General features: G+C 35.9%; 6 protein-coding genes across 18 annotated transcripts; 2 read left to right on the forward strand and 4 right to left on the reverse strand.

The window, feature by feature from the left end:
* The first annotated feature begins 1,886 nt into the window (after positions 1-1,886).
* LOC150098126 (photoreceptor-specific nuclear receptor-like) lies at positions 1,887-129,022 on the forward strand. Its single transcript, XM_090406688.1, has 8 exons — positions 1,887-2,076; positions 46,650-46,977; positions 60,911-61,014; positions 68,014-68,223; positions 92,442-92,671; positions 109,242-109,488; positions 121,625-121,730; positions 128,581-129,022. Exons 1-8 carry the CDS (start codon positions 1,887-1,889, stop codon positions 128,711-128,713), a joined length of 1,548 nt encoding a protein of 515 aa, XP_090262814.1. The 3' UTR covers positions 128,714-129,022.
* Positions 129,023-147,226: 18,204 nt separating this feature from the next.
* LOC150098127 (DIS3-like exonuclease 1) lies at positions 147,227-559,705 on the reverse strand. Of its 5 annotated transcripts, none has more exons than XM_090406105.1 (22): positions 559,548-559,705; positions 551,256-551,392; positions 521,246-521,394; positions 494,269-494,350; positions 463,952-464,096; positions 438,253-438,388; positions 421,320-421,465; positions 404,294-404,409; positions 391,310-391,419; positions 355,798-355,951; positions 342,883-343,031; positions 326,217-326,408; positions 273,534-273,636; positions 264,325-264,422; positions 230,154-230,319; positions 212,585-212,680; positions 210,348-210,500; positions 199,437-199,586; positions 194,937-195,041; positions 189,397-189,702; positions 160,561-160,677; positions 147,227-147,717 (listed from the first exon to the last, which is right to left on the reverse strand). In XM_090406105.1, exons 3-22 carry the CDS (start codon positions 521,368-521,370, stop codon positions 147,523-147,525), a joined length of 2,844 nt encoding a protein of 947 aa, XP_090262231.1. In that variant the 5' UTR covers positions 521,371-521,394; positions 551,256-551,392; positions 559,548-559,705; the 3' UTR covers positions 147,227-147,522. The 5 variants fall into 5 exon arrangements, with proteins under 5 accessions (XP_090262231.1, XP_090262229.1, XP_090262232.1 ...); XM_090406103.1 differs by having other exon boundaries at positions 559,288-559,705; XM_090406106.1 differs by lacking the exon at positions 559,548-559,705 and adding an exon at positions 558,792-559,001.
* Positions 559,706-588,886: 29,181 nt separating this feature from the next.
* On the forward strand, positions 588,887-682,975 carry LOC150098128 (SKA complex subunit 1-like). 5 transcript variants are annotated; one of them, XM_090406550.1, is made up of 6 exons: positions 588,887-589,013; positions 609,104-609,312; positions 626,185-626,279; positions 647,959-648,087; positions 663,686-663,855; positions 682,743-682,975. In XM_090406550.1, the coding sequence occupies exons 2-6, from the start codon at positions 609,106-609,108 to the stop codon at positions 682,895-682,897; spliced, it is 756 nt and encodes a 251-aa protein (XP_090262676.1). In that variant the 5' UTR covers positions 588,887-589,013; positions 609,104-609,105; the 3' UTR covers positions 682,898-682,975. The 5 variants fall into 5 exon arrangements, with proteins under 5 accessions (XP_090262676.1, XP_090262675.1, XP_090262680.1 ...); XM_090406549.1 differs by having other exon boundaries at positions 589,004-589,131; XM_090406552.1 differs by lacking the exon at positions 588,887-589,013 and adding an exon at positions 590,051-590,174.
* A 19,780-nt stretch (positions 682,976-702,755) lies between these two features.
* Positions 702,756-835,496, reverse strand: SsRbeta (signal sequence receptor beta). Of its 4 annotated transcripts, XM_090405931.1 has the most exons (7): positions 835,294-835,496; positions 834,997-835,066; positions 751,001-751,167; positions 725,647-725,745; positions 718,350-718,461; positions 714,364-714,441; positions 702,756-702,935 (listed from the first exon to the last, which is right to left on the reverse strand). In XM_090405931.1, the coding sequence occupies exons 3-7, from the start codon at positions 751,165-751,167 to the stop codon at positions 702,819-702,821; spliced, it is 573 nt and encodes a 190-aa protein (XP_090262057.1). In that variant the 5' UTR covers positions 834,997-835,066; positions 835,294-835,496; the 3' UTR covers positions 702,756-702,818. The 4 variants fall into 4 exon arrangements, with proteins under 4 accessions (XP_090262057.1, XP_090262056.1, XP_090262054.1 ...); XM_090405930.1 differs by having other exon boundaries at positions 834,997-835,496; XM_090405928.1 differs by lacking the exons at positions 834,997-835,066; positions 835,294-835,496 and adding an exon at positions 757,273-757,420.
* Positions 835,497-895,839: 60,343 nt separating this feature from the next.
* Positions 895,840-1,021,637, reverse strand: LOC150098130 (protein KRTCAP2 homolog). 2 transcript variants are annotated; one of them, XM_090405933.1, is made up of 6 exons: positions 1,021,515-1,021,637; positions 990,079-990,233; positions 974,019-974,082; positions 969,316-969,382; positions 953,066-953,208; positions 895,840-895,970 (listed from the first exon to the last, which is right to left on the reverse strand). In XM_090405933.1, the coding sequence occupies exons 1-5, from the start codon at positions 1,021,516-1,021,518 to the stop codon at positions 953,085-953,087; spliced, it is 414 nt and encodes a 137-aa protein (XP_090262059.1). In that variant the 5' UTR covers positions 1,021,519-1,021,637; the 3' UTR covers positions 895,840-895,970; positions 953,066-953,084. The 2 variants fall into 2 exon arrangements, with proteins under 2 accessions (XP_090262059.1, XP_090262058.1); XM_090405932.1 differs by lacking the exon at positions 895,840-895,970 and having other exon boundaries at positions 953,010-953,208.
* Positions 1,021,638-1,049,523: 27,886 nt separating this feature from the next.
* LOC150098131 (UPF0729 protein AGAP000931) lies at positions 1,049,524-1,113,681 on the reverse strand. Its single transcript, XM_090406470.1, has 3 exons — positions 1,113,478-1,113,681; positions 1,076,935-1,077,128; positions 1,049,524-1,049,977 (listed from the first exon to the last, which is right to left on the reverse strand). Exons 2-3 carry the CDS (start codon positions 1,077,121-1,077,123, stop codon positions 1,049,921-1,049,923), a joined length of 246 nt encoding a protein of 81 aa, XP_090262596.1. The 5' UTR covers positions 1,077,124-1,077,128; positions 1,113,478-1,113,681; the 3' UTR covers positions 1,049,524-1,049,920.
* Positions 1,113,682-1,147,088: the final 33,407 nt, after the last annotated feature.

The following is a 1,147,088-nucleotide window of genomic DNA, read 5'->3' on the forward strand; positions in this document are numbered from 1 at the left end:
AAAATGGTATTATGCATAGTAGGTTTAGGAAAAATAAAGTTCAAGATTTTAATTATACTTAGAAATAATAGTGAAAGGTATATTTTTATTCTAACTTAAATAATAATTTTATAATTAAGTGAATTTTTTTTCCAAATTTCTTAAAACGCACTATACACTTTTAAAATTCAAAATGTATATATATATATATATATATATATATACACTTTTTCCTGCAATTTTTAGCAGTAAAGTTCTCAAAACCGTTCTCACGCCCACATAGTAATAGTTAGTTCAACAATCAGCAAACTACGATGAAACGAACTTCTTCAAATATGAGAAACCAAAGGCCATCCTAGCACCAAACAACGATCTATAACTTGCACCCACTCGGGCCGAGCAATTAGCTCATAAATATTTCCCCTACACAGTATCCTCATCAGATAGCAGGGATTATAAAAGCATTATGCTTCACCCTTATAGATAGTAAAGTTATGCATTATTGGCATTATCGGTGGAAATCAGAAGTCAAATATCTCTGTACTGCTAGACAGAAGATTATCATTTGGCCCTCATACCAACGCCTCATGTGCAAAGGCATCCAGAGTCATCGCACAGCTCTATCCTCTAATTAACAGGAAGCAAATGACACCAAATTTAAATTTCTTCTCTACCAATTGATGATCCGTCCCATAATTACTTATGCCTCTCCCGCCTGGAGCCACACTTCCTATACCAATATTCTCAAACTGCAAAGAGTACAAAACAGGTGCTTACGTATGATCCTGTATGCACCATGGTATGTAAGAGGCGTTCAACTTCACCGGGAAAGAAATAACCCTTATATATAATATACTCTTTCCTGCAATCTTTAGCAGCAAAGTTCTTTACAAAATCGTCCACTCACCCAAATGAATTAGTTCATCAAGCAGCAAATTAGGATGAAACGGATGTCTCCATTTACAAAAGACCAAAAGCCATCTTAGTAGCAATCAACGACCTATAACCTTCACCCACTTGGGGCTCAGCAATTAGTTCATAAATTTTCCTCTTCACAGTATCCTTATCAGATAGTAGGGATTATAAAAGCTTTATGCTTTGCCCTTGTAGACAGTAATGTTATGTTATGTAGGAATTGTCGGATTATTTGTTCAGCTTTTGTTCGTGATACTTGTGATTCAAAGTTGTTAGGGTGGGTTCTAGATTAGATAATGATTGATCAGATGAATTGTGAATTGATTTATTAGGTGTGGATTGACTGATTAAGGAATTATGTAGTTTTTTTCTTGTAAACTGTGATATTGCGGAATTGTTGCCTATCAGGAAGAAGTGTTAGCATATACACAGGTAAGTCATTTAAATATGAATAAACTCGATACGGACAATTTAATCCAAAGTCGGGACATTAAACGAATTATTGTCAAATCATAATCTCATATTGCTTCGTTTTAAACCTATATTCCATGACAAGTAGTGAAGGGGAAGACATAAGATCAGAGGAGGTAAAGATTGATTTAGTGGTTTCCTCACCCACAACAGAGTTTAACGAAGTACACGCGCATAAGAAGCGCAGAAAGGAAGAAACACGCAAGGATGACGACAGGATGGAGGATGACATCCCTAATGACGACCCTTCTAGCTCTCCTGAAGAGAAGGTGCCTCCGATAGTCCCACGGGAGAAGAACAAGTGGACGATTCTGGCGGCAATCATGAGAGAGGAAACTAACATACTCATGTGCGAAGAATGTTGATGAGGGCATTAAAATTCAGCCCGCCACAGTAGATGATTTTCTTCAACTAACTAAAACCATTAATGCCCTGAATATCCAATGAAATGCATTCTCCCTCAGCTCGGAGAGAAATTTGAAGGTGATGCTTTGAGGAGTGACAGAAGATATCCACACTGAATGATAGCAGCAGATTTCTGCTACCACGGACTACTACCAGCAAAGGTCAGCGGAATGTTACGTGCTGACAAGAGCCCGATGCCACTAGTCCTTGTGGAGATTCAAAACTCCTATAAAAGCGTATATGATCTGACATCGATCTGTGCAATCAAGATCACACTTGAACCTTTGAGGAAACGAAATTCATCAGGTGAGTGCCACAGATGTCAGAAATATGGGCATGCTCAAGAGCTTTGCAAGGCTGACTATAAATGTTTGAAATGTGGTGAAAGCCACCCCACAAACACTTGCACCAAGCCTAAAACCACCCCGGCCAAATGTGCCAAATGCAGTGGCCCTCACCGGCCAATTATAGGGAGTGCATCTACTACCAAAGAACGGGATGACAGTAAGAAATGGTCAGTACACCTCTCAACCTGAGGCTCCACAAGGATCCTTACTGGCGCTAGATGGCCGACATCCGGCATAACTCCATTTCATCCACTATGACCCTTTATGCAGATGACAGAGCGATATTAGCAAGATCACTTTATCCACACTTGTAACCAAAAAACTTCAAGATAGTATTCTAAAACTAGAACACTGGTTCTTTGACTGGAGAGTGCAAGTTAACCCTCAGAAAAGTACAGCTATACTCTTCACTAGAAGACTAGCATCTCCCAAAGATGGACATCGTTCTGTTTAATACTAAAATTCCATGGTAAATCGAAGTCAAATATCTCTGAATACTACTAGACAAAAGATTAAGCTTCATCAACTATATTACGAACACAGTGTAAAGGTATCTAAAGCCATTGCCCAACTCTATCCCTTGGTTAATTGACACAGCAAATTAAACACAAGAAATAAACTGCTACTCTACCATTTGGCGATTTGTCCTATAATTACATATGCCTCTCCAGCTTGGAGCCACACCTCCAATGTTAATATGTACTTAAATTGCAACGAGTGCAAAACAAATGTTTACGAATGATACTAAATGCTCCATAGTTCTTCAGAGGTGTTCAGATTCATCGGGACATAAATGTCCCATATATCTCCTCATTCTTACACTCTCTAGCAGCAAAGTTCTTCTTGAAAACGACACACGCACCCTAATCAACGGGTACAACAAGCTGCAAACTGTAATGAAAACGACCTCTACAAGCATAAAAGACCTAAAGCCATTCTAATATCCAATGAACCCACCGTGCCCTCACAGGGCGAGCTAAATGTTCATAACTTTTTCCTATCATTGATTCCTAGATATCAGACAAGGGGGAGTATAAAAAGCGGTAAGCTTCACCCTCTGAATCAGAAATGTTCCGGTTCCAGACGTTACTGTTACTGATAAAGTATATGTCTAATATGATTTGCTTGCCTCCAGTAATTTCAGGAAATTCTAAGGACTTAAAATAAATGGTCGTTGCAGATGCATTTTTATTAAATGTTTGTTTGATTTTCATAACTATTTTACTTGGTAATAACGCAGTGAGAATTAATTAAATAATAATAATAATAATAATAATAATAATAATAATAATAATAATAATAATAATAATAATAATAATAATAATAAAACGTTTTGCATTGGATATTATAATTGAATATCAAATATTACATTAAAATGACAAAATTGTTTGGAGAGATTAAGGTAAGTGGATTGGGGATTATTATAGAAACCGCTCGACGAGCCTTTAAAAAGGATACGATTTAAGAAAATGCCAATGAAAAAGCAAATGCCAAGCATATTGCGAATACAACTAAAAGACCTATTATATTTCAAAAATGAATTTGATACCCTTGAAAAAGTTTGATTTGGCTCCTAGACGCTTGTTGCGTTCGATTTTAATTATTCTTTGTAATAAAAGCCGTGAATAAAGGGACGAAATGTTCATGTTGTATTCCAAAATCCAAATATTCGACGAATATTGGAAATAAAATTTAATTATGCTCAACAGAAGTTAGTTTTCTCAATTTTTCTTCTCATATCAGTGCTCAGGATCTCATAGAATAATCAAGCGCGATATTTCGCTGGTTGTGACACACATACACACACACATACACACACAAATTTTGAACGTATATTTTAAAGGCGTAAATTATATTTAATCAACAATTATATATATATATATATATATATATATATATTGGAAAATGAAAATGATCTTTAAAAATAATTCGAATTATTACAAAAATACTTACAACTATATATTCATAAGAGTGCATTAATTCCGATTCGATTTCTAGATCCACGAAAAACGTAGATCTAGAAAAAAAAAACGTTTCGAGGAAAAACGATTGGGAATTGGGAAGGATTAAGAGACGTTTTGTTACGGCCTAATGCGCAATCTATATTAGCCTGCATCAACTATTACGAAATTACACCTTGAGAATGAACGTGGTCTGATTAGTCATTTCTCTAAAAAATATAGATATAAATCCTCGAAATATCTTGAATTCTTCAAATAAATTACGTTCATTTAGCTCTAAATGACATTTGGAAATCGGAGAGATGTCCGGTCTGTATCATTAGTCATGCTAAAAGTTGATCCCATTTGCTATAGATAATTTTAGGAGCGCCGGGACAAGAGTACGACAGACAACTGCGGCCATTTCACGATCCTAATACACGTATTATTGCCACGATAGACTTTAGAATTCACGATTGTGTGAATTCTAAAGTCAATTTTTCCAAGTTGCGGGGTTAAAAACCCGAGTGTCTAGGAGAAAATCCCTACTTGCTTGCCACAAACATCAACTAATTAAAGAACTGGTTGAAAGGCTGAGGAAAGCTCCTCTAGTCGGTTACAAACGTTGCAAAAGACAATACAGTCACATTTCCCTAAACATTATAATAATTTCCAAGATTTAAGCTAGCATGTTATTTTTAATTATGTGAAATCTCGCCCAGGAAAAGGTCCATATTTTTAGTACATACGACTGTGTGTGTAGTGGGGGGGGGGGGAACTCGAAAGTTCTGGAAAGTTCTTTTCAAAGCCCGTCAAATTTTTCTGGAAACCATGCTCTAGAGAGCAAACATGAAATTTTATAAGCCACCTCAACCTCGACTCAGTAAGATAGTGCCCTGACACTGGGGACGAAATTTGTGTACCACCTAAAGACACGTATTCGTACAACAATGGGATTCAATTCACAGCCTGTTGGCTGGAGAAAGGGAGTATGTTAATCAATGGACCACTGAGGCCGAAAAAGATCATCGTTCATACTTTGTTCATAAAAGTTCATACTTTGTAGTAGAGCGTCTGTAGCTCAGTCGGTATAAAGACGTAACTCTTTGGTGAAGACCTAGGTCTTTTCGGCTAAAGGTGAGTTAGAGGGTCTCCGTTATTATTTAGTTTTATTTTTTAAACTAACAGTTTAAAAAATAATTATTAAAAAACTATCAAACACAGAATAAATGTAGGGTGTTCCACTATGACTAAACTTATAAATATATGGAAAAATACACATCTCGCCAAGGAAGTTGAAATCGAAGTATTCAGATCAGTGAAACTCCTGACAGTTCTGTATGGTGTCGAGACCTAGGTTATCAAATAGAAGGAAGGATAAAAATTTGACGGGCTTTGAAAACATGTATTTGAGGAAAATAAATAAAATATCATGGGCAGAAATGAAAACCAATCAGATCATAGAAGAATTACAGAATTACACTACCATATTCCTGTCATCGCAAAAAAATCAAAGAAAAACAGTTATGGAAACTGAAAAGGAAAATACAACTGGGAAGAAAACATCAAGCTTAAATAGTCTGAACTCTTACAAAAATGTAAATACCTTGACTGCAGACAGATTATGCTGGAAAAGTGTTGTTCCTAGATAGCCTTAACCCCCTTAGTTGTATGAAGAATTGCTGGAAAGCAAATTCACGCACTCGTGTAGTGTATTAAGGGAGAAAAATTATGAGAACTATATCGTGAAGAAAGGAAGAAAAACTTCTGTTTCTATTCTAATATATTCTTCTGATAGTCCCTCCCTTCAGAAAGCAAAAAAGGGCTGCATTATTAATAGATGATCCCTTATACATCATTTGATCTGAGTAGAGTGCGCTGTTAATTAAAAGAAACACTAGAAAATTTCTCTTGACTATGTAATCGCTGACCCCCCCCCCTTAACTTTTGTCGGGAGGATTACGATTGTTAATGTATGGATAAGGGAATCTAATTAGTATGCAGCTGTTTAAAACCGTGCACTTTTTTATTTTATCCATTCAATTTGCATGTTTTTTCATTTTTTTTTTATAAGGGATAGGAATTGGACTTTTTTGGTGAAGAAAAACCTCTATTTCCATAATATGACACTAGCCAACTCATCTGAAAAAGCCCATATGAAGGTATCATATATATGTGTGTGTGTGTGTGTGTGTGTGCGCGCGCGCGCGCGCGCGCTTAGTAATCGCCAATAGTGTTCATCACAATGGCAAAGAGAAATGATCTTTCGGAGTTCGATAAAGGGCTTATTGCGGGCACCAATCTGGCTGGAGCCACGATTTCGAAAATAAAAAGCAAAGCTGACTGGCTTCTCAAAAGGAAAGATATCCGGGGTGTTTAATCAGTGGAAAAATAACTCACATTGCTTGTCTAAGTGGCGTAAGACAAAGGTCCTAAGACAGTCTGACAGGAGTGAAGTTGCCTTCTTAGAAGGCTTGAACGGACAAACAGAACTTCCTGTGTGCAGCAATTGACCGAAGCATTTAATGAAAACTGTTGGGAACAGCCTTTAATATCTCACCGAACTATGCGTAGGGAATTGAAGAGGATCAGTAATGGCAGTCGCATGCCTATATGGAAGCCACTGATTTCTGTGAAGAATCGGAAAGCTTGTCTACAGTGCTGTCAGGAACACCGTGACCGGACACCGGAAGACTGTAAAAGAGTCATGTGGTCTGACGAAGCGCGATACAACTTGTTCTGTATGATGGTAGGCAGAGAGTTTGGTAGCAGACCCATGAAGCAATGAATACAGCTTGCCTTGTAAACCCAACTCCACAACTCAAGGTTCTAGAGGTGTTGTCATGTCCCGTTGATAATTATGGATTTTGGTTCGATGATACATAGTGGTTGGTCAGTGAATTTAGTGCCTCCTGTAAAGTTGGTGATTTTTGTCTGTTTTTATTGTGTTTTTTCTTAGAAAATTTCTGTAGTACACTAGGGTAGAGTTCAGTATTTTATCATATATTTTTATTAAGACATTTTAATATTTAATATACGTTTAAATGGCGCCAAAAAAGGGCAAGAACAGTAATGCTAAAAAAAGCACCGCAGGCGAGAACAAGAAGGTTAGCCCTGCCAACAAGGTTATTTTGCACATGGAGGATGTTAACGAAAATGAATTAACCGCCAAAATAGCGAAGTTGAAGCAAATCATCAGAGAGATGACGTGGGAATTGCAAATACTTGAGAGATGTTTAAATGAGCACAGGGAGAAAAAGAAAAATGAACAGGAAAATAAGAAACAACAAAGCAAAGAAACAGGTAAGTCAAAAAATAACGAAAATGGTAAGTGACGTTGTTAGTAAAAAGAAAGAAATTATTTGGTATGGTGACTCTATAATAAAACATGCTACAGATGAGAGAGTTATAACATCGAGTTTTCCTGGAGCGAAAATTAAAAATATAACTCAAGTAATTCAAAAACAGAAAAGAAAAGTAAATGAAATGGTAGTTGTAGTAGGTACGAACGATTTAACTGGTGATAAGTTCAGTATGAGAGAGGACATGAATAGGTTGCTGGAAGAGGCGAAAGGGAAAAGTGAAAATCATTAGTATTTTACCTCGCTATGAGAAAAATGAATCAAAAACAACGGCTATGATGGCAAACGATTCAATGTGTAGGCTATGTAGAAGGAGTGGATGCGAGTTTTTGAATGTGTGGAGTGAGTTTGAGGGACGATTGGATTTGTATAAGAGGGGTGACCTACACCTGAATTCGTTTGCTATCAGGAGTCTGGAAAAACTAATAACTGGTATGAGACCTAACACAGAGAGTCAGGGAAACGAATGCTAGGAGTATTAGAAACAAAGGGGTAGAGTTTGTTGCCTTAGTCAATATCTTGCGACCTCAGATTGTAGGAATTAGTGAGACCTGGCTATCAGAATCAGACCTGTTAAATAGTATCGAGTGTCATGGGTACAGTATTTTTAGGAAGGCTAGAGTGGATAGGAGAGGAGGGGGCATGCTGCTAATGATATTGGATGACTTAAATTCAGTTAAAGTTGAGACCTATGAATGTAGTAATACTACTAACAATATTTCACGTGGCAGTGCGTTTGAAGCCATCTGGTGTGAGGTGGAATTTAATAAGACAAATTACACAGTTGGGTGTTGTTACAGACCTGGTGGATCGGTTGCTGGTGATGAAGAAATGCATCACCAAATAGACAAGGTGAGCGCGAAAAGAGTAATCATAATGGGAGATTTTAATTATACAAATATTGATTCGGTAGCAGTAGAATCTCATGAGAAGAATGAAAATGTATTTATTGAGCTGTTGCGGGACAACTTCCTCAAGCTGCATGTAACAGAAGGAACTCGAGGTCAAAGAGTGCTAGATTAGATTATAGTATCAGTGGGCATTTCAGTTAAAGACGTAACTATTCTGCCTCCAGTTGGTGACAGTTATGCTGCGGAAATTATGACAAACTGAGGAGTATACTGAGTTCAGTGGAATGGGATCGGTTGCTGGACGGAAAGAATATCGACAGTGTATGGGAAGTATTTAAACAATATTTAAATGATGCGATATCAGAATGTGTCCCGAGAGTTCAAAGAATAAATAGAGTAGGAGTCAAATGGATGTGTAATCTTATTAAGCAAGAGATTCGTAAGAAAAGGACGATGTGGAACGAATACCGTTTGCATAAGGATGACGTCAGTTATGAACGTTATAAGCAGCAGGCTAGAATAGTCACAACTGTTGTACGGAAAGCAAAGTCTGATTATGAAACGAAACCTGCTCTACGTGCGAAAGACAACCCACAAGAATTCTATCGATATGCTGCAAGTAAAAGAAAGGATGAATATGAAAGAATAACTCTTCTAAATCCAGATGGGGTGAGGGTTACTGATGCAGAAGAGGTTGTTCAGTTAATGAGTGCCCATTTCGTTAAAATCTATCAACCTAGTGAACGCAACATTGAACTCACTGTTACCTCTTCACTAGATGAAGAAACGCAGGTGTGTGAGGCCGAGGTATTAGAGCTATTGCACAAACTGAATAAGAATTCAGCAATAGGGAGGAGTGATGGAATATCAGCATGCGTGCTAAAAGAGTGTACAGCTGAATTGATCATTCTTTTGACCAGGATGTTTAATATGAGTCTCAGAACAGGGAAGATTCCGCAGGAATGGAAGGAATGTATGGTAATTCCATTGCATAAGGGTGGTGCAAAGACCGATGTATCAAACTATCGACCAATTAGTATCTCAGAAGTGGTGGTGAAGATTTTAGAAAAATTAGTTAGGGCCCGTGTTCAGAAATGGGTTGACAGTGAATCTCTACTTTGCAATGAACAACATGGGTTTACTAAGGGAAGGTCATGTTTTAGCAATTTGCTCATATTCTATGACAATGTTACCATTGAACTAGACAAGGGTAATAGATACACCATGATACTTTTGGATTTTGCTAAGGCTTTTGACAGAATACAACATGACAGACTGCTGCATAAATTGGAGAAAATGGATTTGGGTTATACAACATTAGCATGGATAAGAGGATGGCTGACTGACAGATATCAAAAAGTGGTATACGGGGGATCTGAGTCTGCAAGGTTTAAGGTAACAAGTAGTGTACCACAAGGATCGGTGCTTGGTCCACTGTTATTCAATCTGTACATTAATGATATTGGGAAGGATTTGACAAGCGACATACAGTTATTTGCTGATGATGCAAAGATAGACAGGGTAATCATGAATGCTGCTGATGTGCAGTCCTTGCAGAATGATTTGAATAAGATGGAATTGTGGGCATGTGAAAATGGGTATCAGTTCAATGTCAGTAAATGTAATGTCATTCACTTCGGCATGATTTCCTATCTAATGTCGTATTATATTGGTGGGATTAGGCTAGAAGAAACTGATGAGGCTAGGGATCTTGAAGTGTTAATAGATAGGAAGTTGAAGTTCAGGGGCCATGTGGCAAAGATTGCAAATACAACTCAAGAGATAATTGCAATGATCAAACGAACGTTCACGTGTAAAGATAAGGATGTTATTTTGCCTCTTTACAAGGCCTTGATAAGACCTCACTTGGACTATTGTGTGCAGATCTGGTTTCCGATGCGATTCTGATATATTGGAGAGAGTACAAAGGCGAGTGTTAAAAATTATATCAGGATTGTAGAATACTGTTTATGAAGACAGGTTGAGAATTTGTAGATTGCAGACACTAGCAAATAGGAGAAAGAGGGGTGATATGATTGAGACTTACAAACTGCTGAAAGGGTCATACAAGATTTCAATTGATGGGATTTTTCAATTTATGGAGGATGGGGAAAGGACGAGAGGGCATCCTTGGAAGCTGAGAATGAAGGGTGTAAGGACCAGATTTTTTTCTCAGAGGGTCGTGCGTGATTGGAATGGATTGCTATTGGATGTTGTGAGTGCAAGCAGTGTGAACGAATTCAAGAATAAGTATGATAGCTGGTGTGTTTAGCATGTGGCCTCCCTCGATGAGTCTCTGACTCCCTGGAAGTATCTCTTAATAATAATAATAAGGAATGGGTCCCCTGATATTGCTCGAAGGTCGGTTGTCCTCCAAGGAATATCTGAACATTGTTGCCGATCATGTCCATCCTGCAATGTTGACTTTGACTGTTGTTTCATGGACGACAATGCTGCTGTCCATTGCGCAAAAATTATTCAGCAGTGGTTCAGGGGGCATGATGGAGACTTCTACCATTTTCTCTGGCCACCACAAATTCCGGATCTGAACTCCATTAAGAATGTATCGGATCTGTAAAAGAAACAGATCCGGGAGGGTGAACGTCTGGTATGTTGTAGACCTAGAAGCAATCCAACACCTTGTGGAATCTATGCCAAACCCATATGAGCTCTAATTCAGGATAAAGGGGAGGGGGTCCAACATGGTATTAAATAAAAGCTTCTAATTCAGTGGCCAGTATGTGTAGTACGTGTATATACAGTAGTAATAAAACCTAAAAATAATGTTGTTCAAAGAGCGGTAGCAAAATATTTGGAAAATATGACTTATAACTATATGTCATAAAGTTATCCATGAACTGAAAATATTTTTAAGAGTTTCTAAAAGAACGAGTAAGTGTCATCGTTAGTATTACTTGCTAATCGTGCCTCTCAATCTACAAAAATATTAAGAATGACAAAATGTGAAATATGGAGAAATGAGCTTCACTGTATCAAACTAATCACTAAAGAACTGTTTGATTTTCCCCACAAGATACGTATATATATATATATATATATATATATATATATATATATATATATATATATATATATATATATATATATATATATATATATATATATATATGTCCATAATTACATGAATGCAAAGTGTCCATTGAAGTCAATATTACTTTTGGATATTATAGAAATGATATAGACACGAAGCTTATATATTTGATATATTTTATCCGTGTGGTAGTTTGCGTGGTTAATCCTTTAGCAAGAAATGGAGTGATGACGTTTTAGTTTCCAGAAATTACGAGACTTAGTTAAAAGAGTTTTTTTTTTTTGTTTTTTGACTTTATCGCTACGTTCTCAACTGTGTGTCGTGGACTGCAGCGATTCACTAACTGATGTTTATAGCCATACTCTTAAGATCTGCGTAAAATACCGAATCAACCAATGCAAATGGAATTAGTTAATTTATTTTTATTTATTTAATTCACATATATGATATGAAAATTTAATTTAATTCAGTTTCATTTTTTAAAATTCTTTTACGATAAGTTTGCAGGGAGGGGAGGGGGGGGGTAATGAACTCTTTACTAGGGTAAACAGTTATAAAATAGGATCTTCTTCAACTCATCCGTTCCTCAGGATAGGGTACATTCCTCCGATTAGAGATCACGGCGAATTAATAGAGTGCTTGTCACTCTGCTGTTGCCGATTCCCTACAGGTACAAGCGTTTATGCATGCGGACCTGTATGTTTACGGCGCTATTTTGCGGGATGAAAAACCCTAGTTTCCAGTTGAATATCCCTCCACTTACTTCCTCATGAGATCGACCAACTCATCACTTGATTGAAAAGACCTGATAGAGGTTTCGAACCCAGGTCTTTCCAACCAAATTATATGTCTATATATAATATTACACGTATATACAATTCATTTGTTTCATTCGAAATACAAATTGAGAAATATTTTGGGTGTTTTTTGTAATTTGCACACTGAAAAGCTTCGCTATAACCTACCTTAGAGTATATAAATAAATATAAGATACTGGACAAAATAAACTTTAGCGAAAAAATTGTTTATTTTTGATGTAAGATAATTTTTGAATAGCAAAATGTAACCTATATGTCATAAAAAGAGATATTGAATAATACTTGCGAACAAAATAAAGTTTCTCATAAGTTTTAAATGCTTATTATATTAATTATAATTAGCCAATTCAACATTAGCAATGTTTAACTTTTAGCAATTCAACAGCTGTCTGGATATCTCCCGAAGTATGCGATGCCTTTGTGTATTGTTGAGTAGATTACGACTGCATCGCTCAAATTGGTTCTCATTCGAAAATACTGGCATCTATCATTATACCGGTTTAATTTTGTATTGGACAATTTGATAAAAGAGTGCAGTGAAGATCTACACGTTTTTAATGAGCCTGTCGTTAACAAAATTAGAAACACTCAGCGGTGCAAAACACTCATTGAGTCGCATAGCACAATGCTAACTAAAAGGTAGTACTTGACGCACTAAGCAAGGATTAGTATTGAAATACTGCGAGTTTACATCCCTTCTTTACACTTCATGGCCCCACGCATTCCTATAAAGTACTGTGAAATCAAGTTGGATATCTGCTTCTATCTTTTTTTCTTTCATTATCAGCCTTTTCTGAATTCTTTAGTTTATCATCATTCTCTCTCTCTGTTACTCTTCGCTTTGTTTCTCTTCGTACCCTTTCGCTGCTACTTTTCACTACTCGCATCCCAAACTATCCCGATATTTCGGTAGAAGTGTTTTGCATAGCGTGGTGTACGAGTCCGTCCACCCACCCACCCTCCCTTACTTTCAGTGTTAACTTAACTTGTCCCTGGGGCTCAGTAGAGAGTACAGCACAGATGTGCCCGGAGTGTGGCAACTCTACAGCCCAACCTCCGGCCTCAGGTGGTGGATGGAGGGAGGATTACGGAGGATTCCAGCCTGACAGAGACCGCGGCAACGCTAGAGAGCAGCGACCCTGTCACAGTCACTATGGGCAGGCCACAGCTGGAACGGAAGGAAGACATGCAAATGGTAGGATAACTACGGCCTCTTGGACGTCACTCTGCTATGAGAGAAACTTTGCCTTTTGTTCAGTTAGCTTTTCTTTACTTTTGCTCTCTCTCTCTCTCTCTCTCTCTCTCTCTGTGTGTTTATGCACGCGCGTGAGCAAAAACATATTCACGTGACATGTTATTTAACCTTACCCTTAGATCACTATTTCAAAGAACTACACTTTTATTCATCTAGCACATAAATTCTTATGCAGAGCATGAAAATAGGCTACATTCACATTGGATGTGGGAACTACTATGAAAATTCAACTGAGATCTAGCCACAAAAATCACAAAAGCAACTGCGTTCAAATTAAACACTTTTGTTGTTATCGTGTGTGCAAGTGGGTGGAGTTCAATTATGGTATGACTGAGCTTTGTTGACACTGTCGGAAGCTAGAGTTACTGATATACAATGGAGGTGAATCCGAACTGTCTGAATCCATTCTGAAACAGATGAATAACTGTGTGGAAAGATTAGTGTGCCAAAATGATACTTTATCACTGTCATTTTGGCGAATTTCATCATTTTATTGACTTTTTTTAGTAATCGATAGCATGTTGGTAGATAATAGTACAAAAAATTACTTTAAAAAAAATAGCAAAATGCTACATGCGCCACTGAGCCATGCCTATTGATATTTTGATACTCAAATAGCCTTATGTCATTTCATTTATGTGTAGCGAAGCTACAGTTGGTTTCATGTCACATGGTTATAGATAGAACTTTGGATGCTCTCCCAGTTCTGAGTGACTTTGAGCGCTCTTTAGCTTGTGTAACATTGGAGAGGGGTGAGAGAAAAAAAAGTAGATGCTTATTACAGTGTGTGTATTTGAGAGAGAGACTTCTTCGCAATCATTTAAAACTTTAATTTGTGTATCAACCAAAGAAACAAGTCGCAAATTGTCTGATTTCTTCCATAAAAAATCATTTCCTTTCGTAAACTGATTGTCACTACAATGGATGCAGATCGTTTCTACAAAATGGTTCTCTACGTTTGAAAGCCTACAATATTTATCCAAATTATTTTGTGAATCAAGTCGTTGGTAAGCAAATGCCTGATTAATTATAGACGGTTTACACGATTTAAATTATAATTATCATGTATAAATTTTTTTGAAGTTTTGTGGTATACTCTAATTTTTTGATGATATTGTTGATAGTTTTACATTGGCCCTCCTGTTATCAATTGTCCCTTAAAATGTTGTGACTCTCCTAATATTGCAAATGACGTTTTCTGTGCTCTCTGCATGAATATTGGCTTCTGCATTAATGGCTGATCAGTCCTCTTTAACGCTATGAGAGTTCTTATCAAGATATCAGACTCCAGTGAAAAAGAAACGAGACGAAGGCGACGTAAACTGTTCCAACTGATCACCAAAACCTTTAAACCCTATATCGCCATATAGTTTACGTTTACTGTAGAAACTGGAAGACCTGACCATCGTATTGTGATGCACATCAATATTCACACAAGTTTCTTTTCTTATAAAAGATTTGTATCATAGTTCACGATATGAACATTATTTTTCATAATACTGCTGACAACTGAGCTTTCAGAACAACAACCGCAGTTATAGAATTATATGCATGTCAATCTATCTACAACGCAGATGTGCATTTTGCGTTCTTAGTTTCGTCTATTGGTTGTTGTCATCAAATCACAAAACAAAATTAAAAACAAATAGATGTATTAACATCTGGTTACCTTTATGAAAGAAAGTTAATGTTAATTGCTGTGGGATCAATTTAATTGCTTGTCGAATAAAATGCAACAATTCCGATTCAAAGAATTAGAATTATTGTATTTTATTCATCAATAATGAATTTTTGAATCGTGTTATTCGGCTTTCTCTTTGACTACTAGGTTGTCCTATGCGATAAACTACGTGACTAATGGTTCAATCACCATATAACAGTCAATGTCATTTACTGACTAATATGCACATCTATATATCTTCTTAACAATATCCATTCTATTTCTATCATCCTCTGGTTCTCGGATCGCTCACAGCCCTTGCAAAGCGTCATTGTAATTTTGAACGATCGATTTTAGCAGCGGCTATTTGCGTTTAGTTAACAGTCCTGATAAGCAGCTAGTCATGGAGTCAGATTCTGAGGAAATAATCGCCTCTGTTGCTTATCCTTCCATGTTAGCCATCAATTAAAACCTTTAATTCTCAGTTTAGTAATGATCAAAAAAAACTACGATTCCTCATTCAGATTCAGGCTGTGGCTTTGGACTTCGTTGTGATATGCATGGATGTAAAGACGTTTTATAGGTAAGCTAACCAGTCTTTGAAAATTTATGTGGGTTGTATTAAAAAATAAAAATAAAAACTAACAATTTTAAATGACTTTAATTTTTCAAATCATAAACGATATCCTGGGAAGAAAAAATTCATTAGCAACAGTTCCTATTAAGATGATTAATCAAAAATATATACAACATTTCATAAATATTAAACAACTTAAGTGGTAATCTATAAGTTGGTATTATTATTATTATTATTATTATTATTATTATTATTATTATTATTATTAAAGAGCCTTCCGTTAGGAGACATAATGGTAGAATGAAAACGGCATAAACGCCACAAATTATCCACCACCCACTTGCAATTCATACTAATACGAAATATGTTTGCGGTTGCTTTCATGTTTGTGAGAGTAAAACTGCTGCACCGGCAGGTAAACCAATCTTATTGTCTAGTCAAGGAGAGTAAGATTGGTTTACTTACACTTTTCCTGAGGCGAGCAGGGCCTGAGCCGCTAGAGTACTCTGGGATCCTACCTCATGAGCCCTTAAACTGGCCCTAATTTTTCTGGGCCCCCAGCTGGAGCTTCGTGCGCCTGTGCATAAATACATCCCTTCTCCAGCCAGAGAGTGACTAAAGTCTGTCATCCCTAAAATCAATTTTTGTATAAACTTTACTATTTGAAAATAAACTCTTACTGGTGGAAGCTGGAGAAAGGGGAACCTTTATGCTTGTATTTTATTCTCCAAGACATATACAGATTGTTCTAATGTCCTTTAGCAATTTTTATCTTTATCCATTAGTAAAAACGTATGCTATAAAAGAAGTCAATGGAATTTATCCTTGAAGAAGAGATGCCTGATTCCAGAAATAAGATGATCGCTTTCTCTTCTTTCCATTTCCTTAAGTACTATTTAAATATGTATAAAGCCAAAATGTATAGTAACCACTTATAATTTTTGCCAAGATCGTAACAGCCTTGATTCAATAGATGTTCTCTCCCACATATTATAGAAAATAATGCCCTTTTATCGTATTTGGTTTCTCTTTCCCCAGAGGTTTATAAATCCTTCAGTGTTGTATCTAAGACGAGATAGAGATTTAGATTCAATGCCGAAGACATAATTTCCAATTTGAAACACTATTGATTATTAAGAAAGATTAATGAATATTATTAGTCGTTTTATCGTAGTTTTTATCCCATTCTGGGTATGAAACAAGAAAGGAGAAAAGCTGTTCAAAGCTTTTCTCCTTTCAAAGTCTCCTCCAAACAGGCAAAAATGAAAGAGACTAAAATCTTTCTTGTTTCAGGTTTCCAAGTAAACAAAGAAAATTCCATTGGTAGCGTAATGCAGAAAAGAATCGGAGGGACATATTCGCTCTTTTGACACGTGCAGTGTAAAAGTAATTACTTAGCGCTACCTAATCTGTATTACAGCACTCTGGGTGTCTATTTTTCGATCCGTCGAAAGCCAAGCTAGCGCATGGTCCGTATGCAGCTCGTCATTATCACCTTCGGCCAATCGGAGATCACACAACACAGTTACCACCAAATGACGGCAAATGCCACAAAATACGCCGAAACGGGGCGGTGCTTAAATGGCATCGTTACAACACAGCGGCAGTGAGTAAAAGTCGCCACATAACGACCCCCCTCTTTACAATCGAGCCCATTTATTTGGAACCATGACGGAAGAAAACGACACTCAGAGTCGCTAAACACCGAGCAACCACTCCCACTTAACATTTGCTCCTTTACGCGGTCCGAGACAGAAGCTATTTGAGTGGCAGCTCACGTGCCATTCGTGTCTCCTCCTCCTCCTCCTCTTTCTTTCCGTAAGCGCCAAGAGCGAGTTAAATTATGGGCTCGGTCAATTCGAACCGGTTAACGGTGAATATGGAAGAGGTTGAAGAGTCTGGCGGTTGGTAGCAATTTTTGTTGTCAAATAAATGACCCTGTAGGCCTCGAGGCTTTGGCCACAGCTCTTCTGATCTCAAAAAACACCGAAGTGGTGGTGGCGATGGAAGGAACCGAAGCGCACATCGCTGTTCGACGCGGAAGAGACAACCGACCATCCTCGGTAGGAAGTGGTGAGTGAGAGAATTCATTTGCTTATCCAACACATTATGACTAATTAAACCTTTAGATTTATGAGGTGACTTGAGCGAACGAATGATGAACATGAGGATTTAGGAAATGATATTTAAATATGTGAGAGAGAGAGAGAGAGAGAGAGAGAGAGAGAGAGAGAGAGAGAGAGAGAGAGCTAGGGACAACTTTGTAACAACTGCGTTCACTTGTAAAGATACATTAATAACTGAATATAAATTTTATAGGTTTTTATTTTATACTCAGCGAAATGCTTCTAATACATTATCATGGAATAGAACGGCACTTAATGATTATAACATACACTGTTTTCATTTATTAATCTTTCATGTCTTCTCATCAGTAAATTCTGCTTAGCAGTATAATTTCTATGAATACCGGTTATACCTTCCTAACTACATTTTCCTTTTTCTGTGACAAATTCAACAAAACTTAATGTGTGCCTTTTGTTATAATCAAGGAAATATAACAGATTGGAATTTGCATCCATCGATTTTCGTACTGTAAGATTTCTAAATCCAAAACTTTTTATGATTGTTCCATCTGTACAATTCTGCATTTAGATCTTAGGATTGGTTGTGATTCTCAGCTGAACATTCTGCAAAATAGAAGCCAATATTATAGGATTGGAATAGTACACGAGGAGATGCCCCCCCCCCCCTCAAAAAGAGACTTATTTTAACTTCAATACGAAGTCAGCATGATAACTTGAATCAATTTTAAATTGACAAATAATTTGCATTTTTGATTTCTTTCCTTGAAATGTTTATATACACCTTATTTAGTTAGAAAATGAGCGCAAATTTGCTCGTCATAATTAGCATTCCTGAGACTGTCAGACATGTGATGCCTCTGATAAGTTTTTATCAATCCATTTATTCTAGTTGATGAAATCTTAAGTCTTGCTAGAACCATGTGCGTGTGTTTCCTATTCCCGTGTAATAGATACTGTTATTACACAGCATGTCGATTATCATTTTAGGACGTAACGTTCTTCAGAATCCGATGAAAATTTACAAAGCCAGTCATGGTGGCCTTATGGATAATAATATCTATATTGGGAATTGAGCATCTGATTATTAAGTACCTTACCATCACGTACTGAGAACAAGATTTTCAGAAGTAATGCAAGTACTGTAGTGTTTATCCAGTAACAATTGTTTGTGTGGTTTTCACTAAACTTACAAAATTTATAAGTTTAGTTTAGTTTTGTTTCAATGGATCCGTAAATTATTTCCATTCAACTCGAAGAACATTGTAGCAGTTCTACAAGATAAGATTAAAAAAAAAAAAAAAAGGAAAAAACTATGTTCAGCCATGAACATTTTAAAAACACAATGCTTAATGTATGGTGAAGCTGGAAGTCTATGGAGTATAGTCATTCTGCAAACCGGAAGTCTGCAAACTTTGTTTAGAAGGTAACACATGAAGTTCCAGTCTTTCTTGAAAAAATTTTCAATATTGATTTCTCTTTGGAGATATCCTGCTGAGTGATAACGGAGCCAACTGTAAGTATTATTCAATAACTTCCTGCTAGAATACGATCGATTCTTTATTTATTTTTTTTTCTTCATCGCGGGACTGGTTGGGATGTCTATCTTGTTCTATAAAGAGAAAGTATCAAGAATAAAGAGAAAATGTAACAGTGAAAGAAATGGACCTTCACTGGAAGTAGTACAACAAATGGGATTTTTAACAGTTCCAAAGGTCACAAAATGTATAATAACTACAATAAAAATGTGAGTATATATAATCGACCATATATGGTTGATATACCGTGTAAGATCGTTTGTATCCTCTCTCTCTCTCTCTCTCTCTCTCTCTCTCTCACACACACACACACACACACACACACACACACACACACACACACACACACACACACACACACACTTACTCATTTCTAATCGTTCACAGATGGTTTCCTTTCAGCAAATGAGCACGCTACTTTGTCTGATCTGTGAAAACGTCCAGTATTTAGATGGAAGGACGTTGTCTTCCATTACAACACTGTATTCTGTTTCTGAAAGATATGACAAAACGTCAAACAGTGTATCAGACAATATTCAAAATCCTGTAATCACTAATTGTACTTTTTAATCGTAATCACTAAATCTAAAAATCTAATGATTTTCGAATAAAATTTCACCTTCCAAATTTATTCCGATTTCCTGCTTTCTGTTTAAGCACGAATGGCAATATGTTTTTGTTCTACTTCTATATTTCTTGTGGACAATTCAGAAAAAAACAAAATTTAAGCATCAGAAGACCACACGGCTTCGAATCTAATATCGAAATTTTAGCTACAATCAAATGAGATGAAATTCCTTAGTTCTTTCACCTTTCTAACGTTAAGAAAGTCTCGGAGTTTATTTTAAACGGTTGCAACCTCTGGAGAAACGAAGATAATTGAAAGGCGTTGTTTAATCTGTTTGTTTTCAATTGACTTTTTTTCTCCTTCGCAAACCGTGTCAATAAATCCTCATGAGCTTATGGAAACCATTTGCAGCGAATTTTCCTGAGCTTTCTTCCTAAGTCTGATTACTTTTAGATGAATTTTCTATTCTGTTTTAACCCTCTCTTACCAAAGTTATTCCGACTGTGCTTCATTGACATAAGTTACTGCAAACCTCAATAAGGGAGCAGTCATTATGGGCACTATTTACAATTTTAACTCTTCGGAAGTTTCTATCTGTAACCTAGAAATGCTTCCTCCAAGTTAAAATATTCTCGAATATTTTATTTTATTTTATTTTTTTGATAACAAATTTACATTCGCTCCAATGGTAAACAGGTTTTGAGCAATGGATCCCAAATGCCATTCATTGTGTTAACCTCCCAATGTCTTGTGGATCTAACGAAATTTTTTTCTTGTTTTAGTCTTATAATTAAAATAATATTTTGAAAATATAGAAATATAAACAGAAAACGAAAAAGATTTTTCATTCAAGCGCATAAGCAAAGTTAGGTGCACGCCAAAGCGACCATAACCCAGTGATATGAAATATGAAGCCCAGGTAATAATTATGCTAAGTAGCCGGCTGATGTTTGATGAGTCTTAGATGACATCCACTTAAAAGGTGAATTCTCTTTACAATATGTTTTGTCTTTTATCAAAATCACATCGTTGTCAACTTGGATAGATACATCTCCTCTCTTCTGACTGACTTCTGTCGGTTGGAAGACAGGCGTTTCTATTCCCCCCCCCCCCCGAACTGTTTAGTTCTTTATTACAAGGGAAATCGTTACAACACTTGTTTAGCTACAACTTACATTCGATTAACTTAGTGTCAAAGCAACTAACAGTGTTGGAGAGTATCTCATTTTCGTTAACTGCTTCTGTCCGTTGGTTTGTTCTACACGGGTAAAACATAGCATTTCTGAGTAAAAATCTTGTGAACCGCATATAAATCCAGTTTACTTCAGTTAGAAGTTCTTATAAATGTTCCTTCCGTACTACGATATCATTCGACCTTTAGTTGGTCTACTTGTATTCGGTAAGTTTATAATGTTTGTAGAAATCGTATAGGGTAGACATGTGGGTGGGGAGGTGATCAGAACTTTTCAGTTCACATCGGGAGTTGCAAGATCTCACAACTCTGTGTAGAATATGGAAAAATAATTAATCATTTATCATTTAGCTATTGATTGATGCTATGATTCATTGGGATAAGAACAACAACAACAACACACAGTCTCAATGCTAACCAAAAGCATGCAGAACTAAGATTAGATATCGTCCATCAATTAGAAATGCTATTATTCGAATTTTTAACTCACCTTTAGCCCCCTTTTATCAAAAAGTGTCGAAGATAATAAAATAGCCTATTGGACTATATCACAAAGTTTAATACTTCTTATTTTTTAAATAAGGCTTTACGAAATTCATGAACAAGCTGTTCCGATAGAGACAATCAGCACACATTTTCACAAAGTGTGTGTGCTGATTGTTTAGCAGTTTAATTGAAGTTGTAGTAGTTTTGATTCGTCATCACCAGTTATTAAGAACGAGTGTTTTGACACTTCTGTAAGTACGGTGTACCACTAAATGAGTACACTCATTACAGCATTCCGTAATTTGCATCTACGTTCGTACTCGGAGGGATTTCGAAGAGTCCCTCATTTTAGGAGAAAGCACTCGAAGCGCATCACCCTCAGTCGTAACTCTATGTAGGTTTCAGTAATATTTTCTGGTTAGCTAAATGTGTTGTGTGTGTGCGCGCGCGCGCGGCTTAACCCATACCAATTTCCGATCTTTGTACCACGGCTACCTTGCATATTACCTTTTCTGGAAAAGTCTAGTAGTAATGCCACGCTGCTGTTATCTTTAATTAAATAGTAATATGGAAAGTATATTAGCACTCATGAGTGAGTCCGTCGATGTGGACAAGTTAACATCGATTTGGAAGAGCATTTTTGTTGATGTGCAAGAAACGGGAAAAGCTAAATCCATTGGAACTGTTTACTGCTACGGTAGCTGTATCAACAATGATACTAATAATTTGGACAGCAATGTTTATAACGTTTATGGTAACATCTATTTCTCTAATCTCCGCAGTAACGTCATTTGCATGATACCGAATTTTTTATCGATGTTAACTTGTCCACATCGACGGATTCAACTATTCAGCTTGTTTATACAGCATCTAGTTTTCATACTTTTTGTAAAATAATATAAAAACTTATAAACAAATGCTTTGACGCCATTTTTTTTATTTCGCAGTTTTCTAAATTCTTTAATTTTGAGCTATACAAGAAATTATTTTATTTAGCTAAATTATTTATTTAGTTAAACGAAATAATAATCGTCTCCCTGGGTTACAATATCTATATATCTATCTATCTATATATCATTGCCGTCTTGAAACTGAACCTCCGTAGCTCAGTCAGTGTAGGCGAAGCCCTTTGGTTGGAATGACCTGGGTTCAATTCCCGTCAGTCATGCCAGGAACTTTTATCTGCCTCTTTCGACTAAAGGTGAGTTAGTGGGTCTCATTCTGAGGTAATGTTTTTTTCATCCGGAAACTCGGGTTTTTTGTCCCCCAGAACAGGCAAACCGGCCACGTGAACACACATGGATTACAGTCATGAACACTTCCCAGCCATATGCCGGGAAGTATTCCTGACTTGGGGGTTTGGGGAAAGCAATGAGGAACTACCCTGTAAAAATCTCACCAGGAATACTTTGTAGGCAATGCCTGCAAAAGTCACATACGGTCGGAAAGGACTAAAAGATAAAAATCAGTCAGTTAGTCTAGAAATTGTCCTTTTAGCCTATGTGAAAGCTGGTTGCGAAGTAGGGATTTCCTATTAGGAAAGTAGGCAACCTATTCGGTAATTTACAAATGATAAAAGGCGAAAAAAAAGTTCCATTGTTACTGGCTACAAAAAATATTCAGAACTGCTACTTATTAACAGCTTATTCAAGAAATGAATACCATGTTGGCCTGGTGTTTTGTTCCTGCTCCTTCTAAGCAATAGTCAAATACACACTTGGAGCGAATCCCGTTTCAATTCCATAAATTTTCCAAAAGATTAAAATTAGAATTCTGTCCTGGTCAAGCCAAGGTGTTGTGGTAACTCGTTTACTTTCAAACTATCCACATGCTTCGCTTTGAGACCTGGTGCTTTGTCATGCCGCTGTATGCAAGGATTACCGTGCAATGCCATAGAAGTGTCACAAAGTCCGTAGCATAGCATAGCATATGGTCTACCTCATGGCATCGCATATCTCCGAACTTTTCCTACCAGAATACATCATCCTAACAAGAACGGTTTTTGTAATTATCCAAAACTACGCAAGACAGTCACGCTCAAGGAATATTCCAACACACTTATTTTATAAATTTACATTGATGCGCACTGTATTTCAATATATCATCGTTTACGGATGATATATTGAAGCCATCAGTTGTAAATCGAAATAATCTCTTCGTGATTCCAATAAAAACAATGGAAAGAATTTAAGTTGCATGTAATGAGAATAAAAAAAAAATTACACGAACTACATTACCATTTTAAAATTGACATTTAATTTTCAAGAAAATAATATATATTTTTATATATGCAAATATTTTACATTTATTCTAAGTCATGACATAACACGCGCAAGCTATTGTTGTCTTGCAGCGTCCCCTACACATCAAATAATTGGATAACTGAAAATTCAAAGAGTGTGCGAATTAACTGCTTTGTAAGCAGCGTTGTTTTCTTTCTAAAGATGCAGCTTTTAGTTATTAGTCTGTTCATGTTACAATAGATTTTTTTTTTCTCCTTTTATAATTGTTAAATTTCCTTTTCTGCACGCTTTGGGATCGATACTTATCTTTATTAGGCACTTATGAATTAAGAAAGATTAAAACAAATCCTTCAAATTACAACTAATTCGTGGCAAGGATTAAAGTACGTCTGGAATAATCAGATGAAGTTTCCGACGTGAGTGTAGTTGCATCTACAGATACAAACACTGAGATTACAGCACTATGAAACGAAGGAGGAATAAAGATAGCAGGAGAGAAAAAAAACGGAGCAAGGAAGCTTGAGACGCAGACTTATGCATAATCTTCAGCAGACATGTCGACAGTGTCACCGAGTATTACACCAAAATCGATGTTATTCCAAACCCACCTTGCAGATGTCGCCAAGCGAAACGGACATCATCTATTCTACCCTTTCGTGGTGCTTTATTGATGTTCTTTTTAGGTGTCTATTTTGTATCAGTTTCAAACAAAAGTAGACAAGCTTATCCTTTTCTCGGGATGATTTTTTTTTTGTCTAACTTCTTGCACGTTTTTTTTAGATTAACTTATATTCAAATATTACGTTTTAAGCTGTTTTTCTCTGAAGCATCGAGACCTTTTACAGATCTGATGGAGTATAGAAGTAGCGTAAATTTTTCTATAGCCACTGAAATTGCACTGACCAATGACAGCACCATCTTGTAAATGTTGACAATGTTAACCTCATATTTATGGCGTTTGTAGTTTTTATACAGTATAACATATTCTAATTTCTAGTTTTCATAGGTATATCGATACAACCAACATTGCAGGGAAATATAAAAAAAAAAACCTACCAAATCGGGTAGGAGAAACTCAGTTAAAACAAACAACTCATTTGCAGTTAAAAAAAAAAAAAAAAGACATGTAAATTTACCGTTGAGTATATTGTCATACGAGTGGTCTTACAACATTCTTAACTGTTTACTATGTCCTGTCAGTATGGTTGGTGTGGGTATTCAGTCGGCCTGTCGTTTAGAATGAATTCACCCTGTTTCTTATTGTTGCCATATCATCAGGGAGAGGAAGACAGGAGATGATATACTCAATAGGCTGTATTTTCTTTACCGTTTTTTTTTCCCTGAAGATCGACGTCTATGATTAACTGAAATTATAATATTTTATGAAAAAAGAAAAAAAAATGTAAAGTTATGAATAAGGAAATGCACAGTTGAGATATGAATCCTATGGTATGAATAGTACAAAATGGGGAAGCAAATCTTCCTATTACACTTTGCACTTCCACAGTAACTCACTCGAAAATAGATCGTGAAGGTTGTAACATCACTAATGTGAAGGAATGGAGAAAAAGGACCTAAAGAGGAGACGTAAAATTCGTAGCTGAACAAGAGGAAAAATGAGACGTTGCTAAGGAACGATTCCGTATAATATTACGAGAGTGTCTTCAATTCTCATCCTGTCATTCTATGAGTGAAGTTAGAGTAACCTTTTCCAGTTGTCAGACCCTGATCTCCCTCGATTGGGTCATATGCTAGCATCTCCATGCCTCCCTACCGATGATGCTCGCCGTGCCGTACGGACAATGGGAAGTTGCCGCCAGACGTCTGAGGACAAACGAAGTACGTAATCTTAGGTAGCCACATCCAAAAAGGTTTCCGAACAAACCTTGCATCAAAGAAGAAGAAGAAGAAGAGAATTTTAGACTCGTCGAGTTTTTGTTTGATGCGGTGAATCCCAAGTATGTGATTTAAAAAAATAAAATAAACTAAAAATAAAAAAAACTCAGTACTAAATCACTTACATGGGACTCACTGCATCACTTATTCTGAGAGATGGGAAAATGAAGAAAACAATTAGCAATTTCAACTTCCTTGGCTACAAGCTTAATCAGTGTAATTAAGAATGAGAACATGAATAGATCTTGCACGCTCTTTTTCTTGTTTATCATAATTTATACATAATTATTACATAATTTGCTTTCACGTGTTTCAACCCTTAAACGAGTAAATCGGCTAATTAAACAACGCAATTAATAAACAGCCTTAGTTGCCTTTATCATAATTCCAACTAATTCAACCCTTTCAAGCAGTCCTTAGTATTACAAGGTCCCTTTAGGAAAAGAAAGTTTTACAGCCGGCACGCTTTGTTTTGTGTTGTGCATAGCGGTGTAAAATTCTAAAATTCGATGCAACATCATAATTCTTAGATTGTTTAATTGCATCGATTTTACAGGAGTCACATCCGAAATTCAAAGAATTGTAAAATTATATATAAGAGATGTTAACAATAATATCAGCCCATATAAAATTAGCCCAGAAAAATTTACATGATACTGTAGATAGAAGATATATGAGTGTGTATTTCAAAAGAAAATCCCTTAGAGAGCAGAAGTATGTTAGAATTACCTACATAAGTAATACAAAATGCCCATCTGTAGAAACCCCAAGGAATTAAACATGCTAAAATAAAGTAAACAAGTATTTAAAAATAGAAGTTTAGGGGCAATTACCTTAGAGTTCGGAAGTATATTTGATGTATCACTTGGTATAGGGTAGAATGGAAACCCATTGTAACCAAAGCACTCTGACACCGCCGTCAAGGTCGATAGCAGAGGGGGGGGGGGGGGCGGTATACATCGCTGTTACGCTATGCTGAAAAAGGGATTAAACTACACTTCAGGGAGATAGAAGTCAGAACTTTCTAGAAGGAAAGGAGTTAGCACATGATAGGTACGGGGATCTCAGACCTTAGTTCAAAGTTTGTGCGGAAATATTTGGGGTCTAAAAAACTTCACGCAAGGTCCGGAGAAGCGAAATAAAAAGGTCAGCAATGGACTGACAAGGACCGACTTGGAGAGATGTGATGCCAGGAGAAAAGAGGGGAGTTGATCCATGGACTACGTAAGATCCCGGATGAAGTCATGGAGGGTAATCGGAGGCGAAACCTTGTAGAGCAACCAGCGGCCCAGGACCAAGATGACCCTACGTCCGAGTGCCTACTACGCCGAAAGATCGCGCTCCAGCCCTGTGAGTAATTCCAGAGGAGAACACGGTGTCCATGATGCGTCTGAAGCGATTGAGCAAGCCGTAACAATAGACGGGGATCCAGAATAAGCCCGAAGAGAAGACACGATTAAAGTGCAATTGTGCCTATGAAAGAATTAATGTGAGTTAAATTTTTTTGTCAAAAACTTTCTCTTAAATTATGATGTGAAGGACTGTTTCGGATAGACTGAATTCATAGGATTGAAAGATGTAATAGATTGAAAACTAATTCGTATGAAGTAAATCTGCTTTTAGAATAATTGAAAAGATGTCAATGAAAGTTTAATCTCGCGTTGTATTACATTGAAATGGTTTAAAAGAATTCAAAAGAAAACTATAGAATTTAGAAGAATTGTAATGGTGTGAAAGGTTGATTGCCAGGTGAGTGTTACATTCTTTTTGTGAAAGTTAAAATTGGAGATTTTTATTAGTCAAAGCATGATAATTCATAGATTGTAAATGAGATGATAGTTATTTGATATATAGAATTAATTGTTTGATGAGTTACGTATTTGATGCTTATAACATGCATGAGAGTTGTTCCATGTGATGTTTTAATCTTGATGCTTAACTTCTTTCTTTCTTCTTTCACTGCGCGTTATTCCCTTAACCTTGAGAGAAAATGATAATTATTTGATATACAGAATAAATTGTTTGATGATATACGTCTTTGATGTTTATAACTTGCCTAAGAGTTGTTCTATATGATGTTTCAATCTTGATGCTTAACCTTGAGAGATAATGATAGTAACATCATTTAAGTGTATACATTGTATTATCGTCTAAGTATGAATAAACACGTTTGTTTTATTTTTAAGAAGTGCCGTCTGATCTTTTTAGCAACTGCACTGTTCCCAAATAAAACCGATCCTGTAAGTAGGGAAAGAAATTAAACCTTGATACGAAATTTAAGTTAGGAGTTAGCCACGACTGTAATTAACTGTATAGAGGTGCTTTACTGGAGGTATAATTAACTTCTTATGCCAATTAGAGATTTTTAGTGGCGCAGTCTGGAATAATCAAATAAATTTCTAGAAATCTCAAGTATAAGTATAATATACCTTAAGTAGAGAAAAGGAATTAAGATTGACTGACTATATAGTAAGGTAACGTATAAGGATAAAGTATAAAAAAGTTAACAAATGAGAATATAGTGACGAGTCAGAAGAAATAGATAGATATAAAGAAATCGATAGATTTAAGATAGAAATATTACAAAGGCTCAGTAACAGTAACATTAGTAAAGAATATAAAAAAATAAAAGATAGAAACCTCCTCAAAATATTACAGCGGTGGTATCAATAGTGGAATTTCGACTTTACTTACTAAAGAACCATCGCATGGATACCAAACAGACCTAGTAACTAATGTGTAAGTCTGTAAGAGAAAGATTTCCACTAAAAGATATGTAGTATTTCTTTTATAAAAAGATAAAATAAAACTTTCGAAAAATCTCCAATCATGTATAACATTCATCTTTATTTTTTAGCATCCTTTTCTTTTTTTAATCGTAATCCATCATCATGATCTAATTACGAGTAGGTAAGTTAAAGTTGTACTCCGAAGTCCAAAAAAATTTTTCCCTTTCTTCTTTTTTTTTTTTTTAATGTTACTTTCCGCGTTTGATATCCAAGTTGATGATTTTACATCTAGATATGAAAATCGTCGTTTCATTTTTAATACACTTCAGGCATAATTGGATCGCTTTAATATATCGTACAGGATTTCATGCATCTGCCATACAAAAAATATATGTTGGATGATCAGTTATCAGAAGACAAAGACAACATCCCAGCCAAGTAGATAATCTTCTCTTCTTCTTAGTGAGTGATAATTGTCTTAATAGTGATCAGTTATCGAGCGATGTATTGACATCTGACTGACCTTCAAGGATAAAACGATCAACTCTGTACTCGGAGTGTGTGTGTGTGGGGGGGGGTGCTTGACGTACTAGATAATCCTCCTTAACTTTAATACTGATGGCACCAGTAAACCACCCAACTATGTGGAGTCATTATACTCCACATATTCTGAGATCATACACTTCAGGCTAAAGAGAATCCCTTCTAGGATGCAAATCATCTTCGAGGGATTTTTTTTTTTTTCAACTGACGATGAATTAGCAGGTCTCATCTCAGAGACCAGAAGACTACAAGCAATTTGCAAACGTCATATACTAGCCTCATAGGCTCAGTTGTAATTACAAACAACAAGAACAACTGCTGATTAAAAAATAATTAAAAAAAAAAGAGAGAACGTAAGAGATCTTGCAGGATTTCTGATTATATTTTATTTTCTGCAGTGCTGGCTAATATAGGCAACCTTTCGATAATATAGTATCTCTGTATTCCATGTAAACAGTTACATTTACAGCTCATACAGTGTACTTTAAGAGAAAAAAATATATTAATATTATAAATGACATCTTCCCATTCTTTGAGGACAAGTAAGTCAGACCAATTACAACTAAAGCAGCCTCGATTTTGATTGGCATCCTTCCGTTAAAACGCATGTTGTTTAAAAAGAGCAATCAACGCTACAGTACTTTTTTTAATGATATTTAACTCTAAATATAAAGAATAGATATTTAATTTTTTCCATTAATGGCTTCGTCTCTTCTTGGAAGATTCTCTTCCGACTGACCTTCAAAGATGTAGAAAATTTGTACCTTTTCTCCTTTGATAGTTTTTTTTTAATATTAACCTCACACGAGAGAGATACCAAAGTGCCTTGTGTTTAAATGCATTATACGGATAATTGGAGGACTAGTCCATTTAATGATAATGCAGATAAAGAACCAAGAACTTTTATTCCACACCGATGATTGCTTTAAGTCAAATTTCATTCTTTTCGTTCATTCAAAGTTCATTCTTTTCGTGACCATATCTTGTCTATCGCTGTCTTCTGCCTGCTGCTTCCTCAAATGTTTCTCACTCTTTCTGTTTAATAACTCTGCCCATGTAACACATTTCGATAACTTTGATAGACTTTAGTATCCATTTCCAGTTCATTTTTCATCCGACTGATTGTATTTTATTTTTTATTTATTTTTATTTTTTATTCTGTGGCAGTTGTGTGCTTAGTTTCTGCCAGACAGATGTTAGTGATATGTATCTTCATCCATCACTTCTTTTTTTTTTTCTACCTTCATCTCCCTTTTTTATTCCTTGCAACCGTAGTGTCAGCCCATTTTTTTTATTTTCCGATACAAACTTTCAATTTACTTCGCACAGTTGAAGAAGTCAACTTTTGCTTCCCTGGTTATTTTCGTCAGGATTTCAAAGACTAACATTCTTAGACGTCGTATATCTCTAAAAGAGTTTTTTTTCTCTTTAAAAAAAACTGTCAATAACATTTCAAAACGATTTAAAAAAACAAATAAAAAATAGTCTTCCTTGTTTGAAATAAAGTTTTTCCTTTCATGGTAACTTATGAAATTTGAAATTATAACTTATGAAATTTCACTTAAAGCAATCACCGGTGTAGAATAAAATTTCTTAATTCTTTATCATCTATTATCAGCTAGCCTTCATTACTAAGGTCAATACCACTGCTGCATTTTAATTTTTAGTAGGACATTATTTCAGGGAGATTCTTGCGGGATTTTTCACGTGGGAGAGGAAAGAATAGCATGGTAGCTAGACTTTCATTTCTTTGCACACCATTCAATCTATATAAAAAAAAAGGACTCCTCTTTTGAGTCAACGAAAGTTCAGTTTTTGTGTCTTGCAGTTTTTTAGACGAAATACGGTTACAAACCATAGCAATAATATAAATTAAATATTTAGTTTAATCCTGTGTAAGCAAACAAAGTTTGCGACTGAAGTATCTTTAGGACTTAGGCAACTCATGGCAAAGGTAGACTGACTTTACATCACTTGCCTGAAGATACTTCAGGCGCAAACTATGTTTGCTTACACTTGGATAAAGGATTAAACTAAATATTTAATTTATAGTCTAACCAAGTAAAGAAACTTCCAACATCTTTTTCTAATCCAGAGTAATTTAATAATAAGGTGTGACACCTTTTGGCAATTCGTATAAGGAAATATGACTACTGCATTGCTTCAACTTTGGTATCACCTCTACGTCGCTCCCACTGAAGAGACCACAATAAAGGTCGAAACCGGTCTGGGTAGTGACCCTTCTCATAATGCATAGCATTATACATGTCTGCAAGGAGATGTGCTTTGCATTATGGGATATGGGATACTAAGGCGTAGTGATGTGAAGTCAGTCCACCTTTGCCACGAGTTGCCCCAGTCCTGAAGATACTTCAGGCGCAAACTTTGTTTGCTTACACGTGGATAAAGGATTAAACTAAATGTTTGCTTACACTTGCATAAACGATTAAACTAAAAATATATCATTTGTAGTCTAACCAAGTGAAAAAAACTTCCAACATAGCAATAATAATAAAATATACCGATGGGTGAAGTTTAAAAGTGTTCTTAGCTGCATTAGGGACAAACGTCTCCAAAGAGCACTGTTAAATAAGATAAATAGACATTCCTAACCTGTAAGCTGAGGTTTCTACATGAAACTTCAACTTCCAGGTTTTGTTTTGTTGGATTAAAAACCGAGTTTCTGGGGGGGGGGGGGGTCTGGTATATCCAAATGCGATTATAATGTAATAATACACAATCAAAACATTGAACGAAGTAATGATTATAAGCATTACTTCGTTTACCGAATGAATTCTCTCTCTCTCTCTCTGTGTGTGTGTGTGTGTGTGTGTGTGTGTGTGTGTGTGTGTGTGTGTGTGTGTGTGTGTGTGTGTGTGTGTGTGTGTGTGTGTGTGTGTGTGTGTGTGTGTGTGCGTGCGTGCGTGCGTGCGTGCGGTAATTTGACATTACAAAAAAAAAGTGAAATGATTGTCTTTGGAATTTTCAATGTAAAAAACCTCTCATGTATTTACAAAATACTTTAATGCTATGTCTTTTGTTACATGGAATTTCTGTGACGTGGGTAAAGCAAAAACCCTAGAAAAAAAAAACCGGGCCATCATTTTAGAATAAGAGTTTGTGGATTCCCAAGAATTTGCGATGCATTTTAAACATTTTGTGAATAGCTTTGATGAAAAAAGTATATTATAAGAGTTATTGTAAATAATTTATTTATTAGTTATTAAATAAGTTTAATTTTATTGATTAAAACTGATTTTGTTTATTAGCGGACATTTTTACATTTATTTTATATGAATTTTGATAATTGAAATATATTCAAAACTCCGCCGAACAAAAATTGCCTAAAAAATTAGTCTTTGAAGATTCAGAAATAATTCAAATAAAGCTAAAAAAGCGCTCATTTCTCAAACATTAATTTGAATGTTCTTTCACACACACACACACACACACACACACACACACACACACACACACACACACACACACACACACACACACACACATTGCATTGCAATTCTTTTTTCTGACATGGTTATCGGAACTGCAATTCTATTTCCTCACTTTATTATGAGACTCATTGAGTGATTGGCGTTTTATGAGTGAATGTCTTTCGAACGAAAATCTATGAAAACGTGTAACTTCTGTGTTTAAAGTATAAACGAATCTTCTGTGTGTAAATGGGATCCAAATGTCTATCATTAACCTAGAATAATTATTCATACGATTCTTCCACTGGAATTATTTTGTCCTTTTCTGTTCTGCGTCCCTTTTTTTTTTTTTTTTTTTGCTTTTTCAAGTACTGATTGAATGCTGCAGTTAAGCTCATGGATTCCGTCTACAAAATTCATAATAAATAAAACAATATTGGAAATTGGAATTTAAGAGAAAATGAATCTTTTCTCTGAAATCCTACCTCATTCAGCACTTGGATAACGATTCTTTTCACGTTTGTCCTCCTCCACAAATTATTCAGGGTGATATCGGATAATCACTCTCGATTCCATGCACGGTGTTGTAGCTGTAATAGTCAGTCATTATCTGGCTACCTAATGTAGTTGTACCCCATTAAAAACTCACCAGTGGTGTTTCTTCTGCAGTTTACAGTTCTCAACAGACTGATTTCGCGTTTTGTAGAAACATCGGTTTGAGAGTATGACACGAAGCATAATTGATAAAGAACAGCATTTTGGTAAATCGCACTGGCATGCAGACCGGCAAGTGTACATACGGAAGCTAGCATTATACGAAAAAAAAAAAAAATTTAAATCTACAAGTTCAGTAAATATATATATAAATAACCTCCATATATATACGATGCGCAACTATACAGTTTTTTTTTTTTTGAGTTACATATAAGTAACTTATAATAAAAACAAAACAATTGTAAAATACATCTCAGAATGATCCGGAAGTTTATTTTATTTTCATTGTAATTCCATGCAAATGACTGCATTTTTGTTAACATATATTCTGTATTCATTTAACTGAATGAATTTCAATTTTCTGGGTAATTACATCAGCCTCCGTAGCTCACGTATAGATGAACTCTTGGTTGAAAAAACCCGGATTCGAATCCCATCTACGGCGCGAGGAACATTTATCAGATCGTTTCAATCAAACGATGGTAGAGATTTCTCTCTCTCTCTCTCTCTCTCTCTCGGGTTTTTTGTCCCTCAGAACAAGTAAACCGGCCCCATGAACACGCACTTCTACAGACATAAAATACTTATCTCTAATGGGATGCAGCAGAAGACTGGCAAGTCGGATGCATTAAATTGCCTAAGCCCCTAATCATGGGACTCAACCCATCTTGCGGACGGATGAGAAATGGATGTATCAATTAGAATTTTAAAAATTTTATTATCATTACGAATATCATTTCTTACATATCAGGCCTTTCTCACCTGGTTCCTGTTATCGAGGGCTAATTTTTTGTAAAGTAATTAATTATGTATATCAGAAGAAATATTTAATGATCATTTTAAAATTTTATCTTCTCAAACAAAAACTTGAGACAAACATCCTACTTTTCCAAACTGTACTTTGGATAATACTAATGTTGTTTACCAATTCTTTCATTTCTCTGATTTCCTGGTCATTGTGATCTCGGTGATAATTTATTCATCCCCCGTTCTCAACGTGAAAGAATGTAGACAATTATTATTATTTTTTTTAGTAATAACCTTGTTCAAGACTGATCCATGTTTCACAAAATCCACTTCATAAAGTGAAGAATGCAAGGCCAATTAAATTCTTTAACAGCCTGGACTGCTGTTGATGCTTCAGAATTACGGCGGAAAAAACTAAGGTTATGAGGCATCTATTACTTCCGTAAATTGTGTATATTCTTCTGAATGTTTTATTGTTGTCGGAAGAAAAAAAAGTTCTGGGAGCTAAAACCATGCGATCTTCATGCGGCTCACACTCATCATTAGTTTAAAATCCCTTATAAAGGACCGAGAGATTGGAGTGCGAAGGATATTCCTTTTGAGAACATCTCGTCCAGGGTATTCAGTCTTCAGATATATCAGTTACGTTGACATCTGAAAGTTGAATACTCTAACGAAGTATAAAGTCGCTCTAATGCTATTGAAACCATTTCTGAACGATGTGTATTTAGTGGTTTGGCGCATAATTCTGCTATTAGCCAAGTAACTATTCTTCTTCTTCTTCTTCTTTTTCATCCGTTAGATGAAAAGTTGAGTCCACTATGTGCAAATCTTTGCCATCTGTCTCTATCTCTGGCCATTTCTGTCATCTCTATGAAGCTCGGTAATTGAGACCTTTCCTTCAAAAACTGAGCCAAGTTCTATTTGGTCTGCCTTTTGATCGTCTTCTTCCAATGATTCCATTCAAGACTATATTTCGTAATCTCTGAGAGGACATTCTTTGGAGGTGTCTAAACCATCTTAATTGCTGTTCATGAATTATAGCTATAATATGATATCACAGTAACTATCCGGACGGAGAAACTAAAGGTTTTGGTAGCTTGTCCCTGAAGTCAGGGATAAGATACCCGTATTTTCTGACCAGTAGATGTTTTATCCAGTTTTCGGGTGTCTGATGTCGGTGTTTCTGTGTCCACAGTACTCCAAAGCTGCTTGCTTGCTTTTAACTGATAGCAGCTGTCTTCTGTTATATTTCATCTGTGACTGACTTCAATACATTCAATAAGCTGTATCGGACACACAGGAACTGCTGCTGGTTGGATATTTCTGGTTGTTGAACCGCTGCTTACGTGAATATAACATAAGGAAATTGCATCTGACTCCTACTATAACACCAAATCTAAAACCTTTCCGTCTCTCGTACACACAAACAAACCTATCTTTCTTTTAATATAGCTGGGAATGGACATGTGACACTGTTTGACGAATCAGGGATTTTGTGGATGACGGGAAGTTCTAATCAAATAGTTACGCAGTTTTTTAAAGTATGAAATAAGAACAAAAAATGGATTAAGTTTTAAGACGTAAAGGATAAAACGTGAATCCCTTAAATGGAGAGATTAGGGTTAAATTTCTTTAACACGGGAATGTTTTCCTAACCATTTGAAGTGATTCGAGCGCAAGTCTTCCTGTTATGAAACAGTTTGCATCTATCACCCATGTCTTATAAGGAAATACGGTTTATATTTCATGCTAGGTTAGTCCTGGATAACTATAATCAAGGAGAAAATCAATAATCAAAAATCAAAATTTCGAGCGTTTGATTATTATTTCATTTATTATTCATACGTTTTGTCACAGATTTCACTTTATTTGCCATAATTAAAGCAAAAAATAAGAATCAATTAATGTATAATCTAGTTCACTGATAAGTGAAATGTGTGTGTATATATATGCTTAATTATCGTTGAAGAATCTAAAAATTTCACAAGAATGTCTCTCATTCGTTTCCTAAGTATGCAAATTACATTTCAACATACGTTCCATTAAAATGATGCCTTCTTTCATTTCGCTTTATTGCATCCGGTATGCTGAAAGAGAGTGTGGGCATTCTATTCGAAGATGTTCCATTGCCTCCTAATGAGATATGGGGAAGATGGAAGATTAGATTTAATTGTAATTATGGTCAAATCAACTAAGGATATGAGGCCAATATATTATATCTATCAGTTACCGATTAGGTGTGTTCTCCCGGTGTACCTGTTTTGAGGGATGAAAAATCCAAGTTTCTAAGAGGGAAACCCCTAGCTTGAGATCAGCTAACTCGCCTTCAGTAAAAACAAGTTTTTATAACAGTTCTTCATATTCAAAAAAGATTCAATCTGCGGCCTTTCCGACCGAACGGCAAATGTGGCGTCATTGTCACAATTTACTACAGAGGATGATGGAAATTGGCAGTCATACTTGAACAGTAGCACAGATGAAACAAGAATGTGATAAATGTAACTTGAGTGTAAGAATGTGTATAATATGCCTGAGTTAGGACGAAGGATAACAAACCAAAATGGGATAGTTACTATCTGTCCAGGGGCAGCTCGTGCATAGCACTGCGAAACTGCAGCACTCCCAATTTTTCTCGATATATAAATATATTTATTAATTTTTTTATATTTGCTTGTAATATTTAATTTTATCATCAAGAATCCTATATAATTCTCTTATTTTGAATAAAAAGTAATAAAAATCCATCTTGTAGCACTTAGGCGGGCGAAGGACGCTAGCAGCAATGTGTTTACCAGAGTGTCATATTGCTACGCGCGCATGCATATGCACGTCATAGTGAGATGCGAGCTATTAGCGTAATGCGGCACTATCCGTCGCGCAGTTCCACTGTTGTTTATAGGCAGTTTGCGCCAGTAGTAGAGTGTTCGTAGTGCTTATCGTGGGGAGGGGCTATGGAACTTCTGCACTTTATGTAGACTAACGGTTTTCAGAATAAAAAGGAGGAATTTTTGGCCTTGGTTAGTTCTTCCTGGCCACAGATTATTGGCATTGGTGAGACATGGCTAACAGAAGATGATGTACTTAGTGGGATAGAATGTGAAGGGTATAGTGTGTTCAGGAAAGACAGATTCCTGAACATATTCATAATAATCAATTTCTCAGATGCAATTACTAGGTCAAGCACACTCGAATCCCTAGTACATTCCATTACATGCTATATCAGGTAGTTATCCTTTAGTAACTGCATAAAATTCATTTCCTTCCTGCCTTTGGCTGCAGTTCATCAGCTATCATCAATAACACTACTCCCCCCCCCCCCCATCATTCTTTTCTCTCCTTAGAAAAGAATAGGGGAGGAGTGTTATTGATGATAGCTGATGAACTGCAGCCAAAGAGAATAGAAGTTAAACTTCAGAATAGTGAAGAGAGCACATTTGAGGCTATCTGGTGTGAGATTGAGGTCAGCAGAACAAAATGTACAGTTGGGTGCTGCTATAGACCAGGCGATGGAATAGATGATGGAGATATAATATGCATAGGTAAATAGACTCAGTGAGTGGAGGACATGTAATTATTATGGGAGATTTCAACTATGACATTGATTGGAGGGAGGAGAGGACAAATGGCAGGATGGAAATGAATTTTATGCAGTTACTAAAGGATAACTACCTGAGACAGCATGTAACGGAATATATTAGGGTTTCGAGAGTGCTTGACCTAGTAATTGCATCTGAGAAATTGACTATTATGAATATGAGCATATTGCCACCAATTGATGAGAGTGATCATAAGGTCTTGACCTGGGAAGTGGCTAAATGTGTGGAATTTTCAATTAAGACAGGGTACAGGTGGAATTACCGGGCTGGTAAGTATGACAAGCTTAGAAGATTGCTTGGATCAGTATCAGTGCCATAGCATGTTAAACTGCAAGGGCTGGATGGTGATAGTGCATGGGAAGTGGTAAAGGAGCGTTTGAGGGAAGTAATGGCTGACTGCATACCCAGAGTCCATAGAGTAAATCAAGTAGGAGTTAAATGGATGAATAACACCATTAAGCTTGAGCTGCAAAAAGAAAAGAAACAATAGAAACAATTGTGGATGAAATTTAAGGAGAAAGGTGACCTGCAGGCACACGAACAGTACAAAGCCAAGGCCAGAAGGGTAACTAGTATGGTAAGAAAAGCAAAAGCAGATTATGAAAGGAAATTAGCAATGCAAGCTAAAATGAATCCCAAACAGTTCTTTCGATATGCTGTAAGTAAAAGAAAAAATGTATACGGCAAAATGATTTTAAGGAATGCCGATGGCAGGGAGGTAATTGAATCAGCTGTAATAGTAGAATTACTAAGCGAACACTTTGAAAGAGTATATCATCCAGGCTGTGATATTGCAGGAATGAGAGAACGAATGGTTGATAGAGGAATTGAAGTGAATGAAATGGAGGTGAATAGTGTATTACAGAACCTTAATGTAAATACATCTGTGGGATTGGATGGTATACCAGCTCGAGTCTTACGTGAAGCGGCAAAAGAATTGTCAGTTCCCTTGACCATATTGTTTAATTTAAGTCTCAGCTCTGGAGTAGTCCCGAGGGGATGGAAAGAGGGGAAAATAATTTCATTGCATAAAGGAGGTTCCAAGACTGCTGTTGCAAATTACCGCCCGATCAGCATATCAGGACTTGTTGTCAAGGTTTTGGAGATATCATATCATAGTCAAGAGCCTGGAATGGATAGATGAAAATGAGATACTGTGTGGAGGATAGCATGGTTTTGTGAAGGGGTAGATCATTCCTCAGTAACTTGCTCACATTTTATAATACAGTGACGACTGAACTAGATAAGGGTAATGGATTTACACTGATACTGCTGGACTTTGCTAAGGTCTTTTACAGGATACCACATGGAATCCTAATCAGTAAACTGCAGCACATGGAGATGGATAGGAGGGTGGTTGATGGAGAGATCAGAGAGTAGTTTATTCAGGAGTGGAGTCAAAAAGAAAGCCGGTTACTAGTGGTGTGCCACAGGGTTCTGTTCTTGGACCACTGCTATTTAATTTGTTCATTAATGATATGGGAAAGGATCTGAGAGGAACTGTTCATTTATTTGCTGGTGGTGCAAAGTTGGGTAGAGCAATGGTGAATGCACATGATGTCAAAATTTTGCAGAATGATTTGGATAGATTGGCGGTCTGGGCTAATGAGACTGGATATCAGTTTAATGTAGCAAAGTGTAAGGTTATGCATTTTGGGGTGAAAAAATTAGCAGCAGTATATCACATTGGTGGAACTGTACTCCAGGAGGTTGACGAAGCCAGAGATTTGGATGTGTTGGTGGATACGGAGTTGAAGTTTAGGAGGCACATAACAAAAGTGGCTAAATCAGCTCATCAGATCACTTAGTTACTGGAGAATGATAAGCAAGTTATTATTCCTCTTTATCGAGTCTTGATAAGACCCCAATCTTGACTACTATGCCGAGATCTGGTTCCTTGAGTTTCTTCTTGATGGGGAAGAGGTAGAGAGGATCCAGAGGCTAGTGACCAAGATGGTAGCTGGTCTATAGAATGAACCTTACGAGAACAGGTTGAAGATCTGTGGGTTACAGAAATTGGTTGATAGGCGAAAAAGGGGTGATATGATTGAGATATTCAAATTACTGAAGGGTTTTTACAAGAGTAATTCAGAGGAAATTTTTCAGAACAGGACTGGTAATAGAAGAACCAGGGGCCATCCATGGAAACTGAGCAAGAGTGTAGTTAGCAAGGATGTTAGAACTAGGTTTTTTACTTGGAGAGTGGTGAATGAATGGAATAAGCTGCCAGAGTTTGTTGTGACTAAATAAATAAGTAAATGAGTTCAAAGCAAAGTATGATAGATACCGTGCGAATGCTGAACAGTTGTTCTTGATATGATGTTTAGGGCCTCCATCGATGAGTCTAAGGACTCCTTGGAGTTGCCATAATAATAGCAATAATAATAATAATAATAATAATAGTAATAATAATACATACTTTTGAATCTAGAGTTTTTTTTTTTTTGTTTTGCTTAATTGGATGTTATAAGCATATTTGTAATTATGAAATGAATGAGATTATGCATTGGGGTTCTTATTCGGAAGATGTTGAATAACTTGAATAGTAATTATGTAAAACTGTAATTGAACAATGTTTCACTTTTTTTCATTTTTTTTTCATTTGAAAAATCTATTATTTCTACATATATGTTATATACTTAATTTCGGGCAATTTAATGATGGTTAATATTATGAATTTATCTTTTCTGCTATAAAAATTCTCTGTCATGATGGTCGTACAATGTTCTTGTTAGCGACTTGTTTTCATTCACTTAAGTAAAAATCCAAAATCGAAAATGACGCGTATTTTGTGGGAGAGAAATTGATACAACTTCCAAAAGTGCATGTTTTCTCGTCCATCATCAATAATAATTAAACAAGAACCAAACACATATAGAAATAATCTATACATTATGTACTGCAGTCTATGAAACAAAAAAAAAATTAACTATATGGCATTTGAAAGACCCTTGAGCTGCAAAGATCACAGTTCGAATCGTGTCATGGACAAGGACGTTAAATGTCTTTCTAACTGAAAGTAAGTTATCAGTCTCATACGGAGGGGGAAGAGTGTCTTTTCCTGGAAACTGATTTTTCAATAACAAAATAAGTCAAACTGGTCAGCAAGCAGAATACACACAATTAATAGACACAACACACTGGCCTCATAGCCTTATCTGCTTTGGCAGTCATTCCAAACAACTGAATCCAATCGTCTGTAGTATCGTATGACGATGACAATCTCATCTCAAATGATTGAGTACTAATGGAAGAATCGAATCTACTAATGGAGATTACAGAATTTATTCTGTTTTACTATTCTCAAAATATGGCCATCCTAATTTTTAAAATTTTCACTCTTATTATTTTGGCATTTAAAAATTATTTTATTCCCTTTTTCTCTATCTTTTTGCCACCTCCTTCGCCTTTCCTCTTTCTCTGCAATTAATTTTAAGTGTCTATCATACATTCTCTCTTTCCCGCAGTGGCGTTTAGTTCAATAAAGTAGTTCTCTGAAAGTACTTTTGTATCTTCCTCCAGTGGCTTTCTTACGAATCTTTATCGTGTTCTTCTGTTTTTCGCCAAGTTTCTTTTGGACTTCTTTCAAACCAAGCTGCTATCAAACTACCTCGAATTCTCATCATTTTCTCCGGCTGCTCTATCGGATATTGCGGCTTTCCATTATTTAGCGACTTCCCCTGCAATTTTCATTTCGTTCCCCCCTAAACTCCTCCCCCTCTCTTTCAGATTATCGATCCTCCCTCGACATCCATCCCCTTACTGTGGTTGCTTTAGCTTTAGTCTCAATTATCGTTTTCGATTGGTGGAGTTTTCTTAAGACTCTTTCGGACTTAATACTGCCTTTTCATGCATCTGGGAAGCTTTAGTGCCTATTAGTTACGCTCTTTCCTATACTTAAAGATGATAAATATAACGATGTTTTTCATACACTTTTATCTTATTGCTCAGAAGAGATTGTAATTTAAAGTAATTGTTCCTGGTGGCCCCACCTTATTTCCATTTTCCACCACGCGGATTAATTTCTTCTGCTTACTTGGAAGTTTATGAAGAGGAAAATGTATTTTATATTGGATTTATTACACTCCACTGCATTTATGTTTATAATTCGATCGTCATAACAGAATGCACACGTTGCTTATTTAGGATTACTGCGTGGTGTCCAAAAAAATCAGCAAAGGATTTCCATTTGTATGAAGTAAAACAATCATTCTAGGCTGTTTGATTCTAAACAGAAGTTCTTCGAATTATTTGTACTAACGAACGACAAAGTCGGGATTCCTGCGTGTTTGTTAAGAATGAATAAAATTATTATTTCTAATTATTCAGTTATTTTTTAACACCTTTTTTTCCAACATGCTATTCTATTTCATTATGATATTAAGTAATGAAATTATAATTTCAATTTAATTATTTTTTTTTGTTTCAGATTTATCATGACTTCATCTCAATGATAATTTGTTTCGCATGTTTTTAAATATGAATTGAAGATCTAGAATGTTCACTTGTGATTCCAAATTGCTTAAGAAGAACACAGCTAATGACAAAACGCCAAAACAAATGTTGTCTAAGATTCGAAGAACCTTTCTCGGGGATTTTCATTTGAAGGATAATTAGCCATTCTCATGGGAGGAGGGAAGGCTTTTTTTTTTCTTCCTTTCCCCCTTTTTTATCTTGCGGTGTCGAGGGTTTTCTGTTTATTTAACTGCAACCGTACACAAGGATAAGGTGGCTGGCCCTATGTCTCCTGGTGTATACTTATCTCTGTAGAAGCGTTGAGTTCTCAAGGCCAGTTTGCCTGCTTGCGGGATGAAAAACCCCAGATTAACTGGGGAGAAAAAACCTGCATTTCACACCCAAGACCGGCTAACTTGGCTATGTCTGAGAAAGATCCTAAGCTCCTCACGTCAGCGACGGGAATCGAACCGGATACTCCTTTCCTAAGCATATAGTTACGAAGCGCATAGCCACTCGGCTAAGCGCGCGGACCGTTTTTTTTTTTCCCTTCCGGAAATGTGGATTTTTTTATTCCTCAAAACAGGCAAACTAACCAGAACACACGCAGTTTACGGATATAATACACTGACCTCGTAGCCGTATTTGCATCTGCCATAAATCGTAAACAGACAAACAGTCCTTCTGTTATTGATGTTTTATATCCACCAGTCAAATGTCATTCATCTGAGTGGTGATATAATATATGTAACACAATTCATTGAACGCATTTGTTATCAAAGATATATATTATTCAATATACATGTATATGTTTAACTAAATATATATTATTTAGTTAAACATAGTAAAGAATATTCAGTATACGTCACATACAGCTGTGCATAGTTTGATTTTTTTTTCCCCAATGTGTTTTTATCCATGCATTTAAATTTTTTAAATTTCTTATCTTTACTTCTTACCGATTTTCTAGTTCTTATTTTATTTTAAACTCGCGAAAATACTTAAACGGCAGCCTTTGTGATTTGAAGCCGTTGATAAATATGCAAGAGTGAGAATTACTCACTTTCTCTTCGTTTACTTCGTAGTAGGTCCCATTTGACTAAGAATTAGTTGAAGAATTCTATTTAACTAACTTTTCAGCAAGAAATTCGAGTAGACACACACGAAATGAAGACAAGGGAAAGAAGAGAAAAAGTCAGCTTCTTTTCAATCGGAAACAATCCAAACTACGAGGTAGGTCAATTCCTTACTGTGCACCACCTAAGACCAGATCCTATTTGTCCCTTAAGCCACTATTTAGAGTTTCGATGTTTTGTTTCTGAAGGTAAGATGTCTGTTGTTTTTTTCTAAAATCCTCTCTGTTAGAGACGGAGTCACGCCATTCTTGACTGCAACTTTAAAAGTGGATTACTGTGAGAGACAGACTTGCTGCAGATTGACAAAAGAAGTGTTGCAAAGAAATTTCACCGACTTCGTTCTTAGGGCACGATGCGTTTGGAATTACGGCTTCTTTCCTATCTTGAGTTCACATTAAAGTTGGGAACCACAATGAAGAAACCGAAGGAAATACACTGGGTAAAAGGGAAAAAAAAAAAAACTGTGTGAAAACTTAAAAGCAAAATAGAATGAATTAAAGTTGGGGGGAAAAAAAAGCAGATGAAATAACCATAGAGTAAGTAAAACTAAAAGCAGACGATTTCAAATCGTCTGCCTTTAGCTTTACTGAAAATTAAATAAACTTTGTTTTTGAATACATTTGCAAATTTATTTTTCGAAGAGATTGTGCATTTTATTATTTTCTAAGCGTATTCATCATTCATTTTCATTTTTTTTTCTTGTGTTTTATAAAAGAATGGTATCACAGTAATAACCATTACTGACAAGAGACACGGTATTACAATTTCCCAAAACATAAAATAGATAGTTGAGAAACGCCTCAGGTATATGAAATAAAGTAATTAATTGCTGCTTGGTACATTTGAATGTCACAAGACCTTCATTGGAGTAGCGGATAAAATTAAGTCATCCATTTTCTTCAAGATTAAAAGTTTTGAATATATATGATTCATGAGAATTGATTTCAGTTTATAATATTTGATATTTGCTCTTTGGTCGTTTAGGATTAGTTAGGTTGAAGTTTCAGTTGCAATGGTGATCGGGAATCATTTTATAGATCTATTTTTCTGGTATGATTAAGTTAATTAGTCTTTGGAGAGGAGAAGTTCGCTGAAACTTGGATTTTTACTTCCTGTAAGACAGGCAAAAAGTCTAGGGACACGGATTTTACAATAATACATTAACCACACCACGGAAAATCTGGTAGAGTATAGCTAAAATAGCAGATGAAAGATTAACCGTTGATAAAAGCATATCTGACAGAAAGCTGAAAAATTATTTAATTTAAAATTAAATCTATGCATAATATAAGCTTATAGTATTGTTTTAGAAGAAGGTGGATAATGTACTTGAACTTTTTTTTTTCTAATAAAAGATATGAACTGGATTACTCCTAAGTAATCACGCAATATAATTCGATAAAAATTTGATGAAATATACAGTATATATAACGAGAAAGTTATTCTTGTAATATTTGGATAACACGCATAGTAATATCTAAAAATATTCTGTACATTCCTTTTGTTTTGGAGATATGCATTTTCTCATAGTTGACAGGTGTATTTATATTTCACATCATGCATAACTAAATAAATAAACTAAAACCTCGGATAATATAAAAATAGAGTTTAGTAGGTAATGGAGCTACCCCGCATCTCCAAGTATAGTCTAAGTAAAAGACTAATATAAAATTTTAATTAATACTGAAGAATAATTTAAAGGGCATACCTGACTATATTTTTGGAAGGCGTGGATGATATTTGGAACTAAATTTGATGTGCTCGTAAGAGAATAGCGTTGATAATGATGCATAAATAAGACCAGTCAATAAGGGAAACTGATTAAATAGCCTATAAAATTTGAAAAGGAAAGGTCTGAAAACTCAAAATTAAACCAAAAAGGACCAAACATTAGTGAAACGTATACAGGGCCTGTAGCATGACGGTAGTGTTGGCCGTTTCGTGAGAATCGTCACCAGATGACAAACAGCGAGCCTTGGGTGGTTCGAGATTAACGGAGAGTAATTTATTTTGTTTAATTGTCAAGAGGGCGAAATTAGATAGGATGTTTTTGTGTTTATAGTATCCTAATTGTTTCTAATCGTTAGATACTCTAACAACTTAATATGGTTTCATTTTCCAAGATGACGAAACCAAAGATCTTAAGGACACTTGATCGAGTGTAATTGCCTTTATTTACGCCCAAATCAACTAAGGCTAAGAGATGAGTGCATTATGTATTATGTATTAAATTGCGTGTGCTCTTTTAGAAGGTTTGCCTGTTTTGTGGGATAAAACAAAAATTCGAGTTTCCCAAGGCAAAACCTCTCAACCTTGTATGAGACCGGCTAACTCACTTTTAGACATCAAGTCTGATAAAGAGGCCTACTATTCAAGCGGCTATCTTATAGTCTTCTTACGACCTCAGTTCAGTGGCCACTGGCAGTTCACCACACGTCATATAGTAGATGGTTTCATCTCTTGAAAGTCTCTACCAATTTGTATCTTTTTCATTTCACAAACTTTGTAGTGCTGAATCATTCCAAGATTCAAGATCTTCCCTAATTAATGCTGTATACGCTGATCTCTTTGCCATTCTCGAGTGAAATGAAGACAAGCTGTGTCCTTATTTCTCTACAAAAGATCCATCTTCATCTCTTCTTCCTTTTGATAATACCTGGATCGCAACACAAGAACGGATTTCGCTTCCTGGACTGACTTACGCCTCTACTCTTTCCTGGCGCTATCACACGTTTCTAGGCTTTTTCTTAAAGATATACTAACCTCAAGGCATGCATCTACTACTACTACTATACAAGGTTTATCCATAATGTGTGGGCTGTAAATTTGGCAATGAACGAGTATCGTGTTTTGAAAAATCTGTTTAAAATGTTACTGTATATATTTGAAAACTTCATCGATTTAGTGAAAACAGATGATATATTTCATTTGTTCACTCGTTGGAAAAGAACATATTACATTGGAGGACTGACTTATTTAGGATCTTTTTTCAAACAGATTTCCATGGAGGAAGTTAATACTGTTTATTATCAACAGATATAATGTCATTTTAGGAATGATTATAGAATGCAACGAAGCACTTTGAAAGGAAAAGTAGAGAACTTACTTAAAAAGAAATAAAAGAATACACTTTCAGCATTGACCTTGTTCTTTGTAGGTAAATAATCCACGAAACTATATAGAAAGATCCCAAAATTTGATTATTTATTTATTTAATATTTAGAACCGGAATCATGATTGCTGTATTAAATTGCTCATATAGCTTGCTAAAAAAATATCAAAATATATACGAGATATATTAAAGAATTCATGATTATTTTAAAAAAATCATGCAAAAATCGTGGTTAAAATTATTTAAACATCATGATTAAAACCATGATATTAAAAAATCTGACAAAATATATTCAGTAATACACATTTAGTGAATAAATCGCTACATTTCTAATACTTCGTAAGTCTGTGAATGTTAAGAGTGGTTTGATTTAAATGTTCTTAATTAAAAGAAGAAAAGAAATCGAAATTTTCTAAGATTAGTATATTTCTAAATTTTTTATTTAAGATTAATACGGTATATTATAAGATAATCTTGAAATCCAACAATCATTATTATTTAATAGTAATTAAATTAAATACATTTGAATCCTGTCATCCCTTAGATTCTTCCATGTCAGAGAATCCAAACAGCATCGAGAGGTCAGTCTGTTTCTCCGTCACTAACCGTCCATCGCAGATATTTACCACTGTGACGAATACGACAACAGGAGCACATGGCTTTTATCCACTTCTTTCTTCCACACAAAGGTTGTTGAACAAAGAGGATTCCGATAACATTGGTCGTGATGATAGTTCGACTAAAGTGACTTCTCCAGGACTCTCTTGTGTGGTCTGTGGTGACGCCTCAAGCGGAAAGCATTACGGCGTGTTTGCTTGTAACGGTTGTAGCGGATTCTTTAAAAGAAGCGTCCGAAGGAAACTTATTTACAGGTTTGAACGTTATTCAGATGGAAGTTTATTAATTGCAATGAATAAGGACCTACTGGTTTCTTTCTTTTTTAGTAGAGTTCTGTTACGTAATATTCTATAAAAATCATGATATTTAGATAAATAGATTTATTTATTTATAATGTCTATCTCAAAACCTAAAAAGTGGGGATGTCATGGGAGTAATCCTAATAATTTTTGCATATTAAACATCATTCTGGATAGAAAAGCACCTCAATACAACCTTTCAGTGCTGCATTGCAAAAAACATGGAAGGAGCAGGAGATATTAGCAACCCATGACAGCTTCTAAGAAATTTCTTCTCCAATTGTTTCTGTGTAAAATTTCTAAGGGCAGAAATAAGGGATTTAGAGAGAGAGTATCAACAATGATTTTATTTATTATTTATTTTTTTAGGTGGTGTTTCTGAAAATAACATGGAAAAATTTACAATAGTAATAATAATTCTGACCTAAAGACGAATGGCAATCACTGTTGCAGTCTTGTGTGAGTTGCCTTGACATAGTTCATCTCAAACGAAAGCTATCCACTTCGTCAAGAACAACCGCGTGTCGGACAAGCTAATGCAACTGTTTGCCGAGCGGAAATTTCTCATCTTTCTCAGTGTAAACGCTATATACACTGAGATCATATAATTCATATAATGAGATCAGAAACATCAGTTTTGGTCTTCTGATCAATGTACAAATGGTATCAGTATCGACGATATCATTTGTTTGAAAGACCTGGATTAGAATCCCATTTAGGACAAAGTACCTTTTAAAAGGTTTTTTTTTTTTTCATGTGAAGGTGAGTTAACCGGTCTCATTTGGAAATAGGGTTTTCCTATTTCACTAAACAGGCAAATCGGTCAGAAGCGCACGACGTATGAGTATGCAATTAAGAGATATGACTCTTAATTGCATGCTCATAATACACTGACCTCATATCCTTAGTTGTTCAGCTGTAATTTCAAAACAACAATGCGACAAAGGCAGCATAATCCTACTAATTCATAACGGCTAGAGTTTGGAGATGATTTCAGGAAAGTTGAAATTCAGCATGCATTGCCTCAGCTTAAACAGTTGAGGCTCTGTCCTTATCTAGGAGGTAGCTATTAATGTATGCTTGTGATCTCACAAACGTACCTACATCTGTTTGTATGATACGTATAATCCGAGATCCTGCATTTTATGCTATAAAATGTAGCTTACTATTTTGCAGTTTATATAGTTTTCTAAGATGACAACGCTGCCATCTATCAAGAGGGAAGGGAATCAAAAATGGTTCTGGAACTAGAACTTCATTCTGGAATGAAGTTCTAAGAAATGTTTCGGTTGGCAAAAACTTTTGGGATTTAATCTTATTATTGATACTTACTCTCTTTCTCTATGCAGCTTAAAAACAGCTTCAAAAGCAAAAGGTGGTTTTTCGATAGAAAAAAATCTACTTAAATAAAAGCCTAGAAAAACTTTCTTCTGGTCAATGCCTAAAATCGAATCTGTTGAGTCGTTCTTTTGCCGATGTAGTATTATAACAGTTATACAAGACTACGTAGTCACTTATTTTAAAAATATATTTTAGGAAAAAAAAAAAGAATTTTTAATCAGAAATACAAAAATGGTTAATTTCGCTATATACTCATACTGCTAAAAAAACACGAGATTTTGGTCTTAAGGCTTAGTGTACAAAATGTCAAATTGTGAATGAAAATGTTTTATTTTGACAGTTTTTTTTTTTTTCAAAATAAAAACTGTCAAAATTAAAAAAAAAAAAGTAGGTGGCGTGTTTGTCTGTGTAGTGGAAGTACGAGGCAGACGTACGTTGAGTTTTGTAATGTGTGGCTAATTTCGTATTATATTAGAGAAATTGCTCAGTTTTTTTGTCCGTGTCTTCCATTCAAAAGGTTAATTTAGAGTAAGTTTCGATTGTAAGCAGTTTATTAATGTTATAAATATATTGTACTTATATTTGCATTAGTGTTAGACTATAATTTTTACATATTCTTAGGGTTAGAAATCTGTAATTTTATTATTGCTATTATTATTATTCTTGGCACGAGTAAGAAACCAAATTGGGTTAAAACGACAAATAAAATCGATTCCGTAGCATTAGGATTTGGATGCGAAAGTCTGAACGCGTACGAAAATTGTCACATGTGCGCGGTTTGTTTATGACTATGAAATGCGAAGGGAATATTAGATTTATATCTAAGAATTGTTTAGATTGGAAGATTCCTGTGATGAATATTTCCTGATTATCTGCTCAACGGTCCTATCATGGACTATGGGAAGTGTTTAAAAATAGCTGGATTACAGCAAAGAGTAACAAATAAGTTAAACATAACATTTTATAATGTGTGGGGGAGGGGAGGAGAGGGAAGGGGAGAAGACACAAGGTTCTTCAAATACAGAATTATTAGATGACAATTCACAAAAATGTGGAAATTGTTTCACCGAAAAAAAGATTATGTGGACTCAGAGATATGGCTGAATTGTCTACGAATTATTAATATATTTAGTAGAGAACAGAATAAGTTTTCTGAAAACGAGAAATGGAGGTAGATAAGTAATATGGGTAAAAATAACTGGCATTTGATGAATCAGTGCGGTGTTAAATCTATTGTGATTATATGCCAGATACAATTTCTGTTTTAAGCTGGCAATAAAATATGTGCCGATTCTACGTAAAAGAGAAATCGAAACTATTTAAATAATGTTATTTGTAGAGAAACGGAAAAATTCTGAAGTGTTTTATGATGCTGGGAATGAATGATTTAAAACTGGCATGATTAAAAGATTAGTGTTACTGGAACTCATATTAACTGTTAAATCAAAACTTGAATTCATTAATATATTGCCCGCGTTTGACAAGCAAGGCAGCTATAAGATAATCAAATTAACGACAGCTATATACTTAATTGGATTATACACACTATACATCTCTGTAGCTTTATTAATTTGTGAATTTAGTTTGTTAATCGGGACTGGTTTGGCGGTTGTGGTATCTATCTAAATACTGATGGATTCATAGTTGAATAACACCATAAAATATATTACGTTTTCAAGATACGTAATGTACTGCATCTCAGTACAAGACGAAGTTTTATACAGAGATGCAGGTTTTTTTTTCCCCTTCGCATCCAGGCTGGACGAGTATATATGTATTTAATAAACACAATACACTGGCTTCATATTCTTAGCTGCCTCGGTCGCAGTTTTAAACAATAAGTGCAGCTGAGGATGGAAGTGTATGGGAGAAAGTAGTTATGAAATTATGGGCATGCTACTTAAATAAGGAAAAGAAAAGCATCATTGATGGGGATACTGATTGGAAGAATGAAACAGTTCATAAAACGGGTTGCAAATTTTTGGAGCAGCTTCGCAGAGAAGTCCTGAAGTGACATGTATGTGTGACTACTAATTCAAAATATCAGAGGAATTTGATTTCATAATGACACCACGGCTACAGATAATTATGGATCATTAATTATTTGGAGCCCTGTGTGACCATTTAAGCTTGGAAGGAAAAAATAAAAGATAGGAGGGCGCTCATGTGTGTTGACAGTACGAGGAAATATTGAAAATATTTGGTAGGAGACAATGAAAGTGATAATTGTATAAATTTATTTTAATATATAACCTCCTATTAACTCAATACAACGTTTACATCATTCGTACTAATTTAAATTAGGCGTCTAAAGGTATAGCTTTGAGATCGGCGGTCACACTCTTCTGGATGATCTCTACTGACTCAAACCCCTCATCCTTTGAATTTCATTTTTCGGAAGAAAAGAAGTCCTCCGATTCTGAATATGAAGAGTGTTCGAACGCCTGTTGTAGATTTGAAAGTAAGAAACTGTGCAACGCATAATGTTCATTCGCATTATCGTGCAGTAAGCAGTTTGTTTGGTACTGCTCTCCTCTTAATCGTCTCTTGCGTTCATTCAGACGTTGCATGACACCGAAGTAGTGCTGACTGTTGACTATTTGACTCTCCAGAACAAATTCCTTAAGAACAATTCCATGAATGTCAAAGAAAACAATCGGCGTTGTTTTGACTCGAGAGGAAAAATCTTACGAATCGATCAAAACTTCGTATACGTGATAGGCGATCATCCCAGTATGCCGTTAAATATTCCGATCATTAAATAGTCCTCTCTAAAATTGCTCGATTCCATCCAGAAGAGGGTAGTCTGCTTAATCTCTCTCTCTCTCACACACACAGAGATTCACTTCAATTCCTCTCTTATAGCCGTTCAGTTTCTGTCTTATGTCTGTTCTACAGATACATTCGCGGACAGTGCGTTGCTGTACATCGGCCACTCTCCAAGCACAAGAGCTGTTGCTGCTAACCAATACCATTTTACAGTCCAGCTTGTAACTCGCCGAACCAACATCCCTGCCCCACCCCATTCATTCCATTCCATCCCATCTCTCCCCAATGTTTAAAAAAAAAAAAGTAAGCGGATTCCTCCTTTTCTTCTTATTCTCTTGCCCACACATGGCACTGCTATAGGTTTTGGGACTTTTCGTGTGTGAGTCAGGTATATATCTGACTGTTATACACACACACACACACATACTATATAATACACACATACACAGCATCCTACGTGAGAACTAATAAAGCTATCGCAACGCGCATGTGCTCTTGGGAAAGCAGATGTGCCCAATTCTATTTACAGTACTCTCTTAAAAAAAGCTGCCACGTTATTTAATGGGCGCACTGTGTACATAATGTTATTCCAGGAAACAAACTTTGCGTAATAAATCTGGACTCCACTAGATGAATAATCAAGTACTCAAAGAAGAAAAATAAAACTATTGTAATAAACAACAAAAAAAAAAAAACATTGTGATAAATCACCTATTAAGTTTGGTGGATAAGAGGTGAAAATCTGTTAATTATCTAATATAAAAAACAAACAAACAAGGAATTATTCCTCTAATGTATTTTATTTCTCAAAAAGGAAATCTCTAACTTTGAAAATTAGTAGGCACTAGTAGTGCTGCTCATAGCTACCAACGTTTGAAGAACTTGTAGATGACGATGAGCATGGCAGACAATAGCCTTCATCTTATATTCTCAACCCTAAACGGCATTATTATCCTAAATAGTGTTCGTTCTGCAGCCGGTGTTTCTTAGTTCCAGAGTTAAGTTTCAAGTTTTCTTGGGGGGGGGGGGGGTTGGAAGAAGAAAAAAGAGAGAAAAACTTAACTTTCCAGAGACAAAGAACGCAGCCTTTTGAAAATTTGAATTAGTTAGCTAGGAACGCTGAAATTAATTCGAAAAGTTTATATACACTGGTGTCCAAAAGCTAAGAACAAACTACACTTTTTACCTGTATACAGTGCCGGATTTACGTATAAGCTAAAAGAGCTACAGCTTAGGGCCTCGCAATCTGCTGGGGCCTTAAATAAAAAAAAACAAAAAGACCAGCTGATGTAATTTAAAACAGTGGGGGGGGGGCCCTCTGGGTTTTGTATAGCTTAGGGCCTCAGCAAGTCTAAATCTGGCCCTGCCTGTATATGAAAAAGTTTCATGCCTACAGTCAAATGTGGATATAAATTTATTGCCAGCATATTAATAAATTATATTATACAAAAAGTGTGTTATAAATTTTGTAGAAATTAAATTGCAATACATTTTTGGAAAAGTTACAAATTTCCTGAGGACGTAGTTAAGAATTAATGTCCAGTGCTTACGGAAAACTATGCGGAGAGACATTTCAGTATAGAATATGTCTATCCCGAACTGCGATGCAGCTCTCACAACATCGTACTTCATCTCACAAAATCCCACTTCTCCTTCAGAGCAAGGATAAGACCATGTTTGTTTTCTACAGAGGAATTTGGATCAGTAATGCGTCTCCCTGGTGCATTCCAAACGTGTTCTATGGGGTTGAGATTTGGGGAGTGTATTGGCAACATAAATTGTTTACTATCTTCGGTCTCGACAAGTATCTCCACTGCTCGTCTACGATGTGGTGTGCCATTGTCATCCATGAAAATTAATTCTTCGCCTACGGCACAACGGAACAATCGAACACGATGTTGAAGAACTTCGTTGCAATATCGTTCCGTTCACCAATGTTGGTTCCTAAATCCGGAACTTCGGTACGAAGGATGTTAAAGAAGTGTTGGTACCAGGTGTTGTTCTGGATCGGCTGTGTTAATACCCGAGGAGTGGAGTTGTTCTATTAGTTGAAATACCGAATACAATAGCTGCAGAGATGGTTGGTTTCCAGTATTCTGTTAAAATGGAAAGCTGTATTACTCAGGTATCTGATGTTCAAGACGGGGAGGCTGAAGTCCCATCCTCTCCGGAAGTTGAAGGATCTTGATATCAGCCTCCTTGCGTAGATTTCCCCAGAAGAACTTCAAGGATTTCCTATATAGCCAGTTTTCTTGATCCTCCCTGATGTTGATAATGGTAGGCTGGACACAGGATAGTTTTGATCACAGTGGCTCTGGAGAAAAGTGACAGCTGTCTGTTTCACCAATCCTTGAGACTCGACTGTTTTTGCTTTGAAATTTTCAATGTCGAGTACAGGCTGTGCCGTAAATGACCCTTCTCACCCCAAGATAGTAAAGGGGGAATCTTCTGTAGGGACAAGAGCCATAGGGATGTTGTTTGGGTCCCAGACTCCATACGTTTGATTTGGATTTTGCTGGGATTAAATGCGAGCCCCGACATTGAACTTCTGTAAGAAGCACCTGATAGAGTCGTTGTCCCTGAGGGTACCCACCGCATCATCCACATATGCTGTTACTTTGGATTCATCCGTGGTGAGAGGTATTGGAATCGCTCTGACAGCATGAGAGTTGTTAATTGCCTGTAGAAATGGCTCAATAATGAGTGCGAAAAGTAGCGGACTGAGAAGACAACTCTGTTTGACCTCTTTCTGGATGTTAATGGGGTCCGATAAATGCCCGTTGATAAGGAAGCGGGTTGAGCTGTTGTTGTAGCCTCCACTGATGTTGGGAATACGTTTCCCAACGTATTCCCAGCAGTACACTGCTGGGAATACGTTGCTGTTTCTTATGTCAAAGCGCCAAAACGATGTTACGGGGTACTTCATACTCAATAGTGGTAAAAATGTGTTTCCTGCAGGAACAAGAGCCGGATGTTAAAAGCTAGCATTAGCTTCCACACCTTCTCTTGTTGAAATTGTTAGTGGAGTCCTCTGATGTTAAGGGAGGGCGGCATTATGATATTTTTAGATGTTATACCTGACCGAGGTCTTTTATCCTTAGTTGTGTAACATATTTTATTAGAGATTTTACTCGGAAGGGGGAATATCTCGTCCCCCTGCAAACTTGCTTCTAGCTTCGAAACGAGCTCGATAGGATTTCGAACTCGTGTCAGCTGTTCTTGATTTTGAACAGCTGACTTTGTTTTTTTTGTTTTCTGAGGTCTTGTATTCGTAGTTGTTAAATTGAGAGTCTGTATATTTTTTGATTCGTATCGATGCTTTCTTCTGTTTGAGGAGGGATTCTACCTCCATTTCGGATTCCGATGTTGTTTCTCCCGACTTTCTGGCGTGGCTTCTATGGTTTTTTTTTTGTTTGTTTGTTTTTGGGGGAGTGGGGGAGCTTCTTCTTTTTGGTGGTTCGTTAGGGAGTGCTAACTGTTTTTCCCCTCCTCGACTTGCATTTCTTGTGCATAGCGGTAAATTTGCTTCTGCAGGGAGGATCTTGGGTTCTTCAGTAATATCATCACGAACCATAGGCTCACTGCCCGTTGTCCGATGCCTCATTCACTATCTTCTTCCACCTTTCTTTGTCCAGTGCACAGTGTCGCAGTTTCTGTACACCCATTCCACACCAGTCCTTATCGTCTATCCATTCTCTGTATGGTCTACCTCTTCTGTTTAAACCGTCCAAAATACCAAACATAAATGTCTTTATCTTCCGGTTCTCACTCATTCTGCAGATGCCCAAATATTTGCAACTTCCGTTGTATAATCTTCTGCATTAGATTCTCCTTTGGTTGTATCTTCCAATAGAGCTCTTCATTTGTGATTTTCTGTACCCATCCTATTCTTAGACTCTTCCTGTAACAAGTTCTTTCAAATGCCAAAATTCTTTTCCTTGATTCCTTATTTATTACCCATGTTTATGATCCATACAGTACACCGCTAAAAATGCATGTTTCCAGTACTTCTATTTTGTTTTCAGGCTGATCACTTTACTTTTCCAGATGTTATCCATGGCCTTTGTTCATGATTTGTTCTTCCCTTTTCAATCCTCATCATACTTATTTCTTTTTTACAGTCCAAATCATACGTCATTTTATTTCCAAATTTTACAATCATACTTCATTTTACTTCCCAAATATGTGAATTGTTCTACATTTTCTATATCAATCCATCTACTTGTATCTTTTGTTTCATGTTCTTCTCACCAAATACCATTGTCTTTGGTTTTTCCAAGTTCATAACAAGTCCAAATCTCTTCCTTTCCTCATTTAACAGTTTTAGTGTTTTTGTTTTGTAGTTCTCTTTCATCTTCTTCAACAATAACAATGCCATCTGCAAATCTCAGATTGTTAATTCTCATTCCGTGTAGAGATATTCCTTTTGTATCTTCCTACAGTTTGTCCATTGCTCTTTCTAAATGTGCGAAGAAAATGCTTGGTGATATTGGGTCCGCCTGTCTAGTATATACCTCTGCTTGTTCTAAAACCATTTCCCCAAATCACCACCACCTGTTCTAACTGCTGCAACTGCATTCTGATAAGCATCTTTTAATATAGCTATTAGTTTTTTTATCAATTCCATAGGATTCCAAAACTGCTAAATGTCACTTTCTGGTCAATACTGTCAAATGCTTTCTGAAAATCAACAAAGCAAGTATATACGTTTTCAGCGGCGCACTCAGGATTTAATCTTGGAGGGGGGGGGGGAACAGTGGAGTAGACGATTTGCGAATACACACTACGCATCGCATACGACCTATGACTGAGCATCTGCAGTGATCGCTAATTCATGAGTAGTATAGAAATAGAAGACACAGCATAAATTAAAAAAACGAATTTTAATTAGGAAAAGATTTTTGGAAAATTTTCTAGTGTTTTTTTTTCTTTTCTTGGGGGGGGCGGTCCCCTTGCCCCCCCCCCCGTGTGCGCCACTGTACATTTTTGTTTTTTCTCCTAGCTTTCTCTGCTGTTAACCTCATTGTCAAAATCTGTTGAATTGTAGTTCTATCCTTCCTAAATCCTGCTTGCTCGTCTGCAAGGTATGCTTCCAATTGTGTTCTCAATCTTTCTGTCAATATCATCATCACTTTACCAAGGTGACTTGTCAAGGCAATTGCTCTACAGTTTTTACATTCTAGCTTATTTCCTTTCTTGTATAATGTCACTAATATTCATTTCTCCCACTCCTCTGGCATTTTTCCTTCTTCCCATACCATATTACATAGTTGATGCATTTCTGTAACCATACTTTCACCACCATATTTAATAATTTCTCCAGTGATGTTATCGTTACCAGGACTCTTGTGTTTTAGCCGTCCTATTGCTTTTTCTACCCCTCCTTTTAAAATGTCATGCTCATTACCAGGTGGTGAATCTGCTTCAATTTTTCAGTCAGTTTTCCTAATGCCATCTAAATCTAGTTTTTCTTCATATAACTCACTACAGTATCTTGTCCACAGCTCTACAATTTTTTCTTTATTCATCAATACTTTGCCTTTTTTTTATCTTTAATTGTGGTCTATTTTGATTGCCACTTTCTATTAATGGTTCTGATCATTTTGTATACCTCCCTTGTTTTATGCTCTCCATAATACTGTTCTATATTGTAATATTGGGCTTCTAACCATTTCATCTTATCCATTCTGACTGCTTTTTTCACCTCATTACACTTTCTTCTATATTGCTCCTCTATTTGTTCTGATGTATCCCTTCTTATCTTCAACATTTATTTCTCCTGTACTAACTTCAGTGTTTTTTGTCTAATCCATTTCTTCTTGATCTTCTTCTGATACTGTTTCTTCAACTACATCTTCTATCGCCTGCGTTACTCTTTTCATTCTTAGATTCGAGTTTTGTTCTTTCTCCACACTTTTAAGTTTCTTTTCTAACACTGTTGAGTACCTTATTCCTATTTTTGCTGTATCTCGTCTTCAGTAACAGTCATATTGTTATTGAGGGCGTTGACGTTGGTGGAATGATGGCTTTATTCTATTCTTCTCTTACTCAGATGTTTATTATGGCTGTGTTTTCCTGGGAAGGTGGTAGTGATCAAAGAGGAAACGGTTGTTACTGCTGATGTTTTTGTTGTTGATTTCTTTATTTTGGGCAAAGGTCTTCTCCCCGCTAACTATTTTTGGAAAATTCTGGAAATTCACCTGCTTCTCCGACAAACTTCGGATTTAGTGGTTCAATGGGAGCCCTTGCCCGTTCTGCGAATGTGCGCAGAAGACATGTTATCTATCTTGTGCTCGATGCTATTGCACTTGAGGCATGGATGTGGGCACTGGCTGGAAACATTCACGTAGTTGAAGCAAATGGCTCGGGGGAAGTCACTTCCCAGATGTTCTTCGAGACGCAACGCAAGCACTGTCTCTGTATACTCCGGGATGTTCTAATATTGACGAGGTTGGGTACTGGTAAACGCATGTCCATGGTGAAAGTGACTTCACCAGAGTACTATGCGGATTTTCCTTGAAGATGCTCTTTTTTTATCTTACTCACTTTCCCAAGCCTTGGATGAGCACGTCGTCTCCGGCTCAAGCTGTTCCATGGGGAAGCGTTCTATTTTTAATGTTCTCACTTGTGATCCTACCATGGTTGGTGTAATATGCTTCCTCTGGACAGAGAAACCATCAAGAAGTTTGCTTTTCGAAGCACTGTTCTTTATCCCTATAGGGGGATGAAGGAGTAGATATTGTCAGCTCCTATGGTCTCCTTAAGCAATTTAGTGAGGACTTTGGGCTCCTTGCATCCCAGTATCTCCACTCCTAAAGTCCTGGTCCTTGGCGCGACGGGGATCATCTTGCTCATGGTCTGTCTCTGCGTCTATAAAAAAAAAGGGGGTGGATTTTGAGTCGTACGACTCGGTGAGATTTCGTGGCGTGGGACGGACGATTAATTTCTCGTTATGACGAGAGGTATCTTTTTCGATTGATGTTAGCTAATCTCTTATGGATAGCAGTTTTTTTTTTTTTTTGCCCGAAAACTCTGGATTTTCATCCCGCATACAGACACATCAGCCAGAGAAAACTGGCAATTTATAGACAACTACGTAGGTTGTCGGCAGATGACGTTATGTAGAATAATGCCGTTGTGCGTAGATGGTGGATTAAGTAGTAGAGATGGTGAGTTGAGAATGGAATGAGTCTTTGGTGTTAAATACTGTAATATAGGGTGACCCAAAAGTCGCGTACATCATAAAATACTTGAATTTTCAATATTAGTGACAAACTTTATAGAATTAAATTGTTGTAAACAAAGCTTATAACTGTATCTTTACAAAGGCAAAAATAAATAACACTGCTACAGCAAAAATCGAATCATGGAATTACTGACTGTTCTGAATTGCTTCAGTGAAGTTCTTCAGTTTATCATTTGTATGGGGATTGTTTTTATACAACTTACCATTCAGATACCCCCCCCCCCCATAAGAAGAAGAAGAAATCTAGAGGTGACAGATCTGGCGACTTTCGAGGCCAAAATCCTTTAGAAATCACTCGGTCATCAAAAAACTCTTGCAAATACGGCATTGTTTCATTTGATGTATGGCAAGTGGTACCATCCTGATGAAATCAGCAATCACATTTTTCATTCTCAAGACAAGACAACGAACTGGGTGATGCTGTCTTGGGACAGTGCACTGTACAATGTCGTCACAAAGAAAATGAGTCCGACAATGCGACGGCGCGACACTGTACACCACACTCCGATTTTCAGAAAATGCAAGGGCGTTTCATAGAAAACATAGGGATTTTCCGATGAACAGATTCCATTATTTTGGCTATTGACGTATCCATTTAGGTGGAAACCACGCTTCGTCACTGAAGAAAACATTGTCCAGCTCGTGAACTCCATTTTCTTCAACAAAGGATCGAAATTATCTACATATTACACAACACATTTTCCCTTATCTAGTGGCTTCAATTCCTGAACTGAGCGAATACGATATGGACGAAGCTTTGTTTGGTGGCCCTCGAAGTACTGCGGTATAACATACCTGTCTGTGCAGAGAGTTTTCTAAGACACACTTGAAAGTGAACATTGCAACACTTCGTGTACTGCATTCACTTTATCCTCGGTCAAAATGGAAGGTTTTCCTTGCCTGCAACTGATCTAGTTTCCCGAAAGTTTTGAGGAACAAGAGAGTGAGGATAATTCTGACAACTCCTCTACAACGTTCGCGTTAGAACGACAGGCAAAACACCAGTGGCGATCCGTACATAAGCACTGCAGCACCCCCAAGGAAAAAACGAAAAAATTAAATTTTATTTGTATTTATAAATAATAATAATGCTTTCAACATTATATAAATGCAATACATGTTAAAGGTTACAGCTTATGTTTTGACATTGATTGAATAGTTAATAATTGGAATTGTTCGATTACCTTTAGATTACGAAACAAATGCGCTGCGATCTAACGCCGATATTCGTTTGCGCTTTGCATTGCACGTTACGTCATTCCCACACTGCTCAAACGGCAGTGTATCTTTAGTATGCTTCCGCGCGTTATTTCTGTGAGATATGAAACGTTTATAATTGGTGCGTATGCGTGGTGAACTATTTTTTGTTAAAATAACATATAATTATTTATTTATTATAGATACAAGGCTGAATTATGACGAGTGTCACTGTTGAAAATATGAAAAGAATACTATTTTTTCAATTATCGTTACACGAAACAAATGCACTGCGATCTAACGCCGATATTCATTTGCGCTTGTCATTCCTATTGATACGAAACTTTTATTATTGCTGTTTGTTTGTGGTGAGGATGAAATATTTTTAATAAGGCCATTTTTAATCAGAAAAAAAAAATCAGCTAACGCCTTTTTATTCTCGTATACGGGAGTAGGCGAGGCCATTTGCCCTGTCTAACTTTTGGAGACTGAGTAGGCAGTTCAATCTCCACTGGTACCCAATCAGAGATAGATGGTCCAAGGCTATCACTAATTAAGCGGTACGCAGTGAAGAGAGACGGCTCAAATGTGCCGCCATCTCGTGGTCCCTAACCATAATACAATATATTTAATGTCTGAAATAATGTGGGTTCTACGGTCGATTTTCTTGAGTTTACAGGACGAAAAACCCGAGTTTCCGGGAGGAAAAACCCGCTTGCCCGTGCGAGAGATCGACTAACTCGGGAACCGGACGAAAAAAGGCTTAGAAAAATTTCCTCTAGTCGCAGACTAGACTCGAAACCAAGTCTTCATTCGTGCGGCCAAGCGCCGTTGTGTGCAAACGCCACATCCACTGAGCTACACAGGCTCCAAAAAAACATCTTGGCAGGGGTGGGATTTTTAATGTATACATTATTTATTTATTAATAAATTCGTTACTGATTAGGAAAAATTTTTTTTTGTATATGCAGCACCCCCACTTAAAATTTTCACCGGCCACCACTGCAAAACACCATTCCAAAATAACTCGTTGCTCTTGGGAAAGTACCATTTTGCTTTCCTCATAATCAGAACTACGCACTGGATGTCCAGTATCCGACAAGTGGCGGATAGATTACACGATAGTGGTCAATACTCATAGGGTGCCATTTATAGACGAAACGAATAATTTAAATTGCAGCTCAGCTTCAATTTTGTGCGCAACTTTCGGATAATCCTGTAATAATATATATAAAAAATCATGTTTATGTAACAGTTATATCAGCATAAAATCATTACTCAAAACACTTTAAAAGTAATGAATTTTTTTTTTTTTTTTTTTTTTTTTTTTTCAAGGTGTCAGGCTGGTACAGGAAGTTGCGTGGTCGACAAAGCGCACAGAAATCAGTGCCAAGCGTGTCGTTTAAAGAAATGTTTAGAAATGGGTATGAACAAAGACGGTAAGAATGTTTTTTATTTATTTTTTTTATTTTATTGCTATTGTTGGAATGACTTAAAATTGTAGGGTTATAAAAATAATGAAGCGAAGTAATTAATTCCATAAAGACTATGGCATAGTGTTATGTTTATGGCGCTATGCCATCAATACGGCTTTAAACATTCACGAGAAAAGCCTGATAACTTACATATTTCCTTATTTAATAGAAAAAATAAGCCAAATATTTATAAATTTGGAAGTATGAGATAATAAATAACACTTCTATACACGGCCGACGAGTCGGTTTCTGATCATGAACAATCTTGTCCATGATAAGTATTTCACATAGCTGTATAAATCTAACACTCCCTCGGTTAGATTTATACAGCTATGTGAAATACTTATTTTCTCTTTATCTTTCATAAATAATAGAAGAGTGGAAACATTTTATATAATATCAAATAGGTTTTCGAAGAATTTTGGTAGTAATGTTCATGTCATTTCACTTTAATTTATTTTAACGGCTTTTGATCGGTATTTCTTTCCTGAATTTTGTTGAGTAGGAAATAAAACTCCCTCAGTAAGAAAGAAAGAAAAAAAAAAAAAAAACGTAAATCCCCCCCCCCACACACACACCAAGAAAGTAGTATTTAAAAATAATTTCACGTAGATAAGTTTAATAATGAGACTGTAGCTCGACATGGCTGTCCTTGAGCGAAAGTGAATCATTCAGACGCGATGTTTGCTGTTCCAGGTCATGTAAAATGTGACACATGTTCAGGAGAGAACGGTATGTTGTGAAGTTCTTTCTCAGAAGTCACGGAGATTATATCAATGAAAGTAATGGTGAGCATATCAACATATTACCCCTATTACATATAACTTTCTCGCATCAGCATGTTACCATGTAATGAATATATTCCCACGTCTAAGACGTAAATACCCACGCCAGTATATCACAGACGCTGGTGCCAAACACCTAAACTGCAGTCTTCGAAAGCTAATCTGACCTTTTTATCAATGGAATTTCAATATATCTCGAGACAGGAAAATTTCCACAAACGCAGGTCGAGAACCATGCCCTACCCTCATAATGAGATCTCATTATGAAACTTATGTAAGTGAATTATTTATTAATTATTAGTGAATAATTTATTTATTTAATTACTTTTGTACCTTTCTTGGGAATTTTATTTCTTAAGAAATGTTTTTTTTTTTTTTTAGCCAGAAGCCACTAAAACACTAAAATATTAAATCATAAATTTAATGGGTGTACAGTAATTATAAATGGGATTATCTGTGGGGGTGTAGTCGCTATTTCAGTGAACTTATGTCTCCTGGTGGAATATATTGTATGTATATTATATATGATATATTTAAAGTCAATTACATATTGCACTACATAACGGTACATAAAGGACTTTATGTAAAAATTTATATAACAGCAAATCTGTAAGAATTTTCATTAAAAAATGCATATGACTATTTTTGGATTATCCCAAATCACGCCGAAATAAAAGGAAATAGCTATTACTACCGGGGAGGGAAAAAAGAAAGAAAAATTTAACTATCGCAGATTTTTATGATGAAAGGGAGGAGAAAACAGTCCGTTAATTGCCATTTACGGACTGTTGTATTTGTTTACTTATGACAAAAAGAAATTGTCATAAATGCAAAAAATAGCGTATTATTATATTCTCGAATGTAAATCTTTCAAGTAAATCATAATCTGTTCCCTTGTGGCAGCTCATTCTTAGTTCAGTAGTCAGCAATAAATATCCTTAAACTCCATACGCCGATAAGAAAAATATTTCAAGCAATAATGGTCTTAAAATTAATACCATAAAACTATCTATACTTCATGTTAACAGATAAGCTGGATCACAACATAACTATAAAATTGTGGAACGAAATCTAGTGATATCCAAATTTTTAACTGTAATGTAGTTAAAGAAAAAAAAAGCAGTCGAGTATTTGGGCGTCCATATCGACGGCAATCTGATACGGAACTCCCCTATCTCATTTTTAACAAATAAGTTGAGGTTTGCATTTAACAGAAAATATTACGTTAAAAAATGTAAATACAGCATTTTTAAGATGCGTATAGTATTTTGGGGTAAATTCTTCACTTGAATGGTATCACGTGTTAGGATAGAGATAACTGCGACTATCTACTCCTTTGATACGAATGCAAGTTAGAATAATTTGAACTATAGCCATTTCGCATATTCAACCAATAACCTGTTTACCATTCATAATATTTTGCCTTTACAGAATTGTTGTATAAGAAATAACATTATAAATTTTCATGCATATACTGTACATTATGGTTTACACTGTGGCCGAAACTTGCTGGTAGTTTCCAAGGCAAACAAAGAATTTTTTTTTATAAAATCCTTTGAACACCTAGCAACAAGCGGCTGCAATAAACTGCCAAATGAAATAAAGTCACTAACCTCAGAATATGCTTTCAGAAAATATTGAGAGACTACCTCATGGCACTAATCCACTTATTTAGTTTCAACTGTACCTTATATATTATGTATAATTATGATTCGAATATATTATGAGTAAGTATACGCGAGCCTTCATAGATAGTCATTTGATTTTGTATGACTGTATCGCCCCTAAATTTAATTTTTCTAATAACTAATGTGACTACGACCCTTGTTTACACACAGTGTGCAGTTCCTTCCTGTCCGGACAGTTCATTGCTGGAAATTTAATCGTGGCGAAAATTCATCGCGGATATATGTGAATTTTTTTATTTTTAATTTACGTATAAAGTTATTCATATTCTTTCTTACTACTGGCTCTGTAGATGGAATATTAATTGTTACAGAACTGGGATAGGATGGCGAGGGAGAAAGAGTACAATATTTAAGAATATTTAGGGGAATAGCTATATCTAACTAATATCGTGACAATCGATTGTCTAACTAACATTATGAATAAAAAATAAAGAAAACAATTTGTAACAGATGGAGGCAGTATTTATTTTAAGATTCGGATTTTTATGAATTTATGAAATAATTGTTTGACAAAAATAATTATCTTGAATCACGTGCTGAGAGAATAAAATGTATTGGCGACTAAGATAATTAAAAAAAAATGACTAAGATAACTAAAAAAAAAATGATAGTGATACAATCTTAAGTGAAAAAATATGAAAGGATGTCTTATTTGCACTGGCATTAAAAGCTATAATTATACGATAAAACAAATAGCAAAAATAAATGTAACTTGGAGGTAATATAATTTAGATTTTAGTTACCGAGCAAATGGCAAGCAACTACTTTTCTGGCAATAGGTAACTGAACGTAGCTACGTATTCGAGGTAATCTGGTTAAGTGTTCTCGTCAGCGTGAAGGATTATCGCACCTTCTAATGGATATGACAGTCAAATGCACTTGATATCCATGTTTTTTCAACAGGTGGTCTGACTTGTATCCAGGATTTGCTGAACGTATTTATACGCCCTGGCCGGTTGGGAAGTTAACCCTGCGGAGGTTGCGGTCGAAAAAATTGCAGCTTAGGTCGCGTGTATCCGAGAGATACATTCATTACTAGTATGTGCTGAAATGCGATAAAACTTAAAAAAAAAAAACTACAAATATAATACATGATGGTGATAATACATTACTGAATCTCTTCAACATCTGATGGATTATCCTGTCGATGTATTTTTCCAGCCATTTTCGACTGTAAATAATAATAATAATAATAAAACTAAACCAATACTATACTTACATCGGAGTTCGCGGTATCTCTCAGATACAATTTACTATCAAGTATCACACACTTTTACATAACACGTATTAAACCAAACTGACTTCAATTTTCTAGCGAATAACGCTTTCAGCTAATTTTTTCCTGCGATGAATTTGTCCGCGCCGCGATGATTTGTCAGTGAACCAGTTGGATAGCTGAAGAGTGAATCAGATAAGTTTCAGCTAAGGATTAAAATGGACCGGATTGAGGGCAATTTCTCTTGATTCTGCGGTTCCTCTTCTCTCCAGTTCATCGTAGCATCTAAAAATGTTTTCTGATTTGTTCTAGACTGACTGACTGAGTGATAGAATCTTCCTCGTTAAGGCAAGGAGGAAAACGACCATGTTCTATAATCTCTATTTTCTAGTAAAGTAGCATTGCTGCTCCAAACAACCATTCTTTGGATTAATGGACCCAAAAAATGATTACCTTAACAGTTAATTCCAATAGCATTATGCTTTCGCGAACATTTTTACTTTATGATCTCGCTCTTGTAGTCGAAATTAGTTGTGCGATCAAATAATAAATAGTTTTTTTTTTTTTTCTATTTTGGTATCTCTCGGCTTCTATTCATTAAATTTATTTAATTATGTCTTATAGCCGAGTAAATCCGTTATATATATATATATATATATATATATTATATCTTTCTTTCTTCCTTCCTTCTAAGGGAATTTCCTTAGCTGTCAGTAGTAACGATGATTCCTTTGCTCGGAAAGACTCGTTCGAATGTCGTTAAGGAAGCAAACAACCGTTATATAAGGGCTTTTTCAGATGAAGGTAAGTTGAATTTTTTTTTTTTATGGACGTGGGAGGTTTTTCTCCGTTAGCTGGGATTTTTTTATGTATATTCTGCATATCAGGAAAATGACAGAACACACTCAATTAACGGATAGCATGTTGATCTGATAACGGTAAATACATATATACATACTGACTACGAAGGAAATCAAAAAGTAAAGATGTTCGTGAAAGCATAATGCTATGCTTATGCTTTCACGGTTAAGGTATCATTTTTTGGGTTCATCATTCCGAAGATTGGTTGGTTGGAGCAACAAAAAAAAAAAGGTGGTTTTCCTCCTTGCCCAACAGTAAACTTAAATAGACAACAATAGACTTAAAAGTCTACTGATATTGTGCGTGTGTGTGTATTCATGGGACTGGTTTGCTTGTTTTGAGGAACGAAAAACCCGAGTTGCTTGGAAGAAAAGTCCACCTCCTCCGTTTTAATTAATTGGCATATGATGATACAACGGCCATACGGGAAGTCTGACACTATTTTATGAAACCAATACGAAGCTATTGGTTATGTGTTTTTGGCTGTCAGTTGCGTGTTTGTTCTTCTGGCCCGTTTGCCTGATTGAGGGGAAAAAAACCAAATTTCCGGGATTAAAAAAAAAAAAAAAAAAAAAAAAAAAAAAACTCTACCCCCGTATGAGACCGACTAACTCATTTTTGATTGAAAGCTTTGATAAAGGTTCTTCGCATCACAGACTTGATTCGAACTAGGGTCTTTCTAACCCAAAGTCTCCGTGTAAATAAACAGAACTGCGGATGCTCATAACTATATAAATAAGTGTAAACGTGTTATCTCGCCTAATGATGGCTATGTTTCGTGAAATCGAAGAGATAAACTCAACTTTCGGGTTGCATTATTAGCGAACAATTTATTACTATCAGTTTTTGTGGTCATCAGAAGGAGTAAATCAATCTCTCGATGACGTGAAAGAATATTGCATAACTGAAACAAATCACATGTTCTGCAGGTAGTAAATCGATTTTACAGGTGTTTAGAAAAACAAGAGGGTTACATAAAGAATAATTATCTTTTTTTTTACATTTCATCTATCTAGATGTAAGAAAAAAAATAAAGTGTCTTTACCTGTAGATTTTATCATTATATGTTATTTTGCCATAATTATATTATTTGAAATACCGATACTTAAGGTTATCAAAGGATCATGACTTTGTTCGGTTTATATGAAAAATATATTTCCCGTAGCATAAATGCTTAATAAAATAATAAACGCTGAAGAACAATAAAATAATTAAAGGTCTAAAAGTGACTCAGGATCGATTGAAATGGATGCACAATTCATTTTATTAATACGTTCGAATTTCATTAAATAACACACACACGCGAAAAAGGAATACTACGATAACAGAGGAGTTTGCCGTTAAGTCTGATTAATTTATTTTCTGGGTATGCAATCATCAATCTCTAAACTTCAAAACTAGGTACTGCATTTCCTTAATAACATCGAAGATGGAGATAATTTCCATTTTACTTAATATAATACTTAGACATTCTGATGTTTCATGGCAAGTTGAATGTTAACTTTGTATTAAAATGATTGACATTCTGTGGGTTTTTTATGTATTCAGATAACGCAGTCAAACTTTCAAAAATCGAAACGCGGAGATAAAATTTCTCCTCCTCTCTCTCACACACACACACACACACAAACTATTTGTACATTAATGGATAAGATGGAATACCATTTTCTGTTTTTAATTTGACTGTTCCTTTTCAATGAGAGAAGTCACTTCCTTTCTTTGAGAAAGGATGGTAAATAATTTTGTTTATTGAATAGTTCAAACTCTTTCGCTGTTTTCTTATATTTTATTGTTTGCATTAATAAATGACCTGCTTTTCGTGGAATAAATATTTTTTATTACACACCAGAGGCACGCTTAAGCGAGCAAACAGTATTCTACAACAGAGACGCCATTTTCAATTAAAGCGATATCTCATTCTCTTTCATAGTCGGTTGACTATTATTATTGTGCTACTTGAATGCCTAGCGGAAAAGCCTGGATTCAGATCCTATGAATGACTAATTTTTTAATTATTTCTAAGTTTCGAATAACGAAAAATAAAAATATGTATTAAAATGCTTTTCATTGTAAGCAACAGAAGAATACTTGTCGATGCATTTAACTGTTTAGTAGTATTCTTTTCTAGTGTAAATTGTAAAAAAAAAAAAATAACGATAGCAGATTTAGTTAATTATCTCCTAATTTTGTTTGAAAAACAAAAAGCAGGAAAATTAACTGGTACATCTAGTCACCTGGGTTCCAAGCCGTCAGTTTTAGCAACAGTTTTATTCTTATGCCTCTACTATCCGAGTGTTACGGCGTAAAACATTATCCCTGCCGAAGCAACTGTATGTCATTTATCTTAGAGTAATAAATAATTCCACCACTACAAATGTGGGTGTTTCTCTCCTACATTTATTTTCTCCAACAGCAGTACAGAACGAACGTCAGCCCCGAAATACAGCGACTATAAGGCCGGAAACCCTCTGCGAATTAGGCGGGGAACGGTTGCTAAGGACGGGAGTTGCAGCTACGGTAGCCGTGGGTGTGTTTCCTCCTCCGTGCTCAACGCATCGGATGCTACCCAACCTTATCACTGCAGAAAACTTGTCGTCAAAATTAGAAATGGGAAGCAACAACGGTAAGTTCAAATACTACATTTTTTTAATTTTCTTTTCGTGCATGGTCTCCAAATAGTTGTTCTCGATGCTTTATATTTTTATTTTGTAAATATTTTGGAATAGCGCCTTTCTGAAGAGATTATTTTTACATCACATGATTCCGATTTTCTATAGTTATACTTAATTTAAAAAAACTCTTTGGGAAAAAAGCTTCAATGCATGCACTGTACTCAGTTTAAAATGTAACCCACATTGCTGTGTTTCATTTATTTTTGTAACTGACAACGGCATAATATCTTTATACCAAATACATTTTCCTGGTATAAAGGTTCGCCCGCTATACTCACGTCTACCAACTGCACAGCGGTTGACTTCAATAAAGCACAATAAAGAAAAAAAAGTGTGTGTGTTGGGGGGGGGGGGGTTATCTGTTCACTTAACCGCTGATAGTTTATTTCCTGAGTATAGTGAGTATTAGAGTCGCAAACACCACAAATTATATAATTTTTTTAAATATAAATTGAAAAAATTTAGCTATCAGAGATTAAGCAATTATTATTGCCGACCTTGCTGGTCAAATGGTTAGCGTACCCGCTCTCCAGCTAAAAGGCTGCGGGTTCGAATCCCACCATGGGCATGAATGTTTGTGACTGTCTGTGAAAATAGTGGTGGTGGTCGGCGGTAGATGGCGTTCGTGTAGATGATGAAGGTAGTTACGGTTGGTGAAGACGGAGAGTTGTTGAGCAGGTGCCCTCCCTCGATCAGTCTTTGGACTCCCTGGAGGTGTTACGTAATAATAATAATAATAATTTATAGTGCTTTGATATTGACAATTGAATTGATAATTTTCCGATAAAATTGTCTAAAATGGTTAAACAACTCATCTTCAATCTATTGTGATTATGGGATCGTTTTACACGTGAACGAATTTTATTAAGGTGGGCGAATGCCGCTCAAGAAACTAAAAGACCATGTCATAACTTCCGAAGGACTCGATTTTTGTCGTCCATAATTTGAAACCATTGACACAAAAGTGGTCAACTAGTAGCCCACCTTACCTTGTAAAGCCCGCCTATTCTGTGTAGACAATATAAGTCTACAAGGGGATCTGCGCACCAGCTGAAATTGTGGACTTGAGTATTTGTGACATGATTTGTTAATACATAATATCACGACATGCAGAATTCGCTATTTGCGCATTACTGTTTGGCCGAAGAAGAAAATTGTAAAATGGCATTTGTGAATAGCTTCAAGCAGTATTTAGATGAAAATTTAATGTCTATGAAACTTACAGGCCTGAAACCAGCCACGAAACTGTTATATCAATCAGCATTTTCACTTCGATAAAAATTTCTTTGGTATCGAATTTTTTCCCCGGTGCATAGTACTTTTTTTAGGGTGCGGGAATGTCGAGAAAAAAAGAAGCTATTGGTATTCGATTTAAAAAAGTGCAGATCGAAATGTATGAGAAATAAGAGTACTGTGGAGGAAAATTATTTGGTTAGACATATTCAAACAATTTCGGCATAAGTGTGTGCGTATATATATGTGTGTGTGTGTGTGTGTGTGTGTGTATATATATATATAGAGAGAGAGAGAGAAAGAAATAAGAGACTGTGCGCGCCCTAGCTTTTCATACAAATATTCTGTTTGAAAGATTTCCTTTTTTCTATGCTTATTTTAATTTAAATAACGTATTTCACAGGAAAAAACGCTAACTTTTGAAGAAGAAATGTTGAAATGACTATATACGTTATCTGTTTGATAAAATTTAGTTTTGAGGACATTCAAGTGTCACCTGGATATGGTTTTTCCACGATCAGTGGGAGTGATACAGTTTCTATATTATCACCTATAGTGAATGAAGTGGCGGCCCGTGAAGCTTTAAGTGGGGGGTGCTGCCTATACAAAATAATTTTTTAAAAAATTCTTTTTTTCCTAATCAGTAACCAATTTATTAATAAATAAATCTACAGATTTATTTATTAATAAACCGTTAGTAATTAGGAAAAAAATATTTTTTTAAAAATTAATTTGTATAGGCAGCACCCCCACTTAAAGCTTCACAGGCCGCCACTGAGTGAACGCCAACAGAGGAAATCGGATATCTAATTACGAACTGAAGGCAGGTATTCTTAAGTCTTTGCTCTCCCTATGGCAAGAGTAACAACATTAGTTTCTCCGTCTCCAAACCTTTCCATAAGCACGTGTTAAAAAGTGACATCTGTGAAAATGACAAGAACGCATACTGGAAAATCCAGGTAATATAGAAGTTGATTTAATGGACTTTTCCACTATTCTGTTCAAGTAGTAGGGGTCCCACTAGTGACCAAATCAAGATCAAGATAAGATAAGGAATCGTGACGTGATTGGTTGATGACGTCATTGTGTGCATGGCTTCATGGGTGTGGAATGTTTGGAATTTCCCTGTGGGCAACTGTGTCACTGGCTTCAGCTCTTGTGTTTTGGTTCGCGTATGGGATTATGGGTGATGGTAGAGATAAGGATTCGTGTCGTGATTGGTGGGACACTTTAAACAAGATCTAGATCAAGATAAGATAAGGAATCGTGACGTGAATGTTTGTTGTTATGAGATGTAGATAAGTGACGTCATTTGTTATTTGTAAATAAGTGACGTTGTTGTTTTGAATGGAAAGGATGATATTAGTGGATAAGAAATCGTGTCGTGATTGGTGGACAGTTCTGACCAGATCAAGATCAAGATAAGATAAGGAATCGTGACGCGAATGTTTGTTGTTATTGAGTTTGGAATTTCGCTGGGCCCCCCCTTCTGTCAGAAATATCACGTGGTGTGATGGGTGATATTTAGAGATAAGAATCGTGACGTTATGTCTTTGTGCGGTATTTTGGTTTGGCTATGGAATTGTGGGCTATGTTTTGAGATAAGATATCTTTTAATTTTCCCAGGGTGACACACATCCGTCATTGTCGTCTGTGGGAATTCTTAGAGTAAGTCGTGATGGCGGCAGTCTTTCGAGCTTTTCTGAATAATTAATTATATACTGATGTCACTCAAACACAAACTTTTTTTCCATACCTCATCTGTATTTTCTTCTATATTCATATTCTAATCAAGTTCATATTTTATTCATAATTCATCCGGATATTTTGATTTGTCTAGAAGTAAGATCTTAAAGTTCAATACATAAATAAACAAATCGTGTGTGTATTCACGGTTATTTCAAAAGTGTTCTTACTTAAACATACATACATAACACATCAAAGACACTGTTTGTTCTTTTAAGTTTACATATTTATTTCATAGATATTATTTACATTGCAATATGCAAGAAATAGGAATTGAATTTACATATATCACCAATGCAAATGGTGTTTTTCTTGGCGTAACATTTCTTTGAAAAAAAAAAAAAAAAACTTACATTTCTTTCCAGAATGGGAACATCGTGGTACTATCTAGGTTTTCTGAATATTCCAAATTGTTGATTAACATATATTCACAGAACACAAACACAAATCTGAAAAGACTTTTCATTATAGGTTACTGTGGCTAACATATATTCACACCACAAAACACACAAAACATAGGAGTTGATAGATATTTCTGTCAATAACCAGAAAAGCTAGTGGACTACTTAATTTACTTTAGTATCCGTTTGGTTCTCTGTATTAATCTTTCCCACGTGTGCCCATCCTTGGTTGGAAAGTCTATGCGCCGTTTTGTTTAGGGTAAGTGTTATTTCCGGTTTCGAATTCCGATTGCTGTTAGAGTATGGAATTCAGACAAGTGAAATTTTTTTTTTTTTTCAAATTGATTGGTTATTTTCTGTATTTTACTTTTACAGGTCATATTCTAACAGAATAACTGAGCAGAATTAATAAATATATAAAGTATATGAGACTTAGTTGAATATTTAATTTAGATTACTATCCGATTGGTTCGTTCTCTGTTTAATTCCTTCCCACAGTTGCTCATGCTATGTTTCCTAAGCTTGGTGGGAAAGTCTATGCGCCTTTTTGTTTAGGGTAAGTGTAATTTCCTGTTTCGAATTCCGAGTGCTGTTAAGGTATGGAATTCTGACAAGTGAAATTATTTATTTTTTTTTTTTTTCAAATTGAATGGCTATTTTCTGTATTTTACTTTTAAAAATCAGTTTAATTACATATTCTAACAGAATAACTGAGCAAAATTAACGAATAAATAAAATGTGAATTTATTTTCCAACACTGTAGATTTCTCACTAAGTCGTATCTTAAAGATATATCTCTTATCCGGTCGCCAACTTGTTGTGCCTAGGTGAAAAATAGTGTGTGTGTGTGTGTAGTAACGTGTTGGTTTAAAATATCTAATGGCTCTGTAAAATAACCAAATTCTAGCAGTATTGTAATTTCAGGTGAAATCTTCTGCACTAAAATTCTGGTTATTAAAATAATAGTCGATTTTTTTTTTTTTTTTTTTTTTTTTTGCTTCCAAGAGTTGACAGTTTCTTGATATATTTGAGGGCTTGCATGAACAAATAAGACTTTTAACTCACTGAGTCAAAAAAAAAAAAATAAATAAAATAAAATAACAAAAATCTAGTTAGTTTGTGGCATTAAATTTTACAAGGAGAAAAAAAAAATGTTGTGGTCTTACTTAAATTTGTATTTTGACTGTTGTCCTCTAAGCCCGACTCTTTTCTTTTTTTTTTTCACAGTTGGGATATTTATATATTTTAACACAATTATTATATTAGATATTCTTTCCAACACAAATAAATAATTATGTATTCTTATTTCAAATGAATATTAGCTCAGAAAGAAAGAAAGAAAATTGTAAAGAAAAAAAAAATGTTTACCTTCAAATAACTATTTTGGAATCACAGCAAACAAGAAATTCATCACCTTTTCAAAGTTTTTAAATTCCTACCCATATTGTTTTCATCATTTGGTATCATTTAAATGAAGAACGGTTCTGGCTATAAAGTTTGTTAATGTTATTGATTTTTCTCTTCCAATGGCTGTAATTTTTTTTTTTTTGATACATTCATGCTGATTCCTTGTTATCTGCACGCTACGATACCTTTTTATTTTCTACAACAAACGTTTTTTGAGTTTAAGTAACGTGATTGGCTAAAATATCAGCTGTTTGTCTCTGTAAAATAATCAAATTCTAACAGTCGTATTGTTAGAATTTGGTACGACTGTTTTTTCTAGTCTGATGAAGGTATCTACTTCAGATGTAGTAACAAATTGTCACTTATCACTTCATTTTTACTTTATTCACAAAACTACAAATCCGTTATTTGGTATGGTCTCTGTTTTTAATTCCCCCATTACTAGAATGTACGGGTGGTAAAGTTTTGAAATAAGTTTCGACTCGCAAGAAAAATGAAATGTTTACATTCAAATAACTATTTATGATCACAGCAAGCAAGAAATTCATCAGCATTTCAAAGTTTGGAAATTCATACCCATTTTGTTTTCATCATTTGGTATCATTTAAATGAAGAACGGATATGGATATTAAGTTTGTTAATGATTTTGATTTTTCTCTTCCAAAGGCGATTATTATTTGATATATAGATGTTGATTCATTTGTTATCTGCATGCTACGATATCATTTTTATTTTCTACAATAAACTTTTTTAGAGTTTAAGTAACGTGATAGACTAAAATATCAGTTGTCTCTCTGTAAATAACCAAATTCTAACAGTCGTATTGTTTGGATTTGGTACGATTGTTTTTCTAGTCTGGTGAAGGTATCTACAGATGTAGTAACAAAATTGTCACTTTTCAGTTCATTTGTACTTTATTCACCAAACTACAAATATGTGTTGTCAAGTTTTGAAAAAAAAAAAAAAAGAAAAGAAAAAAAAAAGTTTCGACTGGCAGTGATATGTTTTTAAACTTTTATCATGTACAAATATCTTAAAAGAAAAGAAAAATGTACCTTCTTTTCTTTTTTACATCAAGCTTTTTTAAGAGTTTGGTAACGTGATGAGTTAAAATATCTGCACTCTGTAAAATAACCAAATTTTTATCTTACTTTGTGTTGGGAAAGGTAAAATTTGTATTTGTGTTATCTGGAGAGTATAGACCTTTTTTCTATACTAAACTTTAAGAGTTTAAGTTATGTTTTGGGTAAAATTATCTGCTTTCTCTCTGTAAAATCACCAAATTCTAACAGGTAGGATTTTCGAGTATGCGAACGAAATGTTTACAGATAACTCAAAAAAAAAAAAAATGTCAATAGGTAGCATTAGACAAATTTCTAAATACTTAATTACAGGATATCAGGTTTCCCATGGTCCTTGCATTAATTTCACATTAGTGATTTTTTTACAATAATTAAACAGAATTGCATTAAGGTATAAACTTATGGATTTAATTATCAAATTCTAAACTGAATAACTGAGTAAAAATTTCACTGTGGAAAAACACAACAGCAACACACATCTTTGTTCATTTAAGTTTTACAAATGCTTATTTTATTTTGCTGAAATATTACTTACAACGAAAAAAAAATCGAAACTTGTAATTACCTAAAAATATTTCACAATATTTAGATTACACTATTTTCCTGAAGAAAGAAAATTTCAAAGACTTTTGTGGTTCACTCATTATTTTACTTTACTGGACCTAAACACCACAACACAACACAATACGATAGCTGCACTGGACGAACGAATTGCAGTAACTGAAAAGACACTCGACTCGATTGTTTTACTTTATAGTACTGTTTACCTGACCCTTTACCTGACCGTTCCTTCCAAATGAAACTTTCGCGCAGGTGACTCACAGACATGTTTTCGCATGCTGGTGGATTGATGTTGATGTGCGTTTATCTTACTTTGTGACATTATGGTACAAACTTTATCTCTGTGGCTCGAATTCATCCAAAGGAAGATGAGCGAGCTACCCATTTGTAGATATCTTTTAGTGATGTCACCTCAAACTGATAACCAATGAGATGAACGATCTCGCCATTGCGGATGTCCGAAATTGTTTGGATGGAAAAAAAAAAAATAGCATTATGTGTTGGGTGTGAAAGGGTAGTCAAGAGGTTGACAGTGGTCTTCCCTGCAAGGCTCCCCCACCCTCCCTATCCTCCAGAAGATGTCTGCTCATCTAAGGGAGATGAGCTATTTTGCCGTTGTCGGATTTCTTTTAGTCATGTCACTTCTAACTGATGCTAAATGCTCCCCCATCCCATACTCTAACCCATCATCCCTCTCTCCTCCAGCAGATGTCTGCTCAGGCTAGCGGAGATTAGCGAGCTTATCATTCGCGGATATCTTTTAGTGATGTTACCTCCAACTGATACTGATAACTTTGGAGGAAAATAAAATAGCATCAGGTTGTGAAAGTGAAAAGGTAGTCAAGAAAAGGTAGTGACTGAGGTCTTCCCTGCAATACTCCCCTAACCCCCTCTCCTCCAGAAAATGTCTGCTCAGCCTCGTGGAGATGAGCGAGCTCATCATTTGCGGATATCTTTTAGTGATGTCACCTCCAATTGATACTGATAACTTTTTTGGAAAAAAAAAAAATTAAACTGGTTTTTTATGATAACTTTTTAGGAAAAAACACGTTTTTTATGAAAACTTTTTTGGAAAAAAAATAAAAAAACGCGTTTTTTTATTTTTTTCCAAAAACGTTTTCCAAAAAAGTTTTCATAAAAAAACGTGTTTTTTCCTAAAAAGTTATCATAAAAAACCAGTTTAAATTTCCACCTCCCTATCCTCCAGAAGATGAGCAGACATCTTCTGGAGGATAGGGAGGGTGGGGGAGCCTTGCAGGGAAGACCACTGTCAACCTCTTGACTACCCTTTCACACCCAACACATAATGTTATTTTTTTTTTTTTTCCATCCAAACAATTTCGGACATCCGCAATGGCGAGATCGTTCATCTCATTGGTTATCGGTTTGAGGTGACATCACTAAAAGATATCTACAAATGGGAAGCTCGCTCATCTTCCTTTGGATGAATTCGAGCCACAGAGATAAAGTTTGTACCATAATGTCACAAAGTAAGATAAACGCACATCAACATCAATCCACCAGCATGCGAAAACATGTCTGCGAGTCACCTGAGCGAAAGTTTCATTTGGAAGGAACGGTCAGGTAAAGGGTCAGGAAACAGTACTATAAAGTAAAACAATCGAGTCGAGTGTCTTTTCAGTTACTGCAATTCGTTCGTCCAGTGCAGCTGTCGTATTGTGTTGTGTTGTGGTGTTTAGGTCCAGTAAAGTAAAATAATGAGTGAACCACAAAAGTCTTTGAAATTTTCTTTCTTCAGGAAAATAGTGTAATCTAAATATTGTGAAATATTTTTAGGTAATTACAAGTTTCGATTTTTTTTTCGTTGTAAGTAATATTTCAGCAAAATAAAATAAGCATTTGTAAAACTTAAATGAACAAAGATGTGTGTTGCTGTTGTGTTTTTCCACAGTGAAATTTTTACTCAGTTATTCAGTTTAGAATTTGATAATTAAATCCATAAGTTTATACCTTAATGCAATTCTGTTTAATTATTGTAAAAAAATCACTAATGTGAAATTAATGCAAGGACCATGGGAAACCTGATATCCTGTAATTAAGTATTTAGAAATTTGTCTAATGCTACCTATTGACATTTTTTTTTTTTTTGAGTTATCTGTAAACATTTCGTTCGCATACTCGAAAATCCTACCTGTTAGAATTTGGTGATTTTACAGAGAGAAAGCAGATAATTTTACCCAAAACATAACTTAAACTCTTAAAGTTTAGTATAGAAAAAAGGTTTATAATCTCCAGATAACACAAATACAAATTTTACCTTTCCCAACACAAAGTAAGATAAAAATTTGGTTATTTTACAGAGTGCAGATATTTTAACTCATCACGTTACCAAACTCTTAAAAAGCTTGATGTAAAAAAGAAAAGAAGGTACATTTTTCTTTTCTTTTAAGATATTTGTACATGATAAAAGTTTAAAAACATATCACTGCCAGTCGAAACTTTTTTTTTTCTTTTTTTTTTTTTTTTTCAAAACTTGACAACACATATTTGTAGTTTGGTGAATAAAGTACAAATGAACTGAAAAGTGACAATTTTGTTACTACATCTGTAGATACCTTCACCAGACTAGAAAAACAATCGTACCAAATTCAAACAATACGACTGTTAGAATTTGGTTATTTACAGAGAGACAACTGATATTTTAGTCTATCACGTTACTTAAACTCTAAAAAAGTTTATTGTAGAAAATAAAAATGATATATCGTAGCATGCAGATAACAAATGAATCAACATGTATATATCAAATAATAATCGCCTTTGGAAGAGAAAAATCAAAATCATTAACAAACTTAATACCCATACCCGTTCTTCATTTAAATGATACCAAATGATGAAAACAAAATGGGTATGAATTTCCAAACTTTGAAAAGCTGATGAATTTCTTGCTTGCTGTGATCATAAATAGTTATTTGAATGTAAACATTTTATTTTTCTTGCGAGTCGAAACTTATTTCAAAACTTTACCACCCGTACATTCTAGTAATGGGGGAATTAAAAACAGAGACCATACCAAATAACGCATTTGTAGTTTTGTGAATAAAGTAAAAATGAAGTGATAAGTGACAATTTGTTACTACATCTGAAGTAGATACCTTCACCAGACTAGAAAAAACAGTCGTACCAAATTCTAACAATACAACTGTTAGAATTTGATTATTTTACAGAGACAAACAGCTGATATTTTAGCCAATCACGTTACTTAAACTCAAAAAACGTTTGTTGTAGAAAATAAAAAGGTATCGTAGCGTGCAGATAACAACGAATCAGCATGAATGTATCAAAAAAAAAAAAAATTACAGCCATTGGAAGAGAAAAATCAATAACATTAACAAACTTTATAGCCAGAACCGTTCTTCATTTAAATGATACCAAATGATGAAAACAATATGGGTAGGAATTTAAAAACTTTGAAAAGGTGATGAATTTCTTGTTTGCTGTGATTCCAAAATAGTTATTTGAAGGTAAACATTTTTTTTTTCTTTACAATTTTCTTTCTTTCTTTCTGAGCTAATATTCATTTGAAATAAGAATACATAATTATTTATTTGTGTTGGAAAGAATATCTAATATAATAATTGTGTTAAAATATATAAATATCCCAACTGTGAAAAAAAGAAAAGAAAAGAGTCGGGCTGAGAGGACAACAGTCAAAATACAAATTTAAGTAAGACCACAACATTTTTTTTTCTCCTTGTAAAATTTAATGCCACAAACTAACTAAAAAAAAAAAAAAAATCAGCTAACGCCTTTTTTTTTTTTTTATTCCCGTATATACGGGAGTAGGCGAGGCCATTTAGCCCTATCTAACTTTTGGAGACTGAGTGGGCAATTCAATCTCCACTGGTACCCAATCAGAGACAGATGGCCCAAGGCTATCACTAATTAAGCGGTACGCAGTGAAGAGAGACGGCTCAAATGTGCCGCCATCTCGTGGTCTCTAACCCTAACACAATATATTTAATGTCTGAAATAATGTGGGTTCTACGGTCGATTTTCTTGAGTTTACAGGACGAAAAACCCGAGTTTCCGGAGGAAAAACCTGCTTGCCCGTGCCAGAGATCGACTAACTCGGGAACCGGTCGAAAAAAGGCTTAGAAAAATTTCCTCTAGTCGCCGACTAGACTCGAAACCAAGACTTCCTTCGTGCGGCCTAGCGCGGTGGTGTGCAAACGCCACATCCACTGAGCTACACAGGCTCTACAAACTAACTAGATTTTTGTTATTTTATTTTATTTATTTATTTATTTTTTTGACTCAGTGAGTTAAAAGTCTTATTTGTTCATGCAAGCCCTCAAATATATCAAGAAACTGTCAACTCTTGGAAGCAAAAAAAAAAAAAAAAAAAAAAATCGAGTATTATTTTAATAACCAGAATTTTAGTGCAGAAGATTTCACCTGAAATTACAATACTGCTAGAATTTGGTTATTTTACAGAGCCATTAGATATTTTAAACCAACACGTTACTACACACACACACTATTTTTCACCTAGGTACAACAAGTTGGCGACCGGATAAGAGAGATATCTTTAAGATACGACTTAGTGAGAAATCTACAGTGTTGGAAAATAAATTCACATTTTATTTATTCTTTAATTTTGCTCAGTTATTCTGTTAGAATATGTAATTAAACTGATTTTTAAAAGTAAAATACAGAAAATAGCCATTCAATTTGAAAAAAAAAAATAAATAATTTCACTTGTCAGAATTCCATACCTTAACAGCACTCGGAATTCGAAACAGGAAATTACACTTACCCTAAACAAAAAGGCGCATAGACTTTCCCACCAAGCTTAGGAAACATAGCATGAGCAACTGTGGGAAGGAATTAAACAGAGAACGAACCAATCGGATAGTAATCTAAATTAAATATTCAACTAAGTCTCATATACTTTATATATTTATTAATTCTGCTCAGTTATTCTGTTAGAATATGACCTGTAAAAGTAAAATACAGAAAATAACCAATCAATTTGAAAAAAAAAAAAAAATTCACTTATCTGAATTCCATACTCTAACAGCAATCGGAATTCGAAACCGGAAATAACACTTACCCTAAACAAAACGGCGCGTAGACTTTCCAACCAAGGATGGGCACCCGTGGGAAAGATTAATACAGAGAACCAAACGGATACTAAAGTAAATTAAGTAGTCCACTAGCTTTTCTGGTTATTGACAGAAATATCTATCAACTCCTATGTTTTGTGTGTTTTGTGGTGTGAATATATGTTAGCCACAGTAACCTATAATGAAAAGTCTTTTCAGATTTGTGTTTGTGTTCTGTGAATATATGTTAATCAACAATTTGGAATATTCAGAAAACCTAGATAGTACCACGATGTTCCCATTCTGGAAAGAAATGTAAGTTTTTTTTTTTTTTTTTTTCAAAGAAATGTTACGCCAAGAAAAACACCATTTGCATTGGTGATATATGTAAATTCAATTCCTATTTCTTGCATATTGCAATGTAAATAATATCTGTGAAATAAATATGTAAACTTAAAAGAACAAACAGTGTCTTTGATGTGTTATGTATGTATGTTTAAGTAAGAACACTTTTGAAATAACCGTGAATACACACACGATTTGTTTATTTATGTATTGAACTTTAAGATCTTACTTTTAGACAAATCAAAATATCCGGATGAATTATGAATAAAATATGAACTTGATTAGAATATGAATATAGAAGAAAATACAGATGAGGTATGGAAAAAAAGTATGTGTGTTTGAGTGACATCAGTATATAATTAATTATTCAGAAAAGCTCGAAAGACTGCCGCCATCACGACTTACTCTAAGAATTCCCACAGACGACAATGACGGATGTGTGTCACCCTGGGAAAATTAAAAGATATCTTATCTCAAAACATAGCCCACAATTCCATAGCCAAACCAAAATACCGCACAAAGACATAACGTCACGATTCTTATCTCTAAATATCACCCATCACACCACGTGATATTTCTGACAGAAGGCGGGGGGCCCAGCGAAATTCCAAACTCAATAACAACAAACATTCGCGTCACGATTCCTTATCTTATCTTGATCTTGATCTGGTCAGATCTGTCCACCAATCACGACACGATTTCTTATCCACTAATATCATCCTTTCCATTCAAAACAACAACGTCACTTATTTACAAATAACAAATGACGACATTTATTTACAAATAACAAATATGACGTCACTTATTTACAAATAACAAATGACGTCACTTATCTACATCTCATAACAACAAACATTCACGTCACGATTCCTTATCTTATCTTGATCTAGATCTTGTTTAAAGTGTCCCACCAATCACGACACGAATCCTTATCTCTACCATCACCCATAATCCCATACGCGAACCAAAACACAAGAGCTGAAGCCAGTGACACAGTTGCCCACAGGGAAATTCCAAACATTCCACACCCATGAAGCCATGCACACAATGACGTCATCAACCAATCACGTCACGATTCCTTATCTTATCTTGATCTTGATCTGGTCACTAGTGGGACCCCTATTACTTGTTCACAGTTCTCCAGCATTTGTTAGAATTTGGAATACATTCGTCGTATTAGCATACCTATGCAGTGATAATTTTTCTATTCATGAACGGTCTTTTGTACGAATTTTGAGAATACAGATCATCCTTAAATTTTTTAAGTGGCATTAAATATTGAATTCATAATTTTCTCCTTTGTTTTATCTTCACATCCCATCGATGACAGTATTGCATATTAAAAGTTGACTAAACTTTTCTATTTAGTACTTTTCATTAAAAAAAAAAAAATGAAATACTGCCTGTCTTTTCAGTCCTGAGTACCTCAAGTTTGAAGCTGTTTACCATGAAGGTTTCTAAACGAAATGAGTCGCCTATAAAATGGGAGATTTTCTATAACATTAATAATGATTAGAACGTCTTATGCTGGTCGATCTCGGATTATTTTAATGTTTTACGTGTTTTCGAGATAATTCACCTGTTTTGTAGGTGCGCGCCAAAGGTAATTGCTGTGCAGGTGCAAGATGATATCTTGCCTCACACCTATATTCAGTAATGTTATATAAACTTCTCTTGCCGCCTCCATAGGGCTGGCGCCAGAATGCTATGCACTTGTTCATTCCTCCTTAGCAAACCTGTGTGTGTGTGTGTGTGTGTGTGTGTGTGTGTGTGTGTGTGTGTGTGTGTGTGTGTGTGTGTGTGTTCCTCCCAATAGTAACCCCACCAGGAGGTAATTTATTTCCTACATGCTCCATTGCATACATGTAGCTTCGAAGTACTGATTAACATTTATATTTATATTTTTGTATCAATATTCATATTTACATTTATATTTTTACATCTATATGTACGATTCCGACCTTGGCATTTATATTTATATTTTTACATATACAGCTGTACATATATTTACACTATATAATTCACACAATATCAGCAATTTATGTTACATTACAACGACTGCAAATTGATCCTGTTGTCAAAATTAATTAATTTTGAGTAATACTTTTCGATAAGTCTCTGTTTTGACACTGGCCACTTGGTGATGTGTTGTATTAGGGGCTTCCGGTCGTAAAGTGTGGGATCGACAGTCTGTTGAAGATGCGGACAATAAATGCATGATGGGGATTCCAGGATATGGAACCTGTGTAGGTAGTGTCTTAATTTTCCATGTCCCGTTAGTAGCGTGGTTAAACCTGGAGAGAGAGAGAGAGAGATGGCGTGTTTTTTCAGCTGTAGTCTTCTTCTGATACTTGGCAAGAATTTTTTTGATGTTTTCCATTCTTCTTTCCAGTTTAGGCTTATTACGTCTGCAAGTGTTTTTACAGCAGATTTCGAGTACTTTTGATAACTTGTTTATAGCCGCTTCTTTAGCCAGCTGATCCACTCTTTCATTTCCTGCTGTTCCAGTATGCGCCTTTACCCAGCAGAACTTGATTTCCCATCCCTCTAGAGCAGTGGTTCCCAACCCTGTGCCCGCGGGCACCATGGCGCCCGTCGACCAATTTGTGTGTGCCCGCTGCTGTTCAACCGTGTGCCGTGTAGTTTGAAATAATCACGCAACAATTCACGGCATGCTATATGACGCATGCGTTAATGACACATGACGAGTATTAAACGCATACAATGTAAAGTAGACGCTCATTCGAAGTTGTTCATTCCAGTTTAAGAACTGGAATATCATCATATTCTCCTAATTATGAAGCACTGGCCAATGAAATGCAATGCCAAAGATCACACTTACTGACATATATATATTTAAATTTTTATATAATGTAAACTTTTAAGTAATAAAACATTTGATTATAATGTAAACTTTGTATGTATTCATTTAACAAACGAATTAAAAAAAAATTGCTTGAAAAAATAATGGTGCCCGTCGCCCTACTGGTATTTTAGAATCTGCTCTAGGAAACAAAAAGGTTGGGAACCCCTGCTCTAGAGTGAAATTCCAAACCAGATTCTATTAGTCTGTTCTATTAACTCTATAATGGTTGTTCTGGTTTTGTATGTCGTCTATAGTGCTTCTACTGTCACAGTAAATTGTTGCTGTCTTTTGATGAGAGGTGTTGAGTTCTAATTCTCGGAGATTATGTAAGTGAATGAACTATGGCAAGTTGTTCTGCTTGGTTGTTGGAACAGAGGGGATGCAGTCTAGAGCAGCATTCTTCTATAATGGACTGTCTGTAATATGCAATGAAAGAACAACCAACGTTCCCTTCCGTAGTCCTTTTCCTTCTCCTTAATATATGTTTTCTTTGCTGGGTGAGGCCACCTGCTGTAGTGAAGCGCACGTTCGCAGCAATTTAGATCAATGTTGGAATTTCCATTGCATCTTTCGGAAGTGATTTCATATATAAGAGAGAACTCTTGCATTTTCAGGCAGATCGGTGTTAGACCAGCAATAACGCAAGCTACCACGAAAAATAATGTCCTGTATTCTTTAATTATTGGCCATAGGGCGTTGAACTCTGTTTTATCTTTTGTCGATTTTTCTTTGATTTTAGTGCATCTTTCCAGGCAGGTGCAGCATAAGATATCAATGGTAGTATAGCTCCGGTATATATTGTTTTCAGCGCTCATTGGCCTAATCCCCACTTTATCCTTGCCGACTTAGCTGGAAGGTTTGTAAGCTTTTTTTCGGTACCATAGATGTGCTTGTTTAAGGTAATTTTTTCATCTATTGTTACTCCTAGGTATTTTAGCTCACTGGCTACTTCGAGAACTTCCTCGTTTAGGAAGACGTTACAGGTTGTTTTGATTGGGGAGCACTTTAGACTTGGTGCTGTTGAAGGTAACTTTCTTCTCGCGTGCCCACTCTGCAATTTTAAGGAGTTATTCGTTGGCCGTTACTTCTAATTGTAAGCCGTCGCGTCCCCGAATCATTACCATCGGCGAAAGCTATGATTTTTGTTTCAGTAGTGAAAGGAAGTCTTAATAGCGAGTTGTACTGAATGTTCCAGAAACCTGGTCCACAGCAGGAAGCTTGCGGACAGCCTCGTTTGACTTCTTTCGTTACAGCTCTTGTTTTTAATGTCATGGTTGCTCTTCTGTCTGTAAAATAATTTTTTGTAAGATAGAGTAGGTTTTTTCGATTGAAATCTCTTAATTAATTATGGCTGGACCAATTAATCACCAAGCAGTATCAAAGGCTTCTTATACATCGAGCGAGGTCAGTAGTAACGTCTTTTTTTTTTTTTTGTTGTTGTTGTAGATACTCTCTCCTGTGAACTTTTTTTTAACCTCCATAATTGCATTTGCTGTGCTTTATTGAAGTCTAAATGCACATTGATTGCTACTTAATAGGTTTCTTGAGTAGACAAAGTGCATTATTCGGTTTATCAGAAGTTTTACTAGTACCTTACTAGCAACATTTATGAGTAATTGTATTTGCTATTTTCGTCGGATGTTTCTGGTTTGATTATGGGTATAATTTTAGAGCGTTTCCATAATAAAGGAAAACTCCATCTTTTTAGGCATTTGTTGTAAACTTTCGTTACGAATTCGGGGAATGTGTGTGTTTTTATATATTTTCCTTTTATGCATCGCGATAATGCAAAACCTCTTACCCAGCTTAAAGTAGCGAAGCTATTAATTTTCTTTCAGCGCGATAGAGACAATAAATAAATTATGATTATGCCTGCCAGTTTTCATTGGGAGGCATATACATATGAAGTGTCAAGCCATAGTTTCCGTTTACTGAATCAGGACTTAAATATTTGAAGTCTCTTATCGTTTCTGTTCAGCAGACATTGAAATGCTTCTGATGTCTGAAATCCTTTATGAAATGGACCGTTTTAATACTTATTTCAGTTACTTTTAATACATATTTATATATTTAGTTTATACTATATAAACCATATTTTAGGTTAATAACATTTTTGTGCATTTTGAAGTATTTTATGCCTTGGTTGCAAAAACTAATTGATTTTGTATTTATTTATGATACTGAATGTAATGCACACAATTTTCTGATTAAAAATGCTATTTAAGCAAAGCTTTCTTAAGTGATAATCTTTCTCGAGACAGAGCAAGGATTATTGTGATCAATCAAACCATATTTAAAAATGCAAATAGTAAATAATATGACAAATCCTAAAGTTAGTAAACTGAATTGCTGAAAGATTGGCCATTTAGTTTGAAAAAAAAAAAAAAAATGCAAAATTGTAAATACATTCAAAATTAACTCATATAACATCCGCAGATTCACTCAAAATCCAAGCAAATCCCAGGATTTTTAGCAATACCATACTTATATCCATTCTTGAATTCCTTTTTATTCTCCAAAGGGAATGGCTGGACCTCTTTGAGCCTTACGTTTGAAAATCGGTAGGTAAGTTTTCGGTTTAATGGACGAAAGATATCATTCATAATCCTCGTGATGTTTGTTTATATGCTCGTGCGTGTTCGGCGGTGAATCTTGCTGATTTGCAAGTTTAAAACCTTATCTTACGGAGGGAACCTGCTTGTCTGGACCAAAGATTGCAAATTTTAGAATAGGCTAGAGAGAGAGAAATAGGGGATATAAAATGTTTCTCTAGATATTTAGACGTCTCTTCAACCTGTATAGCTTCATGGAAGTTGCGATGCTACGCTGATCTATAAGAGCGAATGTTTTTGTTCACCATACAAATTGGCATCGTCATCGTTGAATTTACAATATCAAAATTTCTTCTCTTTTGGTCGTTTGGCTAGGGAAATATCATAGGCTATGTGTTGTACACACACAGAGAAATAAAAATATAGCGGTATTAGCAGAATACCCCCTTTCTTCCTTTGTGACAAATAATGTTGATTAGAGGCCTTGGCAACCACGAATCAAAATCCCAAATTTGAAAATTGCAGTTACATAAGGGGCGAAACTACTTGAGGTAGGGACTCAAGTAACGTCATACAATTTGGCTAGTGTGCATTTTTTTTTTTTTTTTGTCTAAGAAGTTTTCGATAACAACACAAACCAGGAGGGAATCGTTCTGTTTAAACGTTTATTTATTCCTCAAATAAATACTGTACACGGAAGGGAAGTATAGACGGCATCTAAAGATTTATTTATTTATTTTTAACAAACAGAGGGAAGTACACATGCCGGTCACTGAGTGACCAATAGTGATCTTCAATTTCCTGCACATAGTTCTGTGAGATATGGGTCGGGGAATAGCCTTCGTTAAATGCTTCGGTCAATTGCTGCACACAAGAAGTTCTCTTTATCTCTACAAGCCTTCTTAGACCATGGCGATCTCGTTCCTGATAGACTGTCTTGGGACCACAGTTATGCCTCTTAGACCAATCAGTTATTTTTCCGCTGATTAAACATAACATCGGCATGCCTCATCTTTTGAGAAACCGTTAAGTCTGCTGTTTTCAAAATCGTGGTTCCAGCCAGACGGGTACCCACAAAAATCTATTGTAATAAGTATTATAAAGAGGAAATATGCCTTGTATCATCATATAATAATTAAAAAAGCTAGATATTTTTACACATTATTTTTATTATTAACAGCTTACAAACATATTTATTACAATATTTAATGTGAACAATGGCCTTGCATTTCTTTCATAATTTCTTGAAATTCTGGTTTGATGGCTTCTGATACTGTGATACGAAGGTCTAGTTCCAAGTTTAATTTATTTCGATATTTGGTTTTAATACCTGTCATTGCAGAAAATGATACCTCACATAAATAAGTAGAACCAAACGGTAGGAGTGCATCATTTGCTGTGTTTACTAAATTGCTATACTCGGACTTCAGTCTCATCCACCAATTGCGAAGAGATTTCTGTTGAAATTCGTTTTTCAAAGTTGTGTTGTATCTAATGTCAATTAATTTATTATAATTTAATATTAATTCACTATTTCTAGTGTAAACGTAAAAGTAAGCACAAAAAGGCGTTGGAATTGCACAGAAACAATATATACTAAAAAATCGTTAAACTTACTACTAATAGTCAAATAATTAATACAACTGTATTGTCATCTGTAGATAGCAGGATAACTAAGCAATTTTCCTTCTCTAGTTGGGCTTGTCAACACTAGGATGCTCTACAAACAATGGCAATGATAAGAAGTAAGAGATTTACTCCCTAGTTTTAAAAAACATGACAGCTTTGCCACGGACGATTATGTGTGCAAAGTCGCCCAATGTGCGCTACTCGCAAATTTAAGTTTACAGGATCTTTATAACGTTTTCTATATTAGATATATGTTTAATTAATGAAATAAAGTAATATTCTTTATCTTTAATTAATTACTTAATTTTTTTCCTATCAATATAAAACTTTTTTTGACGTACCCCGCTTTGGAGACCACTGGTCTAGAACACGTGACGACGCACGTGATCAAGTCTTTTTCGTATACGCTGCGTAAGTGATATTTACGTACATATGCATAAAGATTTCTAATTCAGAGGCTGGTATGTGTATTTCATCCCTAAATTTTGTCATTTGTAGTCGCGTCCAGAACTCGACGACTTGTAGACTTCCGAGTTGCCTGCTTCAAAGATCGACTAACTCGGAACCGGCTGAAAAAGGCCTAAAAATATTTCTCTGTCAAGCGTTACGGATGCGTTATCACAAAGTTAGAGAGGCAAAACAAATACAACAATAGTTGTGTACAAGTTATGTAACTGCAATTTTGAACAAGCAAGAAAATATATACAGTGGCGGCTGGTGACAATAGAAACAGGTGGGGCCAGGGGCCAAAAACAACTTAATTTTTTTTATATTTATATAGTGGGTTCTATTATTGATTTATAGTTATTATTTCCATTACAATAATGGTTAGTCAGAATCCACTGAGATTGTGAAGCACGTGCTTCTCAATGAAAGAATCGCGCGCAATGTACGTACGTGCCAACACAGTGACTGGGCCAGACTAAACTGGCCCCAAGATAAGCGTTGCGCCCGGTAAACAAACACGATCGCTAGTGCACGGCTCACATACATGCCCTGTGTTCTACACCTATAAAATAGGGCAAGCCGTGGCTGGCCCCCAGAGACCGTACTAAGTCGCATTATACAATATTGCCACAAAATACTACAGTAATTTTTTTTTATTAAACAATAAAACGTATTGGAAATAGATCAAAAAATAATAATTACAAGATACGTATTTTTTAAAACTACAATTATTGGGCTAGTTATACAAATATAGGTAGGGCTCGGCCCTTATGACCCATATAGGCGAGCCGCCCCTGCACACACACACACACACACACACACACACACACACACACACACACACACACACACACACACACACACACACACACACACAGTATATTCACTCTCAAACACAGAGAGAGAGGGGGGGGGGGGTTGTAACAAATAAATGCCGTGTTTGGCTGCAGTTTGCGGTTATCACAATAACTAAACCTAGAACGTGTTTAGCTATGTAAGAGTTATATTCATCCATATCCCTGCAAGTTTATTCCTGGATTCAGGCTGGACAAATTTTACATTTGATGCTTTGGAATCCTTACGAAAATTTGTCGAGCCACTACAATATTTGTTTCGGTTACACACCATTTCAGAAGCATTTATGCTTCTGAAATAGTGTGTAAACAGTGCCGGTCAAAATATGTTGATATATATTACAATAAGTGTGCTCTGTTGGATGGTATTTAATAAAATTTGGATTTAGAATACAAAACAGGAAAACATAAGAAGTTTTCCTGTGGGAAAACTTATGTTTTGCGATTTCAATTATACATATTAACTGGCAAAATTATGTGAACTGATATAATTCCTCACCGACTTGGAGAATGTAATGAAATACAGGATCACTTGTGAGATGAAGATGAAGTCAAAGAGGAATTATAATTTCAAATCATTTTGCAATATAATAGAACCGATAATAAACGTGTTAATATAATTAACAAGGAAGAAAATAATTGCAGACAATCAATAAAATGGTGTTTTGCATATCTGTATAATTATTATTACGTGACACCTTCAAGGTGTCACTCCTTGCACTCATCGTGGGAGGACACACTGGGATACTACTATCATCAGCGCACAACACCATCTACATCTTAACTGGCAAAATGATATTCATTATCTCAACTGAACCTAGGGTCTTTTTTTGTTGGCATTATGTACTGTGGATGTAATTCTGTTTGACCTAATTTTGCTTAAAATGGTTCACTTATGATATTTGCATTATTTATCAGCGTTAGAAATTGGGTCGGGTTTCATGAATTTCAATAAGTTGTCACATATGAACGTTTTAAAATACTCTTATATTTTATTGAGTCTGTTTTTTTTTAATTAAAAAAATAATAAAACTTTTTATTCAGTGAAAAATATAAATACATGAGAGATACTATATAAATCAATATATAAGCATAAATGTAGTATATAAATCAGCATTAATATTTGATCAGTACACTGATATTATCTACACTAACTTATACTACACTAATAATACACTGATATTATCAGTAGGGGGCAGCATCTCTTTTTCAATGAGACTCTTCCTAAGAGCCAGTCTTGTTGGTCCATTGTAAATGTGTGAAATCCAACTATTTTGCAACACTAGAGCAGCGTTTAAAATTTCTGCATCATTTATAGGATAGTTGATTTTTTTTTTACAAATTGTCCCATAAATGAAATAAAGCGAGTTAATTGTTATCAGATGGTGACATTGTGTTCTAGCAAGCTGTGACTCAGTTCGCTTGAATGGTATTATAATGATTTCATTTACGATTTTATGCAATGTGTTCAATTCAATTTCACACAAATACATTTTGTATTTTTTAGTAGCTTTTTATCCAAACATTGTCGCTTTAATTTTAGTTTTTTAATTCGAGTTTTTATAAATTTACAGTTGTTATCCGAAAGTGCCACTTCTTCCACTGACCAATGATTGGTCCGCCGAAGATTCAACAGTCGTTATTGACTCATTTTATTTAATTCTACTTAATTTAATTGAGAAGCCCTCTTGTAGAGTTGCATTATCGAGGGAAGCATGATTCCGATTTTGACTAACAGTGGATTTATCATCGACTAGTATTGTCACATTGAAACGATACTTAAACATAATGTTCAAGTGACTTTGTGAAACTGTATCGATCAACAGTTCTTTACATAAGTGATGTGGAAAACTGTAGTCAATTTCGTCATATCAAAACGAAATGCTACTATCGTAATTTCGTTGATCACTAAATAAAAAAAAAATTCCCAAATAAAGGGAATTCCAAACAATTTCAGCGTCCATCCAATAATTACCTTATATTCAAACTGAAATCTTTAATCATGCGGAGGTTTCTGTGGTTAAGAAGTTCAATCGAATTATTTCATTTTTGTGACCACATTTTTAATTAAAAAAGACTGCTTTTTTAAAACTAAACAAGTACTAAAAAACAAACCCGACAAGTTTCGTTAGTCGTCAGACTAACATCTCTTTAAGAAAATTCTCAATACAGCACCTACAAGAAACTTAAATAAGCAGGATTTCAAGAACCCAGTCACCCTTCCTTATATCAAGAATGTCACAGATAAATTAGCCAAACTTCTCTACACGTACAACATAAAAGAGACTTTCCTACCACTTGAAAAGATATCAAAATCTCTTCAGCCTCCGAAACCTTCACATCACCTAATGAAAAAACCAGGAGTTTACAATATTCACTGTTCCTGTGGCATCTGCTAAGTAGGCCAGACGGGGAGATCGGGAGAAATCCACATGAGCGAACATCAAAAGGACGTACAAAAAAAGAGAGAACATAAGTCTAGTTTGGCATTTCACACGACTTCTACTGGTTATGATGTACTCTGGGACAGAACAAACATGTCCTACATTGATAAAAACTGTTTCACAAGAAAATTCAAAGAGGCAGCAAATATGATCAAAATTCCTACGCAATGCAACAAAAATCGAGGTTTGATTTTAAATCAAGTTTGGTCAGCGTTTATCAAACATTGACCCAGTTCAGCCTCGGACAGAGTGAAAGTGAACCACAGAACGCGACCGAAAAACAGATCTATACAGTTGTATAGATCTGTTTTTCGGTTTTTTAACGAACTTTTTTGATGTTCATAATTCCAACAAATGAACTTGTTTTTTTCGTAATTTCTTATAGTTTGTGCTTTAAACTGTTAATTATCTTTACCCCTGAAGATGTTAGTCTGACGACTAACGAAACTTATCGAGTTTGTTTTTTAGTACTTGTTTAGGTTTAAAAAGCAGCCTTTTTTAATAAAAATGTGGTCACAAAATCGAAATAATTCGATTGAACTGAAATCTTTGCCCTTATAAGCTAAGCTGAATAAGGCATTAAGATTATTGTACAGTAGAACATTTAGAAAAGATCATGTCAAAATTTAATGTTTGTAGAGGGTAATATTGAATAATGATATTAATATTCTGGTAAATTCTTTTGATATGCAACAAAAAAGGAAATTTTACTATTTGCTAAAACTGGTTGACTGCGAACGCACCTCATCATTATAAAACACGTAATCTTATGGGGGGGGAAAATCACCCATGAGATTCAACCACCTTTTTTTGAGGTGCACTTCCCATCAAATATTGGAGTATTTCTATACAGAATTCATGGCCCAAACGTGAGGGGATGGTAGTACATACCGAAACCACCAATATTCGTCATAGAATATGGGGCCGCAAACGCGGCATTAAATTCTGACGCACGTGCATGCTGAAATGTGCGGCTGCCCCATCGTGCTGAAACCACATACGGGAACGGATGGCGACTTGAGCATCCTGAACAGCGCCTCTCGACCATTGCTTACGGCTACGCCGTACATCAGGTGCATGTCGGGTTTCTCTGCGTTCGTAAACTGCCCCATCTCGTGTCCGGTCGACGACGCAGAGAATGCTGGGGTTTTGCCGATCCAGCGCTTTTAAGCCGTGTCGCCTCGTCTGCGCCCCCTACCGGCACCGGGCTGCTTTTGCGGCCGCATATTTTATGACGAATATTAGTGGTTCCAGTGTGTACTACCGTCCCCTCACGTTTGGGCCATGAATTCAGGGACACCCTGTATAATATAATATAATAAATAGTATTTTAGGAAAAATTTCAGCTGGTTGAATGAAGCAGAAGATGCAAGTACGTTTTTCGGTGTAGGCTCTTAAAAGTTGAGAATTGCTGGATACAGTGAACTCAGAGAAGATACTTTGTAAAACTGAAACCATTACTTATTAGTGTTTAAAATAATTTAGTTCCTCATTAATTGAATTGTGGCATTCAGTAATTCAATGCATACTTTGCAGGGTCTGACCACTCAGCTCTTCAAGAGGACAGTGATTGTTCAAGCAGTGTGGTTTCTGGAAATTATCTCCCACCTACAACATCTCCATATGGCGAGACTGCGCTATATTCGTGTACTCCGCCTAGTCCTACTCACGACACGGTATACGAAACTTCTGCTCATCTTCTCTTCATGGCTGTAAAATGGGCCAAAAATCTGCCGTCATTTGCTAATTTACCATTTCGAGATCAGGTAAATGCATTGACTTAAGACTGATAAAGTTATATTATATTAAAACAAGACCTAGACATTTTTAATTCCTAACTGAAAACACATCAAAGCTGAAACTGGCAATCATCTTGAACTGAACTAAAATAAAAGTAGGATAGGCAGCAATAAATTTATAACTTGAGCAAGATAACTTTTAAATACATACCAGTGCAATGTAATCAAGAACCAGCAATGCACACAGCTCTGCCAAAAGTATCCAAAAAATACTTGTTTGGTAGACCATAGAAAATGGATGTAGTCAATAACATGTTGAGCCACCCTTTGCAGTAATTACCGCTGCAACACATGTCGTGGAAGGCTTTTACAACGTGTGGGGATACATTGCCATTCGGCTTTCAAACGCTCCAACAATTGATGGCGATAGGTTGCTTGCACAGGCACTTCAAAATATCACATATAACTTCAATCGGGACTCTGGGCCAGCTAAGGTAACAAATTAATGCCAACCTCTGTGAACCACTTCTGTGTTGTACGTGCAGCACGGCATAGCGCATTATCCTTCTGGAAGAAACAATCGGTTGCATTCCTTTAGAACTTCGCTATCGCTCCAGGAAGATGGTTAGCCTGTACCTCCTGGTTCCTAGAGGCATTGTCTCATGTCCACACCACATATCGGGGCCCCACACTTGCAGAACAGAACATTACCCATACCATGACTCCACCACCACAATCCTTCACTATGGGCACGAGGCAGTTTTGGTGAGGGTGCCTCCAGAGGGTGTCTCTGGTCTCTCGTGAGGGTGTCTCCAGACCCACACGTTCATCCGATTGGTGAAGAGTAAAGCGACTCTAATCACTCCACATCACTTTTGCCTACTGGCCACTGGTACAGTGCTGACGCTCTTGACACCAGCACAGACAGCCTCCAAGATGAAAGGCTTCCTCTTCGCGGCCCCCGAAAAACTCCATCTAATTGAAGAGCATACTGCACTGTTCGTGTTGATGGGTCCACTGATACAGCAGCTATGATGGCCTGAAGAGTGGCCCTACGAGTCTTCGTGACCTCTCGGGCAATGGCCCGTTTGTCACAGACCGAAAGGATATGGAGTCTTCCTGATTGTGGTGCGACCGTTGTAGCACGTTGCTTCTCGTATTTCTGTACAATTTCATCTACAGTGGATCGTGGATGCCTGGTCAGAATACTGATCTCACGGATGGATTTGACACTTATACGTCACCCAGTGATCATCGCTCGTTCAAAATCACTTAACTTAACGTGTCTTGAGCATGTTCTGCAAAGCCTGCTTTGGATGTATGTTTCCTTCCTTTTATAGAAGATCCCACGCAGTGCTTTATTGAGAGACCAGAGTAAATTATATCTAGGGGAATGTCCGGATACTTTTGGCAGGGGCAGTGTCTATATATGTTTTTTTATGGGAGTTTGATTCCTAATTGATATGCAATATCAGTTATAGCGTAATATTTCAGCTTAGAATAAATTTTAAAATTAAGGTGACATAACTTAATGGATTAAATAAGTCTTTACTAGATTCTTGATTTATATTATACAATAACTGGTTTTAAATTTACACGGAGAACGGCTTCTTATTTTTAGAAATCTAAGTCGTGAATCATTTCAGACAAATTATGAAGACTACAACCGTGTTAGAAATAATTACTTTAATTTCCCAAAATTTCGACCTTCATATTACATCTGGAGTGTGTGTGTAGAGCGCGCGCGCACACACACACACACACACACAGAGAAGCTATTGAAAAGCCAAACGGCGATTTTTATCCCCTTAATTTAATTAAGGGGATAAAAATCCCTTATTATTTTACAGCCAGTATGCGAAACTCTAAGATCGAAAACTACGATCTAAGAGTTTCATGCCGACGAACTATCGGCGAATCCAAGCGTAAGTAACCACCTGGTAGTACCACACCAAGGCAACTCGAAGCAAAGGTGGAGCAAGATCCCTCACTATCCTTGATATTTTCTCATAATGTAAAAACACACAGCTCCTAGGAGATGTAATACTGCTTTACATTATGAGGAGAGGTCACTACCCAGACCGGTTTCAACCTTTTTTGAGGTCTCATCAGTGAGTAGCTAGACCTGGATAATATCAAAGTTTAAGTGAAAAGAAGTTACATACCTTCGCTTGGATTCGCCGATAGTTCGTCGGCATGAAACTCTTAGATCGTAGTTTTCGATCTTAGAGTTTCGCATACTGGCTGTAAAATAATAAGGGATTTTTATCTCCTTAATTTAAGAGAGAAGCTATATTAAATTTCAAACAGTATGCCAAACAGAAGGATTTGATCAACCGTAAATCTACTGGCCTAACCTCTAGTGTGGAAAAAAAAAAAAAAAAAACTACATCAAAGCTATATTCTGTTTATAACATTATCAGAGAACAAAGCATATAGATAGTTTTATTACAGCGAAAGTGGTGTAGCTAGAGCTTTTGCTGCCCCTCTCAATACACACCAAAAATACTACAAAAAGTCAAAACGACGTATAGAGAAATAAATTAAAACACGATGTTTATTTTTGAAGTAAAACTTTAATTTCAACATTCTAAAATGTTATTTTTCTTGCTTTTCTGTTAGACTTCGCCAATGTAATCGACAATTTTTCTATTTCATAGTAATGTAGGTAATTCTTAATTACCTACATTATATATTTCTAATTTTATTTAGAAAAACTCCTCTCACAACTAGCAACACTTACAGCAATTGTAAGGAAAATTCGCAATAGTATTACAATATTTGGGAATGAGTTCTCGAGACTGTATTTTAGAATTAACTGCAAAAGTTCAAAAAGGTTCAAAGTGCCGCCCCTCCCTAGGACACCTCTGGTCCTAATTTAACATGAGAGTTGAGTATTAGTTAAGATCCTCGATTACTTACAGTCCGATTTATAATTAACTCTTGGACGAAAATGTTATGTGGGTAGAATATGTGCCTTCCATATTCTTGGAATTTTGGTTATAACCCCATTAATGATAGGATATTCTCCATTAGACTTAAGGCTCAGCCTACCAATGTATCAATTGTGGTAGTTTATGTACCCCACATGGATAGGCCTGAAGAAGAGAGTGAAGAATTTTATGAAAACTTACAAACTGCTTTGGACTGCCTACCAAGGAGAGACATACTGTACATCTTAGGAGACTTAAATGCAAAAGTGGGAAAGAGTATGAGAGCCACGCTGGAGTGTGGCATGTTTGGTCTGGGTGAACGTAACACCCATGGTGAAAGACTGTTGGAATTTGCCAGTGCTAACAGATTAGTTATTACCAATACCTGCTTCCAGAAACATTCGCGACGGACCTATACTTGGACATCTAACATTGATAGGTCAAGGCACCAGATTGATTACATCCTGGCTCTCCAGTGGTGGAAGACGAGCATCTCTAATGTGCATACTTGTCCTGAAGTAGATTGTGGTACAGACCATCAGCTGGTAAGAGCCAAAGTAAGACTCCGAAAACTTCCAGGTCAGGCACATTCCACTAGATTGGATGTTAGAGTAATTCCTAGTGGGTTCACAGAAGAAACATCAACTCGGTTGGATGATTTTTTGGAGACCAATGAGGAAATCTCACCAGGAGTCAAGATGATAATACAGGATACAGCGAAGATGTATCTCAGCCCAATAAGAAAACCAAGAGACCCATGGATATCAGATTCAACATGGGAACTAATCAAAAGATGGCGGTTGGAAAAACAAAGAGACACAGAGACCGAAGAATACAAGAGATTACATAGAGAAATCAGAAGAGCCATCAAGCAGGACAAGGAAAAGTTCTGTACTAATAAATGTGAAGAAATAGAGTTCCAGATGAGAAGGCATAATTATAAAAGGATGTTTTATTTAGTTCGTGACTTAATGCACAAGTTTAAGCCTAAATTGAATGTCATCAAAGACAGGAATGGATCATTACTAACAGAAGAGTTGGAAATCAAAAACAGATGGAAAGAATACTGTGAGGAACTGTACAGCAGAGTGGATAAAGAAAATGTGGAGTCCTCCCACCAAGAAAATTTTGATTTGGAACCTCCTCCACTTAGGCATGAAGTTGAAAGAACAGTTAAGCAGCTCAACAGCAATAAGGCCTGGTGCAGATGAAATCCCAGCAGAGTTAATCAAGGCCACAGGGGATGGAGGGATAAGAGTGTTTCATAGATTGATTACAAGGATATGGGAGACAGGATCATGGCCTAGAGACTGGAAGAAGTCAGTTTTCATACCACTATGCAAGAATTATAGAACTATTAGTTTGATATCTCATGCAAACAAAATTTTATTAAAGATCATGCTAAATAGGATTGAGGCCAAAGTTGAGGCAGAGATGCCCAAGGAACAAGCAGGTTTTAGGAAAGGTAGGGGCACCAGAGATCAGATCCTTTGCCTTAGACAGATCATAGAAAAATATAAATTCAGCCTCCCTCTGGTAATGTGTTTCTTAGACTACTCTAAAGCTTTTGACTGTGTTGAGCATGTGAAACTGTGGGAAGTAATGAAAAGAATAGGTTTCCTCAACACACTGTCAGGTTGATAGCCAACTTGCATAAGGAACAAGAAGCCACAGTAAGAACAGGTGTTGGATTGACTGACTGGCTTCAAGTTGGAAAAGGAGTTAGACAAGGATGTTTACTTTCTCCTCGCTTGTTTAGTATATATGTTTAGTATATATACAGAGGACATCATGCGTGAAGCATTGGATGAGCTCAGGACAGGAATTAGGATAGGAGGTAGATTGATCAGTAATCTGAGGTATGCTGATGATACAGTACTCCTTTGTAATGACATGGAAGAATTAGGACTAATTGTTAAAGTTAACAAGATCAGTAATAACAGAGGACTTCAACTCAATTCTAGCAAGACAAAGATCATGGTTCTCAAAGGAAAAACAAACAGAGAAGCTCTTGAGAAACAAGTGTACCTTAATGGAGAAAGAATTGAGGAAGTCAGCTAGTATGAGTACCTGGGATCCATTATTAATGTGAAGAATTGCTGTTCAGAAATGTCAGAAAAAAGGTTAGGAATGGCTAAAACAACAGTCAGAGCCCTGTCTAAAATCTGGAAGGATGGATCTATCTCCATGGGAACAAAGTTGAGGATTTTAGATGCAGTTGTTTTTCCAACAGCGACTTATGGATGCGAGACTTGGAACCTAAAGAAGTCAGATAAGAAACGGATATCTGCTTTTGAGATGTGGTGTTACAGAAGGCTGTTGAGGATATCATATACTGAAAGGCGTACAAATGAATGGGTGTTAGAAAAGATTAGTAGAACTTTATGGCTCCTTAAGGATATTGACAGAAGAAAGTTAAAATATTTTGGACACATAGAAAGGATGGAAGGAGGACTTCTCAGAACAGTAATAGAAGGTAAAGTTCCTGGAAAAAGAGGCAGGGGTAGACCATCAATGAGATGGATGGATGGCGTGTGTGGGGTGACTGATCTTCGGAGAGTTGATGCTGCCAGAAAAGCAAACAACAGGACTACATGGCGAGGCCTGGTGTGGAACATCACCAAGCATCGGAGTGACCGTACGCCATCTGTAGATGCCCAGTGAACATAGAGAGAGATTATTGCTAAGATTAGGGTGGTTGATAAGAATTTCACAGGCCTCCTTAAATTTACGTTCATACCTTGTTTTGGTGTGATGTAAACAACAGGTGCCTTTCCAGTAATTTCGGGGCATAATCAGAAAGGCCGGATTTATCGTAGTTATTAAATTTAATGTGCCGTTTATGTTTCTTTTTTCGGGGTAGGAATTATGCATCCTATATAGGGCAACTTACTGGTGCAATGAATATGGTATACTCCAGGGCGGGTCAGCGGAGGAAGTGGATCCTTGGATAAGTTGAGTAAGTTCTTTAATTTTTAAGGAGATTTAAAGGTGGCATTAAAGTTGTATTTCAGTAATACATTCTGTATTCTGTTTATCTGACAGATAGGCCTGTGAAATTCTTGTCAACCACTCTAATCTTAATAATGATGATGGTCTAAATTCCCAAGAATATGGAAGGCACATATTCTATCCACATAATCTTTCCGTCCAAGAGTTAATTATAAATCGGACTGTAATTAATCGAGGATCTTAACTCTAATATAACAACTCTTTTTAAATTAGGACACCATTTTCGCTGTAATAAAACCATCTATGTGAATTTGTTCTCTGATAATCTTATAAATAGAATGATGTAGCTTATTTTTCCCCTCACTAGAGGTCAAGCCAGTAGACTAACGGTTGATCAAATCATTGTCTCTTTCGCATACTGTTTGAAATGTAATATAGCTTGTCTCTGTACATATATGAGTAACTTCAGACGATGATTTTAATATGAAGGTCGAAATATCGGAAAATTAAAGTAATTATTTCTAACACGGTTGCATTCTCCATAATTTGGCTGAAATGGTTGTAATGTAATGTCTGTGCTGTGGACGATTTAGATGGGAGATGAATTTTATCGCCGGTGTGAAATCACAGTCACATTTACTGGAAATCTGAAGTAGCTTGAAAAGTTTCATGTTTTGGCTTCCAGAGCAGGATTTTCGGATTGTGGTATAGATATGCAGACCCCTCCCCTAACAATTGTGAGGCCGGGGCAAGCGTACAAATGGAGGCCTGCATACCATATGTCTAAATATTTAAAAATTATAAATCAGGACAACAAACTGTTAAATAAAATAAATTCTATCCCTCCTACCTTGACAAATATACTTTATAATGACAAAATTCAAAAAAAATGTGTACAAGTGTGTAAAGCTATGGTTTTGATATGACTGAAAGTGGGCAAAATATCAGATGACCGAATTTAATTATTATGTCTGGGTGAATTTCTGTTGATGTGCCGGCGAAGTTTGGATGAGTAATAAAATGAAAACATACAGAATTCATAAATTATTATATTATATTATATATTTATTCCATAAAATTTATTTTTCATAAGAATTGATTCTGAATATTTCATTTTTTACATCTTATTTAATCAATTTTTTTTGTTTGTGATATGCGAGGCCCTCTAAAGCACGGAACCCGAGAAAGGTGTCCCATCTTTCCTGGGTTTAAGGTTGTCACTGTATACATGGATGGGGTTGCATAAAAAAAAAAAAATCCCTCCAAATATTGTACGCATTCTTAGTATTGAAGAGGTAAAGTTACACTTTTTTTTTTCTTTTCATGGTCATTCATTATCATCATCATCAGACCTCCATGGAGTCAAGTGACTCATTGTGGGAGTTCCCACTATTACACACACACTTTATTATATGACAGTGAATATATTTAAGGCACACTGTGCCTTAAATATGTTCACTGTCACCACATTCACAACACTATCAGGCAGTTCATTCCAATATCACCCTCCACTTTCCATGCAAAAAATCTGCTCCTCACCCCGTTGCTCACACCCTCCTCATACAGCTTCCACGAATGACCTCTTGTTATCCTTTTGTTTTTTCCCCATTCTTGGAAAATATCATCCATTAATCTAGTAACAACTCCTTAATAACTTATGTCTCAGTAATATCCTCCTCTTTCTATTCATTAGCCCCCTTGCAATTTACATGTCATCAGTCTGTCTTCATACTCAACATTCCAGAGACTAGAAACCACCTTAGTCAATCGTCTCTGGACCTTTTCAATATCTCCTTATCCTTTCGAAAACCAGGTGACCAAATCTGTGCACAGTAGTCCATATGTGATCTAATCAAAGCGTTATATGGTACAGCTATAACATCCTGACCTCTACATGTTGGTGTCCTCCAAATCATTGCCATAATCCGCTGTCCTGTCTTTACGATTCCAGCAATGTGTCCCCGAAATTGTAGGTCCTTTTATCGCAGATCCCTCATCTACACCACTTCCTCCAAGATACTGTCACGAATTGTATATTCTACATCCCATCTTTGCTTCTAAAATGTTAAAACTTTATACTTTGTAAAATTGAACTAGTAACCCATTTAGCCAGCGCATTCAAGTCCTCTTGCAAAGCCACGACATCAGTCTCATTTCGGACTGTTCTCCCCAACTTTGCATCATCTGCAAACAACTGAATATCACCATTCAAATCTCTCCGGATATCATTAACATGCAAGTTAAACAGCAACGGCCAAAAAAACAGATCCTTGCGGTACACTACTAGTAGTAACTTTCCTCTTCTGGGATATCGCTCCCCCCCCCTACACAACTTGCCAATCCCTTGTCCACTGTATTATTGTTCGCAGAAATTTTCATGATCTTGGAAGATTTGGAATAACATCTCCTGACATGTTGCTTAAGAATGAAATACAGTAATGATAGAGATATCTAGGGCACACATATTTCTTAATGTGTTATATATTATTATTATTATATGGGCACCTCCATGGAGTCTGAGGACTCATCGAGGGAGACCCAATCCATCTACAGAATCTATCATACCTCTCCTTGAACCTATTAACAGACAAAGCACTCACAACTGACTCTGGCAACCCATTCCATTCATTCAAAACCCTTCAAGCAGAACATATAGTCCTCACACCCTACTAACCATACCTTTATTCAACTTCCAGGAATGACCCCTTGTTCTTGTAGCCAAGTGCCGAAACATTTCCCCTGCATCTATCCTATAAAACACTTTAAGCAACTTAAATGTTTCTATCATATCCCCTCTTTTTTTTTTTCAACTTCTGCTATTCTCATAGGGAACATTCCACAGGCCACTCACCATCTTGGTCACTCGCCTCTGAATCCTCTCCACTGATTCCTCATCGCCAAGAAATCAAGGGGACCAGACTTCAGCACAGTAATCCAGATGTGGGTGTATCAAGGCCTTATAAAGATGAATAACTTCCTTATCTCTACTTGTTAATGTGCTCTTCAGCAGCCAAGTAACTTTATGAGCTACCTTAGCAATATGTCCTCTAAACTTTAACTCTCTGTCTACCACCGCTGCAAAAATAACCGATGTCATTATTCTATTAAAAAGTAAAATGGGCTTAAAGTTTAAAATCATGTAAAATGTGGATATTAATTTTAAGCACCAACCACCATTCTATATTTCCTGTTAAACCTTCTAGCGCTAACTTTAAAATTGATACCAGGTAGCTTACCTTTTCTTGATATTCAGAATACATATGCATTTTCCACAATATATTTATTATTATAATATTATTATTATCCGAGAGCTCCAAGGAGTCAAGGGTTCATCGAGAGAAGCTAAAAATCACCCGAACCAGCTGTCATAATTTCACCTAAATTCATTCATACTAGATGCATTCACTACCCCTAAAGGCAAACTATCCACTCACTTACCTCTTTGTGAGAGAAAAACCTAGCTCTTACCCCTTTCTTGACTGCGAACAAACTTAATTTCCATGGAGTTCTTTTCCCACCTTCCATATAACGAAAAATTTCATCAGACGATATCCTATAACACCCATTCGGAAGTTTATAGACCTCTATTTATATATCACTCCTCTTTCTTTTGTTAACCAGAGTCTGTAATCCACACATATTTGCAAAATATGTCCTCAATCTAAATCCCATAATCTGGATATAATCTTTGTAACTCTTCTTTGTACCCTATCCACAGCTTCTTTATCCCCTTGGAACCCGGGAGATCAGATCTGCGCACAATAATCCAGGTGCAGTCTTATTAAGGCCTTATAAATAGGCAAAATGACTTCCTTATCCATATAGGTTAGTTTCAACATCGCAGTTATCCTCTCAGTTGTATTTGCAACTTTTGCTACGTGACATTTGAAGTTCTAATTCCTATCCACCATTACGCCAGGATCCCTAACCTCATTAGTTTCTTGTAGCATAAATCTGCTTATATAATATGCTGCTGGAAATTTCATCACACCAAAGTGCATAACTTTAAAACTTACTAACATTAAACTGAGAGCTATTTTCGTTTGCCCAAATTTCCAGTCTATTCAAATCATTTTGTAAGTGCCGAATATCAGTAGCATCCCTGATTTCCCTGCCTATCTTCGCATCATCGGCAAACAATCGCACATCTCCTGTTGCTTCCTAATGTCATTAATGTATAGATTAAATAATAATCGCCCGAGGACTGAACCCTGAAGTACACCACTGTTCACCTTAAATCTGGCAGATTCACATCCACTTTTTGATATCCGTCTGTCAATCATCCACTGATCAAAGTTATATTCCAATCCCATATTTCTCGTTTATGCAAGTCTTTCCTGTGGTATCCTATCAAATGCCTACCAAAATCCAACATTATCATAGTGTATCCATTCCCTTTATTCAACTGGGCCATAAAATTGCTATAAAATATGAGCAAACCTGCTAAAACATTACTTTCCTATAGTAATCTTATGCTGCTCCTTCCAGCGTATAGCTTGCTTGTCTACCCATTTCTGTATGCGAGTTCTTATCAACTTCTCTAAAATCTTCATCACCACACCAGAGATACTGATCAGGTTTTGCACCTCCCATGTACAATGGAACTATCATACATTCCTGAGCTGAGACTCAAGTTATACAAACATGTGAAAGGCCTAGCCAATTGGGCTGAACATTCCTTTATCAAATGAGCTGATATTTATTCCATCTGCTCCTATTGACAAATTCTTATCCAGGTTATGCAACAGCTGTTCAACCTCATTTTCATGCACCTCTGTCTTCACCAATGCAGCAGTACCACTGTGCACTGTTACATACATCTGTTTGATATACCTGAGCAAAGTGAGCATTCATTAATTGAACAATCTCATTAGCTTCTGACACTATAGTAGCGCCTGCATTCAGTAAAGTTATTCTTTCACATTCATTCATTCATTCATTCATTCTTTTGCTCATGACATAACGATAAAATTCTTTTGGATTGTCTTTAGCTTGCATAGCCAATTTCTTTTCATACACCGATTTAGCTTTCCGCACAATATGCGTTACTTTTCTAGCCTGTGACATATATTTTATATCTCTTCTAACACGATATTCTTTCCATATCTTTTTCTTGTGGATCTCTTGCTTACTAAGGTTGCATATCCACTTCACTCCCGAGCACTTTTTCAAATATTCATATGCATTGTTGACATTTTTACCATTCAGTAACCGATACTATGGGACCAAAGATAGTATTCTCCTAAGTCAACCATAATTTCCAGTTTTGTAGTTCAGCATGCAAATTGTTTTATTGGGAACTTCAATATAATTAGATACTTCTCAAGAAAGCACGGCATGATCACGGTACTATTTTAGTGGCTATTAGTCTTAAGAATCCTACTAGAACTCTACAGCAACTAGTTTATCGTCTGCGTTAAATTACAAACGCATGAAACTAATTCCAATTTACAATGTCCATGTTGATTAAGTTTTTTTGATTCCTTCAAATTACACAAGATGTTGATAATTAGAAGAAACACACGTATAAACCACAGTGAAAATTATAAAAAAAAAAAAAAAAAAAAAAAAAAAAGATGTTGAAGCACTCCAGATCCAACGATTCATGTTTTCGATTACCTTAAAAATAAATGTCTGCTGTTAAGATATTTTTTTACCGATTCCTGTACTTCTCTGCATTGATTTTATTGGAAGAAATTTTAATATTATTATTAATATTGATATTATTATTAAGACAGACATCGAGGGAGGCCACATACTACACACACCAGCTATCATACTTTTTGAATTCATTCACACTGCTTGCATTCACAACATACAATGGAAATCCATTCCAATCACCAGGACCGGCCTTCTCTATAAAGGGGGGAGGGGGGCCCTAAAATATTTTTCAAAGGTAAAAATTAAAGGATTCGAAATAAATGTATTGTAAAACCTCTTACCTGCAAATGATTTTGGCACACGAAAAAAAAAAAAAAAAAAACACATTCGAAATATAATACGTTTCTGCAAATGTGTATCGACAGTACCCACTCGATCGTGGGGCCCGGGTGCATTGCACCCACTGTACCCCTGAGATGGTCGGCCCTGCCAATCACGCACCACCCCCTGAGAGAAATATCTAGCCCTCACACCTTTCTTGGCAGCCATCATTCTCACCTTCCAAGGATGCCTTCTCGTCCTTTCCCCACCCTCCATAAATTGAAAAATCCCATCAATTGAAATCTTGTATGACCCTTTCAGCAGTTTGTAAGTCTCAATCATATCATCCCCTCTTTCTCCTATTTGCTAGTGTCTGCAGTCTACAAATTCTCCACCTGTCTTTATAATCTGTATTCCACAATCCTGATATCATTTTTAACATTCTCCTTTGTACTCTCTCCAATATATCAGAATCACAACGGAAACCAGGGGACCAGACCTGCACACAATAGTCCAAGTGAGGTCTTATCAAGGCCTTGTAAAGAGGCAAAATAACATCCTTATCTTTACAGGTGAACATTCTTTCAGCATTGCAATTATCTTTTGAGTTGTATTTGCAATCTATGCCACATGGCGGCTGAACTTCACCATTTTTTATCTATTAACACTCCAAGATCCCCAGCCTCATCAGTTTCTTCTAGCCTAACCCCACAAATATAATACGACGTTGGATATCTAATCATGCTGAAGTGAATGACTTTACATTTACTGACATTGAAATGATACCCGTTTTCCCATGCCCACAATTCCAGCCTGTTCAAATCATTCTGCAAGACTGTATATCAGCAGCATTCCTGATTACCCTACCTATCTTTGCATCATCAGCAAATAACTGTATATTGCTTGTCAAATCCTTCCCAATATTATTAATGTACAGATTGAATAACAGTGGACCGAGCACTGATCCTTGTGATACACAACTTTTTTATTTTATTTTACTAATCTTTGTACTGGTAACGGACAGTACTACCCTTACATCATGTCCAGCCATCTCGTTCAGACTTGATATAGGCCTAAGCCTTTACAAGTGTTTTACCCGATGCCTGTTCTAGTTATCATTGTAGTCACTCTCTGGTGGCAACGCCATACCGCCAGTGTGCCCTGTAGGGTCCTCAACGAAAGAACTTTTATATTCTTCTGTAAGCCCAAGCTGTTTTAAGTCTTTATAACTATCTGCCCTGCATACGCTATATAAAGAGATGGCGGCGCTGGTAAACCTCGGAGTTTCCCCACGCTCCTCCTGTATCTTACTAACTAGATCTTGGTTATTCTTATAATAGTTTACCTTATTATTATGGCTATAGGCTAGTGGGCGCCTTGTTCCCACCCCCTGGGCATCAACTACCCAAACATTACCATCTCTTTTAATCACGAAGTCTGGCTTACGCAAACCCGCGGAGGTCCTATAATGTGGTTCCACCGCGGTCTCCCAAATTTTGTTCTTAAAGCTGTTGTTCAGAATGGAGAGTACGGCGTAATGCCTAAGCACGCGGACCCATGGGTGTGGAAGCAACACTGGGCTATATGAGACAGTGTCTCACTGTAGTGGCAGCCAGCCCTATAGTTTGAGTCGTCACTACCCCATTGTTGTGTCGGAAAAAAAGATGATGAGTCATCCTTTTTCCCACCCAACACTAAGTTACTCATAGGGAGAGTATAAGGACATGCTTTGCCTCCGGATGGGAAATGTACTGACTAATGTCTCAAGAACATGTAAATATCCAAATGTGTAAGCTCTAAACAATGTTAGAATAGCCCTGGAGTTAAGTAGAAATCAGTTGTAAGTGAATTAAAATATAAAATCGTATAAATTGCCAAGTATATGTGTATAGCGTAACTAGAGCAAACTTTAAGCCATGTAAAAGTAGTTCGTAGCCACGGCGTCCAATCAGAAGCCGCCGTATGCGTGACGACACCACCGCGTGAGGGAGCTGTTTTGGAGTATAAAGGTTTCAGCGGGAATTCGAATCGCTCTCTTATCTCGTCTCCGGGTTTCGTCGGCACCTAGTCCTGTCGGAGAGCTGTGTAGAGCTTGCCGCCACGTGTAGCAAGAATCCCCCCCCCCCCCTTGCTATGTGTGCTACGTGGGCCAAGGCTGAAACTACAATGTATTCAGATCCATAAGAAGAAAGAGCCACTGATGAAATCAACGTCATTGTTCAAATCTGTGTATGAGTGTTTTTCGGTTCGTATGGAAACAAAGGAATAGCAAGACCGCCATCAGTGAAGGTACAGTAAGCCGACCCAAGTATCCAGTTCAAGGCAAGAACGGTAAGCGGAAGATTTTCTTATGTTAAATGTTGAATTAAAGTAACCGAAGAGTAGGGAAACAGAAGTTAAGGAAGCATGCTATTTCTGTGTAGTGTTATAGGAACAGTCTGCGATTTGGACACTTTTGTCTACAGTTAAGAAGGAAGCATATTAGGCTCCAGCCGAACAGGAGGCCGAGGTCCGAACTGTTTGTGTGATTTAAGAACAGTAATATTATATGGTCAGAACGTAACTAATTGTTAACTAAAATTTTGGAGGGGGGGATTAAGTAAGATTAAGAAGTATTATCCTAGAGAAGTTCATGTCAGAAGTATTGAGTTGTCTTGTGTATATATGAAATATTACATGTGTGACAATATTAGGTAACTTAGTTATAAGAATCGGAGAATAGATGTACGTTTAGAAGTGAGGAATTTATGTCAAGTAAGGGACTATAGTATAGAAGTTTTGTTTGTGATTAATTAAGTAAAGGGAACCCACACTCTTTTAAGATTAAGGATTTGATTAACGTGTATACTTGTCTTTGTGCAATAATAAATGTGTTTCTTAAAATATAATCAAATGAGTTTGTCATCCTTTCTGCGGATTTGAGCTACCATTTGGAAAATTTCGTACCGTGCATTTAAGGAGAAACCATTAGTGATAGAAGAATTGGGACCACAACTGCTTACTTCTTGATCCCTACACTTCCTTTAAGTATTCTTTGATGACATATCAGAATTTAGTTGCCAGCTAGTGCAGTCTTTAATTAATACAAATTCGTCGGCAAACGAATATCTGATATTAAGTGATACAAAAAATCAATGTTAACTGTAAGGCTAAAGTAAAGACAATTAAAGATATAACGATAAGGCAGTCACGCAGACCACATAAAAGAAGAATATAACACCATCGAGCTGTGCTGGCTCAAGTGGGTAAGGCATTGAGCCTCGTCCTGATAAGGTCAATATACTCGAACCCAGGGAGGAGTCTGGTGCCATCCTTATCCAATCATGCTGGGGAGACACCTTAAACCTTGCAGACTCAGATCTCCCGTATACCACTTTTTGATATCTGTCAGTCACCCATCCTCTTATCCATGCTATTATTGTATAACCAAAACCCATTTTCTCTAATTTATGCAGCAGTTTGCTATGCTGTATTTCAAAAGCCTTAGCAAAATCCAAAAGTATCATGGTGTATCCATTCCCCTTGTCTAGTTCAATGGTAACATTGCTATATAGAATGTGAGTAAGTTGCTAAAACATGACCTTCCCTTAGTAAACCCATGTTGTTCATTGCAAAGAGGAGAACATTGTCAACCCATTTCTGAATGCGGACCTAACCAATTGTTCCAAAATCTTGACCACCTCTCCTGAGATACTAATTGGTCGATAGTTGGATACACCGGTCTTTGCACCACCCTTGTGCAATGGAATTACCGTACATTCCTTCCATTCCTGCGGAATCTTCCCTGTTCTGAGACTCATATTAAACATCCTGGTCAAAGGAATGGCCAGTTCAGCTGAACACTCTTTTAGCACACGTGTTGATATTCCATCAGTCCCTATTGCTGAATTCTTATTCAGTTTGTTCAACAGCTCTAATACCTCAGCCTCACACACCTGCGTTTCTTCATCTAGTGAAGAGATAACAGTGAGCTCCATGTTGCGTTCACTAGGTTGATAGCTTTTAACGAAATGGGCACTCATTAACTGAACAACCTCTTCTGCATCTGAATCTCTCACGCCATCCGGATTTAGAAGAGTTATTTTTTCATATTCATTCTTTCTTTTACTTGCAGCATATGATCGATAGAATTCTTGTGGGTTTTCTTTAGCACTGGAGCCAGTTTCTTTTCATAATCAGACTTTGCTTTCCGTACAACAGTTGAGACTATTCTAGCCTGCTGCTTATAACGTTCATAACGGACTTCATCCTTATGCAAACAGTATTCCTTCCACATCATCCTTTTCTTACGAATCTCTTGCTTAATAGATTACACATCCATTTGATTCCTACTCTATTTATTCTTCGAACTCTCGGGATACATTCAGATATCGCATCATTTAAGTATTGTTTAAATGCTTCCCATGCACTGTCGATATTTTTTTCATCCAGCAACCTATCCCATTCCACTGAACTCAGTATACTCCTCAGTGTTAGCTGGTGTCTCACATGGAAGTAGGAGTTTTTTGTCCCCCATGAACACATGCATCTACAGAGATGAAAATAGTTTCCTTCATCAATGCCAGACTCTGCATCAAGCCAGTTGGGGTTTCCCACAATCGCATAATTATAGCGGACTCTGTACCAAGCAGATAAATGTGCTATAAAGAGGAAGAAGATAATGATAGCCTCGATTTCTCAATATCCTTTGTTTTCATTGCAGTTTAAATGTAGAAAGAACGTTTGTCTTAGTTGACTTTAAACATACATAATGATGCATTTAGATAATTTCCAAATTGTTTCTCTTTTAGGTCATTCTTCTAGAGGAAACTTGGTCGGAATTATTCCTTTTATGTGCCGTACAATGGTGTATGCCCCTCGAATCCAGCCCCTTGTTCACACCTAATGAAAATGTTTTGACTGGACTGGCAAATGGTAAAGCAAATGTTGTGCTGACCGATCTTCGCCGTCTTCAAGACATTCATACACGTTTCAAGAGAGTTGCTGTTGATCCAGCAGAATTTGCTTGTATGAAGGCAGTGGTTTTATTTAAAGCAGGCGAGTATTTTTTGCTTAATTTATTTTAGTTCTTTAAAAGTGGATCAAAAACGACAGTGGAACATTTATTGAAATAAATCTTCCACTGTCTACAACTAATATTGCTACTTAAATCTTTTAAAATTCCTTAGCTATTATAAAGTTAAATGTCAAGAAACGATTCTTTCCTCAAGAAAAAAGTTCATGAGAGAGAGCAAGAGAGTTGAAGCTAGTCTCTCAAAGTTTGCTGATGATACCAGGGGCTGGTTGACAGTCAATTATGAATGTGGAATGCATGTCCTTGCGTATGTTTAAATCTTTTGCCTATAAACTCTTCACTGAAGGGATTCCTGTTTACTTAAGATTCTGATAGCATCTGATAACTTCTCATGGCGAGATCGTCCTGACATTCTTGAACCTGTATCACTAGGCGAGTAAGTCCAGTCCTTTCCTAACTTAGGAAGAGCTTTTCATTTCCTCCATTCATAAGGATATCTATCCCTCTATTCCATGGAGATCTTCAGATGCCGTATGGTCACTCTGTTCCTCGGTGATGTGCAACACCAGTCCCAGTGGTTAAATTCAGCCGGGCTCTCCGGGACCCGAAACATTTTTTTGTTTTGTCACTTTTTTCCCTTTACGGTAATTAAGCTAACATGAAACAGATAGCAAGACGTGCATATGATTGGTGCGGTATTAACGAAAGATAAAAGCATAGCTGACAATTGAGTTGAAATGCTAACTCTCTTCAACTGATTTCCATATGTGAAACTGCCATAACATTCACTATATATATATATTTCTTAGTTTTAACACGTGTACGAATTTTAACATGTTCGGTTGAATTTTATTGCTGTTTTGGGGCAGGCGAACTCCCACACATTAATAACAATAGTTTTTAGTTAGATACAGTACTGTGTTTGTCGGTGCAACATATGGTTTTGCTTGAGTCTATACAGCAGTTTCTGTATGAGGGGACATGTGATTCATTAATTAGTGTTGTTTTTATCGCAGTTGTCTTTAATTGCACTATTTGTTGAGAAATATATTACACAGACTGCTCATACTTTATTCACTGACAATAAAAGTACTTGTTTTTCTTGCCTCGTGCAGTATAGTGGCTGTTGGTGAGGGCGTGTTGTTTACCATTGCAAGCGAGTTACTATCGCTCGACGTGAACATATTTAATGCGAAATATGTTCACGTCGAGTGAAGTATATGCGAAACTTTTTAAGTTCTTTTTTCGAAAAGTAAAATCAGGAGCGCAAGTTATATACGTGGCGAGTTATATTTGAGTAAATATGGTATTTCAACTATGGATAAGTACATTGGTACCTTCTTTAAATGGAATAATAGCTCGGATGACAGTGATAATACAAAATGAGTTTGTAATGTGTAGTTTCTGAAGAGAAAGAGGTCTATAACAAATCCACAGAAACACAGAATTCCCATCAGTTGCAGTGCGATAATATTAATACGCTGAACGAAAGGAAAGATTTGCTGACTTGCTGGTCACTCGACCAGTGGATCACATTCAAAGGTAAATTATTATTATCATCAACATTTGACCTCCGTGGGAAGTACTCACTATCAATGCTAAATACAATTGGTTTTTGTAGGAATATTTTTCTGTTTTGTGACTTTTCTTCCTTTACGGTAATTATGTTATTATTCAATGATTGTTTACAGTTTTGAATGTGTACATATATAAAGTCAATATCAACAGTCGCCTGATTATGAACACATGATGAAAGGGACGGGTAGGTTTGGAACTTCGCCAGATAGCATTCAAAGGTAAATACAATTGGTTATTTTGTATAGGGTCCCAGAACTTATTCATTTAGAATTTAACCACTGACTAGTACTCACCAGATGGTCCTGTTGTATGATTTTCTGGAGGCTTCAATTCTCTGTAGATCAATCACTCCAAACACCACCCATCAATCCAACTCATTGAGAATCTACCTCTTGCCTCTTTTTCCAGGAAATAACTTCCATTACTGTTTTGAGAAGTCATCCTTTCAGCATGTCCAAAGTATTTCAGCTTTCTTCTGTCAATATCTTTAACAAGCCTTATAGTTCTACTAATCCTTTCTATCACCTTTCAGCATATGATATCCTCAACAGCCTTCTGTAACACCATTTGAAGGATATGATTTATTTATAATTTTAATAAATCAATAAGACTTAATTTTTCAAGTAAATTCCACCCACAGAAGGTTGTAAACCTAGAATGTATTATAGGTTTACAACCTTCTGTAAAATAAAATAAAATTGCTTCATCTCTACACCTGAATTTCAGGTATAGAGATGATGCAATTTTATTTTATTTTTCAACCAGATTGAAATGTATAGAACATTTGTACTGTAGGGACAATAAGGTTTTTTCCCCATTTTTATTGATTTTATCATCATCATCATCATCAAATTCCTGCCATGTACCCTCAAGGGGTGTACAGGATATGACAGTACTACATGAAAAAATTAAATCATTACTAACTTCCTATCTACAACTTTCCTCCAAATCAGTCTGTTACTTGTCAAGACTCCAACATTATCAGATCTTATATTTCTATCGTCTAAGGCACTTTGTACTGTATCAATCCACCTATATCTTGTTCTTCCTCTGGGTCGTTTTCCTGCCAACCTGGCAGAGAACACTTGTTTTGCTAATCTTTCCTCTCCCATTCTATAGTGACCATACCACCTGAGATTAGCTCTGCTAATGCATTCCTGGATGCTGACAATGTCAAGTTCTTTCCTAATATCCTCATTTTTAATATGATATTGCTATTGATGCCATCTGTTCACGCTTCTAACCTTTCTCAGGACTCTCATATCTGTGGTCTCTAGTGTTTCACTTCTGACCCAGCTCTCAGATCCATAAGTTAAAACTGGTTTGAACACTGTCTTGTATACAGCTAATTTAGTGTTCCGACTAATTTCTCTCTTATTCCATATGAATTTATTCAATTGACTTCCCACCATACCAGCTTTGCTGATTCTGTTGTCTATTTCTATATTTAATTTACCATCTTCAGTAAAAATTGTGCCTAAGTAGCTGAAATGTTTTACTTGTTCCACAGGTTCTCCATTCACAACACAGTTGATATTTTCAATGATTCTGCCTATTTTCATTGTCTTTGTCTTTTTATTGCTGACCTTCATACCATATCTATTACAACAGCTATTCAATTTAGTCAGAGAATCTTGCAGACTTGTAGCGGATTTATTTAGAAGTATAACATCATCTGCATAAAGCAAAGAGCTGACATTAACATCTCCAATTTTGATATCAGGTTTAATACCACTTTCCTTCATAATGTGATCCATATAGATAATGAATAACAGAGGGGATAATGTACATCCTCGTCTCACACCAGATTTAACATTAAACCATCTTCCTGTACTTCCTTCAATTCTAACTGCTGACTTACAACTCAAATAAAGACTAAGTATTGCTTGATATAATGCCCCATTGACACCATATAACTGCAGCGTATTGAATAGCTTCTCTCTTGGCACCTTGTTATATGCCTTTTCCAAATCGACAAAACTTAAATACAGATCTTTGTTATATTCCCATGCTTTCTCGACTATTTGTCGTAAAGTGAAGATCTGATCCTGACATTATTGATTTTATATATATTTTAAATTTTTACCTTTTTTTTTTTTTTTTTTTTTACACAGTCTGGAAATCCTGCTCAAGAGACCAAACATGGAATTTTTTCAAGCCACTTCAAGCCTTCAATAAGCAGGGTGGTGGTCTCACACTTATCCCCTCCCAGAGATTAATTAATCTTATTAAGAAGCATGGGGAACTGATGGTTGGTTATCTCTACTATTAGTACATGAAAGCAGATAGGCCAGTCACTAGACTTAATAGAATTTTTTTTTTTGGGGGGGTGGGCATGTGTCACTGCTTTCTGATAAGATGGAAGTGATCATTGAGAAAAAACTGTCCACTTGAGAACTGATCTTCATAGTTATAACATGCAGTTTATTATAGACATCAAGGTTAGAATGTGACGGTCAGTCGAGTCCAGGTATGTGAGACTATAACAAGTACAATAACTGACATGATTGTTTATTTTGAATTTGACTGAAACAACTGTGGCTATGAAGTGATGTGCTACATCTATAAATTGTGTGTTCACCTTCAGTTGAAGGGCCCTGATAAGGTTCTTTGCATTCTGGATGGGATTCAAATCCAGATCTTTCCAACCAAAGGGCATTGTTGATATTAATTGCACTATGGCAGCTTAGTTGGCAAACAACACTTGTTGGCACGTCAATAACAGTCCTTTTAAAAAAATAAAAAATATGCTATACTGTGCTGCTTCTAAAGGATGAAGGATTTAAATATATCATGAAATAAAATTCACGATAGCACGTGCAGTATATCATTTTATTCCACATCATAAATTTATTATTTTTATGGGAATTAAATTGTAGCAAAAAATTTTGGGAGAGTTTCCTGCTGGAAAACTACATCCTTAAACAATAGCAGAGGATGGAACAGCAAGCTTTGTTTTGTACATAGCGAGCTGAACTTTATTAATGTAATTTTTGAATATAATAATTCATTAATTTTTGAAAAAAACGCTAGTTTGATGCATTTGGTATGCTATTGGTAGTAGATGGGTACATAACCTAAAACTATTATTTCAGTCCTCCACAAAGTCACATCACTCATCCAAAATTTTATCTTAAAATTAGAAGAGTTTTGAGTTTATTTAAGTTTTGTCTAAAACTGTTTAAAAAAAAAACATTATTATCATATTCAAAACACCCAAATACAACTTCTGGGGATTATTTGTTCTCTTCAACAATTACCTCGTGAACATCCTATCTATATTCAGCAGCCTCCTTAATAGGTTGTTGATCATATCACCTCTTTTCCTCCTGTTTGCTAAACTATAATTTGCATTCCCTCAATGTATCCTCATAGCCATCAATGCAAAGGAATTTCATATTGATATGGTTATTTGACTCTGAACCCTTTCCAATATTTTTTAATCACTCCTAAAGCAGTTCATAGTTCTTTGCTATAGCATTGTCAATAACCTTTTCATTGTAGTGGTGCTCCACATTGCTTCAACCTCCTCTACTGTATGTTCCCTGCATGAAAAATGGAGGTTCATATCCCATGGAAATTAACCTCCATTCTTCACACAAGACTAGAGTTCTGCTACTGATGTTAGCCTTCAGGCAACATTCTTCTCATCATTCCGCTTCATCTCATTAGTATTCGCTCAATTTTCAATCTGGCTCTGAGTTGTACATTATCTTCAAACCAAGTTTGCAATAGATTGTGGATTTTATAGGTATTCGATATTTCAGCATTTCCCAGAACATGTTTGTTCATGGCAGTATCAACAAATATCAGTATGAAAGTGTGGGGATGGGAGAGGTATTTTTTGTGGTATAGACTGATTCCGTACCAAAAAAATATCCTCACACTTTCATCACTTTTATTTATCGTTGGGGCAATGCATCTTGTTTTATGCTTGCCAGTCTGTTGTCTAATCCAGGTTCTCCCAGTTCAGTGAAAGTATAGTGGAATTCATTACTATATAGTATCTGCTTGCTGTTTAAACACCAGCTGTAACTGTTGCCAACTATGTATTCAATACAGTTTACAAACTGATACTTCCGCATGTTCCTGAATCTCCTAAGTGATTATGCTGTAGTCTTTTATATTTTTTAGATTGCTTGACCACACACACACATATACTATAGCTCTTAGATCCCTTTCTGTGAAAATTCAAGATCTTTGCACCTGAAGTTCCATATCACATTTACACTCATCATTTTTATAAAATATAACATACTGTTGTGCTAAGGAAGTTTAACGCACTTGCAGAAGTTCAATCCCACGTGCAAGTTGGAAGTGGCAAGAAGTAGGGGATTGCTTTGTAGGGTGAAGCTCCAATATGGTAGCATGAAAAACTCTCTTTCTGCCTAATCCTGCTGCTACCTTTTTTTTTTTTTTTCCACTTGGATTGTTACATCGAACCCTGAAGAGAACCCCTGAAAATTGCTGGCTAACGGAGCTCTGGCACACCCAATTCCATGAAGAGCATCTGTTCTGAATCAGAAACATACTACTGCATCTGAGATAGCTGACGTGTCGAGAACTGCAATCTGGGATCTTGATGAGAAATATGCTACGAAGACACATGCTACCGCGTCCAGGGGCAGCCAGCTGACGTGTTGAGAACTGCAGTCCAGAATCTCGATGAGAAATATGCTCAAGGACTCTCAACATACTTCAGCTAAACATCAACGGCACTCAAAAAAAGATGGAAGAGCTTAAGAACATTTTATACAAAAATAACATCCATATTGCATGCTTACAAGAAACAAAACTAAATCAAAATCTGAAGCTTCAAATCAAAGGCTATTCAACATTAAGGAAAGACAGAGCAGATCGTTCTGGTGGAGGTCTAGCTATACTCTTACAGACCAAACGCATTAAATATAAAGAAATCGTATTAACTACAAACAGCAATATAAGTAGCAACACAGAGGTGCAAGCAATCAAGATATTTCTACCAAAATGCATTATTACAATAGTCAGTGCATATCACCCAGATAACACAGATATCAATACAGAACTAATTAAGCAACTAAGTCAAACAATGTCAGATACAAAGATCTTTTAGGAGATCGAAATGCCAAAAGCCCAACTTGGGGCTCCCCATAACTAGATCGGAAAGGAGCACAAATAGAAGACATAATTGATGATCTAAACCTTGAGATCATAAACAGCAAGCAAAATAAATACCTGTCAAAAACAGCAGGCAGAGAATCAGCATTAGACATCACAGCAGTAGATTATGAAATTGCTAGTCTTATCCAGAGGAAAATACAAAAGAATGCCATCAGTGATCATAGACCTATTATCACTACCATTAATTTGCAGTTAGACCAAAAACCACAGACAAAGAGATCTTGGAACTTCAGAAAAGCAAATTGGCCTAAATACACACAACTACTAGAAACATTGCACTGCCACACCCACCACTAAAGATCTTGATCAGCAACTACTAGAATTAACTAACAACATACCCAGAGCTGCAAAAAAATTCAATTCCCAGAGGACTCAGGAAAAACAATTGGGTTTTCCATTTTGGAATGATCATAATATCAATGCTATGATCAATGAAAAAGATAATATCAACGAACAGTTAAAACAAAACAATACATAAGACAACAGAAGGAAGTTAATAGAATTAACTCAAAACATCAAAGATGAAATTTCTAACTGCAAACAAAAAAAGTGGGAAGAATTCTGCAATAGACTAGATCGAAGAAAAGACTCAACACTGGAATACCATCAGATTATTAAATAAGACAACAGTTCCTAAAAGAAAGGAGACAACAGTTCCAGATACTGATCACTCTTCAAACACAATCTCTTCAGGAACTAATACAGCAGCAACAAACAAACAGATGGCAAATATACTAGCCAAACAGTACTCTAATGTAAGCAAACTGCAATACAACAAAGAAGACAAAAAGTACAGGAAAATTGCAAAACATCTGCTAACACAATCCAGAACCAATCCTTCTGAAGACATCTTTACTCAGGACCTCACAATGACAGAACTAGAAACAGCAATTAGTCAAATTTACCCTGATAAATCACATGGAATTGATCTCATCTTTGGACACATGATTAAAAACATGGGAAAAATAGCCAAAAACTGCCTTCTGAAGATATTTAACACTTCCTGCAAATACAGATAAACTACCAAAAATCTGGAAAACATCAGTCATTATATCCTTACTAAAACCTAACAAAAAGCCTAATGACCGTAAAAGCTACAGATCAATCAGCTTTGACTAGCACTCTGCAAACTAAACGAAATAATAATACATACAAGACTTATGAACTGGCTTTTAGAAAATAACAAAATCAACTTCTACCAAATTGCATACAGGTCTCAACACAGTACAGAAGATCAATTATTTTATCTTTGCCAATCAGTCATAGATGACTTTCAAGAAAAACCACCAAAGAGGACAACAGCAATATTCTTGGATCTTGCAGCTGCCTTCGATTGCATTTGGAGACAAAAATTAATAAAAATTGCATATTACACTGGAATAAGGGGGAATGCATTAATTTGGATTTCTGATCTCATGAAAAGGAAAAAAAATGAAAGTAAAAGTTAATGGAATTTATTCCAATATGCATAGAACTTGGGCTGGAGTCCCACAAGGTTCTGTCTTAAGCCCACTCCTATTTCTCATCTATATGAACAATATCCATCCTCGCATAACAAATGACACAAAATAGCATGCTACACAGACGATATAGCAATCTGGCACACAAGCAGTAATCCTCAACAATCTGAAAAAGTCCTAAATAATTCAATAAAAAGTTTAGAAAGATGGACAAAGGAACTTAAATTAGGCAAATATGTCATAAACCCAGAAAAAACAAAATTGAGCATCTTCTCCACTGATAGAAAAAACGGACACAGTTTCAATCCCCAAATCAAAATATATAATACCAAAATAGAAAAAAGACTCTCAAATACTCAGGCTTAACTCTAGATACTGAACTGAGATTTACAACTCATATTACAAATATATCTAATAAAGCTCTTAAAAAGCTTAATATCATCAAAAGCCTTTGTGGAACAAAGTAGGGTGCAAAACTGAAGACACTCAAAACTACATATACTGCACTCATACGACCCACTATGGAATATGCCTCATCAATCTGGGTACCAGCTTCTACTAGCTCAAAAGTAAAACTTGACAGAGTACAATCAAGAGCAGCAAAAATTATCATAGGTGCAGTCTCATCTACAAATAATTTAAAAGCTCAACAAGAGTATGGACTTCACATAGTAGAAGACAGAAGAAAACTTTCCATAGTTAAATTCACTAACAGAATCAGGAGCCAACAACAGGATCACATCTCACTTAGGACTTTCTATGCCTGGACAAGAAAATCTAGACTAAAGAGATCATCCACTTTACAATACGATCATGAAATTAGAAAACAGATCGACTTAGAACAAAAAGCCATTCCTTTCAACTATTCTACCAAAAAACACAATAAACTTAAATCTCCTAGAACCATGTCATTGCCTTGTACAAAAAAGGATTCACAGGAAGAAAATAAAAGAAAAGAACTTGACACTATACACCACTTAAATAATCTAAACCAGGTCATTGCCTACACCGATGGGTTATCTGATGAAGCACTCAACCAAGGAGGTTCAGGGGTTTTTCTAACTCTACCTGGAGGCGAGGAAATGCAAATCAAAACCACAGCTGGCAAAATGCATGTGAGTTTGAGTAACAGAGCTGCCACCATTTCATATTTCTAACTGTAATTAGTGTTATGTGTTTGCAACTTTTTTTTTTTTTACAGTTGATTTCTCTGAGTTTCTGGATTAAAAGAAGTTTCTTCCTGAGGGAACCAACTCTGTTGACTTGCACTGCTGAGAAGAAATTAAAAACTAGGATTGGGGAAAACTTCCAGTTTTCACAATGCTATGAGATACCAGCCCATATCCTGTATCAAACGAAAATTTGAAATTCATTGATTCGTATTTTCCCTGTTGAAAGTGACTGCTGTGAACCCATTATAAGTTGCCTTCTTAAAATTTGTTTAAGAACTGATTTGCATGTTTCATTTTCTTTCTATATACAGTTCCTTATAAAAAGGAGAGGAGGTTGAAGGAGTGTTCTTCAACTCCCTTGGTTTATCTCTGACATCTAATGCTTTAAGTATTTGAAGGACCTTACACCAATAGCATTTAAATTATGAGGAATTCAAAAAATTCTGTACACTTTCTTTTTGTTATTTTTCAATTTCAATGAAAAATGCATAATTCAATCAACATTATTTTGGCCTTTTGGGAATCATATAATGTATATATATATATATTATTAAGAGAGACCTCCAGGTGGTCAGGGGACTCATCGAGGGAGGCGACCATACTACATGCATCAGCTATCATACTTATTCTTGAATTCATTCACACCCCTTGCACTCACAACATTCAATGGCAATCCATTCCAATCATGCACCACCCTATGATAGAAAAATCAAGCCCTCACCCCTTCTTAGCAGCATTCATTCTCAGCTTCTAAGGATGCCCTCTTGTCCTTTCCCCACCCTCCATAAATTAAAAAATTCAATCAATTGAAATCCTGTATGACCTTTCACAAGTTTGTAAGTCGCAATCATATACTCCTCTTTTTCCTGTTTGCTAGTGTCTGCAGTCAATTCCCAATCTGTCTTCAAAATCCTGATATCAATTTTAACACTCTCTCTCCAATATATCAGAATTACAATGGAAACCAGACATGCACACAATAGTCTATAATGTCTTATCAAGGCCTTGTAAAGAGGCAAAATGAAATCCTTATCTTTACATGTGAACGTTCCTTTCAGTATTGCAATTATCTTTTGAGTTGTATTTGCAATCTTTGCTACATGGTCCCTGAACTTCAACTTCCTATCTACTAACACTCCAAGATCCCTAGCCTCATCAGTTTCTTCAAGCGTAATCCTGATATAATATGACATTGGATATCTAATCACGCCAAAGTGCATGACTTTACATTTACTGACATCGAACTGACATCCATTTTCCCATGCTCACAATTCCAGCCTATTCAAATCATTCTGCAACTACTGCACATCAGCAGCATTCCTGATTACCCTATCTATCTTTGCATCATCAGCAAATAGCTGTATGTTGCTTGTCAAATCCTTCCCAATATCATTAATGTATAGATCGAATAACAGTGAACCAAGCACTGATCCTTGTGGTACACCACTGGTCAGCCACCCTCTTATCCATGCTAAGAGGGTGGCTGAATACAGCAGTCTACCATGCTTTATTCTGTCAAAAGCCTTAGCAAAATCTAAAAGCATCATGGTGTATCCATTTCCCTTCTCTAGTTCAATGGTAACATTGTTATAGAATGTGAACAAGTTGCTAAAACATGATCTTCCCTTAGTAAACTCATGTTGCTCATTGCAAAGCAGAGATTTACTGTCATCCCATTTTTGAATGTGAGCCTTAACCAATTTTTCCAAAATTTTCACCAGCACTCCTGAGATACTAATTGGTCAATAATTGGATACATCGGTCTTTGCACCACCCTTATGCAATGGAATTACCATACATTCTTTCCGTTCCTGCAGAATCTTCCCTGTTCTGAGACTCATATTAAACAGACTAGTCAAAGGAATAGCCAGTTCAGCTAAACACTCTTTTAAGAGTGTTTAGCTGAACATGCTGATATCCCATCAGTCCCTATTGATAAATTCTTATTTAGTTTGTGCAACAGCTCTAATACCTCGTCTTCATACAGTGAAGAGGTAGCAGTGAGTTCAATGTCGTGTGTACCAAGTTGATAGCTTTTAACAAAATAGGCACTCATTAGTTGAACAAACTCTTCTGCATCTGTTACCCTTATGGCATCTGCATTTAGAAGAGTTATTTTTTCATATTCATTCTTTCTTTTACTTGCAGCATATCGATACAATTCTTGTGGGTTGTTTTTAGCACGCAGAGCCAGTTTATTTTTCATATTTAGACTTTGCTTTCCGTACAACAGTTGTGACTATTCTAGCCTGCTACTAATTTTCATAACGTCATCCTTATGCACATGGTATTCCTTCCACATCATCTTTTTTTTTTTTTTTTACAAATCTATTGCTTAATAAGATTACACATCCATTTGATCCTACCCTATTTATTCTTTGAGCTCTCAGGACACACTCTGATATCACACCATTTAAGTATTGTTTAAATGCTTATCATGCAGTTCTTCCCATCCATCAACCTGATCCCATTCCACTGAACTCAGTATACTCCTCAGTTGGTCATAATTACATGCTGAACTACAAAGTAGGAAACCTTTTCTGAATGGAACATTCATAAACGTAGTCACTTTCCAAGTGAGTATCGCATGATCACTGTCACCAACCAAAGGCAGAATAGTTACATCTTTAACTGAAACGGTCTCTGATACTCAAATCTAATAATTAATTTTATTTTAATTAAAAAGTAAAGGAAAATTGTTGAATGTTCTCTCTCCCTCCCCATGTTTGATTTGATTACATGAAAAGGTTGGAGTGTACATTGCAGCTGATTCTCTTCCTCCTTTATAGATGCACGTGGTCTGAAGGATGCCAATCAGGTGGAAAGTCTCCAAGATCAAGCTCAGATGATGTTGCATCAGCATGTGAAAGTTCATCATCCTAGCCAGCCAGCCAGGTAAAGGACTTTTTTTTGGTGGTCAGATAAATTTTCTCATTAGTTAAAACTCTCATCTCTTAATGGAAATATAACAATAGTTTGTAGGTTTTGGATTTCTTAATGCAATGTATTATTGTCATATTAGAAGATACAAGCATTGCATAAAGGGGAATAAGAGGATCCCTATGGGGAAAAAAAGTTTAAATGAAACCACACTTTTTTTTAGTCTTATTCTACTCACAGCTAACATCTTGGGAATTGCTTCATGTCCAAAAAAGGGAAACAAATCTATACTATTTAACTGACCTCATGAGAATCAGTCTTTTCCAAAACAATCAAGAAAGCAGTCACCTCCTGTCACTTCTGCCTAAGTCACTATGGGTTGTACTATAACTATTCTACAAGGTCTTGATTGTATCATGTGATCTGGAGGAATGTGATGAAGAAATATGAAGCTAATCTAAATAAATATAAGACATTTGGCTATGTTTGTACCAAAATTTCCCAAGTAAGTTAGTTACCATTTTATGAACTCCTTTCTCGAAATTAATAATTATGACCTACTTCATTCATTTATAAAATTTTCACCCAGCATAATGGAGGCAATGGTATGAAAAATGGAACAAAGGCACAACCATATGTGACAGAAAGATGAACAATGTAGACTTGAAATCATACGTTGTAATAGAAACAACACAGTTCAATTCATAAAAGACCTCTTGGCCAGTGGTGTAGTAAGAAATAAAAAAAAAAGTACAATTTATATAAAATGTGTATAAAGTCCCAGAGTGTTGAGTTTGTTGAAGAAGCTTAAAAATGGAGGAAAGAGTGCTGTAAAAGGAGTTAGAGATGATAAAGGTGACATGAAAACGGAAGAAAAAGATATCCTTGAAGTATAGAGTAATTACTTCGAAAAAATTGCTAAATGAAAGAAGCAGTGATAGCACAGTGGTTAAAAATACTCAACAGGCATACAGTCAGGAATACATATTCATACTTGAAGTAGAAAAAGCCATCAAAGGCTTGAAATGTGGAAAGGCAGCAGGAGTAGATGATATTCGACCAGAAATGCTGAAGTATGGTGGTATAAAAGTCTTACAGTGGCTGCACTGCATAGTTCAGAAAGCCTGGACAGAGGGACGAATTCTCAGTGATTGGAGTAGAGCTCTAATAATATCCATATATAAAAAGGGAAATAAAACTGAATGTGAGAATTACAGAGGTATTTCCTTACTGAGTGTTCCTGGCAAGATCTATGCAAGTATACTTGAGAAACAGTTGAGAAGAATTGCGGAAGAAAAGCTTGGTGAAGAACAAGCTGGATTCAGGCCAAATAGAGGCTGTCAGGATCAGATCTTCACTTTACGACAAATAGTTGAGAAATCATGGGAATATAACAAAGATCTGTATTTAAGTTTTGTCGATCTGGAAAAGGCATATGACAAGGTGCCAAGAGAGAAGCTATTCAATACGCTACAGTTATATGGTGTCAATGGGGCATTATATCAAGCAATACTTAGTCTTTATTTGAGTTGTAAGTCAGCAGTTAGAATTGAAGGAAGTACAGGAAGATGGTTTAATGTTAAATCTGGTGTGAGACAAGGATGTACATTATCCCCTCTGTTAATTATTATCTATATGGATCACATTATGAAGGAAAGTGGTATTAAACATGATATCAGAATTGGAGATGTTAATGTCAGCTCTTTGCTTTATGCGGACGATGTTATACTTCTAAATAAATCCACTACAAGTATGCAAGATTCTCTGACTAAATTGAATAGCTGTTGTAATAGATATGGTATGAAGGTCAGCATTAAAAAGACAAAGACAATGAAAATAGGTAGAATTATTGAAAATGTCAACTGTGTTGTGATCGGGGAACCTGTGGAACAAGTAAAACATTTCAGCTACTTACGCACGATTTTTAGTGAAGATGGTAAATTAAATATAGAAATAGACAACAGAATCAACAAAGCTGCTATGGTAGGAAGTCAATTGAATAAATTCATATGGAATAAGAAAGAAATTAGTCAGAACACTAAATTAGCTGTATACAAGACAGTGTTCAAACCAGGTTTAACTTATGGATCTGAGAGCTGGGTCAGAAGTGAAACACTAGAGACCACAGATATGAGAGTCCTGAGAAAGGTTAGAAGCGTGAACAGATGGCATCAATGGCAATATCATATTAAAAACGAGGATATTAGGAAAGAACTTTACATTGTCAGCATCCAGGAATGCATTAGCAGAGCTAATCTCAGGTGGTATGGTCACTTAAACAGAATGGGCGAGGAAAGATTAGCAAAACAAATGCTCTCTGCCAGGTCGGCAGGAAAACAACCCAGAGATAGGTGGATTGATACGGTACAATATGCCTTAGACGATAGAAATATAAGATCTGATAATGTTGGAGTCTTGACAAGTAACAGACTGATTTGGAGGAAAATTGTAGATAGGAAGTTAGTAATGATGTAAATTTTTCATGTAGTACTATCATATCCTGTACACCTCTTGAGGGTACATGTCAGGAATTTGATGATGAAAAAAAAATACTATAAAATCTACTTTTTTGAGCTAATAATTTTTTGTTATAAGACTAAACATTACAGGGTTCCATTTTAAACCATTCAAGTGGTTAACTGCATAGCTGTTTATTCACAATATGTCAACTTATGTTCTATTAAAAAAAACAAACTTGCTTTCTAAGAGCAGACCATTTTTGTTCTGTAACCTCAACTGCTATAGCACTGCATTGGGTAATAGTTCTTATGCTCACTGGAGATCACTATTTAGTACTGACATTCAGTTTCTGTTGTATCTATTAATACAAGAGCAGCTGCAAACACACCAAACCTGCTTCTTTTCTTCTTCTTTTATTTCAACCACCTCTGGAACAGCCTTCCTTATGAAGTATTCCCAGACTACAACCTGCAACTCTTCAAAATAATAATTAAAAAAAAGGCAATCTCAGTCCTCAACTGCACCCTACACATATGGCACTGATGTGCTTATAGATCCCATGACCTCTCATGTATGAGATCAATAAAAAAAAATATGCTGGTAATGATTTTCTCAAACCTCTATTATTGTTGAAGCTATTTCCTCTATTCTATCCAATAAGCCTGATTCAGTAATTTTTTTTTTTTCCCTTTCAACCTTTCTTCCATTATTTCCTCAAATTTTTCTTTATGGTTTATTATATCTTCATCTTCTGGAATGTTTTTTTAATATTTTTTTTATTAAAATTTTTAACTCTCATTCTTGTTTATTTTTATCCTTGCTCTCACTAACCTATGATCACTATCATAAATTAAATTGATTGATAACAGATACATCTTGGATTATTTCCATGTTGTTGACCATAATATAATCAATTTCATTAAAAACTTCTCGATTTGGTGATCTCTAGGTTCATTTACATTTAATTCACTTCCTAAAGAAAGTATTTCCTATATACATAAAATTCCTCACTCCCTGCAAATTCAACAAGTCATTGGCCCATGCTTTGCACTCCTAAAGCACTTTCTCCCTGTCGTTTCTTGCCTAATTTACAGTTAAAGTTGCCCATTTCAATTTTCCAGTGACATGTACTATCTTTGAGAGTGCTAGAGAGATCCTCATAGAAATTGTTAATAGCTTCATCTGAATGACTGGAAGTGGGTGCACATATCTATTATACTTAAATCATGCTGCTTATTGAGTTTGTCTGAGTTGTAATCCTTGAGGAGACCGATTTAAATTTAAGAATATTATTTTTCCATCTTTTATGGACCATAATTCCAACTCCTTGAGCATGATCTGTCCCAGCAGTATGTAAAATATAATTGCTTGTTTCAGTAATTTTTTTCTTCTCTTATCATTCCAGAAAATCCAAGAATATCCCATTTTATTTTTGCCAGTACTTTACACAGCTCTTCTTTTTCTTCCCTTTCAAAGTTCTGACATAGGTGTAGATGTTCAATTTTCTTATCAGGGTGTTCAGAAGTTTTTTAAATAATGAGGTTTGGCTTGTCTAGAGATTTGGCTGTTATCAAAGATTAGAGGAATTGAAATGAGATTTCTGTGAGAAATAACACGTGACCGCAGTTTGACAGATATGAAGTTTCTCTTGTCATTAAAGAATGGCAATAACATCACAGTTAAAAGGCATTTGGTTATGGAAAAGCTTGAAATGATTATACACTATTGGGTGTGTTAAATGAAGAAAAATCATACTGTCACCTCTCAGAATGATGAGAAATTTTGTGATAATATCCATTTTGCATATGCAATCAAACAGGTTTTTGATTTTGGGGTACTTATGGTCAAGCTCTATTTTTTAAAAGTGTAAGCTAATTTTGTGGTGATTTTCTGAAGATCTGATTTGTTTTCTGCTAGAAATTCAGTATCATCAGTGAACTTTAGATGGTTTATTCTTCTTCCTTTTACCATAATAGTAATCTAGGGCTTCATTTACAACATTGGTGATAACATGCACCATCTTACTCCATGCGTCATTGGAAAAGGGAGTGCTATAATTCCCCTTGATTTCAACCACCATTTCAGAATATGAGTACAAGGATTCACTCAGTCGTATTATTTTGTTGTCTATTCTATATGTTGCACAATTTTCCAAAGGGCATCGATGCAACACAAAATCAAAAGCCGTCTTGTAGGTCAATAAAATTATGGCACGATACTTTGTTCTACATATTTTTCTCCAGTGATATGGAGCATAAATATATAGTCAATTGTACTCATGTTCTTATTAAATCCAGCCTACCTGGAAGTCAGAAAAACTGAATTCCATTTTTTGCTTCAATATATGAGAGTAAGATGTCCAAAAATATTTTGCTTAGGTGACTCATGAGGCAAACTGTCCTAACATTAATGCACTTTTTGCTGTTTCCTCTTTTTTGGAACTGGAATAAGGATAACTGTGCACCAATCTTTTGGTGAGATCTCAGTGTTCCACAGTTGCTTGCAAATTTTGTGAGTACAATCTAATAGACAAGCCACTCCAACACTCTCACACCCCTGGTCCTTTCCATCATGTGCTGTTTTAGGTATTCCTTAGCAACTGTATAAATTCCATTTCCATTTAGCTATGTGTCCTTTCCTCCTTTCAATTTATATCACTATATTTGAAGTTTCCCAAGATAATTGCACTCGTTCTGCTAATGCATGTCATCCACATCTTCTTCTGGACCAGCAGGTCTATAGCAACCAACAATATATTTTGTCCTATTGGCCTCTTTCTCACACTAGAGAGCCTCAAATGAACCATTTTCATCAGATTTACAATCTTCCTTAACTTCTATTTTTGTTGGTTGAAGTTCAGCTGTCATTAATAATACCACTCCTCCTGCCCTATTTTCTCTATCTTCTCTGAAAATACAATATCCATTACATTCTATCCCTGTAACTACATCATTTTCTGACATGCATTTTAAACATCCCCTTGGGTCTCTTACATAATGTCATTTCCTGCCCATTCTGATTTGAAACCTGGGAAACTGAACTCAGCTCTTCACAATCACGTCCATGAATTTCACTCCACACATCTATGAACTGCACAATCTTCTCGTTGAAGATTGTGCAGTTCAACAGGTCAGTCTGTTGCCTCGGTATATGATAGGAATTCTGTCCTATCATACCGAGGCAACAGACTGACAATTTTTACTTTCTTTTCATTTTTGCTTCTAACAATTCTTTCATATCTTCTCTCATTGCATATTTCTCACCTTCCAAATCATTTGAATTCCCATACAATACTATCTCTTTTCTCCCAGTTTCTCACACTTTTATGCTTTTTCCATTCACTCTTTCTTTTATTCTGCATCCTTCTGTACCACATGCCAATTGCTCTCCTGTGAAGCATCCTCATAAGTGTGCAATTTCTTTCCATGCTGGCATCTCATCATCCACATTATTGCTTTCATTCACTTTCTTCAAACTCTCATTTGTATTTCATGCACTATCATTCACTGCTTCTGCTACATTCTGCACCACACTTTCACAATCCTGCCTTCTATCTATAATATCACTTGATGCTTTCACTCCTAACATGACTCATTTCTTTCACTTGCTTACGAAACATTTCCAACAGATATTCTCTCCATTCTCGCTCTCATACCACAAACCATTCACTCTCGGCAAACTATATATTAAACACATGCTACATCGCACTAAATCCTGCATGTTGATATCAGTCAACATCAATGTCTTGGTTGCCATTTCTTTTATATGCAACTGCCATAATGTAAACATTTTTGAAAAAATATTGTGTAATAATAGTCAAGACTAAAGAACACACTTAACAGCATAGTCAAAAATAACCAAAATACTACCAATTATATTTATCAATATTGTCAATATCTATTAAAAAAAACGACTTATCTGAGCAACATGTGTATGGCAGCCACTACTAATGATTTCTGTTGTTTGATTGAAGTAAGTGTTTGGATTACAAGAACAGAAACAGTAATCAAACTGTGTAAAAAAGGGGGTAGACTATGGAATTTATTCCAAGTGGCACTTATAAAGGATGTGAGTAAGAATGGCTTGATGAAGAATGTGCCACCATAAGAGGTATACATTTCCTTCTGTGGAATAAGATTCATTAACTTTTTAATGCACTTTCTTTTAAAATTCCTTACTGTTCTAGAAATCTGACTTTTCTATTTGAACATGTGTGGAATATAATAATAATATAAAATAAAATTATACTCTATTGTCCTTAATTTCTTGATAGTCAGAAATAGTACTACTCAGAATGTGAAGGTTCATTTCTCATTAAAAAAAATTATAGACCTGACAACCTGTATTTCATTATCACTCATTTCCAGTATTTATTTATAGTTTCCTTTTCTGTTTTTAACTCTAGGTTTGGACGCCTACTGCTGATGCTACCTTCACTGCGCTACGTACCAGCAGACAGAATTGAACTGCTGTTTTTCCACAGGATCATTGGTAACACTGCCATGGAAAAATTGCTGTGTGATATGTTTAAGTGTTGAAATAATATGACCAACTATCTTGGGGATTTGTAATACTGTAATAGCACAAAATTCTCCCTCGAACCTTACTAATACCTGCAACTGATGAACTATTTTTTGTGTTATTCTCCTCCTATTTCCCATTCACAAACAACATTAATAAAGGAGTTGGGAATTCGCCGCATAAAAATAGAAGCCAACTTCTTGGTGTTTGTTGAATTGCTTAGATTGACCTTGTAAGTTTTCCGTCTTGTAATCATCACTGTACAGCGTTGGTAATAACTGATTTGTAATGTCATAAAGAGATTAAATTATCCATCCAATGTTATACATATTTGTTAGATACTGATATAAAAGTCTATGGTATGTGTATGGTATCTGCATATATTCTCTCTGGCCAGTTTGTCCATTTTGCAGGATGAAACATCTAAGTTTCTAGGAGAAATTTACCGAGGCATACACACTGAGATAAAGCTTCCATAACTTGAAGTGTTATAATGATACATTTATATTTTTAAATTATAAAATCCCATGGGCAGAACATGTGAAAAATACAGATGTCCTACAGAGAATGAGAACACAGAGATCTTTATTACAGGAAATGATCCAGAGAAAGATGAGATTGGCAGAACATGTACTGTGAGGTTCAGCAGGACAGAGGATATTAAGAGTTTTAGAAGGAAAAATTATGGGAAAAGGATCAAAAAGCAAAAAACAAAGGACATGGCTTGAAGATATAAGATCATGGACAGGATCACATGGCTATGCAGAAACAAAAAGGAAAGCCACCAACAGAGAGAACTGGAAGGACATGGTGCTGTACCCTCTCACTGAGGAAGCTACATGAAGAAGAAGAAAGGTTATCTTACACGTTCCATGAACATACAACCTAATCTTTCTCAGAGCAGATCAATCTGTCTAGCCAACCACAGAATTAGCATTAATCATGGGATTTAGTGTACTAAAACAAAGATCATTCACAACTAGACAGCCTGCTCAGTTAAACTGATTCTTTCTTATTTTTAAACAGCACTCTTTAAACAAGAGTGCTGTTTAAATTTATTCTTTAGCAAGTTCCTAAAAGCTCCACTTCAACTGTTTTTTTATTTATTTATTATTATTTTTTTGCATCATGAATATGCTCTCTTTTTAAGCATGGTTTATTATCAGGCATACATTTTACTCACAGAGATAATGTATTTCTCACCCACAAAAAAAAGAAAATTATTTTATCAAATAACTTATATGTTGTGCTTTCATGTTTAAAATAATATCTATAATAAAAAATGCATTCTGTAGTCACAGAGTTTCTGAAGCAGATACCACATGAAAAAGTATCACTTCCCTGAAAGAAATTTTAGTTGAAATCTCCCCTGTGAAGTGAAGCTTCATTAGTCTTTTATTTTCATGTAATTTGTTTTAGTAAAAGATGGAATGTGTTTTTTCTTCTCAGAATCTTAGGTTTTTCTTTTTGCAAAATAGTAAAACCAGCTATTTCTGTGGGGATGGGGAAATAATGTACATTTCTTGTTTTCTTCCATATTTAACCATTTCCTTTCTTGTTCCCATATCCTAAGTAGTCATGAACATCATAGTAGGGCAATGAAGATGCCAGTTTTGGGAGGGGGAGCACTCTATGATTATTAAAACAATTTGATAATCATAGAAAATGGTTATAAAAATGAAAACTAAACTAAATGAATTTTACTGAAGAAGAAACAGCACACCATGTATAATTTAAGATTTTTTTGTACATCATGAAAATTATAGACACAACTACCGTGTTAGAGTAAAACTTTAGTTTAATGTAAACCAAAATAAACACTCGACGTTTCAACATTAAGGTCATCATCTGGAGTATATACATATATACAAAGAAACAAGCTGCACTACAATCTACATGGCTGCTAAAGTTAGTGACCAACTGTTACAACTATTGGCCTGACCTCTGGTGAAAAAAAATTACTACATCAAAGCTAGAGTTCTATTATTATTATTGTTATCTATTAGGTTACAAAATTAAATTAAGCTGGAGAGCAAGATGTTTACAAAAACGAAAAAAAAATAATAAATAAAAATTACTTATATAAGTAATTTTTTATTTATTTATTTTTTCCTTTCCTGAAGAATTTATTAATTTTTTCCTGAAGTTAGCATAAATGAAAGAAACAGAAATGGAGTGAAAGAACACAAGAACGAAGAAGCAAAAGTAAGTGATATGGGAGCAAAAGGAAGTATGAATGAGGAAACAGATGTAAGGTGCCACAGAATGAGAGGTAGCGACATAGTGAAATTGGTGGAATGCAAGATTTGAAAAGGGATTATTCAAAATGAAATGAAGAATATGCAGAGTGATATTAAACATTTAGTGGAAACAAATGAAAGAGTGCAAAATGCTAGAATGGAAAAAAAAAGAGGTGAGAAATGATTTGAGAATGGCAGTGTATGGAGATTCTATTGTTAGAGGATTGGTTAATGAGAGAGTCTATAAGGTCTGCTATCCAGGAGAGAGAATGAGCAGGATAATTCATGCTTTGGACATGAGTAGGAAACAAGCAAGAAAATTAGTGGGGTTTTGGGGACAAATGATTTAAGTGAATGTAAGATTGGATATCAGGAGGTTATTGAGGAGAGTGAAAGATAACAGTATAGTGGGAAAGGTTGTGTCAGTGTTTTGCCAAAGTGACAATGATGACTGGAGCCAGAATCATGAATGGTATGCTGGCAGAGAGCTGTATGAGAAGAGAATGCAGTTTGTGGATGTATTGGAGGGAAGAATGAATTATACAGATGTGACAGATTGCATTTGAATGGCTTTGGGGTGAGTAAACCTGAGAAACTGTTGCTAGATGGAAGTGTAGTGTGTGATGCAAGCAAGAGAGGTGAAGTGAAAGATTAGGAGAGTGATGTGGAAGAGACTGAAGTACTTGCAATGAAATATGCAATGAATGGAAGAGGAATAAGGAAACAGTGTGTGTGTGTGTGGGGGGGGGAACCAGGGAGAGTGGAAGTTGGAGGTAGTTGTGAATGTATGTATGGGGATGATCAGCATAAAATGGAATAGATTGAGATGAGAGTGCAGTAGTTGAGACTGAGCAGATATGTGGTAAACAGTGATTGGGCAAGGGTGGTGAGGAAATCACAACCAACAAGTGGCTTGAGTAAGACTGGTTATAGACCTTAAAGGAACTACTGTGTTTATTTACAAATACCAGGAGTATCAGAAATAAGGGAGATGAAATTGTTTCACTAGTTGCTTTTATATGCTCCAAAATCATTCGAATAAGTGAAACATGGTTGAAAGATGATGATATCCTAACGAGAATAGAAATTGATGGGTACAATGTTTTTTGTGAGGACTGAAAGGACAAGAAGGGAGGGGGAGTGCTGCTGATGATAGTAGAGGAATTATGTCCACATAAGGCAGACATGAAAGAGGGAAATAGTGGTAATTGTTTGGGGGCAGTGTGCTATGAGGTGGAGGTTAATAGGAAGGGATATTTAGTTGGATGTTGCTATTGGCCAGAGAATGTGGAGATTGGTGATGAAGAAATGTATAAGCAACTTGGGTTGGTGAAGAACAGAAGGGTAATTATTATCGGTGATTTTAATTATGGCAGTATAGACTGGAAGGAAGAGATAGCATTTGGGAATAAGGAAATGAATTTTTCAAGTTCTTGAGAGACAACTATCTCAGTCAGTACAGTATGTAAAGGAAGGCACACGAGGATCAAGTTTTAGATCTGAATATTTCATCAGAAGATGTAATTGTCAGTGGGGTTTCACACTTCCAAGTGGATGAGTGAGAGTGATCATTTGGATTGTAACTAGCCATATAAAGACTTCTCTGAGGAAAGGATATATGTGGTGGTACAAGGTTGGTGATTATGACTATTTTTATTATTAGAAGACAGCTTGAAGCTGTAGTATGGAATGAAAGTTGAACGGTAAGGAAATAAATGCACAACATCAATGTGTGTGTGTGTGAATGTATTTCAAAGGTCAAAATGCTGAATAAGGTAGTTGTAAAAGGGATAAATGGTGGGATTAAGAATGAAATGTGGAAGAAGTTTGGAGACTGCACAAGATGAATAATGGTAATAATCATTTGCATGAAGAGTATAAAGAGCAGGTTATGAAAGTGACTCAGTTGGTAAGGGCAACAAAAGTGCAGTACAAGCAGAAATTAGCAAATCAGGCCAAGAAAAACCCTTCAGTTTTTTTTTTTTTGACTGATATGTGGTAAATAGAAAGAAGAATGGTTATAACAAGATGATGTTAATGGATGAAAGTGGGAGATTTGTAACTGCTGCAGAGGACACAGTCGAGATATTCAGTGAGAAGTTCATCAGAATGGTTCATCCTCAGTGTGAAATCAGAAGCTCAAGTGTAGAGAATGAAATGAGAGAAGATTTAATGGGCAAGCAAGAGGTATATGGGGAACTAAGTAAGCTAGATGTCCATAAGGCAATAGGATTTGATGACATATCACATGTATTAAGGGAATGTTCCAAGGAGTTAGCATCAGCCATAACCTGCCTGTTTAACAAGACTTTTGTAACAGCATAAGTCCTAAAGAAGTGGAAGGAAGGTAAAATTGTTCCACTTCACACAGGTGTAATAAGGCTAAGGCAACAAGTTATAGGCCAATTTATATATCTGCAGTTGTAGTTCATGTACTGGAGAGGTAGTAAGAGATAGGATATAAAAGTAGGCTGATAACAGTGGTATTCTTTGTGCTTATCAGCATGGGTTTGTTAAAGGGAGGTTGTGTTTTATCAACTTGTTTATGTACTTTAACAAGGTGATGAATGTATTAGACAAGGGAGAAGCATATACAGTTGTATACTTAGATTTTGCATAGGCTTTTGATAGATTGCCACACCACAAATTGGTAACTAAACTGAAGCAGATGGGATTTAATGATCAACTAGTGAGTTGGATAGGTAACTAGGTATCAGCAAGTTGTGTATAGAGGAGAGACCACTACCTTGAAAGAGGAAAGTCACTAGTCGTATGCCATAGGGATCTTTTTTGGGACAACTGTTATTTAATGATATTGGGATGGATTTAACTGGTGATATACAACTGTTTGCAGATAATGCAAATATTGTAGCCTTACAGGAGGACTTGAATAGATTGTATGAGTGGGCAACAGTACGGAACTGTTATTTTCTGTTATGCTAGTGAACTACATAACTGAATCTTTGAACATAGACTGGATGCCCAGCCTGGTGAGTGGTATAGTCTCACATTGTTATGTAAGGTTATGTCCAGTCTCTTCTTTGTAGTTTTTGTTTCAAAGGGTAAGAATATTTATTGATAGTTTCAATAAAAATTTCGTAAAATTTCAGAGTTAGGGTTACACACTCTGGTAAGAGACCTTCACAGGTATCTGCCACACCAATCCATCTGCTGGGTAGAGGATGTAGTGTGATTCGTTGCTCCATAACACAGCTTTCCAAGCTTCCATATTTCACTGTGCACACTCTTTGCACCATTGAAGACGATGCTGCATGCTGATTCAGGTAATGTGGGACTTGCATATTGCAGTCCTACCATGGAAACTCTGTTGAGCCTTGGTTCTGAATGTTTTTTTGCAGATTTGTGTTTCAGTTGATGCCTGGAACTCTGCATTCAATGTGTGGGCTGACGAGTGGTGGTTTTTACATATTATTCTTCATAGTATCTTATGGTCATGTTCAGTGAGTGTGGTGGGTTGTCTACTGTGGGTAACACTTAACTCCCTGTGCTTCCATCTTAGTATAATATCACTAATTGTTGACCTGAGATGGCCCAATTTGTCAATAATTTGTTAAATAGATAGGCCTGAAACATGGCATTCTAATCACAATGTCTCTTTGAAACTCCGTCAGTTCCATTCTCACAGCCATTTCACCTGGACACAGTTGCAATGACTTGGGAGCATCCTATTCCTCCAATTTATACTGGCTACAAACAAGCGACTTGTTACATAGTACAATGCACCTTGCTTACGGGGAGTGTCTGTTGACTTCTTTCTAAGAACTATTTATACTTGTGTATTTTGTCTTCTAGTTTCTTTCCTCCTGCCTTCAGCAACTCTGCAGGAATTTTATCTATTCTTTGGGATTTGTTGTTCCTAAATCAATATATTTCTATTGCCAAGTCTTGCCTTAATGGTAACTGTACACTGCAGAAGGAATATTCCTATTCAGTAATTCTTGGAAATATTCTATCTGTTTTTTTTTTTTGATTTGTTAACACGTTTCCTTGTCTATCTCTGCATATATATCTAGCCCAGGCTTAATTTGCTTCATTATGTTATACAATAACCCTTGTTCTTCATTTCTTGTTCTATTGTGCATATTTCATTAAGGGCTAGTCTTTTCTTCCTTTGAAAGATTTTATCTGCTTGTCATCTGAGTTTTTATATTTTCCCTCTTTATTTTGGTTTGCCTTGCAGTAAATTCTTTTTATGCTTTATTTCTTTATTATTTTTTGAAGTAAATTTTACTGGTATTAAAATCAGAACAATGAGAAGTTTATACCATAATTTTCTCCAAAAGATTTGTTATTTTCTCTTTTTGAATCAACAACTCAACCAGGAGCTATCATTTATGAAGTAATAAATGAGTTAATGAAAATTTAGTATTTTGTTCTTCTGCAGCTCATGCTTAATGATATTACCCATTCTTTTAACTACTACCTGATTAACCCTCCTTTACCTTAGGTATAGAATTTAATATTACTTCCTCTAGATGACCCGTAAGTATCTCCCATGCACTACTAAGCTCCTTACCCTGCAGTGTTTTATGGCATGATACAGATTTAAGCTTCTTCTTAAGTTAGTCACAATCACCTACCATGTAGTTCCACATATACCCCTTCTTGACAGAATATTCCTCATGTTGTACAATCTCCCAAGCCAAGATCACATGGAAATGTGATCTTGGCTTGGGAGATTTTTTAATTCACTTTCACCAATAGGAGGTAATGTGGTCAACATCGACCATAAAAAATAATAAAAAACAGATTCAAACAGCAGAAATGGAATTTCTCAGAAAAACAGCTGGATATACTAAGAGTTACCATAAAACAAATGAAGAAATTAGAACCAATTAACTACTATATAAGTAAATATAAACAAAAATGAACTATCTATACTTATGTACTGGTTTGAACTCAGTATAGGGTTTAATGGAATAAATACAGCACATGTAAATAATTAAACAACATTAGAATTAAAAAATCAACCTAAAATCTTAGTAAATATGTTTGTAAACTTCCCAAGATTTGGGAAACCTTAATTCTGAGGCCACCCACCCATAGAGGGCAACCCATAGGACTTGAGACTTTCAAGTCTAATCATTTCCATTTATTGTTTGTGTAAATTTGTGTATGTATTTGCAATTTAATATTGTTTCCCTGATCCTGATGATGTTTCAGTGACTAAGATGAAATACAGGATTGATTAAGCATGTTTAATTATTTATAGGTGCTGTATTAATTCCATTAAACTCTATAATGAGATAAACAAAAATAGCTACAACATCTAAGTTGAATGGACAATACCAGACTGCCCGAAATACTATATGGGTATAAAAAAACTGGAAGACAAGAAATCAATAGCATGAGACGAACAGGCCGCCTGGCCTAAAATCAATGATAGGAAGAAAAGCTTTTGGTTAATGAGCTCAAAATTGTTTAGATGTATTATTAAAAAATTTTTTTAATTTCCTTTTGTATTTTTATTTATATTTAGTATTTTTGTGTATAAGCTGCATGAATTTTAGAGAGAGTGGATGCATGTGCATGTAACATCTTGTTACAAGCACATGAAGGGTTTGACAGATGTTACATGCATGTATACTCAAAGAGACTAAGAAAAATTGTGGAAGAGAAACTTCACAGTTTTTCTTAGTCTGGAAAAGTATAAACTGAGTTCAGGACAAATAAGGATTATTAGGATCAGGTTTTCACTTTAAACAAAATAGTTAAGAAATGATGGGAATATATGTATCTGTATTTAACTTTATAGATCTTGAAAATGCATATGATAAAGTGCAAAGAGGAAAAGCTGTCAAAATTCTAAAATTATATAGTATGAATGTAAATACATAGTCTAAACGATGTTGTACGAGGGTTGTTTGAAAATTTTGGTAAAAAAAAAGTTAAACACATTTTTTTGGAAAAACTTACCTTTATTTCTCAACATAGTCTCCATCGAGGTATACACATTTGGTCCAGCGAGTTTCCAATTTTTTCATCCCATCTAAAAAGTAGGATTTGTCAAATTGATTGACAGCCTTAATGACATCCTCGTTCGAAGAAATTTTTTCCCACCGAGCCAAATTTTTAAGTTTGGGAAGAAGAAGAAGATACACGGGGCCAAGTCTGGAGAATACAGTGTATGTGGAACCAATTTGAACCTCAATTCGTGCAATTTTGCCATTGCAACGGCCACTGTGTGGGACGGTGCATTGTCTCGATGAAAGAGCACTTTTTTGTGTGTCAATCTTGGCTGTTTTTTCTTCAGTTCTTCTTCTTTTAAACAGTCCAACAATGATGCATAATAGACTCGTTATTGTCTTACCCTTTTCCAAATAGTCTATCATGATAATTCCTTGGGAATCCCAAAAAACAGTGGCCATCATTCATGTTCCCAGCTGACAAAATAGTCTTTTTTTGGTGCTCTTTCACCGGGCACTGTCCACTGTTTAGACTGCAGCTTGGACTCAGGTGTGTAGTGGTGGATCCAAGTTTCATCTACAGTCACAAATCAACGCAAAAAAAATCCTGCAAATTGCGATTAAACATCGCCAAACACCAATGAAATGTCTTTTTGCATGGGTTTTTGATCAACAGTCAACAATCGCAGCACCCCCATCGTGCACACAGCTTTTTTTCACATGCAATTTTTTTGTGCAGGATATTATAAACCTGTTCAGTTGAGATGCCTACAATGTCAGCAATCTCATGCACTCGCTCAGCGGTCTTCCATAACGATACCATGGATTTTGTCAATCATTTCCTTTGTAGTGACCTCAGTTGCGTGTCCAGAGTGTGCTTCATCGTCAATGTCTTACAACCATGTTTAAACTCATTTACCAAAAATAAATAGTCTTTAATGCTGGTGCAGAGTTCCCATGAACTGCATCTAACTTTGCTTTGATCTGCATAGCCATCCACCTTTTTCAAATACAAGTGTTTTTATTTGAAGGCTAAAATTTTGCCAGGGGAGTCATAAAAAAGATGATACATGTCGACACTGGTATGAATGAATGATTGTGTCACCGTCTATTGGAAATTTACCAAACTTTTCAAACAACTCGTACGTCAGCAGTTACAGGAAAATGGTGCAATTTAAAATCAGGTGTAAAAAACAGATGAACCCTGTACATCCCACTGTTATTTATCATTTATATAGATCGTGTTATGAAGGAAAGGAGCAAACCTGATATCAAATTTGGAAATGTTAAAAGCTTAGCAACCCAGCTCTTATTTTATGCAGCTGATGTTACACTCTTCAATACAGCATAAGCCTGTAGGATTACCATTATAACAAATCTGCACGAAATTCAGCAATAAAAAACATTAACTATGAAAACAATCAGGCAAATGGCAAATATCAAGTGCATTGGAGACCCTAACTATTTTTAGTGAAGAGGGAGAACAGAATTGTCCATTTCCATTAAAATAAACAGAACAGGCAACAGAGTTGATGTGAGGGAGGGAGGGAGGCAGTCAACTAAATAAACATTTCCATGAATGAGAGAAATTAGTGAAAATGCTAAACTTGATGTATACAATGACAGTGTTCAAACCAATTTTAACTTCTGATCTGAGAGCTGGGTTAGAAATAAAACACTTGATCAAAGACTAAACACCACAGCTAGAAGAGTTGTGATAAAAAACTAAAGAGTGAACATGTGGCATAAGTGCCAGCATCATATTAAAAATGAAGATATCAGCAAGGTTTCACTTCTGTTCTCTCTAAAATTATGGAGAAGGTCATCAATAACCAATTCTTGAACCACCTAGAGACATACCAACTAATCATTGACCAGTAGTATGGATTCTGCCATTTGTAATCTACAGCTGATCTTGCTTTCACAACCCACTTCTAGATTCAAAGCCATGGAGAAATTTGATTAGGTTTGGCACGGGGGCCTACTTATCAAACAGACCTCCTATGGTCTACCTTCCTCACTCTGCAAATGGATCGTTAATTTTCTCACTGATTGCTCAGTGAGAAACTGTCCTCAGATTTCCTCACCAAGGCAGGCGTATGCTAGGATTCTATTCTTTTACCCACTCTTTTCCTCTTGTATATATACAAATGACCTGCTCTCACAGACTTCCAATCCTATCCATAGCTTTGCCGATGACAGTACATTCCATTCTTCCTTTTCATTCAACAAACCTTGTAGTGCTCAAGTATTAGAATCTTCATGATCTACCATGACCAGTGACTTGATGCAAGGACAACCTTGTAAACTTCAATGCCACCAAAATTCAGCCCTGTCTGATCTCTTGCAAGAAAGAGGTCACTTCCCCCCCCTCCCACCTTCAGTAATAAAAAAAAAACTTTATAAAAATCTCTTTAAGAAAACACAGATGAAGCATCATTAAAAATAGCATTATATAAAAAAAAGAATGGGGCATTAAAAATAGCATTATATAAAAAAAAGAATGGGGCATCATGGACAAGAAGTACACTTTTTGCATGGCAAGTAAGGTTATTGCATAATTTGTCAAGACCTGTCCCATAACAAACCCTGTACTAGAATGAATTGTTTCTTTGGTCTCTATACAAATTTAGTTGTCTTTCTGTTTCATATAACAAACACAGGGGATCACAGGTAATTTGCCCAAATCTAGTACTTATGGGAACCACATTTTAGTGCATGCGTTTTACAATTAGGATACAATATTATGAGGAGCTCTACATTTTTTGATTAGTAAAAAGAAGTAGTCTATTGACATACTTTGGAAAGTTAGAATTTTTCAAAAATAAACAACAAAACTATTTTTTCTGTGCTTCTTTAACGTATGATTGCTCAAGCTTTGTGAAGTCAGTACACTCACTGCAGAAAGACTACAATTAACTGTTTCTTGTTTATCAACCATTAAAGCCTCCTTTATGCTAAGGAGATGTAAGACTGCAGTTGCAAATTATAGATTAATCAATATCTTAGGGGTGATGGTAAAAATACTGGAAAAGTTTGTCAAAGAGTGAATTCAGGAATGGGTGGATAGGACCATGATATGCTATGAGAAGCAGCATGGTTTTGTGAAGGGTCAGTTATGTTTGATTAGTTTACTAACTTTTTTTATAATACAGTAACAATTGCAGGGAATGGCTACATGACTGGTGGATTTGCAAAGATACTGAGCCATTTGAGCAGAGGCTCTACCAATCGAATAGGTTTTCATTCTCAATAGAAAGTATAACAGGTTAAAGTTAGGTTAGTTTATAATGAAAAAAGTAAGGAAAGTACTTCTTTTGCACTCAATGAAATCAGAAATCATAAACTAACCTAACCTAACCTAACCTAACCTGGATGTCGCATGTCGAACCAGAGTGTAGTCATAGTTTGTTGTGGACAGATTAATGGGGATGAAAGATAAACGTTGTTGTGGGCCCAGCTTAATGATTATGGGAAGATAAATGGGGATGACAAATAAAAGTTGTTGTGGGCAGATGAATGGGAATTATAGATAAATGTTGTTGCTGTACCTCTTTCCTCATCAATGGAGATAAACACTGATCAGTTCCTCTCTGATTTATCTATTATTCCTATTTATCTGCCCACAACAACTTTTATTTGTTATCTCCATTTATCTGCCCACAGCAATGTTCTTCTTTCATCCCCATTAATCTGCCCACGACAAACTACGACTACACTCTGGTTCGACATGCGACATCCAGGATAGGTTATGTTAGTTTATAATGATTTCTGATTTCATTGAGTGCAAAAGAAGTACTTTCCTTACTTTTTTCATTATAAACTAACCTAACCTAAGTTGTTATAATTTCTATTGAGAATGAAAACCTATATATAAAACCTATAAACATGATTTTATTACATTTACCAGACTCCTCTAGGAATTATTTACTTTAACTGGTTAAAGTAATTAATTCTAATTATTCAATTTAACCGTAACACATATATATATATATATAAGAGCATAATCCAGGAGTGCTTTAAGGCTCAATACCTGGACCACAACTGTTTAATTTTTATATAAATAACATAGGAAATAATCTGAAGGGAAATATTCTGCTGTTTGCTCATGATACAAAATTGAGTACAGTAATAACTATATTGTCAAGGCAATGTAGAGAGCTTGCTGGATGATTTAAGTGCTTATTTTCGAAGTTTAGTTTCTCACAATGAGGCATCCTTTCATTTTGTTCTATATAATAATAAAAAAATTCAATACAAACGTTAACAAATTTGTTTAAGGTTTATGGATTGTAATAGCGAGCACAGTTTGCACGTTGAAATAGCATAATAAATGAACTACGATGCACATATCTTCAACCCAAACATGTTTTGACAAGTCTTCTATCTCTACACATTCCCGTAATCATAATAGATCATTGTTAGTCTTCAGCTTCATTATAAAGATATGTCAGCCTCATTGCCTCACTCAAAACTCCCTTCCACAAAAGAAGTCATGGCATTGTTTTTTCGTTACAAAAAGCCAATTAAACAAACCACAAGGAAGGTAGCCCATTCCACACCCAGGAAGGATGTTTTGGTGATCTAGGAAAAGGCAATACCTACAAAATCGAGGGAAAAAAAAAAAAAAAGCGAAATTCAAGGATCGTTACTGGTGACGAAACTTGGGTGTAAGGGTATGACCCTGAGACAAAGCAATAGTCTCCACAGTGGAAGAGCCCATCATCTCCACGCCCGAAAAAGGTGAGGCAGGTCCGCAGCTCGACCAAGTGCATGCTCATAGTCTTTTTCGACATTAGCAGCATTGTGCATCCAGAATTCGTCCTCAGGAGTCAGACCGTCAATAGCGAGTTCTACTGCCAGGTTTTAAGGTGTCTGAAAGAAACCAGATCTGTGACATGCGAAAAACTGGATGCTCTACGACGACAATGCACCCTGTCACTGGGCTCTCCTCACACGAAGTTCTCGCCAGAAACAACATGATCTCACTTCCGCACCCAACCTACTTGCCAGATTTGGCTCCTGCAGACTTTGCCCTCTTCCCGAAGATGAAGATCCAGCTCAAAGGTCACAGTTTTGACACCATTGCAGAGATTCAGCACGAATCGCAGAAGGTGCTTTATATGCTTCGAAAAGAAGACTTCCAGGACACATTCCAGAAGTGGCAAGAACGCTGTATTGATATGCAAGGGGACTATTTTGAAGGCGATAGCGTGTAAACATAGATAAAGTAATTTCTCGTAAACAGAGCTAGTCTCGAAACTTTTTGATACCACCTCTTATACACTTAGTGGGGAAACTTCAAAGGAGGTAGATGATATGAGAGATCTGGGAGTGGTGGTGGACAAGGACCTGAAATTCAGGGACCACATTGCACAAGTTGTGAAGACGTCACATTGGATAATGGCAATGATGTGGAGTACCCTGAATGCAGAAATAAAGAAGTTATCATGACATTGTAAAAGGTCTCAATCAGGCCTCATATGAAGGAATCTGGAATCTCTGAAATGTGTAGGACGAGGACAGAGTGAGAGAATGCAAATTGCAAAGCATCATGAATAGGAGGATATGATTGAGACATATAAGCTAGTCAGAGATTATCAGGTTGACATGGAAGAGATTTTTCATATTAGAGTGGGAAGGGGTAGAACAAGATGCTATTGCTGGAAACTATAATGAGGGTGTGAGCAGAGGATTGAGGAAAAAGTTATTTGCATGGAGAGTGGTTGGTGAGTGGAATGCATTGCCGGAGTGTATTGTGAATGTAAACACAATGAATCAGTTAAAGACATGAAGAGATATAAATACGTTAGCACAAGAATATTTTTAACATTTGCCAAATATTTCAGTCTGAAATTAACAGACTATCATCAGTGGCTTGATAGGAACAGTTTTTACAAGGTGGAATAATACAAACAACTGATCATCCAAAAGTAGAATGAGCCACGTGATGACAATGCTAAGTACTGGACATTACATTCTCAAACAATCTGCCCATCATCCTTATCAAAAAACAGGAATTATAAAATGTTTAATTTGACGAACTAGAACTAATATCTCAACTCCCCACAAATTACAGAAAGAACTTTCAACTATCAAACATCACATGAAATTAAATAACTTCTCCAAAAAAGGCTACACAACATCTGTTCGATTCCTACAATCCTATTCAGAACAACAAAGAATCAATACATGAAGTTCCAATTCCATATATTTCCGGAATCTCAGAAACCAATTTCAAGAATTCTGAAGAAATATGATTTAACAGCCACTTATATCCACATATTTCCCATCTTCTAAAGATAAACCTTGACTATGTCGCTGCCTGGTGTATATCAAGTTCCTTGTAAATGCAAACTGTCGTACTTTGGACAAACTGGACACTCTATAGAAAAAAGAATATAAGAACATCAGTCGTACATTCTTCACAACAAATCCAATAAATCTGGATTGGTGCAGCGCGTGATAGAGACAAACCACAACACATTCTCTGGTCCAGGACTCGCCTTCTACACAGATGTTGCTATAAATTCGAACACCTATTCAAAGAGAGTGCCGAGGCCTTACTTCAACACCCTAACTTGAATCGAAATGATTGCCTATCCTTGTCAAAAATATGGGAAAGTTTAATATGGATAACACTAAGTTTTATTTTAAATTGAGATCTAATTCCTACATTAGTCTAATGTTATCTTTAACTGAATTTATAAATTAAGATTATTATATGAAATTGTGAATTAATACCTATAATTTATTCATCACTCTGATGAAAGTTACCTCTCTTTAGTGTTTAGCAATGTAACATCACATGGCTCGTTCTACTTTTGAATGATCAATTGTTTGTATTCCACCTTGTAAAAATTGTTCCTATCAAGCCACTGATGATAGTCTGTTAATTTCAGACTGAAATATTTGGCAAATATTAAAAATATTCTTGTGCTAATGTGTTTATATCTCTTAACGTCATGTCACAAGTATCTCTCAAGAATAGTTTAAGACATGGCTGGATGAGCATTGTGTGCAACAATGTGTACCTCTCATGATGAGTCTTTGTCTCCATGGAGGTTAGATGTTAATAATAACATCTGACCTCCAGGATAAAAATTGAATCATTGAATGCATGCAAATTCTCAGTGACATTGCAGAAAGAGGTGTGGCACTGATGGATGAATACAACAAACTGCAGATTAACAGTGAAGACTAGAAATGGTTTCTTTTGTTAGTCATAACTGACCATAGGAAGTATTATATTTCGACATCAAGAGAGAGCAGCATTGCTAAAATAACAGCAACAAAATCAGTGAATTTAAGAATTTGTAAACTTTATATTAATCTGTTTAAATAATAAAGTTTCACTTTATTTCCTCTATAACCAAAATTGATGTCCATTTGAAAAAATAAATCTTAAAAATGACTAACTAAGTAAAAAAAAAAATTTTAAATTTTTATTTTGAGCAATATTAAAAACTAACTGTCTTGACTCCTAAATATACTCTAAATAATTTCACAGTTTTTTTTCCTTATAATTGTGAAAACAATGAGTAGATGCCTCGTACAAAATTCAAAACATTTAAACTGCTATTTTTAAGAAACACCCTACTGTCTGTATGGGAAAAAGATAATGAGTATCAGTTTAATGTATGGTAATAACATCTGACCTCCAGGATAAAAAAAAAGATCACTGAATGCATGCAAATTCTCAGTGAAATATAAAGTTATGCATTCGAGGATCCATTATTTTTTTCCCATACAGCCAGTATAGTGCTTTGTACCACACTGATGTAACCATATCCATATTTCAGGGAAATAGATGGATTTGGAGGGGTAATAGATAGAGTTCAAGTTTAGACTGCACTGCTATGGTTGGCAAGGTAGCCCATAGGATTATTTGGTTATTTATTGAAGAAAACAAGTTATCATTACTCTTTATAAGGCCTTGATATATCCACATCTGGATTTCTTAGGGATTAGGAAGTAATGTAAAGGATCCACAGGTAAGTGGCTTGTGGAATGCTTCCTATGAGGGTTTGTGGATTGCAAGTTGGTTGATAGGCAGAGATGAGGGGGATATGATAGAAACATTTAAGCTTAAAGGCTTTTATTTTATAGGATTGATGAAGGGGAAATGTTTCAATACTTGGCTAGAGAGGGGTATAACAAGAGGTTATCCCTAGTAATTGAGCAAGAGTATTGTTAGTAAAGATATGAAGATTAAATTTTTTTACATGGAGAGTGGTAAATGAATGGAATGGGTTGTGAGTGCTTTGTCTGTGAATGGATTAAAGGAGAGGTATGATAGATATTATGTGGATAATTTGGGTCTCCCAGAATAGGTCCCACAAGTGCCCATACAATAATAATATTATTAATGCCACATAGAGTGGTTAATTTGCAGACAGTAAATGAATTTGAGTGGTATGACTCCGTTGAGGTCCAGAATACTAATAATAATACCTTTCATCATTCTTCCTACCAAGAATATCATCTTCTCTCCAGCCATGTCAGGAATGGTCCAATGGATCTCCAAACAATATCTTCTCATAATCTGGTTAATGTTTGTGAGACTAAAAGTAAATGCTAATGGATTGCAAATATACGAGGGTGGTCTGAAAGGTTCTCGGCCTCAACCATAGATGGCAACTCTATCGGCAAGATTTTTTTTTTCTAAGTTGGTACATCTGCCATAAGCATCCATGTGAAATTGCAAGTCATTCTATCAAGTAGTTTGTTTTATACAACTGTCTGAAGCAAAAGTGTTGTCTGTATCCCTTGAAATGGATAAAATTGAGCATCATGTGGTTATAAAATTCTTTGTAAAAGAAGGTTTAACGGCAAAAGAAATTCATTCGAAGTTCATAAAAAGTTTATGGGTCTTCTCCTTCGTTTTCAACAATTAAGAAATGGGCTGCTGAGTTTAAACATGGCCATACCAACCTTGAAGATGATCCGTGTGAAGGACGGCCAAAAAGTGTAATAACACCAGAAATCATTGATCAAGTGCATGATATGGTACTGGATGACTGGCAAGTGTCAAAGTGCATGAAATTGCTGAGACTATAGGCATTTCAAAAGAACATGTAGGATATATTCTGCATGAAGAATTGCATATGAAAAAGCTTTGCGCAAGATGGGTGCCGCGCTTGCTCACAGCAGATCAAAAATGCACTCGCCTGAAAATCTCTGAACAGTGCTTGGAGCTTTTTAACAAGAATAAAACTGATTTTGTGCGTCGATTTATTACTATGGATGAGACTTGGATTCACCATTACACGCTAGAATCCAAAAAGCAGTGAAAAAGGTCACGACCTTTTTCAAAGGAAAGGTCATGGTATCAATGTTTTGGGATGCTAAAGGTATTTTGTTTATTAATTATCTTTAAAAGGGTAAAACAATAACCAGGGAATATTATTACAATCTTTTAACCAGACTAGATGAAAAAATTTGTGAAAAAGACCCAGTCTGCAGAAGAAAAAAATCATATTTCATCCGGACAATGCACTTGCCCACAAAGGTGTTTTGGCAATGGGAAAATTAAGGGATCTTCACTAAATTGTTGGAACATCCACCCTATTTCCCAGATTTGGCTCTCTCCGACTTCTATCTCTTCCCAAAACTAAAACTCTTTCTCGCTGGTCAGTATTTTTCTTTGAATCAAGAGATGATTGCAGCTGTAGAGGGGTATTTTGTAGACCACTACAGGGACAGGATAATGGCACTGGAGAATTGCTGGAATAAATATATTAGTCTTAAGGGAGATCATGCTGAAACATAAAAATAATTTCGAAATTATAAATTCGTTTTTTCACTGACAGGCCAAGAACTTTTCAGACCACCCTTGTACTTTAGATTGGAACTGAATGAAATTATGGCAAATCATAAATAAATCTTTCAATGCCTTTTCATTCTCTGAAGAGATAGAATCTTTTAGCCCTTACTTTTGGAAATTATTTAGGCAACTACCCTCCACCTTTCATCATTATTTCTATATAAAAGTTGTATAACAGTTCACAAGAAAATTGCAATCAACAGCTGCCAACTTCCTAACTCTTAACTTTTACTTATTAGTAAAATATTACATAATAATATTTTACTAATATTACTGCATGAAGCAACATAACTCCTATAGTTGATTTTTCTGAGTTGCAATGTTAAAAACCTGAAGTGTTTTTTTGGGGGGGAGGGGGGCTAATTGTTTCTTTAGAGGAGGCTGACAAAAAAAAAGGTCTAGATAAAGTTTCTTTAGTCATTGAGTATAATGTTTAATCTATAACTCTTTCTTCTGAATTAATATGGGTGTTACAAGGATATACAAATACTATACTGGTCTTAGGGCATGGTATTGATAGACAGTATACTAACTGTGCATATTCTCAAGCCAGTTTGTTTATTTTTCAGGGGCAATAACCCTGCCACCTCAAGCAGGAGAGACAACTATGAGATCAGAAAAAATTAGTTTTAGAAATATTAGCTATGTCTAACACGCTTGGTGACAAACACAAAATTTCAAATATCATATCAGAAGTTCATTTTCCTATATTAAAGAAAGCTAAAGATGCTAATCACATATACAAAATTAAAATAATTTTTATATACATTTGATATATACAAACTTGTTCACAACGTATATTACACTTTTCATAAATGAGTATATAAGAAACATCAAGAATTTGCTTCAGAAGGTGGCAGCTGAAGAGACAGTTTCCACAAGTTTTGTATAAAATCATACAGCTCTGGGGTTTCTGAGCAGCTAGCATCTGCAAGTCGATTTTCTAATATTTCATGATTTTGAGATATATCCTTTTCACAGTTTTCTTCTACAGCATTATCTACACCAATACATTCTTCAAGAGCACTCTGAAATAAAATTATTTATATATTAATTTATGTTGTTATATATGTATAACTTGTATCCAGAGAGCTCTGCCAAACTTCAGGGATTAAGTAATTCTTTGAGTAATTTTAAGAAAAGTTTCTATCAACATAGGATAGATTCTAGATGAATGGGAAGAAATAGTTATTTGGCCACTAATACAAAAGTGCTGCCTACTCATATTGTATTCTAGTAAAACAAGTGTTCTTGGAGCTTGTGTGTGTTATTCTTATGTATCCTATTCCAGGGACTCATTAAGGGAGGATTATTTTATTCAATGATATTTAGATACCTATCATACCTCTCTCTCTCTGAACACATTCACTAAAGATATATTCACAACATCTATTAGTAGTCCATTCCACACACCATGAAAAAAATCTGGACCTCATATACTGCTTCCTAGCTACGCCTTTTGCCAGTTTCCAGGGATGACCCTAAGTTCTGCCTACTCAACCATAAATGTGATATCTGATATCTATACTGTGAGTACCCTTTACAAACTTGTACGTTTCTAAAGGGGACAGTACAAAAGTAATCCTTGTTTCTTTTCTTTCCTTAGAAAATATAATTTTTTTGACAATGGCTTTTACATGGCTCAATCTTTCACGAGCAATGTCATTTTTCAACAAAGTTTCCCTTATTATCTAGATACTTCTGCCATTGCTGAGTGAGTTGTTGTATGCCAGACTTGTAAAGGTTTATAGGCTGACGTTGAAGCTATTCAGAGTGCATTCTTCAGAGGATCAAAGAGGTGGTAGTCAGTGCCAGATCAGTCCAGTCAAATTTGTAGTTGCATCCCTTATATGCATACTGCACCTCAATCATGTTTCTAGGGCTGAACGCTAGAAATACATTTTTTCAATTTCTGCATTTCTCATGTGGTATTCCAAGTCAATCATGGTGCTGTTCTCTCCAGAAAGACTGCAAGTAAGATTCCATGGTTGTCATGACTCTGTCCCATTGTCTTGATTACTGTAAAGTTTTCTACCAAACTTGAAAAAAGAGGATGCATTGCTTATATCATAAATATATTGATTTGAGGATACATTATGGTTGGTCGGTGAATTTAGACACGTAAAATTGGTGATTTTTGTCTGTTTTATTGTGTTTTTCCCTTAGAAAATTAATGTTTTATAGTATATTAGTGTACATTTTAGTGTTTTATAACATATTTTTATTAAGATATTTCAATAATAAGTATAAGTTTAAAATGGCATGGAAAAAAATGCACAAGAAACGTAATGCTAAGAAGAGCAGCATAGTCGAGAAGGCTAGCCCCGTTAACGATGTTATTGAAAATGAATTAACCTCCAAAATAGCAAAATTAAAGAAGATCAGAGAGACGCCATGGGAATTAGACCTGATTCCTGACCTACCTGAAGTCAGGAAAGTGATGTGGTTTGTAACAAGAAGGATGTTATTTGGTATGGTGACTCTATAATAAAACATGGTATTGATTAGCGAGTTATAACTTCGAGTTTTCTCAGAACAAAAATTAAGAATATAAAGGAAGCAAGTCAAAAACACTAAAGAAAAGTAAACGAGATCGTAATTGAAGTAGGTACTAACGACTTAATTTCAAATTATATCATATTGAATTACCTCGATATGATAAAAATTAATTAAGAAGAAGGGCTATGATGGCAAATGATTTGATGTGTAGGCTGTGTAGAAGGAATGGATGCAAGTTTTTGGATGTATGGGGTGAGTTTGAGGGAAGATCAGATTTGTATAAGAGGGATGGCCTACACCTGAATGTGTTTGGTATCAGGAGTCTCAAAAAACTAATAACTGGTATGAGACCTAACACAGAGTGTCAGGGAAACTAAATTATAAAAGGAGGAATGGTAAGAACGTTAGTGTAAGAGTGACAATGTTATATAACTCTGTTAATGACTGAAATGGACTTTATCATGGAAATTATTATTATTATTATGTAACCCCTCCAGGGAGTCCAAAGACTCAACGAGGGAGGGAACCTACTCTACAACTCTCCATGACCAATGCACCAATTGCAACTATCATCACCTACACCAACACCATCTACTGCTGACCACCAACACTATTATTTTACCAGACAATCACAAACATCCATGCCCACGGCGGGATTCAAACCCGAAGCCTTTTGGCTGGAGAGCGGATACGCTAACCACTCGGCCAGCCAGGCTCCCATCCATAGACAGATTCTCACTGTTACTCAGTTTTACTGTTACATTCACAGTACATCAACATCATTCAATGTTGATGCACTGTGAATCCCTTAATCACATGCAGCTTAAGGTATTTATCCCTGAGGAATTTTATAAATTCTTTTTACCTCAACAGATGAATGCTACGTGAGCTCATCTGGAATTCAACCCTCCAACCAGACCACCTGGATTATGCATACTTTCTTCTCTCTCCAGTTTATATTCCCACAGTTGAAATTACCATAATGACTGTCTGTACATGTAATTCATAGTTCTCTTCAGATGATCCTGGTTAGTATCAATGCAAATTATGCATTCTGTCTTGTTATTAACAAAATTTCTGAACCCTCCCTATCTTGTCAGTTCTTCCGGAATACACTGAACCCATCACATTTTATTCCTGTAACAATATCATCCATTTTGAGGCAGGTCTAACAAATGCCAGTAATTTTTTATCTTACTAAATCTAGCAATGCCAAGAACTTCTCAACTTTATTCCTGATACTTCTGGAATTAGTGCATATGCATGCAAGTTGATCATCAGACTGATCAGTGTTTCAGTAACTCTTGAAACATATCCAGATCTAGGCAGGTTGCTGCAGTTGATTCTTCAATCAATTACTCCTTCCTACTTCTATGATATGCACTTTTTTTTTTTTTTGACAAAACTAGCCCTGCATTTCCTAGGGCTAATCTCGAACAACATTCTCTTTCTCTCAATGTTATTACACTCGCAATTTCCACCACTTAATTTAATGTATGCATCCTCGCTTTCATTCATAAACCTAGATATATAGTTTCCTTGACAATTCATATTCATTTTTCCCCAAACAGCTGTTTCTTCAGATACCTGACATCAAAACTGTTCCGGTACAATCCTTCAGCATCATCATCTTCCTGATATGTACTCTCAGGGGAGGTCCAGGATATTATGATCGTACGACATGAAGTTACATCATTAATAACTTCCTATCAACAATTTCCTCCAAATTAATCTGTTATTTGTCAAGACTCCAATATTACCAGATCTATTTATTTTCTAAAGCACTTCTTATTTTACCAAACCATATCACTTGAGATTAGCTCTGATGACACATTCCTGAATATGAATGATATTAAGTTGTTTTCTAATATCCTTATTTCTAATATGATACTGCTAATGATACCATCTGTTCACTCCTTTAGTTGATGAAGCTAGAGATCTGGGGCTTTGCTGTTTTATTTCTAACCCAACTCTTGGATCCATGTTAAAATTGGTTTTAACACTGTCTTGTATAGAGCAAGTTTAGTGTTCTGACATCTCTTATTTCATATAAATTTATTTAGTAGACTTCCTACCATACCAGCTTTGCTAATTCTGTTGTCTGTTTCATATTTTACTTGTTCTATAGTTCTCTATTCAACATGCAGCTTATATTTTAAATGTTTTTGCCTATTTTTCACTCTTTTTTTTTAATATATTTTTTTTTATTATTGCTGACTTTCATACCAAATTTATTATAGCAGTTATTTAGTTAAGTCTGGGGAATCCTACAGACGTTTATACTGGATTTATTTAGAAGTATAACATTATCTGCCTAAGAGCTTAGATTAATTGTGATATCATGTTAATGCCATTTTCAATAATGTGATTCATATAGATGATGAATAACAGTGGAAACAATGTGCAGACTTGTCTCATACTTAATTTAACATCAAGCCATCTTCCTGTCCCTCTTTCAATTCTAGCTACTGACTTACAACTCAAACATAGACTATGTATTGCTCGATATAATGTCCCATTTATACCATATAGCTAGAGTGCTTTGAACGGCTTTTCTCTTGGCATCTTGTAATCAACAAAATTTAGATCCTTGTTATATTCTCATGATTTGTCTTAAAGCAAAAATATGTTCCTGACAACCTCTTTTGGCCTGAACCCAGCTCATTCTTCTCCAAGCTTCCCTTCCACAATTTTTTCTTACCTTTTTCTCAGGTATAATTGTATAAATCTTACAGGAACAATAAGTATTAAATGCCTCTGTAATTCTCATGTTCAGCTGTATTTCCCTTCTTACAGATGGATGCTATGAGAGCTCATCTCCAATCATCTGGAATTCAATCCTCTGCAGGCCATCTGGATTATGCATTGGAAAATTCTTGTCCATATACATCCATATTTGAGAATTTCTGGTCGGATATCATCTGCCACAACTGCCTTTTCATACTTTTTTTGTCTATTTGAGTCATTTCAGGTTTTTGATAGGTTTTTATACTTCAAGTATTGATACATACTCCTGACTATGTTAATCTTGAATGTTTTCTACCACTGTGCTGTCAGTCACTGCTATTAGTTTCCTTTAGCAATCTTTCAAAGTAATAACTCCCAATAGCTAGAATATCTCTATCTTCAAGCCTTTTGGCTCTTTCTTTTAGTAAAATCTTTATCTTCAGTTTTCATGTTACCTTTATCATCTTCAGTACTCTTTCCTCCATTTCTAAGCTTTTTGAATATCCTCCAGAATATTTTGCTACTTTCCTGATATTTATTTTCTATGTTTTACCAAAATCTTCCCGTGACTTTTGTTTAGTTAGTTTTACACAGTGCTTTGCTTTCTTACATTTTTCTCTATATTCTCTGAGAGTACAAACTGACTTGAACATCAGGAAGTTTTGATATGCTTTCTTCTTTTCCTTGACTGCTTCTTTAACATCCTAAGTTCTACATGGAGTTTTCATTTTTCTATCCTTGCATACAACCTCACCACATGTCCCTCTGGCTAAATCAATCAATTTTCTTCAGAGTCTACCAGCAAATCTCCAACGTGCGGTTCTTGTTTTTGAATTCTTTCTTGAATGATACTTGTGTATTTGAGTCTACTGTTCAAGTCTGATTCATCTTAAAACTTTCTCACCCACTTTTCATTTCAATACATTCAATTTTATCCTTCTCAAAACTAAACAATGATCAATTCTGATTTCAAATTCACTGTGTAATCATGTCATGAACCAATGTGAAAATATCCTCATCAACAATAATATAGTCTATGAGAATTTTTTTATTTCTTGCATCTTCTCTCGATTTGAATTTGTGTACACCTTTATGTTGGAACATGGTGTTACTAATTATATATTGGGTTTTATCCTTTATGCAAGTGTAAGCAAACAAAGTTTGTGCCCGAAAGGCGCAAACTTTGTTTACTTACACTTGGATAAAGGATAAAACCCAATATATAATTAGTAGCATAGCCAAGTAAAAAAAAACTTCCTTGAACATGGTGTTAGTAATGACCTTGTCCATATCCTGATTAGATATTCAGCAGGTACTTACTATTGTTATTAGTCTTGCATTTTTTCTCCAGTTTTTCCCAAAACTTTTCTATATTTTTATATTTATTATTATTTTTAATATCCCATACATGAAACACAGAAGAGACTATAACAAACATATGCCATGTGTCAGGAATACAGTAATCTATTGATATTCTTTTGGAACTGTTAATTATTGTAGTCCTCCGAGAAATGCTTCATGAGGAAGACTGTTCCACAGAATTGAGATAGAAGGAATGAAAGATGACTGGAAATAGCAGGTTCAGTGAGTATGCAGTTTGACTGTAAAATTTTGAACAGCTGTAACACAAGTTCCTGTAGATCTGGCAGATAATAGGTAGCATAATGGATGCTAGTAATGCTGAACATTGGCCACAGAAATATCTGTAGAAGAGACACAATGCGGAAAATGATCTTCTATGGGAAAGTGGCCGAAGAGAGGCTGTAAGAGAAGTGTCATTTATCAACCAAACTGCCCTTTTCTGAACAGCATCAAATATTTTTAAGGAGGTCTAAGATGACCTATACATGAGAGCAGTAACTCCAATGTTGATCAGATTTGGGATTTATACAGAATAAGCAACTGTTCGGCAGAAGAGTATTGTCTTGACTAGTAAAGGATACCAAGTTTTTTTGGAAGCTGTCAAAGGATGTTGAAGACTTATTATAGATGATTACAGGATGCTATAGAAAGTGATATAATTGTGCCAGGAAAGGTTTGGAGTAAGAGTCAGTTCAAGAAGAAAGATTGGTCTTGACTGTTGAGCTCAGCATTATCAAAAGTAAGCTGAGAAGATCAATGGTCTTTTTTTACAGGAAAACAAGCAAATTTGCATTTTACATGCATTGAAGTTGACCAGGTTGCCTTTCATCCCATACAAGAATAGTGTTGAGATCAGTGTTCAGGACACTTATTATAGAAGATCTTGAAGCATGAGATGTTTGAGCACTGCAATGCTTGACGAGTGGAGTCTGCTATCATCAGCAAAACTATGAATAGGGTTCACAGTCAATGAGAGCAGGTCATTTATATAAATCAGGAAGACAGTGGGTAAAAAGACAACCATGAGAGACACCAGCATTGACAGGAAAGTCTGAAGAGAGAACACCATCACACATACGGATCGACCCGAGAGAAAACTGGTGATCCATCTGCACAAGGGTGAAGGTAGTCCAAATTATAGTAACTTGTTTGAGATGCCTTTGATGCCAGATCCTATCAAAAGCCTTGGAGATATGAAGAGCAATGGCACAGTTTCTCCAAACCTTTTCATGAAATGCATCCAAATGTGAGTGATGTAGGCCAGGAGATCTGTGGATCTAGAGTGGTGAAATCCACACTAGTAGTCACTAATTCACTAATTAGATAGCAGCAGTTCTCAAGGTGTTGAAGAAGTTGACTGTTGATAACCTTCTCCATCACTTTAGGCAAAACTGATGCGAGTTCAATAGCTTGATTGTAAACATTTATCTCCTTTTTTTTGGGAACTGGTTGTATATGAGCTTTCTTCCATGCTGAAGGGTGGATGCCAACTGAGTACAGTTTAGTGAACAGATGATAGACAACAGGTGTTAGTTCAGGAGCACATTTCTTGAGCACAATAAGTGGAATTCTATCAGGACTGGCTGCCTTTGTAGTATCCAAGTTATTCAAGATGCTTCTGATGTTTTTCTGGCAGAATGTCACAGGAGACATGTGATGCAATGTTCTAGACAAGGAACGAGGTAATTTGTGATGGCCATCTATGTAGGAGTTCGAAGAGATGAATGAAGCCAAGACATCAGCCTTTTCTTTAGGTGATGTTACAATGCTACCATTATTGTGAGATAGAGGAGGAGGAAGCACAGATGGACAAAAGTTGTGTCTGACAGCTTTGGAGAGAGACCAGAAGTTGCAAACTGAAGGTGGCATAAGCAGCGAGTTTTCTATATTTATCCTTGTCAAATTTAGACTTTGCCCTTTTAATGGTTTTTACAAGTGTTGTGGGCAACTGTGCATGCTGTGAATAAAAACTGGTGTTTTGATCTCAAGCCACTTATGAAAGGCCTGGTAATCATTTTCTACTCTGCTGGTTAGATCTCTAAGGACCAGCTTTTCTACTTTTTTTTTTTTTTTATGTGTCAGCTGCCTTCTCTAATGACTGAAAAAATTCCTCCACTTCTTTCTTCCTTTCTTAGGAGAACCTTCTGTGGGACAAATAAGTTTCATTATCCAGTTTCCCAAATATGCTTGCCCACATCACTCTGCCTGATATTGCTTGACTTCTTTTCTCTGATCATTACTGCATGCATATGACATTTTGTAACACTTATTTAGAACATTCTTGCTTGTTTTTGTCTTCTTTGTGTCAGTAACACCTATTATGTTGACTTGGTAGTTATCCAATTCTTGTGCTCATTCCATTTCTTTTCCATTAATGCTTCTTATGTTTATGTTATCAGTCTTGAGCTCTGCTGATTTTGAGTTGGGATTTGCTTCAGTAGCTCACTTTTCACTGTCCATGTTGGTTCCCCTGATTAAAATAATGGCGGGGGGGGGGGCTCTCGTTTAATTGGATGATGTACCACCTGGCATGGAATTCTATTATGTTGTACCATCATGTTATTTTGGTTTCAGCCAATAAGAATACAATTTGGTCAGCTAAATCCCAAATTGCAAACTTATCCTTGTTCATTCAGTATCCAGGTAGATACCTACTTACAGAGTGCACCACAAAAGGATTGGACATTAGTTCAGAAGCCCTGGTTGGTTATCTTATCCACATTCCTTAAAAGCTATGTGTACGTCTCCTCTTAGTTATCCAGCTGACCCTTAAACACTCCAACACAATCTTTTTGACCATTAAAGTCACTCCATACATCAACATACTGCACACCATCTACTTACTGACTCATCTGCAACTTTTCCTCAGCTCATTCCTGTCATACTATATTAAGGGACTCGCAGTCCTTATTCTTTTGTTCTTTTTCAACTCACTCAACAGCTCTTTCACATCTTATTAGATTGATTGTTCATTTAATAGTATATTTTTACTGAAAATAAGCCAGCCAAGTTTTCAAATAATGAGAGCAGATGTTGAGGAATATCAACAATGATTTTCCAACTGTAACAAGCTTTACCAATATATGTATCTGTGGGAAACTATATCATCTAGAGTTGTATTTGAACAAAATACTAATTGCCAAGTTCTTGAGCAGTACAATGCAATGCTGGAACAAATCTGAATATCTATGGAAAGTGAATATTCATATGCTTTGAGGTTCCTAAAAATGACTGTTTAGAGGATGCTAAGTAAATACTGCATACATCCATGCCATTTGCAAGAACAGTGCCTCAAAGAAGCAGATTATGTCAATACTGATGTGTACTGGTACATATTTCTTACTTATTATTATCAGCCAATCATTTGGATCATGCATGTTCACTGAATATTTCAGTAGGGATTGCAAAATGAGCTGCAGGTTCACTTGGAGGATATTCCTTTATCCTTCATAGCATTGGAATATGTATTTCCATCACAAGTGAGTTTCACTGCATACTATCCTGACTGCTTTTTGATTATCTGAACTGTCATTCTCATAAACATTGGATTAATTAAGGAAGTCTTTATTCCTGGCCAGCTAAATCTCAGGCATTTAGGTTGTTACATCTGAGATCACATGAAAGGGTTAATGAACAACCAAGAATTATGACAATGCTTAGAAATGAAAATCAAAATGTCTGCTTTTTCAACACAGACATTTTGAGCAACTATTACAAGAGGTTTCACGAACATTCCTTTCTTGAAGTAATTTTTTTTTGCTTAAGACTAACTTATAAGATGCTACTAAAACATATTATAAAATTTCTAAAATAAGTATTAGCATATATTTTTTTAATTGCTGTCTCTCAATGCAAATTGAAAAACTGTATCTTAATCCAAAAAAAATTAAAGCAACATGGATCCACTGCTAAACTGATATATCAGTTAGCAATGGATCCATGTTAATGTAAATTTTTTGCATTAAATCACTCAAGGAATAAATTTAATGATTAAGGGGAATCCTGTATGCATTTTTAAAAATTTATTGCAGTCAAAGTATCCCTAGTAAAAAAAATAATAATGTTAACTGAAAGAGTAAATTTCCATTTTTTGTTTTTTTATTCCAGTTTATAAGCAGTACAGTATGGGCTCTATTAGTAACCATGACAAATAACAATCTCATACTGCTTTTCTGCATCCCAGTCAATGCTCAATGAAGGTTGAACCCTAATGAATTTATTTTCTGAGACCATCTGTATGAGCTGGACACAATAGAGAGAGAGAAATTATGTATATAAAAGCCTGCTTGACTGAATTGGTAACAACCTCAAAATGCTCCAACAAAAAAGCTGTTGGTTTGGATCCAACTGTAGACCGATATGTTTGTGAATGTCTTTAGACAGTAGAATTAATGTCATTTCATTATGTAAATTTCTGTAGGAAGAAGACGATGCAATTGTGTTGCTGGTATTTTCACCATATGAAACAATTGGCACAAAAGTTATTTAAGACACTTAACTAGTTTCCTGAAATTCTGTGTTTCACAAAAAGTGAATAAAAATAAAAATTAGGTTACAAACATGTATCAATCACAGTAAACTATTTGAAAACAAGAATAACCATGGAATGCTCACATACACTGTGTGGTTTGTGATTTGATGGTTTTTGGCATTCTGTATGCATTGGCTATTTAATGAGAGAGGTCCAGACTTGATGTAAAATCATGCATTGTTTCTTGTTGCACTATTAATTTCCTGAAATTCTTTGTTTCACAAATAAAAGTTGAATAAAAATAAAAATTAGGTTACAAACGAGTATCAATCACAGTAAACTATTTGAAAACAAGAATAACAATGGAATGCTCACATGCACTGTGTGGTTTTTGGCATTCTGCATACTATCTATGCATTGGCTGTTTAATGAGAGAGATCCAGACTTGATGTAAAATCATGCATTGTTTCTTGTTGCACTAATGAAGGTGTTTAATTATTTCAGCCAACTCTTTGAACACTCTAGAGTAGAAACTATAATCTATGTGGATCATCTCAGTTTGTTGTCACATTACTTGATGTTTGGTATTCACTGTGTGTGCCACAATCCTGATTTATGCTTTTTCCCAGTCACCACATCCTTGAAATGCTCAGACATGCATATCTTGCCTGATCTACCTGTTGGCCTGACATAACACAACCCATAGGTGCAGTTTATTTTGTAAATACTAGGCTGTTTAAGTGAAGGATGGGGAGGTGTTGGAGGCCTGAGGAGATTGGAGATTGCATAATTTTTCAAATTTATTCACTTTAAGGAGCATAAACTCACCGTGAGATCATGTGAACTTCTGTGGGAAGAGGACATGATGCAATTGTGTTGCTGGTATTTTCACCATCTAGAGGAATTAATCTCATAACTTAATAATATTCACTCTCAGATAAAATTCACTTTTGAGTTGAAAATCAACAAGTCTTTACTGTTTTTGGATAGTAAAGTGAGTTTAAGGAAACCTATCCATGATCTGGTATACTGCATGCCAAATCTCATCAGCATCCGATACAAAAAACTGAGAGATAAGGCTTACAAAATATTCACAAATATAAACAAAAGAAACCAGGAACTCCATTATCTCAATTCCATCCTTCTAAAAAATGGCTATAACAGATCATTGGTCAACAGAAACAGCTACATGAACATGAAACACAAAATTCAAAAGGACAGCAATTCTTCCATATATACACTGGTCACAGACAAGATTTCAAAATTACTATGTAAACAAGGTATAATAGTTGCATTCAACCTCCTCAACAAGACCTTCAAACTCCACAGGCCTCCAAAACCTCCCCATCCACCACTTATATCATACAGACAGGCAGGTCAGGCAAGATATGCATGTCTGAACATTTCAAGGATTTGGTGAATGAGAGAAAGCATAAATCAGGATTGGTGGCACATACAATGTGTACCAAACATCAAGTAATGTGGCAACAAACTGAGATGATCCACAAAGATTATAATTTCTACTCTAGAGTGTTCAAAGAGTTGGCTGAAATAATTAAACACCTTCATTAGTGCAACAAGAAACAATGCATGATTTTACATCAAGTCTGGATCTCTCTCATTAAACAGCCAATGCATAGATACCAGTAGCATGCAGAATGCCAAAAACCATGTGAGCATTCCATTGTTATTCTTGTTTTCAAATAGTTTACTGTGATTGATACTTGTTTGTAACCTAATTTTTATTTTTATTCAACTTTTATTTGTGAAACACAGAATTTCAGGAAACTAGTTAAGTGTCTTAATAAATAACTTTACCACCAATTATCAATAATATCAAAAATGATATTATTCCCCTTCCCCCAACATGCACCCCTAAACACAATAATATATTTATATATATATTATTAACACAAAACCCAGGTTTCCAAATTTATTTTTCCTGGTTCAACCCCCCCCCCCCTATTATAAACAACCTTCAGCAGGATCATGAAATTGGAAGACATCCTAGTATTCAAACAAGGTATGTACAAAATTTTTCCACCTCTTTTATTCTGCTATAATTGCTTTCTATACCCACCCATAATGCCCTAAAATATATATACCCCTTTTTTGAGTAATAATAGCCAATGTATTTAAAATAAGGGACACTCCTAAACAAAAACAGGCTATAATAGCCATAATTATAATAATAGGAATTTCAAGATTATCTAATGATTAGCCTATTTAATGTACTTATGTGCTGTAGTTTTATAATCTTCATGGTTGGAGTTCAAATAAATAAATAAAATAATTTTTAACAAAAATGCAGAAAAAGTCCATGGACCAAACTAGTATCAGATTTTTCTATGATTTTCAAATACCTTCAAAATTCATAACAAATCCATCATCCATTCAGCTTTTCCTTCAGGAAACTAGTAAAACGTAAAAATGCTATATTGTAGTGAAAAAAAAAAAAGTTCTTTTGCCACAGCAAAAAGTTTTTTGCTGTGGCAAAAATCATCTTCAACTTAAGCATTTTATCCCACTTCCAACATGTATATTTATTCTGTCAAAATAAATGAGCCAAATCTTTTGCCTGTAGTACTGCATAAAACATTTACCTTGAGAGTGTCAGGCACATATTTAACACTGAAACAAGAAACTGTCAACAAAAAATTTAAAAAATAAATGAAAATTGTGAAACATAATCTGTTTCTAATGATATTATTCTCTTTGTATCAAAAATACTGTGATCGCAAGAAATTTCTGACATTTTTTTTGTAATAAATATGCTAATATTTTATAAACATTTACAGCATTTGTGAAATACCTTTTCTGCAAGTTTCTGTCTGTGAGTTTCATGAAGTAACACAGCAGATTTGCTGTCCATAAGATCAAGAATGAGACGTGGCCCATGAGAGCGTGACTGCTGAACTCGAATGCTAACCTGTAAAACAATTTTTCACAACAATGTCTTTAACCTATAAAATAAATGAAAGTAGGGCAATATAATTTTTGAATACATTTCAATATACCAATATTTTTCAAACTGTAGGGCACAAACATATGCAAAGAGGTTGGCAAAAGTAGTGTCTAAATAATAACATAAATTATATCATTTGAGGTGAAGCACTGTGTTCCTTCTTTGGTCAGTTAAGGGACAAAGCTAGATAAGAAGAGATCTAAACATAGCCTGAAAGAAATGAGGAAAATTATCCTGATCTCTTCTGACTTAATGTCCAATCTTCATTTTCCCATGTGCAAACCATCAGTATATCTCAAAGAGAAGAAGGGTGGACCGGCAATTTGGGACTTAGCCAACCAATAGTTTAAGTTAATATAGTGGTGAAACATGAAGAAATATCATCTGGAGCATTGCCCATTTAAACAACGATCAACCATTATATCTATCAGGAAACTGGGAAGAGCACTAAAAAGTTAGCTACCTCAAACTGAACTGAATCAAAGAGAAATACTATGTAAGCGGCATCAATGGAAAAGAGGTGGAACTAATAGAATTACTGAAACATACCCACATAACCGAGGTTACTGAAACAAAGAAGAAAAATAGATCAGTTACCACTAAATAATAACTCAAGATGTTATAATTGGACAACAGTGATCAGGAAAAGGAAGGAGCAATTATATTATTCAATACAAAACATGACAAAAAATTCTTTGACTGGTAGATAAATTCAAATAGTGATATGGACAAATTTCAAAATAGAAAATTTGACAATGTAACTTATCTGTGCCTATGATCTCCAGAAGGTGCTAGTTAAGGAGGAATTTTTGAGGCATTGCAAAAGGCAGATATTAAAAAAAAAAGGGGGGGTGAAGCTAGTTGTTACTGAAGAACTAAACAGTAATGTAGAGTAGAAAGTGAATCTAAGACATAAGGAAATGTTTTTGAGAAATTGGAGTAAGCAGCAAAAGATAAGTCCAGATGGAGAAAATACACAAAAAGCAAGAAAAGTCTTATTTATTAAATGGTCAAAGGGTGACTGACAGGAGCAACTGTATACTCAAGGTCAGAAGGTAATCAGGTAGGAGTAGTATCCAAAAATGTTGTGGTGAGTATATGAAGAGAGAGGAGATCAGCAATCCAAGGCTGATCTAAGGAAGGCAATATCAAATTATGAGAAGAAATCCAAAAAAGGATTATTTTCTGATGTACAAATAAAAGAAAGAATATCTAGAGAAGGATAATTTTAATGAGTGCTGATAGTAAGGAGATGACAGGTTAGATGAAATCTGCTTCCCATTTTCAAGCACTCCTTGAAAATGGCAAGCAGAAACTAAATACTGTATAATGGCTGACACGGTTGTTTATCCATTAGCGACAAGAGAATGTCTTCATAAAACACAAAACTTAATATTTTAAACTACTATAAATATTTTTAAAGTAATACAACTATTCAAATCCGGTAAGTACATAAACTTTTAACTGCTTTACATATCACTTTTGACAAAACAATTTCCATAACGGGCACATCGCAAGTGCCGACAATGCATGTTATGAAAACAAAACTAATAAACATAAACAATACGTAAAAATATTCAGAATTTTAAATTATGATTATTTTTACATCAGTTCATCTTTCTCTGAATTTTTTTTTTTTTAATTTTAAATATTTAACCTATATCTAACAAAACTTTTAATGCTTATTCCTAGATCTTAAAAAATAACGTGATTCTTGGTGATCATTATTTACACTCTCGGAATCACTGGTTTCAGAATCATCTGATGCTAGAGATAATTCGGAATTTTCTTCTTCCAATTTACTATACTTACAAATCTCATTTCTATATTTCTCAAATATTTCATTTAAACTATTTGAATCATACCCTAAATCTACAGAATCATCACTATCAGAATCAAATTCTACAGGTTGAGATTCTTTATCCTTATTAACTAAATTAGAGGAATTTTCACATTAGTCTGCGAAGTTAGCCTAGTGGTTTTGTGCTTTGCAACCACATGCCTGGGGAAGGAGTGTCCCAGGTTCGATTCCCGTCGGCAACGTGAGGAATTTGAGGATCTTCCTCAGGCATAGTCCAGTTAGCCGGTCTTGGGCGCGGGCAGTAGGGTTTTCCCCATCAGTTTATCTGGCATTTTTCATCCTGCAAGCAGGCAAACCGACCCAGTGAACATACACTTGTACAGTCAAAAATATATCTCCCCCCCCCAGCAGCAGACTAGGCAACAGGTCGGCTGGGAATGGTACTAACAAGAAGTCGCATCTAAGTAACACACAGACCCTGCATAGGAAGCGGGAATAACGCATAACGAATTCACATTCTTCTGGCTTATTTAACTCCAAATTAACTAACCTATGATATTCTGCTACTATTTCATCAATGTTAGAGTCAGTTTGATCATCTTCATCACTCTTATATTGTACATTATTTGAATTATGTACCCTGGGATTTCTAAAATTTCCTGCATTAGGTTTTGTTTTACTCAAATTAAATTTTCTCCTTTGCTGTGTATTTGAATTATGAGCTTTAAAATTATTCCCTTTCTTACTATTTGATTGTGAATGAGATGCACAATTAGTACTAGGAAAACTATGCTCATCTTTCAATATTTTATTCATATTGTCTCCTAATATTACTAAATTTTTATTCCCCAAAAAGTACTTTCTTAACCTATCAGAATGTACATTTATAATTTTACTAGGATTTTTGACATCTTGAAACTTAAAATTCACAGGAGAAAATTTCTCTAAAATTCTATATGGACCTAAAGCTTTCCTTCCTAATTTTCCAACTCTTTTTATACTAGAATTATCATCTAACAATACTAAATCACCTGGTGCAAATGACATACTTTCTAAAACGATTTATATACTGCCTAGTTTTCTGAGAACTTAATTCTTTATTCACTTGATGAATAACATGAATTTTAGATTTTTCTTCATCTTGATTAAAATGGTTATTCCTAGACGATTCATCATCATCAGATCCTAGAGATCTAGATAAGTAATCAGCTACTATATTTTTTTCTCCTGGAATATAAGCCACATCAATATTATATTCCTGCAGTTCCAGTGCCCACCTAATTATGCATTGATTTTTAGCCTTCATAGCACTTAGGAATGATAGAGGTTGGTGATCAGATCTTATTTGAATAGGTTGTCCTAACAATAAATATCTAAATTTTCTCAATGGAAAAAATATTGCTAGTGCTTCCTTCTCTATGGTTGAATAATTCAATTCTGGACCTGATAATTTTCTACTTATAAAAGCTACTGGCTTAAAATCTTCTCTTTTTTTTTTTTTGTTCTAGTACAACAGCAATGCAATCATTTGAAGCATCAGCAGAAAGATAAAATACTTCACCAAACTTAGGATAAATGAGAACTGGAGCTTTAGTCAATGCCAGTTTTAGTTTGTCAAATGCTTCTTGTTGAGCTTCATCCCAATTGAATTTAACACCTTTCCTTGTCAAACACACTATGGGTCTCAATAGCTGTGAACAATTTGGAATAAATTTCCTATAGAAATTTAACATGCCAATAAATCTGCAAACTTGTCAAACTATTTTAGGAGGTTGAGCTGATAATATGCCTTCTACATTTGACTGAGTTGGCATAATTCCTTTGCTACTGATTTTATGTTCTTAAATTCTTCTTTTAAGAAAAATTAACATTTAGAGCACTTTAAAGATAGATTTGCCTCATCTAATCTCTTTAAGACATTCCATAGGATTTTACAATGGGTATCTATATCCCTTGAATAAATTAGAAGATCATCCTGAAAACAGATGACTCCACTTCCCAACATATCTGATAAGACAGAATTCATTAAAGACTGGAATGACATACCAGAATTTCTTGCACCTTGTGGTAATCGACATAGTTGATATTTTTGCCATCTAGTAGTAAATGCGAAGTATTTTCTGTCTTCCTTCTTCAAAGGAATCTGAAAGTAGCCAGAATTTAAATCCAATTTTGTAAAATATTGTGCTCCTTCCAAAGATATCAATAATTCCTCAATTTTACACAGAGGGAAATCAATAGGCTTTGTAACCTTATTGATGGCTCTCAAGTCTAAGACAAACCCCAGGCTTCCATTTGGTTTTTCAATTAAGATAATGGACTGTTCCACTGAGAATTTGACTTCTCAATTATTCCTGCCCTTTCATATTCCTGCAGTAGTTTCTGGCAATGCTCCATATATTTCAGTGGAGTCTGATATTGCCTAATATAAATAGGAGATTGAGTACAAATCTGCAATGATTGTTCTACTGCATTAGTGCAAGACATTGAAACAATATCCTCTGTGAAAACACCAGAGAAAAATTCAAAGGCAAATTTAAAGAATTTCAGAATTCTATCCCTTTCTTCACTAGTAATTGCTGATTTCATTGAATTCTGTACCAAATTCTCTTTTAATTCCTGAATATTTTCCCTCTCATCTTTCTTTAGAGTCTCAATATTAAACACTTGATCGTTATCATCAGTGTCTTGAAAAACTTCAGGAGACTGCTCTAATTTTCCATTGTCATCTGATATCCTGTTCAAGCAGCATTTTAGTCCACACAAGGACACTGTATTACCAACAAAATTACATGCAAAACCATGATGTTTCAGAAAATCAATTCCAAATATTACTTGTACATTTGGATTAGATGATTCTGGAAGAACTATTAATGGATGACAAACTTTCAATGGAAAACAAGGAATTGAAATAAAAACATTGATTTGCTTATCAGCTGAAATTTCTGATTCAAATATACCCTTGAATTTAATTGGACAACTTAAAACTGAAATGTCATTTGGAATTAGAGATTTAATTCTGTTAAACAAACTATAAGAAATGAGTGAGATATGTGCACCTGTGTCAAGCAAAATTTCACAAGGCAATAAATCCTTGTAGAACTGTCAAAGGATTACCTCCATTAGCATAAGGAGCTAATGATACATCAAATTCTTTTTCAGGGTTTGAGCTGTCTTTAGCTTTACCCATGTCTAATGAGTAGTTTGACATTTCTGTCCTTGCCAGTATAATATTGGAATAATAATTATTTCCAGATTTTTCTTTATTTCTGATTTCTTATGTTGAAAACATGATTTACCCCTAACATAACAGTCTTTAGCAAAATGACCCGGTTTACTGCATCTAAAGCATTTTGGAATATATCTCTTTTGAGATATTTTATTCTTGTCAATACCATTAGATTTACAAGATAAAGATTGATTATCTGTAAGATTCTTGGATATTGTCAAATCAGATATCATTTTATACAAAAGTTCCTGTCCTTTTACTATTGGTCTCTGTTGTCTTTCTATTTCTTCACTAAGAAATGTTTTCAGTTCCTCTAATTTTTCCAAATCATGTAATTGTACCTTGGACTCAGATTCTGGAATATCTTCAGTGAAATTCAAAGAAGTTTCCTTAGACTGTTTCTTTTTATTAGCACCTTTTAATTTATGAAACTTTCCTTCTCTTACTTTATCTGCAGCCACTGTGTTAGGAGAATGAGTTTCATTATACTGAAAAAAGTTCACCTGTTTATTGTTTGAAGAATGAAATATATCTCTAAGTCTCTCTTCCTTTTCCTTAATAATTTCAAAACACTTCAAGATTTTTAACCTTTTTCTTGTATGCTGTTTCTTTCAAATTATCTCTAAGGCCAAGCCTAAATTGATTAAACAGCAACCATTCCAAAGAGGATGAAACATAAAATTTATGAGCAATGCTCCAAAGTCTGTGATAATTTTCTGAAACAGACTCCCTATTACCTTGAATGCACTGATAAATTTTCCAAATGTTAGGCCCTAATTCGCTTACATTTGAAAATTCTGATATTAGCAAACTTTTAAAGGTTGCATAATTGTCAGTGTCTCGCAATAAAGGAGATGTGTTTAAGAATGTTTTGGCTTTGCCCAATAATTTATTACGAAGCATAATCAACAAATGAAAATCTGACCATTTTCCTAAATCTCTAATTTTTTCTGCATATCCAAAAAATGTTTCTATGCTTTCACTACAATCTCCTGAGAAATAAGGTATTACTAAAGTTGGATTAATTAACCAAAAAAATTCCTCATCTTTAACTAAAGAAACTTCACAACTAGAATTGCTATCTCCTGTAGCCATTTTACTTGAGTCAAGACTTGGTTATGACTTAATTATTCTAAAATAATTAAGTCATAACCAATCCTGTCGTCGACTGCGCCATTGTTAATAGTTAGAGATTTACTTTTATTTATATAGAGAGGATATTATCATAATATTTATATAGAAATGTTTATCATAGATATTTATATAGAAAGGATATTATCATAATATTAATCCTACCGGCTGCACCATTGTTTAAATGTAGGATTTTTATTAATTTAATCCTGTATATAGAAATGATCTCTGTTCAACAATTATTTTTAATTTTATTTCCGAGTGTACCTATATACTTATTTATTTGCAAGGGTTCACTCCGATTTGTGCAATGACCTCCTTTTTTACTATTTCTTTCAGAATCCAAATAAATCACTGACTCAAGACCAAAATACAAAATAAACACATTTAATAAAACAAAAACAATATATATACACTTCAAACAACTTTACATAACTAACTCAAATTTAATTGGATCCAAGGCCTTTTTAAAATAAACTTACACTTAAGACTAGACTAAACACTTTGTTTTCACGATGACAAAATGGTCATAGCCAGTTTCTCTCTCTGTCAAGGCCCTTTTCCGAAGATATATGACTATTCTTCATTTTCACAGGATCCTTTTTCATCACTCATGTAGCACACATTAATTTTTCCTGACTTAATTCTGTCTCTTTTTAGTAGAAATAATAGTTAGATCCAGCATCGTCCTTAATACAGATGAAACTTCCTAATCAGAGTTTTCTTGAACATTCCTTTAGAATGCAAATAGCAATTTCTTCTTTTATTCAGTAGTGCTTATTGACAGTCTTAACTCTTCCATTTTAAAAGAATTTACAGTTCTACGATTTCCTTTTCGGAACCTACTATAAATCTTCCAATTAGCATTTCCTCCAATATTCCTTTTAAAATAGTAGCAATATTTCCCTTTTATTTATCAATACTTATTCCACTTTAAACTTAATAGTTCCACGATTCCTTTTTTGGAATATACTATTAATTTTCTTCCGACTGTCACATAAATAAACTCAAATTCCTCTGAATCTAAATATCTGCCGGTCTGTGTTCTAATTTCCTTCCAAACGCTACCTTGTTTACTCTCTGTTACTCAGATACCGAACGCTTTCCTCATCAGCTGTCAATCACACATCAAACTTCTCGGCAAGCATGTGCACTCCTTGAAAATGGCAAGCGAGAAACTAAATACTGTATAATGGTTGGCACGGTTGTTTCCGTTAGCGACAAGAGAATGTCTTCATAAAACACAAAACTTAATATTTTAAACTATTATAAAAATTTTTAAAGTAATACAACTATTCAAATCCGGTAAGTACATAAACTTTTAACTGCTTTACATATCACTTTTGACAAAACAATTTCCATAACGGGCACATCGCAAGTGCTGACAATGCGTATTATGAAAACAAAACTAATAAACATACTAACATAAACAATTGAAAATATTCAGAATTTTAAATTATGATTATTTTTACATAGGATCAATGAGTTATTGAAGAACATACTAACAACAGAAATAGGGAAACTATTGAGAGTGACAGTAAAAACAGTTCCATTGCATAAAGGATTCAAGACAGAGGTAGTGAATTATAGATCAATCAGTATTTGGGGAGGGAGTGGTGGTAAAGGTATTGGAGAAGTAGGCTAAAGACAAAATTCAGGAATGAGTGAATAAGAATAGGATACTCTATTAGCTGGAGGAAGGGGCATGGTGGCAAGTACTTTTATACGAAGTGGATAAAAGGTAGCCATTCCAAGGGAATGCCTACTTCATGATACTACTTGAATTTGTAAATGTATGCAACAGGATACTACAAGGAATTCTGTTAAAAAATTTGGAGCAAATAGGTATGAATACAAAGCTAGTGATATAGATGCAAGGTGGCTGATTGAGAGATACCAAAGAGTAGTATATGGAGAAGCAAAATCTAGGAGAATGTAGGTGACTAGCAACGTGCTGTGCAGCTTTGCGCTTGGGCTACTGTTTGCTTAATTTGCACATTAACGATACAGGGAATGATTTGAAGACAAATAAATATTTTGTTTGCTGTTGATACAGAATTGAGTAGGGGAATAGTTAATTAAGATGATGCAGAGTGCTTGCAGATGACTTAAATAGGTTGAGTACTGGCAAAAAAGGTAATGAATACCAGATTTATGCAGAAAGTGTCAAGTTATGCATTTTAAGATGAAAAGGTTACAAGCTATGTACTACAAAATGGAACTAAACTGCAACAAACTCATGAAGCCTAGCGATTTGAGACATTAGCAGATAAAGATAAAGTTTGAGGACACATTGCAAAAGCAGCTCTCATAGGATCAATGAGTTATTGAAGAACATACTAACAAGCAGAGATAGGGAAACTATCATTCCTCATTATAAAGCTTGATATGTTCACATCTGGATTACTATGCACAGGTTAGTCACCTAGGATTCTTGATGTTGAGGTAGTGGTGGAGAGGATCAAGAGATAGATGATAAATATGAATGCTTCCTGTGAGGATAGATGGAGGATTTGTGTGCTACAGAAGTTGGTTGACAGGTGGAAAAGAGGCTATATAATTATAAGTTACTACAAGGGTTTCGAAGTATTGATACAGAGGAAATTTTTCAGCACTTGGCTAGAGGGGGGACAAATATTCAATTAGAATGCTCAAATAAGGAGGTATAAAAGCTTTACAGGGCTATACTGTATAATTCAGAGGGTCTGGCCAGAAGGGCAAATTCAAGGATGTATGAAGACAGATTAAGGGAATAGAATTTGCTGAACTTTGTGAATAGGATGAGAAGAGGGGGATATGACTAAGACATATAATTTGGTAAGGGGACTACTGATTTCATGTGGAAGAAATTTTTCATAGAATGGAAGAATAAGAATTCAGTATTACATAATAAATTTTATACCACATTTGAACTCTTACAAATGCATAATGATATACATCATCCAAGTTATGGATGATGTATAGTGTGCACCTTCATGTGACTGGAGAATATACGAGGGTGGTCTGAAAAGTTCTCGGACCCAGCCATAGATGGCAACATTATTGGCAAGATTTTTTTTTCTAAGTTGGTACATCTGTCATAAGCATCCATGTGAAATTGCAAGTAATTCAATCAAGTAGTTTGTTTCATACAGCTGTCTGAAGCAAAAGTATTATCTGTATCCCTTGAAATAGATAAAATTGAGTATTGTGTGGTTATAAAATATGACTAAGACATATAAGTTGGTAAGGGGACTACTGATTTCGTGTGGAATAATTTTTTCATAGAATGGAAGAATAAGAATTCAGCATTACATAATAAATTTTATACCACATTTGAACTCTTACAAATGCATAATGATATACATCATCCAAGTTATGGATGATGTATAGTGTGCAACTTTATGTGACTGGAGAATATACGAGGGTGGTCTGAAAGTTCTCAACCATAGATGGTGACATTATCGGCAAGATTTTTTTTTCTAAGTTGGTACATCTGTCATAAGCTTCCATGTGAAATGGCAAGTCATTCTATCAAGTAGTTTGTTTTATACAGCTGTCTGAAGGAAAAGTGTTGTCTGTATCCCTTGAAATGGATAAGATTGAGTATTATGTGGTTATAAAATTCTTTGTAAAAGAAGGTTTAATGCCAAAAGAAATTCATTCGAAGTTCATAAAAGTTTATGGGCACTGTTCTTCATTTTTGACAATTAAGAAATGGGCTGCTGAGTTTAAACGCGGCCGTACCAGTCTTAAAGATGATCCATATGAAGAACATCCAAAAAGTGTAACACCACCAGAAATCATTGATCAAGTGCACAATATGGTATTGGATGACTGGCATGTCAAAGTGCGTGAAATTGCTGAGACTATAGGCATTTCAAAAGAACATGTAGGATATATTCTGCATGAAGAATTGCATACAAAAAAGCTTTGCACAAGATGGGTGCCGTGCTTGTTCACAGCAGATCAAAAATGCACTCGCATGAAAATCTCTGAACAGTGCTTGGAGCATTTTAACAAGAATAACACTGATTTTGTGCATCGATTTATTACTATGGATGAGACTTGGATTCATGATTCACCATAACACACCAGAATCCAAACAGCAGTCAAAACAGTGGACAGAAGCCGGTTGTTCAGCGTCAAAGAAGACAAAATTGGTTCCATCAGCGGGAAAGGTCATGACATCGGTGTTTTGGGATGTTAAAGGCATTTTTTTTATTAATCATCTTCAAAAGGTTAAAACAATAACCGGGGAATATTATTCTGATCTTTTAACCAGACTAGACGAAAAAATTTATGAGAAAAGACCAGTTTACAGAAGAAAAAAATCATATTTCATCAGGACAATGCACCTGCCCACAAAGGTGTTTTGGCAATGGGAAAATTAAGGGATCTGCACTATGAATTGTTGGAATATCCACCTTATTTCCCAGATTTGTCTACCTCTGACTTCTATCTGTTCCCAAAACTAAAACCCTTCCTTGCTGGTCAGCGTTTTTCTTCGAATCAAGAGGTGATTGCAGCTATAGAGGAGTATTTTGCAGATCTTACTGAGAACCACTATGGGGACGGGATAATGGTGCTGGAGCATCACTGGAATAAATGTATTAGTCTTAAGGCAGATTATGATGAAAAATAAAAATAATTTCCAAATTATAAATTCGTTTTTTCATTGTTATGCCGAGAACTTTTCAGACCACCCTCGTAAGTATTTATGAGAGAGAGAGAAAAATGAAAAACATCGAGAGAGGTTTAAGATCCCTCCCTGCCAATTTAGCTGACAAAATACGATTGGAAACTGCTTGTTTACTAAATTCAACCAAAAAATTAAGCAGCAACCTAAACAAAGCAGAAAAACTGGCCCTCAAATCCCTAAAAAATAACCTTGACATTATTATCACAAAAGCAGATAAAGGGAATGCCACAGTTGTTTTAAATCGGACAACCTACATAGAAAAAACTAACCATTTGGTATTGGACCACAACACCTACCAAATGGTAAATTACAACCCCACGCAACGCAACAAAAAGAAAACAACTGAATTACTTAAATCAGTTAACACGTGGCCGAAAGAAACAATTAAAAAATTAATACCTCAGTATGCCATCGCGCCCAGAATTTATGGCCTGCCAAAAGTACACAAAACAGACACGCCATTACGTCCAATTGTGGAAGGAATCGACAGCCCGAATTACTACTTAGCCAAAAAATTAGCGGCCACACTCAAGGAATTGGTAGGTCATTCCCCTTTGTTACATCCTGAATGAAGAACTTTATTAAAGAAATAATTCATTCAGGATTTAACAAGTCAGAAAAATCAGCTGAGAGAAAAAACTTGTACTCGAGCAGAAGAACTAAAGTACTAACTGTAAATGGAAATAGAATTACCTTCTTTTAGTAGAGTTGTAAGACCATGTAAAGAACTTTGTGTATAAGTTATTATTATATTATATGAATGCATCATGTATACAATGAATGGATAAATTAGATGTAAACAATAGTCCAAAGGTCACGGGCAGGCCTGAGGCATTGGCAATCTAGGAAGATGCACATTTGGGTCCCAGAAAACGCTGCTATGATCTTGCGATGTGCCGAAGTTGCCGTGGTCGATGAAAGTAGCGGGCGGGAAAAGATCGCAGAAAAAAAAGTAAGAGGGCGTTATCGTAGTAAGAACAGGGTGCTAAAAGGAGGGGAGTGAATGGAGAATAAAAAGGGTTTGCACCCCTTTCTCAGGGCTTTTTTCGCCTGTTTCCCTGGATGATGATTTGACTTCTCTCGTGGACCAGTGGTTCCTGATGGTGTTTCGTGGTGGTAGTTCGATATCAGAGGGTGCGCCTTTCCCTTCGATGTCTGAACTTCTGCCGGTATTAAAGCGTGAGATGTCGGCAGATACGGCCTTTCCTGAAAGTACCGAAAGAATACTATCGCGGACGTACATTATAATCGGCAGCTAGAGTTGAGGATGGCCCGAAACAGATCGAGAATAGACGAGGGAAACTGATGACCACAGTGACCCACCACATGGACGCAGGCTTATGGAGGATTCGAAAGATAATTCAAACAAAGAAGGACAGTTTAGACGGACCGGGAGACCCTGCCCCAAGAAATGGTAAAGTACAGATTTTGTTGTATAATTACCCAGTGGGTAAAAGGGAAAGATGATTGTAGTGTAATAATCGAGTATGGACAGTATTTAAGAACTTTAAGTGATTATTTAGCAGTGGCTAATGTCCATAAGACAAATTGTTAGGAATGATTATAGATGATTGTGACTAGTTTAATATGCAAGTCTAACACAGTAGGTAGAATACTGATTAGAAGAGTATAATGTGTATATTACGTGTGTTAAATCTTTAACTGAAGAGAAGGATTTATTGTTCATACGTTAGAGTATTAATCAGTTTGATAAGGTTTGATTTAACATGTCATTGAACTAATTGAAAGTGTATATCATGTCTTTAGATTCAAATAAATATGTTTTTTCTTTTATACCTGACTTTTGCCTGTGATATGAACCAAAACTACCACTCATTAATTCGAACCATAGCAGCGGGGGGGGGGGGGGGGGTTGAAAGAAAGGTATAACATGTTGTTATAGAGGTTACGACTGCAAACCAGAATTTACTTAGCCATAGTAGAGCATTTGATTTATGAGTATAAGCACTAAATTTATTCTCTTATGTGCACCAAAGGTCTGGAAAAGTCTCCCTGAATAAGAGTCCCCTCTATTCTAAGATATTGGCTGGCACAGCATAAAAAAATAAATTTGTCAATATCTGAAGAGAAGACAGCCCAGACAGAAATTAGAGGATTCGTTTCTTATAGCAAGGAATAGCCTTTAACAGTCAAGGTATGCACGTGAGAAAATTTAGGAATTGGCCAGAGATATAGAATTTAGGCTTTCCTTATAGAATGAACATGTAAGAAGTAATACAGATATTAGAGTCAAGAAAATTTTGTAAGTCATGTAGTTAAAGTAGAGAGGTTAAATAGGAATAAGGGAAGTTAAAATATTTTAGGAAGAGCAACGACAATGGCACAGACGAAATATATAACACCTTCCTACATAAAAAATACACATTTCATAAACAAAATTATAAACATTACACTCAACGACCAAGATCTATTAGTCAGCTTTGACATAACTTCTCTTTTCACCAATGTCCAAATCAATGACATTATCTTGCTTTTACAGAACATATTTCCACATGACATCACAGCCCTCTTTGCCGACGTACTCGTACTCTGCTCCGGGTATTTCATGTGGCAAAACAATTTTTACCTTCAAAAAGAGGGTACAGACATGGGCTCACCACTTTCCCCCCCCAATAGTGAACTTTTATATGGAAGACTTTGAGCAACGAGCTCTAGAGTCGGCGTGCCTAAAGCCCAAAATTTGGCTCAGGTACGTCGACGATATTTTCGCCATTTGGCCCCATATCACTAAATATATTCCTTAGCCAACTGAACAAACAACACAAACACATCCAATTCACTATTGAAATAGAAAAAAAAAAACTCTCTTCCGTTCCTAGACACACTCGTCACACGTCTTCCTTCAGGCTGTCTCTCATTCTCAGTCTACCGCAAACCTACACACACACAGGCCAGTACATACACAAAACTTCTTATCACCATCCGATACAAATACTAGGGGTCATAAGCACCCTTAAACACAGAGCTCCAACTATCTGTTCAAATGAACAAGCTCTTAACCAGGAATACGAGATCATCAACCATATCTTTATAAAAAAATGGATATAGTAAAAAAAAACATTTACAAGATCCTCCACAGAGATACCACTAAAAACAAAAAAGATTTCAAGAATGCTATTGCCATACCATATGTTAGAGGCATCTCTGAAAAAATAGACAGAACACTACACAAATACAACATCAAAACCACCTTTAAACCTCAGACAAAATTAAGACACCTATTCAGTTCTTCCAAGGATCCTCTGCCACACCTAGCCCACCCAGAGGTTTACAAAATACAGTGCACATGTAACATACTATACATATGGGAAACAGGGCGAACCATCCCAATCAGGAAGACTGAACACAAACGACACATTAAATCCTCCATTTGGGAAAACCCGGCCTTTTTGACCACGCACTCCAAACACACCAAAGAATTGATCGGAAAGGTATCAAGTCCCTACACTGCACCAAAACCTGGTTCGAGCAGAAATTTAAAGAAGCATATGAAATGCTCAAACATAATCCGAATAAAAATGCTCTAACCATTCCAAGACTGTGGAGGACCCATCTGCAACCAAAAAGAAAAATCTCAATACAAGAAGACTTGGTGAAGTGTTTCCCCCCCCCCCTGGACATTCAATAGCAACCTGTACTGTACAATTCCAGAAGAATCGTAGTACATGAGGACTTTAGCATAGTTTATTGTAGTTTTCATTTATTTTATTTTATTTATTTATTTTTCTTATCACTAGAAGTCAGGCTAAGAAAAAGATCAGTTAACAACATAGATTTATGTTGTTAACTGATCTTCATCATCATTTGGCCTGTCTAAGGACTTCTGTAGTTGGATTGCCAGCTTTTTTCTGGATGCACACTATATATGATTCCTTATCTTAACAGATAGTTCCTTATCTTCTCACCATTCATATTTAATAATTTAGGGACACAAAACACATGTTGAAATGATTATTTTACCAAAAAAAAAAAAAATCAGCTAATGCCTTTTTATTCCCGCATACGGGGAGTAGGCGAGGCCATTTAGCCCTATCTAACTTTTGGAGAGTGAGTAGGCAGTTCAATCTCCACTGGTACCAATCAGAGATAGATGGCCCAAGGCTATCACTAAATTAAGCGGTACACAGTGAAGAGAGACGACTCAAATGTGCTGCCATCTCGTGGTCCCTAACCCTCACACAATATATTTAATGTCTGAAATAATGTGAGTTCTACGGTCGATTTTCTTGAGTTTACGGGACTAACAACCCGAGTTTCCGGGAGGAAAAACCCGCTTGCCCATGCCAGAGATCAACTAACTCGGGAACTGGTCGAAAAAAGGCTTAGAAAAATTTCCTCTAGTCGCCGACTAGACTCGAAACCAAGTCTTCCTTCGTACGGCCAAGCGCCGTGGTGTGCAAACGCCACATCCACTGAGCTACACAGGCTTATTTTACCAATTATTAATAAAATAACACTTGATGTTTTGATCCCTGTAATGAGGTCATCATCAGAAGGATACATGTATAGAAACCAAGCGACCTGCTGTTGCACTCTATAAAGGTAAATTAAATCTAGGTTGATAACTAATCTTTTTCTTAGCCTGATTATGCTAAAGTCCTCATGCTCTAAGATTCTTCTGGAATTGTACAGTTCATATTGTTATACTATGATTTTCTTTCTTCTGGATTTGTACAGTTCAGGTTGCTATTGAATGTTCCGGAAAAAAACAAAAACACTTCACCAAGTCTTCTTGTATTGAGATTTTTCTTTGGGGTTGCTATGGAGGTTGCAGATGGGTCTTACACATTCTTGGAATGGTTAGACCATTTTTATTCAGATTTGGATTATGTTTGAGCATTTCACATGCTTCTTTGAATTTCCTCTCGAACCAGGTTTTGGTGCAGTGTAAGGACTTGGTACCTTTCCAATCATTTCTGTGGTATGTTTGGAGTGTGTGATCCGAAAGGCCGTTTTTTTTTTTCCAAAATGAAGGTATTTAACATGTCTTTTGTGTTCATCCTTCCTGATTGGGATGGTTCGCCCTATTTCCCCTATGTATGGTATGCTACATGTGCATTGTATTTTGTAAACCGCTGGGTGGGCTAGGTGTGGCAGAGGATCCTTGGAAGAACTGAATAGGTGTCTTAATTTTGTCTGAGGTTTAAAGGCGGTTTTGATGTTGTATTTGTGTAGTGCTCTGTCTATTTTTTCAGAGATGCCTCTAACATATGGTATGGCAATAGTATTCTTGAAATCTTTTTTGTTTTTAGTGGTATCTCTGTGGAGGATCTTGTAAATGTTTTTTTTTTACTGTATCCATTTTTTATAAAGGTATGGTTGATGATCTCGTATTCCCGGTTAAGAGCTTGTTCATTTGAACAGATAGTTTGAGCTCTGTGTTTAAGGGTGCTTATGATCCCTAGTTTTTGTGTTGGGTGGTGATAAGAAGTTTTGTGTATGTACTGGCCTATGTGTGTAGGTTTGTGGTAGACTGAGAATGAGAGACAGCCCGAAGGAAGACGTGTGACGAGTGTGTCTAGGAACGGAAGAGAGTAGTTTAATCTATTTCAATGGTGAACTGGATGCATTTGTGTTGTTTGTTCAGTTTGCTAAGGATTGTATTTAGTGCTTCATGGCCATGGAGCCAAATGGCAAAAATATTGTAAACGTAGAGCCAAATTTTGGGCTTTTGGCACACTAAATCTGGAGCTTGTTGCTCAAAGTCTTCCATATAAAAGTTATGGAACTACATATCTTTAGCTTACCATAGAGGCTGCACTGATTGTGGGTCAAATCTCCATGAATTATGATGACTCTTTCTTTTAAGGTTACACGGTGATCAGCATTCATATTTAATAATTTAGGGACACAAAACACATGAAATGATTATTTTACTAATTATTAATAAAATAACACTTGACGTTTCGACCTCTGTATTGAGGTCATCATCAGAAGGATACATGTGTATAGGAACCAAGCTACATGCTGTTGCACTCTATAAAGGTAAATTAAATCTATGTTGTTAACTAATCTTTTTCTTAGCCTGAACTCTAGTGATAAAAAAAAAAATAAAAAATGATACTATATATAATAATGATAAAAATGATCAATGATACTATCTTGCTCTTACAGAACATATTTCCACACAACACAACAGAACTCTGCCCACAACTCCGCTCCGGGTATTTCGTGTGGCAAAACAATTTTTACTTTCAAAAAGAGGGGTACAGCCATGGGCTCACCACTCCCCCCCCCAAACAGCTAACTTTCATATGGAAGACTTTGAATAACAAGCTCTAGCGTCGGCACGCCAACTTTCGCCATTTGGCCCCACGGCCACAAAGCACTAAATACATTCCTTAGCCAACTGAACAAACAACACAAACGCATCCAATTCACCATTGAAATAGAAAAAAACAACTCTCTTCTGTTAATACGTCTTCCCTCAGGCTGTCTCTCCTTCTCAGTCTACCGCAAACCTACACACACAGGCCAGTACATACACAAAACTTTTCATCACCACCCAACACAAAAACTAGGGGTCATAAGCACCCTTAAACACAGAGCTCAAACTATCTGTTCAAATGAACAAGCTCTTAGCCAGGAATACGAGATCATCAACCATACCTTTACCAAAAATGGATACAGTAAAAAAACCATTCACAAGATCCTCCACAGAGATGCCACTAAAAACAAAAAAGATTTCAAGAATGCTATTGCCATACCATATGTTAGAGACATCTCAAATAGACAATACTACACAAATACAACAACAAAACCATCTTTAAACCTCCGACAAAATTAAGACACCTACTCAGTTCTTCCAAGGATCCTCTGCCACACCTAGCCTACCTAGGGGTTTACCAAATACAATGCACATGTAACATACCATACATGGGGGAAACAGGGCAAACCATCCCAATCAGGAAGGATGAACACAAATGACATATTAAATACCTTCATTTTAGAAAAAATGGCCTTTCAGACCACGCACTCCAAACATACCACAGAAATGATTGGAAAGGTACCAAGTCCTTACAACGCACAAAAATCTGGTTCGAGAGGAAATTCAAAAAAGCATGTGAAATGCTCAAACATAATCCAAATCTGAATAAAAATGATGGTCTAACCATTCCAAGAATGTGGAGGACCTCTGTAACCTTCATAGCAACCACAAAGAAAAATCTCAATACAAGGAGACTTGGTGAAGTGTTTTTTTTTTTTTCTCCCGGAACATTCAATAGCAACCTGAACTGTACAAATCCAGAAGAAAGAAAATCATAGTATAACAATATGAACTGTACAATTCCAGAAGAATCGTAGTACATGAGGACTTTAGCATAGTTTATTGTAGTTTTCATTTATTTTATTTTATTTATTTATTTATTTTTCTTATCACTAGAAGTCAGGCTAAGAAAAAGATCAGTTAACAACATAGATTTAATTTACCTTTATAGAGTGCAACAGCATGTTGCTTGGTTCCTATATACATGTATCCTTCTGATGATGACCTCAATACAGGGGTCGAAACGTCAAGTGTTATTTTATTAATAATTAGTAAAATAATAATTTAACACACGTGTTTTGTGTCCCTAAATTATTAAATATGATCGCCGTGTAACCTTAAAAGGAAGAATTCTCACCATTCAATTAACGCCAGGGTTCCACAATGTTCTGTTCTCTCACTAACCCCTCTTCCTGATATATATCAATGACCTACTTCAGTTGATCTCCAACCCAGTACACAGTTTTGCAAATGACGTCACATTGCACTCCTCCCTTTCATTTGATAAACCTTACTCTACACAACTCACCTCAACCTACAAAACATCAACCACCACTGCCCTCAATTTTGATCTTCAAGCCATCTTCCAATGGGGGTTCAGATAACCTCATCAATTTTAATGTTAGTAAACCCAATTCAGTCTTATTTTTACAAAAAACAACCATTTTCTGGAAGTATTATTTTTGACAAAACCCAAATTTCCATACAATATGAGATTTATCTTCATGGAGTTACCCTAATTTCAAGCATCTCCTGGCATAAACACATCACAACCTCAGCTGCTAAATAAACTAGGATTTCTTTTTTGCTCAAGATGTTACTTCGCCTTTGAACTGCTGCTAACCTTATACAAATCACAAAAAAAACCCACTTTCACACAGATGTTTGGTTTCTGCAATATCATCATCAAATTCCTGACATGTACCCCAAGGATATTATTATAGTACTACACGAAGAACTTACATCATTACTAACTTCTTATCAACAATTTTCCTCCAAATCAATCTGTTATATGTCAAGACTCCAACATTATCAAATCTTGTATTTCTGTCTTCTAAGGCACTTTTTACTGCATCAATCAACCTACATCTTGAGCAAAATGACCCAGAGGTCTTTTAGTCTATTAGATTGACAGGAAAAAGACCCAGAGGTCTTTCTCTGGGTCTTTTTCCTGTCAACCTAATAGAGAACACTTGTTTTGCTTATCTTTCCTCTCCCATTCTGTTTAAGTGACCATACCACCTGAGATTAGCTCTGCTAATACATTCCTGTATGATATCAATGTCAAGTTCTTTCCTAATATCCTCATTTTAATATGATATTGCGATTGGTGCCATCTGTCTCACAACTCTCATATCTGTGGTCTCTAGTCTTTTTTCAAGTGTTTTATTTCTAACCCAGTTCTCATATTCATAAGTTAAAATCAGCTTGAACACCGTCTCGTACACAGCTAATTTAGTGTTTTGACTAATTTCTCTTTTATTCCACATAAATTTATTCAGTTGATTTCCTACCATACCGGCTTTGTTGATTCTGTTGTCTATTTCCATATTTAATTTACCGTCTTTACTGAAAATTGTGCCAAAGTAGATGAAATGTTTTTCTTGTTCTATAGGTTCTCCATTTACAATGTAGTTGATATTTTCAATGCTTCTGCCTATTTTCATTGTCTTGTTACTGCTGATTTTCATACCAAATTTACTAACAGTTATTCAATTTAGTCAGGGAATCTTACAGACTTGTACTTGATTTATTTTAAAAGTATAACATCATCTGCATAAAGTAAAGAGCTGAGATTAACATCTCCAATTTTGATATCAAGTTTAATATTGCTTTAATTTGCAACGAGATCCATACAGATAATGAATGCGACAAAGGGGATAATGTACATACTTGCCTGACACCAGATTTAATAACCATCTTCGTGTACTTCTTTCAATTCTAAATGTTGACATACAACTAAAATAAAGATTAAGTATTGCTTGATATAATGTCACAGTGACACCATATAACTGTAACATTTTGAATAGTTTTTCTCTTGGTACCTTGTCCTATGCCTTTTGCAGGTCTATAAAACTTAAATATAGATCTTTATTATATTCCCACGATTTCTCAACTATTTAATAAATTAAAGACTTAATTCTGTATGTTAGTCAAGTAAATAATAGTTTAATATCCGACGTTTCACTGACTAATATCTGTCAGCATTTTCAAAGGATACACTGGTAAGCAACAGAAAGTAACAAAAACTAGGAAACTAACCGACAATTCTTAAAATTATATAAAGTTATCACTGTGCGTGATAACAATACGACACATGATACAATACGCGTGTCACAAGTACAACGTTTTATTTGTTGAGATATTTATTGTAATTTTCATAAAAGTTATAGTATTTATTAATACTAGTGGTCAAGAAAAAGGTCATAATAATTCTCAACTATTTGTCGTAAACTGAAAATCTGATCCTGACAGCCTCTATTTGGCCTGAATCCAGCTTGTTCTTCACCAAGCTTCTCTTCCACAATCCTTCTAAACCGTTTCTCAAGTATACTGGCATAAATCTTACCAGAAACACTCAGTAGTGAAACATCTCTGTAATTCTCACATTCAGTTTTATTTCCCTTTTTATATATATGGGTACAATGAGAGAGCTCTACTCCAATCACTTGGAATTTGTCCCTCTGTTCAGGTTTCTGAACTATGCAGTGCAGCCACTGTAAGACTTTTATACCTCCATACTTGAGCATTTCTGGTCAAATATCGTGAGTGAGTCAAGCTTAAGCAGACGTGTGTAAGAAGAGCTCGGATTGAGATAAGTTATTCTTGGAATAATTAAGTATATATGAGTATTTGTTTGAGTAAGAGCTGCTGTAAAAGTTGTGTGCTACCATTATTATTAGTGTGGGGAATTTTGTTTTGCATAGACTTAATTACAAATTCGTTATTATTAGACCTTAGAGTAGTAACCGGCAAAGGAAACATGGTGGCAGTTTTATCATTCCATGACCTTAACTTAGACTTCAGTCATTTCGTTAAGTGTGAGGTGTGCTATATGTATTCTTTCGATTACATAAATGATTTGTGGATGTTTAGGGTGAATGGAAGGAGGGGGGGGGGGTGCAAAGTGTGACCTGAACGAGGAATTGATGAATGCTAACATGAAATTGTTGACAGAAAGTGTTAGTAGCGAGAATGTCACAGGGAAAATGAGTGCAGGTTTGAAAGAGAAGGATGGTGTTAAAGAGAAGCGAAAAAATTTTAAAAAATCAACAAAAAAGGAAAACGAGTGATCTGAAAACCTTAACGGATGTTAAAAAAGACGAAAGTGAGGTGAGAGTGGCGGAAGGGAACGAAATCGAGAGAACCAATGAAACCAGAAATGGTGTGACGCAGGAATCGAAAGAATAATTGATAGCAAAAGTTGGACGCATGCTGGACCGAAAGTACGGAATCACAGAAGGATGAATGAGAGTGAAAGTGAGAAGAAGGGGATCAAGAGTTAGAAAATTAGAAAGATTGAATGATAGAAGGGTTCTAGAGAAAATGTGATGCGAGATTCGGAAGTTGAATTGGATTGGATGAGGCAAGAGATGAAATGGATGTGGAATGAAATTAAGAAAATTCGGGTAAAAACTATTAAAACAAATCTTGATGGCATGAAAGAGTTAACAAAAATGAGCGAGTGGCATTGTATGGCAACTCCATTATTAAAAAAGGTGTGCTGGATGATAGGTGCAAAAGGTATGTTTTCCAGGTGGTAAAATGAGTAGAGTGATTGAGGCATTGGATATGAGGAGGATAAAAGGAGGGAGCAAGCAAAGGAGTTGATGGTTTTAATAGGAACGAATGATTTGACAGAAGACAAATAGCAAGTCAGAATGGATATCAGGAGGCTGCTTAGAAGGATAAAAAAGAATAGTGTGACAGGAAGGGTAGTGAGTGTGTTGCCCAGGTATGACTGTGGTGAGATGAGGCAGAGAGCAAGGATTATGAATGATATGCTGGCTGAAATGTGTGAGGAGATGAGAGTACAGTTTGTTAATGTGTGGAATGAGTTTGAAGGACGAAGTGAACTGTATGGGAGCGATGGACTGTATTTGAGTGGCTATGGTGTGAGTCGCTTGGAGAGACTACTGCTGGAAGGTAGAGAAGTAAGTAGAGAGAATGAATCAGATCAAGCGGGAAGTGATGTGGAAGAGCAGGAGAGTAAGACAGGAGAAATTGAAGAGGTGGTTATGAATGGGGAAGTGAGTGGTATGAGTATAGAAAATGAGAGAAAGGGTATACAAGAGGAGCAGGGAAACGGGGAGGCTCAGGGTGGACAGGGATACACGGCTTGAGGAGGGCAGATGCTCCAAGAGGAGGTGAGAGCATGTATAGACAGGATAGGAATGGGATGACCTGGGATCAAGAGGAAACAGTTGGAATTGGGAAGGGTTCTAGAATGAATGGGCAGAAAGGGAAATTGCTCCAGTCGAGCATGGAGAGATCACATCGAGTGAGTGGTATCGGTGGAACTAGCTGTAGATCCAGAAATGAGCTGTTGTGTTTGTGTACAAATGCTAGAAGTATAAGAAACAAGGCAGATGAAATGGTTGCACTAATTGCATCTGTTCACCCAAAGATTGTCGGAATAAGTGAGACATGGTTGGAAGAGAACGACATCCTGACAGGAATAGAGATCGAAGGGTATGATGTGTTTCGTGAGGATAGAAGGGGTAAAAAGGGAAGGGGAGCGCTATTGATGATGGAGAAAGAGTTATGTCCATACAAAGTAGAGATGCAAGAGAGAAATAGAGCCAGTGGTTTTGAGGCAGTATGGTGTGAGATAGAGGTGAATGGAATCAAATACTTGGTTGGATGTTGTTATAGACCAGGTAACATGGATGGTGGTGATAATGAAATGTATAATCAAATTAGCCAGGCAAATATGAAAAGGGTGATTTTAATTATGGCAATATAGCCTGGAATGATGAGATAGCAACTGGAAGTAAAGAAAAAATGAGTTTCTTGAGTTTTTGAGGGATAACTACCTCACAGTATGTAACAGAGGGCACACGAGGATTGAGGGTCTTGGATTTGGTCATCTCATTAGAGGATGCAATTATAAATGAGGTTTCAAATCACCCTCCAGTTGGTGAGAGTGACCAAGAAGTAATTACCTGGATGGTTGCCAGCACTGTGAGGACCTCTGTGAGAAAAGGGTATATGTAGAACTACAAGGCTGGTGATTATGAAGAGCTCAGGAGACAGCTTGCAAGTGTAGCATGGAATGAGGAGTTAGCTGGAAAAGAGATCAATGTGGCTTCGAGGATATTCAAGAACAATCTAGTAGAAGCAATGTCTAAATGTATTCCATGGGTCAGAAGGTTAAATAAGGTAGGTGTGAAATGGATGAATGAAGAGAAAAAAGGCATTATGGAGGGAGCATAAAGAGAAGTGGTAATAACCAATTCCATGAGGATTACAAAAGAACAAGCAAGGAGGGTGACTCGGTTGGTAAGGGTAGCAAAAGTTTAGTATAAGCAGCAGATAGCTAATGAAGCCAAAAAGAATCCTAGAGAGTTCTTTCAACATGTAGCCAGTAAAAAAAAAGAATGATTATGGAAAGATGACATTGATTGGAGAAAATGGTATAAAGACAACTAGTGTGTAAGATACAGTGGAGATACTTAATATGCAGTTCATAAAGGGCTTTCATTCTTGTGAATATGACATCATGGAGAGTTTGAGAGCAGTTGATGATGGGGAGGAGAGACTGACTGTAAGTGAGCAAGAGGTGTATGGGGAATTGAACAAACTTGATGTTAATAAGGCTGTTGGACTTCATAATATATCACCACATATTCCGACATATCTGCCTTGACATATTTTTTTAATGTGAGTCTTGCACTCGGTCGAGTTCCTAAGGAAGGCAAGATTGTGCCACTTCATAAAGGAGGTGATCAAACTCAAGCTTCAAACTATAAGCCTATCTGTGTGTCAGGTGTTGTGGTTAAGTGTGGTTAAGGTGTAGTTAAGTTGTTGAAGCTTGTGAGAACTAGGATCCAGAGTTGGGTTGACAACAATGGTATCATCTTTGATAGACAGCATGGATTTGCTAAAGGGAGGTCATGTTTTAGTAATCTACTTACTTATTACAATAAAGTGACTGCTTCCTTGGACAGAGGAGAAGGATACACAGTAATATACTTGGATTTCGCAAAGGCTTTTGACAGAGTACCTGTTGACAGTCAAACTAGAGCAGATGGGGTTGGATATTAGACTAGTGCATTGGATTGGAGACTGGCTATCTAATAGGTATCAATAAGTTGTGTATGGGGGGAACGATATCCAGGAAAGGGAAAGTCACTAATGGAGTGCCTCAGGGGTCTATTTTAGGGCCATTACTGTTTAACTTGTATATTAATGATATTAGTGAAAATTTGGATGGAGATATTCAGTTGTTTGCAGATGATGCAAAGTTGGGATGAACCATGAAGTTTTAGTGAAGATGTTGTGGCCTTACAAGAAGACTTGAATAAATTGAGTGATTGGACATGGAAATGGGGATGTGAGTTCAATGTTGCAAAATGCAAGGTTTTAAAATTTGGAAAACAAAGATGGGATGCAGAATTTATGCTTGGTGAGGATACATTGTTGGAGGTGGAGGAAATAAGAGACTGGGGGTGATAGTGGATAAGGATCTAAAATTTAGGGACACATCGCCAAAATTGTGAAGACAACACAAAGACTTCTGGGAATGATACAGAGGACTCTGAGGTGTAGAAGTAAGGAGATTCTTGTTCCGTTGTATAAGGCTTTGATTAGGCCACATGTGGACTATTGTGCCCAGATTTGGTCACCTGGTTTTCAGAAGGACGAAGAGATGTTGGAAAGGGTCCAAAGGCAACTGACTAAGGTAGTTTCTGACCTCTGGAATGTCGAGTATGAGGAAAGATTGAGAAGATGTAATTTGCAGAGTGTTAAGTTCTGAATGAAACTAAAATTGGATTAATTTACGTTTCCTTCAGACTTAACATGGGGTTACATTTTGAATCAATTATTGATATATCAGAATATACTAAACTCTTGTAAATTAATGAAATATTACTAAACTGAGAATCTTTCATTTATTTTGTTATAATGTAAAGAATAAGAATTGCTAAATTGCTTAAATCTTACTGCTTAGTGTAAGTACTTATAAAGTGCTGGGGGAAAGCGATAATCTGATTAAATAAAAGGTGGCCGGAATTGAAACACATGCAACAAAGAGTACAAGTGCACCCTTTTCATAAGCAAGTAGTCCCCCCCCCCCCTCATTCATTCCGAGAATCACGCTAAGGATTCCGTGTGTGGCGCTCAGTACTGGGTGACGTGAAGTGATGCTAAAAAAATGGGAGGAGAAATCGATGACGTAGTGTTAACGTGTGGCGAGCAATTTAAAAAGTCGTGCAGCGCCAGAAAAAAAAAAGGGCTCTTACTCTGAGGCTTGTGCTCTCTTACGCTCTGGTTCTCGTGCGGTCTTGCTGTTGTGTGTGGAGCCTCCTCGTTTCCTGCGGATTCGAGATGATGACTGAGGAACTTTGCCTTGGATTTCCCAAAAATTTACCAATCGGCGACCAGCCCAGCAGAAGATATTCACCAATGCTTACGGAGATTTCGTTATGATGTTGAACCAGTTCACCAGAGAACAAAGTCTACTTATTTTCGGAGTCAGAAGTCTGTGCAGATCGAACCTTTGAAGAATGCCTCAGAAAATAGCAGAAGGAACGTGGAGTCGAAAGTATTTGTCCTGACGAGATATGTGAGGTGGCAAAATAGTTTCCCCAGCAATTGGTAACGTACAGTCTAGTTTTTTTTTTATGTAAATGTGTGCTAGAAGGATATCTGCAAATTTTAGGAAGGACTCTAGAAATTGTTTCTTTTAATGATAGAGTAAGTTGTGAAAATTATAAGTATTTTGTGAAAGAAATAGAACGAGAGCACATGGAGCCTAGGAATTGTGTCTTTTAATGATTGAATAAGTTATGAGAATTTTGTGAGGGAAATTGTATGAGAGCACGTGGAGCTACATTAGTAATTCAGTTAAAAAATGTCTTTAATATTGATGAATAAGTGTGATCTTTCAAATATAAGTCGTAAATCATAAATGAAGTTCTTTGTCATACATGCTAAGATAGATATAGAGAATCTGTGAAATTAGTGCTCATTCATTAGCAATTGCAGATTATTTAATCAGAGTGTATTCATAATGTGTAATATGTATCAATTGAATTAAATGTTTTGTTCTCTTTGTTTAACTGATGACTTGCCTGATTTTCTTCTCTGTTGCACTTGCTCATAAAAATACAGACCACAGCAGGAGATTAACTTTTAGAGAGGCTACATGACAGCAAACATAACCTATAGTAATATAAGATTGTAAGCTAAACTGTTTCTCGTTCCTTGATTCTACATTCTTTGGTAATCTAGGATTCGGAGTGGCGCAGTAAAAAAAATAAATTTTCTCTGAATCCGAAAAAAGGAATTAGAACCAGTGTAGAGACAAGGGAGTTGGCACTGACCATTAATATTCCCTTTGTTCCCCAAACCACTAGCATCATTCTTATATGTAAAGATCAGCCAAGAGTAATATAGAAGTTAAGAGAATCAAGTCTTACTAGAGAAGGATTTTTACTAAGGGCACAGATACAAGTACAATATAAGTGTAATTAATATTTATAGAGAACAATACGTAAGATAAATAAAGAAGAAATTAAATATTACAACGGTGACATAGCAAAAGGACAAGACAATAGAAATAGAACCAAAAGGATATAAAAATTTTACAAGAGTCTGGTGGACAGGAGGAAGAGGGGAGATATGATAGAGACCTATAAGTTGGTAAGGGGTTGTTATAGGATTAACGCTGGAGAAGTTTTACATAAAACAGTGGGAGATAGGGGGAGAACCAGAAGTCATCCCTGGAAACTGTATAAAGAGGGTGTGAGTAGGGGAGCGAGAGGCAGGTTTTTTTCATGCAGAGTTGTGAATGATTGGAATGCCTTGACTGAGAGTGTGGTGTCTGAAAAAGGAGTTTGAGTGTGTTTAAGACACGGTATGATGAGTTGTGTGTGATAAAAGGACCTCCCAGATGAGTCTTTGACTCAATGAGGTCTTGGGGCAATAATAATAATATCATCTACTCCCATTGCCTTTCCACATTTCAGGCTTTTGATGGCTTTTCCACTTTAAGTATGTATCCTTGATTGCATGCCTGTTGAGTATTTTATACCACTATGTTCTCACTGCTTGTTTTTCATTTAGTAATTTTCAAAGTAATTACTCCATGCATCAAGGATATCCTTGTCTCCAGTTTTCATGTCACCTTTATCATCTCTAATCCATTTACTCTTTCCTCCATTTCTTAGATTTTTCAACAGTCTCCAGAATATTTTGCCACCTTGCTGATATTTATTTTCTATGTTCTTGCCAGTCTTCCCATGACTTCTCTAAAGCCTTAAAAAATTCCTCCACTTCTACTTTAGGAGAACCTTCTGTAGAACCATAGGCACAAATAAGTCTCATTGTCCAGTTCTCCATTCTGATATTTGCCCACATCACTCTACTTGATATTGCCTGCCATTCAAAATTAGCCTCGTATTGATTGCTGAATACTATAGCTACTCCTTCTTTTTCCTGATTTTTATTGCCTGAATATAACATTTTGTATTTATTGCTTAGAAAGATCTCACCGGTTTGTCTTTTTTGCTTCAGTCATCCCTATTATATCGATCTGGTAATTATCCAATTCCTCAGCCCGCTCCATTTCTTTGCCATTCAGGCTTCTTATGTTGATAGTACCGATCTTGAACTCTGGAGATGTCAAGTTGGAGTGTGTTTCAGGATTTGTTCCAGTAGCTAACTTTTCACTGTTTGCCCTGGTTCCCTAGTGAAGAAGGGCCTTGTTTAACTGGGTGATGCCTTAGCCAGCATGAAATTCTGTCATGTTGTACCATCATTTTAGTTGCGGTTTCAGCCAATAAGAATACAATTTGGTCGCCTAAATCCCAAATTGCCAGCCCATCCTTGTTTGTTCAGTATCCAGGTAAATACCTAACTGCAGCCAATATATTCTATAAATATTTCCATGACAAAGTTCATCTGAAATAGCATCAATAATTTCCCCACTTAGTATACTAAGTCAGTTGGAACACATGCAACTGCTGCTCAACATCCCTTCAAAGTGCACCTTGAAACCCACAGAACACGCTTCTTTTCCTCCTCCTCCATCCCTGCTACTGCTGTATTGTGGAACAGTCTTCCCCCTGATGTGTTTTCCCAGGAATACAACATACAGTATTTTAAATCAAATGTAAACAAGTTGCTTCTTTCCCGACCCACTACCCATATATGGTACTAATGTACTATAGGTTGATCAACTTGTATGGGCTTGACATAAAAAATCTCTAATATTTTGGTCACTGAGTATATATTTCCAAATTTCTAGAATTCAGTTGTATTATTGAGAGAAAGAATAGCATAAAACAATAATCATTATTTAACTAGATAAAAAAAAAATCAATTACAGTAATGTGATCAAGAAGTCGATACTTCTGTTGGTAGCCTTGTGTCTTTATTAGCAACTTATTTTCTGATCTTTCTAGATGTCCATCCATCCACTGAATACCACTGCTTGTAACCACAGGTACTTTCTGTTCTCTATTACAAAGACAAACTGCACCTTTTACAGCATATTTTGGTACAAAGACCAGCGTGCCATTTGCTCGAAGGCAATAAATAATTGCGTCTGCAATGACTACTTCAGGTCCTTTATTCAGAAAGAAAAATGCCTGGAACAATTCTAATGCATGTTTTGCACAGTCTTGGGATGCCTAGGGAAGAAAATTAAGACAGGTTGCAGTAATAAATTTGTTACACAAATCTGAATGTTGAGAAAGAAATAAACAAAATGAGATAAATGAAAAATCACCATCATCATCAAATTCCTGATTTGTACCCTCAAGGGGTGTACAGGATATGAAAGTACTACATGAAAAATTTACATCATTAATAACTTCTTATCTACAATTTTCCTTCAAATCAATCTGTTATTTATCAAGACTTCAATATTACCACATCTTATATTTCTATCGTCTAAGGCACTTTGTACCGTATCAATCCCCCTATTTCTTGGTCTTCCTCTGGGTAGTTTTCCTGCTAACCTGGCAGAGAACACTTGTTTTGCTAATCTTTCCCCGCCCATTCTGTTTAAGTGACCATACCACCTGAGATTAGCTCTGCTAACACATTCCTGGATGCTGACAATGTCAAGTTCTTTCCTAATATCCTCATTTTTAATATGATATTGCCATTGATGCAATCTGTTCACCCATTTAATCTTCTCAGGACTCTCATATCTGCAGTCTCTAGTCTTTGATCAAGTGGTTTACTTCTGACCCAGCTCTCAGATCCATAAATTAAAACTGGTTTGAACACTGTCTTGCATATAGCTAAATTAGTGTTCCAACTAATTTCTCTCTTATTCCATATGAATTTATTCAGTTGACTTCCTACTATGCCAGCTTTGTTGATTCTGTTGTCTATTTCCATATTTAATTTACCATCTTCAGTAAAAATCATGCCTAAGTAACGGAAATGTTTTACATGTTCCACAAGTTCTCCGTTCACAACACAGTTGACATTTTCAACGATTCTACCTATTTTCATTGTCTTTGTCTTTTCATTGCTGACCTTTATACCGTACCTATTACAACAGTTATTCAATTTAGTAAGGGAATCTCGCAAACTTGTAGCGGATTTATTTAGAAGTATAACATCGTCTGCATAAAGCAAAGAGCTGACATTAACATCTCCAATTTTGATATCATGTTTAATATCACTTTCCTTCATAATGTGATCCATATAGATAATGAATAACAGAGGGGGGGATAATTACATCCTTGTCTCACACTAGATTTAACATTAAACCATCTTCCTGTACTTCCTTCAATTCTAACTGCTGATTTACAACTCAAATAAAGACTAAGAACTGCTTGATATAATGCCCCATTTACACCATATAACTGTAGTGTATTGAATAGCTTCTCTCCTGGCACCTTGTCATAGGCCTTTTCCAGATCGACAAAACTTAAATACAGATCTTTATTATATTCCCATGCTTTCTCAACTATTTGTCGTAAACTGAAGATCTGAAACTGGCAGCCTCTATTTGGCCTAATCCAGCTTGTTCTTCACCAAGTTTTTCTTCCACAATTCTTCTCAACAGTTTCTCAATTATACTTGCATAGATCTTGCCAGGAACACTCAGTAGGGAAATACCTCTGTAATTCTCACATTCAGTTTTATTTCCTTTTTTATATATGGGTACTATTAGAGCTCTACTCCAATCATCAGGAATTCGTCCCTCTGTCCAGGCCTTCTGAACTGCAGTGCAGCCACTGTAAGACTTTTATACCACCATACTTCAGCATTTCTGGTCGAATATCATCTACTCCTGCTGCCTTTCCACATTTCAAGCTTTTGATGGCTTTTTCTACTTCAAGTATGGATATGTATTCCTGACTGTATGCCTGTTGAGTGTTTTTTAACACCTTGCTATCACTGCTTGTTTCATTTAGCAATTTTTCAAAGTAATTACTCCATACTTCAAGGATATCTTTTTCTACTGTTTATCATCTCTAATTCCTTTTACAGCACTCTTTCCTCCATTTTTAAGCTTCTTCAACCACCTCCAGAATATTTTGCCACCTTCTTGATATTTATTTTCTATATTCTTGCCAAAGTCCTCCCATGACTTTTGTTTGGCTAGTTTTACACAGTGTTTAGCATTCTTGCATTTGTCTCTGTATTCTCTAAGAGCTCAAGCTGACTTATTTGCCAGGAACTTTTGATATGCTTTCTTCTTTTCCTTCACTGCCTCTTTAACTTCCTGTGTCCACCATGGAGTTCTAATTTTTCTATCCTTGCAGACAACCTTACCACATGCCTCTCTGGCTGAATCAATCAGGGTTTTCTTCAAGGCTTGCCATTGAATCTCCAAGGTTTTGTTCCTTATCTCAAACTCTTTCATTTTTTCTTCAATAATCTTTGTGTATTTTAGTCTGCAGTTCACATCTGAGAGCTCAACTTTTATCTGCTTTAAAACTTTCTTACATGTTATTCTTTTCAATATGAAATTCAATTTTATCCTGCTCAAGACTAAATAGTGATCACTTCCAATTTCAAATCCTCTGTACACTCTGGTGTCCTGCACCAGGGAGAAAGCATCACTATCAATAACAACATAGTCAATGAGACTTTTCTTATTCCTAGCCTCTTCTCTCCATGTGAATTTGAGCACATTTTTATGTTGGAACATGGTGTTAATAATAACCAGTCCATGTCCTGAGCAGAAATTCAACAAGTATTTGCCATTATTATTAGCTTTGCACTTTTCTCCAAATTTTCCCAAAATATTTTTGTATGTCTGACAATAATTTCCTACTCTGCCATTTAGATCCCCAACAAGGATCAACTTTTCCTTTTTCATTGTATCAGTTGCTTTCTCTAAAGCATCAAAAAATTCCTCCACTTCTACCTTAGTAGAACCTTCTGTGGGACCATAGTCACAAATAAGTCTCATTGTCCAATTCCCCATACCGATATTTGCCCACATCACTCTACTTGAGACTGCCTGCCATTCAAGAAGATTAGCCTCATATTTTGTGTTGAATATTATGGCTACTCCTTCTTTTCCATTATTGTCATTGCCTGAATATAACATCTTGTATTTATTGCTCAGATAGATCTCACCAGTTTTTGTCTTTTTTGTTTCAGCATCCCCTATTATGTCGATCTGGTACTTATCTAATTCCTCAGCTAGCTCCATTTCTTTGCTATTCAGGCTTCTTATGTTGATAGTACCAATCTTTAACTCTGGTGATGATGAGTTGGGGTGTGCTTTCAGATTTGTTCCAGTAGCTGACTTTTCACTGTTCGCCCTGGTTCCCTGGCAAAAACAATGAGGGTCCTGTTTAACTGGGCGACGCCCCAGCCTGCATGAAATTCTGTCATGTTGTACCATCATTTGTATTGGTTTAAGCCAATAAGAATACAATTTGGTCGGCCAAATCCCAAATTGGCAGCTCATCCTCATTCATTCAGTATCCAGGTAAATCTGACATATACACAAATTAATGCATTTGGAGATTACTTCAAGTGTGCTGGCAAGCTGAAGTAGTGTTGCTGTCTTTAAACTATAAGCATGCACTGCTTGTAAAGAAGTCAATGGACACTACAGTGTGAGGAACAAACAGCCATGGTGCCACCTTAAGATGTAGGACCTCTTTCCACTATGACTGCAGCAATCCCAAGGGACATACATTCCACAAACATACGATAGCAATCAATGGAAATTTTGGATCATTCTTCCTGTAGGTATGTAATGGGTTCCTGGACTGTTGTGAGGTGGATGTCCCTTGGCCTTACCTGATGCTCCAATTTGTCCCTCTGATGTTCAACACTGTTGAGATCCATGTTCTGTGGATGCCAGTCAATAGCGTTGTTCATGATGTTCATGTTCACAAACCATGCAGTTATAGCAGCAGCCTTGTGCACTGTCGTGCTGAAAGAGGCAATTGTCAGTTCTATAGTAATGCCACAAAGTTGGAAGCACTGCATTATCCAGAATGTTCAGAACGTTGAACTCTGAGAGGTATCTCAGAGTTCAACGTTCATGGCACAGCTTTCCAAGCTTCCACATCCTACTGTACATGCTCTTTGCACCACTAAAGATGATGTTGGTTCAGGTAACATGAGGCTTGCCTATTGCAGTCTTACCATGGAAATACATGTTGTGAGCCTGCCTCAGTTCTGAATGTTTTTGTGCAGATTCTTGTTCCAGTTAATGCCCAGAACTCCACATTCAATGTGTTGGCAATGAATGGCAGTTTTTGCATATTATTTTTGTAGCATTCTACAGTCACATTTAGAAGAAATTCTTTCTTAACTATTGCATACCGTCTCTGTTAAATGCTGGTAATTAGAGTTTCCTTTAAGCTTCCCTTTTAGAAATAGTAGTTCATAGATTCACACTTTCTTGGATATATGCTGAGCCTAGGTCACAAGTTCATTATCATCAATTATGATAATGAACTTGTGAAAAGTATATGACTTCCAAACATGAGTTACAATGGCTGGCAGATGATTTTTCATCTTGGTCTCTGATGAGAACCAAGATTTCAAAAACCCCTATCATAACATCAAATATAAGACAAACATGCAGAATACTGGGCAGAGTTCATTGTCTTTTAATTAGTGCAACACCAAGAAAGTTATTTTGAAGGTTTCTTAAAAGTGCTCTGGAACCTTTTTTTTTTTTTCCAAACATTTTTGAAACTTTTAAATGTTTCGATAATAAATGTTTGCCTACTGTTATCTTATTATCCTCTCTTGTAAATAATTTTCTATGCTGGGATGTAGACCCCCCCCCCCCCGCCTTTATAAGCAAGGTTTACTTTTTTCGTAAGGAGAGTAAAATACAATACTAATATTACTTATTAAATTACCTAACTATTATTTTATTATGTTTTATTTACTTCATTTCTATTATACAATTTTTTACTTGTGTTACCAAAAATGCATCCATGTTTGCATTGCAGCTTCGTCAGATGAGCGGTTAGCATATCTGCTATCCAGGCAGCAGATTTGAATCCTGCTGTGGGAATGGATGTCTACGATTGTTTTTGGTGTGAGGTTAACTTCATCACATGGTGAGAGACCACCAACCTGTTTATTGAGGACCTGAAGTGCTTAAAAAAATTCCATGTTTGGTCTCTGGAACAAGGTTTCTGGATTATGTAAAGTAAGAAGTAAGTACAGATTTAAAAAAATCCTTAGCCAACCCATGGTACTAATGTACTATAGGTTTGCACCTTTTGCATGAGGCGCATAAAAACAAACAAAAAACAGAAGGCTATATTGAGAATTACAGCAATTTTTCTTTTTTTTGCTTGGTTGGAAAGTATATTATACTTAACATGAAATTATACTCTTGTATTATCCTCATTCTATCCATAAGCATAAGGAAACTGAAGTTTTTGTGCATTTACAGATTTATTATACATACCCTGTGTTTATCATTCATCAAATAACAAGAAGCCTCTGCCTCACTGGTAGATAACAAAGCATTACTATCCTCCTCTCCAATAGCAGCTAAGAGAAGTCTATGAACCTAGAAATAAAAGCCCATGATATGAAATCAGCACATATGAAACATAAAACTCATATCAAGGTTTAATGCATAAGAGAACTAAACAATTTTAATATGTCCATTATTTCATCTGTCACAGAGACATCATCTGGAATATAATATATAGAAGATGTCAAAATGCACATAAACAACATGAAAAATAAGTGGAAGAAATCAAGTCTTAAGAGAGGTACTTTCTGTGGGCACCAGCAAGTAGCCTTGGCTGTTGGGCAGAAGGCCCTTAGGTTCTTTCATAACAAAATTCTTCTTTAGATTTTCTAGAAAAAGTAAGAAATGCACCCCTTCAACTGATGTGCTCAATGGTCAACTTCGATACTAAATCCTTATTCATATCAACACTTGCCTCTGGAAGATTGTCTTCACTATGAGAATGATGTAAAAGAGTTTTTATGAATAATCCACTCAGGTTATTTTATTTGTCAAAAGAGATTTTATGGATAAATTGAAGGTACTGCAATGGGGAGTTCACTCTTTCTGGCTCTCACAAATTTTTATTCCAGAGTACCTAGAAGAAATCCTTTTTCTCATTTGTACAACTTGCCTTCTTTTTAGGCATGTTACATCAATTACATCTTCACTGTCTGGCTCCACCAAGAAGCCACCTTTACCTGCATTTCTAGCAAAAATAATTTATATCTCTGGATAAAACCTCACTATGGAAATAGAAAAGGAAAACAAACTAGCTTCCTAGGCACCCTGCTTTCCCACTCTTTTTCAAGTAAACTAACCACTTCCATTTATCATAAACCTACCTTCACTGAATGTTACACACAACAGCAACTAGTTCACTAACATCATTCTCATAGTGTATGCTCTAAACCATAACAGTCAAGGCAAGAACTTCCAGACACACATCAAGCTTTTTATATAACTGAATGGCTTCCCAGAACGAATTATGCAACATGTTTTTTATTCTTACAAGCCCACCTAAAACAAAACGGTATGGAGGGTTCTGATCCCATACCTCTGAACCAATCTCAAGAATTCTTAAAAAATACAATCTGATGGCTCATTTATTTCTTTCAACAAACTCTTGATACTCATCTTAAAAGATAAATGATCTCCTTTTTCTCTTCCTGGTGTCTACTAAGTTCTTTATGATTGTCACCTTTCATACTTCAGACAAACTGGACATTCTGTGGATAAAAGATTACAAGAACACCAGTCTTGTACATTATTAACAAGAAATCTGGCCTAGCAAAACAGAGAATTGATACAAATCACAATATCCTCTGGTCTGAAACAGGCTTACTCCATGGGTACCATCACAAGTTTGAATGCTTGTTTAAAGAGAATGCTAAAGTCTTGCTCCATCACCTGAACTGGAATAACTGCCTCTCCTTATCGAAGATAAGGAGAAGCAGTTATTACCACTTACACTGTTCTATTTATACCATCACACAGATCTTCCTATTTTAAATAATCCATTGCTCACAATTCTACCTTACACTCCAATAGCCTTATGACCTATAATTTTCAGGGTGAAATATATGGCTATTAAAGTTTAATACTTTATTCATCCTTATCGTTGTGTTATGTTATTCTGTCCCACATTTATGGCACAAGTATCTCTAGAAAATAATAATTTGAACATGTGTTTTTTTTGTGTGTTATGCTTTCTCCACGAAGAATCAGAAATCATGCATTTAGGCTTAAGTGCTGGTTGTAGCTCATGTTAAGGTTTAATGGAATGAAAACATAGCAATTAAAGAAATAAACAGAAATTTAATAGTCTATCATCTAGGAAATGATATGGGAATTTGTCATAATGCACCAAAACAACACAAAAAAATAAGTGGAGGGTATTAATCTATAAGCCTAAAGTAACAGAGACAACCTCTGTGGGCACTGTAGCTTTGGCTGTTGGGCAGGATATCTAAGAATTACTGTTTTCCAAATCTCAGAAAGTTTTACATAACTATATTTATTAAGTTTTTTTTTTTTTTTTCAAATCTGTTGCTGATTCCAAAAAGTCTATTGTGTTTGTTTGTATTCAATGCAGTGTACCTCTCTCAAAACAAAACTCTTCTTTCACGAAATATGACATCCCTTGTAGGTTTTAATATCAGCCACACATTAACCTCCTGTAGTTGTCATCAACCTTTCTTTGAAAAGCTTGAAAGAATAGTTGTTGTCATCTTTAGCCTTGGCCACAACTTTGGTGTACTGCTTTCAGGTTCTGACATTGGATCTCATGTTGCATACATACAGAATGTACATTCTGTAACCTGCATTCAGATATTGCAAAAGATCCTTACATGAGCATTGTTAGATAAAAGAAATCTCTGTAGCAGTCAATCCTCTGTGCTATATAAATTATGCAAATATTATTAAGTATAATAACTAATAATTACTAATTGCTGATAAAGATGCTACTGTCATTCCTCAATACCAATGAATGCAATTGTAAAATGAATGTGTTGCTCAGAGAATGAACTACATTTATATCTTTCGAATATCACCCTACTAAATTTTCCGTTGAAAATATTAAAGAAATATTAATATAAAAAACTACTTAAAATGTTACTGCTTAGCCTCCTGAATTAACTAAAAGACCTAAACCCTTTGGTTTCCACAAACAATACGGTATTATTGTTACACATTCCTATCTAATTGCTACAATGCCAAGAAAAGTAATTGAATCCAGAGCACCTCAGAAAACATGACTAAAACTTTCAAGAAATATAATCTCTGTACTGCCTACACACCATATAATGAAGCTAGTTACAGATAACCTTATCTTTTCCCTAAAGTTCAACTCTTTCAACCTCTAAATTCCAAGTATATACAAGGTTCTTGTTTTTTGACATGTCCTATTATGATCAAACTGGAAGATCTGCCAACATCTGTCTTGAAGAGCACAAGAAATATACGAGGTGGTATCAAAAAGTTTCAAGACTAGCTCTGTTTACAAGAAATTACTTTATTTATCTATGTTTACACACTATCACCTTCAAAATAGTCCCCTTGCATATCACTACAGCGCTCCCAGCATTCTTGTCACTTCTGGAATGTGTCTTGAAGTCTTCTTTTCAAAGCATGTCAAGCACCTTCTGCGATTCGCGCTGGATCTCCAAAATGGTGTCAAAACAGTGACCTTTGAGCTGGATCTTCATCTTTGATAAGAGGGTGAATTCTGCAGGAGCCAAATCTGGTGAGTAGGGTGGGTGCAGATGCGATCATGTTGTTTCTGGCGAGAAACTCACATGTGAGGAGAGCTCGGTGACAAGGTGCATTGTCGTCGTGGAGCATCCAGTTTTTTGCGTGCCACAGATCTGGTCTCTTTTGCCGAATGTCCTTCCTCAGATGCCTTAAAACCTGGCAGTAGAGCTCACTATTGACGGTCTGGCCCCTGAGGATGAATTCTGGATGCACAATGCTGTGAATGTCGAAAAAGACTATGAGCATGCACTTGGTCGAGCTGCGGACCTGCCTCGCCTTTTTCGGTCATGAAGATGATGGGCTCTTCCACTGTGAAGACTATTGCTTTGTCTCAGGGTCATACCCTTACACCCAAGTTTCGTCACCAGTAACGATCCTTGAATTTCACGTTTTTTCAAAACGTGAAATTCAAGGACGTTTGCTCTTTGTTCTAACTTGCTGTCCATGATGAAATCACAGATGTGGTAATGCAGGCGGTCAGAATAGCATCAGTTGCACAGCTCCCGACGTACACAGGACGATGTCTTTTGGTACACTGATTTATGAAGGTAGGTGCTCCCTGTGACTGTGCGTGCAGCCTTGGGCTGCCATCTGTTGGCGTTTTACAAACCTAGTCTCAAAACTTTTTGATACCACCTAGTATACATCATCACAATTATGGTCAGTCATGTCTAGCTGACCATACTTCAGACACCTTGCACAAGAATCACATAGGAAAAAAAAAACTACTATGCTTGAATCACAGCAAATGCAAGCATGATACTTTTTCTTTTCAGCAGCAGATTTTTAAAAAAAACTCAACTAAATCTTAATAAATAATAAATATGGTTGTGTGAAACTTTCCAAGATTTGGGAAACAGTATTCTTAGATCTCCTTACTAACAGCCAAGGCTGCCTAGTAATGCCCACAGAGGGCACTCATCTGAATACTTTAGGCTCTTCTACTTATGTTGTTAAGTGTATTATGTTTTTTATGTTGTATTTTCATATTGTATTCCAGATGATCCCTATAACAAAGATGAAATACTGGAACCATTAAACCTGTGTTTAATTATTTCACTATACTGTGTTTTCATTCTATTTAACCTTAATATGAACTTCAATTGGCACCTAAACATAAATATGCAATGAAATATAAAACTTGAATTATTTCAATGAATACTTCAATTCATAACAACAACAAAAGCAGCTTACCAATATATCAGCATATCTTCGAATAGGTGATGTGAAATGGGTATACCTGTCTAAACCAAGGGCATAATGATAAAATCCATCAGGCAACACAGAACCAGCAGAAAAATATACAGCTTGAAACATGGCCCTAACAGTCACCAAACGAAAGACCTATGAAATTATTAATAAGTATGAGTAATAAAATTAATATTAACTAGTGTGTGTGTGTATATAATATTCCTTATTTTATTATCATTCTTAATCACATGTAATTTAATGCTCCAACATCATTCATTTAGCCAAGTGAAAGTTGCCCATCAGTGGCAGCAATTTTAAGTATACTCCCAGGATATTAAACATTATTATTATTATTATTATTATTATTGTTCCGGGAAACTCCAAGGAGTCGACAGACTCATCGAGGGAGGCCCTAACATCATGTCAAAAACAACTATTCAACATTCACACAGTATCTATCATACCTTGCCTTGAACTCATTCACAGTTGTAGCACCCACAACAGACTCTGGAAGCTTATTCCACTCATTTACCACTCTCCAAGTAAAGAACCTAGCTCTAACACCCTTGTCAACCACGCTCTTGCCCAGCTTCCATGCATGGCCCCTAGTCCTCCCACCACCAGTCATATTATCAAAAATATCTTCTGGATCAATCTTATAAAAACCCTTCAGTAATTTGAATGTCTCAATCATATCACCCCTCCTTCGCCTATCGTCCAATTTCTGAAACCCACAAATCTTCAACCTATTCTCATAAGGTTCATTCCACAGACCTGCTATCATCTTGGTCACTCGTCTCTGGACCCTCTCCACTTCCTCCCCATACATGAATGTAATCTTGCATCCATATTATGATTTATCTTTTCTTGGAAGCAATAGCATCAGTTATGATATTTATTTCTGTCTGTAATGAATTTTGTATGTATGTGCATGTACGCATGTTTATGAGTAACAGAAAGAAGTTTTTCTCCTACCATTTAGGATTTTTATTATTATTATTTATTTGCAAATCTGATGCTTTTGTTTTTAATTATTAGCAATTTAAATAATCTAATTTTTAAATGAAAGATAACTGATGTTATTAGAGAAAAAAAATTAAAAAAAGGTTACACAAGCTTATCTTGGTTAAAATGAAAATAAAGAGGTGCACACCGAGGTTAAAACTGTGTGCGATACAATGCTACAGAAAGGGAAGTTATTATTTTTATTTTTTTGAAAATTTGGTGCTTGATTTTGTTTCCAGTTATTGGCAGTTCATTTAACGGTGTTGTTCATCTGGAATTACAGCTCAAGCAACTAATGCCAGTGTTATGTCTGTCAATTTTGTGTTTCTTGGTTGAAAAAAACCTTCCCACCTCTAGATAAGAAATTCATTTAATTTGAAAAGAAAATAACGGGTTGCATTCTCAGAAAAAGGATATAATCAGTTATCATTATCATCATCATATATTAAATGATTTTTTAATCAAAATTGCATTGACATCATTTGAGTAGATTATAGGACTGTGTAGTTCAGTGGAAGTGGCACTTACATCCTCTGCGCTGGGTCGCTTGAAGTCAGACTTAAGTTCAAGTCTAGTTGCCGACTGGAGGAACTTATTCTAAGTATTTCTTTGACCAATTCCCGAGTTAGTCAATCTCTGGCACGGGAAAGCGGGTTTTTCCTCCTGGAAACTCAGGTTTTTTATTTCGTAAATTCAAGAAAATCGACCGTAGTACCCACATTACTTCAGACCAAGAGATGGCAGCACTTGTTTGCCAGCCTCTTGATCGTTGGCTGCCGTAATTAGTGATAGACCTGGACCAGCTATCTCTGATTGGCTACCAGTGGATATTGAACTGCCCACTCAGTCTCCAAAAGCTAGATAGGTTTAAAGGCCTCATCTGCTCTTTATAAGGGAATAAAAGGCATTAGCTGATTTTTTTTTTTTTTGGTTTTTTAAAAAAATGTGTTTATTTATTTTGATTTTTGATAATTTAATGCATTCAACTGTTTAATTAATGAAAGTAAGCAATCATATTATTAGAGAACAAAATGTTTATACCTTTTAAAAAGAATTATGTCATTCCATTTTTTTTTTTTTTTTGTAAATCTAATGTTTGATTTTGGCTTTAATTATTGGTATTTTAATACATTTAATTGTTAATGAAAATAACTGATTATGTTATCAGAGAACAAAATGTTTTTGATGAAGTTGAACAGAAAAGATTTCTTTAGCAGAAAATTCTTTTTTCTTGAAAGTGGATATGGTTCAAAAAGACAGTCCTGTGATCATAGAATGATAATCTATAATGGGATGATGATATTTTCTAAATATAAAAAGGGAATCTATGTGTTGCTTTTGAGTTACATATTCACAAGACAAAAATGCCTTCTGCCAAAACAGTTATGATACCAAATCTTTTCCTGATTAAAATCCAAAAAAATCTCCACAGTATTCTGTATGTAAGTTTGGAACTAACATTCTCTAAACAAGAGTCAAATACAAAATAAAAAATTAGAAAATTCTACCAACATTCTCCAAATCCATGTTCCCATTAACTTCTAAACAAAATTGAATCATTTTTTATTGGTTAGACATAAAACTGAATAAGAGAGTCAAACAGAAAATAGTAGCTGGAAAACTTATACCATGGTTCATGTGAAATTATAGATACTAGATTCCTGCTTTTACAACTTAACCATTTCCTAGAAACTGTCATTAAGGGAACCATCATAAAGCTAACTCTAATTTCCCATGGGGATGCTGGAAGGAATTCAGGTAGAACTATGTAACTTATACATTATTCTACATATTCCCCATGAAGTGTTATACCTTGTTGCAACACTACTGCATCATTTGCAATCCTCTGATAAAAAAAATCTTTCCCTTGTTGCACAAACCAGTCATTTTTGTTCTAGGTGTTTATGAGAACTTTTCAGCCCCCCCTCCCATATGTCATGAACTGGGAGTTACATTGTTGGAAATACAATTTGAGCTAGAAGAACATATCACGGAATGAAACAACTAAAACAGAGGCAAATTCTATACTTTCATTCTGGATTCATGAAAGCTCAAAATTTCATGTTTTGAGCTTTCAAAAAACGTCGTGTTTCTCTATTCTCCAATTCGCTTTTCCTCTTTCTGGACATTTTTGAGAGTACATACAGTGGCGTATTTAGGTATTTCCTGCCCCTAGGCCTGCAGAAAGTGTCCCCCATATTTAATGAACATGTTAATATATATGCATAACCTATTTATATTGTAAATTCATAATATAAATATAATTACAAAAATGAGAGCCCGGAAATTTCCACTGCCCCTCAAAATTTGCTGCTCTAGACCCGGGCCTATACCTAAATACGCCACTGAGTACACATATATGTACTATATAGTAAATAATTTTAAATTAAACTGAAATAAAGAAAGTGTGAGGCAAATTGCAATGTTGTACTTCAACCATAGGATGTAGACTAATTCATTCATATTAGAAATCATTCATACTAGTTAAAATGTTTTATTCATGGTTGTGTGATGTGGTCTCAGTCAGGCCACAACTTGCTGTTAAAGTACATGCATCCTGATCAGCTCATTTCTGGTTCAATATTTCATAATCATAATGGGAAAATTTTTACCAGTTGTAAAAACAACGGAGGTCATGCAAAGTAGAGTCCTACTGCATATATTTCTATACACTATTATACATGAGTATAACATGCCAGTTCAGATGTTGCCAAGATAAACAAGGTACATGTATCCAACTGAGCAATCGGGATTGGATCAACAAGTCAGCTAGCAAAAGATGTCCATACTTTATGGGCTCCTGGAAAGCTAGACTTACTTTGCAAGGAGCAATACTGTTGTGACATCCTTGGATTAGTGCAGATGCACCAGACAGAGTCATGGGAGATGAGAGGTACAAGGATTATCTGGTCTGCCATCACTATAAAACCAGTAAGGTTGGATTTATTCTCAGTAAAGCAGGAAGAGAAGCATTATTGGGATACAAACCAGTAAATGAAAAATAATAATAGCAAGATTTGAAGCAAGACCATTTAATATCACAGTGGTCCAGTTCATTCGCCACTTCAGAAAATACTAAAGAAGAAATAAAATTATTCTATAGCAACTCGGAAATAATATGAAATTAGTACCAAAGAAAGATATATTAAACACTGGAGGAGACTGGAAAGGACATTGAAGGATGGAAAAGAATAATGGGCAAATATGGATGTGGATGAAACAATGCAAGAGGAGAAAGAATGCTTCAATTATCATAGCTTAGTGATTGCCAATATCAAGTTGAAACTCAAGCAATGTGAAGGCACAGTTTCAGAGTCAGAGCAATAGAGGAGACCAAGTAAGAAAATCACAAGGAAAGTGTATAGGAAGGTACTCACAGAAGAATTGAAATCCATTATGGAAAAGGAACTGGTGGACAGAAACAACAGAGTGGTATCTGCAATCAAGAGAGCAGTGGAATAAACAGTTCCAAAGATCAGAGAAAAAGTGGATATCATAGGAGATATTAAAGATAATTCAAGAAAAAGGAGCAGTAAAGATTAGGGGGGGGAGAGAGAGAGAGAGAGATCTGTGGAAATAGAACAATATAGGGTGAAATGAAGTGAAGAAGGCAGTTAGAAGAGACAAATCAAAATGGCTAGAAGAACAGTGCAAGGATATCAATAAGTACTATGGTTAATATAAAACAAGAGAAGTATATAAGATGATCAGAAACATCAACAAGAAATGGAGCCTAAAGCAGAGTACCATCAAAAATGAAAATGGTGAAATCTTGATGAACACAGAAGAGTTAGGAGAGAGATGAACAAGATACTGCTCAGAGTTATACAAGGCACAGGGAGATGTTGAGATGCAAAAGAGGTTAATTATTGAAGAGAAATACCATTACCAAGCAGTTTTGACTAGTATTAAAGTGAAAATCTGATTATAAGAATCTCTATATATGGCCTGAAGCTCTATTCCAATAATCAAAATTCAACCCTGTAATAACCAGGCCTTTGAATAATGAAGTGTAGCCACAGTAAAACTTTTACTAGGGGAAGGGGGGGGGTCTGGAAGTTTCTGATAAACACCTAGAACAAAAATGATATAACCACAAGAAAGATGCAAGACCCTTCGACACTTCTGCACATGTCAAAAGTAGGAGAATCCATTCCGATATTAGGGTAATCAATGCATTTCGTGGGATGATTGTTTATTATTATACGTCGGAAAATTAGCTTTTCTTTTATGAAAATTCTAGTTTTTCAAGTGATAACTATTTTGCTTGTACAACAGTTGGAAAATTTATGTATAAAGCATGTGATTTCGCATGTTGGTGACCAATTCATACATCCTTTATTTCTTTCTCCCCTTCAGCATGAATTCTTGGCACAAAGTCAAGGTCGGCTCTACAAAGTGTGGGTGTACTATATGAGGATATAAGAATATAAGAACTTAAGTTACTTTCATAACTCTGCTACTAGTATGTTCTTTCTTGTAGTTATATGTTGCTTTAATATCTTTTTTGTTCTAGGTGTTTATCAGATCTTTCCAGATCCCCTCTCATATATTTTCATATCTGAGCATTTCCGGTTGAATATCATCTACACCACTATTCCGGTTTCATATGGCTTTTTTATCTTGAGTATTGATATGTACTCCAGACTGCATTCTTCTTAAATGTCTTCTACCACCACCCTGTTACTGCTTGTTTCATTTAACAGTCTGTCAAAGTATACAGATATACAGAATATTTTTAGTTTTTATGTTACCTCTATCTTTTCTAAGCTTCAATAGCCTCTAGAATATTTTTCTACCTTTCTGATATTTATTTTCTACATTTATACCAAAGTCTTCCCATGATTTTTGTTAGCTAGTTTTACGTGCTGCTTCTCTTTTTTATACTTTTATGTGTATTCTCTCAGCGCATGTTGACTGATTTGCTTTCTATATACATTCTTCTTTTCATTGAATGTGTTTAATGAGTTCATTAAATGACTAGTCATTTAATAAACTCATGAAGTTCAGATTTTTTTTTTATTATCATTTTTTTTTTTTTTAAATTCCTGCAGACAACTCTTCCACGTGCTTCTTTGGCAATCTCTCTCTTCTTTCTAGATCAGTACCATGGGATGATCCATGGTATTGTTCTAAGCCATTATTCTATCATTCACAACTGCCTGCAGGGGCGAATGCTGGTCTTGAAATTCATGCTTGCTCTTGTCACCTCTCACTCCCTAAATGATAACAAGTGCAAGCATGATTGAAGTCTGATTAGCAGAATAATGAATTACTGACCATTTAAAACTATATATTTAGAAATTTATGTACATTTAATCATACAAATACAACATTTATTTTACATTTTATCTTTTTCAATTTAGCTACTTGAATATGAATTCTACCCTATGGTTCTTCTTTATGAATTGGTCAATAACATCGGCATAAAAAGTTGGTTGTAACTTAATTTTCCCAAGCAACATGCACACTTGTAAAGGCTGGCTGAAGCTCACTGGCTAGAGCTACGTTGACTGTGTATAGCCTGTGTTTAAGCAACAGAGCGAGACGACGTGAAATGGCTATGCGAACGGATGAAATTACAGTGCTGCTGTGAGGACCTGGAAGCTCCTACAACCAAGCAAGCCAAGATAGCTTTGACTAGATGAGCAAGCATTGGTCTTCGATACACAACGCAAAGCTCAATTATTGCCGCGCAAGCTTAAGACGTCTTCTGTCTACAAAAATAAGTCTAAATGGAATGCTTATAAATGCATGCATTTATTAACAAATAAATATTACTTCTTTTTCAATTAATGAGCTTGGGCAGCAAGCATGGAGAATTCGCCCCTGACTGCCTGTATTAAAAGGTGGCAACATAGTGAATGACAACAAAGACTTTGTACCTCTTAGGCTTTTGTAGTTCAGGGTTCACATTAAAGGACTTCTGGTATTAGCCATATCAAAATTATAAAACTAAGTAAATTGATGTTTATTAATTCTTAACTCACCAGGTTTTGCATACTTCTTCAGGAGAAATATATGAATAAAGATGGTGAAAATCAGAGGTAATTATAACATTCAAATAGTGAATAATTAGTGATTGTTTAATCTAATTAATTAGGTTAAACAATCATATACACTCATTAAATTCAAATGTATGGTATGTGTTGTCATGGTGAAAAGCACATCATATCTGATGTTCAATAACAGAGGAGCAGATCTGATGACAAATCAGGTTTTGGTTTTTAATTACACTGGATGTGTGTGTGGGGGGGGGGGGGGGAGTTTCATGACATTTTAGATGCCTTTATGAATTTTCAGATACAATTGTTTATTAAATTACTTAAGGAATTCACAATGTAAACACAAAGTCCTGATGGTGCCAGTATTGTGTGAGCACTTTGGCTAATTTGTATGTGGGGGAATCAATGCCATCCACTATGGCAATGTTTCCCAAACTGTGGTTCCCGGATCCCCGGGGGTCCGTGAGTAATTCAAAGGAGGTCTGGGGGATAGTTTATTTTCATTAAACTTTATCTTATCATGTTGCTCACACCTATTGTTCACACCTGGCCTAATTGATATGTTCACATTCTTCCGAATATCTCCATTTATAACAGTATTGCATTGTCATAAATGACACATTTAGTGCTGTAAAATTGTAATTTATTATTTCACCTTTATGATATGTAACATTTAAAAAAAATTCCATTTTGGATTTTATGGGGGCTGCGTTGAATTAACGTTCGCTACAGGGGGTCCGCGACATCAAAAAGGTTGGGAAACACTGCACTATGGTACGTAATGGCACATTTTGTTTATGTATTTTTGGAAGTCCGTATATACGGGGGGGGGGGGGTCTAGAGTTAAAAGGCTTTAATCTGTTGATAACTTCCACAGGCCAAGAAGTGATCTTCTTAAGGAGCCTATGAAGTTTTCTGATTTGTGAGTTGGTGGGATTATATTCAATAAGGAGGTAGGTAGCCTGATCTAATAATAAAGCATTAAGCTTACCTGTTTAGTCAGTTTGGTTGAATACTGTTAGATCTAAAATAGGCGACCTCATTTTTACATGATGTCACCATTCCAGAATCTAACAATAAACATAAAATAAATATGCTTTTAGCACAGTATAACTGTTTTTTTTTTGTAAACAACATCTTGTATATTAAACTTTGAATTATGTGAATTAAAATCAATGTATCTGTGTGTCAAGTATAAATGTAAGTCAGCAAAAAGGTGCAGTTATAAGAGAAATTATTAGTGATTTTCTACAAGTGAAAGAATGCAAGTTATTCAGCAACATAGGGCAAAGATTGCCCTAACGCTACAAGAGCAGCGTAAGCACCTGCGGGCATCACATCTGAGAAGATATCGTGATGCATACATTCTCGGAAATAGAAAGTCCCGTATGTTGATCGGTGAAGTCACCCAGTTGGAGACCAATAGGCGGGGTGATAAGAGAAATTCAAACTCGGAAAGGTGGTGCTTGCTCTTGGGGAGAGTATAAAACCCGCGACACGGAATTGAATCCCCCCCCCGTTTGTTTGTTCCTGCATTCTCTCCGTGTGCTACAAGTGTTCATCGCAGTTCAGTTCTTATTTTTAAGAGCTGACTTTCGAGAAGTTCTGGCATGGCACCGCAGCAGAGTTCGGCAAGATCGAATGAGAAGGATCGTTGATGTAAACCCTTAGCAGAGAGATAGCGCCCAGCTCAGGAGAGCACGTGTATCCCACGTGGCGAAAAAATCGAGATAGCCAGAATCGTAACAAAGAAGGAAGGATGGAGAGAAACCGATAAAGAGTAGATAAGTACTTTCACATGTTCTAGCCCCTTTTTGAGAATTGACTAACAGTGCGAAAAGAGTGTAGCTTAAACTTGTGATAGAAGGAAGTGTGAAGAACTGAGATTTATGTAAATGACTCTATGCCTTTTGAAATGAATTTTAAGAACTTTAAGTTAGATAGAGATTTTGTCGTGATTCATCCGAGAGAGATTATAAATGTGCTAAATGCCTAAACGAACAATTGAGTTGTAGATAAGAATAATTTAATGAACTCATTATGCAATGCAATACAAAATAAAACAATATTTAATTTGCTAACATTTAGAAATCAATGCTAAATTATTTTAAGAGCGAGAGGAAAGTAGAAGTTAAAATTAGAATTAATAATTGTTTTATTTTGTATTGCATTGCATAATGCGGTCATTAAATTTATTTGATACTTTACATGTCTGTATTTCTGATCATGCTGACTGACCCTTCATAAAATACAAACCTGTGATTGTATGTGTGCGCAGGAATATCCCAATTAAGAATAGTAGGGCACGACTGCAATAAACTAGAAAACCTAAGGCTTCTGAATTTTAGCTAACATTATTAGTAGCACCTGATATCCCATGACTATTCTTAGGCTAAGTTTAACTCTACCCTTAAGGCCCAGGCTGGCACAGTAAATAAATTTGCCTGAGTGAATAGGATAGCTCATAGTATTCAGGGAATAGGTATTTCTGGCAGCCCTTAGAAAGTTAAATTATGTAAGGAATAAAATAAAATGGATAAAGAATAGTATGAGAGAACAAAGGCTCAGACCCGATGATAAGTATAGAATAAAAGAAGGATTGTAAAGATTTGATATTAACACTAAGATGTGATAAAAGTTAAAATTAAAATAAAAATAAAAAAAATAAAAGAATAAAAAGGAAACATAACGATAAAAGTAAAACAAAGAGAAAGCCACATAACAATGGCGCAGCCGACATAACAAAAGGCTCAAGCGGTGGGATTTTGATAGAAGAGGTTGAAGTAAGAAAGGATATAATTAAATATAGAGCATCAATATAATAATAGCAAATATATACGACATAACAATACCATGGTGGCGTTTCCCTTATCTGCTTTGGTGATTACTATTTCTTTGTTTATCTTCATTTCCTGTAGAGCTTTGTATTCACTATTGGATATGTTGGTTTATGGTAGTCTTGCTTTGGTGAGAACACAAGCTACATCCAGTCTAATATTGTTGGCGATGTGGTTTGGAAGGCGAATACCTTTCTACAAGAAGATACAACTGTTGTAAGCAGTACAAATAATTTTGGTTTGTTGCAGAGTACTTGCTGTGTAAAAGGCTACAATTTACTAAATGTGGATTTTCCCAGAGTGGCCTGTCTGTCTTATAGAGAGCAACGGTATACAGAGCAATAATATAAAAGCAACAGATTTTGCAGACTCTCAGTATTTTTGAAGGGAGGATGTGGTAGCTTAGGCAGATATAAAAATAAGGAGACTTCACATAAAGGGCTGAAGGCTATCTTTATTTCATGTCATCTTAATATCTTAGCTATTTTGGATATATGGTGTAAATATGGTTTTTCAATAGTTCTAGTTCTGCTCATTTAAGGCCTCCTTGAAGGAATTTAAGCTATAATAAACATGTTGTAACATATTTTCTATAGTTTGGGGTTCTACCCAATTTTGTGATAAAGTTATACTGAGGCACCTATGTTCTTGATTCCTTTTTTTTTTTATTGTCACTTAGATGTTATGACCCGTCATGCAGAGGCAATGAAGTGTTCCTGCTTTATGACAGTGCCCAATCACACTTAACAACACTTCAACTGTTAAAGGTGCATGGTCTTCACCACTCCCATTACTAGACCAATATTTCACAAATCAAATATAAGTGAAATTAGTCATTTGCCAATAACTTCATAAACAGTCAGTCTACAAAGAAATGAAAAACTTGTGCAATAATGAGACAAATGTTTTAACAACTTTGAAGAGTATGTTAAGAAACAGTTTAAGGATCCTTTTTTTATTCATATATTTTACACTATTCAAAACACTATATTTTGTTAAATAATAAAACAATTGACAAAGTTGTTTTAATTACTCTCAAATAAATAAACAATATGATAACAGAAAACCTGATTGACAGCTGGGTCCTTTGGATCTACTGCCTGTTCCAGTGAGTCTGACAATTCCTTGCATGAATTTATTTTCATTGCAATATTTTTTGATCTGCCTAACATTACGAGCTCTTCCAGATTTCTGTCTCTGGGTGCAGGATGTTTTCGCAACTAAGAAAATAATAATTCAATGTGAATTATTATTTTCTTTCAACTTAAAAAAATCTTCTTAGTAAAAGAATTTTTTCAAACATTAGAAATAAAACATATCATACTCCTTTAATTACATCTTACTTTAATTAAAATAAAAATAAATCCAAAATTCAAATAAATAAATAATGTGACATCAGACATTTCAAAAATATAATATAAATAATATTACAAATTTAATTATGACCATTTTTTTCTATGAATCCTAATTATGAAAGGTTGTGAACTGATCATACTTTTTTTTTTAAGTATCCTTTGTAAAACTAAAAGTTAAATAATCTATTCCATCCCTCCAAACATATTTCTCCTATTTCAGAGACCAATCACCACTATGGTTTCAGAGGGGGGGAGGGACCTGAAGTGGCTTGAAAATGCCACCTTAAGACTCCAATAATCAGATTGGTAGACACTGCAGGTGATGAAAATCATCTATCAAGTAAACTTTCATAAACATCCATGCCACAGTGGGATTTAAATCCACATCTCTTAGTTGGAAAGCAGAGATGTTATTCGCTCAGATAACCAGGCTATGAATTTTTAAATTACAATGAACTTTTGTACTTAAAATTATTTCAATCAAGTACCACTGATCAGTGCTGAGGTAACAAACTATGAGCTGTCCATACATGTGTATGTGCTCAAGAATAGGAGTTTCCTTGAATGAAAGGTGTTGCGATCTCATTACACTACTTCAGAAAATGTTTCTAGTAACCTTGATAGGGTTTGAAACACACTTCTATCCAAACAAGGAACATACGTATATTGAAATAAATACTGGGATAGCATTATATTTTACAGAAATTTAAGAATACATTTGCACACAATATTCCAGTTTGTCTCAAAGGTGTTCTATGAGACTAAGATTTTGAATTCAATATGGCTGGATACGTTTTCTGCATCATTTTCCTTAAGCATCATTTTCTGCATCATTTTCCTCATCAGTACACCACTGTAAGTGTTACTGCAGTAACACTTACAATGGTGTACTGTTGTGTTGAAAGAGTCAGAATCCATTCTGTAAAATGTAACATACAAATGTTACTATATTCAGAAGAGTTGTATACCAGCATTAATGTTAAAAAAAGAAAGATCAACAGTTTTTATTATTTAACAGTCCAAAATATTATTCAACTGAAAACATTAAATGATAACATTTAATAACAAAAAACTAAACAAATGCATTTTAACAAAATGCAATGAATAATGCAATTTTTTTTTTTTAAAAATTGTGAATTTTTTTAAATTTTAGATTCAAATGCTAGTTTTTTTGTTAAATAAAAAAAAAACTGAAAAACAAAGAAATGCAATTATCAGTTTTTTTAAACAGGTCTAAATGCTAAATAAAAACTATGAAAAGTCATATTCTTCACTCAGCTGATGACCAAAAGAAGAACTAGCCACTTTGACCAATATTGCAATTTAGCTTAATGGTGTAAATATTAGACAAATTACTATAGTTGCTTTCTGAGCAGATCTTTACATATGACTAATATAGATATTAATACTTCACATGGTATATTCTCAAAATGTTTTACTCATATAAAAATTACAATTACTTTTAGAACTTAAGCATGTTTCATATGAATCATACTGCTAAATACTGAATTAACTAAATTATGAACAAGCAATATATTAACTGAGAAGTAAGAAACAGCATTAAAGTTTACATGAGCAGTCTCGAGTAAATGGCACTACACGCACAAACTAATTTAATGAATTTTGAAGAGATAGCAGCTAGTCATATACTACACATACTACATGATTCTCTCGACATAAATAATACAGATTTTGATGTAGTCATGGAGAATAATATCATTACACTATATGAGCTAAATGAAATGACTGTACAACAGATTACTAGATGATAATGTTATAATCCTATTTTGTCAACTTTTATTATCTCCATCCAGATTAAGAAAAGGTTAGATATGGATTAGATTTTGAAAGACATGTTACAAAAATCTTATACTCTAACCACACACACACACACACACACACACACAAACAAACAACAAATAATAAAAGAACAGGTTAAGTAATCTTACCACAGCTTGGCATGGAAATGCATCAGCTATTTTTTTTGCAATACAGTGGTTTGCAAATATCATGCACTCAGCTACTATCTTATAAATCTCCAAATCCTAAAATGCAGTGAAAGAAAACAATATCAATGATAGCATGCCAAAAATTTATGTTAAATATATAAGGAATATGCAGAAAGTATAGTAATAAAAAGAAAGTAATAATAAAAATGAAAGCAATAAAATTAATTTCCAGAATAATTTATATATTATCTGATCAAAAGTATCCGGACACCTCTCTGTAATTTGTAAACTGACGTCTAGATGTCACTACAATCTCACTTACCAGTATAAAAGGAGGCATGGAGCTGTGTGTTGTTCAGTTATAAGAAGTATGAGCAGAATGAGTAGGTCAAGGGAGTTCAGTGACTTCGAACATGGGCTATTTATTGGTTGCCACATCAGTAAGAAATCTGTTAGAGACATTTCAACCCTCCTCAAGTTGCCCAAGTCAACAGTTGGTGCATGATTGTGAAGTGGAAATGTGAAGGCACAACCACAACAAAACCGCAGTCAGGGAGGCCATGTTTAATGACAGGCAGGGGCCGTCGGGCGCTGAAGGTGGTTCGTGGAAACCGCCAGACATTGAGTGAAATAATCACCCGGGAGTTCTGCAGTACTACTAACTGTCCAGCCAGCACCATGAATGTGCATCAAGAGTTAAGAGGAATGGAGTTCCATGGTCAAGCAGCTGCCCATAAAACAAACATTTCTCCTGTGAATGCTAAGCACTGCCTGCAGTGGTGTAAAGAGTGATGCCACTGGACAGTGGACAACTGGAAACGTGTGATTTAGAGTGATGAATCACGCTTCACCATGTGGCAGTCCGATGGGAGGGGTCAGGGTGTGATGAATGCCTGGAGAACGAGTCTTGCAAGCGTGTGTAGTGCCAACAGTGAAATTTGGAGGAGGTGGTGTTATTACAGTATGGGGGTGTTTTATCATGGCCCTCTCGTAACACTATATGGAAATCTAAATGTGGAAGGGTACACACTTTGGTAGAAGATCAATTCGGTGATGGCTATTGTCTGTATCAACATGACAATGCTACCTGCCATAAAGCAAGGTCTGTAAGGGAATGATTTGTGGACAATAACATTTCAGAAATGGACTGGCCAGCCCAGAGACCTGATCTGAATCCTACAGAACACCTTTGCCATGAATTAGAATGCCGACTTTTCTCCATACCCCAACGACCCACATCATGAACTGCTCTGGCTACAGCTCTTCAGGAAGAATGGGCTGCCATTCATCCAGAGACGTTCCAACACCTGGTAGAAAGTCTCCCCAGCAGAGTTAGAGCTGTCATAGAAGCAAAGGGTGGACCCACCCTGTATTAATGTCCACTACTGGAAAGTGTGTCACAGGTCTGATTACAGTTTGGAGTAGGTGTCTGGATACTTTTGATTAGATAGTGTATAATGCCAACAACAGCATTTAGATTCTGATAATGATCATTTTTGAATTTTTGATAATATATCTGCAAAATTTTTTCAGATAATAAATACTTCACTATTACATATGATATCACAGCAAAATATTCCTGTAAACTAACAGGCACAAGTCCTTGTATCTGCCACTATACAATACATGCCAGAGAGTTAAATACTTACATGTTATTGTACGGGGCACCTCCAAGGAGTCCAAAGACTCATCATGAGATATGCAAACTATTCACACAATGTTTATCATACCTGTCCTTGAACCCAATAACAAAGCAATCACAACTTATTCTGGCAACCCCGTTCATTCACCACTCTCCGAACAAAAAAATCTAGTTCTCACACTTCTACTAACCACACTCTCACTCAACTTCCAGGGATGGCCTCTTGTTTTGCATCTTCTAGCCAAGTGCTGAAATATTTCCTCTACATCAATCCTATAAGTAATTTAAACGTTTCTAATATATCTTCTCTTTTTTACCTATCAACCAACTTTGCCAACACACAAACCCTCAATCTATTCTCATAGGGAGCATTCCATAGGCTACTCACCATTTAGTTCACTTGCCTCTGGATCCTCTACACTATTTCCTCATCCCCAAGAAATTGCAACCAGACCTGAGCTCAGTAATCCAGATGTGGACATATTAAGACCTTATAAGGATAACTTCCTTATCTCTGCTTGTTAGGATGTTCTTCAATAACCAAGTAATCCTATGAGCTGTCTTGGCAACCTTTGCAATATGCACTCTAAACTTCAACTTATCTATTACCATCTCCAAATCCTTAGCTCATATTTCCTGGAGTACACAACATAACTTTACATTTCTGCACATTAAATTGATATTCATTATCTTTTGTCCATACTGTCAACCTTCTTCTTCTTCTCTCTTCCATCATCTATGTGGATGATGATGAGGCTGAATGAACTCTTTCCACTTCTGTCTGTCCTGGGAGAGTCCAAACAATTCTGTCCAGTTTAGTGTCGCTTGTTGTGATTTGGTTTTCAGGTCTTCTTTTATTTTGTCTATCCATCTAATTCTGGGCCGTCCTTTGGATCTTTTACCTTCCATTGTTGTATTCAGGGCTTTAGATGGTAGTCTTCCTGTTCCCATTCTGGTCACATGGCCAAACCATCGCAGTCCTCTTTCTTGGATTTTGTCTATTATTGTTATTTCTTGTTTTAGTCGTTTCCTTATGTCCTCGTTTCTTAGTCGATCCAGCAGAGATACTCCAAGTAATCTTCTTAGCCAACCCATTTCAGTAACTAATAATTTTTTCTCTTCAGCCTTTTTGAGATTCCAGCATTCACTTCCATAGAGGAGTATTGGAGGGACCATTGTTTCATAGATTCTTACTTTTGTTACTTGTTTGATGTCTCTTGACTTCCATATTTTATTAAGTCAACCAAAAGTTTGGGATGCTTGACTGATTCGTCTGATTATATGTTTTATAATTTCACCATTGTACTCAATAACTCTTCCAAGGTAGGTGAAGTTTTCTACCTGCTCTAGATTCTTACTATCAATTTCAATTTTCAGATTGGTGCTTCTTTTTCCTATTTGCATAATTTTTGTTTTGCATATATTTATGTTTAATCCATATTTTATACACTCTTCCTTTATTTTATCAGAAATTCGCTGTAAATTTCCTTCTGTGCTTGCAAGTAATGTAATGTCGTCTGCAAATTTTAAATTTGTCACATTTTTCCCATATATTTTGATTCTGGAGTCTTCATTGTTTAAGGCCTTATTGGTTGCTTCTTCCAGTGTAAGACTGAACAGGTCTGGTGACAGATTTCATCCCTGTCTTACTCCGCTCTCTGTGTGGAACCAGTTGGTTAAGGTGTCCTCCATTCGTACTGCACTTTCAGATTTCTCATACAGATTCTTTATCATTCTTATGGTTTTTTTTGGGAATTCCAAATTCTTCCATAGTTCTCTTCTACAGATTGAATCAAATGCCTGATGAAAGTCTATGAAATTTATGTACCAACTTTGGTTGTACTCTAGTGTCTTTTCTATTAGCTGTCTTAAGGTAAATAGTTGATCAATTTTGCTTCGCCCTGGTCCGAAACCTGCTTGTTCTTCTCCTAGTGCCAGTTCTATATATGGCTTAATTTGTTTTTGGAGTACTTTCGTAAAAACCTTACTTGGAATACTGAGGAGGCTAATGCCTCTGTAATTATTGTATTCTGTTTTATCTCCTTTTTTGTATATAGGAGTTATGACTGATTTGGTCCAATCAGTAGGCACTGCTTCGTTTTTGTAGATCCTTTCAAATAATGTTCCAAAAGTTGTTCCTTTCCTGCTTTTAAGAATTCTGCATGTATTTGATCAATGCCAGGTGCTTTCCTAGTTTTGAGTTTTTCTATGCTGTGTGCTATTATTTCTTTGGTAGAGATATTTGTTTCCTCTTCCATTTCAGTAGCTGGAATCATAATAACCTGGGAGCTGTTTTTATTATATAAATCTTTGAAGTATTCTTCCCATCTGGTCATTCTTTTTGTTTTACTTTCAATTAGTTGTCCCTCTTTGTTTTTGATCATTATAATTTTTGTTGTCCGTGTCTTACTAATTTGGTCTATTTGTTTATATAATCCATGAAGGTTATTTTCTTTTGATAGTTTTTCTGTCATTTTGCATTTTTCTTCTAACCAGTTATTCTTGTCTCTTTTGACTAGTTTTCTAATTTCTCAGGTTAATCTATTATATTAATTTCTGTTATAGTTTCATGCTTTTCCTTTTATCGCTTAACCTTTTTACTTCATTCAAGATCCAATCCTTTTTACTTTCTCTTTCTGTGTAACCTATTGTTTTTTCTGCCGAATTTAATATTTCCTTTAATTTGCACCAATGTTCTTCGATGTTTATATTCTGTTTTGGTAGTTCCTTCAGGTTTTTATCTAGTTCTAGTTGATATTTTCTTAGAATATTGTTGTCTTGTAGTTTTTTTTACATTCTTTCTCCTTTTGACTCTAAAAGTGCTTCCAGATTTTAACTTTATTCTTAGGTTTGCTAATACTAGCTTATGGTCTGATCCACAATCTGCAGAGAAGAATCTGTAATTTAGGATACTTAATTTCCGTCTTTGGTTTACAATAATATAGTCTATCATATTCTTGGTTTGTTTGTCTGTCTGGTGATATCCAAGTCCATTTTCTTTGAGGTTTTGGATGTTTAAAGAGAGTGTTGGATATTGTTAGTCTATTATTTGAGCAGAAGTTTAGCAGTCTTTCGCCACGTTCATTGCTTTCTCCATACCTGAACTTTCCAATTACTCTTGGCCAGGTATCCCAGTCTTTGCCTACTTTTGCGCTTAAGTTCCCCCATTACAATTAGGAGATCTTGACTTGATGTCTGCTATACTGCTTTTTTCATATCTATATAGAACTCCTCGATGTCTTCTTCTGATGATGTGTCGAAGTTGGTGAGTATACTTGAATAATAGTTAGTGATCCTATTGATGTTTTAAATCTTGCTTTAATTATCCTAGGTGAGATAGGATTGTAGGAGCTAATAGAGAGTTTTGAGCCTTTGGTTTTAATATAAGTGCTATTCCTTGGTGTTTGTTGTCCTCCCTGCCTGAACTTAAGATTTGTACTGTCCATGGTGGAATTCTCCTTTTCCAGTCAATCTGGTTTCGCAGAGTCCAATCACTTCCCATCGGTAGTTGTCTAATTCATGCAGTAGTATTTCCAATGCTCCATCCTGGTGAAGAGTTCTTACATTCCATGTTCCTATGCTTGTTATGTTTTTCCCGTCTATTAGGTGATGTTTTGTTCCAATAACATATTTTTTGGCTTCACTATCTTGGTTCCCTAATAGTGGGTGCAACCCTTGTTTGACCAGGCGACGGTCGAGCCAGCATGTATCTTTAGGTTGGTTTAGAGTTCATTCAGTTTCAATGGTTAAGTTTTTGTCAAGCGTCAACCACCACTCCTTGGCCTGAATTCAGCCGCTTTTTTTTAATAGATGGTGGAAACTACAGTTTGAGAGGAAAGAGTCATCCCCTCACCCTCAAGTTGCTCTAATAACACTGGGGGGGGGGGGGAAGGAAGGAGTAAGAAGTAAGAGAGAGTAGAGGGAAAGAAAGAAGAGTAGAAGACCAGTCTCCAGATATGATATACCAAGTGTATATTGTATGAAGTAAGATCAGGTCTAGCTTGGGTATCTCGGGGTTTGCCATGCCCATACTCACCAATGTGAGCCCCTGAGAGCAACTGTCAACCTATTACCAACATATCACCAACTTTGTATCCCCATTTGTTCTAATTTGCATAACAAAGTTCCATTTGTTATTCTGTCAAACGTATGTCAATATTTAATAAATATGAAACCTCCAGATGACTGCTAGCATCAGATTTCTATTAGTTCCTTGTATGAAAAGTTTAAAGAGACCTAAAAACCACTGTCTCCCATGGAAAAACCTATCCATGAAAGGTTATAAACCTATTACCATGAGTGGACAGAGTTAATTAATTTGAAAATCTTAATCTGGAAAGTAGTATCAAAAAGTACTTAGCTTTACGTTTTCCAGTCACTACACACACACACACACAGTTTAAAGAGACCTAAAAACCACTGTCTCCCATGGAAAAACCTATCCATGAAAGGTTATAAACCTATTACCATGAGTGGACAGAGTTAATTAATTTGAAAATCTTAATCTGGAAAGTAGTATCAAAAAGTACTTAGCTTTACGTTTTCCAGTCACTACACACACACACACACACACACAGTTTAAAGAGACCTAAAAACCACTGTCTCCCATGGAAAAACCTATCCATGAAAGGTTATAAACCTATTACCATGAGTGGACAGAGTTAATTAATTTGAAAATCTTAATCTGGAAAGTAGTATCAAAAAGTACTTAGCTTTACGTTTTCCAGTCACTACAGGCATCCAAACATTTTGCCACCTAAAGAAACCCACAAATATCCACATTAGAGTAAGATCACTGGTCAGTGAAACCTTAAAATATATAATAGTAAAAGTCTCCAAACCCTTGGGCATTTTCTAGGTCACACAATGTCTAAATGCTTATCATATCTCGCTTTGAAAACATTCACAATATCTACTGGATCCATTACACACACACACACACACACACACACACACACACACCACATGCCATGAGAAGAACCTGGACTGCATGTGCTTCATAGCCACACCAACTTCTCCAAACCTGCTATGACCTGTAAAATCTTACTTTTGTCTATAAGATCACCTTACCAACTTTTATTACTCAAACTTGGAAGACCACATTCTCTCAATCTATTCAACAGATATACATTCCTTAGATCATCTTGGCTTGGTTACCTGCTGCTGAGTTATAACTGTCTCTTCATCTTCTCTGAACTTAGATGACCATATCTGAGCAGAGTAATCAAGATGTGGGTCTATCAAAGCCTTACAAAGTAAAATAACATCTTTCCAACATGCCAATGTTCTCTTCAATTCTGTAGTTATTTGATGAAGTGACTTAACCACTAAGGAAAATGTGACTTCTTAACTATAAATATTAGTGGAATATAACTATTCTCCCTAAATATTCATAAATATTGTATCAGTCACCCCTATTATGTCGATCTTGTACTTATCTAATTCCTCGGCTAGCTCCATTTCTTTACCAATTAGGTTTCTTATGTTGATAATACCGATCTTTAACTCTGGTGATGTCAAGTTGGGATGTGTTTTCAGATTTGTTCCAGTAACTGACATTTTGCTGTTTTCCCTGGTTCCCTGGCGAAAACAATGGGGACGTTGTTTTACCAGGCAACGTCCCAGCCGGCATGAAATTCTGTCATGTTGTACCATCATTTCATATTCTGGTTTAAGCCAATAAGAATACAATTTGTTGGCTAAATCCGAAATTGCCAGCCCATCCTCGTTCGTTCAGTATCCAGGTGCACTTCTCGTGGTGCACCTAACAGGGTGCACCACGAGAAGGTGAGGATTGAACATTAGAAGCCCTGGTCGGTTCTCTGCATTCCTTTAAAGGTCTCCTCTCAGTTATACAGCTTTGACCCTTAAGCAACCCCCCCCTCACCACAAAAAAAAAAAAAAAAAAAAAAAAAATCTAAACTTTTTTTTAAAATATTTCTTAATTCTTTAAAATATTTCTTATACGGAAAATTTTTTTTTCACATATATCTCCATATATATCACACTCCTGCAATGAGTCTTCGGACTCCTTGGTGGTGTCATGAATAATAATAATAATAAACTTAAATTCATGCAGTCACGCATAACTGCTTCCGCTTGTAATACAAGGTTTGTCATATGAGAAAGAAAATTGCAGTGAATTTATCATTAGCAAAAATGTGTAGCTGATTTGATTTAAGGAATGAACTTTTTTTTTATTAAGGAAAATGAATTTATTTAAATGCATACCATTTGAACTGATTTATTTTATGGAATATCTAACTTTATCTCCCCATAAATAACCGGCAGCAAAGAGTCGCTTCACATTTTCATTAAATGAAGTTGAAGAAGTTTTCTTTTCTTTCATGGTTACACAGTGATCAGAAATCATTGCAAAAATTATGAAAGCAAATTTAAAGAAGCCTGTGATATTTTGATTACCGAACCTAACTAATGGTGGCATAGAAATCGCAAGAATTTGGATGGCACACGTTCAGTCCACTTAGTGCTTCAAGTTTTCCAGCAAACCCTGACTTTAGAACTCCAAGCAATTATTTCAGCTCTTACTGACTGCCATCCATACTGTTTTGTTCTAATTTATATGTATACTTATATGAGTCATTATGTGGGAACATGTTGCTCTCCAGCTTAATTTATTTTTTCTAATCAAATATATAATAATAAAAAAACTCTAGTGTTGAAGTTGTAAGTTTTTTTTTTTTTTTACCAGAGGTCAGGCCATTAGTTTTAACAGTTGAAAAAATCAATGTAACTTTAGCATACCATGTAGATTGTAGTGCTTATTTCTCTGTATATATATATATATATGTATACTTCAGATGATGACTTAATGTGAAGGTCGAAATGTTGAGTGATTATTTTGGGTTACGTTAAACTGAAGTTTTACTCTAACAGTAGTTGTTTCCATAATTTTTACAATGATTAAAAAAGTATGACTTCTGTTATTTATTTCTAGTAACTGGCTAGTAATGAATGCAAATGAGCTCTCAAATTTGTATGCCGCTAAGCCAGCAGCCATTAACATTTGTCACCCACCAGTAATTTAATCACCCTACTAGCTCTAATGGTAGTGTGATTAAATTACTGGTAGGTGATAAGTGTTCGTGGCTAAATTAAATTACATTCATTTACCACTGAAATAAAGAATATGAAGTATTGATGAAATATTGATATATTTCATTTATGGGTGGATGAATGGTTAAGGAATTAACTTTTTTTTAGAAGACAAATCAATTTAAATTCATGCTATTTAAATTGATTTATTGTATGGAATAGCCAACTTGTCAGCCTGGTTGGCCAATTTGCTCTTCAACTAACAGGGTGCTGATGTGAATCCTGCCATGGGCATGGATGCTTGTGATTATTTTTAGGTAGCAGATGAATTTCATCACTCAGTGAAACCACTGCCTTGAAAAAATTCCAAGTTCATTCTCTAGAGCAGGGTTTCTGGACTAGGTAAAAAATAAAGTAATAATAATAGAAAGAAAAATCCTTTGTCAACCCATGGCACTAATATACCATAAGTTTACAACTGTTCATGGGTGGGTCACATAAATTGTAGAAACTTCCTCATTCTCTGCAAAATAAGTTCAAGTTAGTTTTGAATCTACTTTTAATGCATCTGTAGTATTTTATAGTAGAATTTTAGATTAACTTTAGCATTCTTATCTTATTTTAGTTCTTCATCTTTCTATTTCTTCTTATTTTCTTATGCTAAAAATTAAAGTTCTTTAAATTTTAACTACAGTTACATGTAACTGTACCTGTTACTTACCTTGAGTTTCTCTGCCAAAAAATATACTGACACAGTTTTTTTACAGTTCTTTTTAAAGATATATTCATGTAAGAATTTTTTTTGTGATATACATATCCAAGATCAAACTACATGAGTACTTGTAAAATTTTTTTACTTGGTTACAAATTAAATTAAACTTGCCAAGAAATTATATTCTTGTTTAATCCTTTTATCTATGTGGAAGCAAACAAAGTTTTGCACATGAAGTATCTTCATGACTAAGATACTTGTATATAGAGGCTGATGATATTGCATCAACCGCCTCAATATCTCATCATTTAGTGAGGTCTCATCAGTGGAGCACTGGATAAGTACCTGTTTGACACATTCTTCTCTTATAAAGTATCTATAATACTTTATTTAAGTTAAGGGATTTTACATCCCATATTGTTTCATAGCCGAATATAGAAACTATATAAAGTTCGGCGAGTCCAAGCATAAGCAAATACCTGGATAGTGCAACACATAACCCATTTGGTAGTGCAACACTGAGGCAACTCATAGCAAGGTGGAGCAAGCTCAGATCACTGTTCTTGATATTTACTCATAATGTGAAACCCAGCACCTAGGAACTGTATTACTGTTCTACATTATGAGAGAAGGTCACTACCCAGACTGGTTTCAACCTTTATTGAGGTCTCATCAGTGAGTAGGTAGACCTAGTTAATACCAAGTTTGTAGCAAACAGAACTTACATACCCTACTATAAGAATTGCCAAGAAGGTGTCCTAATAAATTACTAATTATATGAAGAGCCAAAGGCTTCAAATCGGCGACGTGAAATTAATTAAGTTAATAATTAAATAATTTTTATATAGTTTAACTTAATATTAAATAGTATTTAATATTATTTAATATTATTTATTAATATTAACTTAATATTAAATAGTATTTAATATTATTCAATATTATTTATTAATACTATTTAATATTAAGTTAAACTATATAAAAATTATTTAATTATTAACTTAATTAATTTCACGTCGCCGATTTGAAGCCTTTGGCTCTTCATATAATTAGTAATTTATAATACTTTATTTTTATTACTAAAGGAATTAAAGTGCATCAATAAAGAATTAATTTAACTTCTCACACACAAACTTCATACCATAACTGCACAATTTCCTTGATCAACTTATGCCAGATGTATACATCTTTAGGCTCCCCCCCCCCTTACAGGATTCTTTTCCCTCCTCCATTTGCTTGGTTGCTGCTGATATGATTTCTTCTTTTACAGGGTTGTCTCTCTAACTTCTTGAGTCCATAAAGTCCTGATTTTCCATTCTTACAGACAACTTCACTACCTACTTCATGTGTGCTGAATCAATCAATCACTTTCACAAAACACCTGCACTTTTCTCCAATCATATTTGTACACTTTCTTCCCCCCCCCCACATCCTTGAGGATGTGTGTGGGGGGAACAGAAGGTGAGCCATAAAAGATATGCATCAGACGACATCAATGTCTTCATACATATCTCTTATGACTCACCTGTTTGTCCCATACAGCAAATTCATGAACAATTGATATAAATGTATACCTTCCCTAGTTTTTTGAGTGATGAACGGGATGGTTTTGGAGGTGAAAAACAGTTAAGATCTGTGTTTATGAGGAAGAACGTCACTTCTATTCCTTGTTGATGCAATATCTTTGAGAAAACTGAGATTACATATAAAGGATCATATGTATCTGTATCTGATCCTGTACACCCTTGAGGGTATATGTCAGGAATTTGATGACGATGAATCACATGTAAAGTAGTGATATTGCTCCTTTATATTCCTATCAATCTGTGTATCTAGGAAGCTCTTTTATGATGTAATCTATTATTCTTTTATGATATCCATTTTTTGAAGGATAAGACAGTTAACACCAGTTTCTTCGGCGGCATGGGTTCGGATCCCACCACTGCCAAGTTATTTGTTTCAGAGGACTTGAAAGTATTGTTAAAGGTAGCGAAAGAAAAGAGTGACAGAGTTAGAATGGTGAGTCTGTTGTCGGGGTATGACAGAGAGGAGTTTAGAAGAAGGGCCATAATTGCAAATGATATTATGCGCAGGTTATGCAGACGGTGTGGTGTGGAATTCGTGGATGTGTGGAATGAGTTTGATGGGCGAAAGGATTTATACAAGATGGATGGCCTGCATTTGAATGGATTTGGTGTGCGGAGACTGGAAAAAGTGTTGCTGAATGAAGTGAAAATGGATGTGCAGAACCAGGGAAACTAAAACTACCAAGGAGGGGGGGGGGAGTGGATATGCGGACATCAGTGAGACAGTTGAGTTTAAGAATGTATATGATGTACCCGAGCCAGTACTAAGGACAAAAAAACGAAATGGGATAGTTAGAATAAAGCATCGAGATAAGGGTGGGACAAAGGGATCACTGCATTTCATGTATACTAATGCCAGGAGTATTAGGAACAAGAAGGAAGAATTTTTGGCCTTGATTGGCTCTTCCTGGCCACAGGTTATTGGCACTAGTGAAGCATGGCTGACGGAAGATGATATAGTTAGTGGGATAGATGTGTAGGTTATAGTGTGTTGAGGAGGGACAGAGAGAATAAAATTGGGAAAGGAGTGTTATTGACGATAGCTGATGAACTGCAGCCAAGGAGAATTGAAGTTGTATCACAGGATAGTGAAAAGAGCTCATTTGAGGCTATTTGGTGTGAGATTGAGACTGGCAGAATAAAATATACAGTTGGGTGCTGCTATAGACCAGGTGATGGAATAGATGGTGGAGATACTATGCATAAACAAACTGATGAAATGAGTGGAAGGAGGGTATTATTATGGGGGATTTCAACTATGGTAACATTGATTGGAAGGAGGAGAGGACACATGTGAGGAAGGAACCGGATCTTATTCAATTATTAAGGGATAACTATCTGAGACAGCATGTAATAGAAAATACTAGGGGGTTTGAGAGTGCCTGACCTGGTAATAGCACTGAGAATTTGAACTGTAATGAATATGACCATGTTGCCACCTATTGGTGAGGGCGATCATAAGGTCTTGAACTAGGAGGTGGCTAAAGGTGTGGAATTTACAATTAAGACGGGGTATACGTGGAATTACTGTGCTGGCAAGTATGACAAGCTTAGGAGATTACTTGGTTCAGTGCCATGGTATGTAAAACTGCAAGGGCTGGCTGTCAATAGAGCATGGGAAGTGGTCAAGGAGCATTCACAAGAGGTTATGGCTGATTGTATACCTAATGTCCGAATAGTAAAACAAGTAGGGGTTCAATGGATGAATAACACCATTAAGCTTGAGCTGCAAAAATAAGAAACAACTTTGGAGGGAATTTAAAGAGAAAGGTGACCTGCAGGCACACAAACGGTATAAAGTGCAGGCCAAAAGGGAAACGAGTGCGGTAAGAAAAGCACAAGCGGATTATGAAAGGAAACTAGCTATGCAAGCTAAAGAGAATCCCAAACAGTTCTTTAAATATGCTGCCAGCAAAAAAAAAAAAAACTGTACACAGCAGAATGATTTTAAGTAATGACGATGGTAAGGAGGTCACTGAATCAGTCGATATAGTGGAGTTACTGAGCGAGCACTTTGCAAAAGTATATCATCCAGGTGGCGACATTGAAAAAATGAAGGAACCATTAGTTTATACTGGAATTGTGATGAATGAAGTGGAGGTGAATAGTCTATTACAGAACCTTAATGTGAATACCTCTGTGGGATTGGATGGTATACCGGCACGGGTCTTGCATGAAGCGGCTAAAGAATTATCAGTGCCCTTGACCATGTTGTTTAATCTGAATCTCAGGTCTAGTTTAGTCCCGAAGGTGTGGAAAGAGGGGAAAATAGTTCCACTGCATAAAGGAGGATCCAAGACTACGGTTGCAAATTACCGACCGATCAGCATATCAGGAGTCATTGTCAAGGTCTTGGAGAAAGTAGTCAAGGGAAAAATACAGGAATGGATTGATGAAAATGAGATACTTTACGGGGACAGCATGGCTTTGTGAAGGGTAGATCATGCCTCAGTAACTTGCTCAAGTTTTATAACACAGTGACGGCTGAACTGGATAAGGGTAATGGATTTACAGTGATACTGCTGGACCTGGCAAAGGCATTTGACAGGATACCACATGGAATTCTAATCCGTAAACTACAACATATGGGAATGGATATAGTGGTAAGATGGATAGGTGGGTGGTTGAGGGAGAGATATCAAAGAGTAGTTTATTCAGGAGTTGAGTCCAAAAGACGGCCTGTGACTAGTGGTGTGCCACAGGGTTCTGTTCTTGGACCACTGCTGTTTAATTTGTTCATTAACAATATAGGGAAAGATCTAACAGTAACAGTTCATTTGTTCGCAGATGATGCAAAGTTGGGTAGGGCAATAGTGAATGCAGAAGATGTCAAAATCTTGCAGGACGACTTGGATAGATTGGAGTTCTGGGCTAAGGAGAATGGATGTCAATTTAATGTGACAAAATGTAAGGTTATGCATTTTGGGGTGAAAAGATTAGCAGCAGTATATCACATTGGTGGAACTGTACTCCAGGAGATTGATGAGGCCAGGGACTTGGGAGTGTTGGTGGAGAGGGAGATGAAGTTTAGGGGCACATTGCAAAAGTAGCTAAATCAGCTCATCAACTCACTTGGTTGTTGAAAAATACTTTGACGAGAAGAGACAAGCAAGTTATTGTACCTCTGTACCGAGCCTTAATAAGACCTCATCTCGACTACTGTGCCCAGATTTGGTCACCTAGGTTCCTTCTTGATGGGGAGGAGGTGGAGAGGATCTAGAGGCGAGTGACTAAGATGATAGCAGGTCTATGGAATGAACCATATGAGTACAGGTTGAAGATTTGTGGGTTGCAGAAATTAGTTGATAGGCAGAAAGGGGGAGATATGATTGAGACATTCAAATTGCTAAAGGGTTTCTATAGGATTAACTCAGAGTATATTTTTGAGATCAGGACTGGTGGTGGGAGAACTAGGGGACACCTATGGAAGCTGGGTAAGAGTGTGGTTAGCAGGGGTGTTAGAGCTGGGTTCTTTACTTTTAGAATGGTAAATGAGTAGAATAAGCTGCCAGAGTCTGTTGTGGGTGCTAGGACGGTGAGCGAGTTCAAGTCAAGGTATGATAGATACTGCGAGAATGTCGTATAGTTGTGAGGACATGACGTTTAGAACCTCCCTGGAGTTGCCCGTAATAATAATAATAATAATAATAATAATAACTGTATTCTTTACTTCTTTTCTCTGTATTGCTTTAAGTTTTATATGTATGTTCTGTCTTAAAAGTTTTTACAATGTTTTTTTTTGAACCGTAATATCCCTATGGTTATTGAGATGTTGCATGGAGGTATTCATCTGTGGGTATGTGTGTTGGTTTTCTGTAGATATAACTAAGTTCATTCCATTTGGAAATCTCCAGGAGAGCATGTCAAAAAAGGCTGATATCTGTTGTTTTCTAACAGCGAAGTTTATGCAGAGATGAATGTTGTTAAGATTATTATTATTATTCAGGGACTCCATGGAGTCACAAGACTCATCTTGGGAGGCCAACCCACCCTAGAAAACACAAAGTTTATCATAACACATCTTGAACTCATTCACTGTTTGTGCTTTCACAACTCTATCAAGCAATACATTCCATAGTTCACAGTTCAACCAACCTCCATGCAAAGAAATCAGTCTTCATCCTCTTGCTCATGACTTCCTTCTGCAACTGCCAGGGATGGCTCTTTCCCCTTGTTCCATCAACCCAAAGAACTCCTCAGTGTCAACTCTGTAACTACATCTCAACAGTTTAAATGTCTCAATCATATCACCTCTCCTCCTTCTATCCAACAAACCTTTCAGATCACATTTCCTCAGTCCATTATCATAACTAACATTGTACAGTCGCAACATCATCCTTGCTATCTGTCTCTGCACTCCTTCTAAGGTTAATTTCTCCCCTGCAAATCCTGGGGACCAAATCTGAGCACAACAGTCTAGATGTGGTCTGATCGGGGCTTTATACAATGGAATGACAACTTTTATCTCTGCTATTCAGAATCCTCCTCAGTATTGCAGCAACTTTCTGTTACCTGCACCACCTTTGCAATATATTCCCTGAATTTCAGGTTTCTATCAATCATCATCCCCAGATCCCTTGCATCCCCAACTTCCTTCAGTACAGTTCCTCCAACAGAGTATGCAGCGTCCCATTGGTGTATCCCAAACTTCAAGACTTTATATTTGGCTGAATTAAACTGATACCCCATTCATTTGTCCATTTTATTCAAATCCTCCTGAAGGGATAGCAAATCTGCACTACTAATAACTCTTCCCAGCTCCACATCATCTGCAAACAACTGAATATCTCCGTGCAATCTATTGACAATGTCATTGATACACACACACACACACACACACACACACACATATATATATATATATATAAGTTAAACAATACAGGTCCCAGTACTGAGCCCTGTGGGATCCCACTTGTAATCTTCTGCTTTCTTGATACTGCTCCCTCATATACAACTCTCTGATACCTATCAGGCAGCCTAATCCAGTTCACTAACCTCACATCCAAATCCATGTGCTGCAACTTAAATTTTAAGCTTATCATGTGACCCTGTCACCTTTATGAAATCATCTAAGGCGTATGTAGGGGGGGGGGAACTACAAATTATGTCACCTGCAATGCATAGATGATAGTGGTTGTGGTGAACAGAAACTACAGATCCTATTCTAAGGATCAAACATGACATCTGCCACTTCATGTTCCCAAGAAGCAAGGTAGTGGTGTTTCATTGAGTGATGGATATTATCTACTATCCAGAAATATACTAAAATTAAGAAGTTCTATTCTTCATCATCATCATCATCAAATTCCTGATATGTACCCTCAAGGGGTGTACAGGATATGATAGTACTACATGAAAAATTTACATCATTACTAACTTCCTATCTACAATTTTCCTCCAAATCAGTCTGTTACTTGTCAAGACTCAAACATTCAGATCTTATATTTCTATCGTCTAAGGCACTTTGTACCGTATCAATCACGTACCATATAACTGTAGCGTATTGAACAGCTTCCCTCTTGGCACCATGACATATGCCTTTTCCAGATCAACAAAACTTAAATACAGATCTTTGTTATATTCCCATGCTTTCTCAACTATTTGTAGTAAAGTGAAGATCTGATCCTGACAGCCTCTATTTGGCCTGAATCCAGCTTGTTCTTAACCCAGCTTTTCTTCCACAATTCTTCTCAACCGTTTCTCAAGTATACTTGCATAGATCTTGCCAGGAACACTCAGTAGGGAAATACCTCTGTAATTCTCACATTCAGTTTTATTTCCCTTTTTATATATGGGTACTATGAGAGCTCTACTCCAATCATTGAGAATTCATCCCTCTGTCCAGGCTTTCTGAACTATGCAATGCAGCCACTGTAACACTTTTATACCACCATACTTCAGCATTTCCGGGCAAATATCATCTACTCCTGCTGCCTTCCCACATTTCAAGCCTTTGATGGCTTTTTCTACTTCAAATATGGATATGTGTTCCTGACTGTATGCCTGGTCAGCGTTTTTACCACTGGGCTATCACTGCTTGTTTCGTTTAGCAATTTTTCGAAGTAATTACTCCATACTTCAAGGATATCTTTTTCTTCCGTTTTCATGTCACCTTTATCATCTCTAACTCCTTTTACAGCACTCTTTCCTCCATTTCTAAGCTTCTTCAACAACCTCCAGAATATCTTACCAACTTCTTGATATTTCTTTTCTATGCTCTGCCAAAGTCTTCCCATGACTTTTGTTTAGCTAGTTTTGCACAGTGTTTCGCTTTCTTACATTTGTCTCTGTATTCTCTAAGAGCAAAAGCTGACTCATTTGCCAGGAACTTTTGATATGCTTTCTTCTTTTTCTTCACTGCCTCTTTAACTTCCTGGAGTTCTGATTTTTCTATCCTTGCAGACAACCTCACCACATGCCTCTCTGGCTTCATTCATTCATTATTCTTTCTAATTTTCTGAACTAGATAAAGCAAAAATGCTTTTACTGAAAAAATAATAATAAAATGAAATAAAAACAGAAATTCATATATTAATTTTTAAAACATTTATGTACATTAGGATAGCAGAGATTCACCTGTTTAGGCATTATATTTTTGATATAAGATCCTGAAGATGAACTTTCAAATTCAAACTGTGGATCAACTGTGTCTAGCTCCAAGCAACCAGCTTCTTGCCTCCTTCTCCTTAATGTCCGAGAAATGTCTGTTAGTCCAATAATAGCTTTCTTAAGTTCAATAAATCTAATAAGCAGAAAAAATAAACAAAAAATGAAGATAAATTAAAATAAATTCAGTATTACTTTTTTTTTTAGCAAACATAATATTACCGCCATTTGTTAATTGTCACAAAATAATAAAACATAAGTATTATTATTATTATTAAGAGAGGCCTCTAGGGGAGTCAGAGACTCACTGAGGGAACCCATACTATTCACATCAACTGTTATATCTGTTCATGAATTCATTCACACTATTGAGGTCATGTTGGGATCAACATAAAAAAAGCAAGAGATTCGTAAGAAAAGAATGATGCGGACGGAATACCGTGTGCAAAAGGGTTATGTCCATTATGAAAATTATAAGCAGCAGGCCAGAACAGCCAAGTGTTTTCTTACACACACACACACACACACACACACACACACACACACACACACACACACACACACACAATTGGTTCATTTCTTACAAACACCTGCCTGAATAACATGAGCCTTCAAAAACAGTCTCAACATAGTATATGGATGTGTTATACCTGTTCTTAAATTCATTCACAGGTCAGCAATATGTCCTGGCAGGTTCTCAAAATAGTTCACACCAGGCATGAAGAATTCCTTCAGTTCCCTCAGATTTGATGGTGCTGGTGAGGTCTCATTAACAACATCTCAAAGATGCTGGAATGGGAGTGAAATCTGTTAAATAATGGGAAGGAGAGATTAATTCATTAAAGTACTTAATTTATATTAGTACCTTAATCAATCAATACATGACTGATATCTTATCCAATTAGAAATGTGTCACATGCAGGATAAATAGTGAATGAGTAGGAGTACTTGGTCAGCAGTGTTTAGGCATTATATGGTCCTCAATTTTCTGATAGCACTATCAGGAAAACAGACTATCATTCCATTGGCTTGTACTGTTGCCAAGTAAAATGGGTGTAGGATTTCAAGCTATTGTCATCAAACCAATCCTCCACATGAAATAGCAGGAACCAGAATTCATTAGTTCATGTGATCTTGAGCTAGTCCTCTAGTATCTAATGCTGAAATTTTTTTCATCCAACTTCACTACTGTTTACTCTATTGTTATATCCCATTCCATGTTCCTCATAAGTTATGTTGTATTGCATAGTCATCTGAATGAAAATGCAGTATGTTTACTGGATTTTATTATATTATATCTATCATCTGATTATCATTTTCATTGGCAGTTTTCTCTGCCACATTACTGATAGACTAGTAAAAGTATCTTAGGCTATTCTAACAAGCCTGTCTAACATCCATTATCATCCCTCATTCAAGATAACAGTTGCACATTACTAGTGGATCATCTAGTTCTAGTGTTGTGACTGAGGAATGTGTGTGTACACATGTGCCTTTACTTGAAAGTCAGTCTTTCAACACTCAGTGATTGCAAAATCACATCAGTCCACATCTGAATTTGTAAGTTTGTGCCTTAATATATCATAAGCATCCTCTTGAGTACAGCAGTCTCAATTATCCAACAAATGGTACTGAAAGGTAGTCAGATAAATAAAAATGTGACAATATAGAAATTGTGGACGAGGGATGAAACCTTGTTTATTAATATAGTAACTAGAGTTTATTAATACACTAGCTATAATTTTTGCAAGGCAGCATTTTATAGTTTAATCCAGTTTTATCACAGTTATACATCTGCTCCCCTGATACTTATTCATAAGACAACGAATTATTATTTTTTTAATTCAAGAAATTCATCAGAACTCTATTTTTCACCACAAATAGTGAGAGTGGTCTTTCATATAGAGAATTCTTTCTTTGCATGTAGGACAGCACTGTATAAGATTTATAGACTTCTCTGTCTTGAGAGAGAGAGAGACAGAGAGAGATTGTGTATATATAGTGCAATGCACAAAAGAAAAAGAAACGTGGATTGAATTAAATGGCAAAAAAAGTTTTATATGTAGAATTTTTGCCTATTGTATCACAGGCATCTTTGGTAATAAAAAAATGGAAGTACAAGAAAGATTGTACAATGCAGACACGTTGAATTTTGATAGAATACCATGGCCTTCCCTCTCTCTCTCCCCACCTCCAATGGACTGTTAGGGCTTCGGTTATAACACTATGCAGATCTATCTGAACTCCTGATAATTTTTTCTGTAATAAATCCTTATACTTTTGCTTCAATTTTTCATGCTGAAGATGCCTACAATACCAATATCATACATGAAAATAAAACTGTTCTCATAAGTAATTCATTTTTAATTTAGTTTGAGATTACTTGTCTCAATTATGAAACAATGTAACACATAATAACAACATTTTTTAATTTATCTCATTTATCCATTTAAATTTATTAAACAATGTCAAGATAGTAAAATCAATGATGTAAAACTTAATATGTATTTTATAATATTTTATGCTTTAAGGGTCAAAGCTGTATAACTGTTAGGAGACCCCAAGATAGCCTTTAAAGGAATGCGGAGAACCGACCAGGGCTTCTGACCTAATGTCCAATCCTCACCTTCTCGTGGTGCACCCTGTTGGGTATCTACTTGGATACTGAACAAATGAGAATGGGCTGCCAATTTGGGATTTAGCCAACCAAATTGTATTCTTATTGGTTAAACCTAAATAAAAAGTGATGGTACAACATGACAAAATTTCATGCTGGCTGGGGCGTAGCCCAGTTAAACAAGGCCCCCGTTGTTTTTGCCAGGGAACCAGGGCGAACAGCGAAAAGTCAGCTACTGGAACAAATCTGAAAACAAACCCCAACTCAGCATCACCAGAGTTAAAGATCAGTACTATCAACGTAAGAAGCCTGAATGGCAAAGAATTGGAGCTAGCTGAGGAATTAGATAAGTACCAGATCAAAATGATTGTGAGACATACAAAAATATTTTGGGAAAATTTGGAGAAAAGAGCAAAGCTAATAATAATGGCAAATATCTGTTGGATTTCTGCTCAGGACATGGACTGGTTATTACTAACATCATGTTCCAACATAAAGATGTGCACAAATTCACATGGAGAGAAGAGGCTAGGAATAAGAAAAGTCTCATTGACTATTTTATTGTTGATAGTGATGTTTTCTCCCTGGTGCAGGACACCAGAGTGTACAGGTGATTTGAAATTGGAAGTGATCACTATTTAGTCTTGAGCAGGATAAAACTGAAATTCATATTGAAAAGAATAACATGTAAGAAAGTTTTAAAGCGAATAAAAGTTGAGCAGCTCTCAGATGTGAACTATAGACTAAAATACACAAAGATTATTGAAGAAAAAATGAAAGAGTTTGAGAACATGAACCAAACTTTGGAGATTCATTGGCAAACCTTAAAGAAAACCCTGATTGATTCAGCCAGAGAGGCATGTGGTGAGGTTGTCTGAAAGGATAGAAAAATCAGAACTCCATGGTGGACACAGGAAGTTAAAGAGGCAGTGAAGGAGAAGAAGAAAGCATATCAAAAGTTCCTGTCAAATAAGTCAACTTGTGCTCTTAGAGAATACAGAGACAAATGTAAGAAAGCTAAACATTGTGTAAAACTAGTTAAACAAACGTCATGGGAGGACTTTGGCAAGAACATAGAAAATAAATATCAAGAAGGTGGTAAGATATTCTGGAGGTTGTTGAAGAAGCTTAGAAATGGAGGAAAGAGTGCTGTAAAAGGAGTTAGAGATGATAAAGGTGACATGAAAACTGGAGAAAAAGATATCCTTGAAGTATGGAGTAATTACTTTGAAAAACTGCTACATGAAACAAGCAGCGATGACAGCACAGTGGTAAAAAAACACTGACCAGGCATGCAGGCAGGAATACATATCCATACTTGAAGTAGAAAAAGCCATCAAAGGTTTGAAATGTGGAAAGGCAGCTGGAGTAGATGATATTCAATCAGAAATGCTGAAGTATGGTGGTATAAGAGTCTTACAGTGGCTGCACTGAATAGTTCAGAAAGCCTGGACAGAGGGATGAATTCCTGATGATTGGAGTAGAGCTCTCATAGTACCCATATATAAAAAGGGAAATAAAACTAAATGTGAGAATTACAGAGGTATTTCCTTACTGAGTGTTCCTGGCAAGATCTATGCAAGTATACTTGAGAAACAGTCGAGAAGAATTCTGGAAGAAAAGCTCGGCGAAGAACAAGCTGGATTCAGGCCAAACAGAGGCTGTCAGGATCAGATCATCACTTTACGACGAATAGTTGAGAAAGCATGGGAATATAACAAAGATCTGTATTTAAGTTTTATAGATCTGGAAAAGGCATATGACAAGGTACCAAGAGAGAAGCTATTCAATACACTACAGTTATATGGTGTGAATGGCGCATTATAATAAACAATACTTAGTCTTTATTTGAGTTGTAAGTCAGCAGTTAGAATTGAAGGAAGTACAGGAAGATGGTTTAATGTTAAATCGTGTGAGACAAGGATGTACATTATCCCCTCTGTTATTCATTATCTATATGGGTCACATTATGAAGGAAAGTGGTATTAAACATGATATCAAAATTGGAGATGTTAATGTCAGCTCTTTGCTTTATGCAGATGATGTTATACTTCTAAATAAATCTGCTACAAGTCTGCAAGATTCTCTGACTAAATTGAATAGCTGTTGTAATAGATATGGTATGAAGGTCAGCAATAAAAAGACAAAGACAATGAAAATAGGCAGAATCATTGAAAATGTCAACTGTGTTGTGAATGGAGAACCTGTGGAACAAGTATAACATTTCAGCTACTTAGGCACGATTTTTACTGAAGATGGTAAATTAAATATAGAAATAGACAACAGAATCAGCAAAGCTGGTATGGTGGGAAGTCAATTGAATAAATTCATATGGAATAAGAGAGAAATTAGTCGGAACACAAAATTAGCTGTATGCAAGACAGTGTTCAAACCAGTTTTAACTTTTGGATCTGAGAGCTGGGTCAGAAGTAAAACACTTGACCAAAGACTAGAGACTGCGGATATGAGAGTCCTGAGAAAGATTATAGACGTGAACAGATGGCATCAATGGCAATATGTATTAAAAATGAGGATATTAGGAAAGAACTTGACATTGTCAGCATCCAGGAATGTGTTAGCAGAGCTAATCTCAGGTGGTATGGTCACCTAAACACGATGGGCGAGGAAAGATTAGCAAAACAAGTGTTCTCTGCCAGGTTGGCAGCAAAACGACCCAGAGGAAGACCAAAATATAGGTGGATTGATATGGTACAAAGTGTCTTAGACGATAGAAATATAAGATCTGATAATGTTGGAGTCTTGATAAGTAACAGACTGATTTGGAGGAAAATTGTAGATACGAAGTTAGTAATGATATAATATAATTTTTTCCATGAAAAAATTATATCATATCCTGTACACCCCTTGTGGGTATATGGCAGGAATTTGATGATGATGACGATGATTATAGTATTTTATGCTCATACTATGCCAGGCTGGGAGTCAAAGAGATAGTATGTTGTTTTAAAGCTACACATCTTGCTGGAAAATCTACATTATGAAAATTCGGAAAATGCCAATTATTCCTATCAAGTCTGGCGCTGCATACATATGCTAATTGTGGCATCTGGGCAACAATTTTATGGTAAGTTATGCAAAGGCAAAAAAAAGCAAGTTCACAATGCATTTCAATTTTTTTTATGTATGGTTTCCACACATGAAAGGTTATTAGAACTATAGGACATTTGTATTGTGGGTGGGCTAAGTTTTTTTTATTCCCAATTTTATCAATGTTATATATTTTTTACAGTTTTTCATTTATTTTTTTACATACTCCAGAACTCTGTGTTAGAGACAAAACATGGAACTTTTTTTCAAGTTCCACTTCTAGCCTCCAATAAGCAGGGCAGTGGGCTCACACTGAGTGATGAAATTCATCTCCCACCTAAAGACAATTACAAATATCCATGCTAACGGCTGGATTCAAACTCACGACCTGGTGGTCGAAGAGTCAGTATGCTAACCACTTGGCCAGGCCAGCAAATTGGAAACATTCAGCTAAGGGAGACAACTCCGATAGTAAACAGTGGTCCTCCAGAATTTCTGGAGTTAGGCATGGGGCTGATAATCCCACTCTGGATCGTCAGCCCCAAGACAAATTACCATGTCACAAAATTTGAGAAACAATAACTGCTGAATGGACTAAATGAGATAAAATGCCAAATGTTTTAAAGATTTGAGAATTGGATCATGGAACATGCTTTCTCTTTACCAGTCTTGAGCCTTAAGAATGCTGTTGGAGCAGTTGGATAAATACAAGCTACATGTTTCTGCTATATACAAGAAATGAGATGAACAGGAGAGGGAATCAAAGAAAAGAAGAATCACATATATTCTAGAGCTTCCAAAAGAAAGATAATATGTTTGAAGCAGGCTTCAGTGTAAACAAGACAAGACAATAAAACATCTTATGGAGTTCAAAGCAAAATCACCTATTCTAGGTGATTTTGCTTTGAATTATAAATTCAAAGCAAAATTTTCTGGCATCATTATTTTAAATAATGATGCCAGAAAAGAGATCACTTTTATGATGATTTATATAAGATCTACAGGAATGCCCAAGAAGGAATATTAAAATTATCATAGGTGATTTGTATGTCAAGGTAGGCAAAGAGGATACATACATACATACATACATACAGATCAACCAATGGGAAATACAGCTTGCATAATGAGGCCAATGATAATGGGAACAGATTGATCAACTTTGCTTCTTCAAGAAACATGGTTATTAGTACTACAATGCTCAATCATAAAGACATTCATTGACCTGGAAGTCTCCTCACAGAAACACCTTTAACCAAACTGATCACTCTCCTAATAGATGCAAGACACTTGTCTAATATAATGGATGTCAAATCCTACAGAGGGGTAAATATTGACTCTGACAACTAGGGTGCTAGAGTCGCCAGAGAACCTGGCAGGGAATTTGAGCTGTCCTAAAAAAAGTGCTTTTTTAATTGGTGAATAGTCTGTTTTTCTACGTTTTTGTAGTGCTACATTGTTTTTCTGAATACAAGTGTCCGTCAGTGGTTGATTTAGAAGTTAGTTGTCGGCGTGATATTGTGTATTTTGGTTACTGAGAAGATGAGGTCAGAATCGGAAACATAACAGTGGAAAAAAAGACAAAGAAATATAAGTTTTCATTATTAGTTTTATTTGATTATTTAGTTTTATTTTATTTATACTTAGTACACTTAAATGTTTTGTTTGTAATCATTTGTACTTTTATATAGTAATACTCCCTTATACATATTTAGTTGCGACACTATTTTGAATATTGTAACAGCGGCAGTTACAATAGCAAATGGCATATCACCAAGTCCTCCCCCATTTAAGGACTCCATTTTGCGCAATATCATAGGGGATTTTGTAGCATGCAGGACTTGTGGAATGTATGCGTCCCGGGCGGTTGTATATGTGGCAGGTGAGAGAAGGGGGAATACATATGTGCACAAAATGCAGGCAATGGGAGGAACTTGGTGAATTAGAGAATACTAAAACTGACCTCGTTGAGTCAGAGATGGGAGATTCTCCACGTAGATAGATGAGTGGATAGAGGACGAGAGAAATATGAATAAAATAATGAGAGTGGGGAGTAAGGAAAGGTTGAATGATAGTGAAGTATTTAGAGATGGTCTGAATCGGGAGGATGAATGGCAAATGATAGTGGCTGACTTGCAGAGAGAGATAGATGAGCTGAAAGAGCAGGTGGAATGTTTAGGGAATGAGATGAGAAGGGTGAAAGAAGAGATTAGGCAAATGGAAGAGATGAATGCAAGGTGAATCAGAGCAGGAGTGAAAGAGAGTTATGGGAATGATAGAAGAGAGGGAATGAGAGAGAGTTATGGGAATGGCAGAAGAGGAGATAATAGGAACAGTATAAGAGAGGGAATGAGAAAGTGTTATGGGAATGATAGAAGAGAGAATAGGAACAGTAGAAGAGAGGGAATGAGAGAGAGAGAGAGAGAGAGAGAGTTATATTAATGATAGAAGAGGAGAGAATAGGAACAGTGGAAGAGAGGGAATGAAAGAAGAGAATGGAAACAGTAGGAGAGAGAGAATGAGAGGATTGCAAGAGATCACTAGAACCAGGGATAGAGTGATGTCAGGTAAGTAGGGGAACACAAAGAGAAAGTGTTAGGGGGGAGGGAGAGAGAGAGAGAGTGAGGGATGCATGTGAGCAATTGAGGAACAGGGTGGTAAGAGGTGTGTATGGGAGAACTCAATGATCCGTGGTGTTCAAGATAAGATGCGTGAGGAGTATTTGCCTGGAGGATCGATAGAAAGTGTGGCTATGGCAATTAAGAGGGGTGAAAGAGTGGATGAGATGATTTGACAGTAGGAACAAATGACTTGACAAGTAATGTAAATTGGGATGCGAGAGATATGAGATTCTTGCTTGAGGTTGTGCAAAAGAAGACACAGAGAGGAAAGATAGTGTGTGTGTGTGTGTGTGTGTTGCCTAAGTATGATAGTGAAGAGCTGAGCAGAAGAGCAGTAATATTGAATAATATAATAGCCGGAATGTGTCAAAAGAGAGTACTGTAATATGTGGATGCTTGGAGTGTTTGAGGACAGAGAGGAATTGTATGCGAGAGACCACTTGTATTTGAATGAGGACGGACGTTCGGTAGATGAGGGTAATGTTATCTGTGAGAGTCAACATGGATTTGTGAAGGAGCACTCATGTTTTAGTAATATGCTAGCCTTTTATAATAAAGTTACAAGAGCAGTAGATGAGGAAAAGGCATATACTGCCATTTTCTTGGATTTAGCGAAGGCATTTGACAGGGTGCCACATGATAAGCTGATATTTAAGTTGCAGCACATGGGTCTGGATGTCAGGTTGGTCAACTGGATTCAGGATTGGCTGTCCGATAGGTATCAGAGAGTTGTGTATGGTGGGGCAGTTTCAAGGGGGCAGAGGGTTACAAGTGGGGGTCCCACAGGGCTCAGTACTGGGACCTATATTGTTTAACCTTTATATCAATGACATTGTCAGTGGATTGCAAGGGGATAGTCAGTTGTTTGCGGATGATGTGAAGCTGGGAAGGATTATTAGTAATAGTGCAGATGTGGTAGCCCTGCAAGAGGATTTGAATAAGCTAGACAGATATGCAAATGAATGGGAGTGTCAGTTTAATGCAGCAAAATGTAAGGTCTTGAGGTTTGGGATACATCGATGAGACGCTGCACACTCTATTGGAGGAGCTATACTGGAGGAAGTAGGGGAGATAAGAGATCTGGGGTTGATGATTGATAGAAACCTGAAATTTAGGGAACATACTACAAAGGTGGTGAAGGTAACACAGAAGATTGCTGCAATAATGAGGACACTAAACAGCAGAGATAAAAGAGTTATCATTCAGTTGTATAAGACCCTAATCAGACCACACTTGGACTATTGTTCTCAGATTTGGTCCCCAGGATTTGAAGGGGATAAATTAACTGTGGAAAGGGTACAAAGATGGATAACAAAGATGGTTTCAGGACTGTACAATATTAGTTATGAGGATTGGCTGAAGGAATGTGGACTGCAGAGTTTGGTGGATAGAAGAAGGAGGAGATGTGATATGATTGAGACTTTTAAGCTGTTGAGAGGTGATTACAGGGTTGATACTGGGGAGTTCTTTAGCTTGGTTGAACAGCATGAAGGAACAGAGTGATGACAAGGGGCCATCCCCGGAAGTTATGAAAGGAAACTGTGAGCAAGAGCGTGAGGAGTGTTTTTTTTGCATGGAGGGTGATTGAACCATGGAATGCATTGCCTGATAGAGTAGTGAGAGCGAGAACAGTCAGTGAGTTTAAGTGGTATGATAGACTTTGTGTTTTCTAAGAGGGACCTCCCTCGATGAGTTTTGATAGACTGTGTTTCCCAGGAAGGACCTCCCGCGATGAGTCTTTTGACTCCGTGGAGGCCTGAATAGTAATAATAATAATAATAATAATAATTTAGTTATATCAAAGATTAGAAGCAGAATCTCAAATGCAAGGAAAATGTATGGATCCTATACAAGAAAGTTTAATAATACAAGACTGAAGGAATCAGAAATTAAAGCCAGATATGGTGAAAAAATTAATGAAAGCCTGTCTAACTGATAATGAGAATGTTAATAGCATTTAGGAAACTCTTAAGGATCATAATGGCAACAGCAGATATGGTATTAAAAAAAAGTAGGTAGAGCTGAATTTAATTATTAGTTCAATGTAGATTGTGAATGTGTGACTTTAGCGAAAAAAATGAGGCACATAGGTAAATGCAGTAATGGAACCATAGGTAAAGCTGTAGAGAAATATCATATGGCCAGAAAGGAAGAAAAAAAAGAGTATATAAGAAGTATATAAGAATAGAAAGAAGAAATATGAAGCCAAACTTAAGGAATTGGATCATCTCTGAAGCACAAATGAAAGTAGGACCTTCTATCAATAGTTAAATAGAAGCCAGAAAGACTTCCAGCCTAGAACAACGTTATGTAGGGATAATGATACTAGAAAGATGTGTAGAGCATTTTGATGAACTATTGAATACTTGATTAGTTGGATGACATGGATAAAAAAAGAGCCAAACAGAAGATTTAGAAGCAGCTGAACTAATACCAACAATTGCTGAAGTGGACAGACATGATACAAGCAGAATTAATTAAAATGCAGGTACAGAATATTTCAAGCATCTGTTTTAACTTATAACCAAAATCTAGATTAATGAAACAATCATGTGGACAAGTCAAATCTGAGTGTCATAAGAAAGGCGAAAGGTGTCCATAAGAAATAAGAAAGGTGATGTAATGATCTTCTCTAACTACACAGAATCAATTTATTATGTACTACCTATAAAATTTTCTTCAACATTCTATTTAAGAGACTTTACCGCTATGTAGAGAATGTTATTGGCAATAATCATTGTGGATTCCATCAAGGAAGATCAACAAATGACCAGAATTCCATTATACACCAAATAATTGAAAAATGCAATGAATCTGCATTTGAGAAATGAAATTAAATGAAAACTGAAATGAGGAATATGTGGAGTGATTTGAGACATTTAGTAGAAATTAATGAAAGTGTGCAAAAGAATAGAATGAAAGAAAAAAGGGTAAAAGAGATGATGAGTGACTTCAGGATAGCAGTGTATGGAGATTCCATAGTTAGAGAATTAGATAATGAGAGAATCCATAAGGTCTGCTATCCAGGAGGGAGAATGAACAGGGTAATTCAGATATTGGACATGAGGAAGAAATGATCAAGAAATGATCAGGGTGGTCGTGGGGACAAATGATTTAAGTGGATATAAGAAGTAAGTAAGGGCAAATATCAGGAGGTTATTGAAAAGAGTGAAAGAAAACCATGTAGGGGGAAAGGTTGTCAGTGTGTTGCCAAGGTATGACAACGATGAGTTGAGACAGAGAGCTGGAATCATGAATGGTATACTAGCGGAGCTGTGTAAGGAGAAGAGAATACAGTTTGTGGATGTATGGCATGTGTTTGAGAGAAGAATGGAATTATACAGATGTGATAGGTTGCATTTAAATGGTTTTGGAATGAGTGTACTGGAGAAAGTCTTGCTAAATGGAAGTACAGTGTGTGCTGCATGCAAGAGATCAAAAGTAAGAGATGAAGTGAATGAGAAGGAGAGTGGTATTGAAGAAACAGGAGTGCTTGGCAGTGGAAACGATGGAGAGAAGAGAGGACAGGAATGCAAGAGGAACAGGGAAATGGGAGAGGGGAGAGTCCAGGTGGACAGGAAGACATGGCATAGGGAGAGTGGATGTTGAAAGTAGCAGTGAATGAGTGTATGAAGATGTGGGTGGGGAAGTTGAGACTGAGCAGATATATGTGGTTAGTGGTGATAAAGATGATCGGGCAAGGGCAGGTGTAGTGGGGAAATCACAACTAACCAGTTATGATTTCCCCACAACTGGTTAGTTGTGATTGACTAGTTTGGGTAGGACTGGTTATAGACCCAAAAATGAAGTATCAGAAATAAGGGAGATGAAATGATTTCAGTGATTGAGTTTATTTGCCCCAAAATCATTGGAATAAGTGAAACATGGTTGAATGAAAATGATATCGTAATGGGAATAGAAATGGAATTTTTCATAAGGATAGAAAGGGCAAAAAGGGAGAGGAGTGCTGCTGATGATAGCAGGGAAATTAAATCCACATAAGGTAGACATGAAAGAGGGAAATAGTGGCAGTAGTTATGAGGCAGTGTGGTGTAACGTGGAAGTTGATAGGAAGACATATTTAGTTGGATGTTGATATAGGCCAGGGAATGTGGAGGCTGCTGATGAAGAAATGTATAAACAACTTGGATAAGTGAACAAAGGAAGGGTAGTTATTATGGGCGATTTTAATTCTAGCAGTATAGATTGGAATGAAGAAAGAGCATTTGGGAATAAGAAAAATGAATTTCTTGAGAGATACTATCTCAAGCAACATGTAAAGGAGGGTGGTACACAAGGATCAAGAGTTTTAGATCTGATCATATCATCAGAGAATGTAATTGTGAGTGGGGTTTCACACTTTCCTACAATTGGTGAGAGTGATCATGGAGTGATCACCAGGGTTGTGGCCAGCCATATGGGGATTTCTATGAGGAAAGGATATATGTGAAATTATAAGACTGGTGATTATGACAAGCTTAGGAGACTGCTTGGAGCTATAGCATGGAATGAGTTGAGTGGTAAGGAAATAAATGCTGCTTTGGAACTGACAAAGAAATACATAACAGCATCAATGTTGCAGAAATACATAAGAAAAAAGAAATGCATTTTTCTTATTCTGAAGGTCAAAAGGGTGAATAAGGTAGGTGTAAAATAAACGAATGAGGGGCTTAAGCAAGAAATCTGGAGGAAGAAGATACTCTGGAGGCAGTACAAGATGAATAATGATAATAATCAGTTTCATGAAGAGCATAAAGAACGAGTCAGGAGAGTGACTCAGTAAGGAAAACGAAAGTGCAGTATGAGCAGACATTGGCAAATCAGGCAAAGAAAAACACTAGAGTTTTTTTGTTTTTTTTAAGATATGTGGCAAGTAGAAGAAAGAATGATCACGGTAAGATGATGTTAATGGATGAAAATGGTAGAATGATAACTGCTGCAGAAGACATTGTTGAGGTATTCAGTGATCAATTTATAAGGTGTTTCATCCTCATCAGGGTGGAATCATGAGGAACTTAAGTGTAGAGGACATAAGAAAGAATGGCTTAATTGTGAGGTAGCAGGAGGTATTCGAGGAAATAACCTTGATGTCAACAAGGCGATAGGATTTGATGACACATCACCATGTATCTTAAGGGACTGTTCCAGGGAATTGGCAGTAGCATTGGCATGTTTGTTTAATAAGTCTTACAACAGGATAGGTTCCAAGGGAGTGGAAAGAAGGTAAAATCGTTCCACTGCATAAAAGTGGTGATAACGCTGCGGCTTCAAATTATAGGTCAATATGTATCTCTGGAGCTGTGGTGAAGGTACTAGAGATTGGTGAGAAGTAGGATACATAACTGGTTGAAAACAGTAGTATTCTTTGTGGTTATCAGCATGGATTTGTTAAGGGAGATCATGTTTTACTGACTTACTTATGTACTATAACAAGGTGACAAATACCTTGGATAGGGGAAATGCATATACAGTGGCGTACTTGGATTTTGCAAAAGCTTTTGATAATCTCCCACCCAACAAACTATTAAATAAATTGAAACAGATGGGATTAGATCACTAACATGATGTCAGATAGGTATCAGAAAGTTATATATGATGGTGCAGTATCTCGTAAGAGAAAGGTCACTAATGGTGTACCACAAAGGTCAGTTTTGGGACCATTGTTGTTCAATTTGTATATTAATGATATTGGGATGGGTTTAATTAGTGATATGTAGCTGTTTGCAGATGATGCAAAATTGTGGAGAGTAATGCAGTCAAGCAGATGTTATGCCTTACAGGTGCACTTGAATAGATTGCATGAAGGGGCAAGTAAGTGAAGCTATCCGTTCAATGTTGCAAAGTGTAAGATTTTGAAATTTGGTAGCAACGATGGGATGTGAAGTATACTCTTGGTGGGGAAACTTTAAATGAGGTAGAGGAAATGAGAGATGTGGGAGTGGTGGTGGTGGACAAGGACTTGAAATTCTTGGGCCACATTGCACAAGTTGTGAAGACATCACATCGAATAATGGCAATGATGCAGAGGACCCTGACATGCAGAAATAAAGAGGTTATGATGCCATTGTATAAGGCCTTGATCAGGCCTCATATGGATTATTGTGCACAGATCTGGTTTCCAGATTTTCATGGTGACAAGGATATGTTGGAAAGGGTCCAGAGAAGATTCACAAAGGATGTCAGTTATCTTTGGAATGTGGAGTATGGGGGGGGGGATATGATTGAGACATATAAGCTAGTCAGGGGTTGTTATCAGGTTGACATTGAAGAGATTTTTCATAGAATGAGAGGGGGGGAAGGGGAGTGGAACAAGAAGCCATCGCTGGAAACTATAAAGAGAGTGTGAGCAGAGGAGGGAGGAGCAAGTTCTTTGCATGGAGAGTGGTTGGTGACTGGAATACGTTGTTCAAGCGTGTTGTGAATGTGGACACATTGAATCATTTTAAGGCACGGTTGAATGAGCATTATGTGCAATAGTGTGTACCTCCCACGATGAGTCTCTGACTCCATAGAGGTTGGATGTTAATAATAATAATAATTTGGAACTGAAACATCAACTCTTCATAAATTTTAGATATGCATATGACAGCATAAACAGATCTGATTTATTTATTGCAATGGAGGAATTATAGATACCATGGAAATTTGTTGCCTTTATTAAAGATGATTGAGAAACACTCATTGTCAGATTAAAATTCAAAACATGTTATCTAATCCAATACATATATAGAAAATGGTGTTTGAAAAGGGGATACCTTAGCTTGCTTACTGCTTAATATAGTACCTGAAAAGGTTCTCAGAGATGTTAGTATTAATACAAGGGGAACTGTCTTCTTACAAATTGATACAAATTCTGGCATATGCAGATGATATCAGTATTATAAGGAAGGACACAAAAAGCAATGAAAGAAACTTTTATCAGTTTAGAAAAGGCAGCAATGAAGATGCATCAGTATATTAACCAAGAAAAAACAAAATACCTGCTAGTAACTAGAATAATTTGTGATGATGATGATGCTTTTCAAATTGGAACTGGTTCCTATAAATTTGAAACTGCACACAGTTTTATATACTTGGGATCAGATAATAATTGTAAAAATGATATCAGTGTTGAGATTCAGAAACATTCTTTCTGCACGTGGATGTTTCTATGGACTTAGGAAACACTTAGTCACATCTGGCCTAAAAAAAAAAAGTGAAGTGTACAGATTGTTTAATGAGCCCAAGATTATTACGCACATTAAAATCAATAGATTAAGTTGAGCAGGACATAATGATATAATATAATATACATGGATAATAATAGAGTAGTTGAGAAAATGTTCAATGCTAGGCTAGAAGGAAAAAGGAAAATTGGAGGACCTAACTTGAGATTGGAAGGTTATTAAGGCTCTGGGAGTCAAAAATTTAAGGAACTTAGTAAGGCTGGCAGAAGTTTCTGAAGAAGGACCCTGGCCTTCTTCATAAACTTTGAGCCAATGATTATACCACGCTTCTGAAAGAATAAATACAGGAAACTCAACAAAACTTAGCATTAACCAAAAACAAAAGCTAAACACTAAGTCATTAGTTACTGACTCAAATCTGAGATACTGATATCAAATTCATTAGTAACAACATGGCAGCCATTTTTTCACCAAATAAAGCAAGTCTCACAGCCAAAATTGACAGGTTCAAACAACAATAAGCAAAGAGCCATGATTCCCAGAGATTACATCCCACTATGTGATTAACTTCTCAGTACATCTTAAATAAAGATGAACAGACATCATTAAATAAAGAATCTGGTTTTATGGGTTTGTGAGGGTCACAGAAAACCTCAAAGTCACACTGAAAAAGACAATCACTTTCTTTAAGAATGTTACCACAAGGAAAACAACTCAGTATTTGAAAGCCAAGAAGACATCTAGATAACAAAAGTTGAACACAATGAAACAAAAGCTCTTGATTGCAAACCTACATTTTTTTATGACAATCCCATCCATGAAAGGAGATAAGCTTACAGCACATAAAGTATTGAAAATGAGTTTAGTGTTATTTAAGCTGGGGAACTCTGCACCTGAGAGAAAACATGATATTTTATAGGCTGCTTCAAGCCTCCAATATGCAGAACAGAGGTTTCATGTTGAGAGATTTCATTTACCACTGATGATATTCATAAACATCTACAATGATGGGATTTAAATCCACTGCTTGTAGGGGAGAGAGTGGAGATATTATCCACAATCTACAGAAAAAATTACTTTATTAGTTGCTGACATTAACAAATATCAGCTTATTGAATATGACTCAACAAAATCATTAAAAAAAAAAATCATAGAATTACTAGAATAATTATTTTTACTCTCATGGTACAATTCAAGCTTTGATATTCTGGCAATGCTGCCACCTATCATCCATGCTGTTATGGTATATTTACTGTCTTATTTTTTTATTAAATCCCTCAATGTCTGATTCAATATCATTTGTTTGGAAATATTTTATTAAAAACTCAATTACTGAGTCATGGCTGTTCACACTCAGTGTTTAAACAATCATTTGAAGCAAGAACTGCTATTATTCAACACCGAAAAGCATTCTGCCAATTTCCACTGAATCAGAAGGAGCTTTTTCTGCAGGAGGTTTATTTATAACGAAGTTGGAACTCATATAGATGAAAGCAGTATTGATTGCTTATGTTTTATAAGAAATTATTTTTTTTAAAAAAAATGACTAAATCTCTTAAGATAAAATAATAAAATTAAATTTTTAATGATTTTTTTTTGCAGTGCTGAATATTTTGAAATAAAATGTTAAAATTATTTTTTCAATGATGTTTCTTTTCTATTGTAATTTGCAAATATACTGAATTATAATTAAAGAAATATAATATTTTACTGTTTTATATGTTCTCTGATCATGAATAGCATAACAAGATATGCTTAAAAAATAATAACTGCCATTGATGAATACAGTTCAAGTATTATAATGTATAAAATAGTCATTTAGATAGTCATAAGTAATTAATTATACCATTTCTAAAATGGTATCTTATCACCAAATAATTAAAAAAATTGCTGTTCTCTTAATATAAGTTTCCTAGAAATCCTGGCAATTAGCTTATTTTCCTGGGATATGCAGAATGCTGAATACAAAGAGAAACTAATATTAAGGTTTGACTCTGCACTAAAATTTGATAAAACAGAAAATTTAACAAGTCATCATTAATTATCTTAAGAAGAAATGATGCCACAGGATCTCTAAAATGTCTTCCATTCTTTTCTTAAACGATTCCAAGATTCTCCAGGCAATTCTTTCAAGATCATAAAACTAACTTCTTTTGTTACAACAGAAAAGGTTTTGAACAAAATGCACTTTTCTGCTGTTTTCCTAAAGGCTTAAACAGCAATTGCTAAGTATTTTAGGACTCCAGCTCCAATATTCCAATTGCTACAAATGTGCCAACAGAAAGAATTATCTGAAGTTGCCAGTTGCCAGAAAGCCCGGATAAATGCGAGGGTTGATGTCAGGAAGGGCATCTGGTCGGAAAACTTCAGTGCCAACTCAAACTATGATTATGAGTCGAAGAGAAAATGATATAAGGGCTATAGCCTTCTGAGGGGATGGTGCAGAACATCAATAGAATGGAAGTGACGGAGGCCATGAAGAGGATGAGTGGAAAAGCGGTGGGTCCCAACAGAATTCCAGTGGAGGCATGGAAGGCACTGGGGGAAGAGGGAATTGACCTGCTGTGGGACCTGTTCATGAAAGTTTGCCAACAGGAAAATATACCCGAGGAATGTAGGGAGAGTACTCTTGTTCCCATCTACAAGGGTAAAGGGGGTGCACAAGACTGTAAAAATTACAGAGGAATAAAGTTGATGTCCCACACAATGAAGATCCTAGAAAGGGTTCTTGATGGTAGATTGAGGGAGGAGGTGGAGATTGCAAAGGAACAATTTGGCTTCATGCCTGGTAGATCAACAACAGATGCTATCTTTTGGGTTACGACAGATGATGGAAAAATATCGAGAGAAACAAAGGGAGCTACATGTGGTATTTATTGATCTGGAGAAAGCATACGATAGAGTGCCAAGGCAAGAAGTCTGGAAGTGTCTGAGGGAGAAGAAGGTGCCGGAGAAATATGTCAGGTTGGTGCGGGAAATGTACAGAAATGTGAAGACAAGTGTTCGGACCTGTTTGGGACAGACAGAAAGTTTTCAAGTAACAGTTGGCTTGCATCAAGGGTCACCATTAAGTCCGTTTCTGTTTAATATTGTGATGGAGGTGGTAACAGAGGAGGTGAGAGAAGATGCGCCTTGGACAATGTTGTATGCAGATGACATCTTGCTGTGTGTAGATTCAAGAGAAGAAGCAGGAACTAAACTGGAAAGATGGAGAAAAGTACTGGAAGAGAGCAGTATGAGACTGAGCAGAAGTAAGACAGAGTATATGTGTTGCGCAGTGGGTGGCGGCAGCCAGGAGACAGATCTGGAGCTGGAAGGAAATGTCATCAGGAAGGTGAGAGACTTTAGATACTTAGGTTCAATAGTGGAAGAAGATGGAGGAGCTGAGAAGGAAGTGGGATGCAGGATACAAGCAGGTTGGAGGAACTGGAGGGAGATGGCTGGAGTGTTATGCGATAAGAGGGTGCCGATCAATCCGAAAGGCAAACTTTATAGGACAGTAGTGAGGCCAGCTATGACATATGCTATAGAAACTGTAGCCCTGAGGAAAAATAACATCAGCAGGATTGAGGTAGCAGAGATGAGAATGCTTAGATGGATGTGCGGTGTGACCAGAAAGGATCGTCTGAGAAATGACTATGTCAGGGGAACAGTGAAAGTTACGAATTTAGGAGCAAAAATACAGGAGGCAAGGTTGAGATGGTTTGGTCATGTAATGAGGAGGGAGGACGAATATGTGGGAAGAAGGGTCATGCAGATGGATGTGCAAGGAAGGCGGAAGCGTGGGCGGCCAAAGAAGAGATGGAGGGAGCTGGTAGAAGAGGACTTGAAGATGAAGAACTTGGATGTGGTGACAGCCCAAGACAGGAAGGTGTGGAGGAGACTCATTACAAATAGTGACCCCACTTAAGTGGGAGAAGCTGCAGAAGAAGAAGAAGAAGATCCCAACAAGTACAGTTTTTCCAACCCTAGTGGAAAAAACTGTACTTTTTGTTTTCCTTGCCATATTAATCACCTTTCATGTTGGTCATGAACATTTTTCTTCATATTCCTTCCACAATGCTTTTTTTTATTTTTTTTGCAGATCCTACTTTATATTGCTATCAGGGGCGAATCTTCCAGGTGTACGGTGCTCATCCACAAAATATCAGTATCACCGATATTATATTTTTGCATTTATTCCCGTTAAAGACTCCCCTAATTGTTTGCAGACTTTGCATGATTCTAATATACTAATGCTTCATTGTCCTCTTCACATGGGTAATAAAGCATTAGTGTTTCATGAAGAGGGCACTTTTCGACGTGTAAACATTGCATCACATTCGCATTAATAGCCAGGCTGTGCTTTCAAAATGCAACACCTTTGGGCCCTTCAAAAAGATGTAAAGAGGGTGCAGCGAGTCAAATTCTTAGCATTTTAGTATTTTTAAACCGCTGAGAAGGCGAGGTTGGGTGAGCTAACATTTTGAGCTCACCCAGCACCTAGCGGCTGTGATTGGTTATTGTGTCAACCAATCCAATTGAATGTTGTCACTTGTCATGAGTTGAGCGCTTTCTGTATCTGATGGCTGTATTACAAACAGCTGTTACACATGTTTTCTGGAACTGAAAATTTGAAAGTGGATGTTAGGAGAAAAATGATAACTGTCTTTTCTTTTGCTTAGGCAGTATGGCATCTGTTGAGGTTGCAAAGTTTTTTAACAGTATAGAGACATTTTTATTCTAGTCTTTGGAAACAACAGACAGTAAAAAATCTATTCCTGAATAATCTTGTTATTGTTGATCTACAACAAAATACCAGCATATGCGAGAATGATAAGACAGAAGAACCGCTGATACTAAAAAAAATCTAATGAATGTAGGATTCCCAAAAGTGTGGATAATTCCGATAATGATCAGATGTCATGCATACTGAGTCTCAGTCAACAAAATAAAATTCTTGGAAAATGGAGCGAAATATACACAAACCAGAGAAATACACATAACATATACAACAAATTTTACGAGATGATTTGCTGCTCCATCAAACCATATTTATTCCTGAAATACTCTCTCTTCTTCTTCATAAGTTTTTTTTTTAATTATGCCATAATAAATTCACTTATTCATGTTTAGACTTCACAGGATCATGCTATTCGCTCTACCCAGCAACTTATAGGACACACATATCACAAATGATAATTATTAATAATTCTTTTACCATTAATAAAAGTGTTCCTACTCACACATATTCTTTCCTGTTCTTACATGTCTTATAAATGATAGTTCACATATTTTCATCTTTGAGTATTTCAAATATAAATATATACCAACTAAATATAGCATTCGCCTTCATTGTTGTTTTCTAATAAATCCTAAAACAAACAAATTGTTCCCACACTCTATGCAGAAGTATTCAAGGTTATCCTGAAATTACCATATTTGCCAGTGTATAAGACGCACCCCCCTTTATTGTACACATTTTTATCCAAGCTCTTATCGTTTTCTTAGTTGGAGTTGGCCCGAAATGCCTCTCTGCAGCCCTGTTTCCATGTTCTTTAGCATACGCAATCACACGAAGCTTGTATGCAATATTGTAGCAATGCCAACGTCTTTCAGCCATAATTTGCCAAGAAATTTAGAGAAAATTTAACGGCAGAAATTTATCACCGTTCACAACAACCACGACAACAATTGGAAAGTTTAAACAAACAGGAACACAGCTGTGATCATCGATGACAGCGCATGAGCATCCACTGAACTCTGCATAACTGGAATGATCTCACACACCGCAAGGAAGCAAGAAAATCATGTAACTCGGAACAGAGAAAATTTCCAGAAATGAAAGTAATAAAAAACTGAGTATTGGTGTATAAGGCACCCTCTTTTTCAGACCTATTTTCAAAGGAAAAAAGTGCATCTTATATGCCGGCAAATACGGTAATTGCATTGGATCAATTAAGATGAGTGCCGATGCGCTATGCACTCTCAAAACTTTCATACATCGATAAAAATGCAATCACACAGTCATGGGCATCCACAAAGGGGGGGGGGGGGGGAAACGGAGCATTTTCCCTGGGATTGAGTAAAATATTCCACAAATTATAATCGTAAAAGTGATTGAGATACGTAATCTTACACCCTCGACCCTGGGACCCTTTGTCTGTCTTAAAATTTTATTATGGGTTGGCCTGTTTCGGCCTAATGCGGGGTAGCCATAGAACACATGTTTTATTGCTGCAATAAAACAGGTGTTCCTGTTTTTGGTTCATCTTTTTCTGATTTGTAAAAAAAAATGTTCATTACTGTTGTGAACAGAGACTAGTTTGTTTGCCCTCTGTGTCTAGTGAGTAACTGAGTGAAGTGTGAATTGTAAATTTATAGTGAAACAAATTTAAACAGAAAAATACATTTTTAAAAGGTAAGTGTATGTAATTTAATATTATTTTACTTGTTAGTTTTATGATTTTTTTGCTTTTAAACTGAAATAATTTAATTTAGGATTTTGGGATTAATTAATTAGTTGATTTTTAATAAAATATGACGGTCAATTTTTTTTATATATGAAATTGTGCTAAAAACTGCATTAATTCTGAATACTTTTTTTTTCCCAAGAATTAAAGATCATTAAAATCGATGTAAAATAAAAATAATGTATTTATAGATTACATCGACAAATAATTACATAAAAAATGCTAAAAGACATTTATTGATGTAATTATGTCTCCAAGCTTTGCTTCCCCCCCCCCCCTGGGAATTTTCTGCAGATGCACGGCCATGCATATGGTCAAATTGATGAAATTTGTAGCAAGGGTTGCATAACCCACACGACAGCACACCCAACCGAAATGGGCACGCGACGCCACTGATTGCTACTCACCCACTTAATCCCTACTCAGTTTTTCCTATAGCATGCACATGCAGTTTGATACTGCCTCTCAAAACAATTCCTATGCACTACTGACAATCATTCCTTGTAGCTGCCTGGCACTGCTCGAAACTACCGCCTTAAATCTGTCATAATATCCAGCTTTGTAGTTCCATATAAACCCTTCTTGATTGAGACTTTCACATGTTGAGCAACCTCCCAGAACAAGACTGCATGATTACTTTCCCCAATCAAATGTAGAGTTGCTAGTGTAGTTACATATAGATCTTCTGATGCTATTACCAGATCCAGCACTCTCTCAAACACCTGGCTCCCTCCATCATATGGCTGTATTGGGTAATTATTATTATTATTATATGATATCCTCATGGAGTCTGGAAACTCATCATGGGAGACCCATACTAACCTGTATACACACTAAACCTATTATACCTCTCCTTAAACTCATTCACTGTCAGGGCACAGGAAACAAATTCAGGCAATCTATTCTAGTCCACACACACACCCTTACTAACCACACTCATACAACTTCTATGGATGATCCCTAGCTCTGACTATTTGTCATATATTGAAAAATTTCCTTTCAATCAATTTCATACAACCCCCTTTAATATCATATAAATTTCTATCATGTCCACTCTTTTCTGCCTGTCAACTAAACCTTGTTAACCCACACACCTTTAATTTATCCTCATAGAGAGAATGCCACAGACTTTTTGCCAGCTTGGTCATTCATCTCTGAATCCTCACTACCACTTCCCAATTCCCAAAAAACCTAGGTGACTCAATCTGTGCACAGCAGTCAAGATGTGGCTGAATCATAGACTTATAAAGAGGGGATAATAACTTCCCTATCTTTATTTGATAGCATGTTTTTCAACATCCAAATAATCCTTTGAGCTATTTTACCAACTTTTGCAGTTCCTAGCCTCATCAATTTGCTGCAATCCAGTACCAACAATGTGATACACGGTATGCAACCTTTTCGACCACCTTACATTTGGCAACATTAAATGACAATCATTATTCTTTGCCCACAGTTCAAATTTATTTAACTCACCTGAGGATATCTACATCACCTTTATCAACCACTGTCCTCCTCAGTTTTGCATCAACAGCAAACAACTGAATATCTCCCCTTAAATCTTTCCCTATATCATTGATATTAAAATTAAAGACCATAGTAGAACCCTGAGGTACTTCACTAGTTACCTTCATTTTCCTAGATTCTACTCCACCATATACTACTCTCTGGTATCTGTCTGTCAGCTATCCCCCCCCCCCCCAATCCATGCAACTTCATTTGCTTCAACTTTTGAAATTTTCCATATAGTATTTTGGCATATGTTTTTGCAAAGTTCAGCAGTATCATGGTGAAGACATTTCCTTTGCCCAATTCTGCTATCACTTTATTATAAAATGTGAATGAATTACTAAGATAGGACCTAGACTTTAGAAAGCCATGCTGCCCTATAGAGTATTGTATTCCTATTCACCAACTGTTGCATTTTACCTTTAACCAACTTTTCCAATACTTTAACAACCACTCCTGATATGTTAATTGCTCTCTAGTTTGCTACTTCTGTCTTGGAGCCACCTTCAGATAATATATTAATGTTAATATGGCAGTGGGACTGTATGGAATGTCAGTCTGTGTACTACGTGAATGTGCAAAAGAATCGGCACTGCCTCAATGAAGGTGTTCACAATCTAAGTTTCAGCTCTAGCAAGGTTCCAAGGAGGCAAAAAGAAGGTAAGCTAAGACTTAGATTGAACAACTTCATTGGAAGCAATGTCAATTCTCTTGCACATTCAAGTAGTACACAGAGTGACATGCCATACAATCTCACTGCTGTATTCACATTAATATATTTCAATATGCTGAACACCACCTGTTCATCTCCCCCAATTTTGACGTATAGCCCTGTCACATCAGCAACTGCAAAATCTCCAGCTGGATGACACACCTTTGCAAAATGATCACTTAGTAATAACTCAACTATTTCTTTGGCCTCTGTCACCTTCCTACCACCAGCACTGATTAAAGTAATCCTTCCAGAGTCATTTTTCCTCTTACCTGATACATAATGAAAAAACTCTTTTCAATTTACTTTGGCCTGCTTAGCTAATTTTCTCTCATCATTTGATTTGGTCTTGCTTGCCATACTAGTCACCCTTTTTACTACTCATGAGTATACTGATCACATTTTTCTTTATATTTCCTCCATGGTGTTTTCTTTTTCTTTTCTTTCTTTTTTTTTTTTTTTGCATCTCTTGCTTTATATCTCTACTCATCCATACTTACTCTCAAACTGGTTTATCCTCCTGACCTGGGGTATGCAGTCTAATACTGTAATGCTGCTTCTCTCAAAAAAATCCCTCCTGACCACTTTCATGCACTACTAACATTCTTTATTTTTTAGCTATCAAGCGATGGTAATGCTCCAAGATGCTTCCTAAATCTGTCATAACTACCAGCTTTATAGTTCAATATAAACCCTTTTTTGTTAGAGAATTTCACATGCTTAGCAACTTTCAGAACAAGACTGTGTGGTCACACTCCGAGGCAGAGTGTCTACCCTGGTTATGGATATATCTTCTGAACCAGCACTCTCAAACTCCAGCTTCTGTCTATAACATGTTGTTATAGAGGGAAGCAGAGAGAGGGAATTTATACAATATAATGGTATAAATTCCACTTCCATCTTGCCATGATATCTTACCTCCCTCCAATCAATGCCCTCATAATTGAAATCTCCCATTAACCTGCCGAAGCATGGCATCTTCCTGTAGATCCTCTGGTCTATAGCAGCTATCAACAATATATTTTGTCCTATTGGTCTCCATCTTGCACCAGATAGCCTCAAATGAACCATCTTCCACAGACCTAAAATTCTCATTTTGTTGGTTGTATTTCTTCAGTTTTCATTAACAATACCCCACCTCCTGTACTATTCCCTCTATTCTCCCTAAAAATACAATACACTTTACATTCTATCCTTGTAACTATATCATTTTCTGTCAACCAGGTCTCACTGATGCCTATAATTTTTGGCCAAGTTGAGCTGACCAATGCTAAAAACTCCTCTCCCTTATTTCTGATACTTCTGGTATTCATGTACATGCATTTCAACATCCCTTTGTGTAATGTCATTATAACTCCATTGGAATCTGAAACTTGCAAAATCACATTCTGATTGCATAATCATTTCTGTATACATACTCATTTATTCCAGTGGCTGCCAGATGCATGCCTGATTGCATCCTCCCTAATATCTCTCATTTCCTGTTTTGTACTTCCAAACTCTCACTAAATAACACTTTCTCCAAACATCTAGCTCCAAAACCCTTCAAATATAGTCTGTCAAGCATATATAAATCCTTTCATCAATCAAATTCACTCCATACATCTATAAACTGCATAACATTCCTCTAGCACAATCTTCTCATTGATACATTAGCAAGAATGGTCCTTCTCAACTCTGTCCTATCATACCAAGGCAGCAGACTCATGATATTTACTTTCTTACTCTTCATTTTTGCTTTTTTTCAAACTCTTCTATATTCTTTCTCATTGCATATTTTTCCTCTTTCAAATCATTTGTTCCTGCCAAAATAATAATTTCTTTCACTTCTCTCTTCTGCAAACTAACAGCTTCACTAACATCCTTGATCTTCTTACCTCAGGGATACATGCTTTTGTCAATTTCTCATTAAATATACTTTTATCATCGAATTTCCATACAATGCCATCTCCTTATTTCCAATTTCTTGCACTTTCATACATTCTCCATCCACTTTTTCTTTCATTCTCTCTCTATCTCTCTTCTTCTGATGTACCATATGACAAATGTTTCTCCAGTCGCTCTAGCTCCCATTTTGTCATTTGAATCATATTGCATGAATCTTTCATGCAATATGATTCACTAATTCCAATTCACATTAATTCATGAAAGTGTTCTGGAGAATGGTTTTGATATCTTTCATTACATTGTTAATATTAGTCATTTCATTCTCCTGTTTTCCACACGACTTGCATTTCTTGCACTCATAAACAACACATTTATGACACACACACACACACATTCTCTCTCTCTCCATTTTTGCTTTTGTACTATACCCCCATTCACTCTTGGCAATGCATACATAGAACATATACTACATTTTACAAAATCTCTCATGCTAAATTCAGTGAACAAAGAAGCCTTGGCTGCCATTTTCTTTGTATGCACTGGTGCCATGAAAAATGCTTTCTGAACAATATTGCATATCAAATTTCACAAATAAACACACACTGAACAATCTAAAATAATTACTAATATTCACTGAAAGGTGCAGCCCCACTTGTTTCATCAATCTCTGTGATATCAATATTACCTGAATAACTGTTTAAATTCCATTTCCATCTTGTCATGTGCCCTTTCTTCCTTACAATCTATATCCTCAATACTTGAAGTCTCCTATAATTGCTCAGCCGGCATTCATTGTGTTAATCTGTCAATACATGGCATCCACATCTTCTTTTCTTTTAAACTCTTTTAGTGACCATACTTCATCTTATATAAAAAATTCCATCCACTTCAAGTCTTTAATCCAAAATTTAGTTTTAAATTTTATTCATCAATATCTCGCTTTCTGACAGTTAATTTTACAAAAAAAAAGAAAAAATGCCCCCCCCCCTCTCTTGACATCACTGATCCCTTCAGTTTTGCTATTCATACCAGTTACTTTACTTGGCATGATACTAAGAAAAAAAAAAAAAAAAGATAGAGGATACCAACAATGGCCTCTCTCTTCTTCTAGCCAATTTCTATATGGAGAAAATTTTTAAAAACATGTTCTTGATAGTGCCATTTGCAAACCTTCTATCTGGCGCTCTTCTTACATTGATGTGTTCTCCATTTGGCCAAATGGCTCAGACACATTACATAAAAAATTCCATCCACTTGAAGTCTTTAATCCAAAATTTAGTTTTAAGTAGCACTAAGCATGGTGATTTTGATTTCACATCTTTATTCATCAATAACTCCCTTTCTGACAGTTAATTTTACAAAAAAAAAAAAAAAATGTTCCCCTCCCTCTCTCTCTTGACATCACTGATCCCTTCAGTTCTGCTATCCATACCAGTTACTTTACTTGGCATGATACTAAGAAAAAAAAAAAAAAAAAGATAGAGGATACCAACAATGGCCTCTCCTCTTCTAGCCAATTTCTACAAGAACTATCAAGAACATGTTTTTCAAAACATGTTTTTGATAGTGCTATTTGCAAACCTATCTGGCTCTTCTTCTTATATTGATGATGTGTTCCCCATTTGGCCAAATGGCTCAGACACATTACAATCTTTCCTGCACTTTAACAGTGAGCATCCCAGAATCCAGTTCATTATAAAAAAAAAAAAGATATTAACAATGGCCTGCCTTTTCTGGACATAATAATCACACATCTTTCCAACGGCACTCTTTCTGTATCAGTTTTACAGAAAACTACCAATATGGGTAGAAATATACATAAAATTTCACATCACTCCCCCTTCCCCCAAACAATATATGATATGATTAAAACCCTTGTCAGTAGTCTCCAACATCTGCTCGAACCAGACTGCCTTCATATATGAACTCTCTCTTATTCACCATAGTTTCTTGTCAAATGGCTACAATTCAAAAGATTAACAAAATCTTGAACAAAATTAACAAAAGATCTGTATATACTATACAGATCTCTCAGATTCTCTATATCTGGAGTATTTCAGAAAAAATAGCTAGAACTTTAAAGAAATATAATATCTGCACTTCTTTCAAACCTCATTTGAAACTGGCAGCCCTTATCTGTTCTCCTGAAGATGCACTCTCTCTCTCCCCCCTTTCTGTTCCAGTTGTTACAAGGTTCCTTATTCTTGTAACCTGCCATATTATGAGCAAACGGGGAGATCTGTCAGCATCCACTTTGGAGAACAAGAAATATATGCACTGCCATAAAGATGGTCACTCAGGTCTGGCCGACTATGCCTTGGTTACCTGGAACAGAATAGAATGGGGAAAAAACTACTATGCTTCACTGCAGCAAGTACAAACTTGAAAGACGTTTTTTTTTTTTTTTTTTTAAATAAGCAGCAGGTTTAAAAAACCACCTAATCTAAATACATATTGTTGTGTTAAACTTTCCAAGATTTGAAAAACATTAATTCTTAGACTTCTCACCAAAATGCCAAGGCTAGCCAACAGCACCCATAGAGGACACTACTGAAGCTGTCTCTGTGACAGAGATGAAATGGAACAATTAAATTTGAATTATTTCTCTGTGCTGTATTCATTCTATTAAATCCCAATTACAAGCTTAAACCAGCACCTAAACCTTAATATTCTCATGTTCTACTCAATCAGAATGTTCTCCGGATATAAGAAGGGAAGAACACCAAAAAGACATTGTTCTGGAGATCCTCCATCAAGTAAAATGGAACAAATAAATATTAATGTCCCAGAACAAATTTAATAGCCAGCGATTATTCATTGGATGAGCAGAGACAAATACATCAAACAAACAAATATGGCTGCCAGAAGCTGCTAAAAAATTTAAGATAGATTACTGATGCGCATATGTACTTCCAACCAATAAAACAACAAAAGTTAGTAAATAAAAATATCCAAAAAGATCATGCTAGTCACATTCTGATCACAAAGATTTATTGCCTTGATGAATATAGTACTTCGTCTTTAATCACAGCATCACTTTGATGTCTGATGATGTCAATATGAACAGGATGAAAGATTGGATATAATTATCATAATTTTAATCTATCCAGTACAACCCATTAAATCCAACTTATGGCTAAATTAAAGTAATTCTAATATCAAAAAAAAAAAAAAAAAAAAAAATAGCAAACACTATTTGGGTGAAGGAGCTATCCTGCTTTCCAACCAAAGGCTCAATTAGATCTGACTAATACATAATTTTAATATAGGTATGATTTCTGGGAAAATTCCCATGTTACTCTTCTTGAAACTATTACTTTTACGGCTGTTATAGCCTGTTTTTGTTTAGGAGTGTCCCTTATTTTAAATACATTGGCTTTTTTGAATTCTTACTCAAGAAAAATTTTTGGGCATTATAAGTGTATTTTAAAGGGAAATATAGCAGAATAAATGAGGAAGAAAATTTTGTACATACATTGTTTAGATGCTAGGATGACTTCATTCTCCATATTTCTGCTGTTAAAGGGGGGGGGAGTGTTTGACGCCAGGCAGGAAGAATAATTTTGAAAACCTGGGTTTTTTCCCTAAAATTATATATATAACAGGGTGTTCGGGATAAATTTGACATATTTATAATTAATTATATTTTTCCGTAAGTTACATGTATTAACACACACTTCTCTTCATTTAAAAGTTTGGACCCTTCTTCATTCATATACAAGATGTCAGAAAGGATGGATAGCTGGAACCCACCTGAATCATGGAAGAGAATAACTTGTATCATGATGATTCGTGCCCGCCATCAAAATAAGGATATTACGACTGCTGCCCAATGCTCCCTGAATACAGTAAAAACAATCAGGCATGAACTAGAGACTTGCAATGGTGACTACGAGGATGTAGCAAGAAGAAAGATCCCTAGCAGACGATCTGATTGCGTTCGTACAGCAGAATTCCTCGCAAATCTGCAGGAACAGGTGTTGAAGAACCCTGGCATTGGAATTCGGGCTTTGTTCGTGGAGTTGCTAACTGTAGTCAAGCCCTGGATAACAAGGGTAGCCAATGGTAGGCCGTATGTATGGCAGCAGGATTCGGCCCCTTGCCACACCTCTGGGAAAAGTCAAAAATGGTTGTCTGAAAATTTCTACGACTTCACCAGTCCAAATGTTTGGCCTCCAAACTCCCCAGACCTTAACCCCATGGATTATTTTGTATGGGGCGCAGTTGAAAAAGACACCAATCGCACTTCCAGTAATACAAAAGCCCAGTTAATGGATAAAATTAAAACAGTTTTTGCGGCCCTTCCCAGGGAGACTGTAGCATCAGCTTGTTCGAGGTTCCGAAGCAGAATTGAAGCTGTGATCGATGCTAATGGTGGTTATTTTGAGTAAATCTTGTTGATAGTATTGTAATTAACTCTGCCTGTAATGTTTTTTTGTCAATTCATTAAATTTAATAGATACAAAGAAGATTTTCTTTTTCCTTACGAAACTGTCAAATTTATCCCGAACACCCTGTATATATATTATTATACTTAAGAGCGCTTCTTTGAGAAAGGGGAAGGGTTTTATGGGAAAACTGGGGCTGGGGAGAGCGTCAATGGGGTGCGAGCTGTTTCGGTCATGACCATGACCCTTCCCCAAAGAAGTACCCTTAAGTATAATAATATATATATATATATATATATATATTATTTTAGAAAAAAAAAAACAGGTTTTCAAAATTATTCTTCCTGCCTGGCGTCAAACCCCCCCCCCCCCCTTTAACAGTCTAACAGCAGAAATATGGAGAATGAAGTCATCCTAGCATCTAAACAAGGTATGTACAAAATTTTCTTCTTCACTTATTCTGCTATATTTCCCTTTAAAATACACTTATAATGCCCTAAAAATTTTCTTGAATAAAAAAACCAATGAATTTAAAACACTCCTAAACAAATACACAATTTTAAATTTATATTAAGTGTAATTATAAAGACACACCTGGTTGCATCTTTTTTAGAAAGTTAGAGGTAACAAGATATTTACAGTCAGACTTGATTGAGCCAACATGTACGACAAGTGGAAGGTGCTGAGAATGAAGCTCAATTATGTGAACTTAAATATGTATATTCAATAGCCAAAAATGAAACATGAATAAAACTGATAAACAATGAAGATGATGAATCAAAAGCAATCAATTCCATATTGATTGCTTGTGATAGATTTCAAAAGAGGAAAAATTTAAACCATGAAAACTAAAAATTAAAGAAAAATAACAAAAACAGGTGAAGTGTATAAGGAGCAGCAACATAACAGTGTGCTGGCTGTTTCATAGGAATCATCGTCACACGATAAAGAGTGCAAAACTAACTAGCTTTGTTGGTTTCTCTTATCATATACTCTGAATACCTTGTCATTCCTATCTTTGAAAAATACAAAACATGATATGTCTTTTTAATTACTCTTTTAATATAAATTTAAAACTTTATATTAGTCAGATTTAATTTAGCATTGGTATTTAGCATCACCCAAATAAGCTCTGCTATTTTTTGATACTGCTTTAAATTAGGAGCACATGAATCCTTTCTTTTAGGATTACATGGTGATCAGCATTCATTTTAAAAATTTTATGGAATTTACAACCGTGTTAAAAAAACCTTTTTTTTTATTATCCCGACATTTTGATCCTCACATCAAGATCATCATCTGGAGCGTACATAAATATGCAGGACAAGCTGAGTTACATCATTAACTGTAAGCTAGAGAAACAATAATTTGATCACAGGTTATTCTACTGGCGTGACCTCTGGTGAAAAAATATATATATATATAAAAAAAATAAATAAAAATAAATAAAAAAAATAAAATAAAATAAAAAATAAATTTTTACATCAAGCTAAATTCTATTTTTACAATACAGGAATAAACATTCTTTTAGATGGTTTTCTTTCAAAAACAATTGGTGTCCTATTTTTAGTATTACAATTCTTATTTTTGATTTACAATACTGGATTTTCTACAGTCCTGTTTATAGTTGTTCTTGGTGAGGAAGGTTGAATATATACCTTCCATATGTTTGGAATTTTTAAACCATCATTGTTGTTCAGATTGGGGTGGTTGCTGATAATCTCACAGGCTTCCTTGAATTTTCATTCATACCATGTTCTAGTGTGATGTAGACAGCTGGTGGTTTTCCAGTCAATTCTGTGTAAGGTATTCAGGGCATGATCAGAAAGGCCAGCTCACCATAATTATTATATTTAATGTGTCGTTTATGTTCTTTTTTGTCTAATAGGAATAGTGCATCCTGTTTCTCCTATATATGGTATGTTGCAAGTACAATAAATCCGGTATACTCCAGGGTGAGCTAGTGGAGGGAGTGGGTCTTTGGATGAGTTGAGTAAGCTTTTTAATTTTGCAGGAGGTTTAAAGGTGGCTTTGAGGTTGTACTTTTGTAGTACTCTGTTTATTTTGTCTGATATTCCTTTAATGTAGGGAATGGTTATAGTTTTATTGTAGTAAAACTACAGTAAAATGTAGAGAATTTTTTTATAGTGTTTTGGCTGTATCCATTTTTTTGTAAGTTATATTTTGATACTGTTTTAAATTAGGAGCACATGAATCCTTTCTTTTAGGGTTACACAGTGATCAGCATTCATTTTAAAAATTTTATGGAATTTACAACCGTGTTAAAAAAACCTTTTTTTTATTATCCCAACGTTTCGATCTTCACATCAAGATCATCATCTGGAGCATACATAAATATACAGGACAAGCTGAGTTACATCATTAACTGTAAGCTAGAGAAACAACGATTTGATTAGTAATAACTTATCAGTAATAACTTACAAAAAAAACGGATACAGCCAAAACACTATAAACAAAATTCTCTACCAATAAAAAACAAAGACAAACCAGACTACAGTAAAACTATAACCATTCCCTACATTAAAGGAATATCAGACAAAATAAACAGAGTACTACAAAAGTACAACCTCAAAGCCACCTTTAAACCTCCTGCAAAATTAAAAAGCTTACTCAATTCATCCAAAGACCCACTCCTTCCACTAGCTCACCCTGGAGTATACTGGATTTATTGTACTTGCAACATACCATATATAGGAGAAACAGGATGCACTATTCCTATTAGACAAAAAGAACATAAACGACACATTAAATATAATAATTATGGTGAAGCTGGCCTTTCTGATCATGCCCTGAATACCTTACACAGAATTGACTGGAAAACCACCAGCTGTCTACATCACACTAGAACATGGTATGAACGGAAATTCAAGGAAGCCTGTGAGATTATCAGCAACCACCCCAATCTGAACAACAATGATGGTTTAAAAATTCCAAACATATGGAAGGTATATATTCGACCTTCCTCACCAAGAACTATAAACAGGACTGTAGAAAATCCAGTATTGTAAATCAAAAATAAGAATTGTAATATTAAAAATAGGACACCAATTGTTTCTGAAAGAAAACCATCTAAAAGAATGTTTATTCCTGTCATTGTAAAAATAGAATTTAGCTTGATGTAAAAATTTATTTTTTATTTTATTTTATTTATTTTTTTCCACCAGAGGTCACGCCAGTAGAATAACCTGTGATCAAATCATTGTTTCTCTAGCTTACAGTTAATGATGTACCTCAGCTTGTCCTGTATATTTATGTACGCTCCAGATGATGATCTTGATGTGAAGATCGAAACGTCGGGATAATAAAATAAAGTTTTTTTTTAACACGGTTGTAAATTCCATAAAATTTTTAAAATGAAAAGGAACACATGAACAAAGTTTCAGTAAATTTCTGTTATTCTATTTCTACAACAATGCATAATTTTTTCAAAAAGTATCATGTGCACAACAAATAATATTTTCCATTCAAACAGAGAATGAAAAATTTTCATTAGAACAATTATCAATATGTCAATTATCAATGAACATGTTGCTCCTAAAGTCCTTCCCAAATGATAGTTACAATACAAAATATTTTCTTCTTCTTCTTGAAACTCTGAATATGTACTACTAAAGTTATAAGAATGGATAAATACTTATAAATTGAAAAACATCCCAGATATTTTTCCAAGAAAAAAAAAAAAAGAAAGACTAGGAAATTATTTTAGAAAATAATTTTACTAACCTGGAATTAAGGGATTTAGGTTCATATTTCTGCAGCTCTGGAATTGACTGCTTTATTTCATTATCATCAGCATTCTCATCTAAAATTTTTTGGGCTATCTGAAAATAAGTTTTGAACAGTACTCTAAATAGGATAACAAGACACCAGACCACAATAAAAAAAAATACTATACTCAAATCATTTTACCCTCTAACATAATTTACTTTATATTTTTACATTCAATACAGAGAATACAATGAATCGGCTATTAATATCTGTATCCTATTCCATAAAAATTTATTCAGGCTGACTTCCCACTATACCAGCTTTACTAATTCTGTTGTCTATTTCTATATTTAATTTGCCATCCTCACTGAAAATTGTGCCTAAATAGCTGAAATGTTTTACTTGTTCTATAGGTTCTCCATTCAGGATACAGTTGAGGTTTTCAATGTTTCTGCCTATTTTCACTGTCTTTTTATTGCTGATTTTCATGCCAAATTTATTACAACAGTTATTGAATTTAGTCAGGGAATCTTGCAGACTTATACTGGATTACATAAGTGGATATTAGATCCAGCATTATTTAAAATGCTAAATGTATGAAAATTTTGTGAGTTAACCAGAGAGCTTGAGAGAATACATTTCTTGGCATTTGCGAGTTACCTTAGTGTAGACTACTTAAAAGATGTAGCTGCCACCCAAGCATCTATATATTCACCTTTTCTTAGTCCATTTTGATAAGGTTTCACTGGCCTGACAGCTGTTTTGAACTGGTTGATTCTCTTCAAGAGACCAGGCAGAAATCTCAAGAGAGTAAAAATTTTCATTAGTACTAAAGAACTTGAAATGTCAGAGAAATGTATTTTTCACAGGTGAACTTTCGGTTGGTGCATAAAAGTAATTACTAAAATAAAGAACCAAAAGAGTTCGGCAATGCAAAATTACATAAGCAAAGTGGATATTAGATCCAGCATTATTTCAAAAGTGAATGTAGAAACTATGAAAGTTTCATGAGTTGACCAGAGAGCTTGCGAGAATCCCTCAGCATCTTCTGCAAACTTGTATTCAAAATGGACTAACAAAAGATGAATATATAGATGCTTGGGCGGTGCATATGTCTTTTAAGTGGTCCACACTAAGGCAACTCGCAAATGCCAAGCTCTCTTCAAGCTCTCTCTCTCCTTCTGGTCAACTCACGAAACTTTCATAGTTTCTACATTCAGCTTTGAAATAATGCTGGATCTAATATCCACTTTGCTTATGTAATTTTGCATTGCCAAACAGAAGCCTTTTGGCTCTTTATTTTAGTAATTATAATGTATTTATTCAGAAGTATAACATTATCTGCATAAAGTAAAGAGCTAAGATTAGCATTGCCAATTTTTATATCAGATTTAACACTACTTTCTTTCATAATGTAATCCACACAGATAACGAATAATAGTGGAGATAAGGTACACCCTTGTCGCACACCTGACTTAACATCAAACCATCTTCCTCCTTCAATTCTAACTGCTGATTTACAACTCAAATAGAGGCAATGTATTGTTTGGTATAATGTACCATTTATATCATATAACTGGAGTGTTTTGAAAAGATTTCCTCTTGGCACCTTGTCATACGTCTTTTCCAGATTTATGAGACTTTAATACAGATCCTTTTTTATATTCCCATGATTTCTCAACTATTTGTCTTAAAGTGAAAATCTGATCCTGACAACCTCTGTTTGGCCTGAACCCAGCTTGTTCTTGTCCAAGCTTCTCCTCCACAATTTTTCTTAGTCATTTCTCAAGAATATTTGCATAAATCTTACCAGGAATACTCAGAAGAGAAGTTCCTCTGTAATTCTCAATTCAGCTTTATTATCTTTTTTATAGATGGGTACTATGAGTGCTCTACTCCAATCATCTGGAATTTGACTCTCTGACCAAGCCTTTTGAATTATGCAGTGTAGCCATTGTAAAACTTTTATATATTTTTTAATTTTTTTAACTTTTTTATTTATTTCAATTTTTACTTAATAAAACTACCTATCCAAATGGGAGGTTATCCCCTTCCAAATGCCTCCATACTTTAGCATTTCTGGTCGAATATCATATCGAATATCCATATTTCAGGTTTGTGATAGTTTTTTTCTACTTCAAGTACATCTTTCTATATTTGTCTAAAATATATGGATGAATCAGGAAAGTGTTCCATTTTAATATCTTTTTTTTTTTATTAGTATATAGCCCCTAATCACTGTTGATGATTATGTATCAGTACAGAATCATGCTATACAAGGAGAAGAGTAATTCTTTCTTTTAAGGCTACATGGTGGTCAGCATTCATGGTTAAGAATTTATGGAGACACAACACACGTGTTAAAATAATTACTTTAGTTAATATTAGGAAAGTAACATTTGACGTTTCAGCCTCTGTATTGAGGTCATCATCAGAAAAATACATATGTATAAGAAAAAAGCTACATGCTACTGCACTTTACAAAGGTAAAATGAATCTAAGCTGCTTATTAATCTTTTATCTAGCCTGACCTCTAGTGGGGGGAAAAATAATAAAAAATAAAATAAAGTTTTTAAAAAAAGTAAATATAAAAATAAATTAAAAACAGAACTACATTAAACATTTCTAAAGTCCTCTCATATGGAGATTTCCTTCTGGGTTTGTTCCGGTTGCTATAAGGGTCCTCCACATTCTCGAAATGATTAGTCTGTCATTTTTGTTCAGGTTTGGATTGTGTTTTAGCATTTCACAGGCTTATTTAAATTTTCTCTCAAACCAGGTTTTGGTGTGGTCTAGGGACTTGGTGCCTTTCCAGTCAATTCTACGGTATGTTTGGAGTGTGTGGTCTGATAGGCCTGTTTTTCCATAATGGAGGTATTTAATGTGTCGTTTCTGTTCGTCTTTTTCTGATTAGGATAGTGTGTCCTGTTTTCCCTATATAGGATAGGTTACATGTACATTGGATTTTGTAAACCCCTGGGTGGGCTAGGTGTGGAAGAGGATCATATGGTATTAATAAAACTACATGACCAAGAATTCAAATCATTAATCATACATTTGTAAAAAATGGCTATAATAAAAAAAAAAAAAAACAGGTTAACAGGCAAGGTTAACATTTCATGTGGTATGAATGATAGCAAGAATGAAGCAGTGGGAAATGAAGAGAATTACCAGATGACAATGGAAAAGATAGCATGCTTATGTGGAGTTCTCCACAAAACAAAACCTGAGATTGAGAGTTGGAGAGATGCCTGGTGGATGGTATGACACAAGTGAAACACTGGGAGATGCAAGTGAAAAAAAAACAGAGTATGAAAGAATAAAAGAGTGCAATAAGGATCAAATTTTGTGTGCCTATTCATCGATAAGAGGAGTACTTGAGGAGAGTGTGATAAAATCTTGTTTTTATCCAGCCAAGATTAAGGATGTTAGTCATGCAGTAAGGATGTGAAGAGTGAATGCAAAAGATATGTTTATTTGGCTGGTATGAATGATATGGCAGGTAACAAGTGTGGCATGCAAAGAGATCTGAAAGAGTTGTTATGCAAGTGAAAAAAAAAAGTGAGAAAGTAAAAGTTGTGAGTCTGCTGCCACAGTATGATAGAGGTGAGCTGAGATGGAGAGCTATGATTGTGAATGAGTCAGTGTGAAGTTGTGCCAGAGGAATGGTGTGGAGTGAGTTTGATGGTAAGAAGGATTTATATATATGGTGGATGGCTTGCATTTGAATAAATGTGGAATCAGCAGTCTTGAGAAAGTATGGCTCAGTGAGAGATCAGAAGTGCAGAGTCAAGGAAACTAGAATGTTTAGGTGGGGAGGGGTGCAGGTGAGTGTCACATGATGCTGAATGTAGCTCCTCAGGTTCTTTATTGGGATAAGCAACACAAGGTGCAAGGGAGGTTGTGAGGTGAAGGAGGTATTGCAGTTTATGCATAATTCAAATAGTATCTGGAATATGGATGAGGAGTTTCTGGCATTGGTTAGCTCAACTTGGCCAAAAGTTATAGTAGGCATTAGCGAGACTTGGTTGACTGAGGATGATATAGTTATAGGAATATAATGCAAAGGATATAGTATCTTCAGAGAGGACAGAAGAAACAGGAAGAGGAAGGGGTTTTGCTAATGATAGCAGAGAAATTGAAGCCAAAGAGTATAAATATATAGGGCACATGAGGATTAAGGGTCTTGGATTTGATCATCTCATCAGAGGATGTAATTATAAATGAGGTTTCAAATCACCCTCCAGTTGGTGAGAGTGACCAAGAAGTAATTACCTGGGTAGTTGCCAGCAGTGTGAGGACCCCTGTGAGAAAAGGGTATATGTAGAACTACAAGGCTGGTGATTATGAAGAGCTCAGGAGACAGCTTGCAAGTGTAACACGGAATGAGAAGTTAGCTGGAAAAGAGATCAATGCAGCTTCGAGGATATTCAAGAACTATCTAGTACAGTAGTGTTCAACCTTTTTTACCACGTGAGCTACTTTTCTATAAAAAGTTATTCGGTGATCTACTCTCTTATATATAAGTTATTCAGCGATCTACTCTCTCATATAGATCACGTTCCCTCAACCTGGTAATGCACAAATAAACAACTAAAGAGTTTATTTGTGTATTTAAAATTTTATTTATCACTTTTAATTATTTTAATACAACAAAAAAACTCAAATATATTGGAATAAAATATTTATTTCTCTATTTTGGAAAACCAGAATTAGAAAAAACAACAGATTGATTACAAACTCACAAGTTACAGGAAATGCTGGTTGATTAAAAAAAAAAAAAAAAGTTAATGTGAAATTTGCATTGTTTGGACCTCACAATATTTTCATAGTCAAGTTGATATGAAGAAGTGGCCAATCACAGATAATCATCCAAATGATGATTTGAAATTTGGTTTCTTAATTGATTTTTTATGATGGTCATATTTGAAAAAGCGGATTCTGACAAGAATGTCGATCTGAAAAACAACAGAATTTTTTGCGAAATATCAGTTAATATTTTGGAATTTTTCATGTGCATACTTCCAAATGACTTCATTGTTTATTGATTTTAAATTAAACTATTCTGAATGTTTATTATCTAAAGTTCTACTTCAGCTTGGTTTATATCAAACAGCCCACTAATTTTATTTGAAATTTCTGTGATGTTCAAGTTTTCTTGAAATGGATTATTGATAAAAGATACAATCATTTCAGTTTTATTAAAATCTTTAAATCTTGAATTTATTTCTTCCTCAACTAATTCTATTTCACGAATAAATTCTTTTAAATCATAGTGAAGCATTTCTTGATTTTGTACAAAAAATTTTAATAAATACGGGAGATGTCTAAATTCGCGGTCATTTATATATTTTTTTAATAAAAGTATTGTTGGAAAGTTTTTACTGAACTTAACATGTCAATTAAATTTTTATCTCTACCTTGTAACTCTAAATTTAAATTGCTTAATTTCGTACAGAAATCTACTAAAAATGATAAGTGTAACAACTATCTTTAATCACTCAATTGTGGATAAATATCTCCTTTTTCATCAAGAAAATTTTTATATCATTAATTAATACAAGAAATCTTTCTAAAAATTGACTTCTGCTGAGCCAGCAAACATTATTGTACAACAAAAGTTCCCTATCATCATCTTCCTGTAATTTAAATAACCGTGGTTGCAGGGCTTTTCCTCGAACAAAATTTACAATTTTAAATGTAATATCCAAAACATCTTTTGTGTTTAATCTTTTACTACACAGTACTTGTTGATGAATAATACAGTGGTACGTTAAAAATCTGGATATTTGTCATCATTTTTACATAATGAAATGAAGCCTGATTTATTACCTATCATTGCAGGAGCATTATCAGTAGTAATAGACACAAGTTTAAAAAGTGGAAGTTTGTGTTGTTTCACAAATTCATCAAATGCCAAAAAAAGGTCTTCTCCCCTAGTCCTTCCCAATAATGATGTAATTTTCAAAAGTTCTTCTTTATTTGAATAATCTTGAAATACCATGCAAATAAACACCATTAACTGAGCAATATCAGTGAAGTTGTTTGATTCATCAAATTGTATGAAAACACAACACACTGGTGAATGTCTGACATTAACCTGGCCTGGAAACTTTTCTCCAGCAATTGGAACTCTTCCTTTCGGCAATTTGAAACCTTGTCTGTGGCCTAGAAGTAGTCTCTCTCTAGCGACGTCTTGAACCGAGAAGCTCCTTTCTGGAAGCGGGGAAACTCCTCTCTCAAGCAACGTGGATCTGGGCAGTCTCTCTGATGGCGACTCTGGATCGGGCATCCTCCTCTCTGACAGCAATTCTGGAACCAGAACCCCTTCTGCTTGCTTCAGTCCCTTTTTATTAAGCCTCCTCTGAGACCTTGCATGAAGTTTGGCAACCCCCAAAGATCTCTGGAATGTCGAATATGAGGAAAGGTTGAGAAGATGCAATTTGCAAAGTCTAGTGGATAGGAGGAGGGGTGATATGATAGAGACCTGCAAGTTGGTAAGGGGTTGTTATAGGATCAATGTTGGAGAGGTTTGACAGCAAACGGTGGGCGATCAGGGGAGAACCAGAGGTCATCCCTGGATATGATGTAACGAATGTGTGAGCAAAGGTTGAGAAGGTTTTTTTGCATGCAGAGTTGTGAAAGATTGTAATGCCTTGCCTGAAAGTGTGGTGTCTGCAGAGAATTTGAATGTGTTTAAGGCATGATATGATGAGCTGTGTGTATGACAAAAGGACTTCCTAGATGAGTCTTTTGACTCCATGGGATCTTAGGATAATAATAATAATAAATACATCAAGTTGACAGGAAGGCAGAAGGCAGTTCATTTGAGGCTATGAAGTGTGAGACAGATGCCAACAGGACAAAATATATAATTGGGTACTGCTATAATCCAATGGCATACATTTGCAAATTAGCATGATAAGTGCAGGTCCAGTAACTATTATAAAATATTTTAACTATGGGAGGAAGAATGGTCACAGAGAGGGAGGGAACATAACTTGGAAAATGCTAATGTACTAAAAGTGCTAATGGTAGGGGGGGGTAACAGAAGTACACAAAAAGGTTGTTACTGAGTGATCATTTTGCAGGGGTGTGCCATCTAAGTTGTGTTATTGCATAGTGAATGTGATACTGATCATTTGAAGAGCAGAGATTGAAGAACTGGAGCTGTTCAGAATATTGCAGAACCTCAATGTGAACATGGCCATGAAATTAGATAGCGTATTAGCCCATGTATTATGAGAATGTGCAAGGGAATTATCAGCTCCTCTGACCAGGCTGTTTAATTTAAGCCTCAGTACTGGGAAGGTGCCATTGGAGTGGAGAGAGGGCAAAATAGTCCCACTGCATAAAGGTTGTGTCCAAGACAGAAGTAGCAAATTATAGGCCAATCAGCATCTCGGTAGTGGTGGTTAAAGTATTGGAGAAATTGATGAAAGACAGAATCCAGGACTGGATGAATAGGAATAAGATACTTTATAAGGGACAACATGGTTTTGTTAAAGTAGGTCTTGCCTCAATAATATGATAACTTTTTATAATAAACTGACAATGGAGTTGTATAAAGAAAATGGCTACTCAGGACTTTGCAAAGGCATTTGACAAGATTCTACATAGAACTCTGTTGCATACATTGGAGCAAATGGGGATGGATATGAATCGGGTGATGTGGATTAGAGGGTGGCTGATAGACAGATATCAAAGAATAGTTTATGAAGGAGTGGAGTCCAGGAGAAGGCAGGTGACTAGTGGTGTGCCACAGGGCTCAGTACTTGGTTCTCTTTTGTTTAGTTTTCACATCAATGATATAGGAAATGATTTGATGGAAATATTCAGTTGTTTGCTGATGATGCAAAACTGGGAAGAGAGAGATAGTAAATGACAGTTAGGAAAAGTAAATCTGTTTTCAAAATTAGAGGTAATAAATGACTGGTATAATCCACTACAAATCAGCATGCTAATTAAATTGAATAAGTGCTGTAAGAAACTTATATGAAAATCAGCAATGAAAAAAACAAAAACAATGGAAATAGGCAAAATCATGAAAAACATCAGATACTATTGTGTAATCTATAGAACCAGAAAAAATTTCAGCTATTTAGGCACAATTTTAGTGCAGACAACAAATTAATATGGAAAGAGCAAAATTATACAAAACATTATAAATAATAGACAATATTTAAGCCATTTTAAAATATGGTTCTCAGAATCTGGGTAGAAATAAAACAGTTGGTATGAAGACCACGGATATCAGTTCTGAAGAAATTCAAGGGAGTGAAGAGATAGCATTTCAAGAATATCTTGGAAAAAGACCTAGAGGATGACCAAGGTTAAGCATATCAATGCCACATAGCAATACATTAGAAGAACAAAATGCATCTGCCAACAATGTTGAAAAGATAAACCAAAGATTAATTTAGAAGATAACTACCAATAGGAAGCAAGTAATAATGAAACTTAATTGGGTTAGTTCTTTCTTTAAAGGTTACATGACAGTAAGCATTCATAATGAAGAATTTATCAAGACAAAAACACACATGTTGGAGTAATTACTCGACTTCTTTATTGGGGTAATCATCAGGAAAACATGCATATGTACAGGACACAAGCTACATGACACTACACAAAAGATGAATCTAAATGTTTCGTTAATCATTTACTCTATCCTGCCCACTGGTGGAAAAAAAATTAAATTAAATATATACAAAATTAAAAATTAATTCACAAAATAAAATAAACTTTTCATACATATAAGTATAATAATATACTGATGATTCAAAAAAAAAAAAAAATGGGTCCTCCAGATTCTTGGAATTATTAATCTATCACTCTTGTTTAGATTTGGTTGATTTCAACATTTCACAGGCTTCTTTGAACTTTTTGATATGCATTATGAGAAAGGGTTACTACCCAAACTGGTATTTCTTGCTTATAACCTGAAAAAATTCAAACTGTCATTGAATTTGAAGCTTCATTATATGTCTTCTCCTCCTCTTCCTTCACTGCTCCTTCAATCTTATTATCGGCCAGCAACAACATATTTTTATCACATCATTTTGCTAATGCTATCAAAATGGGCACATTATCCTTACTACAGACATGAAAACAACAAAAGATATGAAAAAAAAAAAATTATAAAAAACCTTCAATTTTTTCACAAGCTGAAAATGGCAACATAACATGTACAGCATATATACAGATTATGTTAATAAAATGCTTACCTCGTATGACAGCTTATAACTGGAGCAAATTACAGTTCTACCAAACCAAGTATGTTTTACTTCATAATTTTTATCAACGGTCCACATAACACTTACAGCATACCTAAAAATATTTGGAATAATCCTAAGAATATTACTAATAATGTTCAAATTACACTAACAATAAATGTAATAACACTTCCTACAGCTCGTAAAAATAATTGTTTGTACTGTTTCAGTATGATTCAAGAAAACTTTTTTTTTTTTTGGTGGAAAACTATAGAAGAAAACTTGTAGAAGCTATACTGAGTCTGCTATTGTCAGATCAAAGAACTTGATCCATTTCTGACTAGTGCTTTATATATTTGTTAACTAATATGAAATACACTTAATAAAAGTGTGTGTAATTTATCTCAGTGTATTAACACTGAGATAAAGACTATGATAAAGACTGCTCCAAAAAGATAAGCTTATTTTATTAAAAAATAGTGATACTGTTTTCTAATTTGTATTTAGTTTACTTTAGATTTCTTTTAATTTAGTTTAGTTTAGACTTAGATATTTAGTATATATTTAGAGTAGTGTAGGAAAATAATGCAGTACATAGCACCAATGCATAAACAATGGGTGCCCAAGACATCACTGTTTAGAGAGTTTGGCATAAAGGACTTTGTGAGGTATAGTGTGAAATGTACTTTACTGAAGGTAAATGATTTATGGTTTTAGAGTAAGAGTGTGTAGAAAGTGTTTTGCAAGTGAGAGAGCAAAGTGGCAGATGTTACAGATAATAAGAGCGCAGAATGTTAGCATATGGATATAAAATTGATAAAAAATAGGAAAAAAAATTCCTAGCCCATCCATAATACAAAATGTATTATAGGTTTACAAATAACCTATTGTGGGTGGGAGCAACATAAAAAAAAAAATAAAATAAATAAATAAAAAATAGGGATTATTTTTTGATGGTAGTAAGGGTTTGTACTTGCAAGCTGGATTACATTTGAATGGATTTGGTCATGACTTATTTTTGACTGTATTAACAACACCAAAAACAAACTATTTATAAAAAGATATCTTATTAATTTGTTTATATTTCGCTGAATTTCGAATCAGTATCATCAGAGCACAACACAGCATGTATACATGACAGTAAGTGAAATAATACAATTGTAATGAACAAAAGATCTATTTTGGCACCCTTCAGTGCTGTAAAAAAAAAAAAAAAAATACAGCTATTGGGAGTTGCTCTTAAGATAACAGTCTCACAAATTTTTGACAAATTAATGCAACCATATTTGTTCAGGTTCGAAGAATTCTTCATAGCCATGACTGACTCAAAAAATAATCTTTCAGATCTGTAACAACTCCTAAATAGCACATTAGAAGAGGGGAGGGGGGGGGGATGTCAAAGCATGGTCTGTCAGTTCTGACTTGCCATGATAATATTAGCGAATGTATTTTTTATGTCCTTCCAGGCAGATGTTAACATATTTTCCTGTCTGCCCATAATAGGCCAAGTCACAGTCACAAGGAACTTCTTATGCTCCAGGGTGTGTTAGAGGGTGAAGTTTATCCTTAGGCGAGCAGATCAGAGTTGGCTCTGTGTGTAAGTGTTTTTAAAATGTCATAGTCGGACTGGATGATGATGTTATTGTTTATGTAGATATCTTCCTGTGTGTGTTGACTTTATGTATGCAGATTACTTTACATGGGGAGGAAAAATCTACAAACAGATTAATCATACACCCCCCCTCCTCTCCCCCTTTAGCAAACTTTTACATGGAACACTTTGAAAACAAAGTACTTACTACAGCTACATACAAGCTCCTAGTGTGGTTACGCTATGTCGAGGATGTTTTTTTGCCAATTGGCTCCATGGACAAGACACTTTGGATGCGTTTGTCACCACCTAAACAGCCAACACCCTAAAATCCACTTCACAGTAGAAAAAAGAATCTAATAACTGTTTACCTTTTCTTGACACATTAGTCACCTGCCTTTCCGATGGATCACTATCTTTTTCCATTTACAGAAAGCCAACACACACACACACACACACACACACACACACACACACACACACACACACACACACACACACACACACACACACACACACACACACACACAGGAAGATATTTACATCATCATCCAGTCCCCAACAGTATGGCATTTTAAAAACACTTACACACAGAGCCAGAGCAATTTGTTCTAATGATACAGCTCTGTCCACACAACTCAAATATCTGTAAAAATTAACTTAACACAATAACCACAGTAATTGACTTTAATGAAATAAAGGTACAAATATTTTGTACTGAAATTAACAGTATATCATCAGTGTAGAACAAACAGTTAAGGAATGGAATACAAAGTACAGAACAGTCGATGGATTACCAATTAAAATTGTTGCCACGTGCTAGAAAATTAATATTAATAAAATATTATTAAATAATTCTTAAAAACTATTTCTTTGATGGTTACATAAGATAAGAATCTCCAACTTTTGGGAGAGAGAGAGACAATCATTTCGATTTAAATTTGGCCGATGTAAAAGATTTAAAGATTAGTCAAATATCTGTGCCATACTTTCTTGGCCAATGGCAACAATTCCTACAAAACAGACAAATATTGCATAGCCCCATTACTTCTCTCTCCTCTAATACACAGGAACTATTTTAAAACAGCATTACTATTTTTATTCCCTGTGTCAGTGGTACATCAGAAAAGACAGCCAAAGTATTAATGAAACATGGCCTTTACATCACATTCAAACCTCATGTTAAACTAGCAATGATCCACTCACTTAAAGATATGAGGTGTGGCTATTAAATAACGAGGCAAGGTGCACTGTGAATCGTGTACTCGTAGCAGTGGAATGCACTTGCGCTGCAAATGACGTTGAAGGTTCTAGAAGCAGTTGAGATAAGCATTGTTCACTGTCACTCATAGTTAGTCTGTAGGCAGTTATAAAAGAAAGTCACTTTGCTGGAATAATGTTTAATGTTAAACTCGAGCAGCACATTTATCTCAAATTCCTTATGAAATTGAAGAAATCACTGACCGAGTGTTTGAAACTGTTGCAGAAGGTGTATGGTCATAATGTAATGTCACGTGCGTGAATGTTTGAATGGCACAAACGCTTTGCCGAAGGTTGAGAAAACGTTGAAGATGATGAATGACTGGGTCACCCAGTCATGGCAGGAACTGAAAAAATGTTGCAAAAATTAATGAAATTGTCTGAAACGATCACCGATTAAGCATTCGAATGATAGCAGACATGGTGCACATTGATAAGGAGACTATAGGACAAATTTTGCATGAGCAATTGAACATGAACAAAGTCTGCACCAAAATAGTTTCCAAAAACTTTGTCAGGAGCAGAAAGACATTCGGAAACAAATTTGCACTGACATCATGGAACAGCTGACAGTAGAGCCAGACTTGCAGGAATAGATCGTCACATGTGATGAGACATGGATTTTCCAGTACGATCCAGAAACAAAGAGACAATCAATGCACTGGAAAACTCCCACGTCATCAAAAATTAAAAAAAAGCAAGAACGAGCAAGTCAAAACTGACAGCAATGCTGATAGTTTTTTTTTTTATATCAATGCCGTGGTAATAGTTGAATGGGTACTAGAGGGTCAGACAGTTAACCAACATTATTACCTTGAGGTTCTGGCCAAGCTGAGAGAATGAGTGAGGAAGAAGAAACCCGATCTGTGGAAGAACAACGCTTGGATTCTCCATCAGGACAATGCTCCAGCCTACAGTGCACTATCTGTAAAGCAGTATCTGGCTGATAAGAAGATCCCAGTGTTGGACCATCCATCTTACTTGCCAGACTTTGCTCCATGTGACTTTTACCTTTTTCCAAAGTTAATATCCACACTGAAGGGCATCCATTTTCAGTCAGTGGATGAGGTAAAGGAGAAAACGACAGCACTACCGAAGCCGATAACACCTGATGACTTGCAACACTGCTTCCAACAATGGAAAATTCATATGTAATGGTGTATAGATAAAGGAGGGGAGTATGTTGAAGGGAGATAACAATTAAGTTAACAAACCACATTTTTGCAGCCAGTCTCATTATTTAATAGCCACACCTTGTAGACTTCACCCTTTAGCACACCCCAGAGCATATGAAGTTACTTGTGACTGTGACTTGGCCTACTATGGGCAGACAGGAAGATCTATTAACATCTGCCTGAAAGAACAAAAAAATACATTCACTAACATTATACATTCACTCCTTCAGAACACATGCAATTTACAGACAAAAAAAAAAAATACTAGCTGTGGTGGTAGTGGTTGTGGGCAGTAGATGGCATTGATGTAGGTGATTGGTAGTAGAGATTCTGTGTAGTAGTGGTGACAGAGAGTTGTACAGTAGGTGTCCTCCCGTGATGAGTCTTTGGACTCCTTGGAGGTGTCACGAATAATAATTATCATGGCAAGTCAGGACTGACAGACCATGCTTTGGACATGCCTTCTAATGTGCTATTTAAAAGTCATTACAGATCCAAAAGATTATTTTTTGAGTCAGCCATGGCTATGAAGAATTTTCCAAACCTGAACAAATATGTTTGGATTAATATGCCAAAAATTTGAGACTGATATCTTAAGAGTAACTAACTCCCACATAGCTTGTAATTTTTTTTTTTTTTTTTTACAACATTATAGGGCACCAAAATAGGACCTTTAGATCTTTTGTCAATTACAATTGTATTGTTTCACTTACTCACTGTCACATATACATGCTGTGTTGTGCTCTGATGATGCTGATTTGAAATTCAGCAAAATATAAGCAAGTTGATAAAACATCTTTTTATAAAATAGTTCATTTGGTGTCATTAATACTATTAAAAATAAGTCATAAATAAGCTAGTTTCTTGGCTACATGAATACCTTCGACTATTGGCCAGAGTAGTGTGTTTTTTTTTGTGAATCGTTGGCAAACTGTAATTACGATGTCCGGATTTAATTTTAGCAAACAAAGCACTAAAAGCATACTTTGTCTGCAGGTAGCAGACAAAGTATGTTTGGAAACCTCTAACATTTTAAATTTAAATTATACTAAAACAATAACCAGCAACCTAACAAAATCGAATTTGCCAGTGCTAAAAATCACTAAAATTAAATCTGGACATCGTAATTACTAGAGCCAATAAAGGCAGTGCCACAGTTATTCTAAATCGAACTACTTATTTGGAAAAAATGAATCTAATAGTCTCAGACAACAGCACATATCAACTAGTTAACAATGACCCTATCAATCGAATAAAAAAGAAAACAGAGAAGCTACTTAAACCCATCACCACATGGCCTGAAGATACCATTAAAAAATTAATTCTGCACTATGCTCATTCCCTGAGAATTTACAGTCTACCAAAGATTCAAAAACAAAACACACCACTCCAACTGACAGTCGAAGGTATAGACAGCCCCAATTATCACTTAGTCAAGAGACTAGCATCAATACTCAAGCAATTGGTGGGTAATTCCCCCTCCTATATTAAAAATACACAACACTTTGTAAACAAAATCAAAGACATCAAACTGGAAAAGATGATTTATTAGTCAGTTTCGAGGTCTCTGCCCTCTTCATAAATGTCCCAATTAATGACACAATCCTATTACAGGACAAATTCCCTTCCGATATCACGGCACACTTTGCACATGTACTACGTTCTGGCTATCTTGTGTGGCAAAATACTTTCTACCTACAAAAAGAAGGCACAGCCATGGGCTTACCATTATCCCCTCAATTGCTAACTTTTACATAGAACATTTTGAGCCACGTTGTTGGGTCATAGCTTCTGCTCAATCAAGTTTTATCGTCTTATAGTTCTCTCTTGTTAGTATTTAACTAGTTGTAGGCTGATATATCATCCGAACATGAAGAAAATTTATACTATACTGCACCACTCCATGTTCTGAATTGCATGAGCAACCTTGATAAATCAACCATCAACTGTACTAGGTTATTATAAAGCTAATTTTAGGCCAAGGTTCTCTTTGTTATATAGGGTTCCTGCTAAGATTCGAATTATTTTAATGAGCGGTGCAACAAAAAAAATCAGGCAAATACAAGATTCAATTCAATTAAAATTATTTAATGCAGTGTCACATAAATTACATCATAACACAGAATTAAAACAGGGACATTACAATTAAATGAATATAAAGCTCTCATTAAGATACTAGTATACTACTCAGCTGAGCTTAAAATTTATAATTAAAAACTATATTAACAGATCTTATTCTTCTTGTTATAAAGAACTTCTATCACAACTTTACTCTAACCAAGGTTACATCTCAAAACATTTTAAATATCAAATCAGTTCAAGATATTCAGAAAGAATACAACTCATGAACCATCAGACATTCATTTGTAATTCTCTAAGCTCAGTCAATCAAAATTAGTTCTTGTAAGTTCAAGATTCCTAAATTACAACAAATAGGCTTCTCAATATTCTCATTCAGTCAATGAACACTTAATTCAATAATATAGCATTTGTCACTTGAAGAGGAAAAGTCTTAGCACATCACACATTCAATCTTGACTCGCTGAATACAGCAACTAGGAATAAATTACTTTCGGCGGAATTAATTTTCGTTACTTCTCACTAAATATAGTAAAGGTAATCTTACCAGGATATAGCTTCATCACATCATAAGGAGATCGAACAACATCTTTAAAGTCCTTGCTGACTTTTACTTTGTAGTAACACAAACTTAAAAGAATCTTCTATTTCCGTGATTGATTTATAGACTCAGGAAAATATAACCTTTTTGCACTTGGTTTAAATTATTTACCCATTTCTCCCTTTTCTTATACATATTATCCTATGTCCTGCACTTTTCCACTGCTAGGCGTGAAGTTTTGGTAGAAATCCAACTCCAAAAAAGGTAAGTTAAAATGCCAAGCGATTTTCGGTCCTTTCTATTCCGTTTTGGCACATCAAAATTCCCCTTCAGTCTCTAGCTACTGTTCTCTATGCTCACCCACTCGTTTCTCCTTTTTACTTTCGTTTTCGTATCCACCCGTTCCTTTTTCCTGCCAGTAACTGGTTTTCACCAGTTTAGCTCACATCGAACTTGCCTTTCCCTTGGTTCACGTGCTAGGAGAAATTTGCATGATTTCTCACAACAACCAATCAAATGATATCACAAGAAATCTTCTGAATATATTAAAATTACATACATCACAGTTTCTTATATTATTATTAAAGGAATAAAGCAAATAAAATAAATGACACTTTAATACAGACCCTTTTCAGGTCTATGATATACCCTAAAATTACAAATAAAATTAACTAACAAAATTCAAAAGGAATTACATGAATAACATTTCATAAGCAAGAGACTAACAAAATAAATTTAAATAAGTCCTGCTTATGATATGGTAGATCATGTTAATTATGAATGAAGTATTATTAATTATAAATATCTTCATTCACAATTTAACAACATGCTCTAGATTACTCTCCTTTAAAACCCACAATCTGGCTTAGATAGGTTGATGATGTTTTCGCTATCTCGCCCCATGGGCACCGGACACTAGACACTTTCCTCTGCCACCTAAATAAACAACAAAAACACATACAATTCACAAGCGAGATTGAAAAGCAGAACACACACTTCCGTTTCTAGATATGCTTGTCACACCTCTTCCTTCTGGCAGCTTACTTCCTTCACTGTTTACTGGAAACTGACACATACTGGCCAATATATACACAAAACTCCTACCATCACCCAACACAAAAACTATGGGGCATTAATACACTTAAAAACAGAGCTGTGAAGATTTGCTCCAATGAACAAGCACTTAAAGATGAATTAAAAGTTATCAGCAATAGCTTCCTAAAAAATGGTTACAGCCAAAATACTATCAACAAAATTCTGCACAAGACCTCACTTAAAAACAAAAATAAACAAGACTATAATAAAACTGTAACCATTCCATACATTAAAGGGATATCAGACAAAATAAACAGAATACTACAAAAATACAACCTTAAAGCCACTTTTTAAACCTCGTGCAAAATTAAAGAACTTACTCAACACATCCAAAAATCCACTCCCTCCAATGGCCCACCCTGGGGTATACTGTATTCTAGGATTTCCCAAACTGTGTTCCGTAAAACATCGGTGTTCCGCTGAAAGTGAATAAGTGTTCCATGAAAAATTATCAAAATTAATATGAGCCTGGAATGGTTTTAAATGCTGCAACAAGTTCAAACATGTTTGAAAATCAGGCACTCCTCATTTTGCATGTGGATTGTGCTATTAAGGCCAGTGCACGCAGGCCTTGACTCAGCCGCCTGCAGCTGTCAACACTTCCGAGCATGAGTGAGGTACAGAAGTATCTATTATAGGAAACGTGTGGTCACAAGCAGGGTCAATGGGATGCGGCCCGGCCCTGTACGGCTGTAGTATGCGCTGTTGCATTTTTGCAATGCAATGCATCCTGCTTCGGCATTAGTGTGCACTTAGCTTTATGAGACCGGTGATACTCGACTCTTACGAAGGTGTTCTGTTAAAATTTTAGGATTTGTGAAGTGTTCCGTTGTAGGAAAAATTTGAGAAATGCTGCCGTATTCATTGCACCTGTAATTTGCCCTATATAGGGAAAACAGGATGCACAATTCCTATATGAAAAAAGGTACATAAATGACACATTAAGTATAATAACTATGGTCAAGCTGGTCTTTTTAATCATGCCCTAAACACTTTACATAGAATTGCCTGGAAAAGCACCTGTTGTTTACGTCACACCAAAACATGGTATGAATGTAAATTTAAGGAGGCCTGTGAGATTCTTATCAATCACCTTAATCTTAACAATAATGATGGTCTAAAAATCCCAGACATATGGAAGGCACATATTCTGCCCACTTAACCTTTCTCCCTAAGAGTTAATTTTAAATAGAACCATAGGTAATCCAGGATCTTAATCTAATATAACAATTATCATGTTCAATTAGCACATAATTTTCACTGTAATAAAACTATAATATAAAAAAATGTTTCTCTGATGTTGTCTTAAATAGAATATAGCTTTGATGTAGTTAATTTATTTAATTTCATTTATTTATTGTAAGTTTACTTTATTTTCACTAGAGGTCAGGCCAGTAGAATAACTGTTGATCAAATCATCGTCTCTTCAGCATACTATGTGAAATGTAATTTAGCTTGTCTTATATATCTTATATGTCAGCGTATAAGACGACTCAAATACCACAGAAAACTACTCGAAATCATGGGTCGTCTTATACAGCGAATATAAAAAGAGAAGCTTAGTTTCTTGGATGAACATTTAGGTAGTTACAATACATCATTATATAAGAAAATAGGCAGTGTTTATAAACAAATCAGATTAATTTTTTGTTACATAAATTTATTTAAAATATTACAATAGATGTAAGTCTTAAAAAACAAATAATAATTATTAACCTCAATTTTCATGTTAATTTTCTTCATCATCTGTTGAAAATAGTTCTTCAGATTCATTGTTTAAATGATCATCATATAAATCCCAGTTCGAATTCGGTGAACTGATTTTGTTTTCATCGTCATCAGTGTCCCACAACAGATCATCTTCCATATCATCCATAAGTTTAAAGCTACCAAACTTTTTAAATGATTTTATTACAGTCTCTACTTTTACTTTATTCCATGCTTTGATCACAAAATTGCACAACATATCAAGTGATGTAGGCAAATAGATCCACCATTTGTAAATGATTTTTCACCAGTCAACATCCAATTATTCCATTCTTCTCACATGTGATCTTTAAATGGTTTGTTCAAGCAGATGTCTAGTGGTTGCAATATAGAAGTTAAATCACCATGTTTAACAGCAATTTTTGTGTTATTTCTTTTTAGAAGACTTTTAGTATTCTCAGTTAAATGACTATGAAACATATCCCATACTAGAAAGTTTTTTTTAACTTGGGTATATTATGTATTCAAGATACCAAGTAATATTATATAAACTTGGTTTTTTAATCCTATTTCCCAAGTGAGCAAACAGACAAGTAAGTCAAGTTTGTGCCTGCACGTAGTGCAAGTCTGAGGCAACTGGTGGTAGTGCCACTCTAGGCAACTCGTGGTAAAGGTGGATTAAGCTCTGATCACTTTCTTTAGTATTTCCTTAGTATTAAGGGAAAAATACTAAGGAAAGTGATCAGACCATAATCCACCTTTACCACGAGTTGCCTAGAGTGGCACTATCACCAGTTGCCTCAGACTTGCACTACGTGCAGGCGCAAACTTGACTTACTTGTCTGTGTGTGCTCACTTGGGAAATAGGATTAAAAAAACAAGTTTATATAAAATTACTTGGTATCTTGAATACATAATACACCCAAGTTAAAAAGCTTTCTACATCTATCTCTCATCCTGGGATTTTATTTAATAAGGTCAAAGCACCTTGTTTCAACTTGTTTAGGTAAAATTCATATAAGCTCTGCATTACTTCAACCTTAGCATTGTCAGGTCTGGCTCCCGTTGATGAGACCTCAATAAAAGTCGAAACCGGTATGGGTAGTGACCATTGCCTTTAATGCATAGCATCATACATCTCCGCAAGGGGATGTGCTTTACATTAAGGGAAAATACTAAGGAAAGTGATGAGAGCTTAATCCACCTTTACCACGAGTTGCCTCAGACTTGCACTACGTGCAGATGCAAACTTGACTTACTTGTCTGCTTGCTCACTTGGAAATAGGATTAAAACACCAAGTTCATATAAAATTACTTGGTATCTTGAATATCCCATACTAATAAACTGTGTTTCTTTATTATGCTGCCTGGTCGAATGTTCCACACATTATTTATCCATGATTTCATACCATTTTCGTCCATCCATCCTTTTTTCGTGAAAATGTACAAAAACACCTGAAGGAAATTTTATCTTAGGTTTTGATTTACGTTTAAACATGATCATTGGTTACTTAAGTATAAAGAGCTAATAAGCTTCATTTCGGCAATGAAAACATTACTTAAATTAAGGGGATATTAAATCCCGCATAGTTTTAAAACCGAATAAGAAACTCAAAGATCGGAATCAGAGAGTTTCTTGCCGAATATAGTAAACTATAAAGTATCGGCGACACTAGCGTTAGCCAATGCAAGTGATCCTAGTACGTAGTACAATACCGGGCAACTCGTTGCAAAGGTGGAGGAAGTTCAGATCGCTATTCTTAGGTATTTTCCATAATGTAAAAACACATTTCCTAGGAAATGTGTTTTTACATTATGGAAAATACTTAACACTTAATACTTAAACACATTTCCTAGGAAATGTGTTTTTACATTATGGAAAATACTTAACACTTAATACTTAATACTTAATACTTAAACACATTTCCTAGGAAATGTGTTTTTACATTATGGAAAATACTTAAGAATAGCGATCTGAACTTCCTCCACCTTTGCAACGAGTTGCCCGGTATTGTACTACGTACTAGGATCACTTGCATTGGCTAACGCTAGTGTCGCCGATACTTTATAGTTTACTATATTCGGCAAGAAACTCTCTGATTCCGATCTTTGAGTTTCATATTCGGTTTTAAAACTATGCGGGATTTAATATCCCCTTAATTTAAGTAATGATCACTGGTTTTAACTTGGTTCCATCAGCCAAACATGACAACACAACCGTAAACCTTGGTTTTTCATGACCCATACTTCGAACTAGCACACTCTTACTACCTTTAGACTCCACTGTTTTATTGTTTATCATTATCAAAGCTGGGTTTCATCCATATTTCCAATACAGTAACGCGTTATATGAGGGTTACCTCATATAACGTGGTAATTATACAACACGGTCTACAAATTGTAGTAACCCTCATATAACACGGTACTTACACGACGTGGTTTCGATATAACATGGTACTAATACAACATGGTTTCGATATAAGACGGTCTACATTATAAAACTGCAGTAATCCTTTATCTTTTCATATATTTTTCAACCCATGACTTAAAAATCAAATTTTATCTTCAGTAAATTTGCGTCTGCACGTACCGCGCACGTAGTTATAAGTAGCGAATTTATATTAGGGGAAATTGTTTCATCAATTCTAAACGTCAATTGTTTACCGTATGAAGTATTTATTGTTAAAAATTGTCTTCATTTTCTGCAAGGAAAGCGCATTAAAAATCATAAGTGTGTGAATCTCAAGCTGAGCACTTTATATTTTGGTGAGTTACATACAATATGTAATGCCTTTTATAATGTAAAAAAAAAAATTATAGTAATGGCCACTTAGAGCGTTTTTGCAATATGGTTGAAAATGAAATTAGTGAATTAACTGATGGGGAAATAGATTTAAATGAGGAGGAACTGGTACAATTAATAGATGACGTTGAACCAAATGGCGGGGAAAGTTCTGTCGAAGATTCTGATTGTGATGAATCCGTTAAAGAATTCAGTTTAAAGAAATCAGCAGAAGGACTGGACTTGGCAAGAAAATTATTTTATGGATAATGATCTCTCAATGGTGCGCTCCGAAAAATTCACGAGATAATTGGATATTTGTTTAGCTCCGTATTATGAACTTAATAAAAAATTGCAGCATAGTGGTAATCAATATCTTATTACTAACTTCTTGATAACCAAACCAGCCGAAGTATGCAATGAGAATTATACTAATGATTATTAAAATTTTATTAAAACACTTAAGGAATAGAATGTAGTTAAGGATATAAATTAAATTAAACTTTAATAAATATTTTCCGATATTTCGGCAATGTCACATTGCTATTTTCTAAAGGAACTTACAAAAAAGTTACGTGCATGTAGGCACTACAACACAGAAACTGGGAATGAAGAGATCAAGCTATTGTTCTTCTAACAGTCCTGATGGTGCCCTCTAGTGGGCTAAGTAGGTGTTCTTGGCCAAGAATAATAAAGAATTAGTTATCACCAAAGCGGATAAGGGAAATGCAACTGTAGTACTTAACCAAAAGGACTACACAGGTAAGCTGAATGCTCTTCTATTAGATCGGGCCACTTACCTCCCTATCAATTACAATCCCACCAACTCTCAAATTAGAAAACTTCACAGGCTCCTTAAGAGAGTCACTTCTTGGCCTGTAGAAGTTACCAACAGATTAAAGCCGTTTAACTCTATACCCCTCCCCGTATTTACGGACTCCCAAAAATACACCAAGAAAATGTGCCATTACGTCCCATAGTGGATGGCATTGATTCCCCCACATACAAATTAGCTAAACATTTGGCCAAAGAGCTCACACACTATACTGGCAACACACCATCACACATAAAAAACTCAGCCCATTTCAAAGCCAGCATAGAAAACCTTACACTCCAACATACTGACATAATGGTCAGCTTTGATGTGTCCTCTTTATTTACAAATGTCCCACTCAAGGAAACTTTAGAGCTAATCCAAGCTAAATTTTCTCCCGATATTTCAGCCTTATTTCAGTTCACAATGAACTCAGGCTATTTCGTTTGGCAGGGAAAATTCTACAAACAAATAGAGGGGACAGCCATGGGTTCACCACTCTCCCCACCCTTGGCCAATTTCTTTATGGAGACCTTTGAAGAAAAAGCCTTAGCCTCTACCCCACAAAAACCAACCATATGGCTTCGCTACGTTGATGATGTGTTCGCTATTTGGCCACATGGCTCTGAAACACTTCTCTCCTTCTTAACACACTTAAACAACCAACACCCCAGAATCAAATTCACTCTGGAAAAAGAGGAAAACAACAGCCTCCCTTTCCTAGACACACTAGTCACCTGCCAGCCTAATGGATCATTGGTTTTCTCAGTTTACAGAAAACCCACCCATACAGGCAGATACATTCACCAACAATTCCCCCCCCCCCCCCTCACAACAATATGGAGTAGTGAAAACACTATACAACAGGGCTAAACTAATCTGTTCAAATGACTTGGCCCTAAACACAGAACTAAATCACATCCTCAACACTTTCTCAGCCAATGGCTACCCCCCCCCCCCCCCAATCCAAAAAATATTAGAACCTACAAACCACAGATCCCCCCCCCCCCCCACAACAAGGATTACTCTAAATCCATCACCATTCCCTACATCCGAGGCACCTCGGAAAAGATTACCAAAATCTTAAAAAAACATGACCTGACCTCCTGTTACAAACCTTACAGAAATTTGGCATCCCTTATCCGCTCCACTAAAGACCAACCACTTCCTCTAGACCTACCTGGTGTTTACCAGGTCCCTTGCAGTTGTAAACTGTCTTACTTTGGCCAAACAGGCAGGACAGCAAATATCAGAATTTCGGAACACAAGGACTACATCCGTTTTCACAAATACAGTCATTCTGGGCTTGCGGACCATGCTCTGGATACATGCCACAGAATACGGTGGAAGAAAGCTACAGTGATACACCGTAGCAAATACAAATTTGAAAGACTCTTTATGGAAAATCAGCCTCAGCCCTAAGAAATTCTCCAAACCTCAACAAATTTGGTTGTATGCGACTGCCCCAAATTTGGGAGGCCTACATCTGCAGACCTTCAGCCCAACAGCCAAGAACACCTACTTAGCCCGCTAGAGGGCACCATCAGGACTGTTAGGAGAACAATAGCTTCATCTCTTCATTCCCAGTTTCTGTGTTGTAGTGCCTACGTGCACGTAACTTTTTTGTAAGTTCCTTTAGAAAATGGCAATGTGACGTTGCCGAAATATCGGAAAATATTTATTAAAGTTTAATTTAATTTATATCCTTAACTACGTTGTTCTATTCCTTAAGTGTTTTAATAATGCATAACCAACGTATAAGCCTGTCTACAAGAATATACTAATTATGTCCAAGAGATTTCAAGTGATGATGACGTCCGGTAAATAAAGAACATCTACGAAATGTTAGTTTTGAAGTCTTATACGCTAACTGTCCTATATGCCATCAAATATAGTATATGTGTCCGTGTGTAGAGGCTTAGTGCTGTGAGGACATCATATTGGAGGCTTAATGGATTGTATACAGCACTCAGAAAGGATTAAAACAGAATTTAATACTTCCTATATATTTCGTCTCAGTAAATGAGACATCTTCAGGGATTACAAAAAAACTAATGTAACATCAAAAACAAATAACACACAATACTAAGCCCAACCACGTGGATGACACTAAAGTCCTATCTAGGTGGAGTGCCCTCTAAGGGCGGTTGTAGGTTGCCTGGAATGTAAAGTGGGACCTCTGGTGATAAGCGTTTCCCAAATCTTAGGAAGCTTAATGCAACCATATTTGTTGAGATTTGGTTGGTTCCTGAGAGCTGCTGCTGATTCTAAGAATAGTCTCTCTTTTTTGAATTTGCTGTGGTGGAGCATGATGGTTTTTTTTCATGAGATCCTGTGGGTTGTATCCAAGACATGATCAGCCCAGCCTGACTGACCATAGTTGTGTTTGCAGATGTATGACTTATGTTCCTCCAGGCAGATCTGCCTGTCTGTCCAACGTATGCCAGTTTAAATGAACAGGGTACTTTATAGACTCCAGGCACTGAGAGAGGAGGGAGCTGATCTTTTGTAGAGCAGATAAGGGGAACAAGTTTGTGGTGGGGCTTAAATGCTGTGTGTAGGTTGTACTTTTTTAAAATCTTGGCTATTTTTTCTGATATGCCACGATGTAGGGTATGGTGATGACATTTCTAAACTCTTTCTGAAGAGAAGACCGAAGAGAGGGGGAGGACCTGATTATTTTTTTAATACTGTGATCACTGTAGCCATTGGAGAGGAAAGTGTTGTGTATGTGGTCAAGCTCAGTTGTAAGGGCAGTTCCACTGGAACAAAGATTGTGGGCTCTCTTAGTAAGAGTTTTAATAATGCCATATTGTTGAGCAGGGTGGTGGTGGGAGAGTTTGTGGATGTATCTGCCTGTGTGTGTGGGGGTTTTCTATATACAGTGAAGGAAAGTGTACCGTTGGGAATGAGTGTAACTAGGGTGTCTAGGAAGGGTAAACAATTGTTCTTTTCCTTTTCCATTGTAAACTGGATTCTTGGATGTAGGCTGAGGTGACTGAGGACTGAGTCTAATGTGTCTGGGCATGAGGCCAAATAGAGAACACATCATATACATATCTTAGCCACATAGAAGGTTTGAGAGGGGCTGAGTCTATGGCTCATTTTTCAAATTCTTCCATATAAAAATTGGCAAGAGGGAATGAGAGGGGGGGGAACCCATGGTAGTTCCCTCTATCTGTTGTAAATTTTGTTCTTCCAAGAAAAATAACCAGAATTGATGGCAAAAGAAAAGAGATCTAGGATGTCAGAAGGAAAACGTTTTTAAGAGTGTTAACATATCAATTAAGGGAATATTGGTAGACAATGAGGAGATGTCAAAGCTTACTAATATGTCTGTGTTATTTAAGGTTAGATTTTCTATGAGGGTTTTAAAATGGGTAGTTTTTTATATATGATGTGGAAAGTCCAGTGAGGGGGGGTTAGAGAGCCTTGACGTCGCCAACATCCTCACCCAGTCTCTGCCTCCAAAAAAGTAATTTATCGTCCGCCCAACGCACTGCTCTCATGAAATTACGAAAAGAAAAAAGTATCGTCATTACCAGAGCAGATAAGGGTAATGCCACTGTCATTCTTAATACCATGGAATACAATTGAAAAATGGGGATTATCCTCCGAGATCGCTCTACCTACACCCTGCTAGAACATGATCCCACACAAACACAAGTTAAAAAAGTGTCTTCCTGGCCCCCGGAAATCACAAAAAAAAACTCAAACCGTTCCGTTCCCATCCCCCCCGAATATACGGTTTACCAAAAATCCATAAACCCAATTCCCCACTAAGACCTATAGTAGATGCCACTAACGCACCTTGCTACAAGCTGTCAAAAGAGCTGGCCAGCTTTCTGACCCCCCCCCCTCACTGGACTTTCCACATCCTATTTAAAAACTCAACCCATTTTAAAACCCTCATAGAAAATCTAACCTTAAATAACACAGATATATTAGTAAGCTTTGACATCTCCTCATTGTTTACCAATATTCCCTTAATTGATACATTAACACTTAAAAACGTTTTCCTTCTGACATCCTAGATCTCTTCTCTTTTGCCATCAATTCTGGTTATTTTTCTTGGAAGAACAAAATCTACAAGCAGATAGAGGGAACAACCATGGGTTCCCTCCCCCCTCTTGCCAATTTTTATATGGAAGAATTTGAAAAATGAGCCATAGATTCAGCCCCTCTCAAACCTTCTATCTGGCTAAGATAAGTAGACAATGTGTTCTCTATTTGGCCTCATGGCTCAGACACATTAAGGTGTCTAGATTATTCTCAGATACCTTAGTTACATGCCTTCCCAATGGTACACTTTCCTTCTGTATATGGAAAACCCACGCACACAGGCAGATACATTCACAAACTCTCCCACCACCACTCCGCTCAACAATATGGCATTATTAAAACTCTTACGAAGAGAGCCCACAATCTTTGTTCCAGTGGAACCGCCTTACAACTGAGCTTGACCACATACACAACACTTCCCTCTCCAATGACTACAGTGATCACAGTATTAAAAAAATAATCAGGTCCTCCCCCTCTCCTCGGTCTTCTCTTCAGAAAGAGTTTAGAAATGCCATCACCATACCCTACATCGTGGCATATCAGAAAAAATAGCCAAGATTTTAAAAAAGTACAACCTATACACAGCATTTAAGCCCCACCACAAACTTGCTACCCTTATCTGCTCTACAAAAGATCAGCTCCCTCCTCTCTCAGTGCTTGGAGTCTATAAAGTACCCTGTTCATGTAAACTGGCATACTTTGGACAGACAGGCAGATCAGCCACTATCCGCCTGGAGAAACATAAGTCATACATCCACAAACACAACTATGGTCGGTCAGGCTTGGCTGACCATGTCTTGGATACAACCCACAGGATCTCATGAAAAAAAAAACTGCCATGCTCCACCACAGCAAATTCAAAAAAGAGAGACTATTCTTAGAATCAGCAGCAGCTCTCAGGAATCTCAACAAATATGGTTGCATTAAGCTTCCTAAGATTTGGGAAACGCTTATCACCAGAGGTCCCACTTTACATTCCAGGCCACCTACAACCGTCCTTAGAGAGCACTCCACCTAGATAGGACTTTAGTGTCACCCACGTGGTTGGGCTTAGTATTGTGTGTTATTTGTTTTTGATGTTACATTAGTTTTTTTGTAATCCCTGAAGATGTCTCATTTACTGAGACAAAATATATAGGAAGTATTAAATTCTGTTTTAATCCTTTCTGAGTGCTGTATACAATCCATTAAGCCTCCAACATGAGGTATATGTGTATACTCCAGATGATGACCTTGATATGAAGTTCAAAACGTCGGGAAATTAAACTAATTATTTATAACATGGTTGTAGAGTCCATAATTTATGTAAAATGAAAAAAAAAAAAAAAAAAAAGAGAGATCTTATCATTCAATATCTTTCAAAATTCTGTCAAGCAGAGTGAAAGCAGAAATATACAAGACAATCATTAGACCAATTGTTTTATATGGAGCAGAAACCTGGAGCATAACAGACCAAGATGCAAAGGTTTGCATATCTTTGAAAATAAAATGCTCCGAAAAGTCTAAGGATCTGTAAGAGATAACACAACGGGTGAATGGAGAAGAAAACATAATCAAGAACTATATGAACTCTACAGATTGCCATTTCTATCTTATGAAATCAGAACTTTCAGACTGAGATGGCTTGGGCTTGTGGAAAGAATGGGTAAGGAGAGATTGGCTCAACAAGCATTCAAGATGAGACCTGATGGAAAGTGACCTGGAGGAGGGCCACAGGAGCACGGGAGGAAAGCATCCAAAAAGACAGCTAAGATAGTAATCCTGGAGTGAAATGAAGAGAGTTCAAGACAGAAAAGAATGGAAGAAGTCGATACTTGCAGCAAAAAACCTTAGAGGTTCAGAAAGCTAAGGAAGAAGAAGGAGAATTTGAATTCTCACTCACTCTCATTCTAAAGTTGACTTCATTGTAAAACCTTGCCCACCTTCAGAAAAGTCTGAAGATGATCATATGGTCACTCTCTCCATATTCTCAAGCCATGTAATGGTGTCTAGCATAGAGGTTTTTTTACCTAGTTATCTTATGCACCTCCCCTCCTTGCATTTATGATTGGATTTCCAGTTTCCTCTCAGTTAGTTCTTCTTCTTCGTCTATGATCTCTTATGCTTTAAGCGTCGAGATTTTGCCAAAGAGATTTCCATGCCGTCCTGTCCAAGGTTTGTTGTTTTGCTTCTTTCCAGTTAATTCCCTTCTTTTCCAATTTTTCTTTAATTTCCTTTTGCCAACCTTTCCTGGGTCTGCCTATGTTTCTTTTTCCTATTTTCTGGCTTTCGTATACAGTTTTTGCTATTCTTCCTTCTTCCATTCGATTGAGATGTCCAAACCATCTCATTTGGGCTTGTGTCATGAATTGATTCAGAGGTGCAACTTGAAGGCTGTCTCTTATGGTTTGATTTCTTATTTGGTCTAGTCTTGTTTTTTGTGCCACTTTCCTGAGATATTTCATTTCAATTGTTTGTAGTTTATTTCTGTTTCCTGTTGTTAAACACCGAGACTCACAACTATGTAAATGTTGATAGAAACACTGAACGGTACACTGCCATTTTGGTATTTTGGGTGACTTCTTTCTTATCTAGGAGTGGGCCTTTCATTGCATAGAATAGCTTTGTTCCCCCTCTTATCCTGTTGTTAATTTCTGTGTCTAGTCTACCATCTTCTTGTATATATGATCCCAAGTATTTAAAGGAGTGGACTTGCTCCAGTTGGTGATTCTCTATTTTTATTATGTGTTTTTGTTGGTTTCTAGATATGATCATTGTTTTAGTTTTGTTTATATTTATGGTCATATTCCTTTTCTTTGTTTCTTCATACCAAATGTTGATATTGTACTGCAGATTTTCAGCTGTATTTGCTAGAATCACTACATCATCTGCAAAAGCCATATGTGAAATCCTGGTTTCTTTCAGTTTCCTGTATCATAAGTGGAATTTTTTTGTTTTTGTTTGGCATGCCTTTAAAATTTCATCCATTACTACGATGAAGAGAAGAGGGCTGAGGATACAGCCTTGCCTCACTCCTACATTTGTTTCAAATTATTTTGATCTATTATTACTGGTTCTTACATAATTTCTATTACTTTTGTAGAGGCTTTGTATGGCTGCTATTAAGTTATCTTGTATCTTGTTTTACTTTAATGTTTGCCATATTAAGTGTCTGGGAACTCGGTCAAAGGCCTTTTCAAAATCTATAAAACATGAATGTAGTTCTTTTCCATATTCCAATGTTTTCTCTGATATTTGTTTAAGACTGAAGATAAGAAGATCCTGTGTGCTTCTATTTTTTCGAAAGCCATATTGCATTTCATCCAGTGTGTCCACTATTTGATTCCTAAACCTCACTTCTAAAATGAGGGTATATAATTTTCCTGGAATGCTTAAAAGCGAAATTCCTCTATGGTTTCCACATTTGCGGTTGTCTCCTTTCTTAAATATAGGGATTATTATAGCTACTTCCCAGTCTTTGGGAATAATTTTCTTTTTCCATACAACATTGAATAGGTGTAAAAGAAATTTTATGGCTTTCGTTCCTAAATTCTTTACCATTTCTGGTGTTATTTGGTCATGGCCTGCTGATTTGCCCAGTTTTATTTTATTTATTGCTGCTAACAGTTTATTTGCATGAATTTCTTCACTCTGATCTTCTATTTTGCTTGTGTGTCTTGCTCTTAGGGTTCTATTTTTTCTGTGTCCTGCATCTTCCAATAATTCTTGATTTCCATCCTTATTTTTGATAAACTTTATGGGGCATTCTTTCTCTGACCTCATTCTTCTTAAAACATTATAGAAGAGTTTTTGGTTTCCTTTAAAATTTTGTTCTAAAGTATGTCCGAAGTCTTCCCAGCATTTCCTTTTCTCTGCTTTCACTAAGGTTTTAACTTTATTTCTTTGGTTGCTGTATAGTTCTCTATCAACCTGCAGCTTTGATGTTATATATCTCTTCCATAATTGCTTTTTCTTTTTAATTTCTTCTTTTAGTTCTTCAGTCCACCAGGGTGTTTTATGTTTCTTCTGTTTATTATTTAATGACACACCACAAATTTCTTTGCTTGTTTCTAGAAGAAGTGTTTTGGACCTGTACCATAGGTTTTCTACATCTTGGTCTTCATATATCTCTTTTCTACTTCTTTCATCTTCTCTTCTATTTTACTTTTATACTCAATGGCTGTTTCTTCTTTCTTTAGTTTGTAGTTCTTTATCTTAACATTTATTTCCTTGCTACTTTTTCTACATTTTTCAACTTTTATGTTATAGATTGTTTCCAATACTAATAAGTAGTGGTCACTGCCTATTTCAGGACCTCTGTAGACTCTTGCATTTTTTGTATACTTCCAGTATGATCTGCTTATGATGGCATAGTCGATTATAGATTTCTTTATGCTTGAACATAGTATTCGCTATTACTAAATTATTTGTAAGGCAAAGATTTATTATTCTTTCTCCATTATTATTCCGGGTTATTTCTCCTTGTGATCCCAACACTTGTTTCGTTTCTTCATCTACTTGATTCCCTACCCGGCCATTAAGGTCTCCTAGTAGTATGATATGCCCTTGAACTCCTTTAATTGTTTTTTGTAAGAGTTCGAAGAATTCATCTTTAATTTCTTTATTGGCATTATCGTTTGGGCCATATGCAACAATTACAGTGAATACTTGGTTGTCTGATTTAAAATCTATAGTAATTGTCAACAAGCTTTCGTTTATTAGTTGCCATTTAGTAATATATTCTTTGAGATCTGGTTTAATTATGCAAGCTACCCCTTGTTTTCTCCATTCTCTTGGGTTTACCCCTGAATAGAAAAGTATATACCCATCTTTCATTTTCTGGCACCCTTGACCTTTCATTTTTGTTTCTGTGACTGCTAGAAAATCCAATCTTGATTTTTTAAATTCATCTATTAATTCGTTTTCTTTTCCATGTAGACTTTTAACGTTCCATGTTCCGTATCTCATATACCTTTTTCCTCGCTTTGTCGTTAACCATTTAGCCAGTTCGGCTATCTCTTTGTTATTTCTTTTAATGAGTGAAATTTTAAGGTGTGCAGGGGATTAGCCTTCAGCACCCGAGTCTGGTGGTGGGGCTGCCACCTTCAAGGCCCCCAGACCGGCCTATGAGGGAAGTGCTATCCTGTTGGTCCGCGGGAGGTATTTTATTTCCCTTCTACTCTTCATAGTAAACTATGACGAGCCTTCCCCGATCCGCCACCAGGGGACGTGCCCGATGGGGGTTACAGGTGTCCCCACACGAGCTCAGTTAGTTCATTGTGCATTATGGTGGATGGCTTCCTCTCATTAGATTTTTTGATCAATGCTAGAGTACACCAGAGCTTTGAACTCTCACCAATACTATATATTTAATATCTTTTTTAAACAAGGCTTTCTTAAACCTCAAATTCTATCTCCAGTATTGTTATTGTTCACAAAAGTACTCTCCATTCCTCTTTTTCACTCGAGAAACCATGCATGATTCAAGCTTCAAGATTTCCATAACCAATGTACTAAACACCGATCTCCGTCATTTTCAAGTGGGGTAAATCTCGTCAATTTCAAAGCTATCAAAACACAGTTCTTATTTCTCAAAAGTAAGAGGTTTCTTTGTTTCCTTTTACTTCTAATAATGTTTCAATCACCAGTCAAGATCAGTTTTTACTTCATTACTCATTTTCAAATGAGTAATGAAGTAAAACTTGGTGTTATTTTCATTCAAAACACTAATTCTCTCCTGCCTAACTCCTAACACTTTACAAATTCCAAACACACCTGCCCTAAGATTGCTATTCACACTTGTTTATACAGTTGAGAATTCCTAAATGATTATTATTACCATACAGGTATCTCCATGGAGCCGGAAGACTCATCATGGGAGGTCCATTATTCTCACTAGCCATCATTCACACAATACCTATATTTCTCCTTAAACGTATTCACCGATGAAGCACCCACTACCAACTCTGGAAACACATTCACCACCATCCAAACAAAAAAATCTAGTCCTAAAACACTTGCTAACCACACAACTTCCACTGGTGATCCCTTGTTCTCTCTCTTCTGACCATGAACTGAAAAAATGTCTTCAGTGTCAATCCTTCCCTTCCTCTTTGTGTGTAGAGGCTTAAGTGCTGTGAGGACATCATGTTGGAGGCTTAATGGATTTTTTACACAACACTCAAAAAGAATTAAAATAGAATTTAATACTTCCTATATTTCATCCTAGTCACTAGGACATCTACGGAGATTACAAAATCAATTAATGTAACATGCACACACAAATCTTACAATACTAAGCCCAACCACGTGGGTGACACTAAAGTCCTATCTAGGTGGAGTGCCCTCTAAGGGCAGTAGTAGGTGGCCTGGAATGTAAGGTGGGACCTCTAGTGATGAGTGTTTCTCAAATCTTCGGAAGCTTAATGCAACCGTATTTATTAAGATTTGGTTGGTTTCTGAGAGCTGCTACTGCTGCTTCTAAGAAAAGTCTCTCTTTCTTGAATTTGCTGTGGTGGAGCATGGTGGTTTTTTTCCATGATACTCTGTGGGTGGTGTCCAAAACATGGTCAGCCAAGCCTGAATGGCCATGGTTGTGTTTACAGATGTAAGACTTGTGTTCCTCCAGGCGGATGGATGCTGATCTGCCTGTCTGTCCAAAGTATGCCAGCTTACAGGAAGAGGGTACTTTGTAAACTCCAGGCAGCGACAGAGGAGGAAGCTGATCTTTCGTAGAACGGATAAGGATAGCAAGTTTGCAGTAGGGCTTATATGCTGTGTGTAGGTTGTACTTTTTTAGTATCTTGGCTATTTTTTCAGATGTGCCACGGATGTAGGGTATGGTGATGACATTTTTAAAATCTTGTTGACGAGAAGGACGGGAAATGGGGGAGGAACTGATTATTTTTTTGATACTGTGTTCGCTGTAGTCATTGGAGAGGAAAGTGTTGTGTATGTGGTTAAGCTCAGTAGTAAGGGCGGTTCCACTGGAACAAAGATTGTGGGCTCTCTTAGTAAGAGTTTTGATGATGCCATATTGTTGTGAGGGGTGGTGGTGGTGGGAGAGTTTGTGAATGTATCTGCCTGTGTGTGTGGGTTTTCTGTATACAGTGAAGGCAAGTGTATCATTAGGCAGGCGTGTGACTAAGGTGTCTAGGAAGGATAAATAATTGTTCTTTTCCTTTTCCATAGTAAACTGGATTCTTGGATGTAGGCTATTAAGATGACTGAGGAAGGAGTCTAATGTGTCTGGGCCATGAGGCCAAATAGAGAACACATCATCTACATATCTTAGCCAGATAGAAGGTTTGAGTGGGGCTGAGTCTATGGCTCATTTTTTGAAATCTTCCATATAGAAATTGGCAAGGGGGGGGGGAACCCATGGCGGTTCCCTCTATCTTCTTGTAGATTTTGTTCTTCCAAGAGAAATACCCAGAATTAATGGCAAAGGAAAAGAGATCTACGATGTCAGAGGGAAAAACGTTTTCTAAGAGAGATAAGGTGTCAGTTAAGGGAATATTGGTAAACAAAGAGGAGATATCAAAGCTTACCAATATGTCTGCATTATTCAAGGTTAAATTTTCTGTGAGGGCTTTAAAGTGGGTCGAATTTTTTATATAGGAAGTGGACCTTCCGGTTAGGGGGGTCAGAAAGTTGGCCAGCTGTTTGGATAGTCTGTAGCAAGGTGCATTGGTGGCATCTACTATAGGTCTGAGTAGGGAATTGGGTTTGTGGATTTTTGGTAAACCGTATATTCGGGGGGGATGGGAGGCAGAAAGGTTTAAGTTTTTTTGTGACATCAGAGGGCCAGGAGGTTACTTTTTTAAGTAAGATTTTTAATTTCTTAACTTGTGTTTTTGTGGGGTTGTGTTCTAGCAGGATGTAGGTAGCGCGATTGCGGAGGATAATGCGGAGGATAATGTTCATTTTATGATTGTATTCACTGGTATTAAGAATGATTGTGGCATTATCCTTATCCGCTCTGGTGATGACGATACTTTTTTCTTTGCATAGTTTCAGGAGAGCCATGCGTTGGGCATACGATAAGTTGCTTTTTGGAGGCGAAGAATGAGCGAGGATGTTGGCTACGTCAAGTCTGATGTTGTTGGCTATCTCTGACAGTAAGCGACCAATCCCCCGTTCGATGTTAACCATAAAAAATCGAGCACCGGCACTTCCTTCAGAGCGACGGCAAAATTACAGCCGAGGCAAAGGGCGCTGATGGTATCGTCGTTGAGCCTTTTGGAAGAGAGGTTTACTACTGTCTGGAGCGGTTGAATTTGTGGTTGTGGTTTATCTTTAACCAGGTTGCTATATTTCTTGAAGTGTTTATTTTTTATTTTTTGAAATTCTCTCTGTGCAGAGGTTTCCGAAATGCCAGAAAGAATCGACCAAAGTTCAGGGTTAAGAACGGTGGAGAGCTCTGAATGTAAGGAGCAAATGGCGGCGTTCGTCACTGAGAGGGTGGCACGAGTAGAGGCAATTTGCTCACGTAGTAATGCCAGGCTGGCACGGTTATATATACGGAGTGCTTTTTTGGAATGGAAATTGATCTTCATTTTAACGCAGTTCGGCATCACTCTTGTATCCCAACATCTTTTTAGAAAGGCCAGCCTATTTAGTTGCCTAGATAGTCGTAGTTTTGACTTACCGTATTGCTTGGATTTGCATGCTAAATCTTCTCCATGAATGATTAGAATTCGTGTGTAGAGGCTTAAGTGCTGTGAGGACATCGTGTTGGAGGCTTAATGGATTTTTTACAACACTCAAAAAGAATTAAAATAGAATTTAATACTTCCTATATTGACAAAAAAGTGTCAATCCTATAAAACCCCTTTAATAACTTAAATGCTTCTGTCACGTCTCCTCTTTTTCACCTATCAGTTAATTTTTGAAGTCTCCAGACTGTCAATCTATTCTCATAGGGAGCATTCCACACACATGCTGCAATTTTGGTCACTCGCCTCTGGATCCTCTCCACAACTTCTTCATCCTCACGGAATCTGGGAGTCCACATGTGGCCTTATTAAAGCCTAATACAGAGAAACAATAACCTCTCTACTCCTACTTGTTAGAGTGTTCTTCAACAACCACATAATCTGATGTACTCTTTTGGTTACCTTCACAATATTTTTTTTGTTATGTTTTGCTACCATCCATGAAAGGCTATTTGCAAACCTATAAGTACATTTTGTACTGTGGGTGGGCTAAGAATTTATTTTCCCGTTTTTATCAATTTTCCATATTTTTTTAAAATTCATTTTTTAGGTAGTCTGGAAACCTTATTTTAAAGACCAAACATCAAACTTTTCAAGCCACTTCAGGCCTCCAATAAGTGAGGCAGCAGAAATGTAAATTGGAAATGAAATTCATCTCCTACCTGAAGACAATCACAAACATCTACACCCATGGTGGGATTCAAACATGCAGCCTGTTGGCTGAAGAGTGGATACACTAACCACTTGGCTTACCAGGCTGGCTAAACTCTAACATACCCACTACACTTCAACTTCCTGTCCAAAATTACACCCAAGTCCCTAGCCTCATCAGTTTCCTGCAGTTCAGTTCCATCAAGCTTGTGATCTCTTCCCAAAGTGCCTTGGGAAGAACGTGGTATTGCCAGTTATCTTTACACATACTACTAGCCTGTTTAAGTCTTCCTATAGGATCTCTGCATCACCTTTCATTTACCATTGCTCTTCCCAGTTTAGCATCATTGCCCATCAGATCCTTAGCCTTAGACAGATCATAGAAAAATATAAACAATTCAGACTCCCTCTGGTAATGTGTTTCTTAGACTACTCTAAAGCTTTTGACTGTGTTGAGCATGTGAAACTGTGGGAAGTAATGAAAAAAATGGGTTTTTCCTCAACACACTATCAGGTTGATAGCCAACTTGTATAAAGAGCAAGAAGCCATGATAAGAACAGGTGTTGGATTGACTGACTGGCTTCAAGTTGGAAAAGGAGTTAGGCAAAGATGTTTACTTTCACCTCGCTTGTTTACTATATATGCAGAGGACATCATGCATGAAGCACTGGATGAGCTCAGGATAGGAGGTAGATTGATCAGTAATCTGAGGTATGCTGATTATACAGTACTCCTTTGTAATGACATGAAAGAACTAGGACTAATTCTTGACAAAGTTAACAAGATCAGTAATAACAGAGGACTTCAACTCAATCCTAGCAAGACAAAGATTATGGTTTTCAAAGGAATACAAACAGAGAAGCTCTCGAGAAAAAAGTGTACCTTAATGGAGAAAGAATTGAGGAAGTCAGCAAGTTTGAGTACCTGGGATTCATTATTAATGTGAAGAATTGCTGTTCAGAAGATGTCAGAAAAAGGTTAGGAATGGCTAAAACAACAGAGACCTGTCTAAAATCTGGAAGGATGGATCTATCTTCATGGGAACAAAGTTGAGGATTTTGGATGCAGTTGTTTTTCCAACAGTGACTTATGGATGTGAGACTTGGAACCTAAAGAAGTCAGATAAGAAACGGATATCTGCTTTTGAGATGTGGTGTTACAGAAGGCTGTTGAGGATATCATATACTGAAAGGCATACAAATGAATGGGTGTTAGAAAACATCAGTAAAACTTTAAGGCTCCTTAAAGATATTGACAGAAGAAAGTTAAAATATTTTGGACACACAAAAAGGATGGAAGGGGGACTTCTCAGAACAGTAATAGAAGGTAAAGTTCCTGGAAAAAAGAGGCAGGGGTAGATCATCAATGAGATGGATGGCGTGTGTGGAGTGACTGATCTTCAGAGAGTTGAGGCAGCCAGAAAAGCAAACAACAGGACTGCATGGCGAGGCCTGGTGTTGCACATCACAAAGCATCGGAGTGACCATACGGCATCTGTAGATGCCCAGTGAACATAGTAGTAGTAGGCAAAGAACTGAATATTTCCTATAAAAGTATGTTGTTCCTCATAGAGTATCATATTCCTATCTACCCAATCCTGAATTCTATCTTTCAATACTGATTGGCCTATAATTTGCTACTTCTGTCATGGAGCAACCTTTATGCAGAGGGACTATTTTGCCCTCTTTCCACTCCACTGGCATCTTCCCATGACTGAGGCTTAAATTAAATAGCTTGGTCAGAGGATATGATAATCCTTGCACATTCTTATAATACATGGGTGTATATACCATCTAATCCCATGGCTGTGTTCCATTGAGGTTCTGCAATGTTACAAGCACTTCCTTTTTCAACCTCTATTCTCCCATCAAACTCCTCCATGGGATCCTTAGAGGTCTCATGCCGGTCCCAAGCCTGGATAAAGGAGGAGGGTCGGTCAGATGAGTGTCAATGCTCTGACCGTAAAGAAAAAAAAAAAAAAGATTGTTATCTCATGCCTATACAATCAACAGCTAAAACATGTCGGCTTGCATGTTGCCTGGATGATCAAGGTCCACAATACCAATCAAGAGATCAGGGTTGGATCAAGAAGTGGGATACCGAAAGTAAACAGTAACTGAAACTAACAGAACTATTATCAGTAGGAACTTGGAATGTACAGACACTTTGGATGTCAGGAAAACTAGAATTACTTTGCAAGGAAATGAAGAGATATTGGTGTGATATACTAGGCTGGCGGAGCTGTGATGGACATCATCAGGAGAGATAATGGATGCAAAGTCATATGGTCAGGGCATGACACCAAACACGAAGCAGGTTTCCTTCTTAACATAAAAAGCTAGAAAGGCACTGTTAGGCTACAAACCAGTCAATGAATGAATCGTAGTAGCAAGATTTCAAGCAAAACCATTTAATATATCAACAGTCCAGATATACACACCCACATCTGACAGCACAAATGAGGATATTGACTTATTTTACAAAGATCTGACAGAGACAACAGAAACAATACCAAAGCAAGATACACTAATTATTGAAGGAGATTGGAATGCCCAAGTCAGAGTAGACAATGATGGTTGGTAAAGTGTCATGGGAAAATATGGTTTTGGAGAAAGAAATGAACAAGGTGAAAAAATGTCAGAATTTGCTGTGGACCACGAGATGATGATGATTTGTAACACAAGATTCCAGCAAAAGGAGTGTAGAAAATGGATATAGAGATCAAATGATAGGAAAACCAAGAACATGATTGATGTGATTATGATTAAAAGAAGATGGATAACATCAGTACAGCAGTGTCGAACTTTTCAAGGGGCAGATATAGATTCGGATCATAGCATAGCGATTGCAAACATCAAGTTGAAATTAAAAAGAAAATATAAACCTCATCATCAGAAACAAAGAGATACAGCAAGAATAAGTGAAGCAGAAATAGAACAATGTATAGAACAGTGAAATAGAATGAAGGTATAGAACAGTGTTAGAAGAGAAACTTAAAAGTGTGGATAAAGAAAAAAATTCAAATCTAAGAGTGAAAGGAGTAATGAAGGTGATAGAAGACACAGTTGAACAAACAGTAAGAGAAGATCAAGAAGAAGTGGATTAGACAAGAAACACTGAAGTTAGTACAGAAGAAGAGAATGTTGAAGATAAGAAGGGATATAAGAACAAATAGAGGAGCAATATAGAAGAACGTGTAATGAGGTGAAAAAAAGCAGTCAGATTGGATAAGGTGAAATGGTTAGAAGCCCAATGCAATAATATAGAACAGCACTATGGAGAGCATAAAACTAGGTGATGTAGTAATGATTAGAACCATTAACAGAGGGTGGCAACCAAAACACACCACAATTGAAGATGAAAAAAAGGCAAAGTATTGATTTGATGAATAAAGATAAATTGTACAGCAGTGGACACAATTATATGAAGAAATATGAATTATATGAAATAAGAAATATGTGAGTTATATGAAGAAAAACTAGATTTAAATAGTGTTGGGAAACTGATTGAAGAATTGAAGCAGATATCACTGCCAGGTAATGAGCATGATATGGACATTTTAAGAGGAGAGGTAGAAAAAGCAATAGGATGGCTAAAACACAACAAGAGTCCTGGTAACGATAACATCACTGGAGAAATTATTAAATATGGTGGTGAAAGTATGGTTACAGAAATGCACCAAGTATGTAATATGGTATGGAAAGAAGGGAAAATGCCAGAGTGGGTGAAATCGATATTAGTGACATTATACAAGAAAGAAAATAAGCTAGAATGTGAAAATTATAGAACAATTGCTTTGACAAGTCACCTTGGTAAGGTGATGATGATGATATTGACAGAAAGATTGAGAACACAATTGGAACCATATCTTGCAGGTGAGCAAGCAGGATTTAGGAAAGATAGCACTACAATTCAACATATTTTGACAATGTGGTTAATAGCAGAGAAAGCTAAGAGAAAAAACAAAAACATATATACTTGCTTTGTTGATTTTCAGAAGGCATTTGACAGTATCAACCAAAAATTGATGGAATTGATAGAAAACTAATAGCTATATTAAAAGATGTGTATAAGAATGCAGTAGTTAGAATAGGTGGTGATCTGGGAAAATGGTTTAGATCAAGCAGAGGTGCTAGACAGGTGGACTCAATATCATCAAGCATTTTCATCGCATATTTAGAAAGAGCAATGGATAAAATGAAGGAAAATGCAAAAGAAATATCTGTACATGGGATGAGAATTAACAATCTGAGATTTGCAGATGATATTGTTATTATTGAAGAAGATGAAAGAGAGCTACAAAAACACATTGAAACTGTTAAAAATGAAGAAGGGAATAGATTTGGACTTGCTATGAACTTGGAAAAAACAAAGACAATGGTATTTGGTGAGAAGAACATGAAACAAGAGATACAAGTGGATGGAATTGATATAGAAAATGTAGAACAATTCACATATTTGGGAAGTAAAATGACATATGATTTGGACTGTAAAAAAGAAATAAAGATCAGGATTGCAAAGGGAAGAACAAATCTGAAGGTCATGGATAACATCTGAAAAAGTAAAGTGATCAGCCCGCAAACAAAACTAAGAGTGCTGGAAACATGCATCTTCAGTGGTGTACTGTATGGATCTGAAACATGGGTAATAAATAAGGAATCAAGAAAAAGAATTTTGGCGTTTGAAAGAACTTGTTACATGAAGACTGTAAGAATAGGATGGGTACAGAAAATCACAAATGAAGAGCTCTATTGGAAGATACAACCGAAGGAGAATCTAATGCAGAAGATTATACAATGGAAGTTGCAAATATTTGGACATCTGCAGAATGAGTGAGGACCAGAAGATAAAGACATTCATGTTTGGTATTATGGATGGTGTTAACAGAAGAGGTAGACCATTCAGAGAATGGATAGACGGCATAAAGGAATGGTGTGGAATGGGTTTACAGAAACTGCAACACTGTGCACTGGACAAAAAAAGGTGGAAGAAGATAATGATGGAAGCATCTGACACCAATGGGCAGTGAGCCCATGGTTTGCGATGATGATTCTTCCATCAGCCACTGTCAACATCTGGCACTGCAACATCATCCCTTATAATAGTTGAATCACTCAGTGATTCAACTATTTGGTTTGTTTCCATTGAATCCTCTTCATTATCATCAATTTTTAAAGTCATCCTTCCCTAGTTATTTCCTTTTACTTAACATATAGCAAAAGAACTCTTTAAGATTGCAACAGATAGCTTTTTCTCATAATTAGCTTCGGCCTTCTTTACCATGTAGGTCACCCTTCTTGCTTGTACTGCTCATGGATATGCTGATGACCTTTTTTTTTACATTCAATCCACAACTTTTTCTTTGTCTGCAACTCTTGTTTAATGCTGATATCTATTTGTTTGTGCCTGATTTATTGTTCTATCTCTGGGTATACATTCTGATACAGTTTCTGCACCGACAAATGAAAATATGGGGAAAGCTAGGGCAACCATTGCCCATGACATGGGAATAACCACTAGGCTACTCACTGTATAGCTTGGTATCAGTAAGGAAATGGCCAGATTAATTTTAGAAAGAGATTTGCACAAGAGAAAGATTTGTTTCAGGTTTGTGCAGCACATGTTGACATGAACAGAAAGAGCACTGAGTTGCATGTTGTCAAAATTTCATCCATGTAATTGATCAAGATTGTGATGTGTTGCAAAGAATTATCACCAGTAATGAAAGATAGTGTTTTCAGTTTGATCTGGAAACGAAATGCCAGAGCATGGAATTGTGTGGAATGTCTTCTTGCTGGAAGAAGAAAGTCCAATTGCAAAAATCACTTGTCAAGACACTGCTGGAATTATCCACCTTGAATTTGTTCCTTTAATACCGACCGTTCACCATGGTACCATGGTGAACGGTCAGTATTATTTAGGAGTAATTTATTTAGTTCATATCCAAACACAAGTGGTACAGTAGTAAGTAAGTAGTACAACATGATTTACAGCAAATTAGGATACGTTATAGTGAGATCAGCTCAGATTTGGTAGGTGAATTATACAGGGAAATAATAATTAAATATGAAAAAAAAAGAAACTATACATAACTTATATACAATAAATATGGCTAGATGTTCCTCCAGTATCTTGCACAATCAACTGCTCTTTCTGTGCAGGATATAAGGTCCTCTTTTGTGCAAGGTGATGGAAGAAAGGGGCAAGAAAGAAGGTGTTCCACAGACTGGGTTGTCCAGCACTCACAATTGTTTGGGCCAGTGAGGTAGCCCCATTTGATGAGGTTTTGTTTGCAGTGTCCTATCGTTCGCAGTCTGTTGAGGTTTTTCCAAGTATTCCAGTCCAAGTGGGCACCATATGGAAGATGTTCAGCTGTTGGAATACCAGTGCTATTTTCAGGATATAAAGCCATTGTTGAAGTCTCATCTCTGGGAGGTTTTCAGGTGGTTCAACGTTGCCAGGAAGCTATGTCGGGATCTTAGTCTTTGGGGCACTGCGGTCTGGCTGAATAGCGGGTGGCATTCATCATTCATTTGTCTGCTTCTTTCATCAGCTGAGAATGCAGATCTTCAAATTGAAGGAGATGCAATACCAGCCAAAGTATACAGGTCTTTTAGTGGTGTTGGTTTCAGGCATCCTGTAATTAAGCAGCAGTTTTCATTCAATGCTGGATCAAGTTTTACAGCATGGCAGGATCTGGACCATACTGGGCAGGCTTATTCAGCAGAAGAATAGTAAAGGGCCAAGGCAGAAGATCTCAGTGTGTTAGGGTCTGCACCCCATTTGGAGGAGGTAAGCTTTCTTAGTATATTGTTTCTTGCATTCACTTTTGCCTTTGTTTTTTCTATGTGGATTTTATATGAGAGGGTGCGATCAAGAGTCACACCGAGGTAGATTGGATTCCAGGAATGTTCTATTTTAGAGCCTTCCCAAGAAATCTGTAGCTTCCTGTTGGCTTCCTTATTGTTAAGGTGGAAAAGGCCAGTCTGGGTTTTCAAGTGGTTTGGTTTCAGTTGATTGTTGGTATGGTATGGTATGTGGTTAGACTTTTTAAGGGAAGTGATAGAGTAGTTTCAATGGACTTGAAATTTTTTGATTGAGTAGCTATGGCAAGGTCATCGCATAGATAAAATTTCTAGTTCCTGGAAAGATGGGGAAATCATTGACGTAGATGTTGAAAAGTAATGGTGATAACACACTTCCATGGGGGAGGCTATTTTTTTGGAGGTGCCAGTGGCTCTTCCTACCCCCTAGGTCCACTTAAAAGCGTCTGTTTTCCAAGCGTGATTGGATCAGGAAGACAAGGCGATAGTCTCTAGTTATTCTGTATATTTTATTTCTGAGTGTGAGATGGTTTATGGTAATCATATGCTGCAGTTAGGTCTACAAAGACTGCTCCTGTGGCTAGTTTTTGCTCATAACCATTTTCTATATATTGAGTGAGGTTGAGAATTTGTGATGCGCAGGATTTGCCTGATCTAAAGCCAGCCTGCTCAGCAATAAGGTGGGGTTCGATTAGGGGTTGTAGCCTATTCAAAATTAATCGTTCATAGAGTTTAAAGAGGTTGCTGAGTAGTGATATAGGTCTGTAATTTTTTGCTTCTGTTGGAGTTTTCCCTGGTTTCAGAAAGGCCACTAATTGGGCATGCCTCCAGATAGTTGATATCCTTAGGGTTCTGAGGCAAGTATTGTATAGGTTTAATAACCATTCTTTAGTCCTGTTTCCAAAATGTTTAATCTGTTCATTACAGACATCATCAAGGTCTGCAGATTTTCTAGGTTTTAATAGGTTTATGGCAGCGTTGAGTTCAGTGATGGTGAAATCTGAGTTAATCATATTTTGTTCCTCACTTGGGGTTCTAAGTATCTTCTTTTTTGTGTGCTTTTTAGGGAATTTTCCATTCAGCAGCAGCTGGTGAGCAATTTGATTAGCTGTTACCTGAGGATGCTCATATGGCTTAGTAAAATCCTTCCTAATTCTGTTGATAAAGTTGCATGCCTTTCTGCTACTATGGATCATATCAAGGGCTTCTATTTCTTTTTTCCATGAGGAACACCTTTCCTCTGCCATCTTGGAGCATAATTTTCTCCTGCTTGGATAGTCTCTTCTGAGAAGTGGTTGGTGTTGTAAAGTTGTAAGTAATCAGCATACTGGGCTTGTATGTCACTGGAAAGGCCTGGAATGTAGTTTGTGCGGCATCCTCAGGGGATGTGTTTGGTGGAGAGTTTCCTCAGTATTTTTATGAATTCAGGATACTCTTGAGGGTTTGGAGGGACTTGTTCTATGGAGGGGTCGAGATCTACCATGAAACCCTTCCAATTAGCTTTTTGGAAATTAAATCGTCGTCTGTAAGAGACTGTCTTTGCTGGGTGGAATTGAAGCATTATAGGTCTATGTCAAGTATGTGAAATCGGATTTAAGACCTTTTTTTTAACACAAAAATGCTGGATATTTTTGAGCTAACAAATATGAGGTCAGGGTTATAGCCTCGCTTCTATCTGCCACTGTTGAAAGATGCAGGGAGTTTTGGATTATGTATCAGGTTTAGAGAAAGGTCTTCAGCCCATTTTTCAACAAGTTCTCCATCTTCGTTGGACTTTGTGTAACCCCAGTTAACACTATGGCTGTTAAAGTTACCTAATACCTAATTTAGGAGTAATGCATTACTCCTACATTGCAATGTCTGTATGTCTGCATGTGACATGTCAGGAAAGACCTGTTCCATAAGAATAAAGTTTTCAATATAATAAAGATGAAGAAAGTTTTTTCACTTTGGGATCAAGTAAATTATACTTATCAAGAAAAATGATCCTCCATTGCTTAGCATTATGCACATCTGAAAGAATGTGTGCTCTGCATTATGCGATACTAAGGTAAATGATGTGCAGTCATCAGTCGCTATATATGTAACCCGGTCATGAGGATGCTTTAGTGCAAACTTTGTTTGCTTATACTTGGTTAAAGGATTAAACAAGAAAATAATTTCTTAGCAAGTATAATTTCCTTTCACATGAGATTAGTTCTCCTAACCATGGGGATGCAGTCAGATGCAGCTTCCATCATGCCCTTTGACTTATTCCTATACATTGTTGATTACTCTATCATGCAATTTCTTATGCATGATAGAGTAATCAACAATGTATAGGAATAAGTCAAAGGAATAAGTAATGGAAGGGACTTGATGTATGAAACTATTGACTCTAATATCTGAAAATCTGCCACAAACTGCCTTCGTAGTTTATTATAATCATCTCTTTACAGTTCCACATATGCTCATTCTTATTCAAATCTCTATGCATTATCAGCTTCTGGCAGATTTTCAGATATTAGAGTCAATAGTTTCATACAGCAAGTCCCTTCCATCACTTTCTATTTAAGATAGTTATCCCTGAGTATTTCCATGTAGAAAGCTTTTTCACTTGATTACAAAGTCAATTATACTTACCAAGAAATTACATTTTTGTTTAATCCTTTACCCAAGTGTAAGCTAACAAAGTTTGCAGGTGAAGTATCTTCATGACTAGGCTATTTGTATGCAGAGGCTGTTGATTTCACAATTGCCTTAGTATTCTGTAATGCCAAGCACTCTTTAATTAATGCACAACAACATACACATCTAAAATGAAGTGTGGTAAAGATTGAAGGAATGGTTTGTTATATTGAAAGCCTTTCTATAGCTAATATAATTCAAATTAGCATTAATACAGTACTATGGGTTTCTGGTAGGAATGTTTTGGTAGTTTGTTATAATGAATGAATTAATCATAAACAATATTTGCCACACTAACAGTTGACTACATAAGATATAGCAAATGAAAGAGTAAAAAGTGAAACAAAACAAGAGTTATTCATTGTGTAGAATTATGGAAACAAACTTTTGTGTTAGAGCATTCACTTTACTTAAAACTAAAATAAAATAACTCTGCAAATTTTGACCTATGTATCAAGGTTAGCATCAGGAATACTTATATATATATATATATATATATATATATATATACACACTGGGACACAAGCTACATCACAATCTGCTTCAGTAAGCTACAGCATATATCTCTGTCCAACACTGACAGAATAATATGCTGTAAAGCAAAGCCAGACCTCTGTATGAGAAAAATTTAAATAGTAAAAATAATAATTAAACACATCCATAAGTGGAACTATATCAATTGCTATTAGTTAAATTCTCTATACTAGTGTTGTTTTTGGTTTATTTGTTCGTTTATTGTCCATCGAATATTGATCTATACTGCCCTTTTTTTTTTTTTTTTTTAAACTTGGGAGGTTTTTTTTGAGTTCTGCCAACCCTGTTTGTTGTTCTATTCTTAGATGCTACATGGGTTGTAGATTGTCTTCCAGACTCTTCAAAAACTGTTAAGCCATTATTTCTGTTGAGAATGAGATGATGAATTAGCATTCACAGGCTTCTTTGAATTTTCTTTCATAACAAGTTTTGAAACTGTGTAGGAAATGGTGTGTCTTTCCAATCAGTTCTGTGGCACATTTGTAGTGTGTGATCAGAATGCCTTGATTATTCCTATTTAAGGAATTTAATGTGTCATTTGTGTTCATTTTTTCTTATAGGAACTGTACACTACACAATCTTTCTCCTATGTAGGACAAATTATAATAGGTGTGCAATGGATTTTGTATATCCCTGGGTGGACAAAGGAGGTGAGGGGGGGGGGATCTTTGGAGAAGCAGAGTAGGCTCATAATTTTGTGGTTGATTTGAATAGTCTTAATACTGCGGTGCTTAAGGGTCAAAGCTGTATAACTGAGAGGAGACCTCCACATAGCCTTTAAAGGAATGCGGAGAACCGACCAGGGCTTCTGACCTAATGTCCAATCCTCACCTTCTCGTGGTGCACCCTGTTGGGTATCTACTTTGATACTGAACGAATGAGGATGGGCTGGCAATTTGGGATTTAGCCGACCAAATTGTATTCTTATTGGTTAAACCAAAATAAAAAAATGATGGTACAACATGACAAAATTTCATGCCGGCTGGGGTGTCGCCCGGTTAAACAGGGCCCCCGTTGTTTTTGCCAGGGAACCAGGGCGAACAGCGAAAAGTCAGCTACTGGAACAAATCTGAAAACAAACCCCAACTCAACATCACCAGAGTTAAAGATCGGTACTATCAACGTAAGAAGCCTGAATGGCAAAGAAATGGAGCTAGCTGAGGAATTAGATAAGTACCAGATCGACATAATAGGGGTGACTGAAACAAAAAAGACCAAAACTGGTGAGATCTTTCTGAGCAATAAATACAAAATGTTATATTCAGGCAATAACAATCAAGGAAAAGAAGGAGTAGCCATAGTATTCAACACAAAATACGAGGCTAATCTTCTTGAATGGCAGTCAGTCTCAAGTAGAGTAATGTGGGCAAATATGAGAATGGGGAACTGGACAATGAGACTTATTTGTGCCTATGGTCCCACAGAAGGTTCTACTAAGGTAGAAGTGGAGGAATTTTTTGAGGCTTTAGAAAAAGCAACTGACACAATGAAAAAGGAAAAGTTGGTCCTTGTTGGGGATCTAAATAGTAGAGTAGGAAATGATTGTCAGACATACAAAAATATTTTGGGAAAATTTGGAGAAAAGAGCAAAGCTAATAATAATGGCAAATATCTGTTGGATTTCTGCTCAGGACATGGACTGGTTATTACTAACACCATGTTCCAACATAAAAATGTGCACAAATTCACATGGAGAGAAGAGGCTAGGAATAAGAAAAGTCTCATTGACTATGTTATTGTTGATAGTGATGTTTTCTCCCTGGTGCAGGACACCAGAGTGTACAGAGGATTTGAAATTGGAAGTGATCACTATTTAGTCTTGAGCAGGATAAAATTGAATTTCATATTGAAAAGAATAACATGTAAGAAAGTCTTAAAGCGAATAAAAGTTGAGCAGCTCTCAGATGTAAACTGTAGACTAAAATACAGAAATATTATTGAAAAGAAAATGAAAGAGTTTGAGAACAGGAATCAAACCTTGGAGATTCAGTGGCAAACTCTGAAGGAAACATTGATTGATTCTGCCAGAGAGGCATGTGGTGAGGTTGTGTGCAAAGATAAAAAAATCAGAACTCCCTGGTGGACACAGGAAGTTAAAGAGGCAGTGAAGGAAAAGAAGAAAGCATATCAAAAGTTCCTGGCAAATAAGTCAGCTTTTACTCTTACAGAATACAGAGACAAATGTAAGAAAGCTAAACAGTGTGTAAAACTAGCTAAAGAAAAGTCATGGGAGGACTTTGGCAAGAATATAGAAAATAAATATCAAGAAGGTGGCAAAATATTCTGGAGGTTGTTGAAGAAGCTTAGGAATGGAGGAAAGAGTGCTGTAAAAGGAATTAGAGATGATAAAGGTGAAATGAAAACAGGAGAAAAAGATATCCTTGAAGTATGGAGTAATTACTTTGAAAAACTGCTAAATGAAACAAGCAGTGATGACAGCACAGTGATAAAAAACACTGACCAGGCATGCAGTCAGGAATACATATCCATACTTGAAGTAGAAAAAGCCATCAAAGGCTTGAAATGTGGAAAGGCAGCAGGAGTAGATGATATTCGACCAGAAATGCTGAAGTATGGTGGTATAAGAGTCTTACAGTGGCTGCACTGCATAGTTCAGAAAGCCTGGACAGAGGGACGAATTCCCGATGATTGGAGTAGAGCTCTCATAGTACCCATATATAAAAAGGGAAATAAAACTGAATGTGAGAATTACAGAGGTATTTCCCTACTGAGTGTTCCTGGCAAGATCTATGCAAGTATACTTGAGAAATGGTTGAGAAGAATTGTGGAAGAAAAGCTTGGTGAAGAACAAGCTGGATTCAGGCCAAATAGAGGCTGTCAGGATCAGATCTTCACTTTACGACAAATAGTCGAGAAAGCATGGGAATATAACAAAGATCTGTATTTAAGTTTTGTCGATTTGGAAAAGGCATATGACAAGGTGCCAAGAGAGAAGCTATTCAATACGCTGCAGTTATATGGTGTCAATGGGGCATTATATCAAGCAATACTTAGTCTTTATTTGAGTTGTGAGTCAGCAGTTAGAATTGAAGGAGGTACAGGAAGATGGTTTAATGTTAAATCTGGTGTGAGACAAGGATGTACATTATCCCCTCTGTTATTCATTATCTATATGGATCACATTATGAAGGAATGTGGTATTAAACCTGATATCAAAATTGGAGATGTTAATGTCAGCTCTTTGCTTTATGCGGATGATGTTATACTTCTAAATAAATCCGCTACAAGTCTGCAAGATTCTCTGACTAAATTGAATAGCTGTTGTAATAGATATGGTATGAAGGTCAGCAATAAAAAGACAAAGACAATGAAAATAGGCAGAATCATTGAAAATGTCAACTGTGTTGTGAATGGAGAACCTGTGGAACAAGTAAAACATTTCAGCTACTTAGGCACAATTTTTACTGAAGATGGTAAACTAAATATAGAAATAGACAACAGAATCAGCAAATCTGGTATCGTGGGAAGTCAACTGAATAAATTCATATGGAATAAGAAAGAAATTAGTCGGAACACTAAATTAGCTGTATACAAGACTGTGTTCAAACCAATTTTAACTTATGGATCTGAGAGCTGGGTCAGAAGTAAAACACTTGACCAAAGACTAGAGACCGCAGATATGAGAGTACTGAGAAAGATTAGAGGCGTGAACAGATGGCATCAATGGCAATATCATATTAAAAATGAGGATATTAGGAAAGAACTTGACATTGTCAGCATCCAGGAATGCGTTAGCAGAGCTAATCTCAGATGGTATGGTCACTTAAATAGAATGGGAGAGGAAAGATTAGCAAAACATGTGTTCTCTGCCAGGTTGGCAGGAAAACGACCCAGAGGAAGACCAAGATATAGGTGGATTGATACGGTACAAAGTGCCTTAGACGATAGAAATATAAGATCTGATAATGTTGGAGTCTTGACAAGTAACAGACTGATTTGGAGGAAAATTGTAGATAGGAAGTTAGTAATGATGTAATTTTTTCATGTAGTACTGTCATATCCTGTACACCCCTTGAGGGTACATGGCAGGAATTTGATGATGATGATGATGATGATGATGATGATAATACTGCGGTTTTGCAATGTTCTATTTTCACTGATATTCCTCTATGGGAGGGATTTTCTGTTAACTATTTATGTGTCATAGCTATTCCTTATAAATGTTTTGCTTATTATTTGAAACTCATTTTTTAGAGACTGCTGTCTCTAATAAGAGCAATTGCTAGGGCCCTATTTCTAAGGGAGCTCTATTTTTGAGAATACTATGACAGGCTCTTCATGTTTTTTTATATTATTTGCCCAAAAGTGAATATTATATGCAAGATCTACTTTTCAGAAAAAAAGAAAAAAATGCATCATCACCATTGTGGAGTACTGAGATGAAAGGTTCCCATGTAATTTTAAGGGAGATGGTAAATCCCATATTATTGTACAGCCGGGTATGAAACTCGGATCGAAATCCATCGAATCCTAGAGTTTCATGCCGAAAAAACTATCGGCGTGCCCAAATGTAAGTAATCACTTGGGAAGTACAACACCAGGGCAACTCGGAGCAAAGGTGGAGCAAGCTCCGTCACTGTCCTTAATATTCTCTCATAATGTAAAACGCAGCTCCTAGGAGATGTATTACTGTTTTACATTATGAGACCAGTGTCTCATAATGTACTGGGTAGTGACCAGACTGGTTCGGTTGAAACCGGTCTGGTCACTACCCAGACTGGTTTCAACCCTTTTTGAGGTCTCATCAGTGAGTAGGTAGACCTGGAATATCAAGGTTTTAAGTGAACCGAACTTACATATACCTCTACTAACGAATTGCTAAAATGGTGTACTTATATATTGTTATTACTACTTACCGGCGATATAAGTTAAGTTTAAGGGAGATGATAAATCCCGTATTATTGTACAGCCGGGTACAAAACTCAGATCGAAATCCATCGAATCCTAGAGTTTCATGCTGAAAAAACTATTGGCAAGCCCAAGTGTAAGTAATCACTTACACTTTAAATTGAAATTGGTGTTGTACTTCCCAAGTGATTACTTACACTTGGGCTCGCCAATAGTTTTTTCGGCATGAAACTCTAGGATTCGATGGATTTCGATCCGAGTTTCATACGAGAATAATATTAAAAACCAATGGAATATGATTAAAGAGTTAATTACAAATTCATCAAATCAATTATTGAAAAATGCAGAAAAAGAAAAAAGAAAACATTGGATAACAGATGAAATACTTGGCCTTATGGATGAAAGAAGAAAATATAAAAATGCTGTTATCGTAGCAAGGCTTATAAGTTGGTCAGACATAACTGGTAATTAGTTTATGGAATTAACAACGCATATAAAGTATATTAATTAAAGGTAACTTTAATGAATAACTTCTATATTTCGGCAATGTCACATTGCCATCTTCAGGAACATAAAGATATGATATGTGCACGCAGGCACTAACACAAAGCAAATGAGGAAGAAAGCAAGAAACTAATATTGTTCCTTAAAGTCCTAATGGTGCCCTCTTGCGGGCTAATTTGGTAGTCTTGGCTGTTGGGCTGAAGTTCTCATAATGTAAGTCTCCCAAATTTGGGGTAGTTTCATGTACCCAAATTTGTTGAGGTTAGGAACGTTTTTTAGAGCTGCTGAAGATTCTTTGAATAATCTTTCGTATTTAAACTTGCTGCAATGAATTATTTTTTGTTTTCTTCCAACGAATTTTATGGTGGGTATCTAAGGCATGGTCTGCCAGCCCAGAGCGGCTGTACTGGTAAAACCGGATGTAGTCTTGGTGTTCTGAAATCCTGATATTTGTTGTTCTGCCTGTTTGGCCAAAGTAGGACAATTTGCAGCTGCAAGGGACCTGGTATACACCAGGTAGGTCTAGTCGTAGACCTACCTAGAGACCTACTCTACCTAGACCTACCTAGAGACCTACTCTAGTTCAGAAAGAATAAAGGAACAAGAGAGGCAATACTCTGTTTAAGAACAATAATAGAGAGAAGATTAGACCTTAGTCAAAATACTTACATTGGCTTCCTTGATTTAGAGAAAGCGTTTGATAAAGTAAACCAGCAAATACTCCTAAATTGTCTAAGTAATATCGGCATAGATTTGAGGGATAAGAAAATAATTTATCAAATTTACAAAAATCAAAATGGACGGATTAAAATCAATGATAAGGAGAAAATAATAAATATCAGGAGTGGAGTAAGACAAGGATGTATACTTTCACCACTTTTATTTAATTTATATATTGAAAAGGCCATTCAGGAAACTAAAGATAAAATAAATAGTGGCATAAAGATAAATAGTGAGCAAGTCGTGTGTATAAGATTTGCTGATGACATAGCCCTTGTAGCAGAAAACAGAAGAACGTTAAAAACTAGAATTACTAAATAATAACCTTGAAAAATATAAAATGAAAATCAATACAGATAAGACTAAAATCCTTGTTACAGGCAAAATCCCTATCAATACAGAGCATATAGACATCAGCGGAGAACAAATAAAACAAGTGAAAAGCTTTAAATATTTAGGAAGCCTAATAACAGAAGATGGCAGAACAAGAGAAGACATAAAATCAAGAATAAACAACGCAAAAGCCCAATTCTCTAAGATTAAAAGCATTTTAACAGGAAACCTCAACCTACAATTGGAAAAAAAATTAGTAAAGACATTGATATGGAGCATTGCACTGTATGGATGTGAAACCTGGATTCTAGGCAGAGAAGATGTAAGAAGATTGGAGGCTTTTGAAATGTGGTGCTGGCGTCGCATGAACAAAATAAAATGGACAGAAAAAAAATCAAACCAACAAGTCCTGAGAGAGATAAACGAAACAAGAACTCTAATAAAATCAAACACAATTAGAAGGGATAGGTGGTTTGGACATATACTTCGACATGATGGATTTGTGAAAAGAATAACTGAAGGAAAACTAGAGGGGAAAAGAAGAAGAGGCAGACCAAGGAAAAGCTTTCTTACCAAGTCCAAGACAGCACGGGTTTGAGGAGTTACCAGGAGGTTAAGAAGAAAGCCAATGACAGAGCAGAATGTAGGAAATTGCTGCTGAGCTACCAGTCCCAAGACTGATGCAACTGATGATGATGATCACTTAGCAATTTTTGAAAATCAATAATTCATTGCTTATTTAGCTTATTCAAGATTTAGACTATTATGTGATATCAACAGCCAGTAATTAATAATTACTGGCAGTGTAGTAGAACAGAGAGAGCCTGCAGTGTAAGAGAGTTACACTCTATTACACTCCCATTCAGCAAATACAAGTATAAAAGACTATTCATCGAATCTGATTCAGCTCTGAAGAATTTTCTAAATCTAAACAAATTTGGGTGCATGAGACAGCCCCAAATTTTTGAAGCATACATTTTAAGATCATCAGCCGAATGGCTAAGGCAACCCAATTTAGCCCACTAGGGGCATTTAAGACTCTAGGCCTAACTTCTGTTGCCCTTATTCAGCCTCGTTTGCTCAGTGTTAGTGACTTCGTGTAACATTGCTGGAATACAAGAAGGTATTGATTAAATTTTTTTAATTAATATTCTAGTATACATGGTCATTTTCTAAAAAATTAAAAACTATGCAAAAGGATCATTCAGTAATTCAACTATTCTTTCTGTTTCTATCATTTTCCTATCACTAATATTCCATAAGTTATTCTACCATAATCATTCTTCCTTTTACTTCAACGTACAGCAAAAAAGCAGCAAGAAAGAGAGAGAGAGAGATTTCTTTGGTCTGTTCAGTTAATTTCCTTTTGTAATCTGATTTTGTCTTCTTACTATGACCGTCATCTTTATCAATGCTTTGTGAAATAGCCTGCACTGACTTACAAACTGAAGGAACAACATGCAGTCTATTTTATCAGCTTTTTTGCAGATTTTTATGGAATATTATTATCATCATCATCCTAAGATCCCCTATGGAATTAAAGATTCATCACATGAGGTCCCTTTGTCATACACACAGCTCATCATACCATGCCTTAAATATATTCCAATTATTCACAACTCTCAATGAAAAAATCCTATATCCCCCCCCACCTTGCTCACACCCTCCTTGTACAGCTTCCAGGAATGACATCTTGTTCTCCCCTGTCTGTCCCAACATTCTATTCGCTCTATGCCTCATAGTTCTTCCTAACTTTGCATTATATACAAACAATTGAATATCCCCCAAATCTTCCCTAATATCATTAACATGCAGGTTAAACAGAGGCCCTAAAACAGGGCCTCTGTTTAACCTGCCTTGAGGTTGATCCCTTGAGGTACATCATTAGTGACTTTCCTCTTCTGGGATATTGCTCCCCCATACACAACTTGTTGATACCTTTCAGACAGCCAATCTCCAATCCAAGGCACTAGTCTAATATCCAACCCTATTTGTTCTAGTTTGACTATCAACTTATCATGTGGTAATCTATCAAAGCTTCTGCAAAATCTGAGTATAATGCTGGGTATCCATCTTCCTCATCAAATGTAGCTGTCACCTTATTGTAATAAGTAAGTAGATTACTAAAACATGACTCTTTTTAACAAATCTGTGCTGTCCTATTCATCAGAGATAATACTACTGTTGTTGATCCAATTCTGGATAATGGTTCTCACTAGTCTCTCCAACACTTTAAATTAAAACACCTGACACACAGATTGGCATATATGATTGGTATCCGGAGAGTTCATCGAAAAGGCAATTCATAGAAAAAACAATTCACCAAAAATTTTAACTTTTTGAAAATATTATGATAAAAGTGATCCATTTAGAACAAATACTGAACCATGCAGAGTGAGAAAGAAATGCTACTTTAATAGGGAATAATTATAGAACAATATGGTTTCTTATTGTCTTTCTGGTCCGATAACTGTTTCATGTCTGTTCATGGGACTGATTTGCCTTATTGTTACTAGTAGTAATATGCGACTTCAATGCAGCAATTATTATGGGATGAATAAAAGTTTTCAAATAGTGAATCTGAATCAGATTCGCTATTTGAAACTTTTACAAGAAAATGTCGAACAATTTCAGTTTTCAGTTCAGCTATATTTGGGGCAACAAAGAAATAATGTGTCCAAATTATGTATCACAATAACTCTCTGACTTAGCAGAATTAGTAGAAGTTGTTGGTACAAAAATCTGTCTGCACGGTTCAGTTTTTGTTCTAAATGGATCATTTTTATCATAACATTTCCGAAAAAAAGTTTTGAATGATATTAGCAATTCTGCTTTGGCTGGATCAATTTAATGAAATTTTAGTTAAAATTTTCAATGAATTGTTTTTTTGATGAATTGCATTTTTGACTAATTGTCTTTCGATTAACTGTTTTTTCGATGAATTTTCATGGAACCATATAATTTGGTGCTGGAGTTATGTCATCTCTCTTATAAAGCAGTACATCTTCCCTTCTTTTCACTACTTTGGAACCTGACCCAATGTAAAACTCATATTAAACAAATATGCTAAGGCAGATGTCAACTCCCTGGCACACTCCTTCAAAATATGTGGTGATATATCATCAAGTCCAAAATATTCAGCTTTTCTTTGTAGATGACATCATCATAGATTGATCATACTCACAGCCTGAATTACTATAATTTCTAGATAAAATAAAAGTCATATACTCCTGAATTAAATTCACTAGTGAATGTGAATCTCACAACAAGCCTTTCTTTTCTGGACACTTTAATAATCTACACTTCTACCAGCACCATTCGATTTTATGTTTCTATGCGACTCCTATCCATGAAAGGTTTTTTGTAAACCTACAGTACATTTTTACTGTGGGTAGACTAAGGATTCTTTTTTTTTTTTTTTCTAGTTTTATTAATTTTTTATTTTTTACTTGGTATGGAAACTCTTCTCTAGAAACCAAATGTGGAACTAAGTCACTTCAGGCTTTCAATAAGCAGAATAATGGTTTTACACCAGGTAATGAAATTCATCTCCCACCTAAAGAAAATCACAAACATCCACGTCCACGGCATGATTTAAACTTGCATCCTGTTGGCTGGAGATTGTGTATGGTTATTGAAAACATTCCTTTACTTGTAGATAAATCTATCCTTCCTCATAATTCCAGAAGGAGTATTTGTCGAACTATAAGGCAGGTGATTAAGACATGCTTAGGAAGAAGCTTAAATCTGTACCATGTTATAAAACACTGCAGGGTAAGGATGTTAGTAGTGCATGGGATATAGTTAAGAGTCATCTAGAGGAAGCAGTATTAAATTGTATAACTAGGGTAAAGAGCATTAATTGGGTAAGAGTTAGATAGATGAGTAATATCATTAAGCATAAGCTGCAGAAGAAGAAAATGCTGAGGGTATATAAGAGAAATGTGACCAGCAAACTCATGAACAGTACAAAGCTAAGGCAAGAAAGGTGACCAGCATGGCAAGGAAGGCAAAATCAGATTATGAGAAGAATCTAACCGAGCAAGTGAAAATCACAAAGAGTTCTTTCATTATGTGGCAAATAAGAGGAAGAATGATTATGGAAGATTAATCTTAATGAGTGATGATAGTCATGAGAAGACAGAAACGGATAAAATAGTTGAGTTACTGAGTGACCACTTTGCAAGGATATATACACTGGTGGCCAAAATTGTGGAAACTTTTTGGAAAAAGTGTATTTTTGAGGTTTGATGGCTCATAACATCACCTTTTTTTGGTGTAATATCATAAAATTATATATCAATGGAAAGATAATTTAATCAAGAATGTAATTCAATAAAGTCTGTTCAATTATCTGTATTCTATGAAAAGTTATAGCCATATAACCAGAAAAAAGAAGCACAACTTGCTTAGGTTGATATGAAGTAACTTTCCTTCATTTGAATGTAGCCAATAAGCTTGAGTATTTAGAGAGCCAATCAGGTATCATCTTGTTTTGGCAGTGAGCCAATAAGGTCACAGTAAGATTCAGCTATTGATGTCATGTACTGGAGCTGAGAGGAGGACATCTGTCAGTGTGTTATGTGATTGCCATCAAGTTGGTTGTTTTTTTTTTGTGTTCTTTCATTTAGTGAGCTTGTAAAACGTAATAAAATTAAAGAAATGGCTCAAAGAGTTCACTGATCACCCAGAAAGCGATGTAAAATAGTACTATTAAGTGAACAAGGCTACAGTTATGAAGAAATTAGAAGAAAAGTTGGTGGAAACTTAACCAAAGGTGGCATTTCTAAATTTTTGAAGAGGTATAAGGAGACTCAGTCACTACAAAACCAGACTGGTAAAGGCAGGAAAAGGTGCACAACATCAAGTGATGATAGAAAAATTGAGAGACTGTGCCTATGTGTTAGTGACTGAAGAAAATCATCTGGGTGTATACAAGATGAAATGGCGCAATACAATATGAAGTTGAGTGCAAGGACTGTTCGGTGCAGACTGCAGGAATTTGGTCTAAATGCTAGAATTCCACAAAAAAAGCCATTTTTATCTCAAACAAAGGTTGAAAAGATTAAACTAGACTAAAACCCATGTTAACTGGACAGCAGAACAATGGGACAGTGTTATTTGGAGTGATGAGACCAAAATCTCCCTGTTTGGTAGTGATGGCATAAAATATGTAAGGAGAAAAATCGGAGAAGATTTGCATCCTGATTGCATTACACCTACTGTGAAACACCCACTTAGTGTTATGATCTGGGGTTGTATGAGATCAAAAGGTGTGGGAAGAATTTGCATGATTAACGGGAATATAAATGACCAAAAATACATAAATGAAATACTTGAGCCCAAACTGAAGCCTTCTGCATGTGATCTTTTCCAAGATAACGAAGCATTTATATTTCAAGATTCAGCTCCATGTCATGTTGCTGCTGTGTGCAAAAAGTGGTTTCAAGATAATCATATTCCACTGCTGGAATGGCCTGGGTAGCCCAGACCTTAACCCAATCGAAAATCTATGGAGCCGACTAAAGAAACTTGTTAGTCAGAAGCAACCCAGCAATAAAACCCAATTAATAGAGGCAATAATTCAATCTTGGTTTCACATTATAACAGCTGCAGAACTAAAAAACTTGGTTCACTCCATGGGAAGGCGTTGTAAGGCTGTAATTAACACTAAAGGTTACCCAACTAAGTATTAACTCACATTGTGAGAATTTTTGTATATCTCATTTTTTCTGTGTGTTTCACTTTTCTTCTTTATAACTGCTGTTCTAATAAAAAATCCTTCATAAAAGTTATTGCATTACATTCTTGATTAAATTATCTTTCCATTGATATATAATTTTATGGTATTACTCCAAAAAAAAGTGATGTTATGAGCCATCAAACCTCAGAAATATACTTTTTCCAAAAGGTTTCCAATTTTGGCCACAAGTGTATTATCCTAGTGAGGTTACTGCTTTAACCTATGTGGCAGACATTAATGTGAGAACAGAGGTGGATGAATTGGAGGTCCTTATTATATTGCAGAATCTCAATGTAAATACAGCCTTGCCATGCTGGTCACCTTTACCGGACTGGTTGGCCGAGTGGTTAGCGTATCCACTCTCCAGCCAAAAGGCTGTGAGTTCAAATTCTGCCATGGGCATGGATGTTTGTGATTGTCTGTGAAAATACTAGTGGTGGTGGTAGGCGACATTGGTGTAGATGATGATTGTAGTTGCAGTTCATTGTAGTTGGTTGGTGAATTGAGTGCTGGAGGCAGAGAGTTGTAGAGTAAATGCCCTCCCTCGATGAGTCACTAGATTTCTTGGAGGTCATGTAATAATAATAATAATTAGATTGGATATCAGCTAGGGTTTTACAAGGATGTGCAAAGGAACTGGCAATGCCTTTGATTAGGCTCTTTGAGTTTCAGCTATGGTAGAGTTCTAAGGGAGTGGAAAGAGAGAAAAAAATGGCAAAATAATTCCTTTGCATAAGGAAGATTCCAAGACTACAGTGTCAAATTATAGACCAAAAAGTATTTCAGCAGTGGTGGTAAAAGTACTAGAAAAATTGGTAAAAAAGAGAATTCAAGAATTTGTAGATAAAAATATGATACTGTATGAGGGTCAACATGGCTTTGTGAAGGGTTGTTCATGCATTAGTAATTTACTAACTTTTTATAATAGAGTAACAGCTTATGGCTACATGATAATTTTGAAAAGCCACTAGAAAGAATACCACATGGAACTCTGTTATGCAAATTAGAACAAATGGGGATGGATTATGACACTGGTTAAGTGGATAAGAGGGTGACTGATGGACAAATACCAAAAAAGTGATAGTATATGGAGGGGCAGAATCGAGGCAAAAACAGGTGACTAGTGGTGCGCCACAAGGTTCAGTGTTGGGACCATGCTGTTTAATTTCTACATATACAGGAAATAACCTGAAAGGAAATATTTGGTTGTTTGCTAATGATGTGAAATTAGGTAGAGAATAGTTAATCAAGACGATTTTGGGATAAACAGATTACAAGCCATATATCACATTGATGGCACTGTACTCCAGGAAATAGACGAAGCTAGATATTTAGGAGTGGTGGTTGACAGAGAGTTAAAGTTTAGAGGACACATTGCTAAGGTAGTCCATAAGATTACTTGGCTATTGAAGAACACATTAACAAGTAGATACAGGAAGTTGTCATTCCTCTTTATAAGGCCTTGATATGCTCACACCTGGATTACTGTGCTCTGGTCCCCTGGGTTTCTTGGGGATGAATAAGCAGTGGAGAGGATTCAGAGGTGAGTGACCAAGATGGTGAGTGGCCTGTGGAATGTTCCCTATGAGGATAGATTGAAAGTGCGTGGATTGCAGAAGTTGGTTGATAGGAGAAAAAGAGGGTATATGATAGAAACATTCAAGTTGCTTAAAGGGTTTTATAGGATAGATGCAGGGGAAATGTTTCAGCACTTGGCTAGAAGGACCAGAACAAGGGATCATCCCTGGAAGTTGAATACAGATGTGGTTAGTAGTGCTGTGAGGACTAGATTTTTTGCTTGGAGAGTTGTGAATAAGTGGAATGGGTTGGCAGAGTCAGTTGTGAGTGCTTTGTCTGTTGGGTTCAAGGAAAGCCATGATAGATTGTGTGGATAGATTGGGTCTCCCACGATGAGGCTTCAGACTCCATGGAGGTGCACATATAATAATAATAATAATAAGATCATCTATCACAGAAGACAAGTATTATGAAAACTTTTATACTGGGTTCATTCCATCTATTCTACTGATTCCATTTGGTTGGAAGAATTAAAGAAAATAAAAATCACCACAACTGTTAATTGATATAACGAGGCCTCCATCCAGAGAAATTACCAATAAATATCATCCCTCGACCAGACCACAACTGGATGATAAATAAATTATCATAGCATACTATAAAGGAACTTCAGAACAAATAGCATAGGTTCTATACAAGTTTAATATATATACCCACCTTTAATACAGGCAGCAGCAGAATGGCATGTCATACAAGCCATTCTGCTGAGTTTAGAATCCAGGAAAACCAAAATTACATAAAATTCTTGAAATCTGATCAGTGTGGTCTTGCTTACCATTTCAATGACAGTGACCACCAGAGTTCATTGAAATTAAGTCAAGAACTTGAACTGCACTTAAATAGATTTAAATATGGTTGTCTGTTCCTTGAAATATGAAACTATGCTGTTATCTGAATCTCATCTGATTGCATGTTTATCTCAAAATTTAAGATGTAATAATGATTACTGTTTTTATTATGTAATGAATAATACTTAGTACATATAGGAGTTAATTATATATATTTCTTCCATCTTACAAGGACATCATTAAGGTGAAAGTAAAAGATCATTTAATAATATTCAGAATTGTCATGAGTTGTAAAAATATATTTATATATATATATATTTTTTTTTTTTAATGATTCATGTAACCCTGTAATGATTCACATTTATAGCCGGGTATGAAACTCGGATCGAAATCCATGGATTTCGATCCGAGTTTCGTACCCGGCTATAAAAACATAAAGGGATTTACCATCCCCCTTTCTATTAACATATTCGCCGGTAAAATAGCCTTTCGGCTTATTAAATTAGTAATTAACAATAAATATAGGAGTACACCACTTCGGCAATCCGATAGTAGAGGTATGTAAGTTCGTTTCACTTAAAACCTTGATATTCCAGGTCTACCTACTCACTGATGAGACCTCAAAAAAAGGTTGAAACCAGTCTGGGTAGTGACCTCTTCTCATAATGTAAAACAATATATATACATCTCTTAGGAGCTGGGTTTTACATTATGAGAGAATATTAAAGTTAGTGACGGAGCTTGCTCCACCTTTGCATGGAGTTGCCCTGGTGTTGTACTACCCAAGTGATCATTTACACTTGGGCTCGCCGATAGTTTTTTTCGGCATGAAACTCTTTGGATTTCGATCCGAGTTTCGTACCCGGCTATAAAAACATAAATGGATTTACCATCCACCTTTCTATTAACATATTTTCTGGGAAAACAGCCTTTTGGCTTATTAAATTAGTAATTAACCATTACTTTCTTTGAGCTCTAATAGTTTGTTCTCCTGTTTACTCAGCTGTGACTGAAATGTGAAGTAAACATATGCTATACAACTCATGACAAATATGCTATACAACTCATGACAAGTCTGAATATTATTAAATGATCTTTTAGTTTCACCTTAATGATGTCCTTGTATGATGGAAGAAATATGTATATTTATTAGCTCCTATATGTAACCATTATTCAATACATAATAAAAAATACATCACCTTTATCAGCTATAATTACAGATATCGCTTAAAATGAAGAATGCTCATGGACTTATATTGCAGTAATCTGTGAATTATCCACTCACAGAGGGGGAGAGTCATTTTCCAGTCAGATAACTGAACTAGATCTTACCTTCATCTAGTGAGGGTAAGATCACGTGGTGCTGTACCAGAAGTCATTAGACACACCAATCCATTCAAAAGTTGGTTAGTTAACTGAATGTTGTAACTGAGTGATTATTGTATTTGCATGGAATATGATTTTACCAAAGAAAACTGGGTGAAGAAAGCCAGATCAGATAATGTAGTAATAACAGTAAATACAATAATAATTTTGTTCAATAAATCATTATGATCTTATATTGCTGTAATGCTGAACTATGAAATTAATAATAACCTTAAAATTTTATTAGTATCAGAATTTATATATGAAACTATAGCAAAATAATGGCCAATTTTTAAAATATTAAAAAGTCTTTAACCTGTCTTTTCTTGATAACAAAGAACATAAGTCAGAACTCAAAATTTGGGGAAGCATATCAAACCGGCGATCTGGTAGATAAACTGATGTTGATCTGGTCTTTGCTTCCTGATCAGTGAGTGAAAAAGGTGCTACAAAATAGGTTACATCAGCAATATGTACACCTAATTCTATACTGCCATTGTCAAGATATCTGCAATAAAAATCTTAATTAGGGAAATTTATCAGGAAAAAAATATAAATAAATGATGAATTACAAATACACAATTAACTCTTTCTTTCTCTCTCTCTCTCTCTCTCTCTGAGTAGCAAACACCATTATACAAACTCATTCATCATAGCAAATTACCAAAAAACTCATAACAAATGCCATTAAAAGCAATTTACTATATCAAGCTATTCACCATAATGAACTATTTCTGTGGTTTCCATGCATTCAGAATAGTGAGACATATTTGATATATGATGGTACAGCAGCTGTGAAGCCCATACAGGCAGGTACAGCACCATCTTAAATCAACATAATACTATTTATTGGTTGTAGTGTAATTTTTGTCTTTGAACTGTGTGTATTCTCTCTCTCTCTCTCTCTCTGGTTTGTCCATTTTTTGGGGGGGGGAGGGGATGAAAAACCTGAGTTTCTAGGAGTGGAAAACTACCACCTTTATATGAGACTGGCTAATTCACCTGTTGGCTGAAAAGTCCTTATAAAAATTCTCAGCTTCCTAGATGGGATTTAAGCCCACACCATTCCTTTCACTCTGTATGTATCCTTTTAAAGTTATACTTAATTGCAGTATTATTCCTTTCAAAAACTGAAAATGAACTGAAGCAAGAAAATAAAATTAAAAGTAGTCATATCAGTGAATAATTTCAGTTTAAGTAAATTATGGGACTTTATATATGTCATTATAAATCATCATCATCATCATCAAATTCCTGCCATGTACCCTCAAGGGGTGTACAGGACAGTACTACATGAAAAAACTACATCATTACTAACTTCCTATCTACAATTTTCCTCCAAATCAGTCTGTTACTTGTCAAGACTCCAACATTATCAGATCTTATATTTCTATCGTCTAAGGCACTTTGTACCGTATCAATCCACCTATATCTTGGTCTTCCTCTGGGTCGTTTTCCTGCCAACCTGGCAGAGAACACTTGTTTTGCTAATCTTTCCTCTCCCATTCTATTTAAGTGACCATACCATCTGAGATTAGCTCTGCTAACACATTCCTGGATGCTGACAATGTCAAGTTCTTTCCTAATATCCTCATTTTTAATATGATATTGCCATTGATGCCATCTGTTCACGCCTCTAATCTTTCTCAGGACTCTCATATCTGCGGTCTCTAGTCTTTGGTCAAGTGTTTTACTTCTGACCCAGCTCTCAGATCCATAAGTTAAAATTGGTTTGAACACAGTCTTGTATACAGCTAATTTAGTGTTCCGACTAATTTCTTTCTTATTCCATATGAATTTATTCAATTGACTTCCCACGATACCAGCTTTGCTGATTCTGTTGTCTATTTCTATATTTAGTTTACCATCTTCAGTAAAAATTGTGCCTAAGTAGCTGAAATGTTTTACTTGTTCCACAGGTTCTCCATTCACAACACAGTTGACATTTTCAATGATTCTGCCTATTTTCATTGTCTTTGTCTTTTTATTGCTGACCTTCATACCATATCTATTACAACAGCTATTCAATTTAGTCAGAGAATCTTGCAGACTTGTAGCGGATTTATTTAGAAGTATAACATCATCCGCATAAAGCAAAGAGCTGACATTAACATCTCCAATTTTGATATCAGGTTTAATACCACATTCCTTCATAATGTGATCCATATAGATAATGAATAACAGAGGGGATAATGTACATCCTTGTCTCACACCAGATTTAACATTAAACCATCTTCCTGTACTTCCTTCAATTCTAACTGCTGACTCACAACTCAAATAAAGACTAAGTATTGCTTGATATAATGCCCCATTGACACCATATAACTGCAGCGTATTGAATAGCTTCTCTCTTGGCACCTTGTCATATGCCTTTTCCAAATCGACAAAACTTAAATACAGATCTTTGTTATATTCCCATGCTTTCTCGACTATTTGTCGTAAAGTGAAGATCTGATCCTGACAGCCTCTATTTGGCCTGAATCCAGCTTGTTCTTCACCAAGCTTTTCTTCCACAATTCTTCTCAACCGTTTCTCAAGTATACTTGCATAGATCTTGCCAGGAACACTCAGTAGGGAAATACCTCTGTAATTCTCACATTCAGTTTTATTTCCCTTTTTATATATGGGTACTATGAGAGCTCTACTCCAATCATCGGGAATTCGTCCCTCTGTCCAGGCTTTCTGAACTATGCAGTGCAGCCACTGTAAGACTCTTATACCACCATACTTTAGCATTTCTGGTCGAATATCATCTACTCCTGCTGCCTTTCCACATTTCAAGCCTTTGATGGCTTTGATGACTTTTTCTACTTCAACATATTTTCTACTTCAACAACCTACTTCAACAACGTCATTATAAATTTGAATAATAAATGACACACAATGTTAGAATTTCAGGACGAAAAATTAAAGGTACAGTAATAAAATTATATATATAGTAGGCACTGACCTTGTGAATGCACCATGAAAGCAATGGCCTGACTGGTCGCAATCTTCTTATTTCCCATGGTGTGTGTTAAAAAAACCTTTGGATTTTTGCATGGTCTTAAATCAAATCTAGATAACTAGCACTATCTTCACTATCTTATAAGAAAAATTAGAGCAAATGACAGACATATCAATATCTGCCATTCCACAAAGTGGCCTGGTAAATGTAAATGAGCAGACAAATAGGCATAGAATGATTATCTTTATATTTAGGCAATTAAGGATTTGAAATCAGTACATATATCTGTATGTTCTCTGACTAGTTTTTATCAATTTTGGGATGAAAAACCCGTTTCTCAGATTGAAAATGCTGTACATCTCATGAGATTGGCTAACTGAATTTAGTTAAAAAAAAGTCCTCATAAAAGTTCTTAAGATTTTAAACTGGATTTGAATCCATGCCTTTCCAAATGAGGAGCAAATGCCACAGCACGCTATAGAAGCAATGACCTGACTGGCCACAACTTACTCACTATGGTAGTAAAATATTACGAACATATCCAGTCCAACAATACATCTATTTCTGTGAGAAACTAGACTGAAAATATTGATGATGGTTACCCTCAATACCTTCAATATATATATTATTATTATTAAGAGAGACCTCCAGGAAGTCAGGGACTCATTAAGGGAGGCCACATACTACACGCACCAGCTATCATACTTATTCTTGAATTCATTCACACTGCTTGCACTCATAACATCCAATGGCAAACCATTCCAATCACACACCACTGTATGAGAGAAAAATTTAGCCCTTATCCCCTTCTTAGCGGCATTCCTTCTCAGCTTAGAAGGATGCCCTCTCGTCCTTTCCCCACCCTCCATAAATTGAAAAATTCATCAATTGAAATCCTGTATGAACCTTTCAGAAGTTTGTAAGTCTCAATCATATCACCCCTCTTTCTCCTGTTTGCTAGTGTCTGCAGTCTACAAATTCTCAATCTGTCTTCATAATCAGTATCCCACAATCCTGATATAAATTTTAATACTCTCCTTTACACTCTCTCCAATATATCAGAATCACAATGGAAACCAGGAGACCAGACCTGCACACAATAGTCCAAGTGAGGCCTTATCAAGGCCTTGTAAAGAGCAAAATGACTTCCTTATCTTTACATGGGAAACTTTATTTCAGCAAAGCAATTATCTTTTGAGTTATATTTGCAATCTTTGCTACATGGCCCCTGAACTTTAACTTCTTATCTATTAACACTTCAAGATCACTAGTCTCATCAGTTTCTTCAAGCATGATCTCACCAATATAATATGACATTGGATATCTAATCACACCAAAGTGAATGAATTTACATTCACTAACATTGAACTGACATCCATTTTCCCATGCCCACAATTCCAGCATATTCAAATCATTCTGCAACTACTGCATATCAGCAGTATTCCTGATTATCCTACCTCTCTTTGCATCATCATCGGCAAATAGCTGTATGTTGCTTGTCAAATCCTTCCTAATATCAGTAATGTACAGATTGAATAACAGTGGACCAAGCACTGATCCTTGTGGTACACCACTGGTTATCTTAAATCTTGCAGACTCACATCCCCCATATACCACTATTTGATATCTGTCAGTCAGCTATCCTCTTATCCATGCTAATATTCTATAATCCAAACCCATATTCTCCAATTTATGCAACAGTCTACCATGCTGTATTCTGTCAAAAGCCTTAGCAAAATCTAATAGTATCATGATGAATCCATTCCCCTTGTCTAGTTCAATGGTAACATTGTTGTAGAAGTGAGCAAGTTGCTAAAACATGACCTTCCCTTAGTAAACCCATGTTGCTCATTGCAAAGTAGAGATTCACTGTCGACCCATTTCTGAATGCAAGCCCTAACCAATTTTTTCAAAACATCACCACCACTCCTGAGATACTAATTGATCGATAGTTGGATACACACTGGTCTTTGCACCACCCTTGTGCAATGGAATTACCATACATTCTTTCCATTCCTGCGGAATCATCTCTGTTCTGAGACTCGTATTAAACAGACTGGTCAAAGGAATAGCCAGTTCAGATGAACACTGTTTTAGCACAGTGCTGATATCCCATCTTTTAGCAAGTGCTGATATCCCATCAGTCCCTATAGCTGAATTCTTATTTAGTTTGTGCAACAGCTCTAATACCTTGTCCTCATACATCTCAGTTTCTTCATCTAGTGAAGAGGCAGCAGTTAACTTAATGTTGCATACACTAGGTTGATAGCTTTTAACAAAATGGGCACTCATTAGTTGAACAACCTCTTCTGCATCTGTAACCTCACACCATCTGCATTTAGAAGAGTTATTCTTTCATATTCATTCTTTCTTTTACTTGCAGCATAACGATAGAATTCTTGTGGATTGTCTTTAGCATGCAGAGCCAGTTTCTTTTCATAATCAGACTTTGCTTTCTGTACAACAGTTGCGACTATTCTAGCCAGCTGCTTATAACATTCATAATGGACGTCATCGTTATGCACATGGTATTCCTTCCACATCATCCTTTTCTTACGAATCTCTCTTGCTTAATAAGATTACACATCCATTTGACTCCTACCCTATTTATTTGTCAAACTCTCGGGACACTCTGATATCGCATCATTTAAGAATTTTTTAAATGCTTCCCATGCACTGTCGATATTCTTCCCATCCATCAACTAATCCCATTCCACTCAACTTAGTATACTCCTCAGCTAGTCATAATTTCTTGCTTTGCAGTTCAGCATGTCACCTTTTCTGAATGGAACATTCATAAACTTAGTCGCTTCCCAAGTGAGTACCGCATGATCACTGTCACCAACTGGAGGTCGAGTAGTTAAGTCTTTAATTGAAACACCCTATGACACTATAATCATATCTAACACTCTTTGACCTCGAGTTCCTTCTGTCATCACATGCTGCTTGAGGAAGTTGTCCTGCAACAGCACAATAAATGCACTTTCATTCTCCTCATGAGATTCTGCTGTTTCCCAATCAATATTTGGTTAATTAGTCTCTCATTATGATTATTCTTTTCGTGCTCATCTTGTCTATTTGGTGATGCAATTCTTCATCACTAGCAACCGATCCACCAGGTGTGTAACAACAGCTCACTATGTAATTGATCTTGTTAGATGCCAACTCACACCAGATGGCTTCAAACTCACTTCCACATGAAATACTGTAAGTAGTAGTTTCAATCATAGGTCTCAACTCTAAATGGATTCAAGTCATCCGATATCATTAGCAGCATGCCTCCTCCTTTCCTATCTTCTCTATCCTTTCTAAAAAATAGTGTATCCTTTACACTCGATACCAGTTAGTATGTCTGATTCTCATATCCAGGTCTCACTATTGCTTATAATCTGAGGTCCCAACAAACTCTATCCCTTTGTTTCTGATACTCCTAGCATTCGTGTACAGACATAATAATCTACCTGCATGTTTTTTGTATACTCTTGTCTGCAGTCTGCATGACACAGTTGGACAACTTACAGATCTCTATTCTTCTCTAATGCCTTATACATGTAGACATCTTTACACATGTTTGATAGGTCTGAACCGGATGAACACAAAGTCGAAATCGTTCTCTGCTCTTCAACATTTCCATAACAAAGCCCATTTCTGTCATTACACAGTTATATAACTTTGTTGCTTTTATACTCACATTCTCACATTTCCTCCCTTTATAATTTAGTTTCCCTGACTCTCTGTGTCTCATACCAGTTCTCTAGACTCTAGACTCCTGATACCAAACACATTCAGTTGTAAGTCATCCCTCTTACACAAATCCAATCTTCCCTCAAACCCACTCCACACATCCAAAAACTTGCATCCATTCCTTCTACATAGCTTACGCATTGAATTGTTTGCCATCATAGCCCTTCTTAATTCATTTTTATCAAATAGAGGTAAAATACTGATGATTTTTCACTTTCTCACTCTTCATGCTCATCTCTTCCAACAACCCTTTCATGTCCTCTCTAATACTGATCTTATCACTAGTTAAGTCATTAGTGCCTACTACAATTATGATTTCGTTTACTTTCCTTTTCTGTTTTTGAATTGTTTCCTTTATATTCTTAATTTTTTCTCCAGAAAAACTCGAAGTTATAACTCACTTATCGATAGCATGTTTTATTATAGAGACACCATACCAAATAACTTCTTTCTTTCTTTTTACAAACAACTTCACTTACCTGATTTCCATGACTTCCTGACTTACCTGTTTCTGTGCTTTGTTGTTTCTTATTTTGCTGATTAATTTTCTTTTTCTCCCTATGCTCATTTAAACACCTCTCAACTTTTTCTAATTCCCGCATCATCTCTCTGATGATCTGCTTTAACTTTGCTATTTTGGAGGTTAATTCATTTTCATTAACTTCCTCCACATCTCCAATAACCTCATTAGCAGGACTAGCCTTCTTGTTCTCGCCTGCGGTGCTCTTTTTAGCATTACGTTTCTTGTGCATTTTTGGCGCAATTTTAAACTTATACTTATTGTTGAAATTTCTTAATAAAACTATGCTATCTTCTTCTTCTTCGCGTTATTCCCGCTTCCTATGCAGGGTCCGCGTGTTACTTAGATGCGACTACCTGTTAGTACTACTCCCAACCGACCCGTCACCTGGTCTGCCGCTGGGGGGATATATTTTTGACTGTAGAGGTGTATGTTCACGGGGCCGGTTTGCCTGTTTGCGGGATGAAAAACGCCAGATAAACTGGCGGAAAAAACCCTACTGACCGCGCCCAAGACCGGCTAACTTGGCTATGCCTGAGGAAGATCCTCAAATTCCTGACGTCTACAACGGGAATCGAACCTGGGACACTCCTTCCCCAGGCATATGGTTGCGAAGCGCAAAGCCACTAGGCTAACCGCGCGGTCAATAAAACTATGCTATAAAATACTAAATACAGTAAAAACACTAAAATCTACAATAATATACTATAAAACAGACAAATATCACCAATTTTACATGACCACTAAATTCACCGACAACCACAATCTAAAAAAAATAGTAAGTATATTACCTTGATATGATAAAAATGAATTAAGAAGAAGGGCTATAATGGCAAATGATGATGCATAGGCTGTTTAGAAGGAATGGATGCAAGGTTTTGGATGTGTGGAGTTTGAGAGAAGATTGGATTTGTATAAGAGGGAAGGCCTATATTGAATTTGCTTGGCATCAGGAGTCTTGAAAAATTATTGATATAAGACTTAACACAGTCGCGGAAACTGAATTCTGATGTGAGGAATCGTGAGAATCTGTGTGTAAGAGCGACAATGTTATGTAACTATGTTAATGATGGGAATAGTTATAACAGATAAAGATAATTATTACAGATACAGATAAAAAAGGAAAAAAATGTAGAAGTTTTAAAATTGAAACAATAGTTTTGTGCAATAAATGTAAAATCAAAGATACAAATAATGGTGTCTTCAGAACATTCACCGAAACAGGTTTGCAGAAAGACAAATTCACTGAATGTCAATTTTTTCAAAAAAATTTAGGAAAAAAAAAATTAATGAAAGCCAATTTCATCATAAAAACAATTCATTATATTCATTAACTATTAACCAATAATTTTCAAATTAACAACTTTTCATAACTCAATGAAGCAGCTTTTTTTAATGAAATGTTACTTGAACATTTTTGTAAGAAGCTCTAACAACTTCCTAAGAGATAGATGAGTAGGCATGGCCATTGAGGCTTTTAAGCATTGTTTTTGTTTTATTTTAAATTATTGTTCTATAATATTACAAATGACAGGAATAGAGGAGTTTAAACTTATTTCAACTGTTACTATTGCCATTTTCGAGACGTTGTTCTCTTGATGTTCGAATCCACCATCTTGTTAAAAGTCACTTCATAAAATAAAGGAAAACTAATTGTAAATTGATCACTGATCTAAGGGTAGAGAAATTTCTATTATACTGCGCCACTCTATCCTTAGATAAGTCTATATGAAATAGTAGGATCAATTCAAAATTAGTTAGCAGTCTTTTTATTCATTCAGGCCGAAGTATTTATTTTCTCTCTTTGGGATTCCCGCTAGATTCGAATTTTTGTGAACGGTGCAGTAAAAAGAATTTCAGGCAAATACAACAGTTAGGTTAACAAATAAAGCATTTAATATAGGTCATATAACACTTACATAAATTTTACTTCTAATTTTAAACAATAGAAATAAGTCAAACATTAAGTCAAGTCAATTACATTAGCACAATCTTCCAAGTCTTCACATACACCTTCTTAGCTTCTGGGTTATAAAGTTTTTACACTTAAATGAATATAATAGAACATCCAATCTAATTAGTTTTCACACATTTTTCAGTCATGCTATAAGTTCAAAATATTACAGGATCTAATAGCTGAAAATATCTTTCAAACAATTCCTATCTCTAACTCTCAATCACGAAGGGTTTCCACAGTTAAAGTTAATAATTCACTATGATAGACCTTACCGGAAATGGTTCCTAGAACATCTATTATGTTGTGAGCAAACTTCTGGAATTTACTTATCACACTTAAAGAATAAAAACACATCTACAAAACTTATCCGCAGTTATACTTAAAGCACTATCAATTACGCTTCAGAATTCTTGACATCAATTAGGGCACTTCAACTATCCTTATTACCACTCATAAATTAATTAAAACACTGTGAGGTTCTCTTTAGGGCAAATCGGAAATAAGCTGCAATACTAGATCAGCTGGGTTTATTCAGAATTCTTCCTTGAATGTTCAGCTTTTTACTTTATCTGATTGTAGCTTTAATTTTCCTTCTATTATTACTGCTGATTTCAATTTCAACTAACTATAAAATTCGTTACATTCTTGCTCACTTATAAAAATTATCCACTTAACTCCTACCCTTAAGAACCTTTTATTTACTTCTACTTCTTTAGTTTATCACCTTACTTCCTTTTACTTCCCAGTTTCCGTCCCCTCTACTTACTTTTTTCATTATTTTTTTTATTCTCTCTTTAGCCCACGCTCTGTTCCACTCGCACTCGTTTATTTTACGCGTCTCCATGACAACAGACAAACATAAACATTCTCGCCAATGTTAGACAAGGCTTTTATTCGCTTTAAAACTTTCTTATATGCCATTCTTTTTAATATGAAATTCAATTTTACCCTACTCTAGACTAAATAGTGATCACTTCCAATTTCAAATCCTCTGGACACTCTGGTGTCCTGCACCAGGGAGAAAACATCACTATCAACAATAACATAGTCAATGAGACTTTTCTTATTCCTTGCTTCTTCTCTCCATGTGAATTTGTGCACATTTTTATGTTGGAACATGGTGTTAGTAATAACCAGTCCATGTCCTGAGCAGAAATCCAACAAATATTTGCCATTATTATTAGCTTTGCTCTTTTCTCCAAATTTTCCCAAAATATTTTGTATGTCTGACAATCATTTCCTACTCTGCTATTTAGATCCCCAAAAAAGGAACAACTTTTCCTTTTTCATTGTGTCAGTTGCTTTCTCTAAAGCATCAAAAAATTCCTCCACTTCTACCTTAGTAGAACCTTCTGTGGGACCATAGGCACAAATAAGTCTCATTGTCCAATTCCCCATTCTGATATTTGCCCACATCACTCTACTTAAGACTGCCTGCCATTCAAGAAGATTAGCCTCATATTTTGTGTTGAATATTATGGCTGCTTCTTCTTTTCCTTGATTGTCATTGCCTAAATATAACATTTTTTATTTATTGCTCAGAAAGATCTCACCAGTTTTTGTCTTTTTTGTTTCAGTCAACCCTATTATGTTGATCTGGTAGTTATCTAATTCCTCAGCTAGCTCCATTTCTTTGCCATTCAGGCTTCTTATGTTGATAGTACCGATCTTTAACTCTGGTGATATTGAGTTGGGGGTGTGCTTTCAGATTTGTTCCAGTAGCTGACTTTTGGCTGTTCGCCCTGGTTCCCTGGTAAAAACAACAGGGGCCTTGTTTAACCAGGCCCCAGCTGGCATGCAATTTTGTCATGTTGTACCATCATTTTGTATACTGGTTTAAGCCAATAAGAATACAATTTGGTCGGTTAAATCCCAAATTGACAGCCCATCCTCGTTCGTTCAGTATGGAGGTAGATACCCAACAGGGTGCACCTTGAGAAGGTGAGGACTGGACATTAGGTCAGAAGCCCTGGTCGGTTCTCCGCATTGCTTTAAAGGCTATGTGGAGGTCTCCTCCTAGTTATACAGCTTTGACCTTTTTTTTTTAATTATCCACACAAAACAAATTAAAATAGAATAAGTAAGTAAAAATTATGAACTAAAATGGATATTTAAAAAAACCAACAAATAGTGGCAGAATGCTCTTCCATGAACATTCTGCCGCTATCATGGGAAAGATATAGTTTTGGCCATGTGTTCGATTAATAGCAGGGCACTGGAAGATTCTATCTGTTAAGTTTGTGCATAGCGAAAACAGGGAAACCTCATTCTATCAAGGAAAATTTACTACTTCCAGCTATAAAAGATGTGGTAAAAACTATGTTTGGCAACATGTTGATTTGATTCCTCTTTCAAATGACACTGTCGGTTGCAGAATTAATGATATGTCAGATGACGTAGAATCTCAGTTAATTGAAAGAGTTAAGCCCTTATTATGCATCATAAATAGACAAAACTACTGATGTTACAAATGATACACAGTTAATATGCTATGTAAGATATGCGCATAAACAACATTCATGACAATATTCTGTTTTGTAGAACTTTGTCATCTCGAACAACTGGAGAAGAAATATTTCACACTCTCAATAATTACATAATACACAAAGGGATCCAGTGGGAAAAATGCATGGGCTTCTGTTCGGATGGAGCTCGCAACCTTACAGGAAGTAGCTCCGGATATGAATTGGGTACATTGTTTCATACATATGGAAGCATTAGCTTCCAAAGGAATGCCACCAGAATTTAAAACTGTGCTATACAATATTGTAAAGCTAGTTAATTTTATCAAGGCGCGACCATTAAATAAAAGGTTATTTTCAGCACTCTGTGATGAAATGTGTAGTGAATATATAAAACATTTGCTTCAATCTTAAATTCGCTGGCTTTCCAGGGGCAAAGTACTAACAAGGTTATTTTATTTAAGGCAGAAAGTTTTATTGTTTGTAAATGAACGTAATTCTGATTCCACATCACTCCTTGTTGACGAACCATGGTCATCGACACTATTCTGTCTTTCAGACATTTTTTCGAAATTAAATGAACCAAATCTCTCCTTTCAGGGAAATTCTTTAACTGTTCTTGATGCCTACGACAAAATAAAGGAATTCAAGAAAAAACTGGTGTTATGGATTAGTTATGTAAAAGACAGACAATTTGCACATTTTCACATTGGAATCCTTTTTTAGTGGAAAATGATATTTTTGTTGATTCTGATTTCTAGAAAGGGTTTGTGACCACCTTAAAACTCTGAAAAAGAATTTTGAAACATATTTTCCGAATAACTTCTATAAGAAATTTCTGTGGGTTCGCGATCCATTTCAGGCTTACAGTCACGAAAACGACCTTTCGTTATCGAAAAAAAAGGTTAATTGAGATTTCAAGTGACTGGGTTTAAAATGCAATTCCAGTGAGAAGTGAATTTCCCGAATTATGTGAAGCAGCATTGAAAATCATCATGCAGTTTTCTCCAATCTATCTTCATGAGAAAGGATTTTCATCGCTCCTTCAAATAAAAACAAAATACAGAAATCATCTTTTTTTTTTTGTGTGTATGTGTGTGTGCGCGCCGATCTTTGACGGAAGTTAAAACCAATATTGAGCCAGATATCCAACAACTCTGCAACGGCCAAGAAGCCCAACCATCTCATAGTAGTAACATAATTATATTATACTATTTATTTGTATAATGAAAATTAAAACTTTGTTCAATGATGATACTTTTAATCGTTTAATTCTAATTTAATTAATTTTGTTTCCAATACGTATTCAAAATGCTTTTAGATTTAATTTATTATATTATAAATGGCACAGTTTTTACCAAATGTTGGTAATCCACACATAGGTTTTTTAAAAAAATCACTTAACTTAGTGGTCCGTAGAATTGTTTTAGGCATTTTACTAGTCCTTGGGCTTAAAAAGGTTGAAAAATGCTGCACTAGTGTAATATCCAACCTCATCCAATCTACTTTTACCTTGATACGTCTAGATGTGGACATATCAAGGTCTTAAAAAGAGGAATAACAACTAACATATCTCTACTTGTTAATGTGTTCTTTCAACAGCCAAGTAATCTTATGATCTAAGATTCCTTCCATAATCAACTTATCATGCAGAAATCTACCAAATAGCTTTGCAAAATTTAAGTATACTACTGTGCATTCATCTCCTTTGTCCAAAGCTGTTACCTTATTGTATTAAGTGAATAGATTACTAAAACATTACCTTCCTTTAGCAAATCCATATCTCCATCAAAGATAATACCATTGTTGTCAACCCAATTCTGGATCCTGGTTCTCACCAACCTCTCCAACACTTTAACCACAACAACTGACACACAGATATGCCTATAATTTGATGCTTGAATTCTGTCATCCCTTATGAAGTGACACAATCTTGCCTTCCTTCCAATCCTTTGGAACTCGACCCAGTGGAAGACTGATATTAAACAAATATGTCAAGGCAGATGTCAACTCCCTGGCACATTCCTTCAAAATACGTGGTGATATATTATCAAGTCCCACAGTCTTATTAACATCAAGTTTGCTCAATTCCCCATATGTCTTGCTCACTGACAGTCAGTCTCTCCTCGTTATCATCCCACTGCTCTCAAACTCACCATGTTGTCATATTCACAAGAATGAAAGACCTTTATGAACTGCTCATTAAATATCTCAACTATATCCTCTGCAGCAGTTGTTCGTATACCATTTTCTCCAATCAATGTCATTCTTCCATAATCATTCTTTTTTTTTTTTTTTTTTTTTTGGATGGCTACATATCGAAAGAACTCCTAGGATTCTTTTTTGGCTTCATTAGCTAACTGCTATTCACACTGAACTTTTGCTATCCCTACCAACTGAGTCACCTTCTTTGTAATCCTCATGGAACTGATTATTACCACTCCTCTTATGTTGCCTCCATAATGCCTTTTTCCTCTGTATCGCATGCTTGATCTCTTCTTCATCCATTTCACACCTACCTTATTTAAGCTTTTGATCCTTGGAATACATTTAGACATTGCTTCTACTAGATAGTTCTTGAATATCACCCAAGCAGCACTGATCTCCTTTCCAGCCAACTCCTCATTCAATGCTATACATGCAAGGTGTCTCCTGAGCTTCTTATAATTACCAGTCTTGTAATTCCACATATACCCTTTCCTCACAGGCATACTCACACTGCTGGCAACCACCCAGGTAATCACTTTATGGTCACTCACACCAACTTGAGGGTAATTTGACATCTCATTTCTGATAACATCCTGTGATGAGATGATCAAATCCGACACCCTCAATCCTCGTGTGCCCTCTCTTACATACTGTCTGTGGTAGTTGTCCCTCAAAAACTTGAGAAACTCATTTTCTTTGCTATCAGTTGCTATAATTTCAGAATTAAATTTGCCCTTTCCTTATTTGCTTGGCTAATTTGATTATACATTTCACGGTCACTACCATCCACATTACTAGATTACCCTCTATCTCATGCCATACTTCCTCAAAACCACTGCCACTATTTCCCTCTGCCTTGAATGGACATAACTCTTTCTCTATAATCAATAGCACTACCCTCACTCCATTTTTACCCTTTCTATCCTCACAAAACACATCATAACCTTCCATCCCTATTCGTGTCAGGATGTCACTCTCATTCAGCCATGTCTCATTTATTCCAACAGTTCTTTGGTGAACAGACTCAATCAATGCAATCATTTTATTGGTCTTGTTTCTTAACACTTCTAGCATTTGTATACATACAAACATAACAGTTTATTCCTGGATCTTAACAAGTTTCACTAATAATAATTTCACTGATACTCATTAGATGTGACTTCTCCATACTTAACTCTGGTCATTTTCTTTTGCTTATTATTCATCTTAGAATCTTCTTCTAATCCAACTCTTTTCCCTTGATCCAAGGTCATCGCCTTCCTTTTCTGTCTACACATGCATTCACATCTTAAAGCATCAACTTTCTCACACTGTGTTCCCGTGTCCACCCTGAGCCCACCCGTTTCCTTCTTTGTCTTGCACGCTTGTACTCTCATTCTCTTATACTCATGCTACCCACTTCCTCATTCATAACTCTTTTTTATAGTCACTCCAAGAGAGTCATTCATAACTCTCTTTTTTATTTACTCTCCCATTCTTTCACACTGCTTCTTACTTGAGCAGATTCATTCTCTACACTCATTTCTCTGTCTTCCAGCAGTCTCTGCAATGACTCACACCCAAACCCTTCAATTCATCCTTCAAACCACACATTAACAAACTGCACTCCCTTCTCCTCACACATTTCTGCTAACATGTTATTCACAATCTTCACTCTCCGGCTCATTTCATCACTATCATACCTGGGAAACACACTGATTACTTTCCCTATCATGCTATTATCTTTTATCCTTCTCAACAACTGACTGATATCTAATCTTATGAGTTCCTTTTTCCCAGTGAAGTCATTTGTCCCTATTACCACTACCAACTCTTTTGCTTGCTTACTACTCATATCCAATACTTCAATCACTCTATTCATATTACCTCCAGGAAAACAAACCTTGTTCACCTTCTCATTTACCACACCTCTAATAACTGAATCCCCATACAATGCCACTTGCAGGTCTTTCATTCTCAAATACTATTAATTTCACTCCACATCCATTTCATCTCTTGCATCATCTGAACCAACTCAGCTTTCAAATCTCGTACCACATTTTCACTCTCATTCACTCTCTCAATTTTATTGCCAGCCATACATGCTTGTTCATTTTCAACACTGCTCGCTACTTTACCTTTAATTGCACTCTGTTTTTCAACTTTGCTACATTTGTATTGCTTTTGTCATTCTCACTATCGTTAAGTTCATCAGATCACTCATTCACTTTTTCAAAACTTTTTTTTCACTGCTCTTTTACACTATCCCTCTTTGCTATCAGACAAACACTCATCCTCCTTGTGGCATTCTTGCTAGTAACACTTTCAGTTACCAATACGCTACCACTCATTCAGATCACGCTTTGCACACACCTTTCTTCCATCTGCCTTAAATATCCATAATTTATCTACATAATTGAATGAATACATATAGCACACCTCACATTTCACGAAACAATTAAATCAAATTTAAATTCCTGCAGAGATAAAGCTGCCACCATCTTTCCTTTGCTGGTTACTATACTCCACATTAAGTGTAACAATTTTGTAAACAATGCAAGTACACAACTTTTGCAGCAACTCTTACTCATAAACACACACTTATTTACAATTAATTATTCCAAAAAATTTATCTAAAATGGGTGTCTTTACACAAAACTTCCAGAAAAATGTCACCTGGTGATTTTTTTAAAGCAAAGATTCAGCTTATTCCTTAGGATAGTATGATCCACTAGTGAATCACTATGTATTACAATCGGAACATCATACATACTCTCCAGATGCGTGTGTGTATAAAGTGCTGACTTTGAGCAAGGCTAATGTTTTTTGAGCATTTCTTTATTAATTACTTTTTTAGCAGTGACTTTCTTATAAAAGTTTTAAAAAAAAAATAAAACAGAGCACATTATTCTTAATTTAATACTGTTTAGCACCTTCTGTTGTTTTCCAGAAGGTGTGAAAAGGATTTCTCTTCGTGCTAAATGCTCTTTTTTTTTATCTCTTGACTATGCTGATGCCATTTTACAACTTTGAATTTTGCAATTTGGAAGAAACAGATTTAAAAGCTGCTTCTTCCAAATTGAGGGATCTGAACTGATAATAAAATGAATTTTTTAATACTTTTTGATAAAATAAATAATAAAAATTATCAAATATCATATTTACTTCAAAGAAAGTGCATCATCGACATCTTCACAGCCCTCTGGATCAATGCTAAATACTAAATGAGTATTTCGAAGGTCTCTTCTTTTATTTATTTCATGCTGCTTAACTTTCCATGGTTTATCAGCAGAATTAGTAGGAAGTTCTGCAAGCTAAGTAAAATTTCAATTTTCGAAACTGAAATGTTATTTTTCTCAAGATAAATAATATTTATACAATATATGTAACCAAAGATGTAAATTTATAAAATGTAAATTTCCATAAAGTTGCAGTGCCTGATTATGCATAAAGAGATCAAATTATAGAATATAAATATGTTAAGAAAGAAATCTGTTACCAGGCTGAATTACCACAGACCACTTGCCTTGGAAAGAGAGTTCTATGTGAATTTTATTATTTATTTTGTACAAGAATAACTTTTCTAAGTTATTCTTGTACTGATCAGATTACTAAAATAATTATGAAACGAAGGCCATCACTCTCCATTCCATTCTAAATCTCACTCAGTAGCCAAACCTTAATTTTCCCAAGCAATCTAAACAAAATCAATTTTTCATAGATGGCTTAAGACACTAAGCTTGCCTGCACAATGCTCACAGCTATAATAAAACCAGAATCACAGAACTCCCTTACATAAGAGAAATTTTCTCTTATGTAAGGCCTTCTAGTCTTTTGCCAAGGTATCAGGTACTTCTACTTCAAACAACATGAAAATATCATCTGCAGAAAAACTGGCCTCTAGCATCATTCCTCTCCACCAACTTCTGTTGAACAGAATTAAGCAGATCCTCTCCTATTCTACCAAAAACAATTCACTGCATGCATCATTTGATCTTTTAGCAAAAAGACATTTCAGAATTTTTGAATATATTGTACTCCCTGGCTATAACTCTTATGTCTTATTACATTAATTCTGATGTAACTAGCATATATATGATCAAAAATGTTTTTTTTTATTATACTAGTTTCTGACACACACAATGGCATACTTTATCAGAAATACAGAATTTTAATAATCTGAATATAAATAAAAGATGAACGAGTCTTGAAACAAACCAAGATTAAAGAGATCACTGTTAAAATTGATTGATGATTTATGCTGCATAAGATTAATCATAACTAGTCCTGTAACTTTCAGGCATTTTGTTGGAAGTTTTTCCACTTGGTTATACTATAAATTAAAGATACCAAGAAATTATATACTTGGTTTAATCCTTTATCTGAGTGTAAGCAAACAAAGTTTGCACCTGAAGTATTTCCAGGACTGCAGCAGCTCGTACATAGAAGCCAATGACCTTACATCACTTGCCTTAGTATCCCATAATGCAAAGCATATATCCTTACAGACATGTATAATGCTATGCATTATGGGAAGGATCACCACCCAGACTAGTTTCGACCTTTATTGAGGTCTCATCAGTGGGAGCCAGACCCAGAGGTGATAGTAAGGTTGAAGTAATGCAGAAGCCATATTTTCAAATACGAGTAGCCAAACTTCCAACAATTACCTCTAATCTAGAGTATTTTACATTACTGATACAATAAACAACAAGGTTTATTTGATCTTAAGGTCTTCGAATCAAAGATGCTTAGGATCAAAGATCCTAAGCATCTTTGATCTGCTCATGAACTGAAATTTACAGTAGGTTTTGATGGATGTTATGCAGAATAGATCAACAATGAACATGCATGTGATAACAGCAATATCACCTGACAAATTTAATAGTGATTCTCTTAATACTAGTTTATGTTTCAAGATTAACTCTGCTTTTGTATATATTCAATTTGTTGAAACTATATTCCTGAGGAAGTATGTCATAATGTGTAATAAACCAGCAGAATAAAAAGCATTTTTGATGATATGCTGGTTATACTTGAATTTACATAACAAGGTTATCAGTGACAACCATAGAAGCTATCATCTGTCATGTGTCCATCCACAATATGGAAATAATCCTAAATATTCGGCCTGTATGGCTGAAGTAAGAAGACCCCAATATCTATTTATGGTTTTGTTGAAGAACTAGCTGAAACCATCAGACAAGAAAGGGGATCTGATATTCTTGCTGTAGTAAGAATATCAAATCCATTTTCATTGTTTTATGTGATTCCCACTCACAAAAGGTTGTAAGCTTATAGTATCGTAGCACAGTGAGTGAGTTAGGGTGTTTTCTATTTTATTTTTATTAATTTTTTTTGTATTTTTATTTATTTTTTTACATAGTTCAAAAAACTCTGCTCTACAGACCAAACATGGAACTTTTTTAAGCCACTACAGGCTAAGTAAAAAATAAGCCCTCAAATAAGCAGGGTGGTGGTCTCACACTGGGCAATGGACTTCTTTTCCCAGCTAAAGACAATCATAAGTATCCATGCCCACAACAGGATTCAAATTCATAATCTGTTGGTTGGAGAGCAAATATGCTAACCACTCAGCAAATGAGGATGGCAAATTGGTTTCAGCCAGTCCTTCATCAGCTATCACAAACAAGCAGAGGACTAATGTTTAATGAAATGAAAACAGCATAATTAAGCAAAAAGCAAGTTTAATAGGTTCAAATATTTTGTCTCTATCACAGAGACATCATCTGGGATACAATACAAACATTGTAATAACACACACAAATACGAGCAACAAGTGAAAGGTGTTAAACTAGAAGTCTGATATCTTCAACTTATTGTCTGTTTGTGTGTGTGTGCACGCTAGCTAGTCTTGGAGGCTTAAGAATTACTGCTTCCCAAATCTTGGGAAGTTTCATGCAACCATATTTATTTAGATTTGGTTGGTTTTGTAAATCTGCTGCTGATTTGAAAAAGTCTTTCATGTTTATATTTACTGCAGTTCAGCATAGTAGTTTTTTCTCATGTGATTCTGTGCATGGTGTCCAAGGTATGGTCAGCTAGACCAGGATGATCACAGTTATGGTGGCAAATGACTCTTGTGTTTTTCAAGGTAGATGCTAGATGATCTCCTGGTATGACCATAATACAACAAGCTGCAAGAACAAGAGACTTTGTACATGTGGAAGAGAGAAAGAGAAAGAGAAGGAAAGAGAGCCTGATTTTTAGCACAACATACAAGGAAAAATCATCTTCATATGCGGTCTGAAAGCAGTGCAGAGATTTTATTTCTTTAAAGTTAGCGCCTCCGTAGCGCAATTGGAAGAACGACGGTACGTTGTGCCCTTCGATTAGAAAAGGCCTAAGTTCGATTCTCATCATGATGGAAGGAATCTTTATATGGACTCTTTCAACTGAAGGTGAGTTAGCCGATCTCATACGGAGGTAGCAGGATTTTTTTCTCCCAGAAACTCAGGTTTTTCATCCTGCATACAGACAAATCGGCCCTTCAGAACACATACAATTTACAGACGAAAAGTACTAGCTGTGGTGGGCAGTAGATGGCATTGATGAAGGTGATTGATAGTAGAGGTTCTGTGTAGTAGTGCAGATGGAGAGTTGTACAATAGGTGTCCTCCTTCGATGAGTCTTCAGACTCCTTGGAGGTGTCAGGAATAATAATAATAAGTTCTGACTATTTTTAATGTGGTGCCCTAGATATTTATTTATCGTATGGGTACACAGCAAGTACAATAAAAATTAAATGGCAATCTTAAGAAACAGAATATAAAATATATGTATATATAAAATCATAAAAATAAACCATTGCACATAATTACATAGTGAGTCATCATTTGAATTATAAGTTTATGTCCACATTCATCAGCCACTCAGCTGTCTTTGTTCAGTGGTGTTGTATAGATAAAAACTGGACACGACACCAATGGGCTACTGTACTCTTTACAGATGATAGTCGTTTTAGTCTTTCCTCTGATTCTAAACAACACTTGATCTGCCGTGAAAGTGGTACTGTTTACCATAAATTATAAATTAAAGATGCCAAGAAATTATATTCTTGGTTTCATTTTATCCAAGTCTAAACAAAGATTGCATGTAAATTCACTTTACAAGTGGGCTACTTGTATATAAGAGGCTAATGACTTCACATCAATTGCATTAATGTGAAGTCATTAATGAGGATATCTCGACAAACTGTGTGATAATACTATACATTAGTATTACATAATACAATGCACATTATCCTTATGGACATGTGTAATACTATGCATTATGGGAAAGGCAACTACCAAGACCAGTTTCAACCTTTATTCAGGTCTCATGATTGGGAGCCAGACCCAGAAGTGATATCAAGGTTGAAGTGATGCAAAAGTCATATTTCCACATACGCCATATTTCCCCAAGTCATATTTCCACATCTAATCAAGATTACTCATTAATTAATGAGTAATCTTGATTAGACTTTCCCAGATTTTTGATATAGATATACAGTCATTATGATTCAGGTTGGGGCGATGGAGCAAGGCCTCCACGCTTTCTTTGAACAAACGTTTGAACCTATAACGGGATCTATGTAAGAGGCGAGTCCTGGACCAAAAGATGCTGTGGTCAGTTTCAATCCGTGTTGAGCCAATCCAGACTTTTCAGGTTTGTTGTGAAGAATGGAGGATTGAAACATCCTTGAAACAACAAACCTTCTTACTAAAACTCTGGATTAGAGAAAGATGCTGAAACTAGAGGAAGAAAAAGAATATCATGGTTTGACAACATCATGACGTGGACAGGAAAGAGCAGTGCACAACTGCTCAGATTAGCACAAGACCGCAGTTTGTTCGCCCAGATGGTCGCTGACCTTCGATAGAAGATAGCACAATCAACGAAATTTCCGGAAAACTGAGGAAAAAGCAAATAGTGTCTCTAAGAGACGAAAATGGAAAAATAGTTCTAGAAGAAGAGAATAAAGCACAGATTTGGATAAAATATGTAACAGAACTTTTCAATGATACTAGACAGAAGCCTATAAATATAAAAGATAACATTCAAGGACCAGCAATCATGAAATGTGAAATAGAGAATGCTATACGAACAAGTAAAACAGGAAAAGCCAGTGGACCAGATGGTGTGCAAACAGAATTTTTAAAATTAATAGAACCAGATAACATCAAACTTCTTGAAAAACTATTTAATGAAATATATGAAAGTGATGAATTTCCATCAGATTGGCTCAAATCTACATTTATCACTATCCCAAAGAAACCCAAAGTGAATTCCTGTGGTGACTTCCGACTTATTAGTCTAATGAGCCAAACATTAAAAATATTTTTGAAAGTAATTCAGAATCGCATTTATAGAAAAAGTGAAGAAACTCTAAGTGAAACACAATTCGGCTTTCGGAATGGTTTTGGTACTAGAAAGGCCCTTTTCTGTACCCAAACATTGATACAAAAATGCATAGAAAAACCGAAGTCTGTCTTTATGTGTTTCATAGATTTTGAAAAAGCATTCGACAAAGTCAGACACACTAACTTAATAGAAGTCCTTCAACAAACAAGGCTAGACGAACAAGACATAAGACTAATAACAAATCTGTATTGGAATCAGTCAGCTACTGTTCAATTAGACAACATTACCACCAGTGATATTAACATCAAAAGAGGAGTGAGACAAGGATGTGTGCTCTCACCACTCCTGTTCAACATATACGCAGAGGTAATCTTTAAAAAAGCATTGGAAGAATGTCCAGAGGGAATCACAATAAATGGAAAGATTGTTAACAACCTACGATATGCAGATGACACCTGCTAATTGCAGATAACATTATGGATCTCCAAAAACTCATTGACAGAGTATACATAGAAAGCCAAAGAATGGGAATAAATATAAACATCAACAAGACAAAATACATGATCATCAGCAAACATCCAGCCTCATCAATGAAACTGACACTCAATGGGAAAAATATTGATCAAGTGTCAAGATATAAATATCTTGGTTGTTGGCTTAATGAACGGTGGGATCCAGAAATAGATATAAAGACAAGGATTGAAGTTGCACGGCAGTCCTTCATGAAAATGAGAACACTATTCTGCAATAAAGACCTAAACATGGAAGTCAGATGCCGAATGCTGAAATGTTACGTGTGGTCTATTCTGCTCTATGGAGTTGAAACATGGACATTGAAGGCGACAACCATCAAGAAAATCAAAGCCTTTGAGAATGAAGAGGTCTTAAAATCCATTGGCAAAGCTAAACATCTTGTACAAATAATCAAGAAACGAAAAACATCATATCTTGGCCACATCATGAGAAACAGCAAATACCAACTTCTAGAAACTATTTTGGTAGGAAGAATTGATGGCAAAGGAACTAGAGGAAGAAAAAGAATATCATGGTTTGACAACATCAAGACGTGGACAGGAAAGAGCAGTGCACAACTGCTCAGATTAGCACAAGACCGCAGTTTGTTCGCTGACCTTCGATAGAAGATAGCACAATAAGAAGAAGATACTATAAATTAAAGATTTCAAGAAATTATATTCTTGATTTCATCCTTTATCCAAGTGTAAGCAAATAAAGTTTGCACAACTGGACTACTTGTACTTCATCATTTCTGCATCACTTCTGGGTCTGTCTGATGAGATCTCAATAAAGGTGGAAACCGATCTGGGTAGTTGCCATTTCCATAATGCATAGCATTATACATGTCCGTAAAGATATTTGTATTGCATTATGGGATACTAAAGTAATTGATGTGAAGTCATTAGTCCCTATATACAAGTAGCCCTAGTGAAGTGACATCACGCACAAATTTTGTTTGCTTACACCTGGATAAATGATGAAACCAAGAATATAATTTTTTGGCATCTTTAATTTATAGTACAACCAAGTGAAAAAACCTTCAACATCTAGGTACTGCTTACCATCGCAAGAATGTTCTTAAAAGTGACAGAAAAAGCAGTGATGGGATCATGGTGTGGGAAGGCATTATGCTTAATGGATGTACCAAGCTACAAGTGCTGTAAAAAGGGAATATGACTGGTGAACAATATTGAAGCAAAATTCTTCAACTTTATGTTTGACTGTTCCATGGTGCTGTAGGTGAAGAATTCATTTTTATGGATGACAATGACATACCACATTGTAGACAAGCAGTGGAGATACTTCTGGAGACTGAGGATATTAATTGAATCAAGTGGCCAGCAAGATCACCAGATCTCAACCCAAAAGAACACATTTGGAACACAATAGAGAGATGTATTGCTGCTTGACATTCCCCTCCAAAAAACAAGCAAGGCATCATCCTTGCTCTAAAGGATGTTGTCTCTCTATAATTTTACGTAAGCACTGTACATTAATTCCTTACTATGTCTTCAGAAAATTTGCAACTTTTGCCAAAAACACATTGCAATTTAATTTGTATGAAATTTATAACACATTTTTTTGTAATATAATTTATTAGTATGCTGGCAATAAATTTATGTCTAAATGTGGCTGTAGTCATGAAAATTTTTTTTATATACAAATATAGTTTGCCTTTAGCTTTTGGACACCAATATATAATATGTCCTCAGCACGCTTCTTGAATAAGCATTCATGCTAAAAAGAGCTTCTGTGGACAAGTATAAAAACTAAATCCATTATGATGATTCACCATAATAGATGAAGTTTTGGTGTTTAACAATCCTCTTCTCAAATGGAATAACATTCAGTTTAACCCAAATACAAGAGAAGTCAAATTTACTTGATATACATTAACTAACAAAAAGGCAATAGCATGTCTTTAGCAGTGAGGCCCAAAGCCTGGAAGTATGACAAGGTAATATAAACAAGCTTCAAAATCCTGGTGACTGAATCACACATGCTCAAAATATGTGGAATCAGAAACCTTCCTTTGTCATGCATGCTGGTTATTTTAGTTGGAAGAATAATATCTACAAAAAGATCAGAAGGTTGCCATGGAAAGCTAACTACCAGTGCTTTTTTGGGAAGGTACACAACAGTACGACAGACCAGCACTTTTATTAACAGTGACATTTATTTCAATTTTCTAATAATTTATTTTAATTGGGATATTTTTAATGCCAGATTATTCTTGGTTATATTATCATCACTGCTGCAATGTTTCTGCTCACTGAGACAAAGGTTCTCCTCAGTAGTAACTACTTTAACCTGTGCTTTAGACACCACCCAGCTGCAGTGAATTTTTGGTGCCAATTTTATGACTTTTAAAAACTAACAATATCTCTACAATTAAGTTACAAAATGCACTAATACAATAAATACCCTAAAAAACAACAATAATATGCTCAAGATACATCAAGTAATCTATGAAAACACTCAATAAATTAACAAAAATCACTGATCTTACAGGAGCTTCATAACAGCATGTCGTCACACCAGGTAGCCTCAAACCATACTCAGTCAATACTAAGTCTTAAAAAAAAATTAGATAACTGTTAAGAGCTAAGATTAGGACAATTACCATGTCAGTAATGTTGCTGTGTGTGTTTAAAGAGCATGCTTACATACTATGTAAAAGAAATTTTTGAAAAATGTGAGAAAATGGAGGATGGGAAAAAGTTAAACTATGAGTGTTACAAATATTGATATGGTTACAGTAATGACTACTCAAGCACGTTTGCTTGTTGTTCAACTCCTTAGACTCTGCATTGGTTTCAGGCTGTAGTTATGAATTTATTTTCTACTCAATTCTCCAGTGTTCTTTTACCTTGTGAAAAACAAAAATCAATAATCAAAAATCAATCAAAGTCATTAATACATTGAGGGTGTAATGGTGTTACAACCAAATGTCAAGAAAATGGCAGAAAACAGGAACTAAGTAAATTGTGAAGATCATGTTGTTGACACTCAAGATACACCTAAGTCTTGGAAGGAAAATAATAATAAAAGTATCTTTCATGTTGCTGGCCTGGTTGGCTGAGTGGTTAGTGTACTGACTCTCCAATACCAATCAGTTTGAATCCTGTCTTGGACATGGATGTCTGTGGTTGTCTTTAGATGGAAGATAAATTTCATTGTCTGATGCAAGACCACAGTCCAGATTACTGGAGACTTGAAGTGGCTACAAAAAGTTGCATGTTTGGTCTCTAGAGCAGGATTTCTGGACTATGTAAAAATAAAAAAAAAAATAAATAAATAATTCCTTAACCTACCCATGGCACTGATGTACTATAGCCTTTCATGGATAAGAAAGATAAAAAAACATTTTGCCAGGAGGCACTTTAAGCAAAAGAATGTAGAATGTTTATTATAATCGATTTTCGATTGAATGTAAAGGTATTGCATTTTTTTTATAATCTGAAAAATGGCTTTTCAAAAATTTTACCAGTCATTATTAAGAATTGACAAAACAAAAATGTAAAAATAAAACACTGCACAGTTCTGCAAACACAACAATAACAACTGTAGAAGGAAATACCGTGAATAGACTATTACTTACAATTATAATAACAGAATTAACACACGTAAAATATTCTTTATTAGTAGAATTTTCGCCTGAGTAACACAGGCATCATCAGTACAAGTACAAAGGCTAATTAAACAATAACTGACTTATTCACATGGCGCCACCTAAGTAGCTAAAGTAAGATAACTAAAATGATAACAATTAACTTGAATCTCCTAAACTTATTTAAAACAACAACAAAAAAAAACTATATATGTGTATACAATTATAAAAGTTAGGGAAGATTAGCTGATTTATAGAGTACTATCTCCCACAAAGGGGATAGATGTAGACCATTGGATCTGTTTTAAGTTAGGGGAGTGAAGTAATGTTTCACACGTTTCTTTGTAAAGCCGTTCCAAGAGGAAACAACTTTGGTGAATGACTTTTGTCTTGTTCCACTGAACTCTATGTCTGGTTACGAATGTTCCATTAGCAGACAGCATTCAATTATTACACCAAGAATTTCCTCCAGACATAGTCAAATTATTTGAATTTGTAATAAAGTCTGGTTATTTTTCCTTCAAAAACCAGTTATACCAACAAATTGAAGGAACAGCAATGGGTAACCCTATATCTCCTGCTATTGCCAACTTCTTCATGGAACACTTCGAACAACGTATTTTTGACAACATTTCACCTAGACCTAACCATTGGTTCAGATATGTGGATGACATTTTTGCCATATCGAAGGGCACTTCTGAAGAATTACAATAGTTTCTCTCAAAAATAAATGCACTTCATCCAAGTATGCAGTTCACCCTAGAAGTAAATAAACAGTTAGCCTTTCTTGATCTTTTAATTCTTCCAACCAGATGGTAACCTACAATTCACAGTCTATAGGAAGGAGACACATGCAGGACATTACATCCATGCTGAATCACATCACCATCCCAGTCAAAAGGTAGGTACTATAAAAACACTGGTTCATCGAGCCCACTCCTTTTGTTTATCAGAAGAACTATTACAGAAAGAGCTGCAATATATCAATTCCTCCTTTTTATCCAATGGATATAAGAATTCCTTCATAAAAGGAGCGTTGAGTAGTTGTGTTTCAACATCCTCTTCAAATACAGAAGAAATAACACATGTACCTATCCCCTAGGTGCAAAGCTTTAGCGAACACATAGCTAAAGTGTTAAAACCACTAAATATTCGTGTTGCTTTTCGACCCATCAGAAAAATCTCCACCTTCCTCACGTCTCCGAAAGAAAACCTCCCACAACTAAGCTATCCAGATGTCTACCAGAATCCCTACTCTTGTGGATTATCATATTTCGGACAAACAGGAAGATGTGCTTATCCAGTTAGAAGAACACAAGTCGTATATTCAGTACCTTGAACCTGAACAGTCTGGACTTGCAGAGCATGCCATCAACACCAGACAGAGTTCAGTGGAACAAGACAAAAGTCATTCACAAAAGTCGGTTCCTCATGGAACAGCTTTTCAAAGAAACGTGTGAAACGTTACTTCACTCCTCTAACTTAAACAGATCATCTACCATCTACTAGGTTGTCTATCCCCCTTTGTGGGAGATACGAAAAATTAGATGATTTATAGGGTACTAACTTTTATAACTGTATACACATATATACAGTACACATGTACTTGTACATATATACACATGTACTTGTTCTTCTTGTTTAATTTGCATCTCGGGTCTGGGTTAGTCCCGAGGGAGTGGAAAGAGAGGAAAAGAGTTCCAATGCATAAAGGAGGTTCCAAGAATGCTGTTGTAAATTACCGACCAATTAGCATATCAGGAATCGTTGTCAAGGTCTTGGAGAAATTAGTCAAGAAAAGAATACAGGATTGGATAGATGAAAATGGGATATTGTATGGGGGACAACATGGTTTTGTGAAGGGTAGATCATGCCTCAGTAACTTGCTCACGTTTTTTAACACAGTGATGGCTGAACTGGATAAGGGGTAATGGGTTTACAGTGATACTACTGGACCTTACCAAGGCCTTTGACAGGATACCAAATGGAACCCTAATCAGTAAACTGGAGCAGATGGGATGGATAGGAGGGTGGTTGATGGAGAGATACCAGAGAGTGGTTTATTCAGGATTTGAGTCCAAAAGATGGCTTGTGACAAGTGGTGTGCCGCAGGGCTCTGTTCTTGGACCACTACTTTTCAATTTGTTCATCAATGATATAGGAAAGGATCTGAGAGAAAGTGTTCACTTGTTTGCTGATGATGCAAAGTTGGGTAGAGCAATTGTGAGTGCACAGGATGTCAAAATTTTACAGGATGATTTGGATAGTTTGGAGGACTGGGCTAGGGAAAATGGATGTCAATTTAATGTGGCAAAGTGTAAGGTTATGCATTTTGGGGTGAAAAGAATAGCAGCAGTATATCACATTGGTGGAACCATACTCCAGGAGATTGAGGCCAGGGATTTGGGAGTGTTGGTGGATAGGGATTTGAAGTTTAGGGGGTACATTGCAAAAGTGGCTAAATCAGCTCATCAAATCACTTGGCTTCTGAAAAATACTTTAACATGCAGAGACAAACAAGTTGTTGTTCCTCTGTATTGAGCCTTGATAAGACCCCATCTAGACTACTGTGCCCAGATATAAGCGCCAGGGTTTCTTCTTGATGGGGAGGAGGTGGAGAGGATCCAGAGACGAGTGACCAAGATGATAGCAGGTTTGTGGAATGAACCTTATGAGAACAGGTTGAAGATTTGTGGGTTGCAAAAATTGGTTGATAGGCAGAAAAGGGGTGATATGATTGAGACATTCAAATTACTGAAAGGTTTCTATAAGATTTATCCAGAAGATATTTTTGAGAATAGGACTGGTGGTGGGAGGATTAGGGGCCATACATGGAAGCTGGGCAAGAATGTGGTTAGCAGGGGTGTTAGAGCTAGGTGTTTTACTTGGAGAGTGGTGAATGAGTGGAATAAGCTGCCAGAGTCTGTTGTGGGTGCTACGACCATGAATGAGTTCAAGGCGAGGTATGATAGATACTGTGTGAATGTCGAATAGTTGTTCTTGACATGATGTTAGGGCCTCCCTCGATGAGTCTGTCGACTCCTTGGAGTTGCCCGGAATAATAATAATAATAATACAGTTTTTTTTTTTTTTAAACTAGTTTAGGAAATTCAAGTTAATTGTTATCATTTTAGTTATCTTACTTTAGCTACTTAGGTGGCGCTATGTGAATAAGTCAGTTATTGTTTAATTAGCCTTTGTGCTTGTATTGATGATGCCTGTGATACTCAGGCGAAAATTCTACTAATAAAGAATATTTAACATGAGTTAATTCCGTTATTATAATTGTAAGTAACAACTGTAGAAACTAAACTGACTTCATGAAGCAACACTAATTTAACACAGCAGTATTAGTATTAAAATAGTGGTGCTAAAGGGGAGTTGTAAGGAACTAATAATGTATGTTTTCAAAACACGTTTGAAGTAAAAATATCATAATTTTGATATGCCATCAATCTGAACTCACTAAGACTTAAAAGATTCATGTATTATAATAAAAGTGCTTCTTTTGTATTATTATACTTTGCACTTATCTATACAGAAAATATTTTCATTTTTTGACAAATCTATGAAACAGAAGTATAGCATACCAGATTTTTTGAAAACAATGATGTTGTGATCCCATGTTCAACAAGAAGAGTAGATATTTCAGTCTCTAGAAGGCCAATTTCCCCAAGTGATCTGACAAAGTGACCTGTAGGATACTGAGACTCTACATCCCAATTATCTATTCTTACAATTATCCTGCAAAAGAGAAAAAATATGTTTTTAGATATTTATTTTTAAATTTATCAGACAAATCATGTGATGACTAATAAGTACTTTGTCCATACTATTTGTTAGTATGGACAAAGTATGGACAAATGCAAATAATGGAACAATACTACTGTATAACATATACATATAACTAATCTGATCCCAACATCATAGACAAATATAACAGAAACAGAAGTAACTGATTCAGAATGGCTATTTCATACATTTAGTGAAAATTTCAGCATAGCAAAATACACTTGGAATAGCAATAAGTTTTCTTATTTATTTTATTTATTTACTTAGAGAATCTTAATGTCCAGATAATCCCAAGGAAAGAAATCTCATCTTGACTAGGGATTTGAGTGTTGTCAAAAGGTAAGGCTGGGAGAATACACAGTGTGCTCGTTAAGTAATGAGACAACAATTATTATATCAAAACAAAGAACTATATTTGAAATTGTCAATTACACAGATTCAAATTAATCTCCCTCCAACTTCACACAATGTTTACATCTGTCATACAGGTGTTCAAAGGCATCGTGGAAGTCCTGAATGGGAACCTCCTTCAGTGTCTGAGTCACACCGTGATGGATGTCCTCAATGTCACTGAAGCACTCTCCCTTTCAAGACACACTTCATCTTTGGGAAGAGGAAAAATTCTGTGGGAGCTAAATCTGGCAAATGGGAAGGGGGGGGGATGTTTGATCCCACAGATCGACTGCGAAGCCAGAAACTGCTTCATAGGCAGAGAAAAGTGCAAGGGCGTGTTGCCGTGCAACAGAAAGCAATTGTTGCTGTGGAACAGTTCTTTCCTAACATGTTGCATGTGGGCATATAGACATTGCATTACTCCTAAATAATACTGACCATTTGTTGTGATGCCCTCAGGAAGAAATTCACAGTGGATAATTTCAGTAGCACTGAAAAAAAAAAATCAATGACCATTGTCTCGACACATGATTTTTGCAACCTTTCTTCTGCCAAGGAGAAAACGTTCCACACCATTCCATGTTCTGGTATTTCGTTTCTGGATCAAACTGAAAATACCAACTTTCATCACCATTGACAATTCTTTGCAACACATCACTATCTTGATCAACTGCATGGATGAAATTTTGACATGTAACCTAGTGTTCTCTCTGTTCGTGTGTCAACATGTGCTGAACAAATCTTCCTCTTGTGCAAATTTCTTTCTAAAATTAATCTAGCCATTTCCTTACCAACATCAAGCTATACACTGAGTAGCCTAGTGGTTATTCACCTGTCATGGGCAACAATTTCCCTAGCTTTCATCACATTTTCATTTGTCCATGCAGAAACTGGCTGTCCACAGAGTGAATCAATGTTTGACATGCTCCACTCACACTCTTATTTCGATGGTTGCCAAACAAAAACTGCTGTGTCACTCAACAGGAAAGTTGCACTTGTGATTACAACACACTCTAGCAGTAAAAACTATAAAGACATTTGTTACTTTTATTCAAAGGGCTGTCTTGTAAAAAAGCAACCTCACTACTTAATGGGTACACTGTGTATGGTTCTTAATGGGGAATAAGGCAGAAATGTGTTTTGCAGCCAATGAAATCGACAAAGTCATCCAAGTTCCATCAAAGAATGGTAGGGAGATCAAAATTTAGGTGTGTAGAAATTGTTACACTACATTCCTCCTTCTCACTTGACAAATCTTGCACCAAACAAACCACCACAACCTGCAGAGCAACAATTTCTACACACCTAAATTTTGATCTCCCTACCATTCTTTGATGGAACTTGGATGACTTTGTCATCCAAGTTCCATGACTTCTCACTTGTCATCAGCAAAACCATTTATGGGATCAATGGTGAAATGAAGCAGGTCCCTGATGTATGACATAGAGAAGAAAGAGGGTGGGTGAGAGTACAGAACCTTGCAGGACTCCAGCTTTATTGCATAGTTAGAAGACAGGGAACATCCACCATCATGTGCAATGTTCATTTCAGTGACTAAACTGACAACCCAACTGCAGAAGTAACACAACAGATCCAATAAAGAGAGCCTTACTGGTGCTAGACCCAGTTAGAAGCCTTGGTGATGTAAAGTGCAACCACTTACTATTCACCAAACTTTTAAATGGTACTTATCCAGAGATAGGCAACAAAGAAGAGCAGATCCCCTGTTGAATGGCATTGACAGAATTTATACTAGTGGTCATTTATTAGTTGAGTGACAGCATATGAGCTGGGTGTCAACAGTTGTCGCCATTACTTTGGAGAGAACCAAGGTGAGAGAGACTGAGCAGTAGTTCAATGGTAAGGATTTATCATTTATAACTACTCTCCATGTCCAAGAATAGGTTTGACATGGACTAATTTCCAAGGTGTAAGGTACATGCCAGTGGAGAAGGAGAGCATAAAAAGATGACATAAGTCAACTCTGGAATGCAAATATGGAGGATTTTCATACATTTAATATCTGGGAATTGAAATGTTTGTCAAATAAGAAGGAAGATTGAGGTACACTGTCATCAGCATAGCTATGAACAGGATTTGAGGTCACTGAAAGCAGGTCATTTATGTACAGGATGAAGAGTGAAATGAAAGTACAGATCCCTGGGGTACACCTACAGTGGCTGGGAAATCTGAGGACAGAAAACCATCTACTAGGTTTTCATGGAGCAAGCAGAGAGAAAGCTGACAATCTAGTAGATGGTAGTTTGCTGAGCAGAATGCTTTCTGTGTACACCAGATCAAACACCTCAGAAATGTCAAAAGCAAAAATGTGATTTTCTCTGAACCTTTCCATGACTTCAGTTCAGAGGTGTATGATGAATACTAGAAGATCAGCTGTGGATTGAGCTGGCTGAATCCATATTGTTGTTCATTAATTAGCTGGTTGATTCCAGGCCGTGTAAAATTTGGTTGTTGAAAATCTTGTCCACAGTTTTTGAGAGAATGGAAGCAATATGGTATATGTGTTAATGCTAGAGAACAAGTGTTTAGCACAACAGGTGGTTATGTCCAAGTTATTCAAAATTTTTCTAATATCATTCTGGCAGAAAACTAAATGTGAGAATGGAGTTAGTAGTTCGTCATGGGGTGGAGGATACTTTTGCAGTGGTTATTAATGAAGGAATTAAAAGAAAAGAATAATGCCAATAGATCTTCTTGCTTTGGGTGATATCACAACAGTATCATCTGGATGTGAGAGCAGTGAAAGCAGAAGTTGAACACAATGGCTAGGGACCAGAAAGCTTGACTACCATTAGAAGAGAATGATAAGTTTGTGGCATTTGTCCTTTTCAAAATTGGATTTAGATTTATTGATGTTTTTTTTTTCAGACTGTTTAAAAAATTTTTGGAGAACCAATGTTTGGATACTAGTTGGATATTTTGAGTGGAGTGAGGGATGAGAGCCTTCATTCCAGTTATAATTATTTGTGTTATTCAGTCTGATCAAGTGTTTGAATCAGGAGAACTGAAACAGTAAGGAAACATGGAAAGCAGGAATAGAAATCATGGAAGTTGTCCCATTTGGCACCCTTGTAATGCCAAAATACATGAGACTAAGAATGGATAGGTGTAGGATATTCTAAAGTGAAGGAAAGTTGGATCAGGTTGCCAGCATTACCAAGAGGAGAAATGACATCCACAGTATATGTGACAGGAGAGCATGTTAGGAAGAGGTCAAGGGTGTTGGCAAGATGATGGGTTGTCTAATATTCTGGTAAAAATGGATTATCTGTGTTGTGCAAGTAGGGATACTGAGGGAAATACCTCAGTATCCCTACTTGCTTGATGAAATTGCAGTGGAACTGGAGAATGGAAGCCAATTTTGAGCTACAGACATTAATGTTCCCAAGGAAGACAATATGATTGTTCACTGCATCTAAAATATTAAGACACCATAATCCTCCATATATAAAGTCAAATTAGGTGGAAGATAAATTTCATCATCCAGTGCGAGACTATAGCCCTGTTTACTGGAGGCCTGAAGTGGGAGTCGCAAAAAAATAACAGTGGCATGAGCACAGAACCCTGTAGTACATCACTAGTCACCTTCATGCTCTCAAACTAAGAACTTCCATACATTATTTAAATTAAGGGGATATTAAATCCCACATTGTTTTAAAACCGAATAAGAAACTCAAGGATTGGAATCAGAGAGTTTCTTGCCGAATATAGTATAGTAAACTATAAAGTATCGGCGATCACTAAGCGTCCGCTAAATGCAAGCGACCCTAGCACGTAGTGCAATACCGGAAATCTCGCAGCAAAGTCGGTAAAGTTCTGATCACTATTCTTAGGTATTTTCCATAATATAAAAACACATTTCCTAGGAAATGTATGCTGTTATTACATTATGGTGGAGAGGTCACTACCCAGACCGGTTTCAGCCTTTTTTGAGGCTTCATCAGTGAGTAGCTAGACCCAGTTAATACCAAAGTGTATAGCGAAAAGAACTTATACTCTTCCATACATTACTTTCTGATACTAATTAGTCAGACATACTTCTATCCATGTCATAAGTAAATTTTGCATACTGATTCCTCTAAGTTTATATAACAATCCAATGGCATCTATAACCCCTTTATTGAAAGTGCGCATAATGATAATTCCTATGGTATCTATTACATTTAATTTATCTGTGTACACAGTTCATAGTCCTCTTCAGAAGATACTGGTCTTGCATTGTGCATTTTTTTTTTTTTTTGGTTAATTTATATCTCACAACAAACAGCTTTGAAACCAGTGCATGTATTACTCATACTACCAATGGAAAATTTTACTCTACTTGGATTTAAGTCTTCTGCCGATACTCCCTGAATACAACTGAACCAATTACATTCTCTTACTGTAATATTCACCTTTGTTGCCATGTTTCACTAATTCCAATTATTTTGGTGACACTACATCTACCAATACTAAGAACTTACTTTTATTCCCAATGCTTTTGGTATTAGTGTATAGGCATGCAAGTTGATTACTAAGCTCATCAATGTTCAGGTGATTCCTCTTGAAGCATGTTCTGTTCATACAGGTAACTGAAGTTGATTCCTTAACCAATTCTTTCCCTTTTCACTTTGGTATACAATTTAATTTCTTAAGCTATCATTCTCTCTCTCTCTCTCTGTTTCTCATTACACTCACAATTTCTTTAACTTAATTTAATGCAGACATCCATGCTTTCATGTCAACACCCAGATATATCCAGCTCCCCTGATATTTGCTCTTTCACTAAACAATTTTTTCACTACCTCAAAACCATTCAATTGCAATCCATCTCATAGGTACAAGTCCTTTTGAACATCAAGGTCATGCCACACATCTATATACTGCGCACTCTTTCTCCTACACAATCTACACAATCTTCAGTCCATTCCTGTCATAATGTGGCAATAGGCTCACGTTTTTTACTCTTTTGTTCTTCCTTTTTGTCTCACTCAATAACTTTTTCATATCTTCTCTCATACCATACTTTTCTCCTTTCAGTAAGTTTATCAAGCAACATAATGATTGACAGTTTCAAAAAACAAAATACTATTTGAACACAATGCAATTGTGTTCAAATAGTATTTTGGAGTTGGGTTAAAAATTAACCCAACAAATGATTATTTACTGTTGAACAAAATGAAATGACGCTGTCAGAGAATTACAGAGAACTGAAAAATGTGGAAGTGAAGCTTTACTTTTGCACTTTTCAAGTCACATTTTGTTTTACCTGTAATTTAATTTAATTCAATGTAAATAGGTTTTCAGAAAGAACGTTAATTAATTTCTAGTGATGGCTTGAGATTATTATTATTATTTTAAGACTCATTTAAGAGGTCCCTTTGTCATACACACAGGTCATCAATTTGAGTGTATTTAAGGCAAGGTATACTCAAATTCTCTGCAGACATCACACTCTCAGGCAGGGCATTCCAATCACTCACAACTCTGCAAACAAAAAACCTGCTTCTCACTGCTTTGTAAAGCTTCCAGGGATGATCTCAGAAACTACATTAGTCAGTCACCTCTGGAGCGTTTCCAAAATCTCTTCATCCTTTTGAAAACCAGGTCACCAAATCTGTGCACAATAATCCATGTGTGGCCTAATCAAGGCTTTATACAAGAGAACAAGAATCTCCTTACTTCTACAAGTCCTCTACATTATTCCCAGAATTCATTGTGTTATCCTAACAATTTGGACAATGTGTCCTCAAAATTTTAGATCTTCATACACCATCATCCCAAGATCTCTTATTTCCTCCACCTCCAATAATATATCCCGAACAAGGGTAAATTCTACATCCTGTCTTTGTTACTTAAAAACCTTACATTTTGCAACACTGAACTGGTATCCCCACTTCAATACGCATTCGCTCAATCTATTCAAGTCTTCTTGTAAGGCCAGAATATCTGCTGTACTCCTGATAGTTCCTCCCAACTTTGCATCATCTGCAGACAACTGAATATCCCCATTCAAATCTTGCCCAATATCATTAACATGCAAGTTAAACAGCAATCACCGTAAAAGAGACTCCAAATAGCTGATACCTATCAGATAGCCAATCTCCGATCTAATGCACTAGTCTAATATCCACCCCAACCATCTACTTTTACTGTCAACTTATCATGCAGAAATCTATCAAAAGCCTTTGCAAAAGTTAAGTATACTACTGTGTATCCATCTCCTTTGTCCAATGAAGCTGTCACCTTTAATAAGTAAATAGATTACTAAAACATGTTAAAAAACGTTTTTTCTTGACCATAAAAGCTCTGGAATGACTTCTAATGGGACTATATTGATCAAGTACATATAATAAACAACTATGTTATACCAACTAGTTTCACCAACTAAGGCTGTTGGCATCTTCAGGGTACATAACAGGATACAATTACTATTATTATTATTATTATTTCGGGCAACTCCAAGGACATGATGTTAGGGCCTCCCTCGACAGACTCATCGAGGGAGACCCTAACATCATGTCAAGAACAACTATTCGACATTCACACAGTATCTATCATACCCCACCTTGAACTCATTCACGGTCATAGCACCCACAACAGACTCTGGCAGCTTATTCCATTCATTCATCACTCTCCAAGTAAAAAACCTAACTCTAACACCCCTGCTAACCACATTCTTGCCCAGCTTCCATGGATAGCCCCTAGTCCTCCCACCACAGTCCTATTCTCAAAAATATCTTCTGGATAAATCTTATAGAAACCTTTCAGTAATTTGAATGTCTCAATCATATCACCCCTTTTCTGACTATCAACCAATATTTGCAACCCACAAATCTTCAACCTGTTCTCATAAGGTTCATTCCACAGACCTGCTATCATCTTGGTCACTCGTCTCTGGACCCTCTCCACCTCCTCCCCATCAAGAAGAAACCCTGGCGCCCATATCTGGGCACAGTAGTCTAGATGGGATCTTATCAAGGCTCATTACAGAGGAACAATAACTTGTTTGTCTCTGCTTGTTAAAGTATTTTTCAGAAGCCTAGTGATTTGATGAGCTGATTTAGCCACTTTTGCAATGTACCCCCTAAACTTCAAATCCCTATCCACCAACACTCCCAAATCCCTGGCCTCAATCTCCTGGAGTATGGTTCCACCAATGTGATATACTGCTGCTAATCTTTTCACTCCAAAATGCATAACCTTACACTTTGCCAGATTACATTGACATCCATTTTCCCTAGCCCAGTCCTCCAAACTATCCAAATCATCCTGCAAAATTTTGACATCCTGTGCACTCACAATTGCTCTACCCAACTTTGCATCATCAGCAAACAAGTGAACACTCCTCTCAGATCCTTTCCTATATCGTTAATGAACAAATTGAAAAGTAGTGGTTCAAGAACAGAACCCTGCAGCAAACCACTAGTCACAAGCCGTCTTTTTGGACTCCACTCCTGAATAAACCACTCTCTGGTGTTGGAACATCCTTCTGTGTCCTTTGATCCGCCATCTTGTTGTAAAGTTGTTCTTAATAAAATCAATTAATTGCTGGTTGATTACTAACCTAAATATAGGGAAATTTATATTTATACTGCACCACCCTATATTTATATTAGCCTATGTAAAATAGTAGAATCAATCTTCAATTAACTTAGCAGTCTCCTTATTCTAACAGGCTGAATTTAACATTTTACACTTAGGGCTCCCGCAAGGTTCGAACTTTTTATGAACGGTGCAATGAAAAAGAATCAGGCACACTCAATATTGAAATCAATAAAACAAAACATTTAATACAAGGTTATATGATAAGTACATAAATTTAGCTCCGAAAATAAGATAATACAATTAACTGAGTTCTTCAGGTAAAAACATTCATATTAAATTAGACTTCAAATCTTCAGATACTAAATTCACAGTTCTCTCAATAAGAAGATTGTTCACACTGACCAACACTACAGAATCTCTTGCTAAATAAATTTGCTGGTATCTCTCAGTTACACTCTGCATTTAACACTTAGCAAGCACTTATAATATTATTAATCGCGTCAGTTATTACTTCAAGGGGAATTACTTTCAAACTCCTAACTTTGGCTACATTCAATGAAATGCCACGGTAAATGTTAGGATATTCGAGATGGAGCTATCACCCTAACTTTCACACTGAAATAAAATAAAATAGGACTGTCCTTACCAGGATTAATCCTTAGCATATTAGATTCAATGTGAGCACATTTCAAAACTATATTCACTTATTACTCCGATAGAACACTATTCAAAAGAATTCTTCAAGGAGATAACTGAATTATTATTTATCGTGCTACACAATTCTTGACGGGCTTACTTTAAGGCAGAATAATTATTTCATGTTTACTACTGTGTAACAAATTGAGCTTTGTACAATCCTTCCTTAAAGCGATATAGGAATACGTAGTAATTCTAAAACTCAGTGTGCATTTATTCTGAATCTTCTATTAATCTTCTGGTCTTTTAGTTATCCTATTATGGCACTAAATTCTTATTACTGCCACCGCTGACTTTACTTTCAGCTGTCTCCAAGTTTTCTCCTCATCTCCGTACACTTCTGAATACTACTCCCTTGAATTTCCTGCCCTTCAATCCTCTTGTTTACTTTTACCTCTCGCTTATATCCCTTTCTTCTCCCCGCCTAAACTTGTTCACTCATCTAACTCGTTAATTCCTTTTCTCACAATTATCGAAGCTCACGCCTTACCTTGCGCGTTCTATTTTATTTCTATCTCCATGGCAATGATCAAAACAGAACGTAAACATAAGCATTAGCGTTACATAAGGTTATACCTTTACACTTAGCAATGAAAAATAATAAATAAAATATTATAGTTACTTAATTTCTCCTTCACTTTCATTTACAAATATTAATAATAAATCATATGTTACAGTTTATATAAGGCACATAAAGGTTACATACATAGAGTTCCTCATAATATTATTGAGGAATAAAGTAATAAGATAAATGTTATTCACTACAGAGTCCTTTCAATAGTATAATATACATTAAAATTATATAATTAAATAATAACTGATAAAATTCAAGAATAATACATGGATAATAAATCTTAAGCAAGGGACTAATAATATTTAAACAAGTCTTGCTTAGTATATGGTAGATTATGTTAAATGTGAATGAAGAATAAAAACATACAAAACAATTTCATTCACAGTTTAACACTGGTATCTCTCCATCAACCACCCTCCTATCCATCTCACCAACCCTATATCCATCCCCATCTGCTCCAGTTTACTGATTAGAGTTCCATGTGGAATCCTGTCAAAGGCCTTGGCAAGGTCCAGTAGAATCACTGTAAACTCATTACTCTTATTCAGTTCAGCCGTCACTGTGTTATAAAACATGAGCAAGTTACTGAGGCATGATCTACCCTTCACAAAACCATGTTGTCCCCCATACAGTATCCCATTTTCATCTATCCAATCCTGTATTCTTCTCTTGACTAATTTCTCCAAGACCTTGACAACGATTCCTGATATGCTAATAGTCGGTAATTTACAACAGCAGTCTTGGAACCTCCTTTATGCAGTGGAACTATTTTCCCCCTCTTTCCACACCCTTGGGACTAACTCAGACCCGAGACTCAAATTAAACAAAATGGTCAAGGTACTGACAATTCTTTAGCCGCTTCACGTACGACACGAGCTGGTATACCATCCAATCCCACAGATGTATTGACATTGAGGTTTTGTAATAGACTATTCACCTCCACTTCATTCACCACAATTCCTGTATAATCTATTGGTTCATTCATTTCTGCAATGTCACCACCTGGAAGATATATTCTTGCAAAGTGCTCGCTCGGTAATTCAACTATATCAACTGATTCGGTTACCTCCCTACTATCGGCATTCTTTAAAATCATTCTGCCATGTACATTTTTTCTTTTACTTGCAACATATCAAAAAAACTGTTTAGGATTCTCTTTAGCCTGCATGGCCAATGTTCTTTCGTAATCCTTTTTTTCTTTTCTTAACACACTCGTTATCCTTCTGGCCTGCGCTTTATACCGTTCATGTGCCTGTCGGTCACCTTTCTCCTTAAATTCCTTCCGTAGTTGTTTCTTTTTTTGCAGCTCAAGCTTAATAGTGTTATTCATCCATTTAACCCCTACTTGATTTATTATTCGGACTCTAGGTATACAGTCAGCCACTGCTTCATGCAAACACTTCTTAACCGCCTCCCATGCACTATCAACTTCTAGCCCTTGCAGTTGTACATGCCATGGCACTGAATCAATCAATCTCCTAAGCTTGTCATACTTACCAGCCCGATAATTCCACATTTACCCTGTCTTAATTGCAAATTCCACACCTTTAGCCACCTCCCAAGTCAAGACCCTATGATCACTGTCACCAATTGGTGGCAACATGGTCATATTCGTTACAGCAAATTCTCAGATGCAATTACCAGGTCAAGCACTCTCTGACCCCTAGTATTTTCCATTACATGCTGTCACAGATAGTTATCCCTTAATAACCACATAAAATCCAATTCCTTTCTCCCATGTGTCCTCTCCTCCTTCCAATCAATGTTACCATAGTTGAAATCTCCCATAATAATTACCCTCCTTCCACTCATTTCTTCTATTTGCTTATGCATGCTATCTCCACCATTTATTCCATCACATGGTTATAGCAGCACCCAACTGTATATTTAGTTCTGCTAGTTTCAATCTCACACCAAATAGCCTCAAATGTGCTCTTTTCTCTATCTTGCAGTTCCACTTCTATTCTTCTTGGCTGTAGCTCATCAGCTATCATCAATAACACTCCTTCCCCCATTTTATTCTCCTTGTCACTCCTGAACACACCATACCCCTCACATTCAATCCCACTAGCTGTGCCATCTTCTGTCAGCCATGTTTCACTAATGCCAATAACCTGTGGTCTGGAAGTGCTAACCAAGGCCAAAAATTCTTTCTTCTTGTTCCTAATACTTCTGGCATTTGTATACATGAATTGCAGAAGCCGATTTGTCCCATCCCTATTTTGATGCCTTATACTAACTATCCCATTCTGATTCATGGTCTTTCCTACTCGCTTGGGCATATTACACACATTCACATACTCAACTATCTCCCTAATATCTGCATATCTACTCCCCCCCCCCCCTTATTAACTCTAGTTTCCCTGATTCTGCACATTCACTTCCACTACATTCAACAACACCTTTTCAAGTCTCCGTACACCAAATCCATTCAAATGTAAACCATCCATTTTATATAAATCCTTTCACCCATTGAACTCATTCCACACCACTCATCAAACATAATTCATGTTGTCATACCGTGGCAACAGACTCACCAACCTAACTCTCGCACACTTCTCTTTTGCTACCTCAAGCAATTCCTTCACATCCTCACTCATAGCCTTTTTGTTTCCTTTCAAATCATTTGTACCTGCCATCACTATCAATTCTTTCACCTGCTCCTTTTGCATTCTAATTGACTCACTTACATTCTTAATGTTCACACTGGGTTGGTACGATTTTGTTAAACTCTCAACTAACACACCTCTTACTAAGGAATTTCCATACAACACATGCTCTTTCATTTTGTTTACACTCACTATCATACCCTTATATTTTCTATAATACTTTTGTCGATTATCAGTATGCTCGGTAAACATTTTTGCCAACGATCCAGTTGCCGATTTACCCTATGTATCGCTCTGTGTAATAAAGCGATCTCACTCATTGCATCAGTGTCATCATTTTTATTTTCTGATGATTCATTCAATCGTTCTGTATGTTTACCTTCATTCTCACTTTCAATGCCACAGTACCAACTATAGAATGTTCCTAAATAACAACAAGTGAGATCATGCATGCTCTATGCATGTATTGTTCTCTGTCTAATATAATTGGAATTGGTTGATTATAGTTTGTAACTGGTTGGTATAACATAGTTGTTTATTATATGTACTTGATCAATATAGTCCCATTAGAAGTCATTCCATAGATTACTAAAACATTACCTCCCTTTAGCAAATTCATGCTGTCCATTAAAGATAATACCACTGTTGTCAACCCAATTCTGGATCCTGGTTCTCTCCAACACTTTAACCACAACAACTGACACACAGATGGGCCTATAATTTGATGCTTGAGTTCTGTCATCTCCCTTATGAAGTGGCACAATCTTGCCTTCCTTCCACTTGGACTCATATTAAACAAATATGTTAAGGCAACTCCCTGGCACATTCCTTCAAAATACGTGGTTATATATTATCCAGTCCCACAGTCTTATTAACATCTAGTTTTCTCAATTCCCTATATACGAGGGCTGTTCAATAAATAATAAGACTAATTTTACTGTCGCGAAACCACTCATCACAATATTAATTTCTGTGGAATAAAGAAATGTTGCTGTCTGTATTAACAAAAGAGGTTAATAGATGGCGTATACAGGATGTGCCAGAGTGTCACGTGACTAAACACGAGCTTGTTTCGGCGTGCCTACGAGCCGCGACCAATCGTCGATATGGAAGCATACTTGGAACAGCGTTATGAGATTAAACTTTGTGTGCATTTGCAAAAATCGGCATCGGACACTTTTATCATGATATGCAAAGCCTTCCACGATGAAGCGATGTTGAGGGCAAGTGTTTTTCGCTGGCATAAAACTTTTAAGGAAGGAAGGCAAAATGTGGAAGATCTTGAACGTGAGGGAAGACCTTCAACGTCCATCACAGAGACAATGATCAACACAGCAGTGATTATCATCAAGGAGGATCGCAGAATTACAGTACGCCAGCTGCATGTTGTCCTGAATATTTCTGTGGGAAGTGTTCACTCAATCATGGCTGAACATTTGGAACTGAAATGTCTTTGCACCTGATGGATTCCCAAACTCTTGACACCGGAGCAAATGCAGCATCGAGTGGATGTGTGCACAGAATGGAAAGAAAGACTGGAACAAGAAGGCGACAACTTCTTAAAATGCATCATTACAGCAGATGACGCTTGGTTGTATCACTATGACCCTACAATGAAACAACAAAGCAGTGAATGGAAGCATCTGTCTTCGCCTACCCCCAAGAAAGCAAAAACTGTAAAATCGGCTGGTAAAGTTATGACCATAATATTTTTTGACTACGAAGGCATTGTTTACCAAAACGCTATAGAACCCGGGAATACTGTAAACGGCTCATACTATGCGGATGTTTTACGGACAATGGTACAGCATGTCAAAAGGAAGCGTCCATTGCTGAAGAATGGCTTCTTATTGCACCACGATAATGCAAGGCCACATATTGCTGGTTGTGTAGTGGACAGAAGAACAACATAGATATCCTACCACACCCTCCATACAGTCCTGATCTAGCACCGTGCGATTTCTGGCTGTTTCTTCAACTCAAGAAACCACTAAGAGGCCGCCATTTCGAAAGCAACAAAGCATGTGTAAAAGCTGCGGAGGCGGTTTTGAAAGAACTCTCAAAAAAAGGACTTTCACATGTGTTTAAGAAGTGGATGCAATGTTGTGACAAATGCATCACGTCTCACGGTAGTTACTTCGAAAAAGACCATGTAAATGATAACGATTAAAGGTAATCTCTTTTCTGTATAAATATAGTCTTATAACTTATTGAACAGCCTATGTATGCCTTACTCAATGACAGTCAGTCTCTCCACCTTATCATCCACTGCTCTCAAACTCACCATGATGTCATCATTCACAAGAATGAAAGACCTTTATGAAATGCTCATTAAATATCTCAACTAAATCCTTTGCAGCAGTTGTTCTCATACCCTTTTCTTCAATCAATGTCATCCTTCCACAATCATTCTTTCTTTTTTTTGCTGGCAACATATTCAAAGAACTCCTTAGAATTTTTTTTGTCATTAGCTAACTGCTGCTTGAACTAAACTTTTGCTACCCTTACCAACTGAGTCACCCTCCTTTCCTGTTCTTTGTAATCCTCATGGAATTTATCATTACCAATCCTGTTATGTTGCCTCCATAATGCCTTTTTCCTCTGTACTGCATGCTTAATCTCTTCATTCATCCATTTCCCATCTACTTTATTTAACCTTCTGACTCTTGGAATACATTTAGACATTGCTTCTACTAGATAGTTCTTGAGTATCACCCAAGAAGCATTGAACTCCTTTTCAGCCAACTCCTCATTCCATGCTACACATGCAAAGTATCTTCTGAGCTTCTCATAATCACCAGCCTTGCAGTTCTACAATATACGCTTTCTGTACAGAAGTCCTCAACACTTCTGGCAACCACATGGTCACTTCATGGTCACTCTCACCAACTTTAGGATGATTTGACACCTCATTTATAATAACATCCTGTGATGAGATGATCAAATCCAAGACCTCGTGTCCCCCTCTTACATACTGCCTGAAGTACTTGCCCATCAAAAACTCAAGAAACTTATTTTCTTTATTTCCAGTTGCTACCTCATCATCCCAGTCTATATTGCCATAATTAAAATCACCCATAATGATTACCCTTTTCTTATTTGCTTGGCTAATTGGATTATATATTTCATGATCACTACCAACTACATTACCAGTTCTATAACAATATCTGACTAAATATTTCATTCTATTCACCTCTGTTTCATGCCATACTGCCTCAAAACCACTGCAAACATTTCCCTCTTGTATGGACATAACTCTTTTTCTATCATCAATAGCATTCTATCTCACTTTTTACCCTTTCTATCTTCACGAAATACACCATACCCTTCCATCCATTTCTATTCCTGTCATGATGTCATCCTCATCCAACCATGTCTCACTTATTTCACCAATTTTTGGGTGAACAAACTCAATAAATACAACCATTTCATTTCTTTGTTTCTTATACTTCTGGCATTTGTATACAAACATAAGAGAATTTCATATTCAGTGAGGAGTATATAAATGTTCATCTCCAACAGAAAAGACAAAAAATAATACATTCTGAAAATTAACTTTTGATCTGACAGCATCCATTGCAGCAATTCTTGCAATGCCTTCAACTTTTACAGCAAGGAATAATTTGTTTCAGTCGAAAAAAAAAAAAAATTTTAACTTGAACAATTGAGAATTCTTTAGTTAATCTTATCTCTATGGCAACAAATTCCATCTCCATATATAACATATAATATAAAACGAACGCTCATCATAATCTTCAATCTTTTTTGAGTTACTATTTCAAATTCTTCAAATCACATGATCTCATCAATCATATTATGACTGACGTTTTCTTCAACAGCATCAATCACTGCCTCTGAACATTCTTTATCTGATAATCTTATCTCCACACCTCACATATAAAACAACAAAAATTATATGATACCCAGTAAAAATTTTAATGAAAAGAAAAAAATACTCCATACTGAAAATACAGTACATCAGTGTGTAGAAACAAGCACATCAAAGAACAGGAATACAAGGTGCATACAATAATTATAAAAATCAAGTGGATATTAAATCCAGCATTATTTCAAAGCCGACCTTTGAAACTAGTAAATACCAGTGAGTGTTTCGTATAAAATTTGACCAGAGAGCTTAAGGGAATACACTCACTGGTATTTATGAGTTGCTCTAGCCAGACCTTATAGGAGACACGCCTGCAATGACAAGCGTCCATATGTTTGCCTCCTATTGGTCCATTTTGATAAAGTTTCACTGGCTTGACAGCTGTTTCAAACTGGTTGGTTTTCACCAGAGACCAGGCAGAAACCTTAAGACAGCAAAAACTCTCAGTATTAAGGAACTTGAAATATCAAAGAGGTGTATTTTCCATAAGCGAACTCTCGGTCGGTGCATAAAAGTATTTACTAAAATAAAGAGCCAAAAGGGTCTTTATTTTAGTAAATACTGGACCAATATGAGGAAATATATATAGACACTTGTCATAGCGGGCATCTCCTATAAAGTCCGGCTAGGGAAACTAGTAAATACCAGTGAGTGTATTCCCATAAGCTCTCTGGTCCAATTTCAGTTTCTTTTTTCCTTTATAGTTTATGTATTTGACTTTGAAATAATGCTGGATTTAATATCCACTTGATTTTTATAATTAATATTAAAACTATTTTTGATATTTACATAAGATGAGAATCTTTCAAACTTTTGGGAGCAGGAGACAATCATTATAATTCAGTCTAGATCAATGTAATAAGGCTTCACAACATTTTTTTGAAATGGTGTTTATATTTAAGACTGCTTCTATGGAAAAAACAAGCTTCATCTCACAGAATACTGTGTTTAGTATCAATACTATGCTGTGCCAGACCATACTTTTGAGGTTTCAGGTATTCAGTGTAGTACTGATGCTCAATAATTTTTTTTTCCCCAGAGAATAACTTGTCTGCCCAAATATGTCAAATTACATTCAGAAGGGATCTGGTAAATGCCAGCTAAAGATAGAGACAACAGTTTGTCCTTGTAGATGGTAACAGATGAGGAATTTTGTTGTTAGGAAAATATGTGGAATTAAGGTGAAACTTCTTCAAATTCTACCAATAGGTTTAGAGATACCAGAAATATAAGAGAATGGAACCTTGCAGTCTGTCAAAGAATCCCTAGGTGTTGGAACATAGGAGTCAATTATCTGTTGGATTTCATGAAGGCTGTAATTCCATTAAATTTTTGATAGTGAGAAGTTCTTATTGTAAGCCTCAGGAAGAGAAACAAAAAGTATGCGCTCTATTAATTAACGACTTGACAACACAAATTTTTTTGGAGGTGTGATGAGCAGACTTCTCATCTCTTGATAAATGTATCTACTAGTAAAGGTAGGTTTCTGACAAATATTGTTTCACAAAGTACTAGAGGCTGTGCAAGTAAGAAAGATGCCCAAGAATGATCAACCAGTAGCATTTTCTTTTTCCATGGTGAATTGAAGGTGCGGGTGAAGACTGATGATCCGATCTGGAAAATGGTAAGTTGGTTTTCAGAATGAGGTGAAATAGTAAAAACATCATCAACGTGGCAAAACCAAATAATGTAAATATCAAAAATATTTATAATATTATTTTGAATGTTAATTTCTAGCAAGCGGCAATTGGTAAACCGATTGTTGTATGCACCTCATATTCCTGACCTTTGAATTGCTGGTTGTTTCTACATACTGTTATGTTGTTACTTTGTTATTTTATCTTTTATTATTACTCTAGTGCCTTCTAAGATTATCTATAAACTAGTTCTCTGGAGCCAATCCCTTTTTCGGTCTCTGACAAAATTTGTTTGATTTGCTGCACCAGCCAGAGCCTAAAGACAGAAATCTCTTGTCCTAAGGAAGTTTCCCAGAAATTAAGTGTCACCAAATTTGTAAAATAAATTAGGAAGCGATAGATATCTTAACTTTGCATTCATGGCCTATTAACTCTAAAACTGTTTGTATATTCCCCTTACGCATAGGTCCGAAATTTAATGATTGGTGAAGCCAGTCTCATGCTTAGATCACATACAGGCTTACATAAGAAAACATGTTTATTATATGGCTAAAAGGATTACAATAAATTAGATACAATACGAGGTTAGCATTCTACCTCAAACAAAGCAATACTAAAAGGAATGATCTAAATCTCACGCACAACATTCATACTTTAGGCATATAATTCACTATTATATACATAATTCATCTACTAAATATTTAGTATATTATTCACATACAATTTGGTACACAAGACTCTATTCTAATTCTGAACTTATGAATTATTAACTAACAATCCCTTTACAATATTCTTGGAACTGTACAATACTTGGTTTCTCAGACTACTAGTCTAATAATGTTAGAGAGTCCCTGAAGATGCATTATCATTAAAGTTCTCCTTCTTTCAGCCAAGTTCTTATTCCTTCCCTTTCACAAAATTCTTATCAATATAAAGCAAGAAAAGTCACACTACGTTACCACTCTGCAGTGTTGACATTGGGAACCTTTCATCCGTCCTTTGTTGTGGGATATCACCGCTGCTGCAAACTGCTACCACGTGGAGGTCACGTGCTCGTTTCGAAATGGCCACTCTTTCCTGCTGGACATTCGCTTATCACGTAAGTCGCTACCGCCTAACTCGACTTCAAAGGGAGTCCTTTGCTTTCATCGGCAGAGTTTCACCGATGGCCTGTGTTTGGGATCCATTTGTCCTCCCCTATTTGTCCCAACGAGGTCCTGGATTACGGTGTCTGCTCTTTTTTGGGGAACGCGTGCCCCGTTTGCCTTCTACGAATATCCTAGCTTCAGGCGTTACGTCACCGATGGTGGTTAGCCTGCAACCTTTGGACTTTTGTTGGCAGTACATTTACTTTCTTGCATAAGACACAGTTTTAATACTAATATTTAAAATAATATTATACATAATCCAAACATATTATTTCAATATTATTTCAATAGCATAGTTTCAGATGACATATTCAAATCTCGGACTTATTATCTCGATTTCTATGTTAAACATGACATGTTTTCTGATAAAATGAGCTTGATTGCTAGGAGCACAAGTATGTTCTTATTCAGTGTTGTGCTTCCTGTTAGATTTTGCATGAGTGACACTTTTGTTGAAAGAGTCCCCCATTCAAGATCTAACAACACTGATGATGTACTGTTATTTTGCATATGAAATGTTTGTACTTTTCATTAAAGTTAATTACTCTGGTTATTATGTACGTTATGCCACAGGTGTCTTTATAAAGATTAGACACGTTATGTATTTCTTTGAGATGCTCTTCAGTTTCCACATATTTTACATAATTTAAATGGATAGAAAGAATGAATAAAGAGTAGTTATGAAGAAACTGAAAATAGTATAAATGCAGGAGACTGAGGATTATGTTGACTAAGATGAACATTACAAACTCAAACTTGACATCAGAAGATTTCAAGACAGACACCATCAGTATAAGACTTATCAATGGAAAAGATGGGCAACTGCAAAAGAATTACAGAAGTACCACATTTGTGTTTCCAAAACAAAATTCACAAAAAAAAAGTGAAAATTTTCTAAATGATAACTAAGAAACAGCAAAATAATCAGCTTGAATAACTGGCAATTTCAAATACAGTGATTTGGGCAAACATCAAAATGGGAATTTGGACAATGAGACTTATTTAACCATTCTGTACTAGGTTCTACTAAGGAAGAAGTGAACCAATTTTTCTAGAAATTAGAGAAGGTAGCTGATATGAAGAAAAAAGCAAAAGTTGTGCCTTGTTGGAGATTTAAGACCAAAGTAGGAAAAGAACACCAGACATGTAAAATGTTTTGGGAAAATTTAGAGAAAAATGCAAAACTAATAATAATGGTAACTAACTGCTGGATTTTTGTTCAGGACAATGGCTAGTCGCTACTAAAACTAACCAAAGATGTACACAAACTCATATGGAGAGAAGAATGAAGGGGAAAAAAAAAATTCACTTATTATGCTATTGTTGAAAGTAATATCTTCAAACAGGACAGAAGCATATACAAGAGATTTGAAATAACAAGTGATCACCATTTAGTTCTGAGCAGCAAAAACACGAATATATTTAAAATAAATGCAAGTGCAGGAACATTTAGAGGCAAACTGTAAATTCAACTATACAAATATTCTTCAAGAAAAACTAAAACAGTTTGCAAACAAAACCAAACCTTGGAGATTCAGTGGCAAAGTCTGAAGAAGATAATGATTGATTCAATTAGTGAAGTATTAGTTACCTGAAAGGAGAGAAAAATCAGAAATCCACGGAACATGTAAGAAGTTTAGTAGGCAGTCCTAGAAAAGAAGAAAGCAATTGAAAGATCTCAGCAAGTAAATTAGTATGTGCTCTGAGAGAATACAACGAAAAATGTAAGAAAGTGATGCAATGTGTAAATTTAGCTAAATTCATTACTATCATACAGTATATGCAGAGAGGGCACTAGAGTGTCATTTAGTGAAAAACCATCAAAAGTTGCTACTGCAAGGATAAGTTTTATTTTTGTAATAAAGTAGCAATTTGGATTTGTGTTTTGGTGTAGGTTTGTTTATTTTTCATAGTTTAGCATAACAGAGTGATTGTGAAGATTTGTGTGTTTGCAACAAACTTTTATTTTTACTATTTTTGAAGCTTGCAGCAAACAATAATAAAATGACAGTACAAATGATATCAGTGCATCGTGCAGTGCAAAATCAAATGTAATTAACACTGAGGACTTTCTGAGAATAGTACATGCTTTTGAATGCAACATGTATGCGTGGTGGAATGTGGAGAGTGTATTTTGTGGAGAGACTGAACAGGAGATGAGAGTGGGTATGGATATATTGAAAGTGTAATATTCTGTTGGACTATGAGTTATTTGTAAATGTAAAACTGGCAGATGGAATGAAAGACTGTGTAACTGCAGGAGCAAATGACTGTATGAATGATGGAATGGAAGCAAATTATTGTATAAATCACGGAGTGGAAGCGAGTGGGACTATGGAAGGAAAAGAAAGTATAGCTGAAGAAACAAAAGCAAGTGACACTGTAGAAAGTAAGGAAAATCAGAATGAAAAAATGAAAGATAGACCGACAGTAATTGCCAGGCTGCAAGACTAGAAAAACGAGGTGATCAGAATAAGAAGTGAAATGAAAAATATGCTTAGTGAGATGAGAAGTTTGGTGGATAAGAATACATGAGTACAAATGGTTAAGTTGAAGGAAAGCAGAGAAAAAGAGATGACAAATGATTTGAGAATAGCAATGTATGAAGATTCTATTATTAGAAATGTGGTAAATGAGAGATTCCATAAGGTGTGTTTTCCAGGAGGGAGAATTAGGATAACTGATGCATTAGATAACAAAAGTAGATGAGCAAGTGAGCTGATAATGGTTGTAGAACAAATGATTTGTTTGAACATAAAGAGCATGTAAGAATGGATAGGAGCTCGTTGAGGAGAGTGAAAGATAACAGTATGATTGGTGTTGCCTAGGTATGATAATGGCGTGTTGAGACAAAGAGCAGGGATCGTGAATGGTAAGTTGGCAGAGGTGTGTGAGGAGACGGGAGTGGAGTTTGTGAATGTGTGGAATGCATCTGAAAGAATAACGGAAATATACGAAAGTGACAGGTTGCATTTGAATGGATTTGGTGTGAATCAGAGAGACTATTGCTGCAAGGAGTAAATGAAGAATGTTAGCAAGAAAGCAGAGGAAGTAAGAAGTGAAGCAAAAGATCAGGAGAGAGGAACTAATAAAACTGAAGTGATTGTAAATGAGAACAGTAGTACTGAGTGATAAATGTTAGGAGAACACAAGATAGACAGGGAAACACAGTATAAGGAGAGTAGATGTTGGAAGTAGTAATGAATGCACATGTATGGGGATGAGATGGCATAGGATATATGGGATGTAACTGAATCTCAAGAGATACATAGGTTCATGGTGATAAAGACAATTGGGAATGGTTAGGTATGGGGAAATCTCAACCTACAAGTAGCATGGGAAGGTGTGGACAGACTTATGTGTTCGTCATACATATTGTTTATTTTTTAACGGTATATATTAGAACACAGAAAAATAAGTAAATAATTAATTTATTAACTTATTGCTGATATTTCGCTGGTGTTATAACCAGCATCTTCAGAGCACAAAAAACACAGTTTGTCACAATACGCAAGACTATAACAACATGATGTAATCAATGGACTAGTTAAACAAAAAATTGTAGCAGAACACAAAGACTAGAGTCTTGATTTTGGCGCCCTCTATCTAAAAAAAATAAAAAAAAATTTTTTTAAATAATAATAATTCCCATAAGATAAATAAAATACTAAACGCTCCTAAGAAACCCCTCCCACTATCCGCCACAGAGAACTACAACAAAACAGTCACCATCCCATACATTAAAGGCACATCCGAAAAGATTTCAGGAATTCTTAATAAACATGAACTACACACCACATTCAGACTGTGTGACAAATTAGCAACCCTTATCCGCTCACCCAAGGACAGCATTCCCCCGTTATCACATCCAGGTGTCTACGAAGTACCTTGCTCATGTAAGCAGGCCTACTACGGTCAAACAGGAAGAACTGTGAACATCCGCATCAACGAACACAAAAGATACATCCGGCATTATCACTATGGCAAGTCAGGCTTAGCAGACCATGCTCTGGATACCCCTGCACACAGCATCAACTGGAAGAACACAAAAGTACTACACAGAAGCTCTTACAAGTCGGAGAGATTGTTCTTAGAGGCAACAGAAGCCCTGAAACACACTCCAAATCTCAACAAATATGGCTGTATAAATTTGCCTAAAATCTGGGAGACAGTCATCTTAAGAAAAAACTGGTACCGGTTTTTTTCTCTGTTTAGGACTCTAGTCTTATGTGATAGCTGCAATTTTTTTTTTTCAGATAGAGGGTGCCAAAAGCAGGAATCTAGTCTTTGTGTTGCTGCTACAATTTTGTTTAACTAGTCCATTGATTACACCATGTTGTTATAATAGTCTCGCGTATTGTGACAAATTGTGTGTTTTGTGCTCTGAAGATGCTGGTTACACCAGCGAAATATCAACAATAAGTTAATAAATTAATTATTTACTTATTTTTCTGTGTTCTAATATATACTGTTAAAAAATAAACATTTTTTGTTTATTTTTTAATGGAGATGAAATTATTTCATTGATTGAGTTTACTCACTCAAAAATTGTTAAAATAAGTGATAAGTAAAAATAAGTGGGGGAGAAGGGTGATATTGATGATAGTAGGTGATGAATTATATCCACACAAAGTGGAGATATGAGATGTAAATAGTGGTAATGGTTTGGAATCAGGTGTGAGATATTTAGCTGAATATTGCTATAGGCCAGGTAATGCAGAGGGAGGTAATAAAGAAATGTATAAGCAACTTGGGTCAGTGAACAAGGGAAGGGTGATTTTAATTGTGACAGTACAGACTGGAATGAAGAGATAGGAATAAGAAAAATGAATATGAGTTCTTGAGAGACAACTATCTCAAGGCAATATGTAAAGGAGGGCCCATGAGAATCAAGAGTTTTAGATCTGATCATGTCATTAGAGGATGTAATTGTATGGTTTTGCACTTCCATCCAGTTGGTGAGAGTGATCATGAAGTGATCACCTTTTACAAGACTGGTGATTTAGGAGACAACTTGGAGCTATAGAATGGAATAAGGTGTTATGCAAGTGTGAGATAAATGCTGTGTGAGAACTGACCAAAAGATATTTAACAACACTGACGAAAATAATAAAAGGATGGGCTCCCGAAAATACATAAAGAAAATGTGCCATTACATCCTATAGTGGATGGCATTGATTCCCCCACTTACAAACTAGCCAAGCATTTAGCCAACTCTCACACTATACTGGCAACACACCATCACACATAAAAAACTCAGCCCACTTCAAAGCCAGTATAGAAAACATTACACTCCAACATAATGACATAATGGTCAGTTTTGACGTCTCCTCCTTATCACGAATGTCCCCCTCAAAGAAACCTTAGAGCTAATCCAAGCTAAATTTCCTCCCGATATTTCAGCCCTATTTCAGTTTACAATGAACTCAGGCTATTTTGTTTGGCAGGAAAGATTCTACAAACAGATAGACGGGACAGCCATGGGTTCACCACTTTCCCCACCCTTGGCTAACTTCTTTATGGAGACTTTTGAAGAGAAAGCCTTAAACTCAGCCCCACAAAAACCTACCATATGGCTTCGCTACGTTGATGATGTGTTTGCTATTTGGCCACATGGCCCGGATTCACTCCTCTCCTTCCTAACACACTTACACAACCAACACCCTAGAATCAAGTTCACCCCGGAAAAAGAGGCAAACAATAACCTCCACTTCCTAGACACACTAGTCACCCGCCAACCTGATGGAACCTTGGTTTTCTCAGTCTATAGAAAACCCACCCATACTGGCAGATAAATTCACCAACAATCCCATCACCCCCCCCTCACAACAATATGGAGTTATTAAAACACTATTCAACAGGGCAAAAATAATCTGTTCAAATGATCAAGCCCTAACCACTGAACTAAATCATATCCGTGACACTTTCTCAGCCAATGGCTACCCCCCCCCCCCCAAAAAAAGAATCCAAAAAATACTTAACCCAGTTATCCACAACCCGCCATCCCCTCCCCTTCACAAAAAAGATTACTCTAAATCCATCACCATTCCCTACATCCGAGGCACCTCGGAAAAAATCAACAAAATTTAAAAAAAACATGACTTGACCACCTGTTACAGACCACATAGAAAATTGGCATCCCTTATCCGCTCCACTAAAGACCAACCACTTCCCCTAGACCTACCTGGTGTATACCAGGTCCCTTGCAGCTGTAAACTGTCCTACTTTGGCCAAACAGGCAGGACAGCAAATATCAGAATCTCAGAACACAAGGATTACATCCGATTTCACAAGTACAGCCACTCTGGGCTTGCAGACCACGCTCTGGATACTCGCCACAGAATAAGATGGAAGAAAGCCACAGTAATACACCGCAGCAAGTTCAAATATGAAAGAATATTCATGGAATCAGCCTTAGCCCTTAGGAACATGCCAAACCTCAACAAATTTGGATGCATGACACTGCCCCAAATTTGGGAAACATGTATCAGAAGAACTTCAGCCCAAAGGCCAAGAACTAACAATATAGCCTGCCAGGGGGCACCATCAGGACTTTAGGAAAACGTTAGCTTTCTAGCTTCAGTTCTCATTTGCTGTCATGTAGTACTTGTGTGCACTTGTCTTTGTAATAAGTTCCCAAGAAGATGGCAACATGACATTTGCCGAAATATCGGAAAGTATATATTAAAGTTTATTTAATTTATATTTCTAGTGTATGCTGTTAATTCCTTAATTATTAGTTATCATATTGATTAAGTATGAAATTTGGAAGAAGAGGATACTGTAGGGACAGCACAAAATGAATAATGGTAGCAAGCAATTGGATGACGAGTATAAAGAGCAGGCCAGGATGGTGACTCACAGTTAGTAAGAACAGCAAAACTACAATACGAGAAGAAGTTAGCAAATCAGGCCAAGAAAACCCTAGAGCAGGGGTCGGCAAACTTCTTTGCCCGTTGATCCCTTCAAGAATTTCTTGACTTTTAATCAACCCCCTCTATTTTACTATTACGTAATTTTAATATTACCTAATATGTATGGTGATGAATTTTAGAACTTTAACGTTCACTTGCATGTCGATGCGCAAAAATGAGACTGGGTTCAAATACGTGTAAGTATAAGTAAATAAGCAACTGCGCATGTGTTGCAATCTCGCTCCTGCCAGGCGGGAACCACCAACATCCGTTTATTGGTAAATATGTCATTTTGGCCTACTTGATTGGCCTCCATAACTATTTTCATGACCTTGCTCCATTTTACAGGTCCTATTCATGTCACTGTTCCCACGATTCACTCTTAATTGCGTTGTCATTCAGGATGGAGGTAATCCAAGTTAACCGAATTAAATATTACCCGTACAATGATGATGTCTTATATTTTTCTATCGACCCCCCCGAGCCCGAATCGACCCCTAATAATGTTATATCGACCCCTGGGGATCAATATCGACCACTTTGGCGACCCCAGCCCTAGAGTGTTTTTCAAGGATATGTGGCAAGCAGAAGGAAGAATGATTATGGTAAGATGATGTTAATTCCAAAAGAGTGGAAAGAAGGTAAAATTGTTCTACTGCATAAAGGTGGTGATAAAGCTGTGGCTAAAAATTATAGACCAATCTATATATATATATGGAGTTGTGGTTAAGTTACTGGAGAAACTGATGAGAACTAGGATACAGAAATTGGTTGATAACAGCAGTATTCTTTGTGGTATGCAGCTTGAGTTTGTTAAAAGGAGATCATGTTTTACTAGCTTACTTATGTACTATAACAAAAATGTCTTGGACAAGAGAGATGCATAAAATTGGTATACTTAATTTTGCAAAAACTTTTGAAAGACTACCAGCCAGCTGTTAAATAAATTAAAAGAAATGGGATTGGATAACAAACTAGTGAGTTGGATCAGTGACTGGGTGTCAGACAGGTATCAGAAAGTTGTATATGGGTTGCAGTGTCCTGAAGGAGAAGGGTCATTAGTGGTATGCTGCAGGGGTCTGTATTGGAGCCATCGTTATTCAATTTGTATATTAATGATATTGGGATGTGTTTAACTGGTGATATGCAGCTGTTTGCAGATGATGCAAAACTAGGGACAGCAATGCAGAAACAAGCATATGTTATGGCCATACACAGAGGACTTGATTAGATTGTATAAATGGGCAGGTAAGTGGAAATATCAGTTAAATGTTGCAAAGTGTACATTTTGAAATTTGGTAAGCAATAATGGGATGCAAAGTATACATGATGGGAAAACTTTAAAGGAGTTGGTATAGATGAGAGATCTGGGAGTGGTGTTGGACAAGAACCTGAAATGTAGGTTATTGGTCACCAGGTTTTCATGGTGACAAGGATATGTTAGAAAGGGCCCAGAAAAGATTCATGGAAGTGGTCAGTGGTCTTTGGAATGTGGAGCATGAAGACAGATTGAAAGAATGTAAATTGCAAAGCCTTGTGAATAGGGGGATATGACTGATACAAGTTAATCAAGAATTGTTACCAGGAAGAAAAGTTTCATAGAATGGGAGAGGAGGGAAAGGTAGAACAAGATGCTATCCCTGGAAATTGTTACCAGGAAGAAAAGTTTCATAGAATGGGAGAGGAGGGAAAGGTAGAACAAGATACTATCTCTGGAAATTGTATAAGGAGGGTGTGAACAGGAGAGTTTAAGGCATGGCTGGATGAGCTTTGTCTGAGATAGCGTCCGATGTTAACTGGAAACTCGTCTTAGATCAACACTAACTTTTATACACACAAAATGTATCATACCTCTCCTTAAACTTATTCATTATTAGAGCACTTGCAACAAATTCAGGCAATCCATTCCACTCATTCACCACTCTCTCCACATGAAAAATCTATGAATATGACTATTTGTCATATATTGAAAAACTTCCTTTAGGTCAATTTTATAAAACCCCTTTAATAGCTTATAAATTTCTATCATGTCCCCTCTTTTCTGCCCATCAACTAACTTTGTAACCCACACATATGCAACCTGTCTTCATAAATAGCATTCCATAGACCTATCACTAGCTTTGTCATTCATCTCTGAATCGTCTCTACCATCTTCCTGATCCCTAAGAAACCCAGGTGACCAAATCTGTGCATGCATAGTAGTCAAGATGGCACCAAATCACAGTCTTATAAAGAGGGATAATAATTTATTGGTTAGTGTGTTTTCAACTTCCAAGTAATCCTTTGAGCTATTTTACCAACTTTTGCAACATGCCTCTGAAATTCAATTCTCTGTCTACCATTAATCCCAAGTCCCTAGCTTCATCAATTTCGTGCAATCCATCCTGCAGGATATGTACATCACCTTTATCAATTCTTTTCCTTCCCAGTTTTGCATTATCATCAGAAAACAACTGAATAATCCCCTTAAATCTTTCCCTATATCATTGCATTACAAATTAAACAGTGGGCCTAGTACAAAACCCTGAGGCACTTCACTAGTCACCCTGATTCTCCTAGATTCCACTCCATCATATACTATTCTCTGGCATCTGTTTGTCAACTCCCCTGTATACATATACTAACTTTGTATACATTCCCATTTGTTTTAGCTTTTGTAATAGTTTCCCATATGGTGTTCTGTCAAATGTCTTTTGAAAGTCTAGCAGTATCACTGTTTACAATTTCCTTTATTTTATCACTTCATTATAAAATGTGAATAAATTACAAAGACAAGACCAACCCTTTACAAATCCGTGCTGCCCACTGTAAAATATAGTATCCTTATTCACCCATTATTCAATTTTCCAATACTTTAACAACCACTCATCATAGTATATTAACTGGTCCGTAGTTGGATTCTTTCTGTTTTGGAGTCACTTTTTTATAATGGAATTATCTTACCCACTTTCCACTCCCTTGGAACCTTGCCAGAGCTGAGAGTTAGACTGAACAACTTCATCAGAGGATGCCAATTCTCTTGCATATTCACATAGTGTATGGGCTGACATGCCATCCAGTTCCAGCACTATATTCACATTGATATTTTTCAATATGCTGAGCACATCCTGTTTTGAGATTCCGGAATTGGTTCTGAGATTCCGGAAATATATGGAATTGGAACTCGATGTATTGATTCTTTGTTGATTTTAGACATCCTTCTCATCTGCTCACCTTCAGGTATTCTAACAACAACGGTTTACAGATAACCCACTTTTACTGGACGTTACATACTCAAACAATCTGCCCATCATCATTATCAAAAAACAGAAATTATAAAATGTTTAATTCAATGAGCTAGAACTAACTGTTCAACTCCCCATCATTTACAGAAAAAAACTTTCTACTATCAAACAAAATATGAAATTAAATGGCTTCTCCAAAAGGACTACACAACATCTGTTCGAATCCTACAAGCTAAACCAAAACAACAAATAATCAATATGTTGAGTTCCAATTCCATATATTTTTGGAATCTCAGAACCAATTTCAAGAATTTTGAAGAAATATGATTTAACTTATATCCCTATTAACCCTAAGTTACTTAAGTTAAATCCTAAGTTTAACTTATTATATCCCTATTAACAAAATATCCATATATTTCCCATCTTCTAAAGATAAACATCAACTATGTCGCTGCCTGGTGTATATCAAGTTCCTTGTAACTGCAATCTGTTGTACTTTGGACAAACCAGACGCTCTATAGAAAAAAGAATACAAGAACATCAATCATACATTCTTCACAACAAATCCGATAAGTCTGGATTAGTGCAGCATGGGATAGAGACAAGCCACAACATTCTCTGCTCCAGCACTCGCCTCCTACGCAGATGTCGCTATAAATTCGAACGCCTATTCAAAGAGAGTGCTGAGGCCTTACTTCAACACCCTAACTTGAATCGAAATGATTGCCTATCCTTGTGAAAAATATGGGAAAGTTTAATCCGGATAACACACTAAGTTTTTTTTTTTTAATTGAGACCTTCTAATTCTTACATTAGTCTAATATTATCTTTAATTGAATTTATAAATTAAGATTATTATATGAAATTGTGAATTAATACCTAGAATTTATTCATCACTCTGATGAAATTTACCTCTCTTTAGTTCTTAGCAATGTAACATCAAGCAGCTCGTTCTACTTTTGAATGATCAATTGTTTGTATTCCACCTTGTGAAAACTGTTCCTATCAAGCCACTGAGGATAGTCTATTAATTTCAGACTGAAATATTTGGCAAATATTAAAATATTCTTGTGTTAACGTGTTTATATTCCTTAAATTCATTGATCACTGGATACACTACTAGCTAATGGAAAACTATTCCACTCACTGAACTGCTCTGTGAGAGAAAAACCTAGTTCTTACCCCTCTCTTGACTGTGAACAAACTTCTGTGGATTCCCCTGTGTTCTCTCCCCACCTTTCATATAACAAAAAATTTCATCAGACAATATCTTATAACACCCATTCAGAAGTTTATAAACCTCTATCATATCACCCCTCTTTCCTCCTGTTAACCAGTCTGTAATCCACATACTCTCAATCTTATAATCTAAATCCCATAATCCGGATATAATCTTTGTAACTCTTTTTTGCACCCTTCCCACATCTTCTTTCATCTGGTCTCGAACCTAGGAGACCAAATTTGTGCACAATAAACCAGATGCAGTCTCTTATCAAAGCCTTACAAAAAGATAAAATGACTTCCTTACCCTGTATAAATTCCACTGCCATCTTGCCATGATTCCTTAACTCACTCCAATCTATGTCCTCATATTCTCATAATAATTGCTCAGTCTGCACTCATCGTGCTAATCTGCTGATGCATGACATCTACATCTTCCTGTGGACCTCCTGGTCTATAGCAGCAACCAAGAATATATTTTGCCCTATTTGTCTCTATCTAACACCAGATAATCTCAAACGAAACATCTTCCCCAAACATAAAATCCTCTGTAATTTCAAATTTTGATGGTTGTAGTTCTTCAGCTATCATCAGCAATGCACAACCTCCTGTCCTATTCCTTCTATCCTTCCTGAAAACAATACTGATGTAATTATATCATTTTCTGTGAACCAGGTCTACCTGATTCCTATAACCTTTTGGCCAAGTCGAGCTGCCCAATGCCTAAAACTCCTCTCCCATATTCTGATACTTCTTATCATTTGTGTACATGCATTTCAACATCCTCTTGGACCCCACAATTACTCTTGTGTAATGTCATTACCAACCCATTCAAATCTGACCTGTGAAATCACATTCTGCATTGCATAATCATTTCTGTATAGATACTTATATATCCCAGGGGTGGCCAGATACATGCCTAATTGCATCCCCCCTCCCAATATCTCTAGTTTCCCTGGTTTTGCACTTCTGAACTCTCACTAAACAACACTTTCTCCAAACATTTAACTCTAAAATCCTTCAGTCTGTCAGTCATATATAAGTCCTTTCACACACCAGTTCACTCCATACATCTTTAAACTGCATACCATTCATTCCTCATGCAAAATCTTCTCATTGCCTCATTAGCAATCATGGCCCTTCTCAACTCTGTCCTATCATACCAAGGCAGCAGATTGATGATCTTTACTTTTTTTTTACTCTTCATTCGCTTCTTTCAACAACTCTTTCACATTCTCTCTCATTGCATATTTCTCCCCTTTCAAATCATCTGATCCTGCCAAAACAATCAACTCTTTCATTTCTCCCATCTGAAAACTAAAACTTCGCTAACATCCTTGATCCTTGCACCTGGGAACATGCTTTCTTCAAATTCTCATTAAGTATACCTATTATCATCAAATCTTCATACATGGAGACTTTGGTAAGAATATAGAAAATAATTACCAGGAAGGTGGTAAAAAGTTCTGGAAGCTGTTGAAAAAGCTCAAAAATCAAGGAAAGAGTACTGTAAAAGTAATCAGAGATGATAAACGACATGTAAAATAAAGATATTATGAATGCCTGGAGTAATTACTTTGAAAGATTGCTAAATGAAACATGCAGTGATAGGATGGTGGTAGCCATATATATAAGACAGTGTTCAAACCAATTTTAGTATTATAACTTATTTTAACAGTAATACATTAAATGAATTAATTATAAAAAAGTTTATTAATTTTCTTATATTTCATTAGATTTCAAACCAGTATCTTCAGAGCACAAAAACAACATATTACAGTTTACATAAAACAATAAGCGAAACAATTCAAATTAGCCAAGCAACTGAACACAGGTTAGCCTTCCTCAAATGATGCCATAATAGCGATATTATTTCTACTTTTCTCAAATTCAAAGCAAAATAACATTCGGCTAAGGCACATTGTATTTACTGACAGGTAAGTTTGGTGCTCCTACAGGAACAAACTGTCACTGCATAGAACTTACCAAGTTAAACAGCACTATAATGGCTCCACATGAAGAACTATTTAATGTTTTAAATCCTGAACTGTGGAGACCATCCTATATCACATCTCAGAAGTTTCAGCAAAAAAAAAAAAAAAAAGTTGTAAAAGTCATAAAAGTTAAAAGCAGATACTTAAAGAAATTTGAAATCCTACAATAGCACCAACATACTATCCTGCAACTTTGATGAGATCGCATGATTATAAATTTTTCATCACAGATTCTTACAAATGAAGCTAATAATGCTCTCTCAGTCATGGTCATAACTTCAGTGTTATGCCTAAACAAATTCCAAAACTAGAAATTATGATAAACAAAGCATCTACAGTCTTCCACCTTCAATAGACAATAACATTTGTTCAGACATAGCAAGCATGCTAAACAAATTTAAACCACCTAAAAATAATATACCACAGAATGGTATAGCCACTTTAAAAAGTAATATAGGAATAAAAATACTGTGATTACTAAAGCTGATAAGGGTAATGCCACAATTATCATAAATCAAGAGGATTACAACAACAAAAAATGCAAGATCTCCTAGGTGACAGTTCTACTTAGCAAATTATTGATTGAGACCCCCACTATTTCCAAAAAAAAAAAAGTCTAAATTATTGAAAAAAGTGACTTCATCGCCAAAGAAATCAACAAAATAAAACCTGTTCATATTAAACCACCTGGTATTTATGGAGTACCTAAACTCCACAAATCTGATATTCCCCTAAGCCCAATAGCTGATAGCATAGACAGTCCCTACTTATAAACTTGCTCAACAGTTAGCTAAGTTACTTCTCCCCACCTCCCCCTTTACTAGCAAAACTCTACTTTTATAAAAAATTCTGTTCATTTCAAATCATGTCCTTAAAATCACATCCTTAAAAATTCAGACCTAATGGTTAGTTTTGATGTCACTTCTTTATTTGCTAATGTACCACTAATAACTGATACACACTCTTGATTTAATAAAGTCTAATTTCCCCAATATCATCAAATTATTCAAATTTACTATGTATGAAGGTTACTTTATATGTTAAAGAAAAATGTACAAACAGATTAATAGTACTGATATTGGTTCCCCTCCCCCTTGAGCTTACTTCTACATAGAACACTTCAAAAACAAAGGACTTCCCACAACTACATACAAGCCCTTAATGTGGTTATGCATTGTTGATGATGTGTTTGCCATATGACCCCATGGGCAAGACACTTGGATTCTTTTGTTATCTACCTAAACAGCCAGCACCCCAAAATTCACTTCACAGAACAAAAAGAATCTAATAACTGCTTTCCTTTTCTCGACACATTAGTCACCTGCCTTTCAGATGGTTCACTATCTTTTTCCATTCCATTTTTCCAGCCAATACATGGAAAGATATCTATACAATCACATTATCATCATCCAGCTAGGGCAATTTGTTCTAATGATGCAGCTCTGTCCACAGAACTTCTTTGCCATACTTTCCTGGTCAATGAATGCACCTCCTACAAAATAGATAAACTACTATGTGGCCCTCTTACTTCCTCCCTCCTCAAACACACAAAAACATACATCACTATTCCTATTCCGTGTCTGAGGTATATCAGAAATGATAACCAAAGTACTAATAAAATATGACCTTCACAACACATTCAAACCACATGTTAAATTAGCAACTTAGATCTGCTCTCCTAAGGATAAACTCCATCTCATAGCATATCCTGGAGTATATGTAGTTCCCTCTGACTTGGCCTACTATGGACAGACAGGAAAATCTGTTAACTCCACCTTGAAGAACATAAAAAAATACATTGGCTATCATTATTATGGCAAGTCTGGACTTGCAGACCATGCTTTGGTCAATGTTTACTCAGGATTAGATGCCAATGTGCTAAATAGAAGTTGTTACAGGTCAAAAATGTTATCGTTAGAGTCAGCCATGGCTATTAAGCATTCTCCTAACCTCATCAAGTATGGATGAATTAATTTGCCAAAGATTTGGAAGACTGTTGTCTTAAGATCAACTCCTACATAACTGTAATATTTTTTTTACAACATTAGAGGGTGCCAAATTAGGACTTGAGATCTTTTGTTCATTATAATTTTAATCTTTTCACTTACTCATTGTTGCATGTAAACTGTTACATGTTGTTTTATGCTCTGAAGATGCTAGTTTGAAATCCAATGAAATGTAAGTCAGTTAATAAACATCTTTTTTATAATTTAGTTAATTTTGTGTTGTAATAGCATTAAAATAAATTATGAATAACATTCAACACTCAACAGCCAACTAAAGATATCTATTAGATATCCTTAGTTGGCTGGCTAGAAACAGTCTTGATGAATTTTCAATGCATAAGAAAAATGTCATTGCACTGCAACTACATATTACACTACAAAACCAAAATGTATGTCATCAAACAGCAACAGAAATTTGTTGTGAAGAAACTGTGAATAAATGTCATTTGTAAGACGCTTCAAAAACAAATGGATCAAAGAACTAATTGCAAATGATGCCATATACACAATGAACGAAAGTGATATTGAAAACTGTTTATTGAAGTGGCATGAATTCGTTACTGACTGTATATAAGAACTGAAGTATTGACATTGTTGTGGATGAACTGTTCATTACAGAACGAGATGTACCAATGTAACTGTCATTGCACCAATTACAAAATGCCATCCACTGAGCAAAATCCCAACCAACATTTGAGGTGCTGAATGATATTATGGCAAGTCTGCACTGGCGGACCACACTTTGGACACCTCTTCACACAAGATTAGATGGAGAAAGGTAATGTACTACATAGAAGCTTTTACAAGTAAGAAAGGTTATTTTTAGAGTCAGCCATGGCTATGAAGCATTCTCCTAACCTGAACAAGTATGGCTGCATTAATATGCCAAAAATTTGGGAAACTGTTATAGTAAGATCAACTCCTACAGAGCTATAATACTTCTTTTTTTCTTTTTTACAACATTAGTAGGCACAAAATATGCTTTTATGGTGATGTAAACAATTTTCACTAATTTGGAGCAAAAATTATTTCAAATGAGCAAAGTTAAACTTAAGAATATATTAGTGTAACTGGATGAAATTATTCTTTTGTCAGAAAAAAACTAAGAATCAAGCTAAATTTGACACACTATTAATTTTTTTTTTTTTAAACTAATTGCTAAACTATATTCTTTTTCTTTCAAAGAAATTACTTATATTTGTGATTTTCTTTTTTCATTATAATGCATATTATAAGCTAGAATCCTGCAAGTGATACATTTAAATCATCATAGAACATTAAGTTACAAAAGAAAAACAAGCATTTTTTAAATTTAATTTTTATTTATTTATTTCTGCAAAAGATTTTCACACAGCTCATATAAGCATGATAAAGTCAGTATAAAGCTGGAGCATAACAAGCATAATAATAGACAAGACATATTTATATGCATTCACGAAAAAGGACTTTAAAACTCTTACCGCTGATTCTGTAATTTATCAGCTTGTTTTGTAACAACCCTTATTCGTGGTATACGGTAGTCAAATGGAATTACAAGAATCCTATCACCACCTTTTGTGGGATTAAACTCCTAAAAATTTATAATTTTTAACACAGTAAATAAATAAATAAATTTGATAATTGCATTTTAATATTTAATATATAATTTTAAAGTAACAAAAATAATGAAAAGCTCAATAGTTTAAAATTTAACCCCACCCACATATATATATTATTATTATTATTCAGGCCTCCATGGAGTCAAAAGACTCATCGCAGGAGGTCCTTCCTAGGAAACACAAAGTTTATCAAGACTCATCGTGGGAGGTCCCTTCTAGGAAACACAAAGTCTATCATACCACTCCTTAAACTCATTGACCATTCTTGCTCTTACCACTCTATCAGGGAATGCATTCCATGGTTCAACCACCCACCATGCAAAAAAACCACTCCTCACCCTCTTGCTCACAGTTTCCTTCCATAACTTACAGGGATGGTCCCTTGTCATCACTCCTTCCCACTGTTCAACCAAGCTAAAGAACTTCCCAGTGTCAACCCTGTAACCATCTCTCAACAGTTTAAAAGTCTCAATCATATCACCTCTCCATCTTCTATCCACCAAACTCTGCAGTCCATATTCCCTCAGCAGATCCTCATAATTAACATTGTATAATCCTGAACAATGTTAATTATGAGGATCTGTATTGTACCCTTTCCACAGTTAATTTATCCCCTTCAAATCATGGGGACCAAATCTCAGAACAATAGTCTAAGTGTGGTCTGATCAGGGTCTTATACAACGGAATGATAACTCTTTTATCTCTGCAGGTCAGCATCCTTCTCATTATTGTGGCAATCCTCTGTGGTACCTTCACCACCTTTGCAATATGTCCCCTGAATTTCAGGTTTCTATCAATCATCAACCCCAGATCTCTTATCTCCCCTACTTCCCCAAGTATAGCTCCTCCAATAGAGTATGCAACGTCCCATCGATGTGTTCCAAACGTCAAGACCTTACATTTTGCTGCATTAAACAGACACCCTCCATTCATTTGCCCATCTGTCTAGCTTATTCAAATCCTCTTGCAGGGCTACCACATCTGCACTATTACTAATAACCCTTCCCAGCTTCACATCATCCACAAACAACTGAATATCCCCCTGCAATCCACTGACAATGTCACTGATATAAAGGTTAAACAATATAGGTCCTGCACTGAGCCCTGTGGGACCACACTTGTAACCCTCTGCCTCCTTGAAACTGCCCCACCATACACAAATCTTTGATACCTATCGGATGGACAATCCTCAACCCAGTTGACCAACCTGACATCCAAATCCCATGTGCTGCAACTTAAATATCAGTTTATCATGTGGCACCCTGTCAGATGTGTTTGCTAAGTCCAAGAAAATGGCAGTATATGCTTTTCCCTCATCTACTGCTCTTGTAACTTTATTATAAAAGGCTAGCATATTACTAAAACAACAGTGCCCCTTAACAAATCCATGTTGACTCTAACAGATAACATTACCCTTATCTGCCCAATGCTGTATATGGTCCCCCACTAATTTCACCAAGATCTTAACTACTGATGACACACAAACTGGCCTATAATTAGACACTTCCAGTCTGCTACCACCCTTATGCAATGGCACTATCTTACCTTCCATTCCCAGGGTATCTTTCCTGTAGCCAGACTTTCATTGAAAAGCCAGGTCAAAGGAGCTGACAGTTCTTTAGCACATGCAAAACTCATGGTGAAATACCATCCAGTCTCACAGCTTTACTGACATCCAGAGTACTCAGTATTTGGAACCCACTCTCCTTCTGCACCTCGAACCTGCCCTATCCCTATAGTATTAAAATTTATTCCTCGAGGATGAAATGTTCCAATAAAGTGTTCATTGACCAATTCCACTATGTCCTCTGGATCAGTCACACTATTCCCATTTTTATCCTCCAATGTCATTCTTTCACAATCATTTCTCCTCCTACTGGCCACATAGCTAAAAAATTCCCTAGGATTTTCTTTGGATCTTAGGGCCACACAATCTCTTCTCATATTCCAGTTTTGCCTTCCTTACCATACTAGTCACTCTCCTAGCCTGTGTCTTATATTCTTCATGCATCTGCTCTTCATCTGTTTCCTTATATCTCTTCCATAGCTTCTTCTTCAGATGCAGTTCCTGTTTAATATTTTTTTTCATCCACCTTACTCCAAATTGTGTCCTCTTCACTTGTGGAATACAGTTTACTATTGCAGCTAACAAATATTCTTTCACAATTTCCCAAGCACTAATGATATCCCAGCCTTCCAATTCCTCCCTCCATGAAACTTCCCCAAGTTGATGTCTAAGACTATTATAATCACCTGCCTTATAATTCCACATACGTTCCTGTCTCTTTGATATCCCTGCATGTCTATTCATCTTCCAATTCAAAATCACATGGTCGCTCTCTCCAACTGGTGGGAGAAATGTCATCCCAGTTATTATCAACTCGTCTGATGCTATGACTAAATCCAAAACTCTTGAACCTCTTGTTCCCTCTATTACATGTTGTCTAAGACATTTGTCCCTCAAGAATTCTAGAAATTCCATTCCCTTATTGCTAAATGTATCTTCCTCTCCCCAATTTATACTGCTGTAGTTAAAATCTCCCATAACAACAATCATTCTTCTTGCACTTGCCAAGCTCAACTGTCTAAGCATCTTCTGGTCCCTGCCCTCTGTGCTCCTTGGTTTGTAGCAACACCCGACTAAATATCATGTCTTGCCCACCTCTACCTCACACCATATGCTTTCAAAATCATTAGTGTCACTGCCTTCCAAAGCCTCTACTCTTAGAGGACATAAGTCATCACTTGTCATAAGCAGTACTCGACCACCATGCTTTCTCTTCCTATCCTGCCGAAAAATGTTATACCCTGCTACTTCTATTCCTGTATAATATATATATATATATATTTTTTTTTTTATGGGACTTATCATCAAAGGTTTATATAAACCTTTGGTGATAGTACATTAGTAGCATGGGAGGGCTAAGGATTTTTTTTCTATTTTTGTTAATTTTATATTTTTTTTGCATTTTTATTTATTTTTTTTACATAGTCTGGAAACCCTGCTTTAGAAACTAACATGAAACTTTTTCAGGCTGCTTCAGGTCTCCAATAAGTGGTACAGTAATCTCCCATTGGACAATAACTCAACTACCACCTAAAGACATTCAAACATCCATGCCCATGGTGGAATTTGAACCTACAGCCTGTTGGTTGAAGAGCAGATACACTTGGCCATCCATCCAGGATATGAAGGGAAAATCTCATTTCAAGGAAAATATGGAAGCAAAGACAATTTGGGAGGGTAGAGACATGACACATGATTTATTTATTAATTGTTCAAATTATGTTTATGCATTATAAGTTATTAACAAAAAACAAGTACCAATGTATGCTATGCATTTCTCTTTTATCTTGTTTTGCTCACTAGGTTGGCCAAGTGGGTAATATACTTGTTCTCCAACCAACATGTTGCAGAATCGAATCCCATTGTGGGGAAGAAATGCTTATGAATGATTGGATTTGAATTTTGTTATAGGAGTGATGTTAGCTTGGTCCACCTTTGCTACGAGTTGCCCGGTATTGTACTACCTTACCCCAGTCCTGAAGATATTTTCAGTCACAAACTTTGTTTGCTCACACTTGGATAAAGGATTAAACTAAATTTATTATAGTCTAACCAGGTGAAAAATAAACTTTCAACATCTTTATCTAAATCCAGAGTAACTTAATAAAAAGGTGGCACACCTTTTGGCAACTCCTATAAGTAAAGATGACCTTGCCATTGCTTCTGCCTGGTATCTCCACTTCTGGGCCTGGTTCCCACTGAAGAGACCTCAATAAAAGTCAAAACTAGTCTGGGTAGTGGCCCTTCCCTTAATGCATAACATTATACATATCCGCAAGGAGATGTGTTTTGCATTATGGGAGATACTGAGATAGGAGTGATGTTAGCTTGGTCCACCATTGCTACGAGTTGCCTGGTGTTGTACTACCTTACCCTAGTCCTGAAGATATTTTCAGGTGCAAACTTTCTTTGCTCACACTTGGATAAAGGATTAAACTATATTAATTATAGTCTAACCAAGTGAAAAATAAACTTTCAACATAATTACTTGGTATCTTTAATTTATATTTAATTCATAACAGAAAGTTCATCTTAGATATGTAGGCTGCATCAACAGAGGGTGCATTCTCTAGTTGGGTTAGCAGCTTACAGGAGAATGTTAAATCCAAATGTTCAAAGAAACCAAAGTTTGAAAGTCCAGATGTCCATATGGAACTGACCAGGAATAGAATAAGGAAGGAAAAACTAGAAGAGGAAATACTAAGAACAGCTACAATGTAAGATCACTGAAGGAGAAGAAGAGCTAACTGAAGAACATGAAAATCATATCATTAAAATTTGTGCAGTATTGAGACAAAAGTAAAAAAAAAAAACAAAAGGCAAAGGAATAAAGCAAATCGGCAATTACATATTAATATACAGCACAGGTGAAAAACATGAAAGGGAAACTAGAGAAGTTAGAATAGTGCATAAAGATATAAGAGGCCAGGTATAAGAATATAATTATACATTAAGCAGAATACCAGATTTAAAACTAATGAAAGATGACAAAATTATTAAATGCTACTAGTGTATATAATCCCAAGGAAGGTAAACCCAAAACTAGAAACTGAAGAATTTTATGAAGATCTACAAAATGTGATTGACAAAATAAATAAATAATAGATAAAAAAAAAAAAAAAATATATATATATATATATATATGAAAGAAATTTATGACAGAAAGAATGTGGCTATTCTAGGTATATGCCAAAGATTTAATGAAAAAATAAATAAATGAAAATGGAATAAATCTGTTACATTCTTTGATCATAAAATACAAGAGAATAACATGCAGGAACACAAGAGGACAAAAATCTGTAATGAATTATATATAACAGAGAAATCATATCAGAAACTATAAAAGGCATCAAAAACTAAAGTAAAATGCAATATATATAGAGAACAACAAAACATATGCTAAAATAACTCCAAAAAGAAAGTATAAGATACTATGCTAGAAGAGACTGTTATATGCATATTAGATTTTTAAAAAAAAGGAAAAAATAAACTAACAGCAGAATAAAAATGGACGACTTCTAAAGATACTGCATATAAAGCAGCACACAAAGCATTAAGAGAAAAAATAATTAAATCAAAAACTAACTGAAGACAAACACATAGAATAAAAAGATAAAAAGCTTAGCTTAGATAAAAGAAGAACCACTTGAGTTAGAAAAAGTGCCATCACAAACTTGAAATGTGGAAAGGCAGCTGGATTAGATGACATTCAACCAGAAATCATTAAATATGGAGGTATAAAAGTTCTGCTGTGGTTTACTGCATAATTTAGAGGGCCTGGGCAGAAGAAAAAAAGAATGAATTCCAGATGATTGGAGTTCAGCTTTCATAGCTCCTATCTATAAAAAAACAAGGAATAAAGCTGAATGTGAGAATTAAAGAGAAATTTCTCTACTAAGTGTTCCAAGTAAGATTTATGGAATGAATATTTGAAAAGAAGTTGAGAAAAATTGTGGAAGAAAAACTTGGAGAAGAACAGGTTGGTTTCAGGCCAAATTGAGTTCATCATCATCATCATCAAATTCCTGCCATGTACCCTCAAGGGGTGTACAGGATATGACAGTACTACATGAAAAAATTACATCATTACTAACTTCCTATCTACAATTTTCCTCCAAATCAGTCTGTTACTTGTCAAGATTCCAACATTATCAGATCTTATATTTCTATCGTCTAAGGCACTTTGTACCGTATCAATCCACCTATATCTTGGTCTTCCTCTGGGTCGTTTTCCTGCCAACCTGGCAGAGAACACTTGTTTTGCTAATCTTTCCTCTCCCATTCTATTTAAGTGACCATACCATCTGAGATTAGCTCTGCTAACACATTCCTGGATGCTGACAATGTCAAGTTCTTTCCTAATATCCTCATTTTTAATATGATATTGCCATTGATGCCATCTGTTCACGCCTCTAATCTTTCTCAGGACTCTCATATCTGCGGTCTCTAGTCTTTGGTCAAGTGTTTTACTTCTGACCCAGCTCTCAGATCCATAAGTTAAAATTGGTTTGAACACAGTCTTGTATACAGCTAATTTAGTGTTCCGACTAATTTCTTTCTTATTCCATATGAATTTATTCAATTGACTTCCCACGATACCAGCTTTGCTGATTCTGTTGTCTATTTCTATATTTAGTTTACCATCTTCAGTAAAAATTGTGCCTAAGTAGCTGAAATGTTTTACTTGTTCCACAGGTTCTCCATTCACAACACAGTTGACATTTTCAATGATTCTGCCTATTTTCATTGTCTTTGTCTTTTTATTGCTGACCTTCATACCATATCTATTACAACAGCTATTCAATTTAGTCAGAGAATCTTGCAGACTTGTAGCGGATTTATTTAGAAGTATAACATCATCCGCATAAAGCAAAGAGCTGACATTAACATCTCCAATTTTGATATCAGGTTTAATACCACATTCCTTTATAATGTGATCCATATAGATAATGAATAACAGAGGGGATAATGTACATCCTTGTCTCACACCAGATTTAACATTAAACCATCTTCCTGTACTTCCTTCAATTCTAACTGCTGACTCACAACTCAAATAAAGACTAAGTATTGCTTGATATAATGCCCCATTGACACAAATTGAGTTTGTCAAAGTAAATTTCCACTTTATGACTAACGGCTGCAAAACCATTTGTAAAGTCTTGTTTTTTTTTTTTTTTCATTTGTATAATGCTATCTTGATTTAATGATCACTATCCCATCCCTTATCTTATCATATATGTTGGCCTCTGTCTGCCATCTTTAACCCTTATATATCCCTAAATCGTCTGCCTAACATATATGATCTTATTGCTTATCTGACAATTTCTAAATTTTCAGCTCCCAGAAAATACCTATTCTCTGATCTCTATAAGTCATCCACATTCGCTCAGACAAATTTATTTCCAGCGCCAGCCTGGGCTTTAAGGACAGAGTCAAACTCAGTCTAAGGATGGTTATAGAGCATCAGATGCTACTAATATAATTTGCTTAAAATCAGAAGTGTAGGTTTTCCTTTTGTCTGTTTGCAGTCATGCCCACCTTTCCTTTCTTATTTAGGATATCCCCGCGCACGTATATGATCACCAGGTTCGTATTTTTATGAAGGGTGTAGGTCAGTCAACATGGTTAGAAAAGCAAGCATGGAAGGTAACAAACAAATTTAATGAATTCATAATTAATTACAATACAAAGACAAAATTTATATTTATGCTAGATTAAAACTCTTACGTTTCTCTCACTTTCTCATTCTTAGATAACCATGGATTTCTTAATCTCTACAATATTATTCCTTTAACTTATCAAATATTTAGTTTACAACTTAATAGGAGCCAGCTAAGTATTTGGCACATTATTAATCTCCCTCAAGTCGGTCATGACAGAATTTCCAGTAAATTAATAGTTCTCAGAATTCAGTCTAATGGTATAAAGTCATTCACACATATAATAATTCTTCATGCTTATCCTTGTCATAAATTCGAGTTACACTTTCTTCCGTTTCTGTTAGTCAAGCTCTCTAAAGGACTAGAATATGTAAAAGTACTTATCTACACTATCTTAGGTTCTTTCAGGATTTTCTCCGTCCTTTCTTCTTACGAAGTTCTGGTTGCCTTGGCTCTGTTGCCACGTGGGAATCATGTGCTCTCCCTGGATCGTGTGTTCGGTTTCTTTACTAAGGATTTAAGTCGATGCTATTCCTTACCGACAGCCTACATTCAAGGTTTGCCGTGTTCTGTGGCGGTGCCATACTGGGATTTCTCGGAGATCAGCTCTTAAGGATAAGAACTGAATCACGATGACCACTCGAAGCAGACGGTGAGAATACAGGAACAAACAAAACGGGGGGGGTTCAATTCTGTGTTGCAGGTTTTATACGCTCCCCAAGAGTGCCACCTTTCTGAGTTTGATCTCTCCTTTTGCCCTTCTGATTCGTCCCCGACTGGGTGACTTCACCAATCCTCATACGGGGCTTTCCGATTCCGGGAATGCATGCGTCTTGATGTTTTCTTAGAGGTAGCACCCACGGAAGCTTACGTTGCTATTGTAGTATTGGGCGACCTTTGCCCCTTCTTACCAAATTATTGGCATTCTTTCACGTGTAGAAATTCACTGATAATTACTCTCATGTGAGCACTTTTTGTTGACTTACAGTTACATTAAGGTATAAATACACTAACTACAATACAAACAGTTCTTATTCTAATTTGCCAGTTGTTATTTCTTTTAAGACATAGTTAAATTGTACCAAATGATAAGTATACTCATTTAATGGATATCTTCTGTTAGACTCTGGAAAGGTGACCTCATTTAGAGTGAGGTCGCCGTTTCAGATCTAACACCATGCAAAGATGACAAGGATCTGTACTTACGTTCTGTAGATCTCAAAAAGGAATATGACAAGGTGCCCAGAGAAAACTTCTTAAAACACACAGTTATATGAGGTAAATGGAATGCAATCCACATAGATGATGTGCATCTTTGTGTTACCCGTGATTTTATATCAACCATTTTCCTGCATTTCCTTCAGTTCTAACTGCAGACTTACAACTTAAATATAGATTGTGTATTACTTTGTAAGTCAGCAGTTAGAACTGAAGGAAATGCAAGAAGTGGGTCAATATAAAATCACAGGTAACACAAAGATGCACATCATCTATGTAGATTGCATTATGAAAGAAAGTAGCATTAAACCTCATATTAGAATTGAAGATATAATTAGCTCTTTGCTTTATGCAGATGATGTTGTACACTAAACACATCCAGTGCAAGTCTCCTGGATTCTCTAACTAAATTGCAATAACAGCTGGAATAAATTTGGCATGAAAATCAGCAATAAAAAAGACCAAAACCTTGAAAATAGGCAGGAACACACGACAGTTTAGCTGCATTCTCAATGGAGAACCTATAGAACAAGTAAAATATTTCGGCTATTCAAGTACAGGTTTTAGTGAAAACGGCAATTAAATTAAATGATATAGACAACAGTCTGAGTATGGTGGATAACTGGTATGGTGGAGAGCCAGTTGAACAAATATATATGGAATAAGAGAGAAATTAGCCAAAACACAAAAATAGCAGTATACAAGGCAGTTGACATTTTTTTTATCACTAGATGTCATTAAAAATGATGAATCTGCCGACCCCATGGAGGATGCATTAATAACAATATGGTCTGGCAATGGGCTCATCTTTATTGCTTCCATTTGAGGAAGTAACTATAGCACAGGTGACCTTAAAATATGTCTGGTTGATATACGATGATCACATGTTTATTATTTGGAAACATATACCCACAAAAACCTTGAAGAATTTGTATATTTAATGAATAATCAATATCCAAAAATCAAATTCACATTACAAGTAATAAAAATGACAGAAAATTACCGTTACTGGATATCCTTATGAACAAAAACATCTCCATAAGAACAGCCTTCAAGCCAGTTTACACCTTATGAACTTCTATGTTTCCCTAATGACAAAGTTCCATTTTATAAACATCTTGGAGTATACAAGTTTCCGTGTTCTTGTGGAAAGATGTAAGTCAAACTGGGAGAAGTTTTGAAATCTGTAACAAAGAATATATATGTAATGTTGAAAACAAAAGGTGGAAAAAAAAAGTGGACTCTCACATCATACATCCTCAAAGAACATCACATGATAAATTAACAAGCATCCTCCATGCCTTACTTAGAAAAGAATTACTTCGATGGATTGTTTAAGAAGTATTTTGAGGTCATTTTTTCAAAAGGCACACTAAATAGAAACAAGGAATGATCCTTCACGACATTTGGAAATCGTGAATTGAATATCTGTAACATTCAAGACCTCAGTTATGATAGCAGTCACATACAGAGTTTATAAAACAATGTAGACTCTGCACATAACATGCCTAATGATATGCATGATTGAACTATCATTCCTGCCTTTTTGATTTACAGAAATAGTGGCTGTTGGAAAATGTTTAGTTTTTTGTTGATTTTTTACTTAAGTTACTAAACAACCTCCTGAAGAGGCTGTCAGCCATATAGACAGTGAGACATGTCAAGGAAGTACATCTAATATTATTTTTAATAACATCTAGTTCTATTAAAAAATGTCATATGCCTTGTATACTGCTATTTTGGTTACTTTTTATCTTATTCCATATAAATTAGTTCGACTGGCTCCCAACCGTATTAGTTTTGCTCATTCTGTTATCTATTTCCCAATATAATTCACTAAAATCTTCACTAAAAACTGTACCTAAATAGCTGAAATATTTTACTAGTTTTATAGATTCTCAATTGAGAATGCAGCTAAAATTTTCTATGTTACTGCCTATTTTCAAAGTTTTAGATTTTTTATTGCTGATTTTCATGTCAAATTTGTTACAGCTGTTATGCAATTTAATTAGAGAATCCTGGAGACCTATACTGGATGTGTTTAGGAGTACAACATCATCTGCATAAAGCAAAGAGCTAAGTTTGATATATATTTGATTCTAGTATGAAGTTTAATGCCACTTTTTTTTCATAATGCAATCCACACAGATGATGAATAAAAGTGGATATAATGTGCATCTTTGTGTTACCCTGATTTTACATCAACCATTTTCTTGCATTTCCTTCAATTCTAACTGCTGACTTACAACTTAAATATAGACTGTGTATTACTCTATATATATTGAAAGTTTATTTTTCACTTGGCATTAGCAAGGTCATCTCTACCTATAGGAGTTGCCAAACTGTGTGCCACCTTTTTATTAAATTACTCTGGATTTAGAGAAAGATGTTGAAAGTTTATTTTTTACTTGGTTAGACTATAATAAATTTAGTTTAATCCTTTATCCAAGTGTGAGCAAACAAAGTTTGTGCCTGAAAGTATCTTCAGGACTGGGGACAGATGACCTGTCTTCAGGACAGATGACCTTGGTAATGCTTCTGCCTGTATCTCCACTTGGGCCTGGCTCTCACTGAAGAGACCTCAACAAATGTCGAAACTAGTCTGGGTAGTGGCCCTTCCCTTAATGCATAACATTATACATATCCGCAAGGAGATCTGTTTTGCACTATGGGAGATACTGAGATACGAGTGATGTTAGCTTGCTCCACCTTTGCAACGAGTTGCCCGGTGTTGTACCACAAACTTTGTTTGCTCACACTTGGATAAAGGATTAAACTAAATTTAATATACTCTATATATATTATTCCATTTACTCCATATAACTGTAGTGTTTTAGGGTTTTCTCTGGATACTTTGTTGTATACCTTTTCCAGATCTATGAAATTTAAATTCAGATCCTTGTCATATTCACATGATTTCTCAGCTATTTGTTATGAAGTGAAAATCTGATGTTAACAAGTTCAATTTAACCTGAACCCAGCCTGTTCATTTTTCAAGTTTCTCTTTCACAATTTTTCTCAACTTATTTTCAAGTACATTTGCATAAATCTTACCGCCTCTCCAATTTACTCTAGTTGGTTATTATGTAATCTATTTTGGATGAGCTTTCTAAGGTGTTTTATGCTGTTTTATGAATTTCTTTGTTCGTAAAATTCTCGTTATCTGTAAAAAATAAAAAAAATATTACTCACACAGAGAGAACTTCAGCAGCTTAGTTGGTTTTGATGATTCCCCTTTGGTTGGAAAGAACTGGATTTAAATCCCATCTGGGACATTAAGAACCTTTATCAGGACTTTTTAATTGAAGGTGAATCAGTCAAAACAAAAGAATCAAACTAGCCAGAAGAAGAAGATATGCAACAGTCATAATACATTATACAAATAAGAATAACTGCTCTATCAGAGCATTAATTATGTTTCAAAGCAGCCAAGTTACTTGAGCATACTAATAGGCCTGTCAAATCCCAATAACATATAAAGAGAAAATGGGATTTTCTGCAGTCCAACTACCCAAGCAGTGAGGTCATCTCATCTTTCTTGATGACTTTAATATTAACAAGTCCAACTGGCTTCCCTTTTTCAATTCCATTCATCAACCTTTCTTAACTAGCTTCCTTCCAGTTGTAGAGATCCCATCTTATTTTTTATTTATTTATTTTATTTTATTTCATAACTCAGACCTTGCAAAAAGCATTCTCTCCTGATAGCGAAGAAGTTCTCAGAGAGTCTTGATCTTTGTCCTCTGTCATAATGCTGTAAATGAAATATAATGCTGGGCATTAATTATGCTTGGAGATTAAGTGAGATGATCTCTTTCTTTTCTTAGTGAAATCCTAAACGTGTGTTTCAGTCAATTTACAGAAATTATTTGAGGTTGAAGACCTACCTTCCAGCAAAAATGACATTTCTTCAATGACCCCCCCCCCACACACACACACCAATGCAGAATAAAAAAGTAATTAGCCAAAACACTAAAGTACCAGTATATGAAACAACGTTCAAATGAATTTCAACTTGAATCTAAGCATTGATTTTTGATGCTTTGAAAAGGATGAGTATAATCTATGGTATATACCATAATCTATGGTATGTATTAACTGACCTGGTTGGCCGAGTGGTTAGCATCCCCACTCTCCAGCCAAAAGGCTGTTGGTTAGAATCCACTGTGGGCATGTATGTTTGTGCTTGTCTGGAAAATACTGGTGGTGGACAGTAGATGGTGTTGGTGTAGATAATGCAGTGGAGACGGAGAGTTATAGAATGGGTCCCCTCCCTCGATGAGTCTTTGGACTCCCTGAAGGTGTCATGTAATAATAATAATACCATGCTTAATAGAAATATTTTTGCATTTACTATGCATGTGCAAGAGTGAAAGAGAGTAATTCCAGATTTTTTTTTACCTCATCATCAGGCATTGTTGCAACATAATCTCGCCATCGTCGTTGCAATATTCCAACGATCCTACCAGTGGGCATAGCCATTTCAACTGAATCATCTTTACTATCAGAAATGTCATCTATTATTTAAAAAAAAAAAAAAGTAATATATGATTAAAATAATGTCCAACTTTACTCCGAAAGAGAATTACTATTTTAACACAGCATTATATATACACCTAGAACAAAAATGATATGAAAGCAACTGATATAACTAGAAGAAAGAACATAAGTTACCTTCATAACTCTGCTACTAGTATGTTCTTTCTTCTGGTGTGTGTGTGTGTGTGTGTGTGTGTGTGTGTGTGTGTGTGTGTGTGTGTGTGTGTGTGTGTATATATATATGTGTGTGTGTGTTAAAGATACCAAGCAATTTTATAAACTTGGTTTTAATCCTATTTTCCCAAGTAAGCCAAGTTTGTGCCTGAAGTATTTTCAGGTCTGAGGCAATTCTTGGTAACAGTGGAATAAGCTCTGATCACTTGCCTTAGTATCTCCGATAATACAAAGCACATCTCCTTGTGGACATGTATGATGCTATGCATTAAGGAAAGGCCACTACCTAGACCAGTTTCAACCTTTATTGAGGTCTCATTAGTGGGAGCCAGACCCTGAGGTGGTGATACCAAGGTTGAAGTAATGCAAAACTTATAATTTTTACCTATATGAGTTGCCACAAGGTGCTTTGACCTTATTAAATAAAAATCTCAGGATGAGAGAAAGATGTAGAAAGTTTTTTACCTTTTTACCTTGGGTATACTATACTTTAAAGATGCCAAGCAATTTTATAAACTTGGTTTTAATCCTATTTTCCATTTTCTCTCATCCTGAGATTTTTATTTAATATGCTAGTACTCAATACAGAACTCCCCCTCCCTTGTATGTTGATATATAAATATAACAACATACAAGGGGGGGGGGAGTTCAGATAAACACCTAGAACAAAAATGATATTAAAGCAACTGATATAACTACAAGAAAGAACATAAGTTACCTTCATAACTCTGCTACTAATATGTTCTTTCTTCTGGTATATCAGAAGAAAGAACCCTCATATATATACTTTATTTTTCCACATAGCCACCATTGACAAAATGACAATCAGAAATATCTTTTCTGATATTGTGGCACAAGTTTCTTCACACCCATGTTAAAAAAGTCTGCCATCAGTAAGTTCAACCACCGAGTCAAGCTGTTCTTCACCTTCTTCAAAGTGCTGAGATAGGAGTCACTGTTTCATATGCAGGAACAAAAGGTAGTCACTGGGCACAAGGTCAGGGCTGTAGGATGGGTGGTTGAAAAGTTCCGACCCAAACTTCTCAATTTGCTGAACTGTTCAAGCTTCTGTGCAAACTCGCACATCATCATCAAGCACGAGCACGATCATGGACAACAGCATTCCTCATCTTTTTGTTCTGAATTGCTTGTCTGACTTTCTTCAGCACTTTGCAATACATATCAGTATTAACTGTAGTTCCTCACTGAAGAAAATCAACAAGCAAAATCCCTTTTCAGTCCCAGAAGACAGTGGCCATCACTTTTTTGACTGACTGTGCCCATTTGATTTTTTTTTTTTTTTGCTTTTGGAGATGATGAATAATACCACTATATCGATTGTTGTTTTGACTCAACATCGGTGTAAGAAATTCACATTTTGTCCCCAGTCAAGATACAAGAAAACAGTTCATCTCCTTCATTTTCGTAGTGCTCTAAAAATTTTTTAGCTGATTCCACTCATTGCTGTTTATGCACATTGGTCAGCACTTTTGGGACCCATCTAGCACACAATTTCTTATAACCAAGCTTTTCTGTCATAATTTTATGAATAACTGAGCATGAGACTTCCATGAATTCAAAAGAAAGTTCATAACTGTGAAAAGACAATTCCCGTGAATTTTCGTATTCATTCTTTCCACCTTTCCAGGAGTCACTTAAGGCTTAAAGCCAAATAACTGGGAGGAGATCTTCACATCGCCTTTCAGGAATGTGGAGAACTGACTGGGGGCTTCTGACTTAATGTCCAATCCTCACCTTCCCACGGTGCACCCCATTAGTAGGTATCTACTGGGTAATAAATGAATGAGGATGGGCTGGCAATTTGGGACTTAGCCAACCAAATTTTACTCATTATTAACTTAAACTACCAATGCATATGATGGTACAACATGATGAGATTTCATGCTAACTGGGGCATCAATTGGTTAAACAAGGCCCACTGTTTTCGTCAGGATACCAGGGCAAACAGTGAAAAGTCAGCTACTGGAACAACATCCAAATTGAGATCTAGAAGAAGAAAAATAAACCCAACATCAGTAGAACTGAAAACAGGAATCATCAATATAATGAATATTAATGAAAAGGAAATCAAACTTGCAGAAGAATAGGAAAAGTACCACATGGACATAATTGGCATTGCTGAGACAAAGAAGACAAAAATAGGGGAAATCTTACTAAATAATAAGCAAAGGATGTTATTTTCAGCCAATAATGTCAAGAAAAGGAAGGAGTAGCAATAGCATTCAATACCCAACATGAAGATAAACTTCCTGATTGGAAGGCAATTTCAAGTACAGTTATGGGGTCAAACTTCAAAATGGAGAGATGGATAATGAAACTTATTTATGCCTATGGTCCCACAGAAGATTCTCCCAAGGAAGAAGTAGAAGCATTTTTTGAGTCATTAGAACAGGCAGTTGACATAAAAAAAATGGAAAAAATAGTCTTTTTCCATTTTGAAACTATTCTTTCTGAAACTATTCTGAAACTTTTTTCCACTATTCTGCTATTCACACTGGAATCTGAACAGTAGAATAGGAAATGAATCTCTTTTTTCTAGGAACATTTTGGGAAAATTTGGAGAAAAGGGCAAAACTAATAATAATGGAAAATATTTACTGGACTTCTGCTCAGGACATGGACTAGTCATTACTAACACCATTGCTATAACATATGCTATTGCTATAACATATGTTAGAGGCATTTCAGAAAAAATAGACAGAACACTACACAAATACAACATCAAAACCACCTTTAAACCCCCAACAGAATTAAGACACCTACTCAGTTCTTCCAAGGATCCCCTGCCACACTTAGCCCACCCAGGGGTTTATAAAATAGATTGCACATGTAACATACCATACATAGGGGAAACAGGGAACCATCCCAATCAGAAAGGATGAACACAAACGTCACATAAAATACCTCCATTTTTGAAAAAACCGGCCTTTCTGACCATGCACTCCAAACATACCACAGAATTGATTGGAAAGGTACCAAGTCCCTACACCGCACCAAAACCTGGTTCGTGGGGAAATTCAAGGAGGCATGTGAAATGCTCAAACATGATCCAAATCTGAATAAAAATGATGGTCTAACTATTCCAAGAATGTGGAGGACCCATCTACAACCTTCATAGCAACCATGAAGAAAAATCTCAATACAAGAAGACTTAGTGAAGTTTTTTTTTTTTTTTTCCTGAACATTCAATAGTAACCTGTACTGTACAAATCCAGAAGATAATTGTAATATAACAATATAAACTGTATAATTCCAGAAGAATCCTAGTACGTGAGGACTTTAGCAGAGTTTATTGTAGTTTTTATTTTATTTTTGTTTATTTTTTTTATTTATTTATTTATTTATTTTTATTTTATTTATTTTTTTTTTTTTTCACTAGAGGGCAGGCTAAGAAAAAAGATTAGTTAACAACGTAGATGTAATTTACTTGTATAGAGTGCAACAGCATGTAGCTTGTTCTTATACACATGTATCCTTCTGAAGATGATACATGACCTCAATACAGGGATCAAAACGTAAAGTTATTATTTTATTATTAATCAGTAAAATAATCTTTTCAACATGTGTGTTTTGTGTCCCTAAATTCATAGATATGAATGCTGATCACCGTGTAACCTTAAAAGAAAGAGTTATATTAAAAGATGTTTATCAGAATGCAGTTGAGGCAGTTAGAATAGAAATAGAAATTTGAAAGTATAATTTTATCTCAACTAGACCCTAAACCCACAGTTTGGTGGAGATACGTTGATGATATTTTTATTGTTTGGAAAAATACGGAAAAGTTTTTGCTTGATTTTCTAGGCAAGATTAACTCTTTGCATCAAAAAATTAAATTCACTCTAGACCTTGAGAAAGATAATCAATCACCATTTCTGGACATTTTAATCAAGAAATCAATAGATGGACGTATCAACCTTACAGTTTATCGCAAACCCACCAATACAGGTAGATACTTGCACTTCACTTCTTCACACCATATTTCTCAGAAACTCAGCATTGTACGCATGCTAAAAAATAGAGCCTCTCTCATTACGACAGATGATAAAGACTTCCAAGCTGAACTTTTCTGGATATCAAATGACTTACAAAGAATGGCTATCCTAAGAAATTGATCCACAAGATACTTTTCTGTGATCCCCCACAAAGACAACCTGAAGATATACATTATAATTCTACCATTGGGATTCCATTTGTAGGGACAATTTCTGATAAGATTGCCAGACTCCTCAAGCCACATGGTATAAAGTAGCTTTTAAACCTGCACAGACCATTCGCCAATTTTTACGATCTCCAAAAGACATTCATCCATTTTTTAAATATGCCAGAGTTTACAACATACCCTGCTCGTGTGGCTTGAATTATATTGGCCAGACTTCAAGAAGTTTTGAAATCGGGAAGAAGGAGCACATAGGAGACATCAATAATAATAACAGAGAAGACAAATCGGGGTTAGTCTTTCATTTTACGAGGACTAATCACATTATAGAATGGGATAAAAGCTAAATGCCCTACTCAGAGGACTTTTGTTCCCGAATTATAAAAATAGCCACAATGGTTCTCTGCTCAGAACAAAACCATAATAGAAACCAAGGACTGATTCTACCCGAGATCTGGAAGACCTTTATTAGATCTTTCAACATGCCAGAACTGAATTTTGCCGCCAACTACAAATCGTTCCTACATGATAACTAGCAGATCACACATGTGCTATGCGTGTGATGTACGCGTTCTTCTGTTTTTATAAAAAATACAATTGTATTCGATTTATTTTATGGTTTTAGTGTTAACAGTTTTTAGCATTTAAGTGTTCTTACTATTTTTATACGTCTTTTACCCTGATGAAGCCAGCAGCCACAGTTGGTGAAACCAGTTACATAGACCATATATTTATAACGAACTTGTGTTCTTACAAATTGCCTACCGGTTTAAAAATACAAAGAATCGTTACTATCTGTTAGGTATCTGCTACCTAACAGATACCAACGGTTCTTTGTATTTTTAAACCTTTTTTGCATTTACCTTTTTTTGTACTATGCAAGCCTTGAGAAAGCTAGTCAGTTACTAGCGAAACCGGTAGGCAATTTGTAAGAACACAAGTACGTTATAAATATGTGGTCTATGTAACAATAAGTCTTTATTTTGTAACTTTGTTTTATTATTATTACGGGCGACTCCAGGGAATTCTTAGACTCATCGAGGGAGGCCCTAAACATCATGTCCACACAATTATACGACATTCTCACAGTATCTATCATACCTTGCCTTGAACTCACTCACTGTCATAGCATCCACAACAGACTCTGGCAGCTTATTCCACTCATTTACCACTCTAAAAGTAAAGAACCTAGCTCTAACACCTTTACTAACCACACTCTTGCCCAGCTTCCATAGGTGTCCCTTAGTTCTCCCACCACAAGTCCTGATCTCAAAAATATCCTCTGAATGAAATATCCTATAGGATATTTCATTCAGAAACCCTTTAGAAATTTGAATGTCTCAATCACATCTCCCCTTATCCGCCTATCAACTAATTTCTGCAACCCACAAATCTTCAACCCGTTCCCATAAGGTTCATTCCATAGACCTGCTATCATCTTGGTCACTCGCCTCTGGATCCTCTCCATCTCCTCCCCATCAATAAGAAACCTAGGTGACCAAATCTGGGCACAGTAGTCGAGATGAGGTCTTATCAAGGCTCGGTACAGAGGTACAATAACTTGCTTGTCTCTGCTCGTCAAAGTATTTTTCAACAACCAAGTGAGTTGATGAGCTGATTTAGCCACTTTTGCAATGTGCCCCCTAAACTTCATCTCCCTATCCACCAACACTCCCAAGTCCCTGGCCTCATCAATCTCCTGGAGTACAGTTCCACCAATGTGGTATACTGCTGCTAATCTTTTCACCCCAAAATGCATAACCTTACATTTTGTCACATTAAATTGACATTCATTCTCCTTAGCCCAGAACTCCAATCTATCAAAGTCTTCCTGCAAGATTTTGACATCCTGTGCACTCACAATTGCTCTACCCAACTTTGCATCAGGGATGCTTAAGGGTCAAAGCTGTATAACTGAGAGGAGACCTCCACATAGCCCTTAAAGGAATGCGGAGAACCGACCAGGGCTTCTGACCTAATGTCCAATCCTCACCTTCTCGTGGTGCACCCTGTTGGGTATCTACTTTGATACTGAACGAAGGAGGATGGGCTGGCAATTTGGGATTTAGCCGACCAAATTGTATTCTTATTGGTTAAACCAAAATAAAAAATGATGGTACAACATGACAAAATTTCATGCCGGCAGGGGCGTCGCCCGGTTAAACAAGGACCCCGTTGTTTTCGCCAGGGAACCAGGGCGAACAGCGAAAAGTCAGCTATTGGAACAAATCTGAAAACAAACCCCAACTCAACATCACCAGAGTTAAAGATCGGTACTATCAACATAAGCCTGAATGGCAAAGAAATGAAGCTAGCTGAGGAATTAGATAAGTACCAGATCGACATAATAGGGGTGACTGAAACAAAAAAGACAAAAACTGGTGAGATCTTTCTGAGCAATAAATACAAAATGTTATATTCAGGCAATGACAATCAAGGAAAAGAAGGAGTAGCCATAGTATTCAACACAAAATACGAGGCTAATCTTCTTGAATGGCAGTCAGTCTCAAGTAGAGTGATATGGGCAAATATGAGAATGGGGAACTGGACAATGAGACTTATTTGTGCCTATGGTCCTACAGAAGGTTCTACTAAGGTAGAAGTGGAGGAATTTTTTGACGCTTTAGAAAAAGCAACTGACACAATGAAAAAGGAAAAGTTGGTCCTTGTTGGGGATCTAAATAGCAGAGTAGGAAATGATTGTGAGACATACAAAAATATTTTGGGAAAATTTGGAGAAAAGAGCAAAGCTAATAATAATGGCAAATATCTGTTGGATTTCTGCTCAGGACATGGACTGGTTATTACTAACAACATGTTCCAACATAAAAATGTGCACAAATTCACATGGAGAGAAGAGGCTAAGAATAAGAAAAGTCTCATTGACTATATTATTGTTGATAGTGAAGTTTTCTCCATGGTGCAGAACATCAGAGTGTCCAGAGGATTTGAAATTGGAAGTGATCACTATTTAGTCTTGAGCAGGATAAAATTGAATTTCATATTGAAAAGAATAACATGTAAGAAAGTTTTAAAGTGAATAAAAGTTGAGCAGCTCTCAGAAGTGAACTGTAGACTAAAATACAGAATTATTATTGAAAAGAAAATGAAAGAGTTTGAGAACAGGAATCAAACCTTGGAGATTCAGTGGCAAACTCTGAAGAAAACATTGATTGATTCTGCCAGAGAGGCATGTGGTGAGGTTGTGTGCAAGGATAAAAAAATCAGAACTCCCTGGTGGACACAGGAAGTTAAAGAGGCAGTGAAGGAAAAGAAGAAAGCATATCAAAAGTCCCTGGCAAATAAGTCAGCTTTTACTCTTACAGAATACAGAGACAAATGTAAGAAAGCTAAACAGTGTGTAAAACTAGCTAAACAAAAGTCATGGGAGGACTTTGGCAAGAATATAGAAAATAAATATCAAGAAGGTGGCAAAATATTCTGGAGGTTGTTGAAGAAGCTTAGGAATGGAGGAAAGAGTGCTGCAAAAGGAGTTAGAGATGATAAAGGTGACATGAAAACAGGAGAAAAAGATATCCTTGAAGTATGGAGTAATTACTTTGAAAAACTGCTAAATGAAACAAGCAGTGATGACACCACAGTGGTAAAACACACTGACCAGGCATGCAGGCAGGAATACATATCCATACTTGAAGTAGAAAAAGCCATCAAAGAATTGAAATGTGGAAAGGCAGCAGGAGTAGATGATATTCGACCAGAAATGCTGAAGTATGGTGGTATAAAAGTCTTACAGTGGCTGCACTGCATAGTTCAGAAAGCCTGGACAGAGGGACGAATTCCCGATGATTGGAGTAGAGCTCTCATAGTACCCATATTTAAAAAGGGAAATAAAACTGAATGTGAGAATTACAGAGGTATTTCCCTACTGAGTGTTCCTAGCAAGATCTATGCAAGTATACTTGAGAAAAGGTTGAGAAGAATTGTGGAAGAAAAGCTTGGTGAAGAACAAGCTCGATTCAGGCCAAATAGAGGCTGTCAGGATCAGATCTTCACTTTACGACAAATAGTCGAGAAAGCATGGGAATACAACAAAGATCTGTATTTAAGTTTTGTCGATTTGGAAAAGGCATATGACAAGGTGCCAAGAGAGAAGCTATTCAATACGCTGCAGTTATATGGTGTCAATGGGGCATTATATCAAGCAATACTTAGTCTTTATTTGAGTTATAAGTCAGCAGTTAGAATTGAAGGAAGTACAGGAAGATGGTTTAATGTTAAATATGGTGTGAGACAAGGATGTACATTATCCCCTCTGTTATTCATTATCTATATGGATCACATTATGAAGGAAAGTGGTATTAAACCTGATATCAAAATTGGAGATGTTAATGTCAGCTCTTTGCTTTATGCAGATGATGTTATACTTCTAAATAAATCCGCTACAAGTCTTCAAGATTCTCTGACTAAATTCAATTACTGTTGTAATAGATATGGTATGAAGGTCAGCAATAAAAAGACAAAGACAATGAAAATAGGCAGAATCATTGAAAATGTCAACTGTGTTGTGAATGGAGAACCTGTGGAACAAGTAAAACATTTCAGCTACTTAGGCACGATTTTTTCTGAAGATGGTAAATTAAATATAGAAATAGACAACAGAATCAGCAAAGCTGGTATGGTGGAAAGTCAATTGAATAAATTCATATGGAATAAGAGAGAAATTAGTCGGAACACTAAATTAGCAGTATACAAGACAGTGTTCAAACCAGTTTTAACTTATAGATCTGAGAGCTGGGTCAGAAGTAAAACACTTGACCAAAGACTAGAGACCACAGATATGAGAGTCCTGAGAAAGATTAGAGGTGTGAACAGATGGCATCAATGGCAATATCATATTAAAAATGAGGATATTAGGAAAGAACTTGACATTGTCTGCATCCAGGAATGCGTTAGCAGAGCTAATCTCAGGTGGTATGGTCACTTAAATAGAATGGGAGAGGAAAGATTAGCAAAACAAGTGTTCTCTGCCAGGTTGGCAGGAAAACGACCCAGAGGAAGACCAAGATATAGGTGGATTGATACGGTACAAAGTGCCTTAGACGATAGAAATATAAGATCTGATAATGTTGGAGTCTTGACAAGTAACAGACTGATTTGGAGGAAAATTGTAGATAGGAAGTTAGTAATGATGTAATTTTTTTCATGTAGTACTATCATTATCCTGTACACCCCTTGAGGGTACATGGCAGGAATTTGATGATGATGATGATGATGAACTTTGCATCATCAGCAAACAAATGAAAGATTCCTCTTAGATCCTTCCCTATATCGTTAATGAAGAAATTAAACAGCAGTGGTAAAAGAACAGAACCCTGCGGCACACCACTAGTCACAGGCGGTCTTTTGGACTCTACTCCAGAATAAACTACTCTCCAATATCTCTCCATGAACCACACACCTATCCATCTCACCAACCCTATATCCATTCCCGTATGTTGTAGTTTACAGATTAGAATTCCATGTTGTATCCTGTCAAATGCCTCAGCCAGGTCCAGCAGTATCACTGTAAATCCATTACCCTTATCCAGTTAAGCCGTCACTGCGTTATAAAACTTGAGCAAGTTACTGAGGCATGATCTACTCTTCACAAAGCCATGCTGTCCCCTGTATAGTATCTCATTTTCATTAATCCATTCCTGTATTTTTCCCTTGACTACTTTCTCCAAGACCTTGACAATGACTCCTGATATGCTGATCGGTCGGTAATTTGCAGCAGTAGTCTTGGATCCTCCTTCATGCAGTGGAACTATTTTCCCCTCTTTCCACACATTCGGGACTAAATACCCGACTCAGATTAAACAACATGGTCAAGGGCACTGATAATTCTTTAGGCACTTCACGTAAGACCCGTGCCGGTATACCATCCAATCAAACAGATGTATTCACACTAAGGTTCTGTAATAGACTATTCACCTTTGCTTCATTTATCACAATTCCTGTATAAACTAATGGTTCCTTCATTTTTTCAATGTCACCACCTGGATGATATAATCTTGTAAAGTGCTCGCTCAGTAATTCCGCTATATCGACTGATTCAGTGACCTCCTTACCATTGTCATTCTTTAAAATCATTCTGCTGTGTACAGTTGTTTTTTGCTTGCAGCATATTGAAACAACTGTTTGGGATTCTCTTTTGCTTGCATAGCTAGTTTCCTTTCATAATCCGCTTTTGCTTTTTTACCACACTCGTTACCCTTCTGGCCTGCGCTTTATATCGTTTGTGTGCCTGCAGCTCACCTTTCTCTTTAAATTCCCTCCACACTTGTTTCTTTTTTTGAGCTCAAGCTTAATGGTGTTATTCATCCATTTAACCCCTACTTGTTTTACTATTCAGACCCTAGGTATACAATCAGCCATAACCTCCTATAAATGCTCCTTGACCACTTCCCATGCTCTATCGATATCCAGCCCTTGCAGGTTTACATGCCATAGCACTGATTCAAGCAATCTCCTAAGCTTGTCATACTTGCCAGCACGGTAATTATGACCTTATGATCATAATCAATGTGACCTTATGATCACTGTCACCAATAGGTGGCAACATGGTCATATTCGTTACAGTCAAATTCTCAGATGCTATTACCAGGTCAAGCACTCTCAAACCCCTAGTATTTTCAATTACATGCTGTCACAGATAGTTATCCTTTAATAATTGAATAAAATCCATTTCCTTCCTCACATGTGTCCTCTCCTCCTTCCAATCAATGTCACCATAGTTGAATACCCCCATAATAATTACCCTCCTTCCACTCATTTCATCAATCTGTTTATGCATACCATCTCCACCATCTATTCCATCAGCTGGTCTATATCATCACCCAATTGTATATTTTGTTCTGCTAGCTCAATCTCACACCAAATAGCCTCAAATGTGCTCTTTTCACTATCCTGCAATACAACTTCAATTCTCCTTGGCTGCAGTTCATCAGCTATCATCAATAACACTCCTCCCCTCCATTTTATTCTCTCTGTCCCTCCTAAACACACTATAACCTACACATTCTATCCCACTAACTATATCATCTTCTGTCAGTCATGTTTCACTAATGCCAATAACCTGTGGCCAGGAAGAGCCAATCAAGGCCAAAAATTTTTCCTTCTTGTTCTTAATACTCCTGGCATTAGTATACGTGAAATGCAGAGGTCCCTTTGTCCCACCCCAATCTTGATGCGTTATTCTAACTATCCCATTTCAATTTCTTGTCCTTAGTACTGGCTCGGGTACATTATATACATTCTTACACTCAACTGTCTCACTGATGTCCACATATCCACTCCCCCCCCCTCCTTGATAGTTCTAGTTTCCCTGGTTCTGCACATCCATTTGCACTTCATTCAGCAACACTTTTTCCAGTCTCTGCACACCAAATCCATTCAAATGCAGGCCATCCATCTTGTATAAATCCTTTCACTCATCAAACTCATTCCACACGTCCACGAATTCCACGCCACACCGTCTGCATAACCTGCGCATAAAGTTCATTTGCAATTATGGCCCTCCTTCTAAACTCCTCTGTCATACCACGGCAACAGACTCACCATCTTAACTCTGTCACTCTTTTCTTTCGCTACCTTTAACAAAACTTGAAAGTCCTCTCTCTCATAAAAAATTTATCTCCTTTCAATTCATTCATACCTGCCACAACTATCAATTCTTTCACCCTCTGTTTTTGCGCTCTAATATTCTCACTTACATCCTTAAATTTCGTACCCGGTAAGTACGATTTAGTTAAACTCCCATCTATTACTCCTCTTAATAACGAGTCACCATACAACACTCTTTCCTTCATTTCAGAAACTCTCCCACTCTTACTCTTATTTTTCCTTTCAAACACTTGTTTATTTCCATTAGCCGAGGCACTCTGGAAAGAGTTTTGCACTCTTTCTCGTTTTGCTCCAACTCTCGCTGCGCACTGTGTATCACTGCGTGCAACCTAGCGTTCTCACTCCCTACAAATAATTCCTCATTTTTTTTTATCATTTAAACCATTTTCTCTCTCTGTATAGTTGGTTTCACTCTCTCTTTGATCACTGCTCTCATTGCCATCTTGTACAACATCGCAATTCCCTATCAAGCCACTATTTTCACTCACATTCTGGCTTTTTTCAACCATAACTATCTCATGACCTGACACATACTCAATTTCTCACTTTGCTTACACTTTCTGCACATTCTCCACCCACTATCACTTTCTATCCAAACTCCAGCCTCCTTCAGGAATGCATATGTCCTATACACATCACATTGGACAAACTCCCTCACATTACAGTTTTTAAACAAAGCCGTCGTATTTTTGGATGGCATTATCTTACGTCGCATTGGCAGCACGTGCTATTCTATGAAACGTATCGTTAAAATACTAAGTTAAATAAAACGGAATTCACACCAAAATCACACAGACACAACAAGCTATCAAAAATAAACAATACTACGTTAAAATTTAAACCAATATTCCAATTTTCACTCAAAATTATACTTAGCTTTCGGGAGTTCTCTGAAAACACTACACACCATGTAGCCCTCTAGTGACAACTCTCGATTTTAAAATAAATTTGACAAAAAAAAAAAAATAGTAGTAATTTATTCTCTTCTATTTATATATATAATCATGTTGTTAATATATATATACAGACTTGTTGCTCCTCAGCCCAATGTAATGTTACAACCAGTAAATAATAATAATAATAGGACTCTAGCATTGATGTGGTAAGTTTTTTTTTTTTTCCACCAGATGTCAGGTCAATAATTGTTGTAACGGTTATCAGTAACTTTAGCAAACCATGTAGATTGTAGTGCAGCTTGTTTCTCTGTATATAGTATATATGCTCCAGAAGATGATCTTGATATAAAGGTCGAAATGTCTAGTGTGGATTTTGGTTTATATTAAACTAAAGTTTTACTCAAACACGGCAGTTGTCTCTGTAATTTTCCAAAATTTATTCTGATCACCATGTAAGCCTCAAAGAAAGGATCCTCATTAAATGTCAGTGTTCATAGTGATATCTTCATGCTTGTTCAGGGTACAAGAGTGTACCAAGGATTTGAAATTGAAAGTGACCATTACTTGTATTAAGCAGGATAAAAATGGATATGACATTGAAAAGAACAGTATCTAAAAAAGTTTTAGAAAGAATTAAAGTTGAGCAGCTAAATAAATAAAGTATAAGCAAATTGTTGACTAGACTATACAAAGATTATTGAAGCAAAAATGAAACAAATTGAAAACAAGAACCAAAACTTGGAGTCTCAGTGGCAAACTCTAAAGAGGACACCGATTCAGCTAGGGAGGTATATGGTGAAGTCTGCAAGGATAAGAACCCATGGTGGATGTAAGAAGTTAAAGAAGCAGTCCTGGAAAAGAAGAATTTGCTATGCATTAAATTGTATTCCATTCAGGAATACAATTTAAAATTGCCATCAATAATTTGATTCCTAATATCTAGTGCTATTAACTTACAAAAATGTGTGAACTAACAAAATTTATTACTGTATAATAATCATGAAACTGGCCACAGTGATAGTTCTGATCTTCTGATGGAAGTTATATGCTTTTCAATAGAGAGTCTAGATTCAACAGATCTGCCCATTTACACTATCAGTATGTTCACTCATTCATAAATGATTATGGTGCTTACCCTAAAAAACATGAATTTTTTAAAATAGTAATCTTATCCCAAATTTGTGATTATATTTAATTTAACAATGATGAGAAATTAATAACTTCATAATACACTAAAATTGCTCTTTCATGTGCACACTTCTGTTGTAATTTTTTATTTATTTGTACATTGTCTGGAAACCCTGCTCTAGAGCCCACACATGGAATTTTTTTCAGCCACTTCAGGCCTCCAATAAGTGGGGAGGTGGTCTCACTCTGTGCAATGAAATTCATCTTCCACCTAAAGACAATCACAAACATCCATGTTCATGGCCTGTTGGTTGGAGAACCGGTACGCTAACTACTCAGCCAACCAGGCTGGCATGATTATGGGGGTTCTGGACAGTAAACTAGTATTAAAGCTTAGCTGCTGGTACAATAGTTCATAGTAGATTTAACAGAATGAAAACAGAGCAAAAAAATAATTAATCAAAGAATTAATAGTTCCAAAACTTCCATCTCTGTCACAGAGACAACTTCTTGCATTGAATATAAAACTTGTCAAAAAAGACATGACCAATAATGGAAAATGACTGGAAGCCTAAAGTCCTAAGAGAGACCTCTTTGGTGCTAGTAATATGCCTTGGCTGCTGTGCAAGCAGTTCAATAATTAATGTTTTCCAAATCTTAGGAAATCTAACACAATCATATTTATTTAAATTCAGCCAACAGATCTGCTTCCAGCAAATACAGCAACAATCTGTTGTTGTATTTGCAGAAGTGAAGCATGGTAGTTTTTTCCCCCCATTTGATTCTTTGTTCCAGGATCCAAGATATGGCCAGACTAACCATAGCTGTGGCAGCAGATGTATTTCTTGTGCTAGATGTTGGCTGATGTCCCAATTTGTTCATAATATGACAAGTTGCAAGAACAAGGAACCTTGTACACGTGGAATAGTGATGGGGAAGGGAGTTGATAATTAGGAGAGTGGTTAAGGGCAGCCTACTTCATGAGGTTTGAAAGCAGTGCAGAGATTATATTTCTTTAAAGTTCTGGCTATTTTTAATAAGATGACCTAGATATACGGAATAGTAATGGCATTAACATAATCTATGATGGAAGTTTTTTCACTTGGCTATGCTACCAATTATATATTTGGTTTAATCCTTTATCCAAGTGTAAACAAATAAAGTTTGCGCCTGAAGTATTTTCAGGACTGGGGCAACTTATGGTAAAGGTGGGATCACTTGCCTTGATAACTATCCCATAATGCAAAGCACATCTCCTTGTAGACTTCCCTTAATGCATACTGCTATGCATTAAGGGAAGGGTCACTACCCAGACCGGTTTCGACCTTTATTGAGGTCTCGTCAGTGGGAGAAAGACCCATAATGCAAAGCACATCTCAGCAAGGAGATGTGCTTTGCATTATGGGAGATACTAAGGCAAGTGATCAGAACTTATTCCACCTTTACCACGAATTGCCCCAGTCCTGAAAATACTTCAGGTGCAAACTTTGTTTGCTTAAACTTGGATAAAGGATTAAACCAAATATATAATTAACATAACCTGTATATTGAGAGAGAGAGAGAGATGTAAAGTGGCAGAAGGAACAATTCTTTTGTTAAACTTTTTCAGCACTGTAGCCATTGGACAGGAAGGTACAGCAAATAAAGGAGAGTTGGTCTATGAGGGAAGTCTGGTCAGAACAGATGATGGAGGCTCTATTAACAAGGGTTTTTATGATACCGTATTGTTGAGAAGGGGAAGGGAATGATGATGGGAAAGTTTGTATATGTTTTTACCTGTGTGGATAGATACCTATACATATACCGTTCTGTAAATTGAGAAAGTATCACTGGGAAGATGCATGATTACAGTTTTTAGAAAATACAGACTATTGTTATTTTCTTTTCTATAGTGAACTGGATTCTGCAGTGCTGGCTGTAGGGATGGGCGAAAGCATCTAATGTATCTGAGCCATGTTGCCAAATGGAGAACACATCATCACTGTATCTTAGCCAGATAAGAAGGTCAGAGGATGGCAGTGTCAAGAGTATGTTTTTCAAAATGCACCATATCGAAATTGGCTAGAGGAAGACAGCGTCCATGGCTGTATCCTCTATCTGTTTATATATGGTGTCCTTCCAAGTGAAGTAAGCAGTATGGATGGCAAAACTGAAGAGATCTGTGATGTCAGGATGGGAGAATGGCTCGAACTAACCATGACATCGGTACTATTTAAAACTAAATTTTGGATTAAAGTTTTGAAGAGGGTAGAATTTTTTATATAAAATGAAGTACAACTGACTAAGAGGAGGTGAGAGGTAATCAAAAGGCAAGGAAGCAGTAGCACCTGCTGCAGGACAGAGATGATTATTAGTTTATGAATTTTAGGTATACCATACATTGGGGGGACTAAAAGTTTGAGTTTTTTTAGCCATTTCAGTGGGCCAAAATGCACCATTTTTAAGTAGACTTTTTTATGCCTTTTTTCTAGGAATTAGAGAGGTTATAACTGCCATAATTTAGAGATTTGTAAGTGGTGCAGTCAATGCAGAACACATTCATTTTTCAATTGTTTGCTAGTATTGAGGACTACAGTAGTATAACCTGTATCAAGTAAGTATATTTTTGTCTTTGCATAATTTATAAAGAGCACAGAGTTGGCTGTTGAAGAGATTTCTTTTAGGCAACGAAGCTTATGTATAAAAGTTTTATGTAAATAGAGTTTTAAGTAGTTTGTTAGAATAAGCAACTTGTTATAATGTTATTTGCCATAATGAGAGATGAAATTCAATAATATGACTCACCTAATCCCAAGTATTTTTGCTTTAGATAACAGTAAATCATTATCGCTACATATAAAAAAATATTCTATTGAATACAATAAAAAATTGTTGTGTTAGTAATTACTTCCATTGTTGGTGTTTAAAGACTGGATTCTATTCTTCCATTCCAATTTTGGCAGCAGCTGAACCACAACTTCATCTAGTTGCACAGCTCGATTTCTGAACTTTATTCCTGGTATAAGTATGTCTTCCATTTCTCCGCCTGAAGAGCTGATTATAAAAGAATCATTGTTACGAAGCTTAAAATATTAAGCTTTTAATAAAAGTACTTTATTTAGATATTATTTGTATTTTAAGCATTATCAATGTATAGATAAATTTAAATAAATTCCAACAAGTCAAGAATCGTTCATTATCAGATAACTGTTTTCAAATATTGCTATAAATAAAATTCATTGAAAAACAGCTAATTTTAGAAAGAAAATAATTTCTGTAAACGTGTACAACATTTTTCACCAAACAAATAAATACTAGAAAATGGTAAGGAGTGTTCATTATAAAATGCACTTAAGATAATACTCATTTTCCAAAAAGTCCTGCTCCCATCCCCATAATCATTAACCCAATTTGCGAAGGTATCTGCAGAAATCATTTCCACAGGATTCTGGTTTCAACTTTTTTTTTTCTTTCTTTCAAGAAATATTTATTTATATTTTAAAAAACTGTTGAAAACCAGCGCAGGTTAATTTCAACTTTATTTGATAAAAGATTTTCAATAGAGGGCTTCTTTTCCTTTTTAATTACAAAGATTCCCAATGAATCTAAGTATTGATAATATATAATGAAAAAAGTGAATGTATTCCAATTACATTATTATAATGATTTAGGTCTCCATGGAGTCACAAAACTCATCGTGGGAGGCCCACCCTAGAAAACAGTCTATCATACCACTCTTTGAACCCATTGACCATTCATGCTCTAATCACTCTATCAGGCAATGCATTCCATGGTTCAACCGCCCTCCATGCAAAAATATCACTCCTTACCCTCTCACTCACAATTTTCTTTCATAACTTCCAGAGATGGCTCCCATGTCCTCACTCCTATCCCCTGTTCCAAATGAAAGAACTCCCCAGTGTCAACCCTGTAACTACCTCTCAACAGTAAAGTCTCAATCATATTGCCTCTCCTTCTATTTATCAAACTCTGCAGTCCACATTCCCTCAGCCTATCCTCATAACTAACATTGTACAGTCCTCGTATTATCTTTATTATCCACCTCTACACTTTTTCCATGGTTAATTTACCTTCAAATCCTGGGGACCATATTTGAAGTCCAGGTGTGGTCTGATCAGGGCTTTATACAATGGAATAACAACTCTTATCTCTGCAGATTAGTGTCTTTCTCAGTATTGCAGCAATCCTCTGGATTACCTTCACCACCTTTGCAATATGTTCCTTGTTCAGGTTTCTGTCAATCATCACCTCCAGATCACTTGCATCCCCCACTTCCTCCAGTACTTAAAAACAGCTTTTCATGCAAGTTTATAATATATGTGGGAACAAAGAAGCATGCACATATGCACTTTTTTCATTTTATTTTTAAAATAAAAAAGTACAATAAACAGCAGTGGCTATCAGAATATACTTCAGCTTCAGCAAGATCGTATAAATGAATGCAGCAAATAACAATGAACAATGACAGGTGTCAGAGGTATTTTTATTATTACTACTAGTGGGCCTGCACAGTGTCATAAAATGCATCATGGAAAGTTTATTCCACCAATGTGGTTCATTTTTGTACACTTAAATTAAAGATTGCAAGAAGTTATATTCTTAATTTAATCCTTTATCCAAGTGAAAGCAAACAATGCTTGCAGATGAAGTATCTTCACGACTGGGCTACTTAAATAGAAAGGCTAACAACTTCACATCAATTGCCTCAGTATTCCATAATGCAAAACACACGCATTCTTTCAGACATGTATAATACTATGTATTATAGGAAGAGCCAATACCCTGATCAGTTTCGACCTTTATTGAGGTCTCATCAGTGGGAGCAAAACCCAGAAGAGATATCAACATTGATGTAATGCAGAAATCATATATAATTCATATACAAGTAGTGAAAAGGTGTATCAACTTAAATTACTCTGAATCAAAGATAGATGTGGAAAGCTTTTGCATCTGGTTATACTATAAATTAAAAATGCCAAGAAATTATATTCTTGGTCATTAATCCAAATAAGCAAACAATGTTTAAATGTGAGGTATCTTCATTAGTTTTTATATTCAAGTAGCACAGTTGTAAAGATACTTCATGCACAAACATTGTGCATGAAGGACAAAGAATATAATTTCTTGGCATTTTCAATTTATGGTATAACCAAGTGAAAAAATTTTCAACATCTACTTCTAATCCAGAGTATTTTAATAATAAGGTGTGATACCTTTGGACTAATTGTATATGTGGAGTATGTGACTTCTGCATTATTTCAACCTTCATATCTCTTCTGAGTATGGCTCCCACTGATGGTTGCTTGCTTTCAGGGGAGTAGAGAGGTTCTGCTTGGTGGCTGGTTTCTGCCTGTCACAGAGTGGTGCAACTGCCAAGTTTCCTGTCCAGGAGTGATTCAGGGCTGATGAGTTTAATAGTAGTAGATCGCTCATTGATATTTGCAGCCATCTTGTAGATTACTCAGAGTTTTTGGAGAGGTCAAAACCAATCTGGGTAGTGGTTTTGACCTTCCCATAATGCACAGTATTATACATATACACATATGTAAAAATGTGTGCTTTGCATTATGGGATACTAAGGAAAGTGATGTAAGGTCGTTAACTTCCACATATAAGTAGCCCAGTTGTGAAGATACTTCACATGCAAACATTTTTTGCTTACACTTTTGGATACAGAATTACATGAACAATATTTCTTAGCATCTTTAATTTATAGTATAACCAAGCGAAAAAACTTTCAACAAGAGTCTAAGATTAGTGGGGGATATCATAGAAGGGATGGAGGAGATGAAAGATCTGTGTGTGTGTGGGGGGGGGGGGGAAATAGGTACCTGAAATTTTAGGGACATTTTGCTAAAACTGTGAGCAGAGCACAGCACAGTAGATTATAGCAATGATGCATAAAACACTGACATGTAGAAGAAAGGATGTTATGGCAAGGCTTTGTTCAGACTGAATAACAATTATTGTGGGCAGATTTGGTAACCTGATTTTCAAAAGGATGATGAGTTGTTGGAGAGGGTTCAGAATGGTTGACTGCCATTTGTTGCATCTCTGGAATGTGAAGTATGAGGATAGATTGAGAGAACACAAATTGCTGAACCTAGTGGATAGAAGGAGGAGAGGTATACATGATCGAAGTATATAAGTTGGTAAGGGGTAATTAGCAGATTAATGCAGATGAGATTTGTCACAGAATGGCCAGAGACAGGAGGAGAACGAGAGGCCATCTTTGAAAGCTATATAAAGAAGGTGAGAGGAGTACCATATTTACTCAAGTATAATGCTGGCCTGGTTGGACGAGTGGTTAGCGTATCCGCTCTCCAGCCAAAAGGCTGCAGGTTCGAATCCCGCATTGAGCATGGTTGTTTGTGATTGTCTGTGAAAATACTAGTGGTGGTAGTAGTGGGCAGTAGATGGCGTTGGTGTAGATGATGATGATAGTTGCAGTTTGTTGTAGTTGGTGGATTAAGTGGTGGAGACAGAGTTGTAGAGTAGGTTCCCTTCCTCAATGAGTCTTTGGACTCCCTGGAGGTGCCACGTAATAATAATAATAATAATAATAACTCACACTTTTTTCCCCAAAATTGAAGTGAGAAAATTGCGGTGCAAGATATATGCAGGGATTTTTGGAAACTAAAGTTTTTCAGGAAAAAATTAAATTGATTCAGTATTCATTATAATTTGAATTGCTCACATTATTTATAAAATGAATACATTTAAATTTTAATGATCAATGTTATTTACATGACCGGCCGCTCACCTTAATCACGAGATATATATGAATCTTTAGCAACAATGCCTATGTAATTAAATGAAAACAAACAGTTTCATTATTACTTGTCCTTTTATCATTTCAGAATCATACATTCACCGTGATTTAAAAAAAAAAATACTGAAAATGGGTGACTCACAAAGAATCTCTTATTTGCTACTGAGAGTAGTTTCCTCGTGTGCATTGTCAAGGTCATCTACACAAATAGCTCCCGTCTTTGCTCCCATCCAGGGCATTAGAGATGCTGGTTTTTTAAAAAACTCTTGGCAATTATTTCTTGCAAAATCATGTTCCAAGTGCTCAAAATCCAGTTGTACAACAGCTCTAATGATAGTCTCTTAATCTTCCCTGCCTGAGTCAGGTCATAGCCACTGGTTGCCATCCACTCCATGTAGAATTTTTGTACATAGTCCTTGAATGGTTTGTTCCATACATCCAAGGCTGTAGACAACGTTTAAGACCATCAAGAATAATGGCCACATCAGTCTTCACATTCATCCGAAAGTTGTTTTACTATTTCAAGTCCTAAGTTTCTGCAGAAACTATCCCACACAAGGAGAACCGTGTGTCAAAATAAAGTCCCTGGCCGTTTACCCCAAACTGTTCTAATCCAATCTTGAACCATTGTAGTGTCCATCCACCCTTTTTCTTGAACTGTTACATGAATTCCAGGAGGAAATTTTGCCTTTGACATTCTTTTCCTTTTGAATATTACATAATGAGGCAACTTTATTCCATTTGCTGTAATTGTGAGCATGATTGTGCATCGCTGTTTTTTCTCTTCCAGTTGTGCACACTGTCACACTTTTTTCGTCATTTTCTGTTATTGTCCTTTGGTCACACTACTTGATGACAAAGGTACGCCAAAGATTGTTGAGCTGACATGCCAATTCCTTCAACTGAAATCCAAAAATCTGAAACTGCCATAACAACATTCATTATCTATTTCTTAAAGTTTTAAACTTTTTTCACGTGCAAGGTATATGCAAAACTTTATTTGTGTTTTTCCTAAAGTAAAATCAGGGGGTGTGTGATATATACGTGAGGGCGAGTTATATTAGAGTAAATACAGTAGATTTTTTGCATGGAGAGTGATGGGTAATTGGAATGCACTGCCTGAAAGTGTGATGAGTGCAGAGATAACAAATATATTTAAGTCAAGGTATGATGAGCTGTGTGTGGCAATGGGACCTCCTGTGAAGAGTTCCTTTACACTGTGGTGGTCTAATGATGATAATTCTCTGCTTTGTCTTGTATATTGCTAGTTTGGTGTTTTAGCTAATTTCTCTCTTATTCCACATAAATTTATTCAGTTAGCTAACTACCATACCAGCTATGCTTATTCTATTGTCTATTTCCAGATTTTACCTACTATCTTCACTAAAAACTGTACCTAAATGGCTAAAATATTTTTACTTGTTCTATAGGCTCTCCATTCAGAATGTAGCTGAAGCTTACTATGCTCCTGCTTATTTTCATAGTTTTGGTCTTTTTAATGATAGTTTTCATGCCAAATTTGTTACAGCTGTTATGCAATTTAGTTAGTGAATATCTGTAACATTATGTAATATTAAATTGATGTGTTTAGGAGTACAACATCATCTGCATAAAGCAAAGAGCTAAGTTTGACATCCCCAATTTTAATATCAGATATGATGCCACTTTCGTTCATAATGTGATCCATATAGATAATGAATAAGAGTGGAGATAATGGGCATCCTTGTCTTACCCCTGATTTTACATCAACCAATCTTTTTGTATTTCCTCCAATTCTAACTACTGACTAACAACTTAAACACAGCTACGTATTGCTCTGAATAATGTTGCATTCATCCCATGTAATTGTAGTGTTTTGAAAAACTTTTCTTTGGACACCTTGTCATATATATACCTTTTCCAGATCTACAAAACTCAAGTAAGATCCTTGTAATATTTCCATGATTTCTCAACTATTTGTCTTAAAGTGAAAAGCTGATCTTAACAACCTCTATTTGGCCTGAACCCAGCTTGTTCTTCTCCAAGTTTCTCTTCCACAATCTTTTTCTTTTCAAGTATGCTTGCATAAATCTTACCTAGAACACTCAGTAGAGAAATTCCTCTGTAATTTTCAGTAATTTAACCTTTCAGTTTTACTCCTTTTTTTTTATAATTTATAGATGGGTATTATGAGAGCTCTACTCCAATCCAGGCCATCTGAATTATGCAGTGTAGCCACTGCAAAACTTTCATACCTTGATTTTATACTTTGGTATTGAATGCTATTGCTACTCCTTCCTTTCCTTTCCTTGATCATTATTGCCTGAAAATAACATCCTATACTTATTATTTAGTAAGATTTCACCTGTTTTTGTCTTCTTGTTTCAGTAATGCCAATTATGTCCACATGGTACTTTTCCAATTCTTCTGCAAGTTTGATTTGTTTTCCATTAATACTCCTTATACTGATGAGTCCTACCTTCAGTTCTTCTGATGTTCAGTTTATTCTTCTTCTTCTAGATGATGAGCTGGAGCTAGTTCCAGTAGCTGACTTTTCATTGTTTGCTCTAGCTCCCTGATAAGATGCCTTGTTTATCCGGGTGACGCTAAAAAGGCAATACTTGTAATATGTTTATTGTCAGACTGAAGATCGGAGATGCTCCAAAAGGGAAATCACATATTGGTCAGAGATTTGGATGTCAAAAATAAGATTGGAAGTAAGGTTCTTCTTTGGGAAAAATAAAACAAAACTGATTTTGTGAATAATTGAATAGGATTATCAAAACTCCCACTAAAGTGGTTTGGAGAATTAGGATTGAGAAGTCGATAATCTAGATTCAAGGTTTAGTTTGCTAAATGAGAAAGAAAAAAAGTGCGATATACTGTCATCACCTAAACTGTGGACTGGATATGTTGTCAACTTTTTTTTATGTCATCCTAACATGAGAGGTTGCAAAATGTAGACCGCATTAGTGTTGTGTGGGAACTGTTGTGTTTTTTTGAACAGCTAAACAAGGCTGTTCCTAAGAATATGGAATGAAAGTGAAAGACAAGAAATTGATATGGAAAGTTTAAAAACTAAACTGTGTACAGATGATGACTAGCAGTTGACACTTGTCTTGACAAATTCAAAGGGAAAGAAGTGGAGGAATGATGGCAAGCAGTTCTGTGGAGCAGCAGCAGTAGCCATAAAAATGCTTCTGAAGATGCATTATTATGGCTTCTAAAGATGCTTCTGAAAAAACATCAACTATTTGAAGGCTGGTTTCTAGTGCACAAATATGAGAACAGTATTTTAAAGTTTAGGATATTTGGAATTTATATAGTGTTAGCCTTTGTAAAACACCATAAAGCACTCAAAGGAAACATCCCAATCTGTCTTAAAAGAAAAATATTCAACAGTTGTATACTTCTGCTCATGACATATGGAAGTGAAACATGGACTTTGACTAAAAAATTGACCAACTAGTTGAAGATTACCCAGAAGAAAATGGAAAGATCATTTCTCGGTATTTTACCAATCTAGATAAGAAGTGCATTTTTGGGTCAGACCTCAGACTATGGTGAGAGACATTATAAAAGTCATTAAAAGATCATTAAATGGCAATGGGCAGGTCATCTTACAAAAAGTAACACTCAAAAATGGACAAAGTTGATATAACAATGATGTCCTGGAGATGGAAAAAGAGCTACAGGAAGACTAAAGAGATGGTAGGAAGATGAGATTAAAGATATGGCAAGAACTCAGTGACACAGAAAGGCTCAAGATAGGAAAATGAATGGAGGACTTTGGGAGAGGCTTTCATTCAGCAGTGGGCAGAAAATAGCTGATAATGAAAATAGTGTTAGCAGTTGTATAGGCAAGAAGAAGTGTCTTGAGGAAAGGAAAAGTTTTATGGAGGCTGAGGAGACTTTGGATGTACACCCTCTGTCCAAAAAGAAACCAAACTTTTCGAAAATAGAAGAAATTAGTGATGCCAAATGTTGTATCTTTTTGTTGTCAAAAGCGGCAACCTTCATTAGTATTGTATCAACTGCTTATGACATTTGTTTCATTAGAAGCTGAGTTATAATGCCAAGAGCAACAGTGTGTTTTGATGAACGGTCAGAAAATGAGTTTCAAACAGAGAGATGCGATTGACTTTTGTGTTAAACTTGGTAAAAGTTTTACCGAAATGCATCAAATGCTTCAAAAAGCATACAGTGATGAATGTTTATCCTGTACTCATTTACAAGTGGTTCAAGCAATTTCAATGTGGTCGTGAGACGCTTGACTAAGAGGATGACAAAAAGCCAGGCAGACCCAAAAACTGGACTGAGCGAAGTTAACATCCAAAATTCATTGATTTTGTGTGTGTTTTCATCAAAGAAAACCAAAAATCATCCATGAGATTGATTGAAGATGAATTGGGGGATTCCAAAATCAACTGTGCACAACATTTTGACTGAGAGTTTGGGCCCTCGTAAATTGAATTCGCAATTTGTTCCCCACAAGTTGACTGATGACCAAAAAATGTATCGAATTGAACACTGCAAGGACCTCATTAAAACCGCTCGTAAGGACTCAAACTTCCTTGAAACGGTCATTACTGGTGACGAAGCTTGGTGTTTTGAGTATGAGCCCGAAACAAAATGCCAGATGCTGAGTGAAGACCACCAGAAGAGAGGCATCGGAAAAAAAGTCACTTGGAGAAGTCAAAAGTAAAGACAATGATAATTTGTTTCTATGATTCGAAGGGCATTATCCACAAAGAATTCATTCCGCCTGGCCAAATGGTCAATGGTGAGTTTTATCTTGAAGTTTTGAAGTGATTGATAGTGAGAATTTATCACGTACGGCATCAATATCATGATGCAGGCAGCTGGTCGCTTTTGCACAATAATGCACCATCTCATCGTTTGAACATTGTGAGACAGTTTTTGAGCAAAAACCAAGTGTGTGTGTGTGTTAGATCATTTGCCGGATTCACCTGATTTGGCACCCTGTGACTTCTTTCTCTTCCCCTGACTTCATTTGCCAATGAAAGGAAAGCGATACGACACCACTGAAAACATTCAAGCGGCAGAAACCACGACCCTCAACAGTATCCCAAAAATCGATATAAAAAACTCATTTAACGAATTAATCGACCGTGCCAAACGCTGTATCAAAGCTGAGTGAGAGTATATCGAATGAAATAAATGATTTGAATAATTATAATTGGCCTGTGTTTTATTTTCTATCAAAAGTTTGGTTTCTTTTTTGGACAGAGGGTGTAATACATTTGTGCAAGGAAAGACTAGGTATAAATAAGCAAAATCTTACCTGGATATCTGAGTATCATCAAAGGAAAGGGGAAGTGAAGTGAGATCTTTCTTTCGAGGACTGCGTTTTGTTAAAACCAAAGTTCATAAAGTGACTTCAGTGGAGAATGGTATGAATGATTTTGAAACTTGGAACATTTGAACATCACACAGTTTGTCAACAAAGAGGTCTAAAAATACAGTCATCAACAAAACTAGGGATAGGATTTGAAGTAAGTAAAGATATTTTTATGTATATCAGGAAAAACATGGATAAAGTGCAGTTAGTGCTCTGAGATACTCTGGTACTACAGTAAGCTTCCATCATTTCTATCTTGCAACTTCATTAGAAAACTGGTGAAATTGCAAGATGAAAATGGAAATAGGGGAAGTGGACTTCTACCAGCCAGATCCATTCAATGCCCTGGAAATATTTTTAACTTATTCACCACCTCTTATGTAACAGGCCTCTTATCCTCCTGAGGCTAGGAGGAAGAGTTCTGTGGATCAGGTGGTGAAGAAGTTGATTGTGAATGGACTTTACCATTATACAAATAAGGGAAATGGCTGAAAGCCAGAATATACTGTGGATCTGTATCAGAAAAGTGCTCACTATTTAGTTTTGTGCAGGATAAAAATGAGTACTACTACAATGAAAAGCAAAGCATGTATAATGTGTTAAAAAGGATAAAAGTTGTAAGCTTTCAGGTGTGAATTGCAGACTCAAATACACAAATACTATTGGGAAAAAAGTGACAAAAGCAAGAAATGAATGATTGTCTGAGCACAAGATAAGCATGTAGTAGTGAAGTTCTTTGCAATGATAGAAAACACAGAACAAAGCAGACTAAAGTTAAAGTCCAAGAAAAATAGAAATTGCATCCAATTTCTATTTGGATACAATCTCCAACCAATTGGATGCAATATCCAATTGGTCGGAGGGTTTTTTAGCCTGAAAAATCAGGGTAAAATACAGCAAATTAGCCAGAACACACACACGTGCAAGCAGAGAAAATTAACAGACAAACATACTATTAATGGGTGGTAGATGGCATAGTATATAGATAGCGATAGTGATGCAGTATGTAAGAAAGAATGAAGTAATGCAGATGATAGGTTGTGAGGTGTGGAGTCCCCTCCCAATGAGTCATCTGACTCCTTAGAGGTGTCACATAACAAAAATAATGATTTTTTTTTTTTTTGATTGGATTGTTGCTATTTTTTTGGAACAACATTTTTTTTTCTAATCTGCAGCATAACTGAATTTTTTATGTTATCTATCAACTGTTAATGGAGGAAAAAAAGTTAAAGAATAGGAGAATGACTAGTGAACTGGTCCACACAAAGGTCATTCGTGCGTGGAGGTTGCAAGAATTAGCTCGTTAGTTGAATACTTTTTTTTTTTTATCTAATAGGATATGGAGTGGAGATTTAACTGAAGCTTATAAGTTAATTTAAGGAATATACATGGATACAGTTAAGTTTGTTTCACTTGGTTGGAACTTGCTGTGCATAATGAAAAAAAGTTAGTGAAAAGAGAAAACAAATATAACATTTTTTTTCTGTTCATTTTTTACATTTTCAGTAGCAAATATGTAGGATGACTTTCAGCTATGAATTATTAAAATCATCAATTTAGAAATTTAAAAAAAAAGATTTAGAGTATGGTTAAGGGTAGAGAGTGAATTAATTAAAATGTAAAGATTATATATAAGATCAAATTAATGACTAATGACATGTTCAATGGTAATTAAAGGAAAGAAAATGGAATTTATCCAGCTTTGAGAGATATTTACCTGAAACAGCATATAATGGAGGGAGATTAATAGTGCTAGATCGGGAGATAGAATCAGAGATTTTATCTATAACCAAGATAGCCACTTTGCCCCTCAAACAGAAAATTTGATCATGCAGTTTGTGATTTGGAGGTATCTAGGAATACAGAATTTTCAGCTAAGAAGGATGGGAGGGGGGGGGTGATAAGAATTACAGAGTAGATGATTACAATTAACTTAGGAAGTGGCTTGGAGCAGTACCATGGATTAACTCTAAGGGAATGATGATGTTAGGAGTGCATGTGAAATGGTCACACGGTATATGAGGAAAGAAAGCTGTATGAAATGAAAAAAGTCAATCAGTGATCTCCTGTACAGTACAAAGCACAAACAAGAAAGGTGAAAATTATGTTAAAGAAAGAAAATCAGATTAAGAGAAGAAAACAATCAAGCAAGCCAAATAAATCTGAGTTCTTTCAGTATGTGGTCAGAATTAAGAAAGGATATATTAAATTTATTTTATTTTCCTTTAAATAAATTTAAAGGAAAATTAAGGAAGGATATATTTAATGACTACATATAGCAGGAAGGTTACAAAAGTGGAAGAAATATCAATTACTAAGTGATCACTTCGCAAGGGTGTATTATCTAAGTGGAGATAATGCAGGGACTGATAAGGCAGAGACTAATGTGAGAACAGAGGCAGATGAATTGAAAGTACTAAGGGATATTATAAAATCTAACTGTGAATACAGCCAAGGAATTAGATGAGATATCAGCCTGTTGGAGAGTATCTGATGATTATCATTATGATTACTACCATGTATTTTCAAAATTATTTTTAATTTACTTACTCAAAATTATAATATTTTAAATTAGATGAACAGGAAAAGAAATTATAAGACATAATTTAATGTATTAATTTATTTTTCTGTTTAAAGCAGTGCAATACTCTGTTAATATGATTTTATAATAATAGCCATTATAAATTTTTAATGTCTCATAATAAAGAAATTCACTTGTCACTATGACTATAAAAAATATAATATATTTTATCATGATCAAATTCCTGGTAATTACACTTGAGGGATATACAAGATATCATGATAGTATTATATGATTCCATTTACTAGCTTCTTATTGACAATTTCCTTCAAATTAGTCTGTTGTCTATCAGTTCTCAAATATGTTAAATGTAATATTTTGTTCTTCTAAGGCAATAACAACATCAATTCACCTGATAAACAGAATGTTGAAATGTATAATGTAAAAGTGGACAAAACAGCTCAAAGGATTACTTGAATGTTGAAGAATGCATTAACCAGTAGAGATAGGATGACATTATCCCTTCTTTATAAGACTACGATATAGCTGCAAATGGACTACTGTGCATAGATTGGGTTGGCTAGGCATGAGGAAGTAGCAGTGAGAATGAAGAGATGAGTGATCAAGGTGACAAATCTGTAGAATCCTTCCTGTGAGGAGAGAGTGAAGGTGTATGGGGTTGCAAAATTTAGTTGAAAGGTAGAAAAGAGGGAGAAATAAGAGAAACTTATAAGTTGCAAAACAAATTCTTCAATACGTAATGAGTAAGGGAAAAAAATAAGGGATCACACTACTGAAAGATATATAATTTCTGTTAGTGAGGATGTGAGGACTAGAATGTTTGCCTGGAGAGTCGTGAACGACCAGAACAGACTGCCAGAGGTGGTTGTGAGGACTTAGACAGTGAATGAGTGAGAGGTATGATAGGTATTATGAGAATAATAATTACTGTGGACCTTCACAATCAACCTTCTGACTCCATGGAAATAGCCATGCAATAATAATAATCTTGGTCTTCTGAATCTGTTTCCTGCCATCCAGGCATCAAACATCCTAAACTTTCTGCTCTCATTCTATTAAAGGACCATATCACTAGAGATTAGCTCTATTCTCGCAGCAAAGGTGGTAAAGTTCTGAAGCCTCAATAAAGGCTGAAACTGGTATGGGTAGTGACCTTCCACCATAATGTAATAACAGCATACATTTCCTAGGAAATGTGTTTTTACATTATGGAAAATACCAAGAATAGCGATCAGAACTTTACCACCTTTGCTGCAAGTTGCCCGAGTTTGTACTACATACTAGGACTACTTGCATTAGCTCACGCTAGTAATCGCCGATACTTTTATAGTTTATTATACTATATTCGGCATGAAACTCTCTGATTGCAATCTTTGAGTTTCTTATTCGGTTTTAAAACAATGTGGGATTTAATATCCCCTTAATTTAAATAAAGTTTATATCACCGATATGAAGCCTATTGGCTCTTTATATTTAAGTAAGAGATTTGTGTTTATTGTCATTTTCCATACAAAACAAAAGCACGTTTTTTAAATTTTTAAACTTGATTTTAATTTAAACTTGCAACTTTTTAAACTTGATTATACTAGATATTGTGGGTCCTTTATAAAATTGATGACTCATAGTTGTATCTGAACATCCAGAGCTCATTATCATTAACTGGGCCATATATCTTTCTGAGGATTTTCCTTTCAAAAGCTGAAATCAAATTCTTCACCCTTGCTGTAAACATTCAGGTTTCACATTTATATGTAACAACTAGATGAATTATTGATTTACATATTTTTACTTTAGTCTTTTAATGAATAGCTTTTGATCTCAGTACACATGAGAGAGAGAGAGAGAGAGAGAGAGAGAATAAAAAGTCCAATTACCTGTCTTTATTCTATTCTGCATTTCCACCATCTCATTTGGTTGGCTAGTGATCATTATTCCTCAATATTTAAATTATTCCACTTTATTCCACGTTAAATTTTTTTCTATTTCAAGGTTCCCAATTTGCTTGTATCAATTAACTAATTCTGTCTAGTATTAATCATTATTTTGGTTATTTCTGCTGATTAATGTTTAGTCCAGTCTCTCTAGTTCCAAATACACTTCTTCTTCTGCTTTCTGTTTGGCTCTTGGCATATTAATATCATTTGCAATACTTTTTAGCTTAGCTTTGGAACACATTACCTAATCATTGGCAATAGATACTAAGGACACTCTAGTAAACAGTTCAGTACAGATTGTATCATATGCAAATGATACAATCTGTACTGTATCATTTGCATATGATACAATCTGTATTACTGGAAAGGGATCTGTTAAATCATTTTATATTTTAACCTGTGCTTCTGAATTTTCCATTGTTAACTTTGTCAGTCTTACTAACTTATCTGGTATACCAAAACATATCATAAGCATATTAATGCTGTCATACACTTGCTGAAAATCAGCAAAAATCTGATGAATATTTAAATCAAATTCCCAAAATTTCTCTATTAATTGTTTAACTCTATGTATCTGATAAATTGTGGATTTGCCTTTCCTGAAACCTATTATATATATATTTATATATAAAACTACTACTATATAGTAGTTTTATATATAAATGCTGTTTTATATATATAGCTGCTGCTGCTACCACTACAAATAATAAAATATTTTATATTACATTGCAAGTTACCATTCTGTGTAAGAAAGATAATCAATGCCTGATAATATCAAGCAACTGTGTCTAAAAAAATAATAATAAATCCTCCAATACCTTTTATTTACAAAGGGAGTAAGTAGAGCAACCGTGTTTATTGACAAGTAATTCTGAATTATTCTGTTGGCAGATGAATAAAGTAATTTTAATAATGCTCCAGTTTATGACCATTTCTTAAAACTTTCTATTCAGAGAGTACAGTAGATTTCTGATTTTTCTGAAAGGCTAACCATTCATGGGAATAAAGAAAGAGAATCAAATAAAATAATGCAGAGAATACTGATTGTAAAATGTTTAGGCAAATTAGTTGGGCATGTAAAAAGAAGGTGATCCTGATGGGAGACTTTAATTACAGGAATATAGACTGGAAGGAGGAGATAGTGTATGGGAACAAGGAAAGCGAGTTTGTGGAATTTCTGAGAGATAAGTATCTTAAGCAGCACGTGATTGGAGCAACTAGAGGCTTTAATGTTTTGGATTTGGTGATAACTTCACAAGATGTAGTTGTTAATGAGGTGTTGACACTGCCGCCAGTTGGTAAGAGTGATCATGAGGTACTTGTTTGGGAAGTGATTAAACAAGAAAAGGTCACTGCCAAAAATGAATATATGTGGAAGTATAAAGCAGGTGATTATAGGAAGCTCTGTAGTCAGTTAGCATCAGTATGTTGGGTAGATGAGCTGAGTGGAAAAGATATTGAAAATGCATGGAAACAAGGCAGTATCTGACAAAAGCAATCTATGACTGCATACAGAGGGTTAAGCGAGTAAATAGAGTGGGAATGAAATGGATGAACAGCGAAATCAAGCAAGCTGTGCTGGAAAAGAAAATGTTATGGAGGTACAAGACAGTTAATTGTGATCAGATCCATAAAGAGTATAAGGTGCAGGCTAGAAAGGTGACGAGCATGCTAAAGAAAGAAAAGGTGTAGTATAAGAGGAGATTGGCTGGTCAGACCAAGGTTAACTTGAGGGAATTTTTCCACTACATGACAAGCAAGAGGAAGAATAATTATGGCAGACTAACAGCTGCAAAGGATGATTAGTGGAATTATTGAACGAGCACGTTATCAGTGTATATCATACTAGTATAAATTATCCGGTACAATATATAGAAGAGAGGCAAGTATTAGGAGAATTGGAAATGAAAGAAACAGAGGTGTATCAGATATTGGTTGGGTTAGATGTGAATAAGGCTGTAGGAATGGATGACACATATCACCACATATGCTTAAAAGGAAGAGAATACAGAATTGGGTTGATGGACATGGCATTCTTTATGAAGGTCAGCATGGATTTGAAAAGGGTAGGTCCTGTTATGGTAATTTACTTGCATTTTATAAGGTGACGAGTGTGTTAAATAAGGGAGAATCATATACAGTGATATTCTTAGACTTTGCAAAAGCATTTGATAGATATACACCACATATATTAGATAAGTTGGTGTACAAGCTGCAGAAAATGGGAATTATACAGTATATTGGTTAGATTGATCAGAGATTGGCTCTTTGAATGATGCCAGCAGGTTGTGTATGATGAAGCAATGTCTCAAAAAAGAAGGGTAATCAGTGGCATGCCCCAGGGTTCTGTTCTTGGGTCCCTGCTGTTTAACTTTGTAAATGATATATCATGTGGACTGACTGGGAATTTTCAGTTACTTGCTGATGATGCAAAATTGGGGAGAATTATAAGTAGCACTGCTGACGTTAATTCCTTTCAGGAAGATTTGAAGAGACTTTTAACATGGACAAAGGAGGGGAGTTGCAGTTCTAATATTAATAAGTGCAAGTGTTGCATTTTGGAGTGCAGAAATATAAGGCTATGTACTATATCGATGGTACCATACTGCAAGAAGTGGAAGAGATTAGAGATTTGGAAGTGATGGTTGACAGTAGACTGAAGTTTAGAGGGCATATTGCTAGGCTTGCAAAGGTTACACATCGTAGTGCTGCTATGATAAGAAGTACTCTAACATGCAAGGATAAAGAAGTGGTTATGCCAATGTATAAGGCACTGGTCAGACCACACTTGGACTATTATGCTCAGAATGGTCACCTGGTTTTCAATCTGATGTGGAGACATTGGAGTGAAAGAGAGAGGTTGAAGAGATGTGGATTGCAGAGTTTGGTGGATAGGAGGAAGAGAGGTGATATGACAGAGACGTTTAAGTTAGTGAGAGGATTTTATCAGATTAATCCAGAGGGGATTATAAAAAGAGTAAAAAGTTAGAGAGGAAGAACCAGAGGTCATTCCTGGAAGTTATGTAAAAGTGTGATGAAGAAGGGTGTGAAGAGTAGATTTTTTAATGGAGTTGTCAGTTGAATGAACTTTGTTGAATGAAATATGTTGTCGGTTGAATGACCCTCCCACAATGAGTCTGTCGACTCCATGGAGGGTGTAATAATAATAATAATAATAATAATAATAATAAGACCTGATTTCTGAATACAAGTTCAATAATACAGACTTACATGCATGAAGTAACAAAAGCTTCTTCTTGAGGATGATGTTTATTAACTCTGAGAATTCCTGTAAAAAAACAACCAGCCTTGATGCCAGTCTGTAATGCATCTTGAGACAAATAAGGCATGTAAGCTTTTGATTTATCTGTAAAATAAACATTACAAAGTGTATTATTTATTATATTATATATTATTATACATAATATTATATATATATATATATATATATATATATACAGTAAAACCCCTACGTTCCCACAATTTATGTTTTCCTGCCATTTAGGTTATTTTCCGTTGGTTCCGTCTTAAGGCCTATTCCTACAATATATTGTTTTCCCACCATTAACAACTTGATGTGGATGTTATTTCCCGTGATTTGCGTTTTTTTCTCAGGTGGCAATACTGATTTTTGAATCGATTTCTGCAGAAATCTGCACATTTCTGTTCCCAGATGGCATTGCTTTTGGCTGTAGTTTTGTTTCTGCCATCACAGTGACTTACACGCTTGCAGCAGTAATGTAGTGATGAGCGATACCGTGCTTTTTCAATCACAGTACGAATTGATATTACAGAATTTCTGCTACGTAATTTAGCATTCATTTATTTTCAGTTATTAAATTTTGTAATCTAGTATGTAGACCTCACATACTAGCAGTAAGTCATCTTTTAGCGTTTTTTTAATGTTTTTTTACATTTCCTGCTATTTACACTTTTTTCCATCAGTCCCCTGAAAAGTGTAAAAAAGGGGTTTTACTGTATATATGCAAGTACATTATATATTATTTATGTATAATACGAATGTAAGCATTCGTATTAACAAAAAAGCTATATTATAACAAGGGCTCTACAAATACACTCACCTACTCACCACTAGTGAGTAGATTTTGCCAACTGACAAGTAGCTGCAAATAGACTTGACAAAAAATAAAATTTTATTTAATAAAAAAAAAACTTTCTAAACAGAATAATTTTAATAAAAAGCAGATGCAACATCACCAATCACTTTATAGAACTCGAAATTACTTATTGGGACATATAAAAAAAATGTGAGGACAGAGAGAGGGATCTTGGATGAGTAAATTTTTTGCATGGTGAGTAAGGTTTTGCATCATCTGTTAAGTTCTGATTATAATCCTGAATACAACAACCTTTTTATATGACCTTCTGATCCTAGGTAAAGTTATAGAAGAGCATATTAGTAACATGAGCTAGCTAAGGGTTATGTAATTTAGGAACTAAATTACATAACACACACACACACACACACACACACACACACACACACACACACACACACACACACACACACACACACACACACTCCAGGAAATGATTCCCCCATCTAAAGAGGAACATCCACAACAAGATTTGAATTAAAACTCAACTGGATGGATAGCAAAGATTCTATTCACCAACTAAACCAACATTTCACTTTACATTACCATTCAAGAAATACTCAAGTTGTCATAAATTATATTTTAGTCTTGGGGTGGGGGGGGGGACAAAAAATAACATAAACACTCTGTCTTAATTTTGACCTAGGAATCACTAAGGATCAAAACCACATAGGCGGAAAGAGACATCTACATGGCATTTAAGGAAGTAACCAGAGATTCTGACCCAGTATTTAATCTTCATATTTTTATGGTGTGCCCTAGTATCAGGTATGCATTTGGATACTGAACGAACAAGAATGAACTGGCAATTTCAGACTTATGGGAAGAATGCATTTGGTTAGCTATTTTCTTTCCTGCAGATATGCTATAGTGGACAAACAATGAAAAGTCATCAACTCAACCTCAACAAAACTAAAGGTCAACAATATCAATCTAAAAAGTGTCAGCAGAAAAGCAGCAGACCTAACTAAAGATGTAAAATATATGAAGCTGACATAACTGGGCCTGCCAAGATGAAAGAAAAATAAGACAGTGCTAAATAATAACTAAGATATTTAGATAAAAGTAATCAGAGAAAACAAACAATATTCAACACTAAACAAACTTCTTGAATGACCATTTCAAATACAGTGATTTGAGTCAATTGCGAAACTGGAAATTGGATAATGAAACTTATTAATGCATGAGGTCCCATAGAAGGTTCTTGTAGAAAGGAAGCAGAGGAATTCATTGAGTCACAGAGGGCAGCCGACATAAAGAAAAAAAACAAAAGTTTGTTCCTGGAGATCTAAACAGTAGAGTAGAAAATAAACTTCAACTCCCTATCCACCAACACTCTCAAGTCTCTGGCCTCATCAATCTCTTGGAGTACAGTTCCACCAATGTGATATACTGCTGCTAATCTTTTCATCCCAAAATGCATAACCTTACATTTTGCCACATTAAATTGACACCCATTCTCCTTAGCCCAGGTCTCCTTAGTCCTTTAATCTCTTTAATTCGGGAATAAAAAAATTCTGAAGCATTGCTAAATAAGATTCACCCCTGACAGTGGGCTCATTGAAAAAGAATGGCCTGATAATGCAATACCTCCTAACCGTGCACCACACATTAACTTTTGGTGAGTCTCTTTTGTGTTGCCACATTTCCTGAGGCTTCTCTGTACCCCAAATGTGGCTACTGTGATGGTTAACTTTCCCACTTATGTGGAATGTTGCTTCATCTGAAAAAAAAAAAAGTCAACATGTCAAATAACATCCCTGTCATTTTCCATTTGTGTCTTCATCAGTTGACAGAAATCCAACTTGGCATGATAATCCTCTTCTTGTAGCATTTGAACAGTCGTCATTTTGTAAGCATGTTTATGGTGTTGTCTGGTTAGAATTCTGTGCACTGTAGTTTTTGGTACATTTAACTCAGCAGTGTAGCACTGATTTCTTGGGAGTCTTATCAAATGTCCTTTCAATTTCAACCACATTCACTTTCCTTGATGAACGCTTCCTGGTCTGGGTTTGTCATGAATTGATCCAGTTTCTTTGAATTTTTTCATCCAGTTATTAATTAAATTTTTGTGGGGAGCTTCCTTGTTATAATGGGCAGAGAATTTCTTTCTCACTGCTGTTATGGACTTGAGTTCAGCAAGCCACAGGATGCATTTGACTTTTTTTTCAACTTTTGCCATCTTCAATCACACCAGTCTAGGAAAAAAAAAAAGAAAAATATAATGAAATAATAATAGTTATACTTTCAAATGATATTTATTGTGACTCTGTAACTGTGATACTTTTGAAGCAGTTAAAGATCAAAATTGCACTAAAAATTATGGGACATCCTGTATACAAATATTATTGGAGGAAAAAATGAAAAAGTTTAAGAACATGAGAGTTTGAAAACAACCAGACCTTGGAGACACAATAGCAAAATCTGAAGTAAACAATATTCAGTTAGTAAAGCAATAATGAAGTAATTGGGAAGAACAGAAAAATTAGAACTTCAGGGTAGCCTCAAGAAGTTAAAGGAGTCCTGGGAAACAAATCTTGATGAATGTTGCTGGAGTGTCATTCAGCAAATGCCCTGAGAGAATATAGAGAAAAATGTAAGAAATCAATGTAATGTGTAAAAATTAGCTGAAGAAAAGTCATGGAAGGATAAGAGAAGATATACTCGTATATCATGAAGACTGCTAAACATTCTGAAGGCTATTCAAAAAATAAAAAAGTTTGAAAATGGAAGATCAGAGAAAAAAAAGGTGATAATAAAACCAATTACTGTGAAAGATTTAAATGAGATAAGGACTGACAGAATAATGGTAGAAAATATTCAAGAAGAATGCAGTCAGTACATATTAGTACTTGAGGTAGAAAATGTTATCACAAATCTGAAATTTGGGAAAGCAGCTTGAGTAGATGATTTCAATCATAAATAGACAAATAAGAAGGTATAAATGTTGTACAGCCTTCTAAATTATGCTAGTTTTTGCTATTATGCTAAATTATGCTAGTCAGGAAGTTGAATTCTAAAGGGCTGAATTATATAACTAATAAAAAAGGAAATAAAACAATGTGAGAGAGTTACAGAAAAATGTTTCTGAATGTTCCACGTAAGAAACATGCAAGCTTACTTAAGTGGTTTAAAAAATTGAGGAAAAGGGACTTGGGAGGTAGATCAGATCAGAGGGACCAGGCAGGATAGGATCAGATTTTTTTGAAGCATTTAACACAAATAGCTGAGAACTCAAGGAAAGCATACTAATCGATATTTAAGTTTTGCAGATCAGGAAAAAGCATACAATAAGGTGTAAAGAAAAAAGCTACACCAAATTTGCCAAAATGTGGTGTCTCATTTATGATATAATATAATACCAAATAGATATAAGTGAGATGCTGTATAGAGCTACATATCTATATATCTATATATATATATATATATTTTTTTTTTTTTTTTTTAAATGTAGCTCCCATCTACAAAAGGTTTTTCTGTAAACCTATGGTGCATTCATACCATGGGTACGCTAAGGATTTTTTTCTTCATTATATATATATATATTTTTTTTTTAATTTTTTTTTTTTACAGTCCAGAAATCCTGCTCTAGGCCAAACATGAAATTTTTTCAAGTAACTTCAGGCCTCCAATAAGCAGGAAAGTGGTCTCACACTGAGTGATGAAATTCATCTCCCACCTGAAGACAATCACAAACATCCATGCTCACAGTAGAATTCACACCTACAGCCTGTTGGTTGGAGAGTGGGTATGCTAACCACTTTGGCCAGCAAGGCTGGTTATATATATCTTATATTTAAGTGACAAGTCAGGAATGAAAATGAACAGAAATATGGCAAAGCCACTGTAAAACTGGGTATGAGACATGCACCCACTGTTATTCATCATCTAAAGGGGTCACTTTATGAAAGAAAATGGTATAAATTATGCAATTATCCTTGATGTGCATAAATGTCAAGGTATGCAGTGCACACTGAAACTGCAATATCATTGATATTACATTGAAATATCATGGATACAAAGTGCATGAAAGTGCTATATTTCATCCACATAGACGATGACATGGTTAAACCTGATATCAAAACCAAAAATATTAAATTCAGCTCTTTATTTTATGGAGATGTGTTGTACTCATAAAGAAATCCAATAGAGGCAGTCCCTGACTGACAGATGGGTTGCATCCTGGAGGACCATTCATAAGCCAAAACTTAAATAAGTTGGATCAGCCTCTTCCGACAGAAGTTTGCCATATAAGTTGGAAATGTTTAGAATGTAATGTTAAGTGATAAAACTGAGAAATTCAAAATAAACTGTTCATGGTAAATGGCATAAATAAATTAAGAAATCATAAATTTAAGACAATTTGAAAACAGTTTAAAATATTTATAATGAATTTCAATTATTCAAATAATTTAAAATGCTCTATTAATATGCACTCCTTAACGACTATTTATGGTTGATGTAGATGGTTTAATGTCATGTAATAGGCTCACAATGTCTTGATCTCATTTGTAATTTCTTTTATTTCCATATTTAATCCAGGAAATCATAAAAAAAAATAATAAATAAAACAATGTCATTGGTCGGACAATCATGAATTTAACTGAAATTTTCACTTAGAATGTCAGTAACCCCTCATTGGTATAAATTTCACTGGAAGATTTATTGACATTGTCCATAACTCTGAATCAGCGTAAATTGGAGTGATTTGGAGACTTATCCAGAGACTGCCTGGATAAGTCTCCAAAACTGCTCATAAAAACTGAATAGCTTCTGTAACAAATTTAGTATGAAAATATAAAATTAAAAAACAGGCAAAACATGAAACAGATCAACTGCATTCCCAACAAGTAAAATATTTCTGCTATTTAGGCACAATTTTAGTGAAAATGAAAATTTAAAGTAGAAAATAGATGATAGCATAAGAAAAGCGGTATTACTTTTATTATTATTATTACTTAACACCTCAAGGGAGTTCAAAGACTCATCGAGGGAGGGCACCTACTCTACAACTCTCCATCTCCACTAATCCACCAACCGCAACTACCTTCATCTACACCAGCGGTCAGCAACCTGCAGCTCCTGAGCCGCATACAGCTCTTTGAATGAATAATTGCAGCTCTTTTCGTTATTAAACAATCTATTTTTGACTTGCAAAATGAATGTTATTTATTAAATTAGAAACTAAAAACTCTAAATATAGCATTTGCAATAAATTAAGGACATTTTACATTAAGTCAAGGATATTTTACAATTGAATATAGTACATGTGATGCTGAAAAATTTAATACTTTCATGTTTTTGAACTCTTTGAAATCATATGCGATAATCCTTCTTTACATTTGTCTTGAATTATCATGGATAATGTAAGAATTCATAAACCCACTCATTTGTCAAATATTTGTTTTAATTATTCATGCCAATTAAAATGACTTTCACCATATTCATACATGCTTAATCCCATAGAAAACATTTTTTCGAAGATAAAATCTAATGTGAGAGAGGCTTTGTCTTCGGGAATGGAAAGAAATAATCTTCCTGATTTGATTCATGATGTGGTAGTAAGAATTACTACGATGGACTGTGTTAATTATTTTATGAATATGATGAGGAACATAACACTTGCAATACAAAATCACGAGTTTTAATTAAATAATTAAACTTAAGTTATGTTTTATGTTGTTTTAATTTATTAAACCAAATACGTCACGCTAGGCTAGCACATGTAGCGCTAAGGTGGCGCTTGCCTGTCTTCGCATATAGTGCAGGTGCGGTTTGTAAATCTGCTCACTTTGTTAAAATAAGTAAAGGTTTTGTAGTGGATGTTGCAGTGCTTTCATTTACTGGTGATTGTGTTAGGTAATGTGAATATTGTAACATTAAATTAAACATTAATTACAAAATAAAAATATTTTTGTAGTATTTAGAATGTCAGCAAAGAAGAGAAAGATAGAACAAGAAAATCGGGAGTTTAAAAGTGAATAGACCGAAACCTACACATTTGTAGGAAATACAGCAGGATTTCCAATGTGTTTAATATGCCATGAAAAGCTTTCAAACAATAAAAAATCAAATATACAAAGACATTTTTTAAATAAACACGATACATTTGACAAAGCATATCCACGGGGAGATGAAAGAAAAAAAGGCAGTAGAACAGCTGCAACGCAAAATGAACCTAACTAAATGTTCATTTTCCAAATGGATAAAAGCATCAAGAAATACAACTATTGCTAGTTTCGTGGACGCTCAAGAAATTGTTAAACGAGGAAAACCTTTTACGGACGGTGAATATGTGAAAGAATGTTTTATTAAAATGTCCGATTTCTCTTTTGCGATTTTAAAAACAAAGTGGAAATAATTACAAAAATAAAAGACATACCATTATCTGCTAAGATTGTAAAGGACAGAACTATATGAATGGCAGAAGATATAACAAATCAGCAGGTTACAGATCTAAATTCAACACCAGGATTCTCCATTGCCTGTGACGAATCATGCGATGTGGATGACATTGCACAGATTGTACTTATTTGTAGATACGTAAACTCTCAAGGATCTCAAGAAGAATTACTCGATATACTGCCACTTACAGGACAAACTCGTGGAGAAGACATTGAATCAGCTGTTACCACTTGCTTGAAAAGTAAGGGTATTGATATTAACAAAATAATATCTATTGCGACCGATGGGGTGGAGAGCATGAAAGGTACAAAAAAAAGGTTTTGTTTCTTTATTTAAAAAACAAATTTTGCATGATGTGTTTTCCTTCCACTGCATAATCCATCAAGAGATACTTTGTGCACAAACTTTTCAAAAAGAGATAACAGTAGTGATGGATTTGGTTGTAGAAATTGTTAACAAAATAATGACAAGACCGCTACATCATCGGCAATTTTGTAAACTCCTTAAAGAAATCAATTGCAAATATTTCAATCTTCTTTTGCATAACAGAATAAGGTGGCTTTCCAGAGGTGAGGTGGTGATGCGATTTGCCACAAGGTTGAGAGGTTAAGTTGATTCTAAGACAAAAAGACCTTGAATATGCACAGTTAGAAGATACTCATTGGTTACAAAAATTCTACTTTATGATAGATATGCCTTCCCATTTAAATGCACTAAATTTTTTTTTTCTTTTAGAAGAAGTGATTTTTTCTAAAAGAAAAATCACTTCTTTTAAGCAGTGATTTTTCTTTTAGAAGAAGTGATTTTGTTTGAACAAAAATTATATTTATTTGCGACAGACTTAGAGAAAGGCACATTATTACATTTTCCTACGTTGAAGAAATAGCAACAAGAACAAGCTGATAATAATTCCATAAATTTAACCTTTTTCAAAGAAATTGTGGTAAATATGCGATCTGAATTTAATGGGAGATTTGAAGAGTTTAGAAAGAACAAGGCAACTATGTCATTTTTATTGCAACCACTTGAAATTAATCCTGCCGAATTAAATTTTTCACCTTTTGCTGGAATTGATGAGGCTGCTTTCAACTTGAGTTAGAGGACCTGAAAACCAAGGATTTGTGGAATTCAAAATTTAGAAATGTTGAAGCTGACCTGGAGGATTTCGAAAGGCAAAAATCTACCCTTACAATATACACAAATGGTCTGAAATGGAAGATCTTAAAAAGCAAGATCAGATTGTATTTGACATGTGGAATTATTTATCAGACACTTACATTCAGTTAAAAATATATGCATTTGGACTTTTATCAATTTTCGAATCGACATATTTCTGTCAGCAAAATTTTCTAATATGAATTTTATTAATAGTTATTTGCCGCATATTGAGAAACTATCCCAAGTTCAACAGAAAAAGTCGCAATGAGAAGATATTTTAAATTTAAAAAATTAAAGAAATAGGTATGTTATTGGATTTTATACATATGTTTTTGTAAGGAGGAGGAAATCTTTGTTTCATTATTTAATATTTAAAAATATCATATAATTTCCTGTGACATGCCACCCTTGTGTTTTACAAGTATGATAACGTGTTACTGTAAAAAAAACCTGAATAAATAATTTAATTATAATATTTTCAATGTAGTTACTAAATTTAAAGCAGTGATGAGCAATTAAATAGTAAATCAAATACTCTGTTCGATCTGCATAAAGAATATTTTCTTTTTCTTTGATAAGAAAGTATTATTTTCCATTATTTAGGTATATTTTAATTTTTTAACCTGCACAAATAAATCTACATGTAAAAATCAACATTCATTAATGTTGATTTTTAATTAAAATATACTAATTCTGCTATACAAAACGAACACCGTAGACCGCACAAAAAACCTGAGAGGGCCACATGCAGCCCAAGGACCATTGGTTTCTCATTACTGTGCGTGCGGCTCCCTAAATTTTTTTTTAACAGTTATAATTTTAAAAATGGTTCTTCACTCCAAAAAGGTTGTCGACCACTGATCTACACCAATGCCATCTACCGCAGACCACCACCACTACTAGTATTTTAACAGACAATCACATCACCTGAAGTGGTCACTTTATGAAATATAGGAAGTCAAATGAATAAATTTATATGAAAAACAATCAAGTCAGCCAAATACACTTAACTAGAAGTACAGTAGCCCCCCCCCCACACACACACACCATATCAGCAGGGTTTGGTTCCATCATCTTCAGCGAATACCTGAAACTGCAAATAGTAGCAAACTACTAGTGAGACACAGATTTTTGCACATATATAGCAAATTTGAAGCAGGAAATTATTAGTAAATTGACTTAGTCTCACATGTTAGGACCTCATTTAATAAAAAGTTATTTAAATGAGGTAATTTCTAGACTACCACTTCACCCATACTATCCAGGAATGCTATCTACCACATTTAGGCAAAAATGCAGTAGAATGCACCTCCGATTAGTACGGGTGAAGTGGCAAACCAAAAAAATTGCCTCATTCAATAAAACTTTCTTTAAACAAATAAAATTTAACCCACATAATAATTATATAGAACGAAATGAGAAAATATGCTAATGAAAATGTAATTGTTAATAAAATCTTAACATTTTTATTCTTATTAGGAGGAATCAACTGAGATCAGAACACCTCATTGTGCTCAGCTACATATTTATTCATCTTCCGAATTGTCGGCTGTTTGCTTGCCTACTGAGCAAATGATGTAGATGGCTGAGGATCGTTGATAGTAGAAGCTTTGTCGACTTTTTTAAAAAACATTGTTATTGGAAGCTGCCGTTTTTGTCTCTTCAATTCAGTAAACAGGTTCTGCAAAGGTTCCAAAGCTTCAGTTATAGTGCGAGCAATTTTTATGCTGCGCTCCATCATTGAATCATAATCCATTATTCCTTTAATGTTTGAGCCGTTTGAAATATCATGGCAAATTTTCCGAGTGTCCACGCTGGTAGTTCTTGTTCACTTTCATCCTCATCATCATCCTCTTCTGTAGAAGATTTGGCAAGATCTTTCAATTCCTTGTTAGTGAGCACTTCACGATGTCCATCTATGTAATCATTCAATTCTTCTTCTGTCATATTGTCAAATCCCTTTCCACCTATTTTCCATGCTGTGTTAATTATCGTTGTTATCTGTGAATTAATATCAGGGGTGTCTTGGGAATTACGAATAGCATCACTCCACAAATTCTTCCAGCATGCAGTTACAGTTTCTGGTTTCAATTCGTCTCTTGATGAATACAACTGCACCTGCAATTGTTAATGATTTCCAGCATTCCATGACTCCAACATCAGCAGAATCCTCAACCATTGCACGAATGATATCGAAAGCCTGCCGAGCATATGAGGCTTGAAGCAGCTAATGACACCTTGATCGAGTGGCTGAAGCAATGAGGTCATATTAGGTGGGAAGAAAACCACTTGAACATTTTCATCTTTGGTGACTAGTGACTCAGGGTGCCCTGGAGCGTTGTCAATAAAACTTTAAATGGTAATCCTTTCCTCTCCAAGTATTTTTTCACCTCCGGAATAAAACATTGATGGAAACATTCTGTAAATAACAAGGCCGTGACCCACACTTTCGGATTTGATTGCCAAAAAACAGGCAGACAACTTTTGTTTTTAAGGGCACGTGGATTCTGTTCTTGGTAAACAAGGCCAGGTTTAATTATATGACCAGCTGCATTGCCACAAAGTACCAGCGTCAATCTGTCAAATGCTTTAAAGCCTGGTGCTTGATTCACAGTTTTATGGATGTAGGTCCATTGGGGCATTTTCTTCCAAACGAGGCCAGTTTCATCACAATTAAAAACTTGCTTAGGATGATAACCTTTCTCTGCAATATTTTTTTAAAATTCTGCTGGGAACAATGCAGATTCTCCCAGAATTTTTATGTTTTTTAGATTAAACCTAGTTTTGAATCTATGCAACCAGCCCTTGCTTGCTAAAAATGACTTTTCTTCCTCTTCTGTTTCGTCTTGAGGCTGCATATCTTCATATAGGATCAATGCTTTTCGTTGTAATGTGTTACCATCAATAGGAATCCTTTTTCTTGTCATGTCTTCCACCCACAAATTCAAAGCTTTCTCTACCTTGAGTAACGCCTTATCATGCACTGTATCCATAACATTTGCAGATTTGGGCATAATGGAAAGACTGGCATGAATTTTTTCTTTGTTCTTCAACACTTCAAGTATCGAAAATTCATTTGTATTATAGATCTCGGCAACGGTTGCAATTGCTATTTTTTTCTACTTCAATCATATTGATAATCTTTGATTTTTCACTAATACTGAGCACTTCACGTCTTCTCTTCAGTTTTGAAGCCATTCTTAAATTTTTCACAATTTATTTGCTTGAATTTAAGTAGTGACTTGAGTAGAGATATCATGGTACCCATCTATAAAAAGGAAATGAAACTGAATGTGGAGAATTAGAGAGGTTTCTTTAATGAATATTCCAGATAATAATTATTATTATTATCTGAGACCTGAGACCTCCAGGGAGTCAAGGACTCATCGAGGGAGAGTATAATCACCCAAACCAGCTATCATACCTTCGCTTAAATTCATTCACACTAGATGCACTCACCACCCCTAAGGGCAAATTATTCCACTCACTCACTCACTGCTCTCTGGGAGAAAAACCTAGTTCTTACCCCTTTCTTGACTGCAAATAAATTTAACTTCCATGGATGCTCCCATGTTCTATCCCCACCTTCCATATAACAAAAAATTTCATCAGTTGATATCCTATAACACCCATTTAAAAGTTTATAGACCTCTATCATATCACTTCTCTTTCTCCTGTTAACCAAAGTCTGTAATCCACATACTCGCAATCTCTCTTCATAATTAAATCCAATAATCCAGATATAATCTTTGTAACTCTTCTTTGTATCCTTTATACAGCTTCTTTATTCCCTTGGAACCTGGGAGACAAAATCTGCACACAATAATCCAGGTGTGGTCTTATCAAAGTCTTATAAAGAGGCAAAATGATTTCCTTATCCTTACATGTCAAGGTACGTTTCAACATCGCAATTATCCTCTGAGCTGTATTTGAAACTTTTGCTATGTGACCTTTGAACATTAAATTCCTATCCACCAATATGCCAAGATCCCTTGCCACTTCAGTTTCTTGTAGCATAACCCCTCTAATATAATATGCCACTGGAACTCTAATCATGCCAAAGCTCATAACTTTACACTTCCTAATATTAAATTGACAGCCATTTTCGTTTGCCCAAATTCCCAGTCTATTCGAATTATTTTGTAATTGCTGAATATCAGTAGCATACTTGATTGTCCTGCCTATCTTCACATTATCAGCAAACAATTGCACATCTGATGTTAGATCCTTCCTGATGTCATTAATGTATAGATTGAACAACAATGGCCCAAGGACTGTGCCCTGAGGTACACCACAGGTCACCTTAAATCTGGCAGATTCACACCCACTGTATATCACTTTTTGATATCTGTCTGTCAACCATCCCCGATCCAAGTCAAGAGTTTATATTTCAATCCCATATTCTCCAGTTTATGCAACAGCCTTTCATGTGGTATCCTATCAAATATCTTAAAAAAAATCCAAAATTATCATAGTGTATCCATTCCCTTTATCCAACTCTGCCATAACATTGTTATAAAATATGGGCAAATTGCGAGTTCTTACTAAAAACCCTAGTGACTGTAAATGCTACAGACCAATAGCTTTGACTAGCACTCTCTGCAAACTAAACGAAAGAATAATACATACCAGACTTATGAACTAGCTCTTAGAAAATAACAAGATCAACTTCTACCAAACTGCATATAGGTCTCAACACAGTAAAGAAGATCAATTATTTAATCTGTGCCAATCAGTCATAGATGGCTTTCAAGAAAAAATCACCAAAGAAGACAACAACAACAACAACATTCTTGGATCTCACAGCTGCCTTCGATCGTGTTTGGAGACAAAAATTAATAAAAATTGCATACGATATTGGAATAAATTGGAATGCATTAATTTGGATTTCTGATTTCATGAAAGGAAGAAAAATGAAAGTAAAAGTTAATCGAATTTATTCCAACATGCATTGAACTTGGGCTGGAGTCCACAAGGTTCTGTCTTAAGACCACTACTATTTCTCATCTATATGAACAATATCCATTCTCACATAACAAATGACACAAAAATAGCATGCTACACAGATGATATAGCAATCTGGCACACAAGCAGTAATCCTCAACAATCTGAAAGAGTCCTAAATAATTCATTAAAAGGCTTAGACAGATAGGCAAAGAAACTTAAATTACAGATAAACCCAGAAAAAACAAAACTCAGCATCTTCTCCACTGACAGAAAAAATAGACATAATTTCAAAAATCAAAATATTATTATTATTATCATCAAGAGAGACCTCCAGGGAGTCAGAGACTCATCGAGGGAGGCCACATACTACACACACCAGCTATCATACTTATTCTTGAATTTGTTCACACTGCTTGCACTCACAACATCAAATGGCAATCCATTCCAATCACACACCACCCTCTGAGAGAAAAATCTAGCCCTCATACCCTTCTTGGCAGCCTTCATTCTCAGCTTCCAAGGATGCCCTCTCGTCCTTTCCCCACCCTCCATAAATTGAAAAATCCCATCAATTGAAATCTTGTATGACCCTTTCGGAAGTTTGTAAGTCTCAATCATATCACCCCCTCTTTCTCCTGTTTGCTAGTGTCTGCAGTCTATAAATTCTCGATCTGTCTTCATAATCAGTATTCCACAATCCTGATATCATTTTTAACATAACAGTCTCCTTTGTACTCTCTCCAATATATCAGAATCACAATGGTAACCAGGAGACCAGACCTGCGCACAATAGTCCAAGTGATGTCTTATCAAGGTCTTGTAAAGAGGCAAAATAACATCATTATCTTTACATGTGAACGTTCGTTTCAGCATTCCAATTATCTTTTGAGTTGTATTTGCAATCTTTGCCACATGGCCCCTAAACCTCAACTTCCTATCTATTAACACCTCAAGATCTCCAATTATCCATTTTCCCATGCCCACAATTCCAGCCTGTTCAAATCATTCTGCAAAGACTGCATATCAGCAGCATTCCTGATTACCCTACCTATCTTTGCATCATCATCAGCAAATAACTGTATGTCACTTGTCAAAAATATAATACCAAAATAGAAAAAACAGTCTCCAAAATACTTAGGCCTAACCCTCGATACTGAACTGAGATTCAACTCATATTACAAATATATCTAATAAAGCTCTTAAAAAGCTTAATATCATCAAAAGGCTTTGTGGAACAAAGTAGGGTGCAAAACCAAAGACACCTAAAACTACATATACTGCACTCATATGACCCACTATGGAATATGCCTCATCAATATGGGTACCAGCTTCTACTAGCTCAAAAGTAAAACTTGACAGAGTACAATCAAGAGCAGCAAAAATTATTATTGGTGCAGTCTCATCCACAAATAATTTAAAAGCATGACAAGAGTGTGGATTTCACATATTAGAAGACAGAAGAAAACTCTCCACAGTTAAATTCACAAAGTTAAATTCATAAACTGGATCAGGAGCAAACAACAGGATCACATCTCACTCAGGGCTTTCGGTGCCTGGACAAGAAAATCTAGACTAAAGAGATCATCCATACAATACGATCATGAAATTAGAAAACAGATAGACTTAGAACACCTGTCCATTGAAATAAGCAAAGAGCCATTCCTTTCCACTATTCTACCAAAAAACACAATGATAAACTTAAACCTCCTAGAACCTTGTTCAAAAAAGGATTCACAGGAAGAAAATAAAAAAAAAAGGACTTGACACTATACATCACTTAAATAATCTAAACCATGTCACTGCCTACACTGATGGATCATCTGATGAAGCACTCAACCAAGGAGGTTCAAGGGTTTTTCTAACTCTACCTGTAGGTGAGAAAATGAAAATCAAAACCACAGCTGGCAAAATAGCTTCAAACTTCACTTGTGAATTAACAGCCATACAAACAGCTCTCAAGTTCTATCTCTCTAATCCAGTAATAAACATTACAGAAGGAATAACCATCAACAGCGACTCTAAATCTGCACTTGAAGCATTAAAAAATGGAAAAACAAAACTCACACAGGAAATTCATGAACAACTAACAACATTAAATTTGAAAAATAAGAACTGTATACTACAATGGATACCAGCCCCATGTAAATATTGAAGGCAATGAAAGAGTAGACAGGCTAGCGAAAGAAACAAGACATTTATCTCAAAAATCGCACCCATTATCACTAACTGATGCTAACTCAGTAGAACAAACACTCAAGAAGAATGAAATCAGTGAAATTAATGAAAACAGAGAAATAACCACAATCATCACCAGACTAAGGATGGAACATTTTAAAGGCATGAAAATTCAGCCAGACAGTAGTAGGAGCTATGAAGTATGCAAGAACTGTCCAGGAGTTGAACGAACACCTGCCTATATCTATTCTTGTCCAGCAATTGCTGCTGCTCTACAAAAAAGTGACAATAATTCTAGAGAAAGGCTCCACTCCATCAAAGTTCAACAGATTGCCAAAGCAGTTCTACAGTTCCACAGTCATATCTAGAAGCTTTCAATGGACTCGACAACAACAACCAACTTCTCTAAAATCTTCACTATCACACCAGAGATACTGATAGGTTGGTAGTTAGATACATCAGTTTTTGCACCACCCTTGTACAATGGAACTATCATACATTCCTTCCATTCCAAGTGGCATCAATCCTGAGCTGAGACTCAAGTTATATAAACATGTAAACGGTGTAGCCAATTCGGTTGAACATTTCTTTAGCAAATGGGCTGATATTCCATCTGTCCCTATAGACAAATTTTTATCCAGGTTATGCAGCAGCTCTTCAACCTCATTTTCATGAATCTCTAACTCTTCATCCAATGTAGCAGTAGCACTGTACACCATGTTACATACACCTGGTTGAGATATCTTAGCAAAGTGAGAACTCATTAACCGAACAATCCCATTAGCTTCTGACATTCGAGTACCATCTGCATTCAATAAAGATATTCTTTCGCATTCATTCTTTCTTTCTTTTACTTGTGGCATAATGATAAAATTCTTTTGGATTGCCTTTAGCTTGCATGGCCTATTTCTTTTCATACTCTGATTTAGCTTTCCTCACAACACTCGTTACTTTTCTAGCCTGAGTTTTATATATTTCTTAACTCCTCTCACTCTTATTCTCATGATATTCTTTCCACATCATCTTCTTCTTGTGAATTTCTTGCTTAATAAGGTTGGACATCCATTTCACTCCTAATCTATTTATTCTTCGAACACTCGGGATACATTCAGATACTGCCTTGTTTAAGCACTTTTTCAAAGATTCCCATGCACTGCTGACATTTTTTCCATTCAGTAACTGATACATGAAACCAAATTCTCCTAAGTTATCATAATTTCCAGCTTTGCAGTTCAGCATATAACCTGTTTTAATCAGAGTATCAATACAATTAGATACTTCCCAAGAAAGTACAGCATGATCACTGTCACCAATTGGTAGTAAAATAGCCATATTCTTGACAGAGGACCCCCCCCCTTCTGATGCTATGAGCAAATCCAACACCCTTTGACCTCGAGTTTCTTCTTTCACATGCTGCTTGAGAAAGTCATCTCGCAACAATTTAATAAATTCCTCTTCTTTCTTATCGTGAGATTTCTCTTCTACCCAATCAATGTTAAGAAAATTAAAGTCACCCATAATATCATTCGTTTGGTACTCATAAGGCTAAATTGGCCATGCATTTCTTAGTCTTCCTGCAACTGAACTGCCAAGTCTGTAGCAACACTCCACCATATATTTCATTATGTTAACCACCACTTCACACCAGATTGACTCAAATTCACCACTACATAAGACATTGTTACTGTTGTGTCCCAATTTATGATTATTATTCTATCTAGTGAAATTCTGCTTATCTATATTCAACTATTATCTATGTACGAGATATCACCCCAAAATACAAATATTTAAGCTATTTCTCCCCTTAGTGTCCCTAATATTTATATTATACTGCGCCTTTTGGGACATTTAGTTTGATATATAAAATACAAAAACAAGGAACAATTACTAAAATATGTCTGAATGTGAAACAATATTGCAGTCGTGACACTTTATCTCGTTACTTAACACATTAATTTCCCACGTGAATAGGTTCGTACGTTTTCAAGTGGTGCATTGGGCAGCAATTTCAGACAACTGTTTTATCAATGAACAAAGGTTTATTAAACTCATTAGTATGGTACAATTCAATTTCTAATATAATTCAATTCAATACTAAGAAAACATTTACAAAATAACATTAGCTTATCACAAGTAATTTGGCTATGATCCTATATGGATATTGCGATCATGTCGCCATAACAAATTCAACTCATACACTCATATGTATAATCCCAGATCTAATTAACACATTAGTTAACCCTATATTAGTCTGAATACGCTATATGCTGTAGCACCTGGACATATGTGATCAACTCACTCTATTTTAATTATTTAAAACTATGTAGATTAAATTATCCTTTCACTGTACTAACTTTGACATTTAAAACCTTCCTATACGTTACAATACAAATCAATAAACTTTCTACTTCAGCTTGGTTTATATCAAACAGCCCACTAATTTTATTTGAAATTTCTGTGATGTTCAAGTTTTCTTGAAATGGATTACTGATAAAAGATACAATCATTTCAGTTTTATTAAAATATTTAAATCTTGAATTTATTTCTTCCTTAACTAATTCTATTTCATGAATAAATTCTTTTAAATCATAGCGAAGTATTTCTTGATTTTGTTCAAAAAATTTTAATAAATATGGGAGATGTCTAAATTCGCAGTCATTTATATATTTTTTTAATAAAAGTAAGTATTGTTGGAAAGTTTTTACTGAACTTAACATGTCAATTAAATTTTTATCTCTACCTTGTAACTCTAAATTTAAATTGCTTAATTTCGTACAGAAATCTACTAAAAATGATAAGTGTAACAACCATCTTTTATCACTCAATTGTGGATAAATATCTCCTTTTTCACCAAGAAAATTTTTTATATCGTTAATTAATACAAGAAATCTTTCTAAAAATTAACTTCTACTGAGTCAGCGAACATTATTGTACAACAGAAGTTCTCTATCATCATCTGCCTGTAATTTAAATAACCACCATTGCAGGGCTTTTCCGCGAACAGAATTTACAATTTTAAATGTAATATCCAAAACATCTTTTGTGTTTAATCTTTTACTACACAGCACTTGTTGGTGAATAATAGTGGTATGTTAAAAAACCTGGATATTTGTCATTGTTTTTACATAATGAAATGAAGCCTGATTTATTACCTATCATTGCAGGAGCACCATCAGTAGTAATAGACACAAGTTTAAAAAGCAGAAGTTTGTGTTGTTTCACAAATTCATCAAATGTCGAAAAAATGTCTTCTCCCCTAGTCCTTCCCAATAATGCAATAATTTTCAGAAGTTCTTTACTTGAATAATCTTGAAATACCATGCAAATAAATACCATTAACTGAGCAATATCAGTGAAGTCGTTTGATTCATCAAATTGTAATGAAAATGCAACACACTGGTGAATGTCTGACATTAACCTGGCCTGGAAACTTTTCTCCGGCAATTGGAACTCTTTCTTTTGGCAATTTGAAATCTTGTCTGCGGCCTAGAAGTAGTCTCTCTCTAGCGACATCTCGAACCAAGAAGCTCCTTTCTGGAAGCAGGAAACTCCTCTCTCAAGCAACATGGATCCAGGCAGTCTTTCTGACGGCGACTCTGGATCAGGTGGCCTCCTCTCTGACAGCAATTCTGGAACCGGGACCCCTTCTGCTTGCTTCAGTCCCTTTTTATTAGGCCTACTCTGAGACCTCGCATGAAGTTTGGCAACCCCCAAAGAATCAGTATGAGTCTTTCATCTTAAGTTCCAAGTTCGGCACGCCTTTGGCTCTCCTCCGCTTTCTTTTGATTGTAAGTTGCCGGCCATTGAAAAGTTGTTTGAACTCTTTCTGACTGACTTCGGAAATGTTTACACTTAGAGCCTGCAAGTCTTTCTCATACATACAAGTTTCAATAACAATCTTTCTAATGCCGCCATGTACAGCTTCGGCAACAAAAACATTGCCTTTGTTTTTAAGACTCTAACATATTCTTATTAAAGCAGTATATACAGTTAGCTTCAAAAGAGTTATTTACAAAAACATCTAATACAAACTATACAGAGACAAACAAAGTTTATTTTTTTATAATATTCACATGGGATTTAACCTAAGTAAAAAATCGATGTAATGTGCTTTGGAATATTTAATATTTAAGCTGCAATCGAGTTTTTACACTTTGCTTATAATCATATTCACTCAGCTCGCTGTTTGACTTCCACTAATCCAAATTAATTCATTTACCCGGACTTATAAGAAAATTACTGATTTGACAATTTTAATGAAAAATAAATAAACAATAGCAATACACTTAAAGCGAATTAAAAAGAATACAAAATAATAATAAATAAATATTATGTTTTCAGTTTTATTTAAATCTGTAAGTAAGGAGGAATACACAAGAGATCGACCAAAAATCGGTCGATCGCAATCGACGGGTTGAACACCCCTGATCTAGGTGGTCTGATGCAGTTAGAAGTGCATCAATCTACTAAGATCACATAAGATCTTAGTAGATTGTTCTTATGTGATCTTAATAAATCTAAGTAGATTTTCACATAAGATCAGACAATACTGGATTTTTGACAGTATGATGATTGCATGTAATTACAGTAAATAATACCTGATGAATTAAACTTTTTATTTTGATATACTTAGAGTAATTTTTGACTATAGTTGTAATACATTACAATAAGGACTCTTTATTCTCGTGAAAAGGCTTAGACGTTGGTTATACATTCTTACTAAATAGCTTAAGGAAATTACAATGTACAATAGAATATACATTAAAATAAATTGTAACACACTTCCAATATTTTGGCAACGTCATGTTGCCATTATCACAGGAACTTAAATACAAGACACGTGCATGCAAGCACAACACACAGTAAATGAGGAATGAAGCAGGAAGCTACTCTTTCTCCTAAAAGTCCTGATGGTGCTCCTGAGTGGGCATTGCTGGTATTCTTGGCCGATTGGGCTGAAGGTCTTCTGATGTGGGTTTCCCAAATATGAGGCAGTCTCATGGAACCAAATTTGTTTAGGTTTGGATTGTTTCTTAGGGCTGAGGCTGATTCCACGAATAGTCTTTCGTATTTGAATTTACTATGGTGTATTATCGTTGCTTTCTTCCACCGTATTCTATGGCAGGAATCCAGCGCATGGTCTGCAAGACCAGAGTGGCTGTATTGGTGAAACCAGATGTAGTCCTTGTGTTCTGAAATTCTGATATTTGCTGTCCTGCCTGTTTGGCCAAAGTGGGACAACTTACAACTGCAAGGGACCTGGTATACACCAGGTAGGTCTTGGGGGGGGGGGGGAGAGGTTGGTCTTTAATGGAGTGGATAAGGGATGCCAATTTTTTATATGGTCTGAAACAAGAAGTTAAGTCATGTTTTTTTAAGATTTTTGTAATTTTTTCTGAGGCGCCTCGGATATAGAGTATGGTGATGGATTTAGAGTAATCCTTGTTGCGAAGGGGGGCGGGGGTTGTAGTTTATTGATTTCAATATGTTTTGGATTTTTTTGGGGGGTAGCCACTCACTGGCTAAGAAAGTGTTGAGAATGTGGTTTAGTTCTGTGGTTAGGGCATTGTCATTTGAACAGATAAATTTAGCGCTGTTGTGTAGTGTCTTAATGACTCCATATTGTTGTGAGGGGGGGGAGATTGTTGGTGAATATATCTGCCTGTGTGGGTGGGTTTTCTATAAACTGAGAAAACCAAAGTTGCATCAGGCTGGCGGGTGACTAGTGTGTCTAAGAAAGGAAGGCAGTTGTTTTTTTCTTCTTCCAGGGTGAACTTGATTCTGGGGTGTTGGTTGTTTAAGTGTGTTAGGAAGGAGAGGAGTGCATCGGAGCCATGTGGCCAAATAGCGAACACATCATCAACATAGCGAAGTCATGTGGTTGGTTTTTGCGGGGCCGAGTTTAAGGCTTTCTCTTCAAAAGTCTCCATATAAAAGTTGGCCTAGGGTGGGGAGAGTGGAGAACCCATGGCTGTCCCCTCTATTTGTTTGTAGAATTTTCCTTGCCAAACAAAATAGCCTGAGTTCATTGTGAACTGAAATAGGGCTGTGATATCGGGAGGAAATTTAAGTTCCTTGATAATGGCAACGTGACGTTACCGAAATATTGGAAGTGTATTAAAATTTATTTTAATCTATATTCTATTGTACGTTGTAATTTCCTTAATCTATTTAATAAGAAGGACTCTTTATATTGAGCTGAACATTTAAGTCTGAAATCAGTAATAGCATTTCCCAAGGATAAACATGGTTAGTGTTTTGGCATTTAAAAAGTAACCCAAAAATGAAAAGGTTTTAGCTAACAGCACAGTTACACAATGCTATGCCAGATGTCATTTGAAACAGTCACCCATTGATGGGTCTAACTGAAGTTTTCATTATTTGAAGGAGAAAATTCCTAAGTGGAGAAAATACCAACTAAGCTTACTACATGGTAGATGACTTGCATTTCATTGATGCCATTTTAGATCCTGAATAAGATATAAAGAGTTATAACTGATTCCAAGAGCAGGATTTCCAGTTTCTGTCCCCCTTCCCAATATTTAAACATGTAGTGGTATCACTTCAGGGCATGCCAAATATACTGTACAGATCCAGAACCTCCCTCACTTTTGAGTGTACGGCAGTAAAGCAGTCCACTGGCCATTTGACAGTGTACATGACTGAACCGATGGTAATATATTTAGAAGGCTTTCTGATTTGCTGACACATAATGCTGCTACCATCTACACTGCCAGGTCATGCACAAAAGGAGGCTGTGTAATGATATGCAAGGGGCACTGTTGAAGCCATGTTATGGCATGGAGACTGGATATGCACATCGACATGTCTAAGAACCTCCTCTCACCATATATTCCCCTGTTCTTTTTGAGAAAAATAAATGTAATAAATGTAGTGTTACTGCAGTAAAATAAATTTCACTCAAAAATCTTACAAAAAAAAATTCTTCCAAAATCACTTCAGTGACACTGATGGTATAAACAGGAACCCAAATGATGCAGATCATCACCTGCAGACATCCAAACCTAATCTCCTTTTATGTCTGAACCCCAAATCTCTACCACAACCACCACAGCCGATGTTAATTATTCAAACTACACCCTGTATGATTCCTTCTGCCACAAGGTTGGTACTTGTGCTTTTGCACAATGCAATATTGCTTGCCAGAGGATGCCTGATCTTGAATTTCCCCCTTTTAGATCCTCTGTGGCTTAAAATTTCCCTGCCTCATTATTTCTCATTCATTTGCCATCTCTACTGTCCTCCCAAATTCTGAAAATCACTCTGACCTCTTCAGCTTATTATCCTTGAAGCTTGATTTCATGCCATCTAAATTCACTAACAGTGAAGTCATCTTCCTTGGTGACTAATATCCACAACTCTAACTGGCTTCCTTTTTTTTTTTTTTCAATTCCACTGACCAAGCTGGAAGAGAAGTAGAGGTATTTGTTCTACATAATGTACATAATGATTTAAAACAAGCCATTCACCTCCTAGTCAGAATCGAATCCCTGACAATCTTCTCCACTCATCTAACACTCTGGATCATCTCTTAACCAGTTCTTCTTTCAGGTACACTGTTGAGGTGATTGCTTCTCTTGATAATTCAGATTACAATCTCATCCAAGTTTGATCTCTAGAATATCCTCCCCCACAGCCATTTTTAGCCTCGTATACTTTGAGACTATGACCAAGGAAGACCTGAGACTTTCACTTCTCCTTTCTATGGTCAGACTACTGTTTTCATTCTCCAGCTTATACTTGTGATCGTGTTACAGAAATTATTTATGTTGGAATTATATCCAAGCCATGGTTTTCCAAAAAGTATGCTAGCACAGTCCAAGAAAAGAAAACAGCTTATAGTAAAGGGTATGAGATAAATGCTCCAACTTCATTAACAGCCTATATGGAAGCTAGCAATACTTGCAAAACCATTATTAAAAAGGACTAAATCTAATTGAGCAAAATATAATAAATTTGCAACCTGTGGCAATGGAAGTCATGCCTTCTGGTCCCTCATAAAAACTGTTGGATGCAACTTTTGTACAAAACCTGTGCTTCTGTTACAACCCAGATCGGTCTCACAAACTCAGTATGTAATGCGGTGTGAAAACAAATTCATCTCTTAATTAAAATGATAAAATGGTTGTCTCTTAATAGTGACTGCTCAGATTTTCAGGAACAGCACAAGATTAATTAACAATAATAATTTAATATAAGGAAAACACACTAATCATACACCCTATGATGTTATAAATTTGCAATCCACTGTGTCAATGGAAATCATGTCTTCTGGTCCCTCATAAAAACTGTTGGATACAACTTCTGTACATCTGTGCTTGTATTACAACCCAATTATGTTATCAATAACTTAAGTCTGTTATAAACATCAATTAATTTAATTGGTTTCAACATGTTTTGAGTGAACATTGTGTGTGAATGTAGTGGTGTTTTTGAACTGTGCTGAGAAAAGGCTTTTTAAATAGTGTATATGATATATCATGTGGGCTGACTGGGAATCTTCAGTTGATTGCTGATGATGCAAAATTGGGGAGAATTATAAGTTAATTAATTCCTTTCAGGAATTTTATTTAAGATGTTAATTCCTTTCAGGAAGATTTGAATAGACTTTTAACATGGACAAAGGAGGGGAGTTACAGTTCTAATATTAATAAGCGCAAGGTATTGCATTTTGGAGTGTAGAAATATAATGCTGTGTACTATATTGATGGCGCTGCATTGCAGCAAGTGAATGAGATTCAAGATTTGGAAGTGATGGTTGACAGCAGACTGAAGTTTAGAAGGCATATTGCAAGTGCTGCACAGACTACACATCATAGTGTCGCTATGATAAGAAGTATACTGACATATAGTGATAAGGATGTAGTTGTGTCACTGTATAAAGCACAGGTCAGACCACACTTGGACTGTTGCACTCAGATTTAGTTAGTTGGTTTTCACTGAGTCTAAGACAATATCAGGACTCTGGAATGTTGGCTATGGAGAGAGAGATCGAAGGAACATGGATTGCAGAGTTTGGTGGATAGGAGGTAAAGAAGAGATATGATAGAAACGTTTAAGTTAGTGAGGGAATTTTATCAGATTAATCCATAGGGGATTATAAAAAGAGTAGAAGGTGAGAGGGGAAGAACGAGATGCTGTCACTGAAAGTTATGTAAGTGTGGTAAAGAAGGATCTGAGGAGTAGATTTTTTTAATGGAGAATTGTGAATGAATGGAACGTTACCAGAACACGTTAGTGTAGGGAGTGTTAAGGATTTTAAGGTTCAGTATGATAAATATGTTGTCAATTGAATGAACCTTCCAGGATGAGTCTGCAAACTCCATGGAGGGTGTAATAAATTATAATAATCAGTGTGCTCAAATCAAACTTTATACAATGTTCAAATTCTTACTGGCAGCTTTAGATTAACTTCTCAGCATGGAGTCCTGCTTGGAAAAGGATTTACACTACAACTTTGAGTTTACACACAATACGCGTCAACATACCTTAACACATATGTACTTTTAAGAGTTCTCATCAAACTACAGCACCTGTAAGAGGGAGGAAATCTCTTCTTCATAGTGAGAATATCCACTCATGCATAAGAATTTGGAGGACCCATCTTCAACCCATATAGCATCCAGAACAACACCAAACAGAAGCAAACTCTAATATGAGGGGACTTTAGAAATTGTTTAATGTAGTTCTGCTATATTTTTTTTATCATCTGTATAGTAGTACGAAAAGACTATGTTCTGTGAATTTATTTCTTTTTTCCACCAGAGGTCAGGCTAGGGTAAATTATTAACAAGCATTTAGAGATTTATCTTATTTTTGTGTAGTGTAGTGTCATGCAGCTTGTGTCCTGTACATATGTATGTTTGCCGATGATGACCTCAATGCACGGATCAAAATGTCGAATGTTACTTTCTTAATTATAAGTAATCATTCCAACATATGTGCTATGTCTCCATAAATTCTTCACTATAAAATAATGATTAATTCTGCTAGGATTGCACTTCCTCAAAGTAAAGTTAAAAAAAAAAAAAAGCATGATATGGTGCCTAGATATCAGTAATGGCGAACCACTTGTAATACTCAACAAAATAAGGAATGGTACTTACCCACATCATGACAGATAACGATACTCAAGGTGATTGAATCGTATAATTCTTGAGCAAATTTAAGTGATACCCAATATATTTCCAAGTATACTCTGAATGGCAGTACCATGACAAAAGAGTCCATATCTTTATACTTCTCAATGAACTGCATAATAAAAGAAACTTCTTAACATAATCAAATAATTTTTTATTTATTATGTTATAAGATCTACTGAAAACATTGCAGTACACACACATGTTCACTAAACTAGTAATACAAAATTTGTTTAAGCTTTTTCAAGTTGCTCATTAACTAATGAATCTTAAATTGGTTATGACCTACCAATGAATTTAATATAAACTAGTTTATTTGAATATGCTTCAAATAAAAATCATGTAAACTGAGCATCAAACATTGTAGTGTAGCCTGTTTCCACAAAAAGGGCTCTGCATACACAATAAGCATAGTTGGAGGAAATGGTAACTAGACTCACCAGGTGGTAGATAATATTCACTGCTCAGTGTAGGCCTGAAATGACACATACTGTTTAGTCTCTAGAAATAAGGGGTTCTGGGTTGTCTTCCCCCACCCTCCATGCCTCGTGGTTTTTCAGCAAAAAAAAAAAAAGAGACAACATTAAAAGAATATTAAATAACTTAGACACTAAATTCTTAAGGGACTAATTAAAGGTAAAAGTTAAATAACCGGCAGGAGACACATAACCTTTAAGGAATGTACAAACCTGCCAAGGAATTCTAACTTAATTTCAATCCTCACCTTCATACGATGTGCTTCCCCCCCCACTAGTAGGTATCTACTGGATACTGAATGGATGAGAATGGGCAGGCAATTTGAGATCGATAAACCATATGTTTCCAAGTACAATGTGAATTGTAGAATCCTGAAAAATGAGTCCACATCTTTATACTTCTCAATGAAGTGCATAATAATAATAATAAAAAAAAAAAACTATATTCTCTACTGGCAAACTGTATTCTATACTAGCTTAAACCAGAAACAAATATCATTGTACAATGTGATGAAATAATTTCATGCTAGTTGAGGCATCATTTGGTTAAAGAAAGTCCCCCCCCCCCATTTTCATCAGGAGAATCAGGGTGAACAGCGCATAACATCATCTATTAGAACTCAGTGTCAGCAGAACTCAAGATAGGCATCATAAAAATACAAAGTATCAATGTAAAGTTGAACTGGCAGAACTATATATATATATACATACCAAGTGGACATAATTGGTGTTAATGAAATTAAGAATACTAAAATAGGCAAGCTCCTGCTAAGTAACAAACGATGAGTCTCTAATTCCATGGAGGTCAGATGTTAATAATAATAGGATAGTGTATATGGGCAATAGTGATTAAGGAAAGAAAGGAGTAGCGATAGCATTCAACACCAAACATGATGATAAAAAACTTCTTGACTGGAAGACAATTTCAAGTAATGTTATGTGGGTAAATTTCAAAGTCAGGAATTGGTCAGGATTTGCTTATAATTAAATTAACAGGTGATTTTTTGTTACTAATTTCCTGTTATTTTCAACAAATTTTGGCGAATAAGTCATCATATGTTGGAAAAACACTAGTAATTTATCTGACATAAATGAATCACTGCTCATAAAACATGTTCAGTGAATGATTAGGACATGATCACACCAATCGCACTGTAATTGTTCTTTTGTCGGGTGGCGTGACTTTTTGTGACAGTTTTATTACACACATTTTCGTATCTAAAAGTGTGTGTAAAACAATTTTTTTTTTGTTATTACAGTGCTAATATTGAATATCCATTAAATCGAGGGTTTACTGTAAATATAAATATTATTCAAAGAAAAATAAAAGATTTCAGAAACAAGAATCAAACCTTGGGGTCTGAGTGGCAAACTTTGAAGAAAACTTATTTAGTCAGCCAGAGAGGTATATGGTGAGGTTGTCTGAAAGGACACAAAAATCAGAAAACTCCATGATGGACTCAGATGTTAAACAAGCAGTCCTGGAAAAGAAGAAAGTATATTGAAGAAGTTTTAAGCAAGTGAGTCAGCATGTGTGCTGAGAGAATACAGAGAAAAATGTATGAAAATGAAGCCATGTGCAAAAACAGCTGAACAAAAGTCATGGGAAGACTATGGTAAGAAAGAGAAGACAAATATCAAGGAAGGTGGCAAAATGTTCTGAATGCTATTGAAAAAATTTGAAATTGAGGAAAGAGTAGTGTAATTACTCTAGATCTGGATATCTGGAGTAATTACTTTGAAAGGGTGTTAAATGAAGCAACCAGAATAGTGGTGGAATATATTCAAGAGAAATGCAATCAGGAGTACATATCAATATTTTAAGAAGAAAAAGGCGTCAAAACCTTGAAATGTGGAAAAGCAGATTAAGCACATGATATTCAATGAAATGTGTTCAAATATGAAGATATAAAAGCTTTACAGTGATTGCACCACTGTATAATTTCAGGACTTACAGTAGTCAAATCCCAGATGACTAACATACAGCTCTCAATTATCATCTTTAAAAAGGAAAACAGAACTGAATGCAAAAATTACAGATAAAATTAATAAATGTTCCAGGTAAGATTACTCAAGCATTCTTGAGAAGAGGCTAAGAACAACTGTGGAAGAGAAACTTGAAGGAAATCTGAGTTCAAGTCAAATAGAGGTTATCAAGATTAGATTTTCACTTTACAACAGACAGCTAAGGATTCATAGAAATACAGGGTGATCAAAATTAAACTATCCCTGTTTAAGGCCTTGTGGAGCACTATCCAATGATCTAAATGGTGCAAAACTCTGCAGCAGGAATACAAATGAATATAAAAAAATGCTGCAGGAATACAATGTACACCATGTGAAAATGATGAGAAAAAAGTAGTTCCACAATTCACTGCCAGGGGGCATTGTAAACACTAAATGCATATCATGCAACTCAGCAAGTGCCCAGAGGGCTTAAAAAGATGGACAGAGATTTTTTCCTTCATTCTGGTTGTTAATAATATCCACAGTGATGCCACTAACCTTGTCCCAATGTGATTTGCTCATGAAGCTGTACTACTTAAACAACTGCAATGCTGTTGCTCTACGAATTTTGTCGTCTGAACAAACGCCGACAAGGGCCACTATTCCGTTTGCTCTACGATGAATGATTAGCCATTTTGAAGAAATGGGATCACTGGGAGTTAGACCTGGCAGAGGTTGCAAAGCAATCAGTTGTTTTGCAACCTCTGCCAGGTGGTAGCAACTTCATTCACAAGTGAATGAAGTTGTTACTGCCATTGTGGAACAGACTGTGAATAACATTCCTTGTGTAGAGGCTTAAGTGCTGTGAGGACATTATGTTGGAGGTTTAATGGACTTTTTTACAGCACTCACAAAGAATTAAAATAGAATTTAATAATTCCTATATTTCGTCCTAGTCACTAGGACATCTACGGGGATTACAAAGACAATTAATGTAACATGCACACAAAAACTTACAATACTAAGCCCAACCACGTGGGTGACAATAAAGTCCTATCTAGGTGGAGCGCCCTCTAAGAGCAGTTGTAGGTGGCCTGGAATGTAAGGTGGGACCTCTGGCGATGACTGTTTCCCAAATCTTCGGAAGCTTAATGCAACCGTATTTGTTAAGATTTGGTTGGTTTTTGAGAGCTGCTGCTGCTTCTAAGAAAAGTCTCTCTTTCTTGAATTTGCTGTGGTGGAGCATGGTGGTTTTTTTCCATGATACTCTGTGGGTGGTGTCCAAAACATGGTCAGCCAAGCCTGAATGGCCATAGTTGTGTTTAACGATGTACGACTTGTGTTCCTCTAGGCGGATGGATGCTGATCTGCCTGTCTGTCCAAAGTACGCAAGCTTACAGGAACAGGGTACTTTGTAAACTCCAGGCAGAGAGAGAGGAGGGAGCTGATCTTTCGTAGAACGGATAAGGGTAGCCAGTTTGCGGTAGGGCTTATATGCTGTGTGTAGGTTATACTTTTTTAGTATCTTAGCTATTTTTTCCGAAGTGCCACGGATGTAGGGTATGGTGATGGCATTTTTAAATTCTTGTTGATGAGAGGGGCGGGGAATGGGGGAGGAATTGATTATTTTTTTGATATTGTGTTCGCTGTAGCCATTGGAGAGGAAAGTTCTGTGTATGTGGTTAAGCTCAGTAGTGAGGGCGGTTCCACTGGAACAAAGATTGTGGGCTCTCTTGGTAAGGGTTTTAATGATGCCATATTGTTGTGAGGGGTGGTGGTGGGAGAGTTTGTTTCAACCCTCACAGAAAATTTAACCTTGAATAATACAGACATATTAGTAAGCTTTGATATCTCCTCCTTGTTTACTAATATTCCCTTAACTGACACTTTATCTCTCTTAGAAAACGTTTTTCCCCCTGACATCTTAGATCTCTTTTCCTTTGCCATCAACTCTGGGTATTTCGCTTGGAATAACAAAATCTACAAGCAGATAGAGGGAACCGCCATGGGCTCCCCCCTCTCACCCCCCCTTGCCAATTTCTATATGGAAGATTTCGAAAAACGAGCCATAGACTCAGCCCCACTCAAACCTTCTATCTGGCTAAGATATGTAGATGATGTGTTCTCTATTTGGCCTCATGGCCCAGACACGTTAGATTCCTTCCTTGGTCATCTCAATAGCCTACATCCAAGAATCCAGTTTACTATGGAAAAGGAAAAGAACAATTGTTTACCCTTCCTAGACACCTTAGTCACGCGCCTGCCTAATGATACACTTGCCTTCACTGTATACAGAAAACCCACACACACAGGCAGATACATTCACAAACTCTCCCACCACCACCCCTCACAACAATATGGCATCATTAAAACCCTTACCAAGAGAGCCCACAATCTTTGTTCCAGTGGAACCGCCCTCACTACTGAGCTTAACCACATACACAGAACTTTCCTCTCCAATGGCTACAGCGAACACAGTATCAAAAAAATAATCAATTCCTCCCCCATTCCCCGCCCCTCTCATCAACAAGAATTTAAAAATGCCATCACCATACCCTACATCCGTGGCACTTCGGAAAAAATAGCTAAGATACTAAAAAAGTATAACCTACACACAGCATATAAGCCCTACCGCAAACTGGCTACCCTTATCCGTTCTACGAAAGATCAGCTCCCTCCTCTCTCTCTGCCTGGAGTTTACAAAGTACCCTGTTCCTGTAAGCTTGCGTACTTTGGACAGACAGGCAGATCAGCATCCATCCGCCTAGAGGAACACAAGTCGTACATCGTTAAACACAACTATGGCCATTCAGGCTTGGCTGACCATGTTTTGGACACCACCCACAGAGTATCATGGAAAAAAACCACCATGCTCCACCACAGCAAATTCAAGAAAGAGAGACTTTTCTTAGAAGCAGCAGCAGCTCTCAAAAACCAACCAAATCTTAACAAATACGGTTGCATTAAGCTTCCGAAGATTTGGGAAACAGTCATCGCCAGAGGTCCCACCTTACATTCCAGGCCACCTACAACTGCCCTTAGAGGGCGCTCCACCTAGATAGGACTTTATTGTCACCCACGTGGTTGGGCTTAGTATTGTAAGTTTTTGTGTGCATGTTACATTAATTGTCTTTGTAATCCCCGTAGATGTCCTAGTGACTAGGACGAAATATAGGAATTATTAAATTCTATTTTAATTCTTTGTGAGTGCTGTAAAAAAGTCCATTAAACCTCCAACATAATGTGAATAACAGTGTTGGCCCTGCAGTGCACATGGATGTTCCTTACACAACTGTCTAAAAAACTCTACAGAAGATTCTGCATTTCTATCGATTCAAGATGACCCTGACAAGAGTTGCACCCGCAGGACTTTGAAAGTTGACTGACATTAGCTTTAACATTCCTTACTCAAGTGGGGTCATATGCTGCATGGCTGTGGATGATTTTGTGAGGAGATGAGGCTCACTTTCACCAGAACGGAGCTGGGAATGCCCACAGCTGCCATGTATGGGTTATGCAAAACCTGCATGTAATCCAACAAATTCCTTTGCATTCACCCAAAGTTATACTGCCTGGTGTGGGTTTACAGCTTCATTTATCATTGGACCATTCTTCTTTGAGGAAGTTTGCCAATTGGGTCCTGTGACCTGCTCAATTACTGATGCCAAGAGGTATCGTGATATGATAATTTTGTTGTACCACAGCAGCAGCACATGTGCATGGATTCAGTCATTTTCATGCAGGATGGGCCCCTACACATTGATCAATCCATACAGCAGGTTCTTCAAGAACATATCATGGAAGTCAGAATGATCAGCCACATGTTTCCCACTGCCTGGCCACCTCATTCACCTGATCTGATGCTGTGACTTCTGGCTCTGGGGATTTCTCAAAGACAGGGTTTATCGGGATCATCCTGATAACTTGCCAGCATTGAAAGATGGCATAACACTGCATGTGCACAACATCAGTCCTGACCAGCTTTATTCTGCCATTAAACACACTGTGCAAAGGATGCAGTTTGTGGCATACCAAACTGCATACCTAAGAAGGGAAGCACATTGAACAGTACAGCCCACGAATGCATAATGTGTTATTTATGCTTGTGTCGCTTTTCTCCTTACACACACAGAAAAAAGTACAACATCTAAATTCAGTACATCATACAGCCCCAATGGTGAATTTTAGAACTACTTTTTTTTTCCTTCTCAGATATCATTTCTGCATGATGCACAATGTATTCCCATGAAGTTTTGCAGCATTTGGATCACTGGGTTGTACTACACAAAGTCTTAAACAGGGATACTTAAATTTTGATCACCCTGTATAATAAGAACTGAAGTTTCACGAATCTCAAAAAAGCACATGACAAGGTGGTGAGAAAAAAGCTGTTCAAATTGCTACAGTTATATGTAAAAAATGGAATGTTATAAAGGGCAATACATAATCTATATTTAAGATGTAAGTCAGCAGTTAGAACTGAAAGAAGTACAAAAAGATGGTTTGATGTAAAATCAGGTATGAGAGAGAGAGAGAGAGAGGGAGGGAGGGAGAGGTGCATTCTATCTTCACTCTTATTATTCATTAAGTGGCATTAAACTTTATATCAGAACTGAAGATTATCAAGCTTAGCTCTTGCTTTATGCAGATGATGTACTCTAAACATATTCAGTAGAAGTTTTCAGAACAGCTGTAACAAATATGGCATAAAAATCAGCAATAAAAAGACAAAAAACATGAAAATATACATATGGGAAAACTTCAATTGCATTATCAATAGAAAACAAGTGAGATTTCATCTGTTTTAGGCACTGTTTTCAGTGAAGATGGCAAATTAAATATGGAAACAGATAAATGTATGGTAGTAGGGAATATGCTAAATAAATTTATACAAAAAAAAGTAGTCACAACACTAATCTAGTGTTGTGACAATACTAATCACCAATTTTAACCTATGGATTTTAGAGTTGGGTTAGAAATAACACAGTTGACCAAAAACTGGAGATCACAGATAGATATTCTGAGAAAAGTTAGAAGAGTGAACAGCTGGTATTAATGGAAGAATTATTAAAAATGAAAATATTAGGAAGAAACTTGACACTTAGCATTCAAAGATGTGTGAGTAGGGCTAATCTAAGGTGGTATGGTCACTTAAACTTGTAGATAAGCTTATATGTTGGTGATACATAACTGTTAATTTTAAGGAAAGAACAACATGTATTATTATATTAACTAAATAACTTTAATTAATACTTCCAACATTTTGGTAATGTTACATTACCATCTTCAGGATATAAAAATTAATGAAATGTGCATGCAGGCACTAACACTGAGCAAAAATGGCTGAAGAAAACAACTGAAGTCAGTCCTAGAGTCCTAAAGGGTGCCACTTAGTGGCCCAAATTGGGTATTAATCTTAGCTGTTTGGGCTGATGTTCTAAGAATGCAAGCCTTCCATATTTGGCGTAGTTTCATGCATCCAAATTTATTGAGGTTTGGGGAATTTTTTAAGGCTGAGACTGATTCTAAGAATAATCTCTGATGTTTAAACTTGCTGCGGTGCAGTAAGGAAGCTTTCTTCCAACGTATTTTATGGCAGGTGTCCAAGGCATGGTCAGCAAGTCCTGAGTGGCTATAACGGTGGAAACAGATATAATTCTTACGTTCAGATATCCTGATATTAACAGTCCTGCCTGTTTGGCCACAGTAAGACAGTTTACAACTACAAGGGACCTGGTAAACTCCAGGTAGGTCTAGAGGAAGTGGCTCGTCCTTTGGAGAGTGGATAGAGATGCCAATTTTTGATATGGTTTGTAAAAAGTTGTCAAGTCATATTTTTTTAAGATTTTTGTTAACTTCTCAGAAGTACCACGAATATAAGGAATAGTGACAGATTTAGAGTAATCCTTGTTGTGGAGGAGGGGAGGGGGGGGTTAACTGATTTTAATATTTTTTTGGATTTTATGGGCATTGTATCCATTGGCTACAAAGGTGTTAAGAATATGAATAAGTTCAGTAGTAAGGGCATTGTTATCTGAACTGATTAATTTTGCCCTGTTATATAGGGTTTTTATAATCCCATATTGTTGGGAGGAGGGATGGTGTGAACGCTGGTGAATGTATCTACCTGTATGTGTAGGTTTTCTGTAAAATGAGAAAGCCAGGGATCCACTAGGCTGACGTGTAATCAGAGTATCTAGGAAAGGGAGATTGTTATTGTTTTCTTTTTCTAAGGTAAACTGGATCCTGGGGTGTTGATTGTTTAGGTGTGAGAGGAAGTTTTCGAGTGTGTCTAGGCCATGTGGCCAAATAGCGAACACATCATCTACATAGCATAACCAAACAATAGGTTTAAGTGGGGCCGAGTTTAAGGCTTTTTTTCTTCGAAGGTCTCCATGAAGAAGTTGGCCAGAGGTGTGGAGAGTGGAGAACCCATGGCAGTCCCCTCTATTTGTTTGTAGAATTTTCCTTGCCAAACGAAATAGTCTGAGTTCATGGTGAACTGAAATAGGGCTGAGATATCGGGAGGAAATTTGCCTTGGATGAGGTCCAAAGTATCTTTGAGTAGAACATTGATGAATAAGGAAGAGACATCAAAACAGACCATTATGTCAGTGTGTTGGAGTGAGAGGTTTTCTATACTGGCTTTAAAGTGGGCTGAATTTTTAATGTGTGAAGGTGTGTTGCCAGTATATTGTGTGAGCACTTTGGCTAGTTTGTATGTGGAGGAATTGATGCCGTCCACAATGGGACGTAATGGCACATTCTGTTTATGGATTTTTGGAAGTCCATGTATTCTGGGGGGGGGGTCTAGAGTTAAAAGGTTTTAGTTTATTAGTAATTTCCACAGGCCCTTAACACTCCATCGGCTCCTTAAGGTTACTTCTTGGGCTGTGAAAATTACTAATACTGAAAATACTGAAAAAACTGAAATTATACAAATATGTCAAGGGCCTAGCCAATTCAGATGAACATGCCTTTAGCACATATGCTGATATACCATCTGTCCCAGTTGCTGAATTCTTATCCAAGTTATGCAATAGCTCTAGAACTGCCTCATGCACTTCTATCTCTTCATCCAATATAGAGGTAGCACTGTGCACTATGCTATATACACCAGGCTGATAGATCTTGGAGAAGGAAGGACTCATTATTTGAACTAGCTCATCTGCTTCAATATTTGTTAAATATCAAACTTAACAAGCCATTATGGTCATTGGTAGGCACATGCCTATTTCCTTAACAATAGCAGAAGAAAAATAATCCATCAGAACAGCATGAGAACTACAGCCCATTAAACTTAATATTGTTGTTGTGTTTATTAGTGACTGTAAAAGTTTAAGTTTGACATTTTTATCAACTGTCTAAAAGTTTTATCACGGATGAGAAAACTTTGAGTACAATATTATTAATAAAAATTATACCTCTCCTCCTCAAAGTGTTGGTAAGCCATAAAAAATGCAAGAATTGTGCCTATTCACTGCTCAAATAACCAAGTTACAAAGCAAACTATAGAAACAGCAGCCATTCTGAGGAAAAATATAATGAGAAAAGAAATGGGAAACAACCAAATTTGATGCTAATAACAAGAGGCAAAACATCAACAGTCAACATCTTCAACACCTGGAGAACTGTCAACTAATAAGTGACCAGCAACAGGAATTCCAACAGTCAGATCCAGAGCAGATTCCCTTGCTTACATCACCCACCTGTGGAGAGTGCTATAGAAAGGTCTGCAGAAATTTAAGCTGTTGCACCTGATATTTTAAAAACATCTGATAGGCTTTGACATTGAGGGCTTTTCATTAAATTGCCATCTTATGGTCTGCATTGTTCCTTTTGTTAATGGAATGCCAGTTACAAAAAGAAGAATTCTAGGTCATTCAGTGCAAAATAGTGAAAATAGTAAATCTCTCTTCAGATTTTCTGACAAGTGCAGGTCTTGGAGCTCTTATTTTCCCACAACCTCTTTTCTCATATACACGAATGACGTTCTATCACAAATCCCATTTACAGATTTGCTGATGACAGGACTCTCTATTCATCCTACCCAAACATCTCAAGCTTCAAAATCATCTCCAATAAGTGTAACAAGCATTGATCTCTATGCCATCCTTCGACAGAGTGATAACCTAGTTACATTTAATGCTTTTAAAAACATAATTTTGTCTTTTTTTTTTTTTTTTAATTCACAAAAAACCTTAGTTCTTATCCTCTTACCTATGATAATGCTCAACTTAATAGTCAAAATCAGATCTCTGTTCTTGAACTGACTGTGACTTGTAACTTTTCCTGGTATAATCACATCACTTCTACAACATCCTCAATATGCTACAAATATATGGTATGCTCAAGACAGTTTCAAAATGGAAAATATTCCTTATAATAATTATAACGAATATTTCAAGTGTAGCAGGGAATTCTTGTGTCCTTTGGCATTATAATGCCATTGAGTGTACTGCCTTTGACTTCTACTCTTTTCTATCACCAAACTACTGTTTCAATACTTGTATCCAAACACTTGCTCTGATGAAATTATATACAGCTAATTCTCTTTTTACATGGCCTTTTTTCAAAATAACACAGTTTAGAAAACAAGCAGTTTATTTTTACATGGCATATTTTGATTTTACATTGTTCAAATGGCGCTTATTTTTATTTCTACTTGAATTCAGTTCTGTTAAAAAGGGTATTTCATTATAATTATCATTTCCTAGAACGGTACATATGTGCTTAAACTTGAATTTTAGGGAACTCCCCCCCCCTCGATATTTTAAATATCAGGAATTACTCTACACTACAGAATGTAGACAATTGTGGCAAAAAAAAATAAAGAACCAACACTTGATGTTGATTCCTCGAAGTTAAGTTGATCCGTTACTGGAGGCCCGCCTAACCCCTTCCAAGCAGCTTTATATAGGAAGGGCCTATATAAAGCTGCTTGGAAGGGGTTAAGTTGTTTGCTAAACAATCATTTCTTGTTTACAATTCGAAATGTTTAAAACTATTACTCATTAATCGATCTCAAAGACCATGGGCAATGAAAGGTGTGGATTTTAACACATTACCAGTGCACCGGAAGGCAAACAAAAAAGGTTGGGTTACAAAATAAATTTTTAATGAATGGTTCGATCATTGTTTTGTTCCAGAAGTTAAACATTATTTGATGAAAAAAAATAAAAATAAAAATCTGAACTTTCAAGTTTTATTGATTATAGACAATGCACCTGCCCATCCTGTTTTAGAACACCCGAATGTGGAATTTTATTTTCTGCCGCCTAATATAACATTCTTAATACAACCACTAGACCAGGGTGTGATCACTACTTTCAAAACTTACTAAATAAGAAGAACATTCCAATACATTTTGTTGAATTGGATTTAAGCGGTATTGATACGAACACAGATTGATAAGAAAATAACTATTTATTAACTTAAAAGCTAATATTTCACTGGTATTATATCCAGCATCTTCAGAGCACACAAACAAAGTTTGTTACAAATGCAAAACAACCACAATCCGGTGTAACAGTGGGGCAAGTATAATTATTATTATTATTATTATTATTCAGGCCTCCAAGGAGTCAAAAGACTCATCGAGGGAGGTCCTTCCTAAGACATAAAGTCTGTCAAGACTCATCGAGGGGAGATCCCCCCCCCTGAGAAACACAAAGTTTATCATACCACTCTTTAAAGTCACTGACCGTTCTCGCTCCCACCACTCCATCAGGCAATGCATTCCACGGCTCAACCACCCTCCACACAAAGAAACCACTCCTTACCCTCTTGCTCACAGTTTCCTTTCGTAACTTCCAGGGATGGCCTCTTGTCATCACTTCTTCCCGCTGATCAACCAAGCGAAAGAACTCCCCAGTGTCAACCCTGTAACCACCTCTCAACAGTTTAAAAGTCTCAATCATATCACCTCTCCTTCTTCTATCCGCCAAACTCTGCAGTCCACATTCTCTCAGCCGATCCTCATAACTATCCTTGTACAGTCCTGAAACCATCTTTGTCATCCGTCTTTGTATCCTTTCCACAGTTAATTTATCCCCTTCAAATCCTGGGGACCAAATCTGAGAACAATAGTCCAAGTGTGGTCTGATCAGAGACTTATACAACGGAATGATAACCCTCTTATCTCTGCAGGTCAGTGTCCTTCTCATAATAGCAGCAATCCTCTGTGTTACCTTCACTACCTTTGCAATATGTCCCCTAAACTTCAGGTTTCTATCAATCATCAACCCCAGATCTCTTGTCTCCCCTACTTCCTCCAGTATAACTCCTCCCATAGAGTATGCAGCATCCCATCGATGTTTCCCAAACCTCAAGACCTTACATTTTGCTGCATTAAACTGACACCCCCATTCATTTGCCCATCTATCTAGCTTATTTAAATCCTCTTGCAGGGCTACCACATCTGCGCTATTACTAATAATCCTTCCCAGCTTCGCATCATCCGCAAACAACTGAATATCCCCCTGCAATCCACTGGCTATGTCATTGATATAAAGGTTAAACAATATAGGTCCTAGTACTGAGCCCTGTGGGACCCCACTTGTAACCCTCTGCCTCCTGGAAACTGCTCCACCATACACAACTCTCTGATACCTATCAGACAGCCAATCCTGAATCCAGTTGACCAATCTGACATCCAGACCCATGTGCTGCAACTTAAATATCAGCTTATCATGTGGCACCCTGTCAAATGCCTTCGCCAAGTCTAAGAAAATTGCAGTATATGCCTTTCCCTCATCTAATGCTCTTGTAACTTTATTATAAAAGGCTAGCATATTGCTAAAACAAGAGCGTCCTTTCACAAATCCATGTTGATTCTCACAGATAACATTACCCTCATCTGCCCAATGCTGTACACGGTCCCTCACTACTTTCTCCAAGATCTTAACAACTACTGATGACAACTACTGATCTTAACAACTACTGATAAGTAATTGCAGTGTGCAACACAAGACTAAAGTCCTAATAAGGCACCATCTAAGTTTAAAAAAAAAAAAAAAAACAGTAGTCCAAAGTTTTTAAAAAATAGTAGTCCAAATCGTAGGTGTGTTGAGGCTTAAGTGCTGTGAAGAATTCATGTTGGAGGTTTAATGGAATATTAACAGCACTGAGAAAGGATTAAAACTAATTTTAATACTTCCAATATTTCTCTTCATCACAGAGACATCATTGAGGATTACAAAAACTTTTTGTAACAACACACACACACACACACACACACACACACACACACACACACACACACACAAATACAATACAAAGTGAAACTAAAGTCCTATCTAGGTGGTGCACTCTCTATGGGCATTTGCAGGTGGCCTGGGATGTAAAGAGGGATCTCTGATAATTAAAGTTTCCCAAATTTTGGGAAGTTTAATGCAACCGTATTTGTTTAAATTAGGTTGACTGTTGGGTGCAGATGTAGATTCAAAGAACAGTCTTTCTTTTTTGAATTTACTATGGTGGAGCATGGTAGTTTTTTTCCAGGAGATCCTGTGTAATGTATCCAAAACATAGTCTGTAAGGCCAGACTGACCATAATCATGTTTGCAGATGTAAGAACTGTGTTCTTCTAACCGGATGGATGCTGACCTGCCTGTTTGTCTGAAGTAAGCAAGTCTACAGGAATAAGGTATACTCTATATACACCAGGCACTGAAAGAGGAGGGAGCTGGTCTTTAGTGGAGCAGATAAGGGTAGCAAGTTTACGGTGGGGGCTTAAAAGTTGTATGGAGGTTGTACTTTTTTAATGATCTGGCTATTTTTTCTGAAGTACCATGGATGTAAGGAATGGAGATGGTATTTCTGAAGTCCTTCTGAAGAGATGATTGGGGAATGGGGAAGGACTTGATTATTTTTTTTAATTCTGTAGTCATTATAGCCATTGGAAAGGAAGGTGTTGTGTATGTGTTTGAGTTCAGTTGAAAGGGCAGTTTTACTGGAACAAAGATTGTGGGCCCTATTGGTCAGAGTTTTAATAATGCCATATTGCTAGGAGGGGTGGTGGTGGGAGAGTTTGTGAATGTATCTGCCTGTATGAGTAGGATTTCTATATACAGAGAAAGAAAGGTTACCATTAGGAAGGCGTGTCACTAAGGTGTCTAGGAAGGGTAAACTATTGTTATTTTCCTTTTCCATCGTAAACTGGATTCTTGGATGTAGACTATTGAGGTGACTGAGGAAGGAATCTAATGTGTCTGGGCCATGAGGCCAAATAGAGAACACATCATCTACATATCTTAGCCAGATAGAAGGTTTTAGAGGGAAGAGTCAATGGCTCGTTTTTCAAAATTTTCCATGTAATAATTGGAAAGAGGGAGTCAGATGGGGGGGGGGAACCCATGGCAGTTCCCTCCAGCTGTCTGTAGATTTTGTTCTTCCAAGAGAAATAACCAGAGTTGATGGCAAAGGAAAAGAGCTCTAAGATATCAGAAGGAAAAACGTTTTTAAGTGTGTTAAGGTGTCAATTAGGGGAATATTTGTAAACAACGAGATGATGTCAAAGCTGACCAATACAGTTGTATTATTTAAAATAAGATACACAACACAATACACAACACCTTCCTTTCCAATGGCTATAATGACTACAGAATTAAAAAAATAATCAAGTCCTTCCCCATTCCCCGACCATCTCTTCAGAAATGCCATCACCATTCTTTACGTCCGTGATACTTCAAAAATATAGCCAGATCATTAAAAAAGTACAACCTCCATACAGCTTTTAAGCCCCACCGTAAACTTGCTACCTTATCCGCTCCACTAAAGACCAGCTCCCTCCTCTTTCAGTGCCTGGTGTATATAGAGTACCTTGTTCCTGTAAACTTGCCTACTTTGGACAGGTCAGCATCCATCCGGTTAGAAGAACACATTTCTTCTAACCAGATGATCTGCAAACATGATTATGGTCAGTCTGGCCTTGCAGACCATGTTTTGGATACATTACACAGGATCTCCTGGGAAAAAACTACCATGCTCCACCATAGTAAATTCAAAAAAGAAAGACTATTCTTTGAATCTGCATCTGCACTTAGCAATCAACCTAATTTAAACAAATACGGTTGCATTAAACTTCCCAAAATTTGGGAAACTTTAATTATCAGAGATCCTTCTTTACATCCCAGGCCACCTGCAAATGTCCATAGAGGGCACACTACCTAAATAGGACTTTAGTTTCACTTTGTATTGTATTTGTGTGTGTGCGTGCGTGTGTTGTTACAAAAAGTTTTTGTAATCCCCAAAGAGGTCTCTGTGACGGAGATGAAATATTGGAAGAATTTAAATTAGTTTTAATCCTTTCTCGTTGCTGTTAATATTCCATTAAACCTCTAACATGAATCCAAATAGTAGTTTTTGAAAGTTTGAAAAAGAGTAGTCCAGTTTTGAAAAAAATAAAATCTTTGGTAGATTTATACAGCCATACTTGTTAAGGTTTCCTATTCCTATGTCTTTAACAGGCCTTTAAGGCCCACAACCTTCCAAGCATGCTTGGATTTCGTAACCGAAGTACGAGGATAGGATGGTCACCCCTATGCCTCTAAGTATTCCTGGCTGTATCCCTGTGTGTTCACGGGCCGGTTTGCCTGCTTGCAGGATGAAAAACCCCAGATAAACTGGTAGAAAAAACCCTGCTGTCCACGCCAAAGACTTACTAACTTGGCTATGGCTGAGGAAGATCCTTTAGCTCCTCACGTCGGCAATGGGAATCGAACCTAGGACACTCCTTCCCCAGGCATATGGTTGCGAAGTGCAAAGCCACAAGGCTAACCGCGCGGACTCTTGTTAAGGTTTAGAGTATGTTTTAAGGTATCTGAGAATTCCAGGAACAACCTCTCTGACTTGTAGAAGCTTCTGTGCAGTACTTTTGTTTTTTTCCAATTGATCCTGTGTGCCGGGGTATCCAAAGCATGGTCTGCCAGACCCGACTTGCCATAGTGAAAGTGCCGGATATATTTTTTGTGTTCACCGAGGCGGATGTCCACAGTTCTTCCTGTCTGTCCATAGTAGGCTCGATGACATGAACAGGGCACTTCATAGCTCCTGGATGTGATAAAGGAGTGAATCTGTCATTAGGTGAACAGATGAGAGTTGCCAATTTCACATAAGGTTTAAATACGGTGTGCAGTTGGTGTTTGTTAAGCACCCTAGATATCTTTTCAGATGTGCCTTTAATGTATGGGATGGTGATAGTTTTGTTGTAGTCTTCTGTGGTAGATAGTGTGGGGGATTTCTGGGTAGCATTTAGTATGTTATCTATCTTATTGGAATTATAGCTATTGGTTAGGAAGGTGTGACGCAGGTGAGAAAGTTCAACTGTGAGAGCAATGTCATTGGAACAGACTGCTCTAGTTCATAGATAGGTTCCCAAAGTGGGCATTACTGCCTCCCAGTGGGCGCTGAAGCCTTCGTGGGGGGGGGGGGGGGCTATAGTGGGATCAGAAGCATATGGGGGCGTTCAAGCAGTCTAGGGGTTGGTGGCTCTTTAAAGAAGAAATTAATAATATATATTTAAAAATTAATTATTTTCGTGATTTTGCGATTAGATAATAATTTAAAATTTAAATATTGCATTTTAATTCATCTTATGCCGTCTTACACGATCAATTTTTTTATCGATTTTCTATTTCAATTATTTAATCATTTGAAAATTTACCATGTCAGATAGAAATAGATGTCAATTTTCTATGTCAATGAGAAAATAGAGCATGTATATTTGTGTGTATAATAGGTTATGTTTACAGTAGCAAATATATTCGTTATATTTCATTTCAAAATATATATAAAATATATAAAACCACTTTTCTAATTGATTTGTACAAAAATAAACCCAATTTTATATAATTTATATAATGGGGGGGGTTTTTACAAAATTTATGTCTTGCAAAGTGGGCGGTGGCCCGAAAAAGTTTGTGAACCTATGTTCTAGTTCTATGGGTTAGTGTTTATAAGATACCATATTGTTGAGAAGGGTGATGGCGTGATTGTTTGTGTAAATATCTCCCTGTATGTGTGGGTTTTCTATAAACCAAAAATGATAAGAAACCTTCTGGAAGACGTGTGATCAGTGTGTCCAGGCAGTCATTGGCTTCTAGTTCCATTTTAAAGTGGATTTTAGGGTGCTGGCTATTCAGATGCACTAAAAATGCATTCAATGTGTCTGGGCCATTTGGCCAAATAGCAAACACATCATCAACATAGCGTAGCCTGAGACTATGTTTGAGAGTGGCTGTGTTGATAGCTAGCTTTTCCAGATGTTTTATGTAGAAGTTGGCTAAGAGGGAAAAAGGCGGGATCCCATAGCTATCGCATCTAATTGTTAGTATATTTTCCCTTTCCATGTAAAATAACCTGCCTGTACTGTGAATTTAAATAGCTGAAATATATCAAGGGGAAATTGTGAATTTAGTAAGTTAAGTGTTTCAGTCAATGGTACATTAGTGAATAATGAGGTGATATCAAAACTCACCATTAGGTCTGAACTATTTAAGGTGTGGTTTTCTAAAATACTTTTTAGGTGGGTAGAATTTTTTGTAGGTTGGTACAAGATACAAAATGATCGTACAACATGACAAAATTTCATGCCGGCTGGTGCATTGCACGGTTAAACATGGCCCCCGTTGTTTTCGTCAGGGAACCAGGGCGAACAGCGAAAAGTCAGCTACTGCAACAAATCTGAAAAAACACCCCAACTCAACATCACCAGAGTTAAAGATCGGTACTATCAACATAAGCCTGAATGGCAAAGAAATGGAGCTAGCTGAGGAATTAGCTGAGGAAGTACCAGATCGACATAATAGAGGGTGATTGAAACAAAAAAGACAAAAACTGGTGAGATCTTTCTGAGCAATAAATACAAAATGTTATATTCAGGCAATGACAATCAAGGAAAAGAAGGAATAGCCATAGTATTCAACACAAAATACGAGGCTAATCGTCTTGAATGGCAGGCAGTCTCAAGAAGAGTAATGTAGGCAAATATCAGAATGGGGAACTGGATAATGAGACTTATTTGTGCCTATGGTCCCACAGAACGTTCTACTAAGGTAGAAGTGGAGGAATTTTTTTATGCTTTAGAAAAAGCAGCTGACACAATGAAAAAGGAAAAGTTGGTCCTTGTTGGGGATCTGAATAGCAGAGTAGGAAATGTTTGTGAGACATACAAAAATATTTTGGGAAAATTTGGAGAAAAGAGCAAAGCTAATAATAATGGCAAATATCTGTTGGATTTCTGCTCAGGACATGGACTGGTTATTACTAACACCATGTTCCAACATAAAAATGTGCACAAATTCACATGGAGAGAAGAGGCAAGGAAAAAGAAAAGTCTCATTGACTATGTTATTGTTGATAGTGATGTTTTCTCCCTGGTGCAGGACACCAGAGTGTACAGAGAATTTGAAATTGGAAGTGATCACTAATTAGTCTTAAGCAGGATAAAATTAAATTTCATATTGAAAAGAATAACATGTAAGAAAGTTTTAAAGCGAATAAAAGTTGAGCAGCTCTCAGATGTGAACTGTAGACTAAAATACACAAAGATTATTGAATAAAAAATTAAAGTCTTTGAGAACAGGAATCAAACCTTGGAGATTCAGTGGCAAACTCTGAAGAAAACAATGACTGATTTAGCTAGAGAGGCATGTGGTGAAGTTGTCTGCAAGGATAGAAAAATTAGAACTCCATGGTGGACACAGGAAATTAAACAGACAGCGAAGGAAAAGAAGAAAGCATATCAAAATTTCCTGGCAAATAAGTCAGCTTGTGCTCTTAGAGAATAAAGAGACAAATGCAAGAATGCTAAACACTGTGTAAAACTAGCTAAACAAAAGTCATGGGAGGACTTTGGCAAGAATATAGAAAATATATATCAAGATGGTGCCAAAATATTCTGGAGGTTGTTGAAGAAGCTTAGGAATGGAGGAAAGAGTGCTGTAAAAGTAGTTAAAGATGATAAAGGTGACGAAAACAGAAGAAAAAGATATCCTTGAAGTATGGAGTAATTATTTTGAACAACTGCTAAATGAAACAAGCAGTGATGACAGCACAGTGGTAAAAAACACTGACCAGGCATGCAGTCAGGAATACATATCTATACTTGAAGTAGAAAAAGACATCAAAGGCTTAAAATGTAGAAAGCAGCAGAGTAGATGATATTCGACCAGAAATGCTGAAGTATGGTGGTATAAAAGTCTGACAGTGGCTGCACTGCATTGTTCAGAAAGCCTGGACAGAGGGATGAATTTCCGATGATTGGAGTAGAGTTCTCATAGTACCCATATATAAAATGGGAAATAAAACTGAATGTGAGAATTACAGAGGTATTTCCCTACTAAGTGTTCCTGGCGAGAAACAGTTGAGAAGAATTGTGGAAGAAAAGCTGGGTGAAGAACAAGCTGGATTCCGCCCAAATAGAGGCTGGCAGGATCAGGTCTTCAGTTTACGACAAATAGTGGAGAAATCATGGGAATATAACAAAGATCTCTATTTGAGTTTTGTCGATTTGGAAAAGGCATATGACAAGGTGCCAAGAGAGAAGCTATTCAATACACTACAGTTATATGGTGTCAATGGGGCATTATATCAAGCAATACTTAGTCTTTATTTGAGTTGTAAGTCAGCAGTTAGAACTTGTCTCACACCAGATTTAACATTCCTGTACTTCCTGAAGGAAGTACAGGAAGTACAGGAATGTTAAATCTGGTGTGAGACAAGGATGTACATTATCCCCTCTGTTATTCATTATCTATATGGATCACATTATGAAGGAATGTGGTATTAAACCTGATATCAAAATTGGAGATGTTAATGTCAGCTCTTTGCTTTATGCGGATGATGTTATACTTCTAAATAAATCCGCTACAAGTCTGCAAGATTCTCTGACTAAATTGAATAACTGTTGTAATCGATATGGTATGAAGGTCAGCAATAAAAAGACAAAGACAATGAAAATAGGCAGAATCACTGAAAATGTCAGCTGTGTTGTGAATGGAGAACCTGTGGAACAAGTAAAACATTTCAGCTACTTAGGCACGATTTTTAGTGAAGATGGTAAATTAAATATAGCATTAGACAACAGAATCAGCAAAGCTGGTATAGGAAGTCAATTGAATAAATTCATATGGAATAAGAAAGAAATTAGTCAGAATACTAAATTAGCTGTATACAAGACAGTGTTTAAACCAGTTTTAACTTATGGATCTGAGAGCTGGGTCAGAAGTTAAACACTTGACCAAAGACTAGAGACCGCAGATATGAGAGTCCTGAGAAAGATTATAGGCGTGAACAGATGGCATCAATGGCGATATCATATTAAAAATGAGGATATTAGGAAAGAACTTGACATTGTCAGCATCCAGGAATGCATTAGCAGAGCTAATCTCAGGTGGTATGGTCACTTAAACAGAATGGGAGAGGAAAGATTAGCAAAACAACTGTTCTCTGCCAGGTTGGCAGGAAAACGACCCAGAGGAAGACCAAGATATAGGTGGATTGATACGGTACAAAGTGCCTTAGACGATAGAAATATAAGATCCGATAATGTTGGAGTCTTGACAAGTAACAAACTGATCTGGAGGAAAATTGTAGATGGGAAGTTAGTAATGATGTAATTTTTTCATGTAGTACTATCATATCCTGTACATCCCTTGAGGGTACATGGCAGGAATTTGATGATGAGGTGGCATCTGGAATCAGAGAGAAGAAAGAAGATATATATTCTTGGCACAGCCATCCAAAGGGACAAAAGCTCTCTGTCTATAATCATGCTGTATATGTTGCTGAAGTCGTTTAACTAATATTTTATGATAGAGTCTAAGTAACACAGGAGAGATGGCAATAGGTCTAAAGTTTGATGCACAGCTTGAAGTTTCTTTCTTCGGAATGAAGATAGTTCTTGAAGCACGTAAGTATGGTGGTATTACTTTACTGGAAAGGAGAATGTCCACTATGCCTTGGAGAATTTTCAACGGCACCTTCTGAAGGCTAGACGCAGGAAAGCCATTAGGTCTGGAGGCAGAGAAATTGGATGGAAGAGCTGCTTTAATCTCCTGGATGGTGACAGCCTGGTATATTTGAAGGGCAGGAATGGACCTCAATATCGTAGGTTGGTCATCATAATCAGGGAAGTGTGGAGGTGGAGCAGAAAAGACTGTACTCCAGAATTTGACAAAATCATCATGTAAGTCTGCTAGAGGTGGAGGGGAAGCACCGTTAAGGATGGTTTTGGCACATTTCCCTCTATTCTTTTTATAGAGGGCCTGCATAGCTGCATAGGCCCTCTTCCTCTGCTTCATACTTGACAAAGTCATTGTAGAATGAGACGTAGGCTGATGTTGACGAGGCATGAAGTGTTCAGAGAATTCAACATGGAGGTAGTCATTTAACTGATCTGTGATATCCATTCCCAGAAGGTGAGTCTGGATGAGATAATTAAGAATTTGATGGTTATATTCTGGATATATAAATGGCAACATCGTATTAAAAAACGAGGATATTAGGAAAGAACTTGACATTGTCAGCATCCAGGAATGCATTAGCAGAGCTAATCTCAGGTGGTATGGTCACTTAAATAGAATGGGCGAGGAAAGATTAGCAAAACAAGTGTTCTCTGCCAGGTTGGCAGCAAAACGACCCAGAGGAAGACCAAGATATAGGTGGATTGATACGGTACAAAGTGCCTTAGACGATAGAAATATAAGATCTGATAATGTTGGAGTCTTGACAAGTAACAGACTGATTTGGAGGAAAATTGTAGATAGGAAGTTAGTAATGATGTAATTTTTTCATGTGGTACTATCATATCCTGTACACCCCTTGAGGGTACATGGCAGGAATTTGATGATAATGATGATGAGAATTTTTTGTGCAAGTGGCTAGTAGTTTGGCTAAATGTTTAGCCAAACTACTAGCCAGTTTATATGTAGGACAGTTTATACTATCTACAATAGGGCGTAAAGATGTACCTTTTTTTGTGAATTTTTGGAGCTCCATATATTCTGGGTGTTTTAACGTGAAAGGATTTGAGTTTGTTGACTGTTTCTTTTGGCCAGGAAGTGGCTTTGTTCAATAACTTGAACACCTTATTCTTTTGTGAGTTGGTGGGATCTCGATCTATAATTTGATATGGTGACCAGTCCTGGAGAAGTAAGTGCATTTTGCTTTGATATTCTGTTGTATCCATTACTACAGTTGTGTTTCCTTTGTCTGATTTGGTTATTGTAATGTGGTTATTATTGTGTAGCTCTTTTAGATCCATTATTTCTTTATGCGGGATATTATTTTTGGGAGGCTTAGAATGGATTAGGATATTGGCCACGTCTAACCTAATATTATTGGCTATTGCTGGAGGCAGGTCATATATCCCACGTTCAATGGAAGCCATTATTTTGGTTTTTGGAACTTCTTTAGGAGTAACAGCAAAATTGTGTCCATGACTTAATGCACTAGTGGCTTCTTTGGTTAAGGTTACCAATGATAAGTTCACACGACGCCATCGTGATGTAATTGGGGCTGCTATGTACATTTTGTATACAATACATTTTGTATAAATTAGATAAGGATAATTTACTGACAGTTACTGATGTGTGGAAGAAATTTTCTATTTTGGATTGCTTCAAACTTGCTAAGTTGGCATTATCAGAATTGAAACCATCAACTTTAAATACATGCTGGATAGCTACTTGGCCAGAATTTGTGAAAAACCCTGTACCTTTGCATACAACTGAATATCCCAATATCATCAGATTAGCACATGCAGCTGGCAGAGAAGGATTTGATGATTTTTCATCTGCAGATATTGAAGAATTGATGGTTGACAAGGCTGTCAGTGATAACGAAATAATAGAAGCTGTCCTTGAGAATCTCTATGAAAAAGAAAAGAGTGATGATGAAGAAGAGATAATTTTCTTACACATGATCCAAATATTGAACAAGTTGAACAGTTTAAACGTGAACTGAAGTCATGTATGGTGCGATATGAAGAATTATACAAAGATCTAGTCAAAACAGGATCTCAACGATTAATTACAGAGTTCATGCTAAAAAAAAAAAGAAAAAACCTTCAGAATTATTGGAAATTGGTGCTAATTTAGTTCTTTTTACTGAAGAAAATTTTTTGCCATTGCAGTACGAACAAGAAGGCCAAAGTGTTTCAAGTGATGAAAGTGATTTAATTTCAGTCTCACACAAAAGAATGCGGCTACTGTCAGAAAGTGACAGAGAATAAAATTTAATAACCATATGTGCAGTTATTATTGCTATTGCTGCTATTTGAGCCTTTTCGAATTTCTGTTTCATTAGTGACACACTGTTTTCTTTAAGAAAGATACATATGTATATACTTTAAATAAGTATTTAAAATAAAAAATAAATAAAAAAAACATTCCATTACAATTAAATAGTTTTATTCAATGATTTTCATATATTTTGTTTGAAAATAACTTATTGTTCATATTGAGTTTTCACATCTGGAACCATTCTTCTATTTTTTCATATGCACTGTATTCTTCTTTACATGGTTTTCATTTACACGGTTTTTTCTAGAATCAATCTACCCTGTAAATGGAGAATTGGGTGGATGGAAAGTAAGTTTTTATTCCCTACACCAAAACTCCCACCCATCAATGAACCTCTGTTTTCCAAAAAGTGTACCACAACATTTGAGAAAGCATTCGACATAACATAAGAGGCTTCAGACAATAACTCCAACTTCATTCTCAGCCTAATGAAGCATGCAACCATTACAAAACAATCATCAAAAAAATTCAAATCAGATTTTGAAAGAGCAAAATGCAGAGAATTTGCCTCTTATCCCTGTCAAGGCAGCTAGTGCAATTTCTGCTTATGTGGACTTGCATCCTCTCTCTCTCTCATTCTCATTCAGAAGCTTCTATACTTCCACAGTAAGGCCTACAAAAACAGTCCTCCTGCTATTGTTCTTATCCATTTCTAACTCCAGAAGAAATGTTAAGAAAAGTAATCTTCTATAATAGTAGAAATAGTGGTCTTTCAAAGAAAGATGTTACAAGAATTTTTCATAAATCTACATCATGTGAAGGTGGCACCTCCAAATGTACTTAACTATTCTTCAAAACCAACACCCATCCCAAGATCACTACTATACATTTTTATACTCATACTTTTATATTGGTATATTCATCAACAATTCTATATTCAGCTCATTCAAAAAAAAAAAGATAAATGTCTGAAATTAAGCTTTTGGTCTGCTGTCCACATCTCATTCCACACCAAAATAATGAAGAAAATTGTTAATTGTGAATTTCTTTACCACTTTGGAAAAATACTAGTTAATCAATGACCACTAATATAGATTCCGCCACTATTTCCACAGTAAATCTAGCTCACATCACTCTCTTTTGAATATGCTACAGGAAGGACTGGAGAAACATATCCTGTTGCTCTTGGCATTTCCAGGGTAAAGATTAAGTCTGGTATGGAGTCCTGCTTAGAACTGCCATATGATAGTCTCTCTCTCTCTCTCTCTCTCTCACACACACACACACACACAAAAACTAGATAGCCAATTTTCTTTCTGGTCACAATGCATGGTAGATCATTCAGATATATCCACCAATGCAGGAATATCCAAAGACTCTCTTATATATATCAAATCTACAAGTGAAAAGTTGCAAAATCTATAGCACATCCACTATATGTAGGCAAGAGGTTAAAAGAAAAGAAGGAATCTAGTTTAAGGTTGTTTTTCGAACAACCTTAAACTCAGACTGTTTGCGAAATGCTCATTCTCTCTCTCTCTCTCTCTCTCTCTCTCTCTCTCTCTCTTTCTCCAGCAAAGACAGAGCAAGGAAGCTGTTCCAAATGAAAGTGAATCTGTGAGGAGGATTATTAATTAATAAATTAATTAAAGCCTCTTCTGGATAGCATTAAGCATTCTTAAGGTGGTTTGGGACACACTATGGGCAGTATTCTATGTGTGTGTGTGTGTGTGTGTGTGTGTGTACATTTGGTATCTATACAGTGTCAGAAGTTGCAGAGGTGACGTGTAACTTGAAGGTGGGGAGGGGATTTTTTTTTTTTTTTGAGACTGAGGATGTTGACTGAGATATGTTTGCACAAGGAAAGGCTAGAGGTGTAAGTCAGAAGAGAAGTGTGATCATTTCTGGAAAATGGGTATTAAGTAAGAGGAAGTGAAATGAGAGAATGTTCTTGTGAAAAATAAGACAGGGCTACATTTTGGTGTCAACAAAATTCACAAAGTAATCCTCAACTTGCCAAAAAATAGCAAGGAAATCAGAGGTTAAGGTGATTATAAAAAATCTTGAAGCTTCAAATGATTATGCACTACAAGGTTAGTAATATAATGAAAAGGAATGGGTCATTGGAAAAGCTATGGTTAGACTGAGATCAGTGAGAAAAGGTCTTTATGTACGTAGGAGCAGACATTCCCCACCAATGTCAAGAATATTCCGGGCCTCTGTAATATTCTCACATTGGTGTGGAAATTGCACGTCTGCTACTCCCAAACTCTATTCAATGGCTTGACCTTGAAGTCCCACATAGTTTTCTGATAATCCACTGCTATTTGACTGTCCAATAGGAAGAGGACAATATCATCATCTTTAATGCTAACAAAAATTTTTTTGTCCTTTTGCACTCAAAACATCACTATTTTCCTGTCCAGTGCAAATCATTTCAAATCTACCAATCTTAGAATATTATTCATGTCTTAAGAATGGTGCACCAAAATTTTCCCTAAAAGCTCTTCATAATGTGCAGGAGAGTTTAGACAACTCATATATGGAAGTGCAAAGCATTATGGATCTGGCTGCCACTGGCGAGACCTCAATAAAGGTCGAAACCAGTCTGAGTAGTAACCTTTCCCTTAATGCATAGCATTATATATATCCGTAAGGATATGTGCTTTACATTATGGGATACTAAGGCAAGTGATGTGAAGTCATCAACTTCTATATACAAGTTGCCCCAGTCCTGAAAATACTTCAGGTGAAAACTTTGTTTGCTTAGACTTGGATAAAGGATTAAACCAAGTATATAATTTCTTGGTATCTTTAATTTATAGTACATTAGTCTGGTTGGCCAAGTGGCCAATGATAGATAATATTATTCTCCAACCTTCAGGCCATGAGCCCAAATTCTAATTGTCCCATGGATGTTTATAAATAATGTAAAGTGGTAGCTGAATTTTATTACCCAGTGTGAGATCGTGACACTGTTTACAGGCCTGAAATAGTTTAAAAAAAGTATGGTCTCTAGAAGAACATTACTCATGAATCATCATCACCACCCAAATTCAATTGCAATCTTTAAAATTTATTGTGACATGCATTTTTTTTTTTTTTTAATTCACAGAATTGCAGTCCTGTGAATTAAAAACACATTTCACTGTCAAGTATTAACTGCTAATGTGAGGGATGGCCAAATTCTTCCACTGATCTGAAATCTATTAATGCAAAACTAATTTAAATTTCAATTTTAATATATACAGTGCAACCTCGGTTGTTGAGCGTAATTCATTCCTAAAGGAACGAATTAGGTTTGGAAACTGAAACCATTTTCCCATAAGAATTAATGGAAAATGGATTAATCCATTCCCGAACCCCAGATGATTGTTTATTTAAGCCTTTATATAACAGTACTTCATGAATAAAATCTTACACAAAATGAATAAACACAATAAATAGATACAATATAGATGAAAATTTAACTTCACTTTATCTGTACAGGGGAGAGTTGATGGCATAAATGAAAGGTGGTGAGGAAGGGGGAGAGTCCCCTTCCATAAAAACATCAGGTAACTGTACTTCTAGAGGGTTTTCTCTTTCTTTTCTGTCTCTTGGCACCACTCAACTCTGCTTGAGACAGACTGGGCCTCTGTCTCACTAAAAACCTATCCATTGAGATTTGTTTTTACCTGAGTTTTAAAATGTTTCTGAAGTGAGACGTGGCATTGTCATTGAAAAGGTTTATGATGCAGTTTGCTACAGCTTTGTCAGGGTGATATCGTTTCACAAAACTTTGCACCTCACCCAATTTTGCACACATTTTGTTGATCACAAAACTAGGAACATCCTCCCTTCCATCCTCTGTCTCTGAAGACATTTCCTCCACCACCATCTTTTGCTGCTCCTTCTGAAGGTGTTCCAATTCTTCCATGAAGCGCTCATTCCTGTAATCCTCCACATCAGCATTGTCAACTTCTAAGCCCATGCTTTTACCCAGAGACACCATATCATCGACAATAGCAACATACTCAGTGTCAAAGCCCTCAATGTCTCTGTCTGCTACACAGTCTGGCCACAATTTCCTCCAGGCCAAGTTCATCATCCTGTAAGTCACTTGCACCCAGGCTTTGTCAAGGATACTTAAGCAATGAAAGATGTTGAAGTAATTTTTCCAGAATTCTCTGAGTGTTAATTCTGTGTCACAGGTCACTTCAAAAACACCTTTGAAACAGTGCTTTGGTGTAGAGTTTCTTAAAGTTTGAAATTACCTGCTGGTCCATGGGCTGGATTAGAGGAGACGTGTTAGGGGGCAGGAACTTCACTGTGATAAAATCAAACTCCTCCACCAACTTGTCCTCCAAGCCTGGAAGGCTTGGAAGATGAGTTGGTGGAAGAGTTTGATTTCATTAGAAGGCATTTTATAGGCAAATTTTTTTCTTGAAGGTATTTTCTCACAGTTGGGGCAAAGACTTCACGGATCCACTCAATAAAAAATTGCCTAGTTACCCTATTAGTCCTCCACATAACAGACAATTTACTTTTCATCACGTTATTTTTCTTAAACACCCTTGGATTCTCTGAGTGGTATACAAGCAATGGCTTGACCTTGAAGTCCCCACTTGCGTTTCCACACAGCAAAAGAGTCAGCCTGTCCTTCATTGGCTTGTGCCTTGGCAATGCTTTTTCCTCCTGAGTGATGTAGGTCCTCCTTGGCAAGTTTTTCCAAAATAGGCCAGTTTCATCACAGTTGAACACTTGTTGAGGAAGAAAACCATCAGCCTTTACATAGTCACTAAATTCTTGCACATATTTCTCAGCAGCTTCTTGGTTCGAACTCGCAGCCTCCCCATGCCTAATCACGCTATGTATGCCACTTCTCCTCTTAAATTTCTCAAACCACTCTCTACTAGCTTTGAACACATCAATATCACCGCTCGTATCAGGGTTTTTCTTTAACAGGTCATCATGTAATCACCTTGCTTTTTCACATATTACAGCCTCAGAAACACTACCACCAGCTAACTGTTTCTCGTTTATCCAAATCAGCAACAATTTTTCCACTTCTTCAATCGTCTGTGATCTTTGTTTAGTAAGAATTTTCACTACTTTTGCAACATCAGCTCCCTTGGTTGCCTCTTTATTTTTGAGTATTGTAAAGATTATTAATTTTTCCATACCGAACTGCATAGCAAGATCCGAGACACGAACACCATTTTCATATTTGGATATGATTTATTTTTTCACCTATATCGTGGTTCTAACAACTTTTCTTTTCACTTTGCTGCTATCACTATCCTTCTTCAGCCCCATGGTGGCTTATTTAAAAATAATTTATAAAAAAACAACAAAACACAAAGAAATCAAGAAAAGGCACTGCAAATTTGAGGCAGGTGTCTGCACTGAGCGGAGGCTGTGGCGTAACTGATGCTCTCCTGCTGTACATCTCGCTCGAGGAACACGTGGTTGCTGATTTACCTGTTCGGGAACCAAGATTCTGTTCGGAAACCAGTGTGTTTTTTGTTTGGAAAATATGTTCGGGAACTGATTTGTTCGAGATGAGAGTCATTTGATAACCGAGGTTCCACTGTATAGATTTTATTAATAATTAACATCGGCAATAATGTTATTCTCAACTGAAGTATCTGGTGTTACCTTTATCTTTTTCTTATACAACAGTTCACTTCCTTGCTGAAGTACCTATTTTTCTTTATTTGTAAACACTATAAACATCATATATCTGATCTGAAATTGGGGTCCAATCTGCAAGTCATCTAGAATCTCAGAAGTCCTAATTTTTTATTTTTCTTTCTTTATGTCATTCCCATTACAAAAGTTTGTAAAACTATAGTACATTAGTACTGGGTGACCCGGGAAATTATTTTTATTTTAAATGAATTTTATATATTTTTTACATAACAGAAATCCTGCACTAGAGTGCAGTTCTGGTCTTGCACTGGGTGATGAAATTCATCTCCCACCCAAAGACAATCACAAACATCCAAGCCATGACAGAATCTGAACCTACAGCCTGTTGACTAGAAAGAAAATAGGCTAACCCATTCTGTCAACAAGGCTAGCAATTAGATGCAGATATAGTAGTAACTGAAAATATTTGTGGAAACACTATTTACAAACAATATAAAGAATCTTGGTCTCTAGATCAAACAGCAATTGATTTGTATAAAATGCCATATAATTATGCCACAAAATTTACAAGCTAAGAACTCAAAAAGGAGTAACAAAAACTATTTCCATACAACAATTAATTTCTGCAAGTCATTCACAAATGTGGCAAGCTGTAAATCATAACATAGGTTATTCATGATCATTTTGGACATCTCCATCATAGTCCTTTGTTTACTTCATTCAAAAATTAATGCCACCTGTGAACTTTAATTTTTATATGAAGAACACAAGTGACTCTACAAAATGTTCTATGCGGACTTTCTACCTTGACAAGCTTGAATGTTGTGATGCCCAATCAAATTTTTTTCATGGTGGAATGAACATATTATAAATAAAAACTCACAATTACAATGGTCCAATGGCACACAGCCATATCAAGGTAAAAATGTTATCTTTCATGTAGTGCCTAGAAAGAGATTTTTTTTTGGAATGCAATAGTTACCTTTTTATCATCACTAATCAAAATGATAGGCACTTGTCTACTGAGATGTTCAGCATACCAAACAGCAGACCTGTATGTAATCCTAAAAAGAAACCAAAAATAAATCGATGTCAATCACATATGAACACTTCACATGCAAAGAATGTGATACCATTTCAAAGTAATTTCACACTACCAATTTTTTTTTTTTTTAATTTTCACAACATAGCATCTCATTTTCCATTAGCATACCAAGCCCAATGACTTGGTATGACTTGTTATGACTAGGTATAGTCAACTGCACAATACTAAAGTGATACTCAACTGTATCACTTTAGCAAATATAGTCATAATAAACTAACCTCACTCACTATAACAAATTATCTAAAAAGCACCATTAATGGAATGTATTGTGCAATAGTATCATGAATTTATTATGGAATAGTACTGCGCTTATGGGGCACCACAGGTGCCCTACAAGCGCAATTCACATTAGAAGCACAGGTCTAATGGATATTTACAGCAAACCATTCACTATAATAAACTATTCCTGTGATCTCTAAATCTTTGATATGGTGTAAGCAAATTATAACTTGGTTTTCATAAACATAATTATTGTTAAGAAAGGATTATTATTATTATTATTATTGTTCTGGGCAACTCCAAGGAGTCGACAGACTCATCGAGGGAGGCCCTAACATCGTGTCAAGAACAACTATTCGACATTGACACAGTATCTATCATACCTTGCCTTGAACTCATTCACGGTCGTAGCACCCACAACAGACTCTGGCAGCTTATTCCACTCATTCACCACTCTCCAAGTAAAAAACCTAGCTCTAACTCCCTTGTCAACCATGCTCTTGCCCAGCTTCCATGCATGGCCCCTAGTCCTCCCACCACCAGTCATATTTTCAAAAATATCTTCTGGATCAATCTTATAGAAACCCTTCAGTAATTTGAATGTCTCAATCATATCACCCCTCCTTCGCCTATCGTCCAATCTCTGCAACCCACAAATCTTCAACCTATTCTCATAAGGTTCATTCCACAGACCTTCTATCATCTTGGTCACTCGTCTCTGGATCCTCTCCACTTCCTCCCCATCATGAAGAAACCCTGGTGCCCATACCTGGGTACAGTAGTCCAGATGGGTTCTTATCAAGGCTCAATACAGAGGAACAACAACTTGTTTGTCTCTGCATGTTAAAGTATTTTTTAGAAGCCAAGTGATTTGATGAGCTGATTTAGTCACTTTTGCAATGTGCCCCCTAAACTTCAATTCCCTATCCACCAACACTCCCAAATCCCTGGCCTCATCAATCTCCTGGAGTACGGTTCCACCAATGCGATATACTGCTGCTATTCTTTTCACCCCAAAGTGCATAACCTTACACTTTGCCACATTAAATTGACATCCATTTTTTCTAGCCCGGTCCTCCAAACTATCCAAATCATCCTGTAAAATTTTGACATCCTGTGCACTCACAATTGCTCTACCCAACTTTGCATCATCAGCAAACAAGTGAACACTTCCTCTCAAATCCTTTCCTATATCATTGATGAACAAACTGAAAAGCAGTGATCCAAGAACAGAGCCCTGCAGCACACCACTAGTCACAAGCCGTCTTTTAGACTCCACTCCTGCATAAACCACTCTCTGGTATCTCTCCTTCAACCACCCTCCTATCCATCTCACCAACCCTATATCTATCTCCATCTGCTCCAGTTTACTGATTAGGGTTCCATGTGGTATCCTGTCAAAGGCATTGGTAAGGTCCAGTAGTATCACTGTAAACCTATTACTCCTATCCAGTTCAGCCGTCACTGTGTTATAGAACGTGAGCAAGTTACTGAGGCATGATCTACCCTTCACAAAACCATGTTGTCCCCCATACAATATCCCATTTTCATCTATCCAATCCTGTATTCTTTTCTTGACTAATTTCTCTAAGACCTTGAATGATTCCTGATATGCTAATCAGTCGGTAATTTACAACAGCAGTCTTGGAACCACCTTTATGCAGTGGAACTATTTTCCCCTCTTTCCACCCCCTCGGGACTAACCCAGACCCGAGACTCAAATTAAACAAAATGGTCAAGGGTACTGACAATTCTTTAGCTGCTTCTCGTACAACACGAGCTGGTATACCATCCAATCCCACAGATGTATTGACATTGAGGTTATGCAATAGACTACTCACCTCCACTTCATTCACCACAATTCTCGTATTATTATTATTATTATTATTGTTCCGGGCAACTCCAAGGAGTCGACAGACTCATCGAGGGAGGCCCTAACATCATGTCAAGAACAACTATTCGTTAATTCTGGGGATCTTTGCCAGTTATATATATGTTTTTGCCAGTTATATATATGTTCAATAGTTAGCTCTTCAGGAGAAAAACCAGACTTTTCAGAATTAAAAACCTTTTCCATTTATATCTGAGACCATACAACCCATTTGAGTTACATTGTCTCAGATCTTACTAACTTAAAGATGAGTTGTACTTCAACAATATCACACAAGTACCATCAAGTCAGGGCAGTGTAGTGAAATTGTGAAGGGTGGTGCAGCATGGTGCTTTCTGCCAATAAGTGTCTAACCATTCATCTTCAAATTTCAGCTAATGTAGTATTAAATCCAGATGGAAATGGATTAACCTAACCTAACCTTACACATGATGTCCACAGAATATGAATTCATGTTAATTTTTGTGAAATAATTCAGGCATTTTGGCACTGGTTAATTCAACTTGGCCAAATATTATAGTTGACAATGGATGATATATGGTTTCAAGAATACAATATAAGTGGATATTGTATTTTCAGGAAGGACAGAGAGAACATGATGTGGGAGGGGGGTGTTTTTGATAATGGCCAAATTACAACCAATAAGAGTAGAAGTTCTGCAGAAAAACAACGGCAGAGTTGTGGGAAGAAGTGCATTTAAAGTTATCTAATATGAGATAAAGATAAACAGCACCAAATATAGTCTACTACTGCTATAGGGTTCATGGTTGCAAAGGCCTTTTTCCACCTTTGTTGACCAAGGGATTAGTATATCCACTCTCCAACCAATAGGTTGTGGGTTCAAATCATGACATGGGCATGGATATTTGTGATCTTCTCTAGAGCAGAGTTTCCAGACTATATTAAATTTTTTTGCATTATAATAATGCAAAAAAATTATGAAATTAATAAAAATAGAAAAAAAAATCCTTAACTCACTCAGGGTACTACTAAATGTACTATAGTTAACAAACTTTCACATAAAAAAAAAAAAAAAGGAAGATGTGATAGCAATGGAAAATTAGCTCAATGAGCATAAGGCAAGTATGCTTATTACAGGAGACTTCAGAAATTAGGGCAAATTGAAAAAAGGAAAAGACAGAAGGAGGAAGAAAACTGAATTTATGTAGCTAATAAGATATAATTTTCTTCCTCCTTAAAAGCGTATGATGAAGGAGATTTGTGTGTTAAAGGTTAAGTGCTAGGAGGAACTCCTGTTGGAAGCTTAATGGAGGAAATAGCACTGGGAAAAGATGAAAAACACTAATTCTTCCAATATTTAATCTCCGTCACAGAAACATCTTCAGGAAATACAATATAAAACTTATAATATGCACACATAAAGGCAATACAAAACTGAGTGAAACGTGGACAAAAGACTAGAGTCCAAACTAGCTGAGTCACTCTCTGTATGCACCTGTTGGAGGCATCGGTTGTAAATTAGGATCTCAAAGGATTAGTGTTTCCCATATTTTGTAAAGTTTTATGCATATTTAATTCGATTAGGCTGATTTCTGAGGGCAGCTGCAGATTCTAAAAAAGCCTTTCTCTTCTAATCTTGCTGCAATGGAGCATAGTGGATTTTTTTTCCCCACAAATAATTCCATGAGTAGTATCTAAAGCATGGTCTGAAAGACCCAACTGATCATAGTCCAGATTACAGATGTATGTTCTTCTATGCAGAGGTGGCTAATCTTCCTGTTCATAGCAGGCCAACTTACAGGAACAGGAAACTATACACATCAGGAACTGAAGGCTGTGCTAAGGTTGTTCTTTGAAATTAGGTTGTATTTCTTTAGAAATCTGGCTATTTTTTTCTGATGTGTCTTGGATGTAAAGGATGGTGACTGCTAAATTCTGAAGAGAAGGTCATGGAGTGCGGGAAGGATTAAAAGTTTTAAGTTGTACTTTGTAAAGATGTCTCTGTGATTGAGATGAAATACTGAAAGAGTAAAATAATGTTTTTAATACTTTCCCAGTGCTGTTCTACTCCATTAAGTCCAACATGGAATGGAGGAGATTCAAAGTATAGCAGTACTGGAGCAGGTGAGTGCATCAGAGGATCTGTTCATAACCAAGACAGCTGTAGCCTTTAAACAGAAAAGATGATCACACAGTTTTTACTTAAGAGATAGCTAAGAATGTGGAATTTTCAGTTAACAAAAATGGAGAAGGTATATACAACAATACCAGATGATTATGATATGCTTAGAAACTGACCTAAGTAATGCTAAAAGAACTAAAGGGAAGGATGATGTAACAATATATGGAAAATAGTAACGTCAACCCACTCAACATGCAATGTGAAGAAAGAGGAGGAAAGCAGCATGCTTAACACACTGTTGAGGGAGCCAGCACCTCCTCCATTCAAGTATACAGTAGTAAAGCATTTTTATGCAGGCTACTGCTAGATAATACAAAAGACAGAACCTGTTGGTAACACATAACACCCCCAACTAGCTGGTGAATATTCTTCTACTTACCATATTCTTCTTATTGTGCTATCTTCTATCGAAGGTCAGCGACCATCTTGGCGAACAAACTGCGGTCTTGTGCTAATCTGAGCAGTTGTGCACTGCTCTTTCCTGTCCACGTCTTGATGTTGTCAAACCATGATATTCTTTTTCTTCCTCTAGTTCCTTTGCCATCAATTCTTCCTACCAAAATAGTTTCTAGAAGTTGGTATTTGCTGTTTCTCATGATGTGGCCAAGATATGATGTTTTTCGTTTCTTGATTATTTGTACAAGATGTTTAGCTTTGCCAATGGATTTTAAGACCTCTTCATTCTCAAAGGCTTTGATTTTCTTGATGGTTGTCTCCTTCAATGTCCATGTTTCAACTCCATAGAGCAGAATAGACCACACGTAACATTTCAGCATTCGGCATCTGACTTCCATGTTTAGGTCTTTATTGCAGAATAGTGTTCTCATTTTCATGAAGGACTGCCGTGCAACTTCAATCCTTGTCTTTATATCTATTTCTGGATCCCACCGTTCATTAAGCCAACAACCAAGATATTTATATCTTGACACTTGATCAATATTTTTCCCATTGAGTGTCAGTTTCATTGATGAGGCTGGATGTTTGCTGATGATCATGTATTTTGTCTTGTTGATGTTTATATTTATTCCCATTCTTTGGCTTTCTATGTATACTCTGTCAATGAGTTTTTGGAGATCCATAATGTTATCTGCAATTAGCAGGTGTCATCTGCATATCGTAGGTTGTTAACAATCTTTCCATTTATTGTGATTCCCTCTGGACATTCTTCCAATGCTTTTTTAAAGATTACCTCTGCGTATATGTTGAACAGGAGTGGTGAGAGCACACATCCTTGTCTCACTCCTCTTTTGATGTTAATATCACTGGTGGTAATGTTGTCTAATTGAACAGTAGCTGACTGATTCCAATACAGATTTGTTATTAGTCTTATGTCTTGTTCGTCTAGCCTTGTTTGTTGAAGGACTTCTATTAAGTTAGTGTGTCTGACTTTGTCGAATGCTTTTTCAAAATCTATGAAACACATAAAGACAGACTTCGGTTTTTCTATGCATTTTTGTATCAATATTTGGGTACAGAAAAGGGCCTCTCTAGTACCAAAACCATTCCGAAAGCCGAATTGTGTTTCACTTAGAGTTTCTTCACTTTTTCTATAAATGCGATTCTGAATTACTTTCAAAAATAATTTTAATGTTTGGCTCATTAGACTAATAAGTCGGAAGTCACCACAGGAATTAGCTTTGGGTTTCTTTGGGATAGTGATAAATGTAGATTTGAGCCAATGTGATGGAAATTCATCACTTTCATATATTTCATTAAATAGTTTTTCAAGAAGTTTGATGTTATCTGGTTCTATTAATTTTAAAAATTCTGTTTGCACACCATCTGGTCCACTGGCTTTTCCTGTTTTACTTGTTCGTATAGCATTCTCTATTTCACATTTCATGATTGCTGGTCCTTGAATGTTATCTTTTATATTTATAGGCTTCTGTCTAGTATCATTGAAAAGTTCTGTTACATATTTTATCCAAATCTGTGCTTTATTCTCTTCTTCTAGAACTATTTTTCCATTTTTGTCTCTTAGAGACACTATTTGCTTTTTCCTCAGTTTTCCAGAAATTTCGTTGATTTTCTTATACAGATTGAAATTATCATGTTTCTTCTGAAACAGTTCAATTTCAGTACATAAATTTTTCATCCAATTTTCCTTGGCTTCTTTTATTTTTTTCTTGATGATGTTATGTGTTTCTGTATACCTGGCTAGGTCTTTGTTTTTGTACATTCTTCTTTTATCAATAAGAGAAAGAATCTCATCTGTCATCCATTCCTGTTGTTTTATATTATTCACATAACCTACTTCTTCAATACTTGTTGTTACGATGGCATTCTTTAAGCTATTCCAAAGAGATTCCACACTTTTATTTTCTTCTATGTTAATCTGTTGTAATCGCAGGTTAAGCTGTGTCTTGGCACTTTTATTTATGTTCGGGTCTTTCAGTTTTTCTACATCAATTTTCTTTTTCTTGTTTTGTGATTTTTTAGCTGATTTTAATCTAAGACGTACTTCTGCAACTATGGGATTGTGGTCTGATGAGATATCTGCTCCAGGATAAGTCTTTGCACTCTTTATACTACTGTGGAATCTTTTATTTAGCAGTATATAATCAATTTGATTTCAGACAATGTTATGATGGTTATCTTGAGGCGATTTCCAAGTGTACAGTCTTCTGGGTGGAAGTTTAAACCAGGTATTTGCTATTGTTAGATCTTCTTCCTGACAGAACTGGACTAGGCGATCTCCTCTGTCATTTCTGGTGCCTAAGCCATGTTTGCCAACAATTTCTCCATCACCCCCTCTTCCTATTTTTGCATTGAAGTCACCCATCACTATGTTTATATCATCTTTGTTAGGTTTTTAATCTCTTTTAGGTGTTCATAAAAAACTTCAACATCTTCTTTACTTTTGTCAGCTGTGGGTGCATAAGCTTGGATGATATTTATGTTAACGGGGTTTCCCTTAAGTTGTAACAGCATTATCCTTTCAGAAAATGGAATCCAATTTAGTACTGATTTATTGATTTCTTCATCTACTATTACAGCTACACCATGTCGATGTTTGTTCTCATCATTCCCAGAGTAATACATTGTTGTATTATCTTGTTGACACTTTCCAGATCCTGGCCATCTTGTCTCGCAAATTCCCAAAATCCGGATGCCCAGCCTCTTCATTTCTCTTGTGGCACTTCTTAATTTGCCAGCTTCATACAGAGTTCTGACATTCCAAGTTGCAATTTTAAAAGTGGACACCATTTTGAGCCCGGAGATTCTTCGCACCCCTGTCCCATTTAAGGGACGCCGGGAACTTGGGGCCAATTGTAAGGGTTTGCTCGCCATGGTGGTTGTTCTGGAGATAAGCTAGAGCAGTAGTTTCTCCGTTTGCTTTCTGCTCTGCAGTATTACAGACATACACAATATAATCATATTGCCATCTGCAAATCTCTGATCACAAGCTTTTCCGTCATCATTTGGCTTCAACCTTGTGTCAGTACTGACAATGCTGCTTCCCAATGTCAGGGGCAGTGACCTCAGCAGGTACTTATTTAATGACAGCACTGCTCGCCATGTCACCGAGTTGTCATTGGGCTTTGTGAGGTTTTAAGTGAGACAGAGTTGCCACTTCTGCTCCCCCACGCCCTGATAGCTCAGTCGCTGTTGGTCCACGGCTGCTTATTCGCCAGATTGCTCTGCTTATATCGCAGCTAGCCTCCGTATCTGAAGGCTGTTCCCCGATCCGCCACCTGGGGACGCACTCGGTAGTAGTCAGCTCTGCCCCGGGACTTACCATATATGTCAGGGCATATGATGATATTTGAAGTTAAGAAAAAAAACTGCTGAAACATGGTGTCATCTTATACTCCAGATATAAAATCTGAACCTTGGAATTCAGCAATGGAAACATCATCAAGCCATCATTTAGCTACTACAGTAATGTACACTGTAATGGTGTTATGTTAGATGCATGTACTGTGTTGTAATAAGCTCTAGCATTTATACTAATTAGAATATTAATATATACTGATATAATATATTAATGTTTTACATATAAATATTTGAATTTAATAATTGTATTTATTAGGTTAAACATGTAGTGTGCTCATTTAAATCCTAATGAAACCTTACTTGAGTAATGAGCACATGAAATACAATATACAAAACTGAAGTATAAACTTAACACAATATTTTACCTATTGTCTTGTACTGGAAGACAGTGTTCATAAATTATAGTAAACAAAATGCCTGCTATGATTTCTATGCCTACATGCTGTCACAAAATAACCATTTTGAAAAGAAATTTTGGGGTTTGTCTTATACACTGAAATAACTTGTACACTAACATATACAGTAATTTGCCATGTGATTCCTGGAGGGAGTTCCAATTACAATTGGAACTCCCTGGAGGGAGTTCCAATTGTAATTGGAACTTGTAATTGGAAATTGTAATTGGAACTATTGAGAATGTCCCTTGCAGTGGCAAGGGACATTCTCAATAGTACACTTGATATTCAGGTACACTCTTAGTGTGGAAGTCCACAAGTCCTTCATACCCTGTTGCATGCACTTTTCCTTTAAGTTTACAATATTAGAAGACCATGAAAGACAGCATAATAAATAAGAGTGATGCTGTAGTTAAAAAAAAAAAAAAAAAAAAAAAAAAATCCATGAAAATCAACAGAAAACTTCAAAAAATTTTCAAAAATATAAAAATAACAAAAGAATTCCTAAAAATAAAATCTCATGTAAAAAAAACTTTCGCCTGGGGCCTTAATACAGACATTAAATTCATGTTCCACCACTTAAAGGTATCAAAACCTGATCAGTTGTTCCTTATTCAATTCTGACCTCAATTGCCATCCTCTATGATAATAGTCCATCTCAACTTTCCTACTTTCATCATGCACAATACTTTCCATAAGAGCAGAACATGCACTTGTGTCAGGTCTGACAATCCATGTTAAATAGAACCAAATCTTGAATTTCCTCTGAGTGATCTATGCTGGCTCAGAATTTCCTTGCCTCATTGTGTTGCCTTCACAGCACTAGGAAATATGTTGTGGAATGATAGTGGTAGAATATTCTTGATCCTTAATTAATTGGTCAGTCTTTAGGTAGTGAAGTTTGCCATTCATGATGATCGCTGTTGTTTTCAGTAGTATTGAAGAGAACAGTAGGATGATAGTTTGATTGTGAAAGTTGATCACATACAATTTAATTTCAAACAGTGAAAATCTTTCTTGAAGCTTTCATTCATAATTCAAACTGGCTCCCATTCTATAATAACAGACCAGGCTAGAAGGGAAGCCAAGGTAATTGCTCGGTAATGATCAAACATAAATTGTTCACCTACTCACAACACCAGATAATACTCATCATTCTCCTAAAACTCTAGACCTTTTCTTAACCAACTCTTCCTCGAAATACACTACAAATGTTAGTTTTCCTCTTTGCAATTCCAACCATAATTGTTTGTGTTTCTTTTTCTGAAAACCTATGGCACTACAGTGTCAGAAGATACAGTATCGACTGGGATCATCCAGTTGGTCATCCCAGTGGTCTAACTACTGTTTCTGCTTTCCTGATCCAAGTACCTGCTCCAACCAAACAAGTGAAAAAATTCGTGCTGGAATAAGAACTTTTATTCCCCACTTAAAACTGCAAATTCCTATCCACACCCTGATTCTCCAACAAATGTGCCAAAGCAGCCCAAAGCAAAAATTTGGTACATTTGATGGCTTAAGTCAGAACTTAGCTTTACACTCAGCAAAACCATACATACAACCAAAACAGCTATAAATCAACAACATATAAATAGCAGCCTTAGTAAAGGCCAAATGCAAAAAAGCCTGCTAAAATGGAAGTTGGGCTTTCCAATCCCTCAGAAAGCTGTTGGGTGCAACTTACACCTTTCCATATTTTCACCTTTCTCTCACCTAAAGATAAAATAGATTTTTTAGCATCAGTCTTTTCCTGCAATTTTGTACAGATGACTAGGGCAAAATTCCTCCCAGTATACTACAAACTATCCACAACATATCTCCTCTGATTTTTTTTCCAAAAAGGAAATCAGCAAAATACTCAACAGCCTTGATATCAATAAGTTCTCTCATGTAGACAGTATCCCTCGTATTGTTCCAAAAGCTTGTGCTCCAGAATTAACAGTTATCCTGTATTACCTTTATAATGCAAGTTTTTACACCTTTTTATAAGGGATGTGATAAGACTCCATCTTAACTACTGTTCACAGATCCGGTTACCTAGGTTTCTTGGAGATGAGGAGGAGAGGATTCAGAGGTGAGTGACTAAATGGTGGCAGATTTATGGAACATATCTTATGAGGATAGGTTAAAGAGTTATGAGTTATAGAAATTGGTTGATAGGTGGAGAAGGGATGACATAATAGAGACATACAAATTACTCAAAGGTTTTTACAGGATTGATACAGGAAATTTTTCAGAACAAGTTTGGTGGTGGGAGAACTAGGGCCATTCTTGGAAACTGAGCAACAGTGTGGTTAACAAGGTTGTGAGGACTACATTTTTTGCTTGGAGAGTGGTGAATGAGTAGAATAAGCAGCCATGACTATATAAGTTCAAAGCAAAGTATGATAGGTACTTTGTATGATTAGTAAATTGTGTGAATACTGGATAATGCACAGGTCTCAGACTCCATGGACTTGCCCGTATTATTATTGTTATTATTATTATACGGGCAATTCCATGTGAGGTTCTCCAAAATTTTCCATGGCTTGTGTCATGAGTTAATTAGGAAATATGTTGTGGAACAATAGTGGTAGAATATTGATCCATATTTAGAGAAAGATGTTGAAAGTTTATTTTCCACTTGGTTAGAGTATAATAAATTTAGTTTAATCCTTTATCCAAGTGTGAGCAAACACAGTTTGCGCCTGAAAGTATCTTCAGGACTGGGTTAAGGTGGTACACACCAGGGCAACTCGTTGCAAAGGTGGAGCAAGCTACCAACCTTTAAGGTGTGTACCACCTTAACCCAGTCCTGAAGATACTTTCAGGCGCAAACTGTGTTTGCTCACACTTGGATAAAGGATTAAACTAAATTTATTATGATCCATATTTAATTGGTTAGTTTCTGGGTAGGGAAGTTTGCCATTCGTGATGATCGCTGTTGTTTTCAGTAGTATTGAAGAGAACAGTGGGATGATAGTTTGATGGTTGACTTTTATCTCCCTTTTTAGGAACATCTGGATAAAGGCTTGTTTCCATGTTGTTAAGTAAATGCCTGACACTATCATACTCATCAGGCATTTACTTAACAACATGGAAACAAGCCTTTATCCAGATGTTCCTAAAAAAGGGAGATAAAAGTCAACCATCATCCCACTGTTCTCTTCAATACTACTGAAAACAACAGTGATCATCATGAATGGCAAACTTCACTACCTAGAAACTAACCAATTAAATATGGATCAATATTCTACCACTATTGTTCCACAACATATTTCCTAATTAACTCATGACACAAGCCATGGAAAATTTTGGAGAACCTCATATGGTCACTCTAGATATTTCCAAGGCATTTGGTCAAGTCCAGCATCGTGGCCTTCTTACCAAGTTATCACCTTATGGTCTCTGTGTCTCCATCTTGACCTTTGTGAATAGATGCCAGCTTCTTGTTGTTCACTGCATGTCATAGTGGATGTTTTTTTCCCTCTCATCAGATTTTCCCATGAATGCTAGAGTACCCCAGGGCTCAGTGCTTATTCTCACGCTCTTCCTCCTGTATATCAATGATCTTCTCTCACTAACTAAAAATTCTATTCACAGTTCTGCTGATAACAGTATACTCCATTCTTCAAATGATTCAAACTCTGTGTTCTTTAACAAATGCCTTAAATGATCTCTTTAGCATTCTCAAGCAGGATGAAAATAATCTAGTAAATGAATTTTAGTGATAACAAAAGCACAATCATGTCATATTTGTAGGAGGAAAGATCTTGCCTTACTCTTCCACTTTTGATATTCTGATTGTCAACCAAGCACAAACACTATAGACTCTCATCCTCCAAAAAAAAATTCTAAATATTACTTCTGTTCTGACTTCTATCACTTAATAATGCCTAAATCTTTCTGACTTTAGAAATACTGTTCTCAAATTTGGGAGTAGCACCCAAAATCTTCCTTAGAAAGCATTACTATCCAGCAGAAAGTTATCTGCTTAACAGATTATCCTCCCCCCCCCCCCCCACACACACACCAATTTCCTCCAATTGCTTGTTCTGTGTTCTATGTCTGCATTATGTTATGTCTTTCTTTTTTTTTTTTTTTTTTTAAATAGGTATTACCATGAGTGCTACTCCACCAAATGGGCCACTGCTATTCCTCTGTTTTCCTCTAGTCACGTATGAACACAAAAGCTAGTGGTCTACAGCCGCACACACAGTTAAGCATCAAACTTCATCACATCTTCCTTTTTCCCTCTTTTACCTTGTGGTGTCGAGGATTTATTAATCATCGGACCTCAAACTGTTCACAGGATAAGGTGGTCAGCCCTATGCCCCGGAGTATCCTATGTCCATAGTGTTGAGTTCTCAAGGCCGGTTTGTCTGCTTTGCAGGATGAAAAACCCCAGGATAAACTGGGAAAAAACCCTACTGTCCATGCCCAAGACCGGCTAACTTGGCTTTGGCTGAGGAAGATCCTTCAGCTCCTCACGTCATCGACGGGAATCGAACCTAAGACACTACTTCCCCAGGCATATGGTTGTGAAGCGCACAGCCACTAGGCTAACTGCGTGAACTAGCATCAAACTTATTAAACCAATTTCTCATCTTCTTCTTACTTCATTCTGCCTTAACCTTTGTTCATTGAAACAGCATTTCCCCATATCATTATCTCTAATGATTACAAATTCCAGCTCTTCAAGAAAAATTCATAGATTCCTTTTATCTCTCTAACCGCCTGCTCACACATGGCACTGTCATGTCACAGGTTTTTTTGACTTCCAATGTTTGGAGTTGACACACACACACACACATACACGCACAAAACATGTTAAACTGAAATATATTCATTTATTTCTATCAAGCTCCTTTGTCAATTTTCTTTTCTTTTTTTTTTTGTAGAATAATACAATATTAACTTAATGATAAGGCAAAAAAAAAAAATTGAAAGCAAATACAAAGGTCTTTCAGTAATACAAAATTAGTAAGTTAAATATGAAGGTAATACTGTAAATGGATGTTATTTAAAACTATATTATAAACCTGTTTGGTTACTGTGCTATTATTTTGCCGCTATTCTGTATTACCTTTAGTTTGTTATATTATACGTTTTTTGCTTTCCTTATATATCTTCCTTTCTTATTCTTTCTCACTATTTCTTACTATTGCGTATTAGGTTTATCTACCTTTTGCACTATGAGTTTTATGCCTATGGATACTAGAAAATTTGTTTGTTAAAACTGCACCAGTATTGTTTTATTTGGCATATAACTCAGTAACACGGCCGGTTGATTTCTCTCTCTCTGTCTAACACAAATTCCTTCAGAAAAACTTCCTTCAGAAAAACACAAATTCCTTCAGAAAAGCGTGTAATTAAGTGCAATTAGACCACATGTCGTGGTCTGATTGCACTTAACTACACGCTTCTGCTAATCTTATTTGGTTCCCGCTATTAGGTTCGTGTTGATTTAGGAACAGTGCATTGTAATTTGAAAGATCTGGTGTCATTCTATTGACATATAAACTAAACTTATTTATTTACATTAATACAATAATTCACCAATAGGGAATTACTCTCTCTACCTATCTGATAGACTTTTAGCGTTAAGAAATAAAACTTCCTTTTTCAATACTAAATAACTTGCAATACAATTACTCAATTACTTCTCTGCTTATTAAATCAAATTATTGAAACTCAAGTTTGTCACAAAGAGGTTAGCTAGCTATGCCAAGTTATCTCACAAATTGTGCACCAATTATTAACAAATCAGAGGCCTCTCTTATAGACACTGCTTATTTCTAGTACCTTATATCTTAACAGTTCATCTAAATTATTTCTCCTATATTACATAAAAGAAATATGGAAAAAAATTGGAATGAACTAACATATGCTCTGTCTTCTGGATCGCGCACTTATTTAAGGATTTTTCACTAGAGTCCTAGACCTTTCTTCCATCTCGGGTCTTAAATTTCTATCTGCAGTGTCTTGTTTCACCTGTGCCTCATCAAGGATTGTTGACAGGGCTTCGGAATGCTGATCTCTGGCACTCTTGGGCTTCAGACGAGGGGTCCAGCATGCAGTCTTGCTCAGAAGGTAATGCATTCTTCTCTGGACGTGGAAGTCTGCTCCTCGATTAGCTTTGGTAATCTTCCATGGCCAATTCCAGTATTGAAGCTGCCTCAGGTGGATCCACTTCCCTTTCTCCACGACATCTGGCGTGCCCTAGCCGTATAGTCGTGTCCTGTTTCCAACTGCCGATATTTCTGCCTCTTTCTGTCGATCCTCAATCCCCTTTTATTGTACCATCTTCAAGACTTGCACGAAGGGTTGAGACCCCCAAAGAATTCGGAGCAACTCTTTGATCTTCTGTTTCAACCGACCCGTTCTTTCTTCTCCTGGTATACTACACAAATCCGATTAGACAGACACCAGAACCACTCGTGAATTTTCCTGTCCCCTTTAAGAATGACCTTGACGGTGGGCATACACAGAGCTTGTAAACAATGGTTTCAAAAGCACTCTGTTAAACAATAACATATAGGTTAAAGTTACATAGCATTTTCTTCTGTTTCTTGCACACTTTACCCTTTCTTTGTTTGCTACGTTTTGGCCAGGTTAAATTTATCATACAATAAAATATATTCTTTTTACAAAATGTTATTTTCAATTTACAAACTTTTGAGATGTGACCTATGTAAAAGCTAATGTAAAGCGCTCGTAAAATTTCAAGCTACATTGAATTTTACAATACAATGCAGAAGACATTAAAAATAAATATATTAAAATGACTAAAGGAGACGTCTGTAATTCAGCTAGAAGCAACAATGTTCTATGAATGAGAAGACCTAGGTTGCCAGTCTTGGATGTGAGGAACATTTATAAAGATTTTTTTCAAGTGAAGGTGAGTTAGTCATGTACGGCAGAGGTAGGGTTTCTGTCCTGGAAATTTGGCTTTATCTCTTTGAAAAACAGAGAGACATCCAACCAGAGAACACAAGCTAGATTAAAATTACCAAAAAAAAAAAAAAAAAGAAGAAGAAGAAAATGAAGCCAGTGTATCCTGTTTTGCAGTAAAGAAGGGAGAAGATTCTCTCCTTATTTTTATATAAGGCCAGCCATACAGCCTTCAGTTAAAAAGTCACCATAATTATTCCTTAAATCTTATATGAAAGACAGATTCAAATCTAGATTTTTCCAATCAAATGGAATCATTACTGCTGATTACACACACATCTTAGAAAGAAAGGATTAACTGCTTATCATTACCAGTTGGGTTTATAAAAAAAACAAGTTACTTAGTCAGAGCAGATTATGCCTAACACATACAGGACAAACAGGAATGAAATAGGAAACTGCTAAAAGAAAAGCTAATGAGTAACTAATATTTTCAAATTCCTTGTTCATTTTCAGAAGAAAATTTGACCACTCTTCATCTATCCCAAGTTTGTACTGGTGACAATGACTTTCAAACTCTGCTTTCAGAATACGTTAAAGATACCAAGAATTTATATACTTGGTTTTAATCCCTTTCCCAAGGAAGCAAAAAGGATTAAACCAAATATATAATTGGTAGCATAGCCAAGTGAAAAAACTTCCATCAACTATCTCTAATCCAGAGAATTTTAATAATAAGATGTTGACACCTTTTGGCAACTGGTATATGGTGATATGACTTTTGCATTACTTCCACCTTAGTATCACCACCTCTGGGTCTGGCTCCCACTGACGAGACCTCAATAAAGGTCGAAACCGGTCTGGGTAGTGACCCTTCCCTTAATGCATAGCAGTATACATGTCCGCAAGGAGATGTGCTTTGCATTATGGGATACTAAGGCAAGTGATTAGAACTTATACTACCTTTACCACGAGTTGCCCCAGTCCTGAAAATACTTCAGGCGCAAACTTTGTTTGCTTACACTTGGATAAAGGATTAAACCAAATATATAACTGGAAGCAAAACAATGTTTTGCACATGAAATATATTCACATCTGAGCTACTTGTATATAGAGGCTAATGTCTTCATATCACTTGCCTTACTATGTATCCCACAATGCAAAGCACACCCAAATTCGGATGTGTATAATACTATGCATAATGGGAAAGGCCACTACCCAGACTGTTTTGACGTTTATTGAGGTCTTATCAGTGGGAGGCAGACCCAGGAGAGATACCAAGGTGGAAGTAATGCAGAAGTCATATATATTATTATTATTCGTGACACCTCCAAGGAGTCTGAAGACTCATCACTGGAGGACACCTACTGTACAACTCTCCATCTCCACTGCTACACGGAACCTCTACTACCAATCATTTACATCAACAGCATCTACTGCCCACAACTACCACAACCACAGCTAGTATTTTTTGTCTGTAAATTGCGTGTGTTCTGAAGGGCCGATTTGTCTGTATACGGGATGAAAAACCAGAGTTTCAGGGAGAAAAAACCCTGCTACCTCCGTATCAGATCAGCTAACTCACCCTTCGATTGAAAAAGTCCATATAAAGATTCCTCCCGTCATGACGAGAATCGAACTTAGCCATTTTCTAATCAAAGGACACAACGTACCATCATTCTTCCAATTGCGCTACGGAAGCACTTAAATGTATATATCTCATATACAAGTAACCAAAAGATGCTCGACCTTATTAATAAAAATCTCTGAATGAGAGAAAGATGAAAGTTTTTTACCTTGAGTTTATTATACATTTAAGATACCAAGAATTTATATACTTGGTTTTAATCTTTTCCCAAGGAAGCAAAACAATGTTTTGCATGGGAAATATATTCACATCTGAGCTACTTGTATATAGAGGCTAATAACTTCATATCACATCTTAGTATTTATCCCACAATGCAAAGAGCACCCCACCCTTTCGGACATGTATAATGCTATGTATAATGGGAAGGGTCAGACCCGGGATGAGACCTCAATAAAGGTCGAAACCGGTCTGGGCCTTCCCATTATGCGTAGCATTATACACGTCCGAAAGGGTGGGGTGCTTTACATTGTGGGATACATACTAAGGCAAGTGATATGAAGTCATTAGCATCTATATACAAGTAGCTCAGACATGAATATATTTTGCATGCAAAACATTGTTTTCCTTGGGAAAAGGATTAAAACCAAGTATATAAATTCTTGGTATCTTTAACGTATAATAAACCCAAGGTAAAAAACTTTCAACAATGTGCTTTCAGAAAGTACTCATTCATCTGAAGTGATGGAAGCATATTTCCGGCTCAAATGCATCGGGAAAAAAAAGAGTAAAATTATTAGAGCTAGTGTAAGCTCTAAAAGGGATCCCTAAGCACTGAATTAAATTAAACAAATTTGAATATATTTAGTTTGCCAGTTCAACTGAACATCTTTACAAATGTTACCAGTTATGCTGAAACAATTACACATTAAAAAATTTAGAAACAATTTTTTATTTTATTTTATTTATTTTATTTTTATGTGAATCCTACTTACAAAAGATTGCAAACCTACAGTTATTAATTCTCGTGGAAAGGCTTAGACGTTGGTTATACATTCTTACTAAATAGCTTAAGGAAATTACAACGTACAATAGAATATACTTTAAATGTATTAAATATTTTAATGTATATTCTATTGTGCGTTGTAATTTCCTTAAGCTATTTAGTAAGAACCTACAGTTATTAGTACCAAAGATAGGTAATTTGATTATATAATACAAAACCTTGCCCCTAGATTTCCATACATGGAACTTTTTCCAGCCACTCTGAGCTTGCAATATACAATTAGTAATCTCACACCAGGAAATGAAATTCAGTTACCACCTAAATCCAGTCAAAAACATAAAAGCTGCCCACAGCAGGATTTGGAACACCCACTACCTACTGAACAAACGCCTTACATATAAGAGATACCAAGGAGAATGAAATTCTGTACAATTTTGTGAAGTGTACCAATAATGGCTCAAGTCAGAAAAAAATAATATGCCAATGTCAATCCTGCAGATGAAGATAACTGGTTGGTATCAGAGGCTAATGAAGAGTTATAAGAACTCTGAAGTCTAAAAGAAGGTCAAAATACACAATTCACTGGACAGTTCCTCTGGACTGTCCAGTGCACTGGACAGCTTTGACCTTTAAGCACCCTGTCTTTGGACTTCCTGGAGGTGTTATATCATCATCATCATCAAATTCCTGCCATGTACCCTCAAGGGGTGTACAGGATATGACAGTACTACATGAAAAAATTACATCATTACTAACTTCCTATCTACAATTTTCCTCCAAATCAGTCTGTTACTTGTCAAGACTCCACGAGGTGTTATATAATAATAATAATGTCTGATAATGAAAGGGATCAAATGTGATGAAACACATAAAGCTTCCTGATCAGTTGGCAACATATTTATCTCCTCTCACTACATGTCCCAGCCCCTCAAATTAACTCTCCTTAAACTGTGAAAAAAAGTTTCACAGTTAAGTTTCACTTAAAAACAAACTCCCTAAAAATCCTATCAAAAAAAATTTCGACAGATTTATCCTGCCAACATTTGAAGCATTAACACAAATAAAAGTGACAGATCCCCAACTCACATATTCAGATCTGTTGTATCTGAATGAACTTGAAATTGCAGCTAAAATATCTGTTTTCATCTTAACCCACCTGGAATACTCTCTCTATGATTGTTTTTGCCAAGCATGTAGCACTTGCACATTTGTATAGTTCAATACTCAGTGTTAGAGAATATAAAATCTAGAATTCTCTCTTTTTGATCCTCACTAGATTTTAAAGGTTTCCTTATTCCATTCTGTATTATTCATTTGTTTGCCCTACTATTCCTCAAATTCAAAAAATCACTACGAAGCTAAGTTTTATCACAGTTTAACTATCCAAAAAAGTGAAGTTAACAGGTGTCTTTAATGTCCAAAATTTATCATCACGAACCATGGGCTCACTGCCTGTTGGTGTCCAATGCCTCCTTCACTATTTTCATCCACCTTTTTTTGTCCAGCACACAGTGTTGCAGTTTCTGTAAACCCATTCCACACCAGTCCTTTATGTCATCTATCCATTCTCTGTATGGTCTACCTCTTCTGTTTACACCATCCATAATACCAAACATGAATTTTAAAAAAATCCATATCCAACTTCAAATGCAAAAAATTCATAAAACATATCTTGTATAAATGGATGCAATGGGCATAACTTCAAACCAATTGTGTTTCCACCTCTCTCTCTCTCTCTCTCTCTCTCTCTCTCTCACACACACACACACACACACACAAATATAACACTCCTATAACAATGCTTAAAGGCACAGCTGATCTCCTGACATTCTTCTCTAATTTTCCTGCATATATAACCAAAGCAAATCAACTCTGACCATACTAGAAACACTACAACCACATGCTTCCTGTAAACTTTTGCCCGAAAAACATCGGCAGAATCTTGAATGAATAACATACATACCCAAAGATCTTATCATTCTGATGATACTTCCCAGCTATACTTAAAAGCTGTTCTCCAAAAACTAACACCCATCCAATATCATCTATCTATATACTTTTTTTTTTACTTAGCTGATCTATCCCCAGCTTGGAAGTGTCTAGATTTGTCCATTCTAAGAAAAGGAAGCTAAAAGTTTTTCAACAAACTATCAGTTATTGCCAACCTCAGTCCTCTTTAAAATGATAGAGGAGGTCATTAACAGTCAAATGGATGTCCACCACTTAATCAATGCCCACCAGTATAGATGGATTACAGCAAATCTCCTAATCTATATCACTTGTCCTGGGCATGCCATGAAAAGGTTTGGGGAAAACCTGAGCTATTGTACTTGACACTTCTAAAGCATTTGATAAGAGTCTGGCATAGAGGTTGCTCAGCAAATTGCCAATGTGTGGTTTGTCTTCTATTTGTTGTTATCTATTAGCTAGCTTTCTTTCTTTCATTCTCTGCATGTCGTGGCAGACCAATTTCATTAACAACTACAGACACAGAGGTTTGTAATTTGATTGTGCTGTTAATTCCCTGGAAGATTTCCTTAAAACAAGAGGTGATATGTCAACAATTTCTATCACCTTATCAAAATTGGGTTTAATCAAATTATCACCTGTTCACTGGCTACTGGCTCCAACACCACCTATACATTCAAACTTTAAACAATGACACATTCATCAGGATGACATACTGTAAAAATAATCATAATTTACAATTATGAATCTTTTTACAATTGTTTCTCTATTGCAATATATTATTAGTTTGGTTTTGTAACATGTATATCAGCACTTGCGATGTGCCCGTTATTGATATTATTATTGTCAAAATGAAATGTAAACTATTTCCAATTAATGTACTTACTAGATTCTGATAATTATGTTACTTTCAATATTTTTATTGTAATTTAAAATTATTAAGTATTGTGTTTTGTAAAGACATTCTCTTGTCGCTAACAAGACAACGTGTCAGCCATTATATGCAACTTCTATTTACATGGAGTGCACATGCTGCTGATGGGTGATGGGTGATTGACAGCTGACAGAAGAGAGCGTTCGGTATCTGGGGAAACGAGGAAAAAAAGTAGAGAGAGCTAATGGAAATTTGAGAATGGCAACCTGAGAATTTTGTTCTTAGGAAGTTTTTAAGTTTTACGTGACACTTGGAAGAATATTAACAGAAGATTCCAAAAAGAAATATATCCTGAGTCTTTAAACTGGAGGAGTTGACACTGTCAACAAGTATTCAGTAAATAAAAGAAGATATTACAGTCCACATTCTAATTGAATGTTCGAGGAAACGCTGAATGGAAAGCTTCATCTTCTGTCTTAAGGACACTGGATTACTATGGAAACAACAATTGATGAAATTTGAAACTAAAAGTGGCTTAACATGAAGAGCTCAACTTAGATATGTTGTTTATGAAGTAGTAGCAGAACTTCTTTCTCTGGTACAAAAATTAGTAAATTATGCATCAAATAGAACTGCAAGAGGTAAGAGTATTTATACTTTAGTGAGACAGGAGGAATGATATTGTATGCTCCATAAGGGAGATAAAAAAAAGATCCCATGGAAAAGAAGAAAATTTTATACTTTTGGAAAAGGTCCTAACAAGGAAACTGACTCTGACGAACATTTTTTTTTTATTGTGAAAACAAGGTATCACATGATTATATTGTGAAAAGTATATCTTGTTTTATTGCGAAAACAAGGTATACTTAATCTCGTGTAGACGTGATTAAGTATATGTGAAACAATCCAATAATAGAATGAGTTAGAGAATGAATGACTTTAATATTTTAGGATAAGAAAATCTCTAAAGTGTAGATTTATTTTAGAAGGCCTTGGATTCAGTTAATTTTGTAGTTATTTATGTAATTTTATTTAAAGTGTATATATTGTTTTAGTTTCATTAAATGTGTATATATTGTTTTAGTTTCATTAAATGTATATGTATTTTTTATTCAGTTTCGAGTCAATAATTCTAAAAGAAATAGTTAAAAGCCATTGCACCAATCGGAATTGAACGTTCGTGTAATTAATAAATACTTGGAATAAAAATCTTCTTTATAGAGATAACTATAATGAAACAATCCAATGAGCAATTCATCAGTACTCTGATGAACTGCTCATTAAATGCTTCAATGGTAACACCATCAAATATAATGTTCATTAAACCATGCCTTAAACTCATTATTTCTCCACTTACTGCTCTCAGCCAATCAATTCCACTTACCTACTACTAAGCAAAAACCTTCTCCTTGCTTTATTGTTCATAACTTCCTTATGCAACTTTCATGGAGGCTACCAATTGAAATGCCTCCCTCCACTCTAAATATTTCAACATTAATCTTAGAACCTTCACATTACTGTTCCTACCCCAGAGAAGGACCTCTATTGACAATGCCCTCTGACTGGAAAGACTTGATCTGAATACTGTCTAAAACATGAACTTTTAGAAAGGATTTTCAATTGAAAGGTAACATCTCATATGGTGCTGACAGGGTTTTTTCCTACTGAAAGTTTGGAGGTTTCATCCTGCTAAACAAGTAAACTTTGCAGAATAACCATGCAATTAAAAGATATAATACAGATGCCTCATAGCCTTGGGTGTGCTGTAATTCAGAACAACCAAAATAAATTAATCATCCAAGAAACAATACAGACATACCATTACTTTGGTCACTCTTGTCTGGATCTTTTGCAAAAACTCAAATTACTTTCATGAATTTTTGAAATAACCTTCATGTATGAAGGTCATTTCAAAAATTCTACATATACTGCAGATATGTGATTAGTGGTATTTCTTATTAATTAATACATTAATTCACATTAACTGTAATCCAAACTGAGAGAAAACCAAACTGTGTGCTCATTTTCTATTTCTGGTGTTCTTGTTCTATGAAATAAGACTTCAAAATAGAAGTTTCTTAAGTTGAAATAACCACTCATTAATAAATGCCTCCCTTAAGTCAAGTGGCTTTAGCAGAAACCATTGATGAGATTTCTGTTCAAGTGACATGACTTTAATAAATATATCAATAAAAATGCTGGTTGACAGAAATATAAGACTTATCCAAATAGTGGTAAGTGAGATTATATTCAAATTCTGTAAATGTACTCAGCTAAATAATGGTTTAACAAGAGGAGTAGAGTGCAAAAATTTTCAAATGATCATCAAAAGACTCATGCAGAAAAAAGCTTGCCAATATTCAAAATGAAAACTTCGTTAATACTGAAAAGATTAAATGTATTACCATAGTTCAAAAGTTCAGCTGCAACAATTCTGGTTTGTAAAAACCATAAATTTTATAACAGAACTTGTGTATGATACCTCAGACTTAAATAACAATTTTCATATTTTTGTTGCATTACTAAAATAATTTTGATATCCAAGTGCACTTAATAACAAAAATCTATAATTACAGTGAAATTTTCACTATACATAAATTCAAGCTGTTCTTGAAAATAAAAGAAATTAAATTTTTTTTTTTATTATTATTATTACGGGTATCTCCATGGAGTCAGTAGACTCATCGTGGGAGACCCAAACTAGCAAAACAATATCTGTCATATCTCTTCTTGAATTCATTTACAGACGAAGAGCTCACAACTAAGTCAGGCAATGAATTCCACTCATTCACCACCCTCCAGGCAAAAAACCTTGTTCTGACACCTTTGTTAACCACACTCTTCTTTAATTTCCAGAGATGACCTCTTGTTCTTCCATCACTTTCACACAGCTGAAACATTTCCCCTGCATCAATCCTATAAAAACCTTTTAGTAATTTGAATGTTTCTATCATATCCCCTCTTCTTCGCCTATCAACCAATCTCTGCAATCCACAAGCTCTCAATCTATCAATGTAGGGAGCATTTTTTATATCACTCACCAACTTGGTCACTCTTCTCTGAACCCTCTCCACAGCCTCCTCATCTCCAAGGAATCCAGGTGACCAGACCTGAGCACAGTAATCCAAATGTGGAAGTATCAATGCTTTATAAAGGGGAATAATAACCTCTTTATCTCTGGATGTCAGTGTGTTCCTCAACAACCAAGTAATCCTATGTGCAATCTTGGACACCTTAGCAATGTGTCCTCTGAACTTCATCTCCCTATCTACCAATACCCCTAAGTCCCTAGCCTCATCAATCTCTTAGAGTACCTTTCCATCGATGTAGTACACAGCTGGTAATCTTTTAATCCCAAAATGCATGACTTTACACTTTTCCACATTGAACTGACATCCATTTTCTTTTGCCCATTTTACCAGCTTATTTAAATCCTCCTGCAAACTTTCAACATCAGCTTGATTTTTTATTGCACTACACAACTTTGCATCATCAGCAAACAACTGAATATCTCCCTTTAAGCCGTTTCCTATATCATTTATATACAAATTAAACAACATTGGCCCAAGCACAGAGCCCTGAGGCACACCACTGGTCACCTGCCTCATTCTGGACTCGGCTCCTCCATACACCACCTTATGGTATCTCTCCCTGAGCCATTCTCCTATCCATATCACCAATTTAATATCCATTCCCATCTGCTCCAATTTGCGTAACAGTGTTCTATGGGGTATCCTGTCAAAAGCCTTAGCAAAATCCAGAAGTACCACTGTGTAGCCAGTTCCTTTGTCCAACTCAGATGTTATTCTATTATGAATAGTTAATAGATTGCTAAGGCAGGATCTACCTTTAACAAAACCATGTTGGCCTCTATAGAGTATCATATCCTGATCCACCCATTCTTGAATTTTGTCTTTAACCAACTTTTCCAATACTTTTACCACTACTCCTGAGATGGTGATTTGTCTGTAATTCAATACCGCAGTTTTAGAGCCACCCTTATGCAAAGGAACCACTTTGCCTAACTTCCACTCCCTAGGGACCAAACCAGAGTTCAAACTTAAGTTAAATATCCAGGTGAGAGGGGTTGACAATTCATTTGCACATTCACGCAACACCCGAGCTGATATTCCATCTAAGCCTACCGCAGTGTTTGCATTTAAGTTTTGCAATATATTTAATACCTCTGATTCTTTAGCTTCAATTCTCACATTAGGTATTGCTATAGGTATAGAGATATCCTCACTTGGGTGATAGACTTTTGAAAAGTGATCACTCAGTAACTTGACTATTACATCTGATTTTGTCACCTCAATACCATCAGCACCCACTAAGGTTATCCTTCCGAAGTCATTCTTCCTCTTACTTGCCACATAGCGGAAGAACTCTTTGGGATTACCCTTGATCTCTTTGGCTAAGGTCTTCTCATAATCTGATTTAGCTTTTCTTACTATGCTGGTAACTTTCCTAGCTTGAGCCTTGTACTGCTCATGGGTGTCCTGATTGCCTTTCTCCTTGTAAATTCTCCATAACATTTTCTTTTTTTGCAGTTCAAGCTTGATACTACTGCTCATCCATCTAAGCTTGATACTACTGCTCATCCATACTACTGCTCATCCATCCATTTAAAATAATATTGATTTTTTTCCACAAAAAACTACTTCCAATAATTGATTTTTAGTTTTCAATCATATGCCAACATAATATTAATTAGATACATACCATTTCAGCATGCACAATAAATTGCAATAATTTAAATGAGATCTGAGAGATATAATGCAATCAAATAATGTAAATAATTACAAAGGATAACATAAGATTCCCCAAAACAAATTATATATCCTCCTTGACTTATTATTATTATTATTACATGATAGCTCCAAGGAGTCCAAAGACTCATCGAGGGAGGGCACCTACTCTACAACTCTCCATCTACACCACTCAATCCACCCACTACAGCAAACCGCATCATCTACACCAATGCCATCTATGGCCCACCACCACCACTAGTATTTCCAGACAATCACAAACATCCATACCCACGTCAGGATTCGAATCGGCAGCTTTTGGCTGGAGAGCGGATATGCTAACCACTCGGCCAACCAGGCTGGCAATCTTATGCTGACTCAGAGCTTATAAAAACACTTAACACTAAAAAATTTCAAGTTTTTTTACAGTATATTTTAAAATAAGAACTATGAGGTGGTATCAAAAAGTTTCGAGACTAGGTTTGTAACACGCCAACAGATGGCAGCACACGGCTGCACACAGTCACAGGGAGCATCTACCTTCATAAGTGTACCAAAAGACATCGTCCTGTGTACATCGGGAGCTGTGCAACTGATGCTATTCTGACCACCACCTGCATTACCACATCTGCGATTTCATCGTGGACAGCAAGTTAGAACAAAGAACAAACATGAAATTCTGCATGAAACTGGGAAAATCTGCAACAGGATCATTACCAGTGAAGAAACTTGGGTGTACGGATACGACCCTGAGATGAAGCAACAGTCTTCACAGTGGAAGAGCCCATCATCTCCACGACCGAAAAAGGCGAGGCAGATTCACAGCTCTATCAAGTGCATGCTCATTGTCTTTTTTGACATTCGCAGTGCATCAATAGCAAGTTCTACTGCCAGGTTTTAAGGCATCTGAGGGAGGACATTTGGCAAAAGCGACCAGATCTGTGACACGCGAAAAACTGGATGCTCCATGAAGACAATGCACCCTGTCACCGAGCTCTCTTCACACATCAGTTTCTCACCAGAAACAACATCATCTCACTTCTGCACCCACTACTCGCCAGATTTGGTTACCTGCAGACTTCGCCCTCTTCCCAAAGATGAAGATCTGGCTAAAGGTCACCATTTTGACACCACTGCAGAGATCCAGTGCGAATCGCAGAAGGTGCTTGACATGCTTAGAAAAGAAGACTTCCAGGACACATTCCAGAAGTGGCAAGAACGCTGGGAGCGCTGTATTGATATGCAAGGGGACTATTTTGAAGGTGATAGTGTGTAAACATAGATAAATAAAGTAATTTCTCGTAAACAGAGCTAGTCTCAAAACTTTTTGATACCACCTCGTATAATGAATTATTAAGAAATAAATCATACTTACATCTCAAACCATTCCTGACATGACTGTCCCAAAATTCTGTTAATACTAATGTTTCTATGTATTTCATTCAAAAAAAGAACACAAGTACAGCTATTGTGAATTATATTCAGTATCTTTTTATACATTCGTTTTCCTGTTTCATGAAGAATCTAAAAGTAAAAGAAATATATTCAAGCATTAGAAAATCCTTTAAATGATATATGTGTAAAAACCTTAAAGAAGTTAGATTTCACTGCCATGATATATTATTCATTAAAATTTTTATTATTATTCAACACTCTCTGAAAAGTGCACTTCCTAAGCATGTTTGTCAGATAAATGTTCATCAAATAAATACCATACAGATGTCAAAAAAAAATTGGGAACACTTTTTTCCAAACAAGAACTTTAAATTTTTTGAGATTTTCATGTTCACATTTCCCAAGATGAGTAATATAAGAAAAGAAGATTCTCCAGTACACACCAGAAATATTATGATACTCTGATAGCAAACAGAGATATGATTCTTTGATAGCAAAGAATCATAATTGAGATCAACATCAGGAGAAAGAAGTGCAACTACTGGTGATCAAGAATATTTCATTATTATCAACATCAAATTTCTGATATGTACCCTCAAGGGGTGTACAGAATACTATGATGATAAATGAAAAGTTTGCATTATTGCTAATTTATTATTGACAATTTTCCTCCAAATTAGTCTTAACTGCCATGACTGTAATATTGTCAGATTTCATATCTTGATTTTCTAAGGCACTTCTAAATGCATCGATCCACCTATATCTTGATCTTCTTCTGGGTCTTTTTCCTGATTTTCTATACCGCTTTTCTATTAGCATCACACATGGTTAGCTAATCGTTCCTCTCCTGTTATGTTTAAGTGACCACACCACCTGAGATTAGCTCTACTCACACATTCCTGAATGCTAATAATGTCAAATACTTTCCTAATGTTTTTAGGAAGCATTAGGAAAGTACTTGTGATATAATACTGGAATATAATATTATAATACTGGAATAAACTCATGTAAAATATTATTTTATTAGTATAATTTTTGACTAAGTATCAAAGGCATCTTCAGTACATGTAAAAAGCTAATCGAACAATAACTGATAATTCCAAAAGGCACCATCTAAGAAGTTAATGTAAGATATCTAAAAAAAGGTCATTAAATTTTCTAACTTATTAAAAGATATATAAATAAAATAAAACAAATAAATAAATAAATATATATATATATATATATATTATATTATTATTATTATTATTCAGTCCTCCATGGAGTCAAAAGACTCATCGCGGGAGGTCCTTTCTAGGAAACACAAAGTCTATCATACCACTCCAACTCATTGACAGTTCTCACTCTCACCACTCTATCAGCAATTCATTCCATGCTTCAACCACCCTCCATGCAAAGAAACCACTCCTCACCCTCTTGCCCACAGTTTCCTTTTGTAACTTCCAGGAATGACCCTTGTCATCACTCTTTCCTGTTGTTCAACCAAGCGAAAGAACTCCCCAGTGCCAACCCTGTAACCACCTCTCAACAGTTTAAAAGTCTCAATCATATCACCTCTCCTTCTTCTATCCACCAAACTCTGCAGTCCACATTCCCTCAGCTGATCCTCATAATTAACATTGTACAGTCCTGAAATCATCAGTCATCAGCCTTTGTACCCTTTCCACAGTTAATTTATCTCTTTCAAATCCTGGGGACCAAATCTGAGAACAATAGTTTAAGTGTAGTCTGATCAGGGTCTTATACAACGGAATGATAATTCTTTTATCTCTGCAGGTCAGCGTCCTTCTCATTATTGCAGCAATCCTCTGTGTTACCTTCACCACTTTTGCAATATGTCTCCTGAATGTCAGGTTTCTATCATTCATCAACCCAGATCTCTTATCTCCCCTACTTGCTCCAGTATAGCTCCTCCAATAGAGTATGCAGCGTCCCATCGATGTGTCCCAAACCTCAAGACTTTACATTTTGCTGCATTAAACTGACACCCCCATTCATTTGCCCATCTATCTAGCTTATTCAAATCCTCTTGCAGGGCTACCACATCTGCACTATTACTAATAACCCTTCCCAGCTTCACATCATCCAAAAACAACTGAATATCCCCCTGCAATCCACTGACAATATCATTGATATAAAGGTTAAACAATATAGGTCCCAGTACTGAGCCCTGTAGGATCCCACATGTAACCCTCTGCCTCCTTGAAACTGCCCCACCATACACAACTCTCTGATACCTATCGGACAGCCAATCCTGAATCCATTTGACCAACCTGACATCCAAACCCATGTGCAGCAACTTAAATATCAGCTTATCATGTGGCACGCTGTCAAATGCCTTTGCTAAATCCAAGAAAATGGCAGTATATGCTTTTCCCTCATCTACTGCTCTTGTAACTTTATTATAAAAGGCTAGCATATTACTAAAACAAGAGCACCCCTTCACAAATCCATGTTGACTCTCACAGATAACATTACCCTCATCTGCTTAATGCTGTATACGGTCCCTCACTAATTTCTCCAAGAGCTTAACAACTACTGATGACACACAAACTGGCCTATAATTAGATACTTCCAGTCTGCTACCACCCTTATGCAATGGCACTATCTTACCTTCCTTCCATTCCCTGGGCACCTTTCCTGTAGCCAGACTTTCATTGAAAAGCCAGGTTAAAGGAGCTATCAATTCTTGAGCATATTCTCTCAAAACTCGTGGTGAAATACCATCCAGTCCCACAGCTTTACTGACATCCAGAGTACTCAGTATTTGGAACATACTCTCCTCCTGCACCTCTAAAGCTCGAACCTGCCCTATCCCTCTAGTATTAAAATTTACTCCTCCAGGACGAAATACTCCAATGAAGTATTCATTGAACAATTCCACTATGTCCTCTGCATCGGTCACTCTATTCCCATTTTTATTCCACAATCATTTCTCCTCCTATTGGCCACATAGCTAAAAAATTCCATAGGATTTTCTTTGGATCTTAGAGCCACACAATCTCTTCTCATATTCCAGTTTCGCCTTCCTTACCATACTAGTCACTCTCCTGACCTGTGTCTCATATTCTTCATGCATCTGCTCTTCATCTGTCTCCTTATATCTCTTCCATGGCCTTTTTTTTTTGCATGCAGTTCCTGTTTAATATTGTTTGTCATCCACTTTACTCCAAATTGTGTCCTCTTCTTCACTTGTGGAATACAGTTTACTATTGCTGCTAACAAATATTCCTTCACAATTTCCCAAGCACTAATGATATCCTGGCCTTCCAATTCCTCCCTCCATGAAACTTCCCCAAGTTGATGTCTAAGACTATTATAATCACCTGCCTTACAATTCCACATATGTTCCTGTCCCTTTGATATTCCTTGGTGGGAGAGAGATGTCATCTCAGTTATTATCAACTCGTCTGATGCTATGACCAAATCCAAAACTCTTGAATCTCTTGTTCCTTCTATTACATGTTGCCTAAGACATTTGTCCCTTAAGAATTCTAGAAATTCCATTCCCTTATTGCTACATGCATCTTCCTCTCCCCAATTTATACTGCTGTAGTTAAAATCTCCCATAATAATCTTCTTCTTGCACTTGTCAAGCTCAACTGTCTAAACAGCTCCTGGTCCCTCCCCCACCCTCTGTGCTCCTTGGTTTGTAGCAACACCCCACTAAATATCCTGTCTTACCCACCTCTACCTCATACCATATGCTTTCAAAATCATTAGTGTCACTGCCTTCCAAAGCCTCCACTCTTAGAGGACATAAGTCATCACTTATCATAAGCAGTACTCCACTACCAAGCTTTCCCTTCCTATCCTGCCAAAAAACGCTATACCCTACTACTTCTATTCCTGTTATTATATCCTCTTCTGTCAACCACGCTGATACTATCAGTGCCATCAATTCCTCTCCTTTATTCCGGACACTCCTGGCATTATTATAAAGCATAAAAATGCCACTCTTTCTATACCCAGCATTATCCCCTCTAGACTCCACTGGGCTCAGCACTACCTGATGTTGTCCCCCTTCTCCCAAGTACACATTCCCACAAGAGGCCATCCCTGCTACCATCCACCCTGGGCATTCTAGTTTCACTGCATCGACTCATTCAGAACAACAATCTCTTCAGATGCCTATGCCCTTCCTCATTCAAATGCAAGGAGTCTCTCGCATACAATTCCTTTCTGTCCTCAAAAGCCCTTCAAGCATCCACATATTCCAATCCTCTCTTCTGACACATTCTAGCTATTATGTTATTCAATATTACTGCTCTTCTGCTCAGCTAGTCACTATGATATCTAGGCAACATGCACACTATCTTTCCTCTCTGTGTCTTCTTTCCTCAACCAACCTCAAGTAAGAATCTCATATCACTCACTGCCCAATTTACATTACCTCTGAAGTCATTTGTTCCTACCATCACAATCATCTCATCCACCCCTTTCACCCCTCTTAATTGCCATAGCCACACTTTCTATCGTTCCTCCAGACAAACACTCCTCATGCATCCTATCTTGAACACCAGGGATCACTGAGTCCCCATACATTACAACTCTGTTCCTCGATTGCTCACATGCATCCCTCACTCTCTCTCCTCTAACACTTTCTCTCTGTGTTCCCCCTACTTACCTGCCTTCCTGACAACATTCTATCCCTGATTCCAGGGCTCCCTCACATTCTTCTCGTTCCCTCTCTCCTACTGTTTCCATTCTCTTCTTTTCTATCATTCCCCTCTCTTCTACTGTTCCTATTCTCTCCTCTTCTACTGTTCCTATTCTCTCCTCTTCTACCATTCTCATAACTCTCTCTCTCATTCCTTCTCTTCTACTGTTGCTATTCTATCGTATTCTATATATATACTGTATACACACAATTAAATAAAAGAAAGTTGGGAAAGGTTAGCTGATTTAAAAAGTACTATCTCCATATGGTGAACAATGGAGCCTTCACTGAAGGAGTCATGCCCAGCAGGAGAAGTAACCAGGCTTCTCAGGTCGACAGCCAACGAAATCCTGGTACTTATTCAAAAACGAAGACAAGAAATAGGCTGAATATTGGAACATGGAATGCAAGAACACTGCTAGAATCAGATAAAATAGAAAATGTGAAAAAAGAAATGGAAAGACTTAAAATAGACATTCTGGGCATTAGTGAGATGAGATAGGGGGGACAGGTGATTTCTGGAGTGGAGAATTTCAGATAATATATTCAGGACAAAAGAAGGGAGAGTCAGGCGTTGCAATAATTCTTCATAAAAAAGTTGGAAATTTAATCACTACGATAATTAAACACAGTGACAGAATCATGGCTATAAGTATTCAAAATGAACCAGTAAACCTCAATATTATAATGGTCTACATGCCAACATCACCACATAGCGATGAAGAAATAGAAGAAATTTATGAACAAATAGAACAAATCTGGAATAGCTTTAAAGACAGAGATAATATAATAATAATGGGATATTGGAATGCTATAGTGGGAGAAGAGGGCAATGATAATGTTTCAGAAAGATTTAGTCTTGGACGTAGGAATGAAAGAGGAAAGCAATTAATAGAATTTTGTACACAAAAACAGTTAGTTATAGCAAATACACCATTTCAAGTTCCAAAAAGAAGAAGATACACCTGGAAAGCGCCTGGGGATTCCAATAGATATCAAATAGATTATATATTGGTCAAGAAAAGATACAGAAACCAAGTAAAAAAATTGCAAAAACTATCCAGGTGCAGACATCAGTAGTGACCATAACCTAGTCTTAATGAAAACAGAACTGAAACAAATCCAAAGATACAAACCAATAAGATGGAACCTTGAAAAATTAAAGAGTAAAGAAGTAAAGAGAAGATATCAACATGCAACTGATCATAACATTCCAGAAAACATAAATAGTCAGAATAATATTGAAAACTAATGGAATATGATTAAAGAGTCTATTACAAATGCATCAAATCAATTATTGAAAAATACAGAAAGAGAAAAAAGAGAACATTGGATAACAAATGAAATACTTGGCCTTATGGATGAAAGAAGAAAATATAAAAATGCTGTTAAAGAGGAAGATGTGGCCAAATACAAATATCTTAAAAATAAAATTACAAGAAAATGTAGGCAAGCCAAAAAAGAATACCTAGAAGAACAATGTAATAACACAGATGAATTATTTAAAAAAAAAAAAGAAAACATAGAGAGAGCCTATAAAGACATTAACAAATTGACTTTCAAATTTAATAAGAACAGCAAAAACAATGCCAAAGACGAAAATGGAAAATTACTCATAGAATCTGAGGATATATTAATGGAATGGAAGAATTATCTTGAAAATCTCTATAATGGCGACGAACTTGATGTTGATATCAGCATAGAAAATCAAAATGAAGATAATCTAGGACCCCCAATAATGCGAGAAGAATTTGATAAAGCACTGTCCGAAATGAGTAATGGAAAAAGTCCAGGTGTAGACAATATTCCTATAGAACTGCTACAAAATCTAGGTGATGAGACAAAAACATTACTCTATCAATTAATAGCCGAAATCTATGATAGAGGAGAAATACCAAAGGAGTTTATGAAAATCAACTATCAAAAAAGAATAATGCAAATAAATGCAGCCAGTTTAGAACATTAGCTTTAATCCCACATGTTAGCAAAATTCTGCTAAAAATTATTCAAAATAGAATTTATTCACAAATAGTTTGTCTACTGGATAAAGACCAATTTGGATTCAGAAAGAATAAAGGAACAAGAGAGGCAATACTCTGTTTAAGAACAATAATAGAGAGAAGATTACACCTTAGTAAAAAATACTTACATTTGCTTCCTTGATTTAGAGAAAGCATTTGATAAAGTAAACCAGCAAATACTCCTAAATTTTCTAACTAATATCGGTATAGACTTGAGGGATAGGAAAACAATTCATCAAATTTACAAAAATCAAAATGGACTGATTAAAATCAATGATAAGGAGAAAATAATAAATATAAGGAGTGAAGTTTTGTGGTAATTCTTTTGGCTTGTATAGATTGAATATGTCCTTTGATTAATAAGAACTGGGGATGATTGAAAAACCCTACACCTTTTGAGGAATGTGAGGTAGTTCAATAACTTGGCCTTTCTGCATTTCTCTTTTTCGCCATGTTCTTATTAATCAAAGGACATATTCAATATATACAAGCCAAAAGAATTTACCACAAAACTTCATTGGCACTAATTATAGAAAGGATCCAACACACAAAGTAAGTGAATGTTGGTGATTTAATTGCCAGAATTACTTTGACGGCATTTCTAACAGTGTAGACTACACTACCTGGAACAACATAGATAGACCATATGATACAACATAGCTACGAGAAAACTTTCAAGGTTTTCTATGTTCTTACCAAAGTCTTCCCTAGACTTTTATTTAGCTAATTTTACACAGTATTTAGCTTTCTTACATTTGTCTCTGTGTTCTCTAAGAGCACAAGCTGACTTATTTGCCAAGAACTTTTGATATGCTTTCTTCTTTTCCTTCACTGCTTCTTTAACTTCCTGTATCCACCATGGAGTTCTGATTTTTCTATCCTTGCAGACAACCTCACCACATGCCTCTCTGGCTGAATCAATTGATGTTTTCTTCAGGGCTTGCCATTGAATCTCCAAGGTTTGGTTCATTTCACAAACTCTTTAATTTTTTCTTCAATAACGTTTGTGTATTTTAGTCTACAGCTCACATCTGAGAGCTGCTCAACTTGTATTTGCTTTAAAACTTTCTTACATGTTCTTCTTTTCAATATGAAATTCAATTTTATCCTGCTCAAGACTAAATGGTGATCACTCCCAATTTCATATCCTCTGTACACGCTAGTGTCCTGCACCAATGAGAAAACATCACTATCAACAATAATAGTCAATGAGACTTTTCTTATTCCTTGCCTCTTTTTTCCATTTGTGCACATTTTTATGTTGGAAAATTGTGTTACTAATAACCAGTCCATGTTCTGAGCAGAAATCCAACAGGTATTTGCCATTAGCTTTGCTCTTTTCTCCAAATTTTCCCAAAATATTTTTGTATGTCTGACAATCATTTCCTACTCTGCTATTCAGATCCCCAACAAGGACCAACTTTTTATTTTTCATTGTGTCAGTTGCTCTCTCTAAAGCCTCAAAATATTCCTCCACTTCTACCTTAGTAGAACCTTCTGTGGGGCCATAGGCACAAATAAGTCTCATTGTACAGTTCACCATTCTGATATTTGTCCACATCACTCTACTTGAAATTGCCTGCTATTCAAGAAGATTAGCCTCAATATTTAGTGGTGAATGATATGGCTACTCCTTCTTTTCCTTGACAGTCATTGCCTGAGTATAATATTTTGTATTTGTTGTTCAGAAATATCTCACCAGTTTTTATCTTTTTTGTTTCAGTCACCCCTATTATGTGGATCTGGTGCTTATCAAATTTCTCAGCTAGCTCCATTTCTTTGCCATTCAAGCTCCTTATTTGATAGTACTGATCTTGAACTTTGGTGATGTTGAGTTGGGGTGTGTTTTAGGATTAGTTCCAGTGCTGACTTTTTGCTGTTTGCCTTGGTTCCCAGGCAAAAACAACGGGGGTTGGGGGGGGAGGCCTTGTTTAACCGGGCGATACCCCAGCTGACATGAAATTCTGTTATGTTATACCATAATTTTATATTGTGGTTTAAGCCAATAAGAATATATTGTGGTTTAAGCCAGCTAAATCCCAAATTGCAAGCCCTGGTCGTTGTCTGCATTCCTTTAAAGGATATGTGAAGGTCTCCTCTCAGCTATATAGCTTTAATCCTTAAACACCCCTACTGTCCTACTCTCTGAGAGTTATATTTCACTGGATTTCAAATCAGCATCTTCAGAGCACACTTAACGTTGCAGTTAATATATGACAATGAGTAAATGAAACGATTCAAATTGTAATAGACAAAAGATCTAAAGTCCTAATGTGATGACCTCTTATGTTATAAAAAAAGAATAAGTGTTGCAGTTGTGTATGAGTTGATTTTAGGATATCAGTGTCCCAAATGTTTGTTAAATTAAACACCAGTCTTGCTTCATAGCCATTGTTGACTCTAAAAATCATCTTTCTGACCTGTGAAAACTTCTATATATCACATTGGTTTTCTTCCATCTAATCCTATGTGAAGGGTTGTTCAAACCATGGTCTGCAATCCAGAAGACTTACAATGGTAGTGAATGTTTATTATGTTCTCCAAGGTGGATGTTAACAGGTCTCTTGTCTGTCCAAAATAGGCTAAGTCACAGAGAATTTTATACACTCCAAGATACTAGAGGATGGAATTTGTCCTTAGGAGAGTGGATCAAAGTTGCTAATTTGACATGTGGTTTGAAGTTTATATTTTATTAGTACTCTGGCTATATTTTCAGATGTATCTTGGATATATGGAATAAGAATAGTGGTGTTTTGTTCTAGTGTGCTTGGGAAGGAGAAAAAGGAGAGCTATGTAGTATTTTATCTATTTTGTAGGAGCTGTAGCCATTAGTCAAGAAAGTATGGCAAAGATAGTTGAATTCTGTGGACAGAGCTGCATCATTAGAACAAATAGTCTTAGCTCTGTGTGAAAGTGTTTTTTAAGAATCCAATACTCTTGGACTGGATGATGATGATGACGTGATTGTTTATGTGGATATCATTCTGCGTGTACTGGCTTTCTATAAAAAAAAGATAGTGATACATTTAAAAAGTGAGTGACTAATACAAGAAAGGCAAACCGATATTGTTCCTGCAAGATAGCCTACTATGGACAGACTGGAAGATCAGACACCATCCACATGGAATATAAACAATACATCCGTAATCAGGATATTTGATTCTTTTTCTTCTATGAAGTGAATTTTAGGGTGTTGGCAGTTAAGGTAAGTTACAAAAGAATCCAGATATCTTGTCCATAGGCCAAATAACATAATTAACAAAGCATAACCACACTAAGGGTTTGTAAGTAGCTCTTATATTTTGTTCTCAATGTGTTTCCATGTATAAGTTAGCTAAGGGAGGGGGAGAGAACCGATTGCAGTACTATTAATCTGTTTGTAGATTTTTCCTTGCCAAGTAAAGTAACCTGTATATGCAGTAAATTTGAATAATTCAAAGTTATCAGGAAAAGTTACTTTATTAAATCAAGAGTGTCTGTTAGTGATATATTAGTAAATAAGGAAGTGACAACACCTTGGAGAACAAAAATACATTTGCTACTATTATTATGGCAAGTCTGGACTGGCAGGCTATGCTTTGGACACCCCTTCACACAGGATTAGATGGAAGAAAACCAATGTGCTATACAGAAGTTTGTTACAGGTCAGAAAGATTATTTTTAGACATAACAATGGCTATGACAAATTCTAACCTTAACAAGTATGGTTCTAATTTGCAAAAATTTGGGAGACTGAAATCCTATGATCAACTCATACAGAACTGTAATATTTTTTTTTACAACATTAGAGGGTGCCACATTAGGACTTGAGATCTCTTATCCATTACAGTTTGAATTGTTTCACTTACTGTTGTGTGTAAACTTACATGCCATTTTGCTCTGGAGTTTTACTATTGTCCATAGACAGTAGATCAATAATTCTTATCTTCTGAAAATGTTTTACACTGATTTTAAAATTTTCGACAATTTAACATATTTTACTTAAGAACAGACACACCACCTCTTTTTAGTGCAAGAAATGGCAACCTTCTGTCACTTAATATTGGTGTCAGTCAAGCCACATCTCTTTTTAATATTAAATATGGAAAATACAAAAAGAATAGATTCAGTCGAATTCTGGAAAGAAAAAATATCCCCTTGTCATATTCTTTCATCGACAAGAAACATCCAAATAATCTTAATTCATTAGCTAATAAGTGAGTTCTACTCATTACATCCTACCCAAAATAACATCTTATCTTAGACCTCAAAGTCTAAGATGGCAAGCATGAGCATGTACAAGTAATCAATAAATATATAAATATGACTCACCATTTTTTTTGAATAAATGCTGCATGACATTGTTTCCCATTATTTTTATGAATAACCCTGGCAGTATTCTTTGAGTCTGTTCAGCCTTTGTAGGAATTATTAATACTAGACCATGGAGTCAAAAGAGTTATTGCAGGAGGCAAACACTGCACACGAAGACCACCAAGCCATGCTTTAAACTCATTCAATGTATCTGCATTCACCACAATATTGGGCAATGCATTCTACTAACCAACCACTCCATGCAAAGAACCTACTCCTTATGCCCCTGTTCACACCTTCCTTATACAACTTTTAGGCATATCCACCGTGTTCTACCCCTCCCCCATCTTACGAAAAATTTCTTCCATGTTAATCTGGTAACAACCCTCTACCAACTTAAATGTCTCAATCACATCCCCTCTCTTCCTCCTATTCACAAGGCTTTGCAAACTGGATTCCTTCAATCTGTCCTCATATTCTACATCCCAAAGACCAGTTACAATCTTAGTCAGTTTTCTCTGAACCCTTTTCAACATATCCTCATCACCAAGAAAATCAAGGGACCAAATCTGTGCACAGTAATCCATATGAGGCCAGATCAAGGCCTTATACAAGGGAATCATAACTCTTTATTTCTGCATGTCAGGGTGCTCTGTATCATTGCCATAATCCGATGTGGTGTCTTTGCAACTTGTGCAATGTGACCTCTGAATTTCTAATCCTTGTCCACCACCACTCCAAGGTCTCTTTATCTCCTCGACTTCCACCAAAATTTCCCTGCCAAGTGTACCCTTTGCATCCTGTTGTTGCTTACCAAATTTTAGAACCTTACACTCGGCAACACTGAATTGACAGTTCCATACTGTTGTCCACTCGTGCAAAATATTCAAGTCCTCCTGTAGGAATGTTAAGTCTAATCAAATACAGGTATCCCTTGATTAACGTGATTAATTAATCCCTCGATGTGTTACCGCGTATATCAAAATCATGTTAATCAAATATAATAATCAATGCTAAAAATTACAATTCATCCATGATCAATTACTGTATTAATAATTTGTTTTATATGGTACTCTTTTAGGAAAGATAAAAATGAATACAGTGTAAGTGCTAAATAAAAGCTTGTAACTACATTAGTTATTGCAATTTTTTTATCAAAAAAGTTATCAAGAGTCGTTTGAACAGTTTTAGTTTTTTTTCCTATCAGAATAAATTCTAAGATAACAAACAAAATGACTCTCTCTCTCTCAATCTTGGCAAACAAGCATTCTTCGATTAACATCTGCTTAAGCGATTCTAAACTGAAAAATATTCCATCCAGTTCTTTGATTGTTATTTCCTTTGGAACCTCATCTTCACATTCCATTTGTTCGTTATCTTCATACACACATTGTTGTTGTTGTTCAATTTCAAGAAGATAGTTGTCGCTGAAATCTTTTCAATTTGAATCCAATAATTCTTTAACATCTTCTGCATCAACACCATCAAAACCAAGGTCTTCACCAATTGCAACGATTTCTTCAAGCCATGTTGTTCACAGGATTTTGAAAACCCCCTAAATCATTATTGTATTCTGGCAAAAGGTTTTTCCAAACAGCTCTCATGCAGCTAGAAGACACTTGCTCTAACGAGTCATGAATGTTTTAAATTGCATGTTTAATGTTAAATTTTTCCACAATTTTTGGAGCCTAATTGCATTTTCTTTCATTGTTGTTTCTACTGCCTTTGAGAATGTCTTTTTAAGAAAATAAAACATGGATGTCATTGCAACTTTAAAAGTTGCAATAACATCCATGTCCATGGGTTGTAGCAATGATGTCGTATTTGGTGGAATTTTGGCAATTTTAAAGGCACGTTAATTAAAGCTCTTGCCGCATATATAAAGGAATTGTCTCAATTAATTTCGCCGCGTTAATCAAATCCCACGCTAAGTAAAGCCGCGTTGAGCAAGGGATACCTGTATTTGTGAAGTTCAGCTACGGTTGTAGCTGATTCTTTTGATTTCCTGAAGATATAGCGTGGCTATAAAGCCCTCAGCTTTTCCCATTTTCATTTCATATTGAAATGCAGAGAGAAATTCTGCAATACCACACACACACAAATAAATTACTTTTTTAGGTTTTTATTTTACTATCAAGAAATCAAACATTTTTACTTTGGCTTTGTTTTTATATTCTTTTTTATATTTTATTTTGCAACAGTATGCAACCTATTAGATTTGAGTATATCTGTATATATGCAAGTTATTTGAATCTTGCTAGGCATATTTTATTGAAATTTTGAATCCTTATACAAAACAAAAATTGGTTGAACTATCTCACTTTTCATTTTATTCAAACTCATTCCAAATGTACAAAGGGTGATTTATAATATTGCAGTAACTGCAATTGAATATGTTCATGTGGTTTAGTTTCAATTGGATCATTTTTAATGCAGGCTAACAAAATGATTCAACTGGGATAAATCAATTCTGGCTTGGGAGGAATTTAATAAAATTTAGTATGTAGGTTCCCTTGAAATCTGTCAAAGCATTTCAGTTTTGATTTTAATAAGACAATTTTTGGTGGTAAAATTAAACAAAACCAACTTGTGTGGAGTACATTAAACCAAGAATGGTCATTTTCTCATAATCATGCTATAATTGCATGACTGATTTCTGACACTTCTCAGTCAACAACCTGTAAACTACAGGGTGATCATAAAGTCGCACAACACGCAAATAATACACATATTTTGAGGTTAATTATTTTTTATTTCGTATGATGATTCAATGGCTGTGAGCCCCTTTTATGGGAAGGTATGGTGCCACCTAAGCCCCCTCCCCAATTTTATATAGCTGACGAATCAGACCTATGGCTGGAGGGACAGTCTTAAGTATTCCTGACCGTAATCCATGTGTGTTCACAGGACCGGTTTGCCTGTTCTGGGGGATGAAAAACCCGAATTTCTGGGTGAAAAAATCCCCTACCTCCATATGAGACTGGCTAACTCACCTTTTATCAAAAGAGACCAGATAAATTCCTCACGTCACAGACGGGAATTACAAGTATATGAAAAAATAAACAGCTATAAATACAGATTATAATCAGACCTTTATAACAAAAAAAGAATAGGAACCTCATAACATATATTGAAAGTGGCCCCGGCGCCCTCCTTCATGAATGCAAACTCTTGCTCTTTTTTTACCAGATATGATGCCACTTTGCAAAGCACCTGCACACTGATGTTTTCAATCACTGTTGAAATGTTCATTTTTAGTTCATCCAGTGTGTGAGGATTATTCTGACAAACAACTATAAATACAGCTATAAATACAGATTATAATCAGACCTTTATAACAAAAAAAGAATAGGAACCTCATAACATATATTGAAAGTGGCCCCGGCGCCCTCCTTCATGAATGCAAACTCTTGCTCTTTTTTTACCAGATATGATGCCACTTTGCAAAGCACCTGCACACTGATGTTTTCAATCACTGTTGAAATGTTCATTTTTAGTTCATCCAGTGTGTGAGGATTATTCTGACAAACAACACCTTTGAGATATCCCCAAAGGAAAAAATCTGGTGGTGATAAATCTGGTGATCTTGGAGGCCACAATTCTTTCAAGATGAGAAGGTCACTGAAAAATTCTTGCAAAAAATGTACGGTACTATTCAACACACGGCACCATCTCTTGATGGAACCAACAATGTCATTCACTGACATCGAGGAGTGCCATGAACTGTGTGATGATGTCTTGGTAGATGGAACTATTCACCATCATTTCAAAGAAAATGAGTCCCACTATACAATGCTGTGATATTCCACATCCAACTCCAATTTTTGGAGAATGCAAAACTTTTTCATGAAAAGCATGTGGATTTTCACATGACCAAATCCTACTGATAAGAAAACTGTATTAAGCATCTCTATACCATGTTCTTCAATGAATGAGCATAACCATCTGCAGAGGATTATTCATTTGCCTTTATCTGGATCCTTCAGTTCATGGACTGAGTGCACAAGATATGGATGAAGGTGTAACAATCTTACAGCTTTCTGAGCACTACCACATAGCATTAATGATTGCATGGTAAGTTTCCTGAGGCTTTTAGTTGGAGACCACTGCAATGCTCTCTTTACCTCATCCATTTTATTGTCACTCAAAATAGAGGGTCTTCAAGAACAATCCCTAACTGCAATAGATCCAGTTTCCTAAAAACGCTGCACTAATCTCATTATCATTGACTTCTAATGTACTGCTGTACTCAGATATTTCTCGTGAAATTCCTTGACAACACATGCATAAGAACGATTAGCAAAATAACTTTCCAAAATAAAAACTTGTTGCGGTTGGGAAAAAGACATTCCACTTCCACAATGAACAAAACTACACTTAGAACAATCTATATCACAGTGAATATGGCTTCTCCAATAGTTTCTAATAATATGATGGTAACATCTAGTGGCATAAGGAATGATTATAATGATTTGGAAACAACTGGTACAAATTCAAACTTTTAGTCGCACAACTTTATGATTATCCTGTACTTGTCAGATTTTGAAAGAAGCATCATTAATTAGAGCAGTGCTTCTCAACCTTTCTTGCATCATGGCACACTGACGAATCATCGTATGCACAAATCCTTGCAAATTCTTTTAGAGTTTTCTTTTAGAACTTAGTGAGAACATAAAGAAAAAAATAATTTAAATTGTATAGATTTATTATTACAATGTTTGAAAAATAATCACAAAGTAAAATAATTAATTTGTTCAATGAGAGACTTATTTCTGCAAACATTTTTTTTTTTAAATCTGGGTCAATGCTTGAAAGAGCTACGTGTAATTCCTGATCAAGACTTTTTAAACATGACCTCTTCAAATTCTTGATCATGACTATTGACAAGAAAGACTGTTCACAGAGATGCAATAATGTAAATATTATCTTATTATCACTTATTACTTACATAATGTATGGTATTAATAGCATTGGCACGTCTGTTTAACAAGTTTTACAACAGCACAAGTTCCAAAAGAGTGGAAAGAAGGTAAAACTGTTCCACTGCATAAAGGTGGTGATAAAGCTATGGCAACAAATTATAGGCCAATCTATTGGAAGTTTTTTCCAATTGGTTAGACTATAATAAATTTAGTTTAATCCTTTATCCAAGTGTAAGCAAAACAAAGTTTGCACCTGAAGTATCTTCAGGACTGAGGTAACTCATGGTAAAGGTGGACCAAGCTCTCATCACTTGTCTTAGTATCTCCCATAATGCAAAGCACATCTCCTTGCAGACATGTATAATGCTATGCATTAAGGGAAGTTCTACCTGTACTTGAACATTAAGGAATGTTCAAGTACAGGTAGAACTCCAAAAACTCAGCATTGTTCCCCTCAGTAACAGGCTCACCCTGCCACTGAGAAGAACTCTCAGTATTGGCTTTACCCCGTGGCAGGCTCACCCCACCACCGAGCAGAGCCACTCATTTGCTCATAGTCATCTGAGGGGTAACAGCAACAGCCATGCCTCAGTTAACTTCATGGACTACAGCACTGCTATTCATTACCCCCCCCCTACCACCACCACCACCCAGGACCTGGGTGACAGCAACAGCCAAGCCTCAGTTAAAACTTCATGGGATAGAGCATTGCCATTCATCACCCAAGCTTCCAACCGGTTTCGACCTTTATTGTGGTCTCGTCAGTGGGAGCCAGACCCAGAGGTGGTGATACTAAGGTGGAAGTAATGGAGAAGTCATACTTACCTATACAAGTTGCCCAAAGGTGTCTCACCTTATTATTAAATTACTCTGGATTAGAGAGAAAGATGTTGGAAGTTTTTCCCCACTTGGTTAGACTATAATAAAATCCTTTATACAAGAGTAAGCAAAACAAAGTTTGCACATGAAGTATCTTCAGGACCGAAGCAACTCGTGGTAAAGGTGGACCAAGATCTCATCACTACTTGTCTTAGTATCTCCCATAATGCAAAGCACATCTCCTTGCAGACATGTATAATACTATGCATTAAGGGAAGGGCCAGACCAGTTTGACCTTTATTGAGGTCTCGTCAGTGGAAGCCAGACCCACAGGTAGTGATACTAAGGTGGAAGTAATGGAGAAGACACTTGGATAAAGGATTAAACTAAATTTATTATAGTCTAACCAAGTGGGAAAAAACTTCCAACATCTTTCTCTCTAATCCAGAGTAATTTAATAATAAGATGAGACACCTTTTGGCAACTCGTATAGGTAAATATGACTTCTCCATTACTTCCACCTTAGTATCACCACCTCTGGGTTTGGCTCCCACTGACGAGACCTCAATAAAGGTCGAAACCGGTCAGGGTAGTGGCCCTTCCCTTAATGCATAGCATTATACATGTCCACAATGAGATATGCTTTGAATTATGGGAGATACTAAGACAAGTGATGAGAGCTTGGTCCACCTTTACCATGAGTTGCCTCAGTCCTGAAGATACTTCAGGTGCAAACTTTGTTTTGCTTACACTTGGATAAAGGATTAAACTAAATTAATTATAGGCCAATCTGTATATTCGAAGTCATGGTTAGGGTACAGGAGAGATTGGATACAGAAATAGACTGATAACAGCAGTATTCTCTGTGATTGGCAGCTTGGGTTGGTTAAATAAAGATCATGTTTTATCAACTTACTTATGTACTAAACAATGTCTTGAACAAGAGAGATGCATATACAGTGGTATACTTAGATTTTGCAAAAGCTTTTGATACACTCCAACATGACAAGCTGGTAAATAAACTGAAATGGATGGGACTGGATAACAGACTAGTGAGTTGGATCTGTGACTGGCTGTCAGATAGGTATCAGAAAGTTATATATTGAGATAGAGTATCCTGAATATCCATCCAGGAATGTGTTAGCAGAACTAATCTCAGGTGGTATACTCACCTAAACAGAATGGGATAGGAAAGATTAGCAAAAGAAGTGTTCTCTGCCAGGTTGTCAGGAAAAAGACCCAGAGGAAGACCAAGATATACAGGTGGATTTATAAGCTAAAAAGTGCCTTAGAAGATAGAAATATAAGATCTGACAATGTTCGCGTCTTGACAGGTAACAGATTGATTTGGAGGAAAATTGTATATAGGAAGTTAGTAATGATGTAAATTTTTCATGTGCTATCATATCCTGTACACCCCCCTTGAGGGAACATGTCAGGAATTTGATGATGATGAGTATCCTGAAAGAGGAAAGTCACTAGAGGTGTGCTGCAGGGACCGGTACTGGGGCCATTATCATTCAATTTACATATTAATGATACTGGGATGGCTTTAACTAGTGATATGCAACTGTTTGCAGATGATGCAAAATTGGTGAGAGCATTGCAGAGTCAAGTAAACATAGTATTACAGGAGGACTTGAACACATTGTATGAGTGGGCAACAGTACTGAACCATCAGTTCAATTGTAAGGTTTTGAAATTTTAAATAACGATGGGATGCAAAGTATATGATTGGCAGGAAAACTATAAAGGAGGTAGAGGGGATGAGAGATCTGGGGATGGTGGTGAACAAAGATCTCAAATTCAGAGGCCACATTGTGCAAGATGTGAAGTCGTCACATCAGATAATGGCAATGATACGGAATACCTGACATGCAGAAATAAAGAGGCTTTGATTCCACTGTATAAGCCCTTGATCAGGCCTCATATGGATTATTATTCACAGATTTAGTCACTGGGTTTTAATGCTGACAAGGATGTGTTAGGGTCAGGAGAAGATTCACAAAAGTGGTAAGTGGTCTCTGGAATGTGGGGTATGAAGACAGATTGAAAGAATGTAAATTGCAGAGCCTTGTGAATAGGAAGGGGAATATGACTGAGACATATCCCCCCCCCCTCTGGAAAGTTTGATAAACACCTAGAACAAAAATAATGATATTAAAGCAACTGATATAACCAAAAGAAAGAACATAAAAGAATACAAGGACATATGTTACCGTCATAAATCTGATACTAGTATGTCTGTCCTTGCTTGTGGTTACATTACTTGCTTTAATATCATTTTGTTCTAGGTGTTTATCAGAACTTTCCAGACTCCCTTCATAAGTTGGTCAGAGGTTGTTATCAGGTTAACATGGAAGAAATTTTTCAAAGAATGGGAGAGGGGAGGGGGGGGTAGAACAAGAGGCCATCACTGGAAACTATATAAGGAGGATGTGAGCAGAGGAGTGAGAAGATTCTTTGCATGTAGAGTAGCTAGTGAGTGGAATGCATTACCTGTGTGTTGTGAATGCAGACACATTGAATTAGTTTAAGGCACAGTTGGATGAGCTTTATGTGTGAAAATGTGTACTTCCCACGATGAGTCTGTGACTCCACAGAGGTCAGATGTTAATAATAATTCCCATGATTTCTCAACTATATGTTGTAAAGTGAAAATCTTATCTTGACAACCTCTATTTGGTCTGAACCCAGCTTGTTCTTCTCCAAGTTTCCCTTCTGCAATTTTTCTTAGTTTCTTCTCAAGTATGTTACATAAATGTTACCTGGAATATTCAGTAGAGGAAATATCCTATAATTCTTGCATTCAGCTTTATTTGTCCTTTTATAAATGGAAACTATGAGAGATCTATTCCAATCAATGGAATTCAACCTTCTGACCAGCCATCTAAAGCAGGGGGTGGCAACATGAGGCTTGAGGGCACCCAAGTGCCCGCCACTGTGCCAGATATTGAAGTGTCAAATAACCGTCATTAGTGCTCATGCAAACCACACACCACCAGTTATGGGGTACGCACTTCTGTTGCACTAGGCTAGTGGCTTGAATTCTTTTCTAGAGTGACAATCAATGATTTATTTTGATGTGTTTCTAATAATTTTATATATTTGTATTATATTTTTTACAACCCATGATTGATAACATAAATAAAAAGATTTATAACTTGAACATAGAGTGGGAAGAACAATTTGGTTTTATTTATTTTAAGGGAAAATGTGTTTGCTTGTTATGCAATGCAAGAGTTGTGGTTCCTAAAGAGTCTAACATAGAGAGACGTTTCAACACTCTTCATAAAAACTTTAATACAAACTTTCCTATAAATTCTATAATTAGAAAAAAACAAGGATTTTGTGAGCTGAAACTGAACTTAACTAAACAGCAAAGCATTTTAACCAAGCCAAAGAAAGCAATAGTTGCCTCTTTAAAATTGCTCATTTGTTAGCAAAGAAAAAGGAACAATTTCTAAAGGATGAGTTAGTAAAAGAAGCCATGTTGTTGGCTTCTGAATCACTTTTTGATGAATACAAAATAAAAATGAAATAACAACAGCAATAAGTACAATCCAACTATCAGCAAGAACAGTACACAAAGAATCGAAATTATTGCTACTGACACCAAATCAGAGTTGAAAAAGGATTTAGAAAAATGCATTTACTTTTCTTTGCAATTAGAAGAGTCTACTGATATATCGGACAATTCTCAATTAGCCATTATTGTGAAGATGGTTTTCGACAAATTTTCTACAAAGGAAGAATTCCTCAAAATTCTATCTTTAAAAGGATGAACAAGGGGAGAGGATATTCTTTTAATTTTCAAAAAATATGTGGAAGAAAATAATTTGGCATCATAAAAGTTGACTGCAATTAAACCAATGGGGCTCCAGCAATGAAAGTAACAAAATATGGATTTATCATGTTATGTTGATAAGACTGTTCATTCACAAAATTTACATCATATCAATGCATCGTCCTCCGAAAAATATTATGTGCAAAAGTAATACCTTTTCAACATGTAATACAAACAGTGATGAAAATTATAAATTTGATAAGAGCTTTTACAAGAGGATATGGAATTTGATGATGACCTTACTCATATGAAAGTGGAATGGCTTAGTAGCGGAAAAATGCTCAAGAGGTTTTTAAATTTATTACCTAAATTGAAGGAGTTTCTAATGTCGAGGAATGAATCTTGCTTACAGGTAGAAGACAAAACATGGTTACTTGATTTTGGATTTCTTACTGATTTAAAGGGAAAATTTAATGAATTAAATTTGAGATTGCAAGGCAGAAATCATCATATTGTTCAAATGGTAAGTGCAATGAATTCATTCAAAGCAAAATTGGCACTTTGGAAATCGCATCTACTGAAATACAATTTAACACATTTTCCAAATTTGCAAAATATTGTTGAAAATTTTACTGATAGTAGTATTTCTAGTGCTCATTTTGCACAGCATTTTGACACACTCCTGGCAGAGTTTAATGCTAGATTTCAGGAATTTTCTGAATTGGATTCATTTATAATATTTTTTGCAAATCCTTTCACCTCTACAGACAAGGATATGTCTGCTAAATTAGTAATGTGGAAGATTTGGAATTAGAAATTAGAAATAGAAAAAATTATATAATGTTAAGATCAGATCAAAATGATAAACATTCTGGAATTTAGTTCATAAAAATCGCTATCCCTTATTAAGAAAATGTGCTCTTAAAATATATTTTTACTCTGCTTCAACATATTCATATGAATCTCTTTTTTCAAATATGAAGTATTTGAAATCCAAGTATCAATCATGGCTCAATGATTCTCACTTAGACCACTGCTTAAGAAACAGAAATTCCAGTTACGTACCAGATTATAATACGATAGCTGAATATCTGCAATGCCAAGTATCACATTAATGGGTTTTTTGCTTTTTTTTTTTTTGAAGCATATATTAAGTTTGTAAGTAGAATTTTGTATTAATAAATTCATTTAAAATAAATTTGTATTGAATTACTTTAAACTTAAAACTTCCCCTCTAGCAAAATTAAGGTAAAGAGTGCCCTTTTTAGTGAAAAGGTTGCCGATCTCTCATCTAAAGTATGCAGCCACTACAAAACTTTTATATCTCCCTATTTGAGCATTTTTGGTTGAATATCATTTATTCCAGCTGCCATTCTACATTTTTATGCTTTTGATAGCTGCTTTTTTTTTTTTTTTTTTTACCTTAAGTATTGATATGTAATTCTGTTGGCATTCCTCTTGAATATTCTAATGTTCTGTCACTTTTCTGTTGTTTCATTTAACAGTCTTTCAAAGTCATCATTTCAGAGACATCTAGAATATCTTTACATGAAGTTTTCATGTCATCTTTATCATCTAAAATTGCTTTTATAGTATTCTTTCTTCCATTTCTAAGCTTTTTCAATAGCATCCAAAACATTTTGCTGTCTTCCTGACATTTATCTTATATATTCATTTAGGATATCTGTTAAGTTATTTCTAAGAATTTTGATATGCTTTCTTCTTATCCAAGACCACTTCTTTAACTTCTCGTATCCATCATGGTGTTCTTATTTTTCTATACTTTAATAGACAACTTCACTACATGCCTCTCTAGATGAATTAATCAATATTTACTTCAATTTGCCACTGAGATTTCAAAAGCTTTGAACAAAAAAATGTTCAAAAATGTTTTTGAACATTTTTTTCATTTTTTCTATTCATTTCTTCTTGAATAATGTTTGTATAGTTAAGTCTATAGTTACTTGTAAACTCTGCTCAATTTTAATTATTTTTAAAACTTTCTTAAAATTCTTTTTCATTTCAAAATTCACTTCTTTTTTTATTTCACATGAATTTTGAATAAAAATGAATTTCATATTCATTTTTATCCAAATATTTTCCATTCATTTCCTACTCTGCTGTTTAGATCTCTAACAAGGATCACCTTCTTTGTCAGCTCTCTGCAGTAATAACTCAAAAACAGTAATAACTTAAGTAGGACGCATGTTGAAACGAAAGTACTGAACCAAAGAAAGATGAATGACAGTAAAAGCGAGAAGAATGATAGCGAAAGTTGGACGCATGTTAGTCCGAAAGTACGGAAACAAAGAAAGATAAACGAGAGTGAAAGTGAGAAGAATGATAGTGAAAGTTGGACATATGTTGGACCGAAAGTACGGAAACAAAGAAGGATGAATGAGAGGGAAAGTGAGAAGAGGGGGTCGAGAGTTAGAAAGTTAGAAAGATTTAATGATAGAAAGAATGTGTCGCAAGGTTCGGAAGGTGAATTGAAATGGATGCGGAATGAAATTAAGAGAATTCAGGTCAAAACTATTAAAATAAATCTTGATGACATGAAAGAGTTAACGAAAGATGAGCGAGTGGCTTTGTATGGCGACTCCATTATTAAAAGTGTGCTAGAGGATGAAATGCACAAGGTATGTTTTCCAGGCAGTAAAATGAGTAGAGTGATTGAGGCATTGAATATGAGGAGGAAGCAAGCAAAAGAGTTAATTGTATTAATTGGTACAAATGATTTGAGAGAGAATAAAGAGCATGTCAAAATGAATGTCAGGAGACTGCTTGGAAAGATAAAAGAGAATAGTGTGACAGGAAGGGTAGTCAGTGTGTTGCCTAGGTATGATTGTGGTGAAATGAGGCCGAGAGCAAGGATTATGAATGATATTCTGGCTGAAATGTGTGAGGAGATGGGAGTACAGTTTCTTAATGTGTGGAATGAGTTTGAGGGATGAAGTGAGCTGTATGGGAGCGATGGACTGCATTTGAGTGGTTATGGTGTGAGTCGCTTGGAGAGACTGCTGCTGGAAAGTAGAGAAGTGAATAGAGAGAATGAATCAGATTGAGAGGGGAGTGATGTGGAAGAGCAGGAGAGTAAGACAGGAGAGATTGAAGAAGTGGAAATGAATGGGGAAGTGAGTGGTATGAGTATAGAAAATGAGAGAATGGGTGTGCAAGAGGAGCAGGGAAACGGGAAGGCTCAGGGTGGACAGGGGTACACAGCGTGAGAAAGGTGGATGCTCCAAGAGGAGGTGAGAGCATGTGTAGGCAGGAAAGTAATGGGATGACCAGGGATCAAGAGGAAACAGATGGAATTGCAAAGGGTTCTGAAATGAAGAAGCAGAAAGGGAAATGGCCCCAGTCCAGCATGGAGAGATCACATCGAGTGAGTGGTATCAGTGGAACTAGCTGTAGATCCAGAAATTAGTTGTTGTGTTTGTATACCAATGCTAGAAGTATAAGAAACAAGGTGGATGAAATGGTTGCACTAATTGCGTCTGTGCACCCAGAGATTGTCGGAATAAGTGAGACATGGTTAGATGAGGACGACATCCTGACAGGAATAGAGATGGAAAGGTATGATGTGTTTCATGAGGATAGAAGGGGTAAAAAGGGAGGGGGAGTGCTATTGATGATAGAGAAAGAGTTATGTCCATACAAGGTAGAGATGCAAGAGGGAAATAGGGCCAGTGGTTTTGAGGCAGTATGGTGTGAGATAGAGGTGAATAGAATCAAATATTTGGTGGGATGTTGTTATAGACCTGGTAATGTGGATGGTGGTGATAGTGAAATGTATAGTCAAATAAGAAAAGGGTGATCATTATGGGTGATTTTAATTATGGCAATATAGACTGGAATGAAGAGATAGCAACTGGAAGTAAAGAAAATGAGTTTCTTGAGTTTTTGAGGGATAACTACCTCAGACAGTATGTAACAGAGGGCACACGAGGATTAAGGGTCTTGGATTTGGTCATCTCATCGGAGGATGTAATTATCAGTGAGGTGTCAAATCATCCACCAATTGGTGAAAGTGACCACGAGGTGATTACCTGGGTGGTTGCCAGCAGTGCAAGGACCCCTGTGAAAAAAGGGTATATGTGGAACTACAAGGGGGGGGTGATTATGAAGAGCTCAGGAGACAGCTTACGGGTATAGCAGGGAATGAGGAGTTAGCTGGAAAAGAGATCAATGCAGCTTGGGGGATTTTCAAAAACTATTTAGTAGATGCAATGTCTAAATGTATACCATGGGTGAGAAGGTTCAATAAGGTAGGTGTGAGATGGATGAATAAAGAGATTAAGCATGCAATACAGAGAAAAAGGGCATTGTGGAGGCAGCATAAGAGAAGTGGAAGTAACCAATTTCATGAGGTCTACAAAGACCAGGCAAGGAGGGTGACTTGGTTGGTGAGAGTGGCTAAAGAGAGGTATGAACAGCAGTTAGCTAATGAAGCCAAAAAGAATCCTAGGGAGTTCTTTCGATATGTAGCCAGCAAAAGAAAGAATGATTATGGAAGGATGACATTGATTGGAGGAAATGGCATAAAGACAGCTGTTGCAGAATGTGTGGTGGAGATACTTAATGAGCAATTCACAAAGATCTTTCAATCTTGTGAATGTGACTTCATGGAGAGATTAAGAGCAGTTGATGATGGGGAGGAGAGACTGACTGTAAGTGAGCAAGAGGTGTTTGGGGAGTTGAGTAAACTAGATGTAAATAAGGCTGTTGGACTTGATAATATATCACCGTGTATTCTGAAGGAATGTGCCAGAGAGTTGACACCTGCCTTGACATATTTTTTTAATACGAGTCTTGCACTTGGTCAAGTTCCTAAAGAGTGGAAGGAGGGCAAGATTGTGCCACTTCATAAAGGAAGTGATCGAACTCAAGCATCAAACTATAGGCCTATCTGTGTGTCAGGTGTTGTGGTTAAGTTGTTGGAGAAGCTTGTGAGAACTAGGATCCAGATTTGGGTTGACAACAATGGTATAATCTTTGATGGACAGTATGGATTTGCTAAAGGGAGGTCATGTTTTAGTAATCTACTTACTTATTACAATAAAGTGGCTGCTTCCTTGGACAGAGGAGAAGGATACACAGTAATATACTTGGATTATATAACAAAGATCCGTATTTAAGTTTTGTCGATTTGGAAAAGGCATATGACAAGGTGCCAAGAGAGAAGCTATTCAATATGCTGAAGTTATATGGTGTCAATGGGGCATTATATCAAGCAATACTTAGTCTTTATTTGAGTTGTAAGTCAGCAGTTAGAATTGAAGGAAGTACAGGAAGATGGTTTAATGTTAAATCTGGTGTGAGACAAGGATGTATGTTACCCCCTCTGTTATTCATTATCTATATGGATCACATTATGAAGGAAAGTGGTATTAAACATGATATCAAAATTGGAGATGTTAATGTCAGCTCTTTGCTTTATGCAGACGATGTTATACTTCTAAATAAATCCACTACAAGTCTGCAAGATTCTCTGACTAAATTGAATAACTGTTGTAATAGATATGATATGAAGGTCAGCAATAAAAAGACAAAGACAATGAAAATAGGCAGAATCACTGAAAATGTCAACTGTGTGTTGTGAATGGAGAACCTGTGGAACAAGTAAAACATTTCAGCTACTTAGGCACGATGTTTAGTGAAGATGTTAAATTAAATATGGAAATAGACAACAGAATCAACAAAGCTGGTATGGTAGGAAGTCAACTGAATAAATTCATATGGAATAAGAGAGAAATTAGTCGGAATACTGAATTAGCTGTATACAAGACAGTGTTCAAATCAGTTTTAACTTATGGATCTGAGAGCTGGGTCAGAAGTAAAACACTTGACCAAAGACTAGAGACCGCAGATATGAGAGTCCTGAGAAAGATTAGAGGCAAAGCTTTTGATAAAGTACCTCATGATAAGTTGACAGTCAAACTAGAGCAGATGGGGTTAGATATTAGATTAGTGCATTGGATTGGAGACTGGCTATCTGATAGGTATCAACAAGTTGTGTATGGGGGTGCAATATCCAGGAAAAGGAAAGTCACTAGTGGAGTGCCTCAGGGGTCTGTTTTAGGGCCATTACTATTTAACTTGTATATTAATGATATTGGCGAAGATTTGGATGGAGATATTCAGTTGTTTGCAGATGATGCAAAGTTGGGACGAACCATAAAGAGTAGTGAAGATGTTGTGGCCTTGCAAGAAGACTTGAATAAATAAATTGAGTGATTGGGCAAGCAAATGGGGATGTGAGTTCAATGTTGCAAAATGTAAGGTTTTAAAATTTGGAAAACAAAGATGGGATGCAGAATTTATGCTTGGTCAGAATATATTGTTAGAAGTAGAGGAAATGAGAGATTTGAGGGTGATAGTGGATAAGGATCTAAAATTTAGGGGACACATCGCCAACACAAAGACTTCTGGGAATGATGCGGAGGACACTGACGTGTAGAAGTAGGAAGATTCTTGTTCCGTTGTATAAGGCTTTGATTAGGCCTCACATGGACGATTGTGCCCAGATTTGGTGACTGGGTTTTCAGAAGGATAAAGAGATGTTGGAAAGGGTCCAAAGGCGAATGACTAAGGTAGTTTCTGACCTTTGGAATGTCGAGTATGAGGAAAGATTGAAAACGTAATTTGCAGAGTCTAGTGGAGAGAAGGAAGAGGGGAGATATGACAGAGACCTACAAGTTGGTAAGGGGTTGTTATAGGATCAATGGTGGAGAAGTTCTACAGAGAATAGTGGGAGATCAGGGGAGAACCAGAGGTCATCCCTGGAAACTGTATAAAGAGGGTGTGAGTAGAAGAGTGAGAGGCAGGTTTTTTTCGTGCAGAGTTGTGAGTGATTGGAATGCCTTGCCTGAGAGTGTAGTGTCTGCAAGGAGTTGGAATGTGTTTAAGACACGGTATGATGAGATATGTGTGAGATAAAAGGACCTCCTAGATGAGTCTTTGACTCCATGAGGTCTTGTTTAATAATAATAATAATAATAATAATAATAATAATAAAAGAATTCCTTCATTTCATCCTTAGGAGAACCTTTTGTGGGACCATAAGCACAAACAAGTTTCATTATCCATTTCCCCATTTTGAAGTTCTCCCTCATAACTCTACTTGAAATTACCTTCCAATCAAAAAGTTAATCTTCATGTTTGGTGTTGAATGCTATTGTGACTCCTTCCTTTCCTTGATTGTTATTGCCTGAATAGCCCATGCGATTAGCCTAGTGCCTATGCACTTCGCAACCGTATGCCTGGGGAAGGAGTGTCCTTGGTTCAATTTCCATTCCCGTCACCGACATGAGGAGCTTAAGGGTCTTCCTCAGCCATAGCCAAGTTAGTCGGTCTTGGACGTGGACAGCAGGGTTCCCCCTCCCCCGGTTTATCTGGGGTTTTTCATCTCGCAAGCAGGCAAACAGGCCCCATGAACACACAGATCTACAGCCATAAATATTTAACCCCCATGAGGGGGCTCAACTTGTCCCAATAGGGACAGGGGAGAAAAGGGAGGAAACTCCATATGAATAAATAAATAAATTGCCTGAATATAACATCCTATACTTATTGTTTAGAAGAATCTCACCTGTTTTAGTGATATTTGTTTCGGTAATGCCAATTATGATCAAGCATGCATATGTTAAATGTAAAAGCTGGGCACATTCAGAAGAGCTACAGAAGAAAGAAACTGAATAAATGAAACAGTGAACTATGAGTTATATTAATGGCAAGAGTGAGAGCATGATTTTAAATCATGGAAAGAAAAAAATGTACTGTACAAGTTAATGGTGTTGGACTATGGACAACTGTTTAAGAGTAGTGAAAACTACAAATTTGGGAAGTGTATTTTTAGTGATCGAAATTTAGATCAGGAGATATCAAGGAGGATTTTACTGTTAAGCTTTTTAACAATAGTCTATATTGAAATAATGAGGTCTCACTGAAGCATAAGCTTTTGAATAAAAGAAGTTACTTTTTTTCTTATAGAGTAGAGACAACAAGACTAACAAAAAAAAAAAAGAGAGACGTACGTAGAATACAGCAATGGAAATGAAACATTTTTTTTCTGAGGGTAACGTTGGCAAAAACAATGAAAGAATAAGAAATACGGACATTATGAATATTCTAGGATGCACACACATGCATGCACGCACAAAATGCTGTGAAACTCCTAATTAAAGTAGTCCAGACATATGAGAATGAATTCAGAATGAACACCAAGAAGAATGTATGAAATCAAAACTGGAGAGAAGTGCAAGGAAAGACCAAAGAAAAGGAGGAGAAACCAAATAAAAGAATATTTAGAAAAAAAAAATAAAAATCTGAGTTGAAACAGTGTTCATTAAGAAATAATATGGATGGAAAGAATTGGAGAACTCTGATCTGCCTGTTCTGAGTGGATGAATCATAGTATTACACTATTTCTAGTTAGTTGTATATAAAAAATATTACTTCTACACATTCAACTCTCAATATCACCATAGATTTAGCTCCCATTGATGAGACCTCAATAAAGACCGAAACTATTCTGGATAGTGATCTTCCTTAATGCATGGTAATATATGTTTGAAAGAGGGCATGTTGTGCATTATGAGCTACTGATGCAATTTGATGGGAAGTCAGCTTCTACATACAAGTAACTTAGTCGTGAAGATTCTTCATATGCAAGTCTTTATTTGTTCATTATTGATCAAAGGATTAAAAACAAGAATATAAATTCTTGTCATGTATAATTTATATGATAGCAAAGCTGAACAGAACATAGACCTGTAGATAAAAGTTATTGACTGTTCTGCTCAGAAGGCTTACCAGGCTATACTTGGATTTCCATGTGCAGATCTCAACACCTAGTTTTGAAGGTAACAAGATTTTAGAATGAATTCAGAAAAAAGGCAGGTACAGGAATGTCATCTGCAATCTGATAAAAGAAAATAGGATGATGTGGCAAACAAATTAGTGAAGATTAATACAGAGGACATTAATTATAAAGTGAAAGGTGAAGAGAATAAGAGACCATCCATTGAGATAGTATAAGGAGGGTATGAGCAAGGAAGTGAGGAACAGGTTTTGTGCATGGCAAATAAAACTCATTATCAGAGTGTGATGAGTGCAGAAATGGTGAATGAATTTCAGGCATGGGGTGATGTGCTGTAAATGATCTCCCATGCTTGAAGACAATGAAAAATCAAAAATTTCTCACAGAGGGAATTAAAAAAAAAGGGAGGAGGAGCATAACTTCACTTCACATATAAATATGGTTCCTAAAAGGGAAAAAAGTTTGTCAGTTAAAACCTCAAGTAAGTAAAATCATGACTTGCACAAAGTTACAAAACATAAACATTCTATCAGAAAAATACTTTTCTTTTTTTCTACAAAGTGTTGTTTAAGGAAATTCATTTATATTACTCAAAATGGTTGCATGAATATCTCTCAGTGAAATTAAATGTAACATTAAGTAATATAATGTAAGCTTGAAAACTTACTTTAGTCACAATATTCTGTAAGAAAATAACTCCGCTGATCTCAGGTATTTCAAAAATTTCTATGTAATGCTGCAATATGTCAAAACAGGGTATAACATAATGAGTTGCTTCTTTGGATAAAAGAAAATGACTTGAACCTAAATAGAAGAAAAAATCATTACAGAATGAGCACATTACTTCTAAGATGGTCGAATGAATTTAGATTCATTTAGATTAATATGCCTTAATTTAAACATTAAAATCAAGAACTGTATAACAATATGCAATACTAACAATACTTCCAATTATACACTGGTGTCGAAAAGCTAAGGACAAACTACATTTTTACCTGTATATGAAAACATTTTCATGACTACAGCCAAATGTGGACATAAATTTATTGCCAGCATACTAATAAATTATATTATACAAAAAATGTGTTATAAATTTTGTACAAATTAAATTATTTTGGCCAAAGTTACAAATTTCCTGAGGATATAGTTAAGGAATTGATGTACAGTGCTTACAGAAAACTGTGTGGAAAACGATATGGAATATGTCCCTCTGAACTGCTATGCAGCTCTCACAACTTTGTACCATGCTTGGCAACAAGTGATGCAGGAGTTCTTGAAGCAAACTAGCTCACTCCTCCTTCAGAGCAAGGATGAGGCTGTGTTTGTTTTCTGGAGGGGGAATTTCAAGCAGCAATGCATCTCCCTATTGCATCCCAAACATGTTCTATGAGATTGAGATTTGGATAGTGTATTGGCCACTCAATTAGATTAATATCCTCAGTCTCCAGAAGTATCTCCACTGCTTGTATACAATGTGGCATGGCATTGTCATCCATAAAAATGAATTGTTCACCTACAGCACCAAAGAACAAATCGAGCATAACATTGAAGAACTTCGTTGCAATATTGTTTACCAGTCATAGTCCATTTATCCAGTATTTATAGCTTGGTGCATCTATTAAGCATAATGCCTCCTCACACCATGACTCCAGAACCGTCATATCTATCCCTTTCAAGAACACTGCAGAACTGGTAGTGCAATAAGCAGTACCACTTTCACTCCAGATCAAGTGTCATCTAGAACTGAACGAAAGACTAAAATGACTCATCTGAAAAAAAAAATACATTAGCCCATTGGTGTCTTATCCAATTTTTATGGATACAATACCACTGAAAACATGCTCTACAATGAGCTGCGAATAAAAGGATGCAGACTACAGGCCTACTTGTTGCAGATGTCTTGCCACAGTTTGTCAAGATATCCATGTACCTGCATGAATGGAGAGGACGTGCAAGTTGACCTGCTGTGGTATGTCGATTACATTTTGCTGTTATAATGCTTCCGTCTTCATGCTCCATGGTAGAGCGAGGATGGCCTCTTAGCAAACGTCTGGAACACATTCCATTGGTTTGAAATGCTGTCCATAGCTTCAATATAATAGTATGTGCAATTCCAAACTCTCTGGCAATATCAGTAATTCTGCAGCTTTCTTTAAGCTTTCCAATAATTCTTTCCCACATGAAATCATCTAGATAATATCTATGAGACATTACAAGACATCCAAGTTTACAACTTTATTCCTTTTGAAGAGCTTCCTTCAAAAAATATTGTTCAAACATCATCCCTTTGAGTGCAATTCAAAAATATGAATGTGTACCTGCTTTCTACTTGAAATCATCAGTTTTACGAAGTGCCACAAGCTGATTTGTATGAATTTGTGGATGCAATCTTTAGAAATATTTAGAGATAGTGTTCGTCCTAGGTTTTGGAGACCAGTGTATTTCTATGATTTAGTATATTTCGCTAAGCAGCTTTTAGTAAAATACACTTGTTATTAAAGATTTAAAGGTTAAATGTTAATCCTTAAATACATGAAAGCCACACTCATGAACTGGATACTGTTTACAAGACATGACAGAAATCAATAAAATAATTTTAAAATTAGAATTTCTACCCATTCTTTCAATGGCAATATGAAACACCACTGCGAAGAGATAAAGAAAGTCTACTACAGTATTAAGGATACATGTAGCACTCTACCCTACCATAGCTGTGCAACCCAGAGTGAAATTTGCATCCATGGGGAAAAAAAGTAATGATAGCATGTAGTTTTAAGTATGATCATTGGAAACTCAAGCATCATGTGCCCCCCCCCCCCCCAAGTAATATGGCACACACACCTTTGTTGTTCATGGCACATAGTGATTAAGGCAACACATTATCCAATAGACAAAACCACCTGCCACCAATGAAACTGCAAAAGAGCATAAAACGTGGGCATGACAGGCGCAATGTCTCATATGGGTTAACTGAGAGATGACACCTATGGCTGACTTCCCAATACACAAAGGATGCAGAGAACAATATTCCCAATGATCAACACTCTCATATTCATTTCTATAAAATTATGGAGACTACAGTTGGAAGAGTCACAATTACTTTCTTGACATTTCAACCTTCACATTAAGGTCGAAATCATGAACTGGATGTAGCAAGCATACGCGCACAAGCACACACAGAGAAAGAGAGAGAGAGAGAGAGACAAGCTATATTACATTTCACACAGTATACCAAAGTGACAATAATTCTACTAACCTGACCTCTAGTGGAGAAAAAAATGTGACATCAACCTATTTACAAGTTCATCAGAGACCAAATTCATATTGATACTTTTAATACAGTAATAGCAGTGGCCTAATCAATAATTTAACATCAGTGTTAAGACTAAAATCCTGGATTAATAGTCGTAATTAAAATTTAAACCAAACTCTTAAAACAAAAATTATGTGGGTAGAATATGGGTCATCCATATTCTTGGGATTTTTAAACTATCATTATTGTTAATATTAGGGTGGTTGATAAGAATTTCACAGGCCTCTTTAAATTATTCACAACCGAAACTGAAAGTCAGAACACACTTCCATTTCTTGATACACTTATCACACATCTTCCTCTGGTAGTCTTTCCTCCTATTTACTGTAAGCCTGCACATACTGGCCAATATATAAACAGCAAAGGTTCGTCGATTGGTAGAGCCTCTGCTACTAATGGCTCACACAAAAAGTTAAGCAAGTTTGAGCATGGTTAGTAGTTGGAAGAGTCACAATCATTCGATGCTGTTGGCACACTCTCCCTCAATGAGTCTTTGGACTCCCTGGAGGTGTCACGTAATAATAAACTCTTACTAACACCCAAAAACAAAAACTAGGTGCATTAATTAACACACTAAATAACAGTGCTTTCAAGATTTGCTCCAATGAACAAGCACTTAAGCATGAATTAAAAATATCAGGCCAGTAAAATAACAATTGATCAAATTATTGTCACTTGGGCATACTGTTTGATATACAACATGGCTTCTCTGTATATGTAGGTGTGTGTGTGTGTGTGTACTCCAGATTAAGGGTTCTCAACCTGTAATATGCGTACCCCTTTGGTACATGGTAAAATGTTTGGGGTTATGCCGTGAGAGCTCAAAAGTTGCTAGATATAGTAACAAAGTCGCTAAGTTGGTAACAGTGATACTGCGCAACCATCTCACTGATTACCCAGTAAAATGTTTATAATTTTATAAGATTTGTTCAATTGTTTATGTCACTCTTTGTGTTTATTAATATATGTAATTTATTATTATTACCTCAAGACCTCATGGAGTCAAAGACTCATCTATGAATACAAAATTTAATGAGTGTATATATGTTTTATTTTATTCCCATTGTTATACTATAACTATAGCTTTATCTATCTATACAACGAATACACCAGTTACATACACATTTCCAGAGGCATTGGAAGCATAAAAGATCGAGAACCACTGCTCCAGATGATGATCTAAATATGAAAGTCAAAGCATCAGGAAATTGAAGTAATTTTTCTTAACATGGTCATAATCTCCATAATTTTATAGAATGAATGCTGATAGCCATGTAACATTAAATGTAACATTAAAGGAAAAGCACACTTTCATACGTTTAAGGAATTCCAGAGTTAAAGAACCACAGAACATCCTCTTCTCACCAAAGGTCAACATTGCGAGCATCTTTTTACTGTGTATACAATAATATTTGGGATGATTCTAAGAGTAACTCCAGTTTGCTCATATTATTAAGCTCATAATAGAAGATGAAACTGATGCAGAAATAGTGCAGAAGGATTTCGACTCAGTAAAGGATAACAGCTGCAAATGTAAGGTTATCCATTCTGGAGTGAAGAGATTACAAGTTGTGCATTCCATTGGTGGGACTGCAATATAAGAAACTGATGAGACTGGGACTATAGCAGTAACAAATCCAGAGTAATTTATTAAAAAAGGGTGGCACACCATTTGGCAACTCCTATAGGTGGAGATGACCTGCTAATGCTTCTGCCCGGTATCTCCACTTGGGCTACTGGCTCCCACTGAAGAGACCTCAATAAAGGTCGATACTAGTCTGGGTTGTGGCCCTTCCCTTAATGTATAACATTAGACATATCTGCAAGGAGATGTGTTTTGCATTATGGGAGATACTGAGATAGGAGTGTTGGTAGCTTGCTCCACCTTTGCAAGGAGTGCCGTGGTGTTGTACCACCTTACCCCAGTCCTGAAGATACTTTCAGGCACAAACTTTGTTTGCTCACACTTGGATAAAGGATTAAACTAAATTTATTATACTCTAACCAAGTGAAAAATAAACTTTCAACAAGTAGTTGACTTTGTTCACCCTTCTTTGGGATGAGCTGGATGTGGACCTGCTTCCACATTGTAGGGTAGATGCCAGTTGAATAGGAGAGATTAAAGAAGCGATACAGGATAGATATTAGTTCTGGGACACAATTTTTTAACACAATAGATAGGATGCCATCAAGACCAGACACCTTGTTTGTGTTCAGGCTATTGAGGATTCTTCAGATTTCTTTTTGTCAGAAGACTATGGCATCATGAAGGGAGCTATTCTTGATAGTGTGGAGGAAACTTTTCCCAGGTCATCAATACAGGAATTCAAAGAGAAGAGTGATGCCAATAAGTTGGCCTTGGCTTTACGTGAGGTAACTACAGTGCCATCCAGATGTGAGATTAGTGGAAATCTGGGTTGGCAGAAGTTGCACAATAGCCTTGGCAAGAGACCAGAAGGAGCAACTGCCATTTGGGCAGGAGTCAAGTTTGCATAATTTGACCCTTTTGTACAAAAACATGGTATGAAAGAAAATTTAAAGAAGCCTATGAAATTCTGATTAACCACCCTAATCTCAACAATAATGGTGGGACAAAAATTCCAAGAATTTGGATGGCACATATTCAGGCCACTTAGTATCTAGCATACTTTAAGAAACTATTCCACACCAAATGGTTGAAATTTATATGTATAATCACTTTTTTTTTAAAAAATACCTACATATATATATAAACTTGTTGCTCTCCAGCCCAACTCTTAGTTTTGTAACCTAATAGAAAATAATAAGACTAGCTTTGATGTAGTAAAGGATTTTTTTTTTTTTTTTCACCAGAGCTCAGGCAAATAATTGTAGTAACAGTTGGTCAGTAACTTTAGCGAACCATGTAGATTGTAGTGCAGCTTGTTTCTTCTATATATTGTGTATGCTACAGAGGATGACCTTGATATGAAGGTCGAAACGTCAAGTGTTGATTTTGGTTTATATTAAACTAAAGTTTCACTCTATAACATGGTAGTTGTCTCCATAATTTTTTCAAAATGTATTTTGATCACCATGTAAGCATGAAAGAAAGGATAATATAATATTATATTATATATAACATAATATGGTAAGTGAAGTCAGCTCATCATCATTAGCTAAATTCCCAAAATGGAAAAGCTTGTGGGGGGGATAATAATCCAGTTTATGTTTTTCCCACCCACAAAAGGTTATTTGCAAGCCTATTGGATGGAGGGCTCAGAATTTTTTTTTTCCTATGTTTACCAATTTTTATATATTTTTTTATTTTTTTACATACTCTAGAACCCCTACTCTACAGACTAAACATTTTTCAAGCCACTTAGCCACTTCAGGCCTCCAATAAGTGGAGAGGTGGTCTCACACCAGATGATGAAGTTCATCCTTCACCTAAAGACAATCACAAACATCCATGCCGAAGGCAGGATTTGAACCCACAGCCTCTTGATTGAAGAATGGGTATTCTATTTAATTTAATTTAAAGAAATTTAATCAGGAAGAGCATCTTAGAAGGTAAGATACAGTAAGGAATAGCCAGTTCACTGCATTACTAGCCTTGCGGGCCAAGTAAATACCATTTCTGTTTGATTGAAATCCCACTTTAGAAATGGATGTTTCAGAGTGTCTTTAGTGATAGAAGAATTTAACCGTCTGGTGTAAAACTGTTTACATGAGGCTTGCAAAAGTTCTGTGTTTGGTTTCAAAAGCCAAGTTTCTGGATCATCTAAACCTTAACTAACCCACAGTACTAATATCCTGTAGGTTTACAACTTTTCATGGATGGCATTCTTATTTCTCTACTCCAAATTATATAGAAAACAGTTCTTCAATTTAACAGTATAACTCCCCAAATGGTTTCCAAGATGCACCTTCTTAACGTAGTACTTTCCAACTTTGCATCCACAACAAGTTCTCTTCTTGCCTAACCATAATGGCATCTCTGCTGCTAACTTTCCTTTCTACTACCCCAGTCAATGAAATCAAGTGAATACGTTCTTGTTTACCACACCTCCATTTACACTAACTGCATATTTCCTATGAAGCTACTACCTGTAAAGCCAGATTATGGAGAATAAGTGAATAAAGCTGATGCTTTATCCACTAATTCCTGCTTTTCACTGATAGGAAGTATACTTTGTTGCCAAAGACCCTTCATCCTATAAGAATCACAGACAATGCAGACAAAATAGAGGCTACAGATGAGGCAGTGATATTCTAAAGATAAGTAGCAATGAATTTGTGTTTATAAAATGACAAAGAGCAAAGCTATGTGGAACCTTTGCTTAGCAAACCAAATTTTTTTACAGAATGGGATCTTTCAGAAAAAATCTGTTGCAATCTGCTGCATACTCCTACAGTATCTACACAATACAGTTGGAAAAATTAAAAGAAGTGATTTTCAAGTGGAAAAAGCCTGTATTCTCATCACAACATGAGAAATCGTTATATGGGCTTTTCCTTTGAACAAAACAGGCAAACCTACTGGAGAACATAAATAATTACTAGAAAATGGTACTGTATACTGTGGGAGATAGAAGTGTATAGGATTCAAGGAGTGTTGTGTAGAGCAGTGAATTATGAATTCCATGAAATACCAACCTATTATTTCATCAGTAATAGATGAAAGATGATTTCATTTATACACAAAATGCTTATTTCTACATAAAACACTTGTTTCCCTTTTTCTTCATGTCCTCTCCAATTTCAAAATGCATTCACTTACCCTGTCTCATCAAATTCTCTCCATTCATTCGAATTGTCATAGCATTCGATATTAATCTTTCTTAGCTCACTTCTACCATATATTTTTTGCAGCACATTCAACATTAAATCCCACTCTTTAACACAATGTTCAATAATTTTTTCACATACCTCAACCCTATCATTTTCATGCCTTTATAATCACAAAGTTAATCCTTCTAACCACCACAACCACCTCCTTCATCAAATGCTTTGCCTGATCAGGCTCAGTCGCACTTCTAATAGTATTACTTCCAAGCTCCCTGGAGTCTGAAGCCTCATCCCTGAAGTTAAACACTCACAAATCACAGTATTATTATTATTATTTGACACATCCAGGTAGTCCAAAGACTCATCGAGGGAGAGTGTGCCAACAGCATTGAACGATTGGTCCTCTTCCAACTGCTAACCGCGCTCAAACTTACTTAACTGAGCCATTAGTAGCAGAGGCTCTACCAATCGACCAACCTTTAATCGGAAAAACTATTCTTTCATCTATCACTGATCAATGATAATCAGGTTGGTTTCTAAGAGAAAGATTATGGTGCATTTCCCCAAATTATCCAATGTGGATTTTAAAGTATCCACCCTTTATTACTCTTTTTGGACTTAAAATGTAATTACTCACTCTCTGCCAGGCAGCTACCATTTTTTGGAGGAAGAGAACATATTCGGCATAATGGACTGTGACAACTAATATCATTTCGAAGATACTGTTCTCTAATAACAACAGTAGGCTTTCCTCGATATTTCCCATTGACTCGTTTGTCAGTTTTCACTAACTGTACTTCTCGCATTTTAAACACTTAAACAGTCTATTAGTATATAACGAAAATGACACGGAATTCTATGAGAACGAAAAACAGTTTTCTCACATAAGCTACCTACACCACTGAATTCGGAAACGATCTTTATTCTTCGCTGATTCTAGTTTTAATTTAAAATAAACAGTAAAAGAAATATATACTCAGTTCTTAACATATCAATAAACAAGCGTTCATGAAATTGCATTAGCTAATGTGTATATTATTCATGAAAACCTCACGAGACAGCGTAAATCTTTTTTTTTTTTTTTTTTTTTTTTTAATGTACACAAACAAGAAAATCACCATCCAGTCACACATTAACTAAGCAATACGTAGTTAACCTGTACCATGGGGAAACAAGTTTTCCAGAAACTAAAGATGCCCTCTACTTTGTTATTATTTTATTTTAAAATAAAAGCTCTTAGGTGTACTGTTTCAGATAGTACAGCCCAGTTCGTGAAGTGTAGCCCATGTTTTCTTCATGTTGTCGTTATATTCCATGAATTTTTGGAAGTAGCAGTGTTTTTTGTTAGTTCATTTCTTGTGTTCATTTGTTGTTAGTTCATTTGTTGTTAGTTCATTTCTTGTGTTTTTGTATAATGTTTGTAAATGTCTGTTACTGGTGACTTTTTTAGTTTTTTCCATAGATTTTCTTTTGCAGTAATACTACTTACTATGTCGCCATATATCCATGCATTATTGTTTGTTTGGCGCCTCGTTTGTGTAGTCTTTGTTGCTTTTTTTTTATATTTCTGTGAACGTTAGTTGGAAATTCTCATATAATGTTACAGGATCATTTATTTTAAGTAGGCAATTCCAGTCTGTATTTTTACAAGGTTGACGACAATGTTCTTTAATATGATCGAGTTTTGTCGTCTTTTGTGGTGGTGGGAGGGCGGGTAGGTAACGTAATAAAACGAATTTGAGACAGAGTAGTGGTCGGCAATTTTTACGTTAATTACTGATGATGTATATGTATGGATGGGATCCCGTATATTGATATGATCAATGAATGATTGTGTTAGTAATGTTGCGTATTTCCTCACTTGTTGGGGAGTTAGTGGTATGGTTTTTGTTGTACTGACTTAGTATATCAAAGTATGTGTTAGTGGCTGAAGAAGCGTGGTAAAGGGTATTCATATTAATGTGTCCTATTAGGATGATCTTCTATGTTGTACGGGGTTCGATGTCACTTAGCCATGCTTCTAACGCATGCAGAAAGCTGAGTGGATTTTTATCTGGGGATCTGTATATTATGTTTATTGTGTATTTGATACAATGTTTATCGCTATTTGCGATTTCCAATATTAGTGTTTCCGCATGTTCGAAATGAGTCTGTTTTTCGGTCACATTGTATTTTCTTTGATAAATGTCACGATGCCACCTCCTCTTTTGTGGTCTACATAAGTTGTAGGTTTGGTAATTATTAATGTTGTATGCGTAAATTTCTGTCTCGTTTATTGCAACTTCGGTCAGTATTAGTGCAGTTATGTTTGTCAAGGTGTGGTTGAGCAGTGTTATCAATATAAGCTAGTATTTTTTTATATACTTCTTATGTTTGTATGTATGATAGTGAAGTCGGCATTGGTGGAAATGTCTAATCATATATTCAATGAGTCAAAGTCCTTGAAGTTTATATTGTGTCACTGGATATGTTCGCCTATATTTGAGATATCCATTATATAGATTTTAAGTGATTTCTAATCTTATTCTTGGATGTGAAGAGTTATTATTATTATTATTATGTAAGGTGCCTCCATGGAGTCAAAAGACTCATCGCGGGAGACCCATCATTGACCATTATTCACACAATACCTGTCATACTTCCCCTTAAACTCATTCACAGATGAAGCATTCACAACCACCTCTGGCAACGCATTCCATTCATTTACAACCCTCCAAGCAAAAAATCTAGTCCGAACACCCTGGTTAACCACACTCTTACACAATCTCTAGGGATGACCCCTCGTTCTCTTTCATCCTTCACGGGTCTTAAAATGTTATCAGTATCAATCCTATAAAACCCTTTTAATAATTTATATGCCTTTATCACATCTCCTCTCATACGTCTATCAACTAGTTTTTCATGCCCACAGACCTTCAATCTATCCTTGTAGGAGACATCCCACATGCCTGCAACAATTTTCGTACCCTTCCTCTGAATCCTAGCACACCATTTCCACATCACCAAGAAATCCAGGTGACCAGATCTGTGCACAATGGTCCAAATGAGGTCTTATTAATGCTTTATAAAGTGGAACAATTAATTCCTTATCCCTGCTTGTCAGGGTGTTCCTCAGTAACCATGAAATATGATGTGAGGTTTTGGCAATCTTTGCAATATGCCCTTGTAACTTAAGTATTTTCTATTATTTTCGGATTCTCTTGCAATTATATAAACGCGAGTGTTTTCATTCTTTCTCATAAATATCTGTGAATCTTCAGTCCACAGGAACTTGCATTTTTTCTCTGTTTTTTGTCTTCCTTGCTTGGTATAAAATAATTTCAAATTATGGAGTCTAGTGGTCCGATATATAGATTGGTGTTGGGAGTTTCTTGTCAGTTAGGATCGATGTTCTCGGCCTTATTTTCTTGCTTGCTGCAAGAATGGAGTCTATCGGACTTCTGCTGGTAAAACGAGCGATGATTGGTGGCGGTCTCGCATAGTTTTTTTGTGGGCCTTGTTAATAGAGCCGATGTCTGTGGTTGTGACTTGAATGCCAATTTTGCTGCCAATCAGTTGCACTGTGTTGCTTAAATCTTCTATCTTTTCTTTTGGTATTCCCTCAATTTGAAATGCTTTTGTTCTTTCTTTTTTGTAGTATGTGCTCTATTTGACACTTGAGTGTGTTTACCTTTTTCTGCAATTCTTCATTTTCGGGTATAAGTGTTTTTTGCGTTTCTATCGCTGATGTTCATGTCGTCTTTCTTTCTTGCACGATTCCTAACATTTCTTTAATCGTCATGTTATTGTATTGACCCGAATTTTTTTTTTTAATTTGTTCCATGTGTGTATTTAGAAAATCTTTAACCAAAAGTTTGAATGAACATAAGTTGTCTGTAATTTTAAGATTAGGAAGGTACTTACTTTGATGTGGGTCGTTGCTTTTCTTTGGTGTCTGTTCTTTGTTCTTCATTTTCTCACGGCATTGTATACAGCGCCATTCGATCCTTTTTGCGGTTTCCTTTTGCTTTCCATGTGCTTTCTGGGATCACAGAGCATTGATAGTATTGTCTTTTCCTACATCCAGAACAATGCGGCCCATCCCCTTCGTCTCTTAATGGCTTATTACACTTGTTACAGCTCGCTGTGCTTGCCCTTCGCTGTCTCCTTGACCTTTGGACTTTCTTCCCTTTATCGACTGTAGTGGGACTTTTAAAATGGCGACGTCCTTTGATCTTTGTTAGTAGAGTGAATTGCTGTCAAACAATTGACAGCAATTCACTCTATGACTTTCAGCACAGAAAATTTACATATTACTTAGCCGATTTTGATGATTTAAAAGTCCCTGTCCTCAGCGTGATTAGTTGCATTAAATAGCAGCACTTTCAAATTAAAAACATGAATTAAAACCACTTTAAATGTATAAAAACGGAAGAAGCGATAACAACGTGCATGCATCCATCTGCCTACACAGCATATTAATTGCAGGGAATTGCTAATGAGGATTACTTGAATAAGCCGTGCTGATCCCATCTACTTCGAAGCTAGTGTTAGCTTTTATGAAGAGAATGGATTAGCATAAACTCTTTATGTTTGGTATTTTTTATGGGTGGAAAGCAGGCGTTCCGTTGGATACTGGTGGTTTGTGTAGTGAAAAATAGATCTGAGTGCTATATTATTTGTGTTGGTATAGCTTCCACAGTTCGTGTTTTAATTCTCTGTAATTGTCTGTGTGTTTTAAATTTTGTGGTAGGTTGTTGAATAGCATGGGTATGAGATGTGATCTCACTGCAGAACCGTATGAGTTGTTGAAGGATCTTGGGGAGTATAGAGTTTTGTTGGGTCTTGTTATGCGATATGTGTCTCTGTTGTTGCAATAGGTGTTGTTGAAGTAATTCCTTAGTAACATTAATTAGTGTTTCTGATTTTTTATGTTCAAGATTTTTGCATCGCCATATAGGGTTCGGTTATTGGCTGTTGAATGTGAGGCCTCCAAATCACTGTTGAAATAATTTTCCGGTGTAATGTTTCTATTTTTGCTAGGTGGCTGTTTGATGGTTTGAGTAGATTGTTATGCTGCACCTGAATAGAGATTCGCAAAGACCGTGATATATGAGTTTTCTTACGTTATATGGAATCATGTCTTTTACTTGGAAAAGTTTTGCTGCAATGATGCGGAATTTACTATATAGGTATTCTATATGTTTTGTTCATTTAAGATGGCAATCTATGTAATGGCCAAGGTATTTTGCATGTTTTACAGGTGTCATTTCAGGTCATTGACAGCTATTTTTGTTGTGCAGTGGTATATGTAACCATGTAGCAGTGTGCAGGGCGCATGATTCTTGGATTATGTATAACTAACATATTTAAAATCTGCGTTTTGGTGCTTTTTATTATAATTGAGTTTTGGTAGAAGTAATTTCTGATTTCATTTAGGTCTTGTTGTGCTTCGGAAAGAGCAGTGTTGAATGCCTTAGTAGACTGCTAGTAGCACAGTGTCGTCTGTCTATTGATATATTTTACTTAATGTAGTCAAGTTGTGAATGTCATTAATTTATATGTTGAGCAGAGTAGGTGATAATACAGCGCCTTATGGGATTCCGTGTTTTATCTGTTCACCTGGCTGTAATATGTGCCTATTTTTCTCACTTATGTTCTCTTTAAGAGATAGTTCCTGAAATAGATATACAGTGTTCCTCTTATTTCGATTGAATGTAGTGCGGCCAGTAGTATATCATATTCAAGTGTTTCAAAAGCTTTAGTTAAATCAATAAGTATATGGACAGCAAACTTGTTTTTATCGAGAGCTATCTTTATGGCGTCGGCAATATCTTCCAGTAAGGTGATGGTGCTCTTTGTTTTCTGAAAGCCAGGTTTTGTAATATAATATTGTACTTTTGTAAATAGTTCTGTAGTCTAGGGTGTGTTATTTTTTCAAAACTTTTGGAGATGATTGGCAGGTTAGCTTTTGGTTTGAAGTTCTGTGTATCGTTTATAAATTGGCTTGCCATGTTTATAAATTGGCGTGATTATCGCAATGTTTAGTTGTTCTGGAATAATAATAGTGTCTAATATTATGTTCACGCGTCTCAAAAGAATTGGATTTATTTGATAAAGTTTGTTTAAAGGTCTGTGAGTCTCATTTTGTCTATTCATAGAGTAGTGTTTGTTTTTAGCTGTAAGAGCACTTCCTTCAGTTCCTGTTTTATTAATGGTGGAAAATATATGGTTTGCTGTTGATTTTGTGCTGGTAATTTTTTGTTGATCGTTGATAGATTATTATGTTTTTTGAGTTGGGTGATATTGTTTGTGAAGGCATAATTGAATAGGTCTGCTATTTCTTCTATCCTGACCAAAGCTTTTTTGCGATAAAATCTTGTCGTGAAGTTTCTTTTTTCAAGTTAATAATTCGTTAAGTGTAGCCAATATTTTCTTTATGGTTTCTTTATATTACATACATTTTTGATAGCAGTAGTAGTCAGTGGCGTATTTAGCTATTTCCCGCCCCTAGGCCCGCAGAAAGTGCCGCCCCTCATATTTAATGAACATGATGATTTACATGCATAACCTCTTTATATCCTAAATTCGTCATATAAATATATATATATATATATATTATGACTCGCCCAAAATGTCGTAGAATATCCTACGTCTTGCCGCTCACTCGCCGAAGGTATTCATCACGTCCTCGTAGTTTAGTGCCTTGTAATATCGCTCTCAATTTGTAGAACTGCCAAGTTGCTGAGCCTTTCTTCTGTCATTGTTGTTCTACGGTAGTCATTCAATCTTTTGAGGGCGGAAAACGATCGTTCAGCTCAGCAATTTGTCACCATCTTACACAGAAAAATCGTAACAGCAGTATCCAAATTGGGATATATACACTGTAGGGCTTCCTGTCGAATTTTCTGTGAAAGTGGTACAAATGTATTTATTTCTAGGCCACTTGATTTGACTCGTTTACACATTCAGCTTCAATGTCAGTCGAAAAGTGTTCTTGAAGTTTTTTTTTGTCCCATTTGTGATGTCCTTTTCACATATCACATGCATTGTTGTGAGAAACCGGAACTCCTTCGAGAGATTTTGATACGACACTTTTCTTTGATTCACTTCGCATGGGAGACTTCAAAATTGTGTCATAAGTATCAGTTTTGAAACTGACTGATGGTTTGTACTCGTCTTCATTTTCATTACTTTCATCTGCACTGTCGTCAAAAAACCTGGTGGGCTTTTTCTTCCTCATGCAAATCAATTCCACTAAGTTTCTTGCCCTGTTCTTCACAGGATTCATAGAGTAACTCTAGTTCTTTGAAATATTCTTCGAGAGACCCGTACAGTTCACACACAGTTCCTATATCAATGTTTACACTTTATAATTTCTTGCTTGTGGCATTCATTCTTGCGAGAATATCACCCCATAGGCAGGTCATGATCTCAACATCCAGTGACTGCAGTTGCCGTAGCATTCCACTTGCTTCACATCGCGTAACTTTCTTCTGGGTGGTGTCATTTTCAATGTCGGACAAAGTAGAAATTATTTACTCCCATCCTTCACGAAGACTCCAAAAGGCATCATCACGAGCTGATCAACGTGTAGGCGAAGGACGTTTGATTACTTTTGCAGACGTTTCCAGGTACTTTCTTAGAACACTCCACCGATGTGTTGAAGATGTGAAAAATACGTACAGTTTCTGAAGGACATCAAAAAATGCGGAAGAATACCGACAGGATTCGGCAGTGCAAGTATCAATTAGAGATAGAGAATGTCCAGTGCACGGTGTGAATTCTGTCAATGGATTTATTTCACGAATTCTTGCTTGAAGTCCTGTGTACTTGCCTGACATGTTACTAGCATTATCATATGCCTGCCCTCTACAATTTGCTACATCAATTCCAAGCTTGCTTAGTGAAGTCAAAACCGCCTCTTGTAACTCTTCAGATTTGTGACTTACATTAGGAATGAAACGCAAGAAACGCCCCACAGGAGTTCCACGTTCTTGCACATGTCATACAATGAAGGACAGCTGATCAACATGAGACAAGTTTAGTGTTGAGTCGAATAGAATACCACTTAGATATTTTAAGTTCTTCTACAATAAATTTGATTACTTTCTCGCCCATTATTTTAATAAATTCCTCATACGTGGCAAAGGAAAGAGGAAACGAAACCTTTTCCTTTTTTCCCGCTTTTGGCAATGTGCTCAGCAAGAAACGGATCAAATTCACAAATTAACTCCAAATACATCGTTACATTTCAATTATGCACAGAACTGAAAATATCATCCTTTCCTCTCATCGCAAGTCCCCTACAATATTGGAGGCTATCGAAAAATCTTAGAAATGGAGGAAAAAGTACCTGTAATGTTTTTAAAACTGCAACTAGTCGTTGTAATACCGCTTTCTAATACTTAATTTCTTCTTCCAGTTGCTGAGTTATTTGTAAGTCAATTCTACCTGAAAGATTTGCTCTTTATTTCAGATCTACCAGGCAATTCATATGACTAGTTACTTTCCCCGTGATGACTCACTCGTGCTTCTGCATTTTACCAGTCATTAAATCCACTGACAAAGTGACTCTTGTCAGCTCCCCCCTCCACCAAAGAGTCGACAAGGCGCACAGAAGGTTCTCCAGTACTAGGAGAGTAAACAAGAAAATCTGTTATTATTTTTTTGCTATTAGTCAGATTTCTCTGAATGAGTTTCTTAGAAACATGTCTTACTTTCTCAGGATAAGCTCCTTGTGATTTTGAAAGATCACTGTCTAAATTTTGTGGGAACCCGTTAATTGCGATATACTCGTGTTACGTCATTTAGAATTCACTCAGCTGGGTCATTACTCACTATCACCTTTGCTGCCAAATTGTTGGGATTTGTTGTAGTCACGTCATTTGAAACAGATTCAATTTCCGTCTCCTCAACCACTTCTTGTTCTTTTTCCAAATCACAATTACTATTAGCAGATACCGACGCAAAAAAAGTGTCCAGTTTTCTTGTCTTTGATGCTACTTCATTAATTTTCGCTTCCTTTTCTTTTCTCCTCTTCTTATATTTACTACCACTAAGTCGCTTTCTACCGTGACTCATGTTTTAAAATTAAAATAGTAATTTAAAACACACAGGAAGTATCGAACTTTATTAATTTCACGAATACAATTCGTGAAATTAAGAACTTTCTAAAAGCAAAACAATAAAACAGTATTACCTCCACTTTGATGACAACATATGACAAGGGCACTGAAAACTCTAAAAATAATTTCAGCTTTATCACGTCTTAACTGCCACAAAGATATCTGGATACTGAACTAAAGAGTTGAAGGAATGCAACAATTAACAATCTTAATTTGAATTCTAAATAATAAAGAAGGAAAAGTTGTTACAGTCAGTAAGAATAATACCGACACAAAATTAATTAGCATCAATCTCTCCCGATAGCGATCCCTATTGTCTTTGTCAAGTTACTGACAAAACGATAGCTTTCCGTGCACGTGTTTCGGTCTGTATAGTTATGTAGAATCTGATTACATGCCAATATGCTTGCAGACTAAACTTACAATGAGGAAAAGAATATACTTGTGAGTAGATGCGGCAAACAAGGAACATGTTATTATTACAAAAATAAGAGCCTGGAAATTACCGCCGCCCCTCAAAATTTGCTGCTCTAAACCCGGGCCTATACGGCCTATACCTAAATACGCCACTGGTAGTAGTGTCCTTTTGTCCTACGTATTTTTGTAGCTAGCTGATTTCTTGTGTTTTTATGTAATCTTTGTAGATGAGTGTTACTGGTTGACTCTTTTAGTCTTTTCCATAGATTTTCCTTTACAGTAATAATACTATTTTGAATGTCGCCAATTATCCATGGATTATTCTCGGTTCATTGCTTCGTTTGTGTAGACTCTGTTTCTTTTTTTGTGTACATTTCTGTGAACATTAGTTTTAAGTTCTCATATAAAGTTTCAGGATAATTTATTTTATGTAGGCAATTCAAGACTGTATTTTTATATAAGGGTGTCGACAATGCTTTTAATATGATCGAGTTTTGTGGTGTTGAAAAGGTGGGGGGGGGGGTAAGGTGTGTAATTAAACGAAGTTGGGAATGGGAAGCTCAGTGGAAGTGGCACTTGCATTCCCTGTGCCAGACCGCACGAAGATAAGACTTATATTTCATTCTAGCCGCCGCCTGAAGGAACTTTTTCTAAGCCTTTCTTCAACCGGTTCCCGAGTTAGTCAGTATACATCGATCTCTTGCACGGGCAAGCGGGTTTTTTCTCCTGAAAACTCGGTTTTCGAACCGGTAATCTCAAGAAAATCGACCGTAGGACCCACATTATTTCACACAGTAACATATCCTGTTAGGATTAGGAACCAAGAAATGGCAGCACTTGTTTGACGGTCTCTTCATTCTTAGCTGCCTATAATTGTGATAATGTATAATATAAAAGTGATAGACATTGGCCAGCTATCTCTGATTCTCTACTGTCAGGGCCGGCTCTACCGACGGTGCAATACGTGCATTTGCACGGGGCGAAAAGTTTTGGGAGTGGCAAAATTGTACTAAACTATACAACAAAAAAATCATCAAAAAAGTCAATTATTCCTTCTTAGACTTCAGAATGTCATTAGTTAAATTTTTACATAATAAAACTTCATTGTACTGTATATATTCTAAAAATCATAATCATAATGTATTATGTTGCGTTTAATATCACACTGTCAGTGTTAATATCAAACGACGTGACAATAGCAAAACAACTTCTATCTTGCATTTATTTCCGATGCCGATTCCACTGTTGGCCGTGAGTCGACCTTGACCTGAGGCTAAATGCAAGCATATTTATCAAAATTCTGTAATGAAAGTACAGTAACAGATTTTTAATGAATATAGATTACAAGATTGGATTATATTTAAAATTTCAGAATGATTGCATTAATTTGAAATTTTGTACGCCATTGTTACAATGTTCGTTAGACAAACTAACGACCATTGTCACAATGGTCGTTCTTCTGTCTTCCATGTGTGATTTTCGTCGTTTCTTATTTGTGAGAGAGATAATCCGACTAGTCCGAGATGCAGTGTTAACATTGATGTGATGACTGTGTCTTTTCGTGTTTTATACTGGGGTGTGGCCAGGGAATGAAGTCGGTCCTGGAGTAATCTTCAACTGTACTTTTAATGCGGACGCTGTCATTTCCCAAGCGGAGAGCGTAGCCTTTCAAAACTAAAGCTAATGAAAACTTATTTACGTTCTACAATGGCCGAAACATGATTGGAAGGTTTTGCCATGATTTCAACTGAACATGAAATTGGTCAGAAATTAGACTATACTGGCCTTATTTGTAATTTTGCGAATATGAAAGCAAGAAAAGTTTCGTTTTAAAATGAAAGTTTTTAATGACACGTGTTCTAAAATCTAAAAAAAAATGATCTTTACCATAGTTATGTGTTTGTGATTTAGCAGTGCTTCATTCTACATGACGTGATGAGCATTACTCACATGTAAGTTAATAGTAATACATTATAAAAAAAAAACATTTTATAGGTTGTGTGGATGGTATTTGTGATATTAATGAATTTTGGAGCAAATAAAATTATTAATTTTTCAAAAGAAACAACTTTTAGTAATTGTCACTTTATTGTGATTTAATTAAAATTTACAGCAGGTGCATTTACTTTGTGTTTGACGAGTATATAAATAGATTCGTCAAACGTCGCTTGTTTTTAATTACCCATGCAGACAGTGGCGTATTTCGGTATAGGCCGTATAGGCCCGGGCCTAGAGCGGCAAATTTTGAGGGGGCCGCAGAAATTTCCGGGCTCGTATTTTTGTCATTATATTTATATTACGAATTTACGATATGTATAGGTTATGCATGTAAATCAACATGTTCATTAAATATGGGGGGCCGGCACTTTCTGCTGGCCTAGGGGCGGGAAATACCTAAATACGCCACTGCATGCAGATGCACATTTTCAGAACAAAATTCCATCGTTAACGAGTTAATTGTCTCTCTCTGTAAAAAATATAGTTTATGACTATTTTTCATTAACTTATGAATTTTCATTAGATGTTAAGATATCATTAAAAGAGTTTTTTTTAGCGGGAAGGGCGGCATATTTGCTGTTGCACGGGGCGACAAAATTCCTGGCTACTGTTGGAGGTTGAACAGCCCACTCAGTGTCCAAAAAAGCTAGATAGGATTTAAAAGGCCTCACCTACTCCCTATAGGGAAATAAAAGGCGCTAGCATATTTATTTTTATTTTTATTTTCTTTATTATTGTTAATTTTTATTTTCTTTATTATTGTTATTATTATTAATTCTTAATGCTCCTTCAAGGACTCATTCATGCAAAGGTGACTAATATTTCTGCCGTGAAATATCTGAAGTTTCCAATGTGTTTGTTATATTTAAAACTTACATAATAAATCCCATGAGTTAGTTTTTTAATTACACCTCCTGTATCACACTATCTCCAAATGTCCATATAAATTACTGAGTTCCATATAAAACTCTATGTAACCTATTCTACCCTTGGTGCATATTCGTCCACCGCTAAAGTTCGGCAAAAATAATTTCTTCTATTTATCCAACGGAAATTCTGATTTGGAGATCGTCACTCTTCTCCTCAGAAATTTCACTAAGCATTGGTAAATGGGAAAATGCATTTCGGTCGTTCCTCAGACAAAATGAAAGTTCGTGTGGTGTTGTTCGTCATATATTCATTAACATTATCACTTCCTACTGAGATACTGCAGAGTTCATATCAGAATATTGCATTACACTGCCTAAATTTGTGCTCTCATTGTCTTAATACAATCTAGGAAATTAGGACACATACATTAAGTATGTGTTTGCACTAAGAGTTTCTAAAAACATAAGAAATATTAGAGTGACTCTAATAATCCAATATCCAGGCAACGTCTCAACATTGCAAAGCCTCATACGGCGAACTTTATCTGACACTAAAGGTTTCCATAAATATCCATGTCACTATGGGATATGAACTAACAGACTGCTCACGCTCATTCTGGTCAGCTGTCTGCCAGTTTATATTCTAGTTATTCGAGAATATGCTCAGGAAAACTTCCAGAAAAAATCGTTGATCGGCAAATAGAATCGAAGTTTGAAGTCTTTTTCTTCTGGCGGTTTAGCAATATGGATCCAGAACCACCTCCGTGTTACACAGGAACAATTACATTCACTTGCACAGTCAAATCTTTAATTTCAATATTAAGACGCAATCTACAGTAAAATGAATATAAATGAGTCTACTATTTTTTATTCCCTGAAGAGAGCAGAAGATACTTTTCTTGAAATCGGTTGACAGTTATCAACTCTTACCATCACCAAGTTTGAGTGCTTTTTCATGGTTGGTAGATGAAAGATGAAGTACTAATTTTAATTACTATCTATTTGCATGTATCCTGCAGTAGATTTTACACAGTTACGGAATTTGAAACACGGGTTTCTTCCTGAGATAAAAATACTACTTGTTAAACTAATTCAGTGTCATATTTATTTTGGAAATACCCGAGAAGCCCTGTATGGTACCTTCAAACACATACACCACACCATAAGATTCATTATCCTCTTACTAATTATACGACATTTTATAAGTTTATCATTTCTATACTGAGGATAATTTTTTAAATTTATTTGTTTAGTGTTTCGCACAAATCCATAACATTCATTAGCTTCTGTACCTTATCTATAATAATAATATAATGAGCTAATGCCTTTTATTCCAGTATCGGAATTAGGCGAGGTCTTTAATCCCTATCTTGCTTTTGGAGACTAGGTAGGCAGTTTAATCTCCACCGGAAACCAATGAGAGATAGCTGGCCCTTGTCTATCACTATTTATAGGTGGCCACCGATGAAGAGACCGGCAAACAAGTGCTGCCATCTCTTGGTACCTAATCCTAACAGGATATGCTACTATCCTGTTAGGATAGATATTTCATTATTTGAAATAATGCGGTTTCTACTGTCGAGTTTCCGGAAGAAAAAACCCGCTTGCCTGTGTCAGAGATCGACTAACTCCAGAACCGGTAGAAGAAAGGCTTAGATTAAGTTCCTCCATTCGGCGATTAGACTTGAACCGTGTCTTTTTTCGGATGGTCTAGCGCAGAAGATGCAAGCTGACACTTCCACTGAGTATATTTTATTGACAAATAACAATAACAAAATGACCAATAACAAATAAATACATAGTAGTAAAAATAAATACATCATTAATAGGTACATCATATATTTACATATATACCTTTACTTCCTTAAGGGTACTACCAGTGCCGGATTTACGTATAAGCTAAAACAAACTACAGCTTATGGGCTCGCAATCTGCTGGGGACTCAAATAAAAAAACAAAAAGACCAGCTGATGTAATTCAAAACAGTAGGGGGCCTCTGGGTTTTGTATAGCTTAGGATCTCAGCAAGTCTAAATATCTTAATATCTTTGTTTTACTGTTATTAACCATTTAATTGTCAGTTATTTTAACACGCAGTTATTTTATTACACATTTTGATTTCTTGAAGTTCACTTAGCAATTCAGAAATTGTCTTATTAACTGATGCTGTCTCTCTCTCTCTCTCTCTCTCTTTCTGGCTTTCTCTCTCTCTCACACGCACAAACGTATATATAAAGATTCTTTCTGGTCAGCCATCCGAAGGGTAGCCTTGATTAATTTGCTGCAAATCGAATTCCTAAGGACTTCCATTCCTCTGCGCTCATCTTTTTCAAAAGGATAGAGTTCCACATGACAACTTGGAGGTATCAATGGAACGTTGTTTGGATATTTTCACCCCACCTGTTCTGTCATACATATTGTCATACATGTATGTCCAAATAGTAAACATATTTATAATAATTATGATTCTTTGTACTCTGCTTGACTTTTTCTCATTTAGCCAAAATATTAGATTTTCATTTGTTATTTGATTTGTGGCATCCATTTTTTCACAAGAATCCACGTTTCTTCTGCTTTTTTACAATAAATCATTATGTGTTTCTGGCTGTTTACAGAATTGACTGGTTGCAAGATCATCCAACTGTATTCTTTTGCCTCAACCCACATTTTGGTTAGCAAACATGATTGTTGAACTTTAAAGAAAAATCTTTTATAGAATGGACATATTGGAAGACGAAATCCATTGTTTAAATCTGAGCTTAGTCTGATCTCTCCTCTTTTTTGTTCTCTCTGCTGAAGTATTGGGAAAATGGTTCTAGATAGCTTTGCATATGATGATCTTGATTTGATATGTAGTACTCGTAACTTCTCAATATAACATATGATTTGGACTGCAAAAAGAAATAAAGATCAGGATTGCAAAGGGAAGAACCAAGGCCGCATTTATACTTTTGGAGGCCCGAGGCGCAACATCATTACGATGCCCTCAAAAATAAGCATTTTTTTAGTTTATTGAAAATAAAAGTCAACATTTCCATAATAATTCATTTTAATAACACAATACAACATTGGTATACATATATTTGTATTTTAAAAAAAGTATAAAAATAAATCAGTTCAAATTTAATTAAAAAAATTAATAACTAAAAGTTATTTTTTCTGGCTTTGGTTTTAGCAAATATATCTATAATGTCATCATAATTGACGAGTCCATTACATCTGATTCACTGCATAATAACGACAGGCCACTTGTTTTATTTTGGTGCAAGTTGCTTCTTAAATAATTTTTTATTCGTTTCAACACTGAAAATGAGCATTCAGCACTTGCATTTGAAATAGGCATCGTCAAAAATATTTTTAAAATTGTTTCTACGTTCGGAAAAGTATACCTTAACCCATCGTTTATAAATTTGTACATATTTTTAATTGAAGAATTTTCTTCCTTTATCATTATTAAAAATTGCTTAACTTCATCAGTAAATTTTTCTGGATCAATATCAGTCCCATAAGTTTGTAAAATTTTATCAAAATACTAGTCTTGTTCTTGTCTTGATCTATATCTTCCTTCAAAAAAATTTCAAACATATCTAATATGTCGAAATAGCTTTATGTTCTTTCATTAATTTCCAAAATTAGTTTATCACAAATGATATTAAAAGTGTTCACAGCGAAATTTTTTTTCAAATGTAATATAATCTCATTGTTAGATTGTGAAACTTCGTCAATCATTTTTTTTTCTTCCGTTTTTTAACTCTTTCCTTTTCATCTTTAAATTTTGTCTCATCTGTTAATAAATTCGCTTCTTCATTTACAGCAGCAAAACTATTTCTTATATCTAAAATGAAACCAACTAAAGAGTGTAACAAATTATTAGCTAAAAACAAATCCATATTCGTTGTAAAATGTTGTCCCACATAACTGTTAAAATTGCTGTTTCTGGTTTGTCAAAATGTTCAGACAATGATGAGGTCTCTCATTTAGAAATAGGGTTTTCATGAGGAGAAATACATAGTTCTAGTAATGTGTCTTTAATTTGTTTATATCCACGTTTCAAAGCCAATATAGCGTCAGCTCTTGCGGACCACCTAGTTTCACTTAGTCTTTTAGCTGTTAAAGATTTTTTTCTAAATGCTTAAGGAGTATACCCCATCTTCTTGTTGAAGAGGAAAAGTAATTATATACATTTTGAATAAAACAAAAATATTGCAGTGCTTCCGGACAAGATTCGGTGGCATAGTTGCCGATTAAATTTAAGGAATGACTAGAGCACGGTATATAATGTGCAGAGGGACTACGTTTTTTCAGCTTGTAAACCTGTATAGATACCTTTCATATTGGCAGCGTATCATAGCTTTGCCCTCTGCACATTTTTATATCCAAAGATAATTCTTTTATTTTTTTTTAAACTGCCCCTCTTCTAAATATAAGGAATTATGTTGTGTAATTCTGATGAACACCATAAATGTTTTTCTAATGTCAGAATTTGCGGCAGCATACCTAAATATCATAGGTAGTTGGTCATTGTGGGCAATGTCTGGCGTTCAATCGAGTATTATTGCAAAATAAGCAGCTTCCTTGATTTCTGATATTATTATTTCTCTTGTTTTTTTAGCTATTAAAGCTATGAATTCATCACAAGTATGTTAGAAAATATAATTTGATCTGTCAGAACCACAGTTGGCGTACATTTTCATGTGATGTTTTAAAAATTCATAAAATTTACTTAAATAATGTAAACACGATAAATAATTTCTACAAGAATCAAAAAAAATATCATTTGCATTTCCTCTAAATGCTAGCCCTAGTTTACTCAGTAACTTAATGGTAGCTATTATTCTTTTTTAAACCTCTCTCCAATAATTTTCTTCAGATTGTATTTGTTTGATCAATTCAGATTCAATTCGACTATTTACAGAACTTAGTTTTCTTTTGCGATATGTGCACATCACTCGTATATGCTCAGTAGAATGCTCGTGATCACATAAGGTTCGTGTTATATTTCCCCAGTCATTAAAACCCTTCATTAAGCTATTATTTGACTTAGAAAACAATTTACAAACAAAGCAGTAAATTGCTTTGCTGGTTTCTGAAAAAATTAGCCACTCTCGTTTCTCCTTTGTTCCATTCGCCTTTTTACAGTAAAAATGATATATATTCTATTTCTGACATATATTCTATTGCGTTCTGTATATTCTTTTTTTAAATTTTCGATTTTACCAACATTCTGGGACATATTTATTAAAATATGCTAGATAAATTGTTCATTAATAGTAAGTGGCCACACTGCTAAACCGGTAGGATAAGAAATATCTTGCTTGCTGGTGAGTACAGACTCCGATTGAAAATTTTCTTCAGAATCCTCTTGATTTGTTTCATTTACTTCTTTCTCTTCTTCTATGTTTTCCACATCATTTTGATGTTCTTCATTTTCACTTTCATCTCCTCCTGATAATAAATAAATTTCGTGTGATGATACAGCGTTCTCCCCTTTTTACGGGAGTTCACAGTACCATCTATTCCCCCCGAATTTTATGCGGGCTCAGGAACCGGCATAGGCTGACGAATCAGACCTGTGGCTGGGTCAGTATTCCTGACTGTAATCCGTGTATATCCTCGGACCGGTTTGCCTTCTTGCGCGATGAAAAACACCAGATAAACTGGCGGAAAAAAATCCTACTCTCCAATCCCAAGACCGGTTAACTTGGCAGTGGCTGAGAAAGATCCTTCAGCTCCTCACGTCGTTGACGGCAATCGAACCTAGGACACTCCTTCCCGAGGTATATGGTTGCGAAGCACAAAGCCACTAGGCTAACCGCGCGGAACTCCTGATAATGATACCAATGTTTCGTTTTCATTCCAAGAACTGTGAAGTACAACTTTAGTTCTACGAAATTCTTCATTTTCAGAACGCAAGAAAGACAAAATTGCCACCTTTTGACTATTTAGCTGTTTTTCATTTTCTCTAAGTCGTTTTTTTTTACTAGCTGCGGATTCAAATTTTCTTGGCATCATTATGTGTATTAATCTATCAAAAACGAAATAAATATTTATTAAATGCAAAATAAACATATAAATAAAATAAACAATTACGTTAAAAGCTTAAAAATTACAAAAATAGAAACTGTAGTATAGTTCGCCCACCGTTTGTAGGTTCCTGCTTCGTGTCTTTTCAAGAATAGTCGATTCATGCTGAAGGGGAGAAAGAAATGAAGGACGTCCGAATTGGTTGCCAACACGCGAAATCACGTGCTTTATAGGTAAAATTTTCCAACTGTTATACAAGTAACATAGTTAACTACAATAATCATAAAGGAGAAGTTAATTTTCCGACCGGTAATAATAAACAATTCATCCCACTATACGGACTGATTACCCTATTATCGGAATGGATTCTCCTTTTTCTGAGATGCGCAGAAGTGTCAAAGGATCTCTAATCGGTGGGCGAACTATATCTTGGTTTTGTTAAAATAAACGAGTAACAGTAAAATAAGAATAATAATTAATTTAATATATTCTTACCGACTGCGACAATTACTTTAACCATATAATTAGGTACATACACTTCTATACAGTATACCGATTGACAAGTACTAGCCAAATAACGGTAATTAAACTATCAGTTTAATTACCGCAGGACATATATGGCGCAGAGGGTGAAGCGTGACGCTTTTCATATTCCCTGTTGTCTGTTTCGGGAGCAGTGATGGGAGAGATTTGTGAGTTATTTTAGCTCGCCCTGAGTGGGCAGAGGTGGTTATTCGTCGTTGGGTGTTAGGATGGCTTTCGGTCTTTTATGATTCCAGTGGTCATTACCATCATAGTTTTCGGCTTGCTGTATTAGTTGGTTTGGATGCGTAGATGTCTTCATAAAGAATTTCTCTGCTAGGGAGCGTAGTAATGGAGAGATGTAGGGGATATTTATGTCACGGTGGATTTGGGCGTTTCTAATGAACCACGGGGCGTCCAGAATCATTCGCAGGCATTTGTTCTGTAGTCTTTGTAGCTTGAGAATGTTTGTCTTCCAGGTATGGCTCCAGGCTGGGGAGGCGTATATGACTGTGGGACGGATCACTGTCTTGTACAGTAGCATTTTGTTTCTTGAGCTTAGTTTGCTGTGTCTGTTGATCAAGGGATATAGCTGGGCGATAACTTTTGAAGCTTAGGTGCATGTGCTCTTGATGTGGCTGTTGAAGGATAATCGCTTATCGAGAAGTATTCCGAGGTATTTTGCTTCACTTTTCCAGGGAATTTTAGAGTTGAACAGGGTGATGTCTCCTTTCAGGGATGCTCGTCTTCTTGTGAAGAGTATCGTTGTGATTTTCTAGGGGTTTAATTGTAGTCGCCAGTCTTTAAACCATTTTTCTAGATTCAGGATGGTGTCTTGTAGTTTTTTGGTAACGAAATGTGGTTGGCGAGATCTGGCTAGAATAGCCGTGTCATCTGCATAAAGGGAGATGGTGGATGTAAGAGGATTTTAAGGGATGTCTGCCATATAGATGTTGAACAGGATCGGGGCTAGCAGTGATCCTTGAGGAACTCCAGCGAGGATTTTCCGTGGGGTTGAGACTGTTTCATTGATTTTGACTTGCATCCTACTGTTGGAGAGATATGATTTGATCAGATGTATCATGTTTAGCGGAAGGTTAGCGATGATGAGTTTGTAGAGGAGGCCTTGGTGCCAGATCTTATCGAAGGCCTTTGAGATGTCTAGGAAGACAGCTCCAGTGTGTTGATTCCAATTAAATCCTGTAGTGATGTATTCTACCGGTCTATGGATTTGATGGGTGGAGGTGTGATTTTGACGGAAGCCAAATTGTTCTTCTGGAATGATATTTAGTTGGTTTACATGATCTTGGAGTCTGATGAGGATGATTTTCTCAGCTATTTTCCCTAAATTGGATAGCAGGCTGATGGGATGGTAATTTTCAGATAGGTGTGGGTCTTTGCCTGGTTTGTGAATTGGGATGATGTCAGCTATTTTCCATGACTGGGGGAAGTGCTGCCATTTGAGGATGGAGTTTATGATGTTTGACAGATGTGCTATGGCTTTGCGTGGTAGTGCCTTGATGACTTGGTTAGTGATGCCGTCAGGACCTGGGGCTTTCTTGATCTTGAGATGGTTGATGATACCGATTATTTCGGTAGGTGAGGTAGGCATTATAGGACTTGGATTGACATCGAGACGATTTACTGTGAACCTGACTTTACGATGGATCTTGTATACGTGGCTGATGTTTAGGTTCTCATATGAAGGACTGCATTATTTCTCTAGGTTTCTTGCTATGGCTTAGGCTTTGTCAGCATCTGTGTATGCAAGGTGCTGTTCTGCTTGCAGAGGGGGGGGGGAGGGATTTGCGCTTGTTCCTGAGGTTGTTTAGGAATTTCCATATAGAATGATCTGCTGTGGAGATGGAGGTGAGCTTGTTGTCCCATTGTTGGTTCGTGTGGTTCTGAAGAGCTTCTCGGACAGATTTGTTTAATCTGTTGAGGGCTGTTTTGTCCTGGGGAGCACGAGTGTTGGGATATCTTTTTCTTTGTCTGTTTTTTTCCCTTATTAAGTCCATGATTTCTTCCGGGAGATGATTTTGTTTGTGGGTAATCGTGGATACTGTGGCTGCTGTTATGGCTTTATTGATTTGATTGGTGAGGTTCTTTATTGCTGTGTCTATTTCTTCCTTGGCTCTTATATGGGGAACTGGACCAATGTGTTCTGGTAGCACTTTCTTAAGTTACTCCCAGATGATGGAGGTTTGGGGGGAGGTGACTGATCTTTGTTCCCTAAGTGAAGTAGGATTGGGTTGTGGTCTGATGATAATTCGTTCAGTGCGTGAATGCTGTGCTGGTATTTGATGTTGTGTAGAATGGCGATGTCTAGGATGTCGGCTGTGCCAGTTAGGCTGTGGTGGGTTGGTTCGGTGGGTCCTGTTATGACAGCGTTGTTTAATCCCGTGTAGCTGAAGAGGATACGGCCATTTTTATTTATGGTTCTGCTGTTCCAGGAGGGATGTTTGGAGTTTAAGTTCCCAGCAACGATGATGGATTCATTTGTGCCTAGTACAGCATCCAAGTCAGAAAATAGTAGAGTCTTAGCAGGGGAGTTGTAGGCGGCGTAGATTTTAAGTCTTCCAGTTGAATTTGTGTGGACTTCGACACTGGTGAGTTCTAGGTTGGAGGTTGGGGGGAGTGAGTATTTCATTGTGCCTGATGCAGTTCCTGATAAGTATAGCTGTATCACCACTTCTGTAATCCAGTCGGTCATTTCTATATAGTGTGTAGCCTCTCAGTTTTGGATTGTCTGCAGGTCTTAGATGAGTTTCATTAATTAGGATGACGTCAGGGTTGTATCTGTAAGAGAATTCTTGAAGCTCCAGTGTCTTGTTTTTTAGGCCATTGGCGTTCCAGGCGGCGATCTGTAGTGAGTCTGGCAGTAATTTAGTTTTATTCATTAAAAAGCATTGATAATATGGTTTGAGTTTCTTTTAGAAATCTTTTTGTGGAGTTTGGTGAAGGGTTTGACTTACTGAAGTCTTGAAGCATGTTTGCCAATGAGGCTGTGATGACTGTTGTCATGTTTGGAAGAGTTTGATCCTGCTGGATATCTTTGGATGAGCGGGCTACTTTGGCGTATGTCCTGCTTCGATGGTAGCTTTCCAGACTGTTGGTATTTTCCATTTGTGAGAGCTGGTATTTTGTTGTCTTTTGTTGGGTGTCAGGCAACTGGGGAGCCGTCAACTCTGGTGCCTGTTGAGAGATCTGTTTCCTTTTGTTGTCTGTTTTATTCTTAGGGTAGTGACTGCAGCCTCTGTAGTTTGCCGGGTGGGGGGGCCCCCGCAGTTCGCGCATTTGGCTGGTGAGGTCCTGGGTTTTGAGCAGGTTGCTGTGGGGTGGTTTTGCCCACATTTGAGGCAATTGACACGCGTGTCAATTGCCTCAAATGTGGCAAAATGCGTGTCCGTACTTCTGACATCTGTAGCACTGGCCTGACGAGGCTCTTTTTCTTAGTGTTTCTGTTGTGAGTTTCAGACCACAGATCGTTGTCAAGTTGTATATGTTCTTGTGTGTGTTGGGTATCTCAACGAGTACTAGGCGCATTGGACTCTTGTCAGCCCATAGCATTCTGCTAAGCTTGACAGGTGGGAGATCGTGGAGGTAGAGGTCTTCAGTAATTTCATCTGTGCAGATGTTTTCTGTTACTCCCCTGAGTACAACTTTTAGGTTTTTCTCTGACTTCAGTGAGTAAGTATGATATTTAATATTTGACTCGTCCATGGTTTTTGTGAGGAGTCGGTAGTCGCCTACTGTGGGAGGCTGGATTTTAACTCCCTCGTCTACGTTTTTTGCCCATGAATAGGCAATTTGGTGGTTTTGCATAATAGGCCTAAGGGCCGTCCAACGTTCTTTTTCCCGTAGGACAATTGGAGGAACTTTTTCGTTGTTGGGTATGGGGAGGTCAGTGTTGGGGGTGTCTTCTTTCATCCCCTCGTTTATCTGAGTCTCCGCTGTTTTACGTTTTTTCCGTGCATGGGTTTCTGTATCGTGTTTTGGAGTGGGAGGAGAGATTATCAGGTTCATCTTCCCATCTTCCCCTGATGTTGAGTTGTCCCCTTCTGTGGAGTCGTCTGTCGCTGAATATCGGTTTAGAAACCCTGGCCACTTATCTCAAATTTCTTCAGCAGTTTTTTGAGGAGATCGAGCGCCAGCTTCTTATCCAACGATTGGATAAAGTCATCGGGACTTAAAATGGTCATGTTTAAAATACTCAAGTATATGCTTACCTGAGCTGGATCTAAAGGACTTCCGTATAACGTATATAAACACAAAATATAACACATCGTGAGACCACAATCACTAATTAACAACACAGTCATCAGCTACTTGTTTACTTTCGCTTTCCACTTATATAAAAAATCTGAATCAACACTCCGTATTATTCATAACAACTATCAAAATCCCTGATCATATAAATAAGCACTTGGCAACCGCCATTACGCCCCAGCGCCATCAGACAAACTAAATCAGTTTAATTACCGTTTTTTGGAATTCTCCTTTACTGTTCTACGATGATATTTGACCCTGTTTGGTGCACAATTTATTTATTGTGTCTCTTCCCCAAATATAAACGAATATATATAAAATTATATATATATATTTTTTACATAAAAGTTTATATAAAAATTTGTTTATATAAACGAATGTATAAAAACAAATACAAAATATAAACGAATTGAACATGTATACAATAAATATTAATATTAAAAAAATCTTGGTAATATTAAACTAGCAACCTTGTAAGTCATTTTATAGAAATAAATGACTAACTTATATCGATGGATTATAAATAATTATGCAACTTCAACGATACTTTATATTTTATATTAAATTTTCTAAATAGTTTAAAATCTTTTAATGTAATTCTAAATATATATATTATTTACACTTTTAAATATTCCATGTAATTGAATCATAATAAATTTAAAGAAAGATGTAATTAAAATCTTTCTGTGAAAGATTTCAATTGCACTGTTGATTATTGATTTTGAGAACGTTGATTTTGTTTGACAAGCTTCATTGCCAAGCATCATAGTTGCTAAAAAATTCTGAATACCGAAAAAATATTGAAAGGTATGGTAATAATTTAGTATAAGGATAAAAGTTTTTTTGTTTTTTTTTAAGAATTTAAATGCAATAAAATTAAGCAAGGAGCCTGTGTAGCGCAGTGGATGTGGCGTTTGCACACCACGGCGCTTGACCGCACGAAAGAAGAGTTGGTTTCGAGTATAGTCGGCGACTAGGGGAAATTTTTCTAAGCCTTTTTTCGACCGGTTCCCGAGTTAGTCGATCCCGGCAAGAGGGTTTTTCGTCCTGTAAACTCAAGAAAATCGACCGTAGAACCCACATTATTTCAGACATTAAATATATTGTGTTAGGGTTAGGGACCACGAGATGGCGGCACATTTGAGCCGTCTCTCTTCACTGTGTACCGCTTAATTAGTGGTAGCCTTTGGCCATCTATCTCTGATTGGTACCAGTGGAGATTGAACTGCCCACTCAGTCTCCAAAAGTTAGATAGGGCTAAATGCTTCGCCTACTCCCCGTATACGGTAATAAAAAAAAATTAAAAAAAAGACATTAGCTGATTTTTTTTTTTTTTTTCAAATTAAGCTTGCTAATCAAGGTAAAAATTGGAACTTCATGAACTGTAAAGTTCAGATATTCTCACTAAAAATAAAAATTTTGAATTTACGGTAATAAAAATTATAGCAAAAATCATCATATTTATGGAATTATAACATTTATTTATTACAAGATGTATTCAACTCCAGCTTTGATTTTTTTAAGTTGCAGTAATAAGCATAATAATTCCAGCTTCAGTTAAAACGTAGAGGCAATAAATAGTAACAATAACTTGCTATGCTCGCTAACATCTACTTGTTTACTCGACATTTTACCCTAAAATGACTAGAATCTTGATGTACAAAAAATGAACTCAAAAATCAGTTTAATTTATAAATAATAATAAACTTGAAATTCAAATGCTCTATTTATGTGATATAGAAACTGCTCTTACCCAACTAATTAATACAAATAGCAGCAGCACACAAAAAAAACCTGTTGTCTCTGGAACGTGTTTAAAAATGATCGCAAAAACTTTAACTCAAAAACTTATTTACTCTGTTTACAATTTTCAATTATTAAACATCTAGTATACTTGCAAAGAGGTTAGCAAACTCTCTATTAAGTTACTTTTTACAAACTGTATATCAACTTCAAATATGCCAATAGATTCTCTTATTGACCCTTATTGTTTCTGTTAATCTAAATCTTAATTGTCCAAATAAAACACATCATAAGAGGAATTGTAGAAAAGTATATAACTTGCAAAATCTCTGTATCGCACATTCCTCTCAGATCTTGAGCTTCCTTCAGGAAATCTGACTTCAGAAATATCTCATCGGAAAAATAGCGGACTGTGAACTGTGCCCTCCAGTACTCATATACAGCTCCAGCAAAAAGTTATTCTCCCACTGCGAAAAGAATAACTTCCGTGTGAAGGTGCTTCGGGTAATTTGTTTTGCCTTTTCTCCTCTGCTTGGGCTCGCCAAAAATGCCTGGACGACTGCCTCCTTTTTCTGCCACCTCCACTAACTCGAATTGTGGCCAACTCAACCGGGATTTCTCTCTGGCCTGGAAGCTTTTCTCTGGCGATTGGAACATCGCCTTTCGGCAATTCGAAGCCTTCTCTTAAGACTGGAACCGGGAAGATCCTCTCTGGCAACGTCTGGAAACGGGAAACCTTCTCTCTCTAGCGACTTCTGATCTGGGAAGCCCTATATCTTTGGCTTTGTCTCCTTTTATTATGCCTTCTCTGAGACCTCGCACGAAGTTTGTAACCACCGAAGAATTCGGCACGATTCTTTCATCTTAAGTTTCAAGTTCGGCCCGCTCTTTATTCTCTTCTGAGCCTTCTTTTGATTGTAAGTTGCCGACCATCGGAAAGTTGTTTGAACTTTTCTGACCGACTTCAGAGGTGTTTATGTGCAGAGCTTGTAAGCCTTTCTCATATACACAAAATGTAATAAACAACCCTTCTAATGTCGCCATGTAGATCTATTACATAGAGCTCTGGTGAAAAACATTGCCTTTGTTTATAACACTCTAACATATTCTTATTAAAGAAGTAGATACAGTTAATTTCCAAAGGGCTATTTACAAAAATATGTAATATTTTTGTAAATATGTATTATTTTTTCTAACATTCTTATGGGACTTGACCTAAGTAAAAAATCGATGTAATGTGCTTTGGAATATTTAAGCTACAATCGAGTTTTTAAAATATTGATAAGAACAATAGTCTAAAAGTCCAGGTAGTCCAGCGAAAACCATTTGTGACAAAATGAAACTAGTTTATTTATTTAAAAACACAAAAATACAAATTTATTAACTATATCTTTATAGAGTTCATACGTAAAAGGACTCTCATAATAATAATAATAATAATAATAATAATAATAATAATAATAATAATAATAATAATAATAATAATAGATTTCTACAGATGTGTCTCATCTTGTTTTGGTATTATCAAAATGACAATATTATTCTGAATCATTATGAATTTTGCTATTTTATTATTATGCCGCTAATGTTTCTTCAAATGCGACACTTTTTACAACAAAACTGGCTAAGTTATGTTGAATATATCTGTTCGCAAATATATTCAAAATCCCTTTTACCTAATAAAAAGGCAGAATGCTGATGACGTTTGATCAGCATTCTATCTGTTAAAATGCAATTACCCCCCCCCCCCCCCATCGCCGTTAACGGATTATTGTATTTCTTGGATTGACCCTTTTTTACTAATGAAAAGTTTGGAAATAAAATTTCATTTTGACGTATTGACGTATTTCTTGGATTGACCCTTTTTTGCTAATGAAAAGTTTGGAAATAAAATTTCATTTTGACGTATGCACCTACACATGTTTCAAAAGATAAATTGCATGGAAAATATCGCTACTTCAAAACTGCTGCATATCCAAATTAGCCGAAAATATGTACATAACAGTTGACTTCATAACTGCCGTTTATTTTGATTTGTAGTGAGTGATTAGGGGGGGGGGGGGGAACCAAGAAAGTTGAAATGCAAAAACCTACAGATTACGTTATAAAAATTATGCATTACTTGAAATGATTTAAGATTTACGTATGATGACTAACCTTCGAACTAAGATTATGAATAAATTTGGAAACTTAATTTGGAACAGAGGGAGGCTGTATTCATTTTTAGATTCGGATTTTCATGAATTTATAAAATAATTGTTTGACAAAAATAATTATCTTCAATCAAGTTCTTGGAGAATTTTAAAATGTATTGGCGATTAAAATAATTAGCAAAAAAAATTGATAGTGACATTGATCTTCCAAAGTGATACAATATGAAGTGAAGAAAGTATGAAAGGATTTCTTATTTTACACTGGCATTAAAAACTATAATTATACGATAAAAACAAGCAGCAAAATGAATATAACTCATAGGTATTTAGTCTGATGTAACATAGATTCTGGTTACCGAGAAAGGCAAGCAACTGCGTTTCTTGCTGTAAGCCACAGAACGTAGCTACTACGTACCCCAGGTAATGTATTTCAGTGTTCTTTTCAGCGTGAAGGATTATCTCACCTTCTAACGGACATGACGGTCAAACTACACTTCTAATCCATGTTCTTTCAGCAGGTGGACAGAACGTTATCCAGGTTTGCTGGACGTGTATTCATAATAATAATTCATAATAAGTCCAGCAAAGAAATGGTACGCTTAAATACATGAATTTTATGGAACACAGAGTTCCTGTTAGTTTTATATTCTAAGGAAAGAACAATGTATTTGAAATAGAAGTGGGAAGCCTCACAAATTTTTCAGCGGCCTCTAGTTTTTATATTATGAATTTTATATTTAAAAATAAGTATTTTATTTTGAAACTACGCTGTTTTTTTATTGTTCTTTGTGAGGAGTAAGGTTTTAAAATGAGGCCCCCTAGAGAGTGAGGCCCCCATCTTGCGCCTCATGCGCCTAATGGTAAATGCGGTCCTGGGAAGAACAAATCTGAAGGCCATGGATAGCATATGGAAAAGTAAAGCGATCAGGCTGCAAACGAAACTAACCATACCAGAAAGATGCATATTTAGCGGTGTACTGTATGGATCTGAATTGTGAGTAATTAATAAGAATTCAAGAAAGAGAATTTTTGGCATTTGAAAAAACTTGTTACAAAAAGATTCTAAGAATGGGATAGTTACAGAAAATCACAAATGAAGCGCTCTGTCGGAAGATACATTAAAGATATCAAGAAATGTATTTGGTTTAATCCTTTATCTAAGTGTAAGTAAAAAAAAGTTTGCACCTGAAATATTTTCAGGACTGAGGCGACTTGAATAAGAAAGCTAAGATTTCACATCACTTGCCTTAGTATTCCATAATGCAAAGCACATCTCCTTGCAGACATGTGTAATGCTATTTATTATGGGAAGGGTCACTACCCAGACTAGTTTCAAGCTTTATTAATCTTCAGTAGGAGCGAAACCTAGAGGTGATACTAAGGTTGAAGATTCAGAAGCCATATTTTTCAATCTTCTGATAGACACAACCTAAAATACAATTTTCTGATAGAGCTCTTCATTTACAGAAGGATCGTTTAATGCAGAAGATTTCACAAAGGAAGCTGCAATTATTTGGACACATCTGCAGAATGAGTGAGGACTGGATGATAAAGACATTCATGTTTGGTAATATGGATGGTGTAAATAGAAGAGGTAGACCATACAGAGAATGGATAGATGACATCAGTGGCGCACCTAGAAGGGCCTTACCCCTCCCCCAAAATAAAGAAAAAGGAAAAAACACTAGAAATATTTCAAAAATCTTCAAAAAAAATCAGCTAACGCCTTTTTATTCCCGTATACGGGAGTAGGCGAGGCCATTAAGCGCTATCTAACTTTTGGAGACTGAGTGGGCAGTTCAATCTCCACTGGTACCCAATCAGAGACAGATGGCCCAAAGCTATCACTAATTAAGCGGTACGCAGTGAAGAGAGACGGCTCAAATGTGCCGCCATCTCGTGGTCCCTAACCCTAACACAATATATTTAATGTCTGAAATAATGTGGGTTCTACGGTCGATTTTCTTGGGTTTACAGGACGAAAAACCCCAGTTTCCGGGTTTTGCTTGCCCGTGCCAGAGATCGACTAACTCGGGAACCGGTCGAAAAAAGGCTTAGAAAAATTTCCTCTAGTCGCCGACTAGACTCGAAACGAAGTCTTCCTTCGTGCGGCCAAACGCGGTGGTGTGCAAACGCCACATCCACTGAGCTACACAGGCTCTATTCAAAAAATCTTTTACTAATTAAAATTTATTTTTTTATTTATGTTGTTCGAATCCCGCCATGGGCATGGATATTTGTGATTTTCTGTGGAAATACTAGTGGTCGAGTAGATAGCGTTGATATATTTGTGGTCAGTTGGTGGATTGAGAGCTGGAGACAGAGTTGTAGAGCAGGTGCCCTCTCTCGATGAGTTTTTGGACTCCTGGAGGTGTAAAATAATAATAATAATAATAATAATAATAATAATAATAATAATAATAATAATAATAATAATAATAATAAATCGTCTAATCAACTCACTCCCCCCCAAGATTAAATCCCGAGTGCGCTACTGGACGACATAAAGAACTGGCGTGGAATGAGTTTACAGAAACTGCGACACTGTGCACTGGACAAAGCAAGGTGGAATAAAATAGTGAAGGAGGCATTGGACACCAACGGGCAGTGAGCCCATGTTTCGTGATGATGATGATGATGATGACGAATTTTTCAATGCTGGAGTCTCCTTCTATAAACCGGCATCCTTCAGTCATTTCAGTAAACATTCTTGGTGGTCTTTTTTTTGATCGAAATAAGAGAGCTGATGACTTTCTCAGGAAGGCACTTTTCCAGAAAAGCAATTGTGGTATCATATATTGTGTGCTTTTACTGCAGCCACTTCCACTGCAGCCACTTCCACTGCACTACACAGGCCTTCTTATCTTACCTATTAAACTTCAATATGTTCAATGTTTTATTCTCAATTTCCTTTCTAGTCTTGGTTGTTTATTATTTATATACTTTGATCCCTTTGTTTCTTTTTGGCTAGAAATACCGTTTTCGTTTTAAATATGAATCCATCGCTAACTTGCTTGGATTATCACAGATAGGCGAGCAGATGCAATATACTTTGATTATTATATGAGCACACACTACGCAATAGTATGTTGTTAACTACGGGTGGCGCTGCCTGACAGGTAGAGCGTGTAATTTAAAAATAAATCTGTTGTTAGTCACCACTTGTTTTTCAGTGACATGTGTTCTGAAAGGAATCGTTGTTAGCGCGCATGATAATTTGTCATTAGCAACACCTGAATTTGTACAATTAATATTCAGTAAAGTAAGTACTGAAGGAAGACCTTGCTTATTTCGGGATTGTCAGCTGGTTGCGCAGTATGTTAAAACTGCATTTTTGTAAATACGAATGTGGTTATGTGATGGCCTCTCACCCACAAAGTGTATGTAGATGCTTTTGTTTAGCGAAATCAAAGCTAAACGCTTAAATCGGGATTGTTCGAATAACTTGGCAGTGTTTATAAAATTAAATAACATTTAATGTCAATTAGACCCCAGTTCCATCAGTACGGTACATAGCTTTTAATCTGTTTATCCCAAAATGCATAACTATACATTTCTACAGATTAAACTGACATCCATTATCTCTTGACCACACTGACAGCCTATTTAAATCATCTTGCAAGCAGGGCCGACTTTACCAATGGTGCAACATATGCATTTGCAAGGGGCGCAAGTTTTTGGGAGTGGCAAAATCGGCCTAAAGTATATGAAAAATAAATCATTAAAAAATAGTCATTTATTCCTTCTCTGTTGAAACCAGACTTCAGGAAGTCATTAAATTTTTATATAATAAAAATTCATTGTGCTGCATATATATATATATATATATATATATTTTTTTTTTTAAATCATGATCATTAAAAATAATGTGGTATTATGTTGCATTTAATATTGCACTGTCAGTGTTAATATCATACGATGTGACTATAGTGGAACACCTATTTTGCATTTATTTCCGATTCCATTGTTGGCCGTGAGTTGACCTTGACTGAGGATAAATCTCATTTAACCAATGAGACCAAATGATCATAATGAGATAATTGGTTAAGAGTAAACCAATTAAAGAAATAGAATCAAAACACATAAATACAGACTATATTTATGTATTTTGATAATACAGTTGTGCAGTGATTGTTAATAATACTTTTTTGATACAGTTATTAGGATTTGGCTTTTAAAATAATTTTAACATTCCAATATGTCTGATAAAATTCAGAATAATTTTTTAAATTCATATTGAAGAGGTACTTTGATTAAAAAAAACAAACTATCAGGCACAGAATATCGCAAACGAAAATCGGAAAAAGAACGCTATATTCAGAAACAAAGCAGGGCTTGGCATAAATATCTAAAAACTGAAACAGCTAATGTAGTACAAGAGAAAATAAGTGAAAGGACCGAAACCAAGAATTCTTAGCTCATGGTTAGTACTTCTCATTGTGATCCCAGTAATGTCGTTATTAGTAGCAGTTGATTTTAATTACCCATGCAGATGCACGTTTTCAATACAAAATTCACCTTTAAAGGGTTAATTGTCTCTCTTTCTGTAAAGAAATATAGTTTATGATCATTTTTCACTAACTTAAGAATTTTCATTAGCTAATGAAGAAAAGCTCGGACAGGAATAACTGGACTCTTTACGACCTGCAGTCATGGAGAAATCCTGACTGAAACCACAGATCCATCAAGGTAATCAAGGTAATGTTACTATTTAGAATTTATGATCAGACATGTTGAAGGCTAGCTTAACATCATGGCTTTTAAGACGCCATTAAAAGATTTTTTTTTTAGGGGAAAGGGGTGGCAAAATATGCTATCGCAAGGGGTGGCAAAATTCCTAGGGCCGGCACTGCTTGCTGCCTAATTTTGTGTTATCAGCAAACAACTGAATATTTCCTTTCAAGTTATTTCTTATATCATTTATATACAACTTAAACACTAGTGGTGCTAGCACTGAACCTTGCAGTATACTACTAGTCACCTGTTTTTGTCTTGATTCTTCCCCTCCATATATCACTTTTTGATACCTGTCCAATAGCCAATCTCTTATTCACATAATCAGTATCATATCCATCTCCATTTGTTTTAATTTATGTAACAGAGTTCCATGCGGTATTCTGTCAAATGCCTTTGCAAAATCCAGCAGAATCATCATGTAGCCATTTCATTTATCCAGCTCAGCTGCTACTGGATTATATTAGGCTGAAGTAGTCTGTTTTCTTTTGTAAGTGCATGTCCTCACTCTCTTTAAAGAAACTAACAATACTTCCCCATCAGATTAGCATTCTGTTTCCTATGGTAATTATTCATTACCTTGTGGAATTGTTCACTCTGCTTGTTATCATTCACTGGACCAAAATTTGCAGCAGAAACGTAGATGAGAATGTGTATTTCTGTTTTAGTGAGACTCCCCCCCCCCCCAGAATTCTACATGAATTAATGTTCTTAATTTGAATTCCACCAAATACAACTTCCTTAAACTTGACCTCTGCGTTTTCCAAAATCTTCAGTTATAGGTATTCAAATATAGATCCAATTTTATACAGTACTTGAAGTTTATCATTGGGGCCCCAGTTTAAAATGCACTGTTTTCTTGAAGTCCATAAAGAGCTCTTTTTTTGTTTGTTTCTCTCTCTCTCAGTTGTATACTTCTTTTTTCCCCAATAGGAGCATATATGATCATATGGTTTTCTTTAAATTATTTGCATTCCAAAAGTTTTAAATGGTCTTTTTCCTGAATCTGTTCAATCAAATTAACTTTACAATATTATTATTATTATTACGTGACACCTCCAGGGAGTTAAGACTCATCGAGGGAGGGCACCTACTCTACAGCTGTCTCCACCACCCAATCCACCAACTACAATGAACTGCAACTACACCAATGCCATCTACCTCCCACCATCACTTGTAGTTTCACAATCACAAACATCCATGCCCATAGTAGGATTCAAACCCACAGCCTTTTGGCTGGAGAGCAGATACACTACCCACTCAGTCAACCAAGCCATGTGCACCTAAAATAAGGATAGTCTCCCTTTTATCATAATTTTGGTTCTCTTTAACATTTAAAGTAATAAAAGCTGACGTTTTTATTGTGTATGGGATGTTTAGCTGAATAACGAGACTTACAAAAAGAATTATACACCAGAAACAGTTGACACTTGATTTATAGCTTGTAAATTTTAAATATAACATAATAAAATGATAGATTCAAAGATATGTGAGCAAATGTGAAAATATGTTGAGAACAAACCATATTGGATGTGTTCAAACCACATATCCATTTATTTTCAAATTACTGCTAAATGTATTGAGTGTCACAATAGTTACAATTAAGAACAATTAAGACAGTTTAAAATATTGGTATTATTGCTTAATAATTCATGATAAAATATTCCAAAAACCTTTGAAAAGCATACACATCTTAAGAAACATGACATGATGGTATTTTTGATTCAGTAAAATACATTACAATGACCTAGATTAATTGCATCTGAAAAAAAAAAAAAAAAGTTTTAATTTGTTGACTAGTGGAGTGTTCATTTTCTGAGTTCATTCTTTTATTATAAGGATTTTAACAATTTCTTATCACTAATAGTTTGCTTAAAAAGTGTGCCCAGGAATTACCTTGCTGTTTTGTTGCTTAGAGTAAGATGATGTGTATGTTACCTCTTATAATTTCATATCTTTTTTTTTTAAGAAAGCAGGCACATTTTTCAAGGGATAATTTGTGACATTCATCTTTATGGCTTACTCTAAATGTAATCTTATTTAATTAGATAACATAAAGTACCAGGTATGGAAAGAAACACAGATATTGAAGCCTTGTTGGCATAATTACCTAAAGAACTTTTTTACTTATGGTCAGATTAGTTTGAGGAATTAAAAATCCAAGTTATAGGCTCGCAAATTGGAACAAATGCAGTAACTAAGCAAACACCTTGACAATTTGGTTCTTAAACTAATATGACCATAACTACAAAAGTATCTGTTGGGCAGCGATTAATATCATTACTAATCATTCCCATTCATGTGTCATCTTCCTATCTAGGAGGTTGACTACCATGATGCGACTCATGGTTAACTACGAGTGTAACGACATGTGGTGAGGACCAATGTTCCCTCTAATTTTTTGCTGTGAGTGTGCGCAGAAATTTGCGTGTGTGCAAAATTTGCCTTCTTTTGAAAAGTATGTGTGCACCCATACGAGTCACCATACTAATCATTTAAGCAAAAAAGTTAAAAGATTTTAGTTCTCTTTACCTTATAGTGTCAATGGGACGTCAGCCAGGTCATCCCAACTCCCCACCGTGTTCCCACACACGGCAGTAGCCTCTCCAGTAAACAGTCGGAAATCACGATTCACAGTCCTTGGGCAGGACTCGATCCGGAGACTTTGCGCATGTGAGGCCAACACGATTCCTACTGTACTAGATAGGATTCTAAGTGTGTGTATTATTACCATCACCAAGTAAGCTGTGTGACATCAATCACAGAGCTAACATAAATATTTTATATGTATTTAATATTGATCTGATTAGAAGTAAGAAATAAAGTAAAAAAAAAAGATAACACTAGTGACTGACTGCCTTTAATTAAATTTTCTAACTTTGCAAATAACTCTAAACATAAATAATAAAATATTCCCATTACTAATTCTCACCTTGTTAAACATTGATAATAAGTCCATTACTAATTCTCATCTTGTTTAGTTCTAGCTTCTGTCTCTTTATTTTTTCTCTCTTCTGTCTTTGGCATTCACCCACTCTTTATATGCACCATCTAAATTAATTGAATTTCCATATAATTGGTAACTTTTTACTCTCATTAGCATATCCAAATGACATTCTTCCTAAACGGTTTCTAAGTTGGTTTTTTATTTGATTCATTAGACTAAAACCTTGCTCATAGTCTGCACTAGATGCAAGGAAGGTTCCTCCAATATCCATCAACTTTGCCAAATCACAAAACTGCTCATTTTGAAGAGCAAATACAACCATTTCTGTAAAATTTGATATCATTTTACATTTAATTTTTTCCTGTACAGAAAATTTGAAATCATTAAACTGACTAATTATTTCTGTAGTATCATCCAGAAAATCATGATTTTTAAGACAAAGAGCATTAACATGTTCACTATCAAATGAAAAATCACAATGTGAAATAGAGGAGATATCAAATACTGACCATTCTTGTATCTCATTCTCAGGGAATCTGTCCTCTAAAATGTGCACATAAACAATTTATAAAATTTAACAGGGGCCTAGTATCTACTGGTTCAGTCTCTTCTTGTGTAAGTAAAGCATTTACTCTGTCACTCCAGCAAGTGTCACCTTCTAAATACTGATTCCTGATTTTGTTAATCTTCCCTCTGGCAAAATGATTACTGTCTAATGGCGTAAGGTTACTTGTTTGTAAGATTTTGCACAGGGAAGCCACTTCTTCAAAAACATCACTTAAAACATTAACAGCTACTTTGAATGTCATGTTAGTTAATTTATTGTGACAATAATTAACCACGGGATCATCTGATTTGTCTTTTTCAAAATATGTGATCAGTCCCTCATAGTTTCTTATTATTGCCTGTAATGCAAAATGTCTGGATAGCCACCGCACTTCATTAGTGGTCTGAAGGTAATAGCTTCATTTTCAGATGCCCTGACAATTCCTTTAAATTCATGTCTTTTCACTGTGGAACGAGAAAAGAGCGTGTACGCTGTTCTCATTAATGTATCAATATCTCTGATTAGGTTAATTTCCTTCCACGTATCACAGATCCCCAGATCTTCATGGTGAGCTACACAGTGTTGCTGGACAAGATGTGGAACTTCTAATTTAAGTTTTGCAGTGACACCATTAACTTTGCCCATCATCACTGCGGCTCCATCAGAGGTAAACATCACCATTTTTTGGAAATCAAGTTTCTTTTCTTGATAAAACCTGTTTATTAGCTAACACAATGGAGGAGGCATCACATGCCTGCAACTGAATTATTCTGCCAAAATATGTTTTATATTCATTACAATCTTTAGGTCTAAACTTAAAATAGAGAATGAGACATTTGTTAACAGTTATATCAGTGCTTTCATCAACGGTTAAGGTGTGGAAATTTGCAGATTCAATTTGCTCAAACATGTCATTTTCAACAATTTAATTGATTGTTTCCAGAAATTCAAACTCATAAATTTTGCTTTGCCAGCTGTCTGGGAGTTGAACATACTTTTCCATATGTTCATTAATATGTTGAACTGAAAGTAAAGAGTCTTAACAACTAATAAGACACTGTCAATAAGAACTTTAATCTGCTCTGGGCTTGATCGTTTTCTCTCTCTCGGTCATCTGAACTTTCACATAGCATATGCAGTACTCCTGTAGCTGGCAATGAACAATTTTGTTGCCTAAGTTTGTGTATACCATCCAGATGTATTTTACTTGTCAAATGGTGTTTCAAAAAGTCCAACTTCCAAGTGACATCAAACTTCTTCCCATTAGCAAAATCCCCAGCAACTTTGCATCACAACAATAAATACGAACACCAATTGTAGCATCATACATAAATATTTCACGCAGCTGAATGTTTATCAACTCATGAGCTTTTGGCGCAGCAGGTTTCATTATCTCATCCAGCCATTCACTTTTAAAGCAGCTAGCAGTTCGTTTTCGCTTCACACCTTTTGCTTCCTTTGAATTTGACATGGTGCATCAGTTTTTTGCAATTTTGTTATTTGAAGAATGTTTTTTATTGTTTTTATAAATTTACAAATGTATACTATTCACTGAATAACTTGGCAAGGCAAAAGCTGAATCAACACTAAACATTGCCGAGGGCAACACGAGCTAAAAGATATGCCTAGAGGCTAGATTTAATTAACTTGGTTGTATCTCGATGCGTGTACACGAATGTTATTATTTAATCTACTATTTTAAAATTCCTTTTAAAAATTAGAGAATTTTGAAATGCTACAATATTTTTAATTGTACCCTAATTTAAGTTTTTAAAAGTATTTAATTATTTTATTAAAATTATGAAACCATTGTTTTAATTCATCATGATCTTGAACTAATTTGATCAGCCAATCACATCTGGGAATTATCCGTGAGTCAGGCCTGAGATGTAAACAAACCGCGCGCCATTCTATATGCTACTTAAAAATTACACATTTAAGCCACACCCGTTTCACTTTGGCATCAAATCGCTAGCCTGAAATAGGGTTACTGTTAATAATTTATAAGTTTTGTGCAACTTCGAGAATGTAATAAAAAATGCGAGGTTATAGGCTTGAGTGTTGCCAAGTTACCGTATTTTTTAAAGAATTTATAGGTTAATGTTTAGGTGGAACTTCTTTAATAAATTTTAATTTCATCTTGAAAATCTAGGGTGCGCTAGTTGTAAAATGTGTGCGCATGCACACAGCTTAGAGGGAACATTGGTGAGGACCCTGTATCTTCCACATAATGTCGAAAGTATTTGTGACTTTAATCCGTGTGTGTTCACTGGGCTGGTTTGCCTGTTCCAAGGGATGAAAAACCAGAGTTTTCAAGTGAAAAAACCCTCTACCTCCGTATGAGACTGGTTAACTCACCTTTAGTCGAAAGAGACCAAATAAAGGTTCCTCACATCACAGACGGGAATCGAACACAGGTCTTTACGACCAAGGGGCTTTGTCTATACCGACTGAGCTATGGGGCTCCCTACTAATCATTACATTAATATTAATATCATTACTTGGGTAAATATCAGGTATACATTGGTCAGTTTGCTGAGAGGAAAACAGTAGATAGGAACTGATACTACTTCTACATTCTTGTAACAGGTTCAGATTCTAGAAATGTATAGGTTTAGAACTTTGTATTCAACATAGGTGTCATGAGAAGTGTGAATATATATTGGATTTTAAAAAGGTTAACACACACACACACACACACACACACATATATATATATATATATATATATATATACAGGCACAAATATGCATATATATACAGCAACCCAGGCTCATCTTAAAAAAATAATTAAATAAATACATATCCAACAAACAGAGAAATTCTAAAATATAAGCCAATAGGAAAGAGATGGGCCTCAAAAAAGGATATTGGATGTATAATGAGACTGGAACAGATCAATATGGTCTGTATCCGTAATTAGTGTTATGATGATGACATATATACAGATAATGAAGCAGGCAAGAAAACGGTTTGAACTGTAAGTCTTGACATTGCCTGCTTTTTTTTTTTTTTTTTTTTGGGAAAGAAGAGTAGTAGAGTCATGCAAAATGCAAAAATGACACCGTTGATTGTCTTGCTGAAAGAGACAATGGTCAATCTACCAGTGAAAATACACTGCTTGTAAAGAAATCAGCAGACACCATAGTGTGAGGAACAAACAGCGATGGTACCCACTAAATGTAATAAGATGTAGGATCTTCTTTTGCTAAGATGACTACAGTAATCCTATAGGACAGGGGTGGGGGAACCCTTGGCATGCCAACAACTTTTTTCTGGCATGCAACCCAGGCTCACCTTAAAAAATAATTAAATAAATACATATCCAACATCTTCACTGAGTTGTATATTTTAACTTAATAGAATACAATTTTATTAAGTAGAGTGATACCAAATAAAATGCAATAAAGAAACAAACACTATCAACTGTTTTAGTAATAAGTAATAAGAAAATGAAACAAACATTGTATTTCCAAGCCATCGTCTATCTCTGTGATATACTGATGGACAAGTTTTGTACTGTTCAATTGTTGCATCATTCGCCTTGGTAGCCAGATGTGGCATGACTCCTTTACCATCATTTTGTATATTTTTTTCCTGTTTCGTAAAGAATTTATCGATTTTCGAAAGTGTGTATATGTGGATTTAGATTTAATTAAATCGTAAGTCATTAAAATATGGATTGGAAGTATTTGTCAATTCATATGTTCAATTTATTAGATATATAATCACTCTTAGAATATTCTTTGATTTTATCACTGTAGTGAGATTTTTGATTATTTGAAATGGTTTTCCCAATACTTAAGACACCAAATAATATGTTCCCCAAAATTTCGGTTGGCATGTGAGAAGATTTTTGCATCAAAGATTTGGCAGTTTTGGCACACACACTTAAAAAGGTTGCCCACCCCTGCTATAGGACATACTTTCCATAAGCCTATGATAGTGATCAATGGGAATTTTGGACCATTCTTCCTGTAGGCATATAATGAGGTCTTGGATTGTTGTGGGGTAGATGTCCCTTGACCTCACCTGATGCTCCAGTTTATCCCACAGATGTTCAGTAGGGTTGAGATCAGGTTTCTGTGTAGGCCAGTCAAATGATGTTCGTTCACAAACTATGCAGTTACAGCAGCAGCCTTATGACACTGCATTGTCTTGCTGAAAGAGACAATGGTCAGTTCCGTAGAAATGCCACAAAGTTGGAAGCATTACATTGCCCAGAATGTTCAGATACCTCTGAGTTCAATGTTTGTGGCATCACAAACAGAAATCCGAAGCCAAACCAGAAAAAACTGGACCATACCATTATACCTCTACCTCCGAATTTCATAGAGGTACTAAGAGACGTCACTGGGCATCTGCACACACCCATCCATCCATCTGCTTGGTAGAGGGTGTAGTGCAATTTGTCAGCTTTTCAAACTTCCAAGTCCCACTGTACATGCTCTTTGCACCACTGAAGACGATAACTTCATGTTGGTTTGTGTAATGTAGGATTTGCATATTGCAGTCCTACCATAGTAATTCGTATTCTGAGTCTTGGTTCTGAATGTTTTTGTGGAGATTCATGTTCCAGTCAATGCTCGGAACTTTGCATTCAGTGTGTCAGCTGATGAATGTCAGTTTTTATATATTATCCTTTGTAGCACCCTACAGTCAGGTTCAGTGAGTGTTGCAAGTGGTACACAGTGGTAGCACTTGCAATTGACTCCCTGCTCTTCCATCTCAGTATGGTATCAATGATTGTTGACCTGGGATTGCCCAGTTTGTTACCAGTTTGCTGAACAGATCGGCATGCAACATAGCATTCTATCACAACACCTCATTGAAACTCTGTCAGTTCCCCTCTCGCAGCCATTTCACCTGAACACAGTTTCACTGACTTGAGAGCATCATAATCCTCCAATTTATACAAAAATGTGACTCATTACATGGCACAATACACCTTGTCAATGAGGTGGCTGACTTCTTTCCAAGCAGTGTAATTAATGTATTTCAAAAAAAAAGAAAAGAAAAGAAAACAGTTACTAAGGGTCAGAATCTTTCAAACTTTAGGTGAGGATAGATTTAAATTTATCCTCACCTAAATTACAGTATTGTGATTTAAATTGGTATGATGTAAGAAGATCTTGGAGCTTTCTTTAACCATCATTAAAAATTCCTGATATGTATTATCCCCCTTAGACATTTGAGACTGTCTAGTGTGAGATAGAGGCCAGCAGAACAAAAAAATATACAGTTGGATGCTGCTATAGACCACGGGATGAAAAAGATGACGGGAATGCATTAGTAAATAGGCTCAATGAGTGGAGGGAATGTAATAATTATGAGGTATTTCAACTATGGGAACATAGATTTTGAAGGAGGAGAGGACACATGTGAGGAAGGAAATGGAATTTATGCAGTTACTAAGGAATAATTACCTGAGACAGTATGTGAAGGAATATACTAGGGGTTTGAGAAGGCTTGATCTAGTAATTGCATCGGAGAATTTGTCTATAGCAAATATGACCACATTGCCACCAATTGGTGAGCATGATAATATAATCTTGACCTGATAAGTGGTTAAATGTGTGGAATTTTAATTTAAGAGGAAGTGTATGTGCAATCACAAGGCTGATAAATATGACAAGTTTAGGTGATTGCTTGGATCAGTGCCATGGTATGTGACACTGATAGTGTCACATACCATGGCACTGATAGATAGAAAGTGGTACGTCACCACTTCGTGGCTTTGTTTTAATTTATACTTGTTTTTTTCTTATTTAGATCTAATTAGCTTTTACCCTAATTACTCTCAAGATCTAAGCCTAAATTTTGCCTTCAGTACACGATATAGAAAGACTATCTATATATCTGGACGATTTCTAGATTAATCACATGTATCAATTACTCGGACAAAGGGTTTATCCTTTGTTAGGAACAAAATCCTTTGTGATTACTGTCTGAGTTTGTCTCCCAATCAGATACTGGTTGGGAGACAAACGAATTTATTTGTTACGCTGCGCCAGCCAATATCTTTAGGTTAGAAGGAATTCTTACCAGGGAAACTCTCTCAGATAACATACAGAGGTGAAGAATCTAACACTTATTCGTAGTACCGAAATTCTCAATATCAACTATGTTTGATATCATTTGCAATTGTGGCTCTTAAACATATATTCAACTCCGATTAGGTTCCGTTTTTATGAGTGGTAATTTGAATTCATTTTCAGGCCAATGTCAGGTACAAAACATAAAACACATTTGTTGAGATCTTAAAGTTATACATTTACATTCATGCACTCAAATCAATTTTATGTCATTCTAAAGTAAAGAACTAGTTAAACCAACTAAAACACAAATAGATATAATCATTAGCTCCTATAAGATTAAGTATTAAACTACACATTATACAAATCTTAAATTTCATCCACTCTGTTCTATTCTAAATTACGTTAGTTATTCGCATAAAATACCTGTCACAAATCATCTATATACTTTCTCTAACAACATGCTTAGTGAATTTAAGCCTGCTGTCATCGATAATCACCTAAGAGTTCTATACTACGTTATCCTTGCTCACTAACTATATAACATTTCTTCACTCTAAGTGGGAAAGGAATACCAAATTTCTGTACGTTACCAGCTCTTGGGAAGATTAACAGATCCGTTGCTTAATTCACATTCTCGTCTTACACAGCCCCGATCCTTCCTTGAATTGGGATCAGAACATCTCAGCTTGGCCTTTAACTACGTGGTTACTCACAGAGGTCATCCTACTTGGCTTTACCGAACGTCTGGCAATGTGCCCACACCTGCCTGTTTCTGATGCCGCTAATCCTCGTCAGAGCTGCCGGTTCAGGAATTCCATCCTGAGGAGATAGCTAGCTAGTCAGGGCACTGGAACTGCGGGTGCCGACATCTAACATCTCAGGGCAATCCGGAATCCATCAGGAGGTGAGAGAGAAGGCCCAACATCCAACCACGTAAAACACCTGGAAAGGGTAAGGAGAAAAGAACCAAAAAACCTCAAGAGAGGGGAGCAAACCCCTTTTATTCTGTACCCTTGGTGCCCTCTTTACTGCCGCGTTCTTCCACACGGCACTCGTCTCCTTTGCCCGCGAGATGATCCAGTATACTGCGTTGCCTTGTGTAGCACCTTCCGGGAAAACGAACTAGCACCGCTTTCCGTGTAAATGTTTATGCCTCAAGCCAAATGCTCTTATGAACGGTTCGCCTGCAAACTTTGGACTTTTGTTTACATCTTGATAAACATTTTATTTCACACAGAATACCCTTTTATAGTTACATTTTACAAACTGGAAATCGTTACTTAGATTTGAATAAACAAGTTTTCTTTTATAATTCTATATTTTAAAGCTATATATATAGCCCTATTTACAATCTTTTTGATAGCTTAAGTACACGTTTCTCCTTGTTGATATGTTAGACTTGTTAAATCTTGAATGAATTAAATTTTCAATAAATTCTCCCATTCAAGATCTAACAGAAGTGTTAAAGGAGTGTTTGAGGGAAGTAAAGGCAGGATGCATACCTAGAGTCAGGAGATAAATCAAGTGGATGAATTAAATGGATTAATATCACCATTAAGATGGAGATGCAAAGAAAGAAAGAAAAAAAATTGTGGAGAGAATTAAAGAGAAAGGTGACCAACAGGCATATGAGCAGTACAAAGCACAGGCCAGAAGGGTAGTAACCAGTGTGGTAAGGAAAGACAAAAACAGAGTATGAAAGGAAATTAGCATTGCAGGCCACAAATAATCCCAAACATTTCTTTTAGTATGCTGCAAGTAAAAGAAAGATTGTTTATGGCAGAATGATTTTAATGAGTGCCAGTGGTAGGGAAGTAACTGAATCAATCGAAATAGTAGAATTATCGAGTGAACACTTTGTAAGAATATGTTGAGCAGATGAACATACTGCAGTAACATGAGAAGCAAAGGCTTATATGGGAACTGAGTAAATGAAATGGAGGTGTATATCATATAACAGAACCTTGATGTGAATACAGTTATAGGATTAGATGGTATACCAGTTCGAGTTTTACGTGAAGGTGCTAGGGAATTGTCAGTGCCCTTGACCACATTGTTTAATCTAAGTCTCAGCTCTGGGTTAGTTCCAAGGGGATGGAAGAGTGGAAAGTAGTTCCATTGCATAAAGGAGGCTCAGAGACTGATGTAGCAAATTACCAACCAATCAGCATATCAGGAGTTAAGGTACTGGAGAAGTTTTGGTCAAGAGCAAAATACAGGAATGAATAGACAAAAATGGGATACTGTTGGGGGGGGGGGGGGCAAAATGGTTTTGTGAAGGGCAAGTCATGCCTCAGTTTGAGCCTTTGTAGCTCAGTCAGTGTAGATGAAGCCCCTTTGGTTGGAAAGACCTGAGTTCAATTATCGTCCGTGACATGAGGAACCTTTATCTGGTCTCTTTCGATGAAAAGGAGTTAGCCGGTCTCATACCAGAGGTAGGAGGTTTTTTCACCTGGAAACTCGGGATTTTTTTCCCCAGAACAGACAAACCAGCCCCATGAACACACACACATTTACAGACATGGGACACTCCAGGAGGCATAGGACTAACTTATCCTCGAATTGCAGTTGCGAAGTCCAAGAATAGTTGGAAGGTTGTGGGCGCTTAAGTGGCTGTTAGGACCACTGATGGATGGATGGAGGTCATGCCTCACTAACTTGCTCATGTTTTATAATACAGTGACAGATGAGTTGGATAAAGATAATGGGTTTACAGTGATACTGCTAAACTCTGCAAAAGCCTTTGATAGGATACCACATGGAATTTTAATCAGTAAACTGCAGTAAATAGGGATGGATATAGGGTTGGTGAGGTGGATAAGAGGGTGGCTGATGGAGAGATATCAGAGAGTAGTTTATTCAGGGGTAGAGTACAGAAGAATGCCTGTGATTAGTGGTATGCTACAGGGCCACTGCTGTTTAATTTGTACATTAATGATATGAAAGGATCTGAGAGGAATTGTTCAGTTGTTTGCCGATGATGGAAAGTTGAGTAGAGCAATAGTTATTACAGATGTTAAAATTTTGCTGGATAATTTGAATAGACTGGCAGTCTGGACAAAGGAGAATGGATGTCAGTTTAATGTGGCAAAGTGTAAGTTTATGCATTTTGGGATGAAAAGATTACAAGCTCTGTACCACATTGATGTAACTGTACTCCAGAAAATTGATGGAACCAGAGATTTGGGTGTGTTAGTGGATAGGGAGTTAAAGTTTAGAATGCACATTGCAAAAGTGACTAAAACAGCTCATCAGATTACTGGACTACTCTTCTTCATCACCAGGATTTCTTGGCAATGAGGAAGAGGTGGAGAGGATCCAGAGCCGAGTGACCAAGTTGGTAGTGGGTCTGTAGAATGAACCTTACGAGAACAGGTTGAAGATTTGCGGGTTGCAGAAACTGCTTGACAGGTGGAAAAGGGGTGATATGATTGTGACATACAAATTACTGAAGGATTTTTACAAGGATTTTTCAGATCTGGTGGTGGGAGAACTAGGGGCCATCCTTGGAACCAAGCAAGTGTGTTTTTTGCTTGGAGAATGGTAAATGAGTGGAATAGGTTGCCAGTCTGTTGTAGGTGCCATAACTGTGATTGAGTTCAAAGCAGAGTATGATAGATACTGCACAAATGTTAGATAGTGCTTGACATGATGTGTAGGGCCTCTCTCAATGAGTCTAAGGACTCCATGGAGTAGCTCATAATAATAATAATTATACATTGAACACATCCTTGGTTGGTCGATCGATGTTATGTAAGATCTGTGTTTACTAAGCCTCTTCTCTTCTGAAGAGGTTTGTTCAAAATGCATAAGATGACATCTGCATGAGACAAGTAAGCATCAGAAAGAGAGACTTGGTAAACACCAGTTTTCTATATGAAATATCCAAAACATGAAAAAAACACTGTTTAATTAGACTCAGTGGAGGATATATCATGTGTGAACAAGTAGATCAAATTCCTTGTGCATCTTAGGGACAATTATCTTATGTAGTATGTAATTGAAGCAACATATGGGACTAGAGTGTTAGATTTAATGTCATCTTATACAGTGATAATAGAAGATATCACCATGATGCCACTAGGTGGGAAGAGTGATCATATAGTTTTGATGTGGGGAAGGGGGGGATAGCTAGATACAAGCTTTACAAAATAAAAGTATGGAATTATAGAACAGAAAACTTAAAACAACAGATTGGTGACTTACAGTAGCTTGATCAGTTGAAAGGGAGAGAAATCAGTTGTGCTTAGGATTTGATCTGGAATCTATTACTTATGGCAATGTTAGATTGTATTTCTAAAGTTAGTTGCTTACTCAATCCTCCTCTTTTACTTTTATGGTATTATTATTTTATTTTATTTATTTTTTTTTTTAAAATTCTTGCAACTATAACTGTCTCCCAGTGTGTCTTATGTCTGTAGATGCGTGTGTTCATGGGGCCGGTTTGCCTGTTCTGGGAGACAAAAAATCCAAGTTTCCAGGTTAAAAAAAAAAAAAAAAAAAAAAAAAAAAAAAAAAAAAAAATCCTACCTCCATATGAGACCAGATGAAGGTTCCTCAAGTCACGGACGGGAATCGAACTCGGGTCGTTCCGACCAAAGGGCTTTGTCTATATTGACTGAGCTACGGAGGCTCAAACTGAGGCATGGCTTACCCTTCACTAAACCATGGTCCTCTCCCCCCCCCCCCCCAACAGTATCCCATTCCTGTATTTTGCTCTTGACCAAAACTTCTCCAGTACCTTGACAACAACAACTCCTGATATGCTGATCAGCTGGTAATTTGTTACATCAGTCTTGGAGCCTCCTTTATGCAACGGAACTATTTTCCGCTCTTCCACCCTTAGAAGTAACGACTGAGGTATGGAGGCTCATTCCTAAAGTTCAGAGGATAAATAAAGTAGGAGTGAAATAGATGAATCATGGAATTATGTAGGCGCTTCTGAGAAAGAGGATGTTATGGAGGAAATATAAAGAACAGGGTACCTACCATCAATATGAGAAGTATAAGGTGCAGGTGTCCAAATACTTTTATGAACATAGTGTATAGTGATTTATATGGATTTTGTTAAAGCATTTGATTGAGTACTGCATGATATAAACTGCTGTTGAAGTTGAGAAGAATGGATAGTCATTTGGTAGCTTGGTTACAAGGATAGTTGACTAATAGGAATCAACGAGCTGCATGCAGAGATGCACTGTCTCAAAAAAGGAAGGTGATGAGAGGAATGCCAGATAGTCCTGTTATGGGACCACCCTTGTTTAACTTATATATGAATGATGTAAAAGGAGATATTCAGTTGTTTGCCGAAGATGCTAAATTAGGAAGAGCAATGTCGGGAAGTTATCATATATTGTTGTTACAAGAGGATTTGAATGGTTTGGTGCTTTGGGCTGAAAAATGGAGTCATTTCAATATTGCTAAGAGTAAAATTTGCACTTAGACCAGAGGAGATAAATTGAGGTTTACAATATTGGAGGAACTTTGCTTCAGGAGGTGGAGGAACCAAGGGATCAGGTGATCTTGGTGGATAGGGAATTGAAATTCAAGAACCACATTGTAAAAGTTGTAAAGGTTATCCAAAAAATTGCTTCTATAATATGAAGAACGCTGACACATGTGGATAAAATAAGGTGCTAATTAGGTCTCATTTGGATTTCTGTGCACATAACTGGTCATCTGGTTGTATTGGTGATAAAGAAACATGGGAAAGAATGCAGAGGCAAACAACTAAAACTGTCTCAGAACTCTGAAATATTGAGTATGAGGCCAGATTGAAGGAATGTCTCATTCAGAACTTGTCAGATAAGAAGAGGGATGATATCATTTGAGATGTATAAGTTGATGAGAGGAGACTGTCAAATAGATACAGGGAATTATTGCATAGGATGGTGATGGCGAACCTATGACACGCTTGTCAGCACTGACACACTTGAGGGTTTCAGGTGACACATCTTGGATGTTGAAAAATATTGGTATTCTGATGAAAAAACTGTGATAAATTGTGTAAGATCGCTCTCAGTTACGGTGAAGGTAGGTTTTTTCATTGAAAGAACTTTCTACCAGTACTCAGCAACAGAAAAGTCATTAAATGCAATGTAAGTTTGTAATTTCAGTTTATTAAATTAATTGTATAATATAAGGTTTAATCTAAAAAAGGTAACTACAGGGAAATGGAACAAATCATGGAACATGGAGTGGCTGAAGATACCAAGTATGGCGAATGAATTCTCAAAGAAAGTAGAGGAAGAAATGAACGAGAGAAATATACAAGAAAATGATGATGCAAGTGAAAAATGGAAGATTCTGAAGGAAAGCATAATTGCATTTAGTCAAAAAAGAAGAGGAAAGAGAGAAAAGAAAGAAACCATGGATGACGGAAAATATTTTGAGGAAAATAACACAAAGAAGAAAGTTAGTTAATAGTAAAACAGAGGAGGAAAAAAAAGCAGTATAAAGACTTGGGTAGGGAGATACAAAGAGAGATAAGAAGGGAAAGGAAGAGTGGTTAGATGAAATAAGTAAAGATACAACAGCAAAAGGCAGAAAGAAAGGACATAAAAGGTGTGTATAAAAACATTAATATGATGACAGGAAGGAGAAAGATGCTAAGGACTGGAGCAATCAAGAATGAAAGAGGTGAAATTCTGATAGAAAAAGAGAAGATATTACAGAGATGGGAAGAATATGTAAGTAAACTTTATGAAGACAGGGAAAGAGGAGAAAATCAAAGGAAAGAACATAGTGGGCAGAGACTGTGCATCATGAGGGAGGAATTGAATCTAGCAATTCAAAAGATGAAAGAAGGAAAATCGCCTGGAATAGATGGTATACAGATAGAACTTATAAGGTGAAAAAGGTATGGAAGTGTTATGGCAAATTATTAACGGAATTTATGAAGGAAAGAATTACCAGAGGAGTTTAGAAGATCAATTTTTATCCCCATTCCAAAAAAGACGGGAGTTTTAGACTGTAACAATTTTAGAACGATAAGTCTTATAACTCACACAGCAAAAATTCTGGTGCAAATAATTTTAGAGAGAATTAGGAATGAAATAGAAAAAGAAATGAATGAGGAACAGTTTGGATTCAGAACCAACAGAGGAACTAGAGAGGCAATAACTTTTCTAAGAATTATTGGGGAGAAAATACTAAACCATGATGGAAAGTTGTTTTGGGGATTTCTAGATTTTGAAAAGGCATTTGATACAGTGAAACATGAAAGGCTTTTTGACATTCTAGAAAATACTGATATTGACTCTTATGACTTGGAAATTTTAAAGAGATTATATTGGTCACAAATAGCCTCAGTATGTGTAAATGGAGAGGAAACAGGAGAATTCCCGGTGGAGAGAGGAGTCAGACAAGGATGCAAGTTATCACCATTATTGTTTAACTTTTATAGTGAACAAATGTTTAGAGAGGCACTTGAGGATGTAGAAGAAGGAATAAAAATAAACGGAAGAATCATTAATAACTTAAGATATGCGGACGATGTAGTGGTGATGGCAGAAAGTGAAAATGGGTTACAACAAATTATTCAAAGAATTGAAAACTCTTGTAAAGAGTATGGACTAAGAATTAACATAAAAAAAGATCAAGATAATGATAATGGTAGAAAAATAGGAGATAATGTAAAAATAAAATTATGGAAAAATAAAAAGTTATGGAAGTGAGTCATGGACACTCAGAAAGAGAGATATGGAAAGAATTAATGCATTGGAAATGTGGTGTTATAGAAAGATGGAAAAGATTAGCTATACAGAAAGAATATCAAATCAAGAAGTTTTAAGATGAGTTGGGATGGAAAGAACACTGCTAAAGAATATTATGCAAAGAAAGACCAGATTTGCAGGACATCTTCTGAGAGGTTCTTCGGGACACCTGACAAGAACTATATTACAAGGGAAAGTTGAGGGGAAGAGAAGACGTGGAAGACTAACTAGAGAGTGGTTTAATGACATCGTGGAATGGACTGGTTTAAGAATGATGGAAGCGACAGACAGAGAGAAATGGAGAAGTGCTGCTCATCTGCTGCAACCCTCTTGCTAGAGGATGCTACCAGATGACGATGAATTCATAGATTTTATATCAATGTCCTATTAAATAAATAGCCTAATATGATATGTATAAGCCGCCATCTATGATTATGTAGTTATATTTATAATGCATGTATGCAAGTGGCACATCAACAACGTCAATATTTAAAAAAAAAAAAAAAAAAAGTTTTGACACATGGGTAAAAAAGTTTGCCATCACTGGCATAGGATAATGGGTGATGCAAGAACGAGATCATCCCTTGACACCGTACAAAGGTCATATGAATAAAAACCTGAAAAGTACATATTTACCACAAACTAAGTAAACTGAGTGGAATGCATTGCTATAGTGGATGGTGAGTATTCTCCTCCTATGATGAGTCCTCAGCCACTATGGAGGCTTGGAAGTAATATTATTTGTATTATACTTAAAGATTTGTGTCAGTATTAACTGTCACAAAGGCTTCTGTAAAGAAATAACAGTATTTCTTTTTTTTGTCACAGTGGATCCTGTCAGAATTGCTGTCCACTGTACAGCCATTTGCATAAAGGTGCAGGGTGATTGCATTTTTCTGTGTATTAACTGTAACCACTGTTGTAGTGCTGTTATGCTCACCTGCCATTTTCATTTAAAATTATTTGAAACTATTTTATAGGTCTTCTTAATAAGTGTTAAAGATCTCTTTAACAATTTTACAATGTTAAACTTTAATAAAGGTCTCTTTAACAATTAATGTTTTAAACACTGTAAACTGCTTTCAAGCAGGATTTAAGTATGGATTTGAAAAATCACAGAAACTGGGGTTTTTCATCCCACAAAACATTCAGAAGAACACAGTCTATAGACAATATATCGGCCTTACATACATCCTTAGCTGCTTAGGTCATAATTCCTAACAACTGACTTCAGGCAGTTTTTGAATGTTCAAAATGAATTATTGAATACTTTAATAATAGATTATTAATATTAATTTATTAAGAGAATATTAATACTAGTTTACAAACAAAATAAGTCATTTTTAATGGTAAGTGTTGAATCTTTTCCAGTCATGTCTGTCCCAGGAGTAATTGATATATCCAAGTATATTTATGAAAAGGTGTCTATTCTTAAAACTGCCATTGAACTACGGAACATGAACACATCGGTATATGGAATTCTTCTAACTACCAATGAAACGTTACAGGAGATAAAAGTTCTTCTACAACAGATGAAAATGGAAATTAATAAAACCAAGTGTAATACAGAAACAGCAGAAGTAAGTTAAAAGAAATATTGGTAACTTTCTGGTGTTTTATATTTGGATATAAGTGGTATGTTCAAAAAAAGACCAAACTTTTTAAATAGTGTGCCAACTATCACAGAGAGTGCGATGCGGCTAATGAGCACACCTAGCAGCAGGGTTAGGTTTTGAGAACAAACTGCCATTTTCCCCATTCTGCTACGAGCATTAGTCGTCGAGTTACATCTGCTGAAGTGAGCACATGTACAAGCTGTTCATCAGATAAATGACAAAGTGACAAAGCCTGTAGAACAAATGCAAATGGTAATGAAAACTTTCTTAAGAACATCATAACAGGAAATGAAACATGGGTTTATGGCTATGATGTTAAAACCAAGATGAAATCATTTAGGTGGGGAAAGGGTCTTTATGACCAAAAAAAAAAAAAAACACGGATGAGTTGGTCAAAATTCAAAGTGATGTTGGTTGTGTTTTTTGATTGGAAAGGCATTGTCCATTATGAATTTGTACCACATGGTCAGATGGTAAACAAAGAGTTGTACCAGGAAGTTTTAGCACGTTGGAGGGATGTGGTATGCAGGAAGAGGCCTGAATTGTGGGAAGACTTGGATGTTGCAACACGACAATGCATTGGCTATATGGCAAAACATGACACATCTGTTGTGCCTCATCCATCCTATTCTCTGGACTTAGCCCCAGAAGACTTTTTTCTGTTTCCCAAACTTAAAACTTTGAAAGGACATCATTTCCAAATCATAGAGGAGATTCAGGAAAATGTGATAAGAGAACTGTGCCATCACAGAAAGTGCATTCCAGGATGCATTTTTCAACATTTCATCCAAAAGTGGAAGAAATGTTGAGAAATAGTGTATCACCAGTAGATGGGAATACTTTGAATAGGGCTTAAAATGTAAAATGAGTAATAGTCTTTATAGCAAAAGTTCGGTCTTTTTTTGAACACGTATGCATTCATGTGTGCAGTAGCATAACTGTATGTTAAGGTAATTAATAAATACTTTAACTTATATTATATTCTTATATCTGTACACTTCTTATATTATTATGGCTTGAAACATGTTAAAAAGAAAAGGAGATCAAATTTAATTTTAAATATCTGATTTATGGCACTCCATCTTGAATGCATCATAGCATTTAGTCTCAGATGTGGAGATTTTAATTTCACAAATTAAAATGGCAAGCCTATTTCAAAATCCATTGGGTGCAAATTATTTATTACAAGTATTTTTAATTGATTTAAATTGTGAATGTCAGATGTAATTATTGCTTCGTAAATTTGGAAGACAGATATGGGTAATATTTATTTATGCCTTAGTTTGTGGCATTTCTTTAGCTATTGAAGCATGTTTTTTATTTCTGAATACAGTGATCAAGCACTTTTGTATCTTGCTGAATTGTATATTGTTTTCCAAGAATGTTTGTCATGAGAATATGTTTACGAAGTGGAGTAGCATTTATTATTTTATATTCAGTATTTTTATTATGTAATTTTCCTCTTTTCTATGAATAATTCTGGATGACTATTGTCCTAGATAAGGTATTTTACAGGAACAGGTTATACTATATACACCATGGTGCTTCATTTCGGTGAGAAAAAATTTTTTCATTGGCGACAAAGTAGCAATTTTCCTGAAAGTATAACAGAAAAAAAAAAGTAAGTTAAAGAAGAGTACTCATTCTCACAGAATGCTCCTTTTAGAAGGTTTAATTTTTTTTTTCAACTCCTCATTGAAAGCCAGTAGCTCTGGATGCCAGTTTGGAAGATGCCTAGCTTCTCTGGTTTTAAGTAAGAATGCACATGTAAATAGCATTTTGTTAGGCTTTTTTCTGTAGATCCTACTTTCATGGTACAGTGTTAAGTATTTTTCAGTATTAAGTCTAAAAATACCAATTGAATATCCTTCTTGATATCACAACAAAACTGGATATTTTTGGATGCTGGTTATCCACATGTTGGTTTATAGAAAAATGTATAGTTTTCTTATTCTAACACTTTGATAGTGGTACTAATTGAATTGGTTTATCCAGATCTTGAACTTTCTCTGTATCTTTTAATACTATTTTGCTTCAAACTTTTGCTAACCTTTTGTCTCTCATTTTGTTTAGGTGATCAACTATCTTAGATGAGTGTACTTAACACATTCTTGAATGTTAATAATGTCAAATTCTTTTTGTAATAGCTTTATTTTTTAAAATATGATTCTACTATTGATGCTATCTTGTTACTTTCCTAATTTTCCTCAGCCTCCTTATATCTCAACTGTTTTATTTCAGACCCATATGTTATAGTACTGTTTATAGGTATTAGTTGTTTTAGCTAATTTGAATCTTATCCCATATACATTTCTGACATTTGTCCTTTCCACAAAAATATTTCCATCGGTTCTTGCTCCAGCAAATAGGTTTATAGCAAACTCAGTATGACTACTGAAAAGCCTTGCAAGCATTCTAACAGAAATTCACTAGCAGATTATTCTTGTGATTCTACAAGATTGCGGAGTATCAGCTGCATTTCTTCTATAGGTTTATCATTAAGAATGAAATCATTAATTTTTATACATTTCTCTAAGATGAATTTTGTTATTTTATTAATTATTTAGTCATTCTTCAAAACTTTTCATAAAGTTATTTACAATGATCAAATGTGCTTACAATGATCAAAGTAAAGAATTGAATTTCATATATGAGATTAAGAATGCTAGTGAGCTATTAACATGCAGAGAGGAAAAGTGAAAGAAATGATTGTTTTGGTGGCAAATGTATGTGAGAAGATATGAAAGTTGCTGGTACAGGTGAAAAGAAGAGCAAGTCTACTACCAAAGCATGATAGAGATGAGTGAGAAAAGGGTGATGATTGTGAATGAGTCAATGTGTAGGTTGTTCAGAAAGAATGGTGGGCAGTTGGTGAATGTGGAATGAATTTGATGGATAGAAATTCATAAATATGAATGATGGAAAGCACTTAAATGGATTTGGAGTTAGTTTTTCTAAAGAAGTTGTTCAGTGAGAATTTGATAGTGCAGTCGGGAGGAAAACTACAGCTTTTAGGGAGAATGTAGATGTGAGCAGATATTCATATTTGACTTAAGTGAGATAACGATAAGATTATTTATTTATTATTTTACTCCTTAAAGGAGTCCAAAGACTTATTGAGGGAGGGCACTTACTCTATAACTCTTGGTGTCCACCGCTTACACTAACTACACCGAACTTCCACTACCATCATCTACACCAGCTTTCCCAGATTTTTTCTATGACTGAACACTTCACAAATCCTGAAATTTTCATGGAAGACCTTGGTTATTTTGTAATGTATTAATAATTAATTATGGCATAATCATAGAGTATTAGTACACTTATCTATATTGTGTGACATGTTGACAAATATAAAATTGCATTTAAATCAGTTGTCAATCACTGTACTAATGAAATCTTTTAGCATATTGTAGTTCCTTCAGGCCAACATCATTAAATTAATTTGTGCTGATTTTCATTGACATATCCCATTCTGATCATTAAAAATTTATAATATAAGTATAGTACTTATGAGTGAATGCAGACTTTTTCTCCAGTGTGCTGGTAGTTTTCCCCTCCTTTTGTACATCCTGGAGATCGCTTTTTAGGCTGGAGGTGGATGAATCACCATCTGTTGCATCACAAACACCTTCAATAAGAGATTTCTTAACACCAAAATTAAACAAAGTCCCTTTTCTCTTATTCATATTAAAATTTAAATATGTAGGCCTATTACGTTTAAAAAATCATGGCAATATGGTTTCAAAACAAGCACTTTCACCCTACAATACAAACTTGCGAAGAAAATATTCAGTATTACTAGATTTGAGAACTGGATACAGACTACCTTGATCTTCAATTTCAGTGGAAAAATTTTCTTTATACTTCCTTGCTGATTGGTCACTAACATTTGCAACACAGATGTTATTTCATTCAGTTTTGAGAACAGAGGATATGCCGCCCATTGTTGTGATCGTCTTGCAGGCAATATTTATGACCGGTTCATAAACAGCGGTATCCCTTTCCCAAATGTTGAAAGATTTTGATGTGTGAAAATTAACAATAATTCATGAATATTTCCATGTTTAAAAATATGCGGCTTGGTCACTGACATTTGCAACACAGATGTTATTTCGTCCAGTTTTGAGAACAGAGGATATGCCACCCATTGTTGTAATGCTTGCAGGCAAAAATCGGCTTGGTCACTGACATCATGGAACACTTCTTCACTTTCTGAAGAAGACGATTTCTGTGGAACCCAATTTGGGAAACCCTGATCTACAACAATGCCATCTGCTGCCCACCACCATCACCAGTAGTTTTTGTCTGTAAATTGTTGTCCTCAAGGCTGATTTTATGGGATGAAAACCCAAGTTTCCTGGGAGGAAAAACTCTGTTACATCCATATGAGATTGGCTAACTCCCCTTCAATTGAAAAAACACACATAAAGATTCCTTTCATTGCAGTAAGAATTGAACTTGGGCCTTTTCTAATCAGAGGGTGCAATGTCCCATTGTTCTTCCAATTACATTAGAGTAGGTCTTTTCCATAGTAATTTACTAATTTTTATTTTTTTTAAAGTGACAGCTGAATCGGATAAAAGAAATGACTGCATGATGATACTGCTAGATTTTACTAAGGCATTCAACAAGAACTTTGTTATATAAATTAGAACAGATGGGAATTGATATGTAGCTAGATATGGATAAGAGCGAGAAGGGATGGTGGGCGGCATACATTAGAATAGCATGAGGGAATTGAATCAAGAAGAATGTGGGTGATTAATGATCTACCTCAGGGGGTCTTTATTTGGGCTGCAACTATTTAATTTGTACACCAATGATATATGAAATGATTTAATAGAAAACAGCCACTTGTTGGCTGATGATGCAAAACTGGGTAGAAGAAGAGATCCTGCAGGATGATTTAAGTAGACTTGCATTATGGACAAAGAATAACAGCTGACAGCTGGCAAAGTATAAGGCTTTGGGGAAAAGAGATTCACAACCTGTGTACTATACTGATGGAACTGAACTGCAGGGAATCGATGAGTCTAAAGAAATTTGGGAGTGATTGGGGGCCAGGGAGTTAAGTTTATAGGGCATATTGAAAACATAGCCAAAATAGTTCAACAGACTAATAGTTCAGCTAGAAGAACACACTGACACAGATTTTAAGGAGGTTGTCATCCCAGTTTGAGGCCTTGATAAGGTCACATTTGGATTGTTGTGAACAGTTTTTAGTTTGCCTGGATTCCGTGGTGGGGGGAGGATAGCAAGTGGTAGAGAGGATCTAGAGTTGAGGTATCAAGATAACAAGTCTCATATTAAATCTAATAAGGAAATAAAATATTGCAGCAACATGCAAAAATAAATTTCAGAAAATTAATCATTTTCTTCAAAAATCTGTTTATATTAATGTTTATAAGAGTGTAATTTGCTTCTGTCTTGATGTTTGATATGTGAAATATGGAATATATATATATATATATATATATATATATTTTTTTTTTTTAATTTTATTTTTGTGGTAAAAGTATTGTATATTATTTTATGGATAAACATGCTTGTTGGAAGAGCAGATATGTATGGGCATGGATATTGAATCACTAAGATCTACAGTTCTGTGAAGCGGAAGCTTTGTCATTGTTGCTATTAAGATGGAACTTGAACATTGGGATGGAAGGCAGATCGCATCTACCAAAGGTGTGCATGCACACACACACACACACACACACTAATTAGGAAAAATTCATGAAAAAAATTGTTCACTTTGAGAAAGAATAAAAATGAGTTTTATGTTACTTATGAGGTCTCTAAGCAGTCTTAGCGAATTTTAGTCATTTAAACAAAAGGAAAAAAATGTAAAGGGAAAAAAAAAGTAATTTATGCAAATCTGTTAGGTCTAAGATCAACTGTTTATTTCAGTTTAAGTGATTAGCTGTGGATAGTAAGTTGTCATTATAATTACTGTTTTCCATGAATTTAAAGCTGTCAATATTCATTTACTAGCTATATCCAGTATGAGTCCTATGATAAGTGTCTAAAACATTTAAGACATACTGAATTTGTTGATGTTGACTGGGGAGAAAAAAAAAGTGTGATCAAAAATATGGAATGTGAAATCGATTGCATGTTCTTTTTCCCTTTGAGATCAGTGGTTCTCAAATTGTGTGTAGCAGTGTCTAGTCCCTAGGCACACAGTTTGAAATTGACAGAGCAAAAATAGGACTAGCATCCTACAAGGTGGCATACAATCAGGAATTGTATAAAGCTTAGGGGCATTGTAAAAAATTACTGAGATGCTACCTCTGCTCTGAGATATATGTACTATCAAGTAGTAGTTACACTAGTGGCCAAAATTGTGGAAACCTTTTGGAAAAAGTGTATTTTTGAGGGCTCATAACACCACTTTTTTTTGGTGTAATACCATAAAATTATATATATCAATGGAAAGATAATCTTCCAACTTAATTTAATCAAGAATGTAATGCAACAAAGTTTGTCCAATTATCTGTATTTTATGAAAAGTTATAGCCAAATCAGAAAAAAGCACAACTTGCTTAGGTTGATATGAAGTAGTTTTCCTTCATTTGAATGTAGCCAATGAGCACAAGTGTTTAGAGAGCCAATCAGGTGTCATCTTGTTTTGGCAATGAGCCAGTGAGGTCACAGTAGGATTCAGCTATCGATATCATGTATTGAAGCTGAGAGGAGGACTTTTGTCAGTGTGTTATGTGATTGCTATCAAGTTGGTTGTTTTTTTTGTGTGTTCTTTCATTTAGTGAGCTTGTAAAACGTAATAAAATTAAAGAAATGGCACAAAGAGTTGACTGGTCAAACAGAAAGCAATGTAAAATAGTACTATTAAGTGAACACGGCTACAGTTATGAAGAAATTAGAAGAAAAATTGGTGGAAACTTAACCAAAAGTGGCATTTCTAAATTTTTGAAGAGGTATAAGGAGACTCAGTCACTACAAAACCAGACTGGTAAAGGCAGGAAAAGGTGCACAACAGAAAATTCTATAGCAATTAAAAAAAAAACAAAGAGAGCCTGTGTAGCTCAGTGGGTGTGGCGTTTGCACACCACCGCGCTTGGCCGCACGAAGGAAGACTTGGTTTCGAGTCTAGTCGGCGACTAGAGGAAATTTTTCTAAGCCTTTTTTCGACCGGTTCCCGAGTTAGTCGATCTCTGGCACGGGCAAGCAGGTTTTTCCTCCCGGAAACTCGGGTTTTTCGTCCTGTAAACTCAAGAAAATCGACCGTAGAACCCACATTATTTCAGACATTAAATATATTGTGTTAGGGTTAGGGACCACGAGATGGCGGCACATTTGAGCCGTCTCTCTTCGCTGCGTACTGCTTAATTATTGATAGCCTTGGGCCATCTGTCTCTGATTGGGTACCAGTGGAGATTGAACTGCCAACTCAGTCTCCAAAAGTTAGATAGGGCTAAATGGCCTCGCCTACTCCCGTATATGGGAATAAAAAGGCGTTAGCTGATTTTAAAAAACAAAGTGGTGTTATGAGCCATCAAACCTCAGAAATACACTTTCCAAAAAGTTTCCACAATTTTAGCTACTAGAGTACCTAGTATCTTGATACATCAAGCCTATCATTTGTACAATTATTGTTATTACGGGCAACTCTAAGGAGTCGACAGCCTCATCGAGGGAGGCCCTAACATCTTGTCAAGAACAACTATTCGACATTCACACAGTATCTATCATACCTCGCCTTGAGCTCATTCGCTGTCATGGCACCCACAACAGACTCTGGCAGCTTATTCCACTCATTCACCACTATACAAGTAAAAAAACCTAGCTGTAACACCCTTGCTAACCACATTCTTGCCCAGCTTCCATGTATGGCCCCCTAGTCTTCCTACCACCAGTCCTATTCTCAAAAATATCTTCTGAATTAATCTTATAGAAACCCTTCAGTAATTTGAATGTCTCAATCATATCACCCCTCCTTTGTCTATCGACCAATTTCTGCAACCCACAAATCTTCAACCTGTTCTCATAAGGTTCATTCCATAGACCTGCTATCATCTTGGTCACTAGTCTCTGGATCCTTTTCACCTCCTCCCCATTAAGAAGAAACCCTGGCTCCCATATCTGGGCACAGTAGTCTAGTTGGGGTCTTATCAAGGCTCGATACAGAGGAACAAAAAATTGTTTGTCTCTGCTTGTTAAAGTATTTTTCAGCAACCAAGTGATTTGATGAGCTGATTTAGCCATTTTTGCGATGTGCCTCCTAAACTTCAACTCCCTATCCACCAACACTCGCAAATCCCTGTCCTCATCAATCTCCTGGAGTATGGTTCCACCACTGTGATATACTGCTGCTATTCTTTTCACCCCAAAATGCATAACCTTACACTTTGCCACATTAAATTGACATCCATTTTCCTTAGCCCAGTCCTCCAAACTATCCGAATCATCTTGCAAAATTTTGACATCCTGTGCACTCACTATTGCTCTACCCAACTTTGCATCATCAGCAATCAAGTGAACACTTCCTCTCAGATCCTTTCCTATATCGTTGATGAACAAATTGTAACGTAGTGGTCCAAGAACAGATCCTTGTGGCTTGCCAGTCTTTTGGACTCTACTCCTGAATAAACTACTGTCTGATATCTCTCCATTTCATCAACCATCCTCCTATCCATCTCACCAACCCTATATCCATCCCCATATGCTGCAGTTTACTGATTAGAATTCCATGTGGTATCCTGTCAAAGGCCTTAGCAAGGTCCAGTAGAATCACTGTAAACTCATTACCCTTATCCAGTTCAGCCGTCACTGTTGTTAATTACTGGAAACATTTACAGAAATTCTGTATTCGAGCTTGGCAAATGTATCTTGCAGGTTGTTTTTTTTTTTACAGTGATAAAAAAAAAACATTTAAATCTTCTTTTCATGCCAACCCGAGTTTTGTGCCCCCCCCCCCCCCAAAAAAAAGGAAGTTGCAGATGTGGAGTGTAAGAATGGACTAACAATTACAGTTGACTCTCAGCCTAGAGAACTCATTGGAACTACAGAAATAGTTTGTTATAATGGATAGCAATTTTGCTATAGTAAATAACTTTTTTAATAGCATTGTCTGAAATTGTAGTCCAGACTTTAGTTCAAATTGTAGTCCAAAACTTAGTGAGTTTGTTTTAAAGGTGTTTACTATTAGAGCTGACACTGTGTTATTTTGGAAAGTTTTTTCCTTTTTTGGTCAAGAATTTCTGCACTATCAAAACAGAATGAATGCAAGTATTGTTGTGGTTGAGAAACTAATCTCCATTGCATTACTTCTCAGGTTTTCATCTTGCATCTGCAGAATAGTGATGAGTGCTTGCAGATCAGATTCTTCTTTGATATGTCACCCTATCTGTTCTGCTCATGAATGGAAATACCAATCATTTAGATCAACAAATGTCATTCCATCTTTGAATTTGGAAAAGTAATAAAATATTTGAGTTCTGCTCATTGTTTCCACTTTGAATGCAAATTTTAACATATGCAAGATTTTCAGCAGTTTTCCTGGTATGAAGCAGAACTTTATGCACATTCACAATTCACTGAATTTTACCTTTTTTTGTTGATTGGAGTGAAAATTGTAAAGAGTGCAGTCATGCTTTATAAGTTATTTGTTAGTGATGAAAGCTCCAGCTTTGAAATAAATAATCTAGCAGGTTAAATAAATAAGCTGCCTTTAGCAAAGGGTCTTCATGCTTAATAGGGAAATAGGGATGTAATCTGACTGTCATTTCAGAAATTCTATGCTCACACCACATAATTACATTAACAAACCAAGTGTAATGTATTTTATAGAAACATATGTGGAACTTCCTGAATTATGTTCATTTTAGTATTTTATTTATTTTTCATAGAATGAATGCTGAGATGCAATTTCATGGATTTTATATAAGTTTTTGTTTTTGAACACTTGGAAAATGGCTATTCACTACAGATTAGTCTGCAGCTATTGTACCCTGTGGAAAATACTAATTTATATACCTACTACCATAAATACAACTCCTTGTAGATTAGCTTATATGTTGGTTAAACATAGCTTCTAATTTTTTAGGAAATGACAGCATAAACTTTAATAGGTAATTATTAATTAAAGTTTTTATAAATAATAATCTAGTTAATATTGTCATTTCCTAAAAAAAAATTAGAAGCTATGTCTAACCAACTTATAAGCTTATCTACAAGAATTACAATCATCCATGGAGATTCCATCGCATGCAAGGTCTGTCAATATGCAAGTTAAAGCTGAAGATATCCAGACAACTGAATTGATTAGCCTTTTTAAAATGTTACCAGGATAATAATGCAATCCTGAATTGTATAAAATTAAAATAACAATTTATGTCATCACCAAAAGCTCTGCATATTTACAGCAGATTACAACCACCTGCATTCTCCTGGCCAACACCAATGAAGCTATTCTTGCCCTAGAAGTAGAGCTTGCTCTATGCTGAATGTCATTTGGACAATCCTTTCCGACGTCTTGAATGCTTCAGCAGAAAAAGAATTTCAAAGAATACATTGTTGGTACATTAAAAAATTTGAAAGCCAACAAAAGAAACCAGCTTCCAAACCTCACCTATCTCCTAATGGTAATAAACCTATCATCCCTTATCCTGAACACTGAAGCAATTAACACACTCGCACATGGCCACAACTTCGCAATAGCACTTGAGAAGATTCTTGCAGAATAAATTATTCTCACCAAGCCAAACCACCAAAAAAGCAACCTATCATAGAAAGAATTTGAATCTCTGCAAGAAATGAAAAGCAAAAAAAAAAAAAAAAAGTAATTACCAAAGCAGATAAGAGAAATGCCACTGTGGTTTTAAACCAATGAGATTACACAGGTTAACTTGCCTCTTTACTTTTAGATCATTCTATCTACTTTCCTACAGAATATGATCCCACCAGCACACAAATCAGAACACTCCATAGGCTCCTTAAAAAGGTTACCTCTTGGCCTATGGAAGTGACAGACAGAAACCTTTTAAATCTAGACCTTCACCCTGAATATATGGACTACCAAATCCATAGGCAAAATGTACCATAACGGCCCATTGTGGATGGCTCTTAGAGAATACAGACACAAATGCAAGAATGCTAAACAGTGTGTAAAACTAGCTAAACAAATATTCTATATTCTTGCCAAAGTCCTCCCATGATTTTGGCAAGAATACAGAAAATAAATATCAAAAAGGTGGCAAAATATTCTTTAGGTTGTTGAAGAAGCTTAGGAATGGAGGAAAGAGTGCTGTAAAAGGAGCTAGAGATGATAAAGGTGACATGAAAACGGGAGAAAAGGATATCCTTGAAGTATGGAGTATTTACTTTGAAAAACTGCTAAATGAAACAAGCAGTGATGACAGCACAGTGGTAAAAAACACTGACCAGGCATGCAGTCAGGAATATATATCCATACTTCAAGTAGAAAAAACCATCAAAGGCTTGAAATGTGGAAAGGCAGCAGGAGTAGATGATATTCGACCAGAAATGCTGAAGTATGGTGGTATAAGAGTCTTACAGTGGCTGCACTGCATAGTTCAGAAAGCCTGGACAGAGGGACGAATTCCCGATGATTGGAGTAGAGCTCTAATACTACCCATATATAAAAAAGGAAATAAAACTGATTGTGAGAATTACAGAGGTATTTCCCTACTGAGTGTTCCTGGCAAGATCTATGCAAGTATACTTGAGAAACGGTTGAGAAGAATTGTGGAAGAAAAGCTTGGTGAAGAACAAGCTGGATTCAGGCCAAACAGAGGCTGTCGGGATCAGATCTTCACTTTACGATAAATAGTCGACAAAGCATGGGAATATAACAAAGATCTGTATTTAAGTTTTGTCGATTTGGAAAAGGCATATGACAAGGTGCCAAGAGAGAGAAGCTATTCAATACGCTGCAGTTATATGGTGTCGATGTGGCATTATATCAAGCAATACTTAGTCTTTATTTGAATTGTAAGTTAAGTCAGCAGTTAGAATTGAAGGAAGTACAGGAAGATGGTTTAATGTTAAATCTGGTGTGAGACAGGGATGTACATTATCCCCTTTGTTATTCATTATCTATATGGATCACATTATGAAGGAAAGTGGTATTAAACATATCAAATTTGGAGATGTTAATGCCAGCTCTTTGCTTTATGCGGATGATGTTATACTTCTAAATAAATCCGCTACAAGTCTGCAAGATTCTCTGACTAAATTGAATAGCTGTTGTAATAGATATGGTATGAAGGTCAGCAATAAAAAGACAAAGACAATGAAAATAGGCAGAATCATTGAAAATGTCAACTGTTGTGAATGGAGAACCTGTGGAACAAGTGAAACATTTCAGCTACTTAGGCACGATTTTTACTAAAGATGGTAAATTAAATATGGAAATAGACAACAGAATCAACAAAGCTGGTGTGGTAGGAAGTCAACTGAATAAATTCATATGGAATAAGAGAGAAATTAGTCGGAACACTAAATTAGTTGTATACAAGACAGTGTTCAAACCAGTTTTAACTTATGGATCTGAGAGTTGGGTCAGAAGTAAAACACTTGACCAAAGACTAGAGACGGCAGATATGAGAGTCCCGAGAAAGATTATAGCCGTGAATAGATGGCATCAATGGCAATATCATATTAAAAACGAGGATATTAGGAAAGAACTTGACATTGTCAACATCCAGGAATGTGTTAGCAGAGCTAATCTCAGGTGGTATGGTCACTTAAACAGAATGGGTGAAGAAAGATTAGCAAAACAAGTGTTTTCTGCCAGGGTTGGCAGCAAAACGACCTAGAGGAAGATCAAGATATAAGTGGATTGATACGGTAGAAAGTGCCTTAGACGATAGAAATATAAAATCTGATAATGTTGGAGTCTTGACAAGTAACAGACTGATTTGGAGGAAAATTATAGATAGGAAGTTAGTAATGATGTAATTTTTTTCATGTAGTACTATCATATCCTGTACACCACTTGTGAGGGTACAGGCCAGGAATTTGATGATGATGATGAAATTTACTTGACGCCACCATTCCAGAATCTAACAATTATCAAAAAAAAACATTCATGCATACTTATCTTTTAGCAGTATAAATATTTTTGTTTATAACAACTTCCTATATGATAAACTGTGAATTTTGTGAATTTTAAAGTTTTATATCTAAGTGTCTAGCATGAATGTAAGTCAGAACAAGGGACAAAATAAGAGAGGAATTATTAATGAAATATTCTAAGTGAAAGAATGCGTACTATTCAACAACATAGGGCAAAGATCACCCTAAATACTGTAAGATCAGGGTAAGCACCTGCGGGCATCACATCTTAGAAGGCATCATGACGCATACATTCACCGAAACAAGCAGTCCTGTATGTTAATCGGTGAAGTCACCCAAACGGAGACCAATGGGTGAGACGATAAGATATTTCAAACTCAGAAAGGTGGCGCTCTAGGAGAGCGAATAAAACCCGCGACACGGAAGTAAATGACCCCCGTTTTTCTTGTTCCTGAGTTTCTCTCCATGTGCTCCGATAGTTCTTTGTGGTTCAGCTCTCATTTCTGAGGGCTGACTTACGAAAGGGTTCGGTATGACACCGCAGTAGGGTTTTGGCAAGACTAACCGCAGGCCCTGGTGAGAAGATCATCGACGAAAAAACCTTAGCAGAAGTATAGCGTCCAACCCAGGCGAGCACGTGTAACCCACGTGGCGATAAAAATCGAGACAACCAGATTCGAAACAAAGAACGAAGGAAGGCAGAAAACTGAAGAAAAAGAATAGATAACTACTCTCACTTGTTCTAGCCCCTTTTTGTGAATTGACTAACATTTAAGAGAACGCAATCTGAAATTTGTATTAAAAGAAAGAGTGAAGAATTAAGATCTGTGTAAATGACTATGTTTTCTTGAAGCGAACTTTAAGGACTTTCAACCAGATAGAGATTCTGTCATGTTTTTCCTGAGATAGGTTATAAAATGTGTTAAAGTACCTTAATGTCAAAAATGAATTGTAATCATAAATGTAATATGTATCAAGTTATTGAGATATTGAATTTACTCATACTTTGAAGTAAAGTACTAAAATGATTTAAGACTGAGAGAGTGAATGAAAGGTAGAGGTTTAACATTAGATTTGATGATCAATTTAACTTGTATGGCATTACTAATTGAATTTAATAAATGTTTTAATTCCTTAATTATGTGTGTTTCTGATCATGATGACTGACCCTTCATAAAACATCGAACCTAAGAACGCACGTGTGTGTGGGAATACCCCAGTTGAAAGTAAGGGCATGACTGCAAATAAGAGTAAAATTATGCCAGAGAGCCCAGGTTTCTAGGAATTTAATTTATTTTGTTAATAGCACTTGATATTCTATAATTAACCTAAAGGCAGTGTCTATCTCTAACTTTAAGGCTCAGGCTGGTGCAGTAAAAAAATAAATTTGCCTGAGTGATCAGGATAATTTGTAGAATTCAGGGAACGGGTAAATTTCTGGTGGCCCTTAAAGGTTAAGCTACGTAAGAAGGAGCATAAGAGAAGCGAGACATAAGGCTAAGTTTATTATTAATGTGGATCGCATAACAATGACACAACCTACTTAACTTAGAGACATATGTGATAGAACTTGATATTGCGACTGTAATAAGAAAGGCTAAAATTAAATAAGTTGTCCCGATATATCAATGAGAGAGATACAAGACACAATATAATAAAGAAAGAAGGGACGACACAACAATAGATACCTTAAACATCATACAAGCCAAATTTCCTCCCAACATCTCAGTCCTATTTCAGTTCACCATGAACTTGGGCTATTTCGCTTGTCAAGGAAAATTCTACAAACAGATAGAGGGGACAGCCATGGGGTCTCCACCCCTGGCTAACTTCTTTATGGAGACCTTTGAAGAAAAAGCCTTAAACTCTATCTCATATAAACCCATGTCTGGCTATGCTACGTGAATGATGTGCTCTCCATTTGGCTGCATGCTCTGGATACACTCCACAATTTAACATACTTAAACAATCTATGCCCCAGGATCTAGTTTACTTAAGAAAAGGAAAACAAACAGCAATCTCCCTTTCCTAGACACTGATTACATGCCAGCCTGATGGATCCCTTGCTTTCTCTGTTTACTTAGAGGAAAACTTTTCTTTGACTCCATTGGGGTCTTCGGAAAATAATAATAATAATAAAAACCCTATATAACAGGACAAAATTAATCAGTTCAGATAACAATGCCCTAACTACTGAACTAGATGATATCCTTAACACCTTCTTAGCCAATGGCTACAATCCCCAAAAAATATTTAAACCAGGTAACCACAATCCCCCCCCCCCCTCCCCCTTCAAAGCAGAGATTAATCTGAATCTATCACCATTCCATATATCTGGGGTACATCGAAAAAATTAACAAAAACTAAGAAATATGACCTAACAGCCAGTTACAAAGCACATAAGAAATAAGCATCTCTTATCTGCTCCACCAATGACCAGCCACTTCACCTAAACTGACCTGGAATATACTAGATCCTTTTCAGTTGCAAACTCTCCTACTATGGCCAAAATCAGGATATCCAAACACAAGGTCTACATCCGGTTCCACCAATACAGCCACTCAGGACTTGCTGACCATGCTTTGGGCGCTCACCACAGGATATGTTGGAAGAAGGCCACTTTATTACACACCACAGCAAATACAAGTACGAAAGACTATTCCTTGAATTTGCCTCAGCTCTGAAAAAGTTTCCAAACTTCATTAAATTTGGGTGCATGAGACTGCTCTCAATTTGGGAAGCATACGTTCTAAGATTGTCAGCCCAACAGCCAAGACAACCCAAATTTAGCCCAGTAGGGGACACCATTTAGGGCTCTAGGACTGACTTCTGTTGCCTTTCTTCAGTCTCATTTGCTTAGTGTGAGTGCCTGCATGCACATGTCATTGTTTTGTGATCCCTGAAGATGGCAATGTGATATTGCCAAAATATAGGTAGCTATTAATTAAAGTTTTTAAACTTAATAATCTAGTTTACATTGTCATTTCCTAAATAATTACCAGCCAAGGACAACTGCTGAGGAAATTCAAGAATTAAGAACAACAATTTAGTATGGAAAGTATGCTTGGTATAACAAGACTGGATCACAAAAGGAATACGTTGATATGAAATCAAACTAAAGTCTCTGACATCATAGAAAGAGTGAAACATATGAAGTGGCCATGGACTGGAGATATTGCTCGAAGACAAGATCGGCGATGAACAAAAGAAGTACTGGATTAGATTCCACAAGAGGAAAAGCGACCACGACGCAGACCTAAATCAAAGAGTGATTTAGGTCTGTGTCTATTTGGAGTAATCTGGGAAAGGCCTTCATTCAGTAGTGGATTGACAATGGCTTATGATTTCCAACCACCTGTTTAAATGCGTTAGTATTCATTATTCATAAATATGTGCTACATGACTTTTTTGTTTTTATCTGTACTTCTGTATAAATTATTCTTTTGGGTACATATTCCATTTTCTCTCTCTCTCTCTCTCTGTCCATACTACGTATTCTTTAATCTCATGAACAAAATTGAGCATCAGCTTTGTTAAAAGGTCCTATTTTATTTTGGTGCAGTTAGACAATGAAATATTAAATGTAATTTGATAATTCGCTAAGTGTAAGTATCCATATTTAAAATTTTTTAAAATTGCTAGGATTAATTTAAAAATTTTTATAATTTTGTTATAAAATTCTTTCATTTTTAGTAGTTTTTCTGTTGTTGTGAATGTTTTATTTAATGTAACTAATTTTTTTTTTTGTTGTTCTAAATCATTTGCTATAACGTAAAGGATTTCATTAGGCAAGTACAAGGACTAAAGTATGAAATCCAGTTAATAGAAAATAAGTTACCATCCTATTTATCCCAGCAAAAATCATCCAATATGTAAGTAAATAAAGTTTATAATATACTTTTATGGAGAAAAATAAAACATTGTTAAGGTGCAGCTAGTAGTTTTGGTCTACACACACACACACACACAATGTAATGGATTCACTTGATTGGAGTGAATTTTGATATTGTTTAGTAAAAAATGTTGCATTACTTGATGGTGCTCAGGTAGTGTTTAATGTTTTACAGTTAAAAGTTAATTAAACTGACAAACCATGTAGTGCTCAAACATCCCAAGCTGCAAAATCTTCCACAGCCAGTGCAATCATTCTTCTTTCTCTCACCAAAAGATTTTGATTCACCTTCCTTTACTTTTTGATAATACACAAACAGCCAGACAGGATAATCCCCCTTTCTTGAACTGGCATTTACTTCTAAAAAAAACTTGACATTCTTTTCTGCTCAGGATGTTACTTTTCATCCATCCAGCTACTAACTCTGTACAAATCCCACATCTGTTCAACCTTAGAATTCTGGTCATATTTGGAGTTGTATGCCAAAAAACCACCCTAAGAATTCTTGATGCTGTCTAATGGTTGGCTGATTGATGATCCCTTTTCTCACTGGCTCTTCAGCCACTGTCTCACCTTTGTATTTTCTATAAGTATTTCCATGGGTGCTGTTCCAGTGAAATGGCATTCATCATTCCTTTGCTTTCTGTGGGCTTATTAAAACATAAACAGTGGCTGCTAACAGTCTTTTACAGTCCATTTGCAAAACCTGCCAGATCTGCTTCTTCCATCTTTTTGTCTCTGGAGCAGCCTTTCTCTCAAATTGTTTTCTAGCTATTACTACTCTGAGCTTTTTTTTTCAAGAAAAAGATCAGTAGGTTTCTTGTCTTCCTAACCTTTGTCTATATGTATGCATAAAATAACGATGTGCAATAGATTCTGCAGTGTCTTGTGTGGAATTCATCTAAAAAAATATGCTTCAGTAATGGTATTTTCTATGGGATAGTTGGGGAAAAAAAACTTCGGTTTAGCTTCCTTTTTGAGTTCCTCTTTATACATCAATTCATGAACGGTTGTAAACCTATGGTACGTAAGTATCATGGGTAGTCTGGGAATTTTTTTTTCTGCTTTTATTAATGACAAATTTAATCCCCATATTTAATTTTTGTTATTAATTATGAAAAAGTTAAAGCAAGTCATATTCCTCCTACACCCATTTGTCCTGCAATAACTATGAAAAAGAGAGTACTACACTGAATTGCTTCTTTGCTACCCCTTTAAGTCAAGTGAGGTAGTTGTGGGGGGTTAGCTGGATATCCAATATGCTACTGCTATGCATTGTTATATCTATTGTTACATCGTTACTTTCTTCTATTCTCTATCTTTATTATCTCAGTAATCACTATCTATTCTATTGTCTAACCTATCTTATTTCCTCTTCAGATACTGGCAAAATTTATATTATGCTGCACCAGCCAGTATCCTATAACAGAAAAGATTCTTGCTCAGGGAAACACTCCTAGAGCTTAAGGCATACACACATCGTTATGGTTTTATAGATTTCTGGTACTTCGTAGTCGTGACCTGTAAGCTATTGTTATTTACCTTCTAAATTCTTCCCGCTAAGGTTCTATTTTATAAGTGGTAATTTGATCTCACAATCAGGCATGACTCAGGCATATGTAATAAAACATATTTATTGGGAAATCAAACACTTACAGTTAAGATGCAACATATATTCAGTGCTAAGGAAATCAGTACATGCCAAGCAAAATCAGTTCACACTAAGTTAGTTCAAAGAATGCTATACAACATTACATAACCTGTAATCTCTTTCCACAAGTTATTCTTAAGTTACACATCCACACATCTCAAGGTTTTCAATTAAAAGCTCTCAGCAATACCCGTTTCATTTTATCAGGTTCAAACTCATTCAATAATATAACTGCCTCCAGACAATCTTTGCTACAGGAAACTAGTTATTTCCAAAAGGCAATTCTCACTAAAGTCCTGTAATAATTGTCCATACTTTATGCTTACACACGTTTTTCCTTCCTCTGACATTTCTGAAACATACAATAAAATTTTCTACATTACCGATTCTGTTCAGGACAATATGTTGCTTCCACGTGGTCTGGTTACCTTCTGATTATTCCGTCTCTGCCACTGCCTTTGGGCTCACGCTGTCCTTGAATTCTGCTGCCGGACACGAACGTGTTTGCTGCCGCATTTAAGGGGACTTTCTCCGCTCCTTCCAATGGGACATCCAGCGATTGGCACGATTCTGCAAGGCTGATAATTCACGAATGGCTCTGAATGGAATTTTTTAGGCATCTCAAGGAAAAGGTCTGCTGTCCGACATCGCACCACCTATGCACATCTCTCTTGAACCACCAGTCAAAATCACCAAGCAGGAACCAGGAAAAGAGAGTTTGTAATATGGCATGCATCTTTTCCGCATGACCCTCTTCATTTATGTCCCCAAGTTGATCCCTTTTCTGTTAGGGTGCTGTTTTCGTGGAAAGTGTGCTTACGTCACCTTCTGCGTATATTATTGCCTCCGGCATTACACTAAACTGGGTGACTAGCACGCGACCTTTGGACTGCTACTTATAAGTTGTCTAGAGACTTACAACACTGGATATCTTAATGAACTAAATATTTTCCTTAAACAAATACTATATTATGACACAAATTCTCACTTTGATTTCTGGTTAAACAACAATAAGATCCTAGTAAATTACATACAGAGGAATATATATTTTCACATATAGTAAACAAGTTTTCCTTATTTTCTGCTGAAGTGCAGGCATTAAATTGTTAGTTTTTGCATGTTAGATCCTGAATGAATAATTTTCTTTCAAAATTTCCCCATTCAGGATCTAACAAAGGTCCCTCCTTCAAAATAAAAAAGTTTTTCTGTTTCTTCAGAGAAACTTTTTATACTTCTCTCAGTTCTCTGGGGAAAACCCTTCTATTTCGCTTGGGACCCAATTCAAACTCATGTCTGGGTAAAAACATATATTCAGAGTCGTCCTTAATTGTCTTGTTTATACAAATTGCCCTTTTATGCTCATCGTGCTCTTTTTTTCGAAATATGAACGTGTCACCCTTACCTTTTTTATAAGTTCCCCTTCTTTTACCTTCGATGCCTACATAGTTGACTCTCAGGGTCCCTTTGAAGGCGGTATTCTGTTCTTTGTTTGAAATTTCATTATCTACGGATATCTTAAGATCTTTAGCGTTGTCCACATCAGAGCATTCCTTTTCCTTCGATGAGGAGATCTCATCTGATTTAGGTTGACTGCTGGCCTCAAAGCCCATATTTCTCTCAGACAATTCTACTTTACTTTCAGACTGGGACTTGTTGTTAATTTGGATGTCTCTTATTTTCTGAGTCTGTGATCTATGATTAGTTCCAGTAAATTTTCTCCTCCCAAGAAAACATACTTCCCTCCCCAAGTAGTCACATGAGAAATTGTACTTTATTAGGAAATCATTTCCTAGAATTAACTTTAAGTGTGGGAGAGAGGTTCTAGGCAGAACCAAAAAAACTCATGCCAAACACACATGTTATAATCAGGAAGTTTAGCCTTCAATCTCACCGATTTTTTTTTTTTGGGGTGGGGGATATTCCTAATAGTTTAACTGGTCTTTTAAGGTGAGTGACTCTTTTTCTCACAAGTGGTTCTAGTTCCCTGAAGTAATTTTCAGATATCATGGAAGTTTGGGAACCTGTGTCAACTAACGCCTTAAATTCTTTTCCGCATATCCTTCCCTCTACTGAAATTCCAAGTAATTGTCCATGATTTCCTTTTTCCTTTTTCCAGGCTTGTTTGGTACAAAAGTGTGACCTTGATTCATTTCTGGAGTTTCCCTTTCTGCTAAAGCAATTGCCGGCAAGATGCCCAATTTTATTGCAATTGTAGCATCTTGGAGGTTTTCTACAGTTACTTCTCTCATTATCTCCGTCCGAAGACAAAGGAGATCCTATGGTTTCTCTAACAGATAAGTCAGCCAACCTTTGTATCACTGTATCCAGTTTGTCTAATAATGGTCGCTGCATTCTTTCAACTTCTGTGTATTAACTCAGTGGCTTTTCTCTCATCTTGGGAGTAAGAATTCTCTGAGTTTTTTGTAGAGCCTGTCTTCAGTTGGTCTAGCATCGCATTGAGGCGTTCCATGACAGGCTGTTGTAGTCTTTCAACTTCCTATTTAATCATGGAACAGATCTCGATTTGATCGATGCTAGTTGTAATCTGACAGACTGATTCAGCTCTATATTTCTCGTGCCGCTTTTGTGTTTTCTGTTACTCACCCTTTTCTTTACATCTTTTCACAGTACTTGGGTCATTACTATTACCTTTATCAGGGAAATAAAACTGAATGTGAGAATTAGATATTTCCCTACTGTGTGTTCCTGGGAAGAATTGTGGAAGAAAAGCTTGGTGAAGAACAAGCTGGATTCAGGCTAAACAGAGGCTGTCAGGATCAGATCTTCACTTTACGATAAATAGTCGAGAAAGCATGGGAATATAACAGAGATCTGTATTTAAGTTTTGTAGATCTGGAAAAGGCATATGACAAGGTGCCAAGAGGAAAGCTGTTCAAAACACTACAGTTATATGGTGTGAATGGGGCATTATATCAAGCAATACTTAGTCTCTATTCGAGTTATAAGTCAGCAGTTAGAATTGAAGGAAGTACAGGAAGATGGTTTAATGTTATATCTGGTATGAGACAAGGATGTACATTATCCCCTGTGTTATTCATTATCTATATGGATCACATTATGAAGGAAAGTGGTGTTAAACATGATATCAAAATTAGAGATGTTAATGTCAGCTCTTTGCTTTATGTGGATGATGTTATACTTCTAAATAAATTCGCTACAAGTGTGCAAGATTCCCTGACTAAATTGAATAACTGTTCTAATAGAAATGGTAATGAAGGTCAGCAATAAAAAGACAAAGACAATGAAAATAGGCAGAATCGTTGAAAATGTCAACTGCATTGTGAACGGAGAACCTGTGGAACAAGTTTCACGTGTGGAACATTTCGGCTACTTAGGCACAATTTTTAGTGAAGATGGTAAATTAAATATGGAAATAGACAACAGACTCAACAAAGCTGGTATGGTAGGAAGTCAATTGAATAAATTTATATGGAATAAGAGAGAAATTAGTCAAACCACTAAATTAGCTGTATACAAGATAGTGTTCAAACCAGTTTTAACTTATGGATCTGAAAGCTGGGTCAGAAGTAAAACACTTGACCAAAGACTAGAGACCACAGATATGAGAGTCCTGAGAAAGATTATAGGCGTGAACAGATGGCATCAATGGCAATATCATACTAAAAACGAGGATATTAGGAAAACTTGACGTTGTCAGCATCTAGGAATGCGTTAGCAGTGCTAATCTCAGGTGGTATGATCACTTAAACAGAATGGGTGAGGAAAGATTAGCAAAAGAAGTATTCTCTGCCAGGTTGGCAGCAAAACGACCCAGAGGAAGACCAACATATAGGTGGATTGATACGATACGAAGTGCCTTTGACGATAGAAATATAAGATCTGATAACGTTGGAGTCTTGACAAGTAACACTCTGATTTGGAGGAAAATTGTAGATGGGACGTTAGTAATGATGTAAATTTTTCATGTAGTACTATCATATCCTGTACACCCCTTGAGGGTACATGGCAGGAATTTGATGATGATGATGATACTATACCAATACTGACTATGTTAAGAATCTATGGTAAAAATGTGGAACTGATAATGTTCTAATTGCTGCTACAGTGTACATTGTCTGTCTTTAAGTTATTTTTTTCCATAGCATCAAGTTCTTAATTTCTCCCTTTGCTTTATAATTGCAAAAAATAAGCAGTTTTTCAATAACTTATTGTATATGATATTGTAATATAATATATTAGATTATACACTAGTGTCCAAAACCTTAGGACAAACACAATTTCTGAAGATTACAACCACAAATTCAGATGTATCAGCTTGTTGCAATTTATGTAACTGATGATTTCGATTTGAAAGTGCATACATGTTCACATTTTGGAATTGTGTTCAATGGGATCATGTGGTAGCACTCAACAGGATAAAAGCCAAAAGGCTGCTAAGTGAATTGTGCTTGAAGGAAGCTCTTTTCATGAAGGAATAAAGTTGCATATTTGGATGTCTTGAGTGTCTACAAGACATCATGTAGATAATTTCATGTGGGGAAGAATTATTGGAAAGCTTGAAGAAGGCTGCAGAATTACTGATATTGCCAGAGAGTTTGGAATCTCACAGCATTGTATCCAGGATCTGGACAGCATTTCAAACACAATGGAATGTGTTCCATGTGTTTGCTAAGAGGTCACCCTTGCCATGCTGTGGAACATGAAAATAGGAGTATTATAACAGCAAAAGGTAATTGATGCACCATGGCAGGTTAGCTCCATTCAAGCATAGGTATGAAGATATCTCGACAAACTGGCCACATGTCTGTGACAAGTATGCTTATACACTCGAAGGCCTATAGTCTGTGTTCCTTTATCTGCAGCTCATTGTAAAGCACATTTTCACTGGTGTTGTATCCATAAAAATTGCACAACACACCGACGGGCTAGTTTACTCTTCAGGCGAGTCATTTTAGTCTTTTCTCTGATTCTAGATGACACTTGATCTGCCATGAAAGTGGTACTGCTTACCATTGCAAGAATGTTCTTGAAAGGGATAGATACAGCAGTACTTGGGTCATGATGTGGGGAGGCATTATGCTTAATGGGTGCACCAAACTACAAGTGCTGGAAAAAGGGACTATGACTGGTGAATGATATTAAGTTCTTCAGTGTCATGTTCGATTGTTCTGTGGTGCTGTAGAAAGAATTCATTTATGGATGACAATGCCATACCACATCGTACACAAGCAGTTGAGATACTTCTGGAGACGGAGGTTATTAATCGAATACAGTGGTTTGCACTATCCCCAGATTTCAACCCCATAAATCACATTTCGGATGTAATAGGGGAGTTGCATTGCTGCTCAAAGTTCCCCTCCAGAAAACAAACAAGGCCTTATCCTTGCTCTGAAGGAGTGGGTCAGTTTGCCTCAAGAACTCCTGTAAGTGGTGTGCGTTAATTCCTTAACTACGTCCTCAGAAAATTTAACTTTTGCCAAAAAATTATTGCAATTTAATTTGTAGAAAATTTATTATTATTATTATTTGTGGCATCTCTATGGAGTCCGGAGACTCATCGCAGGAGACCCAAATCAACCATCATACACACAAATCCTATCATACCTCTCCTTGAATCCATTCTCGCACCACTCTCGACGTAAAAAAATCTGATCCACACACACCCTTACTAATCACACTTTTACACAACTCCCACAGATGGCTCTAGTTCTCTGACTATTTGTGATATATTGAAAAATTTCACTTGCATCAATTTTATAAAACTCCTTTAATATCTTAAAAATTTCTATCTTGTCCCCTCTTTACCAACTATCAACTAAACTTTAACTCCAAAATCATCAACCTTTCCTCGTAGGGAGTATTCAACAGTTTCACCATCTTGGTGTCACCTGTCTCTGAATCTTTTTGACCACCTTCTGGTTCTCAAGAAACCTAGGTGACCAAATCTGTGTGCAGTAGTCAAGACGTGGCCAAATCATAGCCTTATAAAGAGGGAGAATAACTTCCTTATCTTTACTTGTTAGTATGTTTTTCAACATCCAAGTAATTTGTTGAGCTATTTTACCAACTTTATCTACTCATTGTTGTATTTTACCTTTCACCAACTTTTCGAATATTTCAACCACTCTCGATATATTAATTGGTCTGTACTTTGCTACCACTGTCTTGGAGCCACCTTTATGCATTGGTACTATCTTACCCTCTTTCCACTCCCTTGGAACTCTACCTGAGCTGAGACTTATTGAACAACTTCGTCACAGGCAATGCCAATTTTCTTGCACAAGTACATGGCCTGATATTGCCATCCAGTCCCACTGCTGTGTTCACATTCATATTTTTTAATATGCTGAATATCTCCTTTCATCTATCTCAGTGTTGATACGCATCTCTGTAACATCAACAACTAAATTAACCACCTGGATCATATTGCAAAATGATTACTTGTAACTCAATTATTTCTTTTGGTTCAGTCACCTCCCTACCATGAACATTATTTAAAGTCATTCTACCATAGTCATTTTCCCTCTTATTAACTATATAATGAAAAAACTCTTGGGTTTATGTTGAAAGTTTTTTCACTTGGTTATACTATAAATTAGATGCCAAGCAATTATTATATTCTTGTTTCATCCTTTATCCAAGTGTAAACAAACAAAGTTTGCATGTGAAGTCACTTCACGACTGGGCTACTTGTGTATAGAGGCTAATGACGTCACATCAATTGTCTTGGTATCCCATAATGCATTGCACATATCCTTACTGACATGTGTAATGCTATCATTTTGGAAAAGGGCCACTACCCAGACTGGATTCGACCTTTATTGTGATCGTATCAGTTGGAACCAGACCCAGAAGTGATACCGAGGTTGAAGTAATGCAGAAGTCATATTTCCATATACAAGTAGCCAAAAGGTGTCACACCTTATTACTAAAAATATTCTGGATTAGAGATAGATAAATTTTGAAAATTTATTCACTTGGTTATACTATAAATTAAATATGCAAAGAAATTATATTCTTGTTTCACCCTTTATCCAAGTGTTAGCAATCAGAATTTGTACATGAAGGCACTTCACGACTGGTCTACTTGTATATGGAGACTGACTTCACATCAATTGCCTTGGTATCCCTATCGCAAAGTGACTTCATGCACAATCTTTGTTTGCTTGTGCTTGGATAAAAGATGAAACCAAGAATATAATTAGTTGGCATCTTTAATTTATATTATAATCAAGTGTAAAAAAAACTTTCAACATCTATCTCTAATCCAGAGTAGTTTAGTAATAAAGTGTAACAGCTTTCTGCTACTTTAGGCAACCAAACCTTGGTATCACTTTGGGTCTGGCTTCCACTGATGAGACCTTAATAAAGGTCAACTGGTCTGTGTAGTGGTCTCCTTGTTAATACCTCCTTATATATATATATATATTTTTTTTTTTATATATATCAATCTGAAGATGTACACAATAATGATGTGCGAAACTAGTAATTTAATTTATTAAATTATTTTACTTTGTGTTTTTTTTTGTCAGTATTAATTTAAAAATATGGATACAACAAGCCATGTGAATGTATACTCTGTACTATGTCTAGATTGGAGAAATTAAAATGATTGTGGTGATTTGTAAGTTCGGAGTGACAGAGGAAGCTAGTGAAGCATACAAAATGAGAATATGAAGAACTTATGACAGGGAAGATCAAAAAAGTGGGGCCTTCATGTTATTCATCTTTTGGCATGTGCTGTCTGAGAGCAAATAAACAGATTCCTTCTCTGTAGCAGAAATCACAGACAGTGTAGCTGAAAAAGGTGAAATGGTTACTTGGTGAGGCAGCTGTCACGTGGATTTATTTAGAATGACAAGTCGGTTTTTGTGGATCAGAGATTGAAAGTCTCCATTGTCAGTGAAATGTATTTTCAGATATTAAAGATTTTTTGCTCTTAGGAGAAGTTTCTTTCTTCTTTTTTTTAATACCTGCAGAAGACATTTTAGCCTCAACTGACCCCTTAGCTATCAAAATGCTCTCATTTCAGAAGTATCTTCAGAGTAGATGGAAAAGCGATATTAATCCATTTGATAATCTGGGAACCTCCTAATTCATTACTATTTAGATTTAGTCTATAATATTACAATAATATCATATATAATAATGTTATTGCCAAACTGTTAATCAAAAATATTTATTTTTTGCTATTATAAGACAAATGCAGAAATAAGGTCTAATTAAGAACTTTATGGTATGGGGAAAATATAGCTTAAAGATAAACAACGTATGAAAAAAAAACATAAATATAAGGAGGTATTAACAAGGAGATTTCTAGATTACAAACCATTTTTTTTTTTTTAATTCAACAAATAGCAGATGTTGAATATAGGAATAGGATATCATAAGCATCAGTTATATGCTGTAGCAGCAATTAGAACTTTATCATTTGCACATTTTTGTCTTATATATTCTTCACATAGTCATTATAGGTATACAGCATCATTGTACATAAATAATAAAAAGTAGCTGGTAACAATAGATACAACAACAATATATAGTAGCATATTGGATATCTAGCTCCCATCCACCTTATGTGACTTAAAGGGGGTAAGTGAAGAAGCAATTCAGTATAGTCCTCACTCTTTTCCATAGTTCTTGCAGAAGGACAAATGGGGATAGAAGAATACAACTTGTTATAACTTTTTTATATCTGCCAACATGTTAATTAGCGACAAAAAGTAAATATGAGGATTAAATTTGTAATAATGACTTGTGAAAATTTTCATTTTATAATGTGCTGTTCTTTCAGCAATGAGCCAGTTGGGTCACTATGTGAAATCAAGTTAAAAATTAAATTGAGCTGCATAGTTAATGTATTTTGATGAAAGTGAGTCATTTGGTTACCACATTCTTTAAATGGAAGAAAATATTTTCTGTAAAGCTGTAAAGCGAAATTAGTCCCATTCTGTTATTTTCATCCTTTCAGCTTTTAGGGAGCATTTTAGAAATGAAGAAAATCACAAATTTTTTTGTTACGTCTTTCAGTGTATTTAGTACATCTACCTCTTCTTTACCTGAAACTGTTAGGTTAGTTGGATCTAATGTCTCCATTTCTTTCTATTTTCCCAAATCCTTTCTTTGTTTTCTAGATAGTCTCTTATCTGGTCTCCTCCTTTTCCATGGTCTTCTTATCTTGGCCTCTTTCTCTCAAATTTCATTTCATACATTCTTCTTGGTATTATTTCTAAGTTCATTCTCATATATCCAGACCACTTCAAATGAGAGTTCACAAACCTTTCTTTTACACTTTTTAGTCATAAACTATTCCTAATGTTCACATTTCTTATTCTACCTTTCTTTATTTTTTGCCAACATTGTCCTTAAAACTTTCATTTCTATTACTTATATTCTATGTATGTTTTGCAGCATAAGCCAAAATGAGCAAAAATTGACTTTTGTCAATCAAAAACTTACACTTCAGATCTCACTGTCCCAAAGTAGACTACTTACACCATTAAAAAAAATTTTGGCTCAGTGAAATTCTCATTATCCCCTGGTCTAAACTCCCATCACTAGAAAGTATACTTCCCAGATATTTGAAGTTTTCACCACTCTTCAAAAGTTGCCTATTGAGTCTAACACCATTAACGTTTACATTTCCTCTACGATTTAAAACCATAATCTCACTCTTCCTGCTATTATTATGCATTACTGTTTCATTTGTCTAGTTTCTTCTGTAGCCCTCCTTCTAAATGTGGCCAAATCATCACATCCACAAACACAGATATTTCCTGTTTCTAGTCATTAACTGTATCTAGGACACTATTCATCACCAAATGAACAGCAAAAGAGATAAAATACTTCCTTGGCACAGTTCTTTAAATGTAAACCACTCTGAATTACGAAATTTGGTCTATACAGCTGTTAGACATCATAACAATCACGATAAAGAATAAACGTGTTTCTTCTTTTTCTCTTCCTATCTTTTCCAAATTTTCATTTTTAGCAAATAGAGTAAAAAATAAATGAATAAATGCTTAAAAACAAAATTAAGAAAAAAAAAAAAAGTTAATATTTATGTATTTAGATGACAAAAGCATTGAATGTCTGACTGGAGAAAAACATTTTTTTCCCCAGTTCATTCCACTTTATTTTCAAGAGAGAATAGCATTTTGATAACTAAAGTGATAAAATAACATGGTCACTGAAGGTTACACAGACCCTGTCTGGTTTTAAAATTAGATATAATAATCAAGGAAAGAGTAGGATATGAAGAGAAATTATATGAAACACTAAAATTTTCTTGTCCGTAAAAATGGTAGGGGCATAAATTATGGCAATACAAGCACATATTGAAAACTAAATATTCTTGCTGCTAAATATTTTTGTATCCAGTGAAGATGAAGCTAAGCTGTTAATGAAAATTTTGAAAAAGCACAGTAAAGTGACAATACCACAAAAATGTTGTACTCTGCTTCAAAGAGCTTTGAAGTTGTTGCATTCATGCATTAAAAGTTATTTCACCATGAGTGAATATCTGCTGTTTTTACAATCGTGAATATTAAAATTGTCATATTATTATTTATTATTATTATTATTATTGTTCCGGGAAACTCCAAGGAGTCGACAGACTCATCGAGGGAGGCCCTAACATCATGTCAAGAACAACTATTCAACATTCACACAGTATCTATCATACCTTGCCTTGAACTCATTCACTGTCGTAGCACCCACAACACTCTGGAAGCTTATTCCACTCATTTACCACTCTCCAAGTAAAGAACCTAGCTCTAACACCCTTGTCAACCACGCTCTTGCCCAGCTTCCATGCATGGCCCCTAGTCCTCCAACCACCAGTCATATTTTCAAAAATATCTTCTGGATCAATCTTATAAAAACCCTTCAGTAATTTGAATGTCTCGATCATATCACCCCTCCTTCGCCTATCGTCCAATTTCTGCAACCCACATATCTTCAACCTATTCTCATAGGGTTCATTCCGCAGACCTGCTATCATCTTGGTCACTCGTCTCTGGACCCTCTCCACTTCCTCTTCATCACGAAGAAACCTGGTGCCCATAGCCGGGCACAGAAGTCCAGATGAGGTCTTATCAAGGCTCGATACAGAGGAACAACAACTTGTTCGTCTTTGCATGTTAAAGTATTTTTCAGAAGCCAAGTGATTTGGTGAGCTGTTTTAGTTACTTTTGCAATGTGCCCCCTAAACTTCAACTCCCTATCCACCAACACTCCCAAATCCCTGGCCAATGGCAGGAGAGTAACAGCAATAACAGCGCCTCAGTTAGAACTTCTTTGGCTACATTTGCCAATGAGGCTACACCGCACCTTCCTACACCGAAAGGAGGTGATGGTTGATTGACCATCATCCCGCCCTAGTTAAATCCTGACATAGTTAAAACTTTTTTTAAAACTGACACCAAGAGATCCTTTAAAAAAAATAAATTACATTTAAGTGGTAAGTACTAGCTATTTTTATTATCTAGATAAAATTGATTGAAATAGAACAAAATTTTACATATAGAGGAAACTCGTATAACGCGGAATGTTAGGTTCCATAGAAATGCTGCGATTATATAAATCTCATTATGCGAGACTCAGATCACATAGAAAAAATAGGGTTAGGTTCCAAAATTGTTTTTCTTTTTTTTCTTTTTTTAATTATATAAACAACAATGACGTATCCAACAAAAAATATTTTTATTTCATTTAGGTAATTCATGTAAGTTACAAAAAACATATAAACTATGAAACAAATACATAGTACAGTATAAACTTATAAAAATCATATTTTTAGAAACTTATAAAAATTGTATTTTTATAAACTTATAAAACTTATATCATTGCACATAATACATAAAATGTTTTAGGCAAAATAAAATAAAGTGCATATTTTATCACTGTCTTCAAAACTAACATTTTGTAGATGTTCTTTATTTACGAGTGGCTGGACATCCTCATCATTTGTATAATTCTCATTGCATACTTCGGCTGGTTGAGTTATCAAGAAGTCAGTAATAGGACCTTGCTTACCACTATGCTGCAATTTTTTTATTAAGTTCATAATACAGAGTTAAACAAATATCCAACTGTCTCGTGAATTTTATGGAGCGCTCCGTTGAGGGTTCATTATCTGTAAACTACCTTCCTAACTTTCTTGCCAAGTTCAGTCCTGCTAATTTCCTTAAGCCGAATTATTAACGGATTCATCATAATTAGAATCTTCAGAAGAACTTTCCCCGCCATTTGGTTTGACGTCATCTATTAATTGTACCGGTTCCTCCTCATTTAAATCTGTTTCTCCATCAGTTACTGTATTTGCTGGCATATAAGATGCACCCCTTTTTTGTACATATTTTTTAGGAAAAAACTTTATCACTGAATATTATAATGAATTTACAGTATTTCAAATATAAAGTAATAAGTAGGTCTACTTTCAACAAATACCTAATCTAACTAGGAAAGAGTCCCATCTTTTAATCTTCGTCAAAACCCAGAAATTCATCTCCAGATCTAAATGAAGACACACTTGAAACCTCATCTAAATCGGAATCTGAGTCCTCTGTATCATCCAGTGTATTACTAATGCTGCACTTCTTAAATGATTTAACCACTGTCTCAGTTTTCACAGCATCCCATGAAGCTTTGACCACTCACAAACTTGTGAAATGCTAGGCCTCTTCCTGATGGCATGACCTCAAAATCTGAAGACTGCATCCAGCTGTTCCACTTCCCCTTCATAAATCCCTTAAATGGTTTATTAATACAGACATCTAAAGGTTGAAGCTGACTAGTTAGACCTCCTGGAATTACAGCTAACTGAGTTTTTAACATTTTCTGTTCTGTAAGAATAAAACTGATCCCATACTAAGAGGGCAGGCTTCTTCAACAGTCCTACAGGGCACCTAGACCAAATTTTATCTAGTGGCGGCAATTTTGTCCTATCAGCACAGCAGGATAAAACAAACAACCATGTAGTGAGTTTTTTCATGCCCAGAGGTTTTAACATTAACATTTTTTTGTGCCCTTGGAATCTACAGTTTTGTTTGAGGGCACATCAAAAGTCAGTGGAACCTCGTCCATGTTTCCTATTTGCACAAGTTCAAAATTTTCTAATTTCCTTGCATTAATGACGAATCGATGAAATTCAATTTGTAGACATTGAAAGTCCCACTTTTCTGTGATCTAAAATCCAAGCATTCAGTTCTGCCTCAAGTTCCACTTATCATTTTCTCAGTTGGGGTATGCCTCTCTGCAGTCCTGTTTGCATGTTCTTTAGCATATGCAATCACATGTAGCTTGTATGTAATATTGTAGCAATGATGACATTTTTCAGCCATAATTTGCCAAGAAATTTAGAGAAAATTTAACTGCAGAAATTTATCACTGTTCACAACAACGGCAACACCAGTTGGAAAGTTTAAATGAACAGGAACGCAGCTGTGATCGTCTATGACAGCGCATGGGCATCCACTGAACTCTACGTAACTGGAATGTTCTCACACACCGCAAGGAAGCAATAAAGAAATCGCATAACTCGGAACAGAGAAAATTTCCAGAAATGAAAGTAAGAAAAAACCGAATATTGACGTATAAGATGCACCCTATTTTTCAGACCTATTTTCAAAGAAAAAAGTGTGTCTTGTATATGCCAGCAAATACGATAATTCACTAGTTTCGTTTTCAACCATATCACAAAAGTCCTCTGAGTGGTTATTACTATAAAAATAAATTTTTACATAAAAAAAAACATTACATGTCTATGTAACTCATCAGAAAATAAAGTGCTCAGCTTGAGATTAACACACTTTTGATTTTTAATGCACTTTCCTGGCAGAAACGAAGACAATTTTCAACAATAAACATTTTATACAATAAACAATTGACGTATGTGCATGCTAAAGGGTATTTTCCCCTAATGTAAATTTGCTACTTATAACTGCATGTGCGACACGGGCAGATGCAAATTTAACAAAGATAAAATTTGATTTTTAAGTCGCGCCATGAAAAATATATGGAAAGATGAAAGGTAACTGCAATTTGTAGATAGTGTTATATCGAAACCATGTTGTATAAGTACCGCATTATACTAAGGTTACCTGTACTTCGAAGTAGTGCATCCATTTTTATGAAATTCTGTTGCCCCCCCCCCCTCATTCCTAATTTGCTGACATAAGTAAAAGCTTGTATTTTTTAAAATGTTTCATTGTACTTTAACATTAATGCTGGTGATGTGTAATTTGCTTGTTTCGATAATTCAGGAGGTCCTAAAAATTGTGTTCATATGTAAATGTATTACATATTCTAAAATGTGCAATGCAACAATAAAAAAATTGCAGTTTTCTTCATTTTCAGAAAGCTGTCTAAAATGAAGGGATGAAATTAACACAATGACACCTGATTTGCTTTATAGCTAGTTTTTAGGCTGCAGCAATTTTCCAGTGTTAGATCTGAAACGGGCAACCTCACTCTAAATGAGGTCACCTTTCCAGAGTCTAATAGAAGATATCCATTAAATGAACATACTTATCATTTGGCACAATTTAACTATGTCTTAAAAGAAATAGCAACTGGCAAATTAGAATAAGAAACTGTTCGTACTATAGTTAGTGTGTTTATACTTTAATGTGTAACTGTAAGTCAACAAAAAGGGCTCACATGAGATTAATTACCAGTGAATTTCTACACGTGAAAGAATGCCAATAATTTGGTAAGGGGCAAAGGTCGCACAATACTACAATAGCAGCGTAAGTGTCCGTGGGTGCTACCTCTAAGAAAACATCAAGACGCATGCATTCCCGGAATTGAAAAGCCCTGTATGAGGATCGGTGAAGTCTCCCAGTCGGGGACGAATCGGAAGGGTGAAAGGAGGGATCAAACTCGGAAAGGTGACACTCTTGGGGAGCGTATAAAACCTGCAACACAGAATTGAACCCCCCCCCCCCCCGTTTTGTTTGTTCCTGTATTCTCGCCGTGTGCTTCGAGTGGTTATTGTGATTTTGTGATTCAGTTCTTATCTTTAAGAGCTGATCTCCGAGAAATCCTAGTATGGCACTGCCACAGAGCACGGCAAATTTTGAACGCAGGCCGTCAGTAAGGAATAACATCGACATAAATCCTTAGTAAAGAAACTGAGCACCCTATCCAGGGAGAGCACATGATTCCCACGTTTCAACATAACCAAGGCAGCTAGAACTTTGTAAGAAGGAAGGATGGAGAAAATCCCAAAAGAACCTGAGATAGTGTAGATAAGTACTTTTACATATTCTAGCCCTTTAGAGAACTTGACTAACAGAAACGGAAGAAAGTGTAACTCGAAATTTATGATAAGGATAAGCATAAAGAATTATTATATGTGTAAATGATTCTATACCATTAGACTGAATTCTGAGAACTGTTAATTTACTGGAGATTCTTACGTGACCTACTTGAGGGAGATTAATAATGTGCCAAATACCTAGCTGGCTCGTATTAAGTTGTAAACCAAATATTTGATAAGTTGAAGGAATAGTGTTGTAAAGATTAAGAAATCCATGTCTATCTAAGAATGAGAGAGTTAGAGAAACGTAAGAGTTTTAATCTAACATTAATATCAATTTTGTCTTTGTATTGTAATTAATTATGAATTCATTAAATTTGTATGTTACCATTCATGCTTGTTTTTCTGACCATGTTGGCTGACCTAGACCCTTCATAAAAATACGAACCTGGTGATCATATACGCGCACGGGAATATCCTAACTAAGAAAGGAAAGGGGACATGACTGCAAACAGACTAGAAAACCTATGGCTTCTGATTTTAAGCGAATTATTTTAGTAGCATCTAATGCTCTATAACCATCCTTAGACTGAGTTTGACTCTGTCCTTAAAGCCCAGGCTGGCGCAGGAAATAAATTTGTCTGAGCGAATGTGGATGACTTATAGAGATCAGGGAATAGGTATTTTCTGGGAGCCCAAAATTTAGAAATTGTCAGGTGAGCAGTAAGATCATATACTTGGTGTTAGGCAGACGATTTAGGGATATATACGGTTAAAGATAGCAGACAGAGGCCAACATATATAATAAGGTAAGGGAAAGAGTAGTGATCATTAAATAAAAGAGCATTATACAAAAGGGGGGGGGATAAAAACATATATAATACCAGTTTTCAAATGTGGAAATGGCATATTGTTTAGAGCAGGAACATGTATAATTACATTTAAAGCCTTTCTCTGAAAGCCCAAAAATGGTTTATATTATGTCATTATTAGTGGATGACAAAAGATTAATCTGAATTTCCTCAGTTTTTAAGGGATAAATACCTTAAGCATTATGTAAGTTACAGAGGACACAAGTGGATCAAGGGTCTTGGATTTGATTATCTCATCAGAAGATGTTGTAAATGAAGTGTCACATCTTCCTCCAGTTGGTGAAAGTGACCATGATGTGATCACTTGGGTGGTGGCCAGTGATATCAGGATAAGGGTTTTATGTGAAAAAAGCAGGTGATATGACAAACTCAGGAAGCAGCTTGCAGCAATATCATGGGATAAGGAATTGCATAGGAAAGAAATCAGTTTTTTGGTCTCTACTCAGGAAGTATCTGGCAGAAGCAATGACTGAGCGTATTCCAAAGGTCAGGAGATTAAATAAGGTAGGTGTAAATGGATGCGCGAGGAGTTGAGGCATGCAATCTGGAAGTAAAAGGCATTGTGGATGTGGCACAAGATGTGGAGATAATCAGTTACATAAAGAGTACAAAGAGCAAGCAAGGAAGCTAACTCACTTAGTAAGAGTACCAAAAGTGTGGTGTGAGCAGTAGTTAGCAAATGACTCTCTAAAGAAATCCTAAAGTTTTTTCAGTATGTGGCCAGTAGAAGGAAGAATGATTATGGGAGGACGTTGGCCAGTGCTAATGAGAGAATGATGAACATAGAGGAGGATATAGTAGAGGTGTTTAATGAGCAGTGGGAATGGGGGAGGAACCACTGGTGAGTGAGTGAGGAGCTATATGAGGAATTTGAAGTATATGAAACTTGATGTGAACAAGGCCATGGGACTTGATTGTATATCACCACGTGTCTTGAGGGAATGTTCCAGGAAGTTAACAACAGCTTTAACATAAATTTTTAACATGAGTCTTAGATTAGCCCAGATTCCAAAGAAGCAAAGCAGAAAGTTAGCAAAATTGTTCAGCTTCATAAAGGCGGGAGGGTGATAAGACTAAGGTTTCAAATTATAGACCAGTGTGCTTGTCTGTAGTTGTAGTCAAGGTGTTGGAGAAGCTAGTGAGGATGGGTTTGCTAAAGGAAGATCATGTTTTAGCAATCTGCTTACTTATTATAACAAGGTGACGAATACATTGGACAAGGGGGGGGGGGATGCATATACAGTAGTATATTTAGATTTTGCAAAGGCTTTTGATAGATTGCCACATAACTGACTAGTAGTTAAATTGGAACAGATGAGGTTTGTAGATTAGTATGCTGGATTGGAGATTAGCTGTGTTTTGTACCAGCAGGTTGTGTATGCAAGAGTGATATCCCAGAAGAGGAGTCACTAGTGGCATGTCCCAGGGGTAAAGAAATTTAAGCCCATGGAAAGGGCTTAAATGGTTTAAATTGTTTGCAGATAATTGAAAGTTGGAAATTATGTGAGAAGCAGAGCAGATGTTGTAGCTTTGCAAGAGGACCTGGACCAGGGGTTGGGGAACCCTTGCCATGCATGCCAAATGTGGCACACTGACTTTTTTCTGACACGCAACCCAGGGCTCACCTTAAAAATAATGAAATAAATAAATACATATCCAATCATATTCTGATAGGTTTTCATTGCATCATACATGAGGAAACTTTATGTGCAAAATCTGGCCTAAAGGAACTAAAGAAACTTTAGTATGTTTAAAAACTTTTGCAACAGCATTACTATCCATTTTTGCTTCTATATATTCTTGTGAATCATTGTTCTCGGTGATGAACTTTTGTCTCATAGTAGGAATGGCCTTACATATGAAACGAGTAGCACAGTCATATCTCTAAAGGTAACAAAATATAAACCTGATATAAATTATCTGCCATCAGTGATGCAGCAGCAGAAGTCTTAGTGATGGTAAATAAAATGTTCACTATTTTCTTTCTCTAGTTTTGATTTGATGTTTTCTGTTAAAAAAAAAAATTAAGATTAACTTCTGTTTAATATATTATGTGGGTAAAATAATATTTAATTTTATTTGTAATTTTTATGTATTACTCGTAAGGGATTAAGAATTAATAAAATAATATCTTTAATTTTCTTTTCTTTTATTGTGCTTTAGTCAAGTAAAATGATTGAGTTGTACACTGTAATATATTAAAAAAATGTATGGTTTTCTGATTGATTTTTATAAAAAAACAAAAACAAAAAATTCAGAATTGTTTACTCCTTTGCTGATGTTAAAAATTGCATCTTTAAATTGTGTGGCTGTATATGGTAGCCAGAATTACACTTAAAGACAAAAAAATATCCACTCTATCAACAGGGTAGAAGGACATTTAAGTAAAAATTCCATCTTACATGATTTACAATAATCACTCTTACAATATTCTTTGATTTTACTGCTCTAGTGTGATTTTTGATTATTTGAAAAGGTTCTCCCAATACTTAAGACACCAAATAATATGTTCCTCCAAATCGCCAAAGATTTGGCGATTTTGGCATGCACAAAAGTTGTCCACCCCTGACCTAGACTGTTTGAATAGGCGAGTGTGTGGGGATGTCAGTGTAATGTTGCAAAGTGTATGGTTTTAAACTTTGGGATACTGAGTATAGGATTAGTGGGGACATTTTAGAGGAGATGAAAGATCTGTGGTTGATGGTGGATAGGGACTTGAAATTCCATGGACATTTTGATAAACTTGTGAGGACAACACAGTGGATTATGAGAATGATGCAGAGAACACTGATTTAGAAGTAAGGATGTTTTGATTCCATTGTACAAGACTTTGATCAGGCTGCATATGGATTACTGTACGTAGATTTGGTCGTCAGGTTTTCAGGACTATGAGATGTTAGAGAGGGTTCAGAGATAATCGACTAAGTTGGTTTCTGGTCTCTGGAATGTGGAATGTGAGGGCAGATTGAGAAAATGCAAATTACAGAGACTAGTGGACAGAAGGAAGAGGGGAGACATGAACGAGATGTATAAGTTGGTAAGGGATAATTACCAGATTAATGTGAATGAGTTTTTCATAGAATACCTGGAGACAGGTTGACTGAGTGACCATCCCTGGAAGGTGGGTGTGAGCAAGGAGATGAGGAGTAGATTTTTAGCATGGAGAGTGTTAGGGGATTGGAATACATTGCCTGAGAGTGTGGTTAGTGTAAGGACAGTGAATGCATTTAAGTTGAGGTATAAGCTGTGCATGTGAGAGTGGAACCTCCTGAGATGAGTCTTTTGACTCCATGGAGGTCTGTTGATAATAACAATCTTATAGAAATTGATTACTGGTTAAGTTTTCCTAAGTTGCCCTATCTATGATAGACACATTTTCAGTGTCTAGATTGTAACTTTCCACTGGCTTAGTCTCATTCAGGATTTGTAGCCTGGTTTTAGTTAATGCTTTTGTGGTGAAATGTACAAGGCGCGGGGGGGGGGGGGGATATTATATCCTCTGTTCTTTCTTGTGGTTATATCAGTTGCTTTAATATCATTTTTGTTCTAGGTGTTTATCAGAACTTTCTATATCCCCCCCCCTCTCTTAATTGCATCTTGTGAATGTCTTTTTAGGTGGCTGATGAATTTAATCACTCCATGTGGGACCACCCTGCTTACTGGAAGTACGAAATGGCTGATAAAGTTTGTTTGGTCTCTAGAACAGGGATTCTGGATTATCTAATTTTTAGCCCACCAGCAACACTAAACATAGTTTTGTCATCAGATCTGTTCTTGCAGACTCTCATTGCATTCTTTTCTTGATGGACTTAATTCTGCTGTTATTAAAGTAATATAGTATATTACTACTTTATTTTCACTTGATTATTCATTTCTCATTGCTTTCTGCTAGATGTGAAAAATCACAAATAAACCAGATATCTGGGAAAAAAAAGAGCAAAGCTGAATCATCAGAAACTAAGAAAATGACATACTGGGAAATTGTGAAACTCAGTGATGCAGAATTTGAGTCAACACCAAAGTATGTATTAAATATAAAAAATTTAAATTTTTAAGTTAAAATTTTTATCTGACAAAGCAATAAGAAAATAATCATTGAATATTGCTGTATGTTGTTAGTAAATAAACTACATGTCTATACCAACTGAGTCTCCATAGCGCATTTGGTATAGACGAGCTCTTTAGTTGGAAAAACCTGGGTTCGAATTCAGTCTGTGATGTGAGGAAGAACCTTTATCAGGTGATTTCAATCAAACGGTGAGTTAGTTAGTCTCATACGGAGGTAGAGGGACTTTTTTCTCCTCTAAACTCCGTTTTTTTTTTTCTCTCCCTCAGTACAGACAAACCGGCCTCATGAACATGCATTTGTACAACCAGAAAAATACTTAACTTTATGGGATGTAGCAGAGGAGTGACAGGCTGGCTGCATTAATTTGTTGTGATTGGTGGTCCCCTGATTAGGGGGGGGGGCTATCCATCCTAAGGGACAGATGAGTTGATGAAAATCAGATGATGAAAATAGTTTGGGTGAGCTAGTGTTTCAAAGTTAATATTTTGTCAGAAATTATGTGGATTCTATGGTAGATGGTGTTTATCTTTCAGTGCATTTATGTGGGATGATGAATCATTTGCTACCTAGCAAGCATGAAGTATACTCCCGAAGTAAAGTAGTAAAAGTAGAGGTAAAAGAAGAAAAAAAAAAGTGATGAAACAAAAATGATTACAATTATCCAAGCATGTTCAGTTTGATTATAAACTCAGACACAAGCGCATAGTAAGATATATATTCAGAGATGAGATAGTGAAAGAATGCACATCTCCAAACTGATTTAAAAAAAAAAAATTGTTAGGTCATGAATCACTTGCTATGTGGACAAAATTCTGGAACTTTGGTCACTTGCTTCCAGCATAACTTTCTTGAATTCAAACAGGATGAAAATGAGCACAAGAACTTCTCTTTGCTTAAAACAGGAATACACAGCTTTGAAGTTGTAACAGTATTTGCCATAAATACTGTTACAACTTCTGCACACACCCCGTGCTGCTCACAGAATTGTGCGAGCTTAGTTCTGTTAATGGCACTGCGAGCAGCCAACATTCATGTATTTATTATGGGTTAACATGCAGTGGGGAGATTATGAGAACTGTGCAGCTGTAATAGCACTTCATAATAGGTGGTTGGAATGCAACCACCTATTATTTTCAACACACTACAAACAGTCAGGATCAGTAGGATGTTTGTGTATCATCATCATCAAATTCCTGCCATGTATCCTCAAGGGGTGTACAGGATATGATAGTACTACATGAAAAAAATTACATCATTACTAACTTCCTATCTACAATTTTCCTCCAAATCAGTCTGTTACTTGTCAAGACTCCAACATTATCAGATCTTATATTTCTATTGTCTAAGGCACTTTGTACCGTATCAATCCACCTATATCTTGGTCTTCCTCTGGGTCGTTTTGCTGCCAACCTGGCAGAGAATACTTCTTTTGCTAATCTTTCCTCACCCATTCTGTTTAAGTGATCATACCACCTGAGATTAGCTCTGCTAACTCATTCCTGGATGCTGACAATGTCAAGTTCTTTCCTAATATCCTTTTTTTAAATATGATATTGCCATTGATGCCATCTATTCACTCCTATAATCTTTCTCAGGACTCTCATATCTGCAGTCTCTAGTCTCTGGTCAAGTGTTTTACTTCTGACCCAGCTCTCAGATCCATGAGTTAAAACTGGTTTGAACACTGTCTTATATACAACTAATTTAGTGTTCCGACTAATTTCTCTCTTTTTCCATATGAATTTATTCAATTGACTTCCCACCATACCAGCTTTGCTGATTCTGTTGTCTATTTCTATATTTAATTTACCATCTTCAGTAAAAATCGTGCCTAAGTAGCTGAAATGTTTTACTTGTTCCACAGGTTCTCCATTCACAACACAGTTGACATTTTCGATGATTCTGCCTATTTTCATTGTCTTTGTCTTTTTATTGCTGACTTTCATACCATATCTATTACAACAGCTATTCAATTTAGTCAGAGAATCTTGCAGACTTGTGGCGGATTTATTTAGAAGTATAACATCATCCGCATAAAGCAAAGAGCTGACATTAACATCTCCAATTTTGATATCATATTAATACCACTTTCCTTCATAATGTGATCCATATAGATAATGAATAACAGAGGGGATAATGTACATCCTTGTCTCACACCAGATTTAACATTAAACCATCTTCCTGTACTTCCTTCAATTCGAACTGTTGACTTACAACTCAAATAAATACTAAGTATTGCTTGATATAATGCCCCATTCACACCATATAACTGCAGCGTATTGAATAGCTTCTCTCTTGGCACCTTGTCATATGCCTTTTCCAGATCTACAAAACTTAAATACAGATCTTTGTTATATTCCCATGCTTTGTCGACTATTTGTCGTAAAGTGAAGATCTGATCCTGACATCCTCTATTTGGCCTGAATCCAGCTTGTTCTTCACCAAGCTATTCTTCCACAATTCTTCTCAACCGTTTCTCAAGTATACTTGCATAGATTTTTCCAGGAACACTCAGTAGGGAAATACATCTGTAATTCTCACATTCAGTTTTATTTCCCTTTTTATATATGGGTACTATGAGAGCTCTACTCCAATCATCGGGAATTCGTCCCTCTGTCCAGGCTTTCTGAACTATGCAGTGCAGCCACTGTAAGACTCTTATAGCACCATACTTCAGCATTTCTGGTCGAATATCATCTACTCCTGCTGCCTTTCCACATTTCAAGCCTTTGATGGCTTTTTCTACTTCAAGTATGGATATGTATTCCTGACTGCATGCCTGGTCAGTGTTTTTTTTTATCACTGTGCTGTCATCACTGCTTGTTTCATTTAGCAGTTTTTCAAAGTAATTACTCCATACTTCAAGGATATCTTTTTCTCCCGTTTTCATGTCACCTTTATCATCTCTAACTCCTTTTACAGCACTCTTTCCTCCATTCCTAAGCTTCTTCAACAACCTCCAGAATATTTTGCCACCTTCTTGATATTTATTTTCTATATTCTTGCCAAAGTCCTCCCATGACTTTTGTTTAGCTAATTTTACACATTGTTTAGCATTCTTACATTTGTCTCTGTATTATCTAAGAGCACAAGCTGACTTATTTGACAGGAACTTTTGATATGCTTTCTTCTTTTCCTTCACTGCCTCTTTAACTTCCTGTGTCCACCAGGGAGTTCTGATTTTTTTATCCTTGCACACAACCTCACCACATGCCTCTCTGGCAGAATCAATCAATGTTTCCTTCAGAGTTTGCCACTGAATCTCCAAGGTTTGATTCCTGTTCTCAAACTCTTTATTTTTTCTTCAATAATCGTTGTGTATTTCAGTCTACAGTTCACATCTGAGAGCTGCTCAACTTTTATTCGCTTTAAAACCTTCTTACATGTTATTCTTTTCAATATGAAATTCAATTTTATCCTGCTCAAGACTAAATAGTGATCACTTCCAATTTCGTATCCTCTGTACACTCTGGTATCCTGCACCAGGGAGGAAACATCAGTATCAACAATAACATAGTCAATGAGACTTTTCTTATTCCTAGCCTCTTCTCTCCATGTGAATTTGTGCACATTTTTATGTTGGAACATGGTGTTAGTAATAACCAGTCCATGTCCTAAGCAGAAATCCTACAGATATTTGCCATTATTATTAGCTTTGCTCTTTTCTCCAAATTTTCCCAAAACATTTTTGTATGTCTGACAATCACTTCCTTCTCTGCTATTTAGATCCCCAACAAGGACCAACTTTTCCTTTTTCATTGTGTCAGTTGCTTTCTCTAGAGCCTCAGAAAATTCCTCCACTTCTACCTTAGTAGAACTTCTGTGGGACCATAGGCACAAATAAGTCTCATTGTCCAGTTTCCCATTCTCATATTTGTCCACATTACTCTACTTGAGACTGACTGCCATTCAAGAAGATTAGCCTCGTATTTTGTGTTGAATACTATGGCTACTCCTTCTTTTCCTTGATTGTCATTGCCTGAATATAACATTTTGTATTTATTGCTCAGAAAGATCTCATCAGTTTTTGTCTTTTTTGTTTCAGTCACCCCTATTATGTCGATCTGGTACTTATCTAATTCCTCAGCTAGCTCCATTTCTTTGCCATTCAGGCTTCTTATGTTGATAGTACCGATCTTTAACTGTGGTGATGTTGAGTTGGGGTGTGCTTTCAAATTTATTCCAGTAGCTGACTTTTCACTGTTCGCCCTGGTTCCCTGGCAAAAACAACAGGGACCTTGTTTAACTGGACGACACCCCAGCCGGCATGAAATTTTGTGATGTTGTACCATCATTTTATATTTTGGTTTAAGCCAATAAGAATACAATTTGGTTGGCTAAATCCCAAATTGCCAGCCCATCCTCGTTCGTTCATTATCCAAGTAGATACCTAACAGGGTGCACCATGAGAAGGTGAGGATTGGACATTAGGTCAGAAGCCCTGATTGGTTCTCCGCATTCCTTTAAAGGCTATGTGGAGGTCTCCTCTCAGTTATACAGCTTTGACCCTTAAGCACCCCGGATGTTTGTGTATTGGACTATTAATCATTATAAGGATATAGAAGACGTATCCGACTGCCAAAGAACAGGCAGTCGGATACGTCTATGTTAGGACAGCTTGTGAGGGCTGTGAAGGCAATGCCTCCACTGTAATCCTCTGAGAATGCCGAAGGTGATGTCACAAGAGAAGAATGTTTTGCAGAGAATAATGTCACTTGCATGAACTTATGACCTGAGGGTGAGAGTACCATTGTTCTACTGGACACTTCTTAACACCACAACTTATGCTGCAGAGGGTGATGAAATCAAAAGCACTTCTCCAGCAGTATGCAGACAACAGACGCAGATATCCTTTTCACAGATGAGAAGTTTTTTTACCATTGAAGAGACGTGTAACTGCCAAAACAATTAGGTATTTTTGGTGGGGGAGGTGTCCAAGTTACATTTCTGCAAGAAGGTGAGGACCACACAACAGTGGCTGGAGGCAAATGTACCTGACCACATATCACCATCTGATTTGGTTGTGTGGATACCTTGATCTGAATCTGGGCTTCAAATTGTGGTCGGAGCATGAAAGAGAAGCCTGCAAGAAATGGCACCCCAGCATCGTCAGCCTGATAGTGGATTTGGAGCGAGCAGTGGCAGTGTTTTCATTGGATGTTGTGTGTACTGCCATCGATATATGGCCTCACAGACCACAGGCATGTGTGACGACAAATGGGGAACATTTCAAACATTGAGTACTGCTATCTGCACATCTGCTATAACCAGGTTTTTTTTTTTTTTTCATTACTAACCACTTCAGAACGAATTGAAAGTCTTAGCAAACTGTACTGAAGAAATAATTAGAACCATCTTAACAGTTTGAAATCATTATTCAGACCAAGCATCTTAAATTAACAAAATTGATGACTCACAAATTAGAACTTGATTATTCCAACTTATATTTGAATTGGATAAATTTATTTGCAATGGTGCTCTACAGTATAAGAAAACACCAAGAGGAAAAAATACATAATTTATTGAATGTATTAATATTTTGCTGGAAGTACTCTCCCATCCTCAACAAGTATGGCTGCATTAATTTGCCAGAGATCTGGAGATGGTCATTCTGAGATCAAATATAGCCTGAATTCTCCAAATTAACTTTATGGTTATCCAGTCCATAGAGTGTGCCTTGTTAGTGCATTAGTTCTTTTCAGTTACAATTTGAATTGTTTTTACAACGAACTATCTAGTTGAGTGCTTTCCACAGTTGTAATTTGTGCTCTGATGATTCTGGTTAGAAATCCAGTGAATTCTACTACTAGTACATTCAAAAATTAATTATTTATATATATATATATATATATATATATATATATATTTTTTTTTTTTTTAATATTCTTTATACCACGAAGCATTGTTGTTGGAAGTTTTTTTCACTTGACTATGCTATAAATTAAAGATGCCAAGAAATTATATTCTTGGTTTAATCCTTTATCCAAGTATAAGCAAACAAAGTTTGCACCTGAAGTATTCTTCAGAAAGAACCTTGGCATCATCTTTGAGTCTGGCTCCCTGATGAGACCTCAATAAAGGTCAAAACTGGTCTGGGTAGTGACCCTTCCCATAATGCTATGCATTATGGGAAGAGTCACTACATGTCCGTAAGGATATGTGATTTGCATTATGGGATACTAAGGCAAGCGATGTGAAGTCATTAACTTCTATATACGAGTTGCCCTGTCCTGAAAATACTTCAGGCACAAACTTGGATAAAGGATTAAACCAAGAATATAATTTCTTGTCATCTTTAATGAAGTATTGTTATGAATACCCATCAATACTTAAGCATATCTATATGTATTCCTGCAATTTATTTTAACCGAATAAGTCCTTTATGGATGAACAACTACAAAAAACTTCAACTGTATGTTTTTAATTGCTTTCATATCTCAGTCTTTCATCACTTCACATTACCAGAATATTTTCATGACTTATTCTCTAACAGTTATTGTTCTGTTCCTATACTAAAATCCTTTCCAACTTCATTGATGTTGAAGAAACAAAGTTTCTCTGTGTTCTTTTCTCCTTTATGGAATAGCTGATAATATCTATCATTATTCTTTTCATGCTTAGAAATACAGTAGAGTAACTTCTGCTTCATTTTACTATTGGGCATTGTTTTACTAGTTTCATTGCTTTGCTAAAATCAATTTCAATGCTTTCATAGTGCAGAAATGTTCATCACTTTTAATTTTGCAATCTATACATTAATGACTTCAAGCAGGGTCTATCATCAGATTTGCAATTGTTTGTTGATGATGTGAAGATAGGCAGGGCAATAGAGATGTTACTGATATTCAGCAATTACAAAATGATTTGAATAGGCTGGAAATCTGGGCAAACAAAAATGGCTGTCAGTTTAATGTTAGTAAGTGTAAAGTTATGCACTTTGGCATGATTAGAGATCCAGCGGCATATTATATTAGCAGGGTTATGCTACAAGAAACTGAAGAGGCAAGGGATCTTGGTGTATTGGTGGATAAGAATTTTAAGTTCAAAGATCACATAGCAAAAGTTGCAGATACAACTCAGAGGATAATTTCTGTGCTGAAGCGAACCTTGACATGTAAGGATAAGGAAGTAATTTTGCCTCTTTAGAAGGCTTTGATAAGACCTCACTTGGATTACTGTGCTCAGATTTGCTCTTCCGGGTTCCAAGGGGATAAAGAAGCTGTGGAAAGGGTGCAAAGAAAAGTTGCAAAGATTATATCGGATTGTGGGATTTAGATTATGAGGACAGATTGCAAATATGTGGATTACAGACTCTGGTTAACAGGAGAAAGAGGGGTGATATGCTGATATGATAGAGGTCTATAAACTTTTGAATGGGTGTTATAGCATTTCAAATGATGAAATTTTTTGTTATATGGAAGGAGGGGGAAAGAACGCAGGGGCATCCATAGAAGTTAAGGTTGTTCTCAGTCAAGAAAGGGGTAAGAGCTAGGTTTTTCTCTCAGAGAGCAGTGAGTGAGTGGAATAATTTGCCCTTAGGGGTAGTGAGTGCATCTAAATGAATTTAAGGGAAGTATGATAGCTGGGTTAGGTAATTTACAGCTTTCCTCGATGAGTCCTTGACTCCCTGGAGGTCTCAGATAATAATAATAAAAATTATAACCTTTATTCATTTCACAAGGTTTAAATGTTGGGGTAAGTTTACTTATTTCTTCCATGAATATAATGGTTCCTTATGGCACATCTCATAAGTATGTGCTTGCAATGCTAAAACTTCAAAAGTGACAGTTCATATGAACAAATCTGTATGCTAAATTCTTATATAAATAAATAGCTTTTATGATAAGCAAGGCTCCAACTACCGAAGATTTAAAAAATATACATATTCTTGAAACTTCTTGTCTAATTTTAACTTATGGATCCGAGAGCTGGATTAAAAATAAAACATTTGACCAAAGACTAGACCACAGATATGAGAGTCCCGAGAAAGATTAGGGGCATGAACAGATGGCATCAATGGCAATATCGTATTAAAAATGAGGATATTAGGAAAGAACTTGACATTGTTAGCATCCAGGAATGTGTTTTCAGAGCTAATCTTAGGGTCTCTTGAAATAGAATGCTAGAGGAAGGATTACCAAAACAAGTGTTCTCTGCCAGGTTGTCAGGAAAATGACCCAGAGGAAGATATAGGTGGATTGATACAGTAAAAAGTTCCTTAGAAGTCAGAAATATATGATCTGATAATGTTGGAGTCTTGACTGATAATTGATTGATTTGGAGGAAAATTATTGATTGGAAGTTAGTAATAATGTAAGTTTTTCATGTAGCACTATCATAATATTCTGTACAGAACTTGAGGGTACATGTCAGGAATTTGATGACCTCCAAGTGAGTACTGCATGATCACTGTCACCAACCGGAGGCAGAATAGTTACGTCTTTAACTGAAACCCCCTCTGACACTATAATCATATCTAACACTCCTTGACCTAGAGTTCCTTCTGACATATGCTGCTTAAATTGTCTCGCAACAGCTCAATAAATTCAGTTTCGTTCTTCTCATGCGATTTCATAGCTATCCAGTGAGTGTTTGGATAATTAAAGTCCCCCATTATTATTACTTTTCACACCTATTTTATTTATTTGTTGTTGCATTTCTTCATCGCTTTCAACTGATCTGCAATGTCTGTATCAACATGCCACTGTGTATTTAATTTTGTTAGATTCCATCTCACAATCAGATGGCTTCAAATTCACTGTCACATTGAAAATTTTTACTAGTATTGCAGTCATAGGTCTCAACTCTAACTGGATTCAAGACATTTGATGTCATTAGCAGCACACCCCCCCTCCTCTCCTATCTTGCCTATCCTTCCTGAAAATACTGTACCATCTGCATTCAATATCAGTTAGTATGTCTACTTCTGATAACCAAGTCTCACTAATGCCTACAACATGTGGTCCTAATTTATCAACCAAAGCAAGAAACTCGATTCCTTTTGTTTCTGATACTCCTGTATAGACATGATAAATTACCTGCATGCTCTTTTGCATAAACTTGTCTCTGGTCTGTAGGATACAGTTCAATAACTTGCATTTCACTCTGTTCTTATCTAGTTCCTTACTTATGCAGACATTGTTACACATGCTTGATAGGTCTGAACTGGACAAAACAATATTTTTTTCTTCATAATCATTTCCATAATAATAACCATTCCCATCACTAACACAGTTATCTAACATTACATGCAGATTCTCAAGATTCCTCCCATCAGATTTCAGTTTCCACAACTCTGTTAGGTCTTATATCAATTAATAATTTTTCAAGACTCCTGATGCCAAACTCATTCACTATAGCTGTCTCTCTTATACAAATCCAGTCTCACATCCATTCCTTCTACACAGCCTACACATCATCATTTGCCATCACAGCCCTTCTTCTTAATTCATTTTTATCATATTGAGGTAATATACTTACTCTTTTCACTTTCTTACTCTTCACTCTCGCCTCTTCCAACAACCCTTTCATGTTTTCTCTCATACTGAACTTATAACTAGTTAAGTCATTTGTGCCTACTACAATTACAACCTCATTTACTTTTCTTTTCTATTTTTGAATTGGTAAATTATTGGAAGATAAAAATCACCAATTTTACAAGAGCACTAAATTACACTGACCACTCACAATATAACCTCCAGCCCAAATCCCAAACATTTCCTCCTATTTTTTTTGGGGTTTGAGGCGTTCGAGGTTATATGGTGAGTGGTCGGTGTAATTTAGCGCTCCTGTAAAATTGGTGATTTTTGGTGTTTTTTGTGTGTGTTTTTCCTTAGAAAATTGGTTTTATAGTATATTAGAAAGATTTTTGTGTTTTTAGAGTATTTTGTGTGTCTTTATAACATATTTCATTGGGGCTGTCGCCGCTAGAGGGATTCGTAGTGTTCATGAAAGCTCCGGATAAGATAAGTATTATTTTCGGTTATCGTTGATAAATTTATTTAATATTGCGTAGTTTTGTTTGCCTTGCGTCTCTTAGTGCATCTTTTTTGTGTTTTTGGTGTGTTATAATTTGATAAAATACGTTGCAAGTAAGTATGGCTCCAGTACGAAGGAAAATGGCGGCCAGTAATGATGGTTCGCCATCTTTATCAAAGAACGGTAGTATAAAAGAGATGATTCGTGGAGTGCGATCGGAGTGTGGTTAGATGATAATAAAGGAGTGAATGGGTGTAGATAGGGAGAATGAGAAATTGAAGAGTATTTCGGATCGTGAGTGTGATATTTTTGTCAAACTTCAGATTGAAGAAAATAGGGATATGACAAGAAACGGTGAGGTTGTACCAGAGAATTGTGAAAGTTTGAATGTAGAAAGTGTGAATGATAGTATTAATGGTTTTACTGAGAATAAAAAAGATGAGATAGATGCAATGAGTGAGATCGCATTGTTGAATGGTGTGATACAAAGGGCAAAACAGCAGCTAGAGTGCATGAATAAAAGTAGACTGAATGAACCAACCAATAATAAAAGGTATGACAGGAAAAATAGACGTATGAATGCGAACATGAACAAAATGAAGGATAGAGTGCTGTAAGGAGACTCGTTAGTACGAGGTGTGTTAGTAGAGGATTTGACAAAATCATACCAACCTGGTGCGACCATAAAGGACGTAACTGAGTCTATTAGAGAGCAAAAGGAAAGGGTGAAAGAAATGATTGTTGTGGCAGGTATGAATGATTTGAAAGGAGACAAAATGGAAATGATAGAAGACCTGAATGAATTGTTTGAGGTAACAAAAGAAAAGAGTGAGAGAGTTAGAATGATTAGTCTTTTGCCATGGTATGACAGCGAAATGTTTAAAAGGAGGGCCATAATTGCGAATGACTTTATGCGTGGGTTATGTATGACGAGTGGTGTGGAATTTGTGGATGTGTGGAGTGAGTTCGATGGGCAAAAGGATCTATATAAGATGGATGGCTTGCATTTGAATGGTTACGGTGTAAGAAGACTTGAGAAAGTGTTGCTGAATGTGGTGGATGTGCAAATTCAGGGAAACTAGATTTATTAAAGGGGGGGGGGAGTAGATATACAGTCCTTAGGGAGGCAATCGAATGTAAGAATGAATATAATATGCCCGAGCAAATAAGGACAACAGATCAGAGTGGGATAGTTAATATAAGGCATCAAGGTAGGGTTGGGGATAATGGGAGTCTTAAATTCATGTACACTAATGCTAGGAGTATTAGGAACAAGAAGGAAGAGTTTTTGGCCATGGTTGGCACTTCCAGACCACAGGTTATTGGTATTAGTGAAACATGGCTGACTGTAGATGATATAGCTAGTGGGATTGAATGTGATGGGTATAGTGTGTTCAGGAATGACAGGGAGAATAAAATGGGGGGAGGAGTATTGTTGATGATAGTTGATGAGCTGCAGCCAAGGAGAATAGAAGTTGAATTGCAGGATACAGAAAAGAGCAATTTGAGGCCATTTGGTGTGAGATTGTGGTTAGCAGAACTAAATATACAATTGGGTGCTGCTATAGACCAGGTGATGGAAAAGATGGTGGTGACAGTATGCACAAGCAAATAGAAGAAATGAGTGGAAGGAGGGTGATTATTATGGGAGATTTCAACTATGGTCGCATTGATTGGAGCGAGGAGAGGACACACGGGAGGTAGGAATTGGATTTTATGTGGTTATTGAGGGATAACTATTTGCGACAGCATGTAATGGAAAATACTAGGGGTCAGAAAGTGCTTGACCTAGTAATTACATCTGAGGATTTGGCTGTAACAAATGTGACCACATTGCCACCAATCGGTGAGAGTGATCATAGGGTCTTGACTTGGGAGGTGGCTAAAGGTGTAGAATTTTCAATTAAGACAGGGTAAATGTGGAATTATCGGGCTGGTAAGTATGACAAGCTTAGGAGATTGATTGGTTCAGTGCCATGGCATGTACAACTGCAAGGGCTAGAAGTTGATAGTGCATGGGAGGAAGTTAAGAAGTGTTTGCATGAAGTAGTGGCTGACTGTATACCTAGAGTCCGAATAATAAATCAAGTAGGGGTTAAATGGATGAATAACACCATTAAGCTTGAGTTGCAAAAAAAAGAAACAACTACGGAAGGAATTTAAGGAGAAAGGTGACCGACAGGCACATGAACGGTATAAAGCGCAGGCCAGAAGGATAACGAGTGTGTTAAGAAAAGAAAAAAAGGATTACGAAAGAACATTGGCCATGCAGGCTAAAGAGAATCCTAAACAGTTTTTTTGATATGTTGCAAGTAAAAGAAAAAATGTACATGGCAGAATGATTTTAAAGAATGCCGATGGTAGGGAGGTAACCGAATCAGTTGATATAGTTGAATTACCGAGCGAGCACTTTGCAAGAATATATCTTCCAGGTGGTGACATTGCAGAAATGAATGAACCAATAGATTATACAGGAATTGTGGTGAATGAAGTGGAGGTGAATAGTCTATTACAAAACCTCAATGTCAATACATCTGTGGGATTGGATGGTATACCAGCTCGTGTCGTACGTGAAGCGGCTAAAGAATTGTCAGTACCTTGACCATTTTGTTTAATTTGAGTCTCGGGTCTGGGTTAGTACCAAGGGTGTGGAAAGAGGGGGAAAATAGTTCCACTGTATAAAGGAGGTTCCAAGACTGCTGTTGTAAATTACCGAATATTAGCATATCAGGAATCGTTGTCAAGGTCTTGGAGAAATTAGTCAAGAGAAGAATACAGGATTGGATAGATGAAAATGGGATACTGTATGGGGGACAACATGGTTTTGTGAAGGGTAGATCATGCCTCAGTAAAACTTGCTCACGTTTTATAACACAGTGACGGCTGAACTGGATAGGGGTAATGGGTTTACAGTAATACTACTGGACCTTGCCAAGGCTTTTGATAGGATACCACATAGAACCCTAATCAGTGAAGTGCAGCAGATGGGGATAGATATAGGGTTGGTGAGATGGATAGGAGGATGGTTGAAGGAGAGATACCAGAGAGTGTTTATTCAGGAGTGGAGTCTAAAAGACGGCTTGTGACTAGTGGAGTGCCACAAGGCTCTGTTCTTGGACCACTGCTTTTCAATTTGTTCATCAATGATATAGGAAAGGATTTGAGAGGAAGTGTTCACTTGTTTGCTGATGATGCAAAGTTGGGTAGAGCAATTATGAGTGCACAGGATGTCAAAATTTTACAGGATGATTTGGATAGTTTTGTAGGACTGGGCTAGGAAAAATGGATATCAATTTAATGTGGCAAAGTGTAAGGTTATGCACTTTGGGGTGAAAAGAATAGCAGCAGTATATCGCATTGGTGGAACCATACTCCAGGAGATTGATGAGGCCAGGGATTTGGGAGTGTTGGTGGATAGAGAATTGAAGTTTAGGGGACACATTGCAAAAGTGACTAAAACAGCTCACCAAATCACTTGACTTCTGAAAAATACTTTAACATGCAGAGACAAACAAGTTGTTGTTCCTCTGTATCGAGCCTTGATAAGACCCCATCTGGACTACTGTGCCCAGTTATGGGCACCAGGGTTTTTTCATGATGGGGAAGAAGTGGAGAGGATCCAGAGATGAGTGACCAAGATGATAGGTCTGTGGAATGAACCTTATGAGAATAGGTTGAAGATTTGTGGGTTGCAGAAATTGGTTGATAGGCGAAGGAGGGGTGATATGATTGAGACATTCAAATTACTGAAGGGTTTCTATAAGATTGATCCAGAAGATATTTTTGAAAATATGACTGGTGGTGGGAGGACTAGGGGCCATGAATGGAAGCTGGGCAAGAGCGTGGTTGACAAGGATGTTAGAGCTAGGTTTTTTACTTGGAGAGTAGTGAATGAATGGAATAAGCTGCACGACCGTGAATGAGTGCAAGGCAAGGTATGATAGATACTGTGTGAATGTTGAATAGTTGTTCTTGACGTGATGTTAGGGCCTCCCTCGATGAGTCTGTCGACTCCTTTGAGTTGCCCCGAACAATAATAATAATAATATTTTGTTTGTAGCAAGATTATGATGTTTGACTGGTTCTTTTTTAATGCTTAATTCTGCTTTGAAGTGGATTCTCATATAAAGGAACTATTAGCAATTGTTTGAATTGAGATTCCATCTTCAGTGGCTAATCTAGATGCGATATTACTTAATTTTCCAGTTTTACAAAAGTTTGTAATTGACTGATTAATTCTTTTTTGAGCTACTTGAATATTCCATATTTTCCTCCCCACCTTCTTTTAAAATATGATTCATGAATAAGTTCTAAATTCCTAATCATTCAACTATCTTATATGAAATTTGCTTTGGACAATAATTTCACTGAGCTGCTTCATCAGTTTTACATTTCTTAAAGCATTTCTAAACTGCAGATTGATTTATTTCCATTTTGAAGCTGAAGTGAAAAAAATTATAAAATTATGAAAAACTAAAATGAAATAATTGTCTATAATTTTTAACTTACCAACAAGTTATCAAATGTGATTTAAAAATGAAAAATAATATAACTTCACTATTATATTGCAACATAAAAGCTGTTTGCTTTTGGTAGTGATTCTTCAATTCATAAATATGAGCATTTAAAGAAAGTTCCAAAGTACTTTGGCATCAACCAAATCTAAACCTTGATGATAGACTCTTTATGCTAATAATCTGAGAAATTATTAAGAGCTTTCCTGTTTAATAAGTTTTATATTCTCTCTCTCTCTCTCTTCTCTCTCTCACTCACACACACACACACACACACACACACACACACACACACTGGATCCCAATAGTTTTTTCACCTGGCTGCCTCATGACTGCATGCAAGGAGAGATTCCTCCATTCTCCTTATACCTTCAGTGTTTTTTAATTCTTTGATTTCTATTTTACACTGGTGATGATCCACAATACATGAATTGAAATATCTGTAATTAATCCATCTTAATTAAAGATTTTCAACTGCCTAGTTGTTACTTATTCAGGATGAGTAATCTCATTTAATGTGTCGCTCTGGGCTCAGGAAAGATATTGATATGTTACAGAGAGAGCAGAAGGGCAACCATATTATAATTTATGGGTAGAATACTAAAGATTCATATATTAACCGTTAATAACGTGAATTTTTATGATTTTGTCCAAGAATCATGGGTTAGAATTAAGAAAATAATTATTGAAAAGGTAATCACTGAAAAACTTTCATAAAATAATGAAGCTCAGGTACCTTCAATTTGAAAAGTCCTTTGTCTATAATTTTTATGAAGAGTATGTCTTTAGTGGTACTTGAATTTTTCACAAAGTAGTTCCTTTGAAATGACATAGGAATTCTGTGTTTTCACACACAAATGATGCATAAGCTTTGTTTCCTTGTATTGAACTACATGCTAACACTGAATTGTCACTTTGTCTTTAAGTGGAAAATGCTTATAGTAATTGATGTATACAATAACTAAAGTTAACACAAATGAAGGTTATTGCAAATCTTTGAAAAAATCTTTCAGAATTTGATTTTAATATGGCTGCATTATTCATTGTCTTTATTTTAGATATATGAAAGGAAGATTGACACTTAATGAAATAAACAATTTTGTGGATGCCTTTAATAAAACTATAGCTGCCAAATACACATTTCTTGAAATTCCACGTAATCAACTTGGACAGAATGCTTATAAACAATATCAACAAATGAAGGCTCAGGAATCAAAAGAAACAAAAGGTAAAGATGTCAATCGGTTACTTTTTTTTTTTTTTTTTTTCTGTAAAGGTATTTCTCAGTTATTAAGCAATTTTTGCAGAATTGAGAGCATTTGAAATTTAATTTACTGTAATAAATTTCAAGTGTTTTTATTTCTGCGAAAGAAAATTCCAGTGAGAAGAAAAAATATTCAAAATGCAATTAAACATTAACATTCAGATGTATATGTGAATGCCCATCTTCAGTAGAAGTGCCAAACTGCTGTAATCATGCTTTACTTTTCTTGTTTCTCATTCTTAAGCACTGTTTGTCATTAATGCTATTTAATGACAACCCATCAATGAATAATGAATGGTTGTAAACTTTTAGCTAATAATTGTTAGATTATCTGAGAACTCTAGTTTAGAGATCAAAGGGGATACTTTATCAAGCCACTTAAGGCCTCTATAATTGGAGAATACTATCTTGCTTTTAAGCAGGATTGTATTCTCACACTATATAAAATCATCTACTATGTAATCAAAGACTTTATTTGTGACACTATACTATAGTGGGTTTCTTTCAGTTATTAGTGGCCATAGCACATAAAATTTAAACAGAAAGAAATTTACATACAGAGGTACAGCAATGAATTCTCAACTCCCCTCCCCTTGCCACCCCCAATTCCTCTTGCTAATTTTTTATGGAGGCTCAGGAATCAAAAGATCATGCTTTTATGAAAATCATGCTTTTGATGCAACTGCACTTAAGCCTATTAGCTAAGATATGTTTGTTTTCAAATTTGGCTTCATGGCCTTGGATACGTTATACATTCCTCCTTTATATCAATAATCAACATTCAAGAATCTGTGTTACTGTGGAAAAAGAGACTAACAACAGCCTAGCCTTTCTAGACATGTTTTCCCATTAAGGACCACCTTTTTCTTCTCTCCTTTCTTTCTTTCTTCCTTCCTTCCTGGCATATAGAGTTCCTTGTTCCTGCAAGCTGGACTATTATAGGAAGACTAGAGGGTCAGCCACTATCCACTTAAAAGAATATAAAAAATACATATATAATCACAACTATGGACTGTCAGGTCTAGCAGACCACTCCTTGGGCACCACACATAAAATTAAATGGGGGGGAAAATCACTGTACTTCATTGTAAAAAGTTCAAATGTGAAAGACTTCTTTTTAGAAACTGCATCATCTGCCCTCAAACATCCTAACATATTGAAAACAGTAATTTTTATGCATCCAGCCTAAACATGTGACATTGATCTGACTGACAAGCAACTCCTCATGAACACATGAGGGAAAGTGGAAAAATGGTGTGTGTGTGCGCGCGTGCATGCCAGTTCAGTGTACACCCATCAAATAGCTGTAGAAGAGATATAAGATTGAAACTATACGTGTATAAAATAGTAACAGGAATGGGTCTGTGTGAGAGAGGGACCACAATTAAACTGGATCAAGCATTTTTCGAGAGGTTTTTGGTACTCCATATGTGAAAACAGTATTCTAGGGTAGGATAGATTTGGGATTTAGTTTTAGAAGTATGAAGGAATGTCTTGAGCAAAAAAGGACACAGCCTTTTGGATACTAAGGAAGCTATGGTGTGCTTATTTCAGGAGGGGTTAGAAGTGTAAGTCAGTCCGAAGATATCTGAACTCAAGTGGTCTTTCTTGTGTCAACTCAGACAAGATTGTATTTTGGTAGCATTAATTATAGATCTTGTAGCATGCAATACATGAGCACATGCAGGGTTGACCAAATGAAAAAGAGAAGTACAGACTCCTATCACTGGCAAAACTATGAATAGAATCGGAATTTAGTGATGGAAGGTCATTTATGAATAGGGGAAAGAGCATGGATGAAAGTGGAAAGCCATTACTCCCACACTAGTAGGAAAATTTAAAGAAAGGAAGCCAAGCAACTCACCATGAGAGAGGAAATGGACAATTCATTTGCAAAGGGTAGATGATAGGTAGTTTCACATGTTCTGGAAATGTCAGGAGTGACCCTATAAGCTTTAACCAAAGTTTTCCAGCTTGTATCCATAGATGAGTGATGTTGGCACTTTTCTTTTTTTTGGGGGGGGGAGACCATCAGATTCAGAAGTTGATATCTCAGTTATTTAGGATTCTTCTGATGTCTTCCTGATGAAAAAACTAGAGGAAGCATGCTATGAGTTCAGCACAGCACACTCCACAGTTCAGCAAACTTATATAAGTTTGCTGAACTGTGGAGTACTTTGCCATGACATGATGCCAGAAGGTAGGTTGGCCCAGGCTTTAGTTTCTGTTACAATAGCTATCTGGATGTGAAAGGTGTGTAAGTTAGAAGTTGCACCCAGTCATCCTGATAAGAACAGAAGACTTGACTGCTATTTGAACAGAAGGTAAGGATTTTTTCCCCTTCATCCTTTAAAGTTTGATTTAAATTGGCTAATAGTCTTGTGCAGTTCTTTGCAGCCTTTATTCTTAGTGAGATATTAGTTTTGGTTTCAAGTCACTTGCTGTTGCAACCCAAATGGGTCATAAACCTCACAGTACGTGAATGGAGTGGTTAGGAAATAGATCCATCTCCTGATTATTGAAAAAGAAGGTTACTTTTTTTTCCCCTTCATCCTTTAAAGTTTGATTTAAATTGGCTAATAGTCTTGTGCAGTTCTTTGCAGCCTTTATTCTTAGTGAGATATTAGTTTTGGTTTCAAGTCACTTGCTGTTGCAACGCAGATGAGTCATAAACCTCACAGTACGTGAATGGAGTGGTTAGGAAATAGATCCATCTCCTGATTATTGAAAAAAGAAGGTTACTTTTTTTTGCTAAACAGCGCTGAGGTGTGACTATTTAGAATTCAGAAATGACACAATGAGTATAACAATAACAGTTTACTAATAATTAATGCTACATATACAAAAGTTGAATATACAATGGCTGACTTCCTGTCACATAAGAAACATGTCCTTTCTAACAGACACAAATACATGTACATGAATATACTTTTGTTAGTAGCTTAGCTTTACTTGAATAGCTTTAGCATTGATTTTAGACATTCTAATCACTTATCTGTACAGTAGCTATTGAATTTCTAAGAGGGGGGGGGGTCACAAGTCCCAGCTGCTTAACAGTTCACGCTATACAAAAAATTATAATTCATCAGTGGGGCAATTCCTTAATGTGAGCATGGTTGTACAAACACAGTCTACAATCTCTTAGCATATTACAGTGTTGAGTGGAATACATAATTATTTATAAGTTTTTCAAGACATATGGGTATGGATTACTCATAAAAAATACTTATTTCTTGGCCTTATGTATTATGAAATGGCATACTCTTCTTGATTTTGGGATATTCAGTAGTTCTGAACAATGAACTTCTTTGCATTTTAACGTCTTTAAAGACCAGTGGTTTCTCTACTTACAAATCGTTGTCTATTCTCCATCCACTTTGCTCAACTTACATTTTATTTGATTTTGGGCAGTATAGTCTCTTCTGAACAGACACTTCCTTGAACAGAATATCCTGAAGATTAGCGATAGGTAGGTAAACGAGACAAAATTATAGGCTTGATTTTTTTTTTTTTTCAGGAAAATTTACTTTTCATCAAAATCCAAGAGCTAAAATCCAAGCATAAACTTCCTTTATTAGAAGTTGTTTTCAGTAGAGATGCTGGTATAAACTTTGTTACTTAGATGAAATTTCCAAGAAGAAACCTTTCTTCTCATAACTTCCCTGGAGAAGTTTTGGACTATATGTAGCACTGCTAAAAATCAACACGAAAAGTGATTTGTCTGTTTTTACTCACATGATATGCAGAATTAATTTATGAGAATTCAGTCAAATGAAAATACCTTCAGCTGTTAAAGCGATTTCTAACACTTGAGATAAGCTGAATTTCCTGGATTGCATTAGCATACTTCTTGTAAAACCAAGGTGTGGGTGGCAATCTGGGCTTTTGTTTCAGAAGAGTGAAAACAGTAGTTTCACAGAAAGGAAGAAATCGTGTTGATCATCCCAATATTGAGGTCCCAAAGAAGAAAATCTTGACTATTGAGACATTTTGAATGTGGATTCTTCATAGAAATTATGGAAAAGGTCAGTGGTTATCAGAATTGGAGAACAATAGACACATCAAATGAATGCAGCTGAGCAAGGTAAGGAAATTTGGAGCTGGAGGCAAATTGTAAACAAAAAAAAAAAAGGGATTTAATATTTGCCATTATCCGATGTGGGATGTCAGATTTAGCAAATGCATGGTTTTTACCCTTGTGGCAGAAGGAATCATGCAGCACATATAGTTTGGAAAGCTGAGGCGAACAATAATAGTTCAGGTTCTGTTTAAAAATACCACTTCAGGCTTAGAGTTCTGTAAATGATGGCATACATAAATTGGTGTTAAGATTAAGACACTAAATATTAAAGTTGATATGGATCTGCTTTTGTTTATTTTTTTTTGGGGAGTGGGGAGGATCGTATAACATCTCTCTCTGAAGGAGATATTTATATTTTTTTGATTGGCAATGTTATTGAAATGTTTTGTGGACTGGGTGGTTAATTTGTTTACAGAAGTTAAAAATAAGAGTATAAAAGTATGAAGATGAATCCACAGACATGCCTCCCCCCCCAACACACACACACACACACACACACACACACAGTGCATTCTCCAGTCCATTGTGTGGATTTGACAGTTCCTCCTGCACGACTGTACTCCGACTTCCTTCAGGCACAATATGGCAGAGAATTGCAAGCTGATCAGGATACCTATTGATGAGTTACCATCAGGTTTGGTCCTGTGTACTATCTGTCAGCTGTCCTGTGGAAACATTTTATTGCTGCTCTCAAAAGGATAAACTGTTGTTCTCTTTCTATATGCTACATGATTTTTTTTTTATGTGAATCCCACTCACAAAGACTAACTGTATAGGAATAATCCTTTAGAGCTGCATTAGTTCTGAAAGCATTCATTCACAAAATGGAGACATACCATACACCTCAAACTATATATTTGAATAGTAATGTGTGCTGTTATTAATATTTACTAACTGTTTATTATACATCTCTTAAAATCATATCATCATCATCATCAAATTCCTGCCATGTACCCTCAAGGGATGTACAGGATATGATAGTACTACATGAAAAATTTACATCATTACTAACTTCCTATCTACAATTTTCCTCCAAATTAGTCTGTTACTTGTCAAGACTCCAACATTACCAGATCTTATATTTCTTTCATCTAAGGCACTTAGTACTGTATCAATCCACCTATATCTTGGTCTTCCTCTGGGTCATTTTCCTGCCAACCAGGCAGAGAACACTTGTTTTGCTAATCTTTTCTTGCCCATTCTGTTTAAGTGACCATACTACCTGAGATTAGCTCTGCTAATGCATTCCTGGATGCCGACAATGTCAAGTTCTTTCCTAATATTCTCGTTTTTAATGATATTGCCATTCATGCCATCTGTTCACACCTCTAATCTTTTTCAGGACTCTCACATCTGCGATCTCTAGTCTTTGGTCAAGTGTGTTGCTTCTGACAGAGCTCTCAGATCCATAAGTTAAAACTGGATTGAACACTGTCTTGTATACAGCTAATTTAGTGGTTTGACTAATTTCTCTCTTATTCAATATGAATTTATTCAATTGACTTCCCACCATACCAGCTTTGATGATTCTGTTGTCTATTTCTATATTTAATTTACCATCTTCAGTAAAAATCGTGCCTAAGTAGCTGAAATGTTTTACTTGTTCCACAGGTTCTCCATTCACAACACAGTTGACATTTTCAATGATTCTGCCTATTTTCATTGTCTTTGTCTTTTTATTGCTGACCTTCATACCATAACTATTACAGCAGTTATTCAATTTAGTCAGAGAATCTTGCAGACTTGTAGCGGATTTATTTAGAAGTATAACATCATCCGCATAAAGCAAAGAGCTGACATTAACATCTCTAATTTTGATATCATGTTAATACCACATTCCTTCATAATGTGATCCATATAGATAATGAATAACAGAGGGGATAATGTACATCCTTGTCTCATACCAGATTTAACATTAAACCATCAAAGTGGGCGGTACCGCCCCTCCCAGTGGGGGGGCTGTAGTGGGATCAGAAGCATTTGGCGGCGATCTAGGGGTCAGTGGCTCTTTATAGAAGAAATTAATAATATATATATTTAAAAATTAATTATTTTCGTGATTTTGCGATTAGATAATCATTTAAATTTAAATATTACATTTTAATTCATCTTATGCACGTCTTACACGATCAATTGTTTTATAAATTTTCTATTTCACTCATTTGAAAATTTACCATGTCAAATAGAAATAGATGTCAATTTTCTATGTCAATGAGAAAATAGAGCATGTATATATGTATGCATAATAGGTTATGTTTACAGTAGCAAATATATTCGTTATATTTCATTTCAAAATATATATAAAATATATAAAACCGCTTTTCTAATTGATTTGAACAAAAATAAACTCAATTTTGTATAATTTAATATTACAAGTAAAAATAATAATGGCAAGAAAGAAATAAAATCGTAAATTTTAGTTAGCTTAGTTAGTACTAACTTATATTGCTAACTAGAGGGGAAAAAACAAAGCAAATATTATTCGAAACTTATTATACTGATTTCTGTGGTTATGTTTTGTAGGTTTGTTGTTTATATCTTGTGTAATTATTTTATTTATTAATTATTATTTATAATTATTCGGACAATGTCGTGGTCGGACAAACAAAATGCGCTTGCATCCAAAATAAAAAATTGAATATGTCATACAGGATATTTTAACTTCTATTTTTTATATACTTAAAAAATGTATTCATTTTTTGCTATTGTAAAAATTGATCATGCCATACAGGCTTTAGTCTATCCACGCAGCAGATGAGTCTTAAGTAGTAGTATGTCGGTCAACTATTACGTAGGTAATTCACTCAATTCAGCATGTTTTGACAGGAATATGGGTGCTTGCAGTGACTTGTTCAAAGCACGAGTACGATGGTATCGCAAACAAGTCAATGCAAGCAAGTCAATTCGGGCTAGATTTCAAATCTATAAATAACAGTGGTTTAGGAATAAGTTTCATTACTTTTTTGTGTACTTTGCCAACAATCATCAGTCAAAAGTGTGATAGATAAATGGAGTTATACAAAGTGTAAATTAAATCTTTTATTTTGTGAATATTTTTGCAAATTTTATTACTTAATTATGTCTGAATATAAGAAGAAATGTCAACAGTACAGTATTGAGTATTTGAAATATGGTTTTATTCAGTCTCCTATGAACCAATTATTACCTGTGCTTGATTTGCCAAAAAGTGTTTTCAAATGAAGCAATAAAGCCTTCTAGGCTACAAGAGCATTTGACTGAAATGCATGCTGACAAAAAGGATAAAGATTTGTCCTATTTTCAAGTACTAGAAGAAAAATATTTGAAACGTCTAACTATATCAAAACGTTTTACGTCGTCCACTAAACAAAATAATGACGGATTACAAGCTTCTTATAATAGTCCATTATTATTCGCACAAGCGGGAAAACCACACACAATTGGTGAGGAATTAATCTTGCCGGCAGTAAAAGAAGTAATAAACACTGTGCTTCATAAGCCAGCGTCAGATATCATCAGGAAAATTCCTTTGAGCAATAATTCAGTGCAAAGAAGAATCGATGAAATGGCTGAAGATGTTGAAAAATCATTGTGCGATTATTTGAAGACATGCCAATTTTCCATTCAACTCGATGATTCAACTCTCCCAAATAATGAACCATTACTCTTATCATACGTACGATTCATAAAAGAAGAAAACGTTTGTCAAGAATTATTATTTGCTAAAAACTTGGAAGCAGATACAAAAGGGAGAACTATGTTTATTATCATGAATAAGTTTTTTCAATAGAAAGACATTCCTATTTGTGATATTTTGTCTGCTGCTGCTGATGGTGCTCCAGTAATGACAGGGTGCCACAAGGGTTTCATAGCGCATTTGAAACAAGCAGTACCGAATGTACTCGCTATACATTGTGTTCTTCATCGTCAACATTTGGTTGCAAAAAATTTAAGTGAATGCCTGCACAAGTCGCTCCATTATGTTATTAGAGTAGTCAACAAGATTAGAAACAATTCATTGAGTGACAGATTGTTTAGCCAACTTTGTAGTGAAAACGATGAAGATTTCAATTGTTTGCTGCTTCACACAGAAGTTCGCTGGCTTTCAAAAGGTATTTGTCTGAATCGATTTTACAATTTGTTTGATTCAATGCTGGAGTTCCTAGCAAACAGAGACGACGGATTACGGGCCAACCTGATTACATCCAAAAATGACATCGCTTATTTGACAGACCTCTATAAAATATTTAATGAAGTCAGTCTACAACTACAAGGTGATGAATTGAATTAAAACAAAAAACGTTATTCCCGCTTTTGTAGGGAAACTTCTTCTGTTCAAGTGGAACATGGGCCGAGGGGAATATAGCCACTTTTCAAATTTATCAGCAGTGTCTCTCAAAAAGGAAGATTTACTTACATACTGCCAACACTTGGAGGTTCTCCATGCTGATTTCAATGAACGATTCAAGGATATTCTAAACATGAATATACCAAATTGGGTTCTAGATCTTTTCTCACATGTAAGCACAGCAGGATCATCAAATTTAGAAGTGGAACTCGTAGAACTCGCAACAAATGAAGAACTAAAAATAAAATTCAAAACTGGATACCAAGAGTTCTGGCTTCAAAAATCAATACCGACACTGTACCCTGGATCGTGGAAATAGTGCAGAAATTTTTAATTGCATTTCCATCTTCTTATTTGGCTGAGCGTGGGTTTAGTGCTGTAGTGAATTTACTATCTAAGAAAAGGAACCGATTGCATGTAACTGGGCGTGGCGATTTACGACTGTTTTTAACGAAAGTTGAACCTGATTTTAACAAACTTTTAAAATTGCACCAGGCTCATCCTTCACATTAATTTGTTATTTTTCTTTGTGTTTTTACTTGGTAAGTTCAAAATAAACCATCTAATACATTTGATGGTGTTCTAATTATTACAATAAGATTCTTACTAATGTAATGCAATCTCTTAATATGTATTCCGAATTTTCATATTTAAACCATTGTATGAAACTTCACATTAATTTGTTATTTTTGCTTTGTATTTTTACTTTATAAGTTAGAAATAAACAATTTTGTAATATATTTAATGCTGTTTTAATTATTACAATAAGATTCTTACTAATGCAATGCAATCTCTTAATTGTATTCCACATTTTCATATTTAAACCATTGTATAAAACTGTGCATAATGTTATTCGAGCATACATTTTACAATCTTTACATATGGGCTACGTTTCACAAAAATCGGTAGAGCAATAACTGTGTTCAAGATGAAGCACATATTGGCCACTATTTTTAAAAATTTAACAGCATAAGCAGTAATGTATCATTAGTTGCTATTTACGTCAAAAATATCAAACAGCTTGAACGCAGAAAACTGTTATAATGGGGGGGGGGGCGTTATAAAATTTATGTCTTGCAAAGTGGGCAGTGGCCCGAAAAAGTTTGGGAACCTATGCTCTAGAGCCTCAAAAAATTCCTCCACTTCTACCTTAGTAGAACCTTCTGTGGGACCATAGGCACAAATAAGTCTCATTGTCCAGTTCCCCATTCTGATATTTGCCCAAATCACTTTACTTGACACTGCCTACCATTCAAGAAGATGAGTCTCATATTTTGTGTTCATTACTATGGCTACTCCTCCTTTTCCTCGATTGTCATTGCCTGAATATAACATTTTGTATTTATTGCTCAGAAAGATCTCGCCAGTTTTTGTCTTTTTTGTTTGTCACCCTATTATGTCGATCTGGTACTTATCTAATTCCTCAGCTAGCTCCATTTCTTTGCCATTCAGGCTTCTTACGTTGATAGTACCGATCTTTAACTCTGGTGATGTTGAGTTGGGGTTTGTTTTCAGATTTGTTCCAGTAGCTGACTTTTCACTGTTTGCCCTGGTTCCCTGGCAAAAACACTGGGGGCCTTGTTTAACCGGGCGACGCCCCAGGCGGCATAAAATTTTGCCATGTTGTACCATCATTTTGTGTTTTGGTTCAACCAATAGGAATACAATTTGGTCGGCTAAATCCCAAATTGCCAGCCCATCCTCGTTCGTTCAGTATCCAGGTAGATACCCAACAGGGTGCACCACGAGAAGGTGAGGATTAGACATTAGGTCAGAAGCCCTGGTCGGTTCTCCGCATTCCTTTAAAGGCTATGTGGAGGTCTCCTCTTAGTTATATAGCTTTGATCCTTAAGCAATGAACATTAAATGTTCACTACTTAAGTTGTGTGATAACTAGACACAACTTTCCTCTTGTATGTATAGAAAGGCTTTTAGTGTTTGCTTTGGTATTAACTGAGAGTGCCATATAAAAACAAAATAATATATTAAGCTGCCAATATTTTTGATGGAATTCAAAGCATTCTTTGAACACAAGAGCACTGCAAGTAATTGTAGAAACAGTTCAAATGACAATGGAGAACTTATCACAGTGCCTTCTAGGTCTGGATATAAGGTAGTTTATATAGGATCACTGGACAGGAGCAATTTTAAAATGATAGTGCACCAAATTTTGGGTAAATTAATACAGCCATACTTAGTGATGTTTGGGGTAGAGGAGTGCTTCATGGTTTTTTTATTTAAAAAAAAGTGTTCTATAATTGTGATGGCTTCTATAGTACCATAATTTTATTTTGTTTACTCTGGTGCGAAGGGATGTTTGATGCCCAACTTGCCATAATGAGAATATATTTTTTAGGCTTTACAAGGCAGATAACTTTTTCCTTTCTGTCTATAGTAGGCTAAGATGCAAGCAGAAGGCAATTTGTGCTCCAGGACAGGACAAAGGTTGGAGTTATCTTAAGCAAACAGATGGAGTTGCTAGTTTAATGTTTAGTTTGAAAGCCATGTGAAGATTATACTTATGTAGCACTTTAAATTTTCATGTGTATTCCCAGATACAGGAATGGAATTTGCTTTTCTCATACTTGTGCCTGTAGTTTGGCCTACAATGGAGAAGCAGAAAGAACTGTTAATCTGTTCTGAAGAATATAAAAATATATATACTATCATTATGGCAAGGTTGCACAGACCACATATTGAATACCCCTTCACACAAGAACTACAGTACCATCTAGATCTCAAGTCAAAGAGACTATATTTGGAGTTGACTTCGGCAACGAAGCACTCCTTGAACCTCAACAAGCATGACTACTTTAATTTACCCAACATCTGGAAGATCATTTTAAGACCATTTTCTGTCCAGTTGGCATAGAAGATGCTGTGATATGTTTTTAATTTTTCTTTCTTAGAATTTGAACTTTTTCCACAACATAAGATGCTGATTTGAAATATAAAAAATAAATATATTTTGCTATGGTATTGTTAGTGATACCATAAAAAAAAAATGTTAGGTATAACTTCCACTGTTAAGTATAATTATGCCCTTTATAGTCCATCAAGGAGTGAATACATAGTCCCACTTTAGCCTGGGAAAAAATAGCAATGACCTTTCAAAACTACTTTTAGAGAGCAAAGTGTTCAGAATACCAACGTTTCATTGGCTTCCCAGTTTAAAAATGGAGTTGGTTCTGTTGATGCTGAACATTGGGGGGCATCTGATGAACAAGCAAAATGGATGAAATGTGCACAGATTGCAGAAAATGTTACTGTTCACAACTTAGTTAAGTAGTCAGGAATCTGATTGTGATCATATTAAAGCATTTTGGCAAATGCTCTGTTTTGTCTGTGCAAGAAGTTCTGACCAAAATTGCACTGTTCCCCACCTTAATTCTATAGATCTGGTTCCTTGTACTTTTCTTTTTCCAAAATTAATGTTGGTTGTAAAGGAAAGATTGATATCTACCATTGGAAGAAAAACTCTTTAGTTGCACTCTTGGTTGCACTACCTCTTTATACAGGAAAACCTCGCTTAACACGAATTGGATATACGTGATAATCAGTTAGCACAATTGAGTGAAATGATACTATTTCCCTGCTTTAAGAGAGTGATTAATCAGTTAACGCGATTTTTTTATGATATGCGAAATTTTTTGTTGCTAATCTGCAGCGAGCGGAAAAGCTGGAAGTCATTAAGTGACATGAAAGTCTTGCTCGTAATACAATGATTGTGCAAGACCTAGGATACAGTGAGTCTACAGTTCAGACTATATTAAATAAGGCAAAGAATACAAACAACAATGAAAAGTTGCTACTGCTTTTTTAAGCATTCAAATCACAAACAGAAGGCATTTAATGATTGCGATGGATTGTCTTCTATCACTGTGGATTGAGGATTATAACCAAAGAAGAATTCCTCTTTTGCCTGAACAGGGTATATTCAGGCAAAAAGCTCTCAATATTTTTACCTCATTGAAAGAGACCAAATTTCAAGAGGAATGTAAAAGCTTTACTGTGAGTTTGGATGGTTTGACCGTTTTAAAAATTGAACTGGACTGCATAGCGTAACAGTAACTGGGGAATCTGCTCATGCTGATAAAGATTCTGCAGCCAAGTTTCCTGAAGAATTGCAAAGGATAATTCAGGAGGGTAATTATGACGATCGGCAAATATTCAATGTCAATAAAATTGGTCTCTATTGGAAGTGTATGCCAACAAAAAAACTTTCCTAGCTAAAATTAAATTATCTCAACCAGGATAAAAAGTATCTAAAGATAGTCTTATGCTTTTATTAGGAGGCAATGCAGAAAACTACTTTAAACTCAAGTCTATGTTAGTTTATCGTGTGCAAAATCTAAGATCTAACATTATGAAAGAAATCAGCACAATTGGAAAAGAACTTGGATTTAATGAACTGGATAATGAAGATGTGAGAAATTTGCCCAATTCCCATTCAGAACATTTAAGTGCGAATGATCTCCTTCAACTAGAAGATAAGGAGTGCAAACAAGAAGAGAATGTTACGACTAAGAAGCTAAGTGCAAAAAAACTTGAACTAGTTTTCAATCACATTGAGTATGCTAAGGAAATTTTCTTTGATGCTGATCCTGGTATGGAACGAAGCTTCAAAGTCTGCCAAATTCTTGATAAAGCAATCACCAGCTATTGCAAATTGCATGACAAAATGAAATAGTCAAGCACGGTTCAAACATCTTTACTTAATTTTTTTATTTAGTAATTTACTTAATTACTAAAGAAGTAGCTCAACCAAATGTTTAGACATTAAATAAAAATTTAAGCAATTGATTTTTATTAACTTTGATTATTTTATCCTCTAATATAGCTTATACTGTAATTATTTTTCGCTAACTGATAGATGAGTTATAATTATTCCTGCTGTTTATTGTATTCACTTAACGTGATTTCAATTTTTTTCATTAATTGATTTCATTTTTTGAATTTAATTTAATTTAATTGCGTTAAGCAAGGTTTTCCTGTACATGTGTATTTTTATTTTCTTGGTAATCTATACTTTCCACTCAACAATGTACTTTAACATTGTCGAGTGGAAATCATCTCAAATTTTGTTCAGTTATGAATCATACTGAGTAATACTGTTCTACAAAACTTGTAGCCTCCAATACCAAATGTTGGGGCATAATTTTTGTCAGCAGCATGTGTTAAAGCTGCAAGTGCATAGGTTACTGTGTCTTGTGTGTACTGTGAATTTACAGTTCAAATGAATTTTTAGGAGATCAGGCAAGTCCCCCCAAAAAATAACACAAGAGATTGTATTCTTTATTGGCAATGTACTCATTTATAAACCTGTGATGACCAAAATTATCTGCTTTGGGAAAACTTCCATCAGATATTCTTCATCTTGTAATGCAAGCCTATAAAGACTGTCACGTAAAAGGCCAAGTGGGCAAGCAAATGTGCAATTTTTGATGCTTGTGGTTACAGTACAAGAACTAATTTGTGGAAACCACTAATGCTTAGCATCATAGTAAACAAATATGAAAGCACAGCAGGTGTTGATTAGCCATCTGACAAGAAAGAATGTAATTTGTTAAATGACTGATATTCTTTCTTGATGGTGGTCAGTTAGATTGCTGGTCAAGAGACCTGTCTCATTGGAAGATCAGTAGCAAGACATACAGTCATGGCTTAGTAAAGGAAAAAGAAATGTGTTGTAAAATTACTTTAGCTTTGTTATATCTGAATGCAAGCCAGTTAGAAATGCCAGATTGCAAAAGCCAGGGGCTAATGCTTTTCTTTATAAGTGATAATTGCACATACAGTTTGAGGTCAGAAAAAACAGATTCACCATAAATGACAATTCACATCAACACTTATCAGATGTTTGTGGTACAAATTAAGTACATTTCAGGATTGATTTATTACCCTGTATTGAATGTCTTTCAGTTGTAGGTATTTTCATCACCTAGTGTGACTATCATTCTGCTTATTACAGAAATGAAAGGTGGCTTGGGGAAAAAAAGTCCCACATTTGGTCTCTATACAAAGTCGGTACTAACACTAATGTAACATACTCTAGGTTTAAAACTTAGATTTCAACAATTTTTTTCCTTGTTAATTGCATGTCTCTTTATTGTGCTACATCTATCATGAAATTTGTTTTATAAAATTTCAATTATTTCTCAGAAGTAATTTTATGATCTTAAGCTCCATAGTTAGAGGTGACAATTGCATATATGTAACTTCCTTGTAACCATCAATCCAAGCTCTACATGCATTCTTCCCTGCATGGGAGATTATAGTAGTTAGCCCATGTGGCTGGAACTTCCAACCATAACAAACAAAAATTCACCTTGTATTCAACCCTGGTGAAAAGAAGGTGATGATTTCTTTAAATTTTCCCAGGTTCTAGGATTTGGTTTTAGTTTTCAAACTCACTTTAATCCTAAAAGATATTTCATATGCAACATAATCACTGTATAAAACTTTTTTGTCCAGAACTTGTTAGTGTTCATTTCATTTGCCATTTCAGATTCTCAATCCACTCTTTTCCTGGACTAGTCTAAAACTGTGACTTTTAGACTAGTTTAGGAAAAGAATGATATAACTACCACCAGTATGGTGGAATATGGTGATGATAACTAGTCTTAGGTCCAGTAAGCACTTACCCATTCATACTGGCTGCTTTTTTCCAATGATTCCTAAAACATTTCTACATTACTCAGTTTCCTAATATGCATCCTCAAGGGATCTGGATTTCATATAACACTGCTATATAGATCATAAAAAAAAAAGTTTATTTTTAATCAGCTGACTTTTCTAATTTCTACTTTTTTTTTTTGATTATTGGTACTAGCACAAATAATATTATTAAACTTTTTATTTTCTGAAAATTTCAGTACAGTAAAACCCCAAAGTTACGCAGTAGGTGGGACCAACAAAAAACGCATAAGTCGAATTCGCGTAACTCGGGGTGTAATTTTGCATGTAATTTATATATTCAAACATACAATTGGGACCAAAGGTTTACAAAAACACCTATATTTTTTAACAAATATAATCATAATTGTAGTTTTTCGTACATAAAAAAAAGAAAGCTATTTCAATGTCGATGGTTTCATAAAATCTAATAGATTTGTCTGACGGCATAATGTCTTTTTTCTTGTCACACAAAATTTCTTCATAGCAAGCTAATGATTTTTTTATTCCTTGCCTTTTGCCTTGTGGCTACAGTTCATTCCTCATTAGAATCTATGTCCTCCAAAATCTGTAAACCTTTCTTTTATGATTGTTCTTACTGTGGATCGAACTTCTTTGCTAGCTCACAAATTTTCATTCCGCCTTCAAAATCCTTAATAATATTGAGTTTTGTTTCCAAAGTCCATGTTTTTCTTTTCTTGCTAGCAGTAGAAGAATCGGACTTGCTTCTTTTGGATGACATTATTATTTTTTTATGTGATAAAATTTTTATCAAGAACATAACATTAAATAATCGCAAGGTTTGTAGACTATAAAAATTGTGTATGAATGGAGACAGCGTGAAACATGTCAGTGCTTGTTCACAGCATGTGCGACACTGGCGAATGCGGCTGGTGCCTGAAAGATACGACTAGTGGTGGGGCATGAAGTGGGACGGGAATACGTACATATAAGAAATTGCTTAACTCCGGATTCAGGTAAGTCACAGTATGACTGTACTTTAATCTGCTTTCAAACCGAAGTAGTATGGTTAACAGTACTACTCTTCTTTTTCTGAATTAACTATTGGCTTAATAGGATCTCAGTAATATGATACCAGTCATATCATTATTTGAAAGAAAATAACTTCAAAAATTGTTTTACTGAAGTAAAGTTATGGGTTATTAAAATAAGATGCTCTAGTTTAAAATCTCTCCTGCTGCACTGCTTCCAATTATGAAATTTAGCAGACTCATGTAAGCATTATAAAGGCATGCATCTGTTAGCTAATGTGTTTTTCCATGATGGACCACATATCAGCTGTGATTTTTTACCTTATTCATCATGGATTAAACTTGTATGCACTGTTCTCAAACAGTTTTCATGAGAAACACTTATGCAGATTCAGGTTTTGTGAGTGTATGACTGTGGACAGTTCCAGAGGATGATTTCAACTGTTTATTTTTACTAGGGACACTGCTTAGCAATAATGAATTTATATTTATGTTGTGTAACACCAAATTGCTGAGTGAAATATTTCAATATTGTTAAAACTAGACTATCTTTTTTTATTTTTTGACAACTTTCTATATACAGTAGATTCTGGTTAATCATTGCAGCCATTTTATTGGGACAGGTTTAGAAGAATAAAAACAAAATGAGAATATAACAAGAATCTGTTTGTGTCGATCACAATGCCATTTAATTAGTCTGTAGTAATTTCTACCACATTAAGTGTTAGAAAAATTACGTAATCTGGTTCAAAAATTTAGTGCTAATGGGAAAAGGGTTATTTTAATTAGAATGGCAAGTTTACCAGATGCCAACAAAAATGCTTGGATGATATCTGAAATTTTTAAGAATTGGCTTATGAGTTGAGATGTGGAATTAGAACAGATAATCAAGAAATTTTACTGGTTCTTGACAGTTGATAAGGAGGTCAGTGCAAAACTTAATCTTTCAAGCAATACAGTTTATGGCCAATAGTTGGAGAGGAATAAGCAACAAAACTGTCACTCTGGTTTTCAGTATTGAATGAATCATGAATATGCCAGATATGGCCAATAGTGTAGATGACATCCCTTTAGAAACGAATCACATGAGAAACTATAGGGTTTGTATCTGTTGATGACAATCTTTAGGAGTATAATGAAAATTTTGAGAATAAATTTTTGTGGAGGAAATTGTAAAAAACATCAGAAGAACTAAGTGAGGATGACACTCTCAAGCTCAAACAATTACCCAGGATTATTGCTGAATTATGATTATTTCTGCACTGATTTTGTTCATTTGCAATCCAAAAATGGACAGGCTACTCTTGTCATGAGCTGCTAAGAGCTGTATGCATGTTTAATACATATATAAATAAAATTTATTTTTATGGTAATTATTTTACTTTATTTAAATTAAGGGGATATTAAATCCCACATTGTTTTAAAACCGCATAAGAAACTCAAAGATTGGAATCGGAGAGCTTCATGCCGAATATAGTAAAGTAAACTATATTCGGCATGAAACTCTCTGATTCCAATCTTTTCCAATCCGGCGACTACTAGCATGAGCTAATGCACATAGTCCAAACTTGGGCAACTCGCAGCAAAGGTGGTAAAGTTCTGATCGCTATTCTTGGTATTTTCCATAATGTAAAACACATTTCCTAGGAAATGTATGCTGTTATTACATTATAGTGGGAGGTCACTACCCAGACAGGTTTCAGCCTTTATTGATGCTTCATCAGTGAGTAGCTAGACCAAATTAATACCAAAGGGTATAGCGAAAAGAACTTATATACTCTGCAATACGAGTTGTCAAAAAGGTGCACCCATCAAGTTACTTAAATATAAAGAGCCGATAGGCTCTTTATAATTAATTTAATTAATCTTCTTCTTCTTCTTCTACGCGTTATTCCCGCTTCCTATGCAGGGTCCGCGTGTTACTTTTAGATGCGACTTCTTGTTAGTACTACTCCCAACCGACCCGTCGCCTGGTCTGCCGCTGGGGAATTAATTTAATTAATATAATTTAAATAATGTTTATATCGCCGAAATAAAGCCTATTGGCTCTTTATATTTAAGTAACTTGATGGGTGCACCTTTTTGACAACTCGTATAGCAGAGTGTATAAGTTCTTTTCGCTATACCCTTTGGTATTAATTTGGTCTAGCTACTCACTGATGAAGCCTCAATAAAGGCTGAAACTAGTCTGGGTAGTGACCTCCCACCATAATGTAATAACAGCATACATTTCCTAGGAAATGTGTTTTACATTATGGAAAATACCAAGAATAGCGATCAGACTTTACCACCTTTGCTGCAAGTCGCCCAACTTTGGACTACGTGCATTAGCTCATACTAGTAGTCGCCGATACTTTTATAGTTTACTATACTATATTCAGCATGAAACTCTCTGATTCCAATCTTTGAGTTTCTTATTCGGTTTTAAAACAGTGTGGGATTTAATATCGCCGAAATGAAGCCTATTGGCTCTTTATATTTAAGTATTTTACTTCAATTAATAAACTCAGTTGTTCATTCAGTAAACTTAACAGGAATCCAGTGTATTTGGAGTTAACTCTTGTTAAACCTATGGAGACCAAAGGAATAGTTTGTTAGTGTTTGCTACAGAAAATTTACTTTTAAAATAACATTAGTGCTTTTACTGAGACTAAAATGGGAGTTTATTTTAGGGATTGCAACAACTTTTTAGTTATAAGCAAGGTGTGTGTATAAAAAGCATGGTCACATACTTACATGAAGGTATTTCTGAAAGATTAATTCTGGCCTTTTTCAGGTATGGTCTTCTGTACTATGGATGATTTCAAACGTTTTGCTAATGTGAAGTTTGATAAAAAGCTGAGATCATTTCTTGTAATTCTGAGGCATAATGGTCGTATCAGAGAAATTAGAGGCCCAGCTAATCTAATTAGATATGCCTTATTGCGCTGACTTACTAAGCTGACTGCACTGTAATACTTCAATTTTGTATTATTCTTTGTAATTTTTTATTTAAATTTAAAAATGTTATTGTATATACAAATAAATGAAATTTGTTACTTTTTTTATAACATATGATTGATTACTTTTCAGTTCATTAAGAGTTTCACATTCTATCAGAAAATAAGTGATTCTAATTTCCATTATGACAATAAGTGCTGAAGGTTGTTGGAAATGCAACTGAAGTTTCATTTCTAAAATATCTTAAAATTCCAACTATAATGCCAAGTAGATAGATATGGATTTTTTGCCATAAAGAAAATAAGAATGTGTAGATTGTATATGGACCTGAGACTTTATCAAACTGGCAACTGATATGTGACAGGATATCAGAAGGAAAGGTGATTCTGAAAATTTCCAACCTTTTAAAACTGACTTTAACCCTCCAACCAGCCAGGACGTATATATACGTCCAGCTAAATCTGGATACGATTCAATACATCTGTTAAAAGAACATAGATAAGAAGTGCAATTTGGCTGTTCTGTCCTTTAGAAGGTGTGATAATCCTTCACGCTGTAGAGAACACTTAAAAAGATTATCTCGTGGAGTCTCAGTTCTCTATAACAAGGAACACATTTCCTTGTTTTATGCTGGGCAACTGGACTCTTAGTTATATTAAAGAGACTAAAAATATAGAAAGTATTTTTATTTTCTCTTTTTATGCTGGGCAACTGGACTCTTAGTTATATTAAAGAGACTAAAAATATAGAAATTATTTTTATTTTCTCTTTTTATTGTAGGATGAAATTCCAGGACAAAATATACTTTCTTCACTTAAATATTGCATTACCTTGGAGAACTAATGTTTTTGTGCTAATTTTGTCTAATCGCTTACTCGACAGAACATTCTTTTCGATAAAATAAATTCACGATAATTATTTGAAATATTATTTTAAAAAAAAAACTGGCTGCCAACGTTTTTGATTATGTTATCTCTGTTCAAAATCATATTTCACATTTCAAATGTGCCTATTATAAGATTTTTTTTTTGTAAATAAGAATACAGTTTGCTGAAACTTTGTCTATTAAATTTTCATAGCAGTGTGCACCACAGATTAGAAATTTTCAAAGTAGCACGAATATTTTTTTTTATTACAAAACAGCAAAGTTTGATAATAAATATTTGCACTACAATAAAGTTTGACAGATTGAACAATATTATTGCATTATTTCTTTTCTCCTGTGGGAGAAAAACGGTAAAGTGTCACTCGTATAATTATAGCAGATTTTCTAATTACAATGTTCTTTCTGTGAATACTATCACAGAAAGAATATTGTAAATTCACCCATGAAAAGAAAATACTACATATTTTTCTTCTGTTATTATCTGGTTTTTTCTTGTAGTAAAAAAAATGAAATTACCTCACATATTTCTTTCGTCAATACAAGAGCGCAAAAATCTGTAAATTGATTACATTATAGCTGATAGAGAATTCATTCCAGAAAAAAGAGTTTTCTAACATCAGCAGATATAACATTATCTTCTAGTTTAGATATATAACATTATCTTCTAGTTTAGATAGGTGACATTGAAATAGTTAAACTTTTGCTATTATTTTACACTAAACTGTATGAGCATGTTCCCAAAGTGATTTACGTTTGTAACAATTGCCTGCAGATTGAATAGGGCTAAAACCCTACCCTCCCCCCTCAACCCAAAAAATAAATGATTATGTAACATATATGCACCTTTTTCTCTTCAAAAAATTCAAATCTTTTTTTCAAGATAATTGTATCAAATAATTTAGAATTTTTCAATAATAAAAGTGAAACTGATCACTATATAAAGAAATAATTTTTGGCATAAATACTGCATCGGCCTGTAAAAGAAATGTCAGTTTTTCTGTGTTAGGATGTCTGAACAACTGAAAATGAAACAAGACATTCTTGCTTGAGGCAGTTTAGTGTGACTTCTGGGAAACTTTCTCTCTCGTGTTTCTCAAAAGCAGTAAGAGTAATCTAAGATTTTTAGGTTTTCCTCCAGCTAAGAGGATTGTCCAGCATTTCTAAGACGTATTTCAGAAATAACCAGCAGCAGCAGTAGAAGTAGTAATATCTCGATTTTTTTTTTTTTTTTTTTTTTTTTTTTTTTTTTTTTTTTTTTTATATATAAAGAAACAAAAATAACACAATTGAACTTTCTTTTGTGTGGTATGCATAAACAATTTTACATATTCAAAATATAGCATAGTATTTCTAAATCTTAGAATAATTTCAGCAGATTGCAGAATTAGAAGCTTCAAATATACAACATTATTGCTTTATTTCTTTTGGGAAAACTGTAAACTGAAATAAGAGATTTTGAATACTGTCTGAAAGCTTTCAAACCAGAAGAAATGTAAAGCAGTTATGTAACTGAGTTCCGGGGGCGGGGGGAGTTGCAGTAAAAAATCTTAAAAATGAGCATCAATTTTGAATCATTCCATACAGGATATCCTTCCTGTTATATTTTCAACATATCTACAGTGGTTAAGCACTGGATATTATATAGTAATGTGCATCCTACAAAAAAAAAAAAAAAAACTGTTGCAATTTTAAGCAAAAGAAGGCAAAGAGTCTGATAAAATGCCATTGGATATAAATTTTTGATATTAAAATATACACAATTGGAAACAGAGTAATGCAGTTTATAATCATTTGTTCACAAAAAAAAAAAAAAAAATCCGTTACTAAAATTGAAATGTGACAATCCATATAAAGGTACTTTGCAAAGAAAGAAAGCAAAATGTCTTATTTATTTCGCTAAATGTTATTTAAAAATATAAATATTTGACAAAATATGTTAAATGCAAACATCATCATCACATTCCTGCCATGTACAGGATATGATAGTACTACATGAAAAATTTACATCATTACTAACTTCCTATCTACAATTTTCATCCAAATCAGTCTGTTACTTGTCAAGACTAACATTATCAGATCTTATATTTCTATCGTCTAGGGCACTTTGTACAGTATCAATCCACCTATACCTTGGTCTTCCTCTGGGTCATTTTCCTGTCAACCTGGCAGAAAACACTTCTTTTGCTAATCTTTCCTCACACACTAACGCATTCCTGGATGCTGACAATGTCAAGTTCTTTCCTAATATCAGCGTTTTTAATATGATATTGCCATTGATGCCATCTGTTCATGCATCTAATCTTTCTCAGGACTCTCATATCTGTGGTCTCTAGTCTTTGGTCAAGTGTTTTACTTCTGACCCAGCTCTCAGATCCACAAGTTTAAACTGGTGTGAACACTGTCTTGTATACAGCTAATTTAGTATTCCGACTAATTTCTCTCTTATTCCATATGAATTGATTCACTTGACTTCCTACCATACCAGCTTTAATTCTGTTGTCTATTTCCATATTTAATTTACCATCTTCACTAAAAATCGTGCCTAAGTAGCTGAAATGTTTTACTTGTTCCACAGGTTTTCCATTCACAACACAGTTGACATTTTCAATGATTCTGCCTATATTTTCATTGTCTTTGTCTTTTTATTGCTGACCTTCATACCCTATCTATTACATGAGTTATTCAATTTAGTCAGGGAATCTTGCAGACTTGTAGCAGATTTATTTAGAAGCATAACATCATCTGCATAGAGTAAAGAGATGAGATTAACATATCTAATTTTGATATCAGGTTTAATACGACTTTCCTTTATAATGTGATCCATATAGATAATAAATAACAAATGGGATAATGTACATCCTTGTCTCACACCCGATTTAACATTAAACCATCTTCCTGTACTCCAATTCTAACTGCTTACAACTCCAATAAACACTAAGTATTGCTTGATATAATGCCCCATTGACACCATATAACTGTAGCGTATTGAATGGCTTCTCTCATGGCACCTCGTCATATGCCTTTTCCAAATCGACAAAACTTAAATACAGATCTTTGTTATATTCCCATGCTTTCTCGACTGTTTGTCGTAAAGTGAAGATCTGATTCTGACAGCCTCTAATTGGCCTGAATCCAGCTTATTCTTCACCAAGCTTTTCTTCCACAATTCTTCTCAACCGTTTCTAAAGTATACTTGCATAGATCTTGCCAGGAACACCCAGTAGGGAAATACCTCTGTAATTCTGACATTCAGTTTTATTTCCCTTTTTATATATATGGGTACTCTGAGAGCTCTACTCCAATCATCAGTAATTCATCCATCTGTCCAGGCTTTCTGAACTATGCAGTGCAGCCACTGTAAGACTCTTATACCACCATACTTCAGCATTTCTGGTCGAATATCATCTACAACTGCTACCTTTGATGGCTTTTTCTACTTCAAGTATGGATATATATCTGAATGCATGCCTGGTCAGTGTTTTTTTACCACTGTGCTGTCATCACTGCTTGTTTCATTTAGCAGTTTTTCAAAGTAATTACTCCATACTTCAAGGATATCCTTTTCTCCCGTTTTCATGTCACCTTTATCATCTCTAGCTCCTTTTACAGCACTCTTTCCTCCATTCCTAAGCTTCTTCAACAACCTAATGAATATTTTGCCACCTTTTTGATATTTATTTTCTGTATTCTTGCCAAAGTCATGGGAGGACTTTGGCAAGAATATAGAATATTTGTTTAGCTAGTTTTACACACTGTTTAGCATTCTTGCATTTGTCTCTGTATTATCTAAGAGCACAAGCTGACTTATTTGACAGGAACTTTTGGTATGCTTTCTTCTTTTCCTTCACTGCCTCTTTAACCTCCTGTGTCCACCAGGGAGTTCTGATTTTTTTATCCTTACAAACAACCTCACCACATGCCTCTCTGGCAGAATCAATCAATGTTTTCTTCAGAGTTTGCCAATGAATCTCCAAGGTTTGATTCCTGTTCTCAAACTCTTTCATTTTTCCTTCAATAATCTTTGTGTATTTTAGTCTACAGCTCACATCTGAGAGCTGCTCAATTTTTATTCGCTTTAAAACTTTCTTACATGTTATTCTTTTCAATATGAAATTCAATTTTATCCTGCTCAAGACTAAATAGTGATCACTTCCAATTTCAAATCCTCTGTACACTCTGGTGTCCTGCACCAGGTAGAAAACATCACTATCAACAATAACATAGTCAATGAGACTTTTCTTATTCCTAGCCTCTTCTCTCCATGTGAATTTGTGCACATTTTTATGTTGGAACATGGTGTTAGTAATAACCAGTCCATGTCCTGAGCAGAAATCCAACAGATATTTGCCATTATTATTAGCTTTGCTCTTTTCTCCAAATTTTCTCAAAACATTTTTGTATGTCTGACAATCACTTCCTACTCTGCTATTTAGATCCCCAACAAGGACCAACTTTTCATTTCTCATTGTGTCAGTTGCTTTTTCTAAAGCATCAAAAAATCTTCTACCTTAGTAGAACCTTCTGTGGGACCATAGGCACAAATAAGTCTCATTGTCCAGTTCCCCATTCTCATATTTGCCCACATTACTCTACTTGAGACTGACTGCCATTCAAGAAGATTAGCCTCGTATTTTGTGTTGAATACTATGGCTACTCCTTCTTTTCCTTGATTGTCATTGCCTGAATATAACATTTTGTATTATTGCTCAGAAAGATCTTGCCTGTTTTTGTCTTTTTTGTTTCAGTCACCCCTATTATGTCGATCTGGTACTTATCTAATTCTTCAGCTAGCTCCAATTCTTTGCCATTCAGGCTTCTTACGTTGATAGCACTGATCTTTAACTGTGGTGATGTTGAGTTGGGGTGTGCTTTCAAATTTATTCCAGTAGCTGACTTTTTGCTGTTTGCCCTAGTTCCCTGGCGAAAACAATGGGGGTCTTGTTTAACCGGGCGACGCCCCAGCCGGCATGAAATTTTGTCATGTTGTACCATCATTTTTTATTTTGGTTTAACCAACAAGAATACAATTTGGTCGGCTAAATCCCAAATTTCCAGCCCATCCTCATTCGTTCAGTATCCAAGTAGATACCCAATAGGGTGCACCACGAGAATGGTGAGGATTGGACATTAGGTCAGAAGCCCTGGTCGGTTCTCCGCATTCCTTTAAAGGCTATGTGGAGGTCTCCTCTCAAACAAACATTTGAAAATTTGCAAAAAAAAAAAAAAAAAAAAAAAATCTATATTGTCAGTAAAGTGAAGGAAATTTACTATAAAATATATTCATTGCAAAGGCTAATTTGTGGTCATTTTAGGATTATTTATTTTGGCAGATGAGAAACTCGTTTTTATTTTTGGAAAGAGAGAGAATAAATAAATTGTGCAGGGAAAAAAAAAACAATCAATATCCTAATACAGTAGAGGAAATTCCAAGTAACATAGTACATGCAAAGTGAAGTGACACAAAAATTTGCTCCACCACAGTTAATCTTCTAATGGCTCTAAAATCACCGTTAAGTTATTAATGGTGGTGGAGTTAAATACTTGATAAAATGTAGAACGGCGATGAAGTTTTGATCCATGAAAAATGCTGGGGGGTTGCCTGGCTATTTCATCCACCTCGGCCGGTAGGAGGATTAAAACATCCAGGTTGACAATGAAATATCAGAACGTATGTATATCTGGGTTGGCAACAAAAATGTCATAAATATAGCTAAGTTTAAACATGAAATAAAAATCTGTGCAATTACAGTTCCTCAATTATATTTCCAGATGGATTTAAGATGAAGAAAATATTGCTCACTTAATTTAGTTCTCTATTTCAACAATGTACAATGACTATTCAAACTTAAGAAGTAAAGTTTACATCTGAGGATATTTTTGTTACTTTACTCCTCCATGTTTCATTTATACACTCTAAGGAATTTTTTACAGAACCAGAAAATTTAACATTATTTCTCATCCACTTCCTAATATGACTTTATTACAATAAAAAATATCATGAAAGTAAAATTGAAAAATGTCTTCAGTGCACAAGGAAGTGGTGCTCACAAAGTTAGCTACAGCTGGTTTTAATTCATTCAGATAAATTTCAATGAATTGCATATAAGGCTGTGGTGAAATTAATGGAGAAAACAATACTTGACATCTTGTCTAAGCTGAGAAGGTTCTCGCAACATACTCAAGCATGCAGAATAAATATTTTGGGGATTAGTGATATATCAAGGATTTCATAAATATGTAATGTGTGGCATTTAATTTCTGGTTCAAATCAAATAAATGTAGAAATTCTTGCAGAAAATTTTCAGCATTATTTAGGTTGAGTATTCAAAAAATTCCTTGAACAAAGGTAGAACATCACAAAAACAAGAACTTTTTGAATGACAACAGGTATCAAATCTGCAGTTGATTGCAGAAATGTCAGAACATTTTTCAAACTTTCGGTTCGAAAGATGTGGCCCAAAATCCTGCACGGAACACGAGGAACTTTCCACCTTAAGTTGAGTTCTCATATGGGAATGGCATCTCAGGGTTTTCATCCTAAAGATCAGCCAGAGAACACACACATATGCCACCTCATAGCTTTGATTGCTTTACTATTACTCTAAAACAACATAATATACAGAAATCATATAAAAACTGCTGTAGTATGTGTTTTGGTTTTGCATATGCTATTTTTAGACATGAAGATTACTAAATCATGACACATTCAAATTTGAATACAGCTGGAAACCTGCAATTTGAAGCTGACACTAAGCTTGTGTAAACTATCTAGCATGAATTCAAATTGAAATTCCAAAAAAGTAACTTGCCTGTTATGATACTGGCAGGCTAATAAATCATATCTCCATATTCAATTTCTTTTCATGAGAATTAACAAATAAGCAAGATAGAAGAAATACTTTGTTATTATTGAATAGGATTGACTAATTGCTGACAGTTACTTTGTCTTACCATTTATGTGTAAAATGTTTAATAGTTGGCATGGTGGTAGAAATCTAGATAACAATAAATATATTAATAGTAATAGTGCAGTTTTGATTTTATTTCAGTCTAAAGCTATGCACAGTTTCTTTTCACTTGCATGTGAAACTGGCAGTGTTTATTTGTATACATCAGGCTAACTTCTTCCTTATGTGTGTCCCAGTGCTTTAACACTACTAAGTGGTATGAGTGACAGTCAGGCATTATGTATTGAAAATCTAATACTGGTTGTAAGATGAAAATCCTACCATAATTGTATGAGACCAGCTAATTCATTAAAACGTTTATAAATGATCATCGCATTACTGATGATTCAAAGCATGCATCATCTTCCCACCAAAGGATGAACATCTCATGATCCTTGTGGCAGCTATAGTGGCTCTGAATGAATTATTATTGTATGGGTGCTTCCATGGAGTCTGAAGACTCATTACAGGAGACCCAAACTATCCACACAATTTGTTGTACCTCTCCTTTAACCTATTAACAGACAAAGCATTTACAACTGACTCTGGCAACCCATTCCACTCATTCACAACTCCCCAAACAAAAAATCTAGTCCTCACATCCCTATTAACCACACTTTTATTCAACTTCCAGGGATGACTCCTCTAGCCAAGCGTTGAAACATTTCCCCTACATCATCAATCCTATAAATCATTTAAGCAACTTAAACGTTTCTATCATATCCCCTCCTTTTTCTCCTATCAACCAACATCTGCAATCCAAACACTCTCAATTTATCCTCATAGGGAACATTCCACAGACCACTTGGCATTTTGGTCACTCACCTCTGAATCTTCTCCACTGCTTCATCATCCTGAAGAAACTCAGGAGATCAGATCTGCACACAGTAATCCAGGTGTGGGTATATATCAAGGCCTTATAAAGAGGAATAACTTCCTTATCTCTACTTGTCAATGTGTTCTTCAATAGTCAGGTAATCTTATGTGCTACCTTAGCAACATGTCTACCACCACCCCTCCCTAAATCTCTACTTCATTTATTTCCTGGAGTACAGTTCCATCAATGTGGTACACAGCATATAATCTATTTATCCAATAATGCATAACTTTACATTTCTCCACATTAAAATGACAACACGCCTATTTTTTGTCCATATTGACAGCCTGTTTAAATTGTCCTGCAAGTCCTCCACTTCACCTTTCTTAACCTAATTTTGCGTTTTCAGCAAACGACTGAATCATTTATGTACAAATTTAAGTTGTTGTACCAGTATCACATTACGGCACACAAGTCATCTGTTTTTGCCCCTCCAAATACCACTTTTTGATATCTGTCCAGCAGCCACCCCCTCTTATCCACATAACCAGTGTCATATTCACCCCCATTTTTTCTAATTTGCACAACAGAGTTCCATGTGGTATTCTGCCAAATGTCTTTGCAAAATCTGAGAGGAGACCTCCACACATTGCCTTTAAAGGAATGGCAGCTGGACTTCTAACCTAATGTCTAATCCTCACCTTCTCGTGGTGCACCCTGTTAGGTATCCACCTGGATATTGAAAGAACGAGGATGGGCTGGCAATTTGGGATATTAGCCAAACAAATTGTATTCTTATTAACTTAAACTAAAATATAAAAATGATGGTACAACATGACAGTTTCATGCCGGCTGGGGCATTGCCCAGTTAAACAAGGCCCCTGTTGTTTTTACCAGGGAACCAGGTGAAGAGCGAAAAAGTCAGCTACTGGAACAAATCCTAAAAAACATCCCAACTCGTCACCAGAGCTCAAGGTCGGTACTATCAATAAGAAGCCTGAATGGCAAAGAAATGGAGCTAGCTGAGGAATTGGATAAGTACCAGATCGACATAATAGGGATGACCAAAACAAAAAAGACAAAATCTGGTGAGATTTTTCTGAGCAGTAAATACAAAATGTTATATTGAGGCAATGACAATCAGGGAAAAGGTGTAGCTATAGTAGTGAACACAAAATATGAGTCTAATCTTCTTAAATGGCAAGCAATATCTGTTGCTTGCCATTTAAGTAGAGTGATATGAGCAAATATCAGAATGGGGAATTGGACAATGAGACTTATTTGTGCATATGGTCCTACAGAAAGTTCTATTGGACCATAGGCACAATTTTTGATGCTTGAGAGAAAGCAAAAAGAGCAAAGCTAATAATAATGGCATATAGCTGTTGGATTTCTGCTCAGGACATGGACTGGTTATTACTAGCACAATGTTCCAACATAAAAACGTGCACAAATTTACATGGAGAGAAGAAGCATGGAATAAAAAAAAGTCTCATTGACTGTTATTGTTGATAGTGATATTTTCTCACTGGTGCAGGACACCAGAGTGTACAGATGATTTCAAATTGGAAGTGATCGCCATTTAGTCTTGAGCAGGAAAAAATTGAATTTCATACCAAAAACAAAAACATGTAAGAAAGTTTTAAAGCAAATAAAAGTTGAGCAGCTCTCAGATGTGAACTGTAGACTAAAATATGCAAAGATTATTCAAGAAAAAATGAAAGATTCAGTGGCTGCACTGCATAGTTCAGAAGGCCTGGGCAGAGGGATGAATTCCAGATTGGAGTAGAGCTCTAATAGTACCCATATATAAAAAGGGAAGTAAAACTGAATGTGAGAATTAGAGGTATTTCCCTATTGAGTGTTCCTAGTAAGATTTATTCAAGTATACTTAAGAAGGATTGTGGAAGGGAAGCTTGGTGAAGAACAAGCTGGATTCAGGCCAAATAGAGGCCTGAATCCAGGATCAAATTTTCACATTACGACAAATAGTTGAGGAATCGTGGGAATGTAACAAAGATCTGTATTTAAGTTTTGTAGATCTGGGAAAGGCGTATGACAGGGTGCCAAGAGAGAAGCTGTTCAAAGTACTTCAGTTGTATGGTGTCGATGAAGCATTATATCAAGCAATACTTAGTCTTTGAGTTGTAAGTCAGCAATTAGAATTGAAATACAGGAAGATGGTTTTATATTAAATCTGGTGTCAGACAAGGATGTACATTATCCCATTTGTTATTTATTATCTATATGGATCACATTATAAAGGAAAGTGGTATTAAACCTGATATCAAAATTAGATATGTTAATCTCATCTCTTTACTCTATGCAGATGATGTTATGCTTCTAAATAAATATGCTACAAGTCTGCAAGATTCCCTGACTAAATTGAATAACTCATGTAATAGATATGGTATGAAGGTCAGCAATAAAAAGACAATGAAAATAGGCAGAAGCATTGAAAATATCAACTGCATTTTGAATAGAGAACCTATAGAACAAGTAAAACATTAAGTATGATTTTTAGTGAAGATGGTAAATTAAATATGGAAATAGACAACAGAATTAACAAAGCTGGTATGGTAGGAAGTCAATTGAATAAATTCATATGGAATAAGAGAGAAATTAGTTGGAACATTAAATTAGCTGTATACAAGACAGTGTTCAAACCAGTTTTAACTTTCCCCCACCCCCCCCCCCCCCCACCCCCCCCCCCCCCCACCCCCCCCCCCCCCCACCCCCCCCCCCCCCCACCCCCCCCCCCCCCCACCCCCCCCCCCCCCCACCCCCCCCCCCCCCCACCCCCCCCCCCCCCCACCCCCCCCCCCCCCCACCCCCCCCCCCCCCCACCCCCCCCCCCCCCCACCCCCCCCCCCCCCCACCCCCCCCCCCCCCCACCCCCCCCCCCCCCCACCCCCCCCCCCCCCCACCCCCCCCCCCCCCCACCCCCCCCCCCCCCCACCCCCCCCCCCCCCCACCCCCCCCCCCCCCCACCCCCCCCCCCCCCCACCCCCCCCCCCCCCCACCCCCCCCCCCCCCCACCCCCCCCCCCCCCCACCCCCCCCCCCCCCCACCCCCCCCCCCCCCCACCCCCCCCCCCCCCCACCCCCCCCCCCCCCCACCCCCCCCCCCCCCCACCCCCCCCCCCCCCCACCCCCCCCCCCCCCCACCCCCCCCCCCCCAAAACAAGCACAGACTGCTTCTGTTGTGTGTGATTTGTTTACAATTTGTGACCTTCTGTCACACACCCAAACTCAGAATCTGCCGTAAGACCACTGCCTCATTCTTTAATCTTCCGTGGCTGGCAAAGGTTGGTCGATTGGTAGAGCCTCTGCTACTAATGGCTCAGTTAAGTAAGTTTGAGCGCGGTTAGTAGTTGGAAGGGGACCAATCGTTCAATGCTGTTGGCACACTGATGAGTCTGGACTCCCTGGAGGTGTCAAATAATAATAACAATAATTGCTTATGCTTGTACTATCATCACAGGGTGCTGTTGTAGAAGATCTTAATGTTCAGGATGTTTGAATACAGCAAGCCTAGTTAGGAGGAGAAAGAATGGAGCATACTATTATTAGCAAAACTATGAATATGCTGTCATCACTGAGAGGTCATTTATGTACTGAAGAAAGAGAGTAGGTAATAGAACAGAGCCTGAACAATATCTGCACTGGTAAAGAAAGTCGTACACCATTTTAGCAATAAATGACCAAGATAAAACCAACTACCCGGTTACAAAGGGCAGAAGACAGACCATACGATGATATGCTGAGCAGTCCTGTGACTACAACTGTTAAGTTTCTGTGAAGTTTACCTTGGCATGTGTGCAATGATATATATAAAGATCTGCTTTGGATCTAGCGGTGGAGTTCACTGGGGGGGGGGGGGGGGGGTCATTAATGGGCAGATCTACAGGTATTGATAAACAATGACGTTTTCATTATTTTAGAGATGGGAGATATTTATCTCCTTTCTTTGGAATAAACAAGCTTCATCATGTCATACTGCACTTGCCCAAGCCCCCCCCCCCCCCCTTTATCAAATAAAAAAAAAAAATTCTATTTTGTCCAGTCTACAGCTACTTGCTGTGGGCAAATGTATAACTGAGTGTAGAGATTGTATAAAATAGGCATTGATTCTAAAGTACAATTAGAGAGAACAGAAATATTACTGGGCCAGAAGACTTTATCTTGATTCAAGATTTGATACTGCATGGCAAGGAATACTAGGAGGACTGTATAAATACATATATGCCATTATGTACCTCACTGTCATGCCTGCAAACAGGATTAGATGGTAGAAAACCAGTTTGCTATATATATATATATATATATATATATATATATATACTTCCAGAACCTTGAACAGCAACTGGTGGTTGCTGTTCAAGGTTCTGGAAGTGTTTTTATAAGCAGTAACAATTTCATTTTCTTGTCATGTTAGTATCTTGTAACAAAGTACAAGATGCATCAAAAAATATTAATACCAGAATCACTTATTTTCTTAATTGTAATTAAATTTTGCTTATATTTAAAATTAATTTATTGTAATTTATTTTTAATATCTATTCATGCAGTTGGCACCATTCTCCTGTCGCCTATAGTGCACATAATATCACATGTTTCAATTAAATTGTTCTTCTTTTTAGTTTTCCCATAACTATATTGACAATAGCTATGAAATTTAGCCAAAACGTTTACAAATAGAAATATTAAACGTGATTCTGGTATTAATATTTTATGATTCTTCCACTTACATCTCTATTTTTAGATGACAAAAATACAACATGAGGGTCAGGAAGGTGCCAAAGATTCACGCTATTACGTCGTTGATTTTTCTTATTATGAACTATAATTCTATTATTCCATCTTATGCCAACTAAGAATGAGATCTCTAATCTATCTCTCTGGGATCATTTCGTTTTTGAACTCTGAAAAAATTTGTTTAAGCTGCGCTAGTCAGAGTTCTAGGATAGAAGAATTTTTGCCTCAGAGAAACCTCCCAGAGTTCTAGAGATACCTAATCTTGTTAAAAGTTTAAAGCGTCTGTAGAAATCTTAGCTTGCAGTCATGGCCTTATTACTCTAAAATTCCCTTATCTTCTCCTTATGCATAGGTTCAAACTTTTATGAGTGGTAAAATTAGTCTCATGTTCAGGCTTACATAGCAAAATATGTTTATTAAGAATCCAATGAGTTTACAAATAGGTTTAAATATATCAAAAGCATATCACATTATTATTACTAAATAATCAATTGACAAACAATGAAAGAACACTCCAATTAACAAACATGCAACTCATATCCTTAGGTTAAATAAATAAATACACACTTAGCATAAAATACAAGTCCATAAATCCTAACTTCAATTGCCAACATAGGCCCCTCCACAAAATCTTAAATCTTCAGACTACCAGTCCAATGGAACTAACAAATCACCCAAAAGTTCTCTAAGTAATTGTCCATCTTCCTATCCAACAAAATTCTCGTTCACTCTTTTCCTCCAATGCTAATTGAATAAGAAATTTCTGTACGTTACCACCGCCACTTGAGGTTGCCATGTCCCTTTCATCGGTCCTTTGTACTTGGATACCATTCTGCTTCAACGGGTCACGTTGCTCATCACGTATAGCCATTTTCTGCATTCTGCTGGTCACTGTTATTAGCCTAACCACTTTCCAGAGGGATCCTTCCGCTGTCTCATCCTGGTAAAACTCTTTACCGATGGTGCAAATTGGTGGATGCCATCATCTCGCCTGATACTAGTCAGTCAGCAACGGGGAAAGGCCTGCCGCTGGTCAGCATTGTAGCTCCGAACGAGAATGGGAACAGAAAAAAAAAACTACTTGAACCTGCATTTATTCTCCTTCGTCGTGCTTTCTTTTGGTTACAGAAATTTCTGATGGTGCCTTCCTATTTGCCCTCACGTTACCACTTCACAATTCTCCTTGAAGAGCGCTCTTTTCATAGAATGAGAGTTCGATTCGCTTTCCACGAATGCTTTCATAGGTAACTAGCATGTAACCTTTGCACCTTTGTTAGTATTTTGACATACATTTTGCATAGAGTATATTTTAATCACTAATGCTTTTAAACAACAAAATTTTTATTTAGACAGACAAAATTCTCCTTATTACTTCCTTTAAGGTAATTCAAACATGTTCTCTTCACTAATAGTATAAGTATTTCTTGGTCAGTATTGTATTCCTGTTAAATCTTGAATGAATGATCCTTTTGATGAGAAGGTCTTTATTCAAGATCTAACAAAGTCTCACCCTTTTTCTAAAAAATTTTTTTTCGAAGTTTTCCCGCATTTGTCCGGAGATGACTCTTCCACTTTGCTTAGATTAACTCGCGCTTGGGCCAGAATACATTTCCTGGGTCTTCTGTGAATACTCAGCATATGCAAATGGCATTGTTGCTCTCATCTTGCTTTCCTCTAGAGTCTAGACATACACTTGTCACTAGCTATCCTGCTGTAAGATCTCTTAGTCATGTTACTTATGTTGATGTGGTTAATTTCTGTTGTCCCCTTGTAGGTGGTATTCTGCCTCTCGTTTGCAATTTCGCTACCCTCTGATACCTTGTTCGTGTTGCCAGATTCTGGATTTTCTTCCCCCTTTGATAAGGAAGTTTCATCTGATCCAGATTGAGTACATGCCGCATGGCTCTCCCTTTCCTTAGTCAGTTCTGCTTCATTCATGCACTGAGACTTGTTATTCAGAGGGATGCCTCCCTTACTCTGAGCTTGAGATTTTTGATCTGTCACAGTAAATTTCTTTCTTCCAAGGAAACAAACCTCCTCTTTCGAATAGTTGCAAGAGAAACCATACTTTCTTAAAAAATCCTCCCCTAGAATCAACCTCAGATGAGAGAGAGAGTTTCTGGGTAGGACTATGAAGTTGTGCCACACATGCAAGACAAAATCAGGCAGTCCCACTCTCAGTCTTACCGACCTCGTGACGTGAATAGTAGAAGGGGGATATCCCTAAAAGTCTGATGGGTCTTCTAAGACGCTTGATTCTTCCCTTTACGTAGGACTCCAATTCCTTGAGATATTTCTCCGAGATAATGGAGGCTTGGGAACCGGTGTCAATAAGTGCCCTGAAACTCTCCCTGCAAATTCTTCCATTCACTGTCATTCTAGGGAATTGTCCCTGACCCTGTTGCCCCCCTTTCATCAGATTGCCTAGCGCAAATATGTGACCTTGTTTCTGATTGATATCTTCCCCTCGAGTTTCCTGGTGTGACAAAACAGTCTCGGGCAAGATGCCTCAGTTTGTTGCAACTGTAGCACCTAGGAATTTCTTGACGATAACCTCTCTTAACTTCTCCGTCCGAGGACAAAGGAGAGTTTATGTTGGACTTGGCAGACAGTTCTGTCAATTTCTGCATCATGAAGTCCATTTTTTTTAACAATGGTTGTTGAAACCTTTCAACCTCGAATGAGATTTGTTATCCTATCTTCTTGAAGGGAGAAATTCTGCTGATCCTTTGGAGAACCTGACGTCAACTGACCAAGAACTGTGTCAAGACGCTCCATGACTAGTTGTTGGAACCTCTCCACCTCTTGCCTGACTAAGGAGCGAACCTCGCTAAAATCATAGGCAGCAACACTACATATTGATTTGGTCTTATTTCCCTCAATCCTTCTCAGCACCTTCTGTTTCTCTTTCCCTTCCAAGCCCTCCTTTACAGGATTGGGATCCCTAGCAGTGTCTTTACCTTCCTTGATTACATTAACTTGTCCAACCGTGGCTGCGGGACAAATATCCCCAAGCAGCTGTTCTCTTTCCTTCACTGCTTCGTAACAATCCTTCAAACTGGTTATGTCTTTCCTAAAAGTTGTCTCCCTCAGTTCCTGCCTCAAACCTATTCTGAAATGCTGAAAGACAGCCCAATCTAAATGATGCTTTTCCTCATCAGACACACTCATGGTACTTGCAAGAGTGAACAGCCTGTTATGAAAATCAGACACGCTTTCCCTTTCTTTTTGCGCCATTCTTTGAAGTTCCCATAGGTTAGCTCCTACACTTTTCGCCTTTGAAAAATGGGAAATGAGGATTTCCTTAAACCTTTGGTAATTCAAAGTTTCTTTCAGGATTGGCAAGGAATAAAAGAAACTTTTTGCTCTTTCAACTAGCTTACTGCGAAGCAGAATAAGCAGCTGTAAGTCACTCCATTGCCCAATCTTTCTAAGTTCTTCTATGTATTCAAAAAACATTCTCACATCATTCGTGTCCTCTCCTGAAAAATCTGCTAGGGGTTTATAGTCTTAAAGAATTCAGAGTCATTTAACTCGGAGCTCGACGGAAGAGACATACTTGTACTGTACTTCAAACTGATATACAAAGATTAATTTTCAATGTTCTTATCTTAAAATTTCCTGATTGCCGTTCATGAGACTAAGACCAGCTCACTGTGATTGATCCAATTCTTTCAAATAATGGAATAAATACATCCTACCGGCTGCGCCATTGTTACGTCGTTGATTTTTCTTATTATGAACTATACTTCATTTATTCTCTCTTATGCCAACTAAGAATGAGATCTCTAATCTCTCTCTCTCTGGGATTGTTTCCTTTTCAAACTCTGACAAAATTTGTTTGTTTAAGCTGCACCAGTCAAAGTTCTAGAGCTACATAATCTTGTTAAAAGTTTAAAGCGTCTGTAGAACTCTTAGCTTGCAGTCATGGCCTATTTACTCTAAAATTCTCTTATCTTCCCCTTATGCATAGGTTCAAACTTTTATGAGTGGTAAAATTAGACTCATGCTCAGGCTTACATAGCAAAACATGTTTATTAATAATCTAATCAGTTTACAAATAGGTTTAAATATATCAAAAGCATATCACATTATCATTACTAAATCAATTGACAAACAATGAAAGAACACTCCAATTAACAAACATTCAACTCATATACTTAGGTTAAATAAATAAATACACACTTAGCATAAAATACAAGTCCATAAATCCTAACTTCAATTGCCAACATAGGCCCCTCCACATTAATTAGGTCTCACACAAAATCTTAACTCTTCAGACTACCAGTCCAATGGAACTAACAAATCACTAAACACATTAATCACTCAAAAGTTCTCTAAGTAATTGTCCATCTTCCTATCCAACAAAATTCTCGTTCACTCTTTTCCTCTAATGCTAATTGATAATTGAATAAGAAATTTCTGTACGTTACCACCGCCACTTGAGGTAGCCGTGTCCCTTTCATCAGTCCTTTGTCCTTGGATACCTTTCTGCTTCAGCGGGTCACGTATAGCCATTTTCTGCATTCTGCTGGGCAGACGCTCATCTCGCTGTTCACTGTCGTTAGCCTGACCGCTTTCCAGAGGGATCCTTCTGCTGTCTCATTCCAGTAAAACCCTTTACCGATGGCCCAAATTGGTGGACAGCGTCATCTCGCGTACAGCTCGTCCGATACTAGTCAGTCAGCAATGGGGAAAGGCCTGCAGTCGGTCATCATAGAGCTTCCTTCCACTGGTCAGCATCATAGCTCCGAAAGAGAACGGAAAAAAAAAAAAAAAAAAAGAGAATAAATGCGCTTGAACCCACATTTATTCTCCTTCGTTGCACCCTCTTTTGGTTACATAAATTTCTGATAGTGCCTTCCTATTTGCCCTCATGTTATCACGTCACAATTCTTCTCCTTGAAGAGCGCTCTTTTTGTAGAACACGAGTTCGATTTGCTTTCCACGAATGCTTTTGCCTCGGGCGTTACGCTATCGTAGGTAACTCGCACGTGACCTTTGTTAGGATTTTGACATACATTTTGCATAGAGTATATTTTAATCACTAATGCTTTTAAACAACAAAATTTCTATTTAGACAGACAAAATTCTCCTCATTACTTCCTTTAAGGTAATTCAAACATGTTCTCTTCACTAATAGTACAAGTATTTCTTGGTCAGTATTGTATTCCTCTTAAATCTTGAATGAATGATCCTTTTGATGAGAAGGTCTTCATTCAAGATCTAACGATGCTTTATTTTCACCTGGACCTTCTTCTTCCTGAAAACTCTGAAGAGAGTAATGAGCAGCCTGAACAGGAGTCTCCTGGTTCTCCCAGGATTAGAATACTCCTGTTAGTTTATCATCAACCATCTAGGCCTTGCAACTATAGACAGATAACAGGGTTCAATTTCAGTAGTTCTGAACTGTGCCATGATGTATGTTTTGAAACTGGGAGGGGGAGGGGTAAATTTTTTAATTAAGCAATCAATATTTTGCTAGCATCATAGATGTCATATAGTTGTGAAGGCACCATGAACCTGGAGTTTAGGAACCTCTGCTCTATGTACATAAACCATAAGACTATTGTACCAATTAACATGCCTAAATGTTAATGTGTATGCTTTATTTTTTAATTAATTTTATTCTCTGTACATTGAAATAATACAATGTATACATAAATTAATTACCGCAGTGTAATGAAAATGTGTACAGTATATACAAAATTATCATTGTGTGATTATAGACTGACACCAAGGGTAACAAATATGGCTACCTTACAGTAGCAGACAGAGTAGTTGTCATTACAATGGCAATCCTATTACATGTGTAAATGAGTTGTCATGAGCTGTATATGTTATAAGTTGAGGAGAGCCTGTACATGATTTTAGCAGTTTTATATTCATTTTTACACATTATAGCCCATCTCAATGTTCATTATTAAGCAATATTTATCCAAACTTATTTGTTAGGATACATGGAATGAAGGACCTTGGCACACTGCAAAAAAGTTTTTTTTTTTTAGATTCTGTTTCTCTAAAATAATAGGAGTAATCTGTTTTGATCTAATCCTGATCATAAAATTCTAGTCTAGTAATCAGACTAACAAATATTTGGATTACTTTTGCTAGGTTTTTGTATAACCTGGTTACTAGCTTATTCACAGGACCCAGGAGAAAATTTTCTTTAGTATAATAGTGCTATGAGCCTTCAAATGGAACTTTTTAACAGTTCACTATATTAAGTATTTTAGTACTGAAACTTTGAATTTTTACAGTATAAAAATAATTTTCTATGTATAATTGTGTGCTACAACGCAACTTTATATGAGCTCTCCAACGAATATGGAGGGAGTACTGTAATTTTATCTTCAGCTATATCCAGTGTGCTGTTGTAATGTATTTTGCTATTTATATAAAACACTATCACAAATGATAATTATAAAATTCCAGTGACATATAAAAGAAAGCCAGACTTTAATTTTATTAGCAAGAATAAAATCAAACTAAATATGATAATACACTAATGTTTCTTAGATTGCTTTAAAATTGCTTCATATTTAGACTTGCTACTGAACCATAATAGGAAAGGAATTCCCAATGAAGGCAAGGTCATCACAGCAAAGGCTGTCCAATCCAGCTGTAAAAAATTGCAAGCAACAAATCAACTACAATAACTAACAGATTTTTTGATAGTGATATTTCTGTAGATCTCTACAGTAAAATAACATATATCAATAAGCTTTCTTATAACAGAAACACACATTAAAGTAATTTTCACGGCTTACACATGTAACAAAATTTATTCAAAAAACTCGTGGACATCACAGAGATAAACCATTAATTATATTCCAAAAATGAATCAAATGAGTCATAAATCATGCACATATAACTTGTGTCTAGGTTGCAGTTGAAGCATTTAAAGGAACATCTGGAGCAAAAAAAAAAAAAAAAAAAAAAAAAAAAAAAAAAAAAAAAAAATTGCTCAGAATGCCAAATAGTGCCCCTTAGGACAGTGCTGAAAATACTTTCGAGTTCATCAGTTAATACTAGGTGCACTATGCAGGGAGGGAAGGAAAAGATCCTGTAATCAATTACAATACCTCACAGTGAATGATGTACAGTAGCAAACAAATTAATCAGAATAAGTCGAATTTTTGTTTTAGTTCTAGTTCACTATTTTGGTTGAATGCTGTATGTTTCAACTGTCTTTACAATGTTTATTAATAGTGTAAATAAGTTGACATTCATAATAGGGTTTTATTATTTTTTGTGTAGCTATAAAATGGATATATCTCCAAGAAAGTGTTCAAAAATATGTATTCTTTCTCAACACCCATCCATGACTCAAAGACAAATTACCAATGAGTGTGGTGTTCATTTTGGTACTTTTGATGCAATTTTAAAGAGGTTTAAGAAGGCAGGTCCCTTTTCTCCTTACAGAAAAGGAAAGTTACACTTACTAGTTAGGAAAAGCAAACTGAGTTCAAGATTGTCTGCTGTAGACTTGGCAGCTAATAAGATTAATGTCTCTGACATGACAGTCCATCAAAGTGTTGGAAGCAGGGAGAAATTACACACAGACCAAAAAAGAAAAGAGTTGACGAAGGCTATGCAGAAAAAGAGGATCCAGTGGGCAAAAGTGTACAAAGATTGAACTGTTGAGAAGTGGAAAGTAGGAAAATATTCAGATGAGAGCCATTTCTTTGTACAAGGAGAGTGAGTACCCTATGTTTGCAAAGCAGTAGCTGAGAAAACTTCTCCCACCCACCTTCAACAAGCTCCTAAACACCCAGCTAAAAAGATGTTCTGGGGTTGTTTTACACATGACTGTCCAGGATCACTTGTGCCTGTTTACGGTATGATGAAAAGTAAAGGCAAAAGCATAAGTGAAACTTGTCATGTTAAGAAGTTTCACGAGGAGGATGAGCATTATTGCGTTGTAGGATAAATGTCTCCCCCATTGCACCTGCATGTTGGATGAACACAGGGGTTCAGGACTTGTCTCTGTAAGTTACAGCACTTGCGGTTCTGTCAGGAAATACATACAGGTTAGTGTATCTGCCTGTGAAAAAGTGTAGTGTATTTGAATGGCATTTATAGAGAGACAATCAATTTGTGGTCACTGGGGTGACCACAAATTTATTGAACATGTGAAAATGAAGAGTGCAGCAATTAGCAATCATCCACAGACAAAATTAAATTTAGATGGAAGTTTTGGAAATGAGGAAAATTTTTTGCAAAGATAGTTCTGCAAATTTTGAGTGACAATCAAAAGCAATGGCAGCTTGATGTTTGTTCTGATCACGGGTTGTGAAACTTGGTGTTTTCAGTATAACCTTGAAACATATAATGCCAAAACATGTAATGGAAAACATCTTCACCAAGACTGCAAATGCACAAATTGTCACAATCAGATCAAGAAAATGCTTTTGATTTGTAAGGGCATAGCGTACTGGAAATTCATTAAACAAGAACAAACAGTGAACTAACAATGTTATATGAAGCTGTTGGTATCAAGATTCCTAAATTGTTACCAACAAAATCATTTATTTTCTCTCAAATTCTAATCCATGGCACTTCACAGCTTGTGTCTTGAGAAATTTCAACTTTCTGCCACATATCTCTATTCCTTATTCTATACTGCTTTCCAGTGTATTTTCAAAAAACAGAAAAATTATTAGCAAATGTATCATCATCATTAGTGTTCTGTCTCTTGACAGGTCCAATGGTATAACTCAGCAGATTCTCTTCCCCCAATTTCCTCTGTCTCTTGCTTCCTCCTCCATTTCCTGATATCTTCTTGTACCCATTATATCATCAAGCATCGTTAGTCGTCTTCTTCCTCTCGGCCGCTTTCCTTCAATTTTCCCCGTTCTTTTCAGTAGGCTGTCTCCTCTTAATACATGTCCCATCCAGTTATGCTTTCTTCTTATTATGGTTTTTAGTAAATTTTTTTCTTCTTCAACTCTTTGTAATACTTCTTCATTGGTGATTTTTTTCAGTCCACTTTATTTTCTCCATTCTTCTCCATAACCACATTTCAAATGTTTCCAACATTTTAGCTTCTTTCTTCCTAATTGTCCATGTTTCTGATCCATATAAGGTCATACTCCAAATAGCACTTAATAAGCCTTTTCTTTAGATTTTTATTCATTTTATTAATAAACAAATTTTTCTTGTTATAAAAGGCATATTTTCCTTTGTTAATTCTTTCTTTAGCTTCTGGGGTTTTTCATCTCACAAAGCAGGCAAACTGGCATTGAGAACTCAACACTACAGGCCATAGGATATACCGGGGCATAAGGCTGACCACCTTATCCTGTAAACGGAGTGAGGTCCGATGATCAATGGACCCTCGACACCGCAAGGTAAAAGAGGGTATAAGGAAGATGAGATGAGATGAATTCTTTCTTTTATTTCCATGTCACATTTTCCATTTTCTTGTATTATACTAGAAAATGGAAACTCTAAAAAGGTATTTTTATTGTCTCACTTGCTCTACACTTTCTCCATTCATCATCACCTTGATACTTCCTGATTTCCTGGAGACTCTCATCACTTTTGTTTTCTTTGTGTTAATTTTCATACCATATTTCTTGTATATATTTTCAAATTTTTGCATTAGGTGCTGTAGTTCATCTTCGGTATTAGCTAATATTGCTTGATCATCTGCAAATCTAATATTTTGGATTGTTCTTCCTCCAATAGTGATTCCTCTTTCCTCTTCATAAAATGCTTCTTTATTCATTTCTTCTGCAAATATATCGAAGAGCGTCGGGTGACAGGCAGCATCCCTGTCTTACACCTCTGCCAATCACACATTTTTTAGTTTTTCCTACTTTTGTCTTTATTATGGCCGCCTGGTTCATATATAATTCAGCTATTAACTCTCCAATCTAAACCTATTTTGCATAATATTTCCATCAGATTTTCCCATTTCACCATGTCAAATGCTTTTTCAAGGTCGATGAAACAAATATAAACTTCTTTAGTTACTTCTATATTCCTTTCGCATATGGTCCTCATTACTCCAATTGCATCTCTAGTTCCTTTGTCTTTTCTAAATCCAAATTGATCATCCCCCAGAAAATACTCCACTCTATTATACAATCTTTGATTTGATATTCTTAGCAGTACTTTGGAGGCATGTGAGAGTATGCTTAGTTCTGTAGTCACTGCACTTAGCAGGATTGCTTTTCTTTTCAATTGGTATAAGAATACTCTCTGTGAAATCTTTAGGCCATACTCCTGTTTTGTAAATGAGGTTGCAGAGTTTCCATGTTTCTGTTATACCTTTGTTCTCCAGTTGTTTTAGGATTTCACTAGGTATTCCATCCACTCCTTCCATCTTTCCACTTTTTAATTCCTTAATCGCTGTTTCTACTTCTCTCTTTAGCAAATGTATATATATCATACAAATAATGACTTCCCAGATTTTTATATTTATTATCCATTATTCAGCTGTAGGGTGGAATGATGTAAACTTGGTATTCTCTTAGAAGAGACATTTGAATTTGAAGGCAGAGCTCCAGAAATACACTTGCCACATGCAAGTAAATTTTCAACCTTATTCTAAATGCATTTACACATCCCCTCACTACACTTATTTAGTACTCTTGTGACTTATATATAAGATAATCATTGTTTACAGCAGATAGTTTCATGTGTTATATTCGAATTATTCCATTGAATATAGTTTACAAAACAAAATTATCTTAACAGTTTAATTTTTTTATTAAAATATCCTTATTGTGGTAAGATGTATTTTCCTTTTCGCCTCCTATGCTCTAGTGACCTATCCTATTTCAAACAGGCCATAAAACTTATAGTCAAACAGACAAAATCCATGCTTACCAAGTTATCTGAATTATGTATTATTATTTAATGCTATGGCTGAGACAACATGACAATTATGTCCGTTAATTTAACAAGCTTGTGAGTTTGTTTAGCAAGAAAGGTGAAAAAAAATTAACTTTCCAACCCTACCATTCTCCACCTGAGATTGTCACCCGGCTTCAGGTGAAAAGACCAAGAAAATGTTCCATGAATCCTTGACAGCATTCAAACTTGGTCCTTTCTCATCAAAAGGTGGATGTCTTTCTTCTAACTGCACAACAAAGGCAAAATAATATCTAAGCATGCAACACTCCCAACAAATCTTGTCTGACAGCATCATTATCATCTGCATTTATTATTCTTCTACTTCTCAACACTGCATTAATAAAAGAATGATGATGCTAATAGAACTGCCCATACATTTTCTCTATCTTTCCTTAATAAACTGGATTAAATAAAACAAGGTTGTAAAAGAATTTGAGTTTTTGTTCTTAACTGAAAGCTACCAGCTTCATCTTAACAATAGTTGCAGCTAAAGAAAGTAGTATATCAAGATGATAGACATGTTAATAATAGTTCATTTGAGGAGGTCTGGTGTAAAATAGTGACCAATGCAACCAAATATACAGTTGGTTGCTGCTATAGGCCGGGGGTGATATTGAATTAATACATCAGCAAATTAGTGCAATGAGTGCAGGGTTAGTGATTATTATGGGGGATTTTAATTATGGTGATATCAATTGGAAGGAGGAAATATCACGTGGCAAAAAGGAAATGGAATTCATACATCTTCTACGAGATAATTACTTGAAACAGCACATAACTGAAGGGACATGTCATGTGAGAGTGTTGGACCTGGTCACCAGTTAAGAGGATATATGCATAAGTAAGGTGTCCTCATTACAACAAATTGATGAGAGCAATCATGTGGTATTGACTTGGGAGGTTACAAAATTTGTGGATTTCTCTCTTGAGAAGGGATATACAGAACTACAGGTTAGGCAATTATAACAAGCTTCAGAGTGAGCTTGCAGCCGTCCCATGGCAAAACATATTGCAGAGGAAAGATGTCAGCAGTGCATGAATAAAATCAGCGGGTATCTGAGGAAGGCAATATCAGATTGTGTCCCCATAGTCAGGAAGACAAACAAGGTAGGCATTAGATGGATGAGTAGTAGTATTAAGCTTGATCTGCAAAAAAAAAAAAAAAATGCTATGGAGAATTTACAAGGAGAAAGGCAATCAGTACACCCATGAGCAGTACAAGGCTCAAGCTAGGAAGGTTACCAACATAGTAAGAAAAAGTAAATCAGATTATGAGAAGACCTTAGCCAAGGAGATCAAGGGTAATCTAATCCCAAATAGTTCTTCTGCTATGTGGCAAGAAAAAGGAAGAATGACTTCGGAAGGATAACTTTAGTGGGTGCTGATGGTATTGAGGTGACAAATTCAGATGTAATAGTAGTTACTGAGTGATCGCTTTTCAAAAGTATCACCCAAGTGAAGATATCTCCGTACCTGTAGCAATAACTGATGTGAGAATTGAAGTTAAGAAATCAGAGGTACTTAGTATATATATTGCAAAATTTAAATGCAAACACTGCTGTAAGTTTAGATGGAATATCAGCTCGGGTGTTGCGTGAATGTGCAAAGGAATTGTCAATGCCTCTTACTTGGTTATTTAACTTAAGTTTGAACTCTGGTATGGTCCGTAGGGAGTGGAAGGAAGGCAAAGTGGTTCCTTTGCATAAAGGTGGCTCTAAAACTGCGGTAGTTATTTACAGGCCAATCACCATCTCAGGAGTGGTGGTAAAAGTATTGTAAAAGACAAAATTCAAGAATGGGTGGATCAGGATATGACACTCTATAGGGGCCAACATGGCTTTGTTAAAGGTCGATCCTGCCTTAGCAATTTATTAACTTTTTATAATAGAATGACATCTGAGTTGGACAAAGGAAATGGCTACACAGTGGTACTTGTGGATTTTGCTAAGTCTTTTGGCAGGATATCCCATGGAATACTGTTGTACAAATTGGAGCAGATGGGGATGGATACTAAACTGGTGATATGGATAGGAGAATGGCTCAGAGAGAGATATTAGAAGGTGGTGTATGGAGGAGCAGAGTCCAGGATGAGGCAGGTGACCAGTGGTGCACCTCAGGGCTCTGTGCTTGGGCCATTGTTGTTTAATTTGTACATAAATGATATAGGAAACGGCTTAAAGGGAGATATTCAGTTGTTTGCTGATGATGCAAAGTTGGGTGGTGCAATAAAAAATCAAGCTGATTTGAGAGTTTACAGGATGATTTAAATAAGCTGGCAAAATGGACAGAAGGTAATGGATGTCAGTTCAATGTGGAAAAGTGTAAAGTTATGCATTTTGGGATTAAAAGATTACCAGCTGTGTACTACATTGGAATGGTACTCCAAGAGATTGATGAGGCTAGGGACTTAGGGGGGGGTTGGTAGATAGGGAGATGAAGTTCAGGGAACACATTGCTAAGGTGTCCAAGATTGCACATAGGATTACTTGGTTAGTGAGGAACACACTAACATCCAGAGATAAAGAGATTATTATTCCCCTTTATACAGCATTGATACTTCCACATTTGGATTACTGTGCTCAGGTCTGGTCACCTGGATTCCTTGGAGATGAGGAGGTTGTGGAGGGTGACTAAGTTGGTGAGTGATGTAAAAAATGCTTCCTACATTGATAGATTGAGAGCTTATGGATTGCAGCGGTTGGTTGATAGGCAGAGAAGAGGAGGATATGATAGAAATATTTAAATTACTAAATGGTTTTTATAAGATTGATGCAGGGGAAATGTTTCAGCTGTGTAATAGTGATGGAAGAACAAGAGGTCATCCCTGGAAATTAAGGAAAATTGTGGTTAACAAGGGTGTGAGAACGAGGTTTTTCACCTGGAAGGTGGTGAATAAGTGGAATGCATTGCCTGACTCAGTTGCGAGTTCTTTGTCTGTAAATGAATTCAAGAAGAGATATGATAGATATTCACATGGTATATTTCGGTAATTGGACCACATTTTTTTAATAAGCTATATAAAACACTATGAATTAATAAAAGACCCGACAAGTTTCGTAAGTTGTTTGACTCACATCTTCAGGGGTAAAAGGTAACTTAAAGTTTAAAACACAAAGAAAAGAGAAATTATTAGTAATAGTTCATGCGATACAGTTGTAGCCGTCTGACTATTCATAAAATTAAAAATCAGAATGCAGATTCAAAGCAGTGCTGAATTTAAACAATGCTGGATGATGCCACGTTCTGTTGTTCACGTTAATAATGTCCGAGGTCTGACAGGTATATTTTTTATTAAAGCTGACCAAAGTTGGTGGAGAATTAATCTTTGATTTTTATTGCATTGTGTTGGTATTTTAAGCATGTTTGCAGCTTCTTTAAATTTCCTTACGTAACAGTTTTTTTTCTATGTACGACATGTTTGTTTTCTGTCAGAGTACATTGTGGCTGGTGGAAGTGGTATGGAAAGCTAGACTTGATTTGTGTTCTCTTCTGTTTTGCACATCCTTTTGGTGTTCGTTCATGCGAATTTCCCCAGATCTTCCTATCTCTCCTACGCAGCAGATGCCACAAGAACAATAAATTTTGTAAACACCTGAAACCTCAAAGGATGATAAGGAGGTTTCGGGGGATGTACATCCCTTATCATCCATATATTGTTTTGAAAGTTTGGGTCTCCCGTGATGAGTCTACTGACTCCATGGAGATACCTGTAGTAATAATAATAATAACACTGGCCAACAAAAAAAAAATTTTTTTTCTGCTGATTATGATCTGACACTTGTTTTTTACTAATTTGGGTGCACTGATTTCAAATATCAAACCCATTTTTCTCTATCACGCCAGGTTTTTCCTCTTGCTAATTTGTAAGTTTTTGATAGTTTTAAGGAGGCAGTACTTTTGAGAGGATCAAAAAAATCGATTCTTTAATATTAATTTCTGAAAGTATGTACTTTTAAAAATCTGTTCCTAACTTTTTATCAAGACATTCGAAAAATTCCTGAAGATATAGCCTATTATTCAAGGCGGTGTGCAGATCAGAATCGGAACACTCACCACTCTCGCTTGTTAGTAAACGAATAAATGCATAAGAACCTGCAACATACTGGCGCTTTGAATGTGAGAGAGGCTGATAACCGACTTAATACATTTAGGTGATGAAAAGTAGGCGATGACAACTGCCTAAAACAAATGAATGCTGTATGCGTCATAGTGGACAAAGAACGATCGAAATCAGTCAATCATTAATCAATCATGAAAGTATGATGAGCGCTTATAATGTTTCAATAAAGTCTCTGGTTTTTTTTGTCTTGTTAATTGCATGTTAGTCGGCAGTGAAGAAAATACATCGTGTCTACTACTTGAAATGTGTCAATAGTGTAGATTCCTTCTGCTACATTTGTGGCAGCTTTACTGTTCCCAGTCAAAGGACAAATATCACTGATTTCGTTAAGAAAGTGTACTTTGCATACTTTGACAAAACTTGCAGATCAGGACAATTCATGGGCTCCAAATAAAGTGTGTAAGTCATGTGTAGAAAATTTACGACAGTGGAGTAAGGGAAAACGCCAAAAATTAGCTTTTGGCATTCCAATGATTTGACATGAACCGAAAAATCACGTAGATGATTACTATTTTTGTTTAGTTCAGACTTCTGGTCATAAGAAGAAGAATAAGAAAAAAATTGTGTGTCCAAATCTCGACTCAGCAATTTGGCCAGTTGCTCATTCCAATGAAATAGCCGTGCCAATTTATAAAGGACTTCCTTTACTTGAGAACGAGCATGATCGGGATATGCCAGATGTTCTTGAGGAGCAAGACCCAGATGATGATTTAGACAATGAAAATTTAATTTCTAGTTCTGGACTGCAACGTTTTACTCAAGCGGAATTGAATGACTTAGTAAGAGATTTGGGCCTATCAAAGGAATCATCGGAATTGTTAGCTTCAAGATTAAATGAAAAAAAAAACTTACTGGAGCAAGATACGAAGATAACTTTTTATCGTAGCAAGGAAAGTAATCTTGTACAATATTTTAAACACGAGTGTGGGTTTGTTTACTGTAACAATGTGTCAGGTTTACTAACTGAAATGAGTGGTGTTTATTTATCGACAGTTCAAGCAGAAGTCTCAAGTGTGTCTTACTACACAATGGGAATGTATATGGCTCAATTCCTATCGGCTATTCAGTCCACTTAAAGGAAACATATGAGGACATTAAAAAGATTCTGAAGTTATTAAAATATACAGACCATAACTGGATCATCTGTGTGGATCTTAAAATGGTGAACTTTTTAGTTGGCTTTCAAAGAGGATATACAAAGTTTCAGTGTTTTCTATGCTTCTGGGATAGTCGAGCTAGAAACCAACACTGAAACATTGGTCTCTTAGAATATCCTTAAATGTTGAAGAACAGAATGTTATAAATCAACCTTTAATCAACAGAGAAAAAATCATTTTTCCACCTCTACACATCAAACTAGGTCTTATGAAGCAGTATGTTACAGCTTTAGATTTACAAGGTGACTGTTTCCAATACATATGTGAAAAATTTCCACGACTTAGTTATGAAAAAATTAAAGCCGGTGTATTTGATGGACCGCAAATTAGAACTTTAATGAGAGACCCAAATTTCATCAACTCTATGAACGAAATTGAGAAAGAGGCCTGGACTTCATTTACGATGGTTGCGAATAATTTTCTTGGAAACAAAAAAGTGCGCAATTACAAAGATCTAGTGGAAACAATGCTTGAAATTTTCCAGCGCCTAGGTTGCAATATGAGCATAAAGCTTCATTTCCTATACAGTCATCTTGATAGACTTCCCGAGAATTTAGGTGCTGTAAGCGATGAACAAGGTGAAAGATTTCATCAAGACTTAAAAACTATGGATATATTCTCACATGATGGCCGACTACTGTTGGAGTATTCAAAGGGATTGCCAAAACAGAACGCACAGCAGAAATTGCTACAAACAAAAATTTATTCCCTGAAACTCATCATGTGTAAGTAAAATTGTTATTTTTAATGAATATTGTTAAGTAGTTATGTATCTAATTATCGGCCTCTCTCGCATTCAAAGCGCCAGTACGTGCCGTTGCAGGTTCTTACACATTTATTCGTTTACTAACAAGCGAGAGCGGTGAGCGCTCCGATTCTGATCTGCACCGCTTTGAATAATAGCCTATATCTTCGGGAATTTTTCAAATTTCTTGATAAAGTTTTTTAAAAGTACATACTCTCAGAAAATAATATTAAAAAATCTATTTTTTTGATCCTCTAAATAGTACTGCCGCCTTAAAACTATCAAAAACTTACAAATTAGCAAAAAGAAAATGCCATAGAGAAAAATGGGTTTGATATCTGAAATCAACGCACCCAAATTAGTAAAACACAAGTCTCATATAAAAGTCAGCAAAAATTGTGTTGGACTGTGTAATAAATTTTAATATATTATCAAATTTATAAATCTGCTGTTTAGAGCTTCAACATGAACCAGATTTTTCTGTTATATGCCCTTTCAAATGACTTAAAATCTTTCCCCTTTTCTTCTGCAGGACCAAGGGCACAAACAAGCCTCACTGTCTAATTTTCCCACATCATTGTACTTGAAACTACTATTCATTCAACAAGTTTACCTTTGTGTTCAGTGCTGAATGCCTATTTCCTTTCTGATTGCTCTTGTCTGAATAAAAATCTTATACTTATATTTAGCAGTCTCGTCTATTCAAGTCTTTGTCACACTGATGGGGTTTATCTTTAATTCTGTCGATGCCCATTGAATCTGTTTCAGTAGCTGACTTTTCAGTTTTTGCCTTGGTTCTTTGCTGGTCATAGCAGAATCTTTTGACTAGCCTATACTTCAATCATCATGTGCCATCATTTACTTTTTTGGTTTAAGCCAATACAAAGTACAATTTCTTTGGGTAAATTTCAAATTGCCAGCTCATCCATGTTCATTCAATAACTAAGAATAACTAATATCAAGGTGCATTATGAGGAGTGAGAACTGGAAATTGAATCAGAAACCCTGGTCAGTTATCTTTGATCCTTAAGCAATGCAATTCTAAGATAGTATTTTCAAATAAGCATGAACATTTAAGTTACATTTAAACAAGGGTATAATTAAAAATTAATGCATGATATATATATATATATATATACATACACATACTAAAGAAACTCACAACATGAGGTGAAAACCTCCTATCAAAATCCTTAACTGGAACGATTCCTGCTTCTCCAGGCTCTGTAGTGTAGCCGATCTGATAATCATTTATGTAAAAAAAAAAAAAAAAAAAGCATGATCGTTAACACAATTTTATCTTTTTACATGCAAATGTCCAAGTTCCCAGTGCTACATAACTTAAGATACTATAATTCAAACTGGAAGAGGAATATTATATCCAAAAATAACTTCAATTAAATATGGTCAATTGTTGTAATTAAATATATAATACTTCCGGTGTCTTTCTATTCGTAAATATCATTTCACCTAAACATTTAACTATTTACTTTTGCAAGAATATATAAGCAGGAATCCCAAACTATAAACCATGAATTATTACTCTCTACAATATCATTTAGTTCATCTGATGAAATTGCTGTGAACTTTTCACACCACTATGTCAAACGTTCACCCTGGCATGGCACAAACGATCTTTTTATGTCACTTACTGTTGCACAGTGAACACCTCAGGACTTTGCCCTCGTAAATGTAATAGTCACAGATATTATTGTTTATCTTTTCAAGTGACATCTTATTATTCAGGTACAGTACAGTGATGATATAATTTTCCATCCTTTGCTATATTCATTAATTTGTCAACACCTGTATACATATTGCACTGTATTTAAGTTAACAATTATGCTAAAAGTAGTTTTTAGGGTTCTAAATATCTAAATATAAAAATCTAAATATCTGGATTCTAAAAAAGTCACAACAAATTATCTATTTTTCCATCAAAATAATGATCTGAGAGAACCAATTAGTTCTGCTATGCAAGGGTCCACTATATTTAAATAATAAATGCAATTTTTTTCTGGTGATCATAAGAGTTGGAGTTCTTTTTAGAATAAATTAAAACCTTCAGATTATAAGCTTCATAATCGGTTTAATCCAGACAAGATGCAAGATTATAAATACAGCTCCTATAAAACTTCTAATTTTTAGAAATGAAAGGAGGGGAATCATTTAACTGTTGTGCATATTGTCCTGTAATAAAAAAAAATAATAAAAAGTGATAATCAACAGTGAAATGTCTGGGGGAATACAAAGGATGGATGAAAACTTATCCAGAACCTAATATAGGCTGTATTTGAAACAGTGCACTACTGTAGTTGTCCTAACTCCTGTAATCATTTGGCTATAGAATAAAAGCTAGTAATAGACAATATCAGCTGTGATTCATCACCTTATGCATTCACCTCTGCAAATGTCATGCACATCTTGTTGGTTACTGGCGTAACATTTGGGCCCAGTTTATATATGTATACAAGAAACATGATTAAATAGCCATTTTTTAAACTTTGTTTATAACAAATTTCATACTTCCAGGTATTGTGCTATCACTTGTAATTTTGAAATCTATAACAGATGACTTTCACATAATTTTTCTCAAAATATTAACTTTGTAAGAGAACCAAAAAAAAAAAAAAAGTAGTTTTTGGTTACCTGATATATCCTTGTAAAAATGAATAATGGCATGTCATAAAGATATATTGCCCTTGATATTTTTCATGTTACAAGTGAAAAATATTACTCTTAAAAGTAATATGTCACAGCAGGCAGTTACTACTGTGTGAGTTAGGTTTTCTTCCTGAAAAAAAAATTTGTTATTTTAAAATTCCCAATTGCCAGAAATAGTAAAAATGTTTCCTGAGAAATTCAAGATTTTTTATAGTCTTTTCCGATCTCAAATTCCCCATTCTGGCTGCATAAAAAATGAAACAATTCAAGTATTCCCCTGACCTGGATTCATCATAATCCCAGTTGCTTAATATGTGCAATGTGAAACTGAGCTTATCAAAATAATTTACTATTTAATTATTAATAATTATATTTGAATAAATACAAGTTTTGCTTCACTTTATTGCAGTTAGACCTAACAGTGAATAAAACAAATGAGTAATGGTTGTAGTAATTTTTTAAATAATAATAAAAAAAAAATGGCAAAAATCAGACAGCCATTATCAAAAGTTTCAAAACACTGCAGTGCAAAGCATTATCACCAAAAAGTGGACTTCATCACTGTCTCGAACAGTATGAAAAGAGAGAAAGAAGCATGTACTAGAAGTAGATGAATTAGTTGCTAAACTTGCAACAGTAGATGAATTTTCCATTAACACTGTAAAGAGAAATTTTACTTGAGAAAGTTTCTCTAAAATAGACCTGCATTTACTGATAAGGATAATAAGAATTCGTGTGACTTGTTCTGCAGCAAGTCTATTCTTTAGATCTACAAAGGACTAAATCATAGTGTTCAAAGATGATATAATTGTGAGAAGAGGAGACAGTCATGATTGTAATGTTCTTAAGAAACTTTTTATTTTCACTGTTGCTTTTTCTTTTCCCACTTTAACACACTTCAGGCGTATGCTGGGTGTGCTTCCTCGCAATCAGCCCATTTGGATAGTCAGCATTTGCAAATGTGTATTTTCATAATCTTTAACATCACACTGAGTGCAGATAGCAAATTCATGACATGCAGTCCAAGCATGATTGTATTTCTAGCCCTGGAAGCACTGCAAGGAATTCAAAATATGTAATCTGACACTGACAGGTTGGGGTTGAGACAGCCTACTTACAGAGATGTTTTGGATTTGAGGATGTTAAACGTGAAGATAAGATGATTTTCTTGGTTGGTATAGGATTCCTATGTATCAGGATTTGTCTTATTGCTGTCATTTATCTTTCAATTCAGCAAATCTCCTCATTCTGAAACATTGAGAGGGTCCCACTCACTGAAGCAAAGTTTGTTTTATGGGGGTTAACCATAACTCATATTTGCAGCTTGAAAAAGTATGTCTGAATCTTTCTTAAAAGCTGTTGTTTCTACCAGAATATTTCCTAAATGAATTTTTTAAAATTCATTTTAGTATCTGCCAATCCTTCTAAGCTTTACTGGCTAAAGAAGGGTGTCATTTTCTCAACTAGACATTCAGCTGTTACATATATATAATTAAAAATTCCCCACCACCAACATCTGAATCCTGCAAGCAGGTAATGACTGTGCTCAGGAATGGAATGCCAGGGCTACTCTGGATGCTATATAAGACCCACAGCAACTTTGGACCCTGTCCCTAGACCATGAAGAAGGAGATATATATACTGTGACACCACTGGCACTTGCATAAAAGCTCACTATGTGAACAATCCTGACTGGGCTATCCAGCCTCACCTGTTTTGCTGAAGCAGTGGGCCAAAGTCATGCATGCACACCACTAGGATGTGCACAAGTAGCATTACATGACAAACATGTCAACAGGGTATTGGATTCTAGTCATGATTGTTTGGAATACAGGAGTAAGAAAAGCAGTAACATGGGAAGAAAGGAACAGAAACAAAAGTGCCAGTATCATTACTGGGTCCTCCTCCACATTAACCTAGTGCCCCACATGGAAGGGAATTATAAAGGGTGGTGCCTACTGGATGATACACAAGCTGAACTGATAAAGACCTGAACTGCTCATTAAAATAGAGAGAAATGACATTAAAACATTTCTCTGAAAAATTATCTACCAATTTGTTAGATAATTTTTCGACTAATGGCAATTTGTTACTTGGTGTGAGACCTACTACCTGGCTTACCAAAGGTTTGAAGTAGTTTGAAAAAGTTCTGTTTTCAGTACTCTCAAGAGCTGGATCATCTAATCCTTACCTCCTTATGGTACTAATGAACACTAAGTTTATAACTGTCATCCAGAGGATTCGCATAAACATTAAAAAAAAAATAATAAATTGACTGCATGAGTGAAAAATATTTTCTATGTTTTTCAATTCTGTAAAAAGACGGTCACAGTTTTTAAGATAACTTCCTGAAAACATAGGCATCATTTTTTTAACATTTACATATATTAAGTATTTAAGATTAAGATAGAGAATAAAACAAAAACAAAAAAAAAACACTAAATTGCTGGAGAATAAATCTAGCAATTTAGAAGTAAATCATACCTGAACTTCTTGGGCATCTTCTGACGGTAAATATGTGACTTCAGCTGCTGTAAAATTATAATAGCCTGCTTTCCTTGGTTTCACCACAACAGTATGTGTGATGTTGCTTCCCCTATGAAAGATTATATAAATCAAGGAATAACAACATGTAGACATAGGTTTCTGTGGTTAAGCAGTTCTGTAGGTAGTTTTCGGTATTGAGACCACATAGTAATATAAAGAGTTTATTAAAAATAAACAATTAAAAAACCCAACAAGTTTCATGCGTCATAAGATTTACATAATCTGAGGTAATGGTACATATTGTGAAGTTATAAAAAAACATCTAATATGTGTAATTAATTGTCAATAAGCTTTTGTTGCGTAAAACTTTTATGTTTATATACCATTACCCCTGATGATAAGTGACGACACACAAAACCTGTCAGGTTTTTTAATTGTTTATTTTTAATAAACTTTTTATATTACTATGTGGTCTCAATACAGAAAACTACCTATAGAAGGATAACAACAGCTTCAAAACAGAAATGAGCATTTCTTTAGTTACCAATTTGATGAACTTATCAGCTCATATCAAAGTTTAAGATCATCTATCAGGGGATTGAAGCTGCATAATTTTGGATTTTGAGGAAAGTGAGTTATTTTCACTTTCGTTTAGACAAAAGAAAATATTTTTATTAGATATTTCTTGGCATCCTATTAATTACAGCGACCATAATTAATAGACTGATTTTTTATTTCTTATGTTCTTCAAAAAAAAAAAAGTTATGTAATGAAAAAGTTCATTATATAACTTTTTTTCTTTTTGTCAGCAACTCTTCTATCTTATCAATAATAGAACATCTTGCATACTCCAGTATTTTGCTGGAGATCAACAGATGCAGTTCATTTCTTATAATACATAGAAGAATTTATATTTATTCAGGAATAGATGAATTTTTACTTACTACGTCTGTTCTTTTAGAAAACAGGAAGCATTCCATTCCAGGCACTATATTGCAGAAGCAAGAGAAAACAAGCAGTTATATTGTATGACTAAATGCAATACACAGACATTTACAATCTATGTATCACAATTAGTAACAATTTGTGTAATTAGAGACAACTGGAAGGACCCATCATAATGAAACCCCCCCAGAAAAGCTATGGTACATGCATGCCAGAAACAGTTTTACTGTAGTGCCAAACACACTACAGTAAAACTGTAGTGTGTTTGGCGAACTAAATATATTTGTCCTGACATCTTTTGAATTTTCAGTTGCAGAATATACAAGTAACAGATGTTTATAATGCAGCCACTGATTACAGCATAAATTAAAGATACTGAGAAATTATATACTTGGTTTAATCCTGTATCCAAGTGTAATCAAACAAGTTTGCACCTGAACTATTTTCAGGACTGGGGAAACTCGTATATAGATAGAAGCCTATGACTTCACATCACTTGCCTTAGTAGCTCATAACGTAAAGTACATATCCTTACAGGTATGTATATATAATGCTATGCATTATGGGAAGGGTCACTATCCAGACCAGTTTCGATCTTTATTGAAGTCTCATCAGTAGGAGCAAGACCCAGAGGTTGAAGTAATACATCATATTTTTCACATTACTAAGGCAAGTATGATGTGAAGTCATGAGCTTCTACACAGTCCATCTTTGGTTGTTAGTGCATTTGCTAAATTTTGCATCTGCAAAATTCCTTTTCAAAACCTTAGCCTCTGAGGCAGAGTGAATTTTGTCCTCAGGACAAGCACTGCACCTGGAACAACAGGATCTACTCACATCATTCCAACAAAATGGATAAAAAAAAAATAAAAAATAAAATAAAATAAAATAAAAAAAAAGACCCAATTTCTTAAAAAGAGCAACAAATCTTCCAAACCAGACTACACATACACTATATCTTTATCCTACATCAAAGGCACATCAGATAAACTGGGCTCCCTTCTGAAACGACACACAATCAGAATTGTATACAAACTTCTAAACAAAATTTCTACCTGCCTAAGACAAATTAAGGATTACCTAGAATTCTCTCTCCTTCCCTGCCAGCGTGGAACTCAATAATTCAGAGACAGGATGAAGTGGTCTTTCTCTATAGCCTACTACTTTGGCCAGGAGAAAAGAACACTGAAAATACACCCAGAATGGAGAACCAAATATGGATTATCTCAATGCCATAGAGAAAGACCACTTCATAAGTTAAAGATACCAAGAAATTATATACTTGGTTTAATCCTTTATCCAAGTGTAAGCAAAGGTTATCCCATAATGCAAAGTACATATCCTTACGGGTATGTATAATACCATGCATTATGGGAAGGGTCACTACCCAGACCGGTTTCGATCTTTATTGAGGTCTCTTCAGTGGGAGCCACAGACCCAGATGCGATACTAAGGTTGAATGATACCAGACCCAGATGTAATACAACTTCCAACAACTTTCTCTAATCCAGAGTAATTTAATAATAAGGTGTGACACCTTTTGGCAACTCGTATATGAAATTATGACTTCTGCATTACTTCAATCTTGGTATCACATCTGGGTCTGGCTGCTTTAACTAATTGGAGGCAATGTGGCCACTTTTGTTATGTATAGCTCATCCGATCCTATGACCAATCCTTACACTCCCGTAAGTCACATGCTGCCTCAAGTAATTATCTCTCATTTTAGGAATTACGGACCTCACAACCGTGCTATAATAACTCTTTATCATCAATATATAGCTTGATGTAGTTTATAAATATATTTTTTTTTTCACTAGAGGTCATGCCAGTAGTAACTGGCATGACCTCTAGATCACCAAGAATAACTTGTGATCAATTCATTGTTTCTCTAGCTTACTGTATGTAATGTAACTTAGCTTGTCCTGTATATTTTTGTATATGCTCCAGATGATGATCTTAATATGAAGATCGAAATGTCAGGATATTAAAAGAGTTATTTATAACACGGTTGTAAAGTCCACAATTTCTAAAATGAATGCTGATCACCATGAAAGGATAATCATCTCTCAGTAGGTGTATAAATTCCATTACCTTCCTGCCATGTGACCATTCTTCCTGTCAGTCTATATCTCCACTGTTAAAGGCCCTCATAATAATCATTTGACCCACACTAATGTATTTAGTTTACCTTTTGTTGATTAAAAAGAACAAAGGCAAATTACTGAGCTAACATACAGATGGCACACACACACACATGCAAACCAATTACTATTTGAGACATTTGAACCTTTTTTGGGAAAAATGTTTTGTTTTTATCTTTTCTCCTGACAATATCTGTATACACGGTTTGTGTTAACCTTGAATAGTAGACAACAAGAACAAGAGATGCTTTATACTCCTGATGGCCATGAGCAAATTTTATTCTTAGGGATGGGAAAAAGAAGGGAGCTATTGAACTGAAGAAGAGGTGAGGTGAAGAAAATCAAATTCTTTTCAGGATGCATGAAATTATTTTTCAAGACTTGCTTGACAAACTGAAACAGAAACCAAGAAATTGCTTCTGAAGAGGATGTGTTAGGCAGGTAAGTTTTCAAAATTTTGTCTAACTGATGGACCAGGATTCTGATAACATTTAGTTTTTGGCTCTGAGGATGATACGAGTCATGGTCAACATATTTCCAAGTGAAGAAAAGTTTTCTGAAGCTGAGAATTCTAATGAGTCATTTTGTTAATATATGATGAGAAAGCCTAGGAACTTTTTTCTCAATGATGAAATTAATTTGACTAGGGATGGGGGGGGGGGGGGGAGAGTTCTGTTTTAAATGAAAAGCCTTTCATATTTGTATTTACTACGGTGTATTATCGTGGCTTTCTTCCACCGTATTCTATGGCAGGTATCCAGCGCATGATCAGCAAGACCAGAGTGGCTGTATTGGTGAAACCGGATGTAGTCCTTGTGTTCTGAAATTCTGATATTTTCTGTCCTGCCTGTTTGGCCAAAGTAGGACAGCTTACAGCTGCAAGGGACCTGGTATACACTACGTAGGTCTAGGGGGGGGGGGGGAGGTTGGTCTTTAGTAGAGCGGATAAGGGATGCCAATTTTTTATATGGTCTGTAACAAGAAGTCATGTTTTTTTTTAGGATTTTTATAATTTTTTCCGAAGTGCCTTGGATATAGGGTATGGTGATGTATTTAGAGTAATCCTTGTTGTGAGGGGGGGGCGTAGCCATTGACTGAGAAAGTGTTGAGAATGTGGTTTAGTTCTGCGGTTAAGGCATTGTCATTTGAACAGATAAGTTTAGCCCTGTTGTGTAGTGTCTTAATGACTCCATATTGTTGCGAGGAGGGGTGGTGGGATTGTTGGTGAATGTATCTACCTGCATGGGTGGGGTTTTCTATAGACTGAGAAAACCAAGGTTCCATCAGGCTGGGGTGACTAGTGTGTCTAAGAAAGGAAGGCAGTTGTTTTTTTCCTCTTCCAGGGCGAATTTGATTCTGGGGTGTTGGTTTAAGTGTGTTAGGAAGGAGAGGAGCGCACTGGAGTCATGTGGCCAAATAGCGAACATATCATCAACATAGCGAAGCCAAATGGTTGGTTTTTGTGGGACAGAGTTTAAGGCTTTCTTTTCAAAAGTCTCAATATAAAAGTTGGCCAAGGGTGGGGAGAGTGGAGAACCCAGGGCTGTCCCCTCTATTATTTGTTTGTAGAATTTTCCTTGCCAAACAAAATAGCCTGAGTTCACTGCGAACTGAAATAGGGCTGTAATATCGGGAGGAAATTTAGCTTGGATAAGCTCTAAGGATTCTTTGAGTGGGACATTTGTGAATAAGGAGGAGACATCAAAACTGACCATTACGTCAGTGTGTTTGAGTGTAAGGTTTTCTATGCTGGCCTTGAAGTGGGCTGAGTTTTTTATGTGTGAAGATGTGTTGCCATTATAGCGAGAGAGCTTTGGCTAGTTTGTATGTGGGGGAATCAATGCCATCCACTATGGGCCGTAATGGCACATTTCCCTTATGTATTTTTGGGAGTCCATAAATACGGGGGGGGGGGGGTATGGAGTTAAATGGTTTTAATTTGTTAGTGATTTCCACAGGCCAAGAAGTGACCTTCTTAAGGAGCCTGTGGAGTTTTCTAATTTGTGAGTTGGTGGGATTGTACTCAGTAGGGAGGTAAGTAGCCCGATCTAACAATAGAGCTTGCAGCTTACCTGTGTAATCCTTTTGGTTAAACAATACTGTGGCGTCCCCTTTGTCAGCTTTGGTGATTATTATTTCCTTGTTTTTCTTTAATTCTAGTAGAGATTTAATTTCCTTACTGGGCATGTTGGCTTTTGGTGGTTTAGCTTTAGTCAGAACACAAGCCACATCCAGTATAATAGTCCAGTCTTCACGCCCAGAAGAATACCTGCTGAAGATATTATGATATGAATTGAACGCGGGATATGACACCTTCCAAATCACGTTGCCAACGATATTAGACTGGATGTGGCTTGTGTTCTGACCAAAGCTAAACATTGAGTTGTAAGTCAGCAGTTAGAATTGAAGAAAGTACAGGGAGATGATTTAATGATAAATGTGGTGTCAGCCAAGGATGTACATTATCACCTCTGTTATTCATTATCTATATGGATTACATTATGAAGGAAAGTGGTATTAGACCTGATATCAAAATTGGAGATGTTAATGTCAGCTCCTTGCTTTATGCGGATGATGTTATACTTCTAAATAAATCTGCTACAAGTCTGCAAGATTCCCTGAATAAATTGAATAACTGTTGTGATAGATATGTTATGAAGGTCAGCAATAACAAGACAAAGATAATGAAAATAGGCAGAAGCATTGAAAATATCAGCTGCATTGTGAATGGAGAACCTATAGAACAAGTAAAACATTTCAGCTACTTAAGCACGATTTTTAGTGAAGACGGTAAATTAAATATGGAAATAGACAACTGAATCAACAAAGCTGGTATGACAGGATGTCAACTGAATAAATTTATATTGAATAAGAGAGAAATTAGTCAAAACACTAAATTAGCTTTATACAAGACAGTGTTCAAACCAATTTTAACTTATGGATCTGAGAGCCGGGTCAGAAGTAAAACACTTGACCAAAGACTAGAGACAGCAGATATGACGGTCCTGAAAAAAATTAGGGGCGTGAACAGATGGCATCAATGGCAATATCATATTAAAAACGAGGATATTAGGAAAGAACTTGACATTGCCAGCATCCAGGAATACGTCAGCAGAGCTAATCTCATGTGGTATGGTCACTTAAACAGAATGGACGAGGAAAGATTAGCCAAACAAGTGTTCTTTGTCTTTCAAGAAGACAACGATATAGGTGGATTGATACAGTAAAAAGTGTCTTAGAAGATAGATATATAAATATAAGATGTGACGATGTTGTAGCTTTGACAGGTAACAGATTGATTTAGCAGAAAATTGTAGGTAGGAAGTTTATAATGATGTAAATTTTTCATGTAGTACTATCATATCCTGTACACTCCTTGAGGGTAAATGTCAGGAAGTTGATGATGATGAAAGGTGTTAAGGAAATGGCATTTTCAGTCAATGCTAGATAGGTTTTTTAAACCTCCCTCACCTAAGATACAGAAAGAAGCAACTGATGACAACAAATTGAAAACTCCTGAACCACAAAAACCAGCCACAAGAATTTTTTTTTTTTTTTTTACAATTTAATGAAAGATGATTTTCAATTAATCATGTAAAACCAAAGATTTCATAAATAAAAATTAATATGTAATGGTATACAAAATATAAAAATGCATATTTATAGTGTAAAAATGCTCCTTCCAATTTCTTTGCATTTTCTTTATTTAGTTTAGATTTTTTTTTTTTTTTTTTGGATTTTTTTAAAAAATTTTTGAATCTGAGAAGAAATTAATTGATTTCCAAAAGATATAATGGAAAATTGGGTTTTGAGATACAAACCGGGGTCAGGAACAAATTAAGTTCGTAAGTCGAGGTACCACTGTATTTTTAAGATACACAATAAACAGACTAGGATTATAATGATGTTTTGTGATTATTGCTGATAGGTGATGTGCCAGAATTTATGTAGCATTACCCCATATCAGTAAAATCAACACCGAAGCAAAAATTCTTAATATCATTCAAAAAAAGTTTGATGATTTAAGGTCTATTTGAACCAACCATTAAAATTTTCTTAATTTCAACATGTAAATATCTAATATTAGTTTTTTATATCTGTCTACAAAACTGTTGTATCTATTAGTTTTCATCCAGATATTTGAATCATACAACTTTCCCTTCATACTAATACATATCTGTCAAAATAAGCTATAAAAAGGATACGGTCCCAATCTTTCTATTCTCATTTTCAACATGCCATTAACAACTTCAAAATCCTCATCAGGAAATCCGGTCTCTACTAAGTGAACATTCAGTGCAGCACTGTATTAAATAAATACAAAACTATATTTGATTTTAAACACTAATTACAAACTTAAGCTAAATCTATTAAAATATAATTTAAGCAATACATGCAAACATTTAAAAATGGGTTGACCACCTTATGGGAGAGTATTATTGTCGTGCCTTCATTCTGTGTAATGTGACATTTATATAGTGCTGAAATGCTTGTCGAATCAAAGTTTATAACACAAACATATTTCCATCAGATGCTGTTTAATAAATAATAGCTGCTAATTACAAATGCACTACATCCAAATATCTTGAATATAGTTTGTTTCAGACACAATCACCTTCAACTGAACCAGCAAATTCTTTTGTTATGTAGGTGATGTTTTGGCTTCTTTTGCATAGAAATTGCAAACCCCTGTTCAGCAAAAAAACATGAACTCACAAAAACTTTTAGAAATGAAACTTGATACCTTCAATTAATGTGGCAGTTTTGCAAGCAGCCAAGTCAAATATTAATAACATATTATCTTACTGGGCTGAAATACCTATTAAGAGACCTGCACAGAACCAGCAGACCACACTCAACCAGCAACATACTGTGCCTTAATCATCGCCTATAGTGGAATACACAAAGATGCAATTTCAGATAGATACACCTGAACAGAAGTTTGCAGTTTCTGTGCAAAATAAGCCACATCACCTATAAGTTTCCCCCTCCCCATAAAAAATCTTAAGTATAGAATGATTTTTAAAGAAAGCTGTTGAAAATGCAACAATAATTTCCACAAACTTCACTCATTTTGAATTGGTGGCTTTTTTCAAGAACCTGATGAAGTTCCTTATTCTGCTGCACCAATTCAAAACATAAAATACCTGATATATTTCCAGCAATAAATATATTGTTAGCAGAAATTATCACATTATATATCAAATTATCAATCTGAAAAAGTACAGTTGTGCAATATATGAAATTGCACAACTGTACTTTTAATTCCTTAATGGCAGAAATCATTAATGTATTAAATGGAACAGAGATTTGATCTTGGAAACTATTTGCCTTCAAGTTAACTGAGTTACTTGGAATTTCCTATATCAGAAATTTTAATTCTCAGTTTTAATATTTTAACTTTTTCTTTATATTATTTGTGATTGTTCACAAAAATTATAAAAGATAAGATATAAGAAACAATATAAGAGATATAAAAGATAAAGCAAACACTATGGAAGTAGGTATACAAAAATAATTCAATTATATTTCTTTGAAAAATGTGATAATTTCTGCTAACAATATATTTATTGCTAGAAATATATCAGATATTTTATGTTTTGAATTGGTGCAGCAGAATAAGGCACTTCATCAGGTTCTTGAAAAAAGCCACCAATTCAAAATGAGTGAGGTTTGTGGAAATTATTTTTGCAATTTCAACAGCTTTCCTTAAAAATCATTCTGTACTAAAGATTTTTTCTTATGAAGGGGAGAAAAAAACTTGTAATAAATCCACTTCTATATAAGACAAACTATCTACAAAAATGTAACAGAGGGAATTTATTTAAGATTTAAATAACTTTTAATGATTCATAAATTTCTTTTATTTTTCTGGTAATAAACTCTACAATATACTAATGGTTTCAACTGAAGAAAAGGCTAATGATGTTCTCTGACTAGCTGACCTGAAGCAGTGAGATGCAAATTTAGAACTCACTACAACAAGGAAGCATCCAACATTTAATTACAAAGGATGAAAATTAAAGAGACCAGTTCTATTAGTGATAAGCCACAAACCAGGAGACTTTGAATAAACAATGAGACTATGCTGTCTGGAGAGCTTTTGCAAACAGTCCACAAAAGTCAATAAGGCAGGATTCATTTAAGCCGAGTAATATTTCTAGAACAACACACACTTCACAAAATTTATGGAAGAATACCATGCAAGATTAACTTTCTACTATCATTTTAAACAAAGTTGAAAATAACACCTCATTTATTGACAATCACTTTAGTGATGAAACAACCTTTCACATTAAGCAGCATAGTTAATCTGCAATGCTGCATTTCGAGGATAGAGAAAACAAAAGAAGTTTGGGAACAAGGTACAAAATTCTTGTAAAATAAACATCTGGTGTGCTCTAGGAAAACCATGCAAAATTGATCCATTCATTTTTTAAGGAACTGTTGTGAATAGTGAGGCCTATCTGAATATACTGCAAAATTACATTATACTTGAATCTATGGGAAGAAAATGTACTGACAGTAGTCTTTCAGCCAAATGGGGAGGCACCTTTCCACTTCGCCCATAGTGTTCAAGAATTTTTAAATTAGGTTTTTCTTGATAAATGGATCAGAAAAAGTGGACCAATGCTGTGACCACTTCTTTCACCACACTTGCCCTCTTTAGATTTCTTTTTGTGGGGACATTAAATTACTCAACAATACTTCAATCACTAATCATCTTCATGCTAGGAACAAATCTGATTAGTGCTATATCTCATACATAATTGCACATCTTCAGGGCACTGCAAAACTGTACTATGCATTGTATCAACAAGTGAGGAATAATCACAAGTTAATATCAATACAATTAAATATGATAATCTTGAATAAATTCTTTCTCTTTCCATTTTGCAGACTACTTATATCTTATGCAGAAGTGAAATGATTAACAATTCAAACTGTACAAGGACTTCATAGATACCTGATATAAAATTTATTAAAATATGATTTGAAAATTTCAATATACATATAACTGCGTTTTCACTTAAAGGTCAAAGCTAGATAACTGGAAGACCTTCACGTAGCCTTTTGAGAATTATGAAGAATCAACCAAAAATTCTGACCTACTGTCTAATCCTTGCTTCATGGTACACCCTATTAGTAGGTATCTACCTGGATAATGAATGAACAAGGATAGCTGATAATTGAGGAATTAGCTGACTGAATTGTATCCTTTCTGGATTAAACCAAAACAAAACTGACAGTACAACATGATGGAATTCATTACAACTAGGGAATTGCCCAGCTAAACTAGGTTATTGGTGTTTTTATCAGGGAATCGGAATGAACAGAGAAAATTCTGCTACTGGAACAAACATCAACAAAACATCAAGACAGGCACTATCAATGTAAGAAATATCAATGGAAAAGAAGTGGATCTAGCAGAAGAATTAAGATGGGACATAACTGATGTTACCAAAAAAAAAAAAAAAAAGGAAAGAGTAGCCATTTATTTTCAATATTAACATGAGGATAATCTTGAATGGCAGACAATATCAAGCAGAGTGATGTGAGCAAACATCAAAACTTGTTAATGAGAGAAATAGGGGAATTTTTCAAGTCATAACAGAAGGCAGCGGACAAAGAAAAAGGAAAAGTTGCTCCTTATAAGAGACCTAAAGAGCAGAGTAGGGAATGAATATCAGACATATCAAAATGCTTAAGGAAAATCTGGACAAAAGAGCAAAGCTAATAATAATGGCAGTTATCTATTGGATTTTTGTTCAGAATATCAACCAGTTATTACCATTCCTACCTACAAATTCACATGAAAAGAAACAAGAAAAGTCTCATTGATTATGTTACTGTTGATAGCAATATTTTTATGTTGGTTCAGGATATAGAAGTATAAAAGAGGATCTGAGACAGAAAGTGCTCACCATTTAGTTTTGAGCAGAATGAAGAGAAAAGTGTAAGAAAGTTTTTAAAAGAATCAAAGCCAAGCTGCAGGTCAATTGTAGACTCATATATACAAATAAAAAAATGAGAGTTTGAATATAACATCTAAACAGTGGCAGACTGAAGACAACATTGAATGATTCATCCAGAGAGACATGTGAGGATTTATAAGAAGAGAAAAATCAGATCTCCATTGATGACTCAGAAAGTAAAAGAGGCAGTCATGAAAAAGAAGAAAGTATGTTCAAAATAAAATATAAGATGGGACATAACTAGCGTTACTAAACAAAGAAGATGCAAAGAGGTGGGATTCCTCTAAATAACAAATACAAGATGTTATATTCAGGCAATAATAATCTGAGAAAGGAAAGAGTAGCTATTTATTTTCAATATTAACATGAGGATAATCTTCTTGAATAGCAGGCAGAGTGATGCGAGTGATAAATATTATTCAATAAAAAAAAAAATGAGAGTTTGAATGTAACATCCAAACAGGCAGACTGAAGACGACATTGAATGATTCATCCAGAGAGGCATGTGATGAAATTATAAGTAGAGAAAAATCAGATCTCCATGGATGACTCAGAAAGTAAAAGAAGAAAGTATGTTGAAAGTTCCTAGCAAGTGAGTCAGCATGTGCTCTGAAAGCATCCAGAAAAAAAAAAAAAAAAAAAAAAAAAAAGTAAGAAAGCAAAGCAATAGCTTAAAGGGTAGCATAAACAAAAATCATAGGAAGACGCTTTGGTAAGAATATAAATGATTAATAACAAGGAGGTGAGAAAATATTCTGAAGGCTACTGAAATGCTTAGAAATTAAGGAAAGAACACCTTAAAGGAATCAGAGATATGCAAGGATAAAGATGACATGAAAACTGACACCACAAATATTCTAGGTGTCTGGAATAATTAGTTTAAAAGACTGCAAAGTGAAAAAAGAAATGACAGAATGATGGCAGAAAACATATTAAAAAAAAATGCAATCAGGAGTACAAATCAACTTAAGGTAAAAAAAAAAAATAAAAAAAAAAAAAATCCCGATTGCATTTTTCTTTAATGCTTTCTGCCATCATCTATTTCCTGATATGTACCCTGAAGGGCATATCAGGAAATAGATGATGTACTACACAACTATGCATTATTATTAACCTCCATCAACACTTGTCCTTCAAATTAGTCTACTACTTGTTAGCACTTCAATATTGTCGTATCAAACATTCCATGCCTCTACAGCATTTCTGACTGAATAAATTCACCTAGTCCTTTAGGTTTCTTTCCTGCCATCTTGGCATCGAACACTAGTTTTGCTAACCTTTCTTCATCCATTCTATCTAAGTGCTCATACCACCTTAGAAGAGCTCTGTTTGCACATTCTGGAATGCTAATAATGTCAAGTTCCTTTCTAATATTTTCATTTTTAATACAATTTAATAACAATTACTACTAGATCAAAAGAATGGCAGAGGATTGGACACTCTGGCTTACCAAGATTGCTGGCCTCAAAATTGGAGAAGCTACTTGAGAAGAAGAACAATATGATTCTGTTGTTCATACCATCTGTTTCTCAGAACTCTCATATATCTGTGGCCTCTAGACTTTATTTTCTAACCCAACTCTCAGATCCGTAACTGGAAATTGGTTTGAACACCATCTTCTATACTGCTAGTTTGGTGTTTGGATTAATTTCTCTCTTATTCCATGTAAATTTATTCAACTGGCTCCCCACCATACCATTTCACTAAAACATTGATTCATTCAATGCTTTAGTGAAGGTGGATTAGCGAATTTCAACTATTTGACTAAATAGTTGAAATATTTTACTTATTTCATTGGTTCTCCATTTAGAATGCAGCAGAAGTTTTCTATGTTTCTGCCTATTTTCATAGTTTTGACCTTTTCATTGCTGAATATCATGTCAAATTCGTTACAGCTATTATGCAATTTAGTTAAGAAATCGTAGAGACTTACAATGGAAGTGTTTGGGGCTACCACATCATTTGCATAAAGCATAGCTAACTTTGATATCTCCAATTCTAATATTATTATTATCTGAGATCTCCAGGGAGTCAAGGACATCGAGGGAGGCTGTAAATTACCCAACCCAGCTATCATACCTTCCCTGAAATTCATTTACATTAGATGCACTCATTACCCCTAAGGACAAATTATTCCACTCACTCACTGCTCTCAGAGAAAAACATAGCTCTTACTCCTTTCTTGACTGAGCAGCCATTTTCACATATCTTGATCAGAGTCTGCAATCCACATACTCACATCTGTCCACATAATCTAAATCCCATAATCCAGATATAATCTTTGTAACTCTTCTTCGCACCCTTTCCACAGCTTCTTTATCCCCTTGGAACCCGGGAGACTAAATCTGCGCACAGTAATCCAGGTGTGGTCTTATCAAAGATTTATAAAGAGGCAAAATTACTTCCTTATCCTTGCATGTCAAGGTTCGCTTCAACATAGCAATTATCCTCTGAGTTGAATTTGCAACTTTTACTATGTGACCTTTGAACTTTAAATTCTTAACAACCAAAACACCAAGATCCCTTGCCTCTTCAGTTTCTTGTAGCATAATTCCACTAATATAATATGCCGCTGGAACTCTAATCATGCCAAAGTGCATAACTTTACACTTATCAACATTAAACTGGCAGCCATTTTCACATATCAAGTTTATATCAAGTGAAATATCAAGTTTAATGTCACTTTCTTTCAAAATGTGATCCATATAGATAATGAATAAGACTGGAGATAATATGCATCCTTGTCTTACCCATGATTTTACATCAAACCATCTTCCTGTATTTCCTTCAATTCTAAATGCTGACTAAAATATAGACTATGTATTATTCTGTATAATGTTCCATTTATCCCACATAATTGTAGTATTTTGAAAAGCTTTTCTCTGGGCACCTTGTCATATGTCTTTTCCAGATTTACAAACCTTAAGTATAAATCCTTATCATATTCCCATGATTTCTTAACTATCTGTCATAAAGTGCAATTTTGATCTTGACAATGTCTATTTGGCCTGAAACCAGCTTGTTCTTCTCTTCCACAATTTTTCTCTACATCTATTCAAGTATACTAGCATAAATCTTAGTTGGAACACTCAATAGATAAATTTCTCTAAGTCTTGCATTAAGCTATATTTGCTTTTTTCCCCTCTTATATATATATATATATATATATATATATATATATATATATATATATATATATATATATATATATAGATGGGAACTATGAGATCTTTACACCAGCCATTTGGAATTCAGACTTCTGACCCAGGCTCTCTGAAATATGAAGTGTAGCCACTGTAAAACTTTTATAGTTCATATATAAGCATTTCTGGTTGAATATCATCTACTCCAGCTGCCATTCCACATTTCAAGTTTCTGATGTTTTTTTGTTTTTTTTAATCTCAAGTATTGATATGTACTCCTGTTTGCATTCCTCCCGAAAATTTTCTAATACTGTTCTGTCACTGCTTGTTTTGTGTTAACAGTTCCAATGTAATTATTCCAGATATCTAGGATATCCTTATTGTCACTTTTCTTTTCACCTTTATCATCTTTGATTCCTTTTATAGTATTCTTTTCTCTATTTCTAAGCTTTTTCAATAGCCTCCAGATCATTTTATCACCTTTCTGATATTTATTTTCTATATTCTTACTGAGTCTCCCATGACTTTTGTTTAGATATTTTTACCTCAAGTTTAGAACAGCACTCTTACATTTCACTGAATTCTTTTAGGTCATCTGCTGACTTATTTGCTATGAACTCCCCCCCCCCCCCACTTCCTTAACACCCTATGTCCACCACACTGTTCTTTCCATACTTACCAACAACCCCACCACATACCTTCCAGCTGAATCAATGATTTTTTCAAAGTTTACCAATGAGACACCAAGGTTTTGTTCTTGTTTTCAAATTGTTTCATTTTTTTCTGGAATAATGTTTGTATAGTTAAGTCAATAGTTTACCTGTAAAAGCTGCTCAACTTTAACTCATTTTAAATTTTCTCATATACTATTCTTCTCAATGTGATATTCATTTTTATCCTACTTATCACTAAGTGATGGTCACTTCCAATTTCAAATCATCTGTACACCCTTGTATCCCGAACTAGCAGGAAGATATCACTATCAACATAGTCAACAAGACTTCTCTTCACGTGAACTTGTGTACATCTTTATGCTGTAACACCATGTTAGTAATGACTAATCCACATTCTGAGAAGAATCTTGCAGATATTTATATCATTATTAGCTTTTCCCTTTTCTCCAAATTTTCCCAAAATGTTCCTATATGCCTGATATTCAATTCTTACTCTACTGTTCAGATCGCCAACAAGAACTACTTTTTTCCATTTTCATTATGTCAGCTGCCCACTCTAATGACTCAAAATATTCCTTCTTTCTTAGGATAACTTTCGGTGGGACCATAGGCACAATAAGTTTCATTGTCCATTTCCCCATTTTGAAGTTTGTCCACATTACTATACTTGAAACTGCCTCCCAATTAAGAAGTTTATCTTCATGTTTGGTGTTGAATGAGATTATATCACTATTCCTTACTTTCATCGATCATTATTGCTCAAATATAACATCCTATACTTAGTAAGGTCTCACTTGTTTTTATCTTCCTTGTAATGCCAATTATGCTTGCATGGTAGTTTTTCTGCAATTTGATTTCTATTTAATACTCCTTATATTGATGGTTCCTGTCTTTAGTTCTTCTGATGTTGGGTTTAATCATCATCATCTTCTAGATGGAGAGATAGAGTTTGTTCCAGCAGCTAACTTTCACTGTTTGCCCAAGTTCCCTGATGAAAATAGTGGGGCTTTAACTGGACAACACCTCAGCTGACATGAAATCTCATTATATTGTATCATCATCATCATATATATTTGTTGTTTAAGCAAATAGAGAGTTCAATCTAGTAGGCTAAATTCCAAATTGCCAGTCCATCCTTGTTTGTTCAGTACCTAGTGAATATCTACAGGTTGCACCACATGAATGAGACATTAGGTAAGGAACCCCAGTCAGTTCTTTGCATACCTTAAAGGCAATGTAGAGGTCTCCTCCCAGTTATTTAGCTTTGACCCCTATAAAAAACAATCAATAACTTGAAATGTGGAGAGGCAGTTGAAATGGGTGATGTTTGATCAGAAATGCTCATATGTGGTTTTTTTAACTAAATGATTTAAGGAAATTACAACGTCCACTAGAATATACATTAAAATAAATTTTAATATACTTCAATATTTCGGCAACGTCACGTTGCCATTTTCAAGAAACTTAATAACAAGACACGTGCACGCAGGCACAACAAACAGTAAATGAAGAAGAAGCAGGAAGCTATTATTTCTCCTAAAGTCCTAATGGTGCCCCCTAGCAGGCAATTTGGCATTCTTGGGTGATTGGGCTGAAGGTCTTCTGATGTAAGTTTCCCAAATTTGAGGCAGTCTCATGCAACCAAATTTGATGAGGTTTGGATTGTTTCTTAGGGCTGAAGCTGATTCCATGAAAAGCTTTTCATATTTGTATTTACTACGGTGTATTATTGTGGCTTTCTTCCACCGTATTCTATGGCAGGTATCCAGCGCATGGTCAGCAAGACCAGAGTGGCTGTATTGGTGAAACCGGATGTAGTCCTTGTGTTCTGAGATTCTGACATTGACTGTCCTGCCTGTTTGGCCAAAGTAGGACAGCTTACAGCTGCAAGGGACCTGGTATACACCAGGTAGGTCTGGGGGGGGGGGGGTCCTTAGTAGAGCAGATAAGGGATGCCAATTTTTTATATGGTCTGTAACAGGGAGTTAAGCCATGTTTCTTTAAGATTTTTGCGATTTTTTCCGAGGTGCTTCGGTTATAGGGTATGGTGATGGATTTAGAGTAATCCTTGTTGTGAGGGGGAGGAAGGTTGTGGTTTACTGGTTTCAATAATTTTTTTTTTTTTTGGGGGGGGGGGTAGCCATTGGCTGAGAAAATGTTGAGAATGTGGTTTAGTTCTGTGGTTAGGGCATCGTCATTTGAACAGATAACTTTAGCCCTGTTGTGTAGTGTCTTAATGACTCCATATTGTTGCGACGAGGGGCGGTGGGATTGTTGGTGAATGTATCTGCCTGTATGGGTGGGTTTTCTATAGACTGAGAAAACCAAGGTTCCATCAGGCTGGCAGGTGACTAGTGTGTCTAAGAAAGGAAGGCAGTTGTTTTTTTCCTCTTCCAAGGTGAATTTGATTCTGGGGTGTTAGTTGTTTAAGTGTGTTAGGAAGGAGAGAAGCACATCGGAGCCATGTGGCCAAATAGCGAACATATCATCAAGATAGCGAAGCCAAATGGTTGGTTTTTGTGGGGCAGAGTTTAAGGCTTTCTCTTCAAAAGTCTCTATATAAAAGTTGGCCAAGGGTGGGGAGAGAGTGGAGAACCCACGGCTGTCCCCTCTATTTGTTTGTAGAATTTTCCTTGCCAAACAAAATAGCCTGAGTTCATTGTGAACTGAAATAGGGCTGTAATATCGGGAGGAAATTTAGCTTGGATAAGCTCTAAGGATTCTTTGAGTGGGACATTTGTAAATAAGGAGGAGACATCAAAACTGATCATTATGTCAGTGTGTTTGAGGGTAAGGTTTTCTATGCTGGCTTTGAAGTGGGCTGAGTTTTTTATGTGTGAAGGTGTGTTGCCAGTATAGTGTGAGAGAGCTTTGGCCAAATGTTTAGCTACTTTGTAAGTGGCGGAATCAATGCCATTCACTATGGGACGTAATGGTACATTTTCCTTATGTACGTCCCATAGTGGATGGCATTGATGTGTAAAGAAAGTTTGAAAGCGAATAAAAGTTGAGCAGCTCTCAGATGTGAACTGTAGAATAAAATACACAAAGATTATTGAAGAAAAAAATGAGACTTTGAGAACAAAAACCAAACCTTGGAGATTCAGTGGCAAACCTTCAAGAAAACCCTGACTGATTCAGCCAGAAAGGCATGTGGTGAGGTTGTCTGCAAGGATAGAAAAATCAGAACTCCATGGTGGACACAAGAAGTTAAAGAGGCAGTAAAAGAAAAGAAGAAAGCATATCAAAAGTTCCTGGCAAATAAATCAGCTTGTGCTCTTAGAGAATACAGAGACAAATGTAAGAAAGCTAAACACTATGTAAAACTAGCTAAACAAGTCATGGGAGGACTTTGGCAAAAACATAGAAAATAAATATCAAGAAGGTGGTAAGATATTCTGGAGATTGTTGAAGAAGCTTAGAAATGGAGGAAAGAGTGCTGTAAAAGAAGGAGTTAGAGATGATAAAGGTGACATGAAAATTGGAGAAAAAGGTAAGCAGGAGTAGATGATAATCGACCAGAAATTCTGAAGTAAGGTGGTATAAAAGTCTTACAGTGGCTGCACTGCATAGTTCAGAAGGCCTGGACAGAGGGACAAATTCCTGATGATTGGAGTAGAGCTCCAATAGTACCCATATATAAAAAGGGAAATAAAACTGAATGCGAGAATTACAGAGGTATTTCCATACTGGGCATTCCGGGCAAGATTTATGCCAGTATACTTGAGAAAAGGTTGAGAAGAATTGGGGAAGGAAAGCTTGGTGAAGAAAAGCTGGATTCAGGCCAAATAGAGGCTGTCAAGATCAGATCTTCACTTTACGACAAATAGTTGAAAAAGCATGGGAATATAACAAAGATCTGTGTTTAAGTTTTGTCGATCTGGAAAAGGCATATGACAAGGTGCCACGAGAGAAGTTATTCAATACACTACAGTTATATGGTGTCAATGGGGCATTATATCAAGCAGTACCTTGTCCTTATTTGAGTTGCAAGTAAGCAGTTAGAATTGAAGAAAGTACAGGAAGATGGTTTAATGTTAAATCTGGTGTGAGACAAGGATGTACATTATTCGCAATGTTATTCATTATCTATATGGATCACATTATGAAGGAAAGTGGTATTAAACATGATATCAGAATTGGAGATGTTAATGTCAGCTCTTTGCTTTACGTGGATGTTATACTGTTGGATCCTACTTCTTCTCAATCTACACCTTGGATCTGACATTTGGTTATTATGATGTTCTTAACTAGTTGATGGGTTGCAAGTTGATTTCTAATTCAAATATAAAGAAAATTTATATTTAAAGACTGCGCCACTTTATATCTGAATTAGTTCAAGAATTGAAGATAAACCAACTCTTAACCACCTTTCCCTTATATGTTGTTATTACTATATATACTGGCCGAGTATATTTAACTTACTTAATTTTTCCGCTTTGGTTCGAATATTTTATGAATGGTGCAGTAAAAGAGATTCAGGCAAAATTCAACTTTTGATTAACAAAAACAAACATTTAATTTTAAAATCACAAATTTTACACTTAACTTCAAATTACTAATTAAGTTATTAGAAACACTTCAGCCTTCCTGGCAATACAGTCATGCAAACTCAGACAACGGTAATTCTGCTATCTCTACTTTACAGTCTTCTCGCAGTTCCTTAAATTCCAAATACAATAAAAATTTCAGTAACACTTCTTCACAAACAATCACTTTTAATTTTACACTTCGGCTAATTCTCCACAATAGTTACTGTTAATATCAGGGAATTCTAAGATGAAATTCACACACTTCTCTGTACAGAAATATTAAGGTTGGAATAATCTTACCGATAATCTTCTATCTTCATCTACTTATACATTTACACTTTTTATAACTGTAAACACTTTAAACAGTAAACGGCACTCATTAAAATAATTCTTCTAGGCAATAACTGAATTAATCATCGGTCACAATACACAAACAAAAGTTCTTGCATGAAATACTACTGATCAGTTATGAAATAAGGCAACACACAATAATTCTTGAGGTTTTATATGCACAGTTGTTCACTCTTCCGGCATTTAATTAATTCTTTAGACACTACAATTCCAAACACAGCTATCGGTAAACTTCAATTTTACAGCCTCTACTACTCTAGTAACTCCGTACTTTGCTTCAAGGTTCCGTATGTCTTTGAAAGGTCGGCGCTGGAATTATATCTCAACTCAAGTGTTGCTAGTCTATTTAGTCACTCAGCTGTCTTCCGTAACTATAATTGTTATTCTACAACTTATTAGCTAACCGCCTCTCGACTAGTAGAATTTATTTAGCTGCTCGAGTGACTTGCCGACTCGCTATTATCACACTGTGATTCCCGAATGCCCGATTCCAAACTAATGCCAATCTCTCTCTAATAAATCTCTAATCTCCTAATTAATAATTCCAACGTTCGTCGCTTATATATCTGTTTTTCCTGCCTAAATTGTTCTCGTGATCTAAAACTCTTTTCAATAAACCTTCTCACGTTGTGTTCCAATTCTCGCGCTCACTTACTTACATGCGTCTCCATGACAACAAAACAAAATATAATAAAATTAAGCTATTGCATAACGTTAAACTTTCACAAACAGGAATAAATAAAGAATATTTATATTTCAATTAATGCACAGTTAAATTATCAAATACAAACTTTTATAATATTAATATAGTAATAAATAAAATAGCTTAATAATATTTAATACAGTTTTTTCATTATTAATACATATATCCTTGATTAATCAATTAAATATTAGACAAAATATGAATATTAAATTATAAAATAAGTTATTTACATTAAATAATATTTACACAAGTCTTGTCTTTGTGATGGAAGATCATGTTGGATTCTGAAGCAAATAATAATTACTTTAATCTCTACATAATCAGAATCCAACAAAGGCTTACTCTTCCTTTGAAAAATTTTTCACACTAGACTCACAAGTGGAGAAAACTGACTTCTTATCTCCCTTCCGAGATCTTAAGCAGCACTTAGTTTGAACATGATTAAATTTCTCATCACAGTCTATGTATTTACCTCTCTGCATTTCTCCACTTGAGTTCTTGTTGTTTTTATCATAGGGAGAATTTTGATTGCTACACTTATAATGTGATATTGTCCTTTCAGGGCAGAAGTGCTGTTTTCTGTCACTAACATTTATCCTCAGTTGTCTATCATCTTGGTAATTTGTTTCTTTAGTCCTTCTTCTGTGATCACTCATTCTTTTGTATTTCCACTGACTTCCCAAATTTCTAATTTTACTACTTAAGGCAGTTACCTTGACAAAATTTATTTTAACTATTTGTTGTTTATTAGTGCCAACATCTGAATTAGGCATGGATATTTGTTGTTGTGATGGCTCATTAGTATCTTGTAGTGTTTCAGTCTGATATAGTACATCAGAATTCACATCACCATCCTTTTTAGTTAATTGACTTACAGATGACTTTTCTTTAGTAGATGGTCCCAATTCATATGGCAATTTAAACTGCTTTGTCTGGTGTCTAGTCCTATCATAATCATGATTTCCATTTTTTCTGGTATATCTCTTCTTGTTCATCAGGGATACTTCCCTCTTAGAAAAATTACAGGAGAATTGATACCTTGCTAAAAAATTTGTTCCTAAAATAATGTGGGAGCTTAAGTTGGATGTAGTGGGGACAACAAGTAAATCTTGCCACACACATAGTCCAAATTCTAGTAGGTATATCCTTGCATGAAGTTTCTCATATGCCATGAAGCTTGAGTTTGAGAGAGTATTAATTCTTACAGGTTCTCTCATCTTGGCAGTGCTTTTCCATAATTTGTTCTTCAAGGTTAAGAAATAATCCATTCTAATGGCAGAGGCATTGCATCCTGTATCTAATAAGATGTCACATTTAGAGCCCAGGATATCTCCTCTAATTCTTATCATTCTTTCATTAGGTGCTTGGTGTTTCTGAATTCTATTATTTCTTCTGTGGGGTATGTATCCAAATTTCGAGTCCCATCTGCTATTAGAGTAGTTTCCCTTATTATGGAAACAATTCCTGGCATAATGTCCAATTTTGTTGCAATTATAACATTTTGGAGGATCTCTTTGTTTTGTCTCTGTCTTAGATTGAGGGATAATAGACATCCATTGTTTAACATTATCTAGCCCTTGAATTACCTTATCTAGACTAGTTAAAATGGGTTGATTTTGTTTTTCCACTTCATGTTTAATCATCTCATTAATTTTATCAGTTGTGCGGTTTTGGTTTTCTTGAGACCTCAAAGTAATAACTGATAATTGTTTCACAACCTCACATCCTTAATTTTCTTTTCAACTTCAGATTGGTTCAAGGAACAACCAGTCTTATTTACACCATTTACAAGACCTACACCGGATGAGGGATAAAGGTCTCCTAACATTTGTTCTTTTTCCTTGACACTTTTGAGACACTCTTCTAAGGTGGATATTTTCTTCTTATAAGCTGTTTCTCTTAATTCTTGCCTAACACCTTGTCTAAATTGTTGGAATACAGCCCATTCTAAGTGTGGTTTATCCTCATTAGTCACATTTAAACTGTTGGCTAGTGTCAATAAACAAATGAAAATCAGTAACAGTTTCTTTATCTTTTTGCAAGACTCTCTGTAACTTCCATAAATTTGGGCCGATACTTCTTAATTTTGAGAACTGAGAAATAAGATTGTCCTTAAATTTTTGATAATCAAATGTATCCTTGAGAATTGGAGATGAGTTAAAATATGTTCTAGCCTTGCCTATTAATTTACTTCTGAGTAAAATTAACAGTTGAAAATCTGTCCAATTTGCTATTTCTCTTAAGTTTTTCAACATAAGTAAAAAAAAAACAGTACATTATCTGATCCTTCACCTGAAAACTGGGGAAAAACCTGTTGTGGGTTCACTGTACGAAAAAATTCACTATCTTCCATTTTAGAACTTGATGAAACTGCCATATTAATCTATTAACAATAACTTAAAAAAAATCAGAATTCTAAAATAACTTCTATGTTTGCCTGATTCTAGTTTACAACCAATTCACTTGATTCACTTAATTTATCTTTAAATTCTTTTTACTATTACAAATTCTAATACTTAATATCACAATCTTTGTTAGTGAATTCAAATCCTGCCGACTGTGCCATTTTGTTGGATCCTACTTCTTCTCAATCTACACCTTGGATCCGACATTTGGTTATTACGATGTTCTTAACTAGTTGATAGGTTGCAAGTTGATTTCTAATTCAAATATAAAGAAAATTTATATTTATATTGTCAGCATCCAGGAATGTGTTAGCAGAGCTAATCTCAGGTAGTATGGTCACTTAAACAGAATGTGCGAGGAAAGATTAGGAAAAGAAGTGTTCTCTGCCAGGTTGGCAGGAAACCGACCCAGAGGAAGACCAAGATATAGGTGGATCGATATGGTACAAAGTGCCTTAGATGACAGAAATATAAGATCTGATAATGTTGGAGTCTTGACAAGTAGCAGACTGATTTGGATGAAAATTGTAGATAGGAAGTTAGTAATGATGTAAATTTTTCATGTAGTACTATCATATCCTGTACACCCCTTCAGGGTACATGTCAGGAATTTGATGATGAACATCATGCAGCAGTATTTACTCAGATATAAACTATGAAAGTATGAAAAATAAATAAAAGATAAAAACAAAGTGAAATAACACTTTTGATATAAAAAAATGTCTTGTGACAGCTAATTTAGCTCTGTAGTGAGGGAATTGGAGCAGGTGGTGGATGGTTGTGAAGAGAAATGCTGTTCTCTGGCAACTTCTACCCCTCTCGATGTTGAAGGCTGAGCGTAGTCGGGATCATCTGAGTTGTCATCTTGACGTTGTTGTGAGCGGCATCTCACAAACATGTCTAGAGTAGATTGTGTGGTCACAAGCTTTTTGTCGTCGTAGATGGCCTTGTACCTAGACATATCAGAATGGATATGGCGGTTAGCATTCTTGAACTGCTTGGTGTTTGGATCCATCGATTCTAATTTTGGTAGCACTATGTCTAACAGGTTAAAAGCCTCGGCTAGTCCCTTTGTTGTAAATTTCTTAATGTCTGGAGTTGGTGGTTCAATCGACATAGTATTTTCTTCGGAATTTTGGAATGCCTCCAAATGAATAAGGTCATCATTAGTAAGCTCTTCGTGACTCAAAAGAAGCTCGTTAACGTCAACGTTATCCACTTCCAGCTCTAATTGCTCTGTCAGTTGCACACAAGTTTCCGTCGCTTGCTGTAATTCTTGTGTCAACTCAACCGTATCAGTCATTTCCTGCTCTCCTTCCTTTAAACGATTTTGTACCATTTCTAGGCAGTTTCTTCCACACAGCATTCATTGTAGTCCGCTTGACTTCATCCCATGCCACCCCGATGTTTTTGATAGCATCAAGGATATTATAATTCTTCCAGAAATCACATACAGTAATGCCCTCACCACTATCAATGGCCTTGATTGCTTGGGAAAACATACGATGCAGATAGTAAGCTTTGAAAGTCGCAATAGCACCTTGATCCATAGGTTGCAACAGTGTGGTGGTTCTAGGAGGCAGGCAAACAACTTTTACGTCAGAATGAAAGTCATCCAACTCTTCCGGATGGCTGGGGGCATTGTCCAGGAGGAGAAGCACTTTAAAAGGGATTCCTTTCTTGGCACAATATTCCCTCGCCTGGGGAACGAAGTGGGTATTGAACCAGTCTGTGAACAGCACACATGTAACCCAAGCCTTGGTATTGGATTTCCAGATTACAGGCAGCCTACTTGGGTCAATGTTCTTAAAGGCCCACGGTCTCTGGGAATAGTACACTGTAAGTGGTTTAAGTTTCAAGTCCCCTTAAGTGTTGCCGCCAATCATAACAGTGATCCGATCTTTTGCAACCTTGAATCCAGGCATAGATTTTTCCTCTTTTGCAATAAATGTCCGTGTTGGCATCCTCTTCCAAAACAGAGACGTTTCATCAACATTAAATATTTGCTCAGGCAAATATTCCCCCCTCCTCAATTATTTCTGCCAGAAGTTCGGGAAATTTACTTGCCACGTCTGTATCTGCACTTGCTGCCTCACCCGTGACTTTGATGCTGTGTAGATTTGTACGTTTCTTGAATTGTTCAATCCAGCACTAGTTTTAAATGAACTCTCCGTGTTCGTGATGCCGGCCTTCTCTTGTAAATCTTTATGTAAAGACCTAGTCTTCTCCTGAATAATCAGAAAACTCAACGGTATCTGCATCTGTGTCAGATCCTTGATCCAGTGAGACAACAATTTCTCCATCTCTGAAATCAGGCCAAGCCTCTTCTTGGTAATGATTGTGTCCTTCAACGTTACCGCACCTTTCATGCTTTCAACAATGCGAACTTTATCCTTCACTATCGTATTCACTGCCGAAATAGGTCGATTTATATCCTGAGCTATTGTTGATATAATTTTCCCATCTTCATACATATGAATTATTTTCAACTTTTTTTCTAAAGTAATTGCAGACCTTTGTTTTTTAGGTTTATTACCAGTGCATTCGGTTTTGCATTTCGAATCTATTTTAAGAGTAAATAAACAACGAACACTAATGATGATAAACAAGTGACTAAACTAACCGCGCAAAGTGGACTACTAACGGGTTGCAGAAAGGAGGAATTGTTTACATAGTCCTTATTTCTAATTGGTAGGTTTCAGTTTGAATGTTACGGCTTTTGTGCACTTGCCCTCTGCTGCTCTCGGCATTTACCGGTAATCTGTCACTGCCTGTTACCATTCGTTACATTTGCTGTTAATGCTGAGTCCAGTTAATATTATGTCGTTGCATACTGCAATGGATGTCAAAGATGCAAAAGCTGCAAACATGTTCATATGCGCTAGTAGTTGTAATTTTTGAGATTTATTACGTAAATGCGCGAATTTACATCAGTCGCGTATTACGTAAGTCGGGGGGGTTTACTGTATATTGTACACCACTTGGGATACATATCAAGAGCTTGACAATGATGATAACTGTGTGTGTGTGTATGCATATATATCAGTGGTGTCATGCCCCCATTTCGGTTGGTTCTGCTGCTGTGTGATTTATGCAATGCATGCTACAAAATTCATGTCAATTTTACCATATGATTGCATTTTTATTGATGTATGAAAGTTCTAAGCGTGCATAGAGCATCAGCGATTATTTTAATTGGTCCAATGCAATTAACTGTAGGATAACTTTGAATACTTCAATTTATCAATTAATTGTAACCAAACTGCATAGAAATGGGGGACAATGTATTTGTTTTAAGATATATTAGAAGCCAATAATGAAGGAGAATGCTATATTTCTTTGGTATATTTAAATTATTGAAAAGTGTAAGCATAATATAAAATTGGGAAGAGGAGGACGAAGCTTACCTCCTTCAACTACAATCATACAATCCGCAAAACCTCTAGTAGAAAACGGGACATTCAGTAGATCGTTAACACAGTTTCCCCATTGTAAATATGGGCAAAAAAGTTATAAATTATTTATAGATAATTCATCATCATCATCAAATTCCTGACATGTACCCTCAATGAGTGTACAGGATATGATAGTACTACATGAAAAATTTACATCATTACTAACTTCCTATCTACAATTTTCCTCCAAATCAGTCTGTTACTTGTCAAGACTCCAACATTATCAGATCTTATATTTCTATTGTCTAAGGCACTTTGTACCACATCAATCCACCTATATCTTAGTCTTCCTCTGGGTCGTTTTCCTGCCAACCTGGCAGAGAACACTTCTTTTCCTAATCTTTCCTCGCACATTCTGTTTAAGTGACCATACCACCTGAGATTAGCTCTGCTAACACATTCCTGGATGCTGAAAATGTCAAGTTCTTTCCTAATATCCTCGTTTTTAATATGGTATTGCCATTGATGCCATCTGTTCACACCTCTAATCTTTCTCAGGACTCTCATATCTGCGGTCTCTAGTCTTTGGTCAAGTGTTTTACTTCTGACCCACCTCTCAGATCCATAAGTTAAAACTGGTTTGAACACTGCTTATATACAACTAATTTAGTGTTCCGACTAATTTCTCTCTTTTTCCATATAAATTTATTCAATTGACTTCCTACCATACCAGCTTTATTGATTCTGTTGTCTATTTCCATATTTAATTTACCATCTTCACTAAAAATCGTGCCTAAGCAGCTGAAATGTTTTACTTGTTCCACTCTGCGTTCAAAACACAGTTGACATTTTCAACGATTCTACCCATTTTCATTGTCTTTGCCTTTTTATTGCTGACCTTCATACCATATCTATTACAACAGTTATTCATTGCTTGATATAATGTCTCATTGACACCATATAGCTGTAGTGTATTGAATAGCTTCTCTTGTGGCACCTTGTCATATGCCTTTTCCAGATCTATAAAACTTAAATACAGATCTTTGTTATATTCCCATAACTTTTCAGCTATTTGTCGTAAAGTGAAGATCTGATCCTCACAGCCACTATTTGGCCTGAATCCAGCTTGTTCTTCACCAAGCTTTTCTTCCACAATGCTTCTCAACTGTTTCTCAAGTATACTGGCATAAATCTTGCCTGCAACACTCAGTAGGGATATACTTCTGTAATTCTCACATTCAGTTTTATTTCCCTCTTTATATATGGGTACTATTAGAGCTCTACTCTAATCATCAGGAATTCGTCCCTCTGTCCAGACCTTCTGAACTATGCAGTGCAGCCACTGTAAGACTTTTATACCACCATACTTCAGCATTTCTGGTCGAATATCATCTACTCCTGCTGCCTTTCCACATTTCAAGCCTTTGATGGCTTTTTCTAATTCAAGTATGGATATGTATTCCTGATTGTATGCCTGTTGAGTATTTTTTACCACTGTACTATCACTGCTTGTTTCATTTAGCAATTTTTCGAAGTAATTAATCCATACTTCAAGGATATCTTTTTCTCCTGTTTTCATGTCACCTTTATCATCTCTAACTCCTTTTACAGCACTCTTTCCTCCATTCCTAAGCTTCTTCAACAACCTCCAGAATATCTTACGACCTTCTTGATATTTATTTTCTATGTTCTTGCCAAAGTCCTCCCATGACTTTTGTTTAGCTAGTTTTATACAGTGTTTAGCTTTCTTAAGTTTGTCTCTGTATTCTCCAAGAGTACAAGTTGACTTATTTGTCAGGAACTTTTGATATCCTTTTTCTTTTCCTTTACTTCCTTTACAGATAATTATATATCAAAAACTTTTGTATATCAGTTCACACTTCAAACATGCTAAACAGATGAAACTCAGAAAACAAAAACAACTCGTGACAAATGACAATCTTTAATAGGACTGGCTGATGCAATAACCAATCATAGCCACTTATTTCTGGGCGCTATTGTTGCAGTGCACACACTGCCTCACCTTTTGGGTGATTTAAAACCACTGGAATGCTAAGAATTCGAAATGCTGTGCCATCCATAGGTCTATTCAAAGGGCTCAAAGATGCCCATATTTGTGACCGCACAACTCAGGCTATTAATGCGAATGTGATGCAATGCAAAAAGTGCCCCATTCATGAAGCATTAGTATACTGTGTTTCATTTTAGGAATCATGCGAAGCCAGGAAACAATTAGGGGAGTCTTTAACAGGAATAAATGCAAAAATATAATATCGATGATATTATATTCACTTGGCTGTGCACTGCACACCCTGAATATATGCTTCTAATATATATCAGGGGAGCAGCATGCCCATTTCGGTTGAGTGTGCTGCCGTGTGTCTTATGAAAACTGCGTTACAAAATTTACGTCAATTTGACCATATGATTGCATTTCTAATGATGTATGAAAGTTTTAAAAGTGCATCACTGCTCATCTTAATTGGTCCAATGCAATTAACTATAGGATAACTTTGAATACTTCAATTTATGAATTAATTTTAACCAAATCTGCATAGAGTGGGGAACAATGCATTTGTTTTAAGATATACTAGAACTATACTAGAATAATACTATATTTAGTTTGGTATATTTGAATTACTCAAAGGTGTAAATATAATAGTAAATTTGGAAGAAAAGGATGAGGCTTACCTCCTTCGACTACGATCATACAATCCCCAAATGGCCTGGCAGAAGCCAGGACATTCAGTAGATCGCACTGTTTCCCATTGTAAATATGGGCAAAAAAGTTATAAATTATTTTTAGAAAATTATATATTAAAAACTGATATAGACATCAGTGTCCTAAACACAGAGTTCACAACGCACACAAAAAGGATGAAACTCAGGCTGATGGTGAATGACAGCTGACAGAGAGAGAGAGAGTATTCGGTAACGAAAAAAACAAGAACAGAGAATGGAAGTTTGAGAATGCAGACCAGAGAATTTTGTTCTAGGAAATTTTTAAGAAAACTTGACAGTTGAAATATATTAATAGAGGATTCTGAAAAGGGAATATTAACAAGGTAAATCCTTAGATTGGAAAAGTGACTGTCAACATGAATAGCAAATATTAAGTAATGTTCTATTTCAATGTTCAAAGAAATGCTAAATGAAAAGGTTCATCTTCTATCTCAAGGACACTGGTGATATCAATGATTTTATCAGAACAAGTAATTAGAGAAATCTGAAAGTGTAAAGTGGCTTTAATGAAAAGCTCTACACTTTTGTTAATAAAGTAGTAAAATAATTTTTTCCCCTGTGGTAAAGAATTTATAATTTGTGCTTCTTATAATAAAATTGCCTGAGGTAAGAATATTTATACTCCATTGAAACAGTGAAGATGAATGGAACAACATGGGCTAAATAAAGAGAAACCACATAGTCCCAATAAAGTTAAGAAGTTTTATAATTTGCAAAAATGCCTGATAAAGAGCTGACTCTAGTGAACATTTATTGCTGGTAGGAATTTGTCTGTTTTCAAAAACAAAATATTAAGTCTAGTAGACAGATTAAACCCAAGTAAAACAAACTATTAATAGAGTAAGTCAATGAGAGAATGATTTTATCCTCTAAAGATAAAAGAGATCTCAAAAGCATAGTTTTTATTTAAAAAGTCTTGGATCCAAATACTTTTGTAGTTATTAATTTAATTATATTTACAATGTACATAGTTTGTAGTTTTGTAAAATATATACACATATATATATATTAGGAGCGTATATTCAAGGTGTGCTAGGTATGTGGCGTACGCACATGGAATGGCACTGATATTAGATTTTTGCATTCACTCCTGTTAATTATTCCCCTAATTGTTTCCTGACTTCATGTGATTTCTAAAAATAAACACAATATACTAATGTTTCATGAAGAAACTTTTGACATATAAACATTGCATCACATTCACATTAATAGCCCGGTAGTGCAGACACAAATACGGACACCTCTGAGCACTTTGAATAGACATACAGATGGTGCAGTGGATCAAATTCTTAGCATTCCATTGGTTTTAAGCCACCCAGAAAGCGAGGCAGGGTGTGGGCTGAGACAATAATACCCAGAAATCAATGGCTGTGATTGATTATTGTGTCAACCAATCCAGCTGAACATTTTCATTTGTCACAAATTGCTGTTTTTGTTTTCGAGTTTCATTTGTTTCACGTATGTGAAGTGAAGTGTTTAGGACACCGATATAGATAAGTTTTTAATATATAACTTTCTATAAATAATTTATAACTTTTTTTACCCATATTTACAATTGGAATCAGTGTTGACAATCTACCAAACGTCCCATTTTCCACCAGAGCTTTTGTGGATTATATGGTTGTAGTTGAAGAAGGTAAGCCTCATCCTCCTCTTGCAAATTTACTATTATATTATGAGTGCTGATGCGCAATACATTCTTAAAACTGTCGTACATCAATAAAAATGCAATCATATGTTCAAATTGAAATGAAATTTTAGCACAATTTGCATAAGCCACATGACAGCACACCCAGTCGGATTAAATATTAGAGTTGTATATTCACTTAATGCTTAATGTAAAAACAGTCTTTCTAGAGAGATAACACATTCTCCTTACAGAAATAAACAAATAGATTTGTTTATTTCTGTTTGGAAATCTATTTGTTTATGAAATAAACAAAGAGATTCCAATCATCTATAACAATGAAAGTTTAAAAAAATAAAATAAAATAAACCACTACTAAGACAAGTTAAGGGGATAATAAATCCCTCATTATTTTAAAGCCGGATACGAAACTTGGAGATCAAAATCTAAGAGTTTCATGCCGAAGACCTATCGGTGAGTCCAAGCGTAAGTCAACACCTGGGTAGTACAACATTAGGGCAACTTGGAGCAAAGGTGGAGCAAGCTCCATCACTATCCTTAATATTTTCTCATAATGTAAAACGCAGCCCCTAGGAGATGTATTACTGTTTTACATTATGGGGAGAGGTCACTACCCAGACCGGTTTCGACCTTTATTGAGGTCTCATCATGAGTAGGTAGACCTGGAATATACCAAGGTTTGAGCGAACCGAACTTACATATACCCCTACTAACGAATTGCCAGACCGGTGTACCCATATATTATGGAGCTTGCTCCACCTTTGCTCCGAGTTGCCCTAGTGTTGTACCACCCAGGTGTTGACTTACGCTTGGCCTCGCTGATAGTTCTTCACATGAAACTCTTAGATTTCGATCTCCGAGTTTCATATCCGGCTTTAAAATAATGAGGGATTTACTATCCCCTCAATTTAATTTACGCCGCTGGAAAATTAGCCTCTTGGCTCTTTATCATAGATAATAATAGTAATAATAATATATGGGTACAACGGTCTGGCAATTCGTTAGTAGGGGTATATGTAAGTTCGGTTCACTCAAACCTTGGTATTGCAGGTCTACCTACTCACAGATGAGACCTCAATAAAGGTCAAAACCGGTCTGAGTAGTGATCTCTCCTCATCACGTAAAACAGTAATACATTTCCTAGAAGCTGCGTTTTATATTATGAGAAAATATTAAGGATAGTGATGGAGCTTGCTCCACCTTTGCTCCGAGTTGCCCTAGTGTTGACTTATGCTTGGAGACTCGCCGATAATTCTTCGGCATGAAACTCTTAGATTTCGATCTCCGAGTTTCGTATCCGGCTTTAAAATAATGAGGGATTTATTATCCCCTTAACTTAATTTATGCCACCAGAAAAATAGCCTCTTGGCTCTTTATAATAGTAACTATTAAGACAATTCTTATGAAAGATCTTGTAGCCCTGATCATTTGAGAACTATAAAGTTGATGAGGAAAAGCACGTACTGTCATCAACAAAACTATGCAGAGGAACTGAGGAAAACCAATTAATATATAGTAGGAAAAGCAAGGTCTCAAAATGCAGAATACCTAGAATTGATGGGTAAATCTGAAAATAATAAATGATTTACTGTGCCCTAATTGTACAGGTCATAGAGCTGACTATAAGATGGTAGCTTGGTAAAATAGGCCTCTATGGCAGACCCAATTAAATGCCCCAAGATATGCCAAGAGAAATCAAGTTATTTCTGTGTAATTCTGAGTATAACTGGGATTAAGGAGGAGATACCATCTAGACCAGGAGAGTGGCTAGTATCCAAGCTATGAAAGGTATAAAAGCACAGTACTGCTTTCATTTACACAAAACTAATAAGTCATGAAGGCAGAAAAAAAAAGATACAAGCATGCAAATGTAGATTTTAAATGAAATTTAAATTTCTTAAAACATTCTCAAAATTGTACTTGCCAACACATAATAATTATCTTAATATAAAAAGTATTTATATATAAGAATTAACTACTCAGTACTCACCTTCCACCAACATTGTAAATGTTATAATCTACTACCAGATCTCTACCTTCTACAAAGAATCTGTTGAGAATCTGCTTATGAACAAGTAGTCTAGCCTGGCTTTCTTCTTCTCCTCTTGCACTTAAAGAAAGACACAGCAGGAACAGAAATGCACACAGGGAATGCATCTATGAAATAAACAGATTCCAATCATCTATAACAATGAAAGTTTAAAAAAATTAAATAAAATACAATAAAAAAGAGGAAAATTGAAAATAAACCATTCCTTGCCTTACACTTAACTGCAAGACTCAAAAGAGCTGGATTTTATCTGCATTATTTCTTTCCTTATATTCACCCAACATGCACACCAATTTCTATGACAATCAGAATTACTCATTTTCTTACTACTTTTGAAAACGAAACAAGAGAGAAGGGGTTGGCGGGACAGGTGTTCTTTGCCAGGATGGCAGGAAAAAGACCAAGATCTAGGTGGATTGATACATTAAAAAGTGCCTTAGAAGAAAGACATATAATCATCAACTTCCTGATATATATATCCTCAAGGAGTATTCAGGCTACTAAAACAGCACCACATGATTAAATTTACATTAATAATAATCCCCTATCAACAATTTTCCTCCCAACTAGTCTAATACTTGTCAGCACTCCAATATTGTTGAATCTAACATTTATTCTTCTGAGGCACTTCTGATTGAACCAATCCCATCAATTTCCTCATTTGGAAGTTGGTCCACATAAGTTGAAAATGCCTTCCAATTAAGAAGTTTATCTTCATGTTTAGTGTTGAATGCTATTGCTGTTCCTTCCTTTTGTGGATCATTATTGCCTGAATATAATATCCTCACCTATTTTTGTGTTCTGTGTAATGCCAATAATAGTCCACCAAATACTGATGGTTCTTGTCTATAGTTCTGACGTTGGATTTATTCATCTTCTTATAGAAGATGAATAAATCCAATTAGGAAATAAAACTTCCGAAACAACACTAATGTGCAATCCTCATTTTCTTCTGGTGCACCTCATTAGTAAGAATCTATCTGCATAGTGAATGAAAGAAGATGGATTGGCAGTTTGGGATTTAACAGCTGAGGAAATTGTATTCTTATTGGCTTAAATCAAAATACATAAATATTATAAAATAATACATTAATTATTAAAATTTATGGAAACAACTATTGTGTTATATAAATGTTATATATATAAACCAAAATAATCACTTGACATTTCGACCTTCATATCAAGATCATCATCTGGAGTATACACACACATATAAATAAATAAATATATATATATACACACAAGAAACAAGCTATATCACAATGTACATGGTATGCTAAAGTTACAGTAATTTGGTCAACCTTTACAACTACTGACCTGACCTCTGGTGAAAAAAAAAAACTTACATCAAAACTAGAGTCCTGTTATTATTATTATCTATCTGATTATAAATTCTTGAGAGATATATTATAAGCTAGAGCGCAACATGCTCTTACATAATTACTCATATGAATTAGAACAAAACAGTATAGATGGTGGCCAACAAGAGCTGAGTCCTAAACTAAGGGTTCAATGGAAAACTTGAAGGACAAGTGAACTGAATGCACGTGATCCAAATTCTTGGGATTTTTATGCCACCATTATTGTTTAGATTAGGATGGTAGATCAAAATTTCAGAAGCATTTGTATGTTCATTTGTTCTTTTTTTATGGATAGGAATTGCATGTCCAGTTTCACCAATATAAGGCAAGTTGCAGGTGCAATGATACAGACAAAGTCATCCACCTATCAGCCAAACTCTGCAACCAACCTTCATTCTACCACCTCTCTGTCACCTCCAGGACCCTAGTAATTTGTCTTGAAGCCACATTTATGTAATGGAACTATCTTACCCTGTTTTCACTCCCTTGGAACCTTGCCAGAGCTGGGATTCAGATTAAACAACTTTGTCAGAGGCACTGAAGTTCACCAACTCATCTAGTTTGAGTAATACTTCAAACATAATTTTATATTTGATATGACTGAATTCAAAAATGCATTAAAAAAAAACTCTACTCTAGATGAATTCTAATATTTGTCCTGGATTTTACAAAGCTATTCTGGAGTAGAGGAAGAAAAAAAAATCCATGCATTGAATTTCTGAGTCATGTTCTCATTATATAAAACAAACAACTCCAAAATCAAATGCTGAAAGAAATAAATTAATCCAGTTTTTTTTTTTTTAAGTCTCTGGTGCAAGCAAACTAAAAATTAATTAGAAAATCTAGAAACCCTGTTTTAAACAAGCTGCTTCAGGCTTCAAGTAAGCAAGATGGGTTCTGACATCAGCCAATGAAAATTCATCTATGACCTACAGACAAATCATCCCACGTCCATTGTGAGATATGAACTGAACTCATAACCTGTTAGGAAGAGACGACCAGTTTTGTTTTTTTTAAACTAAAACATTTAGTTTATTTTAATCCTTTTTCTTTTAATACACTGAATATTATTACATTCAAATCATAAAACATGCTCCTGAATATTATCAATTTACCAAAAATTTCAAATCTAGTTTTAAATTAAGATATATGAGATATATTCTGTTCATTTACTAAGTGCCTTTTCAAATCCATAGGTTGGTGGCCATTGTTTCCCACATATTCCTATGGATTGGAAAAGACACTTAAATAAATGAACAGAATATATCTAATATATTTTAATTTAAAACTAGATTTGAAATTTTTGGTAAAGTAATAATATTAATGTACTTTTGTCTGTTTAGTGTTCTATGTCTTTCATATAGTGATGTCTTAAGTTGGTCTCTTCTTCTCCCCTTACAACAAGCCCTAATAATTTCATTTTCCTCTTCCTGATCACCTGTAATCTTTTTTGATCATTCAGTAATTTGTTTTTTAGTTTGCTCTTCGTATTAGTATATGAAATGCACCAATTTTCCAATAAATCAGCAAAGTTACAAAACTGATGCCACAGAAGTTCTGTTGATAACATGACACTGTACTCGAGATTAGAAAATGTGATGCAAATAAGAAAACAATAACAGGTTTCAAAAAATAAAAATAAATATGATAATAGCAAAAATGTTACACATTTGATACAAATGTGTTATCAAAGGCCACAGATATTGGTATTTCAGATACTGACTTTCTGAATGATGATTGTTTTTGCTTTCATCTTCTCTTCCTAAGTATTCTGCAAATGAGCAGGTTCTTCTCTTAGTAGCAAAAACTTTCCTTCCACTCTCTTCTGTTCTGAGCCTTCCCTTTCAAGGTTGTGTACCTGTCTCCATTCAGCATGTCATCTAGCATTGTTTTGCTTACTTTTCCTTTGGGTCTCTTTCTGCCCATTTTTTCCTTCGATGGCATCTCTGATGATTCCATTTCCTCTCAGAATATGTCCAATCCAGTTTCCCTTTATTCTTTTTATTGTCTTTAACAGACTTCTTTCTTCTTCTACTCGTTTTAGGACCTCTTCATTAGTTATTTTTTCCATCCTTCTCCAAATCCACATCTCAAAGCTTTCCAAAATCTTAATTTCTTATTTCTTCAATGTCCAAGTTTCAACTGCACTCCACATATAACATTTAATTAGTCTTTTCAATAGGTTTCTGTCCATTTTACTTCTGAATAAATTCCATTTTCTATTAAAGGCATCTCTTTCCATCACTATTCTTGCTTTTATGTCACTTTTACGTCTTCCATCACTGCTAATCACACTTTCTAGATATTTAAATGTCTTTACTTGATTAAATTTTTCCCTATTTATTTTGATATCCATATTTGCCTCTTTCCTTGCTACTTTCATTACCTTTGTTTTTCTTATGTTAATTTTCATTCCATAATTGATACATGACTCCAGTAATCTGTTCAACAGATGTTGTAGTCCTGTTTCAGTATTTGATAATAATGCGTTGTCATCTGCATATCGTATTGCAAATATCTGTCTACCTCCAATCTTTATTCCTTCTTCTGAATTCTCCAGTGCTTCGGAATACATGTTAAACAAAATTGGTGACAGAAAACAGCCTTGTCTAACTGCTCATCCAATGATACCTGGTTCTGTTGTACCATATATGTCTCTCACCATGGCAGTTTGTCCCATGTATAGTGAAATAATTAGCCTTCTATCTTTCCAATCTACACCAATCTTTTCCATTATTTCCACCATCTTACCCCATTTTACAAAGTCAAAAGCTTTTTCAAAATCTATATAACAGATATTAACTTCTTTATTCACTTCCAGACTTCTTTCACTTACTAATTCTTAACAGTCCAATCATGTCTCTTGTTCCCCTACCCTCCCTGAAACCAAACTGACCTTCTCCAAGAAATTCTTCCACCTTAGATGCAATTCTCTGTGTTAGAATTCTTATAAGTATTTTTGATGTGTGGGAAATGAAGCTCACTGTTCTAAAATCCTTGCAGTTCACTGCATTAGTTTTCTTTGGTATAAGTATAAATATTAAGGTCAGAAAATCTTTTGATAATTCTCTTTTGTTATAAATTAAATTTATTATTTTGGTTATTTCTTCGGTTCCTTTCTCCTGAAGTTGTTTCCAGAATTCTGCAGATATTTCATCTATTCCTTCTGCTTTTCTACATTTTAGTTCTTTAATGGCCATTTCTACTTCTGTCTTCAAAATCTCTGGGCCTAGATCATCTTCATTTACCTTCTTTATATCTTCAATGGCAACTCATTTGGTCTATTTTCTGTGTCATATATATCTTCAATGTATTCTTTCCATCTCATTCGGATTTTATCTTCTTTACCTTTTGATGGCCACAAGTATTTGGTGTCTGTGTTTCTAGTATTGCTAAGGGTGTGTCAAAAGGAGTGATATGTTAGTTTCATTGACTTCAAAAAGGTCAGGTTAGCTTCTAATAGCCACTGTTTGGTTTTTTGCTGTGTGGTTTTTCTTCTTGCTGTTTAACATTTATTTGAAGATTCCTCTTGTTGTGATGGTATTGCAGGCATTTCTTCAGTTAAATGATTTCTTCTGCTGAAAGTTTCTGTTATACTTCCATTTTGGATTCTCTTGCCATTTTGCTTGTTTGAGCAAAAAACAAGTATTTTAAAGTGTCTGTATGCTGCACTGTTGTTGTCTACTCATTTTATTTGTGGATGTGTGACTTTAAATGTAATAATTACTGGAGTTGCCCGTAATAATAATAATAATATGCACCTGTGGGTTGGATAATTGTTCATTACTCTCTATTTTGTTGTGTATATTGTTATGTGGCATTTTTTTTTTTAACCTTGATATTCTTTTTTCTCTGCTGATTTTATTCAGTTATTCATTAAATTATTGACCTATTCTTGTGGGTAATTACAGTTTGTTTTGTTTAATGCTAATATATGTTTGCATTCAGGTAATTTTTGCATTTATAAAAGTAATATATATATATATATATACACACATATAAATTCCCTCACCAGCACCTATAAAAAAGACCTAAAATTTAGGTGGTGATGCTGAAGTTGTGAGGCCAATTACAATGGATCATGGCAACACTGTTGGAGGTTATAGTTTCCTTGTACAAGGCCTTGATCGCACCATATAGATTTCTTATATCCCCAGTACATCCTGTGATTTACGCCAATTGTACTGATGTAATTCACTTAACTCTTTGATGCATTCTCGGTTATCCGAAAGCTGTGCATTAGATAAACCTCTACCACTCCTTCAAGTATTTGTTTGTAACTTTTTCTATCCAGCTATTCCGTATCTTTCTTCTCAATAACATCGCCAGCGCTCTCAATCTTTTTTCCTACTTCTTTTCCAAATCCATGTTTCTGAGGTGTACATTAATGTAGAATATACAGACAAGTTATCAGTTAGTGGATATGGAACTGAACAAAACTTGTAACACTCACTACGTCCCATTTCAGTCAAGAGGAACTTAATTACATAACACATACGAAGTTTATCTTAGATGAAGACATATACTAAACATATAAAATGTTCAACAATAAACTGGCTACTCATATCAATTTACTTCTTACCTTTATTTACAGCAGAATAGCAATAGAACAAGCAGCGTTACCTGATCAACGTGGACACATGTTAATATTCAGAGTGCAATCCAGATGGCGCATCGCCAGAGATAGTTATCAACAATTCACAAGCCAAGTAATAAAATCATTATAGACGATCATAAAACGCTGCGTATTATTATTATTAGCATAAGATCAGGGAGTCAAAGACTCATCGCGGGAGGCCCCACTCTCATGCACACAGCTCATCATACTACATTCACTATCTCCATACTCACCATGTTTTCAGACAATGCATTCCAATCATCTATCACTCTTCACGCAAAAAAACTAATAAAAACCAGCTAACGCCTTTTTATTCCCGTATACGAGGCCATTTAGCCCTATCTAACTTTTGGAGAGTGAGTGGGCAGTTCAATCTCCACTGGTAGCAATCAGAGATAGATGGCCCAAGGCTATCACTAGTTAAGCGGTACTCAGTGAAGAGAGACGGCTCAAATGTGCCGCCATCTCGTGGTCCCTAACCCTAACACAATATATTTAATGTCTGAAATAATGTGGGTTTTACGGTCGATTTTCTTGAGTTTACAGGACGAAAAACCCGAGTTTCCGGGAGGAAAAACCTGCTTGCCGGTGCCAGAGATCGACTAACTCGGGAACCGGTCGAAAAAAGGCTTAGAAAAATATCCTCTAGTGGCCGACTAGACTCGAAACCAAGTCTTCCTTCGTGCGGTCAAGCGCCGTGGTTGGCAAACGCCACATCCACTGAGCTACACAGGCTCTAAAAAAAGGCTTAGAAAAAGTTCCTCTAGTCGGCGACTAGATTTGAACCACCAAATCCTTTCTTCGTGCAGTAAAGCGCTGTAGAGTGCAAACGCCACTTCTACTGAGCTACACAGGCTGTAAATAAATAAATAAAATAAAATAAAAATATTCTCATCCTTTGCTCAAACTCTCCTTATATAGCTTCCATGTCCTTCGCATCATGGAGGACATGAAAGCTATATAAGTCCTCACAATTTTTGGAAAATGTCCACGAAATTCAGTTCTCTATCCACCAACACCCCAGAACACCACCTCCTCTAAGATATCCCTACCAATCTTATACTCTGCATCCCATTTTTGCTTCTCGAATTTTAAAACCTAACACTTTGTACCACTGAATTAGAAGGTCCCGCTTCCTTCTCCATTCACCCCTTTATTCAAGTTCTCTTGTAAAGCATCAATATTTGTTATACTCCTCACAGTTCTTCCCAACTTTGCATCTTCAGCAAACCACTACATATCACCATTCATATCTCTCCCAATATCATTTAGAAACAAATAATTTACTCCCACAAATCAGACTCTTCAGGCATTCCGCTAGTGACATTCCTCTTCTGGGATACTTCTTCCCCCCCCTCCCCCTGTACACTAACGTGTATGGAAGACACTAACCTTTGGAATACATTCAGACAACCAATCTTCAATCCAGTGCACTAATCTACTCTTCAACTCCATCTGTTCCAATGCATTTGTCACCTTGTTATAATAAGTAAGTAAACTGCTAAAGCATCTTCTATAGGAAATCCATGCAGACTAGCAGGGAGAATTCTGCTGCTCTCAATCCAATTCCAAATCTAACAACTGGACCAAATTTCCAGACATATTAGCTTATAATTCGAAGCTTTAGTCTTATTACATTCCTTATAAAACAGAAAAATTTTGTCCTTTTAATGCTCTGAAACTTGTTCTAATCTAAGACTCATGATAAAAAGCACCAGAGCTGTTGTTAGCTCCCTTGAACATTCCCTCAAGTCATCAAATTTACTAAATTCCTTATATATCTCCTGCTCACCCACCATTAGTGGCTCTGCACCCTATCCGCTACTCTCTAGTTACGCATGATGTTACATTCACGAAGATAAAATATCTTTATGAATTGCTCATTTATCATTTTAGCTAAGTATAATTTCCAGATGGCTATCATTATAACATTTTTACTGACTAATAGCACCCTTCAAATATCACTCTTTCTTCTACTCGCCATCGAAAGTTAACTGGAATTTTTTGGGCCTGATTAGCTAACTGCTGCTCATATTGGATTTATGCCAGTCTTACCAAATGAGTTACATTTCTGGTCAGTTCTTTGTCCTCCTCAATGCAGCTAACTATTACCACTCATTTTTTTATTACCACCTTTATTACCACCCTTTCCGCTACTCTCTAGTTACGCATGATGTTACATTCACGAAGATAAAATATCTTTATGAATTGCTCATTTATCATTTTAGCTAAGTATAATTTCCAGATGGCTATCATTATAACATTTTTACTGACTAATAGCACCCTTCAAATATCACTCTTTCTTCTACTCGCCATCGAAAGTTAACTGGAATTTTTTGGGCCTGATTAGCTAACTGCTGCTCATATTGGATTTATGCCAGTCTTACCAAATGAGTTACATTTCTGGTCAGTTCTTTGTCCTCCTCAATGCAGCTAACTATTACCACTCATTTTTTGTGTTTCCATAATGCCTTCTTGTTCCCAATTGCATGATGCACCTCTTCATTCATACCTGACTTATTTGACCTGAATTTTAAAATTCATTCAGACATTGCCTCTGTCAGATAGTTCCTGAGCAAGCTCAAACAACTTAAGCTGAAATCCATTTCATGTTTGTTGTAATCACCAGCCTTATAGTTTCGCATATATCCTTTTCTCAAAGAAGTCCTCATGGCAGACTAACAGTCAAGTATTCACTTCATGGTCATTTTCACAAAATGGAGGAAGATTTGACACCTAATTCAGAATAACATCTTCCGATGAGAGAATCAAATCCAAGACCCATGATCCTTGTATATCCTCTCTTATATACTAAAGTTGTTATAACAAATAATAATAATAAAAAACATGAATTTCATTCAGTTTGCATCCATATGCTACTCTTCATTCCAATCTGTATTAGCATAATTAAAATCACCAATAATGATCACCATTTTCTGCTAATAATGATCACCATTTTCTTATTCAACATACCAATTTGCCCAAACGTTTCCATCTCATTACCCAGCACATTACTATGTCTATACGAACACCCAGCGAAGTATTCCACCTGTCCACCTCTATCTCACACCATACTACCAAACCACTGTCACTATTTGCTACTTGCATCTGCAGCTTGGATGGGCATAACCTCTCTGCCACTATCAACAGCACTTTTCTGTCTGCATAAAAAACTCTCTCCATCTGTATTCCTCTCTCAGGGTGTCATCCTCACCAACCATCTCTTATTCTGACGATATTGGAGCGAATGAGCTCTATCAACGCAACAACTTAATTCTCTTCATTTCTAATACTATTGCTATTCATAAACATAGATACTAGCTCATTTCTGGTTGTATAAAAAATCCCTCAGACACCAATTCTAAAATCTGACTATTCAATGTCTCCCCACCTCACCTTTCCTCTCTCTCTCTCTCTCATCATCATCATCGACCTTACACCTCTCTAGACCTAAACGTTGTCCCCATATCCCTAGCTATCTAAATCCTTTCTTGTATACTCACACAACCACTTCTGCATCTACATCCAAACTTCTCATGTAGTCTCCTGTCCACCCTAACTCTCCCCGTTTGCTTGTCTCATGTTTATTCTCTCATTCTAGAAGGACTAGAAGTTGATAGTGCATGGGAGGTAGTTAAGAAGTGCTTGCATGAAGCAATGGCTGACTGTATACCTAGAGTCCGAATAATAAATCAAGTAGGGGTTAAATGGATGAATAACACCATTAAGCTTGAGTTGCAAAAAAAGAAACAACTATCGAGGGAATTTAAGGAGAAGGGTGACCGGCAGGCACATGAACGGTATAAAGCGCAGGCTAGAAGGGTGACGAGTGTGGTAAGAAAAGCAAAAAAGGATTACGAAAGAACATTGGCCATGCAGGCTAAAGAGAATCCTAAACAGTTTTTTAGATATGTAGCAAGTAAAAGGAAAAATGTACATGGCAGATTGATTTTAAAGAATGCCGATGGTAGGGAGGTAACTGAATCAGTTGAGATAGTTGAGTTACTGAGTGAGCACTTTGCAAAAGTATATCATCAAGGTGGTGACATTGCAGAAACGAATAAACCAGTAGATTATATGGGAATTGTGGTTAATGAAGTGGAGGTGAGTAGTCTATTGCATAACCTCAATGTCAATACATCTGTGGGATTGGATGGTATACCAGCTCGTGTTGTACGAGAAGCAGCTAAAGAATTGTCAGTACCCTTGACCATTTTGTTTAATTTGAGTCTCGGGTCTGGGTTAGTCCCGAGCGGGTGGAAAGAGGGGAAAATAGTTCCACTGCATAAAGGTGGTTCCAAGACTGCTGTTGTAAATTACCGACCGATTAGCATATCAGGAATCATTGTAAAGGTCTTAGAGAAAATAGTCAAAAGGAAAATACAAGATTGGATTGAAGAAAATGGGATACTGTATCGGGGACAGCATGGTTTTGTGAAGGGTAGGTCATGCCTCAGTAACTTGCTCACGTATTATAACACAGTGACGGCTGAACTGGATAAGGGTAATGGGTTTACGGTGATTCTACTGGACCTTGCCAAGGCCTTTGACAGGATTCCACATGGAATTCTAATCAGTAAATTGCAGCATATGGGAATGGACATAGGGTTGGTGAGATGGATAGGAGGGTGGTTGACGGAGAGATATCAGAGAGTGGTTTACTCGGGAGTAGAGTCCACAAGACGGCCTGTGACTAGTGGTGTGCCACAAGGATCTGTTCTTGGACCAATGCTGTTTAATTTGTTCATAAATGATATAGGAAATGATCTGAGAGGAACAGTTCATTTGTTTGCGGATGATGCGAAGTTGGGTAGGGCAATAGTGAATGCAGATGACGTCAAAATTTTGCAGGATGATTTGGATAGATTGGAGGTCTGGGCTAAGGAGAATGGATGTCAGTTTAATGTGGCAAAATGTAAGGTTATGCATTTTGGGGTGAAAAGATTGGAGGCAGTTTACTGCATTGGTGGAACCCTGCTCCAGGAAATTGATGAGGCACGAGATTTAGGAGTGTTGGTGGATAGGGAATTGAAATTTAGGGGACACATTGCAAAAGTGACCAAAACAGCTCATCAAATCACTTGGTTGCTGAAGAATACGTTGACAAGCAGAGACAAGCAGGTTATTGTTCCTCTCTATCGAGCCTTGATAAGACCCCATCTAGACTACTGTGCTCAGATTTGGTCACCTAGGTTTCTTCTTGATGGGGAGGATGTGGAGAGGATCCAGAGGCGAGTGACCAAGATGATAGCATGTCTGTGGAATGAACCGTATGAGAACAGGTTGAGGATTTGTGGGTTGCAAAAATTGGTTGATAGGCGGAGGAGGGGAGATATGATTGAGACATTCAAATTACTGAAGGGTTTCTATAAAATTAATTCAGAAGATATTTTTGAGAACAGGGCTGGTTGTGGGAGGACTAGGGGACATCCATGGAAACTGGGCAAAAGTGTGGTTAGTAAAGGTGTTAGAGCTGGGTTCTTTACTTTTAGAGTAGTGAATGAGTGGAATGCGCTCCCTGAGTCTGTGGTGGATGCTGTGACAGTGAATGAGTTTAAGGCGAGGTATGATAGATACTGTATGAATGTCAGATAGTTGTGATGAATATGATTTGGGGCCTCCCTCGATGAGTCTAATGACTCCCTGGAGTTGCCCGTAATAATAGTAATAATAATAAAAATTATCTTCGTCCATGCCATCCACAGCTCTCTTACCTCACTTCACTGCTCTTCCATAGCACTTGCATTCTCAGGTCTTCGATTCACCTGCCATTGCTCTCTTTTCCAAGAACAGTCTCTAGCTGAAGCATACCAAATTTATTTGAATGTACCCCATCTCTCTTTCTTGTACAGTTCCATGCATCCCTGAAATTCATCCAACACGTTCATGAAATGAATTCTTTCCTACTTAAAGAGCTCCATTTGTACCTAATATTCGTCCCGCACGCTCAGAAAACGAAGTCCTTCCTCATATAGCTCTGCTAGGATACCATTTATAATCTTTGCCTGGCATCTCAACTCGTCACTATCATACCTGAACACATTTCCTAGAACACTGCTATCTTTTTCTCTTCTCAACAATCTCCCTCTATTCATCCTTGCCTTCTTGTTATCAGTCAAAATCACTTATGTTACTACCACTACAACTCATTTGCTCTCTCACTCCTTATATCCAATGCTTCAGTCATTCTGCTTATTCTAATTCAGGAAAGAAACATTGTGCACTTTCCTGAATTAGAAACTCAGCTCTCACCTCTGATAATTGAATCTCATAAACAATCAGTCTGAAATCATTCGTCACTTCTTTCACATTGCTGTCTTTTATTCCAGTCTTTATCACTTTCTCCTTATTTCATTCTGCAATCACTTCATCTCTTGCCACATCCTCAACAAATTCTGATTTAATATCCTAAATTTCCTCATTGTCCTATTTTCTCATTTTCTTTACCTTGAAACCGAACTTTTCGAAAATAGAAAGCTAGTGGTGCCACCTGTTGTATCTTTTTGTTGTTGAAAGCGGCAACTTTCATTGGTGTGGTGTCGACTGTTTATGACATTTGTTTCATTAGAAGCAGAGTTATAGTACCAAGAGTGACAGGGTGTTTTGACGAACTCTCGGAAAATGAGTTTCAAACAGTGAGCTGCGATTGACTTTTCTGTTAAACTTGGTAAACGTTTGACCGAAACGCATCAAATGCTTCAAAGCATACAGTGATGAATGTTTATCCCATACTCAATTTTACAAGTGGTTTAAGCGATTTCAAAGTGGTCGTGAGACGCTTGAGGATGACGAAAAGCCGGGCCGTCCAAAAACTGGACTGAGCGAAGTTAACATCCAAAAAGTTAGTGATTTCATCACCTAAAACCCGAAATCGTCCGTGAGATTGATTGAAGATGAACTGGGGAATTCCATAATCAACTGTACACAATATTTTGACCGAGGATTTGGGCCTTCATAAATTGAATTCGCGATTTGTCCCCACTAATTGACCGACGACCAAAAAATGTACCGAATTGAACACTGCAAGGACCTCATTAAAACCGCTCGTAAAACCAGAATATTAAATGGAAAAATTTTTAGTTTTCCATTAAATATTCTGCTATATATTTTGTAGCATGTATTCAATAAACTAATACCTCTGTAGTTAGCAGGTTTTGTTTTATCCCCTTTTTTAAATATAGATATTACTATGCTTGTATTCCATTCTATTGGTATTTGTCCATTTGTATATAGTTTATTTAAACATTTTAGTAATCTTCGATGAAATTTTTTCCAGCAAATTTATACTGTTCGGAGTTTATCCCATCTTCTCTTGATGATTTGCCATTATTTATTTTATTTAGGTTGTGCTTTAATTCTTTCATTGTTATCATATCATTTAAGGTATTTTGAAAGTTTCTGGTGTAATTATTTTTGATGCCAGTATTATCCGTCCAAAGATCTGCAAAGTAATCCAAGAATTCTTTTACATCTATTTCACAATTTATATTTGCTGTTTCATTTATATCTGCATTCATGTGTTTTAGTATTTTCTACTCATTGGGTCTTATTTTGCATATTTCATTTTCTAGATATGATGCAGATTTTTCCCACCTTTCCCTGTGTCTCTGGTTTCTCTTTTGGCAATTGCTCGTCTTTTTTTATATTCAATTTCATCTTCTTGTTTTTGCTACTTAACCATCTTTTAAAAGTCAGCTTTTTATTTCCAATTATTGTTTTTATTTCATTTTCCCATATATATAATTTTTTATTTTTATGATATTGTTTTGTGTTCTAGACTTGCATATGTTGCTGATGCGATCATTTTTTTTATATTATTCCATTCTTTCTCAATGTCTTCATTTTCTTGTATTTTTTCTAAGTAGTTATTAATCCTCTGTTGTTATAAATTTCTTATACTTGAATCATTTAGTAGTCTTACTTTGTAATTAGATTTTGTTTCTCCAGTTTGTTTATATTTTTGTATTTTTTGTAGCCAGTTTGGTGGAAATCTTAGTTTTGCCTGTACTAAATAGTGATCTGTGTCACCTTCCAGCCCTCTTCTAACTTTAATCTAGGAAGAGGTTTGCTGCTTTTTCATTTGCTATAAAGTAGTCTATTATTGATTTTTGTCCTCTTGCACACCATGTATATTTATGTATATTTTTATTATTGTAAAATGCATTCATTATTTTAAAATTATTACATATTGTATAATCAATTAGTCGCTTTCCATTTTTGTTTACTGTTGATTCTCCAAATTTTTGTTAATTTTTATTTTTGTTAATTTAATTTATATTATTGTTAATTTTTTTCATTCCTATTCTGGCATTAAGATCTACGGCTATAATTATATGGTCTGTTTTATTTAATTTTTTATTTATATATTCCTTGTAACTCTGTAAAAGCAGGGCCGATTTTATCATTAGGCGAACCTAGGCAATGACCTAGGGGCGCTAAGACTATATATAGAGAGACAATGTATAGGGGCATCAGATACTCTCATACCGGCCCTGTGTAAAAGTAATCATTTTCTTCTTCTTTTCCTTCTTGAGGGGCATACACTCCAACAACTGTTAAATTTTCTTTATTTACTAGTTTTACTGTGCCTGAAACCGTGGTCATTATAACAGCAATCTTACTGTAGTGTAATTTTCAAGGCATTGTGTTATGTAATTCTATCATTCAAATAGTAATACTGAAATGACGCGATGCATTTCAATAGAAGGAGAAAGTTCTGACTACCACATTTCATTAAATTCCAAACGGTAAACGAGAACTTTTAAGTTTGAATCGTTTGTAAATTAAAACCGGCCAATTATAAACATGAGAAAATAATTCATCAATTTTTTCCTAAGACTAAATTAAAATATATGCACATTGTAAAAACTCAATGTAGCTTAAAAAATTCCAAAGCACATTACATCGATTTTTTACATAAGTCAAGTCCCATGAGAGTGTTGTAAAAATAACTTGTTTCTCTCTGTATATTTTGTACTAGATATTTTTTTGTAAATAATCCTTTGGACGTTATTTCAGAGTGTTAAAAAACAAGGCAATGTTTTGCCGCCGGAGCTGTATCTAATAGATCTACATGCGGGCATAAGAAAGGTTGTTTATGAAATTTTGTAAAGGCTTACAAGCTTTGCACGTAAACACCTCCGAAGTCAGTCTGAAAGGTTCAAACAACTTTCTGATGGCCGGCAACTTACAATCAGAAGATAGCACAGAAGAGAACAAAGGGCGGACCGAACTTGAAACTTAAGATGAAAGAATCATGCCGAATTCTTCGGGGGTTACAAACTTCGTGCGAAGTCTCAGAGAAGGATAATAAAAAGGGACCGAGCCAAGCATAAAGGCTTCCTGGTTCGAGACGTCGCTAGTGAGAGACGACTTCCAGGCCAGAGAGAGCTTCCAGACGTTGCCGAAGAAAGAAAGGCTTCCAGTCATCGCCAGAGAGAGAGGGAACAGATTCGGGAGTCCATAAGAGAGTCAGTTGGCGGCATTTACGGTCATTGGAGGCGCCTGTTCGAGCTATTGGAGACCGCAGTTGTCCAGGCATTTTCGGCGAGCCGAAGCAGAGGAGAAAAGGCGATGTAAATTACCCGAAGCAACTTCGCTCGGAAGATTTTCTTTTTCGCCGTGGGAGAACAACCTTTTGCCGGTCGTAGTTCCCAGCCCACTATTTTATCGTTGAGATATATTACTGAAGCCAGACATTCCTGAGGAAGCTCAAGATCTGAATTGAAATAAATGCCATAAGAATGTACTGAAAGACTTTTGACTGAATGTGCGATGCTGAGTCTTTTGCAAGTTAAAACATTTTGTATTTTGTATATTCCCTCTCATAGTAGGTTGCAGATGGACTTTTAAGAGATTGTTCAATAGTGGTAAGAATTGTCATTAAGAGAATCGATTGGCATATTGGAAGTTGATATAAATTTTCTAGGGATAACTTAACAGAGAGTTAGCTAACCTCTTTGCAAGTAAACTAGAAGTTTAATAAGTTGAATTTGAAAGCGGAGAGTAAATAAGATTGTGAGTTAAAGAAGTTAATTAGTGTTAAAGTAAATATGTTATAATTTATGCTAAAGATTTTATAAATGGATAGAAAAAGCAATCTCCCTAATGTCTAAATTAATGTATATTTCAAAGTAATGTAAATAATTTTTTTGTTCTTTTTATTAAAAGAGTGCTGCCTGTTTGTTTATTTTTACAACTACACTGTTCCTAAATAAATCGGACTTGTGAGCGGGAAACTAAGTGATATAACCGAAGGAAGCGTAAAGTTAAGTAAAAGAATAGACCACGACTGTTTGTTTAAAGTTTTATTGAAGGAATTTCTGTTAGGGATGGAAATCTGCCGGCGTATTATTGAGTTTTATGCTAATTAAATGATATTAGTGGCGCAGTCTAAATTAAATAAATTTTCTAGTATCTCAGGCATAAGACTCGTAGGGCAAAGGGTAGATAAACATAGTACGTAATAATATAAGCAAGAAAGATTCAGAGAGAGAAAGCGCGCACAGCAAATTAGAATAACGGAATATAAAGATATAGATAATATAGAAAGTATAGAGCAAAAGACATTACAAGTAATAAATAAATAATAACGTATTATTACAATGGCGCAACAAGATATTACAACATCACGTTAACCACCACTTATAATTACCGAAACGAAACTGCGAGGACAATAGTTAACAGATATTACGTAAGAGTAGGCTGAACATATTTCCTTTAGACAAAAACAGGACATTGGGATGGCAATATAAGGACGTGGGTTATGTAATATTCTGTATTCATAAAAAAGTAAGACGATAAAAAAAGTTTTATTACATAAACATATTGAGCTTACCATTATTCTTCAGTGACAGAACTCATACAAAAATTTAGATAGACATAGAGAGGTGGGGGGGACTGTATTTCACCACGATCGTACCATGAATATTTCTCCAATGAAGTTATCTTACGCAGCTAATTTCGGCTTTTCAACATCTTATCATAAAACTTCTCACACTCCATGACACAATTTTGTCTTACACATAACATAGCCCTCATTGTCTCATTACTTAATCTAGATTTCTCCTTTGACCACATACTGTTCATGACAGAAAATATTTTCTCAAAAGGTCTTGTACTTCTTGGAAAGAAAAGAATAAACTCTACAATATTACAAAAGACTTGACAATCTAGACCAGTGTTTCGCAACCAGTGGTCCCCGACGATGGGACAGGTCCGCAGGCAGACTTAAATTAATTAAATAAATATTTTTTAATTATCCAAACAAAACAAATTAAAATTGAATAAGTAAGTAAAAATTATTGAAATCAGATGGAGCCTTCACAAATCCAACAAATTGCGTCAGAATGTTCACAGGCGGAAGCAATAAAACTATTGTTTTTCCCTTCACCCCTCTTTTATTATTCGTCATTCTGCCGCTAAATTTGTAGCGGCTGAATGACAATAATAAAAGAGGGGGGTGAAGTGAACAGGAATGTTGTTTCATTGCTTTCGCCTTCCCTTGCTGTTTTGTCAGATTTGAAGTGAACATGTGTTATCAACATTTCAACCAATTGCTTGTTGTGTATAGATTTTTATTATTGAAGGTTTCCTTCAACCAAGGCTCAATATATCTTCAGAAGTGCTAAGTGATACTTGAACAAAGTCTGTCGTGAGTTAACCCCAGTATTTATTTATATATTTGTATATTTTTCAGAAACGTTTTTTTTAATAATGGAAAAATGGCTTAGAACTAGGACTTTGAAAAGAAGAGCAAATGGAACAGGTAATGCTAACCATAATTGTAATACATGTGTTGTAACGGCCAGTAAATCTGATACTATTAAAGTAGAAGAAATAAGCAGTTCAAAGAAAAAATACAGTAGGAAATATAACAGTTCATATTTGGAATTCGGGTTTACTTGGTGTGGAGATGAAAGCGAACAGAAACCTCAATGTGTTTTGTGTTATGAAGTGTTGTCGAACGAGTGCATGAAACCTGCGAAAATCCCGACGACATTCAGAAACTAAACATTGTGATGTGAAAAATCAGCCAATTGAATTTTTTCAGCGACGCTTAGGGACATTAAATCATGAGAAAGATATAGTTTCGGCCATGGGTTCCATTAATAGCAAAGCACTGGAAGCATCCTATCTCTTAAGTTTGCGCATAGCGAAAACAGGGAAACCTCATTCTATCGGGGAAAATGTACTACTTCCAGCTATAAAAGATGTGGTAAAAACAATGTTTGGCAGCAAGTTACTAAAAGACGTTGATTTGAAGCTCAACCATCTCATTAAAAGTAAGTAGTAACATAATTATATCACCTTAATTTATTTGTTTAATAAAAATTAGAACTTTGTTCAAATGATGATACACTTTTAATTGTTTACTTCCAATTTAATTAATTATGTTGCCATATCTTTCAAAACATGCTTTTAGATTTATTATGTTATAAATGGCACCGTTTTTCAGAAATGTTGGTAATTCTTACATAGGTTTAAAAAAAAAAAATACAAAAAATCAAAACGACGTATAAGGAAATAAATTTAAAAAAAAATAGGATGTTTATTTTTGAAGTAAAACTTTAATTCCAACATTCTAAAATGTTATTTTTCTTGCATTTCTGTTCGCAAAATCGTCGATCATTGTCGAAGTTTATTTCGTCACTCAGTTGCTGTTTTATAGACAGTAAGGCAAGATTTTATAAACGCCAAAAAAAAAAAAAAAAAACGGATTACCCCCCCCCCCCCCCTTAGGTACGCTTCTGTAACTTAGTGGTCCGCAGAATTGTTTTAGGCATTTTACTGGTACTTGGGCTTAGAAAGTTTGAGAAACGCTGGTCTAGACGTTTTTCGCTCATTTTAGAAAAAAAAATCTGTACCCATCTATCAGATACAGGAAAGTTTTCTTTATTGCATAATTACCTCACAATTATTGATTTTGAGGGTCAACTGATCGAACACGCGAGTTTCTTCTGTTTCTGTGTATGTGATGAGTTCCTCGTTCAGGCTATCCTATATTTTTTTTCCATTCAAGTGTCTTCCTTAGTAGCATCCACTTGAACTTCTCAGTGTTTCCTAAACTGTACTTCCACTGTTGACATATTCTAAGCAGCAGGTTTCATAAAAATTCTCAAGCACCTAAAAAAACTTAGCCTCATTAATTTTTCCTGAATCTACTAACATTTTCAGTTATTTTTTGACATCACTAGTTACAAACATTTCACTTTTTCTGGACTCTAAATTATTTACAGGATTTTCAATGTTCATGACCACTTCTGTAGCTGAAATTATTATAATTATTATTACGTAATACCTCCAGGGAGTCCAAGGACCCATCGAGGGAGGGCACCTACTCCACAACTCTTTGTCTCCACCACTCACAACTACCTTCATCATCTACACCAACGCCATCTACTGTCGATCATCAGCACTAGTATTTTCACAGACGATCACATACATCCATGCCCACGGTGGGATTCGAACCCGCAGCCTTTTGGTTGGAGAGCGGATACACCGACCACTTGGCTAACTAGGCAGGCTAACTATTATTACTAAAAATATAATCTTTTTCAATTAAGCCAATGTATGTTTGGAACGTAGACACCTGATCTCTTGCAAATGACAACCACAATTTCAAACAGGGATCTTCAAATAATTTCCGCAACATAACAGGGCATTTATCTGAGAAAATAAAAACGAAGCCCATCAAACATGCTTAAAATTCTGTCAGTTGATGGACCTGCCAACATGTATTTTTTTTATTTTCTCTGAAAAAATCACTGCAGATATCGATATTTAGTATCGAACAATGAGACTCCACGGTTATACAAATCACTAGTATTCAAGATATTGATATACGATTATAAGTTATGAATAATAATTAATGCTTGACCAATATTAAAATATAGTTTTTATTAAAAAGCGGAACAAAATTAACAATTTTATTAAAACGATGAGGCGGCCGGGAAATATGAAAAAAAAAAAGAAAACGGTGCTGTCCCATTCAAAACGGTACGTATGGTCAGCCTATGTAAGAAGGATTAATTACTTTCCGTCCGATAGTAGACGGCACGAATTCTACTTGTCTTCTCTGTAAATATTTATCCAGGCTTACAGTCGTCTTCAGTTGACAAACAACATAGGTTTTTTTACATGCCTTCTCTCTTTTTGTAAATAATTATTCAAACTTCTGAAGAACCATATAGAACATTATCATAATCTATGTTAACAATAATCTATGTTATTATTATACAGTCATACCCCGACTTACGCGAATCCGGCGTTACGCGGTTTCTTATATGTACGTATTCCAGTCCCGCTTCACGCCTCACCACTATCTTTTCGGCGCCGGCCGCATTCGCCAATGTCGCACATGCTGTGAACAAGCACTGACGTGTTCCGCGCGGTCTCCATTCATACACGATTTTTATAGTCTACAAACCTTGCGATTGTTTAATATTATGTTCTTGATAAAAATTTTATCAAATAAAAAATAATAATAATGTCGTGCAAAAGAAGCAAGTCCGATTTCTTCTACTGCTAGCAAGAAAAGAAAAACATTGACTTTGGAAACAAAACTCAACATTATTAAGGATTTTGAAGGTGGAATGAAAATTTGTGAGCTAACAAAGAAGTTTGATCTACAGGAATCCACATTAAGAACAATCATGAAAGAAAGGTTTACAGATTTTGGAGGACATAGATTCTAGAGAGGAATGAATTGTAGCCACAAGGCAAGGAGTAAAAAAATCGTTTATTTTTTTATTCCTTGCTATGAAGAAATTTTGCGTGACAAGAAAAAGACATTACGCCGTTAGACGAATCTATTAGATTTTATGAAACCATCGACATCGAAAATAACTTTGATTATATTTCTTAAAAAATATAGGTGTTTTTGTAAACCTTTGGTCCCAATTAACTAATTTTTTTATTTTTATATATGTTTGTATATATAAATTACATGCAAAATTATACCCCGAGTTACGCGAATTCGACTTACGCGCTTTTTGTTGATCCCACCTACCGCGTAACTTCGGGGTATAACTGTATATTTCAAAACAACTGCTGTTAAAATTATTCAGATTTTTTGATTATTCTCTAATGCCATTATCTTACTGGCACTGTTAGGTGGCAAGCACTAAACCGTGAAGTTTTCTTTATTACTATATTAAATCTGTGAGTAAATCTCACATATGGACGCAATTCTGCTAACTACTTGTACTGAGAGGCCACTGTAGGAAAATGGGGGGAAGCGCTTTTAATTAATTAGCCACTAAATGTATATCTAAGTGAAGATGATGTAGTAAAATTACAACAAATCAAATTTCCAATACCAACTTAATAATTACTGGAAACCCAGAAATTATAATATGATTATAAATTCAAGTAAAACAAACATAATGAAATTTGGAAGACACCCGGAAGATATATGGATAACACTTAATCAAGAAATCCTAGAGGTTAATGGTTGTAGTTTCCTAGGAGTGCACCTGACTTCCAATTTAAATGATATGGCAACAATAAAACACACTTTTATCGTTTTCGAAACTTAATAAAATTTGGAAAACAATAAAATTTCTACAACTCAAACATAAAATTATACGAAAGTATAATACCACCAATAGCTCTCTACCGGAAAGAAACATGGTCCTTAAAAAAGGGGAGAGAGAGAAAACTGTTGGCTCTTGAAATGAAATGCCTCAGGAAAATAAACAGAACTCACTAGACAGAATATAAGACTAATGCACAAGTGCTGCAAGATTTGAATAATCCTAACTCAACTTTTCTTAACACAGTTAAAAAGCATCAACTCCGTTGGTTTGGCTATATTGTGCGAATAGAACCCGGATAGACTTCTCGTTTGTCATTTGAGTGCAATATAGAGTGCACAAGTGCAGGGGAAAACCAAAATTAACATTACATAAATCCCTTATAACTGCACTGAACTTTCAACGCTGTTGGCATATGAAAGAGCTTGCTTTGAAAAGAGAGTGGAAGGCTCACGAGGTGTGCATGATATCTGACACGGACCAATACGGTGTTTATCTTTCAGAAACTAAGATTTTTAATACAATTCAAGAAAACTGACCATATTACTCGCAATACTTCGGACAATAATATATGTCTGAAATGGTAGTAGTTGTTTACTGTACTCTTCTCCTCGGAAGACCATTAAAATCACCGATAGTCTTAGGCCAACTGTGAGTGATTGGATGTTCACCAGGTACAAAACGTTATGGCAAAAATGATCTCACCTACTCCCTCTGGGTAAATAAAAGGCGTTAGCAGATTATGTAGTAATTTACTTTCAAAGGCATAGTTCAAAGAAGTTTCTACTGGGCTTCGTATCGCACAACTTTTGTCATAAGAATTCGTAGTTCCGTATTTGCATAAATCTTTCCAGTCTAGGAATAATTTGCAGATGCAAACAAACGAATTGATTACAAATCTAGTAGGTGCTTATGCATTTTGTAAAACACAACAGAAACATTGATGGTTAATGACCAGTTCCTTCTTAATACATCGACCACATTTGCTACTTGTCTGGATGATGCAAGTAATCTTTATAATTTTTTAAATCAAGAAGTATCCAGTTTTACATGGTGGTAGCGAGGTTTTTCTTTCCAGAAAACTAAGGTTTTTTATTGTACCTGGCTGGAGAATATATGCAGTTAACAAATAGAATATACTGATTTTAAAGATTTAATTACTTCGATCATAATTCGAAACAATGCAACTCATTAATGCAATGAAAAAGATTGTAAAAAGAAGGATAGAGCACTGATCAGCTTTTATGTACATGTGAATTTTCACATGTACATAAAAGATTATGCATAATGTGTAAATACAGAAATTAATAATTCATCTTCGTGAGGTCTGTGAAATGACATTTGCATCCATAATGCTAGGAAGGACCGTTCTAAGTTCGATTCTAGTCGCCAATTACGGTAACTTCGACCGATTCCCGAGTTAGTTGACCTGTGATATGAGCAAGCGTTTTTTCCTTCTGAACACTAGGATTTTTGTCCCATAAACTCAAGAAATACGACCATAAAACCCACACTATTTCAGACATTCATCTATTGCGTTTAGGGTTACATACTCCGAAATGGTAGCACTTGTCCGACTTTTTTCATCGAATGCCATTTATAATTAGTAATAGTATTTGGTAAGCTAGCCTCTGAATAGCTATCAGTGGAGATTGAACTGCTCCCTCAGTCTCCAGAGCTAGCAGGGATAGTTCTAACGTTTGAAAATCGAGTGACAGATGGTCGCCATCTTTATCCATTACTGAAAGCTAAGTAAAAGGCTATGATTTTAGATTAATCAAATCGGGAATACGGAAGATTATTGCCGCTGTTTCTTGATCCTAAACATTATGTTGTTCTCTGAAATAGTGTGAGCACCGTAAATAGTTACGGTGATTTTTTTGAATTGCAGGGTTAAAAGCAGGAATTTTATGGAGTTAAATTCTACTTATTTTGTTCAACTAAATCGGAAAACAGCTGAAAGAAAATGGGGATGGATATGACACTGGTTACGTGGATAAGAGAGTGGTTACTGGACAGATATCAAAAAGTGGTATATGGAGGGGCAGAGTCGAGGCGAAAACAGATGAGTGTGGTGCTCTGCAAGATTGAGTACTGGAATCTTTACTGGTTAATTAGTGTATAAATAATATAGGAAATAACATGTAAGGAAATGTTCAGTTGTTTGCTAATGATGCAAAATTTGGTAGAGTAATCAAAGCGATGGGGAGAGCTTGCAGGATGATTTAAATAGGCTGTCGGTATGGGCAAAATATAAGAGGTATCGGTTTCATGTGGAGAAATGGAAAGTTATGCATCTTGGGATAAATAGATTACAAGCTGTGTACCATGTAGATGGAACTGCACTTCAGGAAATGATGAAGCCGGAGATTTAGGGGTGGTGGTAGACAGAGAGTTCAAGTTTAGAGGACATATTGCTAAAGTTAGCTCATAAGATTTCTTGGCTATTGAAGAACATACTAACAATGTAGAGATAAATAGCTTGTTATTCCACTTTAAATTAGTCGTCCAAATGCGGAATACTGTGCTCAGGCCTCGTCTGCTGCATTTCCTCATTCTCAAGATTTCTTAAGAATGAGGAAATGGTGAAGAAGATTCAGAGGCGACCGACCAAGAAGGTGAGCAATCTGTGAATGCTCCCTGTGAGGAGAAATTGAAAATGTGTGGATTGCAGAAGTTGGCTGATAGGAGAAAATGATGGGATATGACAGAAACATCTAAGCTGCTTAAATCCTTTAAGCCTTAAAGGATTTTATACGATAGATGCGGGAGAAACGTTTCAGCACTTGGCTAGAGTACAAGGAGAGGTATAATCGAGTGGTCTCTATTGTGTGGATAGTTTGGGTCTAACGGGATGAGTGTTTTCACACCATGAAAGAGCCCGTACAATAATTATAATAATGATAATCATAAAAGGCTAGAAAAAAGTTCTTCTATTCAGCGAATGTTCATTTCTGATGATATTTTTTTACCGCTCTTTTAAAAAATAAATTTACCACGTCATTTTTATTCCCCCATGGAATAAAATAGTATTAGTCGTAACTAAATTTTTGTTTTATCATTCATAAATCACCAGCACAAACGCCATTTACAACCCTAAAAAAATCATTCGTCTTATCAACCTTCTTTTATTATCGAAAAATTTAATTTCATAATTTTTATTTTTACTGTGTGCATATTGGATTCACATAACTAAATATATATTTAATAATTAAATAAATGTTTCACATGTGTGTAATAATTTCTTATAACGCAAATATTAAAAAGTAAATATCTTTATAATTATTCAGGTTGGAACGAAATATAATTTTTTTTCCCCCAGATTTTGTTTGCCTGTGTTCCTAAAATTTTAAAAGGGGTACAGGGATAGTGAATGTTTGAGTAACACTGATCTAGAGTGATAGAAGTTAGCACGAAGAAGTTAGAGGAGAAGAGAGAGAAAGATGGTGGATAATATGAAGTGGTACAGGGAATCTTCAGGAGAAAGCGGCCGGTCATTTTAATAGACTCTCTTCGAAACAAACAGCAAGAAATGAAAGGAGTGCGGTGAAAAGGCACGTGGTCATGGCATAGGATCGAATACATAAGTTGGTGATCTTATGGTTGACGCAGCATATTAAACAAAAATTATATCCAAAACTGATACATATGTTATTCCAATAGTATTTAATTTTAATGGAAATTGATCTACCAGCTAATCATGTAGCATTAATCTTTCACGAGAATCTGTTGGTAATAAATTGTAAATTAACCTATTAGCATGCGCTGCTAAAATGGAAAAACCATAATAAAATACTGTTCTAAACCTTTGTGCATATTCAGGTGTACCACGTTTTGACTGAGGACAGAATGTCAAGCGCCAATTAAAGCTATTAATTAATGATATCATTCAGTAAAGTAAAGTTGTGCTTAGCCATGTGAATTATTGCGCTTGCAATTATTATGCAACTTAGTACTGAGTGTAGACGTATAGAGAATTTACTAAGAGAATCAAATTTGTTAGTGACAAGACAAGACATGGTAGCCAGATGAATGATAAAGACAATGATATAGCAAATTCTAAAAGGTTAATAAGTTACTAACTACAGAGGAATAAATCCTCATATACCTTACTGCAAAAGTAGATTTCCGTACACAGTTCTGCATCGCAGTTTTATGTGTTGTAGCACCATGTTCGAACGATTTCTGTAAATGTCAATAATGCAATGGATTGTGATGGTAGATGTGCCAGTTTGCCTCATACGGATTATCAAGTCTACGCTTAAATGCCGTAGTTGGAAAAAGTTCATCTTACATCAAAAAGATTCATTATTATTATTTATTTTACTTATTTTCCTCGCCAGATACAATTCTGTTGATGAAAGGTCAATATTAATTCATGTTTGTTTTTTAACAATCTAAACGCCTTGTGGCCCTTGACCGAGAAGCACCATATATTTGTTTTTTATAGCATTCTTGTGAACTTACTATGCATATTGCAATATAATGTCCATGAGATATCCCTATTAACTACTTCTGTTAGTGTCAGTAATGTAATTTATACAATCAGACGTTTCCAACGGCAGAAAATTATATTTATACAATCCTACTGGAAAGTTAGCAGAAAAAACACATCTAAATTATCCGCAGACAAGTCGGTAATTAATGTCCGTCCGCTAACAGGATGAGCTCATGTCCTAGCGCGGGCCATAAGTATGCCATATCACTCAAACGAATTCCCTATCAATCATCTTTCCAGTGATCAAGCTAACAGACTTCGTTCTGAGGTCGGCAAAGTCATTTATGATGCGAAACCACCGGAAATCAATATACCACCGTCTGTGGTGAGAGACCTGAAGTCGAAAATCACAACGGTTGACAAAGGGAACATCACAATAGTCCAAGACTTCAAACACTATGAACCGAATATGAGATTACTCCTACGAGATCGGAAAACATAATCTCAGATTTAAAAAAATATATCCTACCAAACGCCAACTTAATAAGCTTTGGACAAAACGAAGAAATCTATTAAAAAAACAAAAAAACTCAGAACCTACCATACAAGATCCTTTAGAATATGCGAAACACCGAAACTACACAAAAGTAATTGTCCATTATCCCTATTGTGGATTCTATAGTCTGCAAAGTCTCAAGATTCCTGTCAAACCTTCTCCATCCTCTCAGTGGCTACTCAGCGTTTTCAATAAAAAATTCCACAGGATTTCACACAAGAATACAAGACTTTAAACAGACATCGTCAGATATGACTGTGAACTTTGACATCACGTCCCTTTTCACGAATATTCCACATCTGAAACAATATTCTAGCCCAAGATTTTTAAATCTACATCCCCAAATTCAATTCATATTAGAAAAAGAAACATCAAGGAATTTCCTTTCTGGACGTTCATAATTTCAACGGAACCCGGATGGATCGCTTTCTACTTCCATCTATCTAAAACTGACTTTTACAGGACGCTATATTCATAATACATCAGCGCACCACCCACCTCAGAAATACAGCATAATAAAATCCTTAGTGACCATAACACACAAGATTGCTCAAATTCAATCATTAGAAACTATCAGCTTTACTAAATAGATACCAAAGAACAACACGAAAAACACTTAACATTCCAAAACACATCCAAGAGAAGAAACAGAACTCCACAAGACTCCCACTCCTTACCTCAAAGGAGTCTCTGAATGAATAACAAAGATCTTCAAACTCATTAACCAAATTCACAATCGACAAAAGACAACATTGAATTCAATGATGTTGCCCGGAGTATACCAAGCACCATGTTCATGCAATCTGTCGTACCACGGGCAAACAGGAAGATCAGTCAATAAATGCATTTCTGAACATTAAGATCACGTAACGAGCGGCTTCCATCCCAAAAATTTGGGAAATTGTTATACTCAATTGTGTTAAACAGAAAAAAAAAAAGTTAACGCGTTTTATTCCATTATAAGAAGTAGGCGAGGCCATTTTGTATTATAAAAAAATGTAACTTAATCAATTAACGTTTTCAGCCCAATAATTTTAACTTAACAAATGAGCAACTACCGGTGTAGATATTCAAATTTAGCGTATGCGCTGTGCTGCTCTATTGTTTTAAATTCCTTACTGTTACGCATTTATGATATTTTACGATATGTTGTAATAGGTTTCACGGTATGATAAGAACACAGATGGCTATGAAAATAACTATTTATTAACTTAAAAGCTAATATTTCGTTGGTATTATATCCAGCATCTTCAGCGCACACAACACAAAGTTTGTTACAAATGCAAGACAACTACAATCCGGTGGGGCTAATACTAGCCCCACTACAACTACAATCCGGTGTAACAGTGGGGCTAGTATTAGCCCCACTGTTACACCGGATTGTAGTTATCTTGCATTTGTAACAAACTTTGTGTTGTGTGCTCTGAAGATGCTGGATATAATACCAACGAAATATTAGCTTTTAAGTTAATAAATAGTTATTTTCATAGCCATCTGTGTTCTTATCATACCGTGAAACCTATTACAACATGTCTGACGAACACATAAGCCTATCCACGCGTATTTTACGATATGTAAGACGAAATATTTGTAAAATAAATATAATTTTCTACTGTGGCGCACATGTAATTGTATAATTATGGAAACTCCACAGGTTTTGCTGTACAGCCTTCAGGGTGGGAATTATGCAAATTCGCACTTCTAAGAAGACCAAGATACAATTTTAAAAGTAATGAACAATCTTTGACTCTTTTCCAAACAGTACTCATCTTAATTTCAATTTCTTAGCTAGTGTTCTTTGGAATAGCTAACAAAAAGAAATGGACATTAACCTTCGAATAATTTTTCTGGATATTTCATGTGAAATCACAAAATTAAAGATTAGACTGAAACCGCATAATTTTATCCTTTCAAGAAAGAGAGTTATTTGGTTATCCCTTCCTTCAGATATAAGAAATGTTTTTTTGTAGATTATGTCTGGCATCCTGTTAATTATGGCAGCCATTTTTACTCGGAGGTTCCACTAAATATTTACTGATAACAAACTTTTTGGTGTTTTGCAGCCATTGTAATGACTGAGTTGTATAATTTTTGATTTTTTACTTGCATTTTCAGACAAACTAATTTTTTTAAAGATGACAGCAAAATGCTTTAGGTGTTCTAAGTGCTCTTTTATCGTTTTTCACTCTATAGAACAAATGCCGAGAGCCACAAATCTGATTTTTTTGTGTAGCGCCTCGGAAACACAACTGGAAGAACTATGGTATATTGCGCTCTTCGATTGGAAAAGGCCTAAGTTCAATTCTCATTATTAAGAGAAGAATCCTTATGTTGTCTTTTTCATTTGAAGGTGAGTTGGCCTATCTCATGCGGGGGGTGAGCAGGTTTTTTTCTCCTGGAAATTCGGGTTTTTTTTTTTTTTTCATTCCGCATACAGGCAAATCGCCTTCAGAACACATGGAATTTATAGACAAAAAATAATATTGATGGTAGTGATGGGAGGTGGAAGCAGTTGTGTATAACAGGAGAAATAAGTAATAGCGAGATGGTAGTGAAGTGGAGTACAGCCCTCCCGCGATGAATCGGTTAAATGAAAATTCATCGAAAAGGCAATTCATCGAACGACAATTGGTCGAAAATGCAATTCATCGAAAAAACAATTCGCCGAAAATTTTAAATTTTCGATAATGTTATGATAAAAGTAATCCATTTAGACAAAAACTGAACCATGAAGTTGTACCGGCAACTTCTACTAATTCCACAAGTCAGAGTGATTTTGTAATACAGTACATAATTTGGAGACGTTATTTCTTTGTCGTCCCGAATATAGCTAAACTGGAACGGTTCGACATTTTCTTGTAAAAGTTTCAAATAGCGAATCTGAATAAAATTCATCCCATAATAATTGCTGTATTGAAGTCGTATATTACTACCAGCAACAATAATAATAATGGAGACTGCGTAGTTCAGTCGGTATAAACGAAGCCGTTTAGTTAGAAAGACCTGGGTAGTTGGAATCCCATTTACGGCGCGCATCATTTTAATCAGTCCTGTTCAGCTAAAGGTAAGTTAGCAGGCATAATACGGAGATGGCTGGGCTTTTCCTCCCGGAAACAGGCAAATCAGTCCCATGCACAGACATGAAACAGTTATCGGACAAGAAAGACTATAAGAAACCATATTGTTCTATAATTATTTCCTATTAAAGTAGCATTGCTTTCTCACTCTGCACGGTTCAGTTTTTGTTCTAAATGGGTCAATTTTCTCATAACATTTTCGAAAATTTAAAATTTTCGGTGAACTTTTTTTCGACGAATTGTCGTTCGATGAATTGCCTTTTCGATGAACTCTCCGGATACCGATGAATCCTTGGTGGTGCCACTGCAGCCTTTTTTCTAATTTTGCAAAAAAAAAAAAAAAAAAAAAAAAACCTTGAAATTTTTATGAGAGATACTCTTGATAGGTTGCTGAGAAGCATAATTGGCTCACATTCTGTTATAATCATCTCTTCAGCACAGATAGCCAAAATTTTGAAAGAGAAGAAACCACTTTTTTTGTTGTTGTTGTTGTTGCATCTTTCAGTGTATTTAGTACATCCACCTATCACGAAAACAACTTCGATCATCAGTTGTATACCACGTGACAACAGCAAATTGGAGAATAAAAAATAAATAAATAAATAAATGAGAGCTTAAAAAGAAAAACAATTCAGATTTCTGTGCAGATACATAACACGTCGATCGTCTAATGAAAATTTAATTTCTTTACTTACAATTCCATCCAATTCATTTTAAAGAGCATTTCGATACAAAAGTGATAAAATATGGTAACTGAAGGCACATGTCCGCTGTTTGGTTTTAGAATTAGATCTGGGAATAACTTAATTAAGGAAAAGTAGGATACGAACAGGAAAATATATGTATATTATTACGTGAACACCTCCAGGGAGTCCAAGGACTCATCGAGGGAGGGCATCTACTCTACGACTCTGTCTCCAACACTCAATTCACAAACGCCATCTACCGCCCACCACTATTATTTTCACAGACAATCACCAACATCCATGCCCGCACCGGGATTCGAACCCACAGCCTTTTGGCTGGAGAGCGGATACGCTAACCACTCGGCCAGCCAGACTGGCTAACCTATGAGAATTGTAGAGACTGCAAACTTGTGGCAACAATACAGCCAAGTTTGAACATGAGTGTCTTCTGTGACTCATCAAACAGCATAAATACTAATGTAGGTTGAGACATGATTTCAGTTATTTGCATTTCTATCCCTTTCTCTCCTCACTCCCGTGTTGTTCAATCTCATGTTGGTTGTCTTGGCGCGAAGTTGTGTTGTTCTAGATTACCTCAATGAATAAATGAGATTGAGTTGAGTGACAACGTTAAACCAGTACATTGATTTTCAAAATATATAATTCTCAACATACTTCACATCACTCAGGAAGTCCTAAAAATTGTCTTACTTAGTAAGACAATATGTAAAAATTAGATTAAGTGTAGGGTTATAAATATCTGTACATACCAATATAAGCAGAGTGTGGATTTTTTATTTTTCAATTGCATGGTAATGAATGCTGTAATTCATTCCCTGTATACACACACACACACACGCACTATTTCAAAATCATTAATAGAAATCATCGGGAGATATGTGAGAAAAATGACCTGCCAGAACTTATACAAGATGAGGTTATATGAACTCAATGTTTTAAAAACTTAAACAAATCTGTAGATGTAGAAGTACCGTCTATCTTCTTCATCTTCAGATGAAGAAGATAGACGGTACGGCACAGTCTTTCTTTGAGACGGAGGAGTGAGTTTTTCTAGAATTAGTTACTAGGTATGTGCTATCCAAGATGAATCTCCCTTTCGTTTACAGAAACTATCTTTTACTAAAAGAAGAAAAAAATGTAGGCAAAAAGTTGAAAAAATAAATGTCAGAAGATTAGAATAAATTTGAAATTAAATTTAATAAGCACTTCAGACTGTAGTGCATATGTTCTTTGTACTCACTAGCGACATGAAATTACATTGCCCACGTTATTCGTATAAAAGTAACAATTTGTATTTTTTAAATAATAAATTTAGTTTAATCCTTTATCCAAGTGTAAGCAAACAAAGTTTGCGCCTGAAGTATCTTCAGGACTGAGGCAACTCGTGGTAAAGGTGGACCAAGCTCTCATCACTCCTTGTCTTAGTATCTCCCATAATTCAAAGCACATCTCCTTGCGGACATGTATAATGCTATGCATTAAGGGAAGGGCCACTACTCAGATCGGTTTCCCTGTTTAAGTGCCGGGTAACTTCTCCAAAAACTAGTGAAATTCAGAAACTCAGCGTTGTTCCCCTGAATAACAGGCTCACCCTGTCACTGAGAAGAACTCTGAGAACCGGTTGGCTCTACACCGTGGCAGGCTCCCCCCACCGAGGAGAGCCGCTCATTTGCTCATCTGAGGTAACAGCAACAGCCGTGCCTCAGTTAACTTCACAGGCTACAACATTGCCATTCAATACCCCCCCCCACACACACTCAGACCGGTTTCGACCCTTATTGAGTTCTCGTCGGTGGGAGCCAGATCCCCCAGAGGTCGTGGTACTAAGATGGAAGCAAAAGCAATGGAGAAATCATATTTACCTATACGAGTATTATTTTTTTATTATTACCTTATTATATATTACCTTATTATTATTATTATTATTTTGTATTCTTTAAATGTTTTATTATCCAACTTTTATATTAATACTGATGATATGTAAAAACTCTCAACATAAAATTTGCTTACTTTACATTACTCAGGAAGTCCTAAAATTATGTCTCAATAAGTGAATGTACTAAGTATGCTGAAAGATTGGGGGGGAGGGGGGATCGGTTTTCTCCGTTTTCAAAAGGCTGTCTAGCCATTACAGAAGAAAGCCTTCAATCAAGGATTTTAGACATACATGAATATAAACATAATACATTTTACAGAAACTATCTTTTACTAAATGGAGAAAAAATGTAGGGCAAAAAGTTGAAAAAAAATAAAATGTCGGATAAGATCAGAATAAATCAGAAATTAAATTTAATAAGTGTAAATGATCCACCTACAGTGACAAAATATTTTATTCTATTAAACTACATAATAGTTTATTTTCGCAATAAGGAGTTAAATCAGGAACGAAATTTTTGCTTATCTTATAATATTTATGAATAATGTAAAATTCCATATTTAAACACGACCATACGATGTATACCCTTTACACATCCTTACAAAACGATGTGTAAAGGGCACACATCATTACAAAAAATACAATGCAATTTGCGGATTTCTTATTATATAGAACAAAATAATGACACGATCTGTATTTTATAACTGTATTGCAGTATTCTTTAAGTTATATATATATATATATATATATATATGTATATATATATATATATATATATGTATATATATATATATATATATATATATATATATATATGTATATATATATATATATATATATGTATATATATGTATATATATATGTATATATATGTATATATATATATATGTGGCGATTAGTTTTTACTCGGTTGTTATACATTTCAAAAAATAGATTTAATGACTCCAAGACCGAGATAACATATAAAGATTTTAATGATAAATACTACTAGTTTCGGCATATAGCAGCCTTCTTCAGGTATTTATAAAGGAAAGGAATACTAATAAACATTGAATTATTTAAATAAACAAACTGGAAATTACAGGTACAAATTGCCTCACATAATCGATACATAAAAACGTTGTATTTTTCAAGTTGTTCCAACTGGCGTGCCATTGTTTGTTGCAATTGTGCGTGCAAGTTCACGTGAACGCCAATATTGAATAACTGCAGCATGGCTATCTGGGATGTTATAACTTAAATTATTATTTAAGTGGACCGGGTTCAGTAGGATTTCCCGTGATTCTACGATTTTTCTTTCAAACTCATCTTCACAGCGAAAAATATTTTCTGATCTATTCCAGCATACAGAGTGGCTTTGTTGGTCATCATTAGGATTATTTGAAAAAAGAACATGACTGGATAAAGCAGTTGCATGAGATCTTTTGTATGAGATGTCTCTCTTATGCTCTTCTATGCGTTGTTCAATAGATTTGTTAGTTTGACCAAAGTATGGGATATTGCAATCACACCACAATTTATATACTCCAGGGTACTTAAGGTTGTGATGAGTAGGTTTTGGATGGCTGATTAGAGAGCGGATTTTTGGAAGTGTGGTGAAGAAGGTCCTGATATTATATTTTTTAAGGACTTTAGCTATTTTCTTAGAGACTGTGCTAATGTATGGAATAGAGATGCTACCTTTAAAATTAATAGTCTCTGTTGTGCACTGCTTAGGATGGTTCAGAAGAAGTTTCTTAATTGTTTTTTCAGAGTATCCATTTTGTTTAAAAATAAGAGTGAGGTGATTCATTTCTTTTTGTAGTTCATCTTGTTCATTTAAGAGAGAACGTGCTCTGTGTCCTAAGGTAGATATAATTCCAAGTTTTTGTGGTGGAAAATGATGAGAAAGATTATGCAGATATCTATTGGTATGCGTAGGTTTGGACATTATATGTTTGGACATTATATCTTTATTTACTAACGTTCCTACGGACGAGGTACTTACATTACTACAGGATAAATTATCCAAAAAAATGTTCACTTTATTAAAACACTGCATTCATTCTGGTTACTTCAGATATAAGGACTCCATTTACCAACAAAAACAGGGCCTGGCAATGGGCAACCCTTTGTCCCCTGTGCTAGCTAACATCTTCCTTGAAGACTTTGAAAAGAAAGCCATATCTTCCTTCTCATTTAAACCAAAAGTTTGGAAAAGATATGTTGATGATATATTCATTATTTGGAATCACGGGCACACAGCTCTCACAGATTTTCTTCGTCATCTAAACATCCAACATCCTAATATAAAATTTACTGCTGATATAGAAAATAATAACTCTTTACCTTTTTTGGATGTTATGCTTACACGATACTCTGAAAGATTAAAAATCTCTATGTACAGAAAACCTACGCATACCAATAGATATCTGCATAATCTTTCTCATCATTTTCCACCACAAAAACTTGGAATTATATCTACCTTAGGACACAGAGCACGTTCTCTCTTAAATGAACAAGATGAACTACAAAAAGAAATGAATCACCTCACTCTTATTTTTAAACAAAATGGATACTCTGAAAAAACAATTAAGAAACTTCTTCTGAACCATCCTAAGCAGTGCACAACAGAGACTATTAATTTTAAAGGTAGCATCTCTATTCCATACATTAGCACAGTCTCTAAGAAAATAGCTAAAGTCCTTAAAAAATATAATATCAGGACCTTCTTCACCACACTTCCAAAAATCCGCTCTCTAATCAGCCATCCAAAACCTACTCATCACAACCTTAAGTACCCTGGAGTATATAAATTGTGGTGTGATTGCAATATCCCATACTTTGGTCAAACTAACAAATCTATTGAACAACGCATAGAAGAGCATAAGAGAGACATCTCATACAAAAGATCTCATGCAACTGCTTTATCCAGTCATGTTCTTTTTTCAAATAATCCTAATGATGACCAACAAAGCCACTCTGTATGCTGGAATAGATCAGAAAATATTTTTCGCTGTGAAGATGAGTTTGAAAGAAAAATCGTAGAATCACGGGAAATCCTACTGAACCCGGTCCACTTAAATAATAATTTAAGTTATAACATCCCAGATAGCCATGCTGCAGTTATTCAATATTGGCGTTCACGTGAACTTGCACGCACAATTGCAACAAACAATGGCACGCCAGTTGGAACAACTTGAAAAATACAACGTTTTTATGTATCGATTATGTGAGGCAATTTGTACCTGTAATTTCCAGTTTGTTTATTTAAATAATTCAATGTTTATTAGTATTCCTTTCCTTTATAAATACCTGAAGAAGGCTGCTATATGCCGAAACTAGTAGTATTTATCATTAAAATCTTTATATGTTATCTCGGTCTTGGAGTCATTAAATCTATTTTTTGAAATATATATATATATATATATATATATATATATATATATAAAACAAAGGGGTGAAAAGCATACCCATTTGTCATTTATGCTGCTTGTTCCGTGAACTGATGTCATCGTCTTATGAGAAAAAGGGAAATTTGACTCGCAATACAGAAAGAAAATTTATAACTATAAAATATAACCATTCTACGTTATCTTTAATAGGTTCATTCATGGAAAGAGAAATTTCATTCTACATTTAAATTGTTATCTTTAAGAGGATTTGATGTATAAAAAACAAAGGAAATTGAACAGACTTAGCACAGGTTCATTTCATCGACGGTAAAAGAGATGGGGGGGGGGTAAATAACTTATTAGCCTTTTATTTTCAGTAACAAAAGAGAAAACAATGACAGTGTTCCATAAAATAGTATAAAGGTGAATAAAAATGAGCTGCTAGAATACAATGAACGCTTAATTCGGAGAACTAGCATCCACCGTGCCGAAATCAATAACCACAAAAAATATAGCGAGAAAAAATATACTCGCGTACCATATGAACAGCAAAAATGTTAAGTTATGATTTACGAGTGTTTGCGTAGTTGTAATTTTCATAACGTGAAAATTACTGTGTAGCGGAAATATTCAAGTTACATGCTGGTCATTGACTAAAAGTGCTTATTATAGTCCTTTTTTTTTTTTTTTCAGAAAATTTGTGAATTTAAAAAATTATGGTGCAGTTAGAATAATTTTTTTTTTCCCCATTTCAGACAAAGACTCGAGTTTAACCTTGCAAATGAGAAAAATTATACCGTAAAGTTCAAGATTGTATGCATATATAATGTTATATTTTTAGTGTGATTCTCACGTAGGAAAGGTTGTAAATCAATCACCCAATTTTTAAAGTGGGTCGGCTAAAAGTAATTTATAGCCATACCCTAGAAACAGACCAAACGTTATGCATTTTTCGAGTCGCTTTACGTTTCCATTAAGCAAGGGTCCCACGCTGGGCGACAAAAGCTGTCTCCCTCAACTAGAGGAATCGTGTACTGCTTGAATCCAACTAGACTTAGCCATGATTTAGTTGGATTAAAATCCACAGATTGTTGGTTGAGGAGCCGAAATGCTATTAATTTCGCCAACCGAAAATATACGGGGTTTTTCTTAGAACCCCCGTAGAAATAAATCAGCTGCGGAAAGAATAAACCAGCTCTGCCTAGTGGCGAATCTAGACCATCACAGGTCCTAGTGCAACATATTCAAGTGTTCTTTCATTTCCTTGACGACAATGATCTTCGTATAACAATAATTGTGCTAACTTAAAAGAAACGTTTCTTCCATGAAATTACGTTATGACAACGTTGTGTCATATAACACAGCCTTGGTTTCGCAATAGCAACAAAATGTCAAACTATGTGAGTATGTGACATAACACTGAACTGATGAATCAGCATCATTGCGAATATCGCTGTATTTTGCTTACTCAAATATTGACACTGTGGGCATATGATGCTTGTTGCACAAATAACTTCCTTTATCTAAAGGGTATTCAAGAGATATTTACTATCCTTATACATAGTAGAAAGGTGAATTAGGATGAATTTATAAATATTTTTTAATCTGCACAAACGTTTATAATCGTTCCTCTGAACCTCATGACTCATTCTTATGATTCATTTTTGAATGTAGTTTATTTTATTTTTATGTGGCTCCCACTCGAGAAAGATTTATTTACGCACCTATAGTACAGTCGTACAGTGGGTGGGCTAAGGAATTTTTTTTTTTTTTTTTTGCTATTTTGATTGATTATATATATATATATATTGGGGAGCGGATATGCTAACTTCTCTCCAGCCAGGCTGGCAGAATGTAGTTACTAGTATTTCTCCCTGATGATGTCCATGTTACAGGGTGAAATGTATTGGAATTTTTTAATAAAATTCTATATTTTTTCTACATGTGTAAGCTGTATAAGTATCTATAAATGCACTACTTTTGGAGGTTTATACTCTATTGCATGCATTATCTCTCTTTCCTCTCCCGTATCCTAAATGGACCGTTGGGTCACTCATGGCTGGTAGGTGATATTCTTTGTTAGCCTCCTCCATGTTCTTGATGTCAGTTGAGAAAGGGAGGAATTTGTCCATTTTTTGATGTTATCAGTCCATTTTAATCAAGGTCGGCCCCTAACCCTTGATCATGGAACGATTCATTCTAGTGCTTACTTTGGAATGCCATTAGCCCTCTCCACATGTCTGAACCATTTCATCTGCTTCTTCTGATGACTGTCAGAATATTTTCCCTTTTTCTCCCGTCTATTGAATCAATCAGTTTTCGAACATTTTCATTGGTTTCGTGAGCGGTATAGGGAATTCTCAAAAGTCTTCTGTAAGTTTTCATTTCAAAGTTTGCATTATACAATCCGAAAAATATCATTTTCCTGGGTCTGGCTCACTGATGAGACCTCAATAAAGGTCGAAATCGGTCTGGGTGGTGACACTTTCCATAATGCATATCATATACAACTCCGAAAGGAAGTGCTTTGTATTATGCAACACTGAGACAAGTAGCCTAACCGGAAAGATGATTCACGCGCAAACTTTGTTTGTTTCCACTTAGATAAAGAATTAAATAAGAATATAAATTCTTGCCAAGTATAATTAACCAATACAACCGTTCGCAAAAGTACAGATCGTTATACCTGTCGTATTTTACTATCACATTAAATTAAATGTGTTCATACTTTTTATTTGTTTGAGATCGGTTCATATACGAGAGGTTGCAGAATAGATTAATACATTAGTGACACACGCTTAATAATCAGATTTTATTTATATATTTTTTACATTATGGAACACCACCGCAATTATTATATTGCCATATTAAACTAAAAGAAAGTGTAGTAAGTTATTGGCATTTTCTGCTTCTTAAATCAGTAAAGATCCTCGCTGAGTTTTCTTTCATTCAATAATCAGTGCTACAAAGTGCATTTCCGTTTTCATTTCATCGAGAAGGATCTTCAACTTTTATTGACAGTAGTATAAAAGTAATCGTATTATCAGACTTCAGATTTTTATTATTATTAAGCAATCCTCCTACTCTCCTTTCGGGAAATAAATGGCGTTAGAGAATTTATTTTTATTTAAATTATCTGTATTATTATTAGGAAAATAATAAAAAATGAATTCTTATTAAAATTGTGATAGGTTTTTATTTGGTGAAGTAACCTAAGCAATTACGTATCAGATGTTTTATGAATGAACCATGTGTTCTCTGGTCAGTTTGTCTGTTTTTCAGTAGTAAAAACAGACAAAGTTAAGAAAAGAAAGAAAAAAGCAAAAGAAATCCTTTCTCGTGCCTCGACCGAAAAAACTTAGCCTCTTTTAATGGGGCTAAAGTTTTTCAACTTTCATATGATAATGATAATGATCGAGCAATATACACAAGTCATCGCTTTTTTTTTTTTTTTTAGTGAAAACCCTAATTGGATGAAGATCGCATGAATGAAGTAGACAAAATAAAATGTACATTGTTTGTAGGTTACACGCAAAGGGGAAATTCACTTAGATATAAATATTCTTAGTTTGTAATAAGACTACTAAAAGTATAAGGGAATATAAGATATTATTAAAGCAGAATATAAGATAATATTGAAGCAGATATAGGACGCTTTTGGTTAGGTATGCCAAGAAAACACATGAAGAATTCTGTCCGTTAAACAACACAATGGAAAGGAGCTCTAGGGATTTAAAGGATTACAAAAGGAAAAAATTGTTAGGAAACCAGACCAAACCAATTAAATCAATTTACATTCACATTCACACAAGAAAAGATATTGTTTGTAAAATGAAACGTTTATACATGTATAGAGAAATAGAAATTACAAATCTTTTCATAATTTAAGATAAACACGGCAGAAAAAAAGTGTAGATTTAGAGGAAGTTCAAGTTGGCTGTGATGAACAATTATGAAAAGAATTCAAGAAACGATGCAGTTTAGTATGAAAATTTCGAAATAGTGTACTCAACGTCCAGAACCACAGATGTGATTTTTTTTGTTTTTTTAATCTGCAGAAATTTTGATACTACAAATAGTTATTCACTTATGTAAAACAGTGGCGCTATCTCATTCAGTTCAATACATATAACTTAAGCAGTTATCTAAGAAAGAAACTCAACCTAAGCAAGTGCAGAGGAGAGCGATCATATTAACATCTGGCATAATGGCTATCCTTATAAAGAAGAATCGATTTTAATAAAAATTAAGAAATATTAGAGATAAAGCAAATAGGAGGGAACTCATACTCTACCCTAATAGCTTTTAGGGTAGAGTGTAAGGATAAGTGAAAATTCAAAGTAAATTATAAGGATATGTTTTATATTTTCTGGATATGCGTAAACGAGGACATAACTCAAAAGTATCGTTGTCGGTTAGACATAAGGATATATTCTTTTGGCAATAACATCATTAATTCAGTGTGGATAGCATCTTTTGTAGTTGGTACTTGGTTACTTTGTACCGTGAATGCTTAGTGTATGGGCATTTTGCATCGAGGTAATTTTAATCTTGAAAATTCTGTTTATATCCTGATGTCGAACCTATATGAGTTTTGCTTCCTTGGAATTGTAATGATGCCAAATTACTATAATAATAATTATTATTACATGATACCTTCATAGTGTCCCAGGGCTCATCGTAGAAGGTCATCTACACTACCAACACTGCTATACGGTTCACAGCTACATATCTGCACTACTCATTCCACTAATCAGAAAACAGTATTTTTGTCTGTGCCATTGTTAATGAGAACAGCTAACCTATCATTATTTGAAAAAGCCCATATAAAGATTTCTCTCGTCCTGACGAGAATCGACTTCGGGCCCCGTACTAATTAGAATTCGAAAAAGCCCTAGATTTGCTGCGTAACGTAGCCAAAATAAGCGGCAATTTAAGGAACGATTTAAAAAAAGTACATCCTAACCGCAGTAAGTGAATTAACAAATTTTGTTTTCAACAAAATGATAAACGAAACTAAAGTATCGATAGAACAACAGACTAATACAAACAACGAGGGACAGCCTATCTTAGCTCAGCTATACTCGCAAGTGGTTAAAAACAACGCTAAAAATAAAGATGAATCCGAAAACAATCCTTGCCATAAATTAATAGTCAAACCGATAGCTCAACTAAACAGCGAAGAAACCAAAAATCTTATAAAAGAAAAAATAGACCCAAGAAAAATGAAAATCGGAATCACAAAAATGAAAAGCATTAATAAAGGAGGAGTGTTAATTGAATCAAAACAAAAGGCCGATATAGACTTGCTACATAACGAAATATCTAAGGAATGCAAAGACATGTTAGTAGCAAATCCCAGTAAGAAACATCTTCCAAGGCTGATAATATATGATATTCCCAGTGAAATAGATATGGACAACGCAATAGACTCAATCCGCATGCAGAACGAAGAACTCTTCATCGGTGACACAAAGATGACACAGAAATTTATCATGACAAATGAATTGCATAAATTGCCAAAATCACAAGCATGCCAAAACCAAAAACGACACCAAACACATGGCATTAAACAAAGACTGGCCGACATACAACTACCACAAACAGCTCAAAATTCAAAACACAGATTATGAAAGCAATAATAAAGCTTGCAGAAACAGCACTACTTCCCTGGCATGCCTTCAAATAAATCTACAACGCTCTATCAAGGCTGTTAATAACTTAAAACAGAACTCATAAATAGAAAAAATATAGGACTAGCATTAATACAAGAACCCTACAACATCAACAACAAAATATACGGCTTTCCAAGTAATTTTAAAATATTTTCCAAAGGATCTGAAAGAAAGAGAGCTGCAATACTAGTGGTCAACCCTGAAGTTAAGGCAATATTAATTTCTCAGCACATCAACGAGGACTCGGTACTAACTAATTGAAATTACGTACAGAGGAATTAAAACTTTCGCTGCAAGTATATATCTAAACTATCACGCTGACATAAAATATGACTTAGAAAAAATGATCAACATTGTGGATTTTACTTAGAAAAAATGATCAACATTGTGAATTTTACCATAAACCACGGCTTAATTATGGGAATAGATAGCAACGCCCATTCGGTTTTATGGTTTAACGAGAGCACAAACAATAGAGGGTTCATAGCATCAAATTCCCTACACATATTAAACGACGACTGTAACACTCTGTCATTCGAAAATACCACAGGAAGCAGCTTCATCGATCTAACAATGGTAAACAGCGCTATTTTACCTCGGGTTTCTGAATGGAAATACGAAGAGGAAAGCTGTTCTGACCATCGCCTAATAAGTTTCATCGTCAGTAACAAAAATTTAAACGGAATAGACAACAAAAACCACCGCATTAATATCAAATACTTCACCAATAAAACCAACCTAAAGAAATTTATAAAAGCATTAAAAAGAGAATTTTCACTCTTAATCTCAGAACATAACTTTAATGCGAACAGCGAAAAACAGCTCAGCTTAGACAAAAACCTAGCCACCTGGGCATCGGCACAAAGCGATATAGACTTCCTTGCTTCTGCACTCTCGTCAGGTCCGAAAAAATCCAGCGATCAAACACTCAGAACGACCAAGAAGCTAAACATTGATGGAAGAAAATCAGTACCGTGGTGGAACGACGAACTAACAGTCCTAAGAAAACGTGTCAACGCATTCAGACGATTATACCAAAGAACATACAATAACCAAGATTTAAGAGAGAGCAGAAGACAGAACTACTATAAAGCCAAATACAGCTATCAGTCCAAAATTACAAACGCGAAAACAGAATCATGGAAAAAAATTTGTACAGTTTCAACCGTATTGAATCCTTGGAATTGCATATATAAATTAGCAGCAAACAAGAACGAGACAACACCTATACTATCAACTATGAGGAAAACAGACGGCACCTACACTAAAAACTTAGCAGAAACTGCAGCTATTATGATAGAGAAGTTTATTCCCGATGACGATGAATCAACAGATGAAGAAATCCACAAAACTTGCAGACAAATAATGGAAATAGATATAGACTTTCCTGACGAGGTCTCATTTGCAACTAATGAAATCGAGTCAATAATGAGATCAATGGATCCAAGAAAAACTCCTGGAGAAGACGGAATAAGCAGCGACATACTCTTAACAGCATTTCTCGAATTCCCCGAATTCATAACAACCGTTTACAACAGATGCCTAAAGAGAGGACGATTTCCTTCAATATGGAAACACTCAAAAATTATACATATACATATAATCAAACCAGGACAAGAAACATCCGACGAAATTAACAAATACAGACTAATCAGCCTCATAAACGTTGCCGGTAAGGTACTAGAAAAACTTCTAATAAACCGAATAATGCACCACGTCTACTCAAGAAACTTATTAAGCAGCAATCAATACGCATTCAGACCTCAGTCCAGCACAGTAGACGCAATTATGGAAATGAAAGAGTTCGCAGAACACAGTCTACAGCAAAAAAAGATGTACTACTGATCTCACTCGATGTACAAGGAGCCTTCGATGCTGCTTGGTGGCCAGCCATAACTAATCAATTAATATATTTAAAATGCCCTAAAAACTTACTCAACCTTACATAAAATTATTTTTCAGACAGAAGAGCAACCATGACACTAAAAAACACAACTGTAACGAAAAAAGTCAAACGAGGCTGTCCGCAAGGTTCTTGCTGTGGGTCAGGTTTCTGGAACATCCAATACGACTCGCTTTTAAGACTCCCTGTCACCACTGAAACAAAAGTCATAGCCATCGCCGATGATGCGATGATAATGATTCGGGGACGCGACGGCTTACAGTTAGAAGTAACGGCCAACGAAGAACTCTTTAAAATTGCAGAGTGGCACGCGAGAAGAAAGTGACCTTCAATAGCACCAAGTCTAAAGTGCTCCACATCTCACGAAAAAAATCAAAACAACCTGTAACAGTCTTCCTAAACAGAGAAGTTCTCGAGGTAGCCAGTGAGCTAAAATACCTAGGAGTAACAATAGACGAAAAATTCACCTTCAATAAGCACATCTCATATGTTGCCGAAAAATGCTTACAAATAGTAAACCTTCTAGCTAAGTCGGCAAGGATTACGTGGGGATTAGGCTAACGAGTGCTGAAAAAAAAAAAAAGATATATACCGGTGCTATACTACCACTGATATCTTATGCTGCACCTGCCTGGAAACATACACTAAAATCAAAGATAAACCGACAAAAAATAAACAGAGTTCAACGCCTTATAGCCATACGCATAATCAAAGGATACAGGACAATATCTTTCGAGGCGGCTTGCGTTATTGCAGCTCTAACACCGATCTGCCTGAAAATACAAGAATTATCTATTATATATGAAGTCACTTCCGGAAGATATATCGAAAGTTGCAACATCGATCCAAATTGTTACGAACGTCCGCTTCACTACAGTAAGTGGCCTCACCCAGCAAAGAAAGCAAATATTAAGGAGAAGGAAAGCTCTGAAAGTGACGAATTTCAAATATACACTGACGGAAGCAAAACCGAAAGGAACGTCGGTTGTTCGTTCACTGCATACAACAGACAGTCCATAATACAAAAACGCTGTTCTAGACCGCATCCTCTCTGTTCCAACAACCAAGCAGAACAACTTGCTATAGTTCAGTCACTCACATATCTCCAGGAATTAGAACTCAACACCTCTCAGCAAAATACAGCAGCAATCTACAGCGATAGTAGAAGCACTATAGACGGCATAAAAAATCAGAACAACCATATTGCATTGATAGAACAGACAAGAAATCTGGTTCGAAATCTCACTCTAGAGGGATGGAAAATCAATTTCTGCTGGGTGAAAGCGCATACCGGAATAGCAGGAAATGAGAGAGCGGATCACTTGGCTATAGAAGCAGCTAGAAACGAACGGCTAGAAACAAGTTACCAGAAATTCTCGAAATCTGCAATAAAAACACTTGAGAAAAGCCTAGACATGTGGGAAGAAGAATTGAAAACATCAAAAAACGGTTCAACAACAAAAGAATTCTTTCCTAGTATCACAAACAGACTCCGGCTGAAAAGACACGCCATTTCTCCAGGTTTAACCACGCTACTAACGGGACACGGAAAACTAAGACACTACCTTCACAGATTCCATATCCTGGGATCACCATCGTGCATTTGCAGTTCACACCTTCAACAGACTGTTGACCACATAGTTTACGACTGTCAGCTATTGGACTCCATCCGGATGCCCCTAATATGTCATCACTTCCGGAGACAAGTGGCCAGTGTGAAGACAGAGACTTATCGAAAATTATTACATAGAATTAACTAAATTTGTTAATAAAATCATTTTCCAGGGGCATCCAGTCCCTGTGATCTAACATAAATACTGTTATTATGTGAATTATACTGTATAGTGTTAATATATGTATATATAAAAATTTAAATGTAAATATGAAAATTAATACAAAAAATATAAATAGAAATGTTAATCAGTATTTATAAGCTACATGTAATATAAGCATTGTAATGCAATGGAGCATGTAGGAATAAATTACCTCCTGGTAGGGTTACTATTGAGAGAAAAAAGAAAACACACGCACGCGCACGCAAGTGCGATAAATAAATATATATAAATACATCATAATAATTTGCGATATACAGAAATTTAAAAAATGCATACGTGACATAAGAATTAAAACAGAATATAAATATAAGAAATGATGCATAAAATTATTATGACTTTTATCTACTACTCTAAACCATTTATACAGCACAATCTGCAGATTCCAATTTATGAACTCCATGAACAACAAGTATGCAGTCTGCCAGCAGGGTATCAGATTGACTGAATAATCTTTCTTATCAATACTGGAAGCTTTGCTACCATCTGCGAATATTCAAAATATGTAAGATAGGATTTAAAGCAATACGAAGAAAGCTGTCAAAGGTTGCGAAACTGCACATCAACGCAAAATTATTTTCTTTAGGCATATAGAAATGAACATCGGATTTGCTTGATTTAGGTAGATTTTTATTTTTAAACAACCGTACAGAATCTGTATTATTACAGATCCGTCAGTAATGATGCCTTTGTTTTTAGAAGTCATCAGCCTCTGTATACAAGTAGCGTACTAGTGAAGGTGCTTCATCCGAACTCTCTGTTTGCTTACACTTGGATAAAGGATTAAACAAGATTATAATTTCTTGGCAAGTATAACTTGCCTTTGTTTTATTTATCTTATTGCTGTGCGAAGTTGAGTGGAAATAAATGTTTTCTGATTAATTTATACAAGTAGAAATCTCTTGAGCCATTTCTAAATGAACATACCCATTTGCATGTTTCTCAGTAGCTGCTTGATCTCAGTAACTTCGTTTACGTGTTTCTCCTTTTTAATTTTTTATTCAACTTTGTTTTTATTCTTTTGTCCTTTCCCAATATCTAATTTAACGATCCGATTTTGTCCTTATTATCATTTCCTCGTATAATTTATTAAATAAGTTGTTTTATCACTCTCCATTTCTCATGTCAAATTTTCAAGATTGCAATTTAGATAATAAAAGGTTACAGATGAAAAAAGTTTTGCATTTTTGTAGCTCATTTATGCAGTCCGAATACCATCATAAATATGGAACGATTTATTATCTCCTTAAACAAATTAAATGTGACATTCTTTTTTTTTCTACGATTTTCATGGAAAAGTCTAAAACAACCTTAATACAAATGTCAGTTTTTGAACTCAAATCCGAACTCATGCAGCTTAATAAAAACCATGGTACATTAACAACGTGTTAACTATTAATTTTGCTAAATTATTAGGGATTAAAACCATTAAAAGGTAATTTTGCTTTCAGAGACCAGTCTGATAATTTAACACAAAAATCTAAAGTTATTATTCTCCGCGGTTATTTTCAAGACAGCGGCTCTTCAAACTTCACCCTCCCTTCAAAAAAAAAACAACAAAAAAATCTTATCTAAAAACACTTGATTGAATCTCATTTGACAGATTACAGGAAACAATTTTACTTATGGCTTTATGTAAAACTAGTTATTTTCGTTATTTTCTTGGATGACAAGTAATATTAAGCGTCTGTCAGATTATTAACTACATCCCTCTCTCTCTCTCTCAGGTTGCAAGTTGAGAAATTATACTAAACGTCCCTAGCATTACTGTAGAATGTAATACAGGTATCCCTCGATTAACGTGGTTAATTAATCCCTCGATGTTACCGCGTATATCAAAATAGCGTTAATCAAATCTAATAATCAATGGTAAAAATTACAATTCGTCCATGAGCGATTACTGTATTAATAATTCGTTTTATACGGTACTCTTTTAGGAAAGAAAAAAAATGAATGCAAAGTAAATGTTTAAGAAATACTTGTACCTACATTATTTACTGCAATTTTTTTTTTTTCAAAAAAGTTATCAAGAGTCGTTTGAACAGTTTTAGTTTTTTTCTTATCGGCATAAATTCTACGATAACAAGCAAAATGACTCTCCAGACCTCGAAAAACAAGCAATAAAACATAAAGAAAAAACACTGCAAATCTAATACATGATGGCAGAAATTAAGTGGATATCGAATCCAACATTATTTCATAGTCGAATGTCGAAACTACAAGAGTTTCGTGCCGAATATATAGAAACTAAAAGTTTCGGCGGATGCAAGCATAAGCAACCTTATGGGCAACTCGTAGTAAAGGTGGAGTAAGCTCCAGATCACTTTCCTTAGTATTTTCCATAATGTAAAGCACATCTCCTGGATGACATGTATGATAAATAAGCCTTTGGCTCTCTATTTCGGTAATACTTGATGGTTTATTTATTTTCAGTTACAATCTAGAAATTATTGAACAAAGAATAAAAAAAAAAAAACTAAACCATACTATACTGACATCGGAGGTCGCGGTATCTCTCAGATACAGTTTATTTTCAAATATCACAAACCTTTACATAAGATGTGTTAAACCAAACTGACAGCAAAAAACAGTGCGAAATATCACTCGTAACATATGAATGCACAGCTACTCATGACCTCCAAGCTACACACTGAATTGTGAAAGAATACTTATATTAAACATTTTGCATGTATCTGTCAGATCAGCTGCGAGCTCCACAGGGTTAAAGGCACGTTAATCAAAACTCTTGTCGTGTATATCAAGGGATTGCCGCAATTAATCTCGCCGCGTTAATCAAATCTCGCGTCAAACAAAAACGCGTTAAGCAAGGGATACCTGTATTTCAGACACTACGGATTAACTCGTAAAGAATATATTTGAATCGTCACATAATTTTCTACAAGAAATGACGGAAATGAGAAAACTTAGATGTTTCTTCCTTTTGATTAATAAATTTAACCGCTTATTAACTGGACTTGTGTTTCGCTATAAAACTCAGTTCTTGATGTAATTAATTTTTTATTTTTTTACTGCGAACAGTAATAACTGTTATTTGCAAATACTTAATTAAATAATATATATAATTAAATTAATTAAATAATAATATAATATATATATATATATATTGGCAAGCAACAAACATAAGTCCTAAAAAAAGCTAAGACGTCATTTTCATCCAAATATTTTAATATTGAAAATAAACTTTGTGAACTATTTTCAAGAGAAAACTAAAAAGAAAGAGTACGGTATTTTTTAAACTATGAAACTAGAAGAGCTTTGTCATTTTAATTAAAAAAAAAGTAAATCCTCTTAGGCGCTTTTCTTCCCCAACGAGAACTGGAAGTACTCGCTTTAGCTCTAACTTTTGGAAATCGGTAACAGCAGTCAGTCCATCAAGAAGGTGAGTGCACTCCTAAGGTATGCTAGATCAGAGGAAACGCTCGAAATCATAACTAGTCTTTTGTGCTCACGTGTTTAGCGACCAATTTTGCTGAGTTACAGAATGAAAAACCCGAGTTTTTTTCCCTCTCTGAAGGAAGCAAATCCTACTTTACTAAGTCATTATTTTTATGATTAAATAAATTAATACAATTTTAATTAAATATTAATTTTAATTATAGCCATCTCATATTTTATGCTTATAAATTATGCAATAAAATTTATTAAGTCGCTTGTTCAAAATTTTTTCAGTCAACAAAGTTTTCGTAAGTTGATACTGCAAAATTTTGAAACTTTATGTGTGACTTATCTCACAGAACGGGATCGCTTATTTTAGAGAACACCATTCAAAATAATATAAAATAAGCTATATATAAGTTCACAGAACTGCTACTGCAGTATATATTTACTGACTACGTGAATGCACTTTTTTTTTTTTTTTTTAAGTGGCGCAGCATTTTTTAAACAATTGAAATTAGTCCCTAACACTGTTTAACCCAAGCTTTTCTGCAAGAAAATACTCTAGTAAAGTCTATTACCTCGCAGTGACAGTTGTAACTTAAAATGGGGTTCTTATTCTTCATTATCATCTACCTTAGTTGGAACTTAAATTTGAAAGATGGTTTAGTGCGTTCATTGTTCCAAATTCTGAATGCAATAATGTAGAAGATGAGTGAAAAGTCTAATCTTATAAGACTAGACTAGACGTCTAGTAACTACGATGTTCTCCCACCCATCCTGCATAAGCTTGAACAAATCTTTGAAGAAGTGCTTCCAAACTATATCTGAGTGATATTATATTACAGTATATATGAAATTATGTATGCTTTAAAATATTTATTTAATCTGAATAGCATTTTCATTGTATAATTATTTGGAATATTACTGAGATTGATACGTTATAATTAAAAATACATAATATATAATAAATTTGTTTTTTTTCCCCAAGTGTAATGGCTAATACAGAGTAAGCATCACCTTTTCAACGGTTTACTTTGGAAATTTAATATTTCCAGCAGCGCTGTTACAAGCCTCAGCATGTTTAGTATTGAAAGTCTTTTTTTTTTTTTTTTTTACTGGTAAACTTAAACACTCTTTGATCTTAAACCTTTTTAATCTTTTTATTGCGCAAAAACACACAATCTATTTGAACCAAATCCATTACGGTCATTATCTACATCTAAATACATGCTGCATGCACCCGCAATTTGAACTCAATGCAAATATGTGCTGGCGAGTGTATTATACATTTTCTTTTGTTAGAACATTCACCCTTCTTCATTACTACATTTTCATTTATCTTTCTATCAGCTGTTGAAATATCAAAGTTTCCTTTTGGTGGTTTTCTCTAACAGAAAAATTATTTTCATTTTGAATAGTATTTTTTTCTTCATCTTTTAAAAATCTTCATCTTTTATCTTCTCTCGTCTCCCCTTTCGTGTTAGACTCAATGACCTGTCACGACTAAGTGACTCGCATCTTAGAAACCTTACACTATACGATACGACGGTTAATCTCTGCTATCTGTAAATTGCGTGTTCGTCTGGCCGGATTGTCGGATGAAAAACCGAGTTCCCGAGTGGGAAAACTCTTCCACTTCATATGATATCGGCTAAATCACCTTCATTTGATAAGCTCAAATAAAAATTCTTCGTGTTCTAGAAGAGATTCGAATTGTCTTTTCGACCGACGGACATCTATAGCGACCGAGCTACGAAGGATATTTCATCTTCTATACACCCAAATATATCTTTATATAAGACTGAAGTAGGCGAATCTAGATTTGGTGAAGCGCCAAACATTGCTTCATATGAAATCCTTTTTAATACCTGAATGGACATTTTTTTTTTTTTATGTAGCTCCCATGTATAGTAGCTTTCTGTACTAAAGGCTTACAGAAAGCTTTTCTGTAAACTATAGTGCATTCGTACCGTGGATGGTCTAAGGATTTTTTCTAAGGTTTTAAATTAATTTTATATATTTTAGATATTTTTACGGATTTTTTACATAGTCTGAAAACCTTGTTCTAGAGACCAAACATGGAACTTTTTCAAGCCACTTCGATCTCCAATAAGCTGGTCATATAGTGGGTAACGAAATTTATCCATAACATACTTCAGTTTTAATAAATTCGACGACTGAGTGTCTTACTTCATTTAGTTGTGGTATTATCCTGCATACTATTCTGGTACCAACTAGAGGAACTTTTTTTCTGGACTTTTTTTTTCCATATCCGATTCCAAAACTAGTCACTTTCTGCCACAAGTAAGTAATTTTTACATGCGTCAGAGAGCCTTTAAAAAAAAAAAAAAATAAATAAAATAAAAATAAATAAATAAAAAAAAGGCTATAAGAGTGCTGCCGATTCCCTTTGGGAATCGGCACGATAGGAATGGAGATACAGAATAGAAAAAGAAAACAGCATAATTTCATTGACAAGTTAATGTTTCTTTCAAATAAAATAAAATAACTGAACTGAGGACCTGTTAAACATGCCATCGCTTCTACCAAGCACAGAGTTCTCTGGAATGACATAAGAATCCTTCATAAAAGCCTGGTTCTTATGGAACGTCTTAATAAAGATACTGAAAACGTTGCTCTGTTACTCAAACTTAAATATATGCGATAGTTATTTAGATTTCTCTCATTTACAGGAGAGATAGTACATTTTCAATCTGATAAGCATTTCCAAATTTTAACTGTATATATATTTACAGATATTTTTTTTTAAGTTACATAAATGTTGACCGTTTTTTTGTTCTTGTTACTCTGCTTTTGCTACTATGCTTTTGTTATGGTGGCGATTTTTACAATTTTCTGTTAGCGTTTAATTAACACTGAATATGTAGTGAAGATGCCCATTGAAACATAACCGAAAATTTTAAAATTAAACTCACTATTTCCCACCTAAGTTTTCAATCTTGTATTACTATTATTATTATTATCATTACTATTATTATTATTAGTAGTAGTAGGGACACGGTCAACTGGGCGACGGACAACTGGACCACCGCAACTGGGCGATGGAATAAAAGATCAAATATGCAATTCTATTCTGTTGATCTATTACCAGGTAAAAATGAGTTAAAAGAACGGTATAAACAAAAAAAATTGAAAAATCTTGCTTATAATTAGGTTTATTTAAGTTTATTTTTATTGTGTAGAATTACGAATTGTATTGAAGTTATATTGAAATTTCCCATAGAATTACGGTATAAACATAAAATTTGAAAAATCTCACTTATAATTAAGTTTATCTTTATTGTCTGAAGAAGTATTTCTGAGCTTCGCTGCGTAGGATGTCTTGTTTGGCAATTTATTCTTTGGGCGGTTTGTGTGCGGTTATTTAGTTTAATACGCATTCGCAAGATATTTTGACTTCTATTAAACAGTGAGACTAGTTGTTTGTTTGTTTATTTATTACATCGTTTCCGATATATGTGTCAACGTTACAGTTACCACGTGCAAAGAACAAGTTATTTGGGCGTTTTGTGTGCGGTTATTTAGTTTAATACGCATTTGCAAGATATTTTGACTTCTATTAATAGTTGTTTGTTTGTTTGTTTATTACATCGTTTCCGATATTTGTGTCAACGTTACCACGTGCAAAGAACAAGTTTCAGTAAATAAAAGGTATGTATTCAAAATTTATAATCTTAATCGTATACTAAATTGTATACGTGACATCTAAATTAATTTAAATAAATTTCAAACTCTTGATTATCTCTCAAATGAAACAAATTGCTAAGTACAATTATATAGAAGTATAGAAATATTTCACTATTGATACGAATTTTTTCAGTACTATTCGAAAAATAGTACTGAAAAAATGCTTAATTATATCAATAGTAAAAATTTTTTTTAATTTTATTTTTATTTTATCATTTATATTTCTTGTTTCTATTCTTCAGGAATGGATAATTCAAGAATATTAAGTCAAAGAGACAAGGAAAAATATGCTTGGAATGGGTATCTTTATGTTAAAGACAAGATTGATAAGAAAGGTTCAATTCAATTTTGGCGATGGGAAAATAAAAACAAAGGATGCAAAGGTAGAATCTGGACAAGTGTCAGTGATGGATCACTAATTTCTGAAAAACAGGAACACACATGTAGCAGTTCTGGAAATGCGGCCAGAATAATAACGCAAGAAGTTAGTACAACAGCCAAAAAATTAGCGGATACGACAATGAGCAACCCATCACAAATCAGAACTCAAGTTCTACAAAATGTTTCTTCTGTGGTGGAAGGAATGCTTCCAAATCATAGCAGTCTGTGCAGAAATATTCAAAGAAGAAGATTAAAAAATTTAAAAGCCCCAATTAATCCTGATTCTAGGGAAACAATAATTATTCCTGAAGAATACTTAAATTATGAATTCAGTCCATCACAATTTGAACGTTTTTTATTGGCTGATTCTGGATCAGAACAGGTCGACCCCATGAGAATATTAATTTTTGGTCGTGAAAGCCATGCAGTGTGGAGCCAAAGCATGAATGAATTATTTATAGATGGCACATTTTTACTTTCTCCCCCTCTTTTTGCTCAAATTTTTGTTATTTTGGCTAGAAAGGATGGAGGTCCTGTTTTCCCTGTTTTATATTGTTTATTACCTAATAAGACTCTTGAAACATAACGCAAAATTATTTTATATGATACATGAAATGTGGCCATTACCAGATCCCGAAAATATAAATGTTGATTTTGAAATTGCCATTCATCAAGCGTTACGTATAGTATTTACACAAGCTAACATAAATGGTTGCTTTTTTCATCTCGTACAAAATCTTCGTAAGCATTTAGCTTCATGCAGTCTTTTAAGCAGATATAATTCTGATGCACAATTCGCTTTAAATTCAAAAATGATCACTTCGCTTGCTTTCGTTCCAGAACAAGATATTATTTACGCTATTTCTGAACTTCAGAATCATTTATCCAATGAATTTGAACCAATTTTGGAATGGTTTACGAACACATACATAGGTCGTCTAAGGAATAACAGAACCAGGGCTCCACCGATTTTTCCCTCAAACGTTTGGTCTGTGTACCAAAGAACAATAAATGGAAGCGATAGGACAAATAATTTTGCGGAAGCCTGTCATCGAAAACTGCAATTGAGCTTTGGCAGCAGCGCAAGTCATCCAAATTTATGGAATTTTATAAATGGACTACAAAAAATTCAAAAAACATATAATATTGATTATGAAAGAGCAGTAGCAGGTTTTCAACATGAGCACAAACGTAGACGTTACGATGAAGCTGACCAAAGAATTTTGAAAAAAGTTATTAATTACGATAAGGAAAATATAATAGAATATTTACATGGTATTGCATATAACTGTAATATGAATTAATAAATTAAAAAAAAATTGTTTTGAATTTCATATACTTTTTGTTTTAGTGTATATATGTAACATTTGTAAATATGTTTATTAATTACAAAATAATATTAATAAATGAATTAAAAAAAACTATTTTTTTTAATTTTAATACTGTGCAATTATACCTTTTCATTTTTAAATAATTTTCGGACCACTCTTTTTAACCATCTCTTTCTTAAACGATCCTACAAAGTTTGATATATGATATAAACGAAAATATATAATATAAATATTTATTAGCTAGCTGACTCATTTTTTTGTATGGGAAATTTCAATATAACTTCTATACAATTCGAAATTCTACACAATAAAAATAATTTAATGATAAGTGAGATTTTTCAAATTTTATGTTTGTACCGTTCTTTTAACTCATTTCTTAAAAAAATATTATTTAAATTTACCTGGTAATAGATCAACAGAATAGAATTGCATATTTGATCTTTTATTCCGTTGCCCAGTTGTCCGTCGCCCATTTGGCAATCTCCCAGTTGACCGGCGCCTAGTAGTCCGTCGCCCAGTTGTCGTGTACCCGTAGTAGTATGCTTACTCACGTGTTCCAATTTGAAAACAAAGTTCATTCTAAACTTTAACTGATAAATCTCTTTCTTTCCTACATTACTTTATTATTCCTTACTGAAACTCCATGATTTTATTTATAGTTTATATGGTTTTGTGATATTATACGTATGTATTTCTATAACTAGCCATTTTCCCCCTTATACAAATTTCCACCGACGATTTTCTTTATTTTCTTTTCCTTTTTTTTTTTCGTTTTCTCTTTATTTAGCGATTTAATTTTTATACCCGATAAAGGAATTATCATCTTACCACATCAGAGAGAATACTCACAATATTAACAGCACTGTCCTGTTTACTGCATCGAATAATATTTGTTTCTACGTGCAACAACATATTCGAAACCGTTTCACTGACATTTTACCGAGTTTCGCCTAAACATCGTAAAGCAAAGATCTTGCAGTACTAAAGAAGAAGAAAATGTTAGTTTTAGACTGAACACCGGCAGCAGAAAATGAACTTTGCCGAAAACCGCTATTTATCAAAGCTAGAACATACAAATGAGCACTCGAAGAAAGCAATCTACACACAGAAATACTGGAAGTGACGTTTGAATTTATTACTTTCATTTTCCAGAACTTTATGCTTTATTCTTCCATTATATTCCAAACTGTAATCGAGAATTAAACTCTGCAGCGAAATTCACTTGTTAATAGCTCTTCCGATTTGTAGGTTCTACTCACGCACAGGTGAAGATTACGATGTAAAGCATTATTAGAATGCTAGTACGACATAAAAGTTCGCAATATTACTAACTTCCTATTGACAATTTTCCTCCAAATTAGTCTGTTATACCAGGACTTCGGTATTGTCGGCTCTTATATTCCGGTGTTTTAAGGTTCACTTACATCTTAGTCTCCGTTCCTTTATATGCCTTTTTTTATTTGTTTATTTAATTATTATTATTATTACTTTTTACTGCCATTCTGGCATCAAACACCTACTTCGCTAACTTTTCCTCTCACATACTGTTTGAGGAAAAAATTTTCTTCTTAAGCTGACCATCTGCCCATTCTTTCAATGGGCAGATGGTCAGCTTAAGAAGAAAACATTTGTTCTTCTTTTGGTATAGATATGTGCAAGTTTTGGAAATTGATCAAGTTGCATTCGAAATATCGAGATACACATCGAAGATAGCGATAATGATCGTGGTGGTGATGTGTGTGTGTGTGTGCGTATATATATATATATATATATATACAGAAAAATATTCCTAGGGATATTTTAGTAGATATAGTTGAATTTTTTGTTCAATTTTAGTATAATGCGTCTCAAATTAATAATACGCAAATCAGTTATTTTCCCCTTATTCCAGTCATACGTTTGCTGTATCAGGATCATTCTGTAACTGGAGTCAACAATCATTTGTCCGAATAAGCGATTGTCGTGCAATTAATGCAAGGTACCCTATGCATTTTTAGTGAAATATTTATAAATTAAGCGATAATAGCCATTTATATGTAAAAGAAAGAAAATGAAGGGAAAGAAATTGGAAATGGGACCAATTTCAAAAATACACTACAGTGTACGTATTTATACATACTAGTATTTCAACAGGATTATTACTATTTTAAATTACTTTCTAATATTTTGTTATAAAAAACCACTAAAAATTATATCTATTCGTAGTCTCCGAAGCCTTTATAGTATACAAGAAAAGTAATGATAGTGATTGATGTCCTCACTCCCTAACGTGCTAACGTGTGGTAGAAACAATATTCCCGAGCGATGAATTTTCCTGAGGAGAGAGCTGTCTGGATGAAGAACAAAAGTCATGTTTTGTTCACCTTCCTGATATTGTATGTTATTACCGAAGTCTTCATTAACTGTCTAACACGAAAGTTTAGATTATTATGATGCAAATTATCATAAGCACCGAAAGGTTTGCTTTGCTTTTTCCTTATACGTATAACAGATGAATAGCTGATTACGAGTACATGTAATTTGCTTTCAACCCCATGTTGTACCAACGTAAAATTCCATTACAGAAAACAGTGAGATTATTCTATAAAGCTATATAAGACAGTAAGCAGTTGCTCACTGTCTCATATTGCTGAGGATGTCGAAATGTTCTATAATTGATTATTTCAATGTAAAATTCTATAGTCGAATTTTAACTCTCAACTATAAAACAGTCGAGAGTTAATATCAATAAAAAGTCTTTCATTATTAATATCACCTCTCGATAATTATTCGAGACACGTGGTAATTCAATCAGCATTTGAAGCAAAGACATTCTACACACACACACACACAAAAGAATAAGAAGCAGATTCTTTGATCAGGACTACACTTAAGAAATCAAACTTTGTAGCAGTATACACTGAAATTGAAACTGACCAGGTTATTCGAGCCACATCGGAGAATGGTTTAAAGATCAGAATTTAGGATTGCAGAGGCTGTTGCTATGTGGGTTGTTGTGGTTTGTATGGTCAAAGTTTGTCAAGTGAGAAGGAGAAATGCAGTGTAATGTCGTTGGCAAAAGTGCGAATTAGACTGCTGGTCAACTAGAGCAAGTCACTGATATATAGAAGAAAGAGGGTGGGTGAGAGGAAAGAACGTCGCGCAACCCCAGAATTATAATGCCTAAAAAAGAAAGTTTCTCAAATGCGACTTTCATAGGATCTAAAAGACCATGAGAATTGTAACCCGAGACTACTAATTGATGAGGCTGAAAAAAAAAAAATTAAAAGGCTTACAACGAAGTTCCTCAAGTCGGATACTAGAATTTTATATCAGTTTTATAACTACTAGATACAATGCAGAAAAGGAAAAAAAAAAAAAAAAAGAAAGAAAAAATCATAGGGATGATTTTAGTGTGTGTGTGTGTGTGTGTGTGGTGGGGGAGAGATGTTTGGGATGAACAAGTTCAATGCAAGCTCCATATTTAGCTTAGCACACACCAACCTGTAACTCAGCCGGTGTGTACTCTAAACATTTCCCGGGAAACTGTAGCAACCACGTTTCAATTAAAAAAAAAAAAAAAACTCTTGCAGCAGTCATTTTTGTTATGCAAACTGTATCCTTTAATAACCCTATAGGAAATATCTAAGGCTGTAATGTCGACACTAAAATGTGGCCAGGAAATCAGTTCTCATCTACTCGACACCTATTCACGAAATGGATATACACAGTTCTTAGGCGTCCTTTAGACTTTTTCACATCACTGTCAGTTTCTTCCCAGTAATTACCACTACCATTTGGCACATTTCTTATCAGATGGATTAGCACGATGGACACTCAGAGTTAGCGTGACTGAAGAATGGCGTTGTGTGTAAAGAGAGAGAGCATTGTGTATGAACGCCGTTACTATCACTGTGTGTTACATCCATTCATATCTTCTGCCATAGCCCATCAAAAAGTGGAACAAATATTTATTTTATTTCTTTGACGACTGCGACGAAATATTAGCCATACAATGAATCACTTTGGTTTTCAGCATTATAACACAGGAAAAATAAAAGATTTGCATAAATAGCAGCTAGAATGCAGGAGCTAAATGACTTGATGACGTCGAAATTAAAATCTTATTATTCATAGTTCAAATGACTTGGCAGCATGTAGCAAACGTGTTTGGGATACAGTATTTTTCCAGAAGATAACTTCAAAGCATTATAAGAATTACATTCAGCAAAAGCACTGTTTCTCGTGTATATAAAATTAACAAACCAAGATATAAACAGTTCGGTGCTATGTTCAGCTTTGTTGATTTGAGAAGATTGTTTATTCTCCGCAAAACAAATAAACCAGACGGAAAATACACGCAACTGATACCCGGCTCTTGGCTTTAGTCATCTCATCGTAATACTAACCAATCAACTATAGGAACAAGATTTCACTAAGAAGTCATAGTCTTGTGTTTAAAAACTGCAGTTGTTATAAGTCATTATTTTCACCATAGTTGGATCTATAAATGAGCTAATGTATCTTCATAAAAGAAGGGATGCCAACAAAATGAGACAGATATCAACAAATACTAACTTTACGTGATAAGAGTTTAGTTTGTTCATTGGAATGAGATGGATATCAAGCGATACTTCCGAATTGTTTCCATGACAACAAAAAAGCACGACAAGAATGATGTTGTAAGATGTTATTACTTCCAAACGTTATGTATTCGAATCCATCTTAAGCCACAAATGCGGTTCACCCTTTTAACTGGCAAGCGCGCTTTAAGAGTAACTCGAGAAAGTAGAAATTAAAAACATATACAAGGTGTATATGTTTTTAATTTGACACCTTGTATATGTTTTTAATTAAAAACATATACAAGGTGTCAAAATTTAAGTTATTTTGAATTAAAAAAAAGGAAAAGAAAGAACACTGTACGTGTGCTGAAGATCTACTCGATTTAATAAAAAAAAAAAAAATGTGCATTTCAAAAGCCAGGATAGTTTTTATTACTAAGAGTAAAATGTGTTAATAAAATGCTTATATATATATATATATATATTTCACGAGGATATGTTCTGTTACGATAAAATAAGAACTCACTCTATTTATTAGGTTTAGAAATCTAAGCATATTGTTGATACCTGGAACTGAAAAGTATTTTAATAAATAATTTCAGAAGACTGTTTGTTGTTTACTTTGATCCATGTATACTTTTCAACTGTGAGGTCTCTGAAGCCATTATTCTGTGGTTCAATGGCCTCTATCGCCTGCTATTCTGGTTTCTATAGATACCACGCGATGATACAAATTACACGTTTTCTCAGCAAAAAAGCATCCATAGCATCCTCGATGTAAGGAACGTAAAGTTATTGAAGACATCTATGGTAAAGTAGGTAATTTATCTCACACGGCGGTATGTCAGTAGATGCTGAATGGCTATTCCATTGCTTCTTCTTTTTTTTTTATTCACATTTAAGATGTAAATGTGGAAAATCAGGATACAGAATTAAAGGAGGCTTTCAAAAGCCATCTTTAAAAGAGAAATTAAAATTAATACGAAAGAAATAGAAAACATTCTTTAAACTTTCTTAATTATTACAAGAGACTAATAATGTAAGTCAAACAGAGAGCATTTTGATAAATATATCACTATCAAAAAAGATATTCGATTTCAGTAAAGCAGGGGATGGAATGAAATACTTTATATATATATATATATATATATATATATATATATCAGCTAACGCCTATTTGTTCCCATATAGGGAGTAGGCGAGGCCGTTTACCCTATCTAACGTTTATTTATTTATTTTTTTTTATTTCGTCGTATTTTTTTATTTACGTTTCATCCTAATTGCTCAGGATTTCTTCAGATGTAAACATACAAACTAGTAGACAAAACAGTATGGACTAACATACACTGCTTGGAAATAAGTCAAAGGACACCATAGTGTGAGGAACAAGCACGTATGGCGCCCGCCTTAATAAGACGTAGGACTTCCTTTCTCTGCGATGACGGCACCAATCCTATAGGCCATACTTTCCACAAGCGTAGGATAGCGAGCGATGGGGATTTTGGACCATTCTTCTTGTAGGCATGTAATGATGTTCAGGACTGTTGTGGAGAAGACGTCCCTTGACTTTACCCGATGTTCCAGTTCATCCCACAGATGTTCAGTATGGCTGAGATCAGAGCTCTGTTGTCAAGTTTGGTGACGTTTATGTCCACAAACCACGCAGTTACAGCAGCAGTAGCCTTTGACAAGGTACATTGTCTTGCTGAAAGAGACAATAGTCAATTCCTAGAAACCACAAAGTAGGGAGCATTACATTGTCCAGAATATTCAGATACCTCTCGGAGTTCAATGTTTGTGGTGCCACAAAAAAGAACGAAGCCAAACCAGGAAAAACAGGACCACACCGTCACGTCCGAATTTCATACTTAGGGTTATTACGCACTCTGGTAAGAGGCATTCACCGGATATCTATCCGCAACGTAGATAGATAGAAGTCGTAGTGTGATTCGTCGCTCCATAACACTGCTTTCCAAGCTTCCACATCCCACTGCGCACGCACGCACGCACACACGCGCACGCGCGCGCACACGCACACACATTCTTTGCACCACTGAAGACGACGCAGCATGATGGTTCGAGTAATGCTGAGCTTGCATATTACTGTCCTACCCTGGGTTCTCGCTTCTGAATGATTTTGTGCAGATTCGTGTTCCGGTTGATGACTAGAACTTCGCAATCACCGTGTTGTCCGAAGAATGGTTGTCTCCACATATTATCTTTCATAGCACTGTACGGTTACGTTCAGTAAGTGTGGTGATAGCACTCCCTGCACTACCATCTCAGTATAATATCAAATTGTTGACCTGAAATGGCCCAATTTGTCAACAATTTGCCGAAGAGATAGGCCTGCAACATGACATCCTATCATAACGCCTCTTTTAAATTACGTCAGTACTTTTCAGTTCCTTCCTAGCTATTTTACTCGGACACAGTCGCACTGACTTAGGAACATTGTGTTCCTCTACGAGCTATAAACAAGTGACTGGTTATATAGCACGATGCACCTAGCCCATGGAATGCCCGTTGATTTTTTTTTCCCGGAGCAGTGTATATGATCAAGAAGTACAGTATATCAGCATAGTTTTTTCAATTCGTAGATTTTTTAGGATTTCTAAAATACCTAACGTTGAGATTGAATCAAATAACTTTTCAAAATCAATAAATGCCATACCTAAGGGTTTTTGGTATTAAGTCCAGAACCCAACATTTTGACCTTATCCTAGGGAAATTAAAACTCTGGATTCAAACAAGTTGTGGCCTTCTCTGGATGAAAAAGAAATTAAGCATAAACTTCTACATTGTCTAAATGCATTAAAAAAACAATATACTCCTAATACTCAGAACGGAATTCAAATATGGGCTGTAATATTAGTAGTAAATTATTACGAAATAGATGATTAGCCGTAACAGAGCACTAACGCAAAGTTTGGAATTAGAAATAATTAAAAGAACAAGTGAAATATGAGCATTTAAAAATGATTATAACAAATTTTAAAGATTTCCTGCTTCATATAACCACTTTCCATATTCTTGATATACGCACAGGACTGTTCTTATTAAATCACGAAGTTTCGCAATACTCTATAAATAGTCATACAAATCTGTCCAGAAACTTAGCTTCACACATCGCTATTCATATTATTAACATTTACCAAAGAATACAGTTCAGTGCGGAAAAAGAAGCCAATAATATATTGACGTTTTTATACAGCTTCATCCCTAGGCTGTCAGATCTCCGTTTATTGCAAATTCAATTTTACAGAACTATTATAGCCATAGAGACTCGCATCATCCAGAAAGTCGATAGAGCTTAGTATTATCACTCTTGTGCGCATAGAACCAACATTATTTGTTCTAATAATAATCTGTTGTCTCAAGAATATGATTGTATTCAATCATATCATATTTTTGATTGAAACTATCCTTGATAGTTTCAGTCCAAAAATAAATTCCCAAAAATTTGGAGAGTTCTAAAAATAGACGCTCAGACAAACAGTATTTAGGGGACTTCATTTAAATTTTCATTCCTTACGTGAAGGACATCATTAAATACTGCAAACATTGTAAAAAAGTTCAACAACTCCACATCTTTCTCACCTGTGATAAAAATATTCTCCATCTTATCTACGCATAAAATAAATCTATCCACGATCACTCACGTTATGTAGAATTGCTTGTTCTGAACGCTTGAATTATTAAGGACAAGCTGCAAGTGACGTATTGCTAATATAAGAAAATAAAAACATACGGGAGGAGGTGTGGTTCCATACGAATTCTTTAACAAGAAAAGTGCAGAATAGCTAATCATGATTATCGACAGGCGCAAATCAGTGGAATCAAATGACGCTGCTTCTTTCAAATTCGAATAGTTTTTATTCTAGTGAAGCCTTTCTTCATCCACTGAAAATCTTTAAGAATGATAATGTGCTTATATTCAAGAAGTGAGAAATAGCTATTCGGGACTGAAACATTTACAGCTTATTATATAGTTTTAATGTTTGCTTTTAATATCATATTGTTGTTATTAACATCTATTAAAGTTGCTCCATCATCTTTGGTATCATGTGTACTTTTCAGCGTTTCTAACGATCTCATTGATTCACTGTCTTTGTATTAACTCTGATGATGTCAGTTATTATTGCTAGAGAAATATTAAAATAAATATTTTTCTACTAATATTATAGTCTGCATCTTCTCAAGTCTGTTTTAGTAAGTATTACATCAAAAATGCCGACCTGGTTGGCTGAGTGGTTAGCGTATCCGCTTTCCAGCCAAAAGGCTGCGGGTTCGAATCCCGCCGTGGGCATGGATGTTATGATTGTTTGTGAAAGTACTAGTAGTGGTAGTTGCCGGTAGATGGCGTTGGTGTTAGATAATGAAGGTCGGTGGAGTAATGAGACGAAGAGTTGTAGAGTAGATGCCCTCCCTCGATGAGTCTTTGGACTCCCTGGAGGTGTGATGTATTAATAATAATAATAATAAAGACGACGCGCAAACTTCCAAGTATTCCTGTTTTCTGTTGTTGTTCTTGTTAGAAATTACCCAAATCATTCAGTCAAATAAATAAATAAAAAATTATCTTTAGATAATATCCTACAATTTTTGTTCTTTCAGCAGCACATTTGTATTGTTTTATTTTGGAACCAAAATGGCAACAGAGCATATCTTTGCGCAGAAGAAACTGCGAGTATGATTCAAGATGCATCCTTACTGTAAAACGCGCACGGCTTTAAACACGAACCCAAGTTATTGTTTAGCAATGTTTCATGTTTAAAGTAATCAGTTGCATTGCTGAATGCTTTTGGATGTTTTCGAATTCGGCTGATGACACAAAGTATCTTTATAAGGACCTTTGTCAACAACAGATGAGTTAACCGATCTCATACAGCCGTGACAGGTCACTCTCACTTGGTCGAATTTTTTATCCTGCAAAACAGGCAAACCGAACAGAAGAATAGACGCTGTTTGATAGTACACTGGTCTCATTGTCTTACTTGCTTCATTTGTAATTCTAAAACAACAGCCATTCATCATCTATTCATTGGACATCATTTGATGCCATATGGTTACTCCGTAGGTTTGTGATGTGCCGCACAGTCCTCGCACAGGTGGTCCTGTTTGTATGCTTTTCTGGAGGCTTCAATTCTCTGAGGATAGTCATTCCAAACACTCCATCCATCCATCTGATTGAGGGTCTACTTCTTCCTCTTTTCAGGAACTTTACCTTCTATTACTGTTTTGAGAAGTCCTCCTTCCATCCTTTCAATGTGTCTAAAGTATTTCAACTTTCTTCTGTCAAAATCCTTAATAATAACAATAATTAAATTATATGCGTTAACATGGCCTCTTCACCAATTACGCGCATCAAAGACGAATAGAGTGCAGCGATTTGATTTTTGTGGGCTGATATGTAGCAGATTCAAAAATTTATCGAAGACTCCAGAGCATAGCCAGTCTTTTGCCACAGCAAATATATGATTGAAGATTTATGTGTTACAAATAGTCGAGTAAGTTTCATTACCGAAGAATGATCAGGATGTGTATTTGCATAAAGATAGACGAGAACATCGAAAAAGTCTGTGAAACTTATTCTCTACAGCAGGAGAATGAATATCTACGAAATATCAAACCAAATTTAGAGAATTCAAAGGAGGTAGAGGAATCAAAGATTGTCACGGTTCTATCTTATGTTATCCATAATTCCAATTCCATAAAATGTTTACAGTAACGGTTCCTAAAATTCACGAAGAAAAGCGAAATGATTCGGAGATTTATAATCGTCTTCTGAACTGCCATCATGAGGAAAGTGATGAATGAGACACTGTCACTGATAATGCAACGTCGTTCGCTGTCACTATGAGCCGGAGAGCAATCGAGAGAATATGGAATGGAAATGCATGATGTTCCTTGTCAGAGAAAAGCCTAAAATACAACTTCTACAGGAAAAGGTGATGATATCAATTTTTTTTTTTCGGAGGGGATTAATAAAGATAATCCTTGAACATTATCAGGAAATAGGTACGATGATAAATTATGCACTTGAAAGTAAGATGCTGCATGATAAGCTAAAGTCAACAAATGAAAAGCTATCACGTGGTATTTTTGTTTTGGAATGACTGACGAAACGCTCCAGACATTATGGCACAAGGTTCTACAGCATCCTCCATGAGTTTCATCTCACCTGTTTAGGTTACTTAAAAGTGCTTTGACGGGAAATCATTTTGTAAGCGAGCATGAGGAGAAGGAGGTTAAGCATCTGACTTGCGGATCAGTCGATTCCCCCACCTTGCTCTTACACAAAACCATGATGACTATGTCGATGTACTTGTAATTCTGTTTGTCATGCTAATTGTAATCAATACTTTGCAGTTATTTTGTGACTTGCACTCGTATTCACTAATGATATTTTGTATGAACCTCAACCACGACATGCTACAGTTATAACACAGCATGCCATGGTTGAAATTTAGCACATTATTACCATACGTGAACTAAGCATTAAATAATCTAGAAACACTCCTCTAGAGAAGACCAAAGATGTCTCTTCAGGCCTTCAGTTAGCTGGATGACAGTCTTACATGGGATAATGAAAATTATCTACCACCTAAAAACATTTACAAACATCCCTGTCATAGTGAAGTTGAAAGCGTCAGTTTGGTTTGGTTCATTTGGATTTACAGTGGAAGCCACTCAGGCTATGTGGCCAGTGTATCATGTCTGTTAACTGGGTGTGTTCTAACGACTGGTTTTCCTGCTTTGCGGGATAAAAAACCCGAGTTTCCGGGAGGGGAAACCTTTCCACTCCGTATGAGATCGGCTAATTCACCTTTAGTTGAAAAGCACTGATAATGATTCTTCGTGTCCTAGAATGCATGAAGCCTATAGTCCGTTGCTTGGAGAGTGGAATCGCTATCTCCTCGGACATATACAGTCATAATAATTATGCAGTTATAATCATTCTTAATATAAACAATACATGAGTTAAAAGAGGAAAGAAATCCCCGCACCACCACGCAAATTAACTGTATTTACTGAAACGTTCCTTTAATAAATCCAACAATTTAAATTTTATCTACTTATAAACTCACACAACACATAAAACGACTAAGAGATTATTGTGCACTTCACAGTTTTTTGTAATAATTCATAGACTAGTGTTGGTTACACATTCATTAAAGAGAAACATTAAGTTATAGGAGTTCTGCGACAGTAGCTGACTAAATGAGCGGTACATTTTCCTTTCATCCGGAACCCGGCTTTTGAATTGCAGAAAAATTAGCAAATTAGCAATGAAGAACACATTGCTGGTTGCTCATAGTAACCGTCGTGTGTTTCTTTTTGAAGTATATTTTTCAACGCACGCACGCGCACACACACACACACACACACACATAAAGCGAGAGAGAGAGAGAACAACGACGAAACGCCGCTGAAGCCATCCTACTAACTAATCGATAACTGTTGCTACTTTCCTGGATTATCGCTCCAATCGGCACCACCCTCGATTTTCAAGTAGCCTCAACCGCTTTTAGCGACCTCTGTTGCTTAAAAGCTGCGCATCAAGTAAGTGAGATGGCTTGTGACTGTATCTATTGAAGTCTGTGACACGGAAGCCTACCTCCAACACAGATCACAAGTAGCTAAGAAAGAAGAATCTACCAACGCGTAAAGTGAAGTCGTGTTAATCATAAAGATTGCTAATCTTTTGCAATTAGTGCAATATCCGGTGGAGCAAAAAAATTGCTGAAGAAACGACAAGAAGAAGAAGGAGAATTGCAATTTAGTACTGAGATCTTTCCTTTCACTGTGAGTTCGTTAATTATTAGTCATTTCTTTTTATCAGCATGATAACAAATATGCATAGCTCTCTCTTTCTCTCTCTCTCTCTCTCTCTAACAGAAATGCAGTAAAGATGAGATGGTTTGTGGATGGAAAATAGAACGATTTTTGGTTTAATCACTTTCTTGTGATTAAAATATACGTGTGTGAAAAGAGATATGCAAACAGATTACCGAAGTGATTCTTTCGGTACAGGTTCTGTCCTCTGGCAACTTAATTATTTTGCTGCAATAGATCTCGATTGACATTAATGAACCAGGCCTTCAAGTTTCCACCACCTGTTGATCGTAATCTATCTACATACAGAATGCTTTGAAGCAAATCTTTAATGCAGAAATGCATTTGCTACCTTTCTTTTTTATGCTTAGCAGAGAAAGTAAGAATACCAATCAATCAGCATGTAGACTAATGTGAAATAATTAAGAAAATATCAGAAATATTTTTTCTTGTTTTATGAATCATTACAGATGCTATCTCCCTTTGCCAACCATTAAACTATATAGTAATCTTTTACATCTGTATAACAGCGCCATCCTTAGGTATTTTCAGAAATTAATTACCTAACATTTAGCTAAATACAGAACAAACTACGACAGTTAGAAATGAGACCTCTCGATATTATCGTTGTGGAAGAAATCATACATATACAGTCAGCTAACAAAAATAATCTTTTTACTCGTATATCTAACATGTGCGGACATACAGTATCCGTTTGCTGCAGAAACTTCAGATATTTCCAGATGAGAATGTTAGACTACCAACAGCTTTTGAAATATAATTAATTTAAAAAGAAAAACGAATGTCACACAAAATGAGGTTTAATTTAATAAAACCTCATTTTGTTAAAACCTACCAGCACCACTTAGAAATGTTAATTATATCCGATGAACGGCTCTGAATTTTTTATGCATCGCGATAGTGCATATAGTAAGCGTCTACATCTATGCATCTCTTGAGACGTAATTAATAGTTTTAATGAAGCTCTAGAAGTTATAGTCAAGCATAATTAATGGAAAACAACTTTATTTTTCAGCAAAATGTTGACCAACTTTTGTGGCTGTCTTCTGTACCAGCAAGAAAGGTTACATGCATCGATGTTCTAATAGGAGGGTTGTAGGTGAAGTCGTCTGATTATTATTTTAAAATTTACGTGAATCTTACCAACGAGAGGTTTTAGAAGCTGTCCATGACACACTTGCAGGTTGGCTAAGCCTATAAATCGACAGTTTTTAATCAACAGCGATATGGTGAGTTAATTAAATCTACTTCCTAGAATTAGAAATGCCTTAGACAATCATGTTTGTTTAAATAACTAAGGCTTTCAGGAGTGAAGAACAGCTTTCTTTGTACAATCTCTGTAGTACTAATTAGCTTACATGGAGAGCTTCTGTTTTTTAATATATCTGTGATTAGATGAAATACGGAATGTGTAAGACAGGACTTATCTAATTCCGGGACCAGATATAGTTCTGATATTCTTCTAAGCGGACACTCACCTATCTTCCAGCTTGACTCAAGACAAGATACCATAGCAATATCTCACTTTGTAAATTCCTGCTTAGTCTCAAGGTTTCCATTCCTTTTTCCCAGGTCACTTCTGGAAAGAAAACCAAATTTGTACACGCTCTATAAGATTACATATCACTTTTCGTTTAATATTCAAGATGACTTCCTTCATACGCTCTCCTAAGGACAAACACGATCTGTCTCATGTATGAGTCTTACAGTGATATATTATTTGGAATGGTACTCCTTGCCGATCTTGCTGTTTGGCAATAAGCACCATTCTACATAATATTGGGTATTATGTAGAATAGTACTTATTGGGTACTCATGAATGAAAAGCAGACAAGTCCGTTCTTGTACAGCACTTAATTTTATTCAGTCACAGAGTATATTAGAATAACACAGAAGCCGATTTTTACAAAGAAAGCGCTTCTCAGCAAACCGAATTTAATCAGAAATTGCTGTCTACGGCTTCATACTTCTTGGAAGTAAATTTGTTAAACTCAACACAGAGCTGTTGACTTTCGTTTTTAAACTGCATTATACCTTTCTATCTTAAGGACTATTGCACTCTAAGGATAGAAGAACGACTTCGTATTAAATTATTACTTTATAAATTTAAATTATCGTAGCATTCTATGCTTGAAAAACATTTTCTACTAGCGCAGAATGTGGCCATGAGACTCGGCTGAAAATACAGCTTTGTAAGTTGTTTTCCGTTAATTGATTATAATTGTAGAGGTAGTTGTAGGATTGATGCTTACTTATATTATTATATGAGAAATTCACGGTTATAAGGAGATATTTCGCATTCCATTTTCTCGAGTTTTCTGAATTCTACTTTTAATGCATGTTTATTCGATTAAAGTATCATGTATAATCACGTCTATATACTTTTAAACAAAATAAAAAAATAGTCATAAATATAAATTACACGGAGAGTGTATTTTGTTTTATTTTATTTCAGCATTATTTTTTTCGGGAAAGGAAAAAAAAAGAGGATTATTTAGACTGTAACTTCGTTCATTAATAACCAACTTAAGTTTCTGAAAACGCATGTCATATTTTTAAAAATTATTTCTGAAATACTGTATACAGGTAGTCCTCGACTTACGACGAGGTTCCATTCCAACGTATCCGTCGTAAGTCGATTCTGACGTAAGTCAAGGACTTTTTTTAATTCTTGATTTGTTTGATTTCTGTTATAATATTTTCATAAATTAGGTTTTCTATTTAACTTAAAACGGTTAAAAATGTATAAACTTACATAAACATTTATAAATTATTTATTAGCACATATACATATAAATACATAAATACAAAATTAAGAAAGAAAAATTTAAGCAAAAAATACATAGTTGAAATTCCTTTAAATATTAGTTAACATAAACATAAACAAAAAACATTAACGGTGTCTTTAATTAAACAGGTGAGTAACTGTCACTCATTTCGACGATATGGTTATTTTTCGCGTCGGGAGTAGCTTTTTTAATCAGAAAATTTGGTTAATGTTGTCTGTTTTTTTTTTTTTTTTTTTCATATATTTCGCGATAACATCCGACTGCTTCTCGAATTTACTTTTCGACTTCGGCGAAGCGGTCAGTGTCTAGATCCATATTTTCGAGTAGCTGAAGTCTTTCTGAGTAATTTAGTAGAATAGGTTAGTTAGTGTTATTTTTATTGAATTTATTCTATCCGTGAACTGCGTATCCTCTTTTTGACAAGTTTGTCTCTTTTCGGGGAAAAAAAAAACGCGTTTCCAGGAAGAAAACTTTCCACCTTCGTACGAGTTTTATTAGGTGACTTTTTGAAAAGTTCTGATAAAGATTCGGTACGTTCTATATGGGATATGAATCCAGATCTCGAAAGGGTAATCATTCACCGTTTATTGAAATAAATAATGACAAATATTCAGCATAAAGTCTTTTATGAATATTTTTTTCACATTCAATCATCACTGTGCTTCTTAATAAAACGAAATATCATTCAAAAGAAGCACATGAACAATTAAATTCATCTTAAAAGTTTCATTATTTATTCTGGCATCTTCTAAGAGGTTTCTCTTCAGGAAAGAGAGAGAGAGAGAGACGCTGTTATTAAATATTAAACTTTTCTTCTTTCATAAACATATAACTACAGCTAATTACAGATACTAACAAAGTTTTTTTTATCAAACACAAAGGAGTGTGAAAAAGTAAATCGACTACAAAATTTTGAACAGAATTTTGGTTGCATGGTGATGAATGGAAAAGGTTTTAATGTTTGCTCAGAAAAATCAGTTATTTTTTAATCAGAACATCGAGATCTATTGGTGAAACCGATTGGAGGATTTCTTATATCCTTTTTTTTTGTATAAAAAAGAAAAGAGCAACGATAAAAATGGCACGCGGGTAAATAGAGCAATGTATTTGGTCTTTGGGATAAAAATAAAGGTTCTTTTTAAATAGGCAAGAGATGTATAGGCATTAACATTTTCAATTAACGTCATAAATACAAATATTTCTCTTGCAGTAGGATGGAAAGGTTCATGAACCGATCTTCTTCTTCTTCTCTTCCGTCCTCAAGAAGGGTTGAGTCCCTCAAGGACAAGAGCCTTCCATCCTTTACTGTCCAAAGCAAGCGCTTTCATATGCCAACAACTTTGAATTCTAGTGCAGTTTTAAGGGCTTTATATCATGTTAATTTTGTTCTTCACCTGAGTCTTGTACCCTCCATAGTGCCCTCAAATACCAGACGAGAAAGTCTGTCCGGTTCCATTCACACAATGTGGCCAAACGATTCAAGTCGATGCTTTTTAACTGTGTTAAGAATTGTTGAGTTAGGGATATTCAAATCTTGCAGCATTTGTGCATTAGTCTTATCTTCTGTCAGATATGTTCGGTTTATTTTCCTGAAGCACATCATTTCAAAAGCCAACAGTTTCTTCTCTGTTTCTTTTTTTTTTGGTCTACAAAATTTTGAACAGAATTTTTCTCTACTTTGAACAGTTCTCTAACTTCTACCTTCAACAGTTCTCTAACTTGAACCTTAAAAAGGTTCAAGTTAGAGAACTGTTGGTAGTATTACACTTTGGTATAATTTTATTTTTAAAATTGTAGGAATTTTGTTGTTTTTCCAAATTTTATTAGATTTATTCATCATTGATCATGTTATGGAGAGTCTGTGTTTTATTGTTGCTATGGCATTTAAATTTGAAGTTAAGTATGCTCCTAGGTAATTAAAACCATTAACTTGTTCTATGATTTACTGATTAAGTGTTATCCGTAAATCTTCCGGGTGTCTTCCAATTTTCGTTATCTTTGTTTTACTTGAATTTATAATCATATAATTTTTTCAGTTTCTTGTAATTTCGCAAGCTGGTATTGAAGATTTGATTTGTTTTGTTATCTGTTATAATTATTACATCATCTGCGTATACGATATGTGTGATTGGTCTTCCATTGATTTATCATTAGGATAAATTGAATGCACTCCTTTTAGAGATACTCGCTAGATAATTTGAACTAAAATATTGGACAACTAAAACATGCATCAGCTCTTATTTCTAAATTAAAAGAAGAGTAATTATTATTCGTCATCTTTTAATTTAGAAATAAGAAATACAGCTAAACTTTCTACACGACATGATAATGCTGAACGAATATCCAGGACATCTACTTCGTTTGGATACAGAGCGCTTTGATTTTCATTTTATTCTTCTAACGTTCATAAAGGAACCGAATAAAAGGGAGTGATTAAATCGTCATGGATGTGTTTTCTTAATAATAAAAGGGATCGAATAAATCATGTGGACATGATATAGAATTCTGAAAAGATTTCATGTCGCTCCGAAAATTAGCACCAGCATACTGCTGGCCTGTCGTGATATGTAAGGGAACTCCATCCCAGACTAATAAATATTTTTCATGTGGATATGTTTTCTTAATACGTCAGTGGCGTATGCATCGAGGTTTACGAAATCTGGACTCTCCTCCTTTAAGTGACATGCAAGTTATTGATAAAGCCAAGGTTATTGTTAAACCTCTTAAGATGCCCTTCTATGTACTGTATATCAAATATAAACAATCAGAACCACAGTTTTTCACTTTTTAGTTTATACGACTAATGTAAATTATTCTCTTGGACGGATGGAAAGATTTCATTGGAACATAAGATAGTAGTAATTATTTCTAGCCTTGAAAATATATTTCTGCCTGTATATAACGAATTTCGCTAAGTAATTAATATGTTTACCTGACTAATATGGTGAGGTTAGTTTTCCAAAGATAAAGAATCGAATGGGGTTTCACAATACAAAATGATAATTACAACTACCTGTACGATATAACGAAAGATGTTTAACCCTAACCGCATTTGCTGTATAGAACGCAAAAAAAAAGGACTTATCAAGACACCAGAGGAAAATACTGAAAATAATTTTGTTCCCATTAGCAGGTGTGTTTCAACACCTCCCAACGGACGCCGGTTCAATGCAGCAACTGGACTTTATAGGGCCATCGTAACTGAAGACGAAATGAAAGAAAATAGTTTGAAGTTGACGAGTAAGCAGAACTCCCTCATTAACTTTGTTTGGTTTATAAAGTGCCTTTAATAAATTTAACTACTTTCGTAATAATCAAAAGTGGTCAACTATTTATGTCACTGGTCAAAAGCTTAAAACTTAGTTTATAATGTAAACGAAAAAAAAAAAACGACTGAGGTAAGTGAAGTATTTTTCAGTTAGAGGAAGTACTATACTTTAAATTATTTTATCATTTAAAAAACTCTCAAAACTCCTCTCATCTGTATTTAACACTCAGAAGGGTGGGTGGGTGTGTGTAGGCAGCACTCTTTAGTCCTCACCCTCACTTTTTTTTTTTTTTTTGAAATTAGTTTGCGGCCAATCTCCTTTCGTCATTATCACCGGCAGATTAGCGTGATCTCTAGTATAAGTCGATAGAAACATGCAAGAATACAAAGACAACTGCACGACCTCTTGATCATCATGCATGTTAACGTATTATTGTGTGAATATATACTGAGCTCGATTTTTCTGAGATTTTCATCATTGTTATATACTACCAAAGGGTGTTCAGGTTACTATGACAGCACTAGGTGATTAAGTTTACATTATTATTAATTTCCTATCAACAATTTTCCTCCAAATCCATCTATTACTTGTAAGCAGTCCAATATTGTCATATCTAACATTTCGTGCTTCTAAGGCACTTCTGACTGAATCAATCCACCTTGACCTTGGTCTTTCCTCTGGGTCTCTTTCCTGCCATCTCGGCACCCAACATCTGCTTTGCTACCTTTCTTCACCCATTCTATTTAAGTTGCCATACCACCTTAGATTAGCTAAGATTTTCAGAGTTGAAAAACCAAAGTATATGCATTAATCCTGAAACTCTAGTTAAAAGCTCTACTTGTCTGCGCTACAGCTCGTCATATCCGGAATCCGCTAGTGAGAAAAAACGTATAGAAAGTTCGTCTCAATAGAATAGACGAACTTTCCATACGAACTTTCTAAATGAAGTCTTTTCTTCTGCCGATCTTGCGTCATAGACATTACCAGAAAATACACAACCATCTTATAATACAAGTTAATGATTATTATCTTCTTTTTTTTACATTAAAGCATAAACTAATTCTTTTTCAAGAGAAACTTCGAAATAAATTATTAAGTAATATCATCATTGAATATCAGTCCATTTTCAGCACTAATTAAATTCGCTATTTTATTACTTCCAGGCAGTGCCGTAACGAGGGCGTGGAGAAAGAGGAACCCGCCACGGGCGAAACTAGGTTTGGGGCGCTAAACGTAAAAAATAAAAATAAATAAATAGATATAAAAGTCCACTATTTTATATTGTATTTTTAAATTTATGCAATACGCCGCTTTAGACACACAAATTCTACAACACACTGCAACTCATTTTGATGGGGTTAATAGTCAGTATTTAACATATCATTGAACATAATATTTAACATTTAGTAAAATTTAACTTGTTACATTTAAATTTTTCAAAATTTTTGTCATTTTTGGGTTGTGGGGAGGGGGGGGGAAGTTAGACACTTGCCACAGGCGCTTCATACCCTGGTTACTGTACAGCTTCCAGGTACTTTTCACCTTCACAAAATTGTCACGCCATAAGAACACTGCGGGCTCTTATGGCGTGACAAATACACCAGACATGGCTCATTATATTGTTTGATATACTTTCTTGTTTCCATAGCTATGATATTCTGCTTGAGTAGACCAAGTATCAGAATAGTATTTTTACACTGCTATCATAAAGAATCGTCAGTCATCGTGTTTTTTTTTAAATACTATTATTATTTACTCATTTTCTAGCGAATTACGCGCTAAAGTTCTAGCATCGTTAAATGTTAGTATAGTAGTTCCGTAAAATGTAACGTAAACAACTCTCACCACGTATGTTTTATAACATGCACTGCAGGGTATTGCACTAATTTATACCAGGTTGATCATTTTCATAGTAATAAAGTGCTGCTGTATTCAAGTCGTGTATCTAACAAAGTTATTTCTATGGTGTGTTGTTCAAAACGGTATATATTCAGCAGATTCACTAGTTAAGAATCAACTGACCTCAAGAGCATATAAGGAATAATAAGCAATCCACTTGCACAGAATATAACCTTCCCACGATGTTTCACTTAAATAAGTTATGCATCTCGTGTAACGGAGAAAAACACTTTAGCATGGAAAGTTACACGACTTATGAAACAAGAGTAATAAGTAAATTATACGGATAAAGAACAGTTTCAGTTAAAAACAGAAAGTAGTTTGTCTTTGAGCTTTAATGTAGGGAGAGGTCAATAAAAAGTATGAAGTGACTGCTTCGTTAATCAAGACAAATAGTGATAGATCCATTAATAATCATTGACAACAAAAGCAAGAATGGAACATTTACGCAGTAAATGAAAGAAGGCAGAACGACATGTCATTTAATAACATGTGGAAGAGATTAATGTAAGGACTGATAAGCAGAAAAGATGAACTTCAGATATGAAGAGCATACAAAAAGCGCTGCGTGCAATTTTTTTCAGATAGCGCAGGTTACAAGTACTAAAGGTTAAAGTTAATTTTCTCGTCCGATCTTTTATTTTACAATAAACAGAGGAAATTTAGCCCCTAGAATGGAACTTCCTGTTCCCTCATTGCATCATCTCATGAAGTACGAAGGCGCCACCATCTCCTATTGCAAGTATACATGTAATACTTGCAATAGGAGATTATAATCATAAGAGAGTTGGATCTCTTATGATTATATTTTTTTTTTTCAACCGAAAGAAAACTAGGTTTGTCGATTGCAGGTTTGTACTCCATATATTGGAAATCATGACCATGCATACTACATAAGACAGTACGAACAAAAATGGATAGAACATTTAAATCGAATGGAGAACAGCAACTACCGAAAATGTTATACGGATAAAATAAGTGGGAAAAGAAGAATCTGAAGACCAAGAAAGACATGGCATGAGACCGGAACAGGCCACCTGGTCTAAAATCCATTTTAGGAAGAAGAAGAAGAGGATGATGATGATCATGCAGTTGGTATAGTGAAGTTTTGTGTCGACATTACACATAATAAAGGAACCCGTTCGTCTTCCTTTTCTGAAATTCCTTTTGCTTGATTTAGTAATTCATTTGACTTGAGCAAATTTCAAAAAAGGAGTATCTTATGTGATGCTTGTAAAAATTAGAATAAAAATGAGAATTCTGTGACCTTTACAAAACTATTAACAATTACTTCATCCCTCTACCTGTTTTTTTTTTTTTTAATTGAAACGTACCACGGCAGAATATATAATCGGAAATTATACTTTCCATAGTCAACAGATTTCTACTACTAAACAAGCATACATAATTTTGTCATCGCTTAGTAAAGACTTTGAGTCAGCATACACTTGATAGCCAAGCAATATTACATTCCTCCTTCGCTCACTCAGCTTACATGCCAAGCCATTCAACATTCTTTTATTGATTTCTCTTTACTCGAAAGGGATTCTTTGATGAGGATTAGCTTCTGAGGATTTAGTTTATGTATTTTTATTTCTTTCCGTTATTAAAGGCTACACAAAATAGTTTCCGCCATTTCTCGTCTTAAATCTGATGATGTAAATACCAGTGGTAGATGTATGTTGCATAAAATGATGCACGTATAATGTATTCATAATTACAAACATGATGGAAACAGTTGAAAACAACGTGCGGTAATTATTTCAGACATATAAATTATATCATCCGGGTAAAGGAAAGAAAGAAGAGGTCATAACTCTTCCTTCTGCATGACATAAAAACCTCTTAAGAAATAAAAACGTCCTCACAGGCATACACCTCACACATTTTTAAAATATTTTACTCCAAAAATCTGGATGACTAATAACTTTAATTATGTGCCTTATTTTCATTAGAATTTTTTTTTTTCAATGTTTTGTTCACCTTTCTCTTTTGCCAGTAACCGGACTATCGCTGCACCTTTATTTGGTCATTTAGTCAGACTGAGTGTAAACAACTGCCTGTTTACGCTAAGTCTCAAATTGAAATTATTTGCCTGGTAAATAATTTCAATTTTTTTTTTTTTCATATACCATGACAACCGTTAATGTTCTATTGCTTCATAGATCAATAATTTGTGTTGTACAGTCCAATAACTGTACAACATGATCCAAGATATATCCAAGGTTATCTAAGGTCTCGATGACGTGAGATTATGACCCGTATCATCATTATTATCTGAAGAATGCGTCATCACTGGGAGTACCTAAAATTAGTTGAAAGGTTACCCACACGAAAGTAATTAGAAAACGTATTACGTTTAAATCATGCACTAACTGTGGAATTAAAGCTATTACTGAGTTACAATCCATCCAAGGTTAGTGTAAATTGAAACTTTTCCATAACATACTTTGTACGATGTACTAAACATGTGTTTAAACTTTAAAGATATACGAATAATAGTGAAATGCAGCCTAAGATAAACGGGTTTAATGGAACGTCAATATGTGGGACTACTTATCTCCAACTCACTATTAATATAACACACTGAATGTTTATTTTATTCAAACCAGAACAGATAAAATAATAATAATTCGTGAACAGGCCCTTAAGTCCATACATAACTTGAGCAGTATCCTGGCTTTCATAACTATAATTTTAGCTTAAGGTCGTTAGTCTCACACCTAAATATGTAATTCTGTGTGTAAATAGCGCATGTTCTGCTGGCTGGTTTTCCTTTGTGGGATAAAAAACCTGAATTTATAAGAGCAAGAAATCCTTCCACCTCCGTTATGCGTCTCATAACGGAAGTGAAGAGTTTTTTTCCCTCCTAGAATAATTCAAGAAATTCCGAAATTCAAGATTAAATTCAAGATTATCCTAGATTAATTAAATACGTAGTTATCTCCAAAGCTGAATACACAATTCTAAATGACTTTCTTGTCAATCGAAATATTTAATAACAAGTAATAAGTTTTATTTGCGCCCATATTTCAACCACCGAGTGACAATTTAAAAAAAAATATTTTTGCTCGTGTTCCCCCATACTTAAAAAAAATAATAATAAATAAAATAAAATAAAAATCTAAAAAAACATCTTGGTTCTAACAGGCTGGTAACTAATTAGATAGAAACTTGTTTTTGATTTAAAAAACAAATTACGATAACAGCAAAAAATGAGCAGAGAGTATTATTTACCACGAGGAAAACAGTATAGCGAAAACACAGTTTTAGATATTGCAATGTTCTTTCTGTTTTCCCCATACACTACTTCAGAGACATGGTTTAGAAACCTCAGTTTAACCGATTGTCAAATAGTTAACGCACAAACTGCAGGTATTGGTAGTCACAAAAAAGAGAAAGAAAGAACAGTTTTATTAGCGGGAATTTCATAAAATAAAAGTAAAATATACTTGAAATACTTTTGTATTGTATTGCAACAAACATGTTCTTTTCACCGTAACATTTCCATGTTTTCATGACGTCAACTATGTTTGATCACTGATGTTCCAATTACGCCACAGTCGCACCACTTAATTGATGACTAATATGGTACACTATAAAATACCTCACTGGAAGTCGATTAACGGAAAACCACGGCATGTCAGAACTACATTTGCTCTTTCTAACTTTCACTTAACTTTCAATTTCCTTACGAGTCACTCATCAGATCTCAGATCTTTCTAAAATACAACCTGCCACGATTCTTTTCACTTTAGGGAGAAATCCGATATAACATGTCAGAGACAGCATACTATGAAATCACTTGTTTGTATAGTTCTAATCATAGACGAGATTCGAACCAGGTCTTTCAAACGAAAGAGCACTGTCAATACTGAATGAGCTGGAGTACTCGATTAGCACTATCAACAATGTCTGCTTTGTTAACAGCGATATTGTACTAACTGCAATGATCATGAATAGCAGGTACCCAAGTACAGTTCGACAAGCAAAATAAACCATACGACTCTAAACAGCGTTGGGAGGGGCTGCTTTGAATTAAGGCAGAAGCAACTGGAGCTATGAGACTAGTGTGTGTCTATATCTGTTTGTTTGTTTTGTGGGATGAAAACCCGAGTTTCCAGGAATAAAAATTCTGCTACCTCTGCAGGAGGCTGGCTAATTCACTTTTACTTGATAGTAATAATATCAGCTTTGAAAGTGTTAATGGATAACATATACAAGGGTTTTGCAATCTTGCAAACGTATAAAATGCATTTATTATTAGCAGTTTCTGAAATGATCGAAAATATCGAAACTGTTCCAAAAGACTAGATAACGTCAGTTTAGAATAACAGTTATATTAAAAAAAAACAAAAAAAAAAACTCTGCAGGTGATCAAAATTTTCTGAATAGCAATATAATAGATGATTGTACAGAAATGTGTCATTTCGCGAGTTTTTTTTTTTTTTTAATTACATCACAAAACTAGTTTGCCCTTCTGTTAAAAATTTCTATGGGACATTAAATAGTACAAATAAAAAGATCAACTTTTCATTCGTCTTTAGACTAATGAAATCCTATCCTATTTCCTCAGCCATAAGGCTGGTGGGGGTAGCTAACCATACTAGGGAGATGATTACGAGCAAAGTGGTTTCCTTGCCTTCTTTGGCGTAATATATTTGATGACTGTAACCAGTTTGCTGTTTTGAGGGATGAAAAACCCGAGTTAGAGGGAGAAAAATCATCCACCTTTGTATGAGGCAGTTAACTCATCTTTAGTCGACAGAAACCAGATAAAGGTTCCTCACATCACTGACGGGAATCGAACCCAGGTTCTTCCGACAAAAGGGCTTCGTCTATACTGACTGCGCTATTCAAGCTCCACTCATGAAATCTTTTCGCGTTCCAGTAAAAAGGACTACATAATTCGAAGATAAAACGTTATTAGTTTCATCCTTCTCTACTAATTTGATATACGTTTTTTGCGCACCTTCTCTGGAGAGTTTGTTAGATATCAGCTGAACAACGAGATCTTTAAGCTGAAATGTAATCAACAGTTGAAAACTGGTTCCACAATGACGTAATGGCATATGTACTAGTGAATTATCACATTTCAAAATATAACGTGCATCATATCCGAGATCTATATGGGTGAGATTCTTGATGCTTTGTTTTTTTTATTGCATTGAAACTCTTCCGAAGAAGTGAACAAAACATATCCGAAACTAGTGGAGAAGTGTGAAACCAATCAAGTTTTATCTTAGACTTATGTGGTCTGGAACTCGCAAGAATTTCATTAGCCTTGTTTAATGCATCTCAAATGTCTAATTGCCTATCTTAAGCAGAAAGAATTAACGAAAATAAATTAAAATAACTCAACCGTTGTTTCACTAACTAGCAAGTGATTACAACATTTGAAATGACTAGAAAATAAACGGCCTTTAATTTAAACATTGCACATACACGCACTCACGCACCAACACTATCGAATGCAATTAAACTTTCCACTATTTCTCTTTCTAAATTGCCAATAAATGCTTATCTATTTTTCTCTTAGTGATGACTATTTATCAACCTTCTTTTCATTATTTTTACTGAACTTCCAATAGTTTTACTATTCTAAAATCGATTTCTCCATTTGGCTATTTGAAAAATACCGAGTTGAATCAGATAATAACGTCAGAAGCTTCCACTTTTCTGGATGTTAATGATCACCGGCTAACCATGACTGTAGTTTATTAGCTAAATGCCCCAAGCAAGAAACTAACTCATGCAAGAGATTCAATCAGAAGTGTATATTTATGTACCTTCGCACATAAACCTAAAGCAATCAAAATGAAAGAGAAGGAAGATACTAACCCACTACAAATATGAATCAGTGAAATGCAAAAGTAATTTAAATAAGAAAAATAATTTCACGTGTATTATCAAGTACCTTATCAATGGTCCGTGAAATGCCAAGAGTTAATTTAAGCGTCAAGGAATTACCTAACATTGCTAATGAGATTCTGTATGGTTCAATTAGGCTGGGACTGTCCAGTTTTTAACAACAGGACACACTGGCAATTATTTGAAGATTCACAGGATTAAATTTGTAGATATACTATAATATTGCAAAGAGTGACAATTAATTATTGAAATCCAACGAACAGCGTGTTGGACAACCGAAGCCTTCAGAATTGACTGAGTACGAAATTTGCAAGACATTCCACGGACATGATGTTTTCTCGAAGTTGTTATATTATTGTTATTATAAGTACAATAGAATCTCCAGAAGGCTACTCTGCTCACACACTACTTATAATATTCTTCTTAAATTCATTTCTATCGTAATATAATAATTGCAATATATACCTAACATAATACACCAGCGGCATCGCGTGCCCATTTCGGTTGGGTATGCTGTCGTGTGGCCTATGCAACCCACGCTACAAAATTCACGTCAATTTGACCGTATGATTGTATTTTTTTTTTTTTTAAATCAAAGTATAATAGTTATGAGGGTATAGCGCATCGGCGTTCATCTTAATTGGTCCAATGCAATTAATTGTAGGATAACTTTGAATACTTTTTATCAATTGTAACCCAAATCTGTGTAGAGTGGGGGGAACAATGTGTTTGCTTTAAGATATATTAGAAAACAATAATGAAGGAGAATGCTATATTTGGTATATTTAAATTACTCAAAGGTGTAAATAGGTGAACCATCATTAATAACCATATTTAATGGCAAACCAATTATTAATAATTAGCATTTGTGATATGTGTGTCCTGTAAGTTGCTGGGTGGAACGAATAGCATGTGATCCTATAAAGTCTAGACATAAGGTACTTATGATGGCATAATAATAAGATAATAATAAGATATTTGTTTGCAAAGTATAAATAACTAACTCATAATAAACAGCCACTATATACATTTAGCAGTTCAGTTAAAAACTATAGGGAGAGGCTAACTAGTAATGTTGACCAGTTGATCATTTAGGCATAGCAGGAAAACGTGGTTTGACGAAGTAGCAAATCATCTCGTAAGATTTGTTGTGCATGTTGTGTGTACGAGTATTTCTCTGGTTTATGTATATTTCGCTTCTTTTTTTTTTAAAGAATTTTTCTTTTGTTTACCGAAGCCCAGTATACATTTTACGCAATAATAGGATACATAATATCCGCTCATTATCGGAATTATGTACACTTTCAGGAATCCTACATTCATTAGTTTTATTTTTTGAAATTTATTTTTATTTTTTAGTGTCAGCGGCTCTTCGGTCTTACCAATAATAGATATCTCACATGTACTAGTATTTTGCTGTAGATGAACAACTTATAATACACGAATGTATTCATTTTTATTTAGGAAGACTAAAATAAAAATGTTCCTATACGTTAAAAAAACTTTCCAACCTCAACAGATGCTATACTGCACAAGCAAGACAACAAGTAGCTTTGTTTATCACTAAATACAGTAAATAGAATTTTAACATCTGTGTATATTTAGGAACAATTAGTGTAATTAGAAATATTTAGGAACTATATTTAGGAACAATTAGTGTAATTAGAGACAATTCGAACGACCCATTTAATGGGAAAACACTCCGCTCCCGCAAACTATGCTGCATGCACGCAAACAGAACAGATTTATTGTAGCCATCTTATTCCAAACGCTTCTCTCTCTGGAGCATAATAAACAAGGAGAAGAAAACAGTCTTGATCGCACTTCACATCCAATTAACCATTCTACTGTATTATATTGTGAAATAGAGAAGTGTCTCATGTACTCAGTTTTTGCACCTTTGTGCTTGTTCAGTAAATTTGGAAGAGGAGGACAAGGCTTACCTATGACTACAGTCATACAATCCGCAAAAGTTCTGGCAGAAAAAAGGACATTCATTAGATCGTCAACACTGTTTTCCATTGGAATATGTGCAAAAAAAAGTTATAAATTTATGGAAAATTATATATTAAAAACTTGTGTATGTTATATATAAAAACTTGCCTACCACGTTAGTTCATACTTCACGCACGCAAAACAGATGAAACTTAAAAAAAAAAAAAAAAAGCAACTCGTGACAAATGACAACGTTCAATTGGATTAGTTGACACAATAACCAATCATAGCTATTAATTTCTAGGTGCTACTGTCTCGATGCTACTCTAACTTTCCATATGTTTTTGAACAGTACTGAAGCCATGACTAATCTTCTACCACTTTATTCCTCATCTCGCCAATATTAGTTACACAGCTACCAAGATCACCGAAGTATGAGACTTGCTCTATAAGGAAGATCGAGAACCCATTTTTATCACCTGTTTTCATTACCTTTGTTTTCTAACTATTAATAATTACATGCAGTTGGCCTAGCATCGTCAATTGCTACAAATAAAGGAATTCATTTCTCCATTTTTTTTGTGAATAAGGAAAAATAATCAATATAATTCAGAAGAGATTCTTTAAAAATCTTAAGAGTATCCAGTTCAGATACTCTTAAACTTCATGGACCATTTTAATCCCCAGTCTCTTCCTTGCATAGTCTTGTTCACCAACAAAATCAAACCAAATAGAAATTGTCAGAAAAAATATTTGTCTGTCTTATTTCGGCTGTTATTTTAAATCAACTACTTTTCAACTTTAACGGAAGCCCCCCTGTTATCATATAAACGGTCATGGAATAAAACAAGCGACCACAGGTTTTGAAAATTCTAAACATTTTTCGAGGGTCTGCCTCAGTAAAAATATTTAGCCTATGCAGATTCTTTCCCTTCTGAATCCACCTTGTTAATCAGGTCCTAGTGTAGATAATAAACTGATGATTCCTCTATACTCCTCGCATACCATTCAACCTCCTTTCTTAAAAATATGAACGATTATACTTCTGGTGAAGTCTCTGGAATAGAAAATGTTGAGGATTTCGTTCAGCCAAGTTACTATTCTCTCTCTACCTCCGTTTAGAAAATCTGCAGTAATCATATCAAGTGAATTATAAAGGTTTGAAAATTTCGAAGTGAAACTAGTCTGTTTTTCATGGATAACAAGACTGAATATTTAAAATATTATCAAAATGCAATGATGATATCTTGCAATGATGATATCTTGTTCTCCAAGTGTGTTCTTATTTTTATCTTTTAATGCCTTCACTCCACACAAGAATGCTTTTATGAAATGGACAGTTCGTGAATGTTTCCAATCATTCTTTACTTGTTGTCGTATGCACAATATCCAATTTAAGTATTGGTTATAATATATATATAATTTTGTATCATTTCGAAGCGTCTTGCCACGAGATGATCTGACTGCAATCATAACAGAGATGACTCGACTAATTTTAGTTAGAGCTCTTAAATACTACATTTGAATAAAATTCATATATTCAGGGTAGGGTTGTTATATGCATATGATCGGATTGACAAAATAAACTAAATAAGCGCTATGCATTTTACAAATGCTTCTAAAAATAATTACGCAGTTATTAAGACGCCTTCGTATATACAGTCCTTGGTTTCCGCTTGCTTGCCTAGTAAGACAATTTCCAAAAGATGAAATATGTATTTTCCATGCAACACCCGACAATAATATTTGAAGAGAAATGTTTTATTTATGTGTGGCATATGCAAACCGATTTCAGAATATACTGGAATTTAAATGTGTGCTGTTTTTCCCCCTTTGCTTAAAGTCCCATCAGTGTTATAATAAGCCACGTTTACTATTCATTTTCACTTTATGAAAATGTCTTAATACAAGTAATCTAAAATCCCAAGAATGAAAATGTGAATAATATTTTTCAGACAAATAAGAAGAATATGAATAAAAAAGGGCATATTCCTTACCTTATTATGTCACACACATTATGAAATACTGTACTTCCACTAATGACACTTCCATTGGCGTTCTTCATTGCTACAGAAGATTCATTTAATTAATTTAATTCAAATTAGTCAATCTCGGCTATTAACGTCAACTTAACAAAACAAATGTTTTGTTCAATAGATTTCTTCAGATTTATTTTCAAACCAAAGTAATTCAGATGGATTAAAGAATAAATCATTAAATGATATCATCCCCGTTAAACACTTGCGACTTCAACAGACTAAAAGTCCGCTTTTGATATAATTTTTCCCACGTACCTCTTAACATTATCAGCCAAACCATTACTATCATTATTACCATTACTATAGCAGCGTAGCTTCATTTGCCACTGCTAATCATTCATAAAATTTAAAAGATTTATGCCAATGAACTATAATTAAACAGCAAGCAAAAAAATATTGGCGAATAATAATTTTATCGAAAATATGCTGTAGAAATAATCAGTATACAGTACTCTAATGATAGACAAGAAGCGAAAAATGTAATAATTATAAGTACAGTGGAACCTCGGTTGTCGAACGCCTCTGTTCTCGAACAATTCGGTTCCCGAACATATTTTTCGAACAAAACACGCCCCGGTTTCCGAACAGACAAACAGCAACCACGCGCTCCGCATGCTGAGCTGTAAGGCGGGAAAGTGTCAGTTACGCGGTAGCCTTCGTTCAGTGCAGGCACCTGCTCGAATTTGCAGTGAGTTCTCTTGATTTTCTTTGCGTTTTGTTGTTTTTTTTTTCATAAATTATTATTAATTAAGCCACCGCGGGGCTGCAGAAGAATAGTGATAGCAGTAAAGCGAAAAGAAAAGTTGTTAGAACCAACACGATAGAGATGAAAAAGAAATCATATCCAGACATGAAAATGGCGTTCGTGTCTCGGATCTTGCTATGCAGTTCGGTATGGCGAAATCAACGATCTGTACAATCAAAAATAAAGAGGCGATCAATTTTCGTCTATATTTTATCTATTTATTGTGTTTATTCTTTTTATGCATTTTCATTATGTTTGTATACCATCTTATGCATGAAGTACTGTTCTCAAGGTTTAAATAAACAATCATCTGAGGTTCGGGAACGGATTAATCCATTTTACATTAATTCTTATGGGAAAAATGGTTTCAGTTTTCGAACAATTCGGTTTCCGAACAGCCTTCGGGAACGAATTAAGTTCGACAACCGAGGTTCCACTGTACTCTAAAGATTCTTGTACAAACTTTCGTACAAGATATATGCAGCTGTCGTAATTTATACCTTCCAGAATGAACTAAGATGTGTGCACTTGGTTATTGTGATTTGAATAATTTTAAATAAAATTTAATCCCACTTGACAACGCTTAAAGAATCGTTTAACAGTTTAAACTGTAAACTTTTAAACTTAAAGACTCGTTTACAGTTCTAAGTTTATAGCATTCCATGTCAATGCTGATCCAAATGCTTTGAACAGGATGAAATACTTCGTAAGAAGTCCATTCTATAACCCTTTCGTGTTAGGCTGAATAGCCGGCCACAGCCAAGTAACTTGGCATACCGAAATCTAATGGATGCTCTGATAGGGCCATTCTTATCTGTACACAGTGCATTATAGCTGTCACTTTTGTGTCGTCTCCTGGCTAGCTTGCCTTCAGAGTTTCCTGGAGGAAAACCATATCACCTCCGTATGAAGCTGGCTGACTCACCTTCAGATAAAGTTTCTTCTCGCCCTAGACAGGATCTGAACCTAGGTCTTTCTACACAAAAGCCATTGTCGAAAAAAAACTCTGCTATGGAGGCTCTCCTTGTAAAAAGTTGACTGGTTATTAATATTATTACGCCAAAACAACCGAAGGCAGGAGGCAGGTTGTGTTATGACTGCAAATTGCATGCGCTTGATAGCCAGTTTTAATGGATGAAAAACCAAAAATTTCGGAAAGAAAATCTAGTCGCTTTCGTACGAGATGAAATGTCCTTTATAAGAAAAGAAAGAGCACGAAGGTATGAAGAGCTTACAATATGAAAATTATCTGAACAGGATAATACGACCACTTTTGTTAAGTGAAAGAAGACCAAGTTACTGTATCACCATTTAAACCAGAAGGAACTCATTTAGAATCCTAAACTCTAATAACTGCTACGAAGAACATGTTTACTACATTGTAGCATACAATGTAATAAATATTCAGGCAGTCAAACGAACGCTCACGCGCGTCTGACGACATTTAAAGTGTAATTATTAAATTTAAAATTGGCCAAACTGAATTAGGTGATGCGTTCCTGGTATTATGAAGTACTTTTACTTTAATAATAACTTCAGGAGAGAGCGAAAGACAGACAGAGAGAAAGAATAAATTGACATTACTTAAGCTCTATTAAGTGTCGTTGACTATACGTTATTCTAATACCTGTTGAACTTCGAAGGTATACTAGCATTAATTAATATTTGTTATCCAACACTTGAATTAACTTGTTATTTGTAATTAACAAAATTCATTCTTCACATGAATAGAAAAGAAATAGCAGAAAAAAGCACTGCGTTTAATTTAATTAAAGGGATAGTTAAACACTGTCTGATAGAAAATCAAAACGAATCACTTAGATTAGACCATAAAAAATATAACGAAGAAATAGAATTTCTATAACCAAATATGTTTACCAAAGAACACCGCTCATGGCGAGCTTGCAGCTTTGCAGAGCAGCATTATCGCTCAGATGAAGAATACGTCATAAATATGCATTGCAATTTCTACTTAAACATGGAAGTTATTTCCTATTCTTATGAATTAGTGATACAAAAACAAACTATTTGTTTCTATTCGCAAGTTTCCAAACGTAGTTGCTCATGAGGAAGACAGAGACGAGAAAGACTCTCCAAATAATGTGAATGAAGTCTGAAATACTAAGCTTAGGGGTGGAATCCGCTGCGGGCATGGGTGCTTGTGATTGTCTTACCTTATATACTGCTATAACCTTTGATATGGAGTATGACCTTTGCTGTTCTTGCGCCATTAAACCCATGAATCATCATCATCACTAAACTCAGCGTGTGATCTACGTTGTTAATATAAAAGGATAAGAAAATAAAACTAAATCTTCTAACGCCTATTTTTTTATAGGTGGGCAGAGTAGATGAGGCTCTTTTAGTCCTGACTAACTTTTTAAGATCACTCTTAGCCATCTATATATAATGACAAGAATATCAGACAAGTCTCCAAGAAAGAATGATTTCAATAGGCATTGGGACGAGAATACAGTAGACAGCTGCCGTCACCTCGTAGATTTAAATTTTGAAAGGTATATTATTGTATGAAATAGGGAAGTCTATGGTCTTATTTTTGAGTTGCAGGATCAAAACCAGAGTTTTCGAATGAAAAAACCCCTACTTGTCTATGCCAAAGATCAACTAACTTGGAAACCGGTTGAGAAAAAAATAAAATAAAAATAAACCGAGAAAGCTCCTGTGGTTGGCAACTAGATTCGAACTTAATAACCGTCTTTCTTCTGGTCATCTACGCTATAGAAACAAACTCGGTATACAGGTACCTATATAAGGATATCATCGAAGGTAATATCTAATATTAAGAATCAGCTTACTTCCAATGTTTGATTTCCGAGTTGCCTATTAATGGAACGCATTTGTACGGTTTTTAAACTTTGCAAAGAATGCTCCTATATCGTGAAAGCAATTTCATTGCGTTTTCTTATAATTAATTTATAAATAATTATGGTAATAAGTACTTTATCTTCAATGTATTAATAAATTAATACATTTTAGGACTAGAATGTATTAAAATGTGCAATGAAGGTCAATGCATACAGATTAACATATAATAACTGAAAGATTAATCACATTTGTTGTTTATATCATTTAAAAATATGGGAATATTTGGGTTTGTTTTTTGGCCCCAATGATGACAGTTTCTTTAAGCTAAAATTTTACACACACTGTTCGGATTAATGAGAATAACTGGAATAGTAGCTGTTCAAAATTGCAGATGTAGCAATTTTATTAATGTCTAAAACTTTTAAAAATACAATACTGCCAATCGGGGTGTAAGTGGTTAAATTTAAAAAAAAAGTGACACTCATCACAAACTACACTTAATATTTTCACACACGAGAGATTTCAAAAAACTGTGTCCAAAGTGATATGTTCACAACTCGCAATTTATCATAATCATCATCATCATCATACGTATCAAGGATTTAGGCCTAGCATGGCCTGTTCCAGCCTTAGAAGTCATCGTTGAATCGTTTAAGAGGACGTCCTGGTTTTCTTTTTCCTAATGGCTTGTACTTTAAGGCTTGTTTTGGTAATCTTTCTGTTTTCATTCCTTGAACGTGTTCCATCCATTTATGTTTATATTTTTTAATTTTTTCTATTACTGGTTCTTGGTTTAATTCTTTCATAATATCTTCGTTTCTTTTGTGATCAAATAGGGTATACTTTGCAGTTTTTCTCATAAACTTCATTTCTGCTGTTGTTAATCTTTGTTTGTCTTTTTGTTTTATTGTCCAGATTTCGCTTCCATACATTAAGACCCGTAAGGCTAATGTACTGTATACTTTTAGCCTGGTTTGTTTTTGAACTAGGTTTGGTTTAAATATAGAGTTAATTACTCCTGTTATTTTTAAATATTTTGCAATTTTTATGTTTATATCTTTTTCATTTTCATAAGTGATCATACATCCTAAGTAGTTAAATGAATTCACTTCTAAGATCTTGTTATCTATTACTATTTTAGTTCTTGCTGGATCTTGTCCTTTAAAGGCCATAGTTTTTGATTTTTCTGTTGATATTATCATACCATAATCTTTGGATATCTCATTTAGATTTAAAATAGCTTTCTGCAAGTTATCTTCAGAATTTGTAATTATTATTTGGTCGTCTGCAAAGAGGAGAGTGTTTAAGTTAACTGTAGGTGAAAGTTTAATTCCTTGGTGTAAATTTTTACTCCATTTTATTATTATTTTCATTTTCGTTAACCGTTTGCAGGTTGTCTTTTTTAAAATATTTGTCTGTCCACAGTTCTGTGTAGTAATTTAGAAATTCTTATTATTTTAATTCAGTGTTTAATTTTATGTTTTCTTTGGTATCTGCATTTAGGTGTTTCAAAATCTTATATACATTGGGTCTTATTTTATATAAATCATGTTCTAAATTAGAAACAAATTTATTCCATGATTCTCTGTCTTTTTCTGACTTCTCTTTTAGCTATGGCTCTTATTCTTTCATATTCAATTTCATCTTCTAATCTTTTACTGCTTAACCATTTGTGATAGGCTTCTTTTTTCTTTTTAATTATTTCTTTGATTGTATCATCCCAGATCTTCAGTTTTTTCTTTTATTGAATTGTTTGGTCTTTCCTAAGCTTTCATTTGCTGCTGCATTTAGTATCGTTTTTATATTAAGCCATTCTATTTCTATTTCTTCATTTTGTTTTATTTTATCTAGATATTGGTTAATTCTTTGTTCATATAGCCATTGTACATTTGTGTCATTCAATAGTCTAGTTTTATAAGCAAATGTTTCAATTTTTCTTTCTGTTCTTGTTACTTGTAGCCATTTAGGTGGTAATCTTAATTTTATTTTAACAAGGAAGTGGTCACTGCTTATTTCATATCCTCTGTGAACTCTAACATCTAGTGAAAATTTTGATGTCTTTTCATTTAATATGAAGTAATCTAATATTGATTTCCATCCTCTTGCTGCCCAAGTATATTTATGTATGTCTTTATGTTTATAGAAGGAATTCATTATTTTTAGGTTATTATAAACTACAAAGTCAATCAATGTTTTACCATTTCTGTTTAGAGTGTGTTCTCCATGTATTATTCCTATATTATTATTAATTTTCGTGTTTCCAATTCTTGCATTTAAGTCTCCTGCTAAAATTATGTAGTCATTTTTTTTTATTTTATTATATATGTTTTGTAGCTGATTATAAAAATCAATATTATCCTGTTCTCTTCTTTCTTCTGGGGCATATAAACAAATTATTGTTAAATAGCCTCTATCTATTTTTATTCTAGCTTCTATATTTTATTCTATATTAAGCCATTCTATTTCTATTTCTTCATTTTGTTTTATTTTATCTAGATATTGGTTAATTCTTTGTTCATATAGCCATTGTACATTTGTGTCATTCAATAGTCTAGTTTTATAAGCAAATGTTTCAATTTTTCTTTCTGTTCTTGTTACTTGTAGCCATTTAGGTGGTAATCTTAATTTTATTTTAACAAGGAAGTGGTCACTGCTTATTTCATATCCTCTGTGAACTCTAACATCTAGTGAAAATTTTGATGTCTTTTCATTTAATATGAAGTAATCTAATATTGATTTCCATCCTCTTGCTGCCCAAGTATATTTATGTATGTCTTTATGTTTATAGAAGGAATTCATTATTTTTAGGTTATTATAAACTACAAAGTCAATCAATGTTTTACCATTTCTGTTTAGAGTGTGTTCTCCATGTATTATTCCTATATTATTATTAATTTTCGTGTTTCCAATTCTTGCATTTAAGTCTCCTGCTAAAATTATGTAGTCATTTTTTTTTATTTTATTATATATGTTTTGTAGCTGATTATAAAAATCAATATTATCCTGTTCTCTTCTTTCTTCTGGGGCATATAAACAAATTATTGTTAAATAGCCTCTATCTATTTTTATTCTAGCTTCCTTTATTCTTTGATTCCATAATTTATAATGTTTTAACTGTTTTGAAAGGGAGTTATGAATCCAAATCATGACTCCTGCTTGTGCTCTTTGGTCTTTGTCGACTCCACTGTATATCACATTAAAATTTTCAGTTCTCATAGTTCCTTTTAATTTTTTTTTTTGTTTCAGTGATTACTGCTATTTTAAAATTTCTTTCATTTAGTAACTGGTCTAATTCTATCTTTATATGCTATTCCTCTTACATTCCAGTTTGCTATATGTATTATATATTTTGTCGTTTCCATTTTTCCCTTTTCTATTCCAGGATCGTTTCCTATAAATTCAATCCGATTATCTTTTTCTGTCAGCTTACAATGTTCTAATATTGATTTCCATCCTCTTGCTGCCCAAGTATATATCACAATTAAATGTATATAACATTTAATATTATGTAAGATTTTTATCACATATAAATTAACTATAAATGGTGATTTTCATACCAAATGTGTCACAACAATAATTTTATTTGGTAAAGACTTGCTCCTAAAGACTTGTAGCATTTTATCTAAAAAAATAATATCATCAGAGTAAAGTAAAGTAACAAACTAAGTTTAATAGCTTCTATTTGGACAGAGAGAGAGAGAGAGAAATTCCTAGATTACTAGACAATGCAAATGATCATACCGTCCTATTTGTGATCAGCAGCGGCTTCAGATAAGGATGCGTTCGCATTTCCCACAAAAAAGAATTATCAGTGTTGTCTCTCGTGTGCTACACAGGGTATGCATAACATGATGAACAGTAGTTCTATGCAGGCTAAAGCAAACCCTTCACACAGAGTCTATGAATATCATAGGCTAGCATATAAAACATATACAGTAAAACCCCCTTTTTACGTTTTCCTGCCATTTACGTCATTTTTCCGTTGGTCCCCAGTAGTATGGTAGGCGCTTTGAACCAGATCAAGATAAGATAAGGAATCGTGACGTGATTGGTTGTTGAGATGATGACGTCATTGTGTGTAACGTCATGAGTTTGGAAATGTTTGGAATTTTGCTGGGGGGGGGCCCTCATCTGTCAGGGACATCACATGGTGTGTTTGGTTTGGTTTTAGCATTGTGGGTGCTGTTTAGAGATATGGAATCGTGACGTTTTGTGTTTGGGAATTTCTGGGGAACATATGTCTCTCTGTGATATCACATGGTGTTTTGGTTTGCCTATGGAATTGTGGGCGATATTTTTGAGATAAGATATCTTGGAATTTTCCCAGGGTGATGCATCTGTCATTGTCATCATGTTTTGGCTTTGGTTGTCCATAGATGGCTGTACTAAATTTTCCGATACATTTTGGGGTATTTCTTTCCTGTTAATGGGTGGGAATTCTTAGAGTAGAGTCGTGATGGCGGCAGTGATCAGGCTTTTCTGAATAATTTAATTATATGCTGGTGTCCCTTAAACACACCCACATGCATTAGACACGAAAAGTCACTAATGTATCCATGTTGATACTCTAATATGTACCCTGCAATTATTCTTATGAAAAAAAAAAAACTTCGGTATTAGAATTATGCTTACCAAAACATATGATCAGTGATTATTGAAATTACAATTATCAATTGTTATGTTTAAGTTTTAAAAAAAATTAACTTACATTTCTTTCCAGAATGGAAACATCTTGGTACTATCTGGGTTTTCTGAATATTCCAAATTGTTGATTTTTAACATATATTCACAGCACAGAACACAAACACAAGTCTGAAAATGCAGTTGACTTTTTTCATTATAGGTTACAGGGGCTAATATGTATTCACAGCACAGAAACCCACAAAACATAGGAGTTGAAAGATATTTCTGTAAATAAACAGAAAATATAGTTGACACATTGTTTAGATTACCACCCGTTTGGTTCTGTTCGTTTTCTTGGAGATGACTCATTAATTTCCGGTCTTAGTTTTCGGTTCAGTTTTCAGACTATGGAACTATAGTTACTCATTTTGTATACAACTAATCACATCCTGTATTAGATGACGTTCATAAAGCATAATTTCCCACATTTTTTTCCTGCGCTTCTGGAGCTTCTCTGATTACCGACATCGTGGAAGAAAAGTAAACTCAGTGCTTGCCTTTCTGTTAATCTCATTTATTTCCGGTATTAGTCTGTATGTATTAATCATATCCTGTAATATATGAGTTGCGGTATTGTTCGAAAGGTATCGTTTTCCAACGGTTGGATGTTTCTCAAACACTTACATATGACACTAAGTGATTAGCATTCACATGATTGTGATGACACATATCCCAAAATTATTCATTCCTGATTAAGGATTTTATACACTTATTGTTTTCAAGTAGATGAGTTGACTAAAATAATCAATTACATGGATATTATTTTTCAACACTCCCCCCCATTCCTGGAATTAATTTCACAGTAGTGATTTTTTTACAATAAATAAACAGAATTGCATTAAGGTATAAAGTTGTGGATTTAAATATCAATTTCAGAATAACTGAGTAAAAATTCACTGTGGAAAAACACAACAAAAGCACACATCTTTGTTGATTTAAATTTACAAATGTATATTTTATTTTGCTGAAATACTATTTACAAGTATATTCACAGAGAAAAATTCGAAACATGTAATTACCTAAAAATATTTCACAATATTTAGTTCACACTCTTAACATTTTCCAGAGTTCAATGAATAAAATTTTTGTTACTCACTGTTTCTTGGTTATGTTGCATCAACATATCTGGTCACGCAAAAGAGTTCTTAAATTGGACACCACGATAAGCACAGCTCCATACATTTGATATTGTGTCAGTCTGGAAATGACACCATGCCTCCCAAAACATTCTGTGTATTCTTTTGTCACCAAATATACACAAACAGTTTTCGTAAAATGTTCGTAAATGTCCCAAAATAAAGAATCTTTATTGAATTGGATAAAATCTTGAAAGTCTAATTTTACCATTGATGAATTTAAATGATTAGCGATAATTTCCCCCATGATACGAATAGCTGGTAATTCAGTTTCCAAAAATAGTAAATGATTATCAATGTCGTACATTTTTGGTGAAAATCTCTCAGTTTCTTCACAACTTGCGTGTCACAAATATCACTAATGACAATTCAATTGTTAATCTGCAAACAATTTACTTATCTACAACTCATAACAACACACATCCATGACACTGACATCACTTTCCCCATTCACCCTACCCCTGTTTGTTTCATAGTGTCCCACCAATCATGACACGAATGCTTATCCACTAATATATCTCCCTTTTCCATTCAAAACAATAACGTCACTTATCTACATCTGATAATAACAAACATTCACATCACGATTCCTTATCTTATCTTGATCTTGATCTGGTTAGAAGTGTCCCACCAATCAGGACACGATTCCTTATCCACTAATATATCTTCCTTTCCATTCAAAACAATAATGTCACTTATTTACAACTAACAAATGACGTCACTTATTTATAACTAACAAATGACGTCATTTATCTGCATCTCATAACAACACACACACGCACGTCACGATTCCTTATCTTATCTTGATCTTGATCTGGTCAGAAGTGCCCACCAATCACAACACGAATCCTTATCTCTACCATCACCCATAATTCCATACGAGAACCAAAACACAAGAACTGAAAGGATTGACTGGCCAGGCTGGCCGAGTGATGTCACAAATATCACTAATGACAATTCAATTGTTAAGTGGGGGAAAAGAAATTATTATTAGGTTTAAATTTAGAATGCATCGTTTGTAGTATAAAATATTTATTTCGATTTTTCACTAATTTATTATGAAAAGGCTTGGCAAACATAGAGATATGTTTGCCAATCGCTATGTTAATTTTTTTTTTAATCTGGGCCAAATGTATTTTTTTCAAAATTTATATAACATTATCCTAAGAAAAGATGTATGAAATTTGTGCAAAAGCAATGCTTTGATACTATGTACACATTTAGATCATGCAGCGCTTGATATATATATTTTATACATAATATAAAATTATATATAATTATATAAATAGTATCGATGGATATACAGTAAAACCCCTTTTTTACACTTTTTAGGGGGACTGATGGAAAAAGTGTAAATAGCAGGAAATGTAAAAAATCATTAAAAAAAGGCTAAAGATGACTTACTGTGCCTCAAAACAGAGATAGCTTCCATTGCTTCTTTACTAGTTGGTCCTTGATCACAGTCTTCTTCAACCACTTCTTCCTCTTCTTCTTCTTCACCAAGGTGTTTGGAAAGGATGTCTTCTACACTTGGTACCATTGATGTGATCACACCAGCATCAACATCAACATAGTGTTGAAATGAGGAAGACTCATCCATCTCATACCAGTTGTTGGGCTCTGACATATCTTCTTCCTCCTCTTCTACAAACGTAACTCCTGCCTTCCGGAAACAGTTCGATATGGTTTCAGGAATAACATGCAACCATGCTTTGGCCACATAATGCATGGCATCAAGGATTGATATGGTCATTTGTTTTGGGTCCACACCATTATCATGCATAAAGACAGCTTTTTCAACAAGCATTTTTCTATATTTCCGTTTAAATGCATGGATGATGCCCAGATCTAATGGCTGAAGCTCACTTGTACAATTAGGGGGGAAGAACACTAATTTAATGTTTCTAAGCTGCAGATCTTTAGAGTGTGCATGACATTTGTCTAGCCGTAGTAGTATTTTGCGGTGATTTGCCCCCGTTTTAGCATCCAGAGCATGCATGGTGGATGTGAAGATGCTGCTGGTCATCCATGCTGTGGTGTTGGCATCATATTTAGTAGGCAGATTTTTCACGTTCTTAAAACACCTTGGCTTTTAAAATTTATCAGTTACCAGTGGAGGTAATTTTTCAGATCCATCAGCATTGACCATGAGAAAAACAGTTACCCTCTGCTTGCTGAGTTTTCCACCATGACACTTCTCTCCTTTAAAACACAATGTTTTACTTGGCAGAATGTTACAATATTTTCAAGGTTGATTTTCATCAACAGTAAAAATATATTTCGGTTCGTAGTCCTGAATAATAGTCTTTAGTTCATGTTTCCACTGGTTTACAGTTCCCCTGCAACACTTACTTTCTCCACACACTTGATTATACACAACATTGTGACGAGTCTTGAAACGATCAATCCATCCATTTGACGCAGTAAAACCATTAATCCCCAACCTCGCAGCAAATTCAAGGGCTTTCGTTCGGAGTATAATACCGTCGACTGGAATACCCGACGCTCTCATAGAAACAAAGCACTCCGCCACAAGTTTATCCAATTCATCGTATGTCGATGTCCGGATATATTTTCGTTTTTTTGACATAGCGCCAGATTGCTTTGCATTGAGTTCAATGCTTGACCTGTTTTTTACTATCGTGTTCAAAGTGGACACGGAGAGACCAAGATCTTTTGTTAATTGAACACATGTTCTGGCATGCCAGTCTATTCATTGCAGAATTGCCATCTTTTCTTCTACCGAAATACATTTTCTGTCTTTTTTCTCTATGTTACTAACTTGGATCATCCACCACCGCAACTTGAAAGCAACTATCATACACTAAATTACCGTGATTGCGGAAATGAAACTACAGCCGAAAGCAACGCCACCTGGGAACAGAAATGCGCAGCTTTCCGCAGAAATCGATTCGAAAATCGGTATTGCCACCCGAGAAAAAAAACGAAAATCACGGGAAATAACGTCCACATCAAGTTGATAATGGCGGGAAAACAATATATCGTGAGAATAGGCCTTAAGCGGGGACAGTAGTATGGCAGGTGCTTTGAACCAGATCAAGATCAAGATAAGGAATCGTGACGTGATTGGTTGTTGAGATGATGACGTCATTGTGTGTGACGTCATGAGTTTGGAATGTTTGGAATTTCCCTAGGGGCATATGTGTCAATGGCTTCAGTTCTTGTGTTTTGGTTCTGGCTGGCCGAGTGGTTAGCGTGTCCGCTCTCCAGTCAAGAGGCTGCGGCTTCGAATCCCGCCGTGGGCATGGACGTTTGTGATTGTCTGTGGAAAAAATAGTGGTGGAGGTCGGCGGTAGATGGCGTTGGTGTAGTTGCGGTCAATTGGTGGATTGTGAGTGGTGGAAGCAGAGTTGTAGAGTAGATGCCCTCCCTCGATGAGTCTTTGGACTCCCTGGAAGTGACAAATAATAATAATAATATCCTTATGTTTACCTATTCATATGTTTTGTGTACACAGAAATCCAAAATTAATGAGAAAAGTAATGCTCGTGTTTCTTATAATAATATTATAATGTCAAGAAAGTTTCGGAAAAAAATTACGCAAATAATACTGCTACGAAATTTTCCTTACGTTCCAATACAGATAATCCAAATAAAGCTTATTACGTTTTCTATTATTGCAATCAATATTTATAAGAAAGTTTTACATTAGATTGACTTAGCACAAGGCAGTAATTACAGAGAATTCGAACAAGGAATCTGTACAAGGGAGTAGAATCTCTTGAAGTACACTTGTCCTTTCCAAAGGGCAAGGTGATGTTTAATGAAGTGTGACACAATAATAGAACACGTTAACATTTCAATCAGTGGATTTAGGTTTACATACGTGTCAAACTGGGCTACGCCCTTAAATATTATATATCAAAGGGCGAATTTGCACAAAAATTATGTTAATAAAGGAGTTCATTTGAAGTATATAGGTTAGGTATAGATGATGACCCATCACACAGAATGCCAGACTGTTAGAAAATCCACAAGATAAATTTTAGTGAAGGAAATCATTACAGTTATTTATGCTTGTAATGTTATTTGCACTGCGAAAAATACACTGTAATTAACGGTCAAGTGAATTTTTTACCTTTTTGTGATAACTTACGCATTTTATTTGGAAATAATTAACAAATGCATGATTTTTATTTAATCGCTGATCTCCATATTTTATTTTTATTTATATAATGCATTTATTTTAGTAATGATTACAAATACGAATTTCATCATAACTTAAATCAACATAACAATAAGTGACTGTGAAATTCTTAATATTTGGCTTTCTGTATAAACAAACCTTATAACGGTTAGCGATACTTCAAGAAAGAAAAAAAAAATACTGAAAAATATGTCAAAGATATTTGAATTTTTGTTCATTTAGTTACTTTTCGTTGGTCATTATTGACTTCGTATATATATTCTCGAAAATATGTAAGCGACTAAAACTTATGTTTTAAGAAAGCATTAAAGTCCTTTTTTATAAATTACCAGAAGTTACCGTGATCTTAGAATCTACTGATCATTCATTATTCATTGCTTCTTGGGCTGCGTTTGAACGCTCACTGGAGTGGCACCAGGATAGAATCACATTTCGGCATGAAGAGAGAGTTACACAGAAAAGCAGCATTCTCAGGAGTTTGTAATCAAAGTTTCAACCAACGCAAATTATTATCATGAAGAAAACAGTCGCAACATTGTAAACTAAGTACAAAAGAACTGGAAAAGTTATCGAAAAACCGAGAAAACATTTAGAATATTAGCTACAGTATAAGGAATGCAAGAATAAGTTTAATAGGAAAGCTGGATACTTTTATAATATCCAACAGAATTTTTCGCTGCGGAAGTTAATACACAGTCTCAGAGGACAGGGATGCATGCAAGTGTTATCTCAAAGCATTGATGTGACAGTTAATAAATGTATATTCCTATAAATGTGCAGGATTAAAAAAAAATCAAAATAGTTTCGATAAGGTTTTTAACATTTGAGTTGCTAATAAATGTGGGACACATTGTAGATTTGAAATACTGGTTTCATTAAACTCTAATATCCAGTTAATATTCAGTAATGAGTCTACAATAGTTAGTGAGCAGTAGTTTGACTTACCCTGATGACAATTTAATAAACGAGAGCAGTATACGATTCATTCACTTCGCTCAGTTTCCTAGCTTAAAAATAACCAAGAACTAAGATAGATAGAATAACAGACGACTGGGAGTAACAGGTTCGATGAGTCTGCAATTCAACAGTAAAAGAATGTTCGGTAGCAGCTGTTCGTATTCCTGCAGGTTTAAAGAAATGGAAAGCATAATGGATGCTAATTCTGCTGAACAATAACCATGGAAATATCTGTAGAAGACAAAACGTGGAAATTAATAGTCTGTGAGACAGAGGCTCAAGAGCCTGTAATAGAGGGTTTATCAATCAAATGAACCGCTCTGTCCTAGAATACATCAAAAATTTTCAGACAAGTCTTAGGTACGCCATCTCAAATGCGAGAGCCGTATTCCAAGGTTGGGGGAGATTTGTTTAGAGTAAGTAAATTGGTAGAAGTGATATCCAAGAAGAGAGAGAGAGAGAGAGAGAGAGAGAGAGAGAGAGAGATCTAGTATTGACTATTAAGTTGAGCATTACAATGGAGAAGAACTAAGTTGTTTTTTTTTTTTTTTTTGTTTTGTGTTCACCCAATAAGCAGTATTGGGTGAACATCAGTGTTTAGAGTGCTTATCGTTGATGATCTTTAAGCTTGGGATGTTTGAGCACTGCAAGATTTATCGTATAAGAAGTATAAGTACAAAGTGAGTACTATCATCAGAAAAACTGTAACTACAGTTCAAGGTCAATGAGAACAGGTCACATTATATATATATATATATATATATATATATATATATATATATATATATATATATATATATATATCGAACCCGCAGCCTTTTGGCTGCGGGTTCGAGTCCCGCCATTGGCATGGATGTTTGTGATTGTCTGTGAAAATACTAGTGGTGGTAGTGGACAGTAGATGGTGTTGGTGTAAATGATGCGGTTAGTGGATGAGGTTGAGTAGTGAAGACAGAGAGTTGTAGAGTAGGTTCCCTTCCTCGATGAGTCTTGGACTCCATGGAGGTGTCAAATATGTTCAGACGTGAATATTTATTTCACGCGCAAAACATTGTTTTACTTTCATCTAGATTAGAAGAATGATGCCAGGAGGTCAGCCTTATCTTTGGGTGATATCGCACTGGGATGAGAAAGATGTGGAGGCAGATGGGCAAAACGTTACGCTCAACAGCTTTTGTAAGGGATCAGAGTTCACGACTCCCACTGATATAGGCGGCAAGTTTTCTACATTTAGCCCTGTCAACTTAGCCCTGTCAAAGTCCAACTGTATTAATGATAGTTTTGCGAGTATTCCGGGCTTCAGTATACTGTGAATAAAGCTGGAATTTTTGTCTCAATCCACTCCTTGGTAAGCAGTTTTTTTTTTCTTGAACTGCCCTGGAGCTTTTTTTTTTTTTTTTTTTGAAAACCATGGCTTGGATATAGCATAGGGATTTAGTTAGCTAATAAATTAGGTCACGGATTATCAAGCTTCGAAAATAGGGAAAAATGACGCCGAAATTTATGAAAGCTGTGGATATTCCGAAGCGCTCTTGTGTTTGGATTCCTCGCCTCAAGATCTGGTACCTTCCCCCACCCCGACTATCTACTCGCTTACTCATCATCCTGGGAATTTATGGGCATTCTTGATTCTGAAATACAAAGTTCTCGAAGAAGTCAAATGCAGTAATCATAAAATGGCTGTAAAAATGTATACTGTTCACTATATTCATTGTTATGGGACGGAATTTGGATTTTCTTGGAGGCTTTAATAACAAGAATTTCTAGATCTCATGATATAGATTTTACAAGGGAAAATAGCATTCAATGACGTGGAATGTGATTTTAACTAAATAGAATTTTAACTTTAACTGAATTTAAAAAAAAAAAAAACTGAAAAATCATTGTATACTTCTTAGGTATTTTAGTTTTAGGAAAAGAGAACTTGAGCGAACCAGTTTGTAATTTTAAATTCTGCCAAATGCATCGATAAGTTAATTCACTCTCTGATATTAATAAAAAATCTCCCGAGTAAGACTAGCATTGAGTATCTTTGACTTCGCTGCAAGAACAGCTACCTACAAAGTGTTTCTTGGCAACTAGCCAAAATGAAAGAATGAAAGCAGTAAAAATTGTCCTGTGATTCGAATGGCATCTCTGCACAATCTTGCCCTTCTTGTTGTGATGTTGTTTTTCATTGTAAAACTATATCAGTATTCAGTCTCTTCTTCAGTTATAAAATTTCCTTTGGCCTCTTTTGTCTAGCGACATTTCTTCCTTCCAGAAAAAGAAGTTTGTACCACGCACTGCATTATCGACATTAGATAGCTAGAATTTTGCATACAGTGAAGCAAAATCTGGAAATTGCGGTACTACAAAATACAAGAGACAGCTTTCTACACGAACTTTTGCTATACATAATACATAATAAATACTTTTGTTGCTGTTTTGAACCGTCGCAAATTATTTAGTTAGAAACAGTCGATACTACATCTATGTACGATTGAATAACTACAATAGGGAGATAGATCAATTGCAGATGTGAAAGCAAACTTATCTTTCTTTCTTTCTATATAAGCATTCCCGTTTAATACAGAGCTTCAGAGTTATTTGTAGTGTCCTTCAGTTTTATATTAATCTGCCAATTTTGCGATAAAATGCATATCGCGATGTTCCTGTCTCCTGTTCTCTTTAGCCATAGTAGTAATTCTTATCACAATACTGAGTCAAGTAATTAAAAAAAAAAACAAAAAAAACTTTGTTTATATTACACATGTCTCGTCATCTCATCTGACCTTTCCTAAGTCAAATCTAGCGTAATCTAGTCACTTTGTAATTCTTTTGTAATTCTCTGATTGGGACTGTTAGTAGCATACTTGGAAGTGGAAAACTAGTTTTTCCTTAGGTTTTAACTAAGGAAAAATCTATACATATAAGTGTTTCAAAAACGTACGCTTCAATATTCAAGAAGTAATTTTAGCTGTTGTACTTCTAATTTTGCCTTTAGTAAGTCACTTGTGATGCGTATGCTTCATCCTTCTCGTAATCTCCTTCCCTCTCCCCTACGAAAAATCTAAAAGGGGTAGGGTTCTCAGACTATGTGGAGGAGAGAACTGAACCGATCTTTTCTATGCGCATAGTTATTCATATATATATATATATATATATATATATATATATATATATATATATATATATATATATATATATATATATATATATATATATATATATATATATATATATATATATATATATATATATATATATATATGATAACGTGTGTTATCATATATATATATGATAACACGCGAGTTATTTTGAAGAGGATTATTTCAGCAGTGAGGCTTTTTGCCGTTTCGCTATGTGTTTGTTTTCCGGGTCGTTGAATGACGCAGATCACACGTTCAGCAGATGCAACTACTTTCCGACGCGAACCAGAAGGCACGCGTTACAGTAATTGACACACATCATCGCGCAGATAAAGTAGACCTTTTTAACCACGGTGCATCGATCCGCAGTCAGAGTTTCTTTTTTCACACTCTTCCAAACCTTACATGGTCAAGAAATATTATATACATTAAAATCTACAGCTAGGATATTTATAGTCCCCACAACCATGGGAGACTCACAAAATCTTCACAATATGTCTGATGAAGTCGTGAGAAATGTTATTTCCCAATATGATCCCATCTTAGTCTTAAGAGGGTAGGCTAGTAAGACTCTCTTAGATGGAGATGAAATTCATCGCCCGGTGAGAAAGCACCACTCCGCTTATTGGAGACTTGAAGTGGCCTGAAAAAGTTCCATGTTTGGAACTTTTTCAGCATATTGATAAAAGTGTTCAAGTGGCATCATCAGTTCTGTTTTTATGCGGAGACCCACACGGTACTATGCAGGCTTTCAAAATGGAATCGGAATGGAATAAGGTAGTTAAACCTTAAGCATCCGAGGAGGCTTATTCCGTCAGGAGGCTAACGGAATAAACTTCGTGTCTATAACAGAACGTGTGTTCTTCAGGCCGGTTGGATTGTTTTGCGGGATGAAAAACCCCAGTTTCCGGGAGGAAAATCCACCTGCGTATGAGGACAGTTAGCTAGCCTTCAAACGAAAAGCTCTGATAAAGGTTCATCGTATCCTAGAAGGGGATTCGAATTCACGTCTATCTAAGGAAAGGGAATCGTCGATAACGAAGCTACAGAGACTTCAATATCCTCTCTACAAATGCATATATTGTATACGTACTAGAAATAACATAAATGGTTGGGAATAAGTGGACTGTCTGCAAGCTCCCAAGTTCGCTGTTTTGTTCAGAGATGAAACTCTCAATCTCTGAGGATATCACAAATATTGAAAATAGAGGAGAAGTCAAACAAAAGATCGTCCTCCAAGCCAAAGGTAAACCCAAGACCCAGACACCAAAAATTCCTGACTTCTGCGAGAAGTTCAAGCGAAAATTAAGTACAAAATTTAAAAAAAAACAAGGGGAAAAAAATGAGTAAATAATTTTCTTTGTAACCTACAATACATTAGTAACATGGGTGAGCTAAGATTTTTTTATATTTTTTATTAATTATATATATATATATACTAGGGGACTCAGTCCCCTGACGCCTACGGCGCCCAACCCCCGTGTTCCGGACTGGTAGGCCAGTTTTCCTTGAATTATGATGACTCGAATTTTGAAGACTCGACACTTAGGGTAGCCCCTGAGTTTCAAAACGTTTCAAATAACTTGACAAAAATATTACAAAAAAATGTTACAGCCTACATTCGTTTCAAGCCGACGTCAATCCGTTTCCAATTTCAGCTTATCATTTTATAGTATAGAGTAGATATACACACACACACACACACACACACACACACACACACACACACACACACACACACACACACACACACACACACACACACACACACACACACACACACACACACACACACACACACATTTATTTTTAGATAATCCGGAAATCCTGCACTAAAGACCAAACATAGAACTTTTTCAAACTAATTCCTGCCTCCAAGTAGTGGGATAGTGATCTCATACCTGACAATGAAATTCAACTTTCGAGCAGTTCATTCTAAATCAAATATCTGGAGACAAAAAAAAAAAAACGCTTTTAATTTTTAATTTTGGGAAAGCAGAGCATTGATTATACAGATATAGGAAAAATACTTCTCATCTTTATCTAAGTGTTATGTGAAATTATTCATTAGTTTTATGTAATAGGACATTTTTTTCCCCAAGTTAACTATACTTTTCAAGTTGATTGATTTTGGAAAATGGCGACGTTCAGGATGAAACCTCGTAGCCGCTGCGTCTAAATCAATGTTGACTACGTATTCTGCTGTTCAATTCGCGCACAAAATATTAAATTTTGTATAACGGTATAACCGGACTGTTTACCCATCACACACAAAGGAGACTTTGGGTCTCTGCAAAGTACCTAACTGTGTTCTTCACATTCCACTTCATTAAGAAGTTGTTTCGAGATATTTTGTCATTACCATTAAAACGAATGGAATGTGTAGCGGGGATGAATGCTCACACGCTACTATTGGAAAGAATTTAAACTCGATTTAAACACTCCATTTAAACTTTTACTAGATCATTATATACGAAAATGATTCATTTATGAAATTGTAAAAATTACATTTTGCGAAAAAACTGCGCATTGCATCCAAAAATGTGAGAATGAAGAAATCGCTTCAGAAGAGATAAAATACTTTACATCACGGACCTGTACTATTAATATACTATTTAATAGGTACTTGTGTTTCGCTGGGAAGCATCCGTATGTCAGTTGGTTTCGACAAAGTCCTTTGGTTGAAAAGACATGGGTTCGAATCTCGTCTTTTCAACTGAAGGTGAATTAGTCAGCATCATAATTAGCTGAGTTCTTCCCAGAAACTTGGGTTTTCACTAACAGGCAAACAGACTTGGAGAACACACGCAGTTTACACACAGAAATATATATTTAGGCATAAGACTAATTACCCTTATCCTAAAAATAATTATTGCCAAAGCTAAGTGGATAGGTTTATAGAAATTAAAGACAGCCACTTAAAGTTACGTGGATGTAAATTTAATAGATATAAAATTTTCGCCTGAGCATAGAAAACATCTTTGGTACTTAACAATGGAACACAAAGTAGTAAAATACAATAAAGGAATTAATTTTAAAAGCACTACTGCAGTGTAAGTAAGACAGCAGAATTTTTAATTAAAAAAAAAGTAAAAAATAAAAAAAAATAAAAATAAAAAAAAATAAAAATAAAAAAGTAATAATATAAAAAGATGATAATAAGAAATTTGCATAAGATTGACATTGGCGCACTCAGGGGGGGGGGTACGCTCGCCCCCCCCCCCCAAAAAAAAAGAAGAAAAGGAAAAAAAAACACTAGAAAATTTTTCAAAAAATCTTTTCCTAATTAAAATTAATTTTTTTTATTTATGTTGTGTCGTGTCTTCTATTTCTATACTACTTATGAATTAGCGGTCACATAAGGTGGAAATACCCTATAGCTCTCGGGATTCACGGCCGCTGTGAACGCAAGGCGAACGAGGTAGTGCTCTGGCGGACCGAGCGCTACTTCGTTGGCCCCGAGCTAGGCCCGAGGAGATCACGGGTTTCATGTATTGGCGATCACAAGATGCTTAGTGTTTATTCTCAAATCGTCTACTCAACTCGCCCCTTCCCCAAGATTAAATCATAAGTGCGCCACTGAAAATTGATACTGTAATATTTCTCATAAAAGGGGATAAACCAAAGACCATCAGATCTGTTTAAGTTCGGTAATTTACAATTTTCAGTTTTTCGAAAAGAAACACATACTCATCATTATATCTATGCTAATCATAATGTCACTCAAAACGTTGCAACCATTAAGACCTTATTACACCACGCTCATTATATACAAGGTTCTAATGAAGATCTTCTACGGCGAGAATTGAATTATTTCAAATCTGCCTTTATGAAATATGGTTTTAATGAGTCCTTTATCAAGAAAGCTTTTAACAGATTTAGGCTACCAGTCTCTAGATTTCGGATTTCACTTCCGTATATTAAAAGAATTTTTGAACATATTGCTAAAGTTCTAAGACTTCTTAATACTGCGGCGTCCTTAGTCCTGTCAGAAAGATTTCTAGACTTATCTGAAGACAAGCTTTAGATAAGGAGAGGAAGCTTCCACGTGTCTACCAAATCCCTTGCTCCTGTGGCTTGTCTTACTTTGGGTAGTCTGGCAGATCTGCAGCCGCCAGTCGTGAGGAACATGAATCGTATATCCAATATCAGTGATATGAGCACCTGGCCTGGATGAACATGCTATGTCAACTAAACATACAGTGTTTTAGAAGAAAACTAAACTTTTACGTAAATGTAGATTCATTATATAGCTGTTATATAATAAGAGCTGTGAAGTCTTTCTGCACCGACCGAAATTAACGGATCTGATGGCCTTCGGTAATTCGCTTTACGGGAAATATTACTGCCTCAATCTTATATCAAATCCTGATAAAAATAAAAAAAATTAGCTAACGCCTTTTTATTCCCGTATATAGGGAGTAGGCGAGGCTGTTTTTATCCCTATCTAACTTTTGGAGACCGAGTGGGCAGTTCAATCTCCACTGGTACCCCATCAGAGATAGCTGTCCCCAAGGCTATCACTAATTAAGCAGCATGCAGTGAAGAGAGACGGCTCAACAATTGCCGCCATCACGTGGTCCCTAACAGTAATACTTATATTTAATGTCTGAAATAATGTGGGTTCAATGGTCGATTTTCTTGAGTTTACAGGAGAAAAAACCCACTTGGCTGTGCCAGAGATCGACTAACTCGGGAATCGGTCGAAAAAAGGCTTAGAAAAATTCCTTCTAGTCGCCGACTAGATTCGAAACCAAGAAGTCTTCCTTCGTGCGGTTAAGCGCAGTGGTATGCAAACGTCACATCCATTGAGCTACACATCCTGATTATTATCTTAATTTATTTTTGTTTGTTTTATCATTATTGTTTTAAATTAGGAATTTGCTTGACCGTCTGCGACACAACGTAAGAGGCACTTTTAAAATTAAAAGGGCTCACTTTAGTGAGTACGAGCATGGCAAACCCGAGGTACCTGATGCTGGACCATGCCTTACTTCATGTAATATATATCTGTTATATTATTCTGTAGACTGGTCCCTCCCCTTCTTTCTCCTCTCCTTGCTCCTTCCCCCTGATGCTATTAGAGTAATCGAGGGCTAGGGGTGAGTCTTTCCTATCTTGCTAAGTCATTTCATCTTATGCAGCCACCGAAGGAGGCAAGATAGTCTCAATAGGTGCTGGTCCCAAGCCCGGATAAATGCGAGGGTTGATGTCAGGAAGGGCATCTGGTAGGAAAACTTCAATGCTAGCTCAAACTATGATTATGAGTCGAAGAGAAAATGATATAAGGGCTAGGGCGACCCCTTAAGCGACGCGCAGCCACATCGCCCTACAGCTGCGAGAAATGGACGAAGGCTACCGCATCAAGGGCGGGTGCGGTTAAAGAGGCGAGCCCAGCAGGTGGACAGGATGTTGCAAGTGGGAACACTGAATGTTGGAAGCATGACTGGAAGGGGAAGAGAGGTGGCAGACATGATGAGGAAGAGGAAGTTGGACATTTTATGTGTGCAGGAGACAAGGTGGAAGGGGGGGAAGGCAAAGGAACTGGGAGATGGATATAAATTGTTCTATTCCGGAGCGAATAACTAGGGAAGAAATGGTGTAGGAATTGTGGTGTGTGGAAGAATGAAGGGTGAAGTACTGGACGTAGGTAGAAGGAATGACAGGATCATGCGAATGAAATTGGGTCTTGGAGAAGAGCGGGTGGTCGTATTATGTGTATATGCCCCACAAGTTGGTTGTGCAGCAGAGGAAAAAGATGAGTTCTGGAACGTGTTAGATGAAAAAATGAGGGAATTGGAAGAAATGAGATGGTGATTGTCGGAGGAGACTTGAACGGACATATAGGAAGACAGAATACAGACTGTGAAAGGGTGCATGGTGGCCACGGAGTGGGAATGATGAACCAGGAAGGAGAGAGGGTTGTGGACTTTGCAGTAGCGTTTGATCTGGCAATTGTGAACTCGTTTTTCTACAAGAGGGAAGAACATTTGAAAACATTCAGGAGTGGTAACAACAGCTCACAAATTGACTACATTTTGACTAGAAGAAAACATCTTAAGGTTGTGACAAATTGTAAAGTAATTCCAACAGATCAAGTAGCACAACAACACCGACTGCTGTGCGCAGACTTTGAAATAAGATCGAAGATAAGAACTTCTGGATGCCGTGGGATGAAGACAATTAAGTGGTTTCGCTTAAAAGAGGAGAGTGTGAGGAATCGTTTTAGGGAGAGGGTGTTAGAGAGGATTTCAGATATGGACTGGAAAGTGTACAGAATTGGTGAAAACATAATTCAAACATAATCCTGAGCTGTGCAATCGAGGTTCTTGGTGAGACATCTGGAAAGTTTAGAGAGCAGAAGGAGGGTTGGTGGTGGAATGATGATGTACAAGTGGCAGTGACAGCTAAGAGGAAGGCAAAGCAGAAGTGGGATGAGTCAAGAGTGGAAGAGGACAGAGAGGTGTACAAAGAGAGAAAGCAAGAAGCCAAGAGAGTTGTGGCGCAGGTGAATGCCATGGCATATCAAGATCTGTATGATCAATTAGAAACAAAGGAAGGACAGAGAAAAATTTACCAACTAGCGAAATGTAGAAATAAAGCAGCAAAGGACATCTTACATGTGAGGCAGATCAAAGATGCTGAAGGAAGAGTATTATGGAGGGATGTGGACATCAGAAACAGATGGAAAATATACTTTGAGGAAAATGCAAGGACTCTCAGAGGAGATGGGCAGCCTTCTGAGGGGATGGTGCAGAACATCAGTAGAGTGGAAGTGACAGAGGCCATGAAGAGGATGAGGAATGGAAAATCGGTGGGCCCCGACAGAATTCCAGTGGAGGCATGGAAGGCACTGGGGGAAGAGGGAATTGACCTGCTGTGGGACCTGTTCATGAAAGTTTGCCAACAGGAAAATATACCCGAGGAATGGAGGGAGAGTACTCTTGTCCCCATCTACAAGGGTAAAGGGGATGCACAAGACCGTAAAAATTACAGAGGAATAAAGTTGATGTCCCACACAATGAAGATCCTAGAAAGGGTTCTTGATGGTAGATTGAGGAAGGAGGTGGAGATTGCAAAGGAACAATTTGGATTCATGCCTGGTAGATCAACAACAGATGCTTTCTTTGGGTTATGGCAGATGATGGAAAAATATCGAGAGAAACAAAGGGAGCTACATCTGGTATTTATTGATCTGGAAAGCATACGATAAAGTGCCAAGGCAAGAAGTCTGGAGGTATCTGAGGGAGAAGAAGGTGCCGGAGAAATATGTCAGGTTGGTGCGGGAAATGTACAGAAATGTGAAGACAAGTGTTCGGACCTGTTTGGGACAGACAGAAAGTTTTCAAGTAACAGTTGGCTTGCATCAAGGGTCAGCATTAAGTCCGTTTCTGTTTAATATTGTGATGGAGGTGGTAACAGAGGAGGTGAGAGAAGATGCGCCTTGGACAATGTTGTATGCAGATGACATCTTGTTGTGTGTAGATTCAAGAGAAGAAGCGGGAACTAAATTGGAAAGATGGAGAAAAGTACTGGAAGAGAGAGGTATGAGACTGAGCAGAAGTAAGACAGAGTATATGTGTTGAGCAGTCGGCAGCGGCCAGGAGACAGATCTGGAGCTGGAAGGAAATGTCATCAGGAAGGTGAGAGACTTTAGATACTTAGGTTCAACAGTGGAAGAAGATGGAGGAGCTGAGAAGGAAGTGGGATGCAGGATACAAGCGGGTTGGAGGAACTGGAGGGAGATGGCTGGAGTGTTATGTGATAAGAGGGTGCCGATCAATCTGAAAGGCAAAATTTATAGGACAGTAGTGAGCCAGCTATGACATATGCTATAGAAACTGTAGCCCTGAGGAAAAATAACATCAGCAGGATGGAGGTAGCAGAGATGAGAATGCTTAGATGGATGTGCGGTGTGACCAGAAAGGATCGTCTGAGAAATGACTATGTCAGGGGAACAGTGAAAGTTACGAACTTAGGAGCGAAAATACAGGAGGCAAGGTTGAGATGGTTTGGTCATGTAATGAGGAGGGAGGACGAATATGTGGGAAGAAGGGTCATGCAGATGGATGTGCAAGGAAGGCGGAAGCGTGGGCGGCCAAAGAAGAGATGGAGGGAGCTGGTAGAAGAGGACTTGAAGATGAAGAACTTGGATGTGGTGACAGCCCAAGACAGGAAGGTGTGGAGGAGACTCATTACAAACAGTGACCCCACTTAAGTGGGAGAAGCTGCAGAAGAAGAAGAAGATTGTACTTTATTTGGCGTTCCATTGTTAACGTATTGATGATACCTTTGATACATAGGTAATATTATATGTATTAAATTTCCTTCCATGTCTGAGTTTCTGTTTTTAATTTCTGTAAACATGACATCTTTGCCTACTTATTTTGAAGTAGGTTGGGTAGGTATTAGGGCTATAGTACCACGAATTATTTATTATTATTGTTTCACTGCTATACTCTCCCACCTGAAGGAACCCTGTTTATCCTCTGATTACATGAGAATTAAATACTTGAAATGGAAATTAAACACCACAGAATAACTTAAGTTATAATGAGTAGTTCTGAATTATCGCTGAAGCATCTAAGGTGGCATGTTCATGTATTATACGTGTCAATGCATGGATGGGGGGAAAAACAAGCTGATAGGAGGTGAAAAAACAATTCCATCTCTGTTAAAGACTCGCTCGGCCCTCAAAAGACGCCTAGAAAATGTTACCATATAGAGAAGGGATTTTCACAGTCTCTTTTTAGCATAAATAAGTCACGAATCTTTGATGTGTACATAGCTGAAGGACTGTATGGTTTAAGTGATGTCTGATACAAATTACTTCGCACTGGCTACCCCCCCCCCTTCCTAAGATAATCTCCCGACTGGTTAAGAATTATCATGGGCACGTAGGATTAAAAATGAATAATTCTTACTCGAGCAAGAACACAGCTATTCACACCATACATGACACCATTACCAGAGTATCCATTACCTTAACAATATGACATTTTCATTTGTGGCCTCCGTAACATGGAATTGACTTCTACATGCTAGTTAAATGTTTTTGTAATTATCATACATTGATATGCAGCCTTATTTTATCGTTCAACTTATTATTATTATTATTATCGACTTTCTATCAGGAGAAATAAGTCTGTCTAGAATTGCAGGGGATAAACTCCACGATTTAGCCAAATTTATATTTATACATTGATATACTTGATGTGTTCAAGGAATACTGAGACTCTGATACTACGAAAAGACTGAAAATATCGATATAATACTAATGCCTCTCATTTAGACTTGCCCTATATGGAGTTTCTGGCAAATGCTCAAATACATATTAACCTTTCGGTTCGGCTAAAGATAAAATTTCATTACTCAGGTCTCACAGTCTATTCCTGTCCAATTATGTCACGCGCAATGGGATAACAAGAAGATTAAAGCGCTGAGGAAATTATTAAATTTTCTATGTCACCTTCCCTTATTTTGCAGCTTATAAAAATAATTCTAAGATCTTATAAAGGTACTTTATATCGACATCAGCTGAACCCAGAATGACTTCCGTTCACTGTTTCATTATTTTCACACAAATGATCGTACAGTTCACTGCAGTGAACATATGGAAGCACAGTAAACCTAATGATTGGCAAAAAAGTTTTACTTGATACAAATAGCTGCAATCTTATACTTTAAAAAAGGCACAAAAGGAATACTATTTTACAGGAAAAATGTCATTTCATTAACAATTATTAGTGAAAAAGTAGCATTTCATTAAAACGATTTAACAAAACATTAACACGTACCGATAATGACTAAAACAGCTCGAATTTCACTTTTTTTTTTCTACTAGAAAAAACAAATGTCACTGATACCGTTGCAGCAGAATAGAATTTTAAAAGGTTGTTTTTTAAATTTTACTATTCCAACTAAATTAGATCCCAATATATTCGGATTCGAAGTCATATTAAATATTAAGGTACATGGGTTGATTATCATAAACAGCTACGTATCTGAATACTATTATATATATATATATATATATATATATATATATATATATATATATATATATATATATATATATATATATATATATATATATATATATATATATATATATATATATATATATATATATATATTTTGACAATTCATTTTAACTCGGTTGGAATATTATAAAATAAGTTTAATGACTATTACCGAGAGAAAAAATGGCAAGATATATTTAACAATATACTACTAGTTTACTAGTTTCGTTACAAGAACATCATCAGGTATCATACTCAAAGAAGTATATAAAAAACTACAGAGACTTAACATTGTACTAACAGAACAAGTGAAAAACAGTAGCATGTTTGAAAAAATGCAAGTATGAGTTCCATACAAACGAATACTACGCGCTGTCGCGAGTGCGCCAGTACTGAACAGAAGCAACGTGTGCGTCCGAGAGATTGTAACTTAGGCTGTTATTGATATGAGAGGAATCTAGAGAAATTTCTCTTGATTCAACAATCTTTCTTTCCAGTTCATCGTAGCACACATGGATATTAGCAGTTTGAGTCCAGTTTACAATGTGCTGGCGGCCTTCGTCTGAGTTAGCAGAAAAGAGAACGTGGCTAGAGAGAGCGCTAGCTCTAGTCCTGTTATAGGAGATATCTCTACGGTGTTCATCCAAACGTAGAAGGATGGATTTAGCAGTCTGTCCATAATATGGCTTTCCGCAATCACATAAAATCTTGTAGACTCCTGGAAACTGAGTAGGAAGATGTTTCTGTTTATATTGGCAAAGTAATGAACGAAGTTTTGGAAGCGTAGTGTAGCACGTTTTGAAGTTAAATTTCTTGAGAATGTTAGCCAGTTTTGGTGAAAGAGAGCTGATGTAAGGTAAGGAGATGAAGGCTCTTGGGAGAGGGGGATCTTCAGCAGTAGTTGAGTGCCTGGGGGAAAGAAATTTGTCAATCTTCTTTGGAGAGAAGCCATTGTTGATAAACGTTTTTTTAAGAAAACTGAGTTCATTTATAATTTCTGTTTCTTCTGTAAGTAATGATTTGGCTCGGTGGGCTAAAGTGGAAATAATACCACATTTTTGTGGGGGATAATGATGGGAGGAAGCATGAAGGTATCTGTCAGTATCTGTCATTTCTTACTCTGAAAGGAAAGCTATCAAGTCCTTAAAAGATAATAGTAACATAGTTATCATTCCCGCAGACAAAGGGAATGCAACTGTCATCTTAAACAAGTCTGATTACCACAATAAAATCTTGGAACTTTTAAATAGTGATACCTACTCAGAAATTGCTGATGACCCTACGATGGAACTACATAATAGAACTAATAATTTATTAAAAACCACCTTAGAGTTACAAAAAAACATTCGACTTTCTCTTCGGTCGCTTCATCCCTTGATACCTCGACTGTATGGTCTCGCCAAGATTCACAAAAATAACTGCCCACTCAGACCTATAGTTGAGGGCATACACTCTCCCACTTATAATCTCTCCAAATTTCTAGCGAGTTTTCTAAGAAATCTTTCTGGAGTTTCTTCTTCACATATTAAAAACTCTGCAGATTTTGTTTCTAAAATCAAGGACATCAAACTTAAAAAAACAGATTTAATGGCCAGTTTTGATATTGTTTCTCTCTTTACAAATGTTCCTGCTCAAGAAGTCCTCGATCTTCTCAAGAATAAATTATCAAAAAAACTCTTTGCTCTTCTCTCCCATTGCATAAAGTCAGGATACTTCAAATATGACAACAAGATCTACTTACAAAACTCAGGTCTGGCTATGGGCAGCCCACTCTCTCCGATTCTTGCGGATATATTTCTCAACGAATTTGAAGGAAAAGCTATTAACTCCTTTCACTTTAAACCAAAAGTCTGGTTCAGATATATTGATGATATTTTCCTCATCTGGGAAGACGGCGTCAATAACCTCTATTTATTTTTAGACCACCTAAACAAATGCCACGAAAAAATCTCTTTCACCCTCGAACTGGAATCGGATGACTGTCTTCCCTTTTTAGACCTCAAACTTACCAGATGTGCTGAGAACATTAAAATCTCAATTTTTAGAAAGCCTACTCATACTGACAGATACCTTCATGCTTCCTCCCATCATTATCCCCCACAAAAATGTGGTATTATTTCCACTTTAGCCCACCGAGCCAAATCATTACTTACAGAAGAAACAGAAATTATAAATGAACTCAGTTTTCTTAAAAAAACGTTTATCAACAATGGCTTCTCTCCAAAGAAGATTGACAAATTTCTTTCCCCCAGGCACTCAACTACTGCTGAAGATCCCCCTCTCCCAAGAGCCTTCATCTCCTTACCTTACATCAGCTCTCTTTCACCAAAACTGGCTAACATTCTCAAGAAATTTAACTTCAAAACGTGCTACACTACGCTTCCAAAACTTCGTTCATTACTTTGCCAATATAAACAGAAACATCTTCCTACTCAGTTTCCAGGAGTCTACAAGATTTTATGTGATTGCGGAAAGCCATATTATGGACAGACTGCTAAATCCATCCTTCTACGTTTGGATGAACACCGTAGAGATATCTCCTATAACAGGACTAGAGCTAGCGCTCTCTCTAGCCACGTTCTCTTTTCTGCTAACTCAGACGAAGGCCGCCAGCACATTGTAAACTGGACTCAAACTGCTAATATCCATGTGTGCTACGATGAACTGGAAAGAAAGATTGTTGAATCAAGAGAAATTTCTCTAGATTCCTCTCATATCAATAACAGCCTAAGTTACAATCTCTCGGACGCACACGTTGCTTCTGTTCAGTACTGGCGCACTCGCGACAGCGCGTAGTATTCGTTTGTATGGAACTCATACTTGCATTTTTTCAAACATGCTACTGTTTTTCACTTGTTCTGTTAGTACAATGTTAAGTCTCTGTAGTTTTTTATATACTTCTTTGAGTATGATACCTGATGATGTTCTTGTAACGAAACTAGTAAACTAGTAGTATATTGTTAAATATATCTTGCCATCTTTTCTCTCGGTAATAGTCATTAAACTTATTTTATATATATATATATATATATATATATATATATTTTTTTTTTTTTTTTTGTTGTTGTTTTGACTTATTTGTATTTTTATTCTCTTTTTTTTTGGATTTGTTTCCCCCCCATTTTTTTTTAAAAAAAAAGAAGTATCACAGACGAGACATTCCTTTCTTAGACAGAAAATTTATCATGATTAATGTGTTTTGTAAATTGTCCGATTCCTCTTAAATGAAATAATAATAATAATAAGGTCGGAAAGACTTGGGTTCGATTCCCGTCTATGAGGCGAGGAACCTTTATCAGGTCTTTTCGACTAAAGGTGAGTTAGCCGGTCTCATACGAAGGTGGAGAGTTTCCCTTCCGAAAGCTCGGGTTTTTTATCCCTTAAAATAGGGATAACCTATTTTAAGGGATTGGTAAACGTGTCCGTTTACCAGTCCCGTAAACGGACACGTCTACAGCAATAAATATTTACTGTAGGCAAGGAAGGCAACAGGAAACCGCCTTGTCCCATAATCATTATTCCCAAATAAAAGGCATATTGCTGTCCCACCAACTATAAGGTTGAGGAGAGAAGCGAATACTACTACTACTAATAATAATAATAAAATTCCTTATATGTGTCATCAAGGGGTATACAGGAATACATGATTATACTACATAATTAAGTCTGCATCATTAAGGGATTCGAATTCACGTCTATCTAAGGAAAGGGAATCGTCGAAAACTTAGCTACAGAGACTCCAACACCCAAATTAATTGGTATTTGTAGGTACAATATTGTCAGATCTTACGGTCTTCTATAGTACTTGTCGAATCGTCTAATTTTGATTTCCATGGACCGTTTTTTAATAATTAGCTTGGTTTAGTCGTAATTACAGCAGAAGCAACAACCTATGAGACCAGCATAACAGGTATATCAAATGGGTGATTCCTCCGGAATACTTGGGTTTTCCGCAAAAGGAAAGCCTGATATGTCAGCTAATTCATCTTCAGGCTGAAAAGTCCTGATTAAAGTTCCTCGCGTCCTAGGCAGAATTCAAACACAGTTTTATATTGTATATTATATTTATTTATTTATTCAAATCGAAAGGAAAACACTACATCGCTAATCTGCAGTATTAGGAAAACATATTTAGCGTACATAAGTAAACATAACTTGCAGTGTCATAAATGCGCTATAAATTTATTTAGATTTTTGCCCAAATCCAGTAATCGTAGAGCGTTGAACGAAACAAACGTAAATTGTCAGATATCATTATTACATAACACCTCCAGGGAGTCTACAGACTCATCGAGGGAGGGCACCTACTCTACGCCTCTCCTTTTCCGCCAACCACGGCTACCTTCGTTGTCTATACCAACGCCATCTACCGCCGACCTCCAACACTAGTATCTTCACAGACAATCGCAAACATCCATACCCAAGGGGGATTCGAACCCGCAACCTTTTAAGGAATTATTAGCACCTCTAATAATTCTCTACAGTTTGAAATTGTTCATAGCTGGATATTCCATTGTGGATATTTCTGTTTTTTTTTTTTTTAACAAGAACTATCCACGATGCCGTCCTGGAGTGTAAAGAATTATTAGATTGCTAAATCACTTGGTCAAATCATTACAAAAAGATCCATAAACGTATCGGTTTTGTAGTCCTTTCGAATGAAAAATCGTTCGAAAGGACAGAATAACTCCTAGTTGCGTGATGTACGAGGAATTTAATGAAATTTGCTTTTCATGATCACTATTAAAATTTCTAATTTCAGTAATTTTAAATGGTACATTTCGAGGGCGAAATTGGATAAATGAAACGTCTGTAGTACTTATATCATAAACAGGCTGCAAGTTCAATCGCTGTAATAAATGAACGGTAGTGACTTAGGAACGTTTTCGGCAACTAGGGAAGTTGCCAAGGGAGCCGTTGTACAAGAATGTGTTTATGAGGCACGCTTTACGCTTTGCTTGTTATTATTATTATTTTTTTTTTTTTTTCATCATTGCAAGTAGCTTCTTCAGATAAGTTAAAATTTAAAGTAGCAAATTTAAACACTAAATCCAATGACTATAAATAAGGAAGAAAAAAAAAAGTTGCGTGGAATGAGTTCAATGGACAGCGCTTCAACTGTTGAAAGTAGATTTTTTTTTTTTTTTTTTGGACACTATTTAGAACTCCTCTCGGATAAAGAAAGCAGGGAGATAATGCTGGTATTTTGTGGAGATTTTCCTTAGGATTTTTTTTAGAAGCAAATTATTATCCCAACAAGGCTCGCACTGGCAGTTTGTCTCTTTCCTTGCTATACATTCATCTTATTCATCGTATAGACTAGGTGACGATTTCCCTTCATTTTTTTAAAAATTTTTTTATGGCAGTTCCATCCGTGAAAGATTGGGATATTCACAATATATTAGCACGATGGGTGAGGTAAGAGTCCGGTCTGGTTGGCTGAGATAACGTATTCACTCTCCAACCAACACGTTCGTTGTGGTCATGGATGTTTGTCATTTGTCTTTAGGTGGGAAATTAATTTCATCTCCCGGTGTGAGACCACCGCTCAGTTTATTGGAGGCCTGAAGAAGAAAAGGTTTCATATTTGGTTTCTAGAGCAAGGTTTTTTGGACAATGTACAAGAAATATATATAATTGATAACAATAAAAAATCCTTAGTTCACCATAGTTACGAATGTACACGTCCAAAGGCTAAGGACAAACTACATTTTTACCTCTATATGAAAAAAATTTCATTACTACAGCCAAATGTGGACATGAATTTATTGCCAGCATAGTAATAAATTATATTTCAAAAAAATTTGTCATAAATTTCGCACAAATTAAATGGCAAAACGTTTTAGGCAAAAGTTACAAATCTCCTAAGGACGTAGCTAAGGAATTAATGTTCAGTGTTTACAAAAAACTATGCGAGAGACATTTCAGAATGGAATATGTCCACCCATAACTGCGAATCAGCTCTCACAACGTCGTACCATGCTTATGGTACGACGTTGTCCAAGTGATTCAGGAGTTGTTGAGTAAAATTGGCTCACTCCTCTTTCAGAGTGAGAATAAGGCCCTTTTTTTTTCCTTTTTTCATTTTTTTTTCGGAGGGGATTTCGAGCAGCTATGCGTTTCCCTATTGCGTTCCAAACTTGTTTTGTGGGGTTGAGATCTGGGGGAGCGTACCAGCCTCTCGATTCAATTAATATCCTCGCTCTCCAGAAATATCTCCACTGCTCGTGTGCAATGTGGTGTGCCACTGCCATCCATAAATATGAATTCTTTGCCTACAGCACCATGGAACAATTGAACATGACGTTGAAGAACTTTGCTGCAATATCGTTCACCAGGTTCACAAGTCATAGTCCCTTTTTCCATATACTTGTAGCTCGGTACGTCCATTAAGCATAATGCCTTCCCACACCATGACCCCATACCGCCGTATCTATCCCTTTCAAGAACGTTCTCGCGATGATATGCAGTACCACTTTCATGTCGGATCAAGTGTTGTCTAAAATCGGAGGAAATACTAAAACAACTGTCATCTGTAAAGAATACATTACTCCACTGGTGTCTTGTCCAATTTTTATGAATACAACACCACTGAAAATGTGCTCTACGATGTGCTGCGGAAACAGACTACAGGCCTACTTGTCGAAGATGTCTTGCAACAATTTGTGAAGATACCTGCGTACCTGTGCTTGAATGAAGCCGACTTATGTTTTGCTGTTATAACCAAAAATCTGTCTTCATGCTCCGTGGTAAAGAGAAAGAGAGAGAGAGAGAGAGAGAGAGAGAGAGAGAGAGAGAGAGAGAGAGAGAGCAACTTCTTAGCAAGCGCCTCGAACACATTCCATTGGTTTGAAACGTAGCCAGAGCCTGTATACAACGCTATATGGAATTCCAGGAAGGGGACTTCGGAAATTGTGTTCGCCCGTAGCTTTTGGACACCAGTATACTACAGATTTACATATCGTGGATGGGAGCCACATAAAAAAAAGTTAAATACCCCATCTGCTTTAGAGATGATTTTTGCTATATCTCTTCAGGCTCCGAAATGGTATTCATAAAGATCCGTGTCATGGTAAAAGTTGAACAGATAACCTTGATTATGAAAAGCAAGAGGTTTATCCACTGAGGCAGGCATTAGGGGAAAGCTTGCAAGTTGGTGCAAACAGTATTAATCACCACTTCGATGTTTAGAACACGAATGTTATGAATTTTATTTATTTATTTATCTATTTATTTATTTATTTATTATGGAAGACACTACTGCTCAAAATTTAAAAAGAAAAATAAAATAAAATAAAAATAACTTACTAAGTCTAATAGGAAATACCTTATTTGCAATTCAAATATAATTGAATTGCAAATAAGGTATAATAACACTGTTTTGTATAAATAAATTAGGTCGTGCGTTTATTTATTTTGTGTTACGGTGGCTGATGTCAGTGAGATATGTTCAGCAATATGCACACTTAAATCCGCTATGTACAAGTGATTTGGGGAGAATATACAGTAAATAGCTACATTTAACTTTTCAGCATGATACTAAAGTAATAAAGAGAACTAGTTATATCAAATGGACAACAAACCAATTAACTTGCATAATCAGATCAGGAAATAAATTTAACCAGTCAGCACTACATCTCTTTCACTCTACCACTACTACTACTACTACTAATAATAATTTTGTTAGTTTTTCACGATTAAGATCTGATTCTTCTTACAACATTAAAATTCTTCAGGCACTATTAGCAATAATACATTTATGGAAGAAAGGAAAAGAAATAGCAATAATATTTACTTATTTTAATCACGAATATCGGACAACTAAGGATTTAAAACCTGCCAAAAATAGCATTTTAGAAAAAAATAAAAAATAAAATTAAATTAAAAAAAAATTAACTGGATTTCGTTTTTGATTGACGGTATAGCAAAAAATAATGAAAAATGGTAGGATCTTAATCGAACCTGGTTATCAACTAACATTCCTTTTGCATATGGACCTGATCTTTAAGAAGGTTTCGAATTACCTATATTCAAGTAATGAAGCGGAAGATTTTTTTCATGTTTTATAATTCCATTTTTATAGCCATATGTTAAGGAAGACATGGTGTTTCCTCTTCCACTCCAATCATGAAGTTGGCCATTGGAATGAATGAATGCAAAAGGTACTTTGGGACTAATTAGAGTAGCAGAGTGTAGGGGAACACTTGCTATTAAGTTTGCTTGGTTACCAAAATAACTACAACTGATCCCATTGATGCTGTCGACAAGAACTGCAATTTTATTCGTTGACGACTCTAAATTCGTGGTAGCTATAGAGAAATAATGCATGAAATACTATAAATTCTTTGGAACATGAACATTAACTCCTAGGACTGCGAATCAAAAGGAATAAATGTACGAACATAAAGAGAGGTAAGGGATGAAATATTTAAGTTTATAAACATGTTAAGCATTCATCAAAAACTTTTCATAATTATAAGATATGCCAACTTTCCTCGTGTTAATAGAAATTAATCCACACAGTTGCATAAAGCTCGCATGCCAAGAGAGAGTCTTCTCGTGGTAACAATACAACCTGAACATTTACTTCGCCTAAGCTTATACTAGCATTTGTTGCCATAGTTACATGCAGTGGAATCCCACGCAAGTAATGCAGCAGTAAGGATTGCAACATACGCTGCATTATAATGAATATGTGCAATACATTGACAGCTTAATCTGGAGAAGTATAAGAAACGAAGCGCGAAATCTAGTGCATTTCTATATAGCTAAAATACGAGAGTAATAAATAACAGAAGTAATTTTTTTAATCACCTAAACTATGAGCTTACGATGCTATTGTAATTTCAAGCATATATAAATTCTAGCTTCCATAAGAGCCATAGATATTATTTTAAATACATACTGACTGCGTTATTCAAAAAATGCTAATACCAGTATTCATATGAGGCTTTTTATTATAAAAAAAATATAAATATTGACAGAATCTGGGTGAGCCAGTGTTCCCGCAGCAACATCAGTATGATGTTGCCGACAACTTTACTACAATCTCAGACGAGAGGTGCGATCAATATACCTATAGCAATATTGCTAGTGGATTCTCTATTAAAGTGTTTCTATTAATTGAAATGAAACGAATTACTTGATCTGTATTCATATGATAATTTTAAATATTCAAAGAGTTATTAAAATACATATTAAAATCTTTAGTATATTTTATGAAATTAAAACTGTTCACTGTGTTCAACAAAGAATGATAACCTCACTGGGTTTAGGTCACTAATAAACGCGAGCGAGTTCAAGAGTGGAATTATCTGATATGCGGATCAGGTTACTTTCAAGAAAAAAAGCGATGCAAAACAGAAGAAAGTATAGGCTTACACATATGGATGTATTCTCAAAGAAAAGCGAAAATAACGAGAAAATAAGCTTTATGAATTAAAACTTATTTTCATCGTAACCTCGAGTTGTACTGATGTCTAATTTTCAGTCTGGTGCAATTTTTAATTCCATCATAACATATCGGATGCAGCCTGCATATCCAATTGATCTGCATTTAGATAAACTTAGTACATCCTTATTACTAATGAACTATATTCCCCCTCCCTCTCTTGTTTTCATATCACGAACAGGTGTATGTGCTGGTAGACATTCAATGCGGGTACAATAGATTTCACTGCCAAACTCGGTTAACTCATCAGTAATCTAGGGTGAACTCTAAATGCATGAGCCAGTGTGGATCAGTAAATTATTTTCTGAAATTAAAAATTATTTTTTAAATAAAATAACGTCTTAAATTTATAAATCCCACACATCAACAATAAGATTAAATTGCATAATGGATTATATTCATTTTGAAGAAAAGCAGCATGATGGAATAAAAATCATATGATCCATCTGAGATCCGAAGATCTATGAAAATATACGGCTTTTAAACATTAAATTTAGAGTAAAACTAAAGGGTGATGTTAGCGGGTAATGGGTAAACGGAACTTATAACTGACAATCTCCGAAGAAACCGCTCTCAGCAAAGTTTCGAACTAGTGGTTCTCTCCGGTGACAGGCGGAAGGAAGCCTGAGACGGGACATTATTTAGGTAACAAAGATTCAGGGTTCCGGATCCTTATTGATGTGCTGTTGACGCCTTCGTGCTCTTTGGCATCAACAGCACATTCTTATTGATGTGCTGTTGATGCCAAAGAGCACGAAGGTGGATTTTTAACTGGTTTCTATCCTCAATGTCCCTCGATTGCACAAATGCATAATGCAGCCTTGAAAAGAAAACGACACAAATTTTAATAAAATGTCATTCAATCATTCATTAAAAAATTTCACTTCAGTGAAGTTGCCTAATTCTTTTATTCACTTTTCTGATAAAATTCAAACATTTTTATAAACGGAGAATTTCGGATGCCAATCGCACTTATGTAAATTAAATTTATCTACCACAGAAATACAGTACTACTGTCCATTATAAACATTCAGTCAATAATCCAAAGTATGTATATATATATATATATATATATATATATATATATATTGCAAATTTAATATCGATTATATGCTCGAAATTTCACACACACACACACACACACACACACACACACACACACACACACACACACACACACACACACACACACACACACACACACACGTGCGCGCGCTCGCGCGCAAAAGAATCCAAGGATAAATTATATAGGTCAGTTTTGTATAGAATGTTGATTCTGATTAGCATAATCGAACCATTCCAATCATTACATTAAATGTAAAACTGTTTTGTTATCAATACATTTGTGATTTCAAAACATAAGGGATTTCAGCTTCATTCAGTACAACAGGAAGATAAAGGGAAGGCATATTTTAAGAACATAGGAAAGATAGTGAGAATCAAAACAATCTATCTCGCATACCAAAAGTAGAAGATCTTAGTGACGAATGCATAACATTTGTATAAAGACACCTGTGGGACTTCCATATTTTAAAAAAGCACGTATGCCATAGTAAAATAAATATCACTTATTAATTAGATAAAATTAGTTTTTTTTATCTCAAAGATCATCAGTGTGAGTTGAAGAACAATAATAGAAAACTGAATACAAGTACAGAAAAATGCGTGTTACAATAAAACCCTTCTAAACATGTAATCACGAAGCAGCTAGGATAAAGTAATATTGGGATGTGTGCATATCTATATATTTCAAAAAATATTTAATACAGCAATCCCTCGATTAATGCGCCCCCGATTAGTGCGTCATTTCTTTTTTCGATATCCAAATTCGATTGATGCGCCTATATACATCTTAAAAATAAATGTTACCGATTTTAAAAATTTTCAATCTATACATTTTTATGGCTAACTATTTAAAAAATCACTCACCAGGATGAAATAATTTAGTTACCGATTAGAAACATTTCACAAAGTTATTTTTTAATGGCATACTTATTTCCATGTACACTATGCTCCAAATTTACCGCCAAAATTTATGTCGTCTGCTTTGCATAGCATTTTGCTGATCATATCACGTGCAATTGTTTTCCTTACGTTTTTATTTTAAATTATTTTCGTAACCTTTAATCACGAGTAAAAGAATTAGTGAGCAAAAAATAGAAGTGTGAAAATGATTCGAAAAGTAATCTCATTTGAAGAAAAACTTGAAATAATAAAGAAAAATGAACAAGGCGTAAAGAGCAGAGATAGGATAAGAACACAAAAATGAGTGAATCAACTGCTGAATACAAAGAGAAAGGTAAAGCTGCTTCAAGTTCATTATGCATGCACTCGAAATGAAAGTATTATAATGATTGAATTAGAGAGTCTTCTTTTCACATAGATCGAAGATTGTAACCAAAAACAGATCCCGCTAAACATTGGCCTTATTAAATCAAAAGCATTGCCTCTTTGTAACCTGGAAAGAAAGGGCTATCAATGATGGAAAAGAATAATTCCACGTTAGTGCTGGGTGATTTGAGCGTTTCAAAAAGAGAAATAGCCTACATAATGTTCTAATCAAAGAAGAAGAAGCTACATGTGCAGATGAGGATATCCAGCGATTTTGAAGAAAATTGGGTAAGAAGGAGACTATTGTGATCAACAAATATTTAATGTCGATGAAACCGGCCTTTTTTTTTTTTTTTTGAAGCGAATGCCTTCCAAGACTTTTCTGCCAAATCAGAGAAATCTCAGCCTGGTTATAAAGTCGAATGAAATTACTGCTAGCAATATGCGAGCCGTTTGGTAGCACATTCTTCCACATTGTGCAAATGATTTTAGAGGCTTTTCAAATGAATCTAAGTTAATTAAATCTCATTCTGAGAAGTTGAGTAATTCCGACCTGCTAAATTTAGATACACAGCGGGAAAAATCCTGAAGAATATGAAGAAAATTTAATCACTGGCAAGCCGCCTAAAGAGGTTTCACAGAAACAATTTGAAAATAGTTTCATACAATCGAAGTTTTTAAGCAGCAATGCTTAGAAACTGACCCTGGTGAAGAGAGAACCAGTAAAATTTGCAGAAGAGGCAATAGGTCCATACCGTCAGTTGCATAAAAAAAAAACAGAATGCCCACCAAAAACTACGTTAGCTCATTCTTTGTTAAGAAGCAGAATAATAAATTAATATTCTGAATATGCTTTATTGTCTTTCAGCTTTATCTAGGCCCTCAGACATATCCTAATTCTTTTATTAAAAAAAATTAAGGGTCAAAAAAAAAAAAATCTGAGGAACGAATTATACATTTTCCCATAGGTTATTATATTTGATCAGTGCCTTTTCGATTAATGCGCCTGTTTTAAAGAACGCATTAGGCGCACTAATCGAGAGATTACTGTATAACCGAGGATAGCAATTTCCAAACATTTGGAATAGAAAGTAGTCCTTACGATTTAAGTAAGGCCGACGGAATAAGGCCTTTAGCAGTTTCTTTGAATAAACGTCAAGTTATGCAAAAGTTTGGTATTATCCCATTGGATCCCGTGGACTAATGTTGTCAATATCATGCTGAGCGAAACCAGATTTATGAGGTTTGATATGCAGGATATGGCTCTGGTGGAGTGAAATACGTTTTTGGATACATTTATCCAATAAAATAACACAAGTTGCAAGAGCATGGAACTTGGTAATCATCGGACAGCATCAACGGTGGCAATTTGTCTTATGGAAAAGATAAGAGACTGTAGATTTGGTTGATGGGTTTGAACGTGGTAATGAGTTGGAATTTCTTCAAAATCTTTGTCACTCGTTAAGAAACGCCTATAACATAAGGAAGAGGAGTTCTGTGGACTTCTTCCCTTGGAGTAAATTGAAGAAAACTGTCAGTGACTTGGTGTGTCATTCTTGGGATTCAGCCGTTTGACAGGGCCATTTTCTTGACAGTTTCAAATTCCTTTAAACAGATATTTCAGAGGAGCAAATTTGATGGGGTCTAGATACCAAGGATTTTAGAGATGGTGTTCAGAGGAAATATGAGTATAGCGACTAAAATTTGTTTAAGTAGTAACTGAATACAAGATCTCTCAGATGTCTATGTCTAAAAAAGAGTCCTCCTGACGATTTTTTATCTAAAGTAAATTTTATCCCAGGACGTAGATTATTAATTTTATGTACAAAGGAAAAAAAGAGCTCCGATTCAATATACACCATCCATGTTTCGAATGAATGCATGTTTAGGAAGATTCTCTTGTAATGAAATTTCTATTATTTTTTATTCATCTCAAGCTGAAGTTATTACACGATACATAAACTGAAATATTTGTGATTAAGGAATAATATTTATTTTACGGTGGTATACATTTTGTTTAAACTGCATAATAAATTTGACGTAAGTACTGTTTCGTGCGCTGTTGAGATAGTTCAGCTTAGTTGCTATCTCCAAGAGCGAGCAGCTCTCTTTTATAAGCCAGGTGAAACGATAAACTGTTAATTTATCTGAAAAGCTAAGAAGTGCGCTGTTGACAGAATTGATAACCCTATCTAAATTACTGTTCGATGTTAATACGCACGCCCGAAACACATCTTTAATTAAAGCTAACCAAGGTGACAGAATACAGGAGCGCGAGTAGTAAGTACGACTAATGATAACAGCACCAGTGGGTTATCACTTCAATATGGTAGAAATGTAAACAAAAATATATAGAATACTCCCATTTTTTTTTTAAAATACGGTGCAACTTCGGTAATCGAAACTAATTAATGCAATGTTATGTCCTTATTATGATTCTAAATAATAAATCTATATTTTTAGTAACATTATTTGTTTTTCATAACGCTTCAGTAAAGTAAATAATTAAGTAAAATAGATAGATAGATTATTCTAAAAGTGTAAATAATTCCAATAGTGTAAATTATTCTAAAAATATATATAACTAGCAAGTTTTTTTGCGACGATTTTAGAATTTTGCTTTCTCAAATACTATTTCTCTGCTCAAAAACGTATTTCCGGAGCTTGTCTGAAAGACTACTGCAGTTTCTAGTTGAGAATTTCAGTTCACTGTATTTACTTTATCAAAATATTTTGCAGCAGAAGAGATGAATTCAATTTTATTTATTTATTTATTTTTGCATTTTAAATTAGTTATTGTAGATTTATTCATTCTTTTTTTTTAAAAAAAATTCGTTTGCATTTTTTTCGTATTCAAATCTTTGCGTAATATCGTTGTGTTCGAGTGGCAGTGTTTACGTTGCGTTTTGCCTGACATTAGGTACATTATGTAAATATACATATCGCACTAATTTCATCACTTAACTTCAAAAGCAGTAAACAAAAATAAAACTCGTCGTTAGCTGACATTGCTAGCATATACCACAGCAGGTGAGATCACCTATCATAATAATAAAAATATATATAATTCCTATCATATTCAAAAATAAAAAAGCAGAAGCATGAAGTACGCGAAAATATAAAATAAATGAAAGTGTATGAGCTCCAATAATTTCGAATTTAAAATAAGTGCATATAAATATAAAATTAGGTTTTCGAAACTTACTTTTCTATTTATTTCAAAATGAACCGACGTTTATTTTGGAATGCAATACAAGTATTTGCTTTTAATAATTAATATCAAATTTTGCTATCCAGGATATCGGTTAGGCTTCAGGAATGCTGCAGGTAACTCCTTAAATTTTATAACAAGAACTTGGGAAATTTGCACATTCTAAACTTCTGTTTAGATATGTGAGATTTCTAGCATGTATGGGAAGTGACAAGAGATCAATTTTTGGTTATTCATTCAATAAATGAATTCAATATGTTTTAAGAACTATGTGTGCTTTCACTGATATAGTATGGTTGAGCAAAGTAGAAATATTGTCATAATACTGCGATTGGGAATATGCCCGAGCTTGTTGAATTTTCAAGCGTTGGTTGAAGAAGTCATTTATTCATTACTTTTACCGTTATTTTATAATGTATAAGTAAATTAAAATACGTCTTCCATTTTCCAGGAGTCAAAGCTCCATTATCATCCATTTATGTTTCATCATAGCGTTAATACGAAATAATACGAAGTGCCTCCGTAGCGCAATTGGAAGAACGAGAGTACATTGCGCTCTTCGATTGGAATAGGCCTAAGTTCGATTTTCGTCGCGACGGGAGGAATCTTTATCTGGACGATTTCAATCGACGGTGAGTTAGCCGATCTCATAGGGGGTAGCAGGATTTTTTCTCGCGGAAACTCGGGTTTTTCATCCCGCATACAGACAAATCGGCCCTTAAGAACACACGCAATTTACAGACAAAAAATACTAATTGGGTTGGTGGAGGTGGGCGGTAGATGGCGTTGATGGAGATGATTCGTAGTAGAGGTTCGGTGTAGTGATTGAGACAGTTGTAGGTATCCTCCCGCGATGAGTCTTCGGACTCCTTGGAGGTGTCAGGAATAATAATAATATTTAGCAATCCAGGTTACTGGTTAAGTGAAGCAAATCGTTAGTTTCCTGACGTTTCAGATCGTATAAAGAATGGCAGTCATTTATTCTATTTAATATCAAGTGGAATTGTGGAACTTTTATTTCTGCTTTTCTGTGCAGAGAAGATTAGGCATCATAACTCTACCAACAGAGTGGACTGAATAGTTCCCAAAAGTGAGGAAATGTTTCGAGATGTAAATTTTAGTTTTTTAAGCGTAATCAATGAAATGGATTTTATTTAACCATGTTAATAAAACTTTTTTTTAAATAATATAATATAATTTGTAGCTGAACCCACAGCTGAAATTCAAGCTAATAACCACAGTTAATAACTTATTTGAGTATTTACTTTATTCCTGTTTTAATAATTAAATTCAGATGTCCCTCAACATTGCTAGTTGCCGAAATTAGCTGAATCCACGACTGTATTTCCTCATATAGAACTCATGTAGTGTTCTATGTATGGAACACTACATAAGCAATCGACTGCTGTGTTGTACGGATGAAATTCAAGAATATTTTAGGATAATGATTTTTTTTTTTTGTCTTATCGAGAGGGACTCGTCAATGAATTACTTATTTATTCGATCGAATGTAAGGTGCCTCATTCAAAATACTTACATATTATTAACTAAAGGAAAGCAAGAAAGTTATCGACTTTCGGTCTCCCAGACAAGTACTATCGGCAGCGTAGAGATTTAGTTCCGGAAAATCTTGGAATTCGTTATATTACATGTGTGTGTTTGTAAGGTCTAATCTACTAAACTACTTTTTTACAAATGGCCAGGCTTTTGTATATATTTCCCGAAATTCAGTATTTAGAGGCTAGAAATTTATTTTCATCTTTATTGTAATAAAAATTAGAATAAAATAACACATTAAATTCTAATTTCCCTAATACAGAAAAACAAAATGCATAGAATTGAACGATTAAATACATGATGCAAATATTGATGAAGAATAAGTAAAAGTAAACTTATTCGATTACTGTTTTACTTATAAAATTTATTTCTATTATGAATGTAGTAGGTTGTAACCTCTCTCTCTCTCACACACACACACACGAAAGTTTGTAAACCTATAGTACATTTGTAACGTGGATGAGCTAAGGACTTGATAATTCGGAATCCCCTGCCCTGAAGACCAATCATGGATTTATTTTTTATTTTATATTATTATTATTATTATTATTATTATTATTTTGTTGTTGTTATTATTATTATTATTATTATTATTTGCTTTTGCAAGCTACTTCACCGATAGAATATAAAGAGAAATGTAAGGTGAAATGTGATCAGTTAGCTCAAGAACGGCACAACACACGAATAAGACAGATTATTAGATAATGAGTTGCAAATAAGCCAAAGAAAATCCAAAAGAGTTCTTTCGCTCTGTGGCAAGTAGAAAGAAGACTGATTATGGAAGATATATCATTGAATACAAATAGCACTCAATACAAAGAGATATATCATTAAATACAAAGATATAACCAGAAGAAATAGTTGAATCATTAGTAATCTCAATGCTGATACGGCGCAGAGGCAGTATTAGCATTGTTTTGTAATATCCTAAGCATCTCCACTTGAGATTCTGTCATACCATCAATATCCTGCTGACAGTTAACTTAAATTGAAAAATTTTCAATTTAATTTAAGTCTCAATACTGATAAGGTCCCAAGAGAGAGTGAAAAAAAAAAAATGAAATTGGATGCAGGAAGAAACAAGAAAAAGGCAGCAACCTATAGACTTGTTAGCATCTTAGAGCTGGTAGTTAAGATTTGTTAAGGCGAGAATTCAGGAATGGGTAGATATGAATAGATGGGGAGGAGGGAAGCAGCATTGCTTTGTGAAGGAAGTTTTTACTTTTGCAATTTATTCTTCTTCTATAATAGCGACGGTCAAGATGGATAAAGCAAATGGGTTCACTATGATACTGTGACGTATAGATGACGGAAGAGGAAGGACTTAAATAAACTGGAGTGTGGGCAAAGCATAATAGTGCATTTCTTAAAGATGCAAAGTGTAAACGTGTGTACTTTTGGGCGAAAGGATTGCAAGTTATTGTATTATATGAATGACAAGAATCAATTTCCAGTGCAACTTATGCGACCAGGGATTCAGGAGAGATAACGAACAGGAAGTTGAAGATTCACATGCAGTGGTGTAGCTAGAGCTTTTGCCGCCCGGGGCGATCCCTGGATTTGCTGCCCCTCTCAATACACACCGAAAATGCTACAAAAAGTCAAAACGACGTATAGGGAAATAAATTAATCACTATGTTGATTTTAGAAGTAAAACTTTAATTTCAACATTCTAAAATGTTATTTTTCTTGCTTTTCTGTTAGCAAAATCGTCGATGACGTTGGAGAAGTTTATTTCATAGTAATGAAGGTAATTCTTAATCAATTTTATTTAGAAAAACACTTCACAACTAGCAACACTTACAGCAATTGTGGGGAAAATTCGCAGTAGTATTATATTTAGAAATGAGTTCTCGAGACTATATTTTAGAATTAACTGCAAAAGTTCGAAAAAGTTCAAAGTGCCGCCCGCGGAGCCCCCCCACACCCTAGCTACCTGGCGTAGCTAGGGTGTGTGGGGGGGCAGTCACATGGTTCTCTTTTCACATGGCATATTGCAAAAATCGGCAAAACAGCACAAAGAATCGCTTGAATGTTGGAAAGAACGTGTCTGCAAAGAAGGAACAGCGAAGTTGTTATCCTTTTCATACGTTCCAATCCAGACGACTAAGATGACAATTCAGTTTATTGCGAACGATGAAGTAGTGAAAAGGTTTCCGAGTAGCATGACGATATCAGGCCTGTGGAATGCATCCTATGACGATAGATTGAGGGTTTATGGCTAACACAAAAATTGCTTCACAGACAAAAGAGAGGCGATATTAAAGAAATACTGCATATAAATTGCTAAAGGAGTTGTATGGAACAGATATAGTGGAAACTTTTCTATACATGATAGGAGGGGGGGGGGAATAATAAAGTTGAGTAAAATATTGACAGGGATGTAATTTTTTTTTTTTTTTTTTTTGAAGAATAGTTAACGAGTGGGATGAACTGCTGGAGGCGAGTGCAAATGCTATGTCCGTGAATAAGTTTTAAGGAGAGGCTATAACTAACAATTTTAGTTATTGTGTGAATAATCAGTTGTTGTTTTTAAAGATATCACTTTAAAAACAACAACTGCTGATCAACATCTATTCACTGTCCTGCTAAACCTTTCGAATAACTTATCGCACTCCTCCTGCCTACTATCACCTCTGATCTCTGAAACAGAAGTGTGTATATATGCAGTTTGGAAGTATTCCACTCAGTTGATTTCATCTTCAAATCGTGTGTTAATAATATGTTTCATACTAATGTATCCAGTAAACATGCTAAATTAAAAAACATAGAATAAATTACCATTAGTTCATTAAAAGTGAAATAAGTTTCGTTAACTATATGCATCATTATCAGGGCTAATGATGTTATAAAATACAGTACATTAAATTACAACAAGGCATGTATAGTTACACAACACAGTACCAGCAGCAGCACTATCGTACGCTTGTGGAAAGAAGTCAACGGACACCATAGTGTGAGGAACAAACAGCCATGGCACCCACCTTAATAAGATGTAGGACCTCCTTTCGCTGCGATGACTGCAGCAATCCTACGGGCCATACTTTCCACAAGCTTACGATAGCGATCAATGGAAATGTTCGACTATTTTTCCAGTAATCATGTAATGAGGTCCTGGACTGTTGTGGGGCAGACGTTCTTTGACCCCACTGATGCTCCAGTTCATCCCTTGATTGAGATCAGTGCTCTGCGGAGGCCAGTCAAGTGTGGTGAAGTTCATTTCCACAAATCACACAGTTATAACAGCAGTGTTATGACAAGAATTAAATATTTATTTTAATCCTTTATCCAAGTGTAAGCAAACAAAGTTTGCGCCTGAAGTATCTCTAGTCCTGAAGATACCTCATGAGCAAACTTTGTTTGCTTACACTTGGATAAAGGATTAAATTAAATATATAATTTATAGTGTAACCAAGTAAAAAAACTTCCATCTTATGGCACGTTGCATTGTCTTCATGAGAGAGGCAGTAGTCAGTTCCGTAGAAACGCCACAAAGTGACAAGCACTGCATTCTGCACAATGTTCTGATACCTCTCGGAGTTCAATGTTCGTGGTACCACAAACAGAGGTCCGAGACAAAACCAGGACAATCAGGATCATACATCACACTCCCGCCTCCGAATTTCATAGTTGGGGTTACGCATTCTGGTAGGAGACGTTCACCGGGCATCCGGCACACCCACTTCCGTCCATCTGCTCGATAGAGGATGTAGCATGATTCGTAGCTTCATAACACGACTTTCCAAACTTCCACGTCCCACTGTACGCGCTCTTCCACCACTGAAGACGATGCTGCATGTCGGTTTGGGTAATGTGGTGCTTGCATATTGCTGTTCTGCCATAGAAATCCATGTTGCGAGCCTCGGTTCTGGATGTTTTTGTGCAAATTCGTGTTTCAGTCGATGCCCGGTACTCCGGAATCAAGATCTCGGCCGACGGATGGCGTATTCTTCTTCGTAACACCCTATGATCACGTTCGGTGTTTCGACCACTGTGAATAGTACTTGAAGATGGAAGCGCAGACTCCCTGTGCTTCCATCTACAATAAACTGTTTTGTTCGAACCCACAGCCTCTTGGCTGAAGAGTAGTCAGGCTAACCACTTGGCCAACCAGGCAGGTCGCAAGAGCAGTAGATTTGATAAATACCCAGAAATGACCATGGATGAAGTTTGTTCTTTAGAGATTGTAGAAGCCTACTTTTTTTTTTTTAACTGGAGAGAATGAAATTTTTAGATTTTTATTTCCATAGGAGCAGTGGACTAACAAGCAAAATAGGCCTGGAAAATTAGTTGAGAATGGCCGACGAACCCATTATTTATTTCATTTTATTTTCAAATAAAGCTGCTGATTAATTTTTAAAAATACTCCAAATGACCAGAATACTATCTTGAAATTACTGGTAGAGCCAGCAGAGCCTGTTCTCCCTTGCATAAGAGAAAGGTTAGATAGAACCAATAGCAAACTGATATATATATATATATATATATATATATATATATATATATATATATATATATATATATATATATATATATATATGGGGTCTTCAAATCTAAGAGCAGCATTCAGTGTTTGGAAGGATTTGTACGGCACTAGTAGTAGAACAACTGAAAAGTAATGTCTTGAGCGATCAAGAAAGCCAAATGTTTGGAGACTGATAATGTTATAGAAGTCGTGTGTTTGTGCTAGGAAAGTCTAGGGAGTAGATCTCAGCCCAAAAGACAGATCTGGTCTTGACTGTTGAAGTGGCTGTTGTCAAAGTAAAGGGGATAGGGAATACTAAAGTCTGTGTTGTAAAAAAGAAGACAAGATTATGATTTGAAGCAATGAAGATGACTTGTCATTGCCCATTGAAAAATGGTATAGAGATGTGTTTAAAGCACTAGTTGTAGAATATCCGGAAGCTTGGGATGTGTGAGCACCAGCGTTTGTCACAGAGTAGGGGAAATGAGAGTGCTATTATCTGTAAAGCTATAGATGTGGTTTGTCGTGAGAGGTCGTTTTTACATATTAGGAAGAGGATGGGTGATATAACAGAGCCATTAGGGACATCTGCATTTATATAGGAACATTTGTAGAGAAATCTGAGATGAAAACTTTCCACAATTACAGGCAGCCCACTACATAAGAAGAAACTGGCGTTTAAAGAGGAGAAGACTTACCATAAAATGCTAATTTGTAACTGACTAAGAAGTCAACACATTTGACAAGGTCTGTACTATATCCTAACCGATATACCGGAAAGGTCAAGTGCCACACAGCATTCTCCTTCTCCATGAAACGTATCTAGAAGTAAGAAATGTAAGCTATAAATGTCTGAGGATCCTCGATATTCGCTTAGAGATCTTCTTGACACAAAACTTGGAAATGAATGAATGAGACCGTAAAGTAAAATAGATGTAAAATGTCCACTTATGGTGTGATTAAACCCATTATATTATTTACTTTTAATCCATTCTGATGAAAGATCGCTTAGCAGCTAGAGCGAGAATCGATGACAGAAAATATCTGCTCATAGTGAGAAGAAATGGCTAATCTCACTGCAGCATCTCATTCCGTAATATGTAATATTAGCCAAAAATCCACTAAAGCTTATATAGAATTGATGCACGAATACAAACTGAATTCTCACAGTCGAAACGTTTACAGTGGTCTCAATGTTTGCTTTGTGTGTGTGTGTATTTTCTCCAGTGTGGACCATCTTGCGTAGATAATAAAATCAAATAATTGGCCAAATTCGTAAAGTAAATCTCGCTGTAAAACACCTTTTCTCATTATGGGGAAGGATGTCTGCAAGGAGATAAGCCAGATCAAAAGTTATCACTTCTATAATTGGAAACACACTTTATCTTGTCAAAACACGTGTTTTATTGTAAAATGTGTAATTTTTTCCAATGGCGATGAACAAGATTGTGCGAACCACCATAAAAATAGAAATGGGTGCAATTTGATGTCTGGCTTGTGTAATTTTGACAGTTCATATTCTTGGTACTTTTTAAATAGTCTGTTAAGGTTTGCTCCCAAGAAGAAGAAACTTCATTAAATAGTTAACTTGCCATGTACCCTGGAAAGCTGGCAGACTTACTAGTAATATTCAAGCCACAATAGATTTATTTTCTTTCTTTTTACTTCTTTTATCATGTGCGTATTTAAATCTAGCATTACTTAATATTCCTAATAGTCGTGTTGCGAAAGTTTCGCCAGATATATTGATATGCACGAATTAACGAATCCTCCTCGTACAGTAAATAATTCACAAATTCTCGTGAATTTGCTACACAAATAATTTTTCAACATATGTCAATATACACTACTTTAAAAGAAGTTAAATCGGACACGACCATGCGCAAGGTACATCGTGTCATAGGTTGTAGGCGGTATAAATTAGAGGAATATGGTACTCCCAAGTCAGTACAACTGTGTCTGGGTAAAATGACTGCGAGAAGAGAACTGACGGATTTTGAAAAAGGCATTGTGATAGGATGCTACGTTGTAGGCCTATCTGTTCGGCAAATTGTTGACAAATTAGACCCTACCAGGTCAACAATCAGTAAAGCATACTGAGATGGAATGCAGGGTGTTAACTGCAAGTGCTGCCCGCAGTGGGCGACCCACCACTCACCAAAACATGAGCGTAGGATACTACGAATAATACGTAAAAACTACCATTCATCAGCCCACACGTTGAATACGGAGTCCCGGGCATTGACTGGAATACGAATACACAAAAACATTCAGAACCGAGGCTCACATGGGGTTCATGGTAGGACTGCAATATGCAAGCATATTACAGTCCTACTAAGCCAACGTGTGGCGTCGTCTTCAGTGGTGCAAAAAGCATGTACAGTGGGATGTGGAAACTTGGAAAGCTGTGCTATAAAGCGAATCACGCTCTATCGAGCAGAAAGACTGGTGTGCGTCTCTTACCAATGTGCGTAACCCCAACCATGAATTCGGAGATGGCTGTGCGATGGTATGGTTCTGTTTTTCCTAGGACTTCTGTGGGTGCCATGAACACTAACCACAAGGTATCTGAATATTCTAGACAATACTATGCTTCCTACTTTGTGAGTTTCTACAGAACTGACCACTTCCTTTTTTAGCGAGACAGTGCACCATAAGGCTGCTGCTCGAACTGCCTGATTTATGGACATGAACGTCACCACACTTGACTCCACAGAGCCTTGATCTCAACCCTATTGAACAACCGTGGGATGAACTGGAGCATCAGTGAGATCAAGGAATGTCCTCCCCGCAACAGTTCAAGACCTCATTACATGTCTACAGGAAGAATGGTTCAAAAATCCTACTGGTCTCTATCGTACGTTTAGGTAAAGTATGGGCCGTATAACTGCTGCAATCATCGCAACAAGTCCTACATATTAAGGTGGGCGCCATGGCTATTTGGTCCTCACGCTGTGGTGTCCGTTTGAGTTCTTTCTAAGCAGTGTACATGCTCAAGTGATTTGCTGATATGATTACTTGTTTTTTTTTTTTTTACAAAGTTTATTACTAAATGTGGTGCTAATTTCTTGTTAAGATATATGTACCAAACAATGAGCACTTGTTTTATAGTTTTTAACAAAGATATATATTTAAATATCAGCATTTTGTAGTTATTTTTCAAATTGAAAAATACGATGTCACGAGAATAACTAAAAAAAAAAAATTTCTGCTCAAGGTATGCATATTTAACTGCCTACTGTTATATATCTGTTGCGCTATTGTTATGTATTTATTTAAGGTCGTTTATACTTTATACTTAATTAGTTATTTCTTGATTTAATCCTTTCTTATTTTAACCTTACTCGATTTAAGTCCTACCAGCTGCTCTATTATTATGTCGCTGCCTCCTCTATATTATATCTTGTTTTACCTCTTAATAGCCCTCCTTCTAATCTACTGTCGTGCCCTTAAAATATTAATTCAGATTTATCTCCTCTTCGGATATTGGCAAAATTTTTATTATGCTGCGCCAGCCAACATCCTATAACAGAGGAGACTCTTGTTCAGGGAAATAATTCTAAATTCAAAAGGGATACACACAATAATTAATCTGACGCTAGCGTTGTGCATATTCAGTTAGCAGTCGTGACTCGAATCTCACTTAAGCAATTATATCTAAATTCCTTCCCGCCAAAAGGTTCTATTTCATAAGTGGTGGTTTGAATTCGTAATCAGGCATAAACTCAGGTATAAAGTACAAAACATGTTTATTGGAAAACATAAAACATTTACAGTTAAGAAAATTCAAATACTCAATGGATCAAAGTTCACTCTAAGTTAATGTTCATACTAAATCACAATGAATCTGAGTATGCTAAATCCTTCAATTACGAAAGGATAAGATTAAGTGTAAGCATAATATTACTAGGATATAATTCCTTTCACAAGTTATTCACAGAACACGCATTGAACAATTTCATTAATACTCTATCAATATCTATCTTAATTCTAAATTTCATTACGCAAGCCTAGCCATTCTCAATCAAAATACTGCCTATCAACAATTCTTGTTTGTTCCACAGGGTCTTAATTAATTCAATTTCTCACTTAAAAGTTCTCTACTAGTATCCTTTAGTTACAGTATACACAAATTTCTTATTCTTCTAAGCGATTTTTAACATAGAATGAAAATCTTTATATTACCGGATCCTTTCAGATTTCATGCCGCCATCTCATGTAGATCTGGATTACCTTACTCTATATTCATCGGCTGTCTTTGCCCCTGGCGAAGACAGCTGATGAATATAGAGTAAGATAATAAGAGTAAGATGCACTACGCTTTTTCTTTACCGACTGTGACGTGCTGTCTGTCGCTCCACAGGAATCTTTTTCCAATGGGACATTCTGTTAAGGCTCGATTCCGCACAGGCCGTCATATCGCGGTCAGCTCCGCTTGGAAATCTTCAAGCATTCTCAAGAAAAGAACCTGCTGTCCGTCATCACCGTAGTCGATCCACCGCTTTCTCACGAATCCCCCGACAAACCTCCTAAAACTCGAATCCAGGAACCGAAGAAGAAAAAGCCTATGTCTTCGAAAATGGCGCGCTTCGTCTTTTATTTCACCCTTTTCGGGCGCCCTCTATTCGATGTGGTTTTCACCCACGAACCCCATCGTTTTCCTTGGATGATCATACACTCTCCCTCATCTGTTAGGTTACATTATTCTAGGTAGCCATTCTGACGTCAATTTCCGCGTAGGTATAGCCTCCATCGCTACGCTCGACTCGTACAGATTATACGCGATTATTCCGGATTACTACTTCTAAATTTTCTCAGAATTTCGTAATGTACTAGACAGCTTAATGGGAATTAAAAATAACAATTCTCTTACACAATTCTTACTATTTTGACACAAAATTCTCTGCTTCTCATTTCAGTTATGTAGGAATAACTTTCACTGTATGGCACACATGGACTACACATTATTACATAACATAAAATAATACTTCGTAATTATTAGCTGATGTGCAGATATCTCCTTAATTAGTAGTATTTATCATGTTAAATCCTGAATAAAGAATTTACTTGTAAAGCCCTCCAATCAGGATCTAACACTACAATATGCTTTGAAAATTTCCCATGGTCCCATCCTCATCTGTTTGTCAAGATTCTTGTATATCTGTTGTCAGAGCTAAGAATCTATACAATACCCTGCTTATGCCAAAAGAATAATTGATGTAAATAGTAAGAATAGCAAAATCCAGCAGATCACGCATTCAACGTGGAATACATCAAACGGAAAGATCAATAGTTGAATACTGTCCAACGAACCATTATAAAAATAAACGATATGTTAAAGCCTTGTAAAGATGCTTAGCAGCAGAGAAGTACAAGGGACTCTGCTGTATTTTCAACTGACTGCCAATGAGAATAAACTGGTATTTTGTAACGCTATTCGATTTATTGATGTAATCACCACTGTTATCCTGATCTGTTTATATCAAGTGTTCCAAGATCAAACAATTGCTGGCACTGCTAAGCATTACAGGTACGACAAATCCCATTAGAAGATCGCAAGAAAGGAGTAGTGCAGATTATTTGTCATACTTTATGTGAATGTATTAATAATATTCAATGAATTTGAAGAAAGCAAAAAAGGAAGAGAATACCCTCCTCCAGGGGGAAAAAAGTCACGTGTATTCAGTCATCTCCTCAGCTCTTAATCATTTAGTTACAAAGTATAATCATTATTCGTTTCATCGCACGGTGGAAGATTAGAAGACCGGAATGGTTTTTCTCTGCTACGAATACTCTTAACATATTCTGAACAAGCCAGGAGAGTGACTCGGTAAGGAAAACAAAAGTAGAGTATGAGCAGAAATTGACAAATCAGGAAAAACCCTAGTTTTTTAAATATGTGGCAAATAGAAGGAAGAATGATCATGGAAAGATGAAGTTAAGGGATGAAAGTGGTAGAATGGTAACTGCTGCAGAAGACACTGTTGAAGTACTCAGTGATCAATTTATAATTGTTTCATCCTGATCAGGGTGGAATCATGAGGAACTTAAGTGTAGAGACATACGAAAGGAGAGCTTAATTGTGAGTGAGCAGGAGGTATTTGAGGAAATAAATAACCTTGATGTTAATAAGGCGATAGGATTTGATGAAATATCACCACACATCTTAAGAGAATGTTCCAGGAACTGGCAGTAGCATTGGCATACCTGTTTAACAAGTTTTGCAACAGCATAAGTTCCAAGGGAGTGGAGGGAGGGTAAAATTGTTCCACTGCATAAAGGTGGTGATAAGGCTGTAGCTTCAAATTATAGACTGGAGTTGTGATGAAGGTCCTGGAGAGATTGGTGATAAATAGGATACAGAAATGGGTTGATAACAACAGTATTCTCTGTGGGTATCAGCATGGGTTTGTTAAGGGGAGATAATATTTCACTAACTTACTTATGTACTATAACAAGGTGACAAATACCTTGGACAGAGATGCATATACATATAGTGGTGTACTTGGATTTTGCAAAGGAATTTGATAAGACTGCCACATGACAAGCTCTTAATTAAATTGAAAGAGATGGGATTGGATAACAGACTTCTGTGTTGGATCAGTGACTGGCTGTCAGATAGGTATCAGAACGTTGTACATGGGGGTGCAGTATCTCGAAAGGGAAAGGTTACCAGTGGTATGCCACAGGTGTCAGTTTTGGGGTAATGGCCATTGTTGTTCAATTTGTATGTTAATGATATTGGGTTGGGTTTAACTAGTGATATCCAGCTGTTTGCAGATGATACAAAACTGGGGAGAGCAATGCACAGTCAGGCTGATGTTAATGCCTTACAAGAGGACTTGAATAGATTGCATGAATGGGCAGGTAAGTGGAACTGTCAGTTCAATGTTGCCAAGTGTAAGGTTTTGAGATTTGGCAAGCAACGATACCAAGTATACACTTCATGGGAAAACTTTAACAGAAGTAGAGGAGATGAGAGATCTAGGTGTGACGATGGACAAGGACCTGAAATTCAGAGGCCACATTGCACAAGTTGTGAAGACATCACATCGAATAATGGCAATGATGCAGAGAACCCTGGCATGCAGAAATAGAGGTTACGATTCCATTTTATAAGGCCTTGATCAGGCCTCATATGGATTATTGTGCACAGATTTGGTCGCCAGGTTTTCCAACACATCCCTGTCTCATGGTGACAAGGATGTGTTGGAAAGGGTACACACAAGATTCACAAAGGTAGTCAGTAGTCTTTGGAATGTGGAGTACGAGGACAGATTGAGGGAACGTAAGTTGCAGAGCATCATGAATAGGAGGGGGGGGAATATGATTGAGACATATAAACTGGTCAGGGGTTGTTATCAGGTAGATATGGAAGAGATTTATCATAGAATTGGAGAGGAAAGTAGAACAAGAGGCCATTGCTGGAAACTGTATGAGGGTGTGAGCGAGAAGCAGGTTCTTTGCATGGAGGATGGTTGGTGAGTGGAATGCATTGCCTGAGTGTGTTGTGGATGTGGACACACTGAATCAGTTTAAGACGAGGTTGGATGAGCATTGTATGCAATAGTGAGTACCGCCCATGATGAGTCTCTGACTCCATGGAGGTCAGGTGTTGATAATAATATCATAAATGGGTTCTATTATTGAAACAATGATGTTTAAGCCCATGTAAATTAAATTAGCCCATTTATGCACTGTCCATCAGACGTGAACTTCTACGTAACAATCAGCAACTTCCGGATCGCATCCGAGTGCCACTGCAAACACTCTTATGCAGATATGTTGATCTTCTGGAGGAGTAACGAATATGCATTCAGTTTGTACAAAAGTGTTGAACTTTCAATTTTTTTAATTAACTTAGTTTTTCTTTTCTTTTGGTGTGTTTATAGTTGCATTCCACACTGAAAATGAACAAATAAAATTTTCAAATATTTCTGTTATTTTTAATAACGTATTTTCCATATCGCACTAAATTTCATCAGTGCGACATCTGAGTCAGTCCTTATTTCCAAATGGAAGAGCCTCTCTTGCATTTTCAAACTTCCCTGAATACAATTTTTGTTTTATCAGTATTATACAATCTCCTCCACTAGCTAACACATTAATTTTGATTTTTTTTTTTTTTACCTTGGTTATACTATAAATTAAAGATGTCAAGATATTATATTCTTGGTTTCATCCTTTATCCAAGTGTAAGCAAACAAAGTTTGCATGTGAAATTACTTCACAACTGGATTACTCATATATAGAGGCTATAATGACTTCACATCATGGGATACTAAGGCAATTGATGCGAAGTCATTAGCCTTGGTAATACATTGGTAATTCAGACCACATCTCATCCAAGTTCTCTAGTAGAACATTCTCCCCTCCCCAGCCATTTACAATTTTGTGTACTCTGGCACTATAACAATGCCAATTGGGAAGACCTCCGAGACCTGTACTTCACCTTTCCATGGTCAAACTACTGTTTCCATACTTCAGATCCCTGAGATCTTATTACAGAAATGATCCATGTTAGAATGGAGGTTTCATTCCTCTGTTCAAAATCCTTCACCTGAATATCCATGCAATGAGTTTTCAAAGTACGCCAGGGTGGTCTAAGAAAAGAAAACAGGTTATTATAAGCTTGAGGCAAAACTCCATCATCATTCGCAGTCCACACTAAGTCAGCAGTTATTTCAAAACCAAAAAGAGTCAAGGCTGCTTTTGATAGATCTGAATGTAATAAATGCACCCCATTCATAGTCATCATGCATTCTGGTTCCTCACAGAAGCTATTAGATGCAACTTTCGTCCATGTGCATTTCCACCTTTCTAATCTAAATGGTAGCATTGAAACATTACCTAAAGACAAGGCTGACTCCTGGCATCATTCATCTCGTCCATCTTTTACTTACATGACAAAGGCAAATTAACTGGAATGTTGATTCTTTAAAGATACTTGTGACATTAGGATTATAAAATATATACACGTTTACACAAGAATATTATTTAATTTGTCAAATATTTCAGTCTGAATATTACAGACCATCTTCAGTGGCTACATAGGAATAGTTTTAAAAAAGGTGGAATACGAACATTTGATCATTCACAAATAGAACAAGCCGCATGATGTCATATTGCTAAGTATTAAAAGAATAAATATTTTTTATCAGTCGTGATTAAATTAAAGATATTAATTCAGAAATTCATGTAATAATCTTAAAAAACATTAGACTAATATAGGAAATTAAAAAAAAAATGTGTTATCCTGATTAAACTTTCCCCAATTTTTGATACAGATATACAGTCATTACGATTCAAGTTAGGACACGTTGAAGGTGAAGGCCTCCACACCTTCTTTAAATAAGCGTTTTTTTTTTTTTTTTTTTTTTTTTTTTTTTTTTTTTTTTTTTTAATCCCATGGTAGTATTACACCAGATCATAGAGGTCAAGTTCATGTATTTTATACAGCACCTTTTCTGGATTGTCATAGAGTTCACATTTGGAAATGTTCATACAGTTTAGCAAATGCATTGGTGATGCTTCCTCGATGTTACAGATTTTGCAGGTGGGGAAGACTTTTATGCCATTGCTAAACTTGATTGGTCTTGTGTGGCCGGTCTTGAGGTGAGAGATCATGGTAGTGGCACTGCGATTAAACTTGGAGTTGATGGTAGCTGTCCTGAAGAATTGTTCTTTTTATGATTTCTTTTTGGGTGGTTTTAAAAAGATCAAAATCTGTGGTATCACTTGATGTTGCGGCCATTTTTGCTACTTTATCTGCAGTTTTGTTTCCCTTTAATCCCACATGGGATGGGATCCATTGGAAGATTATTTCGGAATCCTTATGTAATTTGTTTATGTTTTTTGCTATGTCTCTAAGTGTTTCTTGATGGCTGGTGTAGCAGTTCTTAATAGCTTGAAGGGATGCTAAGGATAAATAAACGTTCAAATTTATAGCGACATCTGTGTAGGAGGCGAGTCTTGGACCAAAGGATGTTGTGGCTTGTTTCCATTTCGTGCTGAGCTAAACCAGATTTCTTGGGTTTGATGTGTTGAATGGATGATTGATGCTCTTGAATTCTTTTTTCTATGGAGCATCCAGTTTGTCCAATGTAGGAAAGATTACAGTTACATGAACTTGATACACACCAGTTAGAGACATAGTTGAGCGTTTATCTTTAGAAGAAGGAAAATGGGTGGATAATTTGTTAATAGGTGTATAAGTGGCTGTCAAATCATATTTCTTCAGAATTCTTGAAATTGGTTCTGAAATCTTGGAAATGTAAGGAATTGGAACTTGACATATTGAATCTTTGCTGTTTTGTGTTGGATTGTAAGAATCGAAAAGATGTTGTGTACTCTTTTCAGAGAAGCTATTTAGTTTCATGTGATGTTTGATAGTCGAAAGTTCTTTCTGTAATAAATGAGAAAATGTGTAAATATTTTATAACTGGAATGTTGCATCAATTGTCCCTGTAGCCTTCTACCAGAAAGACATCACAAGAATCTTGAGCAACCTGGATGCCATGAGGACTTTCTGGATGATGGAATCCCACTTGTTTTCTGTCATTTAGTCATACCTAGCTGGTGTCCATGCTACAGCATGGAAGTGATCCCATGTACTGTGTGTGTGTGTAAAATAAAACCAGTTTCAAGAAAAGGCAACAAATGTCTACTATCAAAATATGGATCTATTGCTCTCACCTCAGTATTATTCAGAGTGATGTAGATGGACTGGGAGTGTTATCGGTGGTTAACTTCCTACATGGATTTCACCGGAAGAGATCTACAGCAGATCCGGTCACACCTACTTCTAAACACATGTCATGGAGGGGTTTTGGAGCAACCTGTGCTGCTGCACTTGGCATTTCCAGAACATTTGATGCCAGACATCAAGGCCTTATCAACAGACTGCCATCTTGTTGTTTGTCTTCCTCCTTTGTAGTCGAATTGCCAGTTTTCTTTTCTTTTAGATCATTCAATGTGTATGATAGTGAAGATTTCCCCCCACCCCCCCCCCCCCCCACCCCCCCCCCCCCCCACCCCCCCCCCCCCCCACCCCCCCCCCCCCCCACCCCCCCCCCCCCCCACCCCCCCCCCCCCCCACCCCCCCCCCCCCCCACCCCCCCCCCCCCCCACCCCCCCCCCCCCCCACCCCCCCCCCCCCCCACCCCCCCCCCCCCCCACCCCCCCCCCCCCCCACCCCCCCCCCCCCCCACCCCCCCCCCCCCCCACCCCCCCCCCCCCCCACCCCCCCCCCCCCCCACCCCCCCCCCCCCCCACCCCCCCCCCCCCCCACCCCCCCCCCCCCCCACCCCCCCCCCCCCCCACCCCCCCCCCCCCCCACCCCCCCCCCCCCCCACCCCCCCCCCCCCCCACCCCCCCCCCCCCCCACCCCCCCCCCCCCCCACCCCCCCCCCCCCCCACCCCCCCCCCCCCCCACCCCCCCCCCCCCCCACCCCCCCCCCCCCCCACCCCCCCCCCCCCCCACCCCCCCCCCCCAGCAGAAAATGTAATTCAGTTAAACAAAATGTTCAAAGTCAATAACAGAGAATTAATAATAATAACAGACTGGAGGGAATTTCAAACTTGTATCCATGAGTTGCATTAACAAGAGTTTAATTATTAAAAAATGTTCTCTCTTTTTATTTGCATTGGGGATTCCCAAGTTCTTGACAAAGTTCTTTTACATAACACATTTGTTATATTTTTTTTCAGATACAAATCATTTTGATAAGAAAGGAAAGAGTTAGAAAATACAGAAAATAAACTATGCGGCGATTCTTTCATCGGAAGATGTTAACTTCTCGGGATCGTCAAGCTACTAGTCTTGGCTTAGTTGGATCTGATGGTACACCCACATCTAGATTACGAAACATGACTACAGGTTCACCAAGCCATGCTGGGTCTTCTCCTGCAGGTCGTGGACGTGTCAATCCTACTCTTAGGTCACGATCCATGTCTCTTTTATTCAATCCTGATCCAGCAGAGAGAAGAAAAAAACTAAAAAGTAGGTCATTTTCTTTTACACAAGATGAAGATCATACATTATCGACTCCGACTCGTTCATTTCTGACAGAATCAGAAGAAGATGAAATGTTTTATAAATACACAATCAAGCTTTATGTCATGTTTGCCCTGCTAGCAGCAGTGATTGGGGGTTTTGTTATCTATGCCTTTCTCTACAACACAGGTCATTCGAAGGAAACTGTGGCACCTTGATATCATATTTTGGATTATTTGGATAAGATGTAGTGACTGAAAAAGAAGGGGTGGGGGGAGAAAGGAATGGAGGACAGATTAAATTACATTACCACAGTATCATGTGGATTGGGAACAGTGCATTAAATGTATATTATTTATTTTTGGAACACAGTTTACACTCTATACAACTTTGTATATGTGTCTATATCATATCAACTACAGTGTGTACATACAGTATATGTTTGAAATTGATATAAACTACTCATGAATGTTAATTATCGTGAGCCAAATTTTCTCGGGGATTATATGCAGCATGTTGCAAAAATGTGTTCCAAGAATTTGCTGAAGTATCAATTATAATTTATTTATTGATTTATTTATTATTTTTTAGTAAAAGTTGTGAATTTGGACCCTTCTAAAGACTGCCTAACTGTTTCAATTGAATATTACATTTAAAGAAAAACAACTTGCTTTTATGTACATAGTTGACTCTCTGCAACTTAGCTTCTTATCTAACTTGTATACCAATAACATGATGTTCAGCCCATGCTTTTCTATGGTTCATTTCTTTTTAACTGATTAACATTTACAGATACAATGTCAGCTGAAATATGCCAGTTTTGCAAATTTTATGTGCTATCACTAAATGCCAATTAAGCACTATTTTTTCAGTTAATCAGAGATATCTAAATCCACCAATGAAAGATTATGCTGGCATTTGTAGTCAAAATCAAATTTGCAAAGTTGCTGGCATATTTGAAATTTGCTAGATATACACAGACACTGCTGAATTACTTTTCCACAGTATCAGAACCAAGAATAACAAAATAAAAATAATTGTTTTCTGAATTTTCCTAAAAATTCATTCGCTATATTAAAAAAAGTATAGCATCAAAATCACAGTAACAAATGCTCATTATGATGTAATGAACATTCGTAAGGGCTTTTTCAAATGAAGATGAATTACTTATACCCGGTCAACAAGGTTTGTGCTAGTGCAAAACATATAGAAAACTTGGACAATTAACTAACAAAAATACTTTTAATAGGTAGAATTAAGTGTTTTGTGTGGTGGAATCTGTGCAGTAACCTCCCACAATGAATCTTAGGACTCCATAGTGGTACCATGCAATAACAAAAAACTAAATGCTGCAATTGCAATCTGGCACAATGGGTCAACTGAACCCTGGATGTAGTTGTTTCACACTGATGGTATGCCATTACCATGAAACTAGGATTCATCAGAACAATGTTTTTGGCTCATGAAATATCTGTTGTCAGTATTCCTGTACCTACTGTCCACTTTCCACTCCTTTTATCAAAAAATAAGTGACTACTAAAAGGACAATGGATATTTCATGAGCAGAAAACATTGTTCTGATGAATCCTGGTTGTAATTGCTTTGTGGTGATGGCATACCATTAGTGTAAAACAACTAACAGGGTCCACTATGTCGTATATACCAATATACTCCTGTGTGGACTAGTTCACTACTGTTGCAATACCATTTGACCAGCTGTGATTCAAGTATTAATGATGAGTCTTGTAACTCTTGACTGGATTCTCATATCAGCAAATGGCTTTGGCCACAGGGATGTTGTTAGGTGGATGATTTTCTTGGTGCACACTTCATACTTCCTGAACACTCTTGCATGAGCTGCAGTTTTCAGGATGCTTGAATTTGCATGTGTGATCGATGAAAATATAATAGTTACTATTATTATATCACTCTCAGTCATTTAAGTCCCACTGCTGCATATATATTATAGGGTGAATTGCATGAATGGATAGATGCTCACACTGGCTACTTGCCTCTTTTATATAGCCTAGACCGGAAATGTAATAACATCACTAACAAAGGGACCACAGGATTTACCTAACAAATTGACCATTCAGTTGTAGAAAGAAAATACTGTGTACTGGCAAAAATCCTAGATATAATGTAAAGAAGAGATACAAAAATGCATTAATATCGTATTATATGGCAGCAATGAAGATTCAATTCAAGATATGAATGGAAATATAGAAATCCAAAAGAACCTGGGTAGTGAGAAAATTTTTCATTGACAGCATGCCTGAGGAGTTTTTTTGGTTATGTTGCTATTCCTGGGTGCTATATCGTCACATCCATACCTCAGGATTTTTGGAAGTGAAGTCTCTGCTACAAGAAGTGGTAGGATCACAATTCTATAATAAATTTAATCCTTTATCCAAGTGTGAGCAAACAAAGTTTGCGCCTGAAAGTATCTTCAGGACTGGAATAAGGTGGTACAACATCGGGCAACTCGTTGCAAAGGTGGAGCAAGCTAACATCACTCCTATCTCAGTATCTCCCATAATGCAAAACACATCTCCTTGCAGATATGTTTAATGTTATGCATTAAGGGAAGGGCCACTACCCAGGCTAGTTTTGACCTTTATTGAGGTCTCTTCAGTGGGAGCCAGGCACAAGTGGAGATATCAGGCAGAAGCATTAGCAAGGTCATCTCTACCTATAGGAGTTGCCAAACGGTATGCCACCTTTTTAATAAATTACTCTGGATTTAGAGAAAGATGTTGAAAGTTTATTTTTCACTTGGTTAGACTATAATAAATTTAATTTAATCCTTTATCCAAGTGTGAGCACACAAAGTTTGCACCTGAAAGTATCTTCAGGACTGGGGAAAGGTGGTATAACACCAGGCAACTCGTTGCAAAGGTGGAGCTAGCTAATATCACTCCTATCTCAGTATCTCCCATAATGCAAAACACATCTCCTTGCGGATATGTTTAATGTTATGCATTAAGGGAAGGGCCACTACCCGGACTAGTTTCAACCTTTACTGAGGTCTCTTCAGTGGGAGCCAGGCCCAAGTGGAGATACCAGGCAGAAGCATTAGCAAGGTCATCTCTACCTATAGGAGTTGCCAAACGGTATGCCACCTTTTTAATAAATTACTCTGGATTAAGGGAGATACTGAGATAGTTGTTGTACCACCTTACTCCAGTCCTGAAGATACTTTCAGGCACAAACTTTGTTTGCTCACACTTGGATAAAGGATTAAACTAAATTTATTATAGTCTAACCAAGTGAAAAATAAACTTTCAAGATCACAATTCTCTTTTCACACAGAATTAGTTTGCAGTCTATTGATTTGAGAGTTAGTATATTACCACCTGACTGGCATGTCAGAATTTACTAACCAGTATTTTTTTGACAATAACAGAACAGGGCATTGTAAGAGACATTGTTATAGAAAGCTTATTCACTACAAAAACTTCAGTCAAGTTCCACATTAAGCCTCATAGTTTCACTATTGTAAAGGAAATTTCCACAAACCCTTCAAAAATAATAAACTATTTCTTTAAATGAAAAAAAAAAAAAAAAAAAAAAAAACTGCTCCTCCAAGTGAATACTTAACAAATGATAACAGTCATAAGTATTTAAGAAATAACTAATCTTCAAACAATACTACAAAGTCCTCCAAATATGGATTCAACAATTTTGGCTATAAGCATCATTTCACAACAGTATTGCACAAAAAAAGCCTGATGCCCTAGTATTGATATTTTAATATGTCCTAAACATGTCAAAGGTATATTTATAATTCTTTGAAGAGATTAATCAAAATGTTACATGTAACAGATGAGACACCAGTTATTCATGTTAAAAAACAACATATCTTTATGGGTGCACTTTAGATGAACAAGTCTGAAAAAGACTGTCTAAACAACTCTTACTGAACAAAACCAGAATGGTGAAATCTTCATATTTATTGGCATCAACAAATATTAGTATTATATATGAGCTCCAACAAAATAACATAGTAACTTTGTAAACAATGAATTTGATAATGCTCTAGATTTGAAATCATAAAAGTCCAACATTATCTTGTATTATAACAAGTCGAATAGATGGGAGGTATAAACATAGTGGTTAAGACATGCAATAATTTTTTGCTATCCAAGAAAGCATCATGCTTAGAGCCATCTTTTATACCATCTACAAAAAAGATATAGGAGTCTTTCCTTATAAAGTCTTGCATTATAACTGATGAAAGTCAACTACAACAGTGTGGCTGAAAGCTTATAACTAAACACTAATAATATTATATAAATAATATAAATGTTGATCAGTGTTCAGTACTGGAAGTTCATAGAATTTTTAGAACAGTTATAGAGGTACAAACTATTTACTTATAGCCGTTTATACTCACTTGTTTTAACACTCACGGCAATCACATGCAGGAATTTATTTATTGCTTGAAAAAGAACTAAAACATTAAGTGGTATGCTCAATTTGAGAATAAAGATCTATTCACCACTGTGTAGAATGCATAACTAAAATAAAACACTAAGCCAGGATAACTGAACAATAGCATACCTGCACTCTCCACCTGACAGGTTCAAATCTTACTATGGGCATAGTTGTTTGTAAATACCTTCAGATGGTAGATGAATTCTAATTCCCAGTGTGAGACCACCTACTTTGTTTACTTGAGGCTGGAAGTGGCATGAAAAAGTTGTAGTAGTCTGTAGAGCAGGTTTCTGGATCATGTGGATGGGATTAATGATTAATGTAAAAAACAGAAGTGGCCTGTACGACAGGGCTCACTTGACAGCTTGAATAGATAGCATCTCTACTTTTATAGGCTGTGGATTTGAATCTTAGTATGTGATGGATGTTTATGAATGTCTTTAAGTAGTAGATTTCATTCTCCTCCCTGTTATTGGAGAAGAACTGAAAAAGTACCACATTTGGTATCTTGAGTATGGTTCCTGGATATCTAACCCTTAACACATCACAGCACTGTACTAATGTGCTAAAGATTATCAAACTTTCATGGGTAGGATTAAAATGGTGACCATTATGTCACACTTATTTAAACGCTCCAGTGATATTAAGGGCAATCATCAGTTTATCTAAACTTTTCTATGACATTTGTCCAAACATGTGTGGAAGATTATCCATACTAGCAACAATATAAGACAATAAGATTATCTGTTAGAGTTCTCCATTATTTTATAAGATAACAAAGTGAAGATAATTGGACACCAATTTGATGTCCCATTAAATTTACAACAATGGTGAATATAACAATTTCCAAATTATAGGGGTGGAATAGAAGAGTATTATAAAGAGACCCAAAGAAGAAATCAAATGAAGTTAAAACTTTCAAACAGCTGGAGAAATGCCCAGGTTTGGAATGGTGAGAGATCATTTATCCAGAAAATCAATGCAGGAAATGGAGTAAAATAAACAGACAGACAGAAGACTTTTTTCCCTTTTTGTTATAGTTGTTGCATTTGCACATCTCTCTGCTAATCCAGGGGCAAAGACACTATGGATTTACATAGTGTCTTTAGTAATTAACATTTAATGAAATGCATTTAAGAATATATTTTTCACTATTCATAATTTTCCACCCTTGGTATATTAAAATTATGTTACGTGAGTAATGACTAACTTAATTTTTTCCATCTTCACAATGAAGATGGAAAAAATTAAGTTAGATTAGAATAAGAAGAATGAAATAAATGAAGTAACATGATTAACTAAAAGATATTTTAATCAGATCAATATGGCATTATTATGCACAACATGCACTGATCTGAGCTAAAAATCAGTTAATTTTCATTATGAAACTTTCAAGAGACATAAAAATCATTCAATTACTAGATAAGCCATGAATCAAATCAATAATGAGAACATTATGAAATAGTATGCCAATATTATTATTATGCGACACCTCCAGGGAGTCCAAAGACTCATCAAGGGAGAGTGTGCCAACAGCATCGAACAATTGAGCCACTTCCAACTACTAACCGTGCTCAAACTTGCTTAACTTTTTTTTTTGCTGAGCCATTAGTAGCAGAGGCTCTACCAATTGACCAATCTTTGCTGGCAAGTTCAAGTTTAAAACCAAAGTTTAGGGTCCAATGATGCGAGAGAGAGAGAGAATTACAAAGCAAGTTCTAAAAATCATAATTCAGAGTCATAATTTTATTAGTACCTATAGCACCCAAGTATCACGATATCAGTTTCAGTTAGAATGGTTATCACTGCAAGCAATGGGACATCACTGATGATCAAACAAATTTAATGAATGCATGGTGCTGAGAGACTAGGACTCACCACTTTAGATTATCACTGAGTAGTGCAGTCAGTTAGATGATGATGATAGAAGATTTACCTAAGCTTTTAAGCCTAGGATGCAAAATTTACTGGGATTCTGACAAAATAGAAATCTTGAACTATGCAAATTCTTTAATTTCACTCTTATATTAATTCAATACTTAGTTATTGAGGAACACACTAACATCCAGGGATAAAGAGGTTATTATTCTCCTTTATAAAGCATTGATACTTCCACATTTGGATTACTGTGCTCAGGTCTGGTCACCTGGATTCCTTGGAGATGAGGTGGTTGTGAAGGGGGTTCAGAGATGAGTGACTAAGTTGGTGAGTGATGTAAAAAATGCTCCCTACATTGATAGATTAAGAGCTTGTGGACTGCGGAGGTTGGTTGATAGGCGGAGAAGAGGGGATATGATAGAAACATTTAAATTACTAAACGATTTTTATAAGATTGATGCAGGGGAAATGTTTCAGCTTGGTAGTGATGGTAGAACAAGAGGTCATCCCTGGCAATTAAAGAAAAGTGTGGTCAACAAGGATGTGAGAACGAGGTTTTTCACCTGGAGGGTGGTGAATGAGTGGAATGCATTGCCTGATTCAGTAGTGAGTTCTTCGTCTGTAAATGAATTCAAGAAGAGATATAGATATTGTTTTCATAGTTTGGGTCTCCCTCGATGAGTCTACTGACTACATGGAGATGCCCATATGAAATGCTTAAATTACTTAACTGTTAAAAGTGAACAGAAAGAACACCAAATTTTAATGCAAAAAATATTCCACAATCCATGTGCACAGGCTCTGTAGTTCATTAGTAATATTGGATATAAGTAAGCTACAATTATAATAGTGACAGCAGGTACATTAACACATTTGTTGCTTAGTCTTGAACTGTCGGTAGGTGAATAGTAGCAAAAAAAAAAAAAAAAAAAAAAAAAAAAAAAAAAAAAAAAAAAAAAAAAAAAACGCTTCAAATATTAGTGTTACTTTGCAAGAAAATAATTTAGTTAAATAACACCAGTCCCCCAACAACATAGTTCAAATTTCAGTTACCATGGTATATTAACTGTAAGTAATTTGCATAAAGTACAAACTTCGTTTCTAGCTCTTCAGTCCACAAATCATTAAATAACAGATGTGCATCATGATCAAACCAATTGCATCATTTCTTTCAAAGTCTGTCGATAATTGGAACTTAGTGAAGGTGAACTTATTGACATAAATGAGGAAAGTGGTTGTGACAAAAAGAATGAAGATGTCCCAAAGGAACTGACACCGGCAAAAAACTTCACATTAAGGGAACTTTCGAAGATATTTCATGACACTGAAAGTGCAAAGGATAAAATGTTGGAAATTGATCCAAGCTTAGAAAGAAGCATGATAATTTGCCAAAGCATAGAAAAGATGCTTACTCTGTATCATGAATTTAACAAGAAGGCAAGCACTGTTCAAACTACTGTTAATAAGTTTTTTTATAAACAAAACACTATAATTCTCAATGTTTCTAATTGTTTTAAATTGCATGGTTATTAAATTACTTAAGGAATTTAGAACATACAAATAATATAAATTAAAATTAAACTTTAATCTATATTTCAATATTTCGGCAACGTCACGTTACCATTTTCACAGGAACTTAAAATAAAGACACGTGCATGCAAGCACTACACACAATAACTGAGGATGAAGCAGGAAGCTGTTGTTTCTCCTAAAAGTCCTGATTGTGCCCCCTAGCGGGCTATGTAAGTATTCGTGGCTGTTGGGCTGAAGGTCTTCTGATGTAAGCCTCCCAAATTTGGGGCAGTCTCATGCAACCAAATTTGTTGAGGTTTGGCATGTTTCTTAGGGCTGACTGATTCCATGAATAGCCTTTCAAATTTGAATTCACCACAGTGTATAACCGTGGCTTTCTTCCACTGTATTCTGTGGCGAGTATCCAGAGCATGATCTGCAAGACTATAGTGGCTGTACTGGTGAAAACGGATGTAGTCCTTGTGTTCTGAAATTCTGATATTCGCTGTCCTGCCTGTTTGGCCATAGTAGGAAAGCTTATAGCTGCAAGGGACCTGGAATATACCAGGTAGGTCTAAGGAAGATGGTTGGTCTTTAGTGGAGTGGATAAGGGACGCCAATTTTTTATATGGTCTGTAACAAGCGGTCAAGCTATGTTTTTTTAGGATTTTGGTAATTTTTTCCGCAGTGCCTCAGATGTAGTTAATGGTGATGGATTTAGAATAAACCTTGTTATGAAGGGGGTGGGGGAGTTAACTGGTGTCAATATTTTTTGGATTTGGGGGGGGGGGGGGGAGGATGTGGTTTCGTTCTGTGGTTAGGGCATTGTCATTTGAACAGATAAGTTTAACCCTGTTGTGTAGTGTCTTAACAACTCCATCTTGTTGTGAGGAGGGGAGATTGTTGGTGAATGTAACTGCCTGTATGGGTGGGTTTCCTATAAACTGAGAAAACCAAGGTGTGTCTAAGAAAGGAAGGCTGCTGTTTTTCTCCTTTTCCAGGGTGAACTTGATTCTGGGGTGTTGGTTGTTTAAGTGTGTTAGGAAGGAGAGAAGTGTATCAGAGCCATGTGGCCAAATAGTGAATACATCATCAATGTAGCGAAGCCATATGGTTGGTTTCTGTGGAGAAGGGTTTAAACTTTCTCTTCAAAAGTCTCCATAAAAAAGTTGGTCAAGGGTGGGGAGAGTGGAGAACCCATGGCTGTCCCCTCTATTTGTTTGTAGAATTTTCCTTGCCAAACAAAATAGCCTGAGTTCATAGTGAACTGAAATAGGGCTGAGATATCGGGAGGAAATTTAGCTTGGATTAGCTCTAAGGATTCTTTGAGTAGGACATTTGTGAATAAGGAGGAGACATCGAAACTGACCATTATGTTCAGTGTGTTTGAGTGTAAGGTTTCTATGCTGGCTTTGAAATGGGATGAGTTTTTTTATGTGTGATGGTGTGTTGCCAGTATAGGGTGTGAGTGCTTTGGCCAAATGTTTAGCTAATTTGTATGTCCTTCAATATCCTGTATGGGCAATATGTGAATCATCACCAAAAACATGCTTTGCCCATCTTTATAACTTATCTAAAATAGCATATTATTCAACAATGCTGTGAATAACTTAGATTCCAGTAAGTTTATGATTTTGAGTATCCCCCATATGTACTCCAGAATTAACATTCATCCTATATCTTCTTTACAACTGGTTATAATAGTATATTCCATATAGCAAGCCCACAGACACAGTGTATCCCCCCCCCCTCCCAACACACACAAAAGGAGATATGACAGTCAAGAGTTTGTTTCTGTTTGTTATCTTTTTAAATGTTGAAACAGTAATCAGGTTCATCCTTTTAAAATGCTATTACTGATCTCAAATTCAAATATTCAACCTTACCATAATTTTTCTAGCTGAAGTCAAAAAATGCTCAAAGTGAATCCAAATAAATAAGTTAATCAAATATTATTTACAGTAAATAAATACAAATTCATTAGAAAACAGATATACATGTCATTAAACCGTAAATTAATAATAATTCACTTTCAAGCTTCCTTTCAATTTAAAAATTTGTAAAAACAAAAGTGTGTGCGTGTGTGTTGAGCTCAATAATTAAACTCAATGTAAAAAATGCGGGCTAAGAATAATATCATACTGATTCATCACAAACTACATTTCAGGAAAAGGTCAATTAATAACTTTGACCAGGATGTTAAATATGAGTCTCAGAACAGGGAAGATTCCACAGGAATGGAAGGAATGTATGGTAATTCCATTGCATAAGGGTGGTGAAGATTTTAGAAAAAATAGTTAGGGCCCACATTCAGAAATGGGTTGACAGTGAATCTCTACTTTGCAATGAACGATATGGGTTTACTAAGGGAAGGTCATGTTTTAGCAACTTGCTCACATTCTATGACAATGTTACCATTGAACTAGACTAGGGGAATGGATACACCATGATACTTTTGGATTTTGCTAAGGCTTTTGACAGAATATAACATGACAGACTGCTGCATAAATTGGAGAAAATGGGTTTGGGTTATACAACGTTAGCATGGATAAGAGGATTGCTGACTGACAGATATCAAAAAGTGGCATACTGGGGATCTGGGTCTGCAAAGTTTGGGAATCCGAAGCGTTGTTGTCTTGGCTTGCACATCATCCCCTGAGACACTTCGCAAGTGCGGCAGTAAGCAGCCTCCTAGGGGCGATTCCTGGACACCTTCCAGGGTTAGCATCCCTGGTAGGGTTAAGTTTCCTCGCTTGTAATAACTCATCAGATGAAGGCTCCAACTCTTATAGGCCGGAGCCAGGAAATTCATTGAGTGTGAATCCAGATGTCTGTTTCTTGCCTGGAGGTGATCCTACCACCTGTCCCAGCGGCGTCCTCAGGAAGAAAGTTAAAAGAAAGCTCTGCAAAGACTGTCAACCTATTTATTCAAGTTCTCATCATGCTTGTTCTGGCGGTCAAGGAGTTCCCAATTTCAGACACTTCATATGTCAGGTCTGTGATTGTGCATTCTCTTCCGCAGTTAGCCGTGGCGTGCATCGCACCTCGAAACATCCAGCTGAAGCCAACACTGCTATAAGAACAGAGCGCATCAAAGCACGTTGGACAGCAGAAGAAGAAAAGATCCTCGCCACTCATGAGATCGAGTTGATGGCTCGAGGGATAAAGAAAATTAATGAAGCTTTATTTAAGGCATTCCCATTAAGATCCTTGGATGCCATTAAGTGTCACAGACGGAAAGCCAGTTACAAAGCCTTACTTCAAGAATTGGCAGCCCATCCGCCACAGGTAGGAACAGGTAATATCTCTGTATCTCCTGTCCCTGCCTTTCCATCTTCCAGCCACCATCCTGCTGTTGAAGAGGCTTTGATTGACATCATCTCCAAATGATTCTCCTCTTCCAGAATATAACCATCAAATTCTTAAATATCTCATCCAGACTCACCTTCTGGGAATGGATATCACAGATCAGTTAAATGACTACCTCCATGCTGAATTCTCTGAACACTTCATGCCTCGTCAACATCAGCCTACGTCTCATTCTACAATGACTTTGTCAAATAGGAAGCAGAGGAAGAGGGCCTATGCAGCTATGCAGGCCCTCTATAAAAAGAATAGAGGGAAATGTGCCAAAACCATCCTTGACGGTGCTTCCCCTCCACCTATAGCAGACTTACATGATGATTTTGTCAAATTCTGGAGTACTGTCTTTTCTGCTCCAACTCCACACTTCCCTGATTATGATGACCAACCTATGATATTGAGGTCCATTCCTGCCCTTCAAATATACCAGCCTGTCACCATCTAGGAGATTAAAGCAGCTCTTCCATCCAATTTCTCTGCCTCCGGACATGATGGCTTTCCTGCGTCTAGCCTTCAGAAGGTGCCGTTGAAAATTCTCCAAGGCATAGTGGACATTCTCCTTTCCAGTAAAGTAATACCACCATACTTACGTGCTTCAAGAACTATCTTCATTCCGAAGAAAGAAACTTCAAGCTGTGCATCAAAATTTAGACATATTACCATCTCTCCTGTGTTACTTAGACTCTATCATAAAATATTAGTTAAATGACTTCAGCAACATATACAGCATGATTATAGACAGAGAGATCATCATCATCAAATTCCTGCCATGTACCCTCAAGGGGTGTACAGGATATGATAGTACTACATGAAAAAATTACATCATTACTAACTTCCCATCTACAATTTTCCTCCAGATTAGTTTGTTACTTGTCAAGACTCCAACATTATCAGATCTTATATTTCTATCGTCTAAGGCACTTTGTACCGTATCAATCCACCTATATCTTGGTCTTCCTCTGGGTCGTTTTCCTGCCAACCTGGCAGAGAACAGTTGTTTTGCTAATCTTTCCTCTCCCATTCTGTTTAAGTGACCATACCACCTGAGATTAGCTCTGCTAATGGATTCCTCGATGCTGACAATGTCAAGTTCTTACCTAATATCCTCATTTTTAATATGATATCGCCATTGATGCCATCTGTTCACGCCTCTAATCTTTCTCAGGACTCTCATATCTGTGGTCTCTAGTCTTTGGTCAAGTGTTTTACTTCTGACCCAGCTCTCAGATCCATAAGTTAAACCTGGTTTGAACACTGTCTTGTATACAGCTAATTTAGTGTTCCGACTAATTTCTTTCTTATTCCATATGAATTTATTCAATTGACTTCCCACATACCAGCTTTGTTGATTCTGTTGTCTATTTCTATATTTAATTTACCATCTTCAGTAAAAATCATGCCTAAGTAGCTGAAATGTTTTACTTGTTCCACAGGTTCTCCATTCACAACACAGTTGACATTTTCAATGATTCTGCCTATTTTCATTGTCTTTGTCTTTTTATTACTGACCTTCATACCATATCTATTACAACAGCTATTCAAGTTAGTCAGAGAATCTTGCAGACTTGTAGCGGATTTATTTAGAAGTATAACATCATCCGCATAAAGCAAAGAGATGACATTAACATCTCCAATTTTGATATCAGGTTTAATACCACATTCCTTCATAATGTGATCCATATAGATAATGAATAACAGAGGGGATAATGTACATCCTTGTCTCACAACAGATTTAACATTAAACCATCTTCCTGTACTTCCTTCAATTCTAACTGCTGACTTACAACTCAAATAAAGACTAAGTATTGCTTGATATAATGCCCCATTGACACCATATAACTGTAGCGTATTGAATAGCTTCTTTCTTGGCACCTTGTCATATGCCTTTTCCAAATCGACAAAACTTAAATACAGATCTTTGTTATATTCCCATGCTTTCTCAACTATTTGTCGTAAAGTGAAGATCTGATCCTGACAGCCTCCATTTGGCCTGAATCCAGCTTGTTCTTCACCAAGCTTTTCTTCCACAATTCTTCTCAACCGTTTCTCAAGTATACTTGCATAGATCTTGCCAGGAACACTCAGTAGGGAAATACCTCTGTAATTCTCACATTCAGTTTTATTTCCCTTTTTATATATGGATATTATTAGAGCTCTACTCCAATCACTGAGAATTCGTCCCTCTGTCCAGGCTTTCTGAACTATGCAGTGTAGCCACTGTAAGACTTCCATACCACCATACTTCAGCATTTCTGGTCGAATATCATCTACTCCTGCTGCCTTTCCACATTTCAAGCCTTTGATGGCTTGTTCTACTTCAAGTATAAATATGTATTCCTGACTGTATGCCTGTTGAGTGTTTTTAACCACTGTGCTATCACTGCTTCTTTCATTTAGCAATTTTTCAAAGTAATTACTCCATACTTCAAGGATATCTTTTTCTACTGTTTTCATGTCACCTTTATCATCTCTAATTCCTTTTACAGCACTCTTTCTTCCATTCCTAAGCTTCTTCAACAACCTCCAGAATATTTTGCCACCTTCTTGATATTTATTTTCTATATTCTTGCCAAAGTCCTCCCATGGCTTTTGTTTAGCTAGTTTTACACACTGTTTAGCTTTCTTACATTTGTCTCTGTATTCTGTAAGAGTAAAAGCTGACTTATTTGCCAGGAACTTTTGATATGCTTTCTTCTTTTCCTTCACTGCCTCTTTAACTTCCTGTGTCCACCAGGGAGTTCTGATTTTTTTATCCTTGCACACAACCTCACCACATGCGTCTCTGGCAGAATCAATCAATGTTTCCTTCAGAGTTTGCCACTGAATCTCCAAGGTTTGATTCCTGTTCTCAAACTCTTTCATTTTCTTTTCAATAATCTTTCTGTATTTTAGTCTACAGTCCACATCTGAGAGCTGCTCAACTTTTATTCGCTTTAAAACTTTCTTATATGTTATTCTTTTCAATATGAAATTCAATTTTATCCTGTTCAAGACTAAATAGTGATCACTTACAATTTCAAATCCTCTGTACACTCTGATTTCCTGCACCAGGGAGAAAATATCACTATCAACAATAACATAGTCAATGAGACTTTTCTTATTCCTAGCCTCTTCTCTCCATGTGAATTTGTGCACATTTTTATGTTGGAACATGGTGTTAGTAATAACCAGTCCATGTCCTGAGCAGAAATCCAACAGATATTTGCCATTATTATTAGCTTTGCTCTTTTCTCCAAATTTTCCCAAAATATTTTTGTATGTCTCACAATCATTTCCTACTCTGCTATTTAGATCCCCAACAAGGACCAACTTTTCCTTTTTCATTGTGTCAGTTGCTTTTTTTTTCTAAAACCTCAAAAAATTCCTCCACTTCTACCTTAGTAGAACCTTCTGTGGGACCATAGGCACAAATAAGTCTCATTGTCCAGTTCCCCATTCTCATATTTGCCCACATTACTCTACTTGAGACTGACTGCCATTCAAGAAGATTAGCCTTGTATTTTGTGTTGAATACTATGGCTACTTCTTTTCCTTGATTGTCATTGCCTGAATATAACATTTTGTATTTATTGCTCAGAAAGATCTCACCAGTTTTGGTCTTTTTTGTTTCAGTCACCCCTATTATGTCGATCTGGTACTTATCTAATTCCTCAGCTAGCTCCATTTCTTTGCCATTCAGGCTTCTTACGTTGATAGTGCCGATCTTTAACTCTGGTGATGTTGAGTTGGGGTTTGTTTTCAGATTTGTTCCAGTAGCTGACTTTTCGCTGTTCGCCCTGGTTCCCTTGCGAAAACAACGGGGGCCTTGTTTAATCGGGCGACGCCCCAGCCAGCATGAAATTTTGTCATGTTGTACCATCATTTTTTTTTTTGGTTTAACCAATAAGAATACAATTTGGTCGGCTAAATCTCAAATTGCCAGCCCATCCTCGTTCGTTCAGTATCAAAGTAGATACCCAACAGGGTGCACCACGAGAAGGTGAGGATTGGACATTAGGTCAGAAGCCCTTGTCGGTTCTCCGCATTCCTTTAAAGGCTATGTGGAGGTCTCCTCTCAGCTTTGACCCTTAAGCACCCCGATGCCACCTTAAACCTCTATATATGGCATCGCTGGACCTCCAAAAGGCCTTAGATAGCGTCTCCCTTCCTGCTCTCCTTCGAGCGCTGTCTATTACTGAATGTCCAGAACATTTTCTTTCCTATGTTATGGAGCTATACTTGGGTAGCTCCATCACTATCACTAGAGGGCTCCATGCAACTTCTATTCCTGCAGTGCAGGGTGTTCACAGGTGATCCTCTATCTCCCCTTTTCTTTAACTGCATCATAGATGAATTTCTTCATTCTCTTCCTAGCCATATAGGCTACTCTCTAGGCACTTCTTCCTTTAATGCTATGGCCTTTGCGGACGATCTTATTCTCGTAGCCTCTACTAAGACAGGCTTGCAGGAATTCCTTGACCAGGCAGTTGACTTCTTCTCCATTCGAGGCCTTTCTATTAATGTAGAGAAGTCCTGCTCTTTAGCTCGTCCCCTCTGGTTGTGACAAGAAGCTTAAGGTCGAGACTATAGAGTTTTCCCTGCACAGGAGGCCGTTGCATGCTTTGACCATCCTGGAAGAGTGGAGATACCTTGGTATCATGTTCACCCCAAAGGGAAGGTCTTCTGTACAAATTGCCAATAACTGCAATGCTCAAACAAATGTTCACATGTTATTTTGCCTCTTTACAAGGCCTTGATAAGACCTCACTTGGACTATTGTGTGCAGGTCTAGTCTCTGATGTGATTCCGATATATTGGAGAGAGTGCAAAGGCGAGTGTTAAAAATGATATCAGGATTGTGGAATACTGATTATGAAGACATGTTGAGAATTTGTAGATTGCAGACACTAGCAAACAGGAGAAAGAGGGGTGATATGATTGAGACTTACAAACTGCTGAAAGGGTCATACAGGATTTCAACTGATGGAATTTTGCAATTTATGGAGGGTGGAGAAAGGACGAGAGGGCATCCTTGGAAGCTGAGAATGAAGGCTGCCAAGAAGGGTGTGAGGGCTAGATTTTTCTCTAAGAGGGTGGTGTGTGATTGGAATGGATTGCCATTGGATGTTGTGAGTGCAAGCAGCGTGAATGAATTCAAAAATAAGTATGATAGCTGGTGTGTGTAGTATGTGGCCTCCTTCGATGAGTCTCTGACTCCCTGGAGGTCTCTCTTAATAATAATAACAACACAGTCTGTTCTCAATGGATAGATTAAACACAGCAGATCAGTTAACTATATCATATCCTATACTAAATTATTCAGTCAAACAAAAATAAGTTTTTTTATAACTTATCTAAAATATCATATTATTCAACTTTTCTTCAGTACTTTCTTGCCCTTCATTCAAAAAAGAAATTACTTTCGATTTTGGAATTACTCTGCTGCAAATGTCAATGACAATAAATGCTGATGTTACTCATGCAATATTTATAAAAGGTCTGTTTTCTTTTTGACATCTTTAAAATGTACTACCATGCAATTTCTCCAGAGCATTATGGAACCACATGCTATGGACAAAATTCTTGGATTCTCCAAAGTCATGGCACAAAATTATCTTTTGCTGCATTATACAAGATATCCATATTATTGCAGCATTCAAAATCTCTTCACTCTCTCTCTCCTCAGCAAGACAGATGTTGATCCAATCTACAAGATTCACTATTCATGGAGAATTTGCCATTTGGACAAAATGGTTTGTTCCAGAGATTCTAAAATACTAATGCACTCCATGCAATGTAATAAGAATCAAAGCATGATGATCCTCCACCAATTTTGGGTTTCATTCATCAAAAATTGCACATTTACAGACCTTGGCTATGATACACATGTTGTAGAACACAACACCAGCTGGTACATCTGTTTTCATGCAGCACTAATGGTTTATTTTAATTTTATCTGCTGTATTTTTACTGTAATATGTTTTACATCTTTATTTACTCATATGTAAAAATAAGCAAGCTCCTGGCAAAGTGTACCTGTCAGCACATAAAATTAGTTCAAGCATTTGCAGGATAAATAAATTTTTTTTAATATATAAGTTCTTATAATGTGGTAATTATACTGGACCTATAAAGAACTTCATTACAGCTGCAGAAATCTAAAACTGTCAATGCAAACTCAATGGGTTCATTTTTCTCAGGTAAATAGGCTAGAGAAGGTACATATCAAACAGAAAAGAAAAAAAACTTCGTGAACAGACTTACCTTTCTAATTAGATGCAAGGATAATGTTGTTATACCAAAGTTTTTAAGGCATAGGCACAAGTTCAATTCTGCTCTGCAGGCAAAATCTGCCAACACATGGAACTGTTATCCTCAAAAAATGCATTACTGCAACCAGATTTGAACTCTCAAGACTGATTACCACACATTCTCCTTACATTCTGAATGGCCAGTTGGGATAGTGATGGTGGTGGTGGTGTTGTCACCTATTAGATAGTTCATTTTTGTGATGTATTCCTCAGAATCCATTATAGCTGTGGAATATCTTTTATCTACTGTAAATTATAACTACAATTTTGCTGTTTTGACATGCTCTTTTTACTGAAGTGCTAAAGAAAAAAAAGTTGAATCCCATTGCAGACAGATTTTCCACCCACAAAGCTCACTTAACAGAAAAATCCACCCATTTAACAGAAAAAATGCAACATGTTTGCATTTTATCTGTTAACTGTTAAAAGTGGAGCAGGCATTTATCCCACTTCACAGTCAAACTATTTTTGTATACCATGTATCAATCAGAAAAGAATTGACTACCAAAGCGATTCAATTTTTTTCTTTAACCCCTCATAATATCCCTAAAGTAGACATAATTTGGACAACTTATAAAATGGGGTGCTTAAGGGTCAAAGCTGTATAACTGAGAGGAGACCTCCACGTAGCCTTTAAGGGAATGCAGAGAACCGACCAGGGCTTCTGACCTAATGTCCAATCCTCACCTTCTCGTGGTGCACCCTGTTGGGTATCTACTTTGATACTGAACGAACGAGGATGGGCTGGCAATTTGAGATTTAGCCGACCAAATTGTATTCTTATTGGTTAAACCAAAAAAAAAAAAAATGATGGTACAACATGACAAAATTTCATGCCGTCTGGGGCGTTGCCCGGTTAAACAAGACCCCCCATTGTTTTCGGCAGGGAACCAGGGCGAACAGCGAAAAGTCTGCTACTGGAACAAATCTGAAAACAAACCCCAACTCAACATCACCAGAGTTAAAGATCGGCACTATCAACGTAAGAAGCCTGAATGGCAAAGAAATGGAGCTAGCTGAGGAATTAGATAAGTACCAGATCGACATAATAGGGGTGACTGAAACAAAAAAGACCAAAACTGGTGAGATCTTTCTGAGCAATAAATACAAAATGTTATATTCAGGCAATGACAATCAAGGAAAAGAAAGAGTAGCCATAGTATTCAACACAAAATATGAGGCTAATCTTCTTGAATGGCAGTCAGTCTCAAGTAGAGTAATGTGGGCAAATATGACAAATGGGGAACTGGACAATGAGACTCATTTGTGCCTATGGTCCCACAGAAGGTTCTACTAAGGTAGAAGTGGAGGAATTTTTTGAGGCTTTAGAAAAAGCAACTGACACAATGAAAAAGGAAAAGTTGGTCCTTGATGGGGATCTAAATAGCAGAGTAGGAAATGAATGCGAGACATACAAAAATATTTTGGGAAAGTTTGGAGAAAAGAGCAAAGCTAATAATTATGGCAAATATCTGTTGGATTTCTGCTCAAGACATGGACTAGTTATTACTAACACCATTTTCCAACATAAAAATGTGCACAAATTCACATGGAGAGAAGAGGCAAGGAATAAGAAAAGTATCATTGACTATGTTATTGTTGATAGTGATATTTTCTCCCTGGTGCAGGACACCAGAGTGTACAGAGGATTTGAAATTGTAAGTGATCACTATTTAGTCTTGAGCAGGATAAAATTGAATTTCATATTGAAAAGAATAACATGTAAGAAAGTTTTAAATAAAAGTTGAGCAGCTCTCAGATGTGAACTGTAGACTAAAATACAGAAAGATTATTGAAAAAAAATGAAAGAGTTTGAGAACAGGAATCAAACCTTGGAGATTCAGTGGCAAACTCTGAAGAAAACATTGATTCTGCTAGAGAGGCATGCGGTGAGGTTGTCTGCAAGGATAAAAAAATCAGAACTCCCTGGTGGACACAGGAAGTTAAAGAGGCAGTGAAGGAAAAGAAGAAAGCATATCAAAAGTTCCTGTCAAATAAGTCAGCTTGTGCTCTTAGAGAATATAGAGACAAATGTAAGAATGCTAAACACTGTGTAAAACTAGCTAAACAAAAGTCATGGGAGGACTTTGGCAAGAATATAGAAAATAAATATAAGAAGGTTGCAAAATATTCTGGAGGTAACAACCTCCAGAATATTTTGTTGAAGAAGCTTAGGAATGGAGGAAAGAGCGCTGTAAAAGGAGTTAGAGATGATAAAGGTGACATGAAAACAGGAGAAAAAGATATCCTTGAAGTATGGAGTAATTACTTTGAAAAACTGCTAAATGAAACAAGCAGTGATAACAGCACAGTGGTAAAAAACACTGACCAGGCATGCAGTCAGGAATACATATCCATACTTGAAGTAGAAAAAGCCATCAAAGGCTTGAAATGTGGAAAGGCAGCAGGAGTAGATGATATTCGACCAAAAATGCTGAAGTATGATGATATAAAAGTCTTACAGTGGCTGCACTGAATAGTTCAGAAAGCCTGGACAGAGGAACGAATTCCTGATGATTGGAGTAGAGCTCTCATAGTAGTACCAATATATAAAAAGGGAAATAAAACTGAATGTGAGAATTACAGAGGTATTTCCCTACTGAGTGTTCCTGGCAAGATCTATGCAAGTATACTTGAGAAACGGTTGAGAAGAATTGTGGAAGAAAAGCTTGGTGAAGAACAAGCTGGATTCAGGCCAAATGGAGGCTGTCAGGATCAGATCTTCACTTTGCGACAAATAGTCGACAAAGCATGGGAACATAACAAAGATCTATATTTAAGTTTTGTCGATTTTGAAAAGGCATATGACAAGGTGCCAAGAGAGAAGCTATTCAATACGCTGCAGTTATATGGTGTCAATGGGGCATTATATCAAGCAATACTTAGTCTTTATTTGAGTTGTAAGTCAGCAGTTAGAATTGAAGGAAGTACAGGAAGATGGTTTAATGTTAAATCTGGTGTGAGACAAGGATGTACATTATCCCCTGTTATTCATTATCTATATGGACCACTTTATGAAGGAAAGTGGTATTAAACATGATATCAAAATTGGAGATGTTAATGTCAGCTCTTTGCTTTATGAGGATGATGTTATACTTCTAAATAAATCTGCTACAAGTCTGCAAGATTCTCTGACTAAATTGAATAGCTGTTGTAATAGATATGGTATGAAGGTCAGCGATAAAAAGACAATGAAAATAGGCAGAATCATTGAAAATGTCAACTGTGTTGTGAATGGAGAACCTGTGGAACAAGTAAAACAATTCAGCTACTTAGGCACGATTTTTACTAAAGATGGTAAATTAAATATAGAAATAGACAACGGAATCAGCAAAGCTGGTATGGTGGGAAGTCAATTGAATAAATTCATATGGAATAAGAGAGAAATTAGTCGGAACACTAAATTAGCTGTATACAAGACAGTGTTCAAACCAGTTTTAACTTATGGATCTGAGAGCTGGGTCAGAAGTAAAACACTTGACCAAAGACTAGAGACCACAGATATGAGAGTCCTGAGAAAGATTAGAGGCGTGAACAGATGGCATCAATGGCGATATCATATTAAAAATGAGGATATTAGGTAAGAACTTGACATTGTAGCATCGAGGAATCCATTAGCAGAGCTAATCTCAGGTGGTATGGTCACTTAAACAGAATGGGAGAGGGAAGATTAGCAAAACAACTGTTCTCTGCCAGGTTGGCAGGAAAACGACCCAGAGGAAGACCAAGATATAGGTGGATTGATACGGTACAAAGTGCCTTAGACGATAGAAATATAAGATCTGATAATGTTGGAGTCTTGACAAGTAACAAACTGATCTGGAGGAAAATTGTAGATGGGAAGTTAGTAATGATGTAATTTTTTCATGTAGTACTATCATATCCTGTACACCCCTTGAGGGTACATGGCAGGAATTTGATGATGATGATGATAAAGTGGACAACAACACTATCCTGCCATGGATGTCTGTGAAAACACTAGTAGTGGTTGTGAGTGGTAGATGGCATTGGTGTAGTGGCGGTTTGTTGTGGTTGGTGGATTGAATGGTAGAGACAGAGCTGTAGAGTAGGTGCCCACTGTAAATGAGTCTTTGGAATCCCTGGAGGTGTCAAGTAATAATAATACTACTAATAATAATAACCAATGTAAAAAGAGGACTGTGAAGATTATCAAATTATTCACTTGATTCAAAAAGTTTGTTTGTTATTTCAAGCTTAATTACCAGTGAAAAACATTCCAAAAATGGAACTGACAGTACTCAAAAAAGGCATGTCAAAAAGGTAAAATTGTAGTTATAATTTAAGCAAATAAAGGAAATTCCGCAACTGTAATGGATTCTGAGGAATACATTACAAAAATGAACTATCTAATAGGTAACAACACCACCACTATCCAAACTGGCCCACACATAATAAGAAAAGTTGATACAAAAGCTCAACAACTAATTGGAAGAAGTAAGAAGAAGATCCACTGTGGACACCAGGATTCATCAACCTACAATATGGCCAAAAATCTATCTTTTCTAGTGGCACTGCACATAGGAAAAACAATCAATTTTCAAGAAGAGCTCATGCTTCCTTGAGAGAATGAAGGAAGTAAGAGAACATTGGACTTTCCTGATCTAAGATGTTAATCTCTTCAGAAATGTACCTAGAAAAGAAACTTTTGAACTATTTGAGATCTTTTCCCCACAAGAAAATGTCATCCTACTCACACATCATGTAGAACATACTTTCTTCTAGTTCAAGGCAGTAAACAGAAGGTCTTACTATGGGCTACCTCATCTTCTGGCTAATTTATTCATGGAATCCTTTGAGAACAAAGTCATAGAAGGACCCATCAAAAATCTAAAATATGACTACTATATGTTGATATGATGATCTGGCCAAGTCTGATAAAACACAGAAATGAAAAAATGCTAGAATTATTTTAATAGTCTACATCAGTATATAAAGTTTACCCTTAAGCTTGAAAATGGCAGGACATTACCTTTTCTTGACATTCTCCTAGAATGTTTCTGAAGAAATACAATTTTCCTCTAGCATATTGAAATCACACCAACACTAACTGATTGCTCCAAACCATCATCCCTTGCAGAAGGTAAGTATAATCAAAACATCTTTAGCATATCCAGCAACACAGAAATAAAGAACTATACTACCTCCCCATGTTTTTTTAAATGGATACAGGTGCAATATGATTACCAAGATTTTGTATCCCCCTTCTCTCAAGATACTAATAAACAAACAAAACTTCAAAGATGTAGTCACTCTTCCTTATATCTGCAATGTTATGGATAAAATTGCTTGCATTTTCCAGCCATGTCATAAAAATTGCTTTCACTTTACTATACAAGATCTCCAGATTCTTAGAGTCTGGATACCCTTACTCAAATCAAGAAGCCAGGTGTCTACAAGATTCACTGTTTGTTTATAATATTGAATGTGCCTGAGAAATCTGCTTGTCAGAACAGTTTAAAGATATCAAACAGAAAAAAAGATGTGGTTTAACTTTTCACACAACCAATGATATCATATTTAAATATGATTAAATATGCAGATAGCAAATTGCAATATCATAAAAGAATTATTGTTAAAAAGGTCTTCACACAAACTAAAAAATATAAGGCCAAAAGATAAACTAGTATAAGCATGGAAGAATCGTTACAATTTAATGTTTGAACATGACTATAAAAATTTTCCTAAACGCTTAAAGGAAAAAATAAAGTTTATTCTTACCAAAATTCCTTTCTTACTGAACGATAAAAGTAAAGAATAGAGGTTGGTTAACATGATAATTGGTAATACAAAGCAGAAAAACATAAGCCATTTCACAAACTGGCAGTTTTTTTGATTCTATAGACAGGATAAAGTACATGAGTCACCTTCCATGGATTAAGAATTCAATGTATCTATATGCAGTAAATGATAGTGAGGTAAAGAGTGTAGTAATTGAATTTAAAAAAGAGAAAAAATGGGGATGTGATCATATATAAAAAAAAAAATACATATTTTAATTAAACAAAAGTTAAAGTTCTTTACACATCATTAATAAATCTTTTGAAAATGGGAAATGTATAGCATGCATAAAGGTTGCTTCAGTTCTGCTATTTAAAGGAATGAAATGACAGAAATGAAATCGCAGACAATATCTATATTATCTAGTCTTAATGGTTATTGAAATCCTAATAAAAAATGATTAAATAACTACCTAAATTGCATGTCCTTTTATGGCCTAATCAATATGTGCTCAAATTGGGATTCCATGTGGAAGAAGTGCTATTGGAGTTCCATAGACAATTTATTGTGGGACAAATAAAGGAATGTACACAGCAGTCATGTTTCTTGATATATTTAAAACATTCGACTGTGTGTATCATGACTTACTACTTCTGGAAATATCTAGATACTGCATTAGAGGAGTTATCAATGATTGGTTCAAATCCTATTTGAATAGTAGAAAACAATATACCAGCTATGGCACCTTCAATAGACAGCACAACAAAAATAATAACATATGGAGTCTCACAAGGTTTGGTCCTAGGACCTATCCTATTTTTAATATATGTTAATGATCTGTGTGAGTACACACTTTTTGGCAAAATGATATTGTTCGCTGATGACATGACCTTAATACACACTGAAATGACCCTTGAGGATATAGAAAATCGGACCAACTATGATATATTGAAACTAATTAAGTGGTTTAGCAATAATGGCCTTAAAATTAATACCAATAAAACTAAATATATATGTTTCATGTTAATAGATAAGCTAGATCATGTAACAAAACGAAATGCTCAACTATTATATTCAACATTGTAATTGTAGCTTAGTCAAAAACACAAAATCAGTCAATTATATGGGCCTCCATATTGATGGAAATCTGAAATGAAACTTCATTATCTTATTTTTAACAAACAAGTTAATTTGTTAACAGAATATATGATGTTAAAAAATTTGTAAATAAATAATTTTTAAGATGCTTATACTATTCTTAGGTAAATTCTTCAATGCAAAATGGTATCACCTGTTGGGGGTGAAGATTACTACAACAATCTGCTTCCTTTGATACAAATACAAAATAAAATTAGAGCTATAGCAATTACTGACTCTGTATATTCAACCAATAACTTGTTTGCTTCATAATATTGTGCTATTACAGAAACTATCTTTATTAGTTTTTATTATATGTAAGAAATAACATTGGTTATAGTTCCCAAGGCAAACAAAGAAATTCTTCATAAATATTTTTATTGTAGCTGCTAGCAACTAGAATAAACTGCCAAATGTAACCTCAGAATAAGCTTTCAAAAAAAAAAAAAAAGATTGAGAGACTGCCTCATGGGACTAAATAATGTTGACTCTTATTTTAAATGTATATTATAAGAAATCACTGTAACCTGAATATTATGTAATAAAAACAAATAGATTAAGATGACTAAGTATACATCATGTTATGTGAGCCATCATAGACACAGTCCTTTGACTTGTAGTGACTGTGTCACCTAACGTTAGTTTTTCTAGTAACCGCTATGGCTACAGCCCTATCCCTTGGGCTATTTACTCTTTATGTAAAAATAAGAACCCACTTGACAAAATGTACTTGGTGGCACACAAAACTATTCAAGCCTTTGTAGGTTTATAATTTTTTTTAATATCATCTGTTAATGTTCCTTTAATTTTTTTAATGAATAAATTCTCATGTCTTTAAAATACTGGAATTTTGAAGAACGTCTTTACAACCACCGAAATCTAAAACTATCACTCAACATTGTAATGCTCAAGCATCCCAAGTTTTAAGATCTTCCAAAATTCATAACCTTAACATCCGCTGCCACGCTCCTCCGGCATAGTTTGTTACTGCACGGCAAGCACTTTCACTTCTACAAGATCATTACGAGTTATCTCGTAGCTGGCTTATCAGAGAGAATTTTGTTTCATACACCAACTACGAGTAATCTCGTATAACCCCCCCCACCTTTGTCTTACATGAGCTGACGACTGTGTAACTTGGGTTCAGAGTCAGTGATGTTCAGCATTCAATGCAGTAAGGTTTATTGTGTCTAGACTTACAATTATTTAAAATTATCTAAATAAAAACCTTCAATTATGCCATGGCCAGTAAAAAAGCATACTGATGAAAAATCAGAAGCTTATGCTAATATGAGCAATGATGAATGGAATGAATTATCTGCTATGTTCTCCCCAGGACCTTTTGAAGGGGCAAACCACTCGGATGATTTTACTGACCACCCGGCTAATTAACGTTGTGTGAATTGACATGGCTAAATAATGAGCAAGAATGGAAAAATAATTTAAGACATTTTTTAATTAATAGTGATGAAAAATTGAACCGGAGAGTCTAGATACTCGTGAGACCAGCTCAATTTCTTGCATTGCAAGCCAATCTCGAGAGCTTCGGATATTCCCTTTGATGCATACCAATCTGTACGCGGAAGAGGACAAAAATCAGGATCTCAAATACAACAGTATCGGTTGCAAAGATCTTTTATGAAAGAGGCATAATTTTGATGTTTTAAAGAAATAAATTGTGAAAATTGAGCGAATTCGAATCGAAGGCAAAAATCGATGTTAAAAATCTACGTTTATTTCTCTTAATAATAGTTTTTGTCCGAAGATCGTGAGTCAGGTATTTAATATTTTATTTTGAAAGAAAATAGGCCTGCGCATCAAATATAGTTGTGATCTCGGGGAATTCTTGAAACTCTCAAGGACTACGATGTCAGTCTCGATGATACCAATTCCCATTCCTAGTAATTAATACTTATAAATAGCAAAATTGCAACATAATGCACATTATGTGTCTCGGGTATTACTGTCAGTGCACAATTCAGTGATTTGTTCTGATTAATTTAATAACAATGATATTTTGTATTTATTAAATTACCCCATAATGAGTAAAAAATCAAATCAGAAAACCACACTCTTAAGTTATTTTAAGAAAGATGAAACTGATAAGCATAGTAGCAAAGACACCAAACCAACAACAGAATCGTTGATTTCTGCAGTCTCTTTCAAATGTAAAACATGCATTTGAACACCGCTCATCGGGTATTAACAGTGAGTGGTTGAAAAAATTCCACTGGTTAGTGGTGAAAGATAATGGAATGATGTGTTCCATATGTACGAAATATGGCAAGAGACGACCCACAAACAAGGAAGTGAGTTGGGTAACTATATGCCATGCACAAGACTTCAAAAAGAAAGCTTAGGTAGGTTCTTTCTTCCTCTTAGCCAATGGCCCACATGTAGCTCTGTTGTACTAGAGGTTCTTCAATCACTTATGTGTGTGTATGTTTGCATACACACAAACTACATTGTGCATACACATAAAGAAGTACTGTTTAATTCATTAAACAGTACTTCTATATTCAAACAGTGCACAGAATGAGTATCTCAGACAACAGACTTGTCTTCAAGCAAAAATTCCTTCAACTCTGAAACAATGAAATTTTCATCTAATCTCTTCTTCCAGTTATACTTCAACTAGCAAAAGTGCATTACTAAATAACTTAAGGAATTGACAATGTGCATAAGAATATATATTAAATTACACTTTGATAAATATTTCCGATATTTCGGAAACATCACGTTGCCATCTTCAAAGGAACTCACAAAAAGGTATGTGCACGTAGGCACTACAACACGGTAACTGAGAATGAAGTGAGGAAGCTATTGTTCTCCTAAAAGTCCTGATGGTGACCTCTAGTGGGCTATGTAGGTATTCTTGGCCGTTGCTGCTGATGTAAGCCTCCCAAATTTGGGGCAGTCTCATGCAACCAAATTTGTTGAGGTTTGGAGAGTTTCTTAGGGATGAGGCTGATTCCATGAATAGTCTTTCGAATTTGAACTTGCTATTATTGTAGCTTTCTTCCACCGGATTCTGTGGCATGTATCTAGAGCAGTGGTCGCCAAAGGGGTCGACAGAAAAATATAAGACATCATTGTATGGGTAATATTTAATTCGGTTAACTTGGATTACCTCCATGACAAAAGACATGGAGGTAATGACAATGCAATAAAGAGTGAATCGTGGGATCAGTACCTCCATCTTACAGGTCCATGAATAGAACCTGTAAGATGGAGTAAGGTCATGAAAATAGTTACTGAGGCCAATCAAGTAGGCCAAAATGATGTATTTACCAATAAACGGATGTTGGTGGTTTCTGCCGGCTGGCGCAGTGGGAGTGAGATTGCAACACGTGCGTGGTTCTTATTTACTGATATTTACAAGTATTCGATCCCAGTCTCATTTTTGTGCATCGACATACAAGTGAGCATTAATGTTCTAAAATTCATCGACATACCTATAATTCAATCGTTATTCATTCACGAACTAAACTGCTCTATGTTGAAGAGTTGAGCAGCGCTGGTAGTAATACCAGTGATATTAATATCACTAGTAATACCAGTGATATTACTAGTGATAGTAATATAATAATATATACTATATTATACCTACAATACACTGTAACTATAAAATAAACAATCTAAAAATTCACATAAGCATCTTTTTTTTTTGCTTGTATTTCATATTTCCTATTATAATTACGTAACAGTAAAATATAGGGGGTCGATAAAAAGTCGAGAAACGCTTGAACGAGTCGACAGGCAAATGACTTTGGCAACTCCTGATCTAGAGCATGGTCTGCAAGATTTGAGTGGCTGTACTTGTGAAAACGGATGTAGTCCTTGTGTTCAAAATTCTGATATTCGCTGTCCTACCTGTTTGGCCAAAGTATGACAGTTTATAGCTGCAAGGGGAAGTGGTTGGTCTTTAGTGGCGTAGATAAGGGATGCCAATTTTCTGTATGATCTACAACAGGAGATCAAGTTATGTTTTTTTTTTTTTTTTTTTTTAAGATTTTGGTAATTTTTTCCGAGGTGCCTCGGATGTAGGGAATGGTGATGGATTTAGAGTAATCCTTGTTGAGGGGGGGGGTTGTGGTTTATTGGTTTAATATCCAAAAAATATTTATCCACCCCATAAAATCCAAAAAATATTTATCCAATATTTTTTGGATTTTATGGGGGGGGGGGGGTAGCCATTTGCTGAGAAAGTATTGAGGATGTGATTTAGTTCAGTGTTTAGGGCCTTGTCGTTTGAACATATTAGTTTAGCCCTGTTGTATAGCGTCTTTACCACTCCACATTGTTGTGAGGGGGGCGGGCAAAATTGTTGGTGAATGCACCTGCCTGTATGAGTGGGTTTTCTATAAACTGAGAAAACCAAGGTTCCATCAGGCTGGCGGGTGACTAGTGTGTCTAGGATAGGGAGACTGTTGTTTTCCTCTTTTTCCAGAGTGAACTTGATTCTGGGATGTAAGTTGTTTAAGTGTGTTAAGGAGAGGAGTGTATCAGAGCCATGTGGCCAAATAGCGAACACATCATCAAAGTAGCGAAGCCACATGGTTGGTTTTTGTGGGACAGAGGCCAAGGTTTTTTCTTCAAAGGTCTCCATAAAGAAATTGGCCAAGGTGGAGAGTGGTGAACCCATGGCTGTCCCCTCTATTTGTTTGTAGAATTTTCCCTCCCAAACGAAATAGCCTGAGTTCATTGTGAACTGAAATAGAGCTGAGATATCGGGAGGAAATTTAGCTTGGATTAGCTCTAAAGTTTCTTTGAGTGGGACATTTGTGAACAAGGAGGAGACGTCAAAGCTGATCATTATGTCAGTATGTTGGAGTGTAAGGTTTTCTATGCTGCCTTTGAAGTGGGCTGAGTTTTTTTATGTGTGATGGTGTGTTGCCAGTGTAATGTGTGAGCACTTTGGCCAAATGTTTAGCTAATTTATGTGTCTATGGGACATAATGGCAAATTTTCTTTATGTATTTTTGGGAGTCCATAAATACGGGGGGGGGGGGGGGGAAGCGTTATTGAGTTAAACGGTTTTAATCTGTTAGTAACTTCTACAGGCCAAGAAGTGACCTTCTTAAGGAGACTGAAATTTTCTGATTTGTGAGTTGGTGGGATTGTATTCGATAGGGGGGGGGGGGGGGTAAATAGCCCGATCTAATAGAAGAGCATTAAGCTTACCAGGTCCCTTGCAACTGTAAACTGTCTTACTTTGGCCAAACAGGCAGGACAGCAAATATAAGAATTTTGGAACACAAGGACTACATCCGTTTTCACAAGTACAGCCACTTGGGTCTTGCAGACCATGCTCTAGATACACGCCACAGAATACAGTGAAAGAAAGTTACAATAATACACCGTAGCAAGTTCAAACTCGAAAGACTATTCATGGAATCAGCCTCAGCCCTAAGAAACTCTCCAAACCTCAACAAATTTGGTTGCATGAGACCGCCCCAAATTTGGGAGGCTTACATCAGCAGACCTTCAGCCCAATGGCCAAGAATACCTACATAGCCCGCTAGGGGTATCATCAGGACTTTTAAGAGAACAATAGCTTCCTCACTTCATTCTCAGTTACTGTGTCGTAGTGCCTACGTGCACGTACCTTTTTTGTAAGTTCCTTTGAAGATGGCAACGTGATGTTGCCGAAATATCGGAAATATTTATTAAAGTGTAATTTAATATATATTCTTATGTACACTGTAAATTCCTCAAGTTATTTAGTAATGCAGAACCAACGTATAAGCTTGTCTACGAGAATTAGCAAAAGTGTAACCAAACAAGAAATATTGTATTTTATAATAAGGATATGACAACACAGAAGATATACACCATCATCAAATTCCTGACATGTACAGAATAATATGACAGAACTCCTTGAAAAAGTTATATCACTACTAAATTTCTAATGACAATCTCGTTCCAAATTAATCTGCTATCAGTCAAGACTCAGATATTATCAGACCTTATATTTCTTTCTTCTAAGGCACTTTTTAGTGTATTAATCCAGCCAGATTTAGGTCTTCCTAAGGGTCTTTTTCCCATATCATCCTGGCAAAGAACACTTGTTTTGCTAACCTTTTCTCTCTCTCCCATTCTGTTTAAGTGATCATACTACCTGAGATTAGCTCATCTAACACATTTCTGAATGCTAACAATGTCAAGTACTTTCTGAAACAGTACTGTTTTGAATATTTTCTCTTGGCACCTTGTTGCATGTATTTTCCATATCTGCAAAACTTATACACTAATCCTTATTATATTCCCATGACTTCATTATTTGTTGTAAAGTGAAAATTTGATCCTGAAAAAATCTATTTAGCCTGAATCCAGCTTTCTCTTCTTCAAGCTTCCCTTCCACAATTTTTCTTAACTGTTTCTCAAGTATACTGGCATAAATCTTACCAGGAACACTTAGTAGGGAAATTCCTCAGTAATTCTCACACTCGGTTTTATTTCCCTATTTTATAGATGGGTACTATGCAAACTCTACGCCAGTCATTTCAAATTCAACTCTGACCATCTATAAAATAGGGAAACAATACATAAATTAAGAAAAAGTTAAAGAGTCTTTCCCAATTTCAGATTTTTGATGGCTTTTTCTACTTCAAGTACCGACATGTATTCCCAATTGCATTCCTGCTGAGTATTTTTTACCATCATGCTGCCACCACTTGTTTCATTTAGCAGTCTACCAAAGTAATTACTTAGACATCTAGAATATTTTTATCTTCAGTTTTAATGCCACTTTTATCATCTCTGATTCCTTTTATACAGTAGAATCTCTCTTAACCGGCAACAACAGGACTTTGCCAATTCCGGATACGAGATTTTGCTGGATAATTGAATATACATTTCGAGAATTTACCTGTTGATGTTTTGTGATGCCATGTGTAGAAATTGCAGCATGCGAAGTTCGTTGGTCGTGTGTTTTGATCTGCCAGCCATAATTAAATAAATAACATCAAAAATCGTGCGGATTTTTAAAATTTAAAACACATACACAGAATTTTATATTTCACAAAATCAAATTTAAGCAGCATTTAAAAATTACAGTAAAGCAAAATTATCATATGAAAGTTGCTATGAATTTCTTAGCATGATGACATAACTTCAAAAGTCTGCCTGCTTACAAGATTGTCACTGGAGCTTTAAAAATTCACTGTATATACAATGAAGTTTCATAACATCATGTGCTGACATAGATGAACATTGCTCAGCAAATCTTGCCAGAATGCAAGCCCATTGCATATTTTTCTTATCTCATAGGCTTATTTTTTGGGTTTAAATTTAGACCTTCAAAAGTGCCATTGTTTTGGTATTGCCGATTAATTGGGTGCCAGTTACGAGAGATTTTACTGTAGTACTATTTCCTCCATTTCTAAGTTTTTTTCAAGTCTCCAGAATATTTTACCACCTTTGTGATATTTATTTTCTATGTTCTTACCAGTCTTCCCACATGCTAGTTTTCTTATATTTTTCTCTAAAATCACATGCTGACTTACTCTTGACAAGAAATTTCTATATGCTTTGTTCTTTTCCTTTATTGCCTCTAACTTCCTAAGTCCACCATGGAGTTCTGATTTTTCTATCTTTGCAGATTACCTCACTACATGCCTGTCTGGCTGAATCAATGTTTTCTTCAAGGTTTGCCACTGAATCTCCAAGGTCTGGTTCTTGTTTTTGATCTGTAATTTTTTCATGATTAATATTTGCATATATATTTGAGTCTACAATTCAACTCTGTAGGCTGCTGAACTTTGATTTGTTTCAAAACTTTCTAATACAATCTTCTTTTCAATCTGAAATTCAATTTTATCCTGATCAATACTAAATGGTGATCACTTGATTACCTTGATGGACCTGTGTTTCACTCAGGATTTCTCCAAGAGTGCAGGTCACAAAGATGCCTCTAACAATCCCGATCCTCTCTTCCATGTTATACCCATAGATTTCACTAGTGGATCTTCCTATCCTGTAGGTGGTCTTCCTGGTTCTCTCTTTATTCTAGGTTGCCAGTTGAATATTCTATATGTCCATCTGTTATCCCTGAGTCTGGCTATGTGACCTGCCCATCTCATCTTGCTTTCATATACTGCAGTTACCACATCTTTTATGCCTGATCTTTTTCTTAGTTCCATGTTTCTAACATGTTCCATTTTGACGATGTTACAAATCCCGAGTTCCATTGCACGCTGAGTTATTCTGAGAGTCTCCTCTTCTTTTCTTGTTGTGTTCCATGTTTCTGGCCCATATGCGAGTGATGGAAGAATGTCACTATTAAATAGTTTTGCCTTCGCAGAGACGTCAAGCTCTGGATGAGTGTTTCTTATAGTCTGTTGAATGATAGCCATGCAGCTTTCTTTTTGCTAGTTCTTCAGATAAATCGTTATTCATTTTTATTGTTTGTCCTAAGTAATTGTAGGAGTCAACTTGTTCTATAGGGATGTTATCAATACATAGGTGACTGTCACTTGTGTAGATGTTTTTGACCCATTTTGTTTTTTCTAGATTCATTTTCTAAGCCTATCTTACTGCTGTTTGTGTATACTTTTTCACCCATTTCTTCTAGGTCTTTTGGGTTGTGGGATATCAATACTAGATCATCGGCAAACAAGGATTTGTAGTTTTTCACCATCTATGCTTATTCCTTCGTTTAGGTCTACTTTTTTTCAGAATGTATTCTAAATCACATCGCCTTGGTAGACCCCTCTCTTTATATCTATATTTATAGGTTGATCAAATAGGGTTATTTGTGTGGTCTGATTTTTGTTAATTTTTTTTTATTATGTGGATGTAAGTAGGGTCCACATTTATTTCCAGTAAGGCACTGACGACTGCATTGTGTTCTATGGTATCAAATGCTTTTTTAAAATCAATAAAGAAGAAACGGAGGGATTCGGTATTCTCTGGATTTTTCTGTTAGTTGTGAAATGACTTGGATATGATCTATTGTGGAGAAGCCTCTTCTGAATCCTGCCTGCTCTCTACTGGAGTTGTCTTTGAGTGTGTTTTGGATTCTGTTCAGTATTACTCTATTCATGATTTTATATATGTGAGAGAGAGTAGACAGATTGGACGATAGTTTTTTTATGTCTTCCATTCCTCTGGAATCTTTCTTTCTTTGAAGTACCACGTGAATCTGGCAGCCGAGGCTTTGAAAGCAATTGGTCCACCTTGTTGGATTTCTTTGGCCTTAACATGATCAAGTCCTGAAGCTTTTCCTTTACTCATTTTCTTAAGGGCATGTTCTATTTCTTCTGGAAGTACATCTGGAATATTGCTTGGTTTTGGAATGATAGGTTCTGAAACTTGGCACTTAGTTGCATAGAGATAATTATAAAAATTCTGCACAATTTCTTCTATCCTTTTTCTATTAGTACGTTTTTCTCCATTTTGATCCTGTAAAGCAAATGGAATTGACTGTTTAAAATTTAAGTCTTTCTATATTTTTTTGGGTGGTTTTGGCCTGCACTGCTTCTCTTAGTTTTTGTATCCTGAAAACTTTGTAGTCTTCTGGAATTCTTTTCCTTAGTAACTTACAGATAACTTTGTATTCCAGAAAATTTTCTTCAGATTTCCTCAATTCTTTTCTCTTTTTTCAGTAGTTCCTATAGTTTGAGGTGAGAGTTGTTCGCTTTTCTTTTGTTTCACAGGAATTTGATTTTTTCTTGCACTCATTGAATTTATTAACCCTTTCTGCCCTAGTGATTCCAATTGAAATTACTAACTGTCTTGCCTTTCATAGCAAATATTATGTGGCGAATGATTCCAATTGGCATCGTACGTCGTAGTTCCATTTCTTTAATATAATAACAGGTATGTATTATACGTATAAATCTTACCAATATCGGTTTTTATGACTTAGTAGAATAATATGCATATACAGTGGTGCCTTGGTTAACAACGGTAATCCGTTCCAGGATTACCGTCGTTAACAAAACCGTTGTTATCCAAGGCGCGATTCCCCATAAGATTTAATTGAAAATCAATTAATTTGTTCCGGCTCCTTCCCACAACTATAGTACATATTAAATTAAAAATGCAGATAAAACTCATTTAAAATGTCATAAAAATATGGTAAATATCATTTATTTATTATATAGTACTATATGTATTTGCTACAAAAAAATTAACATTAATAAAAAATGAACTGTTCATGAAAACAGTTTTTAATTATCAATCTTCACCAGAAGGACAATTGGGCTCACTTCGGAGTTTTTTGACAAATGGACCTGTAAAAAACATGTCTAGGGTTGTTTGCTTCTGCCTCTTTTTTAAAATGTTTCTGAAAAATTGCATGGACTTTTCATTAAATAGATCTGCAGTTCTGATAACCTCAGATTTGTTTGGATTCCATTTCATAGCAGCATTTTGAACTTTCTCCCACTTTGTCAAAATGTTTTTGATTTCATCAGTCGTAATTTGTTCTTTCTCTCCATCCTCATCTTCAGATGAGATTTCCATTTCCTTTTCTTCACATTGCTGCTTGAAAAGTTCTTTTAGCTCGTCAGTAGTCAGTTCTCAGTCATGCATCTCCAATAATTCTTCAACGTCTTCTTCATCTACTTCCAAGTTAAGATCATGAGCAGTTGCCACAATATCCTTTACCAATTTGTGTCCTTCATCTGAAGTTTCTTCATTACCAAAGGAAGGACACAGTTTCCTCCATGCTGCTTTGCGACATTTCATTTTTACTTCTTGCCAAGCCTTTACAACTAGCCTAATTGCTATGACAATGTTGAATTCTTCCTTCCAAAATTTTCTTAGGGTTATGTTGGTAGCCTCACACATTTCAAAGCACCTGGTAAGAAGTGCCCTTTTGTAAAGTTTTTTAAAATTTGAAATTATCAGCTGATCCATAGGTTGAATCAGAGATGTAGTCTTGGGAAGAAGAAAACCAAAATCACCTTGCTAAAATCTAATTCCTCTGGTATGCACGTTGGATGGCCAGGTGCGTTTTCCAAGGTTAAAATGGCTTTTAGAGGCAGATTGTTTTCCTCAAGATAGGCTTTGACAGTTGGTCCAAACACTTTGTGAATCCAGTCTCTAAATTCTATTCTTGTGATCCAGGCTTTGCTGTTAGACTTCCACAAAACACCGAGATTAGATTTAGAGACATTGAACTTTCTGAATGCTCGGGGAATGGTCTGAGTGGTAGATTAACATTGGTTTTACCTTGCAGTCTCCACTTGCATTTGTTGCTAAAAGCAATGTTAACCTATCATTCATTGGTTTATGCCCAGGAAGTGTTTTTTCTTCTTTTGTGATAAATGTCCTTTTTTTCTTTTTTTGTGATAAAAAACGGAGATGTTTCTCACTATATTATTGTTGCTAGTGATGTTTTCCCACTGGTTCAAGACACAAGAAGAATACAGAGGATTTTAAATTGTAAGTGATCACCATTTAGTATTGAGGGTGCAAATTCCAAACTCTACCTCCATGTGGGTGTTGGTAATCCTAACCATTATCGGACCTGGACCCGACACCACTAACAGAGCTTTGATGAACACTTCAGAACCCTGGTCAGGAGGTGTATATGCAACCACAGCAAAGCTGCCACTACAACAACAGAAACGGCCCTGAGTCCTGCACGGCCCACACTCACCTTTCTGCAGCACCGAGTGAGGCCAGGAGTGCTAAGAATCTCACAGATGAAAACAGGCTGCCTCTTAAATCTATGAAAATGGCAATCGGTGCCCTCAATACTCAAACTTTGGCAAGAGACTACAAAATAGATTTATTAATCAAAGAACTAACCAATATCAACTTGAATATCCTACTAGTGAATGAAACAAAAAGATTGAAAGAACTGACAGCAAGATGGTACAATGGCTCACAGATACTCCTCGGAGCATCCTCAAACAATGGCAAATAAGGTGGAATGGGTTTCATTGTTAAATCTAAGCTCACCAAGTCGATCCTTTCTGTAACATCATATCTGAAAGAATAGGTGTACTCATAATTGGAATAGAGAACAATATAACAATAAAATTAATATCCTACTATGCTCCAACATCTGTAACTGATAATCAAGAAATAGAAAATTTTACATGAATCTTGAAAAGGCATTAAATTACAAGTCAACATACACATTCATTGGTGGCGACTTTAATGCCAAAATAATATGTGGAAAAGAAAACAAAAAGCTTTTTGGACAACATGGCCTGGGAGAAAGAAATAGAAACGGTGAGAGAGAAATTAGCTGAATTTGCTGTAGAACAACTCTTTAACATGAACACTTTTTTCAACAAATGCCCAAGAAGAAGATGGATTTGGCAATCACTGAATGGAAACACAAAAAACAAAATTGACATTTTAACAGACTGTAAAAGACATACAAAATGTTGGTACAATAGGTGAAACATACTTCAACATAAAACATGGATAATGGCTCCTCAGAGCCATTATAAGAATAAACCACAAAAAAGAACAACATATCAGGGCAACATTAAACCATAAAAGACAACCCAAACAAATAGACTACCACAAGTTCAGGAAGTACATAGAAGAGACAGAATGGACTATTAAGAACTCTTACATAAATGATGACTATATTGACTTTATTACCCTTTCTGACCTGAATTTTTTTTTTCAAGTGAAATTTTCTTTCTATTTATTTTGTCTTTAGGTCTAAAAAAGCAAGCATATCAAGTATTTTGATAAAAAATACATTTCAGGATAGGAATTCTGACCGACTGATTCCATATGGAATCATTATATTCTGGTAGCAAATATTCAACTTCTGAGCTTATACTCTATAATCCAATACAGTGGCGCCTTGGTTAACAACGGCCTCAGATAACGATGCACTTGGTTAACAAAGAGTGGCTGTAAGAAAAAATCTCTTGGTTAATGACTCTTGATTATGTGAACCTCTATCCGATCTAAAAAACTGGAATTTTCCAATCGCACTCGGCCACACACGGCATTGTCAAATTGAGAACAGCCACACGGCATAGCTGTGAAGTTCAGATATGTTTGACCCATCATAGCTAGCCGTTTACGTTTTCCATTTATTGTTTCTTTTCTTGTAGTGTACTGTGCTTTATTTTAAAATTTGTGGTTATAAATGCGTTTTATGATGAAAATAAATATTTAAGCATTTATTTTTTGTGTTGGTTCATATAGACAATAAATTGACGGGTACGTGTCACTGTTCCTTCACCATCAAAAGGCAAAGTCAAATCTCATCTGTATAATAATCGTTGTATCTATAAGCTGCTAATCAGTGTATGTAGGGTAAGTGCTGTATCTAATATCGTCACCTTACAAGCAAAATGCACTAAGTCAAAAATTGCAGGTTTCGAATTTAACTGTTAACTTTTATTTCAAAAAGGTTTTTTTTTTTTTTTTTTTGGACTTTTACTTTTATTTTCAGGTGACAATTCTTTGTATCCCTTGTCTTAGTGTTGTACAATTTGTAATAATACCGTATTTTGCGTAGCTTTTTTTTTTTATAGAGTGAATTTTTTTACCATGTGACAAAATGGGTCCCAAAAAGAAAGCTAGTGAGGAGGAAAAAAAACAGAACAATTTTCTCTACTGAACAGAAGAAAGAAATAATAGCAAAACATCATGAAGGTGTGAAAGTTATGCAGCTAGCTCAAATATATGAAACCAGTCATTCTACAGTATCAACCATTTTGGCTAAGAAAGAAGAACTTATGGTAGCTAAGGTTGCTAAGGGAACTTCAAGGTCAGAGGGCTTCTTTTTGAGCAAATGGAAAATCTATTACTAATTTGGATCAAAGAAAGAGAAATGGTGGGCAATACTACATCTTTTTAAATTTTAGTTTTTAAATCTTCTCCCCATGAATTTGTGCACATTTTCATGTTGGAACATGGTATTAGCAATAACTAGTCCATGTCTTGAACAGAAATCTAGCAGGTTCTTCTATTATCATTAATGTTGCTCTTTTCTCCAAAATTTCCCAGAACCTTCATATATGCCTGGTAATCATCTATTCTGCTGTATAGATCTCCGTCAAGAACCAACTTTTCATTGTGTCAGGTACCTTGTCTAATACTTTGAAAAATTCCTTAGTAAAATCTTCTGTGAGACTGCAAATAAGTTTTATTGTCCAATTCCCCACTCTATATAGATTCATGCCGATATTTAGAGCAGAAAACATAAATCTTGGGATAATAATTAACTAAATTTATTTAGCTATTAAATTATTATGTCAATATTTTGACTTGGTCATCAAAACATCTTCATGAGCATAAAGAAATACACTAAGCATATGCACATAAGCATGCCAGGAGGAATGAGAGCACTCACTGAGTGCAAATGTAAGACTCCTACAATCCTAACAGTCTGGAATCCCTTGTGCTGTTCACATGCACACATCTAGTACCTGTACACATGAAAGTTTTGCTTTCAGAATTTCTAATTTACAGTCAATTTTTGAACATACTATAAAAATGAATTATATCATAATCATTCTTGTCACTTATTTTACTTAGTAATTACTCCAATATCTCCACTCCAACATTATTCTAACCCATTCCAACTTAATATATGTGAGTCAGTTACTTTTAGACTGCACTATGTGGGCTAACTGGTGCTGACATAAGCAAGCCACAGAGGCATATTTATTTAAAGTGTCTAGACAGCAAATTCACTTGTACAAATGGTGATGGATTTTTGTAGCTATGAAGATTTAAATGAATTAATTTAAGGCTTGTGGAATGTGACTTTTGACTGCAATCACAGGATATCCCATACACTGAGTAACACTGGAAATTTGCTCACAAAATGTTTTACATGTGCACGTGGGCTGGCAAAAATTAGATAGCATCATGGTAGCAGGTAGATAAAAGGATGGCAATTTGCTCAGTATTTTATGTCAGTAACATAAATGTAACCATTTATGTTACAGACCTGCATGCCAAACACAATGAAAGAGAAATCTGAAGAGTGATAGCACTTTTCTCCGAATCTTTCCATGGTACATGTCAAGGTGATTAGGTCTAAGAGTTCAGCCATGGTTCTTGACTGGCAGAATTTTCATACTAGTGGTCTCTTATTGACAGGTAGGCTTCTAAGCAGTGAACAAGTTTACTGTTGATGACTCCATTATTACTCTAGAGAGGAACAATGCAAAGACAATCAGTCAACAAGAAGACTTATCTCCCTTTTATGGAATAGGCTGGATATATGTTTACTTACATGCACTGAGATAGTATATGTAAGAGATTAGTATAGTTGATTGTATAGTTGACACAGGACAAAGGTTAGCACAAAGTTAGAATACAAATGAAGAGAGATGCAATCATCCAAGTTGTTTACTTTTCTTCTGATGTACCAAAAAACCAGAGGAGGCATATGGTGCTCAGTTTCTAATTTAGTAGCAGGCAATTTTCCTTGGTCATCTATGCAGGATTCAGAGGAAAAGAGTGATGCCAGGAGATCAGCTTTATCTTTACATGCTGTCATCCGTGTATGTGTGCATGCACGTGCATGAGAGAGATGAAAAAGCAGAAGAGAACAGAAGTTATATCCAATACAAGAACTAAAAGGAATAGCTTTCATTTGAATAGGAAGTGAGTTTCTGCTATTGACCTTTATGAACTCTCAATTGGAAGATGGTTTTTCAGAAGAAACCACATCATCTTTTAAATATGAGCAGAAGAAAACAAAGTATACTTAGTGGCAACCCAGAACAGGAGACATTAACAACTATTTGCATTGCTTTTTGTGTTAGTGGTTGAAGCATGCCAAGTCATATTTTGTTTCTTCATCTCTCTGATACAGTTTGGTATTTGATTGAAACTACATTTATGTTACTGAATGTAAAACAGCATGTAGTAATCAGATTTCTAACGAATTAAAATGGGAGTGCAATTGACATTATGGCTGATCACAAGGCTTTCACAATAGAGTAACTGCATTATTTGAGTACTGTTCATCACTGGACATGAAAAACAAGAATCTGCAATGGAAGAGCTGATATTAATGCAAAGGAGGCACAAAAAAAAAAAAAAACTGATGATTCCCATCAGCAAAAAACTGAGAAGTTAATCAAAAAAACTAGCAAATAAATCAGAGGTCACTGAAGCTGAAATTGAACCACTCAACCAAATCATTACAGAAGTGAGTTACAATAAAGTGCATGTAAATAGACTCCTGTATCGATTGGCTGTTTCAAATGTTATTAAAGAAAAGGCAATGCTTGCTTTTCTTCAAAACTGTGAATGAAAGTTGGGTTCTTTATTATGAATTTTGACATTCAGTCTATGAAATATTGCTGATGGAAATTATATATTTAGTTTAATCCTTTTTCAAGTGTAAGCAAAAAAGTTTGCGCCTTAAGTATCTTCAGGACTGGGGCAACTCATGGTAAAGGTGGACTAACTTCACATCACTTGCCTTAGTATCCCATAATGCAAAGCAAACCAATAAATCAGTGATAGACAGAATAAAGCCAGATTGCTCCCTTGAAGCTATGATCATCAAGCAAAAATTGCCATACTTTGGACAACTGTATTATGCGAGCAAATAAGATGATGACACTTGCTAAAGTTGATGGAAGCAGGAGAAGAAGAAGACCAAGAATTAGATGGGTGGATGGAGTTAAAGAAGCAACTAGAGTGCACTTGGAGGTTCTGAAATACATGGTCAGGGACAGATCAGAATGGAGAGTATGTTCATGGATTCGGAAACGACTCAATGGAACATAACACACACAATGCAAAGCACGTCTCCTTGTGGACATGTATAATGCTATGCATTATGGCAAAGGTGGCCAAGCACCGCATGTGGCCCGTAACATGATTTTGTGTGGCCTGCAGTAGGATAAAAACTATATTAAATTATATGTATTATCAATTTAGCTATTAGTTTCGACCGCAGATTTTCTGATTGATATACTAGTTATATTCATTATTTCTGATGACGGAAACAATTTATATTCTCAACATGTACTATGAGTAAAAAACGTAAGATCTGTGAAGAAAACAGGTCATTTCAGGAGAAATGGAAAAATGAATTTCTGTTTATAAACAATAATGACAATAAATCACAATGCCTTTGTGTGTTTGCAAGTATTGTCTGTGCAAAAGGAATATAATCTCAAACGCCACTACATACAGCACCATGCCGCTAAATACCCAGAATATGTTGGACAAGTACGTACTAAAATTGCACGTAATTTGAAGAGAAAGGTTAGTGCTCAGAAATCTATTTTTACTAAACGAACATCAATACAAAAAGCTCACTCTTGCCATTGTTTGTTGTAAGTGCAGAGATAGAAAAAGCAAAAAAATCATTATCTGATAGTGAATTTGTAAAACACTCTTCTGTGAAAATGGCACGTACATTTGGGGAATGGATTTTGAAATTTGAAAACATCCCACTATCAAAATAAACTGTAACAGAAAGAGTTGAGGAAATAGGTTCTCACATATTAAATAAATTAAAAAGTGTTATTACAGATTCAGCTTACTTCTCATTGACTCTGGATGAATCAACTGACATAACAGATACAGCTCAACTTCCAATTTCCATTTGAAGTGTTTCCAAAAAACTTTGTTATTAATGAAAAGCTACTAGCATTAGAGTCATTGCATAATACAGCCAAAGGTCAAGACATTTATGATGCAGTTATGAAGGTTGTAAATGGTATACTGGTGATATCAACAATGTGACAGATGGTGACAAATCAATGTGTGGTACTCAAACAGGCTTAGTTAGCTTACTAAGGAAGGCTGGAATCAATTGCCCTGTATTGCATTGCATTATACATCAGGAGGCTCTGTGTGGTAAAATTCTGGAGACAGAGGATGTTATGAAAACTGTAATGAAGTGTGTGAATCTAATTAAAGGCGGAAATCGGGCCTTGACACACTGCGAGTTTCTTTCTTTTCTAACAGAAATGGAGACAGAATATGACAATTTAGTGTTGTACAAAGAAGTATGTTGACTAAAGGGAACTGTTTGAAATGGTTTTTTGCTTTGAGAAAGGAAATAAAACAGTTTTTAGAGGAACATGAGAAAACAAACAATTAATCACAACTATATGATCCTCATTTTAACAGCCTACTCGCCTTTCTAACAGACATCACGCACCACATGAATGACTCAACGTGAAGTTACAGGGACATAAACCAAACAATCTCAGATTTAGTTGGACACCTAGATAGGTTCATAAGTCAACCGAAGGTTTTCAAATTCACCCTAGTCAGAGGAAACTTGGTACATATCTCTTCCTGCAGAGAGTTGATGGAGGAGGGCCATGACACTGACTTCAAGTTTTCTGTACCAATGAACTTTTGAAGCAATTCAGTAAGCGATTTTCTCACTTCAGTGACATTCAGCCACGCCTGACATTATTTAACAACCCAATGAAATGAGACATTTCAGAGCAGCATGACACAATTTAATTGGAGTTATGTGACCCTCAAAAACCCCTTTTTTCCAGTCAAGGGTGGAGATAGGCATTGACGTTTGGAACTGGTACCAAGGGAAAAATATCCTGCATTGAGTGATTTCAGCTTGAGAATTGTATCTATGTTTGGAAGCACATACATATGTGAATACACTTTCTCAACTATGAGGGCAGTTAAATCGTCACAAAGAAGCCGAATGACTGATGACCATCTTCAGGATTTGTTACGAATATCATCATCGTTGAAAATCAACTTTTATGAACTTGTTGCGGCACATGAACACCCACAGTGTTCTCATTAAGTTGTGTTACATGTAAAAACACCAGAAATATGCAATTAATTTTAATTTAACAACTTATATTTAAATCAATCAAGTATTTTATATTGTTCTCCCAGTAGTAAAATGATTTAACAAATATAGTAATTCAATACATATAACTATTGCCTTGAAAAAATGCAGAGTTTATTTTTATTTTTTAAATTCTGTCTAAAAGTGTGCAGCCTATGAAGCTACAACTCATCATATATTGGCCCTCGTATAGAATGAAGTTGGCCACGCCTGCATTAGGGGAAGGGTCACTACCCAGGCCGGTTTCGACCTTCATTGAGGTCTCCTCAGTGGGAGCCAGACCCAGAGGTGATACCAAGGTTAAAGCAATGAAAAAGTCATTAACCTATACAAGTTGCCAAAAGGCATCACACCTTATTGATAAATTACCCTGGATTAGAGAATGATGTTGGCAGTTTTTTCCCACTTGGTTACACTATAAATTATATATTAGTTTAATCCTTTATCCAAGTGTAAGCAAACAAAGTTTGTGCCTGAAGTATCTTCAGGACTGGGGCAACTCATGGCAAAGGTGGACAAACTTCACATCACATGCCTTAGTATCCCATAATGCAAAGCGCATCTCCTTGCAGACATGTATAATAGTGTGCATTATGGGAAGAGTCACTACCCAGACCGGTTTCGATCTTTATTGAGGTCTCTTCAGTAGGAGCCAAAAAGTTGAAACCAGTCTGGGTAGTAATCCTTCCCATAATGCATACTATTATACATGTCTGCAAGGAGATGTGCTTTGCATTATGGGATACTAAGGCATGTGATGTGAAGTTTGTCCACCTTTGCCATGAGTTGCCCCAGTCCTGAAGATACTTCAGGCACAAACTTTGTTTGCTTACACTTGGACAAAGGATTAAACTAAATATATAATTTATAGTCGAACCAAGTGGAAAAAAAATTTCCAATGTTGCTGATGGAAGGCTTTATGATGATAGACTGCACACAAGTGGGTTCAGTCACTTCAATAGCTGTAGAGATTAGATTTGAAATAATCAAACATCTAACTTACAGCTCTGACTAATTCCAAATGGACTTCTGGTTATTTCCTTAACTGAAGGCAAATCTCAAAGGTATTGATTTTGAAAATGACAAACTCAAAACAGAGGTGAAAAAATGGTTCTGAAAACAATGCAAAGAGTTTTTCTATGACAGCTTTAAAAAGCTTGTTACATAATGGAGAAAATATGATGAATGGGAGGGGGGATTATGGTGAGATAGTCTTCGAATTAGCTTTTTATTTATTTAAATTTTCATTTCATTAATATCGCATTTTTTTGCGTGAAGAGCTTTCACAATAGATATTACTTTTGCTTTGAAATGCTCCTTGTAAACACAACTTTCATATATTATTATTTCAAAATTCATATAGTATTAACGTCAAATGATTTTTACCACAGGATAAATGGTATAGTAAACTTGTTATAGCAAATACATATAGAAAGGTTTAGGTGTTGTTGATTATTCATAGTGAAGCTTCTTGGTACATACAACACTGAGAGAGGAAAAACACATTGAACTAACTAATATTTTACTCGTTTTCTATCCAGCATCATCAGAGCACAGTTAAAACTGTGACAGGCACATAGCAGTGAACTAAATATAGCCTGATAGCCCAACTGTTAACTTTACAGTTATTTGACACCTAGAGGGCGCAATGTAATCACATTAGTTCTGTTTTCCACAATTTGAATTGTGCTCTGATGAAACCAGCAAAATATTAACGAGTTTAAGAAATGTGTTTTTCTTCTCTTGGTGTTGTTTATATCAATTATTGTAGCAAAATAATTATAGAATTATTATAGCAAAAGGTAAACCATAGTTAATATTGAAAAGTGTTTTCCCTGGGTCTAGTTCTTGAGAATAAAAACTTTACAAGGTATGGGTTCCCTTCCCACTCCACGACTTAAATTGTTCCTGCTGGCCCAGAGAACTTAAACTGTAAAGTTTATGACAAAACAGTGGCATAATGTTAGCATCTGCACTGTAGCATTTTAAACTTTGAATGTATACGGGTTTGAGTAAAATTCATTATACTGGGTTTGCATATTTAGAATTTCCATAAAAATAATAAATAGTCATGATGTACAGTTGACTCACTATAGCAGAGAAGACTAATACTAAATGAAATGTATTGTAACAAATTATTTCTTTGGTTCCAGTGAATTTGCTATGGTGTGAATCGACTGCAGCTTCCTACTAAATTTTCTCCCATTTTAATCTTTTTGTCAGGTTCCCAAATCTTACATTATGATCTAAAGGTCTACTAACTACATCCAATCTTAGTCTGCTTCTGGGTTTTTGACATCTCAGAACTTACTATGGCAACCTGACTTTGACAAAATATCAGAAATATGAATTCAATTTATAATTAATATTGTCTACATTTTTTAAAGGAAATTACAAACAGTTATTGTCATCAAACAGCTGTGTTAAATATTCCTTTGCCACTCTGTTTAAGTGACATAACAAATTACATTAGTTCTGCTCGGTCTTGAATGATAATGATTCCAAGTTATTATATAATATCTAAATTTTTAACATGATTATGCCATTGATGCCACCCTGCTCATGCTCCAGTTATCCTCAGAACTCTCATATCTCTGGTCTCTTTTTGACCTTTTTTTTTTAAACCATAACTCATATCTATATGTTAAAACTAGATTGAAAACTGTTCTTATATGACCAGTATGTTATTTTCGACCACAAAACTAATGTAATAAAAATAACTAACACTGGGTTTATTGGTCGTAAAGATTTAAATATATAAGACTTAACTGTCTTACATATTGACACTTTAGTGTTTTGGCTAATTTCTCTCTTATTCTATATAAATTGATTCAGGTAGTTAGCAGTTATGCCAGCTTTGCTTACTATATTATCTATTTTCAAATTAATTTTGCCATTTTCGCTAAATCTTCCTCTTGTGCTATATGTTTACCACTAGGATTGAAGAGTTCATTGTTTTGCTCAGTTTCAAAGTTTATTTTTATTGTTGATTTTCATACCAAATTCGTTACAGGACTCATTAACTAAAGATTTGTATACTGAATTTATTTGGGAAGTATAACATCATTTGCATAGAGAAAAGAGCTGAGTTGAATATCTAATTCTGATATCAGGTGTAATTCCACTTTTCTTCATAACAAAATCCAAAAATATGGTGAACAACAGTAGAGATAAATACACCTTTGTTGTGCATATTACATCAAAACTATATGCTAGTATAAGCTATAAATTGCTCTGCATATCATCCCCGTTTGCATACATATAATTAAGAGTAGCTTTTCTCTTGACACCTTATTATACATCTTTTTCAAATCTACAGAACTTAAATACAGATCTTTATCATATTCCTATTTCTCGACTATTTGTCATAAAGGAATAATCTGATTCTGACAATTCTATTTGATCCAGCACATTCGTCTTTCCCAAGTTTCTTTTCCACAAATTTTCTTAACATCTTCTCAAATATGCTTGCTTAAATTTTAACAAGCACATGAATTAGAAAGATTTTTCAGTAATTCTGACATTTAGAAGGAATGACAACATAATTGTTATTATTATTTGGTAACCTCCATGGAGTGAGCAGACTCATAGTGGGAGGCCCACTCGACCAGCAACAAGTCTATCATAATGAGCTTTGAAGTTTACACTACTTACACTCACAACGCACTCAGGAAATGCATTCCACTCACTAACAACTCTCCACGTAAAAAATCTATTCCTCACACTCTTCTTCATCACATCTTTATATAACTTCTAGGAATGGCCTCTCATTCTTCCCATTTTAAAATCTACTCTTTTTATAATTTTTTTCTGTATTAATCTGATAGAATCCCTTAACTTGAAAGGATATCATATCTTCCCTTTTCCTGCTATCCACCAACTCAGTAATCCACATTCTCTCAAACGCACTTCACAGCTAACACTCCAGAGTCCTGATATCACTTTGGTTATTCATCTTTGGACCCTCTCTAGTGTTTCCACATCACAATGAAAACTAGATGACCAAATCTGAACACAACAGTCCATATGTGATCTGACTAATGCCTTATACAGAGAAACCACCTCCTTATCCCTACATGTCAATATACTTTTTTATCATAGCAGCTACACGATGGTCTAGCTCAGAACTTTAGTCCACTATCCACCATCACTTCAAGATCCCAAATCTCATCCACTTCCTTCCGGAAGTATACAGCTCCACCACCAATACAGTACATAGCCTTATGTCCCTGTATCCAACAGTGAAACACCATACATTTATTAACATTAAAACTTCAACCCCACTCATTTGTCCAAGCTAAAAGCCTATTCAAATCTTCCTGTAGAGAATTAACATCAGCACTTTTCCTGATAATTCTACCTAACTTTGCATCGTCAGCAAACATTTGAAGATCCCCAGTCAATCCACAAGAAATATCATTAACAAACAAGTTAAACAGTAGGGGTACAAGAACAGAACCCTGAGGCACACCACTGGTCACCTTTTTCTGAGACACAGCTCCATCATACACAACTTGTTGATATCGTTCTCAGAGTCATCCATCTAACCAATATATTATCCATTCCTATTCTCTGCAGCTTGTACAACAACTTATCATATGGAAATCTACTGAAGGCTTTTGCAAAGTCTCAAGAATATCGTATATGATTCTCCCTTATCCAAAACATTCGTCACCTTATCATAAAACATAAGAAGATTGTTAAAACAAGACTTCAACCCATGCTGACCATCACAGAGAATCTTATGTTTGTCAACCCAATCCTGTATTCTATTTTTAACCAGTTTTTCCAACACTTTGATCACAACTGTAGACACACCAACCAGTCTATAACTGGAAACTTCTGTCCACAAACCATGCTTGTGGAGAGGTATTATTTTGCCTTCTATTCGCACCTTAGGAACTTTACCCACTGCAAGACTCTCATTAAATAACCAGGACAAGGATATGACTAACTCTTTTGCACATTCTTTAAAAATACACGATATATATTAATGAATGACATATGGTGATATGTCATTCATTCCCACAGCCTTATTAACATCTAACCCAAGCAAAACAACTCTAATTCCTTCGCCTTTAATTCTCGCTCCCTTCTACATGTTGCACAGCATCATTCTCACCACTATGATATACAGTGATGAAGTGTTCGTTAAATAATTCCACTATATCATCTGCTATGGTTACTCTGCTACTATAACTATCCACTAGTATCAACCTGCCATAATTATTTTTCCTCTTGCTTGTCACATAGCAGAAAAATTCCCTTAAATTAGCTTTGACCTAACTGGCCAATCTCCTCTCATGTTCTACTTTTTCTTTTCTAACCATGCTTGTCACTTTTCTGGCCTACACTTTATATTCTTCATACAACTGTTCACTGTGAACTGTCTTGTACTTCTCCATAATAACTTCTTTTGTAACACTGCTTGCATGATTTCACTGTTCATCGATCTCACTCTTACTCTATTTACTTGCCTTAACTCTTTGATGCAGTTATGAATTGCTTGTGTTAGATACTGCCTTATCATTTCCCATGCACAGTCAAATCTTTTCTACACAATTCATCAACCCAATGTATTGATGCCAAGTTGATTATGGAGCTTCTGATAATCACCCACCTATAGTTCCATACACAGACCTTTTTGTTAACTTTTCCCTGTTTGCCTACCTTACAAACCAATACCTCATGATCACTTTCACCAACAGGTGGCAGTATTGATACCTCATTCATAGCCACATCCTGTGAGGATATCACCAAATCTAACACCAATAAACCTTGTGTTCCCTCCATCACATGCAGCTTCAAATAGTTATCCCACAGAAACCTAACAAATTCACTCTCCTTGTTACTATACACCATCTCTTATTTCCAATCCACATTCCTATAATTAAAATCTCCCATTAGGATCATCTTCCTTTTACTTGCCCAACTAATTTGTTTAAACATTCCACAATCAACACTCTCCACATTCCCTGGCCTATAACAGAATCCTATTAGATATAATATTCTACTGATCTCAACTTCCCACAAAACAGCTTCAGAATCTTCACACGTACTATTTTGCACTTAGACTCTTGAAGGACACAATTCCTCTGCTACCATTAACAATACTCCCCCCTCCTCTCTTCATCTTTCTATCCTTTTGGAAAATTCTATATCCTACCATTTCAAGTACTGACAGTATATCATCCTCAGTCAACCAAGTTTCACTTATGCAAATTATTTTGGGGCATACTGATTCAATCAATGCTACAAACTCAGCTCCTTTATTTCTGATATTCTGTACATTAGTATGCAAGCATAACAATTCTCCACTCTGTGAGGTCATCCCATCAACACACTCTTTACTCTCTGCTATAGTGCACTTCTCTCCCTCTTCATTCTGACCATTCTCGTTTCCCTGATCCTGACTCTGATTTTCATTTATATTCTTATCCCCACTGTTTTGCACCGCATCACTTTGCTGCTATAACTGCTTCTTCACCTTTGTATCCATCCTCTTCTCGTTCTTCCACAACCTGTTTTTCAACCTCTCTCTAACTCTTAGTCATACCAATTTCGTATGGGCCCTGTGCACTCTTATTAAACAACAACAGCTCCAAATGACCAACAGCAAACCCATTCAAATGCATTCCATCATCTTTGAATCATTCTAACTTCCCTTCAAATTCATTCCATACATTCACAAAGTGAACACTCTCTGCCTGACACAATTCAGCCATTTTGTCATTTAGTATCATTGTTCTCCTTCTCAGTGCATGACTGTCATATCAGGGCAACAAACTAACTACTTTCTCAATAACACTATTATTCTTCACTTCCTGCAACAACTTCTTCAAATCTCTTTCCACATTCTTTTCCACTATTCAAGCCATTTGTGCCCACCACTACCACTAATTCTGATGCCCATTCCTTCCTTTTATGCAAAACATCTGATATTCATTTAATTGTACCACCTGTAAAACATGTCTTGTGCACTTTATCTTTTACCACACCTTTAATGATTGAGTCACTATGTAAAGCAACAGTATCATCCTTAGATATTTGCTTCTTATTAACTTTCTTGTCATTTACACCAGTTATGCTCCTCTTTGAACATTCAATTTCCTCCTCCATACATTTAACTTGATTCTTCATTTTCATTAACTCTTGCCTAAGTTCTTCCACGTCACTGCTATTATTATCATCACAAGCACTCCCATCTATTTCCTGATTATCCTCGTAACACCGTTCTCATTTTTGGAATGTCCTAGCTTTTCATTATACTTCTCATATACTGCAATATGTTCCTTTTTATCATTCTAACACTCCATAAATCTTTAAAGTTTTTGGACACATACACGAAACAATTGTTTGCATCTTATCCAATGCAAAGAGTCAGGGAGAAACTTTATCACCGAGTTGAAACCTTCCGCGCTGCTGGCATATACTTCTTTACTGCCACTGGCACCATTTTTGTAAAAGTTAATTACAATAAGAACTGAAGCAAACACTTTTAGAACTATAATACCACAGTACAATGATTATATCCAGTCTGGCTATCACACGAAAGCACTATTATACAAATCTGCACATTATAATTTAGGGGGGGAGGGCCCTTTTTGTAGCACCGTTCAAATAGACTGCTACTTCTCATTACAACATTAGCCGTTGAATCTCCTACAAGTGTTAAAAATTAATAAATTTTGAATATCAATGAGCAAGAAAGTTTCATTTAAACTACTAACTTGTGCAACCTTTATAGATGACACTGATAATTTTTGTTGTGAACTCTACTAAGAAAAGTATAAATATATTGTAATTCAAATCTCAAACCTATCTGAAAACTGCTCTTAATGTATGAAATTAATGAAAAATTACCATTTACTTCCTCTATGCAGAATGTTTTTTTTCCCTTTTATTTCTCCCATTACATAATAGTGAAAATCCAGTCTATGATCAAATAATTTTTTTTTTTTTTTTTTGTAAGAAGATTTTAGTGCAGGTGTATAAGCATTCTCCAATCGACAACAGTGAGTGCTTTTCATAAAATTATGATTATTCAGCAAAGGCAATAACTATCGCCAAGTTGTAAAGAAAGCAATCTGAAATGAAAGGTAAACAAACAGAGCACACAGATATTCTTTATCTCATGATTAATTTCAATGGATTAATTAATTAATTTCAATATGGAGTTTGAATGTGGAGTTCTGAGCATCAACTGGAACACAAATCTGCACAAAAGCATTCAGAACGGGTGCTTGAATATTGCAGTCCTACCATGGAAACTCATGCAATGAGCCTTGCAAGTTCGTGTTCCAGTCGATGCATGTAGAAGAAATGTGGAAGCTTGGAAAGCTGTCTTATGGATGTAATGAATCATGCTATACCCTCTACCAAGAAGGTGGATGGGTGTGGTAGATGCCTATGAAGGTCTCTTGCTAGAGTGCATAACCTTAACTATGCAATTCAGAGGTGGCAGTGTGTTGGTATGGTCCTGTTCTTTCTGATTTGGCCTCGGACCTCTGTGTGTGATATCACGAACAATGAACTCCAAGATACATCTGACTTTTGTGGCATTTCTATGGAACTGACCACTGTCTCTTTCAGCAAGACAATGCACTGTCATGCAGTAACTGTATGGTTTGTGGATGTGAACATCACCACATTTGACTGTACACAGAGCCCTGATCTTAATCCTACTGAATGTCTGTGGGATGAACTGGAGTGTCAGATGAGGTCAAAGGACATCTGCCAAACAACAGTCCAGGACCTCATTACATGCCTACAGGAAGAATGGTCTAAAATTCTCATTGATCACTATCGTATGCTAGTGGAAAGTATGCCCCATAGGACTGGTGCGGTCATTGCAGCAAAAGGAGGTCCTACATCTTATTAAGGTAGGTGCACGGCTGTTTGTTCTCACACTATGGTGTCTGTTGAATTCTTTCCAAGCAGTGTATATGTCAGACAAGGTGATCCAAGCTGTTACTGTTCAGGAAAATTCACAAAACGTATTGGAGATATGGAAATAGTACTCAACCATACACATGTTTTAAGTTATAACAATCAGCTATAAACCAAACTTTGTGGTTCTAGAATGGAAAACAAGTCAAATTATAACATCATTAAGTTATGATCAAGGGAAGATACATATATAAAATAAGGCAGTCTTAACTCTTACAGTTTAGATAAAACATATCAAGTTTGTTTGGTATGTGTAGATGTAATACGGCCAAACCAAACCTTTCCACTGTTTGAAGTTGAGGCTGTATACTAAATTTCGTAGTTGTAGCTGTACAGCCTTCTTCAGTCAACATGTGATGATGCCACATTGATTCAAATCCTCTCTAGGAAGCAAGGAAGAACCTTATATGGAGGTGGTATGGTCTTCCCTCACAGTTTTTTTTTTTTTTTCATTTCTTGAAGGCAAACTAACCACAGAGCAAAAACAACTGACACAGAGATGACTGCAACTTGAATTAACTACTCTAGTGTAACATTAATTAGGCTTATTATAATGCCATACTACTTTGTCACAGCAGACCAATGAACCTAACATGCTAAGGGAAAGATGAGATGCTCATTTACTACTTAAAATCTTCACGAGTTCATTGAAAGCTAAACTCCTCACCCTACAGTGTATGAGGGCCTGATAAAATTGAAATTTAGATTTCATGCTGAAAACTGTTTATGGTGATGAAACAGTGTCCAAGATCATTTCTGAAGGTGAAGGGGATGTGCACAATGATATGAAATCTTCCTGACCACAGCTGACAAAAAGAATGAAATGGTAAGAATTTAACAGAAGTTAATAATCAGAATAATAGGTGAACAGTTAAGCATGATTAACGAAATAGTTAATAACATTTTGGTACAAGAAAGGTGCACAAAGATGAAAGCTAAAAGTTCTTTAATCAGTAATGAAGAGAGAAAACTGTACTATCATTTTGGGAGGGGAAGAAGAACCTGACTCTAAATGTTAATACTGGAAATGAATCTTAAATATTCTAGAATGACCCAAAACCAAGTACCAAAGTTACCAATGGAAAGTCTCCACAACCAAAGAAAGCAAGCATGTCACATTTCCAAATCAAAACAACATTAGCTGCATTTTTTTATGTCAAAATGAATTGTTTATCAGAAATTGGTGTCACCAGTATACATTATGACAACTCAAAAATGACAAGATTTTTGAAAGAAGCCAAGAAAGAGATTATCATGGAACTGTATGTTTCACTTAAATTTTTATAAACTTATTCTTTGTTTCTTTTCTTTGTATGAAATCCCAGATAAAAGTCATATTTAAATTTCATGGTAAAAATATGTTTGATGATGAAACTTTCAAGATATTTTAAAACGCATATGAAAAGCCCTCATCAGCTCGGATGATGATGACTAGGAAAGATCGGGGCTTGAACCTCATCTGGAATGCAAAGAACTATTGTGTCAGCAAGTGCCTATGCAGGCAGCAGAGAGTTTTCTTAGATAAAAATTTCTGGTTCCTTTTCAGTGAGACCCACAATATTGCTCATCATCAGTAATGTGACCAGTTAGTTTTCTGTAGCCAATCACAAGATGGAGCTATTCGTATCATATCAGGTATGATTATTCTATTTCATATATGACAACAATATGACTGTTATGATGGCTTGACTGAGTTGAGAATAAGATGTGTTTGGGTCTGGCATATAACAATTTCGGAAAATGCAGTTTGCTAAAGCAACTTTTAAAATTGACATTGTTCACAACACTGAGCATTTGCTGTTTACAGGCCTTGATAAGGCCTTTGCACTAATTCATTATGATGCACAATGGGATTTTCATCATATGTTTTATTCTTGAAAACCAAAATGTGATTCAAGTGAAAATAGAACTGTATCAGGATTAATGTCAAAAGTCTAAATGAATTAAAAATCACCATTATGCATCTATCCTCCTGTATATAAGCAATGAAATTAGCAAGGCATTACAGTTACATATTAAGAGATCAACAGATTCTTGAAAATCAGTTAATATTAATTCAGATAAAATTCTGAATTATTTTAAATGACTAATGAAATGAAGCAAATATTCTACATCTTTGTGCACTTGAAGAATGGAATAAAAGCAGTATAATTTAACTGAAGCACTTCTTTTAAAAAAAAAAATAAATAAAATAAATTTCTAATACAACACTTAGTATTTTATATTATAAATTTTACATTCCCACCACAGCCCTCATAGGCACAATGCTGCTCTAAAGGAAATTCAACATAGTTCACTATCCATAAACTATTCTTGTGGGCATTATACTTGCTAAGAAATTATATCCTTGTTTAATCCTTTTCCAAGTGTATGCAAACAAAGTTTGCACATACAGTATTACCTTTATAAAATAAGATACTTGCCAAGAATATAATTTCTTGTAAAGTATAATTTACTTCTAACCAAGTGAGAAAAAAAAAACTTTCTACATGTATTCTTGTGGTCCTAACAAAGTTTGCTATAAATGAGTTGACTGCAAGAATAGTTCTTTCCAAATTAAAAAATTAACTATATAAAAAAATACATAAACATCGCATTAAAAAGTGAGTGGACACAATGGTCAATTAAAAAAAAAAACATAAGCAACAAACAAAAAAAGACAGCATATGCATAAGTTCTCATTACATCACAAAACAAATGGAGGTTTGAATAATCTGTAATTCATTTATGTGACATACCATTAGTTATTCAGTGTTCAATTAGCAAATGACTAAAAGAATATAAAGCTTCTACAATTCTGATCTCCAAACCACATTCCATAATTTTATTGTAATGAATGATTGTTCAATTCAATGGGGTTCTGATGACTTCGTTAATTTCAATGCTAGCAGAACTCAGTTACAAAATCATATTTAAAATGAAGATATTAGGAAGGAGCTTGGCATTGTTAGCATTTAGGAATGTTTTAGCACAGCTAATATTACATGGTATGGTCACTTGAAATAAGTGTTTTTTGCCATGATGGTACAAAAAAAGGTCCAGTGGAAGACCAAGACCTTATTTCTCACAAAAAATAAATTTTTCTTCCACTCTTACTTCTGACAAGAACCAGCTCTTTGGATAAAAACTGTTCTTCTTGGGATATCAATAACTTCCAGTCTGTCTTGGCATAAACATACAAACTATCCTCTTCAGCATTCAAGAAATTAGGTTTTCACTTTTGTTCAGAAGTAATGTCAATGTTTAAGGTATTAATTTACTAATGCTAATAACTATTAACTATACAGGGTGTCCCGGAATTCTGGCCCAAAAGTGAGGGGATGGTAGTACATACCAAAACCACCAATATTCGTCATAGAATATGCGGCTGCAAATGCAGCCTGGTGCCAGTAGGGGGCGTAGATGAGGCGACACAGCTTAAAAGCACTAGGTCGACCAAATCCGAGCATTCTCAACATCGACCGGACATGAGATGGAGCAGTTTAAGAATGCAGAGAAAGCTGATATGCACCTGATGTACGGCGTACCACGGAAAATGGTAGAGAGGCACAAAGACTGTAGCATGAGCGATATCCTATGTGTTGTGTGCCCAATCATAAAATGTTTGCATGACTGCACTGTCAGCTGTGTGAGGCAGGCACCTTTCACGTCAGTTGACATGATGCCAGATGAGCACGGACAGTCAGAGCGCCAGCTATGAGCGAGGACATCTTGTGTATGGTGACAGATAACCCAGGTACAAGCACGCATTACGGAGCCTGGGTGTGCATCGGAACAGTGTCTAGCAAGTAATGCATGAAGAACAGCTACACCCCTATCATTTGCAATGAGTGAAGGCATTGACAGCTGTTGATTATCCCTTGTGCATGGATTTCACCCAGTGGTTCCTGCAGCAAAGTGTCGTATAGCCCGAATTCCCCCTCATGTGCTCTTTACAGATGAATCAACTTTCTCATGTGAAGGTGTAGTCAATGTCCATAATGTGCATCGATGGATTGGACGCGGTGGTCTCATCCTGTGGCCCCCCAGATCGCCTGATCTTTCTTATCTCGATTTCTTTCTGTGGGGGACATTTGAAGAGTGTCATGTATGAGATGCCTGTGCAGGATCTGGTAGCCCGACTGTCCAACACAGCCAGTGATGTGCACGACAAGCCCGGTGTTTACGAGCAAATACGCCAATCACTACTCTGCCATTGTGCCGCATGTATCAACGCTGGTGGGTGGATGTTTGAGCATTTGTTGTAATGATCTCCAATAAATGTCACTCTGGAAATCTGTGTCTGTCCTTCATTTCCGACTCCTCACTGCATTTGTGGCTGCATATTCTATGACGAATATTGGTGGTTTCGGTGTGTACTACCATCCCCTCATGTTTGGGCCATGAATTCAGGGACACCCTGTATAAATCACAAATCTGTTCAAATTCTCACATTTGGAGAGTGCTCCTGAAAATCCCTGACCATGTGTAAGTTGGTTAATGACACTACATATCAATTAATTCCATTATCTTTCAAAAGAAATTCTGTTTATGCTGCTTGCATTTCCTATTAGGGCTCGTATCCAATTCACTAACTCGCCTCTCAATGTGTTAAAACATGAGCAGTTATTCAATACTTCTTCACAGTTCAAAATCACAATTTTTTTTCTTCCCACCTCATTTTCATCCATTCCTTCTACTACTATCTTTTAAAGTCTTCCCTTTTATGTATTTCTTAAAGAATGCAATACATAGGCTTCTGTTTTTCTTTTCTTTGTCCAACTTTCTGCTCATTCAGAGCACTAATGTGCCATAGGCTGAATGTATGTATAAATAAACATGATAACTAATATATTGCACACTTTTTTTTAATACAAATCAGAACATTTAATTTTGTATCTTAATTTATTTACTGTGCACTCAAGGTCACATTGTTTCGGGTATATAAATTATCTTTTTGATGTTTACTATTCATATTTGCCATCTGTATTATAAACTTGTATTTGGTGATATAGTTATTCCTAAGAATATATCAATATTCAGATGATATAACTGAAAAATCTTATTTTCGAAGTGTTAATTTGTTCACAAATGTAAACAATATGCCACTTAAAAGCAACCAACAACTAAAATGCCAACTCAGTAATTGCGATATTTTAAAAGAAAAAACTTTTAGGTATGACTTGTAATAAACTGTATGGCAAGGAAGATGCCATCGGAATGTAAAAACTGTTCTACTACTTAAATAAATATAGGCGATCCTAGCAGATATTTTAAACATTTTATTAAACAAAATGTAATGGAATATATTTTTGTGCACCTAATTACTGATCTTCAAGTCATTTTCTCTTTCCTCTCTTTTCTCCAGGAGCTGTTACTGTTACTGCCACAGATACAGACTGGCCATGAGTCCTTGAAGATATCTTATTAACATAGTAGAGTGCCACCACAGAAAACAGAAAACTAGAAGAAAAAAAAAAATCTTTACTAATCAAAATAATACTTTTCATGCAACTGCAAGAATTATTACTATTTAATTTCATAAATATCAATAATAAACAGAAGCAATTAAAAAAATGATTGGTTATTTATAAAAATTATGTAACCATTTGAATCATACTTAGCAGTATGTGATAACATGCTTTTGTGACATCAGAGGATTACCATAAAGCGGTGAAGAAGAGGAATTATACTGCAGTCAATAATCTTTGGATGTGGGGAAAAGTAATAATCTCAGAGCATTCCAAATTAGCATGATAGCTAACATCAAGATATTGATTATTCAATTGCAGAAATGGAAGAAAAAAAAAACATTTGGAAAGCTATAAGAGAACAAGGAATAATTCTGAAGTTTAATCTTTATAAATAAATGCATTGAATTCAGGAAAACAACATTAACTTTTCTAGAGCAGCAAGATTCACTAATAAAAAAAAATTAATTGAAATATAATGATGGATGTGTTTATTTATCATGCCACAGTAACACCCTTGATGTAATAATCTCTCATAATCATTGAGGATACACAGGAAATCCTTTCCTGTGTATTATTAAAGGACTGCAATTAAGATCTGATTATTTTCTATATACCATTTCTTGGAAATGGTTCACTGTCCCATTTCTTAAATCTCTAATTTAAATAGTCCTTATGCTTTTAAGACAGCCCTACATCAAATGATCTATAATAACTAATACTGAAATTCATTATATATAATTCCATCAATTAATATTGGTGGAATTATATTGCAGTCAATCTTTAGATATGTGGTATAGTAATAATCTCACAGCACTCCAAATGAGCATGATAACTAACATCAAGATATCGATTATTAAACTGCATAAATGGGGGGGGGGCATTTGGAAAAATATGCGGTAACAATTTTGGATTTTGATTTCATTTTTTATGGTGCAAAAACATCAAAAGTCATACTGCACCAGGACACAGGTTGTAGTATACATAGGGTAAATGGTTATTAGGACAACTATAAACATCCATGCCCTTGGTGGGATTCAAATCCACAGACTCTTGGTTGGAGAGCAGATATGCTAACCACTCAGCCAATCAAGCCAGTGTAACAGGACAAGGGATAATTCTAAAGTTTAATCTCTACAAATAAATACATTTAATTCAGGAATCCCAAAAACAGATGTTTACACAGTTGTTTTTTTTTTTCATTCAAATATCCTAGACTTTGTAATCCTTTTTCTGGACTCAGTATTTAACAGGAACTTTTCTAGAACAGCAAGATTAATTAATAAAAAAATTGTTTTGTTATCAGGAGAAAAACTGTTAAGACTAACTATACCTTTTAATCTACAAGTCATTACTAGATAATGTAATTTAGTTCCAAGGTTTTTCAGAAACAGTTGCTTATATTTTTTTGCAGTGAAATTCCAACTGTTAAGTCAGTGAGAAACTTCATTCTGGTCATCTTACAAGTGCTGCATATTTTTCATTATAAATGAACTGCTCACAACCACCTGTAAATGGTAGCCAGCTGTCAGACTGTACAAACTCAATATTACATGAATGAATGACAATACTGAAACATGGTGGTATTTAAATATAAAAAGAACAGCTGATTTACTTAACAGGAGAAGAGAACTGAAAATGGGAACATAAGCTAAAAATAACTGTAGGGAAGAGATTCTTTTAATGAAAAAAACTGAGTGAATTAAATATTTTTTTTTTCTCATATGATAATAAATTTACAAACAGAGAAAAAATAATATTTAATTTACTTGTAAAGTCAAACAGGTAATAAATTTCCATTCTTGAGAAAGAAACAAAAATCAGAGAACTAACAGAAAGGAAAGCCACACAGCCCACTCATTTCACTGACAGCTATTCAAAGAAAACACATTGCTAAACAGAAAGCTTCCAGTTGCACAAATAGTTCAACTGATGATCAGTGTCATATTTCATGTCTGAATAAACAGAAATTAAATAAGCCTTTGTATGAAAAAAACATGGCTAAAAATGACCTTGAAGTTACTGGTGGAGCCTGTATACCATACCAAGGTATTAAAGTTTTACTCTTAATTTCTTTTGTGACTGTGCAAAGAGTACAAATTTTTTCTCTCAGAAATCCATTAAATGGATACAGAAACTTCATTTTCTCTCTCTTTTAAATTCTTCGTTTTGCAGTTATGACCTATGCTGACAATATAAAATATTACATATTCAGAATTTTTATGTTCCATGAATCTAGTTCTAAATCTATCATTCCAGATAATTTAAAAGCACCGACATAGATGCTAAAATGTTTCAGGTTCTCCATTCAGAGTGCAGTTAATGTTATCAATGTTTCTGCCTATTTTCATTGTCTGTGTATGAGGGTAGTCCGAAAAGTTCTCTGCCTAACAATGGAAAAACAAATTTATAATTTCAAAATTATTTTTATTTTTCAACATAATCTCCCTTAAGACTAATACATTTATTCCAGAAATGCTCCAGTGCCATTATCCCATCCCTGTAGTGGTTCTCAGTAAGATCTGAAAGATACCCCTCTACATTTGCAATCACCTCTTGATTCGAAGAAAAACGCCGACCAGTGAGGAAGAGCATTAGTTTTGGAAAGAGATAGAAGTCAGAGGGAGCCAAATCTGGGGAATACAGTGGATGTTCCAACAATTCATATGCAGATCCCTTAACTTTTCCATTTCCAAAACACCTTTGTGGGCAGATGCATTGTCCTGATGAAAGATGATTTTTGATTCTACAAACCAGGCCTTTTCTCTCTAATTTTTTTTGTCTAGTCTAGTTAAAAGATCGGAATAACATTCCCCAGTTATTGTTTTACCCTTTTTAAGATAATTAATAAACAAAATGCCTTTAGCATCCCAAAACACCGATGCCATGACCTTTCCTGCTGATGGAACAGACTGTCTTCTTTGGCGCTGAAAAACTGGCTTATGTCCACTAATTGACTGCTGTTTGGATTCGGGTGTGTAATGGTGAATCCATTGATATGTCCCATAGTAATAAATCGATGCACAAAATAAGTTTTATTCTTGTTAAAATCTTCTAAGCACTGTTCAGAGATTTTCATGCGAGTGCATTTTTGATCTGCTGGGAGCAAGCACAGCACCCATCTTGTGCAAAGCTTTTCATTTGCAATTCTTCATGCAAAATATATCCTACACATTTTTTTGAAATGCCTATAGTCTAAGCAATTTCATCCAATACCATATCATGCACTTGATCAATGACTTCTGGTGCTGTTGCACTTTTTGGACGTCCTTCACGTGGATCATCTTCAAGGCTGGTACATCTACGTTTAAACTCAACAGCCTATTTCTTAATTGTCAAAAACAAAGGAGAAAAGTGCCCATAAACTTTTATGAACTTCAAATGAATTTCATTTTAAAAATTTTATGGAATTTACAACCGTGTTAAAAAAACTTTTTTTTAACACAGTTGTTTCTGAAAGAAAACCATCTAAAAGAATGTTTATTCCTGTCATTGTAAAAATAGAATTTAGCTTGATGTAAAAATTTATTTTTTATTTTATTTTATTATTATTTTTTATTTTATTTTTTTTTCCCACCAGAGGTCACGGCAGTAGAAAATATGTGATCAAATCATTGTTTCTCTAGCTTGCAGTTAATGATGTAACTCAGCTTGTCATGTATATTTATGTACGCTCCAGATGATGATCTTGATGTGAAGATCGAAACGTCGGGATAATAAAAAAAGTTTTTTTTTTAACACGGCTGTAAATTCCATAAAATTTTTAAAATGAATGCTGATCACTGTGTAACCCTAAAAGAAAGGATTCGAATGAATTTCTTTTGGCGTAAAACCTTCTTTTACAAATAATTTTATAACTGCATGATACTCAATTTTACCCATTTCAAGGGATACAGACAACACTTTTGCTTCAGATAGCTGTATAAAACAAAGTACTTGATAGAATGACTTGTAATTTCACATGGATGCTCAATGACAGATGCACCAACTTAGGAGAAAAAAAAATATATGGTCGAGGCCAAGAACTTTTCAGACCACCCTCGTATTTCTATTGCTCATTTTTATATTAAATTTATGACAACAGTTATTCAATTTAGACAAGTACTGGATTTATTTAGATATATAACATCATCTGCATAAAGTAAAGAGCTGATATTAACATTTGCAATTTTGATAGATTTAACACAACTTTCCTTTATAATGTAACCCATATAAATTATGAATAACAGTGGAGATAATGTACACCCTTCTCTGACGCTTGATTTAATTTGAAACCATCTTCCTGTACCTTCAATTTTAACTGCTGATTTACAACTCAAATATGGACTAAGTATATATTGCTATGTCCCATGTACATCATATAACTGTAGTGTTCTGAACAGCATTTGTCTTAGTACTTTGTCATATATTTTTTTCTGATTTACAAAACTTATACACTAATCCTTGTTATATTCCCATGACTTCACGATTTGTCTCAAAGTGAAAGTTTGATTCCAACAACTTCTATTTAGCCTGAATCCAGATTTTTCTTCTCCAACCTTCCCATCCACCATTTTTCTTAGCTAGTTCTTAAGTAAAAAAAAAAAAAACTAATGCATTTTTTTTCCCTTAAAGGAAGTAGGTGAGGCCGTTTTAGCCCTATCTAACTTTTGGAGACTGAGTGGGCAGTTCAATTTTCACTGGGAGCCAATCTGAGATAGCTGGCCCAAGACTATAATTAAGCAGCATGAAGGGAAGAGATGACTAACAAGTGCTGCTCATATGTCTCATAGTATCTAATCCTAAAACAATATTTTTTTTAATATCTGAAACCAGTGTGGGTTCTATGGTCAATTTTCTTGAGTTTCCAGGAGGGGAAAAACCCCCGCTTGCCTGTGCCAGGGATCAACTAACTCAGGAACCGGTTGAAAAAAAAGGCTTAGAAAAAGTTCCTCTAGTCGTCGACTAGACCTGAACTTAAGTCTATCTTCGGGTGGCTTAGTGCTGAGGAGTGCAAACACCACTTCCACTGAGCTATAGAGGCTCTCTTATCAGGAACATTCAGCATGGAAATCAGAAAATTCCTCTGAATTCTCACATTGCTTTATTTCCATTCTCATAGATGGCTACTATAAGAACTCATTTTGAATTCAAGCCTCTGAAAAGGTATTCTTAATTATGCAGTGTGACCATTGTAAAAAACTTTCTGGTTGTATCATCTACTTTAGCTGCCTTTCTATATTTCAGGTTTTTATGGCTTTTTCTACTTCAAGTAACAAAATGTATTCCTGATTGCAGTCCTATAAATTAAAGATGCCAAGAAGTTATATTCTTGGTTTAATCTTTTATCCAAATGTAAGCAAACAAAGTTTGAACGTGAAGTAACTTCACAACTGTGCTACTCGTACATAGAAGCCAATGACTTCACATCAATTACCTTAGTAACCCATAATGCAATGCATGTCCTTACTGAATGTATAATACTTTGCATTATGGGAAGGAGTCACTACCTAGACCGGTTTTGAAATTTATCGAGGTCTCATCAATAGGAGTCAGACCCAGAGTCTGGCTCCCACTTTGATGTTAAGTCATTAACTTCTATATGCAAGTAGCCCATTTGTGAAGTTACTTCACACACAAACTTTGTTTGCTTACAGTGGGATAAAAAATTAAACCAAGAATATTAACTTCTTGGCATCTTTAATTTATAGTATAAGCAAGTGAAAACACTTTCAACATGATTGCATTCCTGTTGATTGTTTTATTTAGCAGTCTGTCAAAATAATTACTCCAGGCATCCAGAAAACTGAAGATACAGACATCTGTATCTTCAGTTTTTATGTCAGCTTTATCATCTCTGATTCCAATTACAGTACTCTTTCCTCAATTTCTAAATTTCTTCAATCATTTCCAAAACAGTCTAAAAAAAAGTCTCCTTTTCCCTGATTATTATTGGCGTCTTATTTGCTGTAGAAGATCTCACTTTTTTTTGTTGTTCTGTAACACCTATTACATTGAGCTGTTACTAAAACAACTAAAAGAAAGGTTTTTCCAAAACAGTGTTTCACTTTCTTACATTTTTCTTTCTATTTTCTAAGACCACTAGCTGACTTACTTACCAGTAAGTTTCAATATACTTTCTTCTTTTCCTTGACTGCCTCTTGAACTTCCTGGGCCCATCATGGAGTTCTGATTTTTCTATTATTGCAGATTACCTCACCACATGCCTCTGGTTGAATCAATGTTTTCTTCAAGGTTTTCCACAGAATCTTCGAGGTTTAGTTTCAGTCTCTTAATTTTTTCTCATGAAAAAATTGAGACAAACATTTTTATGTATGTGTATTCTACAATTCACCTTTAGAAGCTACAAACATGTGTCTAGTATATCTGATAATTATTTCCTACTCTGCTGTTTAGATCACTAGCAAGAACCAACTTTTCCTTTTCGCTGTGTCAGCTACCTTTCCTAACGTCTCATAAAATTCAGCGACTTCTTCCTTAGTAGAACACTCTGTAGTGCCATAATTACTAATAAGTCTCACTGTCCAATTCCGCTTTCTGATATTTTATTTGTTGACATCACTCTACTTGATACTGCCTGCCATTGAAGAAGATTATCTTCATTTAGTGTTGAATACTACAGATACTCCTTTTCCCTGATTGTTACTGGGTGAACATACAAGTCTTATTTGCTGTAGAAGATCTCATAGAAGATCTTTTTTTTTGTTGTTGTTGTTTTGTAATACTTATTACATTAAGCTGTTACTTATCCAGTTCTACTTGTTCCATTTCTTTTCTATTGATGCTTCTTATGTTGATGGTGCCAATCTTGAACTCTGTTATTAAGTTGGGTTTCAGCCTATCCTCATTTGTTTAGTATCCGGACAGATACCTAACAGGATGCACCACAAGAAGGTGAGGACTGGATATTATGTCAGAAGCTATGGTTGATTCTCTGCATTTTTTAAAATTCTATACCAGGTCTCCTCCTAGTTAAGCCTCAACCCTTAAGAATTTCTAAAGTACATTTAGGAAAATTCTGGAAGTTTCTAGTTAAACCAAATGGAAATGTAAGAGATGGAGCTAACCAACCCTTATGCTATAACATAAGTTATGATAAGAAGCAAGCTGCATATTAAATATGGTAGTGTCTTAATCATTTGGATTAAACCTATGAACATGGTTAATGACTGAGGGGGACAGGGGGTAAGAATCTCAATCTTTTGTCTTCAAAAACCTATTAACTTATCCCTTTGTAGAAGCATAAGGGTGATAAGGATAGGCAAAATACTAAATTTAAAAGTGTTAACTCTTGTTGTTTAAGTAAAAGAAGAGGGAATACCTGGGAAGTAGGAATGGAATTGGTTAAACATACACAAAAATAGTAAGAATAGTTTATAAAAGAATGTTAGTAGTGCACAGGAAATAGTCAATGGGTAATGTTGAGTAATGGAACCTTTTATTCTTTCTCAATGTTCTCTTAAAATAGAGAGAAAAAAAAGAGAAACAGATGACTCTATTCACTTCAGTCCACTGCAAACTCTTTCTCTAGTCATTATATTCAAACATAAGTGCTTCACCCATCCCAAAATTTTGGTATTGTTAAACGCCTGCTGTCAAGAAGAGACTCTTCTGTCTGTTCTTCATTCCAATATCTTCAAAAAATTTCCACTGTCAAACAAATGTCCTAGCCCATTTATTATAACTCAGAAATTATTGTTAAAAAAAAAATTTCCCTACTAATTCCACAAGAGATGTCCATCTCATATAGAATATCCATCTCTCAGAGGCACTTCTGAATGTACTGCTCATAAATTCAGAAAATTTCATCTTTCAACTACACTTAAATACTGGCCATAGGATCCTCTAAAATGATGCTAAATTATTCCACAGATACATCCACAAATCTGAAAACATATTTTCAAAGAAAGTGTTGAAGTCCTTCACTACTGAAACATGGATGATATACTTTAGGAAAATTATCATCAATAATTGCATTTCTTAAATTTGCTGAGGTGTGACAATGACGAGTTGAGACAAAGCAAGAATCATAAATAGTATGCTGACAGAGATGTGTAAGGAGAAGGAAATGCACCTCCGTAGTGCAATTGGAAGAACGACAATACATTGTTGCACGCGTCGATTGGAATAGGCCTAAGTTCGATTCTCATTGCGACGGGAGGAATCTTTATCCAGACGATCTTAATCGAAGGTGAGTTAGCCGATCTCATACGGAGGTAGCAGGGTTTTTTTCTCTCAGAAACTCTGGTTTTTCATCCTGCATACAGACAAATCGGCCCTTCAGAACACACACAATTTACAGACAAAAAATACTAGTTGTGGTGGGCGGTAGATGGCATTAATGGAGATGATTTGTAGTAGAGGGTGTAGTGATTGAGACAGTTGTTGGTGTCCTCCCACGACGAGTCTTCGGACTCCTTGGAGGTGTCAGAAATAATAATAATAATAATTTTGTAGATGTTTGACATGAATTTAAGGGAAGAATAAATTTGTGCAAAAGTGATGAACTGGCATTTGAATGGCTTTGATATAAGTCAGCTGGAGAGACTATTACTAGAAGTAATAGTCTCTCCACTATCTTCCCTAGGAAATTTTGAAATAGGACTGGTTACAGACATTAGATGAAGTAAGAGACGAAGTGAAAGATCAAGAAGGTAGAATGCATAAGACTGAAGGGCTTGTTAATGAAAACAGTAGTAGTAGTATGTAAGATGAAGAGATAATGGAAATGCATAAAGCAGCACAAGATGAATATATTATTATTTTATTATTATTATTGTTCTGGGAAACTCCAAGGAGTTGACAGATTCATCGAGGGAGGCCCTAACATCATGTCAAGAACAACTATTCAACATTCACACAGTATCTATAATACCTTGCCTTGAACTCATTCACGGTCGTAGCACCCACAACAGACTCTGGAAGCTTATTCCACTCATTTACCACTCTCCAAGTAAAGAACCTAGCTCTAACACCCTTGTCAACCACGCTCTTGCCCAGCTTCCATGCATGGCCCCTAGTCCTCCCACCACCAGTCATATTTTCAAAAATATCTTCTGGATCAATCTTATAAAAACCCTTCAGTAATTTGAATGTCTCAATCATATCACCCCTCCTTCGCCTATCGTCCAATTTCTGCAACCCACAAATCTTCAACCTATTCTCATAAGGTTCATTCCACAGACCTGCTATCATCTTGGTCACTCGTCTCTGGACCCTCTCCACTTCCTCCCCATCACGAAGAAACCCTGGTGCCCATAACTAGGCACAGAAGTCCAGATGGGGTCTTATCAAGGCTCGATACAGAGGAACAACAACTTGTTCGTCTCTGCATGTTAAAGTATTTTTCAGAAGCCAAGTGATTTGGTGAGCTGTTTTAGTTACTTTTGCAATGTGCCCCCTAAACTTCAACTCCCTATCCACCAACACTCTAAAATCCCTGGCCTCATCAATCTCCTGGAGTATGGTTCCACCAATGCTATATACTGCTGCTATTCTTTTCACCCCAAAGTGCATAACCTTACACTTTGCCACATTAAATTGACATCCATTTTTCCTAGCCCAGTCCTCCAAACTATCCAAATCATCCTGTAAAATTTTGACATCCTGTGCACTCACAATTGCTCTACCCAACTTTGCATCATCAGCAAACAAGTGAACACTTCCTCTCAGATCCTTTCCAATATCATTGATGAACAAATTGAAAAGCAGTGGTCCAAGAACAGAGCCCTGTGGCACTCCACTAGTCACAAGACATCTTTTAGACTCCACTCCTGAATAAACCACTCTTTGATATCTCTCCTTCAACCACCCTCCTATCCATCTCACCAACCCTATATCTATCCCCATCTGCTCCAGTTTACTGATTAGGGTTCCATGTGGTATCCTATCAAAGGCCTTGGCAAGGTCCAGTAGTATCACTGTAAACCCATTACCCCTATCCAGTTCAGCCGTCACTGTGTTATAAAACGCGAGCAAGTTACTGAGGCATGATCTACCCTTCACAAAACCATGTTGTCCCCCATACAATATCCCATTTTCATCTATCCAATCCTGTATTCTTTTCTTGACTAATTTCTCTAAGACCTTGACAATGATTCCTGATATGCTAATCGGTCGGTAATTTACAACAGCAGTCTTGGACTTACACTTTGCCACATTAAATTGACATCCATTTTTCCTAGCCCAGTCCTCCAAACTATCCTGTAAAATTCTGACATCCTGTGTACTCACAATTGTGATAATTAATTGCATGAAGAGTATAAAGAGACGACCAGGAAGGTGGTTCAGTTCATAAGGACAAACAAAAGTGCAGTGCAATATCGATAATTAATTGCATGAAGAGTATAAAGAGACGACCAGGAAGGTGGTTCAGTTCATAAGGACAAACAAAAGTGCAGTGCAGTGCTAACAGAAATTAGTGAATCTGACCAAGAAAAACCCTAGGAAATTTTTTCAATATATGGCAAGTAGAAAGAATGATTATAATAAGACTATGTTAATGGAGGAAAGTGGTAGACTGGTAACTGCTGCAGAGGATATACTTTAGGTATTCAGTGAACAATTCATCAGGGTGTTTCATCCTCAGTGTGAAATTGGGAGAAGCTCAAGTGTAGAGAATGAAATGGGAGAAGACTTACAGATAAGTGAGCAAGAGGTATTATATTTTGTCAATAAGGCAGGACTTCACTGGCCTACCTGTTTAAGTCATGCAACAGCACAAGTCTCAAAGGAGTGGAAGGAATGTAAAATTGTTTCACTTCACAAAGGTAATCATAAGGCGAATGCTACAAATTATAGGCTAATCTGTATATTCGAAGTTGTGGTTAAGATGGTGGAGAGGATGACGAGAGCCAGGATACAGAAATGAGTTGGTAACAGCAGATTTCTCTGCTTGTCAGCATGGGTGGGCATGTTTTACCAACTTACTTATGTACTATAACAAAGTGAGAAACATACTGGATAAAGGAGTTGCATATACAGTGGTATACTCAGATTTTGCAAAGGCTTTCGTTGGATTGTCACACCACAAGTTGATAACTAAACTGGAAAAGATGGGAGTGGATGCTAGATTAATGATTTGGATAGGTGACTGGCTCTCAGATAAGTATCAGCAAGTTGTATATGGTGAGCAGTAACCTAGAAGAGGAAAGTCACTAGTATGTTTTGGAACCATTGTTATTTAACTTGTATATTAATGATATTGGGATGGGGTTTAACTGGAGATATACAACTGTTTGCATATGATGCAAAATTAGGGAGTGATGAGGAATCGAGCAGATGTTGTGGCCTTACAGGAGAACTTGAACTGACTATATGAGTGGCCAAGTGTGTAAAACTGTCAGTTCAATGATGCAAAGCATAAGGTCCTGAAATTTGGTAGGTAACAATTGGATGCAAAGTATACACTCAGTTGGGAAATTTTGAAGTTGAGGAAACAAGAGATCTATGAGTGGTGGTGAAGGAGGTGAACCTGAAATTCAGGGATCAAATTGCAAGAGTCGTGAAGTTATCACATTGGATTATGTCAATGATGTAGGGGACCTTAATGTGCAAAAATGGAGGTTATGGTTCTCTTGTATAAGGCCTAGATCAGGCCTCCCTTAGATTATTGTGCAGAGATTTGGACCCTGGTTTTCATGGTGATGAGGATACATTAAAAAGGTTCCAGAGAAAACTGAATAATAACTGGTTTTTAGGATGTGGGATATGAAGAAAGGTTGAAGAAATGCAATTTGCAGTCACTTTTTTATAGAATTTTAAAATAGGCAACTGGATAATGCGATCATTTGTAACCAGGTCCCAAGGAAAGCTTAAGCAGAGGACAGGAATTCTTTTTGATAACTGAGAGGGGGGAGAGGCCACCTCACCATGCTAGGCTCAAAAGAAGACCGTCATGATGAATTAACTTGGCTTCACAGAAATTTAATCTCTGATAAGACAGTTAAACCTATCACTGCAACGTTCATCAATTGAATTATTCTCAGATTGGCCCGAGTGTTTTGTGGGATGAAATACTCAATTTCTAGAAGAGGAAATATCCTGCACCTCTATATGAATGATAAATTTGCTTTCAGACTAAACTACGTGATTTTTCATGCCCCTGATGGAATTTACAACCAAAGTTTTTCCAGCCAAAAAGCATTGCTAATCAGGTGTACGAGAAGGGTGCATACTACTGTTACATCCTGAATGAAGCACTTTATTAAAGAAACAATTCATTCAGGATTTAACAAGTCAGAAAAATCAGCTGAAAAAAAAAAAAAAAAAAAACTTGTACTCGAACTGAAGAAATAAAGTACTAACTGTAAATAGAAATAGAATTACCTCCTTTTAGTAGAATTGTAATACCATGTAAAGAACTTCGTGTATAAATTAGTATTATATGAAATGCATCATGTATACAATGAATGGGTAAATTAGATGTAAACATTAGTCCAAATGTCACGGGTGGGCCTGAGGCATTGGCAATCTCGGAAAGCGACACACATTCGTTTCCTGGAAGACGGTGCTATGATCTCGTGAGGAGCCGAAGTTGCCACGGACGAAGAAAGTAGCGAGCGGGAAAAGATCGCAGAAAGTAGTAAGAGGGTGCTAAAAAGGGGGAAAGGAAGAGAGAATAAAAATGGTTTGCACTCCTTTCTCAAGGCTTTTTTCGTCTGTTTTGCTGGATGAAGATTTGACTTCTCTCGTGGACCGGTGGTTCCTGATAGTGTTTCTTGGCGATAATTCGATATCGGAGGGTGCGCCTTTCCCTTCACTGTCTGAATTTCTGCTGGTACTAAAGCGTGAGATGTCGGCACATGCTGCTTTCGCTGAAAGTTCCAACGGAATATTATCGCGGACGTATATTATGAACCGGCAGCTATAAACGAGGATGGCCCAAAACAGATCGAGAATAGACGAGGAAAAAAACGCCAGGTGTAGAGCATAGTTTAATCTGATGACCATAGTGACCCACCACGTGGACGCAGGCTTATGGAAGTATCGAAAAAGAATTCAAACAAAGGACAGTTCAGACAGACCTGGAGACCCTGCCCCAAGAAATGGTAAAGTACAGATTTTGTTGTATAATTACCCAGTCAGAAAAAGGGAAAGATCATTGTAGTGTATTAATCGAGTATGGACAATATTTGAGAACTTTAAGTGATTATTTAGCAGTGGCTGATATCCATAAGACAAATTGTTAGGAACGATTATAGATGATTGTGACTAGCTTAATATGCAAGACTAAAATAGTAGGTAGAAATTGAGTAGAAGTATATAATGTGTATATTATGTGTGTTAAGTCTCTAACTCAAAAGAAGGATTTTTTGTTCATGTATTAGAGTATTAATCAGTTTGAAAAGTTTGATTTAGCATGTCCTTGAACTAAATGAAAGTGAGATTGGTCTAAATGTATATTATGTCTTTAGATTCCAATTAATATGTTTTTTCTTTTATACCTGAGTTTTGCCTGTGATATGAACCAAAACACTACCACTTATTAATCTGAACCATAGTGTGTGTGTGGTGGGGGGGGGGGGGGGATTGAAAGAAAGGCATAACATTATTAGACATATGAAGAGCCAAATATGTCTAATAATTTATTAGGACACCTCTCGGCAATACTCATAGAAGGGTGGTAAGTCTGTTCGCTACAAACTTGATATTAACTAGGTCTACCTACTCACTGATGAGACCTCAATAAAGGTTGAAACCGGTCTGGGTAGTGACCTTCTCTCATAATGTAGAACAGTAATACAGCTCATAGTAGATAAGTTCACATTATGGGTAAATATCAAGAACAGTGATCGGAGCTTGCTCCACCTTAGACATGAGTTGCCTCAGCTTGCACTACCTTAAGGATCAGTTGCTGCAGTATCCAGGTGTTTGCTTACGCTTGGAATCGCCGAACTTTATATAGTTTCTATTATATTCGGCATGAAACTCTTTGAGTTTCTTATTCGGCTAAGAAACTATATGGGATATATATCCCTTAACTTAAACAAGGCATAACATGTTGTTATAGAGGTTACGACTGCAAACCAGAATTTACTTAGCCACAGTAAAGCGTTTGATTTATGAGTACGTATAAGCACTAAATTTATTCACCTATGTGCACCAAGAGTCTGGAAAAGTCTCCCTGAATAAGAGTCCCCTCTATTCTAAGATACTGGCTGGCGCAGCTTTAAAAAATAAATTTGTCAATATCTGAAGAGGAGACGGCCCCAGAAAGAAATTAGAGGATTCGTTTCTTTTAGCAAGGAATAACCCTTAACAGTCAGGGTAAGCATGCGAGTAAAATTAAGAATCGACTAGAGATAAAGAATTTGCTTTCTTTATAGAATGAGCACGCAAGAAGTGATACAGATATTAGAGTCAAGGAAATTTTGTAAGTCTTGTAGTTATAAAGAGGAAAATTCATAAAGGAAAAAAAAATTAATTTTAGGAAGAGCAACAACATAAAATGGCACACACGAATATACATAACACTACCTCCCCTCTTATTCATCCATATGGGTCGCATTACAAAAGCAGCATTAAACCTGATATTACATAGATGTCAAACTCTGCTCTTTGCTTTATGAGGTGATTTTCTCCTAAACATATCCAGTGCAAATCTCCAGGATTTTCTAATTAAACTGAATAACAGCTATAATAAATTTGGCATGAAAATCCACAATAAAAAAAAAAAAAAAGGCCAACTATGAAAATAGGTAAGGACATAGGAAACTTTGACTACATTCACAATGGAGAACCTATAGAACAAGTAAAATATTACACTATTTAGGACTGGTTTTTTTTTTTTTTTTTTGGTTAAGATGGCAAATTAAATATGGAAACAGAATAAGTAAAGCTGGTAAAGTGGAGTGATGAGGAATCAAGTCAAATAAATTTATGCAGAATAAGAAATCAGCCAAAAGCATTAAACTAGCAGTATACAATATAGTGTTCAAACCAGTTTTAAATTATGAATCTGATAGCTGGGTTAGCAGAATCACATTAAATTGAAGACATAAGGAAAGAACTTGATATTGTTAGCATTCAAAAATATATGACCAGGACTAATCCAAGGTAGTATGGTCACCATCCAGAGGAGTGCAATTAGGCTGATATACAATCTATCTCTTACATACTTCATCCTCTATCTCACAGGTACAGTGATTCAGCACTGTCTATTCTACAGGTATACTTTCATGGCTCACTGCTCCAGTAAATTAGCAAGCATCATTCCTCCACTTTCTGTTGCACCTGTTAATATAAGAGCTCCAACTGACCAGTATCCCTTTACTGTGCAAGAACAAGAACACTGCTTCTATTCATTCTCTTTTATTCTGTCCACTTTTCATCTGGAAGAGCCTTCATAAAGAGGTATTCCCAAACAACTACAACTCTTCAAAACACAAATTCTATCTCGGTTCTGCACTCCACACGTAGCACTGATGTGCCTATAGGTCCTTCGACCTCTCATGCATGGGATCAATATATAAAATTCATAGTGAATGCCTTACTATTCCTAAAGCATAGGAAATTGTCATCCTCAACTTTATTAAATAAATTTGATCTCTTTTTTTTTTTCTAACTTGTGTTTTGATTTTTTTTTCAGCCCAATAGTTTAACCTATGAACACTTGACCATATATATATATATATATATATATATATATATATATATATACATACATACATATATATATATACAGGGATTCTAAGTTAATGCAATGCGCTCTACTGTTCCTTTATTCAAATTTCTTATTATTGGTCCCGGTTCGCACTGATGTCTCTTACAATACATACTATAAATTACATAATATGATTTATTATTCAGATATTAATATCTGAATAACAAATTAACTTTTCCTGTAGTACACATATGATTCTAGAGTGAAAGAGAAGAATAATGCTAGGTGGGACCAAAGGTTTGACGGCCATTTGAGTAGGAAGCAAGTTTCTGCATTAGGCATGTTCAAAATCTAATGCGGATCTCTTTGCTGATGGTCTTTCTTGCCGCTGTTACACTGCAGACTGAATGATGGAGGGTTTTTTTTACTGTAATAATAACACAACACACAAACAGAAAATGCTAAATTTGAATATTCAATATTAAAAGTACTTACCATGTCGTGATGCATACTCTATGAACCAAACCTGAAGCTAGCATTGCTAGTAAAAGACTTCCTGCAACTAAAAAAAAAATATATCAGGTGATCCAGCCAAGTGTAACTGGAGAAAACACAATCACAAAATCAGTCAAGATGTAGCAATTTTGTAAAAAGTTATCAAAATTATAGTCTACTATCTTCACTTCATATCAAAACCATGCCCATCTGACACATATCACTATGAAATTCACAAGTTATTCCAATTTCTTTTTACTAGATATCCTCCTTTATTGATTTAAATTTTGACTTGTTTACTGTGGCTTGTTCATAGTTCACTTTTATAGGCCACTTTGAACACTAAAAAACATTTTTATTACACTCTTTCACAATTATATCTAAAAAACAATTTGCAACAAATGCAGGCAGAGTACAGAATGTTTAACACCCCAAATGACTATGATGTCTATAGACATTCAGCAAAATCTGGATACGATTCTGTAACGCCTATTGAATAACATGGATAAGAAGTGCAATTTGGTCTCACTATTTCATCCACAATGGCCGGTAGAGAGAGTTAAAATTGCAAAACATCTGTCAGAACTGTAGGAAACATCAAATCAAAATGGCAGTGTGTTAATAGCAGCAATCCTATTAAGGACAAAACATTCGAATATATTTCAACGTCTCTTAATGTATTTATTTGGTACAGCATAAGATCTTTTAATTCTAAATCATGTGTCAAAAAGAAAGTTAAATGTAAATGTCTTGGTCTTGTTAAAATTAAATTTCTTTTTTTTTTTTTTTTTAAGTTAAAAAGAACTTGTACGAAAACTCTTATGCTTGCATTACATATCAATTAATGTATAAACAACTTGTTGACAATGTGATTTTATGCAACCCATTATTTAGGAAATAAATTTTTCACCTCAAGTTAAAAATAAATGATATTTAAAGTCAACCTCAATTTTAGGAATACTACATGTAATCACTAAAATAAAGGACTATATATCAAATCACCAATAAAAATTCAAAAGTACAGGTCGAGTGATTATTATGCGGGACATCAACTATGGAGATATCGACTAGAAGGAAGAAAGATCACACAGCAGGAAGGAAATAGAATTTATACACCTGCTGAGATATAATTACTTAAGGTAGCATGTGATGGAGGGGACTAGGGGTGTGAGAGTATTGAACCTGGTCATAGGATCAGAAAATCTATCCACAACCAAGGTGAAAACATTGCCTCCAATTGGTGAAAGTTACCGTGCAGTCTTGACTTTGGAGATTGTAAAACATGAGGAATATTCTGTCAAGAAGGCGTATTTGTAGAACTACAAGGCAGGTGATTATGATGTGCTTAGGAAGAAGCTTAAATCAGTACCATGGCATAAAACACTGCAGAGTAGGAATGTTAGTAGTGCATAGGATATAGTTAAGGGTCATCTAGAGGAAGCAGTATTAAATTTGTTGTTTCAAGGATACTTGTGACATAAGACTGAATGATACAATCATGTAACCACAAGAAAGATATTTATTTAACCATATTTTTGCTTCAAAATATTCCGTTTCATACTTAGTGATATAACATCGCGCGGCGTGTTCTAATTTTAACGATCTATTGTATTCTAGCTTGTATTTTTTTAAACTGTTCCTTGTAACACCACTTTCGGTCTGGTAATAGATCTGCTATTACCAGACCGAAATATTTGGTTAAATAAATATCTTTCTTGTAGTTATGTGATTATATCATGCAGTATTAAATTGTATACCTAGGGTAAAGAAGGTTAATCAGGTAGGAGTTAGATGGATGAGTAATATCATTAAGCACGAGCTGTAGAAGAAGAAAATGCTGTGGAGGGTATATAAAGAAAAAGGTAACCAGCAAACTCATGAAAAGCACAAGGTTCAGGCAAGAAAGGTAACCAGCATGGCAAGGAAGGCAAAATCAGATTATGAGAAGAATCTAGCTGAGCATGCCAAAGGACATCCCAAAGAGTTCTTTCGTTATGTGGCAAGTAAGAGGAAGAATAACTATGGAGGATTAACCTTAGTGAGTAATGGTGGTCACGAGGAGACAGAAGTAGATAAAATAATTGAGTTACTGAGTGACTACTTTGCAAGGGTATATCATCCTAGGAAACAGAGGTGGATGAATTCGAGGTTCTTAGGACATTGCACCTCGGAAAAAAATCACAAAAATCCTAAAAAAAACATAACTTCATGTTACAGACCTTATAAAAAATTGACATCCCTTATCCGCTCTACTAAAGACCCCCCCCCCCCCCAGACCTACCTGGTGTATACCAGGTTCCTTGCAGCTGTAAGCTGTCCTATTTTGGCCAAACAGGCAGGACAGCAAATATCAGAATTTCAGAACACAAGAACTACATCCGTTTCCACCAATACAGCCACTCTGGTCTTGCTGACCATGCACTGAATACTTGCCATAGAATACGGTGGAAGAAAGCCAGGATAATACACCGTAGCAAATACAAATATGAAAGGCTTTTCATGGAATCAGCTTCAGCCCTAAGAAACGATCCAAACCTCAACAAATTTGGCTGCATGAGACTGCCTCAAATTTGGGAAACCTACATCAGAAGACCTTCAGCCCAGTCGCCCAAGAATACCAACGTTGCCCACTAGGGGGCACCATCAGGACTTTAGGAGAAATAATAGCTTCCTCACTTACTGTTTTGTTGTGCCTGCATGCACGTGTCTTTTACTTAAGTTATTGAAAATGGCAACGTGACGTTGCAGAAATATTGAAGTATATTAAAATTTATTTCAACGTATATCCTAGTACGTTGTAATTTCCTTAAATTATATAGTGAAAATGCATAACCAACGTCTAAGCCTTTCCACGAGAATCTTAGGACGTTGCAGATCTCAATGTAAATACAGCTGTGGGATCAGATGTGATATCAGTTAAGGTTTTGCAAGTATATGCAAGGAAATGGCAATGCCTTTGACTAAGCTCTTTAAATTAAGTCTCAGCTCTGGTCGAGTTCCAAGGGAGTTGAAAGAGGACAAAATAATTCCTTTGCGTAAGGGAAGTTCTAAGACTACAGTAGCAAATCATAGACCAATCAGTATATCAGGTGTGGTGGTAAAAGAACTGGAAAAATTGGTAAAAAAAGAGAATTCAAGAATGGGTGGATAAAAATATGATACAGTATAAGGATCAACATGGCTTTGTGAAGGGGTCGGGCTTGTCTTAGTAATTTACTAACTTTTTATAGGAGTAACAGCTGAGTTGGATAAAGGAAATTGTTACATGATGATTTTGCTAAATTTTGCAAAAGGCATCTGACAGAAAAATACCACATGGAAGTGTTATGCAAATTAGAACAAATGGGGATATATGTGACACTGGTTAAGTGGATGGATAAGAGGAGTATATGGAGGGTCAGAATCGAGGTGAAAAGGTGACTAGTGGTGTGCTGCAAGGTTCAGTGCTAGGACCATTGCTGTTTAATTTGTACATAAATGATATAGGAAACAACCTGAAAGGAAATATTCAGTTGTTTGCTAATGATAAGAAACTATGTAGAGTAATAGTTAATCAAGGTGATATGGAGCTTGCAGGACAAATGAAATAGGCTGTCGGCACAAGCAAATGTTAATGGGTGTCAGTTTAACATCAAGAAATGTAAAGTTATGCATTTTGGGATAAATAGATTACATGCTGTGTATCACATTGATGGCAATGTACTCCTGGAAATAGATGTAACTAGAGATTTAGGGGGTGGCAGTAGATAGGGAGAAGGTTTAGAGGACGTACTGCTAAGGTAGCCCATAAGACTTGGCTACAGAAGAACACATTAACAAGCAGAGATAAGGGAGTTGTTATTCCTATTTATAAAGATTTGATACGACCACATCTGGATTACTATGCTCAAGTCTAGTCCCATGGGTTTCTTGGGGATGAAGAAGCAGTGGACAGGATTCAGAGGCGAGTTACCAAGATGGTGAGTGGCATGTGGAATGCTCCCTATGAGGATAGATTGAAGGTGTGTCAATTGTACAAGTTGGTTGATAGACGAAAAAGAGGGGATATGATTGAAATATTTAAGTTGCTTAAAGGATTTTATATGATAGATGCAGGGGAAATGTTTCAGTACTTGGCTAGAAGGTCTAGAGCAATCAGTCATCCCTGGAAGTTGGGTAAAGATCTGATTAGTAAGGGTATGAGGACTAGTTTTTTTGCTTAGATAATTGTGAACGAGTGGAATGAGTTGCCAGAGTTAGTTGCGAGTGCTGTCTGTTAATGGGTTCAAGGAGAGGTATGATAGATTAGGTCTTCCGTGATGAGTTTTCGGACTCTATGGAGGTGCCTGCATTATAATAATAATAAGGTTAGATAATTTTAAATGTTTTTCAAGTCTTTAATCTTTAATGATACTGAATTTGCATATAAATTTACAAGATAGTAATAAGAAACACTTGAAACTTATCTTAATTTGAATTGAAAATAAGTATTACAGTCAACTTTGTTCATGGGATCAAACAAAAAAGTTGGTTATAGTGAATTTCCTTCCAAACAGAAGAGATGCTATAAGACCAAGATCTCCAGTGCTTACTATATTAAGTTAGTTATAACGGTGTTTGTTATAGTGGATGTTGACTATATATTTCTTGAGCATAATTTTCTTTTGCTATTTTAATTTAAAGTCATTCAATTATATCATTACATTAAAGCCAATAAAACTTACCCTCTGGAAAGAGTTTTGTGTGAAATCCTTTACCAAAAAGGCTAGTTTCTAAGTTTCCAACTGCCTGTGATGAATTTAAGGAAAAAAAAGTATCTAATTAAAAAAGCATAGAATAAATAACCACGGAACAAAGATTTTCAATATTAATAATATACAACATTTTCTAAGAGTTATTAGGACCTATTAGCACAGTTAAAACCATTTTTTTGTAACTGTATGCACTTCTTAAAAAGAAACTGTAGATACAACTAATTTCGACTCAAAGCAAATGCACTTGGTGACTATAAATTGTCATACAGTTTTAAGAATTTTTAAAGTATAACCAAACTGTTAATGTCTGTGTTTTTCACAGTTATGCACAGATGAATGTTCATATCACATATGTCATCTATGAAAATGTCATGGTCATGAAGGCAAAATATCAGTTCATTGAATAACTAAATAACAGCTAATTATTATTCCAGCACTCTGTTTCTTCTTTTACTCAGTTTGGATTCAAGGTTATATTGTGAGGGGTCAGAATAATTTTTAGCACTCATGTAAAATTGGTTATTTTTTATCTGTTTTATTTTGTTTTTAAATTAGAAAATTAGAATTTTATAGTATATTAGAGTAATTTTTCTTGATGTCTTTAAAATAACATATTTTTATTGTAATATTTTAATAGTAAATACAAGTTAAAATGGTACCTAAAACGTAGAAGAAACTAAATACCAGAACAGCGAAGTAATGAAGGTATTCTCCATTAAAGATGATAGCAAAGAGGATATTGTAAAATGATAATGTAAAATGTCAAGACATTTTACATTAAAGTTAATTCTGTCAAAATCTTCTAAAACTAAAGATTACTCATGTCAAAAAGTTAAGTATTAATGCTTCCAGGCATTAACAAACTAAAATACAAAAAATATAGATGCATTGATCATTATCAAATGCCCCTTAAGAGTATACAGGATACTATGATCTTTTCTAGAATCTGATAACAAAACACTGCAGTCATATTCCAAATGAATTTCTAAAGTGAAGATGGAACTAAACAGATTATAGGATCTTATATTTTCTCCACGCAAATATGAGCCATATTTTATCATCATCAAATTCCTGACATGTACCCTCAAGAGGTGTACAAGATATGATAGTACCACATGAAAAATTTACATCATTACTAACTTCCTATATACAATTTTCCTCCAAATCAGTCTGTTACTTGTCAAGACACCAATATTATCAGATCTTATATTTCTATCGTCGAAGGCACTTTGCAGCGTATCAATGCACCTATATCATGGTCTTCCTCTGGGTCGTTTTACTGCCAACCGGGCAGGAAAACATTTCAGCTACTTCACTAAAAAATTGTGCCTAAGTAGCTGAAATGTTTTACTTGTTCCACAGGTTCTCCGTTCACAACGCAGATGACATTTTCAACGAGTCTACCCATTTTCATTGTCTTTTTATTGCTGACCTTGATACCATATCTATTACAACAGTTATTCAATTTAGTCATGGAATCTTTGGAATCTTGCAAACTTGTAGCGGATTTCTTTAGAAGTATAACATCGTCTGCAAAAAGCAAAGAGCTGACATTAACATCTCCAATTCTGATATCATATTTAATACTCCTTTCTTTCATAATGTGATCCATATAGATAATGAATAACAGAGGGGATAATGTACATCCTTGTCTCACACCAGATTTAACATTAAACCATCTTCCTGTATTTCCTTCAATTCTAACTCCTGACTTACAAGTCAAATCAAGACCAAGTATTGCTTGATATAAAGCCCCATTGACACCATATAACTGTAGCGTATTGAATAGCTTCTCTCATGGCACCTTGTCATATGCCTTTTCCAGATCGACAAAACTTAAATACAGATCTTTGTTATATTCCTATGCTTCCACAACTATTTGTCGTAAAATGAAGATCTGATCCTGACAGCCTCTATTTGGCGTGAATCCAGCTTGTTCTTCACCAAGCTTTTCTTCCACAATTCTTCTCAACCGTTTCTCAAGTATACTTGCATAGATCTTGCCAGGAACACTCAGTAGGGAAATACCTCTGTAATTCTCACATTCAGTTTTATTTCCCTTTTTATATATGGATATTATTAGAGCTCTACTCCAATCACTGAGAATTCGTCCCTCTGTCCAGGCTTTCTGAACTATGCAGTGCAGCCACTGTAAGACTTCTATACCACCATTCTTCAGCATTTCTGGTCGAATATCATCTACTCCTGCTGCCTTTCCACATTTCAAGCCTTTGATGGCTTGTTCTACTTCAAGTATGGATATGTATTCCTGACTGTATGCCTGTTGAGTGTTTTTAACCACTGTGCTATCACTGCTTCTTTCATTTAGCAATTTTTCGAAGTAATTACACCATACTTCAAGGATATCTTTTTCTCCCATTTTCATGTCACCTTTATCATCTCTAACTCCTTTTACAGCACTCTTTCCTCCATTTCTAAGTTTCTTCAACAACTTCCAGAATATTTTGCCACCTTCTTGATATTTATTTTCTATGTTCTTGCCAAAGTCCTCCCATGACTTCTGTTTAGCTAATTTTACAAAGCATTTAGCTTTCTTATATTTATCTCTGAATTCTCTAAGAGCAAAAGCTGACTTATTTGCCAGGAACTTTTGATATGCTTTCTTCTTCTCCTTCACTGCCACTTTAACTTCCTGTGTCCACCATGGAGTTCTGATTTTTCTATCCTTGCAGACAACCTAACACATGCCTCTCTGGTTGAATCAATCAGGGTTTTCTTCAAGGCTTGTCACTGAATCTCCAAGATTTGGTTACTGTTATCAAACTCTTTCATTTTTCTTTCAATAATCTTTGTGCATTTTAGTCTACAGTTCACTTCTGAGAGCTGTTCAACTTTTATTCGCTTTAAAACTTTCTTACATGTTATTCTTTTCAATATGAAATTCAATTTTATCCTGCTCAAGACTAAATAGTGATCACTTCCAATTTCAAATCCTCTGTACACTCTGATGTCTTGCACCAGGAGGAAAACATCAGTATCAACAATAACATAGTCAATGAGACTTTTCTTATTCCTTGCTTCTTCTCTCCATGTGAATTTGTGCACATTTTTATGTTGGAACATTGTGTTAGTAATAACCAGTCCATGTCCTGAGCAGAAATCCAACGGGTATTTGCCATTATTATTAACTTTGTTCTTTTCTCCAAATTTTCCCAAAATATTTTTGTATGTCTGACATTCATTTCCTACTTTGCTATTTAGATCCCCAAGAAGGACTAACTTTTCCTTTTTCACTGTGTCAGATGCTTTCTCTAAAGCATCAAAAAATTCCTCCACTTCTACTTTAGTAGAACCTTCTTTGGGACCATAGGCACAAATAAATCTCATTGTCCAATTCCCCATTCTGATATTTGCCCACATCACTCTATTTGAGACTGCCTGCCATTCAAGAAGATTAGCCTCGTATTTTGTGTTGAATACTATGGCTACTCCTTCTTTTCCTTGATTGTCATTGCCAGAATATAACATTTTGTATTTATTGCTCAGAAAGATCTCACCAGTTTTTGTTTTTTTTTGTTTCATTAACCCCTATTATGTTGATCTGGTACTTATCTAATTCCTCAGCTAGCTCCATTTCTTTGCCATTCAGGCTTCTTATTGATAGTGCCAATCTTTAACTTTGGTGATGTTGAGTTGGGGTGTGCTTTCGGATTTGTTAAGGGGTGATTAAGGGTCAAAGGTTTATAACTGAGAAGAGACCTCATAGCCTTTAAAGGAATGCAGAGAACCGACCATTTCTTCTGACCCAATGCCCAATCCTCACCTTCTTGTGGTGCACCCTGTTGGATATCTACCTGGATACTGAACGAATGAGGATGGGCTAGCAATTTGGGATTTAGCCGATCAAATTGTATTCTTATTTGCTTAAACCAACATACAAAATGTTACAACATGACAAATTATGCCAGTTGGGCGTCGCCCGGTTAAACAAGCCCCTCCCCGTTGCTTTTGCCAGGGAACCAGGGTGAACAGTGAAAAGTCAACTACTGGAACAAATCAGAAAGCACACCCCATATTTTATTGTATATCTTTATTATTAGGGGCAACACCGAGGAGTCCTTAGATTCATCAAGGGAGGCCCTAACATCATGTCAAGAACAACTATTCAACATTCACACAGTATCTATCATACTTTTCCTTGAACTCATTCACAGTCATCTCATCCACAACAGAATCTGGCAGCTCATTCCACTCATTCACCACTCTCCAAGTAAAAAACCTAGGTCTAACACCTTTGCTAACTATCCTCTTGCCCAGTTTCCATGGATGGCCCCTAGTCCTCTCACCACCAGTCCTGTTCTCAAAAATATATTCTGAATTAATCCTATAGAAAATCTTCAGTAATTTGAATGACTCAATCATATCACCCCTCTTCCACCTATTAACCAATTTCTGCAATTCACAAATCTTCAACCTGTTCTCATAAGGTTCATTCCATAGACCTGCTATCATTTTGGTCACTCGTCTCTGGATCCTCTTCACCTGCTCTCCATCAAGAAGAAACCCTGGTGTCCAAATCTGGGCACAATAGTCTAGATCGGGTCTTAGCCAAATCAAAACAAACTAGCTCTTTTTTTACCTTGCGGAGAATTTTTTTTTAAAGTATTATCATCTGTCTCTTCTGAAATAACCAACGATAGCAATCTCTCCTGAAAAGAAAAAACCATTATGACTCCGAATATATTTTTTGGAGAGGAACAATAACTTGCTTGTCCCTGCTCGTCAAAGTATTCTTCAGTAACCAAATGATTTGATGAGCTGATTTAGCCACTTTTGCAATGTGCCCCCCTTAACTTCAACTCCCTATCCATCAATACTCCCAAATCCCTGACCTCTTCAATCTCCTGGAGTACAATTCCACCAATGTGGTATACTGCTGCTAATCTTTTCACCCCAAAATGCATAATCTTACATTTTGCCACATTAAACTGACATCCATTCTCATTAGCCCAGTCCTCCAAACTATCCAAATCATCCTGCAAAATTTTGACATCCTGTGCATTCACTATTGCTCTACCCAATTTTGCATCATCAGCAAACAAATGAACAGTTCCTCTCAGATCCTTTCCTATATTGTCAATGAACAAATTAAACAGTAGTGGTCCCAGAACAGAATCCTGAGGCACATCACCACTGACTGGCCGTGTTTTGGACTGTACTTCTGAATAAACTACTCTGTGATATCTCTCCATCAATCACCCTCCTATCCATCTCACCAACCCTATATTCATCCCCATATGCTGCAATTTACTGATTAGAATTCCATGTGGTATCCTGTCAAAGGCCGTAGCAAGATCCAGCAGAATCACTGTAAACTCATTATCCTTATCCAGTTCAGCTGTCACTGTGTTATAAAATGAGCAAGTTACTGAGGCATGATCTACCCTTCACAAAACCATGCGAAGGGTAGATCAAGTCCTCCCATACAGTATCCAATTTTCATCTATCCATTCCTGTATTTTTCTCGACTACTTTCTCCAAGACCTTGACAACGACTCCTGACATGCTGATCGGTCAGTAATTTTTAACAGCAGTCTTGGAACCTCCCTTATGCAGCGGAACTATTTTTCCCTCTTTCCACCCCCTCAGGACTAATCCAGACCCAAGACTCAAATTAAACAAAATGGTCAATGGCACTGACAGTTCTTTAGCTGCTTCACGTATAACACGAGCTGGTATACCATCCAATCCCACAGATGTATTCACATTGAGGTTTTGTAATAGACTATTCACCTCTACTTTATTCACCACAGTTCCCGTATAAGCTGTTGGTTCCTTCATTCCTGCAATATCACTACCTGGATGATATACTCTTGCAAAGTGCTCACTCAGTAATTCTACTATATGAACATTCAGTTACCTCCCTACAATTGGCATTCTTTAAAATCATTCTGCCGTATACATTTTTTCTTTTACTTGCAACATATCGAAAAACTGTTTGGGATTCTCTTTAGCCTGCATGGCTAATTTTCTTTCATAATCTGCTTTTTCTTTTCTTACCACACATCTTATTTGGTAAATCCAAAAGTGACATTATGCAAATTTATCATTCTTTAAACTACACTATCTAAAAATCAGTACTGACATGATTATTAAGAATGTATAAGAAGCACAATCATCAACAAGTAATGTGGGAAAGCATGGTATATGTTATCCAGGAATGAATTAAGACAAGCTAAAGACTCCTAGATATGTCCAGCTTAAAATGTCATACATTCTAAGACCATAATTATTGTATGAGTTTATTCATTGATTGCTCCTATTGATAGTTTTATAGTTATAAAATTAACTAAGATAATTTACTATTTCCCATATTTCATCAAAATGAAATTGACATCATCAAATAACAATACACAGGTAACTGATGACTTCTGAATACAAGAGAATGCAGGGACTATAATAAGTGAGAATGAAGGAGATGAAAATGTGAAGCTTAAAGTCATAAAATGTGCAGTCCCCCATAGGCCCTGAATGAGGCTGATGGTTTCAGGAGGTTAAATTTGTTATGGTTTGGATAGCTTTTTTTTTTTTTTAAGGCAAAGGCAGATTCAAGGAATGGTCTTTCATACTTGTATTTGCTTTAGTGAACACGTGACCTTTTTCCCATATTTGTGGCAGGTATCCAAGAGATGGTTTGTAAGTTCACAGCAACTGTAGTGGTAGTACTAGATGTTATCTTTGTGCTCAGAAGATTTTGCTGTTGGCTGCCTACCTGTCTGGCCATAGTAGGATAGACTGCAACTGTTGGGCACTTGCCTGATGTCTACTAAGCACAATGGAACTACAATCTGTCCTACTAATGCAATTATTAAGCAGTGTAATCCTGTACTAAGCAGTGCAGGATTACATTGGTAATTTGTGTTTTTGCTTGTTTTACTTGGCCAAAAGAAACCTGCTTGACAGAGGTTGATGTAGAAAGAGAATATAATAGGTATTTTCAGTGAAGATAAGCAGAACAAGCAAGGAGAGCATATTGCTGATGACAGCAGAAGAACTGCAATCCAATAAGAGTAGAAATTCAAGAATGTTGGTGTTGTTTGTGGTTGCTTGAAATTATGGCTGAAGCAGCTAAGGCTATGAAATCAGCATACTGCATTTGTAAATTTACAAGTCTTCTAGATGTTGGACAAAAGCAAAATGGTAGATACATGGGAAATAGTGAATCTGAATTTATCTGGTATGATACAAAAGCTAATAGGACCATATAGTGTTGATTGCCACTATAAGCTAAGAGAGGAAGGGGGGTTGCAAGGGAAGATGCACAGGGTATGCATCAGCAAAAATGGAGAGGAAATGGAATCATTCAGCTACTGTGAGATAAATAGATGAAACAGAATGTGATTGAGGGAGAAAACTAATGATTTGAGTGTGCTGGATCTGGCAACATATGTAGGAGTTAAATGAGTGAACATGCATCACAGGAGTGTAAAAAATGCAGTGGAGAAGATACAAGAAAAAAGGTCACAGGCAGTGCAAAGCACAGGCAAGAAGGGTGACAAGCGTGGTAAGGCAAAAGCAGATTGAGAGGAATGCATCCACATGTTAAGGCTTAAGTGCTGGAAAGACATGTTGGAGACATGTACGTTCAGCACTTTAATGAAGTATTAACATCACTAGGAAAGGATTAAAAACTAATTTCAATACTTCCAATATTTCGTCTCAATCACTGAGACATCTTCAGGGAGTACAAATAACATGTAACACACACACACACACACACACACACACACACACACACACACACACACACACACACACACACACACACACACAACGATTAATGAAACACGAAGTCCTATTTAGGTGATGGACCCTCTATCGGCATTTTTGGGCAGCCTAGGATGTAAACTGGGACCTCTGAAAATTGTTTCCCAAATTTTGGGAAGTTTTATGCATCTGTATTTATTTAGACAAATATATTCCCATAGAGGGCACACCACCTAGATAGGACTTTAGACTCACCCATGTGTTTCATTACGTATTGTGCTGTCTTTGTGTGTGTGTGTGTGTGTGTGTGTGTGTGTTACAACTGTTATTTGTACTCCCTGAAGATGTCTCAGTGACAGACAGAATATTGGAAGCATTAAAATTAGTTTTTAATCCTTTCTAGTGATGTTAATACTCCACTAAACCTTCACATTAAGCTGATAGCAAGGAAGTGAAAGAAGCAGAAGAAACAGTTGAACTGATTGTTCACTTTGAAAGGGTGTACTCATCCAGGTGAGATAGTGCAGGGACTAATGTGAGAAAAGAAACTGATGAAGTGGAGAATTTGGAAGAAGGAATAAAGATTCAAGGTAGACAGATATTTGCAATAAGATACTGTGAAATCTTGAATGAAGAGTTTTTTTTTTTTTGTTTAGAAATACTTCATTCAGGATTTAACAAGTTTAATAAATCAACAAAGATATACTTGTACATAGGAAAAGATGCAGATTGTTCAAGGATTTATAAATGAATACCTTTAATGCAGAATTACTCTATAGAAAAATTAAATGCAATCTGTTTTGTAAAGTTTAACAATGAAAGAAATATTCCATGAAAATTGTTTATTACAATGTAAGAATGAGAGTTCAAAGTTCACTGGTGAAACTTTCGGATAAATGTTTGACCTGCGGCAATCAAATATGCACTGGGAGCGGCGCGCGCTCGTAATTCCTGGAAGACGCCGCAAAGGAAATCATCTCGCATGCAAAAAGATCAGTATCGGGGAGAAAACTTGATGCAATTGGGGGGGGGGGGGGAAGAAGTATCATAAAAGGAGTCTACTTCCCTTTCTCGTGGCATTTTTCTTCTCAGCAGAGGACTATCCAGAACCTCTCCTCGGGTTCTGGATAGTCCTCTGCTGCTCGGCATCGACACCCGTGGTTCCAGGGTCCTGGCGCAAAACATCTTCGGAGATGACTAGCTGAATGCGACCATCGAAACGGGGCATGTCAGACGGAGACAAGCAGCGAAGGAGCAGGGCCAAGGTGGACACATGGTCGGCCTTCCGTAGAGATCTGTATCTGATGATCGTCATGAATGACCACGTGTATCAAAACTAAGCTGACTGTTTCTAGTCCACTTTGGAGGAAGAGACCTAAAAATTAGTTCAAGTCTAGCCATGTGAGACAATCGTCCAGACAAAGAGCAAGCATTTCGTAAGAATAGTTGAAGAGTAAGTGACAGACCTGATGAATTTCCTGAGAGTTGGTAATGTACAACCTTTAGTGTTTCTTTTGTTGAAAAAAGGGAAGGAATCTTGTGAATTAGTAAGCAGGAACATTCTAATATAGAACTCTTAGTGATTATTTAGTAGCGGTGTCAAAGCTCCATGAACATATTAATGAGTGACTGTATAGATAAGTTATGTTATGTATGCTATGTGAAATAGTAAACGAAGTTAAGAATAACTGTTATGGAGGAAATTACAGATCAGTGTATTGATGAAAGCTAAGAATTAATCTAGTAGTAATAATTCATGATAAGATTCAGTTGTATCGATTTCGGTTGCCATAATTAGCTTTATAACCTAGAATGTGCCATTAATTTAGCTGAGTGTATAATTTTGGATATGTATTCCAAGAATTCAATAAATGTATTTTTGTTTAACCTGACTTGTGGCCTGAGAATGAATCCAATGCACCAATCATTTTAATCAGAACCTGAGAGGAATAGATTTGCTTAATTGAGCCCATGACCGCAAACGAAAATTAGCATAAGTGATTTAGGTAATTTGATATTAAGTGTATTTGATAGATTGATCAGTCTTGTATATTTTCTGGGAGTTGTTGCTTGATTAAGAGTCCTTCTAACCTAAAGGTATTGGCTGGTGCAGCTAAAACAAATAAATTTGCCAGTACCTAATTGAGGAGTAATTCCAGATAGTCATTACAAAGGATTTTTTTATTATTATTATTTTGGGCAACTCCAAGGAGTCAACAGACTCATCAAGGGAGGTCCTAACATCATGTCAAGAAAAGCTATTCGAGATTCACACAGTATCTATCACACCTTGCCTTGAACTCATTCACGGTTGTAGCACCCACAACAGACTCTGGAAGCTTATTCCACTCATTCACCACTCTCCATGTAAAAAACCTAGCTCTAACTCCCTTGTCAACCATGCTCTTCCCCAGCTTCCATGCATGGCCCCTAGTCCTCCCACCACCAGTCATATTTTCAAAAATATCTTCTGAATTAATCTTACAGAAACCCTTCAGTAATTTGAATGTCTCAATCATATCACCCCTTTTCTGCCTATCAACCAATTTTTGCAACCCACAAATCTTCAACCTGTTCTCATAAGGTTCATTCCATAGACCTGCTATCATCTTGGTCACTCGTCTCTGGATTCTTTCCACCTCCTCCTCCCCATCAAGAAGAAACCCTGGTGCCCATATCTGGGCACAGTAGTCTAGATGGGGTCTTATCAAGGCTTGATATAGAGGAAAAATAACTTGTTTGTCTCTGCTTGCTAAAGTATTTTTCAGCAACCAAGTGATTTGATGAGCTGATTTAGCCACTTTTGCAATGTGCCCCCCCCCCCCTAAACTTCAACTCCCTATCCACCAACACTCCCAAATCCCTGGCCTCAATCTCCTGGAGTACGGTTCCACCAATGTGATATACTGCTGCTATTCTTTTCACTCCAAAATGCATAACCTTACACTTTGCCACATTAAATTGACATCCATTTTCCCTAGCCCAGTCCTCGAAACTATCCAAATCATCCTGCAAAATTTTGACATCCTGTGCACTCACAATTGCTCTACCCAACTTTGCATCATCAGCAAACAAGTGAACACTTCCTCTCAGATCCTTTCCTATATCATTAATGAACAAATTGAAAAGTAGTGGTCCAAGAACAGAACCCTGCGGCACACCACTAGTCACAAGCCGTCTTTTGGACTCCACTCCTGAATAAACCACTCTCTGGTCCATCAACCACCCTCCTATCCATCTCACCAACCCAATATCCATCCCCATCTGCTCCAGTTTACTGATTAAAGTTCCATGTGGTATCCTGTCGAAGGCCTTGGCAAGGTCCAGTAGAATCACTGTAAACCCATTATCCTTATCCAGTTCAGCCGTCACTGTTTTATAAAACGTGAGCAAGTTACTGAGGCATGATCTGCCCTTCACAAAACCATGTTATCCCCCATACAGTATCCCATTTTCATCTATCCAATCCTGTTTTCTTCTCTTGACTAATTTCTCCAAGACCGTGACGACTCCTGATATGCTGATTGGTCAGTAATTTACAACAGCAGTCTTGGACCCTCCTTTATGCAGAGGAACTATTTTCCACTGCATAAAGGAGGGTCCTGAGGGGGTGGAAAGAGGGTCCTTTTTCCACCCCCCTCAGGACTAACCCAGACCCGAGACTCAAATTAAACAAAATGGTGAAGGGTACTGACAATTCTTTAGCTGCTTCACATACGACACGAGCTGGTATACCATCCAATCCCACAGATGTAATGACATTGAGGTTTTGCAATAGACTACTTACCTCCACTTCATTCCCCACAATTCCCATATAATCTATTGGTTCATTCATTTCTGCAATGTCACCACCTGGAAGATATATTCTTGCAAAGTGCTCGCTCAGTAATTCAACTATTTCAACTGATTCGGTTACCTCCCCTATCATCAGCATTCTTTAAAATCATTTTAAAGAATGATTAAAAATGCCATATACATTTTTTCTTTTACTTGCAACATATCGAAAAAACTGTTTAGGATTCTCTTTAGTCTGCATGGCCAATGTTCTTTCATAATCCTTATTTGCTTTTCTTATCACTTACCAGCCCGATAATTCCATATGTACCCTGTCTTAATTGTAAATTCCACACCTTTAGCCACCTCCCAAGACCCTATGATCACCCTCACCAATTGGTGGCAACATGGTCATATTCGTCACAGCCAAATTCTCAGATGCAATTACTAGGTCAAGCACTCCCTGACCCCTAGTATTTTCCATTACATGCTGTCGCAGTTAGTTATCCCTTAATAACCGCATAAAATCCAATTCCTTCCTCCCATGTGTCCGCTCCTCCTTCCAATCAATGTTACCATAGTTGAAATCTCCCATAATAATTACCCTCCATCCACTCATTTCATCTATTTGCTTATGCATACTATCTCCACCATCTATTTCATCACCTTGTCTATAGCAGCATCCAACTGTATATTTTGTTCTGCTAGTTTCAATCTCACACCAAATAGCCTCAAATGTGCTCTTTTCTCTATCCTGCAGTTCCACTTCTATTCTTCTTGGCTGTAGCTCATCAGCTCTCATCAATAACACTCCTACCCCCATTTTATTCTCCCTGTCACTCCTGAAGACACCATACCCTCACATTCAATCTCACTAGCTGTGTCATCTTCTGTCAGCCATGTTTCACTAATGCCAATTTCAAGTCTCCGTACACCAAATCCATTCAAATGTAAACCATCCATTTTATATAAATCCTTTTGCCCATCGAACTCATTCCACAAATTCCACACCACTCAAACATAATTCATGCATAAAGTCATTAGCAATTATGGCCCTCCTATACTCTTCACTGTCATACCACGGCAACAGACTCACCATCCTAACTCTCTCACTCTTCTCTTTTGCTACCTCAAGCAATTCCTTCATATCCTCACTCATAGCCATTTCGTCTCCTTTCAAATCATTTGTACCTGCTACTGCTATTAATTCTTTCACCCGCTACTTTTGCATTCTAATTGTCTCACATTCTTAACGTTCGCACCGGGTTGGTACGATTTTGTTAAACTCTCAACTAACACACCTCTTACTAAGGAATCTCCATACAACACGTGCTCTTTCATTTTGTTTACACTCACTATCATACCCTTATTTTTTCTATCATACTTTTGCCTATTAGTCAGTACGCTTGGTAAACATTTTTGCCAACATTCCAGCTGCCAATTTGCACTATGTATCGCTCCACATAATAAAGCGATCTCACTCATTGTGTCAATGTCATCATTTTTATTCTCCGATGATTCATTCAATCGTTCTGTATGTTTACCTTCATTCTCACTTTCAACACCGCTCTCACAGCTATCAGGTACTACCTCGCAAATATCATCATTCATACCTTGAATATCACTGTTATCTAGATTCTCACTTTCATCAATGATATCACTCACGCGACCTGAAGCATTCTTTAAATCCTCACATTCTTTACACTTTTTGCACACATTCACTCCACTATCGTTGTTTAACCAGACTCCAACTGTTCTCCTCAATGCACATATTTCACAAACAGTACATCGAATCAAATCCTTTAAATTAAGATTTTTAGACAAATGTGGTGACCTGGACGCCATCTTTGTATTCCACTTTATGGGAGTCATGTGCATAGATAATCGTATCTATCAATTTACTATTAAAATACTCAAAAAACACACAAAAATCACCCAGACTCGCTAAAATACTAAAAGTAAACAATACATGTAAATACCATGCAAATTCATCAATTTTTACTCAAAATATCATTTGATTTGGTTCTAACCTGAGACAATCCCTTTGTTTAATTAATTAATACAAGTGATCAATAATCATGGGGTCGGTCAAATGTGCGTAGATAGCTGTTCTACCACAAGTAACGTAGAACAATCTTAAGTAAGTCTCGCATTTTAGAGTGAACAAGACATACAGGTAAAAGCAATGCCTTACATAATAAAAACAATAAATAAAATTAAGAAAAGATACCAAAAATATAATGAAAAGAACAAAATATAACAATACGCAGATGACAAGGCATTATTATCAAATACTGAAACAGGACTACAACATCTGTTGAACAGATTACTGGAATCCTGTATCAATTATGGAATGAAAATTAACATCAGAAAAACAAAGGTAATGAAAATAGCAAGGAAAGAGGCAAATATGGATATCAGAATAAATGGGGGGAAATTGAATCAAATAAAGACATTTAAATATCTAGAAAGTGTTATTAGCAGTGATGGAAGATTTAAAAGTGTCATAAAAGCAAAAATAGCGATGGGAAGAGATGCCTTTAATAGAAAATGGAATTTATTCAGAAGTAAAATGGATAGAAACCTAAAGAAAATACTAATAAAATGTTATGTGTGGGGTATTGCCCTCTATGCAGCTGAAACTTGGACAATGAAGAAAGAAGAAATTAAGATTTTGGAAAGCTTTGAGATGTGGATTTGGAGAAGGATTGAAGAAATCAAATGGACAGATAAAATAACTAATGAAGAGGTCTTAAAAAGAGTAGAAGAAGAAAGAAGTCTGTTAAGGAGGATAAAAAGAAGAAAGGGGAAACTGGATTGGGCATATTCTGGGAGGGAATGGAATCAGAGATGCCACTGAAGGAAAAATAGACGGAAAAAGACCCAGAGGAAGAGTAAGGAAAACAATGCTAGATGACATGCTAAATGGAGACAGGTACACAACCTTGAAAGAGACGGCGCAGAACAGAAGAGAGTGGAGGAAAAGTTTTTGCTACTAAGAGAAGAACTGCTCAATTGCAGAATACTCAAGAAGACTCATTCAGGTGAGATAGTGCAGGGACTAATGTGAGAAAAGAAACTGATGAACTGGAGTACTGATGTACTAAGAATATCACAGATATGCCATGTGATTGAGGAGGAAATATCAGCCTCTGTATTACATGAATGTGCTAAGCAAATGGCAGGGCCTGTGCCAAAGCTCTTTATGTCTCAACTCTGGAAAGTCCTAAGGAAATGGAAAGAGGGCATAAAAGTTCCAGTTAGACACAAATTACACAGGTAGCAAATCTAGACTGATCAATATCTTAGAAATGGCTGGTTGAGAGGCTGAAAAGTTATTGAAGGACATAATTCAACGTGTGGACAAGAATATGATATTATATGGGAAGGGGGGAGGGGGAGAGAAGCACCATTTAGTAATGGATGGGTCATGCCTTAATAATCTACTTACATTTTACAGTAATGTAACAACTGAGTAACAGTAATGTAACACCATGATATTGCTGAAATTTCCAAAGATATTTGACAGGATATAAGGATTATGTAAAGTGGAGCAAAAAAAAAAGATGGATACAGAGCTGGTGATATACATAAGAAGATGGCTGATAGACATACATCAAATAGCAGTATATGGTGGGGAGGTAGAGAAGGCAAATGACCAATGGCATGCTACAGTACCTAGACTGACATTTTGTACATCAATGATATATGGGGAGGGGAATATCCAGTTGTTTGGTAGTGATGCAAACTGGGAAAGAAGATTCTAGTAAACTGACTGTGGATAAAATATATTTTTGTAGTAATTGTTAGTTTAAATTAGAAAAGTGTAAAGGTATGCTCTTTGAAATGAAAAGTTACAAGGAGTGTAACTGTTGGAAAGATTGAAAGAAGTTAATGAGACTACAGATTTGGGAATGGCAGTGGAAAAGGAAATGAAGTTCTGAGGACATATTGCAAAAGTGAGCAATTACTTGGATGTTGAAGAGCACACTGACAAGTGGATATGAGGATGTTATTATTCCTCTCTTTCCCTCTCTCAGGGTTTTGATACAACCACATCTAGAAGCCTGGGATTTTTAGGGTGTGAAGTATTGGAGAGGATTCAGAGGCAAGTAACATTTTAAAATGGTCACTAGTCCATGGAGTGCTACCAATGAGGAAAGGCTGAAGGTTTGTGGTTTACACAGTTCAGCTGGTAATCACAAAAAAAAAAGGGGGGGGGGATGGAATTTTATAAAGCAGATATTGAAGAAACTTTTCCAATAAATGATTACACAGAAGAGAGAACAAGGAAGTCACCCTCAATGGTATGTAAGAATGTGTGGTTAACTGGTACATGAGGACTATATTTTTTGCTCGGAGCGTGGTAAATTATTAGAAGTGAATGCTAGAGGCAGTAACGAATACCTTATCATGAATCTTAGAACTTCGTGCACATTCTCTTATAATAATAAGAATTTAATACTGATGGAACTATACTGACACTGACATTATATACAATTATTATACAATACTCAACAAAGGATACAGTAAGAATTAAAATAAAAAGCAGTGATCCAAGATATCCTCCAAGAATAGTCATTAATTGAGATGAGGCTAATTGAGTCTTGTATACTTGCATGGCAGCAAACAGCAACACAAACAAGCACAGAGACAAAAGGCACGACATACTACTGGACATTGCTAAAACAAAACAAATTGAATATATGAAAATCTTCAATTCATTTATAAAATTTGAATCTATCTTTACTAAAATGCCATTAACTAATATAGAAAAGTATACGATAAAAGCTATAAAAAGGAAGATTAGTAAATATCCAAACATTTTTCTTATCAAATAAAAAAGCAAACATCGTCTTCCTAATAAATTCAGTTTAATCCTTTATCCAAGTGTCAGCAAACAAAGTTTGCGCCTGAAGTATCTTCAGGACTGAGGCAACTCGTGGTAAAGGTGGACCAAGCTCTCATCACTCCTTGTCTCAGTATCTCCCATAATGCAAAGCACATCTCCTTGCAGACATATATAATGCTATGCATTAAGGGAAGGACCACTACCCAGACCGGTTTCTACCTTTACTGAGGTCTCGTTAGTGAGAGCCAGACACAGAAGTGGTGATACTAAAGCGTGCTTTGCATTATGGCAGATACTACTGAGACAAGGAATGATGAGCGTTTGGTTCACCTTTACCACAAATTGCCTCAATCCTGAAGATACTTCAGGCACAAACTTTGTTTGCTCACACTTGGATAAAGGATTAAACTAAATTTATTATAGTCTAACCAAGGGGCAAAAAAAAAAAAAAAACTTCCAACATCTTTCTCTAAATCCAGAGTAATTTAATAAGGTGGTACACCTTTTGGCAGCTCGTGTAGGTAAATATGACTTCTCCATTGCTTCTAACATATCACCACTTCTGGGTCTGTCTCCCACTGATGAGACCTCAATAAAGGTCGAAACCAGTCTGGGTAGTGGCCCTTCCATTAATGCATAACATTATACATGTCCACAAGGAGATGTGCTTTGCATTATGGGAGACACTGAGACAAGGAGTGATAAGGAGCTTGGTCCACCTTTACCACAAGTTGCCTCAGTCCTGAAGATACTTCAAGAGCAAACTTCATTTGCTCACACTTGGATAAAGGATTAAACTAAATTTATTATAGTCTAACCAAGTGGGAAAAAACTTCCAACATTGTCTTCCTAAATTGTATAAGTTTTGAGCAGGATTTGCCTTGGTGGTGTTACAATACTTAAAGATCTAAACTTTTCCAAAAAGACTATAGATTGACCTTGTAATTAATGTTTTCTGATTAAGAGTTTCACTACCATCACATCCGTTATGAAGTGCTGGTTCACATCAAAAGCATGTAGAAACCCAAAATGATGGACTCCTTGAAAGTTCTGTATTTTTCTTGTAAATGTATAAATTGCAATTAATGAAAAAATTGGTGAAAGACTACAACTTGCCCATAATTCTTATTAAAAGTAAGAATAATGAATATTCATTATCACTTTATATCAAGTTAAGAACTTTTTAAAATGTAAAAGTTTCAAAGCAATTGAGAGCAGAAATAAATACACAGATTAAGAGCACACATAGTCATCTCTTATTAATCCTTTTTGATTAGGAGTTTCATGGCATTAAAGCATCATAATCTTTCAACTTTTAAAAAGACAAGCACTATTTGTCTACTTCATATAAAACAATATTGGATATTAATTATCCTTCCTTTTAATAAATTTCTGACTAAGTTATAATCTTTATACTGCTTTTCTTTATTAATTCAATTAATATGCTAACTGAAATTTCCCTAGCAAATAATCTATAATAGAAAAGCACAAGCCCATCCCATACTCTAACTAGTCTCTAACAAGAACCAACACTTCAAAGCAGTTGCCAATCCAGTGAAATCCTTAATCAAAAATCATGACCTAGCTGTGATCTTGAGAATGATTTCCATTCAAGAAATCTTTAGGAAAATTCAAATTTATTATATTTCAGGAATAAATCTACTAAATGCTGTAAAGAAATATTAGTTATAGTTGTAATTAAAATCCAAATATTAATCACTTGAGTTTTAATCAAATCTGCATTATTTCCTTTGCTTTTGACATAATTAAGATAATACAATACAATCAATTTTCGTTATCATAGATTGCTTCTATAGCAAATTTCCTTGAGAATAGCATTGTGCCTAAGTCTTTGAACCTTTCACATATTTAACAAATTTGTATAATGCTGTCTCAGTATTTATTATGTTTTTCAGATCAATGCCAGCTTGGATGGCAGAGTGGTTAACATATCTGCTTGCTAACTAACAGGCTGTCAGTCTGAATCATGCATGGCATGCTCCTTTCTTTTAGTGTTGCACGGTGATCAGCATGCATTCATTTTAGAAATTATGGACTTCACAACCATGTTATAAATAACTATTTTAATTTCCTGACATTTCGACCTTCATATTAAGGTCATCATCCACAGTATATACAAATATACAAGAACAAGCTGAGTAACATTTCACACATTAAGCTAAAGAAATAATGATTTGATCACCAGTTATTCTACTGGCATGACATCTAATGAAAATAAATAAATAAAGCAAGCATTGTCGTCCTAAATTGTATACGTTTTTAAAACATACTGATAAAATTACAAATTAATTATTTAGAAGCTACATCAAAGCTAAATTCTATTTAAGATAACATGAGAGAAACATTCTTTCTTATAGATAGTTTTCTTACAGTAACAATGATGTCTTATTTTTAACATTGCAATTGTTATATTAGATTCAGGATTATCTACAGTCCTGTTTATAGTTAACTCTTGGGGAGAAAGGTTCCGTGAGTAGAATATGTGCCTTCCATATGCTAGGGATTTTTAGGCCATCATTATTGTTTGGATTGGAGTGGTTGATAAGAATCTCACAGGCTTCCTTAAATTTGCGTTCATACCATGTTTGGGTATGATGCAAACAACTGGTGCTTTTCCAGTCAATTCATGTAAAGTGTTCAGGTCATAATCAGAAAGGCCAGCTTCACCATATTTATTATATTTAATTTGTCATTCATGTTCCTTTTGTCTAATAGGAAACATGCATCATGTTCCTAGCAGAAACTCACAACAGTTCATAAATAATCAAAGATATTACATTAGAAAAAGATGATTTATTAAAATAACTATTTTAATAAATAGTTATTTTTGTTTTGACGTCTCTGCCCTCTTTACAAATGTCCCAGTCAATGACCCAATCCTTCTTTTACAGAACAAATTCCCCTCCAGATATAACAGAGCTCTTTGCACATGTATTACGTTCTGGTTTTTGTATGGCAAAATGCTTTCTACATACAAAAAGAAGGCACAGCCATTGCCTTGCCATTATTTCCCCCCCCCATTGTTAACTTTTATAGGGAACATTTCGAGCAACATGCTCTAGATTTCTTTCCTTTAAAACCCAAAGTCTGGCTTAGATACACTGATGATGTTTTCACGATCTGGCCCCATGGCTGCCAGACACTAGACGCTTTCCTTAGCCACCTAAACAAACAACACAAACGTTAACAGTTCACAACCGAGATTGAAAACCAGAACACACTTCCATTTCTAGATACATTTCTGGCAGTCTTTCCTTCACTGTTTACCGGAAACCAACACATAATGGCCAATATATACACATAAACTCCTACCAACTCCTACCATCACCCAACACAAAAACTAGGTGTCATCAATACTCTAAAAAACAGGGCTTTGAAGATCTGCTGCAATGAACAAGTGCAAAAACGAATTTAAAGTTATCAGCAATACTTTTCTAAAAAAATGGTTATAGCCAAAACACTATTAACAAAAAAAAACAAAGATAAACCAGACTACGATAAAACTATAACCATTCCTTACATTAAAGTGAATCAGATAAAATAAATGAATACTACAGAAATACAACCTCAAAGCCACCTTTAAACATCCTGCAAAATTAAAAAGCTTACTCAACTCATCCAAAGACTCTCTCCCTCCGCTGGCCCACCCTGGAGTACACTGTATTTATTGCACCTGGTATCTATCATATATAGGGGAAACAGGATGCACGATTCCTATCAGACAAAAGGAACATAAACGACATATCAAATATAATAACTATGGTGAAGCTGGCCTCTCTGATCATGCCCCTGAACACTTTACATAGAATTGACTGAAAAAGCACCACTTGTTTACATCACAAGAAAACATGGTATGAATGCAAATTTAAGAAAGCCTGAGAGATTCTTATCAACCATTCCAATCTGAAAAATAATGATGGCCTAAAAATCCCAAGCATATGGAAGGCACATATTCTACCCACAGAACCTTTCTACCGAAGAGTTAATTATAAACAGGACTGCAGATAATCCTGAATCTAATATAACAATTGCAATTTTAAAAATAAGACATCATTGTTACCGTAAGAAAACTATCTATAAGAAAGAATATTTCTCTCATGTTGTCTTAAATAGAATTTAGCTCTGATGTAGTTTCTAAATAATTAATGTGTAATTTTATCTGTAATTTTATTTTATTTTTTTTCACTAGAGGTCATGCCAGTAGAATAACCAATGATCAAATCACTGTTTCTTTAGCTTACTGTGTGAAATGTAACTCAGCTTGTCCTCGTATATACTCCAGATGATGACCTTAATATGAAGATTGAAATGTCAGGAAATTAAAATAGTTATTTATAACATGGTTGCAAAGTCCATCATTTCTAAAATGAATGCATGGGCATGGATGTTAGTGATTGTCTTTATAAGGTCGGAGATGAATCTCCTCATCCAGTATTAGATCAATTTTCCCCTTACTGGAGGCCTGAAGGGGCTTAAAAAAGTTTCATGTTTGGTCCCTGGAGTAGGTTTTCCAGGCCAAGTAAAGAAATAAAACTACAAACATAAAAAGAATAGTATGAATGTGCTACAGATTTACAATAAAAAACTTTCATAGCGTGAGAGGCTCATAAAAAATAAAAAATAAAATTGGAATTAATATTCTCCTAATAAACCAAATTAGTTTTTAAGCAATATCAAAGACTGCTGATTACATTAGAATAAAGAATATTATTTCATCCTCAAGGTACAGAGTTATAGTTAATGCTGAAGATCAAGGTAAAACAACTAGCATAAAAAAAAAGTGATTCTATTACGTCTTTAAGTTGCATTTTAATGATGCTGCTGCAGCTACTTATTTTTTTTCAGATACACAATTGTTACCAAAATCTCAGATAACTTGCAATGATATATCTCTTAAGGTTGAACATGTCTATTTGGATAACTTCAGGTCAATCCTTAAAATGCCCTTTGTTTTTAGAAGATATTTTTAATTCCTTCAATAATGTGATCATATAATTATTAACAGAGGGGATAATGTACATCCTTGTCCCACACCAGATTTCACATTAAACTATCTTCCTGTACTTCCTTCAATTCTAACTGCTGACTTATAACTCAAATCAAGACCAAGTATTGCTTGATATAATGCCCCACTGACACCATATAACTGTAGCGTGTTGAATAGCTTCTCTCATGGCACCTTGTCATATGCCTTTTCCAGATCGACAAAACTTAAATACAGATCTTTGTTATATTCCCATGCTTCCTCAACTATTTGTCGTAAAATGAAGATCTGATCCTGATAGCCTCTATTTGGGTGGAATCCAGCTTGTTCTTCACCAAGCTTTTCTTCCACAATTCTTCTCAACCGTTTCTCAAGTATACTTGCATAGATCTTACCAGGAACACTCAGTAGGGAAATACCTCTGTAATTCTCACATTCAGTTTTATTTCCCTTTTTATATATGGGTACTATTAGAGCTCTACTCCAATCATCAGGAATTCGTCCCTCTGTCCAGGCTTTCTGAACTATGCAGTGCAGCCAGAGTAAGACTTTTATACCACCATACTTCAGCATTTCTGGTCGAATATCATCTACTCCTGCTGCCTTTCCACATTTCAAGCCTTTGATGGCTTTTTCTACTTCAAGTATGGATATGTATTCCTGACTGCATGCCTGGTCAGTGTTTTTTACCACTGTGCTGTTATCACTGCTTGTTTCATTTAGCAGTTTTTCAAAGTAATTACTCCATACTTCAAGCATATCTTTTTCTCCCGTTTTTCATGTCAACTTTATCATCTCTAACTCCTTTTAAAGCAATCTTTTCTCCATTTCTAAGCTTCTTCAACAACCTCCAGAATATCTTACCACCTTCTTGATATTTATTTTCTATGTTCTTGCCAAAGTCCTCCCGTGACATGTTTAGCTAGTTTTACGCAGTGTTTAGCTTTCTTATATTTGTCTCTGTATTCTCTAAGAGCAAAAGCTGACTTATTTGCCAGTATCTTTAACTTCCTGTGTCCACCACAGAGGTCTGATTTTTCTATCCTTGCAGACTACCTCACCACGTGCTTCTCTGGCTGAATCAATCAGGGTTTTCTTCAAGACTTGCCACTGAATCTCCAAGGTTTAGTTACTGTTCTAAAACTCTTTCATTTTTCCTTCAATAATCTGTGTACTTTAGTTCTACAGTTCACATCTGAGAGCTGCTCAACTTTTATTTGCTTTAAAAATTTCTTGCATATTTTTATTTTCAATATGAAATTCGATTTTATCCTGCTGAAGACTAAATAGTGATCACTTCCAATTTCAAATCCTCTGTACACTCTGGTGTCCTGCACCAGGGAGAAAACATCACTATCAACAATAACATAGTCAATGAGATTTTTCTTATTGCTTGCTTCTTATCTCCATGTGAATTTGTGCACATTTTTATGTTGGAACATGGTTAGTAATAACCGGTCCATGTCCTGAGCAGAAATCCAACAGGTATATGCCATTATTATTAGCTTTGCTCTTAATAATGGCAAATATTATTATTTGCTCTTTTCTATAAATTTTACCAAAATATTTTTGTATGTCTCACAATCATTTCCTACTCTGCTATTTAGATTCCCAACAAGGACCAACTTTTCCTTTTTCATTGTGTCAGTTGCTTTTTCTAACTCATCAAAAAATTACTCCACTTCTACCTTAGTAGAACCTTCTGTGGGACCATTGGCACAAATAAGTCTCATTCTCCAATTCCCCATTCTGATATTTGCTCACATCACTCTACTTGAGACTGACTGCCATTCAAGAAGATTAGCTTCGTATTTTGTGTGTTGAATACTATGGCTACTCCTTTTGATTGTCATTTCCTGAATATAACATTTTGTATTTATTGCTCAGAAAGATCTCACCAGTTTTTGTCTTTTTTGTTTCAGTCACCCCTATTATGTCGATCTGGTACTTATCTAATTCCTCAGCTAGCTCCATTTCTTTGCCATTCAGGCTTCTTATGTTGATAGTACCGATCTTTAACTAAGACACATATTAAGCCCATGAAAAAATCTGGAGAAGCTTGTATGATCAATTGACATACAAGGGAATCTGACCTGGTTTAGCATAGAAGCATACTTACCAGACCACCTTATGGTCTGTATTTCACCCTCTGAAAATCTATCATCAGTTTTATGTCTCATTATTCATTCACTAGTACAGTTTCCTCAATGGTTATTTCAGTTATCAAAGTAACCTACACTAGTGGCCAAAATTGTGGAAACCTTTTGGAAAGGTATTTTTGAAGTTCGATGGCTCATAACACCACTTTTTTTTTAGTGTAATACCATAAAATGATATATCAATGGAAGGATAATTTAATCAAGAATGTAATGTAACAAAGTTTGTTCAATTATCTGTATTCTATATAAAAAGTTATAGCCAAATAACCTGCTTAGGTTGATATGAAGTAGTTTTCTTCATTTGAATGTAGCCAATGGGCATGAGTGTTTAGAGAGCCAATCAGGTGTCATCATCTTGTTTTGGCAATGAGCCAATAAGGCTACAGTAGGATTCAGCTATTGATGTCATGTATTGGAGCTGAGAGGAGGAAATTTGTCAGTGTGTTATGTCATTGCTATCAAGTTCGTTTTTTTTTTTTTTCTGTGGTCTTTCATTTAGTGAGCTTGTAAAACATAATAAAATTAAAGAAATTGCTCAAAGAGTTCACTGGTCACCCAGAAAGTGATGTAAAATAGTACTATTAAGTGAACAAGGCTACAGTTATGAAGAAATTGGAAGAAAAATTGGTGGAAACTTAACCAAAGGTGGCATTTCTAAATTTTTGAACAGGTATAAGGAGACTCGGTCACTACAAAACCAGACTGGTAAAGGCAGGAAAAGGTGCACAACAGCAAGTGATGATAGAAGAATTGAGAGACTGCGCCTACCTGACAGAAGAAAATCATCTGGGTGTATACAAGATGGAATGGTGCAATACAATGTGAAGTTGAGTGCAAGGACTGTAAGGGCGTAGACTGCAGGAATTTGATCTAAATGCTACAATTCCACGAAAAAAAGCCATTTTTATCTCTCAAACAAAGGTTGAAAAGATTAAACTGGGCTAAAACCCATGTTAACTGGACAGTGGAACAGTGTTGTTTGGAGTGATGAGACCAAAATCTCCCTGTTTGGTAGTGATGGCATAAAACACATAAGGAGAAGAATTGAAGAAGATTTGCATCCTGATTGCATTACACCTACCATGAAACAACCACTTAGTGTTATGATCTGGGGTTGTATGACATCAAAAGGTGTGGGCAGAATTTGCATGATTAATGGGAATATAAATGTCCCAAAATACGGAGGCTGTTCAATAAGTTATAAGACTATATTTATACAGAAAACAGATTACCTTTAATCGTCATCATTTACATATTCTTTTTCGAAGTAACTACCGTGAGAGGCGATGCATTTGTCCCAACGTTACGTCCACTTCTTAAACACATGAAAGTCTGTTTTTTTGAGAGTTCTTTCAAAACCGCCTCTGCAGCTTTTACACATGCTTTGTTGCTTTCGAAATGGCAGCCTCTTAGTGGTTTCTTGAGCTGAGGAAACAGCCAGAAATCGCATGGTGCGAGATCAGGACTGTATGGAGGTGTGGTAGGATATCTATGTTGTTCTTCTGCAAAACGTCCACTACACCACCAGCAATATGTGGCCTTGCATTATCGTGGTGCAATAAGAAGCCATTCTTCAGCAATGGACGCTTCCTTTTGACGTGCTGTACCATTGTCCGTAAAACATCCACATAGCATCCACAGCCATTTACAGTATTGCCGGGTTCTACAGCGTGTTGGTAAACAATGCCTTCGTAGTCAAAAAACATTATGGTCATAACTTTACCAGCCGATTTTACAGTTTTTGCTTTCTTGGGGGGTAGGTGAAGACGGATGCTTCCATTCACTGCTTTGTTGTTTCATTGTAGGGTCATAGTGATACAACCGGTGTCAAGAGTTTGGGAATCCATCGGGCACAAACACGCTTCAGTCCCAAATGTTCAGCCATGATTGGGTGAACACTTCTCACAGAAATATTCAGGACAACATGCAGCTGGCATACTGTAATTCTGCGATCCTCCTTGATGATAATCGCTGCTGTGTTGATCATTGTTTCTGTGATGGACATTGAAGGTCTTCCCTCATGTTCAAGATCTTCCACATTTTGCCTTCCTTCCTTAAAAGTTTTATGCCAGCGAAAAGCACTTGCCCTCTACATTGCTTCATCGTGGAAAGCTTCGCGTATCATGTTAAAAGTGTCTGATGCCGATTTTTGCAGACGCACACAAAATTTAATCACATAATGCTGTACCAAGGACGCTTCCATTTCGACAACTGGTCACGGCTCGTAGGCGCGCCGAAACAAGCTTGCGTTTAGTAATGTGACACTCTGGCACATCAGCCCGTATACGCCATCTATCAACCTCTTTTGTTAATACAGATAGCAACATTTCTTTATTCCACAGAAATTAATATTGTGATGAGTGGTTTTGTGACAGTGAAATTAGTCTTATTACTTATTGAACAGTCCTCGTACATAAATGAAATACTTGAGCCCAAACTGAAGGCTTCCGCACGTGATCTTTTCCAAAATAATGACGCATTTATATTTCAACAGGATTCAGCTCCACGTCATGTTGCTGCTATGTGCAAAAAGTGGTTTCAAGATAATCATATTCCACTACTGGAATGGCCTGGGAATAGCCTAGACCCAATCAAAAATCTATGGAGCCAACTAAAGAAACTTGTTAGTAAGAAGCAACCCAGCAATAAAACCCAATTAATAGAGGCAATAATTCAATCTTGGTTTCACATTATAACAGCTGCAGAACTAAAAAACTTGGTTCACTCCATGGAAAGGCGTTGTAAAGTCGTAATTAATGCTAAAGGCTACCCAACTAAGTATAGTTCACCCACCAATTAGAGGTCCTTTGAGACTTCTGCGCATGTCAGAAAAAGGAGAATCCATTCCAATAATAGGGTAATCAATCAGTCTTCTGGGATGTGTTCGTTTATTATTATAGGTCGGAAAATTTAGCTTTTCTTTTACGAACATTGTAGTGTTTAAAGTTTAACTATTTTGCTTGTATAACAGTTGGAAAAATGTACGTACAGTATTAACAAAATTAAAAAAAGGTATAGCATAAAACAAAAATTTAACTAAGTTTATTTTTAAGAAAGTTTTCTATAAAATAAAAATAATTATAATGAAAAACGGAAATTTTTTCAAATGAACTTAGATATTCTAAACTTACAGTTGAGAGAACTGAGACACTTTAATGTCCTAAACCGATTAAGTATTTATGACTTGCTGTGACTTTTAACAAACCCATGCAAAAAAAGGTTGGGAAAAAAACCATTATCAAATCCTTTTAATCTTCATAGTCATCTGAATCGGTGTCCGAATCGCCATTACTTTCACTTAAACTGATCACCAAAGGTTCGCATAATTCTTCGATAATCCAGTCTCTGTCCCAATACATATTTTCCAATGAGGTGACATGAAAGATATTTTCCCCAGTTTTGAACTGTAATATTTTCAGTTGCCTATTCTGAAAGGTTAAAAAGTTTCGACATGTCAATATCTCCAGTTACGTTGCGATGGCGAATGAAACTTTTCACTTCTGCCCAAACACTCAATAGCATTAATATCGCAATGATATGGAGGTAGCCTCAAAGATAGAAATCTATGCTCTTTGAGCATCGTGTCGAATTTAAATAGCTTAGTTGTGGGCGAGTTTCTTTTGACCAAATTAAGAAATTCAATTTTTTGCATATCTGGGGAATGAGAAATGTTATTTGCAGAGAGCCAATCCATAAGAACTTGCTTCTTATGGATTGGCTCTCTGGAACTTTGGAAGTTTGTTTAATCAAATAGAGTGATATCGAATAGTTTAATCGAATAGCGTTATCAATTATAACAACAGAATTTTTAGGAAGGTTTGGAATCAGATTTTCTTCTGCCCACTTTTCGAAGATCGTAGAATTCATTTGCCTATAGTAATTGGCTTTGTATAGTAAATTTGAATTCGGTAAAAAAACCCATTTCTCCACCCGCACACAAAATTATTATGCGCCGTGAGGCATTTCTGGTGTGTAGCACCGGTTATTCTATTGGCATGACCTCTAGTGAAAAAGAGTTTTACTTATTGTGAGACTATGTAACTCTACTACAACTCACAACAGCATATCTGCCTGGTTAGTTCTCTTGTCATGTACACTTGGTGCTATTTCCATCTTTCAAGTCATACTGAAAGTTCAATGAAAATTTTATGAATAAAGAAACAATGGTTTACATACATAATCTGTATTTATTATTTTTTACAAAGAAGTTTGTTTTGTGTTTGGTGTCCAAAACAGTTTCTACAAAATGAAATATTTATTGAAAAAAAGTAAGATATAGCATTTGAAGGTGAACAGGATCAATATAAGACTCCATAAAAAAGTGAAGACCAGCAATACACTGGATCCTTTTGCTGGAAAAGATCTTATTAATTTTCATTATTACAAAAGGAATCTATAAATAGATTTTTTTTTTTTTTCAAATGAAGGTGAATTAGCTGATCTCACACAAAGGCAAATGGATTTTCTCCTGGAAATTGGTTTTTCATTTTGCATTCAGTAAATCGGCAAAGAGAACACATGCAATTTACAGACAAAAATACTATTTGGCAGGTGCATAATGAGCTGTATGTGTAACTTTGCATACATCCAAGGAAACTGAATAAAGTAATTCATTACTTTATTCAATTTCCTGAAATATGTGAAAGAGAGAGATGAAGGTACTTTGGTCCAAAGAAGTTATAGCAATGCTTCTTTATGAATGCCAGAATAATCAGGAATAAGAAATTTTGGGCACTTTTCAGTTCAACTTCACCAAAAATTCAAAGCAGTCAGCCCTGGTTGATGGAGAAGAATGTTATCACTGAGGCAGGGAAGAAAGTGAGATACTGCATTTTTTCAGAGAGAATAAAAAGAGTGTGTGGGGGGGGGGGGGGGGGGAAATAGAAGTTATAATAAATTTAGTTTAATCCTTTATTCAAGTGCAAGTAAACAATTTGCACCTGAAGTATCTTCAGGACTGAGACAACTGATAGTAAAGATGGACCAAGCTCTCACTCCTTGTCTTAGTATCTCCCATAACGCAAAGCACATCTCCTTGCAGACATGTATAATGCTATGCATTAAGGGAAGGGCCACTACCCACACCAGTTTCAACCTTTATTGAGGTCTCGTCAGTCAGACCCAGAAGTGGTGATACTAAGGCAGAAGCAGTGAAGAGGTCATATTTACCTATATGAGTTGCCAAAACATTTACCACCTTATTAGTGAATTATTCTGGATTTAGAGAAAGATGTTGGAAGTTTATTTTTCACTTGGTTAGACTATAATAAATTTATCACTAAAAACACACGTACTAACCAGTGATAACTTTTAATACATAAATATTTCATCCCAAGTACCTTGAGACATCATCAGCACAGTAATTCAAACAATACTAGGAATAACATATAGTTAGGGCACATGATTACAATGGAATCTCAATATGCATGCACTAACGTGTTTTAGAAGTAAATTGAAATATATAAGGGGACAGGAAAGTAATCGATTTTTTGAACTACATTTTTAATATAAATTTTATGAAAAAACAAATTAACATTATTCAACTATATAATCGCCATTGTTAATTATAACCTTATTCTAACGATCTACTAAGTTTAGAATTCCTTTTTTGAAAAAAGTTTTTTTTCTTTGGAGGCAAAAAATGATATCAAACTCCTTTGGATCTTGCAAATGGAAGGATTTATTTCTTATGCTGTGTTCTAAGGACCTGAATAAGTGATAGGCACTAGGGGCAATATCTGGCGAATATGGAGGATGTGGTAGAAGTTCCCACCCTAACTGCCTAATTTTTTCTTGAGTCATTCTTGCAGAATGCAAGATAATGGATAATTTTGCAGCAAGATAATGGTTTTTCATTATCTTGCTGCAAAATTACTCCTTTTCGATTGACAAGTGCAGGATGTTTCATTAACAATGCTTGATGTAGTCGCTCTAATTGTTCACAGTAGATGGCTGCTGTGATAAGTCTTGCCTTGTTCCATGAGTTCGTAATGAATAATTCCATGAATATCCCACCAAACGCACAACAGAACCTTTCGTGGATGAAGTCCATCTTTAGGTGTTGGAATTGGAGTTTGATTTGGAGAAAACCACTGGTTTTCGCATTTATTATTCTTATACAGCACCCATTTTTCTCGCCAGTTACGACTCGTTCCAAAAAGGCATCATTTCATTGTCTGATCAACAACGAATTGCAAATCGCCTGTCTCTGTGCTTTATTGTTTTCTAACAGTTCATGCAGTACCCATACATCCTGTTTAAGAATCTTGCCACTCTTATGTAAGTGCTCTTGGACAGTTGACTATTTTGAATTAAGTTTCTCTGCTAATTCTTGTATGGTTTGATTTGGATCTGATTCAATGAGAGTCTTAAGAGCATCGTCATTTAGAGTAAGAGGTCTTCCAGATTGAGGACGATCAGAGAGATCAAAATTTTTTTCTGCAAATCTCCTAAACCATCGCTGACATTTGTTAACCTTCAATATGTCTACATAAGTTGAGCAAATGAATTTGGTAGCCTCGGTAGCATTCTTTCCTTGGTGAAACAAAAACAGCATACAATGACGTAAATGTGTGGCCAGAATTATGTGTTCGTCGAACATGTTGTTTATTTTTTTTTAACGGTATATATTAGAACACAGAAACTAAGTAAATAATTAATTTATTAACTTATTGCTGATATTTCGCTGGTGTTATAACCAGCATCTTCAGAGCACAAAAACACAGTTTGTCACAATACACGAGACTATAACAACATGGTGTAATCAACGGACTAGTTAAACAAAATTGTAGCAGCAACACAAAGACTAGAGTCCTGATTTTTGGTGCCCTCTATCTGAAAAGAAAAAAAAAACAACAATTAGTTTTTTCTTAAGATGACTGTCTCCCAGAGCTTAGGCAAGTTAATACAGCCATATTTGTTGAGATTTGGAGTGCGTTTCAGGGCTTCTGTCACCTCTAAGAACAATCTCTCCGACTTGTAAGAGCTTCTGTGTAGTACTTTTGTGTTTTTCCAGTTGATCCTGTGTGCAGGAGTATCAAGAGCATGGTCTGCTAAGCCCGACTTGCCATAGTGATAATTCCGGACGTATCCTTTGTGTTCATTGATGCGGATGTTCACAGTTCTTCCTGTTTGACCATAGTAGGCTTGATTACATGAGCAGGGTACTTGGTAGACTCCTGGATGTTATATAGGGGGAATGCTGTCCTTGGGTGAGCGGATAAGGGTTGCTAATTTGCTACATGGTCTGAATGTAGTGCATAGTTTATGTTTATTAAGAATTCTTGAAATCTTATCAGATGTGCCTTTAATGTATGGAATGGCGACTGTTTTGTTGTAGTTCTCTGTGGTGGATGGTGGGAGGGATTATAGCCATTGGCCAAGAAGGTGTGGCATAAGTGAGTCCATTCAGCAGCAAGAGCATTGTCATTGGAACAGATTGCTCTCGCTCTATGGGTTAGCATTTTTAAAATGCCATATTGTTGAGAAGGATGATGGTGTGATTGTTTGTGTAAGTATCTCCCTGTACGTGTGGGTTTTCTAAAAACTGAAAATGATAAGGAACCATCTGGAAGACATGTGATAAGTGTATCCAGGAAGGGCAAACAGTTATTAGCTTCCAGTTCCATTGTAAAGTGGATTTTTGGATGTTGGCTATTTAAATGCGCTAGGAATGTTTTCAATATCTCTGGGCCATGTGGCCAAATAGCAAGCACATCGTCAACATAGCGTAGCCAAAGTGTTGGCTTCAGAGTGGCTGTATTGATTGCTAGTTTTTCCAGGTGTTCCATGTAAAAGTTGGCTAGAGGGAGGAAGGGGGGGGGGCCTATCTATTTGTTTGTAAATTTTCCCTTTCTATGTGAAATATCCTGCATGTATTGTGAATTTGAATAGTTCAAATATATCAGGGTGGAAGTGTGGCTTCAGTAGATTGAGGGTTTCTATTAGTGGTACATTTGTGAATAGTGAGGTGATATCAAAGCTTACTATTAAGTCTGAGCTTTTTAGGGTAAGGTGTTGTAAGATGCTTTTTAGGTGGGCTGAATTTTTGACAGAGGAGGGAGAATTGTTTGTGAGAGTGGGTAGTAGCTTTGCTAAATGTCAAGCCAGTTTGTGAACATCCGCATCAACGAACACAAAAGATACGTCCGGAATTATCACTATGGCAAGTCAGGCTTAGCAGACCATGCTCGATACCCCTGCACACAGGATCAACTGGAAAAACACAAAAGTACTACACAGAAGCTATTACAAGTCGGAGAGATTGTTCTTAGAGGCGACAGAAGCCCTGAAACACACTCCAAATCTCAACAAATATGGCTGTATTAACTTGCCTAAGATCTGGGAGACAGTCATCTTAAGAAAGAACTAATTGGGTTTTTTTTTTTTTCAGATAGAGGGCGCCAGAAATCAGGACTCTAGTCTTTGTGTTGCTGCTACAATTTTGTTTAACTAGTCCGTTGATTACACCATGTTGTTATAGTCTCGTGTATTGTGACAAACTGTGTTTTTGTGCTCTGAAGATGCTGGTTATAACACCAGCGAAATATCAGCAATAAGTTAATAAATTAATTATTTACTTAGTTTCTGTGTTCTAATATATAATGTTAAAAAAAATAAACAACAATGACGTAAATGATGCTCTTCAACTTTAAAGTCCGCCATATTAAAAAAATAATCTAAAATTTAAAAAAAAAAAAAAAAAGATTTTTAAACAGAAAAGTAATGCTAATATTTAAATAAAAATCAAATTTAATAATTTATGTGTTATTTAAGAAAAAACAATTGGCTAAAAATGACCTATTAAAAATAATTGATTACTTTCCAGTCCCCCTTATAGCTGAACAAAAAAAATAAATTAAAAAAAAAAAACATATATAAAGATTATTTTACACAATTTTGTATGACAATTCCCATACTTTAGGAATAGTAAGAATGTCATTGCAGTTTAAATTTGGTCTGTGTGGTAGGGCTTCAGCATTTTCTTTATGTAAACGTTCATGTTTATATAAAGATCTATGTAAAAGTTTCGACTTTTCCCAATGGATCCTATGGCTTGGATTTTGAACTCAGTGTTGAGAGAGAGACCAGATTTCTGTGCTTTGAAAAGACGAATGTGGTCTTGATGTTCCCTGATGTGTTTCTGAACAGATCTACTTGTCTGTCCAAAGCAAGACAAATTGCAGGAACATGGGATCTCATAAATGCCAGGTAACATCAGAGGTAAGATGTTTCCTTAAGAGAAGGTAATAAGTTATAGATCTGGTTGATGGGTTTGTAAGTAGTGGCAAAATTGTATTTCTTCAGAATTTTTGAAAGACGTTCGGAGATGCCTTGACATAAGGTAGGGGAATCCTATGGACTTCTTGTCTAGGTTGATGTGTGGGGAAGTGACTGATGATTTTTTGAGTTGTTTTAAGATTATATCCATTTAGTATGGCTGCATTTTTGATTATTTCTAGTTCTAGGTTGAGAGATTCTTCAGAGGAGCAGAATTTGTGTGCTCTGGTAATAACTAGTGATTTAATGATCCCAAATTTCTGAGATGGATCATGAGCGGAAGAATTATAAATGTAGCGATCTGAAAATGTAGACTTGCAATAGACAGATGTGGCGATGGAACCATCTTCTTTTCTTTGAATGTGTAAATCCAGAAAGGAGATACCCTGTGGAGATTCTTTTTCTAGCGTAAAGTTGATGCGAGGGTGAAGGAGGTTTATTTTATCTAGAAACAGTTCTAATTCCTGTTCGGGATGATCCCAAACTGCAAATCGTCGACATATCATAGCCAAATTTTTGATTTGGGTTCAAAAGTGAAAATTTTTTCTTCCAGGTGTTCTAGAAACAGGTTTGCTAAGTTTGGTGATAAAGGAGATCCCATTGCTGTTCCTTCTTCTTGCTTGTAAATGTTACCTTTCCAGGTGAAGAAACCAGATGTAATAACAAATTTGAATAATTCAACTATATCAGATGGAAATTTTTGAGTTAATAATTCTACTGTTTCTTTATGGGGAATGTTCGTGAAGAGGGAGACAATGTCGAAGCTAATTAAGAAGTCAGTTTTTAACAGTTGAATCTTATTTTTGCGTGAAACTCTGTGGAATTTTTGATTGAAGAGGCTGAATAGCCTATGTGAGGACGGAGAAGGTTAGATAAGAATCAAGTCTGAGTGCTAATAGAATCTACGACGGGTCTGAGTGGAACATTTATCTTGTGAAGCTTCAGTAAACCATAAATTCTAGGAGGTCTAGCATGGTATGTCTTGAGTTTTTTAATTGTTTCTTCATCTAAGGTGGAGGTTTCATCAAGCAACTTATTTAATTTCCTGAGTTGACGTTTTGTAGAATCATAATCCAATTTGCTGTAAGTATTGAGATCTCTGAGTAATAAATTCATTTCTCAGTCATATGAATTTGTATCAAGAACCACAGTGGTATTTCCTTTGTCAGCTCTGGTAACGATTATGTTTTTATTACGTTTTAAGGAGGTAAGAGCTTTCAATTCTGATGGTGGGATATTCAAGTCCGAAGGTAGCAAAAGTAATCCATTGTGGATTACTTTTGCTACCTCAAAACGAAGTCTATTGGCTTCAGCACTGGAAAGATGGCCGATGTTTTTCTCTCTATGTTATGTATGAAATCTAAATATGGGAAACATTTAGGTGAAATCACAAATTTATGACCTCTTGCTAGAACATTTAATTTGTCTGTTGTTAGTGGATGGTTAGATAAGTTGACTACCCATTTCTCCGTCGGTAATTTGTTAGTGATCTTCTTAGATCAATTTAGCAGGTTAAGGTATTTATTATGTAGATTAATATCGCTTTTATCCCCGAATTCTTTGAGACACTTATAATCAATTGTAGCAGATCTTGATTTAACGTATTTGATAAGTGTTTCTAGTTCCATAAATTTTTTTTTGTTCAGCTATATTTTAATTTACTTCTATAACATGTTACTGCACGCATATTGAGATTCCATTGTAATCATGCACCCTAACTGTATGTTATACCTAGTATTGTTTGAATTACTGTACTGATGATGTCCCAAGATACTTGGGATGAAATATTTACATATTAAAAGTTATCACTGTGGTTAGTACGCGTGTTTTTAGTGATGAATTCACCACAGGTTTTGTTATATAAAAATATAATAAATTTAGTTTAATCCTTTATCCAAGTGTAAGCAAACAAAGTTTGCACCTAAAGTATCTTCAGGACTCAGACAACTCGTAGTAAAGGTGGACCAAGTTCTCATCACTCCTTGTCTTAGTATCTCCAATAATGCAAAGCACATCTCCTTGCGGACATGTATAATGCTATGCATTAAATTGGAAATAGAAGTTCATCAGAAAAGCAGTACCAAGGATCTTGGTTATAGACAAATCTTCTAATAATGTCACCAGATCCAACACTCTCAAACTCTGGATTTCTTCCATCATGCTGTTACGGGCTTTTTCAATTGAAGGTAAGTTAGCCGATCATCGTACAGAGGTAGCAGGATTTTTCATCCAGCGTATAGCAAATCAGTCATGAGAACACATGCAATTTACAGATAAAATCTACTGTTATTGTTGGTGATGTGTGGTAGATGTCATTGATGATAGCAGTGTTGTTGTGTAGTGGAAAATTTAGTATGGGAAATAGTGAGATGTATATAGCAGAGAACAGTAGAGTAGTGTGCCCTCCCACTGTGAGTCCTTAGAGGAATCATGTTGTAATAATAATTATAATTTCAGGTAATTATCTGTTAGTAGCTCCATAAATTCCATTTCTTTCTTCACATGATCTTTCCTCCTTCCATTTAATGCCTCCATGTATAAATTCTTTCATAATTACTTACTCTGCACTTGCTAAACTAATCTATCAATATATTTCCATGTTTGGTATTCACAATATATGATGCAAACTTCTGCTCTGGAAACCAAACAATGAACTTTTTAAAATTTCTTCAGGTCTTAAGGAAGGAGGATGATAGTCTAACTGGATGATGATAAACAATCACTGCTTGAAGTCACTGGAAAACTTTGACACAATGGGATACAAATCCATAGGAGGCAGACTGAAAAGCAGAGAAAAAAATGGTAAAATCTGGATTCACACATAAAATATGCAAAATATTAAAGCATGTAAGCATGTGATTGGCATGAGAAACATTCAGATCCTGAGAATAATCATTACAAGAATTTGGAATTAATGTGGCATGAAGATTTAAATACTGCGAGAGGCAGAACTGATACTCTGACAAATAACATTTCCCATAAAACAGCAAATAAATTAAGTTACACTAACAAAGAAGATTCACGGTAACTTTATCCTCAATAATGTAGCTAAAGATAATGTGTCACAAAGCTAATGGTAATGTCAGCATGGCAAAAGTATAATACAATTGTGCAAGAACATTACAGTGCATGAGAGCTCATGGAAGTCTTGAATATAAACTTGTCTAAATTATTCCACAAATAACTTCACAAGGTAAAATCATATTGCTCTATGAAAACTGCTTGTGATTTCCATTAAAATCTTCTTAGAGCACAACAAATCCAACTGCTAAGCAGTGGAGAAACATGCTTTCTTCTAGGAAGTCATTGTTTATTAATGAATGCAAATAACTAAGTGTGTGTACGCACACATAATATTCAAGTCGCTTATAGAGATATACTGATAGAGCATTACTTATTTCTTCTTCTTCCAACTAATATCAGAGAACTGGAATAAAGCATTAAATAAGAATCTGCCTATGTGAACAGACATACATAACAGACTGCTGAGGGTGGCAGTTAGCACTGATGAAGAGGAGAAGGATAGGGAGAAAACAACAGGAAAGAGGATTCGGATGAAAGTAGACTATCATTACTATTATTGTACGAGCACCTCTATGGAGTTCAAAGACTCCATGCAGATCCAAACAACACATTCTATCATACCTCTCCTTGAACCAATTAAAGAGATAGAGCACTCACAACTGACTGTGACAACCCATTCCACTCATTCACAACTCTCCAAGCAAAAGATCTAATCCTCACACTCCTACTAACCAGACAAATTTATTCAACTTCCACAGATGACCTCTTGATCTGGCTCCTCTAGCCAAGTACTGAAACATTTCCCCTGCATCAATCTTATAAAACACTTTAAATAACTTAAATGTTTCTACCATAATTCCTCTTTTTCTCCTATCAACCAACTTCTGCAATCCAAACCCTTCAATCTATCCTCACGGAAACATTCCCCAAACCACTAGCCATATTGGTCCCTCGCCTCTGAATCTTCTCCACTGTCCTTATCCCAAAAAACTCAGGAGACCACACCCAAGTCCAGTAATCCAGATGTGGACATATCAAGGCCCTTATAAAGAGGAATAACAACTTCCTTATCTCTACTTGTTGGTGTGTTCAATAGCCTAGTAATCTTATGAGCAACCATAACAATATGTCCTCTAAACTTCAACTCTGTCTACTGCCATCCCTTAATCTCTAGCTTCATCTATTTTTTGAAGTACTGTGGCATCAATGTGATACACGGTTTGTAATCCAATTGTCCCAAAATGTACATTTCTCCACAATAAACTGACATATTATCTTTAGACCATATTAAATCATCCTGCAAGCTCTTCGCATTACCTTGATTAACCATTACTTTACTTGATTTTGCATCATCAGCAAAATTTCCTTTCAGGTTATTTCCTATTCAATTTATGTACAAATTAAAGAGCAGTTGTCCTTGATCTGAATTTTATGGCACACTACTAGTTACTTGCTTTTGCCTCGATTCTGCTCCATATACCACTTTTTGATATCTGTCTAGCAGCCACCCTGTTATCCACATATCAGTGTCATATCCATTTCCATTTGTTCTAATTTGCATAAGAGTCCCATCTTTATTCTGGCAAATGCCCTGGCAAAATCCAGCAGAATCATTGTGTAGCCCTTTCCTTTATCCAGCTCAAAATATAAAAAGTTAGTAAATTACTAAGGCATGACCAAACCTTAAAGCCATGCTGTCCCTCATAAAGTATCAAATTCTTATCCGTCCATTTTGAATTCTCTTTCTGACCAATTTCTCCAGTACTTTTACTGTATAACTTTTACCACTCCTGATTCTGATTGATCTATAATTTGCTACTGGAGTCTTAGAACCTCCTTTATGCAATAGAATTATTTGGCCTTCTTTCTACTCCCTTGGAACTCTACCAGAGCTAAAACTTAAAGAGCCTAGTCAGAGGCATTGCCAGTTTCCTTGCATATTCTCACAAACTCAAGCTGATATCCCATCTAATCCCACAGTTGTATTTAGATTGAGATTCTGCAATATCCTAAGAACCTCCAAATTCATCCACTTCTGTTTCGACATCAGTCTCTGAAGTGAATATTTCATATGTCAGCAGTAACCTAACTTGAATGATCTACTCTTGCAAAGTGGTCACTCAACTATTTTATCTGCTTTGCCACCATCAGCACTCATTAAAGTTAATCTTCCATAGTCATTCTTCCTCTTACTTGCCACATAACAAAAGAATTCTTTGGGATTGCTTTTGATATGCTTAGCTAGATTCTTCTTGTAATCTGATTTTGCCTTCCTAACCATACTGGTCACCTTTCTCCTTATATATCCTGCATAGCATTCTCTTCTTCCAGCTCATGCTTTTAAAGTTGTAAGGGGTACAGAGGCAAATGACTAAGATAGTTTCTGATCTCTGGAATGTTGAATATGAGGAAAGATTGAGAAGATGCAATTTACAGAGTCTAATAGATAGGAGGAAAAGGGGATGATATAATAGAGACCTACAAGTTAGTCAAGGTTTGTTATAAGATCAATGTTGGAGAGGTTTTACAGAAAACAGTGGGAGATCAGTGGAGAACTAGAAGTCATATCTAGAAGCTGTATAAAGAGGGTGAGCAAGGGAGTGAGAAGAAAGTTTTTTTCCATGCAGAGTTGTGAATGATTGGAATGCCTTGTCTGAGAGGGTAGTGTCTGCAGAGAATTCGAGTGAATGGTATGATGAGCTATGTGTGTGTGTGTGTGTGTGTGTGTATATGACAAAAGGACCTCCTAGATGAGTCTTTGACTCCATGGGTCTTAGGATAATAATAATAATACTCATCCATTGAACTCATACCTGATTAACCCTTCTTATCTTAGGTATATACAATTTAATATTGCTTCCTCTAGATGCTCTTTAACTCTCTCATGCACTACTAATATCCTTCCCTTGTAGGGTTTTATGCCATGGCACAGATTCAAGCTTCCTCCTAAGCTTGTCATAATCACCTGCCTTGTAGTTCCACCACACATATACCCCTTCTGGACAGAATATTCCTCTTGTTTTACAATATCCCAAGTCAAGACTGCATGGTCACTTTCATCAATTAGAGGCAACGTGGCCACTTTGGTTATGGAGAGCTCACCAATTCTGTGACCAGGTCCAATACTCTCACACCCTGAATCCCCTCCACCATATGCTGTCTAAGTAATTATCTCTTAGTAGGTGTATAACTTTCATTGCCTTCCTGGTGTGATCTTTCTTCATTTTAGTCTATATCTCCATAGTTATAGTCCTCCATAATAATCAATCTGCACTTATTATACTAATTTGTCGACAAGTCTTCCGTATCATCCATAGAACCCCAGGCAACAACCAACTGTATATTTTGTCTTACTGGCTTTGATCTCACACCAGACTGCTACAAATGAACAGCCACCCTCCCATCTATCTTCTATTCTTTTCGGCTGCAATTCATCTGCTATCATCAGTAGTACCCCCCCCCCATCCTATATTCTCTACCTTCCTGAAAATACTAAACTTTCACATTCTATCTCTGTAACTACTTCATTTGCCATTAGCCAAGACTACTAATGTCTATAACTTTTTTGGTAGGTTGCCAAAAAATCCTCTTTCCTGTTCCTGATTTGAAGATATAAACAAAAGAATTGGGTGGTACAGACTTCTGGTTTATCTTTCAAAGGGAAGTGCTGTGTGTTCAGTCATATAGCAATTACTATAATAAGGAAGCACCACGTAACAATGGAATATTTATGGGTCATTGGTGGCACTATCATCTTGATCAGTTATGAAGAGAGGGTTATGTAACAAAGAAATATTATACAACATCTCTTATTACCTGATATGAACCGAAAAATTTCACTTCATTTATATAAAAATAAAAATAGAAGTGAAATTTTTGTTGGTACAAATACCTTTACCAACTTGTATATCTCTATCATATCTGCTTTCACATTCTGAAAACTACAAGATGTGTCAAATGAAGAAAAATGGGGTGTATTATCATGAGCAAAGCTATGGACAGAATGGTCAGTATTTGTCTCTTAATTATGTATAAGAGGAATACATCTGAATCTGATACGAGGAAGCTATCTACTATGACACATAATGAATGAAGAGGAAATTTATGAAAAAGTTACAAAGGACAATAGGCAGCCCATAAAAAAAAGCACAAGCAGAAAGGCTAAGGCACTGGCAGCAGCTTCTATCAGAAGAATAAAAAAAGCATAATTTTATAAGCTGTTGATATTTTGCTGGGCAAACCTTGATGAACAAGCAAGTATTCATTTCAAAACTTTAAAAAAGCCTAATATTCAAACTTTATATATCATAATTATCCTTGATATTTCATTTCTATTTAATAATTATCAATAAAAGAGTGATATTTCTTGAAGATAAACTTATACATTGGTTACACATGACTTTGAATTTTTCAGGAAATGACAACACATACTAAAATATTAATTTAAAAAAAATTTAATCAATACCTTCCAATATATCAGCAATACTACATTGTCATCTTCTGGGAACATAAAATTATGATATGTGCACACAGCCACTAACAAAGAGCAAATGAAGCTGAAGAAGACAATTGGTCCTAGAGTCCTAAAGGTTCCCCCACCCCCAGTAGGCTAAATTGGGTTGTCTCGGCTGATGTTCTAAAGATGCAAGCTTCCCAAATTTGGGGCAGTCTCATGCACCCAAATTTGTTGAGATATGGGAGTTTTTTTAGAGCTGAGATTGATTCCAAGAACAATCTTTCATATTTATATTTGCTATGGTGTAGTATAGTGGCTTTCTTCCAGAGTATTCTGTGGGATATCTAGTGCATGTATGCATGTCCCGAGTGTACTGGTGAAACTGGATGTAGTCTTTGTGTTCGGATATCCTGATATTAGCTGTTCTGCCTTTTTGGCCATAGTAGGACAGTTTACAACTGCAAGGGACCTGGTATATTCCAGGTATGTCTAGGGGAAGTGGCTGGTCTTTGGTGGAACGGATAAGGGATACCAATTTCTTATGTGGTTTGTCAGGTCATATTTTTTTAAGATTTTTGTGATCTTTTCAGATGTGCTCTGGATATACGAAATGGTGATAAATTTAGTGTAATCTCTGTTAAGAAGAGCGGAAGGGGGAGGGGTTGTGATTAACTGGTTTTAATATTTTCTGGATTTTTTGGGGGGGGTTGTAGCAATTGGCTAAGAAGGTGTTAAGGATGTGGTTAACCTTCAGTAGTTAGGGCATTGTTGTCTGAACAGATTAATTTAGCTGTTATATAGGGATTTTAAAACTCCATATTGTTGTGAGGGGGAGGGGGGTTTGCTGGTGAATGTATTTGCCTGTATGGATTGGGTTTCTGTAAACAGAAAAAGCCAGGGATCAATGGCGTGTAATCAAGGTGTCTAGAAAAGGGAGACTGTTGTTTTCTTTTTCCAAGGTGAACTGTATTCTAGGATGTTGATTGTTTAAGTATGTTAAAAAGTTGTGAAGTGTGTCTAAGCCATGTGGCCAAATAGCAAACACATCATCCGTGTAGCATTGCCAGACAGTGGGATTTTGTGGGGCTGAGTTTAAGGTTTTTCCTTCAAAAGTCTCCATAAAGAAGTTTGCCAGGGATGAAGAACCCATGGCTGTACCCTTTATCTGTTTGTAGAATTTTCCCTGCCAAACAAAATAGCCTGAGTTCATGGTAAACTAAATAGGGTGAGATATCGGGAGAAAATTGGGTTTGAATGAGATCTAAGGTATCTTTGAGTGGGACATTTGTGAATAAGGAGGAGACATCAAAACTGACTATGGTCACTGTGTTGGAATAAGAGGTTCTCTATACTGGTTTTAAAGTGGGCTGAGTTTTTAATGTGGGATGGTATATTTCCAGTATAATGTGCGAGCACTTTGGCTAAATATTTGGCTAATTTGTATGTGGGGGAATCAATGCCATCCACAATGGGACATAACGGTACATTCTGCTTATGGATTTTTGGTAGTCCATATATTTGGGGTGGGTGGGGGAGTCTAGAGTTGAAAGGTTTTAGTCTGCTAGTCACTTCCTCAGACCAAGAAGTAACCTTCTTAAGGAGTTTTTGGAGTGTTCTGATTTGGGAGCTGGTGGGATCATATTCAATGGGGAGGTAGGTAGAAACATTCAGGTATATCCATTCACCAACAATCACCCCCCCCCCGCAACAATCTTCACAACAGTATTCTGCAATTGAGCAGGTTCTTCTCTTAGTAGCAAAAACTTTCCTTCCACTCCCTTCTGTTCTGAGCCTTCTCTTTCAAGGTTGTGTACTGGTCTCCATTCAGCATGTCATCTAGCATTGTTTTTCTTATTCTTCCTCTGGGTCTTTTTCCGTCTATTTTTCCTTCGATGGGATCTTTGGTGATTTCATTTCCTCTCAGAATATGTCCCATCCAGTTTCCTTTTCTTCTTTTTATCCTCTTTAACAGACTTCTTTCTTCTTCTACTCTTTTTAAGACCTCTTTATTAGTTATTTTATCTGTCCATTTGATTTTTTCCATCCTTCTCCAAATTCTCATCTCAAAGCTTTCTGAAATCTTAATTTCTTCTTTCTTCAATGTCCAAGTTTCAGCTGCATAGAGGGCAGCACTCCTCACAAAAATATGGGATTATAAAAACCCTACATAACAGGGCTAAATTAATCTGTTCAGACAACAATGCCCTAACTATTGAACTTAACCACATCCTTAACACCTTCTTAGCCAATGGCTACAACCCCAAAAAAATCCAGAAAATATTAAAACCAGTTAACCACAACCCTCCCCCCCCCCCACTTCTTAACAGAGATTATACTAAATTTATCACCATTCCATATATCCAGGGCACATCTGAAAAGATCACAAAAATCTTTAAAAAATATGACCTGACTACCAGTTACAAACCACATAAGAAATTGGCATCCCTTATCTGCTCCACCAAAGACCAGCCACTTCCCCTAGACATACCTGGAATATACCAGGTCTCTTACAGTTGTAAACTGTCCTACTATGGCCAAACAGGCAGCACAGCTAATATCAGGAACATCCGAACATAAAGACTACATCCAGTTTCACCAATACAGCCACTTAGGACTTGCAGACCATGCATTAGATACCGACTACAGAATACGATGGAAGAAAGCCATTATAATACACCATTGCAAATATAAACATGAAAGATTGTTCTAGGAATCAATCTCAGCTCTAAAAAACTCCCCAAATTTGGGAAGGTTGCATCCTTAGAACATCAGCCAAGACAACCCAATTTAGCCCGCTAGGGGGGGGGGGGAGACATCTTTAGGACTCCAGGACCAATGCCAGTTGTCTTCTTCAGCCTTATTTGCTCTTTGTTAGTGCCTGCATGCACATATCATAGTTTTATGTTCCCAAAAGATTGCAATGCAGCAGTGCCGAAATATTGAAAGGTATTGATTAAAGTTTTTTAATTAATATTTTAGTATATGTTATCATTTCCTGAAATATTTAAAGGGAAGTTAAAAGAGTGGTATGTTAATCAATAGATCATTTCATTCATTTAGTCCCATTCCCCTCATATTTTTGAATTATTCAAATTCACCTTTCATGCTGGTTATTTTCAATGGAAATGCAATATTCAAACTAGATAGACTGCAGTGATTGTTTCTCCCTCTTTAGCTGATTCGTATATAGTTCACTTAGTACATTAGTACTTAAGTGAACTATATAGGAATAGTTCACTTAGTAGTGAACTATTCCTATATAGTTCACTTAGTAGTGAACTATTAGTGAACATAGAAAACAAGGCCCTCACTACAGTAGGCAGTGAGGGCCTTGTTTCCTATGTAGATAACATTTTGTTATCTGGTTTTGTGGTTCATATACGTTAGACACATTTACGTCATTTTAAAACAGCCAACACCAAAAAGCATCTCTGACTATAAGTAAAAATGAAAATGCCTATTCTTCCTAAAGACACCATATTTCAAATTCACCATTTATAGAAAACCAATATACACTAGGAGATCCCTATGTATACTGGTGTAATTTTTGAATTCATTATCCACTCAGGTTCTTTCAGTTGGAAAAACAAGATCTACAAACAAGTTGATGGTACTGCCATGGGTAGCCTTCTGTCTCCGCTTTTGGCAAACTATTTTTTGAACATGTCGAAGGTAATATGATTTCATCCATTCATCCTCAAACCTCTCTTTGGTTTCGTTATGTCGATGTTTTTGATATTTGGCCACATGCTGAAGAAAAACTCTCCACATTTCTACAACAGATAAATAGCATTCACCCACATATTCAATTCACCATGGAAAAAGAAAATTCTGGTAGTTTACTATTCTTGGATATCCTCCTTACAAGTACATCTTCTGGTACTTTGTCAACAAGTGTCTATCGAAAACCTACATTTGCTGGCAGATACATTCATCAAAAGTCTGCTCATCACATATCTCAAAAAGTTGGCATTATCAAATCCTTAATTAATAGAGCACATAAAGTGTGCTCCTCTCCAGTAATCTTACAACAAGAACTTTCCACTATAAAAAAGCTAATAGAATGAAATGGTTACAACCCCAATCAAATCCAGCAGATAATTGAGTCCTATGATCCAATACCTCAAGTTTCTTCACCAGACCGCAGAATTCCAATCCCTTACATTCCAGGCATCTCAGAACCGATAGGCAGAATTTTAAAAAAGTATCATCTGATTCTCACGTATATTCCTATCAACAAAATTTCTTATTTATTGCCATCTACGAAAGATAAACTGTCACCTCTATCTTTGGCAGGTGTTTACCAAATACCATGTGAATGCAATGTATCTTATTTTGGACAAACAGGCCATTCTGTGGAAAAAAAGAATTAAGGAACATCAATATTATATTGAATACATGAAACCTCATAAGTCTGGTCTAGCACAACACAGCATTGACACTACTCATAATATCCAGTGGGATAAAGTTCTTCTCCTCCATAGATGCAGGTTCAAATATGAACGCCTTTTTAAAGAAAGTTGTGAAGCTATTTTACATAGGCCGAATCTAAATCGAAATGACCGTCTCTCTATCTCAAAAATCTGGGAGACTTATTTTATGCAACCATCAATAAAAATTAATTATCTTTAAAGGATTATTTAATAATATTTAGTAATTAATCCCCTAGCACACAGCAACAATGTTAATTGGTGAGCCACCGACTGTTCTGTACTTTGTATTCCATTCTTTTAACTGTTTGTATGACACTAAAGATGTACAGTTAATTTCAGTACGACATATTTGTACCTCTATTAATTAAAAGTTATTACTGTGGTCTTTACGTGTTTTATTATTAAGTATAGTATCTATCTTGTCTTTCCTCAATGTGTTCTGCTCAATGGCATATCATGGCCAAGATACTGGTTCCTGGTTTCATATATAATAAAGCATTTAATTCTCTCTACAAAGAACACATAGCTGCAAAATGCATGTATTCTGTGATCATTTTATCTCTATTTTGCAGACTTAAAAATTCAAAGTTTCTAGAGGAAAAAGTCCTGTCAGCCCTGCTTGAGTGTGGTTAATTTACATTCACCTGAAAATACCTTAGAGAGATTCTTTACATCCTAGACAAGTAAACTAAAAACTTTCCAACCAAAGAGCACTATTTTCACCAACAGAGCAGCAGACAATATCATCCTTAAAAGAATAACACAAATTGCCAGGGTTATTTATTCTAGTGACAATGCAGCTTTTACTGCAGAACTTAATTTTCTGTGCCACCTTTCTTTTGCCATAGGTTACAACCTCTAAAATAGATAAAATAATGTATGCTCTCCACATATGCTTGATGCATAATTACCATCTCCAATATCTAGAGTAAATCTGAAAAGACAGCCAAGTAAATATAACTTCACATTACTTTTAATGTGAATATCAAACTACTGATGATTATATGCTTTATATGCTCTCCTAAGGATAATGCTCATCCTCTAATAACCAGTGTATGAAGTATACAGACAGGAGGAGCTGCTTAGAATAACATAAGAAATATTCATTACAGCAAGTCAGGACTGGGAGACCAGATACCTGATCTGCTCTCACAAAAGTCAAATGGAAGAAAACTACAGTGCTGCATACAGGTCATTATAACTCTAAGAAACTAGTCTCAAAGTCAGCTGCTGCAATGATGCACTCCTCAAATTTTAACTAGCATGGATGCACTAATTTATTGGATATTTGGGAACAGTTATTTTAAGACAATTTTCTATTTATATATATCCATAGGGAAAGAGGAGGGGGGAGAGAAATGATAGGACTTGCTATTACAATTTTATACTGTTTTTACAAATACTTAATTGTCATTGTACAATGTGAAAAATGTTTGCACTCCAAAAACTGATTTAAAACTCAGAAAATATCACAGCTTAATAACTTTTTATTTTCTTCTGATATACTGTGAGTTAATACCATTAAATAATTAAAATGAATGCACAAGTGGGCATTTGTTAAGGCTTATATCATTTATCAAATATCTTAAAATTTTAAATGGAATGAGTTTCATATTCTGGTTGACAGAGCAGTACAATCAACATCACTTATGAAAAGCAGCCATCAAATATAGTCACTTATTTTGTTGCTTGCAATCAGAATAATTGCAGCAGTGGCATGGAGTTTAAAGGCGTATTTTGGATTTCCATAATAAGTATTTTTGAATGGTGATAAGTTTTATTTTGATTTCTTGTTAACAATAGCTCACAGTGATTTTTAATTATTATACCCTGGACTAGTTTTGAATATTTCAAAAACTGAACTGTCCTTAAGAATTTTACCAGGAAAGCAAGTATACTGTTACTGTATTTTTACATGAATGGTTGAAAGCGAGGTCAAAGTCAAAATCATTATTAAAAATACTGTTTTCCACTAATGATAAAAAAATTATAGACATATAACTATTCTCAAAGGAGCTCATAAATAATATCCCAAGGAGATATTCTGTTTTATGTAAAAGGTGTGTAGAATAATGAAGATATGGGAGAAGATTTCAGTATAATTATTACTATATCTCTACCAACAACAACAACAAAAAAATCTGCCCTATAAGATGGTTTATGCGCGCATATAGAACACACACACACACTCAAAATTTGTATGTTACGCACGTGGCCTTCCCTTTTGCTCATATTCGAAAGGTTCAAAACTCAGTTTCCAACAAATACTGAATTATCCAACACTAACGTTTCCTTCACAATTCGCTATATAATACCTAAAAGTTCTGTAAATGCCCAAGGCATATACTGATAACGATGACGTCCACGATCACCATCTGCATGCATTCCTTCCTTCCTCGAGGATGAGGTTGAAGGTCAGAATCCTCTGGAAAATCATTTCGAGGATTCTAACCTTCAAAAATAAATAGATACACACAAATAAATAAGTAAATAAATAAAATCAGTCTTAAATCTGATACTACTGTCTTAAACATTTTAAATACACAGTACACTAAAAAAAAGTACTAAACCGGTGGGCAACAGATAAGATCACTTCGTGATGTTTAGCCAAAGATAAGATCTGTTCTATGCACACGATGGTATATACAACGTAAACCATATAATATTAGATATTTTCTGAAGACTAAGAACAACGTAGAAAAACTAGCAAAACGAAATACTACTGTTAATATTCGTAACCCTATAAAGTACCGTACCCATTTATATTTAGTGCATTCAATTAAAAGTAGCAAAACCACTTGTTACTTGAACTTAAACACATCGGCATGTCATGAACGAGGTTGACTGTCTGGAGGAACTTACCACGCAGCTACTTCCGCCGGAACAAGCAAACTGCGATCATTAAGCAGAGTTCGTTTCTGAATGAAAGTTTAAATCTTCTAAACTAGACAAAAGCAACATTTCTAAAATAAAAATATTTGTAAAGTTGTGTTGTGAACAAATTAAAGTCGTGATACTTTAAATTAAAGAAATACAAATTAAAGATACTTTGTCACTTAATTATTGATAAATCGTGTTGAAACTATAAAAAAAAAATAAAAAATAAACTGTCATAAATAAGTAAAGAAAAGGGGAGAGAGAAAATTATTAATAAAAATAAAATACAACTCTAATATGTTTTATTCTGAAATGGAATAGGCAGTGCACCAACTTTTTTTGGGAGATCGATTGATAACCAGATTCACCCTTATTAATCACCGATAGCTGAGCCCAGGCTATTGGTGAATTCATAGCCATTAGTTTATTTAATTTCTGACTTATCCCAGTAGTTTCCTTTGTTCTTTAAAATAATAATAATAATAATAATAATAATAATAATAATAATAATAATAATAATAATAATAATAATAATTCATCTATATAGTACAGTACAGTACTTAGTCAAATTATCAGGTTTATGAAGATAGTAGAAGCAAAAAGTGCTGAAGTTCCATTCATAATATAACTTCAAGATATGTTTTTCAAAATGCACTATTTATTATAAATTAAAAATGTCAAGAAATTACATTGTCGGTTTAATTCTTCATCCAAGTGTAAGCACACAACATTTGCACATGAAGTAACGTCACGACTGGGCAACCTGTATAAAAGGTTTTGACTTTACATCGCTTGCCTTGAACCGTTCGGGATTGGGAAGGATACGGTTAGATCGAGAGAGAAGAATTTATTAGGCGAGATTGAGGTTAGGCGTTAGCCAGTGAGTGTGAAAAATTATAGGGGATTCAGAACTGATAGATTCTGATAGAGATAAGTGGAAGTAAGTGATTAAGTAGTGTTCTGAAAGGATAGTGAACAAGGGAGGTTGAGTATTCGATACAGAGCAATGGATTTTGATTGAGATTCGTTCAGCGAAAGGTAAGGTTTCGCTATTAATTTTTAGTCTTAGTAATTGACCAATCCCCCCCCCCATCAAAACCTACTAGATAATTGTGACCGATATAGACACCGACGCTCTGATAGAAACACTAGACAAAGGACTGGCGCTAAGCCCTACTCAAAAAATTGCTAAAAAAATTTGAAGTGGAATGACCAGACTACTTTAACCTGTACTCCACAACGAGAGACGATGAGGAAAGCGAAGATACTGCTAATACAGAGGAAAATCTGAATTTGATGGTCTCCAATCCCAACAATGACGTCAGCGACCAATAACGTCACGATTCCTTATCTTATCTTGATCTTGATCTTGTCACTAGTGCCTACCCTACTACTCATGCACTAAAACTCGCCAACACCTGCAACAGCAAACCTGCAAACACCTCACCAGCAGAAATCTATGAAGTTCTAAAGAAGCTAAAGAATAAAAAAAAACCTGGCCCAGATGGCATAACAAACAGAATAATTAAACTGCTGCCCCGAAGAGCTGTCGTACATCTCACCACCATAACCAATGCCATATTCAGATTTAACTATTTCCCCACCTATTGGAAAGTCGCAGATGTGGTCCTGTTGCATAAACCAGGTAAGGATTCACACCTGCCTGAAAGCTATCGACCCATCAGCCTAATCTCAAACTTAGGCTAAATTGCCGAAAAAATCATCCTCTCCAAACTCCAAGCCTCAGTAAACGCGTTAAATATCCATCCAAATGAACAATTTGGCTTTCGACAACATCACAGTACTACTCAACAAATTCATAGGATAATTGAATACATCACTACCAGCTACAAATGGCACCAGCACACTGGAGCAGTTTTCCTCGACATAGCAAAAGCTTTTGATAAGATATGGCACTTTGGATTACTGCACAAACTCATCTCAGCAGGCATACCATTAGAATCATCCACCTAATTAAATCTTACCTCCAGGACAGACACATACAAGTCAAAATAAACGGAACAGTTTCAAGTCAGCGACGGATCTCTGCGGGAGTTCCCCAAGGTTCCCTACTGGCACCGATCTTATTCTCGATATATATGGCAGACATCCCACACAAACCAATGTCATCCATCTTAGCCCTCTATGCGGATGACATGCCAGTGCTTGCCAGATCTGTACGACCACATCTTGTCACTAAAAAACTGCAAGAAAACCTGCTACAACTAGAACAATGGTTCTCCAAATGGAGATTACAAGTGAACCCCCAAAAGAGTATAGCGATTCTTTTCACCAGAATATTGGCAACTCCCAAGGGGGACCTTTATCTATTCAACACCAAAATCCCCTGGTAAACAGAAACAAAATATCTTGGAGTAATTCTAGACAAAAGATTAACGTTTAACCCACACATCAAAGCCTTATGCGCGAAAGCATTTAAAACCATCGCACAACTTTACCCTTTAATAAATAGAAAAAGCAAGCTAAATACCAGAATCAAAGTACTCCTCTACCTGCTGACGATTCGCCCCATAGTGGCATATGCATCTCCAGCCTGGAGCCACACATCCAACACCAACATCCTCAGGCTACAGAGAGTGCAAAATAAGTGTTTGCGCATGATCCTGGATGCACTATGGTTTGTAAGAAGCGTCCAACTGCATAGAGATACAAACACCCATTACATCTACTCCTTCCTACTAACTACAGCAGAAAAATTCTTCTCAAAGATCTCTATACACCCCAACGATCTAGGTAAACAGGCAGCAAACTATGACGAAACTAACTTATTCAAATACAAGAGGCCAAAAGCCATCCTAAATACTAGCAACAACAATTAATCTCCGTTCCCCCCCCCTAGGGTGATCTCACAGCTCATAAATCTTTCTTCTCCAATTCATCCTCCTTATCAGACAACGGGGAATAAAAAAGCACCTTGCTTCACCCTTCTGGCCAGTGATGTTATGGTTATCGCTTGCCTTAGTATGCCGTAATGTAAAGTACATTTCCCAAACGCTGTGCATTATGGGAAAGATCACTGCCCAGACCGATTTCGACCTTTATTATTATTATTATGACACCTCCAGGTAGTCCAAAGCCTCATCGAGGGAGAGTGTGCCGACAGCATCGAACGATTGATCCCTTCCAACTACTAACCGGGCTCACAGCTGCTTAACTTTTTGCGAGCCATTAGTAGCAGAGACTTTACCAATCGAACAACCTTTGCTGGCTTGAAGTGTCATCAGTGGGAGCTAGACCCAGAAGTGATTCTATTCTGGATTAGAGATAGATATTCAAAAATTTTCCACTTGGTTATATTATAAATTAAAGATGTCAAGAAATCATATTCTTCGTTTAATCCTTTATCCAAGTGTAAGCAACCAAGTTTGCACGTGAAATAACTTCACGACTGGGAAACTCGTAGATATGTGCTTTACATTATGGGACATTAAGGCATGTAATGTGAAGTCATTAGCTTCTATACACTAGTTTTCCAGTAATGAAGTTACTTGACGTGCAACCTTTGTTTGCATACACTTGGATAAAGGAATAAACCAAGAATATAATTTCTTGGCATCTTTAATTTATAATATAACCAAGCGAAAAACTTTCAAGCATTATTTATTTCCGAATATTTTAATCACACAGGCCTATGTAGCGATTGAGAATTAAAAGCTAAATGTAATAATGTAATGTCATGTAACCGTTCACTGTTAAAGGCTATGAGAATGAATTTCACAAAATGAATTACTTATAACAAATGGTAATACCTTTAAGGAGGTTAAAGCATATGCAAACATATGATGAATATATCTATCAATGATAGATCTTTTTTACTGCTGTGTATTTATTTTTATTTGTATAATAAGAGTAATACAAAGATATTAAGAGTTAAACCTGAATGTAAGTAATTGAAATGTAATGTAACTGATCCCTGTTAAAGACTATGAGAAGTTAATTCACAGAATGAATTACTTGTAACAAATAGTAATACAGTACCCCTAAGGAGGTTAAAACAAATGTAAATATATGATGTATATATCTACTTACGATGTGTTTATTTTTGCTACTATGTATTTATTTGTTATTGATCTGATAACAGTAGTACAAAGGTATTAAGGGTTAAACCGGAAAGTAATCTGCATGTATATATCAATTTGTGATCTAAATATTTTACTACCATGTAAAATAGCAGTTGGCATAATCGTTTTAATAAAATATACTCAGTGGAAGTGGCGCTTGGTAGCTCGCCGACTAGAGGAACTTTTCTAAGCCTATTTTCGACCGATTCCCGAGTCAGTCGATTTCTGGCACGGACAAGCGGGTTATTCCTCCAGAAAACTCGGGTTTTTCGTCTCGTAAACTCGACAAAATCGACTGTAGTACCTACATTATTGTTTTCCAGCCTCTTCATTGGCAGCTGCTTATGATTAGTGATAGACATGGGCCAGCTATCTCTGATTGGCTACCGGTGGGGATTGAAACGTCCACTTAGTCTCCAAACGCGCTAGATAGGGTACAAAGGCCTTGCCTATTCCCTATAAGGGAATAAAAGGTGTTAGCTGAATTTTTTTTTGAATTTTTTTTATTTTTGTCACATGTCTAACAAATGCCTTCAAAATTTAGGAGTGCTCCTCCACTCAACAAGTACGAGAACTAACGCCTTTTTAGCGCAAATAAAAAACAAAACAACTACAAAAAAAAAAAAAAAAATGAAACTACGTTTTGAAAGCATTGAATGTGACCTTGTGGTTACTGATTACTTGAGTGACAGTCGGGAAATCATGTTTAGAGGCACATATTTTAGGTGATTTTGAATATTAATACGTGACACATTGAATCCTTGTTGTAAAACAAGAATGAGTGGACATTCATCATCAAAACTTCTGTATACTTTTATAGAGAAGGTCATTTCTGTATTAAATTAACAGCGTTTTTAAAACTACAAAGTTCAGAAGGACACCTGTATTAGTCTGAAAGTCTGAAGAAAGCCCATCCTTCACAATTACACCCAGTAATCCGAGAAAAAAGAGGTAGGCCTGTTCTTTTAACTGGAAGGAGACCTACATTAGTAAGGATCCTTAATTTTGTTGAGTGGAGAGAATTGTCGGGTATTCTGGGTTGGTAGATTGATTGCAGCAGAATAATTAATAAATTCATAGAATTAATTTAAATCTATTGGACCCTATAGTATTTTCTATTTATTTATCAATTTGACAAATGTATCTTTTTCTGAATCGTTGTATCCTGTTATAAAATTCTCTGCATCAATATCAGCTTCTTTATGCCGTTGAGAAGACGTGTTTTCTGGCGGCACGGTTACAATCTTTATATTTATATTTTATAAATGGAGCTTTAATAAAGCGCCTTGACAGCCCCGATTTACTTTTGGCAAACAAAACGGAATATTTGCAAAACGCACCTTTTTTTATAGTTTTGAATAACACAATCATGTTGAGTGTTCCACTAACCAAGCAAATCTAAACTCTCTCCTTCCAGAAGAATCTTTTTCACAATCATAGTCCTTGTTGAACATATGTATTAGAAAGGATTTCGAATTAAAGTTGGTGTTATAACGGAAACTCAAATGTAAGAACCAATATCATATTCCAATAAATTATTTGATGAAATTGACATGTCAGAGTCATTTTGAATCGATGTTCCAGGAATCGGATCAACTCGTATATCCTAAGCCATACATTTCCCTGCTAAATTTCTATTTTACATCTTTTCGCATTTTTTTCTAGGGAACAAAAAATAATTCCTTATATCTGTTCACAAAGAGGGGAAACACAAATAAGAAAATATTTTTTAAGATCATCATCATCAAATTCCTACCACGTACCCTCAAGGGGTGTAGAGGTTATGATACTACTATATGAAAAATTTACATCATTGCTAACTTCATATCGAAAATTTTTCTCCAAATCAGTCTGCTACCTGTCAAAACTTCAACAATATCAGATTTTATATTTCTATCATCTAAGGCACTGTGTACCGTATCAATCTGAATATATAGAAAGACTTTTTATGGGATTATATTGATCAAGTGCATATAATCAACAACTAAGTTATACCAACTAGTTTCACCAACTAAGGCTGTTGGCATCTTCAGGGTACATAACTGAAGTAAGGCACTAAAAGGTAAAAAAACTGTTACAAACTATAATCAATCGATTCCAATTATATTAAACAAAGAACAGAGCGCGTACAATACATTCATAGAGCGTGGATGATATCACTTGTTGTTATTTAGGAACGTTCTATAGTTGGCACTATAATTCAGTTCTGGCGAGTTGAAGGATCTGATAAGGGTCTTCCAGATCACGGGCAAGATTAGTCCTTGGTTGCTGTTAAGGTTTTGTATACAGCGGGCAACTGTTGTGGCCTCTTTAAAAATTCGGGAGCGGAAGTCCTCCTCCATGTAAGGAATTGTGCTTCTATCCCACTGTATGGTATGGTTCGTTCTTGAGAAATGAAATGCTAACCCCGTTTTTCTTCTCTGTTATTAATTACATCGGCCAAACTTCAAGGAGCCCAGAAATTAGGCAAAAAGAACACATAGGTGACGTCAATAATAAAAGAGAAGAAAAATCGGGGTTAGCATTTCATTTCTCAAGAAAGAACCGTACCATAGAGTGGGATAGAAGCACAATTCCTTACATGGAGGAGGACTTCCGCTCCCGAATTTTTAAGAAGGCCACAACAGTTGCCCGCTGTACACAAAACCTTAACAGCAACCAAGGACTAATCTTGCCCGTGATCTGGAAGACCCTTGTCAGATCCTTCAACTCGCCAGAACTGAATTATAGTGCCAACTATAGAACGTTCCTAAATAACAACAAGTGATATCATCCACGCTCTATGAATGTATTGTACGCGCTCTGTTCTTTGTTTAATATAATTGGAATCGATTGATTATAGTTTGTAACAGTTTTTTTACCTTTTAGTGCCTTACATCAGTTATGTACCCTGAAGATGCCAACAGCCTTAGTTGGTGAAACTAGTTGGTATAACTTAGTTGTTGATTATATGCACTTGATCAATATAATCCCACTAAAAGTCTTTCTAGAGCTTTTTGGTCAAGAAAATTAAACGTTTTTAACAATCTGAATATATATTGGTCTTCCTCTGGATCGTTTTCCTGCCAACCTGGCAGAGAACACGTTTTCCAAATCTTTCTTCGCTCATTCTGTTTAAGTGACCATACCACCCGAGATTAGCTCTCTTAACGCATTCCTGGTTGTTGACAATGTCAAGTTCTTTCCTAATCCTCGTTTTTAATATGATATTGGCATTGTTGCCATCTGTTCATTCCCCCAATCTTTCTCAGGACTCTGCTATCTGTGGTCCCTATTCTTCGGTCAAGTGTTTTACTTTTCGCGCAGCTCTCAGATCCATAGATTAATATTGGCTTGAACACTGTTCTATATAGAGCTAATTTAATGTTTTGACTAATTTCCCTCTTATTCCCTATAACTTTATTCAGTTGTCTAGCTACCATACCACCTTTGTTGATTCTGTTGTTCTATATCCATATTTAACTTACCATGTTCACTAAAAATCGTGCCTTAGCAGCTGAAATGTTTCAAATGTTCTAAAGGCAATTGATAATTTCAATGCTTCTGCCTATTTTCAATGTCTTTTGTCATGTTATTGCTGGCCTTCATACCATATCCATTACAACGGTTATTTAATTTAGTCAGAGAATCTTCAAGACCAAAATAAGCCTTAAAGTTCAAGCCATTAGGAAAAAGAAAACCAGGACGTCCTCTTAAACGATGACTTCTAAGGCCGGAACAGGCCATGCTAGGACTAAATCCTTGATACGCATGAATGATGATGATGATCTTCAAGACCTGTAACGGATTTATTTAGAAGTATAACATCGGCTGAGGATAAGGAAATTATTCCAGGGTAAAGATATTATTATTATTATTATTATTCCTGACACCTCCAAGGAGTCTGGAGACTCATCGAGGGAGGACACCTACAACTGTCTCAACCACTACACCGAACCTCTACTACGAATCATCTCCATCTACGCCATCTACCACCCACCTCCACCACCACCAGAACTGGTATTCTATGTTTGTAAATTGCGTGTGTTCTGAAGGGCCGATTTGTCTGTATGCGGGATGAAAAACCCGAGTTTCCGGGAGAGAAAACCCTGCTACTTCCTTATGAGATCGACTAACTCACCTTCAATTGAAAATCGTCCAGATAAAGATTCCTCCCGTCGCGACGGGATTCGAACATAGACCTATTCCAGTCGAAGGGAGCAATGTACCGTCGTTCTACCAATTGCGCTTCGGAGGCGCTTATGATGTATGCGCAATACATCTCTAATACAGACATTTGGCCTCTTCCTTAGCAAGACCGCACTGCATGGCAAAGAGTCACATCCTTCCAGAGGTGCTCCATTTTCACAGAACAGCGCGGATCTAGACTGGAGAGTCGAAAAATATTCCAGAGAAAGGCAATGGCAAACTACCTGTGTACTTTATCAAGAACATTCTATGAACATGCCAAAAATCAGAAAGTACGGTGTTGTGTTGGATGGTTAGACCTCCAGGCCTGAAGACATCCAACATGCAACTGGGGAAGAAAAGAGGGCTTCCAAAAGGAGAACTAGTTTTTATGATGTGTCCAAGTCAAACCTGGAAGGAAGTTTGGTTACGGATGTTGCTAGTTGCAAAAAGGAAGGCTCACTGTTTCACAAGAAACCACAGGATTGGAACATGGAATGTTAGAAGTATGAACCAAGGTAAGCTAGAAATAATAAAGATGGAAATGGAGCGCAAGAAGCTGGATATATTAATATTTAATTGTTTGCCTCAAGTAGAGATCTAATCTGGCGATTGCCCTGGATATAATATCCCATTTACGCGATATAACTGTAGCGTTTTGAATAGCTTCTCTCTCTCTCTCTCTCTCTCTCTCTCTCTCTCTCTCTCTCTCTCTCTCTCTCTCTCTCTTGCCACCTTGTCATATGCCTTTTTGCTATCTACAAAACTTAAATACAGATCTTTGTTATATTCCCATGATTTCTCATCAATTTTTCATAAAGTGAAGATCTGATCTTGATAGCCTCTATTTGGCTGGAATCCAGCTTGCGATTCACCAAGCCTTTCTTACACAATCCTTCTCAACCGTTTCTCAAGTATATGGGTGAGGATAGCAGAGAACAAGAGGTCATTCCTCGAAGCTATATAAGGAGGGTGTGAGAAGCAGTTTTTTTGCATGGAGAGTGGTGAGTGATTGGAATGCTTTGCCCAAGTGTGTGGTGTGTGCAGAGACAGTGAATATATTTAAGGCACAGTATGATAAACTATGTGTATAACAGTGGACCTCCCACGATGAGTCTTTGACTCCATGGAGGTTTTTATAATTTTTTATTTTATTTTATTTTTTTTTTTATATGATAATATTTTTATTGATCTGCTAAAATATTTACACTACAATAAACATCTTGAGTGACATTGCAATTTATAGTTTTACAGAATTCAGCACAAAATGCTACATTTTCTACATTGGATTTCAATTAAAATTTTTAAAAATACTTTTTGCCTCTGTATTATGTATTTACAGCACATGTTCTTCTAATATTTACAATAAAGATTATACAGAATTTTTGAATAAAGAATATACATAATAATAATAATAATAATAATAATAATAATAATAATAATAATTTTTATTTTATTTTATTTATTTTATTTTTTTTTTTATTATGTCTCAGTATAAGTTACATACAGTAATAATATTTACAGAATTACAATAAGGATTGTACAGAATTTTTTTTTTTTTCTTATGTCTCAGATGAATTGCATACATAGTTGCTGTAGTAATTATATGTATATAATATTTATAACGCATTACAAGTGTGTATAACAGATACTTGCAAGTTAGTAATTTTCTTCCTCGAAGCTTAGCACAGCTTATCTGAGGAAGATAATAGATGACAGACGGTGGTGGTTTCATGGTTGTGTTTCTATAGTGGTCACAAGCCAGGTGTTGATTTTACTGTTTGTTGGTACGTGCTTGAAAGACTTCGACTGCTATTACAGTTTAACTTTTTTTTTTTTTTTTTTTGTGCAAATAGGGTTGGATTTAGACATGGTGTGTTTGTTTCTTTGTGTTCTTGTAGTGATAGTTTTTTGAGAGGGGGGGTTGTCGTAGGTTTGTGTGTGTGTGTGTATGTGTGGTGGGGGAGAGAGAAACAGGAATTGCTCTAATTTTCATTCTCGCTATAATATTTATATAGTGCCTGTTTCAGCTCTCTGTATGTTCCTAGGTTTCTGTTGTCGAACGGCAGTTTGTTTATCATGTCAGGTACGTAGAAGTTTCGGGTGGCTTTGCCGTAGTGATTGTTGTATTTATATGTTATGTAGTTTGTTGACTGTGGTCTTGTTATTTGATATGTTGTTCTGGTTATTCTATATGTTGAGCTGTAGTAATGTTTTAACATGACTGTGTAGTGGCATAAGTATTTCACCTTAAATATTTTGCGTTTTGTCCATGCTTCCTGCATAAGAGTGGGTTGTTCCCAGAATATCAGTTTTACCATTTTATCTTGCAATCATTGTAGCCTGTTAAGTCTACAATGATTGCAAGATAAAATGATAAAATGGTAGTCAGTGCAGAATGTGATTGCATATCTTAAAATGTTTTCAGATAATGCTTTATAGATTAGTATTTTTATGTGGGTTGGGGCAATGTCTTTTAAGCTGTATAGTTTGCTGTATAGTAAGCTTAGTATGTAGGTAGTTTGTAGGTAGTTTGTATGGCTATTCCAACTTTGATCAGCATCGAAGTGAAGTCCGAGATAGCGTGTTGTTTTCACCTGTGTGATAGTTGTGATTTTAGGTTCTGCGCTTTGTGTATAGGAGGATGAATGTTGGGATAGTGAGATATTTAGTTTCTATGGGCAGGGTTTGGGGGTTTTTGAATACCATTAGCTTTGTTTTTCCAGGGTTTATATATATTCCGTTTTCGGTTAACCAGTTAGTGATTTGATTGATATCGTGTTGCATATTTGTGTAAGCGATATTTGCATTGTTGTGAATGGATACTATGGCCGTGTCGTCTGCGTAATGGAAGATTTTACTTTTTAGGGGGAGTTGGCTTATGTCGTGTGTGTATATGTTAAATAGAATGGGAGATAGGACAGCTCCTTGCGGTACTCCACAGGTTACATGTACCTCTTTGCTGTATGCTGATCCTATACGTGTGATGTGCTTTCTGTTTTTCGTGTATGCTTTAAATCACTCGAGTAGACGACCTCCAATTCCGATATGGGTTAGTTTCATTAACAAGGTTTTGTGTGATAGTGTGTCATATGCATTTGTTAGGTCAATGAATACCACATTTTTGAAAGCCATACTGTGTTTTGGGTATGATTTGAAATTTTTCAACGTATGTGGTGGGTTTCTGATGCACGATGCGCTCCATGATTTGGTTGATCACAGACAGCGTGGCGATGGGTCTGTAATTACTTATAATGTTTCTTTTTCCTTGTTTGTGAATGGGTGTAATTAATGCAGTCTTCAGTGTTTCAGGTATGTGTCCCGTTTCGAAGATTTTATTTAACAGTTTTTGTATAACTGGAAGTAGGTTGGTTGAGTGTTTCTTGATGTCTTTTGGTCTGATTCCTTCTATCTCCGGTCCTTTGTTAGGGTTAATTTGTTGAATTGCCAGTGATAGGTTCTTCTTTTGTTACTGTGGGGAACCACATCGACTGGGTTGCTCGTGGACCTAGTGGAGAATGTTCGTTTGTGTGAGGAAAGGTTGTTTCTTGTAGCTTTTGGACAGAGTTCACAAAGTGCTGATTAAAGTTGTTTTCCAACTGTTTGAGGGATTTGGGGTCGCAGGCAAAGCTGTGTTTTATTGTTTCTGAGGCAGTGGTTCTGTGTATATTGTCCAGCATTTCATTTATTAGGTGCCAGATTTCCTTTATATCATTCTGAGCTGTTGTTAATTTGTTGCTGTAATAGTTTCTTTTTGCCGTTCTAATCTGTGTTGTTAGGAGATTCCGTTTTCTTTTGTATTCTGCTTTTAAAGCGATATTGTTCGGCGACTTCTTATGTTGTTTCCATAGGGCATCTTTTCTTTGTATGTTTGTTAGTATGTTGTCTGTTATTCATGGATTTTGTTTTGTTTGGGGTCGTATTTTTATTTTTGTTAATGCGTTGTTATATATTTTGTTAAATGCAAGTTTAAGATTATTATATACAGCTTCAGCAGGGTCTAAAGATGCTATCTGCATCCAGTCTGTTTTTCTGATTTCATCGTTTACTATTGTTTCGTTTAGAATGCTACAATACTGTTTTGTAGTCTCAGTGAGTTTTCTGGGTTCTGGTTCAGTGTGTAACTGTAATGCTGTGAAATAATGGTCTGCCAGCATGTTATGACGGCTGCTGTGTGACTGTTTGGAGGGGCCCTTATATTTATATGATCAATTTTTTTTATATATATTATATATTTTTTATATAATATACATATTTTTATATAAAATATTATGTATTATATATATTTTTTTTTATCTAAAATATTATATATTATATATTTTTATATATAATAATAATAATAATAATAATAATAATAATATCAATTATTAATTGTTTGCCTCAGGTCGCGATCTAATCAGGCGACTTGTGGCGACCCATACATAAGCACTGCGACACTGCAGCACTCCCAAGGAAAAAATGAAAAATTAAATTTTGTTTGTGTTTATAAATAATAACAATGCTTACAACATTATATAAATGCAGTACAACACGTTTAAGGTTACAGCTTATGTTCTGACATTGACTGAATAGTTAATAATTGGAATAGTTCGATTAATGCTTTAGATTACGAAACAAATGCACTACGATATAACGCCGATATTCGTTTGCTCTTGTCATTGCACGTCACGTCATTCCCAACTGTAACTGCTCAAATTATCTTAACAAATGCACTGCGATCTAATGCAGATATGCGTTTGCATTTGTAATTGTTATTCATACGAAATGTTTATTATTGGTGTTTGTTCGTGGTGAGGATGAAATATTTTAAATAAAGCAATTTTTAATATGTAAATTTATTTATTAATAAACTCATTGCTGATTAGGGGGAAAAGTTTTTTTTTTTTTTTTTTTTTTTTGTATTTGTATATGCAGCATCCCTACTTAAAAATTCCACCGGTCACCACAGCTAGTGACGGCCCTGGATATAATGCCCGATTGACCCGATATAACTGTAGCGTTATATCGGGTTATAAAGGTTAGTCCCGAGGGAGTTGAAAGAGGAGGGAGGGGTTTCCAAGACTGCTGTTGCAAGTTATCGACCGATCAGCATATCAGGAGTCGTCAAGGTTTTGGAGAAAGTACTCAAGAGAAGAATACAGGAATGGATAGATGATAACGGGATACTGTATGGGGGACAGCATGGTTTTGTGAAGGGCAGATCATGCTTCACTAACACGCTCACGTTTTATAACACAGTGACGGCTGAGCTGGATACGGGTAATGGGTTTACAGTCATACTTCTGGCCCTTGCTAAAGCCTTTGACTGTTATGTTCTTCTTTTGTGTCGTCTAGTGTGCTGTGTGACTGCCTTATTGTTATATCTCTGTCTTTACTTTAACTTTACAGTTAACATTAATTTTTGTATCACTTAATATCAGATATTCGTTTGCCGAAAAATTTGTATTGATTAAAGACTGCGCCAGCCGGTAACTAAACTCTGATACAATATCCAAGAGTACTTAAAGAAATTGTAGGGATCATGAGACATGCAGTCGTGGTCCCGATTCTTATATCACTATTGGTTTCCCCCTTAATGCACAGCACGTAAATTGTCAAACGGTAGCTCAATCCTCAGAAAGCATGACAAACTCATTTGATTGTATATAAAGAAACACATTTATTATGACACAAAGACAAGTATACATGTTAATAAAATCCTTAATCTTAAAAGAGTCTGGGTTCCCTATACTTAATTAATCACATCCAAAACTTCTCTATTATAGTCCTTTACTTGACACAAATTTCTCACTTCTATACGTAACATCTATTCTCAGACTCTTATATTATAACTAAGTTACCTAATATTATCACACATGTAATATTGCATATATACACAAGACAACTCAATGATTCTGACATGAATTTCTCTAGGGTAATACTTCTTATTCTTACTTAATCCTCCCTCCAAAATTTTAGCTAACATTTAATTACGTTCTGACCAAATAACATTACTGTTCCTAAATTACACAAACAGTTCGGACCTCGGCCTCCTATTCGCCTGGCGCCTGATATGCTCCTTCTCAACCGCAGACAAAAATGTCCAAATCGCTGACTGTTCTTATGACACTACACGGAAGTAGTATGCTTCCTTAACTTCTCTTCCTTATTCCACAGTTACTTGAATCCAACATTTAACATAAGAAAATCTTACGCTTACCGTTCTTGCTTTGAACTGGATATTCTGGTCTGCTTACAGTATCTTCACTGATGGCGGCCTTGCTATTCCTTTGTTTCCATACGAACCGAAAACACTCATACACAGATTTGAACACTGACGTTGACTTCATCAGTGGCTCTTTCTTATTATGGATCTGAATACATTGTAGTTGCAGCCTTGGCCCACGCAGCATACATAGCAAGGGGGAATTCTTGCTAAACGTGGCGGCAAGCTCTACACAGCACTCCGACAGGAAACTAGGTGCCAACGAAACCCGGAGTTCAGAGACAAGAGAAACAAAAAGCGATTCGCAAGACGCAAGACGTTGCTGACTATAAGGGTGAAGCAAAATGCTTTTTTAATCCCTGTTATCTGATAAGGATTGCTGTGTGAGGAAAAGTTTATGAGCTAAATGCTCTGCCTGAGTGAGTGTGAATTAGAGATCTTCATTTGGAAGTAGGATGGCCTTCGGTCTCCTGTATTTTGAGAAGTCTGTTTCATTATAATTGGCTGCTTGTTGCACTAATTCATTTGGATGTGAAGAGGATACTGAGAAGAACTTTACTGCTTAAGACTTCAGGAAAGAGTAGATGTAGGGGATATTTGTATCCCGGTGGAGTTGGACATTTCTGACATACCATGGTGCGTTCAAGATCATGCAAAGACATTTATTTTGCACTTTCTGTAGTTTGAGGATATTTGTACTTGAGGTGTGGCTCCAGGCTGGGGAAGCATAAGTAATAATGGGTCGAATCATCAATTGATAAAGGAGCAGTTTTATTTTGGTATCCAGCTTGCTATTCCTATTGATAAGAGGGTAAAGCTGTGCAATGACTCTTGATGCTTTCGAACATGAGGCTTTTATATGTGAACTGAAAGTTAGTTTTCTGTCCAGCAGTACACCCAGATATTTAGCTTCTGGTTTCCAGGGAATCTAGGTATTAAATAGGAAGATGTTATCTTTGGGAGATATTGTGTTTTTAGTGAAGAGCATGGCGATACTCTTCTGAGGGTTTACTTGCAGGCTCCATTCCGAGAACCAGTGCTCTAATCTCTGCAGGTTTTCTTGCAGTTTCTTGGTGACTAGGTGCGGTTTAATAGATCTGGCTAGTATAGCTGTGTCGTCTGCGTATAGGGCAATAATGGATGACATTGGATTGTGCGGAATGTCCGCCATGTAAATCGCGAAAAGTATCGGTGCCAGAAGGAACCCTTGAGGAACTCCTGCCAAGATGCGTCGCTGGGTAGATAATATATCATTTAGTTTGACTTGCATTCGTCTGTCACTAAGAAATGACTTTATGATTTGGACTAGATCTAATGGAATGCCAGACAAAATCAACTTGTATAGCAGTCCAAAGTGCCATAATTTGTCCAACGCTTTTTTCTAAATCAAGAAAAACTGCTCCTGTGTATTGATGCCAATTATAACTTGTGATAATGAATTCTATTAGTCTATGAATTTGTTGGGTGGTACTGTGAAATTGGCGAAAACCAAACTGTTCTGAAGGAAGGATGTTCAATTTTTTTTACTGAAAGTTGAATTCTGGAAAGGATAGCTTTTTCTGCTATTTTGCCCAAATTAGATATCAGACTTATGGGACGATAACTTTGAGTCTGCTGAGGATCCTTGCCTGGTTTGTATATAGGAACTACGTCTGCCAACTTCCATGCAGATGGGAAGTACTTAAACCTGAACATAGCATTTATTATTGTTGTGAGATATACGATGGCCTTTCGGGGTAGCAGTTTAATAACTTTGTTGGAGATGCCGTCAGGCCCTGGAGCTTTTTTAGTCTTTAAATTCTTTATAATGTCATAAATTTCATCTGGGGAAGTAGGTGTGAGTTGGCTGGTACAGGTATCAGGCCGTTTTAACACGTGTCTGACGTGGCGGTGGACTTTGTAAATATGATTGAAATTTAGATTATTGTATGAAGGGCTACACTGTTTTTCTAAATTTTTAGCTATAGTTTCGGCTTTTTCTGCATCTGTGTAGACAATGTTCAGGTCAGATTTGAGAGGAGGAAGAGATTTGTTTTTGTTTTTGATGTTTCTCAGGAACTTCCAAACGGATTGATCACCAGGTGATATGGAGGCTAATTTATCTTCCCATAGTTTGTTTCTATGGACTTTAAGTGCATCTCTCACTGCACTGTTCATTTTGTTGAGATATTTCTTGTCTTGGGGTGCTCTGGTGTTGTGGTATTTTTTTCTTGCTTTATTGTTCTCCCTGATTAAGTTCATTATGTCATCTGGTAGTCGTTTAGGCTTGAAGGCAACTGAATTTGAGGTGATAGATGCTATGGCTGTGTTGATTTGATCAGTAAGTTTATTGACTGCAGAATCAATTTCTTCCTTGGAATTAATATGAGGGATGGGATCAATGTAGTTTGGAAGCATTTTGGATAGTTTTCCCCAGGGAATGAAGGTATGAGGCGAATGGGGAAGATCCCTCTGATAACCCAGTTAGAGCAGAATATGATTATGGTCTGATGATAACTCATTCAATGATTCCAGGGAGTACTGTAGGTTGACATTCTGAAGGACAGCTATATCCAAGACGTCGGATGAGCCAGTAGGACTGTGGTGAGTTGGCACTGAGGGACCAGCCACAGTTGCGCAATTTGAGCTTGTGTAGTGAAAGAGGATGCGGCCATTCCTATTTATAGACCTACTGCTCCAGGCGTGATGTTTTGCGTTAAAATCTCTGGCTATAATAACCGGCAGTTTAATGCCGAGGATAGCATCCAGATCTGTGGTCAGCAATGTTTTTGATGGTGGGTTATAAGCAGAATATATTTTTATGTTTCCGATAGAGTTTGTGATGACATTGATACCTGTAAGTTCGAGATTGGTGGTTGTAGGAATGGCTACAGCATGATGATTGATGTGATTTTTAATGAGGATGGCTGTGCCCCCACCTCTGTAATCCAGTCTGTCATTCCTGTAGAGTTGATATCCTTTGAATTTAGAATTGTCAGCAGGTCTTAGATGAGTCTCATTAAACACGCTACCGGCCAAGACGTCTATAGACGTTCACTTTATCATGGATGCGAAGTGCTTATTAAAATTGTAATACCATTGTTATAACAATGAAATATATGATGGATACGAAGCGTATGCGGATGCGTATTTGATCCATAACGGCCGGTAAGGTGGTTAATTAATAATATTATTATTATTATTATTATTATTATTATTATTATTATTCCTGATACCTCCAAGGAGTCCGAAGACTCATCACGGGAGGACATCTACAACTGTCTCTACACCTAACCGCTACTACGAATCATCTCCATCAACGCCATCTACCGCCCACCTCCAACACCACCACAACTAGTAATTTTGTCTGTAAATTGCGTGTGTTCTGAAGGGCCGATTTGTATGTATGCGGGATGAAAAACCCGAGTTTCCGGGAGAAAAAACCCTGCTACCTCCGTATGAGATCGGCTAACTCACCTTCGAATTGAAATCGACCAGATAAAGATTCCTCCCGTCGCGACGAGAATCGAACTTAGGCCTATTCCAATCGAAGGGCCCAATGTACCGTCGTTCTTCCAATTGCGCTACGGAGGCATATATCCGGATTATATCTGTCATTGAATTCCTGCACTTCTAGTATTTTATTTTTAAGGCCGTTGGCATTCCATGAGATAATCATTAGAGAATCTGGGGTAAATTTTTTCCTATGCATTGGAGAGTGCAGATAAAATGAACTGTGTTTGCTGCAAGAAACTTTTTGTAGTGCTCAGTGATGGATTTGCGTTACTGAAATCCTGTAACATATTTACAAGAGAAGAGGTGATGATGGCTGTTATATTTGAATGTGGATTTGTCATATTCTGGTCATGGATTGCTTTTTTGGGGCTGGCCACATCAGCATATGTTCTTGTTTGGTGTTGAAGATTTATTTTCTTAGGGGGCTTAGTTGATGGTGGGTGAACACCTGTCATCTTGTTCAAGCTAATAGGAGCCTGATGAACTTGAGCTTCTGGGGCTTTCGTTTCTGTCAGTGTGGTAGACTGACTGATTAACTCAGTTTGTCTGTTTTTTGGGTGGCAAATGCACCCTCTGTAATTTGCAGGGTGGGAGCCACCGCAATTAGCACACTTAGCCGGGGTGGTTTTTAGCTTGGAGCAGGTATATGTGGGATGGGTGTCACAACATTTCAGACATCTGTATTGAGCTTTGCACAACTTCTGGGCATGACCAAATTTTTGGCATCTATGGCACTGCCCAGAAGAGGCCCTCTTCCTAAGTGGCTCTGGTGAGACCTTAAGCCCACAGATTGTCTTCAAGTTATAAATATCTTTATAGATGTTGTGTATTTCCACCAATACTAGAGGCATAGAGGTCTTGTTAGATCTGTACATTCTACTGACTTTGATGGGTGGCAGATCTTGCATGTTGAGGTCAGCAGCTATTTCAGCTGTTTCAATGTCTTCAGATACTCCTCGGAGTACCACTTTAAAATTTTTCTCCGAGGTAAGTGTGAAGGTATGATATTGTATACCTCTTGTGTCCCACTCCTTGGTTAGATTTCTGTAGTCAGACACTGTAGTGGGCTGAATTTTGATGCCCTTCTCTGTGTTCTTGGCAGTGGAGTAATTTATCTGCAGGTTGGCCATGGTGGTTCGTAAGGCTGTCCATCTCTGCTTTTCCCTAATAATGACTGGAGGCACCTTTTCATTGGTGGAGGCAGAGGAATCTGTGTTGGGGGCATCTTCATCCATGCCATTTTCATTTACTGACTCCGAGGCGAGAGTTTTGCGTTTTTTACGCGCGTGCCTCTCTTCTTGATCTGAATGAGTAGAGTCAGAGATAATTGGACTTAGTTTTTCCTCCATTTGAGGAACGTCTTCATTTTGATCTTCATCAGTTTCGGGTAAAGAGTAAAGATTCAGGAAGCCAGGCCATTCAAGCTCGAACTTCTTAAGGAGTTTCTTTACGAAGCTGAAAGCCAGTCCTGTATGTAGAGAGTCTATAATGATATTAGGATCTATCAAGTTTGATGGCCATTTGAGCTTAAATTTCATTTGCAGTTTATTTACAAATATGAGCGCTGGCGCTTCATCCAGCGAATCTGTGAGGGCGTCCAAATCTAACACATTCATCACTGACAGTTTGCGTATAAACGCAAGTAAATGGATCTGAAATAGATACGCTAGCAATGGCGATTCTAACGGCTGTTAGGCCTAACGAATCTCCCTCGTTGCAATTAGAGTCCACTTACCTTCGCTGATGTTCTTGAATACAGTATAATCCGCAATTTAATGACTTTAAACACGTCTCAGCTAGTTAATCTAGCAGCTAAACTACAAAACCAAAGTTTCTCATCATAACAACTATTTATATCACTGATCACATATATAAACACTTGGCAAACGCCATTACTCACCAGCCTAATAAGAAGTAAGATACATAGACGTCATTTTATCTTTACAGAGTCCTCAAGCATCAAAAAAGCGATTCGAATCCCCGCCGAAACCTTTATACCTCAAAACAGCTCCCTCACTCGGCGGTGTCGTCACGCATACGGCGACTGCCGATTGGACGCCGTGGCCACGGACTGTTTTTACATGTACTCAAGAGAAGAATACAGGAATGGATAGATGATAACGGGATACTGTATGGGGGACAGCATGGTTTTGTGAAGGGCAGATCATGCTTCATTAACTCGCTCACGTTTTATAACATAGTGACGGCTGAGCTGGATAGGGGTAATGGGTTTACAGTCATACTTCTGGCCCTTGCTAAAGCCTTTGACAGAATACCACATGGAATTCTAATCAGCAAACTGCAGCATATGGGGATGGGTATAGGGTTGGTTAGATGAATAGAAGGGTGGTTGACAGAGAGATATCAGAGCAGTTTATTCAGGAGTAGAGTCCAAAAGATAGCCTGTGAATAGTCGTGAGCAGCAGGGTTCTGTTCTTGGACCACTATTTAATTTTTTCATTAATGATATAGCATTTGAGAAGAACGATTCATTTGTTTGCTTATGATGCAAAGTTGGGTAGAGCAATAGTGAATTCACATGATGTTAAAATTTTGCAAAAATGATTTGGATAGATTGGGGGATGGGGCTAAGGAGAATGGATGCCAATTTAATGTAGCAAAGTGTAAGGTTATGAATTTTGGGGTGTAAAGATTAGCAGCAGTATACCACATTGGTGGAACTGTACTCCAGGAGATTGATGAAGCAAGGGATTTGGGGGTTTTGGTGGGTAGGGAGTTGAAGTTTAGGGGGGCACATTGCAAAAGTGGATAAATCAACTCATCAAATCACTTGGTTACTGAAGAATACTTTGACGAGCAGAGACAAGCAAGTTATTGTTCCTCTGCATTGAGCCTTGAAAAGATTCCATCTTGACTACTTTGCCGAGATCAAGGTGCCAGGGTTTCTTCTTGATGGGGAGGAGGTAGAGAGGATCCAGAGGCGAATGACCAAGATGATAGCAGGTCTATGGAATGAACCTTATGAGAACAGGTTGAAGATTTGTGAGTTGCAGACATTGGTTGATAGGCAAAAGAGGGGTGATATGATCGAGATATTCAAATTACTGAAGGGTTTCTATAAGATTAATTCAGAGGATATTTTTCAATTTTTCAGAACAGGTCTGGTGGTAGGAGGATTAGGGGCCATCCATGGAAACTGGGCAAGAGTGTGGTTATCAAAGGTGTTAGAACTAGGTTTTTTTTGCTTAGAGAGTGGTGAATGAGTGGAATAAGTTGCCAGAGTCTGTTGTAAGTGGGTTCAAGGCAAGGTATGAGTCTAAGGACTCCTTGGAGTTGCCAGTAATAATAATAATATAATAATAACACTTGCATAAATCTTATCAGGAACACTCAGTAGAGAAATACCTCTGTAATTCTCACATTCAGTTTTATTTCCATTTTTATATATGGATACTATCAGAGCTCTACTCCAATCATTTGGAATTCGTCCCTCTGTCCAGGCCTAGTGAACTATGCATTGCAGCCACTGTAAGACTTTCATACCTCCATACTTGAGCATTTGTGGTCGAATATCATCTATTACAACAGCCTTTCCATATTTGATGCTTTTTTTCTACTTCAAGTATTATTATTATTCCTGACACCTCAAAGGAGTCCGAAGACTCATTGCGGGAGGACACCTACAACTGTCTCAACCACTACACCGAACCTCTACTATGAATCATCTCCATCAATGCCCACCTCCACCACACTACAACTAGTATTCTATATCTGTAAATTGCGTGTGTTCCGAAGGGCTGATTTGTCTGTATGTGGGATGAAAAACCCGGCTACCTCTGTATGAGATCGGCTAACTCACCTTCGATTGAAAATCGTCCAGATAAAGAATCATCCTGTCGCGACGAGAAGCGAACTTAGGTCTATTCCAATCGAAGTGCGCAATGTACCGTCGTTCTTCCAATTGTGCTATGGAGTCGCTGGATATGTATTCCTGACTGCATGCTTGCCGAGTGTTTTTTACCACTCTGCTTGTTTCATTTAGCAATTTTTCAAAGTAATTACTCCATCCATCATTGATGTCTTTTTCACCAGTTTTCATGTTCCCTTTATCATCTCTATTTCCTTTTACAGCACTTTCCTCCATTTCTAAGCTTTTTCAACAGCCTCCAGAATATTTTATGACCTTCCTATTTATTTTCTATGTTCTTACCAAAGTCTTCCATTTTGCTTAGCTAGTTTTAGTGTTTAGCTTTCTTACATTTGTCTCTGTATTCTTGAAGAGCAGGAACATTTGATATGCTTTCTTTTCCTTCACTGCCTCTTTAACTTCCTGTGTCCATGGAGTTGATTTTTTTTATCCTTGCAGAGAACCTCACCATATAACTCTGGCTGAATCAATGTTTTCTTAAGGATTTGTCACTGAATTTCTAAGTATTGGTTCATATTCTCAAACCCTTTCATTTTTTCTTGAATATTTGTGTATTTTAGTCTGCAGTTCACAAATGAGAGCTGCTCAACTTTTGTTCGTTTTATAACTTTCTTACATGTTATTCTTTTCAATATGAAATTCAATTTTATCCTGCTCGAAACTAAATAGTGATCACTTCCAATTAGAAATCCTCTGTACACTTTAGTGTCCTGCACCAGTGAGAAAACATCCCTCTCAACAATAACATAGTGGATGACTTTTTTTATTCCATGTCTCTTCTCTCCATGTGAATTTGTGCACATTTTCATGTTGGAACATGGTGTTAGTAATCACCAGTCCATGTCCTGAGCGGAAATCCAACAGGTATTTGCCATTATTATTAGCTTTGTTCTTTTTTCCAAATTTTCCCCAAAATATTTTTGTATGTCTCACAATCATTTCCTACTCTGCTATTTAGATCCCCAACAAGCACCAAATTTTAGTTTTTCAGTTGGTTTCTCTAAAGTCTCGAAAAATTGCTCCACTTCTACCTCAGTAGAACTTTTGTGGGAGACCATAAGTACAAATTAGTCAATTTTTCGAGTTTCCCATTCTGATATTTGCTAACATCACTCTACTTGATATTGCCTGCCATTCACGAATATTAATCTCATATATTTAGTGTTGAATACTATAGCTACTCCTTCTTTTCCTTGATTGTCATTGCCTGAATGTAATATTTTGTATTTATTGCTCAGAGAGATCTCACCAAATTTTGTCTTTTTTGTTTCAGTCACCCCCTATTATGTTGATCTGGTACTTATCTAATTCCTCAGCTAGCTCCATTTTGATAGTACCGATTTTGAACTCTGGTGATGTTGAGTAGGACTGTTTTTCATTTGTTACAGTAGCTGACTTTTTGTTGTTCCCTGGCCAAAACAACAGGGTCCTTGTTTAACCAGGCAATGCCCTAGCCGGCATGAAATTTTGTCATGTTATACCATCATTTTATATTGTTGTTTAAGCCAATAAGAATAAAATCTCGTCAGCTAAATCCCAAATTGTCAGCCGATCCTCATTCGTTCAGTATCCAGGTGGTTACCTAACAGGGTGTAACCACAAGGTAAGGACTGGGCATTAGGTCAGAAGCCCTAGTTGATTCTCCGCATTCCTTTAACCATGCTACCGACCAAGATGTCTATAGACATCCAGTTTATCATGGATGCGAAGTGCATATTAAAATTGTAATATCATTGATATTACATTGAAATATATAATGGACACAAAGCATATGAGGATGCGTATTTGATCCATAATGGCCGGTGAGGTGGTTAAAGGCTATGTGGAGGTCTCCTCTTAGTTATACAGCTTTGACCCTTAGGCACCCCAACATTTACTTAAATAATGTGTAAATAGTACAAAAATTTGTTTTTCAAAGGCATATTTAAGAGTATGGCATTTGCAAGCTCACATAAAATGTAACTTAAGTAATTCGATGCATGTTAAAGGATACCATGTACGGTGACTGGCTGTCATCTCCATTTTTATAACAATATACTATATTTAATTTAAGAGTACAGCATTCCAAAGCTCACATAACCTGTAACTTAAGTACTGCAATGCACGTTATAGGATACTGTGTACGGTGAATGGCCATTGTCTCCATCTTAAATATAACAATATACTATATTTAAGAGTACAGCATTACAAAGCTCACATAACCTGTAACTTAAGTACTTCGATGCACGTTATAGGATACTGTGTACAGTGACTGGCCATCTTAAAGAAATATAACAATATACAGTATTGTATATTGTTAAATATAACAATATACAATTTTCCCCTTCCCCCTCCTTATTTTAAAAAATTAACCCTTTCACTTTTTCCCCACCCTATATAAAAGTATATGTTTCTATATATTACGAAAAAAACCCGGGTTTTTTCTAACTTATTCTACCAAACTGCCTACCCCCCCTCCACACCACACACACACTCTGCAGTTCTCGACATCGCAGACAGAGGAAAAGCCACAACACCCAGAAAAAGGTATGTGCAATTTCTATTCCTTAAGCTACATATACTTTTTAGTACATCTACACTCATAATGCCCTAAGAACCCATGAGTAAATAGCCAATGACATTTAAACAGGGGCACTCCTAAACTGAAGCAGGCAATATAGCTGTATTATAATATAACAATATACTATATTTGAGATTTATGTCATCTTCAACAAGGTACTTGCAGTTTGCTAAGTCATCCACTACGACTGTTACCATGCTGCCACTGTCAGTCTTGAAATTTTTAGTGATTTTTTTTTCCTAAGACAATTCAGGAAATTTTTTAGGAAAATTCTAGGAAATTTTTTTCTAAGGCAACTCACAAGCCAACAAAATGAAAATTATAAGTATAAAAGAGGACTAACTTCCCCAGAAATCTGGTTATATAAGCATTTGTAGAATGAAATCTTACATAATCTGGGAGTAACTATATACATAATGATGTGAAAATAATTGCTACATGCATTTAGATGGATTTGCAAGGGGACAGGGAATAATGAGTAGTGGCCATAGAAGTATATCTAGAAGATGCAGGCTGGAGAGAAAATGCCTGTGTGAAAGTGAGCAGTGTTCATCAATCAGTTTAACTGCTCTTTTCAGTATAGAATTCAGTATTTTCATGGAGCTCTTAGGGGCACCATCTGAGATATGAGAGCACTATTCAATGGTTCAGCAGATTTGCGATTTGTATAGGGTTAGGAGCTGTCTGAAGTTAAAGTAGCATCGTGAACGAAAGAGAAAGCCTAATTTTTTGGATGTTGAGTAGACAATGTTCATATGTTTGGGCCAAGAGAAATGTGAGGTTAGAGTTATTACAAGAAGGTGAATCTCATCTTGAATAGAGATTTGAGTAATGTCAAGGGTAAGATTGAAAGAACAGGGTTCTTTTTTTGTGGGAAATAATGTAGAGCTATGTTTGGTAGCATTGAAGTTGATGTTATCCAAACCTTACTGATGAATGTTTTGAAGATCCTGTAGGTTGTGGTGATTTGTGTTTTACAGGGTTTGTTAAATGAAAAGGAGGAGTGTAATGTGCCATCATCATCAAAACTGTGTACTGGACTGACAGTTCAGCTGGAATAGATCGTTTATGTATAAAAGAGGGTTGGCAAAAGAACAGAGCCTTGGGAACTAGAGCATTAGTTATATAGATAGAAGATAAAGAGTTATCCATCATCACTTGAAGGCATATCAGACTGATACTCTATTCTTTTTTGTATTGTATAATTTTAAAAATATTAAAATTTAAATTAAATCATAAGTTGTCACATGGTCTTCATGAATGAAGCATGAACCAAAGTCACTTAATTGGGTTAACAGAGACAAGGCATGCCACTTTTAAATTGCTCAATGTGATAGAAAATAATAAAATATACTGCTCAAAACAATTAGGGAATATTTTGGTTTTCTTGTAAATTATAAAGTTATAAAAATAATTTACAAATGTAACACATTTTAAAATATTCTTAATATACAACAGTGTAGATTCTACACTGTAGAACATGCAACTGTGTATAAGACTTGTCAAAATGTGTCTTAGCTGTATTAGCATGTTGGGGGGGGGATATAAAAGCATGGCTCGTTGCGCTCACTTCCACAGTGCATAATTATCACTTCAATTGTAAACTAGTGTCACCTACCACCCATTATTTTGTTAAAACGGCAGAGAAACATGATATCCCAGAATCCATGGCTTGGAGAGCCATTGGTCGATTAGAAGCTGGACAAACACAGCAAGTTGTCGCTCAAGCGTGTTGTGTATCTCAAAGAGTAATTTCGCAACTTTGGAATTGCTTTCTGGAGGCAGGAAATGTCCAAGGACAAGGTCGCCCCAAGGTCTCCCATCACCAACAACTCCAAGAGATGATCAGTATTTGTCATTACTTGCCAGAAGAAATCGAACATTTAATGCAGCACAACTTCAAAGTGAACTTGCCACAGCAACAGGGAGACTAATATTGACACAGACAGTACGAAATCGTCTTCATGCCATATGTTTATATGCTTGAAGACCAATGGTTTGCATTCCGCTTACTGGAAATCAAAAAAAGAGCCTGAAGAAATTGTGCATTTGTCCAATTGCACAGGAACCAATTGCAATTGGACAAATGAGGATTGGGTTCATGTACTTTTTAGTGACGAGTCCAGGTTCAGTATGCAACCCGATAACCAACATATCTTGATATGGCATGAAAATGGAACAAGAAATAATCCAAAGTTTGTTCGTGAAAGACCCCAACATCAAGGGGGAAGTTTGATGGTATGGACTGGAATAAGTATAGGTGGCCATACTGATCTCTATTTTATCAGAAATGGTTCCTTAAATACACCAAAGGCATCGCGATAAGATTTTGGAACCTGTAGTTCATCCATATGCTGCTGCAATTGCCAAGAATTCATTTTTATGGATGACAACTCATCCACACCATGCAAATTTGGTACAAGAGTGGTTTGAGGAAGAAGGTATTGAACGAATAGACTGGCCTGCCTGTTCACCAGATTGTAATCCAATCAAACATGCCTGGGATGCTTTAGGTAGGTGCATTTCTGCTTGACTGGTGCCACCATGATCGCTTCAAGAACTCAAAATTGCTCTCACAGAAGAGTGAGGAAATATCCCACAAGTACTGTTTGATCATCTTATCCAGTCCATGCAATCAAGATGTACTGCTGTTTTGGCTGTTAATGGAGACCGTACACCCTATTAAAAATCAACAAAAGCGTTCTTGGCTATTCTTGCTAAAATTATTTCATGCTAAAATGTATAATTTGTTAAATTTGTAATAAATATCAATTATTTAAACAATATCTCATCAATTACAGCCTACCCATAAGTAAGAAATATTTATTTATGTATAAAGTACCTAATAGTTATAATTATTTGCAGAAATTTATAATTATCAGACAGAAACTAAATTATCCCTTATTGTTTTGAGTAGTATATATTTTTTAAAATATATACTACTCAAATTTTTTAAAATATATATTTTAAAAATCAGGCTTTTTATCCATTCTTCTGAGTGCAATCAGACTTATAATGGGATGATCTAATGAAAATTTGTAAACATAAAAACATGAATCTAAATAGTAACATCATGTAAATAGTCATGTGGGATAAATGATTCAGAGTGGCCAAGCAGATTTTGTATCTTACAGAAAATTGAACTATTTTATTCATCATGAAATAAATAGTTGAAGATTGAAAGAAACAATGTATATAAAAATCGATCACGAGTTGGTTTTATTTCATCTATAAAACTTTTAGTGAAGATTTTAAAATAACGGTTTACTTTTAGGAAGTTACAGGTAAAAGGTAAAATGTTATGATCATATTAATTTCAATGCTTTTTTTTTTTGTTTATGTATTTATTCTGTATTATTTTATTTTATTTTCAATCTAAATTCATTTTATCTATATTTCACATGGCACATCAGCATTGTAATGGAGAATGCAATTTCCAAAATTTAAATTTAAAAAAGAAATATACTATTTATGATAATATATAACTAAATTGTCAATGTAAATAGGAGATTTATTTTTGGCATACTTTACAGAGGTCAATATAGTCAAACATTATACAGTATTTAAACAGAACGAAATCCACATTCATGACAGAAAATGAAACTTTCAAGGACATTATTTTATATTACATATATCTAGTGCAGTCGTGTATATATGCATGTGTATTCATAATACTAAAACAAGTGAAAAATAAAATATCAGTCAGAAAAAATTTAACCAAGTTGTATAACTATGATAAGTCATGATACAACTGCTGCATAGATAATGTGAATACCATAAAATGTACAAAATTAAATTATATCTGTGGTCCACTTCCTTTACAACTTTTATAGTTTTTATATACATAGCAAGTAGTTTACATAATTCCCAACTGTAACAAATTTATTTCATGCATTTTTCTTTTCTTCTTTCGCAGACTGTTCATCCACAAGCGATCCATTTGTCTGCAATTTGAAAAATTAAGTTTAAAAAAATGAAATCAATAAAACTATTAACAAATCATATGAGAGATATAAAATTTAATTCATCACAGTATTTTGCTTTTAGAAAAATTATCAAAAAAGCTTTAGGCAGGTGCAGCTTCTTCCATGATTAAGGCTTCAATGCCAGATGTAAAGAAAAGTAAAAATAATGATAATTCTTTAACAAAAGAAGCTTTTAGTTAAACATTATCATCAACCTAGTATTACTAGGTTGGTGGCACTTTGCTTTTCAACTGCTGAGTATGCTAGCCCTGTTTGGAAAAGATCAACATGTCAAAATTATTGACAAGGTTCTTAATGAAACATGTGAGCTCATTACCAGCTGCCTTAAGCTTACAAAAATTGACCATCTATACTCACTGTCTGGTACACCTTCTCACATCAGAAGGATTACACAGTAGATATGAGCAGAAACAACAACTAAATGATGAATGTATGTATGGACATGTTGCAGTACATAGGAGGCTAATATCAAGGAAAAGTTTTATTCACTGTGGAACCATTGGTTGATTCCATAAAAGCTACGAAGTCAACAATGTGGCAAGAACAATCTCCAGAGGCTCTGAACTTAAACGAATCTCTTCCTTCTGGCTTACATCTAGGCTGGCAGAGATGGAAAACACTGAATAGACTTCGATCTGGAATGGGCAGATCAAAGCAGAATATGGCTAGATGAGGGTACACAGACAATGACAGCTGATCATGTGGTAAAGGACATGCATAAGAGCCCATTTATTAGTGCATGAAACCATTCTGTTAAATATGATTTAGCATTCCTATGTCAAAATGCACCTTATTGATCATAAAGTGCATTATCAAATATTAAGCATAGAACAAAAATACTTTGTTCTATGCTTGAAATAAAACTATAATAAAGGATATTACAGACCCATTTATATATTATAGCCAAATAGAGAAAATCTTAAGGGTTTTGAAAATTTATCAGAGTATATGAGAAAGTTATCATTATAATCTTCTTAGAGTATCTTACAAATGCCAAATTGAAGCCTCTCAACTCTACTTTTAATATCTAACAGCTGTATTATATTTAAATAGTTTTAATGTAACGTGCACTTTGTTGTTATTATTATGTGCCAGTTGATTTTGACTCTTGGTGATCCTGTGAACAAAGGCCCTCCACTGCACTCAGCCTCTTCCCCATTCCCACTAGACATATTTAAAATAACTTTCATAACTTACACATGTAACAAAAATTATAGAATTTTATTCAAAATCTCCAATATATTTCATCCAACATTATGTGGACACTGACCATTAACTACATTCAAAACATGAATCAAAATAATGAGTCATAAATCATGCATATATTAGTTTCTCAATTGCAGATGAAGTATATGATTACACTATTAGAGTTCAGAGGAAAAATAATGGAAAATAATTATTAATTTAAAAAAAAACAAACAAACTCATGAACTGTTAATAGTGATCACTTCCCAAAACTTAGATATTGGCATGCAGTCTGATCAGTTGAGGCTCAGATGATTTCGTAGCATTTCATATGTTTCAAGAAAAACACAACCAAATTTGAACTTGCTGGAAAGCTGTTCAAATATGTAGTGCATATGTTCCATTAAAACTATTTATTACAAAACTCTATGGCAAGGAACATTCTAAATAAGAAGATAGGATAAGCTACATTTGAAGAAAGCTAATCTGTAACAGACTTGTGTTCCTTAAGCATTGTCGCATTGCTGACATTATTCCTAATTTTGTTAAAATTAAAGACCCTGTCCAGTCATGTTCTGAATGGAAGATTTATCAAAAAAAAGCAAGCAAGGCATTATAGTAAATCAAATATGTGAAATGAAGAAACATTTTTATTTAAATAAGGCTAAACTTCTGAAACTTTAAGTACTTTAAAAGACATTCCCTCAGTCAAGACCATTTTTAATTAATTTCTTGTATTTTACTATCCTCGGACATATGAGCACATTTCATCCATAAATATAGATTAATTCATAAGTTTGAAATATTAGAAGGAAGAAACTACCACAATATTCAACAAATAGACTGCTAACAAATGATGAACTAAATGTTCTGTCTAAAGGTCCTGATTTCACTCTCCTCAACACATACCTTACTTACAAATGGTAAATGTGGGAAAGGTATCAGAGAATTATGAACAGATGAAGCTCTTTGCTACCTATGCCAGAACACCAACATTGTCATCATGAAGGTTGACAAAGGCAGCATTACGAGATAGGTCAACCTATAGTGTTATCAGCAGGGATCCAACAAAAAAAAGTCACATCAATATATTAAATAAATCATTAGACAGTGTACAATCATAGGATACCATTTCTGCTGAGAGGTAACAAATTTACCATGCCTGTCTGCCTCATCACTATGGTCTTCCTAAAATACATAAGGACGGCAACCCACTGCGTCCAAGTGGACTGTATTGGCTCTCTCACTTACTACCTTGCAAAAAGTCTCTCTCGTCAGCTTCAGAATCTCACTGGCCACAATAACTCTTGTATCAAAAACAATCTTGACTTTAAAGAGAAAATAAAAGATCAATATCTGTCTAATAATGAGATTATGGTTTCTTTTGGTATAGTCTTCCTATTCACCAACATACTAACACAAGAGACAAGGGCATTCCTCTCTCACCAGCCTTAGCTGATTATTTTATGGAACAACTAGAAAAAGAACTCTTTGGAACTATATTTCCCCAGCCTTGTATATGGTTATGTTTTGTTGATGATATATTTGCAGTCTAGTCTCACTCTGAGTCAGAATTACTCCAGTTCCTAGAGAAAGTAAACTTGTATTCCTGTATCAAGTTCACTATTGAATGCAAATCCAATAACGAAATACCCTTTTTGGATACCTTAATAATTCATAATCCTATGGGTCATGTTGAATTTTCAGTTTATTGGAAGCCAACCTTTACTGGCATATACATTCACTCATCCTCCCACCTTCAATCATCACAGAAGATGGGTATTATTATGAGTTTTGTACATAGAACTCATATGACCTGCTCTTCTGATTCCTTTTTGTTAGATGAACTCAATAAAATTAAAAGCAATCTGTTATGTAATGGATACAACGAAACTATCATTAAAAAAATTATTGATAATTATCATCCTTCTATCAAATTACAATCTGATGAGAAAAGAATTTCAATACCTTAAAGGAATCTTGGAACAAATAGCAAGGATTCTTCGCAAATTTCATCTATATATACTTCCTTCAAACCAGATAAGAATCTGTCTTCCTAACTACTATCTATAAAGGATATATAGCTACCTCTTTCCATACCAGGCATCCATCAAGTACCCTGCTTATGTCATCTTTGCTATTTTGGATAGACTGGCCATTCTGTCTTGATTAGAACTGAAGATCATCAAGATTATATTATTTTTTTGGAAGCTGAAAAGTCTTGCCTTGTTTTTCATACTACTGTCACTAGATACAGCTTTTTCTTTGGAATCAGACAAAACTTTTTCACTCCAGCAAGTTCAAATATGATCAACTTTTCCTTTAAACACATAAAATGCTAAGAAATCATCCTAACATGAACTGATCAGACTGCATTTCAATATCCAAGTTTGGAAATGACCATTATTAATTGTTCATAAGATATTTTTAAAATTAATAATTATTTTCAATCACCTTTTGTCTATGCAACTTTCTACAATTGTTCCTTTGAACTCTAACAGTGTAATCATATACATGGGTGGTCTGAAAAGTTCTCAGCCTCAACCATAAATGGCAAGACTATCGGCAAGATTTTTTTTTTCTAAGTTGGTACAAGTGTGATAAGCACCTATGTGAAATTGCAAGTCATACTATCAAGTAGTTTTTTTATACAGCTGTCAGAAGCCAAAGTGTCTGTATCCCTTGAAATGGATAAAGTTGAGTATCGTGCAGTTATAAAATTCTTTGTAAAAGAAGGTTTAATGCAAAAAGAAATTCAATCGAAGTTCATAAAAGTTTATGGGCACTCTTCTCCTTCATTTTTTACGATTAAGAAATGGGCGACTGAGTTTAAACACAGCCGTACCAGCCTTCAAGATGATCCATGTGAAGGCCGTCCAAAAAAAAAAAAAAAGTGTAACAAAAAGTGGCGCAGATAGCATCAGCCTGGCCAAAAATTATTGCGATCACTGAGACGTGGTTGACAGAAGGGGATATAACAACAGGAATAGAAGTCGCTGGGTATAGCATTTTTCGTCAGGATAGGAGGGGAAAGCGTGGTGGTGGGGTGCTGCTTATGATAAGTGATGACCTATGTCCTCTAAGAGTGGAGAATTTGGAAGGAAGTGAGACAAATGATTTTGAGAGCATATGGTGTGAGGTAGAGGTAGGCAAGACAGGATATTTAGTGGGGTGTTGCTACAGACCCAGGAGCACAGAGGATGGGGACCAGGAGATGTTTAGACAGCTAGGTTTGGCAAGTGCAAGAAGAATGATTGTTATGGGAGATTTTAACTTCAGTAGTATAAATTGGAGAGAGGAAGATGCATGTAGCAATAGGGGAACGGAATTTCTAGAATTCTTGAGGGACAAATGTCTTAGGCAACATGTAACAGAGGGAACAAGAGGTTCAAAAGTTTTGGATTTGGTTATAGCATCAGAAGAGTTGATAATAACTGAGTTGACGTCTCTCCCACCAGTTGGAGAGAGTGACCATATGGTGTTGACTTGGAAAATGAATAGACATGCAGGAGTATCAAAGAGACTGGAACTTATGTGGAATTATAAGGCAGGTGATTATAATAGTCTTAGACGTCAACTTCGGGAAGTTTCATGGAGGGAGGAATTGGAAGGCCGGGATATCACCAGTGCGTGGGAAATTGTGAAAGAATATTTGTTATCAGCAATGGTAAGTTGTATACCATGAGTAAAGAAGAGGACGCAATTTGGAGTAAAGTGGATGACAAACAATATTAAACAGGAATTGCATGCGATAAAGAGGCTATGGAAGAGATATAAGGAGACAGGTGAAGAGATGCATGAGGAATATAAGACACAGGCCAGAAGAGTGACTAGTGTGGTAAGGAAAGCGAAACTGGAATATGAGAGGAGATTGGCCCTAAGATCCAAAGAAATCCTAGGGAATTTTTTAGCTATGTGGCCAGTAGGAGGAGAAATGACTGTGGAAGAATGATATTGTGGGATAAAAATGGGAATAGAGTGACTGATGCAGAGGACATAGTGGAATTGTTCAATGAACACTTTATTGGAGTATTTCATCCTAGAGGAGTCAGTTTTAATGCTAGAGGGATAGGACTGGTTCGAGGTCTGGAGGTACAGGAGGAGAGTGTGTTTCATATACTGAGTACTCTGGATGTCAGTAAAGCTGTGGGACTGGATGGCATTTCGCCACGAGTTTTGAGAGAATGTGCTAGGGAATTGACAGTACCTTTAACGTGGCTTTTCAATGAAAGTCTAGCTTTGGCAATGGTGCCCAGGGAATGGAAGGAAGGTAAGATAGTGCCATTGCATAAGGGTGGTAACAGACTGGAAGTGTCTAATTATAGGGCGGTCTGTGTGTCATCAGTAGTTGTTAAGATCTTGGAGAAAGTAGTGAGGGACCGTATACAGCATTGGGCAGATGAGGGTAATGTTATCTGTGAGAATCAACATGGATTTGTGAAAGGACGCTCTTGTTTTAGCAATATGCTAGCCTTTTATAATAAAGTTACAAGAACATTAGATGAGGGAAAGGCATATACTGCAATTTTCTTAGACTTGGCGAAGGCATTTGACAGGGTGCCACATGATAAGCTGATATTTAAGTTGCAGCACACATGGGTCTGGATGTCAGATTGGTCAACTGGATTCAGGATTGGCTGTCTGATAGGTATCAGAGAGTTGTGTATGGGGGAGCAGTTTCCAGGAGGCAGAGGGTTACAAGTGGGGTCCCACAGGGCTCAGTACTAGGACCTATATTATTTAACCTTTATATCAATGACATAGCCAGTGGATTGCAGGGGATATTCAGTTGTTTGCGGATGATGCGAAGCTGGGAAGGATTATTAGTGATAGTGCAGATGTGGTAGCCCTGCAAGAGGATTTAAATAAGCTAGATAGATGGGCAAATGAATGGGGTGTCAGTTTAATGCAGCAAAATGCAAGGTCTTGAGGTTTGGGAAACATAGATGGGATGCTGCATACTCTATGAGAGGAGTTATACTGGAGGAAATAGGGGAGACAAGAGATCTGGGGTTGATGATTGATAGAAACCTGAAGTTTAGAGGACATATTGAAAGGTGGTGAAGGTAACACAGAAGATTGCTGGTATTATGAGACGGACACTGACCTGCAGAGATAAGAGGGTTATCATTCCGTTGTATAAGTCTCTGATCAGACCACACTTGGACTATTGTTCTCAGATTTGGTCCCAGGATTTGAAGGGGATAAATTAACTGTGGAAAGGATACAAAGACGGATGACAAAGATGGTTTCAGGACTGTACAAGGATAGTTATGAGGATCGGCTGAGAGAATGTGGACTGCAGAGGTTGGTGGATAGAAGAAGGAGAGGTGATATGATTGAGACTTTTAAACTGTTGAGAGGTGGTTACAGGGTTGACACTGGGGAGTTCTTTCACTTGGTTGATCAGCGGGAAGGAGTGATGACAAGAGGCCATCCCTGGAAGTTACGAAAGGAAACTGTGAGCAAGAGGTAAGGAGTGGTTTCTTTGTGTGGAGGGTGGTTGAGCCGTGGAATGCATTGCCTGATGGAGTGGTGGGAGCGAGAACGGTCAGTGAGTTTAAAGAGTGGTATGATAGACTTTGTGTTTCTCAGGGGGGCCTCCCCTCGATGAGTCTTGACAGACTTTATGTCTTAGGAAGGACCTCCCTCGATGAGTCTTTTGACTCCTTGGAGGCCTGAATAATAATAATAATACCAGAAATCGTTGACGAAGTGCATGATGTGGTATTGGATGATAGGAGAGTCAAAGGGTGTGAAATTGCTGACTATAGGCATTTTAAAAGAATGTGTAGGATATATTTTGCATGAAGAATTGCAAATGAAAAAACTTTGCGCAAGATGGGTGCCATGCAGATCAAAAATGCACTTGCATGAAATCTCCGAACAGTGCTTGGAACATTTTAACAAGAATAAAACTGATTTTGAATGTCTATTTATTACAACGATAGATGAGACTTGAATTCAGCAGTACACACCAGAATCCAAACAGCAGTCAAAACAGTGAACAGAAGCTGGTTGTTTAGAGCCAAAGAAGACAAGGTCACAGCATTAGTATGTTGGGATGCTAAAGGCATTTTGTTTATTAATTATCTTGAAAAGAGTAAAACAATAACCAGGGAATATTATTCCGATCTTTTAACCAGACTACACGAAAAAATTCGTGAGAAAAGACCCAGTTTGCAGAAGAAAAAAAAAACATCTTTCATCAGGACAATGCACCTGCCCCCAAAAGTGTTTTAGCAATGGGAAAATTAAGGGATCTGCACTAATGAATTGTTGGAACATCAGCTCTATTCCCCAGATTTGGCTCCCTCCGACTTCCATCTCTTCCTCACTAGTCAGCATTTTTCTTCAAATCAAGAGGTGATTGCAGCTGTAGAGGGGGTATTTTGCAGATCTTACTGAGAACCACTACAGGGATGGGATAATGGTGCATGAGCATAGCTGGAATAAAAGTATCAGTCTTAAGAAAGATTATGTTGAAAAATAAAAATAATTTTGAAATTATAAATTTGTTTTTTCATTGTTAAACTGAGAATTTTTCAGACCACCAATGTAGTTTTGCTGAACTGAGATATGAGCTAATGTATGCATGATTTATGAACTAATTATTGCAATTAATTTTTTGAATGTGGTTAACAGACTATTTCCCTGATAATGTCCATGTAATGTTGCATGAAATATATTGGAGCTTTTGAAAAAAATTCTATACAATTTTGTTAATGTGTAAGCTGAAAATTATTTAAATATGTATTATATTTACTTAAAGCAAAAATTTTATTTTTGCCTATTATCAAATATATATATATATTTGCTGACTAGCAAATAGCTGCAGACTGGAAATTTTTTTTATTTATTTAATAAAAATATACATAACATCTCCAACTACGATATAGTACTATCAATCATTTAGTAGAACTCATATTGACTTACTGGCACATACTAAAAAACAATGAAGGTCTTGAGTGAATCAATTTTTTGCATGTGAGTAGGATTTTCATAATTTATTGAGCTCTATGTGTGTGTGCATATATATATATATATATATATATCGGGCATATATTCACCCACGGAATAGGAATATCACTGATATTATATTTTTGCATTTATTCCTGTTAAAGACTCTCCTGATTGTTTCATGTGATTCCTGAAATTTAACACAATATACTAATACTTCATGAAAAGGACACTTTTTGACGTGTAGACATTGCATCACATTCGCATTAATAGCCAAGTGTGCAGTCACAATGGCCCAGTGGGTCAAATTCTTAGCATTCCAGTGATTTTAAACCACCCAGAAGGTGAGGCAGGGTGTGCACTAAGACAATAGCATCCAGAAATCAGTGGCTGTGATTGGTTATTATGTCAACCAATCCAAACATTGTCATTTGTGAAAAGTTGCTGTTTTTGTTTTTTGAATTTCATCTGTTTTGCATATGTGAAGTGTGAATTAGTGAGTTTAAGACACCGATATAGACAAGTAATTTTCTATAAATAATTTGTAACTTTTTTTTAACTTATGTATAAATCAGTACATAATAAATCAAGTTGGAACTTATGTATAAATCAGTATGCAAAACGAGTCATTTCATCCTTTTTTTGGTTCAATCCAGAAAAAATAATAAGTTCTATGATTATTTTTTCCGATTTCTGGGCACATTACATGGCAGTATTTAAGAATCATATCAAATTTCAAATTATCTGTGTCTCACTAGTATTTACCAATGATAACACAAGCTGAGGTAAGGTGGTACATCCCTTGGCAACTCATAGCATCTACTTGTGGACATGTATTAAGGGAAGGGCCACTACCAAGACTGGTTTCGACCTTTACTGAGGTCTTGTCAACGGGAGCCAGACTACACTTGGATAAAGGATTAAACTAAATTTATTACAGTTTAACCAAGTGCAAAATAATCTTTCTCTAAATCCAGAGTAATTTAATAATAAGGTGGTACACCAGTTGGCAACTCGTATAGGTAAATATGACCTCTCCATTGCTTTTGCCTTAGTATCACCACCCTGGGTCTGCCTCACACTGACGAGACCTCAATCAAAGTCGAAACCGGTCTGGGTAGTGGCCCTTCCCTTAATGCGTAGCAGTATACATGTCCACAAGGAGATGTGCTTTGCATTATGGGAGATACTGAGACAAGGAGTGATGAGAGCTTGGTCCACCTTTGCTATGAGTTGCCAAGGGATGTACGACCTTACCTCAGTCCTGAAGATATTTTCAGGCACAAACTTTGTTTGCCTACACTTGGATAAAGGATTAAACTAAATTTATTATAGTCTAACCAAGTGCAAAAAAAAAAAAATAAATAAATAAATAAATTTCCAATGATAACACAGGCCTGCGATGGAAAAGTTGTCTGAGAAGTAATAATTGATCTATAGATTTTTAGGTGCTGAGTTCAGAAAAAATAGTAAAAAAATTCCATCATGCACCAATTTTACCCAATTTCCAATTTTATTGTTTTTATTAGTAGTACATACATACATACATACATACATCTTCAAGGTCCTAATAAAATTAGGAAATAATATTATTTCCTAATAAAATTAGGAAATAATATTATTTCCTAATTTTATTAGTAGTACTCGGATTTAAATTCAGGACATTGGTATTTATTTTCATTCTCCTTTATTTACAGCTAATTAGTTGTATAAGTGCTTTTTTGAAGTGTCTTTTTATGTTAAATAAAGAAATTTCCATGAAAGTTCTCATTCTTAAGATAGGAGAGGGAGGGAGGGAGGGAGGAATGCAGATAAAAGGTTTAGATATAGAGGAAGAGATTGTCTTCCTTACTTTTCAAACGAAGGTGATTTAGTTTACTGTAGCGATATTTCTGGGCTGATAAGCAAATTCAACATAAAATATGAAGTCACTGATTGGAGGTTGTTTATCGATTTCTCAAAAAGAAACCTCAAAGCCACACTTCTCCATAATTACAATAAGTATGATTGTAATTATGGAGAAGTACCAGTAGGACATTCCATGCATTTGAAAGAACGACAAGAAAATTTAGCCTTCATTCTCACTAAACTTAAGTACAATGATCATGGATGGACAGTTTGTGGTGATCTTAAAGTCGCCATATTTTGGGTGTTGTCCCAAAATCCAACAAAGAGGATACACCAAATACCTGTGCTTTTTGTGCAAGTGGGACAGCCGAGATCGAGAGCAACATTGGATCAAGAAGGAATGGCCATAAAGAGTCACATTAGAACCTGGAAGTAAAAATGTGTTACACGAAACTTTGGTTGCTCAGGAAAAAATCCTTTTATCCCCCCGTTTCACATAATGCTCGGATTGATGAAGCAATTATTTTCAAGACTTTGACGAAAGAAGGGAGAGTGTTTTAAATACATCTGTGCAAAATTTCTGGGATTATCTACAGCAAAATTTCTGGGATTATCTACAGCAAAATTGAAAGAAGGTATTTTTATTGGTCCAGACATCAGAAAACTTATGAAGGATAAACTGTTTGAAGAAAAAATGGCAACTGTTGAAAAAGAAGCATGGAAAGCTTTGAAAGAGGTGGTGATCAAATTTTTAGGAAATCACAAGGACCCCCAACTATAAAATGATTGTGGAAGACATACTACAGAAATTCAAGGATTTGGAATGCTCCATGAGCTTAAAAGTGCACTTTCTCAACTCTCATTTAGACTACTTTCCTGAGAATCTGGGAACTGTCAGCGAACAGCAAGGAGAGCGATTCCACCAAGACATCAAGGAGATGGAAAGAAGGTATCAGGGCAGGTGGAATGACAACATGATGGCGGACTATTACTGGATGTTGCACAGAAACGACCTGGGTAAAGAATTTCACAGAAAAAGTTCAAAAAGAAGGTTTGAAGGAAAAAGAAAAAGACATCACAACGAAATATAAAGTATGCACTAAAGATTAATCTTTAATTAAAAAATTTTTTTCCAATACTTTCATTCCAAAAATGTTTACAGAAAATTTTAAATACTGTTATTTCACTTTATATAATGCATTTTAAAGCTATTTTATTGTAATATTGAGATCCATTTTGTGAAAAATCCTTACATGATAGAGAAAAATGGAAGAGATATTTGAAATCAGCAGTCAAAAATAAATCAGAAGCAGTTAATAGTTTCCAGACAACTTTTCATGACTCGAATTTTGGGTTGTGTAATCTAATCTTACCGCAAAGCGTAAACCGTTTGTGCTTCTCACATAAACGTGTGTGAAGCATAGTGAGTTGTAATAGTATTTTTGTGTCAGTAGAAGGAAACTGTTATTTTATTTTATTTTTTTCAAATTGGTGGAGGAGATGGGAATCGACCGTGAGATGCGGTGATTAATACCCTTGATATGTTCGTTACCGTCGGGATCGAATGCATAATGGTGGAAGACAAAACGAAGCTAAGTTTTCATTCATTACTGTATTTAGTTATATTTCATTTTATTTAGTGTACTTAAAGGTTTTCTTCTGCTTGTAATTGTTTGTACTTTTTTTATTATTTATTTAACGGAATTTATTAATTGAATAATTAACGATTACGCTACTCGGCAGTAAGGAATGATAGCGGATTCAGCTGCAGTCGCAAGTGACGTATCGCCAAGTCCTCCGCCATTTAAGAACTCTATTATAAGCAATATCATAAGGGACTTTGTGGCATGTATGCGTCTCGGGAATTGGATATGGGCTTGTGAAAGAGAGCGTATGTGTGCAAAATGCAGGCAGTGGGAGGAAATAAGTGCATTCGAAATATCAGTATCCGACCTTGTTGCTTCAGGAACGGGGAATGAATGTAGGAAGACGAGTAGTGTGATAGGAGAGAATGAAAAAAATATATATATGAATGAGAAAATAATAGTTGATAGTGTGGAAGGCGTGAGTGACTGTGAAAGTTTAGGAGATGGTTTTGTTTGGAAGAGTGAATTTAGATTAAGAGTGACTGATCTGCAGAGGGAGATAGATGAGTTGAAAGAGGAGGTGGAATGTCTTGTTAATGAGAGCAGAAGTATGAAAGATAAGATTAGGAGAATGGAAGAGATAAATGCAAGCCGAATCAGAGTAGGAGAGAGAGAGCATTTTGGGAGCATTAGAAGAGGAGAGAAAGGAAACAGTAGAAGAGAGGGAATGAGTGAGAGGTATGGGGGTGCTAGAAGAGAAGAGAATGGAAACAGTAGAAGAAAAGGAATGAGAGAGAGGTATGGGAATGCTAGCAGACGAGAGGATGGAAACAGTAGGAGAGATGGAATGAGAGAGAGATATGGAAGTGCTAGAAGAGGAGAGAATAGAAACAGTAGGAGAGATGGAATGAGAGAGAGGTATGGGAATGCTAGAAGAGGATAGAATGGAAACAATAGGAAAGAGGGAATGGTAAGAGGTATAATGTATGGCGACTCAATGATTCGTGGTGTTCAAGATAGGATGCGTGAGGGGGTGTTTGCCAGGAGGAACAATAGAAAGGGTGGCTATGGCAATTAAGAGAGATGAAAGGGTGGATGAGATGATTGTGATAGTAGGAACAAATGACTTGAGTGGTAATGTAAGTCGGGCAGCGAGAGATATGAGATTTTTGCTTGAGGCTGTACGGAAGAAGACAGAAAGAGGAAAAATAGTATGCGTGTTGCCTAGGTATGATAATGATGAGCTGAGCAGAAGAGTGGTGATAATGAATGGCATAATAGTGAGAATGTGTGACAAGAGAGGACTGGTATATGTGGATGCTTGGAGTGCCTTTGAGGAAAGAGAAGAATTGTATGCAAGAGACCGTTTACATTTGAATGAGGAAGGACATAGGCATCTGGAGTGATTGCTGTTCTGAACGAGTCAGTGTGTCCCAGGGAGGATGATAGCAGGGGTGGCCTCTTGTGGGAATGGATACTTGGGAGAAGGGAAACGACATCAGGTAACACTGAGCCCAGTGCAGTCTAGAAGGAATAATGCTGGGTATAGAAACAATGGCATTTATATGCTTTATACTAATGCCAGGAGTATCCAGAATAAGGGAGAGGAATTGGTGGCGCAGATAGCATCAGCCTGGCCAAAAATTATTGGGATCACTGAGACGTGGTTGACAGAAGAGGTTATAATAACAGGAATAGAATTTGCTGGGTACAGCATTTTTCGTCAGGATAGGAGGAGAAAGCGTGGTGGTGGGGTACTGCTTATGATAAGTGATGACCTATGTCCTCTAAGAGTGGAGGCTTTGGAAGGAAGTGAGACAAATGATTTTGAGAGCATATGGTGTGAGGTAGAGGTAGGCAAGACAGGATATTTAGTGGGGTGTTGCTACAGACCCAGGAGCACAGAGGATGGGGACCAGGAGATGTTTAGACAGTTAAGTTTGGCAAGTGCAAGAAGAATGATTGTTATGGGTGATTTTATCTACAGTAGTATAAATTGGAGAGAGGAAGACGCATGTAGCAATAGGGGAAATGGAATTTCTAGAATTCTTGAGGGACAAATGTCTTAGACAACATGAAACAGAGGAAACAAAAGGTTCAAGAGTTTTAGATTTGGTTATAGCATCAGAAGAGTTGATAATAACTGAGATGACATCTCTCCCACCAGTTGGAGAGAGTGACCATATGGTTTTGACTTGGAAAATGAATAGGCATGCAGGAGTATTAAAGAGACGGGAACTTATGTGGAATTATAAGGCAGGTGATTATAATAGTCTTAGACGTCAACTTTGGGAAGTTTCATGGAGGGAGGAATTGGAAGGCCGGGATATCATTAGTGTGTGAGAAATTGTGAAAGAATATTTGTTAGCAGCGATGGTAAGTTGTATACCACGAGTCAAGAAGAGAACACAATTTGGAGTAAAGTGGATGACAAACAATATTAAACAGGAATTGCATGTGAAAAAGAGGCTATGGAAGAGATATAAGGAGACAAGTGAAGAGAAGATGCATGAAGAATATAAGACAGGTCAGAAGAGTAACTAGTGTGGTAAGGAAAGTGAAACTGGAATATGAGAGGAGATTGGCCCTAAGATCCAAAGAAAATCCTAGGGAATTTTTTAGCTATGTGGCCAGGATGGTATTTCACCACGAGTTTTGAGAGAATGTGCTAGGGAATTGACAGTGCCTTTAACCTGGATTTTCAATGAAAGTCTGGCTGCGGGAAAGGTGCCCAGGGAATGGAAGGAAGGTAAGATAGTGCCATTGCATAAGGGTGGTAACAGACTGGAAGTGTCTAATTATAGGCCAGTCTGTGTATCATCAGTAGTTGTTAAGATCTTGGAGAAAGTAGTGAGGGACTGTATACAGCATTGCGCAGATGAGGGTAATGTTATCTGTGAGAGTCAACATGGATTTGTGAAAGGGCGCTCTTGTTTTAGCAATATGCTAGCTTTTTATAATAAAGTTACAAGAACATTAGATGAGGGAAAGGCATATACTGCAATTTTCTTAGACTTGGCGAAGGCATTTGACAGGGTGCCACATGATAAGCTGATATTTAAGTTGCAGCACACATGGGTCTGGATGTCAGATTGGTCAACTGGATTCAGGATTGGCTGTCTGATAGGTATCAGAGAGTTGTGTATGGGGGAGCAGTTTCAAGGAGGCAGAGGGTTACAAGTGGGGTCCCACAGGACTCAGTACTAGGACCTCTATTGTTTAACCTTTATATCACTGACATTGCCAGTGGACTGCAAGGGGATATTCAGTTGTTTGCGGATGATGCGAAGCTGGGAAGGATTATTAGTAGTAGTGCAGATGTGGTAGCCCTGCAAGAGGATTTGAATAAACTAGACAGATGGGCAAACGAATGGGGGTATCGGTTTAATGCAGAAAAATGTAAGGTCTTGAGGTTTGGGAAACATCAATGGGATGCTGCATTCTGTATGGGAGGAGTTATACTGGAGGAATGAAAGTACCTCCCACGAAGAGTCTTTTGACTCCATGGAGGCCTGAATAATAATAATAATAATTTATAGTATAACCAAGTGAAAAAACTTCCGACAATGATGAGGAACTACAACCAGCTTAGAAAGTAAGCTGTAATGAACCCCTAACAGCTGTAGAAACATTACTTAAATATGTGGAAAGTCGAGATGATGTCGATTATATTGAAGTTTTACAAATTTGTGAAGTATAAGAAAAACGAAACAAAAAATAATGCTACAAAGAAAACAAACAAAAATCAGGTACTCTTTCTATCTAAATAAGTTTTAAAATGTTCAATTTTTTATTTGCATACTACAAGAATGTTTATCTTATGTTTTTATAGGGGATCTTTATGTATTTAACCCAATAAAATGTAATTTGGATTAACTCTGTTTTTCAGTTATCTGGGCTCTAGCATATCCCAGTTACAATAATCAGCATTTTACTGTGTGTACGTGAGCGTGTATATGTGTGTGTGTGGGTGTGTGTGCGCGTGTCTATAGACACACACGCACAAAATTCATTTTAATTTGACCATATCATTGCTGCATTTTTATTGATGGATGAAAGTTTTAAAAGTGCATAGCACATCAGTGCTCATTCTTAATTGGTCCAGTGGAATTAATTGTAGAATAATTATGAATACTTTAATTTATCAGTTAATATGATTTTAAACATGGAAAGCATAAGGTCAAATGAACTATAGCTATTATTATTATTCAGGCCTCCATGGAGTCAAAAGACTTATCGTGGGAGGTCCTTCCTAAGAACATAAAGTCTCTAGATTCATTGAGGGGAGGTCCCCCCTTAAGAAACACAAAGTCTATCATACCACTCCTTAAACTCATTCACCGTTCTCGCTCTCACCACTCCATCAGGCAATGCATTCCTCGGTTCAACCACCCTCCATGCAAAGCAACCACTCCTCACATTCTTGCTCACAGTTTCCTTTCGTAACTTCTAGGGATGGTCTCTTGTCATCACTCCTTCCCGCTGTTCAACCAAGCGAAAGAACTCCCTAGTGTCAACCCTGTAACCACCTCTCAACAGTTTAAAAGTCTCAATCATATCACCTCTCCTTCTTCTATCCACCAAACTCTGCAGTCCACATTCCCTCAGCCAATCCTCATAACTATGCTTGTACAGTCCTGAAACCATCTTTGTATCCTTTCCACAGTTAATTTATCCCCTTCAAATCCTGAGGACCAAATCTGAGAACAGAAGCCTAAGTGTGGTCTGATCAGAGACTTATACAACAGAATGATAACCCTTTTATCTCTGCAGGTCAGTGTCCTTCTCATTATTGCAGCAATCCTCTGCATTATCTTCACTGCCTTTACAATATGTCCCCTAAATTTCAGTTTTCAGCTTAATTTTCAGTAGATAAATTTCTATCAATCATCAAGTCCAGATCTCTTATCTCTCCTACTTCCTCCAGTTTAACTCCTCCCATAGAGTATGCAGCATCCCAAACTTCAGGACCTTACTTTTTTTGCATTAAACTGACACCCCCATTCATTTGCCCATTTTTATCTAGCTTATTCAAATCCTCTTGCAGGACTACCACATCTGCACTATTACTAATAACCCTTCCCAGCTTCATATCATCCGTGAACAACCGAATATCCCCTTGCAATCCACGGACAATGTCATTTATATAAAGGTTAAACAATACAGGTCCCAGTACTGAGCCCTGTGGAACCCCAGTTGTAACCTTCTGCCTCTTTGATATTGTTCCACCATACACAACTCTCTGATACCTATCGGACAGCCAATCCCGAATCCAGTTGACCAATCTGACATCTACACCCATGTGCTGCAACTTGAATATCAGCTTATCATATGGCCTTGTCAAATGCCTTTGCTAAGTCTAGGAAAATGGCAGTATATGCCTTTCCCTCATCTAATGCTCTTGTAACTTTATCATAAAAAAAGGCTAGCATATTGCTAAAACAAGAGCGCCCCTTCACAAATCCATGTTGACTCTCACTGATAACATTACCCTCATCTGCCCAATGCTGTATACGGTCCCTCACTACTTTCTCCAAGATCTTACTAACTACTGATGACACACAAACTGGCCTATAATTAGACACTTCTAGTCTGCTACCATCTTTATGCAATGGCACTATCTTACCTTCCTTCTGGGCACTTTTCCCGTAGCCAGACTTTCATTGAAAAGCCAGGTAAAGGGCACTGTCAGTTACTTAGCACATTCTCTCAAAACTCGTGGTGAAATACCATCCAGTCCCACATCTTTACTGACATCCAGAGTACTCAGTATGTGGAACACACTCTCTCCTCCTGCACCTCTAAACCTTGAACCTGCTCTATCCCTCTAGTATTCAAACTGACTCCTCCAGGATGAAATACTCCAATAAAGTGTTCATTGTTAAAGATACCAAGCAATTTTAAACCTGGTTTTACTCCATTTTTTCCAAGTAAGCAAACAGACAAAATGTCAAGTCGAAACCGGTCTGGGTAGTGGCCCCGTGCCTTTAATACAAAACATCATACATCCCCTTCTTGGAGATGTGTTTTGGCATTAAGGGTAAATATTAAGATTAGTGATCAGAGCTTGCTCCACCTCTACCACGAGTTGCCTTGGTCTTGCACTACCTGTGGGATCAGCTAGTCTTGCATAAATTGCAGGTGCAAACTTGACATTTTGTCTGTTTGCTTACTTGGAAAAAATGGAGTAAAACTAGGTTTAAAATTGCTTGGTATCATTAACATAACTATACCCAAGTTAAAAATACTTTTTACAAAGTGTTCATTGAACAATTCCACTATGTCCTCTGCATCAGTCATTCTATTCCCATTTTTATCTCACTATGTCATTTCTCTAACTACTGGCCACATAGCAAAATACTTCCCTAGGATTTTTTTTTTGATCTTAATGCCAATCTCTTCTCATATTCCAGTTTTGCCTTCCTTACCATACTAGTCACTGTCCTGGCCTGTGTCTTGTATTCTTCATGCATCTTCTCTTCACCTGTCTCCTTATATCTCTTCCGTAGCCTCTTTTTTTTTTTGCATGTAGCTCCTGTTTAATATTATTTGTCATTCACTTTACTCCAAACTGTGTCCTCTTTTTCGGTTGTAGTTCCTCATCATTGTCGTTGTTAGAAGTTTTTTTCACTTGGTTATACTATAAATTAAATACTTGATTTAATCCTTTATCCAAGTGTAAGCAAACAAAGTTTGCGCCTGAAGTATTTTCAGGACTGGGGTAACTCATGTTGCCATTATCCATTGGGTTAATTCAACCCCATGGATAATTGCCATTTTACTGTGCACCCAAAAATTTCAATTTTAATGTTTCTACACACACACAGACACACACTGTTTGCTTACACTTGGATAAATGATTAAACAAAGTATATAATTTCTTGGTATTTTTAATTTATGGTATGACCAAGTGAAAAAATCTCCAACAACGTTTCTCTAATCCAGAGTAATTTAATAATAAGGTGCGACACCTTTTGGAAATTGGTATAGGAAAATATGACTTCTGCATTTCTTCAATCTTGGTATCACCTCTAGGTCTGGTTTCCACTGAAGAGACCTCAATAAAGGTTGAAACCGGTCTGGATAGTGACTCTTCCCATAATGCACAGCATTATATATGTCTGCAAGGAGATGTGCTTTGCATTATGGAATACTAAGGCAAGTGATGTGAAGTTAGTCCACCTTTACCACGAGTTACCCCAGTCCTGAAAATACTTCAGGTGCAAACTTTGTTTGCTTACACTTAGATAAAGGATTAAACCAAGCATATAATTCTTGGTATCTTTAATTTACCTCATCATTGTCCTCATAGAGAGAAGCACTTGATCCTGTATTCAGGTCCTCCACTTCCAAATTATTTTCAGTGATCAAAAATCTATCAGGCAATATTTTTTTTGAATGATATTTCAGTTTTTGCACATTTAACTTCTGTCCAGGCTGTAGATATGTTATAGTAGCATCTTTAATTGTTAAGCACTTTCAAAATAAAAGAGGATTTTTCTCTTCCATAATAAAGTGCAACATGAGAACTTTTCTATAAAATTGTTTCAAGATCCCATAACCTCGGTCCATAGGTTGAACAAGTGATGTTACATTGGTCAAAAGATAAATGGTAACATTTTCTGCAGAAACTTGTATGCACTACAGAGAATCACAGTTAATCCAAAACCACGGTTAATTGCCGTTTGCACACAAAAATTTCAATTTTAATATGTCTATACATACATATGAAAAATATAATTCTCTGACACAGGAAATTTTCAGGCCAGCAAAACTGTAATAAAAAAAAAATATTAAAAAAATGCACTAATAAAAGGCAAATATATGGGTACCTGGGCACGGTCAATTTTATTCTTATTATTCAGGCCTCCATGGAGTCAAAAGACTCATTGCAGGAGGTCCTTCCTAAGAAGCACAAAGTCTCTCAAGACTCATCATGGGAGGTGACACAATGTCTATCATACCACTCCTTAAACTCATTGACCACTCTCACCACTCTATCAGGCAATGCATTCCATAGTTCAACCACCCTCCATGCAAAGAAACCACTCCTTACCCTCTTGCTCACAGTTTCCTTTCATAACTTCCAGGATTGCAGGAGGTCACCACCCTTGTCATCACTCCTTCCAGCTGTTCAACCAAGCGAAAGACCCCCCCCCCCAGTGTCAACCCTGTAACCACTTCTCAACAGTTTAAAAGTCTTAATCATATTACCTCTCCTTCTTCTATCCATCAAACTCTGTATTCCACATTCCCTCAGCTGATCCTCATAATTAACATTGTACAGTCCTGAAACCATCTTTGTTATCTGCCTTTGTACCTTTTGACAGTTAGTTTATCCCCTTCAAATCGTGGGGACCAAATCTGAGAACATTAGTCTACGTGTGGTCTGATCACAGTCTTATACAACAGAATGATAACTTTTATCTCTGAAGGTCAGCTTTCTTCTCAGTATTGCAGCAATCCTCTGTGTTACGTTGATCACCTTTGCAATATGTACTCTGAATTTCAGGTTTCTATCAATCATCAACCCCAGATCTCATGTCTCCCCTACTTCCTCTAGTACAACTCCTCCAATAGAGTATGAAGTGTCCCATCGATGTGTCCCAAACCTCAAGACCTTACATTTTTCTGCATTAAACCGACACCTCCATTCATTTGCCCACCTGTCTAGTTTATTCAAATCCTTTTGCAGGCTACCACGTCTTCACTATTACTAATAACCTTTCCCAGCTTCACATCATCCGCAAACAACTGAAATCCCGCTGCAATCCACTGACAATGTCATTGATATAAAGGTTAAACAATATAGGTCCCAGTACTGAGCCCTGGGACCCCATTTGTAACCCTCTCCTCCTTGAAACTGCTCCACCATACACAACTCCGATACCTATCGGACAGCCAATCATGAATCCAGTTGACCTACCTGACATCCAGACCCATGTGCTGCAACTTAAATATTAGCTTATCATGTGGCAACCTGTCAAATGCCTTCGCTAAATCCAAGAAAATGGCAGTATATGCCTTTCCCTCATCTACTGCTCTTGTAACTTTATTATAAAAGGCTAGCATTACTATAACAAGATTGCCCCTTCACAAATCCACGTTGACTCTCACAGATAACATTACCCTCATCTGCCCAATGCTGTATTATGGGTCCTTCACTAATTTCTTTTAATTGGTGCAAGTTAAGATAACTCTGATGCCACGGGTTGTATTCTGATAAGCTCTCTGGTCTTTTTTCCAAACTTTCCAAGTTTCTATATATATTTATCTATGAAATAAGGATAGTTCTTTTTATTTTTTGCACGATGCGATTACATGTAGCTCTGACAAGAAGGGGGTAATATTCCTCACGCCCATGATTTTTAAGGGCCCAGGAAACCCCCCCCCCTTTTTTTTTCAACTTCAGAGGGCCTGCTGAGTGTCAGTGCCTCTGTTTACATGGTTAGGTGAAGGATTATTATGTAATGAAAAATACAAATCTTTCTTCATTCTACAATTTGGTTAAAGCAAGTTGAATTAAAGTTTAATATTCTGAATTAAATTTTTTAAACAAACGTTTGGAATAAAAAATAAATACGCTTTAAAACATTTTTTCAGTTTTTAATTAGCATATTTATTTATAAAGAAAACATTTGTTTATAAAATTTGCTATGCTTCAGCCGAATATTCAGTGCTCTGGCCAAATCATGGTTTGCTGCATCTCTATTATAAATATTTATAGCAACAACAACAAAAAAACTTGCATATGATTAAGTATTTCCAGCTTACTTCACTAAGAAATAGAAGATTCCAATTCTTATAAATACAGTCATACTCCGAAGTTACGCTGTAAGTCGGACCAACAAAAAGCACGTAAGTCGAATTCGCGTAACTCGGGGTATAATTTTGCATGTAATTTATAAATATAAACACACAATTGGGACCAAAGGTTTACAAAAACACCTATATTTTTTAAGAAATATAATCATGATTGTAGTTTTTCGTACATACAAAAAAGAAAGTTATTTCGATGTCGATGGTTTCATAAAATCTAATAGATTCGTCTGATGGCATAATGTCTTTTTCTTGTCATGCAAAATTTCTTCATAGCAAGCTAATGACTTTTTTATTCCTTGCTTTGTTGCTACAATTTATTCCTCGTTAGAATGTATGTCCTCCAAAATTTGTAAATCTTTCTTTTATGATTGTTCTTACTGTGGATTCCTGAATAATTGAACTTCTTTGCTAGCTCACAAATTTTCATTCTGCCTTCAAAATCCTTAATGATGTTGAATTTGCTTCCAAAGTCAATGTTTTTTCTTTTCTTGCTAGCTGTAGAAGAATTGGATGACTTTATTATTTTTTATGTGATAAAATTTTTATCAAGAACATAACATTAAACAATCGCAAGGTTTGTAGACTATAAAAGTCGTGTATGAATGGAGACCGTGCGAAACACGTCAGTGCTTGTTCACAGCATGTGCGACACTGACGAATGCAGCTGGCGCTGGAAAGATATGACTAGTGGTGAGGCATGAAGTGGAACGGGAATACGTACATATAAGAAACTGCGTAACTCTGGATTCACGGTAGTGTAAGTCGGGGTATGACTGTACTAATAACTTTCTTTTAATATCTTTTATATTTTCAATATTTCTTGAAATGATGCAATATTTGATATTAGGATAGTTTGATGAAAGTACATCAAAATTTGTGTTCAGCTGTGTATATCAAAAGTAAAAGTAAATGGGTCACAGATGCTCTTTCCACAAGGAGTTATTAGCACAATCACAAACATCCATGACCCTGGCAGGATGTGAATCCACAGCCTCTTGGCCAGAGACTGCATACACTAACCATTCAGCCAACCAGGATGTCTAAAATATTTTATAGTCATATGTGTGTGACTTCCTCATAATTAACTAAATTTAGTAAGCTATTAAATATATCTAAAATATTCTGAAAGTTCTACTCCAATAATCTGAAATTTGACTTTCAGACCATGCATGCTTTGTGAATTATGCAGTTTTCAACATTTCAGGTGTCTGATGGCATTTTTCTACCTCAGGTATTGATATATACACCCAATTGCATTCCCCTTGAATATTTTCTACCACCATGCTGTCAATGATTCTTTCATTCAACCATCATTTACAATAATTACTCTGGATACCCAGAATATATCAATCATTTGATTTTGTTATCACCTTTCTCATCTTTGTTTCCTTTCACAGCACTCTTTCCTATATTTCTAAGCTTTTTCAACTGTATCCAGAACTTTTTTTTGACCCCTTCATGATATCTCATCTTCTTTTTACCCTCTTTTACCTTGCGGTGTTGAGGGTTTAATTAATCAACGGACCTCAAACCGTTCACAGGATAAGATGGTCGGTCCAATGCCCCCAGTGTATCCTATATCCTGTAGTGTTGAGTTCCCCAGGCCACTATGCCTGTTTTGCGGGATCAAAAATCCCAGGATAAATTGGGGAAGAAACCAGACTGTACACGTCCAAGACCGGCTAACTTGGCTATGGCTGAGGAAGATCCTTCAGCTCCTTACGTCATCAATAGGAATTGAACCTAGGACACTCCTTCCCCAGGCACATGGTTGCAAAGTGCACAGCCACTAGGCTAACCGTGAGGGCCAATTATGTTCTATATTCCTATGAAAGTCTTCCCATGACTGATTTTTAGCTATTTCTACATACAGTTTAGCTTTCATATGAATTTTCTTATTTTTCCAGAAAATCTGTAAACTTGCTTGTTAGGAACTTTCAGTAGGCTTTCTTCTTCTTTTTCAAGATTGACTAACTTCTTGAGTCCACCACAAAGCTTGGATTTTTCAATCCTTGTAAAGAAGCTCACCATCCTCAATTCTGCCTTCTTGGCAGAATTAATGTTTTCTTCAAAGTTTATCACTTAAAACTCCAAGGTTTATTCTTGTTTTCTTGTTTATTCTTGAAACAAACCAATTCATTTGTTTCACCACTATTGTCTGTATATTTGACTCTACACACTATTGAAAGTTGCTCAAATTTGATTCTTTTTAAAACTCTCTAAAATATTTTTATTTTCAATTATGATATTCATTATTATCTTGCTCAAAACTTCACTATACATTCTTGTATCCTGAACCAAGTACAAAGATATGATTATCAAAAACATAGTAATGCATTTCCTTCTTTCTTGTGTCTTCTGAGAATTTGTACACATCTTTAAGATGTTAGCGATGACTAATCCATGTCACGAAAAGAAATCCAGCAAATGATTGCCATTATTCTGTTATTATCAGTTTTGATCTTTCTATATGTTTCATATTATTTCCTGCTCTGTCTAGTAGTCCAACAAGGATTGTTTTGCAATTTTCTTTATCAGCTGCCTTCTCTAGCAACTCAAAATATTCCTTCATTTCTACTATATAAAGACCATCTGTGGGACCATAAGCTCAAATAAGTTTCATCTAATTTCTTATTTTGGAATTCGTCCACACCACTCTATTTGAAACTGCTTGCACAATTAAGTAGTTTATCTTTGTGTTCAGCACTGAATAACATACTATTTCTTCTTTTCCCAGTTGACTATTATCGAAACATAACATCTCATATTTATTATTAAGCAGAATCTCACCTGTTTCAGTCTTCTTTGGTTCAATAATAGAAATTATGTTAGTGTGGTATTTTTGTAGTTCCTCTGCCAGTTGAACTTCTTTTCCATTGATACCTCTTGGTGCCTATCTTCAATTTGGCAGAATTTTAATCTTATTCTAGCTGATTTTTTTACTGTTCACTTTCAACTAGTTTTCATGAAAAATGAAAACTGGGCAATGCCAAAGATAGAATAGCATTTTATTGTGTTGCACCATGATGTCTGTTTCTGGTTTAAGCCAATAAGAAATGCAATTTGATTGGCTGTCCTAAGCTGAAAGTCCATCCTCATTCATTCAGTATCCTGTAGACATCAGTACACCCTCTGTCCAAAAAGAAACCGAACTTTTCGAAAATAGAAGAAACTAGTGGCGGCATCTGTTGTATCTTTTTGTTGTTGAAAGTGGCAACCTTCATTAGTGTTGTGTCAACTGTTTATGACATTTGTTTCATTAGAAGCCGAGTTATAGTGCCAAGAGTGACAGTGTGTTTTGACGAACGGTTGGAAAATGAGTTTCAAATGGAGAGATGCGAGTGACTTTTGTGTTTAACTTGGTAAGTTTTACTGAAACACATCAAATGCTTCAAAAAGCATATGGTGATGAATGCTTTCTATCCTGTACTCAAGTTCACGAGTGGTTTAAGCAATTTCAAATTCGCTTGAGGACGATGAAAATCTGGGCCATCCAAACACTGGACTGAGCGAAGTTAACATCCAAAAAGTGCATGATTTCATCAAAGAAAACCCGAAATCGTCCATGAGATTAATTTAAGATGAATTGGGGATTCAAAAATCAACTGTGCACATCATCTTGACTGAGAGTTTGGGCATTTGTAAATTGAATTTGCGATTTGTTCCCCACAAGCTGACAGACAACCAAAAAATGTATCGAATTGAACTCATTAAAACTGCTCATAAGGACTAAGATGTCCTTGAAACGATCGTTACTGGTGACGAAATGTGGTGTTCTGAGTATGAGCCAGAAACAAAGCACCAGAGTGCTGAGTGGAGACCACCAGAAGAGGGGCATCTGAAAAAAAAAAGTCGCTTGGAGAAGTCAAAAGTAAAGACAATGTTGATTTGTTTCTGATTCCAAGGGCATTATCCACAAAGAATTTGTTCAGCCTGGCCAAACGGTCAATAGTGAGTTTTATCTCAAACTTTTGAAGCGATTGACAGCGAGAATTTGTCACAAACAGCATGAATATCGTGATGCAGGCAGCTGGTCACTTTTGCACGATAATGCACCATCTCATCATTCAAACATTGTGAGACAGTTTTTGAGCAAAAACCAAGTTTGTGTGTTGGATCACTCACCATGTTCACCTGATTTAGCACCCTGTGACTTCTTTCCCTTCCCCCGCCTTCATTTGCCGATGAAAGGAAAGCAACACGACACCACTGAAAACATTCAAGCAGCAGTAACCATGACCCTCAATGGTATCCCAAAAACCGATATAAAAAACTCATTTAACGAATTAATTGACTATGCCAAATGATGTATCAAAGCTGACAGAGAGTATATTGATTGAAATAAATTTGAATAATTATAATTGGCCTGTGTTTTATTTTCTATCAAAAGTTTGGCTTCTTTTTGGACAGAGGGTATAGACATCAACTAGCGTGGGAGAGTAACATATGAAGGTGTGGATTAGACATTTGATAAGAAGCCCTGCTAGTTCTTCGTATTTCAGGTGAAGGTCTCCTTCCAGTTATCTAGCTCTGACTCTTATGTCCAGCTACATACACTTCAGTTTGGGAAGAAAGGAAAAAAGCTTTTTTTTTTTTTTTTTTTGTGCAGCAACACACACAAAACAAAACAAACCAAGAAAAATAAATGCTTCTAAACTGACTAGAACTGAACCTATAATGATCCTTATCCCCAGTGGTGGCTCATGGCTTGAAATTGTGGAGGTGCTGCAACTTTCGAAATATACATACACACTGTAAGTATAGCGTATACGTGTTTGGATAAAATATCAAAATTATCGTAGAATTTTTAAAAAAAATTAAATATGAAAAAATATTGTTTATTATTGATAAAATTATACAGTTTGGTATAATTCAAAATTACTTTAATTAATTAAAGGAATGGATTTATAATTTTTGGACATTACAATTAAATCCTTTAATTGTAATGTCCAAATATTTAAAGAGATGGAGTAAACACGATAAGCACTATGAACGCACTTTACTACTGGTGCAAACTGCATATAAACAACAGCGGAACTGCCCTACAGACAGTACCGCATTATGCTAATAGCTCACATCTCACTATGATGTGCATATGCTTGTGCGCGTAGCAATATGACACTGTGGTAAACACAGTGCGGCTAGCGTCCTTCGCCCTCCTAAGTGCTACAAGATGGATTTTATTATTTTTTTTATACAAAATAAGAGAATTGTATAAGATTGTTGATGATAAAATTAAATATTACAAGCAAACATAAATAAATTAATAAATATATTTATATATCAAGAAAAATTGGGGGTGTTGCAGTTCCACAGTGCCTACACATGAGCCGTTCCTGCTCATCTATATAGATTTATCATCAATCATTATGGAAGTTACTATTATACTATACAGGTAATTATTTTAAATATACAAAACAACTAATGTACTGTGCACAGTGTTCTCACATTTTGGTATATTTTTTCCTGGACGTATATATTAAAAACATATATATATTTAAATATGATACTTGCTTGTTTGTTTTCTCCATCAGATAGATGTTTCTTAGAATCACAATCAGAATTAAGAGGACAAGATGTAGACATTTCCACTGCAGTTTTTTTACTACCCCATGGATTCCAAATTTTTGATACTACTGGCTGAATAAAATGATACCACACAAAGAGTAGAACTGGAGCCAATATGCAAGGAATACACACCATTTTTACTGCAAGAAAATTATAATTCTGAAATTCTGCAAAAATAATAGCTGAGAAGAAAATATTATTTCTATAAATCACAAGTCACTGAAGAAATAATTTAAAACAAAATTTAACACTATCATACAAAAAATGCAAAGTAAATGTCAGTTCATCCAAGTCTAACTTAAGTATCGATTGGATGAGCCAAGGATTAAACAGAGACAAAGCAGAAAAATCTACAGTGAACAAAAGTTTTCAATCTAAATGAGAAATTTGAGTGCAGATGAGTGCACACGTGCATGCACACAGTAACCTTTCAATTATCAAATATAAGTGGAGGATTGATTTTTGATCAGCTAAATGAAGATCAATTAATCATCATCAAATTCCTGCCATGTACCCTCAAGGGGTGTACAGGATATGATAGTACTACATGAAAAAAATTACATCATTACTAACTTCCTATCTACAATTTTTCTCCAAATCAGTCTGTTACTTGTCAAGACTCCAACATTATCAGATCTTATATTTCTATCATCTAAGGCACTTTGTACCGTATCAATCCACCTACATCTTGGTCTTTTCTGGGTCGTTTTGCTAGCAACCTGGCAGAGAACACGTGTTTTGCTAATCTTTCTTCGCCCATTCTGTTTAAGTGACCATACCACCTGAGATCAGCTCTGCTAACGCATTCCTAGATACTGACAATGTCAAGTTCTTTCGTAATATCCTCATTTTTAAAAGGATATTGCCATTGATGCCATCTGTTCATGCCTATAATCTTTCTCAGGACTCTCATATCTGTGGTCTCTAGTCTTTGGTCAAGTGTTTTACTTCTGACCCAACTCTCAGATCCATAAGTTAAAACTGGTTTGAACACTGTCTTGTATACAGCTAATTTAGTGTTCTGACTAATTTCTCTCTTATTCCATATGAATTTATTCAGTTGCCTTCCTACCATACGAGCTTTGCTGATTCTGTTGTCTATTTCTATATTTAATTTACCATCTTCACTAAAAATCGTGCCTAAGTAGCTGAAATGTTTTACTTGTTCCACAGGTTCTCCATTCACAACACAGTTGACATTTTCAATGATTCTGCATATTTTCATTGTCTTTGTCTTTTTAATGCTAACCTTCATACCATATCTATCACAACAGTTATTCAATTTAGTCAGAGAATCTTCCAGACTTGTAGCGGATTTATTTAGAAGTATAATATCATCCGCATAAAGCAAAGAGCTGACATTAACATCTCCAATTTTGATATCATGTTTAATACCACTTTCCTTCATAATATGATCCATATAAATAATGAATAACAGAGGGGATAATGTACAACCTTGTCTCACAATAGATTTAACATTAAACCATCTTCCTGTACTTCCTTCAATTCTAACTGCTGACATACAACTCAAATAAAGACTAAGTAATGCTTGATATAATGCCCCGTTGACACTATATAACTGTAGCGTATTGAATAGCTTCTCTCATGGCACCTTGTCATATGCCTTTTCCAGATCGACAAAACTTAAATACAGATCTTTGTTATATTCCTATGCTTCCACAACTATTTGTCGTAAAATGAAGATCTGATCCTGACAGCCTCTATTTGGCGTGAATCCAGCTTGTTCTTCACCAAGCTTTTCTTCCACAATTCTTCTCAACCGTTTCTCGAGTCTACTTGCTTAGATCTTGCCAGGAACACTCAGTAGGGAAATACTTCTGTAATTCTAACATTCGGTTTTATTTCCCTTTTTATATATGAGTACTATGAGAGCTCTACTCCAATCATTGGGAATTCGTCCCTCTGTCCAGGCTTTCTGAACTATGCAGTGCAGCCACTGTAAGACTCTTATACCACCATACTTCAGCATTTCTGGTCGAATATCATCTAATCCTCCTGCCTTTCCACATTTCAAGCCTTTGATGGCTTTTTCTACTTCAAGTATGGATATGTATTCCTGACTGCATGCCTGGTCAGTGTTTTTTACCACTGTGCTGTCATCACTGCTTGTTTCATTTAGCAGTTTTTCAAAGCAATTACTCCATACTTCAAGGATATCTTTTTCTCCCACTTTCATGTCACCTTTATCATCACTAACTCCTTTTACAGCACTGTTTCCTCCATTCTTAAGCTTCTTCAACAACCTCCAGAATATTTTGCCACCTTCTTGATATTTATTTTCTATATTCTTGCCAAAGTCCTCCTATGACTTTTGTTTAGCTAGTTTTACACAGTGTTTAGCTTTCTTACATTTGTCTCTGTATTCTCTAAGAGCACAAGCTGATTTATTTGCCAGGAACTTTTGATATGCTTTCTTCTTTTCCTTCACTGCCTCTTTAACTTCCTGTGTCCACCATGGAGTTCTAATTTTTCTGTCCTTGCAGACAACTTCACCACATGCCTCTCTAGCTGAATCAATCAGGGCTTTCTTCAAGGCTTGCCATTGAATCTCCAGGGTTTGATTCCCGTTTTCAAACTCTTTCATTTTTTCTTCAATAATTTTTTTGTATTTTAGTCTACAGTTCACATCTGTGAGCTGCTCAACATTTATTCGCTTTAAAACTTTCTTACATGTTATTTTTTTCAATATAAATTCAATTTTATCCTGCTCAAGACTAAATAGTGATTACTTCCAATTTCAAATCCTCTGTACACTCCGGTGCAGGACACCAGAGTGTACAGAGGGATTTAGATCCCCAACAAGGACCAACTTTTCCTTTTTCATTGTGTCAGTTGCTTTTTCTAAAACCTCAAAAAATTCCTCCACTTCTACCTTAGCAGAACCTTCTGTGGGACCACTGGCACAAATAAGCCTCATTGTCCAGTTCCCCATTCTCATATTTGCCCACATTACTCTACTTGAGACTGACTGCCATTCAAGAAGATTAGCCTCGTATTTTCTGTTGAATGTTATGGCTACTCCTTCTTTTTCTTGATTGTCATTGCCTGAATATAACATTTTGTATTTATTGCTCAGAAAGATCTCACCAGTTTTTGTCTTTTTTGTTTCAGTCACCCCTATTATGTTGATCCGGTACTTATCTAATTCCTCAGCTAGCTCCATTTCTTTGCCATTCAGGCTTCTTATGTTGATAGTACCGATCTTTAACTCTGGTGATGTTGAGTTGGGGTGTGTTTTCAGATTTGTTCCAGTAGCTGACTTTTCGCTGTTCGCCCTGGTTCCCTGCTGAAAACAACGGGGGCCTTGTTTAACTGGGCGACGCCCCAGCCGACATGAAATTTTGTCATGTTGTACCATCATTTTTTTATTTTGGTTTAACCAATAAGAATACAATTTGGTCGGCTAAATCCAGATTGCCAGCCCATCCTCGTTCATTCAGTATCCAAGTAGATACCCAACAGGGTGCACCACGAGAAGGTTAGGATTGGACATTAGGTCAGAAGCCCTGGTCGGTTCTCCGCATTCCTTTAAAGGCTATGTGGAGATCTCCTCTCAGTTATACAGCTTTGACTCTTTGCTAATTGATGATATAGATATTTGAAGGTTGGATGAGCGAGTGATTACCAATAACAACAAAGTCTAGTGGCTATGCGCTTCGCAACCATATGCCTAAGGAAGGAATGTCCTAGGTTCCATTTATCCATTGTCAACCATGAAACATACCATGTCACAATATGAAGTTAGAGATGTGGTTGAGACCCCTGCAACCATCAGCTCTTATAGCTACAAGGAAGAAGAGCTTGAAACCAGGAATTGTAGATAATACCCTAAAGTGCATGAAGATAATATCCCAAACCCTCCAGGGAGGATATTCTCAAATGTCCCTTGTCTGAAAACCAGGAGCAATCTCTTGAAAATAGTAACATGGAAAGTGAACACTCTACGAGGCAGGCAAATTAGATAACCTACTCCAGGAATTAGAAGTGATGAAGGCTGATATTGCAGGTATCAGTGAAGTGAGGTGGACAGATACAGGCATAATAAGAAGAAAAAAATCACACTATAATCTACTCTGACAGTAACTTACACCTTAATGGAGTAGCACTTGTCCTAAGTAATAGAATTGCAAAATCTCTACAGGGATATTGGCCCATAAATGACAGAATCATAACAGCCAAAATAACTGCACAACCATTCGACCTGTATATTATCCAAGCATATGCACCAACCCAAGATCACTCAGATGAAGAGTTGGAACAATTTTATGAAGACATCCAAACTACAATCTCCAGTGCTAAGTCAGATGATGTTATTATAATGATGGGCGACTTAAATGCAAAAGTGGGCTCAGAAAAAAATCTCATTTTGCATGGGAAACCACGGGCTTGGAATGAAATGAAAGAGGTGAAAGATTAATTCAATTCTGTGAAACCAATGACCTAATAATTGCCAACACACTGTTTAAATATCCTCCCAGAAGACTATATACTTGGAAAATCCCTGGGGCCATCTATAGAAACCAAATTGGCTATATAATAATAAGCAAAAGATTCCGAAATGCAATAACACAAACAAAAACATATCCTGGAGCAGACATAGGATTGGACCACAACCCAGTGATTGCAAAAATCAAAATAAAACTTAAGATACCAAGCCAACCATTCATAAGAGAAACGTATAATTCAGACTCACTTAACAACCAAGAAGTTAAAGACCGCTTCATAAAAGAATTCACAAAATCCCTTAACAAGTCTGACACCACAACTCACACAGAAAATAGAACACCAATTGATGAAATTAACATGAACTGGCAAACATTCAAGAATAGCATCAATGAAGCAGCCAAAAATACACTCCCACAATCAAAAAGGAAAAGGAATAAACCTTGGATGAATGAAAAAATACTGATGTTGATGGAACAAAGAAAAAAGTTAAAGAACAAACCTGAATATAAAAGCATGAATAAAGAAATAAAAAAGAATGCAGGAAAGCCAAAGAGGAATGGATTAAATATAAATGTAAAGATATAGAAAACCTTGATAGAAAACACAGAAGCAGGGAAATGCATGAAAAGATCAGAGAAATGACAAGCAGGACAAATACAGCAAACCATGCAAGTGTCATTAGAGACTCAAGAGACATATTCTAATGGATAAAAAAGAAATCATGGAAAGATGGATTGAATACACAAGGAAATTATATGAACAACAAAGAAATTATATTCCTGAACAGACTGATTTAGAAGGACCATCCATTTTACTCTGTGAAGTTGAAAATGCCGTCAGAAAACTTAAACCACACAAAACTGCAGGAATAGATAACATCTTGGCAGAATGGTTGAGGGCTCTCGATGGAGGAGGACTGAAATTTCTAACGAAATTATGCAATAAACTATACGAGACTGGATTTCTACCCAAAGCTGTTAATCACTCAATTTTCTTAAAAGCTACAAGATGTGAAGAGTTCAGGACAATAAGCCTCATCAGTCAAGTATCAAAAGTCCTCCTATACGTTATTCTTGAAAGAAATAAAAGAAAAATAAATATAAAAATAAATGATACACAAAGTGGCTTCAAGGAAAATGTAGGTACAAGAGAAGGTATTTTCAACGTCAGAACCATCATAGAAAGATATCCAGAAAAACAAAAAGATGTGTAATCTTTTTGTTTGTTGTAATCTAAGAAGCCTTGTTGTATGAAGCAGATTACTACAAGGCATTCGATAATGTCCAACATGAACAATTAATTGAAATCCTTTCAAAAATAGGCATGGATGGAAAAGACATTAGGCTATTAACTAATCTTTACTGGGAACAGACTGCATCTTTGAGAATAAATAGAGAGACCTCAGAAGAATTCCCAGTTCAGAAAGGTGTGAGACAAGGCTGTGTCTTTTCTCTGATTCTCTTGAACCTGTACACAGAAGAAATATTTAATAAAATTAGTAACCTCAAAGGAATCACTGTAGGGGGCAGAAATATTAATAATCTAAGATATGTAGATGACACGGTTCTTCTAGCTGAAAACAAATATGACCTCAAAACTCTTATAGATGAAACCCTCAAGTATAGCGAACAGCATGGCCTCAGTTTCAACTTTAAAAAGACAAAAACCATGATAATTTCAAGAGAAAAGAAAATACAAAAATATGCATCAATATAAAAGGAAATAAATTAGAACAAGTGCAAAAATACATATACCTCGGACACTTGATCACAGAGAATGGCAGGCCAGAAGATGAAATTAGAAAAAGGACTGAAACTGCAAGGTCAACTTTCAACAGGATGAAAAATCTACTAACATCTAGAGAATTAAATCTGAAAACAAGACTAAGAATCTCCAAATGCTACATATGGTCTACATTATTATATGGAGTAGAGACATGGACACTCTCCAATCTGAGTGTGAAAAAACTGGAGGCCTTTGAAATGTGGATGCTGCGAAGAATTATGAGAATATCATGGAAAGACAAAAAGACAAATGAAGAGGTACTAGAGAAGGCAGATGTAAACAGGAGCCTGATGAAAGAAATTAAAAAGAGAAAAGTCAGATATTTTGGACATATTCTGAGACATAACTGCCTACAAAGGACACTTCTCGAAGGAACTGTTGAGGGAAAGAGAAAGAGAGGAAGACAAAGACTGGAGTGGATGAAAAATATAGAAGACTGGACCTATCTATCATATGAGGAATGCAGCAGAGAGGTGCAGAATAGGACATGGTGGAGACACATGGTAGTCAATCTCCTGGAGGGAGAAGACACCTGACAGGACAGGAGGTTCAATTCTCATCGATGACATGAGGAGCTTAAGGATCTTCCTCAGCCATAGCCAAGTTAGCCAGTCTTGGGCAGCTGGGGTTTTCATCCCGCAAGTAGGCAAACAGCCCCGTGAACACACACAGATACAGTCATGAATATCATCGCCCTTAGGGGATGCAACAGAGGAGCGGCAAACTGGCTGCATTAATACGCCAGTAACCCATCATTAGGAGGGGACTCAATCCGTCCAAGACGGATAGGATAGGATAAATAATAAATCACCAATAACAATAGTTTCAAGCACTCACAATATTTTACTTCGATAGTGACCCTTAGGAGTGTACAGGATATTATGATAGCATGACAAGTTTATATCCTTACTAGCCTCCTATCAGTAAGTTTCCTTTAAATTAATCTGTTATCTGTCAGGACACCAAAAGTGTCAGACCTTATATTCTGGTCTTCTAAGGTACTTCTTATTGTATCAGTCCACCAAGATGTTGGTCTCCTATGGATCTTTTTCCTCCCATTCTGTTCTCGTTGCTGGTTTGGAGCAGCTGGATAAATACAAACTACATATTGCGATGGACAGGATAGGGGATCATAGAAAAGAAGAATCACATTATATTTTATATCTACCAAAAGAAAGATCAGATTTGCATCAGGCTTCATTGTAAGCAAGACAATAAAACATCTCATCATGGACTTCAAAGCAATATCACCTTGAATGTTTTTCTTAACTACAGTTTTATCTATGTACATGCTCTAACCGTAAAAAAGGACAATGCTAAAAAATATCTAAAGATTTTTAGATATTTTTTGAATGCCATGATAGGCAGAGAGGATACATACAAGCCATAGGAAATAGTTTAAATGAGTCCAATAATAATGAGAAGAGATTGATTACTTTTGCTGCATTTTATTGCTGATTTTCATACTCGATTTGCTACGTTATTTATTCAGTTTAATAAAGGAATCCTTCAGACTTATATAGGATTTATTTAAGAGTATAATGTTATCTGCATAAGTAAAGATGCTGATATTAAAATCTCCAATATTGATATCAAATTATGAAGGAAAGTGACCTAATGCCACTTTCCCTCATAATTTGATCTATAGATGATGAACAACAGTGGAGATATTGTGCACCCTTGTCTCAGACCTGACTTAAGCATTAAACAGTCATCCTATACCTCCTTCAATTTTAACTACTGACCTACAACTTAAATACACTGTATTGCTTGATATAATATCTTACTTATGCTATATAATTGCAGCATTCTGAACAGCTTCTCTTGGTACTTTGTCATATGCCTTTTTCAGATCCAAAATTTGAATATAGATTCTTCTTATACTCCCATAATTTACCATGTGTCTTAAAGTGAAAATCTAATCGCAACTTTTATCGGCATGAACCCGGCTTGTAATTCTCCAACTTTCTTTACCTTCCACAAGTATGCCTGCATTAATCTTATCCAGGACACTCAGTATGAAAATTCCTCTCCAACTGTCACATTTAGGTTTATTTTGCTATTTTTTTTAAGGGAAAATAAAGGGTACTATGAGCTCTACTTCACACTGCAAATTTAGAAGGCTTTAGAAAATAGAATTATCTGAAATTCAATCCTCTGACCTCGACTACTGAATTATGTACATTACAGCCACCATAAAACTTTTACACTTCCAAATGAGCATTTATGGTTGAATATCTATTCCAACTGCTTTCTACATTTCAGCATTTGATGGCTTTTTCCCCCCTATCTATTACACCAGGGGTGTTCAACCCGTCGATCGCGGAGCGATTTTTGGTCGATCTCTTGTGTATTCCTCCTTACTTACAAATTTAATTAAAACTGAAAACATAATATTTTATTTATCATTATTTTGTATTATTTTTAATTCGCTTTAAGTGTATTGGTACTGTTTATTTATTTTTTTAAAATTGTCAAATCAGTAATTATCTTATAAGTCTGGGTAAATGAATTAATTTGGATCAGTGGAAGGCAAACAGCGAGCCGAGTGAATACAATTATAGGCAAAGTGTAGAAACTCAATTGTAGCTTAAATATTCCAAAGCAAATTGCATCGATTTTTTACTTAGGTTAAGTCCCATGTGAATAATGTAAAAAAATAAACTTTGTTTGTCTCAGTATAGTTTGTATTAGATGTTTTTGTAAATAACTCTTTTGAATCTAACTGTATATTCCGCTTTAATAAGAATATGTTAGAGTGTTAAAAACAAAGGCAATGTTTTTTTGTTGTACATTGCAGCATCAGAAAGATTGTTATTGAAACTTGTATGTATGAGAAAGGCTTGCAGGCTCTAAGTGTAAACATCTCCGAAGTCAGTCAGAAAGAGATCAAACAACTTTCCGATGGCCGGCAACTTACAATCAAAAGAAAGCGGAGGAGAACAAAAGGCGTGCCGAACTTGAAACTTAAGATGAAAGACTCATACCGATTCTTTGGGGGTTGCGAAACTTCATGCGAGGTCTCAGAGGCCTAATGAAAAGGGACTGAAGCAAGCAGATGGGGATTCCGGTTCCAGAATTGCTGTCAGAGAGGAGGCCGCCCACTCTAGAGTCACCGTCAGAGAGACTGCCCGGATCCACGTTACTTGAGAGAGGAGTTTCCTACTTCCAGAAAGAAGCTTCTCGGTTCGAGACGTCACTAGAGAGAGACTACTTCTAGGTCGTAGACAAGGTTTCAAATTGCCGAAAGGAAAAGTTCCAATTGCCGGAGAAAAGTTTCCAGACCAGGTTAATGTCAGACATTCACCAGTGTGTTGCGTTTTCATTATAGTTTGATGAATCAAATGACTTCACTGATATTGCTCTGTTAATGGTATTTATTCGCATGGTATTTCAAGATTATTCAAGTAAAGAAGAACTTCCGAAAATTATACCATTATTGGGAAGGACTAGGGGAGAAGACATTTTTTCGGCATTCGATGAATTTGTGAAACAACACAAACTTCCACTTTTTAAACTTGTGTCTATTACTACTGATGGTGCTCCTGCAAAGATAGGTAATAAATCAGGCTTCATTTCATTATGTAAAAACGATGACAAATATCCAGATTTTTTAACATACCACTGTATCATTCACCAAGTACTGTGTAGTAAAAGATTAAACACAAAAGATGTTTTGGAAAAATACATTTAAAATTGTAAATTTTGTTCAAGGAAAAGCCCTGCAACAGCAGTTATTTAAATTACAGGCAGATGATGATAAGGAACTTCTGTTGTACAATAATGTCCGCTGGCTCAGCAGAAGTTTTTTAGGAAGATTTCTTGCACTAATTAATGATATAAAAATTTTTTGTGATGAAAAAGGAGATATCCACAATTGAGTGATAAAAGATGGTTGTTGCACTTATTATTTTTAGTAGATTTCTGTACAAAATTAAGCAATTTAAATTTAGAGTTACAAGGTAGAGATAAAAATTTAATTGACATGTTAAGTTCAATAAAAACTTTCCAACAATACTTATTTTTATTAAAGAAAACTATAAATGACTGTGAATTTAGACATCTCCCATATTTATTAAAATTTTTTGAACAAAATCAAGAAATGCTTCGCTGATTTAAAAGAATTTATTCGTGAAATAGAATTAGTTGAGGAAGAAATAAATTCAAGATTTAAAGATTTTAATAAAACTGAAATGATTGTATCTTTTATCAATAATCCATTTCAAGAAAACATGAACATCACAGAAATTTCAAATAAAATTAGTGGGCTGTTTGATATAAACCAAGCTGAAGTAGAACTTTAGATAATAAACATTCAGAATAGTTTACATTTAAAATCAATAAACAATGAAGTCATTTGGAAGTATGCACATGAAAAATTTCCAGTATCAACTGATACGGAACGAAAAATTCTGTCGTGTTTCGGATCGACATACTTGTCAGAATCCGCCTTTTCAAATATGACCGTCATAAAAAATCAATTAAGAAACTAAATTAAGCATGAACATCACAGAAATTTCAAATAAAATTAGTGGGCTGTTTGATATAAACCAAGCTGAAGTAGAACTTTAGATAATAAACATTCAGAATAGTTTACATTTAAAATCAATAAACAATGAAGTCATTTGGAAGTATGCACATGAAAAATTTCCAGTATCAACTGATACTGCACGAAAAATTCTGTCGTGTTTCGGATCGACATACTTGTCAGAATCCGCCTTTTCAAATATGACCGTCATAAAAAATCAATTAAGAAACTAAATTACAAATGATCATTCGGATGATTGTCTGCAATTGGCCACTTCTTCATATCAACTTGACTATGAAAATATTGCAAGGGCCAAACAATGCCAAATTTCACATTAACTTTTTTTTTTTTTTTTTTTTTTTAAATCAACCAGCATTTCCTCTGTAACTTATGAGTTTGTAATCAATCTGTTGTTTTTTCTAACTTTGGTTTTCCAAAATAGAGAAATAAATATTTTATTCCAATATATATATATTTTTTGTTGTATTAAAATAATTAAAAGTGATAAATAAATTTTTAAATACACAAATAAAGTTTTTAGTTCTGTATTTTTTTTAGTTGTTTATTTGTGCGTAATCAGATAAAAGGTTGGGGGGAGGGGGGGGGGAACGTGATCTATATGAGAGGGTAGATCGCTGAATAATTTTTTATAGAAAAGTAGCTCGCGTAGTAAAAAAGGTTGAACACCACTGTCATATACAGTATGCTGCAAAAATCAGTACTAAAAAGCTACAATGATATATGTAATGGAGTAAATGGGTTTATTAACAAAGAAATATATGTTTACACCTGATGATATGTACATCCACAACTATCGGTGGAATCTTGGTAGAATAAAGCATTAACAATGATAGATTACGTGCTCAAAATGGGCACCTTGCCTTTCAAGACAAGTTTTGTATCACATGTGAAAGTTCTCCGTCATTTTGGAGAACAAGGGTTAGGACTTGGGTCATTTGCTGGACATATCATGTAATTTTATCCCTTAGATTTGAAGACAGGTCACGGTGGTATACCCATTCCTTCAACATACTCCAAATGAAGACATTGAGCGATGTAAAATCAGGAGACTGAAGGGTATAGGAATTCTGTAAACCTCGAAATGAGCCTCCTGGTTCTGATGTTCTGATGAACAGGCTCTGGACCCATGTGATGTGCGAATACCTGTGCAAAAAATGGAATGTTTTTTTTTTTTTTTGCATGACACATCCTATGTGAACAGAACAACGCATTCTGAATATAGCGTTTGCTATTCAAGGTCACACTTAAACCACCTGCTTCAATGAAGTAGGGTCCAATTATGACATGGCTGGAAACAGCACACCATGCAGTGAACCTCTTGCTGTGAAGAGATTTCTCTTGGACAAATTCAGGTCTCGATAAATCAAGAAACTTGTAGGTTCATCTGTTTACATGACTGCTTCGTCAGACAACTAGACATTATGGAGGAAGGACAGATCTTCATAGATACTGGCTAGCACACATGCATAGAAGGAGGGTAATTATTATGGGGGATTTTAACTATGGTAACATTGACTGGAAAAAGGAGAGGACACATGGGAGGAAGGAATTGGATTTTATGCAGTGTTATTAAGGGATAGCTACCTGAGACAGCATGTAATGGAATATATTAGGGATTCGAGAGTGCTTGACCTAGTAATTGCATCTGAGAATTTGACTGTAATGAATATGACCATGTTGCCACCAATTGGTGAGAGTGGTCATGATGTCTTGACCTGGGAGATGGCTAAATGTGTGGAATTTTCAATTAAGAAAGGATACATGTAGAATTACCAGGCTAGTAAATATGACAAGCTTAGGAGATTGCTTGAATCAGTGCCATGGCATGTAAAACTGCAAGGGCTGGAGTTTGATAGTGCATGGGAAGCGGTAAAGGAGCGTTTGAAAGAGGTAATGGCTGAATGTATACCTAGAGTCCGGATAGTAAATCACGTAGGGGTTAAATGGATGAATAACACCATTAAGCTTGAGCTGCAAAAAAAAAGAAACAACTGTGGAGGGAATTTAAGCAGAAAGATAACCTGCAGGCAAATGAATAGTATAAAGCACAGGCCAGAAAGGTAACGAGTGTGGTAAAAAAAGCAAAAACGGATTATGAAAGGAAATTAGTCATGCAAGCTAAAGAGAATCCCAAACAGTTTTTTCAATATGCTGCAAGTAAAAGAAAAAATGTATACGGCAGAATGATTTTAAGGAATGCCAATGGTAGGGAGATAACTGAATCAGTTGATATAGTGGAATTACTGAGCGAACACTTGGCAAGTGTACATCATCCAGGTGGTTATATTACAGGAATGAAGGAACCAATAGTTTATACAGGAATTGAGGTGAAAGAAATGGGGGTGAATAGTATATTACAAAACCTTAATGTGAATACATCTGTGGGATTGGATAGTATACCAGCTCGGGTCTTACGTGAAGCAGCTAAAGGAAATTAGTCATGCAAGCTAAAGAGGATCCCAAACAGTTTTGAGGTGAACGAAATGGAGGTGAATAGTATATTACAAAACCTTAATGCGAATACATCTGTGGGATTGGATAGTATACCAGCTCGGGTCTTACGTGAAGCGGCTAAAGAACTGTCAGTGCCCTTGACCATTTTATTTAATTTGAGTCTCGGGTCTGGGTTAGTCCCGAGGGGGTGGAAAGAGGGGAAAATAGTTCCAATGCATAAAGGAGGTTCCAAGACTGCTGTTGCAAATTATCGACCGATCAGCATATCAGGAGTCATTTTCAAGGTTTTGGAGAAAGTAGTCAAGAGAAAAATACAGGAATGGATAAATGAAAATGAGATACTGTATGGGGGACAGCATGGTTTTGTGAATTGTAGTTCATGCCTCACTAACTTGCTTACGTTTTATAACACAGTGAATGGCTGAACTGGATAAAAATAATGGGTATACAGTGATACTGCTGGACCTTGCTGAGGCCTTTGACAGGATACCACATGGAATTCTAATCAGTAAACTGCAGCATATGGGGATGGACAGGAGGGTGGTTGATGGAGAGATATCAGAGAGTAGTTTATTCAGTGGTAGAGTCCAAAAGATGACCTGCGACTAGTGGTGTGCCACAGGGTTCTGTTCTTGGACCACTACTATTTAATTTGTTCATTAATGATATAGGAAAGGACCTGAGGGGAACCGTTCATTTGTTTGCTGATGATGCAAAGTTGGGTAGAGCAATAGTGAATGCACATGATGTCAAAATTTTGCAGGATGATTTGGATAGATTGGGCTAAGGAGAATGGATGTCAATTTAATGCAACAAAGTGTAAGGTTATACATTTTGGGGTGAAAAGATTAGCAGCAGTATACCACATTGGTGGAACTGTACTCCAGCAGATTGACGAGGCCAGGGATTTGGGAGTGTTGGTGAATAGGTTGAAGTTTAGGGGGCACATTGCAAAAGTGGCTAAATCAGCTCATCAAATCACTTGGTTACTGAAGAATACTTTGACAAGCAGAGACAAGCAAGTTATCGTTCCTCTGTAACGAGCCTTGATAAGACCCCATCTAGAATACTGTGCCCAGATATAAGCGCCAGCGTTTCTTCTTGATGGGGAGGAGGTGGAGAGGATCCAGAGACGAGTGACCAAGATGATAGCAGGTCTGTGGAATGAACCTTATGAGAACAGGTTGAAGATTTGTGGGTTGCAAAAATTGGTTGATAGGCGGTAAAGGGGTGATATGATTGAGACATTCAAATTACTGAAAGGTTTCTATAAGATTTATCCAGAAGATATTTTTGAGAATAGGACTGGTAGTGGGAGGACTAGGGGCCATACATGGAAGCTGGGCAAGAATGTGGTTAGCAGGGGTGTTAGAGCTAGGTGTTTTACTTGGAGAGTGGTGAATGAGTGGAATAAGCTGCCAGAGTCTGTTGTAGGTGCTACGACCGTGAATGAGTTCAAGGCGAGGTATGATAGATACTGCGTGAATGTCGAATAGTTGTTTAGGGCCTCCCTAGATGAGTCTAAGGACACCTTGGAGTTGCCGGTAATAATAATAATTCCTTCTGTGCAGCATAATCCCTTGCTGTTAAACACTGACCCACCTAAATGACATACGAAAAGGCACCCAGCTCCTTATGGATTCTGTAATGACTGCCTCAGCATCCCAAGTTTTACCACGTTCTATGTTGACTGCATTTTGGAGATTGTAATATTTGCTCCAGCACATGCCCATGATTCCCATTTGTGTTAATAGTTCATGGTCTCCCCGAATGCCCTTTGCAGAATTCTTCCAGTATGGCAGAACCTCTCAATTAAGGCAATGATGACACTATTGCTTAGGGTATGCTTACGGAAATGACGAACAAACTGCTCACAAACATAGCGTAGGTTTGGACCATTTGCTCTACTAACTCCATATGAATGAAAATAATGCTCAACAATAAATGCCTTTTCTTCCAATGTCAACACCATTGTTACAGCTAATGGCAAGACGACATGTGCTCTTCTATTAATGTGCATGCAGTTGAACAGCATATCTCATACTGCTCGAATTCAGTACTGTTTTTTTTTGCACCATACCATATTATGTACTCCTCACAGTATTTCTCTTGAATATTTTCTATCACTGTTATATATATTATTCCTTGTTTCATTTAGCAATCTTTCAAAGTCATTTTTTGAGATGTCTAGAATATCTTTATTTTCAGTTTTCATCATATGTGATACATTGTAGTGCTCTTTCTTCATTTGTAAGTTTTTAAATATCCTCTAGAACATTTTGCTACCTTCCTGATATTTATTATTATTATTATTATTCAGGCCTCCAAGGAGTCAAAAGACTCATCGAGGGAGGTCCTTCCTAAGACATAAAGTCTGTCAAGACTCATCGAGGGGAGGTCCCCCCCGGAGAAACACAAAGTCTATCATACCACTCTTTAAACTCACTGACCGTTCTCGCTCCCACCACACCATCAGGCAATGTATTCCATGGCTCAACCACCCTCCACACAAAGAAACCACTCCTTACCCTCTTGCTCACAGTTTCCTTTCATAACTTCCCGGGATGGCCTCTTGTCATCACTCCTTCCCGCTGTTCAACCAAGCGAAAGAACTCCCCAGTGTCAACCCTGTAACCACCTCTCAACAGTTTAAAAGTCTCAATCATATCACCTCTCCTTCTTCTATCCACCAACCTCTGCAGTCCACATTCTCTCAGCCGATCCTCATAACTATCCTTGTACAGTCCTGAAACCATCTTTGTCATCCGTCTTTGTATCCTTTCGACAGTTAATTTATCCCCTTCAAATCCTGGGACCAAATCTGAGAACAATAGTCCAAGTGTGGTCTGATCAGAGACTTATACAACGGAATGATAACCCTCTTATCTCTGCAGGTCAGTGTCCATCTCATAATACCAGCAATCTTCTGTGTTACCTTCACCACCTTTCAATATGTCCTCTAAACTTCAGGAAACCATCAACCCCAGATCTCTTGTCTCCCCTACTTCCTCCAGTATAACTCCTCCCATAGAGTGTGCAGCATCCCATCGATATTTCCCAAACCTCAAGACCTTACATTTTGCTGCATTAATCTGACACCCCATTCATTTGCCCATCTATCTAGCTTATTTAAATCCTCTTGCAGGGCTACCACATCTGCACTATCACTAATAATCCTTCCCAGCTTTGCATCATCCGCAAACAACTGAATATCCCGCTGCAATCCACTGGCTATGTCATTGATATAAAGGTTAAACAATATAGGTCCTAGTACTGAGCCCTGTGGGACCCCACTTGTAACCCTCTGCCTCCTGGAAACTGCTTCCCCATACACAACTCTCTGATACCTATCAGAAAGCCAATCCTGAATCCAGTTGACCAATCTGACATCCAGACCCATGTGCTGCAACTTAAATATCAGCTTATCATGTGGCACCCTGTCAAATGCCTTTGCCAAGTCTAAGAAAATTGCAGTATATACCTTTCCCTCATCTAATGTTCTTGTAACTTTATTATAAAAGGCTAGCATATTGCAAAAACAAGAGTCCTTTCACAAATCCATGTTGATTCTCACAGATAACATTACCCTCATCTGCCCAATGCTGTATACGGTCCCTCACTACTTCTCCAAGATCTTAACAACTACTGATGACACACAGACCGCCCTATAATTAGACACTTCCAGTCTGTTACCACCCTTATGCAATGGCACTATCTTACCTTCCTTCCATTCCCTGGGCACCTTTGCCAAAGCCAGACTTTCATTGAAAAGCCACGTTAAAGGTACTGTCAATTCCCTAGCACATTCTCTCAAAACTCGTGGCGAAATGCCATCCAGTCCCACAGCTTTACTGACATCCAGAGTACTCAGTATATGAAACACACTCTCCTCCTGTACCTCCAGACCTCGAACCAGTCCTATCCCTCTAGCATTAAAACTGACTCCTCTAGGATGAAATACTCCAATAAAGTGTTCATTGAACAATTCCACTATGTCCTCTGCATCAGTCACTCTATTCCCATTTTTATCCCACAATATCATTCTTCCACAGTCATTTCTCCTCCTACTGGCCACATAACTAAAAAACTCCCTAGGATTTTCTTTGGATCTTAGGGCCAATCTCCTCTCATATTCCAGTTTCGCTTTCCTTACCACACTAGTCACTCTTCTGGCCTGTGTCTTATATTCCTCATGCATCTCTTCACCTGTCTCCTTATATCTCTTCCATAGCCTCTTTTTCGCATGCAATTCCTATTTAATATTGTTTGTCATCCACTTTACTCCAAATTGCGTCCTCTTCTTCACTCGTGGTATACAACTTACCATTGCTGATAACAAATATTCTTTCACAATTTCCCACGCACTGGTGATATCCCGGCCTTCCAATTCCTCCCTCCATGAAACTTCCCGAAGTTGACGTCTAAGACTATTATAATCACCTGCCTTATAATTCCACATAAGTTCCAGTCTCTTTGATACTCCTGCATGTCTATTCATTTTCCAAGTCAACACCATATGGTCACTCTCTCCAACTGGTGGGAGAGACGTCAACTCAGTTATTATCAACTCTTCTGATGCTATAACCAAATCCAAAACTTTTGAACCTCTTGTTCCCTCTGTTACATGTTGCCTAAGACATTTGTCCCTCAAGAATTCTAGAAATTCCGTTCCCCTATTGCTACATGCATCTTCCTCTCTCCAATTTATACTACTGAAGTTAAAATCTCCCATAACAATCATTCTTCTTGCACTTGCCAAACCTAGCTGTCTAAACATCTCCTGGTCCCCATCCTCTGTGCTCCTGGGTCTGTAGCAACACCCCACTAAATATCCTGTCTTGCCTACCTCTACCTCACACCATATGCTCTCAAAATCATTTGTCTCACTTTCTTCCAAATTCTCCACTCTTAGAGGACATAGGTCATCACTTATCATAAGCAGCACCCCACCACCACGCTTTCCCCTCCTATCCTGACGAAAAATGCTATACCCAGCGACTTCTATTCCTGTTGTTATATCCCCTTCTGTCAACCACGTCTCAGTGATCGCAATAATTTTTGGCCAGGCTGATGCTATCTGCGCCACCAATTCCTCTCCCTTATTCCGGATACTCCTGGCATTAGTATAAAGCATATAAATGCCATTGTTTCTATACCCAGCATTATCCCTTCTAGACTCCACTGGGCTCAGTGTTACCTGACATTGTCTCCCTTCTCCCAAGTATCCATTCCCACAAGAGGCCACCCCTGCTATCATTCTCCCTGGGACACACTGACTCGTTCAGAACAGCAATCTCTCCAGATGCCTACGTCCTTCCTCATTCAAATGTAAATGGTCTCTCGCATACAACTCCTCTCTTTCCTCAAACGCACTCCAAGCATCCACATATACCAGTCCTCTCTTGTCACACATTCTCACTATTATGCCATTCAATATCACCGCTCTTCTGCTCAGCTCATCATTATCATACCTAGGCAACACGCACACTATTTTTCATCTCTCTGTCTTCTTTCGTACAGTCTCAAGCAAAAATCTCATATCTCTCGCTGCCCGACTTACATTACCACTCAGGTCATTCGTTCCTACCATCACAATATCTCATCCACCCTTTCACCTCTCTTAATTGCCATAGCCACCCTTTCTATTGTTCCTCCTGGCAAATACTACTCACGCATCCTATCTTGAACACCACGGATCATTGAGTCGCCATACATTATACAGAAAAAAGCTTAGAAAATGTGCATGTAGTCAGCGACTACATTTGAATCCAAGTCTTACTTCATGCTGTAAAGTGCTATGAAGTGCGAACGCCACATCCACTGTGCTACACAGGCTCCCATTTATATTCTATATTCTTACCAAAGTATGATTTTCCATGAATTACTTTTGCTCTTTTTTACATAGTGCTTCACTTTCCCAGATTTTTTTTCTGTATTCTCTGAAGTACATGATAACTCACTTGCTGGGAACTTCTGATATGCTTTTTTCTTCTCTTGATTGCATCTTTAACTTTCTGACTTCACCACTGTGTTTTGATTTTTTTCATCTTTGCAGACAACTTATGCATGCCTCTCTGGCTGAATCAATTAATATCTTCTTCAGCATCTGCAAATTAATCTCCATAGAGTGGTTACTGTTTTTAAATTCTTTTATTCTTGTTGAATGATATTTGTGTATTACAGTTCACCTTTTTGAGTTACTTGACTTTGATTCTCTCTAAAACTTTCTTACATACTTTTCAATATGACATTACTTTTAATCTGCTTAAAAGTAAATGGCAATCACTTCCAATTTCAAAATCTCCTGTGATATCTGTCTACATAAAGAAAGGCTTGGGTGTCATTCATTATTTATAAATAATGCTTAACAGTATAAAGAATGCCAAGAGAAAAAAAATACATATTTATTAAAACGCCAATATTACATTGGTTTTCTACCCAGCATTAAACAAGATAATTGTGCAATGATTTAAATTGTAACTGACACTTAATGTCCTTACGTAATGCCCTTTATTGACTGGCTAACTACAAAGTTAATTCAGAGTCCAACTATTAGGGCTTAAAATGACAGTCTCCCATTGGTAAATTAATGCAACCATACTTGTGGAGGTTGGGAGAGTGTTTCATAGCCGATGCTAATTCTAAGAATAGTCAGTCCTCTTTTTTTCATCAGAACTTATGCATAATCTATAAAAGCAGACCTACAATGACTTTTGTAATATGGATGTTTTTTCCTCCCCATCTGATCCTAAGTGAAGGAGTATCCAGAACATGGTTTATCAATCCTGACTTGCCATACAGATGGTCTCAGATGTAATTTTTGTGTTCTTGTACAAAATATGCCAAAATGCAGGCACAAGGAACTATCATTCCAGGATGTTCAAGTGGATGTAGTCGATCTTTAGGAAAATGTATCAAGGTAGTTAGCTGAATGAAAGGTTGTAAGTGGCACAGAGATCATATTTGCAGAGAACTTTGGCTATTTTTTCTGATGTACCATTGATAAAGAGACTTATTTTTTACCAGAGGTCAGGCCAGCGTGTTAACAGTTGGCCAAATTACTCTGACTTGAGCATACTATTTAGATTGTAATTTGGCTTGTTTCTTTGTACATAAGTGTATACTCCAGATGATGACTTGGATATGAAGGTTGAAATATCAGGTGATTAGTTTGGTTTATATTAAACTGAAGTTTTTTTACTCTAAGAAGAACAAAGTTGTTTTATGCATGGTAGATCATGTGTATATAATATAGTATTTAAATCTTAAACCAAATTATTGAAAAAATATGAGAATTTAATTTGGAGACTTATAAAGCTTTTATAGATTATGCATAAGTTCTGATGAAAAAAATTTTTTTTTTAAATCATGGAGTATAATTTAAAAAAAAAAATCTATCTATCTATCTATCTATATATATATATATATATCTACTACATTTAGTATAAGCTATATCAAGTTTCCATAAAGATATGAAAATAAAGTTAGAATTATAATAAATAAACAGCAGACTGAAATTAATCAAGATGTAAGATAGGAATGTCTCCAATCTTGAACAAATTATAAAAATATGGAAAGAACAATAAAACAAGTATTCAGTTAATCACAAAAATTGCTGTCAATAAAATGCTGTATACAGAAGATAAATAATAATAATAAAATAAAATAAAAATAACATCGGCCCTCTACAGAACTCTTGGAATGAGTCAAAAGACTCATTGCAATAGTTATCGAACCATGCCTTAAAGCACTCACAGTTTCTGCATTCACCACACTTTCAGGCAACACATTCCACCACCCAACCACAATCCATGCAAAGAACCTATCCCCCCCCCTCACCTGCTTCCATGTGTTGAGGCTTAAGTGCTGTGAAGAATTCATGTTGGAGGTTTAATGGAATATTAACAGCACTGAGAAAGAATTAAAACTAATTTTAATACTTCCAATATTTCGCCTCTGTTTTTTTTGTAATTCCTGAAGATGTCTCTGTGACGGAGACAAAATATTGGAAGTATTAAAATTAGTTTTAATTCTTTCTCAGTGCTGTTAATATTCCATTAAACCTCCAACATGAGCTCACACCAGCTCTTATACAACTTCTATGGTGGCCTCTTGTCTCTCTCTCTACTCAAAGAAAAATCTCCTCCACATTAATCTGGTAACAAACTGTCACCAGCTTATATGCTTCGATCAAATCCCCTTGCCTTCTATTCATAAGGCTATGAAAGTAACAGTCCCATTAATTTGTCATCTCATCCTAAATTCTATAGACCTGATATCAATTTAGTAAACCTTCTCTGGACCATAAGATATTCTCATCCCCTTGAAAAACCAGGAGACCAAATGGATTGCACAATAGTCCATATGTAGCTTGATCAAGGCCTAATATGAGGTGAACCTAATATGAACCTCTTTGCTTCTACATGTCAAGCTCTTCCTCATCATTACCATAATTTGTTGTGATATTCTAACAGTTTCAGCAATGTGATCCCTGAACTTCAGGTTTCTGTCCACCATCATTTCCAGATCTCTCATCTCTTCCACATCTTCCATAATTTCTCCTTTAATTATATACTGCACATCCCAACCTTAACTAACAAACTTCAAGATATTACACTTTGAAACATTAAAGTGATAGTGCCACTCACATGCCGACCCACACGTCCCCTGCAAGGTCAGAACATCTGCTTTGCTCCTCATAGTTTTTCCCAACTTTGCATAAGCAAACAACTGTATACAGCGGTGAGATATAAGGGGCTCACGCGAGCCCTTTGTTACATTTTTCTCAAATTTGCGAGCCATTTGTTTCTCTTGTTTACTTTTTCATTTTTTCAAAAAAAAAACCTAAACAAAAAAACCCATAATTTTTTGAAATATATTAAGCAATAAACTCATACGGTAACCTAACAAAGTGATTTTATTAAATAAAATATTATAGTTACTGTTACCACCATTTTACAAATAAGAATTCACTTTTGGGGTGCTTAAGAGTAAAAGTTGTATAACTGAGAGGAGACCTCCACATAGCCTTTAAAGGAATGCGGAGAACCAATCAGGGCTTCTGACCTAATGTCCAATCCTCACCTTCTCGTGGTGTGCTCTGTTGGGTATCTACCTGGATACTGAACGAACGAGGATGGGCTGGCAATTTGGGATTTAGCCGAACAAATTGTATTCTTATTGGCTTAAACCAATATATAAAATGATGGTACAACATGACAAAATTTCATGCCGGCAGGGGCGTCGCCCGGTTAAACAAGGCCCCCATTGTTTTCGCCAGGGAACCAGGGCGAACAGTGAAAAGTCAGCTACTGGAACAAATCTAAAAGGACACTTCAACTCAACATCACCAGAGTTAAAGATCGGTGCTATCAACATAAGAAGCCTGAATGGCAAAGAAATGGAGCTAGCTGAGGAATTAGATAAGTACCAGATTGACATAATAGGGGTGACTGAAACAAAACAAACAAAAAAAAAAAACGGTGAAATCTTTCTGAGCAATAAATACAAAATGTTATATTCAGGCAATGACAATCAAGGAAAAGAAGGAGTAGCCATAGTATTCAACAGAAAATACGAGGCTAATCTTCTTGAATGGCAGTCAGTCTCAAGTAGAATAATGTGGGCAAATATGAGAATGGGTAACTGGACAATGAGACTTATTTGTGCATATGGTCCTACAGAAGGTTCTACTAAGGTAGAAGTAGAGGAATTTTATGATGCTTTAGAGAAAGCAACTGACAACACAATGAAAAAGGAAAAGTTGGTCCTTGTTGTGGATCTAAATAGCAGAGTAGGAAATGAATATCAGACATACAAAAATATTTTCAGAAAATTTAGAGAAAAGAGCAAAGCTAATAATAATGGCAAATATCTGTTGGATTTCTGCTCAGGACATGGACTGGTTATTACTAACACCATGTTCCAACATAAAAATGTGCACAAATTCACATGGAGAGAAGAGGCAAGGAATAAGAAAAGTCTCATTGACTATGTTATTGTTGATAGTGATGTTTTCTCCCTGGTGCAGGACACCAGCGTGTACAGAGGATTTGAAATTGAAAGTGATTACTATTTAGTCTTGAGCAGGATAAAATTGAATTTCATATTGAAAAGTAAGAAAGTTTTAAAGCGAATAAAAGTTGAGCAACTCTCAGATGTGAACTGTAGACTAAAATACAAAAAAATTATTGAAGAAAAAATGAAAGAGTTTGAAAACAGGAATCAAACCCTGGAGATTCAGTGGCAAGCCTTGAAGAAAACCCTGATTAATTCAGCCAGAGAGGCATGTGGTGAGGTTGTCTGCAAGGATAGAAAAATCAGAACTCCATGGTGGAAACAGGAAGTTAAAGAAGCAGTGAAGGAAAAGAAGAAAGCATATCAAAAGTTCCTGGCCAATAAGTCAGCTTGTGCTCTTAGAGAATACAGAGACAAATGTAAGAAAGCTAAACACTGTGTAAAACTAGCTAAACAAAAGTAATGGGAGGACTTTGGCAAGAATATAGAAAATAAATATCAAGAAGGTGGTAAGATATTCTGGAGGTTGTTGAACAAGCTTAGAAATGGAGGAGAAGAGTGCTGTAAAAGGAGTTAGAAATGATAAAGGCGACATGAAAATGGGAGACAAAGATATCCTTGAAGTATGGAGTAATTACTTCAAAAAATTGCAAAATGAAACAAGCAGTGATAGCACAGTGGTAAAAAAACACTCAACAGGCATACAGTCAGGAATACATACCCATACTTTAAGTAGAAAAAAGCCATCAAAAGCTTAAAATGGGGAAAGGCAGCAGGAGTAGATAATATTCGACCAGAAATGCTGAAGTATGGTGGTATAAAAGTCTTACAGTGGCTGCACTGCATAGTTCAGAAGGCCTGGACAGAGGGACGAATTCCTGATGACTGGAGTAGAACTCTAATAGTACCCATATATAAAAAAAGGGAAATAAAACCGAATGTGAGAATTACAGAGGTATTTCCCTACTGAGTGTTCCGGGCAAGCTTAATGCCAGTATACTTGAGAAACGGTTGAGAAGAATTGTGGAAGAAAAGCTTGGTGAAGAACAAGCTGGATTCAGGCCAAATAGAGGCTGTCAGGATCAGATCTTCACTTTACGACAAATTGTTGAGAAAGCATGGGAATATAACAAAGATCTGTATTTAAGTTTTGTCGATCAGGAAAAGGCATTCGACATAGTGCCAAGAGAGAAGCTATTCAAAACACTACAGTTATATGGTGTCAATCTGGCATTATATCAAGCAATACTTAGTCTTTATTTGAGTTGTAAGTCAGTAGTTAGAATCAAAGGAAGTACAGGAAGATGGTTTAATGTTAAATCTGGTGTGAGACAAGGATGTACATTATCCCCTCTGTTATTCATTATCTATATGGATCACATTATTAAAGAAAGTGGTATTAAACATGATATCAAAATTGGAGATGTCAGCTCTTTGTATTATGCGGACGATGTTATACTTCTAAATAAATCTGCTACAAGTTTGCAAGATTCCCTGACTAAACTGAATAACTGTTGTAATAGATATGGTATGAAGGTCAGCAATAAAAAGACAAAGACAATGAAAATAGGTAGAATTGGTGAAAATGTCAACTGTGTTGTGAACGGAGAACCTGTGGAACAAGTAAAACATTTCAGCTACTTAGGCACGATTTTTAGCGACGATGGCAAATTAAATATGGAAATAGACAACAGAATCAACAAAGCTGGTAGGAAGTCAATCGAATAAATTCATATGGAATAAAAGAGAAATTAGTCGGAACACTAAATTAGCTGTATACAAGACAGTGCTCAAACCAGTTTTAACTTATGGATCTGAGAACTGGCTCAGAAGTAAAACACTTGACCAAAGACTAACGACAGCAGATATGAGAGTCCTGAGAAAGATTATAGGCATGAACAGATGGCATCAATGGCAATATCATATTAAAAATTGGGATATTAGGAAAGAACTTGACATTACCAGCATCCAGGAATGCATCAGCAGAGCTAATCTCATGTGTTATGGTCACTTAAACGGAATGAGCAAGGAAAGATTAGCAAAACAAGTGTTCTCTGCCAGGTTGGTAGGAAAACGATGCAGAGGAAGACCAAGATATAGGTGGATTGATACGGTACAAAGTGCCTTAGACGATAGAAATATAAGATCTGATAATGTTGGAGTTTTGACAAGTAACAGACTGATTTGGAGGAAAATTGTAGATAGGAAGTTAGTAATGATGTAAATTTTTCATGTAGTACTATCATATCCTGTACATCCCTTGAGGGTACATGTCAGGAATTTGATGATGATGAAGAATTCACTTTTGGTAATCGATATAAATAAATAGGCCTATAAAATAATGCCTCTTGATTGGTACCGTTGATTATCACTTGAAGTATAAAAACAAAAGAGAAATATAACGTATTTCAATATTATTGTTTTTAGATAATATTTATTTTTTATAGATAGTTTGTCATAAAAACTTCTATCGCAAACAAAAGAAATTTATTTTGTTTATAAAAAATGCAGACTATTTGAAATGTGCGATTATAAAAGATTTTATTCTTATTATATTTTGATAGTTAAATAATGTTTTTCTTATGTAAGATAAATCAACATAGATGATTGTGTGCAAATATTTCATGTTTAGATCATGAAATATTTGTTTAAGAATGATAGCTTTTACAGGTTGATTGTCTCCTCATACATTTTGATTGGCATTTGTGCACAAGCTGTATTAATAAACGTTTTTGTGAAATTCGGCTTTTTTTTTTTGCTCGACGATGCGAGCCCTTTGTTAAAATTTCCATAGCTCACCACTGGCTGTATATCTTCAGTTAAGTCTGTTCCATACAAGTTAAACAACAATGACTGCTAAATAGATCCATGCAGCACTCTGCTTATCATCTTCCCCTTTTGAGATACCATTCCTCCATACACAATCCAGTGATGCCTATCTGAAAATCAATCACATATCCAATCCATCCATTTCAATTTTATTACCAGTATTTTGTGGGGTAATTTATCAAAATCCTTTGAAAAAATCCAAATATACCACTATATATGCATCTCCCTTATTCAATGAATTTGTCACCTTGTAATACTTAAGCAGAGACTGCCAAATCATGACCTCCTAACAAACCCATGCTGAACATCATAGAGAATACTGCAATTATCAACCCAATTCTGACTCTCAGTCTTCTCCAACACCTTAACAACAGCTCCTGACATGCAGATTAGCCTATAATTTGTAGCCTTAGTCTTATCTTACCCCACCCACCCACCCAGTTTATGAAGTAGAATAACTGAATCATGTACTCTCGTCATGAAACTGACCGTTCATCCATTTTACTTCCACCTTATTTAGTGGTATATTTGGATTTCTGTCTGCAAATGTACCACTAAATAAGACACTCATAATAATACCACTAAATAATAAACTCAGACACTGCTGCTGTTAAATACCTCATATGGATCAATGCCCAAGCAGCTGCTCAACTCCTCTTCCTAAGCTATAGCTCTCAGTTATCTTCTAACTTTTTCATAATTATCAGCCTTGTAGTTCCACATATATCCCTTAACAGAAGTTCTCGTAAGACTGGCTATAATCTAGGTGATCTCCTCACAGTCACTCTTGCCAACTGAACGAAGATTAGATGCTCCGTTCACAATCATATCCTTTGATGTTCATCATCAGATCTAAGATTCAATCCTTGTTGCCCTCTGTTACTTAGTGCATAAGATAGTTGTCCCTTAAGAACTCAAGAAATTTCTTTCCTGATGCCATATCTTCATTCTAATTAATATTTCCATAATTAAAATCATCCATAATGATCACCCTTCTCTTACTTACTAAGCCAAACTGTCTATATTTCATTGTCTCCACCCTCCAAATTCCCCAGCTTATAGCAACATTCCAACTAAATATCTCATTCTGTTAACCTCCCCTTCTCCTGCTATCATCAACAGAACCTTTCTTCTTGACCTTCCTATTCTCACAAAAAAAATCATATCCTGGCACTTCTATTTCCATCAGGGCATGATTCTTGTCCAACTAAGTTTTGCTTACTCCAACAATTTTGCAATTATTCCAACATTCAATACAACAATTTCATTTCTCAAATGGCATTTGTAAGCAAGCATAGCAATTCATTTTTTTGGTCAAATAAGTCCTATCTATGCAACCCCCCCCGACATCTCCACACCTACTCCAGTCTGCTCATGCACAGTTCCCACTCTTCTTCATGTATCACTCTAGACTCATTAATATCTAGGCCTAGGATGCACCAGGAATAGCTCTCCAGACTCAGCTATTCCTGGTACATCCTAGGCCATCCCATTCCCATGCAGAATACCATACATGCACTGACTATTGCGTCCAGAATCCACTCTCCTCATACTGTACCTCCCTGACTTCCTTTGTCTCCCCCCCCCATTTTCCTATCCAACTTGCATTTCTGCTCTCACATTCTCTTATTTCTCACAATACTCACCTCCATTCACTATACCTTCAGTCTCATTTACATTGTCTAACTTCCACTGATACCTTGTTCACATCACTAATTACACTTTCTTCAAAAAGTCTCTCCAGTTGATTCACACCAAATCCACTTAGTAATCTGCCTCTTTTAAGAAATTCCATTGTTCTCTTGAATGCATTCCACACATCAAAAAACTACATCCCTTTCTCCTAATGCAACTCTGCTAGCATGACATTCACAATTTTTGACTGCTACTTCAACTCATCATTGTGATATCTGAACAACATGCCAACTTTCTTCCTATCACAGCTGTTGCCTTCCACTCTCCTCAATAACCTCCTGATATCCATCCTAACATTCTTCCTAGCCCAACCAAATCATTCATTCTGACCATCACCACTACCTCCCTTCACATGTTACTTCTCATGTCGAGAGCATCAATCACCATGTTTGTTCTCCCTCCTATAAAACAGACCTTGTGCACTCTCTCTCACTGACTACACTTTCTGTAATAGAATTTATATACAGCACTAGTCTTGAATCATTTGTCTCCACAGTCTTCCATTCACATCTGCAAAGTGTCTAATCTCATTTCTTGTCTTAATCATTTCATTCTTCAACTCATGCATTCCAACAGTTGTGATTGCTTTCATATCAGCAACTGCTTCCTCTTTTGGTCCACCAGTCAGAGTTTTTTTCCATTCCTGCAATAATGCCTGCTTTTGTTTTATCAGTCAAGTTCACTTCTGTTCCTAAAATCTTACTCACTTCTTCCATACTTATCACATTCTCTACACTAATGTTCTCTCACTTACTCATCTGGCTAATACCATTCTAGTCTTACACTTGCCACTACCTTTTATCTAACATTCACTTCTTGCTCTTGACTTTCATTTAAATCATTCATAGTACATGAAAATATTCTGCTTTCTGCAGACTTTCACCTTCACTTCTTCCACATCCCCCCCCCCCATACACACATTACCCTACTGGTAAACCATCTTAGAAAAACCCACACTGCTTACATTTGATTTTTTTGTGTTGCATATTTGGTTGTTCTGGTTCTAATCACTGTATTTCTTTTATTCTACAATGAATTAACTGTAGGTTTCTCTACAGTGTTTAAACATCTGAATCTGTTTACAACCTTTTTAGGCCATTTTAAACCAAATCCTATATGATAAGTTATTTTTTAAAAATAGGCTCTTTTAATTGAGATGCAGGTTGACATTTTAACATAGAAATAATATGGACTACTAGATAAAAATATTTTCTTTATTCATAGAAATTTTGCTCAATTTTACTGTTGTTGGCATCTACAGTATAATGAGTAAAGAGGGAATAATAGCATCAGCATAATGATAGGATTAACAATGCATGGCTTTAATAGATGTAGAAGCCAGCACAGTAACTAAAATCATAGCAAGGGTTAGTTAAAAAGTATATAATAATAATAAACACCAATGAGGGATGTTAAGTAATATTACAGTAAATTACACAGTATTTATCCACTCATTAGCAACTTAGTATTTGGGACATACTCCAAACCAGTCATCTTTACAACTGATTACAAATTAAGGTGACTGGTAACTGAAAGCGCATTCAGATAAATGGTTTGGAGTATGAGTCAAATACTAAGTTGTTGATAAGTTCCATGTAATTACTGTAATTCCCATAATGGGGATAAATTGGGAAAGTTTCATGGAGGGAGGAATTGGAAGCCCAGGATATCACTAGTGCTTGGGAAATTGTGAAGGAATATTTATTAGCAGCAATAGTAATCTGTATTCCACAACTGAAAAAGAGAATGCAATTTGGTAAAGTGGATGACAAACAATATTAAAGAGGAACTGCATGTGAAAAAGAGGCTATGAAAAAGATATGAGACAGGTGAAAACAGATGCATGAAGAATACAAGACACAGGCTAGGACAGTGACTAGTATGGTAAGGAAGGCAAAACTGGAATATGAGAAGAGATTGGCATTAAGATCAAAAGAAAATCCTAGGGAATTATTTAGCTATGTGGCCAGTAGATGGAGAAATGTTTGCGGAAGAATGACACTGTGGGATAAAAATGGGAACAGAGTGACAGATGCAGAGGACATAGTGGAATTGTTCAATGAACACTTTATTGGAGTATTTCATCCTGGAGGAGTAAATTTTAATACTAGAAGGATAGGGCAGGTTCGAGGTTTAGAGGGACAGGAGGAGAGTGTTCCACATACTGAGTACTCTGAATGTCAGTAAAGCTGTGGGACTGGATGGTATTTTACCACGAGTTTTGAGAGAATGTGCTAAAGAACTGACAGCTCCTTTGACCTGGCTTTTCAATGAAAGTATGCCTATAATATAGGTGCCAAGGGAATGGAAAGAATGTAAGATAGTGCCATTGCATAAGGGCTGTAGCAGACTGGAAGTGTCTAATTATAGGCCAGTTTGTGTGTCATCAGTAGTTGGTAAGATCTTGGAGAAATTAGTGATGGACCATATACAGCATTGGGCAGATGAGGGTTATCTGTGAGTCAACATGGATTTGTTAAGGGGAACTCTTGTTTTAATAATATGCTAGCCTTTTATAATAAAGTTACAAGAGCAGTTGATGAGGGAAAGGCGTATACTGTCATTTTCTTGGATTTAGTGAAGGATTTGACAGGGTTCCACATGATAAGCTGATATTTAAGTTGCAGCACATGGGTTTGGATGTCAGGTTGGTCAACTGGATTCAGGTCCGATAGGTATCAGAGAGTTGTGTATGGTGGGGCAATTTCAATGAGGCAGAAGGTTACGTGGGATCCCACAGGATCAGTACTGGGACCTATATTGTTTAACCTTTGTATCAATGACATTGTCAGTGGATTGCAGGGGGATTTCAATTGTTTGCGGATGATGTGAAGCTGGGAAAGGTTATTAGTAATAGTAAAGATGTGGTAGCCCTGCAAGAGGATTTGAATAAACTAGACAGATGGGCAAACGAATGGGGGTGTCGGTTTAATGCAGAAAAATGTAAGGTCTTGAGGTTTGGGACACATCAATGGGACACTTCATACTCTATTGAAGGAGTTGTACTGGAGGAAGTAGGGGAGGCAAGAGATCTGAGGTTGATGATTAATAAAAACCTGAAATTTAAGGTACATATTGCAAAGGTGGTGAAGGTAACACAGAGGATTGCTGCAATACTGAGAAGGACACTGACCTGCAGAGATAAAAGAGTTATCATTCCGTGTATAAGACCCTGATCAGACCACACTTAGACTATTGTTCTCAAATTTGGTCTCTAGGATTTGAAAGGGATAAACTAAAAGAAATTCGGAAAGGGTATAAAGGCAGATAACAAAGATGGTTTCAGGACTGTGCAAGCATAGTTACGAGGATCGGCTGAGGGAATGTGAACTGCAGAGTTTGGTAGATAGAAGAAGGAGAGGTGATATGATTGACATTTTTAAACTGTTGAGAGGTGGTTACAGGGTTGACACTGGGGAGTTCTTTCGCTTGGTTGAACAGCAGGAAGGAGTGATGACAAGGGCCATCCCTGGAAGTTATGAAAGGAAGCTGTGAGCAAAAGGGTGAGGAGTGGTTTCTTCGTATGGAGGATGGGTGAATCGTGGAATGCAATGCCAAATAGAGTGGTGAGAGCGAGAACGGTCAATGAGTGGTATGATAAACTTTGTGTTTCCTAGGAGGGACCTCCTGCAATGAATCTTGATAGACTTTGTGTTTCCTAGTAAGGACCTCCTGCGATGAGACTTTTGATTCCACAGAGGCCTGAATAATAATAATAATAAGATGATTTAAATAAAATGGCAGTGTGGGAAAAAGACAATGGTTGTCAATTCAATGTTGTAAAATGTAAAGTAATGCACTTTGGGATGAAAAGAATACACGCTTTGTATCATACTGATTGTACAAGTTTACAGGAAACTGATGAAGCTAGGGATATGGAGGTGATGGAGATTTGAAATTCAGAGGACATACTGCAAGAGTTGGCAAAATAGCTCAGATGATTACTTGGATGCTGAAGAGCACACTGAAAAGTAAAGATAGGGAGATTATTATTCCTCTTAATAAAGCTATGATTAGCTACATGTTGACTGCTGTGAACAGATTTGGTCAACTGTGTTTCTTGGGGATCAGGAGGTGGTGAAGCAGATTCAGAGACAAGTGACCAAGCTGGTGACAGGTCTGATAGACTGAGGGTGCATGAGCTGCAGGGTTTAGCTGACAGGTAGAGGTGAGGGGATATGGTAGAAATCTCTAAGTTACTGAAGGGTGTTGACTATAAGATTTGATTACTATTATATTACTATTATTATTATATATATCATATAATATTATACTATATTATTATATTATATTACTATTATACTATTATTCATATTTGTAGATTTAGGGACTCAAAAACACACTTGTTAAACAGATTATTTTATTAATTACAAATAAAATAAACTTGACGTTTCGACCTCTATATCGAGGTCATCATCAGAAGAATACAACTGTATGCTGAACCAAGCTACATGCTCATGCTTTCTATATCAGTAAGCTAAATCTACGCAGTTAATAAATCTTTTTTCTAGCCTGACCTCTAGTGATAGAAAAGAAAAAAAAAATAATAATAAATAAATAAAATAAAATAAAATAAAAAAATAAAAATAAATAAAATAAAATAAAAAAAAAATAAAAAGTAAATAAAAAAAAAAAAAATATATATATATATATATACACATAAATAGATAAATGCAACTACAATAAACTGTTAGAGTCCTCATGTATTAATATTCTGGATAGTTACAAAATGATTTCTTTCAGTTGCTATTGAATGTTCTAAACACTTCACCAAGTCACCAGGTTGTCTTCTTGTAGTGGGAATTTTTCTAATGCTAGTTTAGGATGTTATACAGGTTGTAGATGGGTCCTCCACATTCTTGAAATGGTGAAGCCATCATTTTTGTTGAGATTTGGGTTGCGTTTGAGCATTTCACAAGACTCTTTAAATTTTCTCTCAAACCAGGTTTTGGTGCGGTGTACGGACTTGGTATTTTTCCAGTCAATTCTATGGTATGTTTGGAGTGCATGGTCAGAAAGGCCTGTTTTACCGAAGTGGAGGTATTTAATGTGTCGTTTGTGTTCGTCTTGTCTGATTGGGATAGTTCGCCCTGTTTCCCCTATGTATGGTATGTTACATGTGCAGTGTATTTTGTATACCCCTGGGTGTGCTAGGTGTGGAAGAGGATCTTTAGAGGTACTGAGTAGGTGTCTTAGCTTATTTGGGGGTTTAAAGGTGGTTTTAATGTTGTATTTGCGAAGTGTTCTGTCTATTTTTTCAGAAATGCCTCTAACATAAGGAATGGCAATAGCATTCTTGAAAACATTTTTGTTCTTACTGGTGTCTTTATGGAGGATCTTGTGAATAGTTTTTTTATTGTAACCATTTTTGATAAATGTTTGGTTGATGATTTTGTATTCTTGGTTTAGAGCCTGTTCATTTGAACAGATAGTTAGGGCTCTGTGTTTAAGGGTGCTTATGACACCTAATTTTTGTGTTGGGTGGTGGTAAGAATTTTTGTGTATGTATTGGCCTGTGTGTGTAGGTTTGCGGTAAACCGAGAAGGAGAGACAGCCAGAGGGAAGACGTGTGACAAGTGTGTCTAGGAAAGGAAGAGAGTCGTTTTTTTCCATTTCAATGGTGAATTGGATACGTTTGTGTTGTTTGTTTAGGTGGCTAAGGAATGTATTTAGAGCTTCGCGGCCGTGGGGCCAAATGGCGAAAATATCGCTGACGTATCTGAGCCAGATTTTGGGCTTTAGACATGCTGTCTCTAGAGCCCGTTGCTCAAAGTCTTCCATATAAAAGTTAGCTATTGGGGGAGAAAGTGGTGAGCCCATGGCTGTACCTTCTTTTTGAAGGTAAAAATTGTTTTGCCATACGAAATATCCAGAGCGGAGTACGTGGGCAAAAAGGGCCGTGATGTCATGTGGAAATATGTTCTGTAGGAGCAAGATCGTGTCATTGATTGGGACATTGGTAAAAAGGGAAGTTATGTCAAAGCTGACTAATAAATCTTGGTTGGTGAGTGTAATGTTTTTGATTTTACTGATGAAATGTTATGTATTTTTTATATAGGAAGAGGACTGACCTACCAATTCCTTGAGTGTGGCAGCTAATTTTTTGGCTAAGTGATAATTTCTTATATAGAGGATATAGAGGATATAGAGGTCGAAACGTCAAGTTTATTTTATTTGTAATTAATAAAATAATCTGTTTAACACGTGTGTTTTTGAGTCCCTAAATCTACAAATATGAGTGCTGATCACTGTGTAACCCTAAAAGAAAGTATTATACTATTAGATTGACATAGAAATTTTTCAATACATGGGAAGCAGGGGAAAAACAAGGGGTCACACTTGAAAGCTGACTAAGAGTGTGCAGACTAGGTTCTTTTCTTACAGAGTGGTGAATGAGTGGAATGGATTACCAGAGGTGGTTGAGAATGCTTCAACAGTGAATAGGTTTAAAGAGATGTATGATAGGTATTGTATTAATGGATAGAGTCAGTCTATAGAAAATGAGTCTTTTGACTCCATGGAGTGCCCATACAAATAATAATAATAAATCCTTTCAACACTTTTTTTTTTTATAAAATTTATCTTTGACATTCTTATCCTAAGACAGAGCCAAAAAATGACACAACAGCATATAAACACAAGGTGAGTAAGTATTATGGGGGAATTCAACCACTGGGACATAATTAGAAGGTAAGAATGCATTGGGAATGGAATTTATGTAGTTACATCTGAAACAGCATGTGATGGAGAGTAACCAGCGATTGACAGTGCAGGATCTGGTGAACGCATGGGAGGATTTCTCTGTAAGCCACGTAGCAGTGATACCTCCAACTGGGGAGAGAGTATGATGTAGTCTTGACCTAAAGAGATTGCTAAACATGAATTTTCAGTTAAGGTGTATATGTTGAACTACAGAGCTGGTGATTATAGCAAACTTAAGAGGCAACTTGAAGCAGTACCATAACATAAAAATCAGCAAGGGAAGAATGACAGTGCATGGTTAAGGGGTGTTTGAGGAAAGTAGCATCTCTGAATTTACATATATGGTCAGAAGGATTTCACATAGAGGCTTAAATGGTAGATGCTCCTGCTCATTAAACAGGAGTTATATATTAAAAAAAATCCCACAGATCTTTCACTATGTGGAAAGTAAAATGAAGAATAACTATTGAAGGATGACTAACGAATGCCGATGGCTGGCAGGTGACAGAAGAGGATGAAATTATTAACTTATCATTGAATAATCACTTTGCAGTGAAATTGTATATTGCAGTGAAAAACATGATAAGAACTGATGTGGGAATAGGGATAGATGAACTGAAGACACTTAGGCTAATGCAGATTTTTAATAAGAATAGCTGTGGGATTACATGAAATAGCTTCCTGTGAATTAGAAGAAATGAGAAAGGAATTGGCAAAGTTCTCATCAGGCTGTTTAAGCCTCAGAAGATAAAATCCTAATGGAATAGAAGAAGGTGAAAATGGCTTTGTTATATACAGGAAGCTCCAAGACAAGAAAGAATAATATATTTGTTGAAAGTTTTTCTACTTGATTATACTATAAATTAAAGATGCGAAGCAATTATATTCTTTGTTTAATCTTTTATCTATTCCTTCCAGGATTGGGTCTCCTTCTAACGAGAGGTCACGGTGAAATAATGTAGCCGGCATGCCACTCCTCTGCTGCATCCCTATTGGAGATATTCATGACTAATCCGTGTGTGTTCATGGGGTCGGTTTGCCTGCTTGCAGAATGATAAAACCCCAGTTAAACTGGCTGAAAAATCCTACTGCCCACGCCCAAGACCGGCTAACTTGGCTATGACTGAAGAAGATCCTTGAGCTCCTCACATCTCAGATGGGAAGGACACTCCTTCTCCAGGCATATGGTTGCGATGCGCACAGCCACTAAGCTAACCGTGCAGACGCACTATGAGATACCGAGGCATTTTATGTGAAGTCAACAACCTCTATACAAGTAGCCTAATTGTGAAGAATCTTTGAGAAAAATTTTATTTGGTTTACACTTGGGTAAAGGATTAAACAACATGATTTAAAGGGAAAGTCTGGTTCAGCGATTATTATAGATTATTATTATGGATGCTCTGGGGAATCCAGTAACTCACTGAGGGAAGGCCTCTTTAGATACTCATGCGCAAATACCTATCATCTCTCTCTCTCTGAATGCATTCAACTGATACACTTAACAGTAAACCATGCAGAACAATCACAACGTTCCATGAAAACAAGTGGAAATTAAGTTTCCTAACATTTTCCGCCAGCTTCCTGGGATCCATATGCATCATACTCCTCTCCTCCATCTATTCCTCAAACTATGAAGACCACATTCCCTGTCTGTCTTCAATGTGGTTAGTTTATAATAGTAACAACTTAAATACTTCCTCTGGATTAACAATATTTATATGCATATATTTATTTAACATGTAAGTTAAAAACTTAAAATAAATAAAACTGCTAATTAAAAAAAAAAGAGAGAGAGAGCCCTATTTGTAAACGTATAGTGAATGCCGTAATTTCACTGGCGACAAAAGTAAGACTGCCCTCTTCGAGATCTCCCTTAACTTCTCTAACCTACTAGGAATCAGCGTCCTAAAATGGTCCAAGAGTTTGGAAACATGAATTACGAAACAACAAACAATTTGGCATCGTCATGATGTTGAAAAATTACTTACTATGTGATAATACAAGATATTTCTTTTCTGTGCTATAAAAAGTCCTACGCAAACATACACTTCCTGTGCTCGCTAATTTTTAGAAAACAGTAACCCCTGATAAAATTCAACAGGATTTATTATTGTTATTTTTTTTTTCTAATTATTTCTACGTCGCTCGTAACTATTTGCTTACGAGTGACGCATGTGAGAATCAGTGGCATGACGTAGCAGAGTATTCGTAATTCTTCTGTCAAGTAATATGTTGGAATCAATCCGCCTACAACCAGTCAAGATGACATTTTTGTTATCAACAATTTTATATAGAAAATTATAAAATATAAAAATATAAAATTATATATAAAATAAAATCATTTATTTATATTCAGGAAACAGCAATGCACCATATTCATAAAGCAAATTCCGATTATTTACTTAATTCAGACATAAGGGGTCAGCATACATTTCTACATTACTCAACTTCGTACAACTAATTTTCAATAGTTATACAGTTACATATTCATGAAGATGAAACATTAAGACGCATTAAATCACAATATTGGGCTGCATTTAGTTCCAAACATTGCATTACAAGGCAGCAAAGAAATTTTATTCTTACAATGACTATTAACATTTCTGAAGATATCTCCTTATCATGGTCATAGTTAAATCTATGCTAAGTTAAATCTGAGGAATTGGATAGCAAATGTCAAACGAGATGTAGTGGTGAAAGTGGACACACTAATAATTAACAGAAATAATAGATAAACACTCAGCACTGGCTGTATGATAATGGAAAATTTTTGTAAAGTAAAAATATGTAGAAGTACTTTGGCAAAAAAGATATGAGATCAAAAAGGCATCTATAGTTGTTGTTGTGTGCCATCCCGTCGCTTTCGATTTTTGATGATCTTGTGAACAAAGGTTCTACATCCCACTCGGCCTCTTGTCGTTTCTTTCAGCGATTGTGAGTTCAAGTTGGTAAATTCCTTTATGTTGTCATCCAACTCATTCGTCGTCTTCCTTTTCTTCTTTTTATTCCCTCAATCATACAATGATTCATCAGCTTGCATAATATGTCCAAAATACATCAACTACTGTTTAGCGATCATCGCATCTAAGTAGCATTCTGTCTTTATATTAAAACCTTCTTATTGGTCATTCTTGCAGTCAGGGCCACATTTAGACTTGCTGAGGCCCTAAGCTATACAAAACCCAGAGGCCCCTAATGGTTTAAATTACATCAACTGGTCTTTTTGTTTTTTTTATTTGAGGCCCCGACAGATCGAGGCTCTAAGCTGTAGCTTTTTTAGCGTATACGTAAATCCGGCACTGCTTGTGGTACATGAGATTCTTAACAATCTCCTCCACACCCATAATTCAAACGAAGCAATTCGTTTTCTATCTTTCTTCTTAATAATCCAGCTTTCCAATCCATACATCACTACTGGAAATACCATTGCTTTAGCAATTCCAGCTTTCGTGGTCTTACTCACACCTCTATCTTTCATAATTTTTTGCGAGGTTTAACATCGCTTCTCCCCCCCCCACCATGATTATCAGTATTTTAATTTAATCTTCTCATTTATCATCATTTCTGATTCTGCATCCAAGTAAATCATAACTTTCAACGATTCCTATTTTATGTCCCTCTATTATAAATTCATGTAAATTACCAGAAGGTATCATGTTTGTTTTGCTGATGTAACTAAGTCCGTATTTGTTACTTCTCCTCAAATAGAATCAACCGCTCCAACTCTTCTTTAGTTTCTGCTATGAGAATAGCATCATCGGCATACCTTAAATTATTTATTTTTCTGCCATTAAATGTAACTGCAGCTGGATCTTGCCTAAGTCATTCTCATAATATATTCACTATAAATGCCGGCAAAGGTTGGTCGATTGGTAGAGCCTCTGCTACTAATAGCTCAGTTAAGTAAGTTTGAGCGCGGTTAGTAGTTGGAAGGTGGTTCAATCATTCGATGCTGTTGGCACACTCTCCCTCGATGAGTCTTTGGACTCCCTGGAGGTGTCAAATAATAATAATAATAATAGTAAATATTAAACAGAGAGAGTGGCAATATAAAACTCTGTTGCGCCCCTTTTATCACTCGAACACTGTCTGTTTCTACAAATACTGGTTATAGTGAACTTCTGTAGGAGACAACAGAAAATCAGATATTTAGTTTGAAAGCATTTAATCGGAGAAATTAATGCTGGGCCATCTCAATTTTATCTGGATAAGTGGTAAGGTGTATTAAGGAGACAAAATCGGAACAACTAAACATTTCTATAAATCAAGCCCAAACGTTTAAAGCCTTACAAAGTAATAATGGAAAGGTTGCTGGATTATGGGTGATTAGAGCACCTGGCTCGCCCGTTGTCAGGAAGTAGCAGAAGTTATTATTAATAGCAGAAGTCGGGTCTCCCGCGATGAGTCTTTTGACTCATCGCGGGAGACCCGACATTGACACACTAACCATTATTTACACAATACCTGTCATACCTCTCCTTAAATTCATTCACAGTTGAAGCATTCAAAACCACATCTGGCAAAGCATTCCGCCCATTCACAATCCTCCAAGTAAAAAATCTAGTCCTAACACCCCCTTGTTAACCACACTCTTACACAATCTCTACGGATGGCCCCTCATTCTCTCACATCCTGCACTGGTCTTAAGAATATCATCAGTATCAATCCTGTAAAATCCCTTTAACAATTTAAATACCTCTATCATATCTCCTCTCCTACGTCTATCAGCTAGTTTTTGGAGCCCACAGAACATCAATCTGTCCTCATAGGGAACATCCCACAGACCTGCAACAATCTTTGTAACCCGCCTCTGAATCCTCTCCACCACTTCCGCATTACCAAGAAATCCTGGCGACCAGATCTGTGCACAATAGTCCAAATGCGGCCTTATTAATGCCTTATAGAGTGGAACAATAACTTCCCTATCCCTGCTTGTTAGTGTGTTCCTCAACAACCATGTAATTTGATGTGATGTTTTGGCAATCTTTTTTTATTTTTCAAATAATCAATAAAAACAAAATTCTGATGGTTTTCTCAGATGTTTTTCCCGAAGATTTCGGGAACATCTCAGTTCTTTGTTGTCAACAAACAGATAAAAATATCACTATGAAGAAATATTGAGAAATATTGAGCATTTTACTCAAGCATTGAGGATTTTTGCAATAAATCAAACCACCCTACACGAAAGGGCTTTGAAGTACTTTCGCCAAGGTATGATCTCGGGAATACCAGCTTCTGAATGAAGCTGTACGATCCTTAGGAACAACGGTGAATTGAACACTATTCGTAAGCATTTCTTCGGGATTGTCTCTAGTTATTGGCTTGTGAATTCATTGTGATTCCATGCAGGTTAGCTATGTATCAGGATTGGTAGAGCATCATCTTATTAAACTACTCTCCTATATAAGATGATGATCCCACCAATCCTAATACATAGTCGTTTGAGTAAGAATAGGTATTCTGTTGCCCAATTTTCTTTTGAGCAGACATGATCGACATGGGACCTGAAGGAAACAGTTTTATCTAGTTGTACCCATAAGAATTTGTATAGTGGCTGACATGAAATGAGTGCCAAATATGTGTCCGTGCGGTTAACCTAGTGGCTATGCGCTTTGCAACCATATGCCTGGGGAAGGAGTGTCCAGGGTTCGATTCCTGTCGCCGACGTGAGGAGCTTTAGGATCTTCCTCAGCCATTGCCAAGTTAGCCAGTCTTAGGCATGGACAGCAGGGTTTTTCTCCCCAGTTTATCTGGGGTTTCTCATCCTGCAACTAGGAAAACCGGTCCCGTGAACACACACACACACACACACACACACACACACACACACACACACACACGGATCTACAGTCATAAATACTTAATCCCCCATGAGGGGGCTCAACTCGCCCCAGTAGGGACGGGGGAGAAAAAGGGAGGAAACTCATACGAATAAATAAATAAAAAGTGCCAAATATAACAACTGTACCATGTGTGTGTTGACATAAATTCCCCATATTTTTCAACCATTGTTATAGTTACGACATTAGGTTTTGCAGTTTTTCAGCTATGCATAGAAGTATCATTATTGCTGTATAGTCTCTCATATGATAATGGTGGTAACTGTGCATGGTATGTCAGCCGCACAAATGGCAGAGGTTTCAGCAGGAAGGGGATCCTGGGAAACGTCTGCTGTGATTTTGCATTCAGACATACTGATTACCTACACCTTCACTTGATCACTTTAGAATTAGCGATCGCTCAGGAAAATTTTGAGAGTTTGACCAGTCCTAGTGGAAATTGGGCTAGAGGAGTTCGAAAAGAACCCCATTGTGTTTCACTTTGTCAAATGCATTGGCATCGTCCAGGAAGATTACACATGCTGCTTCCAGTTGTACCCTACGTCGATGTTCTCCATGATTCTGAGAACTTGTTATTCAGTGGAGTGGTTTACCTGGAAACCACACTGCTCCTCAGGGATTATATTGAATTCTTCCGTGACTTATTGAAGTCTTGTTACTCTCTGGGCTATTTTCCTGAGATAGGATGGCAAGCTGATTGGAAGATACTTTTGAGGGAATTCTGTTTACTTCCTGGTTTTAGAATTAAGATAAAGTCAGTTACTTGACAACATGGTAGGATTGAGTAAAATTTCAATGCTCTATTAATAACAACAACAGAATAGCCTATCTAGCTCAGTGAATGTGGCGTGGTAGTAGAAGTTGGACTCTGACCAGAGCAGACGTGTTTTTGTGTGCTCCTCAGTGTTCGAGCATAAACGGATTAGTGCGGCTTAAGCCTTTACCAGTGCTGGCACGTTGCCCTTAACGTACCATCTGCTTTCATACAGCATGTCGTCGATCGCGAGAAAATCTTCAATTGCTATTACAAGCTCACCTATTAAGGCTACTAACTTTCAACAACTACCGGAAGGAAATGTTTCATCTGGCAATACCTCTTCAAGTACCAAGGCTACTGGATCTCTGAAAGATACATCCCCAGTCTCTACAATAACAAGTCTACTTAACACAATGGAACAGGCATCAGCGACCGTCTCTCAGTCACCTGCTGCCAGTACAACGAAGGATTTCAATTCAGATGTTCTCTCATCGTTGAATCTCCCAGATGAACTAGATTGGAGAAAGACCTCCATCCTAAAGTGTGATCCTTCTGGCGCCCCATATACAGAACTGGATATCATCGAAAGTTTGAAAGGCAAGGTAAGAGGTTCCGATGTATGGCACGTTGGCTCCTTAAAGTTCAGTTATATTTTCATAATTTCATTTAAACATGTTTCCTTGAAAGAAAATATTGCTAAATTAAAATCACTTAATGCTAATAACCATACATGTGAAATTATCCCCATTGTGAGATCTATGAAATTAGATATTTTAATTCATTGGTTGGCCCCCCAAATATCTAATAGATTAGTTGGCATGCACTTTGAATCATTTGGTAAAATAGAATGTATAGAAAATGTATCCAATATAAGAAATAAAGAATGGTGCATGTATTATCTAACAAAAAAAGATTGACTATTACATTGAATGACGATGCCAGACTAGAAAATATCCCGTACATTATAAAAGTTTCTAAAATGCCAAGCTTAGTGATCATTCCAGGAAGACCTCCTGTGTGCTTCAGATGCAGGCGGGTAGGTCATCTAAGAAGAGAATGCACAGCATCGAAATGTGAGCGATGCAAGAGAATCGGACACGATATTAAACAATGCCCAGGGCAGACATATGCCTCCATGTTGGCCGCGCGCCCTTCAGGTAGTCAACCGAACACATGCGATGAGCTTGAAAAAGCAGAAGACTTCCAGGAAATATCTTCAACTATTGAATATGAGGCAGAGAATCGGATCAATGAGAGCAGCACCCCAGGGCTTAATACCTACAGGCACGAGGAATGTAATGAAAATAACTCTCCGCTAAAGGCAAAGGAAGGCATTATCCGGGCGGGCGAGGAGACTAACAGCCAAAGGTCAGTTTCAGATTCAAAAAAGTAACAAAACCTGAAACTACAGAGAGAAAAAAAAATCACTCTGAATAACACAAATGAAGAATTAAATAATAATTGCCTGGTTGAAGATGAAGAATCTCCAAACACTGAAATAATTCAAACCATCTCGGTAACACAAATTACAGAAAAAAGTAAAACGGATTTAGAAAACGAAGTAGAGAAATCAGAATGGAATACTAAACAGACCCCAGTAAAGAGGGTAAAAATGAAGTTTACACCTAACATCACCAAAAGCCAGAAGTCAAAGCCCAAAGAAAAACAAGTAACTAAGAGTCCGGAAAGAAAAGGCTCTAGAAAACTTTCAACTTTCTAACTATGACTCTCAATCTAAAAATCATTATACTAAATGTAAACGGGCTAAATAATAAAACATCGATTCAACTAACAGTTAATTTAATCTTTCAACACAGATCGAATATACTTATGATACAAGACACTAGACTATACAACAACAACATTGACCAATCAAACAGCTTCAAATACAAGTTACAAACAATATACCATATCGTTGCTGAAGAGGCTCAGAACATTGGAATAGGAGTTACTACACTAATAAAAAAATCGGGTAACCTCCAAATATTATTCCATAATGTCATAATCAGGCATAGCATTCTAAAGGTGGAGCTCCTTTGGCAGAAAAAAATACACAACATAATTAACATATATGGACCAGCCACACATAATCACAAGACCACCTTCTGGGAGGAAGTGCGACACTATATTCAACAAAAAAATAACCCAATAATAGCAGGAGATATGAACTTTACAGAACAACCACAAAAGGATCAAGAACACCTAAACTTACTTCTGCAGAAAAATTTCACAAGAGTTTTCACCCACTGTGGCCTATCAGATGCCTTCAAAATCTTGCATCCCCAAAAGAAGGAATTCACATATTCTGCACCCGGAAACGCCTCTAGAATAGACGGCATATACATCCAAACATTCAGAAATATAAAGGTCAAAACTGTACAACACACACCTGTCATGTTCAGCGATCACCATATGGTGATGCTGAACTACAATATCAACAAACAGAAACAAATTTTTCTGTTTGTAAACTTATCTTATTGATAAGTTTGCAAACAGAAATTTCCCCCTATGGAAATTTAACAAACACCTTAAAGATGATGATGAATTCAACAATAACATAGAGAAAATAGTTGAGGAAATAGAATCCATAGAAAATGCTGTAACAGACTGGGAGAAATTTAAACGCATGACAAAACAAACAGCAATCAAAATTAGTAGAATAAAAAAGCAGCAACAAAGGAACAAACAGAACGCGGACACGAAGAAATTATAAAACTTGTATCACCACCATGACAGAAAAAATGAAAACATCAGAACAGAAATAGAAGAAATTAAAAACCGCATCACAGCGAAACAGTTTTAGGAAATAGAAGGAGCGTGGCTATGTGCTGGTCTCAAAATAATTGAAAATGATGAAGGGAAGACCTCGACAGCATGGCTGTTTGAGAAACAACGGAACGCAAAACAGAGAATAAAAACCATAACATACGAAGGCCAAACTCTAAACAAAGACTCCGAAATAATTCGTGGTGTTCAAAAATACTTTTCTTCACTATTTCAAGAAAAACCCAGCAGTCAGGAAGAAAGAGAAAGATTCCTTTCACTCCTTCCCAAAATCACCCAGAAGGAGGCTGAGGAGATCGACGCACCAATCACCTTATCAGAATGCCGTCTTATAGTGAAACAGCTCCCGGATAACAAATCACCAGGTGAAGACGGACTAACAGGCGAATTCTATAAAAAATACTTCCAAAATTTCAAAATATTTTTATCAAAATGATCAACACGATGATTACAACACAGACAACACCAGCAAAATTCAACACAGGACATATTGTACTAGTACCAAATGTTGGCGATCAACAGAAGTTACAAGACATAAAAAACTGGAGAGGCATAACCCTACTGAATACTGATTATAAAATTATATCTAAAATACTTACAAACAGAATACAAAAGCACCTCCATAAACTTATTTCACCAGCACAATCATGTGCAGTGAAAAAGAAGAAATATTCTTGACACAATAATGCACCTCCAATGCATTTGCGATTATTACAGCCTCACAGAAAATCCATGTATTTTAATGGGGCTAGATATTCAAAAGGCATTTGACACAGTTAGCCACCAATACCTGTTTGAAACACTAGACCGAATAGGAGTTGGAGTAAACTGGAAAGAAACGATTAAGCTTTTGTACAGAAATGCGGAAAGTAGGTTGATCATTAATAAAAATCTGTCAGCCTCTTTCCCAATAAAATGTTCTATCTGGCAAGGAGACCCACTATCCATGGCTCTATTTGTTCTAGCCCTAGAACCATTCATTATAGCCATTAACAAAAACAACAATATCAAAGGAACACATATACACAGAGAAAGTGATGCCAAAATTTTGGCATATGCTGATGACGTCACATTAACACTAGGAACACAAAAATTCTTGGACACAACACTCAAAATAATAAAAGACTTCAGCAAAGCCTCAGCACTGAATGTGAATCTGGCAAAATCCCACTGCAAAATAATTGGCAAGTGGGAAAACCAACCAAGGATTCCTTCAGGAATACGTGTGAATAATTACATACCGGTTCTGGGCATCAACATCGGAAACTCAGAATCACACGAAGAACAGTGGAAAGAACTCCATGACGGCATAAAGAAGAAAATTAATGCAATGCGCCCTAGACAGCTGTCCGTCAGAGGAAGGGCCTGGGCTTGCAACATCTGCCTAACATCTCGCCTGTGGTACAAGATACACAACACCCAGTATCACGGAAGGTGGGCCGTGATACTGAATGTTGCCTATGCGGCAACATTCTTTGGAAGTGAGCATAGATTTATATGCTCACTTCCAGATATAAAAAAACCAAGCCCGAGAATGTTCAAAGAAATAGCCGAAGGCTACACATATAATGAAACACTCAGATACCGAAACCTTACTGACAATCAAACCAAGAAAACTATATAAAACATTAAGTCAAGTGACATTCCTGCCTCCCCAACACAGGGAAATAAGAAAAGGAGAAATTAGGCTAAGTCCGGTGCTTAGCAAAGTTTTCCGACTTCCAATATCACCAAAATACAAAACATTCTTCTATAAAGTACATCATGCCTGTCTCCCCACAAAAATGTGGTGTGTAGCAAAAAAAATCCCATTATAAGGTCCAGCGAAGTGTCATTTCTGTCCCGACCCAGAAACAATATATCATATTATGATGTTCTGTAGCAAAACGTCCACAGTATGGAACACCATACAGAAACTCCTACATAAGACACAACCATTCTCTGAAAACACATTATTTTGGTTGGAAGACCAAAAAATGAAAAAAAAAAAAAAAACAGAACTAATAATCATAATAATAACAATGTATGCAATATGGTCCCATAGATGTGACAAAATACACGGAAGAGACTACAGACCAGACATACTAGCAAAAATTAACAATTATTAAAGGAAATTATCATAAACACTACACAAACCAAAAGCATAACGACACAGCAATGGAGAAAACTCGGCCTAATTGAAGAAGAAGGAAAAATAAAACTTATACCGATAATGGAACCCCCCGTAGTTAGTGGTAAACAATTAATGATAACCCACTATCTGAACAAAGAGCATAATCCCAGACAAAGGTGCTGTTAACGTAGGTCCCATTCGCCACAATGAGAGGAATAATGACAACAAGATATCAAATCTAATTTTAAAAAATTAAATAAATAAATAAATAAATAAAAGTTTAAAAAAATAATAAAAATATTAATAATAATATATAGGTACGTCTATATATACGGGATAAGAATGTTATATATATGTATATCTAATTGTGTAAGGGAAAAAAAAAAGGAAATGTAAATAGCAAATAACTCCTTAAGTCAATACTATTCTAGTAATAAATATGTAGATTAGCATATATTACCAGAAATATGTATATGTTCTTGCATATACAGACACAAGGACGATAGAAATGTCAATTGTAAGAAATGTAGATAACATAAGTTCATAACATGATAATAACCCAAAATGTTAATAGGATATGTTAGCCATTTATAGACCTGTAACTAATTCTGCAATTCAGAAAACCTTTTTATATAAGAAATTACAGATTTACTCTTAAGTTAAGCAAACAATATAATGTTAAAGCAATATGGAATTCATTTTTGTAAAAATAAGAGTGCCTACAAAAAAAAAATTTGCATGAGATATATATATATATATGTATAAACGTGAATAGACTGATCTGATAATGGAACTTATAAATAGACTGAAATCACTATGTAACATATACCAACAAAAATAGCACTCAAACAATAGGACAATAAGGAAAATAGAAATTGAGCATGTGACATGTTGTATCTTATTTAAACTGTGATTGTAAAACAGGTGTCATAAGTATATTGTAACGAGTAAATGATAATGCTTAATAGAATTAGCAGCCTATGTACAAATTGTAAATAGCTGTATATATATATATATTTATTTTTAAATGTATACAGCTGCTGTTGTTGATACAAATAAACTCAGTGAATGTGGCGTTTGCACACCACGACGCTTGACAGCACGAAGAAAGACTTCTTGGTTTCGATTCTCGTCGGCGAGTAGAAGAAATTTTTCCAAGTCTTTTTTCGACCGGTTCCGAGTTAGTCGATCTCTGGAATGGGCAAGCTATTTTTTTCTCCTGGAAACTCGGGTTTTTCGTCACGTAAACTCAAGAAAATCGACCGCAGAACACACATTATTTCAGACATTAAATACGAGTTAGGGTTACGGACCACGAGATGGCGACACTTGTTGAACCGTCTCTCTTCACTACGCGCCGTTTAATTAGATAACCTTGGGCCAGCTATCTCTGATTGGGAACCCCCCTCCCCCCCCCAAAAAAAAACAGTGCAGATTTAACTGCCCACTCAGTCTCCAAAAGTTAGATAGAGCTAAAAACGGCCTCCCTATGTACAGGAATAAAAAAGCGTTAGCTGATTTTTTTTTTTTTTAACAACAACAGCGAATATTTGTGTTTGATGATTTTGTTGGAGATCCCATCTGGGCCTGACCTGGTACTTTTCTATTATTTAGTTTGATGATGCTTTTGTGTACTACCTTGGCAGTGGATGTCGGTTGTATAGGATTTCCTGGTCTAAGATTTTAAAGAACTATTCACCAGGGTGAGTGCTTTACCGATAAAGCTCCTGCATAAATATAGCGTGAACTACACTGCATCATCTCACATCTGTGGGCAAAATCTTCAACATTCATCCCAGTTAACCAGACCATGTATGCCATGGATTGGTGTGAGTGGGATTTTTTGGTCTGTACGTATAACTTTTATTATTTACCAGAACATCTAGTGTAGCGAGGACTGAGGATCATGAATGCATCGTATTTACCAATTGTTTATTAAAAGCTATCAATTATCATTTTATAAGAGAAACAAAAAGAAATAATTTAGATAATTTTATTAGTGAAAAAAAGATCCCCATTGCTCAACCTACCAGTAATCCCTTATTATTATTATCTGAGCTGTCCAGGGAAACAAGGATTCATCGAGGGAGGGTATAAATGATTATTCAAACCAACGTTTATATCTTCCCTTAAATTCATTTATACATACTAGATGCACTCACTACCCCTAAAGAAAAGCTATTCTACTCACTCACTCACTGCACTGTAGGAAAAAACCTAGCTCTTACCCCTTTATTGACTGCTTACAAACTTAACTTCCATGGATTCTCCATGTTCTCTCCCCACCCTCCCTAAAACGAAAATTTTCATAAGACGATATTCTATAAAATCTATTCAATAGTTTATATATATATCTATTATACCGCCACTTTCTTATGTTAATCAGAGTCTGTAATCGACATACTTGCAAATCTGTACTGATAATCTTAATTGCCACAATCTGGAAAAATCTTTGCCATTCTTCTTTTCACCCTTTCCACAGCTAATTTATTCTCCTTAGAACCCAGGAGACCATGTCTGCATATAATAATCCAGGTGTGTTCGCATCAAGGCCTCATAAAGAGGCAAAATTCCTTATGAGAGACTTCCTTACAGGTCCGGCTGGTGGCGTTTGCGAAGTGTACAATACACACAGGCGCCGCAGAAGAAAAGACGCCTAAAAGATGTCAAAAAAACATGAGATAAGAGTTTTAAAAAACGAATGGTACATATAATTATGAATGTACGTCGTCTTCCGTTTGGGTCCCTTCAGATCTTCCCGGAAACGAACAAATAAATTCTGAAATTGTATCCTGGACTCGATAATATGTCTGTAATTTTTGATTAAAATTTACGAATATTTACCTAAAATAGTTCTTTGTTTTTTGATGTATCATCAATCAACTTATGATTAATTGTTGAGTTCCGTGTAAAAAAAAATTGTATAAGTAGGACTAATCCGTAGGTAACAAAAAAAAAAAAAAAAATCAGCTAACGCCTTTTTATTCCCGTATATACGGGAGTAGGCGAGGCCATTTAGCCCTATCTAACTTTTGGAGACTGAGTGGGCAGTTCAATCTCCACTGGTACCCAATCAGAGACAGATGGCCCAAGCCTATCACTAATTAAGCGGTACGCAGTGAAGAGAGACGGCTCAAATGTGCCGCCATCTCGTGGTGACTAACCCTAACACAATATATTTAATGTCTGAAATAATGTGGGTTCTACGGTCGATTTTCTTGAGTTTACAGGACGAAAAACCCGAGTTTCCGGGAGGAAAAACCTGCTTGCAGGTAACATTATAATGTAAAGCGGTTTTCATTTGTTTTTCATTTCCTGTTCGATTTATTCACACTTTATTCCAAAAAATTTTTTCGGAAAGGCGCCGACCATCAATTACGCACACAAGAAAAATACTAGGCGCCGGCGCTGCTTCCGTATGCTTACATTCAAGGTTCAACATCGCAATTATTCTCTGAGCTGTATTTGAAACTTTTGCTATGTGACTTTTCAACTTTAAATTCTTATCCACCTTATGCCAAGATCCCTAGCTTCATCAGTTTCTTGTAGCATTACCCCGCTAATATAATATGCTGCTGAAAATCTCTTACAACCACGTGCATAACTTTACACTTACCAGCATTAAACAGAAAACCATTTTCGTCTGCCCAAATTTCCAGCATATTCAAATTATTTTGTAAGTGCTGGATAGCAGTAGCATCCCTGATTGCTCTGCCTATCTTCGTATCATCGGCAAAGAATTGCACTTCTCCTGTTAGACCCTTCGTAATATCTTTAATGTATAGACGGAACAACAATGACCCAAGGCATACCACGTCACCTTAAATCAGGCAGATTGATGACAACCAGGTAAACTGGTCCAGTGAACACACACAGATTTACAGTCATAAAATTTATATACCTAATCCCTCATTAGGAGGGCTCAACCTGCCCATCCAAGGGACAGGGGAGAAAGGGAGAAAGCCTCATACAAATAAATAACCAACCACTGATCCAAATCAAGGGTTTATATTCCAATCCCATATTCTCTAGTTTATGCAATAGCCTTTCGTGTAGTATTCTATCAAATTCCTTAGCAAAATCCAAAGTTCTCATATTGTATCCATTCCCTTTATCTAACTGCGACATAACATTCTTATAATATATAAGCAAATTTCTAAAATAACCACCGTCCTTTAGTAAATCTATACTTCTATAAAATCTTTCGCAACCAGAGTTTGTTAGTTAGAAACATCAGTTTCTGCACCACCCTCGTAAAATTGAACTATCATAGATACCTTCCACTTGTATAACTTGAGCTGAGAATCAAGTTATACAAACATGTGAAAGGCTTTTCCAATTCGGCTGAACATTACTTTAACTATTTTGTCATCTGTTCCCATTGACAAATTCTTATCCAGGTTATGACAGCTCTTCGACTTCATTTTCATGCACCTCTAACTCTTCGTTGAATGTAGCAGTGGAACCAGCAGTTAAATTCAGTAGGAGCTCTCTGGGGCCCGGGCCCGGAACTTTTTTATTCACCTGACCCGGAAATTTTTTTTATATTTTGTGACTTTTCTCCCTTTACGGTAATTAAGCCTAACGCGAAACAGAATGCAATTATAAAGGAGTGCATATGATTATTGTTGTTGTCTTGTCCTTTGAAGAGTCCTAGATGCCTCCAGTGCGCTCCCCCCACTGCTCTGGCCATGTCGATGATCCCGCTCGCACAGAGCTGATGTTCAGGACTAGGATCCGCTTCCCGCAAGGTCGTTGAAATTGCTGGACAGGCAAAGATGTGAGTGGGTGTCAATTCAGTATTGGGGCAGTTGACTCTTCATTGGAAAATTGGGTGCCATTGGCACGTTAGTCACCTTGAAATTGGACCATAAGAAATTTAATCAAGAGCTTCAAGGGTCAAGGGGGAGCCGCGAGGAGGTATGGTCGGACTTCTCTTCCCCAGTGCATATGATTGGTGCGGTAGTAACAAAAGATCAAGCGTCCGAAAGATAAAAGCATAGCCGACAATTGAGTTTACATGTTAACTCTCTTCAACCGAATTCCATATGTGCAACTGCCATAACAATATTCACTATATATATATATATATATATATATATATATATATATATATATATATATATATATATATATATATATATATATATATATATATATATATATATATATATATATATATATATATATATATATATATTTCTTAGTTTTAACACGTTTATGAATTTTAACACGTTCGGTTGAATTTTATTGCTGCTTTGCAGCAGGCGAACTCACATCTAATTAATAACAATCGTTTTTAGTTAGATACTGTGTTTGCTGGTACAACATATGGTTTTGCTTCAACCATATGTTGGCTCAAGACTGCTTATATCTTATTCACTGATATAATAAAAGTAATGGTTTTTCTTGCCTCTGCAGTATAGTGGTTGTTGAGGAGGGCGTGTTCTTTTCCCACTGCAAACGATTTAGTCGCCCGACGTGAACGAATTTGAGCTTTTTTAATGTGCGAGGTATATGCTTTTTAATTTCATTTTTCCGAAAAGTAAAATCTGGGGTGCGAGTTATGTTCGAGTAAGTATGATATTTCAACTATGGATAAGTACATTGGTACCATCTTTAAAAATAGCTTGGATGACAATGATAATACAAAACGACTTTATAATGATAGTTATTGTGTAGATTCTGAAGAAAAAGAGGTCTGTAATGAATCGATAGCAACACAGAATTCCCATAATATGCAATGAGATAATATTAATATGTTGAAAGAAAGGAAAGAGTTGCCGACTTGGTGGACACTCGACCAGTGAATTGCATTCAAAGGTAAATATAATTGGTTATTTTGTAGGAACATTTTTCTGTTTTGTGACTTTTCTCCCTTTACGGTAATTATGTCTACATTATTGTGTTATTATTCAACAAATGTTTATAGTTTTGAATGTGTATATAAAGTCAATATCAACAGTCACATGATTATTAACAAGTGAAGAAAGGGACGGGGAGGTTTGGATCTTCCCCGGATAGCATTCAAACGTAAATACAATTGAATATTTTGTATAGGGCCCCGGAACTTATTCGTTTAGAATTTAACCACTGAGTGGAACTATACGCCATTTTACATACATCTGATTGATATATCTTGGCAAAGTAAGTTCATTAAATGAAGCTTCTGACTAGAGTATGATGTGCATTCAATAAAGTTATTCTTCCACATTCATTCTATCTTTTGCTTGCGGCCTATTCTATAAAATAACTATAAAATTCTTTTGGATAGCCTTCAGCTTGCATAGCCAATTTCTTTCATACACCTATTTAGCTTTCTGCACAACACTCGTTATTTTTCTGGCCAGAGCTTTATATATTTCATACCCCTCTCACCCTCATTCTCACCATATTCTTTCCATCATCTTCTTCTTTTGGATCTCTTGCTTAATAAGGTTGCACATCCAATTCACTCCCAACCTATGTATTCCTCAAACGCTAGGGGATACATTCAGATACCTCCTCGTTCAAACACTTTTTCAAAGAATCCCATGCACTGCTGACATTTTTTCCATTCAGTAACTGATGGCATGGGACCATAAGCTACTATTCTCCTAAGTTGATCATAATCTCCAGCTTTGTAGTTCAGCATGTAACCTGTTCTAATGGCAACACAAATATAATTAGATACTTCCCCAGAAAGCACATCATAGTTACAGTCATCACAGACTGGTGGTAAAAGTCATATTCTTAACAGAGACACTATAAACAAACCCAACACATTTTGAATGAAGAGTTCCTTCTTTCATATGCTGCTTGAGAAAGTTGATCCTCTTCCTTCTTGTCTTGAGATTTTTCTTCTACCCAATCAATGTTTGGATAATTAAAGTTACCCATAATGATCACTCGTTTAATACCGATGAGGATACCCTGGCAATGCATTTCAACCTCCCTTGAAAATGAACTGCCAGGTCGGTAGCAACATCCCATCATGTATTTCATTCTGTTAGCTTCCATTTCACACCAGATAGCTTCAAACTCACCGCTATATGGGACATTGTTAAAATCGTTATTTTCTTGCATTTCTATCTTAACTGGACTTAATTCATTTGATATCATTACTAGTACTCCCCCCAATTTGTTTCGTATCTCTTCTGTCATTCCTAAAAATAGTATACCTATTACACTCGATCTCACTTCCCATATCTGATCCTGACAACCAGGTTTCACTAATGCCAACAATCTTAGGCCACATCGTATTCAAGAATGCAACGCACTCAACCCCCTTTGTTTCTGATGTTCCTGGCATTTGTGTACAGACATGACAAACTACCACTTAGCCTATTATGATAATTAGATATGCACTCTATTTAGCATTGTAGTAAAACTTTCTCTTTTCTCTCCTCAAACAAACTCAAATAGTCCGAACCAAAGCATATTTTTCTACCCCTTCACCAGAAACATAACCATGTGCGAAGCTATTCGTATCAGGGTGAAGGCCTCTCCAATTGCAGGAGGATTGGGTCTATTACTCCCATGGGTGATGTGATCCAGAACATCTTGGGAGAGTGTTTATGCACTTGTATGAATGAATGTATGAAAGCGAAAGACAATCACAAACATTCATGCCTAGGCAGGATTTGAACTCTCAGCATCTTGGCTGGAGAGCGGATACACTAACCACTCGGCCAGCCAGTCCAGCAACTTAGGAGTTATGAAAACAAAAATTGTATGCAATTACTTGGCGAGTGCGTTCCCTTTTTCGATTGGTGTGAACGTGAAGGACTTTGAGGGAGCAGTGATCATGCATCAACATTGTTTGCTTACACTTCAATAAAGAATCAAAACAAGATTATAATTAACAAACTACTATATTATGCATTAGTTTTAAGCTATGTTGCAGTTGCATTTGTCCTAATCTAAATTTCTGAGACTGAAGCCATTATTATATTCTTTCCTCGCTTAAAAATTTGATAGGAATTTTTATTTATTCTTTATTTTTTATGGGAAATTTAGAGATAAATCTTAGTATTTAACAGTTAAGCAATATGGATAAAAGTAATGTAGTATTTTTATTAGCAGGCACGAGAGAGGCAACGGCTTATTTGGGAACTGAAGTAAATGAAATGGAGATGCACAGCATATTACAGAACCTAAATGTGAATAGCTGTAGGATTGAATGGAATACCAGTTAGAGTTTAACGTGAAGCTGCGAGGGAATTGTCAGTGCTCGTTACCATATTGTTTAATCTAAGTCTCGTGGGTTAGTCCCGAGAGGGAGGAAAGAGGGGAAAATAGTTCCATTGTATAAAGGAGGTTCCAAGACTGATGTAGAAAATTACCAACAGATCAGGATATCAGGAGTATTTGTCCATTCATTTTGGAGGTTTAATGGAATAATTATCAGCACTGAGAAAGGATTAAAAATAATTTTAATACTTCCAATATTTCCTCACAGAGACACCTTCAGGGATTACAAAAAACTTTTTGTAACAATACACACACAAAAGCAATACAGTAGTGAGTGAAACTGAAGTCCTATCTAGGTGGTGCGCCCTCTATGGGCATTTGCAGGTGGCCTAGGATGTAAAGAGGGATCTCTAATAATTAATGTTTCCCAAATTTTGGGAAGTGTAATGCAACCATATTTGTTTAAATTAGGTTGATTCCTGAGTGCTGATGCAGATTCAAAAAACAGTCTTTCTCTTTTGAATTTACTATAGTGGAGCATGGTCGTTTTTTTCCAGGAGATCCGATCCTATGGGTAGCATCCAAAACACGATTATGGTCAATCTGCAAGGCCAGATTGACCATAATCGTGATTGCATATGTAAGATCTGTGTTCTTCTAATCGAATGAATGCTGACCTGCCTGTCTGTCCAAAGTAAGCCAGTTTACAGGCACAAGGTACTCTATGTACTCTAGGCACTAAGAGAGGAGGGAGCTGGTTTTAGGTGAAACGGATAAGGGTAGCAAGTTTATGGTAGGGCTTAAAAGCTGTATAAAGTTTGTACTTTTTTAATGATGTGTCTATTTTTTCTGATGTACCAAGGATGTAAGGTATGGTGATGGCAGTTCTGTAGTCCTTATGAAGAGGTGGTCGGGGAATGCGGAAGGATTTGATTATTTTTTTTAATCCTGTGGTCATTGTAGCCATTGGAAAGGAAGGTGTTGTGTATGTGTGAGTTCAGTTGAAAGGGTAGTTTCACTGGAACAAAGATTGTGGGCTCTATTGGTTAGAGTTTTGATGCCATATTGCTGAGAGGGGTGGTGGTGGTGGTGGGAGAGTTTGCGAATGTATCTGCCTGTGTGAGTAGGTTTTCTATATACCAAGAAAGGTTACCATTAGGAAGGAGTGTTACTAAGGGGTCCAGGAAGGGTAAACTATTGTTATTTTCCTTTTCCATTGTAAACTGGATTCTTGGATGTAGACTATTGAGGTGACTGAGGAAGGAATCTAATGTGTCTGGGCCATGAGGCCAAATAGAGAACACATCATTTACATATCTTAGCCAGATATAAAGTTTTAGAGGGGAAGATAATATTGGAATAAGGAAAATATTGGAAGTATAAAAATTATTTTTAATCCTTTCTCAGTGTTGATAATTATTCCATTAAACCTCCAACATGAATTCTGCACAGCACTTAAGCCTCGACACACAGAAGGAGTATCTGACAAAGTACTGGAGAGGTTAGTCAAGAGCAAAATACAGGAATGGATAAATGAAAATGATATACGCTATGGGGGGGATATGGTTTTTCGAGGGTAGGTCATGTCTCAGTAAATTGATCACGTTTTTAATACAGAAACAGCTGTGTTGAATAAAGTTAATGGATTGACAGTGATACTCTTGGACTTTTCAAAAGCTTTTGACAGGATATCACATGGAATTCTAATCAGTAAATTGCAGCACACAGAGGTGGATATAGGATTAGCGAGATGGATAGGAGGTTGGTTGATGGAAAGATATCAGATTGTAGTTTATTCAGGAGCAGAATCCAAAAGAAGGTCTTGGACTAGTGGCGTGCTTCAGGATTCTCTTCTTGGACCACTATTTAATTTGTACATAAGAAAAGATATGAGATCAGTTATTTGCCAATGACGAAAAGTTGGGGAGAGCAATAGTTAATACAGATAATATCAAAATTTTGCAGGATGATTTGGATAGATTGGCAGACTAGGCAATGGAGAATGGATGTAAGTTTAATGTGGCAAAGTGTAAGGTTATGCATTTTGGGGTGGAAAGAAAGATTACCAGCTATAAGCTACACTGGTGGAACTGCATTCCAGGAAATTGATGAATCCAGCAACATAGAAGTGTTAGTGAATAGGGCGTTAAAGTTTATGGGCCAAACAGCAAAAGTGGCTAAAGCAGCACATCAGATTATTGTTTACTGAAGAACAATTTGACGACCAGAGACAAGCGGGATATTGTTCCTCTTTATCAAGTACTGATAAGACCACATCTTGATTACTGTGTGCAGATCTGGGCACCATGGTTTCTTGGCGATGAGGAGGAGGTGGAGAGGATCCAGACATGAGTGACCAAGATGGTAGCAGGTCTGTGAACCTTACGAGAACAGGCTGAAGATTTGTAGGTTAAGTATGTAGTTGAGAGGCCGAAAAACGATGATACTATTGAGATATACAAATTACTGAGGGGTTTTCATGAGATTAATTTTGTGGAAATTTTTCAGAACAGGTCTGGTGGTGGGAGAACTAGGGCCCATCCATGGAATCTGAGTAACAGTGTAGTTCACAAGTTTTTTAGAACTAGGATGTTTGCTTGGAGAATAGTGAATGCGTGGAATTCGTTGCCAGAGTCTGTTGTGGGTACCATGATTGTGAATGAGTTCAAAGCAAAGTATGATAGATGCTGTGCAAATGTTGGACAGTACTTGATACGATGTTTAGGGTCTCGCTCGAGGAGTTTAAGGACTCCTTTGTCTTTGCCATAACAACAACAACAACAATAATAATAATAATAAATGGCCTGTGTAGTTCAGTGGAAGGGGCGCTTGCGTCCTCTGCGCTTGATCGCTCAGAGTTAGACTAAGGTTCAAGTCTAGTCGCCAACTGGAGGAACTTTTTCTAAGACTATCTTCGACCAGTTCCTGAGTATGTCAATCTCTGGCATGGGCAATTGGGTGTTTTCTATGGGAAATTCTGGGAAAAAATATCCCTTGGAAGGAACATGGCCTTGTCTTGGTAGTGGAGCTTGTGTACTTCAGTGATGTTGAGAGCTATTCTGGCGGTAGCATAGCTGCCAGCAGGGCCACCCTTGCCAGACAGGTCTCAACTAAGGAGCCAGACTAACAGTGTGAAAAGTAAGAAGATATCTATACCGGATCATCAAGAACTGCATTCAGATTTGGGGATCCTGAACATTAGGTGACAAGTGGGCTACAGGATCCAGCTCTCCTTGCTGGGCAATCTTGGACGAGCGGTTCTATCTTGCCTTGTGATGGATCCAGGATAGCCCGTAGTTCTATATCGACAGCCGTAGTTCCTGTATTCGTGACCACGTTGTGAAATACGATCGCTGGAAACAGAACCAGACTAACGTGGGCAGATCACCAGCCGTGCTGAAAGGGGCAGACGAGAAGTACACCATGTATGACCACCTGCATAAAGGTAATTCTACGATGTTCCAAACTAAGTTTTCAAGGAAGAACCCAGTACTGTATGCAGAAAGTGGACTATCTGGATAAAGTAATGTTTTATTCTCCCTTATGTCAGAAGAGAAGCATGTTGTAAAATAAGTGTGAATTGCAGTTAAGTATTAAGCGTGAACGAACATTCTAGTGAGGAACTTTAGGTGATTAGCATTAACTGCAAAGGTATCTTTGTCTCAGATTGTGAATTAGGTAGAGTGTGATAATTATGATTTGTAGCCTTTAACATAGCTTGATAGGATAAATTGAGAAGATTAGAGTTTTGATATATGTATTGTGTACAGTCAAATGAGTGGAATCTTAAAAGGAGCCTATGTTAAATTTCCAATTAATATCAATGATAGCTCCTCACCTGAGTATGACTTTAATCTAATAGTAAGAATGAATGTAACTATGTACAATTTAGTGATCTTAATAAATCTTAATAAATGTTCTTTATGTTTTAACCTGAAATTAGCCTGTGCCTGAATTCAACTCATCGCTCATAAATTAGGAACCTAATGAAGAGAATAATTGAATATTTATAGGTGATGGTTGCAAACATCATCGAGTATAATTAGTTAGATAATTAGGTGCTGAAGGATAAGTGTAGGGATAATCACCTCTGTATAATTTCTGAGAGAAGTTTCCTGGTTAAGGATTCTTCCTAACCTAAGGATACCGGCTGGCACAGCAAAACAAATAAATTTGCCAGTATCTGATGGGGAAACAACTCCAGCAGTAATTACAAGGGACTTGTCTCTAACAAGGAAATAGGACTTTGTCCAAGAGTTCAATACATGTGGTTATTCTAAGTAGTTGGCCAAGTAAATAGTAGCCTTCGCAGTTTAGCACCCATAGCTTGCGTTAAGATAGGATTATCAGGGTAATCAGTTTAAGGCAGAATTAAAGTAAATCAATTAACGCAAGGACGAGATATTGAATATAGATATAGAAAAAAAATAAAGAATTGAAGGTAGATATTGAAAGTAAAGAAAGTGAATAAAATATAAATACATGTAAATATAACAAGCACACAAGCTAGAAAATTAAAAATCTGGAGTGCACCTGGCAAAGATGAACTACGTGGATTTTGGTTACATGATCGAATGGCAGAACAATTTAATTATTTGTTGCAGTCAGGCTCAGTGGAAGACTGGATGATATTTGGGCACTAATTAACTGGTGGACTTTTAGGTGGTAAAGGAGTTGATGGTTTTCTGTTATTTTTGGCTGAAGTGAATGCAGTGGAACAATAGCTGGAATGCTAGCTTTTATCTCCTATCTTTGAAAAGAATAGCAAGGAGATGGGAGTTCATTGTACTGGATAAATGAAGGATCTTGATGCTTTCAATGATTATGTGCTACAAAGTTTATCATATGAAGAAGACAAATGGAGTATGGATAGAATTTTAGGACAGTAAGGGAAGGTCATTTATGTACAGGAGGAAGAGGCAGGTTAAAGTATGGAGCACTGTTAACACTTCAACACTGGTGGATAAAGCGGAGGGAAGGAAGCCATCAACTATGACATGTACTGAATGACCAGAAATTGAAAGGAAACTTACAAGAGTGACAACCTTTCCATGACTTATGCTCGAGGATTGTTGGAGATGGCTACGGACTGGACATGAACTGAGAATTATGAAATTAATCTTGCTTGTCACTGATTAGCTGGTGCACTCCAAGAGTGAAGAATTTGGCTGTTATGATTTTTGAGGGAACTAAAGTAATTAAAATGAAAAGCCAAACAGTTACGCTTGGTTTCGCCGATAGTTCTTCGGCAAGAAACTCTTAGATCGTAGTTTTCGATCTTAGAGTTTCGCATACTGGCCGTAAAATAATAAGGGATTTTTATCTACTTAATTTAATGAACTAAAGTAAGTTTAAATGGGAGATAATTTGCAGGCTGATTTTCATAACCCGTTTTGGAATTGGCTGAATTTAAGCTTGTTTCCATGTTACAGGTTAAACAGATGCTAGTCAAGCAGGAAAAAATGAAAAGACAGTATAGGATAGGTATTGATCCTGGAGCCCAATAGGAGGAATACCAGCAGAGCCAGATGAACTGTTCGTGTCAAACTATTCAGGATTCTTCTGATTTTATTCTCTTTCTGATAAAAGAGTGGGAGGAGGGGGAATGATTTGCCTTGTTATTAATGTGGAAGTTGGAAGAGAAGAGTGTTTGTGATGTGATTGAGGTGGAGGATGGATTATAGCAAATTTGGATGGCATCATATCCTGAGTTAATAGGCAGAGAACAGACAGCTACAGTATATTTGGAAGGAAACGTTGTTATAATAATGATGAGGAGTAACTAGTATTCTGGCAGATAGATGGACTATCTGTGTTAGCTTTCTGCTAGCAGCAAATAACTATCAGCTTAATCAGTGGATTTAGAGAATAGTAGTCAGTTTGAAGTGTAGAGACTGAAGTCTCTACGAGTACCTCACTGTTTGGGTAACTGATTGAGAAAATCAAAGTTTTAGAGACAGGTAATCAAAGACCAGACTTAGAAAGTTTTTTTCTTTTAATCTTGGTTACAAATTAAATAATATTAAAGCAAGAAATTATATTTTTATTATATTCTTGTTTGAATCCTTTATCCGCATGTAAGCAAACAAAAGATTGCAAGTAAAAATACTCTAGGTTACTGATATATAGGGGCAGCTGACTTCACATCATTGCTTCAGTAGACAATTTCTTAAGAAATTATATATTGCAAACATAATAGAATATAATGCACAAGAATTAAATTTCCTGTCTAGCATTATTATTATTATTATTATTTCCCAAGACCTCATGGAGTCAAAGACTCATCTGGGAGGTCCTTTTATCACACGCACACACAGCTCATCATACCGTGCTTTGAACACATTCAAACTCCCTGTAGACACCACACTCTCAGGCAAGGCATTCCAATCATTTACAACTCTGCACGAAAAAACCTGCCTCTCACTCCTCTACTCATACCCTCTTTATACAGTTTCCAGGGATGACCTCTGGTTCTCCCCCAATCTCCCACTATTTTCTGTAGAACTTCTAAAGCATTGATCCTATAACAACTCCTTACCAACTTGTAGGTCTTTATCATATCTCCCCTCTTCCTCCTGTCCACCAGACTCTGCAAATTGCATCTCCTCAATCTTTCCTCATACTCGACATTCCAGAGATCAGAAACTACCTTAGTCAGTTGCCTTTGGACCCTTTCCAACATCTCTTCATCCTTCTGAAAACCAGGTGACCAAATCTGGACACAATAGTCCATATGTGGCCTAATCAAAGCCTTATACAACGGAACAAGAATCTCCCTACTTATACACGTCAGTGTCCTCCGCATCATTCCCAGAAGCCTTTGTGTTGTCTTCACAATTTTGGCTATGTGTCCCCTAAATTTCAGATCCTAATCCTATCACCCCCAGATCTCTTATTTCTTCTGCCTCCAACAATGTATCCTCACCAAGCATAAATTCTGCATCCTATCTTTGTTTTCCAAATTTTAAAACCTTACATTTTGCAACATTGAACTCACATCCCCATTTCTGTGCCCAATCACTCAATTTATTCAAGTCTTCCTGCAAGGTCACAACATCCTCACTACTCTTCATGGTTCGTCCCAACTTTGCATCATCTACAAGCAACTGAATATCTCCATCCAAATCTTCACCTATATCATTAACATACAAGTTAAACAGTAATGGCCCTAAAAAAGATTCCTGAGGCACTCCGCTAGTGACTTTCCTTTTCCTTGACATCGCTCCCCCATACACAATTTGTTGATATGTTGATGTGTATAGATAAAAAAAAAAAAAGTCTAAATAAAAGGCGGCTAAGGCTTTCCATGGCAGTTTTTCTTTTACTTGGTTGTAGAATTGTTTTGACAAACAAAGTATCCAGAATGCATCATGAATTTCAACAGTTTTACTATATCCAGTGGAATATGTCAGAAAGTAATTGTAAAGTCTCTCTGAGAGGTATGTTTGTAAATAGGATTCTACATCAAAGCTCGCCATAAGGTTGTATGGAGAAATTTTTTAATTTGTCGAAGAAATTCAAAGTCTCTTTGAAAAAGAGTGACACTTGCCTACATGTGATTTCAGTAGGTTTGCTAAATATTTGACTATGAAATATGTAGGTGAATCAATGCAGTCTACAATTGGATGGAGAGGAATGTCTTTCTTATGGATCTTTGGTAGACCATAGAACCTCAGCATTTTTGCAAAATACGTTTTTAACTTTTCTATGGTGTCTGCGAACTTATAACACTCATCTAGAACAGAGTTTAATTCCCTAAATTGCTTATTAGGAAATTAAACAGGTTATGGTCCATTTCCTGGTAGGTTGAATGATCTTCTTCTTGGTTTCCAGTATTAGGCAACTGTTTGCCTGTAACGTTTTCAAGGGTTTAGAAAGTCTTCTGCCCATCTCCTGCTGGGCCTTCCTTTTGATCAGTGTCCCTTTGGTTTATATTTCCAAGCAATATTTGGCCATCTGTCCTGATTCATACTTACTATGTGGTTTTTCAAGTTCTTTCTATAGTTTGTGATGTCTTCTGTTATGCTAATTATGGATAACTGTTTTCTTATTTCTTCATTTCTTACCTTGTCTATTCTTTTATAGCCTGCAAGTGGTCTAAGGAACTTCATTTCTGCAGCTTCCACTCATCTTTTATCTCATTCTCCCCAAGTCCATGTTTCGTTACCATATTTCAGAATTGGTTTGGCTATTATTTTATATAGTTTTATTTGGGTTGTTCTAGACATCTGTTTACTGAAGTGTCTATTCAAAGTTCCCATGACTGCTAGAAATTTTTGCTTTTTATATGCAATGTCAATTTCTCCATTGGGCTTATGTAATTTCCTAGATATTTAAATTTGTTCACTTGTTCTATTACTTTGTTGTGGATGACTAGTTTGCATCTTTTAATTTCTTTATCTTGAAATGCTACTGATTTTATTTTATTTATTGAGATTTTCATGTCATACTGTTCTATTGTTTTGTTCAATACATGTAGATTTTTCTGTAATTGGTCTTCATTTTCAGCAAAAATAACTTGATCATCAGCATACAAAAGGCTGTTAATTTTTTATTTCCTATGATTTTGTGTTTTCTCCACTCTCTTGAAATTTTTTTCCAAAAACATACACACACACACAAACAATTGAAATGAAATATCTCAGGAAAGTGGCACAAAAAACAAGACTAGACCGAATAAGAAATCAAACCATAAGAGACAGCCTTCAAGTTGCACCTCTGAATCAATTCATGACACAAGCCCAAATGAGATTGTTTGGACATCTCAATCGAATGGAAGAATAGCAAAAACTGTATACGAAAGCCAGAAAATAGGAAAAAGAAACATAGGCAGACCCAGGAAAGGTTGGCAAAAGGAAATTAAAGAAAAATTGGAAAAGAAGGGAATTAACTGGAAAGAAGCAAAACAACAAACCTTGGACAGGATGGCATGGAAATCTCTTTGGCAAAATCTCGACGCTTAAAAGCATAAGAGATCATAGACGAAGAAGAAGATATGCATATTAAAGAATATTGGTGATAATCCACTTCCTTGAATGAGACCTCTATTGGTTTTAATTTTTTCAGTTGTTTCATTATTAATTTTAATATAGCTTTCTTCCATTATATTTGCTATTGCTTTTGTGGTTTGAGGTGGAGCTTTCAATTCATACAATATAATGATTAATTTTGTTCTGTTGATTGGATCATATGCTTTCTCATAATCTAGGAAGGCCATATATGTTGGCAGATTAAATTCTATTTTTTTTTTCTATAATTTGTTTGAGTAAATGTGGGATCTGTGCAGGATCTTCCTTTCCTAAAGCTGCATTTCTTTTCTCATAATTTCCTCAGCCCATGGTGTTAATTTACTTTTAATTATATCTAGATATATTTTATAGCATGTATTTAATAAGGATATTCCTCTGTGGTTTTCTGCAATCCCGTTTCCTTTTTTGAATATGTTTATGACTATTGCTCTCTTCCATTGTTGTGAAATGTTTCCTTCTTCCCATATTTTGTTTAAAAATTTAATTGAAATGGTTTAGAGCTGTATTTGTAGAATTATGAATTTATTTCATCTTCTCCTGTAGCTTTTATTTTTTATACAGTTAAATGATCTAAAGAAAATATTGGAGAAACAAAAAAATCTCCAATATTTTCTTTAGATCTAACTGTGTTGGTTCTTCATTTGTTTCTTGACTTATTACTTGTTTTATTTCAATTTGATTATTATTATTTAGAAGATGGGTGTAGTGATTAGTCCATTCTTTTGTGGAGATGCCTTCTAATTGTAGATTATCTTTTGTTTCTCGAGTCATTTTTTTATGATTTTATAGCTCTTTAGCTGAGGTCCATTTATGTCATGTTGATATCAAATCTCTAATCTTGATACAAATTTTTCCCAGTCTTGTCTTCTGATTTTCCTGGTTTCTCTTCTTGTTATTGCTCTGATTCTTTTATATTCTATTTCATTTCCTTTCCTATGGTTCTGTCGTTTAATCATTTAAGGTTGATTTCTTTTTTCTTTCTTATTAAAGATTCTATTTCTAGTCTTCTTAGTCCTTTCCTTATTCTATGCAGTTTTGTTCCTATGGCTTCGTATGCTGCTTGTTTTACTATTTGTTTAATGTTTTGCCCTTCATTTTCTATATCTGTATCTTCATTTATTTTCTTTGTATGATTTGTAAGTTTTCTGGTTTGGGATCTTAATAGTAGATTAATAAATAGTCGTCTGAGTCAATATTGCATCCTCTGTACACTCTGCAGTTTCTTACCAACTTCTTTAGTTTTTCACCTACTATTATATAGTCCATGATGCTTTTATATCCTCTGGCTTTCCATGTATATATATCTTTATGTTTAAAGAAGCTGTTGGTAATTTTCAAGCTATTATAGCCATAAATTTTCTGAGTTCTCTTCCATTGTTATTTATGGTGTTTTCTCCTTGATTACCTATTAATAAAATCTTTAAATGTATTTGATCAAATTCTAGCATTGAAATCACCTGCAATGATTAAGTAATTTTGTTTATTTGTGTTCTGAATTACGTTTTGGAGGTTTTTATAGAATTTTTCTTTCAGATTTTTTTCCTTCTTCAGGTGCATATATTCCTACGACTGTAATAAATTTCTTATTTAATTCTAGTGGTTATTATTCTTTCAGAGATTAAGTTATATATGATTCAATGTTGTCTTTCCATTTATTGCTGATCATGATGGCTCGTTTTTCGTAGGGAACTCCACTGTATATTAAACTGTAGTCCTGAAGTTCTGTAGATCCTTTTGATTTTTTCTTTGTTTCTGAAATTACCGCTATTTTTATTTTCATTTTTATAGAATTTTTCTTTCAGATTTTTTTCCTTCTTCAGGTGCATATATTCCTACGACTGTAATAAATTTCTTATTTAATTCTAGTGGTTATTATTCTTTCAGAGATTAAGTTATATATGATTCAATGTTGTCTTTCCATTTATTGCTGATCATGATGGCTCGTTTTTCGTAGGGAACTCCACTGTATATTAAACTGTAGTCCTGAAGTTCTGTAGATCCTTTTGATTTTTTCTTTGTTTCTGAAATTACCGCTATTTCTATTTTCATTTTTGTTAGAGCTTTTTGTATTTCTTCGATCTTGTGATTGATGCTTACTGTTCCGATCCGTATCCAGTTCATAGTCTTTTTTTCCACTTCCATTTCGTTATCCATTTGGGATGTCCAGTTTTATTCCCTTGAAATTCAAGAGTAAAAGAATTTGTCAGCTGGGCTGGTTACCAACCATCCACAGCTTAGTCTGGTGATGGGGCTGCCATCTTAGGGCCCACAGTCCTAAGATGGCAGCCCACTTTGGTCCAGGACTGCTTATTGAGTATTCACAACCAACCACCATTTCTGATGACCATTCCCCTATCTGCCACCTGGGGACCCATTTGGTTGCAGTAGCTCTGCTCCAAGAACTTGAATGATCTCATAGTAAAAAGAAATTTTTCTTTTATAATTTGCAGAGTCCATAACTGTTGGTCTGCTTTGGTGATAACAAAGTGACTGTTGCATCTTAGGGAATGTAAAGCTTTTTTTTTTTTTCAGAAGGAGATATGTTAAAAGGTGGAAGCATCGATTTAAGTAGGATGGATGTAACTTTAAGCAAAGATTATCAGCCTCTTCACTGGAAACGTTAAATAAGTTCTGTCCAATGTTCAAAAGGAAATCTAAATAGGATATATATTTTTGGAACTATCGAGAATTCATGTGCTTTTGAAAGAATAAGTGTTCCACTTCAGTTAAAGGGCTCCTGAAATGTTGATAACCCAATTATCTGAAATAGAGAGAGGCTTGATTTGCTTAGCAACAAGGATATTGAATTTATGATTTAGTTGTTGATTTTGTTTATTAAATGAACGTTCCAGAGAGTGTTTAGCCACATTAAGAACTATGTAGGAAAGTTGTGGGTCTAAGTTTGAGAAGATTAAAGTTCGGAGCTCAGCAACCAGATGAATATTAATGGCAAACTCACATTTAGCTGCATGGAGTTGATTGCGGACAAGAGAGAAGCTGGTGTTTTCAGATTATTGGGTTATCAACATTTTAGTACACCCTTTAACTGACAGTGAAACACTTATTCACTTAAAGTGCTGCTTTACCTCTGAACAGCTATTAATTCTGTACATGCTGCTTATCCTTTTATATATATGTATGCAATTCAATTTATTTTTACACTGTTATGACTAATCTTCTCTTTAGTTAAAGCATAGCACTATTAGTGATAACACCACACAGCTCATTGTATTTCGAATGAATCGATTGTTTACATTCTACCTTGTAACAACTGTTTAAGCCACTGATGATGGTCTGTTAATTTCAGACTGAAAAATATGGCAGTATATTCAATAAATAATACTTTTACCTTGTGTTTTCATGTATATATTGTATAAGAACTATGGTACAAGCTTCTCTAAAAACAAGACATGGTGTGTGTGTGTGTGTATTCATTGATTTGGATCCAACATAAATGAAAGAGAATTGACTATTACATAGATGTCCATAATTATGCAACCCAAACTTGGTTAAAATTCCACAACTGTTTCTTATAATTATAATGTATATAAGTAGGTTTCCTATAACTTCCAGTTATAGGAAACTTTGAGAACATTAAAAATTTTATAAAAATTTTGATGCTATGCTTTTATTCAAAACAAAAACAAACAGAATTATTCAAGTAACTAGTTAGCTCCTTGGTTTCCACTTTCACTTAAAGTGCTGCTTTACCTCTGAACAGTTATTAATGCTGCGTATCCTTCTAACCGCTGAATGCTATTTTTACATTTGTGGTGGTATTCGTAAGAGATCTATAAAAATACAGATTGACCCATCCCTTACTAATTCATCCCACTTTCTTTTTCAAAGATGTGAAAGAGAGCAAGGTGAAAATTCACTTGGTCCGTTCTAAATCTATTAACCACCTCACTGGCCATTATGGATCAAATACGCATCCTCATATGCTTCGTATCCATCATATATTTCAATGTAATATCAATGGTATTACAATTTTAACATGCACTTCGCATCCATGATAAACTTCAAGTTTATCATGGATAATCCATGAAAACATCTTGGCCGGTAGTGTGGTTAAAACATGTGCAGCAGCTATCCAACATTCTTTCAGAGCCTCCGTAGCTCAGTCAGCATAGACAAAGTCCTTTCGTCAGAAAGATCTAGGTTCAATTCATGTCTTATGACACGAGAAACCTTTATCAGGTGTTTCTGACCTAAAGATGAGTTAGCTGGTCTCATACAGGGTGGAGAGTTTTTTTCTCCTGGAAACTCAGGTTTTCATCTTTTAAAACATGCAAACTGGCCCCATGAACACACACAGATCCAATAGAAATAGTTCAGGGAATGGTGGTAGCCTGCACTGGTCCCTAGCTAGGAAGATAACCTCTGAACAATACCTCATCTCAGACCCAAATGCCAATATTGGTATCCTGAATATGCCCATACTAACAACAACATTCCTTCAGAGTTTAACTCCAAACTCACAGAACAAATTTTTCCTCCTCTTTAGTGATTCCTTCTACTGCTCTCCTATACTTATTGCCCACCCACTACATTAATGCATCATAGGCTGAACATCCTTTCGTGGATGGGATTTCCATTGGAAAAAAAGAGGGGAAAAAAATCTCTGGTAATATTATACAAAATTTCAAAATTGCATATTACGCACACAAAAACATTCAATCTGGATTTTGCTTAAATTCAATTTCACTTTAAATTCTAGCCTTCTCACTGAACTGGCCATTTACAGTGCATTTATATTTCTTTTTTTTTTTTTTTAAAAAAAAAAAAACAAAAACAACAAAAAAAGAGGAATGACACCTATTCAGTTATAACAAGTCAAAAGGCTATATTACTGGCGACATAAGTTAAGTTTAAGGGAGATGGTAAATCCCGTATTATTGTACAGCCGGGTACGAAACTCGGATTAAAATCCATCGAATCCTCTTTTCCGAGTTCACTATAGTGAGAGTGAATTGTACAATCAACTGGTACTACAGTACTGCAAACTGGTAGGCACCAAATAAAGAGCTTGTGATAGGAAAATGTGAGAGTATTTTCTTTTCCCTAATTGACCAGTTACCTGCAATATTCAGTGGTTCTCTTAAGCGCTATAACCAGACCTGTAAACTTATCTCACCCCCCCTCCTTTAAATTAAGGTATTTCAATATATCACATACAGAAAGAAACTACTCTAAATCTTTGCTTTCAGAAGGAAAAACCTGGAGGAGGTTTTTAATACTACAGGGATAGGGCAGGTTCAGGGTTTACAGGTGCAAGAGGAGAGAGTGTGTTCCAAATACTGAGTACTCTGTATACCACTAAATGCTGCTGGGCTAGAAGGTATTTCACCATGGGTTTTGAGAGAATGTGCTAAAGAACTGACAGCTCCATTGGCCTGGCTTTTAATAAAAGTCTGGCTGCGGGAAAGGTACCCAGGGAATGGAAGGAAGGTAGTCCCACTGCATAAAGGGGGGGTAGCAGACTGGAAGCTAATTATAGGCCTGTTTGTATGTCATCAGTAGTTGTTAAGGTCTTGGAGAAATTAGTGAGGGGCTATATACAGTGTTGGGCAGATGAGGGTAATGTTATCTGTGAGAATCAACATGGATTTGTTAAGGGGTGCTCTTGCTTTAGTAATATGATTGACTTTTATAATAAAGTGACAAGAGCAGTTGATGAGGGAAAGGCATATACTGCCATTTTTTTTGGATTTTGCAAAAGCATTTGACAGGGTGTCACATGATAAGCTGATATTTAAGTTGCAGCACATGGGTTTAAATGTTGGATTAGTCAAATGGATTCAGGATTGGCTGACTGATAGGTATCAGAGAGTTGTGTATGGTGGGGCTATTTCAATGGGGCAGAAGATTACAAGTGGGGTCCCATAGGGCTCAGTACTGGGCCCTATATTGTTTAACCTTTATATCAATGACATTGTCAATGGATTGCAAGGGGACATTCAGTTGCTTGCAGATGATGTGAAGCTGGGAAGGGTTATCAGTAATAGTGCAGATGTGGCAGCCCTGCAAGAGGATTTGAATAAACTAGACAAATGGGCAAATGAATGGGTCGGTTCAATGCAGCAAAATGTAAAGTCTTGAGGTTTGGGATCCATCGATTGGAGGAGCTGTACTGGAGGAGGTAGGGGAGACAAGAGATCTGGGGGTGATGACTGACAGAAAACTGAAATTCAGGGAGCATATTGCAAAGGTGGTGGGGGTAACTCAGAGGATTGCTGCAATACTGAGAAGGACGCTGACCTGCAGAGGCAGATAACAAAGATGGTTTCAGGACTATACAATATCAGTTATGAGGATTGACTGAGGAAATGTGGACTGCAAAGTTTGGTGGATAGAAGAAGAAGAGGTGATATGATTGAGACTTTTAAACTGTTGAGAGGCAGTTACAGGGTAGACATTGGAGAATTCTTTCACATGGTGGAATGGCAGGAAGGAGTGATGGCAAGGGGCCATCCTTGGAAGTTACGAAAGGAGGCTGTGCAAAAGAGGGGGAGGAGTGGTTTCTTTCCGTGGAGGGTGGATGAACCTTGGAATGTATAGCCTGAGAGAGTGGTTGGAGTGGGAACGGTCAATGGATCCAAGGAGTTGTATGATAAACTTTGTGTTTCTTAAAAACGACCTCCCACGATGAGTCTTTTGACTCCATGGAGGCCTGGATAATAATAATAATAATGAAAAAACCCGATGGTGAGTTGGTTAAAGAAGCAGTTGAGATCACAAACATAAAAGTATAGCTTAATTATGAAAACTACTTCACTGCACTGAATAAATGCTATTTTCACAATTAAAGATCTGTTATCCTTACCCTACTAGCATACAGTGCACAAAAAAAATATACATTAAGACAATTAGTTTCAGTCTTAATATATCTTCCCCCATTAAA

This window comes from Typopeltis vanoorti, chromosome 16 (genome assembly GCF_054136105.1).
Source record: "Typopeltis vanoorti isolate ZY-2024b chromosome 16, IOZ_Tvanoo_1.0, whole genome shotgun sequence".
NCBI classification, from domain to species: domain Eukaryota; kingdom Metazoa; phylum Arthropoda; class Arachnida; order Uropygi; family Thelyphonidae; genus Typopeltis; species Typopeltis vanoorti.

Bases quoted from the DNA above. Each gene is read 5' to 3' on its own strand.
- LOC150098126 (XM_090406688.1), top strand. From the start codon at position 1,887: ATGATAGCAGCAGATTTCTGCTACCACGGACTACTACCAGCAAAGGTC. The intron at 46,978-60,910 runs GTTTGAACGTTA...TTTTTTTTCAAG, and splicing joins CGAAGGAAACTTATTTACAG to GTGTCAGGCTGGTACAGGAA. The intron at 109,489-121,624 runs GCGAGTATTTTT...CCTCCTTTATAG, and splicing joins AGTGGTTTTATTTAAAGCAG to ATGCACGTGGTCTGAAGGAT.
- LOC150098127 (XM_090406103.1), bottom strand. From the start codon at position 559,456: ATGCGAGAAGTACAGTTAGTGAAAACTGACAAACGAGTCAATGGGAAA. The intron at 355,952-391,309 runs GTAAGAGTTTTA...TCTCTTTTGCAG, and splicing joins GATAAATTACAGAATCAGCG to GATAATTGTAAGAATAGATA. The intron at 343,032-355,797 runs GTATGCTATACT...AATTTTACTTAG, and splicing joins CATTGTTTTCAAAAAATCTG to CTTGCAGAACTTCCTACTAA.
- LOC150098128 (XM_090406549.1), top strand. From the start codon at position 589,098: ATGTGGTTATGTGATGGCCTCTCACCCACAAAGT. The intron at 589,132-609,103 runs GTATGTAGATGC...AATCTTTTCCAG, and splicing joins TGGCCTCTCACCCACAAAGT to TCATGTCTGTCCCAGGAGTA. The intron at 609,313-626,184 runs GTAAGTTAAAAG...TATAACGTAAAG, and splicing joins GTAATACAGAAACAGCAGAA to GATTTCATTAGGCAAGTACA.
- SsRbeta (XM_090405928.1), bottom strand. The intron at 718,462-725,646 runs GTATCCTTTTTA...AATCTTTCATAG, and splicing joins AGAATAGAAAGATTGGGACC to GGGAAGCAACATCACACATA. The intron at 702,936-714,363 runs GTGAGTTTCTTT...AATTTTTTACAG, and splicing joins GGAGGTTTTCACCTCATGTT to CTGGATTGGACAGCCTTTGC.
- LOC150098130 (XM_090405933.1), bottom strand. The intron at 974,083-990,078 runs GTATCCTTTGTT...AATTCATCACAG, and splicing joins TTTTTATTTTAATTCTTACT to GCAGTTGGAAACTTAGAAAC. The intron at 953,209-969,315 runs GTAAGTACTTTT...TTTTTCTTCTAG, and splicing joins AGAGTATGCATCACGACATG to TTTTCTGTTTTCTGTGGTGG.
- LOC150098131 (XM_090406470.1), bottom strand. From the start codon at position 1,077,123: ATGGTGTGTATTCCTTGCATATTGGCTCCAGTTCTACTCTTTGTGTGG. The intron at 1,049,978-1,076,934 runs GCAAGTATCATA...TTCAAATTGCAG, and splicing joins CTGATGGAGAAAACAAACAA to ACAAATGGATCGCTTGTGGA.